At 42.6% G+C, this 1,140,967-nt stretch overlaps 9 protein-coding genes, 2 non-coding genes and 1 pseudogene across 19 annotated transcripts; 5 read left to right on the forward strand and 7 right to left on the reverse strand.

Moving 5' to 3' along the window:
• Positions 1-41,495: 41,495 nt before the first annotated feature.
• TTC28 (tetratricopeptide repeat domain 28) lies at positions 41,496-224,455 on the reverse strand. 2 transcript variants are annotated; one of them, XM_030335957.1, is made up of 18 exons: positions 224,303-224,455; positions 158,603-159,944; positions 156,799-157,322; positions 153,147-153,256; positions 150,798-150,927; positions 148,159-148,377; positions 146,026-146,191; positions 88,124-88,264; positions 69,674-69,818; positions 59,471-59,650; positions 56,573-57,293; positions 54,306-54,430; positions 51,686-51,917; positions 51,038-51,114; positions 49,433-49,456; positions 48,588-48,717; positions 45,269-45,376; positions 41,496-44,110 (listed from the first exon to the last, which is right to left on the reverse strand). In XM_030335957.1, the coding sequence occupies exons 1-18, from the start codon at positions 224,433-224,435 to the stop codon at positions 42,474-42,476; spliced, it is 6,144 nt and encodes a 2,047-aa protein (XP_030191817.1). In that variant the 5' UTR covers positions 224,436-224,455; the 3' UTR covers positions 41,496-42,473. The 2 variants fall into 2 exon arrangements, with proteins under 2 accessions (XP_030191817.1, XP_030191818.1); XM_030335958.1 differs by lacking the exon at positions 49,433-49,456.
• A 289-nt stretch (positions 224,456-224,744) lies between these two features.
• On the reverse strand, positions 224,745-677,212 carry LOC115528120 (tetratricopeptide repeat protein 28-like). The gene is made up of 6 exons (XM_030335959.1): positions 677,178-677,212; positions 636,372-636,650; positions 354,883-355,030; positions 344,094-344,366; positions 343,002-343,132; positions 224,745-224,814 (listed from the first exon to the last, which is right to left on the reverse strand). Exons 2-6 carry the CDS (start codon positions 636,444-636,446, stop codon positions 224,761-224,763), a joined length of 681 nt encoding a protein of 226 aa, XP_030191819.1. The 5' UTR covers positions 636,447-636,650; positions 677,178-677,212; the 3' UTR covers positions 224,745-224,760.
• Positions 584,947-585,019, reverse strand: TRNAQ-CUG. Its single transcript has one exon. It is a non-coding gene; the product is annotated as a tRNA-Gln (tRNA).
• LOC115528121 lies at positions 666,408-666,817 on the reverse strand (annotated as a pseudogene).
• Positions 677,213-682,804: 5,592 nt separating the features above from the next.
• On the reverse strand, positions 682,805-731,373 carry CHEK2 (checkpoint kinase 2). Of its 5 annotated transcripts, none has more exons than XM_030336086.1 (15): positions 731,063-731,373; positions 728,595-728,925; positions 710,230-710,354; positions 709,963-710,110; positions 706,741-706,831; positions 702,041-702,149; positions 699,079-699,132; positions 694,432-694,493; positions 692,092-692,191; positions 690,470-690,556; positions 689,543-689,706; positions 689,229-689,344; positions 688,135-688,220; positions 683,856-683,936; positions 682,805-683,028 (listed from the first exon to the last, which is right to left on the reverse strand). In XM_030336086.1, exons 2-15 carry the CDS (start codon positions 728,917-728,919, stop codon positions 682,939-682,941), a joined length of 1,638 nt encoding a protein of 545 aa, XP_030191946.1. In that variant the 5' UTR covers positions 728,920-728,925; positions 731,063-731,373; the 3' UTR covers positions 682,805-682,938. The 5 variants fall into 5 exon arrangements, with proteins under 5 accessions (XP_030191946.1, XP_030191943.1, XP_032451274.1 ...); XM_030336083.2 differs by having other exon boundaries at positions 730,638-731,373; XM_032595383.1 differs by lacking the exons at positions 728,595-728,925; positions 731,063-731,373 and adding an exon at positions 727,961-728,021.
• Positions 731,368-747,713, forward strand: HSCB (HscB mitochondrial iron-sulfur cluster cochaperone). 4 transcript variants are annotated; one of them, XM_030336091.1, is made up of 6 exons: positions 731,368-731,630; positions 733,570-733,666; positions 734,017-734,106; positions 734,727-734,871; positions 738,753-738,800; positions 747,575-747,713. In XM_030336091.1, exons 1-6 carry the CDS (start codon positions 731,395-731,397, stop codon positions 747,664-747,666), a joined length of 708 nt encoding a protein of 235 aa, XP_030191951.1. In that variant the 5' UTR covers positions 731,368-731,394; the 3' UTR covers positions 747,667-747,713. The 4 variants fall into 4 exon arrangements, with proteins under 4 accessions (XP_030191951.1, XP_030191953.1, XP_030191954.1 ...); XM_030336093.1 differs by lacking the exon at positions 738,753-738,800; XM_030336094.1 differs by lacking the exons at positions 738,753-738,800; positions 747,575-747,713 and having other exon boundaries at positions 734,017-734,111; positions 734,727-734,810.
• A 17,473-nt stretch (positions 747,714-765,186) lies between these two features.
• On the forward strand, positions 765,187-778,117 carry CCDC117 (coiled-coil domain containing 117). Its single transcript, XM_030336090.2, has 5 exons — positions 765,187-765,469; positions 766,126-766,176; positions 771,086-771,310; positions 771,749-771,886; positions 775,121-778,117. Exons 1-5 carry the CDS (start codon positions 765,288-765,290, stop codon positions 775,356-775,358), a joined length of 834 nt encoding a protein of 277 aa, XP_030191950.1. The 5' UTR covers positions 765,187-765,287; the 3' UTR covers positions 775,359-778,117.
• Positions 769,783-769,887, forward strand: LOC115498846. Its single transcript, XR_003963973.1, has one exon. It is a non-coding gene; the product is annotated as a U6 spliceosomal RNA (small nuclear RNA).
• Positions 778,118-780,734: 2,617 nt separating the features above from the next.
• On the reverse strand, positions 780,735-785,837 carry XBP1 (X-box binding protein 1). Its single transcript, XM_030336666.2, is given in 6 exon segments — positions 780,735-781,880; positions 782,195-782,278; positions 782,281-782,340; positions 783,574-783,708; positions 784,521-784,617; positions 785,575-785,837. Coding segments are annotated over 6 exon segments (1,176 nt in total). The 5' UTR covers positions 785,817-785,837; the 3' UTR covers positions 780,735-781,322.
• Positions 785,838-858,179: 72,342 nt separating this feature from the next.
• On the forward strand, positions 858,180-1,016,123 carry ZNRF3 (zinc and ring finger 3). The gene is given in 13 exon segments (XM_030336264.1): positions 858,180-858,345; positions 858,348-858,392; positions 858,395-858,426; positions 858,428-858,473; positions 858,476-858,624; positions 954,537-954,662; positions 1,003,246-1,003,320; positions 1,003,739-1,003,870; positions 1,005,499-1,005,609; positions 1,006,594-1,006,761; positions 1,008,634-1,008,736; positions 1,009,488-1,011,251; positions 1,012,645-1,016,123. Coding segments are annotated over 13 exon segments (2,811 nt in total). The 5' UTR covers positions 858,180-858,326; the 3' UTR covers positions 1,012,686-1,016,123.
• A 767-nt stretch (positions 1,016,124-1,016,890) lies between these two features.
• Positions 1,016,891-1,019,202, reverse strand: CD3H22orf31 (chromosome D3 C22orf31 homolog). The gene is made up of 3 exons (XM_030335831.1): positions 1,019,197-1,019,202; positions 1,018,304-1,018,750; positions 1,016,891-1,017,399 (listed from the first exon to the last, which is right to left on the reverse strand). Exons 1-3 carry the CDS (start codon positions 1,019,200-1,019,202, stop codon positions 1,016,941-1,016,943), a joined length of 912 nt encoding a protein of 303 aa, XP_030191691.1. The 3' UTR covers positions 1,016,891-1,016,940.
• An 8,137-nt stretch (positions 1,019,203-1,027,339) lies between these two features.
• KREMEN1 (kringle containing transmembrane protein 1) lies at positions 1,027,340-1,100,240 on the forward strand. The gene is given in 11 exon segments (XM_030335771.1): positions 1,027,340-1,027,436; positions 1,049,004-1,049,166; positions 1,053,676-1,053,767; positions 1,072,874-1,072,998; positions 1,080,522-1,080,621; positions 1,080,624-1,080,674; positions 1,091,662-1,091,994; positions 1,093,052-1,093,210; positions 1,094,289-1,094,373; positions 1,096,114-1,096,229; positions 1,096,232-1,100,240. Coding segments are annotated over 11 exon segments (1,371 nt in total). The 3' UTR covers positions 1,096,282-1,100,240.
• The last annotated feature ends 40,727 nt before the right edge of the window (positions 1,100,241-1,140,967 follow it).

The following is a 1,140,967-nucleotide window of genomic DNA, read 5'->3' on the forward strand; positions in this document are numbered from 1 at the left end:
ATTATATATAAAATTCACATGGAAAAATAAATAAGCAAAAATAGGAAATCCTCGAAAAAGAAAGGTAATGAATGATTGGAGTCTGGGTAGCCCTACCAAATATTGAAGCATGCCATAAAGCATTTACAATTCAAAAAGAGAGATGTGGTAACATTACATATCAATGGGACAGAATAGAAACTCCAAAAATAGACCCATAAACATGGAGATTTGGTATATAGATATTGCCATCTCAAATCATTGGAGAAAAGATCACCGGATAGCAGTTGGGGGGGGGGGGTGGATATTGGATCTAAACCTCACACTGTATACCAAAATAAGTTCAAATAGATCAGAGATTTAATGTAAAAAATGAAACCATACAAGAGCTGGAAGAAAAACATGGATGAATTTCCTTTATAACCTGGTAGTGTCAAAAGCCTTTCTAACTCTGACTCATTCTAACTATCAAAGAAAAGATTGATGATTGTGACTCTATAAAAATCAAAGAGTATTTGCATACCAAAAATACTAAAAGTCAATAGCAAACTGGGAAATAGTATTTGCAATCTATGTTACAGGGGCTAATCTTATTTATCTACAAGGAGCTCTCAAAAAATGAGTTCAGAAACCCAACAGAAGACTGGGCAGAAACTTGAACATTCAGTTCACAGGGAAGAGAGTCAAATGGCATTTGAACATATTTAAAGATGCTCAAACCCACTCATAATAACTGAAGTTCAAATTAAAACCACAGTCTGTGATACAATAGAAAACTACTCAGCAATAAAAAGGAACAAACTATAGGTACCAGTATTATGCTACGTGAGAGATGCCCTAACACAAGATCTGCATACTATGATTCCATTTATACGACGTCCTGGAAAAGGCAAAACCTTAGGGACAGACATCAGACCCGTGGTTGTCGGAGACCAGGGGTGGGGGGATGGGACACAAGAGAAATGTATGGGGTGATGCAAATATTCTATAGTTTGGTTGTGGTTACACGAACATGTTTATCAAAACCCATCCAACTGTGAGCCAAAAAAGGTGAATGTTCCTGTATGTAAATTATACCTCAAAAAACCCTGAATTTTAAAACAATCAAAACCACACTGTGATATCATTTCTTTCTTACTGGCTTAGCAAAAACCTAAGCATTTTGTAAGACTTTTGGAGATGCTGTGGAGAAACAGGCACTCTCACAAGTAACTGGTAGTGCATAATGGCATGACCCTTTTGTAGGGGGATTTGGAAATTATATATGCATTTATTTTATCCATTGACCTAGAAGTTGTAATAACAGCCTCAGAGTATATGCCATTGAGTATATAATTTATTATGTAACTGGTCCCCTTCTGGTGGACATTAAGATTTTTAACTTTCTTTTTAACTTTATTTCTATTACAAATAATGCTGCAAGGCAAAACCATCTCACACATATGCAGTATATCGGTAGGGAAAATTCTGGGAAATAGAATTGCTAGGTAAAATGAAAGGCGTGTGTTTAATTTTGAAGAGTAGTGTTAGCAAATTGCCACCAGTGTAGATGGTACCGATTTACACTCTTACCACTATCGTAGAACTATTTCCCCTCAGCCTTGCCGACAAACTGTGTTATCAAGTATTTGGATTTTTACCAAAATTACCTTATTTTAGTTTTATCCTTTGGTTAGTTTTCTAGTAAGCTGTTGGTCTCCTATATTACATTAGCCCTTTGCACTGTGAGTTATAAATATTTTTTCCACTTTGTCCACTATGTTTTAAGTTTGCCTTTAGGGATTTTTTTTTTTCCTGTAAACAAGTCTTCTATTTTTATGAGGTTAAATATCTTTCCTTTCATAGTTTATGTGTTTTGAGCCTAGTTAAAAGGCCTTTCCCCATCTAAAGTTACTACAGAACTTTGCCATATTTTTTTCTAGCGTCATCAAAGTGCTTTTCCATTTTTTACATTTAACTCTTTGATTTCATACAGTGTCCTGGTATATAGTGTGAGATAGAGATTCAATTCTATTGCTGGTTTTTTAGTTATCCTAACACCGTTTATTGAATAACCTATTTCCCTCCAGTGACTTGTGATACTGCCTCCACCGTGTATTAACTTTCCATGCATTAGATTCCAATTCTGTTCTCTCAGTTTTGTTTCATTTGTTTGCCTATTACATGCCAGAACCACACTTTTTAGGTTGAGGCTTTTACTGTTCGGTAAGGTTAGTGTCCCGTTCCTTCATTCTTTCATTCCATTCTTCTCTTTCCTTCCTTCCTTTCCTCCTCATCAGAGATTTTTTTTAGCTATCTCTACCTTTTTTATTTCCAAATGAACTTTTGAGTTGTCCTATCTAGTTGAATGACAAAACCCTCCAAAAATAGTGTTTGGTACTAATCAGAAACTTTTTTTTGAATTATTATTTATTTATTTATTTATTTATTTATTTAATTTACGTCCAAGTTAGTTAGCATCTAGTACAACAATGATTTCAGGAATAGATTCCTTAATGCCCTTACCCATTTAGCCCATCCCCCCTGCCACAACCCCTCCAGTAACCCTGTTTATTCTCTGTATTTAAAAGTCTCTTGGGACACCTGGGTGGCTCAGTTAGTTAAGCATCTGACTTCAGCTCAGGTCATGATCTCATCATGGTCCATGAGTTCGAGCCCTGCATCAGGCTCTGTGCTGACAGTTCAAAGCCTGGAGCCTGCTTCAGATTCTGTGTCTCCCTCTGTCTCTACCCCTCCCCTGCTCACACTCTGTCTCTCTCGCTCTCAAAATAAATGAACATTAAAAAAAATTTTTTTTAAGTCTCTATGTTTTGTCCCCCTCTCTGTTTTTATATTTTTGCTTCCTTTCCCTTGTGTTCATCTGTTCTGTGTCTTAACGTCCTCATATGAGTGAAGTCATATGGTATTTGTCCCTCTCTGACTAATTTCACTTAGCGTAATACCCTCTAGTTCTATCCACATAGTTGCAAATGGCAAGATTTCATTCTTTTTGATTGCCGAGTAATACTCCATTGTGTGTATATATACCACATCTTCTTTATCCATTCATCCTCTGATGGACATTTGGGCTCTTTCCATACTTTGGCTACTGTTGATAGTACTTCTATAAAACATGGGGGTGCATGTGCCCCTTCGAAACAGAATACCTGCATCTCTTGGATAAATACCTAGTAGTGCAATTGCTGGGTATAGGGTAGTTCTATTTTTAATTTTTGGAGGAATCTCCGTACTGTTTTACAGAGTGGCTGCACCAGTTTACACTCCCACCAGCAGTGCAAAAGAGATCCTCTCTCTCCATATCCTTGCCAACATCTGTTGTTGCCTGAGTTGTTAATGTTAGCCTTCTGACAGTTTTGAGGTTGTATCATGGTTTTGGTTTGTGTTTTCCTGATGATGAGTGATGTTGAGCATTTTTTCATGTGTCGGTTGGCCATCTTGATGTCTTCTTTGGAGAAGTGTCTATTCACGTTTTTTGCCCATTTCTTGTTGAGTTTGAGAAGTTCTTTATAGATTTTTGGATACTAACCCTTTATCTGATACGTCGTTTGCAAATATCTTCTCCCATTCCGTTGGTTGCCTTTTAGTTTTGCTGATTGTTTCCTTCACTGTGCAGAAGCTTTTTATTTTGATGAGGTCCCAATAGTTCATTTTTGCTTTTGTTTCCCTTGCCTCTGGGGACATGTTGAGTAAGAGGTTGCTGCAGCCAAGGTCAAGAGGTTTTTGCCTGCTTTCTCCTCGAGGATTTTGATGGCTTCCTGTCTTACATTTAGATCTTTCATCCATTTTGAGTTTATTTTTGTGTATGGTGTAAGAAAGTGGTCCAGGTTCATTTTTCTGCATGCTGCCGTCCAGTTTTCCTAGCACCACTTGCTGAAGAGACTGTCCTTATTCCATTGGATATTCTTTCCTGCTTTGTCAAAGATTAGTTGGCCATACATTTGTGGGTCCATTTCTGGGTTCTCTATTCTGTTCCACTGATCTTAGTATCTGTTTTTATGCCAGTACCATACTGTCTTGATGATTATAGCTTAGTAGTATAGCTTAAAGTCTGGGATTGTGATGCCTCCTGCTTTGGTTTTCTTTTTCAAGATTGCTTTGGCTATTCGGGGCCTTTCTAGTTCCATACAAATTTTAGGATGTTTTTTTTCTAGCTTTGTGAAGAATGCTGGTATTATTTTGATAGGGGTTGCATTGAATATGTAGATTGCTTTGGGTAATATCAACATTTTAACAATATTGTTCTTCTATCCAGGACGTTGGAATCTTTTTTTGTTTTTTTGGTGTCTTCTTCAATTTCTTTCATATGCTTTCTATAGTTTTCAGTGCATAGATTTTTCACCCCTTTGGTTAGATTTATTCCTAGGTATTTTTTGGGTTTTGGTGCAATTGTAAATGGGATCAATTCCTTGATTTCTCTTTCTGTTGCTTCATTGTTGGTGTATAGGAATGCAACCGATTTCTGTGCATTGATTTTATATCCTGCAACTTTAGTGTATCATGTCACCTGCCAAGAGTGAAAGTTTGACCTCCTCCTGGCCAGTTTGGATGCCTTTTATTTCTTTGAGTGGTCTGATTGCTGAGGCTAAGATTTCCAGTACTATGTTGAATAACAGTGGTAAGAGTGGACATCCCTGTCTTGTTCCTGACCTTAGGGGGAAAGCTCTCAGTTTTTCCCTATTGAGGATGATATTAGCATTGGGTCTTTCATATATGGCTTTTATGATCTCGAGGTATGATCCTTCTATCCCTACTTTCTTGAGGGTTTTTATCAAGAAAGGATAATGTATTTTGTCAAATGTTTTCTCTGCATCTATGGAGAGGATCATGTGGTTCTTGTCCTTTCTTTTATTGATGTGATGAATCACATTGATTGTCTTGCAGATATTGAACCAGCCCTGCATCCCAGGTATAAATCCCACTTGGTCATGGTGAATAATTTTTTTAATGTATTGTCGGATCTGGTTGGCTAATACCTTGTTGAGGATTTTTGCATCCATGTTCATCAGAGAAATTGGTCTATAGTTCTCCTTTTTAGTGGGGTCTTTGTCTGGTTTTGGAGTCAAGGTAATGCTGGCTTCATAGAATGAGTTTGGAAGTTTTCCTTCCATTTCTATTTTTTGGAACAGCTTCAAGAGAATAGGTGTTAACTCTTCCTTAAATGTTTGGTAGAATTCCCCTGGAAAGCCATCTGGCCCTGGACTCTTGTTTTTTGGCAGATTTTTGATTACTAATTCGATTTCCTTACTGGTTATGAGTCTGTTCAAATTTTCTATTTCTTCCTGTTTCAGTTTTGGTAGTTTATATGAGAAACTTATTTTTTAAATTAAAATTGTCTTAAATGTATAAATTAGCAACAAGAGAAGTTACATTTTCTTCCTAAGCAAGCACATAGCATACTTCATGCTTCAAATACTAGAATTTTTGGCTTTACATTTGAATGATTAAAATACTCAAAATAACATTAGATAGTACAATAGCAATAGCTACAATACAGTTACCACTAATGTAATAGCGTCTCACAATGTCTATGAAAGCATCACAATTACATTCACTAAGATGCTTTTAGCAGTGTGTCCCTTTTTGTGTGTAACTATTTACTTCTCGGACTAGTGTCCATATGTCCTAAGAAGCAGTTTCTTGTCATAAATGCTCTTAGGTATTAGCTTGATATTATGATAAAACTTTTCACCTATTCCTATTTTCTCCCTCTATCCCTTATCTTACCACTTGTTTAGATCAAATTGCATCATTAAAACACAAATATTATATGAATATTTTGAAAATCTGTAAGAATCAACTCAAAAAGCAGGAACACCACCAGACAGAAGCAACATTTAAAAAAAAACTTGCCAGTTATTCTATATACCAGAACTAAGTTTGGAAAATATCATATAAGAAAAGACCCCGTTTACAATAGCAATGGAACTATAATTACCTATGAAAAATAAATTTAACCAGAACACATACAAATATACATTTGAAGAAAATTATAAAATTTTAATAAATGAGAAATGTTTGAATAAATAGAACAAGAAATTGGAAAACAGTATTATAAAACTTGCCTAAAATAATATTTGTATGTAATGCAATTCCAACAAAAATCACAAAAGTATCATTTGGAAGTTTAAGAGTTTATTTTACGAACAAAACGACATTTTTAGTTTAATAGGTTTATTTTAAAGTTTATCAAGAAGAGAAGAACCTGGAAAATTTTGAAGAGACATGCAAAAGACTTTCCCTGTAAGATATTAGAATGTACTGTAAAGCTACGGTATGTAAAACAGTGTGGATATTTGGCAGGAGTATTGGATTAAAAAAGGAGGACGAGAAGGAAAAGGAGGAGAAGGAGAAGCAGCAGCAGCTATAACATACCCGGAGCCTGTGTCAGCTTTTCCCCACCATTTTACCATGAAAATCTTCAAACGTGCAGAAGAGTTGGATTTTACAGCAAACACTCACATGCCCGGCACCTAGATTCTACCATTAACCTTTTAGTGTTCTTGCTGTGTCTTATATCTATCCATGTAGTCCTCCTTCAATCTAACCTTCTTTTCATTTCAAAGTAAACCAGGTATCAGTGTTCTTCCCCTTTTTAAATCCTTGAGCATGTGTATTATTAACTGGAATGTTCTTTTCCTAATGGGGCTTTTATGTTTACAATTTTGGAACAGGGTAGACCTTTCTAAGCATATCATAAAATGAAATTTTAAAGGGAAATATCAGGTACATTAGTAAATAGTGAAAATTAATAAAATACCACCAGATTACCCCAGAGATTGCGATTTTAAACATAGGGAAAACCCAGTTCGGTCAAGAAGTTGAGGAGCCAAGCACCCTCAATGGTTGTTTATAAGAGTATTAATTCAGCTTCTTTGGAATGTAGTTTGCTAATATATGTCCATGTGTAAATTGTGCAAAACCTTTGACCTAGTAATTCCATTTAAATTTGTTTCAAGGAAAAATACATATTAGGTTATTTAATAACATCATTTATAAGAGTGAAAAATTGGGGGTGCCTAGATGGCTTAGTTGGTTAAGCATCCAACTTCAGCTCAGGCCATGCTCTGGTGGTTCACGACTTGAAGCCCCACGTTGGGCTTTGTGCTGACAGCTCAGAACCTGGAGCTTGCTTCAGATTCTGTGTCTCCCTATCTCTCTGTTCTTCCCCAGCTCGTGCTCGCTCGCTCTCGCTCTCTCTCAAAACTAGAGATTAAAAAAATTTTTAATTAAAAAATGAAAAATTGAAAACTCAAAATAGGGAATTGACAAAGTAAATTATGGCCATTTATACTGTTGGGTCTGTGTATCTATTAATGATGATGAGTCATTGAAAACAAACAAATTGGCACGTGTAAAGCTAGCCATATCAATAATTACATTAAATACGAACAAAGTAAGTATTCCAATCAAAGATGAAGTAGGCCAAACTGCAAGATCCAAAATATATGCTGTATTCAAAAGACCTGAAATTCAAAGACACAAATTGGTTGAATATACAAGGATAGAGAGATGTGCACCATGTGGGCAGTAACCACAAAAGAGCTGGAGGAACTACATTAACATCAAGTGACGTAGACTTAAACATACTCCTGGAAACAAAGGAGAGCAATGTTTCATAATGATGGAAGGGCCAAAAATTCAGATTTTAAATATCATTAATGCACCTGAATGACAAAGCACGAAATATATGAAGCAAAAACACAAAATTCAAAGGAAGAAGAGACAAATTCAACAGCTATAGTTGGATATTTCAATAGTCTTAGTAATTAATATAAAACCTAGACAGAAGTCAGTAGGGATAGGGAAAACTTGAGTAGTATCCAAACTTTGTCTAATTGAAACACAGAACTCTTCACCCAGTAGTGGCAGTATATGCTTTCCAGGTGCATATGGAGCATCATTTACAAGCTTAAAGGATTGAAGTTATTCAAATCATGTATTGAAATGCAAGAGAACTAAGTTAGGAATCAACAAGTTATATTCTTCAACCACACGTAATTAAATTAGAAATTAATAGAAATTTGGGAAATCCTTGAATACTTGGATATTAAACAATACACTTAAATCTGTGAGTCAAAAAATCACAATGAATGTAAAATACATTGAACCAAATTAAGATGAATACACGTGAACATTTATGAGATGCAGCAGAGGCTGTGCTTAGAAGGTTATAACTTAAAACACATTAGGAAGATCCAAAATTAATAATCTAAATTTCCACCTGCAGCTAGAAGACCAGGAGCACCTGGATGGTTCATTTGGTTGAACGTCCATCTTCGGCTCAGGTCATGGATCTTGTGGTCCGTGAGTTCGAGCCCCACGTCAGGCTCTGTGCTGACAGCTCAGAGCATGGAGCCTCCTTCAGATTCTATGTCTCCTTTCTCTCTGCCCCCACACCCCCTCTCAAAACTAAATAAAACATAAAAAAAAAAAACAAAACAGAAGACCAAGTCAATCTCCTGTAACTAGAAGGAAGGAAATAATAAAATGGATAACAGAAGTTGATAAACATAAAAAGAAAATCAATCAGGGGCGCCTGGGTGGCGCAGTCGGTTAAGCGTCCGACTTCAGCCAGGTCACGATCTCGCGCTCAGCGAGTTCGAGCCCCGCGTCGGGCTCTGGGCTGATGGCTCAGAGCCTGGAGCCTGTTTCCGATTCTGTGTCTCCCTCTCTCTCTGCCCCTCCCCCGTTCATGCTCTGTCTCTCTCTGTCCCAAAAATAAATAAACGTTGAAAAAAAAAAAAAAAAAAAAAAAAAAAAAGAAAATCAATGAAACCAAAAATTATTTCTCTGAAAATATTTTTAAATATTGCCTTTTGCTTTACTAACCAAGGAAAAAGAAGACACAAATTACCAAAATGAGGACTGAATGGACATGATTATAAACCCTATAAAGAACTGTAAGAAGATATTATGAACTTCTCAAAATTCATAATGGCCATTGGGCAACTTAGAAGTCAGAAAGTAGACAATTAAAATGAAATAGACAAGTTCTTAGACACAAATGACCAAAACTGAATAAGAGAGAAATAGGTATTGTGAATATACATGTATCGTTAAGAAATTGAATTAGTATTTAAATATCATCTAACAAAGAAGAGCCTCAGCTCAGATTGTTTTGCTGATGAATCCTACCACTTAAAAAATCAGTTCTTCACAAACTTGTCCAAAAAAAATAGAAGGGAACACTTCCCAACTTATTCTGTATGGCCATTTTTACTCTGATACTACAGACATCACAGGGAAAGAAAACTACAGACCAGTATCTCAAATATAGATACAAAGATCCTCAACAAAATGCTAGCAAACCAAATCCAGCAACGTATAAAAGTGTTTACACCAATACCAAGTGAGATTTATTGTGGAAATGCAAGGTTGTTTTAATATCCCCAAATCAATTAATGTACTATCCCATATTAATAGAATAAAGGCTAAATACCATCATTTCAGTAGATGCAGGAAAGACATTTGAAAAAGTTCAACAGTCCTTGATAAAAATCACTCAGCATACTAGGAATAGAAGGGAACTTCCTCAACATGGTAAAGGGCATCAAATAAAAACCCACAGCTAGCATTGTACTTAATGTGAGAGACTGATTTCTCCCTAAGACCATGAACAAAGCAAGAACATCTATTCTCCCCACTTCTGTTCAACATTGTGTTAGAACTTCTGGCCAGGACAATTAAGCAATAAAAATAAAAGCCATCCTTCTTAGAAAGGAAGAAGTTAAGATCTCTGCAGATATTGTGATCTTGTACATTAAAAATCCTAAGGAATACACTGAAAAAATAACCAGGTTCAACAAGATGGTGGGATACAAAATCGGTATACAAAAATCAGGTGTATTGCTATTTGCTTTGAATGAACAAACCAAAAATGAAATTAAGAACTTAATTCAGGGGAGACCTGGGTGGCTCAGTCAGTTGAGGGCGCGACTCTTGATTTCAGCTCAGGTCATGATCTCACAGTTGTGGGTTCCAGCTCCAAATCGGGCTCCACACTAATAGATTCATTATTTCTCTCTCTCTCTCTCTCTCTCTCTCTCTCTCTCTCTCTCTCTCTTCCCCTCCCCTACTCTTTTCCTCTTCCTCTCTCTCCCTCCCTCTCTCTCTCTCTCTTTCTCTCTCCCCCCCAGAAAATAAACTTTAAAAAATATTTTTAAAAAGGGGCACCTGGATGGCTCAGTCCGTTAAGTGTCTAACTCTTGGTTTCTGCGCAGGTCATGATCTCACAGTTCATGGGTTCAAGTCCCGCATCAGGATCTGCACTGATGGTGTGGAGCCTGTTGGGATTCATTCTCTCTCTCTCTCCCTCCCCCCCCCCCACTTGCACTATCTCTGTATCTCTCAAAATAAGTAAACTTAAATATTTAAAAAACAAAAAGAACCTAATTCATTACATGTATGGTAGCATCAAAAAGAATTAAATACTTAGGAATAAATTTAGCCCCGCAAAGTGCAAAACTTATCAGCTTGCCGGGTCTACCATAATAAAGCACCACAAACTGGTTGGATTAAACAACAGAAATTTATTTGGTCACAGTTCCCTTGGCTACAAATCCAAAATCAAGGTGTCAGCAAGGGTGGGTTCTTTCTGAGGACTGTGAGGGAGAATGTGTTCTATTTCTCTCTCGTAGCTTCTGGTGGTTTGCTTTCACATTCCTTGGCTTCTGCTGTATCGCCCCAATACTCAGTGTGTTTGTCTCTTTCTGTGTCCAAATTTCCCCCCTTAAAAAAAATATTTATTTTGAGAGAGAGGGAAAGAGAATCCTAAGCAGGCTCCATGCTGACAAACATGAGATAATGACCTGAACCAAAATCAAGAGTTGGATGCTTAACCAACTGAGTGACCCATGTGCCTCCAAGTCTCCCCTTTTAATAAAGGCACCAGTTGTGATGAATTAGGGCCTACCCTAATGACTTCATCTTAACTCGGATCTATAAAGACCCTATTTCTGAATAAGATGACATTTACAGGTCCCGGGGATTAAGTCTTCAATATCTTTTGAGGGGACACAGTTTAACCCCATAACACTTGTACTCCAAAAGTACAAAACATCAAAGTTAAAGAAGACTTAAATCTGTGGCGAGATTGCAGGAGTGCTGACAACATGGAATCCATCTTCGGCCCTCCATCTTATTTCTGCCTGCGCAATGACCTCCATAGTGGCTACGTGTTCCTGGCCCCATGGAGGTTAATGTATGCCTGACCAGAATGCAAGGAGGCTTCATCTGATCTTCCCTAAAGTGATACAGAAGACACCACTTTGGGTAACTAGTAGAGGTTCTCTGGTGCACAGAGTAGTTACCTAAATGGTAGTTACCTACCCAGTGGCAACTACCATTTAGGTAATTACTCTGTGCCCCTTACTCCATAAAAGCTGGGGATTAAGGTCCAGACTGGGTGGAAAATGGCTGTGGACGGCCTGGATCGTCCATACACCTGCCTGATTGTCTGCCAGGAAGTGACCTTGAATAAAATGTGTAAATGGCATGGAGTGGCTTGCTTCATATCTCAACATTAAAGTGCCTTCTCACTCTGGATGCTACATTGCTGACCCTCCTCTGCCCTCTAATGAAACACAGTCATGGCTATCAGAAGACTTATAAGATTAGTAGTACTCTGTAAATTGATTGACAGATTCAATTCAATTCCTTCTTTACAGAAATTGACAAGCTGATCAAAAGTTCATGTGGAAATTCAAGGGACCCAGAATAGTCAAAGCAATCCTGAAAAAGAACAGTGTTGGTGGATTCACATATCCTGATTTTAAAACTTACTACAAAGCTACAATAATCAAAGCAATGTGTTACTGCCAAAAATATAGGCATATAGACTAATGGAATATAAGTGAGACTTCAGAAATAAACCCACATGTCTCGGGTCAGTTGATTTTTGACAAGGGTATGAAGACAGGATGAGAAAGAATGAATTCGAACCCCCTGTTTATACAAAAGCGAGCTGAAAATGGATTAAAGACCTAAATGTTAGCTAAAACCATAAATCTCTTAGAAGAAAACACAGGCATAAAATCATTATGACTTTGGATTAAGCAATGGTTTGCTTAGCTGTGATATCAAAAATGAACAATAAAAGAAAAATGCATTGAACTTCATCTAAATCGAAACTTCTGTGCTTCAAAAAGCACCATGAAGAGAGTGAAAGATGACCTGTGCACCTGGAGAAACTGTTTGTAAACCATATATTTATTTGATAAGGAGTTTTGCATCTAGAATAAAGCACTCCTACAATTCAGTAATACAAAGCCAATCCAAATTAAAAAATGAGCAAAGGATCTCAACAGACATTTCTCCAAGGTATATACAAATGGGTAAGAAACATATGAAAATATGTTCCAAGTCATGAGCCATCAGAGAAATGCAAATTAAAACCACAGTATGGGGCACCTGGGAGCTTCAGTGAGTTAGAGCCTCACGTTGGGCTCTGTGCTGACAGCTCAGAGCCTGGAGCCTGCTTTGGATTCTGTATGTGTCTCTCTCTCTCTCTGCCCCTCCCCATCTTGTGCTCTGTCTCTCAAAAATAAATAAACATTAATAAAAAAAAAATAATGTTTTTTTTTTTTTTATTCGGCCTTCACTCCCACTAGAATGGCACTAGTGAAAAATGACAGATAATTGACAGGTGGTGGTGAGGATGGGGAGGAATCAGAAACCACATCCACTGCCAGTGGGACGTAACATGGTATATCCACTTTCAGAAACAGCCCACATTTCTTTGAAATGTTACCCATAGTGTGGCTGTGTGATCCAGCAGTTTCGCTCCTAGGCGTAATTTCCAAGAGTAAATGAAAACCTACATCCACATGAAAACACTTCATAAATGCTCAAGCCATCATGATTCATAACAGTCAAATAGTGGAAATAACTCCAATGTCTGTCAACCAAAGAGTGGTTAAGTAAAATGTGGTATATCCATACAATGGAATATTACTTAGCAATAAAAAAAATGAGATACTCCTATATGGATGTAACACGGATAAGCCTTGAAAAAAATTATGCTAAATGAAAGAATCCAGTCATGAAGACCACATATTGTTACACTTTCATTTATACGAAAGGTCCAGAACAGAAACATAAATCCACAGAAACATAAAATAGATTGGTGGCTTGTGGAAAATGGGGAGTGAATATAGGGGTTTTCTTGGGGGTGATAACAATATCCTAAAATTGTGGTAATGATTGCACAACTCTGAATATACTGGCAACTATTGAATGTTTATGTGGATGAATCACATGGTATGTGAATTATATCTCAAGGCTGTTATAAAAAAATGTCTCACCATGTTGATAGAAGTAGGGGAAAAAAGATCATCTTCGATACAGGAAAATCATTTAACAAAATCTAACACTCATGTTTGATTAAAAACTCAACAAATTAGGAATGGGAGGGAATTTCTTCAATATTATAAAGGCATCTTTAAAAAAACCAGATAACATCATACTTAATGATGAAAGACGGAATGGAAAAAAGGATGATTTTCACCTCATTGTTGGTCATAATTTCATGTGTCTTCACATGCCTGGTCATTTTTTTGGATGCCAGACATAATGAATTTTACCTTTTTGGGGTGCTGAATATTTTTGTATTGGTGACATATTTTGAGCTTTGTTGTGGGATACAGTGAAAGTAGTTAAAGTACTTGGAAACCATTTGATTCTTTTTTTTTTTTTTCAATGTTTATTTTTGAGAGAGTGTGAGTGGGCAAGGGACAGAGAGAGAGGGAGACGCAGAATCTGAAGCAGGCTTCACGCTCCGAACTGACAGCACAGAGCCCGACGCAGGGCTCGAGCTCACAGACCGTGAGATCATGACCTGAGCCCAAGGTGGACGCTTAACCGACTGAGCCACCCAGGCGCCCCACCTTTTGGGTATTGCTTTAGAGACTTGTCACACATGACCAGAGCAGTGGTCAGCTTCGGGCTAATTACTGCCCGCTCCTGGGCAAGACCCAAGGCTTCCTGAATCATGAATCTGGCCGGCTGGAGAGAGCAGGCACGTTTCTTAATCCTGTGTGGACACAGTTACATCTAATCCTGTCAGATGGTGCACTCCCAGGCCTTGGGCATCTTCTTCACATGCACGTGCTGAGCATTACCCAGCCGAGTACTCAAGGTCGGTTGTCCCCAGATCTCCAGAGGTCTCTCAATACAGCTCTCTCCTGTCTGGTGTTCTGGTCTGCAAAGTAGTCACCTTGTTCTTTTTCTGGACCTGTGAGGAGTCCACCAGACTCCACGAGGTTTCCACTACTGGTATCATGTTCTGGAAACTACCAAGGCAGTAAGCTAGGACAGCTGGAGAGCTCTCTCCATTTGTTTCCTGTCTCTCAGGGTCACGGATCTCTGTTGCCTAACGTGTAGCGTCTTGAAAACTATGGTTTCATATATTTTGCCTGTTCCCTGGTTTCAGGCCGGGGGGCAAATGTGGTCACTATTACTCCATGTTAGCCAGGAGCATGTGGCATATTAAACAAAGTTGACAAGGCAATTTGCTGGGGAAAAGCTGGTCTTTGCAACATATGGTGGTGGACCAGTTGGCTGTTCAGGTGCAAAAAGGAGGCACAGGGGAAGGGAGAGGACTTGGACCCTTAGCACCATTCACTACAATTAATCCTAAATGAGTCATTCATAGGCCTAAATGTGAAAGCTAAAACTATAAAGCGTCTAGAAGAAAATGACTTTCAGTGAGGCAGTGATTTTTACGTGTGGCCCCAGAATACAATTCATAGAAGGGTAATAAATTGGACTTTATACCTAGCAATTCCTAGGTATATACCAAAAGGATCGAAAGAAGGGGCTCACGCAAATAGCTGTATGCTGGTGTTCACAACAGCATTATTCACAGTAGCTAAAAGGGGGAAGTAGCCCAAGTGTCTGTCAGCAGGTGAACGGGTCAACAAAATGTGGTCCACACGTGCGATGGAATGTCACTCATCCATAAAAAGGAATGAAATTCTGATGCCTTCTACAACGTAGATGAACGAACACCAAAAACGTTATGCTAAGTGAAAGAGCCAGGCACAAAAGGACAAATTGTACTTAACACGAAGTACCTAGAAGAGCAAATTCATAGTGACAGAGAGAATAAAGGTTTTTAGGGGTTGGGAGAGTGGGGAAGGAGTTACTGCTTAATGATGTGTTTCTTTCCAAGAGCTACCATAAGAGTCTACCACAAACTTGCACTGGCTTAAAAAACAGACATTTATGGGGCGCCTGGGTGGCTCAGTCAGTTGCGTGTCCGACTGCGGCTCAGGTCGTGATCTCGCAGTTCGTGAGTTCATGAGCCCCGCGTCGGGCTCTGTGCTGACAGCCCGGAGCCTGGAACCTGCTTCGGATTCTGTGTCTCCCTCTGTCTCTGCCCCTCTCCCATTCACACTCTGTCTCTCTCTGTCTCAAGTAAGTGTTAAGAAAATTTAAAAGAAAACATTTATTGTCTCCATTTTGGAGGCTAGAAGTCCAAGATCAAGGTGTCAGCAAACCCCTGCTCCCTCTAAAACCTGTAGGTGAGTCCTTCCTTGCCTCTCTGGCTTCTGGTAGTTTGCTGGCATTCTTTGGTGTCTCTTGTAGATGCATAACTCCCATCCTTCATCTTCACGTGGCATTTTCTCTGTGTCTTCATGTCATCGTTCCATGTTTTCCAGATTTCCCTTTTAAGGACACCGGTCACATTGGATGAGACCCACTCTGATGACCTCATCTTATTACCTCTGTATAGACGATATTTCCAAGTAGGGTCACATTCTGGGGTTAGCACCTCAGCATCTCTTTTTGAGGGACATGACCCGTAACAAGTGGATACAGAGCTTCTCTTTAGGATGAAGAAATAATTCTGCAAACGTGTAGTGGTGACAGTTGCACAACATTGTGCATGGTCTTCATGCCTCCGAGTCGTGTACTTAATATGATTAAGATGGTAAATTTTGTGTTATGTATATTTCATCACAATTAAAAATGCTTGGAAGGATGGGGCGCCTGGGTGGTTCAGTCGGTTAAGCCTCCAACTTCGGCTCAGGTCATGATCTCATAGTCCGTGAGGTCCAGCCCCACGTCGGGCTCTGTGCTGACAGCTCGGAGCCTGGAGCCTTCTTCGGATTCTGTGTCTCCCTCCCTCTCTGCCCCTCCCCCATTCGTGTTCTGTCTCTCTCAAATAATGAATCAACCTTAAAACAATTTTTAAAAAATGCTTGGAAGGACACTCAGCAAATGTTACATGTAGTTTTCTCTAAGTGATAGTGGGATGTGGGTGATTTTCCCTTTCTCTTCGGTAATTGTATGTTATTTTCAAATAAAAATATATTTTTTTATATTAATCTTAGGAAGAGCATATATAAAAGTAGATTTCTCTCCATTCAAAGTACCATCTTTAGCGGAAAATGAAACCTAGTTTCACAACATCCAGTTTGATAAGACAGAAGAAGCTTAGTGAAACTTTTCCCACCCTAAAATGTTTATTCTTGTTTTTCTTCTTTAAGGGGTCTGGATGTTTGTAATTCAGATGTTTGAAGATCGTATCTTCTTCAGAATGAGACATAATTTTCTGTTCAGTGTTAGTAGAGCATGCCAATTCTGTTTTAAAAATGTAACCTAGAAATAAGTGCAAATTTAGATTCTCATTCTTTACCCTTAGGGAGTATTGGAAATGCCAAATGATTTCGTTTAGTTGTGATAAATCCAACCTCTGGAACTGCTACTTTGTGCTTGATTGTGCTAGTGTGCAGCTTTATGGAAAAATACTTATCCGTTCAGTGTTTAGGCATAATTTCAGAATTTGAATTAGTTGACAAAGGCCAGACTTAAAGTAACATGTCGATTTGGTTATAGTTTATCTTTGTACATATGCATTTGTAAACATCGTTTAATTGACAAAAAGGAATAGATCATTATTTTGAAGGACAGTGTTACCTCTTTTTCATGATCAATTGAAGAAAAAAATTCTCAATTTAAGTAACCTTTCTGCTTTATGGCAACTGTGGGCCAGTGAATCCAGAGTGCTTCTCAAATTAGAAATTTAGAATGGGGGCACCTGGGTGGCTGAGTTGGTTAAGCAACTGACTCTTGGTTTGAGCTCAGGTCATGATGTCGCAGTTTGTGGGTTTGAGTCCTGCATTGGGCTCTGCATTGAAATTGCGGAGCCTGCTTGGTATTTCTCTCTCCCTCTCTCTTTCCCCCTCCTCAGCTTGCTCTCTCTCTCTTTCAAAAAATAAATAAACATACAAAATTAAAAAAAAAAATTTAGAATGTCTTGACGTTTCCTTAAGTCACGCCGAATTTTCTTTTCGGCAAATTATCCTATGATATGATGTGTTGAAAGAAGAATTCTAAACTCATCTGGAAAATAATAGTAGGGAAATGTTTGTGTGTTAACCATATTCTAATCTAATCTGAGTTAAAAACTTTACTTTCATGATATCATTTTAGGGTTCAGCTTAATTTTCAGAAAATGGAAAGTAGAGTTACTCTTCATTGGCATTTTGCCCTTTAAAAAAACTTAATACAAGATTAGCAAGATATTAGAGCTGCGGTAATTGGATGTCTTTCAGGGTAATAAACCATTAAAGTTTATGAGTCACGTTAACAGAAAGTCCTCTCCACCATTTCCCTTTATCGGTTCGTTCTACAATAATCATAAAATCCTCTGCCTGGAGTTCAGAGCACAGCAAGGGAGAGAGGAAAAAGCCAGAACAGAAACTCCAGAAAGTAATAAGCGGGAAGTGTTTGGTAACCTTTTGATCCTCAAGCTCATGACAAATGTCCAGTGCTTCTTGGCTGGGGTGACACTTCCTCCCAGTGACTTGGTAACTTGTCTGTGGTCTCAAGGATTCAGAGACTCCCAATTACGTTTTCTGGAAGTCTTCCCAAAGCTACCTTGGTCATAAAAAAAAAAAAAAAAAAAAAAAGGAGAAGGAGAAGAAGGAGGAGGAGGAGGAGGAGAAGGAGAAAAAGAAAAAAAGGTAGAGCAACGTTGAGGGCTCTGGCCTTTGAGGAGTCACTTGGTCATTCCTAGTTGTTGGGGCTGCTGGTGGAAGCCTCCAGAAGGAGCAGGGTGTGGGCCACAAGCCAAGTCTCTGAGCATGGAGAGTATTGCCCCTTTCTGCCAATGTCAACCCCGAGTTTCTCAGTGAGAAGAACACCTTGCTGTCCTTGTTGCTCCAAACCATCCCTACTCAGAGGGACTCTTAGGAAGAAGCCTTATGTGAATGATCACAGACCACAATCTAATAAAAGCCTCTCTGTAACTCATTTTCTCCCTTCACCCTCTCCTTTACTTGACTCTCTCTTTTTTAATGTTTATTTATTTTTGAGAGAGACAGAGCGTGAGCAGGGGAGGGGCAGAGAGAAAGGGAGACACAGAATCCGAAGCAGGCTCCAGGCTCCGAGCTGTCAGCACAGAGCCCAACGCGGGGCTCGAACTCACAGACCGCGAGATCATGACCTGAGCCGAAGTTGGAGGCTCAACTGACTAAGCCACCCAGGTGCCTTGCCATTACTTGACTCTTAACTTTTGTGTCAATGGCTTTTATTCTGTACTTTCACCTACAGCGCTCAAAGCCCTTTGGAAGTTGAAGAATATATATGTCTCTCCATGTGTTATTTAACAAGAATATCCAAATTGATACACTTATAAAAACAGGTTTTTCGGGGCGCCTGGGTGGCTCAGTCGGTTGAGCGTCCGACTTCAGCCAGGTCACGATCTCGAGGTCCATGAGTTCGAGCCCCGCGTCGGGCTCTGGGCTGACAGCTCAGAGCCTGGAGCCTGTTTCCGATTCTGTGTCTCCCTCTCTCTCTGACCCTCCCCCGTTCATGCTCTGTCTCTCTCTGTCCCCCAAAAAATAAATAAATGTTGAAAAAAAATTAAAAAAAAAACAGGTTTTTCATGATTTGTGGAAGGCATTATGTAAATCTTACGCATGTGGGTTTTCTTTCAAAAGAATCCTTTGATTACAGAGTTTCAAAAAAAAAAAAAAAGCCATTGTTTACAACTTATTTTTCCAAAAAGAATATGCTAAATGCCAGATGTTGTTTTGTGGCCAGGAAGATGTATCCAAAACATATCCTTCTATAGCAATATGGCAGCATCCTTCTGTGAATTCTGGAAGTTTGAACAGTCCCAGAGAAGTTCTCTGTGTGTTAGGATCAGGGTAGGAATGGGGTATAGTGGTTTAGGGACTGGGATGATCTCAGAAAGCAATCTGGTATCTACTCGGTTGTGAAATCACTGATATCTTTAGAACCTATACCCATAAAACCACGTTTACTGTTTTCTTTTGTTTAAAGATTACAGTGAAAGGAACCATTTTAAGCCTCCATAGCCAGCCCAAAGGAATTTTTCATTTCTCACTCAGTTGTTTTTGCCCAAAGACTAGGAAAGAAACAACCCCACCCTGTTACCTCTGACGGGAAACTTTAGACCAGAATGTTCTCCTGTATACTCATCTGGTGTGTGTCCACAATGCCTGATTAAAAATATAAATTTTGGTTCGTAAGTTCATGTCTATTGACGAAGCTGAATGTATATAGCTGTCTGTAGCCACATGGCAAATAGCCTATATACTATTGCTCGTAAGTCCTGTTTGATAATGGCCATCCCACTCAGCCTTTCAAGATATAATAAAGCTTTATCAGTTATTCAAATCTGGACAGTTACTTGGACAGGCTCCAAATTAAACTGATAACCTTGACACAATGTCAAAACTAGCCGGGTGTTTTTGGAAGTTATTTGTCAATACAACGAAAGTTATTGGATATGGCCTGCATCAAACTTCCTGAGGATTATGTTTTCCAGAAAGTCCGTGATAAATGAAGCAAGGTTTTTATTTTAACCTCTTTGAACGGAAATGTTTCCACTTAGATTAGCAACAATTTTCAATAAAAAAGTTTCACTCTTAAAGAAAGGTAGAGAGAATAACATAATGAAAAGCCACGTGTACCCTCCACCCTAGGAAATAAAACACCGTAAGTAGGATCGAAACTGTTGGCAGCTCAGGCTGTTGAGTGTCCGACTTCAGCTCAGGTCATGATCTCACAGTTTGTGGGTTCGAGCCCCATGCCAGGCTCACTGCTGTCAGCCTGTCAGCTCAGAGCCTGAACGGGGTCTGTTTGGGTTCCATGCGTCCCTCTCTCTCTGCCCCTCCCCTACTTGTGCTCTATCTCTGTCTCTCAAAAATAAATATACATAAAAAAAAATTTTTTTAATGTTGGCATATTCCAGATTGTATTTTTACCTCCATACCCTCCCTGTAAATCTGCTCTTACAATTCCCATGCATGACCGTAATAGATTATTTTTACTCATCTCTGTTGATGGGATTTACCCATGCTGTATGTGCTGCTCTGGTTCATTCTTTTCCATTGCTATGCATTTCGTCATTCTCTTCTTGGTGGGTATTTAAGTTGATTTTAACATTTTGTATAATAATATAACAAATGGCCATTCCAGCAGGTCTCTTCTTGGGTACATGTCAGTTTCTATAGAATATGTACTTAGGAGTTAAATTGCTGAGTCATAGGCTATAAACATCTTTCATATTCAGTATCAAATTACTTTCCAAAATGTTTACACAGTTCACAGGTCAATAGTATCATAGAATGTCTTTCAATTTGAGTTTGTCTGATGTTCCCTCGTGATTAGATTCAGGTTTGGCAAGAATATCCCAGAAGTAAAGCTGTGATCTTCTCAGTGCATCCCATTGAGGACTTTTGTTATAAAATGGCACATGATTCCAATTTGTCCCATTTCTGATGAAGTTTGTTTTGATCCCTTTATTAAAATGTTGTCTGCCAGGCTTCCCTGTGTAAAGTTACTCTTTTTCTCTTTGTAATTGGTAAATATTTTGTGGCGAGATACTTTGAAACAATGTAAATATCCCATTCTCCATATCCACTTCTCAGCCATCATAGAATAACAGGGTCCAGACTTACCCTGCAGTCTTAAACAGTAACAGAAATCTAACAGAATGTGGGAAACAGTAGTTTTGAGACACTGAGTGCCAGGCAGTGTTGGGTATTGAACTTTCAAATAAAGTGAGCCCCATGATTACCCCAGCTCACTGCCTAGAGAGAGTTTCCAGACCTCAACACAGGGAAGGGGCATTTGTACAAGCTCAGTGGTATCTGTGAGTTGAGGTTGAAGATTTGGGGAAGTCAGTGTGGCTAGAGTTCATAGAGCAGAGTCGCTAAGAGGAGAGGAGAGAGCAAAAACAGAGTTCTGGAGATAGGCAAAAAGCCTGCAGCAAGTTTGTGAGGAAACTACCCAAGGCTGGGAATAGAACCACCATAATGAACAGACAGAACAATCTGTAGAGCTCACAAGGACGGGACTAGAAATAGTTTATGTTCCCAACAGCCAGAGTGGAGAAACTTCATGATACGTGGCTTTGGATAGAGCTCTCAGATGATCCCCTCGGTGGTGGAGCTGAATTAGCCTCGGACTATAGGCTGCTCTGCTCCTAACCTAACAAAGATTGAAAGCAAGCCCCCCAAAAGATCAGACTGTTTCCACGTACCTTAATGATGTCTCAGAGCGAAGTGCACAAGTATTTACAGAACAGCCCTTCTCCCCAAACCCCAGCTCCCTACAATGTAAAAATTACACTGTCTAGCATCTAACCAATAATCATCAAGGATGCAAAGTAGAAAAACGTGACCCTTAAGGGGAAAAAAACTCCTTCAAAACTGACAAGAAATGGCACAGATGATAGAATTAAAGAAACAAAGACATCGAAAGAGCAATTCTAAGTATACTTCACGTTCCAGAAGGTTGAGGACAAAATGAGCGTGGTAAAGAGTCTCATGGAAAAATCTTTAAAAAACAAATAAGCAAACACAGAAAAACAGACAAAAAAAACCCCACCCCAAATATTTCTACTGATAGAAACTATCTTATTCCTCATTTACTTTCAATATGTTCAATTTTTTTTTGCACTTTTTCTATGGACTCCGTTTCCCATTTAATGGGTTGTGATTTGTTACTACCATTATTTATTTTGATATTCAAATTATACTTCATTTGGCCAGTGGACGCCCCAAAAGTTGTCATCTGTGCACTTTTGACATGCGCCACACATTCTGAAAATCATCCATTTTCCAAGGACCTGAAATCATCCATTTTCCAAGGACCTCTGGTTTCTTTTAGCGGAGAACAGTTATTTAGAAGCCAAGATCTGAATGTTAGGTGTTTTCATTCTTATGAGGCTGTGGCTGCTGCCAGGCCTTCCGCGTCGGAACCAGGGCATGTATCTATGTCTTTCAATTGATTGATTCTTCAACTGATAGATACATCAGTCAGTAATACAAACCATGAGTTTACATCAATGGCTCCCATTTCAATCCAGCACCGTATAGGGTTCATTCTAGTTTTCTGTATTTGGGTCTCTTCCAACAAGTGAGAAACCCAACTCCTCTTATCCTCAATATATTTGTGTATTTGATCAGTCCTGCTGTGTATGACGTGTCCCATGGCCACTATTGCCTCCACTTCTGCTCCCCTCACACACTCCGCCCCCAGTCTCCCACATGGGGCCATCCGCACCGCCTTCCGTGTGGAAATCCTTCTCACCCAGCCTGTTCTCCAACACCCTGCACCACCTTCCCACCCCTCAGCCTGCTCAGACTCAGCCTTCCCATGGGGACGCCTACCTTACTCAGAACCACCTCAGGCTTTTGTTCTGAATGTTTGGGGAGGGAAAAGAGGAGAGGGAGCATGCTTAAGATGCCTTTTTGAAGCACAGAAGTTGGTTTCCTTTGTGGTTTATATTTTATTGCGCGTGTCTTGTGAAATCTCTTCTTACTTTGCAGTCCTAAGAATAGCCTATAGTGCTTACAGAAGTTATTTTTCACATTTAAGACTTTAATTCAGCTCGTTATTTTTTTTATGTGTGGTAACAAGTAGGGATCCAGTGTTTTTTCTTTTCTCTTTTTAAGATTTTAAGTAATCTTGGGGCATCTGGGTGGCTCAGTCGGTTGAGTGTCCGACTTTGGCTCAGGTCATGATCTCATGGTTTGTTGAGCTCAAGCCCCGCATCAGGCTCTGTGCTGACAGTGTGGAGACTGCTTGGAATTCTCTCCCTCTCCCTCTCCCTCTCTCTCTGCCCCTCCCCTACTTGCTCTCTCTCTCTCTCTCTCTCTCTCTCTCTCAAAATAAATAAAAGATTTTAAGTAATCTCCACACCCAACATGGGGCTCGAATTCACAACCCCGAGATCAAGAGTCACACACTCTACCAACTGAGCCAGCCAGGTGCCCCTATTTTTTCTTTTGAAGTGGGTCCCAGCAATATTTATTGAATGGTTCATGTTTTCCCCACTGCTCTGCAGTTTCACTTCTGTAAGTATCAAGTTTCCATATCTGAGCTTTGTGTTGTATTAGTCTGGTTGTTTCTGTCTTGTTTACCAGGACTTCTCATTCAGACAGGGTCCAGTCAGGAAAGCAAACTGCCCTCAAGTGCTTTTGAGCAGAGGTAGTATGGAGAACTGGGTACTTACAAGCCCAGTGACAGGACCCGGAAGAAGAAATGTGGGAAGCGACCGACCTCCACCTGTCAAGGTTTGCCCCTGACTTTCAGGGTGTCGAGAAGGTGCCGAAACCACAGGACATCTCTAGAAGTGATCAGTTGTCAACAAGACTTAGGCTGGCGATTTGCAAAAATCCCCCCTTGATGATGTTCCAGTCTCACATCTGCTAATGCCCGTCATGCGTGTGCCCCCACATTTCAGAGGGGCACCTCACATTGAGAAGCCGACCAGAAATCTGCTGGCAGAGTCCAGGGAAATGTAGCTCCTGCAGATGTCCAGTCCCGTGCATCAGAGGAGAGCAGAGAAGGGGCATGACAGGATGGGTCTTCTGCAGACATTCTGGCATCGATCTACGTTGCTTGGACCCTGGTGTGGTGAAGCGGCCGTCCTCTCTCCACACTGACACCTTTGTCAGGCCGGCAGGGCCATCGTGTGGGCTTCGTACCTGCCGTGTGAGCTGTAAGGTGGTCGTGTTACATTTTCTGAAAAGCTCAGGATTTTCATTGGACTTCTATCTAATTTTTAGACTGATTTTGGGAGAATTAACCCTTTTTTTTTTTTTAACGTTTATTCATTTTGAGACAGAGAGAGACAGAGCATGAACAGGGGAGGGGCAGAGAGAGAGGGAGACACAGAATCCGAAACGGGCTCCAGGCTCTGAGCCATCAGCCCAGAGCCCGACGCGGGGCTCGAACTCACGGACCGCGAGATCATGACCTGAGCCGAAGTCGGACGCCCAACCGACTGAGCCACCCAGGCGCCCCAGGAGAATTAACCCTTTATGATATTCGGGCTTCCTAGTCATGAGAATAATCCATCTTTCTTTCTAAGGTCTTTTTAGTAAAGCTTTAGGACTTTCTGCATGAGGGCCCGCTGTGTCTTTCATTATATTTAGTAATTCAACAACACTCAGTAAAAAATATGTGCTAGGCCCTATTCTAGATACTGGGGATATGATTGTGGACCCAAAATACCTCTTAATGGGCCTTACAGACAATGAACTAATTATGATTTAATACGTGACCATGTAATAGTAAGAACTACGAGGAAAAGTAAACTGGCACAAAGGGGGTTGAACATCATGGCAAAGAAGCTTTTATAAATCATCTGGGAATTTGTAAGTAATGCTGCTGTAAACGTTGGGGTGCATGGATCCCTTTGAATTAGCGTTGTTGTATCCTTTGGGTAAATACTCAAAGTGTGATTGCTGGATCATAGAGTAGTAGTTCCAACTTTTTAAAAAAAATATTTATTTATTTATTTTATCTAATAATTTATCTTTTATAATTTACATCCAAGTTAATCAGCATATAGTGCAACAATGATTTCAGGAGTAGATTCCTTAGTGCCCCTTACCCATTTAGCCCATCCCCCCTCCCACAACCCCTTCCATAACCCTCAGTTTTTCTCCATATTTGTGAGTCTCTTCTGTTTTGTCCCCCTCCCTGTTTTTATGTTATTTTTGTTTCCCTTCCCTTACGTTCATCTGTTGTGTCTCTTAAAGTCCTCATATGAGTGAAGCCATATGATATTTGTCTTTCTCTAATTTCGCTTAGCATCATACCCTCCAATTCCACCCACGTAGTTGCAAATGGCAAGATTTCATTCTTTTTGATTGCCGAGTAATACTCCATCGTATATATATATATATACCACAATCTTCTTTATCCATTCATCCATCGATGGACATTTGGGCTCTTTCCATACTTTGGCTATTGTTGATAGCACTGCTATAAACATTGGGGTGCATGTGTCCCTTCAAAACAGCTTATCTGTATCCCTTGGATAAATACCTAGTAGTGCAATTGCTGGGACGTAGGGAATAATTTTGTTAACGTTTGTTTATTTTTGAGAGAGCTAGGGAGGGGCGGAGAGAGAAAGAGAGAATCTCAAGCAGGCTTCACATCATCAGCGCAGAGCCTGATGCAGGGCTCGAACCCACGAACCATGAGATCATGACCTGAGCCTAAACTAAGAGTTGGACGCTTAGCTGATGGAGCCCCTACTTTTAAATTTTTGAGGAGCCTCCACATGGTTTTCCACAGTGGCTGCACCAGCTTGCATTCCCACTGACAGTGCATGAGGGTTCCTTTTTCTCCACATCTGTTGTTTCTTGCAGCATCATTGACAATAGCCAAGATACAGAGGCAGCCCATGTGTCCATTGATTGATGAATGGATAAAGAAGATGTGGTCTCTCTATATAATGCAATAGTGTTTATCTATAAAAAGGAACACTGTATATTAACTAACCGGAAATAAAAACTGAAGAAAAATTGTCAGGGAAGTCCTCTGAGGAGGGGCGTTAGAACAGAAAGCTGCAGGGGGCGGTGAGCCAGCCACGCGGACAATCGAGAAGGAGAACTGGTCAAGATGTCTGGGCAGGAGCGTGCTTACCACGTCCAAGAATCAGCAAGAAGGCCTCTGGCTGGAGCGGAGCGGGCTGCGAGGTGAGCGCTGGGGCCAGATCCCCCAGCAGTTCACAGGCATTCTAGAAGGCTAAAAGGAGCGCTTCGGAGCATACAGATGAGGTGAGCGGACATGCTGTACAGTGGCTGCTGTGGCCACCGTGGGCGGAACAGCCCCCCAGGGACGAAGTCTGGCGGGAACAGGAGAGACCAGCGAGGAAACCGCTACGCCAATCCAGGAGAGCAATGATGCGGGGCGCGGAGCCAGCAGCCTGCAGGGGACTGTTCGCGGTGGGTGAGAGCGAGGAAAAAGTTGAGCATGTCCTCATCGATCTAGTCCTGAACAACTGGACAGAGTTACCATTTTACTGAGATGTAGAAGATTTCAGAGGGAAGAAGACTGGGGAGAAAAATCAGGGTTTGTTTTTTTTTTTTTTAACTTTATACGTGTTGACTTATAACACACATATAGAAAAGTACACAAATCATAATTGTACAACGTGACGAATTTTTTACCAAATGAACCCATCCAGGTAAACAAGTCTAAGTCTCCCTCCACAGGAGTAAACGATATCCTAACTCTTACACCATAAATTTGTTTTGCTAGTTTTAGAACTTTATGTAAGTGGAAATAAACGATATGTATTTTGTCTGGTTTCCTCAGATCAACGTTTTATTTGAGATACTCATCCATGTTTTACACATGGTCGCCATATGGCATTCCACTGGATGAATACACCACTGTTAATTTGTGCTTCAGTGGATCGTCCAATTGATCAAATATTTCCTTTATAGTTATTACTTTTTACATCCTGTTTAAGAAACATTTGCCTGCCTTCAGATCACGGAGACAGTCTCTTGCGTTCTCTTCGAAATATTTTCCCCAGATTTTCTGCCTTTTAGTTTTACCTTTTACAATTAGATGTGCAACCCACCAAGAATTGATTTGGGGGGGGCACCTGGGTGTCTCAGTTGGTTGAGCTTCAGACTCTCGATTTCAGCTCAGGTCCTGATCCCAGAGTCATGGGATCGAGCCCTGTGTTGGGGTCCACACTGAGTATGGAGCCTGCTGGGGATTCTCTCTCTCTCTACCTCTGCTCCTCACTCCTGCTTGTTCTCTCTCTCTCTCTCTCTCTCTCTCTCTCTCTCTCTCTCTCAAAAAAGTTAAAAAAGAAAAAAGTTGATTTTTGTGTGTTGTATGTAGAGGTCACAATTGATTTTTGAAAAATATGCCCGATTGACCCAGCTCTATTTATTGAAAAGTCCATTCTTTCTCCATGGTACTACAGTGTCATTTTTGTCATAAGGCAAGTGTGTGGATCTGTTTCTGGGCTTCCTGTTGTGTTTCATTCATCTGTCTGTCCTTGTACCAATCACCTACTGTCTTAATTCTTACTGCCTTTTTTTTTTTTTTTTTTTTAATTTTTTTTTTTTTTCAATGTTTATTTATTTTTGGGACAGAGAGAGACAGAGCATGAACGGGGGAGGGGCAGAGTGAGAGGGAGACACAGAATCGGAAACAGGCTCCAGGCTCCGAGCCATCAGCCCGGAGCCTGACGCGGGGCTCGAACTCACGGACCGCGAGATCGTGACCTGGCTGAAGTCGGACGCTTAACCGACTGCGCCACCCAGGCGCCCCTCTTACTGCTTTTTAATAGAGCTTAATTTCTGGCTGCAGAACCTGCCCAGCTTTGTTGTTTTTCCAGAATGCCTTGGATATTCTCAGCCCCTTTGGGTTGCCATATAAAATTTAGAATCAACCCGTTAATTTCCACCCACTCACCCTCCCCAAGCCCCTCCTGGGGCTTTTTATATAATTTACACACAATAAAATGTATACATTTTAAGGGCACAGCTTGATGAGTTTTGACCACTGTGTACACACTCATGTAATCAACACTGCAGTCAAGATCTAGAGTAGTTCCATTGCCCTCGAAAGCTCTGTCCCACCCCCTTGCAGTCCATCCCTTTTTTCTCCCAGAGACCACCACACTTTTTTTTTTTTTTAATTTTTTTTTTCAACGTTTATTTTTTTTATTTTTGGGACAGAGAGAGACAGAGCATGAACGGGCGAGGGGCAGAGAGAGAGGGAGACACAGAATCGGAAACAGGCTCCAGGCTCCGAGCCGTCAGCCCAGAGCCCGACGCGGGGCTCGAACTCACGGACCGTGAGATCATGACCTGGCTGAAGTCGGACGCTTAACCGACTGCGCCACCCAGGCGCCCCAAGACCACCACACTTTTGATCTGTATCACTGGAAGTTGGTTCTGACCCTCCTAGGACTTCGTATAAGTGGAATCAAAATATGAGCTCCTTTGTGCTCGACTGATCTGGCCCCCCATAAGGTTTCTGCTATTCACATGTGGTAGACATCAGTTCAGCCCTTCTTACTGTTAGAGAATGTTCCGCTGCAGGACTGGTCCCAACGCGTTTATCCGTTCAGATGCAGATGGCACTTGGCTCTCTTCCATCTAGGGGCTATGCTGAGAAAGCAACTGTGACCATTCTTGTACAAGTCTCTTTGTGGCCATCTCTTCATTCCTCGTGGCAGATACTTAGGCATAGAATCGGGCGTGTGTGTGTGAAGTTGCACGAGACGCTGCTGAACCATTTTCCAAAGCAGTTGCATCATTCCACACTCCCGTGAACAAGGGTGAGAGGTCTGGTTGTCCTGCATACTTGCCGGCATTTGGTGTGACCCATCTTTTTAATTCAGCCACTCTAAAGGTGAGAAGTGCGTCTTTATTTCGATTTCAGTTTTCATGCCCAGATGGCTAATGATTCTGAGCACATTTTCATGTGCTTTTTGATCATCTATATATCTTCCTTTGTGAAGCGTCTGTTCAAATCTTTTGCCTTTATTGTTTGATATGTGAATATATATATTTCCCAGATGAAGGTCTTTTCTCAGGCAAAGGTACCACCGTGAAAAATTACCAGGAATATCATGTTCTAGGCTGCACTTGCCTTTTCATAAATGTCAGTGATATCTTTTGAAGAACAGAAGGCTTTAATTTTGATAGATTGCAATTTATATTTATCTTTAAATTTTTTAAGGCTTGTTTATTTTTGAGAGAGAGAGAGAGGGGGCAAGCAGGGAAGGGGCAGAGAGAAGAGAGGGAGACACAGGATCCAAAGCAGGCTCCGGGCTCCAAGCTGTCAGCCCAGAGCCCGACACGGGACTCAAACTCATGAACCTTGAGATCATGACTTGAGCCCAAGTCGGACATTTAACAGACTGAGCCACCCAGACGCCCCTCTTCACTTTTCCTTTTATGTTCAGTGCTTTTTGTGCTCTCAAGAAATCTTTGCCTGACTCAGGATCAAAGATATTCTCGTATGTATATAGTTTTATGACTTCAGCTTTGTGTCTAGGTTTATGATCCATCTTGAATTAATTTTTGAGTATGGTTTGAGGTAATTGTTGAGGTTTTGTTCTTCTAAATGATGTGTAGTTGTTTTGGTACTATATATTGAAAATACTGTTCTTTCCCCTGTTGAATTACCTTGCCACCCGTTATTGATAATCAGTTGACCATGTATGTCTGTGCTCTTTTCTTTCCATATATTCCCGACCCTGTCCACTTACCTGCTTGTTTGTATGCCAAAACCACATAGTGTTAGTTGCTGTAACTTTAAAGTAAATTTTGAAGTCAACTTCAAGTTTGTTTTGACTATTCTAGATTCTCTGCATTTCCAAATAAGTTTTGGATTTAGTCAGTTTCTGATAAAAAGTCTGCTAAGATTTTTTTTTTTTCCTGCCAGTACTTTGTTTGCAATTGTGTTGACTTTATAGATAAGTTTGGGGAGAAGTGATGTCTTAACGATACTAAGTATCCCATCCATGAACATAGTATCACTCTCAATTTATGTCTTAATTTTTCTCAGCAGTGTTTTGTAGTTTTCAATGTAGAAGTCTTCTCTTTCATTAACTTTATCCCTAAGTGTTTTTTTTTCATCAACTTTACTGAGGTATAATTTACATATTATAAATTGTGCCCATTTTAACTCTACAGTTTAATATGTTTTAGTTGATTATGTTTATTGATGTAATGGTAAACAGGACTGGTTTTATTTTCTAATGTTTGATGCTAGTTTATAGAAATAGAAACATCTGGTTGTGATGTCTCTTAAAATTCTTTTATTCTTCAAGAGTACAGAGCCTCTATTTCTTCTTTATGATACTGGCTTGTTTATACATGTGAATAAATTAAAATTATATTAAAAATTCAGATCCTCAGTCACACTGTATTTCAGTTGCTTCATGTGTCTAAGGGCTACTGTGTTAAATAGCACAGATTGTCATTATTGCAGGAAGTTGTATTGAAAAGCACTGTGTGGGGGCACCCGGTGGCTCAGTCAGTTAAGTGTTTGACTTCAGCTCAGGTCATGATCTTGCGGTCCACGAGTTTGAGCCCCGCGTCGGGCTCGGTGCTGACAGCTCAGAGCCTGGAGCCTGCTTAGGATTCTGTCACCGTCTCTCTCTGCCCCTCCCCCACTCACACTCTGTGCCTCTCAAGAATAAATAAACATTAAAGAAAAGAAAAGAAAAGCACTGTGTGGAGTGGTTGGGTGCCCCCCCCCCCTTCTGGATTTGCCTCAGTGTTGTCTCATGATGTTGTGTAACTTGGTCTAATAATCTCTGTATTTACAGTGAATTGGAAGTGATATACATACATTTAAAAGCTTAATCAAATGCAGCTTAAACTTTTGTTTTTAACGTTTATTTTGAGAGGAAGAGAGCAGTGGGGGAGGGGCAGAGAGAGGGAGAGAGAATCCCAAGGAGGCTCCACCCTGTCGGTGCAGAGCCCGATGTGGGGCTCAAACTCACAAACCATGACATCGTGACCTGAGCCAAAGTCGGGCACTTAACCAACTGAGCCACCCAGGTGCCCCCAGATTGAGCTTTTATTTGAAGACTACCTCACAAGTGATGCTGTATCCTTTGTACTGAACCACAAAGAACTAAGAATTGGTCAAATATTTTGCTACATGGATACAGTTATTGGTCTTGTACTGGGGGCAAAATCTTGATTCAGGGGGGTGGGTCAGGAGTGAAGAGGAGGATGGAATTGGTGACACCAACAGTGATAGAAAGAGGAGGGGAGAAATGGTGTGTTCGCTGGATGGGAATCTGGGGCTCAGTTGGAGGGATTACAGCATGTTAATGCGCTGGTGGGCACGATGCACCCGCGAGGAAAAATCTGCCAAGGCGAGAAAGGGAGACTTCCTGACACGCTGGCGCTTAGTAGGCGAGTGAGAGCGGGTCTGGCAAGTGGAGGGGTTGGCCAGGGCGAGGGGCCCAGTGGGTCCCCCCACAGTCACGGGGCAGGTGAGCATGAGTCATACAGAAGAAGGCACTCGGGAGGGTCACCTGGGGGGCTCAGTTGGTTGAACATCCGACTTGGGCTCAGGTCATGATCTCGTGGTTCATGAGTTCGAGCCCCACATCAGGCTCCCTGCTGTCAGCGCAGAGCCCAGTTCAGATCCTCTGTACCCCCTCTCTCTCTGCCCCTCCCCTGCTCATGCTTTGTCTCTGTCTCAAAAATAAATAAAACCATTAAAAATAATTTTTTTTATGATGCCACAGGTTCAAACATCCACAGTTATGGTCATTAGAAGAAAAAGAAAAGAGTCCCATTTAAGTCTCCCCCACTGGGAAGTCACAAGACGTGGAACCGTAGTGTAGCCTGGAACGTGGTTCCTTCAGGGACTTTCTTTGCCTCTCAAGGAGTCTTTGCTTCTGTTCTTTTCTCCTTACTCTCCCGCCGGCTTCTGCTCACGTCTAGTTTTTGCACCTCGGTGACTCTGGCTGCACGTGGCCATCCCGGCCCCACTGACCACAGTTGACATCATCAGCTTCTGGCTTTGGCTTCGGCTGCAAAGACCTGATGTAGACCTGGACTGAATTAGTGAGAAAAGGAATCTGATTGCAGGGACTTCTGAGGCTCTGACCTCCTCTGGGATCGCCCTGTTCTAGCCCAGTCAGCTACAGGCAGGAGGATAGAGTCCTCTGTGGTGCTCGGCCTCATCCCCCAGGGCTGGGCCGGGGCAGGGGGGCATGTTTATTCAGTGAGGTATTTGAACTGTGTATGATCCAGGAGAGAACAGTGTCTAATTAAGTGAAGTGCACAAGCTTAATATTATGGACTTTTCAAATTAAATGTTTATTTATTTACTTTTGAGACAGAGAGAGATATCATGAGGGGGGAGGGGCAAAGAGAGGGAGAGAATCCCAAGCAGGCTCCGCGCTGTCAGCACAGAGCCCGACGTGGGGCTCAAACTCATGAGCCGTGAGATCGTGACCTGAGCCGAAATCAAGAGTCGGATGCCCAACTGACTGAGCCACTCAGGCGCCCCTGTTTTATAGGCTTTTAAACATCTCTTTTAACTTTCTGTTTATTTACTTTTTTATTTACTTAAAAAAATTTTTTTTAATGTTTTTTTATTTTTGAGAGAGACAGAGACAGAATGCAAGTGGGTTAGGGGCAGAGAGAGAGGGAGGCACAATCCGAATCAGGCTCCAGGCTTTGAGCTGTCCGCACAGAGCCCAACACAGGGCTCGAACTCACGAGCTGTGAGATCATGACCTGAGCCAAAGTCGGACGCTCAACTGACTGAGCCACCCAGGTGCCCCTCTGTTTATTTACTTTTTAATGGCTACGTTCTATTTATCACTACAAACCCTCAGCAAATATTTGTAGAATGATAGAATGATTTGAAATGATAGATAAGAACTGCCTCCCCCCCCCTTAATCACATATCAATTTTATTTTCTGCATTTTTGGTTCAAAAAGAAAATGGCTACATATTTAAGAAAGCTCTGTAGGCGAGAGAGAAAAAAATTAGGCTTTTGGCAAAATGTTGCCAGGCAAATCCGAAGTCAAATTCATTTACCTGTTCCAATCAGCCAACTAGACTCCAAGGAGACTTTGGAGTTCTGCTACTGGGATTTTGTAAAGTTATTGTAGAATTTTGGGGGTGCCTGGGCGGCTCAGTCAGACTTCAGCTCAGGTCATGATCTTGAGATGGAGCCCCACGTTGGGCTCTGCCCTGACAGCATGGAGCCTGCTTGGGATCCTCACTCTCTCTGTGCCCCTCCCTGGCTCACGCACTCACTCTCTCTCTCTCTCTCTCTCTCTCAAAATAAATAAACTTTAAAAAAATAAAGTTATTGTAGAATTTTAAAACGTTTTAATATAAATATATTGAGAATATTTATATATTTAAGAATAGTATTCTCTGAAACCCAAATGCACAGTTGCTACAAATTTCATAAATATCTTGAGATTGGATACAAATTCATTTGAGAGGCAAAGGGCTTCCTCAGTGTTAACTTGTCCCTTTAATGTATTCAGATCCAGATGTTTCAACCTCATTTGGTGGGGTGGATTCAGCCTTAGCCTGTCAGTTCCCTGCTGTTTACCATTATTTAGTATCATTAGAGACTGTGAGTGTGTGTGTAAAAAAGGCTTTAAACTGAGAAAGGTATCAAGCTGTGGTCCATGCCCAGAAATTCTGAGGTTAAAAACAACAAAGCGACTAAATAAAGAATTGGAATACCAATACTAAAAAGCAGTTGCAGGAGCGCCTGGGTGGCCGAGTCGGTTAAGCGTCTGACTTTGGCTCAGGTCACTATCTAATGGTTTGTGGGTTCAAGTCCCACATCGGGCTCTGTGCTGACGGCTCAGAGCCTGGAGCCTGCTTCGGATTCTGTGTCTCCCTCTCTCTCTGCCCCTCTCTGCCGCTCGCACTCTGTCTCTGTCTAAAACTGAATAAATGTTAAAAAAAAATTTTTTTTTAAAGCAGTTGCAGTAGTGAAAAACAGTCCTGCACCTGTCTTTTGTATTGTATTAGCTCTCAGTTGAGGTCCTCAAGCGCATAACCAAATCTTCCTTGAGGCCCATTCTGTCCTTCCAGGAAAACATCTAACAAGACATATATTCCGCAATTGGATATGCAGCATTTTTCAACAGTACCAGAGACCACAGACCGTGTCTCCTACGGTAATAGGGACCACACTGCCATGCTCGTAAATCCTTGCATGGCGCCATGGTAACCTTCGTCCCGAGATTTGCCCTGTAGATGATTATACTAAAGCCAATTCCTGCTTCAACAGTAATAGGGTAGAGTTCTTAAGAGATGGTAGAAAGGCTTAGAGTTTCCTTTACATTGACAGGTATTTTATGGTTCTTATAATAGGAGTATAAGAGAGTTGCTTCCTGCCTAATGACAACGTAAACCATAGAGTTCAGCCGATCCAAGTTCTCAGGGTAATCTCAGGGTAATCTCAGGTAATCCAATGTTCTCCGTAGTCAGATGGTGACTGGTTTTCCATACGTGAGGGTGTGTACAGATGCCTTTGGGTCAGGACTCTGGCCCCTCAGCAATGCCATGAGTGTGTCGGTCAGCAAGACTGATAATGCCCCAATAACTAATCCGTAGATCTACTTTTAAAGACACAGAGATTTAATGGCCAGTATTTTATGTAGGATATTTATGTCTAGATTCATAAATGAAATGGGCCGATTGCTTTTTTTTTTTTTTAGACTGTTGATCTTGGAATTAAGAATACCATCATGAAGGGACGCCTGGGTGGCTCAGTCGGTTATCTGACTCTTCCTCTCAGCTCAGGTTATCATCTCACACTTTGTGAGTTCGAGCCCCACATCGGGCTCTGTGCTGACAGTGCGCAGCCTGCTTGGGATTCTCTTTCTCTCTGCCCCTCTCCTGCTCTCTCTCTCTCTCTCTCAAAATAAGTAAATAAACTTTAAAAAGTTAAGAAAAAAAGAATACCATCATGAAATGATGTGAGTATCTTTTATTATTTTTATGTTTTCTGAAGCAATTTGAAAAGAGATTTTTCTGGCCCTGAAAGTTTGCTGGCATACACGTGAAACCATCTGGGCCTGTATGGTTTTGAACTCTCTAATGATACCTGAAGAGTCGGGTAAAAGGCAAGGAGGCACGATGGCTGTTGTAGCTTCATGGGCTTTGGTTTCTTTATTTTTCCCTTCTTGCGCCAGACCTTCTCATGTTTTTCCTAAAAGTCGAGAGAATCTAATTTATTGTTGTGCAGTTGCAAACACTGCACCCGTTCTTGAATTCCTTACGGAAGAGTGCACACGTATGAGTGAGCAGAGCTGTGTGGCACCGTGCCGTGTGGAGTCCCTCGTGGTCGCTGCTTTGGAGCGGAATCCACCGCTTCCCTCCCCAGTGAAGGCGCCGTCGTCCTGCAGTCGAAGTCCATCGTTCTGCGCCCTGTGTGTGGGCCTAAACCTTACGAGGCGCTACTTTGCATTTTCGCATATATTGGCACAAAATTGTTCGTAGTATTTTATTTATTTTTTTTAATTTTTTTTAACGTTTATTTATTTTTGAGACAGAGAGAGACAGAGCATGAACGGGGGAGGGTCAGAGAGAGGGAGACACAGAATCTGAAACAGGCTCCAGGCTCCGAGCCGTCAGCACAGAGCCTGACGCGGGGCTCGAACTCACGGACCGCGAGATCATGACCTGAGCCGAAGTCGGACGCCCAACCGACTGAGCCACCCAGGCGCCCCTGTTCGTAGTATTTTAATGTTTATTCTTTTTGTGTGTGTGTGTGAGAGGGAGAGAGCGGGGTGTGTGGGGGGGTGGTCAGAGAGAAGGGGAGAGAGAGACGGGTGGGGGGAGAGAGAGAGAGAATGAGAGAATCCCAAGCAGACTCTATCCACAGTGTCCGTGCAGAGTCTGACTAGGGGCTGGAACCCATGAACCTGAGATCATGACCTGAGCCGAAACTAAGCATCGGACGCTTCCCCGACTGAGCCACCCAGGGGCCCCATAGTATTTTAGGTTTTCATCTCTGCAGCACTTTGAGCTACATCCACTTTCTTTTCTTCTTCGGTCTTCACATACACAACCAGTCTTCCTAGCAGTGAGTGTACTTTATCTTTTTGGCAAACTTCACCCTTCTCAATCTTCTATATTGCTTTTTAACTTCTCTCTGTTCTTATCCCCTCTCTTCTGTTCCCTCTGGGTTCATTCTTTTGCTAACCTCTTGGATCGGTCGGCTAGCTCAGTGGTGGGGTTCTTTCCTAACACATGTCTGTACACGTGAGTAGGGTCACACTCACCCCTTCTTACTGGTTGGGGCTCATGCAGGTATATATTTTGAACCCTAGCTGTGAATATGAACCGTTAGGGGCTACGCATTTTTCTTTGAAATGCCACTTCAACTGCATCCCACTAATTTTTATGGGGTTTTAAATTAATTTTATTTTTTTTAACATCTTATTTATTTTTGAGAGTGCGAGCGGGGGGAGGGGCAGAAAGAGGGGGCAGAGGATCCGAGGCAGGCTCTGAGCTGATGGCAGTGAGCCTGATGTGGGGCTTGAACTCATGAACTGGGAGACCACGACCCGAGCTGAAGTCGGATGCTCAACCGACTGAGCCTCTCAGGTGCTCCTAATTTTATTCTTAAGTTATTCTATAATTTACATATTCCTAAAATCATGGAAACAGAAATTAAATTATATATTTTACTTTTACTGGGGGGGAAATGAGATTCTTTGTAGTCCGCTGTGAGAACTTCCAGTCTTGAATAAAACAAGTAAGAAACATTTCTGTCAATAAAAGTAAAGCCCCCGAACACCCAGGGTGGCTTTGGAGGCATCTATCGGCTTAGATGTGTAGTATTTTCTCATTTCTCCCTTCACTTCTATGGTTCATATGCTCTGTTAGTGCATTTTAAAATACCCAAGTGTTTGGAACCTTCTCGCCTTCGTATTGGTGCTGACTTGGTGCTGTGTTCTCATCACATGGAGGCCGGGATACAGACTCCTCAGTCTTTGCTGAGACTTGCTGCATGGCCTGTCCAGGATCTGTTTCCGCAGTGTCTCCCGTGTGCTCTTGTGAAGAACGTGGATCCCCTGGCAGAGACCAGGTTCTCTGACGTTTCACGAGCCTGTTTGCCGAGTTATTGGAACCTGCCGTAGGCTTGCTGGCTTGTATTCTTGATCCATCGATTATTGAGAGCAGAAGGTGAGATCCCATTATAACAGTGTTGTCCTCCAAACACGTAGTTCTGCCCAGTTTTACTTGATCAAATTTGAAATGATATGATTTGCTGCATACAAATTAGAATTTTGCCTTTCTGCTAAGGTTTTTCAACATTAGAGAATGGATCTTCTTTGTTTTTATTAGTGCCTTTTACTTTCTATTTTGTTGATCTTTTATCGTCAACTGTTGGGCCTTGTGCTTTGGTAGGGTTTTTTTTCCCCCCCCAAAGAGGCATATCGGGGTTTTTTTTTTTGTTTGTTTGTTTTAACATTTATTTATTTTTGAAAGAGCACGAGTGGGGGAGGGGCGCAGAGCCTGACATGGGGCTCGAACTCACGAACTGTGAGATCATGACCTGAGCTGAAGTCCGACACTTAACTGACTGAGCCACCCAGGCGTCCAGTGGCGTATCGTTTTTTTAAAAAGCATGTGGCATATTGCCATCATTATTCCCCTTTAAGTTTATTTATTTCGAGAGAGAGAGTGTGCAATGGGGAGAGGTAAAGAGAGAGGGGGAGAGAGAATCCCAAAGAGGCTTCATGCTGTCAGTGCAGAGCCCAATGTGGGGCTCGATCCCACGAACCGTGAGATCATGATATGGTGAGCTGAGATCAAAAGTTGGATGCTTGGGGTGCCTGGGTGCAAGTCGGTTGAGCGTCCGGCTTCGGCTCAGGTCATGATCTCACAGTTCGTGAGTTTGAGCCTCGCATCGGGCTCTTTGCTGACAGCTCAGAGCCTGGAGCCTGTTTCAGATTCTGTGTCTCCCTCTCTCTCTGCTTCTACCCAGCTCGTGCTCTGTCTCTCTCTCTCAAAAATAAATAAACATTAAAAAAAAAAAAATTAAAAAAGAAAAAAAAAGTTGGATGCTTAACTGACTGAGCCACCCAGACACCCCCATTCTCCTTTTTAATTGTTAAAATTCAGTTCATTCGATTACATTTATTGCTAGTAGTTTTCTTTCATCTTACTTTACATTGGTCCTGCTTTTAAAAAATGGTTTCTGTTGTTCTCTTTTTTCTATTCCTTTAGATCAAGCAAGTTTTAAAAATATTTTTTTCTGTGCTCCCTCTGGCAGCACGTGTAACAAAAATATTTTTTTCCTCCATTAACTAGTTTGGTACAATCCTCTGTTTCTATTTGTGTGTCTAGCATGTGTTTAACTTACTCTAAAAATAGTCTATGCTTTCTTCTCTTCCAAACAACCTATAGCACTTTAACATCCGTGTGTTACATAGTATTGCCCGATATTTTTTTTGTTGCTATTCGCATAAGATGTTAATGTTTATACAATCACTATTTGTCTTTAATTTATTCACACTCACTTCGCTGCTCACACTTCCTTCCTGCTTCTCAGACGTTTACAGGTAGGACTGTTTTCCTTCTTTCTGGAATACCTCCTTAGTTACAGGGGTCTGGTGGTAGTGAACTCTGTTTGTCAGCACACGTCCACGACTGTGGAATTTTCTGGTCCTCGGACTGGGATCGCAGATCAGAGGCATTCAGTCTTCTAATTCACCACCCACCGGCAGGTCCTGTGCACCCTCTTGGGCTCTCCTCCTGGCAAACGTGAGGCTACAGTGTATTTATAAGGACTCCAAAATGACAGACTGCTCGTTAACGACCCAGGGCCATTCTGTGTCCCGCAAGGAAACCTGGAAAGCGCAGAATGTGTGCAGAAAGTGACTCAGACACAGCACTTAAAACCGTGGGAACTCATGCTTTAATAGACACTGAAATCACAAAGGAAGGCCAAGTGCCTTAACAATCTCAATAAAAATATGAAGTTCTTTTTACATGGTAAATTTCGTAATATAAAAAGTTTAATGCCATCTGGAAACTGTAATTTACAAAAAAAAAGTCCATCTAGGCCAAGGATGGCTAACACGGCATACAAGGGGGTGGGGGGCGAGTGCCAAGCGGGGAAGGCGTCTGAGGCGGGGAGAGGTGACCGCATGTGTCCTCACATCTTTGAAAGAACCGTGACAAGCAAGGGCCCAGCTCACAAACCACGTGAACAATCCTTTCAGGTGAAACAACAAAATATGTGATGAAAATGACACAGTTTTCACCCTCTGCCTCCTTACTGAAAGCAACCAGAGTACCGTGCCCTATTTCTTCCACACTGAGCAGTAACTAACCAAGTGGCGGTGGGAGGCGGCAGGGGGGTCGGGGGTGGGGGTGGGGTGGGGGGGGGAGGGTCGGGCGTGTGCTGGGGACTTGCTGCAATGACCACTTACCGAGATTCACTGGGACGCCAGAGCGGGACAAGGACAGTGTGTCCTGCTGAGACCCAGCGAGGATCAGAGTGGACCACGATGTTTTTCAAACAGGATGAAGTGACAACATTTTCGTTTCACTACACGCTAAGGCGGATCAAAACGTTAAGTTTCAGTAGCTCATTTTGTCCTGGTGTTTCGACTTGGTTATTAACAAGTTCGCCAACTGGTGAGAATTCAGATGGGATCTACCCCTTGCTTTGTGGTCATGCCAAGGAGGGAGATTTTATTGCTTGTGCTCAGTGTATCTGCATCTGATGGAGGAGGATGGGGGCAGGACATTCCAGTTTCCTGAGCTGAAAACGAAACGTATCCAATGCTTTCTGCACACGGTAAGGAAAAGATGGTTTTGTTCATTTTACCCACAGCCGTTGAATCATTCCAAGCGGGGCAAAGAGCCACAGACTGTGCGGGAGTCCTTTGCTTCTACCCCATGGCTCAGGGTTCCCATGCATGCCAACTTTATCCACGACTCGACACTCACGTTCCCTACACTGTAGAAACAAAACATTCTAATTGTGTTTTCTGTCTCCTGCACCAGGAGTCAGCAAACTTTTTCTTAAAAGGTCAGGCATCCGGTATGGTAGGCTTTGTGGGCCAAGAGGCAAAATCGAGAATATTATGGAGGTACTTCTATAACTATTTAAACATGTGAAATCCATTGCTATCTCATGGCTATAAACAACGAGGCCTCCGACCAGATTCAGCCTGTGGGTCACGGTCTGCGAACCCCTGATCTGTACAAAGAAATCTGTGAATTATACAGTCTCACATAACTTTTAAGTGCATACTTTTTTTTTTTTTTCCGTGGAGGAGCCTGAAAAATCTCCTGTGACTTGACATCCATTTCACTCATAAAGAAAACACCAAGACAGTAAACATAAGCAGGTGGCGATTCTACAGTGATTTTTAGATTGGTCCTTATTGTTTCATCATGTTAAGCTTTCCTTCATTGAAGCTTATCTCTAGGACAGGAAAAAAAAAAAAAAAAAGGTCACGTACACCATTTGGTTTTTCGACACGAAACCTAAAACAATAGTGTGGTTACGACTAACGCCAGGTCAGGGTCCATGAGACCTCCTAGCCGGCTCGATCACCACGGGAAGCGGTCTGGGTGGTAGGGGGCGTGCACTGGAGGTGGACGGGGGTGCGTGTGCTCACACAGGGAGCACACACCCCAGGCCGGTCCTCCGGGGCCGCTCGGCACTTGGGAAAGGGCGGAGATGGCTAAGAAAGGAACAGCCTATCTACATCGGGATTCAGAAATTTACTCTGAGGTGTTGTGTTTGTTGTGGGGACCTGATTTCACTATCTAAATGCACAGTGCTATGAACTTGCTTTCATTGGCTACTCTGGGACTTCTATTACCGTTTGGTTTTTCCCTCCTGACACCAAGAACCTCGTGATTGCTTCTTCGTGAAGTGTCTGTCTTCCAGTGTCGGGGTCAGGGCGCGAACGGGACACCCTTGCTGTCTGTCGGGGTGAAGGCGAAAAAGGCCCTATGACGGGGCTCAGGGGGGAGTAACGCACCGAGGAAATAGTCTCCTTCCCTCTCTTCAGGGTTCACCGAGTGACAGGGCAAGCGGTCAGTGTGTGCTGAGAAAGTGAGATCCTACCTGAGGCTAAAGACTCTACTTGGGGGTCTTAATGTTGGCGCCCCTCCCGCCACGCCTCTCACGTCCACTCCAGGTGTCGCGGGCCCAGCGGCCACCCACCTCAGTGTGACACTCCCCACAGGGAGGGCGGGAGGATTTTAATTTTAGAATTCTGTAAAAGAGGTGTATTCAAATTCTCCAACTAAAGGTGTGATTTTTAGCATTTCATCTCTTTCTTTGGAAGTCAATGCTTACCCCCACCTAGACTGTCTTTTGTCACAGCCTTGCTGACGAGAACCTGGGCGTAAGGTCACGGCTGTAGGAGATGCCTACCCTGTTTGTTCAGGACAACACTTTCAGGAATAGCTATTTCCCTGCTCAGCAACCGTTTGGATGTAAATCCCAGCAAAAGCCAACCCCCCCCCCCCACCCCTGCTTCTTAGGCCGTGGACATTAAAGTGTAATGTGGGGGGGGAGGGGCCGGTTCCCGCTACGCCGAGGGTGCCACTCACAGACATGGGGAGCTGGGGCTGCGGAGCCCGGGAACAGCTCTAGATGGGAGAGGTGGCAGAGGCCTGAAGTTGGGAAAAGAGAATAAAATTAAAGCAGCTGCCGAAGGGAATAGGAGCTGGAAGTTCCATTCTGGTTAAATCTGGTTAGCTGTGTATTTTTTTTTTTTTTTTTTTTTTTTTGCTTACAAGGAAACTGAATAATTTCAACCTCCCCCCTCCCCCGCAAACTTGATAATTACTTACTGATGACTATTCAAAATTTGACATTTTAAAAAATTTGAGCTTTTTAAAAATAATAGCTATAAATGCAAAGTACTATCGATAATAAAACCAAGTTGTTTATCCATGTACAAAAAAGGTCAATAATGTTTTCAAAGCACAAAGTTGCATTTTAAATCACAATTGCATAGTTCTAAAATGCCTGGAGAAGAGAGTTACATAAAATTTTTTTAGAAAATTCAAGTTTGGTTGACAGTGGGGCCCCAAGGACGTTTGTGGAGTTCAGGACGGAAGTGCTGTTGGACAGTGAGTTTATTGCATTGCTACTGTGATGTTATGCGATCATTCGACCAGAATTGCTACAGTTTAATTACAAATCATTGGCATTTTAAAAACCATTCTGTTTTTGGCTAATATCACACTTTCATGTAGAATTCAACTTAGATTTTATATATCCCTCCCCCAACCAGCACCTGAAAGCCTTTAAAAAAAGCTCTATTTGTATTTGTGTATAAAAGGTACTGCATATATGCCTCTTAGCAAAATATGTGCTCCCTTTCCTCTCCCCACCCAGAACCATGACCGTTTTGTAAAAAAAAATCCTGTTGAAGAGTCACATCAGAGATGAGAAGCAGGGAGTTCAAGGTAAACATTGGGTGAAGCATGTAGAAGATTCCACGAGCCTCCGGTACCGACACCACGGGAAGTTCTGGCTTGTGGTGGCTCTGGCCCAGGGTGGCCGCCGGCTGCGTGGATGGGGGCGCAGGGGGTGTGGCGGCGGCCCACGCCCCGAGGGAGCACCCAACGAGACGTGGCTGGTGGGGCCACCACGCTCGGAGTGCGGGCGTGGGCCCGTGAGCGTGCGCCTGTCTCCGCGGCTGCTGCAGCCCGAGCCCGCGGCTGTGAGACGCGCTCTAGCATTTGGAGGAGGGGAAGAATCTCCCCGGGGACAGAAACTTGTAGCCGTTGCCAGAGGGAAGTCTGAAAGGGCGGGCGGGAGCCGGTGCGGGCGGGCCGGCGGGCAGGGGCAGCGTGCCCAGTGCCGTGGTCTCCGTGCGCCAGTGGCCGTTGGGGGGCGCTTTTTGTGGCGTTTCTCCAGGCTGCTGCACGGACAGTTCCTTAAGCTCCAGCTTGTCCACTCCCTCCTCCTTCTTATTGTGCCGAGGAGACAAATTTAGGAGACTGAGGACGTCTCTTTTGGAAGTCATCGTCCCAGGGGGGGCCCGGAATATTTTCACTGGTCCCGCGGAATGCTGGGGTGCGCTCTGCCAGAACATCTTCAGGTTGTGCACGGCCTGCACCTTCTCGTCGATGGCTGCCATCTTCAGTTTGTCTATGTCGGGGGCGTCGGCGGGACTGGAGCGGGCAGAACCGGCTGACGAGTAGGAGAGGGCCGGGGACGGCGCGCTCCCGGCAGGAGACTGATGGCCGGAGCTGGGGGACACGTTCCTCGGCGACTTGGAAATGTGAGCACTGTAAGGAGAGCTGGGGTACTTGAGTTTAAAGAGAGGCTGGTCGGGGAGGGAGGTGTGGGAGTCCGCGCCGGGCGACGGCCGACCCCCGTGCTGGCTCGGGCTGTCTTTGACGGACGCCTCCGAGCTGGTGGGGCTGCTGTACCCTGAGCTCACCTTGGGAAGGGATGAGCTTCTGGCTGGGGGCTTTGGTTTAGCAGCGACCGGTGACGGCTGACCCTTGGGGTGCGAGAGGGGAGGCCTGCTGAACGCGCTGGTCTCTGACGCCCTGAAGACGGCCCCGCCGTTGGGCCCGGGGCCGCCGCCGCCGTCCTCCGGGTGACTGTTCTTGCTGCCCTGGCCGCCGCCCCTCTGCAGCCGTTCCACCGCGATGAGATGACTTTGCGTCTCCTCTAGAATTTTCTGGGCCAACTCTTGTGGATCGAGCTTTGGGTTGCTCTCTTCTTGGGATTTCACGGTGCTGTCGGTTTCTGTGCTCGACTGGTCCGATTCTCCCGTGTCTGAACTTGCTAGTTTGCCAACCTTTTGGAAGGGAGAGTTGGGGCTGGGAATCAGAGTCATTTTAACCGGAGAGTTGGGTGTGCTCACGCTGCCCTTGGAGCTTACCGAAACCTTCACGCCCCCGGCTGTCCCCACTCGCGACTGCTTGTGATCCGGCGAGAAGCGCAGCTTCCGGTTTTCCGGGTAGGCCGCCAACGGCTCGGTGCTGATGATGGAGAAGCCCTCGTATTCTTCTTCATCTTTGCCGCCCGCAGGGCGGGTCTGGGGGGACAGCTGGCCCCGAGGCAGGGTGGACCGCTGCGGGTAGGCGTTCTTGGACCGGTCGTAATCCTGCCGGCCGCGGGGGCCCCCGCCTTCCGACCCCGCCTCGGGCTTGGAGACGAAGCTCATGGAGGAGGCGATGGAGCTCAGGCTGTACACGGAGATAGCGTCCGAGGCGATGCTGTCCGCACCGGTGGGGGAGAAGGGCGGGTGCTGGTAGCTCAGGGGCAGGGCATTGGAGACGGACTGGGCCGAGGCCAGAGACTCCAGGGAGGACGAGCTGTCGAGGCTGAGGCGCTTGGGCAGCTCGGTAGAATCTGAGACAAGACATAAGTGCCCAGAGGGCAGTTAGAATTCTCTGTGGCTTCGATGTTTTTTTCAAGGTCACAAGCATCCCCTTACGCGCAGGAGCTAGCTGGGGGCTGTGTATGTGCTGCGTGCACACAATCTGAATTTATCCCGGAATCCTGGGGGACGAGGTCCCGCCGGGAAGGGTAAGTGTCGTGGCTCGTGCTCCGAGTGGGGCCTGTGGGCCATCTGTGCTGCCCCCTGTCCTGAACCCACAGCCACTACCTTCTGGATTCCAGCAGCCTCCTCAGGGTCATTTACACTCTCTCTCTGCGTTGCCTTTCCTCCTCCCCCTTCCCCTAGCCCCTTCTTCCCCCCGCCCCCAACCCCCTCCACTGGAACCTCTGCCCTCCCTTGTTCCTGTAAACGTCATCGGCAGCATCCATGCTGCCAAACCCACTGTTCACTGCCCAGGTTCACAGTTGGTCGCTCCCTGCCCTCACTGACCCCTCCTTCCCGGGACCTCCTCGTCTTTGCAAACTGTGAACCCCAGAGTGATCACAGGACACAGTCCTCTCCCCGCCCGCCTCTCCCTGAACTTCAGACTCCTGTAACCAGCCGCCGGCACAGGTGTCTAACGGCCATTTCAGAACTGAACGTGTCCAAGATGGAACTCAGGCCCGTTTCTCCTGCCACTTCCAAGGTCTCAGCAAAAGGTGGCGTTTGTTCCCCCAAAACAAGGTATTGCCTGCGACCCTCCCTTCCTGTGACGTACACCCTTCAGCAGATCCCGTTGATTCTGCCTTCAGACCAGGGCCACCATCCTTGCCAGCATCCAGGCACCACCCTCTGAGAGTGGCAGGCAGGCAGAGTGCCCCCAGGGGACTGAAAGCTGCTTCCAGCATGAATGACCGGGACCCGCCCCTCCCTAAGTCAGCGGCTGCCACCCCGTCTCGTCCCATCCTCTGCGTGTCATCTTCACCGCGCTAGGCGACACCTTGTCTCTACCACGTGTTGTGATCATGAGTTGGTGTGTTGACCGCCTTTGGACAGTTCCGAACACTTATGCCAAAACTACACGTTCACTTTTCCTTCCCTTCCCAAGATGCAGCCAGGCTGGCACGGGCATCTGCACCCTGGGCGCGCGGGGGGCGGCATGGAGGGGGTGGAGGGGGAGAGGCGCTTACCGAAGAGCGCGAGCAGAGACTGCAGGGCAAAGTGCACGGTTCGCCGGTTGGCTTGTTTCCCAGTTTTCAGGATTACTTCCTCCTGACCCACTTCACAGAGATCGAACCCTAGGGGAGCAAAGAATGTAAACATCTGCTTCCGTAGGGAAGAGTCCACGTCTGGAAAAGGCTGAGAGCCGCGGGGCTCCTTGGATGGTCTCACGGGAAGCCCTGCGGGCCCCTCAGCAAGCGCCCAGCCTGGGGTGGCCCCGGGTGCCGGTGCGGGGCCCCCCCGAGTGCAGAGTGTGCACCTGGAGGCCTGGCTCCCTCCCTCCTGCCCGTCCTGGAGCACCGGCAGCTTTCCCGCCCTCAGCTGTGTTCCCGAGAGCCCCTGGGAACTCGGGCAGTCGGGCTCATTCCTTCCAAGAACCGTGCACTGAAAAAAAGACTTGAAGAGGGACAAAAACCAGCCACTCCATTCGGCCCGGGGTCCAACACTTAAAGCTGGTGCCCGGGAAGGTGGAAGCTTCTTAAGGGCAGGGACGGTGTCTTCACACGTGCTCAGCGTCTGCCACCAAGGGCGTGGAAATGAGCGCGCCTGACGATGGAGCGTCTGCTTTCTGGGCCGAGCCACCCCACTGGGACTGCGCTCTGTTTGTTCTGCTGAAGTCCAGGGGGACCGCTCCCTGACACCAACGGCTCTACTGAGACGTGGAGCGGGCACAGCAAAGGGCAGGAGCCGCCCGAGCAGGAGGCGAGCTACCGAGCTGCCACCAGCGCACGGAGACTTATTAGAGACCTCCCAAAGGCACCTGGCGCACTTCTCCCTGGGAGGCACACGGGAAGAAGGAGCCAAACGCAGACGCCGTGGCCAAAGGCTGTGTGCACAGACAGGATGTAGGGCCCGCGGAGCCCTCAGCACCCAACATCCGCGTCCAGCCTCCCGCAGCGGATGCAACCGCGGAAGCGCTTGGTGCCGACGGCCCAGGGGGCAGGCACCTGTGATCCCGGGCCCTTCCCTCCTCTGACGTACAATCTTCCGTAGCCTGCATGCTGTGCATGTCATGGCCGAGTGTTCGCCAAAGCAGAAGGGTGTCTACGTTTTCATTCTTACTCCAGGGTTCTGATACGGGTCTGGCGCTAATTCCTCTGGGAATTTGGTTCACTCGAGGAGCTACCGAGGCCTTCCGGTTGCTCTGAGACATTTTCCCCTCTGGACTCAGAAATAAACAGTCCCTGGAAGCAGCAGGAAGGTCTCCGAGAACTCAGCATTTCAGGGCGAATAACTAATTCATATTAAATGTAAGATTTTGGTTAGAAACCTCTACCTCTAGCAGAACGATGTGACTTGGTTCCTCTGACAGCACTGAAGTAAATAGCCAACAGCCCTGTGATGGGTTGTGATGGCTCCTGCTGGGTGCTGAGGGCTGGAAAGAGGGCACCCAGTGCCTCAGAGCCCTCAAGAGTGAGGGAGTCACTTGTCCAGGTGCCCAGCCTGCAGAGACTTTTCCTCCTCCGGTCCCAGTCCAGGCACACTGGGTCGTCCCTTGAATATCAGTGGATTTGGAAAGTGCCAGGATGTAGGAAATTACCCACAATTCCCAACACCGAGGAGAGCTAACAATCCACTTGGAAATATCCAGTTCACCAGTGAGGAGGGCTGGCTGTCAGACCCACACTGAAGGGAGGAGGTGTGGGCCCTGCATGAGGAAGACAGCTTTTCCTTTATAGAGAAAGGTCTTGGCTCCGTCTTCCCTCACCTGGGTCCTGTGTCACTGCTCCAGGGACAGGCCTGTCCTAGAGGTCAAACGAGATTCCTCCTGAGTGTGGACCTGGCTAACTGCTACTGACTATATTTACTTAGATATTAATTTGCTGTTTATACCAAGAAGACTGTGCTTTAAGTCCACAGAAAGAGTACAAATCATAAAGGATGTCAGAGCATTGACTTATAGAGATTCAGAGTCCCTATGGGGCTTCGGGGGTTCCCCCATTAAAAGCAAACAGAGCCAGGGGCGCCTGGGTGGCTCAGTTGGTTAAGCGTCCGACTCTTGATTTTGGCTCAGGTCATGATCTCACCCTTCGTGAGATCGAGCCCTGCGTCAGGCTCTGTGCTGAGAGCATGGAGCCTGCTTGGGATTCTGTCTCTCCCTCTCTCTCTCAAAATAAATAAACATTAAAAAATAATAATTAAAAAACAAAAAAAGCACATGGAGCCAGCCCTAAGTTGAGGCAGGCCAGGAAAGGTCACCTGCAAAATGGGTTATAAATGAGGCCTTATGCTGAATATCCAGGTTTCACAAGCAGAAGAAAACTGCCTAAGGACTGGCTGCTCTGCCATGTGGGATGGCCTGGTCCCCGTGACAGTGACTTGAAGCTGTGTCATCCTCCGGAACCCCCACTCCGTCAGGTTCAGACAAAGGCCTTCCCGTGGCCTCGTGGCCTCATCTGTCCCTGTGCCTCCTGCACCAGCATGGGTGCCTCACACATATGCTCACCGATGGCTCTTCCCTCTGCCTGGGTCTTTCCCCCTGAAGACATCCACCTGCCTCCCTGCCTCCTACCCCTGCAGCCATCGCTAGGACCCTAATGCTTCTGCCTGTGACCTAAGGTGCTCCCCTTAGGCCAAGTGTCTACCATATCTGCCCACGAGGCTGACAACTCTAGGAGCGCACGGTCCTCTGCTCAGTGCTGCACCCCCAGAGCCTAGCACCTTGCCTCACAGGACCCAGGCGTTCGCAGAGAAGCTGGTGGAGGGAATGGCTCCCGGGCAAATCACACAGGCACTTAAGTGGGACAGGAGAGCAGCCTGCAGCCTCTTGTGGTTTTCGTATCCAGAAACACATCTAGTAAAGGAGCAATGATGTCAAGCTGCCTCAGCCATGTTACAGTGTCACAAAAGGAACAGAAAGCATCTGGGTGCACAAGAATCCTGGCGCGTGCAGTTCTAGGTCCCCAGCACCAAATCTAACAAATCTAACGGAGTTTCAACAGTAGGATAGAGACCGACCCTAAAACCCTTATTTGTGACTTTGTTTTCTTTAGCTTTTAATCATGGCTTGATCCCCAATGGTGCTGAAAGCTAGCGCGTTTATATTAAGATGATGGCTAGAAATGAGAGATGAGACCAAAAGGTGGGTAGGGGAGATGGAACCAGGCTGGAGGGCCATTTAGAAACTGGGCTAAAGTGCTGGAATCTTTGAACCATCTTTACATAACAAAACAGCTAAGAAAACACAAAGACCCCTAAGAATCTACCAGCCTTCCCCAATAGAAACTGGGAGAAACAGGGTTTTAAAAAACAGGAGTGAAGACGTGGGCGAAGGGTGCCCCGTCCTACCTAGAGCCGCCAGGAACTCATGACAGCCCGGGAGCCGCCACAGCTGGACGCTGATGGACACCTGGATGGGGGCCGAGGCGAAGTCCTGCTCCTTCTCGCCCGCCTGCAGCTGAACCAGCACCTGGTGGAGCTGAGGGACAAGAACAGGTGAGCCCCGCGCCTTCCCAGCGCCTCTGTCCCCTCCAGCCCGCCTACGATTTGTCCCCTGTATCACTTCTGCGTCACCTGGTGCTGTCATCCCTAATGACCTCACACGTGCCCAGCACTGGAAGTTCCTTGTATGGCACCTCACGCCTACCGTCTTGGCTCCTCTGGGGAGGCTCAGGGGAGGGGGGGGGTCACAGGTCAGGGCAGACGCACCTCTTCCCTCCGTGCACTGGTGCTGGGGTTCGGGGGCTAGAAGAGGGGTGGGTTGTAGGACTGGCCGGCCCCCTCGTTAGTCTTTATTAGAACCCTCTTGATGATCTCGAGTTACATGGTGAAGGTATGTTCTAGAGCCTTAGCGCTCACAGAAGAACCCACACGACCCATTCGAGTGCCCGTGGCGACTCGGGTCAGGGTCACTTAAAGTCACTTCCGCCCCTGCTGTTCTGGTGGAGCTTGAGAGGTCAAATCAAGAACACAAGAAGGGTGGAGCAGGAAAGGGGGAGCCAGAGCAGAGGAAGAGGGCAGTCGCGCGAGGTGGTGGCCAGCGGCCGGGGTCAGCCCAGCCCGGGGCGCGCGTGGGCAGGTGCACGGGGCTCCCACAGCACGTGCGCCTGAGCTCACAGCGGGCCCGGGGGACGCGGGGGTGGCGGGTGCAGGGGCTCACCTGACAACAGTTGCTACTTAAAGTAGTTACTCACCATTCCAACCATATTTTTAACAGCCTTCGGCCAGCAGATTATAAGAAAAAGAAAGAAAAAGAGAGAGAAAGAAGAGAGTTTAGACTCAAGCACAGGTTGTTATGCAACACGAGCTGCTTACTGCTTTAGGAAGCGCCACACCAGGCCCGCGGCTCTGACCGGGAGGGGAGAGGAGCAAGAGTCAGCAGGGACACACAGGAAAACAAACAGCCACACCAGGCCAGACGCGGTCAGGGGTAGCCAGGCCCTGCCCTTCCTTGCCAGGAGAGGAGCAGGGCAGGCAGGACTCGGGTGGGAGGCGGGGGGAGGGGGTGCACAGGCCATGTATAGGCCACTCTAGAAACGTCCGTGGTTCCAGAGTGACTCAAGAAATATCCACCGTCTGCTGGCCATGGGGGGCAGCCCCGGACATCGTGCCTGGGGCCCAGCGGGATAGGAGGCAGAAAGTCCCTGTGATGCCACCCAAAGCAAGAAATCAAGCAGCTGGGTTTTGGGACTCGGCCTTGCCCTGCAGATGTAATTCTAGAGTTCTCTTTCTTGTAGAGCACAGGCTTCCAGCCCTCCTGGGTTCAGGACGTTCTAGAAGTGCCTTCCTGATTCTCTCCAAAAAGGAGATGTAACACGCTTACTGCAGAGCGAGCAGGAACTAAAGAAGGGGCCATGTCATTGAGCTACGGTGTTCCAGATCTGGGCTGGAAACAACCCCAGGTAGGTGGGGGGCTCCAGGCACTCAGATTTTCAGAGGTTAATCCTAGACAGAACAGCTTTATTTCTGCACAGAAACATTAACATCTAATATGAAAGCTGATAAATAATATATATTGTTTTTTCAAATTATTACACTACAAGATGACCAGAGACAACTGTCCTGTGTAATTCATGGTCGCTATACCATCTGGAAGCCCTCCCACACACAGCGGTCACCCTGGGGTTCACCATGTCACTTCTTCCCCTTGTTCCAGACCCTCACTGGCAGTAGGAAGGTCAGGAGCTCTGAGGCCAAGTTGGGAAGGGCCTACATGATACTGAGAGTTAGACTCTTCCTGATTGCTGAATTAGATCTACGTTCCCTTCAAAGAAAGCCCATTTTTAAAAACCTGCTAACCAATATCTTGCATTAGAGTTGACTTTGTGTTCACGGCTGTGGCTACTTTGTTTCAGGCAGGGTTCGTACTCTGATCTGGACACCTGTAGTGGACCTGGCAGGCTAGCCCTACACCTGCTGGCTGAGGGAATGTGGGTCTAACACTTGTCAGCAGAAAAAGCTGGCGGTCGGGGATGACAAGGTGCAGGAGGCCACTGAATAGTTCAGGAAATGGCCTGAGACTGCAGGGGACAGGGGCCCCTTAGGCATCCTCTGATGCCTTACTGCTCTCGGAACCCAGTGCCCAGAGAGGACAGCACAAGCATCTGCCCCCTGTGCGTGCACATGCCTGGGGGGCCGTTTCACCCCCAGCCCTCGCCTTTTCTTTCTAATCCCAAAGGCTGAAAAAAGCAAAAGACAGTGTTACTTGCAGATTCCTATTTAGGGCCAAATCACCCCGTCTTTCCAGCTTGGCACGGCCCTCAGGCCTGGGCTCAGCTGCCCTAGCTAGCTCAACTCACCCGGCTGATGAGCTGCTCGCCAGTCTCCGAGGCAGTGATGAGCTTGCAGAGGGCTTGGAGGGCAGGGTTGGGCAGACCTAAACCAAGAAGAAGGTGCGTGTTACCCAGAAGAGCCTCTGCACTCACAGCCCTCCCCAGGCTAAGAGCCTGAGACGCTCTGCGTCGGTGGCATTTTCAAAAGCGTGGGACAGCCAGGCATGTGGGTCTATGTCTGACTTGAGAAAGGAGAGAAGGGGCTCAGAGAAAGGCCAGTCCTGCCCCTGCTGCAATCCTCCAGGTGTGTGGTCACGTTCCTGGGATCCCAGCCCTGGCTCAGGCAGCATCACCTCCTCTGAGTGACACACACAAGTCAGCCCTGAGCGCCTACAGCCTGCTTGATGCTGGGGTTTGGCCACACAGCTCTATCAGATCCGAAGCTGCCAATGAAATATTAAGGCAGCTACTGTCCGCCCAGCCTTCCTCCGTGTGACTCCAGGAAGAGGCAGAGCCAGGGCTGTGCCCTGTTGGGGCAGAGAATGCTTTGCTATTTCAGATCTCTTCCACGTGAGAAGAGGTCTGTGTCTGCGACCCTGCCATGTTTTGGGACACTCGCTCCTTTCCAGCTGTGAGAGCCAGCATCCCTATGAATGCAGGGACCGTGAGGCTCACCCAGCAGGGACTGGATCGTGCTGCTGCAATGCTGGAGCCGGTCGCCCGGGTCCGAGGTCGGGAAGAAGACCGCTGCGGGCAGGCCGCTGGCAGGGGGGTCCAGCCGGAAGCCCACGGCGGTGAGGAGGGCCTGCCAGCCGGGGATGCCACCCACTTTGTTCTCCACGCTCTGCTGGGACGTGTACATGGCGTTGCGCTGCCCGTTCTGGATGCGCTGCAGGGACTTCTCCACCTGCAAGGGCGACGGGGAGTGAAGTGCCACTCTGGGCAGGGGCAGGGGCCAGCCCCGGTTTCTCTCCCGGTGGCTCTGGGGACACACAAAGCCTAAGGCGTGAAGCCAGTACGCGGCTGCCTGCTGCCCCCTGGGCACCCAGGCCTGGGGATCCTGACACTGCGGCAGCGGCCCGGCTTCTCGCAGGGGAGGGCACGAAGGGAAAGAAGGTTCCGGTCCACGCCAGCAAGGGCCGGGAGACTCGGAAGAATTCTGGCCCCTCCCGAGCCCACTCTTCTGCTCCCGGCTCTCCCCCACAGACACTCAAGTGACTCATCTAAAACCCGCTCTCAGGCCTGCCTCAAACCGTGTAGTGGTGCCCCATCACTAGGACAAACCTTCAGGCCCCTGAACCCTCTTCGCTGGCCCACACACCTCACACACAGCCAGCGGTCCCCATCGCAGGGCTCTGGCTGGCGGCACCCTTCTTCCCCGTGCCCCTGACTCCCCCTTCGTCCCTCGGCAGTGACCTCTAGAACCTATGCCTCCCCTTCCACCTCAGGTCCCCCTCCCACCTGCCAGGGCCGAAGCCATGCCTGGCACACGCTGGGCTCAGTGTGTCCAGTCACTACTGAGTCCACTCTCCCCGTGAGCACCTCCCACAGCCTCTGGCCTCCCCGCAGGTTTCTCTCCTTAGGGGAAAGCTCCATCCCTCCGGAGATCCCGTGTGCCCCAGGGCACGTGTGCCATCACTGGAGGGGCAGAAGAGCCGTCCAGGATGTCACTTGAGAATTTTCTCACAGTACGACCCTGGGATGCTGGGAACTGACCTCACAGGCAGGACAGGAGTGTTCCTGGGCAGGACAACCAGCTGGCTGGCTGGCACGCCTTGGAGACATGCTGCCCACTGGGGCCCGGGGGGCACCCAGGGTAGTTAGGAGGCAAGGGCTGGTGAACTTGACCCATGGCCCCTGTACTCACCCTGGGAAATGAAACCAAGAAAGAAGAGACAGCCCTTAAATGTGCCTGAGGGGCCGCAGGGCTGAGTGGGGAGCGGAGAGACCTGGCTCTGGCTCCAAGCCTGGTCTGGGAGAAGAAAGCCAAAGGGGTAGAGAGGGCATTTCGGTTCTCTCAGAAAAGCAGCTTGGGGGCCGCAGCAAGGAAGGAGGGGACTCGGGGGGGGGGGGCGGTGACGGGGCCGGAGAAGGTCCTAAGCCGAGCAGCCGAATCACTCTGTGCGGTTTCCAGGCACAGGTCCGAATCAGCCAGGAGGGTCTCCCCAAATTCTCAGAGCAGTGAGCTCAGCTACCCTGGAGCAGGTGGTGTGGGCTGCCTCAAGTCTGGCCCGCGGGCCGCCTGGGGTTTGCAGGTGACCTCCTTCCTACCTGGCCACACACTGATGTCAGGCAGACCCTGAGCTCAGGAAACGTACAGGACCGACCTACCACCAGGATCGCACTGAGCGCCCCCGCCCGGGCCCCGGGCCCATGGGGGCAATAAGCGTGCCCAGCTGAGCGGACGTGCCCACCGGAACCCGGCCCCCAAAGTAAGCTCCCTGCTCAAAGCCCCCAGCCTGCTCCCAGGTCCTGTGTGGATCCCAGGGCCCCACGTCCTCTGTCTCTCGAGCTCGGACAGAGCCACGGCGTGTGCACCTCTGTCCTCTGGGGTGGCAGCGGGCCGCTGTTTGCATCGGGTCTGGAAAGAGCGTGGATGTGGCATGGACTGTCCACCCACGCGGACCCCCCGGGCTGGGGCGGGGCCGGGCTTCCCTGCGCAGAGTTCCATGGAGGCTGACGGTTCTAAATTGTTAGAAGCCGCCTTCCAGGTTACCAAGTGGGAGAGCGGAAGGGATGTCGTGTCACTGCTTCTTGGCCCGATGTATAACTTTTAAATGTGTGGACACTGATGTGGGGCCTCTGTCTATACCCTCGCACCGGCCCCACAGAGGCTGGGATTGGCCAAATGCAGGGTCAGCGCTGGACTCTTCCTCCAACCAAATTTCAGGGAAGGCCCGTGCCGTTTGACTCTAAAATACCACCTCTCAGCCACTAGGACCCTGCTGTGTTCCAGCTACTCACCTGTTCTCTAATCCTCCCAATGACCTTGAAAAATTCGAAGTTTTATCCCCCCTTCCGGATGGGGAAACTGAGGCTCAGTGAGCCAGGAGAGTTGCCCAAGGCCACATGGCCCAGAAGCAGCCGCGACGTGGGCCCCAGGACCTCGGCAAAGACTGCCACAGCCGTGCCCAGGACACGAGTTGTGCCTGCCGCTCGACCAATTGGCTCAACCCGTGGACGTCTGGGGACGGTGCCCCCTCCACCTGCTCATGTCCCCCGGTGCCAGGGAAACGCCACAGCCTCCCCTCCTCTCGAGGGCGTTTGCCCCCGGGAGCCTGGGTGAGGTGCTTACCAGGTGCAGCAGTACTCGCAGGGCGTCCCGTGCGCGCTCCGGGTGCTGGAGGATCTCCGTGAGGGCCTGGCCGATGAGCGACGAGGGGCTGTTGAGCTTAACGTCGCTCCCGATGAGCAGGAACCCTGCGGAGAACCAAGGAGGGCGTCTCTGAGCCCGCCCTCACCTCGGTACCTCACAGCCGCTGGGCCAAGAGGGGCCCGCGCGGCAAAGCGGAAGGACCGACGGCGGGGATGTCTAACTCACCGGGGGACCCTAAGGTGCCTTTCTGTCCCCTCCCTTTTAGGAACGGATACCGTTTCGCTGCTCGGGGAGTGGTGGGCACTCGGGGAAGTGCCTCCGTCCTCCTGCTGCACAGGAAGTGAGGGCAGAAGAGGCCGTGGGGGTCCCTGGGCTGATGGGCCGGGCCCCCGGGGCCCCTTCCCTGGCTTGGCCACCATCCCCAGGAACACCGGAGACACCCCTGTGTCTGTCTGGAACATGTCCGGGGACGGGGCCACCAGCCGCGGGGCAAGAGGCACCCTTCTCTAGCCGTAGGAATGAGCAGGCAGCCGGGGCGGGGGGACCCATGCAGTGCCTGGGGGAGGGACGGAGGGGTCTCCTCAAGCCACCAAGCAAGCTGAGGACCAAGCTGCCCCCAGATAATGGAGAAAAGGGGATTTCCAAGGGCACGAAGGAGGCAGGGCTGTTTTTAAGGTGAGCAGGGCAGCACCATTCAGACACCGCTGTCCCCAGCACTGAGCGGTGACTTGTGTGTTGTCCATCGCTAAAACAAGAGTCAGGGCTCTGGGAGTGACCAAAGGCAAGTCACATCCATAAACACGTTGGGAAGATCGGGGAAGGGATCCCCCAGAGAGGCGCAGGGTCCCGTCAGGAAGAGGCGCCAAGCACGGGGGCCCAAGCCCCTCTGACTGTGGGGAGCACACAAAAGCAGACGTCAGTGCCGCCGGCCGTCATGGGGCTGCCGCCATCGGCCCTGCTTGCCGCATCTCCCGGTGGGGAAGCAGTTGAACAACACAGCCCGGCCCCAGGCCCTCCCCTCGAGGAACAGCCGCTGCCAGGAGGCCTCTCTTCAGCTGCATGAGGAAATGGTAGATTCTGTCCTGTTCTTTCCAAACGCCTTTTAGGAAAATGCTACGGCTGTGCCGCTGCGTGAAGCAAGCAAATGTTTCCATTTCTGAACAACACGGCTCGGTGGCCGGGCACCACCGCTGGCCCTCGCCGCTGCCGGGGTGCGGGCCCCCGGGTCCGCCTCGGGCCTCCCCTCCTTTGCAAGATGGCGCCACCCCTAGCGGCAGACGCAAACCCGACTTATTTGGAGAGGAAGGGTGAGGCGAGAGCCATCTTGTTCCCGGTTTTTAAACGTATAAGTGGATTAAAACGAAATATAAATGTTTGAAAGGGGTGTGTTTGGCATTTCTATTTCTCGAGACTAAGACACTGTGTTTACGGGTCGGTCCCATTGCTACGGCACTGATGGGAACTTGGCCTTTGCCCTGGAGCGTCCTGGGAGGTGCAGGGGCCGCCCCTGAGAGACAGCCACAGGCTGACACATCGTGGGGTGCGTCAGCAACATGGCCCTTGCTGGGTGAGGATGGGGGGCGTGGCGGACTCTTCGTGCTGGCAGTCTGTCGGGGAGGGCTTCCCGCACGGGAGGGTCTCCAGGTCAGCCCCTGTCCCACCTGTGACCAGACGTCACAGACGACACTGTCCCCTCACTCCCAGACCTCCGAGCCCATGGCAGGCCCGCCCGGAGCACGTGCTGTCGTAGCACACGTGGCACAGACACTGAACCCGCCCCCCCAGATGGTCCACACACGGACGAGTTCTCACCCTTTTGTGACCAGTGAGGGCGCTGAGCTCCAGGAAGGGTGAGGCTCCGGTCACAGAGCCCAGGCGTGGGGCTAGGTCAAGCCCAGGTCTCCCGATGACCAAACCCAGGGTCCTTCTACCACACGGCTCTTTCCTACAGTCCCTCAAGGGACTTCACGCGAAGGTGTCATAAAATGGGTCGTCCAGCATACGCGTACGTGTCAGGAAAGGTCGACCCTCACGCTCCAATGGCAAACTATTCTGCGGCTCCCTCGTCAAAAAGACCACTTTAACACCGTGGGGGTAAACGACTGACTTGGCAGAAGGCCAGAGTCTCCGCAAACACCGCCCTCTCCCTGCGCCTCCTCGGGGCCCCGCGCTGCCCTCCTCACCCCCAGCCGGGGGCTGGCCGTGAGGACTGAGCCCCGGGGTCCGCCAGCGGCCCGTGCTCCTACCTGCCCAGTTGGATGGGTGCGAGAAGGCCTTGCTGCTCTGCACCGCCTTCATGGCCTCCCCCAGGGCAGCGCTGGCTTTCAGGCCGTTCAGCAGGGATGAGTAGAGGGCATGGAGAAACATCTTGGAAGCGGCCACAGGCACGGGCCACAGGGACACGAGGACACACTGCGCGCCGGCAGCCAGGAAGGCCCGCGTCAGCGCGACGACCCCGTCCGCCGTGACCTTGCTGTGGGACTCCTGAGAGGAGCCGAGGACCACCAGCTTCACGGGAAGCCGCAGGTCCAGGACGTCGGCGGCCGTGAGCAGCAGCTCCTGCAGGGGCGGACAGTCCGAGATGCTGTCCCCGTCGCTGGCGTCGTCCTGCACCCGCAGGGACTCGGGGATCGTGTAGGGGTGGCCGAAGGAGCTCTTGCCGCCAGCCGGGTTGCCGTCAGCGCCGGGGGTGAGGACCAAGGCCGACAGTTTCCAAGAGATGTGGGTGGCGAAGTGGACGCACTCGGCCTGGGTCAGGGCGCTCATGACCCTCTCCTTGGTGGCCACGCTGCCCACCAGGGGCTGGCAGCCCAGCAGCTCTGACACCATGTAGGCTTCCTCCTCGGCCGACGGCATCGGCCCCCACAGCCACCTGTCCATCACCGCCGGCGGGAGCTTCGGGTTACCGACCACGGCCGCCATGGACGTGGAGCTGGAGGACGTGGGCGGGTTCTTCCTCAGGTGAGACTAGGGAGGGAAGACAGACCAGCGGGCCACCCGTCAGACGGTGGCCTGCTGCCCCGGTGGCGGCAGCCGGCTCGGCCACAGGCTTCCGGGCAGTGCAGGGCTGGGCCCAGCTCGGCTGCACCTGTTCCCCCACTGACCTCGTTCGCTCAAACGTTCCACACCTTTTAGACCCGGGTGCTCGTCTCACGGAGAATCACACAGTGATTCTCCATGTGACAAGCTCTTGACAGTTGGGACCGGATGGGAGAAAGGGCCTCTCCCGTTTGTGAAGCCCTGGGGGGCAGGGGCAGGAGGTGAGGGCATGCGGTGCCCGCCTGCCCCACGCGTCTCACTCCCGCAGACCTCCCTGCGGGCCCTGAAATAAGGGGGACACTCATTCCCCAGGAGTCAGGGCTCTGGGAGTGACCAAAGGCAAGTCAGTCTCGGCGGAGCCAGGGCTAACTTAACACACTCTGTACTGGAGAGATCACGGCTGGCCTCTGCTCCCTGTGCTGCAAAATAGAAACATCACTGAATTATAAAATCGCACAGGGGCGTCTGGGTGGCTCGGTCAGTTGGGCGTCTGACTTCGGCTCAGGTCATGATCTCACTGTCTGTGAGTTCGAGCCCCACGTTGGGATCTGTGCTGACAGCTCAGAGCCTGGAGCCTGTTTTGGATTCTGTCTCCCTCTCTCTCTGCCCCTCCCCTGTTCATGCTCTGTCTCTCTCTGTCTCAAAAATAAATAAACATTAAAAAAATTAAAAAAATAAAATAAAATCGCACAAAGTCCAGCGAAGTTCTGGTTGCCCCCCAGAGGTGCCTTTTGATGCTGTGGGGGAAACATCAAGTATCAAGTTATTTCAGAATAACTTGCTGGTGGCTCCACTAGGTGGATACCTCGGACTCGGCAGGAGAAGCGCCTGCCGGGCGTCGGGCAGGAGACGGGCCTCTCCCTCTTCCTGGCTACGGTGGCAAACAGCCAGCTCACTGTTGTCATCAGCACGAAGCTCTCTCAACACGGGCCGCCTCTGCCCCTCAGGGTGCCTCTGGCAGCAGGTGCAGCGAGAGGCCCTCCATGCGGGACAGTGTCCAACGGGGCCAGCTCCCTTCGCATCTGGGGTTCAGAGTCGGCCACGGCCACACAAAATACTCAGAGGAAATAATTTCTTTCACTTCGAACTAATTCTGTTCCATGAGAAGGTTACAATCCAGCCACCGAAAACGGTCGAACAACTAAGGTGTCCCAAGCCCCGCGAGGCAGAAGCTGACCTGGTTTGAACCATGTCAATGACCAAGGTCAACAGGGGCGAAGGCAGATCCCAAGGGGGCTTGTCCACACCCAGGGCGTGGGGTTTGGGTTCCTAAACGAGCCACTTTCTCCCACTAGGAGGGGCCCCATCTGAGCCGGCTCTGTGGGGCTCCGAGAGCGCCAGCACTTGAGGCCATTTTCAAGTTTGAACACTGGGCAGGGCAGCTGGGCCGCCAGAGTGCGTGCCTGGCGGGTCGGGGGCCGTGAGGGTCTGCGGGTTTGGAGAAGGGGAAGAGGATCGGGGTTGGCTGGAAGGCTCTCCAATCAGGCGGGCGGGCCGAGGGTGGCTGTGGGGTGAGACCCATGACTCTGTGGATGGCCTACTGTCGCCCTCTTGATTTTTGTGGACATCGCTTCTCACACTGACTCTTGTGCGGAATGAGACCCAAATCCCTGTCTGTCCCCTGAAAGCCACCTCGTTTGTACTCAGTTCTTTCATTGGCCTGTGAGACCCATTTCTACTTGACGGTAATCTCATGTGTCCGCCAGCCCTGTCTGCGGCCCCTCCGCCGTGGGCAGACTCAGCGCCCGGTCAGCATGAGGTCGGGGGCGCCGGGGGAAACCACGTTCCTCAGATACTCAGCCTGGCCTCGGGCCTGACCCGGTGCCTCCGAGTAGCTCCCAACCTTGATGTCACGGCAAAGACATCTGGAGAGAAACAACACACATCATGGCTTCCTGGGACAGCAAAGGACGGTCAGGGGTCAGGAGGGCTGCCCCCCGACCTCCGGACGGATCTACTCCCAGGGCAACCTACTGGGCTGCAAACAACAACATTAACATTGCGAAGGTATCACACCCTAACCCCCAGGAGCCCAGGCTGGCCAGGAAGACCGTCCTCCGGGCGCCCACCCCACCGCGAGGCACCGTGGCGGGCGCGAGGCTTACCTTGGCCTGTGGGCTGAGGGAGCGGATGGATGGCACGGCGATGAGGGCGAAGCGCTCGTACAGGTACTCGTTGGAGGAGCTTCCCTTCAGGAGGGCGAAGGGGATGAGGTAGAGCTCCCCCTCCAGGACCAAGACCAGCTGCCGGTGCCGGCCCACGGGGCCGCTGGAGTGCATCAGGCCCTGTCGGGAAGCGTGGACACCTGAGCCGGGGCCCGGCAGGTGGGGACCTGCCTGCACCGGGCGTTGCCGAGCCACGTACACGGATGCACCCAGGAAGCACCGGGCAGGCCCAAAGCGTCCATGTGGGGAGTGTGGGTGGTGGCTTGGGGCGCTGCCCACGGGAGCACCACCCCATGGGGGCTTCTGTCTGCCTCACGGGCCCCACCCAAGGGGGAGGTTGGGAGCCAGTCCTGTGTTTTATTTTATTTTTAGAGAGTGTATGCGAGTGGGGGAAGGGCAGAGCGGGGAGAGAGAGAATCTCAAATGGAACGCAGAGCCCGATGCGGGGCTCAATCCCATGACCCTGGGATCACGACCTGAGCCGAAATTAAGAGGCAGACACTCAACTGACTGAGCCACCCAGGCGCCCCAGGGGGCCGGTCTTTTTAAGTCGGCAGGGCAGGGTGAGAGACCAGGTCACCAGTCAAGGAGGGGGGTGTCCCACGAAGACCAGCACTGGCCCCAGTAGGTCTATGGGAGGCAGGGAATTGTTCCAGAAAGAGCCCTGTGAGTCATTTACCACCGAGGGCCAAGCCAGAGGATGCCACGTTGGTCCGGAAACCCTAAGAGCAGTGTAGGTGTGATTCCTCTGTGACACCGTTACTGGGCCCAGGCTGAGTGTGAACAGAGACGAAGCCAAGGCCACTGCCACACAAGGGGACGCCACCCGGAGCCTACCCGGGGAGAAGACTGAGCGAGAGCACGGGGCGTCCGGCTGCCGGCTGGCCCTGGCCCTGACTCTGGGGACAGTCACAGCCAGACGCCCGTCACCCCCACCCCCGCTGGCCTGTGCTCCACAGGAGTGAATGTGCGCGCCTAATCCGTCTGACGTGCTGCTGTGGGCGCTCGACCGAGGCTGCAGAAGGCACTCAGCTAACCCAAAGTGACATGTGCCCGGCGGGACATTCAGTCCGTATAAACCCCCTGTGGCTCTTTCACTTTTTAAAAATTCTAGATGCATCGAAAGAAAGCAGAGATAAAAACTATTAGGCCAATTTGCTTGCTGTTCACTTTAAGAGCTATTTCCCAAGAAGGGGTAAAGGAATCACTGTACAACCGAGGGAGGAGGAAGTGGGCTGTGTCACACTGTGTGATGAATTTCTGGGTGGGCCCAGGGAGGCGAGGAGGGCCAGGTGCCTGCGGGCTTGGGAGTCCCCTGGGCCTGGTGGGAGTCCCCACCCACTGTGGCCACTCTGAGGGCCCCCCCCCCCTCCGGCCCTGCAGGTGGAGGTGGCCCCGGGAAGCTGCCCTGGATGGCAGTGCCCGACCTTGCTGATGGGTCAGCAGCCTTACCAAAGACAACCACTCACTGCTCAGTGGGGGCCTCCCTGCCCGACATGTGGGCAATGTGGGGGCTTGGGCCACTGCCATGTGCAAAACCGGGCCCACTCTCGGCTGGTCCAGGGTCACCAGGCATTTGGTGGATGAGATACAGGCCCCACCCTCAGAGGCCCTCTTGGGACTCCAGCTGCCAGGGGCCCAAGCCCCCGATAAGTCTGTGCTGGCTGTCACCCCATAGGTCCCGGGCTTCCCCAGGACCCACACCACTCCCGGACAAGCCCTCAGTCACGACAGCACACACACACGGGGATCAGAATGAAAGAGGGGTCCTGGGCCAGTGAGAGCTGTAATGCCGAGGCTGGAGGCCATTCAGAGAGGCATCACTGGAAGGGTCTTTGTATGGACTCTGTGAACTCTGCCTGCAAGACCTTATCGGGGGTCCCAGCCTAAACGTGGGTGATATCATGTCCCCGAAGGCAGCATGGGTGTCTTCTCTGACAATAAATTCTGATCTCTATGAGGGGCAGTCAGCGTCATGTGGCCCTGCTATTGGGAGTCACTCTCCCTCACCAGGTGGCAGCTTCTCCATCAGCCAGGAAGACTGTGGACCGGGGGGAAGCCAGAGAAGTTAGGAGTCCGGGCCTGCTCGCAAGCTTACAACGGTGTACTCAGAAAATGTACATAAGAATCCCTTACTGAACGAGGTGGTATTAACACAGAAGCCTAAAATGTCAGCCCCAGAGGGTGGCGGTACCCACCCAGGACATGACGACGGCCCTGCCAGGAGGCCGCCCTGGCTTGTGAGGGCTGGGGAGGGCCTGGCCCGGGCAGAGGAGGCCAGTGAGGTCAGCAGAGAACAAGGCTGGGGAGAGACGTGGAAGGCAGGCTGGGGAGGGCCCCGCCCGAGGTCAGACAGGAAAGCACGGCTCATGTCGGCTATAAGCACCTGCCATACGTTCTCTGCTGAGGAGCCTCCGATGAATGTGCAGAGGTAGGCCTGTGTCACAGGGGATGGGGCTGTGCATGCTAATGCAGATGAGGAGACAGCACGGAGAGAACGGGAGAGAAGACTTGCCGGGACTTGGTGAAGAGTGACCTCGGTCGTGAGGAGAGGGAAGTCTCTGGAATTCTAGCCTGGAGATGGGGACAGTTTTCTCTGAGTGGACTGCGTCTGGGTCTGATACAGAGGTCTGGGTTCTCCTGGAATGGTGCCTCATGGCTGGTACTGAGCTGCACATGCGCACAGTCCTGGGTGGGGGCCCTGAATGGGACCCCTGTCCAGACAGTGTGGAAAGAGGCAGGCGACAGCAGCACCGGCTTGTGGGCAGACGGGCCCCACAGCAGACTGACAGCTCCAGTTAAAAGATACGGGGAACGGACTGAACATGTTGGAAAAGATGCCCTGGAAACTGTCTTCTGAATTTTCTGCCTCCAAGGATACACGTGCACTGCCTTTTTACCAAAAGATTAGCTATAATCCAATGTGAACTTGAAAATGGAAAATAAAGTGATGTCTCTATCCAAATTACATATCATCTATTAGACGGAAAAAGGAAAGACAATTCAAAGAAAGGCTCCTCTGTGCCTCCAAATGTCAGTCTAGAAAGGGTATTTGCTGGCTTCTTAAGAGTCCTGGGCTTGTAAGATAACGGGCTCAGCACCAGCCCCACACCAGCAACTAATACATTCCAACAAATTCCAGCAAAGACTCAGACTTTCTGACTTCTGAAGTGTCTAGAAATGGATCTTTTGAAATAGCATAAGATCAGAAGGCCAGGGGTGCTAAAACCTGTCTACTCCCCCAGTGACCTTGCCCATCCCAGTGTGTGCCAGGCCCAGGATGGAAAAGGGAGAGACCGAGTGCCCCAAAAGGCAGGCCTGGCAATGAGTGGACTCAGGCTAAGCTCAGTCTTTGCACGGGGGGTGGGCTATTCCTTTAGACAGGGCAGGCAGCGGGCACCCTGGAGGTGGGTGTGGGCGGCTGTTAGACTCTCAGCTCCTGGCACCTTGTCAACACCTGCCCTGTGACTGGGTTCCTGCAACCAGGTCTCCTGTGGAGGAAGCTCACTGCCGAGCTTTCTCAGGGGAAGGCACGGAGGGCCAATGCCAAGGGAAGGCCTAGGTCAGCGGTAGGTGCAGGGACGTGCAGCGGAGCCCAGGACGTGTCTGTCTGGGACCCTGCAGTCTTTGGCCTGGCGATAACCTTCCCACAGCCCTTTCCACATGAAAACCAGGTCCCGGGGACCCTGTGCACTCAGCAGGCCCCCTGCCCCTGCCTGGACTCTCACTGCATACCCTTGCCAACTGGAAGCCGACTGTCTGCCCGCCTGCCCCCACGCAGAGATGGCCTTTGCTTGCCGGCAGCTCAAGACGTGCTCCAGCCTGGCCAAACCAGCGGTTTGCTACCCAGTGGGCTGAACCACACCTTCCCTGGTGTCCACCTTTTCTTGGGTAAACTCCATGATGCCTGTGTCCTGGCTTCTGGCTTAAGAGCTATGTGCCACACACAGGTCACCAGGGTTCGGAGGATCCGCCTGCACCCTCCATGTACAGGGAGCTTCGTTGTCACTAGAGGACACAGGAAGCCCCTCAGAGTGCCACAGCATCACAGGCCAGAGGAATAAACACCCCTGATCCTGGGTCCGTGAGTTTTCGGGCAGATTCGATTTGGGATAAAATGGACTTTACTGTCTACAAGGATTCCAGAAGCAAGAACTGCTTGGAATCTGGCCACTACAGAGCTGTGTTACAGGCTTGGGATTTTCTTCCTGACTCGTATATTTGCTCAAGTGAATTGATCAGACCTTTCTAAGGTAGGGAAACCTCTTCCGTGATGTTTCTGGGAGATCCCGGCATCAGGGAAGGCTGCACACGGTCTCAGCAAATATCACAAACCTGTTGGAAGTAACGCTCAGACCATGACTAAAATCTATAGACTGTACACACTGCAATCCAACAAGAAAAGCAGGAGTACGGGTCAACCCCTTCGATTATGTTCTTTGGCCAGACAACAAACCACTGGTTTGCCTGAAGAACCAAATAAAGGGAGGGGTTCGGAATTTAGGTCCTGGGGAAAAGTGACCATCCTCCAGCCAGAGCCGGAAGGGTCTGCCGGCCAGGAGCGTTCAGCTCCAGCTAAATCAGCCAGAGGGGTTGCGTAAGCCGCAGGGGCCTTGGACAAAATTGGCCTTCTCTTTCTCGACAGACCTGGTAACAATGAGCCCTCGTGCCCTCAGGGGCAGGAACCTGCCAGGAGAGGCTGAGACAGCCGCTGTGGAACATGAGCCAGAACCCAGCATTGGCCCAGGTGGGAACAGCACTCACCTCATGGGAGCCTGCTCTCCCCGCCGGTTTTGGTGCCCCAGAAACCGAATGGAGCTAGCTTATTGCCTCCATTTTTCCTTCTCCTAATCAGTTGTAGAAATGTTTGCTGTCCTCGTTTGAATATTACTGCAGATGTCTCACTCAGAAATCCATTAGACAGGCTGGTGGTGGGGCGGCCAGCCCTGAGCATGCCAGTCTCAAGGACCTCATCTTCCACTCCGCAGTCTGGAGTGTAGGTCTGATTGTTTCTAGGGACAAATACTCCCTGGCCATCTCCAAACCCTCAATCTATGTACAAAACAGGCACCCAGGTGGTTGTCTCCTGGGGCATTGCTCTGGGGTAAACTGGTTTATCAGGCTAACTGGATTTTGCAAGAGTCCTCTCCCCCAGAGCAATAATTCAAGGTACAAGCCAGGCAGAGCTGAGCTGCACACCACCAATCCCTTGCCCCCACCGCACCTTGCAGGCATTGATGAGAGGTCTCATGCTTCCCAGAGACCCAGTGCTCAGGAAGGCAGTTTCCCAACCTAACAGACCTGAACTGCAAGTTTTTTTTTTTTTTTTAATTTTTTTTTTTCAACGTTTATTTATTTTTGGGACAGAGAGAGACAGAGCATGAACGGGGGAGGGGCAGAGAGAGAGGGAGACACAGAATCGGAAACAGGCTCCAGGCTCTGAGCCATCAGCCCAGAGCCTGACGCGGGGCTCGAACTCACAGACCGCGAGATCGTGACCTGGCTGAAGTCGGACGCTTAACCGACTGCGCCACCCAGGCGCCCCATGAACTGCAAGTTTTAAGCACGTTTCTGGGGATCCTGAAACAGGTAAGCCCACGTCACCAGGCGGGCCAGGAATACTTTTCCCTCTTATCCTGGCCATTCACTCTTTCAGTCTGTCCTACAACCTTGGTTTTATGTCTGTAAATATAGGAAACGGGGAATTTCGGTAAATGGAAGTAATGATAAGGATGACAGGGGACTATAACTAGAAGGAGTCCAAACTCCAGTGATCCTGAAAGGGCCCCAAATCTGGACCTGTGGACAATGATTCGAGCAAATCCTGGGCAGTTCCCTGTTCTACGTCTGGCACCTTGATCAAGCAGCCTCTGGCTTTGGGTGAAGCCCCGTGTGCAAACTGAGGGGGTGAATTGGGACCTGAGTGAACAAGGGCTTCCCCTGAGCAGCCCAGGGGGGCCTCTTAAGTCCAGGCCCAGAAGCATGGCTTACTGTCTTTTACTCTAGTTTGAGTAAAAATGAATGCCAGGGACACAAACAGGGTCCAGTCCCTTTCACACTAAGCACTTGCAACTTTTCTTCGGTGACATTTCCTCTCGTGGGTGTCAGACAGGACTTCACTTAATGTCTGATGATGGGTCACGTGCAGATGCGGCCGGGCCCTCCTGGAAGAGAGCCGGACGTGCTCGTCCCTGACAGCAAAGGACGGCGTGGTTCCAGGAAAGAGCCACGGCAGGGTTTCCCTTAAGCCAGATTAAATCAAATACTGGTAGAAGCCTAGGGTAAAATATTATTTTGTTCCACTTTTCATACTGTCTGACCTAGTCCCTTAGCCATAGGACTGGGGCTAAACAAAGGCAGTTGTTCAAATAATTATAAGCCCCATGTGAAGAGGCTAATCGTTTTAGTCTTGAAGTGTCAGTGATTCATAAGCTTGGACCTTCGGCTTTGATTTGTCTTTTCATTGAAAATGTGGAAGAGGGTCTGACCCTGCCTGGGAGCTGAAAGGGCCGGGAGTGGGCGGGTGGTGTCCTATCGCCCTCTAGTGGCCGCCAGAGCAGGCGGGTGTGCTGGCTTTAGGAAGTGAGAGGAAGCTCCAGGCCCCCTCCTCCACCTAGGCGGCCCGCTGAGGAGGCGTTGCTGCAGCCCATCCCACCTGACATTCCCACACGGGATAGCCACCCGCTTCGCACCTCCTCCTCCGTGTCCGGGACGGTGTGTCCCCAACACATGTCAACAAGTACCTGGTGAATGAGTGGATGAAACTTCTCAGGCAAGTGTTTTTACTGAAACACCACGGATCCCTCCAGAGAGCCTAGGAAAAGCTCTTGCTCTGACCATTTACTTTAATGGCCTTTGACAGGTTTCACTCTGGCTCCTTTGAGGCCGCCCACACTCCTTCACCGTATTTGAACACCTCGGCCACAAAAGAAAAGAGTTTAACTATCAGGGACTAAGGATACGCTTTCGAACTTAATGCCCCATGTCAAGGTCAGACTGCACCCCGAAGGTGGGCGCGTGGGGCTCTGTCACATGTGTTCGTACAGTGTAGTTCCCGAGCTGCATGCTGGCCAGTGGGTCTGGTGGCGGGGCTTTTCCCTTCCTTGGGTAATGCCACGAAGGCTGATTTCATTCGCTGTTATAACTTGTTGAGGGCCGTAAGTCTTCCCCTCCCCAGTCACCACCTTCCCCTGGCTCAGTGGGGTGGGTGTGGGTCCCCTGCGGGCATGCATGATCCTACCCTGAAGTAAGCTAGAATCCTGGCACTTTGCGGGTTGGCGGGGTCAGGGTCTCACTGGATTCCAAGGTGTGTAAGAGCAGGCCCAGCCCCTTCCTCCTGCTTCCTGACCTCCGGGAAAGCTCTCAAGTGCCGCAAAGTGGCCACAGAAAACCCAAGGGCTGATTTGTGCCTTGGGTCCTCTGCTTTGTATGACAGACTAGTCCCAAACAGCAAGTGCAGCATTCCACAAACATCACTGAGTGTCAACGTGTCCCAGGCCCTGTGCCAGCTGCTGAGGACACAGATGAGGGACCATCCTCGCCTTCAGGGAGTGTGGGGTGGGCAGCAAGAGAGGGAAGGTGAGGCTTGCCAAGAGCTAAGCTCTGAGTCCAGTGAGGTATGGGGTGCCATGAAAGACACGGGGCATACATGGAACCCCAGTGGCGGGTGGGAGGGGGATGAAGCCTGCAGGGTGGTGGGAAAAGAGGGCAAGGAAGGTTTCAAGGAGGAGGGTGCACTTGAGCTGGCCCAGAGAGAGGCGAGGAGCTCGTCAACTCCAGATGACCTGAGCTTCCAAGTATGCACTTGGTCACAGCCAGTCTCCCCCTCTGCCCTCCGCCCCCTGCCCCTCCTCACCGCTCCCACCAGCCACTTCTTGCCCCTCCTCACAGCTCCCACCAGTCCTTTCCTCTCCCTGCCCCTCCTCACCGCTCCCCCCAGCCCCTTGCATGTGCAGGGACTAAATAATCTGGGACCCAGGTGCAAAAGGAGAAATGCACTCACTCAGAAGGCCCGAGTGAGTGAAAGAATGGAGGGTCCCAATAGCCTTCAGAGGGGCCGGGGGATCAGTGCACGATGCAGAGCTCAGGGCGGCAGGGAGTGGTAGTAAGTCACCAAAACGGTCTTTGTGACGACTGATGGCAGTAAAGAAAACCTGAAAAATCAGCCTAAGGGTACAGGTGTATATTGCTTCCCTGAGATGTGGCACACAAATCACACTCTGATAGCATGCTGTCGGAGGTGCTCTGAGCTGGGGCGCTCTCTGCAGTCCTGGCCCTTCCTTAAAAAGAGGACGCCGAGGGGACAACGGTCCTAAGAAGAACAGGACAGCCCAGCGCATTGCAGGAAAGGAGGAGACAGGACTGGGCCTCTGTGCTGACGGGCCCAGAGGCCTGGGGTGCTGGGAGGGGCAGTGACCGGGTCACAGCAGCCACCTCTCACCAGGGACTCTCTCTGCTTCTGCTGCCCTGCGTGCCCCTCAGATCCCACTAAGCCCAGCCCTGCTCTGACCTGACACACTCTGTGGGGTCGTCCTCATTTTCTAATGAGGACACAGGTACTCGAGGAGGAGAAACAGCTTGGCCAAGGTCACCCAGCCAGGGGAGGGCAGCGTCAGACAGGAGTCCAGACGGCCGGCCGCCCCTGGCTCCCTGAGCGAGGGAAGTCTGGAGGGCCCAGGCAGGGGGCACGGCCTCCTGAAAAATACCGGGCGAGTGCCACGTGTCCTTGGCCAAATGCTTCTGCATTTCCTGGGGATGAGGAATCACTGTCAACGCGGGGTTTCCCGAGGAGGCACATCACCTCTGCCAGCGGGCTGAAGTGGGCGAGGGTGCTGCCGAGGGGCCACCCCAACGTCTGCAAGACAAACCTCCCACCTGGCTGCACACAGCGGCCAGGACGTGTGGGCTGGGAAGGCCGGCGGCCTGCTGTCCAAGGGCCCGTCAAGCACGTCCTCCCTGTCTGAGAGCCGGGCACCCACAGATGCAGGCACTCTGGGCTCTCCGTGGGGTCTGTTAAGGACTGCCTGTCAGGGACACATTGAAGACCTAGCCCCCTGTGGAATGGTACTGGCCGGGGGGGCGGGGGGTTTGGGACATAATTTGGTTTAGATGAGGTCATGCGAACGGAACCTCCATGATGGGGCCGGTGCCCTTACAAGAAGAGGAAGGCACCAGAGCCTCCGTGTGAGGACACAGTGGGAAGAGGGTTGTCTGCACCCGGGAAGAGGGGCTTCACCAAGAAACTGAATATGCTGGCACCCTCACCCGGGACCTGAAGCCTCTGGAGCCGTGAGAAATAGATGTGTGCTTTCTAAACCACCCGGTCCACACCGTTTTGTTAAAGCAGCCAGAGAAGACTAACACACAGTCACATACAAACGCATCTGATAGGTTCACCATTCAGATTCAAAAGATCCCCGAGCCCTTTGGGTTCCCCAACCCAGGCGGAGAACCGTGTCCAGATGGAAGGATGATGTGCGAAGACCAGAGCCACAGAAACCCATCAGGGGCCGTTCTCAACCTTTTCAAGAAATCCAAAGTGAGAGGGTGTCTTTGGTGCTGGACTCTGGGGTGGAGTCAGTGGCCCCTGACGGTGGCAGGGGCCGACGGATCTGTTCTCGGCAGACAGCACGGCCCTGGCAGGAGCTGCTCTGGCAAGACCCTCGGACGACAGGTGGGAGGTGGGGAAGCAGTCAGAGCCACGGGCACAGCCCTCTTGGATCTGCTCGGGGCCCACGCCGATGGCGCGCTCGCTGCTGACCACGGTGGGCGTGTGCACAGCCCCGCGCCTCCCTGGGCCTCCCGGAGTCTGGTCTGATGAGAGGAGGGAGGAGGGCAGCACTTCACCGTGTACCTGACGCAGCTGAGGCCAGATGTGCCTGGCTGGAAAGGAGCAGAGCTCCGACTTTAGCCTGGCAGCTGGAACCCGGGGCGTCACGCACTAACCAGCAGCCAACCCAGAGAGCGCTTCCAAACACCGACTGAGAAGCTGGACAGAGAAGGTTTGTGTTCTGGAAACCACCCCCTCCCCCCACCCCGGTTGTCTCAGGAGCCCATGTTGTATCTGAGGGGCACACATGGGCGTTGAGCGGTAAATGATGCGTCCTGACGCCTAGAAGCCTCTTGGCCCCGGGAGGCACTTACCCCTTCCATGGGCGCTATGAGCAGGTCGTACAGAGCGCGGAGCGGGGGCCTGGCGAACGAGCTCTGCCTCCGGGGGAGAGAGGAGGTCCCGTCCTTGATCGGCGACATGGTGTTGCTGACCAAGCTCGTCATGCTCTGGCAGCTCCTGGGGAGGGAAGGGCCAGGGGATCAGGCAGGGCACACGCGGGGCGGGCGGGGATGCGCCACTTGCTCCACAGTGCTCCGGGTCCCGGAAAGGGCAGGCTGGAGGCTGCACAGCGGGGGCCGGCCGGGCCTCCCTCCCGGCTTCGCCTTCCTCACCTTCCTTTCAGGTGATTTTCACAGAGCAGTGAGCACTGACAGAAACCGCAGGGCAAACCAGCTGCACACAACAGCTTACATTTCCATAGAGTTTTCCTGCATCCTCAAACGTCCCACAGTGCTGTTCAAAGGATTGAATTACATCCTTGTGTGGAGCGACCGTGTGCAGGCAAACGAACGTGAGGACCATTGGAATCAGCGGCAGCCCCCAGGCTGATGGGGAGGGCGGTGCCAACTAATCTCTGGGCCGGAGCTGCGGACAAGACAAGGGACGTGCTGGCCCCCAACCCAGGGCTCAGGTCAGCCGCCGGGTACCCGCCTGAGCCCCTCGAGGCACAAGGCCCTGCAGACCCCCTGGCCGGGCATTCCCTGCACAGCGGGTCTGCTCAAGTAGGTCTGTAGTGTGGCTGCAGGCTTCTGTTTGCTTTTTAGCTTGTGCTCCGGTGTTGCCAGGCAGTTTTATTGGTACAGGTGGCATTCTTGATCCAGGGACCCTGAGTCTCACACTCCCAACACAGGACGAGAACATTCATTTCCTGGGGCACCTGGGTGGCTCAGTTGGTTAAATGTCCGACTCTTCCAGGACCAGATGGCTTCCCAGGGGAGTTCTACCAGACGTTTAAAGCAGAGATAATACCTATCCTTCTCAAGCTATTCCAAGAAATAGAAAGGGAAGGAAAACTTCCAGACTCATTCTATGAAGCCAGTATTACTTTGATTCCTAAACCAGACAGAGACCCAGTAAAAAAAGAGAACTACAGGCCAATATCCCTGATGAATATGGATGCAAAAATTCTCAATAAGATACTAGCAAATCGAATTCAACAGCATATAAAAAGAATTATTCACCATGATCAAGTGGGATTCATTCCTGGGATGCAGGGCTGGTTCAACATTCGCAAATCAATCAACGTGATACATCACATTAACAAAAAAAAAGAGAAGAACCATATGATCCTGTCAATCGATGCAGAAAAGGCCTTTGACAAAATCCAGCACCCTTTCTTAATAAAAACCCTTGAGAAAGTCGGGATAGAAGGAACATACTTAAAGATCATAAAAGCCATTTATGAAAAGCCCACAGCTAACATCATCCTCAACGGGGAAAAACTGAGAGCTTTTTCCCTGAGATCAGGAACACGACAGGGATGCCCACTCTCACCGTTGTTGTTTAACATAGTGCTGGAAGTTCTAGCATCAGCAATCAGACAACAAAAGGAAATCAAAGGCATCAAAATTGGCAAAGATGAAGTCAAGCTTTCGCTTTTTGCAGATGACATGATATTATACATGGAAAATCCGATAGACTCCACCAAAAGTCTGCTAGAACTGATACATGAATTCAGCAAAGTTGCAGGATACAAAATCAATGTCCAGAAATCAGTTGCATTCTTATACACTAACAATGAAGCAACAGAAAGACAAATAAAGAAACTGATCCCATTTACAATTGCACCAAGAAGCATAAAATACCTAGGAATAAATCTAACCAAAGATGTAAAGGATCTGTATGCTGAAAACTATAGAAAGCTTATGAAGGCAATTGAAGAAGATTTAAAGAAATGGAAAGACATTCCCTGCTCATGGATTGGAAAAATAAATATTGTCAAAATGTCAATACTACCCAAAGCTATCTACACATTCAATGCAATCCCAATCAAAATTGCACCAGCATTCTTCTCGAAACTAGAACAAGCAATCCTAAAATTCATATGGAACCACAAAAGGCCCCGAATAGCCAAAGGAATTTTGAAGAAGAAGACCAAAGCAGGAGGCATCACAATCCCAGACTTTAGCCTCTACTACAAAGCTGTCATCATCAAGACAGCATGGTATTGGCACAAAAACAGACACACAGACCAATGGAATAGAATAGAAACCCCAGAACTAGACCCACAAACATATGGCCAACTCATCTTTGACAAAGCAGGAAAGAACATCCAATGGAAAAAAGACAGCCTCTTTAACAAATGGTGCTGGGAGAACTGGACAGCAACATGCAGAAGGTTGAAACTAGACCACTTTCTCACACCATTTACAAAAATAAACTCAAAATGGATAAAGGACCTAAATGTGAGACAGGAAACCATCAGAACCTTAGAGGAGAAAGCAGGAAAAGACCTCTCTGACCTCAGCCGTAGCAATCTCTTACTCGACACATCCCCAAAGGCAAGGGAATTAAAAGCAAAAGTGAATTACTGGGACCTTATGAAGATAAAAAGCTTCTGCACAGCAAAGGAAACAACCAACAAAACTAAAAGGCAACCAACGGAATGGGAAAAGATATTTGCAAATGACATATCGGACAAAGGGCTAGTATCTAAAATCTATAAAGAGCTCACCAAACTCCACACCCGAAAAACAAATAACCCAGTGAAGAAATGGGCAGAAAACATGAATAGACACTTCTCTAAAGAAGACATCCAGATGGCCAACAGGCACATGAAAAGATGTTCAGCGTCGCTCCTTATCAGGGAAATACAAATCAAAACCACACTCAGGTATCACCTCACGCCAGTCAGAGTGGCCAAAATGAACAAATCAGGAGACTATAGATGCTGGAGAGGATGTGGAGAAACGGGAACCCTCTTGCACTGTTGGTGGGAATGCAAATTGGTGCAGCCGCTCTGGAAAGCAGTGTGGAGGTTCCTCAGAAAATTAAAAATAGACCTACCCTATGACCCAGCAATAGCACTGCTAGGAATCTACCCAAGGGATACAGGAGTACTGATGCATAGGGGCACTTGTACCCCAATGTTCATAGCAGCACTCTCAACAATAGCCAAATTATGGAAAGAGCCTAAATGTCCATCAACTGATGAATGGATAAAGAAATTGTGGTTTATATACACAATGGAATACTACGTGGCAATGAGAAAAAATGAAATATGGCCTTTTGTAGCAACGTGGATGGAACTGGAGAGTGTGATGCTAAGTGAAATAAGCCATACAGAGAAAGACAGATACCATATGGTTTCACTCTTATGTGGATCCTGAGAAACTTAACAGGAACCCATGGGGGAGGGGAAGGAAAAAAAAAAAAAAAAAAAAGGGACGTTAGAGTGGGAGAGAGCCAAAGCATAAGAGACTGTTAAAAACTGAGAACAAACTGAGGGTTGATGGGGGGTGGGAGGGAGGGGCGGGTGGGTGATGGGTATTGAGGAGGGCACCTTTTGGGATGAGCACTGGGTGTTGTATGGAAACCAATTTGTCAATAAACTTCATATAAAAAAAAAAAAAAAAAATAAATGTCCGACTCTTGATTTCGGCTCAGGTCATGATCTCATGGTTCTGTGAGCTGTCAGCACGGAGCCTGCATGGGACTCTCTCACCCCCTCTTGCTCTCTGCCCTTCCCCTGCTCTCTCTCTCTCTCTCTCTCTCTCTCTCTCAAAATAAATAAATAAACATTAAAAAAAGAAAGAAAGAAAGAAAAGAAAGTGTTTCCTGAGCACCAGTTATCTGCTAGGCACTGATGTTGGCCCTGAGGACCTATAGAGGACACACAGCAAAGGTGAGCAGAAGAGACAGCAGGCAGGGAAACACGCCTATTTACAATGGAGGGACCGGGCTGCCCCCACTCTTCCCTCTGAACCTGCCCCGTCACTCGGCCAGTGTGGCCTCAGCACAGCCTCTGGGGACATTCTCTGCATGACGGCTGGACAGTCAGTAGTCTCTCAACCTTGTTTCAGACACTCTGCTCATCTTTGGAGTTGCCGCTACGTCCTCAAGGACCCTTAAGGGGAAAGACCAGGTCTGACACGAGATACACCTCCGAGCTTTGGTAAATACTCTGGGCTGCTGGCAGTGGTGGCAGCTGGGTCGTTTCCTGAGAAAAGACCAAAAGGCAGCTTTCCCTCCTGGGCCTGGCCAGGATCCACAACTATCGAAAGAAGTGATGTGAAAGATCCAATTTGCGTTTTCCAGGTAGAGTTTGTACCCCCTGGCCTTCCCCCCCTGGTCAGTGTTCTTGGCAACGTCCCACTTGACCTAAATTCTAGGGCTGTGCCAAGCCGAGCTGTGAGCGCCCCCGGCACCCCCTACCCCCTGCAAGAGGAGGGAGGGCAGAGGACTCGGAGGCCTGAGAGCCTGCTCACGTCCGCCCCTCTGTCTCGGCTGCTCAGGAAACGTGTCATTACAAGCGACTGGGCGGAGGTGCATCTTTGCCATCAGAGCCAGTGAAGCAGAGATAACCCTGGAGTGACACTCGCAGGCTCTCTTAATTCCACAGGATACACCGCAAAGAGCAGTGCTCCCCCAAAGAAGAGCGCCAAATTGCTGTCCAGAGGAGCCGCTCTGGTGGAACGCAGTCTGTCACGGGCCTGTGTGCACACGCGTGTTATTGGCAGACGGAGATCACGGCCCTGCCGTCGGATCAGCAGGACAGGGCGGCAACAGACCGCTGGGTGCCCTCTGCACTCCCTAGACAGGCGTCCGCCCGGATGGTGGGCCTGTGACCCCACGGGAGGCCTCTGAGTCTGATCAGTCCAGCTGCAGGTGTCCAGGGAGAGTGCTAGGTCCCCAGACGAGGCTGTGGCCACAGGTCATCACATCGACTGACGGGGCATCCCACAAATCCCAAGGCTCTGAACTAACAAGCTTCTTCTGGAGAAAGAGACCCCCATGAGCTGCCCTCTGGGGTAACAGGAGACCAGCACAATCCAAGCTGCATGGGGGAGCCCCAAGCATTCCACTTACTCCCCAAACTTAGAACCACGTGCTGATTCCCCCGCTGCTGGCAGTGTGAGGTGCTGAAATATGGATTCTGGAAGTGGCCAAGGAAGTGCCTGGGAAGGAAGATGTCTGGAGGGAGTTAGGGAGATGGGGAGGTACGAGGGGAACAGACCTGCTAGGTGCGAATCCCAGCCTGGGGCTCTAGGCCTCACTTTCTGCACCTGCACAACCGGGAAATGCTGCCCACAGGCACGGAGTGGCAGGATGGGAGAAAGGGCTGCAAAGCACGCAGCACTGAAAGTCACTGGGAGTCTCAGCTGATGGAACAGCGAGTGAGGCAAAGGCCTGGGCAGGAGGGTGGGACGCGGGCTGGGATTCCAGATCGCAAGCACAGATGGCCGCGGCGTCTTCTTATTGAAACCCACAGAGTGCCAGAGGCATCTAAAGGGGCCAACAACGCTGACCTATTCCACATGTGCTGCTGCCCTCAATGGGACAGGCCTGCGGGGTCCCTGCACCGGGCTGCAAGGAAAGGGGATGGTTCCAGCAGGGGTCTGGGGGCACCAAATCACAAGACGCTGACCAACTGCTAGTCAGGCAGAGCCAAGAGAGGGCTTTCTGGGAGAGGGCCGTTCGATGTGGGCACCATCATCTGGAGTCAGCTGCCTGTGGACAAGGTGGAGAAGGCCATTCCAAGCTGAGGGAACAACGTGGGGGAAGGCACAGATGTCAGGGACAGAGACCGGGGTGCCTGGGGCAGTGAGTGTGGGGGAACAAGCATGCCAGGTGGGCCTGTGGCTCTGAGATTGTGCTCTGGGGAGGCCGTGAACCTCCTTAAGCATCAGGCTTGCCCGAACAGGAAGCTCCTCCACCCAGACTAATTCCTTCCCTGGGGTGATCCGAGGAGGCCCGTCTGCAATCTACATCCTTCCCTCAGAACTTCCCCACTAGTGTCCGGGGCTGGGCTTGGCAGAGCCCCCGCGATCAGCCTGTATGACAGCCCACCTCGCCCCTGGCCGGCTTCAGTGGACAACCAGTCAGATGTCTCTGGCTGGGGTGGTAGACACATGGACGATCAAGGTGCCTGTTTACTCTGAGGAGGTTTCCTGGGACACACTCTTGGGGCATCTGTTTCTAGGGAGCGCAGATTCTTCAAGAACCAGGACCTGGGCACCCCAGGTCACACAAACCCGCAGTGGATGCCCCATGTTTGAGCCTCAGCTGAGCCACCCTGCCTGGGGCACCTGACTATGTCCTGTTCTCTCCCAGGCCCACCCACACATCATCTATACACATCGAGCCCACCCACACATCATCTATACTTGCTGACTGCTGCCCCTGGATGCCACGGGAGTGCCGTCTCTCAGCCTCTTACCCTGGTCCCTCGCAAGGCCTGCTGGGTCACAGATGAGCCACCTCTGGAGCAACAGCTCCTGGGCACTGACCCCAGCCAGCCCAGCCTGGGCGGGCACACCTGCACCTGAACACATGGCTTCTTACACAGGTCAGGCAGGAAGCCCCAGAGATCAAGCCTCTGACCTGTGCTTCTATTCAGTGGAAGGCACCTATCCCTAGAGATACCATTTTCAAAGTAAAACCAAAAGCCAAGAAAATAGTCTGTGTTTAAAAAAAAAAATTGACCAACCTGAAACCACAATTTGAGGTCAAAGTAAATCCCCTCGACCTTCCTTCCCTGAACGAGAGGCATACTGTTGCTCATGCTTGAGCCAGCCACTGCGGGGGGCTCATGTGTCCTCTGCAGGCAGGACCGCCAGCTGCTTTCCTGCTCTGGCACCTCCCCTCCCCTCTGCCACACCGGGCTGTGCCTGGACAGCAGCAGTGTGTGCTGGTCCCCGCCGGACAGCTGGCCCGGGGGAGGGAATCGGAAGGCGGCACACCAAGGCCAAAAGCGACTGAGCACCCCGTGGACCCCAGGGCCCTCCTGAGGTGCAGGCCCGGGAGGGTCGCAGGCCAGGACCTTGGGGGCAGTGGTGGTGCCCCTGCCACCCTGTGTAGACTGCAACCAACGAGCCCCCCCTTCATGTGCTGCTTCTGTTTTCACCACAACATGTACAGTGACCTCCCACAGCTATTTACTGGGGTACGTTTGCCCAGACATCTGCATAAAGGCCTATTCAATAATTCAAAACAGCCAAGCAGGCGGCTCCTTAGCCCTGAGCCTGGGAACGCTTACCCACAGCAGCAGACCTCCCGGTGGCCTCTGTCCCCTACTGGCCATGGGACTCTGGCAAGCACGTCACTCTCCTACCTCCCTCTTTTCCTTGCTTGTAAAACGAAGGGGTTGGACTAATGTCCTTGTGGGTCTCTTCTAGTCTTAATAATAAATTAAAAATCAACTCAGTCTAGGAAACTGCTGAGACGATGGTGGCTTTTCTGGCCCCTGTGTTGACAGACAGGGCCCAGAGCCCAGCAGCCCTCTCTGGGCTCGCCTGGTATGACACCCGTCCCGGGGAGAGGTTCAGAGTCACGGCCAAATGGCAGCGTGTGCCCAGACTCTGAGCCCCTGATGGCAGTGGGTGGTGGGTGTGAAGGGGCGTGTGGGACGGTACGCCCCTGTCGTCCTCCTTGCAGGCACACCTGTCTCTTCCCTGGTGCGGCCACCATGGTAGAGGAGAGGCCATGGAGTGGGCTGGGGGTCCTCTGGGGTGGGACCTTGGTTACTGAACTGCTTTGCCTTCTGTGGGGCCTTTCAGGCTGGCTGACTTCTCTGTGCCTCAGAAATCTGACTCTAAGACAGAGAAAAATGCTTTCCACTTATCAGAATGGGAGGGCTGACTGAGATGCAGACGATTCCCAGGTGGCAGGAGTGTGAGCCATAGGAGGGGTGCATCCAGGCACCTGCCAGACTGGCCACGTCCACATGCCTCTCTCAGGGTCCTAGGAGGCATGGTTGTTCCTCCTTTACAGATGAGGAACCAAGGCTCCCAGAAGGTAAGAGACCTGTACAAGGACACAGAGCAGGCCAGGGGCCAGGTGGGCCTCCCACCTGGTGGGGGAGGGGTTTTCACACCGAGTGACCTGCCAATCTGCACCTGCCCCTGGACACCGCCCCCCCCCCGCCCCGCCTTCCCCGCTGCTGGGTCTGTGCTGGGCAGCTGACAGTCGGGAGCCTCTCCTGGGGGCTGCTCTGCTTCTCTGGGCTTTTTGGGATCTGCAAGGAGGGGCCAGGCTGCCGGGATTCACGGCGGCACCACCGCGCAGCTCCAGCAGGTGGCACTGGCCCCCTTTCTTCAAGGCCTGTCCGTTTATTGCCAGGGACCCCGTGGGGCTAATTGACAGCCTAACTCTCAGCAGAGAGATTTTCTCACACCACACCGTCTTTATTAGCTCATTCCTCAGATGATTTTTATTAATTTACTCCTGGAGAAATATTCGTTTTCTCCACCGCATGGCTGTCTGCGTGGTGGTGGGAAAAGGAGAGGGAGCGAGCCCAGATCCAGGGAGCAGGGAGGCCGGCAGGCAAGGCGGAAGCTGCCGGGTCTCTGCACGCACAGGATGCAGAGCTGGAGATGATGTGTGAAGCACTACCGGGGAGGGCAGAGGCATTGGGGTGTAGTTTATGTCTCGGGAATGATGACAAACACCAGGCGGCCTGGGCGGCACTCGCCGCTCATGAATCTCCCTTCAGGGATCAAGAGATCTATTCCCCATGCAGGGCGATTTATAACTGGGATGGGCCTGCAGAAGACCCCGTGAGCTCGGACGCGCTCGGGCTCACACACGCCGACGCAGCCCAGGCTGTGGCCGTGTCTGGGCTGGACGTGTGCCTGCCCGGTGTGAACAAGCCCAGCATGAGGGGAGGCAGTGGGGGGAGGAAGTCCCCATCCAAACCGCGGCGCTGCGTGGGCACCAAGCCAGTCGCCCCTCCCCTCAGGGCTCCATTTGAGGAAGGGAGCTAGGTCACTGTGCACGCGGCTGACCGGGCTAGGCATCCCCACCGCACCACACACATCGGTTTCTCGCACTTTCATACCCAAACATGGAGAGCAGAACAAGCAGGTGGAAACAAGGGAGCAGGGGCCCGATCTCGCTCGAGAGAGAGACTAAAATGGGTTCCTGCTCAAGCTTGACAACTCCAGGAACGGCCAGAGCCACCGGGCCTGGAGATTCCGTCCCACTGTCCCTGCGGCACGGAGACAGGAACCAGCGACCCAGAGCTGAGTGCAACCAGAAGCCTTCACTGCGCATGAACAGACGGGCTTTGGCTTTCCCCTACGTGCACTTGGACCCTGAGGCAGGCAGGCCTTCGAGGGCAGACCCTGGCGGACTGTGAACAGGACTCCCTCTGGGGGGGAGGCAAGAGGCCCCGGCAGAGCACAGGGGAGCCGCTAGGAAAGCTGCCATTTCATGAAAAGGCAGAGGGGCAAACCAGGGCAAACCAGCACTGCTGGGGCTCTGGCCCTCAAGTGCCAGGAAAATCCACTGCTCAGTCTCTCAAGCAGCGCGTGCTTACTGGTCACCCAGGGTGACTGCGGACGGGCATCAGTGAAGGGAGGAAGCGTCAATCCCCTGAAGACCGAGCGAGGCCTGAGATGGCCAGAATGCGTGCGTGTGCATATGTGGCCTTACAGCCTGGCCGCAGGCAGGAGGGCTGAGGCCACCATGGAGCACATTCTCCTTCCCCACCTCCTTCCTGGGCCCCATCCATGTTTCCCACCAGACACTCGGGGCCTTCCCACCTGTCTGTCTGGATGTAGGGCTGTGGAGTAAGCTGAACCAGGAACACTCACCACAGGGCACACCCAGCCCTGGCATCTTCAGGACCAGCAGGAGGGAGAGGAGGGGAGGAGCAGGAAGGGAAGTAACTGATGGGTGGCATCCTCTGGGGTGGGTGCCCCTCCTCAGTGCGGTCGGGCAACAGGAAGCCTGCAGCCTGGGGGGTGGCCTGTGTGCTCTGGGGAGCCCAAGGCCTAGAGCTGTGTTGATCTCAGGCCCCGAACTTCCGTCTGGAGTGCGCCCTCTCCCCCCACATGGCAGACCCTGCATGGAGCGCCAGTTTCCAGGGACCCTCCGTGAGCGGACCTGGCCTCCTGGTCAGGGCTGTGCAGGGAGCAGGGAGGAGGAGAAGGAGGAGGCTGCTCCCCGTAGCGGGGAGCCTGCTGCAAGTGCGGCCGCATTTTCTCAGCTGTATTTCCTCCTCGGCTCGGTTAAGGGCTCCTTACCCTCTTGGGATGTCTTCATCGCACATTTTCACTTTCTAACGGCCACTTTGGGCAGCTCACTCTCTGTGCTCACAGCCGCAGGGTAAGTCAGGCGGCCTGTCCTGGGCCCCGGGGGAGTCCTGCCCCTGCTCCTCTCAGGCCTTGAGAGGAGCCCCTCCACCTTGGTCAGCGGGGAATTCCTCACAGCTGAGCACTGCTCTTGGGAGAGGCCCCCACCAGACAGTGAGCGGAGCCATGTGGCTCCGTCCTCCCTGCCCTCAGCCCTGCCCAGGATGCTTCAAAATCCCCTCCAGGACTCTGAATGCTGAACTGAGTCTTCTGAGGGATGGGAGCCGGCCCGAGATTTGAATAAGTACCTGGGGTTTAAGGTACTAGTGGAAAAAATTAATTGGCAAATCCATTATATTCAAGTAGCCAGAGATGCCTCAATTCAATTTAAAAAGGACTCTGATACCATTCAGTGACTCCTGCTGAACATCCTCCCATGAAGGGTTGTCTCCTCTGGGAGATGAAGGCTGTCAAATGCATTTTAAGTACTTATTCAATAAGCTGTCGGCACTTTCTGCCTACTCACCTCCTTAATTACCAAGTGGCTGGCTCACCAGGTCTGGCTCCCTCCTCAGGAGAAGAGCCACGAGGCTGGGTGGGCCCAGGCAGGGACCCCGGCTTCCCAGCAATGCTGGCTCCTCTTCAGCTCAAGGACCAGCCTGGGATTCCACGTGGCTTCTCTTCTCTTGCTCTTGGAATGTTGGGTTTGCGGGCAGGTTCACGGCCTAGGTGAATGGCTGTGGCACAAAGCTCTACCAAGAGGGCTTGGGCCCACCCTCCCATGGGAGACACGGCCTCTGCCCACTTGGGGTGCTTTGCTGTGGCCATCTGTCCTTTGCCATAACGTGCATGAGGCTCCATGGCCAAACCTGCAGATGGTCGCCTTGGGAAAACTTTATGCCCAGGCCAGGCTTGCACGGGCTTTACCCGCTGACTACAGACAGCGCTCGGGACAGATGGCCCAAGCCAGGCAGTCAGTGGGGGACAGCTTTATCGTGTACTCTGGGATGGAGAGAAGAAAAGACGATCCTGTGTGTGCTGGCCTGTCCAGCTGATGCGTGTCCCGCAACACAGGAAAACTCTTCTCCAGAGGACCTTGCCCTCATACACAGTTTGTGAGTCAAACCTGTCTGCCTCCCCTGCACCTAACAAGCCTATGAAGTCTCACCTACTAGCTCATAAAGAACCTCCAGGGCCATATTAGTATCGTCCAAAGACAGAAAGTACTACCTCCGGAGGTAGTGAGCTCCCTGTCACTGGAGGAGTTCAAGCAAAGGCAGTGATCATGTGGTAGGGGTGTTAGATGGGTGGTGATCTGGGGACATGAGCATTGTCTCTGGAGACTGACAGATGTGGATCCTAATGCTGCCTCTGTTACTTAGTAGCTGCGGGACCTTGGGCAACTAATTTAGCTTCTCTGAGCCTCAGGGCCCTCATCTGTAAAAAGGGGTTGCAACTGTACCCCTCATGGCTGTTGTAGGGATTGACTAAGATAATACATGTAAAGCACTAAGCACAGTGTTGGGAAGTAATCAACAGGCATTCACCACTATCATCATCATCACTATTGTTAGCAGTTAATGTCTGTCTCAATCCTGGCTGGCCGGCCTGCCTGCCTGCCTGCCTTCCTTCCTTCCTTCCTTCCTCCCTCCCTCCCTCCCTTCCTTCTCTCCTTCTTCTACCCATTCTTCCTTCCTCCCTCCCACCCTCCTTCCTCCCTTCCTCCCTCCCTTCCTTCCACAAATAAACAAGTACCTGCACCCACTGAACATAAGGCAGGTGGTGAGGTGCCCCGGGGGATAAAGAGAGAAATCAGATATGATCCAGCCCTGGAGGAGCATGGGGCCTGGGTCGTGACAGGACACAGATATTCATAACTAAAACACAAGGCAAAAGGCGGTGGCTCCTTTCTCGACAGATAGAGTGCCAGGGAATTTCAGAGAAGGAGAAAAGTATTCTAGTTAGGGCAACCCAAGATGGATTTGTGAAAAGGGCTGCTAGAGACAGCACCTCAGGGGACAGCCTTCCCTGGCCATGTCCTGTGCCCAAGTCAAGGTCCTGAGGTGAGAAGGGGCAGGGCCAGGGTCCCTTTAGGTTAGGACAGAGGGTACTGGAGAATGGAGTGGGAGGTGGGAATGATGGCAAGGCCGGGCCATGAGGACTCAAAGACCAAACCCTGCCACTTCAGTCCCCTGGGACCCCAAGAGAGAAGGTGATTATTCAGGACATGAGCTCCAGCCAGAGCAGGACAGCGAAGACCAGCGGCCCGCAGGCTGGGTGGGTGGTGAGGGCAGTAGCATGGGCAATGGGGGCTCAGACGGCGGGAGGGCCAAGCCCAGCTCTGCGCTGACAGGGTGGGAGACTTGGGCCACTAACTGCTGAGTGACGGCAACCTTGCAAGCATGCCCCTAGGACTGCATTAAATGGCCATCTCAGGGGGACAGGGAGCCCCCAGGAAGGGTCATGGCAGTGGGAACAGACAGAGGGATGTAGACCATAAATGTTACAGGGTTGACCCGGCAGGTCTTGGCAGTGACTTGCATTTGGGAAGAGAGTTCCCCAGGGGGTGTGCGGGCAGGGGGCTGGCCTAGCGGTTACTGGGAACGTAGGAGGAGCCCCTAGGAAGGCTCAGCCTCAGCACTGCACTGGGCATGGGCTTCAGGCAAAGTTGGAGCAGCACTTCCATATGAAGCACCTGAGGACTCTGCTAACACCAGACCGTGAGTCGCTAAGTCTGGGTCAGGGTCGGGCCGGGGCCGGGCCAACACTGGCTGGGCTGACCTCTCTGCTTTGGCACACGTTCCATATATAACTTTTATTCCCCTTCCTCTACCTTTATTTTCCCTCTCTCGTGCTGTTCTCCTCCATTTATTTCTCTATGATCTGGTGGCATTTGTATATTTTGGTAAAACTGTCTTAAGTAAGTCCTGGAACAAGAAAGTGAATAAACGAGTGACAAAACATTATTTATAAATTAAATTGTGCCTTATATATTGGTAAGCTTGATGGTTAGGGGCAACCTGCGGGGAATCCTTTTGTATTTTGAATAAACCTGTCACTACCCGGTAGGCATCACTGTACAGTGACTTCTGGTAGAGCATTCCAGATGTCACAGTGGCACCTCACTTGTATCTGTGCCGCCTGCGGAGAAGCACAGACTGGGGCGTGGGGGGGCCCATGTGTTAACCTGGCAGATGCCTCGCGGCAGTGGAACTGGACAGGCAGGGGCCTCGAGGAGGGCTGGCTAGCTGTGCCTACCATTCAGTTGGACGCCAGGACAGGGGCTCCTGCTTGAGGCCCGGTGACGAGACCCACCTCTGCAACAGCTGTTGGCAGGAAGGCCTCTGGGCAGGGGGAGATACAGAGGGGCTGGCCCAGCTCAGAGTTGGGGAGAACGCTCAGCCCCCTTGTTGGTGCCAGCAAGAGAGCAGAATAGAGTCCTGGCCCAGAGTCATGGGGCCACCACCAAAGAGCAGAGGGCAGGGCTGGCGGGACACCAGCCAGAAGCTGCGAGTTTGGAACCTCGAAGCTCAAGGTCAGGGCTGTGGCTATAATAGACACTTCATTGGGTCTGCATCGTTTATTCAGTCTTTCTGGTATTTGGGGGACAGAGAGAGGCTGTAAGGGAAGGAAGCATCAAGCTATCCAGTCAGGTTCTGGGGTGGAGAGTCAGTTCACCACCCCCCACCCCAACCGCCACGCACACACACACAAAATGGGCCTTTGGTGCCATAGGAACCTCAGACCCAGGTGGGGAGAGAAAGAAACTGCTTACTACACAGCAGATCTGTCTTTCTATCACCACACTGATGGCATCCTCCTGACAACTCCCACTGTCATCGCCATTTTCCAGATGGAAAAATAAAAGGCTCAAGGTCACCCACTAATAAAAGTTCCCAAATCCAGGTCTGCCTAGCCCCAGAGCCCTAAGTCCCCTCCCCCACCCCTCACTCTGCTGCACCACAGAAAAATGCCCAGGCGTACGGAACACAGGCATAACCACAACACCGTCTGTACGGGGCCTCCCAGTCTGCTGCAGAGCTTTGTGGCATTGCTGCGGCCTGCTTCGGGGAGGTGCCAGAGGCAGGTGTGACATGGATGCTTATAAAGAACTGTAAGCACGTGTCCATGCAGACCCATGCATGACACAGATGCAGAGAAACATGGGTTTGTGCACTCTCCGGTGTACTGACTGGGCTGACCTTGCAGAGTCAGCTTTATTCCTCTCCGGTCCCTGTTCTTCCCCAGGCCTCTAGGAATCTGGGGCAGAAGTGGTCCCCAGCCTCTTGTCCAGTGCACATCTCATCCCATCTCACCTCCCCCGCAGACCAGGTTTTTGCTCATGAAGTTGAAGGGCAGGGCAGGCTCTGGAGCCCTCCTCCCTCCCCACTGCCAAGGCCTGACTCTCTGGGGTTGAGGGCGGGGGTGGGGGAGGAATCAAGTGCTGTTGATGCCCCTCCAGGTGACTCCCTGTCCCCAACATGGGGCAGTCAGATCTGGGGGGGGGGGGGCAGTCCCCCAGTGCTGCTCCAGGCTGCACAGCCCGTGACTCATTGCTGAGGTCCTCTGCCCAACAGGCAGCCCCTCAGTGGCCGAGTCCACATGATATACCTATTGGAAAAGGCCTGTGCCAGAGCCACACTAGATATGGCCGTGCAGACCACACCATGGCCTGCCCACTCTTGCCCGGGCCTTCCTTTAGGTTCACCTCTTCCTGCCCCGACAGTCACAGGGGGCTGGTTTCTATGGGATGGTGACACCTCTCCTCTTCTTTACAGGAACCCAGCCTTTGTGAGGGACTCTCTTGGGGCACTCTGACCAGGCCCAGGACCCTCACTTGCCAATTCCCCTACCCGTCTTCTTTTAGAGGCAGTGGGTGTGTGGCTAGGGTGCTGGCTAGAGGTTGCAGAGACCTGAGGGAGGGCCCTGGCGCCTTGTGGCACCTATCTCTAGAATGAGGACACTTAACACTTCTTTGTCCACTGTTTAGGCTCTAGCCACTCATCTCTGGACAACAGGGAAGCCCCTTGGCACACCGTGTCACACACAGCCATACATGTGGAAAAGTAAAGACATATGGTGCACACTATACCAATGGTAGCAACAGAAAGGAGGACATTCCTCTCTGGGAGACCTGTCCTCATTGATCCTGGATGGGTGCACCTTCAATGCCAAGGCACTGCCCTTGGACCTTGAATCCATTATGCAGTCGAAAGCTGTCCAATTCTTCCTCCGCTTTCCTGTAGCAATTGTGATCCGACTGCTCCCAGGTTCGGCCCCACATATGTGTGTGCGTGTATGTGCACACACACATGTGTATACACGCGCATGCACACACACTCCTTATACACACATACCCCCCGCCACACGCACACGGGCACTGGCCTTCCAGTCTTCAGCATAAGTTCCAGAACACTCTGCAGGATAAGGGGCAGCCTCTCTGAGGCCTGCAGCTCCGTCGTGTGGGCCTGCACCAGGGTCAGGGTGCTAAACAAGAGAAGAGTCCTCCTTTTTTCTCATTAGTGGTCCCTGCCCTGCGCTCAAGCAGTGTTTTCTACCAAAGTGCACAGGCAACAAGAAAAACAGTGGGTATGGAGACCTCAAAGGCAGAACAAAGACCTCTGCCTCAAAGGCAGAACAAAGAGCCAGTCCTGGGGAGGCAAGAGAGAAGACTCTGATGCCAGGTCTCACGTGACTTGCACCAGCCGTGGCAGCCTCGTTGCCAAACCAGGCCAGCAAACCATCCCGGAACAAAAAGGCCAAAGAGCCCACGAATCACCGAGCCAGAGAGCCCCGGGGAGGGGAGCTGGTGCTGCCCCAGTGCACGAGGCCCCACACACATGGCTGCCTCCACTTCACCTCTGTGGGCTCCTGGGGGGTGGGGCGGGGAGAGTGGGGAAGGGAGCACTCTGCAAGCCCTTAGTCAGGATCAGGCGTCTGCAGAAAAGCCACTTCTTAGCCGTTTCTGTTCAGAGACAAACCAGCTCACCTCCTCAATGACATTGCTGGACACGGAAGGAGCAGAGAGGAAGGCCTGGGACCCCAGGGCAGGGCACACGGCAGCCGTCGAGGTGCAAGGAATGTGTGGGGGGTGCGGGCTGGCAGAGCAGCTGGGAGGAGTGACCTGAAATCCAGCTTTGGCACTGCTCCTGCGCAGGTCTCCAGCCCCTGGCCCACGTGTGCCCCTCAGCTGTGAAATGCAAGGCTGGACTGGATGCACGCAAGGGCCTGCGCTGCTCCAGCTGACAAGGACACCTTGGCCTCTGTGGTCCCTCCCTTAGCTCTGCTCCCCTTGGATGAAAGCCAGAGCCTCCTTCCCGGGTGCATCGTGGCAGAGGGGACCTGGCATGGCAAACTGTCCTAGGCCTCATGGGCTTGCTGCGTGGAAGCTGAACAAACACAGGCTGTCTCCCTCATGCAATCTGCCCTCAGAAACCTCTAGAAGGTGAGGATCGGAAGTATCTGTGGATGCTGCTGAGGGAACTAAGCGTAGAGCAGTGGGCAGTGAGGCCCAGGCTCCCCACCCAGCCCGAGGCTGAGATTGCATTGTTTAAATGAACCCACAAATTAATCCATAGTATTGATTGTGCTCATAGGACCCATGTTAGAACAGATCTGAAGGACAAAAACCATTTTCCCAAACGATCAGCTCCATGATCCACAATTCACACCACTTCACACCCAGGGATGATGAACTAGGATCTCAGGTATACCTGGTCTGACCCCTTTCTAACATATGCCTAAAGCCCCGGATAAGGGGCTCCCGACCGCTGGCGGGCCTGTGATCAGGCCGGCCACGGATGCCTGATGGCCTGCCTTTGGCATTCTCTCACGTGAAAGACATGAGGTGCCATCAGAAGAGGAAGGGGAAGAGGAGGTGAGGCCACAGCCCTAGGTGGCCCCCACCTGCTGCACGCAAATCTCATCCCTTCCCAAGTTTATCCCTGCACCTTATCTTAGGAATTTAAGCTTAGCACTGTCCTTCCCACTTTACTCAAAACAGTACAGCCAGCAGGTGTATGGCACCTTCTATGCATTAGGAAGTCTGTCAGTATGTTATTTATACGTTAGCTCCTTTAGTACCCATGTTAAGGGAACCCTTCAAAGTAGAAAGCCTGTCCCCGTTCCGGTGATGAGGAAACGGCCTGACAGTGTTCACACAGCTGGTGAGCGGCAAAAGCAGAACCCGAGCCCTTCACGCCGTGGTCCCCAACCACGATGGCCACACCTGGCAGTCAAGAATCACCTGCTTCCCAGGCGGAGACCCTGGCAGAAGGGGACATGAGCCCAGGCCCGGTCCCCTGCCTCCTCCCACCTGGCCATGTCCCTACACGAAACTAAAAGGACGGGGCAATGAACCAGCTTAAAGTTGTGGTCTCCTTCAACCAAGCTGCGAATTCCTACATCCCTGGCCCTTGGCTTCCATCCCATTCAGCAAGCCCCTGGGAAAGTAAACACACATTTGTCACCCCGACAGCACAATAACGGGAGGAAACCAGGGCCTGCAGCAGGAGCGGACAGGGCACACCACGGCCCACAGAGCAGGGCTGCCAGGCAGGGTACAGTCACTTCCCTCCTGCGTTCCAGGCTCGACCTGCTGCCCTTTAAAGTCAAGGCTGTGGCAGGGACCCAAGTGTCTGGGATGTCTTTCTGGAAAAGTTTATCTGACTGTGGCTGGGCAACCAAATGAAAACGGGACAGTTGCCCCTCACCGCCCAACTGCCTGCCCCCGTTTTTCTGGATGTAGCTCGGTTATTACCCATGATGAAAAGATGGGGGTGTGCGGGTTGGCAGTTTCAAGCCCTATTTGGTCAAGTACTGGAGAGACTGGGTCTCAGGGTGGATGGGTGGGTTGGGGTCTGGACAAGTTCTCCCCCAGGAAGGCTGGCATCCCTGCTCTCCGTGGCTCCCCTTGATCTCCAGCGTCTGGCCAACAGGTTACTGACAAAAGTGGCCCAGAAGTAGGTGGCTCTGCTCTGTGTGGCTTCTGCCTGCTGTTCAGGTGGCCGGGTGGCTCTCTGCTACGTGAAGAGGGGCCTCCCATCCCACACAAATGCAGATGCTCACATCTAGCCTGTCACTGTTTCCTCGCTCGACCCAGAGGTGCTGCTGTGGCCCCAAGGCCCTGACGAGCGCGGGGCTGTGGAAACTCATTGGAAACTCATGACACAGGCCAGAAGCCCAACCGGCCGGAAGGAGCGTCAGTGTGATCCTGCAACCGGGCTGGAGGACAGAGCCCGCACGTACCTGTTAAAGAGGTTATTGCGGCGAACCATCCGCAGAAAGCCAGTGGGGTCGGTAACCGAGTTGAGCTTGTTGTTCATCTCTTCAAACTGCTGGTCCGTGAGGTCTCCGGCTTCGCTCTCTGTCTCACTGCTGGCACAGGGCCTGCAAGGGAAATGGCGGGGTCAGCCAATCGGAGAAAGACGTGCTCAGCTGTGGAAGTCTGCTCGAGGGCCCGTGCCACTTCCCTGCCCCGCAAAGGCCTGGTACACAGGGCCTCCCTGAGGCGGCATCGCCCAGTGACCCCTCGGTGTCCCTGTGGCCCTCTTCCCTCCTCCATCTAGGGCTTCTCGAGATGCACTGTGGCTGGTCGTTGCTGGCTGTCGCCCCAACTTGGCTGTGAGCTCTATCGACAGTAGGTGTTGTGCCTGAACCAGTGTCGCGCTCCCGGCATCCAACAGACACCCGAAAGCGCTCAACAGCCAGAGCAGAGCCCGGGTGGGTGTGGCGGTGTGCAAACTCCCCAACCCACGTTCCGGTCTAGCCCATTCCAGAAATGGTAACTGAGAGCCTCACGTGCGCCAGGCACCATGCCAGGCCTACGGCACACGCGGCCTGAAAAGGCAATTTCCCCACAAGGAGACGGATACACGTACAAGTGGCTATAATGCCAGGCAGAGCAGGCACTGTTTGAAATGGAGGCTTGAGAAGCGTTGCTGATTGGGGCCCATTTTGCAAGCTCACCATGAGGAGACTACAATTTTCAAATTAATAAATTCATATTTCCCCTATGACAGACTGCAATAGAACATCTACAATGGGTTTTAAATAAACAGAAATACCCAGGAGTGCCTCGATTCATCAGCACGATTAAAATGACAAAAGGCTTATGAACTGTACACACTGAGTACTTGTGGCCCAACGTGACCCAGAAAGTGGGCGAAGGAGCGAGTGCATCTGAGGCAGCGCTGCCCATCTGGGTCCCGTCCCCCTCACACCTCACAGGTGTTGCCACACCTCACAGGGCCTTGAGGCTGATACAGCAGCCCTGCCTGCCCGCCTTAGCATAAGAGTCACACTCAGACTTTGTGCTGCCCAGAGAATGACTCTGTTTGAGGTCTCCTGCTGACTAAGAACCAGGGTGGAAGAGAGGAGGGCGTCAGGGCCCTGGAGGAAGAAGACAGCCGCCAGGCACAAACCTCTCAGTGCTGCAGAAGTGGGGCCTAGAGAGAGATGGGCATCCCGGCACCCAGAGGGAACAGGCTCTGCACATCAACACGTGGGTTTAAGGTGAACTTGACCTGCTTAAAACAGGCTGGTGAACCTGTGACATCAGAATGTCATGACAGGAAGGGCAATGAGCCCCTCACTGGGTCGTTATGGAGCCACACAGTGTGAGAAGCTGCCCGAAGAGCCTGAATGCTCTGTGTGAATGTTAAGCCTGGTGTGATGGGCCAACTTGACTGGGTCCCTCTGGGATGACTCTGGGTGTATCTGTGGGGGTGTTTCTGGATGAGGTTGACATCTGAATCTGAAGACTAAGGAAAGCAAACTGCCCTGGCCACCGTGTGGGAGCCCCGTCCAATCTGCTGAGGGCCTGAACAGAACACAGAGGCTGAGTAAGAGAGAATTCCATCTCTCCCTGACTGTCTTGAAGCTGGACCATTAGTCTTCTCCTGCCTTCAGACCTGGACTCAGACTGGAACTTACTCCATTGGCTCTCCTGAGTCCCTAGCTTGCTGATGGCAGATCTTGGGACTTCTCAGCCTTCCTTACCATGTGAGCCAATTTCTTGAGTGTGTGTGTGTGTGTGTGTGTGTGTGTGTGTGTGTTGCCCTATTCATTCTATTTCTCTGGAGAACCCACACTAACAGCCGGTAATTAGGCACCAGAGCCCCGATTCAGCCATGTTCCTTACAGAAGGTCGTGCAAAGGCCTGGTCCCTGGGAAAGGTTCCCAAGGACTGAAGCCCTAAAGGTGTCAAAAGTGGAGCAGTCTTCAAAGACAGCACAGAGGTATGCTTTGCGGGCCAGCTACTCGGCTTCACCCCAGAACCATGCCAACAGCTGGTACAGCCATTAGCCCGCTTTCCTTCCGGGTGCACACTATCTGGACAGCACTTCAAAGCCAGCACAGGGCCTGGCATGCAATGAGTATGCAACAAGAAACTGGTGAATGAATGAATGGCATAAGCCAGAGAGCACTTTTTAATATGCAAAGTATTTTCCATTTTATTGTCTGTGACATGGCTCTTCTTGTCTCCAACTTACTTCTGAGGAGACTGAGTTCAGAGAAGCCAAGGAACTTGGCCAAGGAGCCCCAAGTGGTAGAGCCAGGCGTGAACCCAGGTCTTAGGTGTCGCCTTCCCCACTCATCCTCTCCCCTCTAAGGCTCCAGGCCTGTCACTCCCAGCTGGCGTTTGGCTAGGTGGGGGCAGGGGTGAATATGGGAAGCAAGAGAAAGCAGGAACCATCTGAGCACCTAAACAAATCACCCTGGCTTCCACCCTGCTGGAGAGCAGGGAGTGAGGTTTAATTCCTCTCTCCGCCCACGGGCAGCAGCTGAACAGGCGAGCAGCTGAAGGTTTGAAATGCTCCCTTGGGGGCCGAGGGCCCTTCACAGAGACCCTGGTAAATATCACTCAACAAGCTCCTCTGTCCAGGGACACATTCATCATCTGAATGCGACTGCCTGCTTGGAGCTGAGAAATCTGCTTGTCATTCGGTGCTTTGCAAAAGGGAGAAGAATTGGCCGGAACCAGTATCAGCCTCCATTATCTTGCAGTTCCACTCTTGCTGTCAGCCGCAGACAGAGCCCTCAGAATCTCATGCTTAATGGGGTTGTTTCCTATTTTCTGACCCTTCAGAGTATTAACACCGAAGGGAAAAACAAACAGGCGATGTCACAGACAAAGGAATCTTCCATTTACAAAACAAGCCTCGTCTCTACAGCAGGGATCCCAAGAGTGCCTTCGTGTCACGGTCGCCACCGCCACCCCCCATCTCTCTGAGAGACCTTCTAGAGATGGCACGTCACCTAGTCTGATTCCATTCACTCTGACTCCACAGATTACTGGGCAGGACCCATGTGCAAGGACTGCAGAGGCTAAACAGAGGAGGGTCACACCATACCTGTCTTCAAGGCACTTATAAGCTCATATGACTAGTGGCTACTGGCTAAGGTGGATTATGAAGGAGCACATGGAGGGTACCAGCCTACGACCAAGACAGGGAGGGCATAAAAGAATCTGCTGCAGCTGAGAGGCATCTTGAAGAATACAACTTTGATAGGTAAAGACTTGGGGGGAGTGCTTCCTGGCACAGAAAGTGGGATGAGCAAAGGTGTGGAGACAAGGTAGTGTGGGGGCTCTTTGGGGCCAAGGAGATAGTCCAGCTGAGCTGGGGCAGAGGGTACGAGTGGGAGAGGAGGAGGAATAAATGGTGGAGGGCTTGGAACTTGGAAGGCAGTTGAGAACTGTCAGCCCAGGCCTCTGAACATGGGGTGATGGGCTCAGGGCTGCTTTTTTGGGAGACAGTCAACAGGCCCAGAGAGGAGAATGTGGGATAGTTGGGTGGCTATTACCAGCACCCACTCAGAAGCAGCCCTGAAGGCCCAGGGTTAAGCTCACTGAAGCCTGATCAGCCCCGGGAACCCACCAGAAGCCCCATTCTTGGGAGCTACTGTGCTAATACATTAAGGTGCCTGGGCTTCAACAAGCCAGGTGAGGCGAGTTTTCCATAGAGCTCTGGGCTCTGAAATCTTGATAGGAGCTCCTTCCTCTGCTCTAAGCCTCTGTTCCCTGTAGAAACAGACTGTCTGGGCTGGCTCCCCCGACTTTTGTTTCTCTATATTGTCACCAACATGGTTCTGGCTTGTCCTGTGGTTGGGCCAGCCCCGTTAGTCCAGACATATGAACTAGGGTGGCAAGGTTAAACTGACAGGAGAAATGTTACTAGAAAGAGAACTTATTTGCCTGGGCAACTCACAGAAGAGACAAGTAGCAGTTAAAATATGGCGGATGGGCAACTGGTGGCAAATGGAGAAACTGAAAGTAGAAGTTGGTCTTAGGGGGAAGAGGAGTGGGTTCAGTTTGGACATGCTGAACATGCAGACAAGAAGGGTAGTTGGTGACGCCAAGTATACAGATGTTGACTCAGTTATTTAGACACTTCCTTCCAGAATGCCTGTAGGCTATGGAAATCCAGGTCTGGTGCTCAGGGGAGAGGTCAGGATCAACTCTCTGATGCCTCATTCATTTGTTCACTCAACAAATGTTACTAAGTATTTTTTATAAATATCCTGCTATACTGGGTTCTGGCTCCAGGTAAAACAGAGTAAGCACATTCCACCCCATCCTTCCTGCTGGATACAACTCTAAACCATGGATAGACTGCATGAAACAGCTATCTGAGGAATGTGAAAAGTAAATAATATCAGGCAGATTGGGGAAGACCAGAAACTAAAGTGCCACCAAATCAATAGTGAGCTTCACATTGTTCTGTCTCTGGAATCCCTCAGCCAGGTCTCCATGCAGCCCAAAACACAGAAGTGGGCATCAGTGGGAACAGACAAAGCTCTGGGAGGAGCCCTATATTTCTTACTCAGAGAGAACAGAAAAAAGCCACCCCTTTTTCTTATTCTCTCATCTCTGTTCTCATGTTCTAGGCCACAAACGTTCCTGAGTTAGTAGTGGCAGTGAGAGCAGCAGCGAGGGTGGGAAGGAGTCCAACTCTAAGGGAAAGGAAAACTTTGGGTGTAACCAGAGGAAATGTGGCCCCATAAGGGCAGGGTAACCCCTCTGCTTTTTCTCTTCCTTTCCCCCCCGACCCTTGGTCCATGATGCGAAAGGCCCTGCAGGAAAGGTGTAGCGAAGGGGTGGGGTGACAGTGTAAATAAAGCTCCAGCTTTTTGATGAGTGGGCCAAAAAGAAGAGCCCTGGGGAATTGAAAACCACTGGTGACAACACAGGGAGGAATTGAGGAAAGGGAACACATATAGTTGTTTATGAATTCCTGGATTCACCCCAAGTTGCACATGTATAGATCTGACCCTAAAGATTATGAGAACCTAAACACAAGATGGGCTGCTGCCCAGTTCCTGAAGAGGCCACTGAACAGTGCACCTGTGGGGCAGACTTGAGGAGCATGGTAAAAACTTTGAAAATGGAATTTACAATGAAAGCTGGTCAGAGCTTATGACCTGAATCCCAACTGCATACCTAAACAAAAACACCAATATCCTCCATAGGAGTCAAACAAGACCCAGAGTTTAACACAATTCAATAACATAATTCAAAATGTCCAGGATATAATCCCAAATTACTCAGCATCTGGATAACTAGGAAAATCTCAACTTGCAGGGGGAAAAGCAATCACCAGATGCCTTTTGGAATTGTGCTAGGATAACACAAATGTTGGAATAGTTTGCCAAAGACCTTAAAGCAACTATTTAAAAGTGTTACACATAAGGGAAAGACTCTTGCAAAGACGGCAAGAAAGAAGATCTCAACAAAGCACATGAGCTATTAGGAAGGAGCAAATGAAGGGCACCTGGCTGGCTCAGTTGGTAGAACACACAACTCTTGATCTCAGGGCTGTGAGTTCAGGCCCCATGTTGGGCATGGCGCCTACTTAAAAATAATAATTTTTTTTTTAAAAAGAAGGAGCAAATGAAAAATTTGGAACTAAAAACAAATAACTGAAATGAAACCTCACAGTAGGGGCTCAATAGCAGAATGGAGATAAGAGAAGAAAATCGATGGACCTAAAGACAGAAAAGCAACAGAGATGATCCAATCTGATCAACAGAAAAAACAGAGAGTTGTGTTTGTTTTGTTTTGTTTTCTGTAAAATGGACAAACCCAAGGGACCTGTGGTTCTATACCAAAAGACCTAACGTTTATGTATTCAGAGCCCACGAATGAGAGGAGAAAGAGTGTAGAGCAGAAAAACATGGAGGGAATAATGAATGAAAATTTCCCAAATTTGGTGTCAGACATAAATCTACAGATCAAGAAGCTGAGTGAACCACAAACAGAATAAACTGAGGGAAATGCATGACCAGATGCATCATATTAAATGGCAGACAACTAAAGACAAAGAAAAAAAATCTTGAAAGCAACCAGAGATAAAATATGCATTATGCATAGGGAAAATAATAATTCAAACAACTGAGGATTTCTCATCAGAGACCGTGGATACCAGAAGGAAATGGAAATTTATTTTTTAAATGTTGAAAAAAAAAAAAAAAAAGAATGACCAACCTAGAATTCCATGTCCAGTGAAAATATCCTTCATAAACGATAGTGAAATAAAAACATTCTCAGATGAAGGAAAACTGGTACCCGGAGGTTACAGACATACTCTCTTGTTCATGTCTATGCAATCTATCCCCTCCCTGAGGGTGGGTAGGACCTATGACTTTCCTCTAACCAACAGAATATGGCACAGTGATAGGTGTCACTTCTGTGATTATGTTATATAAGTGTCTAACTTCTACTGCCTCTTGGTTTGTACATGGCTGAGGTAAGCAGCCATGTTGGGGAGGACTACATGGCAAGTAATCCAGCACAGTGTTTGGCCAACAACCAGGAAGGAGCTGAGACTCTCAGTCCAACAGGCTAAAAATAAATAAATGCTGCCAATAATCAGGTAAGCTTGGAAATGGATTCTTCTCCAGTCAAGCATTTAGACAAAACCTCAACTGTAACTAATACTTTGATTACAGCCTCAAGACAGACTCTGAAACAGAGGACCAAACTAAGCCATGCCAGGGTCCTGACCCATAGAAATGGTGGGATAATAAATTTTTTATTGTTTAAGCCACTAAATTTTTGGAAATTTGTTATTCAGCAATATATAACTAATACAAAAAAGTAAGAGAATTCATTAATAGCTGACCTACACTAAAATAATTGTTAAAGAAACTTATTCAGACAGAAGGGAAATGATACCAGAAGGAAACAAGGAACATCAGGGAAGAAGGGAGAGTAACAAATATTAAATGTCTGAGTAAATATAATAGACTATTCTTCTCCTAACACTGTTCGATGGAATCTTAATGTATGTAGATGTAGTATACAAGACAAATGCAAGATGAGGGTGGAGGGAAAGGTCACTCCATGGTGGTAAGATTTCTACATTTCACTTGAATTAATAAAATATCAATAGTATAGAGCTTGCAGACTGTGAAAAGTATGTATATTATAATCTCTGGAGCAACCATTAAAGAGCTATAAAAAGAGATCTAGTCAAAGATATAAGAGATACATTACAATAGGTTTTTAAAAAAAAGTTCAAGTAACCCAAAAGAAGGAAGAGAAAACAGAGTAATGTAAATTGAAAAACAAAACAAATATTAATATGACATACATAAATCAACAGGTATCAATAATTATATTAAATATAAATGGTCTAAACATGACATCAACAGAATGGAATTAAAAAACATGACCCAGGGGCGCCTGGGTGGCGCAGTCGGTTAAGCGTCCGACTTCAGCCAGGTCACGATCTCGCGGTCCGTGAGTTCGAGCCCCGCGTCAGGCTCTGGGCTGATGGCTCGGAGCCTGGAGCCTGTTTCCGATTCTGTGTCTCCCTCTCTCTCTGCCCCTCCCCCGTTCATGCTCTGTCTCTCTCTGTCCCAAAAATAAATAAACGTTGAAAAAAAAAAAAATTTAAAAAAAAAAAAAACATGACCCAATTAAATGCTTCTACAAGAAATTCACTTTGAATAAAATGATATAGGTAAGTTAAAAGTAAAAAGATATAAAAAGATATACCATGCAAGCACTCTTCAATACAAAACTGGGGTGCCTGGGTGGCTCTGTCAGTTAAGCATCCAACTTCAGCTCAGATCATAATCTCACAGTTTGTGGGTTTGAGCTCCAAGTTGGGCTCTGTGCTGACAGCTCAGAGCCTGGAGCCTGCTTCAGATTTGTGTCTCCCTCTCTCTCTGCCCCTCCCCTGCTCACACTCCTTCTCTGTCTCCCAAAAATTACTAAATGTTAAAAAAATTAAAAAACAACAAAGCTGGAATGGTTATGTGTATGAAGATCAAATTAGACTTCAGAGCAAAGAAAACTACCAGGAATAGAGAGGAATATTACACAATGACAAAAGATCCAACTCACCAAGAACATAAAATTATTCTAAGTGTGTATTTACCTATCAACAGTTTCAAAATAAATGATGCAAAAACTGACAGAACTGAAAGAAGTGGCTGAATTGGCAGAGGCTTCCACATACTTTTCTCACTAGCTGACAGAATTGGTAAACAGAAAATCAACAAAATTATAGAATAATTGAACAACATCATCAACTGACTGAATAAAACTGACATTTAGAGAACACTACACCCAATAACAGCAGAATATAAATTCTTGTCAAATGCATACAGAACATTCCCCAAGATAGGCCATACCCTGGGTGGTAAAACAAACCTTAACAAATTTAAAATAATTGCAAATTTGCAAAACATGTCTTCTGCCCACCATGGAATTAGATTTGAAAGTGAGAAAAGAAAGATAACAGGGAGATCTCCAAACACTTGGAAACTAAGCAACACTTCTAAATAACTGTCAAAGAAGACTTAAGGGAAATTAAAAAATATTTTTAGCTGAAAAAAACTGAAAATACAACATAAAATCTGTGGGCTATATATAAAGCCTTAGAGTTACCTTTATAGCATTAAGTGTTTATATTAGAAAAAAAGATCTGGGGGCACTTGGCTAGCTCAGTTGGTATAGCATGTGACTCTTGATCTCAGGGTCATGAGTTCAAGCCCCACATTGGACATGGAGCCCACTTAAAATTAAAAATAAAAATGTAAAACAAAAAAAGAAAAAAGATCTGATATTAATCATCTAAACTTGAGCTTTCAGAAACTAGGGGGAAAAAAAGCAAAACAAACCAAAACAAGAGGGAAAAAAATAATAGAGCAGAAATCAATGAAACTGAAAAGAGGAAAACAAACCTTAAAAATTTTTTTGTTAATGTTTTATTTATTTTTGAGAAAGAGACAGAAACAGAGTGCGAGTGGGAGAAGAGCAAAGAGAGAGGGAGACAAAGAATCCAACACAGAGCTCAAACTCACAAACTGCAAGATCATGACCTGACCTGAAGTTGGGCACTCAACTGACTGAGCCACCCAGGCACCCCTAAAACAAATCTTTAAAAAAAAATCAATGAAACAAAAAGTTGGTTCTCTTTAAAAGAAATCAATAAAATTGATAAGCCTCTGTCCAGATAGACCAAGTATATAAGAGGGAATGCAAAAATTATCAATATCAGAGATGAAAGAGGAAACCTAACTAGTGAGCTCAAGGAAATTAAAAGGATAATAAGAGAATACTACAAACAACTCTACACATATGAATTCAACAACTTAGATGAAATGGACTAATTACTCAAAAACCACAAACCACTAAAACTCATCCAAAATAAAACAGATAACCTGAATAGTCCTACAACTACCAAAGAATTATATTCATAGTTGAAAACTATCCAAAATGACATCCAGGTCCAGATGGTTTCAATGGTAAATTCTATCAAACATTTAAAGAAGAAATAATACTAACTCTACACAATCACTTCTGGCAACTAGAGGAAAGAACATTTTCCAGCTCATTTTATGCAGCCTGTATTACCCTGATACCAAAAGTGGACAAAGATAACATGAGGAAAAAAAACTCTACAAACCAATATTCCATAGATCAAGTGAAAACAGACATAAAAACAATCAACAAAGCATCATCAAATAGAATTCGGCAACATATCCAAAGAATTATACACTACAGTCAGAGGGGAGTAGGGCTAATCCTGGAACGTAAGGCTTATTCAATATTTGAAAAATCAGTCAATATAATCCACCATATTAACAGACTAAAGAAAAAGATACATGTTTATGTCAATTGATACAGAAAAGCATATGACAAAATCTGACACCAACTTATGATAAAAATTTGCAAATGAGCAATATAAAAGAACATGTCATCAACCTGATAAAGAGCAACTACAACAAGCCTGCAGCTAATATCACACTTACCTTGGGGACAAGGTAAGTATGTCAGTTCACACCATTCATATTCAGCACAGAGCTGGAAGTCCTTATCAGTGCAAAAAGGCAAGAGAAAGAAACAAAAGTCCTATGGATTGGAAAGGAAGAAAAGAAAGTATCTATTCAAAGAAGACATGATTGTCTATGTAGAAAATGCTAAGGAATATACAAAAAGACTACTAAAGCCATTGAGTTTCATGAAGTTGGAGGATATAAAAGCAATGTACAAGGGGTGCCTGGGTGGCTCAGTTGGTTAAGCATCCAACTTTGGCTCAGGTCACGATCTCATAGTTCATGGGTTCGAGCCCCACACCAGGCTCTATGCTGACAGTGCAGAGCCTGCTTGGGATTCTCTGTCTGTCTGTCTGTCTCTCTCTCTCTCTGCCCTTCCCTGGCTTGTGCTCTCTCTCTCTCTCTCTCTCTCTCTCTCAAGAATAAACAAATAAATGTTAAAAAAAAAAAACAATGCACAAAAAGTCAGTATTTCTACATACTAGCAACAAACAATTCCAAACTGAAATTTTAAAAATGATCTCATTTATAATAGCTCCCAAAATTAAATACGTAGGTATAAATCTAACAAAATATATACAAGAGGGGCACCTGGGTGGCTCAGTCAGTTAAACATTCAACTCTTGGTTTCGGCTCAGGTCATGATCTCATGGTTCATGAGATCGAGCTCCAGATCAGGCTCCGTGCTGTCAGCATGGAGCCCATTTGGGATTCTCTCTCTCCCTCTCCCTATGCCCCTCCCCTGCTTGTGCTCTGTCTCTCTCTCTCTCAAAATAAATAAGTAAACATTAAAAAAATTTAAAAATATATACATAAGATTTGTAGGCTGAAAACTACAAAATGCTGATGAAGGAAATCAAAGATCCAAATAAGCAGAGAGGCATATCATGTTCATGGGTTTTAATTCAATATAATAAAGACAGCAATTTTCCCCAAACTGATCTACAAGTTTAACATAATTCCAGTCAAAATCTCAAGACATTTTTGTAGCTACAGAGAAGCTGATTCTAAAATTTATATAAAAAGACAAATGAGCTAAAGCAGGTAAAACAATTCTGAAGGAGGGGCACCTGGGTGGCTCAGTTGGTTAAGCGTCTCGATTTTGGCTCAGGTCATGAACTTGTGGTCATGAGATCAAGCGCCCACATTGGGCTCTGTGCTGAGCATGGAGCCTGCTTGAGATTCTCCTTCTCCCTCTCCCTCTCTCTCTACCCCTCCGCTACTTGTGCTCTCTCTTAAAAAAATAATTTTTTCAAGAAGTATAACTTAGCTGGAAGAATGACAGATTTTAAGACTTACTATAAAGTTACAGTCACAAAGAGAGTGTGGTATTAGTAAAAGTATGGACATGTAGATCAATGGAACAGAACAGAGCCCCAAAATAGACATCTGAATACAGCCAATTAACTTTTGACAAAATGCAGAGACAATTTAGTAGAGGAAGCAGAGTCTCCAATAAATGGCTTGGGGACAACTGGTATCCACATACCAAAAAAAAAAAAAAAAAAAAAAGAGAGAGAGAGAGAGAGAGAGAGCCCTGTAAAATGAACCTCAGACTAAGCTTTACACCTTACACAAAAAGTAATTCAAAATGAATCACAAATCTGAATATAAAAATGTAAAACTCTAGAACTTTTAGAAGAAAATATAGGAGAAAATTTTGTGACCTAAGGTTAATGACAGACTTCTTCAACATTTTACAAGAACATAATGCATAAGGAAATAATTGATAGAACTGATGTCATAAAAATTAAACTTATGCTCTGTGAAAGACACTGTCGAGAGAAGAAGATGACAAGCTACAGACCAAAAGAAAATATTTGCAAACCACATATCTGTCAAAGGACATGTATCCCGAATACATAAAGACCTTTCAAACTCAACAAGATGAAAACATACAACTCAATTTTGAAAAGTGGGCAAAAGATTTGAATGATCACTTCACCAAAGAGAATATAAGAATGGCACAATGTAAGAAATAAGCACATGAAGAGGTGTTCGGTATCTTGGCCATAAGAGAAATGCAAATTTAAACCACGACAAGATACTGACAATGCTGACAATATCAGGTGCTGACAAGATGGAGGAACTAGAACGCTCATCTACTGCAAGTGGGGGAAGCAGAAGGGTATAGTCATTCTGGAACATGCTCTGAAGTTTCTTACACAGTGAACGATATATTTACTATATGACCCAGAGATTCTACTCCTGAGGAAATGAACTTATTTACCCTGCAAACCCTCAGGTAGTAATCAGTGAATGTTTCAAGCAGTTCTAGTCGTAATTGCCCCAAACCAGAACCAACCCAAAGGTTCTTCTATGAGTGTAAGCAAACAAGTATATCCATACAATGGAATACTCAGTAATAAAGAGGAATGAGCTGCTGATACAGTCAACAATACAGAAGACTCAAAAATTTTAGGTTGAGTGAAAGAAGCCTGTGTTGAAAGGTTATGTAAATAGTATGATTCTATTTATAGGACATTCTCCAAAGGAAAAGACCATAGTGACAAAGAACTGATCAGTGGTTGCCGGGGATTAGGGGTAGAGGGAGTTATACAGTAGAGCTATAAAAGATATAGTTATTTGGGGCACCTGGGCGGTTCAGTTGGTTGAGTGTCCGACTTTGGCTCAGGTCATGATCTTGCAGTTCATGGGTTCAAGCCCTACATCAGGCTCTCTTCTGTCTGTACAGAGCACTCTCTCTGCACCTCCCCGCTCGGACTGTCTCTCTCTCTCTCTCTCTCTCAAAAATAAATAAATATTAAAGAAAAAGATAATAGTTATTTAGGATGATGGAAGTGTTCTGTATCCTGATTGTGGTGGCAGTCACACAAACCTACATATGGATTAAAATTCATGGAACCGTACACCAAAAGAGTAACTTTTACTGTGTGCCAGTTACCCATTTATTGCCTCTGTGCTCCAAATTCATCCCTCATTGCCTGCTCCAAAATAATGAATGGATCATGGCCATTTAAGGGCCAGCTGGCACAGTTTTGAGCTTTGTCAGCAGAGGGCGCTGGAGAGACATAGAGGAGGAAGAGGTTTGCCTTCCTGGTTGCAGCGTGCTGGTTCAGCAGGCTCCTGAAGCAGGCGCAGCTTCCCTGGGGTCTGGCTCCTTCTGCATGGGCAGCTTCTCCAGTGTGCAGATCATGGGGTGCAAGCAGTTTCTCTGGCATCTGGCTTTTGCCCCACCAGAGGTTTCTCCAGGACCTCGTTCCTGCAGCGGCGGGGGTTGGGGGCTTTCTCCACAGCACCACTTCTGCAAAACACAGCAGCCGGCACCCCCAGGGGTCATCAGCCTCCCGTGGTAACCACTCCTTGGGTGGTTCTGTAGTAGATGAAGGTATCTCCCTTTCCTCAGCACCCTGGAGAGCATATGTTTGCAAATTCTGAGGGTGGATTTCCAGCAAGTTCCACTAGTGTGAGACCACAGCAACTTCTCCAAACAGGTCCACATCTCAGCCCTCAGTTGGGAGTGGGGACCCTCTTCCTTGGGCACTCTGTCTCAGTCCTCAAGGGCAGTGACTGCTCCTTGTATCTGTGATTCCTGTGTTTTTTAGAATACTTACACTAGCGAATCCCTCTAATCTAATCTCTGTTACAGTTTATAAGGATTTTTAAGTTCATTTATTTAGAGGGAGAGAAAGACGCAGGCGGAGAGGCAGAGAGAGGGAGAGAGAGAATCCCAAGCAGGCTCTGCACTGTCAGCACAGAGCCTGACACAGGGCTCGATCCCATCAACTGTGATACTGTGACCTGAGCTGAGATCAAGAATTGGACGCTTAACTGACTGAGCCACCCAGGTGCCCCACACTTAACAATTCTTTATCTTAAATTATCCCTGTTCGAATTAGCGTGGTTCCTTGTTCCTGCTTTGGTCCTGGCTGGTACATACTGTAAGTTAAACTTAAATAAAATAAAATGAATCCTGCTAGCACCAAATCCTGAGAGGGATTTAGAAAGGTAAGACACACTTTGGTGCCACACATTCATCCATCCGGTCATCAGGTCAACCAACCTCAAAAACATTCATTGTGTGACCAGTGTGTGCCCAGCTCTTGGCTGGGATTATTCCAAATGAAAACAAGCCTCTGCCCCTGAAAAGCTCTGAGAAGGTGCTAGATGGGCACACTAATCCCTGCAACACAAAAAAATAAATTGACACGGTGGTGTGTGTATGTAGATGTGTGTGTATGTGTGTACACAGAGAGAGGCTAAATGAACAATCGGCAGGCGATGGGAGAGAGAGGATAAAGGTGAGAGTATGAATAAGTAAACAGCCAGGGGTCATGTAGAAAGAGTCCCTGGAGCACTCCGACTCATGGCCTGGCTTTGGCCACTCTTCCAAGGGCTGTGTTGTGAAACAGAAGGAACAGTGGAGAAGTGTTGGCTCTGCAGATAAGACCAGTAGTCACGGTTCAGCAAAGGGGAGACCAGAAGGCCTCGGGGGAGAGGATGGGAGCCAGGTGGCAAGGCAGGAGGAGTGGAGGGGGGCACTCCTGACCCAGTCAGCTGTCCAGCACTGGCAAGCTGGGGATGCACCAAACCTCTCTTCTCCCCGTTCTGCTCACATTCCAGTCCTATTGACCCAGCTTAGGACTCTTGGCTGGCCCATCTGTCCTGCCCTCTGGGCCTGATCACCACACTATCTCCTCTTTCCTGCGGCTCTTGAGGCCTAAGGTTTCTGGCTCGGACTTGGCCCTTTCTACTCCTGGACCTCCGAGAGAGGCAGAGGTCTCTGTTCTTGCTCCAGGCCCCTGACCTGGCACTTCCCTACTGGCCGGAGTCCAGGCTGGATCCCGCCCCAGCCCCTGCATGGAGTTGGGTGGATGGCTGAGGTTTAGATCATCTCAGTCACAGAGAACAATGAAGGCGAAAGGTTAAAGTCGGTACAGGATGACAGCACGGGACCTGGAGCGGGGCTGAGAGGGGACGGTCCAGCAGGTGGGCCGCAGCTTCTCTGTGGTGCCCACCTGCCCTGCCAACATCTGCTCCCGGGACCCCAGGAGAAACCCAGCCCCCGCCTACTCCAGGGAATATAAATCATGCCATCGCCACAGGCAGGCTCCAGAATGCTGTTCACATGCAGCTCTCCCCCAAGAGATGGAAACGGCCCATGAATCAAGCACCACAGAGCTGTGCCAGAGCCCATTCTCTTCTCAGGGACAGGGCTTGGCAAGAGGCTCGGGAGAGGATTTTCATTTGTAAGTATGGCCTCCTGATCTCTCCAAGTACACACTCTCCGTCATCATTCTGACAGTTGTGACTGAAGCTCCACACTTTTATTTATGTCTTGAGACCCCTTGCTAACTCATTCTTTCTTCCTCCCCCCCGAAAGCATCTCCTGGCTTCTTTTGCGCTGATAACCAATTCCTTGCCAAAGACCAGCCGCTTGCAACCCTGAAGATAGAAATGGTGCATGAGAGACCGACCCATCTTCGGTTTCTGGTGCATAGGGCAGTGAGGCAGCTCATATGCCAGTAGCCCTGTAGGATCACATCGGGGCAGGAAAATGCCCCTTCTTGCAAAGCAAAGACCTCTGTGTAATTGACAAAACTTGAGGAAGCAAGAGTTACTCGATTTGCCGCCACTGCGTATTATCATGTGGGGCTTCCTGATTGCAAGAGGCCACGTCTGACCGGTGCACCCAGGTTAGAGAACCGCAGGGCTGCACAGCAGAGCATGTCTTAAAGATATGAACAGATGTGCCTATGATAAGTAATGTGGATGCCCACCAGGCTTTACACGGCCACTCTGCCAGTAGCTGAAAAAGACCCATTTATCCCAGAAGCCACTTAGCAAGAATCCCAGAAACTCTGGGACTTCGGGAACTCAAGATTTCTGAGACCTCTGAAATTTTCCCATGCAAATTATTTGCTAGACACCGTCTGTTTTTTTTTTTTTTTTTTTTTTTTTAATAGAGACTAGAAGTGAAGCTTTAAGATAAAAGGAGCCTTGGGCTTACTTTTAGGGAGAACAAGGAAAGGCGAAGCTGGAGAAAAAGCATCCTATTCCATGCATTGTCTGACATAAGAGAAAAATCCAGAAGCAGAGATGTGAGGCTTTAAAGCAGGAAAGCAGGCTATTCCTTCCAGGAGGAGAGAAGGTGGTGGCGTACTAGGCAGCACTGGGGCATCTGCCCTGATCGTAAAGGTTCTATTCTAGAAACTGCCTCCCTGATCCACAGGGTCACGGGCGTGAGTTCCCAGTGCCAAGTTCATACCCGAGGGCCCACAGTGCTGACTGGGCCAGAGATGGACATCTGTCCTGAGCTAGGCCAATCAGGTTCCTTTCCCCAACATTTGTGCATTGGAGTTCAGGGAGATCTGAGCGTGACTTCCTGTGGCTAGCTCAGTAAGCTGTATGTGAGCCCAGGGGCCATTCTCCCACTCTGGGACTGAGAGCAGGCAGCAAGGAGTGTGTTGTACTTTCAACTGCAAACTGGACATCTGCAGTAGGAAGTGTTCATGAAGCAGATGGCCGAGTGGCGGTGAGAGCCAGCCTGCCCCATGCAGCCCCGGGACTCCCCACTGCTTTCCTCTTCTGTTCCAGGCTTGCCTTGGATTTCATGGGACTCCTCATCCCCATAACCTTATTAAGCCCCCCTCTTTGGTTTAAGCAAACTTCTGAGAGGCCTGCTGTGGGGGGCGGGGGACTGGAAGGTGACCTCAGGGACTATGTGGCCTTCCTGCAGAGCTAGAAGCTGCTCTGGCATCCTTCAACCCTGTGGGGCACGTGGGGAATAGGCCAGCAAGAGTCAATGGGTGGGAAGAATGTGAGCTGCATGCTGGAGGAAGGTGCTAGAATCACCCATGAGGACAAGGACAATGTGAAGGCTTTCTCAGAAAATCCCTCCCTGTGAGTGCACTCATATCATTTTCCAGACTTTACAACCACAGGGGATGTGGTCCAGCAAGCACACACTGTGAAGTCAAACCCACTAGATCAAATCCACACTAGGGAGTGGCCCCTCCAGCATTCCGTGTTGACACTGCCCTGCGGGTATTAGCATTTCTCATCAGAAAGCCAAAGTCACTGTCATACACTCCTCTCTCTGGAAATGCTTCTCTTGTCTATTACTCTAGAAATTGCTTTTCCTTGTATCATCTCAAGATTGTTAATCCACACTATTATCTAACAGTTACCAGAGAATAAACCTTCTGTTGATCTGAAGACAAATGATTGTTTACCTGCCAGGAATCTATACACACATAATACACACACACACACACACACACACACACACACACACACACACACAGAAGCAGTAAGTTCTGCTATGTGCTATGGTTGTTAAGATTATAATAAAATGTCTCTTCTGGGCATCTGGGTGGCTCAGTCGGTTGAGCATCCAACTCTTGATTTTGGCTCAGGTTATGATCTCAGGGAAGTAGGATCAAGCCCTGTGTTGGGCTCTACGCTGAGCATGGAGCCTGCTTAGGATTCTCTCTCTCCCTCTCTCCCTCTCCCCTTCTCACATGCTTGCTCTCGCTCTCTCAAAAAATATTAATTAGTTAATTAATTAATATGTAGATAGCGAAATAAATAAAAATTCTTCTTCTGAAGTGCCTTGTTCAAATGATCATTTGAATCAAAAACCAAAAAGCCCTGGTGTCTGGGGTCCAAAACAGATGTGTGATTTTAACTCGAAAGCCCTTTGTAAATACTCTGCTCATCTTATGACCTGGAATTATCTAGTCTGTACTTAAGTGTTGTGAGGAAGAACATGGGATTTTTTCCCCAGCTTTTCTTCTCTTGGTAAACACAGCGATCCAACAAATGAGAAGGTCTTACTTCCACCTGTTCAATAGCCTGTGTGCAAGAAGCGGAAAGAGTGTAGCCAATTGGAGGGCCCCATTACTTGGGCTCTTGAGTTTTGAAATCTTTGCTGAGAAAGTGTTGGCCATGGGGTCCTCCTCCCCTGATGACATGGAACTCTCTGCCATCAATTTGGCCTTGTCACATCAGTAATGCCCAAGTCGACACATAAGGACACAGTTGTTGCAGTAGAGGTGGCCGCAGCCCTGCAATCTGGGAGACCCAGGTGTGAACTTCTGTGAACACACATGTGTATTGTGTACACGCCCAGATATGTCCAGGAAAGAGAGCCATCCCAGCTGCACAGGGTTGCTCTGAGCACCAGATGATGAGAGCACAGGTGAAGCCCTTTGTGCAGACGGAAGCTGTCATTGTGTCGTTGTGACAAGCACTTAATGGAAATGTTAGCCATACCAATATTTGGCAGCAATGTGCGCTTTCCTTGGTGAAAACAGCAAAAGTAGAAGTAAAATATACTTGCGGCAAATATTTAAATTGGTTCAAAAGGTAACCAAGTGAAAACGTAAAAGCTGCTCTGTGCTCCCACCAAGTGGACACCGCTCCCTCTGTGTGTGACTCGAGGGGCCCGTAGGACAGCTGTTATGTGTGCGAATGTGCGCATATGGGCGGTGGGTGTGTTGGACACGTGTATAGGGAGCAGAGTTTCAGAACGAGACCTTTCTGAGATGCCCAGACAGCAAATGCCAGCCACTGGAGGACGGGCGCTCGGTCTCAGCTCCACGTACACAGATGCACACAGGAGGTGGCTCTGAGACTGTGCCCCCAGATCTTGGGTCCCCAGCCATATCAGGGGTCAGAGAGGACCCCAAGAAAAAGGAATGAGGAGGCTGGAGAAGAGAGTTCTTTGGAGAGAGCTACCCCCATACAGCGAATCCCTTTGGGGCAAGGAGTGAAGGGCACCTCTCCTACTTTAAGCCTGGAGGGCGTGTTCTCATAGGGGGTACCACTCAGAGAGCTTGGAAATGTGCACCCTGAAGGCAGGAGAGAGACCGACTGTTGCTAAGTGGAGTCTCACTGCTCAGCTGGGAGCAGGGGACCGGCCGGCACTGCTAGAGTTTGTGGGGCTCTGGGATACAAGGGTGTTTTGTGCAACCAGATGTGGTCCACGGTGGAGGCGGGGAGCTGGCACGTCTCATCTCAGGCTCCGCCCAACAAGGCCACCTGGAGAGGCCAGACGAGGTGGACCGTAGGATGCCAACGGCTGAGAAGATGTCTCAGGGTCTCTGCAGAAGAAAGACAGAAGGGGCACCTGGGTGGCTCAATCGGTTATGTGTCTGACTCTTAATTTCTGCTCAGGGCATGATCTCATGGTTTGTAGGTTCGAGCCCCACAATGGGCTCTGTGCTGACCGTGCAGAGCCTGCTTGGGATTCTCTGTCTCCCCCTCTCTCTGCCCCTCCCCTGCTCCTGCTCTGTCTCTCTCTCAAAAATAAATAAATAAACTTAAAAAAAAAAAGAAGAAGAAGACAGGACGAGAGGCACATCTCCCCAAGTGCAGCAAGCTGCAGGACACCTCTGAAGAGCCTACAAAGGACCCACATGAAGCAAGATTCCACTTTAACCATCTGCCACCTAACCACACACCTAACCGAAGCCGCCTAACCACACAACAAGGGTCCTGTCTCCTTATCTGCCCTCCCTCCACCCCTTGTGATAGCAGTGAGTGAGCAGGCCTGCCCCTCATCCTCAGCAAATCTCCGGCCCAGACCAGGCCAGGTGTGACGCTTTCCTGGGCCATCATGGGACAGACCCTCGATGCTGTGTCCGACCACATTCAGGTGAGTGGGAGAAAGACTAAAGTGGCCTTGTAATTTATTTGATAAGAAGAATACACTCTGGCTGTCTCCCCTTCCTGGATCCAGGAAGCCACTGCCTTTCGGTGTGGAGGAAGGGAGGCATCCATATCCTCCTCCTGGATGATGTCCTAGAGTCGAGCTTTTGGCCAAAATTGAAGGCAGAACTGCTCTTTTCCTCCCACTCCCCAAAATGGGGTTCTGCACCCAGAACCAGCTTCCTGAGCTCTTGAGCAAGAGGCCACACTTGTCTACATGGGAGATGTTTTCTGCCTGGGAAACCCACAACTGACTGGGCTCCTGGTCTCTGAGAAGGGAAGGCGAGGGAGCCGAAGTGTCAAGAACACATAGTCCCGGGTCCTCCTGGACTGGAGGGCCTGCAAGGCACAAGCTGCTCTGGGAGATCCCACAAAGTGTAAGAGTCTGTGGCCTCAGGAGCTCCCAGATGAAAAGCAGAGCTGAAATACGGATGGATGTGACCACACCACAAGCCAGGAGCTGCAAAGGTCCGATGCAGAAGGACACAGGGGCCAGTGGCAGGAGGGGTGACCTTGTATGGCCTCTCAGAGGTGGTGGACTTTAGGACGACTCAAGGAATGAGGGTTGGGGCAGGTGGGAGGGACAGAGTAGGGTATTTTGGGGGAGGAAACAGCTAAAGCAAAAGGACAGAGGTGGCATTAAGATAAAATATTGTCAGACGAATCATCCTAAAGCCAGCAGCCCAATTAGGCATTAGCTGCATGAACACCACAGATGCTGGCCTAGAAGACAGGGTGCAGAAGCATGGTGCTGGAGACCACTGTCATCCTTTCCTGGCCTGCTCCATCCGGACCAGCCTACTCTCCATCTCACAAACCCACACTGCAGGTGTCATTTCTGGTTTGCTTTGGCCGTGCCCTCAACCTGGACTCCCCCTCTACATCACTCCTGACCCTCCCACACAAGTGGGAATTATGTCTCTCTCTCAAAACCAGCTCAGATGCCTTCTCCTCTAGAAGTTTCCCCTGGGCACCTCTGTCCAAAAGTGAGCTCCTCATACCTTCAGGGCAACAACTCCTAAGCTCCAAACATAAGCTCCAGACATAGAGCTGGTTACCCCCTCTCTGGATAGACAGGTGTGGAGGCAGGAACCCTTTCTCACATGTCCCTGGTCCTCACAAGGCCTAGCGCAGGGCAAGCTCTGCACAGGCTGGGTAGCTGCATAGGGACTACCGAGGGCCTCTCTGGACGCATCAGAGGGCCTGGAGATGTGTCTCAGCACCAGCCCTGTGCCATTGATACAACTGTGAAATGGTTGGGGCACCTGGTGGCTCAGTTGGTTAAGTGTCCGACTTCTGCTCAGGTTATGATCTCGCGGTTCGCGAGTTTGAGCCCCGTGTCTGGCTCTGTGCTGACAGCTCGGAGCCTGGAGCCTGCTTCAGATTCTGTGTCTCCCTCTCTCTCTGCCCCACCAGCTTGCACTCTGTTTCTCTCTCTCTCAAAAATAAATAAATGTAAAAAAAAAAAATTAAAAGACAGCAATAACTGCGAAATGGTACCAATGCCAAAAACCCCACCATAAGTTTAGCCTCAGCCCCTCCCAGAGAACCAAATCAGTCACTGGAACAAGGAAACGGGCACCTTTATATAAATAGCGGGTCAGGTAATTGTAAGATGCCTTTCTTCCATTTCCTTCCTAGAATCTTGAACTTTCCTTCTATGAGGCGACCAGAGAAAGGGGCAATTGTTACAGAAGGATTTTTTGAAAACTAGAGTTGGACCTTGGGCAAAACTTCTGGAGTGCTCGAGGCCACTGTGCCCTTGGAGGCTGGTCTGTGGCACTTTCTAAAACAGGCCTCGGCTATTCCTTTCCCCACCCCAGTTGGGGACTGTCTAGGGGCTCACAGGGGCCCCGTCTCTCCTCATTGCGGGTGCCTGCGTGTGGGCAGGGGTGAAATGGGGAGGGTGTGCATTTGTCAGGCTGGGGGTGTCTGCAAGTGTGTGGCAGTGAGGACATGAGATGAGCGTGTGTGTCACATAGATGTCGCGTGAGGGGTGTGTGTGAACAAGTCACAGTGTGAAGTGAGAGCGTCACATGAGCGCTGTGTGTGGGAGAGGTGTGTCTTGTGAGGGCGTGTCACATGCGGGGGAGCGAGGGTGGGTGCAGATAGAGTATCCTATCAGGTGAGAGGCTCTGGGCCCTTCCCCTGGGCATCTGAAATCAGGTACCCCTTCTCATCTGTAGGGCCCCTCAGTTCCAGACCCAGAGGGCAATAGCGTTGACTCATGTTATTAATAACAGCTGAAGCAAACAGCTGAGCACCAGGGCCCTGCTAGCCTTAGTCTTTCTAGCAAAGCTGGGAGGTACATCTTACCTCTCTTAAAGGTGTTTTGAGGGAGACTCAGAATTTCAGGCACTTGCCCAAGGCTCTACTGCCAATAAGCAGCAGAACTGGGCTCTGGAGCTAGGGGAGCTCGAGTCCAGGCCTGTGTCTTCCCACACACCAATCCAGCCCCCAAGGGCTCAGAAGCTGCCTAATCCATGGTCACATTTTCTAAAGGCAATCGGGGACTCTGAGGCCCAAAGTCTACAGGGGTGGTTCCATTAGCTCAGCCCTCCGAGCAGCAGGAGCTCCTATATGCTATGCATGCTTTTAAATTCCACTTGATTCTATGTTCTTATGGAAAACAGGCTATTAGAACAGAAAATGGTCTTCAAAGATCACCATGAGGTCCATTTCCCTTGAACACTAAGACCCAGGAAGGTCGCTGGGAGGAACATTTGCATATGTGACATACACACTACATACTGTTCAGAGGCATTTATATGGAGAGGGGTTTGAGCAGCACAAAGGTAGAGTGTAGTCTGGGCACACCTTTTACTGGCCGTTAACAAGAGACAGCGTTTAAAGATTTGGGGTCAGTGTTTAAAGATTTTGGTTTCCTACAACGGCATTAATACAGGTTAGGTTAAAAAGCCAAAGGGCTCCTTTAACAAATGAAAAAGAGATGACGGGTTTAGGAAAATGAGAATATTATAGCAAAGCTCCTTTTGTGTCTGCTTGTAATGTGAGTCCTGCAGCTAACCTTCCACGGAAAGCTGTGAGAATGCCCCTCAGAGTTGTTACAAATGCAATCAGCCCTAATACAGCGTAATGAAAATGCATATTCCGATGCTATGTGATCTCCTTAATGAGGAAAACTAGAAGGGCTGTGTGGTAGTTTTACCTACAGTCCTCCAAATCTAGGTGAATTGCACAACTTTGAAATTTCTTGTACAAATAATGTCACCAGAGCTACCCAATGGAGTCTGTTCGGTGTGGATAATGAGACCTCTTGGCAGAGCAAGTCAAGGTATGACTAGAGGCTCAAAAAAGGTGTGGGGAGAGGTTATTTTTCACATGAGGTGTAGTCCCTAAAAGCTAGGGTGACTTGGAAAATCCCGGTTCCCTAGATCTCTTGTGAGACCTTTTAATGAAAATGGAAAAACAAGAGGCCAGGGGGAAAGTGACTCCCATGCTTCCAGAAGGAATCACGGTGAGTCTTTGATCTCCCCATCTCTGTGCTGGTTTTGAATAGTCATTTCTGTTATTGTTTAGATTGAACTTTGGGCGGAAACAGCTGTCTGTTCACGAGCAGTGTTTTCCTGAGAAGATCTCCAGGAACCCCAGTTTTCGGAAACAAGTCCAAGTAATACGGGCTTTGCCTTTGTGAATATCGAAGGCTTTTACCTCTGGGGGAGAACCTTTCCCCACACCCCAACCCACTCTCTCAGCAAAGCATATTTCCCTCTCTCTAATTGGATTTTCTAAAAGGATCCGTTTCCTCTTCTCTATTCCAGATGCTCGCGGTACAGCACTGTACAAAAAGCCGCTGGCTGGTGTCGTTCTTGTCTTTTTCTGCCACATTAACCCGGTAGGGGGTTTAACAGCTCGAGATTTTGAAAAGCTGTTGTCAAGTCGTGAAAGCCCCCAAATGCAACTTAAATGGTTATTAGCTGGTGGGAAACGTCCCCTGCATTCTAATACCTCCATTTAAATAACAATAATAGAGCAAATAATAACAATAAGAGTAAACTCCATGCCTTCGCAGCCATGATTATACCCCACTACCCATAGCCTTGCTCGGTCCACAGCTAATTTACTCGGGGCCAGGGGGTGAGGGTGCAGCCTTTGGCTTGGTGTGCAAGCCTGATTTTGCAGCTGGCCAGCAGGGGTCGCCCGAGTCATCCAGCAGCCAAACCGGAGCTTTCCATGACATCCTGGATAATTCCTTTAAACAATCCAAGGCATAGACAAAAGAGCCAAGGGGGTTCCTTGCTCTATTAAAAGCGCTGAAACACATGTATTTGCCAAATGGAAAGGTGCAGAATTAATTGGAAAAGAGATGGAATTTGTATTCCTCAGCTCCCTTGGGGGTTTTATAATTAATAAATATTTGTAAAGCCTTTGATAAGTATGAAGTACCATATATGTGCTAAACAAAACAAGCTTTTGTGAGCATCAGAATATACTTGTAGTACATTCCATATTAGATTAAAGAGATGAAAAGTAAGAATAAGAGAACTGATAATAGTGGCTGGCCCTCTGTCCTGTGCCTGGTATTTTCCTTCTATTATTTTCATCACAATGATCCATCAAGGTAGACGTTATTACTATTCCCAATCCATAGAGCATTTTGTTAAAAGCTCTACAAGATTCAGTCACTTTTGCCCCAGGAAGCCCAGCCAGTCAGTGGAAGAGCTCAGATTTAAACTGGGCTTTCCATCCAACCCTTCCCAACTCCCAAATGGTGTTCTTTCTACACCCCTTTTGTATAGCCAGCATACTGAAATGTATGAATTCCTTATTCCAAGGATTCCCTAAAATAAATCCTACCACAGAAAAGAAAAAAAAAAAGATCAGCCATTTTCAAGAATAATTAATTAAGTACAAATTGTGTAAGTAATACCAAAAAAAGAAAAATTGAGTTGGCTATAGGGCTTCTAAAATAATGTCTCAAGTGCTTTTATTTCCTTATGTATATTCAATACTCTATAAAATGTCTACAGATGTGAAAATTATAGTAAATATGTTCTGCAGTCTTAATTGCTAAACGATTACAAAGTAACTAAACAAGAGGTGGCAGGTTGCCCTGTGGCTTTATTCATCTCTTTCCGGAGAGCAGCAAAATCATAAAGTCTTCTCCGACACAACAGGTTTCTATGGTTACGCGAGACGTAAATATATTATATGTCCTGTGCGACGTGAAAGGACCAGCCAGGCGCTGTGTGTGCAGCAGACCCCCAGAGGGAGAGCACTCATGTAGATGGCACTCCACAGCCAGCTAAATATTTGTTTCTAGGTTTACAACAGGGTAGGAGCAGTGCTCGAGAGACTGCCTACATAGCTCGGTGGCTGTATCGGCATGTTGGTCACAAAGAAAGGCAAAGAATGAAATGGCTCCTGCTGTGTCAGCCTTCAGAACCAGGCCTTAGTGAGCCACGTGAGGCAGAGGCTTTATCCATCGTCCCTCTGGATCAGGATGGCCAATCTTCTCCCACTGGGCATCTGCACAGAATCTCCTTGGATCCAAATTATTCTGCCAGTGGTCTGCTTTTTCTTTTCTTTCTTTTTTTTTTAAACCTTAAGGAAGCATAACTCGGTAGTGGCTGCTGAGAAACCAAATAAGGGAAGTAGTTTCCATTCAAGATAGGATAGAGTTGAGAATTACTACCTCTGAATCTAGGATTTACTACATGTATCACGAGAAGCAACAAATTGCAATATCCTGCATCATTAAGGCTCAGAATAGAATATTGGCAAAATCCAAATTCAAAGAGCAAGGGTAATAACAGCTTAGATCACCCCAGAGCTATTTTTATGGCGTGAATTGTGAAGCAATGTTAAATGGAGAAATGCTGCTGCCCATTAAACAGAATCCCTAAAACCCTACACTGTGGTCTCTCCCTGCTTAACCCTGAAGGGTTTCACAGATTGCCTGCCCTTGACTGCACATATTCCAGAGGCTCAGGATCCTAGAAAGTAGTAACTAAGGCAGCTACATTTATTTTTTCCTTCTTAATGATTAGAGAGAAGAAAAGGAAGGCAGGTCAAGAACTCCTAGGCAAAAAAAGAAGCATGCTCCTTTGGAAAGACTGTTTTTACCCAAAGAAAGTGCTCTCTGGTATCATTTGGAGCAAAGAGTAATGCCTGCTGATGGACACTTTTGCTTTTAAGGTTTTCAGAATACATTAAACAATTCTTTTAAATGTAAATGTAATCTAGTGCTTGTTAGCCAAATGAAGGCTTAAATCCCTGGAACATTTACCCAGTCAGTCAAAAGGGACGATTTGGGTCAGGAAAATAGCATAGGGACCCCTTTAGCAGAAGAAATGGCATATATGCATATCTGGCCCTCCTGAAGAGAATGTAAGGAAGCTGCTTTTCTCAGCTGTCTCCCGGGGTCCAGAAATGTGGCGAAGGCAGGAATGATGAGATGGACCAAAGGGAAGGCAGTGGTAATCCCAGGACGGTCCCGCATGCAGAAGAGCGCTTGCCGAAACAAGGCCTCCTAATGAGTAGTTTGGATTGATTTGAAGACATGGAAATATCAGGCTGAGGCTGTTGCCAAAGGACCCTCCTGGGTGTCAGACCATCTCAGCTGGCTGTTTTCTGCGCCAAACACAACGCAAAACCAACATTTCCGGGCTGAAATACAGGGTTCCAAGTGTGTCATTTGGATTTCATTTTACAATCAGGGTTTGAGCCTGTCTTTGGCCCAGATAAAAAGAAAAGGAGGTGGGGACCAAATCAAAGATGAGATAAGGGTGTTGCAAAGAAACAGAGCAGAGAGAGGATGGTGATGGCTTCCAACTCATGAACCCGCCATCTTGTCCCTTTATGTCATGTGATAATCCTGATAAGCAGCCAACACCCCACTGAGGGTTCCCCTCCAGCACATATCTGCTGCTATCATCAATCCCCAGCTCATGTCACTCTAGACCCTCGGAATGTTCCACCCTCTCATTAGATGTCCCACATCACCCCCACCAATAAACTCTGCCTGATACTCACCTCCTGTATGAAGGCAATCTCTCTGACTACTCCCGATTGCCTTTGAACACCCAGATCCTTTCATCTAACGTTAGCATTTGAAGGTTTAATTATGTGAAATATAAGACCGACTTTCTGCTCTAAAATGTTATCATTAGTTTCACAGAAAGGCTGAAAGAGCACCCACAGCAAAGAGAGGGTCCTTGTCTTTGAGGTCACTGTGTTTCTGGAGTGCCATCCTGCAGCAAATCTGGGCTGGGTCCATTCTACTGCTTCTGTGTGTTTGGACAAGTTCAGCAAGTCTGGCAAGTGGGTAAAAGCCATGATAAATCAATATATTTAGTAGACAGTGCTGAATGAAAAGCACAGTGAAAAACAGGTAATTTCTATTCATTCATGCATCAAATATTTGCTAAGCCCTGTCCATGCAGAGACAAGAGAGGGAGTTACACAGACACCATCTCTGCCCTCCTAGAGCTGCCGCTCAAGAGAGAGGGACACAAGGAACTACACAAAATAGTGCTGGGTGACCGGTGGGCAGAGGGACACTCAAGCTACACTCGGAGCCCTCAAGAAGCTATGGAATGGTTACTGAAAGACATAAAGGACACAGTCACAAAGCAACTCCATATGTGTGGGACAGAATGGAATGGGCTGCAAGTATGGGCGGTCTTTGGAAAAAAAGAAGAGGCATGCTATTTGTGGAGCTGGAGAAGGTAAGCCCCCTGAAGGACACCAAGGATTTAGATGAATGGAAAGAAAAGAAGAAGAATAGACCTTTGCTGAATGTCTGACAGAGATTAAGGGCTGTGCTAGGAACTTCCTGGACATTCTCTAGTGTTAAGGCTCGCAACTCTGTGAAGTAGAGATCAGAATGCCCATGTTACAGAGGTGAAAAGTGAGTCTAAAAAATGTTAAACAATTTGCCTAAAATGGCATAGTTAGTAACTGGTGAGGCCAAGATTTGGCAAAGTTTAATGATTTTCCATCTACCATCCACCTCCCCTCCCTCTCTCCCCATTACCATCACTGTCCACACAAGGCTTCTCTATCCAACACCCACCTGGCACCCATCCCGTCATCCCTAGGTCCCACTCATGGTTCTTTCCCCACTGGCAACTATTCTAATGTGTTTACTGCATATAATTTTGTCTGAACTTCTACCCCTAAATCTAGACATAGGCATTTTAATCATGTAAGTGATACTGTATTATATATTTTATCCTTTTATTTTTCCATGATGTTTTTAAGATACACATGTCCATGCTGCAGTTCTACATTTTCCCAAAAACTCTATTATGAGAAAATTAAACATAAAGGAAACTTGAAAGAATTTTATAATAAATACCCAAATACTTATTGCCTAGATTCTAACATTAACATTTTAGTAAAATCGCTTTATTGCATATCTATCCAACTATTTTTCTCTTTCCATTCATAAACTCACTTTGTATTTTGGATGCAACTCAAAATAAATTTACAGGCTTCAATTAAAGTTCCCCTAAATACTTCAGAAGGTATGTTACTGGAGTACAATATTTGTTTATAGTTTTTAATTTAAAATTTATATACAGTAAAAAAGTAAAAACAATTACATAAAAAGGACTGCACAAATCTCAATGTACATTCAAAGATTTCTGACAAAAGTATGCACTGTGTCCATAAACCTATCAAGATATAGAGTATTAGTCTCCCCCTAGAAAGTTCCTTCAGCTTTCTTCCTAGTTAATCTCTGCCCTCACCACCCCAGAGGCAAACACTGTTCTGATTTTTTTCCACCATAGATCCATTAAGCATGTTCTATAACTTCCGATAAATGGAATCATATAGTACATATTCTTCTGTAGAAGGCTTTCAGGCAGTAAAGTATTTTTGAGATTCATCCATGCCATTGTCTGTATCCGCAGTTTGTTGCTTTTGATTGTTGAGTATGACTATACTATATGACTCCTGTTGATAGACATCTGAGCTGTTTCTCGTTTGGGGATGTTATGAATAGCGCTGCTAATAACATTCACATAGAATCCTTTTTGTGAACGTAGATTTTCATTTTCCTTGCGTAAATACCTAGGAGTGAAACTGCCAGCACATAGGGTAGATATATGTTTAGTTTCATAAAAGCTGCTGGAACTTTTTCCAGGGTGAATATATATTTATAGCCACTCCAATAATACATGAATGTTCCTGACACCTCACCAATGTTTGTGTTGTCAGTCTTTTAAATCTGATCCATTCTGGTGGGAATGTGGTATTCTCTTGTGGTTTAACCTACATTTCCTTGATGACACGTGATGGTAAATATTTTTTGGATGGGCACATTGCCATTGTCACATAACTTTATGAGTTGTATGTTTGGAACTTTCTCCATTTTTAAATTGGATTGTTTGCCATCTTACTATTGAGTTGTAGGAACTCTTCACATATTCTGGGGTACCAGTCTTTTGTCAGATATATGATTGGTAGCTTGATTATTCATTTTATTCATGATGTCTTTTTAGGGACATTGAGCATTAAACTTTGATGAAACCTAATGTATACTTTTTTCTTTTATACCTATTATTTTTTATGACCCGTCTACCCCTAAATCAAGAATGTACTTTCCTCTGATATTTTCGGCTATTATGTTAAAGTGTATGATCTATCTTGAATTGACTTCTGTGTTTGGTACGAGGTAAGGGTTGAGATTCATTTTTTTTTCTCATGGGGATACCCATTTGTTCTAGCATCATTTGTTGAAAAGACTTTTCTTTCCCCCATTGGATTGCTTTGGCATCTTTGTCAAAAATCAAATGACCATTTAAGTGTAGGTCTGTATCTGGGCTCTCTATTCTGCTCTACTGATCTTCTTGTTAATTCTTATGCACCACACTGTCTTGATTACTATAGGTCTATAGTGAATCTTGGAGTCAGGTGGTATAAATCCTTCTACTTTATTTTTTTTCAATATTGCTTTGGGTATTCTAGGTCAAGGGTCAGCAAACTTTTGTCTAGGGCCAGATGGCCATATGGTGTGTGTCATAACTACCCAACACTGCCATTACAGCATAAAAGTAGCTACAGATGATATGTAAACAAATGAGTGCGGCTGTTCCAATAAAAGTTTATTTACAAAACTGTGGCGGGTCCACAGGCCATAGTTTATGAACCTCTCTGTACTAGGTCCTTTGCATTTCCATGTAAATTTTAGGACGGCTTATCAATTTAGGGATTATGATTGGTATAATGTTGAACCAATAAATGACTTAGGGGGAATTATCATCTTAACAGTATTGAGTCTTCCAATATGTTAATACAGTCAAGTATATTGACTGATTTTTTAATGTTAAACCACCCTTGAATTCCTGGGATAAACCCTACTTGGTCATGCTACATTCAGTTTGCTAATACTTTGCTAAATATTTTTGCACCTGTGTTCATGAGGGATATTCTTCTGTGATTTTTTTTCCTGATATCATTGTCAGATTTTTGTCTCATAGTACAAATGAAAGAGCATTTCCCCTACTTTCTGAAAGGATTTGTATAAAATGGTGGGGTTTTTCTTAACTCTTTGATAGAATTAATCAGTGAAACCATCCAGGCTTTAAGCGAGCTTGTTGCTAAAAGGTTTTTTAATGAGTTAAAATTTCTCTAATAGATATGGGGCTATTCATATTTTGTTTCATCTGGTATTGGTTTTGGTGCAATGCGTTTTTCAAGGAATTTTTCCATTTCATTTTAGTTGCCATATTAATTGGTATAAAGTTGTCCACAATATTCTCCTATCCTTTCAGTGTCCATAAGATCTGAAGCAATTATGTTTCTTTCAGCTCTTACATTCATAATTCATGCTCTGTCTCTTCTTAGCCAGTCTCACTAGGGGTTTATCAACTGTTTTCTCTTTTCAAAGAAGCAATTTCTGGCTTGGTGATTTTTTTCTACAATGCTTTTCTGTTTTCTCTTTCACTGATTCTGCTTTTATCCTTATCATTTCCTTCTTTCTAATTCATTTTGGGTTTGCTGTGTTCTCCTAACTTTTCTAGGTGTAAACGTAAGTCATTGATTTTCCATCTTTCCCTATTTGTAATATAAATATTTAAAGCTATAAATGTCCCTCTATGTGGGTTTAGCTACAGGTCACAAATTTTGATGTGCTGATTTTCATGACCATTTATTAGAAATATTTTTTAAATTTCCTTTTTGTTTTCCTCTTTGACCTGTGGCTTGTTTAGAAGTGTGTTTAATTTCCAAATATCTGAAGTCAGAACACATGCTCTATAGTATTTCAATAATTAATTTATTGAGATTGGTTTTATGATCTATCTTGTTAGAGGTACTATAGGGCGCTTGAAAAGAATGTGTATTCTTTGATCTGGGGATGTAGTGGTCCATAAATATAACTAGGTCAAGGTGTTTGATGGTGTTTTTCTATTATCTATGTTTTACTGGTTTTTAGTTTTTTTCTAATTATTTTATCAAATTCTAATTGTTCTCTCAATAAAGAGTAGTGTTTAAATCACCAAATAGAATTGCAGAAATATCTACTGCTCCCTTTAATTCTATCACATTTTGCTTCATGTAATTTAAAACTCTGTCACTAGGCAAAAATACATTTATGGTCTTTATGTATTTTGGGTGAATTAATCCTTTTATCATTAAGAAATGTCCCTCTTGGGGTGCCTGGGTGGCTCAGTCGGTTAAGCATCTGACTTTGGCTCAGGTCATGATCTCGTGGTTCACAGGTTCAAGCCCCATGCTGGGCTCTGTATTGACAGCTCAGACAGAGCCTGGAGCCTGCTTCAGATTCTGTGTCTCTCCCCTCTCTGCCCATCCCCTGCTCGTGCTCTGTCTCTGTCTCTCAAAAATGAAAGGAAGGAAGGAAGGAAGGAAGGAAGGAAGGAAGGAAGGAAGGAAGGAGGAAGAAAGAGAAAGAGAGAAAGTAAGAGAGAGAGAGAGAGAGAGAGAGAGAGAGAAAGAAAGAAAGAAAGAAAGAAAGAAAGAAAGAAAGAAAGATCCCTCTTTATCTTTGGTAATACTCTGTCCTGAGATCTATTTTATCTGACTGAAGGCACTCCAGCTTTCTTTACACCTCCTGCTAGTGTGGTGTGTCTTTTACCATGAATTTACTTTCAATCTACTCGTAAATAGCAGATATTTTGGTTCTGCTTTAAAAAATCATTTTAACATCTCTTCTTTAATTAGAGTACTTAATTCCTTAATACTTAATCAAAGTGCTAATATGTTGGATGCAAGTCCTACCATTTTATTACTTTCTGTTTGTTCCCTATGGGCTCTTTACCCCTCTTCCTCCTCTCCTACCTTCTTTTGGATTATCTGAATGTTTCCTAAAATTCTGTTTTAATCTACATTGGCTTTTTAGCTATACATCATTTTGTTTTCTAAAGTGGTGGTTCTAGGGATTACAACATACATCATTTTCTTTTTTTTTTTTTTTCAACGTTTTTATTTATTTTTGGGACAGAGAGAGACAGAGCATGAACGGGGGAGGGGCAGAGAGAGAGGGAGACACAGAATCGGAAACAGGCTCCAGGCTCTGAGCCATCAGCCCAGAGCCTGACGCGGGGCTCGAACTCAGGGACCGCGAGATCGTGACCTGGCTGAAGTCGGACGCTTAACCGACTGCGCCACCCAGGCGCCCCCTTTTTTTTTTTTTTTTTTTTTTTGGTGAACTTCTTTGAGTACTCCTTGTAGCTTAGATCTTATGATATAAATACCCTCAGCTTTTTTTGGTTTTAATCTGAAAATATCTTTATTTTGCCTTCATTTTTGAAACATTCTTTTGCTCTTTATGGAATTTTTTTTTTAAGTTTACTTATTTATTTTTGGAAGAGAGAAGAGACAGCGTGTGCACGTGAGGCAGAGAGAGGGAGGGGGAGAATCCCAAGCAGGCTCCATGCTGTCAGCACAGAGCCTGACTCAGGGCTCCAACTCACCAAATTAGATAGTGACCTGAACCGAAATCAGGAGTTGGATGCTTAACTGACTGAGCCACACAGTCACCCCTGCTCTTTATAGAATTTTTGATTGACAGTTTCTTCCTTCAACATTTTAAAGACATCATTCCAAAGCCTTCCGCCCTCCATTCTTTCTAATTAGAAATTCATGTCACTTGAATCACTGTTCCCTTCTGAGTAATGTTGATTTGCTCTGGCTGCTTTCAGAATTTTCTCTATCTTATTCACAAAAGTTTGGCTTACGATGTACCAAAGCATGGCTTTTTAAAATTTATTTTGCTTGGGGTTCTCTGAGATTCTTGAATTTTTAAATGTATGCCTTTCACCAGATTTGGGAATGTTTTGATCATCTTCAAACATTTTCCCTACTTCATACTCTCATTCTCCTTTTTTTTCTTGAACTCTGATTACATGCATGTGAGATCTTTTGATATTGTCCCACAGATTTATAAGGCTCTTTTCTTTTCTTTCCCTCTAATCTTTTTATCTCTTCTAAAATTAGATATTTCCCATTGGTCTATCTGCAAGTTTACTCTTTCCTGTGCCAGTCCCATTCTGTTGTTAAGCTCATCCAGTGAATTTTTAATTTTAGATATTATTATTTTTCAGTTTTAAAATTTCCACAGTGTTCTTTTTCAAAGTTTCCAGTTGTCTGTTGAATTGTATTTTATATGTTTCATTACTTTATGTATATTTGAAATATACCTGATAACATATTTTTATGTATTTTATATATTTATATGTTATTCTGTCTTATATTTTCATTCTTTGTGAGTTATAAATGCTTTGAAATCCCTAATTCCAACAGTTGCATCATCTCAAGGTTGGTTATCAGTTGACTGTCTTTTCTCTTAGAATTGAGTCCCCTTTTCCTGCTTCTTTAAACGTCAACTAATTGTTCAATGTATCCAGGACATTGTGAAAGTTAAGATGTGAATTCTGTTACTTTCCTCTAAAGAGTATTGATCTTGTTGTTGTTGTTGTTGTTGTTAAGTAGGCACTTGACTTGATGGGATTCAGATGGAAAAATCTGTCTCTTGAGTACCAATTCAAATCTCAGTTTTGTTCTCTTTAGCCAGACTCTGTCCCAAGCATTTGCAGTTCAGGGGTCAGCCAGACATGTGGGCAGAGTTTCTACGCAGGCTGTAGTGGCCCTGAATACTGTCATCTTACTCTTCAGACCGGAACGGCTGCAGTGTTCTGTCGAAGCTTTAAATGCCACATGTGGTTGCTGAGGGTGGTCTGATCTTAGGCTAAAAGCCATAAAAATGGCAAACACCCTCCGTGCCATTTCTCTCTTCCGTGTTTTGACGCCCCTCCGGAATCTGCTTGCATGTGTTCACTCTCTAGTACCTTCAGGTAGGTGGTTTCGCCTCCCCACCTAAGATTTTAGTTGTCACCTGTGGGAGGACTGTCCTGGAAGGAACTTCTTTTGCCCCAGAAATACCGGAAGTGGAACCATTACGACGCGTCCCCGCACAATGTGCAGTGGTGCACTTCCGCACTTGACCTAGCTGCTCTGCCGGGCACGGAGGCCCAGCTTGACTTCAACTCCCCAGTGACATAAACAACACATTCCGGTGCCTTTCCACCACGCGTGTCTGTGGCAGCAAGGCATCTGAGTGAAGATTCCACCCCAAACAAAAGCAAAGAGCCGGCACGCGAGGAGGCAGAGTAAGTGCTGAAATGAGTCACCACAGCCTTGTCATCAGGGGAGCGGCAGGAGGGCTGCGGTTTAGGAGAGTCCTTGTCCCTGCAGGGGGGTTGTTGTCCTGGACAGCACAGAGACCGGGGCCCACGAATCTGTCTGGTGTCGTTTTTGAGCTCAGCTGTGACGGGGTATGAACCAGGAGAAGCGTGGTGGGCAGGGCCAGGTGTAGATGTAGAACTGACAGGGGCGGACTGCTGTTTCTGTGGAAGAGGGACGGGTGCACTACTGATGGGCGCTTGAAATTTAGTTTGCGAGGCTGCCCCTCAGAAGCGCGAAGATGAGGGAGTGGAAGGAATGTACTAGAGCTCCGTGTCTGTGGTTTGGTATCTTGGGAGGCTGATGGTATCACTGACACCACAGATGGGGGAGAGAGAATGACTTCAGGCTGGGAAGGAGTCTCCAAACAACCTCCCGGGCCTGACTTCAAACCCCTCTGATTCCATGTTTCCGAGTGTGGTTTTATGATCCCGTTATTTATGTTCTCAAGCTTATTTGTGTTACTTCTAGGCCTTCATCTTGATGGTAACAGCCTGAAACCAGGAAGTAAGCTTTTACTTCTTTAATATTCGATGGTATTTTTTTTTTGGTATTTATTTTTTAATGTTTATTTGTTTTTGAGAGAGAGAGAGAGACAGAGCACGAGCGGGGGAGGGGCAGAGACAGAGACACAGATTCCGAAGCAGGCTCCAGGCTCTGAGCTGTCAGCACAGAACCCACCGTGGGACTCGAACTCACAAGTCGTGAGATCATGACCTGAGCCACCCAGGTGCCCCTATATTCTATGATAATTTTAACAGAGCTCAACACTGGAGTTTTTGTCATCTTTTTAATAACTACTAATAATCAAGACTTGTACCTCTCTGTTGGATCTTTAAATAAATAAAGTATCTCTGTCACAGGGATAATAACCATTTCTGCTCTGGCCACCCAATCTAGGAGGCAACACTGCGTGGCAGAAATAGGCATAGATCTGGATTTGAATTCCAGCTCTACCACTTTCAAGTTGTATAACCATTGGCAGTTTACTTCATCTCTCCGTGCCTTAGTTTCCTCAACTGTAAAATGGGTTAATACCATCCAGCTGACAAGGCTGTGCGGCATCAAATGACATTTGTAAAGCACCTGGCACAATGCCTAGAACAGAGAAGGGCTGAGGTTGGTTATAATGAGATATTTTTCTTGGGGTGGGTCGTTAACGACCCCTCACAGTACTGCTTCTTCCAATATTTTATTGCAGGTGAGAAACAAAAGGATTTCTAAAATCAGAACAGAGTCCATTTACAACTCTAAGTGTGTGGTCATGGAGAAGAATCCCCCTCACATCAGACCTGCATCACTAGACAGAAGTATGAACTCAAGGGGGAACAACTGAGCATCTCTGGTCTCGTGCTGCCACTGATTAGCCGTAAGACATAATGAAAGGCACTTACTTTCTCTTCACCTCAGTTTTATGAGCTGTAAAATGAAGATAATAATACCTGCTCTTACCTATTTTCTAGATTGTAATAAGGGTAGAACGAGACATGGAATAAATATGTTATGGCTATAAAATATCAGGTAAAATCAATGTTTTATTGTTAAATAGGCCTGATTCCCCTCCCCCAAATAACTTCAAACTTTTAACATCAGCTCCGAGTTGAGAAGTAAGGTTGCAAAATAGGTTTACTGCACGTATTGTCAAATACTATGGCTGCCATCCAGAAGCAAGGAGACAGACGAATCAAGAGTGAGTGGGTGGGACACCTGGGTGACTGAGTCGGTTAAGTGTCTGACTTTGGCTCAGGTCATGATCTCACACTCCGTGAGTTCAAGCCCTGCTTCGGGCTCTGTGCTGATGGCTCAGAGCCCGGAGCCTGCTTCAGATTCTGTGTCTCCCTTTCTTTCTGCACCTCTCCTCACACTCTGTCTCTCTCTCACACTCTGTCTCTCTCTCTCTCTCTCTCTCTCTCTCTCAAAAATAAATAAGTATTGAAAAAAAAAAAAAAGAGTGAATGGCTGAGATTTCTTGTCTGGAAAGGTACCGAGGAAACTGTAACACTGGCAACTCCAAGAAGGAGAATTAGGTGGTAAGAAAAAGAGATGAGAGGGAGGTCGTTCACCATTTTCCCTTTGGAACGCTTGAATTTTGTACCATGTGTGCATACAACTTCTTCAAAACCGAAAATAAAAATGTAAATAATGAGTGAATAGGAGATGAATGTTACGAGAGCTATCAGGCATCAATGCATCATTTTGATACATTATAGTCAGGAATGTGTGGCCTTCCTTATCACATCCAGAAACCAACGGTGCCTCCAGAATTCTGGCCAGGCCACCCCCTTGCATAGAGTCTTGGCAGCAGCCGCTAAACCTCACGAGGCCAGCCAGGCTGAACTCTTACCACGCAAGGGTATTTCCTTTCAGTGATTATGGACACACGTTCTCTTCCCAGAGTGGCACATGCAAGGGTCATTATGCTTCCCACCAAGATGAGATTCTTCCAAAGAAGGAAGTGGAAACCCATGGATGCAGAAGAAAGTACTGGTTATTCTGCCACAGTTCATGATCTACATACTTAGCCCTCGGTTCTTTCTCCACTGACTTGGTGTGTGCTCTGAGGTCACTGAGAACCTTTAACCTAAGTTAGCGGACATTCTTTCCAGACTGCGCTGCCATAATGACATCATTATTCTTCATAAAATGATCGGGCCAACAAGCGTCAGGCATGCTGTGATCATTTTTCATTTAAGAAAACATCCTATAAGGCCATAATAATTTAAGAAAACATGTTTTCTATGGCTAAACTGAGGGCCCATGAGCTTCTTTGACAGCTCTGCGGCTGTAATATTTTAGGACAGCTCACATATTACTCCTCCTCTGCCCTGCAGAAAAAGGAGACCATTTCTTCCTACTGTTTTCTTTTTTATTTTTTACTGACACCATGATGAAAGTATTCAATTTTAATTCTTTTTTTAATATGAAATTTATTGTCAAATTGGTTTCCATACAATACCCAGTGCTCATCCCAACAGATGCCCTCTTCAATGCCCATCACCCACCCTCCCCTCCCTCCCATCCCCCATCAACTCTCAGTTTATTCTCAGTTTTTAAGAGTCTCTTATGGTTTGGCTCCCTCCCTCTCTAACTTTTTTGTTTTTTTCCTTCCCCTCCCCCATGGTCTTCTGTTAAGTTTCTCAGGATCCACATAAGAGTGAAAACATATGGTATCTGTCTTTCTCTGTATGACTTATTTCACTTAGCAGAACACTCTCCAGTTCCATCCACGTTGCTACAAAGGGCCATATTTCATTCTTACTCATTGCCAAGTAGTATTCCATTGTGTATATAAACCACAATTTCTTTATCCATTCATCAGTTGATGGACATTTAGGCTCTTTCCGTAATCTGGCTATTGTTGAACGTGCTGATATAAACTTTAGGGTACAAGTGCCCGTATGCATCAGCACTCCTGTATTCCTAGCAGTGCTATTGCTGGGTCATAGGATAGATCTATTTTTAATTTTTTGTGTAAATAGGCTAGAAAGAGACTTTGGTACCATTTCAGATGGTAGGCTGTCTCTGAGTCAGGCCCTGGTTGTGGCTGGTGGTTTGAAAGAGAAGAGGTTTTGAGGGCGCCTGGGTGGCTCAGTCGGTTGAGTGTCTAACTTCGGCTCAGGTCGTGATCTCATGGTTCGTGGGTTCGAGCCTTGTGTTGGGCTCACAGAGCCTGCTTTGGGTTCTCTGTCTCCCTCTCTCTCTTTGCCCCTCCCCCTCTTGTGCTCTGTCTCAAAAATAAATAAACATTAAAAAAAGATTGGGAAAAAAAATAAAGCAAAGGGGTTTTGGTTTGCACTATGCATGGCTAAAACCTTGCTGGTCCCCCTGAATATTTATCCTGGATAGGTAATTTTCCACCAACACAAAGACATTACTTAGGAAAGGTACATATTTTATGCATGACTTACTCTTAGAGCATTTGCTAGACCAACTTAGAATATTATTTCCTGGTTTCCTCTAAAACTAGAAAGTGAACCTTCCCCCATTGGCATGCACAGTATTTCTTGCTTGAAGGCTCAACATGACTTTTAACTGTCCAGCAGGTTTTTAAAATGGTTCTCTTCTTTTCCTTAAAATAATACACAATGTAAAATATTTAACCCAAGAGCCTCAGACAGAAAGGGCAAAATGATCTTGAGATCTCACTGGACAATTTGGACCACAGGTTTTTCTCAGATGCAAACATCTGGCCCCTGGCTACAGGGAGAGCCACCCTGACCCCCACCCCCCTCCGCCTGCGTCCATGGCCACATAACATCTGGCTCCTTTGCACCTGTAATAACAGGGTATTTGGGTCAACGTTCTTCCGATACTTTATATTTCGACTGTGTTGCCGTCCCCACATCTCCTTAAGTGTGGCAGCTCTCCGTCCCTTGCCTCAGCTCATGCTGTGCCCTCCACCTGGATTTCATGCTGCTTTGTTGGCAAGCAAAAACCTGCTGCATCTCGTTTTCAGCTCAAGCAGCACCTCCTCCAGGAAGCCTCTTCTGACTGAGCTCTCCCTGAGGCACAAGTGGCTTCTCTGACCTCTGTGTGTCTCTCCCAATTTTCTCATAATTATTGACAACTACAGTAATTGGCAATTACATGTAGGCTTATGTGCCCAGCTCTACTGTACTGCTTTTTGGCATTATTGTTTTATAGTTACAAAAACTCCACGAGATCGAATGCTTGCCAAAGGTCATGCAGCTAGTAAGCAGCAGAGTCAGGATTGGGTATGTTTGCGTATTGTTTCTCTCCTATTAGATGGAGAGCACTGGGCACCTGGGTGGCTCAGTCGGTTAAGCCGAAACTATTGGTTTCGAAACTGCAATAATCTTACAGTTTTGTGCATTCGAGCCCCACGTCAGGCTCTGCAGTGGCAGCATGGAGCCTGCTTGGGATTCTCTCTCTCCCTCTCTCTCTGCCCCTCCCCTACTTGCACTCTGTCTCTCTCAAAATAAATAAATAAATAAATAAACAAATTTAAAAAAAGGTGGAGAGCACCTTGCAGCAGGAAATCTATTGATTTCATCCCTGTAATCCCAATATCCAGCAGAGGACCAGGAAGACTGTATGCATTTGACAAATGTTTGCTGAATGGATGTCTCACGAATTAGGTTTCTCACAAATAAAACTGATGGCAATATGTCTTCTAATATGAAATACTAAAAATTCCAGCTTCTAGAAAAGATTTGGAAATTTAGGGAGCAGGTAAACTTGGTGCCCATTGTAAGATGAATGCTGGCCCTTTGTGAAACTTATACTTGTGCTTCTGGATATCTCTATTCATGACACCCACAAACCTGCTGGTCTGTCTCCTCAAGGTCAGGGAATAAGTCTTTTCCTTTGAACTCTCGAGCCCCAGCACAGTGAGTGGCATTATGGGGATAGTCAGCAAATAGCTGCTGGATGAATAAACGGGTAAAAGATTTCAAGCTTTATTTGGACGCAAGGCTAACTTACTTGGAAAGATGCTTCTAAAATTGTCCACGATATCTTTATTCCAAACACTTCCCAGCTGTTCTTGCCCCCAGAGTTGCATCACACTAAGTGACTCTTTATTTACTTCTTCTTTTCTATCTTTTTCTTATCCAGCTTCAGATGCATCTTGGAACCCATATGCCCAAGCTATGTAGAAGGAGACCAGTCTACTCATACACTGTTGACTTAAATTGAGCTCATCTTAAAGCGTAGTGTTACACAGGAAACAATTCAGAACTTCATTATCTCAGCTCAAATTCCATTTCTATAAATACTGTTACAAACTCCAGGCAAACTCACATGTCTCAAACATAGGAAAAGCTCTATTATAGTCAAAGATTTTGCACAGGCCTTGGCAAATCTAACAAGAGCTTATCCACAATAAATACTTGCCTCCTGAGAGAGACAAATGGCTTGATGGAAAGAGCTGCAGACTGGAGGCTGGGGGCCTGAGTTCAAGTTCTGACTTTATTCTTTAGCTGTGTGACCCTGGATGTGTCCTTGTCTCGAAAGGAGGCATCCTACCGATCTCAAAGGGCTACTGTAAAGATAAACCAAGGCACTATATATGAAGATGCCTGGCAGACATTCTAGAAAGTACCATGTACACAACAGGTGGTGCTGTTATTGTTAGAGCTGATACCTCACTCCACTCTGAGCTCCCAGATGCTTGCTTCTCTCCTCTCTTCTAGTCCCCTCGGGCAAAGGGCTTAAGCCTCTGAAGTCTCTACTTCTTTAAAATTGCGTCTCTCTTTCAAATAAAGTCAAATATACAACAGATCCAAGTCTGTTTCAAGGTTGAGCTAAAATCACCAAGGCAATTATTTAGGGAGAGTTCAGGGAATTGTATGTAAGATTAAACGATCACTTTAATGTTTGAACAGAAAATACGTAACTTCTCAAGGACTGTTGAATTATTTCTTTCATGATATGTCTTGATATGGACTATTTTCATTTCAAGAAGTATCTAGGGTAATGAAGGATTTCTTTTTTGAAAATATTCTTCAAGTCAAAGGACTTTTATTTCTCAATGAGAAACCAGTCTCCTTGCTCTCAAATTCACCATAGTAAGATTATTTAAATGATGTGTTTGACTGCACTGGAACAGAATGTTTTTCTACTTTTTCATCTTGTATATTTTTCCACATTTTTCTTCCTTCCATTTTACTGCTGAGGCCAGTGAGACTAGAGAATACCCAGTATTGGAGACTCAATGGAAGTTTTCAGAAGGGAAGGAGAAAAGTCGACCAAAATCTCCACAGGGACAGCAAAAGTCTGCAAAGGCAGTGAATGAGTCATTTTCTGTAGGTCTTTTTCTCATCCTCAAACAAAATCATTTGAAGACGGAATTCTAGAGTCCCAGGAGGCATGCTGGCACTCTTTGTTTATGAGAAGCCCTTTCTAAAGCCCACCCTTGAATTCCAGGTCTGGCATTTAACTAGCTATGAACCCTTGACAATTCATTGAGTTGGCTCCAAGTTTCAGCTACGTAACATGGGGACCACAATCACAGCCTCAGAGGATATTAAAAACATCTATGAGTTTGTACACCTGTGTCTGACATGTGGAAAATGGCCACCTGAGGCCACTTCCCTCTTCTTTGCAACCTGAGAGGTCCTCATAGGGAGGACCATTAACTTGGCATGACAGAGCACCCACCAAGACATGTTATGCATCTTGGTTTATTAATATTATTTAATAGTGTAAGATGAAATGAAAGCTGTATCCATCTAGTGGAAAATCCTATCTACCACAGGAAAATGACTCGTATTTTACGGACTCCGGATTCTTTTGCCTGTTTGACTCATTTTCGAAGACAAGTTAGACAAATAGCTTTTTTTCCTCCTTGCAACTTTCTTCCAACTATAACTCTATCTCTTTTAAATTTAGCTATTTCCAACATTCAAAAATGCTGTAATCCAAAGCCGTTACCCACTATAAACTATGCTGAGTTTTTATCTCTGGGGCTTAAAACTCAACACTGAACCAAAGTAGGAGGAAGGAGACAAGAGAAATACAACAAAACTTTAGTTTATGCTTGATTGAAAGAAAGTTTGTACAGACAGACAGACACACACACATACGCATACACTCTTCTTATGCTTTTTCATTTTACTGTGGTGTTAGCCCAGTTTGCTCATTCTGTACCCTTCTTTGGAAGTGGTTTTTCTCATACATTGCCAGACCAATTCTAGCATTGATCAGAAATGGTCCTAGCTTTATTTATACAAAGGATACAAAAATGGTGATTCAAAGGGGCACATGCATCCCAATGTTTATAACAGCAGCACTATCAATAATAGCCAAATTACGGAAAGAGCCCAAATGTCCATTGATTGACAAATAGATAAAGAAGATGTAGCATACACACACACACACACACACACTGGAATATTACTCGGTGACCAAAAAGAATGAAATCTTGTCATTTCCAACAATGTGAATGGAACTAGAATGTATTATGTTAAGTGAAATAAGTCAGAGAAAGATAAATATCATATGATTTCATACATATGTGGAATTTAAGAAACAAAACAGATGAATATAGGGGAAGGGAAGGAAAAATAAGAGAGAGGGATGCAAACCATAAAAGACTCCTAAATACAGAGAAAAATGGAGGGTTGCTGGAGAGGTGTTGGACAGGGGGATAGGCTAAATGGATGATGGGGCATTAAAGAGGGTACTTGTGGGGCGCCTGGGTGGCGCAGTCGGTTAAGCGTCCGACTTCAGCCAGGTCACGATCTCGCGGTCCGGGAGTTCGAGCCCCGCGTCGGGCTCTGGGCTGATGGCTCAGAGCCTGGAGCCTGTTTCCGATTCTGTGTCTCCCTCTCTCTCTGCCCCTCCCCCGTTCATGCTCTGTCTCTCTCTGTCCCAAAAATAAATAAACGTTGAAAAAAAAAAATTTAAAAAAAAAAATAAAAAAAAAAAAAAAAAAAAGAGGGTACTTGTTCGGATGAGCACTGGGTGCTGTACGTAAGTGATGAATCACTAAATTCTACTCCTGAAATCATTATTACACTGTATCTTAACTAACCTGGATTTAAATAAAATTTAAATATTAAAAAAAAGAAACCTTCCTAGCTTCAGCTTTCATGTCATTATGAATAAGCCATGTTTATATGGAAAAATGAAAAGGGAGGCCCATTTCATTTAGTCATTCAGTGACTAATTCCCTGAGAGCCAGCTACGTTTCAGGTACTGTACTGACGATAAATTAGACCCAATCCCCACCCTCAATGGATCTCTAGTCCAGAAGGGGTGGGGGGAGACATTAGAAAATGAACCCTACATAATAAATAATACTGTGATGAGCGGCAGCCGAGAAGGAAACAGGGAAACCCAAAAACCCACAGCAGCAGAACTACCCGGCCCTGACAAATAGCTTTTTCTGAAACAACCCCACAGAGACATTCTACGTTCTCAACAGAACACAAGGGATGCATGTGGCACCCAAAGCATCATTAAGGAACAAGCCCAAAAGAAGAGATGGTTTGCAGTGGATACCTACAGGAAAGGAAATCAATGTCAGGTACCACTTGGTTTTTCCATTTCATCTTCACAAGAAAGGCTGTTTGCAACCTTGAGGTGATAATCGATATGTGATGTATACCGTTTCAACCTGGTCGGTTCTAATTAATAAATGTATATGGGGCACCTGGGTGGCTCAGTCGGTTGAGCATCCAACTTCAGCTCACGATCTCAGAGTTCATGAGTTCGAGCCCACATTGGGCTCTGTGCTGACAGCTCAGAACCTGGAGCCTGCCTCAGATTCTGTATCTCCCTCTCTCTCTGACCCTCCCCCGCTCATGTTCTCTCTCTCTCTCTCTCTCTCTCTCTCCAAAATAAATAAACATTAAAAAAATAAAATAAATGTATAATGTTAACTTACAGTAAGATCTGAAAGTTATCCCATGCCTATATCCTTTCATGGACAGGATATGTTAATCCGACTTCTGGTTTTAGATGGAAGCACCCACTGTTGCTTGGCCCACCTGTGACATTAAGGGTGAGGACACAGAAAACGGACTGCAGCCCATATCAGCAACATGCTCGAGGGGGACCTGCGTGATGAGGCAGGGGAGGGCAATGAGTGTGGGACAGCTCTGAGCCAAGTCCTGAGATGGGAAGGTACTCGAGTCCTTCCTGAAAGCAGGAAGCTTTTGTGAGGGCTGCCAGAAAAATGAAGTGTTCTCTCCTGATGTTTCTAATTAGCAGTGAGATGAGCGGCATGCGCAGGAATAAAGAAAAAGACAAGTTTATGATGATAACTTTGTCTCCATCAGACGGTATGTTTTTGGAAGTGACAGATCCTTAAATCAATTCTGCCTCTCCCTGCTTATTAGCACTGACTCCTCACTGCATTAGCATAACTCTATCAAAAGCCAGGAAAGAACATCTCATTACTTCTGAAGCCTTAACGAGTTTAATGGGTTCCAGTGAATCCAAAGAGTTTCACGTGCTGGCCTACGGTCGAGTTGTGTAATGTGGATGTTAGTTCGAGGTCTGCCTTAACTACCAGATCTGGGGAAGTCCACCTCTTCGAGTGTCTGGGATAATACCCTGCTTTCACGCTACTGTGCAGGGGTGGGAGTGGGAAAGAAAAGGCCAGATGCTAACTCTGAAATACGCGTTAGCACTTGTGTCATGCTTTGCTACACGGATGATGACACACCAAGCATACATTAATGATGCTCTATCGACCACGTGTCAGGAGCGGGTGTCTTCCCACTTTGGAGGTGCCCCCCGCAGTTCGTTCTTGCCCTCTTTCTATTACCCACTCATCCGGTGAACCTTCCTGGAGGCCTCTTAGGTAATAGGCACTGCTAAGAGCTAGCAATGTAGAGATAAGACGTGAGCACATGGCATTCACGGACCCTCCTCGTTGGCAGACTGAGCTGATTTATACAATTGAATTCCAGTTAACCAACAGGGATACATCAGAGTTCTATGCACTGTGTGCCCAGACTTTTCTAAATCCTGGATGGGAGGTAGAAAGAGGGGAGGGGCAGGGTGGGTGAGCTCCACAGCAGCACCCCCTACTTTGTCTCATCTCCTTGGTACCTCCCCGCATTTTGGCTTCTATCCACCTGTGTATGTAATTCCCGCCTTCAGAAAAAGCAACGCCCTGGGAGAAAACCCCAGGGGATCCTAAGCTGGCAGAATCAGAAAGCAAATGTGTAGTCACGGGGACTACATGCACGGTGTGGAGGTGGTTGGGGGAAGAAGTGGCCCCTATTCGAACAGAGAGTTCACACCAGGAGATAGAGGGAGATAGGCTGAACAGGACAATGGAGCCAGAGGACCAGCTTTATCTGAAGGTACTCCCTGGCCACCACCATGCTCTGTGGGCTGTGCTGTATGCAGAAGTGCTCGGATGACAGAGGAGCTTTCACAGAAGTGCTCAGATAGCAAAGGGCCAGGAGCACTGAAGGAGGAGAAGGGGACAGAAAGGCCAGGCTGGTCATGGGGGGCATGCATGCTGTAGTAAGAGCCTGGCCCAGAGCAGGAGAGAAGAGAGCAAATGGGCAGGATCAAATGGAGTTTAGTGACTGATTACACAAACAGCAACAGAGGAAAGGGAAACTTCAGAACAAATGATTCAAAGCCCTCAAAACTAAAGAACTTGGGGAGGAAAGATGGAGCCTTTAAAACAAATGGGAAAAATTGGGACTGACAGTGACAGACAGGGGAGCTGCCTGAGAAAAGGTATGATTTTGCATGTGCTGAGCTACAGGTGAATTCCAGGGGGAAGGTCAAGCCTAGAAACCACAGGAAACATGGGGCCAGGGATGTAGATGTGTGCCCTTGCGGAAGATTATGTTTCCAAGGGCAAGCCCAAAGGCGAGTGAGAAGAAGATGGAAAACCATCGAAGGAGATGAAGATGTGCTTGCAAAACCTCACCCGCCTGTGTGTGTGCTGTGTTGAGGGGAGAGAGATACAAGCAGAAAAAGGGTCAACAATCAGATGCCAAAGGGACCCAAAGCATGAGGCCTGAACAAGGATCATCCTTTTTTTTTTTTTTAAGTTTATTTATTTATTTTGAGAGAAAGCACAAGTGGGGGAGGGGTAGAGAGGGAAGGAGAGAGAGAACGAGCGGGGGAGGGGCAGAAAGAGAGAGAGAGAATCCGAAGCAGTTTCTGCACCATCAGCACAGAGCCCGATGTGGGACTCGAACTCACAAACCATGAGATTGTGACCAGAGCCGAAGTTGGACGCTCAACTGACCGAGCCATCCAGGCGCCCCAGCAAGGATCATCCTTATCTCTCTCCAGGTCTCTATGGGTCGGGGACAGTGGGAGACCGTGTTACTGTTGAGCTCATATTCACTCTGTGGGAGAGAGATACTTCCTGCCTCACTGATGTCCGGCTTAATACGTGACTTGCTTTAGCCAATGGAACATGAGTGGATGAGAGGTGAGCAGGGCTTTAAAAGTGTCTGTTTTCCTTGGTCCTTTACAATCCTGATTTCTGCTATGAGGAGAGTCTTATCTAGTCACCACTGGTCACAGAAAGATGAGACACAAGGACCTAAGCCCAACAGGCAGCCTAAGGAGAACCAGCCCAGGTGATCTGCAGCCCCAGAGCAAGAAATACATGTTTGTGGTTAGAAGTCTCTAAAATCTTCAAGTGTTCATGACATTACTGGAGGCAAACCTCATTGTGTGGAGCACAATGTGAGCTGTGGGCCTGACACAGTAAAATGCGCTCTTTTAAGGATGGCACCCCTCCAGGGCCTCCTTACCACTGTGCTCAAATCATAAAAGTACAAACAGGATGAAAAACAATGCCTATTTTAGCCAGTTCAAAGATGAAACTTGGTGGCTATACTGGGGTCATTTTCCCAAAGCAAGATAAGTCAAGAGTTATATATTAAATGTCTTAAATATCGATTGTTAGATAAAGCTGCACAGAATCAATCAGAAAGAAAAGGCCAGGGAATTTCACTGGGGCAAAGGGCAGGATACACAGAGTCAGGGATATTGAGATTTGATTAGTTCAAAGAATTTTTACAAAATTGGTCATGGCAACAGCCAGCCAACAGTTGAAGTGAAACTGAGAAGGAAGAACTGAATGTCTTGATTGGTCAATAGATTTGCCCCACCCTTTGGGGCCAATGAACAAAGCTTTGGGGCGATGAGACAAGAGACAAAAGAAGAAATGTATGGGGTTGCCTGGGTGGCTTGGTCGGTTGGGCATCCAGCTCTTGATTTTGGCTCAGGTCATGATCTCCCAGTTCATGAGTTCGAGCCCCTTATTGGGCTGAGCACTGACAACACCGAGCCTGCTTGGGATTCTCTTCGTCTCCCCCTCTCTGCCTCTCTCTCCCCCAGAATAACTAAATAAACTTAAAAAAAAATGTCTGGGGGGCGCCTGGGTGGCACAGTCGGTTAAGCGCCCGACTTCAGCCAGGTCACGATCTCGCGGTCCGTGAGTTCGAGCCCCGCGTCGGGCTCTGGGCTGATGGCTCGGAGCCTGGAGCCTGTTTCCGATTCTGTGTCTCCCTCTCTCTCTGCCCCTCCCCTGTTCATGCTCTGTCTCTCTCTGTCCCAAAAATAAATAAACGTTGAAAAAAAAAAAAATAAAAAAAAAAAAAAATGTCTGGGGTAATAGTGTCCCTGCAAGTTCTTCATGGCATCTACCAAATGCCCCCCCACCCCCAACTGTGGCCTGGGTGCAGAAATGTCAGCTCCTGGCCCAGGAAAACCCAGGCCGTTCATGATTCCAGGCCTCGCATGGGCTGAATGACAGGCATGTAACACCTTCCCCTGCATCACTGCTGTCTGCTTTTTGTCTTTAGGCTGATTCTACCATTTGCCAGATCATCCCCGCCACGGATGATGGGAAACTCGGCAATTTCAAGAATTTTGCTTTTTAAAAAAGTTCATCAAAAATGTGAAAGGGGATTCAATTTAGCTATGTCAGAGGTCAGATGAGAAGACCAACTACACTTACCCTTCTTGGTAAGCTGCTGACACACTAAGAAGCTTTACCGAATGAAAGTTTCTTTTTAAAAAAATTTTTTTAAAAATATTCATTTATTTTTGAAAGAGAGGCAGAACATGAGCGGGGGAGGGGCAGAGAGAGAGGGAGACACAGAATCCGAAGCAGGCTCCAGGCTTTGAGCTGTCAGCAAAGAGCCTGACGCGGGGCTTGAAGCCACAGACCGCGAGATCATGACCTGAGCCAAAGTCAGACGTGCACGTAGGTGCCCCTCGAACAAAGTTTCTGAGCTTATTTTGTATTCAGCCTTTTGGGAAGAAGCTAAATTCGGGAAATCAGGGGCCCAAGACCAGAGTCTATAGTGTGTTCCACTCATTTCTGCAGCTGTGTCTCTTCAGTGATGTAATCCCTAACCTGGCATCATCTTTTTTTTTTTTTTCCCCCTCAAACACATATAGTGAGCCTGAGTGAGTCACCTGATGGATAAAGCCTGCCTTCTGGAACCCAGCCATGTCCCAAGAAGACAGGACACAAGAGACCCAGACAGGTAGACCCACCCAACAGAAAAGGAGCCCAACTTCAGATCCTGCAACAAAGAGGTGAGCCTCAGGAGGCAGCAGCTGAGTGACTGTGATGTGGGAGACAATTCCGCAGCACAGGACAGGTGAACCTCCTCTTGCAAATCACCATTCATCATCAGGAGGCCTTGGGCCTCTGCGCCCTCACCTGGGGAGGCATTCCCTTGCTCACAGTGACTATTCTCCCCTCACTCCTCAGGGCCCAGCTCAGATGTCACCTCTCTGGAGGCCTCTTGAACCACTGCCTTACCTCCAAATAGCCAGAGTGAGGTGCAGCCTTCTTTGTTTAGACCTTTACCATAACATTTTGCACGTGGTGGATTAATAATTTACACATTTGTTGCATGTTTCACACTGTGAGCTACTGCAAGGCCAAGAATTCCAGCTATTATTCATGCATGTATCTCCAGGCTCAGAACCAGCTCTGGCACAGATTGACTACATGCTCATAAAACATTTTCAAAATGGTACTACCCTAATTTAGAATGAAATTGGAAACTCTTTGTTTTATGAAACAAAATAAATGCCCCCCAATCATTATATCCACTCTAACCTCACCTAATTCTGGAAACAATTTGGGATAAGAAAAAAAATATTTGATTTAAAAAAAATTTTTTTTAATGTTTTATTTATTTTTGAGACAGAGCATGAGCAGGGGAGGGGCAGAGAGAGAGGGAGACACAGAATCGGAAGCAGGCTTCAGGCTCTGAGCTGTCAGCACAGAGCCCGACATGGGGCTCGAACTCACGAACTGTGAGATCATGACCTGAGCCGAAGTCGGATGCTCTACCGACTGAGCCACCCAGGTGCCCCAATATTTGATTTTTAAAAGAAAAACTTACTAGGTTGGATTAACTGGAAGGTCAGCCTTGATTAGCAAAAAGCCAGAGTTAGAAAATATTATAAAAATAATTTTAAACTTTCAAATACCAACTGTAACTTAAAATAAGCCAACAGTATAACATTGGCAGTCTTGGGTACTTGCTTAAAAGAACAGATACAAATAATTTAAATCAGTCTGTCAATTGTCTATTTACATGGATTAAATATGTACTAGTTGCAATCTGGCTTTTGCAATTTGTTTAAGAAACCTGCCTTTTTTTTTTTTTTTTCTTTTTCTTTTCTGGGGGTTGGGAGAATCTCTTTGGGATTGGATTCATCATAATCTTTGATTGATCCATGCATGGCCTGCTTTCATCGACTTACTTAGTAATTTTTAATAACTTAATAAGTGCTCACAAAACCACTATGCAAAACAAAAGCCAGAGAATAACACATATCTTATCTGTTACCTCCCATGGAGCCCATCCCCTGCCTGCCGAGCCCGAGGAAAATTCCATCACAAATCCCATGGTCATGGTCCCCTGCCTGTCCTTTCTATACAAGTTTTATTGCATCTAACTGTATTCCTAAAAGCATGTTTTTATTTTAGTTGTTTTAACTCTATTAAGAGGACAGCAAGCCATAGGTCATATTTGGGGATCTGCCTTTTTTCACCTATTATTCTATTTCTAAGATGTAGCTGCAAGTTTGGGTTGACCGATGCTCATCTCTTTGCTACTTAATATTCCATTTTGGGACTATTATTCATCCACTCTCTCACTGTTGGCATGTGAGTTGCCAGTATTTTGCTGTTGTTTACAGCGCAGTTCTAAAAATTCTTGCTCATGTACAACAGTGTCTCTTGGATGTTATGCCTACGGTGTATACCTGGGTCAAAGGCTGTGTAAATGCTCAGCACTCAAAGGTAATGCCAAGCTGTGTTCTGATGCAGTTGTTCCTGTTTATTCTCCACCAGCCGCAAATGAGGTATCGCATGGACCCACATCAACACTTGTCAGACCTAACCACTGCCACTTGTTACCAGTCTAGAACTAACTGAAGGCATCAGCATTTACAAACTGGCACAACCTAAATTAATCCATGAAGTCAGAAAATGTACTGGATTATAAAAGTAACTTGCTGTAAAAAATTTAGAAATATGGAAAAGCACTGAAAGAAACAAAAATAACAGCTATAATTTATCAAGGTTTAATATTCATTACCAGGAAGGAATATTTCCCCTATTATGAGTGCAGTCTATAATCACAATTTATTTAAAATCCCTTGGGAGCACGCCTTCCAGACCCACTAGTCTTCTCGCCGGTCAGCTTAGCGACGCCAAAGTGCCACTGCCCTGTCCCAGGTGCCAGGCAAACAGCAAGACTCTGGCTAAATATCAGAATTAAAAACTGAAGATGTGTTTTGAAATTCATAACATCTCCCTTATGGGAGGTTCATGTTCTGTACAGTGGCTTCAATCTATGCCTCTTTTGATCTGGGAGGAAGGAAGGGACTGGAATTCTTATTAAACACTTAATAAAAGCGGTTCTTTTATTTTAAATCCATTTTCAGAAACTCCTTTGTAGCACTGTACTTCCTTTCAGCAGCAAGATGCCATTAAGGAAAGCAAAAACGGTCTGCAGAATAACAAGGACACCACAGCCAGGCTGTGGGTAATTGAATGAAGGTGTTCCCCAAGGCACGGAGACTCAATTTCTAGGGGCACAGTGTATTTTACATCCACTAGAAAGAGAGAATCAGTAAATCAGCCCAGCAGGGACAGAGAATCTGCTCACAGCACATCTTCTGGTGACCGGAACTCAAATTTATGGACATCTCACTATGGGCCAGGCAGTGTGTTAGCAGCGCGTGTTCAGAGAGGACACAGCACCTGCTTTCCATGGTAGCACCGTCTTCCCGGGGAAGACACACGAGTCAGGTGATTAGGAAGCAAGGAAGAACGAAGTAAGTGCTATTATTAGGCACCATTGAGGGGGAGCAAAAACCAGATTTGGACCTGGGGCTCTGGGTTGTCCTGACGGAAACGGTGTGATTGAACAGGGCTCTAATGGGTGATCAGCATTATCTACAGGAAAGGTAAGGCAATTCTGGCAGCAGGGAGAAGGACTCAATTCATTCACAGAGTCAGCTGGTTGCTCACTTCATAAGCATATACAATGTCACAGGACTGCCCCAGGCCCTGGGTATGCAGAGGTGAATGAAATCAACATGGAAACTTCTAAAGTTACCACTGAAGCAGGAGCTGGAAGGCTGAGAGGGAACCAGCCATGCTAACAGCAGTAGGAAGAAATTTACAGAGAAGGAAGGGCATGAGCATAACCTTAAGGTAGGAAAGCCCTTGGAAGAGCTTGAAAGGGGAGGGGCATAAAGGGGGGCACACAGGGACATGTCAAGCTGAAGGAGTAGAGATGCCATTCAAAGGGCAGAGGCCAGGTCACCTTGGCTTGCAGGCTGCCAACAAGGAATGTGAAGTCTAAAAACCCTCAGAACCTTTGAAGGGGATTAATTGTGTTTGGGGTACTTTGTGATGGGGAGGATAAGGAAGCACAGTCCCAAATCCATCTAAGAAGGGTCACTCTGGGTGAAGGGGACTGGGAGGCAGAGAGAGGGGACAGCAGCGGTGGTTCAGGATAGAGACAATGGGGAGCTGCACTATACTTATCATGGTGGGGACAGAGTAGACAGATTCACATGTATCTTTCACGCCTTTGCTTCCATACTATTTTTCCACAGTGGCCGCAGCATTTTACATTCCTACCAACAGAACACAAGAGTTCTGATGTCTTCACATCTTTTGCCAACACTTGTTATTTTCTGATTTTTTGATAGTGGCCATCTTAACGAGTGTGAGGGGACATCTCATCATGATTTTTTTTTTTCTTCATTTTGAAAAAGAGAGAATCTTCTTATGTAGGCTCCACGCTCAGCACAGAGCCCAATTGCAGGGCTGAATCTCACAACCCTGGGATCATGACCTGAGCTGAAATCAAGAGTTGGATGCTCAACCCACTAAGCCACCCAGGCGCCCCTCTCCTTGTGGTTTTGATTTGCATTTTCCTGATGATTAGTGATGTTGAGCATCTTCTCCTGTGCTTGTTGGCCATCTGTTAATCTTCTCTGGAGAATGTCTATGCAAGTCCTTTGCCCATTTTTGAGTCAGATTGTTTGTTTTTGTTGTTAGGTTGTAAGAGTTCTTTATATACTCTAAATATTAACCTCTTATCAGACATGGTTTGAAAATATTTTCTCCCATTCCACAGGTTGCCTTTGCACTCTGTCGATTGCTTCCTTTGTTGTGCAGAAGTCTAAATTTCATGTCACTCCACTTGTGTAATTTTGCTTTTGTTACCTGTACTTCGGGTGTCATAGCCAGGCAACTGTTGCCCAGTCCAATGCCACGAAGCTTTTCCTAGGAGTTTTACGCTGTCATGTCTTATGTTTTAGGTTTTTAACTCATTTTGAGTTAACTTTCATATATGGTGTACGACAAGGGTCCGACTTCATTCTTTGGCATGTGGCTATCTAGTCTTCCCAGCACCATTTGTCAAAGAGACTATCCTTCTCCCTAATGTGTAGCGTTGGCACTCTTGTCAAAGATCACTTGACCTGTATGTTGGGGTTTCATTCTGGGCTATGTTATTCCATTAGCCTGTGTGTCTTTGTCTTTATGCCAGTACCTCACCGTTTTGACTACTGCAACTTTGTGATGTTCTGAAATCAGGAAGTTTGTGGCCTTTGGCTTTGTTTTGCTTCTTCAACATCGCTTCGGCTTTTTTTGGTCCTTTGAGATTCCAAATGAATTTAGGGTTTTTTTTTTCTATTTTTGCAAAAAAATGCCATCAGAATTTTGATAGGGATTACAATGAATCTGTAGATTGCTTTGGGTAGTATGGACATTTTAATAACATCAGTTCTTCCAACCCATGAATATGGCATGTCTTTCCATTCATTTGTGTCTTCTTTAATTTCTTTCAGCAACATTTTGCAGTTTTCAGTATATAAGTCTTTCACCTCTTGAGTTAAATTTATTCCTAAGTATTTCATTCCTTTTGATGCTATCATACATGGGATTGTTTTCTTAATTTCCTTCTAAAATTATTCATTGTTAGTATATAGAATGCAACTGATTTTTGAGTGTTGATTTTGTATCTTACAACTCTGCTGAATATGTTTATTAGTTCTTTTTCTTATAAGTTTATTTATTTTTGAGAGAGAGAGAGAGAGAGAGAGAGTGAGAACGCGCACATTTGCAAGCAGGGGAGGAGCAGAGAGAAGCAGGCTCCATGCTGTCAGTGCAGAGCCCGATGTGGAGCTCGATCCCATGAACAGTGAGATCATGACCTGAGCTGAGATCAAAATCTGGATGCTCAACTGAGTGACCCACCCTGGCACCCCTGTTTATTTGTTCTAATGGGGTTTTTTTGGTATAATCTTTAGGGTTTTCTACATATAATATCATGTCATCTTTGACCAGGCATCATTTTACTTCTTCCTTTGCAATTTGGAGGACTTTATTTCTTTTTCTTGCCTAATTACTGTGGTTTGGACTTCCAGTACTATGTTGAATAGAACTGGCAAGAGAGGGCACTCTCACCTTGTTCCTGATCTCACAGGGAAAGCTTTTAGTTTTTACCACTGAGTATGATACTAGCTGCAAGCTTTTCATACGTGGACTCTATTATGTTGAGGTAATTTCCTTCTTTTTCTAGTTTGTTGAGTGTTCCCTCCCCCCCCCCCCATTATGGAAAGACGTTAAATTGTGTCAAATGTCTTTTCTGCAACTATTGAGATGGTCATGTGGTTTTTTTCTTAATTCTGTTGATGTGGTATGTATTACAATGACTGAGTTAGGAGAGAAATGGAGACACTCAAGAGTTGGGATTTGGATATTTTAGATGAGAGATACCCAGAAGATACCCATGCAGGGATGTTTAGTGAGCAGCTGCACTTACAGATTCAGTGGTTAAAGATGCCTGAGTTAGAGTGAAGGGGGAGAAGGCACAGGGTACATTCAGAGGACAGAGGAAAAGGTATCGTGGCTGGAACATGGTGTTCACCAAGAGACAAGATGGAAAATAAACCCAGAATGCCTTCCTAGAGCTAGATCATGGTGCCAGGCTTCAAAACTTGGATTTTATTCTCTGTAAACCTATTACAGAAAGGTTTCCTTTTTCCCCCTCTTTGAGTGATAGAATTGCTTATTCGTGGCTATTTATTCCTAATATAAAAAGTAATATATGCCCATTGTGACAAAACTGAAAATAAGGAAAAGTATAAAGAATAAAATACTAAGCATCTATAATTCTACCATCCACCTATAATTACCACTAACACTATAGTCTGTTTCCCTCCAAGGATTTTCTTCTTAGTTTTCATACCCATAATTTACATATATTACAAAATTTAAGTTATATTATATATAATAAATCTATATCCTATTTTTTCATACAATATTTTGTCACAAACATTTGGCTATGTCATTAAAAATTCTCTGTGAACATAATTTAATTACAGTGTAATATTATATTAATGTATGTAAAATAATTTGACCGTCAATTATTGTGGACATTCAGGTTTTTAAATTTTTCTATAATATATAGACCTATTATAAATAGTCCTATGTACACTTCTTTACTCCATTTCCAAAGTGAGAATTATGGGGTCACAGCATTAACATTTTAAAGATTTTTGATACTACTGGCAAATTATTTTTAGAAAGGCTAGAACAGGGGCGCCTGGGTGGCGCAGTCGGTTAAGCGTCCGACTTCAGCCAGGTCACGATCTCGCGGTCCGTGAGTTCGAGCCCCGCGTCGGGCTCTGGGCTGATGGCTCAGAGCCTGGAGCCTGTTTCTGATTCTGTGTCCCTCTCTCTCTACCCCTCCCCCGTTCATGCTCTGTCTCTCTCTGTCCCAAAAATAAATAAACGTTGAAAAAAAAATTAAAAAAAAAAATTAAAAAAAAAATTAAAAAAAAGGCTAAAACACTTTATATCCCTACTGTATAGACTGCTCATTCACTGCATCTTTATTACTATTAAGCATTACTACTTTAAAAATATTTAACAATTCATAGATGAAAAATAATTTGTCATTGAAATTTTCATACTGTTTTCATGAAACTGTGAGGCAGAAACCAGAGTCTCACAAAACTCCATTCTAGTAAACTCAAATCATGCTACTGAACTGTTCAATTTTGAGTTTGAGCTCACAAAATATGAACACATTTCTAGTAAGACTAGTCCAAAGCAGCAGAAAAGACCTTACTTCTGGCAGTCTAAACTGGGTATCAAAGCTACCAAGGACAGCCCAACAAAGTCATGCTAAGCATCAAGCCACCTGACCTAGAGATCCCCAAAGACTCATCCTGACTTGTCTGTATACAGCAGAGGAAAAGATTAACATGGGGAATATAAGCCAGTTACGGTCCCTCCACTCTCCCATTGATGAAGAATTGAACTATAACCCAAAAGCCATTTTTTTCAATTCAAAAGTCACCTGGAAGCAAAATTACTCAACCTCTAGTATCATATAAAAGAACAGCTTGGGGCGCCTGGGTGGCGCAGTCGGTTGAGCGTCCGACTTCAGCCAGGTCACGATCTCGCGGTCCGTGAGTTCGAGCCCCGCGTCGGGCTCTGGGCTGATGGCTCAGAGCCTGGAGCCTGTTTCCGATTCTGTGTCTCCCTCTCTCTCTGCCCCTCCCCCGTTCATGCTCTGTCTCTCTCTGTCCCAAAAATAAATAAACGTTGAAAAAAAAAATTAAAAAAAAAAAGAACAGCTTGGACACAAGTGTTTGGAGTTAAACACGGTACCCAATGGGAAGTGGGAGTAGGCCTTGGGAAGAGTCCAAGGGTAGTCCCCTTCCTCCTTATGAGGAATATTAATCTAGACTGGGATCAAGTAAAATCTGTATTTTCACACAGGCTCAGCCCCATCATGGTTGGTTTGGACTGAGCTGACCCAGGTGTGGCCACGATGGTGCCACATGGTACAAAGCAGGTATTCCAATAGTTGTGGAAGGGGGTGGGAGGTGGCAGGAGGATAAGAGAGCATAAAGACTGCAGGTCTACTATGGGAACAGACTTCCAATGGAACTTCAAGTCCCTTAGCCACGATTCTCTTTTTGACAGTGAAAGAAATGGGCGCTGCCGAAATCTGCTCTCCTTTCTCTCCCTCATTTTGTGTTTCCACCACTGGCCAACCATCCTCTTTAACACTCGCTTGGGATATGCAATACCTTAGGTCAGGTTACGGTGGAATCAGACTGGCTGATGTGCCTTTCTGTCTGCTGAAGCAGCTTTGCACAGCCCTAGATTAACCTATTTTATGGTCATGTATCATTAAATTTCAGAGAACAGCCTTACTTCCAAGTTCTTGGGATTACCACACTGTCAAGCCCCTGTAATCACCACACTACTACCCAGGGTTAAGGAAGGGGATGCCCCAGGATGCACCACAGCCTTAGAAGAAATAAGACAACACTGTGTGCATGTGGCTGAAGCCTGTTCATACTTTATGCACACAGAAGCTGGAGATGACATTCTTACATGCTTCGGCTATTTTCTCAAAATATGATATTAATTTTGATAATTAAAAACAGAACAAGCAGTGGCCTGGGAGTCTGGGTGAGATCTCTGTTGTTGCGATCCTGGCTTTGACACTAACTTGGCTGTCAGCAGTCTTATTCCATGCCGGCTTCTGTTAAATAAAGGAGTTCAGCTAGAAGACCCTCCAGCACCTTCCACACTTGACATGACATTATCCAAGTGCATCTAAGAACTCGTCTCCAACTTCATAAATATCTCAAAGATCAATCCAGCTGCTGGCATTGACCAACACACACTCGGGAGTCTGGGATAAGCATCTCTAAAGAATTATAGGGATATCTTAGGATTTCCATGATTTTGCAACTGAAATCACTCAAGAGACAAGCAGATGTCCTGGGGACCTGACACCAGCTAACACAGCAGATTCTCTGACATATGGACCTTCTCGACACTTGTTAAGCACAGGATAGACTGGGACGCCAGGAAATTCTGCTACCACCCAGCTCTATGGTACCCCTTTCTTTTGATTTTCCCCAGAAGCAGGGTGCTTGTAGAAGTGATTTTCCATATGTAAAATAGTCAATCATGATAAAATGTTTCCATAAGCATACAGCTTTTATAATCTCTGCAAAAAAGCACTTCCCTTCTCTGTTCTCCATACTAGGAGTTCAACTTCCTTCACCTCATCCCCACAGCACACAGATCTGTGCACAGATCCTGTCACTAGTGTCAAATTACTTTCCCAGACAGGCGTTCAGCTACAACAAACAAACTCATTATTAATCGGTTTATAACCCCCAAATCATCTCAGTTTTAATTAGCTGGGATGTTAAATTCGAAGTCCTGTGTATGTTCAAACATTCTACAATCCCTCCTTAGAAAATGGGCATCTCCGATGAGGCCTTTCCCTGTCTGAAAGGAAATTACCAGAAAGAATAAAGACAGCCCACAAAGGGGTTTGCACTCCAGAGACACATATTTGTTTCTCCTGCAGCAACTGTGAATAGACTAAGCACAAAAGTGCAAATTCCAAAAGATTTCTTCCATTTAGCTGGAACAGGCTGTTTACAAAAGAAAGAAAGAAAAAAACCAACGACGCTAGGATTGTATCTGAAGAAGGGGCTAGGGACGCTGTACCACTTGCCTTGAGTAGTAAGACTCCACCCCCAGGGCCTCCCGCACACTGGCGATGTGCTGCTCCAGGGCCGAGCTCGTGGCTGTTGGGAGGGCCGCACTACTGGCAGTCTGGAAGTCGCCGGAGTTTTCCGCTGTGTTATCACCCAGGTAGTGTTCGTGAAACTTCAGAATTCCTGAAACAAGACAGGCACAGCCAACATTATGCAAGATTGGGGTCTCAGGAGGGAGAGGTGGAGGGTGGGGCACAGCCTTCTCTGGCAAGTATGCCATCCAAAGCAATCAAGAAAGAAATCCTTCACAAAGAAATGTGAAGAAATCCTGAAATCCGAGGTCACGAGAGGGCTTTCCCAAATTTGGTCAGTACCCCTTTCTACAGTTTCCGCCATCAAATTTGGTGCTTGAAACCAGGGAATTCAACATAAGGCTTTTGCTTTTGTAGATATACTCAGAAGTTCATGGAACGGTGACTTCATACGTATTTTGAAATAGCGGCTTCTCAGAAGCACCAAATAGGGAAGGTTTTCTTTCTCGAATAGTGCACGAACATGCCAAAGGTATATTCTCCCCAGAAGCTGAAATCCTGAACACAAATACAACTAGCCAAGTGGAAACTGTGTTACTCAAAGACCTTTCATTTCACAAAAGCAAGGCAAAATAAATGTGTAGTACAAAGGCCAGATAAAAAATGTTTTCAGCCATTTTTAAATAAGACTAACTGGTCAACCATCATTAATGGATTAAAGGAGCAAAAAATTATGGCTGCATGAAACTGAAGCAATCCATAGTGGTTTTCTGGCAATAAACACAGGACATATTCTCAAATGGTAATGAGGTGTGTCAGCCCCGGAAAATGCTGGTCCTCTCTGATTGGATTAGAGCCCCAGTGAAAGCTTCAGAGTCTCATTAAGAGCAAAGAGGAAGGGAAAGAGAAACAATAGAAGCCTCATTATACATGGCTCATTATTACAGAGATTTGGATATACCACCTGTCAAATCATGTCCCCAAAACATAACAATGACAGAGAGAAAGAGCTTGATGCCTCCATCACCAGCCGTGTCTTCCGAGGTATCGGTGTCCCTCTGGGGGGGCTGGGATACACAGGGATCCATTCCATTGTAGCTGACACTCACCAAGTCACCATGAACATCACAACTAAAACCTTCAGCATAGAAAGGTCAGAATGTTCTTTATGGAAAGCCCATAAAAAAAATGGGATTAAGGGGAAAAGATTATAAAAAATAAGGCTGAGGCACAGAATGTATGGGCAGGAGTGCTCAGAAGCCAAGAGGCATCTGAGAGTTGTCATTTAGCCATCGTATCTGTTTTTTTGTTTTTTTTTTTTTAATCAAAGGGATAGAAACACAATCAAGAAAATCTTGTCAATTCTCTCTGGCAGTTGAACTTTTTGAAACTGGCTTACAGATAGTCAAGAAGCCCATTCTTCAAGGTTCCCAATTATAAGATCCACTTCCCCAGTCAATAAACTCTAATTGGATCTGGTGTCTCCAACGTGGTAAAGCCATCAGCATTTTATTATGCAAAAAATATGGCCCTAACAGCTAATTAGTGGTTCTGTATTTAGTGAAACTGTTTCAGCCTGAACATTTAATGCCGATTTAATCAAAGGGGGTTTTTACTTCTAAAATAGATTTACAACAGAACTGGTTAAAATGGGTTCTGCTAAACTCAGAAATTCCAAGCATAAGACTTCATTTATATACTGTGACAAGAGTTGCCATTCTCATTTTAGTCTGTTTACCATGACAAAGGGTCACAATTATTAAATCATATCTAGAAAGAACTCGTTAGGACTTACAGTCAGCGCTTTATTAGCTAATGAACAACAGCTGCCTAAAAATAGGGCTGCTGGTGAAATTACTCCTCCTGCTCTTCGTGTTCCTTGATAAACGCTTCCACATTCACCAGCGAGGAGCAGCGATTTCTTGGGGGAATGGGAAAGCTGGGCTGTCTTATTAATTGACCACCCCGCCATGGAATATCCGCCGTGGCTGAGGTTTTGCTGAAAGCTGACGTCAGCTCCTTAGTCTGATCTATGGTAATGCAGCTCTTCCACCTCTATTCCTTAGACTTTTGCAGTCTAGCGTCTTAATTGCCGGTTCCCACAGAAAGAGATCTTACCTGCCCCAGGAGCAAGCAGCCAGCTATACAGGTAGCCAGCGGCCAGGGAATAGTAAAGCACTAGTGCCCTCTGGCCATTAACCATCTCTAAGATCTGATCAATGGTGACTGGGGAGTACGGGTCGGAGTCCTGCTGTCCTGTCTGTCGTTCTACCAGAAGATCGGCAAATGCCCTCGTCCGTCCTCTTTCTGCCACAGCCAGGGCTTCATCATGATGGCCTAGGACACAAAAGTCATAAGGTGAGGAATCCCTGGGGAGTGTGTTTGTCCACCGAGGGCCATCGGCCACAGAGGCCCTGGGCAGAAACCTCACTGTCTCTGCATCCCTATGTGGGGCCCAGTCTCAGTTTCAAACCCAACCCTCTGCCTCAGATGCTAAGTACAGTGCCTACTCTTCTAAAACCCCAGTTTCAGGGGCACCTGGGTGGCTCAGTCTGTTGAGCGTCTGACTTCGGCTCAGGTCATGATCTCCTGGTTCATGAGTTCAAGCCCTGCATCGAGCTCTCTACTGACACCCCAAGCCCATTTCATATCCCCTGTCCCCCTTTCTCTGCCTCTCCCCTGCTTATGCATGCTCTCTCTCTCTCTCAAAAATAAACATTAAGAAGAAAAAAATAAAACCCCACAGTTTCAGATTCCACACCACCCTAAGCCACTTTCCCCCCATCCGCAGCCACACCCCAAGAGAGTCAACTTTGTTCATAGGATGGTCCTCAGCCCCGCTCGTTCTCCAACCCACAGCCTGAGCTGCTCCCTGGCCTCCTGGAATCTGACCCCCTTCACTTTAGCTATTTGGACCTAATGCTTTGCACTCGGTTACCCCTCTCACTTTGCTGCTCAACTTCGATTCTGATTTGGCCTTGGCAGACAAACCCTCCAAGATGTGCAAAGTCCTGACCATCTTTCTGTCTCCCTTAGCTGTGGCCCCTCTAAGCATTGCATTGTCCAGCCCCACTTGCACACCGACCCCCCACTCCCAAGTTATACCTCTCTGCCTTTACACAAGCCAGGCCCTCTGCTCAGTGTGTCCTTTCCCCGTTCATTGACCTGGTCTCAAAAGGAGGGTCCTAACAGTCACCCTGCCTATTTCGAAGGGCTACTGTAAAGATTAACTGCGGTGCTGTGTGTGAGGATGCCTGGATAGCTTATTCAAAGTACCACATAGAGAAAGGTGATATTATTATGGTGAGAGCTGATCCTTCATTCCATTCCAGGCTCCCACACACTCACTTCTTCTTCTCTGCTTTTGTTGTCCCCAGGGGGAAGGGTTTAAACCTCTGAAGCCTTTAGTTCTTTGAAACTGCTTCTCTCTTTCAGAGCTTCTTCTTAGTCTTTCAGTCCAATTTCTGAGCTCGCTTTCCCTAAGACACTAGTCTGTTATCTACTTTAGAAGTTAATGCACAAACATGAGGGCACAAAAAAAATAGAAAGCAACATGCTTTCAAGCAAGGACTGTTTAGAGTGTTTAGAAGGAAAATAAGGCAGAAGCTTTGCTTGCATCATAAACAGAGATATAGAAGATTTGCCGGAATGAGGGTCCAAACCGAGAGCAGGCAGAGGCAGGAGACCAGATGCTGCCACTCCCAGACACGTCAAGGATGCCTAGCTTCCTGCAGTTCCAGCATCAGTAGAAAGGGGGGATTTATATGTGTGTATGCAAATGTGTTCTTTTACCCTATTAAGTTATTAACTGGAACAGCAGGGATGATTTCTGTGCACATTGGAAAATCGGCCCCAAAGTGTTAGGCAGACTTAACACTGTGATTATAATAGATAATAAATTGTAATCCCAGGCAATGAGCACATTTAATAGATACGTTTTTCAAGGGGAAGTTCTGAGCATTCACAGACATGCAGCAGAGGCCAGGTTACTGATGAGGCCTCGACATCCAACCTCCAAGACCTTGTCAGTTCTGCCGAATACCTCCTCCACCTGAGTTCTGGGTTTGGGGAAGCGGTCTGCAGAGCCGGACAGGCCTGAGAAGAGGCAGAGGGCAGGGGAGCGGGAAGAGGCGACTGTTCAGGTGCCGGTGAGGGAGATACATGCTGCCCCAGTGCGATGCAGCGCCCAGGCCCGGGAGAATTACCCCTGACCACGCCCCAGCCCGGAGGGCAGACCGAGACGGTAAAGACATTCACTTGACAGCAAAGTAAAAGCTGTGTGGCAGAGGAGACAGGGAAGAGGCCAGGCATCTCCTCAGGTACTCCCCCCAGGTATTAACGGTGAGAGGGAACCTGAGGGGGTAACGCCTGGCTCAAGCATCTCTATCCCCAGGACACTTTCTTTAGCTCCTGGGTCTGTCCGCCAAAACGCTTTGTTCTCACAGCACCCGAGTTTCTTTCACCCTCGCTCTAGTCACACCATACGGACTCACTGACTTCTGCCTTTCAACGGGCTAACTGCTTCTTCAGGTCAGGAACCAGGCCCCCAGGGCTGGCACACAGCCCACACATAGTAGGCGCCCAACAGATATTTGTTGAATGAAACGAACAAAGGTTCAATGACTGGGTTGCAGTTCAATGACTGGGTTGGCTTCACTGTCTGTCGTAACAACAGATCGTATTTGGTCACAGCCATCGCCGAACGACTCAGACACACAGGTGCACATGCACGAAGCGGGAACCCCAGCCGCTCTCACCAAGGCTGACGAGCACCCGCTGCAAGGCCTGGTAAGAGGAAGTCTGCAGGTCAAAGAGGGACAGTTTGTAGTCCGTGCTCAGCTGCGCCTCATGTCGGATTGTTTCAAACAAGGCCGATGCCCTGTAGAGCTGCAAGCAGGACACAGAGAACGTTATTCACTCCCTGGAAACCACCGTCCAGCTGTCCACTGACCAGAGACAACTTCTGCACACGACTGGGTGCACAACGTAAAAATGATTTTTTAGAAGGTTTCAAAGGATGAATCTTTATTTCCAGTTAGGTCCTCGTGAACCTGAAAAGGCATCAATCAGATCACACCACATAAATTACAGTTTATGTGCTCAATTAGAATAGGGGATCTAAAAAACAAAGGTTATGGACTTACAGTGTGAAAGTTGTGGGGGAGGAAAAAACCCAGCTATGAATCTAGTCAAGTGCTGATTTGGATTAAAACAAACAAAAGGCCTCTCCCCTTGTCATCAAGTGGCCGTAATTTACCACCAAGGCCTCAGGGAGCCCAAGGACTGGAATGAGAACAAGTGGGGAGCAGGCAGGCTGGAAATGGCCGAGGCTGGGGGAAATGAGCTAAGGCAGCCACACTTTCAGGAGGAGGGCAGCTTTTTGCTGGCAGTTCAGCCGAATCAAACACCACCCTCCACAACAGTGACCAGGGTCAGGTCTTCCCTGGCTTCCTCCGGAGCCATACCCGATCACAGGGACACCCGCAGGACCAGATGCTTGACGCTCCTAAAAAGACACCATCCTGCTGGGACGCCTGGGTGGTTCAGTCGGTTAAGCAGCTGGCTCTTGATTTCCACTCAGGTCACAATCTCATGGTTCATGAAATCAAGCCCCACATTAGGCTCTGTACTGTCGGCATGGAGCCTGCCTGGGATTCTGTGTCTCCCTCTTTCTCTCTGCCCCTCTGCATGCACGTGCTCGTTCACTCTCTCTCTCTCAATAAATAAAAAACTTAAAAAAAAAAAAAAGACACTGTCCTGCTGCTTTAAGTGGTTTCTCCACCAATGAGACTACAAGACTTTTCTCTCTTTTTAATGTTTATTTCCTTTAGAGGGAGAGAGAGAGAGAGAGAGAGAGAGCAAGCAGGGGAGGAGCAGAGAGAGAGGGAGACACAGAATCCGAAGCAGGCTCCAGGCTCTGAGATGTCAGCACAGAGCCTGATGCAGGACTGGAACTCATTAACTGCGAGATCATGACCTGAGCCAAAGTCGGACACTCAACTGACTGAGCCACCCAGGTGCCCCAAGACTTTTCTCTAATATTTATATGCTGGAAACAGCATAGAATTTTAAGTTCATGCAAATTTAAAAAATGGAAAGAATTTGGCTCAGGTCATGATCTCGCGGCTAGAGTTCGAGCCCTACGTCAGGCTCTGTGCTTGGAGCTCAGAGCCTTGAGCCTGCTTTGGATTCTGTGTCTCCCCCACTCTCTTTGCCCCTCCCCCACTCGTGGTTCCCCCCCTTCTAAAAAATAAACATTAAAAAAATTTTTTTAATGGAAAGAATTCCAAGACTAAGAGACTTAGACTTAGTATCCCCAACTCTACCACTAATCAATTATGTGACTTTGGGCAAGATCTAGAGCCTCAGATTCTTTTCTATAAACGGGATGGTTGTCATTTTACCTCACAGGGTTATGTGAAGAATAAATTCAGTGAGTGACTGTACTTGAAAAATTGAAAATCGTTATAGCAGTATAAGTTTTAATTTTTAAAACAAGGAAATAATTAATTCTTTAAACTGCCTTTAATAGTTTAAAAAGTAAAGGGGTGCCTGGGTGGCTCAGTCGGTTGAGCGTCCGACTTCGGCTCAGGTCACGATCTCACGGTCTGTGAGTTCAAGCCCCACGTCGGGCTCTGTGCTGATAGCTCGGAGCCTGGAGCCTGCTTCGGATTCTGTGTCTCCCTCTCTCTCTGCCCCTCCCCCGCTCATGCTCTGTCTCTCTCTGTCATAAATAAATAAACATAAAAAAATTAAAAAAATAGTTTAAAAAGTAAAGTAAAATACCATAACATTCTAGGATGCCAAGGCACAAATTCCTGAATTACTTCTGTCATAAAATGCATGTAATTTCATATTACGGTTTAATGAGGAACAGTAGCACATAATACAGGAATTCCAAAGAAATCATTGAGAAATCTATCATACAAGTGAGTAAGAATCTTCACTGTGGTTCAACACTTCCGGGCCGGAGATCCTATACATTGACCCAAGGGTAGAGGTTATAGCACCTTCCAGCAAACGTCATCACTACCAGGACAGTAATCCCAAGGTCTTCCGTGCTTCTGGAAACAAAATCCACCTGGGACAGGAGTTCCTCCGCTCACCTGGTGTTGGGCTTCCTCCAGATTCCCACTAGCCCAAAGGGACAGACCAAGACCGTGGCGAATTTTGGCTTCATCTTCTCTTCGGCCCAGTTGCTCAGCTAACCTTAAACCTGAAATCAGAGAAATTTTAAGGACACATAAAAGACAATTCCACCCTGCCCAGGAGTCCTGGCAGGGCATTCTGCCTCAGGTGGATACAAAGAATGCTAACAACACAGCTAAATAAATTGCAGGACAAAAGTACAATCAGCCAAGGCAGAGTAAGCATTCTCTTCAGATTCTGTGTTGGTAGCGACCTTTCCAGGACACTCCAAGATGCCCCGGCAAGAGCTGAGGTGATGAGTCTCAGCAGGAAACAGGTTTGCAGGGCAGACAGAAACAGTGAAATGAATGAACCTAACCTGGCCCCCTCCCAGATGTGAAATCCCCAGCTTTGCAAATGAAAACTCCTGGCCTATAAATTTATCTAACTTAATTCTTTGGCAGGCAAAGGCTTTTTCCTGACAGTTCCACAGTCAAGTGCAGAAGCCAAGCTAATACTTCTTCCTATCTCACGTACATAGCATCCAGTCAGTGTTTATGGGAGACACATCTGATGTTCTCCCCAAAGCAGAATGCTCACACAGTCTGACCCTGCCTTCTGTTACTGATGCCGCTGATGCATTTCATGTCCAATCTGTTTTTCCTTTAAGGCTGAGACTTTGATGTGCCCCAGCAGGGTTGTAGAACAAGTGCTATTATGAGTTGAAAGCCTTAAATGAGACTGTCCTCATTCTAATGTCCTTCAGAGGGACACCTGCAGTTTGGGTCACTTACCTACAGCAAGCTTCTGGCTTCCAGGACACCAGCCACCTCCAGGGCTTTGTGGGAGCCAAATCTGAGGGCAACCATTTATTGTACTGGCCACTAAGTGGTTCTCAGGATGGCTTTGTCCTCATGATTTGGCCCTCTGTACGCAGGAGTTCCCTTGTGCAGAAGACACCATGAAGGCTCCCACACTACAGCTATACACACAAAGGAAGGACTTCCTTTTTTGAATCTAATTTAGAGTGCATGGGAGCCTGCCTCTGAGCATGCTGGGCCCATGCAATTTCTGACTTTTGAAAAGGAACGGAGTCAGTTGAGATGATAATAGAAGTGATATTCAGGTTCCCGCTCATAAAATGTATGCGTTTCAAAATGCACATAACTCAGAAAACTTAGAAGCACCACATTACGTTTAAATCATGTCATTGGGTAACAAAAATAATACTTGGAAATTATTCACATTTTAAAATACTTCCTAGAATAGGAACACAGATGGAAGAAGATGGTTCTTGGTGACAACCAGGGGAACACTGGTTGTTTTAATCTTCAACATGCTGACCATATTCATTCTTCAATATGACTATCCCTGCTAGATCTGGGTCTATGAGTCAGAAGTAAAATTCATTGAGGTAGCTAGCCTCCCTAGAAAGTTCTCTGTGAGCAAGGACTTTTTTCCCCACTGGATCTCCTCATGTCGGACACACTCCAGCCCAAAGTCAGGTTCAACAATGAAGAACTAAAAGCCACTACTAGGCAGACATAGTACCTGTCCTGCCTGTTCCTATCTGCCTCTGCCTCTTAGGAACCTAACCCACCCGTCCAGCATCCCTGAAGTCTGGTTTGCTAGGAACTAGCTGCATGGAACTCTGCACAGGTCACTGAATCGCTCTAGGCTTCTTTCTTCATTTGCAAAAAGAAAGAAAGCTGGACAAGACCAGTGGCTTTAACCGGGGATGTCTATACAAATCACCAGGAGCACTTATACACAAATCTCAGAGCAGACCCCACCTGGGAGGTTCTGGTGCACTGGGCAAGGTGACGCTGACTCACAGCCCTCTCCGAAAGCCAGAGAGGGAGACAGTGCCAAGGTGGTCTCTGACTGAACCGTTCCCCCAGTGCAAGATGCTGCAGACGTGACTCAGAGCTCTCAGAAAGGGCCTCCCAGGTGTCCGCACCTGTAACAGCTCATGAGAAGAGGCATCTAACTTGGCTCAGGGGACACACCAGGCTTTCTGGTGGAGCACATCCACGGAACAGACACCAGGGAGATCCCACAATAAGAATTTAGATCTCTGCAAGACTTAAAATTACAAGAAACAATAAAAATGAAATTGAGAGTTTTCCATAAATACAGAATTATGTTACAAGGTCTTGGGCAAAAGCAGCTGCTTTATGGAAACAATATTTCAGGAAGTACAAAAGAACACAGCTGAGAGGTTGTCATATGCTGGGTCTGAATTTAATAGTTTTCCCAAATTCAACTGCAAATCGCCCCCAGTCTGTTGGAATTTTACCACAGTCAACTTTCGGGAAACCAAAAGCCAACTCTCATATTTAATGGATTGAGGCAGAGCTGCCATTGAGTGGGAGCCAGAGAAGGTCTGGGAAGTGGCTCCCAGCCTCTCGGTAACCTCTCAGCCTGCAGGCCAGAGCAATCCCTGGTCTGCGCAGAGGATGACAGCAAACCGTCAGCTCCTGGCCCATTCTCCACTTTGCTTCCTGCTTCCCTCGCTCCTGGCTTCCCAGCTGGGGCTCAGGAGTAAGGGGGAATATTTGACTACTCCAGCCTCCCCAAGGAGGCTTGGGAGGTTAGAAACAACTCCACACAGGGTCTTGTGTAGTTCCTGGGCTTAGAAACCTTGGGCTGGGCCCCATTACACCCCAGACTGACCGTATGGTCAGGACCAAGCCACTGGACTCTCTGAGCCTCAGGTCTTTTGTCTGTGAATGCGAATAAAGACACACCTCCCAAGGTTACTGTGAGAATTAAATCCGATTAAAGAGACTATATATGCGAAGAGCCCTAGAAACTATAAATGAGAGTTTTTACTTCAAGTCGGCAACTATTTCCTTCGACTAGTGAGCCAAGAACATCGTATCTGCCATTTTTCCCGCCCAGGATGGAAAGATGTTATGTGCCCGTGTGAGGGGAAGTGCTTTCCCGAGTAGTAGCTGCGTGGAACCTGACAGCAGCAGAGGCGGGGGTGGGGGTTGGGAGTGGTGGAGGGGGAAGGGAAGGAGGAGGAAGAGAAGGCCGTGGCAGGGGCAATCACTTTCTGTCACTTGTGCCAGGCACAAGGCTGCCACAGCACCAGCTCAAGCACTGTGGACAATATACACTGGGAAGGAAGCCTGGCCAACTGCTGGAGTGACCCTCAGACTGGATTAGATCTCAGCTGCCACATCAAAATTGACTTCTATACAGTTTTGTTACAGTATTTTCTAGAAGGACAACAGGGCTTGCAACAGATGGGTCTTTTCCTAGGATTCAGGCCCTTAAATTTCACATGACTAAATCTTACACGATTCCTCTTGTATGGGAAAGTGTTGTTTGCTCTCAAGGGCAAGGGCTCTGAAGAGCAGAGAGGGCATCAGCTCCTTGGGCAGCTGGCTACCAGTGTTACACAACCCAGGTAACATGTTCTGGGCAACGGAATGCCTTTGTGCTGTTAAGGAACACCCGGGGGGGGGGGCACCGCGGTTTGGGGTTGAACTAATGATATGGCCTCTGAGCTCCTCACTCCAAGCAGAGGCAGTCACTCAAACTGTGTACCCTTCCTTCCGAGTAGACTCTGAACTCGATCTCAGAGTACACCGAGAGGCCACCGCAGACCTTTTCACTCACCTTCCTGTAAGTACATTACTGCCTGGGAATAGTTCTGCAAGGCATGATGGGTCCTTCCAAGGCTGCTATATGACACCGTCTTGGCCACCAGGTCGTTCATCTGTGCCGCGATGCTCAAGTGCTGTTCTTGATAGACCACAGCCCTCTCGAAGGTGCCCAGGGATTCGTATGTCAGGCCCAGGTTCCCGTAGGCTCGCCCCTGGCACGTGGGGTTATTGGTTTCCTCTGCTATCTGCAGGTCAAGCTGGTGGTACTGCAGGGCTGTATCATACTCCCCCATCTGCTGGTAAACGCCACCGAGGCCACAGGCCGCGTCACTTTCCAGCGCTCGATCTTTCATCTCTCTAGCAATGTTCAGTTGGCGTTCCAGGCAGGAAATGGCTTGTTCGTAATTCCCTAATTGGCTGTGCAGACTTCCTAGCTCTCCATAGGCCTGGGCTTTATTAAAGGCCTCCCCGAGCTCATGGGCGACCACGAGCCTCTTTTCAAAGCACACGAGGGCCTGCTGCAAGCTCCCCATTGCCCTGTGGGGATGTAGACAGAAAAGCAATGATATTATTTTGTGCAGGTGCAGACATGCTAAAGCCCCTGAGAAAATGAAAAGCATTTGTCACTGTCACTTACTATAGAAGCTCTTAACTCCTCTTCTAGCTAGAATCTATCATGTGCCCTTAGAGTGAGATACAGGGGAATTTCATAATCTGGAAAGCAATTCAAAAGTCATCTCTTAGTGACCTTCCCAAGAGCTTGAGATTCAATGGGATATACACCCCAGAGGAAACATAAAATATATTAATAGGCACAATGATAGCAAGTGAACTGTTTGGTTCTTTGGGCCTCCCAATTTCCACTACCGCTTAGACTATGTTTTTGAAATCACTTTACAATGGCTATAAATCTTTCACCCTGAGCTCCTCAGAGCACTCTGTGGGTGATGATTTAGTTTGACCCTTGCCCTTCCTCCACTCCAGGAGCCCTAATCCCCTGCTGATCTGGAAGGGCCGTAAATTCTGCAGACACAGACACCTTCTTGGGTTCCCCACATTCAGAAGGAAAGCATCACCTTGGCCAACAGTGTGTCTTTTTTGTGCTGCTAAGAGATGACATGATAAGGCTGGGAAGAGCATGGATGTTGGCGGCAGACCAAGCCAGTTGTGTGGGGCACATGAATTCCTTTCCCCGAGCCTCCGTTTCTGGATGATAGTAAATCCCACATCCCAAAGCAGATCATAGTAAGTGTAGAGTAATACAGGACTGCCATAAATATTAAGCAAGATATCACTGCAAGGTGCCTGGCATGATGATGATAGCATATGTTTACTCACTCCTGCCATCCTCAGATGACTTTCCCTAAAAGCAATAAAGTGGGAGTCCTAGTAATTGGTGGGGATAGATGTTATGTTAATAAACACAAATTCGTATAATGTGAGAGGCCTTCGGTAAACGTCAGTTGAATGGATGCATTCACCTTTCCTGTTCCCATTATCCCTTTTATCCTGCTCACTATGAATGCAGTCAAAAAAGCACTGCATTTTGGGTCAGACACCCCTGGGTTCGACTCTGGGTTGTCCTTTCTAAGCTGTGCAATCTTGGACGTTGACCCAACCTCTCTGGGCCTTAGTTTCTTCCTCCATAAGGGTAATAACATCCCTGCTACATTCACAAAATTATCGGAGGAGCCAAATAAGACACGTATGAAAATGCTTTGTAGTTAACAAGCTGTCATGCAGACTTAAGTTGCCATTACTGCCACAGATGCTCTTTGTGCGTGTCATCGACCACATTCGTCCCCTGTCATTTTTACCTGTGTCCATTTCCTAGCCCCCGGTAAGCCTTGGCTTGGTCTTGCATGCGATTAAGACTCTGGGCAACGGACAGATACTGCTCGTAGTACTTGATAGCTTCCTCATAGTCACCCAGGGCCTCGTAGCAATCTCCCAGGTTGCCGTAGGCCCGGCCCCTGTCGAGCACAGACTCATTTCCACTTAGCTGCTGCAGCATGGCCAGCTGCTGCTCGAAGTAGCCGATGGCTTCTTCCATCACATTCATGTTCATCTTTGTGATGCCCATGTTGCCATAGACCTGGGCTTCCAGACTGGGGTCCTTCAGCTTCTGCCCTAGATCCAGCTGCTCTTCGTAACACTTGAACGCCATTGTGTATTTCCCCAGGGCCATGTAGACAGCAGCCAGGTGCCCGTGAGCTCTGCACTCCCCCGGCAAATCACTCAGCTCCTGATAGACCTCTAGTTCCTGCGTGTGATAACCCAAGGCCTTGTCGTATTTCTGGATCATGCGGTACGCCGTGCCCAGTGCTGCATACGCACTGGCTTCCAGTCTTCTGTCCTTTACATGGTGAGCTAAGCCCAGCTGCTGCTCATAGAATTTTATTGCACCGTTTATATCTTTTTTACAGATGAATATATCACCCAGGTTCCCTAGGGCTCGAAATTTAGCCTGGGAATTATTCAGGGACTGGGCGAGGGACAGTAGGTACTTTTGACACTCTTCAGCTTTGCTGAAGTTCAGCAGAGCCTTGAAGGCTAGGCCCAAGTTGCAGTAAGCTTTCGCCTGGCTCAATTTGTCGTGAAGGTCTTTGGCCAGCGCCAGATCCTGCTCATAGTACTTTACCGCCTCCTGGTAATTTCCAAGGCAGTAATGGGCATAGCCGAGATTGTGGCAGACCTTCCCTTCTCCTTCCATGTCTTGAAGGTCAGGAGTGAGACGCAGGTACTGTTCATAATAGGGGGCGGCTTGGACATACTCCCCCCGAGAGCAGTGGAAGTTGCCCAGGTTGCTGAGGGCCCGGGCCTCGCTCTGGATGTCACGAAGCTCCCGAGCAATGTTCAGGTGGTTCTGATAATGTTGCAGGGCCCGGTCATGGGCACCCAGGGCCTGGTAAGCCACAGCCAGGTTCCCGTGTGTGGATGCCTGGGAGGCACGGTCATTCACTTCCATGGAGATCTGCAGCTCCTGCCGGTGGTACTTGACAGCCTGGTCGTACATGCCCAGAGCACTGTAGGCATTACCCATGTTCCCATAGGCACGGCCCTGGGCAGCGTAGTCACTCAGCTCCTGGGCGATGCACAGGTGGGTCTTGTGGAGTTTCAGTGCAGTATCATAATCGCCTTTCATCTGGTGTATGATTCCTGAGAAAGAGAATAAAGGAATAGAAAGAGGTTAGAATAACTGATGAGCAATTTGGGGAAAAAAATGTCATTCGCAACTCAATTTATACTCAAATACAATCCAGATGAATTAGAGAATTTAAAGTAACAGAAGGTAGCATTAAATATTTATCAGCTCTCCAGAGGGGAGATAGTTTTCTAAGCTTTGAAGCAACAGGAAAACAAAACCAAAAACAAAAAAAACCAAAAAGGACAAATTTGATTACAAAATTAAGAAGTTTTGTACTGAAATAAATATCTAAAATTTAAAGGCAAACACAAAGCTGGAATATATGTGAAACGTACATGACAAAACCCAATAGCTATTGTGTATAAAGATTTCACTTGGTTTGATTAAAAAAAAAAAAAAAATCGGGGCGCCTGGGTGGCGCAGTCGGTTAAGCGTCCGACTTCAGCCAGGTCACGATCTCGCGGTCTGTGAGTTCGAGCCCCGCATCAGGCTCTGGGCTGATGGCTCTGAGCCTGGAGCCTGTTTCTGATTCTGTGTCTCCCTCTCTCTCTGCCCCTCCCCTGTTCATGCTCTGTCTCTCTCTGTCCCAAAAATAAATAAATAAATGTTGAAAAAAAAAAATTAAAAAAAAAAAATCAAAACCCCAATTTACTGAAACAGGCAAAGAACAGTAAGTGTGAGCAGACAACTCACATCCAAGAAATACAAAGAGTAACCACAGGGGAAAATGCTAATTTCTTTTAATAATCAAAGAAATGCAAAATAAAGCCATCCTGCAATACCATTTTCCTTCAACTTAATTAGCAAACAAAAAACTTAGGAACCACCCTATACTGAGGAAGTTGCCCCGAAATTGGTAAACACATCACTGGCTGGACATCAAGGAGAAGAGACCGTACAGGAGCGCGATGAAAAGAGCCACAAACATGGTCCTGCTCAGACCCCGCAATCCTACTCCGGGGAATATATTCACAGGAAATCACTTGACAAATGCAAAAGCTATTCACATAACAATCTTCACTACAGCATTTATAGATTAGTGGGAAATCAGAAACATCTGAAACAGCCAACACTGGGGGGCTGTGGAAGTACATTTTGGTATATCAACTCGACAGAGGATTATGCAGTCATTAAAAGATAATTATGAAGTCTATGTAGAAAAATGGGGGGAAAAGGTTCTTCCGCTAATAAGTGGAAAAAGCAGAAAACAATGCCGCACGCTCCCTGTGACAACATCTAGGAAAATAAACGTGCGCACATGGACAGGACCTTGAGGGGATTATGCAAAAATGGAAACTGTCGCCTTGTGAGGTGATGGCATTTGAATGATTTTTTTGTTCCAAAATTTCTTGTAATTCTGTCTATAGCTTTTACAGTCGATAATAACAGCACTTTAAACCACCCTCATAAACTATGCTATAGCTGCTAAGCTATTGTTTCTACAAGCAGTTCAAAATGGGATAGATCATCAATATAAAAAATATAAAGTAGTTCCAAAGGAGGGATATCATCAAAGTAACTTGGCAGGCACCTTTAAGCAGAGCCTGGTTCATCCCAGTGGGGCCTGGGGTGAGGTGGGGCGGGGCGGGGGGGACACTGGAAAAGATGGAGAGAATCTAGTACACAAACAGGTTTCTCCTTGCCCTTGGCTTTGAACACACTCTTCCACGACTTAGTGTGTGACTTTTTCAGTGACGACCTAAACCTGCAGAAGTACAAAAACACAAAAACACCAAGCTGGGTTCTTGTTAAACGTCTGAACTGAAAATAGACACGCCGAGAAAGAAAGTTGTCAAAATGCAGCCCCCACAATTTGCTTATCTCTGTGACACATTTCATTCACTCGCTCATGCGCTGGGCCAGGATTTACCGCGTGCTAAGCCTTGTGGTAGGCAGAGGGGGCAGACAGTGAAACCAGACACAAGGCTGCCCTCAGAGAGCACACAGGGTGTATAAGGGGGAGAGTCAGGAAACAAATAATATCAGCACACATCAGAAACGCTGAGGCAAGGTGGGGAGAGAGGAGCGCATGAGGGCTGCCCTTCTGGCCAACGTCCTCTCCTGCCTGGGGTAGAGGTCTGCCCCTCCATAGGGGCAGCCAGCTCTTTGATGTTAACTAGACTCAGGATACTGGATAAATCATTTAGCCTCTCTGAGCTTTTCATAGTTCATCTATAAAGTGAGGAAAATAATAATCTCGATGCCAATCTTAGAGGCCAGTGGTAAGGATCAGATGAAATAATGTATGTGCAAGGGCACTATAAACTGCAGACTGAAATTCAAATATTAGTAACTGAAATTAGGCTGAAAATAGGCTTCCTGGAAAGGAAATCCTCAAGGTGGTAGAGATTAAACAAACTATGGTTAATTAGTCTGTGCATTTTCTTATGAGTGTAAAATATTTCCCAATTTAAAAATAACCCAATCTATCCCCCAAACCAAGAGCACATTGTATATAATGTATGTTAGCTAACTTGACAATAAATTTTATTAGGAAAAAAAAAAACTCAGTAAATCATGGTCTTCTATATAATGGAATAACATAGTGCCATTAAAGATGGTGAAGGGGGGGTGGTGCCTGGGTGGCTTATCAGTTAAGTGTCCGACTTCAGCTCAGGTCATGATCTTGAAGTTTGTGGGTTCGAGCCCTGCGTTGGGCTCCATACTGACAGCTCAGAGCCTGGACCCTGCGTTGGATTCTGTGTTTCCCTCTCTCTCTGCCCCTCCCCCATTCGTTCTCTCTCTCTCTCTCTATCTCTCTCTCTCTCTCTCAAAAATAAACATTAAAACAATTTTTTTAATGGTGAAGTAGGAAAAAACCTTTTTGAGTTTGCCTTAGAACAAATGAAACTTAATTTAAAAAAAAATGGTGGGGCACCTGGGTGGCTCTCCTTGTCTGTCTGACTCTTGATTTTGGCTCAGGTCATGATCCCAGGGTTGTGGGATCAAGCCCCATGGTGGGCTCTTCCCTGAGCGTGGAGCCTGCTTAAGATTCTCATTCTCTCTGTCTCTGCCCCTCTCCCCCATTCACTCTCTCTAAAATAAAATTTAAAAGAAAATGGTGAAGTAGAAGATTATATAACAACATGGAAAAATTACAATGTTAATGGAATATATGGCCACAAAAAGTACATTTTAATAAAAACATTAATGTGTACATGCATGCTTACATTTGTATGTACACATACAGCATAGAATTTATTTAAATGTTAACAGTAATAATCTGGGTGGTGAAATTGCAGGTATTTTTTCATTTTGCTTATCTGTATTTTAAGTGTTTTTTTTTTTCCTATGATGAATGCATAACACTTGGCTTAAAAATTACTGAAAGTATTTTTAAAGCTCTGATCCATCGAGCAAAGTAATACTCCTGGGGATTGGGTCAGGTCATTCCCTGCATTGGAGATGTCACCGGTATCCTTGCTGGAAGGATCAGGTTTTTCAGAACCTGTCTCAAGGTTAGAAACTCTAAGCTAACCAAGAGGCAATACCTTAGCATCACCTAGAACCCCATTAGTGGTGAAAAATTCTTAGTGACAAGCATTTCAGTTCTAAAGACCTGAATTTGGCCTGTATCCCTAAACTGCCTTTACATAAAAAGAAAATTTTTTAGATTTCAAATTGCCGGGAATTCTTCAAGGATATGAATCATTTGCTCCCTCTGTCCTCAGCTTCTGCGTTTCTGAAATGAGAGTGAAAATACCTGCCCAGACAAGAGTCCGTGGGTGGGAACACAGTCAGAGCTGGGGAGGGCAGCAGGGGTGCCCACATTTCCCTCTGAGCACTTGCTCCCACAGCAAAGCCTTTGCATTGATCCCTCCCCTCCCCCACAGCTTTTAGATTTCTCTGCAATGGTTTTTAAAGCCAATATGATCATTAGTTGGTTTCCAAGATGGTGTTAAGATGTTAAGCCATGTGAGCCCTTCAGAGAAGGCAATGGAGGCAGTGGAGGAAGCTTGAGTGTTTTGCATGCTCCCTGCCACCAAGGACACAGGTCTCCCTTGCTAGTCCCCCATACACCATCCTCCAGGAAATTGGCTACGTGTCTGGAAGGCACATGACCATGGAAAAGGCACAGAACTTGAAGTCAGCAGTTGTGTTTTAAAGCACAATGGGAATGGCTCCCATCTTATTTGGCTGGGTACCTTTGAAATAGTCAACTGATGTCTCTGAACCAACCTTCCTTCCTCTTCCTTCCTTCCTCCCTCCCTCCCTCCCTCCCTCCCTCCCTCCCTTCCTTCCTTCCTTTCCCTTTCTTTCCTAACTAAAAACTTTTTGGTATTTTTGTTTTCTTATTTAGGTCAGGTTACACCATCTCAGAGAAATGGTATGAGAATCATAAGAGTGTGTATCAATAAGCTTTGTGACCTGCAGCGTGCTGTCTGAACGCAGTACCAGCGGTATTTAGACAGAGACAGAAAGGAAAGGAATTCTCTGTTTCCTCGCATGGCCTCAAGAGTCTGGCCTAGTTAATAGGGAGCAGTTGGGATGATAATGGCTACCCAGGGTTCAATGAGTTGTGAAAGAAACTGCCTGCTGGTGATGGCAAAATGATCTGACCCCCAGCCAGCTCGCCTGCGCACTCCCCTTCCTCCTCCCCTTCTTCCTCGTCTGCCACTTCCAAGGCTCTATAGAGAATCATCGGAAGATTCTCAAAAACAGACTTCTGGACATGGGTGAGGGTAAGAGGCGATGGGCCTGGCTGAAATGGGAACTTTATCATCCTGCCCTGTGTCTCTACTGTCGCAGCCTCTGCCAGCCTGGAGAATTCTGAACAGAACATTACACACTCTTGGCAGCCGTTCTCTTTGTTGAGGCAACATAAAAGCGGCCCTGAGAACTGCCAGCAGAGTGACTGCACATGCTGAGGAGATAATCTGCAGATCCTCCTTCCCTTTCGAGACCACAGCTTGATTTTCCAGGGCCGTCACTCAGATGAAGACTTACAGAGAGCCTGTCAGCAGGGGTGTGCTAGGTGACAACGTGCTGCAGGGGAGGGGGATTAAATGAAGATTAGTGGGGCAGAAGATCCTCACAAAGCCGAGTTCCTACAAGGGCGTGTGGAGAAAGGACACATGCGTATGGATTTATACATCACCACGGTAGGCCTCTGCCTTGGCATCAGGAATGGTCACTGCCTGGGATTAAGAATACCTACTTCAAAAGCTGTTGGGAGGGCCCAGGAGACGATGCTTAAGACAAGCCAGCACAAGGGCCTGGGACATAGTAAATGCTCAATACAGTCTGCTTTGTATGATTAGCCATGACCAGCTAAGACCAAGGGGTATGGGATGAGCTAAGCAGAATTTCTACTGCAGTTAGAACATTTAGCGTTTCAACAGTGACTTCCATCTGGCTGCCTTTTCTCTTGTGAATTCTCTGGAAGCAGGGCTTCAGCCTGCCTCCACAAACAATGGAGGTGCTCTTCTCACTTACTGAAAATATGATTGCTCTACTTATGAATAGTATGTGATCCAAGTGGGGCTTTAAGAGCTCATCTGTTCTTTCCCACTGCTTTCTAGCGGGGTGGGATCTGTCGCAGCCTAGCTAAAGCCCCAGCTATTCTCAAGGGAAATGGTGAGCTGGGGGAGCCGGAAGAGGCTCTCCCTCAGGCTGACGTTATGAGTGACGTGACCCAGGCCCAGTGAGAGGAAGTGAGGCCATGGCAGAGTGGAGGGAGGGACTCTAGGTGCACGGGCCCTCAGCTGTACCAGCCCATCTGCTTCCAAACAGGAGGCATAAAGGAACTGTTATCAGTCTCCTGGGGGAGGGGGGGGTACATGGGACAGCAGCTGTGCTAAGAAGTTCTCTGTTAGAAATACATCTAGAAGTATTCACAGATGAAACGACATAGTGGCTGTGGTATGCTTTAAAAACACTCCAGGAGGGGAGAGAAGTGAGCACGTGTGGGTGGGTGGGTGTGGGTGCATTTATGAAAATAGATGAAAGCAGATTAGCAAAATGGTGATAACTGGGTTATGGGTACGTGGGGGTTCATTATACCATCCCCTCTACCGTGTGTGGGAGTGTGTGTGGGGGTGTGACAAGTTCCATAGCAGAAAGATAAACCAAGTAATCAAGATGTTCAGAGAGATCTGTGCTGGCACATCCTTCTGTAGTTCCTTTTGGGTCAGGAAACTTCCCCATAGCTAAGTCCTGATGTGGATATTCAAGTTCATTTTTTCTGTCTTTGGGACCTCGCGAGAGAAAGAAATCAGCTGGTCACCAGCGTGTATGGGTAAACCAGCCTCCATATCCCTCCTCTGGGCTGAGAGGACTGAGAAAACACAGTGCCGTGTCCTGCCGCTGTGATTTATTTATGCTCGCAATATTGAGTTTTACCTTGAATTTCAAAAGATCGGCACCCATTATTCCAGCTCATTTGGCTCCCTGAATCCTCTCCCTCTCAAGCCTCCACACAGAGTTTTCCCACAGTGTACCTAAAATGTCCCCAGGCTTGGAGTGGGGAGGAGGGGACAGAGCTGCCTAGTAAACAGATGGCTGGAACCGAAGGCACGAGAGCAAAGTGCTCTGTGTTGGAAATGCAACCAACTGGATGTTTTATCTCATTTCCGGGTTACTATTTATGAGCCTGGAGACCAGCCCATTATTTTTGCCATTGGAGGACAGCAAAGGTACAGAAATCTTTACATGCACTTAATTTCAAAATTAACTTCTCATGTGATTTTAGCCACAAGCATGTTCCTGGTAGGTAAGCTCTTCTGAAAACCAGTGCCTGGCCCTCTACTTGATAATCTCCTTCATGCTTCAAAGCAAACCTGTGAGGGCACTATTGTGGTCTCAGAGAAGTTTCAAGAACTCACTGGGGCCTGTAGAGCTCCAAGTGACAGGCCTGATACTGGGACCTAAGTTCTTCTGACTCAGGAGTCTGTGTCCTCTCACCCGTTGCCCTTCTGGAATGGAGCTGGAATGCCTTCCAGTGAAAGGCGGTCATGGTTTTGGACCCACTCGTTCTACATTAATGTTAGGATTCTGTTGCGGCAAACCAATCTTGTGGCAGCTATGAAAGAACAAATTGCTGGTCTGGCTAAATCCGTATCTAAAGCAGAGAGGTGTACATCAGAGAACAGGAAATCCTAAGAGCTGTAGGAATGCAGGAGGAGTAGGCAGATGTAATCATTCGTTGGGGGCGTCACCTCTGGAGAACTCTTGGGCCACCACGAGTCTCTTCCGCCATCATTGATCTTAATTACATCTGTCTACCTTTTCTATGCAACCCACCAGGCTCTTCCTGTTCCTCCAAAGGGTAAGTGAAGTTAAGGGCCTGTTATCTTCTTTTGCTTCAGCAGCAACTGGGGATGTCTTCTGTGACACTGAGTTCAGGGGCACTTCTGTCCCAGGTGCCAACTGCCCTCCCCTTCTGTTTCAGTTCTGAGGAGCCCACTATAATAAGGTTGAGGAAATCCCTCATACGCCACCTCTCCCTCCCACAGACAGACTCCACTGAAAACTGTCTTTTTCTAACCCCGCTTTCCTGAGGTACAATTGACAAAACTGTATATATTTAAAGGATAGAATGTGATGATTTGATATGCGTATTCACTGTGAAATGATTACCACAATCAAGTTAATTAACACATCCATCACCTTTTTTTGCGGTGTGAATACCTAAAGATCTATTATTCTCTTAGCTACAATAGGTATGACTAACCACAGCCACCGCCCTGTACGTTAGATCCTCAGAATTCATTCATCTGACAATCAAACTTGCAGGAAATACAATGCTGCTGAAAGAGAAACAGAGAGGCCCTATTTGCTCAACCCCTGGCGCCCAAGGCTCTCCTTAGGCTGAACAGAGGCACAGTTTAGTTCCTCTGTCACCCCCTCTTGCCACCATCCCAAAGGCGTGTGCTGAATGACAGTGACAAGAAGCCAGCCCGGAGTCCACTGGAGCCCACACTTATTTCACTGCCTTCATACATGGCCCCACTTCCTACTTCCCTCAGAGAGTTAAAACCAAGACTGCAGGTGAACAGCTTGGAAAATCCCGGGGCCTGTACGGCTGTAAATCCTGAGGCAGTGGGGAAGATTAATTGTACCATGAAGTAGGGGAAGTAATAATTAAACCTATTAAAAAGGAGGTGGCTGGAGAGGGGTGCTCCGGAGATGGATGATGAGGTAGGAAGTGCTAGGCACAGTCATCCCTAACGGCTGTGGCCTGGCCACTGTGAGAGAACTTGGTAGGAAGCCCGGAGCAGAGTGAAAAATACGCTGGGCCTGCCTGGCGCAGCCCCGCCATTAGTCACTGTTTGGAGAAGGCAAAGTGTGCCTGGTTTTCATTCTGAATCACAATAAGAGGAGGGAAGCACCCTCATAAGTTAACAATGCAGAGAATGTTACAGGGAGTTCGTTTCAATAAGAAACAAACATTTCTTTTGTTTCAAGGTCTGGGGTTCAATCACTGAAATGCAGAGATAACTGGTTCTGCTTCTCCCTTGAGCTGAGCCATAGAAAACTGGGCCAGTCCCACCTCCCGGGAGCACCTGCAGAGTCCCTCTGGCCTGCAGAGTAGAGGGCACGCCAGTGACAATGGCATTTACAGACTTTGCGCGGACCCGGTACCAACCCAGCCAGTCCTGCCCCATGCTCCTTATGTATGGTACACCAGCCAAAGAAGCAGCCCCACTGGCCCTTTGGCTCAGTCCCACCCTACCTGGTATGCCTGACTTTCCCATCGCATTTCCTTGGTTTGAACTGCCTTTCTCCCCTCATCTGTGGTAGACTCTATGATGTTCCCTCCTCTGGTTCTCTTCTACACCCAGATGTGTATTTCCTACTCAGAAGAACTCAGGCATGGCCAAGGGACTTGTTTTGCCCAATGGAATGTGAGTGGAAGCGATGTGTTCCTTCCAGACAGAAGCACTTAAGAGCTGGAGTACAATATTCCGTGCTCTCTCTTCCCCTGCCTGCCTGACTGCCGAAGCTACGTGTTCCAGATGGCGCTGCTGCTATTGGAAGATGGAGCCGTGGCAGGCCCTGATTCGTGAGGAGTATCCGAGTGTTACGTGAACCTGTGGTAGCCTGGGTGTGAACAGAATACTCTGTTGTTTTGGACCACTGAGATCTGTGGGCTGTTGTTACTGCACTAGACCCTAGCACATCCTCATGGACGTACCATCCAATATCAACCCTCCAAGCCCTTGTCATAACCTACAGTTTCAAACTGTCCGTGTCAGGGGAAAGACACCTACTAACAGAAGTTTCCTGAAGGGATTCTGAGTCATCCATTCCTCTGGATGTCCTGAACTCTAGCCCTGAATCAAGCGAGACCACTGAAATCTGTAACTTGAACAAATGACCGTGAACCCACACTGAACAGGCTTCAGTGAATTGAGGTTTAATCTTAACACCCTAGGCTGAGTTGATTTTTTCTTCAAATTTGTTATAAGAAAAAGCACACTGAAATCTATTATAATCTTTGCTGCTAAAATTTTAGCTATACTATAAATTTTGTTACCATAATCCCATATATAAAAATGTCTCGAGAAATTTCTTTTAGAATTCAGCTTTCCTGAGGAATTCTATGCTCCCATCTTTTGGGTTCATAAGAATTATGTCTTTCTCTTTTTGCTTTGGCCACAAGGAAGTTCTCACTTAGATATGAAATGCTAATAATAACCACCATGTTAGCCTGTAGAGACTAACACTGTCTCGTGCCCTTAGGAAAGTAACTACTTTTCCTGGCCTCCTGTTTTCACCTCTCTCAGATGATGATTATGAAGATCAAATAAAACAGTGAATGCCAAGGTGTAATACTCCATTTTCTAGGGGCTGATATTATTTCAAACAGCTTCAGTTACCCCCGTCCTCGATATTACAAATAACAAAATCAAAATATGCCACTCCCTACACCATTATATTACTGTAGAGTGTAATTCGCTCTAAGTCTTAGATGCCATCTTATTTCCAAGGCAAGCACACCAAAGGGAAGTTGATAACAGCTTCTCTCATCCAAGAAGAACACAAAGTTATGGGCTCTTGACAATATTATAGCCAAGCTCTGCATGTGACATGAGAATGGGGCCCATTTCCTTAAGAGTCTCAGTCTGTGCATATAGGAGAGGAGACTCCTCCCACCCCCAAGGACATTTGAAAATGAGATGGGGCATTTTTGGTTGTCACAATATCTGGGAGCCCACACTGTCGGGTTGGGGGTGGGGCCAGAGGGACCAGACAGCCTGCACCATGTGGGAGAAGTCCTGCACAACAAAGAACATCACACCCTCAAATGTCAATACACCACAGTGAGAAACACTGGATACTCTGAGGTGATTTTATACCCTGGCGCTAATTAATAATCTGAAAAAAAAACAAAGACAACTTCTGTCCTGTCATCCAGCTGAAGTTGTTAAAATAAATCATCAAAATTAATTATTTGGGAAGTATTTTGGCTGGCATCCAATAATTTAAGCAAAACACTGAGAAACTAGGAACCTTAATTCTAAAATCTGGCTTACTGGCTGAATCTTAATGTTAAAATCTGGCTTACTGACTGACTGCCTTCACCAGTTTCTTACCCATGAAATATAATTCACTAGGAAGATAAATTAAAAGATACCTACAGGGGTGCCTGGCTGCCTGAGACGGAAGAGTGTGTTGACTCCTGATCTCAGAGTCATGCGTTCAAGCCCCACATTGGGTGAAGAGATATTTAAATAAAAACATTAAAAATTAAAAAAAAAGAGACACCTATAATGGGGCTTCTTTCCAATTTCATTATGATAACTAATAAGGGAGAGGGGAACCTTCCTAAATCAGAAAAATAGTAGTAGCACTAATAATAGTGACAATAATACACAAAATTCTCCTTTGTGAGCTGATTCAATTCCTGACACCAAGAACCAACTGTGTGGGCTCCCAAAGACGCATTTCCAGCTGGGACTTCTCTCTGAAATGTTAGTCTCCTAAATCTGTCTACTGGATGGACCTCAAGTAACCTAAAACTCAATGTTTCCAAAGCTGTTTGTTGAATTGTTGAGCAGAATCCAATGAAACACTTCATGGCACTTGTCAGTTTTCAAAGTCCTTGGGCCTCCATTAACTTCTTTGACTCCAGAACAAAGGCAGGGTTGGGGGGGGAGGGGTTCTGCTTTCGAAGACACTCACAAAAGCCACAGGGCCACTAAGCTACAGAGCTAGGACCTGAACCCAGGCTCAATGCCTCCCCCTACCCCCACCCAGCACCTTCCCCCTGAATTATTTTGCCCCTTTGAGAGTCTGAGGCAGCAAGTGCTGCAGAATTCAGCTGTGCAATCTGGGGTGAGGACAAAGCCCATCCCCCAGGAATGCGCCATTCCGTCAGCCCAGAGAGGACAAGAAGATGGCACAGTGTGCCCAGACCAACAGGGAGCCCTGGAAACAGACAGGGAAAGGGAGGAGCAGCAGAAGAGCTGGCCAAAAGAACAGCCCTTCAAAAATGATTTCACTTTGCAAATTCAATTGCAAAGACAGATGGATTTTCCAGCCAGGCTGGAGAGCAAATTATAAAATCTGCTTTCCCAAGGCAATCGGGTCTGAAAAGCTTCATTTTAAAAATTCACACTGGATAGAAAACTCAAACTCTATGATTGTGTGAAGTGTTCTAGCTAGATTAAGCATAATGCTATCAAAACAAGTGATTCATATATTCTGCTCATTTTTCTATTAGTACATGGGCTTTTGGTGAGGGCAATTTCAAAAACATGGAAAAGAGCAAGATGGGATTAAAACTGTGACTCCATTTACTGCTTTCAGTTTTCCTTCTCTTTCTGCTTAATTGAGAGGGATTTACTTAGGAAATTAGAGGCTCCTGAGGCTGGCTCACTCATGCATAGCACAGAGATGATATTTAAACATGTACTAGAAAGCTCTTGTGAACTGCTTTAAATCTGAAGTCCCATTTACCTCCTTTATTCAAGCTGTAGACTCACGAGATAAGGGGAACCTGTAGAAACCACCGGAACTCGGGCTTCCCAGAACATTTGTTAGTTCTTGACATATCTCAACCTCGCTACGTTAGGAAGGGGTGGGTCCCTGTCTGTCCATCTGGCCAGATCAGTCAGCTGTCCATCTACACTCTTACCTCTGGCCAACCACTTCTTCCACCTACATACAAATACAAGAACCACCTAACCTCTTCTCCTCTGATTATATACAGGAACATTAATGCAGAATATAATTAGTGTCAAGAGCCAGAGCAGACAATTTTAAAGCTTCTGTGGCTTTCTTTTTGTCCTTTTGGTGTGCATATTTTTACATTACTGGGATTCCATAATGATCAAAATTGAACATAATAATCTCAAGTATATTTTTTCAATTATACAAATAATACATGTCAAAAAAAGGCTTCCAGAAGACAGCAAAGTTTGGCTCAGCCAACACTCATTTTCAACTTCCTGCTTCCCCTAGCTGTCCCTGGCTGTGGGGCTGGAAAGCTTTCCCAGTCTCCCTTGCAGTTAGGGAGACACTATCATGGTCAGTAGACAAAATCAGGAGTGTCCTGGCATTTTAGAAAAGCAATCGCTTCTCAGAAATAAATAAAAGGATACTGAAGCAATTGGCTCAGCATCCCTTGCTTCTACTGACTTGAACAAGTCATGATGCCTGGAACTTCAGCAGCCACCATGTGACCATGAAGCATAAGGCACTAGCCTGAGTAAAAGGCCAAAAGAATTAGTTGCAGAGTAATAGCCCCTGTTATTCTTACCCTCTGAACCAATGTCAGATACCTCACACTGTGTTGTGAGAAAAATAAGACCCTGTTGGCTTCAGGCATTTAAATAAGATTTCCTATTTCTTAGCCAAGGGATTACTGTTACCATATTCAATGTCAGAAATATGAAATACAGAAGAGCTCTCTCCTACTTGGTGACTGTCTGAAATAATCATTGCTAACATTCTAGTATGGTTCCTGACAATCTGTTTTGGTGTTGGTTTCCATTGTTTTGGTTATATTATCAAGATCATATTACATGTGCTGATTTTTAAAGATAATGAAAACAAAGCCAGGTCCTTCCTTAAAGGAAGATAGTAATAAAAAGAATTTTGATGACAGGTATCTGCCAACAGGTCTTTGTTTAAAATTAGGTCATTTGACGGGGCGCCTGGGTGGCTCAGTTGGTTAAGCGTCCAACTTCGGCTCAGGTCATGATCTCTCGCTCTGTGAGTTCCAGCCCTGTGTTGGGCTCTGTGCTGACAGCTTAGAGCCTGGAGCCTGCTTCAGATTCTGTGTCTCCCTCTCTCTCTGGCCCTCCCCCATTCATGCTCTGTCTCTCTCTGTGTCAAAAACAAATAAACGTTAAAAAAAAATTTTTTTTTTTAAAATAAAATTAGGTCATTTGATATGAATTTAAAGGATGTAGACAATCATCATTTCTCATTTCTTGGTAATGAAAATGACCATTTCTCTAAGCTCTGCTTTGTAGAATAAAAGAATGCTTTCAGTTCAGTAACCCTTCTGACAGTGTTTTGACAATGTAAAAGTAACTATGGTTTTTTTTTTTTTTTTTTTTTTTTTTTTACTTAAAAGAGAGAGAGAGAATGCGAGTGAGCATGAGCAGGGGAGAGGGGTGTGGCAGGGGGGAGAGAGATAAGGAGAGGGAGAGAGGGAGGGAGGGAGGGAGGGGGAGAGAGAGAGAGAGAGAGAGAGAGAGAGAGCAAGAGAGAATCCCAAACAGGCTTCATGCTCAGTGCAGAGCTTGATCTCATGAACCATGTGGTCATGACCTGAGCCAAAATCAAGAGTTGGATGCTCAACCAGGTGCTGGGCCAGAAGTGTATCAATTATGGCTTTCAGGGATATCATACTGTACAAGAGACTCCATTCGAGACCTGAGGTGAAGGATGTGGCAAAAGAAACACATTTTCTGGTATCGGTCAAGGAGCCAAAGAAGGGCAGTTGACAGGAACGTGGCAGGTTCAAACTTCTCTTGGTAGACATCAACCGACTACAATGTGGGAGCAAGATGGGAAAAAGAAGACCCTCAAGTCCTATGCTAATATCTCCTAATTCTTGTCTTTGTCTCTGTATTCTAGCAGAGCTAGAATATTCCACTTCACTGATTAGGTTTCCCACTATATCCGTTATGCCCAGTTCCACCTTTATTATGGGTTTTATATGGCTAGGTTCCTTGAAATTCTTCCTTCTTTTTTTAAAAAAACGTTTATTTATTTATTTTGAGGGGGGAAGGGCAGGGAAAGAGGTAGGTAGAGAATCCCAAGCAGGCTCCACACTGTCAGCACAGAGCCTGATGCAGGGGCTCGATCCCACAAATTGTGAGATCATGACCAGAGCGGAAACCAAGTCAGAGGTGTAACCGACTGAGCTACCCAGGAACCCCTGCAATTCTTCCTTCTATAACCCGTCTTCTTTTCCATTTGCTCCTTGTCCCCCATATCAACCTGTGTTCTCCTTATGATTTCCTATCCTGTTTTGTGTCTTTTTGCATCTACCAAGGATGCCAAACTGGTATAAACTTTTCTCTTAGTTCCTACAGTAGACAATTTTTAAAGCTCTACTTACCTTCTGAAAATCAAGGTTGCCTCTGTCTTATTCTTTAGAAATTTTTCATTTATCTCTATTTTTTTTTCTGTCTGACCTTCAAATAAGGCAAGCTGTATCTAATATTTACTCGTAAATAAAGTACGTGGTTTGTGCTCCAATGGGATTTGGCCCCATTCTCCATGTGCTTGGGCGCTGGCCAAATCCTGGTCTCGGATCTATAGTTAGATGACAGAAGGATGATAAATACAGTGTCTAGAGCAATCCTGGTATATAGTAATAGCCACTTAAATAGCTAAAATTACTGAGAACTTACTATGTGCCAGGCACCATTCTAAGTATTTTATATGTGTTGATGTAATTTTCACAAGAGCATATGAGTTAAGTACTATAATTATCCTCACTTTCCAGATGAGTCAGAGAGGTTAAGGAATTTTTGCTCAAGGTCATACAATGAGAAAGTAACAAGCTGGGATTTGAACTCGGGCAGTCTGATTCTAAAGTCCAAGCTCTTTTTTCTTTTAAGTTTATTTATTTATTTTGAGCAGGGGGAGGGCAGCGAGAGAGGGAGAGAGAATCCCAAGCAGGCTCCACACTGTCAGCAAGGAGCCTGAACCGTGAGAGCATGACCTGAGCCGAAATCAAGAGCTGGCTGCTTAACAAACTGAGCCATCCAGGCATCCCTAAAGTTCAAGCTCTTAACCATTATATTTGATAGCATTTGAAGGTACCAGGGCAATAAACCAATGCTTCTGTGGGCAGGATACGCAGGTAGAAAATGGAAAACTGGGGGGAAAGCACTACCTATGCTTAGTGGCTTCTAAATCATCTCTAGATTGCTCACCTGAGATAAAGTCATGGGTCTTCAGTTGTGTCAGGTTTTCATTTCATCAACTTGCCATGGGGGTGGGGGAAGGTGACCCTTTAGGACAAAGTCCTACAGGTTCTCTAATACTGAGAAGACAGATCCGAAACTGGATGGATTCTAAAATGCATATCCAGCCTCACCTTCCACGTCTCACAGTGTGAACCCTCCACCCCAGCTAGCTCTCCTCTGTGTTCTTCAAAGGAGTGAACTGAATACATTGCACACCCTAGAGAAATAATAACAGTGGCAATTATGATGACTGAGTGTTACATAGATCTTGCCTCCAAAGAGCTCACTATGCTCTCATCTCTGTCTTCCCTTTATCTTTATAGTATTACTCGGAGGGATGCAAGGTTATTAATCATTCATTTTCCAGATGGAGAAATTGAAGTACAAAGAAGGGGAGCAACCTACTCAAAGTCAGACAGCTGGTGACGGTTAGTATGTACCTGTTTCCTATCTCATCTCTTTAGGCTCGGGTCCTGAGAGCCCTCCAGAGTGCAAAATAACTTGATTTATTAATCTCTGTTGGCCTGGACATAATTCGCTAAACTGCCTTTATCGTTCTTTCGGCAAACATTTACCGTAGTGCCACAGTGGGTCTCAGGGATAAGAGATGATGAACACGAGGTGCCTGCTCACAACCTGGATGGGGAAGCACGATCACAACACAGGGTAGTATGGGAATGAAGATGCCTGCAAACGAAACACAGAGCCTCCAAGCACTGCCAGGTGCTCGTCCTGATGACCACTGATGCTGCCCAAGTCTCTCTCTCTATTTTTTTTATTTAAAAAATTTTTTCATGTTTATTTATTTTTGAGAGAGACAGAGTGTGAGGGGGGAGGGGCAGAGAGAGGGAGACACAGAATCCGAAGCAGGCTCCAGGCTCTGAGCTGTCAGCACAGAGCCCGACATGGGGCTCGAACCCACGGACTCCAAGATCATGACCTGATCTCCTGCTCAAGTCTCTTCTAAAGTGAGGGACAAAAGAATAAAAAATGCTTTCATAGGGCACCTGGGTGGCTCAGTCAGTTAAGCATCAGACTCTTGATTTTGGCTCAGGTACATACTCTTGTGGTTTGTAGATTCGAGCCAGCTCTGTGTCCAGCTCTGTGCTGACAATATGGAGCTTGCTTGGGATTCTTTCTCTCTCCCTCTTTCCCTGTCCCTCCCCCACTTTCTCTCTCTCTCTCTCTCTCTCTCTCTCTCTCTCTCTCAAAATAAATAGATATTTTAAAAAGTGCTTTCACACCTTGAACTTTGGTAATGCAAAATAGTACAGATCAATACTGTGTTAGCCTACAGAGAGGATTTGTATTTCCTTTTAATATGGGCTTATCTGGGGGTGCCTGGGTGGCTCAGTCAGTTAAGCATCCGACTTCAGCTCAGGTCATGATCTCACGGTCTGTGAGTTCGAGCCCCGTGTCGGGCTCTGTGCTGACAGCTCAGAGCCTGGAGCCTGCTTCCAATTCTGTGTCTCCCTCTCTCTCTGCCCCTCCCCTGCTCATGCTCTGTCTTTCTCTGTCTCAAAAATAAATACAAACATTAAAAAAATATTTTTAATATGGGCTTATCTGCAATAGTTCAAAAAGGTCTGTTTGAAAAAATGATTATCACCAGTCATTAAGACATGTTAATTGGCTTAATGGTGATTTTTTAAAACAATCATTAATGAAATTTATTTGGCATAAAAATGAATTCATAAGTAATACACAAATACTTTAAACATACCGATCCATTAAATTTTTTAAAATGTTGCATAGCTCATTACAAAAAACTGGGTAAGAAACAAAAGGATGAGTTTTCTCTTATGAGGCATCTGCATAAATTAGGTGAAAAAAAAAAATACCACACTTGGGGCTTAGAGACTGCACGTACCCGTCTACGATTCTTAGAGGGTCTGGGGAAATGGAAATTAAAAAGCAGCAAAGTCACTACATTCTCTGTTACTGAAAGACACTGCATCCCTGAGGCAGAAAGCAACACACAAAACAAGAAAGAATACTTTGTCCTAGAGCGGACTGGAGAGGAAAGGAGAGAGAGAGTGAATCTGGCTCTCCGGACAGGCAGATGTGAAATGATTCACGGTAGCATTGAGTGGTTTCTACACTGACCAGAGTCCCCCAGTTTCTGAAGTAATGAACAACCCATCCTGATAACAGTTCCTAAACGACAAGCTGCCAGGTGTTGCCAGTGAAGGACAAGCATCGCTTCCCCAAAGAATAAGCATGGTCTTTCCTTAATGTAATCTAATTGTGAAATTATTTAATCTAATTATTAGGCTGGACATATCATGAAAGTTGATCAAAATCACAAATGTAACTATAGTTGGCTTGATGATAGGGTACTACGGGCTTCCAGTGTTTTATAACCCAACGTTGGGCAGGAGTTCCAGCCCCTCCTGGTATGTGAGGTTAATCCATGTTCCCTATTCCTCTTCATGTCCTGCTTTCTACAACAGTTCATTCAAATACAGAGTGACTCCAATCTAAGCAGGTGCAAAGACAATATCTCCACAAAAATAATGGTAGTTCTTGAGATCTGTTGGCCTTCAGAGTCACTCTCTAGTCTGTACTATATAAATGTAGATCGAAAATGGAAAGGTCTATGCCTTACCCTTCTAGTGGGAAGGGCTGCCATTATGTAAATACAGGGTCATAGCAAAGTAATCATCTAGTTTTGTGTTTTCCATACCTTGCTCCACAGAGCAGCTGTGTCCCATGAGAGGCCAACAGATGTCCTGAGACACATGTGTCTTCTGTGGTCGACTGTATACGAAGCACTGGATTAAACGAAGTTAATATAGGACTTCTCAGCGCCTTTCAGATGCTAATATCTGCAGGATGAATTTCCTGGAGGGGGATCTACTATCCCAAATTATTTCATCACAGAAAGATAGCTTTTACCCACATCTCCCAGAAGAGGGATTCTATAGAACAGTTTGTGATCTAGCCAGTTTTTAAAAATATTCTAATAAAGTAAAACATCTATTGTTCAGATAGATTCTTAAAAAGTTTGATATGACTATATTCATTACAAAGTTAAGCCCTATTAAAAACACATGTTACTGACACGAAGAACCAAGGGGTCACCAGGCCTGGGAGACACAGGTAACTTTTCTCTAGGCTGGGCTGACAAACAGTCTGTCGAAGTTGGAATCAGTCATTTTGCTGAAATTTTGATATATGAGAGCATCTACAGCTGAGGGTCTCTAAGAAGCGTAACTGTATTATTTCACTGAGTGTAGAGATAACAGCCTAAGGAACACAGCATTACACCTTTCCCATTGTGGGGATTTTAAATACCTTTTAAAGTAGAAAATGGTAGCAAGATCAAGAGTTGGATGCTTAACTCATTGAGCCACCCAGGCACCCCTAATATATTGTTAAGTAAAATGTATTATTAAAATGAATCTCACTTTTTTTTTTTACCTTTTAAAAATGTGACTCACATTTAAATTACAAATGTGGCTCCCATTATCTATTGGGCTTTGCTGCTCTAGCCGTTTGTCTACCCTTTGAGACTGTGAGCTCTGTGAGTCAGATGACCTTACCTTCTTCATTCTTAGAGTTCAGTGTCTGGCTCACATCAAAGCCACCAAAAGTCTTTGTTGAACTAACCTGAATTCCCAGGGATAGACTCTATAGCATTAGACTCTCCTTCTTATTAAAAAGTGTGGCAGAGAGAAAACCACATGGGCTGTTTGACATTATTTTGAGTTGAATCGAAGCTCCAGCAAATTGTTTACTTTCTCTGAACCTCAGTTTGCTCACCTGAGAAGCGGGGTAAGGTGGGGACTAAATGAAATACTTATATAAAGCACATAGCCAGATCCCATCACCAAATGATGGAGGATTAGAATTTTGCCCTTTTAAACATTTCCGTGCCTAATACTTGAGACCCACTTGCAGGCTTACCAGATTTTAAGTAAGGGTGATTGGAGCTGAGGGCCAGGCTGTGTAAGGAGTAAGATAAGAGAACTGTGCTCATCATAAAAATAACAGAAGGTATCTATCTGCCTTTAGACATTTAGCTGTATCTCGATGGACGCAGTCAATTTTTCTTTCCCTGGACACAATGCGATTGTTGTGTTTAACAATGCATGAAATGCTTTAGGTATTTATGCCACTGCTCTGTCAGCCACCTCAAAGTCTACTCATACAACAAGTAAACCGAGGCAGGTGAGCTGTTCCTGATGGAGGAACTGTCAACAGTGCCAAACAGACATTTAGTCTGTCTGTAAATCAGTGGGTCTCAACCTTGAAGGGCACAGTAGAGTCATATGGGGAGCTTTTAAAAATCTCAGACTGCAGACCAATTAAATCAGAACCCCTGAGGGTGAGTGCTATGGTCTGAGTGCTTATATTCCTGTGATATTTATATATTGAAACCCTAACCTCCAAAGGTGATGGTATTAGTAGGTGGGCCTTTGGGAGATGATTAGGTCATGAGGGTGGAGCCCTCATGAATGGGAGGTATGCCTTATAAGAGAGGCTCCAGAGATATCCCCAGCCCCTTCTGCCATGACTCGGGAGAAAATCACCCAACCACACACAACTATGCCGGCACCCTCATCTCAGACTTTTTTTTTAAGATTTTATTTTTAAGTAATCTCTACACCCAGTGTGGGGCTCAAATTTACAACCCTGAGATCAAGAGTCGCATGATCCGGGGCGCCTGGGTGGCGCAGTCGGTTAAGCGTCCGACTTCAGCCAGGTCACGATCTCGCGGTCCGGGAGTTCGAGCCCCGCGTCAGGCTCTGTCTGGGCTGATGGCTCAGAGCCTGGAGCCTGTTTCCGATTCTGTGTCTCCCTCTCTCTCTGCCCCTCCCCCGTTCATGCTCTGTCTCTCTCTGTCCCAAAAATAAATAAAAACGTTGAAAAAAAAAAAAAAAAAAGAGTCGCATGATCCACCAACTGAGCCAGCCAGGCGCCCCACCCCTCAACTCCCAGTTCCATCCTCCAGAGCAGTAAATTTCTGTTTTTAAGCTACTGCATCTGTGGTATTTTGTTCTAGCAGCTCGAACGCACTAAGACAGTGGAGTGGGCATCCGTGTTCTGTAATGTCCCCCAGGCAGTCCAAAATGCAGCCAAGGCTGAAGTCCGCTGTAGTATTCCCTTCTTATTCTAGCATGTTCTTGAACACTTGCAAAGAGCAGGGACTCTGAGATCAGGGAACTACGCAGGCTCAGGCTCTAGCGTTTCTTGGCTGTGTGATCTTGGGTGGCTCATTTACCCTCTTGAGCTTCGTCTTCCTCAACTGTAACATGAGGCTAATAACCCCTTCCTCATGAGGTGTGGTGAGGGTAAATGGGTCTCATCACCTATGCAGAGTGAATGGTGTATAGTGGGGGCTTAAGGAATGGCTGTTGCCATCATCATTATTTCCCTCACCTCAGGGGAAGTGATTCCTGCATGTGGTGAGGTCAATATCACTTTCTCCTATGTTCATGCTATGCTGGCAGGGGAGTGATACACACAAAAGTACTTTGCAGACCAAGGCTTCTCAAACCCTAATGTGCATGGGAATCACAGGGGACCTTGTTAACATACAGAAGCTGATTTCCTAAGTCTGAGGTGGGGCTGAGGGGCTGCATTTCTAATAAGTTCCCAGGAGATGAGATGCTACTGATCCATGGGCCACACTTTGAGCACCAAGACTGTAAATGGGACAGCTCTTTACAGAAGTGAAACATCACTACTATTTCCTTAACGTACCTTTGGGAAATATCATCACATACCTACGCTCTTGAATCTTCAAAATGTTTCTTTGAGAGGCTTTATAGCAAGTTTAACACCTACAAAGAAACTAGTCTAAATCAGAGATCTTATATGAAAACTTTAAAGGTTTAAGCTCGTTGGTTTTCTCTTTAATAGTCTTTTCCTTTTTGCTATTAGTCAACATCTGATTCAACTCAAGGCACACATATCTGGATCACAAGAGTGTGGAAAACACCCTTGCCCTTCTTTTCCCCAAGAATTAAAGATATTTCTCCCTTTGTTTGCTTCTGAGGAAAAGCAGAAGATACAGTAGTAACTCCAAGGAGCTTTGGGATTCTCCCACGCCTTGTGGAAAACAACAATAAACTGCCTCTTTGATGCTCCAGAAACCTCCCTCATTTTGTCTTCATAATGACAATGGTGTTTCCCAACACCCATAGTTCTGTTCTAGCATAATAATCTTACATTAAAATAATCTGTGTGCTCCCTATCACAATGATAGTGGAATTTTTGTTTTATACATATGGACCCAGCTTTACATAGAAATGTCCTCAAAAAATTGTGCATAAGAAACTTCTGGGTAAATCAAACACTATTTTAGATGCAGAAAAACAGCTGGCTAGTTAAGGTGTCCACGTAAAATAATTTTGAAAACCACCCTTGAAAATCTACTCTGGCTTTTGGAAAATTTGGATTTCCGTTTTGCTACACAAGTGGAGCGACTCATCTCCACCAGTGATCACTTCTACAGAGGTTCCCCCAGCCCTATCGATTCTGTTTTCTTGCTTTTTGGGGGGAATACAACTTTATCTGTCACCACAGAGGAGTAGGCATTTGGTGGTTTGGGATAACAACTACAACGGCCAGGATGCCCAACAAACATGCACTGGTGATGCCTGCTATGTAAGTATGTAACTCAGTGCCAGGTGCTGGAGGTGTTCAGGCAAGCGTCCAACTTCAGCTCAGGTCATGATTCACAGTCTGTGAGTTCAAGCCCCAGTTTGGGGCTCAGAGCCTGGAGCCTGCTTCGGATTCTGTGTCTCCCTCTCTCTCTCTGCCCCTTCCCCATGAATGCCCTGCCCCTGTTTCTCAAAAATAATAAAGGTTAAAAATTAAAAAAAAAAAGATTTATCAGATAATTGGGTATTATGTTGAGAGGCTTCGTTCTGTTTCTAAGGTTAAAAAAAAAAAGCTTCTTCAAGGTAAATATTTTTTGGCTAAAGACCAGTTCCTTGATCAATTTTATGAGATTTGTATATCTACCATGTACCAACTCTCTGACCTTGAGTAAGCCTCAGTAAGACCTTGAGTAAAACCTCTCTAAGCCTCAGTTTCCATATCCATAAAATGGTCATAACACCTACTACAAAGGCTTATTCTAAGGATTAAGTGAGATGCACATTAAGGGCTTAGCACAGTGCCTGGTGGAATCAATGCTCAATAAATGGTAGCTATTATAATTTTTATTATATGGCACTGAATATTCAATTGGTTGTTATGATTATTTTCTTCTGTCCCTGGACTAATCCCTAAAACAGCACTGGGGGAAGACACCATTCATTAGAAAGATTGAGAAATCTGGATTTCAGAAAATTGTGGCCATTATGCAAAGTAAGCTACAGACAGACCACTAATGCTATGACATCTCCGTGACCACTGTCTCCAAGGTCACACTCTAGGGAAAAGGAAAAATGTTCACCTATATGCAACTAAAAAAAATAGAAAAGAAGAGAATGAGGAGATACTAAAAATCAACTGCAAAAGTCCTTGGATATCAATGTGTGAATGCTTCCAATGTATATCCTTTGAGTGTGGGGAGGTAGAATCCATCAGGTGCTATCACGTTTGTTGCTCCTTAAAATTACATATTTTAATAAGGTGGCCCTTTTGAGACGGAATAGAGAGAGGGGCATTGGTGGCCACTCATCCAGTCATCTCCATATCCATCATAAACAAAACTCTCAGCCTGGTGACTTCAATAGGATCTGCAATATAGCACTGAAACATACAGCCGGGGGACATGTGTTTTTCTCTTGGCTTCACCATGAATCTGTTGTGTGAGCTCAGACTAGCCACAGATCTCCCCCAAAATAAGTTTTCTTATCAGCAACATGGAGGAGTTAGACTAAATAATATTTTATTAAAAGCTTTCTCAATTCTGACATTTCATGGTGCTGAGATCCTTTTAATACTAAAATATGCTAATATTATGATTTTCTCACAGGTCTCTGACAGTGTCCGGAAGCACCCCACTAACAGCTTGATTCAGGTGATGAGTGAACGGTACCAAAGGGCAGAAGCCACCTCAAATTCTTCAGCAAATACAAATGCAGTAAACTAGGCGCGCCTGGGTGGCTCAGTCGGTTAAGCGTCCGACTTCAGCTCAGGTCATGATCTCACGGTCCGTGAGTTCGAGCCCCACGTCGGGCTCTGTGCTGACAGCTCAGAGCCTGGAGCCTGCTTCGGATTCTGTGTCTCCCTCTCTCTCTGACCCTCCCCCATTCATGCTCTGTCTCTCTCTGTCTCAAAAATAAATAAACATTTAAAAAAAAATGCAGTAAACTATAGAATATGCCAGTGGCTTTTGCAAATGCCTCCAAGTGCTTCTGGAAGTCAAGTAGGTTGAAGAATTAGAAGAGTTCACCAGTTTGGGCATCCAGATTTGGCATTCTGAGACCATATGGGCAAAATCAGTTGTTTCTTGAGGGTTCAGAATGGTAACCAGGATTTTGACAAGAGCAAAAAAGCACTGTTCTCAACCCCAGCCCTGACTCCGGCTGGCTCAGTGATCTTTTTTTTTTTTTTCTTTTTCTTTTTAAATCTTTTACTTTGAAATACTTACACTTCCACAGAAAGTTGGAAAGACAGTATGGAGACTTTATTCTCTGGAATCAATACCTAGGAGGGAATTTCTGGGTCATATGGTAAGTCAACATCCTTCAGGGTGGCTTTACCATTTTGCATTCCCACCAGCAAAGTAGCAGAGTTCCTACTGCTCTGCTCCCTCACTGTATTTGGAATTATCAGATTTTTGTTTTCATTTTTCCATTCTTCATTAATTAATATGATCATGGGAGTTTTCTTCTTGAGCCTGTTAATATGGTGGTTTACGTTGACTTATTTTTTTTTTTAATATGAAATTTATTGTCAAATTGGTTTCCATACAACACCCAGTGCTCATTCTAACAGGTCCCCTCCTCAATACCCATAACCCACCCTCCCTCCCTCCCTCCCTCCCACCCCCCATCAACCCTCAGTTTGTTCTCAGTTTTTAAGAGTCTCTTACGTTTTGGCTCCCTCCCTCTCTAACCTCTTTTTTTTTTTTTCTTCCTTCCCCTCCCCCATGGGTTGACTTATTTTCAAATATTGAACCAGTCTTGCATTCCTAGTATGAACCCCTCTGGTCGTGGTTTATAATTCTTTTTATATGTCGCTGAATTCTATTGGCTGATATTTTGTTAAGAATTTTGGATCTATGTTCATTGTATATACGTGCATATATATGCATATGATTTTTTTAAATGTTTTTGCTTGGTTTTGGCATCAGGGTAATATTGGCTTCACAGAATTCAGTTGGGAAGTGTTCCCTCCTCTTCTATTTTCTGGAAGAGATTGCAGCATTGGTGTTAATTCTTCTTTAAATGTTTGGCAGAGTTCTGCAGTGAAACCATCTAAACTTAAAGATTTCTTTTTGAAGAAGTTTTTAATGAAGAATCCAATTTGCTCAGCAGTTAAAAGACTATTCAAATTCTCTAGTACACATTGGGCAAGCTGTTGTAGCTTGTACTTTTCAAGGAATTAGTCCATTTTATGTAAGTTGTCAAATTTATGGATGTAGAGTTGTTCATAGCATTTTGCTGTTCACAAGGTCTATAGTGATATTCCCTGATTCATTCCCAATATTAGTAATTTGTGTCTTCTATTTACCTTTGTCAGTGTCGCTACATGTTTGCCAATTTTATTGATGTTTTCAAAGAACCAGCTCTTGGTGTTATTGATTTTTCTCTATTGTTTTTCTGTTTTCAATTTCATTTGATTTCTGCTCTTGCCTTTATATTTCCTTCCTCTGTCTTGTTTTGGGTTTATTTTGCTTTTCTTTTTTCTAGTTTCTTCACGTGGAAGCTTAGATTATTGATTTGAGACTTCGCCTCTTGTCTAATGTAATCATTCAGTGCTATAAATTTCCCTCTCAGCACTACTTTAGTTGATTCCCACAAATTCTGACATGTTGTATTTTCATTTTCATTCAGTTCAATGTATGTTTTTCATTTTTCTTAAGACTTTCTCTTTAACCCATTTGTCATTTAAGAGTGTGTTCAGTTTCCAAGTGTTTGGAGATTTTCTACCTATCTTTGTTATTGACTTCTAGCGTGATTCCATTGTGGCCAGAGAACATACTCGGATTTCAATTACTGCACATTTGTGGAAGTTTGTTTTATGGCTCAGGATACGGTTTACCTTGTCATGTTCTATAGGTGTGTGGAAAGGATGCATTCTTCTGTTGCTGAGTGGAGTGTTCTGTAAATGTCAGATCCTGTCGGCTGATGGCGTTGTTGGGTCCTTCCGTATGAATTCTTGCTGATCGAAGAGTCCTCTGTATTTACCTGTATTTTTGCTCTTGTGTTCTTCCTTCCTAATGTTACAAAACTCTTTCCTTCCGCGTTTTCTTCCTGTTAAAAGCACTTCCTCTGGCCATTTTAGAGTAATATTCTCTTAGTTTTCCTTCAACTGAGAATGTATTCATTTCCATTTTTACTGGTTATAGAATGTTGGGTTGAAACAATTCTTCTTTCAGGATTTGAAAAATGTTATGCCACATCCTCTGACCTCCATGGTTTCCAATAATTCGACTGCCATTTGAATTGTTTTTCCCCTATAGGTAATGTGTTTTTTCCCCTCTGGTTGCTTTCAGGGTTTTTTTCCTTTGGGTTTAGTTTTCTGAAGTTTGACTAGGATGTGTCTTGGTGTAAATTTCCTAGGGTTTGTCCTACTGAAGTCTGCCTAGCTTCTTGAATCTGTAGGTTCATGTTTCCTGCTGGTTTGAGGAAATTTTCAGCCACTATTTCTTCCTATTCTCTTTTAGCCCTTTTTTGAGACTCAAATAACACAAATAACTCAAATAACTGGAAAAACACAAAGTAGTCCCACATGTCCCTGAGGCTCTACTCATTTTTTTTCAGTCTGTTTTCTCTTTGTTTCTCAGACTGGATAATTCCCATTGCTCCATCTTCAAGTTTATTGATTCTTTCTTTTGTCCTCTCCATTCTGCTGTAGAGCCCATCTGCTGTGCTTTTATTTGTTACTGTAATTTTTTAGTTCTAAAATCTCCATTTGGTCCTTCTTCATACCTTCTATTTATTTGCTGAGGCTCTTCATTTTTTCCATTTGTTTCAAGCATGTTCCTAATTGCTCATTACAGCATTTTTGTGATGTTTGCTTTAAACTCTGTTAGACAATTCCAACATCTGTGTTGTCTTGGTGTTAGCATCCATTAGCTATCCTTTCTCATCAAGTTTGAGATCTTCCTGGTTCTTAGTATGATGAGTGAGATTCAATTGAAACCTGACCTTTTTGGATATCATAACATTCTGAATCTTATTTAAATCTCGTGTTTTGGCAGGTAAAGAGGAGAGAACCACCTTGTCACTGCCAGGTTGGGGTAGAAGCCCAGGTCTGTGCACTTAGCCTCTGTTGAGGGAACTCTCTACTATGGAGTTCATCACCATGTTGTTCTTTGGGCCCTGAGATCCCTAGCTGGTCTACCCTCTTCCTTTCTACCTTTCTGAGTGTTGTTTGCTTTATGTGTCCAGGATTTTTAGTTTTATTTGAGAGGATGGAAGAGGCATTTTTGTTTGCTGGGTGGGCATGGAAGTTTAGCCACCACTGATATTAGCCTGGTGGGGAAGGGTAGGGTCACCTCATTACTATGCCTCACATGGCCTCTACTGACACCATGAGAAGGGGGTGGCCTTGTTACTACACTCTACTGAGAGGTGGTAAAAGTCCTGACTCTCCAGTAGGCCTTCAGAGAAGAGATAGGAGGGGTACCTTGTTCTTGGTGGGTAAGGGTGTAAGTATAGGCTCAGCATGTGTTACCCACCGACTTGGAACAGCAAGGGGGTAGTGGCCTCATTACCACTGATTAGTGATGAAAGTCTTGACTCTCTACTATGTCTCCTTGGACCCCGCCCCAGGAAGGGAAGGGAAGAAAATACATGGTTACCAGCAGGTGACAGTGGAAATCTAAGCTCCTCACATGGTGGGAGATGAAAGTTGCACCTGATAGGATAAAATTTCTGGCTTCTCAGTTGTCTTCTCTGGTAGTACCCCAGCAGGTGAGTTGGGGGGCCTTGTCACAGTCTGGCAAAGGTAAAAAGTTTCGGCTCTCCACTCAGCTTTTGCTGATGTGTGCGGGTGGGGCCTCAGTTCCTTCAGTTGTGTTGGCTGGAGTACAGAAGGCTAACAATTTTCTGTCTTGGTAGGCTGAGTTTCTGGCTGGAGGATAAGCTTTACTTGGGGCTTTTGGGGGAGGGGAGGGGTTGTCTGCACCCATTGGCTCTCCAGGTTGCTACTTTCTCCAAAGTCCAGTCTGGGATATATGAAGCAAAAAAGAGACCAGGGAACTCACCATCATGTCATTTCTTGGGTCCTAAGGTCCCTAAGTCATCTGCCTTCTTCTCTCTACCTTTCTGAGTCTTCTTATGTTGGTGTTATATATAATGTATAGAGTTTTTAGTTGTTCTTAGTGGAAGAAATAAGAAAAGTATGTCTGTTCCATTTTCTTAGAAATGGAAGTTGGTGGCATAATCTTGAGCAAGTCATTTCACCTCCCTAATAAAGAATTAATGTGCCCAGTGCTTAACAAAGGGAAAGGTAAATAAATGATAACTAAGGTAAATCAAATGAAATTGAAATGTCTTAAAATGATGGCAGTTCTGGGACGCCTAGGTGGCTCAGTCGATTAAACATCCGACTTCAGCTCAGGTCATGATCTCGAGGTTTGTGAGTTCGAGCCCCAGGTCAGGCTCTGTGCTGACAGTTCAGAGCCTAGAGCCTGCTCCCGATTCTGTGTCTCCCTCTCTCTCTGCCCCTCCCCTGCTCATGCTCTATCTATCTCTCTCGCTCTCAAAAATAAACATTAAAATTTTTTTTTTATAAAAAATGATGACAGTTTCATCCTGACTTGGGATGAAGAGAAATTAAGAGTGAATCAGTTCATGTTACTCTGTGTTTGATTTCCAGTATTACTTTCTTTAAAAAAAAAAAAAAAAACTTTACCTTTTACAACTGAAAATGTGCTTATTCACATTATAAAAGCAGTCTTTACAAAATAAGCCCAATGGTTTATTAACTCCATTAATGAGCTGAATTTAAAAAATTTTACCCTCTGGACGATGTATTCCCAGTTTTTGTTAAGCGGAGTTGTTGAAAAGCAAAACCCCAGCACTAAGAGGAGCTCTAGAAGCCAAGAGAAGGAGGAATCCCAGGAAGGGTGTCACGGGTGGCAGACAGGGGGAAGAGTTCAGGTAAAGGAAGCGTCAGATCAGAACACTGGATACTTTAGCAAAAGAAACTGAAAAGAGAGGTGGGGGAGGGATGGGAGGAGGGACGGCAGCTGTAGGGCACTTGAAACATAAATGGGATTCGAGAAAGGAGAACACGACAGGAAGGGGAACAGAGAGGCGAAGCCAGGTTTGAAAGGGGAGGGGAGGAAATACAGGCATTTACACCTGAGAGCTGCTGAGAGTACTAAGCACTTGTTATTCTGTTAGCCATTTCTGAAGAAAGATAAAAAAGCCTTACAAACAGAAGAGATATATGGAATAAATACACTGAAGAAATAACTCCAAAATTGATTACTCTTTGAACTTTATATACTATAGAGTCGTGCTTCTCAAACTATCTTGTGAAGGGCTAGTTTGGGGGTTCTTTACATCCCACAGCCTGTGGCAGGTTACCACTATAGTGAAATGCAAGAAAATATCACAGCAACGTCCAGTTGCTATACTGCTTACTCTTGCTTTTCTCTCCTTATCTTTTCAGGGGCAGGAACAGATAGTCCCCAGACTGGCTGTAGCCTGCGCCTAAAGCACCGCTGGTTCCCTGAAGCTGGACTTGGGGCTGCACAGATCTCAAATTCAAAGCCTGACTTCTCAATTGAGCTCCAGATGTGCAGGCAAATGTCTAACGTGAGGGCATTCTGTTTCCGTGCCCCTGCTTGTACTAATCAGGGTAGGCTAGGTTACGCTGTCACAAAGAACACTCCAGGCTCAGAGGTTTACCACATGTCTGATTCTTGCTCACCCCGCACGTCCAAGGTGAGTTGGCAGGAGGTTCTGTTCTACACCCCTCCCCCCCTCAGTGGCTGTGGCAGGAACACAGACACTGTGCATTTTCCATGGCCTCCCCTTTTATTGGCTAGACGTAGTAACCCATCCTTCCCAGGGAAGCTGGGGAACAGACGTGCCACTTTAACCACAAACAACACAGAGAAAGGTCTGTCCAAGTTCTACTGGAAAACAACTAGTGTTGAACTACTTCTCTCTTCCCTCACTCCAGTGTGCTGGGCGAGGGGGCACGGAAAAGGACAGGTGACTCTTACTTAACCAGTATTTTCTTGGCAATGCTGCCCTTTGCGTAGGCATTCAAATGCTGACTCCCATTTGTGGGAGTCTTTTATTTTTTTAGAGAGAGAAAGACAGACAGACAGAAAGAGAGAGAGAGAGAGAGAGAGAGAGAGAGAGAGAATGCAAGCAGGGGAGAGGGGCAGAGAGGGAGAGAGAGAATCCCAAGTGGGCTCCACGCTCAGTGTGGAGCCCAACGAGTAGGGTTCGATCCCATGACCCTGGATGGGATCATGAGCTGAGCCTAAATCAAAAGTCAGATGTTCAACCGACGGAGCCACCCTGGCACCCCCGTGGGAGTCTTGTATAAACTGTTGAGAGCCTCTGGGCAGAGACCTACCCATTATGCGATCCCTGATATGGGAACCCTCTTACAGATCCCACCTGTAGAGTTACAACCCACAGTTTCATGCTGCTGGGGTTTCCTCAGCCAAAAGAAGCTCTTGTGGGAGGGGTTCTGGAGAGTTGTCTCAAGCCAACTTATACACCCTTTGGGCCATAGGAAATCTGTGTGTATTTGGTTTGCCAAATAAGCGAGTGCCTGTTCTCTGCTGCTGGCCCATCTCCACTTTGCTCCTCTCCCTCTCAGGAAGGTACAAACAGCAGAACAACAAATTCACTACAGAATCAGACATCTGTCTGAAGAATATGACTCCCATTCCCTCAGGTACCTCAGATGTGATGAATACTTCTCTTAGCGGCTCCTTCTTAGCTTGAAGGGGGGAATACCACTATGTTCCTCTACCAGGAGATGAAGTTGGAACATTTCTCACAGCATGGGGCTGACTTCCCCCAAAGTGAGTGGCCCAAGTGGGAGAGAGCCAAGCAGAAGCTGTATCCGTTTTATGACTTTGCCTCCAAAGTCACACAGCATCACTTCTGCCATATTCTATCAGTTAGAAGGTTGTCCCTAACGACCCACCTTCAAGGGAAGGAGAATGAGACTCTCCTTTTTGAAAGAAGGAGGGTCAGGGAATATGTGGATGTATTTTAAAATCACCACACTCCCAAACCCTTTCTAATTCAGTCTGTGGGAATGAACTCGTATCAACCAGCCAGACTCGGAAGCAAACAAATGTCTGACACAGAAATCATTATAATCTCAAGATACTGTAAAAAGCTGTCAGAACTCTGCTTTTATAAATGTTTAATAACGGGTAACAGGATGAACTGCTAGACTCTTGGGAAATGAGATCCAAAAATCTTCAAATGTTCCAATAAATCTCTTTCTGCCACAAATTTTTAAAAAACACGGAGCAAATGTTTACAAGTATTTGCACAAGGGAAAGCTTTAATAACTACTAAAGTAAGCGAGTTCAAAGTGTGAGATTCTGCATCTTTCCTCCTACCCAGGACCCACGCCCACTCCAGCAGAAGCCCATCTCTCCACCTGCATGGATGATGGAAGAAGGAAACAATCCAGGAACACATTGCTGTTTAGAATCGTAATGATTTGGTCAATGCAGCTCTGGCTTTAATAGCTTGGGAAAATCCTGAGGCTTATCAAGGCCAAACAACTGGCCCAGAGATAACCCCACAGGGAGGACAGGAGAGGCCCTGTGCCCCTACGACTCCACAGCCTGAGCTCCTAATCACTAGGTGGCGGTGCCTCTCCTAAGCACCAAAACATAACTCAATATGCAGGAAAAGATCGGAGGTGGCTTCTGTTCCATTAAAAGGAAATCAATATCGTTGAACTGAACTCAAAGATACGAACAAAAATAGAGGACACTTCAAATGAACAAAGAATAACAATGACCACTAGTTCTCAAAACACAGATACTTAAAAAGACAAACACGGGCATGAATCATGAGGCTCGAAATTTTCCGGCTAACTATCAGGATTACAGAACAACTGCTTTCATCCTGAGTTTGTTGGGGGGTGTGGGGGGAAGGGTAGAGTGTTGTGGGAAAGAGGACAGGGTGGAGTTGAGGGGATTGAGGGAGATGCATGTTACCAAAACAGAAACATTTAATGAAAGCCTTCTGAGGGTCATGCGTTGCACGAGGGGGCACAATCCAAGCTCAAAGGGCCTGATGCCAGGCCTTCAGGGAGCTCACAGCCTAGATGGGAGGAGAGGCATGAAGGAAATAAGAACACCATGTCGTGATACGTGAAGCAACAGAAAAAGAAGACACGCTTCTACGAAATGAGCAAATGCCTCTAACACCCAGTGAACGCCACTTCTGTGGTACATTCCTGAATCAAGGAGAGGACGGTAAGGAGGACAAACCCTTACCATCCAGTAACCAGGATACGATGGCCTTAATCACTGTTCTTATTTCAATTAAGACATTTTAATCAGGACAGTTTTTAGAAATAGGAAACTGTCAGAAATTCAAAGGCTATCCACGGCAGGAGGGAGATTAAGGAGAGTAAGCCTGATACAAGGAAGGAAAATAAAACAGAAACCCATTTGCCTGGGCATTAGAAATGCCACGCTTTCACACTGCTTGGCCACAAACCAGCTCTGTGATTTCAATCCCTCAACTTCTCTGAGCTGCCATTTAGTTTTGATCTGTTCTGTTTTTCTCAACATTAGAGGGATTGGATTATGCAATCACCACAGTCCTCCTCTTGCTCTAAAATTTGTGATCCTAGTGCTCAAGGTAAGTCTCTTTCCCTCTTAGGTGCCACCTCTCCCCGACATGGTTCTCTTTGGCTTCAGCCCCAAGCCAAACCTCTTTTCTCTCCCCTCCCGGCTTACCCCATGCTAATAACCAGGATCATAGCACCGACCCAGATGATTTCTGTAGAACCACCTGCCACAGGTCAGTAGCTCCTGTGCTAAGGAGGGTGGTCCTCCAGCATGGTGGCCCTGGGGGAAAGTTGCTCATGGGCTTGGATCTGGGTATAGTCTTGGCTTTTTGGGTGATCCTGGATATGTGCATTCCCTGCCCATCAGGTCAAGTGAGTCTGCCCTGACTCTCTACAGGGTTGTTAATGGGGATAAAATGAAGTGGTTCATAAAGCACTGCACAAATACAGAATATTACAATGATGACCATGACGGCTGACTGCTCTGGATTCGGGGGCTCCTCTGGCCAGAGGTCTTGCTGGGACAGAGCTGTGTGCTGTATTGCTCCCTGAGAGGAAACTTGACGGGAAACAGACACAGCCTCATGACTGATGTGCTGCTGAATCACTCCCCAGAGCAGCTAGTGGCTCTAGAACTAATAAGGTCCCAGTGGACTCTTTCTCTGAAGAAGCTTTTAACATTACCGTGAACTGACAGCAACACTGTCCACATCAGCCCGACTCAGATCACAGTCTCTAGCACACATCATGTTAGAAATTCTAACTGTAGAACTTTTCTGTCACTTCCCACTTGGGTCAACATTCATACCACCCACTGTCCCATGTGAAGTTCCAAGGAGTTAAGATCTCTATTTGTTAAAATTGACTTTTGGACTCCCCAAAAGACTTTCATGGGACAATGGGCATTTAGGGTCACTAAGCCATCCATCCACAGGCTGGAACTTTCCTGAAATGGCCAATTTCATGTATTCTTCCTCTCAGTAAAGGAAAAGATTAACTGCATAATTAAATATAGTTAATTTTTATAACTCCCTTGAATATTTATGCATATAAATAAATTCATAATCAGAAATTAGTATTTTTTTTTCAGATCAGATTCTTGAGTCTCGACTTTTTACTTGGAAAATATGGGTACTATAAATTTTATAAACTCTGAGTTAACCAGCATGGTCATAGAGTATAAATCTGTAATATTTATTTATTTATTTATTTATTTAGAGAGCACACAAGCAGGGTGGGAGGGACAGAGGGAGAGGGAGGGAGAGAATCCCAAGCAGGCTCCACTCTCAGCGTGGAGCCCAATGTGGGGCTTCATCCCATGACCCTGAGATCATGATCTCAGCCAAAATAAAGAGTTGGATGCTTACCCAACTGAGCCACCCAGGTGCCCCATATCTAATCTTTAAATGCAAAAGAAAAAGAAGAGGAGTAGGAAGAAGAGGAGGAAGAATATCGACAAAACACTAAATATATTCATGCAAGCAAGGCTTTATTAGCTGCATTTTCACAGATGATGAAACTGGTTTAGAGAGGTCCAATAGCAAGTAAGTTACAAGGGTGGAATTTGAACCCAAGTTTGGCTCACTCCGAAATGCACTCTTGCTTCCTTCAGGTCTTGGCGCAAGCTTTACGTCCCCACAGAAGCCTTCTTTGACCTCACCATGTAAAATATCCCATCCGTACTCCGATTCCCTCCTTTCTATCCATCCTCTTGCTGTTCTTTTCTATCCCCTAACCTGCCTTCATTTTCCTACATGGCACTTATTTATTTGTTTAAAATCCAGATCTCCTATACTGGAGCGTAAGCTGAGGTTCTGTTTCATTCATTGCTTTATCTCCAATGCCTATAATCGTGCCCGAGACAGGGGCTCACTAAACAGTAATAAACAAATGAATACAAAATCCTAAGTGCATGCATTTTCATCACATCTCACTGGAGGGTATGGTTAAGAAAGCAGATATGTACATTCATATACATGTCTTACTTCATAGTTCTGTCCATATTCTGGATGGTTTGATCATAGAGTGAAGGTTCAAACTGAACCTTGTGGAGACAACACATCAGTATTTGTAGTAACAGATGAATGTAGCTCTTATCTTCTTATGTCCTTTCTATCAGCTCTGTAACAGTAATTGATACACAGGACCCTTTTCATGAAGGGTCCAAGAACTTGGTGGGATGATTTTTATCTTACTTCCACCACGCAAAGGACAATTTAAGACTATACAAACCTCCCAGATTCTTCATATAGTTGATTCCACAACCACTAAACCTCTTCTGACTCACCAACACGAGCCACATCAACATGAGAACAAGGGCTTCATTTATTACAACAAAACAGTCTCTTTAGTGCTTATGAAGTAACTGCAATTTTTGGCCCATTTAAATAATTTTGCATTTAAAGGAGGCTCTGTTTCCAGGTCTTTCTGAAATAGTTGGAAGATAAACGTAGTAAAAATGCATTTCAACAAAGAGGAATTAAACAGATTATGGAGCTTTTGGGTCATCTGGGATTATGTGGGAGTTATCATTCACTATCTCATCAGGCACTTACCCCAGGAAGATAAAACTTTAAAAAGAAAGTGATGACTCCAAGGGTACATCATCACGGCACACACTTACTTTGTTCAGATAGGACGAGCATCCAATAAATGTCGATTCGCTAACCATGTATAGCTTCAACGTTAACAGACACTCTGCTGTGAATCACATACCTAATATTCAGCAGTGTGGCCTGCAACAGAGGGGTGAACCGTGTCTGTGGCGGGGGGATGTTGGGGAAGGGGATATGCTCTTCTCCCCGATACCCATAAGCAGAATGCTGTTGCACAGACCCATTGTGTGTTTTTATAATTACCCAAATTCTCTTCCTTTGTCAGAATTCATTCTCAGTAACAGCTTGAGCAATGTAGCAATCATGCTCTGAAATGACTTGTAAACCACAGACACAATATTTGGGCCAAGAATGTGGAATCCATTGCTGTCACATTCCATTATTTCTGGTGGAGCAAGTCACTAACATTTTGGAATCTAGATCATAATTATGCAGAGCCCTCAGCAAAAGAGCTGAGGACACAGACCGCTATAATAAAATTCCTGTTACTGGAGCCATAAAAACAGAAACAAAGGAAAAGGCAAAGAAGGAAAATCAGGGTTGGACTTCTCTGACAGTCCTTGTCCACCATGTGTTAGCGGTTTGACAAAATGAAAATGTCACATTTGGGAAGCCATCAGACAAGCCAAAAAGCTAAGAATGGGCATACTGTCATTCATAAACGCCACCACGAGACTCCCCAGAATAAAGTGAGCTTTTTGAAGAAAGTGTGAATGTGACATAAAATTAAAGTCCTTAAATGTACAACAGAGCCATCCGTACATTTTCATGAGTCTCAAAGAAGGGGACAACGCCCTTCAACCACGGCACCTGGGCCGTGGCCACATTTCTGTTGGGATGTATTATAAAATGGCAGAAGAGGAGAAGCTCTATGTCACTATGTAATCTGGAACAAGTCCTTTCCTCTCTCTGTGGAAACTGGGTTAATGGTGGAGCTGGAACTAAAACCCTCATCTCTTCACACCCAACCCACTGAGTTTTCTCTTGCCTAAGTGATGCCTCAAGCATGGTAGGTGTCCAAAGTTATTTGGTGGGCAGATGGGTGGAAGAATAAGTCGATGTTTGGGTAAATGGATAAACGGACAAATAAATGAAAAAAACAAAGCCAACCTCTGTGGGTTCATAGTCAGAACAGGCCAAAGAGAACACACCGTTCGAATACTTTAGAAATAAAGAACTGAAAAGCCAGACAGATCATATTTAGCAACCACTGCTAATCTGACTCCAGAATTCTGTTTTTTTTCCAAGTCTAACTTGTGTTGGAGAGCACTAGTGTACGTGTGGTGTGTGCGTGTGTCCCCAAAAGAATGAGTATGAGAACGAGTATAGGTCAATATGTTTCTTAAATGGGACTGCTATTATCTGACAACACTGAGTATGACTCCATTCTTGGAGATGCACCATGAACAAGGGAGAGCAAAGAGGCGAGTGGGCAAAGGCCCTAGTACGGAGACAGACTAAGGGTCAGGCACATACTCTATAAGCACCACTACTGCTTCTGGAATTATTACAACCATATTTAGAACAAAACAAAATGCTTTTCAAGATCACATAGAAGGTCTGAAATGTGAAAACAGAAAAAAGGGGGGCCCAGTACAAGTTAAAACCATATAAGGGAAGAGTTATTTTTTTCTCCAACATGGGAGGAAGCTCTTCTTCTAGCAAATCCCACAGTTCAAAAGGAACTAGCTCCAATCATCTGTCTAGGTCGGCAGTCTTCAAATCTTCCACAAAGAAGTACTACTTTAAATTTCTCCAGAGCCTTGACATCACTCAGGAGGAGGGAAAGGGAGGGCAGAAGAAGGAAAAGGTCCTAGTGATGTTGCACAGAGGGAGGTCTCAGTGCAAGGCCAGCCATGATTTTCTGAGGCTGTGCTGTGTGCCTGGCATCGGGAAAAGCACTTGGCATACGCTGTCTCATTTAATCCTTGCAGGAGCTGCAGACTGGACCCTCACCCAGGAGGTTCTATTCTTAACTTCATTTTACAGACGAGGCAACTGAAGTTTGAAGAGCTTCTGGGGGGGTGTGGGTGGCTCATTTAGTTGACCGTCCGACTCTTGATTTCAGCTCAGGTCATGATCTCACGGTTCAAGAGTTCAAGCCCCACGTTGGGCTTTGCACTGACAGCACGAAGCCTGCTTGGAATTCTCTCTCTCTGCCTCTCTCTCTCCCCTCCCCCACTCTCTCTTGCTGTCTCTCAAAATAAATAAATAAACAAACACTAAACAAAGGTTTAAAAATGAAGAGCTTCTAGAATTTTCCCAAGGCCACATGTTCCTAAATGGCAGAGCTAGGATGTAAACCCAGGCCTGTCCTCTCTGACACAGGCTCCCTGCCCTCTGGGAATCCCAGGAAGCTGTGGCTTTACCAGGCTTCATAGAAGAAGATGGTTTAGAAACCTACCAGGTATGCCTTCAAGTTCTGTCAAGTCTATGATTTGAGATCACTGGTCAGAGTTTTAAAAATCTGGGTTCATCATTATGAAACAACTGGCAGTTTTTGTCTTTCTTTGGTAAAAGCCTTCTGGGAAGCCAAAATTGCTGTGCTATGGTCATTCCTTACCCACGTCTGCATTTTAACATCCAGCTAATTGAGATGAGTGGAGACATCTGTAAGCTTATTTTAAAAGAGACAAATCTCTCGTAGCATAACAACAGCAGTACCACTTACTGAGTGCTTGCTATGTGCTAAGCACTACTCATCAATTCATGAGGCATCAAAGATTAACAAGCAGAGAGCTAAGCACGGGGATACAAATGCATCAGATGGGGAGCCCGCAGTTTCACCAAGGGCCTGCAGCCTGAAGGGAGAGACAGACCAGGAGGCGGAGCAGGCAGGGCAGCGAGCATGCTCCCTGCCTCTCAGGCACAGAGCACTGTGAGGGTGCAGAAGAGCGCCGATGTGGGTTTGTGAAAGCTTCATGACACCGCAGGATGGAACCTGAGAGCCAAAAAGATGAAGTAATGTGAAAGGTGCATAGCTATGAAATGGGCTGACCCAGGTTTACCTCACTTCAAAACCACGCTCCGCCCATCACTTGCTGCAGCTTCGCAGGGAAATGTCCCCCTTAAAGCTTCTCCCACAGGTTTTCTATCTTACAAGGGAGAGGCTGAACTAACAGAACACGTCGACTTCAAAGTTCTCAGTAGGGTCACATCAATGTGACTCTTACTTGTTTAGTATCTAACAGTCATCAAAGCACTGTCACGTTCACATTTTCATTTTGAGCTTAATCACCATCTTAAAAGAACAAATTAGATGGCCTTCTCTAGGTCAGAAAACTGAGGCCCAGAAGGAGAAGTGATTCATGAAAGGTAGGGTTCAGAGCTCTGGTTTGGGCTCTCGAACGGCTAACTCCCAGTCCAGCCACCTCTGAGTCACAGAACACTAACTTATCACACCTGCTTAACTTCTTCCTTTCTTGGTATCCAAAACTGACTGCCTTACCCCAAAGATCAGTGAAAGGTGGCAGCCATGTTAGAATCTGGGGTATGTTCTCTCTTAGTCAATGTTTTGATTTGGATTTTTTTCCGTGGGTCTCTTTCATTTGAAATGTTTCTGGTCAGAAGGATGCAAGCCAGTGACAACAGAGTTTTTCAGTCAGAGATAAAGAGATCAGAAGTAGGAGTGATGTCACCAAGATGGCAGAGTAGGAGACCCCAGCCTCTGTCCCCCAACAAAGATCAACAGTTAGGCAGCTGTCCGTGAACAAAACAGCTCTGGGAGAGCTGTGGAGTCAACTTACAGAACTTCAGCAACACAGTGAGACAAAAAAACTTGAGAATAATCACATACAAAGGAAAGGAATAACAGCTTCAATTTGCCTCCATCATCCCATCCCCCAAGCCAGCACTGCTCAGTGCCAGAAGGGAACTTTCCCACTGGAACTTTCTCCCTTCACTGAGAAAAAAAGAGCAGGATAAACAACTAGCTTCCTAGTCTTTTGGTGTACCACATGATGTCCCTGCTTCAGTTTAACCCCACCTAGAGGCCAGCAAAGCTGGAGACATACTGAGAAGGAACAAGGAAGAAAAGTAGGGCCTACCAGTAGCAGCCACACAGTAGGAATGTCTGTGATTCACAGTGAATTGCTCTGTAGAAGACTGCATTGCTTTTATGAACACTGAAGAGACCAAGAGCAAGCATAGCTGCTGCAAACTATCTACAGATTTCACCGGTTTTCAACCCATATCTATTCAAGTTTGCCGATGCCAGCCACCTGAGTGCCTCCCCGCCTCTCTTTTCCCTCACTGGAGCCCAGGAACTGCACAAGAAGGAAGCCTAGGCCCATGCTGCTGTGCAAGTGCAAAACACCAGCCCACTCCCCTGCAACTGACTCCCACCACTATATATGCATGCTCAGGGCTAGCCCTGCCAGCTGTCCACCTGCATGCCCCTGGCCGAACTCCCGTCACTGGCCTCCAGTGCCATGCACACAATCAGAGAAAGACTGTGAGTCATGAGAGAACACAATGAAATGTAAATGGATTAAAGTCTCCAATCAAAAGGCACAGACTGGTTGAATGGATGAAAAAAAAAAAAAGACCCAACTATATGCTGCCAATAACAAACTCACTTCAGCCTCAAGGACACATAGAGGCTCCAAGTGAAGGGATAGAAAGAGATACTACAAGCAAATGGAAACCAAAATAGAAGGGGTAGGTACATTCGTATCACACAAAATAGACTTCTAAGTAAAAAACTGTAATAAAAGATAAAGAGGTTCATTATATAATGATAAAATGTCTATCTGTCAAAAGGATCAATTGTACATAGATATGTATCAACATAGGAGCACCTACACATATTAAACAAACAAACATTAACATCTGAAGGGAGTAACAGACAACAATAAGATAAAAGTAGGGACTTCAATACCTCACTTTCAACAATAGATAGATCATCCAGACCAGAAATCAATAAGGGAATCCTGGATTTACATAACATTTCAGACCAAATGGGCTTCAGAGACATCTACAGAACATTCCATCCGACAGCAGCAGAATATAACATATTCTTCTCACACACACGGAACATTCTCCAGGACAGTCATATGTGGGTCAGAAAACAAGTCTCAGCAAATTTTAAGATTGAAATTATACCAAATATCTTTTCTGACCACAATGGTATGAAACTAAGAAATTAATCACAGGCAGAAACTGGAAATTTTACAAATATGTGAAAATTAACACACCCCTAAACAACCACTGGTCAGAGAAAACATTAAAAAATATCTTGAAACAATGAAAATGTGAACACGACATGCTATAACTTACAGAAATTTGCAAGGGCAGTACTAAGAGGCAAGTTGACGGTGGTAAGTGCCTATATAAGAAAGAAGAAAGATCTCAAATAAATAACCTAACTTTACACCTCAACGAACTAGAAAAACAAGAACAAACTAAGTCCAAAGTTGGCAGAAGGAAGAGGATAATAAAGACCCGAGGAGAAATCAGTAATAGAAAAGTCATAGAAAAGATCAGCAAAACTAAGAGCTGGTTTTCTTTTCAGATAAAGAAAATTGACAAATTTTTAGCTAGACTTATCAACAAAAAAGGGGAGAGGACCTAAGATCAATAAAATTTTAAATACAAAGGAGACATCACAACTGGTATCACAGAAATACAAAAGAGGCTATCATGAACAATTAGATGCCAACAAATTTGACAATCTGGAAGAAACAGATAAATGCCTAGAAACATATAACCTACCAAGTCTGAATCATGAAGTAATACAAAATCTGAAGAGAACAATAACAAGAGATTGTATCAGTAATCAAAAACCTCCCAATAAAGAAAAGTCCAAGACCAGGTGGCTTCACAGGTAAATTCTAGCAAACATTTGAAGAATTAATGCTAATTTTTCCTAAACTCTTGCAACAAATTAAAAATGAGGGAACACTTCTGAACTCATTTTACACAGTCAGCATTACCCTGATACCAAAGCTGAATAAGGATATTACAAGAAAACAAAACTATAGGCCAATACCCCTGAGGAACACACAAGCAAAAATTCTCAATGAAATACTAGCAAACTGAATCCAACAGCACATGAAAAGAATCATACACCATGATCAAGTGGGATGTACTTCTGGGATGAATCATCTCAAAGATGATTTAACATATGCAAATCAAAAATATAATACATCCCATTAACAGAACGAAAAGACAAAAATCATATGATCATCTCAGTAGATGAAGAAAGAGCATTTGACAAAATTCAACATCCTTCAACATTCAACCTCCCAACTAATTGGGTATAGAAAGAATGCACTTCAGCATAATAAAGGTCATAAATGACAAGCCCACAGCTAACACCATACTCAGTGATGAAAGGTTGAAAGCTTTCCCTCTGAGATCAGGAACAAGATGAGAATGCCCACTTTCACTACTCTTTTTCAATACAGTACTGGAAATCCTAGCCAGAGCAGTTAGGCAAACAAACAAAAGGCATCCAAATCAGAAAGGAAGAAGTAAAACTGCCTCTGTTTGCTGATGACAGGATCAACATATGGAAAACCCTAAAGACTCTACCCAAAACTGTTAGACTTGATGAATTAATTCAGTAAAATTTCAGGATACAAAATCAACATATAAATGTTGATTTATATGTTGAGTGGGGATGCCTGTGTGGCTCAGTCGGTTAAGCATCCGACTTTGGCTCAGGTCATGATCTCACAGCTCGTGAGTTCGACCCCGCTTCAGGCTCTATGCTGACAGTTCAGAGCCTGGAGCCTGCTTTGGATTCTGTGTCTTCCTCTCTCTCTGCCCCTCCCCGCACATGCTCACTCGCTCTCTCTCTCTCTCTCTCTCTCTCTCTCTCAAAAATAAAAACATTAAAAAAAAATCATTTGCTGGCACCTGCAGGGTCAGCACTGATTTTTATATGTTGATTTGGTTTCCTGATTCAAAGGGGCACATGCACCCCAATCTTCATAGCAGCACTGTCAACAATAGCCAAATTACGGAAGGAGCCTAAATGCCCACTGACTGGTGAAAGGATCAAGAAGATGTGATATTTATACACACACATACATACACACACAATGAAATACTACCTGGTGATCAAAAAGAATGAAATCTTGCCATCTGCAACAATGTGGATGAAACTACAGTGTATTATGCTAAGCAAAATAAGTCAGTCAGAGAAAGACAACTATCGTATGATTTCACTCATATGTGGAATTTAAGAAACAAAACAGATGAACACGGGGAAGGAAGGAAAAATAACATAACAACAGGGAGGGAGGCAAACCATAAGAAGACTCTTAAATACGGAGAACAAACTGAGGGTTGCTGGAGGGGCAGTGGGTGGGGAGATAGGCTAAATGGGTGATGGGCATTAAGGAGGGCACCTGTTGGGATGAGCACCGGGTGTTATATGTAAGTGATGAATCACTGGGTTCTATTCCTGAAACCAGTGCTACACTGTATGTTAACTAACTCGAATTTAAATAAATAAAATTTTTAAAAATCAGTTGCATTTCTACACACTAACAATAAACTATCAAAAAAGGAAAGAAAACACTCCCACTTATAATAGTATCAGAAACAATAAAATACTTAGGAATAAATTTAACCAAGGGCATGAAAGATCTATATGCTGAAAGCTGTAAGACATCGGGTGAGAGAAACTGAAGACACAAATAAATGGAAAGGTATCATGTGTTCATAGATTAGAAGAGTTGATATTTTTAAAGTGTCCATACTACTCAAAGACATCTACAGAGTCACTGCAATCCCTATCAAAATTCAAATGGCATTTTGCACAGAAATATAAAAAGCGACCCTAAAATTCATATGGAACCACAAAACAAACCCCTGAATAGCCAAAGCAATCTCCAGAAGGAACACAGCCAAAAGTATCACACTTTCTGATTTCAAACTATATTACAGAACTATAATAATCATAACACTATGGTATTTGGCATAAAAAATGGACACACAGACCAATGGAACAGAATTGAGAGACCAGAAATAAACCCATGCATACATGGTCAACTAATATTTGACAAGGAAACCAAGAATACTCAGTGGGGAAAGGATAGCTTCTTCAATAAATGGTGCTGGGAAAACTGAAGATCCACATGCAAGAGAATGAAATTGGACCCCTATCTTACACTACTCACAAAAATTAAGTGAAAATAGATTAAGGACTTAAATATAAAACATGAAGAAAACTCATAGAAGAAAACACAGGGGAAAAGCTCTTTGACATCAGTCTTAGCAAGGGTTATTTTGGATATGTTACCAGAAGAATCAACAAGTGGTACTAAATCAACCTAGTAAGTTTCCACACAGCAAAAGAAATAATCAACAAAATGAAAAGGCAACCTATGGAAAGGGAGAAAATATTTGCAAACCATATCTGATATGAGGTTAATATCCAAAGTACATAGGAACTCACACAACTCAATATCAGAGAAACAATCTAATTTTAAAATGGGCAGAAGATGTGAATAGATGTTTTTCCAAAGACATACAAATGGCTAACAAGCACACGAAAAGGTGCTTAGTATCACTAATCATCAGGGAAGTGCAAATCAAAACCACAATGAGATATCATCTCACACCTGTTAGAATGGCTGTTATCAAAAAGACAAGAGATTAATGCCGGGGCACCCGGGTGGCTCAGTCGGTTAAGTGTCAGACTTCGGCTCAGGCCATGATCTCATGGTTTGCGAGTTCGAGCCCCGTGTTGGGCTCTGTGCCGACAGCTCAGAGACTCAGAGCCTGGAGCCTGCTTCAGATTCTGTGTCTCCCTCTCTCTCTGCCCCTCCCCCTGTCTGTCTGTCCATCTGTCTCTCTCTCAAAAATAAATAAACACTAAAAAAGAGAGAGAGATAAATGCTGAAGGATGCAGAGGAAAGGGGAACCCTGGCACACTGTTGGTTATGTAAACTGGTGCAGCCACTATGGAAAACAGTATGAGGTTCTCAAAAATTAAAAATAGAACTACCTTATGATCCAGCAATCCCACTTCTGGGTACATATCTGAAGATGAAAACACTATCTCAAAAAGGTAATCTGCATTCCCAGGTTCATTACAGCATTATTCTTAATAGTCAAGACAAAGAAAATAGTTCAGCATCCACTGATGGGTAATGGATAGAGAAAATGTAAATTTATATATGTAAATATATAATAAATGCATAACACATGTAATATATATAATATATACACTATATATTTAAAAATATGTTTTACATTGACATATAATTATGTACAATAATATATTATTAATTTTATATTATCTATATTACATATACATATGTAATGAATGTTAATCATAAAAAAGAAGACTCCTGCACTTGCAACAACATAATGGACCTTGAGACATTATGCTAAGTGAAATGACAGAGCAAGACAAATACTGTATAATCTCACTTATATGTGGAGTCTAGAAATATCAGACTCACAGAAACAGGATATAGTGGTTGTCAGGGGCTGAGGGTGGGGAAGTGGAGAGACTTCGGTCAGTTAGAAGAATAAGTTTTGAGTATCTAATGTACAGCACAATGACTATTGTCATCCACACTATCCTGTACACTTGAAACCTGCGTGAGTGTAGGGTTTTAATGAGCTCAGCATAACAACAAAACGGTGGCTGTGTGGGTGAAGGGTGTGTTTACTAACCTCATCGTGGTAAAACATTTCACAATATGTACACGTATCAAATAATCACTCTGTACACCTTAAGCCTATACAACAGTTGACGTGTCGACAATTCTGTCTCAAGAAAGCTGGAGGGGGGAAAAAAGAGATGAAGAAATAAAATGTACTGCTGGTCCTTGATAACCACCTTCAACTTTCAATGGATCAGAATTGTCTGAAGCGTAAGAAATGCTATGGATTTCAGTAGTATTTTCACCTTTCTCTTAGCATCTTAGTTTTGGATTAACAAATGGTATACTCCTCCCACACATAATAGAAAACTATGATGATGATAGTGATTATAATATTTTTGAGCATTTATTATGTGCCAGGCATTGTTCTAAGGGCTTTATGCATATTAACTCATGGTGCTATAATTATGCTGATTTCACAGATGAAGAAACCAAGGCAGAGAACAACTGAGCACCTTGTCCAATATCACAAAGCCCGTAAGTGGCATAGTTGGGATCCAAAGTCAGGCCATCTGACTCCAGCAGTCAGGTGTTTCATAGGCATGCTAGATGCAGGGCGACTCTATATCCTGTATCCCGGGGGTGCCTGGGACTGTCCCGGTGATAAATTACACAGTCATCCTTGCTGTACAATACTGTAAAAGCCTGTAGTGTTAGCAGTGAAGACGAGCCACCTGTGAATGGCACATCTCAGTGATCAAAATGGAGAAACCAGCATACAACCTCAGTGGTTTCTACGGTACCAGGAAGGAAAAAGAACAGTCCGACAGGATTCTTACGCAGAACGTCACCGCATCAGAGGGCGGAAAGGGAGTAGGGGAGAAAGGTCATAAAGGCATATTCACCAAAGGATTTAGCACATAGGTACTTCTGACTCCCTTTGTCACACACAAAGTAGGGCAGGTTCTTCACTGATGACAAAGAGGATGTCTTTCTCCATCAGGCATTTAAGAAGCACCAGGAGTTGTCAAGGCAGACATGCCAGCTCGCCGGATGGTGCTGTGAACTGGAGAACACCATCTGTTTTGTTAAGGTTGACAGTCTGAAATTTCTGGTTAAACTCCAGATCTCCTTGTTGTGAAGGGCTTGATAACTTTTAGTCCATTACCTTCTGCTTACTGAGTCACAGAGCATATTATATCTCCCTCCAGAGCACTCCAACAGCTGGGCCATGTTATAAGCTGTCTTTGTCTTATTCGGTATTAGATAATGGATTTGATGGGACCTTCCATCTGAATCAAGGAAATGCAATTACAGAATTGCTGTTGTTTCCAATAAGTGGCCAACTCTGACATTCTAGCTCAAGAACGCAAATCCGTTACTTTTTTGCCAGTGGGGTTGTTCTGATGAGGGCTTGCTTTACAAGCACATTGGACACATAACAACAAAGCATTTACTTCACTTTTTAATTGCTCTTGGAAACATTTTAAATGGCACCGATGTAATCTTTACTAGAAAATGAAAGCGTTCACTTCCCCAAGTAACTTAACTCTTCAAAGGAGGGCAGAAAGGACCACTTTATAAAATTCATTGAAAACTGAGTGCCTGTATTCAGGAGCTAACAAAGCTGTTTCAGAGTCAAGTGGGGACACGCTGAGTCAGCAATACCCACTAGAAGTTGCATTCCAGCTTTAATCCAATTCAACAAATGCAATTTCTGCTGTGTCAGAGACAGCCTTAAGAAGAATTTGCGGAACAACATGCTGAAAATGGCTCTTGGTGAAAGCTACATTTTGACGGCACCAAGAAATTACTAATTATGCTGAAGAGAGTCTTAAACACTTGAGCCTCTTGTGGATTTCATGCTGGAAAAGAGGAGAGTTCAGGTTGAGGTATGTGAGCAGCCACACTTCTGCCCTGCGTTCAGTCTGTAGGTGTGGTATGCGTGTCCCGTAGAAAGCGGGATGAGTGAGACTGAAAAGAAGCCGTGGATGAAGGGAAATGCTCAGTTTCCATTTTTTCCAGTTACAATGTCAAATGGTCCTAGTCACTCAAAAGTGCTAGAGCTTTAGCTCTTTCCTAAATAATTTTCGGCATTCGCTTTAGAGAGGCAGTGGGGCATGATGTAAAGAGCGCGGACTTTAGGTTCAGACGGCTCTGGGCTCAAAGCCCAGCTCTGCCACACACTTTCCGGGGGACCTTTGACAACTAACCTCTCTGTTCTTTAGGTTTTTCATTTCTGAATGGGAATAAGAAGCCATACCTTTGTGAATTTGTAAGTGAGCTAATAAAACACTGCCGAAGAAGCTACATCAAGTATAGCGCTAGCACACTGGAGGAGGTCCAGGAGTGTCACTGCTTTCATCATTATCATGACTTCCGTGCTACTTCAAGGGTGTGTTGGAGAGATCACAAAGGCCTTTTCATATATTCTCTATGAAACCTGTTATTTGAATACCTAAAAAGTACAGCTAGTATCAGTTTCTTAAGGCTAAGTGTTAAATGCAGAGAATAGACCATTAAGTTCATGTACTTAAAAGAAGAAACAGTGTGATACTCTAGTGATCTTCTTGTCCAAAAGTAACAAATATTAGGGTTCTTCAAACCTGCACAAAGGGCCTTGCTTTGTAAACTTCTTGGCTGAAGATCCAAAACGGTTAATATATTATTTAGTTAGCCGGCTAATCAGACTGTCTCATTTAGCTATTGGGAGAAGGACTGTGTAAAAGAAAGAGAAAAATCTGCTCTATTCAGTATTCCTAACTGCAGGGAGTAAAATTAAAATGGCATCATAAAACCTAATCACTGCCTGCTGGTTTCACTATTTCTCAAGCTGATTATATTTTTGGTTCATTTAAAAGGCTTTAGGAATCAAGTTCTAGCTTCCATATACATTGTCTTTCCATGAAAAGATCGTAGAGTTTCGACTTTTTAGAGCAATAGTTTTAGCGATCATTTACACCGATGAGAATGTGAAGGTCCAATATAAAATATACAGAAACTGCCATTGTTTCCCAGAATTAGCCTTCCCGGCAATGGGATCAGAGGCAGCCGGAACGATATCTGAACTTAAAGGGAGCAGTAAGGCACAAATGGATGAACACAGTAAATATGAAAGAGGTGAGAAATTATTTGGACTTCAGACTCCAGTTAGTAATTCCAGGCATTTTCCATAGTGCTTGGCTCTCACCATCCTTCATCCATCCAAATTACAACATGTGCTGTGCCTACTGTGGACCAAACATTGGACACTAGGTAATAAGGACACAAAAAATTTAAGATACATACCTTACCTATTCTTGGCATTTATGATCTAGTTGGTAAATAATGATAATACTTAGTAAGTGCCAAGCACAAAACATAAGGGGAACACCAAATTTCCTAGAAGAGCCTGGGGGGCTTAAGAGTATAGGACATCTGTCTGAAGTATGAACAAATAAATAAGACTTCAAAGGCTTGAGAGAAAGAGAAAGATATTCAGGGTGGAAGAAATGACATGGGAAAAGCCATGGAGGTATAAAAGTGCTCAGAGGTTTGGAAAGCAATGAGTGTGAGGGGTGATAATGGCAGAAAATGGCATCAGTGAGATGAACGGGGGCCAGTTCCTCACAGAAGAGTATTCTGACAACCCTCCTCCCTATTAAGTTTATACCCCCGTAATCCTTTCTGAAATCACAAAGTACTTTCCCTGTGAGCACTTGAATTGCCTGGTTTGTCTACCAAACAGCCACTGGCCGGTTCTGGTACACAGTAGGTGCTCAATACCATTCCTTTGAATGCTGAGGGCTGTCGAAAAATACACATGCCAGGTATAAACAGAGAAATTCGGTTTTATCCTTCCTACACAAGGAAAAATCCAGTTGTTCATTTTTGTGTTTCTCTCCTCGGAGCCTCCTTTACTACTCACACAGAACGGACTTCAGACACTTCTGGTCACCAAACGTGTAGGGGGTTTTCCCCAAAACAACAAGCAAGTCGTTGACACCAGCTGGATGTCCTACAATGTCATTCTGACACGATCCACCCAAAGACAGCGTCAGCCCTCACAGGTAAGGAAGGGCTCAGTCTCACAGGATTGCCCCCCAGGCCCACATCAGACGCCAGCTGCAAGCTCAGGTTACCACCTGTGCTGCTGACTGGCCGGTTGCGGGCTGGCGGTTCCCCATGAGCTCCTCCTCAGGTTTGATTAACTTGCTAGAGCAAGAACTCAGGGAAATGCTTACTTACATTTACCAGTGTATTAAAAGATACAATAAAGAACACAGATGAACAATCAGATGAAGGGATACACAGGGCAGGTCTGGGAGGGTCCCAAGCCCAGGAGCTTCTGTCCTCCTGGAGTTGGGGTGCATCACTCTCCTGGTATGGACGTGTTCACTGACCCAGAAGCTCTCCGAAACCCCCTACCACGGGGATTTTATGGAGGCTCCCTCTGGTCAGCATGATCAATTATTAACTTCATTTCCAGCCCCTCCCTACTCTCTAGGTGGTGCTGAAAACTACAACCTTCTCTTCTTGGCCTGGTCTTTCTGGTCGTGAGGCCCCCATCCAGGAGCCATCCAGTTCACTCAGTCACCTCATTAGAACAAAGGTGCTCCTAGTGTTCTTATCATGTATGGAATTAAGTGAGTTTTAGGTGCTCTGTGCCAGGAACTGGGGGCAGATATGTATATCATATACACAATATGTGTATATATGTAATACATATATACTATATATATATATGTATATATATACATATATATATATGTATATATATATATATATATATATACATATATAAAATCTCACACCAGGCCTAGGATTTTGGACTTCATCCTGAAGTTAATGGGGATCCACTGCAGGGTTGTAAGTAGAGAAATGATTTGATAAGATTGAGCCTTGAGCAGTTGGGGTTTTGAGAGGGTTACTGTGAAAGAAATGTGGAAAATAATCTGGAGAAACTAGGAGACCAACATGGAGGAAAATGCTGTAATGACCCAGGCAAGAGATGACAAGAGTCTGAAAACACAGCCTTGCAGATGCAAGTTGTATGGGGAGGCAGACTTCTCAGGACTTTTGACCAAGCAGGTCTGGGCCATGAGGGAAAGAGGCAGGGATCCCAGGAGAACTCTGAGATTTCTGGGTTGGGCACTGAGATTGCATTGCCGTGTTCAGAAAAAGGGAACATACAACATGAGGTCACAGACTTGTAAAGAGACCTCTTTGGGGCCTCTGGATGAGGGTGTGTGGGAAGCAGGAATAGACGGGTATCTCAGAAGGAAGTCTGATAGCTCTCTGCCCCTCCCCCACTCATTCTCATTCTCTCTCTCAAAATAAATAAATAAACATTAAAAAAAAAAAAGGCAGTGAGGTCTGGGTTTGAGAAGGTGGTGCATGGTAGTGAAAGCCACGGGCCTGGGTGGAATCAAGAAAAACGTACATTTCCAGGTGCACTCTACCCCTGAATGCAATGTGTTTTTAAAAGTAAACCTTTAAAGTATAACATTTTGTCAGAAAGGTATGAGACTGCAGGCATACAATTCAGCACATTTTCCCAAGGTGAGCAGAGCCACATAACTACCATTCAGATCAGGAAGCAGCACACTACCAGGATCCCTGCAATGCACTTCCCAGCAAAGGCACTCACGGCCACAATCGTGGCGGAGGCTTACAGACCTGGAGTCTGCACCTCTAATGCAAAGATGTCTGTAAACAGAACCCACCGGGCCGGAGAACCACAGAGACGGTCTGAACAATCACATGCCATGCCATCTCATGTCTAAGAGGCCCGATTCTAATACTCTACCTTTTCTGCTGTTATTTCAATTTTCTGCAGAAAAAATTGGTCAAACGTAAATTCCTCCAAGTTACCCCAACAGATGGCTTCCTTAAGGAACCAACATGAAACTAAGAGCAGAGCCAAGTGATTCTGGAAGAAAGACCCCAAAGCTCATCGCCGTCACGTAACAGGGTCCAGCGTGCAGCGCCCGGCACAGATGGCAGGACCCAGGGTCACATCTGCACCCATCGCTGCTGGCAAAGCAAGGGGTAACAAAGGAAGGGCTACAGATGGAAAGACTTAGGGACAGGCAGGTGTGGGAGGTGCCAGCGCCAGGTGTGGGTGGCAGGAGCCCATGACTAACATCATTGTGAGGCTTCCCTGCTCACCGCGTGGTGCCAGGCAGCACCGTTCACAGGAAACAGCCACAGAAGAGGAACCGAAAGTAGGACGTGTGCCAAAGTGGCAGTGCTCCTGGCAGGCGGTGCCCACCTAAGTCTGCGAAAACACAACTGTGTTCAGAAATCAATGTTCTTCAAAGTGATCACTCAAGGGTTCCTCTCTGAAGTCCTAACAGAAGTGTTATCAATGCTCAGGACCGGGGCTGCCTAATGGGAAATGCCCCCATGGGGGCTTTTGACTCATAAACCTATTCAGCCTCACATGTTCATAATCATTTGTGTAAAGAAGAAAAAAGCTCCAAGCACTAATTAGAAAGATAGAGCTGTTGTATTTTCCTCCGGATCACCTTATCTTCTTTATTCAGTTCTTGAAGACTCAGCTATTAAAAGAAATTAAGTAATTCATCAAGCCCATTTCAATTACCTGCTGCTGATAACATCAGATTACAATTAGCATCTACAAATGAACCAAGTGCCAACTGCCAAGCTGAAACATAAGCTAATTTACTGCGAGACTCTGCCTGCTGGAGACAGAACTCTGGGATCTGGCAGCAAGCATCCACTTCATTATTCCAACAACAGTTTTGCAGCCTCTCCTGCAACGGTCCAAAGTGCGGCTCTGACCAAGATTTACCACCCCGTCTGCCTCTGCTCACATGTTTACAGATGCACTGTATCTGTAAGCAAATCACAGCTCCTTTTAAATAGCAATGTCTAGACAAGCAGGGTGACAAATCTTGACCTAAAGTAGAGAGTAAATATTATTAATATTTATTAGGCACTGATAGGTGTGGGGCACAGCACGGGATGTGCATGTCACAACCTTAATGAGGGTCTGAATCATCTTCTGTGAATCCTCTGGTGCTCGATCAGAAAAACTCCTGTCTTGGTTGATGCTCCCCATTTCTCATTTTTCCTTTCAGGCAGGGAAAGCACATTCCTGTTACTTTCTTTTAGATGTCTAGAAATATCTTTTTCCATCTCTGGGTCACTTTTTTTTTTTTTTTTTTTTTTTTTGCTATTTACATTTCCCCTTTTCATGACACTTAACAGGAACTGCTTTGAATGGAAAGCAGAGGTGCGTGCTTTGGCTTCCTATATCATGGACATTATTAGATTCTGACGATCTGTGAAGTCTCAGCTACACTTCTCAAGCAGAACTAACTGCTCAGTGAATGTGTGGGTCCCAGAGGGGGCCTGTGAGCTGTATTAAAGGACAGCATACGGACCCGAGTTTGGATCTTGCCACTGAATTTGAGCCAGCATCTTTCCTTCTATGCCTACCACACAGCTTTGTAGTGAGAATGAAATAATGTACGCAAAGTGTCTATCTCAGTGCAAGTACTCAATAGACAACAGCTTCTCTGGGAAAAGAGAAGAAAGGGCTCTTCTGTTCTGATGGTGCCTATACTTCTCTAGGAGCACTTGCTGTTTTGTCCCTGGGCACAAGCAGGGACCACTGCTTCAAGGTGACCTATAACCCTTCTAGTGGTGCTTCTTCTTTTCCATCTTCTACTATGAAGGGTTGGGTGGGGGGGACGGTGTGCAGAAGAGGAAGCATCATTGGCTTTGAGCCCTAGGTGGGGTAATCCTAGCATAGCTCCTTACTGGAGTCCACCCTTCTAGTGGGTATGTTCCCTCACAGAAGGGTCTGTGGACATGGATCAAATCAGAGACCTGAAGTCCAGCCTCAAGTCTGCCTCTTACTCTATAACCTTGGGTGAGGCACAAACATTCGGTAATCTCTGAATAACAATAGTTTACTTCACAGGGCTATTAGAAAGACCAACAAGTGCTGTAAAACACAAATATGGTGAAATCACATTGCCATGCCAAGAACTTCTAAGGGATGTCTCAAAGACCCTTTGGCATCTTGAGCAGTTATTTTGAAAATGGCCCCATATGGGGCACTGGGGTGGCTCAGTCAGTTAAGTGTCCAACTTTGGCTAGATCATGATCTCATGGGTTTGTGGGTTCGAGACCCGCATCAGGCTCTGTGCTGACAGCTCGGAGCCTGGAGCCTGCTTCGGGTTCGATGTCTCCCTCTCTCTCTGCACCTTCTCTGCTCATGCTCTCTCTCTCTTTCTCGGTCTCAAAAAATAAATAAACATTAAAAAGAAGTTAAAAAAGGGGCGCCTGGGTGGCGCAGTCGGTTAAGCGTCCGACTTCAGCCAGGTCACGATCTCGCGGTCCGGGAGTTCGAGCCCCGCGTCGGGCTCTGGGCTGATGGCTCAGAGCCTGGAGCCTGTTTCCGATTCTGTGTCTCCCTCTCTCTCTGCCCCTCCCCCGTTCATGCTCTGTCTCTCTCTGTCCCAAAAATAAATAAACGTTGAAAAAAAAAATAAATAAAAAGAAGTTAAAAAAAATGAAGATGGCCCCATAAATCACACTGTGGATTTCCAAAGAAAACACTCAATTAGTGTAAATTAATTACTACCCACAATTATTATAAACATTTTACTTATAAAGCCAGGTCTCTCTCCCTGTCTCCAACACATAAAAATTGAAATGTGAAAAACAGATGAAATAGAGTGAGTGCCAGGTTATAGAATATTTTTTCATACACAAAGTAAATTTATCATAAGATTTTTTAGAATACTGAGTTCTACATATCTTCATAGTCATGATTTAATTCATAAAATTTATTCAGGAATAATATATAATTAAGGTACAATATGTGTATCCATTATGTAGACCTATATGATGGTGTTGTCCCCCTTTCCTTGGGGATTCAGAACTTTCTGATTCACGTTGCCAAAATTTAATTTTTAAATATAGTTATTTAGGTGACATTTCTTAAATCTTAGAACAGCTGAAAGTCAGCACTTCTGGCGATTATCATTTATCATTTGCGGCACTGCAAATGAGAGGCCTGACGTACACCCGCCAGAAGAGCTACCAAACTTTTACTCTGACACATGACTCCCAGGATGGTTTGAAAACATGGTACAAAAAGGCCAAGCATTATTTTATGAGATCTTAATGAGTCTTTCACACTACGGATCTCCTGAGACTAAATGGATCGAGTTTTTTTAACCTACCTGGGCTGTGATTTTCTCATATGTAAAATTAATTAATACTCCTGACCTCATAGGTTTGTGGAGAGGATTAAATATGAAAGTGAATGCAAATGTGGCATAGAGCAGGTCTCAGTACATGCCTGTTAGATGGAAAACCATAAGCTCCATAGGGGCCGGAACTACATTGGTTTTTCTCATTAAAATGTAGGCACTAACGTGCCTATCTCATAACTAATGTTCAATAAATGTTTGTTGAAAAGAATGAATGATTAAATGAGCAAATGAATTCATGAACCACTTCCTTTTCTCTCCCAAAGAAGCTACCTTCTAGATCTGTCTTTTCGACTAAAAAGGGACAGTTATTTTTTAAATTTCAATTATTTTCCATAGATGGATTATTAGATATTTGACCCCAGGATTTGATGGGGTCTCTCTCTCATATTTGACCCAATACTAGAAACAAAACCAGCCTGGACACTGTTGTATGTGGGAAGTAGCTTCTGAAATGTGTTCACCTTTATACATATTCCAGGGGCATAGTGGCAAACTAAGAGGTCACCCTCATCTGGAAGGAAGGCTATAATGGAGGGAGAGAGAGAGGGGAAAAGAGGGGGAAGGAGAGGAGGGAGGGGAGTTCTTTGCTTTTTCTGTTGCCTTACTTTACGTTACTTTCTTTCCTTTCCTCCTTGTCCCCTTTCCTTTCCTCTCCTTTCCTTCTCCTCCCCCCCCCCCCCCTCCCTTCCCCCCCTTCCTTCCCTCTCCCTTCCTTCTTTATTCCTTAAATACAAACTGAAACTAGCCCATCCTTTTAGTGGTCTCCCTTCTCACTTTCCTGACTGTAGCTCACCCCCAAGTAGATGAGAGGCAATTGTCCCCAGTGAATGAGAAGACCTAGGATGATGACTGAGGACTTTAACTGAGGCTTTGTTCCAGTGACCTACTCTACGGCCTGAGATCTGACTCCAAAGTCCCTAAATTAGGATCATAAAGAAGGCCACCAAAAACCCAGAGGCTACAGAAGTACTGTCATGCGACTACAGTTGTTTTGAGTATAAAAGAAAAGAAGGACATTTTCTAAGCCAAAATTAGCATTAACAATATTTTCACAAAGACACATGCTTAGAAAACAGCTAGGGTATTTGTTATTGTTCATAAGAAATTTGAAGAGTCTAAGTCATTTCTACTTCTTTTATCTTAAAATAAATAAAGGTGGATAATAAATATCAGTATGTGCTCAACACCAAGGACAAAGATTTCTTGTCTTCTCCACCTTCTCCTCTCCATCTCCACAAGTTCTACCCACTTCCCCCTCAGATATGCACAGGAAGTTTCTATTGTCAGAAAACCTTCTTAATGGCTCAAATCTCATTGTCCTTGGCTTCTGTGATATCAAAGTGATATGTCCTCCACGTCCTGAAGCTCTCTTCTCCCTAACCTCAACCTGGATCCCCTCTATCCTCTGTGATCCTAACTCAGTCTCACTGGCTGGCTTTCTGTCTTTATCTTATAATGCCATTGAGATGATGCCCTCTTAATACCTCTTTCCAGTAGCATTTAATCATGTTACATTAAGTGAGAGAAATGCATATGGGACATGCACAAAACCAAACATCACCTGCTTCCCCAAACTAGTTCTTCCTGTCAGCCTTCCTGTTTCTTTTAAAAGGCACCACTCTTCCTCCAATCATCTGGGCACAACATCTGGGGATAAGCTTTCACTCATTCAATCTAACTATATAAGCATTTACTGAGTATCCACTATGTAGATATAGTTATAGGGGTTCTACTCAGTGATACAGAGACTGTAGATAGAATGCTGTTCATACTTCCATTGAGTTCTAATCCAGTAGAGGTACCTATACAAGTACACAAATAACCAAACTTTGTGATTGAATATAAACAAGAGAAATTTTGAAAGTGTTCCTAGGGCTGAGATGAGAGAAAGACTTACTTTTTATCAAGAGACTTCAAGTAGTGAACAGTATTTAGAATGATCCTAAAAAAAAGATGGGTAAACGTTAGACGAGCAAGATAGGGATGCAAAAGGCCTAAGTGGAAAAAACAGCTTGAGGAAATATAGTCAAGGATAAGAGCACAGCCAGTGTGGTGAGATAAGGGAAGGTGGAAAAGCCCAATTTCAGGGAAAGTAAATAGTATGTACAGAGGAACAGTGCAGTTAAATACTAGAAATCGTGACAAGCCCCACTTTAAGGTAAGGACCCTGACCACAAAGTTGTGTGCACTGTGTAGCAACTACTACCTGCAGAGCAGTTTTGGGAGAATCGGTCTCATACTGATGTGTGGGGTGGAGGAAACATGGAAGGGAGGGCATGGTGGTAAGGAAAACCCAACTAGTAGGCTAATGCAGCCACCTGGGCAACCAGGAAGGGACAATGAAAGAAAAGAACCCTTATGAGAATATTTATTTGACAACTGTTAGACTGTCAGTCAACTGAGAAAAAAAGGGAAGAAAGCAAAGATGATTTGAGATTTCTAAGACAGGCTGAATAATGCCACCCCCGCCCCCATATGTCCGCGTCCTAGTTCCTAGAGCCTGTGAATGTCACTTTATATGACAAAAGGGCCTTTGCAGGTGTCATTAAATTAAGGGTTTTGAGGTGAGGAGACTGTCCTAGATTGTGCAGGGGAGTCTGATGTAATCATGACAGCCTTTGTAAGAGGGATGCGAAAGGAGTCGGGGCGGCAGAGAGGGCAGTGCAGTGACAGAAGCAGAAAGGAATGCTGCACTCCGTACGTGGAGTAAGAGGCACAAGCCAAGGAATCCAGGCAGCCACTGGAAGCTGACTGTCCCCTAGAGCCTGCAGAAGAAACCAGCCTTGTTGATAAAATAAATTTGTGTTAAGCCACTAAGTTTGTGGCTGTTACAGCAGCAATGGAAAATTAGTACAGATAGCCAGAGGAGTAAGGCTGTCATCACCCAACTTAGAGAAGCTAGAAGAATTCAATTTAGGACAAAGATACTTCACATCTGGACTCACTAACTCTGACAGATCAGCATGAAAATCGGAAGGAGTATCCACCAGGCCGATGGAAATTTGCAAATGATGCTCAGGCAGGAGGTCAGTGCTGGTGCATATGGATTGAGAAACAATGTACACTAAAGCTGTAGTTGAAGGTACGCTGGTAAAAACAGTAAAGGGAGATATACAAAGAAAGAACAGAAAACAATAAAGGAACAAAAGACAAGAACTCCCATATTTAACAAATGGCAATACAATGGAAAGGAACCGTTAAAAATAAGGTAGGTTATGGGGCGCCTGGGTGGCTCAGTCGGTTGGGCGTCCGACTTCGGCCCGGGTCATGATCTCGCAGTCCGTGAGCTCAAGCCCCGCATCGGGCTCTGTGCTGACAGCTCAGAGCCTGGAGCCCGTTTCAGATTCTGTGTCTCCCTCTCTCTCTGACCCTCCCCCCTTCATGCTCTGTCTCTGTCTCAAAAATAAATAAAAACGTAAAAAAAAAAAAAAAAAGGAAAAATAAGGTAGGTTATCTGAATGACACAGAGAAAGGCCTTAGAAGGTAGAATAAAAAAAGCAGGCTGTAGGAAAGTCTATGTACTATGATGGAAGTTTTGGAAAAAAAGGAATAATCTGTAGACATGTGTATATTTATACATAGGATTGTATTGCCACGTGTTTATGTACATACTAAAAAGGTCTGGAAAGATTCTAACCAAATTGTTAACAGTGGTTAACTGTGAGAAGTGGAACAGGGAAGGTAAATAATGTAAGAAGGTGGACCTTTCTCTATACACTTTGGTATCATAAGATTTTTTTTTCTTTTACAGAAGTGAGTATCACTTTTGTAACTTTTTTTAATTGCTTATTTTTTTTTAAAAAAAGAGGGACAGGGGCGCCTGGGTGGCGCAGTCGGTTAAGCGTCCGACTTCAGCCAGGTCACGATCTCGCGGTCCGTGGGTTCGAGCCCCGCGTTGGGCTCTGGGCTGATGGCTCAGAGCCTGGAGCCTGTTTCCGATTCTGTGTCTCCCTCTCTCTCTGCCCCTCCCCCGTTCATGCTCTGTCTCTCTCTGTCCCAAAAATAAATAAAAAACGTTGAAAAAAAATTAAAAAAAAAAAAAAGAGGGACAATAAAAGCCAATGTAAAAGGTCCAGAAAGAGCAGTCAAGAAGAAAATCAGGAGGGCAGTGCTTCACAGACAATATAAGAGGAGAGAATTTCAAGGAAAAGTTTGAGCATACAAATGCTGCATATGACTAGGGAAATTTAGAACTGTCAAAAGATCTCTCAACTCAGCCATGAGGAGATCACTGTTGATCTTTCCAGGGGACAAAGGTGCCCAAGGCAAACTTTAATGGTCCAAAATGAATAGGAGGAGCTCCACTTCCAGTAATGGAGGAGAAGGGCCTTTCAGACCAGTCCACGTCTATATAAAGCCCAACTTTATAGTTATAAGGTCTCAGGGGGTGGGGAGTGGCCAGGAGGGATGCAGGGGGAGGAATCCACAAAGAGACACCGTGTAACCAAAATCAGTGAGGAACTGTAGGAGGGTTGGAGTTGACCCTTTGAAGAAAGGAATAGCATTGGTTAAGTCTCCTATTTTTGAAATGCCAGGGAACCTTTTTTTTTTGGGGGGGGGGGTGCCATGGCCAGAGGGAAAGTCCCAATTAGTGACATGTGGTCAGGCTACAACACAGGTAGAAACACAATGTTACTGGCTTGGAGAACTAGAAAAATGAGCCACAGTGGGAAGCCTTCAATTCTGAGTATAAATTCTACCCCAATCTCTATCTCCTGAAATATGCATGTGCAAGGCTGAATCTAAGCAGCCCAGTTAAAGCTAAAAGATCAGAACACAGATTTCAGCTGCAGCCCACCACAAAGACTGAATTTGGAGCTTGAATTAAGCCAAGTTAACGGGTAAAAGATCAACAACAACAAAATACTGTTAAGAGAAATATATCAGAATCCATAGTCTCTCTAAAGTAACATTCACAATATTGGATATAATCCCATATTATTAAATATACAAAGAAACATTAAATGTGACTCATATTCAAAACAAAAGGCAATCAATGCACACTTCTGTGACTATACTAAAAACCACTGAATTATACACTTTAATTGGGTAAACTGCACAGTATGTGAATTATATCTCAATAAAGCTGCTATAAAACAACATTAACAACACACAATCAATAGGGTCTACCTCTGAAATAGACTCTTAACTACAGACAACAAACAGATGGTTACCAGAGGGAAGGCAGGTGGGGAGGTAGGTGAAACAGGTGAAGGGGATTAAGAGTATATTCACCATGAGGAGCACGGAGTAATGTATAGAATGGTTGAATCACTATATTGTACACCTAAAACTAACACAACACTGTATGTTAACTATACTGGATTTAAAAAATAACGGGGTCTAACTCGAGGTGACTCACATAGGATTAGCAAACAAGGTTTTAAAAGCTTTTGTAATAAATAGGCTTGGCTATGTACAGGAAAAATAGATGTAGTGAACAAACATAAATCTTAGCAGAAAAACTGAAATGTTGGGGCGCCTGGTGGCGCAGTCGGTTACGCGTCCGACTTCAGCCAGGTCACGATCTCGCGGTCCGTGAGTTCGAGCCCCGCGTCGGGCTCTGGGCTGATGGCTCAGAGCCTGGAGCCTGCTTCCGATTCTGTGTCTCCCTCTCTCTCTGCCCCTCCCCCATTCATGCTCTGTCTCTCTCTGTCCCAAAAATAAATAAAAAACGTTGAAAAAAAATTAAAAAAAAAAAAAAAGAAAAACTGAAATGTTTATTAATAGAAACAAATGGAAATTCTAAAGCTAAAAATACAATATATGTCTGATAAAAAATTCACTTACACAGTAAAGAATTAACCTTGCCCAAAGAGAGGTCTGGACTTTACCCCCAGCTCTGGGAAGCAATCTCTAAGCCCTTAGAATGCTCTAAGAGTGTCTTTGTTTACGTGAGGGTGTTGACCATTGCCAAACAGTTGATGCTAACCGTGTGATTTACAGTGGGGCTTTTCAGCTCAACCTTTGGAGGGCTGGAAATGAAGATCACCCAAGCAGGTAGTCAACCTATCTATGAAACCAAGATCCAATAAAAACTGGACAGCGAGGCTCAAGTGAGCCTCTCTGGTTGATAATAGTCTGTGCATATTGTCAGATATTGTTGCTCTTCAGGCACTGGCACTGTCTGTGACTCTACTGGGAGAAGACAATGGAAAGCTTCCTGCTTAGAACTCTCCTGCCATGTGTCTCTTCCCTTGGCTGACTTTAATCTGAATCCTTTCATTGTAGTAAACCATAACCATGAGTATACCAGCTGTCAGTGAATTCTGGGAGTCTTTCTAGTGAATTACTGAACCCGAGAGTGGTCTTGGAGACCCATGCTCATGGTTGATGTCTGAAGTGAGAATAGTCTTCGGGAATCTCAAACTTGGTATCACTGGATGGGTTTAAAAGCAGACTGGAGATGACAGAATAAGGAGTTATTGAACTTAAAGGCAGATTAACAGAAATTTTCAAATCTGAAGAATATAGAGAAAAAAAGATTTAAAATGTGAACAGACCCTCAGTAATACATAGCACAATATTGAAAGACTTAAGAGTAATGCAGAGTCTCATGAACAGAGGAAAGAGGGAATGGGCAAGAAGAAACATTTGAAAAAAATAATAGGTAAAAAATTCCTAAGTTTGGGGAAAGATCTGTATCTGTAGATTCTAAAGCTCAAGTAGCAGAGGAAGGAAAAATATAATGCAATCCACATTTAGGTATATTTCAGTTAAACTGCTAAAAACCAAAGTAGAGAAAATCTTGAAAGCAATCAAGAAAGAATTAGCACATGCTCTACAGACTTTCAATTCTACTGACATATCATCAAAATAATAGTGACCAAAAAACAATGGAAAGACTACTTTATTTATTTTTTTTTTTTTAAATATTTTTTCAACGTTTATTTTATTTTTTGGGGGACAGAGAGAGACAGAGCATGAACGGGGGAGCAGCAGAGAGAGAGGGAGACACAGAATCGGAAACAGGCTCCAGGCTCCGAGCCATCAGCCCAGAGCCTGATGCGGGGCTCGAACTCACGGACTGCGAGATCGTGACCTGGCTGAAGTCGGACGCTTAACCGACTGCGCCACCCAGGCGCCCCTGGAAAGACTACTTTAAACTGCTTTTTTTAAAAAATCCATCAACCTAGAATTCTGTATCCACCAAAAATATCCTTCAAGAACAAAGGTGAATAAAGACATTTTAAAGTAAGTAAAAATGAAAAGAATTCATTACTAGCACACCTGCACTACAAGAAATGCTACATGAAGTTCTTTAGACTGAAGATAAATGATACCAGATGGAAACTCGGATCTCTACGAATGACTGCAAGTACCATAATGATAAATAAGTGCGTAAACAGAAAAGATATTTTCTCTTAATTCTTTAATATAACTGTATAGAACAAAAAAACACAATGTATTGTGAAGTTTACAAGAATATAGACATAGTAATATATGTGACAACTACAGCATAAAGAACAGGGAGTAAGGAATCAATGGGTTTATAAAGTTGTGAGGTGCTTACATTTTAAGGGAAGTGGTATGGTATTAGCTCAAAGTAGATTGTGAAAATTTAAGGATAATATAACGCGATCTTAGCGCAACCACTAAAATAAATGCAAAGGGGTAGAGCTAAAAAGCAATAGAGAAGTTAAAATAAAACCTATCTGATTAAATTAACCACAGATTGTAGGAAAGGAAGAACAGAAAACAAAATATAAATGGGACAAACAGAAAACCAACAGTAAAATGACAGACCTAAATATAACATCAATAATGACATTAAATGTTAAATGAGTGAAATTCTCTAATTAAGAGGCCATAATTGTCAAAATCAATAAAAAAGCAAAATCAAACTAGATGTTATCTGCAGTTAACAAACTAAAGACACAGATTAAATAGAAAGTAAAGAGATGGAAAAAGATGGACCATACAAACAACAGGTATAAGAAAGTAGGAGTGAGTATATTTGTAGCAGATAAAGTAGACTTCAAGACAAAAAGGTATGACCATTGACAAAAAAAGAAATATTTCATAATGATAAAAGGGTCAATCTGTCAGGAAGACAAACACACAAATGAACATTTGTTCAATGACAGAATTCAAAGTCTATGAAGCCATGTTTCACAGAAGCAAATGGAGAAACAGACAAGATCACAATAATAATTGGAGATTTAACAATCTCCTTCTTAGCAATTGACAAAACATATAGACAAAAGAAGAAGAAAGAAAGAAAGAAAGAAAGAAAGAAAGAAAGAAAGAAGAAAGAAAATCAAAACAAAGATGACCTGAGCAGCATCATCACCACCGTGACTGACATCTATGACATTACATCCGTTGAAATCCTACGAAGTATGTTTTCTGACCACAATGAAATTAAGCTAAATTTAAAAATAAATAAACTAAATTTGATGATAATAATGTGTCTAGGAAAATCCAAAATATTTAAAATTAAATAAGCCATCTAGGAGGTAAAGAGAAATCACAAATGATCTTAGAAAATACTTTAAGTTCAGTGAAGATAAAAACATACTCTGGTAAAAATTATTAGATGCAGGTAAAGCAGTGTTTAAAGAAATTTTATATTTTTAAATGCTTGTATTAAAAAGAAGAAAGGTCAAGGTCAATCACCTGAGGTTTGACTTTAAGAAGCTAGCAAAATAAGTAGCAAGAAGAAAATGATAAAAAAGAAACCAGAAATAAGTGAAATAGAAAAGAGGCAACAAGCAATAAAAAAATTAACAAAAGCAAAACTCAGTTCTTCAAAAAGATCAAGAAAACTGATAAATCTCTAAGTAGAATGATCCAGAAACCGGGGGGGGGGGGGGGGGGGGGGGGGGGGGGGGGGGTGGTGAGGTGCTTTTCAGGTACAAAATACAAACTACCAGTAACAAAACTGAAAGAGGGCACCTCACTAGATAGCCTACAGCACTAAAAGGAAAATAAGAAAATATTATGACAACTTAATTTCACTAATTCAACACTTAGATGAAACGAGCAAAGTCTCTGGAAAAATACAACTTATCAAACCTGACACAAGATGATAAAGAAAATCTGAATGGTCAATACGCACAGCCTTCTAAACTCCAGGTTCCAAGCCCTCCAATCTATCCTACGTGCCACTCACCTTGCCTTCCTTAAATATCTAGTCTATCTTCTTACTCCTACGTTTCAAAACCCTCAGGAGTTTCTGCTAGCGTATCTCTTGCCTAGTTTTCATACTAATCTGCCATCCTCTAGTGTATTCCTGAAGGGTACTCTGCCACCGTCCTTCAGACATGCCAATCCATTCTTTTACATATGCCTTCCCATCAATGCCATCTCATTCCTGGCCAAATCTCACCTATTATTCAAGGTGTAAAGAGGTCTATAATCTCCTCCAAGAAGTTTCCAGGCTATTCCCAGCCCTCGGGGTTTCCTTCTTGCAATTTCACAGAAACGCCAGCATCACTAATACTGTCTTGTAGAGAAGCCACTGTTGCCCTATGTATTTGTCTTATTTTCCCTACTAAATTGTAAGTTCTTTGAGGGCAAAGTTTTTTTTTTGTAACATTTCTATCCCTAGGGCAACTATTCCAGGATTCAACACTGAGTAATGATTCAATAAATACTTGCAATCTATTGAATGATATATAATGCCAAGAGCTTATTTCTACGGTTCTTATCAAACTCTCTAGACTCTCATTCGGATCTCAATACTATCTTCAGAGTAATCTCCAGGGATCTGCCAGACATTTTCTAACAACTATATTCAGGAAACATATGGTTACAATAAGCAGAGGTAGAGGTGACGGAGGAGTGCTAAAATTATATAAATAGACAAGGGGTCATAAGAAAAGGGGGCTGAGTTTTACCTTCCGCTGCTACTAATACCTGATAAACATACACTAGTAGCAATAAGGCGACCTTCTCCTTGTCCTACTCCCTGCCCCGAGTCCATGTGGACACAGAACAAAACAATGGGACTCAGGGATGAGTTCAGCTCATACTTGCAAATGCATCTGTGTCCCTCCATTCATCGTGTACCCACATCTGTTTGAGTAGAAACAAGGTAACAGTGTCTTCTAAAAAGCAGCCAGTTACCAATACTTACTGTCTCTCACCATGACATATAATTCAACCAATTTATGTCTTAATTATAACCAAGTACATCAAACAGTGACTGCAAATCTAACTTATTTAAATAGATTCTTTCAAAAATAATTTTGGCACTTATACTAAAACTAGCAGCGTCATTTGTGAATACACACACTTTTGAGGAAAAAATACGGTTTCCTGTGGCATTAAAGTCACCAAGTAAAGAAATCCCTTTAAAACAAAATTCTTCTCAAATTCCCTTCCATTGATGACTTCCTAGCAGCTTCTCTTTCATTTAAGCAAACATAGCTTTTATATCCTGATTTCATTCTCTTTCTCTCTAATTAGATAAATCTGGTTGCTCTTCTCTCTAAACAGATTACAAGGTTGGGGTGGTTTTGTTTTTCCAGTATTCAGAATTCTAATCCTTGCAGCACTGTGATGGCAGGAAGGACCGTGTGATTTAGACCACGCAGGCTCTAAGGAAATATATCTAAAAGAAATACACAACACACACAATGCGGAGGATTCTTTGACTACAAACACACAGATTCTGTAAGAGATAGTGGGCTACCTCAGCTATTTCCAGCCCCAAGGCATTGACCCTGAAATCCCGCAAGCAATCCTGTCCTTACCCAGATTGGAGGAACGCTCGCCCCTCTGCAGCCCGGTCCTTGAGATCTTCAGCAATGCCCAGCTGCTGCTCATGGTACTGTTTAGCTGCTCTCCAATCCTGCATGCACCTGGCAGCATGGCCCAGGCCGGCATAGGCCCGCATCTCAATGGCCTTCTCCATCAACTCCTGTGCCAGCTCCAGCACGTAGTTGTGATAAGACATGGCCTTGTCAAAGTTTCTCCTGTAGTGATAGGCACTGCCCAGGTTGCTGTAGGCCCGGGCTTCTTCTCGCTTGTTCCCCAGGTCCTTGGCTATCTTCAGATGCTGCTCATGGCACTGCACAGCGTTCTCAAAGTCACCCATGGCAATATACAACAGCTCCCATGTTGCCAAGTTCGCGGGCCTTCCGAAAGCTCATCTTTGGATTGCTTGGCAAGAAGAACACACTGTTTGTGACTGGCCAATGCATTGGGGTAGTCACCAATGGCTGTGTACACGTGGCCCAGACTGCTCAGGGGCTGATGAAGCTGCCTGGATGGGGAAAGGATAAAACAGAGAATGAAAAGCACATCAGAGAGTGGCTTTGGCTTGTTTTAGCAGATAAAACGTTCAGGGTTTGCCTGTGACCATCCAACTCAACTCCTAATGGTGTTTCTATCAGTGGGCTGCAGACCTGTGCACAACTGAAAAAGAGCCCATCCAAACAGCAAGTTCCTAATAAAAGACAACTGTAGTTTAATCGTAACTTTTAATACCTAATCTCATAGAAACTAGAAAAAGGCTGTGTTCCGTATAACCTTCATTTGCGTTTAAAGACTTATTGACATTTCTAGTATTCTGCTATAACTCTGTTAATGGCCACTAACCTCTGTAGTGTAAGAAAAATGTTGAGGAAAACCAGAATGAATTATGACATATAATATAGCCAAGGAAATTCATGAAAAATCCATGCTTGGGTCTTTGCATTCCTGGGCATTTCTCTAATGCTTTCTCCCAAAGCAAATGGATAGATTAGTGGTAGGGAGATGTTTAGGATGATGATTGATAATTTTGTGACACGGGGACCCACTGGAGGATACTATTCTCTTATCTTTTTGTTCCCTCAGTGGGACTTTATCAGTGCTGATTACCACGGAGGGCTTAGATTTGGACAAACCCCAGAGGAAAAAATGGGTGGTTCCAACCTAGGCCTCTAACGGTGGGGGGGGGGGGGGGGGGTCCCCATCTGGCCTCACCACCTCTTTTCAGGGCCCACACTGACTCTTCCAGCTTTGTTCCTCATGCCTAGAGGCTCTTCTGACCCTGGCCTCTGTGCACAAAGATGCTATATTCCTCGTCTCCTCACAATGCTTGGCCTCACCTGTGGTTCTTGTGTAAAAGAAAAAGTACATGAGCCTTTTTTGTCTTAAAGGTTTCAGAAAGGACTGTATGTTGATAGAGTGAACCCAATAAGGACAACAAAAACAACAAAAGAGTTACAAGCATTCTGGAATCTTCCCCAAGTGTATATAGTCTTGGATTCTAGGTCTTTGGTTTCTAACTCCTTTGCAGAGACATAAAAAGGGAAGTTACACTGGGCTTTTTCTAACCTCCTTATTTTTTTAATTGCTAATATTAAGTTTTATTTAAATTCCAGTTAATGAACATACAGTGTAATATTAGTTTCGGGTGTAGAATTTAGTGATTCGACACTTCCATAGGACACCCGGTTATATGCTCATCACAAGTGCCCTTCTTAATCCCATCACCTGTTTAACCCATCCCCCACCCACCTTTTGATTCTACAAGTTGGAGACTTGCCTACCCTTCCCTTCCTTCATACTGTGCCTACAGCTAAACCCATGTATCCTCCTTTCTTCATAATGAATCCTCTTCTCGACAGGAGCATGTGATCCCAGCAGAACCAAGGGTGTGCTCAGTCACAGGTAGGCAAATGATTTCCACTAGGGCCCCAAGGCTAGGGAATAACAAGGAAGCAAGGCTGTCCCACCTGGAGTAAGGGTATTTCTTTATGAGATGTGTTCTTCGTACACTTCAGAACACTTTTATTAATATTTTATAGAAGTGAGTGATTTGCCACTCTATTTCTTTGCCTGCGAAATAGCAGTTCTTGATCAAAATAACTCAAGCACTGACCATCTTTATGGTGTTTGCAAATTGTGTATTTGCAAAGGGTTCCATACCATTTTAAGTTGCTTTTATCATTTCACAGATGTTCCAACAAAGAGATTTGGGAAAACAGAGGGGAAATAAATACTTAGAAATTTACTTTTTTGGGTTTTTCTCTGAGTAGAGAAGAGCACAAAATGATTCCAGAGAGGTCACAATGCTGCAGTAGTGTGGTTTCTAGCAGGAGCAGCAATGACGTCACCAAAGAGCACACCACTTGGACATATCCTGGTCTCAGCTTCCCACTTGAGGAGTCTCTTTGGGACAAGGTTAGAAGTGCACATCAGCACATTGCACACGGGCCTTTCTGCTGCCCACAACTCCCCTCCCCCCACCCAACAGTCTCCTTTTCCTCCTTTGCTGCAGGCCCAGGGACTCAGAGCCTCTTTCCTCTTCTTCTGTAATGGGTCCTCCCACCTCACTCTCTGGGGTTCTCCACCCAAGCCTGGTTAAGGAGCAGAACACAGTCCACTAACCCTCCTACCTAGAAATCTTTGTTGCACACAGATTTTTCACTAAAGAGCTAGTGTACTTAGAATCAGACACACTTGGGGTGCTTGGGTGGCTCAGATGGTTAAGTGCCCAACTTTTGATTTCAGCTCAGGTCATGATCTCATGGTTCATGGGATCAAGCCCCGCGACAGGCTCTGCACTGGCAGTGGTGGAGCCTGCTTGGAATTCTCTTTCTCTCCTTCTGTCTCTGCCCCACCCCCTCTCACATTATCTGTCTCTCAAAATAAAGAAACTTCAAAAAAGAAAAAAAAAAAAAGAGAATCAGACACATTTGATTTAAAACTGTACTGCCCATTACTAGCTCTGGGACCTTTAGAAACTTAACTGCTTTGAGCCTCAGTGTTCCAGACAGTTCTAGGTCCCAGCAGTGCACCAGGAATTGAGTGTTTTCAAACTCAGCCATGAGCCTCCGTCAAATGTAAAAAACATAAATAATTCACTAGATAATTCCAAATCGTAGATCTGGTTGGAGGCAATGAGCCCTCAAACACTGCAGGGGATGGACTTTATAAGGCCTGGGGCAGGCACAACACCCCAGGCATCTCTGATCCTAGGAACTTCCAGCTTATGGCAAATGATAGCCACGGGATCTCCTGCTTTGGATTTTCATTTCTCTAAATGCTACGGAGACACAGGAGCTCCATGGCTGAAGTTCTCTGAACATAAGGAAAGGGAGTATTGGGGCATTTCCCCTCTGGGGTGTGGGAAAATGAGGAAGGACTACTATATTCGCTCTTCCTGGGGGCACCCTCCAGTTACTAGGCAGCGCCATTGGGCTGCGGCTCTCCATGGCAGGTGTCCCAGAAACCAGCATCTCTAGAAAGGATAATATAATTTATGAAGCACACATCATAGCCTCTGAAATTAGAGAGGCAGTCTTGATGCAATATAAGGATGGAACAGGATTTAGTCAGAAGCCCTGGCTGTGTAACCCCGAGAAGTCACTTCACTCCTTCATCCAGATTTCCTTTATATGTAAATTGGACTGATAAGGACAGTGTACATACTTTCCAAGGCAAGGATGGGGACAGATGAAGCAGTGCATGTGAGTGTCCTGCAGAAACCATAAAGTTCTCTGTGAGTGCATCACTAAGGTGTGGATGGATGGTTTTAACGACTGCAAGCTGGCTGGGCGAAGCTCTGTCACCTAGCAGAAGCCAGTAATGGCAGCTGAAAACATCAGTCATATGACCAAACAACTATATTCCTATCAGTTGCCACAGGAAATAAAGTCCAGTGTTTTACAGCCCTTGGGCAAATAACATGGGATGATATTTATCAGCTAAGTGAATTACAAATTAATCACTTGTCTTTGTTCCTGTTCCTGTAGAATAAGCTTAGATCTGAAACATGGTTTCGGGCTGTTAACGAGAATCTGAAGATCCACCCTCTATGGGGAATCACAGGCCCACCTCAAGCAGATGCTACATTTGCCACTAAGGTTCACGCTGCCTTTGTAGATTAATCTCTTTGAGATTTTTGTGCTAGAATAGCAGCAGCTGCTTCCACAGTGGAAACATTTTGGAACATCTGTATTTGAATACTAAAATGCACACAAACAGTTATGCTAACAAACTATCTGGTTGGGATAAGACAATACTTTTCTCTTCTACAGGATATAAATTACTCATGTTCCTGCCAAAGCATGATATCAGCTGTAGACATAGCACACAGGAGTCCTCACCCTTTGCTCTGTGACCTGAATATTTGCAGAAGAACCACATCTGACAAGTCTGTTTCATGAGACTAAAGAAGGAAATTTGCTCATACATTTTCAAACCACCTTTAAACTTTTAGCTTGAGCATAAAATAGAGAAAGGTTTAAACTACCCAAACTATAACCACATTGATAACATGACCATTAAAGATTATTTCATTTTACTTTATTTTCCATTAAAGATTATTTTAAAGCCTATGATTGTTTTCCTTCACATCTAGCAATCCCCCCCCCCACTCTTACTGTATGTATTTTTCATATGGGTTATATTTTGTGGGAGATTAACTGCACATACAAAGAATACTGCAGGTAGTTTCTTAAAGGGATAAATACAGGGGCAACCGGGGTGGCTCAATCAGTTAAGCGACCGACTTGGGCTCAGGTCATGATCTCAGGGTTTGTGAGTTCGAGCGCCGCATCGGGCTCTCTGTTATCAATGCAGAGCCTGCTTTGGATGCTCTGTCTCCCTCTCTCTGCCCCTCCCCTGCTTGGTCTTGCGCGCGCTCTCTCTCAAAAATAAACGTTAAAAAAAGGGGGGGGGAATACACTAGCTAGTACCAGAAATGTGGTTTTTCTTCTTTACTGACTAAATCCACATGCACCTTGTATTCCATGCCTGTGAGTTCAGCATCCACAATCCCAAGGTCCTAGGTTAACCCACTACAACCCAAGAGGGAGAGCGATGTAGAAGAAAAGGGACAGACTCTCAGATCAGGCACACACAGGTTCAATGACAAACTGTGTGATGTTGCACAAGTTATGTGACGTCTTTGAGCCCCAGTTTCCTTGTCTGTAAAATGGGACAATACCTTCCAGTGCTGTGGTAAGTACTAAATAAAAAGTTTAAAGATGTGGTAGAAAATGACCAGAAAATAGAACATGAAGTTATGTCACCAGAACTAAAAAGACAACACAAGACGCTTGCCCCACTGACGGTAAGATGTATAATCATTTTCATATACTGAAGCGCATTACTCATATTCTTCTTCAAATGTAGGCATGAGAAAATTCGCCCTTTACCCAGGGGTATTCTAGAATCATTGGCACATCCAACGCTTAATATTGCTAAAAGCACTTTACTTCAAGTGGTCAAAGCTGACACAGACATTGGCATATTTAGGGTCTGTCGGTTGATTTGTTCATCTTTTCGTCCATTCATGAAAAGTCTCTAGGCTTACATAAACACAGTCAACTAATTTTTGACAAAGGAGCAAAGGTAATTCAATGGATAAAGGATAGTCTTTTCAACAAAGGGTACTAGAGCAACCAGACATGCACATATGCAAAAAGGTCAACCTAGACGCAGTCCTTACATCTTTAACACAAGCTGACTTGAAATGGCTCATAGATCAAAATGTAAAATGCAGAACTATAAAACTCCTAGAAGATAGCATGAGAGAAAATCTAGGGGACCTGGGGTTTGGCAATTGAATTTTCAGATATAAGACCAAAGGCATGACCCATGGGGGAAAAAAGTGATAAGTTGAACTTTATTTAAAAGTGCTATGTAGGGGCGCCCAGGTGGCTCAGTCGGTTCAGCATCCAACTCTGGGTTTTGGTTCAGGTCATGATCTCACGGTTTCATGAGTTCAAGCCCCACACTGGGCTCTGCACTTATGGTGTGGAACCTGCTCGATATCCTCTCTCTCTCCCCCTCTCTGCCCCTCCCTTACTCATGCAGTGTATCTCTCAAATAAATAAATAAACGTAAAAAAAAAACAACTGCTCTGCAAAAGATACTGTTAAGAAAATTAAAAGATAAGCCATAGGCTGGGAGAAAATATTTGCAAAACACATATCTGACAAAAGGCTTGTATCCAAAATATGCAAACAAACAAATAAACAAAACCTTAAAAGCTGAACAAAAATTAAAAAAAAAAAATTTAAAATGGGCAAAAGATCTGAATAGACACCCTCACCAAAGAAGATATAATGATGGCAAATAAGCATAAGAAAAGATGCTTCACATCATATGCTACCAGGGAATTGAAAATTCAAACAATGAGATAGCACTACACACCTATTAGAATAACTAAAATCCAAAAAACTAACAACACAGAATGCTGGTAAGGATGTGGAGCAACAGGAACTCTCATTTCATTGTTGGTAGGAATGCAAGATGGGACAGGCACTTTGGAAGCCAGTTGGGCAGTCTCCTACAAACTAAGCATATTCTTACCATATGATCCAGCAATCCTGTTCCCATGTACTGACCCTAATGAAATAAAAACTTATGTTCACACAAAAGCCTGCATATGAATTTATAATTACTAAAAACTGGAAGCAACCAAGACGTCCTCCAAAAGGTGAATGCATAAACCCTGGGACATCCTTACAATGGAATATTACTCAGTGCTGAAAAGAGGATGGTGCCACAAAGAGACATCCAGGAACCCTTAAATATACATTGCTTAATGAAAGAAGCCAGTCTGAAAAGGTTGCATACTGTATGATCCCAACTATTGACATTCTGTAAAAGGCAAAACTACAGAAAAAGAAAAAAGAAAACAGGAAATCAGTGGTTGCAGGGAAAGAATGAATAAATAAGTGGAGTACAGAGAATTTTTAGGACAGTGAAACGCTTCTGCATGATACCTAAATGGTGGCCACAGGACATAATGCATTGTCAATAGGCTGTACAATACCAACAGTGAACCCTAATGTAAACGATGTAAACTGTGAACTTCAGCTGGCAATAATATACCAATATTGATTTGTCATCTGGGTTTTTTTTTTAATTTTTTTTAACGTTTATTTATTTTTGAGACAGAGAGAGACAGAGTGTGAACAGGGGAGGGGCAGAGAGAGAGGGAGACACAGAATCTGAAACAGGCTCCAGGCTCTGAGCTGTCAGCACAGAGCCCGACGCAGGGCTCGAACTCACAGACCGTGAGATCATGACCTGAGCCGAAGTCGGACGCTCAACCAACCCCCACCCAGGCACCCCTGATTTGTCATTTGTAACAACTGTATCACACTAACACAAAATGTTAAGAATAGGGGAAACTGAGTGGAGGAGAGCAAGCAAGTGGGATCTCTCTGTACTATCTACTCAATTCTCTATAAATCTAGAAGTGCTCTACAAAATGAAGTCTATTAATTTAAAAATAAATAAATTGGGAGTTTTGCTCCTTTGAGGAGTGGATAATTCTGGGAAATGGTAACAGTATGAACAAAGGCATGACGTCTGACAGCGTGTGTAATTATTGGAGAGCAAGAAGCCACTCAGACCTGGGAGTAGGGACAGTAGCTACAGGGGAGCAGGTATGGAGAAGTTCTATCTGCCCGTCAATTTGCAAAATCTAAAGCGTTTTCCATTTCCGTGTATGTTGCTTCATTTGATCATTATGACAACTCTTTGAAGTGTGTTGTTATTATTATATACATTTGTGAGGTAACACTAGATTCAAAGTGTTAACGTGACATGCCTAAAAGTATACAGTTAATAGCAAAACCAGGGTTCAGACCCACACACTTCAGACCCTAGTTCTCATGCTCATTTGACTACATTACAGTTGAGCCTCCACTGAGGAATTTACAATCCACCCAGTGAGGCAATAATGGCCACCAGTTCAAGCAGGGGGCTGACACGATCAGATCCGTACTTTCATGTATTTCCATGAAACAGGTAAAAAGAGGGGAGATCAGTAGTCCCAACACAATGCTTCACTGAAATAACAACCAGTTAGAATATAGTAAGAATTATTTAAGCACCGTTGATATTTAACTCAGTCTTTCGAGCTGTTCACAAATATTCTGGCTTCTCTCCTTCCAAGCAGGTAAGATTCACATCGCTGCCTACATGAAGTCGGGTGTGAGTGGCTACATGACCTTCTTTGGCCAATACATGTAATCACATCCAGGTGAAACTTTAGGAACAGTGGGTGCTTCACTGCGTCCTTTCTTCCTTTTGCCACACACTGCTTCACCAGGATTGAACTTCAAGTGACAAGCAGAGCAATATGGCACAGAGCCCTGGCTGACCCATAATGACTATGCACTGGGCACAAGAAAGGAATCTTTGTTGTTTTAAGCCACTGAGATTTGGGGATTTATTGTTATTATAGCATAAGCTGGCCTAGGCCTTATCAATATGATACTTAGCATAAATCAGTAATTTTCATGCTCTAGTCATCATAGTTAAAGTTAGCACTACCTAGTCATTCAATTATTTGAATTATCATGTTTCTGGATGATGAGAGTTTAGGCATTTACCAGTTACCATAGGCTATGGATGTGGAAATTTTAGATATTTTTATAGAAAAACTAAATCTGAGAAGATTTAAGTACTAAAATCAGAACTTAGCTAATCTTCTTAAAAGCTTTCTTTAAAAAATTTTTTTTAATGTTTATTTATTTTTTGAGAAAGAGACACAGAGTGTGAGCAGGGGAGGGGTCTCAACCCAGAGACAAGGGCCTACTTGGTAATACTTTAGCCAAACTGCAGGCCTCTTTAGAGGGAATCAATAGCCACCCCAATAGAAAACTACAGAAACAGGAGACTGAATTAGGTTCTATGGGGTCTGTGCACTTCCTACAGTCTGAAATGACACACACTCTATTTAATAAGTGTACTGTAGCTTGAAAAGTTACCCTTATCAGCAACTGAGCTGATAAAGTAAGTCTGTGTAAAAGGTTAATGGTCATGAACACTCAGAGTGACCTACTCAACAGTCACACAAAACCAACTGGACAAAAATAATCAAAAGAAATTATTATCTGTATTATCGAGGACATTGTCCACGCTATCACCCAATGTCATCTTTTTAAAGACCAATGGAAACATTTCTTTCAGATTTCAATGCTTCTACCAAGGAGATGCTATGGTTTTATCTTTTTAAAAAACTGTGAATATTATAAGTGGTCAAATTTACCTTTTTGTTTGGATTACCAGGAAGCTTATGGCTCGATGCAGAGTTTCCCCAGACAGAATCACATAATATGTGTGGACTCTGTCCTGGCTTCAGCCTTATGACATAATCCTAATGCTCTCATTACTCTGATTTCCTCCCATATATGTTTTATGCCCTGCTCCCACAAATCCTTCTTGGATTTAAATAGAGAATAAAACAAATCAACAAAACACAAACAAAATAATTAAATACTGAAGCTGTTGGTAAGAAGAATGCTTCCTGAAAGGGGATCTCTAAGATTTGTGAACAGCCAACAGCCTGAGGAAGAGACTTAAATACCACCCAAACTGGCAAGTTTTAATTATATGGTCTTTGGGATTCTTCAATCATTTTTGTGCGTGTGTGCTCAATAATTGGTGCCAGCTTTATTATACTCAATCTAACTAGTTTGTCCCAATACCTAAAGCTAGGGTTGGAGGCCTGTTGTGCACTTGTTACTGAAAAGAAAAGAGGGTGGTTTGTGCACATCTGAATTCTTTCCACCACGTACTATGCCATAGTGGGAACAGTTGGTTTGAATCTATGACTCTGAGCTTAGAGAGTGGTTAGCGGTCGTTACAGCTTCTCCATAGTAACCTGTCAGCCTTTTCTAATAGTGTGGGGCCAGAGGAGCTTTCATAATAATTATTTTTATCAAAATTATATTAGGGTTGGAAGAATAACACAGTGTCAGAAAGATCTATTACCTAGACCTAAGAGTTGCTATCACAGGTGATAAATTATTTATAATGCCCAGCATTAATACAGCAATGTTTTCGAACCAAGGATTTGTAAATGTCCTTTGCAGATGCAAATTAACAGATTAATAAGGAAACAAGCTTTCTTGTATGAGAAGCTGAGATGACAGATTAGCTATTAAGAGCAATTTATAGGTCATAAGATATGAAAGTTGGCAAGAAACACCACCTCGGCTGGCTCTATAAATAGTAAAACTGCATTTAGTTTCCCAGAGGTATCCTGTTAGACATTTTAATTATACCATAAAAACTGCCAGAATTTATAATGGTTTCATTTTTTAAAAAACTTGATGCTCCATGTAAACTTGATGCAATACAACAGGCATCTGTACTATGTGCTGTAACTGCCAAGTTGCAGCCTACGGAAGAGTGTGTGCTACTTCTCACGAAGGTCCTCAAGCGGTAAGGTCGATGCTGAACACCAGAGGAAAGAAATGCTACTTCCTAACATCTCCTCCAGGTAACTTAAGGATTCCTCTCCCTCCTTCAACATCCTAACACCTCCCACTGCAGCCCCATGCTATCCACCTAGGATGCTTTTTCCAAACAACTGTCTCCATTCTACATAACTCTTGGGCCACGAAATGATGACCACGTAAAAATCCTAGAGTCTTGGTAGTCCTTTTAGGGAGTTGACTTTACCTTACTTCCTTGAAATAGTTAAGATCATTTTTGGAAACTTATTTCCCATTCTCAGTTTCACCTACATCTTCAGTTTTATTTGGGGGTGACAGGCAGATAACCTAGTCCCAAATAAGTTTTTAAATGACATAATCCACTCAAGTTTCTTATGCAATAATTTGACCTGGGTTAGGAGACATATTCTGCCAAAATGCTGTCTCAGTCCAATCAAAACTGTTCCGTTCTACACTTGCCGGCCAACCTGATTTTGAGCAGGCTATATAAAACATTGTTCTGTAGGGGGTTGAAGTGTACTCAGTCACCCTTTGAAGACAGTACTTACACTGAATCGTAAAATCTTGGCTTTGGCTGGGCAGGATATAACGGAGAAATTTGGAGACAGAGACAGACAGAAAGCATGTATGTGTTCGAGCGCATATACAAGGGCAGAAGAGACATTTCTTAGAGGGATGAAAGCCCAAGAAAGGACAGCTTATTTGCAGGGGCCAGCAGATAATGGTTTAGGCAAGAAATTTTTAAACTGGATGGAAAGGAGACCCCAGGGGTCCTGGAAATATGTTAGGAAATCAAGAAACAACTGAGAACTTCTGCTATCACTCAGGAAGGAATATCAATACAGCCCGCTCACTGTAAAGGATAGGTCCTAATGCAGACTTAGACCTGAAATGCATGGCTTCTGACTGTTCAAGAATAAATGGCCCACAATCTCAGCTCTCTGTACATTTGCTCACTCCAGAAAATCCATTCTATTGCTGTTGGATGATTCTAAACTCAGATTTCTGAACAAGAGACGGAAAATTTTAGAGCTGGAAGAGATCACCGAATCCACCAGTTTTCAAACTTTGCTTAAAACAAATTACAAATATGTGTGATTTGTGTGATTAAAGTATACTTGTTTAGGTTAACTTGGACTAGTGTTTACTCTTCTCCCCAAGCATTAAGAGAATCGATGGCACCCTGAAGGATTCTGTACAGCAGAGTTTGAAAACCACTTACCAATAAAACTCCAATGTCTTTTGATGTAGAAATTAAGGCCAAGTGATGTCAAGTACCTTGTCCAAGGGTCAACCCACTAAATGACCAGCAAGGGCAAGTCTAGAACCTAGGACTTCAGGTCCCCCCACTGGTACCTCCTCACTATGCTTTGCAAAATCCCACCACGCCATCTCACAGTCACCTCAACGTCAAGCCCTCACTGCCTTTCCCAAGTCTCCTTCACTCTTGTGACTTCCATGATAAACAAAAGAAGTGAATGCTATCACTATTTCTTCCAACCAGTCAAAAGTTCAGCATTATCTATCATTCACTTTTCCTTGTCTTATGGCCCTCACATTCAGTGACCACCCAAGACCAGCTTTATTAGATTTCTGAAATTATTATTACACTAGTTTTTATTTAATAATCTTTACTCTAATGCCAATGGTTTATATACGAGATCCACTTAGAATGAATTTCTGACAGTTTTATTTTAAATAATAAATATTATTCTTCAAAATTATGTGGCAGTGTTAACAGAAAAGGTTGGTGATACATTTTAAATACATGCTGCTTTTCTCTCTAAAATCCCAGCTGGCTATTCAGTGACAAATTCAATGGCAAACTTTAATTAAACTTTAGTAACTTTTCTAACAGCTACAGATTCTGTCTCCTGAATAATAATGGACTTAGCAATGCCAAGGTAATACAGTGATTAGAACTATCTAGGTTTGAATACTCTCTCTGCTGGCTATGTTCCCTTAAGGAAGTTATTGTCTCTGTCCTTGTTTCCTTATCTATAAAGTGGGGGTAACGATATCTGTCTCATGGGATTGTTATAAGCAGTCATTTAAAGAGCTTAGAATTGTGCCTGGCATGTAACAAGTATTCAGTTACTGCTAGCTGTTATTACAGATGCTAAATACTAATAAAATTGAGTAAATTAGGTAATTTTAAAGTCATATATTTATATTCACTTAATCTGTTTTGTACATTTATTTAAAATTTAAATGCACTAAATTAGTGCCTTCCTTCATCTCTCTCATTATATTAATTTAAAAAACCTGAAAATGTCATTTCCCTTGTGTTGCATTTGTCACTGTTCCTTTGGCACAAAATTTATTTGGGCATGCAAGCACATAACATTCCTTTTTGGGAATCCCCAAAGAAAGGAGACATTACACCAAGATCTAAAAAAGGAACATAACACAGTCACTGAAGAACACCAAAATTTTAATTAATATCCTAGCTTATTTTTTTAATATTAGCTTACTATACAAATATCCAAATTGACATTAAACATAGGTTACACTGATAGATAGAATTTCTAATTACAAGTATGATCAAAATTTTCACCATGTTAGTTTTTGTTTGTTTTTCAGTGGTATGCTTGTTTTGGATGAAAGTGAACACCAGAAAACGTATTAAAGTTTCGAAGGAAATATGCTCTAAAGCAAAAAGAGATGATTCATATATTTTCTATTTAAAGCAATAAGAAAGGATACAGGAAGGAGTGAAGGGGAAAGGAGCATAGCAGGAGACAGGTTTAGATGGGGGCTTCTGGAAGCCAAGAGTTGTCTTATTCATCTCTGTAACTCCAGCCTCTAGCACACTGCCTGGCACTCAACAAACACTTGAAGAACAAAAATGATGGTCACTGGACTTGCGGTCTGCCCAAGGATATAAAGGAAGAAAATTCTATCCTCCAAAGTAAGAATGCCAGAATGAGTATGTGGTACCAGCACCTCTCTGTAAGCAAAATTGTGGTTCACTAAAACTTTCCTACTCAGGTGCCACCTTGGTGTTTGTCTATGCAGAAGTCATGAATCCCCCCCATATTCGTCTGTGCCCTTCTTCTACTTGCTACTCCTCATCCTATCAGTCATATTCTTTTCTTTTTTAAAATATTTATTTTTTTGAGAGAGTGCAAGTGGGGGAGGGGTAGAGAGAGGGACAGAGGGTCCGAAGTGGGTGCTGCACTGACAGGCTGACAGCAGCGCCTGATGTGGGGCTTAAACTCACCACCCACGAGATTATGACCTAAGCTAAAGTCAGACATTCAACTGACCAAGCCACCCAGGCGCCCCTCAATCAGTCATATTCTTGCTAAATCGTAGGAAATCTCCCTTTTACCTTTGCATTGTTCACATGAGACATAAAGGGATTAAACAGGAGCCACTATTATTTTTTGTTATATTACTGTTATATATATTACTATTCTTCCTAAGAATAATTATTATGGTACTCCAGATTAAAGTCTAGGAAAATTAGAAAAATTCAGATTCTTTCTGGGTGCCATTAAAATCTTTCTTAGAAAAAAAGTATGTCATAAGTATAACTACTATTCAGTGAGAGCGAGGCACGCCACATTTTGTCAATTCAAAGTTGTCATCAATTTAAGAAGCACTTTACAATAGGTACCACAAATAATGGGACAACAGTGTTGCAATTCGACAATGACAGCATGCTTACTCATAGAATTTAAGATCATCCTGGTTTCGGAGATACTAAAATGTGAAAAAAAAAATGTACATCTGTGAGTCAGTGAATTATGATGTATCGGGTGCTTTATTTACATTAACCCTAATCCCCACCAGGAACTATACGGTAGGAAATTTTACCTTCATTTTGCAGATGAGGAAACAGCATTAAGCAACTGGTTCAAAGTCAAATAAACAGCATGGTTTGGATTTATACCTAGGCCTACCGGACTGTAAATCTGAGTATTTCCATCAGGTTGCAATTCTTCCAGAAATCTCAGAGCAAAAACTGAAGAAGGCAAAGGCACCGGTTCTGAAGAGGACTCATTGTTATTGCTGTTTACAATCAGGTGCTTAGAAGAGCTTAGCGGGCAGGTGTTTCTAATTTGCCATATTTAATAAAAAATGGCTATTGTCCAACTGTATCACAAACTGGATACAGACTTTGAATTTTATTAAGACTGAGGGAGAAAACACCTGCAACAATTCTCCTACACTGTAGTAGCACCTTACAATTTTTTATTCCCTCTACCCTAGATAGAAAAATGACCTGTAGACATCTTCCAGTTTGCCAGCCTACCATGAGTCTAAAAAGAGATGTATTTTATTTGATTAATACTATCCTCAGGATTATATATAAATGTTGACATATAAAGTGAAAAGTTTAGAGAGTGTGCCAAGTCTAGGACTGGTTAATGTGTCTGGCGTGCCTGAAACATTCCAGAAAGTAGCTCCCAAACGTCTATAATTACAGACATTCAGAGGATAGGTTCTGATTCAGGTTTAAGTTTACTCTATGTAAGGACAGAGATGATTTTCCACAGTGGTATTGGGCTGTGAGTTCAGGCAGGACCATTTAAATGTCCCTTAGTAATGTATGTATGCTGGGAGCAGAACAGGAAAGAAGAATTAGCCCAACTCTTAGAATGGCAGCATCCATCTCCAGAAGGTTCTATTCAAAGTCTTATGGCATTAAAGAGAGACTACTGGAAAGTGTATCATTTTATGGAAACCACAGAAGCTTCTCTCTAAGAAAAAACCTGGGATTAGGAGTGGATTGGTTTACCTGGCTCCTAGTGAATGCTGAAAGGGGAGGTAATGATTGGGTCACCGCTACAGAGAGAAAGCACCAGGAGGGAGAGGTGGAGCAGTGAGTGATGACACCTGGAATGACGCCCCCTTCCACACGGGGAGGGGGGGGATACAGACTCTTCCTGTTCTGGCTTCTCCCCAAGAAAGTAGCAGCACATTTTCCCCAGAATACACACATGTTGTATCATATCCGATTACAAGGAAAGTTTATTTTACTTACTTTTATGGCTCAGAAGAGGAAGAGAGGGGAAGAAATAAGGAGAAACCAGAGGATAAATAAAGTTTTGCTTCCAAGATCTAAGATTACTCTACTGGTAGTGACTCTCCAGGTACTTGCTTATGTACTTGTAACTTATGAAAAACAGGTAGAAATGCCAAAAAGGAGGCATTAAGTGACAGTAAGGATTAAGATGAACATATAGAAGGAATGAAAATTTTTAAAAATGGAAAGAAGTAAAAAAAAAAAAAACAACTAATACTAAAACATTAATCTATCACAAATTTCACTAATGTGAAAGTGTGACACCTGGAATTTAATTTAAAAGAAACAGAGAAACTTGCTTTGCATTCAAGGAGTTGCCCAAAAGACAGAACTTTTGATTTTTTTTTTTTTTTAGCCTCATTTTTAGTGTAACAAAATTAAACTTGCTGAACCAGTGATAAGAGGCAGAGGCCACTACCCACACAACCTCACTCTGGGCTCCATTCAGGGATCTGCGTCTTTCCCAGCAGAATGCAGATGTGCCCAAGCGCGAGTTACACTCCCCCCTGGGATGCTTCCTCCTACCTCTTCTCTCTAACAAGATAAACAGTGGCCCTCAGACTTCTCATGGGTGCCATCAGAGGCAAAACCAGAGCAGTGCATTAAACATGCGTTGGGTACTTGAGAGCTCTGTGGTGATTAAGTCAGCTGGGGGCATCAAGGATGTGCTTCAGGGGGCTGGTAATAAGAAGCGGGGAGATATATTCATCATTGGATACTTAATAAAATCCTCTGCATAACAATGCCCACTGGGAATTCTAAGTAACTCGAGCATACTGTGAATAACAGCTGCATTCAAAGGAACTGGGCCTCACCACAATGGCAGAATCTAGCCTGGCATTGCAGGCACTCTGCTTCCAGAAACATCAAGAAAACAAATGCTTTGCAAAACTACCAAAGGATAGCTACCATTGATTGATTCACTCGTTCATTCAACAAACTTTGGAGTGCTCACTATGTCCTGGGCCCTAGGGATAGAGAGTAAAATGAGATAAGGCATCTGCCCAGCTTAGGAGACAGACAGGCAAAAAGTCAGTGCACACCAGACCTCTGGGTGACTTGGGCAAATGGAAACCCCCAAGTTTCTCAACTTCTGGTCAGAAACCCCAGTAAAACAACAGTGAAAGAATTTTTTTTTTTTAAGCTGTAAGCCCATAAAAACAAGAAGATTGAGAAAGATGACAGCAGAGGAGAGAGATCCTCAAAAATTTGGAAGATGGAAAGCAGATGGATGGATGGTAACTGATTCACTAGGACAGGAAGAACGGAAACCAAACTGCCTGCAAGGAGGAGTGCCAAGTGCAGCTGCAGAACGCTGGAATGAGAGGGAATTGAGGCACTGAGGCTTCTGAAGTTCAGGGGAAGGGATTCAGAGCTGAAACACAGGATGGGATATAACCTTATGTAAGCAAGAAGCAATTAGAGCCTAGATCTGCTTCCCCAACCTGGCAGAAGATGGAAACCTACTTTCTGCAGACATTTAGAGGTGAAGATAGAAATGAAAGGCTACAGGGCCACCTGGGTGGCTCAGTCAGTTAAGCATCCGACCTCGGCTCAGGTCATGATCTTGCAGTCTGTGGGTTCAAGCCCCACTGTGTTGACAGCTTAGAGCCTAGAGGCTGCTTCAGATTCTGTGTCTCCCTCTCTCTGCCCCTCCCCTGCTCATGCTCTGTATCTCTCTCTCTCTCCCTCAAAATAAATAAAGATTAAAAAAATTAAAAAGAAAAAAGAAATGAAATGCTACACTAAACCACAGGGAGATTGTGAAAATCTGCATTCTGAATGGTGAGATTCTTTTCACTGGACACCCTTCTCCATATCACAAGCCCCTTTGCTCTGCTCAGTTTCTTCTTTTAAAGACGTTTTTTGTTGTTGTTGCTTACTTATTTATTTTTGAGACAGAATGAGAAGAGGAGGGGCAGAGAGAGGGGGCACAGAGGATCTGAAGCAGGCTCTGTACTGACAGCAGAGAGCCCAAAGCAAGGCTCGAACTCATGAACCATGAGATCATGACCTGAGCTGAAGTCAGAAGCCACCCAGGTGCTCCTCTGCTCATTTCTACTATGCTGGCGGCTACATGTATATATTCTGGCAGGAGACTAGAAGTTTCTGGGGAAATTGGTTCAAAGAATATGGTGCACATATAAACATGAGGGGATTCCCCAAATTAAAAAATAAACAAAACAAAACAAAACCCCTCACAGTCTTTTCAACCTGCCTTGAAATCTTTCTGTGCACAAGACCCACCCAAGCATACAGAGTCTCCTATCAGTTTTTAGTGCCTCACTCCTCATATGAGCAGTCAGCCAAAGATTACTAGACATTTGAGGGATATTTCCTCAAAGAAAGACACGGTCACTGAAAGACAGTGACCAAAATGACCAAACAAACAAAGAGCTCAAGAGGGAACAGATGTAATGAAAGGATGGGGAAAAAACTTCCAAAAAATTATAAAGTCTTCAGGGAAATCAAATAAGACTGTAGCCATGAACTTCTGAATGCCACACAAAAGAACTTTCAGAGGACAAGAGAGAAGCGTTCAATGTTTTAAATGACAGCAAAATAGCCAAAGTACAGCAAACTGAAGTAGGATTTTTAAAAACAAACAGAAAAGGGAGAGAACAACAAATAACACAATTAGAGCATCAACCCAAGAAAATTCATATCTGACTAATAAAAAGTTCTAGCTGTAGAGAACAAAGAAAATGGAGAGGAATAAATTACAAAAAAAATGTTTAAAGAAAATTTCCCATAAATTAAGCACATGAGGTTCTAGACAATGAAGAAGAATAAAAAAGAATCAGTATGAAATTTCAGGACGATAGAAGAAAAGATCCCAAAATATTCCAGAGACAAAGATCTGCCAATACACAAATAACTAGAAATCAGTAGCATTTGACTTCTCAAAGGCAATTGAAAGCTAAAAGACAATGGGTTGGGGAGCCTGGGTGGCTCAGTCAGCTGTGCGGTTGAGCGTCCAACTTCAGCTCAGGTCAGGATCTCATGGCTCATGAATTCCAGCCCCAAGTCAGGCTCCGTGCTGACAGTGCAAAGCCCGCTTTGGATTCTTTCTCTCCCTCTCTCTCTGCCCTGCCCCTGACTTTCCCTCTCTCTCAAAAATAAACATTTAAAAAAAAAAAGACAATGGCTCAAATACAGTCAAAACTTTGGGGGGCGCCTGGGTGGCTCGGTCAGTTAAGCGTCCAATTTCTGCTAAGGTCACGATCTCACGGTCCGTGAGTTCGAGCCCCACGTCGGGCTCTGTGCTGACTGCTCAGAGCCTGGAGCCTGTTTCGGATTCTGTGTCTCCCTCTCTCTCTGCCCCTCCCCCATTCATGCTCTGTCTCTGTCTCAAAATAAATAAACGTTAAAAAAAATTAAAAAAAAAAAAAAAACTTCGGGAGGAAAACATTCTAATCTAGAATTCTACTCTTAGCCAAACTACAAATCAAAGTTGAAAGCAAGATTAAAGAATTTCCAGATATTTAAAGTCTCAAAAACTTTCCCTGTCATGCACCTTTTCTCAAGGAACTGATGAGAATGTGCTCTAGCAACATATGTGTGTAAACCAAAAAAGAAAATGCAATTTAGGAAACAGAGGCTACAAGACAGGAAAGAGGCAAAGGAATTCTCAGGATCACGGGGAGGGAAGTCGGGGAGGGAAGAAGGGGAGCTGTGAAGGGCCCTACAGGACAACTAGTCAAGCTTGGAGCAGGACACGAAAGCCTGCAAGAAGGATTTCTCTAGAAAAAATAAAAGGTATGGATTACCTGATATGTCTGGCTCTAGAAAAGAGTTTTATAATTCAGTTAAAAATTCTTATGTTAGTGATTGGCATGTAAGCAAAACCACAGCAACAAAAACGAAAGGAATAATTAATTCTAGTTTTGCAATACAGAAAGATTACCCGGGCAGTGAGGAGGATGAACTGTGGCAGGGACAGGACTGGAGACAAGGAACATAGGAGTTGAGTGACAAAGGTGGGAGGAAGTTGTTAAGGCCTGAACCAGAGCAACAGTAGAGGGGACGGAGGTGGGGCCAACTTAAGGGAATGGAGAGTTTGGAAGGTAACTTCAAGCTCAATCTGGAACCTTTTTTTTTAATGTTTATTTATTTGTTTTGAGAGAGAGAGAGAAGAGAGAGAGAACATGCATGCGAGCGGGGGAAGAGGGAGAAAAAGAGAGAGAGAGAAACCCAAGCAGGCTCTGCAATGACAGCGTAGAGCCCAACGTGGGGCTCCATCCCATGAACTGCAAGGTCACGACCTGAGCTGAAATCAAGAGTCAGCTGCATAATTGACTGAGCCACCCAGGTGCCCTCAATCTGTAACCTTAATCACAGAGTGTTGCTGATAAGAAGCTAAGGCAAAGGGAGAATTTTTAAAGAAAATAAAGTCATCACAATCAGTTAATTAACTGGGTAGAGCACTCAATTTTGCTTTTCTCATTAACAAGCCTAAGTAGTTTCAAAAGAACTCAACAAATGTAGTTACTACTAGACCACTCTATTGGCTCCTTTTTTTTTTTTAATTTTTTTTTCAACGTTTATTTATTTTTGGGACAGAGAGAGACAGAGCAGGAACAGGGGAGGGGCAGAGAGAGAGGGAGACACAGAATCGGAAACAGGCTCCAGGCTCTGAGCCACAGCCCAGAGCCTGACGCGGGGTTCGAACTCACGGACCGCGAGATCTTGACCTGGCTGAAGTCGGACACTTAACCGACTGCGCCACCCAGGCGCCCCTTGGCTCCTTTAATAGACAACAGAATTAGGAAAGTATTGTTATTCCCCATTTTATAGGCCAGGCATAGAGAGGTGAAGTAATGTACCCATGGTCACACAGCTGAAGAGTGTTAAGAGATTCAAACCCAAGCCAGCTGGGTCTACAACCTATTCTCTTAACTACAGTGCTTACTCTAATAACTACTTAACATAATAATTATCACCTAGGGGTGTCTGGGTAGCTCAGTCAGTTAAGCATCTGACTCTTGATTTCAGCCCAGGTCATGATCTCACAGTTTGTGGGTTCGAGTCCTGCATTGGGTTCTGCGCTTAAGCATGGGAGCCTGCTTCGGATTCTCTCTCCCCTTTTCTCTGCTCTTCCCCTCCCCCAAGTAAATAAAGTTAAAAACTGAAAAATAATAATTATCACCTAGTATCAGAGGACTCTGTGCCAGACACTGGCCTATACATTTTACGTATATTTACACACATAACCTTCAGAACAATCCTAGGAGATAAATTTATTATCATCCTCATTTCACAGGTAAGAGATAAAGTGACTTGCCAAGGCCACCCAACTAGTAAGTCATAGTGCCAGGATTCAAGCCCAGTCATTCCAGCTCCAGAATGAGCTGTGCTACAGTGTGGGGCTGCACCTATCACTATACCATATCACCTTCTCCGAAGTTGTCTTGATTCCTCTCAATCTCTTTCTTTCCCTATATCCAATGACTGGCAAATCCTACTGAATCTACCTCTGAGGTATGCCTAATGTAGCACATGCTGGCCAGCAAACATGTTTTATTTGGTTTGCACACAGTTACTTTTTTTTTTTTTTTTTAATCAGGAAACCTCACATAAAAGTCCAGGTTTACAACTTCCCTATGAACAACATAAAAATCGAGATAGGACAACACCAACCGACACTCTCACATAGGAAAACCCATCTAACTGAAGAGTCGCTGTTCTGGTCAGACGGTGTATTATGCATTTCCACCAGTCCCCACGTCTAAGCATACTTCATTCATTCATCTAGCGACCCAGCCTGGCTCCTTTTGGGCATCTGCTTTTTGAGACCCCTGTTCTTACCTCAGACCCTTCCTACTCTGGGCCTTTGCCTCTCAAGTGCATTTGCTTTCACAGCCTCCTAATGGGTCCTACAGCCTCTACCTCCTCCACACTACTCACTTAATTTCCCTAAAGCATAGCTCTGATTATGCCATCCCTTTGCTTAAAAACCTTTGATGACTTCCCAATGCATACTAATCCAACCCCTAGGCTTGGCAAGTAATGATTTTCACAATGTGATGCCAACCTCCTTTTTGCTATTATCTCCCTCCTTACAACCCAGACCTCCTGGCATATTTGTTGTTCTCTAAACATCCACAAAATTTCCTGCTTCAAGGCCATGGTTCATATTTGTGTTAAATTTTTAATCATAAGAAACATATTTAAATGCAAGTTTATCTTTTCAAATCATGCTAAAGGCTTCTTTAAAAATCCTGGTTATAAGATCAATGGAGAAATAAAGGATTATCAAGAAAATGGAAATGGAACAATTGGTTAAAAATATACAGTTCTTCAAAATAAATAAGACAAATAAAAAAAGGTTAAACATGAAAAGAAGAACACAAAAACCTAGAAGAATTATAGGTGATTACTTAATCTCTGAACGGGGAAGGAATTGCTAAGTCTAAAAACAATAAAATTCCCAGAGAATAAAATCAAAAGATAGGACTGCACAAAAAATTTTGATTTCGCTATGTCTAAAACATGGCAAACATCACAAAGGAAATTAAACGGCAAGAAAAAAACAGGTGCCATAAATAAGGATGAAAAAAACATACAATTCACCAACAGAAAGTAAAAAACCAAACATGGAAAAATTCTTTTTCATTAGTAATCAAGGGAACACAAAAGAAAATGAGATTCTATTTCAACTTTCAAGCAGCAAAGTATAAAAAAAAATTTATTAAAACAAAACTCATTGTATCCGTGAGAACAAGTGAGGCAGTTACTCTCATGGGCTGCTGATAAGAAGACAAACTGGTGAAGCCTTTCTGAAAAGCAACTTGACAGAACAAATCAAAAGTCCTAAAAATGTCCTTTGATGCAGTATTTTTACTTCTAGTCTCAAGACCAGGAATTTTCGGCTGTGGCACAGGTGATATTTTGGGCTGGATAGTTCTTCACTGTTGGGGGGCTGTCTTGGGCCTTGTAGGGTGTTTAGAAGCATCCCTGACCTCCACCCACTAGATGCCAGCATGCCAGTAGTTTCTCCTCCAAGCCTCCCTTCTCCAGTGCTGCACCAAGTTGTGACAACCAAACACGTCTCCAGACACTGTCCCCTAGGGGTGGGAGCGGGGCGGGGGGGGGGGGGGGGCGGCAGTAAACAAATCTTTCCCATTTGAGAACCACTGTTCTATATAAACAAAATAATGAGAAAATTAGATGAAGATTTTTGCAGGTAAGTTGTCACAACACTGTAAGACAAAATTATAAACATGTTAGATGCTCAATAATAACAGAATGGTTACATAAATTATGGCATGACCATATTATGAGGTACAATACAGTTACTTCTTTTTTCATTAATTTTTTTAAATGTTTATTTATTTTTGAGAGACACAGAGCATGAGGGGGAGGGGCAGCAAGAAAAGGAGACACAGAATCCAAAGCAGGATCCAGGCTCCAAGCTGTCAGCACAGAACCCAACACGGGGCTCGAACTCACAAACCGCAAGATCACGACTGAGCTGAAGTTGGACACTTAACTGACTGAGCCACGCAGGCATCCCCATACAGTTATTTCAAATGGTGTTTTCAAAACAATAAAAAAAAAAAAATTCTACCAGTGAGAATAACACCAGCTGCTGTAATGAAGGCCAAATTTTTACTAATTTAGCACCAATAAAGTTTATTTCTTGTACAGTCCAAGGTGGTGCCAGACTGGCAGACACAGAGCGGGGTGGAGGTGGGGCTCAGTCCCACACAGGCTTTCAGAAACGCTGGCTTCCAGCAGTTCTGCCATCTTCACTCTGTAGTGTCAATGTCAACCTAGCAGCTGGAAAAAGAGCTTGAATGATCGCGGCTGGGAGTTTTTTAGGGGTCAGACCTAGACCTAGACATTCACATTCTATTATCCGGAACTGGGTCACAGGCCACTACTAACGGCATAGGGGGCTGGTATATGTAACCTAGTCATGGGTCCAGAAAAAAGAGAAAATAGATTTGGTAAACCAATAGTTCAGTCTCTGTCCAAGTCATGAATGATATAATGTTAAGTAAGCAGAGTGGGATAATACACTGTATATATAATGCAATCACAATCTATTTCTTTTTACATGTTCCCAGAAACGAGAGTAATACCTTGCAACCCAGAAATTCTACTTCTAAATATATTCTCTAGAGAGATACACACAAAGAAATAGGTATAAAGATAATAAAAAAAAATCACAGTCTAAATGATCATATGGGAGACAGATCAAACTATGGCAAACCCATATTCTGGAATACTACCCATAAAAGAAAAAAGGTAGAACTATTTGAACCATGTTGGAGATATCTCTAAGGCATACTGTTAAAGGCAAAAAAGTACGAGGTAGAACAATAAAGTATGGCGTCACATTTAAAAAGCATAAAACTAGGGGCACCTGGGTGGCTCAGTCAATTAAGCGTCCGACTTTGGCTCAGGCCATGATGTCGAGGTCCGTGGGTTTGAGCCCTGAGTCGGGCTCTGTGCTGACAGCTCAGAGCCTGGAGCCTGCTTCTGATTCTGTGTCTCCCTCTCTCTCTGCCCCTCCCCCACCCCCCTTCTCTCTCTCAAAATAAATAAACATTAAAAATTTTTAAATAAAACTAAAAAATAAAAAGCATAAAACTAAATTGTGTATGTGTGAGCATACACGTGTTCATAGAACAAGGTCTAGAAGAGGGTTTCTCAACAGTGGCACTACTAACATTTAGGACAAAATAGTTCTCTGTTGGATAGGGAGCACTTGTCCTTTGCCTTGGAGGATTTTAGCCACATCCCTGGCCTTTACCCACTAGATGCCAATAACAACTCCGCCCACATCCCCCCCTGCATCCCCCCCCCACCCAGAAAATACACACTAAATGGACAAAAGTGTTATTCTGGGAGGACGAGGGGAAGAGATGGAATAGGAACAGAAGGTACATTCATTTTACGTGTGATGTTTTAAAAATTTACCATGAAAATCTATCCATGTATATCTACATACCTTTTAAAGTAGGTAAAGTAATATTAACAATAATTATTTTTGAGTCATAAAACAATGGTTGACATGTTGTTTCTGTATAACTTACTTACATATACTGATCCAGAAAATTTTTAAATAAACCTTATTTTTGAAGAAAATGACAAAGAAAAAAATCAAAAAATCAAAAAATCAAAATGTACAATACAAAAAAATACAAAAATGTTAACAATGCTCGCAGATGGAAAATGAGTTGACATGTCATTTTTGTCTTTTTGATCATTGCTTTCTATATTTTCTATAGCAGTATGCACTAATTTACAATTCAAAAAAGTTTTGCTTTTTAGAAATCCTAGTCTTAACTCTGAATTAAAAAGAACAGTCCCAAAAGAATAAATTAGGACCTTTAAATGGGGTCAGAGAGTTGTTACCTGGCTCCTCTTTACAAGGCAGTTCAAAATCCTAGCCACAGAGATGTGACCCAGGGTTGGGAATGAACAGCTTAGAACTGGGTCTAGAATCGCAGGGCTAGGAAGACAGCTCCTCTGAGAACTTAAGAGCCACAGGAGGGCAGTTAGGGCCCAGAATGGGGAACAAACAAACCAATAATACAGTCTTGAAGGCTCCCATCTCCAGCTAGCAATTAAGGAGCAATATAAACAAGTGGTTGGTTAGAAGGCTGGAAATGGCCTGGGGACGCCACTAGGTAGGAGACAGATTAAAAACTCTGCTGAGATAAGCAGTTCATAATAGGTTCTCAGAGACTTGCTCTACTTGATTTACAAGTCGGAAAGTTAGGTTGTACATTATAAATGAGTAATAATTTTAGTTTTAATTTTTATTTATTTTTTAACGTTTCTTTATTTTTGACACAGAGAGAGAGAGAGAGAGAGCATGAGCGGGGGAGGGTCAGAGAGAGAGAGCACAGAATCTGAAACAGGCTCCAGGCTCTGAGCAGTCAGCACAGAGCCCGACGCGAGGCTCAAACTCACATACCGCGAGATCGTGACCTGAGCCGAAGTCAGACGCTCAACAGACTGAGCCACCGAGGCACCCCTAGTTTTTATTTTTAAAAAGCACAATTTTATTTCTTTGGGAAATCTCTGTCTTCTGGCCAATCCATTTGTGAAGGAAAAACAGTATTTCATTCAGCACACACTGTATGACAGGCAGTATATGTACACTGGCTCACTGACAACATGCTGGAGTTGGATGGTGTTGTCTCACTTCAAAGGCTGGGAAATTGAGGGGCAGTCAGGTCCTCCAACAAGGAGCACACAGCGAGGACCGTGGAGGAGCAGCATTTAATGGCTCTCGAAATTCATTCCAACAACCAAACCAAATTTTCTGAGTGCCCATTACCTGTCAGCTAGGCTGGGAATAGAACAAGGACCATGATACACTCTGCTTTCCTTAACAGTGAAAGGCTGGCAGAGAGCACAGACTTCGAACAAGAAGTTACTGTACAGTGTTTGATGAAGCCTGGGGAAGTGCCAGAGATGAGGGGAAAACAGCAATACTTAACTCTGGGTAGGGATCAGAGAAGGCCTAGAGAAACTGAAATTTAAAATGAAGCCTGGACCAACAGGTACGTGAGAAGATGCTCAACATCACCAATCATCAGGGAAATGAAACTCAAAACCTCAATGAGCGATCACCTTATACCTGTTAGAATGGCTATTATCGAGAGAGAGAGAGAGAAGAAAGCAATAACACGCGTGGGCCAGGATGTGGAGAAAAGGGAAGTCTGGTGCACGGTTTATGGGAATGTAAATTGGTGCAGCCAATATGGGAGGCATATTGGTTCCTCAAACAATTAACAAGTAGAACGACCTTACCATCCAGTTTCTGCCTCTGGGTTTTATCTGAAAAAAATGAAAACACGATCTCGAAAAGAAAGATACAGGGACGTCTATTTTCATTACAGTGTTGTGTTCTCTTTTTTAAATGTTTGTTTATTTTGAGAGAGAGAGAGAAGGAGAGAATGAGTGAGGAAGGGGCAGAGAGGGAGGGAGAGAGAGAATCCCAAGCAGGCTGCGGCACTGTCAGCGCAGAGCCTGATGGAGGGCTCCAACTCAGGAACTGTGAGCGGAAACCAGGAGTCAGATGCTCACCCAACTGAGCCACCCAGGTGCCCCTCATCACAACGTTATTTTCAATAGCTAATGTGGAAACAACCTCTCTGTCCCTGAAGGGATGCATGGATAAAAAAATCTTGCTGTATACACACACACACATAAACTCACAATGGAAGACTATTCAGCCCTAAAAAAGAAGGAAATCTTGTCATTTGTAACAAACGAATGGACCCTGAAGGTATTCATGCTAAGTGAAATAAGTCAGAAAGAGAAAGACAAAAAGGAGCTTGTAGGTACAGAGAACAAATAGACTGGTGGTTGCCAGAAGCAGGGAGAGGGGTGGGAGGTGAAATGGGTGAGAAGGTCAAAAGGCATGAACTTCCAGTTATAAAATAAGTAAGTCATGGGGATGTGATGTCCAGCGTGGTGACTGTGGTTAATAACACTGTACTGCACATCTGAAAGTTGCTAGGAGAGTAGATTGTAAAAGTCTTCATCACAAGAAAAAAAATTTTGTAACTGTGAGGACGGATGTTAACTAGACTTATTATTAGGTGGGCATTTCGCAGTATATACGGATATCAAATTATTATGTTGTACACCTGAAACTAATTTATACCTCAATTATACCTCAATTTTAAAAAGAAGGTGTGGAATAAAGCTTGAAGAGTGAGTCAAATTAGATAGGTGAGGTGAGGGCACCTGGGTGGCTCAGTTGATTAAACATATGACCAGCTCAGGTCATGATCTCACGGTTCCAGAGTTCAAGGCCTGCATCAGATGAGGTCGAGCCCTGCTACAGGTAAGCCCCACTTCGCTCTCTCTCTCCCTCCCTCCTCCCCCCCGCCCCACTGTCTTTCTCTCTCTGCCCCTTACTCACTTGTGTCCTCTCTCAAAAATAAAAAAGGAAAAGAAAAAAGAAAGGTGAAGTGAGACAGGGTAGGTGGACAAAAAGCAAGAGGCAAAGGAGAGCATGGAACTTCCGAGTTACTGGAAAAAACTCAGTATAGGTGAGTCACTGGATGGCACAGAGAATTGTGAGGAAGAAGATGAGACAGGATGACAGGGACAGCCCGCAGAGTGCCCAGCAGAGAGGATGAAAGGAGGAAATGAGCAAGGAAAGGGTGTGTCTGGGTTGGAAGCAAAAAATTTGGAGGGGAGCTAGTGCGGACACAGAATGATCAGGTAAGAGGCTGGGTGTATCAAGTCCAAGTGAAAGATGAATGTAGCTGGAACGGAGGTGATGGCCCTGGGATTAGAGAGAAGTGAGCAGATTTGAGAAAAATTTAGGATACAAAATTAAATGAAATTAGCATTTGAGTAGAGCTTCAGTGGCCAAATGAAATAACCTACTATGAGGACGAATTCTGTGCTCAATCTTTACATGTTGCCTGTCATATGTCATGTTAGAGATCCTGTCATGTCTCATCCCATGACAATCCTGTGAGATAGTGTTTAACCTCATTTCACAGAGGAAGCAGAGGCTCAGATAGCTTTTGTCACTCCGCCTCGGTCTCACAGCTGTCAAGTGGCACGGCTGGGATTCAGACCTTGGTCACCTTGGTCGGTCTGACTTCACAGAGCCCTGGCTCTTTTCAAAATACCACCCCGCATCTCAACAGATTCCTAGGGCACCTGGGTGGCTCAGTCAATTCAACATCTCTTCATTTAGGCTTTGGTCATGATCTCACAGTTCGTGGGTTCGAGCTCTGCATTGGGCTCTGTCTGTGCTGATGGTGCAGAGCCTGCTTGGGATTCTCTCTTCTTCTCTCTCTGCCTCTCCCTCTCAAAATAAATAAACAAACAATACATAAACAACAAACAGATTCCAAAAGTCTGAAATCCTGCTTTCACTCAAGAGTTTAGAAAAAGAGAGAAACAAGGATAGGTAGAGTTTTCCTTGCCTCATCATTCTGTACCTTAGATTTATAAAGCTATAAAGATGTCACACTAGCCGGGACCTTGGTCATCCAAGAACCATTGCGTTTTATAGCTATCCTAGAGGGAGTTCTGAAGTGTACGCACGGTCTCTTTCCTCCTAATGCCAATGCCACCAAAGCTCTCTTTTTTCTACCCTGAGTATAGCTTTATTTGTTTTAAAATATAATTTATTGTCAAACTGGCTAACATACAAGCATGTACAGTGGGCTCTGGGTTTTGGGGGTAGATTCCCGTGGTTCATCGCTTACATACAACACCCAGAGCTCATCCCAACAAGTGCCCTCCTCAATGCCCATCACCCATTTTCCCCTCTCCCCAAACCCCCACCCCCCACCAACCTTCAGTTTGTTCTCTGTATTTAAGAGTCTCTTATGATTTGCTTCCCTCCCTTTCTATTTGTAACTATTGTTTTCCCCTTCCCTTCCCTCATGGTCTTCTGTTAAGTTTCTCAAATTCCTCATATGAGTGAAAACATATGATACCTGTCTTTCTCTGACTGACTTATTTCACTCAGCGTAATACCTTCTGCTTCCATCCATGTTGCTGCAAACGGCATGATTTCATTCTTTCTCATTGCCAAGTAGCGTTCCATTGTATATATAAACCACATCTTCTTTATCCATTAGTCAGTTGATGGACATTTAGGCTCTTTCCATAATTTGGCTATTGTTGAAAGGGCTGCTATAAACATTGGGGTACATGTGCCCCTAGGCATCAGCACTCCTGTATCCCTTGGGTAAATTCCTAGCAGTGCTATTGTTGGATCATAGGGTAGTTCTATTTTTAGTTTTTTGAGGAAACTCCACACTGTTTTCCAGAGTGGCTGTGCCAGTTTGCATTCCCACCAACAGTGCAAGAGGGTTCCCATTTCTCCACATCCTCACCAACATCTGTTGTTTTCTGAGTCGTTAATTTTAGCCACTCTGACCAGTGTGAGGTGGTATCTCAGTGTGGTTTTGATTTGTATTTCCCTGATGATGAGCGATGTTGAGCATCTTTTCATGTGTCTGTTGGCCATCTGGATGTCTTCTTTGTAAAGTGTCTATTCATGTCTTCTGCCCATTTCTTCACTGGATTATTTGTTTTTCGAGTGTTGAGTCTGCCACCAAAGCTTTCTATGTGGTAATTTAGGGCTGGTTTTCCTTTTGTTTTTAATTTTTTGACATTAAAAAAACTTTTTAATGTGTATTTATTTTTGAGAGACAGAGACAGAGACAGAGTGCAAGTGGGGGAGGGCAGAGAGAGAGGGAGACAAAAAATCCAAAGCAGGTTCCAGTCTCTGTCAGCACAGAGCCCAGTGAGGGGCTTAAACCCACGAACTGTGCAATCATGACCTGAGCCGAAGTCAGACGGGTAACCAACTGAGCCACCCAGGAGCCCCTAATTTTTTGACAAAGAAAAGCATGAAAAAAGAAATAATACAATGAATACCTATGACCCAGCTTTCACTAATCTTAACATTCTCCCATATTTGCCTCAGATTTTTCTTTTCTAAGGAAAAGAAACATTACAGATACAGTTTACCTCCTTCTCCCCTTTCCAGAGTAACCATTATCCTGGATCTCCATGCACATTTGATGCTATTACTGTTATTACGAATTCCTAAAAATTATTAGTGTTTTTGTATGTTTTCAAATTTTATATAAATGGTAACACTGTACATATCATTCTGCAGCTTTGCTTCCCCATGCTTATTTGTACATACTTGTATTTTTTAGTGGAACACAACATGGTGAAGAGAGGCAAGCATGGACTTTGGGATGGCCAGGTAGGCACCTTGGCTTTTTCACTGAGGCCCTCAAGCAAGTCCAGAGCTTGTGATTTGTAAAATGGGGATAAAGAGCTAAGCAAGGCTATGAGGGTGTAAGATAGTTCCTATCTTTAGGCCTGGCACAAAGCAAATATTTCAATGGATGTTAACCATTATTTGTCACAATAGAATAGTGTATACTCAATAAATGCTACTATTTTCATTGTAATTTGTAAGCTCTTCCCATTTGTTCAGGAATCCTACATTTTAGAATAGCACCAAGATCCCCAATGTCTGACTGTACTCATGTAACAGGAGGAGTGATAATTTCCAGGTCAAGTCTCTGTGAATTTTTATATATTCCCCTATCCAGCGGGGCTTGGCTTGTTTACTTTAATGGCCAAATTAAACCGCTGTATCTTTGATCTCTGCTGAATACCATACTAAAAGCCTAATCCTGCCCCCAGCCCCTTCTTCTGCCCACCTCCCCTGTGGACTAACCCATCCCACTACAATTCTGTGTCATCCATATATCTGATGAGCATCCATCTGTGTTTTCAATAAAGATGCTCAACTCAGCCCAGTACTAACACCAGCATTGCTGTTGACGTCATCTCTGCCTCACCCTCACAAGAAGACCGACACTGTGCCTTCAAAAGCTCTCCTGATTATGTTACTGTTCCATAAAAAAGAAAAATGTTGATTCGTTGCCTTTTTTTAAGGTCTTGATTCCACTTCTCAGACCTACCTCTGCCTGTCAAAACGTCATCCATTCTTCATGATTCCTCTCAACTACCAACTCTTTGATAAAATCCATCCTGACTTTCCCCTCCCTGACAGGGGTAATGACTTCTCTCTCTTCTCAACACCCGACCACGTGCCTGTTGCACAGAGCTCGGCAAGGAGTTAGCTCTGCATAGCCCTGATTCTCTGCAAGCTCCTCTGAGGAAAGACATCCTCCTCACTTCTCACAGGATTCAGAGGTGCTCATTATGAATGTGCCAAGTTGAACTCAGTAACTACTAAGACTTGGGACACTACGATGGGACGTTAGCTCATATGCAAACCGCAGCTACCATGTAGAGAAGGCCAATCTGCTCATTCTGGTATCCACTAGGATTAAAGATCTTTGTCTGAGGGGCGTTAATAATAACAACCAGCAGGAGCCTCTACCATGCCTGGTCCTTTATCCGTGTTAGTTCTATTCTCATATTAACCCTGCAAGAGAAGTGGAATTGTCCCCATTTTCCAGACTGTGGTAAAACTATAATTCACATCCAAGTTTGTCTACCTATGAAGCCCATTCTCCTCCCACTCCATGTGTCCAACATAATAAACACTCACTTCTCATCGTGGAACAACTACCTGCTATACAGAACTGGGACTGAGGCAAGGGGTACAATGAGTAAGTAAATCAGTACATCCTCAGACACAGCCAAACATTAAGTCATAAAACACCCATAATCTTTCCCAAGATTCCTGAGCCCCTAGTACTGCCAACCCCCAGAAAAAATCCCAATCCATCTAGGATATTAATTATGATAAAAACTTATTAAATACTTATAAGTGCTAAACACTACAGGGAATGCAAGAAAAACACTGCTGTGTACCTATGCTCTTTTCAAAGAAAATGAAGTGTCTAAATGATGAGGACTCCAGGTAGCAGTAAATACTACTTTATCATTTGCAATTCCCCAACCCTCTCTTTAAAACTGTGTATTATTGGGCACCGGGGTGGCTCAGTCAGTGGAGCATCTGACTTCGGCTCAGGTCATGATCTCATGGTTCAGGGGTTTGAGTCCCGCATCAGGCTCTACACTGACAGCCCAGAGCCTGGAGCCTGCTTCCAATTCTGTGTCTCCCTCTCTCTGCCCTTCCCCTGCTGTTCTTTCTCTCTCTCTCTCTCTCTCTCTCTCTCTCTCTCTCTCTCTCTCTCAAAAATTAAATAAACAGTAAACAAAACAAACAAAACCTGTGTAATGTTTATTTAGTCTCTTGGATTTTAGACCAAATGCCAAAAACTAATACATTTCAGGCAAAACAGGATCTTAGTGGAGAGCATACAACCAACTCACTATTGGCCCCATTCCTATCATAGGGGTCCTTGTGAAATATTATCTATAGTTTTTTCACATTTCTTGGCTCCTTCTTGGACTGAAATGGAATAAAAAGGGCTTAAGCCTTTTAGATGAATACAGTGAAGATGAAGGGATGCTCTTTTACTTAAATGCCAGAAACACATACATACACACACGCATAACTCTGTTGAACCTCATTCACTTCTCCATAGATCTGGGTTTTTTTTTTCTTATAAATATCCTCAAATTTTTAAGACTCATTTTTCTCAGAACCTCTGTTCAAGGTGCTGCGACAAATAATTAATACGTGTGACAAGACCACAAAAGATCATGTGCACCTGAAGCCCAGATGAGAATTTACACCTGAAGATAATTCTGCCTGGCTGCCCGTCCACTCCAGGGTCAAGTTGATATTAAATTTTCATAAAATGACACTTCCATCTAGCGGCTTCCAAAGGACTGAAGGAATTGCGATTAACATAGGAAAATATCAGAGAGGTGAATGATTGACCTATTTGACGGGTACGAATTAAATGAGAATTTTCAACAATGAAGATGTTAAATGAACAAAAGAATAAACATTTGATGGGATATATACAAGTTAAACAGGGCACAGCCAACTCTGAAATTAAGGTATGATTTCCTAGATCAGGGAAGGAGCCCAATAAGCCCAAATCGTCTTCCCTTGCTCATGCATGAATTCCTTTAACAGGCCACAGAATCATTTATTTCACCATTAGAGATCCAGCTGAAATGGAAATAACCCCTTGGAAGAAGTAGCACATTGATTTTCATGAAAAACATTGATTCCCCTCCTCCCCCACTGATTCACGCTAAGGTTTAAGTATATGATGAGTACGAGAGGGTTACTGCAGACTCTGTCTGCACAAACCCCTAAATACTCATGAAATGTCAAAAAAAGAGGGGCACGTTACTAGAAATTGAGAAAGGGAGAGGTAGAGTCCTAGGGTCTAAAGCAAAACATCATTGCTTTAAAATTCCACCTAAGTCCCTTGGAAGCCAGCTTGCAAAATCTACTCCCATGATTATTCTAATTATGAATTGGGTCAGCTGTGAGATATTCTACAGTAATTGCTAATTAAAATACAAAAGTCTATGATCGCACACTGGTAAGTGATGATAAATATATGCATTTACAGAAGGATGGGAAAATCCTAAGGTTTTGGTTAACAAATGCTCTAGTCTCCTCAGATTTCTTTGTATAAAATCTATGTTTACTATGGGCCCTGGCACAAGTTATGATCATATAGCACCTCCAGATCTTTTGCTGTTTAATTCTATGGAGAAGTAACAAAATGTGTCCACTTTCTAATCATCTCTCAACTTTAATAACATTAGATGCTAATTACAGTATTTGTGCTAACCCAAGCAGCAGTTAAGTGTCTAGAGCCAATGCAAGAGAACATAGTTTGTCATATAGCTCAGACATTAGGCCATAAAGGAAAATTTAGCCTACTTTGCTGATGTACAAATCTGGTTAATATGTCCCTTGCAATAGATGAGCTCTGATTAGTATTTTCTCTGTTAAATCATTTAAGACCTGGGAGCTGCATTTTGCCTTAAATAGCACTAGGGCTGCATAAACAAAAGATGGGTCTTCTCATCAGGGCTTTGAAAAGTCACTGAATTTTGGCTATGGGGAGGCCAAAAAAAGAAAAGTGACACATTTCTATCCTGGGAGCCACACTAGATTCTAGTTGCCATCCTCATTAGTACTTTACTCAGCACTATTGCAAGAAACAGCCACTCAAAAGTAATTTAAGTGCAATTGACTCATGTTGTTACAGATAATGGCCAGAAGTCTGTACTCCGGGCAGAAGAGGGGGAGGGGCCAAGGCAATAAAACTTGAAGGACAAAGAGAGAAAGGGCTAGTCAGGACAAGTAATTCATTCTAACATTTCAACACTGGATAATATAAATTGTTATTAGGTAAATCTGGGACAATCCTCCGAATGTAAGTGATATTTAGACTGTTCTAGTTGGGGATTATCCATTACCGAGGCTATCTATGAGTTGAATATAGTACTCTTAAGAAGAAAATGCTGAGTGCAAATAACCAACAAACCACTAAGTGCTTTGAAGTAGATGCCACTTGATTTCACGGGGCTGAGTAGCTGTAAAAGAGGCACAAAAAATAGGCCTTCAATAAAACTTCAATCACTATGAGTTAATTCATCCTAAAAATCACTGTAGCATTCCAGTAGAAAAATACAAAAAACTCAGAAAACACTGACCTGCAAACACTATCCTTGAATGTATGGCATAGTGAAAAAGGCAAGGGTCTACCTTTGGAATCAGAAAGATGTGGAAATGAATCTTGGCTCTACTATACTACTTAACATGCATGACCTTGGGCAAGTTACTTATCCATCTGGGTCTCAGTTTATTCAGGCTACAAAATGAGGCCAAAAACACCTACCCTTGTAGACTTTTAACTATGGAAACCCACAGCAGAGCACCTAGAACACAGCAGGTGTACAGAAGAAAAAGATGTTTCTAAACTCAGCATTAGAGCTGTCAAGATCAACACCAAAGGGTGGGTTTCAGAGACACTGGGAAGCTAGAGGCAGAGACATGGTTCAGGGACACAGGAATGCTCTCTGTTTTCTCTCGTGCAAGGGGTTGACATTGCTCCCACTAAACCTGGTGGAGGACCCAAGAGCACCTTTAGTTTGTAAACATACTTAAAAGAAGCACATATGCTGTAAGCATAAGCTTCTGGAGCAGTGGTTTCATCTTGAAAATAAAAAGATGTGTGTGACTCATCAACTTGTATTCATTAAATACATACAGCTTTGTGGATATCAATCATACATCAATAAAATGGTTTAAAATAAATAACAGATAAAGTATAATAGTTTTTAAAAGGGTTATAAAGTAGGAGGTACTCAACATGGTAGAACTTGACTTCCAGGATGGTCTCAGGAGGCTGTGTACCCTGTAGGCAACCAAGGGGCAAGAAAAACACTAGACTGCACCCCTGACCACTCTGCATTAGCCACCTCGGTTCTATGAGCCCTATGTACATGACACAGTAAATCTAGAGCTTGCAGGAGGGGCATGGTTGTATGTGTAGTCTCTTCCCCCCATTCCACAACTTACCTAATATACTGCAAGGTGCTTAGTATTTAATAAATAAGGGACACACAGATTTCCCAAGAAGCACTGACATCTACCAATCCCAATTTCTTAATGACTAAAGACAAAGTAACTTAGTATTAGTCAAATCTAATAGTGTTTACTATGCTTCTTGTTCTCCTTCACCAGCCCTCATGAACACTCCACCCTACATTAGGCTCTTCAGCCCTATGATATGTGACTAAAACAAAGGAATGGCAGAGGTCGCTGGAGTTGCTGCACACTTACAGGGTGGGTTGGTATAAAGGGCACCACACTAGAGGAATCGGCAGAACGAGGGTCAAGTCCCAGCTCTCAGTCTGAACAATTTCTAACTTCCTTGTGCCACAGCCAGAAGACCATAAAGTTCAAAGATTCTGGACATCTAGGAATACAACCGGCCACACACTTACATATGACCTCCCCTGATTCACCGGTCATGGCTAGAGTCTACACTTGCACAACACTCACTTGTCTTTTTCTACAGAAATTAACAACCTATGAATTCAAGTTATAACAACCCAATCGTCTTCTAAAATACAGTATTTTGACCTCTAACCAAAATGTAAAAAACATATTTTCAAACCTCAAAGATGGGAAAAAGCTATCCTCAACAACCTGAAACTGACGCTAAGATTGATAGACCTGAAATGTCAGACAATTGTGTGCTCAGATTTTAGACTACAGGTGCTGATCCTCTACCTACTAGAGGGTCAATCGCCAATCATTCAGAAGAGCAATTGCTCATTAGAATCATCTGGGACCCGCCAAGGAAAATTACTTTATAGCCACTGACTCAAAACAGGTCAGTTGAATTAAAAGGTTTCTCAGAAACACACTCTTGTGAATCAGACTTAGCATACACCGAGAGATCACTGCTCTCATTGCTTCATAGAGATCTATAGACGGGCTACCACCAAACTAGCTGAGAAACTTCAGGGAAATCATTTCACTTCTCTACACTTCAGTCTCCTTAGCTGTAAAAAGGGAAACGGGTTCAGATGCTCTACGTGGCAGCTTTTAATGCTGAAATACCATGTTCACTCATAGCTGCTACTATAGTGCTACCATTTCATACACTACCAAAGGAAGGCAGTTTTTTTTTTAATGTTTATTTCTGAGAAAGAGACAGAGACAGAGACAGAGAGGCAGGGGCAGGAAGGGCAAAGAGAGAGGGAGACACAGTCTGAAGCAGTCTCCAGGGCTCCGAGCTGTCAGCACAGAGCCCAATGCAGGGCTCGAACCCACAAACTGTGAGATCATGACCTGAGCTGAAGGTGGATGCTTGACTGACTGAGCCACACTGGCGCCCCAAGAAGGCAGAAGTTCTAATGATAGATCACATTAACTGCCTTTTATTGTGGAAAATGTCTCCCGTGCCCTCTTTGTTCCTTGTCTCCTTATTTGGCAATTTTCTTCCCTACAATAGTGGCCTTACTGTGGAATTTACCTCTAAGGAAATTAAAGCAAGGCCATCTCAAGTTGGCAAATCTCTAAAATGATTTTAAAGCATGCACACATATGTATGAGGATATGTTTGTGAGCATAGGTATACTGCGGTTGAATCAGAAGACCAGGATCCTAGCGACCATGTACAAAATGGGAATAAACCCATCTTCTCTACTTCTATTAGGGATACTGTAAGAATCAAATAAAGAAGTATGGAAAGAACTCTGTTAATTATTAGGCATAGTGCATATATAAGGCATGTATTTATTAACTTTTCTTACTCTTATATGAAGGGTCCCTTAAAATCAGACAGAAAAAATCCAGACTTACACAGACTACAGGCTCACTAAATTCTGACTCACGAAAAACTTACATACTAGAAAAGACTGTGAATGAAAAGCACCATACCATTCAATAGACATTTTTGGTAAGCCCTTACCCTATAGCAGAGCTTACTGGGCTAGGTGCTTAGGTATACACATGCCTAAGTTCTGAGAGGACAGGCACTTTGGGTCACTGCTGCATCCTCAGTACCCAGCATAACAACTGAGAGGGTCAGGGGGCACTGACCATTTGCAGAATGAATGAATGAGACGTTCCTATCACTGAATTGTTTACAGTATGGAGACTTCGCACATGACAAGCGCAGTAATTATCACTGCTTATTTGGAAAAAAGTTCGTATGTTCAGGGCATGAATGAGGGAGTGATCAATTCAATTTGGACTGGGTATGGACAGAAAGTCAAAAAAACCTTTGGAGAAGAGGTGAACTTGGACTGAGCCTTCAGTGCATAAAATCATTAGAGTCCAACTCTCCTTTAGCCATAAGGTATCAGAGCGAGATATGTGGTGGTGCGTGTAGTTATGTTTGGAGAGTGGGGTATAGTTACGTGTTGCAGAGTGGGGTGTAGTTACATGTTGCAAAGTAGGGTGTCATTACGTGGTATAGATTGGGGAGTAGTTATGTGTTGCAGAGTGGGGTGTTTATGTCATCTCTGCTCTGCATACTCCTACTGTGCTGAATTTGTAGGCCTTACATGGCCTCATTTATATATGGGGGAAAGTTTAAAAGAACAAAGCAAAAGGTAGTCACTGAGGAAGAGGGGATATTGGCAGTTTCCACAAAGGCCTAGCAACATCACACTCATTAATGATCCTGATGTCCACTAAAGTTGTTGATGACAATAAATACTAGTTTCAATAATAAATTTCATGTGATGAAAACATTTGGCTCAAATGTGGAGAAAACATTAAATACCCACAGATATAGGCAAGAGGTTTGCTGTAGTCAGTTCTAGCATATTCATTAGGTGTCATTAAGTGGTCCAAGTCAGAGGACTCACTGCTCCTAAAAGCTGAGTGTTAATGACTACCCAAGATACACATCGTCCTAAAGCTGTGGTCCCAAGAATCACTCTACTACACAAGAAATGGAAGGGAAATAATTAACAACCCCAATTTATATTGCTTCTAGACTGCAAGGCTAAGGAATTATTTCAATGGCAAGTTGGGCTACAACCTACATAAACTGGTCAGTAGAACAGTCTACAGTTTTGCACCATTAAAATGGAGAGTAACTTGCTAGAAAAATCTACAAACAACCTAACAATAAATTCAGACATGAATATACAACAAGTTTCACTACATACTTATTTATTCAGCCAAGTCATGTCTAATTCATGGATTCTATTTAGGAGAAAGAAATTGTTGTGATGGAGGAAAGTGGTAATTGTATATAATCTCCAAATATCATCAACTTCTTTCTCAAAGGCAAAATCAAGGCTAATAAAGAATAAAGTGAAACAGGCTCATCATCTTTAGTGATGGGACTATGTATCTTTAAAGTGGGCATTAAGGAGGGCACTTGTTGGTATGAACACTGGGTGTTATATGTGAGTGATGAATCCCTGGATTCTACCCCTGAAGCCAAGACTACACTGTATGTTAGCTAACTAGAGAATAAAAATATAAATACATAAATAACATAAAGTGCCTTATCAAGTTAGTCTGCTTATAACATTCCATTTTTGTTTCAGAATAAACATGTAGGTATAGCAAACAACACAGTATAAAAGCATCAGTTCCAAAAACACTTTTTGATCTCAGAACCCCTTTTACACACCAATATTCAATATATGAGAAGCTAAAACTGCAAGAAAATTTAAATATCTATTAATAATAAACCCATTATAGGTGAATATAAATAATAACCCATCATACATAATAAGTAACTCGATTCTCTGGAAAAAAAGAATAATGAAAGGAGTGGCATAATTTTACATTTTTTTAAAATCTTTAATGTTTGATTAATAGAAGACAGCTGGATTTTGCTATCTGTTTCTGTAATCAATCTGTTGCAACTGGTGTTTGGCTTGAAATATATAAAATCCAGCCTCACACATATATGGAAGTAGAAAAGGGGTAACTGTGGATATTATTCTGCAATACTATACAAAAATTTGACAAGTGATAATTTTTTAAAGGTTAGTTACAGTGTGGAATTTGGGACTGTGTCAAACTTTCTTTACTCAGAGTAAAATACACTGGTCTATCCTACACTTTGAATGGATCTTTTACCTATTCATTTGGAATATCACCCGCTGGTTACTTGGAAAATACATTCACTGAGTGTACAAATCTTTCAAATGTTGACACATCTCATGATACAATATGAAAATCTCACCACCAATCTCATCAGAAAAAAAAGTATTGGGAGTCAAGCTCAGAATCACACTGATGAATACAAGTTTTCCAAAATTCTAAGTTTTCCTTAAAACCTTGAATTGGTAACAAATACTACTTTTCTTGAAATGATAGGCTCATTCATTCTTTCATTCATGTTCTAACTGAAGTATAATTGATATACGCTATCCTATTCATCTCAGGTATGTATCATGGTGATTCAATATTTTTATACATTACAAAATGATCCCCATGGTAGGTCTAGTTACCTCATCTGTCACCATATGAAGTTTTTATAATATTATTGATGATATTCCCTATGCTGCAAATTACACCTCCATGACTTATTTATAACTGGAAGTTCAGACCTCCTAATCCCCCTCACCTATTCTGCCTGCCCTCCAACCCCTCCCCCTCTGGTTACCAACAGTTTGTTTCCTCTGTCTACGAGTCTGTTTCTGTTTTATCTTGTTTATTTTGTTTTTTAGATTCCATATGTAAGTGAAATCACACAGTATTTATCTTTGTCTGACTGAGTTCACTTAGCATAATACACCCCAGGTCTGTTCATATTGCCATAAATGGTAAGATTTCATTCTTTTTTATGACTGAGTAATATTCCAGTGTGTGTGTGTGTGTGTGTGTGGTGTGTGTGTGTGGTGAGAGAGAGAGAGAGAGAGAGAGAGACACAGAGAGAGAGAGAGAGAGAGAGACAGGGAGAGAGAGATATGTATGATTTTCAAATATCTTTTCCCATGTATTGTCTTTGTCTTTATTTTATTGATGGCTTCCTTCACTGGGCAAAAACTTTTCAGTTTGATGTAATCCCATTTGTTTATTTTAGCTTTATATGTATACATAGCCAATCTGACAGATGTGAGGTAATATCTCATTGTGGTTTTGATTTGCATTTTCCTGATGATTAGTGATGTGGCTGTTGGCCATCTGTGTATCTTCTTCAGAAAAAATGTCTACTCAAGTCCTTTGCCCATTTTTTAATCAGGTTGTTTTGTTTTTGATACTAAGTTGTGTGGGTTCTTTCTATATTTTGGATATTAACCCCTTATTGGGAGAATGATTTGCAATTGTCTTCTCCCATTCAGTAGGTTGCCTTTTCGTTTTGTTGATGGTTTCCTTTGCTATGCAAAAGCTTTTTAGCTTGATGTAATCCCATTTGTTTATTTTAGCTTTTGTTGCCTTTGCCTGTCACTCATTCATTCTGGATAAAATCTCTCCATACACTGAAGTCTGGATAACCAGTTTTTCTGTCAGTCATTCTTTCAAGTAAAAAAATAAAATAAAATAAATGTGTTCCATGGGTGGGGAGGGAAACAGCCACTCAGCTCACAACCCAAACAACTGCCCAAGTGCTTTTCTTCTAGACAACCATAGTACTTTGGTTGGCATGCAGGAGAGGTGATTTATATATACCACCCATTTGGTCACACGGAATATTAAAAAGTGATGTACTCAAGGACTGAGTTTCAACAAAACTAATGTTTTTTTACTGCTTCACTGAGGACATTCTTAAGTGAAACTGGCCTCCCCCCCCCCTTAACTGCAAGTTTATAGCAGTGAAAAATATAATGACTTCTAGTACAGTTTGGTGCTGCTGCCCAGATTTATGCTAAGGCACCAGTGGTTTTCCCCACCATTGCTTTTGTACCAGGAGTGCAAACATCAATGCAGTAAAGACAAAACGCAACAACCCCCCCACCCCCAACAACATGGATAACACCTTAGAACCAATATGAAAGTAATTTTGACATCGTACATTCCCTACAAGGATCTCAGGGACCCCAAGGGGTACACAGATCAGAATCTGAGAATTGCTGGTGCATAGGAAAAAGTACTGAAGTCATTAGGATTTAAATTCTGTCTCTGAGACTTACTAGCTGTGCGCTCTTGGGCACATTACTTAACCCCTCTGGCCTTAGTTTGCTCACTTAACAAAATGAAGATTTAAAAATAACTCCATTTCATACACCTGCTGTGAAGATCATATGAAATGTTAAACAAGTAGCAAAGTACTCAGTAGGTGTCCATAAAATGTTATTTTTAACTCTCTTTCCCCTACATAAAATACAGATTATCCCAGGGGCTCCTGGGTGGCTCAGGCAGTTTAGTGTCCGACTCTTGATCTCGGCTCAGGTCATGATCTCATAGATAGTGAGTTCGAGCCCCATGTTGGGCTCTGTGATGGCAGTATGGAGCCTGCTTGGGATTCTGTCTCTCCTTGTCTCTGTCCTTCCCCTGCTCACATGTGCTTGCTCTCTACCTCTCTCAAAATAAATAAATAAACCTCAAAAAAATACAGATTATCCCATTTTTACATATACGTTAACGAGGTTAAATGAATGAAGATCAGAAGCACTAAGAATAAACAGGAAAATCACTATACGAATGATGCATAAGGGCACCTGGGTGGCTCAGCCGGTTGCTTAACCAACTCTTAATTTCAGTTTAGGTTATGATCTGAGGGTCGTGGGATCAAGCCCTGGGTGGGGTTCCATGTTGACAGTGCAGAGCCTACTTGGGATTCTCTCCTTCTCTCTCTCCCTCCCTCTCTCTCTGCCCCTCCCTTGCTTGTGCTCATGCTCTCTCCCTCTCAAAATAAATAAACATTAGAAAAAGATGCATAAATAATAGATCTAATCTGTTCTGAAACCTAAAGATTTTAAAATGCTTTGGACAAATGTTTACATTTTCTGCCAGCGAACATTTGTAAACTGTCTCACTTCAAATGGGACAGTAAATACTCTCCTGAAGCATTTATTACTGTATTTCAGACATTACTGGCACCTTCCCCAACACTTTCAAGAATACCTTTAAGAATTCATTTGTTTTTTCTTTGTTCTCTGCCACACACAAGGTTGAACTCAACATAGTCTCTGTGATTTTTTAGTTTTCCCTACTACAGCTGCTGGATCCCATCTGGTGTCCCTTATCTAGGACACCTGTTTCAGGAATGAGACAATTAAGGTGATGAGCCAGTTCCTTGTAGAAAATAAAAATTTCCCATTTCCTTAGGAATGTTAGTAGGAGAGAGAAAAGAAAATGTTTAATAAAGCACAACTACACATCTAATTACCAGATGTCAAGTATTTAACCAGAACAGATACTCTAATTGTTCTATCTTGTTTTGCTCCACTGAGACACTGTATTCGTTATCTATTGCTGCATAACAAAATTAGCACAGGCTTAGTAACTTAAATAACACACATTTATTTCACACAGTTCTTTGACTCGGGAGTCCAGGCACAGCTTAGCTGGGTCCCCTGAAAGGTTATAATCAGGGTGTCCGCCAGGATTCTCATTTGGAGGTTCAGATGGGGAAGGACCTGCTCTCATGTTCCTGTAGTAATTGGCAGTATTCAGTTCCTTGCCATTGTAAGACAGAGAGCTTCATTCTGTTTGTTGTTGTTGGCTGTCAGTAGAGACTGCCCTCAGCTCCTCAAGGCCACCTGCAATGCTTTGCCACACAGAGATCCCCAACACGGCTGCTTAGTTCCTCATGGCCAGTACGGGAGAGACTCCAGCAAGATGGGCGCCATGATCTAATATAACATAATCACATACATAGAGTCATGTATATCCTGTCACTTTTGCCACATCCTATTGGTTACAAGCATCATAGGTCCTTCCCACATTCAAGGGGAAGGGATCATACAAGGGCATGAACACCAGGAAGCAGGGTTCATGGGGACCATGTTAAGAGTGTGTGTACCAGACACATTGGAGCATGCAACGTGGCCAGTGGGAATAGAAAGACGCTGAAAAGTGCCAAGGTTAGGGTGATAATAATTCATGAATTTGACAGTTATGGGGAAGGAGATTATAGGCTTATTATCAATATAAGTTTATATCCATAGAGATCAATAGATCTAGGTGAGAAGTGAGATAGTATTGCTGTATAAGAAAGTCGGATTTGGTGGGTTGGATACAACTGGAAGAATTAAGAGGCACTCACAATAAGTAGGTGATGATGTGGTAGCTCCAGAAAAGCTGTCAGGCGGAACAGGACTCTGGTGAGCAGTGGGAATATGGAAAGAAGAACCTAAGCTCTAGGAGGAGGGCTGATAAGACATACACTCCTTGTCTGGGCTCTAGCTGAGGAGGCAGAAGCCTACAGCAAGTTCTAGTTCTGGGAATTGGAAAGCTAATTAGGAAACCAAGCAAAAGCCCAGTCACATAGGACCAGGTGAATAAGCATACAGCAAGTGTCCAATTACAGAGCTCAGGAAGCTTGTGAGTGTCTGGGCATACTACAGTCTAGGGCAGCAAAACGAATTCTAGATTCATTGGTTAATAACCCAGAACCACTTTTGCTCCAGAAGACTGACTTGGGCCAGGGACTAAGGTGAGGCTGAACTTTAAGATATTGATATTAAGAGCGAAGCAAGAGAAGACAAGAGAAGACAGAACTGGTCCCTGATAGTCTGTCATTTCATAGGACACAGGAGTCCATAGCACATTACAGTCTAAATCCACAGTATGATATAAATGCCCCCCAAATCCAGCCTCGGTTGGCCCCTTTAGCCTTATTTCCCTCTGTGTTGACACTCCCTAGATTGAAACCACTGGAACAGCCTGCCATGTCCCAAACATAGCTTGAACTTGAATGCCTCTGAGTCTTATCTTTGTTTACTCTGCCTGGAGTGCCCCCTATCTCCTCCATCTACATCTGGGGAACCCTTACTTGCCTTTCAGGACCTAGTTCAAATGGTACTTTCTCTGTAAAATGTGCCCACTATTCAGACTGCTGCTGCAGCACTTAACGATTGTTTGCTTTGTGTGTCTTTATCTTAATAGTCTAGGGGGATGAGAAGGAAAAGGCTTTATCTGCCCACTCAACTTTGTATCCTTTACACCTGGCATAGTGGCTGGCATCTCATGGTTACTCAGTAAAAGTTACTGAAACAACATACCCAGGAAACAATTAAATCATGCTTTACTGATCTTGCATTAGGAGCCTAATTCTGTTCCCCTACCCTCGCCAACACCCCTCATCCTGTTGCTACACACCCACTTCTTGAGATATTGACGGCAGCTCTATGTATATGCCTGGGTTCACATAACTGCTGCTCTTTAATGGGCATTAATGCAGTTGAAGCCTGACACAGTGGGCTGAAAAAACAGCACTAAATCTTTTATGGACAAACTGCAAATCTGCGTGCACAGTCAGACATTTCCCCTGTTGACCCTGAGCTCTGATCACCAGATGTGAGAAGTAAAGCAGAACACAACACCCACATGTTTTCAAAAGACAGAAAATCCCAAGTGTAGTTCACAACTGCCACTGTGGGTAACCCAGAAAATCCACATGACCTGAAGGTGATTTTAAGTCCCTCTCCCTTTGCTGACAAGAAAAACATAAGCCTTGGCACTTGGTATCTTTAGCATATGAAGCTACAGTAAAAGTATTTCCTCTTCAAAATTCATTCTGCATGTGAGAATGGCTTCCTTCTGCCCTTGCATGGGAGATTTTAATGACTAAACCTAACGTACAAGCACAAAGTTGGATCGCAGACACGGCAATGACTATTTCTGAGGCTGGCTATTGAGTTCAGCACTAAAAAATGCTCTGAAGCTCTGTACCTTCACTGGGGCAAGAGAGGAAAGGGTTATTCATCATCCTCAGACATACACAACAGTATCAGTCAATTCTTCTCTATGGCAAAAGATTTTAAGTTGAAATGAATCCTTCAAATCTGATTGTTAATGTACAAGATGACCCCTACAGGGAGTGGCTGGAAACAAGGTCTCAGCTAATCTGCATGATACCTTTTTGGTCTCTTAATATGGATATTAAACCCTGGAAATGGGAACAAATTATGCACACATCTTTTCATTTTATTTTAAAATATGCATAGATCCAGGTTTTAAAATGGCCCTTTGGCCTACGACAATAAAAACTCCATTCATAATGAGGAATAAGCATTAGATATGCTGACCAAAAAAAAAAAAAAAGAGAGAGAACTAATTTGCTTAATATGTCCTTAGAGTCGATCTGGTGGAGAGAACACGTCCAGGAACTGGAAGGCCCTTCTGTCAAGACGCTCTCAGCACAACCCTGAACATAGCAGGTGCATTCCATGGGGAGAGTCGGCGAGAGCCAGCATCTCCTGTACCATCATGGCTGTCTGCTTGCTTTTCAGTCCTTCCTTCTTTCCATTCCACAGATATTCATTGAGAGCTTACTCAGTGCTATCACTACAATAGACTCTTGCCTCCAAAAACAGAATTTACATAGTAGCATAAGTAAGAAATTAAGGATGTGAAAAAGGAAGTTTTAAATCACAGTAGGTGAAGCCAACAAAGTCCCTTTGGAAAGCATACTTGGCTTACATCTCCAAAAGAAAATTGAAATTGAGAAAATATTTATTTCCACTGTTCATTGTTAAAAGTTTAAGGAAAGCTATTAATGATTTTGGCTTTTATAATCCATTTCCATGAGCTTCAAACATCTGTGCATTAGAACTTAATTATGTGAACTGGATTTGATCTGTTTTTACATCTCTACAGTTGGCCACAGTAGTGGAACTTCCTGAATGATTAGAGCTTGAACTTCCTAAAGAGATTTATTTGAAAAGGTCTCACTGGCAAATGGCAGAAGTATTTTATAGCAAACAAACAACAACCAAACAAGTGGCTAATTTCAAGATTTAATGTGCACATGATATCTGTGTGAATAAACATTTGCTACTATATCAGAAAAACGGAAAATAAAAAGGAATAGCTTTCTAAACTAATGCAGTATACAAGAATGTTACATAAACTAATATTAGGAAGACATAAAAATTCACCAAAATCCTGATATTAAACCTATCCTTTCACACGATCTTTGGCTTTTGTGGCCAAATCCCAGCAGACTAATATTCATACAGATATTAATAATTCATAAAACACTTTCCATGTTATTTCTTTCAATCCTCTATAGCAGTGGTTCTCAACAAAAGTGATGTTCCTACAGAGCACATCTGGCAATGTCTGAAAACTTGTTTGGTTGTCAGTGGGGGGGGGGGTGGGAGTTGCTACTGGCAACTAGTTGGTAGAGGTCAAGAGTGCTGCTAAACATCCTATAAAGCACAGGAAAGCCCCCCCACAAAGGATGATCCAGCCCCATAGATCAATGCTGAGGTGGAGAAGTCCTGCATTAAGCGGTGCTTCCTTAGTGTGCATATTCATCACATGAGGTTAAAATGCAATGTTTGGGGCAGGGCCAGGGATTCTGCATTTCTCACCAGCTCCCAGGTGATACTGACGTTGCCGATCCATAAAGTACCAAGGTTCTATACCACCACATGTAGTATTCAGCGTGCCTGTTTTATCTTCTCAAGAATCTGTTTTCAAAGCCCCAGGTGAGTGGGCTACATGACTCCATCCTTCCAGCCATGGTTCGTTATACCTCGATGAATCCCAGATCCCAGCTGAGGCAGTCGGATGACCTCTTGTGAGAATCTGGTATCAGGTCTCAGGGACTCAAGAGTTTTTGCTGAAGACTAGGAGCTAGCAATCAATTCTAGAAACTAGAAACTTATGTAGGGCTAGTTTAAGAACACACAGTTCAGGATGGCTGTGTACCTGGCCAATATGCAAAGACAAACAGAAGGTTCTAAACTAGGGAGGAAAGGAGAGAGTGAGAAGGAAGGAAGGAGGAAGGGAGGGAATGCCTGATGAGAGACAAATATGAGAGAGTGATCTCACCTTGGTTCCAGTCCCTCCTGAGGCTCTGGCTGAATTTTCTGCGCCAGAATTCATTAGATACTTCTATATCCTGTGATTACATTCCTTTTTTTGCTTAAACTAGTTTAAGAAGGTTTCTTTGCTTAAGATTATTGATTCCTGACAAAAATGTGTTCACAATGACCCTCTTCAACGTTGCAATGTGTAACTAAGGCTCAGAGGTTAACAAACATACCCAACATTAGCAAGAATCAGTAAGTGGCAAAGCACAAATTCTTTACCTCCAAACCCCATGCTTATTAAACTACACAGTCTGCCTATCAATGATCCCATAACAAACCTTACAATTACGCCATATCTCAGAGAAAGACAAGAGTTCCTGAAATTTTCATTCCATGAGCCCAAATTACTCATTCTTGCTTCCACTGGGGGTGGGGGGTGGGGGGGAAGTCCCCAATCAACTCCTCAAATTGAGATTAACTTTCCTGCCACGGGTGAACAATAACACATATATTAAAAGAAAGTATAGGGATCTGAAGAAGGGTAGAACGGCATGGATAATTCAAAACAGCACGCAATTTATTTACTAAGGTAAATGACATAAAATAAACAGCATATATTTGAAATAAGTGTACAACTTGATAAGCTTTGACCTATGCATACATCATGATAGGCAACATGGTGAACATATCCCATTACCCCCCAAAGCTTCCTCATGCCCCTTGTTAATCCCTACTCTTTGACCCTCCCCACTTGTCCCCACCCCAGGCAACTACTGATTTGTTTTCTGTACCTAAAGATTAGTTTGCATTTTCTAGAGTTTATATAAATGGAATCACATAGTATGTACTCTATGGGGTGGGGGTAGGTTTCTTTACTCAACTTAATTGTTTTGAGATTCATCCATGCTGTTACATGTATCAATAGTTTGTTCCTTTTTATTAGTGACAAGCATTCCATTGTTTGGATAAAACCACAATTTGTTTATCCATTTGCCTGTTGAGGGACTTTTGAGATTTTCTTCCCAGTTTTTTGGCTATTACAAACAAAGCTGCTATGAATGTTCATGTACAAGTCTTTGTGTACGCAAATGCTTTCTTTTCTTTAGGGTAAATACCTATGAGTGACAATGCTGGATAGTATGGTAGGTGTTTAAATTTTTAGGAAACTGGGAATGCAAGCTGGTGCAGCCACTCTGGAAAACAGTACAGAGGTTCCTCAAAAAAAAACTAAAAATAGAACTACCCTATGACCCAGCAATTGCACTTTCTTTTAGGAACAACAGTGAAATAAACATTTTTAAAATAAATAAATAAACAGAATGAATGCTGTTCATTGTTGAGGGGTTACTAAATTCCTAGAAATACACATAGCTATCTCATTTAATCCTTAGAGCAATGCTGTATGATCAATAGTATCATTCCCATTTTAATAGTAAGGAAATGTCCAAAATTATAAGCCAGGCAGATGTGAGATTTAAACCATTTTCTAGCTCCAAATCCTACTGGGGAGTTTGAGAAGGTCAAGGAGCAGGGTGCCTAACCAAAGACAGGCATCACAACTTCCTAAAAAGCTTTCAAAAATGTACATGCTCAAACCAATTGCTTTACCATACACTAGCAATGAACAATCTGAAAAGAAATCAAGAAAACAATTCCATTTGATAGCATAAAAAATAAAATAAACATAAATTGAATAAGTAAATAAACAAATTTAACTAAGAAACAAAGGACTTATACACTGAAAACCACCAAAGAAATTAAAAGAAACTAAAAGAAATTAAAGAAGATACACATAATGGAAACATATTCCATGTTCGTGGATTAGAAGACCTAGTATTGTTAAGATTACAATACTACTCAAAATGATCTGCAGATACAATACAATTCCTACAAAATTTCTATGGCATTTTTTACAGAAATAAAAAAAAATCAACCCATCTTAAAATTCATATGGAATCTCAAGGGACCCTATATAGCCTAAATAATCTCAAAAAAGAAAAAGTTGGAAGACTCCCACTTCCTAATTTCAAATCTAGAAAGACAGAGCAATCAAAAAACAGTGTGGTACTAACATAAAGACGGATTTATAGGCCAATGGAATGGAATTGAGAGCCTCATAATAAACTCTCACACATATGATCAATAGTTTTTCCATCAGAGTGCCAAAACCATTCAGTGGGGCAGATAACAGTCTTTTTAACAAATAGTGCTGCAAAACTGGATATCCAAATGCAAAGGAATGAGGTTAGACCCTCAGATTACACCATATTCAAAATTCAATCATAACTGATCAAACACCTAAATCAAAGAGCTAAAACTATGAAAACTCCTAGAAGAAAATATATAGGAAAATCTTTGTGGCCTTGGATTTGGCAGTGGTTTCTTAAATATGATGCCAAAAGCAAAGCAACAAAAGAAAAAATAGAAAAACTGAAATTCATCAAAATTAAAAATTTTATGCAAAAAACACTATTAAAGGAGTGAAAAGACAATGCAAACAATGGGAGAGAATATTTGCAAATAATACACTTGATAAAGGATTAATTTTCAGAATATATAAAGAATTGCAACTCAACAACAAAAAAACAAACAACCCAGGTCAAAAACAGGCAAAGGATTTGAATAGACGTTTCCCCAAAGAAGCTATACAAATGGCCAAGACGTATATGAAAAGCCATTTGACATCACTAGTCATTAGTAAAATGCAAATCAAAAGCACAATGAGGGTGCCTGGCTGCCTGGGTGGGAGGAACATGTGACTCTTGATCTCAGGGTCATGAGTTTGAGCCCCATGTTGGTATAGAGATTACTAAAATAAATCTTTAAAAAAATCCCAATGAAATACCACTTAACACCCATTAGGACGCTATTATGTTGGGAAGGGAAGGGAAGGACAGAACAAGTTTTGATGAGGACCTGGAGAAATTAGAAGCCTTGTGCTCTGCTGGTGGGAATGTAAACTAGTGCAGCAGCTGTGGAAAACAGTATGGTGGCTCTTCAAAAAATTAAACACAGGATTCCCATATGACTCAGCAATCTCACTACTGGGCAAATACCCAAAAGAATTGAAAGCAGGGACCCAAAAAGACAGTTGTATAACCATGTTCACAGCAGCATTCTCTACAAGAGCCAACAGGTAGAAGCAACCCAAGTGTCCATCACACATGAATAGATACACAAAATGCAGTATCTACATAAAATAAAATATTATTCAGACTAAAAAAACGAAGGTAATTCTGATGCATGCTATTACACAGATGAATCTTGAAGACATTCTGCTATGTGAAATAAGGAAGACACAAAAGAACAAAGATACAATTCCTTTATAAGAGATATCTAGGGTAGGCATATTCCTTTGTAAGAGATACACAGGGTAGAAAAGAAAGCAGAATGGTGGTCACCAGGTGCCGGGAGGGGACAGGGAGGAGAATGAGAAGTTAGTGTTTAACAGGTACATAGTTTAAGGTGGCAAGATGAAAAAGTTCTGAAGGTGGATGGTGGTGATGGCTGCACAATGTCAATGCACTTAATGCCACTGAACTGTATCCCTAAAAATGGTTAAAATGGTAAGCTCTGTTATGTTTTACCAAAATAAAAAGTAGATTAAAAAAAGGACACATGCTCAGACTACAACCCGGATCTGAGAAGAGTCACTCTAAGATAATGAAGGCCCCTTTATGGGTAGAAATTATTTTTAAATTTTACTTAAATCAACAAATGGAATAAAAATATATTCCAGATTATTTAAAAATAAAAAACACCCTGCAATAAGGTGAAACTAATCAAATTAGTTTCAAAGGAAAAATAGCTAATCTTGGATCTCTTGAATAGATAGATTATTACTACCTTTAAAAACGACACAAAAAGGGGCACCGCGGTGGCTAAGCTGGTTGAGTGTCTGACTTTGGCTCAGGCCATGATCTCACCGTCGAGTTTGAGCCCCCGGTCGAGCTCTGTGCTGACAGCTGGGAGCCAGGAGCCTGCTTCAGATTCTCTGTGCTGACAGCTGGAGCCTGCTTCAGATTCTGTGTCTCCCTCTCTCTCTGCCCCTCCCCTGCTCACACTGTCTCTCTCTCTCTCTCAAAAACAAACATTAAAAAAAAATCACACACAAAAAACACATAAGCCTTCCATTTTTCTTAAAATACAAGCTAAAAAATTAAGATAGCTAAAATAGGGGAGACGAGTGGATCAAGAAGATAATTAACTTTTAAGAGCTGTATTAATGAACTACTATCAATGTTTCCAGCAAAGGCCAACTCTAAAACTTTTCAGTTCAACTTGGTAGCCCTATACTAATGCAAACTAATAAGATATGGAACCGACTAGCTCATTTGAATACTCTAGATTCAATTAATTTCATTTTCTTATTCTCCTAACCATTTATTTGAGATTGTCTAATTAAAGTCAAGGGGTCCTCAAAACAATGTTCCAGGTTAGTAGAAGGCAAAAAAGCAGGGCTTTCTAAGAGCTGCTTAGTCATGAAAGCTTGTTCCCCACCAGCCCCTTCCATTCTATAAGCATAAGAATCAGGAGTGAAGAATGATCACCCAGGGTGGATAGCAAGAACTCTAAAGCCTCATTCTGAGCTCTCTGGGTTAGACACAGCATAACTTCTCAAAAATCTCTTCTTCCAGATATAAAGGATGTTTTCCATTCTCAGAGAGGACTGTGAGAATTACGGGTCTAGAAAACATTTTGAGATGTTTAAATTAAAAAAATCTTAAAAAGGGAAAAATTCTATTGCTAATGACTACCTCATGATGTGGTAATAAATAGGGGACACACACACACACACACACACACACACACACACAGTGTGTCTGGGCTCCAGACGGAATATTCAAAGAGTGGGAACCTGCTCTCCAGCCTGGTCACCAGCTGACAGACGCCAGTTGGAAATTAAAGAATGGAAAAAGCCATTGTGGCGGTAGCCTGCATGCTGCAACGGCAGATTCTGATTGGCGTCACTTCTGTGAAAAGGAACAGATCCTGACAAAGAAAAATGCAGGCTCTTGTTCTACTTGCAATGGTCACATCAGCCCAAGTGGCAGTATGATGTACAAGAGAGACAGTGAAACACTGAAGGCAAATATCCCTGGCCACGGAAAGGCCCGTTCCAGCTAAGCTGAGGCAGAATTTCTAGTGGATGGGCAGCAGTTCATATGGAGCTCTGCTGGCTGTAAAAGGCTTATTGATCCTGCTGAAGCTTTCTGCAGGTTATTAAATCTAACTCAAGAGATCCAGACAAGACTTATTACAATCCACTCACAGGTGAATGCAACAGAAGACTGCACCTTCACACCAGGGGCAAGTTCTTTGTCTCTTCATTGCCTAGAAAAGAAAACCCCCTTCTCATTCTCAAGTGATGCCTGGAACATCACAGGAGATCCTTCAAAGGAGATTCCTCAAGAGCATTTCCTTCACATGACACGACAGAATCATCCATGGGCTTTTCTTGTATTACACTAATATTTGGGGACATAGAGAGAGGCTGGGAGGGGTTTAGCAGAAACGGGATATTTTCCCTTGGAAGTATATCCTTGTAATGCCAGCTGGCAAGGGTCTGAACACTAAGTCAAGAGTGAGCTGAACCCCAATTTTTTCTTTATTGGCAGGAAAAGTTTCCCAGACCTGTAAACCCTTGAGCTCTTGTTCATTCCAGTCCTAGGATTCTAATCCTTCTCAGCTGAGAGCAGTGACCTAATAGGAAGTCTAACCACATTACTCAATTCTTTGTGTGAGTTTTAGACAAAAAATACATAAGTGAGGGAGATGTGTATGACCACAAGGGAAGCTTGTACTGGTAAAACATGTTTCAAGTATTTTACAGGTATGAATGATAATAAATAATAGTATATAACATTGCTGATCCCTCTATCTGACCTTACTTAGGTATGTTCTAACGTTAGTATCTCTAGCTTTTCTTTCAAACCTCTTCATGCCTCAGATGTGGACTACAGAATCCAGCATGTGTATTAGTGGGCTAGAGATTGGGTGGGTTGCGGGGAGCAGGCACAGATGGATTAAGCATTGTCTCTGCACATGAGGAACCAAATGTCCACAAGGAGACAGATACATAAAACGAATGCCCATATAAGATGATAAGTGCTTTAATACAGGAGCTATGGAAATCCTAAGAGAAAATCATAGCATCCGAGTCTGGGTTTTGAACACAAAGCAAGAGAATGGGCCCAGAGTCTTATTTCTAATTTTTAATTCCAAATCCCTGCAGAGGTCAAAATGCACAGCTTGTATCTAATAACTCTTCTAACTCCTCCTAGAATCACAAGATAAACCCGATACAAGAGGGGCTGGTGTCTGTAGATCACAGCTGGGAACAGCTCCGAATTCTGTTTGGTTTACAAGTCCTATGGGGGGTCGTGGAATGTTAGCAGTTTACACATGGCTGATGGGGAGAGGCTATACAAGAGCTGTCAGGAGCTCAGCTCTGACAGACCAGGCATGGCCATTAGGAAAGTCCATGAAAATAAATGTCTGGAAGGAAGATATTTGTTGTTCCAAGGAATAAAAGAAGTCTACCATCAGGTCATTTCCCTCTAACCATATATTAATTCCAGCCTTGATAATAGCAAAGAAACAAGGAAAAATGGTTTATTTCAAGGAAACTTAAAGGAAAAATCAATGGCTTGAAATTTTAAGGGAAGTTTTCTTCTGATTTGCTACAAGGCTTAAATATTTATTCTAGACTTAGGCACTTACAGGCCACGGTAGTTCTCAGCAGTGCTGAGAAAGTCTAGCAGAGAACTGGGAGTCATGGATAATTGTTTAAAGTGTGAACCTATAGCCATGTAAGTCAAGTATAGATTTTCTTACATCAGACAAGCTACTGATGGGGAATGCCAGCCTCCAAGTCCTTGTTAAGGGAAACTGCTTCTTTAACCCAGCCCCTGATGAGAGCCACAGCTGGCCATCTTGAGTACCACAGTATTTCAACCACCCATCAGAGCTGGTTGAATCGGCATCAGCATCTGACCAAAAAATGACCTGGTTCGTGGTCCGGAATGAAAAAAAAAAAAAAAAAAAAAGAGCTCCAATCAGATTAATCTACTTTCAGGAATTTAAACTAATAAATTAATTAAACTAATAAATATTAAGAGAATGAGGCAGTTAAGAGTGAAGCTAAAGCTGAAAGGATACATGAAAAAGAGAGGCCTCATGGGGCAGCTTTGGCGCCATGGGCACTCACAGCAAAGCCACGTGATGACAGGATGACTCTCAGAGAGCAGCAGAGTCCTCAAGACAGAGACACTGACTGGCTCATGGGATGGAGCAGCCAAAGCTGGTGGTCCTTAACGGAGTTTCTATTCCAGGGTCCATGTAGTCTCATACTAAACTTCTGTTCTCTTCATGCATTTTTCACAAATCTGTTTCTTTTAAAAAAAAAAATTGTTTATTTTTGAGAGAGAGAGAGCGAGTGTGCGCGCGGGTCAGGGAGGGGCAGAGAGAGAGGGAGACACAGAATCCGAGGTAGGTTAGGTTCTGAGCTGTCAGCACAGAGCCCGACACGGGGCTCAAACTCACGAACTGCGGGATCATAACCCGAGCCAAAGTAGGAAGCTTAACCGACTGAGCTACCCAGGTGCCCCTTACAAATTTCTGTTTCCTGAAACCAAAAGAACTCAAGTACAATCTTCATTTTATAAAGGAAGAAACTAAGACTTAGTGTAATTATATAATCAGTTTAGTGGTAGGGCTAAGATTGATTCCTGTATGTGGCTCAAGACAGAAAATAGCATGAACAGATAAAATAGTTTGACTAATGTATCTTGCAGATTTATGACTAAATGCTTTTTCTTCTATTTGGGGTTCCTTTGATGACATTACATTATTTATGTAGTATTTTATTTTTTTAAGATGAGAATTTTTTTTTTTTAACATTTATTCATTTTTGAAAGGCAGAGAGAGAGCGTGAACGGGGGAGGGGCAGAGAGAGAAGAGACACAGAAACAGAAGCAGGCTCCAGGCTCCGAGCTATCAGCACAGGGCCCGACGTGGGGCTCAAACTCACAGACCGCGAGATCATGACCTGAGCCGAAGTCGGCCACTTAACCGACTGAGCCACCCAGGCGCCCCTGTAGTTTTTTAAAGCTTGCATTTAAATTTAATTTAGATTTCCTTTACTGCGGTATGATTATTGATAATACAATATTATTTGAGCATTAAAATTCTGGATTTTTTCAGTGATAATTTGGGAGAAAATCAAGTATATTGGTAGAAAGAGTAATGTAAAGTGCTCTCAATAAATCTATATTTGAGTTTTGGATATTTCTTCATACTTTACTGCTTTTAGATAGTACCATATAGATCACACAATTATGTTCATATTTAATTATTTTAATTTTCCTTCATTATAAGAAGATGTCTCTACACCTCATGCCATGCACACATTTTTTATTGCACTATTTATACACTCTTCCAGAATACTGCCATGTTATTTACCATGTGAATATTTGCCCATTATACAACTAGTGAAATAGTGAAAAATAAAATGATAATAAAAACCAACCCAGGCCGTTGATTCTCTAGTTGCACATATATATTCTGAGTATTGTTCAGACATTAAAAATTTACCAGCAATACATTACACTACTCAAAGCCATGTGCTGTATTTGTTACAAGAGCACAAGGACCCATAACTAATGTGCATTCTACAGCCTAATACATCATTGGCTAAATGACAATGGAAGAATTTGCTAAAATTGTTAGGGAAAAGGGAATTCACCAGGACCCCAAACTCCACTTTCTATTATACTAGCCTCATCTTCTAACTTAAAGACCTTACAGAATTAGGGAGAGGCAGAGATCCCCTGAAGTATTTATCCATACCTAGTGAAACAAAGGGGTAAATAATTTACTTCTAAATTAGACCTACAATGCTGAACTGTTCCAGTGGGGTTGAGAACTTACACATAATAGCTCTTAAAATATTCACTGATAGGCAATCAGCCAATGATTACCTCCAACTTAAGTTGTGATCTTTGACATTACCTTCAAGGGAAGGGCGAATATGTATTACGAGTGCTTTTTCTTGGAGTCTTTTTGGATACACAGTATGACGAGGTTTGAGTCAAAATATTAGAAAAGGAAAGACTGAGGTGATAACCTGGCCCACTCATAAGGCAGATGGGAAATCAAACTCCAGAGAGATGAAACAACTTTTCCAGAGTCACAAAGGATGTCATGTCAAAGCCACGGCAAGTCTCCAGAATCCCTTTCTCTTAGGCCAGGCTTTACTATTCCTCTAGTTCTCATAATATCTCATTGGTTTATTTTTTTTTATTTTTTCCATCCTAAAATAGGCAAGACCAGAGACCAGAGGAGGAAGTAACATTTGTACTAGCATTTGATATCTCATCTACTGCCTTTCTCAGCTGCATGTAGGAAAGATGCTTCTCCCCCACAGAATCTCCACAGGAATCAGTGGCAAACTTAACAATCTCGAAAACTCAATGTTCTCCTTGCCTTTAACAATTTCGTATATTTAAGGTGAAACACTGATTTAAATGAGGTTCTAACTAAAATGGGTAAGAGTGGCATTTAAATATGGGCTTTCAAGCTATAAAGGAAGACTAGCCCTATCAATTATGAAAACACACCAAAAGTCTCTAGGATGAAACAGTGCGGTAGCAGCAACTGAACAGACAAAGTGAACAACAGAACAGAATACAAAGTACATAAGGAAATTTAGAATATGATGATCATCGCACCTCAGGCGCTGAGGCAGTGATAGACTTTTCAATAAATGTTGATGGGGAAAACTGAAGAGCTTTTGGAAAAAGATAAAATAGGTTCCATACTTCAGACCATACACAAGAACTCAAAAGGGATCCTAGATAAAAATGTAAAAACTGAAATCATAGGGTTGTTCCACTGTTCATTTGGTTAAGCTTGGAACTACATTTCCCAGAGCTCTCTTCCCCATAGGGTTTCAAGTTCAAGTAGGGCCACAAAAAACTTGTGAAAAATTCGGGAGGCAGAACTGAAGCAGCAGCCCCTATTCTCAGAGAGGCGTCATGGTCTAGTATGGTGGCGAGCAGATGGAGAACCGCCTGGTATGTTCCAGAATGTATCCTTCTCCACTGCTCCCCATCCAGGTTTTCATTCTCACTGCTGACCAATAGCAGGCCCAGCACTCCCCCCCCACCCTCAGATGCCAGGCAGTACTTACACCAAGGCAACAGCTTCCCCACAGACCCCTCCATGAACTTCCCTTCACAATCCCACCTCAGCAGCTGAACATGCTTAGCTTCTGAGATTCCTTTCCAAGCTCCAACGTGTCTGCTGTGCCAGTGTTTTAGGAGGAAAGATTAGTGACTTTTCCACTGACCCGCCAAGCCCTCCTATCTGGACTTTCATTTCCTTAGCTACTCCCACATTTGTGTAAGGTCTAACTCCTTTATTAAACCCTTTATACCCTAACACTCAGAGTGGATTTGTTTGCACGGCTCTTGCAACTATTGGTCTTGGAAATGGAGTTCTAAGGTAAGAGAATGACAGAGAATCTAGAATTGCTTCTCTCTCTCTCTCTCTTTTATTTTTTTTTTTTTTTTGAGAGAGAGAGAGAGAAAGCATGAGCAGGAAAGGGACAGAGAGAGAGGGAGACAGAGAATCCCAAGCAGGCTCCATGCAGCCAACATGCAGACGTGGGGCTCAAACTCAAGAAACTAAGATCATGACCTGAGCCGAAATCAAGAGTCAGACGCTTAACCGGCTGCGCCACCCAGGCACCCCTGTTTCTTTTTTCTGACTGAACTTAAAGGGGTTAGCAACCCTGTAGCCAGTGTTAAATGGGATACTGACAATGCATGGCACGTAGTGGGGAGATGGATTATAAAAGTATTACCTGTAGTCACCAGGGCAAGAAGCTGCTGGCAAGGCATGCATTAGTGGAAATAGAGTATAAAGACTGAGGGCTTGATTGATTGCTTCTAAGCACGGTTGGAGAACCTGAAGACAGAAAATTATGAGCTCAGCACTTTAAATTCCCAGCCCAAGGTCAGATTAGGAAACCAGAAAGCTTCTATGAGTATCCTGAAAGAAGCTCTTATTTTCGGAAGCCAGGTTTAAGATTTTTGTAAAGTAATGTTGGCATTAGGTAGAAATGGGGCCACTGAAAAAAAGGACAAAGACATATGGGCATATTCTAATGAAACTGAGGACCTCAAACCCCAAGGGTTAGTCTTCTCTTGCCTGATAACCTATAATGAATAGCCTCCCCTGAAGCAGTTGGCTTGAAGAAGATGCTAATCTTCCTTGAGCCCTGACCCCACCCCTATCACCTCCCATTGCCTCTAGACTAGGGTTTCTCCATCCTGGCACTCCTGACATTTTGCGATGAATAACTGTCATATGGGAATGTCCTATGCGCTGTGGGATGCTGAGCAGCATCCCTGGCTTCTATCCACTAGATTCCAGTAGCACCCCCCACAGGTGTGACCAATAAAAACACCTCCAAATATCCCCTTGGGGGCAAAATTGCCTCCACTTGAGAACAAGTGTTCTAGGCCAATAACTAGTCTCAGTACTGGCAGCTGCAGGGGTGACATGTGAGGAGGAACCAAACACCAGCAGAATTAAAGACTTTGTAGTTCATACCACCAGAAACCTGAGGACCGTATTTGAGAACTGATCTTAATGGTGCCACAGTGAAAGGAATATAATGAAGGACAAATTGATTCGTGGAAATTCAGTGAGCCCAAGCAACTGGCAGCGGGCTCAACAATTTGGATATCTGACTAAAATCTGGTACTTCCATCTCCTCCTGTTCCTTTTCCCCCACTTTTATCCCAGCTTCTTCTGGATCAATGAGCAATTTTTAGGATTTCGTTTTCTCTCTTCTATTGGCTTACTAGTTCTCTCTCTTATTCTCTGTCCCATCCCTACCCCCATTGACACCCCCCCCCCACCTCTCTCTCTCTCTCTCTTTCTCTCAGTGGATGTTCTCACAACCTCTTCAACTGGGATTCTAGGACAGAATGAAGCCCTAATGCCCTAAGGTAGGCACTGTATGCAATGCTTTAACTCTTCTTCTCTGCATTGTAGAATGGTACTAATTACATTCCACCCTTAGGAGAATTGAGACAACAGTCACTCAAATAATTTTCTGGGTTTGCAGTTGCAGTAAGGAACTCCCTGGAAAAAGGCTGCTAGGGTTTCCAGTATACATCTTGAACTTATTGCAGTCTACCTTTAAATAATATTACATTACACTGCTTCCTATAGAAGGTAAGAACTTTACGACAGCCTCTTGTCCTTTGAGCTAGTATTGTAATACATACTTCAGCATGTATAAGCCCCACAACACATTACTATTATTTCTGCTTTACACAGTAAATTATCTTTAAATAAATGGAAAATACAAGGGAACATGTCAGTTACATTTATCCACATATTTGCATTTTAAGCTCTTTCCTTTGTGTGGACCCGAGTTTCTCTTTGGTATCATTTTCCTTTCACCTGAAAAGCTTCTTTTAATAGTCACCTAGTGCAAGTCTGCTGGCAATAATTTTTTTTCAGCTTTCGTTTGTCTGAAAAGGTCTTTACTTCATCTTCACTTCTCAAGTATATTGCCACGTATAGAAGTCTAGGGTGACTGTTTTTTTCTTTTAGCATTTCAAAGATGCCATTCTATTGTTTTCCCCGCTTGTATTGCTTCTGAGGAGAAGTCAGCATTTTATCTTCGTTCCCCAGTATGTAATACCTTTTTTTCTCTGGTTGCTCTTCAGACATTCTCCTTATCTTGTATTTTCAACAGTTTGATTGTAGCATGCCTCAGTGTGGGTCTACTTTATGTTTATCCTGCATAGATGGTGTCTACTGAGCTTCTTGGTTATATAATTTTCATATATTAGGAAATTCCTGGGTCATTATTTCTTCAGTATTTGTATGCCTTATTTGGGGAATTCAATTACACGTGAGAGAACACTTAAAATTTCCAATGGACCACTGAGGCTCTATTAATTTTCCTTGGCCATCTTCCCTTTTCTTCAATTTGGATGGATTCTACTGTTCCACCTTTAGGGTCTTTGATCTTTTCTTCAAGCTGTGTCTAATCTGTTAGTAAGCCCACCCGTAATCTTTCATCTTCAATGTTGTGTTTTCCCAATCTAGAAGTTTCCTTTGGTTCTTTTTGATAGCTTCCACCTCTCTCTTCATTATAGCAAGTGTTTTCTTTTAAATCCTTGAACATACTATTTTTTTATTTTTTATTTTTAAAGCATAGTTGACATACTAGTTTCAGGTGTGTAACATAGATTGACAATAACATTAGGAAATGTTCACCATGATAAGTAAAGTTACCCTCTGTCATCAAACAAAGTCATGACAATATTATCGACTATATTCCCTACACTATACTTTTCATCACCATAACTTGTTGTGTATTTTGTTACCGCGAGTTTATGTATCTTGTAACCCCCTTGACTTACTCTGCCCATTTCCTCCATCCCCTTCCCCTGTAGTAATTACCAATTTGAAATCCTTGAACATATTTATAATACCTGTTTTAAAGTACCTACCTGTTAATTCCAACATGTGTATCACTTATTTGCAGATCAATTCATTTCAAGACTTCCTTTGAAGTTTGTTAGGATGGGCCCAGCATAGCCTTTACCAGGGATATTTAGTCCTACTCCTGGCGTTTTTCAAGTCTCTCCTCAATGCTGTGGGCATTTAACCAGGTCTTTCCAGTCTGTCCCCATGGTAGTTCTAGTTGTTGATCAATACAGCTCCCAAGTAGTTGTTTTGTCTGGCTTCACGGAAACCAACCTTATGCAAACACAGCTTTGCACATCCAAAGTGCACATCCAAGACCCAGAAGATCCACATGCCCTCTTGATTTCCAGAAGTCTTTCTTTTTTCACCCCTTCCTGTTGCTGTTCCACAAATTCCAAATACTTCAGACTCCTCAAACTATGATCTATTTTTCCTCTACTCAGTGAGACCATTGTGTACTGTTTACGGTTCCATTCCCTGCACCATGACCTATTAAGTGCCCTCTAGGTAGAACCAGGTTATTTAAGACTCACTTATCTATTTCCTCTCTCTCAGGGATCAGAGTCCTGTACTATTTGTTTAATGTTTGAAAACAGTTTTTTTTCATGGGTATTGGGCAATGTTCTAGTTGTTTACAGTGCAAGGACTAATTTATTCCCTCGTTATTTCATTATGATCAAATCAGAATTTTCATTCTTTTTCTTTCCTTTTGTCCCCCCACTTCCCTTCTATCTAACAGAGTCTATTCAATAGAACTTTCTACAATGAGAGAAATATCTATAATCTTCTCTGTTCAACATGGTAGCCAACAGCCACATGTGGCCACTGAGAAGTTAAAAGTGGTTAGTAACTTCTGGTTTTAGCTTAAAAATGTAGAACACTGGAAAGAGCATCACTCCATCCTAAAACTGGACAAAATATAAATCACTGTGTTTTCATGAACTGATCGGTACAATGGAGGTCACAGGGCAGACAACTAACCTGAAATCTAGAGAAAGACAGCAACTTTAGAACAGGACCTAACATTTGCTACCTGAGACAAAGCTGTCAAACACCATAAGTCAATAAGAAAGATTAAACTAAAACTTTTTAATCAACTGCTAAAGGCTTAGTGTGGTCTGGCATAATAATGTAAAGCTCCCTAGAGGAATATCAACACAGAGGGTTATCACCCTCTTGCACCCTCCTTCTCCTCCAGAAACTACCAGGTTCTCACAGGAGAGATCAAGAAAAAGGAATGGAGATAACAGGCATATTATCATGATGCTGTAGAAGACTTTAAGCCCCCAAGGGTTAGCTTTCCTTGTCTGAGAGCCCTAGTTGCCTTTCCTGAAGTAATTGCCTTGAAGGAGGAGGCGAATCTTCCTGAGACCTACCCCGACTCCCATGCCCCCACCACATCTCACTGCTTATAAATCAGGGTTGCTCATCATTGGCACTATTGATATTGGAGGATACATAATTATTATGGGGGCATCCCTGTGTATTGTAGGATATTTATTTTTAGCAACATCCCTGAACTCTATTCATTATATGACAGAAATAAATGAATTTAACTGCATTTCAAATGAATAATATAATTATATCAAAGAATGCGAACCCAAGGAACTTGCGAATCAAACTTTGAACTTTTGATTATGCACCCTCAGACAAAGACAAAAACAGCCCTAAACAAATACTGAATCCAATTAGGGAGTTTGTTTTTCACAGTAGTGTGAACTGGTACTTCTGCAACAAATTTTTGTACTCAAAAGGACTGAGAAATGCATTGAGGATAACAGAAGTCTGGTTTCTCACTACGGAAGAAAGGCATTACAAATACAGAAAGAAGGAAGCCTAGAATGAATACTTGTTATGGTTTAGACTGGAAGTGGAGGTATCTGCAGGGAGTAATGATTTTTAACACATGAGTTTTTAAACAGTTAAATGTAGAAATAGCTATAGATGTATATGTGTATGTATATACACACATGTATGTGCATGTGTAACATATGTATCTGTATATACATCTGCATATACACAAGATATGTAGAAAGAAAAGAGAAAGATATTATGTATACACCTATTTTTCCCCACCTTAGTTTACAGAGAGGAATGCTGATAACACATTAGCAATGAGCACACCTATAGTTAAAATCTTGATTTCTAAATCCATTTTCTCCTCTAAAAGGAACCCAGGATAGTTGGAGAAATGGTGGGTTCTGATACTTGGGCAGGGAATGTAGCTTATGAGCCTGGAATATTCTGTTACACCAGAAAGTAAAGAAATGCTCAAAAAATAATAGAAAATGTCAAAGGACATATGAATCAGCTTAAAAGGGTTCCCAAGTCTGGGACAAACTTGAGAATCAAATCAAATTAAACAAAATAGAAACAGACTTAATCCATTTACCGAAATAAAAAATAAATTAAGAATCCATGAGACCATGCCAATATAAATGAATAAACAAAGGGTAGAAAAGGGAAAGCTCTGTTTTCTCTGGTAAATGTCAACTATCAAAAGTAGAAGGGATAAACAGGAAATATACATAGTCTACTCTCAAAATGTATCCCCACAAGTTACTTAAAATTACAAATAAAAAAGTGACTTCAAAGTAAGAAACCTGCAGACCCCCACCTGAAATAAGTGATCAAAATTCACCTGCCCAGGAATGAGGCATTCCAAAACCCTGTGGCTCCTGAGAGGATGCATTGAGAAAAGTCAGCATCCACTTCTGTAGGATTCCTGTCCCCAGAATGCATAACTGGAATCTAATCATCAGTACACATCAGACAAACCCAAACTGAGGGAAATTCTACAAAAGAAAGAGTCTGTACTCTTCCAAAGTGTCAAGGTCATGAAAGACAAAGAAAGACTAAGAATTATTCAGATAAAAGGAGGATTAAGAAGAAATGAAAACTAAATGCAATGAATAATCCTGGATTGGATTCTAGACCAGGAAGAAAACAGCCAGACTGAATGTTATTGGGACAATTGACAACATTTAAGTATGAGCTGTGGAGTTAATAATAGTATTGAATCAATGTAAATTTCCTGAATTTGGTTAACTGTGATATATATATATATATATTCCTTATTCCCAGTTATACAAATCAAAGAATTTAAGGGTAAAAGGTAAATGCTGATAATATGCTCTCAAAAGTTTCAAGATAAAAAAATATACAGAGATCTATTTTAATTTTTTGAGGAAACTCCACAGGGTTGATGGAGGGTGAGAGGGAGGGGAAAATGGGTGATGGGCATTGAGGAGGGCACCTATTGGGATGAGCACTGGGTGTTGTATGGAAACCAATTTGACAATAAATTTCATAATAAAAAAATATATATATAGAGAGAGAGAACACAACATAGTCAAAATAATGATTGAACCTGGGTAAAGGGCACACAAGAGTTCTTATACTACTCTCTCTTTTTTTTTTAAGAGTTTTTTTTTTTTTTAATTTCCAGAATAATTAACATGCAGTGTATTATTAGTTTCAGGTACAAAATATAGTGATTCAACAATTCTATACATTACTCACTGCTCGTCATGGTAAGTGTACTCTTTGTACTACTCTTACAACTTTTTGTAAGTTTGGGATTATTTAGAAAGAACAAGTCACCACAAAATGTGCCTCCTCTCTTCTCATGATTCCAATACGGGACTTAAAGTAATTCAGTTATAACAATGTAAGAAAGTGATCATGAAGCAGAGAAAGGTAAATAAAACAATCAAAGGATTGGGATGTATCACATGGTTATATACTAAAAAGACCATACTCTTTTGGAAGTTAAAAAACAAAACAAACAACAAAAAAAACCACTAAGTGAGGATATGAATGAAGCATTTATAATCACAAACAGGATGGCTGAACACTAGAAGTACCAAAAGCTTAAAAGGAGTACTTTGAAGAAAGGAAGGATTCATTAATAAAATGGCACAGCAGGGGCGCCTGGGTGGCTCAGTCAGTTAACCATCAGACATTGGCTCAGGTCATGATCTCATAGTTTGTGAGTTTGAGCCCCATCTCGGGCTTTCTGCTGTCAGCACTGAGCCCGCTTCAGATCCTCTGTCTTCCTCTCTCTCTGCCCCTCCCCAGCTCATGCTCTGTCTCTCTGTCTCTCTCTCTCAAAATAAATAAACATTAATTTTTTTTAATTTAACCCAATAAATAAACAAACAAATAGATAATAAATAAAATGGCACAGCAGAAACTATTTTTAGGGATCTTCCTACCAAGACGCAGATTATCCCCGGTTAACCTGTTCCCTCCATAGGACACACTGCCCAGTGCCACAGCATACCCAACACTTATGACTGCTGTCTACTCTCCAGTATTCCCTGGCACCTTTAACTAATGGAGCAGTACACTTACCAGAACTCTGCTATGACTGCTCCCAAACAAGTTCATGTCACTTTGTTACAGTATTATATAAGGTAAACTCATGAACTATGAGCTCAAAAACAAAGCTCTTATTTCTTGGAAAACAACACTAAATTCTTTAGAAAGATATGAATTCAAGGTGAATCAATATAGGTCAAATAATTATCAAAAAAAATTTTTTTAACACTTATTTATTTTTGAGACAGAGACAGACAGAGCATGAACGGGGGGAGGGCCAGAGAGAGAGGGAGACACAGAATCTGAAGCAGGCTCCGGGCTCTGAGCTGTCAGCACAGAGCCTGATGCGGGGCTCGAACTCACGGACCGTGAGATCGTGACCTGAGCGAAGTCGGACGCTCAACCGACTGAGCCACCCAGGTGCCCCTCAAAAATTTTTTAAATCATAAAAATCTAGAGAGGTTCTGCACCCAGATTTCTTTGCAAATGATATACTCAACTCTTCCTTCTCTTGAAGAAACTGAAATTGTAAGTGGATACGGTTTATGTAAGAGCAAGTCTACCGAAATCTAAGGACTAAATTAAAAGAAAAGGCCTTGGGTTGTGGGTCAGTGTTTCTTCTAGTTTGTGTTAGTTGAAATAATATGCCTGATATGTACATATCCTGTTATGATTTCTATTCTAAATGACTTTTCCTATTAACCAATTACTGGTGTTGACTGGTTTAGATAACTTTCCAACTTTACTTAAGGTCTAAGACCAATAACCTGTAAAGACAGGGGTAATAATAACAGATTCCTTTCAGATGGCATGTTAAAATTGAACTGACATAAAGTTGGGCCACCATGCCCTGAGACAGTGCTTCTCAAGCTGTGCTTCCTACACTGGCCCTGATCTGCAAACTACGTGTTACTGGTGCACAATAAGATATGTACAGAAATTGAGAGTAGGTATAGAAATATTTTTATCGAATCGACATAGTCATTTATCTATTTAACCTAATTTAAAAATTCTGGCTTAATATATCTATCTTTTAAAAAATTTATTTCATCTTTGTTTTGATTTTGCTTTTGTTGTATTTTACAAATGTGTCAATTTGTGATGGATTGTTTTTTGTTTTCTGTTTTTTCAAGATTTTATCTTCAGTAATCTCTATACCCAACACGGGGCTCAAGCCCACAACCTCGAGATCAAGAGTCTCACACCACTGACTGAGCCAGCCAGGCACCCTGCAATGGTTGTTAATTTAAGACTGATTCCGGGGGCGCCTGGGTGGCTCAGTCAGTTAAGCATCCCTCTTCAGCTGAGGTCATGATCTCGTTATCTGTGAGTTCGAGCCCTGTGTTGGGCTCTGTGCTAACGGCTCAGAGTCTGGAGCCTGCTTCAGATTCTGTCTCCCTCTCTGTGTGCCCCTCCCTGGCTCACGCTCTATCTCTCTCTCTCAAAAATAAACAAACATTAAAAAATTAAAAATAAAAGACTGATCCTTGGCCACAGAATGTGAAAAAGCCTTGCCCTAGTACAGTGTAAGCTTTGATGCTCCTATCATGACTACAGACTATAGACAACTACAGAGATAGGCAAAGTAAGATCTGAGCTGGCAGGGAAATTCTTGGAGTTTTAGGCTTGAATTACAGGGAATAGGGAACAGATATCTTCTGTACACCCAGCTCACTGCTTAGTGACCTCACAAGCTATGTGGAGGGGGATGGGAACCAGGCCAAGTGAGAGTATCCTCTGGTATAGAGAAGACAAGCAGGCTAAGATAAAAGTGAACAGGAGAGGGGATAGGGGGAGATCAGACAAGGAAGCGAGTAAACATAGGATAGCTTTTTCCCCAATTCCCTTGAACCTAGACAGTTCATCAATTCATTCAACAAATATTTATTGAGCTCCTATCATGTGACATGCACTGTACAGGCACAACAAATAGAAATCTCTGCCTTTGAGGAGATTATATACATTTTTTTCTTTCTTTTTTTTTTTTTTTTTTTGAGAGAGAGAGAGAGAGAGAAAGTGAGAGTGTGTGGGGGAGGGGCAGAGGGAGAGAGAGAATCTTAAGTAGGCTCCACACTGGGTGTGGATCTCCGTGACCCTGAGATCATGACCTGAGCTGAAATCAAGAGGTAGATGCTTAATTGACTATACCACCCAGGTGCCCCTTTGGAGTCGTATTCTGAAGGTAAGAAAGAGACAGTAAGAAAATCAATTACTATACATATTATTTTTCAGACCTAAGATGTCATTGAGTGTTAGATGCATTAGAATGTCAGAGATGTCAAAGCATGAATACATATATGCCAAGAAGCAAACAACATGGCAATAAGTTAGACGGTACTAAGTTCAGAGGAGAAAAATAAAGCAGGGAGGGAGGCCAGGCAGGGTTGGGGCAGGTGGAATAAGGCCTGGAGGAGGAGAGCAAGCGAGTGAGCGAGCGAGCTAAGCAGAGAGCTGGAGAAACACCAGCAAAAGCACAAAGTCTAAACGGAGATGAGCCACTGCTTTACCGTGCAGAGTGCTTTCACAGGATGATGTGGATCCGCTCTGAGAATCTCTTCCTACCACATTTACACTTCGCCTTTATCTCCTTTCAACTCTAGGAGAATATTTCACTGAGAAATAATTTACCTCAGTTTTTTAAATCAAAAGGCAGGCCAAGAAGGATTTAACTATGGAGAGGAAAAAGACTCACATAAACACACCGCTACACCTAAGTCAGAGGAACAGATACATGCTATCAAATGCCTTAAACTGATCACAAGATTATTCTCTTGCTAGCAGGGTATAAAGAAGGGAAATAAAAATCTGAAAAAAGCTTCTAAAGAGAAAACTGAAGCTCTACATTTTCTTTTCCCCAAGTACTAAATGCATGCTCCTGAATTCTCAGCACCTCTGCTTCCAGGGCTCTTGATACATTCATTATTCAATGTTTTTAATTCACGACAAATTACATCCAAATTTCCTCACTCATGTTCATTTATGGACATTTTTATCTTGTCATCTTTTTTCATGTACCGTGCAAGCAAGAAGAGAAACCCAGCACAACATACCCTTCAGAAAACAAGCTAATGGCACAATTTGGTGTCAATTTCACAGCTCAGTGAAGTGAAAGTGATCTAGCTGGCCATCCACACACCTAGGAGGAGGTCTTACTGAGAGTGCCCAGCCTTGATGTTCCCTGTGTCATGCCTACAAGCAAGATAAGTTCAAGTGGAGACATTATGTATTAAGAGCGAGAGCAGTTATCATTCAGATGCCCTTACAGCTTGCTAGAACAGAATGCAGAAAGAGAAAGCAGGCCAGGCCTTCATTTTTATATTGTGGAAAGTTGTTTTTCAGAAGTCATGCTACATTCACAAATGGCAGGGAACAGTAGCTTCCCTTTGGGTTATGATAACATTTAGAAGCAGAAATTCTTTTAACAGATACATGAAAACTGAGTAACTATTTTAACAGTTTTCCATGCTCATGATGGGGAAAAAATCATAGACTTACAACTATTTTTAATATAAACCAAAATGCAGTAGGAAAATTACATACCTCCTAGTATAACAATTACCGTAATACCAATACTATCATTTGTTAGCACACAATAATGATACCATTTCACCACTTAGGCCATTTCTGTAAAGTAAAGGGGTATATATAATGATTTCCCTATTTTACAGGGAAAGGAACTGAATCTGAGGTGACATAGTTAATAATGATATAGTCAGAACTTAAACCGTGTTTTTCAGTGGGGGATTAGACTAGATAGTCTCTGGGGCCCTTTTCTGATGTTTAACATTCTGTGATTCTTAGAGGAGCTAATTTTGTCACTTTGCATACAATACCCTACATTACTACTTACTTGTTTTCAGTGTCAGTATTTTAAATCCCCCATAGACCCTAGCAGACTTGTATGTGTAATGATCTCAGTGACCAAGTATGTGGCAACTTCGTATGTATAAATAAACTCACTGAATCTCACACCAAAGACATAGGAACTATCCCCATTTTTTTTTTAATTTTTTTTTTCAAGTTTACTTATTTTGAGAGAAAGAGAGAGAGAGAGCATAAGTGGGGAGGAGTGGAGAGGAAGAGGGAGACAGAGAATCCCAAGCAGGCTCCGTGCTATGAGAGCAGAGTCCGATGCTGGGCTCAAACTCACGAACCATGAGATCATGATCTGAGCTGAAATTGAGTTGGATGCTTAACCAACTGAGCCACCCAAGTGACCCTATCCCCATTTTCAAACAAGAAGCTAAGGCTCAAAAGGGCCAAGCTGCATGCCAATCATAGTCTAGTAAGTGGTGAGTTCAGCTTTCCCCCCAGGTCCCAGACTTGAAAGCTCCTCTCACTCCTGTTTCGCTATATGGCCTCCTGGGGGAATAGTAAGGAGAGGGAAGGCCAAGTATGGCAAACCAGTAAAAACAGTAAGATAGAATAAAAGGCGAGGGTATGCTATACTCCCATCTTAAAAGTTTTTAAACCACTGTGTACACATCCCAGCACCTGGTTAGGAAAATGCATTTCTTGAGGGTAAACAGCATGCAAGCACACGCTGAAGCCATAAGAAACTACCAGAGCCCAGGCTCAGAACAAGATCTGTCCGACTCTGGACAGCCATGCCAAATAAAACAGAACAATGATTAAGATCGAGATATGAGGCACTCCTCCTAAGATACGACTTTTCTGCTAACTGTAAACAACAGAAGATGTGGCTGCTGGGTGCCTCTGAGGCCCACGAGAGACAACACTCAATAAAGAGTGTCTCTAGTGACAACCTTTACGAAGGAAAACAGATTGTACGGTTTGTATAACTGGGCTCTTCAATCAAGGAAAATTGAAAGAGTCACACTGCTGGCCAGTTCTTTAGTAGGAACTTTCTCATGATGTGGGTGTGCGAGGCACTGGGATAAGGGATATAATGAGAATCATATGTGACGGTGTCTGAGTGAGGCTCAGAGTTGCTTACAAGGCAGTTCACCTCAGTTCAAGAATCACCAGTGACTGCCTGTGCGTTATTCGAGGCACTAGGCTGGGCACCTAAGGGTGCATGGGGAAACGCATGTAGGCCAGCCTTCAGGAGACAGAGACAGGAACACTGCTTCAATATCAGTAGGGTAAGAGAGGGGCCTGCCTATGACAGATGACATCTCACCATTCTCCCAGCACGCAGAGGAGGAGGATGCCAAACTCAGGCTGAGGGAAGAGAAATAGGGAAGGTTGATCTAAGTCTTACAAAATGAGAATACTTTACCTTCACTAAGAGGAGAAAGGCCTTGTCAACAAGAGGCAGAAATAAGCAGAGGTCAAGGGAAGGCCAAAAATGGTCTGATATATGTGGCTGGCTAATAGCAATTCAGCCTTCTAGAGGTAACAAAAGGGATGGGGCCACAGAGAAGCAGAACCTGGTCTTGAATGATGTTGACTATCATGAGTCATTGAAAGGTTTCAGCAAGGTAGATACATGGCCAGATTTGCATTTTAAATACATTCCCTCCAGAAGCACCTAACAAAATGCGTGTTCTTTGCAAATGAGTTTGGATATTCTTAGAAATATATCCTTGTATAATAAACATTCTAAAAGAACTAAGTCACACTGTTGCTGCTTCCTTGTAACAGGGCCCGAGCGCCAGTCAGTATCAGTAAGTGGCCTATGATAAATGACCCATTCAACTCTGTAGTAAGGCTAGGGACAGAGAGGGGTCTGAAGTGTCCCTAATGGAAACAGCATGTGTTCTTGTATTTGTATTCACTGAACACACACATGTGGTGCCCACACATGGCTGAAACTCCAGGAAACCTTAGAGCCCCCATCTATCTCCCTGACAGTTCTCACTGTAGCCAGCTTAGAAACCAGGGGCCAGGCTGGGGGTTGAATTTACTTTAATCTCGACTTCTTTCTTGGGGTCTCATTCACCATGGAAAAAAGAGAGTTGATTCCAGAGGTGCTCTTTAATTAAGGAGGACATTAGAATTGAAAACAAAGCACAATTCTCAACACTGCCAACTATGAAAATATTGTGAAGGTAGCCAATATATACCCTACCATATACACTACCCAAATAAATAGGTAGTTTTTTTTTTTTTTTTATTTCCAGCTCAATAATCAGTAAAGAAGAAAGACTTGGAATATGATCCCATTTTCTGGTTGTAGCTCTGTCCTTCATAATATACACCCGCTGAAGCCACACTAGAGTGAGCTCTCCATTCATGTTTACTTAGGGAGAGAGAAAGGATCCTACCCAAAGTGCCTTGTAAACCTATATGGCTTCTGATCCATAAGGTTAAGAAAAAAGATCCACACTCTCATCTCACACCATAGTTCTCCTAATTCATTAGCCTAGCTTCTCCACTTTTCCACATGGTAAGAACAAACGAGAAACTTAAAGCCCTATGGTGTATTTAACACAGGGAGGAAATGCAGAACCATGAAAGTTGTTGTCCTTTTATACCACCTTACCAAACATAAATACTACTCATGTTCATTAATAATAGTAGGACTCGCAGGAATAATACTAATTCCTTACGCCCCCAATTCTTCCATTTGTATGATATAACTTAATTCTTTATAGAGCCTAATAATCTATTCCCAGAAGAAACCACAAGAAGACAAACGAAGTACCATAACTGGGGAAGTGAGAATAACATAAAGGTTTGACCTCACAGCTCTTGAAATGAGACAAACCCAGGTTTCAGACCCCAACTCCACCGCTTGGGAGCTTTAACCCTGAGCCTGTTCATCTGTAAAATGAGGACAAGAACAGTATCTGCTCCACTGGGTGGCTGTGAGGATTAACTAAGTGCGTGCATAGAAAGTTTTTGCTTCAGTATCTGGCACATTGAAAACGTTCAATATATATAAGCTCTAATTATCTTTACATCATTACTTCTCAAAGGGTAGCGAGGTGACTCTCCATCTCCGCAGATCTTAGGAGTAGTAGAACAAAATCTCCCACAGCAATTTTTTTTAAAAAATACATCTTTAAAATTAATTTTGAATTATGCAAGTAGGTACATGAAGACATTCTCCTTTGCCAGAGATAATTTAAGTGAATTCCTACTTGGGAGTCAGAGGGCTGAATGAGATAATGTCTTATAATCTCCTTGGAGCTCTAAGAACTGATGAATTTCCCAAGGACAAGGGCAAAGGGCAGCACCTCCGCCAGGACTTGTAATGCAACTGGGATTCAGCCAAGCTTCACTTCCCCCGCGGCAGCCTTGTATGCCCTCCTGGCCGCCTTGAGCTCTCACTGAGACGGGCAGGCCTTAATGGTAAACACATTGTCCAACAAAATGAGAGGATGGATGTGTTTCCAGCTCAGGAAACTTAATAAAAATTCTTATCATTTTATTGAAAACTCAGTTCTGAGACATTACCTCAGAGGTCAGGCCTGAAGACCAGCCCACTCACTCGCTATTTCATGTTTGAGACCAATTCACTGTTCCTCAGAGCAGCATTCTTTGAGATTTCGCTCCTCTCATAGTGAATTAAAATGAGGACTCTCAGCCACTTAAATATAACGTTTCAATTAACATTCAACTAGAAGTTAATTCTACACATCAGAGAGGTGTCGAGTTAAGTAACTGGCAAATCATGGTCCTGGAAGACAGTTTTGAGATTCATAAACATTTTCAATATTTCAAAGGCCTCTAGGAACTGTAAACGGTTGCAGTGTACTAAAATGTCACATTTCTCTACTGTGTCTGGATTACATCAGCATAGTACAGTCATGATGATATTTCATACTGATCGTTTCAGTGTGATTTTTTCTTTTTAATGTCCTTAGAGACATAACAGAGAAGACCATACAGGCATTCCTTTGGTTTATTACTTATTCACTGTATCATATTTCAAAATTCAGAACTTCACTACAACTCTTCAGATTTAAGATTTAGTTTTCTGATTATTCTCTTTATAGCATCACTTTTAAAGAAAGGCTACTTTAATTTTAACTTAAAACTCACTTAAATGCTTTAAACTACAGGGGCACCTGGGTGGCTCAGTCAGTTTGAGCCTGATTCTTGATTTCAGCTCAGGTCATGATCTCACGGCTCCTGAGAATGAGCCCCACACTGGGCTCCATACTGACACTGCTGAGCCTGCTTGGATCTGTCTCTCTCTCTCCGTCCCTCCCCTTCTTGCACATGTTCTCTCTCTCAAAAATAAATAAATAAACTTTAAAAATGCTTTAAACTACATTTATAAATTTATATATTCAGTTTTCCCTTAGAAGTTTTCTAGTTATCTGACAGAGAGTATGGGTAATTCCTATAACTAAATGTTCAAATATGATAATTCTTGGGCTCTCTAAAATATTCCAAAATTTGTATGAACTTAGGCATTCTAACTCAAAATCGTAAGTCTAATCAATTACTCAATTACATGTATTAAGAATCACAAGGCTGGGGCGCCTGGGTGGCGCAGTCGGTTAAGCGTCCGACTTCAGCCAGGTCACGATCTCACGGTCGTGAGTTCGAGCCCCGCGTCAGGCTCTGGGCTGATGGCTCAGAGCCTGGAGCCTGTTTTCCGATTCTGTGTCTCCCTCTCTCTCTGCCCCTCCCCCGTTCATTGCTCGTCTCTCGCTGTCCCAAAATAAATAAACGTTGAAAAAAAAAATTTAAAAAAAAAAGAATCACAAGGCTGACCCATTAGTCTATTAGGCCAAATTCTCTAAAAATTTTCAAAGTACATATTTTCTAATGCAAAAATGTCAATATTTGAATTTGAATAACTTCTTTATTTTTAATATATAATTCTAAAATGATGCTTACCCACTGAGGATAGGCTTATGCCATCCTGAACAATATTGAGGCTTCTCTTGGGAAGTAATTTTAGGGGTTTAAGTTAGCTGCTTGGGCTGCATAGTGACTGGGAGGCTGGCTGGGATGTGAGCCCTCCAGATGCAGACATGAGGAGCTCATTCTCACAACCTGATGGCAGGGTAGGCCCGTTTCTATGGTTGGCAGTAGCAGACAACAGAAGCTGAAGAAGGAGGTAGGCAACTACCCAGGGCTTGAGTTATATGATCTCTCTCATTTTCAAATCATCATTTCGGTGGCTGTGCCCTTGATAGGAAATTGGCATCTGAGTGTCATAAGGCAATATTTGATTCAATAGCCAGAGCTTTTAAGAAACATGGCCATGATGGGTTTTGATTGGCATTACTTTAAAAATGAGAGAGTGAGCTTATTATATTCAAAACTGAGTTTGTTTGAAGACCCAACTTAAAAAAATGAGAGGGTGAAGAGATACACAGATGGGAACCATAAAGGCCTTTATAGTAAGAAGTTTGGAAGGCTACCTGGTTTAGACAAGAATTGGCCAAAATCCTACCCACCACCTATTTTTATAAATAAGTTAATTGGAACACAGCCACACCCATTTGTTTGTCTATGGCTGTTTTTATGCTACAACGGCACAATTTCATAATTGCAACTGGCCCAAAAAATCTAAAGTATTTGCCACCTGGTCTTTTACTGAAAAAGTTTGCCAACACCAGGGTTAGAGGAATAGCCACAGAACTGGAAATGAGAACTGGACTCTGATACTGCTAGAAGAAACAAAATATAATATGTATGAATCCACTAACTAAAAGGTAAAGTGATTCACAAATATATGCTGGCTTATGATTAGTAATTAATTGAACAATCTTAACCAATTTATTCAACCTATTTTGAGCTGTGTTTCATAGTCTAATGTATAGAACAGTAATATCTATCCTAGCCAATGATATGAAACATGAGAAAATGCTTACTCTGAACACATTAAAAGGGCTATGAAATAGGTTACCTCCATTCCATTATCCATAAAAAATATCCTGGATCAAAAACTCTTCCCTCCCTCCCTGCCTGCCTCTCAGTATTCCATATTCCATGTGATTAAAGGCAAAACACACACATACCAAGACCATGAACATTTATCCTAGACCCCCAAGACAACTGGTTATTATCCATGTCAGCTAGCTGTAAGACATTCTCACTCAGTTACTAACTTGTTTTAGGAGAGGAAATCAAACTGTATTATACCCAGTAAGGACACAAGTCAGAAATTGCTACAAAATTATTCAGCATCATAACTTGTGCATATGAGTAACATGCTATGACTCTCTTTCCAGAACAGCCAAGGGCCGATCCGATATAGAGTGATTTCACTGCTATCTTTTTCTCCAACTCAAATAAGGCAATTCCAACAGTGTCAACAACTTCCGTCCCGCTATCCAAGAGTAGCGACACCACTGGTTAACATCATTGACAACTCCCTAACAAAAACAGAACTCCAGTATGGCACTGAGAAATAAGATGATAAGGTCTCCAATCACCATTTTTAACCTGCCACACCCGCTCTTGAAATGGTCTGAGTTGAGAATGGCCGCAAGATCAAGAAAGGAGGGGAGAAGGCGGATGATGGCATGTATTTCTATAAAACTGAAGCCAGATAATTAAGCTCTAACTGCCATGATTAAACCCATAAATGCAAATGGTGGTGTCTCATCTTTGAGAAGCATTTATCTAAATGAAACAGCTGAAACCAGAGAGAAGCTGTTCATTTGCAGTAAGCTGGATGCTGGAATCCTTTTCTCCCCTCATTTCAGAATGCCAGGTTCATCTCTATTTAGCACTACTGGAGTCTTTGAAAGATGAGGACATTAGCGGAAAGACTCAGGTTCGTGTTCAAAGGCCACAAAGACCTGGCACCATTCTTTGGCAGAAGCAGACTATGGGGGCAGATATGATGGTAGTTAACTCACCTGGCAAGCCCAGATCAATGTTCTGCCCCTCTGCTCCTCCCCCAATAGGAGTTATTAGTTACATACTTGTTTTAGAAACATGACTGATTCAGCACCAACAGTAGGAAGCCAAAGAACAGCATAACGTGGATGTAAAGATACCCAAATATACACCTTCCCATCAGATGACAAGACAGGGTTTAGGTACTCCAGGGCTCACTCGTTCTATAAATACTGTTTGCTGTTACTAGTGTTTTCTGAAAAAGTCACATCATTTTAAAGACACTTGCAAAAAGCTTACATAGATATTTCAGAGAATTGACTAGAAAATAAAATATTAAATGAAAATTAAATACTCCTGGGGCACCTGGGTGGCTCAGTTGGTTGAATGTCCGACTTCAGCTCAGGTCATGATCTTACACTCCGTGAGTTCGAGCCCCACGTCAGGCTCTGTGCTGACAGCTCAGAGCCTGGAGCCTGCTTCAGATTCTGTGTCTCCCCCTCTTTCTGCCCTTCTCCTGCTCATGCTCTGTCTCAAAAAAAAAAAACTTTTTTTTAAAGAAAATTAAATACTCCTGAGGAGTATATATTTCTACTTCTGGGAAATTTTCTAAATATAACTTAAGGAAAAATCCACCATATAAAATATCTGTATAGTTTAATGTTTTTTTTAGAGGAACACATTTTAATAATGTAATGGAAACAACTGTTTTGACTTTCAAATTTTAAGCAAATTTAAGTTTTACATATCTAAAACTTAGAGAAATAGTCATAGCATGGCATTTTCTTGAACTTATTTTAATAACAGATTGAATCATCAAGTCAGATTTTATTCACATTCCAAAACACCAAAACTGCAAGTTACCTAAATCACCACTAGGTAACAATACAATGTCCCTGCAATGCAATGATTTATTGCTCCCTAACATATTATACATTATACATTTATTTCTTCAGTATCTCTTGCATACGAATGGAAGCTCCATGGGGCAGGGACTTTGCTGTCTTAGTCACTACTGTGACCTCAGCACTCAGCACACAATACCTGGCACATAGTAGGTATCCTATCTATACCTATATGAGTATAATATGAATGAATAATGAGGATCGTAACTATGTATGGTAGTAGGAATAGAGAGGAGATATCTAAGGAGATATCTAGAATAGCATTTCCTGGTATCTGGCTAGATGAGGAGTTGAGGGAGAAAGAGAGGACGAATCTATGGTAAGAGGCCAGGTTTCCTTTGAATGACCAGGAAAACAGTGTCATCATTAAGTGGTATCAGGAATTCATGCAGAGAAATGAGTTTTGAGAGGAAAGTAATGAGCCCAGGTTTAGATAAGCTTAGATTGGAGCACCTAAATGTGTGTGTCTGGTGGGCCAATGGATATACGAGGAAAGGAAGGGTAAGTCTGAAAACACATTTTTGTTAAAAGTTACAATACTGAAAATACAGGGGAACATACAAAGAGAGAATGTAGAGAAAAACACAGTGAACGATAAATTTGAAGAACATCAACATTTGGTGAGTGGGTATCTTTGGGAAAGCCCAAGAATGAAAGTAAAAAAATTCAAAGTGCTGAAAGAATCAGAAGAGAAAAAGCCAAGGAAGGAGAACATCTCAAAAAGAGAAATTCAGTACTTCTGAACGAGCAGGAAACGTATGGTAGGATAAGAGGCTGAAAAGTATCCCTGGGACTTGACAAAATGGAGATCAGTCACTGAAAAAAAGGTATAGTCTAGTAAGGAAAGAAAAGACACACTACAGAGAGTGACTAAAGCCTGGATGTGGACCACCTCCCATTAAAATACATAGAAATGTCAGATATAATAATATGCTAAAATCTCCCAGGTGCTACAAACAGAGGGAACCCAAAACCAAAATATTAAATATGGGAGCCGGTAGAGTGGTGGTCCAGGGCCCTGATGAGGAATAATACTTGAATGGGGAGGGGGAAAGCTGGCCTGAGGTTCAAAGGAGGCAGACAACCAGAACTGATACTCTTATTATAAAGCAAGAACCCTGGAGAGGCCTCCCCTTTGTACTCCCCACAACCAACTCCACGGAAATGGGATGAGAAAACCTATCCCTGGAAGACACAAGAAACCTTGTCATCTGTCTTCTGCATACAAACACCACATCCAGGGGAAAATGAAAACCCCAGGTCTGAGTAATGCACAGCTGTTGAGTCTGAATTTAAACCTCCCAAATTGTATGGAATCTTGAACCAAGAAACCAATATGAAGAACCAGTTCTAGGCCAGGGAAAAACCCTAGTTTCTTCAGCAGAAGCCAATGCAAAGTCAATCTGCAGGAACTCTTCCACAATCACTCCCAATACAGATGGGTGCACAATTTGAAAAAGGCATAGACCACATAAGAAAGTCGTTCACCATGAGGGAGCCACAAGACACAACAAATAGAGAATTTGAACCCCTGAAATGTGACAGTATATAAGTGTGGATGTCATTAGTGCTAATACCAAATATTTCCAGCCTTTTGCCTTCAAGGCACATAATATTGCACCTTTTAGCCCACTTGTAGGTGAGCAACATGTGTTCGTTCCACTTTAAGACCCTTCTTTTCACTCTCCTTGAGCAGCAACCAGTGACGGCTGATCAAGATGGTGATTTCAAGATGGTGGCTGATCTCTCAGTCTGGGTCTCCAAGTGACTACAATGAGCAGAGACTCTCTGGCGACCAACAAAGAACATACGGCATAAAAAAAATGCATGCACCTTTGTTGTTCCAAACCATTAAGATTTTAGGGCTGGCTGCTATTGTGGGATACCCTAGCCTGTCCTGTGTGAAAGGAGTTTGGTTTACAAAAGCTTATAACATAAAAATTTCAACATGATCAATGAGATTTTTTTTAAAAAAAGAGTGATTAGAAAGTCAGAAAGTGTCAGTACTAACTGTAGACCTACAGATTATGTTTTGGAGAAATGTAGCCCACATTGGTGGTAAAGAAATAGCACAGGAACTAAAAAGGGACACAAGGTCATGGGAATTTTTTTTTAACATAGAAAAGACTTGAAGATATTCATAAGGATGGTGGTGAGGAGAAAGAGGTTAACATTAAGTGTTAAAGACAAAAGAAAAACTACGTATCACTTACTCAATTTATTAAGCAAATCTTATAGAAAGTCTTAGTGGATTCTGGGACACCTGGGTGGTTCAGTCAGTTAAGCGTCTGACTCTAGATTTCTGCTCAGGTCATGGTCTCACAGTTTGTGGAATGGAGCCCCACATCAGGCTCTGCATTGACAGCTTGGAGCCTGCTTGGGATTCTCTCTTCCTTCGCTCTCTGCCCCTCCCCTACTCAAGCTCTCTCTCTCTCTCAAAATAAATAAACTTAAGAATTGTTTTTAAATAGAAAAAAAGTCTTAGCTGATTCTTACCACCACTGTCCTCAGAGAAATCTTACTTCTTTTCTTTACGCTAATTAAAAGCCACTGGTAAAAGACCCCCAGAATTTTCCCCAAAGAATAAAATACTTGCTCTCTATACACTTTTTTAGTCCTCCTATCTTCCACATTCATTAGCTGAAGCCAAATATAATTTTATAAACATACTATAATTGGAATTAGTTGGAGCCCTAAAGTAGTGGACACTACTTAGCAATGCTCTTGTAACTGGTCTCTGAGAGCTGTGCCCTACGATGGGTAATTTGTTCTTGAAACTGTGAACAAAGGCTTAATGTTCACAGGTCAAACTGGAATTTCATGTTACAAGGGAAGTTCCTGTTCTACAATTACATCCAAGCTGGGATCTTCAAGGACGCATTTTCAACATTTTACATATGTTCTTCAGCCTTATTCTTTTCCTTCATTTACCAGGAGAAGTCAAAGAAACAGTCAAATTGAGGGCAAAGATGTACTATTTTGGTAGGGCCAGTAATTTTTCATCTTTATCTCAACTGTATTAGTTTATGAGACCTACATATCTTTTTTGCTAGTATTAGCACTTTTATATTTAAATTTCCCATTTATTTGTATAAAGTAAGGGCAAAATGCAAAATATATAAATAATTACATAACCTCACTTGCAATACAGATGCCAACAAGACATCTGCAATGTCTAAAACTGGAGAGTGACCTGAACTCTTTCATTGAGCATATGAAAAATGCTTGCAAATTCACTGGACAGTAACCCCAAGAGTAACAAAAATGGCTAACAATTTATAAAGGAGGAGGGGTGCCTGGGTGGCTCAGTCAGTTAAGCATCCAACTCTCGGTTTCAGCTCAGGTCACGATCTTGCAGTTTCATGCGTTCGAGCCCTACAGCGGGCTCTGCGCTTGACAGTGCGGAGCCTGTTTGGGATTTTCTCTCTCTCTCTCCCCCTCTCTCTGCCCCTCCCCTACTCACACTGTCTCTGTATCTCTTGAAAAAAAAAATAATAAATGAACTTTAAAAAAAGTTAAAATGTTATAAAGGAGGAAACTCAAAGCCTAACAAAGACTATCAGTAGATGCTGCTCAAATTCTTTAGTAGTGAAAGAAACGCATATTAAAATGCTGAGGAAGCATTTTTATTCTTGTTACAGCACCAAAAATTAGAATGTTGAAGAATGCCAGGTGTTGATGGAAATGTGGGACACAGGAACATATTTGTAGATGTACAGACTAATACACCTACCACAGGGAAGAACGTGGCAGTTTGGGGTTAATCAAGTATATATATCTATATCTATATCTATCTATCTATCTATATATGGAGATATATATATCTCCATATATATATATATATATATCTCCATATATATCTCCATATATATATATCCATATATATATCTCCATATATATATATATATCCATATATATACGTATATATCCTGTATATATATATATATCCATATATATACGTATATATCCTGTGTGTATATATATATATATATACACGTATATATCCTGTGTGTATATATATATATATATACACGTATATATCCTGTGTGTATATATATATATATATATATATATATATATATATCCTGTGACCTCACACTTCCACCTCTGAGTATACGTTTCAAAGAAATTCCCATACAGGTCCAGACACACAGGTCCAGAAAGGAACAAACACAATAGTGAAAAGCACTGCCTGTGGTGATGGGAAACTGAATATCTGGTTTTCCATCACTGTGGGGGGCGGGGGAGTCAACTGGTAAAATGGGGTAGATGTGGACATATCATGGACAAGCCGTAGCTCTTCAGAAGCAATTTATTATTGCTATAATTGTTGTAACCTCCCTGTTTACTCATCTGCCTTTCGTTCTGGATTGTGAGCTCTTCAAAGGCAGGGACTGGATCTTGCTCATCTTTGTATCACAGTCATCATACATTATTCCTAACCCATAAGAGATGCTCATTAAATATTCAATGAATGAATAAAAATGAATTTAATAAAACTTTTAAGATGCAAAAACAAACCATACAAAGTCTGAGAATACAATTTTCACTTCTACATAAAACAACAATTTGGCAGTAACAGCAAGAACGGTGGCAATTTCACATTTTGTTTTTTTCCGTTTGTACTCAGAGTGCTAGAGATAACAAAGTAATTGATGTTGGTTCAGAAATGCTTAGGTATGTCACAAAGCTATGAGAAATGGCTGTATCTCTAAAATGTAAGACAAATGCTAGAAAAATTTAGTCCAGACTATTGTAGATATCCTCAGATCAAATCACATTTCTAAGGAAAAAATGTGTTTCATGTTCAATGGATGGAGCATCAAATGTGAAAAGACAGCTCAATGGGTTTGCATCATGATTTTTTTTTTAAAAAAAGAACCAGCCAGCCACCTTTATGTATGATGTCTAGAATCCACTAAGAGCAGCTATAATGGAAATGTCAGATGAAACTACTTCACTATTTGCCTTTAAAAGTGTTGTGCTGCATTTTAAAGACACTTAGATATTTGGCATTAAAAACTGTGGTGACAGGGTCACATGATTTCTCTCAGAGGAAATTGCAAGGAAAGGGGAAAAGGACAGTAGGAGACAGCGTCTGGCAGTCGAGGCAGAAAGTCAGTCTTTAGCCCCAAACCCTGACTCCTGAGGTTTTCCTCTAATCACAACAAATCAGCTGTCAATGCATTTATCAGAAAAATGTCTTGCCACAATTCTGGTCTTTTTGGTTCATGCCGTGTTCTCTTAGATGAATGCTTCAGAGAAAAGACGGTAACAGATGTGGAAGACGTAATAATTTATTAGGAACTAGCAGAGTTTGTGCTTTGTTTAGGGCACGCACATGTCCTAAAGCATAATCTCGTGGGACATAAATGTACGTCTGAACAATTCTCTTTTTATGAAGCACGAGTGGAAGAAGTGAAAAACTGGTAGTTGTGATTTTGAACTATAAAATTTTGTATTAAAGAAGACAAATTTTGGACCAACTCTCCAGGACACTACTGTGTCCATTCTTTTTAGCTAATGGAACAGAAGGGGTGTGTTTTATCCATCTGGAAAAGAATGGGACTGGAAGTTTCCTTCTTATTTCCTTTTGATAAATATATGATCGAAAGAAATCCCAACAAGTCAGACAGCTAAAAAATAAAGCCTCTATTTCTTTGTGGCAAGAACTAGAATTAACATCATAGTACGAAGTAAGTTTCCAACATAGCCTGCGACTGTTTTTTTTTTTAAGACAAAAAAAGGGGGGCGCCTGGGCGGCTCAGTCGGTTAAGCGGCCGACTTCGGCTCAGGTCATGATCTCGCGGTCCGTGAGTTTGAGCCCCGCATCGGGCTCTGCGCTGACGGCTCAGAGCCTGGAGCCTGTTTCGGATTCTGTGTCTCCCTCTCTCTCTGACCCTACCCCGTTCATGCTGTCTCTCCCTGTCTCAAAAATAAATAAACATTAAAAAAAAAAATTAAGGGGTGACTGGGTGGCACAGTTGGTTAAGCGTCCGACTTCAGCCAGGTCACGATCTCGCGGTCCGTGAGTTCGAGCCCCGCGTCAGGCTCTGGGCTGATGGCTCGGAGCCTGGAGCCTGTTTCCGATTCTGTGTCTCCCTCTCTCTCTGCCCTTCCCCCGTTCATGCTCTGCCTCTCTCTGTCCCAAAAATAAAAAAAGATAAACGTGGAAAAAAATAAAAAATTAAAAAAAATTAAAAAAAAATAAAGACAAAAAAAGGAACTCATTTTAACATGACAGATTTGGAAAATAAAAGGTGAAATTGTCAAAATCCAGAAACCAAATGAACAGGCTTTGCAAAAACAAAGCAGAACAAAACAACAATAGCAACAACCAAATCTATCAATGGAATAACAGCATCTTCTGAATTAATCTGGTCTTTGTATAACTTGTTTGGCATGACTGGGCATCCTGTAAATATGTTGTGTAAAGAATGATGGGCCGGTGTCTCCTGGACTCGGGACCAATCCGTCTCTGGACTAGGGGGTCACTCTCAGGCCATGCCAGAGGGCTGCCCTGTCCTTTCATGTGACACCAGTCGTAATTACAGGAGAGAATAGCACAGTACTCTACATCACCTACTCCTATTTCCAAAGCATCATTCCTAATTTCCTCCTACTTCTCCTTATTACCCTTGGTCCTGAAAAAGAAACTGTCACTGCATTCACTGTACAAGATCATAATATGCCTACTGTCTCCTCATCCAGGAACTTCCTGGAGGGGATCCTTCCATTCTGTTTGTGACTCCGATCCCCCTCCTGGCCCGCTGGAAATGCAGATGGTAAAAATTTGTACCTTTCTCTTAGCCTGAGATCACCCTTATTTAGATTCTTGAGTTCTCCCAAGGACAATTAGCTCATCTAACAAATACTTACTGAGGATCTACTATGTGTGATGCATTATTTTAGATGCTGTGGATGCAACAGGGAACAAAATACTACAAAAAATTCTGTTGTCATGCAACAACATTCTAGTAGGAATAAACAGACAATAAAAAAATTAAATGAGGTAAGGATGTAGTTAGTAGAGTAGAAGACGTCACGTGCCCTGGAGAAAAACAGAGCAGGAAGAGGGATAGGAAATACTGGCAACAGGGTGATCTGAGCAGGCCGCACCGAGAAGGACCAGTGTGCCTAAACCAGGGGAGGGAGTAGCAAGAGAGGTTAGAGAGAAATAAAAGATGTGACCCTGAAGGGTCTTGGAGGCCACTGTCTGATGTGAACCTGTTTTAGTGTTTTTTTGTTTTTTTTTTTTAAGTTTAGTCATTTTTGAAAGACAGAGAGAGACAGAGCACAAGCAGGAGTGGGGTGGAGAGAGAGGGGGACACAGAATCTGAAGCAGGCTCCAGGCTCTGAGCTGCCAGCACAGAGCCCGACGTGGGGCTTGAACTCACGAACCATGATATCATGACCTGAGCCAAAGTCAGATGCTCAACCGACGAAGCCACCCAGGCGCCCCTGTTTTAGTCGTTTTGAGCAGCAAAGAGGCATACTCTGAGTTACTAGTTTTTTTTTTTTTAAGCAAATTTATTTATTTTTGAGAGAGAGAGAGAAAGAGCAAGCATGAATGGGGGAGGGCAGAGAGACAGAGGGAGAGAGAGAGAATCCCAAACAGGCTCCACACCGTTAACGCAGAGCCCAACGCGGGGCTGGAACTCATGAACCATGATGATGTCATGAGCTGAAATCAGGAGTCGGACGCTTAACCGACGGAATCATCCAGGCACTCCTGAGTTTACTATTTTAACTGGATCTTCCTGGTAGATGTTAACAGGTGTTCCACATAAAAAGAATCCAAATAAATTTTGAATTTATTAACCCTCTCCAAATAATCCCTTTATGATTAACAAAGTGCCTTAACACACTTAAAGCTCTGAGAACTCTGCTGGAAAAAAGCCTACTAAGCTTACTTTTAAACCTTAGGCATCACATACCCACTATGTCCATAGAACCCTTTTATTACTAGAACACCTTTTCACATCTTACACAACCAGTTTAGAACCCAGTCCAGGAAACATGGGGCTAGATGATCTTTTAAGGTCGTTTGAGATCTAACATCCTAAGTTTCTGTATCAGAACTATTTTAATAGAAGATTCCTAACTAAACCGCTATTACACAGGGTCAACAAAATGAATTATGAAAAACAGATGAAACAACTTCAGGCTTCAGATATCTATCCTTTCCCTCTCTTGCTACAGTGAAATAATGACAGAAGGGAATCAGGAACACTTGGAAGCGAGGTCAGCAAAATCAGCAAAATTCCTCCACATGCTGTGATACTAGGCAAAATTCAAAGTTAAGGTCATCAGTTCGAGCAAAGACTCCTCACGGGCTCTTGTTTGTCACCTAGTAGTTGTACAGCTTGAACTATTACAACTAACACAACCCTGCGGCCACTTGCATTTGACACAACCCCACAGCCATTTGTATCTGACACAAATGTTGATCTCAGCTACTGACTTTGTAAATTAGAATTTATGCAAACAATAGTTCTAAGCCACTAAACTAGAAAAACAGAGTTTTCCACACTGCAGCAAGGCTAAATTGGAATTACATTTTTTCAAAGCAATATATTCATTATCCAATTGGTTTCTTTGATCTTCTCTTATTCACATCAAAGTATCCCAAATAAGTCTCACATGTCCACAGTATCTCTTAGCCACTGAAACTTAATAAAAACGAACGGCCTATTTCTATAGCTTCATCTGTGATACAATTAACTACGAGATTTTTCTTTTAAAGTTAAAAAATATGTATGAAGTAAAATCAGTCTTAATGAAGAGACCTAGACTGACAGATCTAGCATAGGACTCTTTGTTAAGAATGCCGACAAGTCATGATACAGAAATCACTCAGTGAAGTCCTCAGGCGGAGATTGGCCACCGAACATTAGCCTAAAGGGTCTGACTTTTCTGTCCTAAGGGCAGGTAAATATAAACAATCTGTCATCCCACAAACCCCAACTGACAGTGACGAACCAGGGCCTTCCTCAAGGAGAGAGGTGGTTCATGAGTCCGGAGAAGGACTACCAGAGGTCAGTCCATCATGAGACCATGAGAGGTCTAATACGGTTAACAAGTGAACTTAGTAGGTACAAGGTGGGAGCCAAGTTACAGAGCCTAAATTAGGATGGCAGGCAGGGGTAGATCAAGAATTAGGACTGGAAAATAATAGGAAGAGGAGGGCGGGTAAGCAGAGAAGGTGGTCTGGAAGAATTCCAGAATAAAGGTTATGATGGACAAAGTAAATTTTAAGGAGGCCACGGGATAGTCTTTCATGGTGAAGCTTTATGTTAGGTGTTGAGTGAGATAAGTAAGAGCAAATGAGATAGTTTCTGGCATCAAGAAATAAACCGTAATAATAACATCTATTACATGCTTACAAGGGACTATGCATGAGGCTAATGTGTTACATGCATTTAATCTCTTTAATAGCCCTGTGCAGTATTTTCTGTTTTTGTCCCCATTTTACAGGTAAGTAAACAAAGGTTTAAAGATGCTGAAAAGTTAACTCACGTTCTTAAAAAAATAAAACTCATACAACTCAATAACAAAATATAAACAACCCAATTAAAAAATGGGCAGAAGATCTGAATAGACACTTCCCCAAAGAAGACATCCAGATGGCTAACAGGTATGTGAAAAGATGTTCAGCATCACTGATCATCAGAGAGATGCAAATCAAAACCACAACAAGGTATCAGCTACCCCGTCAGAATGGCTAAAATAAAAAAACACACAAATAACAAAGGTTGGCAAGGATGTAGAGGAAAAGGAACTTTTGTGCACTGTTGGTGTGAATGTAAATTGGTGCAGCCACTATGGAAAACAGTATGGAGGTTCCCAAAAAAAATTAAAAATAGAACAACCTTATGATCCAGCAATCTCACTTCTGGGTATTTATCTGAAGAAAATGAAAACACTAATTCAAAAAGATGTATACACTCCCATGTTCACTGCAGCATTATTTATAATAGACAATGTATAAAAACAGCCTAAGTGTCCATCAGTGGGTGAATAAAAATTATACACATATATGCACACACAGACACAGACACAGACACAGACACACACACACACACACACACACATTCACACACACACTGAAATATCATTCAGCTCTAAGAAAGAATGAATGAATCTTGGGGTGCCTCGGTGGCTCAGTTGGTTAAGTGTCTGACTCCTGATTTCGTCTCAGGTCATGATCTCACGGTTTATGAGTTCAAGCCCCCACATTGGGCTCCGTGCTGACAGCACAGACAGAAAGACCAACTCAGAGACTGCCACCTCAGATTGCCTCTTCCGTCATTTGTGGAACAACACAGAAGCTAAAAACAATTTTAAATGTGTTCAGCAGAAGATGATGAGAGCTTGGACAGGGCCCAATGCCTGCCTTGGCTGTGGAGAACGTGAGAGGGGAGTGTGGCTGCCAGGTCTCAGCACTGGGCATCAGGGGATCCAGGAAATCAGAGAGACCACGTGGGAGGGAGAGGAAATGAAGAGCTCAGGTTTGGACCTGATGAACTGAGGATCATGACACACACAGGCAGAGCTGCAGCGCAGGAAGTCTACAACAAGGGTTTGAAATTTAGGAGCAAGGTCTTGGATGAAGATATAAATCTGGTGGTTTCTTAATGATTCCTCATCTTCCCTCACAGATAACAGTACTCAATATTAGGGTAAGCCACACGAAACTACCAATGTTCTATTTTTTTGACCTACAAAAATGACAATTTTAACAAAATGATCTACTTGATCCATGAGTACAATACGTGAATATACAGAATTTGTAAAATGAACTCTGCAACAGATATTTCACAAAGAGTCTGAAAAAAATAAAGTGATTAACATATACGTGTGTTTCCTGTGCCCATTGTTTTTTTTTAATGTGGTTTTGAAAAATTATTCTTATTAGCAACTTACACAAATTACACAATTAATGGAACTGTAAAGACTGATGGATTGCTCAATTGTAATTTCAAGCAAATGTCTTTTGTGGGGTCATGCATACAATGCATCCATCCTATGATTTTTCTGCCTCTGTGAGGAACTGGTAGCTTCAGCTTTCCAAATGGCTTATCAGTGCTCATTAATTCACTCTCTCCCAGTCAGCCTTTGTGAAGGGAAGCAATGAAAAGAGGTGAGCACCAGATCTCAGTTGCTAAAATATTTCCTCAAAGAAGGCACCTCAGTCTCCACACATGCAAAGCCTACTTCTGAGAAGGTACTGCATGTACTCCACGGGACACAAGAGGCTCGGTAAATGGTAGCTAATGTTATGATGTCACAGTTTTGCCAAACGACCAGCTGCACTACTCAACAACCATCTCCTATGCCAGGTTGCTAAAGACTGACCTCTACCAACTTATTTATACACTTAGAATTCTGACGAGACTAATATTAGAAGGCGTAATGTTGAAACAAAAAGTCAAAGTCATTTGGCCAAGATAACACAGTAAATGAGACATATACTCAGAAAAACTATGCAGTAGCCACCGAATCATAAAAATCTCACCATAGAAAATAGCCTTAAAAACTTACCAACATTCCTTCAAACACACCCAGAGAGAGGTGAAGAAGCCCAAACATTTCGGTGATAGCAATAGTGATTAGAGTAATTCAGAGTTCTTGTAGATTTTTGTGGGCATTAAATGGAAAAAGATATGAAAGGGCCAGGCAAGCTAATTCTAGTCAACTGTTGTTCTGCTCTTCCTTCTGAGGACACGAACAGTAAGTTATATTACTTCCTCAAAAGGAATCATATTGAAAACAATACATATTAAGGTATTTGTAACCTGGAGGTATCATTTTCAGTCATGCTCATTTATGAGATGATGAAGCCACCACCGCACTGCGGTACAGTGATTGCACTGATAGCCCCAATTCTTCACACCTCCCATTGAGGATGTGGTGTTGACTCTGGGCTAAGTCAAGGCCATTTGCTTAGGCCAATAAGATGTTAGCAAATGTGACAGAAGCAGAAGCTTGGCACGCACTTGTGCCTCTCTGCCTTCACCTTAAAAGCAAGCCCAGGATGATCCACTGGAGGATGAGACACATGGAACAGAGTCTGTTTGATCCACATGTCCCAGGGAAGGTCTCAGATATAAGAGAAAGGCTACCTAGCCACCACCTAGCTGACTTCAGCTGACTGCAGGCATGGAAGTAAGTGCTGCTGAGCCCAGCTCTGATCAGAGATTTGCAAGCAAAAATAAGCACATATGGTTTTATGCCACTGAGCTTTTCTGGTTGTTTTGTCATAGGGTATTACAGTAGCAGTAGGAAAATGATATACGTGATTATTAAGCATGTGAAAATTGTTTACTCCCTAACCCTATAAAAGCCGAGGCTCCACCAGAATGACTATATGACAGCATCCCAACAGTGATATAAGTTATGTGTGTGTGAACGAGGATTTGGGAAATCATTGTTCTTCAGGTGTTTGTAAATAGTTAGATTTTAACATAGAGTTGTATCAAGTAAGGGACCTTTCCTATTATAGTACTTTTAAACTCAAAATCAGAAGGCATCAATGACATCGAGTTGCCAAGATTCTGTCCATTTGAGAAAATTATCTTGCATAGTAGTTGATTTCCTAGATGCATGTGGGGGAGTAGTAAGGTATTATACTAAACACAGGCTAAATCATCTGCAGTATCTTTCCTATTTTCAATTTCTGTGATTGTTTATTCTACACCTTGAAAGAAGCCAGTTACCTAACTATACAGAAACATTAGTTTCTAGTGAGAAGGAAAAGCAGCTGGATTTCTAGTCCTATTTCCTGGAAAGACTTCTCCAGTATTCGAGAGTCTAATCTTGGCATATCAATCTAGAAGAAACTTTATAAGCTGGGAAATTCATTCCTTTTAATAGCCACGCAGGACACTAAAACAGCTAGGTGCCAGGGCAAATCACACTTAGCAAACTGGAATAAGGCAAGCCAAATATCTGTTTCTGAAATTGGGTGGGAGGAAGGCCCAAGTCATTGCTTTCTTGCGATCCTTTACCTATGTCCAGCTCTTTATGTAACCAGGAGAAATAAAATAGAACAAGAAGAATACATGGATGTCTGAGAGTCATAATACCTAATGTGCTAAGGACATAAAATATCTGGAGTTCTTCAGAGGATCATCATATAAATTAACCTAGCACTATTGATCCTATTGTCCAATCACCACACATGAATTAAACCGGGCAGTACATAATCAGAAGTGGTTATTTTCTGGACATATTAAAGCCAATAACATCAATTAGAATGTCTCTAAAGTCAAATGTTTTTGTCAAGGGTTCAGTAATTGCTTCTGCAATCTCTCTAAAATGATTTATATCCCACATTCCTATGTAACAGTACAGGACAGAGATCAAGTCCTTTGGGACTAGGGCTGGTCAGCCTCAGTGAAATCCTTTTACTGACATTTTCCAAGTTTAATATCAGGTATTTTGTCTTATTTAAACCTAAAGGGCAAGTCAAAGTCTAGCTGCCATCAAGAACAGGCTCTTTCTGGGGCGCTCTTTCTGGGCAGCTCAGTCGGCTGACCGTCTGACTTTGGCTCAGGTAACGATCTCACAGTATGTGGGTTCAAGCCCCACATCAGGCTCTGTGTTGACAGCTTGGAGCCTGCTTCAGATTCTGTGTCTTCCTCTGTCTCTGCCCCTCCCCGACTCGTGCTCTGTCACACTCACAAAAATAAACATTAAAAAAAATTAAAAAACAAAAAAAAAAAGAGCAGGCTCTTTCTTGTCCATTTAGAATAGAGATGCATACTCTGTACACTCAAGAGATTAAAAGCAAACAGAGTATATGAACCAGATTAATGGTCTGGTCCCTGCAGCCCTAGCAGAGAGTTTACTTAAAATGAAGGCTTTGGATGCTGATCCAACTTTTTAGATTTAACCAAGGTTCTCACTCGAACGGCCCTTGTAACAGTATTAGCACTGAAATCCTCCAGCTCATTCTTTCCAAGGCCACTAGAAACAAGAGTATTGCAGAGAAATGTGATCCAGACTACTGCCTGCAGTGGGCGCAGGAAAGGAATACTACAAGTTCAACAGCAGGGACAGGGTGGGGTGTATGCCAAGAAAAATCCTTTTAAAAGACTGATTCATAAGGTTGGGTAAAAATCTTTTCATCCAGGTCACTGAAACACATCCTTGAAAGCAGACTGACTTCAAGACTCATCTATGTTAATGATATATGTGGGAATGAAAGCCAGTTGCCACGGTAATGCATACTTAGTAGCAAGAACCATTGAACCAGAGCAGGCTCTGTGACATAGTAGTTTGAAAATATCTGATTCTAAGAGAGAATCAGTTTTCCTTTCAAGCTGTAATGAGAATTCCAGATCTTCTACAAGTATGCATTTAATGGGAAATGCAATGATCCTCACCATACCTTCATGTCTAAGTCCTACTTTTTCCCCCTTTTACAGATTAATGAAGAATTAGTTTTTTGTTAATGGTGGTGGTGTTCCTTATCTAGACATCTAGTTTCTTGCTTATTAGCTCCTAGACGCCCTTCACCTCATCAGTCTTTTTGAGAAAAGCAGTAACATTTCTTCTTCAGTCAAAATTGTTTAATTTCTACTTCTCTATTTTGGCAAGGAAGAGTAACACGCTTATTTACAATGGCAATCTATTTTTTCTGATCCATTTTCTATTACTTAAAAAAAATCTCCTTACACTTAGGATCATAAAGAAAAGACACCCTATCTTTAATAAAATGCCTAATTCAGGTCTTAACGTGCTGGCCAGTGAATACTTGAATACTGCCAATACCCAGCGGCCTTCTGGCAGCCGTGGGCCTTCTAAAAGCTGTTCTCTGGCAATAGTCTTTCACGCAAGCACTAATTTTATTATAGCGAGTTTATGATTTTCTCTCATTTCCCTGCTATTTTTAAATGTGGGGCTGTAACAGGAGGCGTCTAGAGGCCCAAGAGATGAAGGAACCGTTGCACACTGTTGGGTCTCTGTGGTATCAGTGGCCTTTGGAAGCTAAGAATTCAAATGCAATGTCAAAGAGTATTTGAATACAGGGTCCCTCAGGGGAACTCTGCCCAACGAGAAACACATTGCTTTGCTCTCTTCGTTTTCCTTTTAATTTCTGCTTTCAAGTCCTTGTGGTCTCTCAACACTCTTCCCAGTTTTGTTCTTTAAAGTTATTTTTGTACATTGCCCATCCTAGCCAGACCTATTTAGCTACATTTAACAACATTGTCTTGGGGGATGAGTTTTTGACTTCTTGCATCATGTACCAATACTGACAGCTGTAAAACAATAAAGCGGCTTGTGATGTGAACGAGACTTTGCAAGAAGGAATGCCAAAGTTACTAGATGTCATGCTACATGAAACTTTGGGATGCAAGCTTTCAGAAAGATTGGCTCTGAATTAGCTTAATATATGCTAATCAGAAAAAAAGTTGAGAGTAGACTGATTCTTCAAGGATCATTTGTCGGGATAAAGAAAAACATTTATGAAGTGGTGAGGGGAAGAACTGTGTGCTTTTCTTAAAAGCTTACTTTTAATAACTGAGATAAGCAGAGCTCTCACATAGGTAAGTGATAACTGAACGCCCTGGACCCATCCTGTACTACACCAATCAATCTCTATAGTCAGAAAAGTGGGGAGAAGCCCAGGATAAAGCCCAAGCTGCACAATGATAAATACCAAAGAAGCACCCTTACTTTAAGTTAGAATAAAACATAACGTGAAAAAGTGAGAACTGAGATGGGAATCAGAAAGCCTGCAGATCAGTTCCAAATCTATCCCGAATCAGCTAGCTACATAGACAACCCACGCAACTTGGTTTCTTCACCTATAAAATGAGAAAAGTGCCAGAGATGATCTCCCTAAGTCCTTTCCATCTCTAAAATTCTATTTCTGGAATTTTTATGTGTCTCCAGGCCTGGATACAAAGGAATCACCGAGTTATTTCCTGTTGCTTACCTTAATGGAATTACTAATTTATTTCCTGTTGCTTACCTTAGCTATTTTCATTTCTTATTGTCTCAATTCTTATGAAGAAAGTAAAAGGCAAAAGACAAAAAAGAGACACACTAGGGAAACATTTGAATCCTAAAATGGCATTAAAAAAAAAAAAGGAGCAAATATTAGGAATGTTAGTCTTCAGGATTACGTTCATTCTAAAAAAAAAAAAAAAAAGGAAAAAAAACCCAGAGAGATGAGAAAAGTCACAAGCACATAAAATTATGGCTCTGGCAATACTATTAAATAGCAATAATCCCTGGATCAGACATTGCCTAACAAATGTACTTTGTCTGGAAAAGCTGTGAGCCCAAAGCAACACGAGAATTCTTCCCCAGACTGTCATCAAGTACAGATTACACTCTGCCATTTTAAAAATAAAACAAACAAACAAACACTTTAAAGTAGCTTCTACATACAGGGGTCAAACACGAAGCAATATTTATTCTCCATAAATGTCTTCTTCTATTTACATATTTCCATTACCTGTGTTTTACTTTTCCTAACATAAAAACTAAAAGGTAAATTGAATGCAACCCAGATGCTACTTTATACTTCCTTGTACAGCACGAGAAATCAGGTAATCAAGCTATGCTGCTGTAAAGCAACTGTCAATGGCTCCTCTATGGATCTATGGATCCATAAACCAGATCAAACTCTCTGGGCAGAGTCAGTTCTGTTCACTCTATGGTGTATCCTCTGAATTTACAAATAACTTTATCCTTTGTAAGAGAGGGTATCAACATGACTGATAAATAAGACTATGATTATCCAAACATTCTGGGACGCCTGGGTGGCTCAGTCGGTTAAGCGTCCAACTTCAGCTTCGGTCATGATCTCATGGTTCATGGGTTTGAGCCCCAAGTTGGGTTCTGTGCTGACAGCTCAGAGCCTGGAGCCTGCTTTGGATTCTGTGTCTCCCCTCTCTCTCTGCCTCTCTCCTGTTCGTGCTCTGTCTCTCTCTCAAAAATAAACATTAAAAAAAAAGTGTAAAAAATTTAAAAAGATTATCCAAACATTCTGCAAGTAAACTGCGAAAGTCCCAGACAATATTCTTTGGTTTAGCACCACTGCACATGATTCTATAGATAAGTCATACATATCTTACTCTTCTCTGACACACCCACAGAGCTAAGCTATTATAGTTAATAAATACTTTTCTATAGGGCTAGAGATGGGCATAATCTGGTAATATTCTTTGTGAATTATCCTCTCTAGATTGAAAAAAACTCATTTTATATATAGAATCTAACAAAAGGGGGAACATTTCATCTTAAATGTGGGTATGTTAAAGAGTATAGGTAGGGCTTCCTAGATGTGCTTGTGACTTTACAACGTTATAACAACTTCAAAATGTAAGCTCTTTTTTTATATAATATAAAGTCCATCAGAGCACTATCATCACTCAACTGGGTCAAGGTTGAGTTGATTTTATAGAATGCTGGTTAGACATGGTTTATGACCTCAGTTAAGTGAGTAGAAGCCACAAATACTACATTATCAGTGATGCAGTGTAAAAGCCAATGGACTGGAAGCTGAGAGCCTCTGATATGAGAACAGTCATTAATGGGCTGGATGGTAGGTCTTTCTGTCATAGGGTCCTCACTGTCTCTGCTACAAAATGAAGTCAAGGTATCTCTAAGATCTTTATATGACCCCAAAGCTGTGATTCTAAATAAATAAACATCAGGAATCAAAATATTCATTGGTAAAAAGTATATAATAAACTATTTCCAGCTATGACAGACCAATCTGTAGCAAAAGAATTAATTTGCTAAACACAACTGGAAAAAAAATGGATTAAAAAAAAACCCATTTGAAGGTACTGTTGTGGTATCAAGGCATTCAAGACTTAAGTGACCAAGAACTTGGACAAATGGAAACTCACTTAGGTGAGTATGATGTTCTCTGGAGAAATTTTCCAATTTGAAAGGGTCATGGAAAAAAAGTTGAGAGGTCAAGCAAAAAGGGGCTACTATGAAGCACAGAAATTTAGTAGATCTTTCAGCAATCACATGGGACTAAAGAAATAAAACCTGATGTTCAGGACTACCAACGAAGTTGGGATTTGACCAATAGTATAGAAAAAGCAAGAGCCTGAGCCATCTTTACCCTCAAGACAGTCACTCACTATTTTAGAACTAGCACGCACCTACAGGAGAAGACCAGTAGAAAGTAACTGCAATAAACCACGTTACTGGCATTCCCATGGTACTGGTAAGATAAAAATTAATGCTCATTCTGCCATGGTGGTGGGCCCGGAAAGGACCCTCAGGTTTACAGTTGGGACTGCTGAAGGAGTAAAGCCTCCAAGTAAAGTTGAACCAGAAATTGATCTGATTGAAACCCAGCTCTGAAATAATTCATTCTTATCTGCATTAAGATGATCTTCTCCTCCCCTAAATGCCTATCAGATATTAAAGAAAATTCTACCTGGGAGAAGATAATATCATTGAAATCTCTTAATATTTTCACACAAAAAGGCAAGTACTCAATAAAAAAAAAAAAAATGAACCAGGCACAACAAAAAAGGACAAAGAGAAAATAGAAGAAAAAGAAGAAAAAGAAAATAGCAACAAGCCCGTGAATTATCAGACATGAAATTTAAACTAATTGTGATTAACATGTTCTTGAAAAAATGATAATATGGAGAATTTCAACAGAGAACTAGAATATATGAAACAATAATCAAACTGATATTCTAGAAAAATAAAATTACCTAAATTAAGAATGTGGTATGGGGCGCCTGGGTGGCGCAGTCGGTTAAGCGTCCGACTTCAGCCAGGTCACGATCTCGCGGTCCGTGAGTTCGAGCCCCGCGTCGGGCTCTGGGCTGATGGCTCAGAGCCTGGAGCCTGTTTCCGATTCTGTGTCTCCCTCTCTCTGCCCCTCCCCCGTTCATGCTCTGTCTCTCTCTATCCCAAAAATAAATAAATGTTGAAAAAAAAAAAATTTAAAAAAAAAAAAAAAAGAATGTGGTAGACAGGCTTCATATAAAGGTAGACACAGCTAAAGAGAGAATATTTGTGGGGCACCTGGGTGGCTCAGTCATTTAAGTGTCTGATTCTTCATTTTTTGGCTTAGGTCATGATCTCATGGTTCGTGAGTTCTGGCCCCGCATCGGTCTCTGCACTGACAGCACAGAGCCCGCTTGGGATTCTCCCTCTCCCTCTTGGCCCTTCCCCCAAACATGCTCTCCCCGTCTCTCAAAGTAAATAAATAAACTTAAAAAAAAGATCTATATTGTGATCTAGAATACAGGACAGTAAAAACATCTAGGCAGAAACACACAGATAAAAAGGATGGAAAATACAATGGAAAGCAGAAGATACAAATGGAACATGGTGAAAAGGTATAACTCACATGCAAGTGGAGGCCCAGAACAGGAAGACAGAAAAAATAGTACAGACGCAATATCTGAAGAGGTGATAGCTGACAATGCTGCAGTACTGATGAAAACATCGAGCCACAATTTTTTTTTTTTTAAATTTTTTTTTTTTTTCAACGTTTATTTATTTTTGGGACAGCGAGAGACAGAGCATGAATGGGGGAGGGGCAGAGAGAGAGGGAGACACAGAATCGGAAACAGGCTCCAGGCTCTGAGCCATCAGCCCAGAGCCTGACGCGGGGCTCGAACTCATGGACCGCGAGATCGTGACCTGGCTGAAGTCGGACGCTTAACCGACTGCGCCACCCAGGCGCCCCTCGAGCCACAATTTAAGAAGCTCAGTGAATGTCACACAGAATAAATACAAAGCAAACTGCGGCTAGCAAATATCATAGTAGAAGTGCTGAAAACTAAAGACAAGAAAAAGCAAGAAGAGGGGGCAAAAAACATCTTCAAAGGATCCACAAAACACTGAAAAAGTTTTCAAAAGAAAAAATAGAAATGATCAAAATGAATAAATAAATAATATATATCCATATAATAGAAAACTACATAGAAGTGAGAAGATATGAATATTGCCACAGGCATCAATCTTAATGAATCTAACAAATATAATGCTGAGCAAAAAAGCAGGCAAGCACACAAGAGTATCGACATACTATATAAATCCTTTTGTATAAAGTTCAAAAAAGGACTTTTAACCTAACTTTTAACTCTTAACCTACACTATTATAAGTCAGAATAGAGGTTATCCTTTGAGGGTAGTTAACATTGGAAGGAGATAAGAACAAAACTACCAGGTTGCTGGTAACATTCTAGCTCCTGATCTGAGTGAGGTTAAACAGGTATGTTCACTACGTGACAAATCATTTTAAAAAATGATGTGTGCACTTTTCTGTATATATACTGTATTTAAATAAAACTTTACTTAAGGGGCACCTGGGTGGCTCAGTTGGTTAAGCATCCGACTTCAGTTCAGGTCATTATCTCACAGTTCATGAGTCCAAGCCCCACATCAGGCTCTGTGCTGACAGCTTAGAGCCTGGGGCCTGCTTTGGATTCTGTGTCTCCCTCTCTCTCTGCCCCTCCCCCCACTCACACTCTGTCTCTCTCTCTTAAAAATAAATAAACATAAATAAAAATTTTTAAGTTTACTTAAACATATGCACACATTAACTGTAGTCCTTAAATTGCAAATTCATTTCACAAATGATCCATACACAATTTGATTCCTTTCTACCTACTGTTTAATAACATATCTTTGAACTACCCATTCCTTGGGTTCAAGAATGGGATAATCTCAGAAAAAGAAGATAAAGCTTTACATTCATCTACAGATTATAAAGTGACCAAGGTACTGAGGGCCAAACTGGAAACTTGATCACATAAGATGTTTGTTTCTATAAGGAAACAATTTCTTTAATGTTTATTTTTGTGGGGGGGGGGGGTTGTCGGTGGGGGAAGGGGCAGGGACAGAAAGAGAGGAAGACAGAATCCGAAGCAGGCTCCAGGCTCTGAGCTGTCAGCACAGAGCCTGATGCAGGGCTCGAACTCACAGACTGCAAGAACATTACCTGAGCCGAAGTGGGACACTTAACCAATTGAGCCACCCAGGGGCCCCATCTATAAGGAAACAATTTCAAATGTAAGCAAAACAAGGGGCACCTGGGTGGCTCAGTCATTTAAGCATCTGACTTCAGCCTAGGTCATGATGTCACTGGTCTGGAACTCTAGCCCACATTGGGCTCTGTGCTGATACCTCAGAGCCTGGAGCCTGCTTCAGATTCTGTGTCTCCCTCTCTCTCTTTGCTCCTCCCCCACTCACACTCTGTGTCTCTCTCTCAAAAATAAATCAAAACCAAAAAAAATTTTTTTTAATTTTAAAAAACAAATGTAAGCAAAACAAAAAGACTCTAAAACAAGAGGGAAGTAATTATTTACTAAGAGCAATGCCCCCTGCCCCCCAAAGAAAAGAATATGGATTGTAGGAAAGATGCTAGTAAGGATGTATTAGGAGATGAGTAATTGGATAGGATGGATCAAGAAAATAAATACAATATCTTGAACCTCACAGGAAGGGGTCCATTCGTGATAGACCAAAAATTCAGCAATCACTGGATGACCAAGAACTTTAAAATAGGATGGACTATTAGGCTGCATTACCTAAGCCTTCTATGAAATTCTACATTCCTAAGGCAACTTTCAGAAAATCCATCAGTCTGCTGTAAAAGCCTTAGCAAAGCCCTTTCTCACCTCACGTATATTTCGCTTGAAACACAGAGAGCACCCTTAATAAATCCCCATCACCATCATGAGTTTGTCTAAGACAAAATCAGGACATGCTTTGTGATAAAGACTGTTAACAAAGCTGTCTTTCAATCTGGCAGCTGTTCTTTCCTAGCCATTCTTCCAGGCTCTCATACGCAGTGAAGGTGGCTTTAAAACTGGACAATGTTAGGAACCAGAAACCCAGCACAGGCTTTACAGGTACTGACTGTTCTTCCATTCCAGTCATTTAGTAAAGGAAGCTCTTACCAGATTCTGCTGAGCCTTGGGAAAGACAGTCGCTGATAGAAATATTCCTACTTGAACTTAAAATTTTTCTTACATCAAAACGCCCCCTCCAACCTCTCCCTTCTGAAAGAAGGCACTCCAGTCGTTTTTCTGGAGAGAGTGAAGGTATTCTGCACTAAAGAAAAGTGATAGGTGTTAACCTATGGTTGGAAAAGAGGAAGTTTCTTTGAAAAGAATTGTTTTCAAACTATGCTTTTGACCACTACACTCCATTATACTGAGACGGCGAGAAGACTGAACCAGTAGCTGTGGTGCTAGAAGGAACCTGGCATGTTTGGTTTAGAAAGGCTGGCCAAGTGGTTCTGATCCTCCAGCTGAAGCAGCACAGGACAACAAATTACATGACATACAAAAAGTGACAGGCTTTGGAGACAGCTTTATAGATGGCTAAGAGATCAACAAAATGGGGACTGTCACCACCGTTTTTGTAGGAGTACTTCAAATGTGTCGATACTCAAATCTTGGCTAGCCTAAACTGCTGGGACCAAGAAACAGTAAAATTATGTACCAAAGGAAAAATAAGCACCTCACCGATTTGGACTCAGGAGAGAGATGAATCTGAGTTGGTAAGATCTGATTAGACAAGATAGAGGTATGAGACTGTCAAATATAGACAGTAACCAGAACTGCCCTAATAGCTTTCACGGCTGAAGAAGAATACCGGCAGGGACTCCCACGGCAGCTAACACTTACCAACTGACCACATGCTTTGTGCTGAACATTATGCTGAATACTTTATTGCATATTATCCTTACTTTATGGATTAGGAGACTGAGGCTAAAACAAGCTTAAGTAACTTACTCAAAGTCACACAACTAGATAAGTGTCAGAGTGAGGACCCAGCCAAAGTCTGTGTGATGCTAATCATACTCTGCTTATAAATTCTGATGAGCATAATTAATTCCTTATATGCCTCATATTTCTGGAGAACTTGGGAATCCTATTGTCTTGAGATTTTTATCCATCTTGTAATCATTTTAGCCTCTTGGCTTGCCTAGTAAAACCTCCTGAAAGAGTTAAAAGGTAAAAATTTAGGCTTAACCAATGATGACAAATTCTAAATAGAATCAGTTTAATTAACTAATTAGTAAAGTATTATCAGAGACTCAAATGGTAATAAGAGAGAGAGGGAGAGAGAGGGAGAAAATTCTTGGCACTGTTAACCTCGATCTTGCAAAAAGGCCCACAGACATACTCTGATATACCTCTAGAAACCGGGGGACACCTGGTTAGTGAGTCTGCAGAATAATGTGGATTAAGAAAGAAAAGCAATAAACAATTCAATGGTGATTTCTTTGGGATGTGATTTCTCTGTAGAAAAGAAGAACTTTGAGATTCATACGTGTTTTATGGTAATTAGAGTAAAGTGTTTTTATTCAGGGAGAATAAAAGATTCTGATTAGTGCTTTGAAAACAGACTTTTTGATAGTGAACTAAAATTCAAAATAAGAAAGGATTCCTAATTTGGATCATCTGTAGCAGTGGATGGGAAGGACATTGTTTTTACAATCTATTCTCATCAGATTTTAATTGTTCTAACCCACAATGACATAAAATTAAACAAACCTCAGTGATGTCCTTACAAAATTAAAATGGACTGTCGGAAATTATGGCTTTTGTTGTTGTTTTTGTTTTGGAAATTATCTTTTTTAAAAGCTGGACACCCAGGATAGATTTCATTTCAACAAGGATTAATGATTTGTACCAAAAAATTTTATTCAAGTAGCTAGCAGAATGTGTTTCATATTGTTTTCCAAAACCATGATTCTAGTCCTTATTAGCTAGCTGTGTGATCTAAAGAAAAATCACCCATCCTTCTGTAGCCTTCGTCTTCTCAACTAGATAGTAGGAATAATACCACTAATTTGCTTCAGTTTCTCCAAGTTTCCATGGTCCCCAGGAAAAGAGAAGTCCAAGGTTAAAAATCGACGGAGTGCCAGTGAGTCCAGCAGCTGTTCTGTTGGAGCAGAGGCCCCATCTGGGCCCTCCATCAGACCAGAATGGCAGTGTCTTACCATTACAGATGGTCCTTAGTGACTTTAGGAACAATAGCCCTCAAACTCCTCTCAGTCCGGCAATAATGCTTCTGCCTCCCATAGGTCAGAGTCTAAGTCCTTTAATTTCAACTCTTTGTGCTCAAATTTCTTCACTCTTGCTTGGTTCAGCTCACTGTCCCTAATAATGGTACCATATGCATTATCAAGCAGAAGGCTTTTGGTATATTAGCCCAGGGAGCCTGTCTCTTTGGGAAATTACTGAAGAACATCACATTATATAAAAATCTACTCCTTATTCTAGGATGTGTGGGAATAACATGAAAAAAATAAGAATTTTTTTGTAAATAGTAAATATTTTAATCACATACACATAATTCATGATCACTGATTGTCATTTTACATGACTAGGACACACAACATTCTACAGATAGTACCATTATAGAGAACACATTTGACTACTTTAGGATCTTTAGAAGTGCCACATGTGATCACAAAAGAAAACCATTCTTAAATATAGCAAATTGAAGCAATTCACTGTCGATCTTGGGCAAGTCACTTCATTTCTATAGATTCCCTATTCCTTAGGATAAAATGAAAGGGTTAGCTCTGGTGATTTCTAATAAGCTGCATAAAATACTTTTTCCCATGAGACCTGCATCTTACTCCCTACCCCATCCCACCACCTTATGGTAAAGAAGAGGTGAATCCCCACAGCCAATACTACAAGAAAAGGTCATTGGCCATGCAATCAAGGTGAGCGCCCCCACCTTCACTAAAGCAGAGATCAGACTGCACTCACTCCCTCCTTCCACTCACACACCCAAAGTACTTTACAAGGCTATTGTGTAATTCATAGATTTCTGACATTTAGTTAAACCTGGTTTTGCCAATACATGAATATTTTGTTGCAGTGCTACTCCAGGATATGCTGGAGAGACAGAAGAGACAGAAAGGAGCGGGGAGTTGTGGTAAGGTCTTGTTTTCGTAGCATGGGGGGCAGAGATAGCAGCATCTAGTGAAATTCATTCCACATGGGTCAGCTCCCACCAAGAGACTGATCATTAGAAATACTGCTTATTCCTCTTTTACCACCTAATCTTTATTCTTCAATTTTTCCAACATTTTGTGGTGAAAAATCACAAAGTAAAGTTTTAAGAATTATACAGTGAATATATATATATGTGTGTATATATATATATATATATATATATATATATATATATGATACAGGAGTATATTAAAGTATTTTATTCAGGGAGAATAAAACATTCTGATAAGTGCTTTGAAAACACGACTTTTTGATAGTGAACTAAAATTCGTACGTGTGAACTAAAATATATATGTATATTTCATTCTTTCTCATTGCCACATAGTGCTCCATTGTGTATATAAACCACAATTTCTTTACCCATTCATCAGTTGATGGACATTTAGGCTCTTTCCACAATTTGGCTATTGTTGAGAGTGCTGCTATAAACATTGGGGTACAAGTGCCCCTATGCATCAGTACTCCTGTATCCCTTGGGTAAATTCCTAGCAGTGCTACTGCTGGGTCATAGGGTAGGTGGATCCTGAGAAACTTAACAGAAACCCATTGGGGAGGGGAAGAAAAAAAAAAGAGGTTAGAATGGGAGAGAGCCAAAGCATAAGAGACTCCTAAAAACTGAGAACAAACTGAGGGTTGATGGGGGGTGGGAGGGAGGGGAGGGTAGGTGATAGGTATTGAAGAGGGCATCTTTTGGGATGAGCACTGGGTGTTGTATGGAAACCAATTTGACAATAAATTTCATATATTAAAAAAATAGTATTGGATTAAAACCCGAAGTATAAAATATATATATATGTATATATATCATATATATGTATATTATATACGTATGTATATCATATATGCATGTATAAAGATTCTGCAGTTACTAATGATTTACTAAATGTGCTTGATCTAGAAAATGTGCTTTACCCAGAAAGTTCATTTATATCCCTTCTCAGTCAATCCTGGCCCCCATTTTGGCTCCCAAAGGCAAACACTGATCTGTTTTCACCACAGATTAGTTTTGTTTGTTCTAGAACTTGTTGCTAAAGCAATCGTAAAATACATTCTTTTGTTTTTTACTTCTTTCACACAACCTCATGTTTCTGAGATTCAGTCATGTTGCTGCATGTATTTCACAACTATATAGCAGTTTATCCATCCATTCTTCCATTGAAAAATATTTGGGCTATTCTCAGACTTTGCTATTATGAATAAAACTGCTATGAACATTCTTGTACAGGTCATTTTGTGGACTTATGTTTTCAATTCTCTGGGGTGAATACCTAGGTGAGGACTTGGTAAGCCAAAGGGTGAACATATGTTTAGATTTTATTTATTTTTTTTTAATTTTTTTTTTCAAATATGTTTAGATTTTAAAGAAACTGCAAGACCTTTTCCTAAAGTGCTTTTACCATTCACATTTCTAACAAGGAAAATCCAATATGTGACATCCATGTATGCCTTAGAATCCTACAATTTGATGCTATAATTTTGGCTTTAAGCAGCCATATGCATATTTTCTAAATTATAAGGAAAAAAGTAAAAGCAGTACTTTATATTTACCAACCTATTTATTATTTATGGTGCTGTTCCTCTTTCTCGAAGATCCATTTTCTTGAGTTTCCATCTGATACCATTTCCCATAAGCTTGGAAATCCTCCCTCAATCTTTCCTATAGTGCAGGTCTGTTGAGTTTTCTTGGTTTTCACTTATCTTTATATATCTTCTTGAAATATCATTCTTGAAAATTCTTTTTGCTCATTCTTGAATTCTGGGCTAACAGGGTTTTGTTTGTTTTCCTTTCAGCATTTTAAAACTTGTGTTCTGTCTTCAGGACTCTAATATTTCTCATAAGAAATCAGCCATCATTAGTACAGTTGGTCCCTCTCTATGTAATGGGTAATTTTTCCCTGGTTACTTTCAAGAGTTTTTTCTTTATAATTGGTTTATAGTCATTTCCCTATAAATTGCATAGGTGTGGTTTTCTTTGTATTTATTCTGCTGGAGTTTAGCTAGATTTTTAGAAACTGTAAATTTATTTTTAAAAAGTTTAGGGAAATTTTAGTCATATTTCTACCAACATTTTTTTTTCATTATTTTATTTTATCCTCCACACAACATTGTGTGTGTGTGTGTGTGTGTGTGTGTGTGTATCATCCTCTGTCCCACAAGACAATGAGGCTCTGTTAATTCTTTTCAATCTATTTTCTCTCATTTTCAGATTAGATCATTTCAATTGACCCAACCTCAAGTTCATATTTCCTTCTCTATCATCTCCAATATTCAACCCACTCAGTGAATGTTTTTATTTCAGATATTGTACTTTTCCGGGCTAAAATTTTCATTTTACTTTCTTTAATTTTTTTTAGTATATTTTTAACTAATTTTTTAAATGTTTATTTATTTTTGAGAGACAGAGTGTGAGTGGGGGAGGGGCAGAGAGAGAGGGAGACACAGAATCCGAAGCAGGTTCCAGGCTCTGAGCTGTCAGCACAGAGCCTGAGGCGGGGCTCAAACTCACAGACTGTAAGATCATGACCTGACCCAACGTCAGACACTTAACCAACTGAGCCACCCAGGCACCCCTACTTTCTTATAGTTTCTATTCCTCTATTGATATTTTCTTTCCATTTATTATGAGCGTATTTTACTTTCCATATTTGAATATAGCTATAACTTTAAAAACTCTTATCTATTAATTCCAACCTTTGGGTCATTTGGGGTTGGTCTCATTGAATGCCTTTTCTCTTCAGTATAAATCATTTCCCGGTTTCTTCCTATGACTAATAATTTTAGAATATTTCCTGGACATTGTGAATGATACACTGTAGACACCCAGGACTTTGTTATATTACCCCTACAGAGTATCAACTTTTTTGTTTTTGCAGGCAGTTAACCCCAACAAACTCAAACACCAAACTGCCCTAAGTGAGCAGCAGCTGAAATCTCTTCAGTTCCTTCAGCCTTAGCCAAATTGCTTGGAATCTGCCCTCATATGCTTACTTCAGAGATTACTCAGAAATTTGATCAGAATTTATACGTAGAGGGGCAGCTGGGTGGCTCAGTCAGTTAAGCGTCCAGCTCTTGGTTGTGGCTCAGGTCATGATCTCACAGCTTCATGGGTTTGAGCCCCACATTGGACTCTGTGCTGGCAGCACAGAGCCTGTTTGGGATTCTCTCTCCCTCTCCCTCTCTCTCTACCCCTCCCCATTTTGTGCGATCTCTGTCTCTCTCCAAAAATAAGTAAATAAACGTTAGGGGAAAAAATAATTTATACACAGAATCTGAGTCTTCTCTTTGTAGATCTCTCCTTTCCAGGATACCCTCCTTACTTTCTGGTTACCGTTGTTGAGGCCAACTCGGTCCTCTGATTCTACAACCAGTAACGCTGCAGGTTTCTATATACATTTCAGTAGCATTGTGGTGTATGGTGCTGACACTCTGGCAATAAAAACAATAAAAATAGGGAATTATTATTTAGAATGGCCAAATTATGGAAACAGCCCAAGTGTCCATCAGTAGATGAATGGATAAAGAAGATGTGGTATATATGTACAGTGGGATATGATTCATCCATAAAATGCAATGTTGCCATTGCAACAACATGGATGGATCTAGAGGGTATAATGCTAATAAATGAAATAAGCCAGAGAAAGACAAATACCATTTGATTTCACTCATACATGGAATTTAAGAAACAAATGAACAAAAGTAATAGAGAGACAAACCAAAAAAACAGACTCTTAACCACAGAGAACAAACAGATGGTTATAGAGGGGAGGTGGATGGGGCGGATGAGTAAAATAGGTGAAGGGGATTAAGAGTACACTTATTTTGATGAGCATTGGGTAATATACAGAATTACTGAATCACTATATTGTACACTTGAAACTAATATAACAGTGTAACTACACTGTTATATTAACTACACTGGTATTAAAATGCAATTTTTAAAAAAAACGGAAATTCATCTAGTGTTATTCCCTTCTTCCAAGTGTCAATTCTCCTTCAATTTCTGCTGGCTTTTGGTCACTCTCCAGCACCTCCATGTAACTGTTTTATATTTTTCCCAAAGTTCATAGTTGTTATATGTGGCTAGCTACATTGCCATTATCAGAAGCAGAATCTTCCCTCTTTTCCTGTGTATCGACAGAAAATACAGATGAGTCTAGTATAAATGTCAGGTACTATGGAAAAGTGAAGGTGGTCTGTGATTCACACTGATGCACGTTTTTCCCTCTGATTAAAGATTAGAACTACAAAAAACTTCAATAGTTCTACTTGATAAAACTTTGAGATAATAGATTTTTTTTCCTGTGATATCTGATATGGCAGCCACTAACCACATGGGCTATTGAGCACTTAAAATGTAGTTGTTGTGACTGGGGAATTGAGTTGTTTACCTTAATTCTAATTAATTAATTTAATGTAACTACTCTTGGCTAATGGCTATGACACTGAACAATAAAACATCATCTGATCTGGTCTTCCTGTTTATAGATGGTGAACCAGCAATCAGAGGGCTCCCAAAAGAGGTCTATATATGGCCACTAGTTGCAAAAACCAGGATTCGAATTCAGCTCTCCTTATTCCTAGTCTGAAGTTTCTTCTACTCTGTAGAAGAGACTACAAAACACTAGGCCTGGAAGAGGATACCCAAAATGTGTAATGGGTGAAGCGATGATAAAGCAGAACTTGAAAAAATTAGCTGGAGAACGGAACAGCTAGGGGCAGAATGATTTGCAAACATATCAAACATTACACATACATACTCATGTATTCACTGGGTTTGCAATTTCTTTTGAGGCAAGAGCTATTTTATCAGTATGAGAAAAAGCTTTTTATAAGTCATTACAGGCTCAAAAGCTCTGGCTCAGCTAATTTGTAATACAAAGTACAAAGAGCACAATCAAGAAATTGATGTCCTATCTCCATTCCTCACAAGTGTCTACTTTCCAACTCTTCAGTGATTTGAAGAGTTACAGCTTAAGAATCTTATTTGTTTCTTAAAAGCCTGTAAGATACACACCACTGAAAAGATTGCCAAGCATTCCCCTCCTGAACTTAATACTCCCTATGAGGACATGGTTCTCTGCTAAACTGGAATGCTTTTTACCTTTTAACCTACACTCCTGTACTACTGGAAGTAAAATAATTATTTCACTGCATTCTTTGCCTCTGTCTCTGTGTGTGTCTCTCTCACCCCCCCCCCCACAAATTTTTGTGTGGATTTCATACTAACATACTAATACACACAGTGTAGAAAATACTGCAAAAAGGTCCAAGAAAAATAGCATTGTTTTCAGAGAAAGAGCTGTGGTCACGATGATGTCATCAAAAATTGTCTAATTAATTTCCTGTAGCTACATCCTAAAGGAAATCTAGAAGGATCAGTTTTCTCAAAAAGTCAAGTAGTCCTTTGGCAGGGAGAAGGACGGGGGCAGGAACAGTTTCTGTAAACCCACAGGTTCATAAATTGACAATGATTATCATTTATCTTTACTTTTCAAAATCACAAAGAATGAAATTTCATTTTAAAAATCTTCTATGTCGGGGCGCCTAGGTGGCTCAGTCCGTTAAGCGTCCGACTTCGGCTAGGGTCATGATCTCACGGTTTGTGGGTTCGAGCCCCGCATCGGGCTCTGTGCTGACAGCTCGGAGCCTGGAGCCTGCTTCGGATTCTGTCTCCCTCTCTCTCTGTTCCTCCCCCACTTGCACTCTGTCTCTCTCTCTCTCAAAAGTAAATAAAGATTTTAAAAATCTTTTTTTCATCTTTTATGTGATAGATATTATCAAAATATAGTCTTCTGAATGTAAACTTTAGATTTTAGTTACTGACACAAAGTAGCTGCAGAAAAGGAGAGTAAACTTAGTTGGTATTTACAACTGGGCTTCCATAAGTCTTCCTCTCCAGCTCTGAATAAAATGAAGACCACCATTCCTAAGAACCAAGATGATGAAAGCACTCTTTACCTCCTATAACCCTCAATGTTTTTCCTCCAGGCTGATACACATTTATGGACACTGGACTGGAACACTGCAGATGGCTTACCGGAATATTTGAGCCCCTTGAGGGCAAGAACAATGGCACATTCACCTTTATACCCAAAGGCATTATAGCATCTGGGGAATAGTAAACATGTGTTGAATGAGTGAATGAATGAGATTATAGATATAAATAAGCTATTCTCCTCTCCCTCCAGAAGCTGCCAATTACACAATGGGGAGAAGAGCACCATTACAAACAAAGGATAAGTGCTATAACTGAGATATCACTAGAGGCAAAAAAAAAAAAACAAAAAAAAAAAAAACAAAACAAAAAAAACAAACCCAAACTAAAAGACTGATATCAAGTGCTTACGGGCTTAGAACAACCTTTTGTGTGTACAATTTGGGAAAATCTTTTAATTTAAAATGTGTATAATAGCTGTGCACCCAGGAGTCCCACTTATTAGACACTACTCCTAAATGTATATAAAGTGACTTGTACAAGGTCTTTTTTGTTGCGACCATGTTTGTAAAAAGAAAAAAAATCTCCCTGAACATTCCATCAGCAGATGAGTGGTATATCCATAATACATAGCACTACACAGAAGTTCAAAAGAACGTGGTTGATCTACATGTGCTAACATGAAAAGAGGTTTAAGACTATTAAGTGAAAAAACTATTTGTAAAACAATATCATATTTTCACATATGAAAAACAGAACCCTAACAGAAAATGGGCTACAGCCATGCTGCCTAATACAAATATAATAATTTAAACTTTCTAGTAACCACATAAAAATGTAAAACAAGAAAAGTGGAATTAATAACATATTTTATTTAATCCAATGTATCCAAAATATTATTATACTGCAGTCAATGTAAAAACTTAGTAATGAGATACTTTGCATTGTTTTCATTGTAAGTCCTCAAAGTTTAGTGTGTATTTTACATTTACAGCACATCTCAATTCAAACTATTCACATTTTAAATGCGAACAGCTACATGTGGTAGTGGCCACCATAGTGGGCAGTGTAGATCTAGAAGGGAAATTCTTCAAACTGGTAACCGGGGTCACTTCTGGAAAGGATAACGTTTGAATCTTTTACATCAATAATTAATTCGTATATTACTTACACAATGGTAAAAACATAAGAATGAAAAACAAAGTGGTATGGGAATATAAATGTATGAGCAAATTGACCTGTTCCAAGGGTTGTTGAATATCTGGGGTCAAGGAGGAAAACCTGGGAAAAATAAAATTTTAAAATACCATTTACAATAGAGAACTAATGGTTACCACAGGGAAGGTGGATGGGGGGTGGATGAAATTGGTGAAGGGGATTAGGAGTACGCTTATCATGATGAGCACTAAGCAATGTATAGAATTGTTAAATCATTATATTGTACACTTGAAGCTAATATAACATTGTATGTTAATTACACTAGAGTTTAAACATAAATAAAATACTGCTGAATTAAAGGAAAATAATAAGATATCATTTACAATAAAAGGCACATGTGCACACGCACACACACCTAACACCTAAGGATAAAACTAAAGGAAATTATGCAATAGTTCTACACTGAAAACTATAAAACATTGCTGGAATAGATTTTACAAGGCTTAAATAAATGCAGAAATATACCATGTTCATGGACTATTAGATTCAAATATACTTATAGATTCAATGCTATCCTAATCAAAATCCCAGCAGGATATTTGAGTGAAGGAAAGGGGAACAATAAGCTTATTTTAAAATACATATATTTACTTACATGTATATAAATGTAAATAACCTGGAATAGCCAAAGCAATCCTAAAGAAAAACAAAGCTACTAGAATTCCAGACTCATTAAAAAGCTGCAGTAATTAGGCAATATGCCACTGGCGTAGACAAAGAAATCAACAACACAGAAAAGAGAGTCCTTATATAGCTTACACCTGACTTACGACAAAAGGAGCATACAGTGTGGTCTTGTGAATATATGGTTCTGTGTTAATTGGATATGTATATGAGGGAAAAAGCTGAACTTTGATCCCTACCCCAAACCAAACACAAATGTAAATTCCAAGTGGCAGGAGACCTAAATGCAAAAGGTAGAACAGTAAAGCCTCACAGAAAAATATTTGATGACCTTGGGATACACAAACACTCTCTTAAACAGAACACAAAAGGGATTAACCATTAAAAAAAAAAAAAAAAGGATTGGTAAAGTGGGCTTCACCAACATTTGTATGATAATGAGTAAAAAGATAAAAATTTTAAAAGAGCTTTCATGGTGCAGAGGCAATTTAACGAAACCCGAATACGGAAAATATTGTTGAGGGGTCAAAGAAGGGGTCTTCTATGCAGACCAGAATGAGTAAAGATACGGAGGGGAAAGTATAAGGCACATTGAACAAAGTATGACAAGCAGGCTAGTATGAACAGATGCTAAGGCGTGTGACATACTGAGTAGCTGAAGCAATGGGAAAAGGTTATGAAGGGGGTTGGACTTTATCCTGAAGGCAAGAGAAAGCTGTCAAAGGATTTTAGGCAGGAAAATTGTGTGATCAGAACTAAATTTTTGAGGGATAACTCATAGATCTCTGTAGGTGATGGATCAAATTGAGAAGAAACTAGAATCAGGGCAGAGGTAAAACAGATTTCACAAATTACAGTATTTACATTTTCCAGTATGACAAGAAGTACACAAAGCTACCTAGCAAATAAATAGCACTTTTTCCAAGAGTGTTGAGTTTACTTGACTATCTGGGGGAAAACAATTTTACACTGAATTAAACTCTAATATTACATAGGCATGTGCAACTGCACGTGACTCATTTAAATGATGGTGCCAAAGATAATGCCAATAATAACAGTAGCACCATCCTTGAATTCTTATTGTGTCTTAGGCACTGTGCTAAGAAAACACTTTACATGAACTCATTTGATTCTCACAACAATAAACAAAGTAGTTACTACTAGAATCACTTCCTCTATGTAACTACACACACAGGGACACCTGGGTGGCTCAGTCAGTTAAGCGTCTGACTTCAGCTCAGGTCATGATCTCACAGTTCATGGGTTCAAGCCCCGCATCAGGCTCTGTGTTGACAGCTCAGAGCCTGGAGCCTGCTTCGGATTCTGTGTATCCTTCTCTCTCTGCCCCTCCCCAACCAGCGCTCTGTCTCTGTCTCTCAAAAAATAAAATCAAAATGTTAACTACACACACACAGAGTTATCTACTCAGATATTTGTGTTTCCATATACCTTGTTCTTTTTATTTTTTTAGTTTTATTTATTTTATTTTGAGAGGGGGGAGGGGCAGAGAGAGAGGGAGAGAGTGTATCCCAAGCAAGCTCCATGCTGTCAGAGCAAAGCCCGACGTGGGGCTCGATCTCACAACCCTGGGATCATGGCCTGAGCCTAAATCAAGAGTTGGACACTTAATCAACTGAGCCACCCAGGTGTCCCTTTTTACTTTTTATTTATCTGCTATTAAGGCTTCACATCCTTTATATTGCTGATGATGTAACTTGGTATAACTACTTTGGAAAGCTGGTAAAAATTAATAAGTCTAAACATATGTATGAAGAAACATTGCTGATGTTTCCCAAAAGACATCTACAAAAATGCTTACTAGCAGCTTTTTCATAAAAGCCAAACATTAGAAATAACTCACATGTCCATCACACCTAGAAGAGTCAAATAATTTTCAGAGTCACATGGTTTAATAAGTGTCAGAGCCAAAGTTCAAGTTTGTCTAATACTGAAGTTCACATTCTCAGGCACTGCACTACACTTGAAAGAAATTACCTAGTTAACGGCGGCAACTTCAGGCTGTGCTCATAGGTCCAAGCGGTTGACACCTCTCCTTTACTTGTAGGAGAGTACGTGTTAGAAAGAGTGGGAAGTTCTACAACAGTCCAGGCAAAAGATGGCATGGTGGAAGGGAGGACCCAGAAAAGAGGTTGCCAGAAAGAAGAGAACCCAGAACAAGCCAAAGGTGAGAGTTAGGTGGCTTGGCAACATGAGGACAAACAGCGAATGCAGAAATAGGCACCGACTGAGGGCTAAGTTAGGAATTGAAGGTGGGTGTCCAGGAAGCAGTTGGATAAAGAAATATGACACCCAGGAGAGAAATCAGACTGATGAAAAAAGCTTCAGAGTCATCAGCATATTTGCATATCAGATTCCTAAATAGAGAACAACATCTCTAATACAGTATAATTTATGCACTCATCTGGCAATTAATATTAGCTCATAGGAAGGTCTCTATGGGCACCTGAAATTAATTTTCAAACCATTAGAGCAGATAGAAGGTTAGTTAGAATGAAAAATTCCTGTGGAGAAGGTATCACCTCCCCTATTAAGTTTCTGAGAGTAATTGTATAAAAGAAAAACCTACTGCTTTTTAAGTACGTGGACAGAGTGGTTTCAGGCTGTTACCTCACTATTTGAGAAAATATTAAAATATACTAGAGCCAAAGATATAAAATGCAGAAAGATGTAGCTTGGTATCCCCATAACCACACCATTCACAGTGGTTAGCTTTTGCTTCAAAAGTCAGTGTCCTTGGGGTGCCTGTGTGGCTCAGTCGGTTAAGCGGCCGACTTTGGCTCAGGTCATGATCTCGCGGTCAGTGAGTTCAAGCCCCACATCGGGCTCTGTGCTGACAGCTCAGAGCCTGGAGCCTGTTTCAGATTCTGTGTCTCCCTCTCTCTGACCCTCCCCTGTTCATGCTCTGTCTCAAAAATAAATAAACGTTAAAAAAAAAATTTTTTTAAAAAGTCAGTGTCCTATATTTTATTTCAATATCAAAATAATGCAAAAGGGAAACCAAGTTACATTTTGAGGTCACAGATACAATGTAAGAGTAGCATAATCATAGAAAGCACATTCTCTGATGGGGCACATGGGTGGCTCAGTTGACTGAACGTCCATCTCTTGATTTTGGCTCAGGTTATGATCCCACGGACATGGGATCAAGTCCTGCATTGGGCTCCACGCTGAGCATGGAGCCTCTTAAGATTCTCTCTCTCTAAAAATTAAAAAAAAAAAAAAAGTACATTCTCTAGCTTTTTGTACTCAAGAGGAAGAGTGATTCTTTTGGGGGGAGTTCTCAGAGTTCCACCAGTGCAAAAGTTAAGAGAAAAAAAAGGTAGAGATATAACATAAGGAAAGAAATGCACAAAACTATCATTATTTACAAAAAAATTCCATTACAAGAAAATTCACAAGAATCAACAAAAAATTATGAGCTATGAGAGAATTTTCACATGTGCCAAAACATGCAAAATATGTAAAACAAACACCTTTCCTATATACCATCAGTACCTAGTTTGTTTTGCTTTGTTGTGTTTCCTTAAGATTTTATTTTTAAGCAATGTCCACACCCACCGTGGGGCTCAAACTCACAACCCCAAGATCAAGAATTGCATGCATCAAAAACTGAGCCACCCACATGCCCCCATCAGTACCTAATTTTAGAAACCTACACACAATGGAAAGAAATATCCTATTTCCAATGAGATACATTAAATATCTAGGAAAAAATTGCATTGAATTGTGTAAATTCTTTATATATTTTAGATCTTAATCCCTTATTGAATATATCATTTGCAAATATTTTCTCCCATTCAGTAGGTTGCCTTTTTGTTTTGTTTGCTTTTCTTTGCCGTGCAAAAGCTTTTTTTCCTTTTTTGATGTAATCCCAATGGTTTGTGGGTTTGTTTTTTGTTTTTTTGGTTTTGCTTTTGTTTCTCTTGCCTTAAGAAACATATCTAGAAAAAATGTTATAGCCAATGTCAGAGAAATTATTACTTGTGCACTCTTCTAGGACTCATTTAGGACTAGGACTCATTTAGGTCTTAAATCCATTTTGAGTTTATTTTTGTATATGGTGTTAGAAGTGGTCTAATTTCTTTTTTTTTTTAAGTTTATTTATACAGTTTGGAAGAGAGAAAGATGTGGGAGGGACAGAGAGAAAGGGAGAGAGAATCCCAAGCAGGCTCTGCACTGTCAGCACAGAGCCCAATGCGGGGCTCGAACTCACAAACCGAGAGATCATGACCTGAGCCAGAGTCAGACATTTAGGTGACTGAGCCCCACAAGTGTCCCAGAAGTGGTCTAATTTCATTCCACATGTACAGTTTTTCCAACATCATTTACTGAAGAGACTGTCTTTTCCCCATTTCATATTCTTGCCTCCTTTGTCATACTTTAATTGACCATATAAATGTGGGGTTATTTCTGGGTTCTATATTCTGTTCCACTGATCTATATGTCTGTTTTGTGCCAGTACCATATTATTTTGATTACTACAGCTTTGTAGTATATCTTATAATCTGGAATTATGATATCTCCAGCTTCGTTTTTATGTAGCCCTAAAAAAAAGATGAGACCATGCCATTTGCAACAACATGGATGGAGCTAGAATGTATTATGCTAAGTGAAATAAGTCAGACTGAGAAAGACAATTACCATATGATTTCACTCATATGTGGAATCTAAAAAAACAAATGAGCAAACAAACAAAAAGCAGAATCAGAACTAAAAATACAAAGAACAAACTGATGGATGCCAGAAGGGAGGGGATGGATGGGGAAAATGAGTCAAAGGAGTGGGAGATACAGGCTTCCGGTTACGGAATGAGAAGTTGCAGGAATAAACTCCACAGCCATAGGGAATATAGTCAGTGATATTGTAATAGTGTTGTGTGGTGACAGATGGTAGCTACATTGTGGTGAGCAGAACATAATATATAAACTTGTAAAACCACTATGTTGTACACCTGAAACTAATGTCACATTGTGTGTCAACTATATTCAAATAAAAACAAATAAATATGGAAAAACTCTCCCTAAAAGTATCAATCGCTGAAGGGCATACAAGGTGAAATGCAAGAGCAGACCAGGCTCCTGAACAGAAGACCAACTATTGAAAGGACATCAATTTATCCATGATTAATATGTAAATTTAATACAATTCCAACAAAAATACCAATAGAAGAGTCTCCAAAATTCAACAAAGTGATTTTAAAGTTCATTTGGGGGTACTGAGGGAAGATAAGAATAGTCTAGATTTTTTTTAAAAGAATAATGTTATGAAGCTTATAGCAGATATAAAATGTGCAATAAAGCAACAATAATTAAAACTGTTCATTAAAACACAAATTGTCCAATAGCTCACTGGGCTGATACTGCAAGGCCTAGTATCAGATCAATATTAAATAACCAACATCAAATAAAATACACAAAAAAATAAAATAATCAAATATCACAACAGAAAAAAAAGGATGAGTATTCAAGCTTTTTATAAAAGAAATTTTTAAAAATAGTCAGCCCCAATAGCAATTAAAGAAATGCAAAGTAAAACAGCAATCAATATACCACTTTTTGGTTTTACTTATCAAGCTGACATTTTAGTTTATGTTATTTATTAGTTAGTAATTCCAAGTGTTGGCCAGTGCAGGGAAATAGAACCTCTGATACATTGCTGGTAGGACGGAAAACAGATATAGCCTTTCTGAGAGCTATTTAACATTAAGTATCAGAAGCCTTAATATGATTTTTCCAAGCAAGCCCACTTTTAATAATTTAGCCAAAGGAAATGATGAGAAATATGTTCAAAGATTTATCTACAAAGATGTTTTTCCAGATTTTATAATACCAAAAATTTTGAAACTAAATATATAACAGCAGGGGTAGAGATGAAATAATTTGTGATAAAACCATACGACTTCAGTAGAAATTTCATAAAATGCAGAAATGGGGACGTCTAGGTGGTTCAGTTGGTTAAGTGTCCGACTTTGGCTCAGGTCATGATATCACAGTTTGTAAGTTCAAGTCCTGCATCAGGCTCTGCAGTGGCAGCTCAGAGCCTGCTTTGGATCCTCTGTCACCCTCTTTCACTGCCCCTCCCCTGCTTGCTCTCTCTCTCTCTCTCTCTCTCTCTCAAAAATAAATGAGATGAACATTTTTTTAATTAAAAATAAACAAAATGCAGAAAGGTAAAAAATTAAGTGGAAAAAATTAACAAAAAAACAAGTTATAAAAGTATCATAGTAGGATTTCAATTTTTCTCTGAATAAACAATTACATGTGCATATTTGCTAAAAGATTATACCCAAAATATTGAAAGGATGGTAGGCTTATGGCTGGTTATTTTCATGAATTTTTTATATAACTGGGTGAAATTAATAACTATTACTTTTTAAAAAAACTAGGAGTCTGTGACTAAAACAAACAGGATGGTACAAAATAGTATCAGACCTTTGTTAACGGTATGAACTAGCTTATCCCTCATGACTGATATGGTGACCAGGTTTTAGAACCCCACACGCCAATATCTACATCTCACTCAGGGGCCAACTTGAGTTCCACCTGTTTCACAAAGCTCGCCCAGGTCTATACCTGGGAGTCTCTGTCTCCTCTGGAATTCGAGAATCTTGGCAGCGATTAAAGAGAATGCTCATTATTTATTGCTCAAGCACTGTATTAATAATACTTTTGTTATATTCAAGTTCTGTCTCAAAGAAAACATCAGCCCTTCAAGAGGAGAGACCCCCACACCCATTGTCTAGACCCAGAACCCTCAGCACAGTGCTCTACACGTTAGGTGCTTTGCGAGCAGGCATCACACTTCACTGAATTACATCACAGAAGACTAGCCAACTAAAACTTTGAAACTGAATGAAATACGCACTACTGCAATAATTTCTTTGTATGTTCCTTTAAGTTCTAGACCAATATTAACTCCAGTCTTAAAAACCATTGGCTGGTTTCAGGGATGTGGGAATGAAGATTCCCTGTTTAATTCAGGCAGAGAAGCAGCAGCACTCAACTGCAACCTTAAAAATTAAGGGAAAAGGTAAGAAAAAAGCATTAAATTTTCAAGAAAATGAATGGTACCCTAGGATTCCAGGGGAAAACTCAACAGAAGAGACACTGTGAGAGAAAAGAGGAATTCTACAGGTCAGTCTAGAAATCAGATAAATATGCTTTGGCAATACAGAGCAGGGGCATGGGCTAGATAGAACATCCGAAAACAAGGCTTCCCCTGTGGCCGACGCTAACCGGCAACCAGAATGGGCAACAGTGAAAATGAAATAGTCAGGAGGGGGGTGTAAAAATTATTCCAGTTTTGATAATGAGAAACTTTGAAGAGAAAATTAATGGGAAAAAAAATAAAATTAATGGGATTTTCAGCTTGGAAAAGGAGAGGCCACAGGCCATTAATTATGGCTGAACATTCTCTGTCTAGTCCCAGAGGGGATAAAATCAGTCTTACTTATACATAAGAAGGGTTTCCCAAAAGGCAGGTTTGTGAACTAGTGTGGTGGTGAAGTAGAGGCCAAAAGAGGGGGAGATGGAGTGGCTGTGGCAGGCAGAAATTTGAAGATGGGAAGATTTGGGGAGGCAACTGGTTCCAGTATTATCTCAAAGTCCCTTCCATGCTTATAATTCAATGATTTCTTATTATTATACAGCAAAGGTTTATAAAACCCAGATAATACAGGCTATAGAAAATTACACTATTAAGAAGAGGGAAGCCAGAAAATTTTCACTTCTCCTTTTTAATACCTATGATAATCCTATGCCCTAATTACAAGTCTTTGGACCCAATTCAGTAATTGGGCTAATATATATGCATCCCAAAGGTCAGGACAATAGAGTACAAATGCAGCTTTTGACATATGTATAGCCATGCGAGCCTTCACTAAATGGCCCTATTAGACAACTATGCTGGTTTAGTTCTTAAACCTGGCTCTCACTTAATGCCATCAGTATATCTGCATCTAGAAGTCTCTTTTCATTCTCTTAACATGAAGAAGTCAGATTATCTGGCTTTTAAGAACTGTTTGTAAACTAAGAGTAAATAAACAAAGAGAAAAGTCTTTAGTATTACCTTGAGAATAAAATCACCTGAAGTCCATCTCCCTTGAATGATATATTTTGGCAGCTTTCAAAGGCTTTTTTCTGACATCCATGGATGAGAGAGACTTTATGGAAGTCTCTCCCATTCCCAAGGGGAGATTCCAGCACACCACTGAAACAAAGGTTTTTTTTCTTCCCCAGTTCGCTCCTAGTGACTGACCGTGTTCTAGAGACTTGAAGATGCTGAGTCATTTAAATAATATAATTAATCTCTATAATGTCCCACAGTGAAATTCTAAGATAACTAAATATAATAACTAAATATATTTCCCAACACATAGATCGATTCATAAATTTGTTATTACCTCTCCTATTACCCTCCTCTTGTTAATAATATTATAGTATAGAAGCTACCATTTATGGAATTCCAAGTACCGTATTAGGCACTTTACATATATATATTATTTATAATCCTATCACAGTTGTGTATGGGATAAATACAATCATTATTTTCTAAATAAGAAAACAGAGGCAAAGAGGAATTAAGTAATACTTTCCCCAAGATCTCTGAGCCAGGAAGTACCAGAATAGGGATTCCAATCTGGGTCTATTTTGCTCCAAACCCCACCCTCTCTCCACTTGGCAGGCACTTTCTCATCATGCTGCATCTACTGGATACCAACTCTCTGAGAAGATTACATTCCGTTTCTCTAATAAAGATAGACAGTATTCTTTATCATTATAATTCATGTCTCTCAATCAGACTTACTATGCTTTTACCACCTGAGTTAAAAATCCACCAAAGACACAACATGAAGAGCTTGCAGTAAAAATACCCCATCTCAAATAAAGCAAATGTGTGTTTCTTTAACTTGACGGATATATCATGAAGATACATTTTTTGTTAATTTTACATAGGTCTCTTCCTTTCATATTTGAATAGAATAAGAGCAATGCATCTAACGATGCAGGCTGTTAGATCCTGAGGTCAGGGGCCAAGTCTTATCCATCTCTGTACCCTCAAGGTCTATATGTGGTAGACATTCAATACCTGATTGTTGATGAAAGATAGAGTCAATGATCACCAACTTCTAAAAGCAACATTTTACGGTGCCTAAAACATTTTGAATGGCAAAAAAAGACTCCACGTTTCCAAAAAAATGTATAAGGTCTGCAGGTAAACTTCCTACCTCTCGATCCTTGAGTTTCATGGCGAGCACCAACTGGTGCCTGTGGTTAGTGAGAGCCTCCCGATAATTTCCTTTGGAGAAGAATGCAGAGCCCAGATTCCCATGAGCTCGGCATTCTCCTGTCTGGTCACCTGGGTTGGATTTTAAAAAAAGATAAAATTTCTCTAAGTTATAGTGTTAATTATAATTTGTAATGCCCATATTAATTTAAGAACCAAGATTTACTAGCTAAGATTTCACTTCCCTTCTTTTAGAAAAGTACTTTCTTCTTCTCCAAGACTCTATGTAGTAAGTTATGGTCCTAGAACTTGAATCTCTGGACAGTAACTGTTGTTACAACATACAACTACAGTCAGGGATGTAGGGGTCCTAGAAATGAGAGGATAAAGAACTTGACACAAACCAGCTGTTAGGAGTCAGCTCAATGCTCTGCTAATGACCTCTAGTTCTGAACAACCATCAGCTTGTTGATTCAGTGATTTAACTACAAACCTACTATGATGTGTTGCTTCTTTGCAAGTATGCTGATGACAGACTTACCGTGTCTCTGCTCTTACTGCAATCCTGCAAGTCACTGAATAATCGCTGTGACAACAACCGCAATCATAAGCCACATGCATTTTACAAATGAGGAAATGGTAGCACAGACAGCTGAGGCAACTTGCAGAAGGTCATATGGCTAGTAAGCGGCAGAGCCAGGGTGCTAAACTTAGCAGTCTGGCTCCACAGGCCCCACTCTTAACCAGTGCACTGTACCAATGCCTCTGACAAAATGCTGACGCCTCCTAAGGGAGGCAAAAATTAAAATTAAGATGAAAGATTCACCCATCAATACTATCATTTGGAATATTAAATCTGTGAGCCCAAATCTCTGAAGAGGGCAATGAATATGTTAATCCACATATCTTGGCCTTTGGGGAGCCTTGGTATCTTGTTATAAGAAAAGCCCTGAAGACCTAAGCACTCTAAAACACAGAATGTTCTAGAGACGCACTCACTTTTCAATGCATGTGGTATCCCTATCCATGTCAGGCTAATCAGTTTTCTTTATTTCCTTTCTGTACTGAAATAAAAGACAGAAGCATACCCTACCTAAGGTCTTGGCTACATCCAAGTCCTGCTGCATGTATCCAGTACTCTTCTCTGTGTTTCCAAGAGACCAGTAAGCACTGCTCAGGGCGGAGAAAACCGAACCTCTCAGTTTGAGGCTGCAGGTGCCAATCTTGAGAGCAGCTTCTAAGACAACCACAGAGGCGCCATGATGGCCAGCTGTCAGGAGTTCCTGCCCAACCACAGATACGACCACAAAGGGGCTCTTGTCCAGTTTCATTTTCTGAAGCTGCTGATAAGTGGGCTCGAGGGAGTCTGGGGAAAAAAAAAATGGAAAGGAGAATGTAGGATGATATACAAAACAATCTTTTGTAATATGCTTTAAAACATTTGTTTATTTGTTTGTCATACCTTTTTATGGGCTATTTCGAGTACAAACTCTTCAACCTTTACTCTAGCACTACCCTCAGGGTCTGCTTATACATAGGACTCGGTAACCCCGGTAATTTCCTTCTCTCCACTGCGCATGCATATACCACACTCACCTTCTCTTCCACTCTTTCTTTGAATATGATGTGCCACTTTCCCTGAACAGTTCTCCCTCCTCTGTCCTGCTGTCCTCTCAAAATCTTATAAGCACGGGACACCTGGGTGGCTCAGTCAGTTAAGGGTCTGCTTCAGCTCAGGTCATGATCTCACGGTTCATGAGTCTGAGCCCCCCATCAGGATTCTCTGTCTCCCTCTCTCTCTCTCTGCCCCTCCCCTAGTCACACATGCTCTCTCTTTAAATAAATAAATAAACTTTAAAAAAATCTTACAAGCACACCCCTCAAGTTCTGACTTTACCATGTGGTATTCTCAGGCCCTCCAGCCCACATTACTCTGTATCTAAACTTCTGCCGCATTTTTAGAGTTAATATTGCACAGTTTGACCCCTAACTATTTTAGACTTGTTCCATGTGTGTTAATTTTTAAGACATTTCCCCGGCTAAATCTGAAGACCGCTGTAGGAGTGTTTAAAGGTTTATAGTAATTCCATAGCAATTGGCACAATGTGGGCACTAAATTGAAAACTTACCATTGCCACATAGGTGATAGTCCCTAACCCATGTGGCATTCAATAAATGTTTGTGCAATCTGAATCTGAATGTCTGATTAATAAAACTCCATCCACCTTTTCCCTAGATGATGCAATAAAAGACGCTCTCCCAACGAAATCTCCATCATCCTCACTGCAGCCCAGTGTCCACTGCTGCTTCTAAGACCAGTATGACCAAATAAAAAAGTATTCGGGCTCCTGGGTGGCCCAGTCGGCTGAGCATCTGACTTCAGTTCAGGTCATGATCTTCACAGTTCATGACTTCGAGGCCCATGTTGGTCTCTATGCTAACAGCTCAGAGCCTGGAGCCTGCTTCGGATCCTATGTCTCCCTCTTTCTCTCTGCCCCTCCCCTGCTTGTATTCTGCCTCTCTCTCTCCCTCTCTCTCAAAAATAAATAAAACATAAAAGAAAACAAATTTTAAAGTATTATCAGTTTTTGCCGTGGTGACAAATGAAACCATAAAATCATCTGCATTTGCTAAGATAAGACAGAAGACAAAATTAATGTTAATCGCATTTTATTTTCACGTGGTGTCTGGAAAGGACAGAGACTAGGGGTCAGAAAGCCACGAAAAGATTCTTTCCTTCTGAAGCTAGGTTTGAATGTGGATGACCTCTAAGTGCCTTCTCCCTCTTCTCCCATTTTTTCAAAAGACAATTGCAGAGCCAATGGCTATAACCCTACACTGATGTGGCACTTAGAACGCATTTGTTAGCTTTCCTGAAAAACTATTTCACATTAGTTGTTCCAGTGTGCACATGTAAAAAACTATTAAAAGGCTGGTCTCTTTAAATCTTGAATCTCTCAGCCAACAGTACTGCATTAAAATGTAATTTTTACAATTTATGACTTTGAATTTCAGCTCTACACTAAGGAGCTCTCGTCTGAATCAACATTACCACAGAAACCTCGAAACCTACTGGTGCCTAAAGCATTTTTCCCCTTCAATCAGATCACTAAACAGAGAACAAAGAACATTTTTACACCTGTCAAGATGCAAGCGTGCACAGTACCAGTAAACACTAGCTAACCAATAGGGTTAAATACAGGCACAAGAACCCAGGAATTACTGGAATAGAAAAGACCAGTACCATACTGAAATAAATGTGAACAGAATTTGGTGGTACCCGCTGATGGGTTTGGCAGCCAATGATGATCACATTAGCGTCCCACCAGTCAATTAGCAGAAGCAAAAATAATAGAACTTAGAGATGAAAAGACCTTGAAAATACCCATTTTAAAAATGATGAATCTAAATATTTAAGTGATTCATCCAAGGTCAGACAGTTTGGGACAGAGCCAAGACAAGAACCCATTGTAGGCCTCTACATCCAGGCCCTATGACACCACACCAGGCAAAATTCTTAGTTGTTGACAAAAGAAACCAGTCTTGGCTGGTTGTAAGTAGAAAAGAAATGCACAGAGGAGCTATTGCCAAACGTGAAAAATCAGGCCTCCAGACCCACAGTCAAAATCATGCCACAAAAGCTCCACAGTGAAAACAACATGAATGTTGCAACTCAACACAGGAGACCACAGGTTCCACGGCTGCCTCCATCACTACTCCATGCCACCCTTAGAAAACAGATGTCACGACTGCCAACCAACACGACCAGAACAAATTCTGTGCCACCCTTTCTTCTTTGAACCTTTAGCTCCTGATTCACAGGTGGGTCCTAGCTTCACAGGAGGATGGGAAAATTAGGATCTGATATTCTCAGCTTTTACTGTGGAAGGAAGGCAGTAGGCAGAAGTATAACATAGGGAATTGCCAAAACACAGCAAGAGGGTTCAGACACAGAGAGCCCAAAATGACTAATGGCCAGCAAAGATACCATGCTTCAGCTGGTGATTTTTCTTTTAAACATGGCAGCCATGGCCAAGGTCAAAAGAGGAGCCTTCTAATTGAGCCGCTAAAACTACAGAACGGTATAAAGAAGACAGAACATTGCCACAGTTGGAGGACTGAGGGAAATACCTGGAAGATTACCCCCGCCAAAAAAAAAGAAATCTTCAATTCTACAAATGTTCAGTAAATAAAAATGAAGTTGGAGGTACAAGAGGTAAAAGATAAAATCTTCATTTGCAGTATATAGGAAGGAGAATGTAAATACATTAAAAGATAAATTAAATGCAAGCTCATATACAGTATATGTTACAAGAGTTTAGAAAAGGGAGCGACTATTAAAGGTAATCAGAAAGCTTCATGGAAGTATAACTTGATTAAGTGAAGAAAGAGTAAGTAGGACTTAAACAAGTCTTTGTTTTTTTTCTGAGAGTAGAGGGTATTTTAAGTAGAAGTTGTATCCTAAAGAAAGGTCCCAGAAGAAGATAGGTACATGGAATGATAGAGAATGATGAAGAGGCCAGCTTGAATGGACCAGAGACTATTACGAGGAAGGAAGCAAATGTGAAATAATGGAGGAAACACTTAGTGAAGAATAAAGAGACCTGGATTTCAAAGCCACACAGCCTCAGTCTTACTGTGTCAAATGTATAGATTGCGATTCTGGTGACGGTTACATAAATCTATACATGTGATAGATATGTATATGTCTATACATATTATGTACCTGTATGCATAAATATATACATGTGTGTACATCTATGCATGTGCACAGATAAATACACAAAAGTCCATTTCACTTTATGTAAATTTAACATTTTTAATGTCAAATTTCTCTGCTTTTGGAGGTAATTATGTCCCCTTGGCCCACACTCACTAGTCAGAAGTTCTAATTAGCAGGCGTGCATGCTTTTGATAAATAAAAGTGGTAGGACAAGTTTTCCTGATGTATAAAAAGTACAGGCTAGGGGCGCCTGGGTGGCGCAGTCGGTTAAGCGTCCGACTTCAGCCAGGTCACGATCTCGCACTCCGTGAGTTCGAGCCCCGCGTCGGGCTCTGGGCTGATGGCTCAGAGCCTGGAGCCTGTTTCTGATACTGTGACTCCCTCTCTCTCTGCCCCTCCCCCGTTCATGCTGTGTCTCTCTCTGTCCCAAAAATAAATAAACGTTGAAAAAAAAAATTAAAAAAAAAAAAAAAGTACAGGCTAGATTAGTTGTCTCTGAGATTCTTTCCAACTCTACTATTCTATTATTCTAATTCCTATTCTAGAGTAAATGCAGACTCTTAGTAAAGGGACTAATTTTGTGATTTTATCAGGCTAGGTGAAACAGAGATTTGGCAGCTGTTAGGATGTTTTTCCTTCTAGAAACTATGCATGATATATGAAAGAGCCAATATTAAGCCAACTCCACAAGAATGTAGGGGTCCTCTACAACATTCATTGAACACCAGTTATGTGCTTTCTAAATGCACAGCCTTTAAGAATTTAAGATGAACACAGTCACATTTCCTGACATGTGAAGAGCTTTTAGGAATGTAGTAGAGACCATTAATAACAATCACATTTGGCTAAGAGATATACTATATTTCATCAGTTCTGAGATACACATTTATTCACATATCAACATCTCTGGATTTGGGATTTAATGTCTCTGAACATGATAGTGCCTCACAGTGGTATGTCACTTCTGTGTCTAAAGGGTTCCAACAGAGCTCTTTCAGTTTATATAAAATAAAAAGTTAAATGACAAGAATTGTGTCATCATTTAAACATCAACATTTTCTTAGTAACATAAAATAATGATACAACTCTTGAGCCAGAATTCTTGGCATTCTCCTTTCCCAAAGGAGAAAAGTGCTAACCCTACCCACGTAGGTCTGGGAATTCTTTCCACAGGAAGGGACCTCTTATTAGAAATTGAAGATATAAGGGGGGGCCTGGGTGGCTCAGTCAGTTAAGTGTCCAACTTCGGCTCAGGTCATGATCTCACGGTTTGTGAGTTCGAGCCCCATATCGGGCTCTGTGCTGACAGCTCAGAGCCTGGAGCCTGCTTCAGATTCTGTGTCTCCCTCTCTCTCTGCCCCTCCCCTGCTCTCTCTCTCTCTCTCTCTCTTTCTCAAAAATAAACAAACATTTAAAAGAGTTAAAAAAAAAGGAAATTGAAGATATAAGAAACTGTTTTTCAGGAACTGCAGGTTGTTTTAGTTGAGGATGTCCTGGAGATGAGAATGAAAGAGAGGAAAGATCTCTGCTACTAAGGAGGTTGTGGCCTCTATCCTGTAAGCAATGGAGAAAACAGAATTATGAATAAAAGAACGACCGATCAGACTTACATTTTAGAAAGTTCATTCTGGGAGAAAAACAAAGCATGGACTGGTTTAGAAGAGATAAAAGCCAAGAAAACCAGTTAAAAGCAAAGTCCTGAATTTTCAACGACAAAAGAAATGGAGAACAAGGGATAAATTTCAGACACAGAATAAAAAAATTTTTAGAATTTGAGGAATAAATGCATTTAACAGACACAATGCCTTATTCCAAAGGAACGATACTGTACTCACTCTCTCCTATGGATTACCTTCAAGGTAATTAACATTTTTACAGACTTGAATTTGTCTACAGCACTATGAAGACCTTCTGGAGTGTTCCAAGTTACCCTCATAACATTTCCATACATACATGATTAAAAAGGCTTCAATTTTCCTGAAAACCTCGTGATACTACTACCAATTACTCTTGGATACACCACTAAAATATAGTACTGAGCTGCAAATCTGGAAGACCGACAGAAAGAATCCTGAAATGAATCTCCAAAACAGTGACCCAAAAAGAGAACAGCAACTATCGAAAGGTAAGAAAGTAAGCAAAGTATGATGAGGGTAAAGTATTCCCAAAAAACAAAATTTAGAGGTAAGGCTCATAACATGCACTTAATTTTAATTTTCATCTTTCCTTAGGGTAATTCCTTAAAAAGGAAACTAAAGACTGCTGGGCTTGTCACAAAAGGACAGCTATTGTATGATTCCACTTACAGGAGGTATCCAGAGTAGTTAAATGCAGGACTGAAAACAGCATGGTAGTTGCCCCAAGCCGGGAAGAGGGGGAGTAGGGAGTTACTATTTAATGGGGACAGAGTATCAACGTGGGAAGATGAAAAAGTTCTGGATGGTGGTGATGATGGCATAACCCTATAAAGGACATAATGCCACTGAATTGTATCATTAAAAATGGTTAAAATTGGACAATTTTATGTTACATATATTGTACCACAATTAGAAAACTTTTGGTTTATACAAAAAGTCAAACTTAACCCTCCTCAAGAAAACAAAAGGAAAGAAAAGAAAAACAACTGACATGTTCAGTACTTTGTCTAAGTGCTTTGTCACATTTTCCCAAGTTTGTCTGTATAAGGTTTCTAAAAGGATTCAGAGGCCTTCCACAGAAATAAAGGTAGAGAACACAGAAGTCAGAATGGGTAGAAAGTCAGGAAAAGGCAATAAAACTCAGCATCCAGACAGGCCGACTGTAAGGGCTGGCCCAGTTCCTTAAGGTGGCCAGGACACTGGGCTCTATGCTTCATAGAGGACAAAGCAAAAGGAGAGGGATCACTTTTAAAATTCCTAGACCTTTATATACATATGTATACATATATATATACACACAATGGAGTATTACTCAGCAATCAAAAAGAATGAAATCTTGCCATTTGCAACTACGTGGATGGAACTAGAGGGTATTATACTAAGCGAAATTAGAGAAAGACAAATATCATATGACTTCACTCATGAGGACTTTAAGACAGAACACAAGGGAAGGGAAGCAAAAAGAATATAAAAACAGGGAGGGGGACAAAACATAAGAGACTCTTAAATAAGGAGAACAAACAGGGTTCCTGGAGGGGTTGTGGGTGGGGAGATGGGCTAAATGGGTAAGGGGCACCAAGGAATCCACTCCTGAAATCATTGTTGCACTACATGCTAACTAACTTGGATGTAAATTTAAAAAACAAAAAAAAAAAATTTACAAAAGGAATAATTTTGGGATAAAAAAGTAAAAATAAAATAAAATTCCTAGACCTTCAAAAAAATTTTTTTTAATGTTTACTTATTTTTTTGGAGAGAGAGAGAACGCCCACGTGAGTGAGGGAGTGGCAGAGAGAGGGGGAGACACAGAATCCAAAGCAGGCTCCGGGCTCCGAGCTGAACTCACGGACTGCAAGATCATGAATGACCTGAGCTGAACCCAGTAAGCCACCCAGATCTTTTACATAAATTCCCAGATCTTTTAAATAAAAATATACCTACTCGGGAGAAATACACTCTTCCTGACACTGAGGCCTGAGACCAAATTTTCCAGTGAGTGCTCAGCAAGAGGACCACATACAGTAGCACAGTGTTCATTCCACACAACGCCGTGCCTGTCAAAAATCCAAAAATCAAGCAGGCTTACTACTGCTGCCATGTGCACTCCTCAGCAAGGAGCACATCGCACTGAAGAGGGGAAGGTGGCCTGCAAGGACCAGCTTACGCTTTCTGGTGCTGGATTCTCAAAACGACATCAGGAGGTGTATATTGTCATTTCCCTCTTACGGGTAAGGACCGAGGTGTAGAGAAAGGAAGCAACCTTGCTCAGTCAATGAAATAGCAAATGGCAGCACTGGGATTCGGTTCCAGTCGTTTTTTTTTTAACATAACATTTCAGAAAACAGGCCTCCTGTGAAGTGACTGCCACCTAAAAGAAAATCAGAGGGAAAGAGCGCACCGAGGGGGGGTGGCAATTAGGCAAATAAAAGGTGAGCCCCAACTTGACCCTCAGAGAAAAGCTTATACATTCAACAGCCCTTTTCCACCAGCACTCCTTAAATTAGCTTCCCTGGATCCTCTGGAGCTGGTAGAAACACCACGACAGGTGATAGCCCATAAATGTAATAGTCTTTAGATTACCAAATTAACGGGAGAAGAGAAAATATACACAAGAGAACCCTCAGCAAGAAGCAGCCCTGGCATCTTTAGAGGAACAAATAAAGGTAAACTCAATCTCACTTTGTAATTATATTATTGAATTTGGGTGGCAATGGCACTATCCTATCCCATCCAAATTTGCATAAGCATTTATAAGATACAATGTGCTGAGACTGCTGACAGACTATCTCAAAAGGAGAAACAGAAAATAGTGAAAGGATAACTTGAGAAGGTCATGAAAAAGAGTATCATTTTATATTTATGCTTATTTTTACATTTTCATTAATGATTTAAGGAAATACATTATATATAAGGACGTAAATATATCCACAGAAGTAGTTTAACTGATCTCTTGGTTGGTGAACATGAGTGAAATCATAAAAATAAAGTAAAATAGACTTACGAATTCAGTTAGCAGTATCAGCAACACTATAAAAAAATCAAGTAAGTTTCAATATGGATAAATAGAACATATTTATGTGGGAACAGGGCATATTAACGTAGATTGGCCCTACCTTTAAAAATAATGAAATCTTAGGGCACCTGGGTGGTTCAGTCGATTGAGTGTCCGAGTCTTGGTTTCAGCTCAGGTCATGATCTCACAGTTCCTGGGTTGGAGCCCCTGCTTGAGATGCTCACTCTCTCCCTCTCTCCCTGCCCCTCCCCTGCACGTGCTCTCTCTCCCTCTCTCTCTCTCTCAAAATAAAAATAAACTTAAAAAAAAAAAAAAAGAAATCTTGAAACTTCCCCAAAAGACCAAACCACAGGGATGCTATGCACACCACTAGAGCTTTGTTTCCTTATAGAAGCACCTGGATTAGGGAGCTTTCTCTTTTGCATTTAAGAATTGTAAAAGAAGAAAACCAAAACCAGAAAAACGATGTAACAGATCAGACCTATATGTAAAGTGACCCAAACTGCACAGATACACAACAATGGCAGGAACTCAGAAAGCTGCAGGAGGCTAAAATAAACAGTGGGTAAAAAATGGGCAGCAAATGATGACAGATTTTGTGAATTGCAACCATACGACAAAAAGAGAGGTCATTAAGATGTGAAATGATGCACAGAACAACACCGTGCCAAGGAACAGCCTCTATAAAATGTTGATAAGAGAAGCCCACATGGAATAGGTACAGGGGTAAAGGCAATGCTAAAAATAAATGAGATAAATCAAATCGCCTTAAGGAAAGAGAAGAAAATACTGAAGCGCTCCAGGCACCTGTAAGATGCGGCTTTCTCCAGGGTCAGCCTTAGGTCATTCGGTGTAAGATAGGAGAGAATGCAGCACAGAAAACCCTAAGGGGGACAGGACAGCAGCACTGAACTCTCTCTGGAAGTGCAGGAAGGTTTTCTTACATTTATCTAAACAAATTGCTTCAAAGGCAAAATGGTAAGTATGATTCTGCTGATCTCAACACATTCACTCCAATATTCTAAGGCAGCAGCAGAAACACCTCAGAATAAAGAAGTGATATCTTCAAGAACTATATATATATACATATATATATATTCCATGTAAATATATATATATGTGTGTGTATATATATATATATATATATATATATATATATATCCCATGTAAATGTATATATATTCCATGTAAATTACTTGCAGAAGGATGTAGGGAGAGAATGAGAAAATGCCAGAAAATGGCAAGGAGAGACAGATTGATTTTTGTTGTTGTTGTCCACTTCCCCCACCCGCCCCAAGCCCTGGAGCTCCAAAGCGCATCTGTTCTAAGTCAGAGTTTATTAACAGCAGGTCCCCCAGTGGGAGAAGCCATTAGGTTCCTACAAGCTAAGACTCAGCTTTGTATGGGGTTATAAAATCACATGAGGAGAGATTTCCTTATCACTTTTTTTCTAAAACATGAAATATTCAACTTTCAGGAAAACATTTTTTATAGCTATGAATTGCCCAGAGACGGAGTACCATTTAGTTCATCAAACTTTTACTTAGCTTTTATTTTGAGCCAAATAGTGTATGAGCCAGTATATTAAAACTATATAATGCCACAAACACTTTCAAAACTAGATGTCTAATGACACTGCCATCAAAAATTTTAGGTTCATTTAGAAACGTACCATTTCAGAGACAAAATAAAGTTCTGCCTGACATAATCTAATATGGAATATTATTCGCTGTCTACTATTTGCCACCAATCTGCCTCAGTGTATCCATCACTGCAAAGATGACTATTGGTGTACCCTTTCAGCCTAATCTGTCCAAGAGCTCATTCAGCAAAAATCCATGTTTCTCAGAGTGAAGTCAACCGGTTTGGGGCCTTAGAACTCCTCCAACCTTTGATACTAGTTCCAATCCACTGTTTTTCCAGAATACCAATTGGTATAAAACAGAAGTAACAGGAGAAAACCATGTAAACTAGTGTCTGTCTTTTCTCTTTCCTTTTAATTCAACATAGTTTTTTCATGTCCCTCTGAAAAACGTTAGACATAGCCTACAGTTAGATCCATTATTTCCTTTTACGCAATGTTAGAATATCTAATATCTTCTCTCATTTATTTCTAGATGGCATATTGGTCCAACTGAGCAAATCAATTTACTACTAGAGGTGTTGTGATTTAGAGGTATGGAATCTCAGAACTATTTTTAAAAAAGTATTCTTTGGATAACCCTGAAATCCAGAAAAGTTAATTCATTCACCCTAGTCATAAAGTTAGTTTATGAAAAATGTGAAAATATAATCCAGATCCATAAGCTTCTGCACCAGTGTTCTTACCACCATCCTGTTCTGCCTCATTAACACCAGCCATGGACAGTGATTCTTGATCTTCCTTTGTGTAAAATATCCAATCTTGGTCAAAGCAATAACCTACCAATTCTCAATGTCCAAAGTCTTCAAAGGCTAGGAATGTCCTACTTTAAATTAGTGTCAGACCAAACACTTTCATCATATTTACCTCTCATGGGAGATTTCATGGCCGCTTCTACCATCCCCACCAGAAGCTGGAGACTCTTGGGGTCCTGTGCCAGTCCAGATGCAAAGGCTGCCAGGGCATCGGCATGACGTCCGAGGTACTGGAGGGCAACACCCTGTCGGAAGTATGCCTGGGAAGAAAGAAAAGATAATGCGCGTTTTACTTATATACTATGCTCCAAGAAGGCTGATGGTGATTATTAGAAAAACTGGTCAGCAGACCTAAAACTGACATCATCTTGGTTCAAAAACCTAGTAAATAGTTTGAAATCAATTCTGATTTCTTCCAGCATAATAAAATGTTAGCATACTTCTTTCAAGGAAATGATATTAAAACTTTCACTCTTGGGGCGCCTGGGTCGCGCAGTCGGTTAAGCGTCCGACTTCAGCCAGGTCACGATCTCGCGGTCCATGAGTTCGAGCCCCGCGTCGGGCTCTGGGCTGATGGCTCAGAGCCTGGAGCCTGTTTCCGATTCTGTGTCTCCCTCTCTCTCTGCCCCTCCCCCGTTCATGCTCTGTCTCTCTCTGTCCCAAAAATAAATAAAAAACGTTGAAAAAAAAAATTTAAAAAAAAAAAACTTTCACTCTTTGGGGCTTCTGGCTGGCTCAGGTGGAAGAGCATGCAACTCTTTTTTTTTTAACAAAGTTTTTTTTAATGTTTATTTCTTTTTGAGAGAGAGAGAGAAATAGAGTGTGCGTATGCACTTGAGCAAGCCTGAGTGGGAGAGGGGCAGACAGAGAGGGAAACAGAATCTGAAGGCTCGAACCCACAAACCGGGAGATCATGACCTGAGCCAAAGTCGGACACTTAACCGACTGAGCCACTCAGGCACCCACAGCATGCAACTCTTGATCTTGGGGTCATAAGTTCAAGCCCCACGTGGGGTGTAGAGATCACTGAAATAAATTTTAAAAACTTAAAAAATTTTTTAAACTTTCACTCTTGTCACTTCTAGAACATTGATTAATTTTATCACATTCTTTGGCATTTATTTACAAATCCCTTTTAATGTTTTTTTGATAATTTTTAAAATATATTTTAGCCCGCCTTTAAGCTCCTCAAAGTCAAGGTGTTTGGAAATTTTTTAATATCTCACCAAAGTATCTGGTACAGTGCAAGATAAATGAGAGACACTCAAATTCTGATTATTTCAAATTTTCCTCTTTTCTATAATTAAAGGGAAAAATCAATGTGTGATGGTTATTAAGATAATTTTAATAATGAGTGCTATAATATAGCTACATTTAAAGTGTTTCAGACATAATATTTAAAAGCTGTTATCTATGTATGCTTTGCTTAGAAACAAAATAAGATTACTGGCCTTTGTGTTCTTTAATTGGATTAGTTTGAAAAACTAGTATGATCAATTCTGATTAGAAGAAAACAGCCTTCCTTCCAGCTAATTGCAAAAAGGGCCAGAAAATTAATAAAATATTTAAATTTTAGAATAGTCTTAAGAACATGCAGTTTGTTTTCAAGCACACAGAGTCAAAAGAAGTAAAGAAGCAAAATGTTACTAGTATATAACCAGGTAAGGACCTTGTACCTGATTAAATGATACATAAAAATGACATTAATGGCTCACCTAGGGAACTCAGTCAGTTGAGTGTCTGATTTCTGCTCAGGTCACAGAGCCTGCTTCAGATCCTCTGTCCTCCTCTCTCTTGGCCCCTCCCCTACTCATGCTCTCACTCAAAAATTAATAAAAACATTAAAAAAAAATTAGGGCACCTCGGTGGCTCAGTCAGTTAAGCATCCAACTTCGGCTCAGGTCACAATCTCACAGTTCGTGAGTTCAAGCCTCGTATCGGGCTCTGTGCTGACAGTGTGGAGCCTGCTCGGGATTCTTTTTCTCTCCCTCTTTCTCTGCCCCTCCCCAACTTGCGTTTTCTCTTTTTCTCTCTCAAAATAAATAAACTTAAAAACATGTTCTAAATGACATTAATATATTCATGGCCTATATGGCATCTGTTTCTAAAATACCTGGCCTCCTATTTAACTTAAATACTCTTCTAATATTATATGTTTGTAACACAAATTTAACTCTTTCAGTCCAATACACTTTGAAATTGTCACTAATTATATTCATGGGATCTAAATGAAGCTTCAAACAACTCCTAAAACTATCACTCAATAAACTTAATACATAATTTTATAATTTTGTATATTACATACACACTGAGATCTCTCGCACTTATCATGTTTATAAAACATATGTACTTACCTTATCTTATTTCATTTTTATAACTACTCTTTGAAGTAATTTAAGACAGGTAATACTATTAAGTGTTTCTATTAAGAAACAATCCATAAACAGAATGAATCCTCAATTATGGGCTATTCAGAGTCCTATTAGTTTAAACTACCAGCAGCTGTTAAAACTCAGACCCTAGTACGACAATAACCTGTAAATGCACTTTCATTACTAATTCATAAGATCATTTCCTTTCAATGGACTCAGCCACTGTTTTAATCTTTAATGTGTTTATAGATATTTTTCACTACACTTTGCACGTCACACTTTAGGTGATTTCTAGAATCCAAGAGGCAATATATAACATATAGGAATTGAATAATATTATATTGAATAATAAAATATTTAAAGTATTTATTGGACTCCCCTTACATTCTGTTGGTCTGTAATTATGTATTCTTTTTGTCGTTCTTTTCTCAATATTCAATAGAAATAACAAGAATAGGGGCGCCTGGGTGGCGCAGTCGGTTAAGCGTCCGACTTCAGTCAGGTCACGATCTCGCGGTCTGTGAGTTCGAGCCCCGCGTCAGGCTCTGGGCTGATGGCTCGGAGCCTGGAGCCTGTTTCCGATTCTGTGTCTCCTTCTCTCTCTGCCCCTCCCCCGTTCATGCTCTGTCTCTCTCTGTCCCAAAAATAAATAAACGTTGAAAAAAAAAATTAAAAAAAAAAAAAAGAAATAACAAGAATAGTTAATTTTATTGTGTACTTTCTCTGTGTTAGGTACACTGTGTGAAATTCTTTTTATTCAATCACAGTAACAGTCTATGTCTTATCATCATCAAGTGAACTCCATAGTGGCATTTCTGTCACAAAAGTATAGAGAACTAATTTTTATTCAGCAGCTATTTGTACATGCAATGAATATATGAATATATGTACATGCAATGAATATTCCAAATAAAAACAGCTATAGTTTAGCTTTAATGCAGCATTTGTAGAAAATGTAAACTAAAATAAGTATACTTATTTATATAATATCTATACATGTATATATGCCAAATACCTGTAAATTATAATTATTTATGGAAAGAGATAAAAAATCTCTGTGGTTATTGATTTCAGGTATATATTTTAAGAAACAAAAATCTATTATGGTAATCATTTCAATTACAGTTACAATACATGTAAATCAAATCATGCTTTGCACACCTTAAACTTATAGTGCTGTTATTTCAGTGAAGTTGGGGGGAGAAAAACACACAAAAATCCTATAGTAGTCTCAAAGAATTCTGATAACTTCTTGTATATTTAAAACAAAACATTATCATTCATTACTTCACCGAAAGAACAACCGATTTCCCTGTCGGACAACGAAATCATTTATCTATTCTGTGTAGGTAAGCAAAGTCCAGTGTTAATGTAAGTTATGGTCTCAAGTTTTACATAGTAGTTACAAAAAAGAAGAGTATGCATGTTTTGTTTTCTTAGGGCACTCAAAAATAAGATGAGAAAAAGTACGACTTGGCCATACTGCCCACAACCTGGCTTCTTTTCTTTAGAAGGTTTTGAAAAGAGATGTAAGAGAGAAGACTTAAAGGTCTCTCTTATGCCCCTCCAGAATCCCCAACTCAACTTTATAAGATTTCCTCAGTGAAAAGCTTCAAAGCTGTATCCCTGTCAAGACATAAGCACAATTAGTCCAAACTCATAGATTTGGACTCCCCAACTTTTTTCTATACGATATTCATTGCATGTACATATGTTCGTATATTCATTGTATGTACAAATAGCTGCTGAATAAAAATTAGTTCTCTATACTTTTGTGACAGAAATGCTACTATGGAGTTCACTTGATGATGATAAGATAGACTGTGGGTTACTGTGATTGAATAAAAAGAATTTCGCAGTGTGCCTGACACAGAGTAAGTACACAATAAAATTAGCTATTCTGATTATTAGTTAATGAGAAAAGAACGACAAAAAGAACACATAATTACAGACCAACAGAATATAAGGGGAGTCCAATAAATATTTTAAATATTTTATTGTTCAATATCATTCAATTCCTATCAATGCTTCATTTACTTCTCTCCTTGTTCCCTAAAAGACTGTCTGCAACTGGGAACCCACTGCTCCCAGACAAAATTTGAACCACCTGACTAAAACAAACTAGTATTATCAGGTCTTGGGAGATGTAGCAGCCACCCACAGGATCCTATGCCAGTCTTTTTCAAAGCAAAGGTCAAGATGTGCTGAGATCCACAGGGTTTCCCACAGCTTCAAGAAAACTCATGTGATCTGCTATAGCCCATCTGCTTCTTCCCTACTGGTCCCTGCTACTACTTTTTCTCTTACCATCACAGATTTCACAGGAAGCTGCTTCATCTGGGAAAGGGGCAAATTTTTATCATTTGAGATTGAGTAGAGACAGTATATGGGCAGCAGCGAGGGAAGGTGGGGCCCAGGAAGCCAGGTTGAACACTTGATGTCTCAACAACCCCCTCACATACACCACATTCTGGCCAGCAGATGGAAAAGGAAGGGCAATGCAGCAGATGGAAAAGGAAGGGCAATGTGGATTCACCACCAAGAGCACCTATACCTGAGAACAATGGTTTTAACCTGAAGCTTTAGCTAAGAAGAGAAATTTGGAGGGAGTTGGTGAACACACGGGACTAAAAGTGGGATGCCTAGAGTTTCAAGTGTTGGCACTCATTCATTTCTTGTTGTTCATCACAAAGAACCCTCAATGATCAGTCCACACATGCCACTAAATGATCTCACAAATAATAAAAATACAGTTGGGTTACCAGAATAAGTTTCCATGCTTCCTTCCTTCCATTAAATTCCCTAAAAATATATAGCATTAGGCACTGTGATGTGTACCACAAATACAAAGAAGCAGTCAGGGCTCCTACCTTCAAACGATGCACAGTCTAGAGAGGAAGAATATGAAAAGCTCTAAATATCTTGACTGCTACCTTCAGTAACCACTTACTAATAGTAAGGGCTTGTAATATTTTAGCAATAATGAAAAAAAATGTAACTAATGACCAAAGTCTTTATGCCCTGTTTTTAAAACTGTTGATACTTGCTTTTTTATTATGTGGCCATTCCTCTCATCTCAGAGAGTTTGCAATGGACTGAATGTTTGTGTCCCTCCATATTGCTATGTTGAAACCTAATCCCCATGGTGATGATATTTGGAGGTGGAGTTTTAGGGAAGTGATTAGGTCATATGAGTGGAGGCCCCCATGAACGTGATTAGCAAGCATCCTTATAAAAGAGATCCCAGAGCTCGGTACCCCTTCTGCCATGTAAGAACACAGCAAGGAAACGGCCAGCTATTAACCAGGAAGTAGGCCCTTACTGGACACCTGCCGTCACCTTGATCTTGGACTTCCAAGCAAGCAATAAATGTTTGTTGTTTAAGCAACCCAGTCTATGGTATTTTGTTATAGCAGTCCAGATGGACTAAAACAGGGTTAAAGTACTAATACTCAAAAACTAAACATGGGAAACAATAAGTTATTCACCCCTCAAGCACCCCTGGAGTTTGACCATAAGCCTTTACTTCCAACATTCCATTTCTGGTTTCCAATTCTATTTTTTTTTCTTTTTATTTTCTTTTTTTTAATGTTTATTTATTTTTGAAAGAGAGAGAGAGCGAGAGAGACAGAGTGTGAGCAGGGGAGGGGCAGAGAGACAGGGAGACAGAGAAGCCAAAGCAGGCTCCAGGCTCTAAGCTGTCAGCACAGAACCTGACGTGGGGCTCAAACTCATGAGCTGTGAGATCACAACCTGAGCCGAAGTCAGACGCTTAACTGACTGAGCCACACAGGCACCTCTAGTTTCCAATTCTAAAACATCACTGAACTCAGTAATAACATAACATCCTACTCTCCCACAGCTCAAATGAGTGATAAGGTAAATTACTATGCATGTAGGTTCATGTGTATATTCAGGACATAAAATATAGAACAAATACATGTAATATATAATGCTACACAAAATTAAGTGTGTTTGCTTACATGTACAATCTATTACTTAGTTCAATCATTCACAAATATTCTGCGTCAGTTTCATCTGTACTTTCTTCATGTTATACTCTAATATTCCTAATCTGTCTTTCACTGTTTGAATTTGAACATTTTTACATTTTCTCAAGATTAAATAAGTCTATAACATGGTGATATACTTTCTAGCCAATCATACCGCCTGCTACCACATCATCACCACCTTTTTCAACGATGTTTATAAATTGTGTAATTATTTTACTGAGTTTTCCTTTACTATTTTATTTAAAAACGAGTAGTAATAAGGGAAATAGAAATGCCAGTTCTAGCTTTTTAAAAGGCAGCTGTATTAATCTATAATTTAACACAACTGGTTGAAAAATGAAAATGATTACAGGGTGCCAAAAGCAGAAAAACTTTCACATCCCTGGATCCCTGGATGTACACGGTACAACTGAGCACGGTTTTGTTGTGATGGCAAAGAATAAAACCAGAGACTATGTAGAAATGATTCTTGAAAGGAAAGGCCTGATTTGATATTTTATTTTTTAGTTATCTAGGAATGAACACTTTCCACTCACTGAACCTGTCAATCTCTAGTTTAGTATTGTCCTACTTAATATTTTATATATTTGACTTTCATATACTTCTCCAGGACTGCTTTGTATGGGAAAATAAAAGACTATTACTTAAAAGATATGCATATGAGCAAAATGTAAATATGCACACATCACCGACCATAAAATTATATAATATAAATTACACATGATATCACATAAAACTGTGATATATAAAAATGAAGGCACAGGACCCATATCCTTACTTAGTTTTCACCATCTTACATCATAGATACCCACATGGATACATACATGCACATTAATTTTGTTATGTATATTGTTGTGTAAGTTTCCCTTAGACAAAGGGAGAGAATACTAGAATTTCTTGCAGTAATATAACTGTTCTCTGTACTATCTAATAATGGTAGCCACTAGCCAGCCACACTTGGCCACTGAGCACTTGAAATGTGCCTAAAGTGACTAAGAAATTAAAGTTTAAATTTTATTTCATTTCAATTACTTTAAATTTAAATAGCTACAAGTGGCTAGTGGCTACTGCATTGGACAACGCAGTTCTAAAATTAGGTCCTCCTCTAGCAACAGACCTCCAAAGACAAATCTACACTGAAAGTTGAAAGGGGAGATATTAGGGGCACCTGGGTCGCCTATTGGTTGAGCGTCCGACTCTTGATTTCAGCTCAGATCACCATCTCTGGGTCATGGAATCAAGCCTCACATTGGGCTCTGCCTGCTTAAGATTCTCTCTCTCTCTCCCCCTCTGTCCCTTTCCCCACTCGTGCTCTATCTAAAATAAAAAGAAAAAAGAAAGGGGAGATATTAAACAAGACTAATAACTACTGAACTAAAGCTCTGAATGAGAGCTATGTGCCTTACTCCCAAGGCACCTGTGGTGGAAGAGAAAGGACTCATTAGGCTCTCTGGAATCCTATCCTGATTACTTTTTAGCTGTGTGCCTTTGGCCAGGGCACTTAATGTAACTTCACCAAACTTCATGTTTCATTTCCACTTATAGAGAAGATAATAATGATGACCTCAAAGTGTTGTAACAATGACTGCTGACTGATACCACAAGAAATATAAAACACAAGTAGCTACTTTTTAAAAAGTTGAACTGAATTTCTCACTAACCTTCCTCTTATTTGGTATTTGCTGTTTAATCAAGTGGCTCACCTGCTTCACCACTTTTTTTTAACTTTTTTTTTATTACTTATTTTTGAGAGACAGAGAGGGAGCATGAGCAGGGGAGGGGCAGAAAGAAAGGGAGACACAGAATCTGAAGGGAGGCTCCAGGCTCTGTCAGCACAGAGCCTGACACGGGGCTAGAACCCACAAACCATGACATCATGACCTGAGCCCAAGTCGGACGCTTAACCGACTGAGCCACCCAGGCGCCCCTGATTCACCAGCTTTTGATCAGAAATCACCTTCGGTGAAGTGGGTGAGGGACTGATAAAAATTAGGCATAAAACAAAAATAAGTGATCATAATGATCACCTTGAGTCACTAGCAAAATAGTTATGCTTGGCATCTTCTGTTTAAGAAGCCTGTAAAGTAGGAAATGCATTTGAAGGAAATTTTAAAATCGTAAGTGTTTTTAAAAATGTTCACACTTTGGGGTGCCTGGGTGGCTCAGTTGGTTAAGCATCCAACTCTTGATTTTGGCTCAGATCTCGATCTCATGACCTCAAAGCCATGAGATGGAGCCCCGCATGGGGAGCCTGCTTAAGATTGTCTCTCTCCCTCTCCTCTGCCCCTCGCACATTCCCACTCCCTCTCGCTCACTTTCATTCTCTCTCACACAAAAAAATAAAACGTTCACACTTTGGCAGTTGATTGTGTAAGCTTCAATTTTCTAGTAAATTCATTATTTGGGAAAACATCATATGCAGTTTAAATAAGGTCCATCGATCCAGGTGAAAAAGAAGAAAGAGGTGGCAGAAAATAGATGACCAAAAAAATCTATCTATAGAAACATGAAACAGTCTTCCAGAGACTTTATAGTGATAACACTGATGAGAATTACAAGGTGTTGTAAGGCCCAAGCCTGACACCTATTTTAGAATTAATGAGAGCCCCACCTTGCTATAAGCAGTCCCGCCACTGTAAATCATCATTAAGTTCTATGGCATATAAGTAGGTGTTTTATTTCCCCCCAGTTTTTCTGGTTATTTGTTGAACTGCTAATCCTGTACCCCGCACGGGCTAGGTGCTTTCCATAGTTTATCACTAACCCTCATGCTATCTTGCAAGAAGTTCCTATAATACCTTTTGCCCAAAAGAGGTGGTTATGAAACTTGCCCCAAATCACACAGTTACAAAGTGAGACAGACCCACTGCCAAACTATTTCTCTTTCCAGTATTCCACGCTACCTCTTTGATAAGAGAATTAATGGTGTGCAATTAACCTCTAAATCAAGGTTTTTGTCTGGGAACTCTTATGCTCACAAAATTCACTCTATGGAGGCAGAAATGAAGGAAAATCAGAAATGACACAGAAAATTTATGAACATGAATATTTAATCTCTATTCCATTAGCAACCGTTGATTGTAGAACAATTTTTAATGAATTGAATGGAGGAAAAATTCATTTCATTAACCTTTCATATAAATGTATTATTATTGAACCAAACAGGCCACTGTACTTGCAACTCAGTTCGATGTTAATTAGATTACAAGCATGAGGCTTTAAATCATCAAGAAACAAAAGGAGCCATCAGCAAGCTTCTCAGCCAATGCTTGTTTGTTTGCTGGCTGAAATGGATTTCCACCTGCAATACAATTTGCTAGGCTTCTTTTATTTTCTGACATTTTCAAGTGAATTTTCTCTTGCTTCTGTCTGCTGACACTTTATATTAAAAGTAAAAATAAAAATAAAGAAAACCCTGAGAATCAGCAAAGAACACATTCTTCATGTAGCAATATGTTTTACCTGCTCAGCTGGGAGTAATCATTCCTATCTCTCCAGAAAACTACACTTCTATTTTTTACTAGTCTGCCTGATTATATGCTGAAAGCACATGCAAGAGATTGGAAGCTATTTTAGCAAACACCATTATTGAGTTTGCAACCCAGAGTCAGAGGCCCAAATGGCCTAAACATAATGTTCTAACCAAATCTGCAGCTGTGAATTGTTTTTCTCCCCAACATCGGCTCTGGGTTCATTTAATATCAATTTCTAAAGGAAATCGTCTCTCAGTCCTGATTGTTTCATATTGTATCAGCTATTTCCCCAAATTAATTTTTAACTAATTGTATCAAAAGTGTTAAGGTAAAAAAAATTACAAGGAAATCCTATTTTAAAAATAAATTAGAAACCTGATAAGAAGTTAAAGAAAAGATGAAATGACAACCAGGAGTTAAATAACTAAGTAGGTGTCATTTTCTAGTGTTGGAGGGACTCCCAATGTTGATGTTTATGTCAGATTATAAAACGTGTGTACCATCATCTGGAGTTTCTCTTCTAAGCTTTAAAAATAAACAGTGAAAGAAGTCTGAGGTCCCTTAGAGCAATGGTTCTGAACTTTCCATATCTTGTGCCTTCACTCTATGGGTGTGGCATAGGAGGGGTGTAAAATCATGCCAAGAAGAAAACCAGAGAATTTCCTGAACATTCTCCAAGAAATCATCTGGCTTTCACATGAGTTCTATGCCCCTACCCTACCAATTCTCAATTAATCCTGGAACACAGAGTTTGTGTGCCTTCACACACACAGCCTGCTCCTGGGGAATGTGCTAAGACCAGAAGCAAAACGGAAACAAAATAGTGGTGGGCAGAGAGAATGGTGGATGTGGAAAAACAGTGAAGCTAACGATGTGGGAATTAAAAAAGACTGAATTCTCACCTACTTATTGAAAAAAAAAAAAAAACAACAAAACAGTTGGCATGTCACCTACCATAATGTAGCTATACCTAAACCATGCCAGATTAATGGGAATGCGTTCCTTCCAGAAAGCAGCCTAACAGAAATGACTACCATAAGTGCTGTGTATTGGGATATAGGAGTTCTACCTAAGGTTTCTGTGAGCACATGAAACTCCACCATCAGTAACTCACTCCATAATTTTTCTATCAACCCTTGTTTTTCTCATAAAATTATAACTTAAATGGGAGTCCATAGCATTCTACCATGGAGAAAGGCAAAGCTGTACAATGCCATAACACATCTCCTGAAATGTCACATTTATTTGAAGTTTCTGGGAGAGAATTTTTTAAATTAATGACCTTTATTTTTAGAGCAGTTGTAGATTCACTGCAAAATTGAATGAAAATTACAAAGAATTCCCATATAAGCATTGTTCTGACACACTCAGGACTTCCCCCACTATCAGCATCCTGCCCCATAGTGGTACTTTTTTTTTTTTAAACAATCAATGGGGAATTATTTTTATATGAGAAATTCTAGAAGAAAATGAAGAACTCACATAATTTCTTAAAAAGGAAAACATAAAGAAATGCCCATCTCTACTCTGCCGATAGTCCTAATCCCTGGAAGAACCCCTCTCTTCTGACTTGAGATGTTTGGCAAAGCAAAACTTGAGAAGCACTGCAAACACTACAGGCAACCTAACCTTTGTCAATGGCTTCGGCTGCTGGCTCACAAGAGGAGTCTCCAGAAAAGAGTAGGTATTCGGGAAAGGGACATAAAGAAGGTGACATGAGCAAGGGGTGAGAGCAGAGCTGAAAGTAAGAAAGGCTTGCACAGGATTTCACTCGTGTTTTTCTAAATGACAAACTTCGCTGCCTCTATCTTTCCCCTTCCTACGTTATATAATCTTTCCACATTGGTGCATGTGTGTTCAGGCAGCACATAGCACAATGAAAAACAAAAAAAAGGAAAATGTCTGCCTTTTGATACTTACTAGCACAAAAATGTAACTGTACACTTTATATCTTTTCAAAAGAGAAGGGGGTTCCATTACTCCATAGGCAACATGGAGTAAGCATCCAGTATTTCCCACTGAATACAACTACAACCTAGAAAGACTTTATGGAACAGCTGAGGACTCTGAACAGTAAACGGTAGCTGATGAATTAAGGAAAGAGTCCAGAATTCAAAGTAGTACCAAACCAGCAATGGGTTTTCCATTTTGTTTTGTTTATCCTTCCCATCTGGTATTACCTGGCTTGGATTCAAAAGCAGCTCAAAATAAGGAAGTACTCATTGGATTCAAACAGAAAACACTCCAAAAAAAGTCTCTTCCATCTGGTCAAAGAAGCAAAAAAGAGGACTCCTGAGGGTAAGAGTGGAGAAAATCCTGTGTTTTAAATCCTCTTTCCATTCTTTCCCAGTCTTACACTCCAGGCAAGTAACAAGGGATAGCAATAGTTGCTGGACAGGCAGCCCAAATTTTGATGAAGGGGACCCTTTCCTCTGGTCACAAGAGCTATGGTCCCAAGAGTACAGGATGAGTCCCAATGTGTTTTGTTTTTTTTTTTTTTCTCTGTCTCTCTCTGCCCTCTTACTATTTGATGCCTCAAATAGAAGTAATGATGGGATATGCCTGGCAAAGCAGGGAAAGTCCCAGTTTGGGCTCGAGGATGGGAAGGGAGGTGGACAGCCAGAGAGCTGGGAAGTGTCAAGGAGATCAGATGATAGGAGGGAGCTTTTGAGAGGTGTTATGGATCTGACCCTAAATATCATACCAAAGGCTTTGAGAACAAAACTCTAGGACATAAACTACCACCTAGTTCTCAAGACTGGCCAACAGGTGATAGATACATACAAAAAGAAAGGTCCTAGTAGAACTTGAAAAGTTCTGAAAACTTAACTTGACATTGGAACCAAAGTCCATAAAACGTGGGTCAGGGCTTATACCCTAAACCTAACCAAATGTCAATTGTTTATTAAAACAAAACAACAAAAAACTCCATGAGCTAATCCAGCTTTCCCCTTAGAAAAGAAAATGGCTTTTATTTTATGGTTGGAAAAACTAAGGTAAAAAGGTTCAAGTTCACAGTGCCGTCCTCTGAGCACATTACCCCTGTGAACAGGCAGTTCTTTTTTGCACATACTATTTACAGAGACTTTAATCCTGAAAGGGTTTATGCCAGGGATTCAGGTTTCCCATTTTCTTTCTTTGTTTTTGTTTTCTTAGGTAGTTATTTATGTGACTGTCCTCCTAACTAAATGGACCAATCTGGGCATAAACCATTTTCTCATTTTCTCTGCTTATAGAAAGGAATGGTTTATTTCAGCACTACAGATAACATCTTGAAGTCTCAGGAGGATGACAAATTGAAACAGTCTCTTTCTTGCCTAACATTTCTTACCCAAGAGTCAAGTGATGATGTTAAGGAACAAACCTCTCTTCTCCTGACAATTTGCACTTATTTTCTTAATAGCCCTGCTAAGATTCAATGAATTTCAGTTTGCTTAGAGCCTACTTAGTGCCTGCCAACAGGCACAGGAAGCTCTCATTCATCAGCATAATAGTCCTTTCCGTGATGCATTCCTATTGAAATTATGGCAGCAATTCCAAAAAAGAAACACCAGAGATGGGCAAATGAATTCCCTTTCAAAAAGAGCCATCAGAAAAGCATAGCACTTCCTACATAACTAGAAACTTAAGACATTATTTTGATTGAGAAATGTTCAGAAATTTCATTCAGGTTATCACTTAAATGTAATATACATATCAAATATGATCAACATAATATCAAATACCTATTCAATGGGATTATCTATATTTTACAAAATCATCTGAAAGCAGGCACAACCACCAAAACAACTACATAACTCTATTAATAAACCTAGGTCTTGGTAATCGTGCACCAACAGTAACATTCACAGTCAATTGGTGCCTGGATTGGCTAAACAGTTCCAGATTAATGCTCTTCTTTGACCTGGTACGGTCACTTGCACCACATCACTCTGGTATGCCATTGGACGCGTAGCTTTTGTTGGAACAACGATGGATTCTGCATCTCTCCCGAATGTTACAAGTTGCTAAACTGGAAGTTCCCTCTATCATTTAAGCTCTCTCTGAAACTTTTAGACTGAAACATTTTCTAGTATCATTCATTGACAAGTTTCAAACTGCAGAATCAAAATGATTTCACATTTTTTTATTAATTTAATCATTCATGGGTTTTTTTTCTGTAACTCTATCACCTTTTATCAAAAATGTGTTCTCCACCTACTGTGTATAAATGAATTCAGTGCTACAGGGGTATATAAGAAGAGATCATTAATCTCAGCTTTCAGAAAGCAAATAATCAACCTGGGGAGATACATAAAAACTGCACATTAAATAATTAAGGAATTATTTCAAAGCAACATATAAACAAGTGCATGGAAAAACTGAATAGGGGTCTTCCCCAACTTACAAAGGAATTGTCTTCTAAAACTTAACTTTTGAGTCAGTTACTCAGCATGTTTTAAGCGTTTTCACCATAAAAAGAAATTATCCTCTAAAGTATGGTTACATTACCCAGCCAGTTCACAATGATCTACTTCAAACAAAATGTCACTGGACCACAGGACTAGCAATATTAAGGTAAGGATCAGAAATGAAATTGATATGTGTTAGTATGTGGCAAGCTCCTTCACGTAAGTAATGTTATTTAGTCTTACTAATCCTGTAAGGCAGACTATGTCTTTCTTTAAAGATAAGGGTCCTGGGTGGCTCAGTTGGTTAAGCGTCTGACTTTGGCTCAGGTCATGATCTCACAGTTCATGAGTTTGAGCCCCAAGTCAGGCTCCCCGCTGACAGTACAGAGCCTGCTTGGGATTCTCTCTGTCTCTCTCTCTCTGACTCTTCCCCTCTCTGTCCATCCCCCACTCAATGCTCTCTCTCAAATAAATAAAAATTTTGAAAAATTATTTAAAAACATAAAGATAAGAGTCCTGAGGCTAATAAAGGTTAAGTCACTTGTCCAAGGTAATAGCTTGTAAGCGACAGAACACAGATTCAAACCCAGAACTGTCTAACTCTGAAGCCAGGTCTCCATTCCTATAGCGTGCAGCTTCCCGCTAAAACATTTACAAGGAAACACTTTTTCTGTGCTCCAAATAGGAATGTCAGGAATATGTTCCACAGACTGAATGCTCTTGAAGTACAGAGACAATGCCTTTTCATCTTTGCGTTTCCAAGGTGGTTATTTGACACAGAGTCAGTACCCAATGATTACTGAATGAACAAATGAACGAATGAATTAATGGAAAGTGAGTTCTTTCAAAGCAGGGGTATTTTTTATTCATATCTGTATACATACAACCTACCACAGAGATATAATCTACCCATCAATAAATATTTATTAACCTAATAATTCCATTCCACTAGCACACCTTCTCTCATTCTGCTTTTCCTAAATTTGCAATCCTAGCTGCTTCCGCATTCATGCCTTGAACTCCATGTCTTTCACAATCTCAGCTCTCTCCTTCCTTTGCTCAGACGTTGAAATCCAGAAAGACTAAATCCATATTTACATCTTTTATATGGCTCAGCATGCTCCCCAGCCAGGACAGATATGAATTTAACCTAGCAAGCTTTACCCATAACGCTCTTGGATCTCTGAGTTTGAAAAAGATGCACTGCCCCTTGGGGAGAAATTATCCAAACTAATATCAATGAAGTGGATTTATCCTGTCCAGAGGAAATGCAAATGTACTTGGTTGCATCAACTTTCTGAAACTACACATCTAAAGCAAATTAAGAAACCCATTTCAAGTTGTTTGAAAGGAATGTTGGCTGACACTTGCAAATTAGTCTTCTACAGAGAAGCAGCTCTAATTCTGCAGCTTATCATTTCAAATGATCTTACAGATGAATATTCAGATCCTACATCAATTTTTAATGTAATGGATAGAATCCCCAAAGCTTAAAAACTAGGTTCTACTTCATAATCTGTCATTCTCTCTACCTTCTTGCAGGATACATTAATTTTTTAATAAGTTCTTTTAAGTAGCTCCTAAGATACATTTTTAACCACTACAAGTTCAAAAACGATATGCAAAGCCCCTAATTTAGTTGATATCCAATGTAAAGAATCCTTATTAATTATAAAATTGTGACCATAATTAAATAAAAATACAGATGTGATGGAAACACAGGTTCTGAAACTCTCATACTAAAAGTCTTCGAAAAAAAGACAAATCATTTTCTTAAGCTCCCAGATGAACGCATTTAATATCCTTATACCAACCATGTTGATGATTTTCAAAATCATCCTGAATATTATTAATGGCAAATGTTAAACGACCAAATATCCTGTAATATTGATAAGTACTCTCTAAAGACATGGCTCAGCAATTTCAGTGTATACACTTCGTGACACAAGAGAACCAGCAGTACTTTAAGAACAACAACAAAATCTTCATCCCCTTCAGCACAATTGGCTCAGAGCAACGAAAGAGAAATACTTGTTTTTAAAACATACTTTATATCTACATTTAAATGCCTAATTAATCCTAATAATTAAATGCAACCACTAACCACTTTCTTCACAAGATCTCTTTTTTGTTTCCATAAACTCTGGAATTTAATGGAAATCATTGTGTCATTATGGCCAGGGTAATAAATGCCTATTGGTCAATAAGCTCTGAACCTTAACAGGCAGTTAACTAATTCAGTTGGAAATAAGACCAATAGTTCTAATGGCCTCTAATTTCACTGCAAGAGTCCAGCCTTATGAACTATAGATGGTTTTCGTGAGCTCTTCCTATAGCAGAGGACAGCAATTTAAATGTAAAAAACATGCATTTGAAATTCAAGCGCTTACACTGATTTCACTTGCCAGGGAGACCACAGATCAGAAGAGGTCCTTCCTGAAGAAATATTTCAGCGCAATAAACAGAGCCAACGCAAACAAAAATAAAACGATTTTAAATTACAAGAGCTCAATTTAGTCTATTTGAAAATCATTCAAAATTTCTTATGGTTATTTCAAACAATGTGAATAGTTTGCTTTAAGACTGGACAAAAGTAACAACTGTAAAAACACCTTGTAATCAAAACAAAAAGGGAGGCTTCGAAAGTTGATCTCTTCCTGCTGTCTCACTCATCCTCCCCTGAGAGTGAAGGCCTCTAGATTTCAACATAAATAGATAGAACTTAGTATACGGATATCAGTATACTGGAAATCAAAACAGTCTGGAGACATCAGTATCCGCTCAAAACCTGATCCTTTTAGCTTTTGTCTCACGTTGCAACAGCAGAAAGAGCCCTTGAAGCGATGAGGTCAGAATGTCCCTTTGCCCTATGATGCCAAGGGGTGACTTCTAGGTGAAAATGAACGAGGTTATGTTCATCGTTCTGCCAACGTTCAATTCAGACCTGAGTGTTCGCTGCTTCCATCCAGCCTTCAGCAGTAGCTACACCTACCTCTAGGAAAATCTCTTAAGTTACATATTTGGTCTCCTTTATTCCAAATGACATTTAATTTAAAAAGCATTTACATGCCAAAATTCAAAATTCTTATACTTATTCATCACTTACTTTGTTAACTGTGGTGAAAGAAATTAACGTTCTCTGGTACTAAATTTTTTACAAACCTAAAGAAAATAAATTGCTGTATTTTCTAGTCTCTAGTTCAATCATAATCGCATTTCCCGTAAAACATTTAGACTAGATTAATCTTCCTGATAGCACAGCAATTAAAACAGTAACAATATATGGTAGCAAACTGGAACACTGTACAGGGAGTAAAGAAACCTTGGGTTGGTCCAACCCTTGTTACTGACCTGCTAAGTTAATGTCAATTACCTTCCCTCTCTGGGCTTCCATTCCACCATTTCTAAAGTGAGGGGTTGAGTTAAGTAATCTCTTAAGGTTCCTTAAAACTGTAACATTCTAAAACCCTACCTCTTCTATGAAATGAGATCTTTATTTATAGAGTGGCTAACTACTGAGGCATTCCAAATATCTCCTTAATACTTCCACATTCACAACCATTTAGAGCCTTGTGATTACCACACTTGGTTTCATTTCAATGTCTCCTTTTCAAACACCTTCTTCCTAAAGAGAAAACCTAATGTAAGAGTTTTGTGTAAGAAATCTGCCACACCCATCCCCCACAAAGCAAAGCAAGCTTTTCCTTTTAACAAAACATTTGCAATTGGCAAAGAAGGGTGTGAGCCAGTCTATTTCTTTTCCATGTGTTAATGAACCACCTATTGCCAAATGGAACTCTTTCCTTAATTCCAGACCAGCAAACACCATTTTCTGATGAAGTAAAATGACAAAGTACTAATTAGAAGGAACCTAATCTGAAGTCACAATTCTCATTAATTGGAAGTTACTACAGTAATTATTAACAAGTCACATTATCATCAGACCAAAGAAAACGTCAAAATTGATTTATGCACTCAGGAGTCTCTAATAAATAGGGTCTGCATCCAAGGTCCTCTCTAAAATGACCAGAGTAAAGAAAATAACATTTTACAGGTTAATGAATCCCTTGAAAATAACCACATTTTTCATGGCTCAGAGGCCTTTTTCCAGTACTAAGCATACCCTGAAATATTGAATTAAACTAGATGACCAGAAAGAGAAAATACTTTAAGGTCTCCAAAGAGTACAACATCCAGCATCTCCAAAAGCCTACAAGGATCACAATGAGAACTAACGCGCTGACGATCCGAAGATGCATCCATCTTCAAGGTCAAAAGAGTACTGTCTTAGTTTAACTGGCTAATTAAGATGAATTGAAGATAAATGAAAACAAGAATTGTGGGCATTTGGAGACCAATATATTAAAACAGTAGAGCAAGGGAAAAAGCTGCTCAATTAATTGCAAAGTCATAAAAACATGGGTACATTTCATGTTTCTTTTGAAATCTGTCAGACTTCCTGATTCTTATGGGTTTTTTTTCAATTTTGAACTAGCTCAGCCTATATCATAAAAACATGTTCATGTTAGCAAATTTTGGTATGTATTTGTACTCAGGACATACTTTTAAAAACTGTTGTTTTGTGTTAAATTTCCTAATTGCTACATATGGTCTAGGTTAAAAAAAAAAGTGTTCTCAGAGCATAATTAACATGTTAATGTGATGGTGACGTGAAAAGGTAATATTACCTATTTTACAGTTCAGTTTGCAATTTGGACTCAAGTTCTTTACACTAAAACATTTTTCATATTATTAATCAAGTAAAATCATGTATTTCTCAACAAAAAGGTAGAATAAGTTTAAGGTTTTTCTTTCAAAGGGATTTAAGCTACATTTACTTTAAAGTACTTGTAGTATTCTCATTAAAGAATATGTGTTCATTCTAGAAAATTTAAGAAAAATATAAAAGCACAACAAAAGTAAGCCCATCGTTTAATCCTACCACACAGAGATCACTTTGATTTTAGCTTTTATACTGCCAATATTTTTCTATTCAGACCTAAGACATATATTATCTTATAAAACTTGGAATTACTCTAACCTTTTCTTTGGGCTTAAATTGGTTTAAAATAGTCATTTCGTTATATAATCTTCACAGACAAAAGTAGACAAAGCAAGATGAAGTTAACTTACAAGACCCATGATTTTATGTACGTATGTATGTATGTATGTATGATACACACAAAAGTGTGTATAAAATTAAAAATATACACACCTGCATATATGTAAAATCATGTGTTAGAAACTCATCTTTCATACAGATCCAATCAAATTTATATTTCAGAGCTGAAATCACACCATAATTTTGTCAAATAAATGTATCCATGCAGCATGTCTAATTTGTAAAGCAAATTGTTGATCATGTTATAATTATAGAATGGAGACTAACAGATAAGAGAAACTAGAATACCTTAAACTATAAAGTATTTTTCAAACAAATGTGAGAAATTAACATACACATTCAGACCTACACTAAAATTTTTATTAGACCCACAAGAGGAAATTCCAAACACCTTTTAATTCACATCAGCCTCTGCTAGTAGAGAACCAGGCTATTCTTACAAAAAAAGTTAAATGAAAAGAATTTTTTTCACTCTGACAACTTCTGGTTGGTGGCAGAAGGGAATATATGGACACATGTACACAGAGTGAAAAAATACAACGCCTTATAAATGATGTATACAAAACTTATAAACTTACCTAAGAGTCAACTATCTCCAAAATACAGAATCCAAGAAGTTGTTTAAATTTAGAATAAAATGCAGTAGAGATTAGATAGAAAAACCCAGATGGGAAACTCATGTGTGTTTTTAGAAGTTTCCTATACAAAGGAGTAACAATGTCCTCAATTTAATTCAAGAATTCCAAAGGATTACTTTTATGGAGCACAGGTAAGTCCTTTTTGTGAGATTTGTAGAATGTGGCACTGGAGATGAATATAATTTCATTTGGAACATGTGCAAACGTCTATAAACATCTACTGAAGCCCATTCTGTTTGCAGCGACATTTTCACTGAGTTCTGCATTCTGCGCACCAGTACAGCTGTTCAACAGCTTTCAAATGCTGGTATAAAACTAGTTTCTACCTATTTAAAAAATTACATGAACAGTAAAAACTTGGATTAATCCAGTGTTCTGGTATTTTTAATTTCCTTGGGAGCTTATAGAAAGGATGAAGGGAAGGATTCTTTACTTCAACATTAAGTATATGCTGTTGTTTATATGTGAACACAACCAAAGATAGATATAAATATATAGATATGGATATATACAGACATAGATATACAGATATAGATATAGATGATATAGATAGATATATAGAGATAGAGATAGAGATAGAGATAGAGATAGAGATAGAGAGACACAGACACAGATATAGATATAGACAGCCATAAACATAATCATTACATATCACTATATACATATATCACTGTTGCTTTTCAGTAATATTATAGAATTCAACAGAAACAAATAACACTTGTTATTTTAAACAGCCTCAGTCATTCTACTAGTCATTTGGTGTCTGGTCTATGCCCATGAAAGAATGTGCTAACCATACTCACAGCCATCCTGTGATCACTGGTCTAACAATCTAGTGCACTGTCTTATAACTCAGAAATCAGCCCATGTTCAAAACAAGTGCATTTAAGCTGCATTTTGAAGAAGAACCACTAACCAGAGAGAATGAAACACATATCCCCTGAAGCAATATTCCCAAGAAAATAACAGCCAATTCAACCGTGTTCTCTCTAAAATAACCTAACTCAAAATTTCTTCAGCTTTCCTTCCTGATACAAAGAATCTGATCTCAAGATATTTTTGAAACATGGGTAAGACTCAACACATGACAAATACCTTGCCGCTAGTACTGAACCATGATCCTACCTGCCAAACCCAAGAGTCTGAAAGCATGAAGGAAACTGTAGGACTGAGCCTCTAACATGCTGAAAAACAGGGAATGTTTAAAAGAAACATAACTGAGAATAATAAATCCATTCTTCTGACTGGAATTATTAGCAATGAGAATTATTATAATTAACAACCACACAGGCGCTCCATTTATGCGCCAATCTCAAAGTTATTTTATAATAATCCTAATTCTATAATCTGCATGAAATAAGATATAGCTCACCATTGGGATAAGGAAGTTTCCCAAAGGGATGAGAAAATGAGTCTCCCCAACCTTAATTAGGAGGAGGAAGGGGGATTTTCTCTTCTTTCATCTCCAGAGGAACTGGTAAGGCTCTAGCTCTATGGAAACCAGAGGCTGAATTCTTTTACGAATAAGGAGTGGAAGAGGAAGGATAAGAAAGAAAAGTACTCACACGGGTAGACCCTTACATATAGGACATGTTATATAAATTAATGCTCTCAACCACCCTGAAACATAAGAATTAGTCATTTATTTTTTCAAGTGAGGGATAGGAGCCTCTGCGAAGCTGGGCACATTGCCCTATGTCACACACACTCTATTACCAAATGAGCTGGGATTCAAACTCAGATCTAACTTTCAAAGCCTCTGTTCTTTCCCATTGTAGTATGCCGCCTCCCCGACTGAAGTTTTATTTAGCACGGTTTAGTCATAATACCTTTCTGTATCAAAATAAATAGCTTTAACCAGCTGGTCTTAATATTACAGGAACTGAAATTAAAAAGAAAAACCCACAACAGCCACAAGTATTTGGAACCACAAAGGAATATGTCATACTACAGCCAATAAAGGGCTAGTTAACAGAACTTCCAAAGCTAGACCCCCAAAATAAAAGCTCACAGGAAAGAAAAAAAAATAATAACTGCTGCCAAAATGCTAATAATCACCCCCTAAAATTCCTTATACAGTACACGGGACTATTGACTCCTCGAGTCCAGCCAGCCCTCCTGCTCTCCTGTTTCCCTCAAGACCCACTCCCCTTAGCTCAGGACACAGAGTCAGCTGAGGTGCCTGCAATGACCTTTTATGGATCTGCCCGAGCTTGCTCACAGAGCCCAAGGCAAAGCAACTTTGAGCACTTGGCAAAGAAACTCAGTTTTAGTTGTTTTTATTTTTAAAAGAAAACATCATCACAAAAACAGTTATGCTCCGGTTACATAAACAAGAAAAATTTCTTATGAAGCTCACTCTTCTTTTTTTTTTTTCCCAAAGACTTTTACTGCATAGAAATCAGAACCTAAAACCCAGAAAGGCATATTATATTGGTTTTTCAAAAACTACAAAGAGTCATAAAACTACAGGGCTTGAAGGGATCTTAAATAGTTACATAGTCCATCATTTCACTTCAAACAAAATTATATTAAAGTATTTAAAATAATTGAGAATTCATTCAATGTTAAAACCTTTTCTCAGAAAAAAAGTCAGCATTCACAAGCAAGAAATTATTTCATATGTAACTACACTGAATCATTCATTCTGTCTTACAAACCTGTACGTTCTTATTAAATCTTCAGGGTAGGAGTTGGTGGCAGGGATGGTTTGTGTGGAAGAAAGGAAAACAAACATTAAATGTCAGGCACGAACTACCCTGGATGTTTTTTATATATATGTTATCAGTTAACCTCTGTAACAATCTGTGAGATAGGTATGATTAGCCCAACTTCCTGAGCAGAAGTTAAGGTTCAGAAAGGTAAATAAATTGCCCAAGGCCATGAGGTAATAGGTGGCAGATCTGGGACAGGAACCCAGGTCTGTCTAACTCTTCACATGTCGGTTCACAGTTTATCACTGTTTATACCAGATATGACCAACCTTGTCAAAATGGGGCACAAAAGTTTTACACTGCTTTCATTCTAATGTGTCATGCTGGATTAGGGACAGCAACTTGAATAGCTGGGGCTGAAGCTGTGTGTTGGACAACAGTTCTTATTCGCAACACTGGCTCTACTTCGTGCTCCCTGGAGAAAGATCTAAAAGCCAGGAGGGGCAACACCAGCTCCAAATTCTCACCAGAGTCTGAGGATGGTATTTAAACTGGTTGGCAATGGGCCACAGAATATCAGGGAAATATCCAAAAGCTACTACCAGTCAGGGCAGGTGGCTGACAAAAGCCCCTGCAAGTGACAAGGAGTGGGACTTGCTGATATAACCTCCTCGAGTAGCCATGAAAATGGCCTAACAGCGGGGCTTGGTACATACTCCACAGATGGCCAGTCTCCGAAACGTGCAAGATTTCTTACCTATAGACAACGCAGGTATTGTTACAGAGGAAGGGGAGTAGGGAGAGAATACAGTGAAATAAAGACACCCAATCCAGGGGCACCTGGGTGGCTCCAGTGGGTTAAGCATCTGACTTCAGCTCGGGTCATGATCTCATGGTTCCTGAGTTCAAGCCCCACATTGGGCTCGCTGCAGTCAGCTCAGAGTCCACTTTGGATCCTCTGCCCACCTCTCTCTCTGCCCCCCGCCCCGGCCCGCTCATGCTCTTGCTCTCAAAAAATAAATAAAACATTAAAAACAAACAAACGCACAATGTCTGATCCACTGTTCCAAGGAGATGGGGTAGGGGCTGAGAGTTGGACAAGCACACTGCATAGCACAGCAACAAAGCAAGCAACCAACTTAAAAGGAAACAACAACAAATAAATAAATAAATAAATAAATAAATAAATAAATAAATAAATACAAAAAAAAAAAAACCGTGAAAATCAAGAAACAAGCAAGCAAAAAAAAAAAAAAAAAAAAAGCCAAACCCAAAAATATTCAGTGAGGTACTCAGGGTGGAAACAAACTGAAGATTTTAAAGGAAAAGCTCTTCAAAGTCCCTGCCCTTTTCTCTTCTGTACATGCTCCTCTGGTTCCTTTTACTTACCACTGTTCTCCATTTACAGCACATTCCATTCAATTTCATATTTTATCCCCAGGGTTTCGTTAATAGAGTTTCACCACAGGTAGCTTGAGATACAATGATCAATGTATTACTCGGCACTAATGTGCATGCATAAAGCACCTAACTGCCCCAGATCAACACATTTACTCCTAACCGATTCAGGGCAGGTGAGCCTACCAAGAAGGATGGCAGGAAGAACAGTACCCATGCCAACTCACACGTTTTGAGAAAGGGTCTTAACGCAACGGGGTTTTGACATCTCCCTTCAGAACTATTAGATTGGTATCAACCAATCAAAATGAAAGACAGGCCTGCCACTCAAATATGAAGCAAACAGGAAGGAGCCAGGCACACGCCTTTCCAGTGTTCCAAGTTAGTCTAGAACCTGTGCCTTGGCTTCAGACAGGCCACCTAGTGCTGGAGGGCTGTGGTAGGAGAAAAATCCCCCATAAAAGTTATAGAAGAAAACAACCATTACTCTCCTAGCCACCAAGAACTGCAAAACTCAGAGAGGTCTCAGTTTGTCAAAAGAAAATATGAAAGCAGTAGCTGCACCCTCAGCCCCTGTCCACATGCATGGTGGCCCTCAAGTCCTCTCATGTGCCTCCTATCCTTGAAAGGGGGAATATAGCTGAGGGGCTCAGGCTCGCTGAGGCTCCAAGAAGATACTAGGTATAAGCCTAGCCCAACAGACCTCCTGAGGTTATCTGAGCCCAAGATAAAACACACAGATTTCCTAAAGTCCTTGGATTTGCTCTCACCTTAGAGGAGGTGAGGTTTCACTGAAGCTCAGTGGAACTAGACCAACTTCCCCATGTTTGAATCAAAACAGGGCAGATGTCCACAGGCTGAAGATATACCCAATTATTTGGGGGCTGACTTTCAAACATGTGGAGCTTTCATTCATGATCGAATGCTATTTAAGAGTTATAGACTACTGCCAACCAATCGATGGCTTCTGATCCCATACTCCCTGCTCAAGTGAACATGGAGAAACGAAATGTCAGGCTCTTTAAACATGCCAAATGGAAATCAAAGTGAAATGCTGAAGGAGAAGTGACAGCTCAGTGTTTCTCTCTGGTATAAATTCCCTGATGTTCCCTCTTAAAAGAATCATCCCGGCCCTTTCCTGTTTGACATTTCCTTCCCAGCTCAAGCTAAAGTGGGCCCTGTGCATAATCACTGATGAACTAAATGCCCACAAGACCACCTCAAGTGACACACACAGTGCCCTGACACAAAAAACAAAATCAATAATCTGCTGCTCTATGTCACATGGAAATCCTGACTGCTGTCAGCAGACAGGAGGAAGAGGCTTGGGGGTTGCAGTAGAGACAATTAGAGCCCTTGGAAAAGCAGAGCAGAAAGTAATGAAACCTCCCCAAGTTCATCAGTTACACACACACACACACACACACACACACACACACTCGTGAAATGAAAAGGCCATGTAGCCAGAGGTCATATTTTTCCAGTCTGCTAAATTAAAGTGACTGAAAACCTCTGTAATTACATAGAAACAGATGAAATTGTTATCTTAACTAAATTGTAAATGCACTTTAAATGTCATAAGTTTTGATGCAATTTAATATTTTAAATGGACATTGCTCAGTATAGTGACTGATTTTCTACCAAGCAGATGGGGACATAATCCATGTCCATTACCAAGACTGAACAAACGCCCATCCATCTGCCTGAGCAGTACAAAAAGATACTGCAGAGAAAGTGAAGAGCAAACGCTCTCTGCCTGGAGTTACAGAAAAGAGCACTGGAAAGGAGCCAAGGGGCCTGAGTTCCCATCGCAAGGCTACCAGTTACTCTGTGACTCAGGCAAGTCACAACCTCTCTGGGCCTCAGTTTCCTCTTCTGTGAAACAGAGATCAATAACCCCTGACATACCTGTGTCACAAGTTACTATGAGGACAAAATGAGATCAAATAAGTAAAAATGTTCTGTAAACAGTTAGATACAAATATATGCAGTTATGATGATTCATGCCATTATGTGTTGGGGGCAAAATAGGAAAACAAATCATTTTGTACTGTAACCCAGAAGAGATTTGAATTATCTTTCCACTAATAAGTTGTTTTAAAAAAGAAAGTGGATGAATGACATGATCCCAGTGTACTTCCCTTAATCCCCCAGAATCCCTGACACTTTAAAAACTAACCCAGCATATGTTACAGTGAACAGGAGACAGTAATGCTATCTTCAGGTACAAAACAAGCATACCTGTCCAGTATGCACCCAGAAGGTTGAAAGAGTAAGTAAATGTACTTTTTTTTCATGTCTAACTCATTAGCAGAGAGCAACATAAGCACTGGAGAGAAACAGATCCATTATCTCTCACCTTTCTTTGTCCCTTCCTATACACACAGTATATAAAACAGCAACTAAAGAAGGCTGTAAGAGTGGTACTTAAGTGGCAAGTTTAAACATTAAGCACATTCCAGATAAAGCACAGTTGTCTCATAGGTATTTCAACTTATTTTTCTATTATGCATTCTGTGCACCTAGCAGATTTACTAGCAACTTAAGAACTGAAGGGACTGTGTACATGAATTTATACTGTAAGAAAACCTGGATCTTTATTCTTAGTTTCTAGGCTTTTTGAAGTACTAATAGTATTAGTTATCTGTTCATCAAAAAAAAAAAAAAAAGTTGTTTTTTTCATGGTTTAATGTGTTTTGCTTAGGCTCCAAAAATTTGCTTTGGGGTTAATCACAAGAATGGAAAGTTTTAGCTTCGATGAAATATTTTTTGAGGTCTGGATTAGGTTAAACTAGAATATATTTCACACTTTGAGCTGTACAGGACTCCATGGATGAAGCTGTATTTTTATAATCTGTCTTTTTTGTAGCAGGAGGCTCCACCAGACTGCTAAAGGGGTCCATCCCACCCCACCCCCACCCCAACACACACACATACACACACATACACTTAAGAATCCCTGAGTTCGTGGGAAGCCATCACAACAATGCCATCAGAAACAAAGACGGCTGGAGTTAATGTACTGATAGTGGAGAAACAAAAAATGATTCAAGAGCTATTTAGGAGACCCCCCACCCTTACCCAACTTTAGATTTTAAAGCACCACTCTATGAACATAGAGGAACAGATAATTTTTATAGTAAATAAAGTTTGAGAATCACCGTTATAATCTTCAAGAAACATTTCTTCAAAGCTGTTAAGAAAGGACTGGTAACACAGCACACAGAGTGCATCCTAACAACCTGTGCTCTGCAAACAAAAGAACTCACTCTCATAACAAACAGATCTCAATTTTATATGTGTAGAAAAAGGGTTGTTTAGTCCACCTAAAAGGAAAAATACCACCTAAATAAAAAGGAGAACATCATGTCTTAATACAGTCTTCCATCGTTTCAGCCTTGGGCTCACTTGATCTGAAGAATTCCATATATGCTCTGAGAGGTGAAAAGCCTTTGTGAATAATTGAAGACAAAATAATGAAACCCTAGAATGTCAGAGACATAATATAGTTTTGTAGAATTCATCATGGAGCTTTTAAATTCCCAAATACTACATGCTGAATAATTTATTCCTGTGTCAATATGGGGCCAGCAGATGTTCATTCAAAGCCAATATTAACCCTCCTCAAGCTGAAGAGCAGAAAAATAGGCTCTGCCTGAGATGCAAAGAGGCACTTAGTTTAAGTGAGATTATCTTGGTATTTATGAGAAAATTAAAGCAGCTTTGGAAATCAAGAAAAACCACACTACTTAGTCGGCAATCTTTTATCAAAGTCTGCTTATAAAGATAAGGAGGTGAATTTCATGAAAAAACACAAATGGTTGGTACAGGGGGAGCTGATAACACTGCTCTTTCCTTTCAGAAGAGTCCCTGGGGGCTTTTCACTGATTCTGTCTAAGAATATCTTTTAGTGGCTTATTGATATGTACCTCCCTCTTTGGATCACTAATTCCTGATGCAGTTTTGAACTCTCTACTGTGTTTGGTTTCTGGGTATTCTCCTTTCTACAACCCACCCTCTAATTCAGTTCACTTTAATTAAAATAGGGTATGTAGTTCATCTAAAAAGAGAGAAAGGCAGTTAAAAAAAAAAACAATAAGCAACAATAAACTTTAAAGTCTCACCAATGGTCTACTACACTTCAAAACTGGAAACCAATGCCTTAGATCTCATACATTCAGTCAGTCATTCAACAGCTAGTTACTGAGTACCAACTCTATACAAAGTATTACACTAGAGCTGAAAAAAGAGGAAATGTTTAATCAAAGATTCTAAAGACTTACTGGAGAAATGTACATGTACATGTCCAGATATCTGCAGAGGCTTCCAATATGGCAAAAATGGTATACTGGACTCCTTTGGAAAGACAGCAGGCAATGTGAAAACACAAAATGGGTAGATTCTATGAAAATAATTTTAGGCTACATGTCCAAGCTTGTATCTAAGGAAGGGAACTCCCCAAGTGCTAGAAACAAAGGATATAAAGACAGAGAGGTGAGCAGGAGCTAAAGCCAATAGCTCCCAGGAAGAGTGAGTACTGGAATTAGTCATAGGCTTTAGCCACTAGAAGAGCACAGTGATGCCACCTTGGGGAGAGGTGCCCGGGTGGCACTTTTCATGCATGCTGCTCAGTGGACATGAACTACCTGAGTAAAACCAAGAATTCCCAAGGTCTGCCCATGAAGACTGGGGAAACCTCACCTACCACCCAGAGTGGTGATGTAGATGGCAGAATTTGCACCACAAGAGTTAGGCATCATCCAACAGACTAAAAGAAACTTTAAGACAACTATGTTTAAAATGTTGAAGAAGACAAACAATGTAAGAGAAGTAATAGGGTAAAAATGGGCAGTATGAAAAATGACAAGGCATGTTTGAAAAAGAATCAAATAGAAACTCTAGAAATAAAAGGAGGAAGGGACCTTATTTGGTGGAGAGGACCTCAATAGGTAGCCTGAACAATACAAAGCAGATAATTAGCGACCAGGAAGATTAACCCAAGGAAATCACCCAAAATGCAGGCCAGATGAGGAGATAAATACAGGAAGGAAAAAGAAGGTGAAGCAAGGAAGACAGAATACGATAGTTCAGAACACATCTAACAAGGGTTCCGGAAGAGAATACAGAGAAAAATAAGAGAAAGACATCACTGAGGAGTTATAACTGGGAGAGACCTTATTTTACAAATGACAAAACTCCAGCCCAGAATCATCTTCAATCATACAAGCTTGTTAGAGGTGAAGCCGGCAGAACAGATCATCAGCTGCCCACTCTTCCATTATTGAACATAAACCCAAAGGATAATCCCATTAAAAAGAAACCACATAAGCCTAAATATTTTTAGCTATCTTATTGAGTATTAAAGTGTGTCTGACTTTGCACTAGAAATCTTTATATGTTATTACATTTAATTTTCATAACAACCCTATTTTTATTTTCATTTTACAGTTGAGATAACTGAGGCTCAAACAGAAATCACTTGCCCAGTCCTACAAGTAGAGAATGCCAGAGCCTGAATTCAGACAAAGGTATGTCTGATCCCAAAAACCATACTCTTACTCACTATATAACAATGCCTCTATAGTGATACAGCTTTAAAATAATAAGGCATCTCTAAAAGTTACAAAGATCAAATTTATTACACAACAGTCTCACTGCATACTTGGAGCATGATTTTTATTTTAAGAATTATACACCAGTGGGTTGCCTGGGTGGCTCAGTTGGTTGAGCGTCTAACTTCAGTTAAGGGCATGATCTCATGGTTTGTGAGTATGAGCCCTGCGTTGGGCTCTGTACTGACAGCTCAGAGCCTGGATCCTGCTTTCGATTCTGTGTCTCCCTCTGCCTCTCCCTCTGCCCTTCCCCTCTTAGCATTCTGTCTCTCTGTCTCTCAAAAATAAATAAACATTTTAAAAAATCTTTTAAAAAGAATTATCGATCAGTTTAGTATATTTTGTATTGCCTTACATGTTGGCAACTATAGGAAACTTCTAAAGGACTCAAATTTTTGCAGCACTCACAAATTTTTTCAATCTGCTACTTTTAAAATTTAAATGAATGAAGGTAGGGGTGCTTGGGTGGCTCAGTCAGTTAAGTGACTGACTCTCGATTTTGGTCATGAATCTCACCGTCCTGAGATTAAGTCCCACATTGGGCGCCAAGCTGGGTGTGGAACCTGCGTAAGATTCTCTCTCAACCTGTCCTTTGCTCCTCCCCCACTCCAACATGTGCTCTCTCGAAAAAAAAATAAAATGAAATAAATTCCTTAAATGAATGAGTGTATTAAAGGCAGACAGAACAGAAACCTATCCTAAAATTTGTATGTACTCTCAAGGTTTCCCAAATAGCCAAAATAATCCTGAAAAAGAACAACAAATTTGGAGGACTCGTATTTCGATTTCAAAACTTATTACAAAGCTACACTAATCAAAACAGTGTTATACTGGCATAAACACAGACATAGGCTAATGGAATAGAATACAGAGCCCCAAAATAAACATTCATATATACATTCAGTTGATTTTCAATACAGGTGCCAAGTCCATTCAATGCGGAAAGGACAGTCTTTTCAACAAATGATGCCAGGCAAACTGTATATCCATATGCAAAACAATAAAACTGGACCCTTATCTTATACCACATACAAAAATTAACTCAAATGGATCAAAGACCTAAACATAAGAGCTAAAAAGTATACAACTCTTAAAAGAGTTCATGACATTGTGTTTGGTAATGTGCTTGTGGTTATTAACACCAAAAGGACAGGCAACAAAAGAAAAAAAATAGACAAACTGAACATTATCAAAACTCTCATATAACAAAGGATGCTATCAAAAGTGAAAAGACACCCTACAAAATGGGAGAAAATATTTACAAATCAAATATTTGAGAGAGAGAGAGAGAGAGAGAGAGAGAGGGAAACACAGAATCCGAAACTGGCTCCAGGCCCAAGCTGTTAGCACAGAGCCCAACACAGGGCTTGAACCATGAGATCATGACCTGAGCTGAAGTCAGTGCTTAACCAACTGAGCCACCCAGGTGCCCCTGTAAAGAACTCTTACAATCATCAGTAACAAAAGCTATCAACCCAATATAAAAGTGGGCCAAAAACTTGAATAGTTATTTCTCCAACAAAGATACAAAATGGCCAACAAGCACATGAGAAGATACTCAATGTCATTAGTTATTAGGAAAATCAAAACCACAATAAGATACCACTTCCCAATCATTAGTGTGGCTAGCACCAAAAAATGGAGGAAAAAAAGTGTTGGTGAAGATGTAAAGAAAGTGGGATCTGGTGAATTACAGGTGGAAATGTAAAATGGTGTGGCATCCAACTCTTGATATCAGCTCAGGTCATGATCCCAGAGTCATGGGATCAAGCCTCCATTGGGATCCATGCTGAGCATGGAGCCTGCTTAAGATTCTCTCCTCTCCCTCTGCCCCTCTCTCCTGCTCATTCTCTCTCTCTCTCTCTCAAATATACATAAATAAATACACAGAATCTTTACATAATCTCAAAATAATAATTACTGCTATTATCTGTTGAGCACAATATGCCAGCCACCATGCTCAAATAAACTTCTTAACAACACCAGGTTACATATTAGTATCATCCCAACTTTACAAGTAAGGGAGATTCACAGACGTTATACTTGCCTTTATTTACATACATGCTATAAGGGAAAATATTTTCAAAAAATAAATTGGAGATATTTTTATTTATAAAAGCATTTTTTCCTGTTTGGAAAGTGAATTATCACGGAAAGCTTTTTCTCAATAGAAATTTCATCCAACATAATTTAAAATTTTAAACTGATTTTGCACACGCTGGAATTTTTGTTATCATCTCTATTGCATCAAGAAAGGCATATGCACACAACATTTAATTTAAAAAAAAAAGAGGAATGAGAAAAGAAAGTAAGATTTGTCAAGCATCAGATCATGTGCCAAACACTGTACCAAGCATTTTAAGTATTTTATCTCATTTAGTCCCTGTCAGTTGGGGAGGTAGAATTATTTACACTTTACAGATAAAGAAACAAAAATATAGTAACCCACAATACTCCTATTCACTACTTTCAAATCTGATAAATATTCTATTCAAGTAGGAGCCAATTAATTCCAATTGCCTAGGGAATCAAAGAATAGTAGTCACTGCCAAAAACTATCCAGATACCTGAAGGAGCCAATATGACAGCTGCCCCCAGCATGTCGCATGGCTGAGTATTAAAAAGCCCAACAGATCTCACACCCAAACACACTGTGCAAGGGCAGAAGATCATCCTGCTGTACTATTGAGTCAAGAAGAACGGATTGTGTGGCCTTCTGCTCCAGCACTAGCCCATGACAGCTGAAAAGACAGCCAAATACGGATGGCCCTGAGCCATGTTAAGGGGGTTCACACTGTCCTCCCATATTTGCATATAAAGACTAGATTCTAAAGCATCTTCTGGTGCTTTGGAAAATGAAAGCTTTCGAATCTCAGTTCAAGAATGTACAGCAAAAACCATGCAATACATTTTCAGTAAATATTTGGAAATGATTATATTTAACTTTTACCTCTTGATCATCTTATCAACATGCAAACATGTTCATTTCTCTTAAAACAAACAAACCAACAAACAAAAAACGAAGAACCCTTCCCTCCATTTTATCTCCTCCTCAGGCTACCTCTCTTCCCTACTCTTCCAGGCCAGTCTTTTGAATTGCTGTCTACACGCTCACCTTGCACTCACTCCTACATACACTCCTAACTGGCTACTTCCTACTCCACCCTTACCAAACTGCTCTTGTCAAAGTCTCTATTACCTATCCTCATCAGGGCCTTGAAGGGGCTCAGAGAAATCCCTAGGGCCCTGTAGGGCAGAGTTTGAAACGACTATACTTGGGCCTGGTTACATATTTTGTGGGGCAACTGCATAATTTGTGGAGGCCAGCGCAAAATAAAAATCGGGGGCCTGTTTAAAAGAAGGAGAAAGAGCTTTTCCCTTTTTTTCTATCGTCTTTCTCTAAACAAGTTATGCTATTTTTTAAATTTCCTACTGCACATCGGGGCACAAGGATGTTCATGGGTCGATGCAGATTCTCACAGGTCGATGGGAACCACCAATGACTTGGTGCACAGGGTACACGCTGGATCCACTCCTATACCCATACCCAAGTTCCTGCCAGGAATGGTGGGTGGCAGCAGTCTCTGGACAGGAGCAAGAGTGGGCAGCCAAGAATTCATCCCAGGGAGCTGAGAAGTAGCCAAACACTGGATCCTACAGGCTCCATGCCCACAGCGCATGCTCTATCATCCCATCTGACTTCCACTTCAAAATACAATGTCTTTTTATATTTATTTATTTTTGAGAGAGAGACAGAGCATGAGTGGGGGAGGGGCAGAGGAGGGAGACACAGAATCTGAAGCAGGATCCAGGCTTTGAGCTGTCAGCCCAGAGCCCAATGTGGGGCTCGAACTCACAAATTGCGAGATTTGAAAACCCAATTGATCAGACGCTCGACCGACTGAGCCACCCAGGCACCCCCAAAATACAATTATTCAGAATTTCAGACAACGATCACAGCACATTAAATTCCAAGCACAGGACCCACTTCCGAGCATGAGATCTTAGGTAACCGCACTGGTTGCATTCCCACGAAGCCGGCCCTCGCTACACTACATGATAATCATAATCCCACCTAACATCTGCATAAAACATCATAGTCCACAAAATAGTTCCAATTTCATTCTAGGCTCACAATAAACCTATAAATAGAGATGCATAGATATCCTCACTTTACAGATAAAACACTGACTCGGAAGGTGAAATGCATTGCCCAAGGCATGGAAAAGCAGGTATTAAACCCACACCTTCTGACTCCAAGTTCTTTCCAGTGTAATGTGCTTCCTAACCAAAGGGCAGATGGGAGGGGATGAGAACAGTGACCATTTCTCTACATGAGCCACTGGTTTCATCATTAGTTGGAAATTATTTCTGTCAAATTTCTGCCAATTCCAGTCAGATTTGAAAACCCAACTGATTTTTTTTTAACATTCTAGAATACAGTGGCTTTACATAAACACGTAGTCTATAAAAAGAAACAGTATCAGCTGCAAAGGTAGTTTTTTCCCCAATGTACTCCATCCAGTATGCGCACCTTGCCTAACCAATCTTGGACCCCCTAAACACACATCAATCACCAGTAGCCAGCCACAAAGGACTAGAGAGCCAGCGGATGAAACCGTTCTACAATATACTTTCACTACAGGAGAGCTGATTCCTTGATTTGGTTGGGAGAAAGTTCATCTAAATGCCAGATAGGCAGTAATATGAGGGATGACAGGAAGTACTTAGCTGGGAGATATGAAAAGCAAGGAGGGAGTTATCTTCTTCAACCTGACTCTTCCTTACCATGATTCCAGCTACTTTAGAGAGCTCAGTTTATCTAGACGGTGAAATTGTTGCTAATCTTCTTCATGTTAACATTAAGTACTTTATTTTGAGAATTCAACTCTCAACTCATTCGTTTCCTAATTCAGTTACTCAAAAACTTCCCCTGAAAGCACAAAGAGAGCATTTTTGGTTGAACTAATATGCATTTGTTACAACCATTCGCACTGGTGACCCTTCACACTGGCTGATCACCCAGAAAATATCCAAGGAAAAAGAAGTACAACTGAATGTTAGATCCAAATAGCACAATCTCTCAGCTCACTAGAGCAGAATCTCTCTCTAATACATTGGTCACAGGCTATATTACTAGCTCTTTTATCCTATCTCTAGGTAGAAAAGCTATAATTTAAACTGACAAGCATTACTTGTCATGAAGTCTGTAGGTTTACAATTTCTAAATGTCAGTTTGAACTTCTGACTAGTTCCTTGGAGCACTACTGTTTGTTTCTAAATGAGGCAACTTGTCAGCTCTGCATACATAAAAGCAGTTAATCAGCAATTTGCAGTGCAACACAAGAGGAATCAGCTGGTATGCTAATAGTGAGCCCACAAAGCACCTCCAATTAGGACAGAAAGCCTTGTCCTAAGCCAATAATACCCTCATATATCACAAAATTTATCCTACTACTCAATAGATGAAACATTTTATGCCAAGGAACTTATTATTTAGAAGTAATTGTCTGCCTCCGGCCTGACATACCCATGTTCCCACTGGCCTATCATGGAGAAGCCGCAGGCAGTGAGTGAGTGAGTGAGGACCACCATGATTCCTGACCCTCCCCACTGTGGCTTCTATTCAGTTCCCAGTGGGTTCCTCTTTTTTTTTTCTTCCTCAAAAATTTTTTTCATGTTTTTTTTTTCATGTTCATTTATTTTTGAGAGAGAGCAAGTGGAGAGCACGTGCACACACGCTCTCGCACGAGTGGGGAGGGGCAGAGAGCGAGGGAGCAGAATCTGAAGCAGGTTCCAGGGATCTCTGAGCTGTCGTCAGCACTGAGCCTGGTGCAGGGCTCGAACCCACAAACTGTGAGATTATGCCCTAAACCAAAGTCAGATGCTCAACTGACTAAGCCGCTCAGTCGCCCCTCCAGTGGGTTCTTATTCTTGGCCCTGTCCCTGTTTACTGTTCTGCTGCCCCCTTTTCTATGCGGTCTTCATATCTCCTGTCTTCAGCTCTCTAAGTAAAATGAGATGGGATCTTACCTGAGAAGTACCCTGGTTCCTCTAACCTTCTAGAAAATGACTGAAACTATACACCGAGATCCATTCCTAAAACAGTAATAATGATAATGCTAATAATCAGATTGTTGTATTAGTAAGAATACCCAGGTCCAGGCATAGAAAGCACTTTGGCATAGTCTTAACTACTACCAGATTTGAGCCTATGGTCTGGATTTAGAATACATATTAGAATGCTAAAATTAAACACTAAGTAAATGGAAAGGAGTCTAAAAGACTTTTAAGGAAATGTCTTCCATTATCTCCAGTGCTTATCTCAGGTGTCCTAACAGGATCATATTGGGGGAAAAAAAAAATGTTTGTTTGCCTGTAGTCATGGACCTCACCCACTTAGGCAACAACCTTTGTCTGTGATAGCCTCTCAAATCAGATTTTGAATTGATCAAGCAAATTTGGTTTAGTGATTGAAGGAAAAGAGCTGCCAGCCCGAATCCAATAATCTATTTTTTCTCATATGAGACACATTTTACTGGAGTACCAGAATAATGCTCTGAATATGCTTCAAGGGTTTTTCTTTGTGCCTAAGATGTTGGTGAGGAGGGCATGGAGAGGGGTGGAATCCTTTCTGGATCTGATGGCACTTACCTGCCTATCAACTAACAGATAGTATATGGGCAGATCCCAAGAAACAGAACATGGCTCATGGTAAGCCAACATGCCACCAGGCAACTGTTGAGCAGACACTCACTGGTAACCAGAGAGAAGCCATGTCTATGGATTCACAACAGGCTAGCGTACAGGGGGAAATTCTGAGGACACTGGAGTGGGCTCTTACCAATGTCAGGCTTTGATGGCTCATCATGAGATCGTTTGGCCTGGGAGAGTGAGACTGGCAGAGCCAGAGCACAGTTCTGATCTACATATGCTCAGGTTGCCCCTATTCTGAGCAGGGCATAGGATACTACAGAGATAGTGTATACCTTGAGATCGCTACCTAAACCTCTCTGCCTCCATCTACAGAAGAGAAAATCAAAGCCCAGAAGTCATTTGCCCAAGAAGACATGGAACTAGTCAAGTCAGGTCTGTTCTAAAACATCTAATCCCTAATCCAACACATTTACGTCTCCTCCTTCTCTCCTTCTTCTCCTCTCCCTCCCTTCTTCCATCTTCCCCTCCTTACCCCCCATCCCACGCCAGCAGCAGCAGCATCTTGAAGCAGCCAATGTCTTTCTTGAAACAAATTTTAGCTAGAAATCCACGATATAAATAGATTTTTTAGGGCCTGCCTAATGCAAACAGAGAAGGGAGACAGTGTATGTGCCAGAATCCTACCTGCTTAACTGAGTCTGCAACTCCTCTGGGATCCTAGGCAGAACATTGTGATCATGGGAACCTCTTCCTTGATAGCTTGCAATAAAGCTAGCTACAAATACTAATTAGGATCATATTTTTATATAAAAGTATTATTTTCTGAAACACTGGCAAAGTATACATTGGGAAGGCAGGTGCTTTTAAAATGTTATTTTCTTGGGGCGCCTGGGTGGCGCAGTCGGTTAAGCGTCCGACTTCAGCCAGGTCACGATCTCGTGGTCCATGAGTTCGAGCCCCGCGTCAGGCTCTGGGCTGATGGCTCAGAGCCTGGAGCCCTGTTTCCGATTCTGTGTCTCCCTCTCTCTCTGCCCCTCCCCCGTTCATGCTCTGTCTCTCTCTGTCCCAAAAATAAATAACGTTGAAAAAAAAAAATTAAAAAAAATGTTATTTTCTTGTGTGTTTTATTTCAAGACTTATTTTTGGGGGGCAGTTTCAGTTTTCATAGCAAATTGAGAGAAAGATACAGAAATTTCCTATATGTACCGCCCTCCCCCCTCACATACATAGCTTCCTCCATTATCAATATCCCCCACCAGAATGGTACATTTGTTCCCGTTGATAAACCTACATTAACACATCATTATACACCCAAAATCCATAGTTTACTTAAAGTTCACTCTTAGTGTTATACCTTCTGTGGGTTTAGACAATGTATTACAATATGTATCCACCATTATAACATCATGCAGAGGAGTGTCCCTGCCCTAAAAATCCTCTGAGCCACACCTAATTTTTTGTTTTAAAACAAAGTCCAACATTCTCAGAGTTGGGTACAAGGGTATCCTTGCCAGGACATCAATACCAAATCTGAAACTGACAAACACTAATTTTCTTTCGATACCATCAGCATACACAAACAACTCTAATGTGATACATTTATTTAGGTGACACTCAAATTAGGAAATAAGGTCATGAAATGATTGACAATAATGAAAAATAAGTATCATTCCTAACAGCTTAGCCACCAGAAAAAAAAAGGCACAGGAACCTGAAAGCACAGAAGCAAGCTTTGGGACACTATTTGTAGCAGAAACATACATGGAATTAACCACATGCAAACACCAGGACATCCATTTTATTCCCTTGGGTGACTCTTTTCATTAGTGCTAATGGGCTCAGGGCCTCTGTTTGGAGACTGTTTCTGCAAATGCTAGAAGAACACAAATCTTGTTCTGTTTGGTGAAGACCATTGCCATAAACAAGAAAAAAATGAAATCAGTGTGTTGACATTAACACATGTACACATGCATATTTGTCTGTGTATTGCTTCTAATCACTTCCTTTAATTTGAATTTATTAGTCTTTAGAAATCTTCCCAAACATTACTGAGTAACACAGTGTAAAATGAGTACCAAAATTAGATCCCACGGACATTTCTAATTAAATCTCTTTCATCGGGATAAAGAATTTTTTAAAACTATGTGCAAAAAGGCAAGGGCACTGAATGTCATTCACCACAAGTAGCTTAAAAGCAGTACCACAAAATATGGCACATATCAACTATATATTCAGTAAACACCAATTTGCACATGGTTAAGCGCTAAATACTATGTAAATCTTCACCCCCCTCCCCCCCCCCCCCCATAAATAAGCATGTGTCACAATTCACCAGCTATTAACAATTTCTTTCCTCTTCCTTTACAGGTATATATGTTGAAAATACCATTCTCCACATACATTTCTTGGTTACTGTCTTTTGTTATTTTCCTCGATAATTTACTAACTGCATTTAACTATGTAAAGACACAATACCTGATTTGAACCAAGAAGCCTGTTGAAGTTGATAAAGAAACCCATGGACATATATGTAGTCCTATCAAGATTTCCTATAGCACATTTGACGTTCTGATCACAAAGGTGAACCAATGTAAACACAACGTATTTTCTTCTCAATGAGTTTTTCTCTTAAAATACTCACTTCTAATTTCCTCTCCCTTCTCTCAAGCACCAATTCTTCTAACATTTTCTTACTTAGCAAGTTCTAGCCATTGAGATACAAATGAATTAGTCATGATGTTGGTACCGTCTTAGTCTGTTAAGAAAGACAGGTAATGCAGGCAATCACGATAGAAACTAGCAAGTACTCCGTAGAGGTCTACAGTGCTTTCGTGGCACAAAGGGAGCAGTTAACTTAGACAATGGGAGGTTTCGCGGAAGCATTTGATGGACTTCACAAAGGAGTTGATGATTCACTGGGAAAAGGGTATCTCAGGCAGAGGGAAGAAGTTGTGGGAAAGCACAGAGGCATGAAAGCCAATGACACAGTCAGGGGAACTGAAAGCAATTCCAACAGTAAAACAGGGAGAGATGGGAAGAATCTAGTCACGGTAGGAGATGAACAAGGAGAGTTGAAATGGGGCCAGATTATTAAAGGTCCTGTTTATTTTCTAAAATTCATTGTTTTTAGACAAAGGACAAAGGCAAGGCAGTGAAGAAAGGATAGACTTTTCAACAAAGGATGCTGAAACAACTGAATATCCATATGCCCTCTCAAATGTGGATCTATAATTCAGACCAAAAATCAATTAAAATCAACCTTAGACCAAAACATAAAACGTAAAACTATAGTTTGTCTAGAAGAAAACAGAAAATCTTTGTGACTCTGGAGTAAGCACAGAATTTCTTGGATATGACACCCACCAAAAACACAATTCATAAAATGACAAATTGAAAAAATGGACTTCAACAAAATTAAAAGCTGATGCTCCTCAAAAGACAATTAGGAGAATAAAAAGATAAACCAGTGACGGAAAGAAAACTTCCAAAGCATATATCCAATAAAGGTCTTATATTCAGGGTAAAAAGAACTCTCAAAATTCAATGAGCAGAAGACCAAAAACCCAATTTTTAAAAATTAGCTGACCAAAGATGCATGGATGGCAAATAACCACAAGAAAAAATGTTCAACATCATTAGGCACTCCTGAAATGAAAATTAAAGCCATAATGAGATACTACTCCTATGCACCTATTAAAGTGACCAAAATTAAAACACTGACCATACATGCCAAGTGTTGGTGAGGATGAGGAGAAACTAGAACTCTTATAAACTCACAGTGGGAATGTACAATGATGCAACCAGCTTTGAAAACAGCTTGGCAGTTTCTTAAACAGTTGAACATACGCCTGCTATATGATTCAGCCATTCCACTCTTAGGTACGTAAGAGGAGATGAAATATATATCCAAAGACTTGTACACATATTCTTATAGAAGCCTGATTTATTAAAAAAACAAAACAAAACAAAACAAAACAAAACTGGAAACCACCCAAGTGTCCATTAACAGGTGAATGGATAAATACATTGTGGTATATCCATACAGGGGAACTACTCCTCAGTAAAAAGGAATGAATTATTGACCTATGCAACAACAGAATTGCCATCTCAAGATAATTATTCCAGGTGAGAGAAAGCAGACACAAGAATATATACTCTATGATTCCATTTCTATAAAAATCTAGAAAATGCAAATGAATTTATAAAAAGGATACTGGTTGCCACGTGGGGAGGGCATTGCCCATAGGAACTACAAGGGCACAGCCACAGAAACTTTTGAGGATGGTGAATACCGTGAGGATGGTTTCATGGGCATGCACAGACGTCAACACTCATCCAACACTACACTTTAAGTATGTCCCATTTATTGTATGTCACTTATATCTCAATAAAGTTATTTTTTAAAAAGCATTAAAGGGGGGCGCCTGGTGGCTCAGTAGGTTGAGCATCTGACTTCGGCTCAGGTCATGATCTCATGGTTCATGGGTTCAAGCCCCGCATGGGGCTCCATGCTGACAGCTCGGAGCTTGGAGCCTGCTTCTGATTCTGTGTCTCCCTCTCTCTCTTCTCCTCCCCTCCTTGCACTCTGTCTCTCAAAAAAAAAATAAACATTAAAAAAATTAAAAAAAAAAGCATTAAAGGGTCGTATTCAAGTATGAACAATCATCTCACTTCTACCCTGCTTTCATTCTTCTTTGCAAGAGAACTGACTTATGGGAGACAATACAAAAAGGCACTATCTGAGTTTTGCATTTTCAGACAGTTTTCCATTTGTGACAAGGTTACATATGATAAGGTGAATAAGGTAGACAAGGATGGAATCTGCAAGTTGGAAGAGCTTAAACTTTTCAGGTACCTCCAGAAGCAATCCGCTATCTATAAAGCAGCTGCTTTTCCTTGTTTTTTTTTTTTCTTTTTTTAAACTACCCAAACAATTTATTTGGAACCTATTTATTCCATGACTCCAAAGGTTAGTGATACATAATAGTCTTATTTTTAATTTTACTATAATGATGAAAAACTACAAAGACTGTTTCCATCCCATCATGGTAACAGGATGCTGTAATACTACTGTGAAATCCCATTTGAATGTGAACACTTCAACATGTAAATGCTCTGTCTAGTAAGATGCATGTTTAAACTGACAGAACAGTGAAAAGTGCTGAAAGAATGTGCAAAAACATTTAAGAGAGTGAGAAGACTTTAAAATTTTTAACAACACCCATTTCAAGAATTTATAAAAATAGGGGCATCTGGGTGGCTCAATTGGTTAAGCGTCCATCTCTTGATCTTGATCTTGGTTCACGGTTCATGGGATCAAACCCACATTGGGCTGCGGATCCGAGAAGAGGCGGCTGGGGAGCGCGCCGCGCGCGCGCGACCGCGCGAGCTAGCACCGGATCCCCATGGGATGACTCGCGCGCAAAATAAAGAAGAAATTTTGGGAAAGGGTATAAAAACATACCAACAAAATAATACCCTCTATACTTCAGCTTTCCTACATATGTGCCCTAAAAAATAAATGCTCTAAAAAGGGTAACAAATTAAACCATATTAGAAGGGAAGTAGTTCCAACAGTCCAGAATGAGATCATGTCTCACCAAGAGTGCATACACTTGAAGTTACTCTCTCAAACTACAGTGGTAAGACAGTGTACTTTAGATCTGAAACGAATACTTACGAGAGTGTCTGGCTTTTCAAGGAGTCACCACTTAGGAGTATCCACTGCTTCTTTGTCTATCCTAAACCACTTTCACGAAACACACACACACAACACACACACACACACACACACACGTACGAACCCCAAAACCAAAACGACAGCAAAAGAAAACCACCCAGCTCTTTTCTTAAAAGTCTAGATTTGAAAAGTTAATACTAGAGTAATAGTATACTCTGAAGAGTATGATGATCAGGGACTACAAATGAACCAGGGTGTCAGGAAGATACTGGCCCCATTATCAGGGCCAGGAGTTATTACTTATCGTGTGTAGCTCCCTCTAAGTAGACAGTGCAAGGGGGACTAGCAAGGCTAGAGAACTCTCATATCTTGAACACAAAAGGGTTACATTTAAGGGCAGACTGAAGCACTTATTTGTTTGTAAATTACTAAAAGTTGTTACGATTTCATTGTTGTTTTGTTTGTTGTTTTTAAGAAAGAACTTTCTCATTCAAAGGGTAGGGTCTCACAGTACTACATGTGACTCTAATGGCTTACAAATAAACCTAGGCTTATAAACCTCTAGAAAGGTAGTAAGTGAGTGGGGGGGGGGGGCCTGGAGGGCAATCCAAGTTGTATCGTGAAGGTATGTTGGCTACAGGCATATTTGAAAAAGGTTACATTCTGTGTGATCAGTTGTAACAAGTACTATAATTAGATTAATAACACATCACTCAAATGAAAAGATCAGGTGCTAAAATAGAAAGAATCCTTTCTTAATATAATCCATGTACATCAGAGAACTGGTCATGTTTTAAAAATGAACTGGCAAGTTCTTCAAACGTTCATGCTTAATTTAAAGTATCTTTCATCAGCTTGAAAAGAAAATGTCAATTTGACCAACTAGCATGTCTCTTTTTCTTGAGTATAATAAAGATTTACAAAAGTAAATAAAATCTACAGAACAAGTGGATTTTGGCTTTTGGCATTTATATAGAACTCCTTCTTCTTAAAGTATTCACAAGGCACAGTAAAAATTATTTGTAAAAAGTTTAAATGATAGATGTTAAAAATACATATAAATAAGATTAACAGGAATGTAACAGTAAGTATGAGATGAAATCACAGATGTGCTTCATTTTACATTAAGGCTGAATTCTATGTGTAAATCAAAATGTACCTTTTCTGTGCTAATAATTGTTTGCTGTCCCCTACTCCCTTATCCATACCCTGCCTTGTTGGCTCCCCCTATGCACCAGGAGGCCAACCTCTATGGACAACCATGGCTCTCTTACCCCCAGCCTCAGGTTGGGCTCAGCCAATGGGAGGTCATAATGCAAGAGGAGAGAGGTACCAAAGTATTCCTGATCCCTCCCCCACAACTCCTCAGCTCTCTCTCTGCTTCAACATACTGTTTCAGTGACTTCATTCCTCCACAATTACAACTTCTAGCACATAGATTTCTTCAATGCCAGCGCTCAGGCTTCATCAGAAAACCAGTGCCTGATATCTTACTATCCTTTTTCAGTTACTTTAACCGTCCACAAACCTCTGTAAATGGTGCCTTCATTAAATCTCTTCAGTTAAACTCTTTATTTTGGGGGGCAGGGGGGATTATTAAGATTTTTAAATTTTAAATTTGTTAGTTAACATACACTGCAGTGATTCATCACATACATACAACATCCATTGCTCATCACAATAAATAGTACCCATCTCCCATCTAGCTCATCTTCCACCCACCTCCCTCCATCAACCCTCAGTTTGTTCTCTATAGTTAAGAGTCTTTTTTTTTTTTAATTTACATTCAAGTTAGTTAACATATGTAAACTCTGGCTTTCTATATACTGCACTTCTTTAAAGCAAGATACACCTGTTTTGGGGGTAAATGGACATTTTATATAAAGAATAGTCTACATTTTGTCCAATCTCATATTCCCCATCTATCCAAACCTGTGATACCAATGACGGCACATACCAATCTGCAATACCACTGAATTTATAATTATAAATGATAAAAAAAATCAAGTCTTATGGCAGAAGATAATAATCACCTATAGTTTCTTGATAATTCAGTAATTTGGTAGAAAATATATAGTACATAAAACTTTGAAATACTGAATCCAAGGAACATTCAAACCAGATGCAGACCACTGCATGTAACAAACCATTTATAGAAAAAAAGACTCAAATTCATAAAGAACTCAGCTTTTTTTTTAAGTTATTTATTTATTTGTTTTTGAGAAAGTGGGGGAGGGGCAGCAAGAGAATCCCAAGCAGGCTCCACGCTGTGAGCATGGAGCCCGCGGCAGGGCTCATTCTCACAAACTACGAGATCCTGACCTGAGCCGAAACCCAGAGTCAGATGCTTAATGGACTGAGCCACCCAGGCGCCCCAAGAGCTCAGCTTTTCAAGGCCCTACTCATTCTACCTTGCATCCGCATTTCTTTTTCACCAAAACTAAAATGCAACATATGTTTCCAAAACAACAGTATCTTCTAAAATAGTTATTAATTATCCTTCTGTTCAGTGATAATAAGTATAGAGTGTCCACAGCACTAAAAAGTAAAAAGCACTCAACTGGGCCTTTTAGGCTTCAAATTATCAAGTATTAGATGGTATGTCCCAATAGTGATAGCTCCAGGTAGTTTCACAAATATGAACTATGGCCAATACCAGCCCAAGCAAACTGTTTGGGAAGAAAATTCTGTTGTAATTAGACAGTGTATTCTAAAGTAAGTAAAAATGGAGGGGCCTGGGTGGCTGTCTGTTGAATGTCTGACTCCCGATTTCAGGTCAGGTCATGATCCCAGGTTCCTGGGATTGAGCCCCGCACTGGACTCTGCACTGAGCATGGAGACTGCTTAAGGCTCTCTGACACTCACTCACTCTCTCTCTCTCTCTCTCTCTCTCTCTCTCTCTCCAGCCCTCTACCCCACTTGCACACACTCTCTCTATAAATAAAAAATGAAGTAGACAAAAATGATTTTTTGCTTACATTACCCCTTACCTACACTAGTAGAGATAATAAAAAGATGAATGAAATATATTGATTAATCTTAATTAAACCCAGAACATAACAAGCCCTATTTTTACAGGAAAAGAAATTTACATTTTCATGAAGAAATGATCCAAACAAGAATTTGAACAAACTAACTGCCAATATTTGAAATGTCCTTTACCTAACGACTTTAAAAATCACAGAATGTCATAGCTAAAAGGAGCCTTGGAGACCATCTAGTTGAACTCATATTTTACAGATGAGGAACTCAATGCTCAAGATTTAAGTTTAATTGGTCTAAAATTACTAGCTAGCTAGCTAGTTCTAGACTAAGTTGGTTTAAAATTAGTAGCTAAATAGCTGTTCTGGACTAAATCTTGGGGGCCAATGGATGTATGGCTGCAAAATATGACTTCTTGAAAGGTAGTAATTAGACTACGGGAGGAAGTCAGCTATCAGCTAGGATTACTGGATTCTGAATGACCACCATAGCCTTCTGTAATGACCAAACCAGCCTGGGGATTTATGTGCTTTTCTAATACTTTTGAGGGAACCATGATCACCTCTAGGATGTCTTAATGTCTAGCGTCCCTATGGTGAATAAAATTCAGCACCCCCACAACCCATCCCTGGCATTGCTTCTTATCTCTGAGAACAGGGAGACAGAAGGCTTTGGCTTAGGCTCAAAATGGGAAATACGCCATCAACATCATTAAATACTGGTCAACATTCTTCATTGAACATGACTGTGCCCTACAATGTAATTCTGTGAGTGTGGTGTGAGCATGCATGAGAGAGCAAGAAAGAGAAGGAATAGGCTGAAGAAGGAGATAAGCAGAGAGAGGCAGGTTGTCAGAGAGAGGAGATAAAGGGGGAAGGCAGAGGAGGGGAAAGCAGAGAGAAGCAGAGGAAGTCAAGGCAGAAATACATGGAGAAGGTAAGACAGAAAACGTATAAAAACAAAAGCAGAGAAAGACAGAGGTGGAGAGACACACAGATCAAAAGGCAGAACTACAAAAAAGGCGGAGAATAACATAGTGAAACAACACTATGAACTCTTGCTATTCAACGCTGTCCTTGGCCCAGAAGCATTAGCACCACCTGAGAATTAGTTAGAAGGCAGAAACTGAGGTCTTGTCCCAGATCCACCAAATCAGAATCTGTGTTTTTAAGAATATCTCGCAGGTGATTCAGGCACTACTCCCATTAACTCTGTTTACTCAAGGTCATTTTAACTGTTATTAAAGCGGTGAAATGACTGTTTCCATATGCAGAGTCACAGGGTTCCATCACTTGGAAACCCGGTATAAACGTTCATCTCTGACCAGGTAGCCTGCATGCAGACATATAGATCCAACCTAACCACCCTTGCTACCACTTTTGTTCCCACGGTAGGTTCACATCCAAGAACTTAATAGTAATAGCCATTTGTTGCCCTAGAAATTTTCTTTCAAGAGTTCAGAAAACAGGAAACCTTCAAGACTGACAAATGACAGATTTAATCAGGTAACTCTGAATTGATTGTTCATAGTGGGAAAACTTCTGGGCAGCTATTTAAAAAGATATAATTTCCTTTTTTAAAAAATTTAAGATGTAGCACCCATCCCATGATGACACATGTATTTAAGATATTCTGCATCTCAGATACAGAGTAAACATATAGTAATTTCACTACGGGATGTTTTTATTAAACAGCCAAGCACATAATTATAGGATTTTCAGTGTAAAATTACTCCCGCTTTGAAACTCCAGCATTTCACTCACCCACATGGCAATGTTTTTCTCTCCCCACAGTCCCAGCCATATTCCCTGAACCCTCTGGCAGTTGCCACTTCCTCTCCTCCACCTCCCTATTGTTCATGCTTTGTCTTATTTACCATTTTTTTTCCCAAAGGAAGAAAGTAAGTGTAAGACACTGATATCTATTTTTCCAAGATTATGCTCTTCGTGCTATGCACTCGGTAGAAACAATAACTATTCCTAACAGAGGGGCCAGGGTGGGAACTCTGGGATGCTGATGGTCAGCTTCTCCTTCTCCTCCTTCCTTTTCCCTTCACCCTTTCAATGAGCCATGACCCCTTGCCCCTGCCAGTATGACCTAGCTAGCAAATGTCTAAGTGGGAAAAGCAGCAAGACTTGTGCTACATGGGAGCAAACACTGCAGTCAGAAGAACTGAGCTCTTTCTTAAGGTAGGAATATTTCCATCAGTAAAACTTGGGTGAGCTAATTAATACCTTCCAAAACAGTCAATGCTTCTGACTGGAGTTTGCATTTAGCTGAATCTCCCTTTTCTTCTAATATACAGCAAAGGGGTGAAGAATACCACAAAAGCAGGGTAGATGAGCATGGAGAGCAAGTTTAAAGAGAGTAGGGGGGTACTGGATATCGGGGAGCTCACCCCTACTGATAACTTCATATATGGCAGTACCTTTACATAATTCACTGGATTCTTTCATTTATTTATTTATTCAAATAAATCAAGTGCCTACTAAATGCCAGATATTCAACATAAACATGAAAATATAAGGCAAGTTCATTCCTATTTCTACACACAGACACACACACACACACACACCCCACCTTGGAGTTTGACTTTCATTTTAACTCCTTCAGATACTTTATGAAGCCCTTCCTTAATATGGTAGACAAAGGTTTAATTGCTTGCAAGCATTGTTTTGTGAAAGATGAGAAAATCAAGAGGATCCCAAATGCCCAGGCTGCTTTGTTCACATAGTGACACTTAGCATCCTAGGGCATTGTAGGTCTATTGACAGAATTCTTCCATTGCAGAAGAGGAACACTCATGAAGAACATGAAGAACATTCAAGTCCAGAGATTCCAACCACATCTTCAAAACTACCACTGTTTAACATCTGCACTTACTAGACATTTTAATTACGAGAACAGGGACCACTGACTGCAGATTTATCATCTAGAGTAATCTGTTTAATATTTTTTAAAGTTAGTTTGAAAGATAATTATGAAAGATATAACCAGTAGCGAAGGAAATAAATAACCACCAAATAGCTATGCTAAGTTTACGGGACTGGACCAAAAATAGCTTCTGAAATTGACAGCAATCTTCTGCCTAAATCTATAAACAGTGTAGGTAAAATAACAAAAATTGGTCAAACAGGCTCTTTAAAAGAATACAACTATTCCAATACTATTAGGGAAAGTAAAGGGAAGAAGATAAAATACCACAAATAGGACATAATAATTAACATATAATTAACTGCCCCAAAGGAAATTCTCTCCCTGTAAGAACATTATAGTGCAGGCAAAAAACGTGAAATAAATGTTGAAGTGCTTTTTGTTTTGTTTTTGTTTCTAATAGCAAACACAGAGAAACACAGACATTTTCAAAATAAGGACTATTTTTCAAAGGGAACAATTGGAAACGTCCATCATTTGAAACATCCTATCTCCCTTCTTTGCTTTAAATTCCACAAAAGTTATTTCGAGCTTATTGCTTTGATCAGATTTAGCTGTAAGTAATTATATTTAGTCATAGACATTTGATCTATAAATGGAATCTACTAAAGGAATTACTGTAACTTCCATGAAATTGGCAATAACAGCTCTATGAGGTGATTCTAGAAAAGCTTTATCCTGGGGCGCCTGGGTGGCTCAGTCGTTTCAGCGTCCGACTTCGGCTCAGGTCATGATCTCACTGCTCGTGGATTGGAGCCCCATGTGGGGCTCTGTGCTGACAAGCTCAGAACCTAGAGCCTGCTTCAGATTCTGTCTCCCTCTCTCTTTCTACCCTCCACCCCCCTCATGCTCTGTTTCTCTCTCTCAAAAATAAATAAACATTAAAAATTTTTTAAAAAAGAAGACCTTTATCCCGAAAAGACAATGCAATAAGTGTACCTACATAGAAGGTAATTGCTTTCAAAATGAAAATCTCTCAAGAGTATAGTTACACATCTACATTTTGAAGACAGAACTATCATTTAACAGTGTCCTACACAAATATGTATTAATTTCTCAATAATCACTCATTTTGGAGAAGTAAAAGTGAAAGAAAAATTATGTTCTTTTCATAGATATCATACAAATAATATCTATACATTGAATGCTGGCCACTAAGCAAAATCAAAATAGTAAGACTTTCCATGATCCTTTCTCTGGAACAATATAATGTCCACTGCAGATGATACAGTATGCAAATCCAGACACAAGTAAAATGTGTCACTAGGAAACAGCATGGATAGTGCAAACAACCCTTAAACAGGAGTTGCACAGTCACTGGTCTACCTGTGGCTCTGTCATCTACTAGCTTTTTGGCCCTAAGTTCATCACTTTTCTTTTCTGAGCCTCAGGTTCCTCACTGAGAAACAGAGATATAGATATAAGCATCAAATAAGATAATGTATGTGAATATATTCTGTAAACTATAAAGTGATACTCAAATACTGGTAAGTGAGTTATATATTAGAAAGAAAAGACCACTAACAGAAAACCACTACCTAGAAAGCTGGAGTTAGACATGATGATTTCAATTTCAGATCTCTGGTAGTAACTTTACTACCAGGAAAGCTAATAGCCACCATTTACCTACCGTTTACTAAGTCCTAGCTGTGTGACAGCCATTGTGCTAAAGGGTTTTATGTACATTAATGTAATTCTCCCAACAACCATATAACGTATGTGGTGTTGCCCCATTTTACAAATAAGGCAACTGAGGAATAGGCAAGCAGAAGAACTACACTGCAGCTTAGGAAAAGGGGAGGCAAGGATTTCAGTCCAAGTCTGACTCTATAGACTGTGTTCCTAATTGCGATACTGTTCTGACTTTGAGGGCGGAAAAAGGTTTCAAAGAAAGTTACTACGTTCTACATTGATTAGGGTATTAAGAATAATGTTTTAGGCATGATAATAAATAAACAAACAAACAAACAAACAAACGGGGCGGTGGGGAGGGAGAAAAACACTTTCACTAATAGTTCTTGTTTTTTTTAATACTTATAAGTCAGTTCAAAGTGAATCTGAATAAAAAAGACTGGCTCATGATCCTAGTTCCCCAGACTAGCTCAAACCATTCTCTACCCCTCTGGTGCCAGTAGTAATAACTGACATTCACTGAGTACTTAGTTTGGGTCAGGAACCGCAGTAAGTGCTTTATGTGATTCATCTTATTCAATCCTCACAAATCCATAAATATCATCTTCATTTTATAGATGAGTACACTAGAACATAGGAGATTAAATAACTTGCTCAAATTCTGTCTCTAGGAAAGATGGAATAATAGGGACAAGACTTATCTACCTAATTACTTAACTGAAAAGCTGGGAGGAAATACACAAGAAATGACAGTTTCCAGACACTGGACAAGAGGCAGCAAAGGGCAATGAGCCCTGAGAGAGGACGAAGGAAGATGTAAGCCATATGACTGGCCAGGCTCACGGCACGGAGAGGTTTCGGCTATGGAAGAATCCAGCAGTCCCCTTAGCTGAGAAGACTGCATGGGGAGCTCAAAAGGCTATGGTGGGTAGAATTCACGTGCAGAATACTGGAGAGGAGAGAGCTGTACTGAGAGAAAACTGTGGAGATCTTCAGAGGGTCCTCCCACCCCAATCTTCATCTGAAAATTGATCTGCACATCAGTTTGAGAAAATTATCCAAGGCTGGGGAAAGAACCACCAGAAAGAAGCCGGTGGAACCAACTCTCTGGACCTCAGAGAAGGCCAGGAATATTCTTCTCACCAGCCAGAATGAAAAAACAAAACAAAACAAAAAAACCTCACAATTTGTGGGACATGAAGTATTCTAAAGGGTACTGCCCCAATAGTGGGGCAAAATTAGTCTGGACTAAAGGCTGCTCTGGACTACCTAACAAATGTTAAAAAGCAAGCCTCAAAAGGATCAAACAATTTCCAAGTAATTTACAACAACAAACTTCACAACAATTTATTTTTTATTTTTACATTTTTATTTATTTTTGAGAGACACAGAGAGACAGAGCATAAGTCGGGGAGGGGCAGAGAGAGAGGGAGAGAGGAATCCCAAGCAGGCTCCAGGCTCTGAGCTGTCAGCACAGAGCCCGATGCAGGGCTCGAACTCACAAACTCTGAGATCATGACCTGAGCTGAAGTTGGACACTTAACTGACTGAGCTACCCAGGCGCCCCCACACAAAAATTTAAAATATTGTGTGAATACAAGAGTACCTAGAATCTGAAAAAGTAAAATCCACCATATCTGACATACAATCAAAAATTATCAGGGGGCGCCTGGGTGGCTCAGTCGGTTGGGTGTCCAACTTCAGCTCAGGTCATGATCTCATGGTTCATTGGTTCTAACCCTGCATCAGGCTCTGTGCTGACAGCTAGGAGCTTGAAGCCTGCTTTGGATTCTGTGTCTCCCTCCTCTCTGCCCCTCCCCCACTCATGCTCTATCTCTCTCTCTCTCTCTCTCTCAAAAATAAATAAACATTAAAAAAGGTTTTTTTTAACTATCAGGCAAGCAAATAAGTAGGAAAATACAAAAATAAATAGACGTTAAAAAAAACAAGGCACATCATGATCAATTTTCTTAAATGCATTAATAAAGGGAAAAATCTTAAAAGCAGCCAGAAAAAATAAAGATTTAACACAAGAAGAATGGCAACACACTTCTTTTTGTACACAAGAAACAAAGACAAGTGAAGCAACACCTTTAAATCTCTGAAAGAAATTTCCAGACTTCATGAAAATATCTTTCAAACATCACAGCAAAAAATAAAAGAAGAAGACATGTTCAGACATACAAAAGCTGACACAGAAAACAGTAGTAGTTCCTCAAAAAAAATTAAAAAAAGAAAAGAACTACCATATGATCCAGCAATTTCACTTCTGGGTATGTGACCCCCAAAATCTGAAAGCAGGGACTCAAACAGGTATCTGTACAGCAGCATCATTCACAATAGCCAAAAGGTGGAGGCAACCCAAGTTTCTATTGACAGATGAACCAATAAACACAATGTGGTAAATCCATATGTATGATGGAATACTATTCTGCTTTAGAAAGGAAATTCTGATACACACATACACAGGTTCCTGCTGTAACAAACATGAACCTTGAGGACATTTTACTAAGTGACATAAACCTGTCACAAAAAGAAAAATAAGATATGATTCCACTTATATAGATACCTAGAGTAGTCAGTCGTATTCATAGAGACAATGTAGAATGGTGATTGGCAAGGAATAGGGGGAGGCAGGAATGGGGAGCTATTGTGTTAATAGGCACACAGTTTCAGGTTTGCAAGATGAAAAGAGTTCTGGCGATTGGTTGCACAACAATGTGAATGCACTAAACATTATAGAACTATACACTGAAAAATGGTTATGATGGTAAATTTTATGTGTATTTTATCTCATGCGTGGAATTTGAGAAATTCAACATATGTACATAGGGGAAGAGAAGGAAAAATAGATAAAAACAGAGAGGGAGTCAAAGCACAAGAGACTGTTAAATACAGAGAACAAACTGAGGGTTGATGGGGGTGTGTTACAGGGGTGACAGGCATTGAGGAGGGCACTTTTCGAGATGAGCACTGGGTGTCATATGTAAGAGATGAATCACTGCATTCTACTCCTGGAGCCAAGACTACACTGTATGTTAACTAACTTGAAAATAAATTGAATGAGTGAATGAATGAATGAATGAATGAATGAATGAAAGAAATAGGTATGTCTGGGTGGCTTGGTCGGTTGGGCACCTGACTCTTGATTTTGGCTCAGGTCATGATCCCAGAGTCATGGGATCAAGCTCCACATCTGTTTCCACGCTGAGCATCGAGCCTGCTTAAGATTCTTTCTCTCCCTCTGCCCCTCTCCCTCACTCATCCTCTCTCTCTCACTCTCTCCCTCAAATAAATAAATAAATAAATAAACAAATAAAAAGATTTTTAAAGGTGAAAAAATTCATCATTAGCAGAACTGCACTACAAAAAAAAATGTTAAAGGAAAGACTGACAAAGACAAGGAAGGCAAGCCACATATTAGAGGCAACTTAAGGAGAGGCAGGACAGTTAAGTGCAATGTGGGATCCTTGACTGTATCCTAGAGCAGAAGGACATTAGTGGAAAAACTGGTGAAATTTTGCATGGGCTGTAATTTTGTTAATAATACTGTACCTATGTTAATTTATTAGTTTTGATAACTATACTATGGTTAATCAAAATGTGAACATTAAAGGAAGCTATGTGAAGACTATATAGGAACTCTCTGTTCTGTTTCTGCAAATTTTCTATGAAGTCTAAAATTATCCCAAAATAAAGTTTTTTTTTTAAAAGAAGAAAGCATTGTTACCATACCACTTCTGAGAAGAGTTAAAAGTTCCACTGTTAATATACATGAATAAAGTCCAAAGTGAGCATATTTTAGGTCTTAGAGGAAACAGAAGCAATTTTGTTTTGTCTGTTTTAAACAGGAGTATACAGGAGAATAAAGTCATCAAATGCTGCTGGAACAACACAAAAATCATGGTATACATTTATCAAAATAAAAAATGCCTCCTTCCCAAGGTTGTGACACATGTGACACAAAACTAACCCAACCAATGTGGGGATCCAGGCACATAAGAAATGCAGGAGGAGCTAAGAATAAGGAACATGCTTAAAAGGAGTGGGTTGTGTAATTCTGTGTGCTGTAGGAAATCCAATTACTTATAATCAGTCCCTTCTGCTAAAGAGTAATAATCTGTTGGTTAAATTTCCATAAGAAAAAGCATGTTTTTCCTCTACTGTTTTTGTCCATGGGATACATGTATTTAATTCTCAACCTTCTTATCCACTCCAATCCTGAGAGGCAGTTTTATGGAGTAGAAAAAGCATGAAACTGACGCTAAATTTATTGATCAGCTACTCTGTGCCAGGTACTGGTCTACATACTTTATACATGGGTTATCTGATAATCCATTTAATCCTCACAACAAGCCTAAAGAGAATGTGCTATTATACCCATTTTTATAGATGAGTGCCCTAGTCCTAACTTTTCCACTATGTCACAGGGAAAGTTGACATGAATTACAACTTCTCTGGGCCCTCAGAAACCAACACCTGTTAAATGTCACTGCCAGCATTTGTTTCACGCCTGCCTTACCTATCCTATTCTGAACTACTACAGGGTGGGACACTATTTACCTTGGTATTAGGCACACACATGCACTAGATTCTCAGTGTTTAAAGAGAGATTGTTGGGTGAGAAAGCTGAACTAACTAGAAAAACGAATCACTCAGGTTTCTCACAGCTCTTACCATAAAAAAAAAAAAAAAAAAAAAAAAAAAATCAGGAGACCCAGTGGAAGGAATAGACTAAGGATGAGGAATTTGGGGTCTGGTCCCAGCTCCACCACTGACTAGCTATGTGGTCTTAGGCAACTCACAAACCTCTCTAAGATTTCAACCCAGTGCCATAGAAATTATAATATCTGTCCTTCTTGATTCAGCAGATTGTTGTGAGGAATGAATGAGTCTACTTTAAAGGCTTATTGCAAACCTAAAAGAGATAAAATACATAAAGCTCCTGGTACAAGATCAGTGCCCAATGGTATCAGTTCCTTCCCTTCCAACACAAAGATTCAAAGACGGAGCTGCCTTATTAGTAAATGGTGCCTTCCTGTCTGCAGCATTTTAGGAACCTGGCATTTTCACTCTGACGATACTTTTTGTGGTATCCTACAAATGTTGGTATAGAGAGTGATTCATCATGTAAACTAAAATCACGGCTTGCAAGTAAATGCAAACTGCAAATTATAGGGAGAACAGAGGTTTAAAAATGTACTTAAAAATAATAAAAACTCAAGTGAAGTCACTTAATCCAATATTTTATTGGAAATTGGACCACCTCCAATTCTCTTAAGGGTACCACAGTTTGGTAACCAGATGTTAATACTGTTCCTCTGCCAAAGAAAACTGCAAGATTTAAAGACTATTTCTTCCTTAAAAATTATGTTCTATTTATATTTCAAAACATATTCCTCTGATACCTCAGCAGATTAGGTTAAAAACTAAGTATCCCTTCAATCTCCACACTGCTCTAAGACCTATCTGACGTGCACTAGCAGGAGGCACTGGAAGAGAAAGTACCTACTCATTATTTGGCTAAAGAACAAAATGGACCACAGTAGACAGCCAGACCCAAATTCAAATTTACTAAAAGCTAAGCATTATGGAAGCAGCCCAGACCCAATAGAACTTAATTACTCTATTGTAACTAGCAACATGAGCTTTATTAAGGGATGGGTGCAGTAGTCATGAAGGAACGTGACTGTTAAGATGATCCAAGCTATCAAAAGAAATAAAGCAAACCATCATCCAAACCAACCAAATGTCAAATTAAAGTAAATCCTCTGCATTCTCCCTCAAGATACAAAAGTGAATATACTAATCTATAGTATCATAGTAGCAATTATGACAACTATACCAAGGCATTTTATTACTTCCTATTAGACTTGGCAAGAGCTCTGAGCTGCTTCTCCACATCATCACTTGAGTAGTCCCTCAACCCCAAAGCTGTTTCTGACATAAACAAGGCACAGAAAATATGATATTCACCTGTGTCATCTTCAGAGAATAGATAACAGATCAGATTTTATTTTTTGACAGGATGACCTATGGACCCGACCTTTGGCAAGTGCTTCTAAGTTCATCAGCTATCCAACACAAGTAAATGAAGAAATGAACAAGACAGCTGGAATGCACAACACTGGACCAAACCCACATATCTGAGCAAATAAATACCTCATCTGAAAATCTTAATCATCAGTGAATAGGAGAGCCAAACTAGATCAAATCAATCTTCAAGTGGCTACAGCCAATGGTCATATTATCAGATAAAAAGTAGACCTCAAAACAAAGAATAGAGACAGAGATAAAGAGGGACACTTCATAATTACAAAAGGGTGAATTCATCAGAAAGACATTATGATCACAGGGGTGGCTCAGTCGGTTAAGCGTCTTGACTCACGGTTCGTGGGATCAAGCCCCGCGTGGGATTCTCTCTCCCTCTCTTTCTCTCTGTCCCACCCCCCCAAATAAATAAACATTTTTAAAAATACAGTATCATCACAAATGTGTACATACCTCATAAAAGAACTTCAAAATGTAGGAAGTTATCTATTCTTTGTCACTAACTTATCTCACATTTTCTGGAAACCTTCCCCACCAAAAACTTCTCTAAGAAAGATCACCAATAATTTCTGTGCTGTCAAATCCATTGATAAATTCTCAGTCTCATCTTAACTGACCAGTCAGTTCCTCACTCTTGAAATGTGGACTCAAGGACTCCATTCTCTCTCCATTCTTCTAAAGTCTAACATCTTTCCAGTTAAGAAGTGCATTAGACAAGAGATGGATGCAGAAAGAACAGTTGAAGTCATTCATTCACTGGCCATTCCTTCTTGGTTTCCTTTCCTGGTTTCTGATCTTCTCTTCTGAATATCCAGTCCCCAATACTTGGCTTTCAGACATCTTTTCTATCATGTTTATTGCTTTATTTATGCACTTTCTTTGATGAAAATCAAAGACATTGAGACACTTAACCTTTGCCCGCAGTAGTGACATGTTAATCTCATATTGTCCATATTTCCTCACCTATCTCTATTTACAGTTTGTGATTTCAGGGTAACTGACCAGTTGTGATCTGCAACTCTCAAATTTGTAACTCCATTAAATTCCAAATGTATAGTCAAATCTCCACTTAGATACCTAATAGGCATCAAAAACTGAAGTCTTCATTCCAACTCCCTTCCTCTAAAACCTCTTTTATGTACATTCTTCCCATTGCTCAATAAATAGCAACTCCATTCTACCAGTGGCTCAGGACAAATACCTTGGTTCTATGATGTCTCTCATACCCCATATGAAATCCTTCAGCAAATCTAATTAATCCTACTTTTAAAAAATATCCAGAATCCAACTAATTCCCACCACTCTACTGCTACCACTTTGGTCCAAGCCATCATTTTCTCTTGTCTATATTAAAACAAGGGCCTCCCAATTGATCTCATGGATCGGACGCTTGTGTCATATAACCTACAGTCCACACAGCAGCTAGAATCATTCTGTTGAGCAACAGTCTGACCATGTCACTACTTTGCTCAAAGCCCTCTGATGTCTTCTCATTACAGTAAAGTCCAAAGTCCCTACCATGGCCTTCAAACCTGGCCTGATCTGCCCTCTCCACAACAACCTCTTTGACCTCATCTTCTATCATTATGCCCTTCATTTTCTCCAGTCCAGCCAAACTGTTCCCCTCCCTAGTCTGAGTGCAACAAGCATATTTCCTCTTGTGGGCCTTTACCTTTGATGCCCTCTGCCTGAACTACCCTTTTTCCCCCCAGGAGCCACATGGCTTTCCTCCAGGTGTCTGCTCATACACCACTTCTTAAGAAATGCCTCTCTATCCTACCCAAGATAAAATTGCATCCCATCCCAACGTATTTACATATTCTCTCTCTCCCCCCCTCCATACTAGAATATAAACTCCTTGAAAGCAGGGACTTTGTTTTGTTCAATGCTAAACCCCCTATTGCCTAAGTCAGTTTTGGATATGTGATAAATACGCATTGTATATCTGGTGACTAAATGAAGACATTGTCTCTCGGTTACATGGGTATCTTCAATACTTCCCCTCCCTTATCACCTTCATTCCTGTGAAGTTCTTTCAAGTCTACATCCATAATCCTTCTTTATATCGCTCCATTTATACTACCACCGGCTTCCCATTGTCTGTCTTCTGCAACAGGCTTACATTTCTGCATTCAACCTCTTGTCTAATACACTTGCCAAGTGGAAAGATGATAGACTTCAAAAATAAGACAAGTATGGACTTTCCTTGAGCAGATTACCAGCTATATGAACTTGAACAAATCATTTCAGGGTTTCAGTTTGCTTACTTGTAAATAGAGAAGATTAAACCTGCTCTTTTTTTCAACTTTATTGTTTAAAAAAGTTAAGCACATGAGTACACTGTAGTAAAAATTCAAATAATAGGTAAGTATATAAGTAACAAGTGACAGTTCCCCAGTAACACCACCTCCAACCCCACTTCCCTCCACAGAGGGAACCTCTGGTAGCCACCGACCGTGCCTTTCCAGGCTTTTCTGTTCGCTGACGTTCATGGACACACCTAACCCTTTTTCTTTCTAACATATTAGGATCACCATTCTTTTTTTTTTTTTTTTAATTTTTTTTTCAACGTTTATTTATTTTTGGGACAGAGAGAGACAGAGCATGAACGGGGGAGGGGCAGAGAGAGAGGGAGACACAGAATCGGAAACAGGCTCCAGGCTCTGAGCCATCAGCCCAGAGCCCGATGACGGGCTCAAACTCACGGACAGTGAGATCGTGACCTGGCTGAAGTCGGACACTTAACCGACTGCGCCACCCAGGCGCCCCAGGATCACCATTCTAAATAGGCCATGAATAACACCTACTCTTACAAATTTTATAAACCTTATTTTTAAAAACAGTTTTAGGTTCAAGACCGAACAAAAGGTCGGTCTTGAAAAGTTCCCTTGTAAGACCACCATACACAGAATACCTACTTTTCAGGACTATTATGAGGAATAAATAAGAATATAAAGCATATAAGGTTAGTAGCAGTGTACATGGTAGGCACTTAACTATTATGCATTTGCTTTCCTTTCTGAACTCTGATCATATTCCCTGGCTCAAAATTTTAACTGGCTTACAACTATATAAGAATAAATTAAATTAAAAAAAAAAAAAACAAACTTTTTTTAAGAGCAAGCACGTGAGCAGGGGTGAGGGAGAGAGAATCTCTCTCACAGGGGCTCGATTCCACGACCCTGGTACCATGACCTGAGCCAAAATCAAGAGCCGGATGCTCAGCCAACTGAGCCACCCAGATGCTCCAGAATAAATCAAACCAAATCTTGAGTCTGGGATCCAAAGGCTTCCACAATTTGACTCTACTCTGCTTTTCCAACTTTATCTTTTACTAAACCCCCCATCAATGAACCAACACACAAACTTTACTCCACCCACAACTCTACTCACTATTTCTGATCACATTCAGCATTTTCCTATGTGTATTCTTTGCTTCAAAAGTACTTTTCTCTTCCAGTAGGTCTGCCAAAATCTTGCTCTCCTTCTAAACCCCACTCAAATTCCATTTTTTACTAGAAGATGTCCACAGTTTTATCAGTTGGCATTTATCTCTCTTTCTCCTACACTTTCATGTTACTTTGTTTATGCCTCTTTTCCCACTCCCTCTTGATGGGCAGGGACCACATCTTACTCAGCAATTAGCACAGTGCTATGCAATACTTGGTGTTCAGAAAAACTGCTGACTTGAATTCACTGACTTATACAATCAATCACAAGTTACTAAAGAGAGCTAGAGATCCATCCCTAAAATATTTATCTTTGAATGGGTACTGAGTCAGATATAAGTATTCTCTCTGCTCTATGACTCTATGAAAGACTCTTCACTGAGAGTTTTTTAAAATATGCCTTGGGGTGAAAGAGAGGAAGTATGAGGGAGAAAAAACACTGACAATCTCATAGCTATAGAATCTTAAATATTGTAGAACTCCTCAGAAGCATTAATGTTTTTATTAAGTGTTCTTAAATTCCAGTAAAGTTCACAGACCTTGTTATATTCAACATATCGTGATTCAACAATTCTGTACATTAATCAGTGCTCATCATGGTGAATATACGCTTTAATCCCCTTCACCTATTTTACCTACCCTCCAGCCCCCTCCCTCTGACAAACCCTAAACGTTAGTCATTTGATAATCATGCACTTTGTTATTTCTTGCATGTACTGTCTTGAGCCCTTTTGAAACCTTTCATCGTGTAACTTTACTTCTCATATTCTCAACTAGATGATCAATTCCCGGTAGGTAGAGTCTATATCTCGTTCTTTTACGTCTGTTCTGCAACAACCCATGTTTCTATAGCACACTTAGCTCATGTCAATAGCATATTGAAGTCGTATTGGTTCATATGTGATTTTTTTTCTCTTACACAAGAGGAGCTGGAAGAGCAGACTAGAATTATAACCTTCAGAGGGAAAAGTAAAATGGCTTCAGCTAGGCTGCTACGCAGACATGGCCTTTTGCTCCATTAAGAAAATGAAAAGTGAATGCTTATACACAAGGCTAAGAGAGGTATAATTTCTGGTTCTCATCTCAGGGCTAGTCTTACCTCCTTCTATGTCCACCAGTGGCTCAGGGCTCCGGGCTCCACTTTCAATGCATTATCTCACACTTCTGCAAGTCAACATTTTTTATTCTTTTTTTTTTGTACATTTTTAATATCTATGGCAACTTCCCACTGTCCCCCACCACCACCCCTCATGCTGAGCTGCCTGCCTGGGCTGTAAGGCTATTGGTTTTTTTTGGTTCCGTGGTTCAGAGTTGCATAGATTTTTTAAAGTAGTCTACACCTACCTTTATTTTTTCCCAATAAACCTTATTACTTTTAGCGTATAATTTTGTAGAATGTATACATATCATATCATATCATATCATATCATATCATAGCAAAAGCCTTTTATCCAAAGTTACTAGCACAGTGCCTTGGATACAACACTTACAAGTTTATTGCATTTAATTTGGAAAACAACTAAGACGTTATATTTTACCACTGTTCCCATGATCTCAAATCTCAAATCCAAATTGTGGGTTCCTAAAATCCCTCAGCCTCACATAAGGAGTCCTTCACTGCTAAGGTTTTGTTCCTCATACCAAAATCACTACCTAGACAGTTCAGCTGATGCAAGATTCAACTTACTGTTATAAACAAAACCTAATCTGCAACAGTATCAGGATAACTCGCACACCCCAATAATCAATGTGACCTCTCTGCTTGGTGATGCTAAACTTCTGGACAAAATGAATGGAAAAGCCGAGACAAACATGGACTGTGTTCTATTCACTTTCACAAGCTGCTTGGGCTACTGCCCAATCTCCTTAATGAGGGTGGTCTCTTGCTTTGTTTTCATGAAACCTATAGCATGTAGAATGCACAGCATTCAATAGTGCAGCCTTCAGGATATTATATTGTCCCCGGTTGCTTGATATTTTGTCTCTCTCCTCCTCAGGATAGTAAGAAACACATTGGAGCTGTAACAGTCGCTATGACTCCTTGTGAACCAGCTTAAATGATCTACTTCTTGTCAACAAGATGAATAACCAGCATACCATTTTAGGCAAAAGTCTCCATGCTTTAATTCTGAATTTCAAGTCCCCAGGCAGGGACTTGAATTTCAGATGAAAAATTTGGAGATTAGAAGTACCATATCCCCAATCAGGTCTGACAATGCTGCTTTAACCCAATTTAGAGATGGGTACAATGCATGCGCATATTTTCAAGGATATAGCAACAGGATTTGTTTTGAACACACACAAATATCTACCATACAGTTTTTTTTTATAAAGCAAATCAACCTCCCTTTTTCCTTTATTCTTCAGGGAGGCAGTTGCAGTGCCAGAAAACATTTTCCTTCATAAAACAGCAACAATCCCAATATTCATTGTTATTGTGTATTTATATAAACCTTGTGTAAACAACCCCCATGTCCTTGTAGGGCTATGTCATCACTGGCATACGCTGCTCAACCAAATTATTTACATTACAAAATATATTCAAACAAAAGCAACATTTTTAAACACCATGTACCCAAGGCCTAATCACCATTTGGATATGAACTGTGGCTCATCTTTCATTAAAGCAGGCAAAATCAAGAAGGCACTGATAAATTTCATATTTCTTAGAGTCTGAAAAATACAACTGTAACTCATACAAAAAATTCACCTTTGAATTTTATTTATTTATTTGTTTGTTTGTTTTTAAAGAGAAACAAAGGGGAGAGGGGCCAAGGGAGAGGAAGAGTCTTAAACAGGCTCCATCCATGCTCATCACAGAGGCCAACACACGGTTTGATCCCATGACACTGGGTTCATGACCTGAGCCAAAATCAAGAGTTGGATGCTCAAATGACTGAGTCACTCAGGAGCCCTCCACCTTCGAGTTATACTCTTAGGCCCTAAGTTCTAGAATTCTAAAATATCAACTTTAAAGTAGCCTCAAGATCAGATATTCCAACCACCTCATTTTCACACAAGAAAATCTAATCCTACAGTGTGCAAGTGACTGGTCTAAGGTCACAATGCTAGAATTAACAGGTCTGCTAGTTCTTGAGTACCACAGTTCTTTTCTTTACAGCTTGAAAAAAATGATTTTAAATCAGATTTTGAAATGTAAAATATCATCCATAGGAATTTTTTGCAGATTTCTGAACTGTATATGCTAATTTAGTAACTGTACTTAGTTAACTCTGTTTTCTTCTTATAAAGTGGTCTGTATTTCTAGCACCAAGATGACATTCCCTTGAAACTCCAAACAATTTTGGCATCCTTTTCCATCTATTGGGATGTGCTAAGAAAATATACGCTACATTAATATTTGTTGAAATAGAATCATTAGGAAGCAAATTCATTAGGAAAACAACCAATTAATAGTCACACTTACTAAGTACCAGGCACTGTAATAAGAGTATTGCCTAATTTAACCCTTACCAATCTTAGGAAGTGAGTATTACTGATATCACCATTTGATAGATGAGGAAACTGAAAGAAAGAGATTAAATAATTAGCCAGGATCAAATATCACCTAGGAAATTGCAGAGCAAGGATTCTATCCCAGACCTTCTAGCTCCAGAGCCCCATGCTCTTAACCACTAATACTACAGGGTCTCTCTATAAGAAAAGCATAGATTCCCCCCCAAAAGAATAGACATTATTTTTCTATAATGGACATAATTTTCTTTTTTTCAGACTAGCTGGAATTTGAAAGATTAACTAGACTACGTTTCATTGAATGACAAAATTTCCAAGTTCAAGGAAACCCAGAAGTCAGTAATCCAAGTCCTCCACTTCAAACACAAAGGAACTGATGCTCAGAGAAGTTAAGTGATATGTCCAAGGTCACACAGCTGTTTGGTGACAGAACCTATTTGTCATTATAGGCTAATGTTCTTCCCATTATTCCTCATTGCTCCCCTCTGCTAACAGACAAGCTAGCGAATGTACTATTTGAAGTAGCAATACTAGGTATCAGATAATAGTCTAAAAAGAAAACCTGACTTGGGGGAAGTAGAATTTCTAAAGAGCGACACATCAAAGAACAAAGTATGTGTGTAATTTGGTGATTACATGTTCCACAAACAGGCAGAAAAGATTTCACTAGCTCAAAGAAAGTCAAAGCCAAAGGTTACATGCTCCCTTAGAAAATAAGAGATATTTTTCTGGAATTGATTGGCCCTAACTGAGCATGGTCCAAAATGATGTCTGGCAGTAAAAGCACTGTGTCCACTGCCTGGCTGTTCACACCTGGCCACATGGCTCAACTTGTAAAGGCCATAATTCTGAGTTATCAGTTTGTGGATGCAAGTGTTAAACAAAGCCTACAGCAGCAGCCCAGATCATTTCCTCCTCCCCCCCTTTTTTAATGAAGCCACAAATTCAGTGGAGTCTGGAGATTTAAATTCTAATCATTTTCCCTTTGCCCTTTAACACTGGTGCTCCCAAGGGAACCTTTACTTCCAAGCATTACTATTCTAGGCCCCTGAATCAATAACCCACAGCTCTAAAAGGCAAGAATGCCAAGTAAATGCTGTTCTCTCTCCCTCCCCATCCCAATTAAAGAAAATGAAATCTATAAGGCTGTGCAAGAGCCTCCAATAGACATACTATAATAATAAAAACCACTCAGAACATTTCAAACCAGACTAAACAAAATGCTGTTCTCCACTTGCTTGCGCACAGCGGCCATGCGAGAATCCAGCTGACTCTGTCAGGAAGAACGCTTCTCAAAAGATGGCACCTAAATCTCTGACGGTCTTTTTGTCCCTGCTCCACATCCAAACCCACCCAAAGCGCCACTGACTCACCTTGCTCCTCTGTGCACAGGATGAGATCTACCCATCCGCAGCTGGGTCTCTGCGCTCCCCATTCCACTTGGCACGGAGGAGCTTGGCTGTGCGGCAAACCAACCCAGTATTAGGAATAAAATAATCTGAGATTTCAATTTAATGAATATTTATTGGCGAGTATTTATATGCCAAACACCGAGCCACACACTGGGAACAAAGTAAAGAAAAAAGTCTAGTCCCTGGTTCCAATAATCTTACTGTCTAGTAAGGCAAAGAGGCAAGCGAACAAACAAAAATCTAACAAAAACACCTACAGTACTGTAGCCCTTCATAACCTTATAAAAGTCTTATAAAACTTGTGCATCCCTTTATAGCTCATTGATCCTCACAACAGTCCTGAGGTAGGTAAGACAGTTCCTACTATCCCTCCTTAACAGATGAAAACACAAATTTGGAGTCCAGACGTGCTATGAATAAGAGGCAAGACAAGTATCACACCACAAAGCTAATGCCAAAGAGTGCATTTAATGAAACCACAAATACCGTTGCATCATAATTATATGAGAAAGCTCAGCCAGGCAGGCAGTGAACAGCTCTAACAGAAAAACAGCGCCGAAAGAGTGACCAAAAAATATATACCCAACCAAGGATGCTTTTACAGGCTCCAAAAGTCTGTGATACCCTGATTGTAACTCTACTGAATTGTTGCTGATTTGTTTAGTGCTATCCTGTTTTATTCCCTTCAATTATGTCACCAAAACTCTATTAGAAAATACGCCACAAACATAAAAAGCTGAGAAATGATGACCTAAGAACACAGCAAGTAAGTCGTGGTAGAGAACCAAGTTTCCCATCTTTCATTCAGGGCTCTTTGTATTATAAAACACAGTCTCTCAAACTGTACAAAGGAAATTCAGGTCACATGAATTTCCTTTTGGAAAAGACTCCTTTAATACTCCAGAGCACTTTCAGTCCAAGATCCCTGGGTATGTCCCAAGTCTCAGGTAGCCTCAAAATTAATCCCTAGAATCTCACACATCCTCAGAATTTGTGAACACAGCCCTAATATCTTTTGTTTTTTAATGTTTATTGGGGGGGGGGGGTGCAGAGAGAGAGGGAGACACAGAATCCAAAGCAGGCTCCAGACTCTGAGCTGTCAGCACAGAGCCTGATGCAGGGCTCAAACCCATGGACCATGAGATCGTGTCCTGAGCAGAGATCAAACGTTTAACCAACTGAGCCACCCAGGCATCCTAACCTAAATATCTTAAAGGTGTCTAGACCAGACTGGAAGCTCTGAAAGTCCAGTTCAAACCCCATCTACAAGATGACCCCAGGTCAAATGGCTCCAGAAATAAATGGTGTTATGTAACATACAGTATAACCTTGTGAGGCTAGAACACCAGTCCCCATCCCATTTCAAACCACAGAGGATTTGGTAAGTGCCTAAAATGGTCATCCTACGAACAGGAAGCCAAGGGTATAGTTGCCCACATGTGTGCTCTGGAGAGATGGAACGAGGGGGCAGGAGAGAAAGGACAACAGAGGAGGGAGATGTGGAAGAAAGGAGAGGTGGGAAGGGAGGCAGAAACGAGAGAGAATGATTAATGGGGGGGTGAGGGGAGGGAACTCTGGGAACAAGAAATGTAAATGTGGACGTAAATTAAGGGATGAAAGTTGCTAAAGTGTGCTCCCCTTCAGTCAGCCTCAGTTCTATGAGCCTCCCCTCGGGTGACACTGCATGCTGAGGGTGGTTCTAGTGTACAAAGCATTACTTTTCCCCTAAGATCATGTCCATAAATGCAAGCCACGTATATCTGGGGCTCAACAAGAAATGTTGCTTTGTTCTAACACTGGGGGAAAAATCTGCTGTGTTGAGTTTACTGATCTCTAACATGGAATTTTTAGAGGGACTTTTCAAGGTCACTTTGGACTATTCCAGTTTTCACTTTAGGTACTGACTTTGGAACCTACTTCCCAAGTAAGGTGCAGGCTTCATACAGTTTTTTCTCAGGGTACATGTGACTCCCCTGCAACCTGAGTATCTCCAGCCTTTTGCCATCATTCCTTCTCCTAATTTACAGTTTATCCTTTCCATATCCCTCTTCCTATTTCAATTTAGAAAAACAGGACTGCAATAAATAGCTGGTTCAAAAATAATGTGAGGTTTTGGGGTGCCTGGGTGACAGTCAGCTGAGTGTCTGACTTCGGGTCAAGTCATGATCTTGTGGTTTGTGGGTTCGAGCCGGAGCCTGCTTCGGATTCTGTGTCTCCCCTCTCTCTGCCCAGTTGTCTCTCTCTCTTGTCTCTCAAAACAGAATAGAATGGTTGAAAAAAACCACTTTTTTAAAGTGAGTTTTTAAAGCGTGCTAATGTGGACTGAAGAAACCAATGATTGCTTTTATAATATTTTTATGTGTAGTCTAACTTTAGGGGATTTTGGCAATGAAAATTCCAGTTGCATGCTGATGGAGTCCTAAGGATATGATGGCACATTCAAGTCTACCAGACTTTTTCATTTTCCAGGCCAACTGTCACTTCCTGTCAGTCCTTTGTTTGAAAATATCTAATACTCCTTGGGGATTTCTGGTTCTGCCAAACTCTTAATACCATGAACTCGGCATTATCTCCCTATAAAAATTTGAAATCTCAGGCCTGGCTTGTCCCTAGCCACCCAGCTCATTTCTGAGCTCTTTCCACTATAATCTGTGTATAATAAGAGAACTGATTTTAGTTATCATTCTGAAACATAATGAGGAAGGCAAATTTCTCATAATCATACATAAAGTTGTAAATTTATCTAAATGCTATCACTATGAAGATAAGAGAGTTTTTTTATTCTTGTGTGTTTGTATTATCAAAAGTCCACTGTACTTAAGCCGTCAAGGCACTTGTTCCCTTGTCGTGCCTCACCTGGCCCACACCCAACAGCCATCCTCCTCAACAACGAAAGGAGATTCTATCAGATATTTCTCTTCAACAGCCAATTTTCCAAACAGCTCTAGATAATACTAGAAGATGTGCACTGTAGGAAATTAGAAAATGCCATGAGCCAAAAAAAAAAAAAAGTTTTTTTTAAAAATAAACATTTTACATTCCCAACATCCAGAGATAGCACTGTAACATCTTCAGTATATCTTATTAGGTCTTTCCCTTTGGCCATGTACACATACTTACATGCTTATTTTCATGAAAAAAGCATTATATCCACATACTCTTCTGCAGCCTGATTTTAAGTCTTCGCCTTTCTATCTCAGTAAGTTTCCATCTTATCTAACGCCCAGCCCAAATTCAGTTCTCTCCCATGGACCCCCGGCTGATTGGTCCAAATTAGTATAAATCTACAATCAGCAGCAGCCAATTTTTACTTGAAGCTATCTCTCCCAAGCCAGGTATGACCTGCCTTCTTCCCTTTGCCAAGGGAAGTCTTTCTGGCCAGGACTCCTCCCCTGAGCCCCAATATACGTATAGTTACATATAGTAGTAATAGCAGCAGCAGCAGCAACAACACCACCCTTACACTTGGAAACATCTCATCATCATACACATACAGAGCTTAATGCAAAGCAAAACCTTCTGAGTTAGTAAGCAACTCATCCTCATTCTGGAAAAAAAACAGAACTTTGAAGTTAGAGGCTCTATCATTCAGAATGATGGAGAAGATCTACATGAATTTGTGACTCAATATGTAAATATTGTCTAAAATATTTAGGAAGCCCGGATGGTAAAAGCAGCAGTGACATTAGTAGTGAATGTTAATATATTTCTCGTATTACTGTTTCAGGTCCCTATATTTTAAATAAGTGTGCGTACACAAGAAATCCAATGAGATCCAATCTAATTTCTTCAACTCCTAGACTCTGAAACATTTTTTAAAAATACACATACATATTCAAACACTGAAAAGGCAGACATTTTATTCTTATTTTATTTTAAAGATTTTTATTTTTAAGTAATCTCTACACCCAACATGGGGCTACAACTTACAACCCCGAGATCAAGGGTGGCATGCTCTGAGCCAACCAGGCGCCCCTTATTCTTATTTTAAATAAATGTTTCAGGGACACCTGGGTAGCTCAGTTGGTTTAAACGTCCAACTCATGATTTCGGCTCGGATCATGATCTTGCAGTTCATGAGATCGAGCCCTGTGTAGGGCTCCACACTGACAGCACGGAGCCTGCTTGGGATATTCTCTCTCCCTCTCTCTCTGTCTCTCTCTCTGCCCTGCTCATGTTCTCTCTCTTCTCAAAAATAAATAAAATTAAAAAAAACTTTAATGTTTCAGCTCTTTAATTCTGTTTATATTTGAGTTGAGAAAGAAGATAGAAGTAGTAAGGGCAGGAGAAATGGGGGTCAGGGAGGTCTGATAAGAAAGATAACACAGAATAGTTACAGTCTAAAAAGAAAACAAAAAGTTAGGTTGGTAGTAGATCCAGAGAGGAAAGGTAAACAAAAGTAAAATTCAAAAGCATATTATAGCCAGTCGAGGAACCAGTAAGAGAGAAGCAAATATTTAATGGCTAAAATGACCCTTCCTCTAAAGGCACTGCCTATATTAGCAGGCAACATGGGGTTACTCAAGCAATTTGTCCACAATAACATAAAATCCAAAGCTCTTAAATGCTCCTAAAGGAAACGGAGAGAATTCAAATTCAGAAATCTATTTGTACTGCTTCATTCATTCCAAAGTATTTGTCAAAATCCCCAATGTGCCAAGCTCAGTGCTACCATATAACATGCATGTCACACATCCCTGATGTCAAGATAATTATTAGCAAATTAACACAGTCTCTTTATCAGCATGTAAGAATATTTAAATCATAAAATATCCTTATGACAAGAAGAAGAGCCACCACTGACAACTTATCATTTTATCCAGTTCAAATAATATTCTTAATTGTCTCAAGTCTCCTAAGGAACATCAATCATCCACTAAACAAACTAAACCGTTAGACTCACAGCAAAGCATAGACAAAAATCAACTAATTTACTGATCTATGATGCCAAGCCTACTTATCAACTTGTTGGAAAAGATCTGTGCATTTAATTCACAGCTGCCATGTTTCACACACAGGGTGTTCTAACTGACCCCTTTCTTACATAAAAGTCAAGATGTCCCATCATCTGCTTACCGGTTGAGTTCCTCTACCCTCAGTCCCAAATTTAAAGTCTGATTTCAATACTAATTACTCTTAACGTGGGCTTCCCAACAGTACATCTCTCTATAACACTAATGCCTGGAGAATGAAGCCTTCAGCTCAACCCTGAAATGGTAGAGTAGGAAGTTGCATACACAATACCACCACTTTACATGAACTTGTCAGAAGAAGCATTGGATGGTAGGCTTAGGAGAACATCTGTTTGCAGTAGCAGTGGTAGATGGATGAAGGAGGAAAAAATAAGTTCCTGGTTCCACACTGAATAATGCCTAACGTGGTGACAGGAGACACGCCGGCTTACAAGCAATGTCATTTGTAAAGCATAGAAGATTATTAAAAATCCTGTGGTGGCAGAAAAAAAAAAAAAAAAAAAAAAAAAAAAAGAGCTATTAATACTCTCTTTTACCTGAAAGTACCCTGGAGTGTTAGTTAAGTAACTCACTCCATAATTCATTCTGATCATTACATGTTACTGGTTTGTGATCTTTGATAATGTGTTGAAAGCTCTCCTTCCTGGGCTTCTATGACTTAGAACTTTTGGCTAGTACTTCTTTGTCAGCCTGTCTCTAATTTTTTTCTTCCTCTTAAAGCACACGACTCTAGAAATCATGCAGCACACCTGTGTCAGATGGATCCAGGTTCAAGTCCCAGATCACTAATTATGAATTCCAAGATTGTCAGGCAAGTTATTGACCCAGTCTTAGACTCAGTTTCCTCCCCTGTAAAGCAGCCATTCTAAAATCCTCTTGCTAGTATTGTTAGGATGTGAAGTAGGTAATGATGTCAACACGGTGGCCTTAGAACGCAGGAGGAACTCAGTAAATGGCAGCTATTATTATCATTAGCATTGACAATTTTCCTCCACTTCGTCTGTGCTTCTGTTTCAGCCCCATTTGCGAAACTGGAAATGAACTTTCAAAAGTTTTATCTCCACTCGTGCTCTTACAACCAAGATTTCAGATGTTCTAATTATTTAGAACTAGTCGGGTCACAGACTAGTAAGAGGTCCGCACAGCTTCTATACAATCTCCCAATCTCGGGAAGGGTAATTTAACCTATGGAAGTAGTCAGTTTCAAAGGTTGTAGATACCGTGATTTCATATCTCTCAACTGTGCATCAATCTGTTCATTAAGCAAACCAAGAGATATACACAAAAGTTTACTGACAGACTCCTGCCAAACTTACCAGAAGGAACGCAGATTACAATCTTTGCTCTTTGCTACTGGCTAATTGTCTATGGTTACTGGCCAAATCCCCAGCATGACTACTACCAAGGCTGACACATGGAAAAAAACACTGCCCCAAAACAGTGTTTTACTCACAGACTATTCAGTTAGAACAAAGCTGCTACCCCCTTATAATATTAGTGATACTGAAGTCCAAAAGGGGTATGGCAATGAATGGACAGGATGGGTTTCCACGTGACTGTCAACTTATTAAGTGGACAATTACGTGATCCCTTGTAAACATGACACCAGGTTCTCAAGTCAAAGCTTGGCTAACATTGTCCATGTTCTCTCCTCTGTAGGCCCTTTGTACAGATACTATCCTGAGTCAGCTGTCTCCATGAAGGCCCATTTTGCCGCTGCCTCCACCTACCTTCCTCAAGTGCTTCAGGAAAAAGCACTAAACAGGGGCCTCTTTGACTCCCAAACATACCGGCAGCTGATCAAAAGCTGTCTCTTGACCGTAAATAGCATCCTCTCTCACACAATGCCCTATTTCTTCAGTTTTACATACAACAAGAGTGTAAGAGGCTACAGGAGAGCACGAGGACAGGTTTTACTTGGCTTCGTGCCAGAAGTGGTGAACAGTTTTGTGTGTTCAAAGCACTGACGGGTCTCATTTGTCATAAAAACCATACTCTGCAGCCATTCACACCACAGGTCTGAGGAGGTCAGTCAGAGCTGGAAAGGCAATCGGAAAGACAGATTTTTTTTTTTTTTTTAAGTAAAAGAAACATCTGCCCAAAAAGCTGAAGTAACAAGCTTCCATCCTCATGTGACGGGCTTAGCTTTTGATCCCTCTGCTTCTAAAATGACAGGCTCTTGAAGCAAAAGAACACAAACACTAATAAAAAGCCAACCTGAATACAATAGATGGGGAAAAAAAACCAGAATATATGCATGCTTTTTAACCCAAACACACAAAAAGGAAATGATGTTGTTGGCAAATGGGACCACTGTTCTACCGACGCTTGATATCCTCTCCAAGGCACTGGCCTCCCATCATCCCAGCTGTTCTCTACAGCTTCTCACTCAGCCCACACCCCAGCGCCTCACCTGGTTTCTCCTCCTCTTCCAGTCATTCTTTCTACTACCTCTTTCCTACTCACCCCTGATTTCCTTTTCCTATCTTCTCAGTGTCCCTATAGGACTACTACTAGCAGCATTACAGTGGCATATCATTAGCTGCCAAAATCCTAATGTTTGTTTATGAGATTATCGAGGGAGGGCAGAGCTCTAAGGAAGATGGGGTCTGGGGAAATGAGAATGAGAATGATAACCACACCAAGGGTCCAGAAAAGAGTAGGAGAGCAGCTGTAGCGTTTATTTTCAGATTCATAAAGGGCGGAATGAGCAGCGACTGATCAAAGCAGGGCTCGATGGAATATTTTTACTAATTCTTCCTCAAATGCATGGCAGGTGTTTTTTCTGTTTGCAGTGAGTTACCTTTTTATAGTGTGTGTTGCCAGAACAGGAGCTCAGAGCTATCACTGATGAATGAAGATTCTATCTTCAAACTGAGTTTTCTTAAGAAGGCTTGATAGACTTGGTATTCAGTCTGCAAGGTTTTGTTGATTCTGCTAAGAGGATCATGTCAGGTTTCTTCTCCTCTAAAATTCAGCATGCAAAAGTGCTTTTTAAAATGATCTTGACTGGGGCACCTGGGTAGCTCAGCTGGTTGAACGTCTGACTTCGGCTCCGGTCATGATCTTGAGGCTTGTGGGTTCGGGCCCCACATCAGGCTCGTGTGCTGACAGCTCAGAGCCTGAAGCGCTTTGGATTCTGTGTCTCCCCTCTCTCTGCCCCTCCCCTGTTCACACTCTGTCTCTCTCAGCTGCAAAAATAATAAATAATAAACATTAAAATTTTTTAAATGATCTGACTTAGTGTTTTTGAGATTTTAAAATAAAAATATCACTATATACCTAAAAACAGGTTTCAATCCCTTCTCAAGGCAGGGAATATGATGATATAAAATAGATTAAAGTCTATGGTAAGATGTCATTTCTTTCTATTGTCCTTTCAGTCAACAAACATTACTGAACCACAATGTGCAAGCCATTGCACTAGGCTCTACTGGAGACCAGAGAGTTGTCAGTCATAGAGCCTGCCTTAACGGAAAAGTATTTATATAACATGTTTATACATAATAGCTACAGCACAAAGTAGAAGGAGGATACAGAGGAAGCACTCTGGAATTCAGAGAAGGAAGAAATCAATTTCAGTTGAGGGACTTGTAGAAAAGACAGTAGTAGTTCAGACAAGAGGCTATTTCACCATTTACTAGCATTTCAATATTTGTGAACTTCTCTGGCTAGCTAAATCTTACCCTCTGGAATTTATAGGTACTTCCATTTGTTGTTAGTGTTTCCTGGTGCATAACACTTCTCAGTTTCCTCTTCTATTCATTGAAATGAAAAATATAAGAGAAAACAAAAAAAGGACTCCAGACTATTTTCTTAATTTTTAGTTTTATTTAAATCCAAGTTAGTTAACATATAGTGTGATAATGATTTCAGGAGTAGAATTTAATGATTCATCACTTACCTATAACACCCAGTGCTCATGCCAACAAGTGCCCTCCTTAAACTATTAAATCACAATAAAATTGGTAAAGGGACTGGAATACAAGCATAATTCACTCATCCATTTGTATTTGATAGCAATAATCCCGCAGCAACTAGAAAACACACTTATCTTATTAACGAGACTGGAATTATTTCAATTAGGTATCTCCACATGCACCAACTGTTAGAAATCAGACTGTTTTGAAACAGTTGTTAATGACTTCACACGGCAAACGTTTTCCTGAATTTCAGGGGGAAATCTATGATTGAGACAGATGGGGAAGAGCCTGGCCCTGCTGTGTAACAGAGGAACAGCCTTGTGGGCCTAGAAATGCATTTCCACTGGGATCCAGCAAAACAATCCTAAAGACACCCAGAAAGACAATCAGAAACTTTGGCAACATCTGCTACATTAAAAGTTCAAAACCTGGCACCAGTAAACATCCATTAGGGGAAGAAATGCTTTAGCTCAGAAGCAAATCTCTAAATTTCAAACTCAATAACATCTACTGAGAACATCAGGAGTCCGAGGTCTAACCCTAGTCCTCTGCTTAACCTGGGTGAATTTGTGCTCTGCCTCTACTGGACCCTTCCCTTAGACAAGAAACAGGACTCATAATAGAGTTCCATTCTAATGTTTCACTTCCTGTAGGAAAGGAGGTTGTTTTCAGCCTACTAATTCATGGAAATGCTTTAAATCTTTGAAAAGGCTGTTAATATAATTTACAGAAATATTTACAGGGTTCAATTTGACCCTCTGGGGAGGGCACATGCGCCTAGAAATTCTAACCTGTGCTGAGGTATGTATGTGGTCTGGCCTGAAGCAAGTTGGAGAAACATTCTTTAGTTGTTTTAACATATTCTATGTTTTATCAACTGTGTAAGTACTATCCTTTTGACACTTCATATGGTGAGTATCGGCCCACCTATTGAGAATAAATCCATCAAAAATGGCACACTATTAAAAATTCATTCATTTTCACTTATTTTCTAGCCTAATTCAGAAGAAAAGTAATAGAGTTCTCTTCTAATGTGTCCTTGGCCTTTTCCTAGACCTAGGATAAAAATACTTCTGAAAAAATAGGAGGGAGAAAAGCAAACACAAGTACAGCAATGCTCGTTCCAAGGTTTATGGTATGCTGGGGCCTAGTAGTTCTCCAAGTGTGGTGATGAACAACAAAGGCCTTTCCTGGTATTGCAATATCTAGCCTGCCCCAGGCTCCCTGGGCTCTAAGGTTTGGAAATATGAAAAAACATTTATGTACATACCGTGTCCTCTCTCTCTCTCTCAGCATTTTATATAAGGTTTGGTGTTTGGATAAAACAGAATGTCTTTGATTCTCCATAAGGCTGAGGGTCAAGGGAAGTAGAGCCTAGTACATCCGCTTACCTGCTTCACTGATTAATTTTTGAGCTCCAATCTTCTTTTACAAGAAAGAAAAAAAATTTACAGCTGTTACAAGGTATAATAACATCTTTACTCTGGGTATTTCTGCAGTATAATATACACTGCTATTTGCACATATAGTAAATACAACAAGGACTGAATTACCCTAGTGACAAATCTCTTATCTCCTCCATTTTTCTAGTTCTCACACAGCCAATCTCTTCCATTGGTGCTTAATGACCAAACATCATTCTATTGGATCTGGCACAATGCCAAGTATACAACCCAAGAAACTGAATTGAATGTCACAGAGTCAACATTTTGACTAAGGGAAGTGAGTTTGATACAGAAGTTAAGGCCACGGGGTTTCAATTAACTATCAGGATGACAAGTAGAGGCTGGTTCTGTTCAATGATAATATTCCAGAAAAGATGTTTGTGAATTTTTAGTCATCTCTTATATTCTGGTTGCATGGGAAGAATTACTATAAACTCAGCTATAGTTTCTCCTGTTTTGTAAACACATTTTTCAAAGTAGACTTAATTAATAAGATGTAAGTAAGCAGAGGGCACCTGGGTGGCTCAGTCAGTTAAGCACCTGATTTTGGCTCAGGTCATGATCTTGTGGTTCATGAGTTCCCATCCTACGTTGGGTTCTGAGCTGACAGCTCAGAGCATGGAACCTGCTTGGGATTCTGTGTCTCCCTCTCCCTCTCTGCCCCTCCCCGACTTGTGCTCGCTCGCTCTCTCTCTCTCCCTCTCTCTCTCTCAAAATAAATAAACTTAAAAAAAAAAAGCAAGCAGGCTTCCTAAAAGTTGCAAAGGATTGAAAAAAACAATAAAGTTTCTAAAACATCACTACTGAATGTGGCAAACACACAACTTGCCAGTCCCATTTACCAATGGGTTGCCTGAGTTCTTTAGAAAGAACAAGGTGTTTGGATCAAGTGTCATCTAAGGTACTTTCTACCAAGAAGATTCTGGGGTGCCTGGGTGGCTCAGTCGGTTAAGCATCCAACTTCTGCTCAGGTCATGATCTCACAGTCCATGAGTTCGAGCCTCACGTTGGGCTCTGTGCTGACAGCTCAGAGCCTGGAGCCTGCTTCAGATTCTGTGTCTCCCTCTCTCTCTGCCCCTCCCCTACTCATGCTCACTTGCTCGCTCTCTCTCTCTCTCTCTCTCTCTCTCAAAAATAAATAAACATTAAATTTTTTTAAAAAAAGATTCCATGATTCTCAAGGTAATGTTTCATTTCATAATACAATTAGCAAATACTTTGAGAAAAATGTCCCAACTTTTATTTTTTTAGTGTTTACTTCTTTTTGAGAGGGAGTGAGAGCACATACACGCAGGAGAGGGGCAGAGAGAGAAGGGAACAGAGGATCTGAAGGGGGCTCTGTGCAGACAGCAGAGAACCCAATGCAGGGCTCAAACTCATGAACCACAAGATCATGACCTGAGCCGAAGTCAGACGCTTCACCACCTGAGCCAACCAGGCGCCCCCCAACTTTTATTTTAAAAGCTCAGTCTTAAAGCCAGGGCTTTTCTGCATCTGCTCTGCAACGACCACAGACCACCAACATGTATGAAATTAACCTGTAATTAAAATGAACTCTTCAAGCAAATCCTGATCACTTCAAACTCTGAGAGAGATGGTAAAGGAGAACTGCTTCTCATTAACAGAAGATACAGTCACTACAAGTCACTTAAGAACCAGGCAACAAAGTATTTCTTGCACAGAATTTCTTCAGATCATGTTTCATTATTCATTAAACTTGGAGCCGAAACCTTTCTGAGCTACCGCAGGGTGAAGGAATCAGTTCCAAGCTTCCAGCTGCAATTTATGACTCTTATCATTGCTTCCCTATCCTCCTTGCAACGTTATACAATATCCGCCTTCAAGATGTGGGAGTTTCACTCCACCCTTCTCCTGCTGTGAAAAATTGGTGATAATCATGGGAAGAAAAATAACAATTGTTAAATAATATGGTTCTAACCTTAAAACTAAAAGAGAGGTCACTCTCATAATCATGTCTATTGTTTACTGACTCCTATATTATTAAAGAGCTGACAAAGTACATCTTTCAGAATCAAAGAAACAGTGTAGAGGTCATCCAGCGCAGTCTCCTACCTAATGCCTAAATCCCACCAACAGCAGCCCTATAGCACATAACTGAGCATCTCCAGTAACAGAAAACTCACTGCTTTCAGAGGGAGAGAATTTCATACCTCGAGACCATTTTAACTTTCAAAAGTTATCCTTTATATGAAACAAATAAGCCAAGACATGTTCCTGTCATTTCCACCAACTGGTCCTTGCACGATTTTTTTAAAGATGTAATTAATATACCATAAAATGTACCCCTAGCACACTTTTTTAAGACAATGTGGAACATAGCTCATTCTTCTTCCATGTGATAATCCTTCAAAATACTTGAGGGCAGTACAATAGGCCCCTTCCTACTACTAAATAAATCCACTTCCTTCTGTCACTTCTCATTTGAAATAGTCTAAAAGCCACCCCTGTCGTCCACTATTTTGGCTGTGGTGCTGATTCTGAGTATACCCAGCTAATCTATACTCTCTCAAAGTTACTTATGCTTCATCATAAACATGGTAAATAATGAATAAAAATAAATTATGGAACCCTAATGAACATTTTAGAGTGAAGTAACAGAGATTGTATTAATGTGAGAGAAAAGAGGAAATGACTTGTAAGCACAGACCTTCGTAATCAACAGATGATGTCTGGGATTCAGAAAGAATGAGATCAAAGAGAGAGAAAGCCAAGGAGGCTGTGAGGAGCCTGAGAAAGGCGAAAGCAATATGATAACAAAACTGGTATGTAGTGAGATAAAATCAGTCAAGTGTTTGAATGAAGAGTTTAGGTACACTTAGGAGGATAAAAAGATAAAATGTCTAGGAATAGAGAAAAGTAGTAATTTGGTGAAGCAGCAAATACAGTGAATATAGAGGGTAGAATCCTTTCTCAATCTTTTCAGAGAAAAGAATTCCATCTTTAATGATACAAACTTCAATATACAGTCTTTTTCATTAAAAACTCTCTTCACCTTGGACACAGATAAAACAAAACACAAAGATAACCCGAACAGCTCTCTCTAAAACAATGATTTGTGTACGCTATGGCTAAGACTTGATTTTTGCTCAATTATTTTCATGTTTGTAAGAAAAAAGGTGATGAACTAGATTCTCTTGCTTTACAGGTAAATTTTGTTTTAATTTTTTTAACGTTTATTTATTTTTGTGTGAGAGAGACAGAGTGCAAGTGAGGGAGGGGCAGAGAAAGAGGGAGACACAGAATCCGAAGCAGGTTCCAGGCTCCAAGCTGTCAGCACAGAGCCCAACACGGCGCAAACCTGCAGACCATGAGATCATTACCCTAAGTCGGACGCTTCACCAACTAAGCCACCCAGGAGCCCCTACAGGTTAAATTTTTTTTTTTTAATTTTTTTTCAACGTTTATTTATTTTTGGGACAGAGAGAGACAGAGCTGAACGGGGGAGGGGCAGAGAGAGAGGGAGACACAGAATCGGAAACAGGCTCCAGGCTCTGAGCCATCAGCCCAGAGCCCGACGCGGGGCTCGAACTCCCGGACCGCGAGATCGTGACCTGGCTGAAGTCGGCACGCATTAACCGACTGCGCCACCCAGGCGCCCCCCAGGTTAAATTTTTAAATATTCTAATGAAAATCTGTTTCAGAAGGTGTAATTTTTTAAACATATTCAGCAAAACTCGGCTGATCAATTCTTCCAACAGGTTTTCAGATAAAAGCAGCATTATATTTTATGATGCTTGGTCGACCATTACAATTTCTCTCAAGTCCAGCTGCAGAGTCAATGACAGCCACACTGCAGACCCTAGCATCCAGAGCCAGAAAAGCAACTGCAGAGTTATTCAACTCTTAAGGGAAGGCATTACCACTCACAGTTCAGCCATGTTATCATATTTAGTAATCTAAAAGTGAGCCTTTTCCAATAGTCCATTCCCGAAACACAATGTTGAAAGGAATCATCTTTGTCCATCCTCAGAACCTCAAAAAGAGGTTCTCCAAAGGACAGGGTCCCTGCTGTAAGAAGGTCATCAGAAAGCAGCACTTACAAGATAGAACCGTGTTCCTTGACACACTAAATGAGAACTACAACCTTTCCAAAAAGGCACCAGATTAAATGATGCCAGCAGGAAAGTACCAGTTTCACGGCAACAGTTATAATATCAGTTTAGTGGCCTTCACTCCATAGTCCTGCTCTCCATAGTCATAAAGGTGGTGAAAAGTGGTACCTTAAAAAAAGAACAGTCCTAATCACTGTAAGAACTACCAGCTACACGTCTACTGTTAGCGAGCAGTACACAAGCAGAAGCAAATGTAATGCTCAATAATTTACATGTCTTTATAAGAGATATGAGAAACAACCAAACTCAAAGTCCTTGTTGCCAATCTGACATCTGGCAAACAGAATCCAAACACATGAGTCTTCCGGATCCTGTTCTCTAAAAGTTCTAGACCTTGCCAGAGTTTTCTAAAATCAAGACCACCCCCACATCAATGTTGTTTCAAAATCAAAATATTTTAAAGCACTGTAATTTCAAAGTAATAAGAACAGTACAGTGGCATAAAGTTATGAGAAGAGAGAAGGCAAGTTCACAAGTAGGTTGACAAGGTCACTACTGCCCTTTTACCCTGTTCTAGTTGGAGAGGGAAGCTGGGACTTCATAAGTTCCCACAACAATATGTCTTAATAAGACCAAAGACTGCCTTCAGGCATCGGAAGATTTGTCACATGGGAGATGAGTGAAGGCTGTGCCGGATGGTCAGAACCAACATGTTAGTCCAGCTCTGTTACTCCTTGACCAAGAACTACTGCAAGATACCTCAGGAGTTAGCAGGTCTTCTTGCTACCCCCTTCTCCACAGCTACTCCTTTCCGGTTCATCTTGCACCACGCAGTCTGAGGCAGACCGCGACAGAAGAGAAAAGATGACCATGGTTCTTCCCAAGTTTGGAAAACGTATCTTGGATTTCGCTGCCTCCTACCAAAACTAAAGCTCCTAATCTTAGCATACAGACTTCACAACATGACCCCATCTATCTTCCCCTGCCTTCCCTCCCTCCGATTTCCCACCAAGCTCATTAAGATCCCACCACAGTGACCTCCACTACCAGGTAGGCCATGTGTTTCACAATTCTACAACCAGACCCACCCTTCCCGGATCCATCCTCCACCTGACAAAATTTACTCCTTTAATGCCTGCTCTGCTCTCGGGGTTCAAGTTTGTCACTCAGCTTGTTGACTTCATAGTTTTCACACATACTGTGTTTTCTTATAATCTTTTCTCTTTCTGTGTTTAGGAAGGTTGATGCTTGGTGACAGAATGGGCAGGGATTGGGGCAGGTGGGCTGCGAGGTAGACAGGAATGCAAACAGTTGTAGGCAAACGTTCTCCATTTAAAATATTTTATCTAAACCCTTGGTTGTCAGCTTTTTAAAAAAATCATCTCACTTGCTGCATTATTTAGATTTCTAATGTCTAGGAGCACATTCAGGTGAGCTTTCAGGAAGAATCCAGGCACCAACATGCTTAATTGACTCCTTTAAGATCAGACTATTTTTAAGCATCTGATGTATTATTGAAAAACATGTGAGCTGCATTTTATTTTCCTGAAATAGTGGGAGATAAAAGCTTAAATGCTATTAATGAACTCTAGTACTTACAATGATACTGGAAGCAGCCTAGAAGGCAGCCGCAGGGGTTATACTCAATTTTGTTATAGGAAAACTTATTTTAAATGTATAATGCAGAAGGAATGCCTTATACTTCAAAATGCCTTGTCAACATCATTTAGGATGGTAAAGAAACAAATCTATGTTTTCAGAAATTTCAAATTGAGGGTTCAAAAAAAAAAACTGGGTAGCTTCCCCTACCATTCCCATGATATGTGGTCCCTTTCACTTATGATGATATGAACAGCAGAACAAATGAGGGAGAACTATTTGCTTTGGGTTGCTCAAAAGCAAGTCCAAGAATAGCGAAATGACATAAAAAGCAGCAGAGAGGTGCAAAGCTTGTGTCATCTCGTGGAACCTGGGTGGCTCACTCAGTTAAGTGTCTGACTCTTGATTTCAGCTCAGGTCGTGATCTCGCAGTTCATGCAGTTCTCGCAGTTCATAATAGCACGGAGCCTGCTTGGGATTCTCTCTCTCTCTCTCTCTCTCTCTCTCTCAAAATAATAAATGAACATTTTTTAAAAGCTGTGTCACCTTGGGTTTTGAAGGGGATACTATAAATAATGAGAAGAATAAACTACTAAATCAAACTCAGAAACAATTCTCTGTTAATTCACCATGAAACCTAGACACATGTCAAAGCTTAGATGAGCTTAAATATTTTGATTTACCTATTTCTATTAGTAACATGTCACCTCATCATCTAATATTTTTGTTCTGTGCAGCACATCTGAATGGAGACTTCATTTCTCTCCTAAGTAAAACAAGTACACAAAAGAAAGAAGACTGTCCTCTGGCTTGAACTCCTTTGGTTAGAATTCACACCAGGAAATGACCTTTCAGAAACAAGCACCCTGCACAGACGCGGCATAGTTCTCTAGCGATCAACAGTAAATCTGAAGCTGATCAGACAGGAACTGGGAGTGGCTGCAGGAAGCAGTATCTGAAACATCTGCAATGCTAACAGCACCCCTCTAAAATAATGTAAGGTGATGGAGAGTGTGGGGAGAGCCCAATGTGTTATGTTCTGAGAAGATAGGTGTTGTCAGACTAACTGTCTCAGGACTGAGAAGTTAGTTCTGAGTTGAAAACTTCAGCAGAGTTAGCCTATGGTGGGAAAAGCATTCTTGACGGAGACAACCACCCAGAGGCAAGTGCTTCCGAGAGGCAGGGGCAGTGTAGACAAACAGGATGGAAAAGGAAACAAGTGTCTCAAGAGCCAAGGTTATCTGTCCAAATATTTCACATTAGTGGGGAAAGGGGGAAGAACTGAAGAGAGGACAGGATGAGGACGTAAGCCTGTCGACTGAGGGAGGAGAAGTGAACATGCAATGACCTAAGCACCAAAAGTGGAGTAAAATCCTGCTAATTGTCCATAAATTCCCACTCTGTATCGTTCAATTTCCTATTTTTTTTTTTTAGTGTTTATTTATTTTTGAGACAGAGAGACAGAGAGACAGAACATGAGTGGGGGAGGGGCAGAGAGAGAAAGAGGGAGACACAAAATCAAAGCAGGCTTCAGGCTCTGAGCTGTCGGCACAGAGCCCGACGCGGGGCTCAAATTCTCGGACTGCGAGATTATGACCTGAGCCCAAGTCGGAGGCTTAACTGACCAAGCCACCCAGGTGCCCCCAATTTTCCATTTTGTACAGAAACTTCAAGAAATACCTTCCTTTGAAATAAATGGAGTAAGGGGCGCATGGGTGGCTCAGTCGGTGAAGCGTCTGACTTCGGCTCAGGTCATAATCTCGCAGTCTGTGAGTTCGAGCCCCGTGTCAGGCTCTGTGTAGACAGCTCAGAGCCTGGAGCCTGCTTCGGATTCTGTGTCTCCCTCTTTCTCTCTCTGCCCCTCCCCCACTCATGTTCTGTCTCTCTGTCTCTCAATAATAAATGAAGGTTAAAAAATGTTTTAATAAAAAATAAATAAATGGGTAATAGGCAATAATCAGTACAATATTTACAACTTTTAAAAACATGTAATCAGACTGGACAGACTTGATCGATTTACTTTTAATATTTTAATGGCATAATATGTTGAATTATGGCAAAACCAATGATCTAAAACTGTATTCCAGTAAAATAACTTAGACAGGGTCTCAGAGTATAATTCACAAGCTTAATTAAAATTGGCCTAATATGAACACTGCCAGATGGATTGAAAAGTGGCTCTGAGATCACATAGGAAAATGATAAAGAAAATATGTCAAATGGGAGGAGGGCCTGCTGCATGTGCCAGGGTTGGTATCGGGGTCTGAGTTTAATTAACACATTCCTTAAATGACAAGAGAAAAATAGGATAATATGGGATAGATGAAATTCCCTTGAGATAAATAAGAAAAATTTTAAGCAAAGAAATAATTACAGAAAAGTGGAGCTTATCTTTTGGAGTCATACAAATAACCATTATCATTGTTATTAGAAAAAAATAATATACATGGTATGGATTTAAGGAAAAAATTTATCATTTTATTGAATCAGAATGAAACATACGTCAATGTGAGTCGAGAACTATGGGGAAATCACATTTAGAAATTAATAGAGAGTAGTTTAAACAGAGATTTACTTATAATAGACCATAGTGACCACAAGGTAAATATGATTTGAACTCCCTTTCACAGAAATTATAATAATGTATTGCTTTACAGTTTCCCAATTGCTTTCACATATATTATCCCTTGAGACCCTCATAACAATCTCTGAGGCAGGCGAGGTTCCTTATCCAGTTTTACAGATATGAAGCCTGAGGCTCTGCATTGGTACATAATGTGCCTGTGATTACACAGCTAGGACACAGACAAAATGCCAGCAAACCTCAATTTTCTGACTTACATCTCAATGAAAGGAAAGGGATAACATCACTGGAAGAAAAAAGCTTAGGCTCCTACAGTTGTAAATCTTCCTTCAGTGCTTTACCAGGCAGTTCAGCCTCTAAACTGGGCAAAATCCAAATAATGATGCAACTTATTAGAAGAGCCAAAATAATTTCCAAAAAAATCTTTAAAATGCCAAACGCATACATTTCCCACACTTTGCAAACTTCAATAAAAAGTTTAAGAATGTATATATTTACAAAGGGCACAAATTTTCTGGAAAAGTCCTTGAGTAAGGAAAAGGACATAAAAGCTTTCTTCTAAAGAAGTTCCAACATTTCAGGGTACCTGGGTGGCTCAGTCAGTTAAGCATCTGACTTTGGCTCAGGTCAGGATCTCAGTTTGTGAATTCGAGCCCCACATGGGCTCTATACTGTCAGCACCACTTTGGATCCTCCGTCCCTGTCCCTCTCTGCCCTTCTCCTGTGTGTGTGTGCGTGTGTGTGTGTGTGTGTGTGTGGTGTGCGCACGTGCGCACGGCTCTGTCTCTCTCAAAAATAAATAAACATTAAAAAAACATAAAGAAGTTCCAACATTTCAAGATTAAAATTTGAGTTTTCCTGAATATTCTATATGAAAGAAGACTCTACATAAATTGCCTGATTTTAATTTGCGCAAGTATACAGAACTTGAGAAACCACATTGGAGAAGCCATTCTCGGTGGGGCTTTTTTTTTCCTTTATGTTGATTTATTTATTTTGAGAGGGAGAGAGAGCAATGGGGAAGGGGCAGAGAGAGAGGAGAGAGAGAGAGAGAGAGAGAGAGAGAGAGAGAGAGAAAGAATCTGAAGCAGACTCCATGCTCCAAGCTGTCAGCACAGAGCCCAACGGGGGGGGCTTTGAACCCACAAACCATGAGACCATGACCTGAGCGAAAGTTGGAAGCTTAACTGACTGAGCCCCCCAGGTACCCCCAACACTCTCAGTGGTTCTAAGGAGTACACTCAACAGTCTTATTCTCCAACTCTAGTTCCATTAATTTCAGCCTACTAGATCCTAATATTCTATGGATCAGTTGTTTTAACTCTACCCTTTGAAAGACTTCCTCTTAGCAAAGACATTTATCAGTTGAGAGGATATTAGAGGAAAATATACTGACAGAGTCACGGTTTCCTACAGAATTCCAAACAGTCGCAGCAGGCAATGCCCCTCCGTGTATCAATTTGAAGTGACAGAAAGTATTTAGACATCCTGTGGCCATTTCTTACTGAATACAAGGTCCCAAACCTCTACACCCAAACAACTTTTACTTTGCTAGAGACAAACCAGAGGAAGATTTGCCAAGCTACAAAATGGAATTTGCTGCTGCGGCTGCTGCTGTTGTTGTTGTTGTTACACTCCTAGAATATTCTTTTCTTACATTCATCAATCTTACTGCTTTTTGATAAAACAAAACAAGTTAGGTGAGCTCCAGCAACATGGCCTGGCTCAGTTTCCTTGCTCCGAGGCTTTAAGTTACTAGTACCAATCCTTATGAGCCATTTGGGAAAGCACAGTGCACAACATCTAAACAAAAGGCTGGCTGAGATAGTAACATGCTCCACAAAGATAGCTGGGAACATTCGAACCAAACAGGAAGACTGCAGTGAAAGGAAAGATTTCGAACCCCTATGATAAAATGTCATTACATCAATTCGATCAACCAATATTTGCTGAGCACCCTCTCCCTATATAAAGAACACATTCATAGAAAATGGCACATCCATAGCATAGCCATAATAGTAATAACTTTCCAAAAAGCAATTTTTCAAAGCGAATTTCTTATAACACAGTCAGTTTTTCCCCAGTGTGGACAAAATTCAGAAACACATTTGCTTCACAATTGCAAGAAGAAGTACCTTATGTTGACATGAACCCTAGGAAAAAGAATGAACTCACTGTGTTCTATGTTGGAAAGAAATTCTAAAAAGGCAGACGACATATGGCTGACTTAGATGACTCAGGAATTTACAAGATTTAGATTCTATCTACCTACCAAACACTGTGGTAGACATGTTCACATAGTTTATTACCAAGGCATATGCACATGCATTTTCATTACATTAGTAAGTTACAATACCCCAAGTCAAGCTGCCTGACAGAAAAATGGCACAATGTTTGATTACTAATCTACATATCAGGCAAAGCTCTGATGGAAACCCAACAGCTCTGAGTCTGAAAACTCAAGATCTCTCACTGCATGGATGAGGACAGTTGGTATGATTCTTAACCCAGGAATTACTGTGGCTTTGAAAATATTAGCTATCTGTGCTCCAAATGATAGTACTCTATCGTTTCTTTAAAATATAAGCAACTTCTAACAGTACTCCCAACACACTAAAATACAGATCTTTTCCCTTTTGTCTGACTGCAGCTAAGAAAATCCAGTTTTAAACAGCACGCAGGTATAATCCACAATCGAGGCAATCTCTTAAGATTTGAGTAAAGAAGAATTAAGAGGGAAAACCTTGAGAAGACAGTAATTGGGCCACTGGAGTTTCTTCTCACTAATTATCCCAGAGTGGCCATTAGCTATGTAACCAAGGAGGAAAGTGTGTCAGACTTCAGCGAAGCTGTGTCTTCAGCATCTTATGGAATGCACCCTAAAGCCACTGTGTAATTAACTGCCAGGAAAATGCTGAGCGAGTAGAATAAAGAAGCTATAACAAATCAAATAATACTGCACAGTTCAACCCTCAATGACAGCAGTTGAACTGCTTAGAACTTCAAAATACTCATCAGCACACATTCCCTTTTCAGAATCTAGAGAAAACAGATTTTTGGTTGAGTGAAGAAGCAAGCAAAAATACAGGCTACAAAAGAGCCTGAACATCACAGAAATTTTCAGCAATAGGACTTTCTTTATCTAGTCGCCCCTCATGATGTTATAGGAACTTAGCTATCAGTGATGCTCAAAGCATAAGCCACAAGGAACCTGTAGGGTTTTTCCAAAAATCTAAGTGCATTACATACTGTGGTCAAAAACAGAGAGAATAGACCAAAAAAAAAAAAAAAAATTGAGTCCCTTAGAGGAATTTACTGTGGGGTACTCTCCAATACGATCTTAAAACTTTTTATTTTTAGTACATTTTACTGGTTCAACAAATATTTATTGAGCACTTATGTGCCTATAGCTAAGAACAAATTCCCATTCCACTTGAACAGTGAAATTTCAAGCATCAAATAACTAAGCATAGACTGAAATAAAACATGTCTATTTGTTTTCTTTTGATTTGAGAACTTAGGAATGACAGGAGGAAGGTTATATTCTTAGTGAGCAATAAAAAAAAAAAAAAAAAGCTCGTGAGGAAGTCTATCTTCCAAAGTTGGCTGGACAGAATCACAGAGAACTTAAAATCTTGAACTTGAACCCTACCCAAGATGTACTGAGACAAACTAAGAGCAGAGTCCAAAAACATGCACCTTTTAAGACTCTTAGGCCTAGATAATTGTAATGACCAGCCAGATTTAAGAATCACCCTTCCACTGGATATTTGGTCTCTCTTAAAGAACCAAAAAGCTAAATAACCCTTATTAAATAAACATGGAATCGTAACTAAAAATTCTATATAACTACAAAGCCACAATTACTCATTGTATCAACATTTCCCCCTTTCAAACTCATTACTTGGAAAAACGAACATCGTTTCTTAAAATACCTTCATCCCCCATATTCACTTGTGAAAATTCCATCCATCTTTCATGACAAATGAAAATGCTATTTCTTTCAAGAAGCCTTCTCTGTGATCCCTGGCAGAACTTGTTCCCTCCCCGTGTTCCACACTACCTGATAACAGGTTTCTTATAATCTTTCTTATATCATGCTAGCTTGTTTGCATTAGTCACCCTGACAAGAAGTTAACTGCTTTAACAGATGCAACCTCACCTATTGAGATACACCTACTGAGAACCTCTATACCTACTCGAGCATATAATTCTTTGCTCAAAGCAGATATTCCACACATACTTTATTAATTGAACTAAAACTCACAAACCAGAAGAGAACTTTAGTCTTTTCTTCTGAGAGCATTATTTTTTTTTTTAATTTTTTTTCAACGTTTTTTATTTATTTTTGGGACAGAGAGAGACAGAGCATGAACGGGGGAGGGGCAGAGAGAGAGGGAGACACAGAATCGGAAACAGGCTCCAGGCTCCGAGCCATCAGCCCAGAGCCTGACGCGGGGCTCGAACTCACGGACCGCGAGATCGTGACCTGGCTGAAGTCGGACGCTTAACCGACTGCGCCACCCAGGCGCCCCATCTTCTGAGAGCATTATTAAGAAACACAGCTGACTTAGGACCCTTGCCGAAAACATGGATGTTAAATACCAAGCAACCAACTAAATAAGAAAACAATGGAATGTCAGCATTCTGGTTAAACTAGAGCCCTCAATCATGAGCAAACTGACCATGACAAAATACAACACCTGTTTCTCTCACTTTAAATTAAATCTCAGTCCATTAAGTATAAAATTGCAGCTTCTCTGTTTCGCTTCTTCCAAGTATTATACATATACAGATAGCTTAGAATGCCATTTTCCCAGTAGCAGCTCTAAAATGAGTCTGAGATTCAGTGCATTTCTAAGGAAAAGAACTACAGATAATTATAAGTAAAAGGAAAATGTTCCCAAATCCATATTACAAGATACTCATTTATATATTTATCAGAAGTTAAGCAATTGAGTTACCCAGCTTATCATGAAAGGCTGATTTATTTCATATAAGGTAAGCTTGAGTTTGAAAAGTTTCATCTTTGATTCTCTGGCAGCTGCTACTGGTGTTTGTACAGCCCTTGTCATCACCCCAGATGACTGCTGATTGACAGAACTAATAGATTTTGTTTTAATTGTAAAAGAAGACAGATGAAAGGTTTTGGCTGGATGACTAACTGCTCATGTTGAGTAATAAACATGCTGATTTCTCTCCCCCCATATTAAAAATCTATTTTTAATTCACTATTAATAAGTAGGATTGCAATTTTTTTAACGTTTATTTATTTTTGAGACAGAGAGAGACAGAGTATGAACGGGGGAGGGTCAGAGAGAGGGAGACACAGAATCTGAAACAGGCTCCAGGCTCTGAGCTGTCAGCACAGAGCCTAATGCGGGGCTCAAACTCACGGACTGTGAGATCATGACCTGAGCCAAAGTCAGCCAATTTACCAACTGAGCCACCCAGGTGCCCCAGGATTGCAATTTTTAAAAAGGCATGAGTATAATACAAAAGTTCAAGTGTATGTATTTGAACAACTAAATTTTTCTAAATTTGATACCAATTAGAAATTACTAAATACAAACCTAGGTGAAAGTTAAGTATACTTTCCTGGTAGTTTCTTGTCTCTGCAGCTGTAGTAATTCTCAAAACCACACTTAAAAGTACAGAGACTGAGAGAGAGAGAGCACATGCCTTAAATCTTTGACCTTCTGGCTATCTCTTTTTTCTCCCCAAGCAGTTGACAGAAAGCAACTCTAATTCTGTTTTCATAGTCAAAAAAAAAAACAAGAAATACAACATTTAGACATAAGGTTAGCTGAGACACACCTGGAGAAGACAGCGAGGTCTTCATTCTTTTTGCTATATTTTTTATTAATTGATGTATGTTCAAATGCATAACGCCATATTTCATCCCACAACTATACACCATATTTATGACTGACCAAATAAAAAGTTCTATACCATTAAAATGGCACAAGAAAGACTTTACTCTGCTACAGAGCTGCAACCTGCAGAGGCTAGTGCTGTTACTAACCAACGACCAAGTGTTCAAGAAAGAGCCATAACGTATCTGGTGTACCTGACAAGCAGTCTGTAAAGATGCTATAGGACCTCCTATTGTGCTCCCATGTATTTCTAGGTATTTCTTTCCACTTTCTTCCTTGCTTTTGTTCTCTATCACCTAACTACAGAAAAGGAGCTTGGCATATCCTATTCTGTTCCTTCCTTATACACACATATCCAAAAGTATGCCTAAAAGATACCTTGAGGGGTGCCTGGGTGGCTCAGTCGGTTGAGCGTCCGTCCGACTTTGACTCAGGTTGTGATCTCACAGTTCGTGGGTTCGAGCCCCGCGTCAGGCTCTGTGCTGACCTCTTGCTCAGAGCCTGGAGCCTGCTTCAGATTCTGTGTCTCCTTCTCTCTCTGCCCCTCCCCCACTCACTCTTTGTCTCACTCTGTTTCTCAAAAATAAATAAATGTAAAAATAAATAAATAAAAATAAAAGATACCTTGACTTTCAAAATTAAACAAAGCTTCAACCCTGGAAAATTGGTTCATCTCAATCTAGAAAAATACAAATAATAGAGTGAGACCTTTAAAAAGAATTTTGATTCCATTTTACATAGTAATTTACTGGCATTTTTTGAAGAAAACTACAAATAAGCACATCATCGAAAAAAATAGGAGTCCAAGAGAGGTGTCTCATATTTCTCTGATGACTAATGAAGCTGGAATGTTTTTTCCATATACATTAGCAATAATTACCGTTTTATGGATGATTATCTACTTGAAGAAGAATATCATTTACACAAGAACTGATGAAATTATATAATTATTTAAGGCATTTACCAAAATGCCTATAGTGCTATCTCAAATCAAGAAGAGCTATAATAAGTTCATAGTCGGGGCACCTGGGTGGCTCAGTCAGTTAAGCGTCTGACTTAGGCTCAGGTCATGATCTCATGGTTTGTGGGTTCAAGCCCTGTGTCCGGCTTTGTGCTGACAGCCTGGAGCCTGGAGCCTGCTTTGGATTCTGTGTCTCCCACTTCCCTCTGCCTCTCCCCAGCTCACTCACTCTGATTATTATTAATAATAATTAATAATTATTATTAATAATAAAATTATTAGTAATTATATTAGTAATAATAATAATATTAAAATAATTAGTAATTATTATTAATAATAATTTTATTATTAAAAATAATAAGTTCATAGTCAAGAAAAAACAGCAAGAAATGTGGTCTAATATATACACTTTAAACAGATTCAGTGGGGAGGTCATGATCTTCAGTTCTATTTCTCTTAAAAATGATCACTGGAATTTTAAAGAGGAAAGGAATAAATGAATAGATGTATCTCTGGTAAGTCCACAAAGCACGGAATGTTATACTCAACACAATAATAATAATGTAAAGCTCAAAAACATGAAAAGAAAGAGGACTTCCTCTCACTTTATACCTGAATGGCCTCCCTGCTAAATGGCTTTGATGAGCAGTCAGAGAGGGGTTCTGTACACAAATAGGCAAACATATGGACGGGCTTCAGAGGCCAATGGTCAAAAGCCTTTTTGGAACCATGTAACTCAACACTACAAACACTCACATTTTTCATTTGTGTTCTAAAACCTCATATATCTCTAAATTCTACTAGTCTGCACCTTTTGCCATTCAATAACATTAAATAAGTTTTATCTGTGCCTCTAGAAGAAGCTTAAAAGCATTTTAAAACTCAGAAAGCCCTTATTTCATAACCACTAAAAGTCTAATTTTTATTTTAAAAATCAATTGTATATATTTTTAAATGTGTTTTTAACATTAACGACCCCTAACAATGAATAATAAACTGCAGTTTACTGTTTCCAGCCACCTACTTCTTCACTCAAAATACTGAAAGCACAGGTCAGTTTTTTTTCATGAAGGAAATCCAGCTCTTCCAGACCATGTATCTGACATGAGAAAGATTCCAGATGAACACTCAAAAACCTGAAGACTGCTACAGATCCTTGATATTCCTAAAGATCTCTGGATCATTCCAACTCCCCCACACAAGTCACTAAGATATGACTGAAAATTTTAGACAACACTTTTCAGACCCTCAATGGTTCTATAAATATCGGACTTCAATAATTTATGAGGCCATTAAAATAAATCCTGCCGTGCAAATAAACTCTAAAGTCCATTAAGTTACATCATTACAATAGCTACATTAACCTTACCTGTCTGCGCAAAACCAGAGCAATGCTTCCAAGTGCTGATGACGGCCCCTGCAGACAACAGAGGCCATCATGATGAAGAGGAGGGTGGAGGACACCGCACAGCAGGGAGGAGGCAGAGGACACTAGCAGTAATCCAAATGTGGGTGTATTTATAACAAGGTTCAATATGAGGTTGCTGGGTAGCCAGCCATGCTCACTCATTAGCTAAGCAACTCACAGGTGACACAGGGGCCACTGTGGGCTTCATCAAGGTCACAAATTTCTAGATCACTCTTTGGGATCACTAGAGCAATTTAAATTTGGATGTTGAATGTTACATCTGGAAATGCCAAGTTGTTTGGTCTATTTAACTCGTGTAAAATTAACCTCATGAAATAACTTGGGAAGATACCTAATAAAATAATTGGAAGTGAAAACATGCAATAAAAGGTTGTCCTTGCATTGACTTAACAGATGCTGCATTAAACATTAGAAAATATGACTAAGAAATATATTTTCCTGCTTATTTATCATTTTTTCATGCTATTTATATCAAGGAATACAGAAAATCGGGCTCTTACAAATTACTTGCCCATCACACTTTACACTCCCACAATAAACAAATAAGTAAATAAACAAATGTGTTGTAATGTTTCACATCATCCTGCCTTTGCCTATGGTGATGTATAGGTGTTTCCGCCTGAAACAAAAACCTTCTGCCAAGTGTTGGGAAACCATCTGTATTTCCCTCAGTGCTCCTTTCTCAGTGGTCCCATATTTGTAGTATATACTTTCATAGGAACACTGCATTATACTTAAACACTAATATATGCTTCCCAACTCTACCCTGGCAGAAATCGTGCCTTTTTAGGTCATTTTAAAGTCTTATTTCCTTATTCAGGCCATAGTATAAGTCTGATAACAACTTCCTTTGAATATAGCCCCAGGAAAGAGCATCTCATATCTGATTCTGTGTTTGTGCCATAGCTGTTTCCAGTAAAGTTCTTTCTCACCACTTGGCTTTGATATGAGGTCATTTCTCACCTCTGGGCTTTACCATACCAAACTATAACCACATTTAGTCAAACATTTAGATCTTTGCTAATTTCCAGTTAGCCCCTATCCATATGTTCCCCCTTCACAAACCTCCTGGATTAGATCAGCAAGGAATGGCTGCTTGGCAGCTGTTTGCCATTCAATTTTGCTACCACTAAAGCATGTGAATATTTCATTGTTTAGGCATTGCAGAGACTCTCAGCAAACATTTACTCTGGGTTCTTGGATTAGAAGAACATTTGTGGTAGGCAAAAGGTAAATAATAAACCACAATGCTACTCAACCAGTGACCTAAAAGCCTTTTGACATCTGACTCTATTGCTTACTAAATCATTGTGCATATAAACAAAGATCCGACCCTTTGTTTCTACTACAAATTATATTTCAAAAACATTAGTTCTTCAGTTATTTGATTTATTTAAAATAAGCTAAAGTAAGGCACAATAGTTCAGTGGCTTGTAAACTAACATAAAAAGTATCAAATATGAATTCATCTATTACAGACTTACTAAATACAGCTGGATGTGTCACTTAATATAAGCTGTCAGAACTCTGGTTTCCTCCAATATAAGCCTATTATACAAATTTCAACTATAAGGGAGTAATATCCATGAATTTTCAGTTCTGTGTAACAGAAACAAAAACAAATTCAATATATTCAAAGGCACTTGCTGAAGGCCTTGCATAGTCAGGCACTACGCTGGGCACACGGAAGAAGATGAGCAAGAGCCATCATTACTCTTAGGAGCTTAAGATCTAGTGGGAGAAAGCGATATAGACAAGCAACGGCAATGCACAATTAGTTCACTGAAGACAGGGATAGAGTCTTACTCATCATCCCCTTCCCTGATATGTTGAATGGCCGATATATTGTGTTTAACAAACACATGTTGAATGAATGAATTAATCAATCAATTCATTGATCAATTGACCAAACTGCGAATATTATTCTAATAATAAGGGAAAAGAGTGCAGTGAAAGAATGGATCAATTCCAACTGGTGAATCTCAGACAGCCTCATAGAAAGAGGTCTTGAGAGGCCCTGAAGGAGGAGTTCAGTTTGATCAAGTTGAGATGGAATGTGGGACTTTGGAGGCAGAGTAAGGGAAAATCTTCCTCACTAACAAAGCCCAACAGTATCTCCTCAGTCTCACTTTCCCTGGGGTCCACCACTTAGATGTTGTTGTCATCATCTCACTGGAACCAAGAGGTGTGTTGTTTGCCTCATCAGAATTCATTTTTTTATTTTAATTTTTTTTAATGTTTATTTATTTTTTGAGACAGAGAGAGACAGAGCATGAATGGGGGAGGGGCAGAGAGAGAGGGAGACACAGAATCGGAAGCAGGCTCCAGGCTCTGAGCCATCAGCCGAGAGCCCGACGTGGGGCTCGAACTCACGAACCGTGAGATCGTGACCTGAGCTGAAGTCGGACGCTCAACCGACTGAGCCACCCAGGCGCCCCTGCCTCATCAGAATTCATAAGCACTTGCTCAGTATCTGTTCAGTGAATGACCCAACTTAGTGGGAGTGGAGAAAAACAACGACAAAACCTTCCTTTGGTTTTCTGAATCTGCATAAAGTTAGTTGGGTTGCCCCAGGAATTGCATGAGGTCTCTCTCATTTCTAAAATAGTTACATTCTGTATAAAGATGTGGTGTGTGTGTGTGTGTGTGTATATATATATATATATATACACACACACACAATACATACATTGGAATATTACTTAGCCATCAAAAAGAAAAAATCTTGCCATTTGCAATGACATGGATGGAGCTAAAATGTACTATGCTCACTGAAATAAGTCAGTCAGAGAGAGAGACAAATACCATATGATTTCACGCACATGTGGAATTTAAGAAACAAAACGGATGAACATATGGGAAGGAAGGGGAAAATATAAGAGAGGGAAACAAACCACAAGAGACTCTTAACAATAGAGAACAAATGGGGGGTTTATGGAGGAAGTGGATAAGGGGATAAGGAAGTGGATAAGGGGTGGGCCAGATGGGTGATGGGTATTAAGGAGGGCACTTGTTACGATGAGCACTGGGTGTAGTATGTAAGTGATGAATCAGTGAATTCTACTCCTGAAACCACTGTATGTTAACTAAAATTTAAATGAAAAAAAAAGTCACATTTTAACCCCAAACAGTCTCTACAATTTCTCAGGTTTCTTATTTTATACTTCCTAAGGCTACTTTGATGGAAGGGGACTGTTTGGTTATGCATCGTGCAAGAGCTAACCGGAATATTTTGACAAGACTTAAAACATGCTCCACCCACTCAATTCCTGTTCTCATCTAAGCTATCTGGCAAGAGTAGACAAACTCAATGGCCCTCTCTGACCTCCTGCTAATCAAGTTCAGATTATGCAGTAAAGCTCCAAAAGAATAATAGCACCCCATTGAAAAAAAAAAAAAACAAGAAGTAACCAGACAACCAAACAATTCATGCAGTATCAGAGATTTAACTACTACAGTTCATACCATCATAGGCAGCATCACACTCAGAGATTCTTTCCATACCACCTCAAACTTACCTGTCCTTAAAGAGTCAGGAAGGAAAAGAAAGGGTGCCTGGGTGGCTCAGTCAGTTAAGCATCCAACTCGGTTTCGGCTCAGGTCATGATCTCATGGTTTTGTGAGTTCAAGCCCCTCATCGGCCTCTGCACTGGCAGCCCAGAGCCTGTTGGGATTCTGTCTCCCCCCTTCTCTCTGCCCCTTCCCCACTCACACTGTGTCTGTCCCGCTCAAAATAAAAATAAACCTAGGGGCGCCTGGGTGGCGCAGTCGGTTAAGCGTCCGACTTCAGCCAGGTCACGATCTCGCGGTCTGTGAGTTCGAGCCCCGCGTCAGGCTCTGGGCTGATGGCTCAGAGCCTGGAGCCTGTTTCCGATTCTGTGTCTCCCTCTCTCTCTGCCCCTCCCCTGTTCATGCTCTGTCTCTCTCTGTCCCAAAAATAAATAAACGTTGAAAAAAAAAAAAAATTTAAAAATAAAAAAAAAAAAAAAAATAAAAATAAACCTAAAAATTTTTTTTTTATTTTAAAAAAAAAGTCAGGAAGGGACATGTTTTCCCAATTGTGAAATTCACCAAAGTAATTCAGCTCTCTTATCTAACTTGATATTGTTAAAAATTTTAGTCCTTTAATAACAAAGTGAAACCTTCATAATATTTTTCAGGAAAAACAGTAGGGAAATGTCTTAAGCACTGTAAAAATTAAATGTGAGAAAAATACTTTGGCACTTAGCAATATTTTCATATCTCTAGGGAAATGTTAAATCCAGGAACCTGATAAATGGATTTCACTATGTCACATTTTAATAACATTTTGTAGCCTTTGCAAGAATTTTTTTAACCTTTCTGCTGCTACCATTATTTTTCTATCACATCTCTCTACTCCTATAGTCTTCTCGTTTTATTTCCTTCTCTTACCTTCTTTCTTGTTATTTCCTTCTAATTAATTTCAGTCCATAAGAAAAGAATATTTCCATATTGATCATGTATATGAATTCTTTCATCTAATCCAAAAACAAAGATAGATTAAGAAAGGAAGCAATTCCCAAAACAGTCTCTTTAATAAATAATGCTTGGACAACTAGACAGCTACATGCAAAAGAATAAAACTGGACCACTTTCTAACACCATAAACAAAAATTAACTCAAAGTGGATTAAAGACCTATATATGAGATCTAAAACCATAAAAATCCTAGAAGAGATCACAGGCAGTAATTTCTCTTACACTGGCCATTGCAACACATTTCTAGACATGTCTTCTAAGGCAAAGGAAACAAAAGCAAAATTAAACTATTGGGACTATGTCAAAATAAAAAGCCTTTGCACAGCAGAAGAAACTGCCAACAAAACAAAAAGACAACTTATAGAACTGAAGAAGATATTTGCAAATATATATCTGACAAGGGGTTAATATCCAAAAAAAAAAAATAAAGAACTTACAGAATTCAACACCAAAACAAACAATCCAATTAAAAAATGGGCAGAGGACCTGAAGAGACATTTTTGCAAAGAAGACACACAGATGGCCAACACATGAAAAGATGCTAAACATCACTAATCATCAGGAAAATGCAAATCAAAAACATGATATCACCTTACACCTATCATAATGGCTAAAATAAAAAGACAAGAAATAACAAGTGTTGGCAAGAATGTAGAGAAAAAGGAACCCTCATACAGTGTTAGTGAGGATGAAAATTGGTACAGCCACTATAGAAACCGGTATGGAGGTTCCTCAAAAAATTAAAAATAGAGGGGCACCTGGGTGGCTCAGTCGGGTGGGCAACTGACTTCGGCTCAGGTCATGATCTCACACTTCGTGAGTTCGAGCCCTGCATCGGGCTCTGTGTGGACAGCTCAGAGCCTGGAGCCTGCTTTGGATTCTGTGTCTCCCTCTCTCTGCCCCTCCCCCACTCACACTCTGTCTCTCTCTTGCTCTCAAAAATAAATATTAAAAAATATATTTAAAAAAACATTAAAAATAGAATTACTATATGACCCAATAATTCCACTACTGGATATTTACCCAAAGAAAATGAAAACACGAATTCAAAAAGATATATGTACCCCTACATTTATTGCATTATTTACAACAGCCAAGATATAGAAGCAACTTAACTGTCCATCAGTAGAAAAATGAGTAACGAAGATGTGGTGTATATACACAGTGGAATATCACACAGCCATAAAAAAGATTGAGATTATGCCATTTGCAAAAACATGGATGGACCTAGAAGGTATTATGCTAAGTGAACTAAGTCAAACAAAGAAAGACAAGGACCATATGAATTCATTCATATGTAGAATCTAAAAAACAAAACATGTGAATAAAACAAAAAGCAGAATCAGACCTATAAATACAGAGAACAAACTGATGGTTGCCAGAGGGGAGAGGATGGGAGATGGCAAAATGGGTGAAGAGGAGAGGGAGATATAGGCTTCTAGCTATGGAATAAATAAGCCACAGAATTAGTATATGTGCTGCCGAAGCGAGCACAGTAAGCCACAGAATTAACGTTACAGCATAAGGAATATAGTCAATGAAATTATAATAGCATGACAGATGACAGCTATACTTGTGGTGAGCACAGTGTAATGCATAAATCTGTCAAACCACTATGCTCTACACCTGAAACTAATGCAACATTATGTATCAACTATACTAAAAAAAAATTTTTTTTAATAAATTTTTAAAAAGTTAAAGTAAGGGCGCCTGGGTGGCTTAGTAGGTTGAGCGACCGACTTCGGCTCAGGTCATGATCTCACAGCTCGTGAGTTTGAGCCCCATGTCGGGCTCTGTGCTGACAGCTCAGAGCCTGGAGCCTACTTCGGATTCTGTGTCTCCCTCTCTCTCCGCCCCTAACCCACTCACATCCTGTCTCTGTCTCTCTCAAAAATAAATAAACATTAAAAAAATTTTTTTTAAAGAGGCCTTATTTAGGAAATATTTCGTTGAATAAAGACAAAGAAGTCTCTTCTTTCTTTCTTCCTTTCTTTTCTTTCTTTCTTAATTGTAGGACTTCACACAACCCTCACAGTATGCCAAATCAAATCTCCAAAAGGAAGACCGTGTATACACCTCTTCCAAATTTATTCAACCATAGAATTTTTTCCTCCTCAGTGACTCTAATGGAATACACTTTGAGAACTGCTTTCTTAAATTAGAAATTAAGGGAAAAAATTAATATACATATAATATATTTCAAAAGGTCTGTATATTAAAGTATTTTTTTAAGGAAGACATTATGTCACAAGGAGGAAAGAAGGAAGGAAGCAAGCTCAAGGTAGCACTCATTTGATTAAGAATCCAACTGCGAAAACTAGTATGATTGGAGGTGGATACGCAGGAAATGCACGTTTATCTTCAAAGTATTAAAAGGAAATCAAACTATCATATGATAACATGGAAATAATAAATGAACTCAGAATGTGGTGAACCCTTTAAAATTAGTTTACTTTTGAAAATCATTGTAATAAAAATGAAAGAATAAGTGTTGAGAAAGTCTTTATTCTAGATATACACACTGGTTATTACCTTAGACAACTTCTACACATAGTTCAATGCTTAGCTCACATCACCTCCTCCTCCTCTTTTCTACTGCTTTTCAATGTTCCCATAGCACCCCATATGTGGTACCACTGTTATCATATTGTATTGTAATAATTTATTTTCTCCTCTGACTTCCTGTCTAGACTGTAAGCTTCTTGAGAATGGGGATCATATTATATCTGATTCTGTACTCCCAACATCTAACACTTCATAAATTATTAGTGTGCTTATACTTAGTAAATTAGTTGGTTCTCTCAAATTCAGTAATTACTAACTTACTTAGCAAACATTCATAAGATTAAACTGAACTATCCCAAAGTTTGAGATAATGGAGTTACCATTGAGCATTACTCATTTTTCCTCCTCATTATGAAATAAACAGCCAGCCTCTGGCACATAATGGGCCCTCAATAAGTGCATATTGAAATAATTATTCAATCAATTAACCCTAGTTTGGCGACAAGCTTAGGTCTTAGTAGAAAGGGCAGGACATTTCAAAATCAAAGAGCTCTTGAATCACTTGTGGTTTTGGCCACTCACTAGCTCCACCTGATCCTACCTAAAACCTGCTATACTATACTCAAGCATGGCTTCTGACTGCTGCTAAGTATTGTACCTGGCATCAGGGGAAAAAGAAATTTTAGCACCAATGCACCAGTCTCAACTCACTGCAGCCAAAAGAAATTCGTGTTTAATGTGAAGAAACGGGTGCTAATTGAAAACTCAGAATTGTCTAAGCCACCCCAGCAGCTCTGAAGACTGAAATCACTTATTTTTGTAGACAGTCTATGCCTAACAATGAGTTAGTTTTCCATACTTAGCACCTTTGTCACCTATGGAGACATGTGTCCATCATTTCTTTTTCAATATTCCAATTAATTATAGTCTAGTATAAATCCATTCTTCCCAATCCAATTTTCTGTCTTAACTACATACAAGTTACCTTTCCCAGATGGTATAATTAACTACTTAAAAATAAAAAAGTAGTCAGAATGTTGTCTTCATAAAAATGCCCAAAGACACAGCATTCCTTTTAAGTCATCACAATTACCCATCAGCCTAAAGGCCATCCACCTAAATTTTAAAATCTCCAGGGAATAACATGACAGGTGAATGCTCCAAGCTCTAGTTAAAGACTCTTTTCACCACCCAGACTATGGCTTCTTGGGGAGTTTATTCTCCTAGTAGAGATGTACAATTCTTTTACAATTTGCTTAGGATGGACATGTAACTTCTCTCCAACAAGAGCTCTGGAATATGATTTTTTTTTTTAAGTGAAGACTGCATTTAACAGAAATTCAAACAGAAGCATGAACTAAAAGGGTAATTTCAGATGTAGTGAAAAGCTGTAATGTCCATTCAAAGTAATGAAGGCACATGGCATTAATCTCCTAAAAGATTCAAATGCTATGAGAAGAGCAATTCTATTTCTTAGTAGGAACAAATTAAGATGATTTCCCTTACAGAAATTGCCATAATTACAAGTAATTATCTTGTACTCTCTAAATTTACCACTATAGCACATTCTGCAAATATCATTCCCTTCAAGTACTTTATTTGGAATACAGGAGAGATTGTTGCTTTGTGAATTGTGCTACAGACCTCAAACTGATTGTTTAACAGTACTACATAGTATGTGTAGTAAAGAGATGACATTCTGAAGTTGGAAGGCCTTGGAATTCCAAATTTATGATATTCCTATCATCAGGTAACTAATACTACCCAAGAGAGTCCAACAAAATGAGAATGGCAAACATTCAAAGATAAACTTGAGTCAAATGTGGACTTACACAGAAACAATGAAGAGACTCATTCTGATATGCATAAGGCAATCATGAAAAACATATAAACAGCTGCTGTAGTATTTATAAAAATCCTTGCAGAGCCAAATAAAATCCCATCATTTGCAACCTACTCAGTTTTTCATTTTCCTTTAATAAGAAAGTGTGAGAAAAACCAGTTACTCATCAAGCATTAAGAGGAGAATAAGCATGGGAAAACCTAATTTCACCATCTTTGGGGCCAATTACTGTCCGGATTTCAGCTGGCATTTGAAGCTTATCCTCCAGCCAAAGTGGGATTCCTTACCATGTTGTAAAAACATGCTCAAAGCTTGCCTTTCCCTACGCTGTTCTCACTGCCTGGAATGGCCTCCTCATCTCCGTCTGGTAAAAATCAGCCCACCAAGTCTAGTTGAAATGCCTCTCCACCACGCGGACTCTCTTGGTCTATGAATTCTTGTTGCAAACTCCAAACTCTTCCCTTTCTTCTACCAAGTCAGCTGTGACTTCTCCTTTTATGGACTCTTTCCAGTGATACTTAACATATGCCACCTCCCATTTCAGTTATTTGAGCACTGGCCTCATCCTCCCTTCTAGAGAAAATGTGTCTTCTTCATATTTGCATCCTCAACAGCTTTAGTAAATGTTCAGTAATTTGATCATTTAAAAGAAATTTGATTTTTAAAATTATTCCCATTTAAAAGGATGTATCGTTGGGATGTCTGGTGGCTTAGTTGGTTAAGCATCCGACTTCAGCTCAGGTCATGTTCTCATAGTTCCTGAGTTTGAGCCCCACATCGCAGGTCTCGAGCTGTCAGTGTGGAGCCTGCTTGAGATTCTGTCTCTCTCCCTCTCTCTGCCTGCCCTTCCCCCATTTGTGCACATGGGCACTTTCTCTCTCTCTCTCTCTCTCTCTCTCTCAAAATAAATAAACTCAAAATAAAAACTTATAAGAGCATGTATCATGGAAACAGTCTCTAAAATGGCTACAGAATCCATTAAGAAATTATACACATTTTAAACTCTCAACAAATATCTGGTTCTATTTATCCAAAAACTGTACAATTTTATATTAGTGTTTAAAACTCACCCATGATGAGATTATAACCTCTGTGCCTATTAACTTCCCTGGTTTATTGGGTCAATATAAGTGTTAATTATACTTGCATATGTAGTAACACAGTCAGTGACCTATAGTTGAAGATCTTTCCTTTAACTGGTATCTCTTAAAGTTAGAATTTTTCTGTTTAAATTTTTAAGAGATAAATCTATACACTTTCTCCACATTTTATCCTCTTTTAATCAGCTTCTAAATGTTAGCAGAATAGCCTATAGATTTATAATTTAAATTTAAATTATATAAATTTATAATTTAAAATTGGCTTTAGAAATTTGACATTCTCATTCACTCTTAATCCAGTATGGTGCAACGCAAAGGTACAGTATATATTCACTTTAAAAAATAAAAGAGAGTTCTGTTCAAATTAACACAGACGATTTACCCACAGTTACAATTATTTACTGAAAATACTGGTTTCCATAATAACCCAGTTCTTCTAAATTGTTTGTTTCGTGACCACTATAAATGGGATAGCATTTATATGGTTCATTAAAATTTCTCAAGAACCATAGCTATCATGAGAAATAATTAGAACAGAGACAAGGACATCCTGGTATGATTCACTTACCAGTGAGGTCTATTTCACATTTGTGTAAACCTACATAAACCATTTACTTTTCAGATAAGTTATTTCATCTTTATTGCTAATAGTCATGATTTTTTCTTCCCTGACTCTTGGTTCTTTGCATCAACTACTTTGACCCAGAACTCATCCTCCCATATGAAGTATGTGAAGTTTGTCACCCACATCCTCTATTCCCACTTTCAACTGTTTTTCCTCTCTCCCCATATCACAGACCCTTTCTTAGAAGGTGGAGGATACTGATAAAGTATTCCCCAGACCGAGAAGGCACTTTAAGACCAAAAAACAGAGCAATATGTTTACACCCCATATGTTTACAAAGAGTTTTATTCAGGGTAACTTCCTGACAGGGGTATCTGGCAGATGGATGATCCAGGTTGTAGGCAACCATCCTCTGCCCCATCCTCCACCTCTATTCTCTGCCCTGTTTGGACCTCAAGCCACAGCTTTTATAAAGGTAGGGGGACAGTGGTGAGGTCCTGGGGTAGTTCTCCAAAGGGGCACCGTCTGTGCACCAGAGGCTCACTAGTAGTTATCTAAAGTGGATCCTTTAAGGTAGGATCTGAACAAGACTTCCTGCATCCTGGTCAAGGCACCCGTTACCCTCCAGGGGCCTGGAACGCGTACCACAGAGGCAGGTCGTTGCATGGGCAGGGACAAGCTGCAGGGCCAGAGATGGAGTCAGTGTTTCTGCACTCCGACACCCCTGATTGCTGCTTCTCGGCTACTCGTGGTCCCCATCAAAGTAACCCCATCCTCCACCTCAAGTGAGGCCTCTCAGTGACTAAGGTCCTGATGGTTCATGAATACCTCCCTACCAGCTATGATAAGAGGTTATACAGATTCCGTATCTGAATGTCTTGCCAAGTAACGACAAAACTAAGAGCAAACAAATGCTACTATTTGTTTTCATATATTCATTTTACTATGGATTTTTAAAAGATGAGCACAAAGGAATTTTAGGAAAATAAGTCACAGAAGATGTCGCTGAAAGCAAAGCAAATTTCTCATGTCTTTTTTTATAAACAAGCCCAACCCTAGGGAAGCCCAAATTCCTAGGGAAGTACAAGAAGTACAGCCCAGTGGATATGGCCTCCACTTGGAATACTCAGACCTGGGGCCTGAAAAGCTATGTGATTCCAAAGGTGCCAGTTGGGGCACCTGGGGCACTCAGCCGGTTAGGCATCTGACTTCAGCTCAGGTCATGATCTTGTGGTTTGTGGCTTTGAGCCCTGCATCTGGCTCTGTGCTGGTGGCTCTGGGCTGACAGCTCAGGGCCTGGAGCCTGCTTCGGATTCTTCTCTCTCTGCCCCTCCCCTGTTTACACTCTGTCTCTCAAAAATGAATAAACATTAAAAAAATTAAAAAAAAAAAGAAAACAAAGGTGCCAGTTTACCCTACTGGTTGGGACTCTGCTTCCTCATCTGGAACACGAAGCGCTCCTTAAGGTCCTTTCGTTCCGAAAAATGTTTTAGTCTCAGTATCATAAATACTGTCTAGCAAGAGCCTAGGCTAAAACCAAAAATGTTGTTTAAAATAAGTAATATTTGTGTCAATAAAAAAATAATGTTTTAGTTAATTAATATGTAACTAATTACTATTTAAATAAATCCCACATCCTTTGGTCGCTTCTTCTCAAAGGCAATCACATACATTCCCTAGGATACGCAATTCTACCCTCACGTTAACTACTGCTGCTGGTTCCTTCTGTGTATATATATGAACAAGTTATTTTTAAAAATGCCAAGCCAGACACACCAAAGCAAAGACAAAGAAAAGAAAAACGACAGTGGTATTTATCAAATCAATTCAAATGTTTTCATTTTCAAAACCCTGTGATCATGCCTCCTCATATATATCTAACTCTTAGTAATCAACAGCATAATAAATATCTCACTTATCAAAAGGTCACTTGTTTAACCACCTCAACAACCTAAAACCTAGCCTAAAACCAGAAAGTATTAAAAAAGCAAAAAACAAAAAACCTCTATGCTGTCAAAATAGAAAGCCACAGTTCACACTCTAAAGTTCACATACTTGTAAGAGAAACCCTCGTTCTGAGTACTTACTTTCGTCTTAATCACAAGCTAAGACTCAGTTAGCTGGGTTTCCTACCCACCACAGACAGGAAACAGATACACACAACAAACCGCAGGAGGTAGGCACATGACAGCAGCATTACTGTGGGCAACATGGAGAGAAAGAAAAAAACTCTACAAAGAAGACATACAAGTATTTTTAAAGAATCAAGGAACAATCTAGGGTCATTTGGTATAGGAACAAATAACTCTACATTCCTTAAAAACTCCTATAGTATTGCTATACTATAGCAAAGTAGAATAACTCATGTTTGTGATAATATCCTAAGCAATCAGAAGTTTATATTTTTTAAGTTTATTTATTTATTTTGAGAGAGAGAGAGAGTACGCCCAAGTGGGGGAGGAACAGAGAGAGAGCAAGAGAGAGAGGATCCCAAGTAGGCTCCCCACTGTCAGCACAGAGCCTGATGTGGGGCCCGAACCCACAAACCATGAGATAATGACCCAAGCTGAAATCAAGAATCGGACACTTGACTGAATGAACCACCCAGGTGCCCCATCAATCAGAAGTTTGATTCACATTTAGTACCTTCTCTTTAAGAAGGCAGGAAATGTGTAATACATTTTAGAAAATTTCACATCAAAAAAAAATGTTTGAAATTTAACAAGGGTTGGCAGTTGATGAATTAAGTTTGAATTAACAAGAAATTCACAAGAACACCATAGAATAAACTAAATATTAGTGTAGTGATTTCCAAGAAACCATACTGACTTTGAAATTAATTCATAATTAATCCCCCAAACACATTTTAGTCTTAATTTCAATATTTATCACCACCATTCCTAACCCCCCAAATATTAATTAAACCATAATAAATTTCCATTTTTGTAGGTAAAAGATGGCCAAACATCAACAATTTCACACAGTTCAACCTAAAATCTTTGCCAAAATTATTAATAATAAAACAAAGTGGTTTGCACTTTATCTTTTCTATCTCAAGCCTACCCTCTATCAGAAAAAGCTAATTATTATTAAGTAATAAAGACCCAAAATCCAACCAAAATGAAAATGAGTCCACAGTCACCCCCTATGACATTTTCTTTCTACTCCTCAAAAACAACAATCTTATTTATGCCTGAAAATCTCAACTCCACAACCACACACAGCTCCAAAAATATCCGATAGGTCTGGGCTTAAGCACTATAGTTTTTCATAGACACCACAGTTGAACATAATACTGAAATGTGTGCATGCATACCTGTTATGTTCATTTATAAATATTTAAAAAATAAAATATGCTTAACAACTAATTGTCAGAGCAGTTAAGTATGATCCAAATAAATATAATGAACACTCAAGGGTGTGTGTTTGTGTGTGTGTGTGTGTGTGTGTGTGTGTGTGTGGGGGTGTTTTAATGTTTATTTATTTTGAGAGACAGAGAGCGAGCATGAGGAGAGCAGGGTCGGGGCGGGGGTGGGGAGGAGCAGAGAGAATCCCAAGCAGGCTCCATACTGTCAGTGCAGAGCCCAACGTGGGGCTCAATCCCACAAACCGTGAGATCATGACCTGAGTTGAAATCAAGAGTCAGACGCACAACCGACTGAGCCACCCAGGCGCCCCATGGACACTCGAGGTTTTTAGTTATATAAAGTAAGTTGGGATTCAGTCTGCTTTCAGATTCAAAATATTGTATTTTGATTTTCCTCAAAACAAGGAACACCTATATTGGACAAACTAGAATAAGGAATAATTTATCAATGGGGGAAAAAAGCTATTTCTAATCCTGCCAGTGTTGTTATGCCAATATAGGATATAACAAAGTTATCCTAGGATGTGCAAAAAAGTTTCCTTATGAGTTTCTTCTCCTTCCCTGTGCCCGCTAGTATCTTTCTAAGTTCAAGTCTACACGTACTGCATTTTGGGAGAGTACGTGTCCAACACAAGGAGTTCCCACAATGACCTCCTGGCTCCCAACTCCACGTTGACCCTATTCCAAATGTCAACTGCTCTCTAACTCAGAATTGCCTCCATATGTGTGCCTCTACAAGTATGAATCCCCTGACATGATATAAATACAAAATATTATCTCCCACAAATTAAATAATGCTAGCAATATGGGTGCATTCAAGAATGGACAGTTGCTTACATAATCAGACAGAACCCTGAGAAATTTCAGTCCTTAAGAATCCAAACTGAGAGACATCTACCAGCAAAAGCTTATGTGCAGCTTTGATAACTGTCATCAAGCTTATTTCATGTATCTTTTCTAAAAAATGCTAAATTTATTACACAGAAGGTATAAGCCAAATGACACAATTTTGTTTTTTTCTTAAAATATATGCTAAAAGCATAGAATACTCAAAATCACAAAGACAGAATACCCTAACACAATAAATAACCAAGGGCTCAATCATATGAGAATACTCCTCTTAGCTACAAAAACCTAAAAGGCGGGTTGGGGGACTGTGGGGGGCGGAGAGACGCCAAAAAGTTCAGGACAAAAGATTCATATAAATCCTGAAAATGTCTGTTAAATGATGTAATTTTTATAGCTTTCCATAAAACTACATGGTTTTAACACATCAATAAAAGCAAACTCCTAAAGCAGAGACATACATTGTTATTAATGATTCAATGAATTCACCGTGGAAGCTAAAGCTGGCGGGGCCAGCCAGGACTTCAGGTTTTCTCTTGCTCCCGCTGTGTTTTGCACAGTGTGTCATCACTGTAACTGACTAGCAAAGTGAAGGTGGCTGCTGGCGCCCTTTTTTGAGGTTGGGCCAATTAAACTCTGTAGCCTCTCACACTGGCAATGTTTACTGGCTAGCTCCTGAACACTAAAGGTGCCAAATCAGATTTTCTCCTCGCTGACTTCCTTCACTTCTTATCAAGTCTATCCACCGTTCCCAGCTTCACGAACGTTCCCGGAAGTAGCTTTCTATAGATGACCATTCCTTACCAATCTTACAGAATCAAAAATATTTAAGGCTAAAGGGAACAAAGATTTACTCTGGGGGTTTACAACCACGGTGTTGCTGTACTGATGTCAGGTGATGTGTCACAAATAACTGTTAACTTTCTCTCCCCTTTTTTCAATTGGGGCGAACGTATATAATACAAAATTAACCATTTTAAAGAGGTTTTTTTTTTTTAATTTTAGAGAGAGACAAAGACAGAGACAGAGCATGAGCATGAGCATGAGCAGGGGAAGGGGCAGAGGGAGAGAGAGAGAGTGAGAGAGTGAGAGTGAGAGTGAGAGAGAGAGAGAGAGAGAGAGAGAATATCTCAAACAGGTTCCATGCTCAGTGCTGAGCCTGATGCAGGGCTCTATCCCACAACCCTGGAATCATGACCTGAGCTGAAATCAAGAGTCAGACTGTCAAATAAACACTAAAAAAAAAGGGGGGGGGGGGGGCCTGGGTGGCTCAGTCGGTTAAGCACCTGACTTCGGCTCAGGTCATGATCTCAGGTTCGTGAGTTTGAGCCCTGTGTTGGGCTCTGTGCTGACAGCTCAGAGCCTGGAGCCTGCTTCAGATTCTGTGTCTCCCTCTCTCTCTGCCCCTCCCCCACTCATGCTCGCTCACTCTCCCTCTCTCTCTCTCTCTCAAAATAAATGAACATTAAAAAAAAAAGAGTCAGATGCTCAACCAACTGAGCCACCCAGGCGCCCCACAAAATTAGCCATTTTAAAGGGTACAATGCAGTTGCACACAGTACATTCACAATATTGTGCAGCCACTACCTCATAACTGTGACTTTCTTTTCTTTTTCTTTTAACATTTGTTTATTTTGAGAGAGAGAATGAGTGGGGGAGGGGCAGAAAGAAAGAGGGAGAGAGACAATCCCAAGGAGGCTCCATGCTGCCAGTGCAGAGGCCGCTGCAGGGCTCGATCTCACAAAACATGAGATCAGGACCTGAGCCGAAATCAAGAGTCCAGACGCTTACCTAACCAACTGAGCCACCCAGGCACCCCTGTGACTTCATTTTTAATGGGTGCATAGTTAAGATTACCCCTTCAATGAATCACCCTCCCTCGGAGTCAATATGGTGTTCTAAGAGGGTGAGAAATGGGCAGATATAAACTTGAACGTTAGGCATCTTCAATACCTGGCAAAGTCAACCAACTGGTTGAAGATCAACTGACCACCTCTTTCCATAGATGCATTACATTTTTTCAAACATTCACTCATTCAGTTATGACCCTGTAACATTCCACTGGTAGAGACGGACACACTGACCAGCTACAGTGCAGGGCTATGACTGTAGCCCATACAAGTACAGTCAAAGGAGAGTGTTGCCAGCTATGCCCAGCAATGACAGAAGAATTCACGAAGGAGAAGAAGACTGAGTTAGCTCTCAGAGTCATGACCAGTGACGAAAGGAAGGTAAATTAAGGAGAGTACTACAAGGAGAAGAGATTGGAGGCAAAGAAGGAGTAAACGCAAATGCACGGCAGCCATGCCCTGATGAGCCATGGCCAGCTGCATTGTAGGATACAGTCACACCAACAGGCAAAAATGCAGTAAGCACATTTTAGGTGCGAGGCACTCCTCGTACGCATTTTACATCATATCCTCATAGTCATACTAGGAGCTAAGTGCCATTTGCCTTCAGTAGATGAGACATCTGAGGTCTAGAGAGGTTAAGGATGGCTACACAGCTACAAAGCGGCTGAGCGAGGCAGTCAATTCAAAGCCAGGCCGTCTAGCTGCAGAGCCCATCCTCTTCATCTCTATAGAGTCTACACTACAATTTCCTTTCTTCTTCTTCTTCTTCTTCTTCTTCTTCTTCTTCTTCTTCTAATAAAATTAGTCACTTAAGGCACAATCTTTCATGATGGAAACTACAGTCGACCACAGCACACTGAAGGTCAACAAACGACTGACAGGAACAGTGAGGGGGCACCACTAAGGATCCCTGCGGCCTCTGAACCAGTGAGCACACAAGTGGCAAGCCATACTGGAAGATCAGCAAAACTTGATTTGTTTCTTATTCTTTTAAATTAAAAAAAAAAACCATAAAAACAGAAGTTTTCGTATTTTCCCTCATAACCCAGTTATTTTTCTTCCACATCCCCTAACCCAAGGTGTGCTTACCCACTTGGAAGACCTCTACTAAACAATGGAGAGACACAGCAGGGTTTTAAGGAGGTGAATAATGTGAACATGTGTGGGGGCAGGAGGAGGGGAGGAGGCTAACAATAACTCTAAGAGGAGTAAGAAGGAAAAACCAGAGGAAAAAAAAAGAAGAGACCAGGAAAAGAAAAATCATTAGGATGCCATTTGCAAGACATCCAGCAAGTGATAATGAGGTGCTACCTATAACAGTGGGGGGGTCACATGTGAAAGATTAAATGACATGCCCAAGGACACAAGTCATGGGAAGTGCCAGAACAAAAACCTCGGTCTCTAGGTTGCACTGACCTGGGAATGGTGTATAGAATGGATTTGCAGAAAGACCTTTATCATGAAAATTTGTGAGACTTCTCTTTACACGTACTTTTGTCCACAATGCTTGATTATTTTTAAGTCTAATTTTATACTATTACATTAAAAGCGGGGGGGGGGGGGGGGCACCTGGGTGGCTCAGTCGACTAAGCGTCTGCCTTTGGCTCAGGCCAGGATCTCACAGCTCCTGAGTTCGAGCCCGGCATCGGGCTCCGTGCTAACAGCTCGGAGCCTGGAGCCTGCTTCGATTCTGTGTCTCCCTCTCTCTCTGCCCCTCCCTCGTTCATGCATTGCCTCATTCTCTCTCTTTCTGTCTCTAATATAATAAACATTAAAAAGAATTTTTTTTAATTTGAGACTTTTCACTTTCAAATCCAGAAACAAATACTTTATCATAGAGAAAGTACAGGGATTTGAAATACACCCTTCTGTAAAAGGAATAAGCTATTCCAAGACACAGATTTACAGGATGGAATCCTTACAAGTGAGCTTCCAAACAAGCTTTTTAAATGAAGTGCTATCAGAGAAGTCATTTAAGAAGCCAGATTCACATTGTATTAATGTGACAAGTATAACAAGGATAAATACATCATATGATTCTCAAATGACATAATTAACGTCGCTTATGTGACATATTCCTATTAATGATCTTTATTAGTGGTGAACAGTAAAATAACATTAGATAAGCAATGAAAAAATCCAATCAGCAGCAGCTTTCCTGCAGGTTTTGACTGCAGTCTTATTTACACAGTGTTATCTGATACTAATCCTTGGATTTTAAAGAGCAGGAATCACTTCAGAATTGTAAACAAACATGTTTCTATGCAATGAGCATTTTAATTACTATCATTTCTGCAAGTACAAGATAAAAATAATGTGTGGTATGATAGCCTCACAGGGGAAAGTATATTTTGCCAGGGCCAATAAGGTTACATTAATAAAAGGATCATGACACTGAATCAGGAGTCTGGTCCATGGCTCCTGGTAGTATGTCATTTTAACAATGAATGCCATGGATATTCTGTGGAAAGTGTGGCTGTCCCCTCCCTTCCTAACATTCTCTACAAAAGACCAGAATCAAGTGTCAAAATATTCTGGTGCTCTTTAATAATCCACTACAGTCTAGTATCTATGAATCAATTGAAATATTTTGTATCTTTTCTTACATGTAAACTTACTACTACCTCTTAGAATAAGAAAGTCTAAAGATCCAAGTTTTACAAAGTAATAGTTCTTTTTTTACTTTTATGTCAATATTTATTGAGCAACTATATTATCCTTGACACCAAAAAAAGAGGTATGAGATATGGTTCCCAAACTCAAGGAACTTGAAGTGTAATTGAGAGGCTGGATACGAAAAGAGATTTTTTAAAAGATTGCTATCTCATGGTTTCATGAGTTTGAGCCCCAAGTTGGGCTCTGTACTGGCATCACGGAAACTGCTTCAGATTCTCTCCTCTCCCCTCTCTCTCTTTCTGCTCCTTCCTCACTCATGCTGTCTCTGTCTCTCTCAAAATAAATAAATAAACTTTAAAAATTTAGTTAAAAAAAAAAGATTGGTATCAATAAAAGGCACTCAGCCTAGAAGAGCACAGATTCTAATGCTCCAAGAATTCAGAGGTAGATAAATCACTGTGTCTCTTCAAGAAGGAGAGGGAAAGAAGAGCATCTTGGTGCCAGTATCCAGAAATGAGGGAGCAGAGCTATGGTTAACCTTCCTTATATACTGAGATCACCTCAGCAATCAGCCTTTATCTTTCCTGGATAAACTCCCAAGTACAGGGGTGAAGAACACACATCTTGAAGTAACAAGGGCTGGTCCAATCCTGCCATGCTATGTGACTCTGGCTTAAGTCATTGCATCTCTCTAACCTGTTTCCTTCTCTGTAAAATGCAAACATATAACACCTGCCACCTGACTGAAAAAGAATTAAATGAATGGATACGAGAACAAGTAGAGATGCTTACTGGCATGAAAAAAAAAATGGCAGCATGATATTAAATGTCATTCTTACCATGATGCAATCACAGTTGCACAGAATCTTACTTTTTAGGGAGAATTACAGGGCTCTTGGTAGGAGGTCCCCTATGCTCTGGAAGACTGGGTCCTAAGTTCCTCACTGGTTGTGAGGGTGAACGTGATTAATCACGTTTTGGTGGTTTCTTGGCGAAAAGTTTAGGAGACCCTAATTGAATATTGGAGCACACATCTTGAATTTAGTATTCAGTTTAACCTCAGCAAGTAAAGAAAGAGGACTAAGGAGCTCCCCTCCATCAGGTATCCCAGCTGTATTCTCAGAGACAAAGCAGCCTAGAAGCTATGGTCATTCTCTTGAGAGTTATCCCAGAATTGATAAAAGCCAGGACTGGTAGCTGACAGGACACCAGGACAGCGAGTTACCAACCAATCCTAGTCATAACGCCAGCTATAGACAAATGCTATTGGGGCAGCCGGCATTCTATAGATGATCTTCCCAGCTTTGTTAAAATCACATCAATGCAGTATCACTTTTCATCTGTAGCGTAAAGGATTTTATGAAACAGTTTGGCAAACACATGGCATGTGACTATTCTACTACAAATGTGTTAGCAGACCCAGCCAGAAACCATGGCAATGATCTGATCATGAGAGTATTCTTGAAAGAATAAGAAAATAAACCTAATTTTTATAAAGACTTACTGTTGCCCTACCGGTTTTGAATACTGAGTATTGTCCAAAGAAGCTTCCATTTCCAATGTATAAACATCAAGAATTGTTCTCCAGCCACCACCAAAAAATCACACAGTATTTGATGGCTCAGCTTATTTTTTAATCTTCTATGAACTCTGCAGAATTATATCTGGATCTTTTAACATGATGGTTTGGGATTATGAATACAGTGGATAAACACAACCTTCTGTTATAGCCATTTAAGCATCATAGAGTGAGTAAATACTGCAGAGTGAATCCTAACACTTGAAACAGAATCTTCCAGAGTCCAGAAATCCACCTGACTGCCAAGAATAATACTTCCGTGGTTCAAGCAATACCAGTACCCAGAGGGGTTTCCACAGACATAACTGCATGAGTTACTGCATATTGGGTAAAATAGAAAAAACAGACATTTATGAATGTATAGTTTGCAGACGTCTTAAAAGTACTCATAAATATGCAATTTACAAATACAGAAGAAATGGGGGAGCACTTTAGGAATACACAGTATCTGTTTAAATTGCTTAATTATATGGTTTCTTCTACGGTTTTCCTCAACCTGACTCTGAATTTGATTGGGGATTAGAAGGAGGTGATACGTGGATCTCTTTTAACTAAAGTAAATGAAACCAATCTCACTGAAAGAAGCTCTACGATGAGAACTAATATATGAGAGATTCTGACTTCAGGAGGAGGTAGAAATGACTTAGTGTCAGAGATCAAAATTGCATTAATTACATATCAAAGAAAACCTTTCAATTTACCAGGCTATACTAAAGCATGGTTTGTTAGATTCTCTAGCAATATAGCCAACGCACAATATCAGGGAATCATCTCCCACATGATTTCTATCTCAACTCTGGTATACACGGTATCACACATCATGCCACAAAGAAGGAGTCAGTTTGGCTAGTTCAAGTAAAAACCCATCCAGCTGCTAACCGAGACAGGTCAAGGCTGGGGAGGGGCACAGCACATTCAGTTCGCTGTGCTTTCCTTTAGAAGAATGTCAATAAAACCATGGCCAAACGAGGTATTTGGAGGGCGGGGGGAGGTCCTGCTATGCAGTGAACCACTGGGTTCACCTAACAGCGCCAGTCAGACAAGTTAGCAAAAGGGAACCCTAGCCAAACCTACAGCCGCCAACAACTTAAAGAAAGCTGTCTTTCTCCCTGAGCGTCCTGGGGTAGGGACCAGTCCCACATTTAGAAACGTTATTTCTGGGACCAATAGCAATTTATTTTGATAGAACCACTGGATTTTTTTTTTCTTGAGTTCTCAACAAAGGAGCCATATTAGGAAATAATCTCGCAAAAGCAAAGTGCCCCCTCCCCCTCTTCCCCACGATCGATGCACCACCACGCCCTGCACGCTGACAGCGCACAGACACACACCCGTGCACAATGGCCGGCGCGCGCACTCGCGCGGGCCCACGCGGCAGCCCGGGAGCCCCGCAGGCAGAAGGCCCGGACCGGCCCCAGGCGCCGGGGCAGGAGGCCCCGCGGCCGGGCTGCCCGGGAACCAGCTGCTGGGCGGTTGTGCTGGGGATGTTCGCCCCCAGCGGGGCCCTTGGGAAGCAGCTGCCAGAGGCTCGCAACCTATTAACCCCTTGGGGAAGTAGGTGCTGCAACACCCACCTGCAGGGACGCTGGAATGTATGGGGGGGGGGAGGGTGCGGCCCCAAATGGCCCCCCCAAGACAGGGCGCCACCGAGTCCTTGGACTCTGGCAGCTCTTGGCTGGGTCCTTGCAAAGCTAATCGTGTCGCTGGCTTCACGGGGCTTCTAAAGCAACCGGGTGTTTCTGAGCTGTCACCCCTGAGACTCCAGGCACACCAAGAAGGAAAAACTTAAGAGGGCAGTGGACGCAGGCTAGACTTAGTAACTCGTCCCTGGGGGACTGGCGCCAAGTCCCTAAAGGGACTGAGATGCTTGGACCGGCCAGCCCAGCAAACTACAGAAGGGATGGAGGACCCGAGGGCAACCGCCCCCAGTCACCCTTCCCTGGGTCGGGCATCAGGGCCCCGTCCCCGCTCCAGGACACTTACCTTCTTCCGGGGCTGCCATTTCATCATATTTGTACAGCCGATACGTGGAACATCAAGATGCTGGCTGGGGGCTGGGGGCAGATGCAGGGCAGCCGCGACTGCAAGTCATGCTGCCTCCCTCCCACCCCCTAATTCTTCCCCATATTCACTGCGAAGGGAAAAAGCCCAGGAGAGTCCAGTCTTTTCGCCTTCAGTTCAATGAAAAGTATCCCCACACCACGAACACACTTCCCACCGGGCTAGGAAGTCCCAGCAGCAACCAGCGTACTCCTGCCAGAGCGGGGCATTTTCCCCCACCCCCCAAGCGCCTGCAAAAGGAGCCTGCGGCAGGGGGTCTCCAAGCCGGCTGCAGAGACCCTCCCTCAGAGAACAGACTCAGGACGAGAGCTGCTGCAGAAACGGAGCCGGGCTCCTGCCATCCAAACCCCTTTTGGCGAATTCTCCTCTTCTCAAAAAAAAAGATTAGACAAGCAATCAAACCCTCACGCGCAGCCTGGAGCAACTCCCAAAATTCTGGGTGTATTTCTCGTTTGTAAAATTTAGCAAAGAAAATTCCAAAGATCTGTAATCAGAGCTTCTTTACGCTGCTTTTTCTTCCTTCTTGGCTAACTTGGGGAAAGGATCTGCCTTTCCCGAAATGCCTACCTTCCCTGAACACTGTAAATAGGAAAACTTGGTTTGTGTGTTTAGATTTTTTTTTTTAATTCCCAAGAACCTTAGTGGGGAAAGGCTGGAAGGAAATCCTGCAAGAACCCAACTCCACAGCTCAGTCTGCACTAATGACTTCCTTCCCTTCAGTGTGAGCACAGCCTGCCCAGCTCCAGCCACACAGAGCAAACGGTTTCTGGGTCTTAGTGCCACGACATCTGCTCCAAAGCAAAAGTAAGCATACAGTTTGAGAGGCACCCAGCAGCTCCCAAGGAATCAGAGCCAGAAGAGACCTACAAAATCAGGAAACCATTTCAAAAGATGTATTTCAATTTGTGAGTTACATCAAGAGAAAACAAAAAAGGAATAGAAAAGGACTCTAGTCCAAAAAGCTACAAATCTCAATGTATGATCTGAAGAAAAAAGATTTCAGGTATGTTAAAAAATAAAAAAATTAATCAAGAAAAAACTCTGCTTCTCTAAATCTAGCACTAATTTCATTCATCTTCTGTAAAATGATTCCATACTATTTAAGGAGATACATCTCCAAACGCAAGATACTATGTAATTCCACTATTATTTGTCATCCAACATGTCTATCAAATCCTATCCCACCATGAGGCTATTTTGATAGATGGGAATATAATGGCTGGTGTAAGCTTCTAGAATACTAATGTACATAATAACAGTAACTGATGTACTATGAGTCCAAGTTCCAGCAACGTTTAACTTATTAGTCTCCGAGTTCTATATGCATTGGCAGGATTGGCTGATGTAGGTGATTCTATGCAGATTGGACACTAACCGTATCTGATTATAAATGTTACTAAAATACACAAAACAGTGATCAGAAACAGGTTACTTTTGAGATCTTTTCTAAGCCTAAGAGTCTGAAATTCAATAGTGAAAGCATTACCTTTTTTATAATAATAATATAACAATTACAGCTGAATGAATAGGTATTGTATCTTAAACCACTACTCCGTGCCAGGATCTATGCCTACATTCATTATCTGAAGCCCTGCAGGGAAGGTCTTATCGTTCCATTTTCCAAATGAGGACACTGAGATTCAGAGGGGTCACGTGCTCAACCAAGACCACAACGCACGGAAGGTGCTGGGGCTGGTATTCAGACCCACAATAATGTGATTCCAGGGCCCATGAGCTATTGACAATGTGCATCATAGCTACCTCTCATCTCAGTAGAACTATATTAAGTGCCTATGACCTAAGCACCTATTATTTGCCAGCCCTTGTTCCAGGCACTAGAAATATGAGTAGGAGGCTGTCCCTGCTCTTGAAACTACATACTAGTCAGCAGTCAAATAATACCAGCAAATAACACCAATACTCTGTATATGTTCTGACATACCCAAATCATTCTACACAGCTTAATGTGGTTATCCTGCTAGCATACAAAGGTCAGTAAAATGCAAACCAAATTCATCTATCTACCCCAAAATCAGTTTCTCTTCCTAGCTTTCCTTCATCTGTCCATAGCACTGTTATCATCCCAGGATAACAAAACCTTGACATCATTCCTTATATTTAACCACCAAGTCCTTTCCCTTCTTTCTTAGACATCACTTTCAAACTCCTATTGCTGATCTCTGAAGCAAGAGCCTCACCAAACAAACATACACTAGGTACAAACATACACTAGATACAAAGCAAAATTTAGGACAGAAAGGTATAATGACAAGTCCCTATGCTAGAGGAAGTTACAAGGAAGTTAGGACAAAACAGAGGACACATAAGACAACCAGGCATTGCCTTAGTCAGTTAAACAACAAAGGACGTGGTCAGCAGTTGTGCCAGGAGTTAGAGGCAGAAATCATTGTCAACAGGGATGGTCAAGGAAGGTTTCACAAAGGAATGTGAAGTAAACATTCAGAGGAGATACAACTCATTCTAGAGCCAAAAGCCAAGGTGCTTACCATGGTCAGTAATTGATCTTCAGGATCTGGACCCTTCTACCTTTCAGAACTCATCTCTTACCCCTCTCCTGCTCGCTTTCTCCGCTCCTGCTCTATTGACCACCTCACTGTCCCAAGGGCTCACCCTTGGGACATATACTTGTTGCACCCTCTGTCTGAATCACTCTTCCTTCAGATAGCCTCTTGTTTCTCTCCCTTGGTTCCTTCAGGACTTTGTTCAAATTACCATATTAGAAAGGCTGTCTCTCACCATTCCTTCTAAAATAATAGCACCATGGCCCACACACCACTACGTTCTATCTTCCTTATTCTGCTACAATTTACTTCATAGCCCTTATGACATATATTTTATTTGTTTGCTTAATGTCTTATTCATCTCACAAGAACATAAATTCCAAGGGAGCGGGGACTATGCTCTGCTATAATACCAACACCCAGTGAAAAATACCTGACACAATAAGCGATCATTAAATATTTGTTGAATGAAAGAAAGAGAAAAGGAGAAGAGTATGAACAAAGAGACAAGCATATATAAGATGTATTCAAGATACACAATACTGACCTGCCTAAAATATAAGGCTTAAGTATGAGAACGTTAGAAGCAGAGTCTTTGTCTTGTTCAGTTTTTGTAGTCTTCTGTGCCCCAAGTTGTATCTGGCACAGCAGAAGTGCTCAATATTTAATGGAAAAAAGAATGAATGGGGACAGGTGTTAAAGGGTGAATGAGTGAAAGTCAGTTCCATTCTATACAAAGTAAAAGGTACTTTGGTAAGGTATTCTGCAACCAAATGGTAGGGGATGTTGTAAGGCAGAGAAATTTGGACTTTATCCTATAGAATGCACTGAAGGTGTTCACGGTAGGAAAAGGGCATTAATTGAAGGAGCATTCTTTTATTTTTACATTTTTAGTACATATATTTAAATTGTCTACAGGACATTACTATTAATTTCCCAGTCACCTAGTTCTACTTTTTTTAATTCCAGTATAGTTAGCACACAGTGTCCCATTAGCTTCAGGCATACAATACAGTGATTCAACACTTCCATACATCACCCAGTGCTCATCACAACAAGGGCACTCCCTAACCATCACCTATTTTCCCCCATCCGCCTCCCCTCTGGTAACCATTTTCCCCGCCTCCCCTCTGGTAACCATCAGTTTGTTCTCTACAATTAAGTCTCTTTTATTTCCCCTTTGTTGGTTTGTTTTGTTTCTTAAATTCCAGATGAGTGAAATCATATTGCATTTGTCTTTCTCTGACTAACTCATTTTGGTTAGCATCATACTCTCTAGCTCCATCCACATCATTGCAAATGGCAAGATTTCATTCTTTTTATGACTGAATAATATTCCATTATGGTATGTATACCACATCTCCTTTATCCATTCATCTATCCATGGACACTTTGCTTCCATAATTTGGCGACTGCACATAATGCTGCTGTCAACACAGGGGTGCGTGTATCCCTTTGAATTAGTGCTTTTGTATTTTTTGGGTAAAGCAGCATTTTTAAGCAATCTAATATAGAACAAAATATTAAACCAAAATATTAATTATAAGGCTGTTTTTTATATAAACCTTTAGATTTTTTAAAACTATGTAAACTATTTAAATGCTTATTACTCTGACCATTTGACAGATATCAAAACTAAATTTCAGAGGGGTTAAGAAGCTTGTTCAATGCCACACAGCAAGCCAATGGCAATGGAAGGGCTAGAACCCAAGGCTTATAAATCAACGCCTCAGTGATGAAAGCGGGAACCTACAACTGCTTAGGGGTCAAGGAAAAGTTTCTATTTTCTACTCTGCCTTGACTTACTGATATAACAAAAATTTTCAAAGGGCAAGGCAGGTGACATGAACTAAGTAAAACACAGTCAGGGATAAGACAAAGAGAATTGTGAATATGGTAAACCTTGAGGATACATAATAACGTAAAAGACGAAGCTGAGACATAACTTTCGTCAATCGGTATCATGCAGGAATATCAGTCTAACAGTGCCAGATACTCTAAATTTTTCATGAGAGCTAAAAATTTCCTGATTTTAACCGTTTGCTCAAAAATTTTAAAGCATCCTAAGAGGCCAAACAAAACATGCCTGTAGGTCTAAATTCCATCTGCATGTCATAATTGTGACTGCTGACTTAAGCCACTCAAGGCTTTACTTTCCCATATGTAAATTAAGGGACCTACATGGTTCCTAACCCGGGGGCTGTTCTGAAAGTCGTCTGTGAAGCCATATGCACACCATGCACGGTCTGTGGGCTGAAGAGTAATCTCCCATACTCAGACCATGTTGGACTTAAAAAAAGACAGTTATTTAAAATGGGGAAGGGGGCTCTGAAAACAGTGGACTGTTATCAGAAAAAAAAAAGAGAAAATATATGTATGTTTCTATGAAAAGTCAGACTCAATCCAAAACTCTAAGTGAGGGGCACCTGGGTGGCTCAGTTTGGCTAAGCATCCAGCTCTTGATTTCAGCTCAGGTCATGATATCGCAGGTGGTGAGTTCGAGTCCTTTATCAAGGCTCTGCTCTGGCAGCACAGAACCTGCTTGGGAGTCTCTCTCTTCTCTCTCTACCCTCCCCACTTGCATTCTCTCTCTCTCCAGTGTAAATAAACTTTTAAAAATTAAAAAAAATAAATAAAACTCCCAAGTGATACAAGGTTTTAAACTCATTTTCAATCATTTAGGTTTATGTCCTTTGGATCACTTATTTGTATGGCATTTCTTCCCCTGCTGTCTGGGGAGTATTTCAGGTTTCATTTAACAGGTACCACACGATAGAGGACCATTACCTAGAAGCCTTAAATACCAATACACTCTAAATCACCTTATTTATTTTATGTCTTTATTTGCTTAATCCAAATTGAATCAGTAATTCTATCTGAAATATTTATAAAATTACTATTATACCAATACACTTTCTCCATCAGTAATTATTTATAGAAAACCACCAAGCTAACACAGTTCAAAATGTTGTATTTAGCTTCTTGTCTCAAAGATCCAATATCAAACAGCAAGAAACACAGTTTCTCAGATCCACAGCTACTAAAAGGCATTTTTACAACTGCTTTATTTTTTAACATAGCACTTCGTAAATCATTTCTCTAAAAGCAGATATTGTAAACAGCTTTTTAAATTGTATTTTCCTCAATAACTACTTGTCTATTCAAATCTGAACAAAAGCAAGAAAGAGGAAATGAATGAAGAAACATACCTTTTTTCATTGTTGTAAATTTTCTTGAGATTTCCTAAGGAATGAGATGTCTATCTTTGATCACAGGGTAAATGCCTGAAAAAGCCAGCCTCATATTTATTTACATTTATTGTGTTTATAAGTAGAATATTCAACTCAATGTAAAACAGTATTTAGAAAATATACTAATTTTCCTAAAGATCAAATTATTTTCAAGTATCAAGTAACTAAAGAGGTGGTAGGAAAGTAAAGGAACAAAGGGAGAAGTGTATTTGAGATCAAAAAAAATTTTGCCTCATTAGTGATATTTCACACATTTGTTTGCTTTCAGAATGTAAGGGCCTTGCTTTGCTAAAAAAAAAAAAAGAAAACTAAAATAAGTTGTTACGGTAGAATTCTGCTACCACAGCCAAGCTGATGCAGGACTCTGTTCCCGTCCTCAGGAGGGAAACTGATCCAGAAAGGATCACCTCTCACCTTAGCCATCTCACTTCCTTCCACTCTCAGGCAGCGTCAGAGCAAAAAGTCCAACCCTTAATTCCAACACACACCGACTCAAGAACTCATTATAAAAAGGGACTGTACTACAGGGTGGGAGGAGACAAAATGCATCACGTGATTTTTGCCCTTGAGAAGACAGCAGTCTGAAGAACACGACAAGCAGACGACTAATAAAAATAACAACAGCAACTAACGAACACTTACGCATCTTGCTATTTTTCTGACTCTTTAGACCCCAACTCTTGGCACAGGCTAAGAGCTAGAAGAATGAACTAACTATAATGGTATATACTCTCATTAAGACTAGGGAAGCCCTAAAGGGTAATTAATTCTGACAGTGGCAAATGAGAAAGGTTTTGCAGGTAAGGTGGGACAATATCCTTTCAACAAGCAGAGAAGAGGCTTGAGGGGACTGTTCCAGACTGAAGAAATGGAGCCAAACATGAGCCAAAACATGGAAGTGTGGAAAGTGTGGGCCACATTAGCAAAGCATCCACTAGATCTGAAACCTGTAACACAAGGCAAGGTGTGGTGGGAGTCAAGTTGAGAAGGCTGTCAATGATATTATCTTCACAGTAATAACTTTTATTTATTGAGTATGTACAAAGTATTGAAGTATTTCATATATTTTTATTTCATTGATTCTTCCTAACCTTTCATGAGGAGGAACTATTATCTTGCCCATTTTACAGAAGAGGAAATTAAGATTAATGGGTTAAGTAATTCCCAAAGTATTATGGCTAGAAAGTGTCAAAAGGAAATTTAACTCACATTCTAAAGCCTTGTTCCTAACTCCTGACTTAGAACACAATGATGAGCAGCATAGGGTTTTAATCAAGGTATTGGCAAATTCACTTGATTTGATGCTAACTCTGAAAGGAAGTACTGTGAGTGACAGAAAGAACAGGAGAATAAAACAGGAAGACCAAGTAAGTTTCTGTCGCAATTGCTCAATAACAGAGGAAGAGGCCTTGAATTAAGACAGCAGAAACAGAAAAAGGATCTTAAGAGACATTTCATAAGTAAAACAGGTCCTATACCTGATAGAGCAGGATCTCAAAATATTTCATCATCCTTTAAGAAAAGACACAGCCCACTAACTGAGGTAGGGATCACAGAAAGAACAAGTAGGTACTAAATTCAATTCAAGACCAAGTCAGAGTACTGATAAGAGATACACAGGAATGTGGAGTAGGTAGGTAGAAAGGGGTGTTCTCTGGAGTCAAAGAAACATATCTATAGCTATAGATTTGGGGGTCATTCACATAATGATGATATTAAAAGTTTTCAGGGGCGCCTGGGTGGCGCAGTCGGTTAAGCGTCCGACTTCAGCCAGGTCACGATCTCGCGGTCCGTGAGTTCGAGCCCCGCGTCAGGCTCTGGGCTGATGGCTCAGAGCCTGGAGCCTGTTTCCGATTCTGTGTCTCCCTCTCTCTCTGCCCTCCCCCGTTCATGCTCTTTCTCTCTCTGTCCCAAAAATAAATAAACATTGAAAAAAAAATTTTTTTAAGTTTTCAGTTAAAGATCCCCTTAGGGTTGGAGTTCGAAGCAAGAAGATGAGAGAGAGAGAGAGAGAGAGAGAGAGAGAGAGAAAAACACAGAATTGAATTTGGAGCAATGCTATAGTCTTAAATACCAGACTGTCCAGTGGAGACAGGTGGAGATCTGAGACAGTAATTTTTATTGGCCAATACGCCTGATTCAAACCTTAGATCCACCATATACTAGCTGTATGACTTTGATTACTTCTTTTTTCCGTACCTTAATCTCTAATTCTATAAAATGTAGGTAATATAGCCCTACATAAACGTGGTTGTTGGGAGGATTAAGTTACATATATTTAACATATATAATACGTTCCATACATAATGCTATATGTTTAATATTGTTGTGGTTGTTTTACTGTGCTAATCTGATTTTTTTTTCCTTTCTCATCACACCATGGGTTTTGTCCTGGTGTTAAGACCAATAAACTGCCAGAACTAATGTTCACGTGTGTCAGTGGTATAATTTTTTTTAATGTTTTATTTATCCTGAAAGGTAGAGTGCAGGCACACACGCACACGAGAGGGGGAGGGCAGAGAGAGAGAGAGGGAGAGAGAATCCCAAGCAGGCTCCGTGCAATCAGCCCAGAGCCCAATGTGGGGCTCAGCTCAATCTCCCAAACCATGAGATCATGACCTGAGTCGAAATTAAGAGTCAGATGCTTAACCAGCTGAGCCATCCAGGTGCCCCTATAATCGTTTTTCTAACAGGACTTCTGCTTCTGTTCACAAGAGAGTAATTGGGACCAACTTTACTCTCCTGACATAAGTAGAATATTGGATACAATATAGGAAAAATACTGTTTCCATACCGTTTCAGACAGCAGGCAGCACAGTACTATGAACACTGAGAGAAGCAAAACAAATGATGTGAGCCCTATGATCAGATCACCCTGGCTTTCTGCCTAGAGGCACTTTCTGGACCACAGAGCAGGAAGGGATCACAAGCAGAGCACAATGGCTTGCTGAGTTGAGGAGATCATAATTTGAGAACAAAATATCTGGAACATTCAGGGTAGCAAAATGGAGAAGATGAACTCTAAGGAGGTTACAGGGACAAGGTGTTCCAGAAATCAACACACAGGGACTCCTTAAGTCTTGCCTGAATACAAAGGTGCCCGTATAGGGTGAAACACCACAAGGCTAGGCAAAGGGAAGCCATCAGCTGAACAACTGCCAGAGCTCACCAGGGCTGCAAGACTTTTATGTTCCAACAGCCAGAATAGGGGGAACACCCAGGACATTCAGGAAAGATCTCAGAAAGCCATGTCTTTACAGAAGGGTAAACTAGCCTAAAGTACAGTGGACCCTTGATCTATACAGATTTGAACTGCATGGGTTCACTTACACAAAGATTTTTTTCAATAAATACAGTACAGTACTGTAAACTTACTTTCTCTTCCTTATGATTTTCTTTTGTTGTTAAGTTTATTTATTTATTTGAGAGAGAGAGCACACATGAGCGTGGAAGGCAGAGTGAGAGGGAGAGAGAATCCCAAGCTGGCTCCGCACTGTTAGCACAGAGCCAGACTCGGAGCTCAGTCTCATGAATCATGAGATCGTGAACTGAGCCAAAATCAAGAGTTGGACACTCAACCGACTGAGCTAACCAGGTGCCCCATCTTCCTTATGATTTCTTTAACAACATGTCCTTTCCTCCAGCTTAATTATAAGAACACAGTATACAATACATATAGCAAACAAAATATGAGTTAATTAACTATTTATCTTCTCACCATGGCTTCTGGTCAACAGAGGCTATAAGCAGTTAAGTTTTTGAGGAGTCAAAAGTTATATGTGGATTTTCGACCTTGCAAGGAAGAGGGGGGTTGACACCCCAACCCCCACATTGTTCAAGAGTCAATTTATTACTCTAAATTCACCTCAACAACACTTCAAAACAAATCTTGAAAGAGGCAAAATTCAATCTACAAGTAACTTAACTATCTGCCAGAACAAAGTCTGACACTCTTTGAAGGAAGACAACAAAATCGAGCACTCACTGACAAAGCCCAGCATTCATTTTCCCATAAACACTTACCAACGAACATGGTGCTAATCTGGAAATGCTCTGATATCTCTTCGGCAAACAATAGTCTTCTATGCTAAGAATGCTATGACTGTATTATAATTTTTCTCATATAAATAAGATCAATGAACTTATTGGGACTTTAGTCGTGTTCTTTCTCTGTACCAGAGAGCCATAGCCTCAGAGCATGTGTAATTTTGCTGTTATATAATGTATCAGTCTGGGAGAAATTGCAGCATATGTTATCTTCAGCTAAAATTTACAGAATTTGGGGCACCTGGGTGGCTCAGTAGGTTCAGCGTCCCAACTTCAGCTGAGGTCATGATCTCACAGTTTGTGAGCCCTGCATCGGGCTCTGCACTGACTGTGTGGAGCCTGCTGGGATTCTCTTTCTCTCCCTCTCTCTGCTCCTGTCCTGCTCTCTCTCTCAAAATAAATAAACTTTAAAACAAAATAGAATAGAATATATAAAATTTATCTGAAGTAGATTCCAGTGGTCAGATATTGGGTCAGAATATGCACCTTTGGATTTATTAACCTTCCTAAGAAATCCTGAGTGTGCCACAGTAGTAATTGTGTGTGTGTGTGTGTGTGTGTGTGTGAGTGTGTTGTGTGTGTGTGTGTGTGTTAATATGTCAAATTTTACTTTAAAAGATGCTTGAACTTGCGCCTATTTACTTGAGGTTTTTAGCTAAAAGAGGCTATACTTCTCTGGCTATGGTTAAAAAAGAAAATAGGGAAGTGAATCTCTTTTCAATCCTAGGGCAGGAAATAGACTATGAGAAAAGAAATTGAAGTAGAAATATTATCTTGAGGTCCATTTGGAGGCCTCTAATGACTTGTTAACTCTATATTATAATTTATAAGCAACCCAAACAGATTACATTCACAAAACTGACACTTTTTTTTTATGGCGGTTGTTGAACCTGCCCAAAATCTGAACTCCCATCTGGTCTGGGGGGAATTTCCTCATTAGCTAAGTCTTGATGAACACAGGGAATATTTCTCATCCTGGAAACCAATTGGGGTAATTACGCCACCATCTGATAGCTAGGATGAAGACACACACCTAGGCTCAATTCTTTGCCAGAACTTTGAATGTGAAGCAAGTTTCACAAAGAACAGTGATGGAGAGAATTTCCCTGGCAGCAGCCACAGCAACATCCAAGTTACTACGATCTTCAGTGCCAAGCAAAGCTCATCACGGTCTCCATCTTCCAGCTCAGGCAGTGGTGGTTCCAGCTCTGGCACCCAGGGTTGCTGTGGCACCATTATGACTGAGACCTAGGTACCCTTTGATTGAAGCAAGTCCCAATTGTTTTCTGTTACTTGCAACTAAGAAACCCAGCTGACTCACACAGAGACATTTGATTTTTGCTTATATTGAAACACAATTCTTCCTGCATGAAGAGACATGTATATATGTTGGAAAGCCTTAAGGCCCAGTCTTCTGCCCTCTTTTCTGCCTGTAATTACTCCCTCAGATATCTCAGCCACTCCCAAGCCTCTAATACCATCTCTGAATTGATGGCACCCACATTGATGTCTCAAATACCTACTACCTCTTTCCTGAGCTCCAGACTTGTATAATAACTGCCCCCACAGCATCTTCACTAAGAAGTCTAGCAGAAATCTCAGACTTGCGTAGCCAAAACCAAACTCTCGACTTTCCACCACAAATCCGGTCCTTCTTTGGTCTTATTTTATTTCAACTAACAGCATCTCTAATCATCCAGGTAACTTTACAGTTGCTTGGATTCCTCTCCTTGCCTTGCCCTCAACATCTAACTAGCAAGTCCTCAAATCTCTACCTAGAAATTCTAATCCAAATTCTGCCACTTCTCATTACCTCTACGCCTTCTTCTTTAATGCCATTAATATCAACTGGACCACTACAATAGATTTCCACTTTGCTTCCTGTGATTTAGTCTCTCCATGTAGCCAGAATGATCTTTCTACAATGTAAACTAGATATGCATTTCTCCTGTTTAAAATTCACCTTAAGGGGGTGCGTGGCTGAGCATGGCAACTCTGATTTTGGGGTTGTGAGTTTGAGCCCCACGTTGGATGCAGAGGATTACTTAAATATAAAATCTTTAAAAAAGAAAAAACACTCAAGGCCTCCCTTTGCACAAAGAATAAAATATGAAGCCTTTACCATGGCCTACAAGGCCTACATGATCTAACTTCTACTTTTACCATCATCCCTTACCATGCTTTCCCTTCACTGTGCTGTAGCCAGACCTGCCCTCATATGCTTCCTTCATGACCTTGATGGTTGTAGCTATATCTGCCTGGAATTCTCTTCCTCCAGAATAGGTATTTCCTCACAATAGGCAAGTCTCTTTTCAAATAGCAAGTCCTCAAAGAGGTCTCCTCACCAAATTTAATTCCCCTTCTCACGTTCATTAGTTTATTACTTTGTTCTCTTCAAAGCACATGTTATAATTTGTAATTGTATTCTTTATTCATTTGATCTGTGTGTCACCCAACAGATCGTAAGGTCTATGGAGTGGTATCTGTATTGTTCAGCACTACTGAGTCCAATATTTAGAATAGTTCCCAGCACATGCTAGGTACTCATTAAATAACTGTTGAATGAATGAGTGAATTTAATGTCAGTTACAGGATAAGATTAAACACATAGAGTTTTCTTTCCAGTAAAATTTTCAGCAAGGAATTTATTCATTTATCAAGGGATATTTGTAAAACATCTGGCCTAAGTTTAAAGATGTTCAATGAAAAGAAATACAAGCTTCTGAAAATAAGCAATAATTATTCTTAAAAATAATTTTTGTCCAATAATGTTTTGTATTGAAGGAATTCCAGTACTATCACTTTCTATTTTCATTTGTATTAGGGAAAATCTTACATTACCCAAAATGGATGGATAAAACGATCTTTAGATAGTTTAATAAATAAATTAAAAACACTCTGAAATCCTTAGATGAAGTACAAATCACTTGTCAAAAGTACAATCTCATTTGTCAAAACATGAAAATGAAAAAAGAGAAGACACAGAAATAACAGGCTCAGAGCTGCCAAACTGACAGGCTGTCTTAAGTAAGATAGTCAAAACATTCATATGCTAATTTTTTAAAGTGCTGTCTATCTGGCCACCCATAAAAACATGAGAGGGCTTTTTCTTCTGATTTCAAAAGTATATGAATGGGTCAAGACAGTGGACACTCTGCCAAATTAAGCAACAGGAATTAAGGTCCTAAAGAATTTTCCATTCTTCTGAATGTACATGTAAGACAACTACTAACTGACCTGCATGATAAGGAATTCCGAAGATCCAATCCCTACAAAAACTCTTATCAATTACACCATGGAACATAACCCCTGGCAGTCATCTGCGTATAGAACACAATGCAAAAGATAACTTCCCATGTTAGCAGCTGGAGTTTGCTCTATACTATAAATGGCAAAAATCGAATAGCAAAACACTACAAAAATAGGGCTAAAGATGTAAATAAAATGTACAAATATTATTTGTAATTATTTTCCTTTTTTTAAGTTTATTTATTTTTGAGAGAGAAGAGGAATGCAAGCAGGAGAAGGGCAGAGAGAGAAAATCCCGAACAGGCTCTGCCCTGTCAGGGCAGAGCCCGAAGGGTGGTCAATCTCAGACACCGGGGAGATCATGACCTGAGGCGAAACAAGAGTCAGACGCTTAACCAACAGAGCCACCCAAGTGCCCCAATTGTTTTTTTTTTTTCATTTAATATTTTAAATGGTTGCCTTGTTCACATTTCTCCTAAGCATTCCTCCCTCTTGTAACACCAATAATTCTAAACAAAAGAGCATCTCCTTGAAATGTTCCCTCCATTGGGTTGATGCACTCACCATCAAATGCACACTTTCATGAGTCACCCCACTTCCTGTGATGTGGAATCCAGTCTAGCAATAAAACTGAAGTTTTGCTCAAATAGACTTTGGTAAGAATGCTGATGTTTCTAGACTTGGATTCAGATATTCTGCCGCTAAAAATAAGAGTGACCACATTTGTACGATTACATTTGATTATATGATTACATTTATGTGAAATGTCCAGAACAGGAAAATCTACAGAGACAGAAAGCAGATTAGTAACTGCTAGGGTCTTAGGGCTGGAAGAAATGTGGGGTGGCTGCTAACGGGTACAGGGTTTCTTTTAGGTGAGACCAAAATGTTCTGGAATTGGATAGGAGTTGCACAACTTTGTGAATATATGGGGGAAAAAAACGCTGAATTGTACACTTTCTTAAAAGGGTGAATTTTATGGTAGGTGAATTATATTGCAATAAAGCTGTTATTTAAAAAAAGCTGTTATAAATGTGGTCAGCTTTCTCCAATTCACAAGGAAGTTAATACATAATTCTCTGTACTTAAAACTTCTCTCACAAATTTTTTAAGTCTTTGGCATGAGCTGTCAATTTGTCTTCTAGCACGAGACAACAAAAATAAACAATTAGCAAATGACTGTTAGCATGAAAACTTGAGAAAACAAATCAACATTCTTAGTTGAATGGGCTACTTTATTCACAGATATGTGCTGATGATAGAAATCTGTTATAAGTATGTATCACAGAATCATTGTTTTATGTTTTGTATTTTTTTCAATGTTTTATTCATTCTTGAGAGAGAGAGAGAGAGAGAGAGAGCATGAGCGAGGGAGGAGCAGAGAGAGAAAGGGACACAGAAGCCAAAGCAGACCCCAGGCTCTGAGCTGTCAACACAGAGCCTGATGCGGGGCTCGAATTCACGAGCCACGAGATCATGACCTGAGCCGAAGTCAGACGCTCAACCGACTGAGCCACCCAGGTGCCCCTCACAGAATCATTTTGTAATTATCACTGTCTATAGTGCATTTGAAAGATGTAATAAAATATGTCACTATTCCACAGCATTCTGCCAAGAATGCCATGGCTATATATGGTGTCTTGTTTAGACACGTTAGAGCCACTGAAACACAACAAAACTACTAAGACCAAATAAAGTTGAAACTAATCTTTGTCTTTATTAACAACATATACTAGCCTAACATATCTCATCCATGACTACAAACTCTTACAAAAAACAACCTTTGCACAAACCTTTTCTCAACCCCACAAAAAAGTAGGTGGAAAGGTTGTTTCTTATAATCCCCACCACTTCAAAGATAAAATTTTAAGATTCCAATCCTAAAACACAGTGCCTATTATAAGTTGTCAAAATCTGTTCCAACTTTAAACCTAAAGGACAAAACAAAAAATCTGCTTCGTGAGGCATGGTCGGATCTAATGACAATAAGTCACAATTTGCATATCTGAAAATCCAAAACTCATGTTGTACATAGAAATTTCTAGCTTCTTAGAGCTATTCTTCTGTATATAAATTTTAAATTGTTGTAATAGTCAAATCAAATAGTGTCATACTGTTTTCATTACTGTTTTTTTAAATATTATTTACTTTTTTTGAGAGAAAGAGAGAACAAGTGTAGGGGAGGGACAGAGACAGGAAGAAAAGAATCCTAAACAGGCTCCCATTCTGTGAGCCCAGGGCCCAATGTGGGACTTGATCTCACTAACCATAAGATCATGACCTGAGCAGAAATCAAGAGTCAGATGTTTAACCAACTGAGCCACCCAGATACCCCTTACTATTGCTTTTTTTAAAATATGATTTATTATATTATAGGATTAATGCCCCTTTTATTAGCTTTATTTTGAAAAAATAATTAAATAATCTTTGATATTCTAACCTATTCATTCTCCCACACAAATTTCAAATTAATCATGTCAATGTTTCAGGAAAAATTTAGTTGATATTTTTAACCATTTTTGTTATATAAAATCATACATAGTTCTTATTCATATTGTTCCTAAATAATTTTTTCTCTGATAAATGTGCCTTTTTTCCCCACTAAACTTTCTAATTTAGGTGGAATCCTACTTATTATCTTGAACTGTTATTTTTTCTAGTATCTTAGTCAACTTACTTGGATTTTTCTAGTATAAAATATATTTGCAGCAAATATTTTTGTTTTAATTTTATACAAAAATATGTTTTAACATTTTACCTCAAAAAACTTAGAGTATAATTCAAAACAATAATAAAGCACATTTTAAATGAATAAGAAGCAGTGTCTAAGGATTTCTAGAGATAGAAAACTAAATAAATTAACAAAGTAACAAATTCATCCAAACAGAAATACCAAACCTATGAAAGTAGATTTTAGCTTGAAGGTAGTATGGACTTTATTTCAAATTTAATTCTAAAAACCACTCTTAAATGGGTGAGACAGTTTGAAAAATTCCAGATGTATCTAAGCCTGGTTTTCAATAACTTTCATGCTAATCTCCCCTGAAATAGTTCTAATACAAACCAGGATTTTGGTTAAAGACAAAAACATCAAAAGATATGTTCCTGAATAAGAGGCTTAATCTTTTTTTAAAGTCAGTTTCTGAAAGATAGCATTAAAATGTTTACCAGGATAGTAACAACGTACTCTGGTTTTATCAGATCATTAATGTCTCATGTACCCCAGTAAAAGACATTGAACACAACATCCAAAGCCCAGAAGGTCTCCTACCTGCAGGTGTGTGTGTGTATGGGTGTCTATGTGTGTTTTGACAGAGGGGATGGGAGTGGAAAATAGTTCATTTGGGAGTTTTATATTCCTACTCCAAGATACTATTTTTTTCCCAATAGCCTAAAGGAAGGTGGATAGAACCTGACAGAAACTGCCCTGTTCTATAACCTTTCTCTCAAAACAGGGTCAAAGCGCCACTTGCTTCCTTCATCCAGGTCAGGCTCATTCATACTCCAAGACCAGATCCAGTTTTTTGGCTGGAACTATGTATTAGCAGTCTCCCTTCTTTTTTTTTTTTTTTTTTTACTGCTACTGCTCCATATTATGCAATTGCCTTGCCCTTGTCCTAAGTCTCCAAACCTGAGGCTTGACTCCTTGGTACCCTTACCCAAATAGTTTTCTTCTTATCTTGAATACCCATAATCTGAACCAATGCCTGGCTCTTGCCCTCAAGAAGACCTTGACACCTGACCTACTATCTGGCTCTGATATTTGGTATGCACCTTCTTATCTAGATTGTCCTCTATTCTCACTCAGGGCACCTGGGTGGCTCAGTCAGTTAAGCATCCGACTTTGGCTCAGGTCATGATCTCACCATTTGTGGGTTCGAGCCCCATGTCAGACTCCATGCTGACAGCTTAAATACCATGTCTCCCTGCTGCTTTCAGATACTATGTCTCCCTCTCTCTCTGCCCCCCGCCTTTCTCTCTCTCAAAAATAAATAAACATTAAAAAAAAACTTTTAGATTGTCCTCTATTCTCAACTACTCCAGGCGTGGCTGTAACTATCACTATTGGCAGTCATTTTGGGAAATGTTTGCTTGTGCTGGGAGGAAAAATGAGGAGGTGGAGGAACATGTTGCATTGAGGAAAAGGGTTCAATACAAACAAATATACATTTTTAAATGCTTAAGATGCTGGATGACATGTACATTTTGCCACCATAAAAAAATTGAAAATAAATACAAATAAAAGAAGTGAACCTCAGAATCTATAGGAAGAGATAACTATTTGATGAGACTGTAAAGCCAACTACTGTTATCAGGACGAAAGAACGAATGAAAAAGCCAGGTCAGAGTTGAAGTCTATTAACATGTGACATTAGTAACAGGATGTTGAATACAGAGATAAAGTCATGGGTAAGATAAGGTTAGTTACAGTGAAATATTTTTTATTTAACTAATTTTAATTTAAAAGTTAAAATTCAGGGCACCTGGGTGGCTCAGTCAGTTAAGCATCTGACTCTTGATCTCAGCTCAGGTCTGGATCTCAGGGTCCTGAGTTCAAGCCCCACATTGGGCTCCATGCTGGGCGTGGAGCCTACTTTAAAAAACAAGTTTAAAAATGTATTGTGATAAAAATGCAAACAGACAGAAAGGTATAAAATAAAAATTTAAACTCATCCTTTCTATCACTGTTAAATTCTTCTATGCATTATAGAAACATTTTTTCCAACTCACATGACAGAATACTTCACATATGGATTTGCAACTTGCTTTTCCACCCAAAGAATATCTAGGACAGGGGCACCTGGGTGGCTCAGTCGGTTAAGTGACCGACTCTTGATTTCAGTTCAGGTCATCATCTCACAGTTTGTGAGTCTGAGCCCTGAGTCAGCTTCTAGGCTGACAGTGTGGTGCCTGCTTGGCATTCTCTCTCTCTCCCTCTCTCTCTGCCCCTCCCCCACTCACGCATGCGTGCGCACACACACATCTCTCTCTCTCTCTCTCTCTTTCTCTCAAAATACGTAAATAAACTTAAAAAAAAAGAATATCTAGGACATTTCCTGAGGTACCTCCTCTAATTTTAAATGGCTACATTATATTCAAAACACAGTAACTTAACCATAGGATCTGATTACTTACGGTCTGGCTCTTAAAGAACATCTGGCACACTCCATGCTTGTTCCCCGTTGTGCCTCCTTGCCTACTGTCATTACTGCATTTCTATAGTTATCTTCCAATTGCCTAAAACTGGTTACAAGCAGAATTTCTGTCATTTCATCTTATATCTCTAGTACCTGCAATAGTGCCTAGTAACAATGATACTTAATTGCTTACTTTGTTGAATAAATGAATGATCATTGACTATCCAAAGATAAATGGCTAATGAGTGGCAGAAATAGCACTATAAATTCTCACCTAGCCCCCTCTTTCCATTGGACCTTATGGTTCTATTGAGTCTATCTTAAAATACCCTGCTACATACAATATCAAATCCAATTTTTCCCTTGGTTTTTAATAAGGTCATCTATAATCTGGGCTTATTCTCTCTTGCCAACCCTAACCTCCCTAACTCTAAATCAGGCTACCTTAGTCTATAAACAGTGGTCTCTTCTCTGCCCTTTCTACCAGTTATGCTCACGCTGATCCAGACCATGGCATAACCTGGAATTCTCTCCCTTCTCGTGTCCTGCCACCCCCATCACAGCCATCATTTGCCAGCTAACTTATCTCGTATCTTCTCTTCTCTAAACCCATATTATAGTTGTACTTAGGGGCACCTGGGTAGCTCAGTCAGTTAAGTGTCCGATTTCAGCTCAGGTCATGATCTGATGGTTCGTGAGTTTGACTCCTGCGTCGGGCTCTGTGCTGACAGCTCAGAACCAGAAGCCTGCTTTGGATTCTGTATCTCCCTCTCTCTGCCTCTCCTCCACTCATGCGTGCACGTGCTCTCTCTCTCTCTCTCTCCCTCCCTCCCTCAAAAATAAACCATAAAAAAATTAAAAGAATCCCTCCTTCTGAGAGATTGTTTGGAGATTCTAGTAGGGGAGCACACCCTGACATATACCCTTGAATCAAAGAATGGTCCTCCTCTTTGGGAGAAGGTTGTCTTCTTCAACTGAGCTTGCAGCTTCAGGAGGGACATACATGGAGCACTGAGGGAAGAAGGGGACACTGCCTAGCCAGCCAGATTAGCCAAATCAACCCCAGCAATCAATGGGGTGACAGATGAGAATCCCTCCCTTTGAGATGAGTAAAAGTCCTGCTTTAGTGATGTCAGGCTTGGCCATATCACTAGCTTTGGCCAACAGAATGAGAGAAATGGCATATACCACATCAGAACAGAATTTTAAGATCTATCACATAGTTCCATCACATCTCTTTTTCTTCTGCTATGAGACCGGCATGTCTCATATAGGGCTGAGCCCAGTCTGGGTCCTGGAAGAAAAAAGTTGTGGAGCAGGCAATTGACCTGTAGCCAATGTAGAATATGCAACGTGAGTGAGAACTAAACCTTTGTACTTGTAAGCCACTGAGATTTGGGCGTTGTTACTCCAGCATGATATAGCATAAGCGAATACTCCCAAATAATACTCCTCACGCTGTTGCTTTCCCCACCCCTAGCTTTCCAGTCTATACAACAACAACATTAGAAATTCCAAGAGAATACTTGGGGAGTCACATGGCATTCCCCCTAAACCTAGTCCAAGTAGAGCTAGGGGCTTCCAAGAAAATTAATCATAAGATTGAGAAGTACCTCTGGTAAGAGAAGACTGGCATCTCATTCCTCATTTGGAAGATCAGTTAGACCAGCTGCTCAGGCATTTTAGAACACAGATTTGTGGGCCCCATCAGGCCCAAGAATTTACATGACTAATAAATTTCCAGGTGATGCTGATGCTGCTGGTTTAGGTACCACTTTTAAGAACAACTGGCTCTTAAACTATCAACAATAGCCAAAGTATGGAAAGATCCCAAATGTCCCTCAATGGATGAATGGATGAAGAAATGTGGTGTATATATATACAATGGAGTATTAGTCAACAATCAAAAAGAATGAAATCTTGCCATTTGCAACTATGTGAATGGAACTAGAGGGTATTATGCTAAGTGAAATTAGTCAGTCACAGAAAGACAAAAATCATATGACTTCACTCATATGAGGACTTTAAGAGACAAAACAGATGAACATAAGGGAAGGGAAACAAAAATAATATAAAAACAGGGAGGAGGAAAAAACAGAAGAGACTCATAAATATGGAGAACAAACTGAGGGTTCCTGGAGGGTTGTGGGAGGGGGGATGGGCTAAATGGGTTAAGGGGCATTAAGGAATCTACTCCTGAAATCATTGTTGCACTACATGCTAACTAATTTGGATGTAAATTTTAAAAAATAAAATAAAAAACAAAGAAGAACAACTGGCTTAGGCAATGAATAACTGATCAGGCCTGATAATCTGAAAGAACTAGCAGAGAGGGGGCAACAGTGGAATACCTTAAACTCCCATCACTGGCATGGCAAAGATGCAAGAATTTCCAAAATACAGACACCACTCAAGATAGCTTGGGACATCTTACTGGTATCCCACCCCAGCGGACTGCCTAGTGGCAAGGACATTCCAGCAGCAGGAAGCTTCTGAGTGTACCACTAGAGGTGGAGGCTGACAGGCTGGAAGGCACAGAAGTGGAACTTAGTCTCTCATATTAAGAAACTGCATTGGAGAAGTTCCTGAAGGGTCCTCCAAAATATTCATACATGTGACTCTGTAAGAGAACCAGCATTTTGGACACCGACCAATGTTGACCAGAGAAACTGCAACCATCAATAGTGAGTGAGCTACAACTGGCCAATAAAGTGAGAGAAACATTTAACCCTTCCAACTTATTCCTTCTAATACAATGGAAATCCTAGAGACCCAGAAGACATGGGGAAGAAGTTTTCCAGATGAAGCCTGGGCCACTGGCTTCAGAGAAAGGAGAAGGGAAGAACTTTAAACTGTATGTAATACTGGAGTTTTAAAATGGACCAGAATGAATTTTTTAATACCCAAAAGCACACAGAAAGTTATGGAATCTGGAAACTGCCCAGAAAGAGGGATTTGGCAGAGCGTGGCTGAAAGAAGTGATTGTAGAAAAAAGGAAAAACATGTCATGTTTGCACTCCATAGAATTGGTGAAGAAGCCAGATGTTAATTTACCATATCGGCACCTTCGTTTTCCTGATTACACGCATATCTTTTATAATCTCTTGATGATGCTTACTTTTCAATTTTCTTTACGAAAGGCTTTTCCTATCTATGAAAAAGACTAAATTAGAATGTGATAAGATTCTATTGGTCTTCATTTGCTCATTTCAGAAGAGAAAAATGTCTCAGACTTGTATCTTCTTTAGAACAGAATTTAAAATGAAATCTCCTCTTTCTCTCTCAGTATCAGGACTTGTAGGATATCTCCACTTTTTCTACTATCTCCCTGTTATCACTTCATTTTCAACACGAGGAAAAGATGATACTTGCCAGTATTGACCCTCCCAGGATTTTTATATCCACCTAACTGAACTACAGCAGTCTTCACTGCTTAATATCCTCTTCCAGAACAGGAGGAAGCAATACCACTTGGAAGCCATTTATATTAAGCCACATTTCAACTCACAAAAGAACCTGACCTGATACTGTGGTCTTTTATAGACTTAACACCAGATGCTTTCCACTTTATAGACTCCCCCAAAACTTCAGTTTCTTACTGCATTTCTGCACCTCTGTGTCCGGTGATCATATACAATCAGCAGAACTATAAAACTGGTTATGGACTTAGGTAATTTCTCTCATTTGAAAGAAAACTATTTTCTTTAGTTGTCTTCCTGAAACACAATTATTAAGGTAAACTCTACGTGTAGAAAAGTTGCAGGAATATAATAGGTTGGACATAGATATTGAGATAAAAACCAGAAGCCAGATTTTAATTTTCCTTAAATATTTTTTTAAGTTTATTTATTTATTTTGAGAGAGGGCTCGCATGAGCGGGGGGGCTGGGGGGACAGAGAGACGGAGAGAATCCCAGGTAGGCTCCATGCTGACAGAGTAGGGTTTGATCTCACAAACCGTGAGATCATGATCTGAGCCAAAATCAAGAGTCAGACACTTAAAAGACTGAGCCATCCAGGTACCCAGATTTTAATTTTTTTAAATATATATCTAAATTCTAGAGATGGTCAATTCCCCAACTTTATTACAGACACAAAATAAGTCCTATCTTGGGATGATTATTTTACTCAAGGTTAGATTTAGCTGCAGGTACCAGATAGTTCAAAATAACAGCGGGTTAACTAAGAGAGAAGTTTAATTTTCTCTGATATAAACAAAGTATAAACAAAGTTCAGTGATCAGAAGCCTAACGTTGATATACCATCAAGGGTCCACTCCCTTCTCATGCCTATCCCCATCTTCAACACACAGCTTTCCACTACAGTCCAGCTAGCTCCTTAAGCACCAGCCATCATATCCACATTTCAGCCAATAGGAAGGAGAAACACAGAAAGAAAAGCATATCCCTCCCTATAAAGATATGTCCTAGAAATTGTACATGACACTTCTCATTATATCCCACCTGCCAGAATTTCATTTTATGAGTACACCCGAGCTGTGAAGGTGGGAAATCTCTATGGAGATCTCTATTCTGGGTGGCCAAAAGTCCAGTTAATCATTGCAGAGTTTATTGCTAACAGAAGAAAAGGAAGTGAATACTGGGGAACAGTGAGCAATTTCTGCCACAGTGATGATCACATTTCACTGTTTTTGAGCACCAGAACTTAAATTGTGACCTCAGGCAAGTCAATTTACAATTTCTCACTCAAAAGTCTCCCAGTTCTTGGCATGAAGAACATCAACTAGAAATACGTAGAGTACAAAATTCCAGTCATAATATGAGTAAGTTCTTGAGATCTAATGTACAGTATGGGGATTACAGTTAATAATAGTGCATTGTACACTTGAAAGTTGCTGAGAGAGTAGATCTTGAATGTTCTCACTACAAAAAGAGAGAGAGAGAGAGAGAGAGAGAGAGAGGGAGAGAGAGAGATGGTTATTATGTGACATGATAGAGATGTTTGCTAACACTATGGTGGTAATCATTTGCAATATATAAGTGTTTTACCCAATGTTCTATGTCAACTATATCTCAATAAAGCTGGGGGGGGGGTGGATGAAAAAATGGCAGAAATTATAAGGTTACATGAGAATACCAAGAGATTCATAACCTAGAGGCAACAGTAAATTTACTAAGGATTTTGGGTAGCCTTTGAGCAATGAAAAAAAAAAAAAAACCACGATGATTTGATGCTGTTTCTTCTTTCCCCTTGAGAGTCCCTCTTCTGTGTTACAGGTACAGACATCAAAAATTCCACTATACAGCATGAATGCTGTATAAAAGATGGTATACCAAACAAAAGTAATAAATCTAAAAACATCATAGCGTACCAAGAATGTGAAATGTGATTTGGCACTAAGACTATCAAAGAGCAGCACAGTGCGTGATTAATCCTGCATGGCCACATTTACATCTCTAATTTGCTCATATAAATGCATTAAGCCAGATGGTTTTAGAGACCAGCACTCTGCATGTACTCGTGGGTCAGCACCCAAATCTCCTGCACTTTAAGAAGCCTGGGTGCCCAGGCTTTGGCAGCACCCACCCCTCACTCTTCATTAGTTTCCTAGCATAACCCCTTTATTCTTATTTCCCCATGTCCCATAATCAGCATTCTCACATCCACTATACCTAGGCCAGTATCTACTGAACTTTCAAAGTAATATAGTAGAGGGATGTGAAGAGATAACTATTACTTTAACTTAGAACATATTCATCAGACAATTTTGAAAATGGGTACTTTATTCTATTTGTGAAAAATTAGCATCCTTACCAAGAAATAGGAATTGTATGTTTTACTAGTTATAAATCCTATTCCATCTTTTAAAGAATAATCCATCCTAATAACTAGAATTCTTGAAAATTCAATAAAAATTACAAAGCCAAGACTTTTATTTGTTAAATTTTAATACTGATTTTCAATTATTATAATAACTCTGTACTTATTGATCTGTTGGCAGATCAATCTGTTAGCTCCAACCAGACACATCATGTGAGCCTATTCAGTAAGGCAGCTGTGGTGGCAATTTGTTTCTAGACTAACAATATACTGTTGAATATGGTCATTTTCTTCTATCTCAAGTGCCATCAATTAATGGATCATCAATTAGTCTTCCGTATGGAATTGTCGTATTAGGAATTATACATGACAAGCATATATCAAAGAAAGGCATGCCTCAAGCATTCACAAGCTTAGAATTTTTTTTGTCTCTGACAATAAAAGAAATCTGTAAGATCCCAGAAAAGATGTGTTTTATTTTAAAGAAATAAAATGCAAAGTAAGGATGCTATGCAAATATAATTGTATGTCCAAAAGGAAAACATCCCCAAAGAATGCAGGCATGATTTTGGAGCCACAGACACAATCCTCTGTGAGAAGAAGCTGAATGGACCCCATGGCAAATCCACAGCCAGTCTACAAATGGTGGGAGCAGTTAAGGGAGGGGATCTTCAGGTTCACGATGTAAATCAGAGCTGCACCTATTGCCCAGGTTGCAACCCCAAGATCCACAGAATCTATTTATTTGACTGGAAAAAGCTATTTAAATCAACAATCTCAGGCGAACTATCTAATTCTCAGTCTATGTGTCCTATCCCTCCTCTAAACTTGGACTGTCATTTCTTTCTTCCTCTCCTTCTGTCACACATGTAAGAGTTTACCTCTTATGCTGCTGTGTTGAGGGCCCCAATTGTAGAACTGGCTCTCATTTGGCTTTGAGAGCAAAGGGATAATTATCATTCAGTTTCAATGATTTCATGGTAGAGCCATCCTTCTCATTACAACCAAAGCATTCCAATTATGATTTTTAAGAACATGTATTTATTCTGTCTCTGGTTATGACTAAATTAACAACCTCAGTTTAGGTCTCCTACTTACCCTTGTTTCTCTGAGAACTGCACCTCCTCAATATGACTGAGAGTTTGAAACCATGTTTGTTCCACGTGAATCTGCTTCCCGCCCCAGGAAGATGGATTAGGGTTGGACATCTTGCCAAGTTAGGCTTCAAATAGGAATCTGGAACTGACACTCAATTCTATTATCTACAATCCCATTAGCTTGGACTATTCTCTTGTGAACCCAGGACGTAAAGCTGCCTTTGTGGGTTAGGTATGCTTGGTACCTATATTGCAAAACAGAGAAAGCTGGTCTTCAGAAAAAGAAGCATGAACAGCTGCAGACAGAGGTACAGCAATAAGAGACTGGTAAACTGAATAATTGCTCCCAAATATATCCAGGTCCTAATCCCTAGAACTAGTGAATGTTACCTTATATAGCAAAAAATAGTTTGCAGATGTAATCTAGTGAAGGATCTTGAGATGGAGATTATCAAGGTAAGCCCTAAATATAATTACAAGTGTCCTCATAAGAGAAAGGCACAGGCATGGGGCGCCTGGGTGGCTCAATCAGTTGAGCGTCCAGCTTTTGATTTCAGCTCAGGTCATGATCCCAGGGTCATGGGATGGAGCCCCTCATCAGGCTCCACACTGAGCATGGAGCCTGCTTAAGATTCTCTCTCTCTTTCCCACTACCCCTCTCCCCCACTCACATGTATTCTCCTCCCTCCCTATCTCTAATTTTAAAAAATGTAATAAAAAAAGAGAGAGAGAAAGAGGCACAGGGAGACATTACTACAGAAGAAGGCAATGTACTGATAAAACAAGATGGAAGAGGGGACATGAGCTAAGGGATGTGAGAAATGTAGCTCTAGAAGATGGAAAAGACAAAGAACACAGATTCTCTCCTACAGTTTCTGGGAAAACATGGCCCTGACAACACCTTGATTTGGGCCCCCTGAAACTGATTTCTGACTTCTGAGCCTCCATAACTTAAAGAGAATAAATTTATTATTTAAGCCACTAACTGCATGGTAATTTGTTTCCAGTGGCAACAGGAAACTAATACAGAGACCATGCGGCCCTACAGAGAGACATTGAGAAAGTGGTTGCCTGAGTTCCTAACTGCTTTTTTTTTTTCCATTCCTTCAAGTGCTGGCTTGCACATCTTGCCATTAGGTTCCACAAGATACCAGTATTTTGTTATATTATATCAACATTTTACTCACACCAACCAGAGTATCAGGTAAAATGTAAAGCAAGTCCAATAAAATGAAGTATAAGAAGATAGGCAGTGCATTCCTATACACCAATAATGAAGCAGCAGAAAGAGAAACAAGGAATCGATCCCGTTTATAACTGCACCAAAAAACCATAAGATACCTAGGAATAAACCTAACCAAAGAGGTCAAAGATCTTTACACTGAAAACTATAGAAAGCTTATGAAAGAAACTGAAGATGACACAAAGAAATGGGAAAACTATTGCCCATGGATTGAAAGAACAAATATTGTTAAAATGTCAATACTACCCAAAGCAATCTACACATTCAACACAATCCCTGTCAAAATAACACCAGTATTATTTGCAGAGCTAGAACAAACAATCCTAAAATTTATGTGGAATCAGAAAAGACCCCAAATATCCAAAGTAATGTTGAAAAAGAAAACCAAAGCTAGAGGCTTACAATTCCAGACTTCAAGATGTATTACAAAGCTGTAATCATCAGGACAGTATGGTACTGGCACAAAAACAGACACTCGGGTCAACAGAACAGAATAGAAAACACAGAAATGGACTCACAAATGTATGGCCAACTAATCTTCAACAAAGCAGGAAAGATTATCCAATGGAAAAAAAGACAGTCTCTTCAGCAAATGGTGCTGGGAAAACTGGACAGCGACATTCAGAAGAATGAAACTGGAACACTTTCTTACACTATATACAAAAATAAACTCAAAATGGATGAAAGACCTAAATATGAGACAGGAAATGATCAAATTCCTACAGGAGAAAACAGGCAGTAACCTCTTTGACCTCAGCCACAGCAACTTCTTACTAGACATGTCTGCAGAGGCAAGGGAAATAAAAAGCAAAAATGAATTACTGGAACTTCATTAAGATAAAAAGCTTCTGGGGGCGCCTGGGTGGCTCAGTCCGTTAAGCGGCCAACTTCAGCTCAGGTCATGATCTCGCGGTCCGTGAGCTCGAGCCCCGCGTCGGGCTCTGTGCTGACAGCTCAGAGCCTGGAGCCTGCTTCAGATTCTGTGTCTCCCTCTCTCTGACCCTCCCCCATTCATGCTCTGTCTCTCTCTGTGTCAAAAATAAATAAACGTGGGGCGCCTGGGTGGCGCAGTCGGTTAAGTGTCCGACTTCAGCCAGGTCACGATCTCGCGGTCTGTGAGTTCGAGCCCCGCGTCAGGCTCTGGGCTGATGGCTCGGAGCCTGGAGCCTGTTTCCGATTCTGTGTCCCACTCTCTCTCTGCCCCTCCCCCGTTCATGCTCTATCTCTCTCTGTACCAAAAATAAATAAACGTTGAAAAAAAAAAAAAAAATTTTTAAAAAAAAAATAAATAAACGTTAAAAAAAAATTTTTTTTAAAGATAAAAAGCTTCTGCACGGTGAAGGAAACAATCAACAAAATTAAAAGGCAACTAATGGAATAGGAGAAGATATTTGCAAACGACATATCAGATAAAGGGTTAGTATCCAAAAATCTATAAAGAACTTATCAAACTCAACACCCAAAAAACAAATACTCCAGTGAATAAATGGGCAAAAGACATGAATAGACACTTTTCCAAAGAAGACATCCAGATGGCTAGTAGACACATGAAAAGATGCTCAATATCACTCATCATAAGGGAAATACAAATCAAAATGACAATGAGATACTATCTCACACCTGTGAGAATGGCTAAATTTAACAACTCAGGAAACAACAGTTGTTGACAAGGATGTGGAAAAAGGGGAACCCTTTTGCACTGTTGCTGGGAGTGCAAACTGGTGCAGCCACTCTGGAAAACAGTATGGAGTTTCCTCAAAAAATTAAAAATAGAACTACCTTACGACTCAGCAACTGCACTACTAGGTAGTTACCCAAAGGATACAAAAATGCTGATTCAAAGGGGCATATGCACCCCAATGTTTATAGTGAGTGGTGCTATCAACCAATAGCCAAAGTATGGAAAAGGCCCAAATGTCCATTGACTGGTGTATGTATATATATACCATATATATATATGTATATATATATATGGTATATATATACGATGGAATACTTACTCAGCGATCAAAAAGACTGAAATTTTGCCATTTGCTACAACGTGGATGGAACTAGAATGCATTATGCTAAGCTAAATAAGTCAGTCAGAGAAAGACAAATATCTTTGATTTTACTCTTATGTGGAATTTAAGAAACACAACGTATGAACATAGGGGAAGGGAACGAAAAATAAGATAACAGAGAGGGAGGCAAACCTAAGAAACTCATAAATACAGAGAAAAAACTGAGGGTTGCTGAGAGGAGGTGGGTGGGAGGATGGGCTAAATGGGTGATGGGCATTAAGGAGGGCACTTGTTGGGGGGGCGCCTGGGTGGCTCAGTCGGTTAAGTGGCTGACTTCGGCTCAGGTCATGATCTCACAGTTCGTGGGTTTGAGCCCCACGTCGGGCTCTGTGCTGACAGCTCAGAGCCTGGAGCCTGCAGCCTGCTTCAGATTCTGTGTCTCCCTCTCTCTCTGCCCCTCCCCTGCTCTCACTCTGTCTCTCTGTCTCTCAAAAATAAATAAACATTTAAGAAAAAAAAAATGGAGGTCACTTGTTGGGATGAATACTGGGTGTCATATGTAAGTAATGAATCACTGGGTTCTACTCCTGAAAACAACATTACATTGTATGTTAACTAACTTGAATTTAAATAAATAAATTTTTAAAAAGAAGCTATGTCGTATAATTGGAAAAGAACCATAATACATGGTCTCTAGATAAAAATGTACTTGCCACAAGGTCAAAAACAGTGCCCCAAATTTCTACCACAGTAGTCACTCTATAGTTAATAAATATTATCTCTAGAATGTCTTGCCTTAAAATGAAACTCTATTTCTACCTGAAAGTGGAATTTCCCAATATAAATGCATCAACCGAACACATCACTATGGATTTGTCAACAAAATAATGTAACAAAGTATTATTATATTTGGCCCTAAAAATAGGACAAAGAAAAGGTATATTTGCAAGAAGGACATTGGAAGAGACTGGAACCTAAAATAGCATCTAAAAAAGGAAAATTCAGTAAGGTGGTTGTGATACAGTAAGAAAAACATATTTGGTCTTTGTCCTGGGGTCTTGGCACACAGCTCCTAAAATCCTTGGCATCTCTGGAGTGGTATTTGTCTTTGGTATGCTAATGAGATGACTGGTTGATGAGGGCTAGTATCCAGAGAGACTAAGACATGCTTAGAGATTTGGAACTTTCAGCCCCACCCTCTGACCTCTATCTAGAGAGGGGAAAGGAACTGGAGGCTGAGTTAATCATCAAGGACCAATGATTTAATCAATTACACCTACATAATGAAACCTCCCTATAAGCCCCAAGTGATGAGGTTCTAAGAGGCTTCTGGGTTGGTGAACACCTCAAGGTGCTGAGAGGGTGGTGCACCCAAAGAGGATATGGAAGCTCTGTGCCCCTCCCCCCATCCTTTGTCCTATTCATCGCTTCCATAAAATGTTTCCCTGAGTCGTGTCAGCTGTTATAGCAAATTATTGAACCTAAGGAGGAGTCATAGTAACCCCTGATTTATAGTCAGTTGGTCAGATGTACAGGTGGCAAACTGGGACTTGTAACTGGTGTCTAAAGTGGGGCAGTTTTGTGGGATGTAGCTCTTATTTAACCAGTAGTTTGTGCTAACTCTAGTTACTTAGTGTCATAACGGAAATGAATTGTAGGACCCCCACATGGGGTCTGGAGAATCAGAGAACCAGTTGCTAGTGCAGCAAAACCCCACATGCTTGCAAAGAAAAAGGAGGAGGTTTTAGCGGGAAGAGTACAGTGGATGAGAAGTAGGTACTCAGACAAAATTAGATACAAAACCCAGAGATGAAATGAGCAGACTTTGCCCACATATCAGCCTAAGGACTACAGATTTAAGGATCAACAGAGAAACCATAATGTGCTATACAAATCACACCTATTTTAAAAGCTTATTACAGAAATCATATCCTCCCAATATGAATCACTAGATCTCAAAATAAGAGAAGCAGTTTTCCATTTTCAACAAGGAGAAACAAATAGGTTCACTAAATCTTTTCATGTTTCAAAGCCTAGAAGTTGTACTTTTTTAATGAATAATTATTAGTCTGTCCGTCTGTTATTTATCTTTTTAATGGAATGTATGCACAGCTCTGTTTCCAAAGAGTATTCTCCTTGCTTGTAGTACCTTAATGGGGCAGACCATTATAGTGCTGGAATTCCTAGTACCTCAATCTTCAATTCACATTAAAAGGCAAGATGTCATTAGGAACTGTTTGATTGGTGATGCAGAAAAACAAAATCCTAACATAGCACAAACCTAATCCAGTTTTAAATACTAAGGCTAAAATCATGGGAAATAAAGATATACTAACGTAGCAAGGACTCTGTGACAAAAGAAAATGATTGGGGGGGGGGAAGGGGAGCGGTGCACGGATGGGGATGCATCCTTAACATAAATTGGAAAGATATTGTATCATTTGGTGAAGAAAAAGCAGAATGTCATGAACAATCAAGAGCTAAAGTGTCCATTTATCACTTGGAAACAACAGAGAGTATGGAAGGTCAGAGCAAGGGAGCAATCGCCCAAACAGGATTATTCGTGAACTCTAAATGCTTGTCACTAATTACAAATTATCCACTAATACTGTGAAATGATCAAATAGGTTAATACAGGATTTGAATTAATCTTCCTGGGTTTAAGATTTTACTCTAATCCACTGAACCTTGGAATCAGTGAAGTGCAATTCTGTATAAGATGAGAAAGAACACTGAGAACATTAACATAATATTCCAATCTCTTGCCAGGCCAGTCTCAGATACATCTCTTTTGCTCAGGCAAAAACTTAGTGCTTCGTGTTCTGACCTTTACTAGGATCTACCTGTTAAAGAAAGGTCCATTTGAAGTCAGAAAGCATCTTTGAGCTTCTGGAGGGCAGTGACTGCTCAATGTATCTTTGAATCTTCAGTGCTTAATAAATGATGTATGATTGGTTGATAAATGACACAAGTTAACATCAAAAACCTTTCTTCAAAGATTCTGTTTTTCTTGTACAGCTAATTAAAGCCCCAAATATAAAATCATACTCTAACCAACTAAGAAACACAAAAGAGCATCTACTTATATCTATCATTTCTTTACTAATTTATATCAAATATCATATCTACCTCTCACATTCCAATGCTTGATCCTGGATGATTTTCTTCCTGATGTCCCTATCACTCTCTTTTTAATACAATGACATTTCTTTGATTATATAGCTGCTATTCTCTTTACAAAGAATAGTAGTAAAGACTGTCTTGTATAGTTATTCTTTAACCAGTGAAGATTATGAGCCTCTAGCAGTGAAGAAACAATTCTTGTGGGAGATGGGAAGTAAAATAGGAGAACTGCAATCTATTATATGTCCTGGGTGGTAGTTTCCCAAGTGTTTGCTCAGTGATAAATTACACATCTTGTTTTGTATACTTTTGCACTTGTAAATTACACTTTGACCAAAAAATGTATACGTGTGTGTATCCTCAAATATATAAACAGGGAAACTGCAAGCATGCAATAAGAACAGGTTACTTTAAAACAAAAACAAGGGGCGCCTGGGTGGCGCAGTCGGTTAAGCGTCCGACTTCAGCCAGGTCACGATCTCGCGGTCCGTGAGTTCGAGCCCCGCATCAGGCTCTGGGCTGATGGCTCAGAGCCTGGAGCCTGTTTCCGATTCTGTGTCTCCCTCTCTCTCTGCCCCTCCCCCATTCATGCTCTGTCTCTCTCTGTCCCAAAAATAAATAAACGTTGAAAAAAAAAAAAAAAAAAAAACAATATCAACACAACACTTCAGAGAATCAAAAAGAACTCTTGGAAATTAAATATATAATAAAAACTAAGGATGCACTAGGAAGACAGAAATAAAAAGAAGGAAGGAAAAGGATTTGAAATCAAGAGGGAAAAGACAGGGAAAAAAACTCAAAGATCAATCCAGAAGAGCCAACATATGCATAACAAATATTCCGGCAAAAGCCAATAAAGAAAAACACAGGGAGAAAATCATCAAAGAAATGATTCAAGAAAATTCCAAAGGTGGTGAGCATAACAGAAAATACAAACTTGTTGAAACACTATGTTGTATACCTGAAACTAATGTAATGTTGTATGTCAACTATAATTTAAAAAAGGAAAATTTCAAAGGATATTAATTTCCAGATTGAAAAATCCCACAAAGTGCCCAATACAATGAATAAAAATACACTCACATCAAGGCATCATATCAAGAAATTTGAGAACACTGAAAATCTTATGAGCTTCTAGAGAAAGGAAGATACTAAAGTATCATGAAGAAAGTATTTGGAATCAGAATGGCTTTAGACCTCTCAACAGCAACACTCTACTTAAGCTTTGGGTGAGTTTCTAAGTCTTGCAAAAGAATGGCAAAAGAGCCTTAACTAAAATATTACCCATCTCGCTGTATTTGAGGATAGTATAACTCAAAAAATAAAAAGTGACCCATAATTGTTCCTATAAACAGAAAAGATATCTCTATAATGAAATGAAAATAAAATGATATATGGCTAAAAATAATAAAATCAATTCATTTGATACATGTCAAAAATATTCTTGTCATGGGCTGAATTCATAAGTTGAATCCCAAGCCCTAGTATCTCAGAATGTGACTGTATTTGGAGACAGTATGTTTAAAGGGTAATTAAGGTAAAATAAGGTCATATGGGTGGGCCTTGATCCAACGTGCTAGTGTTCTTTTAAGAATAAGAGATTAGGACACAGATACGCACACAGGAAAGACCATGTGCAGGCAGAAGAAGAAGGCAGCCATCTACACGCCAAGGAGAGAAGTCTCAGAAGAAATCAACCCTGCTGACACCTTGATCTCAGACTTCCAGACTCTAGAACCGTGAGAAAATAAATTTCCGTTGTGTATGCCATCCAGTCTGTGGTACTTTGTTCTGGCAACCCTGGAAAGTTAATACAATTTTGTTAATACCCTGTTAAAATAATTACTAGTGGCTGAACATGGTGAATTAAACACATGCATTTAGGTCTCTTGTCTTCCAAAATGCCACTAAAATGACAATACAAGGTTTTTATAAATGGCATAAACTCAATGAAAAAAATATCAGGAGAAGAAGCAAAACCAGCAAAGTTTTAAAAGCTAGAAAGCACATGGACAAGTGGAACTGACTTAGCAGAACCAAAACTTAAGCCAGTGAGGAACACTGTGAAGCGACCCAATTTAGACTGCAGGGAGCCCATCAGGCTCAGGAAGTGGCAGCACCCCCTACCTCTGGAAGCTGAGAAGGCAGGCCAGCAACAGGAAGATGAATTGAAAATCTGTTTAAGAAGCAGTTACACTTGCTCCTCCCTCTTCTGGCAGAAGCCTGGAGAAAAGAAAGCAAGGGTCTCTGGGCTGACAGGTAATAGTCACAGTTGCAGGGTTCCAGGGTGAAAACAGGTGGATGAATTAAAGACTGACATATTTGGCTCTCAGAACACTGACAGGCAGCCAAACATAAATCTTCAGGCAGGAAAACAGAAGAGTTGTTGCTGGAGAATCTATCTATACCCAAGAGGGGTTAAAAAAGACCCAAAGGAATTCTATAGCTCAGCCAGATCACCATCTGATAAAAAGCACAGAAAATAAGTCTTACCCTTTGCTTAGAGAGTCCATTAAGTTTTACCATACCTCACTCTCAAATCTAAACAGAAAATAAGATGGTAGACATATTCTAGAAACATCTAATATAAAAAGCAGACACCAAAACCAACAGAAAAAAATAAGGTGGGAAAAAATAGAGAATATGTATACAGGTAAAAATTTCAAAAATTTATCAATAACCTCAAAGATAGTTAGAGAAAATACTGCCTGAATGAAAACAAGAACAGAGTGTACTAAAAAAGAACACTGGCAGGTGCCTGGGTGGCTCAGTCGGTTAAGCGGCCAACTTCAACCCAGGTCATGATCTCATGGTTCATGAGTTCAAGCTCCGCATTGGGTTCTGTGCTGACAGCTCAGAGTCTGGAACCTGCTTCAGATTCTATGTCTCCCTCTCTCTCTGCCCCTCCCCCGCTCATGTTCTGTCTCTTTCTCTCTCTCAAAAATAAACATTAAAAAAAATTATTAAAAAAATTAAAAAATTGGGGAGGGGGCAAAGGGGACATACATACTACAACACAAACTGACCTGGAAAGCACTATGCTAAATGAAGCCATAAATAAAAGGCAATGTGTTATATGATTCCATTTATATGAAATGTCCAGATAGGCAAATCCAAAGAAGCAGAAAATAGATTTGTTTTTGCCAGGGGTTGGAGAATAAGGAGAAAAGAGAATAATTAATAAGTAGGGATTTTTGGAATGATGAAAATGTTCTGGAATTATATTATGGTGATGGTAGCACAGCCTTATGAGTAAACTGAAAACCAATGCACTGGATATATATTTTTTAATGGTGGACTTTATGGTATGTGGATTATATCTCAATTTTTTAAAGAATTTTTAAAAAATGTTTATTTATTTTTGAGACAGAGAGACAGAGCGCGAGTAGGGGAGGGATAGAAAGAGGGACAGAGGATCCAAATTGGGCTCTGCGCAGACAGCAAAGAGCCTGATGTGGGGCTCAAACTCACAAACAATGAGACCACGACCTGAGCTGAAGTTGGATGCTTAACCGACTGAGCCACTGAGGTGCCCCTAAAAAGGAATTTTTAACAGATTTTTTTAAAAGGCTCCATACCCTGGGGCACCTGGGTGGCGCAGTCGGTTAAGCGTCCGACTTCAGCCAGGTCACGATCTCGCGGTCCGTGAGTTCGAGCCCCGCATCGGGCTCTGGGCTGATGGCTCAGAGCCTGGAGCCTGTTTCCGATTCTGTGTCTCCCTCTCTCTCTGCCCCTCGCCCGTTCATGCTCTGTCTCTCTCTGTCCCAAAAATAAATAAACGTTGAAAAAAAAAATTTTTTTAAAAATAAATAAATAAAAAATAAAAGGCTCCATACCCAACAGGGGGCTTAAATGACTGAGCCAACCAGGCACCCCAAAAATAAATTTTTGAAATTAAAGAAATTACTCAATAGAAGATTTGAAACACAGGATAGAGGAGATGTCCCAGAAAGTAGAACAAAATGGCAAAGCAATGAAGTTAGGAGATAAAAACTGCAAGAAAATTAAATGACGGGTCCATAAGGTTGAAAATCCCAGTAATAAAAATTCTAGGAAGAGAGAGTAGACAAAAGGAGTAAACTATAAAATTCTATGCCTGTAAGTTCTGTAAAACATTTGCCTGAAAACAGAGAATCAAAACATCCATGTTAAGGTACATTGTTGTGAAACTACAGAACACTAGGAATAAAGAAAAGATCTTAGAAGCTTGTAAAGAGAGAGGAGCAGAAAAACAGCTTTCCTACCAAGAAACAGGAATCAGAATAGTACTGGACTCCTCAGTTGCCACAATGAAAACTAGAAAATGATGAATCAATGCCTTAAGAATTCTGAAAATAATTTCTAAGCTAGAATTAATTGTGAGAATAAAATATATCTCTTATGCTTCTTTTCTTAGGAAAGAACTGGAGAGCATGCTCTACCAAAATGAGAAAATCAACCAAAAAAGATGAATACACAGCATTCATGGAAAAGAAGATCCAAAAGGTGAGAGGCAGATAGATTCCCTCAATGATGATAAAGGGAAATCCTTGGACAACAGCTATACTGCAGAGATAAAACAAGAGAGAAGGAAAAGGAGAAAGGGAGGCTCAAACTGCAAAGCAAAATATGCACTACCTTTTTTGGTTGGCTTTTGTATATGTGAAGAATCAGGTTTCATTCATCAATCCATCAATAAAGGTTTATTCTTATTTATATTCCAAGTGATAACATAAATGTTGTAATGAAGAAGATGCCACTCAGACCCCGAATGAATTAATAAATGAGGAATTAATGCTATAAATGTACTTGAAGTAAGTTCTTACCCAAGTTTCTAAATGCCCACTTAACGGGAATTTGGACCCACATACTGAAGACGTATGAATGGGGAATCACTAACCCAAGAGCCATAGTGTATGGGATGGGCCCACCAAGTCTGTCTGCTTCTGTCAAAAACAGTGCTCCCTTCCAAGGAGAAGGCATGAACTAGTTTTTTCCTATAATAGTTGTAACAAAATCTGCTGTCAATGAAATCAGTCCCTATTTTGCCTCATTATAATCCATAGTTCTACATAAAAGCCAGAGTAATTATTTAATTTGTAGCATCTCTTCAAATATAATATTTGATATAACAAGAGATATATTGAAGATTACATTTAAGTTATAAACCAATCCAAGACCAGAACATTACCAACAACTTGCATCTACCTCCGCCACTCCTTCCACCTGCCTCCTGCCTGAGGAAATACTCTTAATGCAGTGTTTATCATCTTCTTGCCTTTTTTGACATAGTTTTATCACATTATGCCTGAACAAAATATTATTTAGTTTTGTTTGCTCATTAACTTTATCAATGATGCATACAATTGTAGTTCATTCATTTTCCCTAATATGTAATACTATAATGCATGAATATGCACAATTTATCCTTTATCCTGTCCATGGACATGGGTAGTACTTGTACTCATGGCGTGCTTGTACAAGAGTTTGTCTATCTAGGAGCGAAACCTGCTAGGCTGTAGAGTATAAAGTTTAAAATTCAACTTTCAAAATATTGCCAAATTGTTTCAAAATCAATTATACCAGTTAACATTACCACTATGGCACTTCTATAATGGCACTTTTTTTTTTTTAAGATTTTTATTTTCAAGTAATCTCTACACCCAACATGGGATTTGAACTCATAACTCTGAGATCAAGAGTCACAAGCTCTACGAACTGAGCTAGTCAGGTGACCCTATAATGGCACTTCTATAAATCTATTAAGAGAACGTAGTATTTCACTTCATCTTAATTTGCATTTCCTTGATTATTAATTGTAATGGTACAATTTTAAAAAGCAATTTCAATAAAATTGAAATACACTAAACCATATGATTCAACAATTCCACTCTCAGTATTTGCTCAAGAAAAATGGAAAAAATTCACAAAAGACTTGTTTACATAAAAATATTTATAGCAATTTTATTCATAATAGTCAAAAAACTGGAAACCACTCAGATGCCCATCAACAGATGAATAAAGAAATTTTAGTATAGCCAAACCAGTATACATTACCTAGCAGCAAAAATAAATGAATTGCTAATGCCTGAGACAATAAGGATGAATGTTACAGACATTATGTTGAGTGAAAGGAGCCAGATACAAAATATTATATCAGAATAGCTCCACCGATAGGAAGTTCTGTAACATGTACAACTAATCTGTGACTTCTAATGTAGATGTTAGATGTTCAATATCTTGATTGGTATAGTGGGTACATGCGTGCACACATTTGTCAAAACTCATCACCAAATTTTACTACGTTTAAATGTAGCTTGGATTGGGGTACTTGGGTGGCTCAGTCAGTTGAGCTTCTGACTTTGGCTCAGGTCATAATCTCTGTGCTGACAGCTCAGAGCCTGGACCCGGCTTTGGATTCTGTGTGTCACTCTCTGTCTCCCCTCACCTGCTCACACTCTGTCTCTCTCTCTCCCTCTCAAAAATAAAGAAACATTTAAAAAAAACTTAAATGTACCTTGGATTTATCAAAAACAAAACATCAATCAGACGATGTCATCCCCCAGCTCCAAATCCAGCATAGTTTCCCAACTGTTCTTAGATTAAAACTCAAGCTCCTTCACATAATCTACAGGGCAATGAATGAATTAGCCTATTTCCTCTAAGCCTTGCCTATTTTTCTATCCCTTGTTACTACATTCCAATAATATTGGCCTTCCCAATGTTTATTAAAAATTCCAAATTCTCTTTTAAAAAATAAAATACAAGGTGAAAAAGAGAAGGGAGAAGAACCAAGAAAAAGCAGTAATCACAATGTATGAACTTGACTTGGATTCTGACTGATACAAGATGTAAAAGAAAATTATTTACAGCATTTATGCTACACTGATGGCATTAATAAACTCAATGAAAGGCTTTCGTGAATTCACCCCCTTGGTCCTGCATCCTTATCGCCCCCTCCCACTCTGACTTGGTTTTTGCTCAGTGGCACATTAGCAAAGGTGAGGCAAGCAGAGGCTTGAAAAACATTCATTCATTTGTACCTTCTCTCTTGAACAACTGAGCTTTGCTCTTGCTCCTGTGTTTTCATCAGGAAAACACGCCCAAGACTGCCAAATGGAAGAAAAGATACGTGGGGCAGAATCAAGTTGCCCAGTCAAGACCCTAAGTATTTGAAAATCCCAACCAAGATCAACAAAATCACCTAGTCCACCCAAAGCTGACCAGAGATACACGAGTAAGTCCTTCGGGCCCAGCTTGGAGCAACAGAACCATCCAGCTGATCCACAGACTCTTGTTTACTCTCTAGTATACCTCTGAGGTCTTATGGTTGTTATACTGCATAATTGTGACAACAGATAACTGGTAAAGCATTTATGAGACAAATGCAAGTTAAATGCTGACTAGATATTTGATGATATTCTTTAAAACACTGTTAATTTTTTTCTAGTTATAATCATATTCTGGTCATTTTTTAAAAAGAGCCCTTATCTTTTAGATACACACTGAAATATTCTTAGAAAGAACAATATGAGGTCTAGAAAATAATATGATGTCAAATAATAAGGTGGGGTGAGAAGGCTCATCACTGAAACTGATGATGAGTACATCATTACACTGTATTTTTCTGTATGTTTGAATCTTTCCATTATAAAAAGTGGCGCTTTTTTTTCCCCAATCTAAGCTAACCAATCCCAGGGTCTTTGCACTTGCTAGTACTTCTGCCACAGCTCACTGAGGTCTCAGTTAAAATGTTACTGTCCCAGAGAGGGCTTCTTTAACTACCCTGTCTAAAGTAGACCCTCTCCAAGTCACTCTGTAGCACATCTGATGACTGTCTTCTCTGTACTTTGATCGTCTAAAATCATCTTGTTCACTTATTTGTTATTTTCTGTTTCACCACCTCCACACTCCCAAATGTAAACTCTAGGAGGCAGGTAACTTCCTATCTTGTTCACTTCTGATTTTCCAGCATCTAGCACACGTCTGACTCATAGGTGCTCAAAAATTTAAAAAAAAAAAAAAAAAAAAAAGGAAAGAAATCAAACCACAGCTGCCTGAACTTTCAAATGCTTAAGTTGAGGCAGTGTACGTGGGCTAAGTACAAGGGAGAAGAAATACTTCCGAGATGTCTTTATAGAGCTAAAACCACATGGGGTAGTAAATGCAGAGTAGCAAGCTGATCGAATCAATGGTCTCTCTTGATAACATACAAGCAGTAGATGGAATGAGGAGAGTCATATTAGCTTAGGTTATGAACTACAAGCAGGATGGTTTTTCCATAATAACCACTGCATTTCCAGGGTTTATATCGGGGGGAGTACAACCCCATTAGGGGGACGTTGAGTGCTAACGCACAGATATCCTCACCATAAACTTTCCTGCTAAAGGTAGTAAATATTTTTTGCTTCGGGACTATAAAGACCTATCTAATCACAGGAGGATGACAAATCTGACCTTAATATGATTTTACACCACTGACTCCTTGTTGAATTGAAGAGAATTTCTATTCTAGTACGCTGCTCTGATTTCCCCTTTCAGAATTAAGCCTCTAATGAATTAAGTATTCAAGTCAGTGAATCAAAATTACTTAATAAACTTTTTCAAAGGACAGTAGGTAACAGGTGATAATCATAAATCTCAAAGCTTAAAATGACAAGTGTGTAAATTCTGACACTAACCTCAAAATAATCATCTCCCCCCACTCGTATATCCAGTGCCCCCAGCCTCTTCATCCTTACTATTCCGCCATCCATTCTCAACTTATCTCTTCCCTGTCTCCTTTTCTGCCATATCCATTCCAGTCCCTCGTCTTATCCTTTCTTCCCTTCCCCTCCAAGCTTCTGTTAAAAGGGACTCTTTCGTCTTTTTAAATATTTACTGAATAATATAAGAAATGAAAAATAAAACTATAAAAAGATATGGTTTTTACCTATCACATTGAGCATCTCCCTCCTGAGGGAGAGAAAAAGGCAAACGGCAGGCTCGTATTACAGAAGACGAGGCAAAGCCAAATGGGGGTTATCAATATGCAGATTTTACAAGTCTCCAGATGTGAACTGTCAGTCACAATGATTACCACAGCAATCTCACAAAGGCTATATATGAGAAACAAGAGTGCTGCTACAAGCATTCATTCTAAAAGCATTTGTTTAATGAGTTGGGAAAATTCTTGCAAACATATCCAACAATTTTCTTTCTCTTGTTTTTCAGACACTTGTTTCTCTGTAACTAAACTCTGCATAGAGCCTAAGGTTTTACGCCAACTATCTTGCTATAAAATTAAAATCTTACACTTGTGACCTCACCATCAACTTTCTGGCAATAATACCAGGTCACAGACTCCACAGAAAGACTTAGGAATATAAGCTCAGTAGGAATCTTGAAATGCTCAGAAAATTAATTAGTATTTGGCATGCCGTTTAAAAAGCCTTTCATTCTGGTTCTGTCAAAAGCAGTCTGGCACATTTCTCCAGCATACTAACAATCTGATGACTGGTAAACCGATGTTTTATTTAGGTCCTTTCTACAGTTCTTCAGTGTTTCATTTGCATACATACATAAGAACCAAATCAAAATCTGAGGTTCTGGAGGAAGAAGGGGTATTGCATTTGTCACTTAGCCTACTTTTAATGTTTTTCAATGCTTTTAAGCCCATTCCCTATCAAATGAAACAATGGTAAGAATAGCTAGGGAAGAAAACGCAGCAAGAAAGAGAAAATAGTGTCAAGTGTTCACAGCTACAAAAAAAGAGAAGTTACCTTGCTGATTTTCTTACTGTATTTTCAAATTCATTAATTTAAAAGAATAATCACCCCTTATTACAGGGCAGACCCCATTTTTTCATGGCTGTACATACCAGATAGGTTGATCATCCTCATTCCGTAAATGGATCAGCTGAGGATTACTGAGGTTAGATAGTTTCTCCAAGGTCAAGGTCACACAGCCAGCAGATAGCAGAGAAGGCATGCAAGTTCAGGTCTGTTTCCAAAAGCCTGTGCCCTTAACCACTGTGCTACTCTGTTATTCTATTCTTTGTTATATATTATATTACATCTATAAAATTTACCCAACATAAGAATCTAACTATTTCAAGACAGGTGCTTTTAAAAGAATGAAATGTTTCTTTTTAACTTCTATTTCTGTCATTTATATGACAGGTGACATACCACAGAAATTTCAGTTGCTCATTATTAATTTCCATAGAAAAGCAGTTACAATCTACATTTTAGAATAACTCTGGGCTTACTGCTTATATATTCCCCCATTTTGAGAGATGCCTATAATAGGGCAACCATTGCCAATAATTAAACACATGGGAATACAAACAGGAAAGGAAACATGGGTAGAGTGAGGGGAAAAAGTACTTTCCAACTAAAGAACATACCTACAAGGCCTAACTTCAGTTCTGAAAACACCAAGTCTGGACACTTGGTTATAATTTACAATAATCCAAATTTATCTGGATTCTGATTAGCAAAATGCAGAAAGTCTGCATGTGACAATCACTGTGGAGCCCAACAAAGCTACAGAATGAAACTTAGTGAAAATATGGGTATAGGGAATTTGTTCTATTTTGAAGAAGAGCAAGCTTCCCTAGCTGCTGGGGTAAAATGACTGGATTCAAATGTTGAGACAGAATTTTAATTTCTCCTTCATTCCCCTCGGAAGAAAGATCATGTCACTCAACAGCGATACTTCTAGCCAATTAAAGGATGGTTTTGGGCTGCAATGCTTCCATTCACCTCCAAGCTGGAAATATTTCAGCTGTAATATAAGATCCACAGTAAGGATAAAGTAAGGAAGGGTAGGTAAAATGAGCTCTGTCACATAGGCAATCAGTCTCCTGGGAAGGAAAGAGCCAAAGAATGAGCATCTCTGAGCTTGACAAGTGAGCAGCACAGTCACGGAGATTCTATATGCACCAGCAATCTTACTTATGCTGCTCTGTCCCTCATATTACATGGGTTTTAGGAACTATTTCTGTATGTGCTCCATGTCACTCAAGTCTTTTCCTTCTCCCATATGAATCAAAACTTCAGTAGAATTTTAGTTTCATCATTGCTTGTTCCCACTCTCCCATTTTGCTCAGATCCCAGAGCTAGTAATTGGAAGTCTTACACAGTATCCTATACACAGCAAACACTCAAAACAGACCACACTCATTGTTCAGCAAGCAAGCATTTTAAAAAATTATTGAAGTAAAATTCATATAAAATCAACCATTTTATGTTTATTTATTTTGAGAGAGAGACAGAGAGACAGAGAGAGACAGAGACAGAGAGAGAATCTCAAGCAGGCTCCATACATAGCACAGCGCCTGACTCAGGGCTCAAACTCACAAACCACTGAAGTCATGAGCTCAGCCGAAACCAAGAGATGCACGCTTAACTGATTGAGTCACCCAGGAGCCCCAAAATTAACCATTTTAAAGTGAACAATTCAGTGGCATCTAGTACATTTAGAATGCTGTACAACCACCACCTCTATCTGGGTCCAAAACACTTCCATCACTCCAAAGTAAAACCCCACATTCATTAAGGATTTTCTCCCCAATTCGCCCCTGTCTGTCGGCCCCTAAAACCATCATTCTGTATTCTGTCTCCATGAATGTGTCTATTCTGGACATTTCATATAAATATCATATAATATGTGACCTTCTGTGTCTAGCTTTTCTCACTTAGCAGAATGCTGTTAAGGCACATTCATGTGGTAGTATATATCAGATTGCCATTCTTTTTATAGCTAAATAATATTTTATTGTATGCATATGCCACAATTTGTTCATCCATTTATTCATTGATGGACGTGCTGGCTGCTGTAACAGTGCTGTTACAAACATGGATGCATATGCATTTATTTGAGTACTTGTTTTCAATTCTTTTGGGTGTATACCTAGGAGTGAAATTTCAGGGTCATGGGGTAATTCTAATTTAACTTTTTGAGAAACTGTCAAACTGGTTTCCACAGCCCAACAAGCATTTCTCTTTTTAAAATGTTTATTTATTTTGAAAGAAAGAGTGAGCACACGTGCAAGTGAGGAGGGGCAGGGAGAGAGGGATAGTGAGAATCTCAAGCAGGCTCCATGCCTTCAGCACAGAGCCCAATGTGGGGCTTGATCTTACCAACCATGAGATCATGACCTGAGCTGACACCAAGAGTCAGACGCTCAACCAACTGAGCTACCCAGGAGCCCCTCAACAAGCATTTCTAAGCATCAACCATATGCTAAAGTCCCTGTTCTCATGACATTTACAGTCTAGTGTGAAAAAAACACCATAAACTAGTTAATTACTAATTACATATGTAAATATATGCATATGTATATGTGTATATATATACATATATAGTGTGTATATGTATGTGTGTGTATATATATATATATATATATATATATATATAAAAGATCATATCAGATGGTGGTAAGTGATACGAAAAAATTAAGCAGAGTAGGATACAGAGAGTTATGGAAGGGTATTATTTCATACAGAGTGATCAAGAAAGACCTCTCTGATACACAAACGACATGAAACAAGATCATTAAATACTTTCAGACACCTCAATAGTCAGTGAAACATTATTTTTTATGAAATGTGATTCCTTATATGACATTTTTTCAAAGTACTTTCATCTTTTTTGCTAGAATAATCTTCCCTTTGTGACTTTTTTCTGAATGTTAATTCAGACTGGTAACTCTATATAAAGATTCTTACTATTTATTTTGTTCAACACAAAATAAAACCCACCTGGTGAATTCTGTATGCCCTGTGGCAACAAACCTACATTTCTGATATGGTTACAGTTTAGAGGTAATCACCAAATAAAATGTTACATAATGTCAAGACTCTATAATCTCAAACCATCCATTTCCCAAAAGAATGTAACTAGCAAATTATGAACTCAGATAAAATATTAAACCCCAAATGTGGGGCAAATACACTTGGCTAAGGGTTAGAAACCCCACTTCCTGCTCCACTACCTTGGGAAAGTCAGTTACCTTTTCCGGATTTCAATTTTCAGAAAGTGTGGTGGGGAGAGGGCAGAAATAATGTCCAAGTTTCCTTCTGGTCTAAAGTTGAAGAGATAGGTTTTGAATAGTACATCTAGAAGTCACTAAGAGGTAGGTAAAGAAACCCAAACATAACACTATAATAACATAGTGCCTTGGCTATCTTTAAGTCAATTTAGTTTAGTGAAAAGATGGCTATCCATAATCCTACTTTACAAAATAGCCCCCTTTTATACAGATGAAGTGAGAAATCAGAAGGTTATACCCCAAATCAGGATCACCATCTACATTGCCAAGGAACTCTAGGATCAACGTAACATATATTGAAGGGTAGTAATGTACAGAAAGAATTTTAGCTCAGCACAGAATATCATAAAACTGTCTTCTGAGTGCCTAATACATGTCTGGTATAGTTAGGCAAATATACATACATACATTACATATAACGTATACATGCATATGAATATAGAGAGAGAGAAATCCCATTTTACACATGAGAAACTAAGACTGATAAAGTATATGTTAAAGATATACACAGTAAAAGTGGGATTCTAACTCAGATAGGATTGAATGATTCCAAGTACACTATTATAGTGAAAGATCTTAACAAAAGATAGATAAAACTTAACTTTTCACTTAAGTTCACAATATTTCATTTATATAAATGAACTCAGGTTGTAAACAAAATCCAATATCCTGGCTAAAATCAAATCAACTTTCTTAAGTTTTTTCATCTAAAATTTGCCTCTTATATTTCTTCAATCTAAACTCAAACTCCCTTATTAACTACTTATTTGACTTTCCTTTTTTTCACAAACAACATATCTTTTAGAATAAAATTCTCCATTGTAGAATGCTAGTTCTTAACATATTTTCCACCCACACTCTGTCCCCCACCGGGTGATTTCACTGACTACTGTCATTAGAGTGCTTATGACTCCCACATTCATCCTGAGCCTTAACCTCCCTACTAAGGTACAGACTCGTATGTCCAACTACCTCTCAAACATTTCCAGCTACATGTTTCAGAGCATCTCAACTTTAACAAGGACAAGACATAATTTTGTAGTTTCCTTGCCATATCTATACCTCTTCCAGTCTTCCTTTACTATAAATAGTACCTCTATCCAATTGATCACTCCAGGTTAAAACTTATAATTCATCCTTGATTCTTACCTTTGTCTCCCTATATCCATCCTACCACCTAGTCCTGTCAGCTCTACAACCAAAGTCCTTGTCTCTCTTTCTCTTCTGCTCCTTGCCTAGTTCAAGTCAGCACTGGCACACACTCAAACTACTGCCGAAGACTTGCCTCCTAACTGATCTCCTTTCCTGACCTCCCATAATCTGCACAGCGACCACAGTGATCTTTTTAAATCACTGATCAGATGACAGCACTTTGAGGCTTAAAACTCTTCAGTGGCTTACCGCTGCACTAACATGAAATCCATACGTCTTACCAAAGCCTACGGCAAAGCCTCATGACCAGGTCTCTGCCAAACTCCCTGACACAGTTGCCTATCACAACTCTTCACTCTCCTTGTTCCTGCACACTGATCTTCCTGGACCTCAAGTATACCAAGTTCATTTCTCTCTCACAGTCTTTGCATTTGTTGTCTTCTCTATCAGGAAACTTTGTCCCCAAATCTGCATGTAGCTAGCTCCATCTTGTCACTCATGCCTCAGTTCAAAATGTTATCTCCTCACTGAGACCACATCACTCTCTATCTCATCAAACATTTTATTTTCTTAAAGCATTATCTTTATCTGGAATGACTTTTCTAGTGTATTTATCACTAGATTCCTCTCACAAACATGTAAGTTATTTGATAGCAGAAATCTGGTTTTTGTTTATTGTTATATCCCAAATACAAAAAAAAAAAAATGCCTACCACATAGAAGACACTTGATAAATTTTAAATGAATAAATGAACAAATAAACCTACAAAGTATTTTTAAAAGTTAAAATTATTGTATTTTTAACATTTATTTATTTTTGAGAGAGAAAGCACGCAAGCAAGCAGGGGAGGGGCAGAGAGAGTGGGACAGAGGATTCAAAGCAGGCTCCATGCTGACAAGCACAGAGCCTGATGCAGGGCTCGAACCCACAAACTGTGAGATCATGACCTGCGCCGAAGTCAGACGTTTAACTGACTGAGCCACTGAGGCACCCCAATATATAGTTAAAAATTATTAAACTATCCTCTACCAACTGATGCAGAATGTGTGTCTAACTCACCTTTCCATTTCCAGAGAATTTCTACAGTCAGTACCTTGTACACTGGACATGTACAAAAAATAATGATTGAAACAATGAAGGAAATTATGTTCTAAAGTGTTTAGAATATCCTCAACTATATACTTACAATATTCTTAATTATATACATTTATATTAACATTTATTGAGTAGTATACACCAGGCTCTGCTCTAAATGCTTTATGTATTATCTCATTTGATACTCTTAACAACTCTATGAGGTAAGCAATATCATTATCCACATTTTCCAGATGTAGGGTCTAAACAAAAAGAGCTGGGGGGTACCAGGGTGGCTCAGTTGCTTAAGCATCCAACTTCGGCTCAGAGTATGATCTCACGGTTCAGGAGTTCCAGCCCTGGTGTCAGCTGTGCTGACAGCTCGGAGCCTGGAGCCTGCTTCAGATTCTGTGTCTCCCCCTCTCTGCTCTTACCCCGCTCACGCTCTTTCTCTCTCTCAAAAATAAACATTAAAAAATTTTTAATAAATAAAAATAAGATAAAAATAAAGAAATAAAAACAATTTTTAAATAAAGAGCTGAAATAACTTGCCCAACATAACACAACTGGTAAGTAGCAGAGCTAAAATTTGAACCTAGACATTTCTCCTCGCAACAAGTACTGGTATCAGCTAAATGAATATTCTAAGAAACTTAGGTCTTAGGTCTTTTCAGAGAACGTGTGGTTCTTCCAAACTTAAGTAAGACAAACGTTTATTTAGCTCACAGTTTTGATAGTCTCACCTAATTGTTACTTTATGTCAGAACAGGTAACCTTATAGAATAGTTTTCTCTGCTATGAGGTCCCAGGCAATGCCAGAAGAATCTGTGAGCAGTGAAAGAACTGTATAGCATAAACTTAACTCATAATCACTGGAGGGAGAAATTGGGTTTATAGCTTACTATTAAGTATATGATCCATTGTGAAATTTAACAGGGTACTGCAGAAGTGGAAAAAATTCTGAAATGTTTGGCTACACATACAAAAAGTGATATGAAATATACCACTTCACAACAGGGTTGGTGAAAAGTTAATAAGAGGTTCTATTTTTTCATAACATATCATTCAACTCTATAAAGACTGATAAGCAATAGCCTTTTGTCCTTGCTCTTCAAAAGCTCTGGTACAGTCATCACCCAACTGTTTTATTTAAAGTTTTAAGATTCCAGCACTTCAGAATGCCAAACCTACTTGTAAAAAGAGGCAAACCCCATGGTTTGCCATGTTTAATATCTGGAACTCCTCTGATCCCTCCCTGGAAGCCTCAGGAGTGGACAACCTCAAAAATGTTCCCTATAGTCATGCCTTAAATTTAAGTCTATAATTATTCTCTTCCTCTGCTTCTCCAGGTCCTCTACCAAAGATCACTGCATGGATCCTAACTCATGATAGCCTGGGCCAGAAAGGAAAACCCTCCATAACGCCATCCCCAAAAGAACCTTGAATGACAAGACGATGTACATTTTCACTGAAATAATCCAGTGAAAGTATATACAACAAGAGGAGTAAGTAAGCAAAAGGTTAAGAGAAAAGAATAGCAGACCAACCTTTCAACTATTCTCTGAAATCTACACTCTTCTGGGCTATCTTAGAATCCTCAAACATGATTTATGTGTCTGATCTGTCTCCTCGGCTTGACACTAAGTACAATGAATAGCATAGCATCTGTAAATCTCCCTAATAAAAATATCTGTAAATTGCTCCCCCTAGAATACCCCTCAAAGTCCAGTATATTTTTACTATGCTGTCAGTTTTCTGCCATGATATTATGACAGGGTTATTTCATTTCAAAGGTTACCATTCCTTCAACTGCCAGATATCAGTGATCACAGAGGCAAATAATGGAACAGCATTTCTGTAATCTACATAGAGTCAACATTTTTTTAAAAGGTTGCGAGTGAATGAGATGATTCAATAATTCTAAAACCTAGTCTGATGAGAAAATTAGAAAGACTTCCAAATCTTAGGAAAACTAAAGTCCTTCCACTGTGAAACTGGTATCATATCATAACTGAATCAAGCCATTCCATTCCATTTCATTTTTAGTTATATGTAAGTCAATATCCTATATATATTATAAAATAATCTGAAAACCAGAATAATCTGTAACAATGGCTTTTATACAGCCTTTTTTTAATTTTAATATAAAAATATAAACTGATATCTCAACTCAAAGTCCTTGCTTAATTCCTAATTGACTTCACTTCCATCTTTTCCTTCCTATATCTTTTCTCATTTGGTCGACTTTAAATATATTCATGCCAATTCTCCATGTTCTTACCAGCATGATTAAAAATTTTTTATACAGCACTGGTATGGGAGATGATTGATAACAATCTGATTTTTTTTCAAATTGTTTCCTTGCTGGGTCTGTGGGGTGAAAAAAAATGTTAAAAGTGATTTAAATGCTAGATTTTCTGAAATCCCAGTTTTTCAGATGAGTATCAAAAGAGAAAGAAAATGAGCATGTAGTCATTCTACCTTTAAAATGAGAAGTCCACTGTGAAAATGGAGAAAAGATATATTCAAAGAGACTGAGTGATAAACTGCTCAAGCCATTTTCTGAAAAGAAATTGCATTTCTGGTTGTAACTGTTAAAATTATAGAAAACAACTCCCTGTTCTTCAAAAACCACTAAATTATGTCCCCCATATCATAGGTATTATTATTTTGAAAATGTAAAGGTATTAAGAGCAAAATTACATTGTTAATAAATGTGAGTAATGAGCTGTTGTGCTGGATGACAACTGTGGTAAAATATACACAATACTAACCCATGTTGCCAAAAAAAGACAAAGAGTAATAAAGACAATTCTAAAATTGATTAAATCACTTTAAAAGAGAGGTGGACACCTTTGAAGTTCTTTAGCATACCATTTTCTTCCTATGGATATTGCACAAATGTCTTTGTCTTAAGTGTAGTAAAATTACAAATACAGACTCATACTGAGGAAAATTGCTTTTACTTATCAGGTGGAAAGAAACAAGAAAGCCTTGAAAAACAGGTATTTCCAGGGAAGAAAAGTAAAGCAGGAAAGTGAAGGTATAATAAAAGGACTATAATCAGAGATATGGGAGGAAGACAAAGTGCATTAATTAATTTTCTTTAAGAAATGAGACTAGCTGCACACTGAGATGAATTGTCTCATTTGCCAAGTGTCCCAAGTGGCAAAGTCAAACAAATAACTCTGTAATTCTTCATTAGTATTTCATCAAGTTTAACCATTTGCAGTCTGCCAAAAAAAGGAGGGGAAAGGATCTCTCAAATCTTATGAGAATTACAACTAATCAACTTTTATGTGTATTTTCCAATATCTTCCTTTGGTGAAACAACCAAGTGCCAAATGAAAATGGCAGAAATACAGAGCAAAATCAAATAAGATAAACAGCAGGAAGGTCCCACTCATGGTGGGAGGCCACAGTGGACACAGCAAAGCCAAATTCTTCAGAACTGGGTTTAAATTCTGTCTTCCACTTCCCAGTTAAATGCCTTTGCCCCATTTATTTACTACCTCAAGTCTCCATTTTCACAAACATACAAGATGAAGGATACACCAGCACTGTGGGGCCATGGTGAGAAGATCATGACAACATCATATATATAAATTACCTGACTCTTACCTTTGTAAATGTCAATTCCCCTAATAAAGTACACACGTCAGGCAAATATTCATTTAAATGTTTCGTATTTACTGTTAAATGTTCAAAACTTTGAGTTTACTATGTGATCTTCTGTAGCCAAATGACTCTCGCTCAACATTTAGTTGAGAAATTGAGTCTTCAATTTTTATGTACTTTCACCACAGAGGTAAGACTTTAGGAAAGATTTGCTATAAATTTCTTTTTCCTCTGGACATAAACTTTTTTCCTCAGCCCCAGTAAAAGGTAAAATTTTAAAGCAAACCCTAGCTTTTGTAACACATAAGACATTATTTTTCAAAATTAAAATACCTTATCATGTTTATAATTATAAAATTAATAAATTTTCCTTATTTTTTTAAGCTGGATATTATAAAAATATTATAAAGAAGCATTTTTTAATCACGTGAAATCCTACCACCCAGAGATAATAATGGTTAAGGCTTTGATCTATAAATAAACATAAACACACACCCCTCCATCTTAGACTTCTTTCTCTGTGCAAATGTATACATAAATTTTGATAAAAACTAGGAGATTAACACGCTTCAAATAGGCTTTGAATGTCTTTTATTAACTATATAAAATCATAAGAACAACAACTAGAATAAAATGACAGATACAGTGGTATCATAGGAAACAGAAATAAAGCATATTGCTTTTTTAAAAAAAAAACTATATTTTATCTCTACATTAAAAGGTATTTACACTTCCAGAAGGTCAGAATTCAAAGCTTTATTTCTGTTTCCTATGATACCACTGTATCTGTCAAGCATGTGAGGAACATATTCCTCCAAAATCTCACCCTGAGAGTACTTTAAAATTTCACCCTTCATGAACTGAAGCTTGATTTTAAAATAGCCATGATTTTTTTTAATCAGTCATCTATAACTTTTTGCTCTTAACTGCCTAAATAGGGGAAACAGTACCCTGTTTTTCTGAGTAACTAAGTCTACATTCACAGTACATTAATAAAGAAAGGCTAGGTTACACAACAGCAACACAAGTCTAAATCACTGTGGCTTTAAAGAACAAGGTTACTTTCATGGCTCTCCCTCTATGTCCACTACTCTGCTCTTTACAGTTCTCACTCAGGGATAAAAGCTGCAAGATTTTCTACCTTATAAAACAAGAGGAAAAGGAGAAGGAAGAGTAAGGGGAAGAACGGTAGGAGGAGGAGAAAGAAGAAGAAGAAATAATAATAACAACAATTCACTAGTCTTTGGAGAATGTAAAGGAACCGATTCATTACTGTGAAAATAGGAAAATGAGGGAAAGAAGCACTCATCCTTCTTCTCTACAGGAACCACAACACAGGTAACCAAACAGCTGACTGGGGAGGTGCAGGGGATAGGTTTATAGAAGTTTCTACCTAATAAATGCAGATGGAACAAAATTAGAATATCTTCATTTTGCAACCCCAAATTAATGTAAGGGTCCAGGCAATGATCACCAGTGGCTGCTAACAACACAAATGAGAAAACAAGACATCAGTGCCTCAGGACAGAGGTATGCAACAACACTTCTGAAGTGGTCTTGCCCCCCTACACGTGCGCACACACACACACGCACACACACAAAACTGCAATAGTGAGTCTAACAAAGCATCTAAATCAAACTATTAGGTTGTAGTTTTTAGGAAACGGAAGAGACACCATAACATGTTAAAGATAACACAAGGATATACTCAGCAAAGTCCAGACTGAAAAACAATATGATGATTGACTGTTTCTTCAAGTAATTTTCAAGAGGATAGAGAAAGCAAGAGAGCAAGAGAGCCAGCGAGTGAGAGAGTAAGAACATTTGAAGGGGGGGGAGGGGCGGAGAGATTAAGAAATTTACAAGACATAGCAAGCAATATGTAGATCTTAATTTAGATCATGAGTCAAATATGCTATGGGATGAAAATGGGAACCATTAATGAAACAATGAGGGAAATCTGAACACTGATTAAACTATCTGAAGATAATGAGAAATTACTGTTAATTATATTTATGTGTAATGACTGTGTGGTTATGTTCCTCATTTTTTAAAAATATCTTTTGCCTTTAGAAATACATATTGAAATATTTTTAAATGAAATAATAATGTCCAAGACTGCTTCAAAATAACAGATAAAAAAGGATTGGCCAGGATTTAGTAATTGTACATAGGAACTGCTCTCTCTCTACTTGTATATACCTAAAGTTTTCATAATAAAAAGTTTATAAAGCAGTTAGACCTCCCCAGTCACCCAGATATCTATTTTCAAACTATGTAAGAGCTGTTTCCCCCACCCCAGCAGAAGACGGCATAGATTTGTCCTCTAGAGAGGTTAAAACATTGGGTCTCCGGTATAAGGGGCACCAGGCACAATCAAGTGTAGGATACTGCATGAAATGAGAATTAATTTGAGGCACCTGGCTGGCTCAGGTGGAAAAGTGTGCAACTCTCAATCTCAGGGTTGTGAGGTCCAGTCCCACAGCGAGTGTAGAGATTAAAAAAAAGAATTAAACTTAAAAAAATGAAAAATTAAAGTTTATTTAATGAATGTTGAGATTCTTCTCTAACCTCCTTCAAGTTGACTTCAAGAGCATTGGCAGTAAGAAGACTACACTTCAGGCCAGAAGCTGAAACAGTCTTCATTACAGAATCTCACAATCCTAAGAGAAAAGGCATAAAAAGACTGACATCAGGAGTTCCTCCCAAAGACACAGCCCAGCCAGTCAACCAATACCAGCATGTACTCTTAAATAGTGCACAAAATTCAAAGACCATCTAACATTTGAGAAAAGCATTTGAATATAAAAGATAAAAATTTAAAATACCGAAGGAAGAGGGGGAAAGGGAGGGAGGGGAAACTTGGAAGAAATAGCCTAAAGAAGAAAATTTCAAGACAACTATTATACCCTTTGAGAAATGAGAAAACATTGCATATATAAAACAAGAATGGAAAGCTAGAAAAAAGGAAAAATCAGAAAACAAAGTTCTTAGAAATAAATAAGAGAAGTTTAAAAACCAAACAGAAGAGTTAAGATTATAGAGCTGAAGAAATATTGCAGAAAACAGATTTAGGAACAAGAGAGATGGAAAACAAGAGGGAAAAGGAAATATTAGATTAGCTAAGAGATTAGGGGTGCCTGGAAGGCTCAGTCGGTTTGGCGTCCAACTTCGGCTCAGGTCATGATCTCGCAGTTCACGGGTTCAAGCCCTGCGTCGGGCTCTGTGCTGACGGCTCAGAGCCTGCAGCCTGTTTCAGATTCTGTGTCTCCCTCTCTCTCTCTGCCCCTCCCCCACTCACACTCTTTCTCCCTCTCTCTGTCTCTAAAATAAACATTAAGTAAAAAAAAAAAAAAAAAAGACTGGCTAAGAGATTAGATATCAGAATAGAAGTAGTTTAAGAAATGAGACAGGGGGCGCCTGGGTGGCGCAGTCAGTTAAGCGTCCAACTTCAGCCAGGTCACAATCTCGTGGTCCATGAGTTCGAGCCCCGCGTCAGGCTCTGGGCTGATGGCTCAGAGCCTGGAGCCTGTTTCCGATTCTGTGTCTCCCTCTCTCTCTGCCCCTCCCCTGTTCATGCTCTGTCTGTCTCTGTCCCAAAAATAAATAAACGTTGAAAAAAAAATTTTTTTTAAAAGAAATGAGACAGAAAATTATGAAAATGAAATTAAAGAAATTAAAGAAATTTCCCAGAATTAAAGTACATGAGTTTTTAGTATTGGGAGCTGGCCATTAAGTGTCCTGCACAATTTAAGAAAACAAACTGCTTAGAACACATTAAAGACAGGGTGCGCCTGGGGTGGTTCAGTCCGTTAAGCATCTGACTTGATTTCGGCTAGGGTCATGAGTTCGTGAGTCCAAGCCCCAAGTCGGGCTCTGCCCTGACAGTGAGAAGTCTGCTTAGGATACTCTCTCCCCACCTCTCTCTGCCCCACCCCTGCTTGTGCGCTCTCTCTCTCTCTCTCTCTCTCTCTCAAAATAAACTTAAAAAAAAAAACACACTAAATACAAAGAAGATTCTATAAGCTTCCAGAGCTAAAAAAGTTTTCATATAAAAAATTAAGATTTTAAATTGCATCAGAATTTTCAGCAGCAAAAAGAGAACAATGGCTGAGTAATCGATTACTTCAAAACTCAGAGGGGAAATAATTCCTAATCTACATTACTATAACCAGCCAAACTATTCATCTCTTGTGAGAGTAAAATAAAGACATGGCTAGCAACACATGCAAGGTTTCAACATTTGTCTTCACTTGTTTCATTTCTCACACAACAGCTAAAGAATGTGTACCTCTAAAACAATAACGATGGGAAGATGACATGGGATCCAAAAAATAATGAATCAAACATAAGAGAGGGATAAGAGGTATCCCTCAGTTATAGTAAATGATGAGTGTAACAACAGCTGTAGAGGAACTAGTACCAACTGAAACAGTTTGGAAGGCTCCAGAGAGATTTCTTCAACAATAGAAAATTGTTAGAATGTCTCATGTGTCTGAACATATTAATAAAAATTTCACACACCCAGGAAGATTTAGGGGACTTAATTCATAATATATATTCACCACCCCCAATATCCTTGTGTCACAGCCATTAAGTTCCATGCTGCCAAATCCAACAGTTGAAAATTTTTTGAATGAAAAGAAAATGGAAATACAACATACAAAAATCTATGGGATGCTGCTAAAAACAGTTCTAAGAGGAAAGTTTAATAAATACTTACATTAAGGGAAGGGACCTCAAATGAATAACTTAATTTTACAGGTAAGCAAACTTAAAAAAGAAAAACTAAGTCCAAAGTTAGCAAAAGGAAACAAATAAAGGTCAGAGCATGAATAAATGAAACAGAACAGAAAAGCAACAGAAAGACAAAGCTATGAGTTGTTTTTTGAAAAAATCAACACAACTGACAAACCTTAGCTAGAATAAGAAAAACTCAAGAGAAAAAACTCTGAGAAAAACTCAGAGAAGACTCAAATAAAATCACACATAGATATGATGTATATGTGTGTATATATGTGTGTGTTTGTGTGTATACACAGAGAGAGAGAGAGAGAGAATATAATACAGAGAGAAATTGCTAGGCCCTTAAAAATAAAGAAGCACAAATTCATGGCTCCTGTCCTGAAAAAACTTAAACTATAGTTAAGGAGACAGCATACACGGATAACATAACATAAGATTTCAATTCTAAATTAGCCTATTAGGTAAACTCCAGCACCATGATTTGTTTTTTATAGAAATCTTTTAGTTTTTTTAACTTTATTTTATTTTTTTTTTTAATTTACATCCAAGTTAGTTAGTATATAGTGCAGTAATGATTTCAGGAGTAGAATCCAGTGATTCATCCCCTACATATAACACCCAGTGGTCATCCCAACAAGTGTCCTCCTTAATGCCCCTTGCCCATTTAGCCCATCCCCCCACACACAACCCCTCCAGCAACCCTCAGTTTGTTCTCTGTATTTAATAGTCTCTTATGGTTTGTCCCCTCCCTGTTGTTATATTATTTTTGCTTCCCTTCCCTTATGTTCATATCATTTGTATCTTAAATTCCACATATAAGTGAAGTCATATGATATTTGTCTTTCTCTGACTAATTTCACTTAACAGAATACACTCTAGTTCCATCCAGGCTGTTTCAAACAGCAAGATTTCATTCATTTTGATTGCCAAGTAATACTGCATTGTTTGTATGTATGTATGTATGTATGTATGTATGTGTGTGTATATATATGTGTATATATATATGTATATATATAAATGTATACACACACACACACATATACATCTTTTTTTTTTTTAATTTTCTTTTTTTTTTCAACGTTTATTTATTTTTGGGACAGAGACAGACAGAGCATGAACGGGGGAGGGGCAGAGAGAGAGGGAGACACAGAATCGGAAACAGGCTCCAGGCTCTGAGCCATCAGCCCAGAGCCTGACACGGGGCTCAACTCACGGACCGCGAGATCGTGACCTGGCTGAAGTCGGACACTTAACCGACTGCACCACCCAGGCGCCCCCATATACATCTTCTTTATCCATTCATCTGTCAACGGACATTTGGACTCTTTTCACACTGGCTATTATTGATACTGCTGCTATAAATATTGGGGTGTACGTGCCCCTTGGAAACAGCACAACTGTATCCTTTGGATAAATATCTAATAGCAGCATCATGATTTTTTAAATAACAACTTTATTGAGATATAATTCACACACCATAAAATTCATTAAAGTACACAATTCAGTGGTTTCAGTATAATCCATCACCACGGTCAACTTTAGAACATTTTCATCATTCCAAAAAGAAACTTCATATCCATTAGCAGTCACTCCCCATTTCTGCTTCCTCCTAGGTCCTGGAAACCAGTAATTTACTGTCTGTCTCTACTGATTTGCCTACTGTGATAATTTCATATAAGTGAAATTATACAATATATGATCTTGTTTCTTTCACTTACAACTTACTTACATTTTCAAGGTTCATTCACGTTGTAGCATGTATCAATACTTTATTCCTTTTTATGGCTGAATAATATTCTATTGTATGGCTATATCACATTTTCTCCACCCAATCAATAGTTGATGTACATTTGGGTTGTTTCTAATTTTTGAATATTATGAATCATGCTGCTACAAACATTCTTGTAAAAGTTTTTGTGTGAACATGTTTTCAATTCCCTTGATGTATCATCACTAGGAGTAGAATCACTGAGTCATATGGTAACTCTCTAATGTTTTGAGAAGCTGCCAAACAATTTTCCAAAGTGGTACCATTTTATACACCCACCAGCAGTGTATGAGGGTTCTAGTTTATCCACATTCTCATGAATATTTGTCACTGCCTTTTGTTTTTCATTTTAGCCATCCCAGTGGGCCCAACACTATAATTTTTGAAAATACATCTTATCATTTCACAATATATGTGTATATCAAATCATCACATTGTGCTCTTTAAACTTACACAACGTTATATGTATAAAGCTGGAAAAAATGAGGTACACATATTGTTGGAACTGGAAATACACACACACACACACACACACACACACACACCCCTTAGGGACTGCATCAAACTAAAAAGCTTCTTCAAAGCAAAGAAAACCATCAACAAAATGAGAAGGCAACCTACAGAATAGGAGACTGTATTTGCAAATCATTGGTTAATATCCAAAATATATAAAGAACTCCTACAACTCAAAGAACAAGCAAAGAACAATCCAATTTAAATCTTCAGACTAATAGACATTTTTCCAAAAATGACATCTTCAGACTAACTAAACATTTTTCCAAAAATGACATATAGAGGGCCAACAGGTACATGAAAAGGTGCTGAACATCACTAAACAGGAAAATAAAAATCTAAACCATGAGATATCACCTCATACCTGTTCGAATGGTTATCATCAAAAAGACAACAGATAACATCTAGTATTGATGAGGATGTGAAATAGGGAACCCTTGTGTGCTACTGGTGGAAATGTAAATTGGTGCAGCCACAATGGAAAACAGTATGGAGGGTCCTCAAAAAATTAAAACTCCGGGGCACTTGGGTGGCTCAGTCAGTTGAGCGTCCGACTTCGGCTCAGGTCATGATCTCACGGTTTGTGGGTTCAAGCCCCACCCTGCTGACAGCTCAGAGCCGGAAGCCTGCTTTAGATTCTGTGTCCCCTTCTCTCTCTGCCCGTCCCCCGCTCATGCTCTGTCTCTCTCTGTCTCTCAAAAGTGAATAAAGATTAAAAAAAATTTTTTAATATTTTAAAAAAAATTTTTTAAATTAAAAATTCAACTACCATATGCTCCAGCAATCCCATTTCTGGGTAGATATCCAAAGGTAATGAACACAGGATATTGAAGAGACATCTCCATTCCCATGTTCACTGGAGCATTATTCACAACAGCCAAAATATGAAAAAAAACCTAAATTTCCATCAAGGGATGAGTGGATAAACAATGATATGATACACACACACACACACACACACACACACACACGCACACAATGGAATATCATTCTGGCATTAGAAAGAAGGAAATCCTGCCATTTGTGACATAATGGATAAACCCTGAGAGCATCATGCTAAACAAAATAAGCCAGACAAAGAAAGACAAATACTGCATAGTATCACTTACATATATAAAATTGAAAAAAAAAAAAAAAGTCAAACTCAAAGAAACAGAGACTAAAACAGTGGTTGCCGAGGCTAGGGGATGGTAAAATAGGGAGAGATGGTAAAAGGGTACAAACTCTCAGCTATAAGATGAAAAAGACCTTGGTTGATACCATTGTATTATATAACTAAAATTAGCTGAGAGTAAAATGTAAATGTTCACACCAAAAACAAACAAATACATGAAGTGATAAATATATTAACTAAATGGAGGGAACCCATTCACAATGTATATCAAATCACTATGATGTATCTTCAAATATCTTATAATTTTGTTAATTATATCTCAATGAAGCTAATAAAAAATAATACTGTACTTTATTTCTAACATCCTTCCAAACAATATAAAGTACTGAATAAATATTTGTTCAATTGATGTGCTAATGTTAAATCTTTTGGAGAGCCTGCAAAAGTGAGGGAAGCCTCCAAGAAGGAATCATCACTGCCTTAACCTAAAAGACTTCCATGAGCTCTCTGACAGCTCCCGCACTTGTCTGGAATCATCCATGCACATGTTTTGCTGTTAGAATTCCACGGTCAGTGTGGCTCAGATAATTTATTTTAATCATTATGTCTATATGGCTTTCTCAAGCTCGCTCATAAAACAGGAAGTTAAGAATTCAGAGGTAATGTCAGAGACATGTACTAATCTTTCAAAAATATTTTTCTTACAGAAGGATCCATCATTACAAACAGAAGATGATTACAAAATGGCCATAGTAGAAGTACTCTAATGTAGGTCCAATTGGCCCTTAATATTCAGATTAGTTTTATCCTTTGATTAATATATAATCTTGCTAGGACACAGTTAATTACATTAAAGTCTACAATATGCAGAAACCTCAACATTTATAATAGACAATTTCTTATCACAATAATCCCATAATTTTCATTAGCAGTAATAATTTCTATTTGTTAGCAGTAACAATCTTCCACATGATTCCTGACAACTTGAGTTTCATAAAGCTGTACAAAGAATAAAATAAAGATTTAGATAACAATTTCACAAAATGAGACAAGAAGAAGAAAAACTAGAAACAGATCACTTGAGGTACTGCACTCTGTGGCTGGAATAAAAATCACATCCACCACTCCACTATACTTGCCTTTATTTTGATTACAAGCTTGAAAAACAGGGTGTCCCTTTTTTTTTAAGTATAAATAACATACAGTGTTATATTAGTTTCCAGTGTACAATATATGATTCAACAATTCTATACATTACATCACAGTAAGTGTACTCTTAATCCCTTTTATCTATTTCACCCACCCTCCCACCGACATCCTCTCTGGCAGCCATAAGTTTGTTCTCTGTATTGCCTCTTGTTTTTTGTTTGTTGTTTTGTTTCTTAAATTCCACATATGAATGAAATCATACGGTATTTGTCTTTCTCTGACTTATTTCACTTAGCATTATACCCTCTTAGATCCCCATGTCGTTGCAGACAGCAAGATCTCATTGTTATTCTTTTTATGGCTGACTAATATCACATTTTATAGATATAGATGATATAGATATATAGATATAGATATAGATACCACATCTTTTTTATCCATTCATCTATTGATGGACACTAGGGTTGCTTCCATATCTTAGCTACTGTAAATAATGCTACAATAAACATACAGGTGAATATATCTTGTTGAATTGGTGTTTTTATGTTCTTTGGTGAGATACCTAGTAGTGGGATCACTGCATCATATGGTAATGCTATTTTTAATTTTTTGAGGTAACTCCACACTGGTTTCCACCGTGGCTGCACCAGTTCACATTCCCACCAAAGCTGCACCAAGGTTCCTTTGCCTCTACATCCTCACCAACACTTGTTATTTCTTATCTTTTTAATTCTAGACATTCTGACAAGCGTAAGGTGTTATCTCATTGTGGTTTCAATTTGCATTTCCCTGACATTTAGTGATGTGGAGCATCTTTTCATGTGTTTGTTGGCCCTTTTCTGTATCTTCTTTCAAAAAATGTCTATTAGGGTCCTCTGCTCATTTTTAATTGGATTATTTGGGGGGTTTTGTGTTGAGTTGTATAAATTCTTTACAAATTTTAGACACTAATCCCCTATTAAATATATTATTTGCAAATATTTTCTCCCATTCAGTAGGTTGCCTTGTCATTTTGTTGATAATTTCTTTCACTGTGCAAAAGGTTCTTGGTGTAACCCAATAGTTTAATTTTGCCTTTGTTTCCCTTGCCTTAGAAGACATATCTAAAAAAGTTTCTATGGCCAATGTCAAAGAAATTACTGCCTATGTTTCCCTCTAGGAGTTTTATGGTTTCAGATCTCACATTTAGGTCTTTAATCCATAGTGAGCCAATTTTTGTGTATGATATAAGAAAGTGGTCCAGTTTTCCGAGAACCACTTGTTGAAAAATCTTTCCTCCATTGCATATTCTTGCCTCCTCTGTCATAGATTAATTGACCATATAAGCATAGATTTATTTCTGGGCTCTCTATTCTGTTCCATTGATCTATGTGTCTGTTTTTGTGCCAGTACCATACTGAAAACCAAGGTATCTTATCTGATAAAATTTCAGAGGCCAGAGGAATATTTCTTCCTGGTGTGAAATTTGCACATTTCAGAAAATATTTCTCAGTGTCTATTTCTAGACTTCTGCAAAAACTGGTAAAAAATAAAAACTTACAGAATACTACATGCCAAGCATATTAGGCACTAGATGTACCAATAAAGAAATAAAAATGACCATTTTTCTCAAGGAGTTCACAGTCTAGTGAATACATGAAATATAAGTATCATAAAAGCTAACATTTATTGAGCAACTAACATGAGATAGGAACTATATTAAAATCTTTAGATGGATTCAAACCCAGGCTCTCTGACTCTGGGCCTGTTGTTAATCATATGAAAATGTAGATATGTAAGAAGTTTCAGGTGAGGAAATCACCTGAATCTCAAAGCAGGAAATGATATAGTGTGTGAAGGAAACTGTGAATAGTTCAGAGTACATGGAAAAACAAGTTAGAGACAAGGAGTGCAAGAATTGGGGCTGAAAATTTTAGTAGCAGTCAGGTCATGAAGGGTCTGGAATGCCATGCTGATGAAAAATTAAGGAAGACCTGTATCATGTTCATGGATTGGAAGATTCACTATTAAGATGTCAGTCCTTACCAAATTTATCTATAGAGTCAATGTAATATAATCAAAATGCTAGCTAGTTTTGGTAGAACCTGATAAGCTGATTCAAAAATTTATGTAGAAATGCAAAGGACCTAGAATAGCCAAATAGTTTTTAAAAAGAACAACGCTGGAGGACTCACTACCTGACTTCCAAACTAACTGTAAAGAGACCGTAATCAAGACAGTGTGATGATGCTGTCATGATACATGTATAAATCAAAGGAACAGAATAAAGAATTCTGAAACAGACTCAAGTGTATATAAAGTCAACCCATTTTCAACAAAATTAGCAAGTTAAGTCAATTGTGAAAAAGATGGTTTTTCAGTTAATGGTACTTTAACAACTTGGTATCTATATAGAAAAAAAAGTGCATCTCAAAACCTTAACTCACACCATACACAAAAATTAACTCAAAGTTGACCACAGACCAGATGTAAGAGCTAAAACTACAAAACTCTAGAAGATATTCACCATCTTTCAGTACACAAAGATTTCCTAGACATGACACAAAAAGCATGAAATCATTAAAAGAAATATGTGATAAATTTGACTTCACCAAAATTTTAAACTTCTGATCTTTGGAAGATGCCATTAAGAAAATCAAAATGCAAACCAGACTAGGAGAAAATATTCTCAATGCATATGACTGAAGAAGGATTTGATCCAGAATATATATTTAACCCAATAACAAGAAGAAAACAACCCAACTAAAAGCTGGCCAAGAAATCTGAACAGATACTTTACAAGAGTAGATATACCAGGGCACCTGGGTGGCTTAGTTGGTTAAGCATCCAACTTCAGCTCGGATCATGATCTCACAGTTCATGGGTTCGAGCCCTGCATAAGGCTCTGTGCTGACAGCTCAGAGTCTGGAGCCTGCTTTGGATTCTGTATCTCCTCCTCTCTCTGCCCCTCTCCCACTTGTTCTCTGTATCTCTCTCTCTCTCTCTCTCTCTCTCTCTCTCTCTCTCTCTCTCAAAAGAAAATAAACATTAAAAAAAATAATAAGAGTAGATATACTAATAGCCAATAAGCACAGAAAAAGATGCATAATTCATCAAAGAAATGGAAATTTAAAACCACAATAAAACACCATTACACATCCAAAAGAATGGCTAAAATTAAAAACAATAGCAAGAGGTCAAAGGAGAAATCATCAGGGAAATTAGAAAATATCTTTTCAGGGGCAGAAGTGAGCAAGAGGCAGAGAGAGAGACAGAGAATCCCAGGAGGGGCAGAGGGAGGGAGAAATTGAGGGATGGAGAGAGAGAGAGAGAGAGAGAGGCAGGGCCCAACAGATGTGGGGCTCATGCTCACCAGAAGCAAGGCATGAGCTCACCCAAAGGGGTTCAAGCTAATTAAAGCGGGAATCGTCTTCACCCAAGGCAGTGCTCAAGCTCATCCAATGTGGACTCCAACTCACAAACCATGAGATCATGACCTGAGCCAAAGTCAGATGCTTAATGACTGAGCCACCCAGGTGCCCAAATTAGAAAAATAAAAGTGGAAATACAACCTACCAAAACTTACGGGATGTAGCGAAACTAGTACTAAGAGGGAGGTTTACTGCCATAAATATTTAAATTTAAAAATAAGGAAAGTCTCTTCAGCACCTGGGGGACTCAGTCAGTAAAGCATCCAACTCTTGATTTCAGCTCAGGTCACAATCTCATGGTTAGTGAGATCATGCCCGCATGAGACTGTGCACTGATATCATGGAGCTTGCTTGGTATTCTCTCTCTCCCTCTCCTTCTGGCCCTCCCCCATGTTCTCTCTCTAAATAAATAAATTAACAAATAAATATTTTTTAAAAATAAAAGTAAGAAAGTTCTCAAATAAATAACCTAACTTTACAGCTCAAGGAATTAGAGGGGAAAAAAAAAAGGACAAACTAAACCCAATGTTAGCAGAAGGAAATAATAAAGATGTAAAGATTAAAGGGAAAAGAAATGAAATAGATAAAAATAATAGTAAAATTCAATGAGTCAATGAGTCAATGAGTCAATTCAATGAGTCAATTCAATGAGTCAATTCAATGAGTCAAAAGATCAACAAAATTGACAAACCCTTTTTTCTTAGATAAGAAAAAAAAGAGAGAAGATTCAAATAACTACAACCAGAAATGAAAGAGAAGATGTTACAATGGATGCTGCAGAATAAAAGGATTATAATAAACTACTATGAACAGTTATATGCTAACAAATTGGATAACCTAAAAGAATGAATAAATTCCTAGAAACATACAATGTATCAAGACTGAATTACAAAGAAAAAGTATGAACAAAACTATAACTAGTAAGGAGATTGAACCGGCAATAAAAACTTCCCAATAGGGGCACCTGGGTGGCTCAGTCAGTTAAGCATCTGAATTTGGCTCAGGTCATGATCTCACAGTTCATGGGTTTGTGCCCTGCATCGGCTCTGTGCTGACAGCTCAGAGCCTGGAGCCAGCTTCAATTCTATGTCTCCCTCTCTCTCTGCCCCTCCCCAGCTCACGTTCTGTCTCTCCCTCTCTCTCTCAAAAATAAATAAACATTTTAAAAATTTTTTAAAGAAAAAACATTTGACAAAATTCAACACCCTTTCATGATAAAAAAACACTCAACAAACCAGGAGTAGAAGGAAACTACCTCAACAATATAAAAGCTATATCTGAAAAGCCCACAATTAACATCACACTCAATGATAAAAATTGAAAGCTTTCCTTCTAAGATCAGGAACAAGGCAAAATTCCCCACTCTTGCCACCTCTACTCAACATGGTCCTTGAAGTCCTTGCCAGAGCAATAAGGCAAGAAAAAGGAATAAAATGGATTCAAATTGGGAAGGAAGATGTAAAATTACAATAACATAATATTTCTTAAATATAGAAAACCCTACAGATTCCTCCTACAAAAAAAATGTTAGAATAAATGAATTCGGCAAAGTTGCAGGATACAAAATCAACACACAAAAATCAATGTGTTTCTATACACTAACAATGAACAATCCAAGTAAAAAAAAAAAAGAAAAAAAAAGAGGGGCACCTGGGTGGCTCAGTCAATTGAGCATCCATCCGGCTCTTGGTTTCCACTCAGGGTTGTGATCTCATGGTTCATGGGGTTGAGCTGCACATTGGGCTCTGCACTGACAGCACAGAGCCTATTTGGGATTCTCTCTCTTCCTCTCTACCTTCTCCCACGCACACTCACACATGCTCTCTCTCTCAAAATAAATAAGGATTTAAAAAAAAAAGAATCCCATATACATCCCATTTAGCATCAGAAAATATATATTGAGAAGTAATTTAAATAAGGAGGCAAAAGACTTACACAATGAAAACTAAAATATTGCTGAAAGAAATTGAAGATGATACAAATATATATTAAAGCCATCCCACATTCATGGATTGAAAAACTTCATATTGTTTAAATGTGCATACTATCCACCCTGGGAAGAACATAAAACTTTATCCCCACCTCTAACCATTTACATAAATTCAACTCAGGTGAATTATAAATCTAACTGTAAAATAATAAAGCTTCTAGAATATAACATAAGAGTACATCTCCATGACCCTGATGAAGGTAAACAAAGATATAAAAACACCATCGTAAGGAAAAAGAATGGTACATCCGACTACGTCAAAATTAAGAACTTTTGTTTATCAAAAGCTATCATTAGAAAAATAGAATGGCAAATCAGAGTAGAAGAAAATATGTGCAATGCATATCTTAACCAAGAGTTTGTATCCAGATTATATAAAGAGCTTTAACCACAAATCAGTATGAAAAAAACAAACAAACAAACAAAAAAATCAACAGACTTCAATAGGCACTTCACAAATTAGGACACCCAAATGGCCAGTAAACAAAACATGTTCAACTTCACTAATCATGAAAGAAAACATAAATGAAAGCCATAATGAGATATCACTACACAATCACAAGAATGACTAAAATTAAATAGACTGAAAATAACAAATGTCAGCAAGGATGTGGAAAATCTTGAAGTCTCATAAACTGCTTGTGGGAGTTCAAATTCGCACAACTGTGTGGCATTACCTATGAAGTTGAACACACACTTACCCTATGACCCACTAATTACATTCCCAGGTACAGCCAGTGGAAATGCGTACACATATGCATTCAAAGATATACCCAAAAATGATCACAGCATCATTATTCATAATAACCGAAACCTGGAAACAATCCAAATATCCAACAACAATAGAATGGAAAAGTACACTTTTGTATATACAGCATTAAAAGTGACAAACTACAGTTTGTTCATATGTAACAAACTGACCTATGTAGTATAAGTTAACCTCATAAACATTCTGTGAAGCTAAAGTAGGTTCCACACCCAACATGGGGCTCAAACTCACGACCCTGAAGTCAAGAGTCACATGCTCTGGCTTGACTAAGCCAGCCAAGAACCCCTCCTATTCTACTTAACAAGATCTCCTTCAAGAACAACTTTTATATAAGTCTGAATAAATCTTTTGACTATTTTTAATAAATCTATCTATTGATCCAGATTTTTTTTAATGAATTACAGGGGTGCCTGGGTGGCTCACTCAGTTAAGCGTCCAACTTTTTGATATCAGCTCAGGTCTTGATCTCAGGGTCATAAGTTCAAGCCCCCTTTTGGGGTCCATGCTGGGTATGGAGCCTACAACCAATCAAGCAAGCAACCAATCCATCAAGAATTAGAATCTTACTGAGTTCTTTCCCAAGTAAATTTCAAAACTTATTTTCATGATAATGCAAATAGGTGAGACGAGTTAACAGTTTTCAATATGCTATCTTTTGGCTTTTTTACATAATCTATGCAATGTTAAAAAATATATTTTTAAAATCATCACTTACCTGTTCACTTTTTTATATCTATTCTCTTTTCACGCAATGAATTTTTTAAATGCCATTAAGTTTTGAAATTCATAGTATGTTCTGATGTTTTAAGTTAAAGGACTGATTGTTACTAAAAGCTTTCTTTAGTATCTATAAAAGCATTATGTTTTTTCACCAAATCTTTTTAAGGCTTACATAGTTAATATAGTACTCTCATACATATTTCCCAAATGTAACAGAACAGAATTACTATTTTTGGCGATGGTCTGTAACAATCAGTCAGAGAAGAGCTGCTGTTTCTGCAATGTAGCACCAGCATCTGTCAACTGTAGCCTAACCCCCATTATTCCTGCACCTGAGAGAGGTGCAGCCCGGAAAATGTTTGTCAACTGATTTCAGTATCCCTAAGTATCACTTGCTTACTGGCACCACAATGAGAATCAATGCAGGCTCCTTTCTAAAGAAATTACAAAGGAAAATGTAAAGGCAGCACCCAGAGTTCCTTCTAAAGAGCTCCCTACAAGATTGTGTCACTAAGGCTGCCGCGGCAGAAGTCGTGGAGAACACAGATCATCCTCAATTCTTCAAAAGCCAGAGGAAAGGGAGTAATCCTTTAAAGCAAGCATAAAAGCAAATGTATCCTAGTTTGGGTTATATATGTTATTGATAAAAATTGACCATATAATACCCTATGATAACACCATAAATGTACCCATAAAAGTCCAGGGCTGGCTTCTGGCAGTTTTGTTTTTTTTTTTTTTTTTGCATTTTTAAATTTAGACCAGAAGTTTGTATTCCTTCATACTGCATCACACATTGCCTCATGGATAGTAGACACAAAGCTGTGTTGAAGTTTTTGCTAAAAAGCATTAGATTTGGACCCTAATCCCAGCTACCTCTTTAGACATCTTTTCTCTCATTCTTTGTGCTCCAAACACACTTGCCTAATTTCAGTTTCTAAATATAACAACAGTCTTCCTCTCCGGTCCATGCTGCTCCCTCTACCTGGAACACTCCCCCCACCTCCTCCCCTTTCTTCAGAATTCAGATGAAGTATTTCCCCAGGGAATTCCAGAGTAGGTCAGGTCTTCCTGGTTGTATGCTCTCATTTTGCATTGTACACTCTCATTTTGCATTGTACTCCTTCACACCATTAATCACAATTGTAATTAAATAATTAATTCCATGATTGATTGCTTTAATATCTGGCTCTCCCTTAGGATGTAAGTGCCACGAGTTTTCACAACTTTATTCCCAGTGCCTTTTACAAGCAGACTCAAAATGAGTATCTGTTGATAAATAAATGAGTTTGAACCCTAGCTTTACAAATTACTAAGTAAATTTGAAAAGGCCACTTAATATCACTGGGCTTCAGTTTCCATATCTATGAAGTGATGATAACGAAAAGGCTATCTTCCTGAATTGTTGGGATTTATGGAAAACTAAACCTTAAAATGTTGTGTCAGAATGTTAATCTATTATTATTCTCAACAATGATACTTCATACTGCACTATAGCTCATGTTGTCTTTGGCTATATCTTAATAGTATTAGCTAAAGTCTTTTAAAACATCTCATAGATTATCAAGATGCTAATATAAAACAGAACTATCTGACAAAAATTAATAAGCAGTCATCAGTTCCAGTCAGTAGCAGCTTGTGACAGAGTCCAAGCACTGTGTAACAATTGCCAGTTTCATAATAACTGTCCATCTCACATGAAAGCCTGGCAGGCCCACTGTAATTCATGCTTCAGAAAGAAGAATTTTCTGTGGAGCCAGCCTTATGAGCAAATACACCAGTTAAAGTGTGGATCAATAGTGGAAAGATGAGCTTCTCCAATTCACTCACAACTATACTTGAGTCAATAGATTCATGTAAATCAATAATTTGTTATATTTGTTACATTTATGGATTTTGATCTTTAATATAAACCTGGCATTAAAACAATATCCATTTCTTTTCCTGTGTTCTACAGTAATCTGATCATGAATATGGCAAAGGAAAAAAACCATTTTCCCTCTCACCTGTGCAGTAAATAAAAACCAACTGTTCATTAACCCCTTTTGGTATCTTTTTTCTGGTAACTGTCTTCATGAAAGGACTTAAAAAATTGTATGTAAACAACTAAAAGCTAGATGCACAAAGGGTAATCATTAATCATATGTAATTTTATATCTTTGGTTATATACTTCTAGATATTCCTATAGTATCCTATACATATATGAATGTGTATATATGCCTGTATGTACGTATACATGTATATATATGTATGCACATGCGTCTCTCACACACACATATATAGGATACTATACATACCTATACACACACACACACACACACACGTGTATGTGTGTGTATAAATTCAATACCTGCTACACTATATTATAATTATGCGGTGTTTATCTGTATCTTCTCCTAGAAAGTGAGTTCTTTGATGTCATAGTCGATATCTTTTAAATCTGTATCTTCAGGAGTGCCTGGCTGGCTCAGTTGGTAGAGCATGCAACTCTTGATCTCAGGGTCATGAGTTCAAACCCCACACTGGATATAGAGCTTACTTTAAAAAAAAAAAAAAAAAAAAACCTGTACTCTCAGCACCTAGAGCAGTGTTTCAGTATAGTAAGCATTCAGTGAATGTTTGTTAATGGATTTTAAAGTTTCTCTCCATCATAACATTGTTTCTGACACCTGATTCATACTTTATAACAGTCACCCTCTGGGGTTGTCCACTCCCAGCTCTGAAGGGAGACATGCTCTTAACAAAAAATGCTTTCCTAGCATATAGACATTACACATATATGGGGGTGTGCCTGGGTGTCTCAGTCAGTTAAGCCTCCAACTCTTGATTTTGGCTCAGGTCATGATCTCACAGTTGATGAGATCAAGCCCACGTGGGGCTGTGTGCTCAGAGCATAGAACCTGTTTGGGATTCTCTCCCTCTCTCTCTGCCTCCCCCTGATTGTGTGTATGTGTGTGCTCTCACGCTTGCTTGCGTGCGTGCTCTCTCTCTCTCTCCCTCTCTCTCAAAATAAATACATTTTTAAAAAAAGAAAAAGAAAATCCAGTGAGAAGGCTAGGGTGATATAAAGGTGAAATAAGATTGTCTATTAGCTGATAATTTTTAAATTTTTATACAGATTCATTATACTTTGCTCCCTATATCTGCATATGTTTGAAATTTTCCATAATAGAACTTTTTACCTGAAAAAGAGTAATTTTCCATATAAATTTTGCATACTATGCTGCTTTTTTCAATATTTTCACCTGGAATTTTTTTCTTTAGTACTCATGCTTTGAACTACACACTAAGTGGTGGTTATTAACCAGTCCATACTTTGAATTTCTGATGCAAAGTCAGGAAGATATCAGCTTCTGTATTTTATCTGTAGTAGTCATGCCCTGATACAAAATGAAAAGATTCAGCATGAGAGTTAATGTGTAAAGTAATAACTTCAGCCACGTCACTATTTAATCCCACCCACTGCTTCCTTGGTTCAAATTTTGGGAGCTGAAATGGAAGGGTGCATTGACTCTAGTCCAAAAGGCATTTCCTTTTTAAAACAAAAACTGATTTCTTTCTAAAAACGAGATTCCTAAAAACATTTTAATGGCATGAGAAAATCTCATGATATACTATTAAGCAAAAATAGTTAAGAAAATATTAATTTCAAAGGGTTTCTGAATTTTATAAAAATTAAAATATACACTTATGTGTATATACACACACATATGTGGTCATGTATACAAGCATGTGTACATATATACAGAAAGAAATCTAGAAGGAAATAGACCAAAATGTTAAAGTTTTGTTACATATTTTATTTATTATTTTATTAAAATTCTATTATATACTTTTTTATGTTTTCTGTATTTACTATAAGATCTAATGCCCAAATGTGCAAATATGGCTTTTGTTTTCATAAAATTAAAATCACACTGTTTGTTACATGAAATGGTCTTTATGTATAAAACAAGAGTTGAAGATTTTAAGATCGCGTATATTCAGGCTTAAGAAAAATCACACTGGACTTTTACTAAGGACACCGTGACTTGCTAATAAAAAATTAAGAATGAAATAACTGGGTATTCACATTTTTGCATTTCCACGTATTCTTCGATCTTATGGGCTATAAATTCCTAACAGGAATCAATTGCTTTATTTATTTGACATATCCATTATGTACCATTAGTGCATAATGTCTTAAATAATAGTAATGAGAATAATTAAAACACAACAATTATATCCTTTCTGATATATTAATGAGTGGAACAATGATTAGCACCACGAATCTCTCAGATAACCCAGCTCTACTGGGAAAAGGAGAACAATTTGGCAAGTTAGCTGAATCAATTAATCATTTCCATCTGCTGTAGACCACGCACGCTAAAATACTCTCCCAGCTTTACTTTAATGGAGAAAATGGAACTTTCGTTTGGTGTTCATATCATATCAATAGAAAGAACATGCTGAATAAGGCCTTCAGAATGGACTACTTTGAGAGCCAACAAAAGGCCGGAAGCTGGAGAATTAAGAAGAGAAAACCTTACATGGAGTATTCGTACTTGGCAGCTACTGGTGATTTGATCAGGCTCAGGACAGAACATTCTTGTTTTACTTCTCTGTATTTTCATAAAAATGATTTTTCCATTCCAACACTTACATATGCCTGTGCACGGCAGTGAGAATAGCATTCACTGACTCTCAATACATATGGTATGCATTCAATGACATCATTCACCACTACGTTTGCCAAGTCGAACCTCTCCTATAGACCACCAAAACACAGTTTCACAGTCCCTGTGGGGCTAAAAGAGTAGTTCCAAAGCAACAGGTCAGTCCGGCAGAATGAAGAGGTTATTAATGTTTCATCCCATATACTCCATACCCTCCCTGTCCCCTAATAAATAAAAACCTTTGTAATCTTGTAATGTATTCAGCTTTTATTAACTCTTTCACTGTTTTGCATAGTGAAGCGAATGCAGACTTGATGGCTCTTAGTGCTACAGTGCTCTAGCAGGTGCTGTTTACTGTCTTTTTATGCAAGAGATTACAGAGTGAATTTTTATTACGAAGATAGATGAAAATTACTAGGCGAGTTGTAAATCATAATCCGTGTAACTGAAATTTTTAATTAATGATGATGAAATAAAAATCAAAGCAGCTTTTCTATCAGAGAAAAGCTTTCAATAACATTCTGATTTTCTAATTTAAACATCCACTTAAAAGATTTTTAAATGATTGTATAATGGATTATATGATCTTTCAAGATACTTAGAAACCTTGGTAATTATTTTCAAAGAGGTATTAAAGGCCCTTAATTATTCTGAAACCAGTAAAAGAACTGGAGGAAAAAGCAACAGTACTCACATAAAATTTTTGTTTTTCCATTGTTCTGTAATAATCAACTACACATGTAAGTGCAGGAAAAGTAAAGTAAAAAGATATTGCTGAAAGATTTCAGGTGGGGTCTTGCTTCATAGCATGCTGGTTACTAAGATAGTTTAGTAAATAGCAGAGCCCTTAGCACAAACTGTTCAGGGTTTTAAGGCAAATGTCAAGAACCCTAAGCTTTGAGCAATGCAATAGAGTTTAGAGGAGAGCACTCTGTTGAAGGGCCTCAGCACCTCTTCATTGAGCCCTCTTCACAGGAGGCTGGGACACAGGTTAGTCACTATCCATGTGTACATGCAGTGGGGCCTCAAATCTTGCAAATTACAAAGTATGTCTGGGTTTGTTTTTTTTTTAATGTTTATTTATTTATTTTGAGAGAGAGAGGGAGAGAGAGAGAGACCAGGGTAGAGGGAGAGCGAGAAGGAGAGAGAAAATCCCAAGCAGGCTCGGCGCTGTCGGCACAGAACCCGATATCGGGCTCAATCTCACAAACTGTGAGATCATGACCTGAAGCGAAATCAAGTTGGATGCTTAACCAACTGAGCCACTCAGGCGCCCCAAGTCAGGTATTATATAACAAACTTATTATATATATATAATTTTTATAAAAATGGATGGTAACATATTTCTATTTGTAAGAAAATTTTCAATGAATTCATGTGACTTGGAAAAGAGATTATTTTATCCACGTTTTTACGTAAATAGTAAGCAAATATGACAATGCTATGAATTTTCTGAAGCATGATCATGTCTACTAGACATTGTGATGCTTCTTAAGAATTATTTAAGCATTTCAAAACCAAAATCTATTTAGAAATGTAAGACAACAGTGGCTCTGAAAAATCAATGATTAAAATGTAAAATACATGCCATTCTCCAGGATAACGATAGTTTTCATATGTCATCAATAATATTCAGTACAACTCACTGCTCTGTAACAAGTAGATAATACTCACTACAACCCATTTTGTAGCTGAGGAACTTGGGTTCCGAAACGATACCTTGCCCAGGGTTGCAGTTAGTAAGCGGTAGAGCTAGGTTTTCAAACCAAGTGTTTCTGACTCTAAAGCTTTCCTCTACACCAAACTGACCAAATTTAAAGAGACTGACTATAAAAGTATAAAGGTCCAATTCTCTAAGGACTAGTTAGTAGAAAAGATTGGAACAAGAACTACAGTTTCTGTAATATGGAAGTAAAAAAATAAAAGCAGAAATCTTCCAGCATTCTTTGACAGCCAGGTAAAGATAAATGTATTAACTAAGATCAAATAAATACTAACTGTTCAGTCAAAATACATGTAACTCAAACTTCTCCCCAACTCCCAGTATGTACTGGATGCCCAGATACAGTTCATTTCTAAAGTTCTGTCATTCTATTTGTTGTCCAGTGTTGAGGACAATAGTCCCCTAAAACCAAGAGACAAACTGCCTCCCCAAAGGTAAAAATTAATGGGCCCTAATTAAAACAATCAAGTGTAAAGAAGTGGCTGAAGAATATCTTCCAATCAGCTTTTGCCCAAAGTAGAGCTTCAGTAATGACATGGCACACCCAACAAAATTACCAATCTAAAGAGAAAAAGAAAAATTTCCACCAAAGATAGTCAAGTACCCACCCTCTCACTTCCCCCGAACCACTTTCCTCCACCCAAAAAGGAATACAGACAGAGAACTCTAGGCAGAGCCTCGTGGAGACAGAATCATAGCTAGTGAACTTCCAGTTAGGTCCAGCATGCAAGCCAATGGCAAGGCTATCTTTGTGGTAAGAAAACTCTTGTGTACCCCTAAACTCTGTAAGGTCTCAACCATCAGACTTCAAGAATTCAAGATCTTCCTTTCCCAATAGCCAGGTTAACTTAGAGTCCCACAGTTCATCCAACTGAAAAAACTTCATAAGGTCATTTAAATTTCTTAAAAATACTTGTTAAGTACATATTAAAGCAACAGTCTGACTATTCTAATTAAAACTGGGAAAAAAAAAAAACTGGGAAGAAAATTCTTGCAACTCTTTACTTCCCCAACACTGCTTCAATACTTCACAATATATTAAATGTGAACTCATTCAAAATGACTACTGAGCAACTTCTCTGAAGTTTTTAGACAAGAGGATTTTCAAACATTTATTAAGCATCTATAAGGTATCTACTATAAATAACAAATATTCTGCTGTCTCTCTTTCTCTGTGGGCATTGCTAATGCTGGGCAAAGATCAAGAAGTTGACAATAAACAGTAGATATATTACGCTCAGCAATTTTTAGCAGAAATCTTCAAATATTCCAGTCATTGGCTTTTTCTGGCTTCAGCATGGAAATTTCAGATTCATGAAAATGAAGACTGCTGTAGAGCTTCAGCATAGATTTCAATGAATTGAGATGTTAAGTGGTTGGTTTATATTAACAGATAACTGTTCTAAGATCACAGGTGACAGACATAAGTTTCTGAGAATTAGTATGTAAGATTAAACAAGTCTAAACACTTAACACAGGAACAAACCAAACTGATGCTGAAGTAAAACGTCTGGCAGACTTCATCTATCAATTAGGAAACACGTAACAGGTCTCTAAACATTCAGGAATGATGTGATTTAACCCATTAGAGGCTGCTAGCCTCGGGGCCTAAAAAATAAAAATGATGGAAACATTACAGACCGGGCTATAGTCTGTAGAAAAGAAGATTCAGTTCTTCTTGTCCTGTTAACTAACTGGCTATGTATTTAGGCAAAGCACTTAATTTCTCTGGACCTCAACTTCATTACCCATTAAATTTTAAAAAGCTACCCTAGCTACCTACCCTCTAATGTCCTAACATGATATTCTTGTTTTTTAGGAGAATTTGAACATCATTGGTAACCTAGTCTCCTGAGAAGTAGCACATCAAAGATAGTGAACCAGAGGGGGAAGAGGAAAGTGCAACAGAAGCAAACCATTGGTAACGGCATAGGTAGAAGCTGACCAAAATATTTTAACAACCAGGGATCCTTACAGTGATCTGGGTCTGTTAGGAATAGAAGAAAACAACTCTTCTCTCAATGGAGTATTTAATAGGCCTTATTTCTCTTCTGTCACTTCAGTTTTGCTTTGGTCATTTTACTAAACTAGAGGATGAATAAAAACAGACAAGACAGAAGTAAAATTTATCACTTTCGAGTGTTGACAGGTAAAGCAAAACCCAAAACTATTTGTGAGCCTATGTTCTACTTAGGACAGATTAAAGAGAAAAAGAGAAAGTGTATCCTTTGAGTATGCCTGTAAGCTACACACTACTTTATAGTTATAATACTTTGTTAGGCAATGAGACAAATTGATTTACACAAGAACCAATTTCTAGAGTTCCAAATGGGGGAAGGTAGGAAAAATATATTGGGTTGCAGGTCATATGACCTGGGCTTGAGACCTAATTCTACCCAAAAGCAACAAATAGAAGACAGAAGGCAAGTCATAGTCTTTTCAAGTTCAGCTCTTAATTGGAAAATTAAAGACGGTAACGTTTATCTGCACAAAGTTGAAAGGACCAAATGAATGTAAATCTTTCAAAGTGTTTTATAATTATATAAAAACTTTTCACAAACTAGTGTCTCATATGCACATCTTATAAATCTCTAACTCCAAGGTGTGAAGTAATTCATATCAAAATTTTACCTACTTACAGTGAATAACTGGTATAGATATGCATAGCTATGAATAGATATGAATAAACTGTAAAAGTTAGTATGTTTCTCTAACCAACACTGCTCAACGCACTCATTAACAAAAGCAGCAAGATTACTCAGCTAGGTCAAAACACTGATTTCAGGTACAATGAAGTAGTTTGTTACAGACCAACTCTTCCATCAAAAGTATTCCCAAAAATCCAATTTTTTTAAATATTTTTAAGTTTACCTATTTATTTTGAGAGAGAGAGAGAGCATGAGCAGAGGAGGGGCAGAGAGAGAGGGAGAGATAAAGAATCCCAAGCAGGCTCCACACTGCCAGTGCAGAGCCCAGGGAGAGGCTTGAACTCACAAACCCCAAGATCATGACCTGAGCCAAAACCGAGAGTCAGTCGGACACTTCACAATGACTGAGCCACCCAGCACCCCTCAAATATTTTTAATTTTTTTTTCATGTTTATTTATATTTGAGAGAGAGAGAGAGCAAACAGGGGAGGGCAGAGAGAGAGGGGAAACACAGAATCTGAAGCAGGCTCTAGGCTCTGAGCTGTCAGCACAGAGCCCAATGCAGGGCTCGAACTCATGAACCATGAGATCATGACCTGAGTCCAAGTCAGACACTTAACCAACTCAGCCGCCCAGGTGCCCCTTAAATATTGCTTTAAGTTTATTTATTTAAGTAATCTCTACATCCAACATGAGGCTCAAACTCAAGACCCTGAGATCAAGAGTCACATGCTCCTCCAACTAAGCCAGCCAGCCATCCCCAAATAATATATATTTTCAAAAGTGTTTGACATCGGAGAGCTGATAAAGCAACTAGGACTAGAGAATCCAAGATTCCAGAGAGGAGACAAGAATAGAAAGGTGAGCAGATAATCTGCTGCCCCTCTTTCCCCAGAGGCATCACTAATTCTGGGCAAAGGTCAAGAGACTGAGAATCCATTTAGGCTTCCCTCCAGACAGAAGGTTGCTTCTGGAAAACAGAAACAAGCAAAGCGTTTGCTTGTCTCCTAGGACTAGTAAAACAAAATTAGAAACTTGAAGGGCCAAGATCTCAGAGAGGAGAACGAGGTAGAGAACTAAACCTGACATACAGCCAGCTTTCTCCTTAAGACACGTGCCAAATAGCGCAGGACAAAAGGCTAAGCAGAAAACTTTCAAAAAGCAGGAAAAAAGACAAGAATTAGAGTTCAGCACCTATCAGAGCAAGAAGCTCTGGTGAACACAAAGAGCTCTCAGTTGGAAGTTCCAGAAGGCTAGTTTTAGCTCAATCTGATTGGATTAAAGTAAGCAATCCCACTCTATCTGCCTAGCAGAGGAAATAGAACCTCCCCAGAAGAAAACCTCATCTCTACACACAGTGTCCACCTTTCTATCAAAATTCACCAGATATGCCAGGAAAGACAAGGCAGACAACCAAGAGAAAAAACAAACAAGAAAATCACAGGTGATTCAGAAAATAGAGGCACCTGGGCAGCTCATTTGGTTAAGCAACCGACTCTTAATTTCAGTTCAGGTCATGATCTCATGGTCCTGTCAGGCTCTGTGCTGAGCGTGGAGCCTGCTTAAGATTCTTTCTCCCCTGCCCCTCCACAACTTGGGCTCTCTCTCAAAAAATAAAAATTAAAAAAAAAAAATCAAAAATTAAAAAATAATAAAATCACAGATAATTCAGAAAATAGAGTTAGTAATCACAAACTTTTAAAGTACCATGATTAATATGTTTAAGAAAATGGAGAAACAAATGGAAAATACTGAAAAAAGATTGAGAGTTTCAGCTGAGAATTAAAATATACCAAAAATATAAAATTAATCAAACAGAAAACGTCTGAAATTTGGATTCAGTAGATGAATTTTTAAAAAAAAAAATTTTAACGTTTATTTATTTTTGAGACAGAGAGAGATAGAGCATGAACAGGGTGGGTCAGAGAGAGACGGAGACACAGAATCTGAAACAGGCTCCAGGCTCTGAGCTGTCAGCACAGAGCCCGACGCGGGGCTCAAACTCACTGGCCGCGAGATCGTGACCTGAGATGAAGTCGGACGCTTAGCCGACAGAGCCACCCAGGCGCCCCTATTCAGTAGATGAATTTAACAGCAGATTACTGTTAAACTAGAAGATGGCCAATAGAAAATAATGAATTGAGGCTGAGCAGGAGAAAAAAATTTTTAAAAGAACGAAGTATTTTTTTTTTAATTTTTTTTAACGTTTTATTTATTTTTGAGACAGAGAGAGACAGAGCATGAACGGGGGAGGGGCAGAGAGAGGGGGAGACACAGAATGGAAGCGGGCTCCAGGCTCTGAGCCATCAGCCCAGAGCCTGACGCGGGGCTCGAACTCACGGACCGTGAGATCGTGACCTGGCTGAAGTCGGACGCTTAACCGACTGCGCCACCCAGGCGCCCCAAAAGAACGAAGTATTAATACATGCTATCATATACGTGAGCCTAGTAAACTATCTAAATGAATGAAACCAGTCACAAAAGACCAGATATTGTATAATTCTTTTTTTTTTTTTTTTTTTTTTTTTTTTTAGATTTTATTTGGGGTTGTCTGGATGGCTCAGTCAATTAAGCATCTGACTCTTCATATCAGATCATGATTTCATGGTCATGGGATTGAGCCTGTGTTGGGCTCCTTGCTAAGCATACAGCCTTCTTGGGATTCTCTCCCTCTCTCTGCCCATCCTTCCCCTCAAAATAAATTAACATTTTTCAAAAAAGATTTAAGTAATCTCTACACCCAATATGGGGCTCTAACTCACAACCCCAAGAGCAAGAGTCACATGCTCTACCAACCGAGACAACTAAACACTCCTGGAGGATTCTATTTATAAGAAATGTCCATAATAGGAAAATCCACAGAGAAAGAAAGTAGATTAGTAATTGCCAGAGGCTGGGAGGTTGAGGGGGATAGGGAAAGTGGGTAGTGACTGCTAATGGGTATAAGATTTCTTTTTGCAATGCTAAAAATGTTCTTGAAATTAGACAGTAGTGATGCATGCATAACTATGTGAATATACTAAAAGCTACTGAATTATATACTTTAAAAAAATATACATAATGGTATGTGGATTATATCTCAATAAACCTGTTGCTGGAAATAAATGGAACAAAACCCAATATGTGACCTACAAGAGACACACTTTAAATATAAAGATACAGAAAGATCAAAAGTATAAGGATAGAAAAAGATACAACACATAAACAGTATCAAAAGAAGGCTGGTTTAGCAACATGAGTATCAGACTTTAATAAAAGTAACATTACCACAGATAGAGACATTTGATAGCAATAATATTAAAAGTTAATCCAGCAATATGGTATCACAATTTTAAATCCATATACTTTGAGGGCACCTGGGTGGCTCAGTATGTTGGGTGTCCAACTTCGGCTCAGGTCATGATCTCACCGTTTGTGGGTTCGAGCCCCACCCTGGGCTCTGTGCTGACAGCTCGGAGCCTAAAGCCTGCTTCAGATTGTGTCTCCCTCTCTCTCTGCTCCTCCCCTGCTTATGCTCTGTCTCTGTCCCTCTCAAAAATAAATAAACATTAAAAAAAAAAACTAAAAAAAACTATATACTTTCACATGATAAACTGGGTTATTATCCAATAAACATACACTTCTTTCTGCATCTCACTAAAGGTATTCTCCCCTACTCTTTTTAATGTTGGGCTTGGCCATGTTACTTCCATTAGCCAATAGATTCTCAGTGAGTATGACACGAGAGGTCTTAAATGTGCTACACAGTTTAGATTGAATCTTGTGCTCATTGATCTACCATAAGAAGAGAATGTCCCAAATAGTCTTACTCCATCAGCAGGAGCTACAAAACAATGACACCAGAAGTGGAACTAAACTCAACCTGCAGTCCAAAGCAGAACTTCAAAGTCAACCCCAGGCCCATGAGCAAAAAAAAATAAATGCTTACTGTTATATGCTGCACAGATTTCTAAGGCTTTTTTTTCATGCTGCAAAAGCTAGCTAATACAATCCAAAAATATATCGAAATATATACTGCAAAAATTGACAAAACAGAGGAAAGTCAGACAAACCCACACTTACTGTGAAAACTTCAAATACTTCTTTTGATTGCTGACAGAGAGAGCAGACAGAAAATCTACAAGAGAACTGAGGAACTGAATATCCATGTGGGTTTAAAATAACAAAGCATTATATCTCCTTGGTTAATAATAAAATTTGAGTAATCTGAAAAGATTGCAGAATGTATTATTTGTCATGTTCTCACAAACAAGGGTAAAACTGAAGTTCAGGTCCTACATATAGCTCACTCTTAGCTTGAGGTTTAGCTTTAGCTTTAGAAAATGTGCCCTTCAATGCCTGCTTCACAGGTTTGGGATAAAGTCACGTACAACACTTAGGCATGTAAACTACTAGATATCACCCCATTTCTCTGCTTCCATTCACAGCTATGCTTCCCCCAAGATACTGTCCCCCAATCTGGCTAACCCCCAACGTTCTCAAAACCCCCCTCACTCTTCCTCTCATATGAATATAGTGTCTGGCAGGACCACTCCACTGACACCACCTACCAAAGCCAACAATATCTTCACGTTGGCAAATGCAATGGTCACTTCTCTGAAATCATCTCACTCAACCTCTCACTTGCCTTTGGCACATTTGACTGTGACTCTTCATTGAAACAGCAGTCTTTCTCAGCCTCAATGACACTGCTCTTCCACTGTTGCTTCTCTTGCCCTGGCATTTCCCTTTCAGTCTCCTTTACTGACTGTCCAGCTCAAGCTCTAAATGCAAGAGATTCACAGGATTCAGTACAAAGCCCTCTTCTCTTACTTAAACTACACGTGATCCATAGTGAGCCCATACTATTCCAAGGCTTTAAATGCCATTTACATGCCAGTGATTCCTAATTTTTATCTCTAGCCCTGACCTCCACTCTGAGCTGCAGATTCAAATATCGAACTGCCTATTTGGTATCTCCCCTTAAGTTTATCCAAGGTGTCTCAAATTTAACATGTCCTAAACGGAACTCTTGATTTCATTCCTCTCCTGCACTAGTCTGTCCCTCCATACAGTTAAAAAAAACAACAACAACAACAAAAACAAAAAACAGAAACCTCAAAGACATCTTTGCCTTCTTTTTTTATTATTATTGCCATGTGGTATTGACTACTTTTCCTTCCATCTGTGAATTTCTTTCAGCATATATGTATTTTTTTTAATATTATCAAGTTTTGTTTTTTAACTCCAGCAAAGTTAACATGCAGTGTTAAATCAGTTTCAGGTGCACAATATAGTGACCCAACAGTTCTATATTTTTATACATTACTCAGTGCTCATCATGATAAGTGCCCTCCTTAATCCCCATCACCCATTTCACCCATCCCCCAACCACTTCCCCTCTGGTAACCATCAGTTTGTTCTCTATACTTAAGAGTCTGTTTCTTCATTTGTCTCCTTTTTTCCCCTTTGTTCATTTGTTTTCTTTCTTAAATTCTACATATTAGTGAAATCATACAGTATTTGTCTTTCTCTGACCAGTTTATTTCGCTTAGCATTATAGTCTCTAGCTCTATCCATGTTGTTGCAAATGGCAAGATTTCATTCCTTTTTATTGCTGCATAATATTCCATTGTATGTATATATACTATACACACACACACACACACAGATACATACATATATAACAGGCTGCTTCTATATCTTGGATGTTATAAATAACACTGCTATAAACATAGGGGTGCATGTATCCCTTCAAATTAGCGTTTTTGTATTCTTTGGGTTAATACCCAATAGTGCAATTGCTAGTCAGAGAGTTCTATTTTTAATTTTTTGAGGAACCTCTATATTGTTTTCCACAGTGGCTGCACAGTTTGCATTCCCACCAACAGTGCACAAAGGTTCCTTTTCCTCAACATCCTTGCCAACACTTGCTGTTTCTTGTGTTTCTGGTTTTAGCCATCCCGACAGGTGTCATCTTTGACTCTTTCTTTGCCCTGTACCACATTTCATTAGCAAGTCCCATCAGTGCTATCTCCAAAATTTATCTCCTATATGCTCACTTCTTTCCAAACGCTACTACCAAAGTCCAAGATATCACCACATTTCACCTAGACACCAGAGTAGACTCCTATCTGCCCATTTTCACTTTTGTCCCCCCTATAATCTATTCTCCTCCCAGCTTCCAGAGTGACCTTCTAAAATGCAATTCAGGTCATGCCACTTCTCTAATTGAACCCATCAAATGGCTTCTTACTGCTCTAAAAATAAAGCTTCTACATGTTCTGGCCCCTGCCCACCTGCCCAATCTCATCTCCGACCACTCTGTACCTCAAGCACTGTACTGCATCCTGGAGCCCCTCTGTCAGCACACACACAGAACACAAAGTATCTCTCTTACCTCAAAGAATTCACGCTCCAGACTCCTCACAAAGCTAAATGCTTCTTAGCTTCCAGGTCTCATATTAGAAGTCATCTTCTTAGGAATGTTTCCCTAACCAGCCTCTCTAAATCAGGTCTCTCCTATTATTCCCTAATACTGTGCATTTACCTCTTAGTATTTATCACAACATATATTATTTTACTTACTGTCTGTCTTCTCAGCTAGTATATAAATATGAAAATTCTGTAATCACAGATTCTATTTTTTCACTGCTATATCACCAGTGCCTAAAAAGGCAAAGCAGGTAAAATGTCAAAAGCATATGAAGCTAAGTGTCATTAAAAGGAGCCCAAAGATCCCTGTTCTCACGTATTCAGGGTATTAATTTTAAAATAAATAATTCAGTTAACCTCGTGACAGATTTACACTTATAACCCTAATGAGGATTGGCAATTCTGAAATCCAAAGAGGAGACAATTTGGAAACACTGAGGCCTTCCCACTGTGTTTACCAAGAGACCTCATAGTTGAGTCTTGGTGTGTTTTTATCCACCCTTTGATTGGCTCCATGCTATTGGAAGCCAGGTTATCCAAGTGTTTCCTATTACTAACAGAAATTTTTCAGTTAAAAGGGTGTGAGCCCCCCAAAAAAGGTGTGAGCCCATTCCAAAGGAAAAACTACACAACCTGAATCATCACTGCCACCATCACCGGGATGGGGCTAGGCTGATCCCTTAAGACACTCTTCCAGACAGCACAGATCAACAACACTCGGCCTAGGAAGCCACAGAGATCCGCCCTTCAGGCACTTCAATGAGCCCTGCTCTCTCAGGCTCTCAAAGGGAAGGCAGGACAGTGGGGACAAGGCAGGAAAGGCAGTATCTGCGAGTCTCCTACGTGCTCGGCACTTTCCATGTACTGTCTCATCGGGCCTCGAAATAGCCCAATGAGTCTGCTGCATCGTTACTCCTATTTTATAAGCAAGGACACAGACCCTGAGAAAGATTAGATGATTTACTCATGGTCACTCAGCGAGCAAAGAAAATAGCAGAGCCACGGTTCATGCTCTGAAATGCTCATTGTTGAAATGACTACTCTTTTCAGAAACCTAAGGGAGGCACAAAAAAAGGTTAACTAGCCTGAATATGATCTAAGGCGAGTCCTAGTTGAAGCCCTTGCAAAGTATGCTCCATAACCTTCCAGTAGGCCCTCCATCTAATTTATGTTTTACCCAGAAGACAGAAACAACACTCTGTGCTTCACAAACTAATATGAAAACCACTTGGCAAAGAGGCAGTGGTGGAGAAGAAAACCAAACCACAGGAAAACATGGTGCATCTTCTTGCAGTATCAGTTTTGCTCACTGGAAAGTAACCTGAATCATCTATTATTAAATACAACATGTTATGAAGTAAAATGCAAAATTCATATGAATCACTAAGTTTAAAAAAGAGTTCACCCACTCTCATCAGCCAGCTCTGGACAAACTTCTCAAGAAGCAGTAATAAACTCTGTCTTTAGGGATAGATACACTGATAGAAAACTTGAAGAAGCACTTAAGCAAATTATCCTAGGTTAAGTAATAATTTAGGTAACATGAGGCAAAAGAGAACAATGGTTTTTAAATTTTTATAATTTTCTCATCAGAAAAGTAGAGAATTAAAAAGGCTGGTGATGAAGATAAGCAAATTGGAAATCTAAGGAACAAGATAAAGTGTAAGTTTTTAAGCCAAACAAAATCACAAAGAATTGGACAAGTTGCCTTTAACTGAAAGCCACAAAATGCAAATTACTCAGAAGACCATATTAATAATTATTTAACAAGGAATGAGATAATGATGATTTTGCCCCTCCATTTTTCATTTGTTTCCGTTCCTTATAATTTACCAAGGCCTGAAGTCTGTTGAGTCTCAGGAGAAGGGGAATTAACCAGCCAAATATTATTTATATGGCAGTCTCCCTATGCCTTTTGGAAACCTCTATCAATAAAAACTTTCAAGCCTGCAATACTATGTGGCAGGGAACTATGGAGACTAATCATAACCTATTATATCAGAACTTAGATTAAGATAAATCAGCCATTCTAGCTTCATTAGTAAGTCGCTTCCCTACAGGACCTGCTTTAGGAAAATAAAAAGCTAATGATGCCATTATTTAATAGTTTTTTGTCCTCTCCTATCAATCTATGCAGTCATTTGCTGAGTACTTGTTTGCACCTTCAAAATACATCACAACAGGGCAGCTATGAAGGTGAGAGCTTCAAGCTTGGGAACAGCTGATTGTTCATACAAAATTTTTCTCTGTATTAGTGAATTTTTCTTCCTTTTCAAAAATATAATGACTTCCCTTAGGCTTGCTTATGCTCCCAAAAGATGCTTCTTACTCAAAAAGCTTTCCCCCACCACCTGCCATACTGTCCAAAATCCCCTCTACTAAAGTTACTTCTTTGGTGGAAGCATAATTTTCAGAAAGACCCTTTTAATAAGAAAATATATAATTGGTGAGATTTAACCTGTCAAGTCAAGGGTATCTTTTTAGGTGTGCCTGGGTGACTCAGCCAGTTAAATGTCCCACTCTTGATCCCAGCTCAGGTCATGATCTCAGTTTTTTTAGATCAAGCCCCATGTCGAGCCCCACATGGGGCTCTGCAGCACGTGCTTGGGATTCTCTCTCTCTCTCCCGCTCAGCGCGGGTTCATATTCTCTCTCTCTCTCTCTCTCCCTCCCTCCCTCTCTCACTCTCTCTCCTCTCAAAATAAATAAACTTTAAAAACAAAAAGGAATATATTTTCAAATACGAGCAATGACTGATCACTTACTATGTGCTGGCACTGAGCTAAACATTACATTCATTTCCACATTTAACCCTCACAGGAAACCTATGAGATAAACATTTTATTTCCATTTTACAGAGGTAGAAACTGAGGCTCAGATAGATTAGGTAATTTGTTCAGAGTCACATCTGTAAGTAGTAAAACAGTGAACTGAAGCCTGATCTGCCAGAACCCAAGTAGCTAAAATCTTAAAAAGTAGGAACCTAAATAAATTCAATAGAAAACAAGTATATTTTAATGATAATAACAATAATAGCAGTGGCAATACTAAGGATTTTTATGAGGTACTTAATAAATGCCAAGAACTTTACATTGATTATCTCATATATGTTCCCTCCTTCTTTTACCTTTTCCCCTACTTTTCCTTTGCTGTCTTCAAATCTACATGAAGGCTAAATAGTAGTTAGTAAGAAAACCTGGAGGAGGAATAGTGTGAAAAAACAGATCCTGAATAATTCACAGTTTTATCAAAATTCCCCCTTATTAAAACTATTTTTGGGGTGCCTGGGTGGCGCAGTCGGTTAAGCGTCCGACTTCACCCAGGTCACGATCTCGCGGTCCGTGAGTTCGAGCCCCGCGTCGGGCTCTGGGCTGATGGCTCAGAGCCTGGAGCCTGTTTCCGATTCTGTGTCTCCCTCTCTCTCTGCCCCTCCCCCGTTCATGCTCTGTCTCTCTCTGTCCCAAAAATAAATAAACGTTGAAAAAAAAAATTAAAAAAAAAAAAAAAAACTATTTTTAACATAGTCTGTTTGAAATTTTAAAGTCATTTTTGAGGGGTGATGAATGAACATGAATAAGTAATTTACCCTCAAAAAATTAACAGTAGCCAGTAAATATATGCAAAATGTTACCCTTACTAGGAATCAAAGAAATGTAAATTGACAAAGAAACCATTCTTTACCTACAAAAAATACAAAGTTTTTTTTTTTTTTTTTTTTTTTTTTTAATTTTTTTTTTTTTTTCAACGTTTATTTATTTTTGGGACAGAGAGAGACAGAGCATGAACGGGGGAGGAGCAGAGAGAGAGGGAGACACAGAATCGGAAACAGGCTCCAGGCTCTGAGCCATCAGCCCAGAGCCTGACGCGGGGCTCGAACTCCCGGACCGTGAGATCGTGACCTGGCTGAAGTCGGACGCTTAACCGACTGCGCCACCCAGGCGCCCCTTTTTTTTTTTTTTTTTAATTATAACTTGCAGCACTGGCAAAGGCACAATGAAAATAAGCACTCTCATATGCCTCTGATGAATATATAAATTAATAAAACCTTTTTGGAAGGCAATTTGGAATTATATATCATTGGCCACAAAAATCAGAGCACGCTCTAATTGTAATTATAATTGGGGGAATTTATACTAAGGAATAATCATGGGCATGTATTATTTTAATGTTGAAAATTAGAAGCTATCTGCAGGACCCCAGATAGAAAAATAGTTAAATAAATCATAACAAAATTATAATATCTGCATATAATAAAACAGTATTTAATTATTCCAAGTCACATTTTTCAAAACTTTCTATAACAATGAAAAGTTGCTTAGGGCATATCAGACGGAAAAAATGTTTACTGGACTTACTGGTGAGCACTTAAATTACTTGTAACTTTTCTTTATACTTAATATATCTTTAAAATGGTCACAACTGAACATTCTGGCCTTTAAAAAAATCTTTTCATCCAAAATTTTGTTTTTATTTAGTTACTCTCTAACACAAATCGTTCAGGCAGAAATTCATTCACATATTTTTCAGGTGAACTTAGATTAAAAGTAGGATCACTCTGGGGAAAGGAAAAAAATTTTTAAACTGAGACAACATTTCTCCTTTTATAAATAATTTTATTTAAATTCTGATTATCTATATTCCATGAGGTTTCCAACAAGAAGGACATAAATACTACAAATGAAGTCTGTGCAGGTGTCATGAATGTAACAAATTCATTCTTATATCCTAAATATTAATTTAAAAACACAGGAACATGAAAATAAATCTGTAAACCAACAAAATACATTTTTAAGAAGAATTAACTGACCTATTATAAACCTAACAGTATTTTTTACTTATAAGTATATAGTACAATACTTAGAAATATTTGCATGGTGTTCTAGATTGAAATCCAATTTAGCAAACACCTACTGAGAATCTACTATGCTCCCTGTAACATAAGAATTCATCGCAACAAGAAGAGATGGCACCCCATTTTTGCACTTAAGAGGCTGCCATTCTAATGAACAAGCCAGACACTACAGGACACTTTTTTTACTTCTTATACCAACACTATGAACAAATTTGTGCTTATTCATACATCTGTAAGTATGGGACATGCACTGTGAAATATCTGCACTCAAATACTAGCTGTGCCGTATGATCTTAGTAAAATAAGGACCTCTCTGAGCTTCAATATCCTTGATCTGAAAAACTACTAGAGGGGTGCCTGGGTGGCTCAGTCCAAATTCAGTCTGACTGGCTGGAAGTATCTGACTTCAGCTCAGGTCATGATCTCGCGGTCCGTGGATTCAACCCCGCGTCAGGCTCTGTACTGACAGCTCAGAGCCTGGAGCCTGTTTCGGATTCTGGGTACCCACCACCTCTGCCCCTCCCCCGCTCATGCCCTGTGTCTCTCTCTGTCAAAAATAAAACATTAAAAAAAATTTTTTTAACTACTAGAGATAACAACTACCTAATATTGTGGTTGAAATAAAATAACCTATTTCATTTCATTCATGGTAAATGTTCAATATACGCTGGATATAATTACTCTACCAAATATCTTTCACAGCTTTAAATTTTTCTTTCTGTAAAAAAATGCAGGTTCCACCTCCAATAATGGCAGAGGGGTTAATAGAGTCCCTCCCAAATAAGTGTCACAAATGATGAACAAATTGTAAAAAATAACTATTAAAGGAAAATAACCACCAGGATCAGGCAGAAGGTGGAAAGGAGTCAACCCTTGAAAGAAGAGGACTGCAGTTGGCAAGAATTGTACATGTGTATATACATACATATATATATATATATATATATATATATATATATATATATATGGCTTTCTAAGAACACTCACAACCACACAAGTGCGGGTCAGCTCAGACAAACACAAAGTGTTTTACTGACCTGAGAATTAGACGATGAATTTGTCTGTTATTAACTTATTGTCTCTCAGCCTCAAATTCACCCTTCAATGCCTGCTCTGCAATAATGGATGGAAGTCTCCCTTACAGTCAACCTGATACTGAGCTTTCTTGGTAGAGGGCACCAGAGGACCAATGTAGAAGAAGGAGTTCTCCTGATTGATTTTTTCTAACTGCTGCATTGGGGATCAGTGGTCTCAGGACATCTGGTGGTGCTCTGACCCAGCCAAGTGTTAAGAACATACAGTCCCTTAGCAAATTCATAGCTCCTGACTCATCCTGGTGATTACTTTTCTGCAGCCCTCTCCACATAGATGCTGCACACTCTACGCCTCCTGCCCACAATGATGCCTCAACTGCTGCTTGCTCCTTCCCCTGGAGGTTCCTACAACCCTCCCAATGCCATATCCCAACCAATGTGGACACCATGTACTCCAGGCTTCTTGCATGACTGGTACCACTGTTCATCTGCATTCCCATGGGACTGGTCACCAGACTCAGGTGACCAGTGTAAGGCTTATCTATGCCCAAGAGTTGCTTAGTGCTTGTTTATAAGCTGCAGACCAGCTTTGGCCCAGGCAAACCAGAAACCTCTACCATCCAATAGGCTACAACTACACCTTGTCCAACAAGGTCCCCAGTCCTGAGGAAGGGACACCCTTCCAGGTTTGTCCTTTCTTGGGTACTCTCCCTAAACATTAGGGTACTCTAGAGAATCCTCCTAACTCTTATAGACACACTATTATCACAGCTTAATAATTCTTTACACTAAACTTCCCATGTTTAAATCACTGTCTCCTCCTTGGACCCAGACTGATACAGGATTATTACAGGATGTGGTCGAAAGAGACTTCCAACTACGGGATTCTGGGATTGCTCTGTTTGGGTCCTTGGGTTTAAAGGAAGAATGAGCTCCTTGCCAATGGGAAATGAGATGCTAATAACCCATGGCATGCAGTAACATCACAGTTGATCAAAATATCACCTGTAGTTGTTTATAATAAAGTAACAACTGAAGCAACTGCCTTGGTGTATTCCACAATTTTGATAACTGTAAGGACTGTGATGTGGGATGAATTCTTGTTAAGTGCACTTCAGTGCTTACAGAGAGAAAAATGACAAACTCAAGTCTGTTGACTCTCAGCTCAAGGCATGGTCTGAGCTTCCATGAAAGCCCTAAAAACATATTTTATTTCTTATAGACACAGGGCAGATCTTGCTAAAATCAAACACCCAATTTAATTGTTCGGGTTGCTGAATGACAACAACAGTTAAATTCATAGTCTCAACGAGTGTTTCATCTGAAATTTAGGACACTGATTGGGAAAGAATGGGATATTGAAACTTGAAATAGGAAGATTACATGTAAGAAATAATAAGGCTATTGTCAAATCACTGTTTCATACCTGAAATTAATGTAATATTCCATGCCAACTACACTTGTTAAAAAAATTTTTTTTAAAGAAATGAGGCCAGGGGCACCTGGGTGGCTCAATCAGTTGGGCATCCGATTGTTGATTTAGGCTCAGGTCATGATCTCATGATAACTGGGATCTAGCTCCACATCAGGCTCTGTGCTGACAGCACAGAGCCTACTTGGGATTCTCTCTCCTTCTGCCACTTCCCTGCTCATGAGTGCACACGCTCGTGCACGTGCACTCTCTCACAATAAATAAACATTTTTTAAAAATAAAGAAATGAGACTAGAAGACAATATTTTTAAATGTTGAAAGAAAAACTGTCCATCTAGAATTCTTCAAAAATTAAGGCAAAATAATTTCTGGAAAAGTAAAAACTGAGGTCTACAAGCCATCCCTATGAAAATTCTAAAGAAAAATTTCCAAGCTGAATTGATACCACAAGAAAACTCAGATTTTTCAGAAAAAATGAAAACAGAAAATATGGTAAATTTGTGAGTCAATATGAAAAACATACCTTTTTTTGGGCACCTGGGTGGCTCAACTGGTTAAGCATCTGACTTCAGCTCAGGTCATGATCTCACGGTTTGTGAGCTCAAGCCCCAGTTTGGGTGAGCTCGAGCCCCACTTCAGGTAAACATGAGCCCCGCTTTGGATGAATACAAGCCCCTCAATGGGAGAGCTCAAGCCCCACTTTGGGTGAACATGAGCCCTGCTTTGAGTGACCCCGGCTTCTCTCTCTCTGCCCTTCATGGGATTCCCTCCCTCCCCCCCTCTCTCTCTTGCTCTTTCCCTCCCTCCCTCCCTTTCTCTGCCCCTTGCTCACTTATGCCCTCTCTCTCTCTCAAAAAAAAAAAAAAAAAAAGAAAAGAAAAAAACATATCTTTTCCCTCCCTCCCTTTCTCTGCCCCTTGCTCACTTATGCCCTCTCTCTCTCTCAAAATAAATAAATAAACAAATAAATAAATAAATAAATAAATAAATAAAAATAAAAACATATCTTTTCTTCTCTTAATTTCTAAAGGACACATGACTGTTTAAAGCAAAAGTCAAAACACTATATTGTAGGGTTTATACTGTATGGTGCAATATCACAAATATCACAAAAAACAGGGACATAATAAACAGAATTATACTGTGATAAAGTTCTCACTTTTTATGTGAGTTGGTACCATATTACCTCTCAGTAGATTATTAAGGATAAATATTATAATCCCTAGAGTAGCATATTAAGCATTGTAAGGAAGTTTGCTTAAAAAGTCAATATAGGTGAGGCGATTGGGTGGCTCAGTTGGTTAGGTGTCCAGCTCTTAGTTTCGGCTCAGGTCATGATCTCACAGTTGTGAGATCAAGCCCCACATTGGGTTCTGCACTGGGCATAAAGCCTGCTTAAGATTCTCTCTCTCCCTCTGCCCTGCCCCAGCAAGACTGTGCATGCTATCTCCCTCCCTCCCTCTTTCTCTCTTTCCCCCCAAAAAAAGTCAATGTCGGACTTAAAATGGAATAAAGTTCACATGTCATAATTCTGTAATATTTTAACATGCAAAAATATTTTGATTTACACTTTGCTGGGGATTTTGTAAATTTTATTTGCTTTTCAATTTCTGAAATACCCTTTATGCTTTGATTTTTTTGGTTTCATTTTCAAACAGACTAAAGAGAATAACTTGAATACATCTGAAGTATCCATACAAATCAAAGTGAAACACATAAATAAGCAAGGAGACACATAAGTTTAAAAATACCAATAACATGTAATCAATAAAAAAGGATGGAAGCTTATATTTTTTTAATTTCAATAAATTAAAAGGACAGAGCTACTTCCTTCCTCACCATCATAGAGATATATGTATGTATAGATAGCCCAACATAAAAACCAGCATCTTATTTAGTGAGGAAACCTCAGAACTACAAAGTCAACACTGTTCTAAAAGTAACAGTTCATGTAATTAGGTAAGAGAATAAAAGTTTAAACTTGGGAAGAAGAAAGTAAAGCTATATTGCAAATAATAAGGTTAAATTACTGGAAAAGGCAAAGAAATTAACTAGAAAAACTATTTTTTAAAAAACCAATAAAATTAATATAAAAATTAATGGTTTTCAAATATATAAGCAGTAATCTAAATTAAAGATATAAGGAGTGAAATTATTCCATTTACGGAAGTAACAAAGAAAGATGAATGACCTAAGAATCAAGTTAACAAGAAAAGGACAAGATCTACATGATAAAATCTTTTAAAACTACTAAGGACAAAATAAACATGATGGTCTATAATGGACAGAAAGACTCAACGACATTAAGGTATCAATTTTTTATCTATAATTTTATTGTTTTATAAATGTTATGCAATCTCAAAAAATACCAACAGAATTTTTAATTAGGCAACTTGATTCTAAAGAGAACAAAAAAAAATGTGAGTAAAACTGGGAAGATATTCAAAAAAATAAGTAATAAGGAGTACCAATCCAACTCAGACATTACACTTTCGTTTTATATTATAATGCTATGATAACTAAAAGCATTGTTATATGAACATACAGACACATCAACAAAAAAGAAAAGAGAATCCAGAGACAAGTCAAATATACATAAAAATTTAGAACATGATAGGGGCGCCTGGGTGGCGCAGTCGGTTAAGCGTCCGACTTCAGCCAGGTCACGATCTCGCAGTCCGGGAGTTCGAGCCCCGCGTCGGGCTCTGGGCTGATGGCTCAGAGCCTGGAGCCTGTTTCCGATTCTGTGTCTCCCTCTCTCTCTGCCCCTCCCCCGTTCATGCTCTGTCTCTCTCTGTCCCAAAATAAATAAATAAATAAACGTTGAAAAAATTTAGAACATGATAAAGATGAAATTGTGTATCAGTGGGAAAAATATAGATGGGTAGTCACCTTGAAAAAAAAAAGAATCCTCTCATACCAAAATGAATTGTGGATTAATTACAGATTTAAATATTAAAATGAGCATTTTAGAAATCTTACAGTAAGGAAGGTCTTTTAAGGAATGGTTAAAAGACCCAGAAACATAAAATATTAAAAGATAAAAATACATAAAAACTGAAATTTTTATGTGGTAAAAAATAAATAACAAACAAAAACCCAGCATAAATAAAGTCAAAAGGCAAATAATAATCTAAGATAAATATAAAACTTACAAGTAAATTATCCATGATAGCCCTGTATATAATAGCAAGAGCTTGAAAATAATCCATTAATGGAGGATTGTTAAATTATAATGCATCCAGGTGTTCAATATAAAGCCACTGAGGGGAGCCTGGGTGGCTTAGGGTTAAACATTAACTCTTGATTTCAACTCAGGTCATGATCTCATGGTTTGTGAATTCCAGCCCCACGTCGGGCTCATGCTGACAGTGTGGAGCCTGCTTGGGATTCTCTCCCTCCCTCTTTCTCCCCTCCCCGGAGCTTGCACTCTCGCTCTGTCTTTCCCTCAAAAATAAACAAACATTTTTAAAAAGCAGCTGAAAAGTAGTTCTCTATAAACAGATATAGAAAAAATTTTTAAATACAGAAAGAATAAAAACATGGGACACAACAATGTAGGTAATAGCATGTGCATGTGCATATAATTTTAATACATATAGAGGTATACTTTGATATGCACAGGCTATTTGTGCTAGTACAAACAAGAAACTGGTAAGGAGTATTACTTCTAGAAAGGGGCTCTGGAGACAGAAACTAGATTCATCAAATTTGGGGTGGGGTAATAAGGTGACAGACATATTTCTATAGATAATCTTTAGCTCATTTCATACTTAGAACTATGTGCACGTTTTACATCATTAAAATAGTTAATTTTTAAAGGATTGGGGTGATAAACTTTAACAGAAATTAAGAACTAATATCCATTTATGCAGTTGTGCCTCTCTGTGCAGGAGGCTGTTTCTAAACGAGATACTATGCAAACTCACAGATATCAGAATAGCATTTTACCAGATAGCTAGAATGTGCAGTATTTATGAATGAATGCCCTTTGTACTATGATATCCGATACTCTAAAACCATATTCATCCTTGATTTGTTATTTAACTAGATCAAATAAGGAACAAACTTTGCCAGAGCCAGAAGCCAGATCCTTCATTTTTAAACAGTTTAACTGGCTTCAAAACTTGGAATTCAACCTGCAGTGACATTTATAGATATAATATAAAATGACAGAATTTTGCAACTGAAAAGCTTAAGATCTTAGGTCAGTCTAATAGGCTTCCTTCATTTTATACAGGAAAAAAATGGAAATTTTACTAGTTTCAGTATGTCTAAAGACATATACCACAAATCAATGGCAAAATGGGAATGAATCTTTCCAAATCCAATCTCCATTCCATATGTCAGGTTGTATCATTCCACTCTCCTAACATTACCATAAAACAAGGGGAGACTAGTTAAAAGGCAAGAAGAAAAGATCAGACTACCTTCACAGACTTTCATTCAAAATGAATCTCTGACAGACTTCTATGTTCTTTACCACATTCTCAAAAGTGTTATGAACTACATTAAAACCAGTGGTGACTTCCAGCCACAATAAGGCAATAGAGACCACATTTATGCTCTGCCACAACTAGAAAACTGAACAAAATATGTGAACCAACTGTTTTTAGGCACTGAACAACAGGCAACACAAAACTGTGATGCCTGAAAGAAGGGGAACAACTGAGACAAGCCCTATGGTGGGCCCTACTTTCTGCCTTTTAGGACCTTCTGCCTCTTAGGAATATTCTGGAGCACAGAGAGAAATCCAAAACAAGGCACAAAGGTCTGGCTGAGTAGGAGTCAGAGGTCAAGGTTCAAGACTAAAGCAGTTGAAGGTGAAAAGCGGACTCCCAAAGAGGAGGAAGCTACACAGATCTGTAAATAACTACCTACTAGAACACAGCCAAACACTTTTTAAAGGAAGACAACAAAATCCAAACACACAAAGGAAAACATTACCAATGCCCATAATCCAATCAAAAATGTCAGAAATGAAAATGAACAAATCAGGAGACCATAGATGCTGGAGAGGATGTGGAGAAACGGGAACCCTCTTGCACTGTTGGTGGGAATGCAAATTGGTGCAGCCGCTCTGGAAAGCAGTGTGGAGGTTCCTCAGACAATTAAAAATAGACCTACCCTATGACCCAGCAATAGCACTGCTAGGAATTTACCCAAGGGATACAGGAGTACTGATGCATAGGGGCACTTGTACCCCAATGTTTATAGCAGCACTCTCAACAATAGCCAAATTATGGAAAGAGCCTAAATGTCCATCAACTGATGAATGGATAAAGAAATTGTGGTTTATGTACACAATGGAGTACTACGTGGCAATGAGAAAGAATGAAATATGGCCCTTTGTAGCAACGTGGATGGAACTGGAGAGTGTGATGCTAAGTGAAATAAGCCATACAGAGAAAGACAGATACCATATGGTTTCACTCTTATGTGGATCCTGAGAAACTTAACGGAAACCCATGGGGGAGGGAAAGGAAAAAAAAAAAAGAGGTTAGAGTGGAAGAGAGCCAAAGCATAAGAGACTCTTAAAAACTGAGAACAAACTGAGGGTTGATGGGGGGTGGGAGGGAGGGGAGGGTGGGTGATGGGTATTGAGGAGGGCACCTTTTGGGATGAGCAGTGGGTGTTGAATGGAAACCAATTTGACAATAAACTTCATATATTGACAAATAAAAAAATAATAAAATAAAGAAAAATAAAGAAAAACAAAAAAAAAATGTCAGAAATGTTAAAAAGTAAGGAGAATGTGAAACATAACCAGGAAAAAAAACAATCAATAAACATAACCCAAAATGACAGAAATTATAAAATTAGCAGACAATGAAATTTAAAACAATACTATAACTACGTTCAAGTGTTTAAAACTACATTTTTAAATATTATATATAAACAGAATATACATTCTGGAATGGGAATTATTATTTAATGGATACAAAGTTTCTATTTTGCAAGATGGAAAAATCTTGCGGAGTTGATGGTGGTGAGGGTTCCACAGAAATGTGAATGTACTAAATGCCCCAAACTATATGCTCAAAACAAAATTTATTAAAACAATAAAATGTCTTATTTATTTATTTTTAAATATTTATTTATTTTTGAGAGAGAGCGCAAGCGAGCACAGGATGGGGAGGGGCAGAGAGAGAGAGGGAGACAGAGAAACGAAGCAGGCTCCTGGCCAAACTGTCAGCTCAGTGCAGGGCTCAAACCCACAAACCATGAGATCATGACCTGAGCTAAAGTCAGATGCCCAACCTACTGAGCCACCCAGGCTTCCCATAAAAATAAATAAATTTATTAAAAATATTACATTAGACATCAATAACAAAAAGCTATCACAGAAATCCTGCAATTTTAATTAAAACACTCTTCAGGGTCAAGGGACAGAAATATTTTTGAAGTGGTTGAAAATAATCACACAACATTTAAAAATTTGTAGAATACACCTAGAGCAGTGCTTGGAGGGAAACATATCTTCAAGTGGTTACAGTAGAGAAGTCAAGTCCAAAATCAATGAAAGAAGAGTAAGAGCAAAGCAAACTCAAAATAAGAATGAAGGAATAATAAAAATAAGAACAACTATCATGGTGCCTGGGTGGCTCAGTCGGGTAAGCATCCAACTCTTAATTTTTTTTTTTTTTCAACGTTTATTTATTTTTGGGACAGAGAGAGACAGAGCATGAACGGGGGAGGGGCAGAGAGAGAGGGAGACACAGAATCGGAAACAGGCTCCAGGCTCTGAGCCGTCAGCACAGAGCCTGACGCGGGGCTCGAACTCACGGACCGCGAGATCGTGACCTGGCTGAAGTCGGACGCTTAACCGACTGCGCCACCCAGGCGCCCCTCCAACTCTTAAAAAAAAAAAAGAAAGAAAGCATCTAACTCTTGATTTTGGCTCAACTCACAATCTCACAATTCATGAGTTGGAGCCCCACATCGGTGAGATCGAGTTCCATGTAAGGCTCTATGCTGATGGTGTGGAGTCGGCTTAGGATTCTCTCTCTCTCTCCCTCCCCTACTCATGCTCTCTCAAAATAAATACATAAACTTAAAAGAGAACAAATATCAATAAAATTTTTTAAATATATAAAGACAATCAATTGCACCAAAGCTGTTTTCTGAAAAATTAATAAAAGTGTTAAAATGCTAGTTAGTCATTAAGAAAAAAAAAGAGAGAAGGCATAAATTACCAATATCAGGAATGGCAAAGGGGATATTACTATAGATTTTATAGACATTAAAAGGCTATTACAGGAATACTATGAACAGTATTACGCCAATAAGTTAAAAATCTTAAAGGAAAAGGACAAATTTCATTTTGAGAAACATGATTACCAGAACTGGTTCAAAAAACAGAAAATCTGAAAAGCCCTATATCTAGTAAGACAGTTGAATTTATAATCTAAAAGCCATCCCATGAAGAAAGCTCCAGGCCCAGAAACTTTACTGGTTAATTCTATCAATACATAAATAGGGAAATGCCAATTCTGTGCAAACATTTTCAGGAAAGATAGACAGATAAAACACTTTCACACTGCTGATAAAGCCAACATTACACTGATACTGGAAGCAGACAAAAATATTACAAGAAAACTACAAACCAATATCTCTCATAAAGATGAAAAATTCTGAACAAAATTTTAGGAAATCAAATTTAATAGTATATAAAAAAACAGTAATACACCATGACCAAGTGAGATTTATTTTCAAATGTTAAACAAATCTTGCATTCCTAAAACACATCCCACCTGATCGGTTTAACATATGAAAATGAATTAATGTAATTCATTACGTAATTCTGCCATATTAGATTAAAAAAGAGAAACATGTGATCAATTCAACAGATGTAAAAAAACAAATGATAGCATTCAAGATCCATTTATAACTTTTTTTAAAAACCTTCAACAAATAACTACAAGGGAATTTTCTCAATATGATATGAGCTTCTACAAAAAAATCTATAACTGGGGTGCCTGGGTAGCTCAGTCGGTTAAGCATCTGACTCTTGGTCTCAGCTCAGGTCATGATCTCATGGTTTGTGAGTTTGAGCCCTGCATTGTGGCTTCTGTACTGACAGTTCAGAGCCTGCTTGGGATTCTCTCTCTCCCTTTCTCTCTGCTCCTTCTGTGCTCACTTGCACATGCTCTCTCTCTTTCTCTCTCTCTGTCTCCCTCCCTCTCAAAATAAATAAACTTTTTTTAAAAAAAAGAAAATCTACAGCTAACATCATATTGGATATGAATGACTGTATTTTCTCCCTAAGATGGGGATATACATTATCACCACCTCTCTTAAACAATGAACTGCAGATTCTGGCCAGTGCAATAAGGCAACAAAAAGCCTAAGGAATCTACAAATAAACAAAAACCTTAAATAAGTGAATTTAGAAAGGTCAAAGGATAGAAGGTCAATAAATAAAAGTCAACTGTATTTCCTATACTAGCAACAGACAATTGCTATTTGAAATTTCAATTCCTAATTTCAAATAAAAATACTTTTAGACAATATCATTTACATCATCCAAAAACATTGAACAGTTAAAGATAAATTTAACAAAACATATATAAGAAAAATTACACTCCTGAGAGAAATTAAATAAAATGAAGTAGAGAGCTATACCAAATTTCTGGATTAAAAGACTCAATATTCTTAAGATGTCATTTGGTATCCACATTATAGATTCAATGCAATCACAATAAAAACTACAATAAACTTTTTTTGTAAAAGTGGTAAGCTGATTTTAAATTTTATGTGGAAATGCAAAGACCCTAGGCTAGCTAGAGCAATTGTGGAAGACAACAAAGTTGGAGGGCTTACTCTACCTGATTTCAAGGCATATTATAAACTTACAGTAATCCAAACTGTGGTATTTGCGCAAGGATCGATACAATATAGGGACGCTTGGGTGGCTCTATAGGTTAAGCGTCAGACTCTTGATTTCAACACAGGTCATGATCTCACAGTTTATGAAATAAACTGTGTCAGGCTCTATGCTCTTAGCTTGGGATTCTCTCTCTCCTCTTTCTCTCTGCCCCTCCCCCCACTTTTGCAAGCTCTCTCTCAAAAATAAATACCTTTTTTAAAAAGGATAGATGTATCAGTAGAACATGGTAGAAAATTCAGATATAGACCTTATGTATATGGTCAACTGACTGCTGACAAAGGTGTCAAAGGATCGATGGGGAATTAAATGAATGTCAATATTACCTTGTGCCATACACAAAAATTAACCTGAGGCAGGTATAGACTTAAATGTAAAAGTGAAAAACATGACACTTACAGAAGAAAACGTATGAGAAAATCTTTGGGGTGGGAAAAGGTTTTATGGACAGTACACATAAAGCATACTCCATAAAAGAAAATGTTGATATATTAGATCTTGCCAAAATGATAAAATTTTTCTTCTATAAACTGTTAAGAAAATTAAAAAGTAACACTGAAGATAACACAAGCAAATGGAAAGATATTCCATATTCATGGATTGGAAGAATACTGTTAAAGCAATCTACAGATTCAATGCAATCCCTATCGAAATTCCAATGGCATTTTTCACAGGAATAGAACAAACAATCCTAAAATTGATATGGAACCACCAAAGACCCCAAATAACCAAGGAATCTTGAGAAAGAAGAACAGAGCTAGAGGTATCATGCTTCCTGATTTCACAGTATATTGAAAAGCTAAAGTAATCAAAACAGTATGGTTTTGGTATAAAAACAGACACATAGGTCAATGGAACAGAATAAAGAGCCTAGAAATAAACGCACACATACATGGTCACATCCACATACAACTTACAACAAAGAAGCCAAGACCATATGATGGGGAAAGAACAGTTTCTTCAATAAATGATGTTGGGAAAACTGGACAGTCACACATGCAAAAGAATGAAATACAAAAATCAACTCGAAATAAATGCTTGAAAATAAGGCCTGAAGGGCACCTGGGTGTCTCAATCAGTTAAGTGTCTGACTCCTGATTTCAGCTCAGGTCATGATCTCACAGCTCGTGGGTTCAAGCTCTGCATCGAGCTCTATGCTGACAGTGCAGAGCCTGGTTGGGTTTCACTCTCTCCCTCTCTCTCTCTCTCTCTCTGCCCTTTCTGTGCTCTCTCACTGTCTCTCAAAAATAAATAAACTTTAAAAAAGAAGAAGAAGAAGAAAAGAAGACCTGAAACCGTAAAACCCCTAGAAGAAAACATAGGAAATAAGCTTCCTGACACTAGTCTTGGTGAGGAATTTTTGAATTTGACACCAAAAGCAAAGACAACAACAGCAAAAATAAAACAAGTGGGATTGTATCAAACTAAAAAGCTACACAGCAAAGGAAACAATCAACAAAATTAAAAGGCAACCCACCAAATGGGAGAAAATATTTGCAAATTATGTATCTGACAAGGGGTTAATATCTAAAATATGTTAAAAAATCCAATTAAAAAATGACAGAGGACCTAAATAGACATTTCCCCATACAGATGACAAACAGGTACATGAAAATGTAGTCAACATCCCTAATCATCAGAAAATGCAAGTCAAAATCACAATGAAATATCACCTCACCACCTGTTAGAATGTCTATTATCAAAAAGACAAGAGAAAACTTGGCAAGGATGTGGAAAAAGAGGAATCTTTGTACACAGATGATGGAAATGTAAATTGGTATATGGAAAACAGTATGAAGGTTCCTCAGTGAAGGAAATGAAAACATTAACTTGAAAGATATATGTACACCCATGTTTACTGCAGGATTATGCAATAGCCAAGACATGGAAGCAACCTAAGTGTCTATCAATGGATGAATGGACAAAGAAAATGCAGTATATATATACAATGGAATAATATTCAGCTACAAAAAGGAATGAAATCTTTTTTAAAATTTTTTTTTCAACGTTTATTTATTTTTGGGACAGAGAGAGACAGAGCATGAACGGGGGAGGGGCAGAGAGAGAGGGAGACACAGAATCGGAAACAGGCTCCAGGCTCTGAGCCATCAGCCCAGTGCCTGACGCAGGGCTCGAACTCCCGGACCGCGAGATCGTGACCTGGCTGAAGTCGGACGCTTAACCGACTGTGCCACCCAGGCGCCCCAAAAAGGAATGAAATCTTACCATTTGCAACAACATGGATGGACCTTGAGGGCACTATGCTAAGTGAAATAATTCAGACAGAGAAAGACAAACACTTATGATCTCACTTACGTGCGGAATCTAAAAAAAACTCATAGATACAGAGAACAAAATGATGGTTGCCAGAGGCAGAGAATGGAGGGGGTCAGGGGCAAAATGAGTGAAGGTGGTTAAAAGGCACAAACATCAGTTATAAAATAAGTAAGTCATGGAGATATAATGCACAGCATGGTGACTATAGCTAATAATACTGAATTGTATATTTGAAAGTTGCTATAAGAGTAATCTTAAAAGCTCTCATCATAAGGAAAAGATTCTGTAGCTCTATGTGGTGATGGATGTTAACTAGAGTTGTTGTGGTCAGATCATTATATTGTACATCTAACAACTAACATAATTAGTGTTATGTATGTCAATTATATCTCAATTAAAAAAATGAAAAAGTAAGTTTCAGACCAGGAATAAATATTCACAATATATATCCAAGAAAAGATTCCAGAAAATATTGAGAATTCCTACTAACCAATAGTATAAACTATAAACAACCCATTAAAAACACAAACTAGGGCACCTAGGTAGCTTAGTCTGTTGAGAGTCCAATTCATGATTTCAGCTCAGGTCATAATCCCAGGGTCATGGGATCAAGCCCCGCATTGGGCTCTGTGCTGAGCGTGAGGCCTGCTTAAGATCCACTCTCTCTCTCCCTCTGCCCTTTCCCCTCCACACACGCACACACTCTCTCTCTTCCAATCTCTTTCTAAAATAAATTTAAACTTTTTTTAAAAACACACAAACTGAAAAGACACTTTATAAAAGATATTTGAATGGTCAGTAAGCACATGAAAAAGTGCCAAACGTTAGGAATCAGGCTAAAACACAGGACAACCACAATGAAGTATCATAATACATGCATCCAAATAGCTAAAATTAAAAAGACTGAGCACACCAGGTGTTGACAAGTATGTCAAGCAACTGGAACTCTACATTGCTAGTGGGAATATAAAATGGTACACACACTTTGGCACTTATCTGGGGACGGGCATTTTCTCCCCCTCCCCCCCACCCCGTGTGTGTGTGTGTGTGTGTGTGTGTGTGTGTGTGTGTTTCAGTTATGCTACAACCTTCTATGGCTGTGCTGTCCGGTGACTGGGACTGCCAAATAAATTTTTCCCAGCACAAATGCAGCCAAAGATTCATTTAATCACCATCATCCTCCTATATACCAGCTGAATAAATGAAGGAGAAATAGTAGAAGCCTCTACACTTAATTTATTTCAACTAAGTGGTTCTACCATTAATAAATGATGTAAAACTCCACTCAAGATTCTCATCTGTCTTATAAAGTATGCAAAATACTTCCTGCCTCTCATACTAAGTGTCCTGTCTGTTGTCTTTCCACCTCTAGTCTATGAATCTAGTATTCTAAGTCACAACTTTATACTGCAATCAAATCCAAGAAGCTATCATTTTTTATTTAACATCTATGGGCTGTAGTCATGAAAAATTTACTCACTGTAATATGTCTGGATTCCTTCCACAGTCAGACTCTTACGATATAATGCAATATTCTTAAGGTCATTTTAAGGCTGTGGCATGTTAAAGAAAAATAGAATAAGGGGCATCTAGCTGTCTCAGTCAGAAGAACATGTGACTCTTGATCTCAGGGTCTTGAGTTCGAGCCCTATGTTGGGTGTGGAGATTACTTTTTTTAAAGAGTATAATAAGATAATTCTTGGGGCACCTGAGTGGCTCAGTCAGTTGAGCGTCTGACTTCGGCCTCAGGTCATGATCTCACAGTTTGTGGGTTGGAGCCCTGCATCAGGCTCTGTGCTGACAGCTTGCTTAGAGCCTAGAGCCTGCTTCAGATTCTGTGTCTCCTTCACTCTCTGCCCCTCCCTCACTCACGCTTTGTCTCACTCTGTTTCTCAAAAATAAATAAATGTAAAAAGAGTATAATAAGATAATTCTAGAGACACGTATCACTTAATTCTCAATAGCCAAAAAAAAAAAAAAAGAAAATTAAACTGTGCAAAACCAGAGTTTATGTTCTTTCTACCCATCTCTCCTACTAAATCCTGTTCTTAGGGAAAGATTAAGAAAAATCATTCATAGTTAGCTTAACAAGGACCATTGTCTAAAGATATGTGTTTTAGGGGCGCCTGGGTGGCGCAGTCGGTTAAGCGTCCAACTTCAGCCAGGTCACGGTCTCGCGGTCCACGGGTTCGAGCCCCGCGTCGGGCTCTGGGCTGATGGCTCAGAGCCTGGAGCCTGTTTCCGATTCTGTGTCTCCCTCTCTCTCTGCCCCTCCCCCGTTCATGCTCTGTCTCTCTCTGTCCCAAAAATAAATAAACGTTGAAAAAAAAAAAAAAAAGATATGTGTTTTAACAATGGATAGTTAAAATTACTTAATCTTTAGCCAATGTTTAAAGTGAAGACATCTTTATAGTTTTTTTACCCACTACAATCACTCCATCAAGAATACTATGTATGGGGCGCCTGGGTGGCTCAGTCAGTTAAGCGTCCGACTTCGGCTCAGGTCATGATCTTACAATCTGTGAGTTCGAGCCCCGCATCGGGCTCTGTGCTGACAGCTCGGAGCCTGGAGCCTGCTTCCGATTCTGTGTCTCCCTCTCTCTCTGCCCCTCCCCTACTCATGCTCTGTCTCTCTCTGTCTCAAAAATAAATAAAACATAATTTATTACATAAAAAAACATATGTAAACATATGTAAACATAAATAAAACATAAAAAATTTTTTAAAAAATAGAATACTATGTATGAAAACTGTAGCTCTCTAATTTCTTTCTAATCACCCAACACTGCTGCTCTCTTTTAAATTATTTTATGTTACATAATTCTAATGAGCCAGTCTTTTTATTATTATTAAATGTTGTCTAACAAAGGACAAAAGCTCTATCAAGTGACATTTGATTTTCTTCCCCCACCTCAACAACCACGTCTTTGACACTGACTTATACCAAGGGAGAGGAGTACAATTTATGGTCACCATAAGGGATCTAGCCTAGTCCCCAATCATCTTGGAAGGATAACATAGTCCCTAAAGCAAGCCTGAGGATTCAACTCTGTTCTGGGACAGGGCACAGGCGGACTCCAATACAAAAAATTAGTAAACTTGGTTTTGTGCTTTCAGTTATCAATCTCCATCCAAAATACCTTCCTAGAGATCCGACCAGAGGCATCTAAAGCTAGACTGGGCATCCCACATCTATTCTACCATGGACCAACATTCTGGAGGCTCTACCAAAATAGAGTAATCTGATAAGTAGGTATCTGTTACAAGGTGTATTTAGTATTAAACTGTTACTATATCCTAATGTTCAGAATTTGGATAGATAGTTCAGACTAACTCTTCTTGTACTAGATCAATAAATATTGAGAGGCTAAAATCAATCAACAATGCTTGCACTTGGACAGCTCATACAAACTGTATTACTTTTAAATATAATATATAATAAAAATATAAATATAATAAAGCTAATCAAGAACTGAGCAGTACAACAAAAAGATACTTCTGGCTCATAAAAGTGAAAGTATATACCTTGTGAACAATTGTTAGCTTCATTCTGTTAGGAACATAAACATATCCCCCAATTGAGTATTTTTAACCATATTGGAATTGTTAGGTATTTTATTATATATATATATATATATATATATATATATATATATATATATATGAATTTCATTCCCAGCTATATTGTTCTATTGCCCACAGAAATTCATAAATTTTAGAACTGAAAGAAAACTCAAAGATTACTTCACTGGGTTCTCATAATCTGGTTTCTGCAATAAGGAAAATGAACAATCTTATTAAAAAAGCATATAACTAATTAACAGGCAAGGGTAGAGAGAGAACTCAGTTCTTCTCATTACCAGTCTATTTTGTACAGTTCCATCCAATAACTAAATTCAATCCTGACTGTTACACTACAAAGACCCATGATAACATTATACTAACCTATAATTCTCTCCAGGTGAAGCTCTGAGCAAAACTGCAATGTGAGGGGTGACTAGGTGGCTCAGTCAGTCACCGACTCAGTCGGCTCAGTCACCGACTCTTGCTCCCCATTCCAGTCAAGATCTTATGGTTTGTGATATCGAGCCATGCACTGGGCTCTGCACTGTGCTTGGGATTCTCTCTCTTCCTCTCTCTCTCTCTCTCTCTCTCTGCCCCTCCCCTGCTCACCTGTGCACACTTACGAGCACACTCACTCTCTCTCAAAATAAAGAAAGAAACATTTTTTAAAAAACCGTAACGTGGTGGCACCTGGTTAAGCATCAATAGATTAAGCGTCTGACTTCGGCTCAGGTCATGATCTCATGGGTTGTAGGTTTGAGCCCACACTGGGCTCTGTGCTGACAGCTCAGAGCCTGGAGCCTGCTCTGGATTCTGTGTCTCCCTTTCTGTCTGCCCCTTCCCCGCTTGCACTCTCTCTCTCTCTCTCTCAAAAATAAGTAGACATTAATAAATAATTAATTAATTAAAAAACGAAATGTGGATATGGGGCACCTGGATGGCTCAATCGGTTAAGTGTCCAACTCTTGGCTTCAGCTCAGACCATGATCTCGCGGCTCGTGAGTTTGAGACCTGCGCACTGTCAGCATGAAGGCTGCCTGGGATTTTCTCTCTTTCCTTCTCTGCCCTTCCCCTGCTCACATGCTCTGTCTCTCTCACTCCCAAAAATAAATAAATAAACTTTTAAAATGTAAAATAAAATAAAAAACTGTAATGGGGAGAAAATCTGTCATTGGTTCTTCAAGCCTCTTTTCTGCCATTTGTCCTTTACCTTGTGGTGCTCCCTTACTATTTTTCATACTTCACCAGCATTCAAAGAGTTTATATTCTTTCTACCACCTTTCTATTAAATACTAATCTTGGGAAAAGACTGAAAAATAAATTCACTGTAAGCTAAGCATGGCCCCTTCTCCAAAGATATGTGTTTTATTGGTGGGCGAAGAAAATAATCAACTGATTCTGGCACCTCAAGGTGTCGAGGAAATAGGGTGTGTGGTGAGCAAAGAGACCTTAAAGTCTGATATCATACCACAGTGGTAACCTCTGAATAATCAGGCAAGCTCAGCCTATCCCACACCATTTAAAGTTATATTTTTTTAAGTCATCATGAAATATTAGTCATAAATCTTGAAGTGATGCTGGCTTGCCAGTTTTCACAGTGGGCAGCTTTACTGATACTGACGGTACCATATCTTGCCGCCTATACCACTATGGAACCATCTAACCAACTAGCTGAGAGGCTGTGGGTGAGGCAGGCTACTGGCAGACGGATATAGCTAAGAGCAGATCAGTTTTGACTGTAAATGGCAAAACTACAATTCGGAATCTAAATTCTTTGCTCAAAACACCACTTACCAATACCACCTTATTACAGTTTGATGTTTTCCAATAGGTTATTTTTTTATAGGCCCATAAACGTCTTTTCTCATTTCCCTATCAGCCATGATGTTCTCCTCACCTATAATGCTGCCCATATTCACATCCAATTCCTAACAATCCTTTAAGATTTAAGTCCCACTTTCTTCAAGAACACTTCAACTGACCTTTCAACTATAAATTCTGATAATTAGCACTCCAAATATCATGTTTGAAAATTGTTTTAATGTTTCCTCCAAATGGTAATGCCTCTAAATTCTAATTATTTAGCACATAATTATTGATTATTGTCTATTGTTCAGTCTGGTTTTCTGCATCTTATGATACCTGAGGGCTCTAAATTTCCTGAGGGCAACCACCAAGTCCTTCCCATTCATTCAACTACCCTTCAGTAAATGTTTACTGTTGTTGGGCCCTCTGCTAGGTACCAGGAAGACAAAAATAAAAACAAACAGCCCTATTCTCCAAGGATTTAGAGTCTACCCTTCTTATTTTCAAGTGTATCTTAATTCTTTTGTCTTCATCACAGTGCCTAGTATGTTAATAAGTCATCAAATATTTGCCAAATATCTGTTTAGTGATGAACAAGAACATCACTAAATCTAAAAATACACAACTGTATCTTATAGTTCAGATACCTGTTCAAATGAAGAGCTGTGTTATATGCCTATTACATTTGACAAATCTGTAAAACAAAAACTGTGCTTTATTTGCTAACAGGAAGAGAAAAATAACTGTAGAAATCATGGCCTTTAACCTTTTTACTCAATCTAAAGATCAGAGATCACTAGTTTTATAAAACACAACATAATTATATCATACACCAAATCGCCACATTTCTATATTTCATAAGCTGAAGTTTTTTGTTTTTTTTTTTAATTTTTTTTTTCAACGTTTATTTATTTTTGGGACAGAGAGAGACAGAGCATGAACGGGGGAGGGTCAGAGAGAGAGGGAGACACAGAATCAGAAACAGGCTCCAGGCTCTGAGCCATCAGCCCAGAGCCCGACGCGGGGCTCGAACTCACGGACCGTGAGATCGTGACCTGGCTGAAGTCGGACGCTTAACCGACTGCGCCACCCAGGCGCCCCAGGCTGAAGTTTTAAAGTTACTTCTTCTCACAAATAAGATCTGCACTTTAATTTCCCAAAAATTTTAGTGCATTGAGAATTGTGATAAATTCTTAAGATCAAGGATAACCATCTTCTGTATAGTTGTTCAGTGAAATGATATTTTGTAGTGATGAGATACAACAATTTAACAGATAACATTTTTCCATTTATAAAGAGTGACTCTTCACTATATTCCTGAAAAAAAAAATGAGGTAAATGATATTATTGACATTTTACAGGAGCAGACAGTAAATTCTTTTAAAGAATTTCTTAGGGCCAGAGAGTCATAATGCCAGAATTGTGACTATAATTCATTTTGAAATTTTAGTCAAAGCAGCTTAAAACCTCATTTCCCCTCAAAAGTGTAAAATGTCAGTAAGGTTTATCTACATTAGTATGGTTTCATTATTCCTTATTCAAGCTATAATTTTTTAAAGACAAGACGGTTTTAGTCATTTCATCAATCACATGATTTCTACACATCTATTCAAATAACTTAGTGTCCAGGAATCAGCTGTAACTGCAACAACTTTTCCCTGTAACCAACATTGCTAATGATTAATCAAGCTTCCATGCCCTGCTTCTATCAGGAGTTCACCTTTCCCCTTTGCATGGTGGCAAAGCTAACATAAAAAATGGTCTCTAAAATTATTTTGCTCTATATAAAACTATAAAAAGAGAAGAATGAAACATTAAAAGGTATTCATGTTCCATAAGTTCTATTTTATTGTAGAATAACATCAATGGAATGATTTAATGGACTTGCACTTCAGCAAAGCATTTGATGAATCTTGACAGAAGTTTACCTACCACTCCCAGCACTAAAAAAATAAAAATAAAAAACTAGTGGAACAATCCCAATGAAGTTATTTTGAGTTATTTCAAAGGACAACCCTGGGTGTATTCAGTAGTCACTTCACTTAAAATAGATCAGATGTTCTACATTTTTATTGGCCAATTAGAACCATAATCTGCTAATATAGAATGTTATGGCTACCTGAGCCACTGGTGAAATGTAGGGATATCTGGTCATTTATGCTACCTAAGTGGAAGGAAATGGTAAAAATATTCATTCTAACTCACATTTCACAACCTGCCCTTCACCAATGTAAATCTGATACAATATATAGTAATCTTAGAAATTTCCAGTTAAAACACAATCATCTGAAGGCTTGACCAAAATTGATGCTAATTGTTGGCAGGAGGCCTCAACTTTTTGACATTTGAGCCTTTCCCTGGGCTGCTTGAATGTCTTCACGATATGGTGGCCGGCTTCATACAGAATGAGTGATCCAAGAATGGGCAAGGTAGAAGCCACAATTTCTTCCATGACTTAGCCTTTAGAAGTCATACTTCTTCATTTGCACAATATCCTATTTATTATGAAGGTCAGCCCTGTTAAGTGTGGGAGAGAACTACATAAGAGTGTGAATGATAAAAGAAGGAATGAATTATTGTGGACCATCTTGGAAGCTGCCTATGAGATATAGTTTTTACCTCCTATGTGTTTAGGTATGAATTTATTTTATTTATTCTGCTTTGTATATATTGTGTTTCCTATAACTGTACATTCAAGTCAACAATTCTTGAAAATTCTCACCCAATAACTCTTCAAATATTGTCTCTCCTGCATTTTCTAGTCTCACTTTCTGGAATTCTGATATTAGACCTACATTATACCTTTTTATTCCATTTCTCTTAACCTATCATATAATCCATTTTTCTGCCTCTGTGCTGCATTCTGTGATTTCTTCAAATCCATCTTCCAGTTCATTAGTTCTCTCTTTACCTGTGTCTAATTTGCTGTTTAACCAAGCCACAAAGAAGTTTTTATTCCAACAACATTTTTCACTTCTAGATATTCTAACTGGTTTTTTTCCTAGTCATATTTGGTAAAGCTTTTCTTTACATATTTTATGCATTGTTATTTAATATTCTACACCTGATCCTTCCAATATCTGAAGTCCTCAGAGGTCTAAATCTGTTGTATTTTCAGCAAACTCCTGAACAATAACTTGTCTCCTTGCATGGTTGGTGATCTTTGATTATGACCTTCATATGTACTTGATCTTAATCTGAGAGAATCCTGGGGGGCGGGGGCAACTCAAGAATCTTCCTTCATAGAGAATTTATATTTGCTTCTGCCAGGAACCATGGGGCTCTATCAATCTCATTTTAGCTCCCTTCTATGATACTTGGCTTAAAGCTAGAATCTCACATTCAGCTTTCTTACTTTGTCATCAGCCTAAAGCTTGGACTCTTAACCACTGTGCTGATATGGGCATTTACTTGCAGAGTTAACATTTCAAGTATGTTTATCATTTACTGTTCCTGTTTCAGTTCACAGTTTTTAGTTGGGGTGTTGTTTTTGTTGTTTTGTTTTGCTTTGCATTTGAAAGATGTCACATTTCCCTTAATTTCTGTAAGTCCAGCAACGCATTATTCAATGGCTTGCAGCGAAAGGTCCCTTTAACCTAACTTATCTAGTATTCTTTCAGAAGTGAAAGTTCTCAAGTCCTTTTCTTATCCATTCACCTTTTACCAGACAAACAATTCCAGAGAAACTACCATGGATTCATTTTAATATTGATCATAAACAATTCATCATTTAGAGTTCATTTGCATAGTAAGATGTAGATTATCACCAAAACCCAAAAATATTTCAGTATTTTAATCATATAGCACCTCATTAATGTGGATGTCATTAATGTAGACATTAACATGTAATGAGGACACAGCATGTCAGAAATACTGCCAAGTCTGAATAACAGAATTCCCTGAGGAATTTCAGTTTCTTTATTTCCAACTGCATAGTGAACCTAAAAAGAGTTGCTATGTAGAGGGCCTGCTCAAAATTGATTGCTTAAAAAATGGTTTACATGAGTTGATAATGCCTATAGCAATCTCTACCTAATCAACATGCTTAGGAATACTTTTTCTGCAAAGGTTAATTGATATGCCCTAATCCAAAATATTGGTTAAATTGTCATTAAATACAGCTGCCCTTGAACAACACATGTTTGAAACACATGGGTCCACTTAGTACATAATTTTTTTCACTACTGTATAGTACTATAAATGTATTTTCTCTACCTTATAATTTTCTTAATAACATTTTCTCTAACTTACCTTATTGTAAGAATATAGTATATAATACATATAACATACAAAATATGTGTTAGTCAACTGCGTATGTTGTCAGTAAGACTTCCAGTCAACAGTAGACTATTAGAGTTAAGTTGGGGGGCGAGGGGGAGTCAAAAATTATACATGAATTTTCAACTGCACAGGGTTGGTGGGGGGAAGTCAGTGCCCCAACACCCATGCTGTTCAAGGGCCAACTGTAGTTTGATTTAGCCAAACTTGTTCAAATAATACTAAAACCTCAGCTTCTAATGTATCAAAATATACTCCAGCTGCAATAACTTTAGCTTTTTGTTTGCTTGCTTAAATACTTGTGTTTTAAAAGTTATTTTTTAATTTTTTAAATGTTTATTTATTTTTGAGAGAGAGAACGCACACACAAGTTGGGAAGGGACAGAGAGAGGGGGAGACACAGAATCTGAAACAGGCTCCAGGCTCTGAGCTGTCAGCACAGAGCACGATGTGGGGCTTGAACCCACAAACCATGAGATCATGACCTGAGCCCAAGTCAGATGCTTAACTGACTGAGCCACCCAGGCACCCCAAGTTTTTTTTAAGTAATCTCTACACCCAACATGGGGCTCAAATCACAACCTGTAAGATCAAGGATCACATGCTCTGCCAACTGAGCCAGCCAGGTGCCCCTAAATACTTTAGTTTTTAAAGTACAATCTTTTCAAATATTATACCTAAAACCCATAACACTCACCCCATACCCAACTATCAAGTCTGTTTATTCTGCCTCCTGAATTTGCCTACAACTCTCCATACCTATTGCCAATGTCTCAGCCTAAGGCACTATTTGTCAATTCTCTTCTGTGTAGCTGCAACAACATTCTATTTCCCCAATTCTAATGTTGCCTTTCTGTAGTCCACCATCCATACTATATCAAAGTGGCCTTTCTTCAGAACATATCTCAGTATTTGACATAATAGGTCAGTCCCTCTTTCACTTAACTTCCAGGATATCATATTCTCCAGTTTTTTCTCTTACTACATTGGCTGCTCTTCCTCAGGCTCCTTTGCTCATCTGTCCACCTCTTCCCAAATCTTAAATGTCAAAGTGTCATAGGGGTCTTCTCTCTTCTGTATGTGTGTATGTATGTGTATGTGTGTGTGTGTGTATGTGTGTGTGTGTGTGTGTGTGTATTTATATTTTTTTCTAAGGATCTCATCGAGTTTTATTATAACTTCAATTACCATCTATGTGCTAATGAACACCAAATTTACAGCCTGAGCACTGATTCTCTCCCATGGGCCAAAATACCTACTTGTCATCGCCACTTGGATACCTAAGAGGAATCTCAAATTTAAACAGTATTTTTAAAAATATTCTGGGTTTTATACTACTCCCTTCCAAAAAACGTCTGCTTTTCCTTCAATCTTTCCCATCTCAGAAGTAGCTTCAGCACTCACTCAGTTCACAGGTCAAGGATCTAACAGTCATCCTCTCTTTCTCTTACAATCCACATTCAAATTCTTCAGCAAATCCTATTGACTGTATCTGCCACATATATCCTAAATTCAACTATTCTCACCACTTCAACAGCTAATACTCTGGTCCAAGTCATCATTATTTTCTTCCTAGATGGTGGCAACAAGCCTCCTAACTGAACTTCCTGCTTCTAACCTCACCCCTTTATACTCTATCCTCTATGAGAAGCCAGAGTGATCTTTTCAAAACTTAAGTCACATTGCTCCCCTCAAAACTTTGCAATTGCTTTCATTCACATTTAAAAGATAATCCAACTTCTTATTATGGCTTACAGGGTCCTATTAAGCAAGGACTCGGGCTGTACCTATCTCTCTGACCTCATTCCATACCTGTCTTCTCATTCATAAACTTCTTGTAATTCCTCCAACATATGAAGCTCATTCCAACCCAGATACTTTTCACAATCTGTTTTCTCTTCCTGGAAGTCTTTCCACAGATCTTCATAGGACTCACTTTCTTACTTCATTCAGGTCTCTGCTCAAATGTCTACTCAGAGAAATCTTCTTGGATGATCTCCTCAGGGTGAACTTCCCTGATCACTCCACCTAAAATTACTTCCTCTCCTTCATTTTCTATCTCCTTACCTTACTTTGTTTCTTCTATAGCATTTATCAAGATGATTCTGAAATTATACTGTATATTTGTTTGTCCATCTGTTGCCTGCAACAGAATGCAAATTCCAGGAGGCAGGAACTTTGCCATGTTACCTCTGTATCCCCAGGCTTAGAATAGCATCTGACATGCTCTATGTAATTAATGAATATAATGTTATTCCTCTGCTAGGAAAAATCCCTCAATGGTTTCCCATTGGCTTTCAGATAAACTCCAATCTGTTTAACATAAATTATAAAACCCACTATGATACAGTCTTGTCTCAACTGGAACCACTCTCTCAATGCTGAACCTGGAATGCTCTTCCATATCCTCTCTCTCTCTCACATCCAGCTAACCTCTAATCATTGTTTAAGTCTCATCTTAAATGAGACTTATCACTTAAGAGATGCTGTCCCTGAATCACCCAACTAGGTGAAACATGCTTAATCCCTGCCGTGTGCTCTTATACTATCCTGTTTTTTCCCTATCAGGAAGTATTAGCTTTGTAATTACTCAACAGTTATATGCCCTGTCAAAATAAAGTATTCCTTGAGAGCATGTCTGAATTGTATATCATTATATTTCTAATATCGAACAGAATATCTGGCACATACGGGATGCTCAAGTATTTATGGAATGCCAGAATGAATCATTAAAATGTACACTCACACAAAAAGGTGAAATAGATGCTTAGACCACCTTTAGAATACTGAGTAAGCATGGTAATTAAGTACTTTTAGTAAAAATAAATAATGAGGCAGGACACTTGGGTGGCTCAGTCACTTGAGTGTTTTAACTCTTGATTTCGGCTCAGGTCTCAATCCCACGGTCGTGGGATCAAGCCCCACATCAGGCTCTGTGCTGAGCATAGAATCTGCTTAAGATTGTGTCTCTCCCTCTGCCTTCTCCCCCGCTCGTGTGCTCACTCTCTCATTCATAAATAAATAAAGGCAAAAAACTTGTAATGGAAAATGAATCATGTAATATGTGCAGAAGAGAATAAGCCACCTTTATTGAAGTTAATTAAAAATGAATTCATAGAAGACAGACATAGGAACAACTACTTTGTATTTGTATCTTCATTATAGACATCGTAAAAATATATGTGTTTGAGCAAAATAAGTTATTTTACATTTATGACATGTAAAGATGAGTTTGAGGGACACTGTCATGAAGATTTAATTTTGAAGACTTATCTCTGAAAGGGCAAGATAAAGTTGGTTTCAAGGATGGTGTAAAAACTAGAGACTCAAACCAATTGCCACTGCCAGGGTAAATATCATTGTTAGAGTGACACTGAAAAATGCAAGCAAACGAGAATAAGCATATAAATTCTCCTACTTCCTGACTTCTAGTCTCCTTCTAGCACTTTGCACTAGAAGAAGAGAGCAGCTGGCAAAAAAGAAAAAAAAAAAAAAAGTAGTTTGCAGAGTCCCATCCCCAAGATCACAGTGTATAAAAAGGTAGGTTTGGAGCTTGAGAAACAATAGTTGACCAACCAGCACACCAAGCTTAGTGTCAAAGATTACCAAAAGCCCAAAAGAAGTCCTCTGACATTAAAGCCAATCACTCCATCAGAGGAAGGCTGTTAAGGGGTTTCAAGAAAAGAAACTAATATAACATTATATGTCAACTAGATTTCAATAATAAAAATAAAATGAATACATACTGGGGTACCGGGTAGCTCAGTTGGTTGCATGTCTGACTCTTGATTTCGGCTCAGGTCATGATCCCAGGGCATGGGATTGAGACCTGCATTGGGCTCTGCACTGAGCATGGAGCTTGCTTAAGATTCATTCTCTCTCTCTCTCTCTCTCTTCTCTCTCTCTCTCTCTCTCTCTCTCTCACTTCTCTCTCTCTCTCTCTTCTCTCTCTCTCTCTCTCTTTCTCTCTCTCTCCCCTCCTGCTTCCCCTCTCCCCCACTTGCTCGCTCTAAAAAAAAAAAGAACACCTATTAATGAACAAAAAGAGTCAATCAAAAAAATAATAGAAATCTATAGAAATATTTTAAAAGAATTCTTTTGCTCAAAGACCTTAAATGGGATATGTATATTTATTATCCATTTCTTACCAATGACACTGTCAATAATGCTGTGACCATGCTAAAGGGCAGAGAAAACAATATAACATATATAGAAATCAAGTCTTGAAAACTTCTGGGATTCTTTGATATGAGGCAAGTAATTCCTGTCAAAGAAATTATGAGTTGAAATGATGTGCTTTGCAACTACTATAAACACCTTTGTAAATCAAGGTGTTTAACAATCCTTACCATCAAAACCAAAGATTAATGCAAAGAAGATATACAAATGACCAATAAGCACATGAAAAGATGCTCAACATCATGAGTCACTAGGGAAATCCAAATGAAAACCACAAGGAGGTACCAATTTACATTCACTAGGATAGCTATAATTTTAAAAAATGGAGATAACAAGTGAGGTTGTAGGGAAATTGGAGCCCTTATAAACTGCTAGTAGGAATGTAAAATAGTGGAACGGCTGTGGAAAACAGTTTGGCAGTTTCTCTAAAAGTTACATGTAGGATTACTACGTGACCCATGTGATGTTGTGATATAAGGAATACATATTTGGTCCTCATCCCCAGTGCCTGGCACAGAGGTCCTAGCACTCTTGGAATTTCCTGAGTGACAGGAGTGAGGAGAGTCTTTTGTTATTCATAATAAGCCCCTTTCATCTATATCTGAATTTGTGCTAATGAGGTAGCTCTTGGAGGATGGGAATCACTTGCCACAGGAACCAACCATGTGATTAGAAGGTTGGAACTTTCGGGGCGCCTGGGTGGCGCAGTCGGTTAAGCGTCCGACTTCAGCCAGGTCACGATCTCGCGGTCCGTGAGTTCGAGCCCCGCGTCAGGCTCTGGGCTGATGGCTCAGAGCCTGGAGCCTGTTTCCGATTCTGTGTCTCCCTCTCTCTCTGCCCCTCCCCCGTTCATGCTCTGTCTCTCTCTGTCCCAAAAATAAATAAACGTTGAAGGTTGGAACTTTCAGCTCCACCCCCAACTTCTGAGACTAGAAGGGCTGAAGACTTACTTCAATCACCAATGGCCAATGTCTTAATCAATCATGTCTACATAATTGAACCTCCATAAAAAAACCTTAACTGAAGGGGTTCAGAGAGCTTCTGGGTTGGTAAACACATTGAGGTGCTGGGAGAGTGGCATGCTCAGAAAGGCCATGGAAGCTCCACGCCCCTTCCCACAGACTTTGCCCTATGCTTTTCCATTTGGCTGTTCCTGAGTTGTATCCTTTATAATAAATGAGTGCCAGTAAGTAAAGCACTTTCCTGAGTTCCTTGAGCTGTTCCAGCAAATTAACAAACCCAAGAGGGGTTTGTGAGAATCCCCAATTTATAGCCATTTGGTCAGAAGTTCAAGTGACAACCTAGGACTTGGAATTAATATCTGAAGTGGGGGAGCAGTCTCATGGGACTGATCCCTTAACTGTGGAATCTATGTCAACTCCAGGTAGTTAGGGTCAGAACTGAATTAAACTGTAAGAGATCCAGTTGGTGTCCACAGAGAATAAGAAAATTGCTTGTGGTGAAGAATCCACACATTTGGTGTCAGGGGTAGTATAAAAGTGTTAAGTGTAAAAGGAAATGATAGTTTTCTTCTTTTACCCAGCAATTCCACGTCTAGATATATACTCTTAAAAAAGTGAAAACAGGGACACCTGACTGGCTCAGTCAGTGGAGCATGCGATCTTGATCTCGGGGTTGTCAGTTCAAGCCCCACGTTGGGCACAGAGCTTACTTTAAAAAAAAAAAAAGTGAAAACAGCACTCAAACAAATGCATGTACACACAAGTTCATAGCACCAATATTCACAATAAGCAAAAGGTGTAACTAGCCCAAAAGTCTGTCAATGGATAAACAAATTATAATATATATACACAATGAAATAGTATCCAGGAATAAAAAGGAATGTGGTACTGATAAATACTACAAAGTAGATGAATCTCAAACACATTATGCTAAGTGAAAGAAACCACACACAAAAGATCACATATTGTACGATTCTAGCTATGTGAAATTTACATAATAGGTAAATCCACCATCAGGATGCATATTGGTGGCTGGCAGGGGGTAAGGGGAGGGAGATATGGGGAACAACTGCTTACGAAGTATGGAGTTTCCTTTTGGGGTGATGAAAATGTTTTGGAAAAACTAAAGACAGGTGGTGGATGCACAATATTTCAAATGTACTAAATCCCACTGAATGGTTTACTTTAAAATGGTTACTTCTATTTAATGTCAATTTCACCTCCTTTAAGTGTAAAATTTTTGAAATAATTTTTTTAAACTCTAAGGTTGAAATCAGATGCAGTGTCTTTATTTTTATTCATTCATTCACTCACTCATTTATTCAGTAAGCTCCATGCCCAATGTGGGGCTTGAACTCACAACCCTGTGATCCAGAGTCACATGCCCTACCAACTGAGCCAGCCAGGCACCGCTCTAAAGCTGAAACCAAATTAATGTCAAAGAACTTACAAGATGCCATTTCAAGGAGTACTCCACAAAATAGATTTAATGGTCTATTCAGACTTAATTCTTTTATTTGCCAAATTTGGTTTTACTTTAATTTTTTAAGGAAGTAACCACTAAGTTTTCAGTTCTTACATTAAAATGATATTACCATAATGCTTTACACACAATTGTTTCATTTTTGTCTGAGATAGTCTCTCCATACGTTTTCCACCCAACACTCTAAATATCTGAACAACACTACACAATGCATAAAGTGGCTCACTCTAGCAGTGAATTTTCAAAGAGCCAGTCATACTTCAAGGAATATGAGAATACTTCAAAGAAAATAAGAGAACATATATAAACTTCAAAATATTTCAAATCATTCTGATCCCTCTCTCCCTGTGCTCATCTCACCTTGCCCCACCTCTGCTATCAATCTTGAGAACCACTCACTGGTCTACAAATTATATTTATTCCAATGCAAAACACTAAAGTGGAAACAAATGTGTTGACGTACTATTTTGGGGTGAAGGTACAGGAAGGGAAGTGATCAATAGCCTTCATTAGGCTCTCAAAAGAGAAATATGACCCATCTCCACCAAAGGTGAAAATCCCTGCTACATTCAGCGAGGATCATCCATATATAGTACAGTTCTCCAGGCTGACAATTTAACAATCCACAGCAGAGAACAACTATCACTCACTTCAGCTGGGAAGACAAGAGAAACAATATATCTGGGTAATACAGGCCTATGCTCTGTCTCTAGAAAAAGAAAATTAAGAACAATTTTAATTTACCAAAATATCCACAAAAAATTAAATTGCTCCAAATGTACCAAAAGGATATTTTAGGTTGAATTTAATAAGATATGGTATTTGGAGTGGCTAGTAACACTATCAAAAGGAATTCCTTGATTACACATTTTGATATATTCTTAAAACACATATATTCACATAATCCATCTTTCAAAGAACTGGATTTGATCCAAGAGTTTCCAAATGAAAAGCAGCTAAAATGGAATCTGCACATCCCAGCCAACTTCTGGAAATGCAATAAGAATATAAAAATAGCTCTTACTAACTGCTTACTAATTTCAAATTCGGTTTTGAGACTACATCTCACAAATCATGACTGAGAATGACTGATTCAGAGTTGGAAAAGTATATTTACTATTACAGATGGAAAAAGTTCAGTAGTGCTGAAATCATGTTAAAAGGAGATGACAAAATTTTTCCTGATATATAATGAAATGATTAATTAATATAATTGGGATGATATTTTTGGATTCTCCCTTATTGGCAAATTTCTCTCCCTATACCTGCCATTGTAGCTCCAGTCAAGGGGGTAGGACACATACTACACTTCAGAAAAGAAACAGCAATGAAATAAAGGACCTTGCAAATGTTAGGAGGAAAGAGAAAGCCCACCCCTTCTATGCCTAGTATGTAAACAAGGGAAAAATCGAATATAGCACAAGGCTTTTGCCTAGCTCCCCACATGAAGCCCTGAGAAAAGACCATCATGCAGGATGCTCCTGGGGCAATATGGTCTGGAAGGAGGAACAACAGAATCTTAGCAGAGGAAAGAAGCAAATAAATGAGCTTGAGGCAACACTCCTGACTCCTATGACCTACATATATAAAGAGGATCCAGAAGCTTCATAAGCTCTGGAAGTATCAATCCCAAAGGATCTAAGCAATCAAGTAAGTCCAAGACAAGATTAGAGAAGCAACCCACAATGGATACCAGTGAAGACCAATGACCAGTACAGAATTTCAAGATACTCTCTACCACCTTCACAAAATCACCTGAACCCACCCCCATAGCACTTAAACAGCATCTTGATGTACAGCAGGGGCAAGCAGTGGGAATAATCTGAAAGACTGAGCATATACCTAAGAGAAGCTGAATTAGCTAATGAAAGTGACATTAATGAGCAAGTTCAAGCTGTGTAACGCTGTGTTCCCTTGCCTAACACTACCCAACTGGGTGAGAGGCTTGTAAGGAAGATTAGGATCATTACAAAAAATAAAGAAGCTATATTTTCTTTGAGTAAGATGCAAAATTTTCAAACTTGCTAACAATGTTTAGTAATTTTTATTTCATTTTCCTTTTTTCATTTCCTTTTCTTTTGTTTCCATTTTGTAAAATCAAAATTCAAAATTACTATCATAAACATCCTCAGGTAAGACACTACTCCATGAAACAAGACAAGGTAGTTAAAAAAAAAAGCAAAGGAAAAGTTCTTAGAAATTAGACATAAGATAACAGAAACAAAAATCTCAGCATAAGAATTAAAAGATAAAACAGAAAATATCCTACAAAGCAGAACAAAAAGACAAAAATCACAGAAAAGATAGTAAAACCAGAGAGTCTAGGAATTACAATATCTGTAAAAGAGAAGTGCCAGAAAGAAAATGTAACAAGATGTTAAAGGTGTAAATCAATAATAAAGAAAACAGAATTGATGACATAAATTTCCAAATTAAAAGAGATTATCAAATTATATAGACCCAAACTAGTATTCTTCAAATAAAAAATATCACCAAAAAATTTCATAATATGGGGACCCCTGCGTGGCTCAGTTGGTTAGGCAGCTGACTCTTGTTTTCGTCTCAGGTCATGATGCCAGGGTTGTGGGATCAAGCCCCATGTCAGGCTCCATGCTGAGTCGAGAGCCTGCTTAAGATTCTCTCTGCCTCTCTGCCCCTCTCCCTCATTCACATGCACTCTCTCTCTCTCTCTCTCTCTCTCTCTCTCAAATTAAAAAAAAAAAGAAATTTCATAATACTATGATTAAAAAGAAAATGCTTTAAAACTTCCATATGGAATAAACAGGTTTGACACAAAGAAGGATTCAGAAGGTCTTCAGACTGAGAAAGTCTGGTGGAACGGCAACCCAGGCAAACGGCAACCCAGGCAAACGACAAGCAAAACCTGAGGAAAAATAACTTCTAACCTGGAATTCTATAAGCAGTCAAAATATCAAGTGTAAGTCAAAAGAAACAGGTATTCTTCAAACCTGCAGTGTCTCAGCCAACCTACCTCCCATCCGCTCATTCTCAGGAAGCTACTGAGCAAAGTATACCACCAAAAGGAGGGAATGAATGACAAGTGAAGAAGATATGGAATCAATTCCATATTTAACTCAAGCAAAGGGAATTTTCAGGCGGATGGAGAAGGGAGATCCAAAAATGACAACTGCACATTCGGGGAAAGAGCAACCGGTCCTAACTGAAACCAGTCAGCAGAGCCATCCTCCAGAAGAGGAAGTTGAAGGAACACTCAGTGTGTCTAAATGCAATGAGAAGACATTTAGAGAATTAGGGGGTAGTTTGGTAATGGATAAGTAATACATACATAGAAAAACTGGGGGACAATTATCAATGACTCAAGAGAAAGTTTTCTAAGGAAAAGTAATCACAGCATGCCAAATAATTCAGCTGTGAATTACCTGTTCAGAGTAATACCAATACAAATAATCAATTCTAACCCACACAAATTTTGGATATAATTACACTGGGAGAATGAGAGTATAGGAAGTGTGTATATAAGTGAGAGAGGGGGAAAAAGAGTTGAATCCTCATCTTTCATGTGGGACAATAGATAATACCTTAAAATTAAGAATTCACAGCAAAAGTGGTGATGGCTGTGTGGCAATGAGAATGTACTTAATGCCACTAAATTGTACACTTAAAAATGGTTAAAATAGTAAATTTTATGTTATATATATTAACTGCAACCAAAAAGAAAAGAAAAGGTAGGGGCTCTGGGTGGCTCAGTTGGTTAAGCGTCAGACTCTTGGAGCCCCATGTAGGGCTCCACAGTGGGTGTAGAGCCTGCTTGAGATTCTCTCTCTCCCTCTCACTCTGCCCCTCCCCTACATGTACACTCTCCTCCTCTTTAAAAAACAAAAAGTAAAAGCAAAAGCATACAGGAGGTAAATGCCAAAACAAACTGCTAAGAGTTGTTGAACTTTGTTGCCTTTAAAGAGAAGGAAGCTAGATGGTTGAGGGAGGGTAAGGAGCGGCAAGATATTGCAGGGGAGCATAGGAGTTCCTCAGGCCTTTAAAAGAGTTATATAGGGGCATCTGAGTCGCTCAGTCAGTGAAGCGTCAGACTCTAGATTTCAGCTCAGGTCATGATCTCATGGTTCATGAATTTGAGCCCCACGTGGGGTTCTGTGCTGACAGCATGGAGCCTGCTTACGATTCTCTCTCTCCCTCTCACTCTGCCCCTCTCCTGCTCGCACACTCTTTCACTCTCTCTCAAAAATAAATAAACTTTAAAAACTAAGTAAAATAAATAAAGATATATAACTTTGATAAAAATTAAAATTAAATTTAAAAAACTAATCAGGAAATTTTAAAGCTGGCCCTTTTTTTTCCTGTCTATATAGGTAAGATTGAGACTACTCTTAATTTGATCTTTCAAGTACAACATACATGGGGCGCCTGGGTGGTGTCCAATGTCAGCGCAGAGCCTGTTTGGGATTCTCTCAACTTTTCACTCTGCCCCTCGCCTGCTCACGCTTACTCACTCACTCTTTCTGAAAATAACAAACTTTAAAATAAAATAAAGTTCAACATACAAAATTATGATATGCATGAACATTTGAGGAAAGCGTATGTCCTGAATAGGTCTATGCTCATAAAAATATGTTTATGCCTATTACCCAAAGCAAAGTATATGAGGCTACATGCAATTTTGGACATTAGCTAGATTAAGCAAAATAAAACTATGCAGAGTAAATCTCTGGCACCACCTCTTCTACCTGACTCAAATTTCTGTATCATAACTAGAGCCCTGCATATCCGTTCTAATTGAAGGAAATAATCTGGATAAATGAATTTAACATGAAACTATGCAAATTCTCTATTACATTCCCTTAGCAATTTAGATACCACGAATTCAGAATTTACAATAATTCAGAAAAGATACATTCTTTTTAAGAACATGTTTAGAAATTAGAGATTAATTTACTATGCTTTCAAATCAAGAATCAGCCATAAGTTTTAGTTATTTAAGTAGTTAAAAGTGCATTACAACTTATCCAATTGGCAAACAATTTAAACTGTGTTAGCCAAGTATTGGCAAGAATATGGAGCAATAAGAACTCTCAAATTTATCCTGCTGGTGGCAGGGTACATTGGAACAAAACTTTGAACACGAATTTTGCATTATGTATTAAAGGTGAAAATATGTATGCTCTGCAACCCAGCAATTTAACTGTAAGAGGAACTCTCTTACAAAGAATTGTTCATAGCAATATTCAGAATGTTCATAATAGGGAAAACTTGGAAATACGAATAGTGAAATACATAAATAAATTGTAGTGTGTTTATGCCAATGGAATTCTATAAAGAGGTAAAAATGAACAAGCACTGACTATATTCATCAAAATTGATGAATATGAAAACATGGCAATGACCTAAAGAAATAGGTCACAGAAGAATACTTAAAAGATCATTCTATTTATAAAAAATTTCAAGAACAAAAAACTCTAGGTATTGTATTAAGAGAATGATTTATCATAAAAACCAGAACACTGTTTACCATATTGGGAGAGTGAGATACACAGGAAGCAGCATTTAAGGTAAGGCAGTATGTAAGGTACTGGTAATGTTGGTTTTGTGTTTTTTTTTTTAATGTTTATTTATTTTTGAGAGAGAGACAGAGCATGAGCATGAGCAGGGGAGGGACAGAGAGACAGGGAAACACAGAATCTGAAGCAGCCCCAAGCTCTGAGCCACCAGCACAGAGCCCAATGCACGGCTCGAACTTGGCAAGTCGCAAGATCACAACCCAAGCTGAAGCCAGATGCCCAACCGACTGAGCCACCCAGGTGCCCCAGTTACTGGTAATGTTCTATTTCTTTTTGGAGGTAGTTATAGAACTGTTCACATTATAATTATTTTTAAAGGTACACATACACATTTTATGTATAGTTATGTAATATTTCACAAAAAGTAAAGAAAAATTAATCCTATAAAAAAAGAGGAACATTAAAAATTGAGAAAAATGCATTGCATTGTGAGCCTATTGTAACTTTTTCATTAATTATTTCACATATTAGCATTTAAATACAGTGTAGTTCATAATATTAACTGTACCTAAAAGTAATAAAATTTTACTTTATTGCTTGTTTCTTTTTAACTTTAATTAAATACTTGACTCAGTTCAGCAACTACTGAGAACTTATTATGCACCAGGCATGGATTAAGCACTGGGGATACCATAACAAAGAAGTCATAGCCCACAGCCCTGCCCTCGAATGGCCTGAGGACAAAGATATACAAACAGAAAAATATTTTAATTAATATCTATTTTATCCTGATTATTAAAGCAATATTTTTTCAGTATTTAAACCTTATAATCTCAAAGTAAAAATGAGGTAACAAAATACTTCTATTATTCCCACTACAAAAATAGAACCACTTTGAACATCTTGTACCAGTAATTGTCACTGAATCCTCGTCACCATAAATCCTATCACCCTTGCCAATGCCTGGGCATGAAACCCAATTCGAGGCTATGCGAAAGAAAGGGAAGTCAGCTGGGAACTTCTGGGAAAGATGTGCACACTCCTAAAGGAGAAACAGGAAGAGAGAGATCTTCTTCACTCTCTGGAGGTTCTCATATCTGGGAACTGTTGTGGCCAATTGGCTACCAGCCTGATGGCAGGCCAACATAGCACACTGCCTCAAATAGATAAACTGAAATTTATATGACCATCTACCTAATATAGGGCTTTCGGGTTGTCTTCGGTTTTTCATTATTTTTTTGAATTATCTTTGTATTTCATGTTATTTCTTTAAAATATATATCTAGGCAAACAGATAATTTCAATGTACTGTATGACAAAAAGCAATAAGGCTACACATAGGGTAATAAGAAAACACAGGGAATAGATACTCTGTCCAGCCTGTAGGTAGTTTTTGACTTAATACTCCTACTCCACCAAATAATAGGTAATTATATAGGTTGGAAGGGTAAGTGTACCTTCCTAATTTTCTCATTACAGTGCTATGTCTTTTAATGTGATTCTTCTCCAAATCTTGTTAAAGAACCATGTCATCTTTTTTATTTTTTTCCTCAGTGAAATGTTTCTACTTTTTCCACCAGCTTTATTGAGATATAGTTGACATATAACATTATATAGGTTTAAGTATATAATGATTTGAGATATGTATATATTGCAAAATGATTATCACAATAAGTTAACACCCACCACCTCACAGTTAACATTGCTTTTTCTCATAAATAGAACTTTAAAGATCTACTTTCTTGGCAACCTTCAAATATACCATACAGCAGTCACCATGCTGTGCATTAAATTTCCAGAACTTAGTTTTTATAACTGGAAGTTTGTACCTTTTGGCCACCTTCATTCATTTCCCTGTCCCTCACCCCCACCGAATAACTACCAATATGTTCTTTAACAAACTGTGGCCATCTTGCACCACAAAGCCATATCATCGGTTTCACTTTCCACTATTTCAGTTGTCCGCAGTCAACTGCGGTCCAGAAGCAAATAATATTCCTTCCAACACATCATCAGAAGGTCCACAGCAGCCTAATGATAAGTCACAATGCCTACATCATTCACCTCGTTTCATCTCATCACATAGGCATTTATCATCTCATATCATCACAAAAAAAAAGAGTACACTAAGATATTTTGAGAGAGACCACATTCATAAGACTTTTATTGCAGTATATTATTATAATTGTTCTATTTTATTATTAGTTGTTGGTAATCTCTTACTGCACCAATTTTATAAGTTAAACTTTATCATAGGTATGTATGTATGTACAAGAAAAAAATATGTATAAAGTTTGTTACTATCCACAGTTTTAGGCATCTACTGGGAGTCTTGGAATGTATCCCTGTGGATAAAGGGAGACTACTCTATCTCTTTACCTCTCTACAGAGATTCCCTTTATGACATGTTCAATTTATTCAGGAGTCCCTTGAATTCACCCATCTCCTTAGAACTAATGCCATTTTTACACAAATTTCAAACATGGCTATGTTTAAGCATTTACTAAAAAAATATTTACCAAACACCAGTAATGCTAAACACTATATAAGATGTAGAATAAAATATTCTTCACACTGAATATAGAATCAAAATTATTTTTACCTGCTTTTCTTTGATAAATCTGGTATTAATTCCTAAAGTAATCTATAAAATATGATATTTTGGGAGAAAAGAACTGGCTCGTTGGGTTTTACAAAGGCTGTCTCAGGAAGCTAAAATCCCAGGGGTTTCAAACTATAGTTGACTCCTGAAAAACATGGTTTTGAACTGCATGAGTCCACTTATACGCATATTTCTTCCAGTAAATATAATACAGTACTGTAAATACTTACATTTTCTTAGTAACATTTTCTTTTCTCTAGTTTACTTTATTGTAAGAATACAGTATATACTACAAATAGCAAACAAAATATATGTTAATTAACTGTTTATGTTATCAGTATAGCTTCCAGTCGGCAGTAGATTATTAGTAGTTAACTCTTTGGGGAGTGAAAAGTTATATGGAATTTTCAACTGCACGGGGGGGGGGGGGGGGGGTCGGTGCCCCTAACCTCTGTGTTGTTCAAGGGTCAACTGTGTATCTTCTAGGACTAGTGAAAATTAGTATTTGTTTAGACCAAATATTCTCATACTATCATTGTTTGATTTTGCAATAGCGCTCTTCCTTAAAAATAATTTTTAAAAATATATTTATGTTAAATAAATAGTAAGTTTTACTTTAATAGTTTTACATCATCCTTGAGATAACTGATATATCTTAGAATGTCACAAAATAGCAATCTGCTAGCAAATTAAGTAATATCAGGAAATTCCAAACAATAAATATGTAGTATGTTGTGATTTCATGGAGAAAGGTCTAAAAAAAGTATTTAAAGAAACTAACAATCATGAGTAATTATCAGACACGTGCATACAATCTGAAATTTCACCAAGTGAGAGCAAGATACCACTAACAAACAGAATTCAGTGATTTTATCTATAGATATCACCACAAGAACATTTCTTCCTTTTGCCACAGTTATTTTCCTATGTATCCATGTTACCTGGCATGATCTTATTAGTAGATCATGTATCATAAACAACACACTGATGTATGTGGCATCTCAAGTACCTGAGATAAGGCCTAAAAGACAGTCAAGTGTATTTGAAAGAGTGTCTTATTTAGAATGTTTTGGCAAACACGATGTTTTTATCTCAAAATAATATCTGGTTCATTTTTTTTAACAAAGCAATATTATTATTATTATTATTATTATTATTATAAGCAAATATTCATGCCTATAATTACCATCTATTTTTCTCAGCTAAGAATGGGTGATTGATGACCAAGCTCATCTAGTATTGAGACTTAGACTGTCTTAAAAATATTTGCTATAACATTAAGGAGTCATGGGGAGAAGAAGATCCCAGAAAACAAAGGGGAAAATGCTTCTTAGTGCCACCAAGAAGCTATGATAAAAAAGTTCCATGGTTAAACACCAAGCAGCCTTAAAAATACACACAGATTATGTCTCACAGAGGATAAATAAAATGAGCCAAATGATCCAAGATGTTGAAAATGCTCCATATTTCTTTCAGGGAATACCTGGTTGGTAACAACATTCTATAAAAACAGTCTAACAGTTGCAACTGTGTATTATTTAAGGAGGACTAAGGTGAGATGACATCAAATTATTTTTTAATATCAGAGTAGTAAATGTGCAAATGAGAAAAGGAGATTGAAATCCATGAAATGGTATATGTTGAATTTCAGGATAACCCATCATGACTAGAGAACTAGCAAATCCAAAAAAGTCCATTAAAGTTTTATGTCTAAAAAATTGGAATGCATCTTTTTTACAAATTAAAGACAGATTGTAAAGAGAGGGTTGGAGTTGGAAAGTTCCCTGCTCATCAAATTAAAAACAAGAGCTCTATTCATAAAAAAAAAAGAAAAGAAAAAAAAAATTTAAAAGAATACTTATGTGGTCAAGTCACATTCTTTGTTCTGAAGTTTTTATATGCAACTTGGGGTGAGCATTTTACTTGTGATTCATAAAGAATCAGTGTAAGTAAAGACAAGTTTAACAGGGGCTCCTAGAGCACATGAGTACATTCCAGGTGATACGTAAGTAGCCGTGTAAGATACCGTAAGAAAGGAGAAAACACACCCTAAATACCCAAAGGAAGGAGTGTGGTCACATGACCAACAGCTGGACTTGATTAAAAAGAAATACCAGGTTAGGCGCTATGGTAGTTCTTCCATAGTTACATGACAACACAAATGAGAAATGCTACATTTCTCACAGCCTGTTGCCTAGTGATCTCAATGCCTGCCCTTTATCCACCCTCACAGTACAACCACTTCTCCCTTTCTTCCTCCGCAACACTGCAGTATTCTCATCTTACAACATCATTTTTTAAAAGAACTTTATGAGGAAATGGAGCAAGTGTAAATAAAAAGTCAGCTTCACTTATAATCTGTGATTCGTTTCCACTTTCACAAGCACGACAAAATACAAATTGACGTTTCCTCGTGAGTAAAAGATATAAATGTGGACAAACTACTTTAAGTAGATTACATTGTGCTGGGACAGTAGAATGCCTGCTTTCTGAGGATCCAATGTTCAAATGCAGGATAGGAAGTGGATGACAAATGTAACACATCTTTCTTTCTTAAAATTGGCTGTGCAGTAAGGCAGGAGGTTAATACACAATGTAGTACTATGGAAACAACATGGTTTTACTGAACTGTGAACTAAAGAGTTACATTAAATACCCACAATTCCTTGTGAAAATCTCTTTGTTTTTCTGCTTCTCAGCATCTGCATTTTACAGCTGCCTCCTTCAGTATGGACCCTGTCTTGTAGAAGTTTGGGAACTTAAAACATTAATATCCAGGAGCTTAAAAACATCACAGCACTAATAACTTACACAGATGGGAGTAAAACAGTCACAGCATTCTTAACTATAAGCTGAACAGAAAATAAATCTAAAGACTAGTGATGACGATTTACAGAATATAAGAGCAAAATTATCTCTTTCAGCTTGGCAAAAGCATTTATACTTGCAAAATTTTCCTATAAGCCAAAAAAGGAGACAGATTAATATCAGGTCTAAGGTAACATTTACCAAAAGGTTAAAATCCCAAGAAACTATTTCTCAATCAACTTATTATTTTCTTATAGTAATAAAAGTACTTTTTTTGAGATAAATGCTCAACCTGATGCAAAAAAGTATCATTTAATCAATGAGATTCTTTTTATTCCTCGTAGTTCAATATAATGACAGAAGTTATTGATATCAATATAATGACAGAAGCTCCTGCCCCTCCCGACACCATCATCACTCCTGCGGATCTTTTAAAGTAGTCCTCAGGGGCGCCTGCATGGTTCAGTCAGTTGGGCGTCTGACTTGATTTCGGCTCAGGTCATGATCTCACGGTTTGCTGGTTCAAGCTCTGCACTGGGCTCTGCATTGGTGGCACGGAGCCTGCTTGGGATTCTCTATCTCCTTCCCCCTCCTCCAGTCATGTACATGCTCTCTCTGTTTCTATCTCTCTCAAAGTAAATGAATAAAAACATTCTTAAAAAAATAAAGTACTCCTCATTTCAAGGCAGCTCCAGCTTCTCCCTGAGAACCCTGACTCTGCAGGTTAACAATATGAGCTCTTGAGCATCATCACCTCTTGGCCAACCTCACCAGGTCTGGTATAATGCCAATCTGTCTCCCGTTCTCAAAAAAATTCTGAATTTAGATGAGCACTGTCCAAAAGAACTTTATGTGATAATGAGAATATTCTGTATCTGAGCTGCCTGTGGTAGCTATGAATCATATGTGGCTACTGAACACATGAAATGTGGCTAGTGTGACTGAGGAACTGACTTCTTATATTTTATTCAACTGCAACTAAATATAAATTTAAATAGCTGCATATGACTAGTAACCTACCAGAGACAGCACAAATCTAGAGCAAGAGTACTTCTTTTCCTACCGGAAATCATTTATTTTATCCTGTAGATGATGGGAGAGTTACTCAAAGGTTGGACTTAACGTTTTAGAAAGTGTTTTCTGGCTGCTTTTTGGGAGTATGATTTTAGAGGCTGGGAAGGGAAAGAAAATGCTGAAGGTCTGTAAAGTACTCATCGGATTTGGCAATTACAAGGTCTCTGGTAATCTCAGAATGAGAATTTAGAGTGGAGAAGTGGGGTTATAAACTTCAGTGGAAACAGAGATTGCAAATTCAGACCACTCTTTCAAGAAGTCTGGCTTCAAAGGAAGAAAGAGAGGAAGTAGGGAACAAACATCATGAAGAACCTCTCGTGTGCCAGAATTTTAAAGAAGGAGCTTCACATTGATTACTCCATTTCCTTTGCTTAATCTTCAAACCTGCAATAAACCTCCTCTTACAGAAATTGAGAAATGAAGCCTCAGAGGGGCTGACTTGCTCAGGGACACTCTGGTAGGTCTGGGATTATAAAACTAGAGTCTTTTTCAGGCCAAACTTCATTCTCTTGAAGGTCAAGCAGAAATGCAGGACGGATCTGCAGAAAGATTAAAGATAGGAAAGAGTGATAGCGTAATTAATGAGCAAGGCTCTGGAGAAGATAGGGAGAAATAGAGTCTAGACAAGAGATATTAACCTCGGATGAGAACAGGAAAATCCGTTCCTCTGAGATGGAAACATAGAAATCCAGTAAGTGTGAATGTGTACATGTTTATACTACAAGGGGTTTAGGGATGACAGGAAACAGCTGAAATTAAAACCTGATGATCTTTATTTTCCCTGTGAAGCAGAAGGCAAGACCTTGCGTGAGAAGATGAGAGCAAAAGTTTAAAGAGGATGGTCTGACCTAGCCATGATGGAGAGAAAGGGAGGAATGGGCCTGAGACCCAAAAGAAAAAAAAATTTTTTTTTAAGTTTTTAACGTTTATTTATTTTTTTACAGACAGAGACAGAGCACAAGTGGAGAAGGGGCAGAGAAAGAAAGAAAGAGAAAGAATCTGAAGCAGGCTCCAGGCTCTGAGCTGTCAGCACAGAGCCCGACGCGGGGCTTGAAACCACAAACTGTGAGAACATGACCTGAGTCGAAGTCAAATGCCCAATCAACTGAGCTACCCAGGTGCCCCCCCAAAATTTTGTCTTAATGTTCATTTATTTTTGAGAGAGAGAGAGGGAGGGAAGGAGGGAGGGAGAGGGCGAGAGAGAGATGCGAGTGGAGGAGGGGCAGAGAGAGGGAGACAGAATTGGAAGCAGGTTTGGCACTATCAGTGCAGAGCCTGACATGGGGCTCAAACCTAGCAACCAACGGTGAGATCATGACCTGAGCCAAAATCAAGAGTCAGACACCAACCAGACACCCAGATGCCCCCAGACCTATTCAGATCTTGAATTGTGAACTGTAAAATGGTCTTCCTAAATTAAATAAACATTAACTATTTTTTTAATTTCTAAAGTATCAATGATTTTCCTTAAAGCAGAAAAAATATATACTTATAAAAACATGATGTTACTAAGAGCATAATATAAGTTAAAATATGTATAAAGCTATAAACTTCAGTAATGAAGCACTATGTTTTCTGGCATTAATAACTATAACCCATTTATCTTTATATATCATTTAAGCTTGGCTATGATAGAAACAAAGTTAAAATTTTTTAAACATCATAAATAATTCCTGGCTTCCATTTAGGATGTATAATGCTTGAAACAGAGTTGCTCCCACTTGTCCAATAAGAAAAAAGTGGGTAATCTAAACAAATATAATTTTTCTGGAGACTATAACTTAGAGAGCTAAGGTTGTAGGACAACCAACTACCCTGAAATCTAAGGAAAGACAGATGACTCCAAAGAGAAAAAGGAGGCAAACACTTGCTTACTTGGGCACATACCAAGGTGCTCTACACCTGTAGAAAAAAATTCAGCTGAATTTTTTAACTGCTAAAAGCCAAATGTGGGCTAGCATGAGAGTGGAAAACCCCTGGGAGCCACAGAACAAGAGGAGCCTGCACCTACTCACAGATTCTTCTCTAGAGACCTTACCGGGTGCTGGGGAGAAAGTGTGGGGGCAAAGTAAGAAACCAAAGAAGGTCTCCTTTGAGCTGCAGCCCCAGGAAAGGGAAGCAGCAGCTGTTCCAAGGAATGCCTCAAGCCCCTTCTGAATCGTTCTACCCCACAGAACAAAAGCCAAAACCTGACTGGGAGAAGGGATCAGAAAAACACACAAGGCAGGGGAAGAGACAGGGAAATCTCCACCTCTGAGAGAACTGGAGTCAGGAACACTAATAGGACCCCAACCCAGCAACTGCCGAAGGCTGAGGCTGAACCAGGACAACAGAAAACACCCATCCCCCACCCCCAGTACCAGGTTAGGAGGCACTGAGTAACAAATAATAGCAGATCCACTGCTGGGGGAAAGGCAGGAATGTGGAAAAAAGCCCTCTCTCTCTCTCTGAAGTTCAGATTCAGAGGGAAGCTGAGGGTGGATCAGATTTTGAGGAAAAGTCTCTGGTAAACCAACCCTCGCCTGGGCACAAGATAAAACACTAGATGAATCTGAAGCACTTGGAAGACTAAGGAAACCCAAACTCAGCTCAGCTTCTGTCCAACCTAACACAATTCCTACAACAAAGGCCAAGCAAAAGAAGAAGAATGACCATTTCCAGGCATAAATAATAATGACTTCTACACAAAGATGTCCGCTTTCAATCAAAACATAAAACACACAAAGAAGAAAAGATAACATACTGTCAGGAGACAATGCAATCAATAGAATCAGCCCAGATATTGGAACTAATATATAGGGAATTTAAAATCACTGAGATTAACATGGTAGAATAGTGGGAAAAGCCTTTTTCCTTAAAGCATCCTTTTTTTTTTTTTTTTTAATTTTTTTTTTCAACGTTTATTTATTTTTGGGACAGAGAGAGACAGAGCATGAACGGGGAGGGGCAGAGAGAGAGGGAGACACAGCATCGGAAACAGGCTCCAGGCTCTGAGCCATCAGCCCAGAGCCCGACGCGGGGCTCGAACTCACGGACCGCGAGATCGTGACCTGAAGTCGGACGCTCAACCGACTGCGCCACCCAGGCGCCCCATTTTTTTTTTTTTTTAAAGAAAGAGAGCGCATGAGCAGGAAAGAGGGGCAGAGGAGGACAGAGGGGGGGCAGGGGGAGAGAGAGAGAGAGAGAGACAGAGACAGAGACAGAGAGAGACAGAGAGAATATCAAGCAGGCTCCACACTGAGCACAGAGCCCAACACAGGGCTCGATCTCACAACCCTGGGATCATGACCTGAGCCAAAATCAAGAATTGGACACTCAACTGACTGAGCCATCCAGGCATCCCCAGAAAAGCCTTTCTAAAAATTACAATAGTTGAAATGGAAAAGGCATAGCTTTAGGTCTATCTTCCCAACTTGATTCTTAGTTCCTTCAAAGCCGGATCCAAGTTCATGTCTCTTTGCTTCCCTAGCATCTAGCACAACCAGCAGATCTGACATTAGCACAACAGTATAAAAAATGAAAATACATTTTTGAACTTGAAGACCCTCAACTGCCATTAGCAGACAAAGTAGTAAGCCAAACTTCAATCCCAGAACCACAGACAGAGCTTCAATTTTGGGTGGACTTCTGCACTTTTACTTGTAATTTTCTAAACTGACTATGAATAACTAAACCCAGGGTCTGCATGCTGCTCCTGGAGCTCTTGAAAACTTGTTCATTTATATTACGAAACTGCCTTTTGATTGGTTATTCTGTTCTAAAGACTACAATCCTTAAGTAAATGACTCTAATGTAAAAATAACTTATGAGGCGTATTTCTAAAAATGGTCTCACATTTTCAGATCCTAGAGAAAAAAAACTACACATCTTTCATTGAGCATCATCCTTCACTCATATACATATTATGCTCAAGCCTTCTTAGCTCTCATTTCTCTTTTACCACTTAAGAAAAATAAAGCAGCACTGAGATATTCTTAACCGAGACCTTCCAATTCTTACCTCAAGCATTCCTAACTCCTAAAAGATAAAACTACCAGCCCCCTATTTTCCAACCTCCAATTTATCTAAATAATCTTGTACATTTTTCACAACACTTTCCCTAAAGGGACTGTTATATATAAGTCCAGTTTTATAGAGCCTATGGGGGTTTTGGCAACTTCCTTCAATTATCTCCAGCTGAATTATAAAAATAACAATGAACTCGAAAAGGTTCCTATAACTTCCTATTTGATTTCATGGGCATATTCCAATTTCTAAATCTTATATGGGGTCTCAGTAATCTTCCCCATGAAAAATTAGAATAAATCTGCAAGAACTTTCAAAATTCCCAGCAATGATGCAAAATATTTGCTTATGCAATGCATTAGCAAGATCAATGAACCTTTGCAAGACAATTACAGAAATTGTAATTTTTTCAAAAAAATTTTTCTAGAATGTTTTCTATATGCTATCATAAACTTCCACACCCACTTTAAACTAAACCCACTATCTTTAGGAGTGATAATCACACAGCATCTTTTGATATCATACACATTTTCATGTAACTTGATCATGCCCGTGTTCAATGATAACCAGCCCAACAATGCTTCCAAGATGCTACTTTCTCTCATTTCTTTCTGCATCACTCACCACTCTCTTTTGCTTGTTGTCTGTCTTCTCCCTGACCTCTGAATGGAAGAGCACCTCCAGACTCAGTCCTTAGACCACTTCTCTTTTCCATTTAACTCTCCTCAGTAATTCCATCTGGTATCACCGTTTTAAATACAAATATATATCTCCGGCTCCCACTTCTGTCAAACTCTGGACTTACATATTTAACTGCCTACTCAACACTTCACTTGGATATCTTTTAGGTATCTCAAATTCAGTATGTCCAAAACTAAACCCCTGATCTTTTTCCCAATCCAACTCCAACCACAAACTTCTCCATTGCAGGTGATGGCAATCTAATCCTTCTACTTGCTCAGGCAAAACACCTAGGAATCCTCTCGGACTTCCTCCAAACTGTCACAAAATATGGTTGGCACTATTTCAAAAGATATCCAAAACCTGACCACTTCTCACTACCCCTCCTCTACCACCACCATCTCTCACACGGATTACCGCAGTGTCCTCGTAACAGGTCTCTGTGCTCTTATTCTGAGGCCCCAAAACCCATTCTTAATACAGCAGCCAGAGTAATCCTCTTAAAAGGTAAGTTAGATTATCACTTCTCTGCTTAAAACCCTCTAATGGCTCCACATATCCCCAGTAAAAGCTCAAGTTCTTACAATGGCTTACAATGACCTACATGATCTGGTCCCCCTAATGTCCTGTTAATTTCCCCTTTGCTCATTCACTCTAGCCACATGAAATTCTTTTTTTCAGATGTGCCAAGTACCCTCCTGACTAAGAGCTTTTGCTTTAGCTGTTCCCTCTACTTTTCCTCCAGATACCTTCATGGTTAGCTTCCTCACTTCCTTCAACTCGTTGCTCAAATACTACCTTTTGTATAAAACCTACCCTCACTCCCACCCGTTACGTTCCTTTTTTTCCACAGCACTTACCACTTTCTAATGTACCATATATTTATTTTGATTATTGTTTATTTCTCTCCTGTCCCATTAGAAAGCTACGTCCGAGCTGATGGCAACTTTTTCTTTTGGTTCAAAGATATATCCCAAGTGCTTATATTATCCAGCATATAATAGACACCCAATTAACATTTGCAGAATGAAATTCCCAAAAATCATAAGTCAATGGCCTGCCAGTGGCTAAGGAATGTAACAGACCACAACTGCTAAGAGCCATGAGCCATGATTCTTTTTGTTCATTCTACCCTCACATTATTTGTAGGGCCAGTACTGTGGCCCTGCAATTAATGGCACACCTTTGCATGTGACAGTTTCAAGCTGTTGTTCTTAAGAAAATAAAAATATGATTTTAATCCAAAAGGGACCATACCTGACTGCAAAATTTTGCAAACACATAGTATTGAGAGTACACTCGTTGTTTGCAAGTAAAACCAAGTTTAAAAGAATCATAATTTTCAGGGCACCTAGATGGCTCAGTCAGTTAAGTATGTGACTCTTCATTTTGGCTCAGGTCATGATCTCATGGTTCACGAATTCTAGCCTTGTGTCAGGCAGGCCCTATGCTGACAGTGTGAAACCTGCTTGTGATTCTCTCTCTCCCCCTTTCTCTCTGCCTCTCCCCTGCTTGCTCTCTCAAACTAAAAAATAAACTTAAATAAATTTTTTAAAAAGAATTATAATTTTAGAAAGTAGAATTAAAATTTAAAGCTTCAAAGTGATTTTAATAAATTTGTGAAATGGTCCATAAAAAAAAAAAAGCAAGATGGCCCCTAATAAGTAAAAATATTAATTGCAAAAAGTATACAATTTTAAGTAAGAGTCACATAGAGTTCTGCTGTCTACAAACTGTTTTCAGAAAAACTCTAATTTGATCTTATATAGGTGTATTATCAACCCCATTTTGTAGATGTGGTAACTGAGGCTAACAGAAGTTAGGTAAACTTTCCAAGGTGACTCAACTAGTAAGTAGAGATTCCTAGATTCAATTCCAAGTCCATGTACTTTTTTAAAATTTTGAAATAATCACAGAATCAGAAAAGTTGTAAAAATAATACAGACTCATGCAGCCTTTACTATGTTCCCTCCAATGGTTACATCTTATATAAATATAGTATGATATCAAAACCATGAATTGATATTGGTCTGTATACTTTTTATTATGGTGCCTGGTTCATGATAATGAACCACAAACAATACGACTCAAAGATTTTTCTTAACTCCAGTGAAGATAACTTATGTAAATGAGCTAAGAGGTAATTACTAGGTATACACTATTTTACCCTGACGACTATAGGAATATTACATTCCATTTGGGTATTTATGTTTAATAATATAAATAATATAGCAGAAAAGGAAGATATGATTAGATATGATTAGAAGATATGAAATTATGATTAGAAGATGATAAAGTGGGCAAAGTTGATTTGATAAACTTTTCTTCACTTATGTGGTTGGTTATGATGATGCTATCGACCACTTATAAAGTCATCTTTGCTCTGGATAATTCACAAAAACTAATGAGTCTCACTAATGACCATTTGTCAATTTCAAACTCAGTAGATTTCTTTTTCCTCCTCCCTTTTGCTTCATGACAGTCTTTACAACCTGCTTGATTCTTAGGGAAACTTTTTCCATCATTTGCTTTCAGGATACTGCGCTCGTTCAATTCTCCTTTTTTTGTGGTCTTTTCTGTTGTGTATAACCTATTACCTTTTATCAAAAATCTCTGAATCCTTTCTTAAAGTACAGGTAAGAATCACAATCCCATTTGGAACACAGCGGTTTTTCCAGGTCGGCATCTATTGACCACTGTCTGGGTTACTTAGCACAACCCTCTACTATTTTAAGACACCTCTATTTCCCAGAAACCCCTTCCCCATATAGATCTGGGTCAGATTTTGCAGGTGAAAGGAATGCAAGTGAAATCTGGAAAGAGGAGAAGCCATTACTCACTGTGGGTGGATGGAGGCAGATGTTAGATTCATAGCAGCTTTGGAGCATGGCAGCTTTTGCTTGAGAATCACTTGTTTTATTGTTGCAGCCCAAGACACACGAGAGAAGCATCCTCAAAGATGATTGATAATTGCAGCAGTTTCCCAATCAGCTTTTGAGAACTCTGGAGGTCTTCAGTGTCTGCTTACCTGACCTTCCAGCAGAAGAAGCCTTCCTGACTTCCCAAGGTGACTCCTCTGACATTTACTCTGCCAGCTCTTCCAAGATTCATGTAAGCCCTAATTCCCAGATCATTCCTAACATAGCCCATTTTCCTTACCAATTGCAAACTTAACAACGACATAGATATAGACTAGGTAGGTAGGTAGGTAGGTAGGTAGATAGATAGATAGATAGATAGATCTAACCTTAGGTGGATGTAGAGATTTATACATTTGTCAAATACCCTGGGAAGGAAAGAAACAACTTCATAAACAGCAGTTGCCTTTGGGGAGGGAAACTGAATGGCCAGAGGACAGGAATGGAAGGAAAACTTATTTTTTACTATACACCCTTTTGAACCTTCTTGAATTTCATACTATAAGCATATACACCTATTCAAATATGAAATAATTACTTAAAAGTTATATGCCCACATAATTATTATTTTATGCCCCTATGGGCCCCATGGACCCAGAAGTTTTTTCTGTCCATGGTCCCTGCTCAAACGTCTGAACTGTAAGGAGAAGTGGTATAGGAAGGGAAGAATGACTTCTCAGGAATGAGGTTTTGTACTCCCAGAGAAAAGATCTATTGGTCAAGCCTTCTCCAGTTTGGAAGAATTTTTCTCATTCATTCCTTGTTATATTTAACAACTACTTTTAAATGATACAAAGACAAGGAGCACCTGGGAGGCTCAGTCAGTTAAGCATCTGACTCCAGCTCAGGTCATGATCTCGTGGCTTGTGAGTTCAAGCCCCGCGTTGGGCTCTGTACTGACAGCTCAGAGCCTGGAGCCTGTTTCGGATTCTGTGTCTGCCTCTCTCTCTGCCCCTCCCCCGCTCATGCTCTGTCTCTCTCTGTCTGTCAAAAATGAATAAACATTAAAAAAAAAAATTAAAACTGAATAGTTTTGGGGTGGGGTGGCTCAGCTGGTTGAGTGGCCGGCTCTTGATTTCAGCTCAGGTCATGATCTCACAGTCGTGGGATCAAGCCCCAGGACAGGCTCTGCACTGAGCGTAGAGCCTGCCTGGGATCCTCTCTCTCCCCCATTCTCTCTGCCCTCTCCTCCATTCATTTGCTCTCTCTCAAATAAGTAAACATTTTCAAAAAAGGATATTGTTCTTTCTCAATTCTTATAAATTACAATGGCGGAAAATATATTCCTTGCACTTACCTGTTAGTGAGCCCCAAACAAATTAAAATAATTGTAATGGGAAGTCTTATGCTGGAGCTCAAATATTTTTAAAAGCATTTCCTTGTGTTCTTGATGACAGACAGAAGACAAAGAGTACAAAAAACAACCTATGTAACATAAAGCTATGCAGTTTTTAGTACAGATTATAGTAATGAGGATGCATAGGCAGGTGAAAATGCAGTCAATCAAGCTTTAGCAAAGACCCTATCTCTGAACTGGTACCTTACACTGCCAATCTGCTTAAGTTACCTAGGTTGACAGCATGACCTAAACTATGTATGTGCTGACTCTAAAATTAGTATCAGGAAAATACTCATGTAAGTATAAGGGTAGAATAACAGGGAGGAAGATGAGGAGTTTCATACCTTCACATCTCCATAAAGTATATAATGTCACAGAGTGTTTGGGGGAGAAAAAAGGGGGGGGGGGGTTAATACAAAAACATCAAAATCAAGTCTCAATACCTATTCTGAAATTAGTTAAAATGCTAGTTCTCATCAACAACACATAACTTCCAAAAAACAGTAATTAATTAAACAGTATGGGGTCCTGGGTGGCTCAGTTAAGCGTCCAACTCTAGATTTTGGCTCTGGTCATGACCTCACGGTTTGTGAGTTTGAGCTCTGTGTGGGGTTCCACACTGACAGAGTGGAGCCTGCCTGGGATTCTGTCTCCCTCTCTGCCCCTCCACTGCTTGCTTTCTAATTCTCTCTCAAAATAAATAAATAAACATTAAAAAAAAAAAAGATTCCCTCTCTCCTTCTTTCTCTGTCCCTCCCCACTTGCACTCTCACAGTTATGAGAAAAAAAGAAAAGAAAAGAAAAGAAAAGAAAAGAAAAGAAAAGAAAAGAAAAGAAAAGAAAAGAAAAGAAAAAATGTGCCAAACCACCTTCTAAAAATATTATCTAACCTGTCAGCACCCAGATCTTTGTCACAGAGGAATAAAACCAGTTTTTAAGTGTCCATTGGTACTTTAAGGAAGCTCTGAAACCAGTATTCCCAATGAGAATTTCCTAAAATTTTACTGATACATTGCATTATGTAAAAACAACTCTCAAACACCCTCTAGAAGAGAAAACCTTTGTAAATGGCATCTTTTTGTTTCTGCACTCATTATCTTTATTTAAAATATCTCAAGTCTAACAAACTCAGTATTCCTTTACAATATTTATTGAGCACTTTACTATGTGTCAGGCACCAAACTGTCCCTGGAGGATATAAATGAAGAAGACAATGTCGCAGCCCTCAAGAAGCTCACAGTCTAGGAATACAGATAAAACTAAAAATTATAATACAGCGTGATAAGTCAGTACTTAGGGTAGGGATAAGGGTAGGACATTATGAGAGCACACAGAAGGGCTCCCAAGAAGAACCCGTAAATGCCCAACTGCTTCACTGTTAAAGAAAAGAAAAAAATCTTTAAAATGTTTGCATTTAGAAAACACTGTTATTGGTATGTTAATACAAAAAACCCTTAAGTGGGATACAAGAATAAAATACTAAGAATAATAATCTTTTTTTTTTTTTTTTAAGTAATCTCTACACCTAGTGTGGGGCTCAAAACTACAACCTTGAGATCAAAAGTCTCATGCTCTACCAACTAAGCCAGCCAGGTGCCTCTAAGAATAATATTCTTTTCGATAGTCGCTAACTCTAATTCTGTGAAGATGGTTAACGCTAACTTTCTGAAGTAGGACTCTTTAAGGAGATACTAAAACATGAAGGCCTCTACGACGTGGGGGAAAAAAATGCCATAAGTTGAGAATCACTCAAGCTGTAAGCCACTGTTAACTAAGAGTATTAAGTGTATCTTATCCCTTAGTAATTTATGGCAGAAACAAAAGTTGAAACTCAATGCCAAAATAAATTTAAAGATTCAACGTATTGAAATTCCAATCTATTCATAACTTTTAGAAAAAAGTCTATAACACAGTTGAACCTTCAAAAATGTGGTTTTGAACTACATGGTTTTTTACAGTACTATAAATGTATTTTCTCTTCCTGATGATTTTCTTAATAACATTTTCTTTTCTCTAACTTCCTTTATTATAAAAATACAATATATAATATATATAATATACAAAATATGTGTCAGTCAACTGTTTACGTTATTGGTAAGGCTTCCAGTCAACAGTAGGCTATTAGCAGTTAAATTCTGGGGGGTCAAAAGTTATACATCCATTTTCAACTGCACAGTGGTCAGCAACTTTAACCCCTGCGTCGTCGTTCAAGACTCAACTACATAGAATAGGATAGTATAATATAGTATAAAATGAGGTACCCCTATGAATATAACAATCCCTAGATATCTTTAGACTCCAAGTACTGTAATAGACAGGATCCTCTCTCTGAGGAAGGAAAAACTCTTAAACACAAGATAACACAATACTATGGGAAAAGGAATATTAAAATATCTGTTGAAACCTTCACTATCTGATCAATAAGAAGGGGAGTCTCTGCATGTTAAATCAAGTCAGTAATCACTAACAGTTCACACTGCTCTTTAGCTTGCCTAAGCACAAAATCTTCTTAGTATAGTACTGCCTCCTGGGGGCTACAGCACCTTACTACTCTTCTGAGAAACCACTGGTGTAAACAGAAAATATAGATATTATTTTCTACTGAAAACACAATGCAAAAATACGTCAAATAACAAACAGGCCTGTCCTAAATAATCTCTTTTTTTTAAGTACAGTATCATATTTATTTCTATCTGAATAAGTGGGAATAAAGTACACAATAAAACTTAATTATAGAAAGTGGTTGTTAATATGATTAAGAACATCAGGGCTTATACAGCATTTTGCATTTTCAAAGCACTTAACCAACATTAAACGATTAATCTTTATAACATTCTTGAGGTCAATATCATCACTATCTTTTTTACAGAAAAGTAAACAGCAAGGTTAAGTGAAGTATTAGAAATTCAAGAACTAATCAGTAAGTAATCAGCAAAGTGCCACAGAATAGTCTAATGTGAAATATGAAGCACTAATACATTAACTCATCTCTAATACCCCATGACCTACCTCTAGGAGAAATTAGTTACTCTTTTATCGGTGGTCCCTTAGCATTTTATAGATCCATCTATTATAAGGATTAATACTTTTGCATTATAGATATTGAATTGCCAGTCTTTGTGACTAAACTCTGTACCTCCACAAGACTTTGCATAGTGTCGATCATATAACAAGGGACAACAATGAATCATTCAGCCATCTGTCCAACTATTAAGCATTAACTATAGTTAATGCTGTTATAATCAGATGCTGTTCTGGACATAGGGGTACAGTGGTAAAAAAAAAACACAGAGAACAAACTGAGTGTTGCTGGTGGGATGTTGTGTGGGAGGATGGGCTAAATGGGCAATGGGCATTAAGGAGGGCACTTGTTGGGATGAGCACTGGGTGCTATATGTTAGTGATGAATCATTAAATTCTATTCCTGAAATCATTATTACACTATATGTTAACTAACTTGGATTTAAATTGAACAATAATTTTTTTTTTTTTTTTTTTTTTTTTTTTTTTTTTTTTTTTTTAGGAGAGAGAGCCAAGCCCCCTACTCTCATGGGGCATACATGCTAGGAGGCAAAGGCAGGTGAAAAAAAAAAAAAAAAAAAAAAAAAAAAAAACTATCAGGTAGTAAGAGCTATAGAGAAAATTAATGAGGGCAATGTGACCACAGACAGATAAGTAGTTACATTAGATTAGGTAGTAATATTCAAGCTGATATTTGAATGTAAGAAACAACCAGCGGCACCTGAGTGGCTCAGTCGGTTAAGCATCCGACTCTTGATTTCAGCTCAGGTCATGGTCTCATGGTTGGTGGGATCAAGCCCCGCACTGGACTTTGCGCTGACAGTGTGGAACTTGCTTGGAATTCTCTCTCTCCCTCTCTCTCTGCCTCTCCCCAGCTCTCACACCTACTCACTCTCTCTTTCTCTCAACATAATATTAGAAAGAAAGAAAGAAAGAAAGAAAGAAAGAGAAGAAAAGAAAAAAGAAAAGAATCAGCCATAACTATATGGGGAAAAGACAATTCCAAGTGGCAAATGCAAAAGGTCCAAAAAGGCAAAAAAACACAAATATTCAAGGAACCAAAAAAAAATTTTTATGTTTTATTTTATTTTTGAGAGAGATTGAGTGTGAGCAAGGGAGGAACAGAGAGAGAGGGAGACAGAATCTGAAGCAAGCTGTCAGCACAGAGCCCGATGTGGGGCTCAAACTCACAAACTGTGAGATCATGACCTGAGCCGAAGTCTACATTTAACCAACTAAGTCACCCAGGCACCCTGAGGAACAGAAAAATTTTTTAAAAGACTGTGGTTAAAGTGGGCCAATGAGTGAGGGACAGAAGATGAATCAGAGAGGTGGTAGGAGCCAAACAAAGGTTTTTTTGTGGCCATGACAAGAATTGTATTCTGGGGCGCCTGGGTGGCTCAGTCGGTAAAGCGGCCGACTTCGGCTCAGGTCATGATCTCACGGTCCGTGGGTTCGAGCCCCGCATCAGGCTCTGTGCTGACAGCTCAGAGCCCGGAGCCTGTTTTGGATTCTGTGTCTCCCTCTCTCTGACCCTCCCCCGTTCATGCTCTGTCTCTCTCTGTCCCAAAAATAAATAAATGTTAAAAAAAAATTTTTTTTTAAAGAATTGTATTCTAAGTGAGATGAGAAGTTATTTAAGACTCCATCACATGTATTTGCCCATTTGAATTGCTGCACTTGAGTATTAGGTACCACTAAAAGGAAAATTAATGCTGAGAAAGGAAAATTACTGTGCTATTGGTTAGGGAGCCTTTCTGTTTTAATAAATTACTTTTTAGTGAAAAGTTATTTTATAATTAAATCTTCAGACTAAAGGATAAAACAGCAGTGTCTACTAATATTTTAATAGAAGTCAGAATAATGAGATTTTGACAGTCATTATTGGAAGGAACTGAAGAGCTCCTGCATAAACCGCTGTACATTATAGATGTGACTATAGTAGGATCCCATGCTAATTGCTTATTAATTTTGCAAAACCTAAGATAGCTCCAAATAGCTCATGATGAGTGCCAGACAGACATCTGGAGAGGAGGTTCCTGAGTGAAAGAATGGAAGTGTCATTAAACATGATAAATCTCTTCCTCTTACCCAAGAAACCAGAATGGAAAAGGTAACATACACTTAGAAGAACAGTTCTCACCACATGAACTGAACAAAATACAGAAAAGGCTTAAAAATTAAGGGCTAGTTTATATTTCACCTGAAATGACAGAGGTGCTGCAGAAGCCTCAAGGCTAATACCATGCTATCCCACCAAGATCCAGTTAAATTTAACTTCACAAATAAATCCCTGCAGAGTATATTATCATTAGCTCCTTCTAGTTAGTAGGTTCCTGAACATGTGATATATTAAACTTTGTGTACGTTTTACCCTTTTTAATGTGTTTTTTAAATGTGGTTAAAAAAACCCACAACATATAAAAATACCATTTTAGCTATTTTTAAGTGTACAGCTCAGCTGTGCAATGAATCTCCAGAACATTTCTCATCTTGCAAAACTAAAATTCCATACCCACTGAACAACTCCTTTTCCCCCTCCCTCTAGTCACTGGCAACCACCTTTCCACTTTGTGTTTCTATGCCACTCTCACTGCTAAGATCACATTGGAACAGTACCCAAGCCACTCTAAAAGAAACTATGCATACAAACTTTTTTTTAAGATTTTATTTTTAAGTAATCTCTATACCCAACATGGGGCTTGAACTCATGACCCTGAGATTAAGAGTTGCATGCTCTCCTGACTGAGCCAGTCAGGTGCCCCTGTGTACAAGCTTTTGATATTGGTATCCTAGTTAGTTTTTGTTTAAACACAATTTTATCCCTGTTTCTTAAACCAAAATGTGGAGAGTAGAAGGTTAAAACTGCCTCCATTATGTGGACAGGAACACAAAAGAAGAGCCTGAGAATTATATTGCAAGGTACATGACACTATTTCCAATTAACAAAACTATTAAAGAGAAGCAGAATTACTGGCTACGAGCAGTATGGCAACAGGCCAATATGATGTGCTCTGTATGGAAAAACACAGTACATACAGAGGGAAAATGAATATTGGACTTAAAATAAAAAAGACTAAAATGTGAGAATAGCCTAATAGATAATAAAATTCCCTTACATTTTTAATCCTTTTATATGTTACAAAGAAATTCCACATACACCAATTCATCGAGTCAAGTCACAATCTCTGTGAAACTGGGATTAAAAAGCCAGCCATGCTGGGGCACCTGGGTGGCTCAGTCGGTTAGACATCCAACTTCGGCTCAGGTCATGATCTTACGGCCTGTGAGTTTGAGCCCTGTGTCAGGCTCTTTGCTGACGGCTCAGAGCCTGGAGTCTGCTTCAGATTCTGTGTCTGCCTCTCTCTATGCTCCTGCCCCACTCACACTCTGTCTCTCTCGCTCAAAAATGAATAAACATTGAAAAAATATATTAAAAATGTTTTTAAATTAAAATAAAATAAAATGCCTGCCATGCTGACCTCATAGGGTTGAAACAAGGAAAAAGTTGTAATAATAAATGGAAATGTAATTTGAAAGGTGTAAACACTTCTACATATATACAAATTGTCTAAAGGTAAATCAAAAAATGTATTGCTTATAACCATGGAATGGTTGACATGGTATTATGCATGCAATTACTATTTACTAAAAATTTGTCAAATAATGTATACAGTACCCTAAATATATAGAGAGAGCAAAATTTCCTCAATTTGGTGCACAGAAAATGAGCTCTCTTAAATCTGTTAATTGTGAGATGAAAGTTAAAAGAAGATCAAAATATCAATCTACATACTACATATAATACGAACAAAAAGAGGCAGGATTATGGGTGTGGTTATTCACGACACAGAACAGCAAATCTTTAGAAAAATACACTGTATGTAAGTAAATTTTCCAAAAGTAATTTCTTTTTGATAGTGATTTGGTAAATTGCAAAACTATGAGTGAATTCCTCATTGAATGAAAATTTCAAGGGCACAAGCACAGGCATGATTCTGTACAGGACAAATTAACACTAAAATCAAGAACATATCTATTTCTCTATGACACCATATATTTATAAAGCTATGTGGGATTTACAGGAAGAATCCTACATCTCACTCTTTAAAATTTAATATATTAAATTTAAGAATATAATCAAGAAAGCCATACAAAGTCATTTATCTCCATCTCTAAATTGTACCAATTTAACCTATAATTGCCTACACAAATCAAATGTAAGAGGGTTTTATTATTATCTAGTAGGCAGGCAAGGCAATCTCAAATTCTGAACCTTTGATAACAAACTCTTCATAATCACCTTTTTAATTCCACCCCCATTTAAAAGGAATGATTTGGGTTTTTTTCCATCTGTATTTTTTTTAGTATATGAAATTTATTGTCAGACTGGTTTCCATACAATACCCAGTGCTCATCCCAAAAGATGCCCTCTTCAATACCCATCACCTACCCAGGAATGATTTGTTTATGACACTATTTGCTAATCTTCTATTATCACTTCATACAATGGCTCATAAACCCACACCAAAGTTGATCTGATTCCAAAAGGATCCACAAAATCAAAGCAATTCAGTCCATGATGGCTCCAGATAAAGGGAGCTCTAGCTCCATGGTGATCAGAAGAGGGCTATACATTGAGATATTAAATATTTTAATATTTATTTATTTTTGAGGAGGGGCTGGTTAGGGGCCGACAGAGGATCCCAAGCACGCTCCTCACTGACAGCAGAGAGCCCAATGCGGGGCTTGAACTCAAGAACTGTGAGATCATGGCCTCAGCCGAAGTTGGACACTCAACCGACTGAGCCACCCACACTCAGTGGCCCGTATACATGGAGATTTTAATATGATCATAAATACCATGAGGTATAAAGGTGCTACTTCAATTAAATATGGTCCCAAAAATCAAAAGTCACTTGTTTTCCAGGTGTCTTTGTAACCAGAGTAACAAGTTATCCTTCAGAATATAGCAAAACTTAGCAATTATCCAACTAATTTCAATTCTCCCAGTCAATAAGAAAATACAAGTCTTTGGTTATGATACTTCCATTCTTCCTCTCAACAAATATTTATTGAAAGTCTACAATATGCCAAACACTTACTATTACTAGCTTGACCACCCAACATAGCTGACAACAGTCACAAAACCTTCATGTAAAAATAATAGTATAATGAAACCTTCTAAGCCTTTTTCAAAATAATTTATGATCAAGGACATATCCTTCAATAAATGCATTAATTAAATATAATAAAATTTGATGTCAAGTGTGTGAAAGTTAATGTAAGGAACAAAACCAGGAAACAACATTCTTTCCTCTTACAATAACAAGATTGGGTAAAATGCATTGAATATTTATTTTACTTGTAAATCTTTAATGTCTTCAAAAAATGCACATATATTAACACGATACATCGAACTACTAAAAGCCACAAAATATAGAACAGTGTTAACTGTAAGTTAGACACAAGAGGGCGCACAAGTCTAGAAGATTCATAAAACCAAAGGCAAGTTGAATTTTACTCAAAAATTTGCAGCTTTTAATGTAAGATCATATGGATGTATAAAAGACTTTATGCATGCACAAGAGGCCAATTACACTGAAAATTATTCACGGTATTATTAGAACCATAATAAACTTACCATAGGAAATAGACCTCTGACTTTTAGAAATTGATGCAAATGTGTATCATACTAATATTCACTATTTAATTCTCAAGCACTGAATATTCTGTCTACAATAACTATTCCAAGAGTCACCGACCAATCCCAAACGGTAGGCTATGATTTCATTAATTCATTCTCTCGTGAAATAACAAACTACCTGAGGAGGTTTTGTTTGTTTTTGTTTTCATTTTGTTTTGTTTTTAGAGAAAGAGAGAGAGAGAGAGAGAGAGAGAGAGAGAGAGAGAGAGAGAGAGGAAGCTGGGCTCACCTAAAGCAAGGCTCCTGTTCACCAGAAGCAGGTGAGATCACCAGATGCAGGACTGGGACTCCCCAACGTAAGATCACTACCTGAGCTGAAGTCAGATGGAGCCTATAGGCAGGAGCATAATCCAAAGTAATTCCAGAGCACATTCTTCCTGCCCCAAGATTCACAGGAGAATATAATACCCACACACAGAGTTCCAGGTAAGTAGCTCTATTCAGCTTTATACAGTAATAATACTGGCTGTGTGTGACACATGGAATTATTCTAAGTGCCAATAGTTTTATATTGTGCCTAACTCCTACAGAGAAGAGAAGAGGCACCCAACAGAGGGCCTGGCATGATACTGAACAGGCACAAAAATATTTTATTTTTATATAACTATGCTAAAGATAAAAAAAGAGAGATGAACTGGCTGCCAGAATTAAGAGTCAGGCAAAAAGTAGCAGTGAGCCTCAGGCTAGGTAAAAGCTGACAGTCCAGCTTTTAGGATTAAAAATATATTATTTTACTGATCAAAGGTCAGGGCACAAACCAAGGAAATAACAATCAGGAACCCACTAATGGTCAAAATCTAGTCAATCAAATAAACTACTTATGTGAGCAGGTGGTACAGACCTGATACTAGAGTTTATCTGAACTAAACTGCTAATATATTTCTTGCCAGGTACATCATCCAGAGCCAGAAAAGAAAGGGCATCTATAAAGTATAATCCTGGGCAATCGCTGAAATTTTAATAGGGTCTATGGATTGCATAGCAGTGTTGCATCAATGTTAATGTCTTGATTTTAATGGTTTTATTACTGTTATATATCAGCATGCTCTCAATATATACCTAAGGATTTAGGGATGATGGGACATCATATCTACAACTTACTCTCAAATGGTTGAGAAAATAACAATAATAGGTAAGGGAAAATATAAGCCAAATATGATAAAATGTTAATAACTGGAGGATCCAGAGGAAGGATATATACAAAAGTACTTTGACCTAGGGGCACCTGGAGCGTATGACTCTTGGTTTTGGTTCAGGTCATCATCTCAAAGCTCATGGGATAGAGCCCCACGTCAGGCTCTTTGCTGACAGCACAAACCCTGCTTGGGATTCTTTTCTCTTTCTCTCTCTCTCTCTCTCAAAATAAACATTTTTTTAAAAAGTACTTTGAACTCATGTCACAACTTTTCTATATGTTTCACATTATTCCAAAATTCAAAATATAAAAACATAAGTAAATAAAATTTATAGTTGCTCTAACAGTGGAGTGTAGCATGTTTAAAAAGAAGTATCTAAACTAATAAACACATGACATTATTTCAAAATTAAAACTTAAAAATTAAAATAAATGTTTTGACAATATATTATATCTCAAAAATTGTCTAAACTAATAAACACACGAGGCAATAATAACTGCAGTTCTTAAAAGCCTCACTGGCCTTCAATTAGCAAGAAAAAATATTTCCCTTAAATTAAGTTACAAGATACTCCTTCCAGAGAATGCAAATTAACATAACAACAGAAATATTCTATAAAGTTATCTACAAGTGCCTTTTAAAATATATTGTAAAAATAAAGCTTTTCATAGCCCTCTCCAAAACTGCAACTGTATGGGGCACCTGGGTGTCTCAGTCGGTTGAGCGTCCAACTCTTGGTTTCAGCTCAGGTCATGACCTCGCAGTTCTGGGTTCAGTGAGTTTGAGCCCTGCATTGTTGGGCTCTGTGTTGGCAGTGCAGAACCTGCTTGGGATTCTCTCTCTCCCTCTCTCTCTGCCCCACCCCTATTCACGATGTCTCTCTCTCTCAAACTAAATAAACTTTTTTAAAAATGCAACTATGTAATTAATTAATCTCAAGAAAAAAATTACTAAATTTAATCAATAACCAGATTTATTCAATGACTTCCAGTGTTTCTATAGTAACACAAATATAAAAAACATATTCTAATTTTGGTAGTAGTAATACTTCAATTTCCAAAAAAAGATAAATCTTATTTACATATATGGGTCATCTACCAATCTTATCATTTAAAAATATTTTGGGAGAGCGCCTGGGTAGCTCAGTTGGTTAAGCAACCAACTCTTGATTTCAGCTCAGGTCATGGTCTCAGTTTGTGGGATCAATCCCCACATCAGGCTCTATGCTGACAGCGCAGAGCCTGCATGGGATTCTCTCTCTCCCTCTGTCTCTGCCCCTCCCCTGCTTGCACTTGCACACACACACATGCACACACTCTCTTTCTCTCAAAATAAATAAATAAACATTTTTTAAAGTATGTATATTTTTTGGAAAAACTTTCTTTGACATTGTTTCTGGAGTTGCTTTCATAACTTCTAATCTGAATTTTTTTTTTTTTTGAGACTTACTGAAACATGCTTTTATGAAATGACTATGAAAATCCCTGGGATAGTTTACTCTCTTCGTTAACATGAAAAATGCTACCAAGCTCTTATTACAGAAACCAAGACAAATAGAAACCTTTAAAAGGCTGGGTGTTCTAATACATTTTAAATAATATCACCCACAAAGTGTTTATCTACAGTTTAATCAACTGTCAAGTATAAATGACAAGAAAACTTTCACTTTATTTAAAACAATGCATTCACATTCCTTAGTGGTAAATACATACCATCTGGGAGCTGGAAGGAAACTTGTTACTTATCATACTTATCATGTTTATAACTTTGTCATTAAAACATTCTTAAAAATGAATTATGATAAACAAATCTGAGAATTTAAATAACTGAGCTCCTATTTCCTGAATTTCCTTTACAGCAAGACTTCCCTTCTTGTCAGACTTCCTGAATAATTTCCCAAGGACAAAGCATGCACCTTAAAGTAGTTGGTTCTATCCCACAAAAGCCTGGTTCCCAATAAGATGCTGTGGATCAGCACTACTTCAGGCTGAAATTTATGAGAAAAATGCCTCTCAGTGAAAAACTGGTTTTTCATCTCCAATCAACAATAGTAAAATAAAAAATAAATGCATAAATAAGTAAACAATGAGTGAGCTTTAAGAAAGGCTCACTTCAACACCAAGGAGAAAAAGCTACCAGTCACATGGTGGCAACTAGAAAATGTACTTTTCTCTGTAGTCTGTTTGAAATCTCTCTTGAATAACAAAGAAACAAAGACTACTTTTGCCTTCATAAATGTACCCAAGAAAAAAACCTTGCAAACTACTTTTGCCTCATCTCTTATTAAAGATTACCATTTTCTTCTTAAATAAAAAAAGTCAAAAATATTAAATTGCAATATTATATACCTGTTAAAAATAATTCAGTATAGGGCACCTGGGTGGCTCCGTCAGTTAAGCATCCAACTCCTGATTTTGGCTCAGGTCATAATCTCACCGTTTGTGAGCACAGAGCCTGGGATTTTCTCTCTCTCCCTCTCTCTCTTCCCCTCCCCTACTTGCACACATGAGTACATTCTCTCTCAAAATAAATTTTTAAAAAACTTTAAAAAAATAATAATTAGGTATATAAATTAACAGAGAAAAATAAACACACTGCAAATCTAACATATAAAAAGTATTCCTTTTTAGGGCACCTAGGTGTGTCAGTCGGTTAAGCATCCAACTCTTGATCTCAGCTCAGGTCATGATCTCATGGTTCATGGGTTTGAGCCCCAAATTGGGCTCCTTGCTGACACTGCAAGCCTGCTTGGGATTCTCTCTGTTGCCCCCTCTCTCTGCGCCTCCCTTCCTCTCTCTTTCTCTCTAAATAAGTAAATACACAAACAAACAAAACTTAAAAAAACAGGCTAACGAAAAAATTAAAAGAAAAATCTAGGAAATTAGATGCTCATAGAGGGCTTTGAAAAACTCTAGAATATTCTTGGGAATGTAGGAATGTATAGGGCTATACACCTGTCCAAGAAAGACTCAAGAACACCCTAATCTCTTACCTCTGGCTGAACTTGAGGTTCTACACCAACAGGAAGTAAAAGCTAAGACAAGGTTGTAAACTGCCAGAGTACTGAAGATATGCCCTACACACACAGGGAACTCTTTAACAAAGGCTAGAAGACTTATTCATTCAAGGCATTCATTGAGGGCGGGGGAGGCATTGGCTGGCGGGGGGGGGGACATTTATAGAATCTCTGTCCCATCAAAGCTGACCACTAAGTTATCCAAGCACAGATTTCAGTGGATGCACATGACAAAGAATATAGACTTTAAAAAATTAGTCCAGAGGGGCGCCTGGGTGGCTCAGTTGGTTGAGCGGCCGACTTCGGCTCAGATCATGATCTCACAGTCCGTGAGTTCGAGCCCCGTGTCAGGCTCTGTGCTGACAGCTCAGAGCCTGGAGCCTGCTTCAGATTCTGTGTCTCCCTCTCGCTGACCCTCCCTCGTTCATGCTCTGTCTCTCTCTGTCTCAAAAATAAATAAACATTAAAAAAAAATTAAAAAAAATTAAAAATTAGTCCAGAGAAGTAACTAACTCAAAAAGGCAACAACAAAAGCAACAGTAAACCCAGTGGGGGGATGGGAGGGGAAGAATCTGATTTTCAGAGTTGACATATCATATTACTTAAAATGTCCAGTTTTCAACAAAAAATGATGAGACATAGAAAAAAACAGATGAGTATGGCCCAAACACTGCAAAAACAGCAGGCAATAGAAACTGTTCCTGAAGAAATACTAACATTGAACTTACTAGGCAAAGACTTTAAATCAGCCATTATAAACATGTTCAAAGTAGTAAAGAAAACCATGCCTAAACAATTAAAGGACAATGTCTCATCAAATAGAGAATATCAATAAAAAGACAGAACTACTATGATTTAAAAGACAGTGGCATAAAGCACTAATATAAGACTATGCTGATTACCTTGCAATATAGACAGATACAGTTTGTATGACACTAACACAACAAAAGAAAAGGGAATAGAGATATACTGGACCAAAGTTTTTGTACACTATTAAATTAAGTCGAGGAGCATCTGGTGGACTCAAAAGCATGTGCCACTCTTGACATCAGGGTCATGAGTTTGAGCCCCACAGGGGGTGTAAAGATTACTTAAATAAATAAAACTTTAATAAAATAATAAACATACAAAAATAAAATTAAGTTGACACATATTTAACTGCTAATTACAATCTCTAGGGCAACCACCAAGAAAATATATAGTAAAAGAAACAAGGGAATGTAAATGGTACACTACAAAATATTTAACATAAAAGAATAAGAAATAGAAAACAAATTAACAAAGACATATAGAAAAAAAGACATAAAAAAAATAAGTAACAAAAAGGCATTAAATATAAATGGACTTATATTGAGACACTACAATCAAAGGATGCAGACTAGAAAAATGGATTTAAAAAACAATGGGAGCGCCTGGTGGCTGAGTCAGTTAAGCTTCTGACTTCTGGTCAGCTCATGTCATAATCTCACAATTTGTAGGTTCAAGCCCTGCATTGGGCTCCACATTGACACTGAAGGGTCTGCTTGGGATTCTCTCTCCCTCTCTCTCTCTCTTCCCCTGCCCTGCTCACACTCTCTCAAAATAAGTAAATAAGCTTTTTAAAAAAGTATTTTAAAAATGATGTAACTATATGCTGTCTAGACGACACTCACTTTATGGGGCGTCTGGGTGGCTCAGACGGTTAAAATGTCTGAATTTGGCTCAGGTCATGATCTCATGATCCATGGGTTCAAGCCCTGCATCAGACTCTGTGCTGACAGCTCAGAGCCTGGAGCCTGCTTCAGATTCTGTGTCTCCCTCTCTCTCTGCCCCTCCCCTGCTCATGCTCTGTCTCTTTCCCTCAAAAATAAATAAACCTTAAAACAAATTTTTAGAAGACACTCACTTTAGTTTCAAAGACACAAATAGGTTGAAAGGGAAAGTATGGAAAAAGATATATCATGCAAGCAGTAACCAAAAGAGAGATGGAGTGGCTATATCCATATCAACAAAATAGATTTTAAAACCAAAATTGTTACTAAAGACAAGGAAGAATATTCTATAATGATAAAAGGATCAATCTCCCAGGAAGATATAATAATCATAAAAATATAAATACCTGTGGGGAATAAGTTTAAGAATTCTCTGAGCTTGCACCAATGGGTTAACAAGGTTTAGGGTGGAAAGCCACCACAGGGTGAGAGTGCCCCCAGCATAGAACAAAGTGCAGAGCAGAAAGCTGCTTCCACAGGAAGAAAGCATCCAAGAACAGGTACAATTGGAAAGCTGCAGCAACAGGGTGAAAACACCCAGAGCTAATTAGCAAGAAAAATGCCTTGTTAACCCTGTGGTAGCACGTTCTATCTGTCTTAGCCTAGAAAAGTTAAGATAAACAGACACGGTGCCTGCTGCCTGCAGTAATCGGCCCTCTGTTCAGCACAGGGATTTTCATTTGTATTGACTCTTACCCCTAACACTGCATATCTTCAAAACCCCCTTTCTCTCACACACAAGTTAATGATCACTGTTTTATTGTCTCTTTCTGCATGTCCATGACGTTTGTAAGCCTTCTGATCCTAATACAGAGCAAGGACCCTTACTTGGGGCTCTTGTCTCCTCCCAGACATTAGCCTCTCTCATATTCAATTCTGCATCCACTCTCTTGCTGGACAAGAGAGAACTCCAGACTCAAAGTCTGTGACAAATACCCAACAACAAAGCCCAAAATACATGAAGCAAAAACTGATAGAATTAAATGGAAAAATAGAAAATTCAACCATAATTGGAGACTTCATATCCCACTTTCAATAATGAATAAGATCATCCATCAATAAAGGAACAAAAGACTTGAACAACACTATAAACTAACTAGACCTAATGAACATCTACAGACCACCCTACCCAACAACAGCAGAATACACATTTTTCTCAAGGGCACATGAAATATTCTTGAATACAGATAATATGTAAGGCCATAACCTAAGCCTATAACCAATCCTAAATAAATTTTAAAAGATTGGTACGATACAAAGTATGTTCTCCAATCATACATAATAGAATGAAATTTGGAATCAATAATAGAAGGAAATTTGGAAAGTCACAAATATGAGGAAATTAGACATATGTTTAATCTTTAACTAGAATGAACATAAATTAAGTATGTCATCTGTCTACCTTAGATCTGAGGCACCTGGGTGGCTCAGTCAGTTAAGCCTCTGACTCTTGGTTTCAACTCAGGTCATGACCTGGCTGTTCATGAGTTTGAGCCCCACATCCAGCTCTGTGCTGACAGTGTGGAGACTGCCTGGGATTCTCTCTGTCTCCCTTCTCTCTTTGCTCCTCCTCTTCTTGCTCTCTCACTCTCAAAATAAATACATACATAATATATATTACATATTGTATTTTATATGTATTATATATAAACATATATAATACACACACACACACACACACACACACACACACACACACACACATGACATCCATCAAGTATCTGAATAAAACATTACCTCCTTATAATAGCTTAAAAGGCCCCGCATGACCTGGCCACAGCCCACCTCAACAACCTTATCCTACCACCTCCATTTCACTCACTCACTCACTATGTTCCACTGGCCTTTGTGCTATTTTCTTCAATTAGCCAAGTTCACATTAGCTGTTTATTATGCCTACAATGCACTTTGCCCACATCTGGTTCTCTCAGGTCTCATCTGAATCATCTCTTCCCACAAACTCTTCCATAACTCTGTCATCCTCTTTTCTCAGTACTCTCAATTCTTTCACTCTGTTTGAAATTATCTTCAGAGTGCTTATTGTTTTAAAACCTTTTCATATATTACTTTATTTTCTGCTCCTCCCCACTGAAACATTAGTTGTAACTTTGTTCTGCCGTATTCTTGGTCTAGAACACTGCCTAGCACACAGAACTGTTCAATAAATACAATTAATTCTTGCTAAAAAAAAAAAAAGTTAATTATAAAAAACATATATGGTCCCAAAAGTATATAATGAATGCATACTATTAAGATTATCTAACTTAGGGGTGCCTAGGTGGCTCAGTCAGTTAAGTGTGGTTCTTGATCTCAGCTCAGGACTTGATCTCAGGGTCATGAGTTCAAGTCCTGTGTTGGGTTCCATGCTGGATGTGGAGACTACTTTAAAAAAAAAATTATATAGCTTAAAAACATTATTTTATGCATTTCTGTTATTAAGCTCCAATACATTTACAAACTTCTTTTTAAAATTCAATGCATTTAAAACACTTTGTTTACTTGTAATGACAAGTAAAAGGCAAAAAAAACTGCACTGTCAGAGTCTGGTTTATATTATAGGAAAGTGAAATTGAATAGTATCCTCAATATCTTATGAACATAACAGTGTTAAAACTTAAAAGAGAATTCTGAACTCTTAAAATCTCTTAACTGATGAACTCTTTTGTTTAGGCAAGTAGTACAGTATACGGATAAAGGAAAAATTCTTTAGAATCAGATAGGATAGACCTGGGTTAAAGTCCAACTCTTTTACTAGTTGGATGTACTAGACAAATTATTTAATCTCTCACTAACTGTAAATGTTCACTATTGTAAAGCTGGGCTAATAATTATATCTAACTTCTAAGATTGTGAGTATAAAATTGATACACAAATAAAAAGATTCAGACAATCTTTTGGTAAATAACCATTCAACAAAAGCTATTATATTTTGTTACTATTATAATATAGACAAACCAAAAGGAAACATGGGACCAAGATATTAACATTTTTTTTTTTTACATATAACTGTCATCAGGTATAATACCTGACAATGTATAATATTCTCTCATTAAGAATTATACTTGATAATAGGATTCTCTCATCAAGTATAATCAAAAAATGAAAATATGAAAGAGCTTTAAATTCATACAGAAAGACAAGGTATTCGTGGTATGCTTTACAATTAATGGGAAAGTCCTACTGTGGAACTTTCCCTTATATAGTTTTTATATAGTTATACCATATGAAAATCTACCATTCCTTTGGTTTTCTTTTCCTATGGTACCCTTAAAGAATATAACTATTTTTTATAACTCACAATTCACACTGAAATGATATAAACTACTTCACAATAGACTTGTCTGAAAAGATGTGATTCAAGAAAATTCCAGACCAGAAAGATCTAGGGTAAAAAGTTAAAACAAAATACAAACAACTAAAGAGGGGTGTGTTCTAGGAAGGGGGGTACGTGAATATGTACCGCACTAAGTGTATAATCTGACTGACAAAGAATACTGGGGAAAATTACAAGGATGGCTGTAGATTCTTCCCTTTCTATATATATGCCCTTGGGTAATCCCACCCTACATGGTTCTGGGCTTGGCCATGTGACCTACTCTGCCCCAGAGGATAATAGCATATTTGGTAGAAAGAGAGTCGTCAGAAAATGCTTGCACATTGCTGCTTCCACTCTCCTGTAGTTGGGGGAATCCTACAATTGCCATGGGAAGAAGCTCGGGAAAACCTGTAAAATGATGAGAGGCACAAGGCCCAGTTAAATAAATGGTTGTTATTTTAAGTCACTGTTTTGGAGTGATTCGTTACAAAGCAAAAACCAGTGGATACAAGTACAGATCAATGATGCATTTTTTTTTTAATCATGGAAAACAAGCAGAATACCAAAACAATGAAAAAAGATGAATATGCTAAATTTTAAAAAAGGAGACAAAGCAACTGAATACCATTATCAGAGGAAAAAGCAGAACGATGCTTGCATTTATAGTAAATGCCTAATAGATATTTACTGAAATCAAATAAATGAAATATAGCATACTTTAAAAAGACCAGTAAGGGGGCGCCTGGGTGGCGCAGTTGGTTAAGCGTCCGACTTCAGCCAGGTCACGATCTCACGGTCCGTGAGTTCGAGCCCCGCGTCAGGCTCTGGGGCTGATGGCTCGGAGCCTGGAGCCTGTTTCCGATTCTGTGTCTCCCTCTCTCTCTGCCCCTCCCCCGTTCATGCTCTGTCTCTCTCTGTCCCAAAAATAAATAAACATTGAAAAAAAAAATTTTTAAAAAAAAAGACCAGTAGGATCTGATAAGTTATTCAAAAGAGTATATGTCCTCTATAAGTGGCAAAAAATAATTCCTCCCCTTCCCTCTGCAACAGATATATCTTAATGGAATATTTTACCCATTTTGTCATCACACTTTTTGAAAAATGATCAGTAGAAATTGGAAAGATTCAGAAAATTACTGAGATTATTATAAAGTGAAGAGAAATAGTCAAAAAATTATTGGATAGTTTGAAAAAAAATTATGTGTGTCTAAATACAAATATCACCATGAGGGTGATCACCATTAATAATCATAATATATTAAAAAAATTATATGTGAAAAATGCTCTGCTAAGTGCCTACCATTATTTTACTTAATCCTCAATACAACCCTTTCAAGTTTGTGATATTAACCCAAATTACAAATGGGAAAACTGAGGCATATGAAAGTGAAGCAACGTGTAAGGAGGAAATAACTTAGCTCCAACTCCAAAAACCCGCAGTTCTTGCTTCACATGTATATTGTTTCAATATACGAGGATTTCAGTTACCACAGTTAAATTACACCAATTCCCTAATACCACAATTCAAATTTCAATTACCATGGTATATTAACTGTGAGTAAATGCATAAAGTACAAATGCATAAAGTGCTGGTTTTTCAGTCCACAATTGCTACATAATTTAGAGTTATGCATCATGATTAATGACCAATCACATCACTCGTTTCAAAGTCTGTGATGACTGGTCACTGCATACATCTGTTATTCAGCTCACACAGAAACAGCAAAAAGGTGGTTGTGTTGCCCCTTTATCTTCCAGTGACAAACCCGTGTGGACATTTTATAAAAATGGGTTTTGGAAAAGGAGAATTGACGAACAAAGATGAATGCAGCAAAGAAATAAAAAGTGATAATGCTGAAGATAAAATTCAGCTCAAACACAAAGAGAGTTATAGAAGAAATAGTGGACGATGGGAATGTTGACACAGCCACTGTTGAAGAGGTCCTGTTAGAAGAACTTTGAGAATGAACTTGTCAACATAAATGAGGAAAGTGGTTGTGACCAAAAGGCTAAAATGTTCCAGAGAACATTATTCTGGCAAAATTACTGTAACTGCAGGAATGCTCAGAGATATTTCACACTGAAGATTAACATTTTATAAGCTGACCCAAACTAGAAAGTAGTATGACAATTCACCAAGGCACAGAAAAGATACTCTGTACTGTAATTTATACGATGAGAAGAAAGCAACAAGAACAATTCAAATAACTACAGAGAAGTTTTATACAAAAAAATAAAACAAATTCTCAATGTTTCTAACATTTTAAAGCACAATGTACTAAATATCTGTTTTAGGGGCGCCTGGGTGGCGCAGTCGGTTAAGCGTCCGACTTCAGCCAGGTCACGATCTCGCGGTCCGGGAGTTCGAGCCCCGCGTCAGGCTCTGGGCTGATGGCTCGGAGCCTGGAGCCTGTTTCCGATTCTGTGTCTCCCTCTCTCTCTGCCCCTCCCCCGTTCATGCTCTGTCTCTCTCTGTCCCAAAAATAAAAAAATAAACGTTGAAAAAATATCTGTTTTAATAGTTTTTCCATTCTTGGGGCACCTGGATGGCTCTCAGTTAAGTGTCCAACTTTGGCTTGGGTCATGATTTTGCCATTCATGAGTTCGAGCCCCACACTGTACTCTGTGCTGACCACCCAGAGCCTGAAGCCTACTTTCAATTCTGTGTCTCCCTCTCTCTCTGCCCCTCCCCCTTGCACGTGCATGTGTGTGTGTGTGAGCTTGTGTGCGTGCGCGTGAAGGCACGATTTCTCTCTCTCTCTCTCAAAAATAAACATCAAAAGTTTTTTAAGTAAAAAATTAAAAAAAATTTAAAAAGGCCACAGAACAGTTGAAATCATTGTAAAGTTCATGTAAGATTTTTCAGCTTGTACAGTTGCTTCTATGGTACTGTCCTACCATGCAAAGTGAAGACTGCCTGTACATCCTATTTACATTATACTATGCTAACTCACTAAATACATGAAAGGTTTGAAGGTGGGAGATTTGAAAGAAATGTTAGATCCCTTCCACAACTGATTAAAAACTGAACTAAATCTATTGAGGAAATTGGCTAATTAAAAAAAAAGAAAACTTATATTGTCAAAGCTTATGGTCTATGACATCTACTTCCTTAGAAGTCTTCAAGAAGGAAATGCACAATTATATCTCTTTTCTCTTTGACTTAGACACAAAAGTGAAAAGAAAAATTTAAGGAGGGACGGCTGGGTGGCTCAGTCGGTTAAGCGTCCAAGTTCGGCTCAAGTCATGATCTCACAGTTCATGAGTTCAAGCCCTGCATCAGGCTCTGTGCTTTCAACACAGAGCCTGCTTCAGATCCTCTGTCCCTCTCTCTCTCTGCAATGTCTGGGCTATAGTAGAAGACAAGCTTTCGAGGCACTTTCAAGCTAAAGACTCAGATACACTCAAGTAACATACATACATACGTATATATATATATATATATATATATATATATATATATACACATACATATATATACATGTATATATATATATATATATAAAACAATATAAATAATTAATTGAAATTAGCAAAATGACTATCATATTCACAGAAGCTCAATGTAGCTTTCAGGGAAAGATGAGAATTGAATTAGACAAGCGGAAGCAAGGAACAAAACTCCAGGCACAGTTTGGCATAAACAGGAAGGAAGAAAAAAAAGGAAAAGACACAATCGATAAGAAGAGCAGGTTTGTCATCCCAGCAGCAAGTAATAAAGGGGGAAATATAACCATTTGTGCAGAGTCTTGAATATCAGGTTACTTGGAAACACGAAACAACAGAAAGTTTTTTCATTAGAATATTGTTACAATAAAAAAATTCACGACAGGGGCGCCTGGGTGGCTCAGTCAGTTAAGCATCTGAATTAAGCTCAGGTCATGATCTCACAGTCCGTGAGTTCGAGCCCTGCGTCAGGCTCTGTGCTGACAGCTCAGAGCGTGGAGCCTACTTTGGATTCCCTCTCTCTCTGCCCTTCCCCTGCTCATGCTCTGTCTCTCTCTGTCTCAAAAATAAATAAAAACATAAAAAAAAAACTTTTTTTTAACTCACAACAAAGTAAGAATGAAACTATAATAACTTGGACTATAATACTCGCTGTGGAAATATACTGCATAAGATACATAAGGAATACAGAATGCAGAAGGGCTATTCACCAATATAATGAATGAATGAAAAAGGAAACAGAAATAAATATTGTAAATGAATAAGACGAGTAACTAGGAACAATGACCCTAAAAAGAGAACTCAAAACATTAAGAAAGCTACTTGGCCTAAGGAAGCAAGATGACTTTGTTGGGATCCACTGAAAATGAGGAACCTTAGATCACTGAGAAGACATCACTTCTGTTTCCACTAACTACTGAGCAAGATCCTGGTGAACCCACTCCCACAAAGAAAACAACTACAAAATCTAGATACAACACAAAAATAACCTACCTGAAAGCACTGGAGAGTGAATAGAAGCCAATAGATTCTGGAGGAAGAGAGCTGTTAAGTGAGTTCCCAATCAGAGTGGTGACCAGGGTGACTGGAGCACTGTCATTCTGGCTGGGGAAATCAGAATACTGAGGCACAGGAAACCACTGCCTGTGGCCAAGGAGGAAAAGAATCCCAGAAGGACAAGAACCAGAAAAGGGATACTCAAATTCTGTCTACCCACATCCTTGGCTAATCCTTGAGTAGCTCAAATAAAGACAAAATATCTGTACTGAAACTAGAGCTGCAATTCAAGAAACAAAGTATGCAATTCTATTCTAACCAAGATAATAACCTGCCAGGGGCCCCTGGGTGGCTCAGTCAGTTCAGTGTCTGACTCTTGATTTTGGCTTGGATCATGATACCAGGGTTGTGGGATTGAGCCCACAATCTGAGCGTGGAGCCTACTTAAGATTCTCTATCTTCCTCTGCCCCTGTACCCTCTCCCTCTCTCTGTCTCTAAAAAAATAACAATTAAAATAATAACAACCTGCCGAACAACATCAATAACAATCAAAAACAATGAAAAACTCTCAAAAGAACAAATCAACTCAAAAAGTAGTCAAATAAACCAATAAACATCAGGAAAAGAATAACAGGAAAAAAACAGAGAATACAAATGCAATGGTACAGAAAAAAAAAATCAACATCAATAATTACATTAAATGTTAATGAACACAGATTCCAATTAAAAGGCAGAGACTGAAAAAATTGATTCAAAAAGCAAGAAACAGGAGTGCCTGGGTGGTTCAGTCAGTTGAGCATCCAACTCTTGATTTCCACTCATGATATGAACTCTCTGTTCATGAGACTGAGTCCTGCATCAGGCCCTGTGCTGACAGCATGGAGAATGCTTGGGATTCTCTGTCTCCCTCTACGTCTGCTCCTCTCTAAGCTCGCTCACTCTTTCTGTCTCTTTCTCTCAAAAATAAACTTTTTTTAAAAAAAGAAATAATATATATTGTCAAAAAAAGATGAATATGAAATGTAAAGACCCAGAGAAGTTGAAAATATATGGATAGAAAAGATACATAAAGCAAAGAGTAAGAATAAAAAAACTGAAGTGGCTATATTAGAATCAAGCAAGATATACCTTACAACAATAATTACTACCAGAGATAAAAAGGGACCTAGCACAATGATAAAAGGATCAATTCATCAAGAACACAGAATAATAATAAAGTGGTATATGTTAGTAACAGAGCTTTAAAAATCATGAAGCAAAAATTCACAATATTAAAAAAAAGAGCCAATTCCAAAATCTTAATTGTGGATTTTAACTTCTCTATTCTAACAATTGATGGAATAATTAGACCAAAAAATAGTAAGTCATCAAAGACCTAGAAGACATCAACAGTATCAATCACCTTGAGTTAACTGATATCTATAGAACTACACCTAACAACTACAGAATACATATTCCTTTCAGGCACTCATAGCAGGTTTCACCAGGATAAAACATGATGGGCCATAAAACAAGCCCCAGTATATTTTAAAAAATTAATATCATGTCAATTGTGTTCTTCATCCACAATGGAATTAAGTTAGATATCAACAATAAGATAACTTTATGGGGCGCCTGGGTGGCACAGTCGGTTACGCGTCCGACTTCAGCCAGGTCACGATCTCGCGGTCCGTGAGTTCGAGCCCCGCGTCGGGCTCTGGGCTGATGGCTCAGAGCCTGGAGCCTGTTTCCGATTCTGTGTCTCCCTCTCTCTCTGCCCCTCCCCCGTTCATGCTCTGTCTCTCTCTGTCCCAAAAATAAATTAAAAACGTTGAAAAAAAAAATTTTTTTTTAAATAAAAAAAAAACAATAAGATAACTTTAAAAATAAGAAATATTAGGAAATTTGACAATATACTTCTAAAATAACCCATGGATCAAGTAAGTACTGCCAAGGAAAATTCAAAACTATTCTAAACAGAATGACAAAATAATGACATCAAAATTTGTGGGATGCAGCAAAAGCAGTACTAGCAAAGAAAATGTTGGCTTTAAGTGCTTATATTTCTTAAAAAAAGAAGAAAGGGTACCTGGGTAGCTCAGTTGGTTAAGCATCCAACTCGCTCAGGTCAAGATATCACAGTCATAAGATCAAACCCTGCATCAGGATCTGTGCTGGGTGCAGAGCCTACTTAAGATTCTCTCTCTCCCTCTCCCTTTGCCCCTCCCCCCCAAAAAATTAAATTAAAGTTAAAAAAAAAAAAAAGAAGATTTAAGGGGTGCCTGGGTGGCTCAGGCAGTTAAGTCTTCAATTCTTGGTTCCAGTTCAGGTCATGATCTCATGGTTCATGAGTTGAGCCCCACATCGGGCTCTGCACTGGCAGCACGGAGCCTGCTTGGGATTCTCTCTCTCTCCCTGCCCCTCCTCCACTCACTCTGTCTCTCTCTCAAAATAAGTTAATTAATTAATTAAAAAAAAAAAAAAAGAATATTTAAGATCAATGGCCTAAGTCCTCATCTTAAGAAAAAAAAGGAAGGGGCGCCTGGGTGGCTCAATCATAAGTGTCCAACTTCACCTCAGGTCATGATCTCACTGTTTGTGGGTTTGAGCCCCATGTCAGGCTCTGTGCTGACAGCTCAGAGCCTGGAGCCTGTTTCAGATTCTGTGTCTCCCTCTCTCTGCCCCTCCCCCACTCACACTCTGTCTCTCTCAAAAATAAATACTAAAAAAAAAAAAAAGAAAAAGGAAGACAGAGCAAATTAAATGTAAAATAATTATAAAGAAGGAAATAAAGAACAGAAATTGATGGAAGAGAAAATGTACAATAATATTCAAAATCAATGAAATTAATAGCTGATTGTCTGGAAAGATGAATAATATTGATAAATCTCTAAGCAGACTAATGAGATAAGACAGAGAAATTAATTAATATCAAATTAATAACAGGAATGAAAGAAAGGACATCACTAAAGATCCTACAGAAATTAAAAGGATAGTAAGGGAATGTTATCAACAAATTTATAGCAATAAATTTGCAACCCAAATTAAATGTAAAAATTAAGTGAAACAAACAAAATACCAAACTAAGAAGAAACAGAAAACTTGAATGGTCTCATATCAGAGAAATTGAATTCATAATTAAAACTTTCCCACAGAAGCGTCTGGGTGGCTCAGTCAGTTCAGCGTCTAACTCTTGATCTCGGCTCAGGTATTGATCTTGAGGTTCATGGGGTCAAGACTGGCATCAGGCTCTGTGCTGGCAGCGTGCAGCCTGCTTGGGATTCTTTCTCTTCCTTTCTCTACCCCTCCCTCCCCCTCAAAATAAATAAATAAACTTTAAAATATAAAAAGATAAAAATAAAACCTTCTCATAAAGAAAACTACATGCAATTATGGCTTAATTGGTGAATTCTACCAAATATTTAAGAAATAAACAATGCCAATCCAACAAAAACTCTTTCAAAAAATACAAGAAGAGAGAACACTTCATTGTATGAAGCCAGTATCACTCTGATACCAAAATCAAAGACATCATCAGAAAAGAAAACAGATCAATATCTTTCACAAAGATGCAAAAACTCTTAACAAAATTATAGCAAATCATATCCAACAATATATAAAAGGGATTAAGACATAATAACTAAGTGGTATTTATCCCATGGAAGGCAAGCTTGGCCTAACATTCCAAAACAGAATCAATTAAATTTATGATATTAACAGACTAAATGAGAAAAAAATTATAATTTGAATTAATGAAGAAAAAAATGACAAAATTCAACACTCAGTCATAACAGAAATTGAAGGGAACATCCTCCACCAGATTAAGGACATCATTCTCAACAAAGAAAAGCTCAATGCCTTCCCACTAAGATCAAGAATGAATAAGGAGGTTTGCTGTCACCATTTCTATTCAGAATTAGACTGGATATCCTAACAGGTACAATGGATCAAGAGAAAGAAATAAAAAGCATATGCAAAAGAAAAAAAGACCTGTCATTACTTACAGGTTATATGATCATGTGCAGAAAAAATCCTAAGGCATCTGCCAAAAACCCCACTAGAACTTGATAGTGAACTTAACAGGGTCACATGATACAAAGTACAAAAATACATTCCATTTCCATATACTAGCAATGAAGAAATAGAAAATAAAAATTTTTAAATCGATTTATAATAGCATCAAGAAGCAAAATACTTAGGAATAAATTTAATAAAATATGTACAAGACTGAACACTAGAAACTACAAAAGGTTACAAAGGAAAACGAAAGAAGGACTAAATAAATGGGGACAGATACCATGTTCATGATTAGAAAACTGAATAAAGATAAGGTGGCAATTCTTTCCAAAATGCTCTAAAAGTTCAATGCAACCCCATTAATCTCCCAGGAGACTTTTTGAAAAAATTGATAAGCTGGTTTCATAACTTATATAAAAATACAAAGACTGATAATATCAAAAACAACCTAGGAAAAGAAGAATAAAGATGAAAGACTCAGGGGAGCCTGGATGGCTCAGTCAGTTAAATGTCCAACTCTTGATTTTGGCTCAAGTCATGATCTCAGTTCGTGAGATCAAGTCCCGCGTTGGGCTCCAAGCTGACAGCAAGGAACCTGCTTGGGATTCTTCCTCCCTCTCTACCCCTCCCCAACTCAAACATGCATTCTCTCTCTCTCTCTCTCTCTCTCTCAAAATAAATAAACATTAAAAAAAAAAGATGGAAAACTCACAATATCTTAAGTCAAGACTTACAATAAAGCTACAGTAATCAAGACAGTGCATTTAGGGCATAGGATAGATAGGTCAACGGAACAAAATAGAGACCAATAATAGTACCATACTTTATGGGGTCAAATGATTTGTGACAAAGGCACCAAAGATCATTCAATGGGGAAAGGACAGTCTTTTCAACAAATGTTGCTGGAACATGGTTATCTATATTGAAAAAATAATAATAAATCTTGACCCCTATCTCACAACATACCGCAAAATTTACTTGAAATGAATCAAAGACCGAAAGGTAAGAACTATAAAAATTCTAGAAGAAAACCTAAGAAAAACTTTATAACCCTGAGTAAGATAAATATTTCTTAAACAGGACACAAAAAGAATGAACATAAACAGACAATAGCTAAGAGGCAGTTGGAGATAACTATCATAATTTGGTAATAACACTGGGCTTATTCTTTTTAGAGGCTTTCATAACCTCTTTTGCAGCCCATAACGCACCAAAATCATTTCTCATTCAGACAAAATAGACACAAATAAAAGACTCTATCCAATCGCTGGAGCCCTGAGATATTTACATAAAAAATTACCATAGGGGCGCCTGGGTGGCGCAGTCGGTTAAGCATCTGACTTCAGCCAGGTCACGATCTCGCGGTCCGGGAGTTCGAGCCCCGCGTCAGGCTCTGGGGCTGATGGCTCAGAGCCTGGAGCCTGTTTCCGATTCTGTGTCTCCCTCTCTCTCTGCCCCTCCCCCGTTCATGCTCTGTCTCTCTCTGTCCCAAAAATAAATAAACGTTGAAAAAAAAAATTAAAAAAAAAAAAAATTACCATAGAGGGGTGCCTGGGTGCCTCAGTTGGTTAAGTGTCTGACTTCAGCTCAGGTCTCACTGTTCGTGAGTTTGAACCCTGCATCAGGCTCTGTGCTGACAGCTCAGAGCCTGGAGCCTGCTTCAGATTCTGCATCTCCCAATCTCTCTGACCCTCCCCTGTTCACACTCTGTCTCTCTCTCTCTCTCAAAATAAAATAAACATTTTTAAAACACTTTTTTTAATTACCATAAATAGAAATTAGAATTAATGTTTTCCCTAATCAAACTAGACAATAATGACATTTCAGAAAAAGACTTCAAAAGGCAAAAAGATTTTATTTTAATGAGAAAGTTAGAAAAGCCAAATAGAAAGACCAATAATAGCCCCACACTTTTATGCTCAAATGATTTGTGACAAAGGCACTAAAGATAATTCAATGGGGAAAAGATAGTCTTTTCAGCAAAGGAAAAAACAATTGATAAAATTTCAACAGACATATCTTTACAACAAAACAGTACAACTTAACCTTCTTTTATATTGTAAGTATATTCCTAGAAAACTAAGTATAAAATAAAGTTTTTATGAAATGGAAAGAATTTATACAGTAGTGGAAATTTCTTTATAAATTAATTTTATTATGAATCACATTGTATATGAAAACCCTTTCATGATTTCAATAAAAACTAATTTACATGTTACATAATTCTAGATATTCCTAAATTAGTTTTCCTTGAAGCCAAATATGGAGCTGAAATATTAATGCAAATGGTAAACATAGAACAACTTCACTTATCATAAGGGGAAAAACATCAGAGAATAAAACTTGGTAAGATTACCTTAAAAGGTTGTTTTTTTAATCTATAATCATAAAAGTGCACCTTTTTCAGCTATTTTGTGTGTGTGTGCTAAATCACAAAAGGGTAACAAAAGAAAGTAGAATGACAGAAAAAGGAAAAAGATGAAAGTTTTAAAATGTTCACAAATATAGGAAGGATATAAAATAAGTGGATCCAAAAAAGGAAAGAATGGAAATACTTAATTTGAGAATTAAGCTATTTATCAGGCTCGTTGCAATCAACCACAGGTTTAAAAGAAAAAGGGAAAGAGAAAGAGAAGACACATGCCAAGCTTTGCTAGAATAACTTACTTACTTGTACCTTCAATAAAAATGTCACAATCATAGCTATTATCTATCAAATGCATACTATGTACAAGTAACAAATTATCTCTGACTCTTAAATGGCCTCACAAAATAGGTATTATTATTCCATTTATCTTAACCCTAGAGAGGTTAAGAAATTTACCAAAAGCCAGACAAAAGAGAGCCATTAACAAAAGAGAAGGAATTTGAACCTGGGTCTGTCCTTTGAAAACAGCATTCTAACCCCCAAGTGGTGTCCTATAACAATTTTTTAAAGGGGCGCCTGGGTGGCGCAGTCGGTTGGGCGTCCGACTTCAGCCAGGTCACGATCTCGCGGTCCGGGAGTTCGAGCCCCGCGTCGGGCTCTGGGCTGATGGCTCAGAGCCTAGAGCCTGTTTCCGATTCTGTGCCTCCCTCTCTCTCTGCCCCTCCCCCGTTCATGCTCTGTCTCTCTCTGTCCCAAAAATAAATAAACGTTGAAAAAAAAAAATAGATTTTGTTTGATTTGCAGTAATTATAGTTACAAAACAACTCTGTTAGGGAATTGCACAATACTAAACAATTCATGAGGCAGCAGCAATACTGGAAATTCCACTGAACGAGGCCAAAAGTACCTACCACAGTTAAAGTATAAATTAATTAACTATAGCATTAATAAGACAGTAAGAATATTTTTTAAATCTCTAGCAAATATCCATGAGCCTTTGTTAATGCAACAGAAAGCCAAAAATGGTATCAAATGGTTTCGTGGCTCAATAAAAAGTATCTCAAACACTTCAGTACATCTTAATGGGGGTTAGACAGCAAACAGGCACACTGAAAATAAAGTATATACAAAACAAAGATCATTCAAACCTTAAACTATCCAAGGAAACATAGATAATTAAAATGATGTATTAGGAAAAAAAGTTTTTCTGGTTAAATACCATTCTGAAAACAAGCAATGATTGACAGAATAAAATTAATTCTTTTAAATTCAAAGAAAAAAACCATCTCCATCTAAAACATCTGTGTAAAAAGGAGATGTGGAAACCTATATAAAAGACTAAAATGTATCCTATCAAGAAGCTGAGTAGAAAAAAATTTCAAATTTCAAACATACAGGAAAAGAATTAAACTTGAACATGGAGAGCACTATTACAAAGCATAAAAAAGGAAGCCATTCACTAGCATACCAGCTCAATGAGGCCATTCAACATTTTGCTGAAGTACAGAGTATCAAAATATTAACAACTGCAAATTCAATGAAATGTTACATTAAAATAAGAAATCAGCACAAAAGATTCTGTGAAAGTAAATGAAATTTCTACCTTTGGCCATTTGGGATTGAGAAGTCGAGCTTTGATTGCATCGTCCAGTGCCTTGTCATACTGCTGGATTTTCATATAGGCTGCAGATCTATTGCTGTATAAGATGCAGTTCTGAGGGTCAACAGCCAGGGCTTCATTGTACAGAACAATAGCTGTATGAAAATCTCCATCATGACAGGCCTGGTTACTCTGACGAACTTTCTCAACAAATTCAGCTTTGCTCAACACTGGTCCATCAGGACTTCTCCGACCAATAGTCTTAGCACCAAAGAGAGGAATCTACAAACAAAGAAACTTTGTCAGATAATCCAGAGGGTTTCTTTGTCTGAATTTCAAGAGAAGAGGGACATTCTGGGGTGCCTGGGTGGTCCAGTTGGTTGAGCGTCTGACTTCGGCTCAGGTCATGATCTCACGGTTCGTGAGTTCAAGTCCCTTAATCTGGCTCTTGCTGTCAGCGCAGAGCCTGCTTCAGATCTTCTGTCCCCCTCTCTCTCTGCCCCTTCCCTGCCTGTGCTCTCTCAAAAGTAAAAATAAATAAATAAAAGAACAGAGACATTCTTCATGGTCTGCTTTATATAGTAAACTTTTGTAGCCTGAAAGTTAATAACCTTTCAAAGAAGCAGCCAACATAGTACTTTGAATGCATACATATATATATATGCATATATATATATGTATCTTTTATATATATACATATAGTTATAAACATACATATTTAGGGGTACTTGAGTGGCTCCGTTGGTTAAGCATCCTAATCTTGATCTCTGCTCACGTTGTGTTCTTGTGGTTCGTGAAATCGAGTCCTACATCAGGCTCAGCACTCACGGAGGAACTTGCTTGGGATTCTCTCTCTCCCTCTCTCTCTGCCTCTCTCTCTCTCAAAACAAACTTTAAAAACATGCACATTTATATTTATATTTTTTGGATTGACAGAATGACTGAATAAATGAATGAATGAATGGATGAATGAATGAGTGAATGCAAAAGAATACTTAGACTTTTTCCTGGCAATTTACAGTTCTACTAAGTGAGGGTGCCTGGCTGGCTCACTCAGTAGAGCATGAGACTCTTGATCTTGGGACCTGAGTTAAAGCCACATGTTGGGTATAGAGATTACATACACACGTGCATAAAGTTATTTATATTAAGGGAAAAAATACAAATACAAGTCAATACAGAAAACATGATCTAAACTATATTAAGATAGTTGCACTCAGAAAATGAAATAAATAATCAAAATAATAACTATGCTAAGTTATCTCTGGATATAAAATTATGGGTTATCTTTATTTTTTTTTATTTTTTAATGTTTATTTATTTTTGAGGGAGAGAGAGAGAGAGAGAGAGAGAGAGGAGGGGTGGGGGCAGACAGAGAAGGAGACACAGAATCTGAAAGAGGCTCCAGGCTCTGAGCTGTCAGCACAGAGCCCGACGCGGGGCTTGAACTCATTGACCGCGAGATCATGACCTGAGCCGAAGTCAGGCACTCAACCAACTGAGCCACCCAGGCACCCCAGAGTTACCTTTCTTATCCAAATGTTATACAGTAAGTATATTTGAGTTCTAAAATTAAAAAATTTAAAAAATTTAAAAACATAAATTTTAATGTATCAATGAATCTTTTAGACTGACAAATTTGGTAATTGGGCTTCTACCATGGAATTTCAAAGACAAACACCAGTTTTTGGAAATCACCAAAAAGAAAAACAAAATACCTGCCGTAAACTGTATCTTGGCAATTTAAGACTCGTTTTTTATGTTGATTTCCTCCAAATCATTAAGTTTCCTATGACTTAATAACACTGACCTTAAAACCAAAGGGAGTGAATGAGTCAAACGTTACTTATTTTTAAAATAGGAAAATTAGGAACTGCATCAGAGTGCCAAGAGAAGAAACTTAAGACATCAGTATCCCGAGAGACAGTTTGCAATTCTAAGCAGACTTGCCCTGAGTACAATTAAAACAAAAAGTGTAAAGTATAATTTTCTTCCTCATGTCTTTAAGACTAAGTCCCTCCATTCAAAAGAACACAGGGGTGCCTGGCTGGCTCAAGTGGTAGAGCATGTGACTCTTAATCTCAGGGTTATGAGTTCAAGTCCCATGTTGGGTATAGAGATTACTTAAATAAATAAATCTTAAAAAAAAAAAAAAAAAAAAAAAAAAAGGAGGACAGATCTGAGATGTAACACAACCAATACTTAAAAAGTACTACGGGGGGGGCGCCTGGGTGGCGCAGTCGGTTAAGCGTCCGACTTCAGCCAGGTCACGATCTCGCGGTCCGTGAGTTCGAGCCCCGCGTCAGGCTCTGGGCTGATGGCTCGGAGCCTGGAGCCTGTTTCCGATTCTGTGTCTCCCTCTCTCTCTGCCCCTCCCCCGTTCATGCTCTGTCTCTCTCTGTCCCAAAAATAAATAAACGTTGAAAAAAAAAATTTAAAAAAAAAAAAAATAAAAAAAATAAAAAATAAATAAAAAGTACTACGGGGCGCCTGGGTGGCGCAGTCGGTTAAGCGTCCGACTTCAGCCAGGTCACGATCTCGCGGTCCGTGAGTTCGAGCCCCGCGTCGGGCTCTGGGCTGATGGCTCGGAGCCTGGAGTCTGTTTCCGATTCTGTGTCTCCTTCTCTCTCTGCCCCTCCCCTGTTCATGCTCTGTCTCTCTCTGTCCCAAAAATAAATAAACGTTGAAAAAAAAAAATTAAAAAAAAAAAAAGTACTAGACTCTTCACAGAGGACAAAGGACAAATTCCACAGAAAGGAGGAAAAAAGCAGAGCTAATCTTCACACAGACAATTACTATTTTTCCTGTTTACAGGAATATCATGAACTAGATTTCCATGACAATTTGAAACATTAAAAATATTCTTGGGGCGCCTGGGTGGCTCAGTTAGTTGTGTGTCCGACTCTTGGTTTCCAGCTCAGGTCCTGATCTCACAGTTCGAGAATTCAAGCCCTGCATTGGGCTCTGTGCTGGCAGTGCAGAGCCTGCTTGAGATTCTCTCTTCCTCTCTCTCTCTGTGCATTCTTTCTCTCAAAATAAAATAAAATTTAAAAAATAATAATAATAAAATATATTCTAGAAATGTCCAATATCAGTGTTCAAGTTATATCTCTCAACTTCCTCATTCTGGAAGTGACAAACCAAGATTGTATTCTGGTTAGTCTGTTGTTGCTGTTTTAAATTATGATCATGAAACATACTGTTTGAAAATTAACGGACTATGTAACATTTACCAAACAAGGATTTTCCTTTAAAGAGTCTTGATTCTTAATTTTTTTATCCACATCATCAAACCAATGTATTGAGATACTGACAATGTATAAAACTGATTTCATTTTGGAAAATATAGTCATCAGGAGTCCAAAATAAGGGCAGTACTAGCCATAAGTTATGAAAACCAATTCTATATTTGAAAACTCAAGGGTATGACATAAAAATATAAATAACAGCCTTTAACAGTAAAATGGTTAGCTTCAAATGTAGCTTAAAAGTGAAAAAGACATGATCCTACTATTAGAGCATCCCCTCCCTACTTCTCAGAGTAATAATTTGGTTCAATGCCAACACAAATAAGAATCAAATTAAGAAAAGTTCTGCATTCCACTACCTCCATATACAGTAATATAAAGTAACATTTCCCAAATTATGCACCCCTAAGAACCCTAGGTCCTCAGGATACTTGGAGGAACAAGGAAAACGAGTTTCTGCTTTAGTGGAAGACCTCAGAGCTTTTATTTTACACACTGTGAATCTGAGACAGGAGATACCATACACATGAGATCGAAGAATCTTTTTGGTAGAGTATGTTCCCAGACAGGAAGTTGCTAAAACTCTGTTATAAACCAGAGTGCCTAGCTGGCCCAGTTGGTAGAGTATGTGACCCTTGATCTCAGAGTCATGAGTTCAAGCCCCATGTTGGGTGTAGAGCCTACTTAAAAAACAAACAAACAAAAACCCTCTGGTATAAACTACTAAATAAAGCCTCTGAGAGCAAAGTAAAACACCATGGAAAAGTGCTAGTGCAGACAGATTATAAATACTAGATTATAAATAAATACTAAATCACCACCACCACGTGTCCATAAATTTAAAAGAAAAAGGCACTCTAATAAGTGTCCACAGAAGCTTCTAAACTGTCAAACTATGCCTGTTTCTAATAAGCTAGTTAAGGTGTTATCCTTAGGATGCTAATAAATAGCATTTTGTGTATGGTTAAAAAAAGGAATATAATCTACCTAGTTCCTCTTTATCTTCTCTGCTATTAATAAACTTGGCATGACAGAGAGGGGGGATAAAAGGCCCCTGCATGTATTTCAGATTATATATACAGTACTTGGAACAACTGGCCATATTAAATTCAGAAACAGAGTGGATAGTACCATGGAGATTTTAAAAAATAAAATCAAATTTCAGGGCTCCTAGGTGGCTCAGTCGTTAAGCATCTGACTTTGGCTCAGGTCATGATCTCATAGTTCGTGAGTTCAAGTCTCTCAACAGGTGAGCTCAAGCCCCACTTCAGGTAAAAACATGATCCCACTTTGGGTGAACCCCACTTATTTCTGTCTCTGTCTCTCTCTCTCTCTCTCTCTTTTATCCCTTCTGGGATTCTGTCTCTCTGCCCCTCACTCATTTGTGCTCTTTCTCTCTCAAAAAAATAAACTAAAATAAAATAAAATAAACTTCTGAATCACTAATTTAGTTAGATTAACTGATTATAATATTCTTTCTTTTCTCATATATTTCCAGTATTTACAGTTTAAGGATGTCAACAAATATTAACATGGTCGATATTTTTCAATGATCCTCTGACAAACTCATCTTGAAATGATAGTGGCAATAACATAAATGAAATAGGCTCAGAATACTCAGCCACGTACAATTACTAAACTGTAATAGTTCCAGACCAGTTATAAATTTTGAGCATTCAAATCATACAGAAAAATACTTATCATCCTTTATATCAAAAAATGATACATGATGGCACAAAAACAGACACACAGACCAATGGAATAGAATAGAAACCCCAGAACTAGACCCACAAACGTATGGCCAACTCATCTTTGACAAAGCAGGAAAGAACATCCAATGGAAAAAAGACAGCCTCTTTAACAAATGGTGCTGGGAGAACTGGACAGCAACATGCAGAAGGTTGAAACTAGACCACTTTCTCACACCATTTACAAAAATAAACTCAAAATGGATAAAGGACCTAAATGTGAGACAGGAAACCATCAGAACCTTAGAGGAGAAAGCAGGAAAAGACCTCTCTGACCTCAGCCGTAGCAATCTCTTACGCGACACATCCCCAAAGGCAAGGGAATTAAAAGCAAAAGTGAATTACTGGGACCTTATGAAGATAAAAAGCTTCTGCACAGCAAAGGAAACAACCAACAAAACTAAAAGGCAACCAACGGAATGGGAAAAGATATTTGCAAAGGACATATCGGACAAAGGGCTAGTATCCAAAATCTATAAAGAGCTCACCAAACTCCACACCCGAAAAACAAATAACCCAGTGAAGAAATGGGCAGAAAATATGAATAGACACTTCTCTAAAGAAGACATCCAGATGGCCAATAGGCACATGAAAAGATGTTCAGCATCGCTCCTTATCAGGGAAATACAAATCAAAACCACACTCAGGTATCACCTCACGCCAGTCAGAGTGGCCAAAATGAACAAATCAGGAGACTATAGATGCTGGAGAGGATGTGGAGAAACGGGAACCCTCTTGCACTGTTGGTGGGAATGCAAATTGGTGCAGCCGCTCTGGAAAGCAGTGTGGAGGTTCCTCAGAAAATTAAAAATAGACCTACCCTATGACCCAGCAATAGCACTGCTAGGAATTTATCCAAGGGATACAGGAGTACTGATGCATAGGGGCACTTGTACCCCAATGTTCATAGCAGCACTCTCAACAATAGCCAAATTATGGAAAGAGCCTAAATGTCCATCAACTGATGAATGGATAAAGAAATTGTGGTATATATACACAATGGAATACTACGTGACAATGAGAAAAAATGAAATATGGCCTTTTGTAGCAACGTGGATGGAACTGGAGAGTGTGATGCTAAGTGAAATAAGCCATACAGAGAAAGACAGATACCATATGGTTTCACTCTTATGTGGATCCTGAGAAACTTAACAGGAACCCATGGGGGAGGGGAAGGAAAAAAAAAAAAAAAAAAGAGGTTAGAGTGGGAGAGAGCCAAAGCATAAGAGACTGTTAAAAACTGAGAACAAACTGAGGGTTGATGGGGGATGGGAGGGAGGGGAGGGTGGGTGATGGGTATTGAGGAGGGCACCTTTTGGGATGAGCACTGGGTGTTGTATGGAAACCAATTTGTCAATAAATTTCATATATATATATAAAAAATAAAAATAAAAATAAAAAATAAAATAATAAAATAAAAATGATACATGAATCAAACAATTAAATGTTTAAAATAAACTATTAAATTATTAAAATGAAATATAGAAGAATTTTTTATCATACAAGCTAAGGAAGGCCTAATTATAACACAACCTAAAGACATAAAAGACATAAATCTGACAACATAAAAGCTTTAAATATCTAAGTAAGAAAAAATAAATTTAAAAAAAGTGAAAATGAGTAACAAATCAATTTTAAAACTCTTTGCAACATATAATAAAAAGCTAATTTTCTTACTATATAAAAATCTACAAATAAAAAATCCAATGGACAAAGAATATGCACAGGCAGATAAGAAAGGAGATCCACATGGCTTTTAAGCCATTTTTTTTTAATGTGTGACTTCAGTTTTTTTGTTTTTTCTTTTATTTTTTTTTTAATTTTTTTTTTTCAACGTTTATTTATTTTTGGGACAGAGAGAGACAGAGCATGAATGGGGGAGGGGCAGAGAGAGAGGGAGACACAGAGTCGGAAACAGGCTCCAGGCTCTGAGCCATCAGCCCAGAGCCCGACGCGGGGCTCGAACTCACGGACCGCGAGATCGTGACCTGGCTGAAGTCGGACGCTTAACCGACTGCGCCACCCAGGCGCCCCTGTTTTTTCTTTTAAAGTAAGCTCCAGGTCCCACATGGAGCTTAAACTCTCGAACCTGAGATCAAGAGTCACGTGCTCTACCAACAGAGCCAGCCAGGCACCCCATGACTTCAGTTATTTTAAAAGAAAATTAAACCTTGAGATATTATTTTTCTTCTCTCATACTAATGGAAAAAAATTATCAGTACATTTTCATAGTAAGGGGAATAAAGAAAAAGTTACATTCATACATTGTTGATGGAAGTGGTAAATGATATGATTTCATTATAGAACTAAGGAATAGTTACAAAAGGTACGTATCCTTTGAATTCTAGAAATTTTTTCCACTTCTGGTAATTTATCCTGAAGGCACATTTACCTATGTAAGCAAAGTCACATATGCAAGATATTCATAACAGCATCATTTGTATTAGCATGAGGTTAGAAATAACCTAAATGTTAGACAACAGAAAAACAGTTTTCATTACGTCAAAATAATCAGATCAATAATTGACACTACAAATCCAGCCAAAAGAATGAGGCAGGTTTTACATACTGATATGGAAAAACAGAAAAGAATCAAGTTGCAGAACAGCAATACAGAATATGTTATATCCCATGAAAAAAGGGGTGGGGGGAGGAAATAATACATAAACATACACACAGTTACATGCTTAAATATATATGGATTAATTATGCCAGAAACAATACATAAACCAGTAGAGTAACTGCCTCAATAGAAAATTATTTCAGGACTGGAAAGGATTAGGAAGGTACCCAACATTTCCATTTTATACTATCTGATATTTTACTATATGCATATATTAGCTTTTTTCAAAATATGAAAAAAAAAACCTCTGAAAACAGAGCATAGCTTACTATTATATATTAGGGTATATATATATATATATATATATATATATATATATATAGTTGTAGAATCTGTTCACTTTCTAAGTATGTCTGGATGAGAAGACAAAAGGGAGATCAAAACCAGCCTTTGTCCCCTGGTCCAGAGCTGCATGGCCTACAGGAAGGGGGCTACCACTTTTTAAGTCTTACAAAGTTATTCTCCACTCACCAAGTTATTCTTATGCCTAGAGAGTAGGACCTTTTTTGAATTTACACCAAAGTCCCATATGGATAACACATATTAGTTGTATATTTCAAAAACAAAATAGGTTAAGACAAAATCTCACTGGAGAACTGACCTTATAATAAAGAATTCAATGTACATCCCAAAACTAAACTATATAATACCTCAAATTAGCAACTTTGTGGATGGGTTTACAAGATGTGACATAACAAATGGCAGGATTAATAAACTGGAAGAAAAGTCCATAGAAAATACCCAAAATGAAATACACCCAAAAAGAAAGGGGTGGGGGAGAAAGTAGGTACACAAGAGACATAATAAGAAACATGCCTAAGAAGTCTAACACACCTACAGTGAAATCTCAGAAGAGAAGGAAGTAGAAGCAATATTTGAATACCTCATGACCAAGAATTTTCTAAAACCGATGAAACACAACGCATAGAATATTGAACCAACTGTTAAGAACTTCATTCAACCCCAAAATAACAAAAAAACTAGACCTACACACATCATGGTCAAACTCCTAAAAACCAAAAACAAAGAGAAAATGTTAAAACAGATAGAGGACAGGAAAAGACACATTATCTTCAAAGCTTAACAGAAATGAGGGAAGATGAAATAGCTAACCTAAAAATCTATACCCAGAGAAAATATTGTTCAAAAATGAAGTTGAAACAGGAGCCATCATACAGTGCTGGTAGAATTTTAAATGGTAAAGTTACTCTGGAAAACGGTTTGTCACATCCTCAAAAAGTTAAACATGGAGTTACCATATGACCCAGCAATTCCACTCCAAAGCATTTACCCAAATGAATTGTTGTGTTCCATACAACTTGTACACAAATATTTACAGAAGCATTATTTATAAAAGCCAACAACTCAAATGTCCATCAACTGATGAATGAATAAACAAAATGTGACATAGCCATACAATGGAACAATGAAAAGGAATAAACTACTGACACACATGAGCACATGGATGAATCTTTAAAACACTCTGTTAAGGGAAAGAAGCCAGACACAAGGCCACACTTTGTATGATTCCATTTATATCAAATGTCCATGAAAGCCATGCCCATTGAGACAGAAAGCAAATTACTGGTTGCCAGGGGGCTAGAGGTAGGGGAAAATGGGTGACCCAATGAGGGCTTTTTTTGAAGGTGATGGAAATGTTCTGGAATTAGTGGTGATGGTTGTGAATATACTAAAAAAACACTGAATTGTATGCTTTTAAATGGTGAATTTTATGGTATGCTAATGTATCACAATTTTTCAAAAGGTAAAATAAATATTTGTACAAACAAACCAAAACCAAAGGAATGCATCAACAACAGGCCTTCACTAAAAGAAATATTGAAGGAAAACAGAAATGTAGTAAGAAAGGAATAGAAATAAAAATATAATAGTTATAAATAAATATAAATAAATACTATTATTCTAACTATAATTACTTGTGAAGTTTAAGATAGATGGATAGATAACACAAAATACAGGAGGTAATTAATAAATGGAGATCAATAACAAAACATGTTTTATGTCAGACCGAGAAAGTCATTATGAGAAAGCATGTTTTCTAGAAATTATAAAAAGTATAAGCTTGCCATCCCACAAAATGCTAATAGTTCATAACTGTTTACTTCTCTATTTTCAGTAAAAATTCAGGCTTTTTGAAGGCTTTAAATTTTAACATATGCAATTAAAGCCACTAAGTTTTGCAGAAAAGGAATCTTCAGAAAAGAATTTTAAGCTGGTTATGACTGGCTAAGATTAGAATAAATTTAATTAAGCAAATGAACTTTTTAATATATTTTTTATTTTTTTTCTGTGAGAGAGAGAGACAGAGACAGAGCACAAGAGGGGGAGAGAGGCAGAGGGAGAGAGAGTAACAATCTTAAGCAAGATGCACACTCAGTGTGGAGCCCAACACAGCACTCAGTCCCACAACCCTGGGACCATGACCTGAGGAGAAATCAAGATTGGATGTTCAACTGACTGAGCCACTCAGGCACCCCAAGCAAATAAGCTTTAATATAAAAAGTAAGTTGGTACAAAATTAGAATTTGGCTGTCTCTCTGTTAAAAGGACAAAGTTTTCTTGGACTCTTGGTCTGCTCTTGCTAAGAAAGCATGAAAGATTTTTCTTCACCTCTTAACGTAATCTTCAGAGAAAACAAAGATTGTGTGTCCTGGCAAAATAATTTCCTGTGTTGACTTTATCAGGTGTTTAATTACTCAAGAAAGGGGCGCCTGGGTGGCGCAGTCGGTTAAGCGTCCGACTTCAGCCAGGTCACGATCTCACGGTCCGGGAGTTCGAGCCCCGCGTCAGGCTCTGGGCTGATGGCTCAGAGCCTGGAGGCTGTTTCCGATTCTGTGTCTCCCTCTCTCTCTGCCCCTCCCCCGTTCATGCTCTGTCTCTCTCTGTCCCAAAAATAAATAAACGTTGAAAAAAAAAAAAATTACTCAAGAAAGCTGAATCTTCTCTATTTTTTTAAAATTTTTAAAAATGTTTATTTTTGAGAGAGAGGCAAAGAGTACAAGTGGGGGAGCAATAGAGAGAGAGGGAGACACACCATCTGAATCAGGCTCCAGGCTCCGTGCTGTCAGCACAGAGCACGATGCGGGGCTCGAACCCACAAACCATGGGATCATGACCTGAGCCAAAGCCAGGCACTTAATCAACTGAGCCACTCAGGTGCCCCTAAATCCTCTCTGTTAAAAGAGCTATGGTTTTTTGGTTTTTGTTAGTTGGGTTTCTTTACAATGAGGTAACTTTCTGTATTTGCCTGCAAGTCTTTTATGGTCACTATGCTTAGATGGATAACTGTTGTTTCACAATAACCTACCTGACCAAGTATTTTAAAATCTTTGATATTTTTGACAAACTTCCCCAAACCAAATCCTAAATGGAGTTCTTTTAACTTTGGGATTTTTCAGAGGGTCTCTGGAATATCTCAAAAGATTTATTCTCTCTCCTTCTAAAAAAGGAAATGTTAAAATAATTAGGGCTATTTGATGTTACATTATATTGGAAGCATTATCAAAAAATAATACTAAGCTTTCTTTCTGTTATCTTTGTATATGTATACCTTATAAGTATGCTAGAAATTGTATGAAATTCTTAGAAATCTGATATACTCTGGTATATAATGTTATCAGTCATAATTCCAGTTATTTTTAAATGTTGTGTATCACAGAAATAACCAAATTTCCTTGTTGTTTCCACTGTAATGAACTCTCTCATCAGATCTTTAACAATGGGGATTTAAAATCTTTTGTCATTTACAGAGTTATTGTTGTACTCAAATGTTTTGCAAAAGTGTTTCATTGTCAAGAAGATTAATGGAGGGATGCCTGGGTGGCTCAGTCAGTTGGGTGTCCAACTCTTGATTTCAGTTCAGGTTATGACCTCATGGTTTGTAAGTTCAAGCCAGGCATCAGGGCTCCGCACTGACAGTATGGGGCCTGCTTGTGATTCTTTCTCTCTCCTCTCTCTGCCCCTCCCCTGCTCATGTGCATTCTCTCTCTCTCTTCCTCTGTCTCAAATAAACTTAAAAAAAAAAAAAGGAGAAGATTCATGGAAAGGATTTTGACAAGTACAGAGTTCTGAAAGCTTTAAAATCATAAACTAAACTGGATTCAAGCAAAAAAAGTACTAATTATATGGGACTGAATTAACTAAGGAGGAATATTATAAATTTGTATGACTTTTCGCCTGAAACACTGCTGGCTTTTTAATGTTTTGGGTTTTTCCCCAGCTTTAAATATACTTTTTCTCTTAAGCTACCCATGACTTACAATTTGGTAAAGTACCCCATTGTAAACAAAGATAAAAGACTTACTTTTTCTCCCCATTTGATCCATCCAGAATTCAGAAACTCCTGAGGTATTATCTTCATAGCACTTTAGCTGTTTTTTTTTTTCTTTTAATGTTTATTTATTTTTGAAGGAGACAGAGAGGGAGACACAGAATCAAAAGCAGGCTCCAGGCTCTGAGCTGCCAGCCCAGAGCCTGATAAGGGACTAGAGAACTCACAAACTGTGGGATCATGACCTGAGCTGAAGTCAGACGCTCAACCGACTAAGCCACCCAGGTGCCCCCAGTTATTTACATAAGTTCATTAAGAATATGTTCTCCATATAACAGGACACAATTGGAAATGTTGCCAAGGCTTTGACTGGAAAAGTACTGCAAGTAAAATCTGATGGTGAGTCTTTGGCTTGGCTTGGCTTCCTAGCCTCAGAGGCTTTTAAGAATCCCACCCGAGGGACGCCTGGGTGGCGCAGTCAGTTAAGCGTCCGACTTCAGCCAGGTCACGATCTCGCGGTCCCGGAGTTCGAGCCCCGCGTCAGGCTCTGGGCTGATGGCTCAGAGCCTGGAGCCTGTTTCGGATTCTGTGTCTCCCTCTCTCTCTGCCCCTCCTCCGTTCATGCTCGGTCTCTCTCTGTCCCAAAAAATAAAATAAAAACGTTAAAAAAAAAAAAAAAAGAATCCCACCCGAGATAAAAAGTTTCAGCAAAACAGCCTTAAAAAGAGCTTATATGGTCCATCACTATTCTTGGTACATTTATGTAAGTAATCTGATGCAAACAAATTAGTTTTACTATAATTGTCTTTTGTAGAAGAAAAAAATGGGGGTAACTGTAGAGAGAAAAATTATGTTTGTGTACCTTTGCCTATATTAGCCTCTAATCCTGTCAATTGCCTTTGAGGTTTCATTATATACATGTGACTGGATTAGATCCTGAATTCTAAGTTTCCTCAAATATCTGTCTACAACTCTCCAAATTAACATTTCCAATTTTCTCCCACCTTCTAATTTAGTCTCCTTAAGAACAAAGACTTCCCACAAATCTCCCTGAAAAGGACTATACCAGGGTTTCCTCACTACCCAGTGGGCAGCCAAACCTCAGAGACTCGGGTCTCTGGGATATATCCTTGAATCTTGGGTATATACCTCACAGCTGAGTAAGTTTCCACCTGACATCTGGTCCTATACACCAGCTGGACACCTCAAAATCAAATTAACTAAAAAGAGCAGGAGCTGACCTCAAGATAAACTGCTCCCAATGCCACATCAAGACTACACACTCTCTCGGGCGCCGGGATGGCTCAGTCAGTTAAGTGTCTGACTTCAGCTCAGGTCATGATCTCACAGTTCGTGAGTTCAAGCCCCGCATCTGTGCTGACAGCTTAGAGCCTGGAGCCTGCTTCAAATTCTATGTCTCCCTCTCACTCTGCTCCTCCCCCGCTCATGCTCTGTCTCTCTCTCCTTCAAAAATAAAAACATTTTTAAAAAATTAAAAAAAAAAAAAGACTACATACTTTAACTAAACATGAAATCCTCGTCTTTCTTTCCTTTACTCAGCACTGGCCTGGAAACATAATGCCATCATTCATGTATCCCAGACCATTGTTAAGGGTAACAAACTTTCAACTGCTGGATTTTTCATCAAGAGCTCTGATCTATCCATGATGCTAGAGACACTCCCCCCCACCCCACTCTGGTCTTTTTCCTGTCTCTGGTTAACAACCCCAAACTTGGGGAACTTTATGTACAAGCTCTATAAAAAGAAAGGAACATAGGCAAGGATAACCAGAATAAAAAAGCATGTGTGGTCTACAAACCCTTAAAATTTCACTGGCTTCCACGGCTGTCACCTTTCCAGTACTGAACCACGGACTGAAATGGGAATTACCAGGAGGCACTCATGATTCTAGATTTGCTTCCTTTGGCAGGGCCCTACTTCCCTGGCCAACACCACCTGCTGCACCTGGATTAACGCTCATGGGGAAGCTGAAACTCAGGTACATAAGATTACTGAGCAAGCCACTTGGCTTAAAAAGGTGACTCCTTCAGGGTGCCTGGGTGGCTCAGTTGGTTAAGCATCCAACTTTGGCTCAGGTCATGATCTTGAGGTCCGTGAGTTCGAGCCCCTGTCATCAGGCCCTGTGCTAACAGCTGGGAACCTGTAGCCTGCTTTGGATTCTGTGTCTCCCTCTCTCTCTCTCTCTCTCTCTCTCTCTCTCTGCCCCTTTCCTGATCACACTCTCTCATTCTCTATCAAAAATAAATATTAAAAAAAAAAAATTTTTCAAGTGACCCCTCCAATGACGTCTTTCTTTGACCTACCTGATTTTGATTTGTTTGGGTCTTAGGGACCACGGTAAGTGAACTCCAGATGTTGGGAATTATCCTGCTTATCACAGTCATAGCAGTCTCCCTAGAATGCTGTATTCTCTCAAAGGCTTTAAACGCATTTGCTCACACTTACCACCAAGCAAATGATCTTCCTAAGACTGGAACGTCAGAAAAGGAACAAAGAGAATGACCAACTTTAAAAAAATGTGAACCTGAAGTTGTGCCCTGTGAATATAAGAGATTAAGCAACAAATGTCATGAACACCACACAAAGGATCCACAAAAACTTCAAGAACTTCAGAGCAATAGATGGGAGTGACATTAATGATTTAAATTTTTATCCTGTCTCTCAGTTAATGTGAGAGTCTGATCAAAAGGGATGATTAGGAGTGCCTGGGTGGCTCAGCTGGTTAAGTGCCGACTCTTGATTTCAGCTCAAGGTCATCATCTTGCAGTTCATGAGTTCCAGCTCGGCGTCGGGCTCTGAGCTGGCACTGGCAGCAAGGAGGCTGCTTGGGATTCCCTCCCTCTCTGTCCCTTCCCTGCCTGCATCCTCCCCCCTCAAAAAAGGAACAACAGGCCCAAAATGGAGTTCACTTGCCCCATGACAGCAAATCAAGACCTAATATCTAACCTAATTGTAGTTTCAACCTCTCTCAGGGATGTAACCTGTAACAACTCAGTCTGGAATTACCTGATCAGCACTAGTGAGATAATTTGCATGACAGCCCTCCACCCCCACCCTTCCCCCAAAGGAAGGTGACCTTGCCTGAAACAATCCACTCTTTGTTAGAAACTTCCTTTTTCTGACCCCTTTTCCCTATAAAAGCCCTCCATTCTGTGTCTCCCCACAGCTCCTTTCTACTTGCTAGTCAGAATCTGCCTGATTCAAGAATCACTGAATAAAGCCATTAGATCTTCACATCTACTCAGATGAATTTTGTTTTTTAACAAACATAAATCTGATATTCATAACTTTGTGTTTCTATACTGTTCTATTAACTTGAGACGATTATAAATAAGTTGATATCATTTTATTAGGTAAACAGCCAACCCCCTTCTTTTAAGACTAATGTGGAAAATAGCAAGGCCATCCCATGCCTGGGGGGTCGGCATCTGCCCACTCCAGCCCATCCAAACAACAGATACTCAAAACACACATGTCAAAGTTAGTTATTAAAATGTCAAATTCAACCAAGTTACAAATACATGCAACTTAAACTAACATATAAGCGGGGCGCCTGGGTGGCGCAGTCAGTTAAGCGTCCGACTTCAGCCAGGTCACGATCTCGCGGTCTGTGAGTTCGAGCCCCGCATCAGGCTCTGGACTGATGGCTCAGAGCCTGGAGCCTGTTTCCGATTCTGTGTCTCCCTCTCTCTCTGCCCCTCCCCTGTTCATGCTCTGTCTCTCTCTGTCCCAAAAATAAATAAACGTTGAAAAAAAAAATTAAAAAAAAATAAACTAACATATAAGCAAAATTTACATTATATCATGCCCTTAAACTTTCAGCAATTTTCACACCATTTTTCAGCAATTATGACAAATAATAAAAATTCCTGAGGGTATTATTTATCTCTGAGCTTACTAGTACTTTCGTGTTCTTCTTTTTTGAAATGCATTTTATGACAGGTGAACTAGTGAATAAAAACCACTAAATAACCTTTGTTCCTGTTACAATATCCATTTTTGTAAAAGTAAAACTATGACTCTCATACAAATATGAAATGAACACACTTCAAAGACTTAACTCAATTAATGAGTAACCCAGTAAAATGTTCAAAGTACCCCACATGTATAGGCAATCAAAAATGCTGAAATAAATTTCTCTGCAAATAGATGCAAACTGGCCTTTCCAGAGGAAGAAAGTGAAATCAATTGCCCCTCCACCTGGAAATAATCATTTGCATATCTATGGACAAGAATAATTTGGATTGCTATCAGTTTGGACAATGAACAGAAGTATAAAGCAGTTCAAAGACCATGAAAGGTGAAAACTTCATAGAATCAGATAATCCAGAAGGGTACACACATTCCAGGCAACCTACTCAACCGAAGGCACCTAGTAATCTTTTTCCAAATCCATTTCAAGTCTTTCACTATTTTACCAGAAAGTCCCAAAGTGAAGTGCACTAGAACCAAGGAAAAGGAACTACCTTTTATTGAAATAAATATGACCAAAAAAAGCCCACCATGAGATAATTAGAAGGAAAGAATGCTGCAAATGAACAGACTCAATCCAGAACCTAGGAATGCATAATTGATGAAAATATAAATCTCTGTGTATTCAACATCAACGAGAGGAGAATAAAACGAAGGTCAAAGGATAGAAATACAGGATTCTAAACTTGACACTTACCAATAGACTTACAAAGGGATATTTTAATCCAATGTAAGGGTCATGGTTGGCAGGAAAGGTCCCTGATCACCCTGATGTGATGTAGGCCAGGGGTAAACAGCCAAGAAAGAATTCTTGAGACATATTTGGTGCAAAAAGGTATTTTTATTAAAGCATGGGGACAGGACCCATGGGCAGGAGAAGCTCCTCTGTGAGGAGAGATGGATTACATACTTCTAATGGGGGGAGGGGTAGGACATAAAGGAAGTTTCTAAAGGAATTTTCATCTGTTAAAGAATACTTGTAGAATCCTGGAGGTCTGGCTATTGTCAAGCTAATGTTGTTTTTTGCCTCTAGCAAAGCATTAACATTAAGGCAGCTGTGAATTCCTTGAGGAATGTCCTACTCTGCCCATTTCAGGTATTTGTCAATGGGCTGCAAATTATAAGGAAATTGAATTTTTCTATTTCTTTTGACTTTGTCCACCTCATCAACAAGTGTTGTGTAAGGTGTAAAAAATGATTAGAGTCTAACCCCTCGTCCACTTGCATCTTTTTTTTTTTAATGTTCATTTATTTTGAGAGATCGACAGAGTGTGAGAGGGTGTGCGGCAGAGAGAGAGGGAGACACAGAATCCGAAGCAGGATCCAGGCTCCAAGCTGTCAGCACAGAGCCCCACGTGGGGCTTGAGCTCACGAACCGCAAGATCATGACCTGAGCTGAAGTCGGCCGCTTAACCAACTGAGCTAGCCAGGTGCCCCCCACTTCCATTGTTTTAAAGTTAATTTTGAGAATTTGAAGTCACTTTAACAAAATCTAGATCAGGGCTCAGAAAACTTCAACTGCCTGTTCTTGGAAATAAAGTTTTATTGAACGTAGCCACGTCCATTTATTTATACATTGTTTAAGTCTGCTTTTGTGTTACAATGGCAGACTTTAGTATCACAACAAAGACTACAGCCCATAAAACCTAAAGTATCTGCTGTCAGGCCCTTTTTAAAAGTTTGCCACCATCTGATCTGGATCAATCATTGCCAATACTTTCTCCTATCTTGACTGCTTTCAGACATCAAAACCTTTTTCTGATTTCTTAGCTGTACATTTTAAGACTGCTAATTGAGAAATACAAACAGCAAAGGCTACTCTGAATTCAGTACTGTCTTTAAATAAATGTATATTTTATGAATCAAACAGTATCTATACAAATTTGGGGGGAAAGAAGCATGCACGTAAACAAGTTATTTTGTTTACTCAGTCTACAGGTAATTCTTGGTGTACCTGTGAACTGAACCATGGACCTCCCTTGTGTAGCCGGGGTGCTGGGATGAAAGTACACCTGACTCCAGGTGTCCCACGCAGACCAGGTTTCGCCTCTCGCAGCTGCCAAAATCCAAAGCCGGAGAGACAACAGTGGTGAACCAAATGAGGAATTTATTCCAGCGAGGCCAACACCGGGAAGACGGGGGACTAGAGTCTCAAAGACTGTCTCCAAAATGCCAAAAATACTTGCAGGTTTATATAAGGAAAATGTGGGACAAAAGTCGGGGATGTGTGCAGGTGGGAAGTAAAGGTCCAGCCACTATAAGGGTGTCCATCAGGAGGGGTCTTGCTGGTTGAGAGTAGTCCTTATTGCTTGAGGGGGTAGTTTTCATACCCCCTCCCCCAGTGGATACTTTGCTCAGGGTCTTTTGCCTGAGTTAAGAGATGCAGCTGCAAATAACTTAATCAATTAGAAAGTTTGAGGTCAAAACCGAAGTTAAGTCGTCTTTCACTTGGAGTCCACAAAACAGTGAACTGCTGGGAGTTTCCTGGCTATGGAGAATAAAAGGCTATGATGCCTAATCAATTCTGCTGTCACCAGAAATAGCTTGATGATGAGGAACATAAGGCAAGCTGAGGGCAAAGCACAAGCTAACAACCCCCACCCCCCACCCCCAGGTGGGATATGTGTGATATTCCTCAGGCACTCCCGGCAGCCCAAGAACAAAGGAAAGGAAACAAATGGTTAACTGATAGAGATCACAGTCATACAGAACATGAGTCTCCATCAGTTTACCAATACCTTAGTAAATTGCAAGAAAAAGGCAATCTTATCAATAGCTTCATTTCCAGAAACCTATAGACTCAGTTTCTTAGAAGCCCTTAATATCACCCTCCCTCCATAGTGATGTGGGGAACAAAGGCAAGGAGGAAATGGCAGGTAAAATTAAATTTTTCATAACCTGCAGCCCATTGACAAATACTTGAGATAAATACAGAGTATAACATTTCTCCAGGAACCCCCTACGGTCCTAATGTTAATCCCTCATTAGAGAAAAAATAGCTTGACAATAGCAAGCCCTAAGTAACTCAGGAGTCCTCTTTAGCATACGGATGTCCTTCTGGAGGCCTCCCTTTTGCCTCTACTTCCCCAAATCCATCGTATATAATCAGTCACTCTTCACACCCCTAGTGCAGCTCTTCCTGCCCACAGGTCCTGTCCCTGTGCTTTAATAAAATCACCTTTTTGAACCAAAGACGTCTTCAAGAATTCTTTATTGGCCGTCGGCTTCGAACCCCCACCACTGCAAAATCTCACCATTGATATCAACTACTCAATTGTTTTTACCAGACGTCATTTAAAATGTAAAAAAACCTCAGTAATCTTGGTTTATTTAGTTAGTTACTTAAGGGAATATTTCGTAGTAATCTGACCTGGAGAATTCAAAGGGGAGTTATGTTACACAGAACTGAAAGTTTATAGAAACACTTGAGATTTTGTTCTATGGTTTATGTGGATGTCTGCCTAGAAATTTTTCAAATCAAAATCTTCTAAGCCAAGATTTAATTGCACAACTTTGAGATTATCATTTGTTCCAGAACTGAAATAGACAAATATTTCCTCAGAAAATGCTGTCAGCCAATAGGATGGTCCTTCAATCAGATGAGACACCAGGTTAAACATCACAATACTGCAAAAATGAAATTGACTGCATCTTTACCATTCGCCCATTTGATCCCTACTGTATAAATATGCCCTCGGGGTACACCCTGTCCCAAGCCCTCATCAGAAAATACAACCTCCTATCGTTTGCTGTCTAGAAAGGTTTTTTCCTTTTGTCACCAGCCAGATCCCAAGACCTGATCTTTACTGCCCACCTGCTTGTACTCATTAACCTTTGTCTTAACGGTTTTTTCTTGAGCTCTTCTTTCCTTCTTTCCAGCTTACCTCTTAACTCAGGGGAAGGAAACCCAAAACCACCCCTGAGGTGACAGCAACTGTCCTGACAAGACCTCCCACGGGCTCAGACCACCCAGACCTCGACCGCTTGAACCAAACCCCTGACGCTGGCCTGCAGAGGTGGACCATCGAGTGACCCCTGGAATGAATGGCAATTACCCTTAGCTCATTATACTAAAATCCCCATCCAAAGAGGAGCACAAGCCTCATTTACATAACATACAATGTAAGTATAGGCATGTTTCCTTAAGGCGCATGTGTGACCTTATTCCCACCTCTACATAGGATGACAAGGCTTCCCTTCTAAATATTCATCCTAATCCTAAACAAAAGGTACCCATTCTCTCTCCCCCCTGCCAACCCCTTCTCTCTCTTTCTCTCTCATTCTGGGAGTCACAGCTCTGGAAGCTATTTCCCGTAATCTCCTTATTTGCTGCAAATAAACTTTGTGCAACAACTCACCTGGTATAGTTTCTATGACCCACCAAGGAGGATACCCATGTTGGTTCAGTTACACTTTCATTAGCCTAAATCTGCCTCCTGATTAATTTCCACACACTGGTCTGAGTTTTCTGCCCTAAACAACATATTAAGTGTTCTGCCTTCAGACAGTATACCCAACTCTCACATCTTTTGTATGCTTCTTATAGCATGTGTGGTTTAAGACAGTTGTGTGCTGAGCTTCTGTCCCTGCAACATTTCCTTTTCACTTGGGAGAAAGAGCAAGGGAGAGGAGAAGAAAAGGAATGAGTACATTATAAAAGGGCTGGTTGGATAAGTTAGGGTGCCTGTTCATTTCTATTTGATAAGGTATAGCTCTCCCACCACTTCCCCATTTAAAAGCCCAAGTGCCCTCTTTGCAACTACATGGATGGAACTGGAGGGTATTATGCTAAGCGAAATTAGAGAAAGACAAATATCATATGACTTCACTCATATGAGGGCTTTAAGAGACAAAACAGATGAACATAAGGGAAGGGAAACAAAAATAATATAAAAACAGGGAGGGGGACAAAACAGAAGAGACTCATAAATATGGAGAACAGAGGGTTACTGGAGGGGGTGTGGGGGGGGCTAAATGCGTAAGCGGCACTAAGGAATCTACTCCTGAAATCACTGTTGCACTATATGCTAACTAATTTGGATATAATTAAAAAAAAAAAAAAAAAAAAAAGCCCAAGTGCCCTCAGTAATTTGTAAGGGCTGAAAAGTAGCAATCTAGTAAATCCTTAATTAAGGACTATGTACACCTAAGCCAGCTTATGCCTTCCCAGAACTGAAAGGCTGTTAAAAGCATGGTCAGGAACTATACAGGAATGACTGCCCAGTGGCTTTAAAAAAAAAAAGTCTCCCTAGTATTTCCTTTCCCTTCCCTCACTGTGGAGTGTTTTCTCGAGAAAACAAGTTATCACAAATTTGTCACTTCAATCATCCCCAGTGGACCAGTAAATCTTTAGATGAGGAACAGGAAATGATGATACTAAGACTGTAACAATATTTTCATTAATGAATACTAAGACTGCATTCACTAACTTAGTGATTGAAGATAGTTCATGTGGAGCTTATAGACAACCCAAAACTTCTTCCCATATATGCTGATAAGTAAGGTTTTTTTCATAGGTTTGTTTTTTTATTTTTTTTCAATGTTTATTTGAGACAGAGTGTGAGCAAGGAAAGAGCAGAGAGAGAGAGGGAGAGAATCCCAAGCAGGCTCCACGCTGTCAGCTCTGAGCCCAACTCAGGGCTTGATCTCATGAACTGAAATCAAGAGTCAGATGTGGGGAGCCTGGGTGGCTCAGTCGGTTGTGTGTCCAACTTCAGCTCAGGTCATGATCTCATGGTTCGTGAGTTTGAGCCCCACATCGGGCTCTCTGCTGTTAGCACGGAGCCCACTTTGGATCTTCTGTCCTCCCCTGTGCCCCACCCCTGCTCATGTGTGCATGCTCTGCTCTTTCTCTAAAAAATAATTTTTTTTTAATTGTTTAAAAAGTCAGATGTTTAACCAACTGAAACACCCAGGCACATCTCATGTGTTTTTGAACCTAAATGGAAAAACTCACTTATAATTGATTAGTTTTACCTTGGTTTATCAACATATTCACTTATGGAGCACATATCTTGCCAGGCATTTACTAAGGACTGGACGTAAAAAAAGAAAAGCAGACATGGTCCCTGCCCTCAAGATTACAGAATATATACCTTCATGGTTTCATTATACTGTTCTAGTATATCACTACCCCTTTGAATTCTAATTCTTTCAGTGTAGTATACACCTATCTAAAATTTGTGAAACTCTCATGCCTTCATCTAAGAAACAGTATTATTGTATGAGACTAGATTTAAAAAATAGAGTCCTGTGTTTTGGTACAGACTTCCTGCAGGTTTTTATCACCTCTATGATTCCCTAATTCAACAAGTTTATTATCTTTAAATCTACAAGAGTCATGTTCATAAGATTATCATGGGATACTTTATAAAATTATTTAGGAAAATCAAGATATACTATGTCATCTTAGAACCCTTAAAAAAAAAAAAAAGGTAATGACAAGTTCTTAAGCAAACCTATGTTGGCTACTAGTCCTTATCACCTCTATCTGTATCAGCCAGGATCAGTCAGAAGACAGGAATCATACCTGTTATTTAAAAAGACAGAACTTAATATAAGATTTGTTAACGAGTAGGAAGTTTCTAGGTAAATGGCTGAAGGGGCAAAAAGAGAACTCTAAGGAATCACAGAAGTAGCAACTGCAGAAAGCAGGTACCATGCCCAGGGCTCTGCTAACAAAAGCTTAGAAGAGGGGTCCAGGGCACTTAAAGTCAGACTTCTGAGGAGAAGGCGCTGCTCAGCTGGGGCAGGTGTCTCTGAATTCCAAGGAGAGAAACCATGGGCCTGGCACCCAGACCTCTAAAGACGAGCATTAGCTGCTGGTGCAAGCGGTCTCTGAAGAAAGCTTGATGAAACCAGTCCTCAAGTGTTGGAAAAACTACAAACAGCATCCAGTCACAGCTACAGGCAGGTCCTGCTGCTGCCAGGATGAAGAAGTGTTGTTAGGGTGTCACTCACAAAAACAGCAGAGAGGAAGGCCACAGGAAGCAAAGAAGAAAGACCAGTCCCTGCCTGCCTGCCTGCCCTTCCAGCCCTTTACTGCCCCCAATCTGCCAGCCACAGGGAGCGGCAGGCCATGCAGAAATGTGGCTTGCGAGTCCCAGGCCCCAGGTTCACAAAGCAGAAAAAACAAGATAGAGTTGGAGCTAAAAGATAACTTAATTGGCAGAACACTTTCTGCTCTAAGGTCACATAAACTGTTTAATCTACAACTTTGTGCAGGGCATCAAAATCAATGATATCAATCTGTATCCAACACTTAATGATCTCCCACTACCCTGAGGAGTAAGAAAGATGGTAGTAATAACGGCAACAGCAAAAAACACACCAAACGTTTATTTAGCGTTTACTACATTCCTGGAAGTGTTTTAAATAGCATATATGTATTAATTCATTTAATCCTTACAACAGCCTTGCTGTGAAGTAGGAAATGGTAGTAGTCTCACTTTATAGACAGGACAATAAGGTTCAGATCCTATGCTTGTGATCACTATATATGCTACAAGGCCACGATACACAACTTCCTCTAAATTGAAGTCAGCCTCTGAAGTGTAACACTGGTTGAACACAACTTGCTTACATGCTTTTTAAAGTTCATATCTGGATTTGTAGCTAGACAGAAAATCTATCTATAGATATATTCTCACATGTGGAGTATTTTTTAAGACTCTCTGCTGAGAACATCCAACCTGGCAACAAACTCCTGGTACCCTGAGCAATAAAGGATAAAATGGACAGAAAATTAAGCAATGAAATGATCTTCCACACTGCGAAATAAAACTACCACCTTCACTACTGTCACACTCAGAAATCAGAAGTAAGTTAATTCATGGTAGATGCATACAATTTATTTTATAAATTGTTATTTAAATAGACTGAAGCTCACAAACATCCTGGGGTGAGAACATAAAACAAAGAATCTCTGATCTTTAATACTAAATACATGTCTTACATATAAACTTTGTATAAGTGTAAGTTTAATAAAATATTTTTTACTTTCTTGCAGTACTGCTAACCATAATTATATATGTTTTTAGTGTCATGACTGAGGATTTAGGATTACAAAAGCCAATGTTAAAATACTGCTTCATCTTAAGCCACTATTTACAAAAAGTAATAAAACACTACACAAGAAACAAAATTTAAAAAAAAAATTTAGAGGCACCTGCATGGCTCAGTTAAGCGACTGACTCTTGATTTCAGCTCAGGTCATGATCTCACAGTTTGTGAGACCAAGCCCTGCATCGGGCTCCATGCTGACAGTGTGGAGCCTGCTTGGGATTCTCTCTCTCCCTCTCTCTCTCTTTGCCCCTTCCCTACTTGCACTTGCATACATTCTCTCTCTCTCTTCTCTCAAAATAAATAAAATTAAAGAAAATTTTTTTCAGGCAAATCGATACAAATTTCACAACTCCCTCTGTAAAATCAATCAAACTACTACAATGGTAGGAAAACAAGCACACTTTAAAAAATTTTAACTATGTAAACACATGAATTAATTCCAGCTCTTCCAACCTCAATAAGAAATAAATATGTACTCCAAAGTATAAGTAATCATATGTCTATACACCTGCTGCCCTGTTTATAAAGGGCCCTGCATTGGGCTCTGCACTGCTGATGCACGGAGCCTGCTTGAGATTCGCTCTCACTCTCTCTCTCCCACTCTCTCAAAATAAAATAAACTTAAAAAAAGGCAAGGGGGGGAGGAGTCAACTGGGTGGCTCAGTTGGTTGAGTGTGTGACTTCAGCTCAGGTCATGGTCTCACAGTTTGAGAGTTCAAGCCTCACATCTGGCTTTGCGCTGACAACGCAGAGCTGGCTGGTATTCTCTGTCCCCCTCTCTATCCCTCCCCCACTCGCACTCTTTTCTCTCAAAAATAAACGTTAAAAAAAATTAATAAAAAAATGTAGCAGCGTAAAATGCCTCCAGACATTCAACTATTTCAACTCTCTTTATTTTAAGAATAATAAGCTCAAAGATTAATATTTATTAAGTAAATACCTACATTTTTGTGCCACCGGAAATTCAAATGAAGAATACTCCAATGAAGAATTTCTAGAATCTATTTTTTAATAACAAAAAAACTTATTTCAGGAAATTAGAATTGTATATATCCATTTTGCAAACCTAGCCTCGGGCTAAAATCCTGAATCAGTAAATGATTTACAGTATTAATATGCTGTGTCTTTAGTTAACAATTTTTAATTTGCACTATAAACGCTGATTCCTCATCAACATTAAGAAGGGAAGATACAAGCAGTCATTTTCCCCTGGTTCCTTAACACACTATACAGTCTGACCCCTCCCTTGGACCCCAGAGGTGGGGATGGTGGGCCCATCCCTGTATGTGGCCATCACCAGTCTTGTCCTCATGTCCTCTCACATTCGACTACTGTCTGTTCTCTCCCAACTTGCCCCCCTCAAAGACTGATGACCACTCACCCCACTGAGTTGGCCATGGGAGAGGAGAAGCCAATGGAGACAACTGCCTATTCCCCAGGGAATGTGTCCAGCAGCTCCTGATCAAAGCACTATTGCTAAAAGCTATCTCTGGAGTGCTGTAGGGCCCCCTCTCTCAGCACACACCTCTGGGGAAAGTGGACGCATATTAACTCATGAGGATTTTCCTCACCGATAATAAATGAAGACAACCTCAAAAACAAACAAACAAAAAAAAAGCAGTGGTCTTATTTTCTAATTCTTTTTATTTCAGAGATATATATGAAATTAGAATCATTCCTTTACTATCTTAAAAATCGTTTTTATTTATAGCCTCATTTCATTTAATACTTTTCTTCCTTGTCTGGGTTAATCCCCATGCTTCATTCAAGAAACATTTATTTTAGGTACTACATTATTAGTTTAATAACCGTTTTGTAACCTCAAATACTTAAAGAATTAAACCACTTACATTGTAGTTAATTTTAACTTTGACCGATAAAAAGTTACTAGATGATAAAATTCAAGAATAAACTTAGTATCAAACAGTCATCCCTTTGCTCTATCATTATAGAAACTTGAATTCCAGAATACTGTGCCAACATAACCTTAAACCTCACAGTAAAAACTAGTTTTTAACAAGACATTCAAGGAATTGCCTATATTACTGTCTTGCAATAACTCTAACATTTAATAGCAAAAGATAGTTATAATTGATCCTATTTGCTTAATGATCATTCAAATCAAAGACCAACTAGTACAATGTTTAAGAATATAGACTCTGGGTGGCTCAGTCGGTTGGGCGTCTGACTTCATCTCAGGTCATGATCTCACAGTTTGTGAGTTTGAGCCCCATGTCAGGCTCTGTGCTGACAGCTCAGAGCATGGAACCTGCTTCAGATTCTGTGTCTCCCTCTCTCTCTGCCCCTCCCGTGCTCATGCTCTCTCTCTCTGTCTCTCAATAATAAATAAATGTAAAAAATAAAAATAAAAAATATAGACTCTAGAGCTAGAGTGCTAAATCACAGTCCAGGATAATATGTGATCTTGAGCAAGTTACTTGATAACCTCACTGTACCTCAGTTTCCTCATATGTAAAATGGTAATAGCAACGGTACCTACCTCATAAGGTAGTTAGGAGGACTAAATGAGTTAATATGCAAAAAGGACTAAGAACAGTGTCAGACACATAGTAAGCACAATATGTTAGCTACAATAATCTGAACCCAACAGACTCTATACTTATTTTTTTTATTTTTTTTTATTTATTTATTTTTTTTTTTTTAAACAAACCCTGTGTGGAGGGCTGACTTTCAACAGATTGCAGCAAGGGAGCTGCTCTGCTACCGACGAAATCCCAACCCAGAAGCAGGTCATCTTTGAATGGGTTAGCACCAGGTTCCCAAGGAGCAAGCATTGCTTGATGGGTGTCGAGGGGGCGGCCCCCTTACCAGTGGCATCCCATTTCCCAGGGACAAAGGGACAGACTCTATACTTATGAAAGGAACACTGCCCCCATACAACTACTCTACAATTTACGTGGTTCTCCCAAATATACCTGATGGAAATTTTATTTTTTTAATATATTTGGAATTTATGGCCAATTTCCTAAACAATTTTTATAAATGGTTTTCATAAATCTTTGTGGAGATTGGGAAGCTCTTGAATTTAACAAGAGCATTATTTGACAGTGGAACAACTTTCAAAACTCCTGTATCTACATAAGCTAAAACCATGAGGATCCAAGACAGCACTCAGTACAAAAACATTACATACAGAACAAAAGGAATTGTGGCAGTGTTTTTAGTACTTTCTCAGGAAATTGTGCAATCTGCTATAATACAATTTTCCTAATGATAAGAAACTACACACAAGGCCAAATGCCCTACGAAGGTGCCTGAATTCCAAAATCATATTACAAACATGCAAATTCCTGAGAGAACATACCCAGATGTGTAACCAGTTAACTCCAAAATAAAAGGTACTATGCCAACCCAAGTGCTTAGCTTTTTTTAATATATGTACTCCTTAATATCAAATTGCACTAACAAAATATCAGGAAACTAAGCTGCTAGTCTCAGAGGACAGGTCACAAGGAAAATCTTATGAAGTTGACAGTGTCCTCTGTTTTACAACTTGGCACAGTAATCTTACAAGCACATGAGGGTCAATATACTACCATTAAAAATGCTGTCACTTACAGACCTGTTTATTTCAAAGTTCAGACACACACCCTAACATGTCCATGCAACATTTAATTCACAGAAACTCTCATTCCTATTTATTTCAGATGTACTCTACATAAATGCTTAGTGAACATTTTATTTTAGATAATGCAAAGACAGATTCTACAAATCTCAACTATTTCCCAAAATATATCTAGCTATTACAAAGTATTAATAATCTAAATCAAACTAATGAGAGAATGTAAGGGTTTATTATTAGAGTCAATCTGGGGCACCTGGGTGGCTCAGTCAGTTAAGCGTCCGATTTTGGCTCAGGTCATGATCTCACAGCTCATGAGTTCAAGCCCCAGGTCGGGCTCTGTGCTGACACCTCAGAGCCTGGAGCCTCCTTCGAATTCTGTGACTCCCTCTCTCTGTCCCTCCCCTGCTCATGTGCGCGCACGCTCTCTCGCGCTCTCTCTCTCTCTCTCTCTCTCTCAAAAATAAATATACATTATTATTAGAGTCAATCTACTTTTCCATATGCTTGAAATTATTGATACATATATACTCTATTTTTAAACTATTACTTTTGGGTTTCCTTTGTCACTCCATAAGACAGCTTTAGATGACAGGATCATCTTAGATGACAGGTATAATCCTGCTCATTTATCATGTACTAGGGAAAACAAAAATGAGAGAGGGGCAAATAAGACAGTAGGAGAAGATTTTTTTTTTTTAGGAGAATATCTTTAATGGCATTTTAAAAGATTAGACATTCTTTTCATTTTCTAGTTGATTTTCTTTATACCTCTAGTAAGATCTATTTCACATATCATAAAATTCATCCTATTTTCTTAAAGTTTATTTATTTTCAGAGAGAAAGAGACAGCGCAAGTAGGGGAGGGGCAGAGAGAGAGAGAGAGGGAGGGAGAGAATCCCAAGCAGGCTCTGCGCTGCCAGCAGAGAGCCCGACCTCACTAAACCATGAGATCATGACCTGAGCCAAAACCAAGAGTCAGACACTTAACCAACTAAGCCACCCAGGCTCTCCAAATTTATCCTACTAAACTGTGAAGCTCAGTGGTTTTTTATTTATTCAGAGTTTTGTAACCATTACCACAATTTTAATATTTCAATCACCCACAAAAGAAGCCCCATACCCATTAACAGTCATTCCCCACTCATTCTCCCCAAGTCCCTGGCTAATACTAATCCACTTTCTGCATCTGTGGATTTGCCTATCCTGAATATTTCACATAAACGGAATCAAACAATATGTGATCTCTTGTAACTAGCTTCTTTCACTCAGAATATTTTCAAGGTTTATATCATATCATGTGTTAATACTTCTTCCTTCTGAATAGTTGAGTAATATTCCACTGTATGAATATACCACATTTTGTTGATTCACTCAAGCGTTAACTGATATACTTACAGGTTGTATCAACTAAATGTCCATGCTGCCATGAACATTCGTGTGTTTGTGTAGACAAAGTTTCTCATTTCTCTCTACATATATAATCGGAGTAGAATTACTGTACCATATGCAAGCTCCATGTTTAGCATCCTAAAGAAATGCCAAACTGTTTTCCTCAATGGCTGAGCCACTTCTCATTCTCACCAGCAATGTATGAGGGGACTCCAATTTCTCCACATCCTCACCAACACTTATTATCATTTTTACTGTTAAGGCATCCTAGTAGGTGTGAAGTGGTATCTCACTGTGGTTTTGACCTTACTGCCCTGATGACTAATACCTTTTCGTGTGTTTATGGTCACTTGTATATATTCTTTGAGAAATATATATTCAAAGACTTTGTTCATTTTTTCATTGGATTGTCTTTTAATGTTTTTATTTGTTTGTTTTGAAGGAGAGAGAAACTGAGCATAAGCAGGGGAAGAGCAGAGAGAGAGGGAGACACAGAATCCAGAGCAGGCTCCAGGCTCTGAGCTGTCAGCACAGAGCCCGATGTGAGCCTCGAACTCACGAACTGTGAGATCATGACCTGAGCCGAAGTAGGACGCTTAACCAGCTGAGCCACCCAGGCGCCCCAAACTGTATTGTCTTATCATGAGTTGTAAGAGTTCTTTATATATATATATTTTTAATTTTAATGTTATTTGAGAGAGCACACGCATGCACAGGCACGCACAAGCAGGACAGGGACAGAGACAGAGAGAATCCCAAGCAGACCCTGTGCAGTCAGCACCAGCTGGACACAGGGCTCAATCCCATGAACCGTGAGATCATGACCTGAGCCAAAATCAAGAGGTGGATGCTTAATGGACTGAGCCACCCAGGAGCCCCAGAGTTCTTTATGTATTCTTGACACAAGTCCATTACCACACACAGATTTGTAAGTATTTTCTTCCATTATGTGGGATTTCTTCACTTTCCTTTTTTTTTTTTTAATAAGGAAGCCATCGGTGCATAACCTATTAACAGATTAACAGACAAGGCCTGTAGATATATTTCTTCTTGGACACACCCACAGTAAAGCCACAAACAGCCTTAGCATGCTTAGCTAGGTGGTCTTAGCATGCTGTCCTGGGACACGAAGTCTCTAGAAATGATGCAGCCCTCTGTGGGCTCAAATCTTCTTCATTCTAAGTCTTCATGAAGTTTTTTGTCCAGACTATTGGTCACGACCTAGCTGTATTTTCCATCCTTCACATCCTTTTGTCTGTTCCAGAACCAGTCTGAGATCTTATACTGGTGTGAATTCTGCATAATACTGATCACACATTCCACCTCATCCTCAAAGAGTCTTTTGCCCTCTTGGTAAGGTGGATGTCTCTGCTTTCCTCAACACCACATGCACATATCTTTACCCCACATCCTTAACTGCAGTGATGGCAAAGTCTATTTTCCACTGCTCATCAATACCGACTACTTGCAAAACGTGCTGGAACTCTCAGGGATCACGAGAGACATGATGGAGGCTCTAACAGCAGCATGTAGGCCTCCTATGGAAGGCCTCTTTTCACTTTCTAGATGCTGTCCTTTGACACACACAAGTGTCAATTTTTAATTAAGTCCAATTTATCTACTTTTTCTTTTGTTACTTGTCTTTTTGGTATTTAAGAAATCACCTCCTATGGGGCACCTGGCTGGCTCAGTCAGTAGAACATGCAACTCTTGTTTATTCTGGGTTGTGAGTCCAAGCCCCATGTTGGGCATAGAAATTACTCAAGAAAAATAAAGTAAAAATCACTGCCTAACCCAAGGTCACAAAAATTTACTCCTATGTTTTCTTTTTTTAATGTTTATTTATTTTCGAGAGAGAGAACACGAGCACAAGTGGGGGAGGGGCAAAGAAAGCCGGGGAGAGAGGATCCAAAGCAGGCTCTGTGCTGACAGCAGAGAGCCCATTGCAGGGCTCAAACTCAGGAACTGTGAGATCATGACCCCAGCAGAAGCCAAATGCTTAAACAACTGAGCCACCCAGGAGTCCCTACTGCTTTGTTTCTAGTAAGAGTTTCATTATTTTTGCCCTTATGTTTGGGTCTTTGATGCATTTTGAGTTTATTTTTGTGTATAGTGTGAGGCAAGGATTCAAATTCATTCTTGTGCATGTGGACATCTAGTTGTCCAACACCATTTGTTGAAAAGACCATTCTTTCCCCCACTGAATGGTCTTTACACCATTGTTGAGAATCAACTAGGGGCGCCTGGGTGGCTCAGTCGGTTGAGCGTCCGACTTCAGCTCAGGTCACGATCTCACGGTTCGTGAGTTCGAGCCCCGCGTCAGGCTCTGTCTGGGCTGATGGCTCAGAGCCTGGAGCCTGTTTCCGATTCTGTGTCTCCCTCTCTCTCTGCCCCTCCCCCATTCATGCTCTGTCTCTCTCTGTCTCAAAAATAAACATTAAAAAAAAATTTTTTTTTAAAAAAAAAAGAATCAACTAACCATAAATGTGGGAAATTTACACAATTTACACAATGGACTCTCAATTACATTGATCTGTTATTCTAATGCCAGTACCACACTGACTTAATTACTATAGTTTTATAGATTTTAAAATAGGGAAGTGTGAGTTCTCTAAGTTTGTTCTTTTTCAAGATTGTCTTGGCTATTCTGGGTACCCCACACTTCCATCTGGATTTTAGGATAAGCTTATAGATTTCTGCACAAAAAGGCAGATGGGATTTTGATAGGGAATGCACTGACTCTGTACATCACTTGGGGAAACACTGCCACGTTAAGTTAACAATGTGAAGTCTCTGGTCCATGAACATGGAATGTCAAGATTAGACATATTCTTATTTTATCTTTTTTTAACGTTTATTTACTTTTGAGAGAGAAAGAGTGCAAGCCAGGGAGGGGCAGAGAGAAAGACACCCCAAGGAATGTAGTTTTAAAATAAGAATACATCTGGAGCATATGATTCCTACGATGACTAACATTAGAGGACAATAATCTGAGTAATTTTCACCATCAAAAGGCTATTCTTCATGCAATTCTACAAATGCAATGAATATTGACAAACTTTTCCTACCCTTTGCTCAACTAAGTTACAGTAAGTTAAAACATTAATTACCATAGCAATTTTTAAACTTCCACGATAGTAAACTTACCCAATGATAGCATAGAAATGCCAAATGTATAATCATGGAATGAGAAGCCACATACAATTATATGCCTTCCCTTACTTAACACTCACTATTAAAAAACGCTAACCTATTTTTTACTCTTGCAAAATTACAACACAAAGCCAGGTTTGCTGTTACTTAGACCACCTATTTTTTTTTTAATGTTTATTATTTTTTGAGAGAGAGAGTGTGTGTGTAAGCAGGGGAGGTACAGAGAGGAAGATACAGAATCCAAAGCAGGCTACAGGCTCTGAGCTGTCAGCACAGAGCCCAATGTGGAGCTCAAACACACAAGCTGTGAGATCATGACCTGAGCTGAAGTCGGACGCTTAATCCACTGAGCCACACAGGCGCCCCAAACACCTGCTATTTCTTAGCAATTCTGCGCTTTATCCACAAAATAGTACCACATCCTCATTATAAATTATCATTTGTCAACCAGAATCTCAACAAATCATATTTCATATTGCTGCAAGTTATCTTTTCTCTATTCATCATTTAAAATAATGCATGTTAGGGGCACCTGGCTAGCTCAGTAGAGCATGTGACTCTTGATATCAGCATCATGAGTTTAAGCCCGACATTGGGCATAGAGCTTACTTAATTAAAAAAGAAAACACCCGGGCTCCTTGGTGGCTCAGTCAGTTAAGCGTCTGACTTTGGCTCAGGTCATGGTCACATGGTCCGCAGGTTCAAGCCCCGCTCCGGGCTCTGTGCTGACAGCTCAGAGCCTGGAGCCTGCTTTGGATTCTGTGTCTCCCTCTCTCTCTGTCCCTCCCCCACAAGTGGTCTGTCTCTCAAAAATAAGTAAATCCTAAAAAAAAAAAATTAAAAAATAAATACCCACTAAAATAATGCACGTTCTTCAGACTGGAATATCCTCCCTTAGAGGTAATATAGCCTCAAGATGAAAAATAAGGCAATTAGAGACACACTGTCACATCTATTTCCCTCCCCCATTTTCTGTCCTACTCTCTTAGTTACTGTTACTGCCTTATCAACCTCCTAATACCACTTCTGATCTCTAGTAAAAGGGACTAGTTAAAAAATAAAAAGACACTACAGCAAAACTTGGTTTGCAAGCATAATCCGTTCCAGAAACATGCTTGTAATCCAAAGTACTTGTATATCAAAGCGAATCTCCCCATAAGAAATAATGGAAACTCAGATGATGTGTTCCACAACCCAAAAATATTCATATAAAAATGATTACACTACTGTAATATAAAATATAAAGAAAATATAAAATATGAACAAAAATAAATTAACCTGCACTTACCTTTGAAAACCTTCGTGGCTGGTGTGAGGGAGACAAGAGAGAGGAGGGTTATTATTGTGCAGGAAAACTTTCACTATCACTAACTGATGCTGACTACAGTACAGTATTAATAAACTCTTCTCATCTATCACATTTAATGTACCCGGCAATAAGGCAGCAGAGGAAAGGGTCTGTACCTGCAGGCAGCCTGACCTAGAATGAAGCAAAGCATTCCTAAGCTTGCTCTTGTAGGAAAAGCAAAGGATTGTCCATAGGTGCTTCGAAGGGACAAAAAACACACTAGTGCCAGTTGTGGGCCCCTTCCGACGTTCTGAAAAATCACTGATTTCTGCTAAACACCATGGCCTGAGACCGAGCATCTGAGCCTGGCAGATGATCATCCACAGTCCCGCAGGGAGAGACAGAAAGAGAGAACCACCACTGGGCTCAGTTGTGATCATATGACGTTCGGCATCACGTACTACTCGTATTGCAAGACATCCCTTCTTTATGAAGTTAAAACTTATTAGAAATGTTTGCTCATCTTGCGGAACACTCGCAGAACAAATTAACTCACAATCCAAGGTTTTACCGTATCACCACTGCTTTCCCATTCTCAACAGCAAGAAAATACTAATGATAAAATGAGCCTTATGTTACAACGGTAAATTGTATAATCTAGTCAAAAAACTTAACTTGTATCCATGAAGTCTTTTTATATAGTGCCTAGTTCATAGTAAACAGAGGAACAAGATAAATGACACCACATGTAAACCACCAGAAAAAGCCAGAAAATAGGACATTCTTTAGGACAACTGTTTTGGTCTCTTTGATGAGTCAGTGTTATGAAAAAAGGGACCATGTGAGATTAAGAGAGACTTAAGTGACAATAACTAAGATATGATTAGATACTGATTCTGGATTAGATCCTAGATTAGATACTGATTTTGACACAAAATCTTTCAAGAATATTTTGGGACAGATTGGGAAAACAATAATCGAATAATGCGAAAGCACTCAGTAAGAGGAAACTACTTAAATGGAAAGTGGGAGGTGGATCAACTGAAGAAAAAACATTTCAAAACAGTACCTACATATGTTTATCACACAAACCAGCAATCCCACTCTTAAATACTTACTCTTATATATATATAACACACAAAGACTTGTATGTGAATGTTCATAGTAGCTCTCTTCACAATCACCAAAAACTGGAAAAACATGTCCATTACCTGGTGAATGGATAACAAATTGCAGGACACATAAAATGGAGTAGTACTCAGTAATAAGGAACAGTCTATTCTACTGACTGTGGTGGTGACTTCAAAACTATATATATTTGTCAGAATTCACACAACTACAACAGAAAAGTATGGGCAAGGTCTAAGGCCAAATGTTGATATATATATGTGGTCACAATTTCTATATTGCCTTGGACCTCTGAGGACTAGATCTTAGCAAAATGAAAGGGTTTGCTGACTTTGGTGGTATTAAAGTTCAACATATCTGGGATATACAAACTCAAGTCATTTGCGAATTGATCATGAATGTCCCTCAATGTCCACTCAGTGTAGGTGTAACTCCTATATTACTCTCATTGTTACTATTTTGAATTAAAAATGAAGAATGATTCTCGGGGGAAAAAAAAGAACTCACATAAGTATACACTTAAAATTAGTAAATTTTATTGTATGCAAATTATACCTACATAAAGCCAATTTTTAAAGTTTATTAAAAATTTTTAATCTAAGTTAAATTTAATTAAAAATTTTAAGTTTACTTATTTTGAGAGAGTGTGTATGTGAGTAGGGGAAGGGCAGAGAAAGAGGGAGACAATCCCAGCAGGCTCCATGCTGTCAACGTGGAGCCCGTGGCAGGACTCAATCCCATGAACCATGAGATCATGAACTAAGCATGAAATCAAGAGTCGGATGCTTAACTGAATGAGCCACCCAGAGGCCCCATAAAGCTGATTTTTAAAGATTATTTTGTGTATTTTTATCTTGTCTTAGTTGAAATACCTAAAACATTTGTGTATATGTATGCAAATATTGTTGGATAAAAAGATGCACAAAAAAGTTGAGAAAGATATGTATTTAAAAAATTTTTCTAACATTTACTCATTTTTGAGAGACAGAGTGCAAGCAGAGGTGGGGCAGAGAGAGAGAGGGAGACACAGAATCCGAAGCAGGCTCCAGGCTCTGAGCTGTCAGCACGGAGCCCAATGTGGGGCTCAAACTCACAAACCGTGAGATCATGACCTGAGCCAAAGTCTAAGGCTTAACCGACAGAGCCATCCAGGCGCCCCAAGAAAGATACCTATTTAGGTATTAATAGTAGTAATCCCCATATTGGTAGTATTATAACTTTATTTTTTTTCTTTGGCTTGTCTTTTAAATTATTTTAAATTGTTTTTTAAATTTTGTGCAACGTATATGTACAACTGTCATAATAATAAAAGGGTTTTTTTAAACAAAGATCAATTTTGATTTAAAATTTTCTTATAGACATGTCTATGAGTTATCAATCTGTGGGTTTGTGGGTTATAAATTTAATTACAGTTGTGAATTTGGAGGTAAGTTTTTATTGTCAAAATAATATTTACAAGGTAAATAATTATTTTCTTTGGATCATAGTGAATACACATTCAATGAATATGGTATGTTCCAGCATCATATTTGGATTACACTGTGTCTCTGTTTTCTTCCCAAATAGCAACCTACTCTGGCTACTGAAAAAAAACACAAAAATAAGAGTAATATTAAATTTAAGCATCAGGTTTGGCTATAACAGAGTTTTGTTTTGTTTTCAAGTATTTATTTATTTTTGACACACACACACACACACACACACACACACACACACACACCCAGTGGGGGAGGGGCAGAGACAAGAGAGAGAGAGAGAGAGAGAGAGAGACAGACAGACAGACCTAAGCAGGTTCCACGCTGTCAGTGAGCCAGAGCCAGACGTGGGCTCAAACTCATGAAACTGTGAGATCACAACCTGAGCCAAGATCACAAGTCAGGACTCAACCTACTGAACCACCTAGGTGCCACAGCTCTAACAGGGTTTTTTTTAAAAACAGCAATCACTCAAAATAAACAAGAATTGTAACTATCAAATTCAATGAAAAATATATTACTTCTGCTTTTAGGAGAAATAGGTAATAAAAGAACAGCACATTAATAAGAACTATGGTGTAAAAAGAAATATTTCTGAGTTACACTTTTATTATTTTTAATAACACTTACCAAAATAAAGCATTATCAAATACCCTATATAGTAGCCTAGATTTAGGTAATTGCTTTCACAATACAATTGTGAGGTGTTAGAGACTATCTTTCACTACTCCTCAAGTACTCACAGGGATGTCTTAGATCACAGAAAAGTAATGGGGACAGGAAGAGGTTTGAGGTTTTTGCCTGTGGCTTTTCTTTGTGGGTTTGGGGTCTATAGGGGATTTTTTTTTTTTTTTTTGGTCTATGGTTTTGGGTTTGTTTGGGGAGCTTTTTTGGTTTTGTTTGTTTGGGTTTGGTGTTTTGCTTGCTTTTTGTTTTTTGGCTTGCTTTTAAATTGAGTTATTTTAACAGAATAAGATAACAAACATCAAATTCCCACCACATGTGAGGCATTGTTCTTAATACCTATCAACATTTTCTCTTATTTAACACTTCTTTGGGATGGATATTACTGTTCCATTATACAAATGAGAACACTGAAATGTATAACAGGTAAGAATTGTCAAAACACATAGAACTGGTAAGTAGCAGAGCCAAAATCTAGAAAATGTGAGCAGTCTACTACTAAATGATGAGATCAAAAGATTTATCCAAAATTCAACTATATTTCTTCTACATACCAGCAATGAACTAGTGATAAACAATAACAATATGAAATTTTAAAAACAGTTCCATGTATAATAGCATCAAATAAAACACTAATAAATTTTTGAAAAAAGGTCAAGTCTTGGACCTGAAAGCTACAAAACACCAATGAAAGGACAGATTAAACACAATCTCTATAAAAATCCAAGCTAATTTTTTGGCAAAAATTAAAAAACTGATCCTAAAATCCATTAAGTAAGGGACCCAGAAAAACCAAAACAGTCTTGAAAAAGAACAAAGTTACAGGATTTACATTTAATTTCAAAACCTATTACAGAGCTACTATAATCAAATAGTATAGTACTGGTAGAGGGTAGACAATAGAATAGAATTCAGGGTCCAAAAATAAAACCTAGCAGGGACACCTGGGTGGCTCAGTCGGGTAAGCATCAACTCTGGATTTCAGCTCAGGTCACGATCTCATGGTTTGTGAGATGGAGTCCCGCAGCATGCTCCTTGCTGACAGCAAGGAGTCTATTTGGGATATTCATTCATATTTCTCTCTCTCTCTCTCTTTCTCTCTCTCTCTCTCTTTCTCTCTCTCTCTCTCTCTTTCTCTCTCTCTCTCTTCCCCTCCCCCACTCTCTCATGCTCTCCCTCTCTCTCAAATAAATTAATAAACTTAAAACAAATAAATAATAAAAATAAAACCTAACACATAATCAGCTGGGTTTCAATAGGGTACAAAGACCATGCAATGGGCTTAAAAGCAATCCTTTCGATATATAGTCCTGGGACAACTGGATCACTATATGCAAAAGAACGAATGTGGACCATTACCTTACACCACACACAAAAATTAACTCAAAATAGATCAACAACCTTAATATAAGGGCTCAAAAAAACATAAACTCTTAGAAGAAAGCACAGGGGTAAATCTTCATGACCTTGGATTTGGCAATGGATTCTTAGATATGACACCAGAAGTATGAGCAGCAAAAGAAAAAATAAATAAATTGGACTTCATCACTTAAAAACTTTGTTTTTCAACAAAAGACAGTATCAAAAAAGTGAAAAGACAACCTACAGAATGGGAAAAAGTATTTGTAAATCATATATCTGATTATGGTTTAGTATCCAGAATATTTAAATAACTCCTACAACTCAATACAAATAACTCAATTAAAAAATGGACCAAGGATCTGAATAGTCATTTCTCCAAAGAAGATATACAAATGGCCAGTAAGCACACACACAAAATCCCCAGTATCAGTAGTCAGCAAGGAAATGTAAATCAAAATGGCAAGGAGTTACCATTTTAGATCTACTAGGATGGCTAAAGAGAAACAAATACAGAGAGAGACAGTAACAAGTATTGGCAAGGATGTAGAGAAATGAACCCTCAAACTCTGCTGGTGGGAATGTAAACAATGTAGTAGTGCCATAGGAACAGTCTGCCAGCTCCTCAAAAGGTTAAAATAGAGTTACCATATGATCCAGCAATTAGAATATGCCCAAGAGAAAATAAAACATATGTCCACACTAAAACTTATACATAAATGTTCATAGCAGCAATATTCATAATAACCAAAAAAAAAAAAAAAAAAAAAAAGGAAAAAACCCACATGTCTATTGATTGATAAATGGATAAACAAAATGTGGTATATCCATCAATGGAATATTATCCAGTAATAAAAAGGAATGAAATATTTATACATGCTACAACATGGATGAACCTCAAAAGGACTATGCTATAAGATCACATCATGTGAAATGTCCAGAATAGCTCAATGCCAGCAGCTGGTCAAAGGGGAATAAGGAATGGTAACGTGCACGAAATTTCTTCGAAGTACGATGAAAATGCTCTCAAAGCAGATAATGGTGATGTTGGGCATAGAGTGAATCTACACTGAAAAGGTTAATTTTAGGGTAGGTGAATTATACCTCAACTTTGTTGTGGTGATCATTTTGCAATACATACAAAAATTAAATCATTATGTTATACACCTGAAACTAATGTTATATGTCAATTGTATCTCAATTAAAAAAATTTTTTTAAATCCACATAAACTGCAAAAATGACTCAAAGAATAAAGAACCTAATTTTTCTTCCTCAGATACAATCTCAACTCCCAAAGTCCTGTCTTCCTATATATTCATATTTTTCCAGTCAAAAAAAGAGAGTGAAATGAAATCAACTACTGAAATTCAAAAAAAAACCAAAAAAAACCTAGCCCTGAAATATCAAATCACTTTCAAACAATTCTATTTTAGCATTAACTCTGAACTAAACATTAATCTCACTTTCAAAATGTTGCATAAAAACCACAAATGCTCAGAAGGTCTAAGCAAATAGCCAACTTTTCGAATAAACAGTAATTCAGATTTGCTTTGATAAAATGTAAATATTTACCTGCCTCAAAGGAACAAAATCCTTTAAGCCTAGTGTTCCCAAATGATGAAGAGAAAGAAGCACGCATTTTTTTTTTTATTCAGGCGTTGTTCTAGAATTAATTTTAACACAGCTAGGGTATACAAAGTTGATAGTTTGCACTAAGCAATGTATACTCTGATTTTGCCTACAACATAAACAGTCACAGAAGTTGGGACCTGAGAAAAATCACATTTTACAGTAAATCTGACAGAGATATTAATCTCAAAAGCTCCTGAAAATGTCTCAAGAACTCCTATTTTGGAAGCTCTCTGAGTTATTCAGTCTTCCTACAAATAATGAATGACCATATACCGTGTGCCAAGCACTGCGCCGGTACCAGGATGCCATGGTGAGCTCCAAACAGAACAGGTCCCTGGCTGCTAAACAGTGCCTGTTGAACTTGCCTGACCCTAACAACTTGGGAGTGTGTTAAAAATTCAAACTCTGAAAAAAAAAAAAAAAAAAATTCAAACTCTGCTCCTCTGCCTTGGAGAGTCTGAGTCCACGGCCCTGGGAAGAGTTGTGACGCCAGTATTCTTACCAAGCTACAGATTGTTTCCTCCGCCTGGGCGGTTTGGGAAGCCAAATCCTCAGGGCCATCCCGTCCCGCCCTCTGAGAGCCACACCTCCAAAGCCCATTTTGCTCAGCATCCTTCACCCCGACCGACACCCCCAAAGGCACCATGAAGCCAGGAAGGATGTCAAGCATTCCAAAATCACGCTGCGCCGAGCCACCGACAGACTTGGTTGCTTCCAGGGACGGACCGCTTACTCCCTGTGATTCCACCTGGGGCTGTCGGCACCTGAGTCTCCCAGGGCTGCACCGACACCTGTCTCCGAGCGGCTGCCATCTCCCTCTCCTGTGGGCCCTGGGCGGGGGGCAGCCGCCGCCCTGCGGGAGCGAAGGCAACAGGGGAGACGCGGTGCGCAGTAGGCGCCTACTGTATACACCCCCCCACACACACACCGCGCGCGCGCGCGCACATACACACTCTTTCGAAACCGAGCTGGGCAGGCGGCGGACCAAATCCCGCCGCAGAACGGCGCGAGGCGGGACAACTCGAAGCCGCACGGCGGGACGGGGTCCGCCTCGCGGGCGCTCGTCAGTCGCCGAGGCCCGGCCCGGCTCGCACCGACGGAGTTTCACAAAGAAAGTCTCCCGGCCCGCGCCCCTCACGCACTCACCGGCGCCGGCGCCGGCGGCGACTCCGGCTCCCGCCGCCTACGGCTCCGCGCCGGGGTCGGCCCCGGTGTTGGCTCGGGAGCCGGCGGCGGCGACTGCTCCATCCCCGCGGGGCCCGGGCCGCGTCCGCCTCGAGCTAACGGTCCCGCCAGCTAGGCGCGCGCGCCGGCCCCGCGCGCCATGTTCCCGCCGTACCGCGCGCCGCCGCGGCAACCCACACCACCCCCCCCGCAACCGCGCACGCGCGCACGCGCCGCACCAGCTCCCTGCGCGCCTCCGAGGGTCCCCCCAACCGCGCAAGCGCGCACTCGCCGCGCCCCTTCCCCGCGCGCCCCGCCTTGCGCCCTCCGGAGCCGGCCGCTGTTCCCGGCGTCGAGCCCACCCCCTCCGCACCCGTCCGGCCGGGCTGGAGCGCTCGCCGTTCCGTAGTGAGCGCCGCCGCCTGCCGCACTGCGGACGACCCCCGGCCCGGCCCCCAGCCCCTGCACTGCCCTTTCTGCTTCTCCCGTCGCGCCGGGCTGGCGGCGAGGGTCTGGGCCGGGAGGGAATTAGCCCTAATATATGTCGGGGGAGGAGGTGGGTGGAGAACGCCGCTAAGGTGATGAGATCCCCGTCATGGAAGTGTGCAAGCACGTGCGCGAGAGTTAGGTGGTACAGTGAATGCCCATGTCCCCGGGACAGCCAGACTCAAGGGAGAAGCTGAGCTCGAGTCCCACGTCTCCACCATCCTTTGCGTGAGTCGGGTAATGTCTCTGGGGGCCTGTTTCTCCTTAATCAGGAAGGCCAACAACGAAGGCATGTTTGGGAGGGCTTAATGAAACAATCCAGGTGGTGCCGGCACCGAGCCTAGTACTTACCAATGGGTAGTCGGGTGACAAGACCTAAGTACTTTTGTGTACTGGTTAAAGCCAGGGGCTCTGGAGAAGGGAAGTCTCAGTTCAAGTCTGGCCTCCACCTCTCGCGAAAAGAAACCTTTACCAGGTGACTTGATTGAGCCACAGGGCCTTGGTTTCTAAATCAGCAAATGGGGAGAAGGGCAGTAATGCCTCACAGGGTCGACGTAACCTTTCGGATGATGCCAAGCTTTCCAGGCTTCTCTGGTACAATTCTGGCCCTATCCTTGCAAGACTCCTAAGAGTTTAAGGAAAGGGGCTCTGCTCCCAAACTCTGTGGTATAATTAGCTGGGAGGGGTTCACTCAACCTTGGGGCTGGAGGGACTGTTACTTCCCACATCTTCGCTTTCCATCCTCTGCCCCAAACCTCTCTGAAAACCCTAAAGTTGGCAGAAAAACAACAGCAGTGAATGTCTTCCCTACTAGAAAAAGTCCCCAAGGGTTTCTTGGAGTTTGTAAATGGTTGAATTTATTAGTCTGACCTTTTACAGATACAAGTGACAACAATAATTCAACCTGGAATAGAACAAAAAGGGAAACGTATTTAAAAGCCCTGGGGTCGTACCACACTTCAGGCATAGCTGGATCCAGGTGCTCAAGCAGTGACCTAAATCTTGAATCTCTTTCAGCTCTGCTTCCCTCCTTGATTTCTTTCTCTTACAGCTCTCTCCAGTGTCCGGGGCAGCACCAAGGTCACATATGACCAGGAAAGCAGGAGCTGTTTGCCAACAATCCCAGCCAGTCTCAGGGCTGACTTCCGTTGTACTCATTTGGATCACAAGTCCTTACCTGAGCCAATCACAGCAAGATTGGCCAAACCTGGCTAGATTGAGCCCCTCTGGGAAGAGGATGGGGTCAGCCCTTCCAGAGGACATGGGGTGAGGACGAGTGGGAGGAGGGATGCCTCTCCCAGAAAAATAGCAAGCCAGTTACCACAAGAGACATGAGGTGAGGACAGGCACAAAAAGGAGCGGTCTACTGCACCATTATCCAGGCATGCAGCAGGGCCACCGTGGGGCAACATTACAAGGGAGTGGCAGTTACTTCAGGCACTGGGAAATGCCCCTGCACCTCTGCTCCCACCATCCACCCAGTCCTGACATTTCCCAAATGTTTGGTCAAAGGCATCTCACTTATCTGCCTGTCCTGTGTGCCCTTCCCCCTCCCCCACCCCCCACAAGCCGAACAGATTATGTTACTTCCCTGCTCAAGGACTTTCTGTGGCTCCCTCATGGCCACTTATGTGGCCCTCCCATCTTTAACGATGGAGGCCAACACGGATAGATTGCTAATCACATGCCAGGCACTTCAAATGGACCACCCCACCCCCCACCCCCGAATCCTCACAAACACCATTTGACGTTGGTACTTTTCTTGCACTCACCGTACAGATAAGGAAAGAAAAGCTCATCAACTTCAAAGCCAAAGTCAGGAAACGCAGAGAGCTCAGATTGGCACAATACTGCTACCATTTATGTTGCCACCCCAGCTCCACTTGCTCCTTTCAAAGCCCTGGGCCCACCTCCAGGTGGGAGGCCAGTGGGAGGAGCTCCACCAGGGAAGGAAACCCTTGGCACCCCATCAGCTTCCATAGTACGGAGGGAGGCAGACCCTTAGCTTTACCATCTCCCCCTTTCTCCCCATACTTCATGGGAAAAGGAAAAAGAATTCCCTCCACAGAAAACTAGAGTGAGGTCAGAAAGAGGAAGTGGATGCCAGGTGGTGGCCCCAAAAAAGCAGCAGAAATCTCCTTATTGATGAATGTTAGCTTCCGGTGGTCTCTATAACAAATTACCACAAACTGGGTAGCTTAAAACAACACAAATTGGGGCACCTGGATGGCTCGGTCAGTTAAGCGTCCAACTTCGGCTCAGGTCATGATCTCACAGTTCACAAGTTCGAGCCCCGCGTCGGTCTCTGTGCTGACAGCTCAGAGTCTGGAGCCTGCTGTAGATTCTGTGTCTCCCTCTCTCTCTCCCCTCCACCCACACGCTGTGTGTGTCTGTCTCTCGCTCTCTCTCTCTCAAAAATAAACATTTAAACACACACACATACACAAACTTACTCTCTTATAGTTCTGTAGTTCAGAAGTCTGATATCATTTCCACTGGTTAAAGTCAAAGTGTAAAGGACGGTTTCCTTCAGGAGAGGCTGAGGGGAGGATCCATTTCATCGCCTTTTTCCAGCTTCTAGTGGCTGCCTGTATTCCTTGGCTTGTGGCCCCTTCCTCCTTCTTCTAAGTGGCTCACTCATCTCTTCTGACTCCTGTGTCCCTCTTAAAAGAACATTGTGATGACATTGGACCCCTCCAGAAAAGACAGGATAATCTTCCCATCTCAGGATCCTTAACTGATATCTGTAAAATCTCTTTTGCCACATAAAGGAACAGATTCGTACATTCTGGGGATTAGGATGAGGTCATCTTTGGGAGACATTATTCTGCCTACTATGGTAGGTATAATCAGAGGGACCTAATATAAAGTGCTCTGGAAATGGAGAAGGGCTGGCTGACTCTGCACCAAGAGGGAAAAAATGCCCTAAGAAACCACAGCCTTCACATTAAATATTCAAATGAGCTAAAAACCCATCTAGCTTGGCAATCTCAGCCTCATTCCTTTAAATATGCAAACCATTCAAATCCCCATCTACCCCCCCACCCCCACCCCACACACACACACCAGGCCAGCCAAGCCTCAGAATGCTTGCACACCCTTCTAATGGAAATCACCAACCACTACCCAACTGCCCAGGGCAACAGCTACGTGCCCCCGATGCCCTGGCTGGTTTATCAGTGGCATCTGAACCAAGGCATTCAACTCTTGCCATGGCCAGTGAGCTACAATGTAGCTACTAGCCAAAGTTATAAGACAAGCAACTCCTGGCATGGCAGGTGAGCTACAATGTGGCCAACCAGCCAAAGTTAAAACAGAAGCAAAAATCAGTGAGTCAGAAAGAGACAAGACGAGCCAGGCATTACAACTGCCTGGGCTCCTGATGGATCCCAGGCCCAGCCACCTATACTTTGAAATAAATCTTTTTCATGAAGTGACTTGAATGGATTTCTGTTCCTTGCCACCAAGGTGTCCCAACTTCCACAGATCATGGGGCTGTACCCATTCATGATAATTGGATACACCGGCATTCAGGATTTAGAGATCAGTCTCTTGTGAGTTTTGTCAGTGTGAGTCAATATCCCTGAGTCTGACTGTATATGGGCCTGAGGAGATGAGGAATATTAGTTTTAGAATCAGAAAGATCTGGGTTGAGTCCCACCTCTGCCATTTGCTGTATGACAGTGGACAATTCACTTTCCTCCTTCAGCCTGGGTTCTTCACCTACAACACGAGGGCAATCAGAGGACTTAGCCCAAAGAAATCACTGTGAGAACTGGAATAGACCAACCAAGGGAGGGGCTTTAGACATGTTCACATGCCTTATTTGCATTTCCAACATCTAAACAGCTCAGAGACACCTGGGTGGCTCAGTCAGTTAAGCGTCTGACTGTTGGTTTCCGCTCACGTCAAGATCTCGCTATTCATGGGTTTAAGCCCTGCATCAGGCTCCATGCTGACAGTGTGGAGCCTGCCTGGGATTCTCTGTCTCCCTCTCTCTCTGCCCCTCCTCAGCTGGCACAAGCTCTCTTTCAAAATAAACTTAAAAACAAAAACAAAAAAACCCAAACAGCTCTAAAACCTGAGAGTTATCCATAACTCATTTCACTGGAAAAACTGACCTGAACTGACACGAGGCTACTTACAGTCTTCTCTAACCCTTTTATTTTGAATATTTGCTGCAAAATATTTAAATGTTTCGTTACAGGACTCTGCTGAGTGTTACACATAAGAGTCAGTGTATTCTTCCTAAAATGAGAAAAATTTCAAATTTTACAACTTTTCTGGTCCCATAGTTTCAGGGACCATGGACCTGTATATTCATGAAAGTCAAGATGAGAATCTAAAACTGGCCCGCGGTATATGGTACCAAGGTACCTCCCATCTTACGAGGACTCTGGCAGCCAGCCAGTCTCTACTAACTCTACCCCAGCCTTGCTGTGCCGCTTTCCCTGCAACTTTCTGAGGGGCTTTTCAAATTGGTATGCGGCTCACCCAGGCTGAGACCAGGGATACGTTCTGAGAAACCCAACAGGTTCCAGCCAACATAGAGCACCAGACAAAAAGCACACAACTTCAGGGGCGCCTGAGTGGCTCAGTCGGTTAAACGTCTAACTCTTTTTTTTTTTTTTAATTTTTTTTTTTAATGTTTTCATTTATTTTTGAGACAGAGAGAGACAGAGCATGAGCAGGGGAGGGGCAGAGAGAGAGGGAGACACAGAATCTGAAGCAGGCTCCAGGTTCTGAGCCATCAGCACAGAGCCCGACGCGGGGCTCAAACTCAGGGACCGTGAGATCATGACCTGAGCCAAAGTCAGACGCTCAACCCACTGAGCTACCCGGGCGCCCCGTAAACGTCTAACTCTTGATTTCAGCTCAGCTCATGATCCCAGGTTTGAGAGTTCAGGCCCCGCGTCAGGCTCTGTGCTGACAGCATGCCTGGAGCCTGCCTGGGATTCTCTCTTTTCCTCTCTCTCTGCCCCTCCCCTGCTCATGCACTCGCTCACGCCCTCTCAAAAATAAATAAGCATTTCAGAAAAAAAGCACGCAACTTCAAATACACAAAAAAGGCAATGAAAGTAAAGAGCTCAGCATCAAGCAGAAGCACAAAGCCCAGGTTCCACTAGGTTTAGAATTGTGTATTGATGATTGTGGAAAAGGAACCGTCCCCATAATTACGATACAAACTATAAAACACAGACTTCAAGAAAGTGGCAGCAGGGTCCAAGAAGGCAGGTTGCTTTCATTCAGCCAGTGTTCACGACACAGCAGCACACACAGCCAGACGCTTTGTGGCATCAGCGTCCTCTGCTTCCCCTTCAAGAAGTCGCTTTCGACTCGTGGAAGGCTGGAAATAAAAAGGGAAGAATGTTCAAAGAGAACTGTCGGCTTTAAGATTATCAAAGTGTCCCACTAATGCTTCTGGTAAGTTTGGAGCATTTCATGTGCAACTTCTAGTACCAAGAATTAGGAGTCGTCCCCCTGGACACCTGAGTCCCCACCATGCCTCCCTGGACTCAGCCATGCTTATCAAATGGACATTTCTCTCTCCCTTGTGGCTTGTGAGCACTTGATGTAATACTGACATTAAGCAGCAAAACCGCCCTCCCTCCCCTCTGTCATCTTCTCCTAAATTATGAAGTTTAAAGGGACTACAATACCTCTTGCTGGGAGCCCCAAATCTTGCTCTTTTTTGGGAAGACCATCTTTTTTGTGTGTGTCTTTATTTTCCCATTGATAAAATACCCAGGGGACATTAGGAAGGGGAATGTTATTCACCAAGAGAAGGCAGGATAGTAATGAATAGATATTGAAGTATACTAACAACTTTGGGGGAAATAAAATTGTAACCAATAAATAATCAACCACTCACCCAGATTTTAAATTTTCAACAAGTTTAAATTTGAACTCCTACTAGAGTCTTCCAATTCTGCCTTGCAGGAGACCTCTTGAATGACAATCCCTAGCTGTGCTTGTTTAATGCATTAAACACACTCTTCATTATTAAATCTTCTAAGGGTGCTAGGGCCAATCAAGTGGAAACAAAATATCTACGACGTTATTCCAAAAAATATTAAGCAATTGCTACTTAGGAGACCTTTCAAGCTCCTCACCCTTGCTCGTTAGTTCTTTGAAACTGAGGCTACTACGTTTAATGACCATCATCCGAAATACCTGGGCTGGGACTTGGGGTACAGTCGTCGACTTATTTTCTTCAAAAAGCAAATTCTGAAATTTTCTCTTCATGTCCTCATCCTGTGAAGAAATGAAAAAACCTAAGTGGGCTGTGTCTGAAAGAACGAAAGTTCCTAGGAAGACAGGTCTAGGATGCCCCTGGAAAGAGGAAAGCGGGTAAGGACACCCAGTCAGTCCACCAAAAGGCATGCTCTTGCTAAGGCTCCAGCAGGGAAAGGACCACGCGCTCCTCTCCTCTGCCTTCCCAGAGGAATCTAGTCAGCAGTCAATGCTTAGTCAACACTGGCTGAATCAAACCCACAGGCCTCAGAGCTGTCAGGAGTGCAGAGACAACCACAGACATTAGCAGTCAAGAGACTTTCAGGACTAGCATCCCAGATCCTAGAGATGGCGATCGAGAAGCCAGAGGCTGGGACTAGCTCAGTTCCCTGAGGGCTGACTCCCTGCAGCTCCCCAAATCTTTCCAGGAGGTGCCCACTCCCTGTGCCAACAATAAGGCCATTTACTAGGGCCACCCTAACCAAGCAAGCCAGCACCCCAGAAAAATTCCCCCAGCAAGTGCTACACAAGTCACCAGAAGGACTTCAAGCCCACAATATCCCAGAGCTAATGAGAAAGGAAGACAGATGAACAGGTCATACATAGCATTACAGGGGTCTCGTGCTGCTAGACAGAGAAGCAGGGAGAGGGGTGCATGTGCACACACAGAAATCCGGCCCACATGTCTGTGAGGGTAATTCCCACCTCCAGGAATGTTCACTTCCGCAAGGCTCAAGGATTTGCATCTGGGAACCCTGAAAGGTAACCAGGCACAGCTCTCCCCACCTTCAGAAAGGTGAACATCCAGGACTAGGACGGGGCCAGCTAGAAGCCCGGCTCAGCCACTAACAAGGAGTGTGCGCACAATATGGACCCACAGCTGCCTGAGTCCAAAGTCCCATGATTCCCACTCCCCGCACTGAGCCAAGAGCAACACAGGGTGGAGGTAGCGGGGAGCAGAGGACATAGGGGTGAAGGCCTCCAACATTCAGCAGTTCGAGGCGTATATAACTGCAGTGCTCGGGGATTAAGACACCTGTTGTGTATCGAGGAGCTGGATCACCCGCTTCAATCACACTGTTTTCCGCATCACTCCATGTAGCGCCCACTGCCCATTTTGAGAGCACCAGGTTCTTCCGGATTCTGCTCTACAATCTCCCTTAGAATCTCACCTCCTATGTAATGCCACTCTCAAAATTCCTTCCCTTATTTCCTCCTATACCTGCTCACAGCCTCCACCGGCAATGCCCTCCTTGCCTTCCTGCCCGTCCACCTCAACCACCTTCTCATTTACTCAGTGAACACATACTTTGTGAGCAACCTTAGGAGCCAGGTACCATAAAAGTCACAGGTGCCTCCATGTCAGAGGGACAAAACCAACACTGAAAATGCTGCTCCCCATTGTTATGGACTAAGATATGTCCACCTCCACCCCCTTAGTTCATATGTGAAAGCCCTAACCCCCCAGTAACTATTTGGAGACAGGGCCTTTAAAGAGGTAATTAAGTTAAAATAAGGCTGTTAGGGTGGGGCCGCAATCCAATACAACGGATGTCCTCATTAGAAGAGAAAGAGACACCAGGGATGTGGGTACAGAGAAAAGACCACGTGAGGGCAGAGAGAAGACAGCCATCTGCACGGCAAGGAGAGAGGCTTCAGGAGAAACCGAATCTGCCAACATCTTGAAACTGGGACTTCTAGCCCCTTGAACGGTGAGGATATGAATTCCTGCCATGTAAGCCACCCAGCCTGTGCTATTTTGTTATAGCAGCCTCAGCAAACTGATACAGCCATGTCATCCCCAGGCCACTGATTTAGATGCTCTTCATACTGTGTGAACCTGTGAGCACCTGAAGCCCCTATCTCATTCTGAGCATCCCCCCATACTCTGCACCTACCCTTGTTACCACGTGTATCCCACTGCTCGCCTGTGACTGTGGTCGGGGTTGGCCCCCACCCAGACCATCAGCTCCGCAAGTCCAGGACTTAACTTACTCTTCTCTGCATCCCCAGTTAAGTGTTGACACATGAACTCATTAACTGTCCTCTGAAAGAATGAACACATGAGGAAATGAAACCACACCCCATGCCCCAAATGGCAACTCTTCAGTACAGCCAAACAGAACTGACCACACGCCTATTTTGGCCTGTATTTAAACAAGTTGTCAGTTAGCAATAACATGGAAAAGGAGCTCATTAAATACGGCAGGTAGCAATGGGTATCTGAAAATAGCCTTCCTTTCAGAGCTTTACAACCTGTTCAAAAATATTAAACTGTAATATGCCTCAAAGACAAGTAGGAAGGAATTCTCTATTTCAAGAAGTAAATATGAGGCCAAAAAGTCGACATAAAGGATGTTCCCCAAACTGAACTGTTAATAACAGGAGAGACTGGAACTCACATTCCAAACACTCCATTCAGGGCCAGACCCACAAAACCATTTGGCTTCTTCAAAAATACTGGATTTTCCCAAAATAAAACCTAAACTATCACTAGCAGATGATTTATGTGGGCAGCGTCTGCACTCTGGTCCTCACTCTGTGTCCAGTTCCACCGTTTGCAGCAAAAACACAATGTGGACGAAAGAGTATTCAAGTGAGACCCCCATGGCAGGGCTGAACTTCACCTTTTCCTCAGTTGTTAGTAACAGTTTTCTTTGGAGACAAACAGAACAAGAAAAACAGGCTATGCTCCTTCATAAATTTCAGGCAGCTACAGACCCTGTTCCCTGACCTAACCGGCAAGCTCTGTTTTTTTCAAGATTAACACAGCTCCTCCACCTCCACATCTGGCCCCAAGAGTTTCCCTATTAGGGCACATAAAAAGAGCCAAGAGGCATGTTTTTCTTTTTCACCAAAATTAAATCCCCACATGCAAAGGCACCCTTTGTTTCCAAATTCCTTTTCTCCAGGGTCCTGCTGTTTCAAATCTGTGTGGTCTATTAAGTGCTAAATCATCTGACAGATTTCTTTGGGGCGGAGGGAGACTGCTGTTTCCAGGGAAATAGCCCAAACAAATGTATCTACTTTTTTTTTTTTAAGGATTTGTTGTTCTCCACCTGAGCTAGCACCGGAGCAACACGTTAGGTGTGGAGGGCTGGAACAGAGAAAGAATAGAGGCAGTCTTCCCAGAGTTCCAGAAGCAGAGTTCTGAGAATGAATGGCCCCAAGGAGTTCCTGGACCAGGTGATCCCCACAGTACTTGAGCCTCTAGCTCAAGCTAGCTGGTTAAGTTCCCCATCCCCATAGGAAACAGACCAACTAGAAGTTAACAAGAATGGGTATGTCTGTGCTTGAATGGAACCGTACTTAACAGAAGGTCTGACATCCATCAGAAAACCTGCCCAACCATGCTGGAGCTAATTCTAAAACCAAAGTTTAGTCCAGCAAAGCCACAAAGGACTTCCAAGTCTGGCAGCTAGAATGAGGTCAGGGTATAATCTAACAGCAGCCACAAACCCCTAGAGGGGCACATAGGTAATACAGACTTCAAAGATCCAGGTAACTTTGCAGTAATGGCATGTTTATTCGCCATGAATAAGAAGTGGGACCGTTAGTGGCACCTGGGTGGCTCAGTCTATTGAGCGTCTGACTCTTGATTTCGGCTCAGGTCATGATCTCATAGTCATGAGATCGAGCCCCACGTCAGGCTCATGTGCCCGTGAGCCTGCTTAAGATGCTCCTTCTGGTCCTGTCCCCACCCCCCCCCCCCAAAAAAAGAAGCGAGACCCTGTATGCCCAATTACTTAGGCTTAAACAAATAGCCAGATTCTCCCCCAGAGAATCTGCCCTCCTCCTCCCGTGACTTAAGGTTGAAGGCAGCTGGAATGCAGCCAACCCCACCTGTTCAGGGTGAGAGGTTTGAGGAAAGAGGATGACACAGCTGGGGGTGGAGGTTTACAGCTGGAGCAACCTCTCAAAGTACCACAGCCAAAATGCACACTCAGGGAACCCGAGTGGGCCTAGGACAGGCCATAAAGTGAGCTTGTCTACCCCAGGAGCCACAAGTTAAGTTGGGACGGTTATACCCAAAGATACACTTATACTCACGACCCATATAAACACATAAACATACCCGACACACTTAAAGCTCAATCTCAAGCAAGTGCATTAAACAGACTCAACAAAGCAAACGTGTTTGCAACTTTTTCCTCATCCCTCAGGCACAGCTGAGAGCTGCCCATAGAGTTCATGCTAGCGAGCACTGCCCCATACCCACCTGAAGCCATGGGTGTCTTAAAGCCTCCTCTGTCGTAAAACGCACCTTTGGATCCACTATTAGCAGCTTCTTGACAAGGTCCAGAGCTAAAGCAATAAGATAATTTATCACATCACAGTGAAAACGGTAGATACATTAAATCTGCAAAATTAAAGTATGCCAGAATCACAGGCCAACATCCAGAAAGACAGAGGGGGGCTAAGGTCATTGCCAGCCAACAGGTGTGGTGGACAGGGTCCCCTGTCCTCCTCTCTGTATTTAGAGCTCTCTGAGAAAACCAGGAATGACCTCGATGCCCCCCATCTCTCCCTGCTTGCACATCACAACCTCTTCGCCCCCTGTTCCCTCGCTCGTTGCTGGATTCAACTTCAAACTAATTAAATCTGAACTTCTGCCTCGCTCTAAGACGCTCAGGATGCTCGGCCAACTCTCCCGAGACCCATGGAATGACAGAGTTTCTCAGCCAGCAACAGGCTCCCTGGAACTGGAGGTTTGGCAGAAACAAAGCTTAACAGCAATCACCATGCTGAGACTGCCTTTCTACTGCAACAGTATTATTCCTTTCACATTCTAAGATTTAACAGAATCACCTATGTTACTTCACATTTAGTTTTAGTTTTCTACTTGCCCTTTTGAGAATTACAAAGTTACACTTTTACATCCTAAAACGCAAAGTAATTACTTTCGTTCTTACATGCTCATTCACAGGAGACTTTGTACCTGAAAAGTTACTTATTATTTTGTACCCTTAATAGGTACAGGGCACTTGCTTCTGTTCTACTTACCCTCACAAAAACCCCTTAAGGTAAAGTTTATTGTACCTGCTTTACATATAAAGGAAAGGGTGACTCAGAGAGGTTACATATCTTGCCTAAGGTCACATAGCTAGGAAGTAGCCAACCCAAAACATGAGTCTCACTTAGCCTGGTTGAGGAGCCCATGTTCTTAATAACTTCCTCTGCCCCTCAAAAGGTGCAAAACAAACAATAGAAAATAAGAAGTAACAGGAGAAACATAACAACTTGAAAAGAAATTCCCACCACGGCACACACATTTTACCAAACGACAAATTCTTAACCTTTTCATATCCATACCCTTCTCTGAGACCTCTGCCCAGACTTCGGGAATGAAGTTGAATTTTCCACTGGTGATCTGATCCTTCAAGGACACTTGAGTCTTATGCTCAGAGAAAGGTGGATACCCACTAAGGCTTAACATCGGTAGAGAAAGAAAGGAAAAGAAATCAAGTAGCATTCTCAGTGGCATTTGGACATATAGATTAGATTTTTCTTTAAATCAACGGTCAAGATAAGTCACCCAGATTAAACACAAGCTCTCTACCTGGGCACGTTTCTGTTTTCACCTAACTACTTCCAACCAGACTCTGAAGCAATGAAACTTTTCTTACCAAATAAAAAGAATAACTCCTAAACTCCAGCAATCCACAGCTCGGTTATATCCAGCAGTCCCAAAGGAATTAAGAACCTCAGGAGCCAGGTAGGTAGGGGTACCACATAAGGTTCTCATGAGAGAGGTCTCCCCCAAAATCTTAGACTGCCCAAAATCAGTAATCTAAAATTAAGGACAAAAGGGAATCATTTTTAATGGCAAAATAAAATTAAACGATCAGCATGGTCTGCCAGGCCCAAAAGCTATGCAGGCTAGATCAGTTCCTATCCTATACAGTCCATGCCTGCTGTTAAAATCTGGAATTTTGTTTAAACTAAAATTTCCAAGCGAAGAAACCTGAAGGTTTTTTCTCCAACTTATCCGTGGTTCTCTGTAACCTTACAAAAGGTTTGTAACCCTTATCATAGACTCTAGGGTCCTAATCAGTTATCCATGGTTTCTTTTAGGCTCTGGTTTCTCAACCAATATCCCAACACTGGAATAACTGAGGCGCTTGGAAAAAATACTTGGCACCCGGATGCCACCTTCAGTGATTGTGAGATGCAGTGTGGGTGTCGTGATTTTTATTTTATTTATTTATTTATTTATTTATTTATTTATTTATTTTTAATTAATAGGAGATTCTATAGGAAGCCAGGCTTGGGAAGCACCACCTTAGAAAGCAGGAGAAGATAAGGGATGTGATTCTCATCCATCTAGACCCCTCCCCTCCTTCCATTCTCAGAACAAAAGTGGCTCGTATAAAGAGGAGCTCAGTAAATGCCCATAAGACTCTGAATCAAAGCAATACCACCTGGTCTCTAAAATAATTGCTAATAGTGGAAGGGTCAAGTTCTCTACCTTTTTATGCTCCCACTTTTTAGTTGATGAATCTTTAAAGTTTATGAATAGAAATTTGGAGTGGCCACAGAAAGAGTTTTCTTACCTTTATAAGACAGTCCTCTTTTTGGGATGAGAGTAAAACATTCTCTGGCTTTAAGTCCCGATGTATAATGCCGTTTTCATGAAGGTACTACACAGAAAAGGAGGCATGACCCTCAGGTTTATGGAGTAGGTATGTGAGTAAAGACAGACAGACAAGACACACACACACACACCCCTTACAGCTGGGATGAAACCATAAGCCAGGTTACTCACAACCACATTACCCCAAATCACAGAAAACTACTGGGTAAAGGGCTTAGTGTTTATAAATTTGTTTTCAAGAAAATCTTTAGGGGCACCTGGCTGGCTCAGGCAGTAGATCTTGCAACTCTTGATCTCAGGGTTGTCAGTTTGAGCCCCACATTAGGGGTGGAGATTACTTAAAAAGAAAATCTTAAAAAAAAAAAAAGAAAGAAAATCTTTAAAACGTAGGAAAGATGATATTTGCAACTATGTGGATGGAACCAGAGGGTATTATGCTAAGCGAAATTAGAGAAAGACAAATATATGACTTCACTCATATGAGGACTTTAAGAGACAAAACAGATGAACATAAGGAAAGGGAAACAAAAATAATATAAAAACAGAGAGGGGGACAAAACATGAGACTCATAAATATGGAGAACAAACAGAGGGTTACTGGAGGGGGTGTGTGGGGGGGATGAGCTAAATGGGTAAAGGGCATTAAGGAATCTACTCCTGAAATCATTGTTGCACTATATGCTAATTTGGATGTAAATTTAATAAGATTTAAAAAGTAGGAAAGATGAAAAATGCAACTTATGACAATAGACTGTTCATTTCACTCTTCAAAATAATAAATATCCCTTCATATAGGCAGAAATCTAAGGTGTCAATTTCATTTATAAAAATGTAAATGAGTGATTAAAGTATTTTGAGAATTTATTAAAGTAAAGCATAAAAATTCCACCAAAATTATGTACTTGGTCATTCACTTCCTGAGAATTTTTAAAAAAATTTTTTTAGGGGCGCCTGGGTGGCGCAGTCGGTTAAGCGTCCCACTTCAGCTCAGGTCATGATCACGCGGTCGTGAGTTCGAGCCCCGCGTCAGGCTCTGGGCTGATGGCTCAGAGCCTGGAGCCTGTTTCCGATTCTGTGTCTCCCTCTCTCTCTGCCCCTCGCCCGTTCACGCTCTGTCTCTCTCTGTCCCAAAAATAAATAAACGTTGAAAAAAAAAATCTTTTAATAAAAAAAATAAAAAAAAAAAATTTTTTAATGCTAATTTATTTCTAAGAGAGGGAGAGAGACAGAGCGTGAGTGCAGGAGGGGCAGAGAAAGAGGGAGACCCAGAATCCAAAGCAGGCTCCAGGTTCTGAGCTGTCAGCACAGAGCCCAAAACGGGGGCTTGAACTCACGAGCTGTGAAATCATGACCTGAGCAGAAGTGGAAAAAGCTCAACTGACTGAGCCACGGAGGCGCCCAGATCTCACGTTTTGTGAGACAGCCCTGTGTCAGGCTCTGTGCTGACAGAGTGGAGCCTGCTTGGGATTCTCTCCTTCTCTCTCTCTCTGCCCCTCCCCCACATGTATGCTGGCTCACGCTCCCCCTCTCTCTCAAAATAAATAAATAAACTTAAAAAAAAGAACTGAGGGCTTCTCTTACCTGTACGGCCAGGAGCATCTGGTAAAAATAGAGCTTGCACGTAGCTTCTTTCAGGCGTTTATTCCCCACCACCCTGTCAAACAGCTCTCCTCCTTCCATCCTGAAACAGACAGGCAAAGCAGGGGGTGGTTCTTGGGTGGAAGATAATAACACAAACAAAACAAACTCATTCAGACAGGCAAAGAGCTGCCCTTTTTATTCTCAGGAGGACTCCCGTTTGTACAAACAATGAGGTAGTTAAGTCTCCTCTCCACAGTGAAGATGTCCTTGTTGGAAACTAAGGAACGGGGAAAGATGGAAGGAGTGGGCAGTGGGCACTCAGGAGCTTTTAAGAATCTGACTCAGCAGACGGGAGGCGGAGCCCAGGAGTCTGCGTTTTCATCATGCACCCCAGTTGATTCAGAGACTGAGACAGAGCGGCAAACTGGAGCCCGCAAACAGACAACGGGTGTCTGAACCCTAGCCCCACCATTCCTAGCTCTGGAGCTTTGGACAAGTTACATACCCTCTCTGAGCTTGTTTCCGCCTCTTAAAAAAATAGGGACAATCCTCCCCCTACCTTGATGGCTGTGGTAAAAATTAAGAGATAATTCATGGAGGTAAGGCGCCTGGCACAAGTGGCTGTTTGGCAGGGTTATTCAATTCCTCTGAACTTCAGTTTCCTTTTCTGTAAAGTGGGACTAAAGATCGTAACCCATCAGTAACCTGTAAGTAACATGGATGACTGTTATGAAGGGTACATGAGTCAATCCATGTAAAGTGCTTGGAGCAGTAATTGGCTTATAGTAAGTAATTAGCATCAGTGACTGTTACTGTATTACTTCTGTTTTAACTAGGTCCAGTCAGACAGCAACAGATATTCCCTCAAGCACCACAGGGGCCATCCAGTCTCTCCCAGTGCTATGATTGAGGCTGTTTACTATAAAATCTTTTTTTTTTTAAGTTTATAGTTTCTCCTCCCTGAATGCTTTTTTTTTTTTTTTTTTTTTAATTTTCATCCAAATTAGTTAGCATATAGTGCAACAATGATTTCGGGAGTAGATTCCTTAGTAGTAGAATCCCTTACCCATTTAGCCCATTCGCCCTCCCCACAACCCCTCCTGTAACCCTCAGTTTGTTCTCCATATTGATGAGTCTCTTATGTTTTGTCCCCCTCCCTGTTTTTATATTATTTTTGTTTCCCTTCTCTTATGTTCCTCTGTCTTTGTCTCTTAAAGTCCTCATATGAGTGAAGTCATGATTTTTGTCTTTCTCTGACTAATTTCACTTAGCATAATACCTCCAGTTTCCATCCACGTAGTTGCAAATGGCAAGATTTCATTCTTTTTGATTCCAAGTAATACTCCATTGTACATATATACCACATCTTCTTTATCCATTCATCCATCGAGGGACATTTGGGCTCTTTCCATACTTTGGCTATTGTTGATAGTGCTACTATAAGCATGGGGGTGCATGTGTCCCTTCGAAACAGCACACCTGTATCCCTTGGATAAATACCTAGTAGTGCAACTGCTGGGTCGTAGGGTAGTTCTGTTTTTAGTTTTTTGAGGAACCTCCATACTGTTTTCCAGAGTGGCTGCACCAGCTTGCATTCCCATGTTTACTATAAAATCTTACTAACCAACCTCCTTAGCCACTGGATACCACTCAGGAGCAAAGCCTTGCCTGTCTGCTCCAACAGCCACTCCCAGAAACACTACATATTTACATAGAAATGAACATCAAGACAGGCCCCTTCCATGAATGAACCAGGAAATTATTCTGGTCACACCACAGAAGACAGGACTTTGTGGTTACTGAAATAACCCAGCAAGTAAACCAGCACTGAAAAGATAATGAGGTGTCACCATGCCCCTAAGCACTGTGATCCCAAGCAGAAACATCCACCCAGGCAGATATTTCAGAGTAGTAATATCCACCTGTGGTTGAACAACTGTGTGTGCCAGGTACTCTGCTGGGCACTTTCCATCCTTCATAGTATCTGATCCTTATGACTCTACATATGGGGAGTATCACTATTAGCACCCCACCCCCACCAACACTAGGAAAATAAATAAGAGTCAAGGACATGAAGTAAACTAACTCACAAGCAGTCACCTGCACAGCGGGATTCAAACCCAGACCTCAGACCCAGGGCCTGGAACCTCTAAGCCACATGCCTTTGGAAACATTGGGAGGACTTTAGATTTAGTACTAACCCCACATGCACACTTGGTGGGCCCCACCACCACATACATATGATGAGAGTCCCCAGGATGAGAAATGCAAGCCAGCATTGGATTTTTTGGTGGTTTATAAGCACTTGAATGGAAACAAATAGAAAACTTTATTACTTACAATTCCAAAACAATATAATAATCTTCAGCCTCAAAAAAGTCTTTAATCTTGATGATACAAGGCTAAGAGGGGAAAAAAGAGGAAATGTAGTGAGAAACTCCCAAGAGGAAAACCACAGAAGCAGAATGGAGGCATTTGCCCCCCTGCCTCAAGGCACTCTAAAGTTCATATAGCAGAAAAGGCAAAACAGCCTGTCAGCACAGAGCCAGATGCAGGGTTCAAACTCACAAACCCATGAGATTATGACCTGAGCCAAAATCAAGAGTCAGACGCTTAATCAAATGAGCCACCCAGGCACCCCTAATATTATGATTTTATACTTAGAAAGCACACCTATTGTTTTTACAATGTGAAGACAGACAGTAGAGTTGAGTGGTCTGGGTAAGTAAAAGATGTGGTAAGTATCTCTCAGGGACATACCCCACCCCAAGCAGAGAGGAGGCTTGTAGTTATTATCAAAATTAAAGGGAAGGGACGCCTGAGTGGCTCAGTGGGTTAAGGGTCCGACTTCAGCTCAGGTCATGATCTCGCGGCTTGTGAGTTCGAGCCCTGCATCAGGCTCTGTGCTCACAGCTCAGAGCCTGGAGCCTGCTTTGGATTCTGTGTCTCCCCCTCTCTCCACCCCTCCCCTGCTCACGTTCTATCAAAAATGAACAAACATTAAAAAAAATAAAAAACAAATTAAAGGGAAGAGAGTTACACTATTTTTAGATTTTAGAGTAAGAAGAGTAGCAAAACTCACCAGAGTGACTGTCCTACAAAGCAAATTTCATCACATCCAATGCTCTGATTAAAATCCTCCTAGTGGTACAGGGCACCTGAGTGGCTAAGTCTGTTAAGCATCCAACTGTTGATTTCAGCTCATGGTTCATGGGATTGAGCCCTGCATCTGGCTCCGTGCTGATAGCGTGCAGTCTGCTTAAGATTCTCTCTCTCCCTTTCTCTCTGCCCCTCCCCTGCTTGCTCACTCTCTCTTAAAATAAATAAATAAACTTCAAAATCCTTCAAGTCGTAGCTTCCCATAATGAACTGTTGAACAGCAGTGAAGGGATGCCCCACTGCTTCCCCAGCACAATGGATCCTGGAAACATAATGCCGAGTGGAAGAGGCAAGTCACAAAAGACTTCAGAGTGTATGGAGTAGCTTCAATTGCATGGTCAGGTTTTCATTCTTTTTTATTATTATTATTTTTGAAAGAGAGAGGAAGTGCAAGCGGGGGAGGGGGGGAGGGGGGGCAGAAAGAGAGGGAGAGAATCCCAAGCAGGCTCTGCACTGCCAGCTAAGAGCCCAGTATGGGGCTCAAAGCCACGACAATGAGATCATGACCTGAGCCAAAATGAAGAGTTGGACATTTAACCAACTGAGCCACCCAGGCACCCCCTCAAGTTTTCATTCTTAAGTTGAATGGTTAGTTCTTAGGTGTTCATTTCATTGCTTTGCTTCATAATTTATTGTTTTACATGTGCCAAATGTTACATAATTTAAACATATTTAAAGGAAGGAAAGGAGACCAATCAGGAGGGAGAGATGGAAGGAAACAGAAGAAAGACAGAAAGTAAGACAAGAGGAAAGCAAACCTTCGGAAACCTAACTTTTCAGCAGGAATTAGCAAACCCTGGAGACCCAGCCTTGTCCTGCCCCTACCCCCCGACCATGGCCAAATCTCCAGCTCCTGGTCCCATACATCCTCCTCTCCAGACCACAAAACACCCTGCCTACCCCAGACTTGCTGCGTTCTTTCCCAATGTCACACCTCTGCTTGCTGCCCTCCTGCCTGGTGATCCAGCCCTCTGGGCACACCTGGTCTCCAGCATCAGGCCCCAGCTCGAATGTCACCCTCAGGATGCATCCGCAGTCCCCTGTGTTGGTTCTCATCCATGTGGCCTCATGCTGCATCTTCAACATTTGTCTCCCCATCAGACTGCGACCTCCAGGAGGGCAGAAAAGGGAAACTAACACCCACCACAGGTCTCCTTTCATCAGGCGCTTGACAGGCTGAGTCAAGTCTTATTTCTCTTTCTAGAACCAACACTCAGCAGAGCAGCTGGCACACAGGAGACATTCATGTGCTGCACAGATTAACGAGAACAATGGCAGTAACAGAAACACCACTGAAGGCAGACTCTACCACCACATGTTGGTCATGGCACACACACCATGAGAGTGAGGCTGAGAGCAAACCAGCTCTGCCACTCCTTACCTATGATCCCAGCACATTTGGCTCTGCGTGACCAGCTGTATTGCCACAAAAATGAAGACACTGGATACGCACTGTAATGTTATACTAAGAGGAATGGAAAGGGGAACTAAGATTCTCATCTAGGCTATCTAAAAGATTCTCATTTAGGCTATCTAAAATCGATAGGGATACCTGGGTGGCTCAGTCGGTTAAGAGTCCGACATCAGCTCAGGTCGTGATCTCACAGTTCGTGAGTTTGAGCCCTGCGTCAGGCTCCACGCTGACAGTGCAAAGCCAGCTTGGGATTCTCTCTCCCTCTGTCTCCGCCCCTCCCCTACCTATACACGCATGCGCTCTCGCTCTCTCTCTCAAAATAAGTTAATAAACTTAAAAAGAAGAATTTGATCATAAAAAAATAAGATTGATAAACCAAAATATAGCAGTTTATGTATATTATGTAGAAATACGGAGATAAATTCATTCAAACAAAAAACAGATCCAAGAGTTTTAAAATGTTTGGGGGGGGGGGCGTGGGGGCTACAGACCTACAGTCTGTGTATGAACCTTTGAGCAATATTTGACTCTCTAGATCATATGCATGTGATATCCTGATATAATAAAGCAGAAGTAGAAGAAAAGGCACACATGGAAAAGGAACAGAAATTGAGAGGAACAGATGAGAGCTGCTTGGTTCTACCTGGCATCATCAGGCCAGCGCCCACCTGGGAATGGACTGGTCTGGGAGCTGGCAGAGCACGAGGAAGTGCCCAACAGTCAGAGCCTGCAGGACTGCATCCTCTAAGGTACCACCGTCTCTAGGGTCATTCATTGGCTGGAGTGTCGTGGCTGAAGGTGTCTCTCATGAACCGGAGGCTACTACCCTAAACCTTCCAGTTAGATCACACAGGGAAAAGTTTAGGGAATGGCAGTGATTTCTCCAGACTGCAAAACATTTCCCTAAGCGTGTTCTCCATGCGGAAAGCTTGGCAAGCACATCTCATCGAATTCCTACACTGACCTTTAAGGTATGTATCCATATTGTCTCCACTGCAGAGATAAGGAAACAGGGGCGTTGAAAAATGAAATGACCTTCTCAGAGCCAGGAGGTAAGAGAGATGGGAGTGGGAACCCTGGTCTGTCTCCCCACTAGGCTGAAACCAGAGGAGGGGAGGGATGGCCAAGTCCATTTGTGCTCACCACCCCCGGGCCTAGAAGGCAGGCTGGCACAGTAAGTGTTTAACAACAGACTGAATCAATGCCTGGCTCCAAACGCCAGGCTCTACTCATTATCCCCCAAATGCACTCATGAGCCTGTGTTTCATTTCCAAGAGCTTTCCACATGCCCTTGTAAATTGCCAAGAAATTCTCTCCACAGATCTTTTTTGAGGGTTCTCAATTCTTCTCGACTGCACTGGACATTGGATTTGTATAAATGTTATGTTTGGGGATCCTCTGACATCAGAAAAAACTCTCTGAGGATTCTGTTTATCTTAGGGGTATGTCTGAAGCAACCCCACCCCAGAAAATTAGAGGGCTCCTCTCTTTAACAAGAGATTCCAGATCCCTTGGGGTGGGGGGGAGGCTAATTCAGGGGGCACCTGGGTGTCTCAGTCAATGAGTGTCCAACTTCAGCTTAGGTCATGATCTCATGGTTCATGGGTTCAGTCCCACATTGGGGTCTCTGCTGTCAGCACAAAGCCTGCTTCTTTTCTCACTTCTTAAAAGACAGACTCAATGGTGCACACCTGGGTGGCTCAGTCGGTTAAATGTCTGACTTTGGCTCAGGTCATGATCTCATGGTTCGTGGTTTCAAGCCCCGCATCCGGCTCTGTGCTGACAGCTCAGAGCCTGGAGCCTGCTTTGGATTCTGTGTCTCCCTCTCTCTGCCCCTACTATGCTCATGCTCTGTCTCTCTCTTTCTCTCTCTCTCAAAAATAAATAAACATTCAAAAAAAAAAAAAAAAAGACAGACTCACTTTCCAGTGAGACAAGGCACAAAAACGATAGCAACTATTCACACCCACCGAGGTAAATGGAAATCAGTACCACCAAAAGTATTTAGAGGTATTGAAAACAGGTATAATTAAGCCAAATTTACCAAATTGGCACTGTCTTCCCATAAACAATATGAGACAAAATATTAGGGAAATTTACCATGCATTTTGGTCAAAAACTCACTCAGTGGAAATATCACAGTTATTTAATAATGAAATCTTTATACAGTATTGTCCTCTCAAAATTTCAGAGCAAAGCTTTTCCCATCTACATTATAGCTAAACACATACACCCATACATGTGTACCCACACATGTATACACATACACACACACACACACACACACACACACACACATTTAAGGAATGCAAGTTAATACTAGCTTGATTACACTGAAATACTTTATACAACTCCCATATTTTGAGAGGAAAGAATGTAAGTAAGTCTGGGTCAGATTTTACAGCAATACTTACATGATTTAGCTTTTTCAAAATTTCTATTTCTGTTTCAACATTGAGAGCCGGATCCTTTGATAAAAAAATAACATTCAAATTTATTAATAATAATAATAGTCAACACTTGGAAAATGCTTAGTTAAAGCTTAGTTGAGTAAAAGCTGTTTGAGTTCCACACTTAGCGCCTACTCATCAAGGATTAGAGGTCGATCAATTAAATAACTCCCCTAAAAAATCACTCTGCAAAGTGCTTGGCAAATAGTAAGCATTCAGTAAACAACCAGGCCCTATGCCAACCTCTTTATTTAAGAGTCATCTTGGGGGGCGCCTGGGTGGCTCAGTCAGTTAAGCATCAGACTCTTGATTTTGGCTCAGGTCATGATCTCATGGTTTGTGAGTTTGAGCCTCACATCGGGCTCTGCACTGACCCTGCAGAGCCTGCTTGGGATTTTCTCTCTCTCCCTCTCTCTCTTTCTCTCTCCCCTTCTCTCTCCCCTCCCCTTCTCATGCTCTCTCAAAAAAAAAAAAAAAAAACAAAAAGTGAACTTAAAAAAATATTTTAAAAAAGAAAAAGAATCATTTTACTTAATAAGTCTCAAAATCCCAAAGTGAACTGGGTTCTAGAATTATCCCCAGTTCACAGATGGAGTAACTGAGGCTCAGAGAAAGGAAGCCACTTGCTCCAGTTCTCACAGCCAGAAACAAGTGTGTTTCCACTGTTCTCATGCTTACCTGGTAAGCTCTGTCTCTGTCTCTCTTTTTTTTAAGTTTTTATTGAAATTCCAGTTAGCTAACATACAATGTAATATTAGTTGTAAGCTCTCTCTGGCTGTACAATTGTTTATACTCATAAAAGTGATACAACAAATAAACACCACAGACAAGAGGTATTTAATTAAATTACATAAGGAAAATGTCAGCCACATTTCTAATAATAGAGCAGACACAGTTTCCAATTTACTGCAGGCTAACATATTTAGTGAGACACCAATGAGAGGAAGCATCAGGGGACCGAAGTTGCTCTCTGTTCCAATTCCAAAAGGATGAATCGAGTTACTCAGCCTCAAGGGCTACACCCTCCAAAGCAAAGAGGATATAGAATTACATATTTATGTAAAATGGACTTCGGCTAAGAAACCCAGATGTTTAATTTTAAAAGCCTGCCTCTTCCTGTAAGCTGTTAAACTCATTACCATGGCAGGACATACTCTGATGATAGAGAGGTCTAAAAGAGTCCAATCTGATTTGAAAGATGAAATTAAGAGGTAAAATTTTGCTCCAAGTCTTCAAGAATGGTAGGTATTTTCTTCCCCACCACACACCCCCAACAGGAAACAAATCCAGAATCACAGGGGAGAAAGATCTGTAACAAAGTGAACACAGAAAGGAAATTCCTCTTGCTATGTGAAAATGGCATTGTCTTGGGGGCAGGGGGGGGGGGGGGGGGGGCGCGGAATTGATCTTTAAAGAACATTAAAGTATAATGACCAGAAACAGCTGGCCACAAAGGAAAATGTGATTAGAGACCTCATTTTACATTATTCTGTTGGGTCGTGTGTTGAAAGACCAATACATTTGACCATTTCACCAACACAGTAAATGTATATTACAGAATGCAATAAAATGAATGGCTACTATATAGAGACTGTTAAATAATTAGGATTTTTAAAAATCTATAGATGCTAAGGTATTCACTCCTTCATTATTGGGAAGAGCAAAGGATTAGAAATTACCTAAATGATCAAACAGAGAAATGGGTGAATAAATTACAATAAAGTTCATGAAATAGAGGCTCAATGATCAAAAAGCATCAATTAGGGGAAAGTTTATGCATTAATGCTTATGTGGAAAAGTAGAACACAAAATTGTATATACAGTATGACTTCAACCATCTAAAAATGCAAATTTGTATGAACAAGGACTAGAAGGAAAAAGAAAACTGCAAACAGCTGTGGAGTTACAATGGTGGGATATATAGCCAGGTTGTTTTTTCCCCTCAATTTCTTTTTTTTTTTTTTTTAATGTTTATTTATTTATTTTTGAGAGAGAGAGAGAGAGAGAGAGAGCTTGAGGGAGAAAGAAAGAAAGAGAATGAGCAGGGGAGGGGCAGAGAGAGGGAAGAGAGAATCCCAAGCAGGTTCTGTGCTCAGTGCAGAGCCCCACGTGGGGCTCGAACTCACGAACTGTAAGATCATGAGCTGATTTCAAGAGGAACACTCAAACAACTGAGCCACCCAGGCACCCCCCAATTTCCTTTCATGTACTGTAAAACTTGTAACAACTTGGGGGAGGGGGGGAGCACTTCTTGCTGGTACATTATGTACAACAAAATATTTCTGGAACCAAACTATGGATAAGTAACTTTCTAGGTTAGTTGAATATACTCAAAATATTTCAATGCTGTTTAATACAAATTCACGTATGTGAACAATGAATTCTTCCTAACACTGAAAATCACCACTCTAGGGGCACCTAGGTGGCTCAGTCGGTTAAGCATTTGACTTTGGCTCATGTCATGATCTCACGGTTTTGTGCATTTGAGCCTGGCATTGGGCTCTGCACAGATAGTGCGAAGCCTGTTTGGGATTCTCTCTCTTTCCCTCTCTCTCTGCCCCTCCCCTGCTCACTCTCCCTCTTTCTCAAAATAAATAAATAAAAACTTAAAAAAAAGAAAAAACTCACCACTCTAAAATTATTTGGGGAAGTTAAGAAGTGTTAAAAATAGCTGAGCAGGGAGCCTAGGTGGCTCAGTCGGTTAAGCGTCCAACTTCGGCTCAGATCATGATCTCATAGTTGGTGGGTTCAAGCCCCGCGTCGGGCTCTGTGCTGACAGCTCAGAGCCTGGAGCCTGCTTCAGATTCTGTGTCTCCCTCTTGCTCTGCCCCTATCCCAACTCATGCTCTGTTTCTCTCTATCTCAAAAATAAACATTAAAAAAAATAAAAATAAATAGCTGAGCATGCACAAACACAGGTACTTACTGCCTCTCTCTCAGAGCCAACAGCAAACTTCCTTTTGCTGATGATTTTTATGGCTACTTTCTTACATGTTTTCCTCTCAAAAGCTAGCTTCACCTCACCACAGGCACCGCTACGGAGAGAAACATAAAATGATCAATTGTCAGAATGGTTCATCATTCCTGATCTGGGCTTAACTTTAGCCCAGATCAGTTTAGAAGTTAAGCGCTGTCCACATACAACCCTTCCATTGTCCCTGTTTTCAAACCACACAATGAAACTTAACCAATGTAAAATGTCAAGGGCATAAGTGAATGTGGACCATCCAATAGTACTGTGTCAGCTCCAAATTCCACTTTTTGAGCTGAGTGATACAGACTTAAGTATTATTGGCACCCCAGAATGTGAAATCCTCAGAAAGACACTAAGAACAAATAAGACAGAAATTACTTATCCTAGAGGCAGAGAAACATCACTGAGAACAAAGTCCTAAACAAAAATGAGTGCCTGACACAAGTTATAGCAGATAACTGTAACTGTAAATGAATTATTTTCATTGATATGCTCTTTCTTATTCAAAGTGCCATAGTTGATGCCATAAACTGCACCCTAAATAAAATCACAATAACTAACAACCAAAAGTATTATGCGATTAACTTAATTGCAGCAAACTCTTAAAGATTTGCAATTAATTGGGATACTATAATGGAAGAGGAATAATACCCAGGATACAGGTAACCCAGTGGACTCTGTTCTCCAAAGCCTGGGTCAGCCCAAGGTAGTGGCTACTCAAGTATCAATCATTCATTACATGCCCCAAGCAGACTATAACTATTGTGAGTTTGGGGTGGGAAGGTAGGTTTGTCAAGACACCCTTTTTATTGTGTATCGTATGTATACATAAAAATTACCACTGTTATCATTTTAAAATCTACAATTCAGTGGCATTAAGTACATCCACAATGTTGTGTAACCATCACCCCCATCTAGCTGCAGAATTTTTCATGAGATCAAATGGAAACTCCACCCCCATTCTATCCTTCTCCCAGCTGCTGGGAACCACTAATCTGCTTTCTCAATAGATTTGCCTATTCTGAATATCTCGTATCAATGAAATTACACAATATGTGGCCCTTTGTGTCTGGCTTCTCTCACTCATGTTTTCAAGGTTAGCCCGTGCTGTAGCATGGGTCAATATTTCATTCCTTTTTGTGGCTAAATAATATTCCATTGTATGGATATATCACATTTTGTTTACCTGTTTATTTGTGGATGGAGATTTGGGTTGTTTCCACTTTTTGGATACATGCTGTGAACATTCATGCATAAATTTTTACTTAAACACCTATTGTCAACTGGGAGACGGGAATTATATACCTACAAGGGGAATCACGGGTCACAGGGTAATTCTATGCTTAACTTGTTGAGAAACCAAGGAACTATTTTCCACAGTGGCTACATCATTTTACATTCCCACCAGTAGTATACAGGGGATCTCATTTCTCTACATCCTCGCAAACACTTGCTACTTTCTGTTTCTTTATGATGGTAATCCTAGTGGCTGTGAAGCAGTAACTAACCCTTGTGGTTTTGATTTGCATTTCCCTCATGATAAATGGTGCAGAGCATCTTCTTATGTGGTTTTTGGTCATTTGTAGATCTTTGGAGAAGTCTATTTAAATCCTTTGTCCATTGTACAAATTGGTCATTTGTAGATCTTTGGAGAAGGCTATTTAAATCCTTTGCCCATTTGTAAAGTGGGTTGTTTTTGTTGTTGACTTATAAGAGTTCTTTTTGCTGAATACTAGATCCTTATCAGATAAATGATCTGCAAATATTTTCTCTCATTCCATGGGTTGTGTTTCACTCCCTTGATAGTGTCTTGATGCACTGAAGTTGTTAAATTTGATGAAGTCTAAATTATCTATTTTTCTTTCTTTTGTTGCTTGTGCTTCTGGTGCCATAATTAAGAAACTACTGCCAGGGCACCTGGGTGGCTCAGTCAGTTAAGCGTCCGACTTCGACTCAGGTCATGACCTCACGATTGGTGACTTCGGGCCCCACATCGGGCTCTGTGCTGACAGCCCAGAACCTGGAGCCTACTTCGGTGTCTGTATCTCCCTTTCTCTCTCTCTCTTTCTCAAAAATGAATAAACATTAAAAAAAAAAAAAAAAGAAAAGAAACCAATGCCAAACCTAAGGTCCTGAAGAGTTACCTCTGTTTTCTTTTTACAGTTTTATAGCTGTATCTTACATTTAGTTTTTTTCCTTTTGAGTTAATTTTTGTATATGGTGTGAGAAAATGGTCCGTTTAACTATTATTGTTTAAAATCTGCTCAAAACACTTTCCAATTCCCCTTCTGATCACAGTCACCTTTTGCCTGAGAAATCTTCCCTGAGTCAATATAGCTCTAATGGAGAGTCTGTAAGAGTACTATGGGATGACATGTAACCAAAATCGAGCCAATCAACGTTTCCCCTGGAATCAAATGTTGATGTTGGGGAAAAGTTCTCCCTGCAGTGGTTTCTACCAGGAAGAAGATATGAATGTGGGGCTTCTGGAAGCCATTCTTCCTGCGACACAGAGAAAACAAATCTATAGGAAGACAACCAGTAGTAGTTAAATCAATACATGGCGCCAGTGCCCTGGCAACACTGGAGGAGCCCTTAAATCCAGCCACACATACAGCCACATAGAGCATCAGAATTCAAAGAGTGACATAAAGCCCTAAAGGCCACCTGGTCCAGTCATACCTGAAAACAGCTGTGCCCATGTATCTCCTGCTTACAAGAGCCAATAAATTTCTTTTTTTACCTGACTCAGGTGAGTTAAGTTTCTGTCACCTGATAGAAGATTTGTGTTGAATCCTCCCTTAGAAAAAATAAGAGTCCCATGCATTTCTTAGGGGTGCGCACAAATTTGGCTATAAACTTCCAAGCACCAATGCAATTGTGAAAATACAGTGAGTTACTGAATTTAATATCCATAAACTAAAATATCTCCCACAGATGGCTGCAAAGAGTACACTGTGTTTGATTCTGTGTGGCAAGAATATATGGGTGATTATTTCCTTCTATTAACTTCTACTTTCATGTTTCCAAAAATGTCAATAAAGAGAAAGGCCTTTGGGAGAGGGGGAAGGGTGGGAGAGTGAAGAACATGGTACAATGTGGTAAAAGTGTCCCTAAGGATGTGGCTCTCAAAGTAGGATTAGGCAACCACTAAGGAACCCCAAGATGCTTTTAATGTATCCACAAAGTCAAACTATTTGCAGAGTAACACTAAGACATCATATGCCTTTTTCATCCTCATTCTCTCATGAGGATACAGCGTTTTCCAGAGGCTATGTGGCATGTGACAACAGACTGAACAAGGACGCAAATATCAGGATCTAGCCATTTTCTAGTAAGCCAGATAGCAAAGAGATAGGCAAAAATGTGAAACAGCGCCTCTCTTCTCACTAATCTTTAGTTAAACAATTATTCTGCATTAAAAACATTATTTGGGGCCACCTGGGTGGCTTAGTCAGTGAAGCATCCAACTTTGGCTCAGGGCATGATATCGCAGTTCATGAATCCGAGTCCCACGTCGGGCTCTGTGCTGACAGCTCAGAGCCTGCAGCCAGCCTGCTTCTGATTCTGTGTCTCCCGCTCTCTGCCCCTCTCCCACTCGTGCTCGGTCTCTGTCTCTCTCCCTCTCTCTCAAAAAAATAAACATTTAAAAATTTTAAAACACAGTTATCTTAACCTAAATTGGGTTCTTTAATGCATTAACAAATATTATAAATGTCTCCATTTGAATTTCTAATATAGCAAATATCAACAGATATCAGCCACAAAAGCTCTTGGGTGCCCTCAGTAATTTTTAAGAATGCCAGGGGTCCTGAAACCAAAAATTTTGAGAACTTTGTCATATTCAGTGGTCAGTTTCATTTCAGTTCCCAAGATGTCACAAATTCTGAAGAAGGCAGAAATGCAGTAAATGTTTCTTTTTAGAAGGTAATGAAAATGTTTCACAACTCTGTGAATGTTAAAAATCACTAAATTGTAGGAGTGCCTAGGTTGCTCAGTTAGTTAAGCGTCCAACTTCGGCTCAGGTCATGATCTCACTGTTCGTGGGTTCAAGCCCCACGTCGAGCTCTGTGCTGACAGCTCAGAGCCTGGAACCTGCTTCGGATTCTGTGTCTCCCTCTCTCTCTGCCCCTCACCCACTCATGTTCTGTCTCTCTCTCTCAAAAATAAATATTAAAAAGAAAATTTTTAATAAAAAATAATAAGCATTAAAAAAATTAAAAATCACTAAATTGTACACTTTCCATGTGTGAATTGTATGGTATGTGAGTAACAACTTTTTTTTAAATGTTATTATTTATTCATTTTTAAGTAATCTCTACACCCAACATGGGGCTCGAACTCACAACCCTGAGATCAAGAGTCGCATGCTCTTCCAACTGAGATTAAGAATCGCTCTTCTGAGTAAAAGCCAGGCACCCCTGTGAATACCAACTTTTTTAAAGCCACTTTATTGAGCTATCAAAGATAAAATGTATAAGGAAAACTCTTCATTTCAACTGATGATAGTCAAGTAAATGAATAACGTGCCTATCACAAATAGGTGTCCTACAAATATAAATGTTATAAACCAGGAACAAGAACCTAATCAATGACAAATGTTTAGGAAAAAAATGAACTGCAATTTCTGTAACAACAAAAAAACAATTTACCTTCCGAGAGTTTTTGACATGATGTATTCTTCTCTTAATTCCTTAGGATAAACTGACTGATCATCTACAGTCAGGTCAAAAAATACAAAAACTAAGGGGGAAAGGGCAGAAATAGGTCTCATTAATTCATTCGATAAAGATAAAATGGTCCTAAAATTTAGTAAACATATGGAATACAAGACAACTGTTTTCAATTACATTTAACACCTAACCCTAAAGGAATTGGTTAGCCAGTTTAACCCCTGTTATGAAACCCAGAGAAACCCATGGACAATGACAGTCAAATCTCATTCTTCAATAGAAATACACAACATCATCTCACGTTAGTGCATGAAATCCATACATATATGCTAATCTTATTCCTCAGTCTCAGAATATTAGTCAACTGCAGCTAATATAAAATACCCATGCAGATTAGCATAAACCCAGAACCAAAAAGCAATCAGTTCGAGCATAGAAAAAAATGTTCTAGACATATAAACATCCCAAAAAAATTAGACCATAGGTCATCACACTAGTATTATTTCTCTTTGCCATTCATAGACCTTTACATGTCTGGCATTTTATAGTGCAAACCATCTTGAACCTGCTTGTAAAGTTAAATAAATAGCATTTCCCCCCAAATCCCCTTTTTCTCCATTATTTGGGTTGTATTCCAGAAAAAGAAAAAAAATAACCCCACTCATTTAAAAATTTAACCATCCACGTGAACCAAGGCTGCAATCAATTATCGACATTTCAATTCTACAAAATCAATAGGAAATTTGCAACTGCCTGCAGTATCTTGAAACAGTAAAATGTGTTAAGACTCTTGAGTTTCTCAGATTTCAGGCAACAGGTTTTGACCTCCCTGGAGTAACCAAGAGTTCTAGTCTCTGGCACAAATCTGAGCCACCTGAGTGTGCTTCATTCCAGGCTGGTCTGCACAAGACAGACACTTGCATAGTGAAGGAAACCTTCCAGCAAACCAACAGTTTCTCTGTGTTCATGGATATTTATGAACCTAGATGTTCCAGTGGCATCTGAGAGTCTGGGAATTTGAGGGGCTCTGGAGGGCTACATCTCACAGATGTCAAGGTCTACTTCAAGAGCTACAAATTCAGTTGTCCATACAAGCCAAGGTCATGTACACAGGGAAGGCTGGGTGGAGGGTGGGACAACATGGAGCAATGAGGACTTGAATGGGGAATACATGCTGTCCATCTAAACCAGAAAGGCTCTACTGAGCACGGCAAATCCTCCAGTTACGGAATTATAGGCTCAGTATGGCCAGGCAGTGCACCTTTTTCAAAGCAATCTAGATTTTGACATTAAAGTACAAATAACAAATGCCTAATAAAATGTCAATGAACTGAATGCCATCTGCAGAGTGCCAGTCTGATCTATTTCAATTAAGGCCACCTTTAGCCCATATAACACATCTGTTCAGAACAGAACAGTTGCCCCGTAGATGGACCAACTACGAAAAGGTGGCACACAGCTGGTCAAGTGAGACAGGCCAAATTTCAGCATTCAGATGTCGCCTGCACCAGGTGTTCTCAAACAGCAAAACCCTATGCAGCTGCCCTGACTATAATTATCAGATTGAAAACAAAATAGTCAGAAATAGGGAAAACTGTCATAAAATGCATTTTAGGATGCCCAGCGTGGCCATCATTCCCAGATGCCAGGCTGAAGACTGACTGCCTAAGAATCACCTAAGCAAGATTTTTTAATTTTTTTTTTAACATTTATTTATTTTTGAGACAGAGAGAGACAGAGCATGAACGGGGGAGGGTCAAAGAGAGAGGGAGACACAGAATCCGAAACAGGCTCCAGGCTCCGAGCAGTCAGCACAGAGCCCGACGCGGGGCTCGAACTCACGGACAGTGAGATCGTGACCTGAGCCGAAGTCGGACGCTTAACCGACTGAGCCACCCAGGCGCCCCTAAGCAAGATTTTTTAAATCCCTGGACCTACTAGACCAGGATCTGTGGGACAGCGTTTGTGAGCATCTAGTTTTTTTTTAAGTTTATTTATTTTGAGAGAGGGAGAGAGCACACACACACACGAGTGGGGGAGAGGCAGAGAGAGAGGGAGAGAGAATCCCAAGCAGGCTCTCCACACTGTCAGCACAGATCCCAGAGTGGGGCTTGAACGCACAAACCAGGAGATCATGACCCGAGTCAAAGTAGGACATTTAACCACTGAGCCACCCAGGCACCCCGTGGAGATCTATTATTTTTAAGTTATTACCCACACACACTCCCTTCCCATTCATTCAACCCTCAGATAGTTTTGTGAAATTCTGCAGGTTTGTTTGTTTTTAATCAAAGAAACAAAAGTATTCCTTTTGTCCAAGGATTTAAAATCACTGTGAGATTACATGTAACTCTTTAGGTTGCTTTAATTCCTTCTGTGCTGAATGACAGCTGTTCATTTTAGATGTGATATTAGTAGTTTTAGGAACGGCTGCTTATAAAATGCTGCGTGATGATGACAATAAACATCAAAACTCTCAGACAATAACCAAGTGGTATCTAAGAAAATAGACAGTTTGGGTTTTTTTTTTTAATGTTTATTTATTTATTTTGAGAGAGAGAGAGAGAGAGAGAGCGCACATGTGTGCACAAAGGGGAGGGGCAGAAAGGGAGAGAGAGAATCCCATGGGGCTCAATCTCATGAACTGTGAGACAATGATCTCAGACAAAATGAAAAGTTGACACTCAACTGACTGAGCCACCCAGGTGCCCCAAGAAGGAAGAAGGTTTAAACTGAGATTCTTACAGAAAAAACCTAATGCCTGGCATATAAACAAACTTCAATAAATATATGTGCAATTAATGAATGGAAGGAACGAAAGGGAAGAATGAGAAAGGAAGGGAAGAAGGAAAGAGGGAGGGAGGGAGAAGAATTAATGGTCTAAAACAACAACTCACTGACATCTAAGACTGATGTGGTACAAACTGGATCAATCAATGAACAATGAAACATCTTAAGCAATATCATCCCATTGACAGCATATAGCCTTAAATAAAACCTATCACAGCAGTTAAACTTTAGAAATTCAATCTTGATAGAAATCTTTCCTAATTTAAGGATGCACCCAGGACTGAGTTGAATCCTGAATACTAACCGTATTACTTTACGTAACTAAACCATACTCGGCAAAGGGCATAAGGTCGATCTTCCCTTTACAGGAGAGGAAAAAAAGATTCAGTAACCAGAAGATAGTAATGTTACCTTTATTACTCCACACTGAAAGTGCAATTTCAGAATTGTTACTCAAAGGAAGGCGTCTTCCTTTCCCTACAAGCTCTCTATTTACAAAGGTTCCATTCCCACTGTGATCTTCTATGTATGCGATGTAAGAGTTTTTGGGACCCATTTCCTAAAACAGAGAACATTTTATTTCAAAGTTTTAACAGTGGGGAGTGACAGTGCTAAGATATCTCACGGTGAAGGACTAGATTACCAATTTTCCCAAACATATGGATTTCTGTCACCTACTCTGAAAATCCGAAAGTGTTTCTTGCTGTAAGTCCGGTATTTATCCGTTCTTTTCAGCAGTGGCTCATCAAAGCAGTATTCGCAGCTCCTATCTCTCCCAAACCAGTAGCTGTCATTAACACACTCTGTAACACAAAAGTATACACCGGAGTGCTGTCGAATTTCATGCATCAAACACCTTTAAAAACTGCTTGTAAAATGTAATTAGAGGAAAATAACCTAAGAAAGCAATCAAGCTTACAGATACCTTTATCAAAACGATATAGGAATAAAAATGAGGGAGGAGGAAAAGAACAATTTTCCAATGAGTTCAATAAATCGTGACTTATACATACCTATGAAATAACAAGCCGTCATTAAAAGTTCTCAAGCAATTATTAATGATTTCAGAAAACACTTAAAATCGAATTAACTTCCTTCTCATGACCCTCCTGAGGCTTCCCATCTTACTTACTATAAAATGTGCACTCCTCCCCATGGCAGGCTAGATGCTCAGGATCCAGCCCCTGCTTCCCTCCCAGCCTCACCTTGCACCGCTCCCCTTGATCACTCTACTTAGTCCCTCTGGTGGCTTCCATTGCCCCATGTCGGGTTCAACCCCCACCTTGTGGCCTTTGCATTCTCTGTTCAAACACAGCTACTTGCATAGTCATCTTGCTTTGTGTCTAGACTCAAACTGTCATCTTCCACTCAGCTTTCTGTATTAGCAGACCCCTACCTCGTCACCCATTATCATGACATCCCGTTTTGTCTCCCTCTAAGTATGGACCATAATTGGAAGTTATCTTGATTATTTATATATTGTCTCCCCACACACCCCTTTTAGAACAAACTCCAGGAGTTTGCCTTGGGTCTCCTGTGTTTTAGTTCCAGCACCAAGGGCAATGAATATAGTAGGCAAGTAAATGTTGATAAAGACAGACCAGGCAAAATGTTAGCACCTCATATCACAAAGTACTAATTTCCCTAATATATGTCAAGTTCCTACAAATAAAAACAAACAATCCAGTAAAAAATGGGTAAAGGATATGAAGAGACAATTTACAAGAGACAGAAATACAAATGGCTCAAACATACGAAAAAATGGCCGAGGTAAAAAAAAAATTTTTTTTAATTTAAAAACCAGGGGAACCTGGTAGAACACGCAACTCTTTTTTTTTCCTTTTTTAATGTTTACTTTTTGAGAGAGCAAGAGACGGAGCGCAAGCAGAGTAGGGACAGAGAGAGAGGGAGACACAGAATCCGAAGCAGGCTCCAAGCTCCAAGCTGTCAGCACAGAGCCCGACAAGGGGCTCAAACTCATGAACCGTGAGATCATGACCTGAGCTGAAGTTGGATGCTTAACCGACTAAACCACAGAGGCACCCCACAGAGCATGCAACTTTTGATCTTGGGATTGTGAGTTCGAGCACCACGTTAGGTGTAGAGACTACTTAAAAATAAAATATTTTTTAAAAATGAATTTTAAAAAATGCATAAACATGTACACATTTAAAAAAAAGACATTTTAAATTTTAATTTTAATTTAATACATTACAATTTCATATTTCAGGGTGCCTGGGTAGCTCAACTGGTTAAGTGTCCGACTCTTGATTTTGGCTCAGGTCATGATCTCACGGGTCATGAGTTCGGGCCCTGCGTCAGGCTCTGCACTAACAGCTTGGAGCCTGCTTGGGACTCTGTGTGTGTGTGTGTGTCTCTCTCTGCCCCTCCCCTACTCACTCCTCTGTCTCTCTGTCTCTGTCTCTCAAAAGAAATTAAACATTAAAAAAAATGTTTTTAAACAATTGTGGCACTTACATATAATGGAATATATATATGTAGATATATATATGCATTTTTTTTAAGTAGGCTCCACACCTGATGTGGAGCTTGAACTCATGACCCTGAGATCAAGAGTCTCATGCTCTACTGACTGAGTTAACCAGGTGCCCCTATCATGGAATATTATTCAGCCATAAAAAATAAATGCTACAACCCATACATGCCACGACATGTATAAACCTTGAAAACATTAGAAGAAGCCAGACACAAAAAAACCATGAGTTGTATGATTACATTTATATGAAATATCCAGAATACTTTAATCCATAGAAATGAAATACAGATTACTGGTTGCCAGGGGCAGGAGGAGAGACAAAAGGGAAGTGACTGCTTAACAGGTGCAGGGTTTTATTTTGGAGTAACAGAAGTGTTTCAGAACTAGACAAAGGTTGTGATGGCACTGAACTGTTCACTTTAAAATGGTTAATCTGGGGCCCCTGGCTGGCTCAGTCAGAAGAGCATGCAATTCTTGATTGTAGGATCATGAGTTTGAGCCCCACACTGGGTGCAGAGATTAATTAAATAAAGAGACTCAGAAAAAAAAAGAAAGAACAATAAAGTGGTTAATTTTACGTCATGTGCATTTCACTGTGAGGTTTTTATTTTTTAGGTTTATTTATTTTGAGAGAGAGAGAGAGAGAGCACACATACTTACGAACCGTGAGATCATAACCTGAGCTGAAATCAAGACTCGGACACTTACCCTACCGAGCCACCCAGGCACCCCACACGTCAATTTTTAAAAATTACATAGACACACATAACTGGCCCAGAAATCCCACTTCTAGGAATTTATCCTATGGATAGAGGCATATGTATTATGAAAGGATATAAGGACAAAACTAAAAAGTTATTCACTATAGCATTATTCTTACAGCAAAAGATTACAAACATCTTAAATCTCCATTAGTAAGGGATAACTTCAAAAAAACTTACATCTATAAAAAGGAATGAGAATCTTTACATTCTGAGATAAGGATATCTAAGATACAATGCTGAGTATTAAATGCCAGTTGCAAGCAATGTGTTGTGAATTATAATTAATCTAAAAATAAAAGGAAAATAAGAATATACAGGCACTTAGCAATATGGCATCATCCATTACAAAGTAAAGCCATGCCGACTCAAAGACCCAGCAATTCAACTCAGTCTCTACCCCACAGACACATCTGCCAATTGACTAAGGAGACAACCACAAGGATGTTCAAGGAGTCTTGCTTACAGGAACAAAAACTGGAAACAACCTAAGTATCTGTTAATAGGGGAAGGAATAAATGAACCATGGTATTTCTACTAGAAATGCAGAACTTCTGCACCAGCTGGGACAAGGAAGGGCATGGAGAATTCATCAGGACACTAACAGTCCAAGGATGGTGGACAGAGACTGTAAGAAGTGGGCCCCTACAAAAGGATCTGTTCTGACCTTTGCTGATCAGGAGAGCCCCCAGGCAGAAGTGTGGAGGAGGGCAGGGAGAACAAGGGAGGAGGCAAGGGGACCAGAAGTTCTCAGAAAGGCAATGAGAGGTATGAATCCAGGGAAGGATGGGTCCATCTTCGCAGTAGGGAAGGGGTGCAGGTGAGAAGGTGTGTAGAGAGAGCAACAGATACACTGGTTTTGGCAAGTGAACTGAAAATTAGGTAAGTTAAAAAAAAAAGAATGAAAGAAAGAAAAAGAAAATTTAGGTAAGCAATTTTCTTTTAGGGATTCTAGACCTCTCTGAAGTTCGAATTCACTGTCCTCCCTCTCAAAGGATCCTATATCACAGACAAAAAAATTAAAATCATCTGGGATAAGTTAACCCATCTCTCCCTTTGATCCCCATTCAGCTCTGACCTTTGGCCTATCATCTTCACCTTTGCTTTAACATCCCCCCCCCCGCCGCCCCATTTTACAGATGAGGATGGTGAGGCTCAGAGAGGTAGCATCACTTGCCTGAGGTCACACAGCTAGATGGTGACAGAGTTAGGACCTGAACCCATGTCTTTCTGACTACAGCACCCCTCACTCTTTCCCAGCTTCAGCCCTTAAGCTACACTCTCACCCTTATTTTCTTCCTACTCAAGTATTTTTAATCTCTTCCTCTACCAGTTTCTCTCATGCTCATTTCAAACAGGAACAAGCCTCCCTTGGGCTCCACACTCCCCTTTGGTTGCTAACTTTCATCACGTTTCTTACAGCATACTTACTTCTTTCTCAATGGCAGGTTAAGGACATGGGTTTAAAGTTGAAAAGTTGTAGGATCAAATCCTGCCTCTACCAACTCTGGGCTATATGACTGTAGACAAGTTAATCAATCAAGTGAGGCTTAGAGCCTCAGTTTGCTCTTCTGTAAAATGGAGGTAAGAATAAAAATATTCTCTCATTAGATTATTTTGAACTTTAAATAAAATAGTCCCAACACTTCACCCAACAAAAAGAAAACGTACATTCTTCTCAAATGCTTATGAAAAATATTCTCCAAGATAGAACATAAGCTAGAGCGAGAAACCTACTCCATGAACATAAAAGAACAGAAATCACACAAAGTATGTTCTCTAATAACAATGTAATGAAATTAGAGCTCAAAAACACAAAGAAATTTAGTAAATTCCCATTTAAGCAGAATTAACTAAAAAAACCAAAGGGACAAAGAAAAAAAATCATTAAGGAAAATTAAGAAATACTTTGAAATGAATGAAATGAGAAAACAACATACCAAAACTTATGGGATGCAGCTTAAACATTTCTTAGGGAAATTTACAGTTGTTAATGTCTAAGTTACAAAATAAAGATTTTATGTCAATAACCTAACATTCCTTAAGACGTTGAAAAAGAGAAGCAAGCAAAATCTAAAACAAGCAGAGGGAAAAAAATAAAAATCAGAGCAGAGGGGCGCCTGGGTGGCTCAGTAGGTTAAGCATCTAACTCATTTCAGCTCAGGTCATGATCTCACAGTCATGAGACTGAGCCCTGCAAGAGGCTCTATGCTGAGCTTGGAACCTGCTTAAGATTCTCTCCCTCTGCCCCTTCCCCATTTGCCCTTTCCCCATTTGCGTACTCTTCCTCTCTCAAAAAAAAAAAAAAAAAAAAAAAATTCAGAGCAGAAATAAATAGAAAATACAAAGATAATTAAGAAAATCAATGAAACTGCGGCTCCTGGGTGGCTCAGTCAGTTGAGCATCCAATTCTTGGTTTCAGCTCAGGTCATGATCTCACAGTCAGAAGATTGAGCCCTGTGTTGGGCTCAACGCCAAGCAGAGCGTGCTTGGATTCTCTCCCTCTCTCTCTGCCCCTCTCCCCACTCACATTCTCTCAAAATAAATAAGTAAACTTTAATTAAAAAAAAAAGAAAAAGAAAAGAAGTTGGGGGGGAGGGCAGGGGAGGCGAGCCTAAGTGGCTCAGTTGGTTGAGCGTCTGACTCTTGATTTTGGCTCAGGTCCTGATCTCACAGTTCATGGTTCAAGCCCAAGCCCAGCGTTGGGTCTGTGTGGACAGTGTGGAGCCTGCCTGGGATTCTCTCTCCTTCTCTCTCTGCCCCTCCCCCACTCATGCTATCTCTGTCTCTGTCAAAATAAATAAATAAATTTTAAAAAATAATAATGAAGCCAAAAGCTGGGTTTTACTTTTAATATTTTATTTTTAAGTAATCTCTATACCCAATGTGGGGCTCGAACCCACAATCCTAAGATCAAGTGTAACATGCTCCACCGACTGAACCAAGCAGTCTAAAAGATAGCTTCATTTTAAATTCTACCAAACATTTAAAGAACTAATACCAATTCCCAAACTCTTCCAAGAAATACAGGAGGAAGGAAACTTCTCAACTCATTCTGAGGCTACTAATACACTTATGCCAAAAGCAAAGACATCAGAAGACAGCAACAGACCAACAGGCCTCAGCAAACCAAATCCAGCAACATGTAAAAGGGATTAGATATGACCAAGTGAGAATTAGCCCAGGAAAACATGGTTGGGTTAGTATCTGAAAAATAATTAATGTAACATGCAATCACAATACAATACAGAACAAAACCACAAGACCATCTCAGTAGACAGAAAAGGCTTTGACAAAATCCAATATCCTTCATGATTCAAAACAATAGTGACAACAATAAAAATAAATGAGGAATAGCAGGGAACTTCTTCACCCTGAGAAAAAGCACTTATTGAACTGCCTATGGCTAACCACATAGTGAAAGCTTCCCCCTTAACATCAAAATAAGACAAGAATATCTGCTCTTACAATGTTTTTTTAAATGTCTATTTATTTATTTTTGAAACACAGCTTGGGGGAGAGACAGAGAGAGAGGGAGAGAATCCCAAGCAGGATCTACACTGTCAGCACAGAGCCCAACACGGGGCTCAATCCCATGAACCGTGAGATCATGACATGAGCTAAAATCAAGGGTCAGACGCTTAGCCAACTGAGCTATCCGGGTGCCCCTACTTTTTATTCATTGTACTAGAGATTCAAACCAGGACACTGAAAGGAAGGAAGGAGAGAAGGAAGGAAGGAAGGAAGGAGGGAAGGAAGGAAGGAAGGAAGGAAGGAAGGAAGGAAGGAAGGAAGGAAGGAAGGAAGGAAGGAAAGAAGAAGGAAAGAAGGAAGGAAAGAAGGAAGGAAGGAGGGAAGGAGCAAATCTATCTCTATTCACAGATAACATAATCTTATGCAGAAAATACTAAAGAACCCACTAAAAACTATTGGATCTAATTAACAAATTCAGCAACATTACAGAATACAAGATTAATATAAAAAAAAAAAAAACCCACTTGTTCACGAGCAATGAACTAACTAACCTAAAATGAAGTTTAAAAATAATTCCTTTTGGGGTGCCTAACTGGCTTAGTTGGTACAGCATGTGACTCTTTAGATTTGGGATCATGAGTTCAAACTCCATGTTGGATGTAGAGTTAAAAAAACATATGTATATTTAAAAATACTAATAAGTACATTTATGATAGCATAAAAAGAATAAAATACTTAGGAATAAATTTAACAAAAGAAGTACAAATCTAATACTATAAAAACTATAAAATATTGCTGAGAAAGAATTTGAAAGACTTTTACAAATGTTCATGGATGGGGTACCCAGGTGACTCAGTCGGTTAAGCATTGACTTTGCCTCAGGTCATGATCTCGAGATTCATGAGCTTGAGCCCCACGTTGGACTCTGTGCTGACAGCTCAGAGCCTGGATCCTGCTTCAGATTCTGTGTCTCCCTCTCTCTCTGCCTCTCTCGCTTGCACTCTGTCTCTCTCTCAAAAATAAACATTAAAAAAAAAAAGTTTTTTTTTTTTTTTTCAACGTTTTAATTATTTTTGGGACAGAGAGAGACAGAGCATGAACGGGGGAGGGGCAGAGAGAGAGGGAGACACAGAGTCAGAAACAGGCTCCAGGCTCTGAGCCATCAGCCCAGAGCCCGACGCGGGGCTCGAACTCACGGACCGCGAGATCGTGACCTGGCTGAAGTCGGACGCTTAACCGACTGCGCCACCCAGGCGCCCCAAAAAAAAAAAAGTTTTAATTAAATAAATAAATAAATAAATAAATCAGCCATACTATTGCAAAGATAGCAAAATGCCCATACTACTGACATACACAATCCCTGCCAAAATTCCAGCTGCCTTCTTTGCAGAAATTAGCAATCTGAAACTAAAATTCTTATGTTAATATGAAGACACAGACTATCCAAAATAATCTTGAAAATGAAGTACAAAGTTGAAAGAGTTACCAATGTTTTGCAATTTCAAAACTTACTCCAAAGCTACCATCATTAAGATGTGATGGTACTAGCATAAGGACAGACATACAGATGAATAGGGAAGAAATGAAGGACCAAAAATAAACCACATTTATAGTCAACTAACTTTGAAAAAGAGTGCCAAAACAGTTCACTGGGAAAAGAATAGTCTGTTCAAGAAATGGTACTAGGACAAGTAGATATCCACATTCAAAACAATAGTTAGAACCCTTACCTCACACCATATACAAAAATCAACTCATTGGGGCGCCTGGGTGGCGCAGTCGGTTAAGCGTCCGACTTCAGCCAGGTCACGATCTCGCGGTCCGTGAGTTCGAGCCCCGCGTCGGGCTCTGGGCTGATGGCTCAGAGCCTGGAGCCTGTTTCCGATTCTGTGTCTCCCTCTCTCTGTGCCCCTCCCCCGTTCATGCTCTGTCTCTCTCTGTCCCAAAAATAAATAAACGTTGAAAAAAAAAAAATTTTAAAAAAAAATCAACTCACACAAAATCAAAGGCTAACTGTAGTAGGAACCATAATTATAAAACTCAAAGAAGAAAGAATAGTAATGAAGCCTTGTAATCTTGGGTTAAGCAATGCCTTCTTAATTATGACACTAAAAGCACAAGTGACAAAAGAGAGAAATTGGCCACAATTCAAGTTTGAAATTAGTGTATCAAAAAACATCATCAAGAAAGCGAAAAAGAAGGGCACCTGGGAGGCTCAGTCAGTTGAGCACCCAGGTCTTGGTTTCAGGTCATGATTTCAGTTCGTGAGTTCAAGCCCCATGTAAGGCTCCGCATTGACAGTGCTGAGTCTGCTTGAAGTTTTCTCTCTCCCTCTCTCTCAAAATAAATAAACAAACTTTAAAAAAAAGATAACAAAAAAGAAACCCAAAGAATGGAAGTAATATTTGCAAAACATATATCTGATAAGGGATTTATATCTAGAACATATAAAGAACACTTACAAATCAGCTATAAAAAGGGGCGCCTGGGTGGCTCAGTTGGTTGGGTGACCGACTTTGGTTCAGGTCATGATCTCACAGTTTGTGAGTTCAAGCCCTGCGTCGGGCTCTGTGCTGACAGCTCAGAGACTGGAGCCTGTTTTGGATTCTGTGTCTCCTCCTCTCTCTACCCTTACCGTGCTCACGCTCTGTGTCTGTCTCTCAATAATAAATAAACGTCAGAGCGCCTGGGTGGCTCAGTCGGTTGGGCGTCCGACTTCGGCTCAGGTCATGATCTCACGGTCTGTGAGTTCAAGCCCCGCGTCCAGCTCAGAGCCTGGAACCTGTTTCGAATTCTGTGTCTCCCTCTTTCTCTGACCCTCCCCTGTTCATGCTCTCTCTCTGTCTCAAAAATAAACGTTTAAGAAAAAAAAAATTTTTAAAAAAAAAAGTTAAAAAAAATTTTTTTTTTAAATCAGCTATAAAAAGATTAAAAATCCAATTAAAAATTAACAAAGGCTCTGAATAGAAATTTCTCCAAAGACTATATAAAATAACCAACAAATACCTAGAAAATGTTCAATTATCATTAGTCATCAGGAAAATGCAAATCAAAACCACAATGAGGGGTGCCTGGGTAGCTCAGTCGGTTAAGTACCTGACTTCAGCTCAGGTCATGATCACAGTTCGTGAGTTCAAGCCCCGCACTAGGCTCTGTGATGGCAGTGCAGAGCCCACTTCAGATCCTCTGTCTCCCTCTCTCTCTGCCCCTCACCCGCTCATGCACACACACACAGTCTCTCTCCCTCTCTCTCTCTCTCAAAAATAAACAAACATTGGGAATGCAAGCTGGTGCAGTCACTCTGGAAAACAGTATGGAGGTTCCTCAAAAAACTAAAAACAGAACTACCCTATGACCCAGCAATTGCACTACTAGGCATTTATCCAAGGGAAACAGGTGTGCTGTTTCGAAGGGACACGTGCACCCCCATGTTTACAGCAGCACTATCAACAATAGCCAAAGTATGGAAAGAGCCCAAAAGATAGATGAATGGATAGAGAAAGTGTGGTATATATATACAATGGAGTATTACTCGGCAATCAAAAAGAATGAAATCTTGCCATTTGCAACTATGTGGATGGAACTGGAGGGTATTATGCTAAGTGAAATTAGTCACAGAAAGACAAAAATCATGACTTCACTCATATGAGGACTTTAAGAAACAAAACATGAACATAAGGGAGGGAAACAAAAATAATACAAAAACAGGGAGGGGGACAAAACAGAAGAGCCTCATAAATATGGAGAACAAACTGACGGTTATGGGAGGGGTTGTGGGAGGGGGGATGGGCTAAATGGGTAAGGGGCACTAAGGAATCTACTACTGAAATCATTGTTGCACTATATGCTAATTTGGATGTAAATTAAAAAAATAATAATAAAACAAGTTTAAAAAAAAGAAGCTAAACTAAAATAAATAAATAGATAAACAAACATTTAGAAACAAAAATAAAATTTAAAAAGCCCAATGAGATCATTTCACACTAGAATGACTATAATTAAAAAGACACATAGTTGGGGCGCCTGGGTGGCGCAGTCGGTTAAGCGTCCGACTTCAGCCAGGTCACGATCTCGCGGTCCGGGAGTTCGAGCTCCGCGTCAGGCTCTGGGCTGATGGCTCAGAGCCTGGAGCCTGTTTCCGATTCTGTGTCTCCCTCTCTCTCTGCCCCTCCCCCATTCATGCTCTGTCTCTCTCTGTCCCAAAAATAAATAAACGTTGAAAAAAAAAATTAAAAAAAAAAAAAAAAGACACATAGTAAGTTGGGGCAAAATGTAGAGAAGTTGGAACCTTCATACACCGCTGGTGGGAATATAGAATGGTGCAGCTGCTGTGGAAAACAGTTTAGTGGTTCCTTAAAATATTAATCATAGAGTCTTCCATGGGAAGCTGTTGAAGTGGGAGTCCCCTAAGCTCATCTCATGTCAGACACAACTAGATAACCCACATTAGTGTAAATAACTCAGAAAGCAGCCCAAAGATTGGCAGAACAGACCCTCCGCAACTAAATGTAGAAAAGAAGTCATACCGATGAGAGTAGGAAGGGCAGAGATGCAGAAGGGAGTCAAACAAACTTGCAGGACTGTCCATGAGGTAGGGACACCGTAGCACAAAGAAAGGAAAGAAACAGACCCTCACACTGGGGAGCATGCATGAGGAAGATGAATCCCTATAACATACTGCTTTGAGTTCTTAAAATCAGCAGCGATTAGCACCTGGAACTTTAAAAAATCAGCAGTCTCCCTGGGAGGGTGAGAAGAAACTGAGTCCTTGCCCTTAAGGAAACAGCACAACAAAGACCATGGCAGAGATACAGCATAGAAGTAGCAATGTGAAAAGTATCTGGGTTACACAGGAAGGACTTTTACTAATCTCAGAACAAATACTGGAGAAGCAGGAATATTTGGGAGACTTCTCTCCAGGAACAGAGGAGCTGATAGGCACCATTTCCCTCCCCCACTCCTTGGCCTACACACAAAAACACCTACAGCTACAGGAACCTGTGTAGCACCAACACTTGGTACCTAGGTTATTAACAGCACCACATTGCCCCAAGTTCTTCTGTGGACACGCCTGCTCCAGCCAGGCCCAGGCTCTAGGTCCCCTCCCACAGCAGACCTACACACACTTTGCTTACACCATGCACCCATGTCCCCCTGCAGACCTGCCACCCTCTAATAGGCCCTAGGCCGGAACCCGTTCAAAGTGGTGCCACAAGCCTGGCAGTGTGCAAGTAGTCCTGACAAGGGCCAGCGCCACTCCAAAGTGACTCCTGCACTAGGGGAGGGAAAGATAATAACCACACACACCAGTCCAACTAGGGCCTCAGCAGTGGGCTGGGAGCAAACATCTGGTCTGACTACAGGCCCCACCCACCACTGAAAGATTCTCAGGGGACAACACATGGAAAGTGACCTGCAGCCTGATGCTACCTCATTTCTGGCGAACGCCTGGTCTGACTCAACTGAATCCCTAGGCGGCCTCAAATTGGCCCACTAACAACACAGGGACCGGTCCCTGCCCACAACAGGCAAAGACAGCCATCACAGATGACTGGAATGAAGGAAAAATTAGCTCAACCGCAACAGTAGGGTACAGGAAACACACATATGAGACACCCTGAAGCTTCAGGTTCTGTGAACAAGGAACACTGCATTGCAGAGCACTACATGACCTCTTCTTCCTAAATCCATTACTTTCAAGAGCAGAAGATGTAGCTGACTTTCCTAATACATAGAAACATACACAGTGAGTCGAACAAAATGAGGAGACAGATGAATACTTTCCAAATGAAAGAACAGGACAAAGTCACAGCAGAAGAGCTAATTGCAACAAACACAAGTAATATACTTGATAGAGAATTTAAAGTAATGATTGGGGCACTCGGGTGGCTCAGTCAGTTAAGCCTCTGACTCTTGATTTCAGCTCAGGTCAAGATCTCACAGTTCATGAGTTTGCGCCCCACACGGGGCTCTGTGCTGACAGCATGGAGCCTGCTTAGGATTCTCTCTCTTCCTCTCTCTCTCAGTCCTTCCCCCGCTTGCACACTCTCTCAAAATAAATAAACTTAAAATAATAATAATAAAAATAATGATCAAAGAACAGAGGACCTCATGAGAACCTTAACAAAGATATGGAAAATATAGAAAAGATCCAATCAGAGATGAAGAACTCAATAACTGAAATTAAAAATACACTTAGAGGGGGCGCCTGGGTGGCGCAGTCGGTTAAGCATCCGACTTCAGCCAGGTCACGATCTCGCGGTCCGGGAGTTCGAGCCCCGCGTCAGGCTCTGGGCTGATGGCTCGGAGCCTGGAGCCTGTTTCCAATTCTGTGTCTCCCTCTCTCTCTGCCCCTCCCCCGTTCATGCTCTGTCTCTCTCTGTCCCAAAAATAAATAAATGTTGAAAAAAAATTAAAAAAAAAATACACTTAGAGGGAATAAATAGCAGACTAGAGGAAGTAAAAAAAATGGATCAACGACTTGGAGGACAGTGTAATGGAAAGCAATCAAACTGCACAGGAGAGAGAAAAATAATAATTATAAATGAAAGAAGACTTAGGGAACTCAGCAAGACCGTCAAGTGTAATAACATTCACATTGTAGGGATCCCAGAAGGACAAGAGAAAAGGGAGAAAAAGAGAGAGAAAATTTATTTGAAAAATTAACAGCTGAAAACTTCCCTAATCTGGGGAAGAAAACAGTCACCCAGATGAAGAAGGCACAAAGAGCCCCCAACAAAATCAACCCAAGGACTTCCTCACCAAGACACAGCAATTATAAGGACAAAAAGTAGTGGGCACATGGATGGCTCAGTAGGTTAAGAATTCGACTCTTAATTTCAGCTGAGGTCATGATCTCATGGTTCATGAGATTGAATCCCGTGTCAGCTGTGAGCTGACACTACAAAACCCACTTGAGATTCTCTCCCTCTCTCTCTGCCCATTACCCACTTGCACACACAAGCTCTTTCTCTCTCAAAATGAGTAAATAAATGTTAAAAAAAAAAAAAAAGGACAAGAAGTAGTGATAACCAGAGAATTTTAAAAGCAGTAAGAGAGAAGAAAACAGTTACATACAAGGGAAACCCATATGGCTAATAGCTGATTTTTCACCAGAAACCTAACAGGCCAGAGGGGAATGACATGACATATTCAAAGTGCTGAAACAAGAAAACCTGCAGCAAAGAATACTCTAACAAGTCTAGGATTCAGAATAGAACAGATTGTTTCTCAAACAAAAGTTAAGGAATACATGACCATTAAACCACCCCCAAGAAATGTTAAAAGGGACTTTGAGTAGAAAGGAAAGGTCATAGGGGCGCCTGGGTGGCGCAGTCGGTTAAGCGTCCGACTTCAGCCAGGTCACGATCTCGCGGTCCGGGAGTTCGAGCCCCGCGTCGGGCTCTGGGCTGATGGCTCAGAGCCTGGAGCCTGTTTCCAGTTCTGTGTCTCCCTCTCTCTCTGCCCCTCCCCCGTTCATGCTCTGTCTCTCTCTGTCCCAAAAATAAACGTTGAAAAGAAAAAAAAAAAAAAAAAAAAAGAAAGGAAAGGTCATAAGCAGACCACAGGCAAAGTAAGAAAAGTAAAAAGCACAAAAGCAGTAAAATTAAGTACGACAAAACCTTGGATTGCATGTAACTGGTTCTGTGAGTGTTCCACAAGACGAGCAAACATTTCTAATAAATTTTAACTTGATAAACAAGTGATGTATTGCAAGAGTAGTACGTGTATGAGTAGTATGTAACACCAAATGTCACATGATAACAACTGAGCCAATGGTTCTTGAAATTTGCTTTGATATACAAGTGCTTTGGATCACAAGCATGTTTCCAGAATGAATTAGGCTCGCATACCAAGGTTTTACTGTATATCTATGAAAATCAGTCAAAGGGGGGGGCGCCCAGGTGGCTCAGTCAGTTAAGTGTATATATACCCACACACAAATACACACAATGGAACATTATTTAGCCATTAAAAAAGTATGAAATCTTGCCATTTGCAACAACATGGATGGACTCTAAAGGCATTGTAAGTGAAATAAGTCAAAGAAAGACAAACACTGTATAATCTCACTTAAGTGTCTTATATGTAGAATCTAAAACACCTAAACTCGGGGCACCTGGGTGGCTCAGTTGGTTGAGCGGCTGACTTCAGCTCAGGTCATCATCTCACAGGTTGAAGGCTCATGAGTTCAAGCCCTACATTGGGTTCTGTGCTGACAGCTCAGAGCCTGGAACCTGCTTCCGATTCTGTGTCTCCCTCTCTCTCTGCCTATCTCCTGCTCACACTCTATGTGTCTCTCCCTCTCAAAAATAAACACTAAAGGGGCGCCTGGGTGGCGCAGTCGGTTAAGCATCCGACTTCAGCCAGGTCACGATCTCGCGGTCTGGGAGTTCGAGCCCCGCGTCAGGCTCTGGGCTGATGGCTCAGAGCCTGGAGCCTGTTTCCGATTCTGTGTCTCCCTCTCTCTCTGCCCCTCCCCCGTTCATGCTCTGTCTCTCTCTGTCCCAAAAATAAAAATAAACATTGAAAAAAAAAATTTTTTTTATTTAAAAAAAAAAATAAATAAACACTAAAAAAAATTTTTAAGTAAATAAATAAAAATAAAAAACCTAAACTCATATAAACAAGAGTGGTGGTTACCAGGGACTGGAGAGTAGGGGAAATGGGGAGATATTCATTACAGAGTATACACTTCCAAGTATAAGATGAGTAAGTTCTGGGGATCTGATGTACAGGATGGTGATTATAGTTAATAATATTACATTATATACTTGAAAGCTGCTAAGAGCATAGATCTTAAATGTTCTCACCACAAAAAAGAAATGGTAATTATGGGATGTGATGGAAATGTTAGTAAACACTATGGTGGTAATCATTTTCCAATTTGTAACTACATCAAATTGACACATTGTACACCTTAAATTTACACAATGTTACACGTCAATTATATGTAAAGTTTGGGGAGGGGAGGGGAGGGGAAGAGGACAATTACGAGAGGAACAATTAAAAAAAAATTTTTTTAACATTTACTCATTTTTGAGAGTGAGACAGACAAAGCATGAGCGGGGGAGGGGCAGAGAGAGAGGGAAACACAGAATCTGAAGCAGGCTCCAGGCTCTGAGCTGTCAGCACAGAGCCCGGCACAGGATTTGAAATCACAGATGTTGAGATCATGACCTGAGCTGAAGTCAGACACTTAACCGACTGAGCCACCCAGGCGCCCCTAGAGAAACAATTTTATAAATAGATAATGGTGATAGTTGCACATTTTGTGAATGTACTTAATGCCACTAAATTGTATACTTAATGGTTACAGTGACAAAACTTTTTGTTGTATCTATTTTCCCACAATAAAAATAAGTAAACACTGGTGCCTACTGGCTCAATCAGTAGAGCATGTAACTCTCGATCTCAGGGCCATGAGTTCAAGCCCCACATTGGGCACAGAGCTCACTTTAGTAATAATAATAATAATAATAATAATAATAATATAATAAGCAACATTAAAAATACTTAGGAATACTTTCTTTTTTTAAGTACAAGACTTGTATACTGAAAACTATAAAACATCACAGAAATTAAAGAATACCTAAATAAATGGAAAAACATCCCATGTTCATGGATTAGAAGACTTAATATTAGATGTCAATAATCCCCAAATTAATCTATAGATTCAATGTAATCCCTATCAAAATCTAAGCTGCCTTCTTTGCAGGAAGTGTCAACTTTGTTCTAAAATTCATATGGAAATGTAAGGGACCCAGAATAGTCAAAACAATCTTGAAAAAGAGGAACAAATCAGGGCTCACACTCTGGATTTCACAACTTACTACAAAGCAACAGTAATCAAGATTTTTGTGGTACTTGCATAAAAGGATAGACATAGACCAGGGGCATCTGGGTGGCTCAGTCGGTTAAGCATCCAACTTCAGCTCAGGTCATGATCTCATGGTTCATGAGTTCAAGCCCCACGTTAGGCTCTGTGCTGACAGCTCAGAGCCTGGAGCATGTTTCAGATTCTATGTCTCTCTCTCTCTCTCCCCCCCGCTTCCCCCCCCCCGCTCATGCTCTTTCTCAAAAATAAGTAAACATTAAAAAAATTAAAAAAAAAAAAAAGAATAGACATAGATCAATAAAATGTTATTGAAAAGTCCAGAAATAGACCCTCGGATTTATGGCCAAATAATTTTTGACAAGGGTGCCAAGGCCATTCAACAGAAAAAGAATAGTCTCTTCAAGAAAGTGCTCAAACACGGGGTGCCTGAGTGGCTCAGTCGGTTGGGCAACTGATTCTTGATCTTGGCTCAGGTCATTATCTCACGGTTCATGAATTTGAGGCCCATGTCAGGCTCTGTGCTGACAGTGTGGAGCCTGCTTGGAATTCTCTCTCCTGTTCTCTCTACCCCTCTCTCTCTCTCTCTCTCTCTCAAAATAAATACACAAAATAAAATTTGAAAAAAGGATGTGCTCAACTAGGATACTCACATGCAAAAGAATAAATGTGGACCTCTGCCTCATACCATAAACAAAAAGCAACTCAAAATGGATCAGGGTAAGGTCTAAACATATAAAACATCTAGAAGAAAACAGGTGTGAATCAATAACTAATTATGATAGCTCCTTATGGAGCATCATATACTTTATGCTGTTCACCCTATCAAGATCCTCAGATATATGTAATTTCACTTTTAAAAGTGATGGACAGGGGCGCCTGGGTGGCGCAGTCGGTTAAGCGTCCGACTTCAGCCAGGTCACGATCTCGCGGTCCGTGAGTTCGAGCCCCGCGTCAGGCTGATGGCTCAGAGCCTGGAACCTGTTTCCGATTCTGTGTCTCCCTCTCTCTCTGCCCCTCCCCCGTTCATTCTCTGTCTCTCTCTGTCCCAAAAATAAATAAACGTTGAAAAAAAAAAAAATTTAAAAGTGATGGACATTTGCAACTACATGGATGGAACTAGAGGGTATTGTGCTAAACGAAATTAGCCAGAAAAAGACAAATATCATATGCCTTCACTCATATGAGGAATTAAAGATACAAAACAGATGAACATGCAGAAGGGAAGCAAAAAGAATATAAAAACAGGGAGGGGGACAAAACATAAGGGACTCTTAAATATAGAGAGTAAACAAAGGGTTTCAGGAGGGGTTGTGGGGGAGGGGGGGAATGGGCTAAATGCATAAGGGGCATTAAGGAATCTACTCCTGAAATCATTGTTGCACTACATGCTAACTTGGATGTAAATTCAAAAAAAAAAAAAATTTAAGTAATTAATTAAAAATAAATAAATAATAAGTAAAAAAATAAAAGTGATGCAGCCCACTCACCTTTCTCCCCTTATCTCTGTTTCCCACCCACCATACATCAGCCCCACCCCTATCTTAAAACTATGGCTTAGGGGCGCCTGGGTGGCGCAGTCGGTTAAGCGTCTGACTTCAGCCAGGTCACGATCTTGCGGTCCGTGAGTTCGAGCCCCGTGTCAGGCTCTGGGCTGATGGCTCAGAGCCTGGAGCCTGTTTCCGATTCTGTGTCTCCCTCTCTCTGCCCCTCCGCCGTTCATGCTCTGTCTCTCTCTGTCCCAAAAATAAATAAACGTTGAAAAAAAAAATAAAAAATTAAAAAAAAAATAAAAAAAAAAACTATGGCTTAAATGAGTACAAAATAGCTTCAGATACTTACTTCTCAATTTAAAGTTGTACCTATAAACATTCCTATATTATTTCTCCATTTTCTACTGTTTCTTTTTCAGGTCATCAAAGTTGGACATGAAATAAAGAGTGATAAGGTACAAATAATACATTAATCATTCACTTTTAATATTAAAATGCTATTTCAAACACTCACGTAGCAAGGCCTTCCTACTGGAATCAGGAAGTGTCAGAGAGGATGAATGTATTTAAACTGCAGGGTTGACTATTTTGAGATAAAATCAAGTAACAGTCAACAAACAGCCTTACATATTCTGAAACTGTAAGAGGGATGTTCTAAAGCTGCCACAGGAGGGGTTAAGTGGTGAAGTTTCTGTGATGAGTCCAAAACTGTTTGCAAGTTTGAATGAATCAGCATTTTTCTTGGGAAAGGGTCCACTGCTCTCCTCAGACAGACAGAACATTACAGATGCCCAATAACACCTGTTGAAAGAATAAACGAAGGGGGATCCACAGCAAGTGAGAGTCAGTAAACTCCCCCAAAACTGCTTTCTTGGTTCCAACTTTCATCACCTTCCAACTCCGGGATCATTCCAGACGGTCTTAAGCTTTCTGTTACAACTCTCTACAATTAAAATATTACACAATATAACCAAGGGTCTTACCAAGATTGGTGAATCCATCCTGAAGAGCCCACAATCGAGCCCAAGGGGCAGGGACAGGCTCCTCCGGTTCTTGGTCCTCGGGAATCGAACAGAGTTCCTGGGTGGACACCGTGTCTAAGGAGCTCAGAGTCCCCGAGCTGGAATGAGAGGACTGGCTGGATGTGGGTGCTGTGTTGGTGGAAGAGCTGGACGTGCCCTGCGAGTGTGAGGAGGAGCCATGTGTCTGGGAAGAGATGCCTTGAGACTGCGAGAAGCTGCCTTGGGACTGTGAACAGGCACCACTGCCATGGGGCGGCTGACCCTCCACATCCGTCTCCCGAGACATTACGACCTCAAAAATAAGTGGCCAATAATAAGATAAGTTTCAAGGAACAAGACTTGAAGGTCAAGAGTGAAGGACGGACATATTTACATCAGAAAAAAAAAAAATCCGGAGCATGCATGTTCTGCAAGAGCTAAAATTCTAACAGTCTATGGGAAGCCTGCGTGGCTTAGTCAGTTGAGCATCCGACCCCTGATTTCGGGTTAGGTCATGATCTCACGGTTTGTGAGATGGAGCCCCACATTGGGCTCTGTGCTGACATGGAAGAGTCTGCTAGGCTCTCTCTCTCCCTCTCTCTCTCTCTCTCCACCCCTCCCCCTCCACACATGAGTGCACACTCTCTTTCTCTCTCTCAAAATCAATCAACTTTAAAAAAAAATTAAATATTTCAAAAATATAGATCTAAATAGCTCTATAGTTCTTGTGGGCTGAGGTTGCCATCAGATCACTTTCACCAGATCAGTGTTTCGTAGGGCAGCCACAAACCACAGGGAAAAGAAAGAAAAAAATTATTTGAAGGTTACAAATAAGCTAAAAGCAATTAACTAAGTTGGGGGTGGGAGGGAAGACTGATAACAGCTTACATTCATCTAATTTTTTAATTTTTTTTTTTTAATTAGAAATGAAACCTAAAAGGTATTCACTAATACAATCAACACTACACTTAAATTTCATGTTTTGGAACAAGAAAGAAAGGGAATGTTAGTGTGGATTGGAGTAGAAGATGATTAAAGAGAAACTATATACTAACTCACCGCACCACTCAAGAGGTGACCATTTATGTAAAATGTCACTAATGCCCCTCCTCCCCCAAACCTGCCCCAAGACTGTGCAGACCACATCCTGTTTGTTCATTCTAGATTCCTTGACTCCTAACTAAGGGCCAGGCTACTTAATGAGACAGAACACAAAGAAGACTGCTCTAAACAACTCCACCTAGCACTTTGTGATGCTAAGTCACTATGCTCATCTTTTCAGCATCCTAAATGGCCTTCCAGCCCAACAAAATTCTGCCGAAACCATAAGAGGTTCCCACCCTTGTTTAGAATTAACTTGATGGACAGTTTAATAACAGAAATTATAGTAAAGTCAATCCTTAACTTTAAATCCTTAATGTGATTTTTATAAAGAGGGGAGAGGGGCATTCTCTCTTCTCCCCAGATATCCATACTCAGGTATTCCTCCAGGAGAACATAGTAAACATTACTCACACTGACATTTATATAGATTTCCAAATACAAAGATCCTGATGACTTCTTCTTAAGCCACACCAGTAAGGTGATGCCAGAGCTGGGTACGCCAGCTCTAATACTACCTCGGTCAAGGTTGCAACCTCTTTCAGCTTTTTGAGCGAGACTTCTCCACCCTGAAAACTGGGAAAAGACTGTGTCAAGTAGTGGCTGCTATCCTTGCTTATTGGTAAGGGTCCACCAAACGGAAAACACATTACTCTCAGCCATGAGGAGGAAGTATATGGAAAGGTTAGAGGCAAACAAATCTGGAGTAGACAGATCTTGAGGATTAAATGAGATGACACATGAACGTTCCTCCCCCAGCAATGCTTGATAATTGGGAGAACAGAATTCCAGTCCCAAAGAATCAGACAACCGGAAAAGGGTTTACAAGTGTAACACATTTTTTTTTCCAAATAGAGAAACTGAATCCCAAGGTGGACTGGTGCCCTCCTACCCTCTCCTCGCCAAGCCATCCCACACACTTACTTATGGACACTCGCAGGGCATCCTCTTACACAGGTCAGTGTGTTTCCAGTTCCTGCAGCGCCTAGCAGCTAAGAGTGAGTTCTCAATAGGTTTTTTTTTCGAAATTGAATCTAAAATATGGTGATAATTACTAACATGTATATAACTCTTTACAAAGCAACTTCCCTCTGATTTTGAAGAACACAACTTTGTTCTTTCTTACCATGCACGTCTGGGCCAGTTTCAGCTTGTAAGTAACAGGGGAAGTGAACTTCACCTCGAAGTTCATCTACGAAGGAAGACAGTCGCCCACGCGTTCCTCTCCTCCCCCAAACCAAGCTCAAAAACCAAAGTGAAAATTCAGGAGATTCAGCTCGCATCAAGACCCCAAGAACGGGAATCGAACCCCCCAAACACCCAAGAGAAAGTTCCCCGCTATGACTCACCGCGTGAGCCCACCTGCAGCCACACAACTCACAGCAGCCGCAGCCAGCACTGTGGCGCTAAACAAGCACATACGAACTCCACCCTCAGCCAATCAAAACAGCCCTCCGCCGCCGCCAGACCAATGAAAAGCAGCCGATGTGGTCGTCTACGCGTAGCCTCAATGCTTTCTGGGAGTTGTAGTTTAATATGAGGAGCGGGATTCCCAGAATCCAGGTTCCCCCGGGTTATCCCGCCCCCTTAGCTGCCCAGCCAATCAGCAGCAGTAGTCTGGTTGGGCCCTCGCTCACGGTTTCCCCCCACAGGTGACCGTGGCGAGACAGGCCGCGGCCAGATGTGGGGCGGCAGGACCGGCGCCTTGCTCCGGGTATGGGGGCTGTGGCCCGCAGGGGTCCGCGGGCGGAGACCTCTAGGCTGCAATGCTGCGTCTCTGGCCGGAAACAATTCCCCCCAGTGTTGGAACTGCGGCGGCCCAGGGGTCCCCAAGCGGGGAGACGGGTTCTTCTGCCCACAGTGCCGCGCGCTGCAGCCACCTGACCTCACTCGAGATTACTTCAGCCTCATGGACTGGTACGGAAGGCGGTTTCAGGAAATGCGCCGGGCGAGAGACACATCCGGGACTGGCGAACTAGCGTGGAGGGCCGACCATGCTTGGGAAGGAGAAGGCGGGACCCGTTAGGTCGATGGGCGGAGCCCTAGAGAACTGGGGGCGGGGACTGGGAGGGTGGGATTGCGGCCGGTGAGAGAGGAAATTGAGGGGTGGGCCTAAAGAGAGGCTTTTGATCGATAGAGACCAGAATGGAGGGAGGACTGGAAGGGCGGGGATGGAATTCTGGGGGAATTGAAGGAGGCTTCAGTGGAGGGAGGGTTGGGACCTGAGAAGGGAAGTTGAGGGGCGGGGCCTGAGGGAAATGTACTGGAGTGCCAAAGAAAGCAGACTTGAAGGACAGGGTCAAAATGGTTAAAGTTGGAGTGAGGATTTTCAGAAAGGTGTACTGAGGTGTTATGCAAAATAAGGGAATAAATGAGCTTCCAGGTTTGTGAACACATGGAGATGTTGGGAGAATAGTGCACCTAGAGGGCTTGGGAGCTCCCCGGAACTTTCCACCTACGCATCTCTTCCATCTGACTGCTCCTGAGTTACATCCCTTTATAATAAATGGATAATCTAGTAAGAAAAGCAAACAAAATAGGGTGTAAAAGCACCGAAAAACTGAACGTTGTGGTCTGAGTCTGAGGGAGAAGGGAGATTTGGAAGGAGAGAGACTGAGAAATGACTTTTTCCTGTTTTCCTCCAATGGTCGAGGAGCTTGGAGAGAGGTGAAGTTTGGACCGAGCCAAACTATTACGACAGGGCAGACTCCACGAATAGAAAGTGAAAGGGACTGGGTTAAAATAAAGTGGGAGACTAAGATGAAGGGACCTGGCCTCTCAAAAGATCGGGTGGGATTCGAAATGGTCCCCTTAACTCTGGGATCTGCCCCTGCCAGTCATTGCATACTTATGATGGGCTGCAGTAACACTATCCTTTAAGTTCTTGGAACACGCCCATCTCGTTCGCACCTCAGGGCCTTTGCATGTTCCCTCTGCCTCTGCATGACTTTTTCCTCTAATCTTTGATTATTTTTTTTTAAGTGTATTTATTTATGTGGTGGGGTTGGGCTGGGCAGAGAGAGAGGATCCCAAGCAGCTTCCAGAACACAGGGCTCAAACTCATGAACCCTGAGATAATGACCAAGAGTGTGTTGCCTAACTGTGCCAACCAGGCACCGCTGATTATTTTTCATCATTATTCAGGTCTCAGCTCAAATGTCATCTCTTTGTCCACCACATCTACCCCTTTCTCTGACCTTTTTCTCTCTTTTTTAATTTTTTTAACGTTTATTTATTTTTGAGACAGAGAGAGACAGAGCATGAACGGGGGAGGGTCAGAGAGAGAGGGAGACACAGAATCTGAAACAGGCTCCAGGCTCTGAACTGTCAGCACAGAGCCCGACGTGGGGCTCGAACTCACGGACCGCGAGATCATGACCTGAGCCGAAGTCAGACGCTTAACCGACCAAGCCACCCAGGCACCCCTTTTCTTTCCTTTTTTTTTTTTTTTAATTTTTTTGACCCTTTTCTCTTTCTTTTTTAAAAAAATTTTTTTTAACGTTTATTTATTTTTGAGACAGAGAGAGACAGAGCATGAACGGGGGAGGGTCAGAGAGAGAGGGAGACACAGAATCGGAAACAGGCTCCAGGCTCTGAGCTGTCAGCACAGAGCCCGACGCGGGGCTTGAACTCACAGACCGCGAGATCATGACCTGAGCCGAAGTCGGATGCTCAACCGACTGAGCCACCCAGGCGCCCCGACCCTTTTCTCTTTCACAGCACCTACCACTTTTTAAGGTTATCTCTCTCTCTACATGTTTATTGCATCTTCCCCCATGAGAACAGGAACCAGGCCCACAGTATAAAAATACAAAAATGTTTGAGGCATGAATTTTATCCCCCAATTTCCTTACAGCAACCGTGCCTTCGGAGTGGACACAGCGAAGCTCCAGAATAGGTACCAGCAGCTACAGCGTCTTGTCCACCCTGATTTCTTCAGCCAGAGGTCTCAGGTAGCCTGTGAGCCACCCCTAATCATACCCAAACACTAGTGCGTGGTGGGGTGGGTAGCAGTGGCTTTGCAGTGATGTGATTATCAGAGACAGAGCTAAACAGCCAGCTCCACCCTGGGACAGCTTGACCCCAGACTGCCAGGCCCTGGATCTACCCTGCACTCACAGCTTTTACCTGACTTCCCAGAAGAGTTAGAACCCATCTGTTGAAAATAAAGACAGCTCATCCCACACCAGTTCTACTTTGATGACTTCCTTAGGTGCCGGCCCATCAGTATTTTATGAAACAGTTTGTGAATGTAATGTGGCTATACCGATGGTAATAAGATTATCTTCATCTCCACTAACAGACTGAAAAAGACTTCTCAGAGAAGCATGCGACCCTGGTGAATGATGCCTATAAGACCCTCCTGGCCCCGCTGAGCAGGGGACTATACCTTGTAAGGTGATTTCCCAACCCTTCTATGCCTGACTACATGGTATCCATTGTGCTGTGGGACAGCTGCTCCCCTGTATTCAGCAGAAGAGTGCTTGAGACCTGAGTTAGTCTAGGGACCCAAAAATAATTAGCCTCAAAGACACTGAATGGAGATCGTTTTCTCTGAATACTTGTAAATCTGCTTGCCTGACTGCATTTTTTTTTTTTACCATTTTCTCTAAATTTCAAGGATTGGATGTTGATGGCATTTAGGGAAGAGTAATTTGGGTTTTTGTTTGTTTGGTTTTTTGGTGGGGAGGAGCGGAGGGAAGAGTTTAGCACCTTAGAATTTTAGGATTTAGTAGAATCTTTACAAATATCTAGTTCAGTCTCCTGAGTGGAGGAATGACTCCTCCAGGGTTACGCAGTCCCAGGGAGCAGAGAGGAATCCTGTCCCAGCTCTCTTATGTCAGTGTGACTTTCTCATACCCTACCTTCACACTCTCACTATTAAGACAGTTCCGTTTTTGTTTTTGTTTTTGTTTTATGCATGGTATTCTGTTCTGAAGGGTGAGTAGGATTTATGACTCTGGCCACAGTTTCTTCAACCAACCTTACTTTCTCTGCTTCATGTCCCAATAGCTAAAGCTCCATGGAGTAGAGATTCCCGAAGGGACAGATTATGCAATGGACCAGCAATTCCTCATGGAAATAATGGAAATCAATGAAAAACTTGCAGAAGCTCAAAGTGAAGCTGCTATGAAAGAGATTGAATCTATTGTCAGAGGTAAAAGATAAAATACCACTGAATGCATTTTATTGCTGTTGTGAGTACATGCCCAAGGTTAAGTGGAGAATGAACATGAAACTATGTATTGGTCATCATAATGATTCAGGGAGTATTTTTTTTCTTCATTATACTGAAAGCAATTTTGTCTGAAGTTTAGACTTGCAACATCCATAGCTTGCCAGAAGGCAGCCTTAAACCAAGAATGTAATAGTATTTTGCAGATTGCAATCCTCCTTCCTACCCATGACATCATTTAAAAAAAATGTTTTTATTTACTCTTGAAGGAGAGAGATAGAACGTGAGTGGGGGTGGGGCAGAGAGAGAGGGAGACACAGAATCCCAAGCAGACTCCAGGCTCTGAGCTGTCAGCACAGATCCCGATGCGGGGCTCAAACTCACAATCTGTGAGATCATGACCTGAGTGAAGTTGGTTGCCCAGCCGACTGAGCCACCCAGGCGCCCCCACATGACATCATTTAGATGTTATTATTGTCTCTGACAAAAATAAATAGGGCTTTCTGTGCACTGACAGTGTGGAACCTGCTTGGGATTCTCTCTCTCTCCCTCTCTCTCTACTCCTTCCCCTGGTAAAATAAATGAATAAAAACTTAAAAAAAAAAGAGCTTGGGTGGCTCAGTTGGTTGAACGTCCAACTTGGTCTCAGGTCATGATCTCATGGGTTCGTGGGTTCAAGCCCTGCATCAGGCTCTATACTGACACCTCAGAGCCTGGAGCCTGCTTCAGATTCTGTGTCTCCCTCTCTCTCTGCCCCTTCCCCCCTTGTACTCGCTTGCTCTCTCTCTTGCTGTCTCAAAAATAAGGAAATAAACATTAAAAAAAAAAAAAAAAGAATAAATAGGCCTTAAAAGTTCATGGAAATGCCCAAGGTCACCTTGCAGAGCAAAGACTGAAAAACTGACTTCTGATCTCATTGCTTCGCTTTCCATCTTATTGCATAGTGTATCAGTCAGGGGTCTCCAGAGAAACAGAACCAATAGTATATATGTATACATGGAGAGAGAGAGAGAGGGAGAGAAAGAGAGAAACCTATTTTAAGGAATTGGCTTACATAATTGTGAGAGCTAGCAAGTCTAAAATATGGAGGGCAGACCAGCAGGCTGGGAAACTCAGGCAGGACTTCTATGCCCACATTATCAAAGCTAATCTTTACTTAAAGTCAACTGGCTGTAAATGTTAATCACATCTACAAAATACCTTCACGGCAACATCCAGACTAGCATTTGACTAAACAACTGGACCATAGCCCAACCAAGTTGACACATAAAATTAACCATGCCATGTACAAAAGTTTCCAAATTCTCCCGATTGTATAAACGTATGTACTTTCACAAACGTTTGTGGCATGCCTACTATGTATCAAGCATTGTGCACGACACAGTGAATAAGAAACACATGGCCCGGGCCCGTGTCTTCATGGAGTTTATATATTTCAACTCATTGTGTCCAAAATGGAGTTCATGAGTCTCTCCCCTCCCTCCTTAAAAAAACTACTCCTCTGCTGATGTTCCCTAAGTAAATGACACCATCCAGTTGTAAAGTCCAAAACACTGAGGAGGCATTCTTAACAACTTATCCTCCCTTACCCCCGTAGACAGTCGTCACCAAATCTCGAAATGCCAACCTTCTAAATGTGACCCAAATCTGTGTTTTCACTGCCAGCACCCTGTTCCAAGCTACCATTCATTCTCACTGGGACAACTGCAGTAGCTCTAGACTGGTCTAGCTGTACCCTCAATCAAATATATTCCTACATTGTGATTTGTGTGATCTTTTGAAACCCAAGTCTAATCACATTACCCTTGGTCTTACTTTAAAATTTAACTGGCTTCCCAGTTAAAGATCAAAGTCTTATGGGCTTCCAGGAACCTGTATGGTCTGTCTTCTTCCTCGCAATTGCCTCTCCACCTTAGGCACACAGGCTATTTCTAGTTCTTCATCTGTATCAAGCACCTTTCTACCCTAGGGCCTTTGCACAGGCTGTTCTTTTGCTTGAAACCCTCTTCTACTTCTAGTTAACTCTTCTTCCTCCAGATCTGGGGGCAATCATCCCTCAGAGAATCCTCAGAGAACCTCTTTATCTATACCTTTTGACAGTGGACACTCCCCCCTTGTAGGACCAATCACAGTTGTAACCTTACTGTTCTACATGAGATTATTTGACCAATTTCAACCTCCCTCCCTCCTTGGACTGGAAGTTCTGCAGAGGCAGAAATTGTATCTGCTTATTGGTCCCCTCATATCCTCAGCCCGTGGAATATTATTCACAGGGTATATTGGTGTATAACAGGGGCTCAGTAAATATTGAGTGAATCATGATCAAAGAATTACTTGTTTAAAAGCAGCAAAATGACAATTGGTGAGGGGAGGTCTATCAGCCAGGAGTGTATCAACAGCCTTACACCTGAGTGGTGTTGGGAGAAGAATTCAGTGCTTGCAATTAGAAGCCCCATCTGCACAGCTTTGGAAGGCAGAGGACTATGATGCTGTACTGTAAGGGAGTCTTGGGTGCACTGTCAACACTGCCACTGAATTTATATGTGACCTTGAGCAAGTGACTTCACCCCTCCGAGCCTCAGTTTCCTTATCTGTAAAATGGAGATAACATCAGTACTGGTTGTTACAAGGATTAAAGTAAATGAAATAAAACAGGTAAACGCTTAACACAGTGTCTGGCCTGTAGCAGGTGCTCAGTCATTGGTGGGGGTTATTCTAGCCCTAGAGTAAATGTCTGGTTTTGAACAGGTCACTGACCTTCGTTTAGATTAATTCCTAAGTTTCTTTCCCTATAGGCACCTGCTAAGGCCCAAGGTTAGTGAGTGCGTATTCGAGGGCATAGGGCTAGTTAGATCTGGGACAGAACTTCAGAGCCTCTAGACTCCTAAGCCAGTGTTCTTTTGCCAACACCACATTGCCAGTTTCCCGCCACTGTATGAGAATCTGGACACTTGGGGTCTGTTCCCAGCTCCTCCACTCAACCGACCATGTGACCATAGGGCCATCTCCCAATACCTGTAACTGCCTGCAATGTGGATATAACATGTTTGAAAATGCTTTGAAAGCAGGCACCATATAAATGATTGATACTATTTATATCTGGAAAACACACATAAAATTCTTCATTTTCTAATGAAGACCCAGCAGAAACATCAGGTGGCCACTTCTCTACCTCGTTTGGCATCTTCTCTCTTATGGTACAACATAATCTAAATGTTTCATTTTCCTGGGCGGCTGTAGAAGTTGCAAGAGATTGCTTGAAACACTGTAATGCCCTGCCCTAGGCAATCTGAGCTTGCTAATTTTCTCCTGCTTGAAATCTGGAAGATTCATACTACTTGATGGAGATAATCAAAGCATTTCCTTGTCCTGTTTATTTTATTTATTTATTTTTATGACTCTATAGCCATTTTACAAGACTTAGTGATTGTCCTTCAGACCTTTTTTTTTTTTTATGTTTATTTATTTTTGAGAGAGAGAGAGAGGGACAGAGAAAGAGAGACAGAGGATCCCAAGAAGGCTCCATGCTGACAGCAAGGACCCTGATGTGGGGCTCGAACTCACAAACCGTGAGATCATGACCTGAGCTAGAATCTGCTGTTTAACCAACTGAGCCACCGGACGCCCCACCCCTCAGACCTTTCGTAAGTAGAAAAACATAATGTAACTAGGGTCAGCTGCACCAAACAGGAGCTGTCTTCATGGGACATGTGGAGACAGAGCTTATGAGGCCTTACCCTGGAATCTAAGCTCCCCGTTGTGTTGTGTTGTGTTGTGTTGTGCTGTAACCAGCTACAAAGTGTTACCCTGACATCATTAGTCTATTTGAATAGAAAAATTAAGATACTGATTTTCTCTTTCAGCTAAACAGAAGGAATTGAGTGACAATGTGAGCAAAGCTTTTGAACAAGGTACTTTCTTCATTTCTTGACTTTCTTAAATATGAAAATAGATTGTAAGCACTGAGGTATAACTCTCCATTCAATAAGTAGCTATTATATATCCATCCTAGGATAGGTACATGAGGAGCTATAAAATATAGGCAAGCCTACATTTCTCCCTTCAAGGATTCACAGCCTTGCTAGAGAACCAAGTGGTTTGCCAAAAAACAGTGATATGCCAGAGAAAGATTAGATGAAAGTGCTTCTATTCCCCTTTAGCAAGTGGGAGAAGTGAAGGTGAGGGTTGTAGGCTGAGGCCAACAGAGACAGATCCTGAGGGCAAGGCTGCACAATCAACATTTGGCAAAGCCTGCACACCCCTTTCTTCTGCAAAGCCCAGGAGGAGAAGCCCGTGGCAGAGCTGTGCCCAAATTACAAATATGGGCTATTCATCCTGGTCCCCATTGCTCCCGGTTCCCAGGTTGAAGAGATTGGGTCTTTTTCTAGCTATTTTCAAGCAAGAACAGTCTTTTTCTCCATCCCAGACTTATGCCACCCCTTAAATAACAGAATAATGGCCTTTTACCCTTTACCTGAGAGATCATTTGATTGTGGGAAGCAAAAGGCCACTCAAGCTAGCCCAGATCAAAAGGAGATTATTATAATGAATTGGGACTATCTCCCAGAATCCAAAGAGAAAGTCCCTGTGATGATTATAGTACACAGTGTGATAAGAGCTCTTCTGGGGCAAAGCCTGGGGACCAGAAAGCAGTCTGGAACCAAAGCTGTGGTCACGGACTCGGTGCCTCTGGCAATTCCATTCCATCCTCTCCTCACTGTAAACCAGCTCCATCACCTTCCTCATTAGTGTGCAGTGCTCCAAAATGCCCTCCCCCACGGGATGACTCTTTAGTCCTCCTTGGTCTATTACCTTATAAGAACAAAGACTTTGACCATCTGATTAGAGTCCCCTAGACCCATCTCTGGATTCCTGAGAGAGGGGATTTGATGGAGCCAGATGCCCATTCCAGTCCAGCTAGTGCTGAGGGCATAGGCTTATACAGGGTACCGCCCAGTTTGCAGGGACTGTAGGAGCCCATTCGGAGGCATAGGCAGAGGGAAGGTCTCTAAAAAGATGTGAGAGAAAGCTAGATTAACAGCAGAAGAGTCTGGAACCTAGCCTGATACATCTGCCTGAAATCCATGAACCCAGCCCACTGGCTAAGATGTTCACGTATTCCACCATCTCCTAGCACATGTTGGCAGATTTTTATGTTTTTGATTATGAAATATAATTTTTAAGAAGACTACACAATACGTAAGTACAATTTAAGGAATAAAAACAAAAACACCCATGTCCCTACTGCTCAGCTTAAGAAATAGAACATGCACAGAAGATATACAAGTGGCCAATAAGCACATGGGAAGATGTGTAGCATCACTAATGATTAGGCAAATGGAAATCAAAACCACAGTGAGATACTACCTCATACTCATTAGGATGGCTATTAGAAAACCCAGAAAATGACAAGTACTGGTGAGGGTCTAGAGACATTGAAACCCTTGTGCACTAGTGAAGGGGATGTAATACAGTGCAGCCACCGTGGAAAACAGTACGGTATTTCCTCAAAGTTAAAAATAGAATTACCATACAATCCAGCAATTCCACTTCTTTTTTTTTTTTTTTTTAAAGTGTATTTATTTGTTGGAGTGGGAGGAGAGAGAGGGAGAGAGAGAAATCCAAAGAAGGCTCTGCGCAGAGCCTGATGCGGGGGTCAGACTCACCAACTGTGAGATCATGACCTGAGCCGAAATCAAGAGTCAGAGGCTTAACTGACTGAGCCACCCAGGCACCCCCAGCAATTCCACTTCTGAGTTTACCCCTGAAGAATTGACTCAAAGAGATACTTGCATACTGTCAAAGATAAAGCCATATACTAGTTAAAGTTGTGAGGATAGGTTTTGATCAGTAATAACTATCGCCATAGGGAAAAGAGTGTGTGGTGTGAACTGAACTCCAATTTGTACAGAGATGACTGAGCATTTTAAATTAAAGGGAGAATGAGGGAGTAGGGAGGGGGGTGAGTGTTGTCTCAGTAGAGTCTGGGAAATGAAAATTACAAAAATGGGAAGGTAGTGGGGGTTGGTCCATGTGAAACCGACCTGAGTTGCTAACTGGGGCTTAATTAGAGTGGGGCTCAGACACTAAGAGACAGGCCCTATTTTCTAGTGTTGGCTGCAACAAACAGTATGAAAGAGACAGCAAGAGACATTCTTCTTTCTCGGAACAATGGAAGTCCATTTCTCATTCGATCTCCCTTTGTTTATTAAGATCTGGCTGAACCATCTGTTGCTACTTGGTAGGAGAAGATATTTACTGGATGACATGAGCAGTCAGGCATTTAATGAGGAGCATCTCTATGGAAACAAAAAGAAAAACAAAGATTAATGGTGGGAGCAGACTATAAAGCCAGTTTCTGAGTCCAGAGGGTGGGCAGTCACTTAAGACTCTAAACTCTTAAGCATCTTTACATGGTGGTATGAGGATGCCAGTGACAATCTGATAGATATCTTAGTTTATAGTTTGAATGCCAGTAGTGATGGCATAGACATCAATGTCACAGTCATGGCTACTTTCCAGAGCAGAGCATGGAAGACACAGGAGTTCTGGTGGATTTTCTGGGTAGCCCAAGTGGCAGCAATGGTTGCCCACACGTGATTTGTAGTGACAGGTTCTTTGATGTTTATATCAAGTTGTCTGGCATTAGCTTACAGGGCTTTTTCAGATCCTGGAGGAAAGGGCAACCACAAGACAAGCTGAGTCCCAATAAGGACCTGGGCAGTCAGGTTTTAGTTCTCAGTGATGCCAAGTCAGGAGAGAAGGAGAAAAATGGGAAACAGAAATTTGGAGAGTTGAAGGCAAATATTGAAGGAAACTAGGAGGATTAAGAATTTGCTAAGGGCGGGGCGCCTGGGTGGCGCAGTCGGTTAAGCGTCCGACTTCAGCCAGGTCACGATCTCGCGGTCCGTGGGTTCGAGCCCCGCGTCGGGCTCTGTGCTGATGGCTCGGAGCCTGGAGCCTGTTTCCGATTCTGTGTCTCCCTCTCTCTCTGCCCCTCCCCCGTTCATGCTCTGTCTCTCTCTGTCTGAAAAATAAATAAATGTAGGGGCGCCTGGGTGGCGCAGTCGGTTAAGCGTCCGACTTCAGCCAGGTCACGATCTCGCGGTCAGTGAGTTCGAGCCCCGCGTCAGGCTCTGGGCTGATGGCTCGGAGCCTGGAGCCTGTTTCCGATTCTGTGTCTCCCTCTCTCTCTGCCCCTCCCCCATTCATGCTCTGTCTCTTTCTGTCCCAAAAATAAATAAACGTTGAAAAAAAAAATTAAAAAAAAAAAAAAAGAATTTGCTAAGGGCTGACAAAATGTGTAAGATGGCAGGAAGGATCCAGTTCGGTTTTCGGGAAGATAATAACCTCAGAGACAATGAGCAGAAATAGATTCTGGGTGTGACATACTTTTCCACTGTCATGAAATTTCTCTCTACAGTCACCCCCCTTTTTAATCAAATGTTATCAGTGGGGTGCCTAGGTGGCTCAGTTAAGGCTCCGACTCTTGATTTCAGCTCAGGTCATGATCTCACGGTTTGTGAGTTCAACCCCCGCATTGGGCTCTGTGCTGGAAGCTCGGAGACTGCTTGGGATTCTCTCTCTCCCTCTTTCTCTGCCCCTCCCCCCCCAAATAAATTTAAAAACTTAAAAAAAAAGGTTATCAAAGTAAGAATAGTTTTGTTTGCAAAATAATTTTAGTTTCATTAAAGTTGGCCTAATTATTAACATGAGTGAAATGAGAATGGTAATCAACCATACAGATTAAGTTTCCTTTATGGAACCTTTTATAAGGAATCTCAGATTGGACTTTAAAAAGCCTCTTAATGCTAGGAATTCAAGTGAAGAATTCACTGTCAGACATCACCTGCACTACCTATGGACTCGGGTGAATTCCTCTTTTCTCGAGGTTTCCCAAAACATCCTAAATTTCCTGGGCCTATTGGGAAATGACCTACTTTACTCACATGTAAGGCTGGGAACCCTATAAGCCAGGTGCCAGCCCAGTTTTTTCCTAGAGGGCTTTGTAAGCTTTGGCTCCATAAAGTCAACCTTACCTCCTTAAAATTGTCCATTCTGTCTGATTTTATGCATCATTTTCAAATGTGACATTCCTATCAAAGCTTTGGTCATAAAACCAATGTTTTAAATTATGTTCTATTCTATTGACTATCTTCCTGAGCCTAGCAAATAGATATAGTGCCATGAAAATAATAGTGTCTTTCTCTGATGGACTTATTTTGCTATGCATTATACTCTGTAGTTCCATCCATGTTGTTGCATATGGCAAGATTTCATTCTTTTTTTATGGCTGAGAAATATCCCATTGTGTATATGTATATACCACTTATCTACCCATTCATCAGTAGTGGACACTGGGGCTGTTTCCATAATTTGGCTATTGTAGACAATGCTGCTATAAACATCAGGGCGCATGTCTCCCTTCGAATTAGTATTTTTGTATTCTTTGGGTTAATACCTTGTAGTGTGCAATTGCTGGGTCATAAGGTGGTTCTATTTTTAACTTTTTGAGGAATCTCCATCCTGTTTTCCAGAGTGGCTGTACCAGTTTGCATTTAAGAAACAAAACAAATGAGAAGTGCCTGGGTGGCTGAGTCAGTTAAGCATCTGACTTCAGCTCAGGTCATGATCTCATGGTTCATGAGTCTGAACCCTGCATTGGACTCTCTGCTGTAAGAGCAGAGCCCACTTGGGATCCTCTGTCCCAATCTTTCTCTGCCCCTCCACCGCTCACGTGTGTGTGTGTGTGTGTGTGTGTGTGTGTGTGTGTATGGTGGGGGGGGGCAGTTATATGCACTCTCTTAGAAATAAATAAACGTTAAAATTTTTTTTTAATAAATGAAACAAATGATTATATGGGAAAAAAAGAGGAAGACAAACCAAGAAACACACTTCTAACTCTATATAGAGAACAAACTGATGGTTACCAGAGGGAAGGTGGGTGAGGGGATGGGTTAAGTAGGTGACGGGGATTAAGGAGATGAGCATTGGGTATTGTATTTAAGTGCTGAATCACTAAATTGTATACCTGAAACTAATATGACACGTTATGTTAGCTAACTGGAATTTAAGTAAAAACTTAAATAAATACATAAATATTTTTTAAATGTTTATTTATTTGTTTGTTTATTTATTTATTTATTTATTTATTTATTTATTTATTTTTGAGAGAGAGCACACACCCAAGCAGGGAAGGAGCAGACAGAAAGGGACACAGAGAATCCCAAGCAGGCTTGCTGCCAGCACAGAGCTCACTGCAGGGTTCTAACCCATGAACCATGAGATCATAACCTGAGCCAATATCAAGAATCTGTGCTCAATCAACTGAGCCCCTAAATATTTTTTTAAAAACAAGACTAAAACTTCCTGGATCGTTAAGTCATAAACCCATACGCTTTTTTGGTTTTGTTTTTATTATATATGTATGTATATATGTATGTATGTATGTATTTTTATTTTAAAGAGAGAGAGCACAGGTGGGGAGAGAGACAGAGAGAGAGAATCTTAAGCAGGCTGCACCATCAGTATGGAGCCCAACACAGGGCTCGATCCCGTGACCCTGGGATCACGACCTGAGCCAAAATCAAGACTTTTTCTTTAGAGTTTTGAAAATCCTAACTTCATTTATCATTTTAGTCTCAGGGTTATTTAAGCAATGCCATCAGAAGGCTATACCTCAGGAGTACCTGGTTACAATCTTTTTTCGAGGGTCTCTGAGACAGGCCCTTTTTGTTAACTACAGTAGTCTGCCATGTCGCTGGTTGCAAGAGCTTGTAGGAAAGCATCAGCGTAAAGGAACAACTCTCTGTGGATAGCAGAAGACTTAAAGTGACTACGGTTAAAGACCTGATGAAAGATCATTGTAAAAATACTACGGTTGACAAGGAACTGTGGTTGTTTCTGTAACACAGCACATTTTGAAATAATAATTAGGCTGATCACAATATGCAAGAACCTATTATAGATAGAGCATTCACAAATTTCTGGGAACTTTATAAGATTTCTGAAATAATAGCATTCTACCCATACAAATATAACCTCCAGAAAGTTAAGTATCTCTTCTTTGACAATGCTTCCCATGTAATATAATTTCATCGAATAAACCTAATTAGTTTAACATCTCTCCTTTTAGAAGGTGAGAGAACAAATCCTTTGAGGTTCTCCAGGGACCCTCAGAAAATTCAAACTTAGTTTTAGGTCAGGAAGACTTTATTTAGAACTTGATTTTGGGAAGTTGTCTGAAGTGTCGAATGCTTTAAATATTTTAGGATCATAGGTCATTGTGAAACAATACTTAGTTATCCACTTAACAATGTGATGATAAAATATTTCAAAGGCAAATACAAGCGGTAACATGAAAAATAAAGAACCTTAGCTCCAAATAGGGAGAAGACTCTTCTCTGAAGCAGTGAAGGACATGATAAAGACAACATGAAGCACAGGAAGTTACTTTGATAAGACACACAATGTATGTTTCCTAGGCAGATTACTCAAAAGGTTAAGAAAAATATTTTGCAGTCTTTTATTAAGAGCAGACCAATGACCCAAGAAACTTCGTCATTTTAACAGAACGAAAACCAAACTCTGGTTTTCTATCAGTGCGCTATTGACGTTGAAGTTCATTTCAAGGGGCGCCTGGCTGGCTCAGTCAGTGGAGTGTGCGACTCTTGATCTTAGGGGTATGAGTTTGAGCCCACATTAGGTGTAGAGATTACTTGAGAAAAATAAAATAAAATCTTAAAAAAAAATAAAACTAAAAAACTGAAATTCATTTGAAAAATATATATAAATCCACTTAATCTTAACCAGCTTTGACCTCACAACATAAAATTCCTTTTCCACAAATGCTCTACAACTTTCAATATCCATTCATATTTTGTTGTATTCCTTCCTTCCTTCACATTCTACTTTAGGACAAAATTACTCCTTTATCTCAACAGAAACATATTCTTCATTCTTCATGTACTTTTCACATAAAAACATATCCTACGTTTCTTCCAATCTTTGTACCCTGAAGTTGTAGTCATATTTTTTTATATATTGATTATAAATTTTAACCATTAGTAAGCTTTACTTTACTAGGAAGTAGACAATTGAGAACTATAATATGCCAGTATTCTGTAGTAGTAAGCAAATTTATGACTATACCATCTCATAAGATGTAGAGGTATATATGCTTCCTATAATACATTTTTTTTTTTAATATGGCAAGAACATGTTTATTAAGAGACTCAAAATCCTTGGCCTCCATGGACCATATAAAAATAAATAGCCAATGGACACCTAGGTGGCTCAGTCAGTAAAGCATCCAACTCTTGATTTCCACTCAGGTCATGGGACTGAGCCCCAAGTTGGGCCCTGCACTGGCAGCATGGAGCCTGCTTGGAATTCTCTCTCCCACCCCCCCCCTCTCTCTGCCCCACCCCAGCTCACACACTCTCTCTCTCTCTCTCTCTCAAAGTAAATAAACATTTAAATATATATATAAATAAATAAATAGGCAAAAATATATAAATTTCGGGGTATCCGGGTGGCTCAGTCAGTTAAGCGTCCGACTCTTGATTTCAGCTCAGGTCATGATCTCATGGTTTCGTGAGTTCGAGCCCGGTATGGGCTCTGTGCTGACAGCAGGGAGCCCGCTTTAGATTCTGCCCCTCCCCTCTTTCTCTCTAAAATAAATTAACTTAAAAAAAAAAAGTATATAAACTTAAACTTTTGCTTAATAGTAAATGTTTTAGTAGTGCCTGTGTGGCTCATACAGTTAAGCATCATTCTTCAGCTCAGGTCACGATCTCAGCCCCGTGCCATCAGGCAGGGTGAGTTCAAGCCCCACACATCAGGCTGTCTGCTGTCAGCGCAGAGCCCACTTGGGATCTTCTGTCGCCCTCTCTCTGCCCCTCCTCCGCTCTCTCTCTCTCTCTAAACAATAAGTAAACATTTAAAAAATAGTAAATGTTTTAGCACTTTATCTTATTTAGAAGTTATTTAGATATTTCATGAATATCCATTATTTAACTTAGTTTACTTAGCAAGACTAAGGTTTCAAGTTGCCAGGAAGATTTTGGACATGATTTTTAGGCAGCATATTATAAAACATAATTTTTGTTGGGATAAATAAAGTTTGTCAGAATGATTTAATTTGAGTAATATCAGATTTACCATCTCTAGAATCTTAAACATCTAGTTAAATATAATATTAGGTTATTTGACCAGTAAGTCCAAATAGAATGAAAATGTATGTTTGCATTATATTTAATGTTAGCAACTCTATAAACATGCCTATTTTATTAAACCCAACAATATCAAGTTAGTCTTATTTACCAAAGATTTATACAAATTACATGGCAACGAAAAATAATTTGAGTTGGCTCCTATAATTCTGGAAGTTTTAGAAGACTTCGTTTACATGAGAACTTATTTCTAAGCCAATTAAGATACAACTCCTTTAAGGAATTTGATTAATTTGGTAATCCCATCTGGAGATAGAGAAATATCATTCATATATATACATATATATACATATATACACATATATATATGATACATACATAGACACAAATACAGATAGTTCAGTTTTCATTTTTAAATTTTATCTGTAAGTCAGACTGGCTACCTTAGTCAACAGAGTTGGTTTATTCTTGTTTGAAATGAAGCCTCACATTAATGTCTCTGTTTATTTCAGATGATTTTGAAAAAGCCAAGGAAATTTTAACAAAGATGAGATACTTTTCAAATGTAGAAGAAAAGATCAAGTTAAAGAAGATACCTCTCTAATGATTACTAGTTTAAAAGTTTTAAAAATAAAGTTCTTATATATTTCTTTTCTGGCTTCTGCTAATTGAGACTAGAGATGCTTTGACCGCTTATAGCATCTTAGTTAAACCTGTGGCTCAAACATCACGGGATGTCGAAGTTTGTCATGAGAGGAAACAGTGTAGCCAGAGCTTGGGTGGTCCATTCTTTGTGTGATATTTAATACAGTATGCTCCCCCTCTAGGCCAGTAAGTGAGGAAGTGGGGATGTGGCCAGCTTGAGGCCCTGGAGAAGGGGTTGGCAAGTTTTTACTACAAAGGGCCAGATAGCAAATACTTTAGGCCCTGTGGCCCATACTGCCTCTGTTGTAACTACTCAACTCTGTCATTGTAGCTTTTTGTCTACAAAACAGGCAGGGGACTAGATTTGGTCCAGGCTTTCCCAACGTCCACCCTAGAACCACATCTTCTTTCTAATTAGTAGTGCCCTTGTTACCACAAACTGCATTCAGTGTGGTAACCATGTAGAGGTGCCTAAGAATCTCTCAGGCCTACATTTCAGAATATAGATAATATTTATTACCAGTTAGTCTGGTATTTAACACCAACCCCATTTCCAGCTTCACCTTGGTGGGGTTGGGGCAGTTTTAATTTCTTTCTGGACAGTTGACACTCTCTTTTCTATTCCCCCACTCCTCTAATCCACCCGAAGAACAACTCCTGCTTACTCTTTTGGATCTTTGGAAATTCAGATTAAGTTCTTGATTCATTTCTAGAAGGAAAAAAATGTCCCCCCTTTTTTTAAGTCTCTGGATTAAGGAAGATTAAAATAGAAAATTCTGCTTAAAAAATTCCAAGAACTGAATGGGTGGCTCAGTCATTTAAGCATCCAACTTTTGATTTTGGCTCAGGTCATGATCCCAGGGTCATGGGATCAAGCCCCACATCGGGCTCTGCACCGAGCCTGGAGCCTGCTTAAGATTTTCTCTCTTTCCCTCTGCCCTTGTCCCCCACTGGTGTGCGCTCTCTCTCTCTCTCTCTCTCTCTCTCTCTCTCTCTCTCTCTCTCTCTCTCAAATAAAAATAATAATAAATAAACAGAAAGAAATTCCAAGATGGGTGCCTGGCTGGCTCAGTCGGAGGGACATGTGACTCAATCTCAAGAGTTGTGAGTTTGAGGCCCACATTGGGTGTAGAGATTACTAAAAAATCAATAAACTTGAAAGAAAGGAAAGGAGAGGAGGGGAAGGGAGGGGAGGAAGGAAGGAAGGAATCTGAAGAAATGACAACTCTTGGAGACAATTATTTGTTTATAATTGAAAAGTGAGAACCGAGGTTTAACTCCTAGAGCTTAAAACTGCGGCTCTGTGGGGCACCTGGGTGGCTCAGTCAGTTGAGTGTCCGACTTCAGCTCAGGTCATGATCTTTGGATTCATGAGTTCGAGCCCTGCATCAGGCTCTGTGCCGACAGCTCAGAGCCTGGAGCCTGCTTCAGATTCTGTGTCCCCCTCTCTCTCTGCTCCTCCCCCACTCATGCTCTGTCTCTCAAAGATAAATAAACGTTAAAAGAATTTAAAAAATTTTTTTAAAAACTGTGACTCCTTTGCATCCTCCCTCATCCTTGTCTAAGAAATTTACATCTCCTGAATCCTAATCCTGTTATACTGAGTTTGTTAACATTTTAGGATTTATGGATCTTCTGAAGGCAAATTAACCACAGCAGCTGTCTGGCTTAATGGTATTTAGGAATATCAGCACAATCACCAACTCTCTCACATTTTACGAGGAGAATGAGTTATTTGTCTAAAAACACACAGGGAGTCTTTAAGTAAACAATTACAATGCAAGCAAATGTCCTGATTAAATTGGGTGCTTCTGCAAAGGAATAGGAGATGAAAGCAGTGCTTGAAGTACTTCTGCAGACAATCTTCATTCCTCCTTCAGAACAATGACCAGAACCAACACAATCTGACCACAAAAAGAGATCAGATAAACATCTTTGGAGGAATTTCAAAGAAACTTTTCCCCTACCTGTTGCCATTAGCTGGGAAGCTCACTATGCCTCCTGGTAAAACTACTTCTGATTTAAGGGATAAAAAAAAAAAAAAATTATTTCTGAGTCTGGGATTACTTTTTTTTGTTTTTCCTTCACTCTTTCAAATTCTTTCCCTGTTAGTGTAAAGTCTAAGTTTAGTGGGACTTCTAAATCCAGGAACCCTTGCACGTATTCCCTGACAAAGCCCTTATGGGGAAGTATACTTCCTGGCATCTGCAAGATTAGTAGCCCTATTTGGATTAAAGGGTTTTTTTTAATTTTTTTAATGTTTATTTATATTTGAGAAAGAGAGAGACAGAGTGCAAGCGGGAGAGGGGCTGAGAGAAGGAGACAGAATCTGAAGCAGGTTCCATCCAGGCTCTGAGCTGTCAGCACAGAGCCTGAAGTGGGGCTCCAACTCACGGACCACGAGATAATGACCTGAGCCAAAGTCAGACGCTTAACTGACTGAGCCACCCAGGCACCCCTCTTTTTTTTTTTTTTTTTTTTTTTTTTTTTTTTTTTTTTTTTTTAAGTTAAGTAATCTCTACACCCAATGTGGAGCTGGAACTCACAACCCCAAGATCAGGAGTCACATACTCTTCAGACTGAGCCAGCCAGGTACCAAGTGAAACAAATTAAGCACTCACCTCCCTCCCCACATTATTCCCAATATAGAAAAAATTTATCAGACTGCCTGGGTGGCGCAGTCGGTTAAGCGTCCGACTTCAGCCAGGTCACGATCTTGCGGTCCGTGAGTTCGAGCTCCGCGTCGGGCTCTGGGCTGATGGCTCAGAGCCTGGAGCCTGTTTCTGATTCTGTGTCTCCCTCTCTCTCTGCCCCTCCCCCGTTCATGCTCTGTCTCTCTCTGTCCCAAAAATAAATAAATAAATAAATAAATAAATAAATAAATAAATAAATAAAAAAATTTATCAGAACAATAAGAGGTTTTGATTAATTTGTGATTATTTCTTCTCCAACTCTGCTGTTCAGACAGGCCCAGTCTTGTGGATTGGATGGGTCCCCCCAAAAATTTACATGGTGAAGCCCTAACCCCCAGTGTGGCTATACTCAGAGATGGTACCTCCAAGGCATTAAGGTTAAATGAAGTCATAAGGGTAAGGCTGTCATCAGACAGGATTCATGTCCTTATGAGAAAAGATACTTTCTCCCTACACTCATGCACTAGGGAAAAATCTTGTGAGAAAGCCAGAGGGAAGGCAGCCAGGAACAGACTCCTCACCGGAAATAGAAACTAACCATGCTGGCACCTTGATCTTGGGTTTCCAGCCTCCAGACCATGAGAAAATTATCTTCTATTGTTTAAGTCACCCAGTCTGAGGTATTTTGTTATGGGATCTGACCTGTCTGATACACCTGGATTTGAATCCTAGCTCTGCCACCCATTTGCTTGAGTCCACAATTACGCTGAGCTTCATTTCCTATCTTTAAAATGGTGATAATAATACCTATTTCACAGGATTGTTGTAAAGATCAAATGAAATAAATTATCTAAACAAATTGTTTAGCCCAGTGCATCGCATATGGGAAGCACTCAAATGTGACTTTTAAAATTATAATAACTACTGGGGCACCTAAGTGGCTCAGTCAGTTAGGTGACTGACTTTGGCTCAGGGTCATGATCTCACAGTCCATGAGTTCAAGCCCCATGTTGGGCTCTGTGCTGACAGCTCAGAGCCTGGAGCTTGCTTCAGATTCTGTGTCTCCCTCTTTCTCTGGCCCTCCCCAGCTTTCACTCTGTCTCTCTTTCTCTCAAAATTAAACAAAAATTAATTAATTAATTAAAAAAAAATTTTTAACGTTTTATTTATTTTTGAGCCAGAGAGAAACAGAGTATGAACGGGGGAGGGGCAGAGAGAGAGGGAGACACAGAATCGGAAGCAGGCTCCAGGCTCTGAGCCATCAGCCCAGAGCCCGACGCAGGGCTCGAACTCACGGACCGCGAGATCGTGACCTGAGCTGAAGTCGGATGCTTAACCGACTGAGCCACCCAGGTGCCCCAATTAATTAATTAATTAAAATAAAATTATAATGACTACTTTTATTATTTGGCAACAAAGTCATATCTTTTCACATCAGAGTAAACAATACCCCTTCAGCAGAGTTTCAAGCACCTACTTTGTGCAAGAGAATGTTCAGCCCTGGAAGAAATGTATAAACAGATGCTTCCTGTCTATTTGGGGATTATACCAATAATCAAAACAATAATAAAAGTTCCCATTTGCTGGGGAGACTGGTTGGCTCAGTCAGTAGAGCATGTGACTCTTGATCTTGGGGTCATGAGTTTGAGCCCCATATTAGGTTCAGAGATTAGTTTTTTTTTTTTTTTTTTTAATTTTTTTTTTTTTCAACGTTTATTTATTTTTGGGACAGAGAGAGACAGAGCACGAACGGGGGAGGGGCAGAGAGAGAGGGAGACACAGAATCGGAAACAGGCTCCAGGCTCTGAGCCATCAGCCCAGAGCCCGACGCGGGGCTCGAACTCACGGACCGCGAGATCGTGACCTGGCTGAAGTCGGACGCTTAACCGACTGCGCCACCCAGGCGCCCCAGAGATTAGTTTTAAAAAATCGGTAAAAAAAAAAAAAAAGTTCCCATTTGCTCCATAGTTACTATGTGTAATATTTTGCATGAATCCATCAAATTACGCCCAATTCAACTCATTTCACAGATGAAGAAACAAGCTCCCAGAATATAAGAGTCAAGAGCTAGGATTCAAACCCAAGTCTACCTCAGCCTGTGCTCTTAGGGAGGCTGAACCCACCAGATTAAGCACCAGCCAAGAAGATTAAACAATTTCACACCAGGGGCCATTTACCAGGGCCCACATCATGCCAAACAGAAGCAGGACTTGTCCCAAGTCCCTATTTCCAAGGCCTGCACATACAGCTTCACTGGGCATAGGGAGGGATCACTCTCAGATAAGAAGGTTTCAGGGAAGAGGGGGAGTAGAGTCCAGACAGGCGGAGAGAAGCTGTATCATGTGTCCCCAAGCCCCATCCCCTGGTTGAATGACTCTCTAGGAAATCTCACAGGACTTGGTATATCGTCCTACTCATGGCTACGATGTATTACAATGAAAGGATCGAAAGCCAACTCAACAAAGGGAAAAAGCACATGAGATGAAGTCCAATGGCAACCAGGCACAGGCTTTTAGGGGTCCTCTCCTAGGAAGTCCCACAGGGCACGCTCATTCCGCCAGCAACAAGCTATGACAACCTCTGTGAAAATGTCATCTGCAAGGGAAGCTCATTAGAGACTCAGGACCCAGGCTGTTTCTTGAGCACTGGTCATATGAGCACTGATTGCCTAGCATGTGCCAGAATTCTAGACTCCCAGAAGGAAAAACAGGTAGTCAGCATAAACTACATTGTTTCTACAATTTAGGTACAGTGGACCAGTCTTATCAATCCTGGGAATAACTAAACTCTCCCCAAATCCAAATTCCCAGCCAAGGGCCAACCTTGTCAGCAGGCCTTTCTAAGGATACGCAATCTCAGGACTGCTATGTTAACTTTTTTTCTGCGCAAGAGCCAAGGGCATTCGCATCAGAGCAGAGGGAATTCTATAACAAATAATCCAAAAGCAGAGAGGAAGGTGCCTCCATGGCTGAAGGGCTTTTTCCCATCTCTGTGGCTGCCACGAAGCAAAGAGAAAGATGCTGCTCTGAGTCAAGATAGCAGCAGTCAGGCCTCCTAGGGTGTTCAATAGCAGGTGACAGAGCCTGTGCCTGACTTGCAGGTAAAGCTTTACTTTGACAAAGAATTCTTCTGGTTCTGTCACTTGTTATGACATGTAGAATGTATCAGAGGTGGCCAGATAAAAAAAATACAACACACCATCTTGTCCTTTCTCAGGGTCACAGTCAGGAGGCAGAAGAATCATCAGAAATGAATCATCAGGGGCTCCTGGGTGGCTCAGTCGGTTAATGTCCAACTTCGGCTCAGATCATGATCTCACAGTTCATGAGTTCAAGCCCCCCGTCAGGCTCTGTGCTAACAGCTTGGAGCCTGGAGCCTGCTTTAGATTCTGTATGTCCCTCTCTCTCTGCCCCTCCCCCACTCATTCTCTCTCTCTCTCTCTCTCTCTCTCTCTCTCTCTCTCATAAATAAACATTTTTTAAAAATTAAAAAAAGAAAACAAGAAACAAATCATCAGAGTACTGAGGGGTACTCTGGGCTTCAGGCAGAAAACAAACACATGGATGACAGGGGGAGAGAGGGGAGGGTGGGTACTAGGGAGGGGTGAGGTCTTCAAGGAAATGCCCCATGTCAAAGCTGGGGAGGAAGGGGAGACACAACTCAACCCTGGCAATTGTTGCCATGGAGGGATTCAGACACTGTGTTGACAAGTCTCATGACTTTTTTCAAGAGAGAAGCTGGAATTGAGATTTTAACAGGATATTTCCCTGGGACTGCAGAGACCATGGAAGCACCAAGCAAGAAACACCTAACTCAGCTGAGGTAAGGGGAGATGCAGGATGGGCTCTGCAGAGGAGATGATGTGAGAGCAGTAAGGTTAAAAAAAAGAAAAAAGAGAGCCCACCTAGTGGACTAAGGAAAGAAGAAATCAAGTTATGAATTACATTTGTGATACTGCAGATTTCACAAAATCAGACTGAACTGGGTTTCACATCTGGTGCTTCCTCTTCTGTGTGACCTTGAACTGTTGTCTGAGTTTCTTATCTGTAAAACATGGAAAGCCATAGCACCACCCTCAACAATGAGGACATATGTATAGGACAACAGAAGTGAGGAGAATATAAAGGACATCAGAAGCGAGGAGTATATAAATAGTGCACATAAAGTACTTAGCACAAAGCTGGACACTGCACTCAGCAAATATTACTAGAAGCACAGAATGAGATGGGAGCAGAGAGGAAGGGCCTTTGGCCTCAGCGGGGGAGTTAGGAGCAGATTCGTGGAAGCTTCCTGAAGACATTTGGTGTTTCCAGATAGGTAAGCAGGAGACATGGCATACAAATGAAGGAGAATCTACTGCACTGGGGTTGGTGGGGGGAAGTAGGGGAGGGGCAGAGATGGTATTGAGAGAGAGGCAGCTAGGTTAGGAAGAGAAGTACAGTTGACCCCCTTTTTTTTTCCCCTAAGTTTATTTATTTTGAGAGGGGGAGGGTCAGAGAAAGAGGGAGAGAGAGAGAGACAGAATCCCAAGCAGGCTCCACACTGCCAGCACAGAGCCCAATACAGAGCTTGAACCCACAAAACTGTGAGATTGTGACCTGAGCCAAAACCAAGAGTCAGATGCTTAACTGACTGAGCCATCCAGGTGCCCCTGAAGATTTTATTTTTAAGTAATTTCTACACCCAATGTGGGACTTGAACTTATAACCCTGAGATCAAGAGTCACATGCTCTACCAACTGAGCCAGCCAGGCACCCCGTGTAATGTATATTTTACCACAATTTAAAAAAAGAAACAAAATGTGCTCCTGACCACCATTTATACTGCAAACGTTGGTTGAGAAGCCATCACTTCCGTCTATGCTGTTTTTGTATATGTGTGTGCTTTTATCATTATGATAATATTTCCTATTTTGTCTGGCTTTCTTAGTTTCAAATTTTCAGAGAAGTGGAAGAAAGCTCACTAAACCCCTATGTATCTCTTACTCACAGTAGTGCCAACCCCCCTAGCATATGTTAGGGAAAAAATGGCACACACCACTAGAATCTCCCTAGAATATGCTAGAAAAAGAATGGGGTGTCCAGTATGAAAGGTGGCTGGGAGGGGGTGGGGGCACCCTTTCCGGAAGGTGCCCCCCCCCCCCAGTATTACAGTCCTGGGGAATTAAAAAAAACTGGGGAGGACGTCTGGGTGGCTCAGTGGGTTAAGTATCTGACTTCGGTTCAGGTCATGATCTCATGGCCCATGGGTGTGAGCCCTGTGTAGAGTTCTGTGCTGACAGTTCAGAGCCTGGAGACTGCTTCAGATTCTATGTCTCTTTCTCTCCTCTCCCTGTATCCCTCCCCCACTTCCACTCTATCTCTGTCTCTCTTTCAAAAATAAACATTAAAAAAAATTTTTTTTAATTCATCATAAAAAAAAAATAGGAAGAAGTAGAAGAAAAAAATGGCCCACGACACTAACAAGCTAGATGGTTTGTATTGCACACAGATCTAAGCCAACTTGCCCATGCGTGGCTATTGGGTTCCTTTAGGAAGGTGTTACTCTAAGGAAGGTGTTACTCTAACTAACTACTCAAAGTTAGTTACTCTACCATAACTTCTACCAGATTTGTTGTTTTTTTTTTTTAAGTTGTGTATATACCATAAGGTTCAACTGTCTAAAGTGTACAGCTCAATGGTTTTAAGCCACTAGGTGGCTCAGTCAGTTGAGCGTCCAACTTTGGCTCAGGTCATGATTTTGCAGTTGACAAGTTCGAGCCCCGTGGCTGGCTCTGTGCTCAGAGCCTGGAGCCTGCTTCAGATTCTGTGTGTGTCTCTCTCTCTCTGCCCCTCCCCCGCTCATACTCTGTCTCTGTCTCAAAAAGAAAATAAACATTAAAAAAAAATTGTAGGGGCACCAAGATGGCTCAGGTGGTTAAGCATCCAACTCTTAGTTTCGGCTCAGGTCATGATCTCACGGCTTCGTGGGTTGGAGCCCGGCATCGGGCTCTGTGCTGGCAGCATGGAGCCTGCTTGGGATTCTCTCTCTCTTCTCTCTCCCTCTCTCTCTCTCTGACCCTTCCCCACTCATGCTGTCTCTGTCTCTCTCTCAAAATAAATAAATAAACTAAAAAAAAAAAACAAATTATAGACCACATCACCGTGTTATGCAGGTAAAACATCTCTGGGTAAAACTTCATTAATAAAGTTTCGGATTTTTTAAAACACATGTGAGGACTGTGAAAACCAAGTTTAATGAGTAGCTAAGAATTTGTACAGTAGCCCTTCCATTGTTTCTTGGAACAACGTGGAAACAAGGAAGGCATTTCATTTCTCAGACTAATTGCCCATTTATTCTGCCCCGGTAATGGGCACCGAAGAAACCAAGGAATTTCGTGGGTATTCTCATTGACATTAACTCCAAAGAGCCGTGTGAGAATCCCTAATTTCAAGCCTACTCTTGCCAGAATCCATTCTACAAGGTGCTCCAAGTGTTTAGAATGGGAGCGCTTGTCATTGCCTGCAATCTACAGTAACTCCCCTTCTGGCTCCAAAAATACCACAAACACTTCCTATACTGGAAAGGTCTGTTTGCATGCAAAAGATGGCAGTTGTTATTCGAGAAAAGGACAAATGTATGCAAAAATTTGGAGGTGAGAGGAAGGAACAGAGAAATTCAATGGAAAACAGAGGAAAATCCAAACTGCTGGCTGCAGACATCTGGTAGGGAGTGGGAAGAGATGAAGCTGGGAGGTAGGCAGGGGAGGGATCCTGAAGGAATAGGAGTCTGGTAAGGAGGCTAGACCTTCACCCGAGAGTAATAGGGAGTCATGGAAGGGTTTAAGGCAGGGGAGGAACACATCAGGATTGCATAGTGGACAAATATCTCTGTCTGTGCTATGGCTAACAGGCTGGAGGAGCTAGAGTAGAGCAGGAAGACTGGCTAGGCGGTTCCAGCAAGGTTCATGGAGCCTGCAGGGTCATAGTGGTACCAATATCCCACTTTCTGCAAAGTCCTACTTGCTTATGGAAGGAAGCTGCCACCCACTGGGACTGTGCTTACCAAGCAAGTGATATTATCTGTCTTGCCCCTTCTCTTCTGCCCCAGGCTCTCTTGTTGATGTTGACCTGAGAAGCCACGTGTAGATGCCCCATCACCACGATCAGTGCTCACCATGACCATGCCAATGTCAAGATGACCCAGTTAGTCAACTAATAATAAACAAGGAAAAAAGTGGACAGGGGACCTAGACTAAAGGAGACTCAAGAGACAAGGAAACCTAATGCAGTGTTGAATCATGATGCCATCTATAAAAAGACATTTAGAGACACTTGGGAAAATGTGATTACAGATTAGGTGATTTTATTTTTTATATATATTTTAAACATTCATGTATTTATTTTGAAAGAAAGAGTGAGAGCAGGGGAGGGGCAGAGAGGGAGAAAGAGAGAATCTCAAGCAGGTTCCACACTGTCATCACAGAGTCCAATGTGGGGCTTGAACTCACCAACTCCGAGATCATGACCTGAACCAAAATCAAGAGTTAGACACTTAACCAACTGAGCCACCCATGTGCCATGGGTGTTTTTAAAGAATTATTACTTTTGTTACATGTGATAATAGCATTTGGTTACTTTTCTTTCTTTTTTAAGCATTTGTTAGAGATAAACACTAAAACATTCACAGATAAAATATGACTCTGGGATTTGATTTAAAATAATCATGAAAAACTCCCATGACCTAATACAGTATTTCCTATTTACATATCATATCCCCTTATTATCCTCATATGAACTTTTTTATTTTTTAATTTTAGAGAGAGAGCGTACACAAGTCGGGAAGAGTGGCAGAGGGGGAGAGAGAGAATCCCAAGCAGGAGAGCCTGACACAGGGTTCAATCCCTGACCCTGGGACCATGACCCAAGCTGAAATCAAGAGTCAGACGCTTCACTGACTGAGCCACCCAGGCACTCCTGCACACATTTTTTCCATACCTGTAGTCAAAATATATCAATACTTTTATGATCTGAACATTTATGAACAAATGCTGCTTTTGAGAAGGCACCCTTTGGTGGCTGGGTGGCTCAGTTGATTAAGTGTCTCTTTGTTTCAGCTCAGGTCATGGTCTTATGGTTTGTGAGTTCAAGCCCCATGTCAGGCTCTATGCTGACAGCACAGAGCCTGCTTAGGATTGTCTCTCTTCTTCTCTCTCTGCCCCTCCCCTGCTCACACACACACACTCTCTCTCAAAATAAATAAACTTTAAAAATAAGATAAAGTAAAAAGTTCCAGTTATTTTACCTCCAAAAGATGCGTTTATTCAGGAATAAAAGAAAATTGCAATTTGGGTGAAAAAAGCTGCAGCAAAACCATAGGCAAGTCCAGGGAACAAAAAGTCCCTTTTTAAGGAGAAAAGGGATATGTCGTGGAGGCTGTTACAAACTAAAAGTCCATTGGAGTAAACTGGGAGTTCGAAGTATGGTGGCTTTTCATTGGCTGAGCTGTTGCCTGATGAGGAAAGCATCTCTTCCTGGGCTGGAATAGTAGAGTAGAATCCACCTGCAAGATCAAGTCTGGCTTTTCCTGTTGGGTTTGCAATTGACTACAAGTAGTAGGGCATGAGAGCTCCCCCTGCCAAAACCCCCCGGCTTCATTTTTTGGTGTGGTTTCCCATTACTGATTTTTCACACAACCCATTTCCTAGTTCATAGATGGCCATCTTTTTGCTGTGTCCTCACCTGATGTGAGGGGCAAGGGAGTTTCTTTCATAAGAGTATTAATCCCATTCATGAAGTCTCCACCCTCATGACCTAATCACCTCCCAGAAGCCCCACCTTCTAATGCCACTACATTAGGGGTTCATATTTCCACATATGAATTTGGTGGTGGAGGGGTAGGGGTGGAGGGAATAACACAAACATTCAGTCCATTGCACTTGTCATATTGAACATATTTATTTCAAAAACATTTATCTGGGGTACCTGGCTGGCTTGGTGGGTGAATCATGCAACTCTTAATCTCAAGGTTGTGAGTCTGAGCCCCACACTGGGTAGAGACTACTTAAAAATGAAAAAAAAACCTTGGGGCGACTTGGTGGCTAGTTGGTTAAGCGTCCGGCTTCGGCTCAAGCCATGATCTCACAGTTCACGAGTTTGAGCCCTGCATCAGGCTCTGTGTGGACAGCTCAGAGCCTGGAGCCTGCTTTGGATTCTGTGCCTCCCTCTCTCTCTGCCCCTCCCCTGCTCGTGCTCTGTCTCTGTCTCAAAAATAAATAAACAAACATTAAAAATTTTTAAAAATTAAATAACATTTAAAAAATCTTAAGTAAAAACCAAAACGATGTATCCTTTGTCTGACTACAAAGTAACACATATTCCTTGGAAAAAATAAAAGCTTAAAATTTACACCCACAAAGTGCAAGTTCTGATAACCCCACCTCTCATGGGTCATTGCCATCAAGTTTGGTTTGGTATCTTTTCTTCCAGAAGGGATGAAGCTTAATACTTTTGTATTAATATCCTATGAAGGTTGTTTCTTGCTAAGTTCTATTAACTACTGTTATTAATTATGTAGACAAATTATTTATCCTCTCTAAGCTTTAGTTTTATCACCTTTATATAGAATCATACATGTACCTGTGGCCCTGTTATGAGAGTAAAATGAGAAAATGTGGAGTTTTTGTGTGTGTGTTATTCACTAGCACACAGATATGTGTGTGCACATGTTACTGAATGATCTGTCATAGCCACTGACTCAGGAAATGAACAGGTGAGCTCTGGCGAGCGGCTCAGACAACTGCTCTGTCCCGGGAAATCCCAAGGGGGCTGGACAAATCAAAAGCATAGCTGCCGCTTGGGTTTGCCAACACTGTTGCTAAACAAACTCTGACAAACTCATTGCAAGGAAAGCTGATCACTCAAAAGTCAAGGATCTGGAAAAGAGAGAGAAATTTATTTTGGCAGAGGTAGAAGATTCAAGCCTTAACACCTGACCTTTCCAATTGCAAGATGGATACCTAGAGTTTTATAGAAAGAGGTTCAGGGGGGTACCTGTAAGAAAACAAGCAGAGAGCACGTGATCGTGGGTGGGGTTTGGAGTGTTCAGCCTACCAAGGGCAGGGAAAGGGATGTGTGGGGTGTGGAGGTCTTCTAGGCATTCCATTGCTATCAGGGCTTTTCTGGTCTCATAAATGGAATGTTCTGGTAATTGTGAATGCCTCAAGAAAGGGCAATAAGAAATAACTGTTTGGAGTCTATAAATGAGCAAGACAGCTTCTGTGTACACATGCACACAAATAAGAAAAAAGACTAGGGGTGGGCCTGGGTGAATCAGTCGAGAGTCAGACTCTTGATTTTGGCTCAGGTCATGATCCCAGAGCCTTGGGATCAAGCCCCACGCTGGGCTCTGCACTGAGTGTGAAGTCTGCTTGGGATTCTCTCTCTCTCTCTCTCTCTCTCTCTCTTTCTCTCTCTCCCTCTGCCCCTCTCCCTACTTGCACGATCTCTCTCTCTCTAAAATAAAATTTAAAAACAACAAAATTAAAAAAGAAAAAAGACTCGGAGGATATTCATATAATGGAGCTCCCTGTGGGATGGTACTAGGGCTTTTTATTTTTATTTTTTGGCTCTCTATATTTTTATCACCACCTCCACTCATTTTCTACTAGAGTCTGTGTTAGTTTTATAACCAGAAAATTCTGGTTTTGTTCTTAAAGACGACAGATAAGATGAGCCACCAGGAGAAGAGTCAGGAGGGTATTGTCTAAATGTCTGTATGTCTGACCCAGCAACTGCATGAGATTGACTGGAAGTCACTTCAAAGACGCAGGCCTGGATTGTCACTGAAAAGAAGAGATGCTCTCAGCAGCCACCATCAAATTCTGTACCCGCTCTTCCCAGTCTACTGTAGGAGACGATGCACAATAATCCTCAGTCTTTTGCTTCTAGGGCCTGAAGTCCCAAGGAGTCTGTGTCTCACAGAGACACAGGGCTTTCTGCCAGGGAATTCAAACAGATGGAGCAAAGCCTAGCATGTTACGTCAGTGTCTAAGGTTGACGTGGGGTTGAACTCCTTCACTTATACATAAGGAAACTGGGAACTGTAACTTGCCTCAATGTCCTTATCTGTAGAATGGGGAGTAATAAAAGCATCTAATTCATGGCGTTATTGTGAAGAATACTTGACCTAATATTCGACCTGCAAATAGGAAGAACCTAATAAATTATTAATTCTAGTACATTGCCTGATAAGGGATATACAGCTTAGTATAGTGTGAACTAAAGAATGAATTTGGATGGGCTTTCAAGAAATACAATTAGGTGGACAGTGGTTTTACAATGATATTTAGAGTATGACAGTTGTAGAGGTCAATGCCACAAAACAAGCCACTTTTGCGTGAATGTTATTTTAAGTTAAAATAGAGCGTCTGGGTGGCTCAGTCGGTTAAGTGTCCGACATGGGCTCAGGTCATGATCTCCCGGTCTGTGAGTTCCAGCCCCACGTCGGGCTCTGTGCTGACAGCTCAGAGCTCAGAGCCTGGAGCCCACTTCTGATTCTGTGTCTCCCTCTCTCTCTGGCCCTCCCCGCTCATGCTCTGTCTCTCTCTGTGAAAAATAAACATTAAAAAAAATTAAAAAAAAATTTAAAAAGAGAGCGAAATCCAACAGATTTAAGAAAAGCTCTTTACCACCCCCTAAACTGTTTGCTTTACCAGGAAGAGAGCCATTAACAGAGATTCTTCTTTACCAAGAAACTTACATACATAATAAGGGAACCTTTGTTTTCCAGAAACATCTCCTTACACCTTTTTGCTAGTGGTCTCCCTCTCACTTTGTATCCTTTTTGTTTTGTTTTGTTTGTTTATTTTTATTTTATTTTATTAAATTTTGTAAAATGTTTATTTATTTTTGAGAGAGACAGATTGCGCATGAGTGGGGGAGGTACAGAGAGAGAGACACACACAGAATCTGAAGCAGACTCCAGGCTCTGAGCTGTCAGTTCAGACACTCAGGCTCAAACCTAGGAATCACAAATTCATGACCTGAGACAAAGTCAGACGCTTAACTGACTGAGCCACCCAGGTGCCCCTATTTTTTTTATTTTTGAGGGGGAGTGTTGGAGGGGCAGAGAGAGGGGGGGATAGACGATCTGAAGCAGGCTGTGTGCTGACAGCAGAGAGCCTAATGTGGGGCTCAAACTCAGGCACCGGAAGCTTATGACATGAGCTGAAGTCAGCCACTTAACTGACTGATCCACTGAGAAGACCCCCCTTTGTGTCCTTGACCCCCACCCCTCTCTTTACCTCATATAAGCCCCTTTTGTTGCCTATGTTTGGAATTTCTTATCTATGCGGATTCCCCCTATGCACAAAATTAAGTTTGATATTCTCTTGTTAATCTGTCCCATGTCAATTTGATTCAGTCCAGCTAGAGGGACTTGAAGGGCAGGGGAAAATTCTTCCTCCCCAACACTCCCTTTTCATAAATATATATTTATATTTACATGTGTATATAATATCAACTGAAAGGGTATTTTTTCAGGGGAAGAATGAGGTGGCCATTTGTAGCAATGACCCAGGAGACTATCTTTTATATCCAATTGAGGTAAGAAGGGTGTTACCTTATGGAGGCAAAACTGGATTCTAAATGCCACTAAGAAAACTTAAACCTTATCTAGGATATTACATTAGGCAAAAGAGTTTCATGCTTTTCTCTTTTTTTCCTTAGACTATAATGAGGGCAAGGGAAATGGAGAAAGATGAAGAGAATTTGGAAGCATTTCACAAATAAAGCCCATAGGAATTTCTAACTGATTAAGTATGGGGGTGCACAAGAAGGAGGCATCAATGATGACGCTTAGGTTTTGGGTTAGAAACAGAAAAGCATCTTCTGACAGCTGTAACTGGCTTGGTACTATCTATCACATAGGTTTTGGTGTCTTCCTTTTATTTTTTTTATTTTTTATTTGTTTATTTTTTAAAAATTTTTAATGTTTATTTTTGACAGAGAGAGAGAGAGAGAGAGAGAGACAGAGCATGAACGGGGGAGGGTCAGAGAGAGAGAGACACAGAATCCGAAGCAGGCTCCAGGCTCCGAGCTGTCAGCACAGAGCCTGACGTGGGGCTCGAACTCACAGACCGCGAGATCATGACCTGAGCTGAAGTCGGATGCTCAACTGACTGAGCCACCCAGGCGCCCCTGGTGTCTTCCTTTAAAATTTTTTTTTAATGTTTATTTTTGAGAGAGAGAGAGAGAGAGAGACAGAGCATGAATGGGGGAGGAGCAGAGAGAGGGAGTCACAGAATCTGAAGCAGCCTCCAGGCTCTGAGCTGTCAGCACAGAACCCAATGCAGGGCTTGAACTCACGAACCCTGAGATCACCATCTGAGCCAAAGTCGGATGCTCAACTGACTGAGCCACCCAGGCACCCCAGTATTTTCCTTTTAAACAACTTCACAGGACATCACCATCAAACAAGGATTGAGATGTGACTTTGACGGATCAAGATAGAAACAAGACCACTTTGTAATCATGTCTGAACACAGACAAAAATGTGAACATCACGCAAACCACAAAATTGGCCAAACATCCCCCTAGCTAATATGAAGGACTGTTGCTTCCTCACCAGGTTTAGCTTGCCTTCATTCTTCCCACCTTCTTGAAAAGACTAAGTTACCCAATCATAGAATTATCCTTGTTTTCTGACAATATAATTTCTAGAACAAAGCCCTGCTTCCTTGATCCTTCCCCCCAAATCACCTAAGACAGTCCCAAATCCTAAAAGAAGCTTTTCCTTTTTCTTCTCTTTTTCTTTTTTTTTTTATGTTTATTTTTTCAGAGAAAGAGAAAGAGAGAGAGTAAGCAGGGGAAGTACAGAGAGAGGGGAGGACAGAGACTCGGATGTGGGCTCTGCGCTGTCAGCAAAGCGCCCAGTGCAGGGCTGGAATCCGCAGACCGTGAGACTTTGACCTGGGCCGAAGTCGACGCTAAACCAACCGAGCCACCCAGGTGGCCCTAGAAGAAGCTTTTTCTAACACCTTCTTACTGAGACATTCCCTCACTGTAAGCAATCAGTAAATCTATCTTTGTTCAGTTACAGGTATGTTCTTGGTGGTCTTTGGCTAAAGGGCATTTAAGCAACTAGACTGGATGATACTGTCATTCTCTGAGATGGGAAAAATGGTACGATCAGCGGTTGCGGTGGACTAACTCTGCTGGGCCCTCTGGCAAGAGTGTCTGTGGATCCAGTCACAGGCTGGAAGACTTGCCAGTACCTCTCACAAGCCTCCTGAGGTTTTTCCTGATCCTCCAAGCAGGTCTCACTAAGGAAACACTAACTTCATTTACATTAAAACATGGAAAGAAATAATAGCTGATATTTAACGAATATGTGCTATGTGCCAAGAATTGTTCTGGTGCCAAGCATTGTTCTAAGGGATCTATTCTTTGCTTGTTTTTTAAAGTAGGAGTTACGCCTAGTGTGTGGCTCGAACTCATGACCTGGAGATCAAGCGTCGCAAGCTCGCTGAGCCAGTCAGCCACCCCAAGAGCTACATGTTTTTATTCATTTAATTCTCTCATCAACCCTAAGAAGATAGGTACTATTATCACCAGGTTTTACTATTGAGAAAACTGAGGTACAGAGGTGTGAGAATTGGAACCTATTTCACACTCAAGGCTCTTCAGAGCCGTCCTCCAGCCCCAGCCAGCTAAGCTGAGGCAGCCATCTTGTTTGTAGTCCTCTTCGACTGCAACTCCCAGCACCCTTCGCGACAGCAGCTCTCCACACACAACAAATCCCGGCGTGCCCCTCGGCGGCCCGGGGTGGAGGGTTCTAGAAGGCGTGACGTGGGGTTGAGAGCGGGCTCAGAGGCGGGCGCCTCTCAGCAGTCGCTGTGGCCGCAGCTGCCGGGCCTGGGGACGCGGGCGGCCGGGGCCGCGGACGCAGCCTCCTCGTCTCCCCGGCCATGGCCGCGCTCGGCCGGCCCTTCAGCGGCCTCCCTCTGAGCGGCGGCCCGGACTTCCTGCAGCCGCCGCCGGCCTTCCCCGGCCGGGCCTTCCCGCCGGGAGTGGACGGCGCCGAGCTGGCCCCGCGGCCGGGACCCCGCGCCTCCCCGAGCAGCCCCGGCGGGAGCGCGGCGCGCGGACGGTGAGGAGCCGGCGGGGCGGGCGGGCGCGGTGCTGCGGCTCATTAATCCTCACGACCCTCCGCGGGGGGCTCCTGAGCCCCCACATAGCGGATGAGAAACTGATCCCCAGGGACGTTAACTGTAAGTCGCTTGGGGCCACACAGTCCGGGGAGGACCGCGGCAGGCCTGCGCTTCCGAAAAGTGAGCAGACTTTGCCGAGCTTGTCCACTTCGGGCCGGGGGTGGAACCCGGGCCGCCCGGAGCCCGACCGTCCGTCCCGTCGGCGCGGCCGCCAGTGCTAACTTTCGGCGCTTCTCAGACACTCACTCGGTTTCTCATCTGCAAAGAGGGACAGAAATGGGTCCTGCTAGTGAGACCGTGGAAGTAAAGTGCTTAGCACAGTGCCTGCCCCTAGAAACGTTTTCCCCACGTCGGTCCCTCCGGATTCGTTTCCCACTCTCTTGACAAAGTCAGAAGTTGAGATTTCAACTTCTGACTCCGCCGGGACCACCCAACCAGACCGACCTTGTGATCTGGATATCCAATCCCAGTCGGGAAGGAAGGGGACAAGCCAGTACTTGTGGCATCGGCAAGATTATTGGGGAAAGGAAGAGTGGATGCCGAAAGCACAGGCTCAGTAAATTTCTCAATTGACTGATTTTGTTTGTTTCAACAGTGTTTCAGTTCGCTGTAAAAAGAAACACAAGCGAGAGGAGGAGGATGATGAGTAAGTTTCAGGTGCCATTTATTCACTTTATGGTCATTTAATCTATTTTATATTCTCAGTTACCTAAAAGTGAAAAGGTGAAACGTTAGGTATCTGTGCAAGGAGGCACAAGGAACTGCTAACATTGGTCGCCTTTTAGGGAAAGTAACTGGGTAGCTGGCATGCCGGAGGGAGACTTCTCTCTGTAATCCTTAGCAATGTTTGAGTTTTCATCCATGTAAATATTATTACGTGCAGAAAGTAAAAGAATTTCAAGTGTGCAAAAGGGTAAAAATTGTAAAGTGTTAGAGTGCACGCTCCCCTTTTCTCCACAGGTGCAACCCCTGTTACCTGTTTCCAATTTCTCCTTTGGAAGATAATCTAAAAACTTAACGAGTTTATAACTGTGTATACCTCAGGTTTTCTACATTTCTAAGAAGGTAACTTCACATTGTGTAACACTTTGATCTTTTCATTTTGCTATCCTGTGGCTTGTTGCATATGGGCAGGTAGACCTCTACCTAATTTCTTTTGCAACATTGAATAGAATTCTGTTGTAAGTAGGTATAGATCATTAACCAGTCTCCTGTCCATGGCTTTCTAAATTCTTTCTAGTCTTTTGCTTTTACTGTAGGTTAAATCTACCATGCCCTTCTTTTTTAAAGTTCCTTGTAGGGGCGCCTGGGTGGCTCAGTCGGTTAAGCGTCTGACTTCGGCTCAGGTCATGATCTCTCGGTTGCTGAGTTCAAGCCCCACGTCCGGCTCTGTGCTGACAGCTCAGAGCCTGGAGCCTGCTGGATTCTGTGTCTCCCTCTCTCTCTGCTCCTCCCCTGCTTGCGCTCGCTCTGTCTGTCTGTCTGTCTCTCTCTCTCTGTCTCAAAAATAAACATTAAAAAAAAAGTTCCTCATATGTATGTACAAGTAGGTTAATGGATTTCTAGATGGGGTATGGCATGCATTTTAAATTTGAACAAGAGTTGTTGCCAATTTATATTCCTTTTAACAGTGGAAATGGTTGCTTCTCCATCTTGTCACCAGAACTGTATTTTCAAACTGTTCATTTGTTTGTTTTCAAACTTTTTTTTTTTTTTTTAATTTTTTTTTTCAACGTTTATTTATTTTTGGGACAGAGAGAGACAGAGCATGAACGGGGGAGGGGCAGAGAGAGAGGGAGACACAGAATCGGAAACAGGCTCCAGGCTCTGAGCCATCAGCCCAGAGCCTGACGCGGGGCTCGAACTCACGGACCGCGAGATCGTGACCTGGCTGAAGTCGGAAGCTTAACCGACTGCGCCACCCAGGCGCCCCAAACTTTTTTTTTTTTTTAACCTCACTTCCGGGTAAAATAATTACATCTCCTAGACAGGCAGTGTAATAGAAAAATGAGTGAAAGAATCTCTCAAAGAAGATATCAAAATGACCAACCAAAAGAAAGGTGTTCATTTAACTTTATCAGTCTTTAGGAAAATGCCTAGTAAAAGCCTCAGTGTGATCTACTTTACCACCAGATATTGGAGCACCCAGTAACTCTGCAATAGTATAGATGAGAATGTAAATTGGTACAAGCACTTTGGGAAATAGTTTGGCATTATCTAGTAAGTTGAAGGCATACCTACTCTGTTACCCAAACGTTCACTCTTGAGTAGGTACACACTCGCAGCAGGAGGCACGTACAAGGTTCATAGCGTCCTTGTTCATAATAGCTCTAAGCTGGAAAAGACCCATAGGTCCCTCAACAGTAAAATGGGTAAATTAAATTCATACAAAGGAATTCTATTCAGTACAAAGGGGCAAAAGAGAATGTAATGCATTTATCAATATGGATATGTCTTATAAGCATAATATGAGCAAAAAAAATCCCAAGAATGTATACAGTACAATTTCCTAAGTATAAGGTTGAAAGCCAGGCATAGTTTTGCCCTAAACATTGTTTAGGGATGCATATTTACGTGCTTGATAATGTATTTTTTTTTTTTTAAACGTTTTTTATTTATTTTTGGGACAGAGCGAGACAGAGCATGAACGGGGGAGGGGCAGAGAGAGAGGGAGACACAGAATCGGAAACAGGCTCCAGGCTCTGGGCCATCAGCCCAGAGCCCGACGCGGGGCTCGAACCCACGGACCGCGAGATCGTGACCTGGCTGAAGTCGGACGCTTAACCGACTGCGCCACCCAGGCGCCCCGATAATGTATTTTTTAAAAGAAGTAAATACTGTAATACAGTGTTTACCTGTAGGATGGAGAATATAGAGTACCATTTTGGGATGTTGGCAGAGGTCTGTATCTTGAATGTTATTATTTTTTTAATGCTTATTATTTTGAGAGAGAGCAGAGGAGGGGCAGAGAGTGAGAAGGGAGAATCCCAAGCAGGCTCTGCACTGTCAGCACAGAGCCTGATGTGGGGCTCAAATTCACAAACTGAGATCATGACCTGCGCCAAAACCGAGAGTCAGATGCTTAACCGACTGAACCACCCAGGCGCTCCTACAAATGTTATTTTTATGGATGCATATTTTCTAATTATTCATTGAATTGTATAAGTGTAGGATTTCATAGTTAAAATATGATCACTGTTTTAACTTCTATCTTGTAAATTAAAGTTACGTCGAACATCTTTTCATTTAATGCATTCGTGTTTCATTGTGTCAGTTGTTCATGTTTGTGCAGATTTCCTATTGCCGTATTGATCTTTTTCTTGTTCATCCATAAGAAATCTCTACGAAAGAAATCAGTAGTTTGTTATGTGTGTTATGCTTCCCCAAAATTTGTCATTTGCCTTTTAACTTTGTGTAGGTTTTGTTTGTTTTTTGGCCAGCAGAAACTTTGGATTTTCTAACTTTTTGAAGCATAGGCTAAATAGATTTGAAAGTTGTGTCAGTTTAAAAACCATCAGGCCAGACAGGATTTAGGTTCTTAATTGCCTTGGGATTGCTGCGCATACATAGGGACCTCTTTGCTCTTGTCTTTTGGAGTACTCTATAAGACATACTTGAATAAAGAGTCCCAGTGTTAAAAGTTTGAAACGTAAAATCTGTTGGCTTAGAAAGTTAACCACCTTTGGGGTGCCTGTCTGGCTCAGTTGGTAGAGCATGCAATGGAGTTGTCAGTTCAAGCTCCACATTGGGTGTAAAGCTTACTTTAAAAACTAAATAAAACCATCTTTAATTTACAGATGAAGAGATTGAGGCCCTGAGAATGAGGAACTTGACATTTGGATATCTAATGCGTGCTGCCCACCTGCCACTTCCATAGCTCTTATCTGTACTTTGAAGTCTTTTATATCACATTTTCTTTGGAGCTTAATTATCATTGATCTCTAATTGCTTGCAAATGGACCTACAAGGCGTGAGATAATTTAGTCCAAATCGTGTTGGAGGTTAGAGATCAGAACGCAACTCTTACTCAGTTGCATTTCGTAGTTGAATTATTGGATGTGCTAGGAAATTATCTGTTCTCTCCAGATAGATGTATTCTTTTTCTTAGCTGGTTTTGTGTGTATAGTTTCTCCTGCTTTCCAAAACACCACACCATAAAACTATCCACTATTACAGAAATATTCGATGTATAGCTAGACATTTTTAATACTTTCTTATCAGTTAAAACCAACTATAAACTAAACATATTATTGTGCTCACTTCAGCAGCATGTGTACTAAAAATTGGAATGATACAGAGATTAGCATGTCTCCTGTGCAAGGATGATACACAGATTCGTGGAGTTACGTATATTCAGATTATAGCTATAGTTGTGAGCATAGCATAAGATTTAGAGTTGTTGAATCACTATGTTGTACACCGTAAACTAATGTAACACTGTGTCAACTATGCTAAAAAGAAAAAAAGACCTCAAAAAACTAAACCATTTTTTAAAAACATTTAATAGTTGATTCCAATAAAAATCTAGGTTCAAGAGAGCATTGTCAGGTTTTATATTGCCAGAGACTTTAATGTTGATTTTTGTATCCTTTTTTTTTAAAGTTGATTTTTGTAGTTGTACCGTGAATAGAAATTTCTTGTAAAATACATACCACTTCCTTTGACCTTCAGTTTAGAGAGTCAGAAGCTGTGGTAGCCATTAACAAATTTTTTTTTTTTTTTTTTTTTTTTTTTTTTTTTTTTTTTTTTTAGTTGCAGAGCTGTGTTCTGTTTCTGACATTGCACTTGCTGATGCCCAAGCAATAAAGTACTTCTGGTCTAAATACTTAACTAGAATAGGACCAGTTGTCTATTTTACCTGCTTCAGAGTGTTTTCAACTAAATTGGGCATGTTGTAGTACATGCAAATACTAGTTCATGGCATAAACTTGAACTGTTGAACTTCCTGTAAGGAGGCCGCAAGTTCCAGTGAGAATGGCATAAGAGCTAGGACTTGGGAGCTTTGGTGTCTGGTGCCCAACGTGTAACTCTACCTTGTATGACAAAGAGACTCAGAGCCAAATCATAGTCTCTGACATTCTGGAGAGGATCAAGAGAATCATCTACAGCCTATTGGAACATACCTGATCAAGCATGTATTTTCGTCCTGCAGGAGTATAGAACACCTGTAGACTATCTCCCCACATGGAGCAAGCAGAATTGTGACAAAATATGGCTGGTGCTGAATTGCTGCTTTGTGGTTTTGGTTTCTGTACTTTCCATGTGACCTACCCAGAGCCAAATAGGAATGACTTTAAGTTCCCACATTGAATACTTCTAATCTGAGAAAGCAAAATCTTGCAGGTACAGTCTGATATAGTAGAGAGCAGTAGAAGAAAACATCTCAAGGAGGCTGTCAAAATGACAGAAAATGCAAAATTCTCCATCTTGCAATCACACACTATCAAAAATTAGAGTTTTTTGTATAAGAGTTTGGGCATAGGGATTAGACATAGGGATGATAAATGTTTTATTTATATGATTCTGAATTTTCATTGATTTTTTTTTTTTTTCAGTTGTCCAGTAAGAAAGAAAAGGCTAACTGAAGCAGGGCTGTGTGCTGGTCCTAATGACTGGATTCTTTGTGCACATCAGGATATAGAGAGTCATGGAGTAAATCCGTGTACTAGTGGCCTCTCTGCACCTGGCATGTTAGATGTAATTTGTGAAGAAATGGATCAGACAACGGGAGAACCACAGTGTGAAGTTGCCCGAAGGAGGCTTCAGGAAATTGAGGACAGGTGAATGGGTAGTGTATGTTGCTGGCTTCTTGTTGGTCTCATGTGCCATCTCTGCTCTCTTAAGCTAGTCTAATTAGTCAGTTTGGTCATAATGGTGATCCTCAATCTCTCAGACTATGAACTCAAAGTTTACACATTAAATGTTAAAGTAAGTTCTTCTCATAGAACTTTGCTGGATGTTAGTGTTTCTGAATATTAATTTTTGGTTTATGGGAGTTTTCAGGGACATGTTCTTCAAATTTGATTGCATCTGATGTAAAACTTGTGTTAAATACTGAGTAACTCTTCTGCCTGTACTTTCTTCACTCAGCCTCATGTTTTACTTGATCTTTTCCTATAGCATCTGTTGCTTTTATTATTTTTTAAATTTTGTTCAATTGCTACAGTACATAACAGCTTGACTAATTTTTTTTCTCTGCTTCTGCTGCCTTTATTTAGGATAATTGATGAAGATGAAGAAGTTGAAGCTGACAGAAATATTAACCATCTCCCCAGTCTTGTTCTTTCTGACACCATGAAAACAGGTTTGAAGAGGGAATTTGATGAAGTCTTTACAAAGAAAATGATTGAGTCCATGTAAGTGTTGGTTCCTGGTTTCCCTTTAATTGTGATCTTGAAGGGAGACCTGGTGGTGTCTCCAGACAAGACCCGTGCTATCCTAGTCTTGTCTCCTGCTCACCATCCCAATGAAAGTACAATAGGTTTTCTATTTAGCTTAGTCTGGATACAGACTTTTTTCTTAGTTAACTGTGGGTGAACAAGATACTGTGCATGGACAAGTTTGAAGTATACATACCTTCTTAACCTCAGATTCTTTTGAAGTTCTGAAGTGGGTGACCATCTAATAATTCGGGATGGGAGGATTGACGATAGCCTATTCTCTTAAAGTATTGTTGTAGGATATGGAACCACATTTCAAAAGCTCTTGTTTACCAGCCTCTCTCAGTTGTTCAGGAACACCATTAAGACCTAGAAAACAGGTGCCTGGGTGGCTCAGTTAAGTGTCCGACTTCGGCTTAGGTCATGATTTCACCACTCATGAGCCCTGCATCAGGCTCTGTGCTGACAGCTCAGAGCTTGGAGTCTGTTTTGGATTCTGTGTCTCCCTCTCTCTCTGCCCCTTTCCCACTCTGTCTCTCTCTCTCTCTCAAAAATAAATAGCATTAAAGAAAAAAATTTTTTAATAAAAATAAAAAATAAAAAGACCTTAAAAATAAACCAGAAGAAATCTATCAGCCAAAACAGTTACCACAAAGGCCACAATCCAAAGCTCGTGTTCTTGTCTCATAGTGGATAGTCTCTCAGGGCTTTAGCTCTAAGCCAGTTTGCTCTTAAGTTAGACCCAGCTTACTGAGCTCAGGTACCTGGATTCTTAGATCATCAGAGTAGAAACGAAGAAACAGTAAGTGAGAGCAGTACAAACTCATAGTAGTGAGTAGTGACAATACATTGTGAGGACTAGAGCGGAAACTAGAAAGCACACATAACCTAAAAAGCAACGCAGCCTGGGGCCATTAACATAAAAACTAATGCTAGTCTGTAATTCCTATAGTCCTTGAGCTTACAAGATCTGAAGCCATCATTATCCACGTGTAAAGTAATAGTCAAGTCACAAAGTGCCATTTAGGTGTTGCCTGGAAAATACTGTAGACAGATTTGATACTTTGTGAGGGTAAGTGTCAGATATCTGAAAAAACCTCTTAGGACACCAGCCCCAGTGATGCCAAGCAGATGAGGCATTATTGCCTTTGGCCACAGTGGGTTCAGCTGCTGCTTGATGTTAGATCACAGAGGTTTTGCATTAGCCCCCTAGCTCGAGCTTATAATTAACTAACCAGCCCTGAGAGTGGGTAAATAGCCAAGAGTAAACAGGTCATGTTGCCCTACAGCCTAAAAAAAATAGCAATTTCTGCTCTCAGTAGTTTTCCAGAAGCTAACCTTTGGGAGTATTCTTCATTGTGGTTTATTTAGTTTTATTTGCCTTTAGGTTCCAGAAACCATCAAACCATCACTGGATGGAGGAGGACTGAGGGGCAGGCAGGCCCTGGCAACATAATCGTTTAGACTTATTGCAAAAAGCATTATACTTCATAGTTAAACTAAGCAAAAGGTATACAGAGATGCTTTTAATGTGTTTGGTCAGTGTTTCATTTATAGTTTAGGGGCACCTGGGTGGCTCAGTCGGTTGAGCATCTATCTGACTTCGGCTCCGGTTATGATCTCATGGATCGTGGATTCGAGCCCCACATCGGACTCTGTGCTGACTGCTCAGAACCTGGAGCCTGCTTCGGATTCTGTGTCTCTCTCTCTCTCTCAAAAATAAATAAACGTAAAAAATTTATAATAGTTTAGTAAAAGATAGTAGCTCATATCTACTAATATTAACCACAATTTGAGAAACTTATAACAGCATTGAATCAAGGGCCTCTGTTTTTCTTTTTCTTTTTTTAATCTAATTTATTTTTTATAGTTTACATCCAAGTTAGCATATGGTGCAACAATGATTTCAGGAATAGAATCCTTAAGCCCCTTACCCATTTAGCCCATCCCCCACAACCCCTCCAGCAACCCTCTGTTTATTCTCTATATTTAAGAGTCTCTTATGTTTTGTCTCCCTCCCTGTTTTTATATTGCTTTTGCTTCCCTTCCCTTATGTTCATCTGTTTTGTATCTTAAAGTCCTCACATGAGTGAAGTCATATATTTGTCTTTCTCTGACTAATTTCACTTAGCATAATAAGGGGCCTCTTTTTCACATTGGATGTTTATATTGCTTTTATTTTTAAATATTTTAAGTAATCTCGGGGCACCTGGGTGGCTCAGTCGGTTAAGTGCCCGACTTCGGCTCAGGTCATGATCTCATGGTTTGTGAGTTCGGGCCCCACGTGGGGCTCTGTGCTGACGGCTAAGAGCCTGGAGCCTGCCTCAGATTGTCTCCCTCTCTTTCTGTTCTTCCCCCACTTGCCCTCTGTCTCTTTCTGTCTCTCAAATATAAATAAACATTAAAAAAAAATTTTTTTTAAGTAATCTCTATGCCCAGTGTGGGGCTTGAACTTAACAACCCTGAGATCAAGAGTCACATGCTCTTCTGACTGAGCCAGTCAGTTACCCCTGTGTTAGTTTTAATCACAGCATCAGTACAGCTGGTTGGTTTGGTTAAAAATGCATGCAGAACTGTAAAATTATATGTATTTGCGTGTCTTTCTAAAGATATGTTTGGATCATCACAAGTCTATTTTTTGTTTTTTTTGTTTTTTTTCTGTTTTTAGTTTATGTACTTAGGGGCACGTGGGTGGCTCAGTCAGATAAGCGTCTGACTCTTGACTTCTGTTCAGATCATGATCTCACGATTTGTGAGTTTGAGCCCTGCATGGGTCTTAATGCTGACAGTGCAGAGCCTGCTTGGGATGCTCTCTCTCTCTGCCACCCCCCCTTCCCCCTCTCACTCGCACTCTCTCTCAAAATAAATAAAATTTTAAAAGAAAAAAAATAAAGTTTACTTATTTTGAGAGAGAAAGAGAGAGAGAACGAGCAGGGGAGGGGCAAAGAGAGGGAGAGAGGATCTGAAGTGGGCTTTGTGCTGATAGCAGAGAGCCGGATGCAGGGCTCGAACTCAAGAACCATGAGATCATGACCTGAGCTGAAGTTGGATGCTCAACTGACTGAGCCACCCAGGTACCCTATAAGTCTCCTAGTTTGATGCCATCAGTTCTTAACTCTAGATATTTGGTAGCAAACATTAGCTTTTCAACATGTATCCTTTATTTCTGTATCCTAAAAGTTTTGATAAAGTCTGTGTTTTATGTCTTAGGAGCCGTCCTTCCATGGAGCTTGTGCTCTGGAAACCTCTCCCTGAACTCCTTTCTGATAAGCCAAAGCCGTCATCTAATGCTAAGAACTACACAGGAGAGAGCCAAACCAAGCATGCAGCTGCCGGCACTGCCTTCCCTGGGAGAACTGAACTGTTTTTGGAACCTCGGCAAACAGGGATGCCTGTTTACAGTGGTTTGGAGACAGCCGCTTGCACAGAAGAAGAGATGGAACTCTAGAAACCAGTTTCTATGCTAAAGTTGTCAAATTTTAGAAGGCTCATGTATTTAGTCGTGAGCCTACTTGTATAGTATAGGGACTTGAAAGTTTTATAAAACGGGTGTAATAATATCTCCACCTGTGATTTGGGGTGGGACTCTTCATTTTGGGTAGCCATTTCTTGAATCCAGCTTTTTGCCAAGGAAGCTTGTCTCAAGGGAAAAGCAGTTTTCCAGGGGCTTATTAAGGGAATGTGAAATTGCGGCCTGCAGAGGCAAGTATAAAAGCTGTGTATCTAAGGGTGACTTAAGTCATCTGTGACATTATCTAAACCATTCAGATAATCAGAGAAAATTCAGATGCTTGAATCTGAAAAAGATGCATTAAGAAAGAAGGATGCTCCTACTATGACTGTGCCCTGACAGTTGAGTCACAACTTCCATCTATGGATATAGGAGCTCTGTTTACGATGGTGACTGTGTATGATTGGGAAGAGGAGGGAGAAAAGCAGTAGCTTAAGCCTATTGCTAAGAGATTTAACAGAGACTCTGAAACTTGTATGTTGTCCGTTCTGTGTATCTATATTGATTTAATAGCTGGTAGCATTGTGGCTCACCTCTTAGCCTCTGCAAATGCAATGAAAATAGAAAGAAAAGGTTTTTCCTTCAAGGCTTTTTTGCCTTGTGCTACTGTTGCTCCTTGGTTTCCCTTGCACGACACTTCAGGAGTGTTTACAACGTAATTAACTTTGAACGATAGTTAAAAAGTGATTGTGAGGTAACCCATGTGTAAATTGGCTACGGAAGAAAGTTCCCTTAAGTAATCCCAAGGAACTGCCATGTCAGCTAAGCCCAGCATTGATAGATATTTTTAAAAGGTTATGCCTATGTTAGCAAGTCGAGTATTTTAGTGTTAACGTAGAAAACAGTGACAGAATAATGAACTGAGAACATATGGGTGAGTGACATTGAGATGTACTGAACTAGCCACTTTGCCCGGTGCTTCAGCTGTCGGTGCAGTAAACCTCAGAGTTAATAGAGAACAGCTTCCTGCTAATAGGACATCATCTTGAGGAACTAAATAAACCAGGCTCAAGGTGTCCTTTGGGGATAACCAGGATTGAAGTTTTTTTATTTCTCAGGAAGGGCTCTTCTGTGTGGCAAGGACTCAGTGCCGATTAAAACAACACTTCCTTTAGTGCTACAGAATATCCACTATAACTTATTAAATGAGTGTAATAGTGTAATACTGGCCCTTAAAACACACAATGGGAGACCACCCCAGTTCTTTTTGTTCTGTTTTGTTTTGCGGGTTTCTTCCTCCTTTGTAGGAATCAGATATCTTATGTAGAAAAAAAAATGGTTTATGCCAAGTAGAGGTGACTTTTGAGAAACCAACTCCCAGGCATTTTTGAAACCCATGCTGAAATCCCTCCCCTTGTAACAGATGGCGTAGAAGTAACAAGTCTGTTCATTGGACTGTTTCTTCCTTTGCCTGTTGTTCCTGCTTTCTCTATTTCTGTCTGGATAGTCAGGAAAAGATTTAATGTTTAATATTTAAACAATATTTAATGTCTACACAGTAAAATTATTCGAACTTCAAACCAGTATTAAAACCAGTTGGAAACCAGCTAATAGTTTCTTAATCTCAGATTTAGAGATGAATGTAAACTGTATTCTGTTGAAATGTGCAAGTGTTTGATTCATGCTATTTGAAAAACTCCTGCCTTTTAGGTCATTGTTTAATGGGACCAACTTACAAAGTTTGTAGCCTTAAAGAAATTGCCGTGCTAAAAAATTTTGTTCTGGTGTAACTTAAAAACGTGAAGTGACCATCCAGAATTTGGAGTTCGTCCCAGTGTTAGGGTGGAAGGGGTGACGACTTTCCAGAGAAGGACCCAAAACACACTAAGAGTGTCTTCGATAGGAATTGTGGGGCAAGCCTCTGCTCGAAGGTCTGTATGAGGAAAAGGAGGAACAGCTCCAAAACAAGGTTCTGATACCACTGGTAACTATAGGAGAGAATTAAGAATCTGTTCATTAAAATCCAAACAACTTGTTTCAGGAGTCAGATTATCTGACGTGATTAATTATTTCTGCAGGAAAATGGATGTTTAATGCTCCTTTTTAAACTTTATCCTTTTGCATATGTTTGTACAGAAATTTTCTTCATCCTTGTGGTGCTTATTCATCTGAGCCGTTTCCACAGTCTCCATGCCTCTGCTTTGTTTTTCTTTGTTTTTCTTTTATAGTGTAAGGCTTTTGCTTTTGCCTTAAGGTTTCTGTAGGGAATCAACAGGTCTTTTCATTTCGTACAGCTTTGAAGCATGGATCAAACATTGGCTTATTATGCTAATGTGTGAAGAGAAAAACTATCTAAAGCAGGTGAGCTTTAATGAACAAATGTATATTTTCTCTGAGTTTGAGTAGGTGTGTGTGGGTTTTTTTTTTTTAATATAAAGTTAAGTCCAGTTCTCAAAAATATTAATCAGTCGTTAAAAAAAAAAAAACAAAAACAACTCATTTTCAAAAAAGGTGCAAATATAAAATTTAGAAAAAAACAAACTAGGGTGTGGGTCTAGAACCATGAGAAGAAATGCTTATTTATAAGCAGGTTCGTTAATTATTTTGGATTTGAAATTTGGTTTCATTATTTAATAGTGACAAGAATGGTGTAGTACTAGGAAGGTTCTGGAAGATACTGTCAACTTTAAGATGAGAATCTGGTGTTTCTGTATTTTATTGTTTTCAATAAAACTTCTTAAGTGTTTTGATTTTGAGGTATTTGTATTCCTGCACATAAGTAAACAAAATTAACTACCTCTTTTTTTTAATTGTATTTAAAGCAGCATTCATATTAGTGAGGGGCTTAAGTTTATTTTGAAGAGGTGACTATATTGGGTTATAAGTAAGCTTCATAAATGAATTAGCTATTTCCAAAATAAACTAGGTTTTGCCGTTCTAAAACCCACAGAGTGCTTTCCATTCTACTTAGCAATTTGCTGCTGTCAGTCAATAGCATTGATTGGCAGTCGTGACTGATTGCCAGTATTCGGATGGCAGTAGTGACAGTCTTCAAAACTGTTTAAATATAGAGTTGGAAACAGTATATGGACTTCACAGCATTTTTGTTTTTACAAGTTGGGGACCTTTAAAAATAGGGAATAAGAAAATTGCATGGTATTTGGTTAGTGGTCGTTCCCTAAGAGTTGACAGGTCACTGGGTGGCAGTGTTGCCTGCATATTTACAATCTTGATAACCGTGAATCCCTGAATCGTGGGCAGGCGGAGTTAAGTTTGGGGTGCAATTGTGGAAAACTCAGGATATTGTTTTTCACTAAAATTTGGAAATCACAGCTAAAAGTTACCTACCCTCGTTATTTTACAGATTTGGAAACTAAAGCTTAAGTAGTGAATGACAGTTTAGTGTTAGAATCAAACTCCGCAGGTTCAGTGTTCTTCCTACTTGACCATTGGTTTTACAGTCTTCTCATAGAATACCTTAAAATGTCATTTAAATTTCATTGAAATAATCTACGATAGAGTGTGGTTCAGTCAGTGTGATACTAAACTCCTTGAGAAAATACAGTTTTGTGTATATCTGTCTGGTCCAAATACTCTGCCAGTGGCATTTTAGAGCTCAGTTGCATGCATTTAGACTACAGCTCCAGCAAGACAAGGATGTTGTCTTTCAACAACTGATTAGTGGGTAAACAGGCCCGTCTTCCTGTCCTTTAATGAACTTGAGAAGTCCCCAGGTAAAGATTTCATTCTTAGCATAATAGAATTTAACTGATAAAATCTTTCTGGAGTAGGCAGGGTTACCTTTTGCCTACAGTTCTGTTCCTACCTTATGTCTGCTCCAGTAGCATACCTAGTAGCAAAGCAAGGGGGCACATATACATTGGTGTTACAAGACCCAGGAAAATGGTGTGCAGACATTTGTCACCTGATTCACTTTCAGTTATGGACAGCCCTCTGCATCTAATAGAAATCTTGCTTTGGTTTTGCAGAAGGAGATCTTGATTTTTATTTGACCAATTTGTTTCAGTAAGATATCCTTAAATAACAGGTGTTTTGTCAAGGCTGAGCAGTGTTGGGTCATTTTCACCCATCTGTGCAGGAAATGAAAACCCTGAAGATCAACGCAGGTTATGTATGTCCTGTGTTATCCCTGTTCGTACAGCTGCCTCTTTCATGTGATGTCATTCAATGTAAATTATTTGAGCCTCAATCTCCAGATGCTTCTGCAATTATGATGGAGAGTGGCTAAAATTCCTCTGTAATTGCATTTGCCTAGACAATCCCTAAATAGACACCCAGCACTTAGGTTTTCAGTTATAGAAAACCAGGTGATCAGATTTTTAATCATGGGGACAGCTGGAGGCTGTTGTACATTTATAATACAGAAACTGAGCCTAAGCAAGCTTGCATTGCCAAGAATAGGATTGAGCTCTGGCCTTAGTGACCAGGGATTTTAGGCTGTCATGTGGACATGCCTCCAATCACACCAAACATATCCCCTTATACTTGGCTGAAAGTATAGCCTGCTTTGTCTTGCTGCTTGGGATTCTTTGAATCCTTTTGTCTACACTCCTTTACTTTGACCTCTCCAGTGGTAGGCTTAATATTGGCACAGGATGCTGGCATAGGTGAAATGATTTCTGAGGGAAGCCCTTCAGTACCTTCTAAGAGGATTCCCAAGGAAAAACGCACGTGAAGGATGAGGTTATCATCTCTATAGCTTTGGGGTAATGTTGATGTGTCAGATTTTTCCTTGAACAGGTTCATTCTGTGAAACAAATTCCAGGGTATATAAAATGCTGTAAGATTAAAATCCCTAAGTGGATTAGGGGAAAATAGCTAACTTTTGAGTGCTTGGGATGGTGCCTAAGTGTACATATACCAAGAGCTTATAATGTATCACCTCTAGCAACCTTTAGATAGTGACTATTATGCCCCTTTACAGGTGAGAAAGTGATATTACATGTCCAGGATTACCTGGCAAACCAGTGGCAGACTTAAACTTGAGTCTAGAAAACGTTAATCCCTGTAAAAATGCCAAGAGAATCTTGACATTTAATGGCATGTTTTTCTCTTAAGATGGTATATAGCAAAATAATGGTTAAGTGTTCTAGCTTGGTCACTTAATGTCTGTAATATTGGCCAGTAAAGCTAAAGAAGCTCAGAAATACAGTAACTACTCAAAGAACAGGTTCCTATCACTTATGGCAGCCAAGAATCGAAGCAGGCAGTAATTAAGGGGGTAAAACTTTCCGTCGCTTTAAAAAGCGGCATGCTATGCTCCCTGAAGTTGGATAAATTACTATCGTGGCAATCAGTGAAACAAAACAGTAAGACTTAAAAAGCCCAAGAAGAAATCAAAGAACAAAGACATTGCATTGCACTTTTTAATTGCACAGGTAGTTTTAAATAAATGGAGAAAGCACCTTCCAAAAGTTACACTAGCAGGGAAAGATTTCATCAAGCATTTACATAGTAAATTTCCATAGTTTTACAAAAGATTCTTGATCTTTACTTGAACTGTACATGAGGGAAAGGAGTCCCCTCAGGTAGGTGTTCTCTCTGCTTGCAGAAGCAAACTAAAATACCTAAAATCGGAGACAAGCCTGGGATGCCAAGAAGGGAGAAAAATGATAAAGGGCCATTCATAAATTCCATGTCTAAGACACTTGTCCAGTGACCCTTACAGAAGAATTTTAGGGCAAACTTCTGCCCTTAAGATAAAGGTACAACCTCAAAAGCTGTGATTCTAGATTATAGTAATAAATCTGAGTACCTTGGACTGCTGGATGACAAAAGACAATACTTGGGGTGACCTATAAAGTTTGAACAAATACTTTAGAGGAATTCCCTAGGACTGTACACCCTCTACTTTGGCTTTGTGAATGAAGCATAGGCTTCTCTGCTATCTTCCAGGCAGTGTAATAGTCAAGGAAAAGGGCAACAGCATTGGATCATTCCTTAGACACTAATCAGCTGGGGAAAGAGTTCATTGGCAAAAGTGTCCTCCCAAGAATGGTCTACACCAAGCAGAGAGGACATGTCGCTGAAGGGGGAAGGGGAGCCCTCATATCCACAGTCACTATAAGCATCCAGTAGACAGGAAGATGGCTTCGGGCAGTGGCTGGGTGAAAGTAGATCTGAGGTACCCAGTTCTGGAATGAAGTCATCTTCTACAAGTTCTTCCTTCACTGAGACAGTGAATTCAGGGTGATCTTTCTCTGAGGGGCTGAAAGGTGCTTCCTCAATTTTCACTACCACATTTGCTTGGCTCTCTGTCTCAGAGGGTATCTCTAAGACGAGGGGCTTGGTATACACGTGGTCAAAACGAATCAGTTCATTAATGGCTTCCAGCTTGGCTGATGACGTCCCCAGTGACGGAGAAGGGGAGGCCGGTAAGGAACTGGGTCCTTCTGGGTAGACCTCTGGTTGTTCCTCCAGGCTGGTAGACTCTGGGGAAGGACATCTGAAGAACATGACTGGATCCAAGTTGAACAGAATGCCCAACAGGATATCAGACTGCAAGAGGAAAAAATTCAATGGAATCCAATCATTAGAATGCACCCAAGAATCTACCTTAGAACACTACTAGGTCCCACAATGTAAGTTAATCATTACGCAATAGGACGACCTCCGAGACCCACAGACCCATTTACCTACACCTCTCTCTGTGCTCTAAACCATCCGCAGATAGGGAAGACCGTCAATATTCACTTCTAACCCAACCAAAACCAACTTCTCCTGCCCTCCTCTGCCTGGTTAGGGATATCAGCCATCAAACAGATGGAATTAACAAGTTATAGACCTTTTCACTAAATCCCAATAACCCCTACCTCAGAGTCTGAAGAGTCAACACCGTCAGAATCCATGGGGAGATGTTCTGGAGGGGTGACAACTGGGCCTGCACCTGCTGCAGAGGTGCACGTAGTCTGAGTGCTGCGGACTCAGCAGACCCGGCCACCGGCCTCGCTCCATTCCCCTAGGAGGAAAGACCACCGTGGATGAACAGCTCAAACTGCTGAGTCCTCAAGGAAACACTCACCAGGCAACTGTGGTTCTCTACTTTCAAGAAAGCTAGAAAACTATTCTTTAGAGCTGAAACCTTTCCCTTACCTTTGTTACCTTTCCATTTTATGGAGTCCTCCACAAGAAGAGGAGGAAAGGTTAAGACTAACTTCATTGTCATTTTCTATGCAATGAAACATTTTCACTCCCCAAGCAAAGATTCACAAAGGACTGAAATTCTTAAATAATATCTTCAGAGATGTTCTCCATAATGTTTTTTTTTTTTAATTTTTTTTATGTCTTTATTTTGAGAGACAGAGCACAAGCAGGGGGAGGGGCAGAGAGAGGGAGACACAGAATCCCAAGCAGGCTCCAGGCTCTGAGCTGTCAGCACAGAGCCTCACACAGGCCTTGAACCCACAGACTGTGAGATTCTGACCTGAGCTGAAGTCGGACGCTTAACCGACTGAGCCACCCAGGGCCCCCATCCATAATAATGTCCTTAATAAAGTACTGCAGTGCATTTAGGCCCCAAATCTTTCTGGACAGTAATTTCTTACAGACTAGAACGGCCCTATTGTCAATCTTAGACCACTTAAGTGATCTCAATAAATGGGCCAGGTCCATACATTAAAACCCATGCATCACCTTCTATCAGAGGGGTGTCACCATCAAAATGAATCCTTTCCCGGGGCGCCTGGGTGGCGCAGTCGGTTAAGCGTCCGACTTCAGCCAGGTTACGATCTCGCGGTCCGTGAGTTCGAGCCCCGCGTCAGGCTCTGGGCTGATGGCTCGGAGCCTGGAGCCTGTTTCCGATTCTGTGTCTCCCTCTCTCTCTGCCCCTCCCCCGTTCATGCTCTGTCTCTCTCTGTCCCAAAAATAAATAAACGTTGAAAAAAAAAAAAAATTCAAAATGAATCCTTTCCCTACTTATTCATATTCATCAAAAAACCACTATAGTTTTAGTAGCGTTCGGTCAGATTTGACTGGCTCTGTTTCTCTAGTTCTCCTTAATGCTGACATGGTACATTCTGTTGGCTATCAGTATTGTTAGTACTTGCTTTTAGAGAGCTGTGTAACTTATTTTAATTATTAGGCTCTAGTACTATTCACTACCCAGTTGAAAAACGAGTTTAAGTGTCATTAAGGGGTCATGTCACTTAGAACCAGTTCTCACACAGGACATCAGATATAGGAGACAACTCACCTTGGTCTGGGTCTCTGCCTCCTCTTCAGTAAGCAGGGCATCCATCCCCAACCGCTGTCTTAACTCTTGGTTCTCCACTACAAGGCCATGCGTCTTCTCTCGTAAAAGCTGATTTTCTAGCAAGAGTTTCTGGTTCTGTGAAAAAGTTCATAAGAAGCTATTAAAACATCCAGTTCTTTCACTTAAGGGTCCACCTGGTGAAGTTTCACTACAGCTCGTTTCCTTTCCTTCTCCTTCACCTTTTGGAAAACACTTATACAGTTGTTCACAGTAGGTATTCTAAGGAAAGGTCATAGTCATGAAAAATAAGAAGTGCCATTTTGTGGGGTCACACATACCACAATGCCTCTAACTACTAATATAGACCCAGCAAAGGGTGACTTGTGACTTTAAATATAATGGCAAAAAAAAATCCTATCTTGAACTAGCAAGTAATAATAGAAGTGACAACAGCGAACCATAAAATCAAAATATGTTTAAACGTGTGTGTGTGTGTTTTCCTTATCGTATTTTGCTGGCAACAATTTAAGATTAGGTAATCAGTGGACCATAGAAGGGGAAGGGAAACGTTAGCAGACTTTTGGCCAAGCCAGGAAGGGTCTCAGGTTTAAGCGACAATTTCCTATCTGCTTTTAGGAATTTCTTAGTACTAACTTGATAAACGTAATGTTGTGATGTTGTAACTCGCCAACCTTGAGACAGATCTCACACGGATGGATGCCAGCAGGTCCCAGCGGGTCGATCGCTTCTGCTCTCCTCAAGCTTCACCACTTAACCACTTAATTACCTAGCTCCCCTAATTTAGACTAGTTTAACTTCCAATTAACTGTCCAATTGTATTCTAAAGAGACGGAAACAACTTGGGATAGGCAGCAAACATCAGAACATTCACCAAGGAAGGATGTACGAGAAATAAAAGGTAAGAGTTTGACCTTAAGTATTTTTACCTCTTCCTCCAAATCTACCACTTGCTGCTCCAGCTCACTCATTCGAGCTTTCTTTCGGTCTCTGGCAGTCTGAGCTGCCACTCTGTTTTTCAGTTTCCTGAGAACAGAAGAGACATACCACAGAGTCATTCCCAAACCTTATTTATATCTTTATTTGAAAACTTGGCCAGCTGCTGCTTTCATTTTCACTTAACAGTATACGGTAGACTAAGGTAAAATACACTCCAGGCTCCTCCCCTCAATGAAACGAAACAAAAAATACAGCATTTTTCATGGATCTAGCTTAAAAAATGCTTCATTCTTCCCCATATTGCGTCATCCACACCCCCGTCGCATCCCGGCCACAGCAAGGACGCTGGACACAAATACTACTCATCTTGCATCATAAGAGATTTCCTCCTCCCCTTTTTTCACTCCCTCCTAGAACTCAAATAAGGGAGAGGCGGATGCCTTTCGCCCTTGCCGACATTCTGGGCAGTCCCGGGACGCCTGGGCCCGTGTCTGCTCAAGGAGGCACTTATGTCACAAAAGGCACACTGATCACAGAAAAACTAACATTTGAGGAGAGGTGAATACGTGGCATTTCTCAGCCGATCTTTCCAAAGACCTCATGAAATAGATACCATCTTAACGCGGAGACTAAGTTTGACTAGTGAGCCTCACAGACCTCACAGCCCTTCCAACAATTGTCATTTCGGCTCCGCGCCTTCCCAAAATAGTAGGTAAACCAGGAAAAGGCTCCTCGACTCCCTGCTACTGCCCAAATTCAGAAACATTGAATGACAGGTCTGCGGTCACATAGCATGAGGACTCGGAACCCATGTGCCCGAACACCCAGCTCTATGTATCTCTGACATTAGAGACAAAATTGGGCTAGTGGGGGATTAAAAAAAAAAAAAAAAAGGCCTAGGCGGCCCCGCACTCCCGACTTCCTGCCCCGCCCCGCCCCACGCCACGCTGGCACCGCACCGGTCAGGCCAAGGGCGCCCGAGCGCGGCAGGCGGCCAGTCCCCGGCCCCTCGCCCTCAGCGTCCGCGCTCCGACCCTCGCCCACCTCCGCAGCGCCTTCTCCTCGGGGCTCAGGTGCGTTAGGCGCTGTCGCTTGCGCGCCTGGGGTGGTCCCCCGCTCGCCGCCTCCGGGCTGGCCCCTCGTTGGCCCGGCACCATAAGTGGCAGAGCCCGGCCGGCCGGGGCTCCGGCGGCGGCGGCAGCGGCGGCGGCGGCGGGCTTGCCGGACAGAAGCAGCACTTTGGGGGCCCCGGCGGCCGGGCTCTGCGCGGATGCCACCACCACCATGGCCCGAGAGTGTGTACGCCAGTGCGCGCCGCCGCCGCCGTCCTCGGGGCGGCCCCGCCGCACCCAGACTTTCTACGGTCGTGGCCCTCCGCGATTGGCCAGCGCCGCGTGACGCGTGGCCGCTCTCGGCATCCATTGGTCCGGCCGGCCCCTAGGAGGCGGGGCCTGAGCGTCCAGCGTGGCGGCTGCGAGGCCCAAGCAGGAGGGGGCGGGGGCGGACCGGGAGGACCCCGGGATGCGGCCTGGAGGGCCTGGAGATTCCAGGTCTCTTCTGCAAGGGCCCGGAGACCCGCGGAATTTCCTCATCGGACGGGTTTTTACCCCCTAGGCTGACGCAATTCCACCTAGAACGACTGTGTTTAATTCCAAACGAAGAGATTTCCAGACTGATGATTTTATACCAAGACCGCTTGTCACCAGCAGGCTGTCACCTCTGCCTGACCATATTTTATGTCGTGCGCCACGTCGGGCTCCAAGTGGAGCGGAAAGTCGGGAGAGCACGCCAGCGGGGCCTTGGATTAGAGAAAAGCCTGCAAGGAATTCCGCGAAATAAAGAGTGGTTAGGGAATGAGATCGCGCGTTTTATAACTAGGCTTGGCTCTTAGGTGAGGTTTCATAAACTGAGGCTTGTGATCTCCGAGTGGAAGGAATACATGTAATTTTAATTTGCATTTCTAAGTTTTCTATTATGAGCATACTTTTTTCATTTCACGTGTTAAAACGAGGGTCCCGGGGTCTACCTTCAGCCCCCCTGGCACGCGGAGAGGATCGAGGCTCCTGCCCTGACAGCTCAGGAGCAATGTAGGCACATAAATTTATTAGAATCGAGAAATCCGTGGAATCACTCCCCACAGGCATGTTCACTTCTTTTGAAGCAAATTACAAAATGTTAAGTTCCCTGAAATTACGAAGTGATACTTAACTTTAGCAAGTACTTACCGCTTCCCCTGTGCTTAGCACCGTAATGGGTTCCAGGGATGCAAACATTAGTGAAACTAGCTGGTGGCTGGCACTACTCAAAAAGTGAAAAGATAGAATGGGTTTAGGTAATTTTTCAGTGTCATTAAGTCGGATTAGCTCTTCAATTATATTTTGGTGGGGAGGAAACAGGATAGGAAGAGGGAACTAAATCAAATCAGTCTTTTGATATACAGATCCGTTCTCAAGAGGCACAATTTCTGTTATTCCCAGAACTGGGCCATGAGTCTCCCACAGTACACTGAGCTAGCTTGTGCACCTCAGGGCGACCTGAGCATACACTGCTTCAGAGAACTGGAAAAGAGGGTTGGGAGGTGATCAGAGAAGCCCCTGTTAGTCCAGCAGGGTGTATGTGAGTAACCATGTGGAGAAGGGCAGAGAAGAAGAGGTGGATGGAGTGCGTTTTGGTCTTGGTTAACGGGGTAGAAATGGAATGTTGAAATTGACTCCTCCAGTTTTGTTTTCAAGGCTTTTTCAAGGCTTTTATCTTTTTGATAAACATTTAAAATCATGCTCAAAAACAGTAATTTGACCCAATGCAGATTACTATCCATGAAGTCTCAAACACTGAAGTCCAAACCTTTGAACAGTTTCATGTCCACTTTGTAAGAGTAATCTGATGTTTCTTGCATCAGGTGCCATTAATATTTTAAAACATTTACTAGGCACTTGTGATAAGAGATATATAAAACACAAAGTTCTTAGTCTTTGTGAAATGCAGGAAACAGTAATGAGAAGCCATAGGTCATTAAGTCTAAATAGATGTCAGTGTAAAACAAAACAAAACAAAACAAAACAAAACCCAGTTACAATTTGAAACTAAAATTCAAAAACTGCTCTAATGTGGTAGCCACTAACCACATGGGGCTATTAAGCACTTGAAATGTTGCTAACCTGAATTAAAATTTGCTGCAGGGGCGCCTGGGTGGCGCAGTCGGTTAAGCATCCGACTTCAGCCAGGTCACGATCTCGCGGTCCGTGAGTTCGAGCCCCGCGTCAGGCTCTGGGCTGATGGCTCGGAGCCTGGAGCCTGTTTCCGATTCTGTGTCTCCCTCTCTCTCTGCCCCTCCCCCGTTCGTGCTCTGTCTCTCTCTGTCCCAAAAATAAATAAAAAAAAGTTGAAAAAAAATTAAAAAAAAATTTGCTGCAAATGTGAAATACATCCTTAGTTTGAAAACTTAGTATGAAAAAAAAAAAGAATGTAAAATATCTGGTTGATCAGTTTTTATATTGATTATATGTTGAAGTGATAGTATGTTTGATATTTTGAGTTAAACTGCTTTTTAGAAATTGGTTTCACCTGTTTCTTTTTTTAATTGGCTACTGGAACATCAAAAAAATTTTTTTTAATCTTTATTGATTTTTGGGAGAGAGAGAATGTGTGAGCAGGGGAGGAGCAGAAAGAGAGGGAGATACAGACTCCAAACCAGGCTCTGAGCTGTCAGCACAGAGTCCAACAGGGGGCTCGAACTCATGAACCGTGAGATCATGACCTGGGTTGAAGTCGGACACTCAACCGACTGAGCCACCCAGGCGCCCCTGGAACATTTTAAATTATGCAAGTGGCTTGCAATCTGTTTCTGTTGGATAGCACTGGTCTATATGATATCAATGTGGGAGATGACACAGATAAGGAGAAGAAAGGGAAATGAAAGTGTGCTAAGGTTCTTGCCTGCCTCATTCAGGGAAAAGGTATGCATAATGATTAATCCTAGATGCTATTAGAATAAGTAGATGTGTTAATATTGATTTTAGAATTGGGGTGCATGTACCCCTAAGGATATACAAAGATTTTCCAAGCAACATGTGGGTACATGGATAAAATCTCTTTTCCAAGGTCCAAATCCTTGAGAATGGTACCTCTGAAGCAGATTCTTTTTCCTACCTTGTTTTTTTGGTTTGTTTTGTCTTTAAATGTTTATTTTTGAGAGAGAGTGCAAGTGGGAGAGGGGCAGAGAGAGAGGGAGACACAGAATCTGAAACAGGCCCCAGGCTCTGAGCTGTCAGCACAGAGCCCAGTGCAGGGCTCCAACTCGTGAACCTCGAGATCATGACTTGAGCCAAAGTTGGACGCCCAACTGACTGAGCCATCCAGGCGCCCTTGTTTTGTTTTGTTTTTTAAGTAAGCTCTACACCCAATGTGGGGTCAAACTCATGACTTCCAGATCAAGAGTCACATGCTCTAACTACTTAGCCAACCAGGCACCCCTCACCTTGTTTTTTGAGTTACCATTCTTGCATTCTGCAGAAGGGTAGACCCTCTTCTCACTCATGTTTAATCTTCCTACGGTGCTTTGCCCTGAGGTAGAAAAATCTCAGGGGGTCTATGGGGGTACCTGGCTGGCTCATTGGTAGGACATGTGACTCTTGATCTCAGGAGTTGGGGTTGACAATTCAAGCCCCACGTTGGGTGCAGAGATTACTTAAAAATAAAATCTTAAAAAAAAAAAGAAAAGAAAAATCTCTGAGGGTCCAAACAAATAGGTCAGTTTAACTATTAGTGATGGTGTTGAGAAAGGAAATGACAGTCATCAGTGAGTATCAAATCTCTTTCCAGCTGCACTGGTTCTGATTTTTTGTTTTCTTCTTCTTTTAAGTATTTATTTATTTATTTATTTATTTTGAGAAAGAGAGAGAGCACAAGCGGGAGAGGAGCAGAGAGAGACAGAGGGAACAAAGAGCTCTGACATACTTCTCACTCAGATGCCTTACTCAGACTCCCCAATTAACTTTTTACTGTGTTTGCCTGATCAATCCCTCTCTCCCTTCTCTCTCTGTATGTATGTATGTAAGAGTGTATTTGTTTTTTTGCTGAACAATTTATGAATAAGTTGCAGATAAGATGCCCCATTACTCCTAACTACTTCGCACATATTTCCTAAAAACCAAGGCATATTCTCTTCATAACTGCAGCACAACCATCAAAATCAGGAAATTAACATACGTATAGATGCAACATCACCATCTGGTCCTCACACTCCATTCAAATTTCTCTGATTGTTCCAATAATGTCTTCTAAAGTCCCATATCCAGTCAAAGATCAAATATGGCATATGGTGATGACCATGTCTCTTTAGTGTCCTTTCATTGGGAACAGTTCCTTGGTCTTTTCTTGTCTTTTCTGACCTTGACATTTTTGAAATGTACAGATAAGCCACAGGTTGGGTTTGTCTGATGTTACTTCATGATTTATGCATTTAGGGCAGCAATATCACAGTGTTGCTGTGTTCTTCTTAGTGCATCATATCAGGAGGTACATGATGTTGACTTGTCCCATAATCAGTGATTATACCTATAACTATAAATTGGTTGTCTGTTAAGTTTCTCCACTCTGAAGTTAATTATTAAGTATTACACTTATTAATGAGTATTTTATCGAAAGATATTTTAAGATATCTACCTATCCTGTTTTTTATTAGACTTTCACCCACAGTTTTAGTATCCATTGATGCTTCTTGCCTAAATTGTTACTATAATGATTACCAAATAGCGATTTCCTAATTCCATCATTCCTTCTCCATTTTTACCTGGAATTCTACCATGAGGTAGAACTTTCTCTTCTTATTTATTTGCTTATATCATTATCCACTCATAAAGTCTTATTTTACTCAGTGGGTTAAAAAGACTCTATTATTACATTATTTATTTTATTCTCAAACTGCCTCAGGCTCAGCCAATGAGAACCCACCTTTTAAAGTTGTGGTAAAATATACATAACATAAAATCTACCATCGTAGCCATTTTTAGGCATGCAATTCAGTGGCCTTAAGTACTTTCACATTGTTGTAAAACCATCACCACCAACCATCTCCAGAACTCTTGCATCATCCCAAACAGAAACTCTGTGTCCATGAAACAATAATTCTCCAGCCCTCCAGCCTCTAGTTATTCTTAGATTAGCCCCTCTATTCTATTTTCTCTGTTAATTTGCCTCTTCTAGGTGCCTTGTGTAAGTGGAATTATACAACATTTGTCCCTTTGTATCTGATTCATTTCACTTAATATAATGTCTTCAAGGCTATGTGTGTTGTAGCATGTATCAGAGTCTGTTTTTGACGTGTCCTCTCTGACATGTCCTAATCTCTGTTTAAGCATGTCTTTATTTTCTGGTAAAATAAGATATTCCATACTCATTCTTTCACAGGCCCCACCTTGGAATTGGCCATTTCTCCAATGAGCTCTGACTCTTTTTAGTGGAAAATGATGTTTAGTGACACAGATATGGGCACTAGGTGTGCTCCCTGCTCTAGGGGATCATCACTTCTAGGTCCTCTCAGTGGATGGAATTAGGAGATATATTTATTGTGCATGCATATGCATATGCACGTATATAGAGAGATATAGAAAGAGACTTATGTACATTTATACTTATTTTTATATCCATCTATCTGTATTAAAAGCTCATGAGTGCACACCAATGACTCCAGTCCAGCACCAAAGAGTTTTTTCTAGCCTTTCCTCTTTTCATAATTTTAACTCAGTTAATTGACACAGGCTCCCATTAATCTCAATATGGTTACTTATTTGCTAAATCCTCATGTATGCAAATATTTGTAACCACCCTGTTAGCAATGGTTAGTTGAATCCTCAGACCTGGAACGGACCAACCCTCCACCACAGCCAGCCACTCTTGGTCAAATCCTTGGCTCATATTTTAAAATGCGTATTCACATTCCATTGAACACATTTAAAAGAATGATTTGGAAAAGTTTTATTTTAAAATGTCAATACTCCCAGTTATGTTAGAAATGACATTTAAACTTATGATGAGGAACTTTAGGTGTTAAATTTAAAATATACGGGGGGGTATGTAGTTTTACTAAATTGTTTTAGGGACCAGGTGAACAAAAAAGTTTTAAGACCCTTGTTGCAGAACCAAAACATTAGGAAAGACAAAGACAGACAGGTGAGCAACTGAGGCAAAGAACAAGAAAGCATCATTCCAGAAATTACAAGGAAAGAGGAAAACATGAGAAACATAGTAAGTACAAAACATGAAATAATATGGAAGGAATAAGGCCAAGCATACAAATAATAAAAATTAAATGTGAATGGATTATATTATCTTTGTAAAAGAGAAAGCCTCTCTTGAGTGAAAAATCCAAGATCTAACCATATGCTGTTTGCAATTGATACACATAAAACCAAATAGGGTAAGAATGGAGAATGGCTTATTGGACAGATGTTCACAGAACAAAAGCCTACGTAGCAATATTAACAATCAGACAAAGTAGAGTTTAAGGCAAAGGCATTAAAAAAGGACAAAAAACGGTATTTCATGATGATTAAAGGCACAAGCTATCAGTCATAAATCTTTATAAAGTAACATCATTTTGAAATGAACGAAACAGAGACTGAAAATAAATGGTGACAGTGACAGATCCGCAGTCACAAGGGGAGACAAATACACCTCTCTCAGAAACAACGGATGGAGCAGACAAACAAGTTGGAATAGCGCAATTAGCAAGCTTGATCGAACAGAGAACTTTCTCCCTGTTAAAAGATAAACTGAGGCATATTAAACATTTTTAAGAGTTTGAGCAAAAATCGAATGGGGCAGTGCCCAGCTGGAAGTGGTTAGGAGGATACCACCCACAGGAGCTGGGGAAAGACTTCGGTGGAGAAGAGGTAGAAGCAAAGCAAGAATTGTTCGGTTGGCCGTAGTTTAAAATGGTTGTATTATGGGGTGCCTGGGTGGCTCAGTCGGTTAAGCATCCGACTTCAGCTCAGGTCGTGATCTCACAGTCCATGAATTCGAGCCCCATGTCGGGCTCTGCTGACAGTGCACAGCCTGGAGCTTGCTTTGGATTCTGTGGTCTTCCTCTCTCTCCGCCCCTCCCCCATTCATGCTCTTTTTCTCAAAAATAAATAAACATTTAATAAATAAATAAAATGGTTGCATTATTTGGGAAGGCTTAGTAGGCTATTAGTGATTTGTTGTCTTTAGGTTTTGATTTGTTTTTAATTTTTTTTTAATTTTTTTTTTTTTTTTTTTTTTTTTTTGAGAGAGGACAGAGACAGAATGCAAGCAGGGGAGGGGCAGAGAGAGAGGGAGACACAGAATCTGAAGCAGGCTCCAGGCTCTGAGCTGTCAGCACAGAGCCTGACCTGGAGCTTGAACTACTGAACCACAAGATCATGACCCGAGCAGAAGTCGGGCACTTAACTGACTGAGCCACCCAGGCGTGCCCCCTTTTTGTTAAATTTTTTTTTTAATGTTAGGTTTTGATTTCTTAACATCAAGACATTACAGCCCTAGGTTTTAGTTTGCTTACATGCTTACATAGGCTACTAAAGCATTAGAGCCACCCCAGTCTAATAGCCCCTTGTTTAATTAATGTAACACCCCCAACCAAGAACAAGTTGTGTTTTTTTAAGTTTATGTATTTATTTTGAGAAAGAGAGTGTGCGTGCACAAGTGGGGAAAGGACAGAGAGAGAGAGGGAGAGAGAGAATCCCAAGGAAGCTCAGCACTATCAGCTCAGAGCCCAACATGAGGTCGGATCTCACAAACTATGAGACCATGACCTCAGCTGAAATCAAGAGTCAGATGCTTAACCGACTGAGTTACCCAGGTGCCACTAATCAAAAACATGTTTTTATTCAAATGAGAAACATTTCCAAAATTTGATCCCATTTTACTCTTTTTATTATTATTAAAGTGTAGTTGGCACCCAATGTTACATTAGTTATAGGTGTATAACATAATGGTTGACAACTCAATACATTCGTTATTCTGTGCTCACCACAAGCAGAGCTGACATCTGTCACACACATCACTATTATAATGTCATTGACTATATTCCCTATGCTGAATCTTTCCTCCTCATGACTGATCCCATTTTACTCTTGAAGAATGAGACTGACCATTGTGCTATAGGTTTAGAAATGGAATTGCTGGGGTGCCTGAGTGGCTCCATTGGTTTAACTTGTGGTTCCTGATCTCATGGTTCATGAGTTCAAGCCTCGGGTCGGGCTCTATGTTGACAGCTCAGAGCCCAGAGCCTGCTTTGGATTCTGTGTGTGGCTCTGTGCCCCTCCCCCTGGGCATGCTCACTTGCTCTCTCTCTCTCAAAGAATGAATAAACATTAAAAAAAAAAATTAAAAAAAAAATTTTTTTTTTAACATTTATTTATTTTTGAGACAGAGAGAGACAGAGCATGAATGGGGGAGGGGCAGAGAGAGAGGGAGACACAGAATTGGAAGCAGGCTCCAGGCTCTGAGCCATCAGCCCAGAGCCTGATACGGGGCTCGAACTCACGGACAGCGAGATCGTGACCTGAGCTGAAGTCAGACGCTCAACCTACTGAGCCACCTAGGCGCCTGAAAAAAAATTTTTTTAATGGAATTGTTTTCACGTTTTGACTTCTGTGAATAAAGCTGTGTGAGCATTTGTGTACAAATCTTTTTTTTTTTAATTTTTTAATGTTTATTTATTTGAGAGAGAGAGAGAGAGAGAGACCGAGCGTAAGCAAGGGAGGGACAGAGAGAGAGGAAGACACAGAATCCGAAGCAGGATCCAGGCTCTGATCTGTCAGCACAGAGCCCAAGGCAGGGCTGGAACCCTCGAACCTGGAGATCATGACCTGAGCTGAAGTCAGACGCTTAACTGACTGAGCCACCTAGGCACCCCGGGTACAAATCTTTGTGTGAAAGAAATCCTCGTATTTTCATTTCTTTTGACTAAATACCTAGGAGTGAAATTGTGAGATGGTGTGGTAGGTGTATGTTTAACTTTTTTAGAAACTGCCAGTTTTCCACACTGGTTTTACCATTTTACATTCCCACTAGTGATGTACTGTTTTCTTTTTCTTTTTTTCCTAATGTTTATTTATTTTTGAGAGAGAGAGAGAGAGAGAGGGAGGGAATGAGTGGGGGAGGGGCAGAGAGAGAGGGAGACAGAGGATCCAAAGCGGACTCTACACTGAGAGTGGAGAGCCCAATGCAGGTCAAACTCCCAAACCTTGAGATCATGACCTGAGCGGAACCCATCATAACCCACTGAGCCACTCAGGCACCCCTCGATGTACTGTTTATTTTCTTATGTCATTATTGTAGATAGTTATTTAACTTTTCATTAATACTCAACTTTTCATCATGTTGTATGTTTTTTTCAACTGGATTTCAATATGCTCAGTAGAAGTAGAAGCCATGTGCTAATCTCCTTTGCTCATCTATGTTTAATATAGTCTTGAGTATTAGGCATTCAATAAATATTTTGGGGGGCCACCTGGGTGGCTCAGTCAGTTGAGCACTCAACTCTTCATTTCAGCTCAGGTTTGTGGGATCAAACCCACACTGATTGTAGAGCCTACTTGAGATTCTCTCTCTCACTCTCTCTGCCCCTCTCGCCAGCTCATGTGCTCGCTCTCTCTCTCTCTCTCTCTCAAATAAACAAATAAATAAAATTTTAAAAATGTTTTTTGAATGATTATTCAACTATTAGGTTGTCTGCAATATGTGTTTTTTTTGCAATATATTTTAAAAGATAGAAAATCTTTTATATTACCCTGGAAGATTGCTACATAATACCATTTTCTTAAATGCAGAATTCAACATAAGATTGGTTTATACTGGACTCATTACAAAAGCCTGGAATGTGCTCATTTTACGACACTAAGGCAATCTTCCTTAAGAAAAAAACAATTGTTCAAAGTGTCCAGCTGAAAGCATTCAGTTTCCAGATTCCCTTGAAACTATGGATAGCCATGTAATAATGCAATTTATGCTAATGGAAAGTGGAAGTTCTAGGCAGAGAGGATTCCAGAAAAGTTGTTAAATGTAGACTCAACTGGGATTCCTTTCAAATTCTGCCGTTGCCCTTTTCCTCCTAACCCTTTCTTCTTGCCTGGAATGCCGATAAAAGGGCAAACGACTAAGAAGTCAGCAGCCATCTTGCAATATGAGGAAGGAGGCCACATGCTAAGGATGACAGAGAAGAAAGACAGAAGGAGTCTGGGTTCCTGATGGCATCATGGAGTGGCCCTCAAGCCCGAACCTAGCTCTGGATGACCCACTTCCCAATCCCAAGTTACGCGAGAAATAGAAATACCGTGGTGGCTAGGTTGTTGATATGCACCATACAACGCAGTCCTCACTTCATACGGGCACTTTTCCCCCCACATTGCCCTACGTGAGATTTCCCGAACACTGTCCTTATTTTTCTTGTGAATGGGTTACTAGCCCTGCTGGGGAACAAGTATTCTTTAATAGGACAACTGGAAGTAGATGCGTCCCAGGGACATAATTTTTATCAGTGGCACTTTCTTCTGATACCAGGAAAAGAGATGAGTCATTTACCATCACTATTTTGTGGCCGGGAAAATTGGGGTTCAAAAGGACAAAATAATCAGCCTAAGGCTATAGATTACTTTTCCAGTTTATTTGTCCGTCCCACACACCAGTCCTACCATTTTTCTTGGAATGTCCTTTCCCCCTGAGTTTGCTTGGCAAACGCGTGTTTCTCTCCCTTTTTAAACCATCGTTTCTCAACCTCGACATTATTGACATTTGGGGCCACACAGTTCTTTGTTGTGGGGTGGGGTGGGAGGACTATCCTGTGCATCATAGGATTTTAGCAGCATCTCAGACCTCTACCCACTGGATGCCAGCGGCACCCCCCACCCAGTTATGACAACCAAAATTGTCTCCAAACATTACCAATGCCCACTGAGAGCCAAGATCTACCCCCCACCCATCGAGAACCACTGCTTTAAACTTGTGCCAAAAATCACTCCACTCTGCACCTGCTTCGTTCCCATGTGGTCCTCCACAGATGCCCAGCAAAACACCTGTGACACTTGACGGTTCAAATTTACCTGCCTGGATCTCCCTATTGGGCCATAAGCTCCTTGAAGGTGAGGATTGCATCTGACCCATCTTAATATTCCCCTGTTTGTTGACTCAATAGATTTAAAGATGGTTCAGGGGCGCCTGGGTGGTTCAGGTGGTAAGTGTCTGACTCCTGATTTCGGCTCAGGTCATGATCTCACGCTCCGTGGGTTCAAGCCCTGAGTCGGGCTCTGCGCTGTCAGCATAGAGCCTGCTTGAGATTCTCTGTCTCTCTCCGCCTCTCCTCTGCTCACATGCTCTCTCCCTCTCTCTCTCTCAAAGATAAATAAATGCACATTTAAAAAATGGTTCAGGAGAAGAATGGGAATAAAATTCAGGAATTCTGGCTTTCTGATGCCATGATTTTGATACTCATTGTTGAAGACTCATATGTGTCCCCTTGCTTTGCTTGGCATCATATTTTATAGACTCCCATACTGTAGTCAAGAGGCAGATTCTAGCAAAAATGTACTAATAGTTCTTGTTTTAAACACCAACTACACTGGAAAAGGGAAGCAAATATTCTAAGACAACTTTATATTCTCACAAGGAAAAATGAAAAACTTATTTATTTATTTATTTTTGAGAGAGAGAGTGCACAAGCACAAGCAGGGAGGGGCAGAGATGGAGAGAGAGAATCCCGAGCAGGCTCCACAGTGACAGTGCAGAGCCCAATGTGGGGCTCCATCTCATGAACTGTGAGATCATGACCTGCATGGAAGTCAAGAGTCAGACACTTAACTGACTGAGCCACCCAGGCGCCCCCGAAAACTTTTTTTTTAATGTTTATTCATTTTTGAGAGAGCATGAGCAAGGGAGGAGCAGAGAGAGAGGGGGGACAGAGGATCTGAAGTGGACTCTGTGCAAACATCAGCGAGAGATCGATGTGGGGCTCGATCTCATGAACTGTGAGATCATGACCTGAGCCCAAATCAGATACTCAACCAGCTGAGCCACCCAGGTGCCTCTGAAAAACTCTTAATGATACAGGGAAGCATGAAGAGCAGAGTCCTATATAATATTTTTGTTTCCCTAATGAAATCAAAGTTGCATCTTAGCCTTGCAGAAAGAGCTATGTACCCCCTCTCCAGTTCCAGTTTCCCCTAATGTTGTCATTTTACAAGACCATGGTACATCTGTCACAACTAAGAAACCAATCTTGAATGCACAGGGCTTCGTTACCTGCTAGGAATGAAGTCTTTTGGTTTGTAGGACTAGTGAACCAAGTGCTTTTAATTTTACTAGTGTGTTTTTAAAGCAGGACGTCTGTGAACCGTTTAAGTCATGTTGAGACTCTGAGCCTGTGGACAGGAAATCCTCCTGGTCACGTTGATGAATGTTCCCTTCAATCCTGCGGCTGCCCACCCCTTTCTGGAGAATGGTTGCAACACTTCCTGACTTTTATTTGTGTGTATTAAGGTTCTAAGAAATTCAATACTCCTGTGGTTTCTGCAAAACGCTGCAGTTCATTTGCCCAGTAAGCTAAACAGGGGCTAAAGGACACAACAACAAAAGGAAAAGATTCGTTTGAGAAATGGAAAGATACCACTTGCCTCTCTTCTTTCACCTGGCATTGACCCAGAGCAGTAAATGGCTCTGCATCGGGTGTTGTCTCTTTAAAGAAAGTGCAAACACTCCATTGTCCACACCTCTATTGACACCAAGGTTCAAAGGCGGCAAGAGAAGCAAGTCTTATCTTACTTGAAAGGAGTTTAAGTGCTGCAGGCTCCCTGCATTAGTACTGGGAAAATAAATATCAATTCACTGGTTTCAAAAAAATTTTTCAAAAAAATTTTTTTAAGTTTTTTTAATGTTTATTTATTTTTGAGAGAGAGACCGAGTGTGAGTGGGGGTGGGGCAGAGAGAGATGGAGACACAGAATCCGAAGCAGGCTCCAGGCTCTGAACCGTCAGCACAGAGCCCGACACGGGGCTTGAACTCACAAACCGTGAGATCATGACCTGAGCCAAAGTCAGACACTTAACCAACTGAGCCACCCAGGCACCCCTGGTTTCAAACATTCAACTTTTTGTTTTGGCTTCATTTTAGATTTACAGAAAAGCTGCAAAGCCAGTACAGTGTACGATAAAAAAAAATACAGTAAAACCTTGGATTGTAACTTGTTCTGCGAGTGCTCCACCAAATGAGCAAACATTTTTAATAAGTTTTTAACTTGATAAATGAGCGATGACTTACAAAATGAGTAGTACTTGATAGCGAACATCACATGATCACAGCTGAGCCAATGGTTCTTCTCTCTCTCTTTCTCTCTCTCTCTCTCTCTCTCTCTCTGGGGGATTGTGGGTGATCATCTTCCATGCTCAGATGCTCGGTCTCAGGCCATGGTGTTTGGCAAAAATCAGTGATTTTTCAGAACGTCGGAAGGGGCCCACAACTGGCACTAGTGTGTTTTTTGTCCCTTCAAAGCACCTATGGACAGTCCTTTGCTTTTCCTACAAGAGCAAGCTTAGGAATGCTTTGCTTCATTCTGGGTCAGGCTGCCTGCAGGTACAGACCCTTTCCTCTGCTGCCTTATTGCCGGGTACATTAAATGCAGTAGATGACAAGAGTTTATTAATACTGTACTGTAGTCAGCATCAGTTAGTGATAGTGAAAGTTTTCCTGCACAATAATAACCCTCCTCTCTCTTGTCTCCCTCACACCAGCCACGAAGGTTTTCAAAGGTAAGTGCAGGTTAATTTATTTTTCTTTATTTTTTGTATTTTCTTTATTATTTTGTATTATATTACAGTATTGTAATAATTTTTAAATAATTTTTTTAATGTTCATTTATTTTTGAGAGAGAGAGAGAGAGAGACAGAGAGACAAAGCTTGAGCAAGGGAGGGGCAGAGAGAGAGAGAGAGGGAGACACAGAATCTGAAGCAGGCTCCAGGCTCTGAACTGTCAGCACAGAGCCTGTTCGGGGCTCGAATTCATGAACCTCGGGATCATGACCTGAACCGAAGTCAGGCACTTAACTGACTGAGCCACCAAGGAGCCCCTGTAATCATGTTTATATGAATATTTTTGGGTTGTAAGACGAATCATCTGAGTTTCCATCATTCCTTATGGGGAAATTTGCTTTGATATACGAGTGCTTTGGCTTACAAGCATATTTCCAGAATGAGTTATGTTCGCAAACCAAGGTTTTACTGAATTCCCATACACCCTTCCCCACCCAGGACCAGTTCCCCCTAATGTTATCACCTGCCATTACCAGTGGTACATTGGTCAACGTTAAGCAACCAACACTCACACATTGCTAGTAACTAAACTCGAGACTTTATTTGGACTTCCACCAGTTTTTCCTTAATATCTGTTTTCCGTTTCGGGATCCTGCCTTGTTTTTGATTCCTTAGCTTCTGTGTGGTATATCTGTTTTTCCAAAATATTTCATGACTAACTTCAGTAAAGGATATTTATTTGAGGAACTGACTTGACTCAGGTTCAACCTTCTGAGACACATACATAACCCGAGGCTTTGACTCCAAAATAATAGACTGAATCCCCCCCCCCATCCCCCTTTGGTCAGGTGGCTTTGTCTGCAGGTGATGCTGTGAGCTTTTACATGAGCCAAAGGGAGAATGGCCTAGGGGTTCTCAAAAACAACAACAAAATCCCGGGGCACCTGGCTGGCTCAGTTGGTAGAGCTTACAACTCTTGATCTCCTGTTGTGATTCTGAGACCCACATTGGGGACAGAATTCACTAAAAATAAATATATAAATACATAAATCATCTTTAAAAATTAATTAGAGAGAGAGCACGAGTAGGGGAGAGGGGCAGAGGGAGAGAGAGAGAATTTTAAGCAGGCTCCACATTCAGTGTGGAGCCTAAATCAGGGCTTGATCCCATGACCCTGGGATCATGACCTGAGCTGAAATCAAGAGTCAGATGCTCAACAGACTGAGCCACCCAGGTGTCCCATTCCTCTTTTTTATTTATAGCTGACTTTGTACATTTGATATTCATGTGCCATTGAAAAGACAGCAAGCCATACCATTTCATTCTCTCATAAACTTTTTTTTTTTTCTCATGAAAACAGCCAAGATTTATGTGGTTCCAAGAGCCAGTTGGGTAAAATATAGACCAAACTCTGGTTTGGTGAATAAAGGGGATGTGAGAAGAGAAAAGCTTTAAGAGAGGAGGAAGACAAAGAATTATGTTTGCTTCAGAGAACATCGAGACAGAGGCCATCCATCTTCCATTTCTAGGCCCTGTAAGAATGGTCATTGCAGCCTGGGGATGGAAAGGGGGGAGTGTGGGCCTTGGCTTGTGACATGGATGGACACAGTGTAGGTTTTCAGCTCTAACACATACTAGTTAGGTAACCTTGGACAAGTTACTTAACCTCTCTGAGCCTCAGTTTCCTCCTCAGTAAAATGAGACTCAAGTAATTTTTTTTTAATGTTTACTTTTGAGAGAGAGAGCACACATGCGTGAGCACGAGTTGGGGAGAGACAGAGAGAGAGAGAGGGGGACAGAGGATCCAAAGTTGACTCTGTGCCAATAGCAGACAGCCCGATGTGGGGCTCAAATTCACAAACTGCGAGATCATGACCTGAGCTGAAGTCAGATGATTAACCGACTGAGCCGCCCAGGTGCCCCTGAGAATCAAATATTGAACAAGATAATGCACTTAACACAGTGGGTGACACAGGGAAAGCATGAATATGTGTGTGAAGTGTTATAGTTACCAAGGGCCGTCTACCCTAATGCCACCGGGCATTCTCACATTTTCTCTAGCTTACCATTAATCTCATCCTTTCTTCCATCTTTTGGTATTTGGTAGCCCAGAGGTTTGACAGGTCCCAGAAGGCTAAGCAGAACAATTGAGGGTCTAGTCTTTAAAACATGTCAGTAACTATGAAATTTGGTCACCCGTCATAAGCAGGGACAGAGTCTACAAAGCAGGAAAAGTGTCATAGCAATGGACACCAGGTGAGCGTTCCCCAGTTGTTCCCTCCCCCACCCTGAGAACAATTGATCCCTGGTCTGGCCACAGGCTGCCAATGATCTACCCTGTTAGTGTGACCTGGGATAACATTCCCAGCAGAGGGCTGCAAACATTTGCTGAGCACACGGACCCGTGACCTATGGTGAGATTCCAGGGGTTGAGTTTGGCTTACACCATAGCTGAGGGTTGGTGGCTTGTGGGGCCTGCTCCGCACAGAACAAGCAAGCAAAGCTGTGTGGTCTGGGGAAGAAGAAGTTGGGATTTTAAAGTGGGACCCCATTGTGTTTTACAAGACACAATCATTTTCTGTTTGCAAATGACTTGTATTTTCCAGCATATATTCTCGGAATTATAGAATTTATTATAGCCCTTAAGACCTACCATGTTTTCCGGGCACCTCGGTGGCTCAGTCCATAAAACGTCGGGCTGACTCTTGGTTTCAGCTCAGGTCATAATCTCCCAGTTTCGTGAGTTCAAGCCCCAAGTTGGGCTCTGCGCTGGCACCATAGAGCCTGCTTGGGATTCTCTGTCTCCCTCTCTCTCTGCCCCTCCCCCACTCATGCTGTCTCTGTCTCTCTCTCAAAATAAATAAATAAACTTAAAAAACAAAAAAGACCTACACTGTTTTTCCAAAAACACTTATCGTTGTCTGTACCTGTGGCAACCTGCAGCCTCTTGGGGAGCTGAGGGGTAGAGGACCCATCGCTGCACCTGAGCTATGGGTACGATGGAGGTTAGCACCTGAGTGATGGATACAATGGAGGTTAGAGCTTGGCTGTAACTCCAGGAGGACCTGGAGTACACTGCGAACTTCTTCAAAAGATTCCTTTGTTGTTGTTGTTTGAAGAGGCAGGAACGTGCGTGCATGAAAGCAACCCAACAGAGTGCCCGGAACACAGGAAGGAGCTTGTTTTTGTTTAGTTCCAGGCTCCAGAGCAAGTGCAGCTCACCCAGCCTGAGACATTCTGACTTCACTTCAGGAGGCTCTGCCTTGATATGTAAAGGAAGGTGGTTGCAACAGGAACAAACACCTGCTCGTGAGCTCTCCCTGCCCACAAATGGCCTCCTGGGCACGTGGCAATGCTGTGTAGGGGACGGGAGGGCACACCGATTTGGCCTCTGAGCCCACCCGGGGGGGGCAGCTCTGTACAGAGACAGGTGCAGCGGCCGAAGGAATGAACTCAGATTCTCTGACATCCCACAGATGCAAACTAGGGGGCAGGGTGTCTTTTAGAGTCACCTCCCAGGTGACCAGATGACTTTAAAGCTCAAAGGGTCTGTGAGTCTGACTTTTTCTTACCTTCTGGGACAGATAAAGGAGGACAGAGATAGCTTTCCTGGCTACAGCTCCGGATGGGAATAAACATTTCTCAATTGACGTGTTTCACCCGGGGCTTGAAAACTCAGAATTCTCAGGCTAGGGTTGCCTGGGTGGCTCAGTCAGTTAAGCGTCTGACTTCAGCTCAGGTCATGATCTCATGGTTTTTGAGTTCGGGCCCTGTGTCGGGTTCTGTGCTGACAGCTCAGAGCCTGGAGCCTGCTTTGGATTCTGTGTCTCCCTCTCTCTCTGCGCCCCCCCCCCCCTTGTATTCTCTCTCTTTCTCTCTCAAAAATAAGTAAATAAATATTTTTTAAAAATTAGAAAAAGAAAGAAATCTCGGGCTTTCAGGAAGTGGATTGTCTAAGTTTTACTTGAAACTTTGGGGTGGGGGGATTCACAACAAAGTTTTCTAAAGGGACTCTCTCATCTTGATCATCCAAGTGTCCCACACCCCCCAGTTGCCAGCAAGAAGAGAGAGAACAATTCGCCTTTGTATCGACTTGAGGTTCTCCTGAACATCTCCACCCTGACCCAATGTACAACCATTTGCTTTTGATGATTTTTACTTGGTTTCCAGGAACTGGGTGTCCACACACAGTACACTGTTATTTCCAGCATTGTGGTCGGATTCACTGCCAGAAAACCTTGATTTCAGCTCATTCATTCATCCTGGGCTCTGTCCTACCTCTCCCTTGCTCTCAAGGGAGAAGAGCCTAGAAGAGCAAAGAGACGAATAAATAATTTCCAGTGCAGTGTAACTGCACCCAGCCCTATGGTGGTACTGAGGCAGAGGGCCATAAGGAAAGGCTTCATAAAGGAGATATTCTCATGGGCTTTGAAGGATGAGTAGGAGTTTGCACAAGATTTAGCTTTTCTTTTACCCCTGACCCTTCTCTTTTCTAGAGAAGCTTAGATGCCACCTGGCCCCTGAGATAGAGAAGCGCTGATAGTTCATCTGGTGCTAAAAAAGACCTGAAACTAACACACAAAAAACATATTCAGCCTTTAACATCTGTGAATATTCTCAAAACTAAGTGGGTAAGAAGATCCTTCTGAATTTCTTTGTACTTATTTTAACCCTCCTGAGACATGCCTTGCTCCTCCTCTCTCCTCATCCTCAGCACTCTTGAAGGTGTCCTTAATATTTCTCATTTAACCAACAACTATTCCTAAAAACTGGAAGCAAGGATACAAGGGAGAAAAGGTGGGGGAGGATTTCTTTACCCCCACCCCCACTCTGCCCTTGTTTGGCTTTTCAATTCTGCAGTCACTCCCTCTCCCGTTTCCTGCTCTCTTTCTCTAAAGCAGCCAGAAGGGACTTTCGGGTGTCTGAGCTCACATCCTTCTGTTACTCTCCCTTGGAGTCCCAGGGAGAGGCTATCTCTTGGGGTCAGGAGTCGGCATGGGAACTCAGGGCTCCTAAGACCGTGCTCCCTGGACCTATCCTGCCTCCTCACTTTGCACAGTGAGGTAGCTCTGACCTTTTCTATTTCATCCTGTTTTGTTTTGTTTTGTTTTTTCCTCTACATCCCACGTGGTGGCTTGGCAATCAGAAATCAACACTATTTCTTCCTTGGCGTTTCTTGGGTTCAATTAATTATTTAATTAATTTTATTATTAAAAAATATTTTTTAAGTTTATTTGTTTATTTTGAGAGAGAGAGAGAGAGAGAACATGGTGGGGAGGAACAGAGAGAGGGAGAGAGAGAATCCCAAGCAGGCCTCACACTGTCAGCTCAAGCCTGATGCGGGGCTTGAACTCAGGAGTCGTGAGATCATGACCTGAGCCAAAATCAAGAGCCCGTCGTTCAAGTGACTGAGCCACCCAGGCACCCCTATTTACTTATTTAAAGTAGTCTCCATGGTATGGAGTCCAACACGGGCTTGAATTCACAACTGTGAGATCATGACCCGAGCTGAGATCAAGAGTCGGATGGCTCAACAGACTGAGCCACCCAGGCGCCCCCAACCTCCCTCGAATTTCTTAAATGTATCCCACTTCAGTTAAAAACTCAAAAGACAGAGGCCCCATAGACTTTGAAACGTTCTGCTTGCCTTCTGGGCTCAGCCACTGGCTTGACAGGTCCCGCTGGCTCTCCTGGGAGAGTGGGCAGCTGATGAAATCCAGAGGCCCTGAAACCTCCCTTCTGGAAAGTGCCCTTGTTTGCATATCCTGGTTCCAGAACAGGAACCTCCTGTTGGAAATCGATCGGGGAGGTAACGTTCGGGATTGAGTGGATTTGCTTGGAGCTGCAGGCAGCCGCCTTCCCAGAGAAAGACAGAACCTGTTTTTACTGATTAAAATCTCCCTTGTTTGTTCACTTTCTACTTTGAAAAGTTCTTGGAACCTTTTTCCAGGAAGAAGCCTGGTAGGAGGAAGTCAGGGCAGCGAAGAACATCAAGCCTTGTTTTTGTCCTCCTGAGTCTAAAGCTCCTTTTTATTGTCAAGGAAACAGGCACGAGGGTGTGTGAAATAAGTCAGTAGTGCAAACAATAGCAGACGAGCACGGGGTGTGTACCAGATGCTGTGCAAGGCCCTGGCATCCGTTCTGACTTTTATTCCTGCGGGGTACGAACTGCCTCCATTTCTCAGAGGAGGAAGGTTGAGAGGTCAAGCCCAAGGTCATGCCACTCGTCAGTGGTAGAATGGGGACTGGAGCCTAGATCCCTGTGACTTCAGCTATTGCCTGGAATCCTGGAGGTTACACACAGGCCAGGCTCATTGCTTATAGGCCGTGAGGCTTCTGAGGCGACCACACCCTCCCCTTTCAGTGATTTGCATTTTATTCGATAGAAACTGAAAACTGAAGTCAAGGTGTCTGAAACCAGCAAAAGGATGTACCTTTCTGTCTCTTTTGCCATTGCCGTTCCTTGGTTGGGGAGTAGACTGGTGGGGCCTAGGTGACATTTACTGTGCAAACAACAGACTGGGAACCAGGCAGAGCCCACACCTAGCTGAGTAAATAGCACCTGGAGGCCCAGGCAGGGCCTGCAAGGTCCCAAAGTGCGGCCTTGCTTTGAGAGACAACCAAGAGAATGTACCCCTGGGCTAGAAGCCAGAAGCTCAGAGCTCTGGTCCCGGTGCTGCCATTATTAACACGCGTGCCTCTCCGTTCCTCCTCTCGAGGTAGAGGAACTCAGCCTGATGAGGTCTCGGGTCCAATGTGGCTGCAGGAGTTTGGCGGGAGCAGTGCAGCTCAGTAGTTGGGCATGCAGAGAGTGGAAGAATCCAGTTGCCCGGGTTCAAGCATCAGCTTCACCTCTTACAAACTCTGTGACTCTAGACAAGTCCTTAACTTTTCAGAGACCCTGTCTTCCTATCATACATCTAAGAATACTAGTAGAACCCACCCCATAGGGTTGTCAAGACGTTACGTAAGAATGCCCAGCACAATTCTAGAATATACTGTCATGGCCACAAGGGTCCTTTCCTTAGACTCTGTTTTGGTGGGGAATTAGAAATGCAATTAAAGCAAAAGTGAACAAGCTAGCGGAGGAGGAGGAGAAGTTAGAAGTTACAGCTGACATCTCATAGTTAAGTCTCAGTTCAGCGCTGGCACATAGGAAACACGGCATGTTGGGAACTATTCGTGGTTCTCTAATTCTGCGGAGATTCACCGAATGCTTGGCAGATGTGGGGCTTTTTACTAGTTCTGGCGGTTATAAAAAGATATTTACACATGGACCGTTTCCCAAACAACCCCCAGTCTAGGAGGAGACACACACAAATATCTATGACAGAGAAGTAACAGGGTCAGGTGGGGATTAGGAATCTGCCCTGATGCTTCAGGAAATTCTCCGGAGGCCCAGACGCAGTAAGACTCCTGGGAGGGCATGGACTTTGTGGTCACACATAGCACTTTTTCAGTCCCAACTTTGACACTAATCAGCTGGATAATCTTGGACAATTTACATCGCTTCTTTTTTTTTTTATTTTTGTTTTTTTAACGTTTATTCATTTTTGAGAAATAGAGACAGAGCATGAGCGGGGAAGGGGCAGAGAGAGGGAGACACAGAATCTGAAGCAGGCTCCGGGCTCTGAGCTGTCAGCACAGAACCCGACATGGGGCTTGAACTCACGAACTGCGAGATCATGACCCGAGCTGAAGTGGACGCTCAACCAACTGAGCCACCAAGGTGCCCCCAATTTACATAACTTCTCTGAGCTATCTTCTCCTCTTGTGATGGTTAATTTTATGAGTCCATCTGGCTGAACTGTAAGACCCAGTTATTCTATTGAGAGTGATCTAGACGTCGCTGTGGAAATATTTTGTAGACATGGTCGACATCTCAATCGGCTGACTTTAGGTAAAGGAGACTCCTGAGTGGGTCTCATCCAATCGGTGAAAGGCCTTAAGAGCAAAACTAAGGTTTCTCTGAAGAAGAAGAAATTTCACCTATGGATTGCTGTGTTGGCTCCTGCACCAAGTCTGCAGCCTGCCAATCTGCCCTAAAAATTTCAAACACGCCAGCCCACAGTCGTATAAGCCAATTCCTCAAGATACATCACGTGTATGTAGGGGCACCTGGGTGGCTCAGTTGGTTGAACATCCGACTTCAGCTCAGGTCATGAGCTCATGGTTCATGAGTTTAAGCCCCACATCAGGCTCCCGGCTGTCAGTGCAGAGCCCGTTTTGGATCCTCTGCCTCCTCTCTCTGCCCCTCCCCCGCTTGCATTTTCTCTCTCTCTCTCTCTCTCTCTCTCTCTCAAAATTAAACATTAAAATTTTTTTTAAAAGTTTAAAAAATCATGTATATGTAGATCATATATATATATATCATTTATATATCATATGTGATTGTGTCTATACACACACACATGCTGTATGATATATATCACATATACTAGTTCTGTTTCTCTGAGAGTAGGCAAGCAGAAATGCTACTTCTCTTTCACTTCCCTGATTGTCCCCAACCTCATCTAGCCCTTGGTCCTCTCAGTTCCCTGACACCTCATCATGAAAGCAAAGAACTTGGACCTGGAAGGTCCAAGTTCACCCTCCTTATGGCTGTGTAGTTCACCCTCCTCTATGTGTAGATGAAGACATTCAGATTGAGAATCCAAGCAATTTGTCCCAGGTCTCAAAGACTATACTGGAGACATGGGGCTAACATTTAGGGCTGCATTGCAAGGTTGGCATAGAGTAAAATTCGCCTTGGGTGCAAAATTTCAGAGAGTGCCCCCAAATTCAGTGATTGAGATTTTAAAATATTTTGCTGCAATATTTTTAAAAATCGAAATTAATGCAAAAAAACTATAATGCACAAAATATCACATTTTCTCTTTAAGTAGGCTTTATGCCCAATGTGGGGCTTGAACTCATGACCCTGAGGTTGAGAGTCACATGCTCTACCGAGTCAGCCAGGCACCCACACAAAGTGTCACTTTTTTTTTTTTAGAGATAGAGCACAAGCTGGGGAGAGGGGCGGGGTGGGTGGGGGGAGAGAGAGAGAGAGAGAGAGAGAGAGAGAGAGAGAATCTCAAGTAGGCTCCACCCTCTGCATGGAGCCCAACAATGGGGCTTGATCCCATGACCCTGCGATCGTGACCTGAGCTGAAATCAACAATCGGATGCCCAACCAACTGAGCCACCCAGGCACCCCAAAGTATCACATTTTTTTTTTTTAATTTTGTTTTCAATGTTTATTTATTTTTGGGACAGAGAGAGACAGAGCATGAATGGGGGAGGGGCAGAGAGAGAGGGAGACACAGAATCGGAAACAGGCTCCAGGCTCTGAGCCATCAGCCCAGAGCCTGACGCGGGGCTCGAACTCCCGGACCGCGAGATCGTGACCTGGTTGAAGTCGGACGCTTAACCGACTGCGCCACCCAGGCGCCCCTAAAGTATCACATTTTTAAACAAAGAAGGATCATGATTGTTGGATTTTCCTTTTGCTGTGGGCACTGATGTGGTCAGTTGCCTATGTCTGTTGGACACACTGTATTAGACACAGCACCACATGCTACTCATAGTATTCTTTATTACTATGCATGTGGTTTCCTCTGCCCATCAAGTCCTCTCATAGGTGACCAGCTGTCCTGGTGTGCCCGGGACTGTGGGGTTTCCCAGGATATAGGACGTTTCTTGGGATAATCTGAGATAGTCTCAGCAAACCAGGATGGTTGTTTGTCCTATCAGAGAAGGAAGCAGGGACTGGATTTTAGGTGCTTTTGTACCCTTGAGCCCCTTGGTTACACTGAGTCATTATTATTGATTGAATTTGCCCTTTGTGGGGGAGTGCTTTGGCAGGCACTGAGCACAGCCCTAATCAGTTGCTTATCTGAGGCACAGAAAGGCTGACTTGGCCAGGCTCCACTGGCAAATCCCTGATGCTCCAGAGCCAAGCCTGTTGGCCTCCCAAGTGTCCTGCCTGCTGCTGCTTATTCATGACCATCTCTGAGATTCCTAAAATATGAATCCACCTTGTGTAACCAGTAAAGGCTTATTTGCCTAAAACCTGCCCAGGAAGCTGTACTCCATTTTTAAAAAATATTTATTTATTTTTCAGAGAGAGAGAGAGAATGAGTGAGCAGGGGAGGGGCAGACAGAGAGGGAGACACAGGATCCAAAGCAGGCTCCAGGCTCTGAGCTGTCAGCACAGAGCCCGATGTGGGGCTCCTGCTGACAAACCATGAGATCACGACATGAGCCAAAGTCGGATGTTTAACCTATTGAGCCACCCAGGCTCCCCTCCATCATTTTTGTTTTGTTTTGTTTTGCTTTGCTTTGTTTTTTTTACAAACAAATACTCTGCCTTTTGAAACTTTCTGTGCTTTAGACACAAATGGGCATTTTGCTTCAAAGATCATTATATCGTGCCTTCAGCTAAGAACAGGATTAAGTAGGATAATGTGTAAAAACCACCTTGCATAGTCCCTTGTGAGAGATTATTCATCTTGTTTTCCTTCTCTCTAGTTCTCCTCTGAGTCTACAATGCAACAACTGGGGTGCCTGGGTGGCTCAGGTCGTTAAGCGACTGACTTCGGCTCAGGTCATGATCTCGCAGTTTGTGAGTTCGAGTCCCGCATCAGGCTCTGTGCTGACAGCTCAGAGTCTGGAGCCTACTTCAGATTCTGTGTCTCCGCCTCTCTCTACCACCCTCGGGCCCTGCTCACATTCCGTGTCTCTCTGTCTCTCAATAATAAATAAATGTTAAAAAAAATGCAACAACTGTATGATTCCATTTTTACAGTCGGTAGGACACATAACCAATTCAGTTATTCATTCATTTATTCCAAAATGTCTTATTGTTCACCTACTGTGCGCCAAGCATAACTTTAGGTAGTAGGTCCTAAGGGTATGGTGGTAAACAAACCCCCCCAAAACCAATAATGGGATGCACCTACAAGTCAGAAATCATCCCTATTATGACTGTTTCAAGTGAATTCTGAGTAGATGCAACTTAGCAGGTGGCCACAGTTCTCCCCGGTGCTGCTGCTATTCCTGTATTTAAAACACCTGCTATTGTTTGCGGGTTGCTAACATTTACTTTGGTCTTTATGTCAATGCCATTTGTAGAATGAGCCAGCTGTGGAGCTTTTTTTCTCTTTCCACATTGGCACTGAATTGTGCTTTATTGGTCAGAAAATAAAACACCGCTCGCGTAGATAGCGCCAGCCTAACCTTCAAGACTGATCTGAGCAGGGACCTTCTGCTTAAGATGAAGAGTAGGCTTCATGGCTGAAGAGTAGGGATCATGGCTTGATCATCTGGTTTAATTTTACTTTACCTAGTGTTGTTTCTGTCTTCCTCCCTTTCTTTAGCGCCCTTGTTAGTAATTCCCCTCTGCCTGTGGGATTTTACCAGACTGTTGAGAACTGATGAACCGTAGACAGTAAAGGTTAGACAGAAAGCAGATCAGTGGTTGCCAAGTGCTGGGGGTGGGGAAGAACCAGAGGGTGACTGCTGAGTGGGGAACAGGGTCTTCTCTAGGGGTTAATGAAAATAGAACTTTGGAACTAGATAGAGGTGGTGGTTTCACAACACTGAATGTACTAAATGCCACTGCCTTGTACACTTTATGTTATGTGAATTTCATTTAAATGAAAAAAGGAACAAAACATTATGTTAAATGAAAGGAGCCAGGTACAAAAGAGTATAACCTGTATGAATCTGTTTATATGAAGTTCAAGAACAGACTAACCTAACCTATGGTGATAGAAATCAGAAAAATGGTTGCCATGACGGGAGAGGAAAGAAGTTGGAGGGGACTTTCTGCAGTGGTGAAAATATTCTATATCTTGTTTCGGGCAGTGGTTACAGAGCCCCAAAGTATCAAATCGTATCTCAAGATCTGTGAATTTGATCGTTTTTAAGATCTGTGAATTGTTGGAGCACCTGGGTGGCTCAGTCCGTTGAGCGTCGGACTTCGGCTTAGGTCATTATCTCATGGTTCGCGAGTTTGAGCCCCATGTCAGACTCTGTGCTGACAGCTCAGAGCCTGGAGCCTGCTTCTGTTTCTGTGTCTCCCTCTGTCTCTGCCCCTACCCCGCCTGTGCTCTGTCTCTCTCTCAAAGATAAATAAACATTAAAAAAAAAAAGATCTGTGAATTGTTGATGTTAATTATACCTCATTTAAAGAATAAAAATGGGAAAAAAATAAATAAAAATAAAAATGGAGGGGCACCTGAGTGGCTCAGTTAGTGTCTGACTCTGGATTTTAGCTCAGGTCATGATCTCACCACCATGAGACTGAGCTCCTCATGATGCTCCGTGCTGTGAACACAGAGCCTGCTTGGGATTCTCTCTCTCTCCCTCTTGCTCTGCTTCTCCCCTATTTGCATGTGTGCACGATCTTTCACTCTCTCAAAATAAATAAATAAGCTTAAAAATAAATAAATAAATAAATAAAATGGGAAAAATTTTAAGTTGAAAAAGAAAAGGAAAGGTGAATATCCTAGAGAAAAGAAAAAAAAAAAAAAAAAAGAAGGCAAGGACCCGGTGATATCTGACTCAAATTTCCCTGGAGTCGATTCATCCATTTTTATTTTTTTTTATTTTTTTTTTTCAACGTTTATTTATTTTTGGGACAGAGAGAGACAGAGCATGAACGGGGGAGGAGCAGAGGATTCATCCATTTTTAAATGTATTGCTCCAGGGGCGCCTGGGTGGCTCAGTCAGCTACGTGTCCTGCTCTTGGTTTCAGCTCAGGTCATGATCTCGTGGTTCATGAGTTTGAGCCCGACATCCGGCTCTGTGCTGTGTGGAGCCTGCTTGGGATTCTCTCTCTCCCTCTCCATGCCCCACTCATGCAGTCTCATCTCTCTTAAAATAAATAAATAAACTTAAAAAAAATTTTTTTAAATGTATTACTCTGAAGAACTGTCTTCTGACACTCACGGACTTTTGGCTTTTGTACATAATTTTATTTCTTTATTTTTTAGTTAAATTTTTTTTTTTTTTAATTTAGGGAGAAAGAGATCGCAGGCAGAGGAGGGGGCAGAGGGAGGGAGAGAAAGAATCTTAAGTAGGCTCCACACTCAGAGCAGAGCCCAATGGGTGGCTCCACCCCATGATCCTGGGATCATGACCTGAGCCAAAATCAAAAGTCCAGTGCTCGACTGACTGAGCCACACAGGCGCATAGTTTTATTTCTGATAACTTCAGACACTTTGGGCTAAAAGAGCCTGGTCTCAAGCATGACATTGTGTTTAGAAAGACTTTAACAAAGTAGTTACCAGCCTTGGCTTGGCAGTCAGATGCCCTGGATTTGCTTCCGGAGTGGTTTGATTCTTGCCTCATCCATCCACTTTGGCCACTTGGTAGTTGTGTGACTTTGGGTAAGTTGCCTAACCTCCCAAGGCGTGGCTTCCTCTTGAGGTAAAAGCAGGGACGGCATCTCCCTAGCAGTGCTGTTGTGAGGACTGAATGAACCAATGCCCGGGGCCTGGCACAGGGAAGGTGCACAGAAAGCATGGCCAGGTGAGTAGGATTGCCAGGTAAAATGCAGGATGTCTAGTTACATTTGAATTTCAAATAAACAACAAATAATTTTTGGCATACGATTGTTATGAGTCGAATGTTTGAACCCCACCCCCACCCCTAAATTTATATGTTGAAGCCCTAACCCCCAGTGTGGCTGTATTTGGAAGAAGGATTAAGTGAGACCTAAGAGTGAGGCTCTGATCCAATAGAATTAGTGTCTTCAGGGGTGCCTGAGTGGCTCAGTCAGTTGGGTGTCTGACTTCAGCTCAGGGCATGATCTCACGGTCCGTGAGTTCGAGCCTCACGTCGGGCTCTGTACTGACGGCTCAGAGCCTGGAGCCTGCTTTGGATTCTGTGTCTCCCTCTCTCTCTGTCCCTCCCCTGCCCATTCTCTTTCCCTGTCTCTCTCAAAAATAAATAAACATTAAAAAAAAAAAAAGAATTAGTGTCTTCATAAGAAGACACGCCAGGGGCACTGGGTGACTCAGTTGGTTGAGCATCTGACTCTTGATTTCGGTTCAGGTCATGATCCCAGAGTTATGGGATTGAGCCCCGAGTCCAGATCCATGCTGAGCATGGAGCCTGCTTAAAATTCTCTCTCTCTCTCTCTCTCTCTCTCTCTCTCCCCCCCTCTCTCATTCTGTCTCTCTCTCCCACTGCCCTTCTCCCCCACTAATGTGCTCTCTCTAAAAGAAAAAAGCACCAGAGAGTACTCACTTGTTCTCTCTGTGCCCCCAACACCCTGCACAAAGAGGTCATATGAGCACACAATGAGAAGGCAGCTACATGCGAGCTAAGAAAGGAGCCCTCATCAGAAACGGAATTGGCCAAAATTTTGATCTTGGACTTCTCAGTCTCTAGAACTTTGAGACTCAGCCAAACCGACTAATCAAGTGTCAGGATAGAATAAAGAATTTCTTAAAACATTTGAGGACGCAAAAAGTGTATCTCAGGGCACCGGGTGGCTCAGTCAGTTTAGCATCTGACTCTTGATTTCAGTTTAGGTCACAATCTCACAGTTTGTGAGATGGAACCTTATAGCAGGCTCTGTACTGACAGAGCCTGCTCTCTCTGCCCCTCCCCCATCTTTCTCTCTCTCAAAATAAATGAATAAACTTTAAAAAAAAGTGTGTCTTGCCATTCCCACAGAATGGGAGGGAAAAATGCACATTTGTATTTGATAATGGACTTGTATTTAGAATACATAAAGTATTACAATTCAATAATAAAAAGACAACACAATAAAAAAACAAGTAAAGGATCTGAGGAAAACATTTCTCCAAAGAAGACATACAAACGGCCAAAAATCACATGAAAAGATGCTCAACATCATTAGTCATTAGGGAAATGCAAATTAAAAGCACAATGAGGTACCCACTTCATACCCATGAGGCTATAATAAAAAAGATAGATAATAACAAGCGTTGATGAGGATAGAAATTGGAACCAACCCTCACCCACTGCTAATAGGTACAGTATTTAAAATGGTGCAGCTGCTTTGGAAAACAGCCTGTCAGTTTCTCAAAACGTGAAACATAGAGTTACCATATGACCTTGAAGTTCCACTCCTAGGTATATACCTAAGAAACATGATAATATGTCTGCACAAAAACTTGTACACAAATTTTCTTCCTTCCTTCCTTCCTTTTCTTTTCCTTTTCTTTCTTTCTTTCTTTCTTTCTTTCTTTCTTTCTTTCTTTCTTTCAAGATTTTATCTTTAAGTAATCTCTACACCCAACACAGGGCTTGAACCCACAACTCCAGGATCAAGAGTTGCATGCTCCTGAGTGAGCCAGCCAGGTGCCCCTGTACACAAATTTTCATAGCTGCATTATTCATAATAGCCAAAAATTGTGATAACCCAATGTCCATCAAATGATGAATGGAGGTATAATATTTGGTATATCCAGATGTATGTATGGTATCCATACAATGGAATATTATTTGGCAATAAAAATTGAAAGCAGAGACTCAAGATATTTGTACATCCATATTCACAGCAACATTATTCACAAATAACCAAAAGGTAGAAGCAACCCAATGGATGAATGAATAAACAAAATGTACCATATACATACAATGGAATATTTTTCAGTCTTTAAAAGGAAAGGAATTCTGATACAACAAGAGTGAACCTTGAGGTTATCATGCTAAGTGAAATAAGCCAGTCACAAGCCAGTGTATGATTCCACTGATATGAGGTACTTAGAGTAGCCAAGTTCATAGAGGCAGAAAGTAAAACGATGATTGCCAGGACCTGGGGGAAGGGAGAATAGGGGGCCATTTGATGGGTATAGAGTTTCAGTTTTATGAGATGAAAAGAATTCTAGAGATGGATAGTTGTGATGGTTGCACAACAGTGTGAATGTACTTAACATTACTAAACTATACACTTAAAAATGGTTAATATGGTAAGTTTTACGCTATGTGTATTTTACCATGATATAAATGAATAAATGAATGAATGAATGAATGAATGAAGTACTGATACAGGCTACAACATGGATGAATCCTGAAAACTTCATGCTGAGTGAAAGAAGCTAGTCACAAAGGGCCATATATTCTATGATTCCATATTATGAAATGTCCATAACAGGCAAATTTATACAGACAGAAAAGTGGTTGCCAGGGGCTGGGGTGGTGGTATGGTGAGAGGGATTAGGAGGATAATTTTATACTTTAAGCCAGTTAATGGTATGGAATGTGACTTTTATCTAAATTGCGCTGTTGATAATGTATGTTGAATATGTTTAGAAAAGTAAAGACTGGATGTGTTTTATGAGAATAAGGAACTATCCCAAGAAAGAATGGCATGGGATCCAGGAGACAGAGACTCCCACATAGGATGGGATTGGGATAAAGGGAATCTGAGGAGAAAGGTGGTACCACAGGCTAAGAGAGCAAGTTGTCTGCATCGGAACAGGAGGGCTCTGGATAGGAATAGAAAAAAATCTACTAAAAAAAAAAAGAAAGAAAAAAAAAGAAAAAGAAAAAATCTACTAAGTGCTTGGTTAAAAAAAGAAAAACACAAAAAACAATAGATACATAGAAAAGTAAGGCAATGAAAAACCAAGGCAGTTATTAATTACAGGAAAAGCAAAAAGCTGTAAAAGAAGAAGTTTAGGGGCAACTAGGTTGCTCAGTCAGTTAAACATCTGACTCTTGGTTACAGCTCAGGTCATGATGTCACGGTTCATGAGATTGAGCCCTTTGTCATCAGGCTCTGTACTGACAACAGAGAGCCTGCTTGGGATTCTCTCTCTCCCTCTTTCTCTGCCCCTCACCCACTCACACACATGCACACATTCTCTCTCTCTCAGAATACATAAATAAACTTAAAAAAAAGAAAATGTTTAATTATCATACACTATGCATCTCAGCTGTGAATAATTACATCATCATAACATTGCTCACCATTAATAAAAATAATGACATAAAAATCATTGGAAGAATGAAGGAAGGTGGAAGAGGTTGTGAAAAGAGAATTAATTCCTCATGTGCAAGTCAATTAATGATGTCAAAGATTGATAATTGAGATAGATCAATGTAAGGCTATTATTTAAGAAATGGAGATGATATAACAGGAAGTAATAGCAAGGAAGTTGCCTCTGAGGAGGAAGATTGGGAAGAGGAGAGGGATGGGATAGGCAAACCTGGATTTTGTTGTAAGCCTTTATTTTTTTTTAAGTAGACTTCACGCCCACTGTGGGGCCCAATGCAGGGCTTGAACTCATGACCCTGAGATCAAGACCTTAGCTGAGATCAAGAGCTGAACACTTAACTGACTGAGCCACCCAGGTGTCCCTGTTGTAAGCCTTTTAAATCTGCCTCGACTAAAAACAAAACAAGCTATATGCACGTGTTTTTAAATGTATTTTAAAAAATGGAAACTAGAACCTATTTTGCATGGCCATTTCCTATTCAGGAAACATGGGGTTAATTTTAGAGCTCAGAGCACCTAGAGGGAGGAGACCAATGGGAGAACTGGAAGAGAGTTGTCCCAGCAGAGGACACCTTTCCTACAGGAAACCCGACACTGGGCTAGCCTCTTTCCTTGCTCTTTTCTTCACCATCTGAAGTTACAGGTTCTGGGTGCCACACAGTGGCACACCCAGAACGCTCTTGCCCTTCAGCCCCTGTACCTCTGGGAATCTTTCCAGCACTTCTTCCCAAACTTGCTGGACCATCTTTCTTGCTCTCACGTGCCCAGCCTTGGCTTCCTATAGGACTCTTGCCCAACACCTACTTTCCTGAACTTGACGCTTGGGACTTCCCCTGGTTTTCCTCACTGGTACTCAGACTCTAAATTCTCTGATACTCCACCCCCCACAGCTATAGGCAACCCCACCTTCAGACCAGTCCCTGGAGCCCTGGCCTGAGTAGAAGCCAGGATCCACCTGCCTGACCAAGAAGAAACGTCATGCTGAGAGAACTGTCACATCTGTCTGTAATCACAGGCTCCTCACCAGTGACTTGGGAGAAATTATTTCTATTGTGAAGATTCAAAATGTATAGCAGTGAGAACTGTGACTGGCACATAGTAGGCTTGAGGAAATTATCAGGTAAAGAAACACTGAAGGGGTGCCTGAGTGGCTCAGTTGGTTGAGCATCTGACTTGGGGTCAGGTCATGATCTCATGGTTTGTAGGTTCAAGCCCCATGTCAGGCTTTCTGCTCCCAGTGGGGAGCCTGCTTTGGATCCTCTCTCTCTCTCTCTCTCTCTCTCTCTGCCCTTCCCCCATGCATGCTCTCTCTCTCTCTCTCTCTCTCTGTCTAGAAAGAAAGAAAGAAAGAAAGAGAAACACTGGAGTAGAATTTCAAGTAACACTGAGAAATAACAACAGATAGCTGGCTTGGTGTGCATGAGGGTAGCAGGAATAAATGGAAATTTCTAGAAGCAAATCCAAGCAGAAAGTTTAAGATTTCACAGTTCTGAACGAACAAAACAAAACAAAGCAGAGCTGTGTCTATAACTGGATGGTCTTCTATGCCCATCCTTGGGACCCTGACACTTTTGGCCACAGACAGAGACACAGAGAGTCACCATCTTTAAGAGCAAAACAAGGCTATATTCATCCAGGATTCCTCTTCCGCCTTGCCCTCCCTTCCATTTCAGAACATCCCCAGTCCCCTGTAGCAGGTCTGTGCCTTCTCCGCAACCCCTCAATTGTGCCTTGATCTTCGATGGGCTAAAAGACTTTTTGCTTTACTTTCTCTAGAATTGACTCCCCATTGACGGTCCAACTATTTAAGAATTCATGTCAGCATTTCCCTTGGGAAGTTCCTACTGACTCCGAGTTTCCTCAATTTCATGACTCTTTCATCAACATCTTTTCATGTCACTATCAATAAAAAATAAGAGAGCTTCTAAATATAATGTGCATGACTGTATTTAACTTTTGCAGCTTGTTTATTTCAAGAAATGCTGCTTGGAGGGCTAGGAATCTTTAAACCACATTAAGATATTTGACTTGGATCCATTTTTCATGGGAAGCTGGTACTTTACTGATTCCAGACTTCCAGAATTCACAGTTCAGTAAGAGGTTTATAAAGTTTATTTATTTGGGGCGCCTGGGTGGCTCAGTCGGTTGAACGTCCGACTTCGGCTCAGGTCATGATTTCATGGTCTGTGAGTTCGAGCCCTGCGTCGGGCTCTGTGCCGAGAGCTCAGAGCCCGGAACCTGTTTCAGATTCTGTGTCTCCTTCTCTCTCTGACCTTCCCCCACTCATGCTCTGTCTCTCTCTGTCTCAAAAAAATAAATAAAAGTTAAAAAAAAAAGTTCATTTATTTATTGGGGGGGGGGGGGAGGGCAGAGAGAGAAGGAGAAAGAGAGAATCCCAAGCAGGCTCTGCACTGTTAGTGCAGAGTCTGATGTGGGGCTTGAACTCACAAACCGGGAGATCATGACCTAAGTAGAAATCAAGAGTCAGATGCTTAACTGACTAAGCCACCCAGGCACCCTAGTAAGATTTTTTTTTAAAGGTGGTGGTCAGGGAGGTCCTCACAATAGGAATACCCATCTATTATGACTCAGATAAAAAGGACACACTCTCAGAATATAGAATGGCCTTTTATTTTTATTCTTAATTTTTTAATGTTTTTTTTTTTTTCTTTTTGAGAGAGAGTGCAAGCGGGAGCAGGGACGAGAGAGGGGGACAGAGGCTCTGACGTGGGCTTTGAGCTGACAGCAGGAAGCCCGATGTGGGACTTGAACTCACGAACCTCGAAACCATGACCTGAGCTGAAACTGGATGCTCAACCGACTAAGCCATTCAGGCGCCCCTATTTATTTTTATTTTTATTTGAGAGGGGGGGGGGGAAGGGGGCAGAGGGAGAGAGAGGGAGACTCTCATGCAGTGTCCATGCTCAGTGAGGAGCTCCAGGGCCGAATCCCCTGACCCTGGGATCGTGACCTGAGCTGAAACCAAGACTCAGACACTCAACCACCTGAGCCACCCAGGCGCCCTTGACCTTGTAAATTTAGTATATTAAGCTTTTTTTTTTTTTTTTAATGCCCTACATTGTGCTTATTTTTCTCATTTCTCTGCTCTCCTGTGGTTTGGCCTCCAGAAACAAACCATCTAGGGCACGTGGTGATGGCACTGAAAAGAGCTGCACGGCCATCTAGTGGCCAGTCGTCCTCACTGCACATGCAAGTGACTGCCTTTCCTGCCAATAGTTCCCCCAAATGGTGAACTCACACCTTGGGTTTCTGGCATGAAGATCAACCTTTGGTACTTCATGGAAGTTTTGAAATTCATTTTATAAATGTTCCTACAGTCTCGGACTTCAAAAGATTGCTCCACCATAAATCTGAAGAATGAGTTTCCAGCCACTGAATGGTGATTCTGAGCAGTGTTTCCTGAGTTAGACAGGTCTGGGTTAGAATTTACTGTCTGGGTGACTTTGGGCAATTTATTTAAACCCTCTGACCCTCCATTTCCTCTTGTACAACGGAGACAGTAACAGTGGACAGAGTTGTTCTGAAGATAAAGGGAAGTGTGCATGTCATGTATTTGTGGCTGTTCCTGATAGGTGAGCATTGCTATTGATTTGTTCAATGCTTATGGAAAGATGGCGTAGTCCAGGTAAGGGACAGAAAATCACCCCCCGAAACAGGCCTAAGTAAAAGGTTTAATATGAGATGCCTGAGCAGTATCTCAAAAATCCTTCACTTCTTTTCAATAATGTTTTATCTGTTTTTTTTTGTTTTTGTTTTTGTTTGGTATAGAGATCATACACAACTTAGAAAAAAAATTTTAATAAAAAAATGTTTTAATGTTTATTTATGTTTGAGAGACACACACACACATACACACACAGAGCAAGAGCGAGAGAGAGAGAGAGAGAGAGGATGGGGGAAGGGCAGAGAGAGTTGGAGACAGAATCTGAAACAGGCTCTGAGCTCCAAGCTGTCAGCACAGAGCCAGATGGATGTGGGGTCGAACTCACGAGCCGTGAGATCACGATCTGAGCTGAACTCAGTCACTTAATGGATTGAGGCACCCAGGCACCCCTAAAAAATTTTTTTTAGTGTTTATTCTTTTTTTTTTTTTTTTTTTTTTGAGAGAGAGAGAGACAGAGCATGAATGGGGGAGAGGCAGAGAGAGAGGGAGACACAGAATCCAAAGCAGGCTCTAGGCTCTGAGCTGTCAGCACAGAGCCCAATGCAGGGCTCAAACTCACAAACTGCGAGATCATGACCTAAGCCAAAAATGCTTGCTTAACCAACCAAGCTACCTAGGTGCCCCACAACATTTTCAAAAAATATTTTATTTCATTTTATTTTTTTAAAGGTTTGTTTCTTTTTGAGAGATTACAAGCAGGAGAGGGGCAGAGGGAAGGGAAACAGAGGCTCCGAAGCAGACTCTGCACTGATAGCAGTGAGCCTGATGTGGGGCTCGAACCCTTGAACCATGAGATCATCATGATCTGAGCCAAAGTCGGTCGCTCAACAGACTAAGCCACCCAGGTGCCCCTTTAAGATTTTATTTTTAAGTAATCTTTATACCTAATGCAGGACTCAAACTCACAACCCTGAGGTCAAAGATGCATGCTGTACAAATGAGCCAGCCAAGTGCCCCCATGCACAAATTTTTTTATATTGATTTCTAGATATTTTCATTTTTGATGCCGTTGTATATTGTGTTTTTTTACATTTCATTTTATAATTGGTGCTGTGTTTAGAAGTAGGTTTTTGATCTGTATCTTGCAAACTTGTTAAAGTAATTTATTTATTCTCATACTTTATTTTTAGATTAATTTGGGCTTTCTCTGTGCACAATCATGTCCCTATTGACAGTTGCAGTTTTACCTCTTTCTTTCCAAACTTTCCTTTTTAAAAAAAATATTTTATTTAGTTTTGAGAGAGGGCACATAGGGGAAGGTCAGAGAGAGGGGGGGACAGAGGATCCAAAGCGGGCTCCTCAGCGCTGACAGCAGTGAGCCTGATGTGGGGCTCCAACTCACGAACTGTGAGATCGTGACCTGAGCTGAAGTCGGACACTCAACCAACAGAGCCACCCAGGTGCCTCCAAACCTTTCTTAATTATTGCCATCTCGCATGGCCTAAGGCCTTTAGGACATTGGTAATATCTGTGATGCAAGCAAACACCTTTGTCTGGTTCCCCATCCCAGAAAGAGATCTTTCAAATTTACCATTAACTATGTTCGCTAAAAGTTTTCAGATCATATTTAATGAGATCTCTGCTTTCTAGGCCTTTTCAAACAATGATTTCTGTAGATAATACTGGAGGTAATATATTTCCAATTCTTGACAGTGGTCATCAAGGGCACCTGGCTGGCTCAGTTCTCAGTTGGTAGAACATGTGACTTTTTTTTTTTTAATGTTTTATTTATTTTTGAGAGAGACAGACAGAGAGTGAGTGGGGGAGGGGCAGAGAGAGGGAGACAGAATCCCAAGCAGACTCCATGCTGTCAGCACAGAGCCTGATGTGGGACCTGAACCCACAAAACGCGAGATCATGACCTGAGCTGGAACCAAGAGTCAGATGCCCAACCAACTGAGCCACCCAGCCGCCCCGAACTTATGACTCTTGATCTCAGGGTTGTAAATTCAAGCCCCATGTTGGGTGTAGAGATTACTTAACAAAATAAAATCTTGAAAAAAAAACCCAAACAAACAGCGGCTATATCAGGACGGGAGTGTGGGAAGAAGTTGTATGACATTATGGGGAGCTTTTTTTTTTTTTTTTAAAAAAAAGCCCAGCACAGGGCCCAACATGGGGCTTGAACTCAGGACCCTGAGATCAAGACCTGAGCTGAGACCAAGGATCACTTAACCAACTGAGCCACCCAGGTGTCCTGGCAAAGTTTTATTTTCTAGAAGATAAGTTACTTTAGCATCTGAATAATTGACAGCAAACAGATTTCTTTTGTCATCAGTAAAAATAAAGCCAAAGGACAATTTAATTAAGCCAATAAAACGTTAACAAGCATCAAACAGTGAAACAGATCATTCTCAGAGCTGATGTGATGATCTGTCCAAGTACGTATTTTTTTGCTTTTTCTCGTCATCGTGTTTTCAGTCTCTGCTTAGACTCTCTCTTTCTAATTCACCCTGGATTGCAGCATATAGCGAGATTTGGCTTCTGTGCCGGATGCTCTTGGTGTCCTGCCCAGTCCTCTTCATAGGCCAGTGCACCTACCTTCCAGCTGGTGTGGGTGTTGGCTGCTAAAAGCGCAGGGCTCCAGGCTTCTTTGGAAGATTCTCTTAGCTAATGGGAGCTGCCCTGCCAGGAGATGCCTGGGAGGTTACACAGACGGCCAGCTTGGCCCATGGCCAATGACTGACTAAGAGGGTGGGGTATAAAGCCCAGTTCCCTGGCCTCAAGGCAGGACAAACCACGCAGTGTAATAAATACCCCAGAGCTCCCTGTGGGGTCAGGCTGCGGCTAGACCTCTCCTGAAAGCTCTTATTTGCTTGGCTCCTTCCCCGGCTCCGTCCAGCTTCCCCTCACTTCTGTACAGGTTTCTCCCGAGGGCCCCCCCTCAGTCAGTCACTTGCAAGAGAATCCCCACCTGCCTCAGTCTCTGCTTCTGGGGAGCCCGAATTTAAGTCTCTGAGGGTGGTCTCCCTTTGTCCAGGGCCCATCTGTGCCTGCTGTGATTTGGGGAGGGGATACCTGTTAGGCAGCCAGGGAAGAGCTGGGGCAGAGGTGGTTGGAGCAGGGCCTAGAAACGTTCCACTGGTTGAAGTAGCAACTTTAAAAAAAAAAAAAATTACTTATTTGGAGAGAGAGAGAGAGGAAGACAGAGAAGGGGAAGGGCAAAGAGAGAGGGAGAGAGAATCCCTAGCAGGCTAGGCACAGAGCCTGACGCGGGGCTCAAACCTACATACCATGAGATCATGACCTGAGATGAAGTCAGACGCATAACCATCTGAGCCACCCAGGCGCCCCCAAGTCACAACTTTTCTAAAAGCCGGAAGATGAGGGGGTGGCTGGCTGGTTCAGGAAGAAGGAGCGATCTCAGGGTTGTGAGTTTGAGTCCCACACTGGGTGTAGAGATTACTTAAATAAATACATCAACTTTAAAACAAACAAACAAACAAACAAACAAACAAACAAAAACATGGGGCGCCTGGGTGGCTGAGCTGGTTGAGCGTCTGGCTCTTGATCTTGGCTCAGGTCATGATCTCAGGGTCGTGGGATCCAGCCCCTCATCAGGCTCCAAGCTGAGTGTGGAGCCTCTTGAGATTCTCTCTCTCTCCCCCCCCCCGCCCCTCTCCCCTGCTTGCACATGCTCTCTCTCTCTCTCCAAAAAATGTAAGAGGTGTCTTCCTTCATCGGCACAGCTTCTAAGGTGCTATAAGGCCAATATTTAACACCCAGGGGAGTGGCCTCCTCTAGCCTCCACTGACTCTACCAGGCTCACTTCAACTCAGCCCAGACACCACCAGACCAGCAGGTCAGGGGTAAAAGGGTGACATTGGGACAACAGATTATTCGTATGGAAAAAAATAGGGTGGCTTAGTCGGTTACGTGTCCAACTCTCGGTTTTGGCTCAGGTCACGACTTCACCGTTTGTGGGATCGAGCCCTGTGTCAGTCTCTGCACCGAGTGTATGGAGCCTGCCAGGGATCCTCTCTCTCCCTCTTTCTCTGCCTCTCTCACTCTCTCTCTCAAAATAAATACATAAACCTTTTGAAAAAAAGTAGAATTCGTTCCCTATGTCACATGAGACCACAAATGAACTTTAGATGTATCAAAGCTCTAAATATGAAAAAATGATGGGGCGCCTGGGTGGCTCAGTCGGTTAAGTGGCCGACTTCGGCTCAGGTCATGATCTCACGGTCTGTGAGTTCGAGCCCCTCGTCGGGCTCTGTGCTGACAGCTCAGAGCCTGGAGCCTGTTTCAGATTCTGTGTCTCCCTCTCTCTGACCCTCCCCTGTTCATGCTCTGTCTCTCCCTGTCTCAAAAACAAATAAAACGTTTAAAAACAAAAAAATGAAACCTGATGACTTCAGAAGAACTTTAGAAGACAATGTAAGAAGCACATTTAAGGGCACCTGGATGGCTCAGCTGGTTGAGCATCTGACTCTTGGTTTGGGCTCAGGGCATGATCTCACAGTTTGTGAGAGCCCCACATCGGGCTCTGCGCTGACAGTGTGGAGCCTGCTTGGGATTCTCTCTCTCTCTCTCCCCCACCCTCTCTGCCCCTCCCCCGCTCATACTGTTTCTGTCTCTCCCAAAATAAATAAACAAACTTAAAAAAAAAGGTATCTGTATGGCAGATGCGTCATAAAATGAAAAGCAAAAGTCTTGATAGTATCAGATGGCGGCTTCCAACTTACTTTGTGGGTCTCACTCACAGGGCTTCTGCCTGGAGGGGTGTCTTACCCTTGAAGCCATATTGTCACCCTTCCCCTCACCTATTGTCTGTGACCACCAATAATGGGCAACACTGTGAACCAGACCCCCCCCAAGGTTGGGCCAAGTTTGAGAACTGGTGAAGCAGGTGGCTGGGACCCAGTTGAAATCATTTTCACTTGGCTTTTCTATAGAAGCTGCAAAAGAGGGGCGCCTGGGTGGCGCAGTCGGTTGGGCGTCCGACTTCAGCCAGGTCACGATCTCGCGGTCTGTGAGTTCGAGCCCCGCGTCAGGCTCTGGGCTGATGGCTCAGAGCCTGGAGCCTGTTTCCGATTCTGTGTCTCCTTCTCTCTCTGCCCCTCCCCCGTTCATGCTCTGTCTCTCTCTGTCCCAAAAATAAATAAACGTTGAAAAAAAAAGAAGCTGCAAAAGAGCTGGGAGTGAGAAGGAAATATTTGACACGGAAGGTGCCCTTGGTCCCGGTCCTCAGAGGTGCCCCTGAAGTCCCAGTGGCCTCAGCTTTTCTAGGGGGATGAGGAATGTTCCCCAGCAGAGGGATCTAGAACCTTGGGGATCATGTGTCCCTTTTTATTCTGGAAGAGGGAGTATGTCAACCATTGTGATGTAAGCCTGTCTGTCTGACTTATAAATTCAAATCTCCTTGTTACCTGTCACATGTGGGCCTTATTTCTCGCTGCCCTGTAAAGCCTGCTTGAAGTTTCAGCTGCAGCAGGGCTGGCCTGGGTGGCCACAGACTATAGGTTTTTTTTTTTTTTAATTAAAAAAAATTTTTTTAATGTTTATTTTTGAAACAGAGAAAGAGAGAGACAGAGTGTGAGTGGGGGAGGAGCAGAGAGAGGGAGATGCAGAATCCGAAGCAGGCTCCAGGCTCTGAGCTGTCAGCACAGAACCCGACATGGGGCTTGAACTCATGAACTGTGAGATCATGACCCAAGCCAAGTCGGATGCTTAACCGAATGAGCCACCCAGGCACGCCTACCTAATGTCCTTTTTCTGTTCTGGGATTCCATATGCAATACTGTAGTGCAGTTAGTTGTTGAGTCTCTCTGGGCCCCTCTTGACAGGAACAGTTTCTCAGACTCCCCTTGTTTTTGAAGACCTTGACTGTTTTTTGCTTTTGTTTTAGAAAGAGAAAGAGGGGATCCTGGGTGGCTCAGTTGGTTGGGTGTCTGACTTTCGCTCAGATCATGATCTCACGGTTTGTGTGTTTGAACCCCATGTTGGGCTCTGGGCTGACAGCTCAGAGCCTGGAACCTGCTTCAGATTCTGTGTCTCTCTCTCTGCCCCTCCCCTGCTCACACTCTGTTTCTCTCTCTCAAGAATAAACATTAAAAAAAAATTTTTTTTTTAATCTTTACTTATTGGGAACGCAAGCTAGAACAGCCACTCTGGAACACAGTATGGAGGTTCCTCAAAAAACTAAAAATAGACCTACCCTACGACCCAACAATTGCATACTAGGTATTTATCCAAGGGATACAGGTGTGCTGTTTTGAAGGGACACATGCACCCCAATGTTTATAGCAGCACTATCAACAATAGCCAAAATATGGAAAGAGCTCAAATGTCCATCGATGGATGAATGGATAAAGAAGATGTGATACACACACACACACACACACACACACACACACAATGGAGTATTACTTGGCAATCAAAAAGAATGAAATCTTGCCATTTGCAGCTACATGGATGGAACTGGAGGGTATTATGCTAAGTGAAATTAGTCAGTCTGAGAAAGACAAACATCATATGACTTCACTCATATGAGGACTTTAAGAGACAAAACAGATGAACATAAGGGAAGGGAAACAAAAATAATATAAAAACAGGGAGGGGGACAAAGCATAAGAGACTCATAAATATGGAGAACAAACAGAGGGTTACTGGAGGAGGTGTGGGGGGGGGATGGGCTAAATGGATAAGGGATATTAAGGAATCTACTCCTGAAATCATTGTTGCACTATATGCTAACTAATTTGGATGTAAATTTAAAAAATAAAATGAATAAAAAAAAAAAAATGAACAGCAAAAAAAAATCTTTATTTATTTTTAAATCATTTATTTTATTTAGATCATGACCTGATCCGATGTTGGATGTCAACCAACTGAGCCACCCACGTACCCCTGGGCATGATTCATCTTTTTTTTTTTTTAATATTTATTTATTTTTGAGAAACAGAGATACAGAGTGCAAGTGGGGGAGGGGCAGAGAGAGAGAGGGAGACAGAGAGTCTGAAGCAGGCTCCAGGCTCTGAGCTGTCAGCACAGAATCCGACATGGGGCTTGAACCCAGGAAGGGTGGGATCATGACCTGGGCCAAAGTCAGATGCTTAACCAACCTGAGACACCCAGGTGCTCCAGGACATGATTCATTTTTATGTCACTGTTGATGTTGACCTTGATTACCTGGCTGAGGTGGCACAGGTCAGCTTTCCCAAATGTTAAGATTCTCTTTTTGCCTGTTTTTCCAGACTTTACTCATTGGAAGGGTGTCACTATGTACAGCCCACACCTAAGGAAGAAGGAGTTACACCCTCCTCGAGGACAGAATTGCTACATATTACTTAGAACTCTACTGCATGGGAGATTTGTCTTTTCTTTCCTATTTGTTTCTTTATTCAATCACTATATCAGTGTTGACTCAAGGGTAAATAAATATTTTACACTTTGGGCTATGATCCAACACTACGACTTTATTTATTTTATTGTTCAAATTGTTCCAGCCTCGATCGTTTTGATCTGTGTCCCTTTTACATGTCTCCATCAACGTATGATTGCTGCTGGGCTCTTCCTTATCCTGTCACTACAAGATGCTCCAGGCTCATCTTGTATGTTTCCTGCCCCAGTCCTAGGATCCCCTATTTCTCCAAAGAGCTCTGGTTCCTTTACTTGGAAAATGATATTAGAAACCAAGATCTGGACTCAAGATGTGCTCAGTCATGGTCCTTTTTATTATTACAGATCTTAGGGCTACATTTGGATCTTTAAATTTTTTTTTTTACAGCAAAACCAACGAAAAAGTCCCTGCAAGCTGCCACAAAGCCGTAGTTGTGTGGCTGCATTTTTCAAAGATCAAAAATGAAGTGTGTATCAAATCAACATTTTGTACACCTTAAACTTACACAATGTTATATGTCAATTATATTTCAGTAAAACTAGAGATGTAAGGAAATAAATAGTAAAATGTTTTAAAAAAATAAAGTGAGGGGCACCTGGGTGGCTCAGTCAGTTAAACATCTGTCAGCTCAGGTCATGATCTCACAGATTGTGGGTTTGAGCCCCGCATCAGGCTCTGTGCTGACAGCTCAGAACCTGGATCCTGCTTCAGATTCTGTGTCTCCCTCTCTCTCCTTTGGCCCTCCCCTGCTCATGCTCTGTGGCTCTCTCTCAAAAATAAACATTTAAAAAAATTAAAATAAAAAAGTGAATTTAGGAATTATTCACAGAGCATTTCAATTACTAGTCTTCAAAAGGTGGAAAACAGGATGGAGAAAAAACAATATCAACCTCTGCCCACAGCCCCTATCTATCTACAAGTATTTACCTTACTCTGGGTTAAGCACCAAAAATTCAGGATGAAAGGCTCAATGGATCAGTCAGGATGATTTTGTTAACAAGTGACAGAACTCCATTTAAGCTAGCATAAACAAAAGCAAACAAACAAAAACAAAACAAAAACATACAAGCAAAAAAACCCCACAACCCATTAATGATTCACATTCACTAAAAAGTCTAGAGATGGACTTCAGGCATGAATGGTTCCAGGCCCTTGAAAGATATCACCGTGGCTCCCCTGACCCCATCTTTATTTATTTCCCTTTGTGCATCAGCCTCATTCTTGCCTAATCAGATGGCTTTTTCCATGGGGTCTGAGAAAATGGCAAGAAGCTCCAGTTCACCTTGAGCTTATCACTTATGATCTTAAAGGAAGAGAAGTCCCTATGTCCCAGTTTCCTTACATCAAAGCTCAGGGAAGACTTTGATTGGCCCTACTAGGCTTCCATACCCAGGCCTAAACCAGTCCCTGTGGACATGGGGATGGGTGTTCTGATTGGCCAGCCTAGACCACATGCTCAGGGCTCAGCTGGGTGGTGGTGGCGGAGGGACAGAGCATTGTGAATGAGAGCCTTCCCTGGACTACAGGAGCTGGGAAAAGGTAGGCTGAGAGGGGAGAGCATGGTGTAATAGATATACAGCTAGCACTGGCTTTCAAACAATTCCTCTCCCCCCTACCCCAGCTTCATTCATCTGCTGTGCCCTCCATGGGACTCTGTACACCCCATCTCTGCATCTTTCATGTCTGTCATCTTCCTCACCAGACCAGAAGTTTGTGTAGGGCAGAGATAGTGTCCATCACCTTTACCACTGAATCTCCAGGGCTCACAGGGCTGAATGGATAATGACCAGGACCCTGTGCCTATGACCAAGGAGTTAAAACAGGGGGAGATAAACCTAAGCAATTATCACAGATATGGCCAAGGCCACAATAAACAATAAGGACGTGGACCAGTTCCACTGGGGGGCAGGAGGGGAGATCGCAGCCCTGCCTAGATGAGGGTCCAAATCAGGAAAGGTAGAGGGGGCATTTCTCTTTCTTTCCTCCTCCCCCACCCCCCAACGACCCAGCATATGGACCTCCCCATCCCTTTCTGTGCTCATGCGGTTTCTTACTATGTAAGTTTTGGAAGAACCCACTCACTTCCCACCCCAGAAACCCCCAAACACCAGATACCAGCTTACCCCTGCCCCTAAGTGTCTAGGCTTAGCCACCCTACTGCAACTAAGGCAGTACTTGCTTTGCAGAATCACTTTGATGACTACATGGGGTCAAAAAGCACACAAAACAGCTCCAACACATACTTGACCCTCAGTAGTTGTGACTCCTTTCTCTATCTTGGGAATGGTGGAAGGGGAGAGGAACACAGAACATTCGGGATGTGTGTTTGAACTTCTGACTTCTTTTTAAAAATTTTTTTAATGTTTATTTTTGAGATAGAGAGAGAGACACAGAGTGTGAGCAGGGGAGGGGCAGAGAGAGAGGGACACGCAGAATCCGAAGCAGGCTCCAGGCTCTGAGCTGTCGGCACAGAGCCTGACGTGGGCTCGAACCCACGGACCGTGAGATCATGACCCGAGCTGAAATCAGATACTTAACCAACTGAGCCACCCAGGCACCCATCTTCAGACTTGTTTCTGTTGGTGTTGTTGGGGGAGGGTTTTTAGAGGTTGTTCTATCCAATGTTGTATGGCAGTCGTTAAATTGTCCCACTTAGAGCCTCTGCTGGGGGAGCATATTTGACTGGCAGATCCAGGTGCTGCCCCTCTGAATCCACCCTGTGTTTGCTTGTCGAGGCTTCCCAGTCAATGAGCGAGCACAGTGTGGGTACTGGTGCCATTCCTAGGAGATATGGGATGCTTACAGCACACAACTTTGGCTCAGGGACTCCTGATTGGCCTAGCTGAAACTACTAGAACTGTAGAGGCACCTGAGACTCTTCTTACCCAATTCTCTTTCCTTCCCCTCCCTTTTGCAGGTGTGAGACCTGCATCAAGGCTCTCCCTGCCTTCTCTAGCCCCTGACCCTTTATTGTCCACAGGTGTCTCTCCCATAAATCTCTTGTGCATCTAATCCCATCCCGGTGTCTGCTCCTTGGAGCAGATATATTCGTATTTTTGGAACTTTTTGTTCCAATGCCAAGCAGGCATTGCCCAGGATATGGAAATCCTGTTAATTTATTCAGCTTCACCAGAGAGAAGTATAGTCACCACCAGCAGGTAAGTGAGCCTTCAGGCATCAAGGGAAAAAGATTACAGAGATCTTGCCAATGCAACGTGAACAGAAGATGTTAAGAGGGGCTTTTTAAAAATTTTTTTTAATGTTTATTTATTTTTGAGAGAGAGAGAGCGAGAGAGAGCAAGCAGGGGTGTGGCAGAGAGAGAGAGGGAGACACGGATTCTGAAGCAGGCTCCAGGCTCTAAGCTGTCAGCACAGAGCCCGATGTGGGGCTCGAACCCATGGACCTTGAGATCATGACCCGAGCCGAACTCAGACGCTTAACTGACTGAGCCTCTCAGGCACCCCAAGAGGGGCTTTGATAAAATTTTTTTAAGGGGGTCGACTCAGCTGGCATGTCTTTTGCTCTTGCCTGGAATGTAGAGGAGGTGGTAGGGACAGAACAGCCGTCTTGTGACCAGGAGGAGATGATCCTGAGGTTGACAGCCTACACACTGGTGGTGAGGAATAATAGATGGAGTGGGGGTCTCTGCTGGCATCGAGGACCCACCGTTACAAGCTCTAGGCTTCCCACCTCCGGACTTCTTGTTACATGAGAGGAATAAGACCTCTACTTGGTTAAGCCAAGATTTTCTGTTATATGGAGCCAAACCAATTCCTAACTTGTACAAAGCTTGAGAAAGAAAGGTGGGGAGCGACAAGTGGTTCACAGGACTGGAGAGAAGGAAAGATAGAGATGATGAGGCTGGAGGCATGTACAGGGACCAGATCACAAAGAGTCTTTGAAGGCTTGCTTAGGAACTTGGGCTTTATCCTGGAGGCTTTTCCTCGAAACTGAAGGTGGACCGTTCTAAAGGGGAAAAACCGTCTTCCTGACCCTCTCGCCACCATAGTATTCACTGAAAGTACTTTTATTGTAATGTTGAAGCTTAACACTAGATATGAACTCCTTACAGAACCATAGAACCACATTGACAAGTAAAAATTGCAGTTGTCCACGATTTCATGTGACAGACAATGTTATTTTGCTGGAACTGAATTACCACTCACAGCGAGGAGATGCTGCTGACTGCAATGGCCCAGTTCTCTGAGTTTGCCCTGCTTATGGGACCTTGGTCAGGCTGGCTCTGTTTGCCCACAGCTTTTCTCCATTTGAGTATTTACAACATCTGGTCTTCGTAGTGTGGGCTCTGGAGTCACCTGCTGTGGTAGACCAGGGGCTCCCCCACTTACCAGCTGTGTGCTTTGGGCAGATGACTTCACATCGCACAGCCTCAGTTTCTCAGGAGTAGAATGGTGGTGATAATACCTACCTCATAGGGAGAGTGAAATGAAATAATTCATGTAAAATGCTTAGGACAGTGTGCTTTCATTCGTGGTAGTATAAGTGCTAGAAGGAAGGGAGAGAGAGAGGAGAAGGGGGTCTCCAAAACGCCCCACTGTATACCATGCTGGGATGGCACCAGATTTCACTTGATGCGAATATAAATTTGATTTATATAAAATGCAAATTTTAAGCATTAAGTGCAACTCTGTTCCTTTTTAATTAGCCCATGACAATTAAAGTAGTGCTATTTCCTCTCCATGGCGATAGCAAACACCAACAAAAACTGTTTTGGTGCATATTAACTTTGTTCATCAAAATTTCTGCTTCTGGGTCATGATCTCCCGGTCATGAGATTGAGCCCCTTGTCTGGCTTTGCTGGGCACAGAGCCTGCTGGAGATTCTCTCTCTTCCTCTTTCTCTGCCCCTCCCCAGCTTGTGCACACACTCTCTCTCTCTCTCAAAATTAAAAAGTAATAATTAAAAATTTCCTGGGGCACCCAGGTGGCCCAGTTGGTTAAGTGTTTGGCTCTTGATTTCAGCTCAGGTCATGATCTCATGGTTTGTGAGTTCAAGCCCCACCTTGGGCTCTGTGCTGACAGTGTGGACATGCTTGGGATTCTCTGTCTCCCTCTCTCTCTCTCTCTCTGCCCCTCCCCTGCTCATGCACATGCTCTCTCAAAAATAAATAAATAAACTTAAAAAAATATTTCTGCCTCTGTCTTCTGAGTACCTATGGACTAATGAGTTGTGAGCTGGGCCAAAGCATTTAAGTGCTGGTGTGAGATCTTTCAGAGTTCTTTCCCTCTGTCATGGCAGCCAGTAATTTTCCAAATAGGGGCTACATTGGTATCATCCTGGTATTTGGAGGCAAGGGACATGGAGCAAAGCACCAGCCAGCATATAAAGGGTATGTAGCATGAGATACTGGTAAACTCTGATTGTTACAAAACATTGAAGTTTGGGGACTATTTGTTACAGCAGCAAAATCTAGCCTATCCTGACTAATACAGGCACTGAATTTGAGTGGCAATACTGTAACATATAGAGGTCATTTGGATGATCCAGAATGTGTTTATATTAAGTTGTTTACATTATTAAAACAAAACATTAAAAAGCTCTTAAACATGATACTGCAGTTATGTAAGAAAACATCCTTATTCTTAAGAGATGTATTTTTAAGTAAATGGGAGTAGAATGTTTTCATATTCACAACTTACTTTCAAACAGCTCAGCAAAAGTTAAACAGAAAGATAGGGCAAAAGGTTGGTAAGTTGCGATTCTAAGTGACAGCTATATACATTGTTTTGTCCACTTTTCTGTGAGTTTGAAATTTTATTTTTATTTTTATTTTTTTTTAAATTTTTTTTCAACGTTTTTTATTTATTTTTTGGGACAGAGAGAGACAGAGCATGAACGGGGGAGGGGCAGAGAGAGAGAGAGACACAGAATCAGAAACAGGCTCCAGGCTCTGAGCCATCAGCCCAGAGCCTGACGCGGGGCTCGAACTCACGGACCGCGAGATCGTGACCTGGCTGAAGTCGGACGCTTAACCGACTGCGCCACCCAGGCGCCCCGTGAATTTGAAATTTTAAAGAAATCTAGAGAACTCAGGGAGCCCCAAGAATAGGTTATTAGCTCCAGGTTTAAGAAGCAGTTGTGGCCAGTGGGGGGCAGTAGAGAAGGGACAGGATCAGATTTTTGATCCCAAACATTAGTTTGGCACCTGAAGAACACACCGGGCCAAGGTGTGGCCCAGAGTGATCTAGGCAAGAGTGGCAGTGGAATGGAGAGGGGGCAGTGTATCTGAAGCACCTTCTGGAAGTAGAATGGATAGGGCTTGATGGCAGCTTCTGAGTGGCAGAGCTGGGAGTCAATTGCCTTCCTCCCAAGTCTATTCCTGTGCTGTCCAGAGGAGTGGCCAACAACCACACATGGCTATTAAAATTTAATTAACTACAATGAAAGAAAATTGAAAATTCCATTCTTCTGTCATACTGGTCACATTTCAAGCACTCAATTGCCATCCCTGGCTTCTAGCCATAGTATTAGGGCAAATATAGCCCATTTCCATCATCATAGAAATTCTGTTGGAATGTGGTGATCTATACCTCTTCCATTTTATTATTCTGTTCCCCGACCCAGTGTCAAATGAATAATATGTTTCCCTGCTCTCTAGAAGCTCACAACCAGGTAACCAAAAGACTTAAAAAAATTTTTTTAAGTTTATTTATTTATTTTGAGAGAGAGAGCACACACATGCACAAGCAGGAGTGGAGGAGGGGAAGACAGAGAGGAGGGAGAATTCCAAGCAGGCTCCAGGCTGTTAGGGTGAAGCTCCATGTGGGGCTCGAACTCACAAACCATGAGATCATGACCTAGGCTGAAATGCAAAATTGGTTGCCTAACTGACTGAGCCACCTAGGCACCCCCAAAAGACTTTAATATTATGTAGAACTGTGTTGAGATACATTCACAAGATGTGGAGAGCTTTCTGTGGGAGTTCAGAGGAGGAAGCAAGCATCCCTGGGAGAAAGTAGCATTAACGGAAACTTGCAGATTACAGGAAAATGGAGAGGGACATGCGGGGAGGCATTTGAGCCTGATGGCAAGCAGGATATTTTCCTGCTTCCCTGGAAAACAGATTGCAGATGGCCCATTACCTCTGTCAGTTCTCCCCAAATTGATCTATAGGGTCCAAATAATCCCAATCAAAATCCCGGCAGGGAGTGTGAGTGTGTGTGTATCAGCAAAGTGACTCTAAAATTTATATGGAAATGCAAAAGACCTAGGATAGCCAAGGTAATATCAAAGAAGAACAAAGCTGGGAGACAGAAACTACCAGATTTTGCAACGTTCTTTTTTTTTATTTTTTATTTTTATTAAAATATTTTTTTTAATGTTTATTTATTTTTGAGACAGAGAGAGACAGAGCATGAGCAGGGGAGGGGCAGAGAGAGAGGGAGACACAGAATCCGAAGCAGGCTCCAGGCTCTGAGCTGTTAGCACAGAGCCCAACGCGGGGCTCGAACTCGTCAACCGCGAGATCATGACCTGAGCCGAAGTTGGATGCTCAACTGACTGAGCCACCTAGGCACCCCGGGATTTTGAAATTTTCTAAAAAGCTACAGCAAATTAGACAATGTGGTACTGGTGCAAGGTGGGCAAATAGGCCAACCCATGGAACATGGGGTCCAGAAACAGACCCCCACATAGACAGTCACCAGATTTATCACAAAAGTGACACTACAGTACTCTGGGAGAAACAATGGTCTTTTCAATAAACAATCTGGGTAAATTTGATTTCTGTACGGAGGAAAATGAACCTTGACTCATACTTCACACCAATACACAAAAACTAATTAGAGATACATCATAGACGTAAATCTGAAACAAATCAAGCATCCAGAATAGGAGAACATTTCATGACCTCCGGGTAGGCAGATTCCTTAAATAGGACATGAAAAGCATAACTATAAAAGTTTTGTGATTAAGAGGTCATTAAAATTAATAACTTCCACTCATCAAAATAGAACATTAAGAGAGTGAAAAAGTAAGACCCAGAGAGAAAGAAATGTGTCTGGGGCGCCTGGGTGGCGCAGTCGGTTAAGCGTCCGACTTCAGCCAGGTCACGATCTCGCGGTCCGTGAGTTCCAGCCCCGCGTCGGGCTCTGGGCTGATGGCTCAGAGCCTGGAGCCTGTTTCCGATTCTGTGTCTCCCTCTCTCTCTGCCCCTCCCCCGTTCATGCTCTGTCTCTCTCTGTCCCAAAAATAAATAAACGTTGAAAAAAAAAAAAAAAAGAAATGTGTCTGGAAAAAGCCAAATATCCAGACCACCATATAAAGCACTCTTACAAATCAATAAGAAATGACAAGACAATCCATTTTTTTATTACGGTAAAATACACATAACATAAAATTTACCATTGTAAAATTTTTGTGTTTTTTTAAGTTTTTATTTTTTTATTTTTTTAGAGTAATCTCTACCCCCCAGTGTGGGACTCAAAGTCACCACCCTGAGATCAAGATTTGCATACTCTATCAACTGAGCCAGCCAGGTACCCCCACCACTATAAATTTTAAAAAATGTGCCATTCAGTGATATTAAATACATCCACAGTGTTGTGCGGCCATCGCCTCTGTCTAACTCCAGACCTTTTTAATCACCCGAAATAGGAACTCTATACCCATGAAGCAGTCACTCCCCGTTCACTCCTCCCCTCACACCCTGGTAACCACTGACTTGCTGTCTCTATGGGTTTGCCTACTCTGGACATTTCATATAAATGGAATCATATAATACGTGGCCTTTTGGAACTGGCTTCTTTTATTTAACATAATGTTTTCAAGGTTCATCCATGTTGTACTTCATTTCTTTTTACGGCCAAATAATATTCCATCGTATGGATGTACCACATTTTGTTTTTCCATTCAACAGTTGATGGACGTCTGAGTTATTTCTGTATTCTGACTATTGTTAATAGAGTCACTATGAACATTTGTATACAAGTTTTTATACAAATGTAGATGTATGTTTTCAATTCTTTTCTTGTTAATTTTTTTAATGTTTATTTTTAAGAGAAAGAGAGAGAGACAGAGCACAAGTGAGGGAGGGACAGAGAGAGAAGGAGACACAGAATCCAAAGCAGGCTCCAGGCTTTGAGCTGTCAGCACAGAGCCCGACGTGGGGTTCGAACTCACAAACTGTGAGATCGCGACCTGAGCCAAGGTTGGACGCTTAACTGACTGAGCCACCCAGTTGCCCCCCGCCCCAGTTCTTTTGAGGATAATACCTAGGAGTGGAATTGCTAGGTTACGTGCTAATTCTACATTTAACTTATTGTGGGACCACCAAAATGTTTTCCACAATGGCTATACCGTTATACATTCCCACCAACAATGTATGAGGGTTCTGACTTCTCTGCATTCTTGCCAGTACTTGGTATTTTCCCTTCTTTGTTTTAATGGCCATCCTAGTGGGTGTGAAGTAGTAGCTCACTGTGGTTTTGATTTGCATTTCCCTAATCACTAGTGACATCAAACATCTTTTCATGTGCTTGGTGGCTGTGCATATATCTTCTTTGAAATAATGTCCATTCAAGTTTTTGCCCATTTTGTAATTGAGTTGTGGGAATTCTGTATATATTCTGGATACTAGACTATTATATATGATTTGCACATATTTCCTCCCATTCAATGGGTAGACAATTCACAGTTTTAACATGGGCAATGAACCTGCACAGATATTTCACAGAAAAGAATATCAAGATGACCAATTAACTATAGGAAATGACCAATAAAATATGAAAAGCTGCTCAACATCTTTTTTTCCACAAGAGAAAAGTAAATAGAAACCGTAAAAGGATACCATGGCATCCTTACCAGAATGGCTAAAACTAAAAAGACTGACTTCCAAAGCGTTGATGAAGAACAACCATAATTCTCTTATTTGTTGATGGGAACACACATCGATACGACCACTTTGAAAAAATATTTGGCAGTAGTTACTAAGTCGAAATATGTGCATACTCTGACCCAGCAATTCCACTCATTGGCATGTACCCAACAGAAGTGAATATTACGTCTACCAAAGGACATGTTCAGGAATGTTCTTTGCAGCTTCATTCATAATAGCTTCAAACTGGAAACAGCCCAAATGTCCATCAACATGCTATCAGATTCCACTACTATAAAGTTTAGAAACAGATAAACTGAATCCATGCTGATGGAAGTCAGAATAATGGCTACCCTTAGGTGAGAGCTGAGTGGGGGTGGGGCATGAGAGAACATGCTGGAAATGTTTCAAATCTTGATCCGAATGGATATTACATGGGTGTGATAAACGTAAAATTCCTCGAGCTATACACTGGCACCTTTTCCTCAACACTTAAGTGGAAGGACCACATCCCCTCCATCGTCCTGATGCCCCGGCCCTGCCTTATTTCTCTCCATAGTAGTTACGATTATTACTCAGCTGTCAGTCAGCTCAGGCTGCCATAACACAATAAGAGGTTTAAACAAGAGGCATCTATTCTCTCACAGTTCTGGAGGCTGGGAAGTCCAAGATCAATGTTCTGGCTGATCTGATTTCTGGTGAGAGTTCTCCCGTGGCTTTCATGCAGCCGCCTTCTGACTGTGTACTCACATGATCTCTTTGTGCACTTGGGGGCAGAGAGATCAAGTGAGTGCTCTCTGGTGTCTCTCCTTATAAGGATACTGATCCTATCGGATCAGGGCCTCGCTCACTTAACCTTATAGGCTCTATCTCCGAACACAGTCACACTGGGGCTTAGGGCTTCAATGTATGGATTGGGGGGGGGGGGACACAAATATCCAGTCGGTGACACCAACATGTTCGGCTACTGACTTATTTATCATTTATCTCCCCCAGTTGAAGCGTAGTTTCCCTGAGGGTAGAGATTCTGTTCTGGCTACTGTGGCAACCCCAATGCCAATGACAGTGCCCAGCAAGGAGAAGGAGCTCCATGAGTGTTTGTTGAATAAATGAAAGAAGGATGAGCTAAGTGCTACTAAGCCCAGTGTCTGGCACATGGAAATACGAAGTAGGTGATAAGGGCTACCATGGTCATTATTCTTTCTTTCTTTCTTTCTTTCTTTCTTTCTTTCTTTCTTTCTTTCTTTTTAAAAGTAATTTTTAAGTTTATTTATTTGTTTTGAGAGAGAGAGACAGAGAGGCAGAGAGAGGGGGAAAGAGAGAGAACCCCAAGCAGGCTCTGCGATATCAGCACAGAGGCTGTGGTGGGGCTCAAACTCATGAACTGTGAGATCACAACCAGAGCCGAGATCAAGAGTAGGATGCTTAACCAACTTAGCCACCGAGGCACCCTTTCTTTTTCTTTTTCTTTTTCTTTTTCTTTTTCTTTTTCTTTTTCTTCTTCTTCTTCTTCTTCTTTTTCTTTTCTTTTTTAAATCCATAAGAGTGTATTTGTTTTGTTTTGTTTTTGAGAGTTGCCAACTTTTTATTTTCCATGAATAGACAAAAACCAAATCCGCTGTCATATACAACCTCCTCCTAAGAAGGTCACCTTAACAACAAAAGTGTAGGAGGGAAGTCATCTCAGAACAGCAGATTTATTGTTCCCAGACAGGACAGGTAGCAATCAATGCTCATAAAACTATTTGGGTTTGTTTTTTGTTTTTGTTTTTTTGAGAGATAGAGCACGTGAGCTGGGGAGGCACAGAGGGAGAGGGAGACAGAGAATTACAACCAGACTCCACACTCAGTGTGGACATGGGGCTCAATCCCACAACCGTGAGATCATGACTTGAGCCAAAATCAAGAATCAGACCCTTGGGGCGCCTGGGTGTCTCAGTCAGTTAAGCGGCCGACTTCGGCTCAGGCCATGATCTCGCGGTCTGTGAGTTCTAGCCCCACGTCGGGCTCTGTGCTGACAGCTCAGAGCCTGGAGCCTGCTTCAGATTCTGTGTCTCCCTCTCTCTGACCCTCCCCTGTTCATGCTCTGTCTGTCCCTGTCTCAAAAATAAATAAATGTTAATAAAAAAAAAATTTTAAGAATCAGACCCTTAACTAACTGAACCACCCAGATGCGTTGCTCCTTGTGCTTTCTTAAGCCTCAGGGTACTCAGTATATCACCCAAAATTTCTGCCATCAAAGAATTTACATTCTAGAAGAAGAAAGATTTTTATGTTCATTTTGATTTTGCTGTGTGTTTTATAGCATGTACTATGTTGGGTCATTACTTCTTTTAAGAAAATTATTTCTTTTTAAAAAAAATTTTTAACCTTTGTTAATTTTTTTTTAATTTTTTTTTTCAACGTTTATTTATTTTTGGGACAGAGAGACAGAGCATGAACGGGGGAGGGGCAGAGAGAGAGGGAGACACAGAATCGGAAACAGGCTCCAGGCTCTGAGCCATCAGCCCAGAGCCTGACACGGGGCTCGAACCCACGGGCCGCAAGATCGTGACCTGGCTGAAGTCGGACGCTTAACCGACTGCGCCACTCAGGCGCCCCTAACCTTTGTTAATTTTTGAGAGACAGAGAGAGACAGAGCATGAACAGGGGAGGGGCAGAGAGAGAGCGCGAGACACAGAATCCAAAGCAGACTCTAGGCTCCGAGCTGTCAGCACAGATCCCGACGCAGGGCTTGAACCCATGAACTGTGAGATCGTGACCTGAGCCGAAGTTGGCCACTTAACTGACTGAGCCACCCAGGTGCCCCAAGAAAATCATTTCTTAGTTTATCATTCTGCTAAGTGGTCTGAGCACAGGAGCTAAACTTTAGGACTTGGTTCCACTTTTTTTACTTAACCACTATGTTGCCATATGTTCTGGTGATTCCCTTTCCTTCCTGAACTTCCTTACTAATCTGTTAGGATTAGTGTCCTTTTAAGAACTTGAAATAAAGGGTTTTGATTGAATTAAGATCTCTGAGATCACTTTGCAGCTGGAAAATGTTACAAGTCTCCTAGAGTGCTGTTTTTGTTTCTGCCACCAGGGGGCAATACAACCAGAGTATTGGCACGCATTCTGCTATTACAGTTCCTGCTGTTTGATAAAGGAGTTGATGCAGAAAAATGATTGCTCTCTGCTTTGGTCATAAGCCCACAAATTCAAGCCTTCTATGGCTGGTCAGAGATCAGACTTCCATCAAAGGGAACGGGGCTGGATCACCCATGACATCTTGCACCCATCACTTTTCTGTCACGGAACATGGATGTGGTTGGAAAGATGGCATCTGAATAATGAATTGCCTGTGAATGACAGACACCCAGAAGGAGGAAAACTGAGATATGGACGGAGATGTTTCTTTGGAAGAGAGAATAGTTTAGTAATACTGTCTTGCTATGATGTCCAGATGAGACCCGTTTGTGGTGGGAAGGTCTACTGCATAGAGCCTGAACGCTCATCCAGTGACACATTTGTGTGACCTTGGATAAGTGACTTCCCCTCCAAATATCAGTTTCTACATATTAAATAAGAAAAAGAGACCTATACATAGCAAATGCATATCCTGTATGCCTTCCCACCACCTCCTGTATCTGGCAGGTATCTCACCAGTCTTTAGAAACTTTCCCTACTGAGTCTAGACACAGCCTCAGAATATTTTTCAGCACTACATCTGGTGGGAGTTGGCCTGTGAGGTGAAACATTTTTTCCCTCTCTGTTGACCTTGAAATATTTCTCAAACTCTTTCCAGTGCCAGCATTTTATGGTAATGGGGTTTTAATAGCCGAGACCTCTCTGCATTGACCAACTTAGACTGGTTCTGGGTTGTTTGGGTCAATATTTCAATGACTTTCTACATTGGGTGGAGACGGGAAAGTTTTTTTGCTTTATGTGATTGTAATGCTTAGCAAGGGTTGAAGAATGTGATGCTGTAGCCCACTGGCTTAGCAAAAAGTCTTTACTTGTGTGGAGAGGTTGGTTGGCACGTTCCAAAGCAATTAAGAGGTAGGAGAGCATGTACTCAACTTTGCCCTGACCTTCAGATCTTAGCTTGAAATTTCCAGATCCAGGTGCAGAATGTGGTACCTTTAGGCATGAAGATCAGGTTCTTCCAAGTAAATTTGGAATTAACTTGGACTCCATTCCTGAAGATGTCTCTATTCTATGGTATTACCACTATCCACTTAAAAATGGGTGCAAGAAAAATGCATCCTCTTAATAGTATTACTGGAGTAGAAATAAGAACTGGGTTCTGTTCTTGGCATCACCGTTTACAAGCTGAGTGACTAAACATCTCAGAACCTCAGTCCTCCCACCTGTAAAATGGGAGTAATTGTACCTGTTCTATCTATCTGAGGTTCTGAGGGTCAAATGAGATTATATTGCAAAGGGCAATGCACGATACAGGATATGGAATTTTATAGGGACCATGGGGGACATTTTTATCATCTTGCACTCGGTCAAGGAACTAAAGATTTTGGAGCTCTTATGCATTGCTGGCAGGAATGTACATCAGGGCAACTTTCCAGAGACAATATGAATCAAAAGCCTTAAAAATGTGCGTGCCTGCCATATACCCACTAGATTGGCTCAGATAAAAAAGGCACACAAGGGGCATCTGGGTGGCTCAGTTGGTACAGCATATACTCAGTCTGACTCTTGATTTCGGCTCGGGTCATGGGATGGAGCCCCACACCAGGCTCTGTGCTGAGCTTGGAGCCTGCTTACTATTCTCTCTCTCTCTCTCTCTCTCTCTCTCTCTCCCCCTGCCCCACTCCCCTCCTTCTCTCTCTCTGAAAATTATAAAAAATTTTTAGAAAATACACAAAAGTACCATCTCAGGCGCCTGGCTGTCTCAGTCGGTAGAGCATGTGACTCTTGATCTCCGGGTCATGAGTTTGAGCCCCACATTGGATATAGAGATTACTTTTAAAAAAAGTGCCACCTCAAAAAACTATATATCATCTAATTCCATTTATATAAAGTTGAAAAACAGGCAAAACTCCTTTGGGGTATCGAAGTCAGGATGCTGGTTACACCTACAGGGAAGGTAGGGCAAGGAGTAAGTATTAAGAGGGCTGCTGGTGAGGCAGGATAATGTTGTTTCTTGATTTAGTTTCTTGATTTAGTTCCACAGATATGTTCATTGTATAAAACTTTATCAAGCTGTGCGCTTAGGATTTTTGTACCTCTTGGCAAGCATATTAACCTTCAATAAAAAGTTTAGTAAATAATATTCATGCCCTGACCAGAAACTCTTTTTTTTTTTTTTTTTTTTAATTAAAATTTTTTTTTTTTTTTTTTTTTTTTTTTTTAGAGTGAGAAGTGCAAGTAGGGGAGAGGGGCAGAGGGAGAGAGAGAGAGTTTTAAGCAGGTTCCCTACTCAGTGCAGAGCCCAACACAGAGCTCAATCCCACCACCCTGGGATCATGACCTGAACTGAAATCAAGAGTAGGATGTTCAACCGACTGAGCCACTCAGGTGCCCCCAGAAACTTTATTTTCAAGACTTAATTTTTCAGGGGCACCAGACTGGCTCAGGTGGCAGGGCATGTGACTCTTGGTCTCAGGGCTCTAATTTTGAGCCCCACATTGGGTGTAGAGATCACTTGAAAATAAAAAAAAAAAATCTTAAGAAAGAGTTAATTTTTTAAGCTAAAATATTTATTAAGCAAATATTGGTGATAACTAGCTTGGATTGAGAGGTGTGCCTCTTTGTTATAGTGTCTTTTTTTTTTTTTTTTTAAGTAGTCTTCACTCCCAGCACGGGGCTTGAACTCCTAACCCTAAGATCAAGACCTGAGCTGAGATCAAGAGTTGGATGTTCGGGTCACCTGGGTGGCTTAGTCGGTTAAGTGTCTGACTTCAGCTCAGGTCATGATCTCACGGTTTGTGAATTTGAGCTCCACATTGGGCTCTGTGCTGACAGCTCAGAGCCTGGAGCCTGCTTTGGATTCTGTGTCTCCCTCTCTCTCTGCCCTTCCCCTGCTCATGCTCTGTCTCTCTCAAAAATAAATAAACATAAAAAAAAAAAAAGATTTGGATGCTTAACCAACTGAGCCACCAGGCACCCCTCTATAGTGTCTTTTTTTTTTTTTTTTTAATATAGTCACTACAAGTTTTTTTTCTTAGAATTTACTTGGTATATATTTTTTCCCATCCTTTTATTTTTTTATGAATTTTTATGATAAAATTTACCATATTAGCCATTTTGAGTACACAATTAATTTGGTGCCATTAAGTACATTCACAATGTTGTACAGCAACCATCGCTATCCACTTCCAGAACATTTTCATCATCCCAAACCCAAAACCCTGTCCCCATTAAGCAATGACTTTCGCAGCCCCTGGAAACCACTATTCACTTTTCTGTCTCTGCAAATTTCTGTCTGTGTATGTGCCTATTCTAGGTACTTCACACAAGTGGAATAACATAAAGTTTGTCTTTCTGTGTTTGGCTTATTTCACTATGCATGATGTTTTCACAGTTCATCCACATTGTAGCATGTATCAAGACTTAATTTTTTAAGGCTGCACAATATTCCATTGTGTGGCTATACCACATTTTGTTTTTCCATTCATCTGTTGAGAAACATTGGGTTGATCCACTTTTTGATTATTGTGAATAATGCTGCCGTGAATGTTGGTGTACAAATTCCTGCTTTCAATTCTTTTGCGAATGTACCTAGAGGTGGAATTGCTGATCATACAGTGATTTTATGCTTAACTTTTTGAGTACCTGCCAAACTTTTGTGCGCATGCTGCAATTTTAAATTACCACAAGCAGTGCAAGAATGTTCCAATTTATCTACATCCTCACTGACACTGGTTATTTTATGTTTTTTGTTTTTGTTGGTCTGTCTTTGGGTTTGTTGTTTTTGGTTATGGCCAGACTATTGGGTAGGAAGTAGAATCTCATCATGTGTTTTTTTAAAATATTTATTTATTTGTTTTGAAGAGGGGGGAGGGCAGAGAAAGAGGGGGGAGAGAGAATCCCAAGCAGTCTGCACGCTGTCAGCACAGAGTCCGATGTGGGGCTCAAACTCATGAACCGTGAGATCATGACCTGAGCTACAGTCGGATGCTTAACTGACTGAGCCACCCAGGCATCCCTTTTTAATTTTATTTTTAAGTAATTTCTACATCTAACGTGGGGCTCAAACTTACAACCCTGAGATCAAGAGTTGCATGCTCTACCAAATGAGCCAACCCAGCCCCCAGTGTCTTTTTTTTTTTTTAAACAGAAGATTTAAAGTTTGATTTGTCTCTTTTTTCCTTTATGGTATGACTTGTTTAAGAAATCTTTTCCTACTCCAAAGTCAAAACAATATTCATCTCTATTTCCTTCAAAAACTTTTGAAGTTTTGCTTTTCAAGTTCAGGAATTTGACCTCCTTGGAATTGATTTGTGGGTATGTGGTGATGCAGGGGATCTCCCTCGTTTTCCTATTTGGATAATAAGTTGTCTGTTCACCAGATGCTCAGCGATCAGTGACATTGACTAATGTCATTCTCCTACTTAAAATTCTCCCATGGCTTTCCAGTGCTGCAAGGGGAAGCTTGAGTCTTCTTGCCTCACTCTACTGGGCATTGCACAAACTCCCTCCTACCATCTTCCTGTGTGCCAACCAACCAGACTATTCCCTCCAACCTCCACTGGCTTTGTTCCTATACTACGTGGCATGTCCATAATCTTCTGGTCTCAGTTCTAGTTGTATTGGGTTGAATGGTGGCTCCTCCAAAGATATATCCACCCAGAATCTGTAAATTTGATCTTATCTGTTTTTTTTAATTTTATTTTAATTACAGTATAGTTGACATACATACAGTGTTATGTTAGTTTCAGGTGTGTAATATAGTGATTCAGCGATTCCATATTGAACTCAGTGCTCATCAAGGTAAGTGTACCCTTTTTTTTTTTACATGCATCCTTTTGTTTATTGCAGCATTATTTACAATAGCCAAGATATGGAATCCATCAATGGAAGTGCCCATCGATAGATAAAGAAGGCATGATACACCCACACACTGGAATATTACTCAGCCATAAAAAAGAATGAGATCAAGGTAAGGGTACTCTTAATCCCCTCCACCTATTTCACCCCTCCCCCATCCACCTCCTCTCTGGTAACCATCTGTTTGTTTTTAGTAGTTAGGAGTCTGTGTTTTGGTTTGTCTCTTTTTTTCCCTTTGTTCATTTGTTTTGTTTCTTAGATTCCACATGAGTGAAACCAGTGGTATTTATCTTTCTCTGACTGACTTCTTTCACTTAGCATTATATCCTCTAGATGCATCCATGTTGTTGCAAATGGCAAGATTTCATTCTTTTTAATGGCTGAGTAATATTCCATTATATATATGTATATATATTCTTTTACATTTTCTTTTTCCATTCATATTATGTATGTATATATTTCCATCCATATTACATTATATATATATTCCATTACATATATATGTTCCATTATGTGTGTATATATATTCCATTACATATATATTGATATATATATATATATATATATATATTTCCATATATATACATATATTCTTTCACATTTTCTTTTTCCATTTATCTATCAATGAACACTGGGGCTGCTTCCATAATTTGGCAATTATAAGTAATGCTGCAATAAACATAGGAATTCAGGTATCCTTTTGTTTTTTTCATGTATCCTTTTGAATTAGTGTTTTCATATTCTTTGGGTAAATACCCAGTAGTGTGATTACTGGGTCATAGGGTAGTTCTATTTTTAACTTTGTGAGGAAACTCCATACTGTTATCCACAGTGGCTGCCCAGTTTGTATTCCCACCAACAGTTCAAGAGGGTTCCTTTTTCTCCACATCCTTGCCAACACTTGTTGTTTCTTGTGTTTTTTATTTTAGCCATTCTGACAGGTGTGAGGTGATATCTCGTTGCAGTTTTATTTGTCTTTTCTGGATGATGAATGATGTTGAGCATCTTTCCATGTGTCTGTTGGCCATCTGGATGTCTTCTTTGGAAAAATGTCTGCCCATTTTAGTTGGATTATTTGGGGTTTTTTGGCATTGAGTTGTACAAGTTTCTTATATATTTTGGATACTAATCCTTTATCAGATATGTCATTTGCAAATATCTTCTCCCATTCAGTGGGTTGCCTTTTAGCTTTGCTGTGCAGAAGCTTTTTATTTTGATGTAGTCCCAAGTTTATTTTTGCTTTAGTTTCCCTGGCCTCAGGAGACATATCTAGAAAAATGTTGTTATGGCCACTGTCAAAGAAATTACTGCCTATGCTCTTTCTGGGACTCTTATTGGGAAGAGGGTCTCTGCAAAGGTAACTAAGATAAGATTCTCAAGATGAGATCATCCTGAATTACCTGGGGGAACTTGAATCTAATAGCAAGTGTCCTTATAAGAAACTGAAGATGAAGAGACACACAGAGAGAAGAGAAGTCCATGCGAAAATGGAGACAGAGACTAGAGGGATGCAGTCAAGGGAACTCTTCAAGCCAGGGAACCCTAGAAGCCACCAGAAGCTGGGAGAGTCAAGGAAGGATCCTCCCCTAGAGTCTTTGGAGGGAGCATGGTCCTGGTGACACCCTGATTTCAGACTTCTGGTCCCCAGAACTGTGAGAGAATATACTGCTGTCACTGTAAGCCACCGAGTTTGTGGTAATTTGTGATGGCAGCCCTAGGACACTAATATAAGCTGGAGTAGGGAGCCGGAAAGGCTGGGGGACAGGGAGCCTAGACTAGAGGGCTGGAGAAGATGAGGTGGGTCCAAATCCCCAGCCAGGAGGCAAGTTCACTCCCCCAGGCTGAGGAGGGGAGACAGCAGCCATAAATGTAAATCACAGGGCCACACTGGAGGGACCCTGGGCTCCCAGTATCCTCAGTGGAATGAGTGAATACACTCCAGACACCTTGAGATACCTCATTTACAGAAGAGAGAGGCCGTAGGGACCCCAAAGAGGCTCAGGGAGCACTGGGCAGTGAGGAAGTCGACATGTCGACTGCTGCGGTGGACCACAGAGGTGGAATAATCTCAAAGAGAAGCTAAGGCTAGCCGAGCATGGCTGAAAGCAGGGTGGGGAAGGTCAAGAGGGCAACGAGGCAGGGGTAGATGCCAGCAGGCTAAAGGACAATTCTGGGACAGGGCAGGGGGAGGGCTCTCTGTGTCTTTGGGCTTCTTTGATCCCTGGGCCACTTTGGCAGGAACAGAGCCTTGAGCACCAATGGGGTCATGTCTGTTTAAACAAAATCAAACACCGGAGGTAAATTATTAACTCATTGAAGAAACAAACAGGAGTGTAGGCCATATCGCCAGCACCAGGAGCCTCGTGGAAGTTAAGAAGTCCTGCTTATCAGGAGTGGTTCCCCTAGGCTAGTCCGAGTATGGCCTGAGAAACTTCTACGAGTGAGTCATGGTGCCAGGCTCTAGGAGAACAGATGCATAAAGACAGTCAGCATCGGCCCTCTGCTCCAAACTGGAGGTAATCAGAACTCACAGCCTCTCACTGTGCCCTCCACGGCCCATGCATCATCTCACATCATCCTCATGCTGATCCCCTGAGTTGTGCGAGGATTGCCTACATTTCATAGACCAGGAAACCCAAGCCCAGAGAGGGAGAAAACCTGTCCAGCCACACAGCTCACCAGTGGTGGAGGAAGACAAAGGGGGTTGGCTTCAGCAAAAAGGAGGATGAGTTGTTAGGATTCAGGGTGTGTTTAGGAACCTCAGGATAGTAAGTAGAGCTGGGCCTCCTAGAAAACAGGGGTCAGGACCAGCAAAGCCATCATGGGGCAAGGTAGCCACTGTCCCCTTGTCTTCCTCTTTCTGGGGTTGCTGAGTCTCCCAATTCTACTTGCCACTTATTTTGTTCTTCCCTCTCTTTTGGGGACAAGAGCAAGGGTTCTGGCATCAGAGTGGGATCCAGTCCTGGCCTCACTATTTATTACCTCTGTGACCTCAGGCAAGCTGCTTCCTCCCCACTTCCCCACCTATAAAATGAGGATTCTATGGTCCCCGTGTGGGGATCAAAGGAGAAAACATGCACAAAGGCCTAGGCATAGTGCTGGGTGCATTATAAATGCTCAATATTGGTGTTGTTGTTATCATTTTGCATGATAGGAAATAGCCTCCCCAGCCCTCTTGGCTTTAGCGCTACCCATCAACTTACTAGCACCCGGCTCTGACTTCTTCAGCTAGAGAACCAACCACAGCAAGGGAGAGTGCCAGGGTCCTTTTGTTCACGCACAGTCTTGGGTGTGTGGGGGCTAGTTTTAAGAAAAGTGGAGTCAAGAAGCTGAGCAGACTAAAGGGTTTCTGTTATAGAAATCTCCACTGCAAGGTCTTGTGATCAGAAAACTGATTGGCCAACTTTCCAGCTCCCTCCATCATGATCCCTTTGGGTATAGGGGGAGGGCAGTCAAGCTGGGGGAAGAGCAGGATGAAGGCTTAAAGGTGGGAAAAGGTCTGCTGGCTGCTCACCTACAGGCCATGGAAAGTACAGAAGGGGCAGGAAGGATGGTGTGGGGCCCCATCAGGAAAAACCTTGAATGTCAGGACTTTATTTTGGCATAGACTCAAGAGCCATTCATTCATTTAGCAAATATTTATCGTGTGCCAACTGTATGTAAGGCGTTTTGCCAGGGATTACCTACCAAAGCAAAAGGCATGGTTCTTGTCCTGAAGGAGTTGAATGGTTTATAGGAGGAAACAGACAGAAATGGATGCATGTTGGGCAACAGGATCCAGATTCTAAAAGAGATCTGCTTAAGGTGCCACAGGAGCAGGGGGAGAAGCATCTGCTCACCCAGGGGTGGGGAGCCAGGCAAAGAGAAGGCAACGGCTGCATCTGATTTTGCTTTGGTGGGTTCTGCCTGCCCAGCATCCATTCAACCATTCCTCAGAGGAAACAGTCAGCCAATCTCTCTCCATGTGGTTAAAAGGGACTGACCCCAGTCTGTCCTGCTTGGGAGAAGGGCAAATGAGCCAGGTCTAGTCAATCAGCATATCCCATCGCCTTGGCTAAAGTGATTGGTTCAGTGAGATGTGTCAACCAATTCTGGCCAATGAGAGTCAATGCATGACTTGGGTTGGAGCTGAGAGGAAAGAAGCTCTCTCTTCCCTGGGAGTGTTGGCAGGATGGATAATATGAGCCTGGAAGAGAGGGGCCAAGGTGTAGAAACCAAGAAAAATGACATCTCAGAGGCAAGTGGAGTGGAGAGCTGGAGAGAAAAGACACTAACAAACATCCTTTGAGCCCCTGGACCAGCTCCTGGGTATCCTTGGACCTTGAAGTTATGTAAGTCATTAAATTCCCTTCTTTGGTTAGGGCAGGTTTGAGTTGGATTTCTGTTGCTGTGAGAGAAAAGATTCAATCAGTCTCTCTCCCAGCCCAGACTTCCAGTTTTCTTATTGTCAAACAATTTTGGTAACAGTTTCTTCTGTACATTCCATATGTTGTGAATCATTAAAGTCCACTCATTTGGACTGTTATGTAATATTTCATTGCATGGATATGTCAGATGTTACTCATTTCGTTCTTCTGTGGATGGGCATCTGGGCTCTTTCCTAGTTTTTGCTCTTGTGAATAGGGCTTCTCTTGACATACGGTACATGTCTTACTTACAATAGCCTGTGGGTTAGTTTCAAGGTCCTAGTTTTCAATTTGGATGATAGGATCATGGGTGTTATTATATTATTAAAAATAATTAACTAACCAACTAAATGAAAGTGGGCCAATGATGTGTGTGTCATGACTAACCTAATTCCATTCATGTGGAGTTCAGAGAGAAACTGGAAAATACTATATATATGCTGTGATGTACCCTGTATTTTGTGTATAGCAACAGGTCTTGGACCTCTTACTATACTGGCACATAGAGATCTCTTTCATTTTTAACTGTTGCAGAATATTCTGCTAATGGACATCTCTTTATTTATGTTTAAGATTTTACTTTTAAGTAATCTCTACACCCAACGTAGGGCTCGAACTCACAACCCCAAGATCGAGAGTCACGTGCTCTACTGACTGAGCTAGCCAGGTGCCCCACAACATATCATAATTTAAATGTTTAAGCATTCTATCATGGAACATTTCAAACATATACAAAAGAAGGCATGTGGTATGACGGAGTTCCATGTATCCAACAGCCAGCTTCAGTAATTATCAACATCTGGCTAATCTTGTTTCGTCTCTACACACACCCATACTCCCTCCCCCACCGTGTCTATTTTAAAGCAAATCTAGGCTTATTATATGACTGTCCATAACTTCTCCTCTGTTGGGGTTGCAGGTTGTTACCACTCTGTGGCTTCTGTGAACAGTGATGAAATGAAGGTCCCATATAAATAAATCTTTGCATGCAGGTATAAAAGAAACTGAAGAATAAGCTTATATTAGTGAACTTGTTTGATCTAAAGGGCAGATGAAAAAAAAAAAAAAAGAGAGACAAACAAAAACAAAACCGAAGTCAAAGAATGGATGAATTCCACATTCGGACAGAATTTGCCTGGCTGTCCTCCGAAAGAGTTGCCCAGTTCATACTTTGCATCAATTCTTTGGTATTTTTCAAATTTCAGTCTCATTATTGCTTCATTTTGGGCTACTCTTTCTTTCTCTCTTTCTTCCCTTTCTTTCTTTTCTTTCTTTCTTTCTTCTTTCTTCTTTCTTTCTTTCTTTCTTTCTTTCTTTCTTTCTTTCTTTCTTCTTTTTCTTTCTTCCCTTTCTTCCTTTCTTTCTTTCCTTCCTTCCTTCCTCCCCCTTCCCTCCATCTCTCTCTTTCTTTCTTTTTTTCTTTCTCTTTCTTTCATTGAACTATAGCTGACACACGGTGTTACATTAGTTTTGGATGTACAATATAGTGATTCAACAACTCTATATCCTATGCTATGCTCACAAGGGTAGCTGACCATCTGTCACCATGTATTCAACCATACATTCTGTAACTGGAAGCGTGTATCTCCCACTCCCCTGTACACATTTTGCTTCCTGTTTCTTGATTTTTCTCTTTTCTCTTAGATGGAAACAGGGAAGATGCTCAGAACAAGGAGAGCAGTAAAGCCACTCTCACAGCTGTTCTTGGGAAGGGATTGTCAACTTCTTGGTACCTGGTGGCTGTGGCTTCCAAAAGTCTCAAGGCTTTAGCTGACTAAGGTGGGGAAATGTGGCACTGCAACAAGCCAGTGCCCCTTCCCCCAAACAAATAAAGCAAACTTGTGGGATGTATTTCTTCGACATCGCATCTGTGTCCAGTGTTTAATTGTTCCAGACAGCACCTGCTTATAAATGAGAACGTAGAAGCTAGAGAAGGCTGTGCTGGATAATTTTTATTGATCTAAGGTTCGGGATCTTGATTTTCTCAGCCGTCATGTGAACAACTATGTTATATAATCTCTAGGGTGTCTTCTGGCAATAAAATGCAAGGCCTCTCTGAATCCTACATCATATTTGGAGATTACAGTTTTGTTGCTTTCTAAATAAGAGTTTATTTCTTCTAAGTGTTCTCAAGTTGAAATAAGGAACTTTAGTCTGAGTATTCATTCATTCATCTATCCATTCACTTAATATATTGAACATGTCTTTATTGGAAATCTTTGGTTTTAGAATTCTTTCTCATTTTTCTTGATTAGAAAAATTTGTGGCAGGAGGAGAAGGTCTGAAGATCTCAAGATAAAATTATGTTTGACTCATTTGCTTTTAGTAAAATTTGGGTTTCTTTTTTTTTATTTTTTTATTTAAAAAAAATTTTTTTTCAACGTTTATTTATTTTTGGGACACAGAGAGACAGAGCATGAACGGGGAAGGGGCAGAGAGAGAGGGAGACACAGAATTGGAAACAGGCTCCAGGCTCTGAGCCATCAGCCCAGAGCCTGACGCGGGGCTCGAACTCACGGACCGCGAGATCGTGACCTGGCTGAAGTCGGACGTTTAACCGACTGCGCCACCCAGGCGCCCCAAAATTTGGGTTTCTTGACCTACTTTGATTTCAGAGTTTCAGAGATTTCAGAGTTGGTTTTATGGTGTATGTGTCTGTTTATTCCCCATTGCCACTGAAGCTGTCATTGAACTAGTCGACTTCGCTGTTATATTTGTCTGGAGTCTTTTGTTATAAGGGTGGATCCAGGGGCTCCAATGATGAAACCAAGTATCTTCCCTCTTCTTGCTTGTCTCCTCTCAGATTATCTCTACTTCTCTTCTATAGCAGCAGTGTTTTCCAGATGGTTGGGGGAAAATACCCACAAATAGCTTAAATTTACCTAATCCTGCGGTTTCAAATCCCATAGGAGAAGACAGACCTTCTCTCTCCCAGTTTCCAATGGATCAAAGTTCAGAGAAGACTCTGATTGGCCTTGCTTTGGTCACATATCTACTTCTGAACATATTGTAGCTAGGGGAGCAGAGTACTTTGATTGGTAATTTGGGGTCACATGCCTCTGTGATTGACAGCCCCAGAGAGATGAGGTCAGCTAGGAAGTGGTGATCACCCTTAGGAAGGGATGCTGAATCAACAATTTCTGTTCATTACCATCTCCCCTCAAATGGGTGTTGCTTTCTACCTAGCATGAATGGAGTGTAGCTTTCCACATTCTCCTCCATTCTCTCTTCTCTCCTGTTAACTCACCTCTGTGCTAAGCTACCCTGTCCTGTACAGCTGGACAAAAGCAAGTGATTAGTCATTATTTTCTTCTAGTGTTTTCTCTCAGCCCTTTTTTTTTTTTTAATTTCAAATAGAGGTATAATCAATGCAACCCGTCTTATCTTTCAAAGCTCTAATGACCCCTCATCTGCTATCAGCCTTTCGTGGTCAAGTAGGCATGTGATTACATTTCCACTTCAGTTAAATACTGCATCCTGAAGGCAGGTGCCTCTTGTGGTTTAGGGTACTGCCCGCCACACCCCCCCCCCCAACTGTCTCCTTTATATTGTGCAGTATTTACACTTCTCAGATCTTGGAATCCACCCTACCAATCTAGCCATGATAGTTTTACGACCTGGTCCAATCAGCATCTACTTTGTCAGACTCCTCTTCTGTGTCTTCTGGACCAACAAATGGCCTATGGATGTGCTTATTTGGCCCCACCTAGCAATAAAAATTTTTAAAATCTGTTGTAAACTTCTTAAAAACCAGAAGATGCTAAAAATATACCTGCTTTTTTGCTTCTTTTGAACAAATCACAAGATCTGTGAATCCTGGACCCACATTCCCCAGAGCAACAATGTGTGGTAATAGCCCTCTGGACGGACCATGTATTCTGAAGCCACCGCTCTCAAGATGTCCCTGCCCGAGGCCCCTTTGCCATTTACCTTCTCACTGGGGGTTATTTTAGCTTACACCTGGCCACCTCACTCAGTCACATTCCCTGCATGGCCCCTGGAGCATTGTTTGAATTTGTGACTCGTGGTTGGGTGGCCATTGCAAATCAGGGACAGGTTGAAGCAGGGTTTAAACCACTGATGAATCGGGGCCCAGATTGGCCTTCTGCCTCAAGGCTCAAAGTAGACATAGATTGATGGTATACTTCAAAGGTGGAAGAGACACTTCTAAGAGTTTTGAAAGCATTGCCACTACTTGTCTGTAGAATAACTATTGTACCTTTCAAGAGAATTATATGATGTTTAAATACAATCAATGAAAGTTTACAGATATAGATATAAATACTGTGGAAGAATGCTAGCAAGTTTCAAATTTGAATCATCTTAACGAAGCAAGAGGAGTTTAAAACTCGCAGAATTACTTTGTAAAAGAAAGTGCTTTCTATCATCACGCTGTAGGATTTCTCTGTCCCATACAGTAATAAGTGTTTGCAGAAGGAGGGAAGAAAGGAAAGAAACTACTTGGTTACAGGGATTGGCTCATCCAGTATTTTTAAATTTAGTTTTTATTTGCAAATAATTAGAAGAAGAAGTTGCAAAAGTAGTACTGAGAGGTCCTGTGTTAGTTTTCCATAACGCTAGCATCTTCCATAACTATAGGCCAATCCCTTTTCGTATTCCAGTGACACGTAGTAGGTGTTCAGTCAAGTTTATTGAATGAATATGTTTGCATATAGAACATGAATGTTATCATCTATTGATTTAGTAGGCCAGTCTATTTTATTACCTTTGAATAAGTAGCATATGCTCATGGGGCTAATTCAATAGGTACAAAGGGTATACAGGGAAAAATAGGTCTCCCTCCTTTCCCTGCCTCCCAGTCACCCAGATGCCTCTTCAGAGGCAACTGTTTATCCATTTCTTATGTCTCCTTCCACACATAGTTAATGTTTGCAAACCTTCATGAATATGTTGTCTACTTACCCACTCCCATCTATTGTAACATAGCATATACACATCTTTTTCACTTAGCAGTATATATTGAAGATCATTCAATATAAGTTCTTTATTTTTTTATGTTTTTTAATTTATTTTTGAAAGAGAGAGAGAGAGAGATGGAGCATGAGTGGGGAAGGGGCAGAGAGAGAGAGGGAGACACAGAATCTGAAGCAGGATTCAGGCTCTGAGCTGTCAGCACAGAGCCGGACGTGGGACTTGAACTCGCAGACTGCAAGATCATGACCTGAGCTGAAGTGGGATGCTTAACTGACTGAGCCATCCAAGCACCTGGTTCTTTATTTTTTAAATGGCTATTCAACATGGGTTCTCTTATATGTTAAGTGAGTATACCATAATTTATTTAACTAATTCCCTAATGATGGACATTTAGGTTATTTCTTGCCTTTTATTATTAAAAACAATACTGCAGTGAATATCCATGTCTGTTTTTATTTAGCACAGATATAGTTTCTTTAGGTACTAAAGGATACTTCCCTATTTGGTTCTTTATTTATTTATTTATTTATTTATTTATTTATTTATGTTCATTTTTGAGAGAGAAACCAAGCACAAGCGGAGGAGGGACAGAGAGAAAGGGAGACACAGAATCTGAAGCAGGCTCCTGGCTCTGAGCTGTCAGCACAGAGCCTGACGTGGGGCTGGAACCCACGGACTGCAAGATCATGACCTGAACTGAAATCGGATGCTTTACTGACTGAGCCACCCAGGTGCCCCCCTATTTGGTCATTTAAATACAACTTCAATGGCAGAAAGTTTCCCAAAGCTTTGTGAGATTTTTGGCCTAAGTCAATGAGATTTACCAAAGATCTGGCACCTTTAACTGATGCTGATGCACCTGTTCTTGGTTATTTTCATCTGAGCTGCGTCTGATAAGCAGAGAAGAGCACAAGATAAGTTACTCTCAGGATGGCCTAACTAGGGATGTTCCACGAAAAATAATGAATGAGTACTACTTCTCTTCACTCCTATCACTTGATTCACTTACCCTAGCTAATGGGTCTTATCTCTCATTTGAAGTTATTTCCCATCTCCCTTCACTGCCCATCAGATTTTGGTGAAATTTCATTACTCAGTAAGTATCTCCATTTCTAAACAGCTTTACACTGGTGAGAGATGAATTGTGTTACCTTTGTGTTGCTGGCCTGTGTTTAATTAACGATGTATTTCTTTTAAGCAGAGTTTTAAATATTGAAGCCAGTTTCTTTTTTGACCCTTGTCTGGGTTTTCTTTATCGCAATCCTTAAGAGGAAGGATTGCTGCCCTTCTCCACATTCAGAATTTATTTTGGTCCCATGAAGTCCAGTGCTCCTAAACAGCTGTTAGTTAACAAGCTGCCCCAAATGTCCTGGAAAATGGGAGGGATACAAAACGATGAGCTTATCACTCATTCATTTAGTCATTAATTCATGCAACAAATATGTATTGAGTGCCTACTCTGGGCCAGGCAGCCTTGGCCTAAGTCAGTGACCAAGACAAGATCCTTGCCATTATAGAGTTTGTTCTCTGGCATGTGTGTATGTGGGGCGTGGAAGAGAGACAAAAATAAATAAGCAAATTATTTCGTATGTTAGAAGGTGATAAATGCCAGGGGGGTGGCCGACTAAGGGAGATTGGGATTTGGGGACGGGGACACACTACCATTTTAAATAGAGCAGCCTGGGTACTGAGGGTGTGAGCCTTCAAAGAGTAGAGAATATCCTTACACAGTATCCCGTGTGTATATATATGTGTGTGTGTGTGTGTGTGTGTGTGTGTGTTTGCATGAAAATACCACTAAAGACTTTGAATTTTTTTAACAACTGTATTGAGATATAATTGGCATACGATTAAATTCATCATTTTACAGTGTATAATTCAGTGGGTTTTAGTATATTTACAGAGTTGTGCAACCATCAGCATTATCTAATTCCAGAACATTTTCATCACCCCCGAAAGAAACCCATTAGCAGTCACTACCCATTCCTGCCTCCCTTCAGCCTCTTGGCAACCACTAATTTACTTTCTGTCTCTGTAGATTTGCCTATTCTGGACATTTCATATAAATGGAATCACACACTATGTGGTCCTTTGTGACTGGCCTCTTTCACTTACCCTAATGTTCATTCACATTGTAGCTTGTATCAGTACTTCATTCCATTATATGGATATACTGTTTTTGTTGACTCATTCATCAGTGGATGGTAACCTTGAATTTTAAATATTGTAGTTGTCATGGGTGGGCTGTAGTAATTGACTTCCCTTTTAATGACTGGACTGTGCCACCTCTGGGGAGATTTCAGGACTGATGTTGCCCAGATCCAGCCGGCACCGGTTAGGCTTGATTCTGAGGAAACTAAGAGGCTGCTGTATATGCAAAGCCCTGCTTTCCCAGGTGCCTCCCTCCTAAGCAGAAACTCTGGGTGGTCCAAATGCGGCAACGCAGATCCATGGGTTTTTTCATGTATTTTCTATTCCACATTTTGAAAATATTTTTTCTATTTTAAAATGTAACCTTGGTAAGTTGTTTATTCAAGACAATGCTCAATGAGTTTTCTTTTCTTTTCGTCTTTTTAATATTTTGGGTGTGGTAGCAAGTAGAAGCAGATCATCCTAACCAAATATTTGCTAATATCTGAACAAAGCCATTTTGCTGAAAGAAAGAAAACTCCACGGGGGGAAGTGGGAATTGAATCCCAGTTTTGAGGGGTTCGATTCTCATAGGACTAGATGACGAAGAAATAGGCATGCTCCAAAGAGGAGCAGGTTGTTGAAAGTTTATCTTCTGGGAGGTTGGGGACCCCTGGGACCTGGAGCATGTCTTTGGTACATTAATTTGGCAGCCATCATTCTGTGCATAAAGAGTGATGGTGTTGGAATCCTCTGGCCTTCTGCACACGGATAGACTCAGTTTCAGAACCCCTCTGGGGGCTGTTTGAGTTACAGTCTCTGGGGCTGCAGAAAGATGAACTCCATCAGAATCCAACGGCTAAAAGCCTCCCCTCGCTGCCCCCCACCACCAAACAGTTGAGAGTAACTGTCTTAGTGACACCGGTGCAGAACCACACGCTGCCCTGCAAGGCTGAGTTGCAAACGGCCCTGACCCGCGGGGGCCTTTCTCATTCGATCCCATTCGAGGTGGGGTTGAGAGTGGAGAGCCGGGTGCGGGCTCCCAGGAACTGTGGATTGGGGTCGCAGAGCCGGGAAGGACAAGGCCCTAACTACCACACCGGACCAGGAGGCGTGGGGCCTCCAGAGAGAATGCAGTCGCCGGGTAGCAGGATGCTGTCCGGGTTCCCGCCGAACTCTGGCAACCGTAAGGAGAAATGTCTGCCGCCGAGGGCGGAGCGCGGACGAAGGGGTGGAGCTAGAGCGTTAGGGCGGAGCGAGGACGAGGGGGCGGGGTAGGGACGGTGGGGAGGGGGCGGAGCGAGGACGATGGGGCGGAGCAAGACGGTGGGCGGTGGGCGGGGCGAGAACAATGGGGTGGGGCGGCAGGCGGTGAGGGGCGGGGCGGGGCGGGGGGGGTGGGGCGAGCGCGGGGGCGTGTCCGGCCGTCGGGCCGCCCCCCGCCGCGCCTGCCCCGCCTTCCCGCTCCCCCCCGGCGGCCGCGGCGGTCGAGTGCGGGGAGGGAGGGGAGAGCGGGTCACGACGTTGCCGGGGCGGGGATAACCCCTCACGTGGAGCAGATGAAAGGGCCGCGGCGCGACGGCCGGGGGAGCCGAGCCGAGCCTGCGACCCACAAAGCCGCCGCCGCCGCCGCGATGGGGCTGTGAGGCGTCCGCCCGCGCTCGGTCCTCCGCCGGCCCGCGACTATGCTCGGCCGCGCCCGCCCTCCGCGCCCTCCCGCCGCAGGACCATGAGGCCGCGCTCGGGCGGCGCCCAGGGGCCCCGGGCCGCCGCCGCCACCGCCTCCGCCGCCGCCCCCCGGCCCCCGCGGCCGCCGCCTGCCGCCGCCGCCCGCCTCTTCCGCTGCTGCTCGGGCTGCTGCTGGCGGCCGCGGGGCCCGCGCGGCGCGGGCCAAGGAGACGGCGTTTGTGGAGGTGGTGCTGTTCGAGTCGAGCCCGAGCGGCGACTACACCACCTACACCACCGGCCTCACGGGCCGCTTCTCGCGGGCCGGGGCCACGCTCAGCGCGGAGGGCGAGATCGTGCAGGTAGCTGCCCGCCGCCCGGGCCCCGCGCCGCCACAAGATGGCTCCGGGGGCTGCGCCCGCCGACCCCGCCGCGGGCTGGCGGGCGGGCGGGAGGGGCGGCGAGGAGGCCGGCGGCATCCTTCCCCGGCCGGCGGGCGGGACGCGGCCTCCGGGGCGCCGCAGCGGGGGGCGAACGCACGTGGGGGCTTGGCCTCCTGCGGGTCCGGGGGGAGCGGGACGGAGACCCCGGGTCTGGTACCCACGTTGGGACGGCCCCCCTTGGGCCGGTTGGGCATTCGATTTGCCTCAGGTGGAAGTCCTGGAACTACCTGTTGAATGCCAACTTTGGGAAGATGAGCGATGAAGGATGGGGTGGCTTGTTTCAGGTTGCAGGCTTTGCTTTCCATCCCTGCACGTTCTTTTTGGGAGTAGCCAAGGTTTGTCTGAGAGGCCGTACACCATTAGGTTCTTTTCTGGAACCTGCCGCCAGCCTCACTCACCTGGGCGCTGACCTCCCTGCAGGGCTGTGGACAAGCAGCAGCAGGCAAGGAAAGCAGGGGGAGCTGGCCGGAGAGTGGGGATCGCGAGTGCCCTGGAGTGGCCGTAGAAGGCAGCCTTCGCTGCGTGCCTCAGATTACAGAGGGTGGGAGGGAGACTGCCTGCCCGCTCCTGGGCCAAGGACTTCTGCGGAGGGCCTGGAAATGGGGAGACAGGGTCGCTCACTGACAGGGCCTCCCCACCTTGCTCCCAATGAGAGAGGTCTGTGTCCAAAGGAAGCTGGCTGGGGAGAGCTTTAAGCTGTGCCTACACTTTGGAGGTGGGGCCGAGCTGAAGCCTCTGCGGTCGCTGAGCTGGGTAGATGCCTTCCCGCTTCCTTGGCTATGATTTTATCAACTTGTTAGTAGACTGCCAGCCCACTTAGGGCGGTTAATATGCATGCCTCGGATGCGGGCGATTTGAAATGGTTGGCTTGTTTTGGAGCCTTTTTGGAGGCGATGGGATGTCTGCAGACTTCTAAGCTTTGGGCCTTCTGTGCTTTACTCTTGGATGAGTTATGAATGAAGAGAAGGGAAGCGTATGGATGATTGCATAGCAGCTTCTTCCTTTCTCCTCCCGCGGTGCATACTCAGAGCCCTAGGTGGGTAGGCAGGGAGCTGTGCAACTTGGCTCCTTAGAGGTGTGTCCTTACAAAGCTGGGGGAGGCATCCCTGCCAAGCGATTAATCAGCAGCCTTGCCTCACAGAGCTCTTATCCCCATCTTAAACTTCTGCAGGGTAAATAAAGGGGAAACACATGTTTGAGTCCTGTGACTACATATGTTAAAGGCTTTTGCACTTTTTTCCTTGCTAATGTTATAATTATGGCCTTTAGTTTATAAGCTTTAGAGAAGATGGTCTGTTGAAGATTCCTACGCATTTCAGTTGCAGCCTTCAAGAATAGTTTGGATCTTAAAGCTTGCTCCTTGTAACTCCTCTTTGAGGCTTTCAGTGCGCCTTGATGGCTTTAGAAATGTTTGATTTACAGCCTTCTAAGAGAAAAGATGTTTTAATGTGGCACTTCACTATTTGAAGGAGACTTCTGAAGTTTGTGATTTTTATCTGCAGTGTTTTAACTTATACTCTTTCTCCACCGTAGTTTGTCTGGCTGGCTCTCCATTATGGGTAGTGCTGTGCTTTGGAGATAATCTTGGGTTCACCATTTAATACAAAATTAGCAGTTTAAACACACCGTTTGTAGCTATTTTATCCTTGTGAGTAGAGAGAATGTGTGAATTTGGCAGAAGGAATCTATTCCCTTTTGAATCTTTTTGAAGTGCTTATCTTTTTTGTAGTCCATTAGCCTAGCCAAAAAAAAAAAAAAAAAAAAAAAAAAAAAAAAAAAAAAAAAAAAATTCAGTCAACAATTGCTAAGTAAAGAAAAATGACTTAAATGGTATTTAATAAGTTGACCTGTTAAGCAATCACTAATAGGTGTCCTTAATTCCTTTGTAACTGCACAGTGTTGGTGAGTTTATCTGAGCTGTCTGAATAGTCATTTCTTGGTGTTCTCCATATCTTTAATAACTTTATTGCAGGGGCCTACTTGCTGAACCTCATGGGTGCCCAGATGGAGGGAACTCAGCATGGCTTTCAGGGCTGTGTGTATACAGAGGCTGGCATGTTTTTATTAGTTATTTGAATACTGCTCGACTGAAGTAACTGGTGTGGCCCCTGTCAGCCCTGAAAAATGTTTCTGTAAGGAAAGCTGGTGTTTCAGGACTGCTGAGAGGGAATGTAACATTTTGTATGAAAAATGACAATGTAGAAGGAACACATTGTTGTTCAGCTTCAGATTAATCATGTTTTCTAAGCGCCTTGTTGAACTTTTCAAACCTCCTTTTATTTACTGTCTTAAAATAACCCTGCGTGATTTGCTATTTAATATTTTAATGGTCTTCAGAGCAGAGTTCATTCTCCTATAACTAAAACCTAATAGTAGCATTGCAGCATGGCGTTTTGTTTTTTCCAGTGGGGTTCGGTAGCATTGTTGTTCATGGTTAAGGGGAAAAAAAGATCTGTTTGGGAGTCTCTTTACTTTAAGTGTTCTAAGATAGGAAATTGGTTTGTTACTGTTTTTCCCCCTCCCTATTATATACAGTGACAGGAGATACCTTGTCACAGTCTGGTTTGCCCCAGATACTTCTAATTAGAGTACCTGTTTGGTCATTTGCATGGAAGGGGAGGGGGAGACTGGGTTAAGAATGTGTGTGTGTGTGTGTGTGTGTGTGTGTGTGTGTGTGTGTGTGTGTGTGTGTGAGTGTCAGAGCGAGATAGTAATTCAAACCTTGGGATTAGTCACAGGATTCTTGGTTCTCTGCTTGTGCGTTTTAGGCTTAAATAACTTTCCCAAGGTCACCAGTGTGCTCTGTTAAGAAGAGAGATTTTTTTTTTTTTGACATCTTCATCTGTGAAAGCTGTGAAAACAGTATGTGGATATGAAATGCTATTAATTATATTATTCATGCAGCATTGAAATCCATTTGCTTGTAAGAATGTCAGGCATACAGTCTGAATGCTGGAGGAATTAATTACAGCCCTGTCATTCTAAAGTGTGGAACTTTAAAGGGTTCTTAGATATATTGATACATATTTCATCTTTGAACCAATTTGTTGCTATTATGAGATCATTATCTGAAACTTTCAGACTTGGCTGTGCAACTCACATGGTTAGCGATGTTAAATAAAGGCCTGATTAAACACTGGCTGGTGGTATCTGGATTGGTTAAACAAACAAAGAAAATTTGCATCGCTAGAGATGAAAGATTGTTTTAAAGTGGAAATGCATTTTTTTCCCTTGAAGTCAAATATTTAGAAAGGCTTGAGAAATTCATTTGTAGAAGGAGTCTGAATGATAGGTTTTGTGTAACTTTAAAATTGGCCTTTCTGGAGCCTGGGTTAAGTGTTGAATGGTCTTGAAAGCAGAGGCGAGCTGAGAACATTTAAGACCCAAGCCAGTGCCTTTAGCTATGGAAGCTGGGGGAAGCTGGGTGGTAGGTCAGAAGGGCTGAGTGACATCCTTAAATATCCAATATTAACCAAGGGTATCACAGAGAATAATTTTAGGAAACTAATTCCTCTGCCTTGTTTCCCTGTCAGCGTGGTTCTGCAGTTCGGTATTTGATCAAACACTTTGCTTTTCATCTCCATTTGAAGTGAACAGGCCTGCCTCTAAAAATTGACTTGGCCTAATAGAACAATTGTGTGCTGGCAGCTGACCTGGATTTACACAGAAAGGGATCGCCGACCTGTCTGTCAGAAGGGCCTTCATAGGTTAAAACCAAGCAGTTGATTTGGGGGAAAACGTTAGGGCTATGTTTTGTGACCTCATGAATTCTCAGGGGCTCTCATTTTCTGCCTTGTTCCCTAAGATCCCATGGGAGCTGTTAATGCAGCCCTGAACGGAGGTGCAGATAGATGTAGTGGGAGGCAAGCGTAGATTCCGCAGACTGGAGGGAAAGTGGTGATGGCCGCCATCTTGTGCATACAGGGCACCGTGCCAAGCACGTCGTGCGTTTGCTCATCTCATCCTGACTTTAACTGGAATTAGCAACTACTCTTAACCCATTTTACAGACGAGGAAACCGAGGCCCAGAAAGGCGATGTGACTTCTCGAACCTCACGTAGCTGGCAAATGATAAAACCTGGATGGAAACCCAGGCCCGTCTGGCCCCTTTGCTCGTATTTTTGCCAAATAAATCGAACGTGGCTGGTTAGATTTGGACATTAATTGAGTCTCATTTCTAAGAATCTAGTATAGGGGTTCTTAACCTGAGGGTCACAGCCTTCTAGAGAGGGCCTGTGAACCCCTGAAATTATACGCACAATTGCATGCACCTGCACCTGTGTATGTGCACTTCTGTTTTCCTGAGAAGGTACACAGTTTTGCCTCTTGGAGGGTTCTGTGATGCCCCTCCTCCCCAAGAGGAAAAAGAGAAGCACTAATCTGATACTCATCATCAAATAGTCCATTACTAAGAATTTGGAGTGATGTGGGACCCAGGCTGGCAAGAGTTGTAGAGAAGTCTCCAGGTTTGTGTGTCTCCGTGGAGCATATTCATCCAATAAATGTTAACCAAAACTCTGTTTTGTACCAGACCCCATATTGTTTTTGGAGTCCACAGTCGCTCATAGTGATAGATGTGTATGGATGCATGATAATCCTTCCCAAGTGGGTTTCCCCACAGAATTGGAGCCCTTGGTTCCTAAGACATCCATGTCTGTAACGAATAACTTCTCTCCTGTGCATCCATCTGGTACTAGTTAAACGCATTATCCTTGGGTGAAGTGAGAAAATGGTGACTCAAAGAATTTTTTGCATCTAGAGGGTGGAGTGCAAGAAGGTGACGATCTGAATGCAGCATGTGCAAGAGCAGATTGTAAATGTGTTCCTTCTCATCATTTACTGGAAAACGAAATGGAGCATCTTTTGATGTTGAAATGCCTTGAACAGCCCCTCACACCTTCTCTTGTGGACCTTGACCCCGTGGGCGTGGTCTGTTTATTTTTGCTCATCCCTGGATCCATCTCTGGGTCCCCAGGGTCTGCCACTTGTCAGACACTTAATATTTCGTGACTGAATGATGGATTTAGAATCGATATCAGGCAGGCAGTGGGTCTTACTGGGCTTGGATTAATTGATGAGTAACTTCCTTTGGCTTGGCTAATAAATTCTGGGATTATCTTTCCTTTTTGGTTGTTATTTCCAGAAAGTTACTTGGCATTAGATGGCAAGAATGGACGTCTCTCTGGTTGTGGTGGACCACTGGTATGATTACTCCAGGCTGTATGCGAGTAACCTGTGTGCATGCATGTTAAGGGGCAGGATACGTGGCATTATAAGGGTCTGTAGACGTTCTTTACTTGACAAAACACTGAGTATTGAGAAAGCTCTAATGTGGACAGCTGTTACGGATGGACAAACCCATGGAGAATAGTTCATAGCCAAGCCCTAGTGTCTGTGGAAATAACAGTCGGGGCTTGGAATTCAGAATCATCATTAACCTGAATATGTGCCATGTGAAAACTTTGCTTCCTGTCGGTGTTTCCCAAGTCTGGGGAATGTGGATTTATGGTTCATGACAAAAATGACATTTAAATCAATCTTGATAATCAGAAGAACAGATTCAGCCCTTTAATGTGTTAGATAAGGAGATCCAGAGAAGTGAAGTGCCTTGACCAGGGTATGTGGCGAGGTAGAGATGACCTGATAACTGTTCGGGTCTCCAGACTCCCAGGCTTGGAGGCTTTCTGTCATTTTTGGCTGCATTTTGGCTGAGTATGCCAGGGAGAGCAGATGCAGAAGCATGCTTTAGGGTCAGGTGTATAATTGGGGAATTAAATTGTGCATTGGGTTTAAATGTTGCTTTTCTCCTCTGATGTAAATTTTGACTCACTCAGTCTTTCCCTCTGTCAGAGCTTTATAAGGGAGCTATTGATGGCCAAGCGCTTCCTGTGTGCCAGTCTCTGGACACAGTGCTGTGCCCACATTTCATGGGCGAGCTAAGACGGCATGTCCCAGGTTTTCAGATGAGGAAACTGAGCTCTGAGAATGAAGTCACTTTCTAAGTTACTGAGCATGTCCGTAGTGAGGCTGAGATTCAAACCCAGGTCTGTGTGATTCTAAGCCATTTCTGTTTTTACAAGACTGCTTCAGTTGGCACTTGCTTCTGCTTGGGATGAGATTATGGGAACTGATGGTGTAGTTTGAAGTCAGATATAAACCCAGGATGACTGAGCAATAAGTGAGTCTGTAACTTCAACGGAGAAGATGCCCTCCCTACACTTACAGAGATCTGTCTCCTCCTTCCGTCTCTCTTTCTTGCATAGAAGTCTCATTCGACTTGTTTTTCCCATGAAGAGCCTATCGGCCAAATTTGGGAAGAGGGACCAGTGACTTGAAGTGTACAACTGTCACTCAGTGGCTCTTTGATTGTTTTTTGGCTATTGGGAAAGTCGGAATGGCCACAGGTGTTCTGGCATCTAAGGGATTTCTGGTGTGAGACACAACTCCTTCCTGTAGCTACTTAAAGAAATTTTTTTTTCCTTAACATTTATTGAGGGACAGAGACAGACAGAGCATGAGCAGGGGAGGGGCAGAGAGAGAGAGGGAGACACAGAATCCGAAGCAGGCTCCAGGCTCTGAGCTGTCGGAACAGAGCCCGACGCGGGGCTTGAACCCACGAACCGCGAGATCGTGACCTGAGCCAAAGTCGGACATTTAACCGACTGAGCCACCCAGGTGCCCAGCCACCCAGGTGGCTGACTTTTTAGAGCCGTGTCGAAGTCTCCATCGCTTTCTCCAAAGAGGTTGTGCCCCACACGCAGCCCCTTTCTTACATTGCACAAACTACATGTTCCCTGACTATCTGATATAAAAAATTGTAAAAGCCGGGCTCTCCGGTGGCTCAGTGGGTTAGGTGTCTGACTTCGGCTCAGGTCACGATCTCCCAGTTCGTGAGTTCGAGCCCCGCATTGGGCTCTGCGCTGGCAGATGCTCTGCCTCTGAGAGATCGTTTCTCTCTGTCCCTCCCCTGCTCGCACTCTCTCTCTCAAACATAAATAAACATTAAAAAAAATAGCTTCTCTTTAAATAAAATGAAATAAAAGATTCTAAGAGCCTAGAGCTGTGGATTCTCCCTGCTCATTCCATCCTCCTGGCTGTTAAAACTCTCTACGGGTGCTGTATTCCTCCTGTGGACAGGTATCCGCTGCTGCCTTCTGTCCACCAGGCCCTGGGTGAGGTGAGGTCACAGGACACCGTCCCTGGCCTCAGGCAGCTGAGTGTTGGGGACAGACGGCACGCAAAGCACAAGTCTTGTATGGTAGGACAGGATACTGAGGGAACACCCAGGCCAGGCTGCAAAGTGTAGGTCTGGGCAACCCATTCTGAAGAAACACGTATGTAATGACAGAGTATGTGGATTTGAGCCTTCTGGCCTTTTCCGACTCGTTTTTACCCACCTTTGAGGTTGAAGCTGATAACCCCTTTGTGGAGACGTGCCTTTTTATACCTGTCAAACAGGATAGGGAGGAGGTAAAGAGTAGAGGTTCTTTGTTTCATTTGTAGCTTGAATGAGATGTTTTAAAGTCTGACTTTTAGCAGCTCTGTTGACTCATGATAGTGTGAAGAGAATGAGGTCAGCTGGCCTATTGTGGTTCAAGGGAGAGCATTTTATTTTTATTGCCCTTAAGATGTGTTGTAAGACTTGGTATTAATCCCCTGCTCTCTCCAGCATTGTGAGATGGTTGTTTAGAAACTCAATGTGTAGACTTGATGTGAAAAGCATACTTTGAGGATCCTAGCAGTTTGATGTTAAAAATGTATGTTGGAATGGGGATTTCTGTGCCCAAGCTGCTGTGTGTTAAAAATAAAAGAGTTGGGGCGCCTGGGTGGCTTAGTCGGTTAAGCGTCCGACTTTGGCTCAGGTCATGATTTCGCGGTCCGTGAGTTTGAGCCCCGCACCGGGCTCTGTGCTGACCGCTCAGAGCCTGGAGCCTGTTTCAGATTCTGTGTCTCCCTCTCTCCCTGACCCTCCCCCGTTCATGCTCTGTCTCTCTGTCTCAAAAATAAATAAACGTTAAAAAAAATTAAAAAAAAAATAGTAAAGGTCATGCTCAGTTGGGTGTGTGTAAGGGCCTATCCAGGGCTGTAAGAATTCGATTAAAATTTGATTTTTTACTTGAATTTAGTTTGAGTGTGCTAACTTGTCAGCAGATATTTATTGAGTCTCTACGGTGGATACAGTGTAGAGAAAAACATCACCTTTTCTGCATCGCTGATAAAGCATGTCATTTCTGTGATTTCTCCCATACAAACTTGGGCAGTTAAATTAGCCCCAGAAGAGTAGATTAATTTTACATTGTTTCTAGTCAGGGCCAAAATCTTCTTTAAAAAAAAAAAAAATCACCTGTAACTTACTTTTTTTTTTTTTTTTAAGATTTTATTTTTAAGGAATCTCTGCACCCAACTTGGGGCTTGAACTCAGAGCCTTGAAATCGAGAGTCCCGTGCTCCACCAACTGAGCTAGCCAGACATCCCTGTAACTTATTTTTTAATTGTAAAAATAATACGTGTTTATTGCAGATAACCATCGGAAAATGTTTGGAAGATCTAGAAAAGTATGAAGGAGAAAATGAATCCCACTACCTAAAGATAACCTCTGTTAACCTTTTGTGTTCTGGTCCAACTTTTCCTCTCGTTTTCATGTGAGCTTGGAGGGATTCTAAAGAAAATTGGAGAAAGCATTACCTGGTGCTTATAACGCTCTGTCCACCTTGAGTATTTTCCTGTTGCTCAATGCTTTGAAACCTTTTTAGTGTCTGTGTAGCATACTCTTGTCTTCCATTATTCTAAGGAATGGCTGTGGGGAACATCCGTTCTGTATTTCTTGATTATTTTCAAAGGATAAAGTTCTAGAATTGGGACCATGGATGGGGTCAAGTGGTGTAAACATTTTGAATGCTCCTGGTATGTGTTGTCAGATTGCTCTGCAGAAGGGTGGTTTTAGTTTATACTCCCTGCCAGGTTGGCATACATGTTTCCACCTATTCCTGCTCATAACAGGTAGCATAACAACAACAATAAAAAAAAAAATCCCAAAGGCGACTTCTTACAAGTGAAAGTCTGTCCGTTTCTCTTAGTGGATAGTAAAATACTGGCTTTTTTTTCCCTCTCCCGCGAGGATCTGAGTTATGACTAATGTCTGTATCAAAGGGAAGGTACCTGGCGTGGTTTCGTGGGTCCTCCCTCATAGGTATCTGAGCGTGATTCAGGAGCAGCAGGCCGCTCTTGTGTTCTGGGCAGGGGACGGGGCGGCTGTCCAGGCAGATGGCTGTGCGGGGAGGCCTAGAGAACACCTCACGGAAGGCACCACCGCGCTGTCTGCACATCCTGTGGCGACAGATTGTGGCCCAGGAGGGTGCTGCTCCTGCATTCACTGTTTTGTGCCCCGCAGTGTTCCCATAGAGCAGGCTCTCTGCTTGTGAACAGGCCAGGTTCAGAAAGGCCTTACGAATCTGTCCTTTCATTCAGAGTGACGCTGCCATTAGTTGGCGTTGGGCAGACATGCGAGTGGAGCCAAGCGCAGGTTCACCAGGGGTGCATTCAAAACAGCAGGACCAAGGGCTGAAACTGGTTCCTGGTATTTTCTTTGATCCCTGCTAAACATCTTGAAATTTTACATCAAAATCTAGGGCTTTGGTTCTTCTTGAAAAATTAAAAGACTGGCAACGTCAGGTCCACTTTTTTGCATGGCAACAGCCTAGCCTGCCCCGTGGGATAACTGCCGTGCCCTTCAGATGGGACATGGGCCCTCAAGTTCATCAGTCTCCATTGCATTGCTTTGGCTTACTTCGCTCAGTGGTAATTACCTTGACCCACGCCCGGCCCCTGTAGGCACTGGAGTTGGCCAGCCTTTCTCTGAAAGTCCTGAAGCCAAAAGCGTTTAAGTTGTGCTTGGTGAGTCTCCTCTCTTTCCTTCCTCAACCACCCAATGTGCCTGATGTCCTGTTGTGGCATTATGATGCTTCAGTGGACCCCATGAGGCTCTAGTTTCGCTGCTGGGGAGGGCTCACCTGGCCCTGTGTGACCAGTGTTCTTTTTACTTTGGTACAGGGGCTTCCATTTTCTCTTGTTCTTCTCGAAGGCTGAAGTCATTTGGCCTGTGTCTTCATGAAGATCTGTGTCCTGCCTCTCTTTTTGCTCCTTGGTTTCTTTTGACCTCTAGAGTTACTGTTTCAACTGGAGGGCACCCTGAAAATGCTATGGCTCAGCTGTCTTTTTACAGTGAGGGGACTGGGGGCAAGGGCCTTGGGCCTTTGGTCACAAGAGGAGCTGTGATTAGAAGTCTGGTCTTGGGGCTCCCCGGTGCTGGTCTTTCTAGAACAGCCTCCCACTTTGGTGGTTGAGTTCCAGAAAATCTTTCATGTGCCTGGTGCATTAGGGTCCCCAGTGCACTTTCACCTGTATGATCTTGTTTCTGTCTCAGCGTGCAGCTTGGGAGTGCCTTTCCCGGATTCTGCCCTAGAAGGCCAGCTGCCGGCCAGGTTGTCCTGGTTGCCAAGGCTTGTCCCATACTCAACATAGAGTGTTCTTCTTTGTACCTAGTTGTACACTATTACTTAAACCCATTTTACATGTGTGTTCAGCCCCTTTATGCAATTTGGGGAAATGACACAGAGTACCCGGAGATTTGTCATCTTTTCAGAACGTGCCTCGGTGCTGGAGTCCGTGGTAAGCAGACAGCCAATGGCATGTAAAGAATGTCGCAAGCTTGACTTGCAAAGCCTTTTCAAAATCGAAATCAAGGTAGCCTGTGACCAGGTCAAAGGGAAATGGTGTACTCAAGATGGTGCTCGATTTCCTCTTTCCTCGCTGACCTTACCTCTTCATGCCAGAGGCTGCCCGCAGGTCTCCCTGCCTCACGTTCTCGCTCTTGGAGTCCGTTTTTCCTCCCCCCACCAGCCTCATCTTTCCATAGTAACCTTTGATCTCGGCCCAACCTTGATCAAAATCTTTCAGGACCATCCCACTGTTAACCACCCAGCTGAGCACATGGGTGACCTGGGCAGTCCCTCCAGCACCATCCTGTCCGCCCCCGTCCGCTTGCTGCCTCTGGGCTGCAGACCTGGGTCCTGTGTGTTCCACCCTTGTTCCCTGAATGGGTCCTGGGCTTTCCTTCGTCTGCGCCGTTCATTCTGAGCACCCTTCTGCTGTAATACATTTCTTAAATTTTTTTTTTTTCCAACGTTTATTTATTTTTGGGACAGAGAGAGACAGAGCATGAACGGGGAAGGGGCAGAGAGAGAGGGAGACACAGAATCGGAAACAGGCTCCAGGCTCTGAGCCATCAGCCCAGAGCCCGACGCGGGGCTCGAACTCACGGACCGCGAGATCGTGACCTGGCTGAAGTCGGACGCTTAACCGACTGCGCCACCCAGGCGCCCCTGTAATACATTTCTGTGCCTCCATGTTCTGTGCCCTCTCCTCTGCGGTTGGTTCCTTCCCTGCTTTCAGGGGCCACATGTCCAGTCCTTCCCATCACACGTTTCCTCTTCCACCAGTGCATTCCTTTGAACCCAAGCACTCCTTCCTTCACTTGGCAGCTGGTCTTAAATTCCTCATTGTAGTTGTCCTCTTGTTAATGGTTTCCTTTCCCCACAAGATCACAGCTCCCACTAGGCGGGGGTTGCGCCTTACTCACCCCCCTATTGCCTGGCAGTACAACTCTCTAATATTTACTGAATTGAAATCCTTTTTCTAGATCATAATACTTGGGGATAGCATAGTGATGGGGATGTTAGTGTGGCCAGAAAAAGACTTGGCTTTTTTGGAGGGAGAACTTTCTATGATTGTAGAAACAATTCACAAGCAGCTTGTAGACATGGGTGTGTCCCAGGGCTATTCCAAACAGTTGGGATGGACCAGACTCACAGTAATTTCACCTTGCCCCTGCTCTCCAGGAAGCTAGAAAAGGAGATGTGGGCAAGGGGATGATGCCTTCTCTTAACTCCTTTCCAGCCTGGCATGCAACTACCTGGGTACATTGTCCAAAGCATGCTGGAGAAGAGAACGTCCCAGCCTGACTGTAGACTTTTAGGGAGTGTGTTTTATTTAAGTTTGGATAATATTTTGGTGGCACTTAGAAAATTGGTACTTTTGAGGAATAGCAAAACTGTATACAGCAATACTGTAACTCCAGTATGACCCATCAGAAGCAACTGTATATGGGTCCCTACGTCCCTACTTAAATTTGTACCATATTGTTACCTCATTTGGACTGTCTGGCATGGTCCTTGATCCTGTGTTTTAAGTGCTGGGTGGAAAGCAGAGTTTTAAAGGACTACAGTAGTGTTTCTAAAGAGGCCAGCAGGCTTTGTGTGGAAGAAATTGAAATTTCAATTTAATAAACATTTGATTTTCTACTCTTTATGGGGCCCACTATAAACATATGGGAATTATTGAATTATTGCTTGGTTATGTACATGTTGGCATATTGAGTTGTTGTTGTTGTTGTTGTTTTGGTTATTGTTGCTGTTTTTGTGGAATAGTGGCTATTATATGGGCCCTGGGACTGTCTGGAAGATTCTAGAGTGTACCCATGATGTGTTATATTTCACTTATAGTAGAGGGTTTCTGTGCCCCTTCCTGGCATATCCACTCCAGAAATGTTCCAATGCCTATTAGTGAATGTCATCCAGGGAACTAAACAAGCACCTAATGTGTAGTTTTGAAATTTTGGTGTTATTAGGTTTAAATGTCTAGGACACATAGAAACTCGCTTGTGGCATTAAATGTGCCGTGTGGGTGATTTCAAGTTGCAGTGGCAGTGGTAATTTTTGCATTTCCTGACTCTTGTGTTTAAATTTGCAGTCTCAAGATTGCATCACCATAGGTTTTCACATTTAATGAATATTTATGTTGAGCCGAGTTCTATACGAATGCGATGGTTTCTGACTTGATTATAGCTTGCCGTGCACTGTGGCCAGGAGTGCCCTACAGACAACGGAGTTGGCACACGCCTCAGCATGCCAAGCCCTGGCGGATGTGGTTAGGGACCACGGTGACTGGTGCCGGGGTTGCCATGCCAACCTTGTTTTTGGAAGGGGGAGGCTCTAAAACAGCAGTGGGATGGGGGCAGAAGAGTTTTGAATGTTCTAAGTGAAATTATTCCCCATAGGTGCCCCTGTAGGAAGATGTTGTGGAAAACTCTAGAATTCTCAACTACATGCTTAGATAACATTAATTAATTTTCTTAATTTACTTTTGCAAAGCTGTTTTAATGGTCCTCTTGTGAAACTGTGGAAGTTCTATGATGGATCTTCCATGTGTAGATGTCTTCCCTACTTGCTGCAAGGTAAATAGGGAATCTCCTATCTCCTAATATTACCAACCCCCTCCTCTCACGCCCTGCCAACATCCCTTGCCCTCTGATAACTCTAACCTAGTGACGGCTGATTAGAGAAAGGGGAGGAAAAGAAGAATGAGGCAGAGGATGGTTGGGGGACTCTCTGTCCCCCAGCTCTTTATCTTCATTCCCCTCTTCTCCCCATCCCAGGAAGGCCTATCCTCTCCCCTACTTATTCTCCTGTATTCAACAAAGACCATGGTTGTGAATGCCATCACCCAGTGGTGGTACCTTCAGATGCCTAGCTGTTAAGCTTTGGCAGGCTGAGTTAGGACAGGAGGAGGAGGGATGTGCCCCTGGCACCCCACACTGGAATGCTGTTTGCCCCTTTGCAGATGGTGGTCTTGCACGACTAATTCTGCGGTGCCTGGTGTTGTGCGGTGAAGTGTCCGGAAGGGAACTGATCAGGTCTAGTAAGCCAGATGGGGCCCAGGCTGGCGGAGCAGGATGGGGCTTGTGGGCATCATCCGCTGTCCTAGCATTTTTTTTTTTTTTAATGTTTATTTAATTTTGAAAGCGAGAGAGAGAGAGTGAGGGGGAGGGGCAGAGAGGGGGGTGGGGTACCAAGGATCCAAAGCAGGCTCTAGGCTCTGAGCTGTCAGCAGAGAGCCTGACATGGGGCTCAAACCCACAAACCGTGAGATCATGACCTAAGCCAAAGTCACACGCTTAACCGACTGAGTCGTCCTAGCATTTCTGGACAGAAGGAGAGCTGAGCTACTGGAGGAGGCTGGGACTTTCACAGGCTCAACAGCTCAGGCAGTCTTGTGTTGTGGGGGCTTGCCTTCAAGGCTCAAAATAGAAAAAAAGCAACAACCCCCGCCCCCCACTAGAAACTTAATAATTCAGAAGGGAGGCTGACCACACGTTTAGACTTTGCTGACTTGGGGTCAGCTGTGTGACTCTCCCATTAGATTGGATCCTCCTTCAGGGTGGGGCTGGTATCTCAATCTTTTGATATTTCCCCACTCCAGCCTGAAGGGTCTTGTGTGAATTAGGAACAGCTTTACTTCCTCAAGATACGTGGCTTTCATTTGCTGTAAATTGGTCATAATATGGACCCCAGATACATTGGGGCACCCCCTGGAATTGTTCATTGCATGAGGCCGTCTCCCTGTGGGCTGATATGGCACCTTTGTGTTATTCCCTCTTCGCCTCTCTCTCAGCAATTCTTACATGCTGTTTCTGATTTTTGTCCATTCCTAGAAAACCAGGGAACCGTGTTGGTTAGAATTCTGTGTAACACTGGGACACAAGATATCAGGGGCACATAGGGAGTTTAGTATGTAGATTCTTTAAAAATAATTTTTTTTAATGTTTATTTATTTTTGAGAGAGAGAGAGAGAGAGAGAGAGACAATGCGAGAGGGGAGGGCAGAAGAGAGAGGGAGACACAGAATCGGAAGCAGGCTCCAGGCTCCGAGCTGTCGGCACAGAGCCCGATGCGGGGCTCGAACTCATGACCTGTGAGATCATGACCTGAGCCGAAGTCGGATGCTCAACCGACTGAGCCACCCAGGTGCCCTAGTATGCAGATTCTTGATCTCTGCTCTGGCCACTTTTCTGCTTTGTGTGAGCTCTCAAGAGATGAGCTGACTCGAGTGGGGTCCCCAAACCTTGGGTACCTCAGCAATTACATGGGTAGGCTTTTGTGGAGCAGAAGTGACACCACCATTGTATGGGAGAAGATACACGTGTATTCCTAAGAAAAACTTACAGTTTAACTTTTGGATTCTAACCTGATTTGGGTGTAAGTTCTCCTTAGTTCTGTGTTACAGCTACAACCTTGAGCCAACTGCACTTAAGTGGGAGGACACTTCTGTGTCTTCGACACTGACATGGCTGTTGGGAGCAACAGCTTTCAGCTTCGCTACGTAGATACCCAAAGTTTGCCACGTTCCTTAAAGCATGTTGTAAATTTTGCAGAAGGAGTGGTCCTGGATTTCCTTTGCTGATGGGAGAGACTGCTTTGGGTTTGAACCCAATTACCTGCTGTGGAAACGCGACTTTGCCTCCCTGGGTGTCTGTTTCTTCAGCTGTAAAATGGAGCTAAGTCTCCCCTGGAGATGTTGTGAGGGTTAAATGAGGTACTCACAGCACACAATTTGTGTTTAGTGACAGTGAGGCTGCTGATGAAGAAAATAGCCTACATCGTTTTATGTCGGTCCTCACCTATACCTAACGTGCTGTCGTTCTAAATTTTTATTCTAGAGTGGCTTATCGAGTGGAAAGAATCCAAAGGTGCTAGTCATTGAGAAGAAATTGTAAAATGGGGTTTGTTTTTTTTTTAACACACTCAGTGTCTGACCACTTAGACCGTTATCTCTTCTCCCCAGGTGGGGGCCCAGGGGCTCCCCAGAGTGTGCAAGAGGCTCAGGTTGCTTGTTCCTCCCTGGGCCCCGGTTCCCTCTTTCACCTGTTTCTCAGGAGGTACGCTGTGCTGCTGCTTCGTCTGCTCACCCCTACACCCTGCAGGCTAGATCATCATCCCGACCCTGAGCTCTGCTCTTTCGGACAGGCACGTGTGCGCACGCGCACACACGTACATGTGAACTGCAAGTTGTGTGTATAGGAGGCTGTGTTTCTAGGCGAGCCTGTCTGTTGTTCCTGAGGCCACATGGCCTGCATACGGGCACCACTGCTCCGAAGGAAAGTGGGGTGGTTGATTGCTCCTCTGGATCCGGCCAGGGCACGTGGAATGTTGTGATATACTAAGGCTGTGCTCTGGGGGCCTAATTATGTGGGGCCTGTGGCAAGCACAAGTGACTTCAGCACTTGGTTTGATCCAGTGTGCAATTTTGCCAAAGCAAATACTTTATTAATCTTAACCCTCAAATTAGACACATTGACTTTTTCTAAAAATGGTAATGATAGGAGTGCATTGTAGGTTTTTTTTTTTTGTTTTTTTTTTTTTACTTTCCCCCCCCACCCTCTGCCAAGACTGGGCTGTGCATTCCTCTCCTTGAATGGAGAAGGTAGTTTTCATCTCTGTCTACCCCCTTCTCTCACATTCCTGAGACTGGGTGATGGAAAGATGATGCCCCTTCTCCTTCTGTTGCAGGTGAGCTTTTCTCCTTGCTGTCTCTGAGGTTACACTTCTTTCTATGTCAAGGCCCAAGAGTCTTGCTCCTGAAAGGATCTGCTGTCCTGATGGAACTTTCCTAACTGGGGACTCTTCCCGGTTTCCTTAGGATTCTGATCCAGAATGCATGCAGGGAAATTGTTGGGTGACTTCCCGTAGTGACCTTGAGCGTGTCCGCAGAGGCTCAGCTGTAATTTCTCGTGTGGCACGCAAGGAAGGTAGGCTGGTAGGTAGATGGAGAGCTTCTTGCTCAGCACCCTCAAAGTGACTTGGGTGAAGGGCAGACTCATAGGGCAGCATGAACCTGGTATTAGAGAGTGAGCTCGCTCTTATCTAGTTCAAGTAGGAGAAAAAAAAAAAGCCTCTAAATAAACAAGTGCTGTAACCTCACCTCAGAGAACGGTTCTGAGTTAGCGTCCTCTTTTCTCTGCACTCGGACTCTGCCAACAGTCTGAGGGGACCTGGTGGGATTTACCAGCTTTGAAGTCCTAAGGTGCTATTTTAATACTTTTCTTTTACATTGCAGGTTTCGAGGCCGATTTAACTAGATTCTGGAGGGAGCTTTTACTTTACACCATTCTTAAGAGCCCGGACAATCTTGAAAGAGTTAAACCCTAATTAGCTCATTCCTAAGGTATTTAATGCCCTTATTAAAACTCAACTGCTCGCTCACTTTTTTCTTTAGTGAATCAGATTTCTTGAGGAGCTGAGCCCTCACTCCTCAGATCACAGGCTCACATGTTGAAGCTGGCAGTGCTAGAGGCTAGTTCCTATCTGTGTGACAGCATTTTTAATTTAACAGGACCGCCTTTGATGTTCCCAAATATTTATAGGCAGCTTTAGATCATTTCAGTGTGTGCTTTCTTTTTCTTTTCTTTTCTTCTCTCTCTCTCTCTCTCTCTCTCTCTCTCTTTTTTTTTTAACTAGAGCAAAAGTTCTTCCTCATGCAACAGCCTTCCTTTTATCCTGTTGGTTTATTTTTGTTTCCTTTGCAGCTTTGGCGAAGGCTCTTTGGCTGCGTTCACACAAGGTTGACCCTTCCTTTAGCTTCTTTGGTAAAGGCCACCTCTCTGTATCATCCTGCCTGCTTGGGATTGCTCAAGACACTTCTGTTTGTCCCTTGACTTTCTAGAGGCTGAGTTTTTTTTCGGATTTGGCTCAGGAATCTGCTCTCTGGCTGACCTGAAAGCGTTCAGATCAGTGTGGAGATCCGGGCAATGTGTGTGGAGGTGTCTCTTTATGGATGACCAGGCTGTGATGTCCTCCTCTGCCTGCGCACGTTGACCAGGCCTCGGCAAGTTATGTTAGAATGTAACTTCAGCAGATAGTGCCGTAGCTGGGGCAGGAAACACAGATAGACAGTACTCTCTCCTGATCTTTGTAGGCTTGCTCCATTTGGCTCTGCTAGACTTGTTGGCTGAAAGTAATAGAGATTCATAGACTTCAGTCTCAGGGATGGGAAAAACAGAGCTGCGATGCAGATTTGTTAAACCATCAAGAAAAAGGAAAAGAAAACTTTGTACCAATCAAAACAAATGACAGAACAGAGGACGGTGGATTCTCTAGCCTGGACTCTGGGTAAACATTCTGCTTGTGACACAATCCAAGTTATTGAACTCTGGGCTGTTGTTACTTACCTGGGCCTGTCTGACAGAAGCCCGGAACTTTCCATGGCTGCCGCCATCATTGCTGGCTCTGCCTCCTATTACATGGAAGCCTGTTAGGGCTGAAGGTCACATAGGTGGTTGGCGAAACATTCGAGTGAATGAATACCATGTTAGACACTGTCCTTGGGGCTTTCCACTGTCTCACTAGATCTTCGAGAGGATTCTGAACAACAGGGGTTTTATTCCTCTTCTTTTTAAGTAAGGACTCCAAGGTGCAGAGAGGTCTTTTTTTTTAATGTTTATTTATTTTTGAGAGAGCGACAGAGCACAAGATGGGGAGGGGCAGAGAGACAGAATCTGAAGCAGGCTCCAGGCTCCAAGCTGTCAGCACAGAGCCTGATGTGGTACTCGAACTCACGAACCGCAAGATGATCTGAGCCAAAGTTGGATGCTTAACCGACTGAGCCACCCAGGCGTCCCTGCAGAGAGGTCTTAACACAGCTAGCGAATGGAGAGCTGACCTGGATCTCAAGAGTGTGTTTATAACCTCACTGTAAGGCAGTTTGAGGCTGGCAAATCCAATGGTGATCCACTAACCTCTTACAGCTAAGAAAACCTCTTGAAGCTAAAATCTGCAGTGTGTTGTGTTCTGAGAGTCAGAGCTGACCAGGCTGTCGCCATGCAAGGGACACAGGGATGGATAACACATCCCTGGAGCCAGACAGGCCTGTGTTTGCATCCTGGCTCCGCCACTGCCTTGTGATCTTGGCCAGGTCACCCAACCTTCCTGAACCTGTTTGCTCATTTCTAACATGGGACAGTATAGATTGTACCTCAAAGGATTGTGAGGATTAAGTGAGATAATATATGTAAGTTACACAGTAAATGTTCAATACATGTTAGCACTGGTGACTGTTGCTGCTATAGAATCGTCACCCTCGAGGACTTCACAGTCCTGCGGGAGAGACAGTCAGGTAAAGCAGCTATCAGATTGTCAGGTAAACCAGGTAAACTTGGCAGCTACAGCGGAGAGATGTGCTACTGCTTAGCAGGGGCCTAGGGCAGAGCCATTGGCTTGGGGTTTTACATTCTTTCACCCAGCAGATATGTCTTGAGTGCTTACTCCCGTGCTAGGCAGTCTTTGAGTCACACTGATTACTTCCCTACCCCCTCCCTGTCCCTTGGAGGAATTTGAGCTAAAATGTTAATTGCCACCTGGAGAAAGATTCCCTGAAGTCATTTTCACAAGAAACCCCAAGATGCAAAATGGCAGAGCCACACTTCATTTGACAGTTTATCTTGCATTGCTTTGTGCCGTCCCTTCGACTATTATTTTAATCTTATCTGATTTTCCCCTAATTTTTCTGGTCTCTTGTACATGAGAGCTTTATGGTCCTTGAGAATGTACAGGCGACTTGCTGAGGGAGCAGGTGGTGATCCTTTTGTTCCCCACAGTGCCCAGATGGTGTCCGTGCCTTCTCATGGTCTGGTTCCATGGGGATTTGTTGATAAGATTTTGCTTTGATTTGGTTTTCCAGCCCAGCGCCATGTTCAGATTTGATTACAGACCCTGTTTTTTTTCTCTGCAGAATTTCATTGCTCTGTCATTGGCTGTCTTGAAACTGTGTCATTCTCCACATCCCCCACCCCTTTGCAAACTGTGAGGATGGCTGTGTGGTAGAATTTTCTCCCTGTCCACAGTGTACGGTCCAGAATGGAGGTTAACACACTTTCACTTGTTGAACTGGTTGATGAAAGCCAGTGGGGCTGCTATCCTTATATACTTACGAACCCAAATAAGCCTTTCTCTAAGGTAGATTTCAGGTCATTTCTGTGTCTTTTTTGTTGCATTCATGAGCTTTTGGTGGGAAGTGGGTGTTTTTTAAATACACTATTGATTTGAAACTAAGAGGTTGCTCTGACTACTTTTGGACCATGAAAATAATGTTAATTTTTTATTTATCTCTGTTTGAGGGCAGCACTAGAGTGGGTCATTTATATTCAGCTTTGGTACCCATGCTTTCTGTAAGTAGCATGTTTAACCTCACATTAAAAGTAGCTTATATTCAGCTAAGACAGCAACTGATTGAAAGGATAGTTCAGAAGAAGGGTAAACGAGAGAGAGAGAGAGAGAGAGAGAGAGAGAGAGAGAGAGAGAGAGAGAGAAGGCAGTATGCCATTGCACTTGGTTCCATAGAGTTAACTGAGAATTAATCGAAGCCCAGATTTCTTTCCAAAGAACCCCTGACAAGTTTCATATGTTTTGTTTTGTTTTTTTTAATTAATTTATTTACTTTGAAAGAGAACGAGAGAGTGAGCTGGGTAGGGGCAGAGATAGGGGGAAAGAGAGAGAGAATATCTCAAGCAGGCTTCACACTGCCAGTACAGAGCCCAACACGGGGCTCTACCTCATGAACCGTGAGATCATGACCTGAACCGAAATCCAAAGCTGTACACCTAACTGACTGAGTCAGCCATGCACCCCATATGCTATTTACCTTCTTGTGGGCATCTTGGTGGCATTCTTTTGTCCCTTGGTCCAGGGCACATGCTGGCTGTGCTGTGGATGAGGCAGTAGCACCTGGGAGCCCATCTCAAAGCAGTGTTGTGACCCATTAGTGTGCAAGTCTACTCTGGAGGGGATAAGTGGGCCATCACTAGCTAGCAAAATTTGGGCAGAAAGAAGTCCAAGACGGTTGAATTAGTACCACTGGGGCCTGTACGTGGTGATGTATGCATTTTCCAGCAATTCTTAAGGAGCATAAGTTTGCCCCAGGTCATATGGGATGTGTCTGCCCCGCCTCCCATCAGAACTAGGAATGGGAGCAAATCTGTTCCGCATTCGTACTCCTTCCCCCAGCTTAGCTGGATTGCTGGATGCGCGGTCAGTTAGATGCAATTTGTTTTGCTCAAGACAGGGAAAGCCTGCATTGATAATACAGTGATAGGACCCGTGATTACAGTTTGGGTTTTTTTAAATTGGCGATTAGATCTGTCTGGGCAGAGAGCAGAGATGAAGTTAATGGTCTAGTGCGGATCACTGGTTCCCAGGCAAGGACCTAGTGGCTCAGTTGGGCTTTTTAGGTACATTTGTCTGAAGAACACTGTTTGGTTTTGAACCACTTTCCAAAGCTCTGAAGCGCTTCCTGATCTTGGTGGAAGTGTCTGTGGAAACTTGCCCTCTGGGAACGGACAGCGACCAGGAGCCAAGGACTCTAGGCACTGACCTGTCCTGGGGGCTTCCTGTTGGACAGCTTGTTAACTAACCCTACCACAGACCCTGCCCTGAGACCAGGATGGTTTTCGCTGTACTAATTTTCTCAGAAAACAGTCAAACTGAAATTTGCTCTTGCTGGTATAGGACGATTATGCAAATCGGATCTGTGTGCTTAGGTTCCTAGAAATGTAGTTTAGCGAAAAGGAAAAGCACCTTCTTTTTAGCACATGTACTTCCTAATTTGCCCAATGATTTTGATGAAATTTGCATCTCCATTAGATTTTGAATCTGAAGGTACTGAGGGAACAAAGTGAAATAACTTCGTGCTTTGTCCTCCCCCGTGGATCTGAACCATCCCAAGCTGTTTTTTGTGGTTTGTCTTGGTCCTATATTCTCGGAATGAAGGCGAGGAAGTCTGCAGTAGGCTTTGGTTATTTAAAGGTGTGTCTGGCCAAGCTTAATGCCCTCTTTCCTGGAGCGTTTTGATGGATGTGGGGCATGACATTTTCTGGATAGTGTTCACAGAATCACGGCGGGCTTCTTCTGATTATCTGTAGGGGTGGGCTCATGGGCGAGTGGGAAAGATGGAATGTATCCCCGAGATGGTGGCATTATAATGTGCGTGGGCTGAGGACCACGAGCCCACGGCTGAGGAAAAGCACCTAGAAATGCTGAACAGATCCTGGGGGTGGGCCTCCACCCGGGTTTAAAGAAGGCTGGGCTTGGAGTCACCCCTACCTACACTTGGTGGGGGGAAAGCTGCGACCCAGGCTGGGTTGGCATCCAATGGGGCTTTTTCTAGTAGATCTGGAGGTGGCCTACTGTGGAATGTGCTTGTGGCAGCGGAAGGAGGAAGGCGAGGCCAAGCGAGGCCATGGCTGGGAGACAGGAGACCTGACCCGCTCCCCAATCTGACACTTAAATGGGAGCCAGCTAAACTGAGCCTCAGCCCCACATCTGTAAACTGGGTGTGGGGGCTGGGTGAGATTCCTGGAGGGAGGATATGTATGCTTAGGGGCTTCCTGCGGGGCAGGAACAGGAAGGGGGGAATCACTCAAACTGGAGAATCTGGGAGGGAAGCGAACTTCAGAGGCCAGTAGGCGATGGACTGGGGGAGGGGTTCTGCATGCCAGCAAAAGGTGTTTGCCTTTTATTATAGAGACCAGGGGATCTTACAGCCACGCGTGGTAGATGATGTCCATGTGTAGGGCCAGATTTTTGATGACATGACCTCCCTGGCCTCGAGTTCTCCAGCAGCATGGTTTGTAATCACAGCAGCCTGGGGGCTCAGTCAGGGGCTGTGCTTTCCTACCCCCGAGAGCAGTCTGGAATGTAAGGGAGTAAGTAACAAGTTCTAGTGACAACCTTGAATTCATTTTATTAAAGATAAATAAATTACATGCCAACTTTGGCCTTTAACTGTTATTAGTAGCAAATTGCTCTCCACCCATACACTCAACCTTTCATGACACCTTGGGGAAATCTGCTGTTGTGGCCCCCCCCCCCCCCCCCAGGGTTTTTTTATATACCACGAGTGTGTAGAAACTTCTGGGGAGCGATTCATCAGCTGCTTTTCAGGTTCTGCCCATAACCCATAACTGAAGTTGGGACTCTATCTGTTGACAGTCCTGGGTTTCAGAAGAGAGATTTCAAGGTCCGTCAGGATTAGGCAATAGAGTGACTGGCTGGTTTGGACATTTTTCTGGTTATTGACAGGCCTTACTGTGGCTTCTCCCAGATGAATGAGGAATATATTTTCCTAAATCCAGCCATTGAGCCAAATGAGCCACACTGGGATAAACTCTGTTTGTTTACAAATTATGTAAGAGAAGTGCCCGGCCATTAAATTCTTCTGGGCCAGAATTCTTACCCCTCTTCAAAGTTGTAATCAAACTAAACAAACACTTTCCACAGGAACTAACTCCCTCCCGAGAAACAGGAGCAGATGCTCCTGGGAGGCCTTTAGCAACTTTGGAATGTTTAATGTAGAAATATGTAACCAAGGTGAAGTTGTTCCAGAAATGTTGCTTGCTCTAGCCAGGACCAAAGCACTAGTCAGCTTTTTTTATTTAGGGCAAGAGGTGCAAAATGCACTGGGCCAGGCGGAATTTTCTCTAGAATGTTTAATTTTGTTTTCATCTTCCCCTCCCCTCCCTCTCCTAGTTTCAGCCCCTTGTGACCTTTATTCCTTTCTGCTTAAGTAACTTTTTTTATGTTTTTTGTTTTTTTTTTTTTTAAAGGCTTGATCCTTATCTCTTAGCTGTGCTGGATTACATCTGGGGATCAAGGAGCTCTCCTCTCAACCAAAGCACTCAGTTATTGCTTCTCTGTCTCTAGGAAAGATGTCAGGTGCAGAGCAAACACTCCAGGGGAGAGAGGCTGAGGCTGTGTTGCCTTTGTTGTTGTTCCAGTAAGACAGTTCTTTTGGGATTGACAAAGATGGTCTAGGCTCCCAGACACAGTTTTCCAGCTCTTGCTGATTTGGGTCTTTACTGGGTGGCTTGTTTTATTTTGGCTTAGGAATGTTGTGAATTTTTAGGACCTTGGGTGCACTTGTATTAGAATAGAGGTACACTTTCTAAGGCCAGATGTAGATTTCTGTGGATTATGCCTGAAGATGAGCTTTTCTCAAGGTGTCTTCTGAAGAACTCCAGCCCTGCAGAATGCTTTGGAAAGGGTTCTGTGGTGAGCTGACTTTGAGAATGCTGTTTATCATCATTCCCTCTTGGAGATTTAGATGGCACAGTAGTGTATTAATGACTCTGAGAAATCCTGCTGAAAAGGAGTCTAAATGAACTCTATTCAACCTGGCATTTCCCAAATATACTTGATCACTGGACTCCTTTTCTAAAATACCTGCTAGCTGGGGACATTCCACTCTAGTAGCTAGCTGCTATTAAGTTGGGTAGGGTCTGTGCATGGCCAGTTGGTATCCCATTGAATTGCATTCATGGAAAGCTAAGAGTGTTAATTTATCGCTTCCCACGGGCCCCTGGGATATGGTCATCACCACCGTGGCCTGAATGCCTTTCACCTGTGATAGGACTTGTTTCTTCCATTTCAGCTCTGTAGGCTTGTAGTCTTCTCTGTACTTGGGTGAAGGGATGGGGAGCTGTATAGTATGATAGTATAAAAGAACCAAGAAACAGTGCTTCTTTTTGAGTAATTTAGTTTTTGCTGGGACGGGGTGATCCATGGAGTTGAGCAGAAATACCCTCCAAGTGGGTGTGACACTAGAGCAAGCCCGGCACCAGCCCCAAGCAGCCTGTCCTGTAGCGATGGAGAAGGCATGCCTTTGTTGCGATTTAGCAAGCTATGGGGACCTGGCAAGGGGTGGGAAGATAAGATAGAGGAGTGTCCTGGCAGTTGGGAAGCCCTAAATGACTTTTCATTAGACTTGCTCTTGTTTTTAACACATGTTCACAGGCAACAATCTCTTCGGCTCCCCCCCCCCCCCCCCCCCCCCCCGCGAGTTGGGTGAAATGCACGTTTAAGTCTCTGGAAGAATGCTCTTGGCTGATCTGCCAGCCTTGTCAGTATCCAGGGTTTGGGGATGGCTGTCCTCCCCGACTCTGACTCTTAGGCTGTGGGTTTGGCTGCTGGGTTTGGGGTGCCTTCTGCCTTGGAGGTGCTGGGCTGAGCTGAATGGTTGTGCATTTTTCAGGTTTGTCTACCTTGGTTAATGCACAAAAGATTAAATAGGTTCTTCAGGCTCTAGTTGCCTGTAGGAAGAATGTGACTTGAGCAGGGCTGAGATAGTACCCCTGTGAGGTGCCTTATAAGGGGAGACTCCAAGATGAGGGGCTTAAATTCTCTTTCAACTGTGTGTCATATTTCATAGTGTTGACTTAGGGCTTTCTCTTTTTCTTTTTCCTTTTTTCCTTTCCTTTCCTTTCCTTTCCTTTCCTTTCCTTTCCTTTCCTTTCCTTTCCTTTCCTTTCCTTTCCTTTCCTTCTTTCTTTTCTCTTTTTGTTTCTTTAACTTTTTAAATTGGGGTTGACCTACCTGATGGATTTTGTCAGCAGCTAAGCCCTCCCCAGCCTGGGGCTTGCCTCTGTAGCTTTTGATGAGACCCCAGTCTCTGCTGTTGCATTAAGGGTGGGGCTCTGCTTAGCCCAATCCCTCCTACCCTTGCCTCTTTTTGCAGGGCTCTGATTGTTAGAAACTTTTTCCTTACACTGAATCAGACTTCTGCTCCTTGGTTCCGGTTCTGCCTTCTAGAGAGTATTTGTGTCCTAGGGCCGCCAGAACAGAGTACCACAGACTGGCTGGCTTAAACAACAGAAATTTATTTTTTCACCGTTCTGGACACTATAGGTCTGAGATCAAGGTATCAGCAGAGTTGGTTTATTCTGAGGCCTCTCTCTTTGGCTTGTAGATGGCCATCTTCTCCGTGTGTCTTTGTGTGATCTCTTTGTAACTGTCTGTGTTCAGATTGTCTCTTCTTATAAGGATACATGCCATATTGGATTAATGACCTGATTTAACTTAATCACCTCCTTAAAGACCCTATCTCCAGATAGGCACACTCTGAGATCCTGGGAGCTAGGACTTCAACATATGAATTCTGGGGTGACATATCTCAGTCCGTAACATAGAGCCACCTAAGACACAATGGCCCTTTAGATCCTTGAAGGTGGTTATCCTCCAACAACCCCATCTACCAGGGAAAAACCAATACAATTTGTTTTCTGCTTGCCAGGGACCCTTAGTTCTCTGTCTTCATCATATGAGGTGATTTTGGGGTCCCTTGTCATCTTGGAGTCTTTTGGACTCACTTCAGGTAAAGACAGACCAAGGAGCATATCTGGACTGCTTACAGTATTCCCAGATAGAATTCATTCTAGCAACTGGTTTTGATGATTTTCTGAAATATTTAAAAGGCTAAAAATAGGCCTGTAAAGTTTTAGTAGCAACTTTAATAAATTCATCTTTAATTGTGACCGTTGACACATGCACATGGGCGCTTGTACGTGAACATGAACACGCACATGCAACCCTCCCCCTCACCCCCATGAAAGCAGTGCTAACCATAAGTCTTTTCTGACTCAGGCATTTCTGTTTAGAGTTAAGTGCCCAGGGTCTAAATTTATTTACCACTCTTTGCTCTTCCTCCGACTTCCCCAGTTTTAGGAAAGCCAGCGGGGATAGTTATTTCAAAAGAACAAATGAATGTAGAGATGTATTTATTCTTTTGAAGTGTAATTACTGTCTGGAGAGCCTAGAAGTAACTCAGTCACTTGAATATAATTCCTTTTAGGTACTCACTCTTTATGTCAAGCTGTAGTGTAATTAGATTTAAAATTATAAGGCACCCTCTTCACTTTTGGCAATTGTTTTCCATTTTACTGTCCATCTCCCCTGCTAGAAATTGTCAAAAAGGCTTATCTGTTTTGTTCTTTGTATTTTCAGCACTTAGGAGAGCAAAGTTAAAAAAAAATGTTTGTTGAATGAGTAAATGAGTCCTCCAAGTTGTCTGGTGCCTAATCAGGAAGGTCCTGTTGTGTCTCAGAGACATCAATGTAGCAGACATGACAACTTGGGGTGTGGGGGTGACTCTGGCCACTTTTCCCTTTTGCTGCTGAATTGTGGAACTTCCCGTGAAGGGACCCTCAGTGCTCTTCACTTTTCTGCTGAATTGTGGTGTGTAAATCCTGACTGATAGTTTTGACAGACTTTCTCCTCTCCAGATAGCATGTGACACTCTTGGTGTTCCTTTGAAGATGGTTTGACCACACCAGCCAGGATTTCCAAATCATGGCCCCGAGATGGCCAGAGCTCTGGCCCCACACAGCTGTTAGGTCCCCTCTGTTCTGGAGACCCAACAACATTCAAAACACCAACTATTTATAGCATACTTCTCAGTGTCCGTAAATTTTAAGATGCTTTTGTTAGTGGGATGGGGCAAGCACCCTCCTGCCTGCCACCCTCTCATTGCCCCAAAGCTTGTAGTCAGGTGGCAGGAGCTGAGCCCCACCTGAGTGTTTCTGGGGCCTCACCCACCTGAGGCCTGTTGGGATGCTGCAGGGTTTCTGGTAGAGTCCGTGGAGGACTCTAATAGAGTCCTTTGAGGTGGAGTGGCCGGGGATTTAAAAAAAAAAAACAAAAAACCCCGAAGACGCCAAGGTATGTGTGCTCTGGAGAAGCCCATGCTGATCTGCCAGCCCTCCAGATGGCTGTGCTTTCAGTGGTCTATGCAGGGACATTTGTTAAGTTAAAATCACTGGTGAGCAGGGGAGTGTCCTGTGCAACGTTCGTTTACTCTTACCTGGACAGATCCCTCAGATTTCGGCAAGGTCATTGAAGACTGCTGAATCTGAATTTGGGATATAATTAAACTCAGTAGAGCGAAGGCTCTTAGGGGTATGTAGAAGCTCATAAAAAGCCCTGATAGAGTCCCAGGTCTTCATTCTCTCAGCTGCCCCTTGGGGAAGATTCCCTTGTGTGCCATGCAGGGTGCATGGGAGGGGAGCCCCCTCCGCAGGGCACTGTTTAGAAAGGGCTCTGTTGCTAGAATGCTCCCCCTCAGCCCGCTTAGCCTGAAGTAGTTGGACTTTTGGGGGCAGATTTTGTTGTGCTAGCCTTCGGGCCCTTCAGTTCCTTGCTTGGTTCAGGGAGGGACCGGCGAGAAAGAGGCCTGTTCTGTTAGCTGGAGTTTCCATTGAAGTGCTAACTGCTGGATCCTTTGAACCTCCAGCCTGGGAGGGTATTTATAACTAGCTGTTTGCGTGCCTAGAGGAACGGAGGCCCTGCCTTTCTGTAGTGGTTGAAGAGCCGTGCCCTTGGTGTGGGCTGAAAGGGCAGGCCTGGCTGAGTGTGGGGACTCACGCTCAGCTCCCCACGACCTTGTTCTCCTCCCTCCTCCCCTGTGAGGCCAGCGGCCCTTTCAGGGTTAACGTCTCTGCTTTGGAAGCAGCTGGCCAGTTTACACTCCTCCCTGGGCTGTACAAAAATACTTCCTTTGAAGTGTGGGGAGAAGCGGTGAAGGGTAAAACCTGGTGAAGAAGGAAACCTGGAGTGGGGCTCGAATGCGCTTCTTTTGCAGGGAGTTTGCTCTGTGATTAAGCCCCCTGGCCTTCTGTGTAACCCCCTGGGCTAATTGGTCCTCCTCACATATTTCACAGCGTCCAGCCTGCCTCATAGTTGGCTTTCTCCACATATGTGTGTGTTTAAAGTCTCCACGAAAGGAGCATTTCTCAGCAAGGGAAAGAGAATGCAGCGGCCCATCCTGGCAGCAGGAACCCCTCTGACCATGCTGTTCCCTGGAGCTGCTCCGGTGGGGGTGGTGGTATCCCCGGTACCCGGTACCCGGTACCCGTGAAGCTGAAGTGTTTGTACTTGGTCCTAAGGCGGCCAGCCCTGCTTCTTGCCCCCTGCTGGCCTACGAAAGCTGCCACCAATCCCATCTCTGATTCCAGATTGGAGCTCAGCAGCCCAGAGGACTATTGGGCTTTCCAGTCGGAAGTTCTGAGTTCTGACACTTGGGACTTGCCTAGACCCAGCGTGATGCTTTGACTTCTCTTAACCTCGGTTCCCTGGTAAAGTGGGACTGGCTGTTCCTGCCACACTTTTGTTGTCAGGATTGGTGGAAATAAAGGGTTGGGGGTATCTTGAGAGAGGGCAAGGCATTTCTCTAATGTAGGGCTTGCTGTTGAGCAGAAATGGCATTTGGGATAAAGGGGCCAAAGAGAAGAATGCCACAGCAGAAATGAGACGGAACAAAGCTTGAATGTCTTCTTAATCCTTGAGTATTTGCAGCCGAGGAGGGGTCGGGGTGAGATGGGAGGAGAGGCAGCTGTTATATTCTGGCGAAGAATGCCAACCTGTTTCTCCCCACAGATGGGGCCACACAAGTTCTTTCTGAACTGAGTTTTCCAGTCCCTCTTTGCTCGGGAAATGGCCTTATCATACGGATTTCTTAACATCTTATTACACTACTCCCTAGCTCCCTTAGCAAGGAGTGAGGGCCATAGATTTAAAATATCCCATGGTTGGGGCACTTGGGTGGCTCAGTCGGTTAAGCTTCCAACTCTTGATTTAGTCTCTCAGGTCATGATCTCATGGTTTGTGAGATCGAGCCCCGTGTCCTGTTTGGGATTATCTCTCTCCCCTTCTCTCTGCCCCTCCCCTACTCGTTCTGTCTCCCTCTCTCTCAAAAATAAAAGTCAACTTTATAAAAAAAATCATATGGTTAAGGTTTATTGCTGACTTGTGCCAGGCATTACGTTAATCACCCAACATGAGTGATCTCATTTATTCCTCATAACAGCCCTATGCTGTTAAGTGCCATTGTCCCCATTTTATATATGAGGAAACTGAGGCTTGAAGAAGTGGAATGACTTACCCAGGGTCTCACTACTTGCTGATACAGGTGTGGAAGTACCGACCCAGTCAAGCTGATTTTAGACCCTTTACCCTTAGCGCTATAAGTTACAGTAAGTGATGGAGGATGACATTTAATTCTGTGCCTCAAACCTGGTAAGAAACTGTTTTTAGGGCAAGAAGTGGAACACTGACCACTGTTCATTTTGACAGTGTGTTCATGAGTTGACTCTTGCTGATCAATTATATTTGAATAAACATAAATCCTTTTTGCCTTGCAGACCAGGAACTTTCCTAATTTTGAGTTATATGTGCTGTCTTTATAACATAAATGCTTTTTCTCTCTCACTGGAAAGGAGGGAAGATGGTTGCAGAGCTCTGTAATCATGGCTTTCTCACAGTTGAAGATCTTGGTGTTGGGGATCGACAGGTAGCCTGCACCTCTAGGAATCCTTAGTTGTAGGCTTTAGTCTTTCCCCGGGCTGGATCCAGACTTGGCACGTACTTCAAGGGACTTGACATCCCATCCTTGACCTTCCTCAGCTGGGGAGGGGGAGGGAGGGAGCTGGGAAAGCCCCTGTGATTTGCCCCCAGTTGCACATGGGCCAGACCCAGGGCCAGGCTGGCGGTCTACTGGCCACATGCCTCTCCTTTTCACCTGAATTTAAAACAGGAGGGTAGATGAAAGGGATAGAAATGACAAGTCAGAGGAGTAGGAGGGTTCTCATTTGCAAACAGTTTCTTTTGATCTTCACCCCTTTGTTTAAACACACACACACACACACACACACACACACACACACACACCAAAAAAACCGCAACTGGTAGCCTGAGCACATGGTTTGCTCTAGTTCATCGAGGGGCGGTCATTTCTCTTTTAGCAGGAAGCCCCCCACCCCCACTCCAGTGATCTGGTTCACTCAGGGCCCCACACCCTCTCTCCCATTTTGCTGCTCGGATGCCAGATGTCACGCTCCTCTTCACAAATCCGTAGGAGCTCTTGTTTTGTTTTGTTTTTTTTTTCTTTTCTTTTCTTTATAAGGTAGAGTCTAAACCCTGTATGCATGTATGTATGTATATATGTATGTATGTATGTATGTATGTAGGTAGGTAGGTTTTTTATTTCTTTCTGTTTTACCCTAATATTCTATAGCCCTTGGCATTTTGCTCCCAGTCTGTCTTTGCAATTTGATGTCCTACTATAGAACCCCTCACTTCCAGTCACATGGCTCCTTCAAACAGGCTTTGGCCTTTATTTGCATCTTTGTCTACATTCTGCCCATCTTTCAAGGCTGCTGCCTCCAGGAAGCCCTTCTGGTCTGATGCAGTGCATAATCATCTCTGCTGCCTCTGAACTTGAAGCAGCCTGGTCTGGTCACTCCCTTGGCTCTCATAATATGTTTTATTTATTTATTTTTGTCCTTTCATTTTTAGATGTGTGTGTCTCCTCACTAGATTATGAGCCTGAGGTCAGAAGCATGCCTTCTGACCTGCTTTTGGTATCTCACCAGCACTGTGTAGGGCCCAGGTTGGATGCTATACAAAACATCTGGGACTGAAATCCTACCATCTTTCTGTTAATTGGAATGAAAGACTTGGTAAATGGTTTGCAAAAATAAAATGATGAATAGAGAGGTTTTTATAGGGTTTGTTTGAAAGTATTAATGTACTTTCAAATCAGGAGTTGAATGAACCAGTTTGTGTACATTTAGAAGAAACTTTTTTTTAATGTTTATTTATTTTTGAGAGAGAGACAGAGAGACAGAGAGACAGAGCATGAGTGAGGGAGGGGCAGAGAAAGAGGGAGACACAGAATCTGAAACAGGCTCCAGGCTCTAAGCTGTCAGCACAGAGCCTGATGAGGGGCTCGAACTCATGGACTGTGAGATCATGACCTGAGCTGAAGTCGGACGCCCAACCGACTGAGCCACCCAGGCGCCCCTATAGTGAGGATTTCTGACCCAGACCCCCTTTAATGTGAAAGCTAACAAATACACGCATTTTAAACCTACTGTTGTTGATATTTTGTTCTCTAGTTAGCTGCTTTTTCTTTTCAGTATTATTTTAGTATTTTTAAAACTTGTCCCGGGGCGCCTGGGTGGCGCAGTCGGTTAAGCGTCCGACTTCAGCCAGGTCACAATCTCGCGGTCCGTGAGTTCGAGCCCCGAGTCAGGCTCTGGGCTGATGGCTCAGAGCCTGGAGCCTGTTTCCGATTCTGTGTCTCCCTCTCTCTCTGCCCCTCCCCCGTTCATGCTCTGTCTCTCTCTGTCCCAAAAATAAATAATAAACGTTGAAAAAAATAAAAATAAAAAATAAAAAATAAAAAAATAAAAAAACTTGTCCCAACTCATTTCTTGCATTTCTCTTCACATTGTTACAACTATGTTCTTCTCTTAAAAACATCTCTCATCTTGAGGCGCCTGGGTGGCTCAGTCTGTTGAGCATTCGACTTTGGCTCAAGTCATGATCTCGCGGTTTGGGAGTTCAAGCCCTGCATCAGGCTCTGTGCTGACAGCTCAGAGCCTGGAGCCTGCTTTGGACTCTGTGTCTCGCCTTCTTCCTGCCTCTCCCCTGCTCACGCTCTGTCCCTCTCTGTCTCAAAAATAAATAAAAAACATTTAAAAAAATAATAATAAAAAACATCTCTCATCTTTTGAGCTATTCTCATATATATTTTGTTTCCTTGATCCCTTTCATGGTTTGTGGTCTTACCCTCAACTCTGAGGGGTTCAGGTAGGTTGATGGTCTTCACTGGAATTTTCAGTTTGACACCCCACCCCCCTACCCCCCAAAGGTGGATCCACCTGCAGGGAAGGATTTATTTTCCCCTCTCCACCCTCTCCTAGCCCTTTCCTCTGCCTTCTGGCCTTGAACACACCTCACAGCCCTGGACCATGTCCCTTTCCCAGTTAACTCTTTTGTGCCCAACCTGTGTGTGGCTTGCTCAGCTGCCCCTGGGTGGAATCATGGTTGTGTCTCCCTATACTATTTCCTCCTTGGCTTTTGGGGTTTTTTTCCTCCCATTTCTTACTCTCCGGTTAAGTGTGTGGCAGAAAGAGGTGGTGACATCACCAGGTCATCATTAGTAGCTCTCTGTTTTTAAAACATGGGGATAGGCAACTTACCCAAGGCTATGGGGCCAGTATGGAGCAAAATTTGCCTTGTGAAGCAGGGGTGTGCCATGACCCATTATGGCCCCACACGGTGGCATTGGGAGTCCAGCGGCTGGTCATGTGCCCATGGCTCTCTGAGGAATGAGTTGTCCAAATGGAACAACCTGGAATGCTTACCCTAGCAGCCATTTCTAATCTGATTTCTGAGAGTAACAGATTTTGAGGGTGGGTTTGCTATTTCCTCCAGGTTCTGCTGTGTTTATTTTTCTGGAGAGATGGACTCTATAATATTTATCTATCTGTTAACGGGGTCTGAGGCCCTGAAACAGGTGAAGAGCCCCTGATAGGGCTAACACTTGATGCCCCTGGCCTCGCAGGGATTGCACTGAGAAGATGGCTCTGTGGGCCACATGCTGTCCTGGTAGCTCCAGTGACTGCCTTGGGGGCACAGTAGGAAAGTGAATGTGACCTACCTTCATCCCATCCAGTGCCAAACTGCTTTTTTTCCTTCCTAAATGAAAAATCTATGAAGAATAACCTTTAAAAATAGCAAAGGGTTAGTTTCAAGTTCTTACAGAAAATGTTACATGTGTTCACAAGTAGACAGCACCACGTCCACATTGTACCCCTGTAGTCACTGTCCCCCGGTCTCCATCACTTACTTTATTTTTATTTTATTTTTTTAATATGAAATGTATTGGCACATTGGTTTCCATACAACACCCAGTGCTCATCCCAACTCACTTTAAAAGTTGTCAACCTGCCGGCCGGTCTTGTTTCATTTGCACGCTACCCACACCGTGTTGTTTTGAAGCAGAAGCACCCATATCATTTTTTCCTGTGAATATTTCAGTATCTTTAAGAGATTCATTTTCAAAACGTAATTTCAAGGCTATTTCCACAGCGGTTAATGTTAAGTTGGTGGTGTCCCCTCCAAAGGGACAGCTCCCCCTCCCCCCACAACATAAGGGACCCACTGTGCATTTGGGTGCCCCAGCACTGGTAGCCTGGTTTGAGGATTGGGTCCCGGTGGAGCTGGAGCTGGTGGGCGACCGAATGGGCTCCGGCCGGGCGATCCAGTCGTGGATGGTGGATCCCCGCGTGGGCGCCGCGCTGGTTTCGGCTTTGCCCCAGGCGGGAACCGCAGGATCAAAGGGCGCCGCGCACTCGGCGCTTCAAAGCCTCCGGAGCCGCCCGGATTGATGCAGGGAATGAGAGCGCTCTGCTGATGTAATCGTAGCTTGTGAGACAGGTTCTTTTTTTTTTTTTTTTTTTAATTTAAACAAAGACACCCCTGTTTGTTTAGAGAGGTGAAGCGTGCTCCGCCGAGGGCACGCGGCATCTGGAGGGTTCTACTCTGGGCTGATGGGTCCGGGTAGGGCAGGAATGCTGCCAGTGGCTAGTGTTTTCCTAGATGGCCTTGCAGAGTTTTCCGTGAAAGACGAACTGCTTCAGTTAAGAGCAGCTGATTTTCTTAGGGTGGTGGGTTTGTTGAGGATTTTGAAAGCAGCGTCCTCTGGCGGGCAGTCAGGCTTTGGAGCACACCTTGGGTGACGCAGGTGAGGGGGTGAACCAGGTGAGGAGACAAACCAAAAAGTAGGCAAGGAGTCTGTGCGCTGCCTTTGTCATTCTGTGACTCTAGAAAGGAATATCAACTGTCCCTTCCCCACTGGGCGTGAGAGGCTTGCCTGAGGCTGGGGAGTAGGGCCATCACACTGGGGCGGGGGAGGGGGCTCCCCAAGGATAGGGCTGAATGCTACCCCTAGCTTGAAGATTCTTGCAGCTTTTATAAAAATCACAGACACAGGAGGCATCTGACTGGCTTGGGATGGAGCAGGTGACTCTTGATCTCGAGGTTGTTAGTTCAAATCCCCACATTGGGTGTAGAGATTACTTGGAAAAAACATCACAGACAAATGGGAACATCCAGAAGATCAGCCAAGTTAAGCTGCTGCCCCTGCCTTTAGTAGTTGTTCTGTATACACATTAGTGAAACCCTGTGCCATATATACCTCCATGAGTAAAATCAGAGCCATATTCCATTTTCTTGCTTGCTAAGAACTACAGACATCTACAGGCAAAGCAGCCCTCCATGAGCCAGCTTGTTAGCCCCACACCAGAGTTCAGGGTCAGTGGGGTCTGAGGCACTTACCAGACTAAGTCACTGTAACTGCAGTTTATCTTGGCATCTTACAGCCATCCCAACCAAACCCAACATATGTAAAACAAGTTTTTTCTTTTTTTTTCTCCCAAATCTGTTTCTCTTGAGTTCTTGTCTGTTACTCAAGCTAAAAACCTGGTGTCATTCTAAACTGTGTGACCTGGCCTCCTGATGCCTCTGTCCATGCATGGTGAATTGCCTGCAAGCTCCTTGAGGGGAAGGCTGGGTGATTTTCTTTTCTCCCTTTTTAAAAAATTTTTTAATGTTTATTTATTTTTGAGAGAGAGAGAGAGGCAAAGCGTGAGTGGGGGAGGGGCATAGAGAGAGCGAGACACAGAATCCTAAGCAGGCTCCAGGCTCTGAGCTGTCAGCACAGAGCCCAACACGAGGCTTGAACTCATGGACTGTGAGATCATGACCTGAGCTGAAGTTGGATGCTTAACTGACTGAGCCACCTAGGTGCCTTGTTTTCCCCCATTTAAAAAAAATTACATATTTGATTTTCCTCATCTACAAAACACTTTTGCCCATATTTTATTTTTATTTTAAAGTTTGTTTATTTTGGGAGAAAGAGAGAACAAGTGGGGGAGGGGCAGAGAGAGAGGGAGGGAGAGAATTCCAATCAGGTTCTGCGATGTCAGCGCAGACCCCACTGTGGGGCTCAATCCAAGAGTGAGGTCATGACCTGAGCCTAAATCAAGAGTTGGACCGCTTAACCAACTGAGCCACCCAGGCACCCCTTATTTGTTTATTTTAAAGTATATTTATTTATTTAGAGGGAGAGAGAGAGAGCATGCTTGCAAGAGCAGGGGAGGGGCAGAGAGAGAGAAAGAGAATCCCAAGCAGGCCCCATGTTGTCAGCACAGAGCCAGATGTGGGGCTCTCATGAACCGTGAGACCGTGAGATCGTGACCTGAACCGAGGTCATGTAACTGACATTTAACTGACTGAGCTACCCAAGTGCCCTGTGCCCGTATTTTATTAAGAAAAATTTCAGACATACAGGAAAAGTGAAAGGATTTTACAGTGAACACCTATATTCTACCATTAATATTTTACTGTACTTGCTGGGTCACATATCCATCCGTGCAGGTGGTTGATGTGTCTTTAATACTTGAAAGCTGAGCACATGTATATCCCACACATGGTAGGTGCTCAAGATGTTTTAACGGGTGTGATAGAGTTTTTAGAGATCCCCTTTTTATTCCCTTTCTATCACTTTTAGATGCAGCTCGCTCACGGGCTCCCTCGTGAGCTCTCTCTCTCAGTTGGGAACGGCCCCTGGGATCTTGGCTTCTTTAGCCAGGCTCTCAGGGAGAACTCACCAATGGCTGGTGGGCCACCTGGGGCATGGAGTTTGCTTTAGAGACTCCGTTGTGTTTGAATGACTTCCTCCCTCATATTTCCTGGAGCTGAGCTGGTTGCCTTTCCTTCATCTTGTCCCTCCTTTGCCATCTGACAGCGTGACCTTCTGGCCACAGGGAACATGGGCCCATTTTCTTCAGAGGCCGTAGGCTTTTGTACAGTCAGGGGGCTACGGTAGGGTATGCAGGTAGCCAGCTAAGTGGAACTTCTCGTGTTTTTTAAACAAACTGGTTTGGAAATCTCTACTTTGAACAGTGTTGTGTTTTGGGTTTTTTTTTCCCCCCAATTGAATGAAACAAGTTCTAGTTCTTGAAATATCCGTATGAACTTGTGATCTGGGGGGAGATTTCACTGGAATTGGCAAAGTCAGCTTACCCTCTAACCCTTTCATAGACAGCCTTTAGCTCTCACTGGCACATCTGCTCAAAGGATCTCAGAAGCCTAGAATATTTCGACTTGTATGTGTATATATAAAACAAATAGGTTTTGTGAAGTTGAGATGAACCACAAATTGTTGCACTTAGACTGGCTTCCAACAGACTCTTCTTTTGCTTTACTTTGCTTTGCTTTGTATCCCCTCCATAAGTTCATGTGCTTGTACGTGTAAAGTCTTTTTCTTTTTAAATTTCTGCATATGTATGTGTGTAAGCATGTAAGCTTTATGCCCAATGTGGGGCTTGAACTCACGACCTGAGATAAGAGTCGCATGCTCTACCTACTGAGCAAGGCAGGTGCCCCTGTGTGTAAAGTCTTTTTAGAGTAGGAGCACTTTCTTCATTGTTGTAAACAGAAAATGGACAAGGCCTACAAGCTTCCCTGCCTTCTCTCTCTCTCTCTTAAGTTTATTTATTTATTTTGAGAGAGAGGGAGAGAGAGAGCGTGTGAATGAGAGTGGTCAAGGGGCAGAGAGAGAGAGAGAGAGAATCCCTGGCAAGGTCCGCACTGTCAGCATGGTGCCTGATACGGGCTCTGTCTCATGACGGTGAGATCATGACCTGAGCCAAAATCGAGTCGGACACTTAACCAGCTGAGCCACCCAGGCACGCCAAGTTTGCCTGATTCTTACCCAATTCTTTCTCTTCAAAGAGTGGGTAAGCTCTTCCTTCCTCAGGTGGCGGTCATATTTTAGTTCCAGCCTGTGGCTTCCCTGCTTAAAGGGTTTGGGCTCAGATAGGTTTCAGTGTGTGTGTGTGTGTGTGTGTGTGTGTGTGTGCGTGCATGTGCGCGTGTGTTTTTGGAAGAATGACGTTATCTTTGCAGTGCTCCCATGGCCTCCAGGGTGCCAAGAGGTCTGTGATGTGATTTGTGTAGTGGTCCTGCTGACTGTGCCTTTTACACTGTTGTCCTATCTGTTCTATTTTGCTATGGCTGTAGAAGGCAGTTACATAGCCTTTTAACAATGAAGCTAACGCCATCATCTCCAATTTGATTCTGTTTAGAGACTTTTTTTTTTTTATATAGTCTGGCTTCATGACCAAGTAACAATTGTAAGTTGATTGGTGCCTCCCTACTCCCTTATCTTGGTCTGTATTTTGTTTCTGCAACTCTTTCATTTTGAGGTTTTTAAGCCCATAGAAAAGTTGAATGAATAGGTCAGTGTGTGGCAATATGTTAACAATTGCTCAATTTGTACTTTCTCACACATCATGTCTATGTGTGTGTGTGTGTGTGTGTGTGTGTGTGTGTGTGTGTGTGTTGTGTGTATATCTCTGTCTTGGCTGACAGTTTTAAAGTTGCCAGTATCATGGCATTTTATTCCTCAATACACGAGCATACATCCACTAAGACTAAGAACATGCTCCAGACTACTGAACTATCATCATACCTATGAAATTGGCACATTTAAATTTCATATTTTAATTATTTCAGAAATGTCTTTTATAGCTAGCTTTTAAAAATCCAGGATCTATTCAAGATTCTTCCATAGTATTTATTTTTTAAAGTGGTTATGTTGTGGGGCACCTGGGTGGCTCAGTCGGTTAAGCATCTGACTCTTGATTTCAGCTCAGGTCATGAACTCACGGTTGTGAGATCAAGCCTCACATCAGGCTCCGCACTGGGTGTGGAACTTGCTTGGGATTCATTCTCTCTCTCTCTCTCTCTCTCTCTCTCTCTCTCTCTCTCTCTCTCTCTCTCTCTCCCTCCCTCTCTCTCTCCCCCCCCCCCTCTCCCTCTCTGTCCCCCCTCCCCCTCCCCCCTCTGCCCCTCTCTTGCCTGCTCCCACTCTGTCTCTCGCTCTCAAAAATAAACAAAGTAATAGTTAATGTTGTGTATATACACATTGTGTGATGCTTAACCAGAAGCAAAATAAAAGGAAAGGCGTCTCCCACAATCCTCCCCCCACAACAAATCAAACCAGTGTCACTTTTCTATCTCTTCTGATGTTCTTTAAAAATGAAGCTTTGGACAGATTTTTTAAGTTCATTTTTATAACCATCCATGAGGTAATTGGAGGTACCATGGAATCTAAAAGAAAAAAAAAAGAAACAAAACTGACCAAGACCATTGTGCTGTTTCACCACATAAGCAAAAACTGTGGTCTTTGAAAATTTTTGCTGAGAGATTTGGAGTTTTAAGAATACCGGGAATCCAGTGGCCTTTGAGTAATGCTTGAATCAAGAGGGAAGAAATCAGCTATTCCTTTTGTGTGTTCAAAGGCCGATTTTTTTGATGATAGAACAGTGTCTGTAGGTCTTGGGTCTCCTTTTTCCTGGGTGGTGTCTCCGTCTTGGCACTATTGACATTTGCAGCTAGATAATTCTTTGCTGAGGGGGCTGTCTTGTGCTTTGGGGGATGTAAAACAGCATCCTTGGCCCCTACCCACTAGATGCCAGTAGCAAACTTCTTTCCCGGTTATGACAATGAGGAGTGTCTCTGGACATTGCCAAATGTTCCCTGGTTGAATGAGGTGGGGGAAGCCCAAAATTGTCCTTAGTTAAGGACCATTGCTCTAGAAACTCTTTAGGGTTAATTATGGAGGTTCATTGTGCTACTGATGAATTTCGGTGGAGGGGTGTTTTCTGTTATAATGAGAATTCAATTATTGCAAGCCATGTCCTAGTTTGAGAACTCAGAAATTTCTAGGTGTTACTGGCCAAGGGATTGAAATCAATTGGCAGATGACAACTGAGTGTGTGCGCCTTTCATGATTTTCACACTCTAGTGGGAGCCTTGTCATCTGATACTGTTGGGACCTGTAGGCAGTTGGGTAATTGAAAAAGGTCAGTTAAGTTGAAGCAGGGAATGATTAGAAATGAGAGATAGTTTAAAATTATGTTTTAATTACAGCCTGTAAGTGGACACTCAAGCCCAAGCTTTTGTGAATGGGACCGCTCATTTGTGTTCCTTAGAGTCTTACTTTAGCTGTACCCTTGGTCTGTCACTTAAAATTTACAGCTTTTCTTTTTAAGTGATGTGAAAACGTACACTTGTAAAGCTATCAGGGGAGTTCTAGAATTTTTTTTTTCCATCTCGTCTTCAAAAGTTGCGCTTAGTTCTCAGCCACTTTTTAACGTATTTGCCTCCTTTCACTCTTTCTTTCTCAAGCGTTTGACTTAGTTTTCCTGGGATAAAACTGTTTTTTGCGTCGTTTAAGATTTAGTTCCGTCACAGGCTTAGAGCAGATAGAGTTGGCATAAACAGATCTAGAAACACATACAATTTAGCTGGTAGGAGCAGTGCTGTGCGGAGGTCCCAGAGAGGGGTTTCCTGGCCAGGAGTCTGCAGTGAAAGCAGGCACGAGTTAGTGGTTAATGGGCAGGTCTGTGAATAGCTCCTACTTTATTCTGAAGTGTGTGCAGAGGCTCCCGGATGAAGGTGGTACGCTCTCTAAGTGTGTGCCGTTTTAGGAGTTGGAAGATTTGGGGGCAAACTCTTTAGTGGCCCCAAACCTCGGGTGGCTGATTTGTCAAGTGGAAAACGATAGTAGTGCCTCTCTTAACTACAGGGCAGGTTATCCTGAAGGTCATACACCAGTCACATAACAGGACATGCCTATGTAAATGTTCCATGGGACACTGGTATGTTATTCATGAGCCAGCTCTGGCTGAGCCCAAGAACGGATCTGCTGTTCTAAGGATGTGTTGGCTGTCTCTTTCTCTTTGATCATTGAGCACTTGAATCTCACCGTGAGAGCTTTCGGTCAGATCAGGAAATGGAGGAGCCTTTGCTTAGTACAAATTCATACCCATTCCTGTGGAAACAGCTTTGGGGTTCTGCCATGCTGTTGGGGAAGGCATATGGCATGACCGGGTCTTTGGCATGGGTCTCGCTTGAGTGGAGATTACTAGCTTCTTGGTGATGAACCCAGACAGCAGGCCAGGCAGGACGGTGGGAGAACCAGGGGCTTGGCTGAAGTGTAAGAGGCAGCTGGGGTTCTCAGCCACAGTGCCTTTACCCCTGCTTTGACGTGTCTGCAGAGTAAGTGATTGGTGGGTTGCAACCCCCTGGAGGAAAAGAAGCAATCATTGCAGTGCCTCACCTCATTGTAGTGTCTTCTGGGAAGTAAGGCAGTTTATTTATTTTTGCCAGGATGCCCCTTTCATTCTTTCATCAGAAGGGTGACCAATGTTGGAGCTGTCTGCCAGGGTCTCATACCATTGAATGGTTAGATACATCCTGCACTGATGTTCATACCTCGAAGGCCTTTTTGTCACGGACTGTCGTGATTTAGTAAGCTGGGTCTACATACAACGGAGCTGATCTAGTTGCTTTTCCCCTTGTTCCTGTCCTGCCAAAGGAAGCCAGAATTGGTCCAGTAGATGAAGATGTTACTTTGTGAGTCCTTGTGGAACCCCAAGAGGAGGGAAATAGTGTAGCAGTTTGCATCGGGGAAACCCTGGGAGTACTGCATGAATTCTGCTCTTAGGCCAGCGTTAGTTTTTGATGTGGGAATTGACAAGAGGGAAACAAGGAGGTCACCACTGTTTTGTTAGGGAACTCCATCCGTCCATCCATCCGTCTGTCCGTCCGTCCATCCATCCGTGCCCAGCACTATATTAGGTACTAGGGATACCACGGTGGAAAAAACAAAAATCCCTGCTCTCATGGAGCCCACACCATGGGGAAAATAGCTCCCAGCACATTGTTATTCTGGAATCAGGGGGGCTCTTCCTGCCCAGTTCTACAGAGCTAGACATGGAAAGAGAATGTGTGTGGTTGAGGAACAGCTGAACTTTGGTCATGTGGCAAAATACAGGTGAGGTTCCTGTTGTGATGGGAACACACTGAGCTTGGTGATACATCACTGTAGGCAGCCTGGGAGAACTAGTGTAAGGATAGTGCAGGTTGTTGGCCAGGCATGGGGCAACTTGGAACAAAGGCTTTGAAAGGGACAGGTGTGGTGTGTGGTACCCATAGCTGCGGCTCAGATGATAACCTGACCCCGTTCAAGCCCAGAGACTGTTCAGCCACGCCCGTGCTCATCACTTAAAGCCTACTTGAAATCAAGGATGAAAGCATAGAGACCAGGAGATCTGTGGGGAGGGGCCTGGCCCCTCTCTTGGGCTTGGTTTCCTCACCTGTAAATGAAACCTGCATCTCAGTGGTCTCTCCTGGTTTGAATTAAATGTACACACACACGCACACACACGCACGCACGCACACTTCACATTGTTGAATAAGAATGCAGCCAGTTGCTTCTTTGATCAGTGATCCGCACGAATGTCCGAGACCTGGCTTTTCCTGGCTCCTACTATCTTTGGAGTGAATGCAGAATATCTGCGTTGCAGATGACCTGGTCCCTGTTGGCATGCACAGTCTCAGGCCGGGTGAGAGTGCAGTAGCCACTTAGTGACACCAGGTCGTTGCGTGAGCATACTTGTAATCTGTCTCCAGGCTGCCCTGCCCTGCAGAACTCCAGCTGAGAGGCAGGACGGAGCAGAGAAGGGGGCTGTCGCAATTGGAACCCCTAAAGCCTGGGCAGGGCCAACCTATATTTCCTTGAATCCTTCTCTTGGGTGTTCCTGGCTGTGATTGGTTCCCCTAAGGAATCCTCGCGGAAGAAAGTCACTGAATATCCGTCTGCTCCTCAGTAGCTCTCCAGCCCTCTTTTTACCTGCAGTAAATCCTCAATATGCGTCCTCTCTGAGGTGTACCGTTCCTTGGCTCCCCTCTTCCCCAACCCCCTTCCTGTCCCTCCCTCTGCCTTAAAGAAAGAGAGCAAGACTTTTAATTATATGGAAGCAAAGATTGCCGAGGTTTATTTGAATGAAGTGTTGCGGGTGTGTGTTCCACCTATAATAGTCGCTAAGTCTTCCAAAGTACATCTGACATGTTAGAATATAGACTTCCTTCTCACAGCAAAGCTGTAATATTATCCAACCCCCTACATAAATGCATTCTTCTCAGTTACACCCTAATTCTATCCTGATCTTCCCGTTCTTCTCCTTCATTTCTGTAGAAATCATTGGAATCTACTTATAAAAACTGGGGAGTTGTACATTATAGTTCAAAAATGAATCAATTCAAGTTTGAGCAGTACGATAAGTAAAAGGAGTTTTTGGTTTTATTCTGATTTTTTAAAAATAGCATTCCTGAACCTGAATGAGGCAGTCAGTGTTCCTGATGAGCTATGGGCCCACTGAGCAAATGTCCAAGTCATCTGGTGGGCATCATAACTGTAAAGGAGTTAATGTTACCCCTACCATGTTTGAATATTAACCAGAGGGCTTCCTCTGCTGTTGTCTGTTATCCACAATTACTTGGAACATTTTCTGGCAGTTGAGCTTTGTTTTTCCTCTGAGGAGATGCTGGAACAGGATGAGAATAGACATTAGGCCTCAACAAAGAAAGATCTTGATTATGTCCAAAGAAACACTGGCCTTGTGGGCACATAGAGTTTGTCTTAACATTTGGTAACCTCCTGTCAACACTTCCCACCCCCTCAACACACACACACGCACACATGCACACACGCACACTTACCTGGATTGGGGGAGAGAGCAGTAGTAATTATTTTATTGTGTGACAATGAATGGTACCTCTTCTCCTATTTGGGATACTCATTAAAGTTGCTTTGTGGAGACGGAGGGATGGCGAGGTGTAATTAAACACAGTCGAGTGCTTTCTGCTTAAGAAAGCAGAGGTATTAATGCTCTCCAGGTCACTCATATTTGGGGGGACTAATAAGGAGGGTATTGCTCTACTGCAGATGTGTTCATTTGGTTATTAACAAAAGGCTGGGTGACCCAGAAACTTAAACCCAGAGGAGAACAAAAGTACTTTCAAACTTACAAATGGGAAGATCTTGGAGGCTCTTGAATAGCTCCTCTGGAGTGCTTTCTTTGCTACCTAGCTGCTTGGGAGCTGTGGCGTCTAATAGCTTCTCAGCCTAGAGGGCCCCATAAAATTTTAGCCTGTTTCTATATAGAGTGCTTTGGAGTGGCCATTTCTCTCTGCCTCTTACTTACTCTCAAATACCCTTTGGAAAAAGAGCTGATGAGATGCATTGAGACTTGGCATCAAAAGCCATTCATTGATAGCCATCACTCACCCATTCTGTGCTTTTGGCCTTAAAATTTTGTTTGAAAAAATTGTTTCAAGGAATTACTGCTATAATGCAAGAAGACCTACACATTAGAGTGTGACCAGTGAAAAAGTATACAAATTAAAAAGAAGTCCTCCCGCCCTCTCCTTCTTCCCGCAGAGACTGCTGTGACCAGCTGGAGGTCTGTTTTTTCTTTTCTGCGCATTTATCTGTGCACCCTGTTCCTACACTTGCTGACCCGAGGCTTCTCTGAATGTAGCACGGTACACTAGGAGCACCGTAGCCAAACCTCCTTGTGGCTTATGATCCAGATGAGGTCAAACAGGACACACTCCTGTGTGTGATCAGGCGTTTGTGGGGGAGTGGTGTTTATCTTAAGCCCCTGGCTTTGAGGTCTTGTATAAACTTCAGGCCTTGCCCCACTTTCTGGATATGGCTGTCATGATTCTTGAGTCTTCCTGTGTTTTTCTCCTCGTAGGGTTCTTCTAGAATGGAAGAATGCTGAATCTCTCAGTGCCTTCAACCTCGGACATGAGCATACAGACCTTGCCTGTGTGTCTGTCCTTTGTCCCCAGAGGTGCCACTGTGAGAGCCCCAGTCACGTGATCTCTTCTGGCCACACAGAGTCAGCTCACCTCTGCGGCATCCCACGTAATAAAGCCCTGTCATGTTCGTTTCCAGTCACCCTGCTTCAACCTAGCTTTGCTTTTCTGTGGCTTTGGGTTTTGGGTGCTCTGCCCATGTCCTTGGTTCATCTCTGTTCATTCTGAGTTCTCCACTTGAGTGTACTCACCAGGCCCCACTTTTTGAGGTCAAGACTGCTGTCTTCATACCCTTGGAGGCTGACCTGTCCCCCATTGAACCCCAGTGTGGGTGTGAGGTGCCCACACCAACACCCCTGACACAGGGGTGCCCCAGGTCAACCTGCTGTTTCTTCCCATCTCCTCCAAGGTTTGCCCGATTCCAATCTTCAGTGGCTGTAGCAAATTATTTTCTACAGTTCCACCACTATGACTTGCAATGGAATCCATTTTCCTAAACTTGATCCAGGGTTACTTCCACCAGCCGCAAAGTATTCTCTTAGGGTCTCCAAAGAGGCTACCCCACCTGAATTCCCAGCCACCTCGCCAAGGGGTTGGAGGGAAGGGACCCTTTGATCTTTTTTGCTTCAAGAAGCACTGCTTAGGGGCGCCTGGGTGGCTTAGTCGGTTAAGCCTCCAACTTCCGCTCAGGTCACGATCTCACAGTTTCATGAGTTCGAGCCCCATGTCGGGCTCTGTGCTGACAGCTCAGAGCCTGGAGCCTCTTCAGATTCTGTGTCTCCCTCTCTCTCTGCCCCTCCCCCGCTCGTGCTCTCTGTCTCTCTCTCAAAAAATAAATGAACATTAAAAAGAAGCACTGCTTATACTTACTGTCCTTCACCATTCCTGTGCACTGAACCCCTCAGTATGAGGGGAGTTCATGGGGGCAGCCTAAAGGCACAGTCGAGGTCATTTAGGAAGCCAGACTCTGTTCTGTTCAGCATAGGTGTCTGTGCATCAGTCATTCCGAAGCACTATTTTCATTTACCATGGAGCCTTTATTGCCAGTCCCCGCCCACCACTGCACCCAAACTCACATGCATGCCTTTGAGCCATAGGTCCCTGATCTGGGAGAACCGTCTCCTGTCTGCACAGCAGTTTCATTCTCCTTGTCCTCCGGCTGCAAGTCCTGACCTGACTAAGCCGTGACTCAGACCCAGACCCCCAGTGCCTTTCTGGCCAGGTCAATCTCTTGTGTCCCACAGTACCTCCTGGGTTCTGTGGCTGTTGTGCCTGTTGTGCCACACCTCTGCAGTCTCCGCCTTAATGATGCACCGTCCCCTACCCCCCCGGGGTATGTCAGCGGCAGGCCCTCAAACCTTGGCACCTCTCTTGGGATCCTGAGGTCCACTCACTGGCTGCCCTCGCAGAATGGCAGGCTGGGCACCTGTGAATGTGGCCCCCACTCCCTCAGCCCGGGAAGGTGCCCTGAGTAGCCACTTGGTCGTGGGCGTCTTACTTCTAATTCGTTTAATGTCGCTCCTCTCCCACCCCTCCTTCCGTTGGCTCCAGGAGGTAGTAATTTTTAAGATAACTCATATCTCTGTGCTGTTCTTTACTGTGGTGTTCCTAGAGCTTAGTCAGCAGACAGGCAGCCCTTTGAGTGCTTCTGAAAGTAGAGCTGAGATACAGACTTCGCTGGCCTTCTGCACGAGGTCCATGTCCTGCACTTGGAGGGGAGGGAGCCAGCTGGGGATTATAAATACTGTTGGTTCGGGGGAGAGGATCAAAGAAGGATGTGAGGGGCCATTCCAAAGGCAGGGCTTGTAACCCAGCATGGCACCTTGTTCATCTGAGCTGCTACTACATACAGGTTTAGGCTTTTTTTTTTTTTTTTTTTTTTTTTAACGATGAAGATGAGTCTCTACCTCTTAAAACTATTAGTTGTCATGCCCTGGCTGGTGCTATTAATGTAAAATTGAGACTGGAGGCCATAAATTTGAAGATGAAGATGATAAACTACTGCCAACAAAGTTTTCCCTTCCAATAAAATGCCTTTCTTTTTTTTTTTTTTTTTTTTAAAGAAAACCCTCCGTGTTGGGCTCGTTTGTCTAAGATTTGTTGCTGAAGGTATCCCAGAGTCCCAGAGGCCCCCAAGGAAGCTGGCTTGGGGAGACGGGGGACAGACAGCACAGGTCAGCTTGAGTTGGGATTGGCCTGTGCCTGATCCTGGTGCACGTCCCACATGAGGGCATGTGTCTGGTCTTAAAATCCTATTCATCCATCAGCACACTGACCCCCCATTCCAAGTTTCATTGTTCTTTTGACTGTGAAAGTGACACCTGTTACAAAACCAGTTTCTGTGACCTAGAACAGTAGCAGCATCTGGCCCCACCTCTTGAGTGTCTCATTCAGAAGCTCTGGGGTGGGGCCTGAGAATTTGCATTTCCAGCAAGTTCCCAGATGCTGCTGCTGCTGATCTGGTAACCACCCTTTGAGAACCACTGATCTAGAAAGGTACAAGGAAATGAACATCATCTTCAGTCTTACCAGTCGGAACCGCTGTTAACTCTCTAGCGTGTAATGAGTATATAATTCTGTATATGGATGTATTTCTTTAAATAATTTTTTTTTAACGTTTATTTATTTTTGGGAGATAGGGTGGGGAGGGGCAGAGAGAGAGACACACACACACAGAATCTGAAGCAGGCTCCAGGCTCTGAGCCTGTCAGCACAGAGCCCAGCGCGGGACTTGAACCCACAGAGCGCAGGATCATGACCTGGGCCGAAGTCAGACACTCAACGGACGGAGGCACCCAGGCGCCCCTATATGGATGTATTTCTTAAAAGCAAAGATAGGTCTGGGCTACACATTGCTTTAAAAAAAAATAAGCTTTTTAGGGGCGCCTGGGTGGCTCAGTCGGTTAAGTATTTGTTTTCGGCTCAGGTCATGATCTCAATGGTTTGTGGGTTCGAGCCCCGCATTGGGCTCTCTGCTGTCTGCTTGGAGCCCGCTTTCGATCCTCTGTCCCCCTCTCTCTGCTCCTCCCCTGCTCACACTCTCTCTCTCTCAAAAATAAAAAATTTTTAAAAATAACCTTTTTATTTTAGAACAGTTTTAGATTTATAGACAAGGTCCAATGGTAGAATAGAAAGTTCCTGAATATCTGCTCCCATTTTCTCTTATTGTTCTCTCTTTAAAGTTTATTTGTTTATTTTTAGAGAGAGGGTGAGTATAAGCAGAGGAAGGGAAGGGAAAGGAGAGGGGGAGAGAGAGAGAGAGAGAGAGAGAGAGAAAATCTCAAGCAGGCTCCGTGCTGACAGCATGGAGCCCAACTCAAGGCTGAAAGTCAGGAACCATGAGATCATGACCTGAGCCAAAAACAAGAGTCTGACACTCAATTGATTGAACCACCCGGGTGCCCCACTTTCTCTTATTGTTAATATCTTACCTTATTAAGGTACATTTGTCACAACTCAGGAACCAACACTGGTACATTACTACAAACAAAACTATATACTATTATTACTCAAATATCAGAACTGCACAGTGACAGAAGTAAAAGACCTCTTCCCCTCCCGTCCCACTCCTTGTGTATGTCAGAGTATTTTTCTGGACACTTGTATGCATATAATTACGCACACACACACACACACACACGCACCTTATTCTGGGACATGCTTTTTTTTTTTTTCATTTAAAACCGTCTTGGAAGTTTTTCTGTATCAGTGTTTCTAGATCTGCCACACTGTGTTTTAATGGATAGCACACATGTTACCCTTTTGAAATTTAATAATATCTTATCAGTTTCCAGATTTTAAGTCTAGTAGATTATAGGTGAAGTCTGGCATGCCTCCCTTTTATCTTACGTTTGAGGTTAGAGATTATTTGCCCGCCTTTGTGGAGTACTTAGCATGTTTCAGGCACTGCCATGCACTTAGCACATATTATCTGACACAGTTATCAAAACAACACAACCTTATGAAATGGGTATCCTTATTATCCCTATTAACAGATGAGGAAACTGAGGGTCAGGGAGGTTAAGCGAGCAAAACCCTTTGATGACTTTCTAGCTGAAGCAGGCTCTCTGGAGTTTTGGGTGCCGTGAGACACTCAGCTTAGTGTGTGTGAACATGGCTCGTTTGTTCAGCTTTCCTAGGTGCCACACCCAGTGCTAGAATATGAGGGTGAAGGGGATGGGGAGACATGCATTTAAACAAATAATTGGGGGCGTCTGGGTAACATGGTTGGTTAATCTACTGACTCTTGACATTGGCTCAGGTCATGATCTCGCAGTCCGTGAGTTCGAGCCCTGCGTTAGGAGCCCTTCTTGGGATTCTCTCTTTCTCTGCCCTTCCCCCTGCTTGCTCTCAGTCTCTCTTTCTGTCTAAATAAATAAATAAATAAATAAATAAATAAATAAAACAAATAATTAGGAGCGCCCGTGTGGCTCAGTCAGTTAAGCTACCAACTATTGCTTGCGGCTCAGGTCAATATCTCACTGTTCGTGAGTTTGAGCCCCACATCGGGCTCTGTGCAGACAGCACAGAGAGCCGGCTTGGGATTCTCCCCCTCTCTATCTACCCTTCCCGTGCTTGCTCGCTCGCGCTCTCTCTCTCAAAGTAAGTATGATAAACTCAAGAAAATGATAAAATATAAACAAATAATTATATGAAAGTATTACTCTGGAAGTTTTAAGTTACTGGTGGGTTTTTGATGCCTTTAAAAAAAATGCACAGGGGGGCGCCTGGGTGGCGCAGTCGGTTAAGCGTCCGACTTCAGTCAGGTCACGATCTCGCGGTCCGTGAGTTCGAGCCCCGCGTCGGGCTCTGAGCTGACTGCTCAGAGCCTGGAGCCTGTTTCCGATTCTGTGTCTTCCTCTCTCTCTGCCCCTCCCCTGTTCATGCTCTGTCTCTCTCTGTCCCAAATAAATAAATAAACGTTGAAAAAAAATTAAAAAAAAAATGCACAGGAGGAAGGGATGTGTGGCTGGAACTCTTGCAGTGCAGATGCAAGTATAGAATCAGACTTGGCAATCAGACCTGAGTTCCCATTCAGGGTCTTTCATGTTAGCTGAGTGACCCTATGCAAGGCACTTAGCCTCTCTGAGTTTTTGTATCTTAAAAAATCCTTTTTATGGTTGTAGTTAAGATTCAATAAATACATATTAAGAGCTAGCTATTTAATATGTTTAATATTTACAAAATACTTAATATATTTTGTATATTTAATGAGCTTAATAAGTACAAACGTGTAATGTCTGCCACATCAGTTGCTGAGTGGAAGCTTGCCTTTTAAAATCCTTGGGCAGTTCCAGATGTAAATAAGGAAGGAACCAAATCTCATGGTCTCCTTTATCTTTTATCTTCCAAGAACAAATCCTTACGCCCCCATCTTTGCATCTCAGAGCATCCTCTGGATGGGCTTTGCTCTTGGCCCTGAACCCTCACTACTGTATACATTTTGTTCTGTTTGTGCCTCCTCTCCTCCATGTAGCCACAGTCTCTCTGGAGGGCAGGATCTGTGCTTTTCATCCCTGTGCCCCCTGCAGTTTCATGGAAACACATTAAATATCAGTTGCAGAGCCAGATGCTACAGAAGGGGCTCACATCCTACATGCCAACACGGGGCGAGCGTAAACATTATGGTTTTGGAAGTTTTTTCACCTCTCCCAACCATCCTCCCCTCACCACCCCCCCCCCCCCCCCCCCCCCGCCACGCCCGGGGTTTTAAAAACATTAACCTTTTATACTCAAACTTGAGTTTTTAACATAGAAGGGTCACTGAACGTTTTGTTCAACAAGATTTTTTTAATGAATTATATCTTGACATATGAGTAGTCTGCGTTATGAATTAACTTAATCCTCGGCTCTTTCACTGGGAGGAGAGATTTATGTTGATATTTCCCCCCCACTTAGAAAAGCAGAACAAAACCTCAGCAGGCCTACAGTCTTGTGTAGCCAGGACAATTCTGAGCAGGCTGCCACAGGTTGGATAAAATGCTCCTTGCCCTTTTCCTTCCCTACTCATGCCCGGGGTGCAGGGACTCTAGGCCAGCGGAACTGGAATAATATCGTGAAGAAGTGTTGGTTGAAGATGTGGCTAAGTGAACTAAAGGAAAGACTCATGTCTCTTGCTGTGTAATGACTTGGAGGAGTTTCTCACTTTCTCCCGGGGGACTGGTAGTTAAAACATGTCCCATGTCAACCTGAACTGTCTAAATAATGATCTGGAGAAGAAGTATGGCAGTGTTAGTTTTTTCCTCCTTTCCCTGGAAAATCAGCTGAACCCCACACTTTGGTTGGAAAGTAGGCTTGACCTGTCAAGTATGTGAAACTCCACTCTCTTAGATCCAAAGAGCAGACTTCCCTTTTCTAGGAGTAGTAACCTTTTCTGAGGTCTTTCCCTGCCTGTCCTTTCTCTTTTTCTCTTTTCTCTTCTCTTCTCTTCTCTTCTCTTCTCTTCTCTTCTCTTCTCTTCTCTTCTCTTCTCTTCTTTCTCTTCTCAGAGTTTGCTCCCCCTAAGAGAGCCAGCTATTCAGAAAACTTAATCATAGGTTCTTCTTCCATTCAAACTTAATCTGGTCATTCAGAGGCCCTTGCCCTCCCCTTCAGAGGCTGCCGGCGCCTGACCTGGGGCCATGGAGGCCTTCCTCTCTTGGCCTTGGAAGGCTCAGAGGGCAGGAGCAAGTCTCATTCGTTGGGTAGGGGGTTGGGTTGGGTCTCTTAAACTTAATCTCTAGTTGTGAACTGGAAAGGAGACTAACCAGCAGTGACTGACTCTCTCCCAGAATTTACCATGGCAGCCAGAAGCTTCTAATGGTTTCAGCCAAAAGAATGTATAAAAATGATGAAGTGCAACAGAAATTTCTTTCACTGAGGTTGTTCATTTTATGGATAATTGTTCCTTTCTGGGCATTTGAATAACCCTCATGAATTTTTTTTTTTTTTTTTTTTGGTCCTCAATTCTCTTAACATGTTTAGTGACAGAAGTAGAAGGGCCTTATGAAGTCTTTGAGTAAGTAAGTGCCTACATCTCTCCTCACACTTCTGTTTTTCTCTGATGCTAAGAAAACAAGTGGAAGTAGGGTTCTTAGAAATCCTGTCACTGCAAAAAAAGATTAGTTTGAGGTGATGGTGGGGGTGGGTGGGATGATGACGCCTTTGCATGCTGCTTTGGTGTACCCACGTGTATATTAGCCATGTGGCAATAATGTCTGCAGTGGTGCAAATGTATATTTATTGATTCGAATTCAGAAGAGTTTATTTTTTTAAATTTCATGTTTACTCTTTTCCACTTGGCTGAGGACACATGCAGATAAAGTCTTGGCTTATCAAAACAGCATTTAAATCTTGTTTGATTCTCGCTTTTCACACGGCACATTTTATATCTGCAAAATATGGCGAAGACAGATCCATTGAGAAAAACAGATTGCGTACGCCTTCGACTTCCGTGAGTGTTTAAGTTGGAAGAATCACCCGTACCATTTGAGCTTTGTCTTTCCTGTGAGATACGGTTCTGTGACACAGCTTCAGGCCTGAGTCTTTTGTGTGTGGTTGCCCAGCTCTGTAGAATCTCTCACCTGTTTCAGGAGGTCATTTTGAGCACACCTTACCTTTGTTGAGGGTCTGAGCACTTTCCCTCCAGAGCTATGTGATAGAGCGAGTGAGAGGGAGGAAGTACAGATGTGTCCACCTGCTGGGGGCGGGGGGGGGCGCCTGACGCCTATGACAGCCCGCCAAAACCAACAGATCGATTGATGGCTCTTCTGTGAAGAGGAGACCCAGCACTTCCATGTAGCACATCAAGCCATTTAGTAGCAGCCAGAAACGAAGTGAGGAATGAAGACCAAGCTTTCAGCCCCTCTCCTTCCTGTCCCTAGACTTTTATGGTTGTCCCCCACCAGAGGAAGGAACCTTGGCCTGGGAGTTGGGAGACTGGGTTCTAGATGAGCTAGGTGACCTTGGGCAGGTCTCTTAGTGTCCCAGAGTCTTTCTTCAGAGTAAGGGAACGGGGCTAGGTTCTCTAGTAGTCTCTTTCCCCTGAGTCCTATGTGATTCCCAGTGGCCAGTGATCCAATCCACGTGGGGTTAGAGATCTCAAATGCAAAAGGGACTATTTGAGATGTCCATTAGGGGCTGTGAAGTCTATTGGCTCTTGCGTCTTTCACCTGGAAAAATAAGGGCAGCATCTATCCAAATTAAGGGGTGCCCTCAGATTCTCCTCTTTCGACTCCATGGACAAGTGTTGGGTTCCCTCTTCTGTATGGTTGGTATTGCCTTCTGTTGGGAATGAGGCCTTTTAGGCTAAATATTTAGAGATTTTTCTACCAAGAGATGACCATATTTGTACCGAGATGGTGCTTAAAGCTGGTGCTTGTCATTTTATTACTGATGGCTGTGTTTCTCTTTCCAGAGCTCTGGCTATCTCTTAGGTGTGCCACAAGATTTGACTGGTGCTTAAAAAGGCAAGTTCAGCAAAGGCTACTTTCTGTATTTCTTTTTCCCCTGCTTTTCCCCTTGTTGAACAACGTAAAACCACCAGGTTTTATGTTCCACTGGGCAGCTGCTGCCGGTCTGATGTTTTTCTCTTCCCTTCCTCCTCCTGTCCCCTGCCCCCCCTCCCGGAGGCTCCCCTCCCCGCCATTCTTGCTCTGCTCAGAGGGGAGCTGTACCTTTGTGGTTCTTCTGCAGCTGCCGGACTTTGATGGGGACATGCTTGCTGCCTCTACACTTGCTTCCCGTAGCAACCGGTTCTTTGAAGATGACCTCTTGCTGTTTGCCTGTTGTCTCTCATGTTGGATTATAGATGAGAGATTTACCAGGCTGGGGGTAGGGGCCTGCTGTTAGCGCATTTCTTTTAGGGTTCCCAGCATCCCTCAGCCTGTGTTTTCCCTTTCCAGAATATGAGGTTTGGAGGGGGATGGTGGTTTGTATGTGAAGGGAATACTTGGGCTGAATCAAAACAGTTTTAGGTTTGTAGGATGGTGCTGAAGTGATTCCTTATTGCAACTATTTGATTTACTTCTCCTTTTCATTATAATGTGATTAGCATACTTAGGAGGGGGGACGGACCATGTGTTCCTCTCTACGCTCCCCGAGTGTTTGCGTGTTGTCATTAACCTTGCTTCCTGGTGTAATCTGAGCTCTGGGAATTGCCAGATTACCTAAATCTCCACCCAGTGGAACACCCCTATCTTCCTCCAAAGCCTCAAGTTTTCTTTTTCTTTCAAAGTAGCAGAATCCCCCCTGATGTGTGGCCCCTATCCTGCATGGACATTTCCTGATGTGCTGTGCACAGCCAGCATGTGGATTTCTATTTAGCTCAGTGCACTTGCCCTGGACGAGGTGGGGTCAAGGATGGAATGACAGCGTTGTAGGACAACAAGGATTCTGAAGGAACCCTGGATCAAAACAAAAACTAACCACGTATTTTAACCTATCCAAGTGGCAGAGGCTAAAATAATATTCGCAACTGTTTTGGTAAAAAGGTACAAGAAAATAGACACTTTTGTGCATTGCTGGTGGAAGGGTTATGTGTAGCCATACATGTATCAAGAGCCTTAAAAATATTCATACTCTTTGACTCAGCAATTTTTCTTCAAGGAATTTATCTTAAAAAAATAATTGGAGGTGCCTATCAAGGTCTATGTGTGAGGATGTTTACTAACAAGTTATTTACGCTGAAAATTGCCAACAATGAGAATATTTAACAGTCAAAGGCTGGCTGAGTGGTAGTACTTTTGTTCTTATGAGTACTATGCAGACATTAAAATTGCTGGAGTACTTAATGTCAAGGGAAAATGCTCCTAAGTGAAAAAAAGCAGAATATAATGTGATAGATCATATCCTAATTTTGTTTAATTAGAAAAATTAAGAATGTTGTGTGGCATGCATAGAAAAAAGACTATAATGAAATCTACCCACCCCCCAGTTTTTTCTCTGGTAATTAGATTTGGGGTTATGTTAGCTTTTTATATTACAAATTCTTCAATGATAAGGTACTACTTTAATAAACTGAGAAAAAAAATTTTAATTGATTCCTCACCCCCTAAAAAGTACATTGAGGATATTTTCATATAAAGCCAAGTGTGTTTTAGTAGGTGAACCGAGAAAATGCCTCTGCTCTTTGCTTTTTTGTCATTAGAATGTGCCTGTGGTTTGTTTTTGGTTTTGTTTTTTGTTTTTTTTTTAATTTTTTTTTTTTCAACGTTTATTTATTTTTGGGACAGAGAGAGACAGAGCATGAACGGGGGAGGGGCAGAGAGAGAGGGAGACACAGAATCGGAAACAGGCTCCAGGCTCTGAGCCATCAGCCCAGAGCCTGACGCGGGGCTCGAACTCCCGGACCGCGAGATCGTGACCTGGCTGAAGTCGGACGCTTAACCGACTGCGCCACCCAGGCGCCCCCTTTGGTTTTGTTTTTAAATGCTACCATCATTCTTTGTGTAGGAGAAATAGCTTTGTGGCTTTGAGAAGTTGCAGCTTTATCCAAAAGAAAGTTATATCCCTTAGCAGGAACTCAATAAAACAATGTATCATCTTTTGGAATCAAGCTATGATGCCTGGCCTCCAAAGGACTTATGTATATGGGCATTGGTATTTGGATCAGTGGACTGTCCCATTTACTAAAGGTGGGTGAATGGCAGTGGGCTTTGGGAATCCTTCTGTTTGCTATGGTGAAAATCACTAGTTTGAGTGTTGAACTCTGTCTTTATTTGGAAATGTTCATGATTTGGGAAGAATGTGAAGTGTTAGCAGATGATGGTTCTGTGAAAAGGTTGCCTAGGGGCATCAGAATGATGGGAGGGGATTTTGGGGACTGAGGGGTGGGTTTCATTTGTGTTTGGCAGGAGAGAGTGAAGGCTGCTGAGGGTAGAAATGTCTGTACTGCCTGTTGAGGTGAACTTGACTTGGAGATTGCTTGAGTTAGTTGGATGAGTAGCATTGAATTGTAGGCTGACAAGCCTTATGATTCCTCAGCCCTTACTGTCACCAATTACTTGGGAAACCCATAGGCTGGCAAGAAGATAAATGCAGCGGTCATTTCCTGGGAAGGCGTTGAGAAGCTGGTTCAGAATACTGGAATGTGGGTAAAACTAGCTTCTGTTGGGCTCATCATGTGGGAGGGACTAGTTAAGTTAGGGTTGGCTCCCTTGAGAGGGTTCAGTTCATTTCTTTCTATTTTGAATCCTTTAAATAGGCACATGTGGGAATCCATTGGTGTCTAGATAGAATTTTCTTTCAACTGGTGCCCTGTTATCAACTATATATTACTGAATAATATTACATTGTATGGATAATACATTTTATTTATCCATTCATTAATTGATAGACATTTGGGCTGTTTCTGCCCTGGTGATTATGAACAATGCTTCTATAAACATTAATGTGCAAGTCTTTCTATGGACATGTTTTCGTTTTTCTTGAGGAATTGCTGGGTCATATGGTAACTCTATGTTTCACATTTTGAGGGCCTGACAGACTGTTTTCCAAAGTGGGTGCACAGTTTTATATTTTCACCAGCAGTGTCTCAGGGCTCTAATTTCTGCACATCCTCTTCAATGCTTGTTATTATCTTTGTGATTATAGCCATCCTAGTACACGTAAGGTGGTATCTCATTGTGTTTTTGATTTGTAATTTCCCTGATGGCTAATGATGTGCTTATTGGGCATTTGTATATCTTTGGAGAAATATCTATTTAATGTTTATTTTATTTTGACAGAGAGAGAGACAGACAGAGTGTGAGCAGGGGAGGGGCAGAGAGAGAAGGAGACACAGAATCCAAAGCAGGCTCCAGGCTCTGAGCTGTCAGCACAGAGCCTGATGCGGAGCTCAAACTCACAAACCATGAGTTTATGACCTGAGCCAAAGTCTGACGCTTAACTGACTGAGGCACCCAGGAGCCCTGGAGAAACGTCTATTTAGATACTTTATCCATTTAGATCAAATTATTTATCTTTTTATTATTGAGTTGTAAGAGTCCTCATGCTCTTAAAGTGTTAAGGACCACAAAGAAATTTTCTTTATGTGAGTTATATCTATTGATATTTGCCATATAAGAATTGAAAATAGAAACTTTAAAAATATTTTTTAATTAATTAAAATAATAATAAATATAGTTCACATTAACTAAAATTTATATGAAAAACAATTATTTTGTTTTGGACAATACATTGAGAAAAGTGGCCTCATTTTATATTTTTGTAAATTTCTTTAATGTTAGGCTTAATAGAAGACAGTTGGATTCTCAGACCTACTTCTGCACCTAGTCTGTTGTGATATGGTTTGGTTGAAGTATATGAGAAAATTGGACCTTGAACAGATACATAGTTGAGAAAGGGAGGAATATTTTATTAGTTTCTTAAGATAATTTTGGATATTCTTCGATACTGTATCAAAACTTGACAAGAGGTAGTTTCTTAAAGGTTAGTTGCAATGTGGAACCCAAAACCGTATGGATGAACTCTTCCCATCCTTTTACATTAAAGTCCATTGGTCTCTTTGAATGGAGTTTTACTAATGAAATGATTTTGTGTCATTTGGGAAATACTGATTCACTGAGTCGTGCAGCTCTTCTAAATGCTGACATATTTCATTGTACAGTATTTAAAAAATCATATTTGTTAATATCTCACCTATCTCACTAAGAAAATTTTTAAGTATTGGAATTCTGTCAAGCTCATGGTGGTAGATACAAATTTCTCCAGATCCTAATTTTGCTTGAAAGTTCAAGTTTTATCATTGTCAAGAAATACTATGAGTTGTTTTCCTTGAAATGACAGACTGATTCATTTTTGAGAAAATGTCTACCCTGTACCCATTTTTATAACCATACCTTTTCAGTTGTTGTTTAAGTAAAAATGCTCTTCTAATAAAAAGTGGCTAGTTTAGCTTGCAACTCACAATTGCACAGTGCTTTTTCTTCAGCAACCATTGTACTTTGGTATGCAGCAGAAGTGCTGCAGAAGTGCTTTATGCCTATTTCCCTTTTTGTCACCTAGAATATTCAAAAGCATGTACTTAAGAGGTGAGAGCTAATAAAATTAAGAATTATTATGTCATCAGTATTCTTCATCAGCATTCTTAAGGAAACGTTTTTGTTGTTAATTAGAGCAGGGTAGAAGGGCAGAGAGAGAAGAGAGAGAATCCCAAGAAGGCTCCACGCTCAGCATGGAGCCTGATGTGGGGCTTGATCCAATGACCCAGGGATCATGACCTGAGCTGAAATCAAGAGTTGGATGCTTAACTGACTGAGCCACCCAGCCGCCCAAAGGAAACTTTTCTTTTCTTTTTTAATTACAAGTGTACAATAATTAAGAGTGCAGTTTGGTGCCTCTTCTTTGATTCATGCAACAGTTCTTCCCACCGTGGCTTTTATACCATCAGGGCAAATGTCGGCACAACTTTAAAAGGCAGATAACATCTTAGTATTATTACAAAAATAGTTTTGTGGGGCGCCTGGGTGGCGCAGTCGGTTAAGCGTCCGACTTCAGCCAGGTCACGATCTCGCGGTCCGGGAGTTCGAGCCCCGCGTCAGGCTCTGGGCTGATGGCTCAGAGCCTGGAGCCTGTTTCCGATTCTGTGTCTCCCTCTCTCTCTGCCCCTCCCCCGTTCATGCTCTGTCTCTCTCTGTCCCAAAAATAAATAAACGTTGAAAAAAAAAAATTAAAAAAAAAAACAAAACAAAAATAGTTTTGTAATAGTTAAAGATCTCCCCACGGATTTGCAGATCAGACTTTGAATACCACTGGCTAGATGGCATTTAGTGGAAATTGGGATGAAATAGTTTTGCAGGCGCTTGCCTCTCAGTTATCTGAGAATGTTATCACAGACCTGCATTATGATGGCGGCAATATATATATTTCGAGTATTATGCATGTGTGATTGCATCGTTCCTCCCCAGCCTTCAACACTATTCAGAATCACAAAGCCATTACCATTGAGGCTCCTTTGAAAATAAAATGCTTCCCCATCTTCTTTTTCCTTTTATTGTCTTCCAAGAAAAGTACCCTCTTCATCACTCACCTTTGCCAAATGTGGTATTCCCTGTTTCATACTCTGAGTTTTTCGCAGTGGCCCTTGAGGGCCTTCCTCCATACGTCTGTTTTTCAGGACACTCCTCACTCCGAAAACCCTAGTCTGGTGTCTAGTTCAAGCCCAGGCCAGTGGCAGGCAATGACCTGATCCTTGCCATGTAAATCCTCAGTGAATGGCATGAGACTCAAACTTAGCAGTTCATGGAGTTGTAAGGTGAGCCCCATTTCCCAGCCAATTATGACTCGATCTAAAGCCATAGCCGGGCCATTAATGTATTTTGGGCCTTGTCCTCTTTTATATCTTGCCAAACTCTGAGAGTCTACTATATAGCTACTGGCAACAGGCCTCTGCCAAAATGTTCTATGAATGTATCATTTTACACCTCATTTTTCCTTGTTTCCCTCTGTGATGGCGCCTTGCCTGTGTTTCTCTCCCACATCTTTCCACCCACTTAAAAAAAAATTATTCATTTAACTTACTCATGCATTGTGATATGGACTCTTGGCTTCTGTGGTTACTTATTGTGAAAGAGATGCTAAAGAATGAAAATGCAAATATCTCTTTGTAGGGCCCCTCCTTTCTCAACCACCAGGGGTTCTCCTAAGGGCCCTTTTATAGGTTGAATTGTGTCACCTCCAGAATTCATAATGTTGGAAGTCCTAACCCCCACCCAGCACCTGGGGGGTGGGAATGTGACCTGATTTAGAGATAAGGTTTTTATAGACGTAATCAAGTTAAAATGAGATTAGTGTGGGTCCTGATCCAGTATGACTGGTGCCTTTATAAAAATGGGGACATTTGGACCAGACGTGCGCGCAAGGAGAAAGCCATGTGTAGATGGGAGGCAGTGATAGCAGTGATGATGCTACAAACCAAGGAAGGCCAAGGATTGCCAACAACCCACCAGAAGCTAGGGGAGAGACATGGAACAGGTTTGCCCTCAGGCCTCAGACACCTTGATCCCCAACGTCTAGTCTCCTGAACTGTGAGACAATCAATTTCTGTTGTTTAAGCCACCCAGTTTGTGGTGCCGTGTTAGGGCAGCCCTAGGACAGTAGAAATGGCCCCAAGGCTGACTGCTGTGGTTCTGTTATTCACCTTGGACCTTTGTTCTACAGGTCACACCACAGATGTTCCCCAGGTTACCTGTAACCCCACCTGCTCAGAGCAATGCTATATTATGTTCTCACTAATGAGGACTGCCGGGTTGAGAGTGGTATGTTCTGGAAGGATGGATGGGGATGGTGCTGGACTCTGCTCCCATCGCTTTTTGCTCATTCCTCTTCCTCTGATTAGAGATGTTGAAATCTAACTGGCCTCCACTTGCTCCTCATTCCCGTGGCGCAGGGAGCGTTGAGCCAGCATGGGTACATTTGGCTTTGTTTTCTCCAAGTGCTTTCTCCATGGGACCCTCCTGTGGGTTCCCAGCTGACCGCCTCTTTGCACCACACAGCTAGGAAAGGTGGCCAAGAAAAGCGAGCTGCTGGAATGCTCAGGGCCCCAAAACATTGCCCTTCGTGGTAGTTTGGTTCTTGCCAGGATGCCCTTGTAAAACTTTTATGAAGATGTTGTTGTACTTGCATTGGAGGTTGAAAATTGCTGTTAACTCTGCTAAGTCCCGTGTCCCCCAGGAATGTGGGACGCTGAGGAAATGCCGCTTGCCCTCCCTTCTGGATGGGCCCTCCGCTGCAGCAGCTGCCCGCGCAGAAAGTTGAGCTGGATGGATGGATTAAGGGACATCAGCTAGGCCTTTGTTTAAAAATATTTAAAATATGTTTGAACCTCCCTTTTATCAACAAAGAACAGTTCCTTTCAGCAGAGAGAAGTTTTTCATTTCCACATTTTTTTGCAATTTTGTTTGGTTCTTTTGTATACTTGCGACTTCGAAAAAGTGTTCCCATTCCCATTTTGAAAACCCAGCACAAAAGACATGCATAGTTATGTGCTATTTTGCTTAAGGGAACAGAGCAGTTTACTTCTATTAAGAACATACTGTTTATGAAGATAATCTACTCTGGCTTGAGTTAACTTTTTCTGGTGCTGAGCTTTGACATTTCAGAAAAAAAAAAACAAACAGCCCAAAAGAACGGATGAGAATGTATGTATTAAAAACTTTGGAATTAGGTGTTAATGGGGGTAAATCGGTAATGAGAATGAGCTTTGGAAATAAAAATAGAATAGATTCCTATGTTAGAGTCTGCTGGTCTTAGACACAGGAGTGTTAACCTAATTAAAGTCCTTGATTACTAGGCGTTTTGAATTAAATGTCAGAATAAGGTGGCATTTTCCTAAAATAAGATCCAGGTTTTTCCTTGCCTTCCTCTAGGATGATCACAGGTTTGTGTATCGGGTTTCTGCCTAACTTCAGATCTTCTTTGGGCATTTGCCCAGTGTTATTAGAAACCTGAGACGCTTCTCTACATACATGCAGGAAGGGCCAACATGTTGCACAACTCCAGGGGCCCCATTCATCCTAGAGCGCGTGGATTAGCCTAGGGTGTGAAGGGTGCCGGCTGGAACTAGGCCGTGCACAGCTCTGCTCACAGGTGCCGCCGACAGAAAGGGCCTGCTGGGTCGAGGTCGCTGCTTCTCGGGTCCATTAATACATAATTATTTTTAGAAGTGGACCCCAGCCATAACCCCTGATATTCTGTCCTTAAACCAAATCATTCATCTCAAGGAGGATTTGGCCAACTCTGGGTTATGGCTTTGCCCTCCGGCCACTAGCTCAGCCACAGCTTGACAGGGCTGAGGCCACAGCCTGTGAAAGATCAGTCTGCAGAATTATTAGTTGTCTCTTAAGGTTGCCTTAAAATTGCTTGAGGGCCAACCCTCAATTTTAGAAGAGCGTGCTTGTATTTCTCCATTTTAGGCCTTTCTCCGACAAGTATTCCTGTCCGATTGATTCTGGAGGCTGGCATCTGAGTGAACATGAGGGGGCTTTAGACAAACATTCTATTTTTTTTATTATTATTTTTTTAATGTTTATTTGTTTTTGAGACAGACAGAGCATGACCACGGGAGGGGCAGAGAGAGGGAGACACAGAATCTGAAACAGGCTCCAGGCTCTGAGCTGTCAGCACAGAGCCCGATGCGGGGCTCGAACTCACGAACGTGAGATCCTGACCTGAGCCAAGTCGGAGGCTCGACCGACTGAGCCACCCAGCCGCCCCTAGACAAACATTCTAAAATATTTCAAAAGTTTCAGGACTTTGGATGGATTGAGGTTAGTGATAGCCTGGAAGGATATTTCTCTCCAGCTAGTCACATGCCATTCGATAATCAGACATTTGACAAATGGCACTTAACGTCTGTTAGATTGAATCCTGTGAACTTGCCATTTTTGTTAAGTCGGAAATGGTTGAATATTGGCAATTTCCTATCGTCCTACTCTGGAGGGGCTTAAAAAGAGCAGGGAGCTGGGATCCACATGCTTTGACACTTACTGGTGTGTGACATTGGGCAGGTCACCCCTCCCCTCATCATACTGCAGTTTACTGCTCTGAAAATGGGCTAAGGTGGGACAATGTGGCAGGGTTGTTTCAAAGATTAGATATGTTTTAAAAAAAGATTAAATATGTTCAGTTATAGAAAGTACCTAGAATAGGACCTGGTGCTCTATGTGCTGGTGTTATATATAATGTAGCCATTCTTTCTTTTTTTTTTTAATTTTTTTTTTAGTGTTTTTATTTTTGAAGGAGAGAGAGAGAGCATGAGCAGGGGAGGAGCAGAGAGAGAGGGAGACACAGAATTCGAAGCAGGCTCTAGGCTCTGAGCTGTCAGCACAGAGCCCGACACGGGGTTCGAACTCACGAGATCATGACCTGAGCCGAAGCCGGAAGCTCAACCGACCGAGCCACCCAGGCTCCCCTAATGTAGCCATTCTTTTAACACCTTTGCAATTTCTTTCTATAAACACTTTTTATTATTAGTTTTTTTTTTTTTTTTTTTTTTTGAGAGAGAGAGAGAGAGAGAGAGAGATAGCACAAGCACAAGCACAAGCCAGGGGAGGGGCAGGGGCAGAGAGAGAGAGGGAGAGAGAATCTCAGGCAGGCTCCTTGCTCAGCACAGAGACTGATGTGGGGCTCGATCCCACAACTCTGAGATCATGACCTGAGTTGAAATCGAGTTGGATGTTCAACTGACTGAGCCACCCAAGTGCCCCAACACCTTTGCAATTTCTGGCACATATTTTGTCATTTATTTAATGTATTTTTGAATTGACTGTATTGAATTTTGAATCGAAATGTATTTTAGAATTGACTACAATTCTAAAAACCAAAATGACTTATTTTGTTGATGCTTAGATTCTTTTCTTTTTTCTTTTTGTCTCCTTTCTTTCTTTCTTTCTTTCTTCCTTTCCTTCTTTCCTTCTTTCTTTCTTTCTTAAGAGAGAGAGGGCACAAATGAGTGAGGGGCAGAGAAAGAGAGGGAGAGAATCTCAGGAGGGGGGAGAAAGAGAGAGAGAGAGTGGGAGAGAGAAGCAGGGCTCGTGCTCACCCGAAGCAAGGCTCACGTTCACCTGAAGCAGAGCATGAGCTCATGACCTAAGCCGAAGTCAGATGCTTAACGACCAAGCCACCCAGGCACCCTCTTTTCTTTCTTTCTTTTTTCTTTTTTCTCTTTTCTTTTCTTTTCTTTCTTCTTTTCTTTTCTTTTCTCTTTTCTTTTTTCTTTTCATCATATCATCTCTGTAATTTGAATGTCTTAAAATATGTGGCATGCCCTGGCTTAAGTTTTTTCTTTTTCCACTACAAGATGTTATGGTTGATGATGTTTTAGATCTGGTGAAAAAGTTATTATTTTTTTTAATGTTTATTTAATTTTGAGGAGAGACTGAGCAGGAGTGGGGAGGGGGTAGAGAGAGAGGGAACAGAATCTGAAGCAGGCTCCAGGCTCTGAGCAGTCAGCACAGAGACCAGTGTGGGACTTGAACTCAACCTGTGAGATCATGACCTGAGCTGAAGTTGGACGCTCAACCAACTGAGCCATCCAGGCGCCCCAAAAAAGGTATTTTTTAAAGGAGACTATATCGGGGCGCCTGGGTGGCGCAGTCGGTTAAGCGTCCGACTTCAGCCAGGTCACGATCTCGCGGTCCGGGAGTTCGGGCCCCGCGTCGGGCTCTGGGCTGACGGCTCAGAGCCTGGAGCCTGTTTCCGATTCTGTGTCTCCCTCTCTCTCTGACCCTCCCCCAGTTCATGCTCTGTCTCTCTCGGTCTCAAAAATAAATAAACGTTGGGGCGCCTGGGTGGCGCAGTCGGTTAAGCGTCCGACTTCAGCCAGGTCACGATCTCGCGGTCCGGGAGTTCGGGCCCCGCGTCGGGCTCTGGGCTGACGGCTCGGAGCCTGGAGCCTGTTTCCGATTCTGTGTCTCCCTCTCTCTCTGCCCCTCCCCCGTTCATGCTCTGTCTCTCTCTGTCCCAGAAATAAATAAACGTTGAAAAAAAAAAAATTCAAAGGAGACTCTATCAAGAGTTTGTGCCAGTTATCTTTTCTAATTCATGATAACAGGAATAATGGTCTGTTGCTTTTAAAAGCCCATCTGTGTGCCACCTAGAATCCTCTGTGGATCAGCAGTGGCTCACGGCCTGTGCTTTGGGAAACCCCAAGTGCCGTGAATGCATGCCGTGAGTGCGGTTTTCACATCATGTTTTGTGGAGCAGCTTGGAGGCTCCTGCCAGGAGCAAAGAGCCAGAAGGAATCGCTTCAGAGAGTCTCTTCTCCCAGCACGGCCCTGCTTTTGCCCCTCGTCAGAAATTGGAGTTTTACTTATGGGTTGGTTTATAGAAAGGACTTCCATTATCGAACATGGCTTGAAACTCAGCAGTAAGCCATCCTTCATTTGCCTCCGTCATGGTCTGCCGAGGCCCCCAGGCTTGACAGGATGGGGGTACAAAGGAGAATGTTTCCATCCCTAAGACAGGAGGAGCACCTTGGCCCACCTGTCCCCCGCGAAAGTGTACTGAATACGACAGAGGAGGTGTCTAGAGAAAGGGATGTGTGGCTGCCAAACATTGCCTTCAAGGAGGAAGTGTGTTTTTTGCAGGCCGCTTTCTGGGATGGAAGTGAGCTGGCAAACTGACGTGTAAGGCCTATCCTGGCATAGAAGGGGCGCGACTGGAATGTAGTACAGAGAAGGGGAGGGGTGATAGATACTTCTTGCTGCTGCCTATAGAACTTCCTGTTAGATGGAAGTGTCTGATGGCACTTTTGGGGTTTTCTGAGCAGCCTTTCATTTCCATTTCCTTGATTTTTTTTTCTTTCCTTTTTTGGGGGACAGCAGCTTCTTGCATTGGGTGAAGCCAGAACTTTCTAGAAGCAAAACGATGTCCTGACTCTTCTTTTCTTCCCTTTTCCAGGGCTGATGTTTTCTATGAAAGCAAGAGTGCAGAATGGAGAATTGGGGGAAGCTAGTTTTTGCCTTTTTTTTTTTTTTTCCTACAGGAAAAGAGTCTCGTCTACAAAGCTTGTTTCTCAGTCCTTTTAAGTCACCAGGGCTGGCAGAGACCATTTCCCTGCTAGCCTCTTGAACCTTGTATTGAGCAAAAAATGACTTAATTGCCCAAAGCAATATGTGCAGATAGTGTGGAGGACTTCATGCATTCCTGCTTAAACTTTATCTGTGAGAGAGCTGGGAGTTAAGCAAGGCATTCCTGATTCTAGAACCTCTTTGGGCATTGCATGGCATCCTGTAGGGGCTCCATTGCTTCAGGCCTGGGGTATAAGCAGTCCAAGGGGGCGTTGGAATCAAGCTAGGTCAATCCTGTAGGAACAAATAGGGCCTAATAGCCACGGCGCTTTTCCACCCCAAAATGTCTTTAGCTATAGGGCTCTTAGCAGCCAAATGGGGTCCTAGGGCACCAGAGCCTCAACTGGCTACTTCCCCCCTCCCAACACCTCTTGATTTGTTGAGAAGGTGGATTTGAATTAGGTCTAGAGAAGGGAATATGAAGATGTTACATACTATAATATTGTAATATTACATTAATATATATGATAGAATATATATTGTATATTTGCTTAAAAGCTGTGTGCATTTTGAAGTAGAATTTTAGAGCAGTGTAGATTAACATGGAGTATCTCTGGGTTTATTACAACCCCGGGCTCTTTGTTTTGGAGCCAGGACAGTGCTTTCCAAATAATGTCTTTGTCGAGGGGCTTTGCAGTTCTGAGATTGTGCGTCGGTGGCACTGGCTACGAGATAAGACCCACAGTTTCAAGATTCCAAGCTGAGGATTATCATCTGGAGCCATTCCACTGTGGGATCCTTAGTCTGGCTCTCCACAGTGACACTCACAGCCCTGGTCACACAGCACGTGTCGCTAGGGGTGCTCAGTAAATTTATTGAACAAATTGCTTTCTATCTAGATAATAATGCTCTCACTCTTTCTGAGACTTTGTCAGTTATACTGCATCCCCTGAGACTGTCATGTTTGAGGGTGGGAAACAAATGTTTGTGGTAGTCAGTTTAGGAGTGTGGAGAACTTTGGTGGCAGGAGAGGCAGTCAAGAAGGGTGTCGTGAAAAGCAAAGACTCTTCTCTCCAGTTGTTAGTTAGAGCTGAGGTTACAATTCATTGCAGTGAGTTTTGTCATTGATGAAACAGAGTAACCAGTTGATCTATCAACAACTATTTGAGTGCCTACTAGGCAGGCAATAAATCAGTGAATGATAGACTTAGAGATGGGTAAAACAGTTGGTTTTACTTTTGTCTCCCTCAAATCCAGGGAATGATGAAAAACTCACTTATTGTTCCTACTGGGAAGGGTTTGTGACACAGTGATTAAGACCAACAGATCAGGGGGCGCCTGGGTGGCTCACTTGGTTAAGCGTCCGACTTCGGCTCAGGTCATGATCTCATGGTTTGTGAGTTCCGAGCCCCACGTCGGGCTCTGTGCTGACAGCTGGGAGCCTGGAGCCTGCTTCAGATTCTGTATCTCTCTCTCTCTCTCTGACCCTCTCCTGTTCATGCTCTGTCTCTCTCTGTCTCATAAATAAATAAACATTAAAAAAAAAAAAAAAAAGACCAACAGATCAGGAGCATGGTGGGAGGAGGGAAATCAGAGTGGCTTGTTTGAATATGGGTCCAGCTGACTCCATGTTTCTTTGGGTATGTCACCTCCTGAGTGAGCCCAGACTCCTCCTCATTGCATGGGGGCAGTAATCTCTGGAAGCAGATGTGTCTGTGTTACGAGTTGTAAGGACTGTACATCCTGAAGTGGTCCCACTGACTGGGCAGAGGATGTAAGAGTGGCCCCTGGGGAGTACGAGTGACGCAAGGAGCCTTAGGCTTGTGACTGGCCGCACTTAGTTCTCCTACCCTCCTTGGGTATTGATTCACCCGGTTTCCTTCATTTGGCATATTTCCCAGTTTGGCTTCTCTCTTTAGTTCAAGGTAAACAAGTTACTGTGTTCAAAACTGAATGAATTGTATCTGGTACATTCTGTCCTTGGATCTTATAGCAAGGACTAAATGGTACTCTGGGAGCTTGGCAGAGTGAGAACTGGCTTCATCACCAGAGAAGAACGTAGTTGTGTGGGAAGGCGAAGCACTGGAGGAGAGTGCTGCTTTCTGGTCCATAGTATCGCACTGATCACAAGTGCTTATGAAAATTACCTTCTGGTACTCACTCTCTCATCCTTCCCAAGGGAAGGCTGAGTTGCTTCTCAAATTTCTCTTGTAACCACTGGGATGAGAATTCTGGGGTTTTTTTGGTGGGGGCAGGGGGGGGTTGGGGAAACTAGAGCTCAGAAATAAGAAAATACAGGCCAGTCTTTTTGAAGGAAGAAGGAAGTTCATTTTACATGAGCGTCTGCTCCAGTGTGGGTGCCCATATTGGAAATGAGCCCGTAGCAGTGAAACCAGGCACGTGAATGAATGCTTTGCCCCTTGACTGCCACCCCCCTCAGCTGCTGCCCTCTTTCCCTCTCCTGGAGGAACAGTGCAGTTCAGGATGGAGATAAATGTTTGGCCTGTGTAGACCTCTTTCAAATAAGATTATGCTATTCTACGGCTAAGAAGTTACCTGTTCACCAAGATGCATGCTTACATCTAGAAGTAATAGCATCTTAATCACCGTAGTAATATTAGAATCATATCCATCTGCCATTTTTGTAAAGAAAAATTGGCAAATAGTGGCCATTTCATATCTCTCCTAGCAGAGTTATGATTTCTGTCATATAGTCAATTTCAGATAGAAAAGGGGAATCCTAATTTGAGTATATTCCTTGACTATACCTGTTTTTATTTTTGGTGTAGGCAAGTAATTTTCATAGTGTTCTCAGAGGTTCGCCTTCATTAGAATCATCTGGACAACGTTAAAAACCCAGTCTATGTCCTAGTCTCAGAGGTTCTTTTCTGTCTGCACAGAGCCTATGTGTGGCACTCTAACCCACGGACCGTGAGATCATGACCTGACCTGAAGTTGGATGCTTAAATGATTGAGCCGCCCAGCACCCCTATTTATTTATTTGGAGAAAGAGACTGTGTGTGCACACGTGTGTGTGTGTGTGTGTGTGTGTGTGTGTGTGTGTGTGTGTGTGTGTGTTGGTAGGGAGGAGCAGAGAGAGAGAGAATCTCAAGCAGGCTTTACTCAGTGCGGAGCCTGACTCAGGGCTCAATCTCACGACTGCGAGATCACAACCAGAGCCAATATCATGAGCCAGACACTTAACCAGCTGAGCCGCCCAGGTGCCCCCCAGTCCCAGAGATTCTGATTGGGGTTGTGTGCGTGGCTAGGTTATGTGTTTTTCCTTTGAGGTGAAATTTACATGGATTAAAATATACAAATCTTAAGTATATCATCCTATGGGTGTTGATAAATACGCCCTCTTGTGTAATCCAACCTTATCTTTTCTGTGAAAATAAAAAAACAACATGACCATCACCACAGAAAACTCCCTCGTGTCCATTCAAAGTCGATCTCCGTTAGACTGCATTTTTAACAGTGCCCCTGGGCTTCGAATAAGCTGAAGCCAGAGAGCCACTATTAATTAATGAACAACAGCACAGTTTGGAAGTTTGATCTTAGCAGAAAGGGGTGGGGATTAGGGTTGCCATCCTGAATTCAAGGTTCTTGAGTCATGTAGCTCTTGGCTTGCACTGATGGGGACTATATTTTTAAAAGAGACAGTTTAGTGAGTTGGTTAGAAGGAAACTGCAGTGCATTCCCCTTTGGATCTGCCCTGTTGCCCCTTTCTGAAATTGGGGCGTTTTCAGTCCTGGACGAGGAGGTTGCATTGTTGTTCAGAGTTTTAGCTTCTTCAGGCTGCTGTGCCAAAATGCCACAGACTGGGAAGGTTATAAACAACAGAAATTAATTTCTTAAAAAATTTTTTTGATGTTTATTTTTGAGAGAGAGTGTGTGTGTGAATGGGGGTGGGGGAGGGGCAGAGAGAGAGGGGGAGACACAGAATCTGAAGCAGCCTCCAGGCTCTGAGCACAGAGCTCCGTGTGGGGCTCGAACCTACAAACCGTGAGGTCGTGACCTGAGCTGAAGTCGGATGCTTAACCGACTGAGTCCCCCAGGCGCCCCAGAAATTAAGATCAGGTGGAAGTCTAAGATCAAGGCTCCAGAATGGTCTGGTAAGGGTCTTCTTCAGGGTTGTAGACTTCTGGCTATGCCCTCACATGGCAGAAGAGGCTAGGAGGCTCTGTGGAGCCTCTTTCATAAGGCACTAATCCTGTTCATGAGGGTCCCACTCCCTGTCAGCTCACATCTCATGACGTAAGCAACCCCTCAGAGCCCCACCTTCTAAGGCTAGCATCTTTTGTGGTTAGGAATACAACATATGAATTCTGGAGGAGCACAAACATTCAGACCATAACAGAGCCCATTCCCTCCCCCCCCCCCCCCCAGGCTCTTGCTTGCTCTGACCCCTTCTTGAAGAGGTCCCCTGCAATTCCATAGTTAGGGTTTCCCAACTGCTCATTCTTCCTTGGCTGTCCCAGTCATTCTAAGTGTGGATGACTGCTCCTTCCTTGGCTTCTGCCTGGTGACTCACGTGAGCGTATTGTCTCCCTTCACTTTATGATGTTGCCATTTATTTTTCCTAACGGAAAGTCCTATCCTTTGACCTGTATTATCTCATTTGATCCACAGCCACTGATTGACACCCCAGCCTCCACTGGGGAGAGAATGCACATGCAATAGTTACGGGAGACTGAGCGGAATGGGCATTCAGGGGTAGGTGCTCAGAGGTGGGAACAGTGGCAGTGAGCTGACAGGTTCTGAAAAGGGCATAAAGGGACAAGGGGGTAGAGCTGGACCGTGAAGAATGGGTGGGGCCGGGAATGGGGCATAGGGACCTCCAAATGACTTTGGTGAATTTATGATAACATCTTGCTTTTATTTTATTTATTTTTAAGTTTTTTAATGTATGTTTATTTTTGAGAGAGAGACAGAGTGCAACAGGGGGAAGGGCAGAGAGAGGGAGACACAGAATCTGAAGCAGACTCCAGGCTCTGAGCTGTCAGCACAGAGCCCGATGCGGGGCTTGAACTTGGGAACTGCGAGATCATGACCTGAGCCGAAGTCGGACACTCAACCGACTGAGCCACCCAGGCGCCCCTTCTTGCTTTTACTTTAAGTAACATTTGATACTCTTCAGCGTTCTTTACCTTTTCTTTTCCTTTCTAAAAATTTGGGATTAAATGGAGCAGGTGTTTAAATCCAATTTGTTGTTGAAAAACTGAGGTCCAGAGAGAAAAAGTGATTTGGTCAAGAGTACACAGCAAGATTAGTGGCAGCCTGAGTTGCTGACCCATGCTATCTCAAATTCCCCATGTCACCTGACCACCCACTGGTCTCTGACCCCAGAACACCTTCCTTGCTGGTTCCCTGCGGTGTTTTGTTTTGTTATGCACTGCATGGTGCTACTTAAACAAAATCTTTTTAAAACAACATTTTCCCTGTAACTGGTAGCCTCAAACATATTTCTTTATCCTCTGGATTCAACCTGGTCCTGACTTTAATTTGATACTTTTAAGATAATTTGAGGAGGACAAGGTAAGAGTATGTCTGAACTTTTGTTTTGTTTTTCTTTATTGAAATTGTAGGGGAATATTAGATTTCAGAGTCTAAAGTGAACAGAGTAGTCACTAGCCAGATTAAATTAAAATGAACTAAAACTAATAAAACTTAAAATTCAGTTTCCCATTTGCACTGGGCACATTTCAGCTGCTCGGTAGTCACACATGGCTCGTGGCTCCTACATCGTCAGTGCAGAAATTGAGCATCGCCATCACTGTAGAAGGTTCTTTTTGGACAACGCTGGTCTAAAGTGGCAATCTCAATTGAGTGACTTCTCTGTAACCTCCTACCCTCCAAACCTCTAACTCTGACTTCTCCTTGACCTCTGACCTGAGTACACAGAGGTGTGATGAAGTTGTCTGGGGCCACGTTCTAGCATTCTGTGGTTCACCTCCCTAAAAGACACAATCAGTCTCTTGTTTGTTTATTTGTTTGTTTCTTTTTTTTTTTTTAACATTTACTCATTTTTGAGAGACAGAGTGCAAGTGGGGGTGGGGCAGAGAGAGAGGGAGACACAGAATCTGAAGCAGGCTTCAGGCTCTGAGCTGTGAACACAGAGCCTGATGCGGGACTCAATCCAACAAGCATGAGATTACGACTTGAGCCGAAATCCAGAGTCAGATGCTTAACTGACTGAGCCACCCAGGCGTCCCAAAAAGACATTGTCTTTTAGTGGGTTTTCCATGGCCCAGTTCTGAGATAGACCTGAATCAGAAAAAGAAAGGTCCCCCTTTTTTTCCATTAGGCCATCATATATTTATGAATTAAAAGCTGAGCTTCATAACTGAAGCTGTTGTATGTATTCACATACAATAAACTAACCATTTAAAGATACAGTGTAGGGAGTTTTGAGAGATGCATATACCCATCAAACCAACACCACAACCAAGATACAGAACATTTTCATGACCTCTGGAGCTTTTTTGTCCCTGCATTCCATCCCTTCCTGTACTTTAGCCCCAGATAGTCACTGATCTGCTTTCTGTCACTGTAGATAGGTTTACATTTTCTGGAATTCTATATGAATGGAAACGTGTATTATATATCCTTTTTTGGGGAAAGGGGAGGGATCCTAGGTTATTTCATTCAGCATGATTTTGAGGTCCGTCCATGCTGTAGCATGTATCAGTGTTTTTATTGCTTTTTATTGCTGAGTAGTATTTCATTCTCTGGATGTACCACATTTTATGTATTCATTTCCTTGTTGATGGACATTGGGTTGTTTCCATTTTCTTTCTTTTTTTTTTTTTTTTTTGACTCTTACAAATAAAGTTGCTGTAACTATTTGAGTCCAAGTTGTATATGAACAAATGTTTTCATTTCTCTTGTGTAAATACCTAGGAGTGGAATGGCTGGATCACCTGGTAGGCCTGTGTTTTACTATATGAGAAAACTGTCAAACTGTTTTCCAGAGTGACCATGCCACTTTGCACTCCCAAAAGCAATATACAAGAGTTCCTGTTGCTTGACATCCTTACTGACACCATATTATTAGTGTTGTAATTTCACCCGTCCTAGTGGGTAGGTAGCAGTATCTCTTTGTGGCTTGATTTTGCATTTCTCTGATGACCAGTGGGACTGAACATCTTTTCATGGGCTTACTTGCCATCCCTATTTCTTCTTTGTGAAGTCTCTATTCAAGTCATTTCATCCATTTTTAACTGTGTTGTGTTCTTATTGTTAAGAAGTAAGAATTCTTCGTATATTCTGGAGGCTAGTGCTCAGTCCTCTTTTGAGGCCTGTAGTAATTTCTGTGTCTTTGTAATCAGGTTAGAGGGCTTAATCTTCGTATTAGTGTGTTTTTAAAAATTTTTTTAATATTTATTTTTGAGGGAGAGAGAGAGCGAGCGAGCGTGAGTTGGGGAGGGGCAGAGAGATAGAGGGAGACACAGAATCTGAAATAGGCTCCAGGCTCTGAGCTCTCAGCACAGAACCCAACACAGGGCTTGAACTCGGGAACTGAGAGATCATGACCTAGGTCGAAGTTGGATGCTTAACCAGCTGAGCCATCCAGGAGCCCTTTCATATTAGTGTTTAAAACTGAACTCCCTCCCAAACAACCCTCTTCTGTCATTCTTCCTCATCTTGGTAATGGCAGTTCTATCCCTTGGAGTCATTCTTGACGCCTCTCTTTCTCCCCCACCTGCATCCAATTCATCAACCAATTGGCTGGTTGGCTCTACCTTCAAATCATATTCAGAAGCCAACCATTTTCTACTCCCTATACTAATACCCTGTTCCAGGTCACCATCATTTATCCTCCAGATGGATCATTGTGAGAACCTCCTAACTGGGCTCTTTTTTTGTCACCCAGGCACCCCCTCCCTCCCCGCCCCCTTGGCTCTTTTCAGCTACCTTTTGGCTTCCTGCCACTGTTCCCATCCCATCTTTTCCCAAATGTAGCCCATAGAACAGTCCCGTTAAAACATAAGTCAGACCATGGTGCGACTCTGTTCAGAACTGACCGTAGACTCATGAAGACTTATGGAGTCCTTTGTGGTTTGGCCTGCCACAACTTCTCCCCTCTTCTTCTGCCTCTGTCTGTCTGTCTTTGCTCCCTCTGTTCCAGCCGTGTTAGCCTCCTTGCTATTCTTTAGACATGTCAGACCCGCTTCAGGTTTTCTGCACTTGCTGCTGTTCCTTCTGTCAGGGATAATTTCCTGCCCCCAGACATGACTCTTTCCTTTTACTTCTTCCCGTCCTTGTTTAAATATCACCTTCTTCCCAGTGTATAAATTTAATTTTGGATCCCTTCCCTTTACCCCCTAGCTCCAAACACCAAATATAAAAAGAAAATTAAAGATGTAATTATGCTCAAAAACAAGATAAACATATCTATGAAAAAAAAATAGAGGAGAAGTACAAAGCAAAGATTGATACCGAAGCCTCAGTCCTGCTGCACTGTGAGTCTGGTAGTAGGCGGTGATGTGAGCAGCTCCACTCTGGTGGGGCAGCGGGAACTAAAAGTAGCGCGGGTGGGGAGGGGACTGGAGCCAGACTCACTGCTTAAAACCAAGGTCTGGGCTGCGCTGCTCCAGCTATGAAAAGGAGGCTAAAAATATCCAAGACAATTACTGCTCAGGATGAAGCCTAGGGCGGTGGGAAGAAACAGATACAACCTTGAGCTTACTCATGGGCCAAGGTCACCTGGAGGCGTGATGACTGGAGCTTACTAGCGACATTATATCCTGGAGGTCGTGGTCCGTCAGTGCTAGACCTGTTCCAGGCTTACGGATTCTGGGAGATCCCTAGCTTCCCCTTAACCACAAAACCCTGGGAGAGGGTGGTGCAGAGAAGACCCCCTCACTCCTCCCCTACCCCACATCGTGGACTGACCGTATGGATTGCAAACCAAAATTCTGAAAGATTGCAAACCAAAATTCTGAAACATCTAAGGAAAACCAACTCTGCTAAAGGTAGCCAATAAAATCAATAGTAAGAGATTAATCTGTTCAGGATTAAATGGAAATAGAGCAGTCTGACAACGACCTTAAAATGCATGTTTTGAATTATCAGAGATGAAAGAAGGAATTCCAGCCATAAGAAAACATGAAACAGGGGCGCCTGGGTGGCTCATTCGGTTGAGCGTCCGACTTAGGCTCAGGTCATGATCTTGTGGTTTGTGAGTTCGAGCCCCGCGCTGGGCTCTGTGCTGACAGCTTGGAGCCTGGAACCTGCTTCAGATTCTGTGTCTCTCTCTTTCTGCCCCTTCCCCACTCACACTCTGTCTCTCTCTCCTTCAAAAATAAATAAACATTAGAAAGCAATACGTGAAATTAAAAAAAAAGAAAGAAAATATGAAACACACCTGGCAGAAGGGAAATATTAATAGGTGGGTGTGAAAAAGAGAATGTACAAATGCTGAAAATGAAAAGTAGGTATCGATATATAAATCTTAATAAATGGAACTCTAGCTGCACAAAGATGCAATAGGATTAGTGGATTGGAAGATAATACTGAGGATTTGACCCAGAATGCAGTAGAGAAGGATGAAAAATATTTTGACAGAGTAGCTGGGTGACCATAAGCTTCTAACCCTGATCTGATAGGTGTTCTAGCGGTGGCAGACAAGAACTACTCAGAGAGATGCAGCCTGAGAACTTTCCAGAAGCAATATAAGCACGAGTTTTCAGATTGAAAACACACAGAAAGTGCTTTGCATAACAAGATGATTTAAAATAAATCCACAAGTCCATCCAGTCATGTTGCAAAATAGCCAAACATAGGGATAAAGCAAAAATCTGCAAAACAACCCAAAGAGAGAAGACAGATAGCCTATGAAGGAATAATGTTTTAAAAAATGTTTTAGGGGCGCCTGGGTGGCGCAGTCGGTTAAGCGTCCGACTTCAGCCAGGTCACGATCTCGCGGTCCGTGAGTTCGAGCCCCGCGTCAGGCTCTGGGCTGATGGCTCGGAGCCTGGAGCCGGTTTCCGATTCTGTGTCTCCCTCTCTCTCTGCCCCTCCCCCGTTCATGCTCTGTCTCTCTCTGTCCCAAAAATAAATAAACGTTGGAAAAAAAAAATTTAAAAAAAAAATAAATAAATAAATAAAAAATAAAAAATAAATGTTTTAATGTTGGGGCGCCTGGGTGGCTCAGTTGGTTAAGCAACTGACTTCGGCTCAGGTCAGGATCTTGCAGTTTGTGAGTTCGAGCCCCGCATCGGGCTCTGTGCTGACAGCTCAGAGCCTGGAGCCTGCTTTGGATTCTGTGTCACCCCCTCCCCTGCTCACACTCTGTGTCTCTCAGTATCTCAATAATAAATAAACGTTTAAAAAAATCCTATAAAATAAAAAAAATTTTTAATGTTTATTTTTGAGAGAGAGAGAGAGAGTGTGCAAGTGAGAGAGGGGCAGACAGAGAGAGGGAGACACAGAATCCAAAGCAGGTTCCAGGCTCTGAGCTGTCAGAGCACAGCCCAACCTGGGGCTCAAACTCGCGAACCGTGAGATCATGACCTGAGCTGAAGTCGGATGCTCAACCGACTGAGCCACCCAGGAGCCGCAAGGAATAGCAATTTTAAGGTGGTCTTTTTTCTGACCACTGCTCTCCTTTTACTTCCATCACAATCCTTAATTCTGAATACTGAGGCAGCAGGTTACTGTTTATGCCCCATTAAAAGGTTTGCTCTTGGGGTGCCTGGGTGGCTCAGCCGGTTGGGCATCCGACTCTTGATTTCAGCTCAGGTCATGACCTCACAGTTCATGAGTTCGAGCCCTGTGTAGGGCTCTCTGCACTGACAGAGTCTTCTCTGCCATCTCTCTCCCCTTCTCTCTCCCTACCCTTCTCCTGTTCATATGCGTGTGCTCGCTCTCTCTTCCTCTCTCTCAAAATAAATAAATAAACTTACAAAAAAAAAAAAAAAGTTGGCTCTTAGGCTTCCCAGATTTAGTCTGAGTGGTGAAAGGACCTGAGTTTGAGTGCCCACCCTTGTTACACACTGTATTGGAAGTTTACGAGTTGGGGTGTTTCTTCCCGTGTTTTATAGAAGAACCTTGAGGTGCAGAGGGACTAAGTAACATGCTCAAGGCCACGGCTATCAGAGACCGATTCAGGCTGTGACCCAAAACCCACGCTCTGTCCATCTCTCCTCAGGTTGCTAAGCTGGCTAAGCCGATGTCTGAGGGATCTAGAGCCAGCTCTCCAAGCTAAGGGGTAAGCTAAGGATCTCTTGCTGCGGCTCCTGTTGTGGCGGACGATCTTTTTTGCCAGGGCGGTGAGTGGTTCGCTAGCTTCTGGCTGTGGGTCAGCTGCATCCTGATGAAGGAGATGGAAAGATTGTATGGTTATCCTCCCATACTGACAAACATTCTAAATACCTGGCATATTCCCTAAATCTTTGGCCACCTTCACCTGTTTTTGTTTTTCTAAGTGACCTATTTCCGTGCCGTTAGCATGTTGGTGCACATACAAGTTGCTATTCTGTATTACTTGTTGCTTTGGGTTAAGAAAATCAGTGTAGATTGATAGTTTTCCTCCTCCTGGGATACTATCCTTTTGGAACCCCGTTGCATTTCAAACATCTAATTTTTTGTATCTTTTCCCTTCAGTTAGACAAGGACCTGAGAGCTCCGCAGAGGTAGGAACCATGCTTTTGCTAATCAGGACTTTAGGGGAAATATCTGAAAATAGAGAGGAGACCGATCAGAAGGATCACTTGATTTATGGGGTGACTGGACTGTGCTCGTGATGAGGGTGCCATGTGTGGATTTATTAGGTAATAAAGTCATCAAGCTTTCTTAAGAAACCAAGGGATTGGGATATAAAAGAATAATATATCTGATACTTGGGCATTTGCAAACTAGCCTAAGAAATAGCTGTTTTGCTTTCCTTTCCTGTAAAATGCGACCAGCCCCCTGAATCTGGTATTTTCGTTTCATTTCCACGGCCACATCTGTCTCAAGTGGTCCAGCTTTGGGCTGAGGGGATTACTGATGTTTGAGTATTCCTAAATTTGGGCCTTTGCCCTGTGGAGGCAGGGTGTCACGGAGCTCATTTGTCATCCCCAACTGTGAACCTGGTGGTGTGTTTGTACTCTGAAGGCTGGATCCCCCATGACTTCTGCAGCCCCTCATTCCCTAGATATCTGCCAGCCCTTCTTTTAGTCTCAGTTTTGTTTTTGTTTTTGTTTTGCTCAAGCTCAGCCAAATAACTAAGAAGCTAACAGGGAAGGGTTCTTCGCATTTGGATTAGACAAAACAGGTTCCCTTCTTGTCAGCAGCAAGAAAGTGATGGGAATGTATTTGCTGTTGACCGCGGCAGGGTGGTGGAGCGCCCAGGCCTGTAGGCTGCCTGGGTTTAGATCCCAGCTCTGCCGCTTACTTCTGTGTGACCTTGTGCAGATCACTGAGTCTGATTTGGGTTCCTCGTCTATGAAACAAGAATACTACGAATACCTGCCTCAAGGGTTGTTAGCATCAAATGAGTTCACATCTATGCAACTGGTATAATCGTGCCTAACCTGGAACATGGTACGCGACAGGTGTTAGTGGCCATTATTGTTATCACTGATGCTTTGGTGCTAGGCACTGCTCTGGAAGTTTAATATATGTTATCTCGAATCGTCACGGCAGCCTTTATAACGTCAGTATTTGTATCTTTAATGTGTGGATGACAGATGGAGGTGGAAAGAATTTCATCTGTGCTAGGAAGCTCACTCAGGAGGCCTTGGTCTGCATGGGGCCAAGCCTTTGCTTTATTCCCGGGGTCCTGTTGCCTTCTCTTTTGACAGGCCCTGGGACAGCCCTGTCCTCTTGCCCTAAAGCTTTGGTGCAGAGTGAGAGTCAGGTGCACCCTCTTTGTCAAGCACACAAGACAAGACAAGGCCAAGGCCTGACTGATTCATCAGGTAAAGGCACAGTGAGCCACTTTTAGATTCAAGCAATTTATTTCTCACATAGCGAAAGGGGAGTAGCCCAAGGTACCAGTTCCCTGTGGCCTTTGTCCCACACCAAAGAAATACTATAGTGAAACAGAAGCAGCTGATGACCTCTCTTCTGAGGGGTCATGAGGCAGGAGTCTCACCCTCATCAGAACCCAGGAGGTGATGAGAAACTGTCTCTCGACAGCCTCCCAGGGGAGACAGGAGGGGAGGGGAGATGGCCTTGAAGTGCACTTCATATCCCCCGCATCCCCTACGTCCTCTCTTGTTTATCAGGAATAACTTGTTCAGGCCTTTGCGTGTGTGCCCCATGTGGCTGCCGGCAAGAGAGGCACCGCCGAGCTCTTCCTCTCTCCCTTCCTCTCTCCCGTCTGGCCCAGAGGCCCACGGCCTCTCCTCCTTTGACCTGAAGCACCTAGGTCCCCTTTTCTGACTTCTCTCCTCGAACATACAAGGCTTAGTGAGCTTTCTAGGAATAAATGTCAAGTTCGCCTAACTGGATAAAGACCCTTGAAGATGGAGACTCATATCAAGTATAGTTTTTTTTGTACCTATTACATGCACTCATACAACATGGCCTTGCCCTCACTTAGAAATACTATAAATATAGCTTTTTGCTTGTTTGTTTGTTTTTTCTTTTTTTTTTTTTTATTGTGAATGAAGAGTCACCTGGTTTCTTCAGTTGGTAGCCTTGAAATTAGACACTGCAAAAACCTGTCCATCAGTCTGACACCTAAGAACTGAGTCGTGGAAGATTCCAGGAACCTGTCCGCGCTGCTCCCCTGCCTAAGCTGGCAGTCACTCTGCTGGTGCCCTAGAACGTTGGGGGTTGGGAGGTAGTGACACAAAGCAAAGGATCTGGATTAAAAGCAAGAAGTCCAGAGGGCCCTTTTAATCACCCGTTTCTGGCATCAAATGCTGGGCACTGTGCTAAACTTTCAAGATGCCTGAGTGTGGGTTTAGGGAGTGGAGTGGCTTTAACCAGATCTGCAAAGGGCAGACCCAACCTGGGTTATGACCTCCCTGGTCCACTCTTCCTTGAGCAAGAACTTTTATAGGAGACATAATAGAGCATAGGTAGCTTAATGAGGTGAGGAATGGGCCAGAAACTGTCCTAGCTTGTGCTAATAATTCCTGATCTATAGCGGCTGTCTCCAAGGAGCCTGAAGCACCGCTCAGACATTATCTCATTAATCCTCCCTAAACCCCCATGGGGTAGGCAAGTGGCAGGCATTCCTCTTGCTCTCAGGATCAGAGAGAATGGGGCCCTTATGCGACTTGCCCAAGGTCATACAGGGTGGCAAAGCCTAGCATATAATTTATTGCTTTTAACTCTTGAGCCTATGGTTTCCTCCGCTCCCTATCCCCCTTCCCCTGCTATCAACAGACTACGCAGGAATATTTTCATCAAGTGGCCCTTCCTGGGTTGGAAACTTACCAGGGCAATTACTGAGCAGCAGTGATGGAGTGAAGTGAATCTGTACCTTACAGGTGTTTGCTACTGAGTCCTCAGGGAACCCAAGGCAGCCTTCCCCTCCCTGGGGGCTCTTGCCCACTCTGGATTTGTCACTGGTGTCCTGCCTTCATGCATTCCTTTGATGGGTTTCTTGCTTGGTTATATGGCCTTGGGGATGTTGAATGGGGGTAGTTCCAGTTCCACCGATGCCCCTTAGATGGATCCTCCTGTTTTCACTCTGTTCATGGTGGCATTGGGCCCCTGACTAGGGCCCTTTCCCTCTTGGCCAGCAGGCCCTGATTTATCCATCAACCTTGGAATCCTAATTTATTAAATATATTGGCTTGTGCCGTCTCGCTCGGGTGATGCGGACACCACCCCTGATTTACGGATGAGGAAACTGGACCTCGGGGCTGTGTTCTCATCACACCATGCCACCAATGGTAATTAGAGTGTTCCTGAACTATTGTTTTTTTCTTTTGTAACTTGTCCTTTATTTGCATCACTCTTTAATAAGAGCTTTACTGAAATATAATTCATAGACCATACAGTTCACCTATGGTGAGTGTACATTTCAGTGGGTTTCATTGTATGCACACAGTTGTCCACCATCACCACCATCTCAGAAAGAAACCCTGTACCTCCCTCTCCTCCTATTCCTTTACCCTCGAGCCTTAAGCAGCTGCTAAGATATCTGTTTTCTGTCTCTATAGATTTCCCTATTCTGGACTTCCGTATGAATAGAGTAATATAAGATGTGGACTTTTGTGACTGGTTTCTTTCACTTAGCATAGTGTGTTCAAGGTTCCTCTGTGTTGTAGCATGCATCAGTATTCTGTTCCTTTTAATGGCCAAATAATAAGGGCGCCTGGGTGGCTTAGTCGGTTGAGCATCCGACTTTGGCTCAGGTCTTGATCTTACAGTCCATGAGTTCAAGCCCCATGTTGGGCTCTGTGCCGACAGCTCAGAGCTTGGAGCCTGCTTCAGATTCTGTCTCCCTCTCTCTCTGCCCCTCCCCCACTCATGCTCTGCCTCTCTCTCCAAAAAAACAACAACAACAACAACAAAAAAACACAACATAATGGCCAAATAATATTCCACCGTATGGGGAGACCACATTTTGTTCACCCACTTCATCTGCTGATGGACATTTGGGTTACTTACACCTTTAGGCTATTATAAATAATGTTACTGTAAACATTCATGTGCAAGTTTTTGTGTGGACTTAAGTTTTCATTTCTCTTGGGTGTACTGCTAGGAGGGGAGTTGCTAGGTCAAATGGTACCTCTATGTTTAATTGTCTGAGGAACTGCGAGACTGTTTTAAAAGCAGCTTTATCATTTTACATTCTTACCAGCAGTGGATGAAAGTTCTGATTTGTCCACATCCTAGCAGCACTTGTTATTTTCTGTCTTTTTAATCACAGCCATCCTAGTGGATATGAAATGGTATCTCATTGTGGTTTTGATTTGTATTTCCTTGATGGTTAATGATGTTGAGCAGCTTTTCATGTGCTAATTAGAGTTTGCATATCTTTTTTTGGAGAAATATCTATTCAGATCCTTTGCCCATTTTTTAAAAGTTTATTTGAGAGAGAGAGAGAGCATGCACACAAGTGGGGAGAGGGGCAGAGAGAGAGAGAGAGATCAAGAATCCCAAGCAGGCCCTGCACTGTCATCACGGATCCCTATGTGGGGGTTGAACTCACCAACCGTGAGATGATGACTGAGCTGAAGTCTCATGCTTAACTAACTGAGCCACCCAGGCACCGCTTTTGCTCATTTTTTAATTGGATAATTTGTCTTTTTATCAATTGATTTGTCAGAGTTCTTTCTATATTCTAGTCCCTTGTCAGATACATGATTTGCACATATTTTCTTCCATTCTGTGAGTTGTCTTTTCACATTCTTGATGGTGTCTTTTGCAGTATAAATGGTTTTAATATTATTGGAAGTCCAGTTGATCTATTTCTTTGGTTGCTTGTGCTTTTGGTGTCATGACTTTTGGCTCACTTTCCACTTGCCAAGTACATAGACCCACCTGGTATCTAATCCTCAGGAATACATCCATGATGGGCATGATCAGCACTGCCCTTTGGAGGGGGGAACAAGCCTCAGAGGTTCTGTGACTCTTCCAAGGCCGCACAGATGTTAAGTGGCAGCGCGGGGATCCACCCTGGCCCCCTTAAAGCCCATGTCGGATACACAGTTCCATGGTGACGTCAGCGTAGAATGACAGGCTCTGCTCTGGACTAGACACCGAAGTGCCTGCTCTTAGAAACTGGGTTAAGGGGCGCCAGCGTGCCTCAGTTGGTTAAGCATCCGACTTCGGCTCAGGTCATGATCTCATGGTTTGTGAGTTCGAGTTCCACATGGGGCTCTGTGCTGACACCTTGGAGCCTGGAACCTGCTTCGGATTCTGTCTCCCTCTCTCTCTGCACCTCCCCCGCTCACACGCTTCCCCTCTCTCTCTCTCTCTCTCTCTCTCTCAAATAAACATTTAAAAAAATAAAAAAACAAAACAAAACCTGGATTAAGAATCTCCTCAGAACAGTTGCTTGGCAAGTGTTGAATTATTCTTCCCATTTTACTTTCTATGTTTTTCCAATTAAAGACAACTTCTGAATAAAAATGAGCTTCGAATCTTGATTGGGAAGTAATGAACCTGCCCCTCAAAGGCCTGCCTTTCTTTGCATTCAAAAAACTCAAGAGTACAGCAAGCTGGGCTTATTCCATCCATTGGTTCCTTGTAAGAAATTCCTCAAATGTCAGGAGTTATGGTCTTTATTTTATAAAGAATGCCTGATTTGCACTTACTTTATTGTAATGTTCGGCGGCATGTTTTTGTCTGCCCATTCTTTGTGTGTCAGAGAGAAAGGAAAGGGATTATTATGGTGTAACCTCGTAAAGTGTTTCTGTGATCAGGTGTTCCTCTTGAGCAAGCCGGACATACTAGGATAACCAGAGCTAAACTGCTATGTTTCCGTTGATCAGAACAGTGTGTTTTGTTGGTTCCACCCAAGCTGGTTTGCAACACCTTTCTCTTGTGTTTCCTTGCCGATCACTCGTAGGCAGCCTGTGCTTCCCTTGGTAGCTAGCACACGCTCAACGGTGCCTGGCTTTCCAGCTCCTACAGAGTACTTTCTTGAGAGTGTGCTCAGTCCTGCTGGACCAGCCCATTGGAGGCATGTTGTGGTGGGAAAGCACAGGCCTGCTTGAGGCTGCATCACTACCTGGAACAGTCATTTGTTACTTTGAAACTGTGTTACCCATAGAGCTGATTTAAAGGAAAAAGCCTCCGTGAGCTTCGAATTTCAGTCACCTGTTATGCCAGTGTATGCATGTACATTTTAGAATTTTTTTCAAACTGCCGATCAAACAGCAGTACAGCAAGGGAGGGCCTAGATCTTAACTGTCTTTTCCTGCCCGATGTCCAACACAGTGTCGGTGCCCAGCAAATGTTGGTTTAAATGAATACTGTACTGGAATCCAAACAAGGAAAATCTCCCACTGTCCTTCCTCTCTAATGACAATGACCCACTAAGGTCTATTTATTCATTTTGAGAGAGAGTCCATGAGTGTGTGTGCACACACAAATTGGGGGTGGGGAGTGGGAGGGGAGAGAGAGAGAGAGAGAGAGAGAGAGCCAGAGAGAATCCCAAGCAGGCTCTGGGCTGTTGGTGCAGAGTCAGATGCGGGATTTGATCTCAGAAACTGTGAGGTCATGCATGACCTGAGCTGAAATCTAGAGTTCGTTGCTTAATTGACCGAGTCACCCATGCATCCCTGCCCCATCAACTTTTTTTTTTAGGGGAGGGGGCACAAATGAGCAAGGGAGAGAGAGAGAGAAAGAGAGACAGAGAAATCCCACGAGGGGCAGAGAGAGGGAGATGGGGAGAGAAAGAGAAGCAGGGCTCACCTGGAGCGGGGCTTGTGTTCACCAGAAGCGGGGCTCGAGCTCACGAATCGTGAGCTTATGACCTGAGCCGAAATCAGAGGCTTAACCGGCTGACCCACCCAGATGCCCCCACCAACTTTTTTTTTTAATGTTTATTTATTCTTGAGAGAGAGAGTGTGTGTGCAGGGAAAGGACAGAGAGAGACAGAGACAGAGACAGAGACAGAGGCTCCGAAGCAGGCTCTGTGCTGACAGCAGAGAGCCTGATGTGGGGCTTCAACTCACGAACTGCAACATCATGACCTGAGCCGAAGTGGGACGCTTAACTGACCGATCCACCCAGGCGCCCCTGCCCACCAACTTTTTACACTCTTTGTTTGCTTTCAGTTTTTGCCCATCAGCAGGTGGTACTTTTCAGTAGGCATCATTTTGCACATAAACCTTTCTCAGATTTAACATGGTACTTTTTATACTGTGTTCTCTTCATCATTATCTTCTTGTGATGACATAATAGCCCATAAATTATGCACGTTGTTTTGCTTGATTATATAGTATGGTCAGTAATGGCACTTTGTTTTTTCTAAGTTTTCACAGTTTGGAGGAGGACCCTTTTAAGATTTTATTATATAAAATTTCTTTGCTTTAGATTACGTCCTCAGGATCTTTTCTAAAAAGGGAGTTCTGGGGGAAAGAAGGACCTAAGGAGCTTGAGCTTTGTTGCATTTGCTAGACCAGTGCTCCCCAGATTGAGCCGAGAAACAGTGTGGCCAGATGTGCTCATAATCATCTTTCCATACAGCCTCCCTCAGTGGGGTTTAGCAGTGATTTACTTTGATCCTGCTGTGTATTAATCAGCAGTGAGATTGATGGTTTTTCTATTCTTTACTATAGACTACATTTATCCCTTAACTGTGTCATTTCATTCCTTTCTGTTTTATCTTTATTCTGCTGCTGATCATATGGGGAAGTTTTAAAAATACATTGTTCTTTCGGTCCACTTGATTGCCCATCTACCTTGTTAATTGTCCTAAAGGAATTGTCCTAACTCCTGCAGCCTCATCATTTCTCAGAATAATTTATGATAGCCAGACTGAACCTTTCTCTACATTGCTACCTACCTGCCCACAGAATTTATTAAATGATTCCTTTATATATCCTGATGTTACTTCCAGTTTGTGTTATGTTAAGATCTCATGAAAAACTTAAATGTGTTTTTGGAATTTCTTTTCCACTTGTTTTATTCTTGTAGTTTCAGACTGGCATCATATAGTCTTAATGATTTGTTGTTTTGTAGTATTTTATTCTAGTCTATTTATTTTTATTTTTTAAGCAGGCTCCATGCCCAATGTGGGCATTGAACTCGTAGCCAAGAGTTGCATGCTCTACTGAGTTAGCCAGGTGCCCCTATGGTGTTCTTTTTAAATCTGAAGAATGAGAATACCACTTTTACCCTTTCCTCTCCAACATCTTTCCTCTTGGTTTGTTAACTCTGGTGTCTGTAAGCACCTAATCCTTACCTTTTTATAATAAGAACGATCAAAGGGTGCCTGGCTGGCTCAGTCGGTAGATCAGGCGACTTGATCTCAGGATTGTGAGTTTGAGCCCCATGTTGGGTGCAGAGATTACTTAAAAATAAAATCTTTAAGGGGCGCCTTGGTGGCTCAGTCAGTTAAGCCTCTGACTTCGGCACAGGTCACATGATCTCGCGGTTCGGGATTCAAGCCCTGCATAGGGCTGTCTCCTGTCAGCACAGAGCCTGCTTCAGATCCTCTTGTCTCCCTCGCTCACTGCCTCTCTCTCTCTCTCTCTCTCTCTCTCTCTCTCTCTCTCAAAAATAAGTAAACATTAAAAAATAAAACCTTAAAAAATAAAATATTAAAAAAATCAAGTGTCCTTTATTACATTGCCTTGCAATTTGAAGTAAAACTATGTCAGTGAATTTCTGTGTAGAGATTAATACTTGTCATCTGATGGCCATATGAGTCACCTCCAGTCACTTTAAGAATGGTTATAGAGGGGCACCTGGCTGGCTCAGTCGGTAGAACGTGCGACTCTTGATCTCGGGGGTCATGAGGTTGAGCCCCACATTGGGTGTGGAGATTACTTATAAAAAAATGAAAAAACATTAAAACCAAATGAGTGGAGGTAGAATTATCTTTTGCTTAACGTTTTCAGGTGCTTTTCTATGGTCTATTAGATACTTTTTAAAAAGTTTAACTAATGAAACATCTCCTTACTTAGTTGAAATTGGAAATGGAAGTTCTGAGTAGAGGTTTGTAAAATCAGACATGAGATATGTACACAAGGCCGTACCTAAGTTTCAACGTAATTATCTGACAGTGAAATTCCAGGGGATGCAGGATATTTAAGTGAGAAAGTGGACATGGAATATGTGGAATTGAGATACTTGTTGCTTAATCCGTCTTCCTACAAGCAACTTCTCAGTTATTCTTTTGGTATAGTGGAGCCTGCTAGGATAGAGGCTGTTCTTGGTTTTTCTCTACAAAATGACACCCACTGCAAGAGACTCCAGCTTAGTGTTCCTGACAGCCAGAGGCCTCAGCAAACAAGTGCTAGCTTAAAAAAATTTTTTATATGTTTTTTAAATTTATTTTGAGAGACAGAGTGTGAGCAGGGGAGGGGCAGAGAGAGAGGGAGTCACAGAATCCGAAATAGGCTCTAGGCTCTGCGCTGTCAGCACAGAGCCCAGCACAGGGCTCGAACCCATGAACCGCGCAATCATGACCTGAGCCGAAGTCAGACACTTACCCGACTGAGCCACCCAGGCGCCCTGAGGAGTGCTGGTTTAATCCTCAGGCAGCTCCCATTTGGAAGTTCCAGCAAACAGCAGAAATAGCCTTCTGTGTCTGCAGCAGGTTTCTGTCCTCATTGCCATGACCAAATGGCAGGGGTGGGGGTGGGGGGGAGTGGAGGGTCGGGGGAGGGGGGAGCTATATTCAGGTACTTCTAGATTCTAGATGCAGACAAAGGTTTAAACTGGGTTTGTTCAAAAAGCAAAGAGAGTTGTCTGTTTCTTTGTTCATAGAAGAGGAAAAAATAATCCCTATGATTCAAGAGAAAAACGTGTGGGGCTATCCTTTTCCATTCCTTCACATACATTATACGTCTTGATTCTGGCCACCACACCTTTTAAGAGAAGGTCTAGGGGCCATTGTTTCAGGTAAACCTCTGTACCACAGTGACACCCTACCCTGGCCAGCAGTGGCAAAAGGGACAAAAGGAAGGAAGTTTCCCTTTTAAGTCCCCAGGAATTTTTTTTTGATGAGATAATATTACAGAGTGAAATGTCTCTCCTGCTATTAGTTCAGTGCTTGGCTCCTGTGTAACAGTAACCCACTTAGAAGCAGGCGGTGCTTTTGAAGTTATTTTAAACTTTGAGCGGAGCATAGAGATATTGTAACCCTGGATAAGAGCACCACCAGCCACGGTTTCAGTTTTGTCCTTTCAAATGTGTGGAAAGTGCACCAGTATATCTCAAGGATTTTGTACTGAAAGCTTCTTAAAGAGCTGGTCTTGGTTCAAAGCTTGGCTTGATGTCCCGTACTCAAGGGAACATAGTTCTGTTCCTCCAGATATTTAACCTTGTCTGGCACAGTCTTTTTGGCTTTGAAGTTCCCATAGATTCTTTGTCCATTAACGAAACAGGGACACCGTGATAGTCAACCTCGTCGGGCGCTGAGAAATTTGAAGAAGGTCCATCTTCATATTTCAACATAAAACCAGATGTTTGGTACCCGGCACCAATGATGGTCCGGTATATACATTGTTTGTTGGTAGTCATTTTACTGAAGCAGCTCCTTGTTTGGAAACGCAAGTAGGATATTCACGGTCTCCTCCAGAGATCATTAGAAGATCTTTGTGTGTCTGGGAGAAGATTGGGGCTTCTCAGAACAATCACCCTGGTGATTGTGTCTGCCATCTCTGTAACACCCAAACCCACGTCACATCTGGTGCCACCTGGGAGTTATTTTTGGTTGTGGGGGTGGTGAAGGTTGCTGGTTCTCCCTCTCTCCCTGAGTCATCCCTGTGCTGTGTTCCCAGCCATCCTCAGCCCAGGCTCTGGATGGCTCCCAGAGCAGCCGATCTAGACAGTCTCCCTCCACGTGCCCACTGTCTCTGTAGGATGCCTCCGGGGTCTTTCTTGGGCTGAACATAATGCTTCCCCGTAGGACCTATAGAATCTGTTGGAACACCTGGAGGAAGGGACTTGTGTCCAGCAGTGCATGAAGTTTTTAATCAAAATAAAACATGTATATGTTTATAAAAAGGCAATGAGTTACTTCAAGGCTTATAATAAAGAGCGTTCAGGGGCGCCTGAGCAGCCCAGTGGATTAAGCATCCGACTCTTGATTTTAGCTCAGGTCATGATCTCACGGAAGCACAAAATCAAGCTCTGCACTGACGACGGCATGGAGCCTGCTTGGGATTCTCTCTTTTCTGTCTTTGCCCCCCATCCCCCCGGCCACCGCTCACGCTCATGCTCTTTTTCTCTCAAAATAAATAAATGGATAAACATTAAAAAAAAAAAAAAAAGTTCTATTTCACCCTTTGCCATCCCTGATTGCTATTCCCAGGGGCAATTATTTTAAATTATTTAGTGGTTTCTTCTGCTATTCATCTCTGTGAATATTTCTAAATACCTGTGAATTATTTCTAAATAACATGCTTCTAACTGCTACTTCATACTTTTAGTCCATTAAGCTTTTTTTTTTTTTTACTTCCTATTATGGAAAGTGAAGATTTTGTTCTTTTCCCCCACCTCCCTTCCCTCCATCTGCCCCCCTCCCCTCATCACATATCTATATTTTCCAAGGTAGTTGTATCACAGTTATTGTTTATATCAGGGTTTATATTATTACGGCTATCACTCTTTTCAGCAGGGCCATGCAGGCCGTACCCTGCTTATGGTTTACAATTCTGGTGTAACTTTTAAAGTACTCTCTGAGGTTAATAATCGTCCCACCCTGCCCCATTACTTGAGTTTGCTATATGATTATCACTTTTCTTTTTTTAATGTTTATTTATTTATTTTATTTTTTTTTTTTGAGAGAGACACAGTACGAGCAGGGGAAGAGCAGAGAGAGAGGGAGACACAGAATCTGAGGCAGGCTCCAGTCTCTGAACTGTCAGCACAGAGCCCGACGCAGGGCTGAAACTCATGAACTGTGAGACCATGACCTGAGCTGAAGTCGGACGCTCAACCAACTGAGCCACCCAGATGCCCCTGATTATCACTTATAATTAATTCTCTTATTAGTACTGTCAGGCCCATTGGGTAATAAATCAGGTTTTTGTTTTCTTTGGGTGGGGGGAGGCTCTCCTGCAGCTGGTCCAGTCTCAACTGGTCGCCCAGCCGACTGGTTATGGCCATCATCCTGGGGATGCCATTCTCTGTTTCTCCTCTTTGTTGGATTCCCTGAGCCCTGGATCCCATGCCTGGCTGGTCTTTGGTGTATTCTTCTGTTCTGTTGGAGCTGACAGGACTTATGAAATCAGATGCAGTTGGGAAAGTGTAAAGTTTGCCTTTTGAGGGGGGCACATCCCCTCTTCTTCTTTCCCCTCCACTGCCCTTATAAAGCGCTGTCATGCACCTGCCTGGGTGAAGGGCCGCCGTGTTGTGTTCTCTGTGTACAGACAGCCTTGGCCGCCTCTGCATGCCTGGCTGCTGTGGTCCCATGGCAGAACCAAGAAGGAGCAGCCTTTGCTCCCATGCCATTGCCCGTGAATCTTTTTTGTCCCAAGGATGTCTTTGGTGACTTGGAAATCAGTGACTGTAAGAGCCAGGTTGTTTGAAGTTCATGCAGCATTTGATTAAACTCTGACCTGTTTGCTCTGGTCCCTCACTTAGCTGAGCAGAGACCCAAGCATCGAAAACAAAGCATGAGGCATGGCATCAGGCCTGCCTCCAGCCAAATGCTATTCTGACAGCAGTCGTTTATTGAGTACCTGTTGAGCACAATGCTCTGGGTGGGGTGAAAGGGACGACCCTAGGAAGATGCTCCTTCTGGAAGCAGGTGCCTGTCTCAGAGGGGAGGCTGAAAGAACTGTGGTAAGCACCAAACAAAGCATTTGGGGACATGGAGGTAGAAGCAACTATCTGTATTGGTGCATTCAAGAAAGCTCCATGGAAGGGGTGGCATTGAAGCTCATCTTGAAGGACAGAGTATTCTAGGCAAAGGCATAAAGCACAAGCAAACAAGACCAGTCTAGAGGAAGTGAAGACAGAGAGGGCTTTTCCACTGATAGAGCATCTACTATGTTACTGAGGTTATGTTTTATCTCCTTTAATCCTTACAGCACCCTGTTAGGGCAGACAATACTGTCCCCATTTTACAGATGAGAAAATTGAGGTTTATAGAAACTGAGTCATCTGCCCAAGTTGATGTGCCTCTTCAGAGGCAGGAATGAGGTTTAAACACAAGGTTGCCTGATTCCAAAGCTCTCATTCTTTCCATCCCCAAACACCCCTTGAAACAAAATCAGGAGTAAGAGCAAAAACCATAATAATGCCGTGTTCCTAATAATATGGAACCTCACATAAAGGATTAACTGGGCATTTTCCTTCAACTGACTTAAGCAAGGACGTCGAGCATCCCCAAATTGTTGTTCTGATAGCACGAGGCCAAAGTTACCACACAGGACACGATTTCTTTTAGTTTTATACTTTAATCATAGCTGGTTAGTTATTTGCACTGCTCTTCTGTGGATCCATCCCAGGAACTTTGCTTGTCTTCTCTCTAGGTCCAGGCCTTTCTTCCCTTTCTGTGGCATTCTCTGCCTAGTGGGGTCTTGGTCACGTTCCACTCTGGGTTTCCCAGTCCATTTGATTTTTTCTTTATGTTTTTATTAGCAAGTCTTTCTGATGTCCCTGAGTTCTTACACACAATCAGGCATTTTCAACCTTCTTAAAAATATTAAGGCAAAAATGATCAGGTAAACCCCATACGTCCAAACATTTTCAGAAAATAAACTCAGAAATGCCTGTAATTTTTAAATGCTCGTGTTCCACATTAGGTTCAAAACTGACATGTTCGAACATCATTCATTGAAGTATCCTAAGATTACTTTCGAATGATTAGCGGTCAGAAGGGGACACAGGTTTTGTATGTAGTCACTGCCTGTATATCACTCACTGGTGTCAGCATGTATGAGTTAACAAGCCTGGATTTTATGTGATGGTTGTCTGGAGTGGTAGTGGCGTCTGTCTGAATCTTCAGGAGACTGTGTGCATTTCACACTTAGGAAGCCCTCGTTCAATGCAGATGACTAATCTAATATAGGACTTGGGGATCTTTTTAAATCAGGGCCTAATATTTCTTAGTAAGTAGTGGAAAGAAATTCTTTAACTGGGGCTTTATCTTGAAAAATAAAACAGAAAATCATAGTTTGTTTTTTAACTTAAGTTAAATTATAATTGCTGCTACGTATTGATTTCTGGGTGTAAACAGAATGAATCCCATATGGGCAGTGTTGGGATATTTTCAGCAAAATTGTATGAGAGTGTGGATGTGGCATCTTTCTCTTATGTTTGACTTCAGCAACAGGATTATCAAAAGTAATTCCAAAAATATTAGAGAACTCTCTTACTTTTTGCAAAGTTCTGTCATAATTCTTTGATCATTCTCTGCAGAAGCTCTCTCGTGTATTTCTCCTTTAATCTTTCACTAGGTTGTTTGCCATTGGCTTTGAGTGGAATCCTGTTATTGACTAATAAGGCTTTTATGGGCTCCATTATATTCTGCATCAGCTGCTGATTTGCACTTCTGGTTTGCAACTTACTTACCATGCCTAGTCACTGTATCATCTGATGTTCTAACAATTAGCAAGCCGTTGCCGTTAAGGATTAAATAAGATAAAATGCATAAACATAGCAGCATAGTAAATATAAATACTTAATTATGAGAAAACCCTCTCCTTTGCTTTTCCCAGACTTGGTGTATTTGTTTGCATTTTATGCCTTTGCCTAGAATATTCTACCCTTTGAGACAGGTCAGTTCACAGATGAATGTTTTCATGTTACAGCGACTTGTGCTTCCCTATAAAACTTTCTGCTGAGCTCATAACTTGGAACCCTTAGAAAAAGAGCCGTAGGATGTAAATGGTTGGAGATCTGGGGTGGCAGGCATTTCCAGAAGCTGATATTGTCATCAGGGATGAACTGACAGAGACCTGAGTCATACAATATTTAGCAGATGGGGTAAAGAGGCCAGTTACACAGGAGACACGGCTGAGGTTGAATTCAGAGGCTCAGTACTTGGGCACCTAGAAGTGTAAACTGGAATAAGGAACTCAGGAGAGGAGACGCCGAGGGTGGAGCTGGGAAGGTGGCAGAGTTGGTGAGGTCGGTTTTCAATCTTCTGAGATGTGATTTTGGAGCCCTCTTTCCCTCCACAGAGAAATAAACAACCCGTGCCAAGGGATTGTGCCCACTGGCGCTTTAGAAAAATTCCTTTTGGTTTTGGAGCCTTTGATCCGTGTTCAGAAGTCAACACCTTGACAAGGCTGCCATTTGGAGCTAACAGTTCCCGCAGTGTCAGTGGAAGATTTGATTGGGGGCATCTTAGAGGAGGATGGAGAGTGTGACTGCAGAGGAGGGAGAGAGCGCCTGGCGTGCCGCGTGGCCCGGGGCGCAGGGCCTGACAGCCTCCAGGGGACCCGGACCAGCGGGTGTGTTTGAGGCTTACATCGTTCAGATTTCTGCATGCCTGAGGGCACTCTTGACATGCCTCTCCTTCGCCACAGCATAGCGGTCTGGTCATGGCTGCTCCCTTCGCACCATGGCTGCGGGGGCGGGGGGGGGTAGGCTTGGGCATCTCCTACTTCTGCCTCTCCCATTCCCCATCCTCCTCCTCTTCCTCTCTTCCTCTTCTCCCTAGCTGCCCTTGACTGTCCCTCCATTCTTTCCACCACACCCCCTACTCTTTGCGTCGTGGGTGTTCAGCATTTGAGGACGTGGAGATTTGCCTTGAATCACGTGGGCTTTAGGTTTCTTCTCTGGTGCATGTATGTGTTCTTCCTAACTTAGCATTTCTCAGAATGTGTCCTGTGAAACAGTGTGATAGGAGTATACACACAACATTGGCTTATAATCAAAGGGTAGGAAGTGCTGGTTTTTGCAAAGGTTAAAAACCTTTTGTTTTTCAGGGGCTCCTGGGTGCCTCGGTCGGTTAAGGGTCCCAACTCTTGATTTCAGCTCAGGTCACGATCTCACAGTTGGTGAGTTCGACAGAGCCCGCTTGGGGTTCTCTCTCTCTTCCAGGCTGTCTTCTGTCTCTTTCTCTCAAAATAAAAAATAAACTTAAAAAAAAAAAAAAAGACACCTTTTGTTTTTCAAACCTTAGGCCTCCACAGAGCTTTAGTTGCCAAAAGTATATCCTGACTCCCCATGGGGTGTTTCTCAGTGTCAGTTACTTGTACAAGAACCTGTTTTTAATCTCTCAGGGCTAGTATTCTGCAGGACATGGTTTCCAGAAGGGCTGCTGTAATTGGCTTAGGCTCTGGAAGAGTAGAAACCACATTGTCCTCCACTGTGGATCCCCATGTTAGCTGAGTACAGCCATTTCTGAGTAAACTCTTGAGACATTTTTTTAAGACTTTTTTATTGTTGGGGCACCTCGGTGGCTCAGTCGGTTAAGCATCTGACTTGGGCTCCGGTCATGGTCTCACGGTTCATGGGTTTGAGTCCTGTGTCGGGTTCTGTGCTGACAGCTCAGAGCCTGGAGCCTGTTTCAGATTCTGTGTCTCTCTCTCTCTGTCCCTGCCCCTCCCCCACTTATGCTGTCTCTTTCTGTCTTAAAAATAAACATTAAAAATTTTTTTTTAACTTCTTTATTGTTGGAAAAATTTCTATAAAATTCACCATTTAAACCATTTTAAAGTATATAGTTGAGAGGCATTTAGTCCATTCACAGTGTTGTGCATCCATCACCATCCTCTGATTCCAGAACATTTTCATGATCCCAAAAGGAAACCCTGGACCCATTAAGCAGTCACTCCCCATTTCTCCCTCCCTCAGCCCTAGCAACCACAAACCTGCTTTCCATTTCTATGGATTTGCCTATTCTGGACATTTCCTATCGGTGGAATCAGATACAAGGTCTTAGACGTGCATGATACCTCTTCCCCTCCCCCCCCACTCCCCCCCACCAGTGTAGTTCTTCATCATTGGCCAAACCTCATTCGTGTGTAAGTAACAGAAAGCAGCTCTCCATCTGGAAACCTCCAAGTCCTGTGGCCAGGTTAAAAATATCCTGGAATACTGTGGAAAAGGGTCAGTGGTGCAGTTGCCATGGCCATGAAATGGCCTGGGATTTCAGGAAGCTGGCTCGAGCCAGGCTGGGAGCCCTTTTGTGGCGGTGGAAGTGACAGGCTGTTGGCACAGTTGGATTTAACACCCTCACCCCTCCTCTCTCTCCCATCAGAGGTCTTCACTTCAGGCCACTCATCTTTTAATAACCACCAAACATGTCAGAGTGGGCTGGGCTCTTCGGGGAATCTTCATATGCCTTTCGGGCAAGATCTTCCAGCCCGAGGACTCATGCAAAAATTGGATGTCCTGGGGCTGTCTGTTTCATGTGTTGCAATTCCCAGGGGATGGGTCATTCCTCACCCACTAGAGAGATAGCTACTGGCCACCCCCTTGTAGCACCCTGTGCTCACTGGCCTTATGGGCTCGTGAAACCCACACCTGTCGCTCCATTGAATTGCCAAGATTCTCTCGTCTCTGGGCTGCACCCTTCACTCCTCCACTCCTGATGCCCCTCGAGGCCGGGCACACCACTTCCAGAAGAAACCATTGTCAGTGTGCCACTCTTCTGCCCAAGGAACCTGTGGTATTGTCTTCGTGTCCAAACACCTTTCCAGTTTTTGAGTGTGTTTCTTTCCTTCTTGGTGTAGACCGTGACCCTTCAGACTCATCAGACTGGTCTTGTTCCTCTTCCCCCCAGAGCCTTTAGCTCTGCCTCCCCAGGCTTGGAACACCAGCCTGCTCTCTCCTTTTTTCCTTGACCAATCTGACTCTTCCTTGAAGCTTAGCTCGCAGCTCAGCGGCACAGGCACAGGGCTTCCCCGAACATTCCAGCAACTCTTGCTGCCCACACTACATTCATGTTGCAACTCTACTAGCGAAGAATTTAGAACTGGCAACATTTTCCCCTAAAGATTTTATCACTTAGTCTTTCTCCCCTAGTCAGATGACTAGCTCTTGGAGGAAGGGACAGTAAAGTTAAGCAAGTAGAGTGGGAAGGCACCAGGCTGTGAATCTGAGGGCCAGGTCACCTGTGGGTATGGCCACTTGCTGGCTCTCTTGTCTTGGAAAAGCTACTTACCTTGAACTTCTGTTCTCATCTATAAAATGAGTGGGGGCGGGGAGTAAAGAGAGTGTTTTAGTTTCCTATTTGCTGCTATAACAAGTTACTATAAACTTAGTGGCTTAAAGCAACACAAATGTATTCCCTTGAATTCTGGAGGTCAGAAGTTGAAAGTGGATCTGTACGCAGCATTCCTCCAGGAGGCTCTTGGGAGAATCTGTTTCTTGTCTTTTCCAGCTTTTGGAGGCCAGCTTTGGAGGATATCATTCTGTCAACCACAGTGGATTCTTAGGCCTCTCTTGTGTCTCCTAACATGCCACGAATCTGAAGACACGTTTCTTCCAGTTATTTAGAGTTTAGCGCTGTACTAGACTCATTAATTTCTTTTTTTTTTTTAATTTAAATTTTTTTTTCAACTTTTTTTTTTTTTTATTTATTTTTGGGACAGAGAGAAACAGAGCATGAACGGGTGAGGGGCAGAGAGAGAGGGAGACACAGAATCGGAAACAGGCTCCAGGCTCTGAGCCATCAGCCCAGAGCCTGACGCGGGGCTCGAACTCCCGGACCGCGAGATCGTGACCTGGCTGAAGTCGGACGCTTAACCGACTGCGCCACCCAGGCGCCCCTAGACTCATTAATTTCTTGATAAGTTAGTTTATCCATGAGGATTTCCTCCTCTCAGATTGTTACTGGGGATTCCAGGGCCTATTGAAACTCAATAATAGAACTGTGAGCACAAACTTCAGGATTGTTTTGTTTTTAGACTCCCACTGACTGCACTTTGCTAGCGAAAATGTGACGATGCTTCTCTTCTTTTTTTTTTTTTTATTTTCTGCTTTGCCCATTTTGAGAAAAGGCTCAAAGGATTTCATCTGTTTCCCAATAGCCAGGGGTAGCCTTTTAAACAGCTTGTTAATTATACTGGTGATTCTGCTGTATGTCCAGTGGTCTTTCCATAAACTCCTGAATGTGTTTCCAGGTCCTTTTGCATAACTTGAAGTAGATGTGTCGTTAAGGTCTAGAAGCCAAACAGACAAGGATACTAACCTAGATAATCTCATCTGTAATTGCTACTTAATGTTATGATATTTCACAGAAATTTAGATTGGTATGTATATGGGAGGTATGCTATTTTTCTTTGCCTGCATTCCATTGGGTGATGTCCGCCTTGGGTAACCACCCCTTACAAAGCAGTGAGAAAGCGGGGAGCCTGGCTGGCTCAGTCCAAGGAACATGTGACTTGTGATTTGGGGGTCATGGGTTCATGCCCCACATTGGGTGTAAAGATTTCTTAAATAAATACATAAACCTAAAAAAAAAACAAAACCAGCAGTGAGAAATCATCCATAAAATCAACACCCTCCTCCACCCCCCAGTTAAGAGTTGAGGTTACTTTTGACTGTTGAGTCGAAGACATTTACAGTGTGAGTCAAGCATGTCTGTGGCCTGTGTATTGAAGCTTTCTTTCTATTTTGCTTTCTAGATGCACCCCTTGGGCCTATGTAATAACAATGACGAAGAGGACTTGTATGAATATGGCTGGGTAGGAGTAGTGAAGCTGGAACAGCCAGAACTGGACCCAAAACCATGCCTCACTGTCCTGGGCAAGGTAAGCGCCAGGCCCTTTGAATCTCTCTGATTCCGACTGGTGTTCTCTGCTCTCCCATTTCATCAGTTCCTCACATAGGTGGTTACAGAGAAGAGCCATCCCAGCACAGCCGTCTCTCCCAGCTGACCCGTGTGGGGATAAGGACTAAGACATGTCCTGTGGCAGCCCACCGTGGTGCTTCCAAGCTTGGACTGTGACGGAGCCTGCCAGCCTCAGAGTCGGCTCCACCTCTTGTCCACTCTGTGACTTTAGGCAAGTCACTTCCCCTCCAGGAGTCTCAGCTTCTTATCTGTGTAATGGTTTCATAATAGAGATTCACACTACCTTATACCCTTGGGGACAGAGGTGTCAAAACTCTGAGATTTGGGGAATTTAGAAAGGTGTTAAGGCTGTACATACTTTATATTAAGTAACCCCCAGGAGATCTGGGGCACTCCTTCATCATTAAACACCTCCATATTTGTGTAGCAACCTGTATGGATATTCACATTAAGCAGGATAACTAAAATCTCGTGTTAGTTCAGGGCAACTTTGCCTCTAAATGAGTTCAGGTTCATTAAGTTTTGCTGCCAAGTAAGTTCTGGAAAAACTCCTGGGTTTTTAGAGCTTTTTTGGTTTCAGAATGGCAGACGGCAATTATGGTCCTATATTAGAACTTACCTCAGAGGATGGTTAGGAGGAGAGATGAGATACAAACGACCAGCAGAGTAAGCTTTCAAAACATTTTTGCTGCCATTGGTTGCTGCCATCCCATTTAGAAGCACGAAATGAGAGACTCGTTAGCCAAGAAGGTCAGCTTTATCTCCGGCTGCAGTGTGAAGATAGAAAGAAATTTATCGTGGGAAAACTATCCATCAATGATCTTAAAATATGACAGATGGCCATCTGTTTTAAACTGGATCATTTTGTTAAAGGGAAAGGTTTGAAGAAAGTTATTAGAATTCTAGTTAGAGGAAAGGCGGTATCTCCTAAGGATAGTGTTACTGCCTGAATATTTTTTTATAATCTCAGAAGGTGCTGTTTAGGTACCATGGGGAGACAGCTGGGGGGCAGGGGAAAAAAACGTCCTGATTCCTGACCTCTTGATGATCCAGGCAGGAGAAGAGAGATGGTTTTGATGCAGGGTATTTTCGGGGGAGCCTCTTCCAGACTCCAAGATGCCCCAGGCAGTGTCTCATGAAAGGCTTTCGGTCCAGGAGACCATTATGGGTCTAAGCTAGGATTTTCATGCCCCTCTTGTCTTCTGAATAGCTTCTTGAGCACTTGTCAAGTTCTCCTGCCCTTTTGTAAGGGTGGGAGGAGGCGGGGGGAACAACCCAGGAATTATTACCTGTCTGGTTTACAGTTCATGAAGTCAAATCAAGGTGTTTTAGGTGACCCAGGCCCTGATACTTCATCGTTTAAATAGTCGGCCAGAGCTGCTTAATGATGCTAGGAGAGCCGCGATCCCTTTGAGAATACTGTAGTGTTTTCCTAGGAGAAATGCCAGCTACATCCAAAGGTTAGGAACACTGCTTTCCTTGTGGGCAGAACACTTCTCCTATAATATTTTCTCCTACACTTAAGCTGCTGCTATGCAGGGCCCAGCAGCTTGACTTAATTTGTTTTGCTCCAGCCCAGTGGAGCTCTGCCTTTGCATCTGTTGTGTCTACAAGTGGGTTGGAACAGTGCTCCCAGGGACACCCCATTGTTCTTCGATGGCTCAGTGCTGTTGAAGTCACTTGGAGAACCCGCTTGTTACCTTCTCCACCTAGAACAACCATGTAGTGGTTTTACTTGAAGAGGTTTGTATGGTTTGGCCTGCTGGCCTGTGAAGCCAGGGGGAATAAAAACCCTAGACATATATTGAATCATTAAGTACTTCTCGGGTTTATTCATTCACCAAATATTTATTGAATGCCGGGGCCCCGAAGCTAAGTGTGTGGTTCTACCTGCTTGCAAGCAACAGCCCTCCCTCCCCCCGCCACGTCTCTGGTTGGAAAGGCTGTGTGGTGGCCAGGCAGTATTTACACGTGGTTAGTTCCCGAAATTTGACTTAGCACCTGAATAAAATCATTAGCAAAAACGCTTGGGCCAGACAAAGCAAGACAGTTTCGCATTTGTTTAGAGCCTGGGTCTGTAAGGAGGTGTGATGACTCATTCATCTCTCTCTCTCTCTCTTTCTCTTTCCCTCCCTTTTTTTTTTCTTTCTACCTTCCTTCCTTCCTCTCTCTTTTCACTTCTCATTTAAAAAAATTTTTTTACTGTTTGGTTTTTTTTGAGAGGGAGAGAGACAGAACGCGAGCAGGGCGGGGACAGAGAGAGAAGGAGACACAGAATCTGAAGCAGGCTCTAGGCTCCGAGCTGTCAGCACAGAGCCCGACATGAAGCTCGAACTCACAAACTGAGATCATGACCTGAGCTGAATGAAGTCGGACACTTAACCGACTGAGCTACCCAGGCTCCCCTTTTCATTTCTTATTTTATTTTATTTTATTTTATTTTATTTTATTTTATTTTATTTTACTCTATTCTATTCTATTTTATTTTATTTATTTTATTTTATTTATTTTATTTATTTTTTAAATGTTTATTTTTGAGAGAGAGACACAGAGTGCAAGCAGGAGAGGGGCAGAGACAGAGAACGAGACACGGAATTCGAAGCAGGCTCCAGGCTCCAAGCTGTCAGCACAGAGGCCAGTGCGGGGCTCAAACTGGGGAATGGCGAGATCATGACCTGAACCAAGGTCGGACACTTAACTGACTGAGCCACCCAGGTGCCCCTTCATTTCTCATTTTAAAGTGTAGTTGTTCTCAAATTCCCTTTTATTATCTTTGCTAACTGTGCCCTTTTTTTTTTTTTTTTTTTAATCCCCAAGGGCAGTAGCAAGGGACTAGGATAAAGAAAAGCACAGTGATCCTCATGGGCAGCCCTGTCTCCTGCAGATAGCATGCTTTTCTCTCATTTCTTTGCTCTCAGTGGCTATGGCAAGAAGGCGGTGGGCAGTGGAGAGAAGCACAAAAGGAAGAGATTACAGCCAAGTCAACATGGGGGTGGGAGGAGGGACTCCTCCATATAGATGTTGAGACTTGCTGAAAACCATAGAAGGGAGGACTGTGTCAGGCACTCGGAAGAGCCTGTGGGAGAACAGGGGAGGGCCAGACACAGACCCCTCTCCCTCCCTCAGCCCTTACCCTCATCACCTACCCGCCCACAGAAAATGCCATAGGGCGAAATGTTGAAACAAGAGAGGAATGTCCTAAATTAAAAACCTGTAAATGCCTCTCCAGGAGTTCAAATAAAGTTTCGTTTTAAAAGCAAAAGACATAAACTCATCACCTTGGTTTATTACTGAATGCTTTTGAACTCCTCAGAAGGGAACACTATAAACTCATGAGAGAAAAATGATTTATGATCTTCTCCTTATAATCTTTTCAGTTCTGCAGGAGGCAGGGCAGACAGTGGGATCAGCTAGGGAGGTAGAGTTGGGGTGAGAGGGAGCCCCCCACAAGGATGTAGCCAGCCGGGGCACCAGGCCAGGCCCTGCATCACACCAGACCCAGAACAAATCTCTAGGCTTTCTGGGCCTTTCTCTTTCACTTTGTGTTAAGAGGCTGTTATGGGCTCCTTATTCTTCTAATATTTTGAGCTTCTGTGTCATTTAAAATCTCTTCCCTTGAGATTCTAGTTCAGGGAGGTTCTCTTTGCAGCATTGAAGGGCAGACTCGGTTTTTAAAATAGAATAAAATTGACATTTCTGAGCAACTTACTACTAAAAGTAAGGGTCTTCAGCCGTCCCCACAATACAGGAATCTATGCTCATCCCCTGGGCATTTTAAGCCTTCAATTCAAACAGTGTTTATTAAACATCTTCTGGGACTGGCAAGAATTTTGAAGGTTGACTTTACCAGCTTCAGTTCCTATGATCCATCCACGTAACTGAGGGTCTCATGGCAGGAACACAGAGGATGTGTTGGAGTTTCTAACAAAGCCCGCCTGGCCCAGATTCCATAAATGGAGACAGAATGAACCTCTCCTCCCCCTCATCCCACCTTGCACTGGACTCTTACGGAGGGTTTTGAAAGACAGGACAGTCAACAGGCATGGACCAGCTCTTTCTGGTACTTAGGAGGACAGCGTGAGGAAATTATGAATCGAGACAAGAAAGGCAGGGAGTTCCGGGTCAAAGAGACCTAGCTCTAGCAGAGCCACCTCAGAGAGGTCACCTCAGTTCTGGGGCCCTTATGCTTGGGGCTCGTGCCTGAGGAGAACATAAAAGCAGCCATCGTGTGTTAGGTGCTGGCTCAGCGCTAGGTAGGAGCTTTCTCTGCAGCATCTTTCGTTTTCAGACTGGCTCTGAGATCGTGTCCAGATTCCCGTTTTACCATGAGGAAATCAAGTCCCCGAGACATTCTCTACATAACGTAAGAGCAAACAGCTCCCAAGTCGCTGACCTGAGATCTGAGATAAAGACTGTTCTGCTGCCTCACCTATATTAGTTTCTCCCCTTTGCCCCCTTTTGTCTTCACCAATTTGTAGCTAAAAATCGATGCTTTTCAGGAGTCGCTGGCTTAGTTAGGACTGTTGGTTCCACTTAACAGAGACCCAGCTTGAGCTGCGTTTAGCCAAAAGGGGATTTACTCTTGAGGCTCCTGGGTGGCTGCTGCTCTTCTAGAATAGCTGACTCTGGGCTCAGTGCCAGTGGCCCCTCCCCAGGTCTTCTGTATATATCTGCTTTTATTCCTCTCTCTCTCTCTCTCTCTCTCTCTCTCTCTCTCCCTCTCTCCCTCTCTCCCTCTCTCCCTCTCTCTCCCTCCCTCCCCCTCCCTCCCTCCCTCTCCCTCTCTCTCCCTCCCTCCCTCCCTCTCTCTCTCCACCTGCTTGGTAGGAGACATAGCCCCCCAATATCCCTGTGTCTGACACTTTCTTGTTTTCAAGCCTACAGGATTCTAGAAAAAAGATTTGTCAGCCCATTGTGGACCAGGTGGTCACTTTTAGTCTGGTCGGATGTGATCTGGGGCTGGGAACACACAGAACTTAGCTTCCTGCCCAGCCATGTGTGGGGGGTTAGAGGATGAAGTGTTCTCCAGAAGACAGCTGGTGGGGGACAGTGCTAGGCTACCGTCCCTAAGCAGCCCCCTGTAGTCGCCAAGTCATGTATGGGATCGTTAGCTGGTAGGTGATGTCCTCAATTTATCCTCAGTCATTCAGAGAAACACCAGTTGGAAGGGACTTCTCTGGTCCATGTGTACCATGAAGAGTTCATTCTTCTTGCCCTGAGCTGACAGCCAATCCCTGGTATAGATAGTAATGATGAGGAGGAGCGAGTCTATGGGGCTGGAAGTGGCAGATGGGTTTTAGAGAGAGGGGCTGTGTGAGACAGGGAGAGATGGGGGAACAACCTCCAAGAACAGGGCAGAAAGAAAGGAAGCAAAGAAGTTCTTCAAGGGGCATTGAAAGTTGCTGGGGAAGGAATAGGCTTTCAGGTTAAGGAGTTTAGTCTTTATTCCCCAGGCTGGTTGGAGGCAGAAGGATCAGGGTGGTGCCCAGACATCAGTTCTCATAAATGCTTTGGTGAGATTCAAGCCAGTGACATTGCTGAGGACACTTCGTGTTTGCCTTCACATTTCCCCAGTCTGTTGGCAGTGTGTATAGAAAAAGGAAGCATTATATCCCTGAAGTGATGGAGCATAGTCCCACCATGGCTGATGACCACTTCTGCTGGGTCCTGGGGGAAAAGCAAACCGTGCATGATGTAATGCCTGTTATAGAGGATCCAGGAGCAATTGAGGACAGAGACCAAATCCTTCTTTGTACATGGGGCTCTGCCCAGGAAAAATTCTTACTTATCCTTCTTGCTTTTTTTTTTTTTTTTTTAATTTACATTTATTTTTGAGAAAGAGAGTCAGCACAAGTAGGGGAGGGGCTGAGGAAGATGGAGAGAACCTCAAGCAGGCTCCACGCTCAGCACAGAGCCCTACATGGGGCTCGATTTCACAATCATGAGATCATGACCTGAGCCAAAATCAGGAGTCAGACACTTAACCGACTGAGCCACCCAGGTGCCCCTCTTACTTCTCTTTCAAAGAGCGACTCCTAAAATAGAGAATTCATGATGATGAATGGGTTTTGTTTGGCCAAGCCTCTCTGAACTAGGGCTCGTCTTTCCTGGGCATTGTCTCTCTGGGATCTCTGGTAAAAGTCAAAGCTGGTAACATCATAGTGTAGGTGGTAATTTAGCCCACCAGTTCGCACCATGAGGTCAGGGTACCCTTAGGGCTTCCCACAGGTGGTCCCACAAGACCAGAGCTGTTTCATAATAATGCTAAGGTGTCACTTGCCGAATCACTCATTCCCTCACAAGCATATGGTAGGGTTCTCCAGAGGCATCATTTTGTGTGATGACTTCATTGTTCTGTCAGCTAATGGGATACGTGCTCATATTTTCTGTGTTTTAAGGGTTTCTCAGTTTTAGAGTGTCTGGCTGGCAGTCTGTAGAGCATGCAACTCTTGATCTCAGGGTGCTGAGTTTGAATCCCACGTTGGGTGTAGAGTTTACTTAAAAATAAATAAATAAGGGCACCTGGGTGGTTCAGTCGATTAAGCGTCTGACTTGGGCTCAGGTCATGATCTCCCGGTTGGTTCGTAGCTTGAGCCCCGCATCCAGTTCCCTGCTGTCAGCATGGAGCCTGCATCAGAGCCTGTGTCTGCCTTTCTCTCCCCTCCCCCCACTGGTGCTCTCTCAAAAATAAGTAAAAACATTAAAAAAAAATGTTTCTCAGTTTTAATTCCTAATATGGTCAATATCAATAGATGTCACCCACAGAAACACAAGTTCTTTGGGATTCATTTTCGAGAATGCGAAAGGAGACCCGAGATTTGAGTGCACTGAGCTAGCATGAGGTCCCCACTCTAAGATAATCTCCTAGAGCTTGGCTGAGGGAAACGCCCTATTAGAAAGTTAGCCGAGATGAGCAGAAACTAGAGAACAGTGCAGGAACTAGAGGTGAATATGTTGTCAGGAGATGATTCTCTTCTGCCGTCTTGGAGTCAAGAGTGTTGGTTCTAGACTTTAAGTAATTTGAGTAACACTAATGGGTTGCTATTTCCCATATTTAATAACAAGTAACTGAAAAACGAATTCCAATGGAAAGTCATCAAGTAAAAAAGATCTCAATATCTTTGAGGCTTGCATTGGAATAGAACCTTCAGCCTTAGCCTTCAATGACAGGGCTTAACTAGATAGGCCTTTGCTTAAGGCAAAACCGTGTGGGAAGTTGGGTCTGACTGCAGAGCTATTGAAGAGCCTGTAGGCTGGAGGGTGAGGGGGCTTGTCCTTCAGCATGCCCTTCTCATTTGGGTGTTTGGTCACAGATGTGCATGTCCTCAGGTGGGTGCCTGAGTGCCCTGGCCCTTAGGCCAAGTCCAGCTTAGCACTCTTGAGTATGAGATTTCCGTCTCCAGTGGAATGGTGGCACTGAAATCCTGGGTCTGACTTGCTGCGGGAAAGGGGAGAAGGCGGCAGGGTCAGCGGGGTGTCAGAGACAGCAGGTCCCCATCACAGGCATTGGTGTCAGGGAAGCACGTGGGGCACTATGGCGACGGCGCGTTGTGGGCATATCCCTGGGAGCACCCTGTGCTTCAGGACACTTACCTGAGTCAGACCTTCTCAGGGCATGTCTTCTGAGTCCTCTTACCACAGTGGTTCTCAACTGGAGGTGTGGCCTCCCTCCCAGCCCTGGGGACATTTGGCAAAGCCCTGGGACATTTTTTGGTCTTCTGACAAAAGCACCCACAAGGGATTGGGGGTAGGGGTTGGGGTGCTACTGACACACAGTGGGTAGAAGCCAAGGATGCTGCTCAGCAGCCTGCAGTGCACAGGTCGGCACCCCCCCCACACCCGACAAAGAATCATCTGGCCTCACTTGTCACTAGTATCCCAGATGAGACACCGTGTGCTATCATAATGGGCAAGTTTTATCTCCCTAAGAAGACCTTAAATTCCACTTCCTCCTCCCTCATTCCCTTCCCTGCCCCGCTGCCCTCCAGTATAATGACAGGTTCACGGTAGCCTTTTTGTGGTGGGTCCTGGTGAGGTGCGGGTGCAGTGTTCCAGCATGTTCGTGTTTCTGAGGGAAGAATAGAGAGAGCCCAGATCTTGAAGCCCTATGCAGTAGGTGCAAATGGTAATTCTTCCACTCCGGTAGTAGCTGGAACTAGCTTTGGGCCAGTTAATCTGTCTTTGCCTCCATTTCTCCATATCCCCCCTCTGGCAAGATAGTTATGATGATTAAAAAATATAATGTATGCCGAGTTTTTGGAATGTGTTCATTCTCCACAAATATCAGTTTCCTTCCTTCTCTAAACTTGCTCTACCAAGCGGATGAAAGCGCTTTTTCTAAGGTGAGCTGAGGTGGGTTTGTTGTTGGAGAGGAAGTTTGGAAGGCTCTTCAGATTTATTTTAGGGAATGCTTGGGTAAATACCTCCCATATTTGGTTAAAAAGGAAAGCAGGAAAGGAACTTAGTAAAAGAAATCAGATCAGGAGGAAAAGATTGGCATGATATGAATGGAAAAAGGAAAGACTCAGGGAATACCACTTTTCTTCTAAGGTCACATGTCTGATGTGAAAGTCACAAACTTTTAATTTGATGCTTTTCTTCTTTACCTAAATCTTCCAGGAACTTCTTAGTTAAAATGCTATATTAAGCACAATACCTTTTTTTTTTTTTTTTAAGTTGATCTGAGACATTTTCAGCTATAAAAAGCTAACCAAAACCATTATTTGAAATCCACTGAGAGGCTTAAGGGAGTTTTGAAGATACAGTGGGTGAATAGAACAAATAATCTGTCTCCCAGCCCAAGAAGCACAGGCTGCCAGCCATCTCCCCAGACTGGGGGAAGCCTGGCTCATGGACACTCCTGCTGGCCATTGTCCCCCCGAGTTGAACCAGGCTCTCAGCTGAACAAGGGTCACAAATGAGGCTGCCCCAGGAAACTAGGGATGGTGTTGCAGGCCAGTGGAAAAGCCCATCAAAAATAGCTAATGTCCTTGTCTTCTTTTGAGAGGCCATTTTGAAGTATAAAAAGTTAGAACCTAACATAGTAAATCATTATAATATGTATAATACCAGTCCCAAGTCTGGTGACCTGAATCTCTCACACCTGGGGGTAAGCCCCCAAATCCCATCTGCTCTCTGCTCTCTTTCCTCTGAGGGGCCTTGCCCATGCCTGGCCATGTGTGTGAATTAACCCAAATAAGCAGCAGTGGGCTGTCAGTCACTTGCATGTATTTCTGGCCATGTCCACGGGCATTTCGCATTTTGGGGGTTATCTTGATAGTGGCTGCATGTAATTGATTTACTGTCTACCAAGCCCCTGGCAAGCCTACCCACCAAGTTTGACCATTGCACGTTTTATTTTATTTTTAAAGTTTATTTATTTTATGAGAGAAAGAGAGAGCACGAGCAGGAGAGGGACAGAGAGAGAGGGAGACAGAAGATCCCAAGTAGGCTCCTTTCTGTCAGCACAGAGCCTGATGTGGGGCTTGAACCCACAAACTCTGAGATCTTGACCTGAGCCCAAATCGAGAAATCAGACGCTTAACCGACTGAGCCACCCAGGCCATTGCACATTTTAGTGCGCTTCAGTTGCACCTGTGCAGGAGAGTACCACACCCCAACCTGGGCAGAGATCCCCCACTGGGTACAGAGGAATGGGGATGTTGGCAAGATCCCGGCTGCTAATCTTGATCACGAGACCGGTTTCGTCTGCAGACAAATGCAATTTCTTTTCCTTAATGTGTCTTTTGTGTTTGTTTTCTTTCCCAAAAGCACCATATTTTATTTGATGAAAGGTACCATTTCTGTTTTGGTGATCTTGTTTTCCAAATCCGACATGGGGTTGTGTGTTCTGACTAATGCATTTTGTGTTCTAAGTTTGAGACAGTCTAAACAATTCCTTTGGGATACTGAAATACTTTAAATTCTGCATCATTTTTTGTTAGTTATAAAAATAATGAGTTTCAACACATTCCAGTTGTCCTAAGCACCGCTGGGTAAAATAAAATTCTAGTTAATCTGAAGAACCTGGGCTATTTCTCGGGATGTATAAAGGCACTTGACTTTCACTATTACACATTAACGTAATGCTGATGGATTTTCACAAATGTATCAACTTTTAAATGAACCTCAGAGAAAAGAATGTGAAGCATGCAAGGAACTTCTGTTACCTTGGCTTGATTTTTAGAAACCCAATTTTAAAGTCCTTAGCTAGAAGCTTTCTTTTTCAGCTCTTTGTAAACACAGTAGGTTGGTTTTTAAAAGTGAGTTATTTTCTTAATGTTTTTCCTTTTTTCAGAGTTTCAGCTGATAGAATCTTAGTTTTTAATAACCCCTAATTTTGAAAATATACCCAAAATTATAGCATTAATTTTTTTAGCTATAAAAAATTTTTTGTAACTGTTTTTGTAACTATAACAGAATTTTGTAACTATAACAGAATTTTCTGGTCCTTTTGTCTTTTTTTTTTTTTAAAAAGTGTAAACCATATAATAATTTTTACTACCATTCTTATATTCCCAGTGCCAAGAACAGTGCCTAGCACATTATAGTAGGCACTCAGTAGATGTTTGTTGCGTGAAACAATTAATTGTGGGGCATTTGAAAATAGAAGGGGAAAAAAAAATCTTTGATTGTCTCCTTTAATACAGGTTACTTGTCAGTTTTAATTTTTTCCCTTCCAGTCTCCTCTGAGCCAGATTTCTAATGTAATTATTGTGAAAGTATACACATCTATTCTGCCTTTTCAAACTTAATAACATATACTAATGATTTTACCAATTTGCTATTATTTTCATAACCTGTAATTTTAATGGCTGCTTCCTGTGACAATAGCCTATATCATGATTTAGTTGACCATTTACCCTAGGGTTCAAGAATTAAATCACTTCTGTTTTATTTTTAATCCTTATAAATAAACCAAACTGAAACCTATCTTTATGTAGGATGGGCTTCTTTTTTTTCCTTCTTTTTGAATTATTCCCTTATGGTAATATTCCAAGAGGAGATTACAGATCAAAGGGTATGAACATTTTTTATGACTCTTGATGCAAACAGTTACAAATTGCTTTCCAGGAAAGTTCCTCAGTTTACCCTGCCAAAAAAAAAAAAAAAGTGAATCATTTTTCACATAAACAATGCAAGTTTTATCATGAACACGTCTTTTTTTAGTAATTCAAACAGTAAACATAGTACTTCATTGTTTTTGTTTGCATGTCCTTGATTATTGGCAAATATTAAACTCTAAGCATTTTCCATCTGCTGATTAACTTTCCTCCCTTGTGAGTTTTCTATTCCAGTCCCTTGCTCTTTTATAAGAATGGATCTTAATGTAGTTTTTTTTTTTATAGTGATGTATTCATTGCTTGTCATTTGGAGTATTTTTAAACTGGCCCTTTAATTTACTTATCTCTATTTATTTAGCTTTCTTGGCATGCAAGAGTTTAAAATTTTTACATGATTGTGATTCCTTCCTGATTTCTTCTCTTGCTTCTAAACTTAATTATTCTGTTCCCTCTCTTGCAAACTTAGAGTCATTTTTGCCTTTTCTATTTTTTCTGTGATTGCTGTTTTCCTTTTAATGTATCACATCTTTAAATGACTCAAAATTTATTTTGATGTGTAATATCAGGGAGTGGCTAAGTAGAGTCTCTCTCTCTCTCTCTCTCTCTCTCTCTCTCTCTCAAAGTTCTAACAACACCTTTTAAGTCATTTCCTTCATTTTATTTATCTTCCTCCTTGAAAAGAGTAATATACTCTGTTCTCCTGAATTCTATAGTAGGGTCATATCCTGCATTATCTACTGTCAAATAAATTCTTCAACGTTTATTTATTTTTGGGACAGAGAGAGACAGAGCATGAACGGGGGAGGGGCAGAGAGAGAGGGAGACACAGAATCGGAAACAGGCTCCAGGCTCCGAGCCATCAGCCCAGAGCCCGACGCGGGGCTCGAACTCACGGACCGCGAGATCGTGACCTGGCTGAAGTCGGACGCTCCACCGACTGCGCCACCCAGGCGCCCCTCAAATAAATTCTTTATCCCATTTTGGGCCAGTACCACGCTGTTTATTTTATTTTATTTTATTTTATTTTATTTTATTTTATTTTATTTTATTTTATTTATTTTTTGGGGAGGGGGAGAAAGCATGCACACAAGTAGGGAGGGAGGGAGGGAGAGGGGGAGAGGAGAGAGAGAGAGAGAGAGAGAGAGAGAGAGAGAGAGAGAGATAGACTGACTCCGAAGCAGGCTCCACACCCAATGCAGAACCAACTGGGGCTTGAGATCATGACCTGAGCCAAAATCCAGAGCCGAATGCCTAACCCACTGAGCCACCCAGGCACCCCTGCACATTATTTTTTATTGGCAAATGTGTACTATGGCTAATACCAACTACAAAACCTATTTCAACTTCAAATTGCCCAAGATTGTCTCACCACCAAACTTCCCTACCCATTTCCGTTCTGGAAATATGCATTTAGATGGATTCTGTACAGAAACAGAACAGAAACAACTGATGAGATTGTTCTCACATGAAGGCTTAACCATTTTTTTAAGTGTACAGTTGTTTTTAGTATATTCATAGAATTGTGCGACCATTACTATCAATTTTTGTATTTTCATGTTCTTTATATACTACAGATCCAAGTCGCTTATCAATGTTTTCATCATCCCCTAAAGAAACCCCTTATCCTTTTGCAGTCATCTCCCTTTCCTTCTGGACGTTTCCCATCAGTGGAATCAAACAATATGTGGTCTTTGGTGTCTTTATCAGTGAATAGACATTTAGATTGTTCTAACTCTTTGGTCATTAAGAATAATACTTTTGTGACCATTTGTGTACCAGAGTTTATGTAGACTTAGTCTTCATTTCTTTCGGGTAAATAACTCAGAGTGGAATTGCTGGGTCATGTGGTAACTCTATGTTTAACTTTTTGAGGAACTGCCATAGACCGTTTCCCAAAGTGGCCACACATTCTGCATTATTACCAGCAGTGTGAGATTTCTCCACAGCCTAGCCAGGACTTGTTATTATCTGTCTTTTTGATTACAGTCGTCCTAGTGGGTATGAAGTAGTATCTCATTGCGGTCTTGATTCGCATTTCCCTGATGGTGAATGATGTTGAGCGTCTTTTCACGTGCTTATTGAAAGTTTGTTTATCTTCTTTGGAGAAGTGTCTATCCAGATCCTTTGCCCATTGTTTAAAAATGGGTAATTTATCTATTATTGAGTTGTGAGAGTTCACTATATATCCTAGATACACATCCCTTATCAGATATATGGTTTCTAAATATTTTCTCCCATTCTGTGGGTTTTCTTTTTACTTTCTTGATGGTGGCCTTTGCTGTGCAAGAGTTTTCACAAAGCCCAGCTGATCTGTTTGGTTTTTGGGGGTTTTTTTGTTTGGTTTTTTTTTGTTTTTGTTTTTTGTTTTTGGTTGCTTATGCTTTTAGTATCCTATCTAAGAAACCGTTGGAAGGAAGGCCATTGTTTCACTTCATAGTTGTCCTTACTGTGGTATTTTACATGGTCATATACTTAAGGGCCTTCTGGGATTTGTCATAAAGAATTTATTCTCTCTTTCCCTCCTGAAGCTTAAAGTCAGCAGAAGGCCAGGAAGCATTGGTCTCTCTCTGTTGCTGGTCCTGCTTTCCCAGACACTTTGATTTTACCTGGGACATCTAAGCACAACAGTCTCCACATACCCTATGGCAGCAGCAGGATGGTGGGTCGCTAGGCATGTCGGCGATCAGAACTTCAGTTCCAGCTTAATAGCTGAATGGCTGGGTTGAAAATATGGAAAGACCACAGAGCTACTGCCCAGCGTCCTCCTTTTTTGTAGCTAATGATGGTTCTGGAAGACACTGGCCTGCCCCTTCCTGGAATCACAGCAAGTACCCATGAATGGGGATGTTCCTGCAGACCAGCCTTAGGGACCCAGTTCCTTATGGCTTTAAGATTATATTCTGGCAGGCCTAAGTAGGGAAGACAAGACAGTCTGTCAAAACAAAAGTAAGAGAGGTGCCATTTTTGAAATCTACGGAAAGGATGTAGGCGAGTGACAGCTGTCAGTAAGACTCCCACCCCTGCTGTGCCTTTGAAAAGATAACAGCTCAGAAGTCCCGTTTTAGAATATTCAGTATCTAGCAAATGTTTCCAAAATAGTTTTCCTCTCAAACGTCTGCTGAGGAGCACCAGACTGAAAATAATTCCTCTCCTGGCTAGGCTCTTGTTCTCAGAAGGGGGTGTAGGTGCCTTTGGGGGTCACTGACCAGGATTCTCTACTCCTAAAAACAGCACCAACAGGCAGTGCAGGGAACCTTCTGTTGAGTTCTACCCATAAAGCACAGCCTGTCTGGAAGGTCTGACTTCAGGCCACTCAGCCTTGGCAAGTGCGTGCTTCAGAGAGTGCCTGCAGGATGGAAGCTGATAGGCGCACGAGGCAAGGGGAGACGCTTGTGCAGCGGCTTCACACTTACTGGAACTGAGACTAGTTACCCAAGTTCTTTTTTGTGATGCCAGAAGCACCAAGAAGAGACCAAAAAAATTTATAGTCATTCTGGGTCATTTACATCATCTGAAATTCATGGAACGCCCTGCAAATACTCTTCATTGTTTGAGCACGACATGTTTCCTGTCATGTAGCCTTCAGTCCTTCTGCTGATATTACTGTGTTGTTGGCTCTTATATCACGATTGCGATTAAAAAAAAACAAAACAAAAACAAGTGTAGCTGGCTAACACACAGAATTTTTACTTGGCATGGAAAGGGACGCTTCCCTAAAGGTCAAAATTGAATCAGTTTGTTTTGCAAAAGGATTACCTGTGGAATTGCTTTCAACTGTCCAGGCTGCCCCACAGACCACCCTCCCCTCCCCCCCAACTCCCCGCCAAAGACAAATGCAGTGACACTCATCTCTTAAGAAGCAGTTGTAAGGGGCGCCTGGGTGGCTCAGTGGGTTAAGCGTCCGACTTCGGCCCAGGTCACGATCTCACAGTTGTGAGTTTGAGCCCCGCATCGGGCTCTGTGCTGACGGCTCAGAGCCTGGAGCCTGCTTCGGATTCTGTGCCTCCCCCTCTCTCTGCCCCTCCCCCGCTCACCTCTGTCTCTCTTTCCCTCTCAAAAAGAAATAAACATTAAAAAATTAAAAAAAAAAAAAGCGGTTGTATTATTTAAAGCTGCATCTCTTATCAGGCCCCCACCCTCTTCATCCCTCTGTGTGCTCGTCGTCAGTGCTTAGGTTGGGCTCTCTTCTCTGAATAAGAGAAAATAAGAAAATTGCCTGTTTTAGGCAGTGCAGGTGTGTTTCAGAGATTTAGAGTTAAGAAGTCAAGTAAATATTTTGGCAGCCCAACAAAGGTAAGAAAGGGAGAATGCACCTAATGGGCTTCTCAAATTACAGGCCTGTCCAAACACTGTCTTCCTCAAGAGACACTGGTCAGGGCTGGAGGCTGCCTTTGCGGGGCGATGGCAGCAAGGCCCGGCCGAGAAGTGGGCTCGCTTCTGTCTCTGGTCCCGGCTGACCCTGTGCCAGATAGGACACTTGGACTTCGATCCAGCCCCACCCGAGAGTAAAGATATTTGTCAGTAAGTGGGAGATGTTCTCCTCCACAGATCCTAATGATGTTCCTTCCTCTTCCTGGCTGAAAAATTCCCAGATAGCTTTTTCTCCCATTTTACTTTATTTTATTTTATTTTGTTTTATTTTTAAGTTTATTTATTTATTTTGAGAGAGAGAGAGAGAGAGAGAGCGAGCAGGGGAGGGGCAAAGAGAAAGGGAGAGAGAGAGAATCCCAAGCAGACTCTGCACCAGCAGCTACTGAGCCCAATGTGGGGCTCAAACTCACAAACTGTGAGATCATGACCCGAACCAAAACCAAGAGTCAGATGCTTAACTGACTGAGCCACCCAGGTGCCCCTTTTTCACCCCTTTAAAATTAGAACCCTGAAGAAATGGGGCACAGAATCTCGGACACCTGCTCCAGTGTAACTTCATCCATCTCTAGGCCTGGGAGACAGGCAGTTGTAAAAAGAGGGCCGAGAAGCAGCATGTCTCAGGGCTGCTAGTCTTTTGGGCTCAGGATCTGGGCATCCAAGTGCACCCCAAGCCTGCCAGTCTGGGTGGCTTCCCCGTTGCCTGGTTTAAGAACAGAGACATCCCAGAAGGAGGGAGCTCTGACCTGCTAGTGGCATGTCTCTGTTCAAGCTGTGCTTTGTGTCTCTTCTAACAGAAGGGCAGACATAAAAGCTGCCTCTCTTCCTTGCCCTCCCCCAGTGGCTTCCACTGGATCACCTTGGCAGGGCCTCATCCTAGGAGGGCGAGCAGGCGGGCAGGGAGGAGGGAGGAGGGTGGCGGCTGCACTGGCGGCTCCTTTGATCACCTCCCGCCCGGTTTCAGGCCCTGCCGCCAGCAGGCCAGCCAAAGGCCCGGCTCTACTGATCTGATGAGGTGCTGAATAGGACCCGAGGGGCAATGACGGGAGCGGGAAGAAAGCCCCGAATGAAAAGGAAACCCCGTGAACCTGCTCAGCTTCATTGGCTAGATTTTCCTACCAGGGAGCCGCTCAGTTCCTGCCAGCCCGGGCTGCCTGCCCCTCACCCTGCCCCCTCCTGTCTCTGCTTTTCAGACCCTGTGTGTGTTTTGTGTTTGAATCACGGCTGCTCTCCCTGGTTCTCAGGCTGGGAACCCACTGCGCCTGTTTCCATGGTCACTGGGAAGCTCTTAGCGCCATGTGCTTCAAAGGGAACCTTTCCCCTCGCTGCTGCCTGCCCCAGGCGGCCACACAATAAGCGGCTTCTCGGAGCCAGGCCTCTGACCCTTGCTTGCCAGGAGGAAAACCTTGCCTCTGCCGACCGTCGCTGTGTTACTTCACAGAAATACCCCTCAGCAGAGCGCGTGGATGTGCACACACCATGGCCCGTGAGTCTCACATGTGTCCTTGCAGGTTTTGATGGGATATGGAGATTATAGTTTGCTAAGAGTTTGGGAGCCTTTCTGAAATTAAAGAAAAGAGCAAAGCCTATAAAGGAGAAGAGGTGGCCTCATTTGGGGTGGGAGAGGGGGAAAAAAGAGGAAGACTTGGATTGGGATAGGTAGTGGACCCGGACTTCATGTGGGACTTTCTCAGCCAGACTGAGGTCTTTGGGGCCAGCAGAGAATAAAATCGGGGCAGGTGGCACTGGCTTCCTCACCCTGGGGCTGGGTGATGAGGGTATGTGTCCCCGTTTCCTGGGCCACGGATGCCTGAGGAGTGGCCCACTGGGCTTGAAGTTGGTTTTTGCTTGTTTATTGAACGGCGCAAAGGAATGAAGCTCCTCACATGTGACTGGAGGGAAAGAATCAGTGGTTTCGTGATCTTGGGGTGCTGCTGCGTGATAATGCAGGAATTCAAAGGTGAATATTCTCTGAAGAGCTTATATTTTAGACGCCAGGCCAGCCCCCCTCACTTGGAGCTCAGGATGTTCAGTTCTGCCTTGGGCTTACTGAACCACAGAGAGCATGGGTGGGAAACTGGATGTTTCTCGAACTCTCAGTTTCCTACCAATCTTCACCTTTTGTAATATTTTGGTCATATGCCCTCTTTTTCTTTTGCTCATTTTCCCCATCTGCAAAAACTCTGTTTCTTTCCTTTTTACAGAACTATCTGAAATTGTACCTCTCCCACTTGTGTGCTCAGACGACGAGGAAGGGCGTACGAAGATGGCACAATTTCTCTGTGTTCAAAAATGTCATCACTACCATGTCCTGGTTTGGTGGGCAGAGTCCATGCTCCAAATTGTATTGTTACCAGTGGGAGCTGAAGACCCTGAACTATTCAGAGACTGGCTAGGGCCCCACAGCCACACGTTGGTCGTGGAATCCTGAGTCTGCTGATAGCTAGTGCTCTTCCTGGAAGTGATGGCTTCTCTTATTCCATGTTCTAAACTAACTCCTCCAGATTCTTTATCTGACCTGACATGCAGAAATTAATGGTCGCATGATTTACTTTGGCTCTTTTAGGTGTCAGGCGCATGTCTTGAAGAAACTAGGAAAGAGGGTTTACGATCTGGATTCACTTGAACCTTTTGAGTTTCAGGTCTTTCTTTTCTCCCCAGTGTCTAACCTGAACCCTGTCTAACTTGAACATGGCTCTTCAAGGCTAAAAAAAATGAGTACCCCTTTCTTTCTGTGTGTCCTCTGGACAAAACTAAATGGGGAGGGGCATGGGACGGACTGGGTACCATCAAGATCCATGTGGGTGAAGAGTGCCTTGGTGATGGCCCTGGACTTGCATTTAGTGGTTCTTTGGAAGAAGGCTATTGGTTTTTCATCAGTTACGCCAGTGGGCTATTCTTGTTGGCAGCTTTACTAGAAGGATTAAGAAGTCGGATGCCTCTCACCACTTGTAATTGATTCTCCAACTGAGTTCTGTTGTTTGTCCAATTGAGTTCTGTGGCTGTGATTATCTAGATGGTCAATCTTTTTTGCTAACCAAGAAAGTGTATTCAGTTGTTGAGCTATAGGGTTTGTAATTTAAGGTGTGAGTATGTAGGGGATGTTAAATTTACCTGCTATTTCAGAAGTACAGCTACCTAAACACTTCTTTGCCCTGGTTGTCCTGGTCCCTTCATGTTCAGCAAGCAGCTGTGGCGTGTCCACAGTGCTCCACCCTTTTAGGCACAGCAAGGCCATCACGGGGACAGGACCGGGATGGACTCCCCTCAGGTCTTGGCTTAGATGTCACTTTCTCCCAGATTTCTTTCTAGACCAGTAGGGCGTTAGTGGGGAAGGCTTCTAAGAAGAGATGAAACAGAACCTTCAAGAACGGATGGGTTTGGGGTAAGGAAAGGATGGGTAGGAAATCACAAATGCAGGGCTAACAGGAACAGGAATAACGTATGGTGTATCCCAGGGCCAGTCAGAAAGAGTGGCTTGATCGGGCCTCATGGTTTTAGCAGGCAGAAGACCCCCTTGGCAGAGAAGGCATTTCCAGGGAGTCTTTCAAGAGGTGTGCAGAATAGGAGTGTTCAGTGGAGGGGAGGGGAGCATGTTCCCAGCAGAGGGAACGGGACGTACTGAGATCTAGAAGTAGATCACCAGTTTGGACATTTCTGTGATATTGCCAGATTTTGCTGTTCGATGGCCATTTAAGTGAAAGAGAGGGATAAAACCTAGTGTATTAGAGAAATTAAAATGTGAAATCTGAGAGAATTTTTACAGGAATGAGCTAAAGTTGGTACTTGGTAGAACTTGCCTAGTCAACATGAAACATAAACAGGACTCTAATTTTCCTTTGTGTGTTAATTCTTTTCATCCTGCATCCTACCCGCCCCCCCCCCCCGCCAAATTATGATTCAGTATAGATAACGAAAAGTTACCATTTTAACCATTTCTTTAAAAAAAATTTTTTTTAATGTTTATTTTTGAGAGAGACAGAGACAGAATGCAAGTGGGTTAGGGGCAGAGAGAGAGGGAGACACAGAATCGGAAGCAGGCTCGAACTCACGGGCCATGAGATCATGACCTGAGCCAAAGTTGGATGGCCAACCAACTGAGCTACCCAGGCGCCCCTTAACCATTTCTAAGTGTACAATTCTGTGGCATTAAGTATATTCATGTTGTTGTGCAACTATCACCACCATCCATCTCATGAATTTTTTATCTTCTCCACCTGAAACTGCCCCCCTTACACACACTAACTCCCCATTCCTCCTCCTGCAACCCCTGGCACCCACTGTTCTCCTTTCTGTCTCTCTGAATTTGACTACTGTGGGCATCTCATCTAAGTGGAGTGGAATCATATAAAGGGGCACCTGGGTGGCTCAATTGGTTAAGCGACCAACTTCAGCTCAGGTCATGATTTCACGGTCCGTGAGTTCAGGCCCCATGTCGGTCTCTGTGCTGACAGCTCAGAGCCTGGAGCCTGCTTCAGATTCTGTGTCTCCTGTTCTCTCTGCCCCTCCCCTGCTCCTACTCTGTCTCTCTCTCTGTGAAAAATAAACATTAAAAAAAATTTTTTTTAAGTGGAATCATGTATTTGTCCTTGTGTATGCTTTTCACTTAGCACAGTGTCTTCAAGATTCACCCATGCTATAGCATGTATCAGAATTTCCTTTTTATGCTTGGATAATAGTCCGTTGTATGAATATACCACATTTGTTTCTGCTTTCATTCTTCGAGGGACATCTGAGTGGTTTCCACCTTTTATGATGGTGGACTTAGGTATACACATGTCTCTTCAAGGCCCTACCTTGAATTCTTTTGGATATAGACCCAGAATTGGAATTGCTGGATCATATGGTAATTCCATGCTTGATGCATTGAAGAATCACCACACCATTTTCCACAAGAGTTGCACCATTTTACATTCCCACCAGCAATATACAAGGGTTTCAGTTTCTCCACATCCTATCAGCACTTATTGTTGTCTGAGTCTTTTGTTTTTAATAATCGCCATCTTAAGGGGATGAGGTGGTTTCTCCTTGAAGTTTGATTTGCATTTTCCTAATGACTGATGATGCTGAGCATATTTTCATGTGCTCATTGGCTATTTGTATAACTTCTGCAGAGAAGAACTATTCAGGTCCTTTGCCCATTTTTTAATCCAGTTGTTTGTTTTGTTGTTGTTGAGTTGTAGGAGTTCTTTATGTATTCTAGATATTAATCCCTTTTTTGCTATATGATTTGCAGATATTTTCGCCTATTTTGTGAGTCCTCTTTCACTCTGGTAGTATCTTTTAATTAAAGCAAAAGTTTTTAATTTTGAGGAAACCCACTTTCTGTGTTTTTTCATCTTTTGTTGCCTATGCCTTTGGTGTCTCTTCTCTTTTTTGTGCTTGCTCCTTAATTCATCATCATGTAACATTTTTTACACATAGAAGGTGATACAAACATATCTTGCTACTCAGCCTTGGTTCGTGATTTACTCTTGTCCTGTGAATTCCAAAAGGGAACAGAAATCTTGCTTCTTGGGTCAGACTCTTGATGTGTGTGTTAGAAGATGTGCCGTTGTGGATACAGAGAATTGATAGGAACTGCACAGAAGGTGCCCTAGGCTGGCCGCAGGGGTCCAGCAAGCTGGCTACACTATTCTGTGGTGAACCTCTTGCAAATGGGGATCTCCTGTCCGCCTCCATGGCCAGCTGCCACCAGCCCCACGGTGTGAATGGCAAGGAAGTGGGGGCTGGCGGCTGGCTGGACTCCAGGATGCAGCCTTTGCTGGCGGAGAACCAAGACGGAGGGGGAAAAACACTCTTGTGTATGAGAGAAATAATGCTAGCTCCAAAACCTATAATTCCCAAGTTTAAAAAAAAAAAAAAAGAAAGAAAGAAAAAGAGAAAGAAAAAAGATTTCTCAACTAAACTGTGCTTTTATCTTTGGGTTCTGAATGGGAGATTGTTCACACAGCTAAGCTGGCTGCAGAAGCCAGGCCAGTTAAAACAATATGCAAGCAGCTCTACTCCAAGTAACCAGAAACTGTTGGCTCAGAGGAGCCCGAACCGAGGAACCAACCTGCTGGGAGAGGTTTTCCAAGTAACTCCAAGCAACGGCCTGAATGTAAATCCTCCTGCTGGGGAATGGCACTTTGGCAAATGAAGACCCTAATTAGAGATGGAAGGGTTTCTATTTTGTTTTTCTTTAATCCTTACCCTGGGGCCTTTGCAGGGCCGCCATGTCTCTGCTTGTGTGCAAAGAAATTTCCAGCTTCTCTTTGTAACAAGATCCTCTTTTGGGAAAGAAGCAACAAGCCGACAATGTGGGCCCACCACAGCCGGGGGACCCTGCCACCAGCTTAACCCAAAACAAAGAGCTTGGTCTGGGCCTGAGAGGCTGGGTCACCTGGATTGGCCGGTCTTTGAAGTTGTTGGCCAAGTTGGATCTCATACTGCCCCCACCCCCACCTCCCACCCCATGAGACTCTTAAATCCATGCTTAGACTGCACATGAAGTTTCTTAAGTCCCAGAGGAGAACAGAAGTGTGAACAAAATGCAAAGCAGTTAAGGGAGAAGGGCAGCTCTGAGGCACCAAGGCCAAGGTCAGATTTGAAATGGGTGGCGGGTCCCTCTTATCTCTTCTGCCTTCCACATGTTCCTTTTCCTCGTTTGATCTAGGCAGTGAAGTGGAGGGGCCATGCTCTTTTTCAAACTGATCACCTGTCAGTTCCCCAGATATCCACAAGCATCACATATGTGGAGGACCTGCGTGCACCAGTTCAGTTTAGTTTAGCTTTGTTGTTGGGTTATCATTGACTTGCCCAGGTACCCTTTCAAGGGCTTAGAACTGATGCTCTCACTCTTTTTGATTGCTCTTTGGTCCTAGAAAGGCAAGTGAGCAGTGTTCTCTGGGTCCAGAGTATCAGGCTGTCAGTAAATTATAGAACCGGTTTTAGACAATTCTGGATAACTAAAATGAGCAGTACTGATGTCCCTTTTCAGCCTTTCAGGACAGTTGTTCCTTGAGGCAGCCGTCGCCCTTCACGTGGTAAGCATGGGAGGGAGGCATGAGAATTTCGTCTGCCCAAGTACTCTATGCATTACTGTTACTGAGGGCTGTTAACTTCTTTGTCATGAAGTTCAGTGCTGGTACAGGACGCTCGTGCCTAAATGGCTTCAAGAATCTATGAGGGGAAATTGCACATGTTTGAGTCACCTATAGGAAGGATGCTCCTCCTGAACCATTATGCTCCACGTTGAGCCCCAGGCTGGGCTTGTCCAGAGTCTTCTTTACTATTTATGTTCCCAAGTCTGTGAGCTGGTTGATACTGTCAGATGAATGCACGGAATCTCAGAGGAAGAGACTTAGCCGCAGCCACCAAGTCTGTCCAGACCCCAAGTTAACTTCAGACCTGCTCTTCCCAGACCACCTTGTTTCTTCTTTCTCACTTCTTTCATCACTTCTGTCCTTTGAACATAGAAGTTGAGCCTACAGATGGTGGTTGTTCCATTTCTGCGTACGTGAAAGGGCAGACTGAGAGATTCCTAACCAGTAGTCTACACCCGCCCCCTCCTGCCCCCCTGCCACTGGTGGGGAGCCACCCATTCCTGCTTGTCATGTGCCGGACGCGTGTGTCCGCTGCATTTCTTTCCCAGAAGTCCTCAGCTTGCTCATACTGTCTAAAGTTAGGTTTCAGGGAATCCCAAGATGTTTCTTTTTCAGCTCTGTGCTTGTGGTTAGGCCACTGCAGCCTGCTGGAGAAAAATGGCCCGATTTGTTTGCTGCCTGGCAAAACGAGGACCGTGAAGTGCTGTGACCCCACTGTTACTAACTGTCCCTGTTCCAATTCCTCCTTCTTGGTTTACTTTTCAGTGGTGCTTGGAGAAACTACTTAAAGGGCAGCTGGGTGGCTCAGTCAGTTAAGCATCGGATTTGGCTCAGGTCATGGTCTCATGGTTGATGAGTTCGAGCCCTGCATCGACCCCGCTTCAAGTGAGCCCCACTTCTCTCTCTCTCTCTGTTTCTCCTTCTCTCTCTCTCTCTCCTTCCCTCTGTCTCTTCTTTCCTCTCTCTTTTCTTCCCTCTCTCTCTTCCTCCCTCTCTCTCTGCCTCTCCTGAGATTCTCTTTCTCTGCCCCTCGCTCACTTTCTCCCTCTCTGTCAAAACAAAAAACTAAAGTCATTGGGCAACAGATAGATCCAGAAATAAAAAGAAAACTGAGTTTTTAGATGCCACGTTGATCCTTTTAAAAAGATAAGACCAAAGAAAACCTTAACCATCACGTCCTTGATTTAGTCTGTTGTTCTTTGGGAAGGGGTGGTGCTTACATGGCAGAAGGTGATAGCAACTCTACCTTTGTTGTTCTGGCAGATCTTTGCCAGGTTATACTCATAGCTAATTTAAAGCTGTATCAAACTGAAAGGGCGCGGAGAGAGCTGATCATTTGCATGTCACCTTGTACTTGTACCTGAAGAACAACTTGGATCGTTGCCTGCTAAACTTGTAATGACAGTGGATTTGCAAAGGAACTCAGATGTCAAGAACGGAAATCTGTCACAGATTTTTAGATTGTAGGCCATAAGCATGATGATATGGAGTAAATTGAATAATACTAGATTTATGGCAATGCGTCTTTACTACGTTAGCATGAGGACCTCGGCGGGGCGGGCCTGGGGGGCCTGGATCAGAGCATACACCATTCTCTTCCATAAGCAACCACAGGCATTACAGAATTTTGATGGTAGTCTTTACTAGGACAGCCAAACATTGTTAATAATGTTAAGAATAGGGGCGCCTGGGTGGCTTATTCGGTTAGGCACCCGACTCTTGGTTTTGGCTCAGGTCATGATCTCACAGTTCATGGGTTTGAGCCCCATGTCGCGTTCCATTCTGATGGTGCAGAGCCTGCTTGGGATTTTCTCTCTCTCTCCCCCTCCCCTGCTCACTCTCTCTATCTCTCTCTCTCAAAATAAACTTAAAAAAAAAAAAAAAAAACAACTAAAAAAAATAATGTTAAGAGTATCTCCATGCTCAGAAAAAAAAACAGTGCAAAAGTCTTAATTTTTGTTCCCTAAACATCTTTGCCCTATTTTTTTTTCTTCAGTGGTCATTTCCAGGTTGCTGTAAAGTCATATAGACAGTGCTCCTGTGACAACAGTGAGGATCCAAGCCCAGATCTTGCCCCTAGGAAGAGCTGAGAAGCATCACTCTAATTACCACTGTTTTTTCCCACTTTTGATTGTGCCTCCCCCTTCTTTTTAACATCCTTTGTTTTTGTTTTTGTTTTTGTTTAACAAGGCAATTAATAGCAGTGGCATCTTTGATGTCACTCAGTTATCTGAAATCATTTCCTAATGCCCTACACGCCCTCAGCAGTTTCCCCCAGTAGCAGTAGCCGCTGGCCTGCTTTAGCTGTGAGGCAGGCTGGGATGATGTGGTTGCTGATGTTTATGGGATCCCTGAACCAAGGGCAGTTCAGCAGCAGCCGTGCCCAGAACTGCCCGTGGTGGGGATGAAAGCTTGCAGACCATCTTACTGCAGCCCTCTCACTTGACAAGAAGCAGAGATGCCCCAGGCTCCCGGCTGCGCAGGGAGTTCAGTGAGATCGATTCCAAGTAGCCCCTTTTTGTAGTTTAGCGTAGAACAGAATACATCTTTGGAATTCACTCATAATGTTCACTAGGCAGCTCCTATCTCCCAGGCTGTGTGCTGGATGTTGCTGATACAGGCCTGACACTGATAGACGAGTCCTCACCCTCGTGGAGCTCACAGTCAGTAGAGAGGATGCAGAGGTAACCAACAAGTAATAAAATGGGGACACTCAAGTCTTACAGAAAGTTAACTGCTTATTCTAGGTCTCTTGTTAAATATCATCTACTTGACTACTTTGTGACAAATGCTTTTAAACCCTCTGAAAGCTATGTAATATGCTGTGTGATGTAAAAGGATGTGTACGCAAAATCTTTATTCTAATAAGTGCCTAAAACTTACCATTTGATGTTTTTTTTTTTGTTTTTTTTTTTAATGCTTAGTTGTAGCCTAAGAAATCTAAAGCATAATAAAAAGAAATCCAAAGTGTAATCGCAATCGGGTTTTGAAGTATTGCTTCGGGTTGATATCCTTTCTTCCAGACTTGTTCTTTCCCTCTCCCAGTGGCTTTAAGAAGGGAAGGAAGGAAAGGGGGGGTGGGAGGAACAACTGATTAAAACTAAACCTGGCTTGGCTGATAAGGGTTGCATCTTATACTCCGAACTAAATAATGTTGCAAGAGGTCAACTGATCAGTACTAAGTGATGTCTCTACTGGCAAAGGTCGTCGTCACAGTTCATGCAGATCTTCCCAGTGCATTGACCTCCTGTTTGCATGAAAACCTAGAGACTAGACCAACAAAGTGCCCTCCCAGCCCGTGACAGGTGCATTTGGGACAGTGAAGTGGTATTTCACTGTCCTTAGGTATCACCTAAGGAAGATGAACGTGTGGAGATAGGTTGTAATGCGTTAGAGAACTTTCTCTTCAGAAAAAAGTGAATCCGAAAACAAGGCTTTGCTAGGGCAAAGGGTGGGAGCTCTAGCAAATAAAAGGTTATACCAGAACCCACTTCCTGTGTTTGTTCTACTCAGTAAAGTCTTGGTAACACTGAATAATTACAGTAGGAAAAGCCTGAAATGAGGCCATCCTTCCACTTGTTCAGTGAAGGTTAATTTAAGGGACTTAAATTTAAGAGTTAATTTAATGAGACTTGAGATAGAGCTTGAAGTTAGGGATTTTTGTAAATTACCTGTTAGAGGCGATAGAAACAGAAGTGTATTTGTTCCTTAATATGAGAGTGACCTCTTAGTATTTAAGAGTGATTACTGATTAACCAGGGAGTTTCAAATGAGATGTTTACATATTCTGATTTAAAGAGTTTGTCCCGTCTGAGCGAGGGCTGGCTTAGGTTGTGGTGAGCAGAGAGCAGAGTGGGGCTGCTGTATCAGAGCATTGTGACTTCAGCTGGAGAAACTTCCTTCCCATGTGAAGCTCCCCATAGCGTCCTCGGGGGTGTGCCCAGTGCGGGGCAGTAAGGCCACCTCTGCCACACGTTTTCATCTAAGAGACTTGAAATGGGAAAGGAAACCAACACCTAGAAAGAAAGGGGGTCTGACCCCTTTATTCTAAACAAACCGAGACAGTGGTGCTTTGCCCCCATAGATGATCTTTGCGGCCGAACTGATGAGTGGCAGAGACAGACTCAGCCCCACCTCTGGAGCCCACTCATTTATTTCCATTCCTGAAGGTGGGGCGTTTTCCAGGAAGAAATCTGTGGGTTTGCTGGAGACTGAAGATGTGAGGCATTGGCTATTCAGAGTACACCTGCTCTGTGTTCGAAGTATAAATCAGTTGCCAACACTTCAATTGGAAGGTTTAAAAATCCACATTTCTACCTCCTCTTGGAAAGTCAGAAGACCTGGCAGCACTGGTGCCCCACTCCTCTGGTGAAGACGGCCTGAGCCGTGTGCCAGCTGCTCCCACCAGACAGGCGTGTGTGGTCTCGCCTGCCACAGACCCCACCGTGCTGCTGTTCCCCTCACGCCACGGCAGCGTATCCACGGCCATCGGTCTTACGCCTGGCCTCTGTGGGCAGAGTTTGTGATCTCCATTGTACGATCTTAAGCTGCTGGTAGAGTACCACCACCAGGGTTGTCTCTGGAAGGCTGAGTGAATCAAGTGTGAGCACAGATCAATGTTGTCTGACAGTCAAACAATAAATACGAAGAATGATCCAAAATGGGTTGGATTAGCAGGCTTTTATGCCTCTGATTTGTGTCAAGCACTGTGAGACCAAAGTAGGGTAACCATATTGTCATTCAAAGTTAGCACACGTTTGAGAATGGAAAGGGGATGCCGTGATTTTTCGTTATGGTAAGAAAACAAGGGTAGAGCAGGGCTTTCCTGTGCACGTGGCCACGTTAGGCCTATGGGACGTGAAAACAGGATGCTTATATTCCCATCAACCGGGGGAGTGAAGTGAGGGTTTATAAGGGGGGCTCACATGGAGGCTACAGTGGTATAGAGATGGTTCTGGAGAACTTGGGCAAGGCTTTGCACAGAAAGGCTTTTAGGTGGGTCCTTGCATGAGAAGGGCGTTGAGAGGTAAAGAAAGGTCCGGGAGAGCAATTAAGGTAAAAGCAAAAAGGTTATTGGGTGTCTTGATTTTTCAGAAATAGGCAACTGTGTGGCTGGAGCACACAGTGCTTGGAGGCAGGCAGTGGGAGAGGGGTTAGGCCGGGTAGACTGTGTCTAAACTAAGCTGAATCTTGGACATTAAGGTAAGGAGTTGGGACTTGACTCTGAAAAAGGCAAGAAGGTAACTCTTGGCATTATGTATGGGATGGACCGGAAAAAAGACTGGAAACAGGGAGGTGAAAGGAGAGAGCCTACTTGCGGGTCATCTGTGGAGGGTGGATCTGAGCGACCTGGATGTGGAGGGGGGAAAGAAGGGTCTGGGCTCCCATGATGACAGTTCCGTTAGTGTGAGTCAAGTGGTGCAGGTTTGAGAAAAACTTGGTGACCCGTTTCAACTGTGCTGAATTGGAGTCCTGGAATTCAAGAAAAGGGTCAGGATTGGAGATGACGTTTGTGAAGCCATTAGGTGGGAGTGTAGGTTCAAACCAAGAGCCTGAGTGAGCTTGTTTAGGAAGAGAGTGGACTAGGAAAAGGGGGCCAGCACGCGACTCCAAGGAAAACTTAAAGGGATGAGGAGAGGGGGAAATCAAAAAAAGAGACTGAGGAGGAGTTGAGAGAAGTGTATATATAAGCAGGATCTTAGTGTCTGGAAATTTCCAGAGGCAAGCAGGGACCATGTCAGCAAATGGAACCTGGATATAGAGAAGGAGAAGCAGGCTCACGAGCACAAATCCACGTCAACAGGGTTGTGGAACGGCACGGAGGACAGCCTGGGTGAGGTGACATGACCCTGTGGGGCATTCATTCAGCACAGGTGTGTGTGTTGTCTGACTTTGGCTGCGTAACAAACTACCCTGAAGCTTAGTGTCTTTTTTTTTTTTAATTTTTTTTTTTTCAACGTTTATTTATTTTTGGACAGAGAGAGACAGAGCATGAATGGGGGAGGGGCAGAGAGAGAGGGAGACACAGAACCGGAAACAGGCTCCAGGCTCTGAGCCATCAGCCCAGAGCCCGACGCGGGGCTCGAACTCACGGACCGCGAGATCGTGACCTGGCTGAAGTCGGACGCTCAACCGACTGCGCCACCCAGGCGCCCCTGAAGCTTAGTGTCTTAAAAGCAGCAATCATTTTCATTTGTTCTTGATTCTGTGGGTCAGCTGAGCAGTTCTTCTGGTCTGAGCCAGTTTGCTCGCTCTCTGGTCTGCTGGTGGTTCGTTAGGGCCTCACTTGGAACAACAGTTGAGCCCTCGTGACATGTGGTCTCTCCTCACCGAGGAGGCTAGCTCAGACTTCTTTGCATGATAGTCTAAGGGTTTCCAGCAGCAAAAGAGGGCAAGCCCCAGGCACAGGCACTTACCAAGCCTCTGCATGCATCATGTTTGCTAATGAACCATTGGGCAAAGCAAATCACATGACCAAACCCAGATTCAAGGACCAAAAAAGATGCTCCACTTTTTTTTTCTTTCTTTTTTTTTTTTTTAAGTTTATTTATTTGAGAGAGAGAGGGATCAGGGGAGGGGCAGTAAGAGAGAATCCCAAGCTCTGTACTGTCAATGCAGAGCCCGATGTGGGGCTTGAACCCATGAATCATGTGATCATGACAGCCGAAGTCTAGAGTCAGACGTTTAACCCACAGCCACCCAGTGACCCCAAATAAGCTCCACCTCTTGAAAGGAGAAGTATTGTGGCCATTTTTTTCAGTCTACCCTGACAGGTGTGAATTTCTTGTAACTCTTGGCAGGAGGAGCTATTTGATACTTTGGTGTAACACTCAATTGAGCCAGGAAGGATTGAAGATCACAGTGGAGCAGTTTAAATTCTGATGACCCATCTAATTATGGAGGATATTTGTTTCAGTTCAGCTCCAAACAAAAGCCCAAGTGGAGGGGACAACAATGACACTCGTATTCATGGCATCAAGCTAAATAAAGCAATTACTAAAGACAGTTCATATACCCGGTTCAAAACTCAAACATAAGTTCCCTCTCTCAAAGCAGCTTTGTCCAGGAGCGCCTGGGGGGCTCAGTCGGTTGAGCGTCGAACTTCGGCTCAGCTCATGATCTCACGGTTCGTGGGTTCGGGCCCCGCGTCCGTCTCTGTGCTGGCAGCTCGGAGCCTGGAGCCTGCTTTGGATTCTGTGTCTCCCTCTGTCTCTGTCCTTAACTCACTTGCATTCTGTCTCTGCCTCTCTCAAAAATAAATAAACATTGAAAAAATATTAAAAAAAAAAAAAAGCAGCCTTTGTCCGATTGGCAACAACCAATACCTTTTAGTGCTGTTACTCATTTAGGACTAGATCATTGAACAGTAATCACAGCTGCCATTGGCACCTGCCATGTGCCCAAACTATGCCAAGCGCTTTGTACCTCTGAACTATTTGATCCCTTCAACAACCTAATAAAGTCCTACCACTGTTCCAGTTCTACAGATCAGGAAACTGAGGATCAGATATGAAGTGACTTGCCTAAGGGCATCAATTTAGTAAGAGAACCGTGAATTAAAAAAAAAAAAAAAAGCCCTCAGGCCACTGGTTCCCCCAACTGTGGGCAGCAGTAGCAACTGCAGAGAGAGCGAGACACACACACACACACACACACACACACACACACACACACACGCAGTCCTGATCATCTTTGTGTTAAGGTAATATTCTCTCATGGATACTGACCTGGGATCTGCCTGCTTCCCAGAGTCCATGCGGGCACTGTGCTACCAGTCTCCCTTTCCCATTCACCCAGCTTAGAGAGGGACTGGTTTTAGAATACTGAAGACAGTTTTAGAGTATCAGAAGGAGGTATTATCTGCCTCAGTCTGGATAGTTTTTTAGACCAGCTTTAGAATTTACCTATATTAGCTAAAATTGCCAGCATCACGTGGTAAAGAGTTCTTTGTGTCATTAAAATTTTACTTTTAAGAAGTTAGAGGAATCATGGGAAAAAATATCTGTGGATTCTTCCCCCCATCTATTTTTTTTTTAAGTTCTATATTGAAGTATAATAGACCTAGAATAAGCAGGATATATTTAAAGTGTATAGTTTGAGGGGCACCTACCTGGGTGGCTCAGTCAGCTAAGCGTCTGACTTCCGCTCAGGTCATGATCTCACGGTTCCTGAGTTCAAGCCCCACACTGGGCTCTCTGCTGTCAGCAAGGAGCCCACTTCGGATTCTCTGTCCCCCGCCCCCGCTCGTGCTCTCGCTCCCTCTCTCTCAAAAATAAATAAACCTTAAAAAAATAATAAAGTGTAGGGGCGCCTGGGTGGCTCAGTCAGTTAAGCGTCCGACTCTTGGTTTCAGCTCAGGTCACGATCTCACGGTTTGTGAATACAAGCCCCATATCCTGCTCCATGCTGACAGTGCAGAGTCTGCTTGGGATTCTGTCTGTCTCTCTCTCTCTCTCTGCCCCTGCCCTGCTCATGCTCTCTTTCTCTCTGTCTCTCTCAAAATAAATAAATAAACTTTAAAAATGGATGTTATAAATTCTTGATAAAAAAAATAATAAAGTGTATAATTTGATAAGTTTTCACATACACACACACACACCCCCGTCATGAAACCATCACCTCAGTCAATGTACTCTATCATTCCAAAAAGCTCCCTCCTGCCCCTTTGGAGGCCCTCCCACCCCTCCCCTCTGTTCCTCCCCAATCCCCAGGTAACCATTATTTGCTTTCTCCTACTGTAGATTAGTTTGAATTTTATAGTTTTATATGAATGCACTCATGCAAATATGTACTCTTTAACCTCATTTCTTTCACTCAGCATAATTACTTTGAGATTTATTCGTGTTGGTTGTATGTATCTGTTTATTCCTTCCCATCACTTTTTAAATTCTAAATGAGAAAAGGGCACACTGCCTTTTTTTTTTTTTTTTTTTTTTTAACTCTGAACTTGGGCCAGGACTATTGAAGTTGCCTACAAAATTGTACATTAACCAACCAATACCAGTGACGAGTTAATCTGTAACTTCATCTGTTAGATGTTAACGTGACCCCCCAACCTAACCTCCTCTTGACTGTCAGGCCCTGATCCTGGGCACACTTTCTCTCCAAGCTGGGACCCAAGTAGGGTTCGGGGCTTGGGGACGCTGAATATTTCTTAGTCTTGGCTGGTCCTGGTCTATCATCATATCTTAATGTAGCATATCTGCATGACATCACGAGAATGGGGCTATCTGTATGTGTGGTGTGAACAGCACAGTCACAGGGGCTGGGTGCTCTGTGCCACTCTGTGTTTTAGAAGTTTGAATTAGGCAGATGTCCTAATCCCAGCATAGGGGGGAACACTTAGGGGCTTCTGTTATTATTCAAAAGGACTCACCTGGACAGTGAACTCAGTACATTTGGAAGTATCTGAATTTATACTTCTTTTCAAGACTCCGCCTCCTTTCTAAACTCCTGTACACCTGTCTGCTAGCAAGTCCATTATAATCAAGCCTTCTTCCTTTCACAGGTCAGTTTTTTAATAATCCTCTCCGTAAGTGCTTGGCTTCAGGTCTCTCGGCACAGGAATGTTCTAGTAACAACTGCTTAAAATAATACGCAAAATATTTATGTTCTTAGTAATGGGTGCTAGTTAAATATATCTTTCCGTTATTTTTGGAAAACTAACATTGGATGCCCCTAAGTTTTGATTTTTCCCCAAAAAGAAAAACTTGGACATGGCAAAACTTAATGGACGCTAAAGAAGTATGGGGCAGGGTTGACAGGATGCAGTCGGCTCTAAGTTGAACGCCCTCCACTGCTGCCAGCATTCTCTGACCTCGGGAAGTCACTGTATCCTTTGCAAATCGAGGATGTGGGACTAGGTGCTCTTTAATCCCATTCCAGGACTGAGAGGCACTTAATCGATTCCGATGGACCATAGTCGAGGTCACTGTTGCCTAACAGGCCCCTTCTGTCCTCTGCATGAGGACTGCAGTGACTCTTCAGCTGGGCCTCATTGGCTTCGGGGGCCAGGAAGCAGGTTTGCTCTCTCTCTCTCTCTCTGGATTTGGCTCACTGGTCTTTTCGAACGTCCCAGATGCTGGAGGGTATGCAGTTGGACTTGTTTAGCCTCAGAATGATGCCAGCCGGTCCCCCGTGCCTGCCATAGTTGGGTTCCTGTCGAGCCAACACTGCCATATTCTGCAACAATCTGCTTGTTTGGGGGGTTACGGAGCACTTGCCGTTTTAGCTCTCTCCACTCCCCCAGAAACCAGACTGCCAAACTCCTGGGTCATAAAACAAAGCGTAAGCACCTGGATCATGACCCAGCTCTTTTCCTGTTCTTCTTTTGAGACTTCCCCAACAGGAAAGGCTCTGGGTAATTGATAGAGATTATCCCTGATTCCCTTAATGTAACCTTTTTACTCTTTCCTTTTCCTGGGATTAAGCTGTTCCTTTGCAAGAAGTCCTTTTCTTAATGACACAGTCATAGACCTGTTATTGACCAAAGGAAGCGATCCAGCCCAACTCCACCTTCTGTGGCTCATGGTCCCTTTCTCCTCTTTCATCCTAAGGACTTTTAAAGTCTTTAACTGGGTTTTTCAATTTTCTGCACTGTTAAAGTTTATCCAACTATACTTTAAAACTAATCTGCTTTCTTGAAACAATAATTGCCCCTATATTTATAGTTGGATATGAGTGTTCGTATGGAATAGATGTCCTAGAATTTGCTGCACGAGGGTTCTGAGGCAGCGTGCCGGCACTGCTGAGGTGTGCCGTCCACCGAGTGGTAAGTGAGGTCTGACATAAAGTGGAGACACCAGGACCCTGTCAGCAGGCACCGTTTTTCCTCCTCCTCCTCCTCTCTCTTTTCTTCCATTTAAGGAGTATTTCTTGCTGTGCATACGGTCCCTAGTGTGATTAGTGGCTCTCCTTGAGAAGAAGGACTAGATCTCTTAGGATGGGTCTTTTCAGCATATGATGGTACCATTATGGTAGGGGTTCAACAAGTATGTGTTAAATTAATAAACCGTAGGAAAGACAGTCACATTAGGTTTTTTGTCTGGAAGTACCTAGCCACCCAAATGAACCTTATTTGCAGGGGTCAGGGAACCCTTTCCAGAGAAAATGGAATTTTGGTCAGTGATCCAGAAGTGTTAGTAAACCATAGGGGCTGTGTGTGAATGCTGTGTTGTATACCAGAAACTAACCTGGGGGCATGCTGACTGCCACCGAGAGAAAGGCTAGTTAATAAATGGTGGCCAGTGTTTACACTGTGGCCTTGTGCGTGGACTGTAATGTATAGTCCCCATGGAACCAAGCATTGTCTTTTGTGAACCTCTTCCCTTCTTGGCCCTTGGTGTATCTGTAGGGTCTGCGAGCCTCAGCCAGCACCTTGTGTGCCCAGCTCCTGGCCAGCCTTCCCTTCTTCATTTGGGCAGCTTGGTCTCCATGAAGTACTTCCTGACCACACCAGCCCCGTAACATCCACATCCACATCCAAGCTCATCTATTCCAGACCTGATTTGAGCACCCTTCAAGGTGGCCCCACACTGTTGAGCTCTGGATTCATTTGTTTCCCTTGCTAGAAACGGGGTAGCTCCATTTCTCTAAGCTCTGCACAGGTAAGGACTGCGCTCCCCATATTGCTTTGTAGCCCAAACAGAGGGACATGGATGGGACTTCAAACAGGAAGCAGGAAGTCCTATAGCTGCTGCCCCTGGGGGGTGCCCAACAGCATCTTTTCCCTTCACCTCCTGTCCGTTCTTGGCCTGAGGAAGGCCACCTTGGTGCCTGGGTCAGCTTTTCTCCTTCCCCTTCCATCATCACCACCATTGTGGTGACTTAAGCACCAGGACTAGAATGCATTTGGAAGAAATAAGAGTATAGTTTTCATGGCCTTCAGCTTGTTGGCCTATAGAGATATGACTATAGGACTTGTTCTTTTATTCAGACATTAAGACAAGGCCTTCCTGGGTTTAACTCCTGTTATGTTTTACAGACTAACCCGTGATCTCAGCTGTTACATCTGGTATCTCCTCTTCACACTCCCAGCCCGTGTCACTAGAATTGTTCCTAATAGCAAATGCTGTCATCATTTACTGGCAGAGATGTGGATGTTAGCTGGGCAGTTGGCATCCAAGTTCTGTGACTTGGCTAACTCAGCCCAGAGTGTGTTTGAGGGCTTTAGTTCAAGAAAGGATGTGTTTTGTGAAGAAAAATGGGACTTCAACTTGAAAATGGTGTCCCTGGAATTCATATCTTTCAGAACTTTTATCATGCTGTTATCTCAGAGGACACTTCTGGAACTTGCATTCTGTGGCTCTGTCCTGCCAGGGGGTAGAGACCCCTGTTTGAGGTCCTGGGACCCCTGTGGAGTAGAAGCCAAAGGTCTGGACCTAAGGAGCTAGGAGAACCTCTACTGTGAACCCCAAAAGCTTGCCCCATATGGGATAGAGACTGGCTCTTGTGCCCATGGCCCCTCCCCACAGCGTTTGCTGCCTGCCGGATTCCAGGTGCCAGTCTAGGGGCTTGTGATAGTCACCGCCTCTGAGACCTTTGACTGTGAAGGACCCAGACTTCTGCGTTGGGGGAGGGAGGTCTCATTCCCAGAGCCAGATCACAGGAAGCTCAATTGTTGATTGCCTTGAAGTACATTCTTCTTGTTAAGTCTGAGGTAAAATAGCGTGAGTGGGTTTCTAGAAACCAAATAGTATAACTGAGAAAGGAATCTGGCACTTCTGGGAGGGAATGATGAGTTGGAGTTAAGCACACTCCCTGCCACCCTCTCTCCTCTGACCTCCTTAGGGTCTTGGTTCCTGTGGTTATTTATCTTAGCTATGCCTATAGATCAACCCAGAGAGCTTTCAAACCTCCGGAGGCCAGGTCCACCTCCAGCCCAGTGCCCCTCAGTCTCTGGGGAGGGCTGGGCCCCGGTATTTTTAAATAGCTCCCCAGGATATTCCAGTATGCCTCTGGGCGTCTGACCGCCTTCCGCCTGCTTTGTGCCATGGCATCATTTCTTGCCCCCAACTGTGACGTTCCTGTGTGTGTGTGATGTGCGGCAGAGACACATCGACTTCCAGAACCTTTCAGAGGTGGAGTCTCTGTGACTCTGCCTGCCGCTCTGTGTGGGAATTGGGCTCTCTCTCCTGGAGAGAAGAATCCTGTACGCAAACAGTCAAGGGAGGGGCCAGGTGCCCACAGGAGATACACATAGTGCATGCGTCTCAGCACTTGCCAGTCGACTGGCATCTTCTCATCTAGTCTCCTGGCCTCTCTCAACAATCGTGAGAATACGTCCTGTTAGCATGATCCGCATTGAACAGATGGAGGAAGCACAGAAAGGTTGTCAAGTCTGCCCGCAGTCACAGCGCTGGCAAGGTGAGCCAGGATTTCAGCCCGGGCTGTGTGAGGTGACAGCTCCTCCCCCTGCCCTTGCCCCTTCCCTGATCGGCCCATCCATTCACGGGTCACCTTCAGGCTGTGTTCTTCCTCGAGGCCACCTTCGTTGGGGGTGTCATCAAACTGACTGCTCCCAGATAAGACTGGTGTGACTCAGGGTGAGGGGGTTAGGACTCTGCCCTTCTCTAGAGAGAGGGGTTTGGTTCTCTTGCTGTTGTAAGTGATTCTGGTGTGAAGTTGAGAGACAATGGAGCCATATCATTCCTAAATTCTACTGATATCAAGTCACAGATTCAAGGACACAATGTGACAGGGCACATGGGGAACCATTTTGGAACCACCTTGGTAGATCTTTAAGAAGTGTACAGAGTAAAAGTTGTATTGTTTGGGAGCTCGCGTTGACTAGAATGGCAATAAGAAATAGCCCCTCTGAGAAAAAAAAACATGAGCTTTCAAGCAGCTAACCCTGTACAACAGTAGAATTTTCCACCCTGCCACCTCTCTTTACGTTGACTATATGAGCTGCATGACATTTGTAAAGAGAGTTTTAAAGATGAGGGAGTCCAAATGGGTTAGGTAAGAGCTATCTGGATGCCTTGTAGGATTGGGAAATACAATACTTACATAAGCTATTAATGGAATACTTGGAGATTCAGCATTCATGTTGATATATGTGCACACATTTCTATCACGCTTGATTATGGAAAGCCCTAGGATAACCACAGTATTTCTGTAGCCTGGGATTACAGAGAGGATGAGGTCACATGTCACCTCTCTACTTCGTGGCTTTGTGAGGTCACCTCTGAGCCTCTAGCTATAAAATGGGAGTCAACACTCCCTTGACTACAGAGTTGCATGCCATTTGAAAGCACCTACTGCCTTGTCTGGTGCATAATAGGTGCTTTGCTCACTTTTCCCTCTTGGAGTCTGATGCTTTGGGCCAGTACTGTCCTGAGACCAGGCAATAAAGGCCCTGCTTCTGAAGCTTCTGGCCACTGGGTGAAGAGTCCAAGGGAAGCCCCCTTCTATAAACCATTCCCGGGATCCCAAATTCCCCCAAGATGAGCCAGTGCTGGCTTCCGGCACCTGGCAGACCTCTTGTCAGGACCATCCTCCTAGGAGCCGACTCCCCTGGGATCCTACCCCTCTTCCCAAGGAGGATAGACAGACCTTAGCCTCGAGGCTGGGGTGTTTATGTCCATGTGTACAAGTCCTCTTGAAATGCAAGGTGGGTCAGGAGTTGGCTTTCTCCACAATGACATGTTCTGATGAGGAACTCCAGGGAGTTAGAGAAATCTCAGTTGAACGTGACCTTTCGGATCTTTATGAAGGTGTACATAAAGATAGAAGGGTAGCATATATTTTATTTCGTGGTTTGTTGGATCTTGTCCCAACTCCCTCCAATGTTAGGAGCAAGCCTGCCTCAGGCATGCAAACATTCTTTCATTCAGATTCTCTTCCTCTTAGTACAAATAAGAAAATCATATAATCAGAGTAATCTTGTTTTTTCAAACAGTGTACCACCTAATGCAGGAATTCGCTAACACTTTTCCTTTGCCCCATCGTTAAGTATTGCCCGTGTGCTGTTTAGATAGCTTCTGGACCTCCACCAGTCCAATTGAATCAGAAGAGGGGCCCCAGAATGTGCATTTTTGACAGCCATCCCAGGGGCTTCCTGCAGTTCGGAGCTCAGTGGCTCTCAGCCCTACCTGAATTTTAAAACTAACTAGGAAACTTTTAGAAAAATATTGCTGCCGGGGCTCCATTCCACAGAGATGAAATCATCATCTCTAGGGGCAGGGTATTTTTTAAATCTTCCCCAGTTGCCTCCTCAGTGGGCCAAGGTTGAGAACCAAGTCTGCCCTGCTTGATGGCTGCAGTAGCCAGGAGCCCAGCCCTCAGCCCTCAAAGATTCTGCCCTCCACCTCTCAAGGCAGAAGGGAGGCTGTGGGGTCTTCAGACTTTGTAGGCACTGTTGTTCCTTGTTAAGCCCAAATACGCCACCCAATTAACTTGCCAATGATTATTAAACAAGTGTTACCTGTCATATGCAGAAAAGGGAGTGGTCCTGTTTAAATTTTCTAGTTGTTGACTTTGTAAGATTTGGCCCTGAAGTGGGGCTTCTGGAAACTCAACCCAAGATAGCAGCTAACAAGTTCTTCCAAAAGTTTCTCTGCCAGGCATAGACATCTCATCAAACAACCCGACTGCAGACATTTTTCCATAACACCCCTTCACCCAGCAGTGGCCATGGAAAGGAGGGTGTGGACAGGCTTCCTGGGTTGGGGTGCTCCTTGTCAGGTGTGAAAACAAAGAGGATCATTGTGTTTCTTGGAACTGGTGTAAAATGTCTATGTTTAAGATTAAGATCTGGGGAAATGCATTTTCCGTTTGAACCCAGCATTTTCTGATTGTGAAGAGGGTACCAACCTGTGCAATGGCGCCGTGACATGGCCACGGACTCCAGCCTTTTCTGATGATTCCTTTAATTAGGAGAAATTAAGTGGGACTGCTACATATTTGGGGAATAAATAATACTATTTAAACGGAGGCAGCCTTAACCACTAACTTAACCGCTGAATTCTCGCTGCTACATACCTCCTAAATAGATCAGCATAATCTTAACTAGGATTTAGAATGCATCCTCCTCGTTCTGGAGCTCAGAACCAGCAGCCCGCAGGAGCCTTTGGAGGCTTAATGACTTTAATTAAGGCGAGAAATACCTTCTCCCGATGGGGAGGGGCGCGGCCAGCCGGGTGGGGTCCGCGAAGGGCAGATGGGAGCCCGCCCCCAAAGGCCGGCCCTACTGAGTGGGGAGAAGGACTGGGGGGCGTGGGGAAGCGGAGGGGGAGGGACTCTGAAGGAGGGCGTGGAGTAGCAGGGCCAGGGGTTGAAGCTGGAGGGTGGAAGGGAAGGGGGGACCCTGGGGGAGGCCGCCGGGGCCTCCGAGTTCTGAGCTGTGTTTGTGGCTTCGGCACTTTGATCTCCTGCCAGCGAAACCTGGAAGGTCAGGCCGGGCTGCAGCCAAGCCCTGGAGCGAGGAGTCGGGTGGAGCGGGCAGAGCAGCGCCACCCACCCTCACCACCACCCCCACCCACCTCCTCTCCCACTCCCGGAAAGTGAGCTTGCCTGGCTGCCCGGGCGGCCCCGCCCCGCCCCTCTTTACCCCTCTGGGGCCGTTTTGTGTGTTGATCTCCTTTAGGCGGTGGATTAGGAGCTCCAAATCATGAAAGTGAATAAGCCACTCTCCCTGCAAGTTTGGCTTGGTAAAATCATTTATGTTGCATATGCTTTAAAGAAAGCAGGTTATTTTTTAAAGCTAGGTGCACCCCTTCCTCTCTGGGCTGTCCCAGAGCAGCAGGTGGTTCGTCTGGTGGTTCCTGTGTGTTAGGGTCCTCTCTCTCCACACTTCTGACACCCGCCCCCTTCTTGGCGCCAGCATTTTCTCACCGGTTACCCATGTGCTCTGGTGTGTGACCTCATTTCCTATGGAACGAAAGGTTTCTGTAGGAAAACAGGGCGCTGGGTGAGACGGGCCTTGCAAGCCCCCTTGCCTGGCAAGAGTATCTATCCCCTGTCAGAGCAGTGACTCATGCTTCAGGGAACAGCAGCTGACCAGAATGATCAAGAGCCTGGTGCCTGGGTGGTCACTGCCAAGCGAAGAACACGGGGGAGGAGGAAAGGAAAAAGTGAGGAGGGAGGGTTTAAAAACCACTCAGTGGCCTCCGGAGGGTGGGGCATAAAAGGACCCAAGGAGCGATGGCTGTTTGGACTACGGTAGGACCAGCAGGGAGAGACCGGTGGGGTGTCAGGCGTGGTTGGTCTCCATCGGTGTTCACAGCCCCTGTTCCTCTCCGACCACAGAGCAGGCCCTGCGGCAGTGGCCCCATACCCAGGACTTGTTCCTGGCACCCTGCATTCCTGGCAATGATCTGCCCCAGGCTCAAGCCTTAGGCGGGTGTGCCTCTCAAGCCTGTGCTTTGGTCTCATTGCCCCCAAAAGAGGCTGTCACTGAGTGGGGGAGTTTGGAGTCTGCCACCGGTTCCCCCGGAAAGCCAAGCTTCCGGTCTTCGCACCAGGTGGGGAAGGCAGACTGGTATCTGCTCACTTTCCCAAGACAGGCCCCTATTGGTACAGGCCATCTGTCTCCACCTGTTTCAGGATGTTCCATAGGTTTCACCAGTCTTTGAGGCTGAAGAAAAGCCAGCGTCCCCTGAGTGATGATGGGAGGATGCTGTAAAACTCTGTATCTCCTGCCATCTCTTCCTGTGGGTTTGCCCAAGGGTAGTCATTTGGTGAGCGTTTTCCCTTGGTCAGAGTTTTAAAGGACCTTGCCTTCCTCCAGAGAGTGGAAGGAACAAACATTGCAGGGGCACGGGCTTGTTTTCTAAGAGGTTTGACATCAGAGATGTGCTCACACAGGGGCCTGGGGCCTGATAAAGATCCACATTGAGGCAGAGTCACTTGTAGTGGCTGAGGTCGCGGTTGCCCAGAGACAACTGTGGCTGCATTAGCACTAACCACCAGTAAGAGGCCCATCAGCAAATGCCACAGCAGGGGATGTGCACGCAGTTAATAAACCAAATCCTGAAAGTCTCAAATGCGCAGAATCTTGAGTTCCAAGGAGATGTGGTAGAGAGCAGACCTTTCTCAATCTGAGTCAAAGGAAACCAGAGATGAGGTGACCAGCAGCGAGCTATGGTCTGTGCTTGAAGTAGCAGCGACCTAGGTGTTTGATGCTAACCCTGAGGGCAAAAGCTGATCTTTCTGGGTTAATCAACAAACATTTTTTGGCCATTTACCCTGTGCCAGGCCCTTTGCTGGGTTCTGGGAATTCAGCAGGAAAGAAGTCTGACACATTGGCCGCCCTCTAGTGAGGAGGCACTTTGAGTAAACAATTGCAGTGTGATGTCATAAGAGCTGCAACAGTGGGGCACAATCAGGCCACAGGCAGTAACAGTGTAAAGGGAATAACACCTAAGTCGACCAAGAATTAGAAGAGGTAAAGGCTAGCTGGTGTTGGGGAGGTAGAGCGTTCCTCAGCACAGAGAACACAGGCCATCAGAGAACTAGTGAGAACTCGGCCTAGTTAGACTCGGGGTTGGAATGTGGAGTTTACCATAAGCAGCGGAGCAGTCCTGGCTTTCCCTAAGAGTAACACAGTTATCCGAGGAGAGTGGTCCAGGTCAGAGCTGTGATTTAGAAGAGTCCCTTTACTGCTGGGTAGAGACTACACTGTGGGGGGGGGGGGCGGGGAGGGCCAGGTGGAATGGGCTAGACGACCTCCAAGGGAGAATGTTGTTGTGACTCACATGAGAAGTCTGGTGTCCTGGACAGGGTGGCATCAGTGGGGATGGAAAAGCAATGGATGGATTTGGAAGATGGAATCAGCAAAACTTGGTAAGCAGTTGAGTGTAGGGGTGAGGGCAAAGGTTTAACTTGGCCCCTGTGAGCCTAGGTTGTAGGAAAGTAAGGATTGCATGAAGGGTAGGCCTGTGGCAAGACGCCATGCACCCATATCAGCCTGAGCAAGAAATGACCCACGGATGCCCAGGACCGTGTGCTCCACTTTGCGAATAGCCATAGATGGAACTTGGGGACCCAAACCGAAGGAGAATGCTGATGCCAAATCATAGGAACCAAGCCCTGGTGCCATTTTGGATTCTCTGCAATAATGGTTTCTGCCACTTTAGGTCACACTGCTCTCTATAAGTGTATCAGAGGAGACCCACAAGTGAACATTCTCTTGGGTAAAAAGAGATCTCCACACCTTCACCCTGCTCCTTGCCAAGCAAGAGCTCTTCTCCCAGGGCAACAGCCAGTGCATAATGACAGACACTTCTAGAAGGTCTTGGCTTGTATCTTTCTTGAGGTGTCTGGCACAGAGTTGGACCTCTTAAGTAGTTGCCAAGTTGAACTATGGAACTGAATGTTTTCATACTAATAGCCATCTCATTTAAATTGCGGTGTATAAACTTTCTAATTGTTTTCCAGCTCAAAATGTAGATCCCTGCCATATCCCCCAGCCTCCTACCTGTACCTTAGAGCAAGGGAATGAATAATAAGGGGTGATATTCCACTCTCGTTGGCATACCATGCACCATGGAGCAGTGGGTTCCATTTTTTTTATGTTTATTTTTGAGAGAGAGAGTGAGCACTGGCTGGAGAGGGGCAGAGAAAGAGGAAGATACAGATTGCAAAGCAGGATCCAGGATTTGAGCTGTCAGCACAGAGCCCAACATGGGGCTTGAACTCGCAAGCCATGAGATCATGACCTGAGCTGAAGTCAGATACTTAGCCGACTGAGCCACCCAGGCACCCTGAGCAGTGGGTTCCAAAATGTCTCGCATAGAAGGGAGGGAATGTTGACAGAAGTTACTGCAAAAGGATTCTGTATCCAAAAAACTGGGGAATTCCTGGGCCTCTATCATACTAACGTGCCCTGTGGATATCAGGGGTCACTCTAGAAAGCGCAGCATTTCTCAAAGGACCCTGACCAAGAAAATCTCATCCTGTGATATGTACTTTGGGAAAAGCTACAATAGACACATGGGATAACTGATCCCATGTCCATAATTTCTTACTCATTTGTCCTTGGAATGAAACACTCAGACTATTCCTTTATTACTCGGCTGGCCTCTGTCTGTACCTGCATTGCTTGCAGAATGCACACTCCTTAAGGACAGGGGTCTGCCACACGCCGCTTACTATTGTATGTATGTCCAGGGCTGAGCACGCAGAGTAACTGGTTAATTGCTACTGTTAAAAAATAAATGAATAAATGGCACTGCAAATAGAATTAAACTCTGTTCCTGCCTACCATGTTAATTTGTTGAGTGTGGACCATGCCCAGGGCAATCTGCTTTGTTAGGCTTTTTCCAGGACACACAGACTGGTCAAGTAAGGTCTACCTCCTGGCTCCTTTAGACCCTGAGGGCGGGTTAGCCCAGCACCCAGGCCAGGCATTTACATGTAAGATCTGTGCGCTTTGGAGAGGCAGGACCACTTGTAGCTATTTATTTATTTATTTATTTATTTATTTATTTATTTATTTAATGTTTATTTATTTTAGAGAGAGTGTGTGAGCAGGGCAGAAGAAGGGCAGAGAGAGAGGGAGACACAGAACTTGAAGTGGGCTCTAAGGGTCCAGGCTCTGCACTGTCAGCACAGAGCCCCAACGCGGGGCTCAAACTCACGAACTGTGAGATCATGACCTGAGCTGAAGTTGGATGCTTAACCGACTGAGCCACCGAGGCGCCCCTAGCTATTTATTTAAAGCCAGATACCAGCAGAACCATGAGTATGAGAATGTATATATGGCACTGTTTATAATAGAGAAAATATAGAAATCCTGTAACAGGAGACCATCTTAAGCTCTGCTACGACCATACAATGAAATAATATATGTACCTGGTAAGGAGGATGAACAGTGTTTTATATCGATGCATATAATATTGTTGAACAAATTGTTGAGTTAAGGGGGGGCGAGTACAGAACATTATATACATACAGTTTATTTTTAAGTGTTTTTTAAGTGTATTTTGATATGTGAGTATATATGTGCATTTTATTCCTGCTAATATATGGGGTTTTTTTAAAAAGAAAACATGGGCAATAAGGGTGAGTTATTTTTTGCTTTCAATTTCAATATTTACATTAAGCACATTTTACTTTTATAAATAGCAAAACCCCTAAAGATCGTCCTATTTGAGGGGAAAATCCATCATAGAAGTAGTAAGCAGCAGAAAAAAAAAATCCTTAGAGATATTAGGGCCCAGAGAGGGATAAGAGCTGCTTTAGGCTACAGAGAAGCATTTGTCTATCTTATGGGAGGGGTGGCACATGAACTTGACCTTGAAGAATCAGTAGGTATAATCAACACATGATAGTTTACACTGGAGTATCTTTCTGCATATGCAGTATCAGGCAGATTACTCTCAAACTGACTTCCTTCCCCTAGCCAGCTCACCACAGGTCACTTTACCCAGAAGTTAAATGTGTTGATGAATTTGTCTTGTATTATCTGTGCCATCCTTAAGAACTGAGTGGGTTTATAAGGAGGGGCATTAAAAGCCTGTATAGATTGTATTACAACTCTTAAAATAATCTTCATACTCTTTGGCCCTGGGTCTCCCTTCCTAAAGAAATTGGAAATTAAGCCACAATTTATTCAGTATAGCATTAGTTATCATAATAAAAAATCAAAAGAGCCCAAATATCAAAAATACATGAGTGAGTAAGTAGAGTATGTGAAGGTCTATTTCACAGCTTTAAAGATGTCTACAGAGAATTTTTAATGACTTGTTTGGAGGTTATGATAGGCGTAAAAGAAAAGACAAAATGAAAAAAAAAAAAGAATTGTATTCAGTAGGGACAAAAAAAGTCTGCAGAGCTCCCTAGAAGAGGTTGAAGACAGGTCTTCATATCAGCACTAATGATCCAACTTCCTTGGTTATCCTGTGGTCAGGAGTTTGGGACAAAGGAGATTTTTCATCATCTTTTGGGTTATCTCCAATTAAGACGATACTCTGTCAAAGATTTCCTCTAATAAGTATTAGACACTGGGACCAACACATTGAGTGCTACACAAACAGATAAACAACTGTGAAAAATGGAGTCTGCCCAGGGGCTGCTGGGAGTAACCAAGTCTGGGTGTAACTGCACACACTGGGGAGAGTGCCAGATCCATTCCTGATTGGAATTCCTGAATTTAATTGAAACTAAAGTAGACTGGAGGCTTTGAGTTCTCCTACCCACAAGGTGGTAGCGGGACCGGAACCGTTCTCATCAGAATGCCTCATTCCCATCCGGAAATTCAAAAGTCAAACATGTTGATAGAAGCACTTTCCTTAGGGGAAAACCATATCCACGTTCAGGAGGCAGCAGCCGAAGAGTATGGTCCCAGGCAGGCTTGCTCTCATTCAGAACAAACGTTTATTGAATAACCATAGGAGTCTTGCATTGCTGTAAGTGTTAACCACAGTAGGACCTTGTCTTCCGGGGCTTGAAACTTTGTACTTGGCAAAATATAAGTGTGCAGATGTTTGCACGTCTGATACTTGTCTCAGTGGCTATGGACATTGTCGAGCCTTGGGTCTTGCAAGCCCTGGAAAGGTAAACAAAGGACCATGACAACCTTATGTTCCACATTCTACCGCTGGGCTTCCAGTCACCTGCTCACTGGTATTGACCTGTCCACATTGGTCAGGTCTTGCCCGATTGAGGCAGCAGAAGTGATGAAGGATGTTAAAGTAACTGTGTGGGAGGGGCAGAGGGAGGGCAAGCAAAGGGCCATAAAGGCAGGGAGGAACTTTGGTTGCTTTGGGGAGGCCTTCCCACCTGTTTTCTGCTGTTCACACCCTTCTCATGCTCTTCCATCCACGCCAGTCTGTGCACAGTTCAAGGGTAACTGCCCTCCCCAACTGTAGCCCAATTTACCTGTGACCTTTATCTAGCAACATCCACCAGGCTTCGTTTTTCCACCCTTTCTTTGAAACAGCCTTATCTCAAGAGTTTTGTGACTTTATAGAGATAGGGTTTCTAGTGATCACAAGACCACTAATCTCCTAATTATGTAATCTCCCACTCTATGCATTAGATTTGTTTTGAAGCAGTATTCTGGCCCAAGCTTGATTTGGTGAAACGTTGAAATGATCTAAGATGTGAAGACTGGTTCAGGAAGATGCCTCGTCTATTTTTAAACTGAAAATGTGGGGCGAGGGGGAAAGTGTCACCAAGTAGTGTTGTGTTTTTTAATTTGCTTTGGGAATAGTATGATAAATGTGTCATTTTCTAAATCTGGATTATTCATGGCCTATTTTAAATCCCGAGCTGCCTCCTAACAGGCCAGTTCTCAATAGGATCCTGGGTTGACTCCCCTCCTGTCTAGTCCTGCCATGGACAGGAAATGCAACCTTATTTAAATAGCAGCTTCCATTAATTTTTAAAGTAAGTCAGCTGTGAGAATTATCATTTTCTCCAACGAAATATTTGTACTTGAATCCTGTGCATTAGCTTGGTTGTGTCTGAGTCAGTGAAATGGATCTGTTAACATGGGGTTTAAGCACCTTATCGTTGACCTGCTGTTTTTACTATAGAAACCAGGAGACCTTTCAACCCCCCTAGATTTTGTTGAAAATGCCTTTTTAAAAAGTGCCTGTCCCAAATGGGTCATACGTGCCTCACCTCCAGATCCTTGAGGTTTCCACGTTCCTGTGGAGCAGGGAAGCCCAGAAACGTGAGCAGCCACGTGGCTGGGGCTCTGCGCTACCCCGCGTCCCACAGCCTTTCATCCGCTGCCATCAGACTCTGCAGGTGCGCCAGCATCAAAGCGGGAGGTGCTGGGCGCTCCTGATCAGGACAGATCTGAATGCACGTTTCCCTCAGGTGCTGGTTGATGTGCTTGATGGCGAATGAAAGCCAAATAAAGGAACAAGCTCCTGTTGATTACCTTGTTTTCCGTGCTGTTCCCCTGGGTCCTTCCACGTCGAGGGAAGATTTTGTGAAGATGAGGGTATCACCTGAGTAGAAGACACAGCGCCTACTTCGTCATTCTGGGGCGCACAAACTGTTGGCCACAGGCAAGGGAGAGTCAGTGCCCCTAAAGAGCCTTTTGAAGGAAAGTGACCACCTGGCCACAAACTTTCTCACTGTGCCATCATGTCCTCTCTCTCTGGAGGCAGGCGGTAGGGCCACTGTAGCTCTTTCTTCATTGCTCTGGACAGTCCCCTGCCTCTCAGTTGAGTGGCCAAGATTGGGAACCAGAAGGGACCCTAGTCATAATAACATAGGCTTCCTCCTCTTACAGGTGAGGAAACTGAGACTGGGACTGAGAGAGATTCAGTGACTTGCCCACCATTGGCAGCTTGTCGGTGGTAGAGCCAGGAATAGCTCCCAAGAGCCACTCCCGACTACAGCTTGCTGGTGAGGCAATAGGGGTGGGATGGACAGGAGGTAGAGGGGACTTGAACTACGTGGAGTCTCAGTTCAACAAGGAAGAGTCCCCAGGGGAAGAAAGACAGCTTCCGCAGCACAGCAGCCAGGGTGCCCGGGCTTGTTAAATTGCGGGGGACTTTGCAGGATCCGTGAGGTTTCACAGTCCCGCTTCTCTGGTACACGGTGCGGGGGCGGAGGGGGGGGGGGGATTGTCTTAAAAGCTGTGGGATAAGACTGCCCTCTAGTGGGCTTGTGAAGCCATTGGTCCAGCCACGTGCTCGGCCGGCTCTTGGAGGTTCAGTGCTGCCTTCTCACGCTGCATCCGGGTAGTGATTATTCCCTCAACAGGGATTCCTTCCAGTCAAATTGTATTCTTTCTCAAGCACTCTGGCTCGTAGAGACTTTCTTGATCTCTGAACAGTAGCCATTATTTGTGCCTCTTATAGGAGGCTTGGGGTTTTATTTTGATTTTTGTTTGTTTTCCCCCCACATTAGAGGTATCTTCTCTAACAAGATCCAGGAACCGAAAAGCAAGGGTTACGTCTTATGTCTTGTTCTTCCACAGCTTCTACTCTGTTATCCACTTAGCCAGACATAAAGTCAGAAGGTTCATTGGGCTAAAAAAGAATCCTTTCCCTCAAAAAAGAATCCCACCCACCAGGGTCTCCTGGGTGGCTCAGTCAGTTAAGCATCTGACCCTTGGTTTCTGCTCAGGTCATGATCTCATGGTTCATGAGTTTGATCCCCACACCAGGCTCTGCGCCGACGGCTTGGAACCTGCTTGAGAGTTTTCTCTCCCGCTCTCTTCTCTCTCTGACCCTTCCCAGCCTGCTCTCTGTGTCTCTCTCAAAATAATAATAATAATAACAATAATAATTATAAAAAAAAAGAATTCCACCACTTCACATTTGTTCCTAAAACATTCTCATCTCATCTCCCTCTGATCCTTAGTTCCCCAAGTGGTTGAATCATCTGAATCCCTCAGAAAACTTCCAGAACTCCGTTTCCTGGGCCTTACTCCAGCCCTGCTGAATCAGTCTCTGTGGTTCAAGCCAGGAAATCTGCTTTACAAACTTCCCAAGTGGTTTTTGATGTGCAGCCAGGTTTGGCAGCCAACTGCTCTAAATCCCCATTTACGATTTTTTCTCGGAGCTTTTCCCTCTGACAACATCTCCAGAGGTCTTCAGCTTATGTCAGTTATTAAGCTGACCATTTTGAGATCTCCTTGGAAATATTCCGTGTGCCAGTCTCACGGCAGCCCTGGGTGACGCGGGAACGATGCGGGACCACAAGACAAGGACCAGAGGCATTTACTTTGGTTGCCAGTGGCTCTGTGTTCATAGCAGAAGATCCTGAAACCAATACCTTCATGCTGACGGGACAGGTTGTTGATTTGTTTTTAATGTTTGGCTGGATAGGGAGACAAAGGTTAATTCAGTACCCGGGTAGTTATTTCCACCTATTCTAACTCTGGTTCTCCTAATGCAGCTGTACAACATAGGTGGCATTGTCCCCTCGTCTCCCCTTGTTTCTTTTACAGATGGGAAAGTTGAGGTTTCGGGAAGCTATTAGCAACTTGCCCAGAGTCACAGAAGTTGGTAACTGTCAGATTCCACGTTCGAACACAGGTCTGATTTCCCAGGCCAGCTCTGGAAAGGTCAGAGGAGCAAGAGTGCCAACCTGTTCTTTTTTCCCCTGCCAGGCCAAGCGGGCAGTGCAGCGGGGAGCCACTGCCGTCATCTTTGATGTATCAGAAAACCCAGAAGCTATTGACCAGGTAAACTCCTCGGGCCACGCAGCATTGCAGCCCCCGCCCCAGAGAGGGCTTCAGTTAGCTCGGCGTGTCACGGGGCCGTCACCCTCGTCTCAGGGCTTTGCGCTTGCCCGCTGACACTACAGACCCATGTCTAGACATCATTCAGACTCCAAGGCAAGGGTATTGAGAGGAGTGAAGAGCCAGGAGGTTGGTGGCTGTGGGGGGCATTTTCACAGACCCTTCTGGGCCTTCAGCCTGCCCACGCCATTCTGAAACAAGCATTGTTCTCAGCCTCGCCCTTCCAGAAGCTCCAAGGCTGTCCCGCTTGAGGACTTTGGGGATTTTCAAATGGTGTCTGCTGTTCTTTCCCTTCAGCCTCACTCTGTCTCCTTCTTAAAGTAAGCACGCCCTTTAACCAGCATTGTCTTTCTGTCCACAGCTAAACCAGGGCTCAGAAGACCCACTCAAGAGGCCGGTGGTGTACGTGAAGGGTGCAGATGCCATCAAGCTGATGAACATCGTCAACAAGCAGAAAGTAGCTCGAGCAAGGATTCAGCACCGCCCGCCTCGAGTGAGCCCGGCACCCTCTCTGCTGCTCCCTGTGCTTTTATTCCCTTTGGGCTCGTGTTCCAATCTTCTTTCTCGTCTAACATGCTGACACAGCCTAGGTCCTGCAGTTTAGATTAGGTATAAGTCCGCAGGCCAAGGAGAAATGTCAGCCCTCGCGTTCCTTTACAAAGGATGTGAAAAGACCTTCCGGAAGTAGATGATTTGTGCTAAGGTGTTTCTGGTCTCTTCCACCCGGCACTCCCTCTTGGTAGCCTCCTGTCCTTCTTTCTCTTCCCTCCCGCCCCCCTCTGAAAGGCTGAGGAGGATTGAAGGAAGGAATCCCAGCACCCAGCTTCCCTTGTCCCCCTTCCTTCCATTTGACCCAGACTACAGAAAAAGGCCAAACTTCCTTCTTCCCGGAGGATAAATTGCATTGTTGAAAAAACCCCTAACTTACTTTTTTTTTTTTTTAGTTTGTTTGTTTGTTTATTTATTTATTTATTTATTTGGTGAGAGAGAAAAAGAGAATGCATGCGTGCATGGGGGAAGGGCAGGGAGAGAGGGAGAGGGAGAGGGAGAATCCCAAACAGGCTCCATGCTCAGTGTGGAACCCGATGCAGGGCTCGGTCTCACGACTTGAGATCATGACCTGAGCCGATGTCAAGAGTCAAGCGCTCAACTGACTGAGCCACCCAGGCGCCCAGAAAACCCCTAACTTATATTTGAGTCTGGGACACCTAGCTTTCAAGTGGGATTGAAGTTCACCACTTGTAGGTGGTCGACGAATAGCATTTAGGCTTCACTTGAGTGTCAGAGGGCCACTGCTGGCCAGTAACCCTTCACTGGTATCTTTTGCCCAAACCTCAGACTGAAGATTCTAGCAACCTGGGACAGGTGCCTCATACAGGGTTTGTTTCCTTATCACAAATACTGGAATATTCACATATAGGAGGGTTCTTGTACATGCACAAACTATCTAGATACCCCTGGCATTCAGTTAGTAAAACCCTACTCCTCTTAGCTAAATGCGAGTCCTGGGTGAGGTGGCTTCAAGGCTTGAAGAGGCACTGTGCCCTGAGGAAAAGATAAGAACTCAAGAGTCGCGGGAATTTGCAAAAGAACTGCCTTTGCCGGCTTCTTTTTAAAGGAGAAAAGAGCACTTGGGTAAATGTGACTCATTGTAGTGGAAGCTGATATTTGCGGAAGCAGCATACAATTTTCTGAGTTGTTGTAAACCATTAATTATATGGTTAGTAATCACTGTTCCCTCAAAACATGACACTCACTCCTTTGTCCCATAAATATGATATTCGTGTTTATTTGGCTGGGCCTCTCCTGCCGGTTACAGCGAACTTCGCGCTACTCCACAGGGAGCGAAGCTTTATGATGGGAGTTCTCTCGGCTGTGAGAAGGCCTGGCCGAGACTGCTGCAGGCCTCCCCCTAGCCACACCGTGGGGGACCGCCTGGGCCTGGCGATCACCCCGTGTGTGCAGCTTAGCCCGCACACACCCTGGGTGTCTCCCGCGAACGAGGGGAAATGCACCCGAGTCAGCCCCATCCTTATTCCGACCAGCGCTGACACGGGCCATGTGCCGATCCCCAGGCCGAAGAGACCCGCGTGACTCATCGTGTCTTGTGTTCTGTTCCAGCAACCCACCGAGTACTTTGACATGGGGATTTTCTTGGCATTCTTCGTCGTGGTCTCCTTGGTCTGCCTCATCCTCCTTGTCAAAATCAAGCTGAAGCAGCGGCGCAGTCAGGTAATACGTCCGAGCAGCCGGCGAGCGCAGATCCCCGCCGCCCTGTCACTAGTGAAAACGAGGGTGGGGGCCTGAGCTGTGCAGCCGGTTCCCAGGGGCCTACGAGCCATAAAGATAGAGAAAAGCAAGAGCAAAGCTTATCACTCTATGTCTTCTCTGTTCCCAAAGGGCCAGAACTATAAAGGCCGAGCCTTGGGAACGCTTCCAGCTGGGAGTTGTCTCAAGAAACGTCTAAAGGTTAATGTGGAGCCCTGGAGCCTGCTCCTCAGCTGTGATCTGGGGACCAGCAGTGTCCGCATCACCAGGGAGCTTGGTAGAAATGCAGACTCTCAGGCCACACCCCAGACCTGCTGAATCTGGATCTGCATCTTCCAAGCTCTCTCTAGACGATTCTCGATAAACAAAGTAGCCATCTTTGTGCCCCAGCTAGCACATCACTGTGCTCATAGGAAGGCAGGATTTAGGGGCAAAGTTTGATGGAGAGGGTAAATGAGAATCTGGACTGTCCCACGTGTACCGTGACATCTCAGGAGAGAGACGGTGGACATTGGCAGGCAATCTGTCAAGAGGATCACCGACTTCTCACAAAGTTGGGTGGCTAGAAGTGGGTGGGTTTGGCGACCACCCACGTGCATTGTCTCATTTGCCCTCAGAACTTTCTTCAGTGTAAAGAGGAGGAACCCTGGGTATAGAGCAGGTCAATGACTCAGGGTCTTGCAGAGTTGGCCAACCAATTGAAGTATATACCTCTGCTGATACTGCCACTTGGGTGAAGCCTGCGTTCAAGTCGTTGACCCTCAGGGGTCTGGAAAATCTGTGCCGCAGCAGTCTGAATTTTTAGTGCTTTCTCAAAAGCCTGTGCTGATCTGGTAATAAAGGACTAGCGTTATACCCGTCCCCATGTGTTAGATGCTATGGCCCTCAGGGCGACTACCACCGTAAATCCGTCCCGAACCCTAACACAGACCACATTCTGCTGCACAGAATTCCATGAACAGGCTGGCCGTACAGGCTCTGGAGAAGATGGAAACCAGAAAGTTCAACTCCAAGAGCAAGGGGCGTCGGGAGGGCAGCTGTGGGGCCCTGGACACGCTCAGCAGCAGCTCCACGTCCGACTGCGCCATCTGCCTGGAGAAGTACATCGACGGAGAGGTAATGGCAGAGGCAGGGCCCGTCCTGGGTGGGGATGGGGTGGACAGGTCAGTAGAGGTGCACAGGACCTGAGAGGACAGAGCCCCGTGTCCTTTTCCCACAGCCTTGTAGGGGCAGAAGGGTTTAAACGCCTAGGTCTCGAGGAGGTGGCCCGAGACAGTCTAACCGCTTTTCACCCCGGAGGAGGGTGGTCACAACGCAGACACTCTCTTGCTAGAGGGCCCAGCTTCCACCCACGTGATTTCAGAAGTTGATCAGAAATATATGCGAGGCCAGACGATGTCTGGTGTTAAGAACATTTACACGTATTGACATAATTTTATTTTTTAATTTTTTTCCTATTATTTTTTTTTTTTTGAGAGAGAGTGAGTGCACAAGAGCAGGGAAGAGGCAGAGAGAGAGAGGGAGAGAGAGAATCCCAAGCGGGCTCTGCACTGCCAGCATGGAGCCCAACACGAGGCTCCATCTCAAACTGCGAGATCGTGACCTGAGCTGAAATCAAGAGTCAGACAGTTAACTGCCTGAGCCCCCCAGGCGCCCCCTACATGTACTGACTTAATTTTAGAATTGCTCTTCTGGAAACTGAGACATGGCTTAAAGCAAACCTCTCCTGCAAAGCCCCGTGGAACACTGGGTGTTTTTACTCAGGAGACAAGAGATGTGATGGCTACCTTTTTTCTTCTAGCTTTTTATCCTGAAAATGTCAGACTTTCAGGAAAGCTGCAGGAGTCCTTCAGTGAATCGTACATCATTCACCTAGAATAACCCTTTGTTAACACTGTGCCGTTGTTTGCCTAATCTCTCTCCAGACAGAGACACACAAACATACACATTTGGGGAAGCAAACCACTTCAGAATCGGTTGCAGACATTTGATGCCCCTTTAATGAAAGCGTTCTGCTCCCAGATAGGCTATTGGATGAAAAAAAGGAGTTTTTGCAGAGGCCTTGAGATTAAGAGGGCCTTGAATGGTCTTTAGGTGCAGACTGCCTGCGTTCTAATCCTGACCCAGGGCAGGTTCTAGCTTTGTGATCTCAAGCAAGTGACTTCATTCTCTATGCTGTGCTCGAGACATGAGCCTGAGACGGACATGAAGTCAAGGTGATCACAAAGGTTACATGAGAAAATGCAGGTAGAACTCTTGCCAAGGTCAGGCACAACATTAGGTATTAGCTTGAATATTATTGTGTTGAGCCGGTCAGGGAATGGAAAAACAAAGTCACATTAGCAAATTTGGAGGGTGCTTTGGCTCAGGAATTCCAGAGGTGGTTCTGCCTCAGAAAACCTCATCACCTCCTCTCCACATAGGCTGCTTTGTTAGAAACCATGTACCCTCGGGTGAGTATCCAGGGTCCAGCAAAGGAGAGGACAGGAGAGCATTGCCCTTGGTGGCTCCTCCTGTCAATTACAAGTCCTGGGCATCTTTCTTTCTACTCATACCCAGTTGGAGCACCCGGAGGGAGCCACCATCCCAGAGATGCAAAGGTCTTGGTGGGGGGTAGGGGGAGGTGGGTAACCTAGCCCTCTCTCCAGACCCCAGGCTGCAGAAGCTCTTGGCTTTGGTCTCCCCTTTTGGGCAGCACGAACATGAGTGCCTTCCTCAGGCAACGAGAAAGCTGCCTGCTTCTGTGTGCTTCCTTCCTTAACAGTGAGGACCGTGGTTGGGGCTTCTCCCTAGAACACAGACATGGGTGCTGACTACAGGGAAATGAGTCTACCTGTAGCTAGAGATGGGGGGATGGGTGAGGAAGAAACCTCTGGCACTGGCACAGTGAACAGGGCTCCCTGGCCCATGCTGGACTTCTCAGGAAGAAGCATTTAGCCCTCCACCTGTGCCCTGCCTTCAGGCCGTGTGTCCTCTCTCCCTCCCCAGGAGCTGCGGGTTATCCCCTGTACTCACCGCTTTCACCGGAAGTGCGTGGACCCGTGGCTGCTGCAGCACCACACCTGCCCCCACTGTCGGCATAACATCATAGGTAATTGTCACCTGCCTCCACTGTTGCTGAAGAGTCACTGTCCCTACCAAGTGCCTAGCAAGAGTGTGACACATGCTGCAGACTGGTGAGCGAGCACTGCCTTCTGGACCTGGAAGTGTGGGGACCTTGGGTTTCAGAGTTCACCAGCCCTCCAAACCCTTAGGAGAGCCTGCCCTGAAGAATTGCCCCGAGTTCCCGTTTTGGCCTCTTCACGTGAACCAGCCTCCTGACCTTGAGCAAGGCATCTGGCCTCTCCAGGCCTTAGGCCCACAATGTCTTTAGCAGAAATGACAGTGATGATGCTCCCATGGCCAGAACTGGGGGGTTGTTCCCGGGCCACAGGAGATGAATGTGAGATGGCAGGGTCACAGTGTTGCTCCTGCATCACTGTGGTATCGGATGAGGGGCACGGAATGCCGGGTGGACTCCAGGGAGCTGTTTCTCCAAGAGAGAAAGTGCCTTTCATCTTGGTACCTTTGCTGCTGTCTGCAAACCCCCATGGTGTCTTTGTTAGGCAGGACCGAGGGGAGGCGGGAGGTAGACCCTTACCGGTGAGACCACCCTTCAAACAGAGAAGTGGGCTGGCCCCAGCCAGCGTGGCTGGGTTTGCTGATGGCCCAGAAGGGGGCATTGGCATGAGAGGGGGCGCATTGGCACATGACCGGGCCTCCTGCTTCAGCCTCTGCCTTTGTTTACCCCTCTAGCCCCATGTGCTCAGCCCTGCTGACGTTGTTTCCTCACCTCTCCCCAGAACAAAAGGGAAACCCGAGCACTGTGTGTGTGGAGACCAGCAACCTTGCGCGCAGCCGGCAGCAGAGGGTGATCCTGCCGGTGCACTACCCCGGCCGCGTGCACAGGACCAATGCCATCCCGGCCTACCCTACCAGGACAAGCATGGACTCCCACGGGAACCCCGTCACGCTGCTGACTGTGGACCGGCACGGGGAGCAGAGCCTCTATTCCCCACAGACCCCCACCTACATCCGCGGCTACCCGCCCCTGCACCTGGACCACACCCTGGCCCCTCACCGCTGCAGCCTGGAGCACCGGGCCTACTCACCAGCTCACCCCTTCCGCAGGCCCAAGTTCAGCGGCCGCAGCTTCTCCAAGGCAGCTTGCTTCTCCCAGTATGAGACCATGTACCAACACTACTACTTCCAGGGCCTCAGCTACCCAGAGCAGGAGGGCCAGGCTCCCCCGGGCCTCTCTCCCAGGGGCCCGACCCGCGCCTTCCCCCCGAGTGGCGGCAGCGGCGGTGGCGGCCTGCTGTTCCCCACCGTGGTGCACATGGCCCCGCCCTCCCACCTGGAGAGCGGCAGCACGTCCAGCTTCAGCTGCTACCACGGCCACCGCTCAGTGTGCAGCGGCTACCTGGCCGACTGCCCGGGCAGTGACAGCAGCAGCAGCAGCAGCAGCTCCGGCCAGTGCCACTGCTCCTCCAGCGACTCTGTGGTGGACTGCACCGAGGTCAGCAACCAGGGCGTGTACGGGAGCTGCTCGACCTTCCGCAGCTCCCTCAGCAGCGACTATGACCCCTTCATCTACCGCAGCCGGAGCCCCTGTCGCACCAGCGACGTGGGGGGTTCCGGTGGCTCAGGCCGGGGGCCTGTCGTGTGCCTTGAGGGCTCCCCGCCTCCAGAGGAGCTCCCGGCAGCCCACGGTCAAGGTGCGGGGCGGGGAGAGCCTTGGCCCGGCCCTGCCTCTCCCTCGGGGGACCAGCTGTCCACCTGTAGCCTGGAGATGAACTACAGCAGCAACTCCTCCCTGGAGCACAGGGGGCCCGCCAGCTCTACCTCAGAAGTGGGGCTCGAGCCTTCTCCCGGGGCTGCCCCGGATCTCAGGAGGACCTGGAAGGGGGGGCGCGAGGGGCTGTCGTGTGCCTGCTGCTGCGAGCCCCAGCCCGCCACGCTGGAGCCCAGTGCAGGAGTGGCCGGGGGCAGCACACTGTTCCTGGGTCTCCCGCCCTGTGAGGCCTGTGGCCCCACGGGTGGGGAGTCACAGCCGGGAAGCTCCCAGGGCCTGTACGGTCTTCACCCAGACCATTTGGCCAGGACAGATGGGGTGAAATATGAGGGCCTGCCCTGCTGCTTCTATGAAGAGAAGCAGGTGGCCCGTGGTGGCGGAGGGGGCAGCGGCTGCTACACTGAGGACTGCTCCGTGAGCGTGCAGTACACGCTCGCCCAGGAGGCCCCGCCCAGCTGCCACCCAGGGGCCCGGGACCTGAGCCAGCGCATCCCCATCATTCCGGAGGATGTGGACTGTGACTTAGGCCTGCCCTCAGACTGCCAAGGGACCCGTGGCCTCAGCCCCTGGGGTGGGACCCTGGGCCCGGATGCCCTGCGGCCCCACAGAAGCCTGGGAGCAGCCCAGGAAGAAGAGCCGGTTCTCTGCTGCCAGGCCAGGGCACCGCTCTCGCCCGGCTGCCCTCTGGAGGGTGCAGAGGCCACCAGGGCCAGCTTCCCCGGTACCCCCCAGGACACTCAGGAGTCCAGCGCCACAGCCACTGAGGCTGCAGGTGAGAATAGGAGAGGACAGGAGGCCAGAGTCGGGGTCCTCTTTCTCCAGGTTGTTTTCTAAGCAACTTCCTTCGTGCCCTTGACTTTAAAAACACCATCTGCACCTGATGACTTCCAGGTGTTATTTCCACCCCAACCCTTGCTCTGCGTTGCAGACCCATTAGGCCTTCTTCCCTAACCCTCACAAGCATCCCACCCTGTCATGTCCACTGCAGCGCTCCCAAATGCCTCCCTCTGCATGCCCTGCCCCACTTCTCCCCTGCTCCCCACCCAAGGCTCAGGCTGAAAGCCTGGCACTGTCCCTGAGCCCACCCCACCGTCCACACTCCAGTGTCCTGGGCTTCTCAGCCTGTCTGCAAGGACCACGTGGGCTTGTGTTTTGCCTCTGTCCAGAAAATCAAATTCCCAGAAAAATGCAGAATCCAAGTCCAGAATTTTCATTCAACTCGGCAGACCTCATCAAATTGCTCTAGAGTACCCAAACGTCGTGTCCCTAATAAACAGTCTGGCACCTTTGAGTAATACTGCAACACGACAGGACAGGTTCCACTTCCAAAGTGTATCCCTAGTTTATCTCTTCTGCAGCCCGCACCTGCCATCTCTGGCAGGCCCGTTTCCTCTCCCCACGGTCAAGGCAGTGGCCTCCTGACTGGTCTCCTGCTGGTCTTGCCTTCTGTTCTGCATGGGAACCACAGTGGTGTTTTTTAAAATATATGTCTTTACACCGGAAAACCCTTCAGTACCTCGCCACTACCTTTAAATTAAAAAAATGTAAACTCCTCACCCCATTCTGTCTGATCTGCCCCCTGCCCACCCCTCTGACCACCTCCTGCTTCGCTCACCACCTGGCTACTCAAGCCTTCTGTGGCCTCTTGTCTATTGCCCCAGCCAGCCAAGTTCATCCCAGCCTCCAAACTTGTCTGCTGCTTCTCCAGATCTCAGCTGGAATCACATCCTCAGCCTCCTCCAAGGTCACTCTCACACCCTCTGCTCACTTCCCAGGCCATCACGGTCTGAGGTTACTTGGTTCTGAGGTCCGTAAGCTTCCAGGAGGGGGTCTTCTCCACTCTTCCCAGTGCCTGCAACAGTGCTGAATGTGGTGTTTTCATGCTACCTAATGACTTCCAGAAGTCTCTGCACCTCCAGATGAGGGAGACTGACTGTCTAGGAGGCACCTGTGCCCCCAACAGCATGAGGAGCTCTCAGCAAAGGAGCTTTGTTTCGGCCCTTTGCTGTATAACACGGCCTGTCCGGTGTTGGGAGCTGTCCCTTCCTGAGAACCTGTCACACGCTGGCACGGGCACCCAAGTCCCTTGCCTGGTCCCTGTGTGTTGTGCCCAGGGCCTCCAGTGCCTGTTCTGTCCTCTGATGATTTCTCTCTCTCTCTCCCAGGACAGAGATCTTGCCCAGCAGACGGCGGCACGGGAGCCTGAGCTCAGAAGGAATTCTGGAAATGGGGACTATATGGAGACTCCAAGCTCTGACTTCCTTCAGGAAAGAAAAAAAAAAAAAGAAAAAAAAAAGATTTTTTTTAGCTTTGACAAACACACAAAAGTGGTAATAAAGAGAGCCCTCCTTCTCAACCCAAAATGTGAGCCACCTGTGGCAAACCGCCCCCATCCCCACCCCCCATTAACAAACCAACAGACAAAATTCTCTGAGTCTTTTGCCTCTTTTGATAACATGGTATTCTGTTTTGTAAAGTGTGTGTGCTTGGGGTTCTGAGGTGTGTGGGATTGAGTTCTCTGCTTTGTTTTTAAGATATTATATGTAAATGTAAAGTTATTTAAATATATATTTTAAAGAACCCTAACCACCAACTTTTGCTGAAAAAAAAAAAATCACTGCTGCATTAATTGAACCACATCATGTGTAGATACTGTTGTCTCCCCGGAGGGGGCTCAGGCCTTTGAAAAGCTCAGGGCTACACCTGCCTTAGAAAATGAACCAGAAACTTGAAGCTAGTTGATATGGGTACAGACTCTGAGGAACAATGCAATGCTGCCTCTTTCTTTCTTGTGGCAAATCCCAACGTGCAAAGTTTCGGGTCTTCTCAGAAGCCATGCCTCTCCAGCCCACACCTTTAGGCAGCTGATGGAAACAGCTAGGAACAGGGTGGAAGGTCTGCAGCACTGAGGAGCTGGGACAAGCCATTGCTACACAAAGCCCCAGGGTGACAGGGACAATTCAGCCCAGTGTCCTAAGTCTGTCCCTTTGGGTCAGCGTCTTAGGTAAAAGGACAGAGTTCACAATCCTGAACTTGGGCTTCCTGCTACTGGCTGCAGAAATGGTTCGAAGGGGTGTGTGGGGACAAACACCCGGGAGGAATGTAGTTTTGCGGCCTTGGTGTCTAGGGAGCAGAGAGTGTCCCGGAGAAGGGACAGAGGGCACTGGAGCGTGCCTGCGGGGGGTGCACAGCCAGCATCCTTGGGCTGCCTTCCTGGGGATCCCACGGGGTCAGCACCGAGCTCCGTTTGAATGATACGTTTCCCATCCCATTTCCCTCTGGAAGCTCGCTTCAGGGGTCTTTCAGCCCATTGCCTCATGGCTGAAATTGCTCATCTCACCTGCAAATGTCTACTATCCTTTCTACCTAATGCACTATTATGTATTGATTCTCCAGGAGACAGAGAAAGAGACTATCAGATAGTTTAGACCCAAAGGGTAGGTCTTTGTATATTTTTCCAGCCTTTTGCTGTTCTTGTTTTTAAGAGGAAGGGAGAGTTTTAAAACCCAAACCATTTTTTTTTTTTTAAAGATGTTTCCACTTTTAAAAGGGAGAATCTATTTAAAGCTATTTCAGATCAGGGATTGTCATCCTTTTTGTCCAATCAATGTACTTCTTGTTCTTAAGAAAGTTTTTTTTAGAAGAAACTAATCACATTAGCCCTTGTGTTCACTAACTCCTCTGGTCACTTTGATTCATTTGTCATCTGAAATGCTCATTTGCGGAATAGGAACCTCACAGCCTAGGGTGCCCCCCCCCCTCCCCGCCGCCGCCCTCCTAGTGGGTAAATAGAGACCACCCTGGGTTGCCATCATCGGTAATGTAAGGCTCAGGGGAAGTCAGCCCAAAGTCCAGATGAGAATGTTTTGACTGAGAGTCTCACTGTATCCCAAGCCTTTTTGCTTTTTTTTTTTTTTTTTTTTTTTAACCCAGCCTGTGATGAGGACATTTACCTACTTGTAGCCAGATTTTGACAGAAATTCCAACATCAACTGATGGAGCCATTTGCCATTTAGGAACTCACCATGGTGAGATGTGTCTTCCAGTCCCTGAGGTACAGTCCCTTGGGGGCTGCTCCCCCCACCCCGGGCTGATGCCCAGCACACCTGTTGGCGAGGGTGTGGGAAGCGCCTAAGCTGTTGACATGTGATCCGGGCCGCCTTTATTTCTCGGGCCAGGAGTAGCAGCTGCTGGGGACAACAGCTTGCATTACGTGGTTTTAGGGGAAGGATGGGGGCATGGCTTCTAACATGGGTTGCAAAAACCAGCTTCTCATTGTTGAGATTTTCTTGTTGTTTGTGGTTTTGTTTTTTGTTTTGTTTTTAATGCCTTTGAGTGCATACTCTTTGAAACCATAGCCCCAAAGTGGCTTTCTTTAGCCCTGCTTGGAAAACTACTCCTCAACAGCCTTAAGCAATAAATAGATGAGTAGATAATGTGGCTTCAACGGGGCTTATTAACATAAATGTGTCTGATTTTCATTTGAAAGGGCAATGATTACAGATGGCAAAAAGAAACATTTAATTGTTATAGTTTACAGGGTGGTAGAAACAGGAAAATGAAATGTTAAAACTTTAAGTATCAGCCATTGTCTTAAATTTGTGTTGGCCCACCAGACAAGGAGGTCACCAGAATGTAGTAACCCAACTATATTGCCTAGGCATTCAAATGAAAAGGAATGTCTTCTTCGAAGTTATAAGACTCCAATAATAATGACAAGTACCTTTGTCGGTGGCCTCTCAGTGGTGTGCTGGGGTCATATAGCCTTGGAAACTGGGAGCATCATATTTTCCATTGAGAACCGCCCCCCCCCCCCCAAGCCGAAGTCCCCTGGCCCAGCCCTGGGGATGGGACAGATAGACATGTAAACTGAAGAGTGTTGGAACCAGTTAAAAATGGTCTTCTGATCAACAAGGTACCTCTTTGTGATAGGACACAGCCTCAATATGCTGGCTCTGACTCAGTCTCTCCCACCTCTGTTGAACCCAAGCCATTTTATAAAGCCCAATCTGCTGTCCCACCGCTCAGACCCTCCTCCCTTACGTGCTGCTAGTTTCTACTCAAAGCTCATGCATGACTAATGCTTTTTAAATGAGGTCTAAAAAATAATCACTAATCAAGAGTATTATTTTTTAAACAGACCTTTTTCTATTCTTTATATAAACTCTATTGTGTTGGTCTAACAAGACACTATTTTAAAAAAAAATTTTTTTTTTACCTTCTCCCATAGCACTTAAAAGATATTTTGTAAAGACTTTGCTGTAAAGATTTTGTAATAAAATGGTCTAAGGGCTCCTTCTCCAACATTACCATTTTTTTAAATGTTTTAAAGGCTAGAAAACAACTTATGTATATTCTGTATATGTATAGCAGCACATTTCATTTATGGAAATATGTTCTCAGAATATTTATTTACTAATATATTTATCTTAAGCCATGTCTTATGTGGAGAGTGTGACATTGTTGGCATAATCATTGAAAATGACTAACATGAGGCCCTGTAAATACATGATAATTGCACACAGATTTTACATATTTGCCGACCAAAAATGATTTAAAACAAGTTGTAGTCTTCTATGGTTTTGTAACAAATTGTACAAATGACTGTAAAAAAAAAAAATACAATTTTATCAAGTACGTGTTACATGTTGTCATTGCTCTATTGGGTAAAGGCCTACAGATTCCACCAAGAAGAGGTTTACATGAAGCAGGGCCTTTAACTTCAACTTGTTCACGTGAGCACCTGTGTGATTTCCTGTCCTTTTACCATAGAGTTCAGGTTGTTGGGCGCTGGGGTGATGGTGTCATGAGAGAGCATCTGATAGCATGTGGGATTATGTCCTTGAGGTAATGGTAGTTTTTCTGCTCAGCGCTGTGTGGAGGGGTGAGGGGAACAGTAGTCCCCTTTTTATTTTTTTTTAATTTTTTTTTCAACGTTTATTTATTTTTGGGACAGAGAGAGACAGAGCATGAACGGGGGAGGGGCAGAGAGAGAGGGAGACACAGAATCGGAAACAGGCTCCAGGCTCCAGGCTCTGAGCCATCAGCCCAGAGCCCGACGCGGGGCTCAAACTCACGGACCGCGAGATCGTGACCTGGCTGAAGTCGGACGCTTAACCGACTGCGCCACCCAGGTGCCCCAGTAGTCCCCTTTTTAAAATAAGGAACATGGGCTGGATATAAACTGTTGACTTCCTCTGCCTGGCCTTTTCTTACCTGGAAGACCGAGAGACCCCTCAAACCCGTATTAAGGAAAGGGGGCTTGTAGGGAAGAGATGGCAAGCATTTAGCCGTCGATATGACCTCATCATGAGAGTGGAGAGGGGCTGTCAGTATGAAATGAATCTCGTACCCATTTGTCTTGTGTCCCAGGGAGGGAGTTACTAATTTGTAAAGCACTCTGAGATTATGTGGAAGGTGCAAAGTGGTGTTTATTTTTCAGACATCTAGCAGAGAATATCCTAAGCCCGTGAGCTCCAGTTCCATTTCTCTCTCTTTAACTTGGGCCATTTCTTGGGCACAGGCTCCTCATGGACCTCCAGCTGCCTCCTGCCAGGCACTGGGTCCTGAGCACCTCCAGGACTGGCGGCCTGGCTGTACAGAGCCTCCCAGAGCTTTTGTTTGATGGCCTTGCCCAGCTCCAAGCTGTACCTCTTGGGGGTCCCTGAAGGATTCCATAGCATCGGCTCAACCACAGAGTGGTACAGAGCCCTGTAACCCTCTGTGGAGAGGCCGTGGATGGTCAGCTTGTCCTCGGACAACTGCTGTCTCTGTCTGGTTTCAGGAAGCAACGCTTGGCCCTTCCAGGCCGCTGTCCCAATGTTCCGGGGTAATGCTTGGGTGGCAGCCACATGTTCGGCATATCTCTTCTCAAGATCTTGGCGGACTGTTACTTTTTTCTCCTTTGAACTTTCTTTACTCTAGCCAGGAAGAAAGCAGAGAAGTCAAAGCTAAAACTTGAGAAGGGAGCTCAGAATAATTATCTGGGATTTGTGTCCCAGAGTCTTGGTTACAGCCACAACCAACATTTGTCTAGCGTGTTCTAGCTTACTGAATTCCTTCATGTATGCCACTGCGTGCGTTCCCCCATAACCCTGTAAGGTCAGCAGGGGACGGTTTGACAGGCAAGGAAATCGGAATTGGTTTGCCCAAGGCCACACAGTTAGAAGGTTAATAACCATCATGTCATCTATTGAATGCTATGCAGGATGTTAAGCATTTACCCTTTGCACTCTATTAGCTTAATCGTGAAACCCTATGGGGGAAGGGCCATTATTCCCCATTTTATAGATGACGAAGACAGAGGCAGAGAGAGGCTAAGCCCACGGTTCTCCTCAATTATAGTTAGAGCTGGAATCTGAAGCCAGACAGCTTAGCTCCAGGGTGCAGTCTGATCTCTGCTGGCCCCATGGAATGATGGACCTCTTGGGAGGCCAGGTTCTCCAGGTGGAAGTTCACAGCAAGATCTGCAGCTCACCTCTTGGTGTTCGGTGTGTGTGCGTAAGGGCGCTACCCGTATCCGGGCTTTTCCCACCCTTGTTTTCCCTTTGCATCAAGATCCTTCTGCCCGTGCTTATGAAAGGCGCTTCATCCTCCCATAGAACCAGGCAGGGTGTAAACAGCATGAGCCCAGATCTGGTACTCTCTCCACTATAGCATGCTGCTGCCCACATCCCCACCCTCCACCACCGCCCCCCACAGCCCTGTCTTTAACTTTAGGATTTTCCTTCATTCTATATAAATCACTTAAGCATTAAATGTTCCCTAGCTTACGTTTCCCTGTCCCCACTCCGTCCCCTTTCCTCCACCACAGCCACCGTGTACCTTGTTGACGCCTCCTGCAGACCTCCTGAGCCTCGGTGAGCCTGAGTGCTGCCCCACTGGCCGTTTGCCCTTGGAACTGATGGAGTTTCTTATCCCGCACGGATGCATGGCTTTTGTTGCTGAATTGTCCTTGGGTTTTAATCCCTTCGGGGGCTTTTCTTCAAACTTGCGTGGTCCTGGGCAACACTTATTCTTAAGTTGTCGCCTGAGCACCAGCTTAATCAGGGAGAAAGAACTGGCAATTAACGGATTCTTTACAACTTCCCAAGAAGAGGTGCTACCTGGTGCTGGGGTCCTGATGTTCTGCTTTGCACACATTCTGGCCGTCCAGATGTTGGTGAGAGCCGGTGAGTCCACATAGCAGTCCTGAAGCCTGGTGTTCAGTAGGATGGACTGACGGAGCCCATAGGTGGGGATGCTGGAGTCTCGTCTCACGTAGATTGGATGCTAGAATTACAAAGGGAGAAAAAGGAATTTAAAAAAGACCAGTTCCCAAGCAGAGACTAGAAGGTCCACTTGGGCAAAGTATGAACATCTTTTTACACATCATTCCTTCTACACAGCTCTTAGAAATCTTTCTATCCATCTGGTCTCCTGCTCACCAAAGCTGTTTGTACCAAGTATAGAAACAAGGTCACGATGATATTCAGGCTCTCAGAGAACATAGCAATGCTTGTTCTGGAAGCTGGAAGTGGAGGTTTGGGAAGCACTTACAAGGAATCAGAGACAATTCCTGTCTACTGGAAAGCTTAGGGAACCGTGGCAGGAAAGGAATGGAAATGAGATCACTCAACACTCCTCTAGGAACTGCAGTCACCCCTCCACCATGCCGCAACACAGAAAGAACAGCAGGTAAAGTTCTGCCAAACCCTAAATATAATTCTTAACCAGACCGCCATGGGCCAAGAAAGGCTGCTCAAGAAATACTGGGTTCCATAAAGGCAAAAGCACAAGGTAAATGATGCTGACCTCCATTTCCTGGGACCAGCCAAGAACAAGAGAACAATTTGGATAGATTAGAAGCACACATCTAAAGAGACCTGGCCTTCTAAGAAACGTCATCGGTAAAAAAAATAAAATCACCTTACCATTGTTTCAGTTGCCTTAAATTTTATTTTATCTAGCTTAGTAGGGGGAAGAAATGTGTATTTCCTTTTCCCTTTTTCTCTTTTGCTTTTTTTGGTTGTTGTTTTGCTTTGTTTTGTTTTAATATTTCTAGTCACCTGCCTTTCTCTGCCTCAGTCATATATGAGCAATTTGCAGTTTGTTTGGATTTTGGCTCACACGCAGGCAGTTTTGAACCATTGTCCCTAGTATTTGTGATGTCACTTTGGTTTGTGATGTGGATCTGGGTGGGTGTTACATCACCAGATTTTATAGTTAAATTAGGCTGGAAGGAGTTCTATTTTGTTGTGCTTGCAGCCTCAGGAACTTGTGAAGCTCTCATTCCCCCCACCCCCTGCCCCTCCCAGAAGGGCTTGGGTGAATTAGTAAGATCCTAACGTTCTTAAGAAGCATGCTTCGCACGCAACTTAGTCAAATACACAGACCATATTTGTGGATCCAGGTAGGGAGATAGATCCTTACATGTGCAAAAGTGGCCTTCTCCATGCACATAAAGAAGGTACTGTTACATTCTCCAAAGAGCTGCCAAGGTTAGGGACCAGAAATGAAAGAACACGTTCCTGCAACCCTGGGCACCTCTCCCTACATTTCTCTCCCCGGGAGACTACACGGTTTCTGGAATGTGGTTTTATTTTACATCCCATGGCAAATTCAGTAATTAGAGCTGTTAGCAGTGTCAAGGGCTTGAAACAGGAACAAAGACACCTCTTCCTGGTAACTGTTGGGCAATGCCTCGCTCCTTATCAGGTGCTCGTCCCGCTGGTGATTTTGAGTTTTTATACACCAAATGCCAAAGGAGGCTCCCTCCTGAGGGGGAGGAGAGAAATGATGGAAAAACAGAGTATGCGTCTGGCAGGAGCTCCTGGAATCGCATGTGTTGCCTGTTTCATTTTTCTGAGTGTTGTCCCTGGAGTGAATCAAAGTCTGCAGGCAGACCGCACCGCAGGCCGCGGTGGAACCACCTCCAGGCCAAAGGCATCTGGACCCACAGACGCTTGGGAGGACAATGGGGCCCATTCAGTGGTGAGCCCTGGCCTCACCTCCCGAGAGGTGGGTCAGTTTTAGAGCAGGGTGTTGGCAAGGGTTTGTCTCTGGGAAGCGTTTGTGAATGGCTGGAGACTGGGCGGGCAAGCATCCTTTCAAAGCCGGTGAATCCCGGCTCTTGGGCTACTGTCTGCCGTTGCTCTGCATGGCAGGGACAGAAGGGAAATGTTGGGCAATAAAGGAATTCTAAGAGTAGCTCTTCTGTCTCTCTGCTCTTCTTCCCCGTCTTGAGGTTGGCCTTCCCACACCTCCTCTTTCCGGATACTCATCTGTTATATTTATTTTCCTAGGCCTTTGCTCAATGGCCAAGTGACAGTGCTCTGACTCTGAGGAGCGTGCTGAATCTCCTTCTGCTGGCATAGAGCTGTTCACATGGACAGCAGCTGATACACACTCCAACTCCCATCAAATTCTGCCTCCTCTGCCTTCAGCGGAACTCTCTTCCGTTGGCTCTTCCCCAGTAGGTAACCTCCAGGCTCTTTAGAACTAACCGAGGGTGATGCGGCCTGTGCTATTTCTCCTATGTCAGTAAGCTTTGTATTTATTGAATGCTTGCCATAGGTCGGGCACTGTTCTAGGCACTTCACAAGCATGATCTCACGAAATGCTACCAACAATCTTATGAGTTTGGGCACTGTGGCCATCCCTACTTTACAGATGAAGAAACTGAGGCACGAGCTGCTCAAGATCCATGCCCCAGATCCCAATGCTAGTAACCAATAAAGGTCGGACTCAACCAAGGTCTACATCATCCTTGCTCTTAACCACTCATAGCTATCACTGTGATGCTTTGCCTCTCATCTGGTCAGCCCATCCACATACTACCCCTGGGCCCAGTTCAAGTCCTGCCTGTGACATGAGACTTTCTCTGGCCTCAGGAGTTGGTCTGCCCAAGTTGACATCCCAGATCCATCTCTCAATGGGCAAGTGAATTCACATCTCTGAACCTTATCTTCCTCATCTGTGAAATGGGGATAGTAATAGTGCCTACCCCAGGATCACTGTGAGGATGAAATGGGACAAAGTGTGTGAAGCACTTGGTATGGCTCCTTGCACATAGGAAGCACTCATTAAATAATGTTCTCATTAATATTATTATTGGGGCCCATTCACTCACCTGACCCTTTCCTGAGCCCCTGTTGCTCATTGTCTGAGTGACGTAACCCAACATTTGATATGAACTTCATCTCGGATCCTTCATGAGGCCAAGCAATGAGCCTCTAGAAGTGGGGAATGATTCTGATCCGACTTGGGCATCATGACATTTCTTTTCCCAAGATTCACCTTCACTAAACATTTGTCAGATGCTTGGGGCGCCTAGGTGGCTCAGTCGGTTAAGTGTCCTACTCTTAAATTTTTTTTTAATGTTTATTTATTTTTGAGAGAGAGACAGAGTGCGAGCAGGGGAGGGGGAGAGAGAGAGGGAGACAGAATCCAAAGCAGGCTCCAGCTGCCAGCACAGATGGCAGGGCTTGCCGATGTGGGGCTCGAACCTAAGAACCACAAGATCATGACCTGAGCCCAACTCGGACGTTCAACTGACTGAGCCACGTAGGCACCCCAAGTGTCTGACTCTTGATTTCAGCTCAGGTCATGATCTCACGGTTTGTGGGCTCGAGTCTCGTGGCTGAATCTGCCACTGACAGGGTGGAGCCTGCCTGGGATTTTCTCTCCCCTTCTCTCTCTGCCCCTCCCCGCTCACGTTCTCTCTCTCTCTCTCTCTCTCTCTCTCTCTCAAAATAAATAAATAAACATTAAAAAAAATTTTTTTGGTCAGATTCCTCGGCCTCACAGGAGTGGTGTTGTTACAGGAGCCACATTTCCCTCCGGTTGTGGGAGTCGTCCAGAATATCTCATGCTTCGTTAGATGGCAAGGAAAGTGGTTACCTGAGGATAAACTAAGGAAAGTGACAAGTCTTTCACCGAGATTGTTCCACTGAAGGCTGTGTTCAGAATTATAAAGTCAAAATGGAAAGACTCTATTTGGTCCAGGGTCCTGAAACTACGGCAAGAGCTTCCATCGTTGGTGCCAACACTTGGTCCAGAAAACCTGGGGTTGAGGCAGTAGGGCTTCCATGTTGCTGAAAGTCCTGTTCCTCAGTTTGATTCTCCAGTGAACCCTTTTATTCTGCTGAGCCCAGTCTAAATAGCCTTTATTTTCCACTGATCATTTGGAACTGTACTTTCTGACATATCTAAAACCACCACCCCTATTTGGAAACACATCTGCCCTTCTTTGATGCTTGGCCAAGCTCTCTTCACTGTATGTTTAGCTCCCGTAATCTTTTTTCTTTCTTTTTTCCTTGACTACTACCTTTCTTCTCTTTGATTTCTCTTCGTTCCTATTCTCCTTCTGGAGGGTCAGTTAATAAAGAGGAGATTGAGCCAATTCATAATTACTGTCGCCTTCCCCCTTCATCCCCCATCCCCAAATTCTAGTGGAATTTAGTTGTTTTTCATTTCCTCAGAAGATGTTTTTCTTTTAACACCCAAGCAGTAAACTTCCACACCCATATGGGAACATATCGGAGGTTCGTGATGTAGAAGGTTTAGGAAAGAAGAGAAAAACTTTGGATGAGAGAATTTGAAAAGATTCCTGAACCATGATGCAAACCCTGAGGAACAGTGATTTAAACCACATGTGCTGAATGTGCACCTATCATGGGCCAAGTATGTGAAATAAGGGTGCCCTGCCCACCCTGCCACCCCTTCCCACCGGACTCAGTTCTCAGATGTGGCCACCTGGATGCCACACAGACACCTCTAATTCACTATTTTCAAAACCAAATTATTTCATTTCCCTAGCCCCATCAGAGCAAGTAAAACCACGACTTCTCTAGAATTTCCCATCGCTAGGTTTCCAACGCAGAAACCTGAGACAGGATCAGTAACAGTATGGTGCTGAGCCGAGCCGGAGACTACAGATCCTGTTTTTGTTTAAAAGTTTGACATTTTGGGGCATCTGGGTGGTTCAGTTGGTTGAGCATCTGACTCTCGATTTTGGCTCAGGTCATGATCTCATGGTTCTGGGGGTTCGAGCCCTGCACTGAGCTCTGCACTGACAGCACAGAACCTGCTTCAGATTCTTTCTCTCCCTCTGTCTCTGCCCCTCCCCTGTTCTCTCTCTCTTAAAATAAATAAACTTTAAAATAAAATAAAATAAAATAAAATAAAATAAAATAAAATAAAATAGAATAGAATAGAATTTTGATATTTTGTTCATCATGACTTTTGGGGCAATCATATTTTTAAAGATATTGCATTGAAATAATGTTTATGAAATGTTTTCTAAATTTTTTTTAACGTTTATTTATTTTTGAGACAGAGAGAGACAGAGCATGAATGGGGGAGGGTCAGAGAGAGGGAGACACAGAATCTGAAACAGGCTCCAGGCTCTGAGCTGTCAGCACAGAGCCCGACGCAGGGCTCGAACTCACAGACCGCAAGATCATGACCTGAGCTGAAGTTGGCCGCTTAACCGACTGAGCCACCCAGGCGCCCCAATGAAATGTTTTTTAATATATTTTATAATTTATTAAATAATATTTATTTATCTTGATTACTGAGTTTCTTGGCCTCCGTCAAGATTTTGTGCCTGAGGTGAACACCTGACTTGCCTCACCGTAATTCTGACCCTGGACCATTCAGTATTTGTTGCCAGAACCCCATAAGGACAAGTAGGCAATTCACCAAGGTGATTAGGAATGTAGTCCTGGTGTCTTACTGTCTGGGTTCAAAGCCCAGCTCCACTACTATGTGACCTTTGGACAAGACATTCAACCTCTCTGAGGGGGTTGGTAAGGGTGCTGGGGGCATTCTGTGAATTGTGACAGCAAGCACTGTACCTTGCCTAGAGTTTAGCAAAGTGCTCAGTAAAAGTTTGCTATTGTTGTTATTAGTATCGGGCTCCTTATCCAGTGCTCTCTCCACAACATGATGTCTTTTGAGCAGAAATCATCCCAACTAGAGTTTCAAAGATACCAGGGTCACCTAAACGCCACCAGCTGAGCCCTCCCAACTTCTTGGCAAATCCTGTTGCCCTCAGAGGAATTGAAGGGCTTGACTGCAGAGCACAAGCAGGCAAACAGACAGACAGCAACATTTTCCTGGAGGCCCAGGGGCTACAGTCAATGTCCTCACTCTTTCCATGAAATAAATCCGCTAAGTGACTGAGGCATGTGGAGCATTGAAATGCATATCTCAGGCTGCTTCTTGCCAGGGTCCAGGACCACATAACTGAGCAAAAGACCTTGAGCTGTTAATTGCCCTGACCTAGACCCAGTAGGCTATATTTTTAGCCTCTGTGCACTGTTTCCATCACCTGTGCTGGGCTTTAAGCTACAAAAGAGGGGAGGGAGGCCTGGGGAAGGCTACAGGGATGTTTCTCATAGCAGCCAGTGGGGGCAGGGGCTGGCCCACTATTTTTGAGTTCTGTTGTACAAGCCAGCCTCATGGGTGTGCAACCTGGGTAGGGACACAGTGTCCCCAACCTTAGATGGGCCACACACTTGATTTAATGCTCTGCTGTAGCCATCTTGAAATTCTTAATCATTTTGAACAAGGAGCCCCTCATTTTCATTTCTCACGGGGCCCTGCAAATTACATAGCTCATTCTGGTTGTACGCAAGGCTGGTACCCACTCAGCCTGGGGAGCTTTCCTGAAGCATGGCAGGACAGGCTGAAGCTACTATCATGAGGCATAAATCCCCAGACTTGGCCACATAAACCTTATTTTGAACCTCTTGTCTGCTCCTTCCTATTTCCTCAGAAACCAGGGGGAGATTCCAAAGAACCTCATAAACTGTGTTCTGCTTTGCTAAAATATTTCCCCTCACTCGATTTAAAACAGTCCACAGACCATTCTCCATCAACATCATTTTCTTGTCTCTGTAGTACTTCTTGCTCTCTGAAATTCACATTATTTCTAGGACCAGCTTGTCTGGTTGGTTTTCTGGGTGTGTTCCTCACTGAATATTTGTTGAGTGGAGGAAGGGTCACCTTTATTGTCTGTTTCGGCAGATAGTTTCACATGCATGTTGTCATATCATTCTCATTCCAGGTGCTCTCCTGCCTGCACCTTTGAGGATGCAAGTTAGAGGTGAAGCATTCTCGGGTCCTGCTGGAGGAGGTGGTTTTGGAGGTAGAAAGGGTCCAAGATGGTGGAGAGGAGAGGGTGAGTTGGGAGACACCAGATGGGATGTGGAGGATGGGAGAGTTGGACATTGGGTGGGGGGGGGGGGGGGCGGGTCCCCTCTCTCCAGTGAGGCACCCAGAGGATCCCTGAACCCGGAATGAGGCAGTGAAAACAATGAGTGAACAAGATTCTTCTTGCCGTGGCTCCGGGTCGTGTGGGTGGAGAGGGACCAAGATAGAGAGGCCTCGTGGGAGGTACCTGCGCCTTTGGGGCCGGGTCCAGGAAACAGCTGGGGAGCTGGTTGCGGGGAGGCAGATCCTGGAACTGGACGACCGGGCGCAAGGGCCTCAGTACCTAAGGCGGGCCCGGGAGCCCGCGGGGCGGGGACCGCCCCAACCCCGCTCTGGGCGCGGCGAGTCGGCACACGAGGGCAGAAGCTCCCGCTCCCGCCGCCGCGCAGGGCGCAGGCCCGCACTTGCAAGCCCGGGACCGGGGACTTGAAAGCGGCCGGCGCGCCGCCCGGACCTGCCCCGCGGGGCGTGACCGCGGCGCTTAAGGCGGGAGCAGAAGGAAAATCTCTGCTTGGGGGAGTGCGGGGGAGGAGAGAGGCCCGGGACAGACCCAGAGCGCAGCCGGGGGAGACTTTGCGGGCGGGGAGGCAAGGAGGCTGCCACGCGGGGGCCGAGTTTAAGAAAGCCACGAGCTCTCTGAGCCCGTTTCCCAGTCTGTAAGAAAGCATCATTGCCCCATCCACTTCCAGACCCTGTCTGTGTCGGGCGCTTTACTTTCTTCTAGCTCATCTAATCTTGCGAAAGCCTTGTATTATTCCCATTTTGCGGAAGACTGAGGCTCAGACAGAGGAAGAAACTTGCCCCAGTTAACAAAGGATGTGCGATAGGATTCGGAAACAGGGTTTAGTATGCTGCCTCTTTTGTGGCTGCAAGAACTTGGATTGTGGAAGAAACTCAATATTTATTAAGCTCCTTCTGTGCGCGAGTAAAAGTTTCCACGCATTGCCTCATTTAACAACCGCTTGGAGTATTTCCTATTAACGCCCCCATTTAACAGATGAAGAAATTGAGGTAAGAGAGCTATTTTTTCCTTTAAACCTGCCCAAGGCCTTACAGGTGACCATGTGGAGGGTGAACCCGAACAGACTGACTCTAGAGCACCCTTTTTTTTTTAACCACTACGATGAACCAAACAGGGAAAAACGGTTTGCAAACTTCTATTCTGATCATTACCGCTGCGGTCGAGCCCGCGAGTGGGTCACGACCGGAGTGAGGGTGGAGCAAGTCTCATTGGGCGCCTGGCCCACTTCAGCCCTGCCAAAGCCCTGCTTTGGGACTCGGAGGCGGGGCCCCTCGCCCCGCCCTTCACCTGCTGGCCCCGCCCTTCGTTCGGACCAATAAAGCGCCCTGCAGGGGCGGGCCCAGGTGAGGAAGGGGTGCGTGGGCGGGGCCTGGTGCGTGAGTGGCAGGCGCGGCGCGCGCTCCGGGAGGGGAGGGCGTGCGCAGCCGGCTCCGCCCCTCGGGCCTAGCGGCAGAGCCGGGCGGGCCCCGCACAGCCGGGGCGGTGGCGGCGCTGGGGAGAGGGCGGGCCGGGGCGGGGCTGCCGGGTGGCCGGGGCGGGGCCACGCCCGAGCCCCGCGTCCCGCTCCGATGGCCGCCCCCGGCTCCCCGCGCTGCCCCCTCTCCCCCGGGCCGCGCCCCGGGGCCCCGCACTGACGGCCCATGGCGCCGCCCGCCGCCCGCCTCGCCCTGCTCTCCGCCGCCGCGCTCACGCTGGCGGCCCGGCCCGCGCCCAGCCCCGGCCTCGGCCCCGGACCCGGTGAGTGAGCGAGCCCCGGCGCCCGCCCTGCGCCGAGCTCGCCCGAGGGGCGACGCGGGCCGGCCCGCCTGGGGGGGCCCAACCCGTAGCTCCCACCTCCCGGGACTCCTTCTCCCAGCCCCTCAGCGACGCCCCCCGGCCGGGGCGGTCCTAGCCCCAGGACCCGAGACTCCCCCTCAGGCCCCTCGGTGACGCCCCCCGGGCCGGGGCGCCCTGTCTGCCCCAGTACCTATTCTAGGGATCCCTTCGCCAAGCTCCTCAGCGACGCCTCCCGGGCTGGCAAGTCTCCCCAGCCTGAGGACCCGGGACCCCCTGCTCAAGTTCCTCAGCGTCTCCCCTCGGGCCGGGATGCCCCCTCTGCCCCAGCACCTCTGGGATCCCGCCCCGTCTCTCAGTGGCGTACCCTCCCTCGAGACGCTACACCCCCTCCCCAAGGGCCTCAGCGACACCCCCGGGCCAGGATCCCTTCGCGAGACCCACGACGACGTCCCCCGCGTCCCCAGCCCTCGTGTGCCTCCCGGCTCAGGAGCGGGTGCGGAGGCGAGCGGAGCGGGCGCCCAGCCCCTCTGCCAGGTCCCCGGCTGCGCCCGCCTGCCCAGCACTGTACTTTCTGCCTCTCGAGGAGTCGAGTTGATTTGCCTGCCCTGCAAGAGGCAGGTCCGAGGCTCGGGACGACCCGCTGTACCCAGCCGGGACGCCCCCTCCTTACCTCCGGGGCCGCTTGAGCTTCCCCAAACTCAGGTGCGGGCCTAGCTTGGTGAGGGGAAGGAAGGGGTGATGGGAAACCTCCCCTACAGATCTTAGGGTGCTTATCCCGAGGGTGCAGTGCAGAGCCCCTTGTCCCAGGTAATCCCACACTTTTAACAGTCACCCACTCCCAGGCCAAGGCTAAGGCCAGGGCTTCCCGAGGTGGGGCCCTGGACTAGGATGGAAGCGGGGACTTTGCTTAGCTTGCATCCACACCCTTCTTCGCAGAACTCTCTCCAAGTTGAAGAGCAGGCACGAGGGCGTTGTCTGGCCTGGTTACATTTCTCTGCAGGTTGTTTGGGTGTTGAGAGTTGGGCATTCGTGAAAGGGACGGGAAGGGTTCATTACAGGTTTGCCGGAGTAGGAAAACCGGCTAAGGGTTCTCCACCCAAAGTCGCAGACTGTGTTGCTGGAAGGACAGGAGTTTGTTGCTGAAAGAAGACTCAGTTGCTTTGTTTACCTACCAGCTTGGATTATTAAAAAAAAAAGGGGGGGGGGAGGTGGTAGAACTTGGTATTGTCACTTACTGTGTGATTTTGGGCCATGACTCTGCTCTCAGAACCTCAGTTTCCTCATCTGTAAAGGAGAGATAATGAGAACTCCCTTTGCCTGATGTGGTAACACCCACATACAGAAGGCAGTCAATAAACATATTTTAATAATACTTTTTATAGTGCTTCACAGTTCACCAAGTGCTAGACACCTCATTTGCCCTGAGAATGCTATGAGCTTCCAGTCTGGCTAAGCCCTGTAAAAGGCAAAGCTTGGCTTTAGATCAATAGAAAGGGGTCTCCAAGTACTGTTAACTTTAGGCTCAGGAAGTGGTTTCTGAGTGATCGGCAGCTTTGTTGGGGGCTTCTGCAAAAACTGCTACAGAAGTTTGATCTCTTCTGCTATTTGCCGTATGAGAAGAATGAAGGAGGATCTTTCCGAGAGCCAGGATATGTCAACATAACTGTAACCTAGTAACCCCTTAGTTCCACTTTGCCATCTGTGTGTGGTCAGGATTTAATGTCCTCTATGGAGAGAGAGGTATGGGTGGAAATAAACTGGTTCCCCTTCTGGAAAGGGCAGAGTAGTAGCTCTGAAAAGCGTTAAGTGACTCAACTCTGCTTATGTTTGTTAGAAGGTGGCATCCTCTCCTCAGACATCCTTGCTTTGCTAGGAGGGGTCAAATGCAGCAGCTCTTAGGCAGTTTGAACCTGAAACCTTGGTGCGCTTTTTTTTAGGAGTGTGAGTTAGAGACAAATAAATAACCATTGTGAGATGATTTATGAGAAGTGGCCCAAGTTCCTGCTCCAGTAAGCCTCACCAGCTCTGTTTCCTACCATCTTGGTATACCAGGGCTTTTGTGCCCTGGTCAGGATTTTCCTCTTTAGTTCCAGAAGCAGTTTTAGGGAGATACCACATGGTCTTCAGCATCACATCCTGTCTCAAGCCTGCCTACTAGTTTCTTAAATCCTTGAGGATATGCCAAACTTGCCATTTTATATTTTTTGATACTGTAATTTTCTCTGAAATTTTGTGGATGGAAAAAATTATTTCAATACTTATATTCTGCACAATTTTGTAATATTTAAATTACTGGTGGTTTGCATTTTTGAATGCTGACTTTATAAAAACAGTTAGCTCATTCCCCATCAATGCTAGTTCTAATTACAGTGTATAACCAACCCCAAATGATCTCCCTTCTCCTCTCCATTCTTCCTTTGAGATTCTCTCCCTTCCTTCACAACTGATAAGGACAGAAGTTGATGGTGGAATCTAGACTTTCCTTTCTAGGAGGAAGGTAGCCAGGGCCCTAGGGCTAATGAGCTCTCTGAAGTGGGCTCCCATTTGGAATTTACTGACCTGCAGGGGAGAGCCTAGAGGTAGGAAAAGTAGAGAAGGCTGGGCGGAATTGTGCTATCTCAGCTTTCCACCTAAGGCAAACTACCTGCTTGGCTGTTTCACTGCCTTTGGGGGCTGTCAGGTGTGCATCCACAGAGCTTCTCAACTCAGGTTACATTTGCTGTGAATACCTTATGATGCTCGTTCTCCTCTAAATCCTCATCTGGTATTCATCCTGTTAGCCAGTAGTATGTCTTGCTGTAGAACCTGTAAGTTCAGTGAACAGTGACTGCTTCATACAGTATAGAGCCCTGTCCCTCTGAGGGACTTCATTAATGTTAGTTTACCTGAATGCAACACAGGGGCTGATAGGAGTGAAGAGGACTAACATGCTTTCATGTCGACTCATTATTTGTATGCTTTGAGTATTTTAAGAAACACAAACCTGTCAAAATTGACCTGATATCAAAGAACTCTGGTGTTTCTATGAAAATTTGTTTGGGCTCCTAGACAAAGATATTTCTGTGTTTGAGATACGCGGCGGTGTGCCTGGGTGGCTCAGTTGGTTGAATGTCCAACTCTTGATTTCAGCTCAAGTCGCGATCTCATGGTTTGTTTGTGGGTTCAAGCCCCATATCAGGCTCCACGATGACAGTGCAGAGCCTGCTTGGGATTCTCTCTCTCTCTCTCTCTCTCTCTCTCTCTCTCTCAAAATAAATAAATAACTTAAAAAATAAAAATAAAGAAATTAATGTTTGAGATATGCAATGAGACCTTTTATAAATCTGAAAGCACAAAGAAGTTCCATTTAGGCTCACTACTAATAAACAACAAGTTGGTGTACTTAATATAGACATTATTGATAATATCACTATTTAGCATAGTTAAAGCAACGGCAATAAATGATGAAGATAAAATATATTGCTTTAGATACCTTTACAATAAACAGATTAGGGATTTTTGGTGATGGGCAATGTAACATCTTTAGTTTAGAATTTGGGGGCCTCTAATGCCATCTGAGGGCCTAGGTCAGATGCTAGCAGACATTTTTTTTTTAATTTTAAAAAATGTTTTTATTTATTTTTGAGAGAGAGAGAGACTGACTGAGCACAAGCAGGGGTGGGGCAGAGAGACGGGGAGACACAGAATCCGAAGCAGGCTTCAGGCTCTGAGCTGTCAGCACAGAGCCCAACAGAGGGCTTAAACTCGTGAACCATGAGATCATGACCTGAGCTGAAGTTGGAAGCTTAACTGACTGAGCCACCCAGGTGCTCCATTTTTTTTTTTTTCTTGAGAGAGAAAGAGCATGCATGAGCTGGGAAGAGGGAGAGAGAGAGAGAGAGAGAGAGAGAGAGAATCCCAAGCACGCTCCACACTTAGTGCAGAGCCTGATGCAGGGTGCAGTCCTACAACCCTGAGATCTTGACCTGAGCCGAAATCAAGAGTCAGATGTTCAACCAACTGAGCCACCCAGGTGCCCCTGCAGACATTTTTTGTAAAGGGCAGTAAATAATTTGGGCTTTGTGGGCTCTGTACTGTCTCTGTTGCAATTACTCCACTCTGACTTTGTAGGGCAAAAGCAGCCAGAGACAAATATAAATGAATGGGCATGGCTATATTCTAATAAAACTTTAGGGACACTGAAATTTGAAAATTTCATATAATTTTTATGTGTCACAAAATACTATTCATTTTTTTAAAAGGTTATTTGTTTATTTATTTTGGCGGGGGAGCGGGGAGAGAGAACATGTGCAGGAGCAGGTGAGTGACAAAGAGAGAGGGAAAGAGAATCTCGAGCAGGCTCGGCTTGAACTCACAAACCATGAGATCATGACCTGAGCCGGAATCAAGAGTTGGTCCCTTAACCGAGCCACCCAGGTGCCCCCAGAATATCGTTCTTTTGATTGTTTTCAATCATTTAAAATTTTAAAAACCATTCTTAGCTCATGGGCTATACAAAGTCAGGGAGTGGGCCAGATTGGGCCCAAGGCTATACTTGGCTGAGTGCTACTCAAGGTCCATGTGTATTGATTTTTTTCCAGTGTTCACTGGTCTGGAAAGGTGAAAAGGAGGCTTGATTTTGGTGAAAAAATGAACCATTTTCCTTTTACTATTAACTAATTTTAAGAGACATACAGTAGAAATGATTAAAATGGTAAATTTTATGTATATTTAACCACAATTTTTTTAAAAAGCTACATGAGGGGAAGTTCATGCACATACATTTGGATCTTTAATAATGCTTTAAAAAATGCCTTAAGAAGAAATTCAGTATGGTTCAGCGTGTGCTACATACAGAAAATAGTGTCTGCCTTGGAACTGGCCCATGTTTGTTCAACTATGCAGATGTTGCTTGGAGCAAACGGTTGAGAGATCTGTTTCTCAGAGGAAACCCCAGGCAGCAGGTGGCACCAGCCTGAGACACAGAAAAACAGCCAGAAAAAAAAAAAAAAAAAAGGAGAAGAGGAAGAAGAAAACAAACTTCTATCACTTTCCTAAACAATTGAATTTTATTTTCATGGTTCTGTCCTCATTTTTAAAGTGGCCTTTAAAACACAACAATGTGCTTAGCATGGCTGATTATTTTGTTTTAATTAAAACATTTTTGAAAAACAAAGTGAAGCATTCAAACATACCAAGTTGATTGTGTTTGTACTGTGGAACAGTTAATGCAAAACACTTGAGAGAGGCCGGAAGTTTGGATCTGTAGCTTTTGCCGAAGTTTTTGCCTCCTGAATTAGGACAACAGAGGAGGAAATGAATGTGTCCCATAGAAAACTACCTATGGAGGTTTTGAGGTGAGATCTCCCCAAGCCCCCTGATGCCACTTGGCAAGTTGGTTTCTGGCTGGCTCACTGTGCGGGGCCCCTGAGTGGGGCAGAACAATGACTGACATTCCTTCCATATTCAGTTTGACCTTGAGAGTCCAGCTGGAACCCGGATGTGTTAGTCCAGGATGAGCAGCCCTAGTTCACTCTGTTTTTCCCTCTCTCTGTGGTCTTTAGTATTGTCTTCTCAAGATGACAGTGGCCTCTTCCCCAGACCTCACCTCTGAGACATTATCCTGGATTCCGACTGAACAGAGAAAGGAGAGAGGCCATTGTAGAAATGTCAGAAGGGTGTTCATACTTCTCAAAAATAGCCACTATATAGAAGTTTGCTTCTCCTCCTCCAAGGAAATCCCCTGCTCCCTACTCCTCCCACCCGCTTTTAATCTTCTTTCTAGGAAAACACCTTCCCTAGCCTGGACTTGGAACAGTTTTTTTGGTGTGTGTGTGTGTGTTATGATTTTATTTTTAAGTAACCTCTACACCCAACGTGGGGCTTGAACTTACAACCTTGAGATTCGAGTTGCAAGCTCCACCAACTGAGCCAGCCAGGCACCCTGGCCTTGTAAGTTTGAAGACAAATGAAGTTGGGTGCTGGGAAGCATCTCTCACAGACAAAAGATTTTAGGCCATCTGACATGCAAGGTTGCCTTTATTCCTCTCAATTATAACAGGACCTTCTAGGGGCTGCTCCTCCGCTAGGCCCAGCCTCCAGTTTCTCTTGCCACTGATTTAATCCTTGGCAAGTTGCCAAAGCATTAAACTTTTATTGTTCAATTTACCACAAGGGCGGGCCCTGCTTCTAGTGGGCTGGGGAGCCTGCAGCCGCTTCCAAACCCCAGTGTCACACCACATTAGCAACTTCAGACTTTGAGGGCGGGATTTCTTTCAGTTTGGTTAGATTCTTGGTTAGAACCAGAGCAGTATACTCACACTCAAAAGTTTGAAAGCTAGGAAATAGTAAAAACTGCATAAGCAACTTTTAAAGACGATCCAAAATGGTTGCAGCATCAGCATGTACAACTCACTCTGCGTGGTTTCTTCATGCCTTCCAAGCAGATAGGTTAAATGGCTGTCCGTGTTCCTTGGTGGCCTAAAGTTGCGTGAAAACATGGCGACCAAGCAGTCCTCTTCTACGATGGTAGCGATCCTTAACCAGTGCCATCACAGTATGTAAATTACTTGCTGCTGTTCAATCTATAAAAATTCATCTTCAAAGATGATTATTGGGCTGGTAAAAATATTTTTAATAATGACCACAGAAGCCATATTTGTTTTTCTTTGATGTTCTTCCGAAGACTCTTCTGGTTTTAATCAGATTGTTCCCACATAAAATACAGTGGAAATCTACAATAATAAAATCCCTATTCCTATGTCTATGGGGAAATAAACAGGATGGGGACTGTCCTTTTAAGGGGCTTTCCCCTTCCCTTTCCCCAGACTCAAAGCCTCTATTACTGGTGGGTGTTTTGGCATCAGTTAAGGGCCTTCAATCCTTCCCTCCCTCCATGTTTTGCTCTTTCATTAAAGTGTTTCTGTTGTCTAATTATATCCTTTCAATCAAATTAGAGACTGCAGCATCTGGTGAGGGCCGTAACTGCCGCCATCTGCACCTCGTATATACAGGCCTTTTCAGCTGAGAATCACTCAACTTCCAAATGGCAGGAAGAGATTTGGAAAAAGTTTAGTTGGAAGGGAGGTTAACTTAAAAGGAACGTCTTCAAAGGCTGTGTACGACGCCCTGCTTGCTGTGATGTGCGCACTGCCATGCAGAGCTTCATTGGCTTGGCTCACCAAAGATTCTTCTCTAGCACTTGTGGCAGATGAGGGGTTTTTGATTGTCTTAGCTGAAATGACTAGGCCTCTCATCCTTATTACGGGCTTGAGGGCATCCAGGGCAAGCTGAGAATTTTTCCCTTGAGAAGAATCTTTTGTTATGTGACCACTGGTTAATGGATATGACACTTTCTGTTTATTTGACCATTTCTTCTAATTCAGTGGTTTCAACTGGAGGAGATTTTGCCCCCAGGGGACATTTGGCAATATCTGGACACATTTTTGATTGTCATAACTCAGGGTGGGGTGGGGTGGGGTAGAGTATACTACTGGCATCTAGCGGGTGGAAGCCAGGGATGCTGCTAAAATAAACACCCTACAATGCACGGGATGGCCCCGCCAATGAATTATTTGACTCCAAATGTTAATAGTGCTAAGGTTGAGAAACCCCATCCTAATTGTGTTATTCTTTTGTCCTTCCCTTCACTGTGGCCTAGGAGGAGGCAACTCTGATCAACATTTTGTTGATTACTCTTAAGAAAGTAGATTCTTGGGGCACCTGGGTGGCTTGGTCGGTTAAGCGTCCGACTTCAGCTCCGGTCATGATCTCACAGTCCGTGATTTCAAGCCCCACGTCGGGCTCTGTGCTGACAGCTCAGAGCCTGGAGCCTGTTTCAGATTCTGTGTCTCCCTCTCTCTCTGCTCCTCCCCTGTTCATGCTCTGTCTCTCTCTGTCTCAAAAATAAATAAACGTTAAAAAAAAAAATTAGGGGCGCCTGGGTGGTGCAGTCGGTTAAGCGTCCGACTTCAGCCAGGTCACAATCTCGCGGTCCGTGAGTTCAAGCCCCGCGTCAGGCTCTGGGCTGATGGCTCAGAGCCTGGAGCCTGTTTCCGATTCTGTGTCTCCCTCTCTCTCTGCCCCTCCCCCGTTCATGCTCTGTCTCTCTCTGTCCCAAAAATAAATAAACGTTGAAAAAAAAATTTAAAAAAAAAAAAAAAAGAAAAAAAAAAGAAAGTAGATTCTTCATTATCCATATCTGAGGTCCATATGCATTTCTGTGGACAGTGTTTTGGGAACCTAAATGGAGTAAGGTCATCTGAGATTCACCATGTTTCTACTCTCTAGAGGAAGATCGCCAGATTAAATACAGGGCATTCAGTTAAATTTGAATGTCAGATAAACAATGAATAATTTCTTTTGCATAAATCTTTCTCATACAGTATTTGGGAATACTTACCTTAAAAAAGTACTTTGATCAGTCGTTTATCTGCCATTCAAATTTAACTGGGCATCCTGTATTTTCATTTGCTGAATCTGGCAACCCTGCTATAGCTCTGTGAAACTTTATACCTTTGACTATGAAATCAATCTGTTGGTCACTGTCTACCCTTATTGCTGTGGCTGGCCTAGACATGACAGCTTCTGCTTGTGTTTGTTTATAAATTAGTGCTACACTGAGTCTTTCCTTCTGCCCAAAACTGTCTCCCTGGCTAGAGCTTCTGAAACTTGTCACTTGAATCATATTTTTACCTTGGGACCAACTAACAAGTGTCTATCAAATGCCTACTGTTTGTATGCCCAGCATCTCTGACTAGGACTCAGGCCTGTGCCAATTCATAAAAGATGACCACTTTGTTGCTTTGGGTTTTATTTTAAAGATGTGCTCTAGGGCTGGGTGTTATATGTAAGTGAGGAATCACTACTCCTGAAATCAATGTCACACTCTATGTTAACTAACTAGAATTTAAATAAAATTTTGGAAAAGAAAAAAAAATAATAAAAAAGTTATGCTTTAGGGACATGCTGTGGACCTGCTCGTTAGCTCCCCACTCAAGAACTCTTATTTGACCATCCCATATCAACCAAGGGAAGCTGAATAGCCCATAGCCTGGCTTCCATGGAGCGTTGGCTGCCCTCCAGGACTCCATTATAGGGGAACTTTCTTGCCATCTGAAATTAAAAATAGGGCACAGGCAATACTGATGAAACTTGTCCAGAAGCTGGATTATATCAGTTTGTTTTATCTTCTTTTATACTGATTGAGAGCTTCAGACAGTGTAAAATAGGGTTGGTCGAGAGATGGGGAGGCGAAGTGGATTTGTGCCAGGTGTCTCCTGCTTAAAGCAAACTCAGAATATAAAATGTATGTTTTCATTACAAAGGCGGTTGATTATTCTCTATTACATGGCTTCACCATAGAGTTCCTTTAAATAGCAGATTCCTCTGGCTTAAATAGCAAGTATTTGATTTTCAAGTACTTGATTTTACCTAAACTTTCCTGGAACTTCTCATATTCTCATAAGTCATCGCGAGGTAAGTCATGATTCCTCACCAACTTATGGTGAGGAAACCAGGGCATTCAATATGTCTGTAATGCATTTTCCCCCCAGGTCCCCCATATACCTGCTTCCCTTATTCAGCTAACATTCGCCAGTCATGTTCTGAGGGGTCTGTACTTGTTGCAGATACAAAGATGAGATGCACAAGAAACTCACGGGCTAGTGGAAGCGGGACCAGGTGCTTCTTAAGCAATTACAGTTCAAGGTGATAAAGTCTGACCAGGCTGTGGGACTTGTTTTAGAGCTCCCAGTTTCTATAGGAGTATAGTGCTATCTATTGTAGACATGACCTTTCAAATAGTGCTCCATCTTTTTATCTTGTTTTTGTTTCTTTTAAAGTTGATTTATAAGGCGCTAAGTTATTTTCCATCAGAGAACTGGATTTTGAGTTTTAAAACATCTGAAGATTTAAAATATCTTAAGCATAAGTGAAAGCTAGTCTAGCATGAGATTTCATTTCAAGATTGAAGTAGATCCATTTGTATTCAAAGATTAACTCAAGAGAGGTACACGATCACCAAAGCAATAGAATATGTGCTGGTAGTGTTGGCAGTAGAATCCATGGTTAATTCGTGAAGCTAAAGTTCTTCTGACGGTTGACTACTGTCTGAATGAGTCCATTCTTTCACTGAGGGTTGGCTTCATCTCTCTGTGTATGTTATAGAGCTAGATTCTTTCTCAAAAACTATCTTTTGGTCTTCAATTTGATTATTGTATGCATTTTTAATATCCTAAATGATAAATACAAATTCCTTGAGCACTGTGTATTCATGGTGACTGTTCCTGGCAGAAACACAAGTCCTTCAGAGTGGCAACCGTGGCACATTTTCCAGTGGGCCCTGCCTGGGTAGGAGTAGAGCATATTCAAGATGAGAGCCAGATGGGAAAAGAGTGGTACCCAACCAGCACTGCATTCTGGGTTGTTTTCCAAAGTTTTATACAACAAATAATAAGGACTCCCCTCTGAAGTGTTTTCCTGGGTCTTCTGAACTTGAACCTCTGGTCCTATGCTTATGGTAGGTTCAATTTTCTTGGAATAGTCTTTTAAACAAATATTTCATCTGTTAATAAAGACGAAGAAACTGGAGATTCAAATAGAAGACCTCAAGCGCCCTTCCAAAAGTATAAATTCTTTAGTTAAAATAACTTTGAGAGGCATGACTTTTTCTTCCATTACTGTTTTTAAGGACACTGTTTCCTTGAATAAAAAGAAAGATCTAAAACATTTTTGAATAAAAAGCTACTGATAACTTTAAGAACATTAGAGTGATTTTTTTTAGAGTGATTACTTTTATGGTAATTCCACTTTGGTCAAAAGTATAGCTTGTTCTGTGATCATTTCAACTGTTAATACATAGCCCAAGAACATGATCTGTGAATGTCGATCTTAATTTTAGATGACTGAATTTACAGCTGATTGAGTTTGTTTACAGCTCTTAAAAAGAAACTAAGGTAGATTAATTATAAAAACAACATGTGTTCAAGGTATCCTTTAACAAATTTTGATTATGGGAAATTGAGAACACATGCAAACATAGACGAATGTAAGGAAATCCCATATATCCATGTCCCGGCTTCAGTGAGTATCAGCCATGGCCAGTATTATTTCATTTGTACTGGCTTCGTCTCCCCAACTAGATTATTTTGTAACAAATCTCAGATATATCATCTCATCCATAAGTATTTCAGTAAGTATCTCCAAATGATAAGAACTCTTGGGGCACCTGGGTGGCTCAGTTGGTTAAGCGTCTGACTTGGGCTCAGGTCATGATCTTGTGAGTTTGAGCCCCATGTCGGGCTCTGTGCTGACAGTTCAGAGCCTGGAGCCTGGAGCCTGCTTCGGATTCTGTGTCTCCCTCTCTTCTGCCCCTCCCCCACTCCCTCCCTCCCTCTCTCTCTCTCTCTCTCCCCTTCAAAACTAAATAAACCTTGAAAAAAAAACACACATAACTATTGACTTCAGCTCAGGTCATGATCTCTCTGTCAGGAGATCGAACCCCGCATCAGATTCTCTCTCCTTTCTGTCTCTCAAATAAATGAATAAATAAATAAATAAATAAAATTCTTTAAAAAAACACAGTACCATTACCATCATCACACTTAGAAAAACTAACAATTCCTTAATATCATCAAATACCCTGTTAGTAATCAATGTTCCAATTCCCCTGGTTGTCTCTTGGGTTGTTTTACTGTTCAACTCAGGATCTAAGCATGGTACAGTTAGGTGATATGACAAGAGTTTCTATTAACCTATAGGATTCCCTCTTTCTCTTTTTTCCTTGTTATTTATTTATTGAAGATGTAGTTTTGTTTAAGCAAAAAGGATGCTTAATGCTTAAGTACCTCTCTGATAGATTCAGGGCCCACATGGGAGTTGAATTTTGTTGTTGTTGTTTTTTTTTGTTTGTTTTTTTTACCATAGAATTGTCACTTCCATTAGAGAAACATGTAGATTTAGAGGGTCTGATTTATTTTATTTTTATAAGATTTTTAAACATTTTTTAAAGATTTTATTTATTTATTTTTTATTAAATTTTTAAAAAATGTTTTATTTGTTTTTTGAGAAAGAGAGAGAGAGAGGCAGAGAGAGAGGGAGATGCAGAATCCAAAGCAGGATTTAGGCTCTGAGCTGTCAGCACAGAGCCCAGTGCAGGACTCGAACTCACAAAGTTGGATGCTTAACCAACTGAGCCACCCAGGTGCCCCTGAAGATTTTATTTTTAAGTAACCTCCACACCCAATGTGGGACTCGAATTTACAACCCTGAGATCAAGAGTTGCATGCTCTCCTGACTGAGACAGCCAGGTGTCCCAGATTAAAAAATTTTGTTCATGTTTTTAGTTTATTTTTGAGAGAGAGAGTGTGTGTGTGTGTGAATGGGGGTGGGGCAGAGAGAGAGGGAGACACAGAATCTGAAGCAGGCTCCAGGCTCTGAGCTGTGGGCACAGAGCCTGACTTGGGGCTGGAACTCATAGACTGTGAGATCATGACCTGAACTGAAGTTAATGCTCAATCAACTGAGCCACCCAGGTGCCCAGGTGTCCCAGATTTAGAGAGTTTTAAGCTTGGAAGAGATTTTGAGCCATCAACACTCAAATCATCCCAGACTTTTGAACATCATCCCAGACTTTTGAACTTCATCATCCCAGACTTTTGAACTTCAGTTTCATTATGATAGAGTCTTGATATTTGAGTTTAGAGTGAAGGGCCATTGAGACTATCTGTCTCAAAACCCATTGTTTCACAGGTGAAGAAACAGAGGTCTCAAGTGTCCAGGTGATTTGCTCAAACCACATAGTGTCAGCTGGTTATCTGGTATGCTTTCCTCTTTATTCCAGTGATTTCCCATATGTACTATGTATACAGAAAATTATCCTGTCTCTAGTCTAGATCTGATAACCTACCTCCATGTGATCGTGGGAATCACCGCTTAAGCTTACCTCAGCCATGTCAGGGTAGGAAAATGTTGGAAATCACTGCCTTCCCACAGTCATGTGTCTCTTTACTCTTTACTTCAGGGTTCTGCACAGCTGAAATAAACATGCCTATAGCACTTCTGAGTGTGTGCAAAAATCCTTTTTCCCAAGAGCATGCGCTTTGAAGATGTATCCACAAATTCCCACTGGATACCGATCTGTACCAGAAACCCAGGAGAGTAGGTGTATTGAGCAGACATTTGGCAACACTGTGGTATTGCTCTCTAAATGGGAGCTTTTTCCACCTCAGCCTTGTATTTCTAGAATTCTACCCACTTAACCAAATTTTAGAGATATCTTTAAAGGAACAGAAGATATTCCCGTTGGAAAATGTTTTCTGCTGTCTTATTTTAAGACATAAAATAATCGAATTTAGTGTTTATTGACTCATGTTGATTCCAAACTCGGTCAAACTCAGCTGAATTCTTCCAACATAGGATCACTAGAGATGCTGAGTGGTCCTACATAGAACAGACATTTAACTTTGATGGATTAAAAACAGTGACTCCCATAAATATCATGGATAGAGATCCAACTAGTAATTTTACCAGAAAACTAGGAATATTCTGGACTCAGTATGAGAAAAAATTTTCTATTTCTCAATAGTATGGCTTCAGACAAATAGTGTAATTAGCAATTGACCTAGTTATAGAGCCTCATTGAGAACACAGTCTTCAACTTTATTAAATCTCGTCAAAGAATAGAATGTCTTTTAGATTAACTGCTGTTTTCCTGCCTCTATCTCATATATGTCAAGTTTTAATTATTTTAAAAGAACATCTCATGGTTTTGAACATGAACTTTAAAAATGCTGTGCATATACAAGCTGGCAGAGTTCAGTTGGCTGGGACTTTATTAACTTGGCATTTTCCTCGTTTATAATACATACAGATATTGAGTTATATGATTCATTAGAACATATAAATAAAGATGTGTTTCATCACACAGTTGAAATTTTGATTAAGAAAAATCTATTTGTGGGGCACCTGGGTGCCTCAGTCAATTAAACTCTTGATTTTGACTCAGGTCATGATCTCATAGTTCCCAAGATCAAGCCCTATGTCCAGGTCTGTGCTGACAGCATGGAGCTTGCTTGGGATTCTGTGTCTCTCCCTCTCTCTGTGCCTCTCCCCTGCGTGTGCTCATGCATTCTCTTTCTTTCTCTTCAAATAAACATTAAAAAAATCTATTTGCTACATTATACCTTTTTTTAAACTTTTTTTTAAGTTTATTTATTTTGAGGGGGGGAAGGGGCAGAGAGAGAGGGAAGGAGAGAATCCCAAGCAGGCTCCTTGCTGTCAGCGCAGAGCCCAATGTGGGGCTCAAACTCATGAATCATGAGATTGTGACCTAAGCTGAAGTCAAGAGTACGACACTTAACCTACTGAGCCACCCAGGTGCCCCTTTTCTTACCTCTTATTCTTTTTTTTTTTTTAATGTTTTATTTTTGAGAGAGACACAGATTGTGAGCAGGGGAGAGAGACAGAGACACAGACTCCAAAGTAGGCTCCAGACTCTGAGCCCAGAGCCCAGCACAGAGCCCAATGAGGGGCCTGAACCCATGAGCTGTGAGATCATGATCTAAGCCCAAGTTGGACGTGTAACCTCCTGAGCCACCCAGGTGCCCTATTTTTTTTTAATTAAAAAAAAAGTGTTCATTTTGTGAGGCACCTGGGTGGCTCAGTTGGTTAAGTGTCCAACTCTTGGTTTCAGCTCAGGTCATGATCTCACAGTTTGGTGGGGTTCAAGCCCCACATTGGGCTGTGTGCTAATAGCACAGAGCCTGCTTGGCATTCTCTCTCTCCTTCTCTCTCTCTCCCTCTCTCTGCCCCTCCCCCACTGTCTCTCTCAAAAAATAAATAAACATTAAAAAAACTTTTTAGAGGTAGAGGACATGCACAAGTGGGAGAGGGGCAGAGAGAGAGGGAAAGAGAGAATCCCAAGCAGGTTCTGCACTGTCAGCACAGAGCCCAACACGGGGCTCAATCTCATGACTGTGAGATCATGACCTGAGCTTTTTATCTCTTATTCATTGAATGTTTGGATTCAACACAGGACTCACATCACATATATTTTCTATGCTGATGGCAGCCTGATAACATTAAACAGAATTATAATAGGATGATGTTCCTCTCATGTTATATTGCCTTGCATGGGTAATTAATATAGGTTGTTATTATTATTATTATTATTATTATTATTATTTTAAATAGACTTCATGCCCAGCATGGAGCCCAATGTGGGGTTTGAATTCAAACTGACATTAAGACCTGAGCTCAGGGCCCCCTGGGTTGCTCAGTCAGTTGAGCATCAGACTCTTGATTTTGGCTAAAGTCATGATCCCAGAGTCACATTCTAGCCTGCTTAAGATTCTCTCTCTCCCCCCTTCTGCCTCTCTCCCCCACCCGTACTCTCTCTCTCTTTAAAAAAAAAAAGACCTGAGCTGTGAGTTAAATGCTTAACCGACTGAGCCACCAGGCATCCCTATAGATAATTATTTTTCTGGACCAGAATGAAATATGTGATCATCATGGTCTCAAATTTATAATAAAATTTGATTATTTAAAAAAACTTTATAATTATGTTGTAATAACTTATTGGATACCTACTGTGTGCTAGGCATTTTACTTGTACGTCCTCCAATTCTTCCAGATGCCCTGAGCCCTAATCCCCCATTTTACAAGTGAGGAAACTGAGACTCAAAGTGTTTAGCTGAGTGCCTGTAGCTTGTAAACCATAGGCTGAAGGCTGGCTTCAGACCCTAATGTATGATTTCCATACCATACCACATTGTTAACAGAAAGTTTCTGTGCAGAATGGTATTTGATTTAAACTATTTCATAACCCTTGAAATTAAATACTCAAGCCTATAAATTTCTGTGTGTGTGTGTGTGTGTGTGTGTGTGTGTGTGTGTGTATTCTGTAGATATCACTTATTTCAGGGTACTTAGAGTTAATGGAACTTGGGGCTGCATAGAAGGGCTTCAGGAATTCCATGAACACTTCTGAAATTGTCAATGTTGTATATGTAGTATTTGTCTATGGAGCGGGTCCCCATCTTTCAAGGATTCCCCAAGAGGTAGACTGAGAACTGTAATGTGGAAAATATTTTGGGGGGAGTATTTCTATGTCTTCTACAGCTCATGCCTGTCAATTATTGAAATCTCCAAGTACTTTTTACATATACCGTGTGAATATGTGAGATCCTATGGATTTTGAGGTATAAAAATCAAAGTTTAGAATGTATATGGCATCAGGTCTTCTCTTTATGCCCAACACTTCAGAATTCCAGGCATAACAAACAATAGCTTTACGGGAGAAGGCTCCAGTTTGGTTTAATTAGCAATGAAGGAGTACTGAGCTCTCAACCAAACGTGGGGCCTTGCCCACAGATCTTACTATCACTTCATAGCATAGCAGGTCCTACAGAAAATAGCCAGTTGCCACAAAATCATTCGCTCAAGATTCTCAGCCAAGGATTTGATCATCCTAATGTGATTCCACTTATCTCAAGGAAATTTCAATAAAATTAGCATCTCCAATTTTTCAAATAAATGTCATATGCCATACTTTGGAGGATTTTGATGACAGGGGAAAAGATAAGGAATTAGCAACTTGGAAAAGTGGAATTAATGCTCTGGGTGCTTTGATGCCAGCCTTATGGAGGAAGTTTTCTGCTGTATTACTAAATTTCTGTCAGGCTTATGTTTCACATCAGGGCTATTTCCATTCAATCCCCAACACAAAATATTTGGAGTTTTCTGGTGGAGAGATCGAGTCAAACAGATGAATTCTGTGAGGTGATTGGGATCTAGCCAGAGAAGATGAGGAAATGAGGTTTCCTCTGTTCAGTTTGTTATTCCTTCCCTCTCAAATCACCTTCTTCCTTGACTTCTGAGACCCACACACTTTCTTAGCTTTTCTCCACCTCTCAGGCTGCACTTTCTCACTCATCAGCACCAGGCCCTCCTCTTTCCAAGCCTGAAATGTTGCAGGACACCAGGGCTCAGCCCAAATATCTTCTGTCTCCACACACAGTAATCCTGTTCCCTCCACGCATCCATGCTGTTACTGCCACATTTCTAGCCCCATCCTCGCTCGGCCTCTTTCCTCAGCTCCAGGCTCACTGAGCCATCTGCTTACTGCATATCTCCACCCAGACTCAACTGATCCACAGCCAAACCCTGGGTTCCACCCAAGGTACTCTGCCCTTCTTGGGTCCTCCCCATTGTAGGAAATGGCTTCTCCATTCAGGCCCCCATCCTTGGAGTTATACCCCACTCCTCTTTCTCTCAGACCCTGTATTCAAACCCCAGCAAATACCTTTGGCTTTGCCTTCAAAGTACATCCAGAATCTGGCCACTTCTTACCACCTTTCGGCTGCCAGCCTGTCTTTCTGCTGTAACCACCTGACTAATGTTTCCTGGCTGAGTTCCTACCTCTCCAAAGTTCTTCCCCCACCCAGCAGCTAGACAGTTGCATTAAAAGGTAAGTCAGATCATGTCATTTCTCTACTCAGAACCCTCCACTGGCTTCCCCCCACACTTAGAACAAAGGCCAAAATCTGATTCATATAAGGCTCGAGACCTTGTGTGTCCTGGCCTTACCTGCCTGCTTTCCTCCTCTTCACTTCCCACCCACTCACCCTAATCCAGGTTAAAGGAGCTGCCTTTGAGTTCCCCATACCTGCCCGGCATGTCAGGGGCCTGCAGGGGTCTTCTCTTTGCTGTGCCCACCGTCAGTAATGATCTTCCCGCATTGTTTACATGGTTCTGTTTCCTCCTTTTGACCAATGCCTCCTCCACTCCAGGCCTTTTCTGGCCCAACCTCTCTAAGAGAGAACCCCCACCATTCGGTCTCCGTCCCCTTACTCCATTTTTCCTTATAGCCCTCCTCACTACCTGATGTGAATTTGACTAGTTTTTCATGAACGTGGCTCCCCTGTGTGTGCACGGGTGTGCACGGGTGTGCATAGGCTCTGTGACTGCCCAATGTTCCCCAGTATAGCCCCAGTGCTGTGAACAGTGCCAGACACATAGTAAGTACTAAATAAGTATTTGTTGAATGGATTGATTAATGATATCCTAGACATGAGATCTCTCACCATTGTTCATTCCCTTTCACTGAGTGCATAAATATACCGCTGTGATATGCGTAAATGTCATGTGATATTTTATTTTTTATTGGCTTAAACCATTTCTTGCTTATCTAGCCAAAGCTTATATCAGTTTCAAGCAGTAGAAATTAAGGGAGGAGGGGTCCTCCTTCCTTACCCACTCTGATGTTCTGATGAAATCAAGATGTGATATCACTTAATCCAGAATGCTCAAGTTTGTTCTTCTTGTTTTTTTTCCACAATTGATATGCACTGGGCAAATCTGTGGGGGGGGGGGGAGGGAATCATAAAATGTGGTACGCTGCCTCAGTTTCCCTAATGTAACTGAGAATAAGATTAGGTCTAGGAGAAACAGACTGAAGTAAACAAGCCTGCACTTTGCCATTCCTTCTCTCAGATGCCACCTCATCCCCATTCATGTGGACTGACAGATGTGGAGAGCTGCCACATTCTTTTGTGTTACAAATCAAGTCATCTGAGCCTCTGGGAACGCTGACCCCACCATCCTGCAGGTTGCTGTCTATTGCTAAGGCCTTCCAATGGTTGGCCTGCCTTTCTGGCTCCTAGGCCACTCCTCAACCACTTGTGGTAGGAGTAAAAGATGTATTAGCACATTGCAATTAAAATTCTAGCAATTGACAAAAGATTGGCTTGATGCTCTTGGAATCATCCAGTCTAGTGGTTCCCAAGCCAAATTACTTAACAGAAGCACCTAGGCAGCTTTTTAGAAATACAAGTTCCCAGGTCCCATTCTAACCCTGGGGTTAGGATAGGGTTTGATGTACACACACGCGCACACACACACACACACACAGTCCCTCTTTCCCTGTCTAGCAGATTATACATATTCCTAGTGATAATAAATGCTATGAAGCAAATGGACAAAGAGCAGAAAACAAGGAGTGGAGATGGGGGGGACAGGTTTTCTGAGGTAACATTTAGTCTGCAGTGGGAGGTGTTAAGGGAAGAACATTTTGGGCAGGAAATAGCATGGTACGTTTACAGAATTAAAAGCAGACCAATGTGGCAGGAGCACAGCAAGTGACTGGAAGAGCTCGGAGTACAGTGAGAGGGAAGGCCTGGGGCCACATCACTGAGGCTTTGCAGGCAAGGATGAAGGGTTTGGGTTTTGTTTCCAGTGCTCACATTTTCCTGGGCACTTTGAGCACCTGTGCGGAGAATGGATTGCAGGAATACAGAAGCAGAAGCTGTGAGTCCTGAACGAAGCTGTGCTGTCCTCTGATGGTGAAGGGCCTAAGGGGTGGCACCCCAGATGGAGAGGAGAGGGCACTTTCAGGGTGTATATTTAAGAAATTCAACAGGATTTGGTGATGAATGGGAAGTGGGGTGAGGGGGAGGATAGAGAAAACAAGGATGGCCTGAAGGGGCTCCAGTAGAGGCCTTGTAGGGGGTGGTTGAGTGCCCCAGTTGCCCCATCTTGTAAAGTAGGATATTGAGGGACCTCCCCAGAGGGTTGGTGGGGAGTTGATATTTGTAAAGCACTTAGAGCAGAGCTTGGCACACAGTAAAACACTATGTAAGCATTAGTGGTGCTGTGGATGACGGTGATTCGTCCAAGGTCGCACAGCTGGCCAACAGCAGGTCCAGGACAAGAAGCCAGGGCTTAGCCTCTCGGTTTAGTGTGTTTTATGCCACACTGAACTGCCTTCTTCAATTACCTTTGAACATTTGTTTTGTTTTTAATGTTTATTTATTTTTGAGAGAGAGAGCAGAAGCAGAGGAGGGGCAGAGAGAGAGGGAGAGAATCCAAAGCAGGCTCTGTGCTGTCAGTGCAAAGCCTGACACGGGGCTTGAATCCACCAACCATGGGATCATGACCTGAGCCAAAGTCGGATGCTCAACCAACTGAGTCACCTAGGCACCCCTACCTGATGAGTCGCCCTTACCGTAATATACGAATGTCATGCCAAACGTGATAAATTGTTATGACGTTCTGTACGGCCTGGGATTCCAGGTTATTTTGGCTGTCCATAAAACCATGCTATTCCAGACAAGACACAGAGCCCAGATAGTAGGAGGAAGGGGGTACAGGCAGAGAGATGGTCTGTGGATAGATTTTAAATATAAAAAGAAGTATCTTCTAGGGGTGCCTGGGTGGCTCAGTCAGTTGAGTGTCCGACTTTGGCTCGGGTCATGATCTTGCAGTCTGTGAGTTCAAGTCCCATGTTGGGCTCTGTGCTGACAGCTCAGAGCCTGGAGCCTGCTTCGGATTCCGTGTTGCCCTCTCTCTCTGCCCCTCCCCTACTTGTGCTCTGTCTGTCTCTCTCTAAAAAAAAATAAATAAACATTAAAAATAAAATAAAAAAGCATCTTCTAGAATGTAGATGTGCTCATGTTGTTCACGTGCTTAGACTGAAGTAGGCGCATGCACTTCACCAGGAGGCAGCACTAAGAGCCCTTCATACCGGAAGTTATAGGTCAGTGCATGCCAGGGGAAGGAAAGAAAGACAGCTGAGAATGTCAGTGTAACTCCCCCAGATCGTCAGGTTCCTGGTGAGACATCTTCAAGAAGTGTTTGAAGTACTTGTATCTGTCAGTTTCAACTAAATTAATTTTTAAAAATTGCTCTTTATACTGTGCCTTTCCCATGAATCTCTGTGAATTTAATGCATGCAATATGTGGGGGGAAATCCTATCAGCCTCAGTTCCCATCCCCCCAAAGTCTGAGAAGCAGATTTTAGAAGCACATTGTTGCACCTGCAAGGATTTTGTCATTTTACTAACTGGACCTGAGACTATGTTCAGTGTGTCTTGTAGGGAGGAATTTCAGAAAGAGGTGAGAGAAAAATGCCAACTTGGCCTCTGCTCGCTCCCTCCTGTTGACTGTACTGTTGCATCTCTATCTCAAACAGCATGGGGAGGACTGTTCTTCATTACCAGGGAATGTGAGTCATTCCCAGACTTGTGTGATTGGGATTCCAAAGCGTTGCTGTATCCGATGGTCTTATTAAATCCAAGTGTCAGTGCAGCCTTTCAGACTGTAGGGGAGAGCTCAGTTACAGCTGGTGACCTGGTTCTAGTTACCACACAGAGACACTGGCGAGACCAGTGACCCCCTCCGAGCACCCAGAATTCCTTGTGATGGCTGTTGCCAACGGTTCCCAGATTTGGGGGTTTCCTGGTTCACTTCATGGGCTTCAATACATTTCACCTCCGTGTTTATATCCTAGTTGGGATCTGTATACTTTAGGGGAAAAGTATCTGTAAAGTGTCTGTAGACAAGCTATTGCCAAGACTAGCCTAGCATTTGGAGGGGACTGCATTTCAGATTTACTCAGCCCTAGTGATGTTAACTTCATGGTGTCCAGGATCTAGCAAGACACTATCCATTTCCAGCTGGGTCCAAACAAAACAAATAAAACATCAACCAGAGAGGGAGGAAACTGTGGATGTTGCCAGAAAATTAGTTTGCTCTGTCTTTTCTTTCTCCTAGAATGTTTCACAGCCAATGGTGCAGATTATAGGGGAACGCAGAATTGGACGGCACTGCAAAGCGGGAAGCCATGCCTGTTCTGGAACGAGACTTTCCAGCATCCATACAACACTCTGAAATACCCCAATGGGGAGGGGGGCCTAGGCGAGCATAACTATTGCAGGTAAGATGGGGCCACAGAGTGCTTTAAAAAAAAAAATCTTTGGCCTTCTTTTCCAGTCCCTTCCAGCCTAGCTCACAGCTATGGAAAGCTTCTTTGTCTCCTTTTGGTTAACTCAGAAGGCCTTTCTTATTACTCTTTTAAAAATCCTCTTTTTGGGGCACCTGGGTGGCTCATTCGGTTGGGCATCTGACTTCAGCTCAGGTCGTGATGTCACAGGTTCGTGAGTTTGAGCCCCACATCAGGCTCGCTGCTGTCAGCCTGGCAGCGCAGAGCCCGCTTAGGATCCTCTGTCCTCCTCTCTCTGCCCCTCCCCCATTTCCACTCTCCCCAAAATAAATAAATACTAAAAAAAAAATCTTCCTCCCACACCTTGCATGTGTATATGCACACGTGCACGTGTGCATGTGCGTGTGCACACAAACACACACACACACACATGCACACCACAGTCTACTACCCTTTTCAACCTTGGTTGCTTTGATACTGGTTTTCAGAGCTCTGCTTTCCCATCTGATTACTTACAGGTCTCTTGGGAAGGGATTTCTTAGTTGGCCCTACCACCAGTGGACAATACATAGATAGCCAAACTTCTTAAGCTGCTGTGAATGCGGTGGTCAGGCAGAGCACCGTGTGTGGCCCAAACCTCCTTCTGCTTCTGAGCAAAGGAAGCTGTCCTACATTATCCACCCTCTGCCAGCCCACGATAACCTTGCTCTGGGAACAGCTATAGCCATCAGATCTGTGCTGTTTCCTTCCTTTCCATAGACTAAGGTGTTTCTTTGGTCTTAACCTTCTGTCTGATTCTGGCAGGGTCTCTTCACCTGAGATCCAAGGTGCTTCAAATGTGTACTTGCAGTTTTCTGCAGAGATGATCCATGATTTAGATCAGAATCTGGATCAGATTCTCAAAATTATCAGTGATCCCAAACAAGTTAAAAATCACTGATCTATAGGGACAAGAGTAAAGAAAGCAGAGCCCTATGTGGGGCTCAAACTCACAAACCGTGACATTATGACCTGAGCTGAAGTAGGACGCTTAACCTATTGAGCCACCCAGGCACCCCAAGAGCAAAGAAAGATTCTAAGCACTTTTGGTTACAACTACACTTGAACGATTTATACTCAAGATCCTGATAATGTGACTCATGGTTCAATACTGTGTAGAATTTAGTTATTATTAGGACAGGTGCAAAGGCAGCCTTTTGAGCCATCAGGACAGGGGGAAGTGATCACTGAGTGACTCTTTTAGCCACACACTGTGTCCCTGCTTCTACCAATATGTTGGAATCTCAACCATGGCACTGTCAACCCAGCTCAGCCGACATATTCACACCTGCATTGCATGGGCCACACTGTTTACCTTCTGCTCTCCCTACGTACCTTTGCTAACACTCCAGGACCCTTGTGGATGTCTTGACGTCTGAGGCCTGTCATCCTGGTCATGCCTGTGCCTTCAGGTCTTTCTTTCACCTCTGCTCTAATTTGTACCAACTGGCCATTTCCCTACAGTTGCTGTTGCATTATTTCTTAGTTGTTATTATAAAAATATTAAAAGCTCCCCCCCGCCACAAAATTCTCAGAACTACAGATACATGTTTAAGTAAAGCCCCTGTTTTACATCTTTCCCCTGAAATCCTCAGCAAGCCCCATCTCCCAGAGGTAACAATCTGTGGTACTTCGCATTTTGCTATCTATTGCATTTTATCATTAAAGTTCCATACGCTTATCAAGTCATTCTTTTACATTTTATTTTCAAAGTTATACATATTCATTAGAATTTTTGCATAATTAAAAAAAATAACCCCACTCCATTTCTGGTTTATTTCCTTCCCTTGCTTTTGCTATTCATAGAAATAGTTGGGTTGGGTTGGGAAGAGTATTTAAGGGAAACCCGTGTTGGGGTTTTGTTGTTGTTGTTTTTACATTGTTACTTACACTCTCCTTCTGAAGTGTCTCTTGGGCTGCTGATTTATGCTGTTATTCTGTTGCTTTCTGTCAATGTCTTCTCAGAAGAGGTCCTGGGTTTAAGTCTGACTTTAAGGTAAATTTTAAATTTCCAAAAAGGTTTGATTTATATGAAAAAAAAAAAAAAGAGTCTTTTGTCATAGGTTAGCACCTGGCCCTACATAGGCTCCCAGAAGTGCACAGTAGTTATCCATTGTGAGAGTAAGGGGGGAACCACCCTCTTCCTGGCCCTGGCCAGCTGCAGCCTCTCCTTTGATTTGATGGAATGTACCAGACCTGAAGTACCAGTTTTTACTTCAGAAGAAAGGAAGGCTCTGAAATGTTGATTATCATCACATCGGAGGGTCCAGGGCTTTTGTTTTAGCACTGCAGCGAAGTCCAGGATGAATTTGCTTATTCTTTATTAAGCTATTCTGATGCTTTTCAGAATGGTTTTTGACATTGATAATAAACAGTTGTTTTCAAAGGTCTCTACCAAATAGTACATCAAAGCTGGACACTGAATAGAGGGAGGAAGATGACAGTGAAATACTGTTTAAAGAAGGCTTTGTACAAGTTCTCCTGCTTTGATTTCTCGGCTGATATCCGACACCATGTTTGTCTTGCGCTCCGGTGCCAGACCCGTCGCAGTTGAGATGTCTGCGAGATGGCGAGTGATGGGAATGCACTTCTCCAGGCTCGACGGCTCTGGATTAGAGGGGAAGCAGAGGGACCGGGAAGAGCAGAGTTGGCGCTGGCACCTGCCCTTGGGCACAGAAAATAAAAGGACCCTTTGTGCTTCAGGGCGGCTTATCTTCTGGACCACACAATAGGCTTATCCCTCTCAGGCCTGATTGGGGTGGCTCCTAAGCTCCTGGCTGCAGGGTCTCTATGCCCATTTCCGGCCTAACTGGAGTGTCAGGTTTCCAGTGTTCTGAGTTGCAAGAAAGGGAGCTCAGAAAGCAGTGGGGAGAAGGCAGGGCTTTTCTGTGTGCCTAGTAACCCTGTCATTTTGGGGTCTGTTTCAGCAGTGTAGCCCATATTGTCAGGGCATCCTTGACTTGAAAAGACCTTCGAGGGCATTTAGAAATGTGAAATAAACCTTTTAAAAATATCACTGCTGTATCAGAAGTTGGTACCAGAATCACAGGATTGCATGTTCTGCCTGATGGCTTAGCTTTGTTCAGAATTTTCTGAGAAGTTAGTATCTTGAGGTAGGAAAAGGACCTGTTTCTATTCAACGTGTGTCGACTAGACTGATCCTGGTGAAAGCTTGTCAGTGGAGTCTGTATTATGTGAATTTTATTTTACTGTTTAAAAAATCACACAATCAGTGTTCATCATAGAAGAAATAGGAAAATAAAGAGAATCAGAAAAGAAAAGGGATTAAAATTACTGATAGTCTCATTCTCCAGAGATACTTTCCAGGGTTTGATGTGTATCCTTTCTTGAAGCCATCTTCTCAAATAACGGGGTTGTGTTCCCAATCGTGTTTTAGAACTACCCTTTTAAAAAACCTAACAAGATGTGGATATGTCTTTATATCAATAGATGTGTCTCTACACTGCATTTAAAAAAAAAAATTTTTTTTAACATATATTTATTTTTGAGACAGAGAGAGACAGAGCATGAATGGGGGAGGGGCAGAGAGAGAGGGAGACACAGAATCCAAGCAGGCTCCAGGCTCCGAGCCATCAACCCAGAGCCTGATGCGGGGCTCGAACTCACGGACCGCGAGATCGTGACCCGAGTTGAAGTCGGACGCTCAACCGACTGAGCCACCCAGGCGCCCCTACACTGCATTTTTAATAGACACTCAGCATTCCCTTATATGGATATAACCTATTTATGTAACCAATCCTTAATAGTTGTTTCTGACGTTTTTTGTATTGTCAAAATGCTGTGGTGAACATCTTTGTAAGTGAAGATTTCCTTAAAATAAAGTACTAAAGGAGAAATTGCCTGGCAAAGGGGCTTTGCATATTTTTAGGGCCTTTGCCTCTAATTACCAAATTGCCATCCTGACCATTTTGGTCTATTCACATTCTTATCCACAGTATTGAGCACACCTGTGCTCTCAGCCATGGGAGTCACTGTGTTCACACTTAAGGTGCCAGTGCTGCTTGGCATGATTTGTTCTGTGGTCAGTGGTCCTGGTTACACTGTCGTGAATTTGTGTAAATATGAATCACCTTTGCTCATCACGCACACCACCCCCTGCCCCCAAACTCTAAAGTATATGTCAGAGTGCATAAGTTTGTTCTTGTAGTGTTACCATTTTTCTCTTCCTCTTCTTTTTCTTCGTCTTCTTTTTTTAAGTAATCTCTACGTCCAATGTGGGACTCAAACTCATGACCCTGAGATCAAGAGCCCCGAGCTCTACCAACCGAGCCAGCCAGGTGCCCCCCATTTTTCTCTTCTTCATAAGAGGCAGCACTGAGATGCATACCAATGATTAGAAATAACACAGAGGCTGACGCGTTCCTTTTTGGTAATACTGAAAAAGCAATGAGCCAGTTGACTTAACACAACAGAAATGTTACTTACATGTTCTTTCCCCGACAGAAACCCAGATGGAGATGTGAGCCCTTGGTGCTACGTGGCAGAGCACGAGGACGGCGTCTACTGGAAGTACTGTGAGATTCCTGCTTGCCAGAGTAAGCCCCTGACACACCAGCCGAGGGTTTCGGGACACTGAGCAGCAAGGGTTCAGAGTGGAAGGTCACTGCCAGAGGACAGGTCATTCAGGCAGGTGGATTTCATGAAGCAGATCAAAGGAGATGCCCTCCTGGGCTGAGGATTTTCACATCTCTTATTGAGGCTTTTCAGAAATTGAATGCCTGCTTCCCTCAGGACCCCATTCCCTTGATGGATAAGCCCACCCAGAATTTCTACTTCTACTTAATTTCCTCATGCTGATTCGTTCATGAATAGAGTTGGCATGAGCTCAGTAGCAAGCCAAAGAGGAAAAAAGTACCTTATACTTTTGGGAATGAATTGTCTAGAATGAATGAAGAATCCCTTGATAGCCAGTAAAACTAAGTTATAACATTAGCTATTTGCATTTCACGCACTATCTCCCCTGAAGACTGGTATTCAGTAAGTATTTAATTGATACTCTCCAAAGCCAACATGGTAGTCCCTTTCCTCATGTTAGCATAAAGATGTTCTGTTGTTATTTATGATAACCCATACCTCATTGCTCTCTACTACTGAGAACCCAGTTTCTTCAGCATTTTACTCCACAGCCAGTTTTCTAGCTGCTTCATGTTTCTATATTCAGTGTTTATTATATGCAAGGTGCAAAGGCAGAAAGATATGCTAACCCTTGGGGAATATGTGATGTGGCAGAGAATCTTAGGAAGATACTTGAAAACAAGGTAGAAAATATTGCAGGAAGGTTTAAAGTACAGAAACCAAAACTACAATGGCATTTTTTTATATGTATATTTTTTTAACGTTTATTTATTTTTGAGACAGAGAGAGACAGAGCATGAACGGGGGAGGGGCAGAGAGAGAGGGAGACACAGAATCAGAAGCAGGCTCCAGGCTCCCAGCCATCAGCCCAGAGCCCGGCGCGGGGCTCAAACTCATGGACCGCGAGATCGTGACCTGAGTCGAAGTCGGAGGCTTAACCAACTGAGCCACCCAGGCGCCCCTACAATGGCGCTTTAAGGAGCTTCCTAATGTAGTGTTCTTGACAACTTTTTAAATAAGCCAATGAGGCAGGTTTTCTCAGTTCCTAGAGCTGAGGGAAAGGACAGCTTATTTATAATCATTCTACCTGGTTGTCTTTTCCATATTATTTACCCTCACTCCTGGCCCTGCCACCTTCCTCGCTCGTCAGGTCAGGAGGCTATGTGTGTACAGTGACATGGAGGTTCACGTGGGACCTGGCACCTCTCACTCACGCCCACCACACCAGTCTGAATTCTGTTGCCTCACAGGGCAGGGGCATCCCCTGAACCAGCACTGCAGGCCCCAGCTCTCAACTTCTAAAAGTTAAACTTCCGAATGGCACCACTGCCTGGCAGTGAGGCCCTGGCCTCCCTATCCTTCCAACCCGAGTATGCCTTGATTCAGTCCCAAAATCGAGAAAACAGTAAAGACCAGCAGAATGGGCTTTTGCTCAGTCTGTTTAATCAAATTTTTAAAATGAAAAACATCTCATTTGGCTCTAGTTATGTAAAGAAGAAAGGGGCAGGGGGAGAGGAAAGCAGATTTTCCTCGGTCCATTTGTTCTACACAAAGATAGTCTTTTAGTACCAGCCTATGTCATTCTCTCAGGAATGGCGAAGAGGGGATTTCAATCTGGCCGCTTTTATTTGGAAAGATAATCCTCAACTCGCATTTATAAAATATAGTTTGGGCCAACGGGAACCGACTCATGCAGTCACTGAAACTAAGTTTCAGAAGAGAGAATCACCGGAAAATGAAACAACCCGTCTAGTACCCCTCTAATTCCTAATATTTGCTGGATATGCCTCACTGTTCCAAAAAAGGAAAATCAAGTATAATTTCCTTTCCTTATGCTCCTTTGGTAGCCCTGTCAAAGCTTCTAAAGTTGGCCTTGAAATGGTCTGGGCAGGGAGACATACAAAAGTTGGGAATGAGAGCTGGGGAGTACCTGGTTTGGGAGGTGGTGGGGGAGGGAACAGTGTCTGGCTTTGGTTCTTTGGAAAACCCTTCCATTCACCCTGTGGGCACCAGGGCTCCCCCATCTAGCTAAGCCTCAGACCTTGGACCTGGCAGAACATTATGCTTCGAATGTGTCTGATTAACATTGCTGAGAAAGACTTCTGGGCTGTTTGAAGCAAGAAACCTTGGTAATTGCCTACTGGACTCAACGGAGATACAGCCCGCCTATTTTAGGCCAGTTTTGCCCTATTTCTGGATGTGGAGTCATAATTTTCATGAATAACACTAACCCTCTCTGTGAAGCCCACTATTCATGATTAGCGTCGAACTTGTCATACAGGAAAAGGCCTGTGACATGATCAGATTCCTGGAAAGTTCATATCTGAATATAACAGACCCAGCAGGAGCTGGGGGAGTGGATGTTTAGGGACAAAGCAGAATGTGGTTGAATGGCGGGCCATTGTGTGGAGACCGGAATTCTGCCCGTCAGTGTGTTACGGACAGAGCTAAGAAAGCAGGGAGGCAGAGATGAAGTATGATTCAAACAGGGGGCAAAGAGAAGCATGAACTGTGTTTTTGACCTAAGGAGACTGGATCAGAATTTACCCCTTAAAAGGCGAACAACTCTGAGGTAATTGGATTTACTCTTCAAAGCACATCTACTGGTATGTTTCTCAGAAACCCCGAGTTCCTATTGCAGACAGAACAAATATAGATCGGCAAATTTCAGCATCATCAAGGTTACCATCCCTCTAGATCCCATCCTCTCCAACTCTGAGTGCTGTTGGTTTGGCTGTTGAGGGGGAAACCATTTGGCTTAATACCTGTTCTTTGCATATCTCTCTTGTTAAACCATCCTCCTCACCATTCTAATTCCCACTGATTTCATTGCTTCCGAGGGACACGCTTGAATGGACCTCAGCATGGCTTCTGATTTGTTCTATCTTACCTTTAGGTTCTTTATAAAAGTTTGGTATAGTTTTGTAAAAGTTATTTAGTTCTGAGGTGGAGGGAAATCTACAAATGGCGTTTAAAGGCAAATTTCCTTTACAAAGCTGATTTGGGCTTTGAGAAACAACAGACATGATAAATTTACCTTCTCATCTCTGAGAGCTATTATTTGTTTGGTATAAAGCACTCACCTGACATTTACAAACTCAACTATAAATATTCATCTCTAAAATAGGGAAGTTTGAACACAGACTATTAGATTATATTAAGGAATCACTGTTAATTTTATTGGGTACAATACTGGCATGGTGGAGATATATATATATAAATAATCTTTGAAGTCATTTTAAATTATGGATACATACTAAAATATTTGTGGTTGAGGGGCACCTGGGTGGCTCAGTCGGTTAAGCATCTGACTTTGGCTCACGTCGTGATCTCACAGTTTGTGAGTTCGAGTGCCATGTCAGGTTCTGTGCTGACAGCTCAGAGCCCGGAGCCTGCTTCAGATTCTGTGTCTCCCTCTCTCTCTGACCCTCCCCTGCTCATATTCTGTCTCTCCAAAAATAAATAAACATTAAAAAAAATTTTTTTAATATTTGTGGTTGAAATGATAATGTATCTGGAATTTATTTTAAGATGATTTAGGGGTGCCTAGGTGGCTCAGTCGGTTGAGCGTCCGACTTCGGCTTGGGTCATGATCTCGCGGTCTGTGAGTTTGAGCCCCGCACCTGGCTCTGTGCTGACAGCTCAGAGCCTGGAGCCTGCTTCGGATTCTATGTCTCCCTCTCTCTGTGCCCCTCCCCTGCTCATGCTGTCTCTCTCTCTCTCTCCTCTCCTCTCTCTCATCTCTCTCTCTCTCTGTTAAAATAAATAAACAGGGGCGCCTGGGTGGCTCAGTCGGTTAAGCGTCCGACTTCAGCTCAGGTCACAATCTCGCAGTCCATGAGTTCGAGTCCGTGTGTCGGGCTCTGGGCTGATGGCTCGGAGCCTGGAGCCTGCTTCTGATTCTGTGTCTCCCTCTCTCTCTGCCCCTCCCCCGTTCATGCTCTGTCTCTCTCTCTGTCTCAAAAATAAATAAACGTTAAAAAAAAATTAAAAAAATAAATAAATAAATAAACATTAAAAAAAATTTTTTTTAATGATCTAGCCTCCCAAAGAATAAATAGGTCAGATGAGGGGAATAGATGAAACTAGAATGATTTTTTAAAAAGTGGATATTTGTTGATGCTGGATGACAATGTTCTTGTTAGTCTTTCCTGCTTTTGTGTATGTTTGAAAGTTTCATAAATCCTATTATCATATCTTAAAATTTTATAGTATTTTTTAAATGTTTATTTATTTGTTTTGAGAGAGAGAGAGAGAGAGCAGGGGAGGGACAGAGAGAGAAGGAGAGAAAGAATCTCAAGCAGATTCCATGTTGAACGTGGAGCTCGATGCGGGACTCTATCTCATGACCATGAGATCATGACCTGAGCCAAAATCAAGAGTCGGATGTTTAACCAACTGAGCCACCTAGGTGTCCCAATTTTAGAATATTTTTTAAAGTATGTAAAAGTAAATATATAAATACAACATTCAAAGTATCTGGGTTCAAATGTGTAACATAATTAACCCAATTAACCTAAATTGTAATACTTTTGCACATAGCTCACAGGTATCTGAGTTAGTTACTAAAGTTAGTGATTAAAGTTTTAGTTATTGGGGCGCCTGGGTGGCTCAGTCGGTTGGGCGTCCGACTTCAGCTCAGGTCACGATCTCTTGGTCCGTGGGTTCAAGCCCCGCGTCGGGCTCTGGGCTGATGGCTCGGAGCCTGGAGCCTGCTTCCGATTCTGTGTCTCCCTCTCTCTCTGCCCCTCCCCCGTTCATGCTCTGTCTCTCTCTGTCTCAAAAATAAAAAAATAAAAAAAATAAAGTTTTAGCTATTAAACTTATTAAGGGGCACTGGCAGGCTCAGTTGGTAGAGTGTGTGATTCTTGAGCCCCACGTTGGATGTAGAGATTACTTAAAATAAAATCTTAAAAAACAAACAAACAAACAAACAAACAAATTTATTGGGGCATCTGGGTGGCTCAGTCGGTTAAGTGTCCAACTTTGGCTTGGGTCATGATCTCACAGCTCGTGAGTTCCAGCCCTGCATCAGGCTCTGTGCTGACAGCTCTGAGTCTGGAGCCTACTTTGGATTCTGTGTCTCCCTCTCTTTCTGTCCCTCTACCCCTCTCAAAAATAAATAAATATTTTAAAAAATCACTAGCTGTGACAAATGACATTTTTTAAGTTCTGACCATATGCAGTACCTCACATGGCACAGGGAACACAAGGATAGCATAGTCTGCAGCCTTTGGGGAGTCCCAAGTCTAGGACCAAGGATAGACACATAAACAGATAAGCATATGCAACATACTGTGTAATAAATGAGATGAGCAGAAGGTTGGGAACAGTGTAGGAGGTACATCTTCCCTGGCATGGTGGGAGGCAGGGGCTACTCTTTATCAAAGAGAGCGTCTGGAAGAGGTGGGATCTTGGCACATGGCTTCTCCAACTGTAAGTTTCCTTATGAAAATGTAGTAGTAGTTCAATCACAGGGTTCTTATTAAAGTGCAGATTCTGAGTCAGTAGGTCTGGGACAGGCTAGAGACTCTGCAGTTCTAACCAGTCCCTGGGATGCAGAGCTGTAGGACTACACTTGAAGTAGCCAGGTACTAGATGTTAGGGTTGGTGGAGTAGGGAGGGTATTGGGGGAACAGTTTGCACACACGCACACATTGGTGAATTCCTAGGCAATGTCAGTGTTGCTGAGATAGAAATTTTATTTATTTTTTAAGTTATTTATTTATTTGAGAGAGAGAAAAAAGAGAGAGAGCAGAGGAGGAGCAGAGAGAAAGGGAGAGAGAGAGAATCCCAAGCAGGCTTAGCACCACCAGCACAGAGCCCTATGTGGGGGCTGGAACTCACGAACTGCGAGATCACGACCTCAGCCGAATCAAGAGTCAGATGCTTAACTGACTAAGCAACCCAGGCATCCCAAGATAGAAATTTTATAGAAGGAAGGGCAAGAGATGAGGTCTGAGAAGAATTAGGTGGGGCCAGATAATGGACAGTCTTGTGGTCTGGGTACAGAACTTGGACTTGACCCAGGAAGATGGTGATGAGGTTGAAGAGTGTGGAGTGTCAGAAAGAGATGTTTTGCCATAGCTTCTCAAGCTTCCGTGTTAGGGATTTGGGACGAAGTTTCTCCCTGTTAATCTGTGAGAAGTTCTCCAGAGATTGCATCCTTCATACAAAGGAGCCCCCAGAGGGTGTCAGCCGTAGCACCTCTGCAAAATGGGGCCTTTGCTGACTTCACTGGCTCAAGTGCCTTTTAATTAAATGCCACCTTGACCTTGTTAAAACAGATTTGTTGTTCCCTACAAAAATGCTTCCAACTGTGACCCCTAAAAAGAGTTTTTAAAGCTATGTTCAGAGCTTGCGTAAAAAAGCCAAGGGCACTTTGGCAGTGGTTGTCAAGGCAGTCTCTCAATTACAGAAAATGTTTTGTCTCTGTTAGCAGTTTTTGCATTTTAATGTCAGCACTGATATTAAGCATGTTTTAGCTTTTATTTCAGCTGTTATTGAGTACCTGCTATGTATGAAACACGTATATTCACATTGCCTCACTTAACCTTTGCCAGAAATGCTGTGAAGCAGGTGGTATATGTCCACTCCCCACCCACCATTGTTTAGATGAGACAATGAGGCTGGAGTAGTGAAGTGATCTGATGAGGATTACACCCTGAGCCAAATCGGATTTGAATCTAGGGCTCCTAATGGCAAGCCCAGTGCCCTTTCCTTCCAATACTTGAGAACAGCCCCATTTCCTTTATTTCCTTGAAAATAGGGGCCCTGGGATGGATCCAGACTACTGTTGAGGTCATTCTTGAGAATTTTCTTGGCGGATTGTTTGGGAATTAGAGTTTGAAATTCTGATAGTATGCTGAATTATTAAGATTGCCTTTTTGACATTGTGGAAACCGAAGGATTAACTCAGTGGCGACAGAGGGTCTGCAGTTCAAGCTGTTAACTCTAAGTCAGTCTCTTGTCTTCTTTGAGTTTGGGAAATCCCAAGCCCCAGGAGGACCGCAGGCTGTGATGGTATCCAGGAAGCATTTGTGCACAGCAGAACCACTCTGTAGGATGTTGGGCCGTCTCTGCGGGTGTTCCCAGCCCAGCTGTTCTCAGCTGGGAAGGGGGTCCCCAGAGTTGGGCCCTTTGCATGAAGCACTGCACCAGGCACCTTGTCCAGGCCTGGGGGTCTCTCCCAGCACTGTGCTCTCATTGCATGGGCTGAAGTTCACTTCCGAAAAGACACATCTGTGTGCATCATTAACACTTCCCCTAAAACAAAACCCCAAATTTTAGCTGATAGCCAAAGCATATTGAAATGACTATTAATAATATAAATTATGCAGACCAATATTTTTTTTCACTTCTTCTCTCCGGCATTACAATTACTTAACGTCTTTGTTTCACTGAGTCCTTTTAGATTCACATTACATTAGCATATGTCAGACTCCTGCTTCATACTATTCATTTTTGCTTTATGGGAGAAGTTTTGTTTTCCCAGCCCAGCTGTTCTCAGTGCTGTCTGCCCAGCCCAGCTGTTCTCAGCTGGAAGGGGGTCCCCAGAGTTGGGCCCTTTGCATGAAGCACTGCACCAGGCACCTTGTCCAGGCCTGGGGGTCTCTCCCAGCACTGTGCTCTCATTGCATGGGCTGAAGTTCACTTCCGAAAAGACACATCTGTGTGCATCATTAACACTTCCCAGCTAAAACAAAACCCCAAATTTTAGCTGATAGCCAAAGCAATATTGAAATGACTATTAATAATATAAATTATGCAGACCAATATTTTTTTCACTTCTTCTCTCCGGCCATTACAATTACTTAACGTCTTTGTTTCACTGAGTCCTTTTAGATTCACATTACATTAGCATATGTCAGACTCCTGCTTCATACTATTCATTTTTGCTTTATGGGAGAAGTTTTGTTTTCCCAGCTAGGCTAAGCTGTTCAAAGATAGGAGCAGGGGTAGCTCTGGAACTTCTGTGAAGGAGAGACAAAAGATGGAAAGGTCTGACTTAAGATGAAGCTGCATTTGTGTAGCAGGTGCTCTCTTTTGACATGGATGGGATGTTAATTACAGAGGGTGCTGATGGGATCTTTCCCCCTCAAGCCGTATATTTAAACAATCTTCTGCAACACCTAGCACAGTGGAGACCATAGCACATGCTCATTAAATATTCTTGATGATGTGATATCATGTCTCTTCCAGTAAGAAAGACAACACAAGTTAATGGAAAGAATGTGGACGTCAGAGTCACACTGGCTTAGATTTGAATCTTAATCATTCAATGGCTTTTGGCAAAATGACTCTCCTCTGAGCCTCGGTCTCCTCCTTTGTCCCTTCTTGGGTTCTTTTGAAGATTCAGTAGGTAAAGTGCACAAAACCCCAAGTCCAGGGCCCAGCACCTGGTGGGCATGGAAGTCCTAACAGGTATTATGGTGGCATGGGCTTTCCTCAGGGAATGGACTGCTGTTAGCATATTCCCCGTCATGCAATTCCTAAATAGGTTATTCCTAACCTGTGTGTTATTTCTGTCCATTCCTTTTTTATCTGACTAGCCATGGGGCTCGGTAGCGTGCCTCAGCTGCTGGGGCGGCCACTCCCCTGGGGCCTGATGTGGCATTGCAGTCAGGGAACACAAGAGGCACTGCATTTGTTCTCACAGTACAGTTTTATGGTTTCAGATCTGGTGGATACTCGATTGTTCTTTGTTTTTGGCAGTAGATATTATTTAATTTTCCATGAGGAAACTTTCTGAACTAAATGGACATTTTCCTCAATGACAGATATATACTGTATTTCCAAAATGTTCTAAAGCACAGTTGGGTAAGTCATACTAATAACTTAAAAAGGGAAAATCATTCAGATCAAAAGGGTCATTTTACTGAAAACCTTTACAGTTGCACTGGCCTGTAAGGAATATACATAAACATAAGAAAGAGTCCCTACTGTCAATTTTATGATATAATTAAGAATCTGAGTTATAAACATGGGAAGAAATTGGAGGCCAGCCCACCAGTTTACATAAATAAGATTGAATTAGGAGGTGGAGCACAGTGAATTTTTTATAGATGAGAGGGCTCTCAGTAAGGTGGGGAGATTGGAGGCATCATTACAGAGAAAGGCAGATGGGGCTAGACGAGTCAGGGCACACCAGGTCATGGAACAGCCTGTCAGGGACTTGGAGGAAGGACCCAGGATTGTTGTACGTGTGGACTGGGGAACCTGCTGCCGAAGTAGAGGAGTGGACAGGGAGGGACCAGGTGAAGCCTCGAAACTTCAAAAGCCAGAGTTGGTTAGATGGGGACTGAAACACTGAAAGCCCTAGTTTAAGAAGATGAGCCCAGTGTCCATTTACAGGATGGATCCGAGGAAGGAAGTCTGGGGAGGAGAGGATGGGTGTAGATTTCTAAATCCAGGGCATCAGGGTCTGAGCTGTGATGGCAATAGTGAGATAAGACAGGAAGGGTTAAATCTAAGATACATTTAAGAAGAAGACAGAAGTTGATGACAAGTAGAATATATAGGGATGGAACAGCAGGAAGAGTAAAAGATGCCTCTGTGGTTCCTTGCCTGGGATATTTGTGGTGTCCCTGAGAAACAAAAGTTCAAGTCAACAAACTGAGCTCTTCTTCCCAGAGACACAGCTGTATCATTCCTCCTGAACTCGGACTGACCTTTTGTCGAGTAAGTGGTTTCAGCTGTCTGTTACTGTGCACAGTACAGTTTGGGGTGCCAAACCCTTGTGACCTAAGATAACAACAGCTTATCATTTCTCCTGCTCGTGTGGGTTGACTAAATTTCAGCTGGGTGGTTTCTTTTGCCACTCTTATCTGGGCTTAGTCTGGTGGCTGCATTCTCCCGGGGGCTCTGCTGGGGCTAGAACATCCAAGATGACTACAGCTTCTACCTGGATGACCACTTTTTCCAACAGCGTACTCAGACCTCTCACATGGTGGCTGGTTTTCAAGAGAGACAAAGTAGAAAACTGCCAGTCTTCTTAAGGCATGAACTCAGAAGTCCACCACATTCTGTTGATCAAAGCAAGTCACAAAGCCAGCCCGGATTCAAAAGCAAAGGAAACTGATGCCAACTCTTAAAGTAGGGAGCAACCCGCATGTATGGGGAGAGGCAAGATCATTAGATCCTCTTTTGAAAACTGTCTACCACATTAAATCACCAGAAATTCAGTTTCAGAGAAGGAACTCTCACCAAAAGAGAACTACCACTGTGATTCATCAGGGCCATGTGGGGGTCAGGATCCTTAGGAACTCTTACTACCTTCCTCTAAAGGTAAAATTTCATAGGGGAAGAAAAGTCTGTGTTTACTTACATTTACATCAGGTCACAGTCCGGGTGACCTGATAGGAGACTCAGAGACATGAGTAGTGCCACTTCCAGAATCAGTATGACTGACAAAGGACAGCTAATGTTTAGAAATAAAGTTAAATAGGCACAGTAGAGCCATACTGGCATAGGACTTGGACCAAGATGGCAGCTGCCAGATCTGGAACAGCAGTTGTAGATAGACAGGATGGGGAGCAGTGCACTTGTGGTCATGGTTCATGGTTGAGAGAGTGGATGAGTCTACACCTAACCCATCAACTCTCAGAAGGATGTATTTGGGATGATTGGTCTTCAAATAGGACACCAATGGCATCATCTCATGTGAACTTAGTTCTTGTTCCCATTAAGGGAAGAAATCAACTACTGAGACACCAATCTGAGGTCCCAGGGGCGGAAGATGGTCTCAACATAAGGTGAAATGACTTAAAATAAGCAGAGTCACCACATTTCATTTCTTCATTTCTGAAGAAGCAGATTTCACTTATAAGACAAAGTAAAAGGAGCCAAGGAAGTTTTCCAAAATGCCAAATAAGAACTTTGCTTCTGGTTTCTTTCTTTTTTTTTAACGTTTATTTATTTTTGAGACAGAGAGAGACAGAGCATGAACAGGGGAGGGGCAGAGAGAGAGGGAGACACAGAATCAGAAGCAGGCTCCAGGCTCCGAGCCATCAACCCAGAGCCTGACGCGGGGCTCGAACTCACGGACCGTGAGATCATGACCTGAGCCGAAGTCAGACGCTTAACCAACTGAGCCACCCAGGCGCCTCTGCTTCTGGTTTCTTAAACAAATATCCCAGATCTGGTTAGAGCACTGGGATAGAAAACACAGTTGCAGTCAGGACTTCTTATATAAATTGCCATCTGAAGATATGTATTCACACTGAGCTTTTGCCATAATGGGCATGGTTTCTATCTTTGTCAGGAATTGATTGCCAGGAATAGAACTCAAGCTAACTTGAGCAAAAAGGATTTATTGGAAGGACATTGGGAATATAGTACAGAACGCCTATTCCTGTGTCCCAAGAACCTGGGAGGAAAGTACCCACTCTTGCCATCTCTCTCTGGAGCCCCATGGTCTCCCACCTCTGCCTCTCTCTTTCAGGATGGTATCCATTCTTCTTCCTCTTTGTGGACCAGAAGAATCAGCTCACTCCTCGACTCAGGTGGCCCAAAGATGGCTGGTTGTCTTAATCCCCACTTACAGAACCCTACAAGTCTAGTCCTCACAATTCACGAACTGAAATCCCAATTCCAGCTTTCTGGGAGAAAGAATCTGATGGGACCTATGGGAGTCAGTCAGAGGATGGAGTCTTTTGGCCTGTTCCCAACCAGCAGCAGAGGAGGGATAGGAGCAGCTCCTCTGAGAAGGTGCCATGGGCAATAGGTGGCCCTTAGAAAAGGGTTGTCAGCCATGGAGGCCCCTATGGAGGTATACGTAGCACCTTCACAATGAGGCCACAGTTATATCCAAATGTAATGGGTGGTTAGTCAGCCTGCCTGGCTGTTTCCCAATGGTTCCTTGTGATAGTAAAAGAACAATAGTTCCTGGATTAATCTGAATAGAGAACCATCTCCCCTCAGCCACCTCTAAAACTTTTATCTTCGTCAAGACCTCTGAACATCTGAAGAGAATGTTGCTAATTAACTGTCATGTGTTTTAAAGCACTGACTATGATAAACAAGGGGTCTGTTTGTATTTTAAGATGATTTTTTTTTTTAAATTGAAAGTGATGAAGTCGCTTTGGTAAGACGAAAAATGCAATGACCAAGCCACAGGACTTTAAAGTGGTCTGAAAGTAAAAAGGAATTTGAGAACAAATATCCTTTTTCAAATTGACTTTTCCTCCCTGCTTCTGGGAAGAGCTAAGGGCGGGACACGGTCTGGAAATGCACTCAGTTGGCCAGTAATGCTTTTGAAGACTACATGACGTGTCTTCTCCGGCGAGACTTGGAGCCACACTTTCCAGCGCGAGTCAGAGGGCAGTGGCACCCCTCAGAGGCTGGCCACTGTCTCAGAGGCTGGCCTCGTGGCACACAGAGTGTTGAGGGACTAGTGTGTTTGAGAAGTCAGTCTTTAATCTTACTTCCATTCAGTTCGCCAGACTGGCCCTATGAGAAAAGGGAACAAAACCACAAAGTGAGAATCTGCCACCCTCGAGCTTACTTGTGATCTCCAGTTCCATCTTCTGGGCCCCCATGGAAGGCCCTTAACCTTGCTGGACGGTGGTTTCTTCTTTGTCACATAGAATAACCTCATGCATGCTGCCTTCCTCAAAGGGCTTTGATTTCCATGTGAGATGCTTATGTGGAAGTCTACTGTGTGCTCACCAGATGTAAGAGATCGATGTTTTAATATCTGGAATTAAACCCATTTTTTTTGAGGTGGCTGCCTTTGATTTTGCCTTTTAACTCAATGAATGCTATTTTCGTTTTCTATTACCGAGCAAGTTGTTTCTGTTTGTGTGGTGAATGATGAAAGCCCTATTATATATACAGCTGGCCCTTGAACAATGCAGGGGTTAAGGGCCCTGACAAACATCACACATAACTTTTGACTCTCAAAAACTTAACTACTCATAGCCTGCTGTTGACTAGAAGCCTTACCGATAATATAAACAGTGAATTAACACATACTTTGCATGTTATATTTCTTATATGCTGTATTCTTACAATAGAAGCAGCTAGAGAAAAGAAAATGTTATTAAGAAAATCATAAGGAAGAGCAAATAATACTTCTAGTCCTGTCCTGTCCAAAATCCACATAAAGTAGACACGTGCAGTTCAAACCCTTGTTGTTCAAGGGTCAACTGTAATGGTAATGAACACTGTTTATTCTGCACACATCATCTTGTCAGGCCTTGTGGTGCTTACATTATTTACATTATCTCATTTAATTCTCAGAAGAACCCTTTGAGGCCATATTGCTTCTCATTCCACTGTGGATGAAACTGGGGCCAGAATTCACCCTGGGGTCTGTCCGACTCCAGAGCTCCCATTTGTGATTGCTGCAGAATGCTCACTGCTCCCGAACAGATGGCAGTAGCGACAGTGTCCTTCAGAATACTGCCTCAGACCGGGACGTGAGCACACAAAAAGCAACTCCCCGAGCTACGGGATGGATGCCAGAAAGTGAGGATCCTAGAGTCCCTCCCTCTTTTGGAAACCACTTGTTCTATTTTCACACAAATCTAATAAGCTCGATGGTATTGTTGTAAGCCCAAGAAGCAGCAGATTAAGAAGAGGGTACACAGAGACAGTAGCACAGAGTAGATGCTCTCTGAGACTCCTTCCAGTTCCGACATTTGAGGGTTCAGCAACCCAGGCTGGTAACCAAGGGGACAGACTTAACTATTGAAGTCAGACACAAGAATGTAAAAAAGCACACCAGGCTGGGGCCATTTGGTGAAGCACATTTGATGACCTCAAGCCACCAAGAGAAATTTAAAGTAGGTTAAACAGAGTTAAGTTGGTTTTTTTTTTTTTAATTTTTTAATGTTTATTTTTGAGAGAGAAAGAGAGAGTATGAGTGGGAGAGGGCAGAGAGAGAGGGAGACACGGAATCTGAAACAGACTCCAGGGTCTGAGCTGTCAGCACAGAGCTCGACACGGGGCTCGAACTCAGAAACGGAGAGATCACGACCACTTAACTGACTGAGCCAACCCCGGCACCCCAAGTTTTTTTTTTTTTCTTTCAGAGAGAGAGCAAGAGCAAACAGGGAAGGGGCAAAGAGAGAGGGAGAGAGATTCTTAGCAGACCTCCATGCCCAGCAAAGAGCCCAACACAGGGCTCAATGTCAGGACTGTGAGATCATGACCTCAGCCGAAATCAAGAGCTGGATGCTCAACCGACTGAGCCACCCAGGGACCCCCTGAGTTAAGTTTTTAAAAAGAAATAGCTAATGCATCTTAGAAAGGTTCTTTCCAGACAAAGGATAAAACTTTCCAGATAAAACTTTTTTCAGATAAAACTTTCCTGATAAAGGATAAAACTTTAAGTTTTCGAGTTCACCTTTATGGAAACTCCGTTATCTTGAATGGTGTTTTCTTTTTTCTTTTCTGTTTTGAGAGAGAGAGAGAGAGTGAGAGTGAGAGTGAGCAGGGAGAGTCAGAGAGAGAATCTTACGCAGGCGCCGTGCCCAGTGCAGAGCCCGACATGGGGCTCGATCTCATGACTGTGAGATCATGACCTGAGCTGAAATCAAGAGTCAGACACTTAACCAACTAAGCCATGTGCCCCTTGAACAGTGTTTCTAATAGCCAAAGAGGACAGTGTGTGGGGTGCCTGGGTGGCTCAGTCAGTTAAGCATCTGACACTTGATCTCAGCTCAGGTCTTGATCTCAGGGTGTGGTTCACGTTCTGCATCGGGCTCTGTGCTGGGGGGGAAGCCTACTTAAAATTAAAAAAACTAAAAAAAAAAGAAAAACAAGAGGGCAGTGTGCAGGCAGGAGTCAGAACCAGTGGTCACTAGCTTTAAGTGGATGTTGTTATGCAGGTGGGCTCTATTTTCACTTCCACCCTACTCTCTTCTTTCACTGCTGCCTAAGAAATACCTTTACCCACTCACTCCATGGTTCTGGGTGGCTGGTGCAGAACATGCTTGTGCATCCAGTGTGCAGTTTAAAATTTTTTTTTTTACATTTATTTATTTTCGAGAGACAGAGCACAAGAGGGCGGAGGGGCAGAGAGAGAAGGAGACACGGAATCCAAAGCAGGCTCCAAGGTCTGAGCGGTCAGCACAGGGCCCGACGCAGGGCTCGAACTCACAAACCGTGAGATCATGACCTGAGCTGAAGTCAGACGCTTAACTGACTGAGCCACGCAGGCGCCCCCCAGCGTGCAGTTTTAGAGCACGGCTCCGTGAATACAGAGCCCTGGGAATACAATGGTGTGTGGAAGATACAGTTTCTACCCTTAAGTCGTTCATGGTTAATTGGGGAGAGAGACACATGAACAAGTGTTTAGAATCAAGCGCAGCTTAGGCTGCTACAGGACTACACAGCAGGAGCATATAATCTTCTTTGTAGGGTAGAGGGGGCCTTCCCTGGGGGAAGCAGTGCTCAGGCTGCAATGTTAAGCAGGAGAGAGTATTCCAAGCAAAGGAAAGGGCATGTACAAAAGTCCAGAGGCCAGAAAGCAACGTGCAGTGGGGAACCTTGCACATACACTGTCATTTAATTTGGCCTTCATCTAGAACCCGAGCTGAGGGAAAGGGGGGAGGGGAAGGGGAGAAAGCAGCACAGGTCAGGCAGGGCCTTGTGTACCATGTGAGAGAGTTTGGACTTGATCCTGAGGGGCTTTGAGGGTTTTCGGCAGGGCCCCTGCATACCTCTCCAGCTCCTACTGTTTTTCCCTCTCTCTGTCATGGGTCACCCTCACTTCTTTTGTTTCTGCAGAGGACAGCATCGTTCTTGCCTCAAAAGCCTTTGTCCTTACCCTTCCTTATGCCTGCCACGTGTGGTAAAGATTATTCTGGTTGCAGTGTACTAACCATTTTAGGGTGCGCCTAGAAGCAAGGAGGTAGAAGAGGGGGCTAATGCAGTGGTCTAAGTGGGAGGAGATGGTGGCTTAACCTGAGGAAGTGGCAGCATGGAGATAGACATGGACAGATGTCTGCGGTATGCAAGGAGATGGAATTGATGGTAATTGGCAAGTGATTGACTTGGGCATGACAAGCGTGATACCTTAGGCCATGGAGATTCAGGTGGATGGAGCTACGGCGTGGTATGGTCTGACTTCCAGAGATCCACCACACCACCCCACTGGAACAGGAACTGCCTGGATTTGCTCATCAAACTGTGAGCGAAGCTTGTAAGTCCAGCTGCATTAATGCAACCCATAGCCTTGTTTACGTCTAATCTTAACATTTATGATTATATGCCTTGGGCTCTCTATAAGCTAATACATAATAACGTGCTTACTTATGAGCATAATAGAATAAATGAGACAAAAATCAGAATAAATGACCAGGATGATGATGATCAAGTAGTTCTCATTAAGAGCCATTAAATACATGGCTCGGGTTTCCATACACAAGGTCCCCTTTAACAAACTCGGCTTATAGGTTACGCCCCCGCCTAGAGACACTTAACTCACTGCATTGTTTAACCTCTAAAAAACCCAGCCATTCCCAGGCCAGGCTCTCACTGAACACCGGACTCCTACCGCCTAGAGCTTTTCTGTTTACATTCGCCACTATAGAGATTTGGTTTGTTTCCAAAAGATGCATTTTAACATTTGTGTGGTGAGCCACATTTGTTATATTTGAACCATGTTGTGACGCAAGGGAGAAGGGTAACCACTTGGCTAGAAGGGGAAGGGTGACTCTTTGGTTAGCAGTGGTACTTCCTGCCAATTTAACAGGAACTGGTTAGATGTTGATGGTGGCAGAAATTTAGAAGTGTGTGTATGTACATACATACAGAATCACGCATATATTTTTATATGCCAACAGGCTAATGTGGATGTAAACCTTGTTAAACTGGACCATGCTGTTTCTAGTCTTTTAAAAAAAAAAAAAAGATTTTTAATTTCTTGTTTAAGTTTAGTTATTTTTATGAGAGAGAGCACAGCAGGGGAGGGGCAGAGAGAGAAGTGGGGACAGAGGATCTGAAGCAGGCTGTATGCTGACAGCAGGGAGTCTGATGCGGGCTTGAACTCACAAACCGTGAGATCATGACCTGAGTTGAAGTCAGACACTCAATCAACTGAGCCACAAAGTTCCCCTTAAAAGGTTTTGTTTTAAGTAATCTCTACACCCAGCATGGGACTCAAACCCACAACCCTGAGATTAAGAGTCACACACTCCACCGATTGAGCCAGCTAGATGCCCCTTTTTTCTAGTCTTAAATATAAAGGAAAAACACTTTCTAGGAGTCTGTTTGGCTCGCTTTGGAATTAGATAATATATCTAGATCTTAACTGACCTAGAAGTGCTTCTAGGACGAGGCCTCATTCATGTCTTATTATGTCTTCAGTTATATAAACTGTGAGGAGCCAAACAGCAAAAATAGGGGAAAGGGCTTCATCTGATAGTGGAGTGATTCATAAGTTAATAACACAGATGGAAAACTAAGACCCAGAGAGGCTGATTTGTCCATGGCCCACAATAAATCCTTCCTTCCTTCAACAAACATATATTTAGTATGTATTATATAGGTGTATTAGTTACCTATTGCTGTATAACAAACTACCCTAGAACTTAGTTACTTAAAATGACACACATTTATTTTCTTACTTTCTATGGGTCAGGAAATCTGGACATGGTTTAGCTGGGTCCTCTGCTTCTAGGTTCTTACCAGGCTGCAATCGTGGTGTCTTCTGGGACTGGGGTCTCATATGAAGGCTCCACTGGAGAAGAACCTCCTTCAAGTACACATAGTTGTTGGTAGGATTCAGTAACTGCAAAAACTGAAAGTCTTGGTTTCTTGCTGGCTATTGGTTAAAGGCCACCCTCAGTTCCCTGACACATGGCTTCTCTGACATAGCATATTGTTTTATTAAAGTATATAAGCCAAGAAGGCAATAGATAGAGTCTACTAGGAAGACAGAAGTCACAGGCTCTTATAACCTAATCACAGAAATGGAATCCCATCAACTTTATCACATTCTGTTGGTCAAAAGCAGTGATGCAGCCCACACTCAAGAAGAGGGGATTCCACAATGGCATGAACACCAGGAGATGGGGATCATTGAGTGCCATCTTTGAAAGCTGTCTACCACAGTTGATACATATATTCAGGTTTCTTTATTCTCAGATACAGCTTTTTCTACTAGACAAAACCATCCGATTACATGATTGTGAAACACTAGTATGTTCACTGTTGTAAGCTGAATAATGACCCCCCCAAATGTCTATCCTGTAATCTCTGGAATCTTTTAATATGTTACCTTGCATGGCATAAAAGATTTTGCAGATGTACTTAAGTTGAGGATTTTTAGACGGGAAGATTATCCAGGTAGGCCCAATGTCATCACAGAGGTTCTTATAACAGAGAGGCAGAAGATCGGAGTCAGAGAAGGTGATGTGATGCTGGAAGCAGAGGGAGGGAAGGAGATATGATGGAGGCAGAGTTTTGGAATGGTGTGGCCACAAGCCAAGGATTAGGGGCAGCTTCCAGGAGATGGAAAAGGCAGGGAACAGATACCCAGCTGTGCCTCCAAAAGGAACAAGTCCCTGCTGACCCCTTGATTTCAGTCCTGTAAGATCCATTTAGTACTTATGACCTCCTGAACTGTAAGATAAGAATTTATGCTGTGTTAAGCCAATAGACTTGTAGTGATTTGTTCAAGGCAGCTACAGGAAACGAATACACTCACTGAAGGCACTTTGGGAAGCCCACTTATGGAGCTCTCTAAGAACAAGGGGAGGCACAAGACAGATGAAGGGCTTCCAAGGGCTTTTCCTGCCCTCCGGTGACTCCGAAACATAATTTGCCCATTGTACTTCTCTATTTTGAGGAAATTGCTCTTAGTTCTCTTCAGTACTCAGTGGGTTAGTTAAAGGTGGACCCGGGCCTCACACACTCTTCACAAGAAAACAGAAACGTGGCATTTGCCAGATTACACTAAGACTTCCATTTTTAAAGGCCTGTTGCTTATTATTTATTTGTACCTTAGGAGTAGAAACGTTAGCTGAGATGAAAGTACCTGGCACCAATCTCTCTTCCTTCTTTGTGTTTCACAGCAGATGTTGTGAAATTCTTTTGCTTTTCTTTTTTTCTCCAGTGCCTGGAAACCTTGGCTGCTACAAGGATCATGGGAACCCACCTCCTCTAACTGGCGCCAGTAAAACGTCTAACAAACTTACCATACAAACCTGCATCAGCTTTTGTCGGAGTCAGAGGTTCAAGGTAATGGCTCTATGGCTGTGTATCAATAGAAAAGCATGAAAATATAATGCATTCTGCTGAGATAACTTAAAATATATATACTTTTAAAAAAAGTATCAAACCATATGACTACTTTTCTGCCAAGGAGGAGCTGGAGGAGGAATGGGGCTTGGCATTCAGGAGCGTGAAGTAGCATACTTGTCTAAAGATGGGGAGAGAAAGAGAGGAAAATCTCAATATTTGCATCCCTATTTGACCTCTGACAGAATTATGTATTTCCTTGTGCCCTTGAATGTTATGAGCAGGGACATCTCTGGCTCCACGGGGGTTCTGGGAATAGGCCAAGGTAGTGGTTATTTCCTTGCTATGTTATGGGCCCTTGCCTGGACAAAATATTTTCTTTTCTTTCTGTCCTTTCCTCTATCTAAAATTCACTCCTTAGCTATTAAGGTTCAATAATGCTATTGTTTGCTATATCTTTCCTTCCTTCTTTCCTTTTTCTTTCTTTTCTTTTGTCATTCATTAATAATTCAGTGAAAAAGCCATTCATCAGGTCCAAGCAAGGAGAGTAGCCTGGCAAGGTCAGGGCTTTTGTGAGGCAGGTGGCTTAGAAAGGCAATTGGCCTAACATGATGGAGTGATTGGTTGCTTGCAAAAGGATTGAGCATACAAGTTAACATATTGAAGATAATGGGAGCCAGGTTCCTCACTATTGGCAAAGGGAGCCAGGGAAAACCAAAATAAAGCCTAGACTGTCAGATGGGGATTGAAGTTATTAGTATATATTTTATGGTTTTTATATATAGAGAGAGCTGTGGAAATAAATATAAACATGTTAGTAGGTCTGTGTGTGTATGTATATACATATATTCCTTATCTCTGTCCACTGAGAGGACCTCGAACAGTGACACAGTGATAGCACAGAGCACACTTAGTCCTCAGATCTTGGTTTCTAGATATTGTTCTCCATTACATCAAAACTAGGACTCCTTGGGGTGCCTGGGTGCCTCAGTCAGTTAAGCGTCTGACTCTTGATTTTGGCTCAGGTCATGATCCCAGGGTCATCAGATCGAGCCCCATGTCAGGCTCTGTGCTGAGCATGGAACCTGCTTAAGATTCTTTATTGCTCTCTCTCTCTCTCTCTCTCTCTCTCTCTCTCCCCTCCCTCTCCCCCTCCCTCTAAACAACAACAACAAAACAAAAATAAATTAAAAAAAGAATTAGGGTTGCTTGGAGAAAATTGCTAATTCTAGAGCTGATCCTGAGAAAGTGCAAGAGGGGTCTGAAGCATGTTGTACAAGAAAGTAAGGAGGGGCCCCTGGGTGGCTCAGTTGGTTAAGCGTCCAAATTCAGCTCAGATCATGATCTCATGGTTCATGAGTTCAAGTCCCACCTTGGGCCCTCTGCTGTCAGTGCAGAGCCCACTTCAGATCCTCAGTCCACCTCTCTCTCTCTGCCCCCCACTGCTCTCTCTCTCTCTCTCTCTCTCTCTCAAAAATAAACATAAAGAAAAAAAAAAGTAAGGAGTTATAGGGCTAGTCAAAAGGTCACAGAAACCAACTGGAAGGGTCTCCATGGTCCAAATCTAACATACATTGAGCTTCAAAACAAATAATTATAATTAATATACCTCATGGAATAAAATAAGAATCCACAAATCCACACTGATATACATAAGTAAACAAATGAGGAGAAGAAAGGCATTTTCTTATAGGAGAATGGCAGCTAAGAAATGTAGATTATATGACAGAATTAGAAAATTCTCCATTTGGCAACTGTCATAGTAATAATTAATTCAGAGAACAAATATCAGGGTTTGCAGATATCCCATGACTTTATCTACTACTGGGTGAAAGTTGCATGAGGAACAGGGTATTTACATAGCCTCAAAGATTGCCCCACGAAATACTCTAAAGGGAAAACAAGTAATTCTGCTGTGCAGAGAACTGGCATATACTCCTTACTCAAGTGATCAAAGTTAGTATCACCAGTTATAGGGAAACTAAACATTCTATCCCACCTGACCTATCAAGAGCATAACATCACTTTGGTGATATTTCTGCCCAAAATTCATAATATGAATCTAATCATGATGAAACGTTAGGCAAATCTGAAACAAGGGACATTCTGCAAGGTGACTAGCCTCTATTCTTCAAAACTGTCAAAGTCACAACGGTCAAAAAAGGACTGACAAACTGTTCTTAATGGGAGCATTAAACTAAAGAGACCTGACAACTAAGTACCTCTGAGATCCTGGATTAGATCCTTTTCTACAAAGGATATGATTCAGGCAGTTGCCGACTTGAATGTAGATTTCTAAGTAAAAGTGATAAGGAAGTTCTTTGTATTATTATTATAACTTTTCTGTAGGCTTGAAACTATTCCAGAATAAAAATACAGCCAAAGTACTTGAGAAAACACAACACCCATTAATGATAAAAGTCATCAGCAAACTAGGAATAGAATGGTACTTCCTCAACTGATTAAGAGCAGCTATCGAGAAATCTATAGCTAACATTATATTCAGTGGTGAAAGGTTTATTAAGTGCTTTCTACTTAATAAAATCAGGAAAAAATAGCGATGCCCATACTCACCTATTTTTTTTTGTTTTTCTTTTTTCTTTTTAATGCTTATTTATTTTTGAGAGAGCACAAGAGCACAGGGGAGGGGCAGAAAAGGAGTGCGGGGACAGAGGATCCAAAGTGGTCTCTGTGCTGACAGCAGAGAACCCAATGCAGGGCTTGAACTCATGAACCATGAGATCATGACCTGACCTGAAGTCAGACGCTTAACTGAGCCACCCAGGTGCCCACCCCCCATACATCTTCTTTTTAACACAGTACTGGAGATCCTTGCCAATGAAATAAAGCAAGAAAAAGAAAAGGCGTGTAGGTTGGAAAGGAGGAAATAATTTTTTTTAATTTATGGACAACATGATCATGTATGTAGACAATTATACATAAGAGCTATTACAAATAATAAGTAAAGTTATCCAGATTGCACATTACAAGGCCATATACAAAATTCAGTTGCATTTCTATGTACCAGCAGTGAACAATTGGAAAATAAAAATTTTAAATTCCATTTACAATAGCATAAATAACTTCAGAATTAACAAATGATATTAAAGACCATATACCAAATACATAATATTGCAAGAGTAAATTAAAGAAGACATAAATAAATATAATACAGACATTGTTCATGGATTAGAAGACTCAATATTGTTAAAATGTCAATTTTTCCCAGATCTATAGATTCAATGCAATCCCAATCAAAATCATAGTGGTTTTTTTTTGTTTGTTTTTTTGTTTTTTAGGAGCGCCTGGGTGGCTCAGTTGGTTAAGCGTCCAACTTTGGCTCAGGTCATGATCTCACAGTTTGTGAGTTCAAGCCCCACATCAGGCTCTGTGCTGACAGCTCAGAGCCTGGAGCCTGCTTTGGATTCTGTGTCTCCCTCTCTCTCTGCCCCTCCTGCTTGCACTCTGTCTGTCTCTCTCTCTCAAAAATAAATAAACATTAAAAAAATTAAAATTAAGTTTTTTTTAATTTGTTAAGCTGATCTTAAAATTACATGGAAAGGCAGAGTACATAGATAACTAATAATTTTTAAAAAGGTCAACTTTTAAGGCCTAATCCTGCCTGATCTTAAGACTTTCTAAAAAGCTATAGTAATGAAGAGAGTAGTATTGGCATGAGAATAGTTATAGATCAGGAGTTAGCAGACAGTGGTATGTAGACCAAATTCTACTACCTACCTACTTTTTAAATAAAGTTTAATGAAACATAGCCACGCCCATTGTCTATGCCTGTTTTCATGCTACAATAGCAAAGTTAAGTAGTTGAGAAAAAACTGTATGGCCCTCAAAGCCAGAAATGTTTACTATCTGACTTTTTATGAAAGAAAAAGGTTTTCAACTCCTGCTATAGGTATCAGTGAAACCAAATAGAGTCCAGAAATAGACTTGCACTTACATGAACAGTTGATTTTCAACAGAGATAAAGGATGGTCTTTCAACAAATAGTTCTGGAGGGGTGCCTGGGTGGCTCAGTCGGTTAAGCATCTGACTCTTGATTTCGGCTCAGATCATGACCTCACCATTGTGAGACTGAGCCTCATGTCGGGCTCTGCCCTGGGCATGGAGACTGCTTAAGATTCTCTCTCTCTCTCTCTCTCTCTCTCTCTCTCTCTCTCTCTCTCTCTCCCCCCTCCCCCACTTGCATGCATCTGCTGTCTTGCTCTCAAAAAAAAAAAAAATAGTTCTGGAGAAAAACAGGAGCTCTTCATGAAGAAAATGAACCTCTATGTTCAGATCATACCGAAGACCAAAGTTAACTTTAAATTATACTACTGAGAAAAGAGCTATGGTACTAGCATAAGGTTGGATATATAGACCAATGGAATTGAAGTTAAAGTCCAGAAATAAGCCCACACATTTATTTATGGTCAGTTGAGTTTTTAAAGGGTGCCAAGATCATTCGATGGGAAAGAATAATCTTGTCAACACATAGTGTTGGGACAACTGGATAGCCACATGGAAAAGAATGAACCTCACTCTCTATATAAAAATTAACTAAAAATGAGCCAAAGACCTAAATGTAAGTAGATCTAGCTTTAGAAGGAGCTCTTGGGGGTGTCTGGGTGACTTAGTCAGTTGAGCGTCCAACTTGATTTTGGCTTAGGTCATGTCATGATCTCAGGGTCATGGGATCGAGCCCTGCGTCAGGCTGCACTGGACGTAGAGCCTATTTGGGATTCTCTCTTTCTCGTTCTGCTCCTCTCCCCTGCTCATGCTCTCTCTCTCTAATTAAAAAATAAATAAAAATAATAGAAGGAACTCTTAGAAGGAAACATAAGTATAAATATTCATGACTTTAGTATTAGGCAATGGTTTTTTAGTTATGATAACAAAAGCACAGGCAACCAAAGAAAAAGTAAATTGGACTTCATCAAAATTTACAACTTTTGTGTGTCAGGAACACTACTGACACTATTAAGAAAATGAAAAACAACTTACACAATGGGAGAAAATATTTGTGAATCATTTATCTGAATAAGGATTTAATGTCCAAAATATGTAAAGATCTCTAAGTTGATAATAAAAGGACAACTCAATTAAAAAATAGGCAAATGATTTAAATAGACATTTCTCTATAGAAGACATACAAATGGCCAAGAAGCACATGAAAATGTGCTCATATCATTAGTCTTTACGGAAATGCAAATCAAAAGCATAATGAAATAATACATCACACAAGAAATAACCTTGAATGGTTGTAGTTAAAAAAATTTTTTTTGAGGACAAAAACAAGCATTGGTGAGGATGTAGAAATTGGAACCCTCATACATTGCTGGTGGAAATGTAAAATAGTACAGCTGCTATGGAAAACAGTTTGGCAGTTTCTCAAAAAGTTAAACATAACCTCATAACCCAGCAATTCCTCTCCTATACGTAAACCCAAGAGAATTGAAAACATAAGTTCACACAAAACCTTGTACATGAGTGTTCACAGCAGCATTATTATAAACTCAGTGTCCATTAACTGATGAACAGATGAATAAACTGTGGCATATCCATACTGCGAAATACTACTCAGCAACAAAAAGAAGATACAGTAAGATATACTGATACACACAACAATATGGATGAATTGCTAAAACGCTATGCTAATTAAGAGAAGTTAAACACAAAAGACTACATGCTCAACTCAAGACGGATCTTAGGCCTAATTAAAATGTAAAATGATAAAACTTGAGGAAACGAGGGGAGAAATGTTCATGACCAGGGTTTACCTGGGTTTAGGCAGAAAGTTCTTAGGTGTGACAGCAAAAGCATGATCCATAAAAGAAAAAAATGGGTAAATTTTACTTTGGACTTCACTGAAATTAAAAATGTTTTGCTCTGTGAAAGACATTTTTAAAAGCATGAAAAGATAAGCCATAGCCTGGAAGAAAATATTTGCAAATCATATATACAGCAAAGGACTTATATGCAGAATGCATACACAAACTCTAAAACTCATAGTAAAAAAAAAAACCCAATTTTTAAAAATGGTCAAAAGACTTGAACAGATACTTCACCAAAGACTATAGAAATGGCAAATAAGCACATGAAAAGACATTCAACATCATTAACCACTAGGGTAATGTGGAAGAAACCCACTACACATCTATTAGAATGGCTAAATAAAATATACTGACAATAACATGTGTTGACAAGGATATGGGGTAACTAGGACTCATACATTGTTGTTGCAAATGTAAAATGATACAATCTCTCTGGAAAACATTTCGGTAGTTTCTTAAAATACACTTACCATGTAACCAGGATCCCTATTCCTAGGTATTTACTCTGGAGAAATGAAAGTTTACGCTCACATAAAACTATATACAAATGTTTATAGCAACTCAATCCATAATCATGAAAAACTAGAAACAACCCAATGGATTAACAAACAGCAGTATATCTATGCACTGGACTACTTACTACTCAGCCGTAAAAAGGAGTGAACTACTGATACATGTGTCAGTTTGGATGAATCTCAAAGATGTTGTGCTGAGTGGAAAGCCAGTCTCAAAAGGTTACATACTATATGATTCTATTTATGTGATATCTTAGTCCATTCTGGCTGCGGTACCAAACTTACCATAGACTGGGTAAACAAACATTTGTTTCTCATAGTACTGGAGGCTAGAAGTAAAACCACACTTGTTGGCAGATTTGGTGTTTGGTGAGATATTGTCTCCCGGTTCAGAGATGGCCGTCTTCTTGCTGTGTCTTCACATGGCAGAAGGCCTTGGGAGCTCTGTGGCGTCTCTTTTATAAGAGCACTAATCCCATTCATGAGGGTCTGTGCTCTCATGACCCAATCACCTACCAAAGGCCCTACCTCCAACTACTATCATAGCGGGAGTTAGGATTTCAACATATGACTTTTGGAGGGGCGTAAACATTCAGTCTTAGCGTGCAATATTCTTGAAAAAGCAAAACCATAGTAACAGCAAACTCGTAGGTAGCTGCCAAGGTTCGTTTATAGGAAGGAGAACTATAAAGTGGCAGGTTCAGGATAGGAAAGTTATTGGGGGTGGTGTGCCTGTTCTGTATCCTGATTGTTGTGATTGCACAGATCTATACATGGGTTAAAATTTACAGAACTACATACCATATAAATAGTTTTACCATATGGTAATGAATAAAATGAAAAGTTTTAATGGGGCCTGTAATGACTTTGCGGGGGAGAGTAGTCAAAGCACCTACCACCTGGCACATAGTAAACATTCAATAAAATGTTTAGCTGTTATTATTAATGTTTCAAGTTTGTGGGATTCCCCACACACTGGCCCTAAAACTCACTTAAAAACCGTAGAGATACAAACATTAAAAGGATGCTCGCCAAAGGGGAAACATAGTTGTATACAGTATGTAATGAGTACTGAGGGAATGGAGTGAGGCAGGAGCCAGAGGGTGAGGCTGGGGGCTCCTTCAGGCCGCCTGACACCCCAGACTGACATTTACCGAGTGCTGTTTCTCTGCTGTGGCAGTTTGCTGGGATGGAGTCAGGCTATGCTTGCTTCTGTGGAAACAATCCTGATTACTGGAAGTACGGGGAGGCAGCCAGCACCGAGTGCAACAGCGTCTGCTTCGGGATCACACCCAGCCCTGTGGCGGTGATGGCAGGATCATCCTCTTTGATAGTGAGTATGCCCTGTGCCCGTTGCTGCCCAAGACACAGGAACCCTTGTGCCAGAGGAACCACCTGCCCAGCCTCCCTCCCCCCCTTCCATTCATTCATTTTTTCATTCATATGGCAATACTTATTAAGCGCCTCCTGCAGGCCAGGCCCTGACCAGACCCTGGGGATATGACACTGACCAGGAAGACTCAGCCCCTGCCCTCTAGAAGGAGGACAGACATTTAACAGTAATTAATTACGGTTGTGCCATGTGCTTGGAAGAGACGAGGCCTATCGTGGGGTACTTCGGCAACCTAGAAAAGATGACCTTTGCCACGTAATGTAGACACCGGTATAGCTGTTCAGTATCAGCCTTAAGGTCCTCTTATTTTAATTGTTTGGTTTCCAAGCCTTTTAATGTCTTCCTTGGCATTTGGGATCTTATTGTGATGCAGCCGAGAAGAGAACATATGCTTCAAGCTGTCTCTCCGGGCTGAATACTGAGTGTGCCCTGACCGGCCTCCTCTCTGACCCGCCACATCTGTGAGATGCTGGCTGGGGGTAGGGTGTGCTATGGATGGGGTATAGATCTGGGGCCTTGACCTCTCCTGCACCTTATTCTAACCTCTGGGCTACCTGATCCCTCATCACAACCCCCTGCATCCACTCGGTGGTAATGAGACTTTGTGAGAGCTAGAGTACCAATGTCGCTCCAGATTTTAAATGGTAGAAGGCAGACTGTCATAAGTGAAGCAGACAAAAGGAAAGGATTGAGGTCATTAAGATACACTATAGAGTCTATGGTGTCTTTGTTAGGCGTGAGGCTTGAGTGGATGTACTCCTACCATCTCAACCGGAAGAGCAACTCAGCTTTAAGCAGAAATGTCATGTGGTGTATTCGTTTCCTAGGGCTGCTATGACAAATGATCACAACTCAGGAGGATTCAAACAACAGAAATTTATTCTCTCATAGTTTGGGAGGCTAGAAGTTCAAAAGCAAGGTTTTGTCAGGGTCATGCTCCAGGGAACACTTCCTTTGCCTCTTCCAAGCTTCTGGTCACTGTTGGCGGTCCTTGGCATTCCTTGGTTTGTAGCTGCATGACTGTAATCTCTACATCCTCCTTCACATGGCCATTTTCTCTCTGTCTGTCCGTGCCTCTCTGTCTCTCTGTATCTCCTCATAAGGGTGCTAGTCATTGGATTTAGGGCCCACTGTCATCTAGTGTGGCCTTATTTAACTTGATTACATATATAGAGACCCTTTTTCCAAATGAGGGCACATTCATAGTTACCAGGCATGGTAGGACACAATCCAGCTACTACATATGGTGTATGTATGTACATATGGGGTGTAAAGCCACCCCAAGTTTATAACTGAGCCTTTCACAGGTTATAGCTTAGATATTGTCAGAAGTGTGTGCTTGGGCAGAGGACGAGAGAAGGATTGGCAAGCGGAACTCATGTGGTCAACTGTTGGTCTTTTTGGTTGAGTGTGCCTGCTGGAGACTGCCAGTGGCTCCCTATACCTCCTGTTAAGTCAAAAAAATATGGGGCACCTGGGTGGCTCAGTGGGTTGAGTCCGACTGTGGCCCAGGTCATAATCTCACGATTCATGAGTTCAAGCCCTGCACTGGGCTCTCTGCTGTCAGCACAGAGCCCATTTCAGATCCTCTGCCCCTCTCCCTCCCACTCTCTCTCTCTCAAAAGTAAACAAACAAACAAACAAACAAAAAAGACAAATACTCAGTTTAGTACCCCTGTTAAAGCTAAAGACTGAAACTTGGCTAATGTTTAAGAATGACTGGCAAATAATCTGTTCTGCACATCTATTTAGGTTTTCACTACCAAAGTCCATTATTATAAAATCCTCTGCTTTGACACCCTAGCCCAGGAGAGTATGCTTACTGAGCTTACAAATTGCCTGGTCTACTCTTAAGTGACAAAAGAAAGGAATAAACACTGAGTACGTAGAGTGGGTGTTAAGCCTTTACATAATTATAAGTTTACATAAATTAGGTCCTTCTGGCAGCCGTCTAAGAAAGGCATTATTACCATCACTCTCTTTTTACAGAAGAGAGTTCTAGGACATGGAAAGGGTAAATATCTTGCCAGGACTTACACCACCAGCAAGCCATAGGATTACACAGTAAACAGAAAGAAAGCAGGGTATGTGGGTTTGCTACCTGTTTTTCTATTTTAAACAGAATATGGTGTTAATTTTTTTTTATTGGAGAATAGATGGTGGTGAGCATATGGAGAAATTGGAAACACATTCCTTGCTGGTGGAAATGTTAAATGGTGCAGCTGCTGTGGAAAACAGTCTGGCAGTTCCTCAAACGTGAAGCAGAATTACCTTATGACCCAGCAATTCCACTCCTACATATATACCCAAGGGAGTTGAAAACATATGTTCACACAAAAAGTACTCCCTGAGTGTTCATGGCAACACTGTTCACAATAGCCCCAAAGTGGCACCAACCCAAATGTCCATCAGCAGAAGAGTGGCTCAACAGAGTATGCTATATCCACATAATGGAATATTATTCAGCCACAAAAAGGAATGAATTACTGATACGTGCTATACTGTGAATGAACCTTGAAAACATTGTGCTAAGTGAAAGAAACCACACATGTTGGGCCACATATTTTATGATTCCACTTATAGGCAAATCCGTACAGACAGAAGACAGATTAGTGGTCACCAAGGGAGGAGAGGGGAGGGATGGGAAGTGACCACTTAGTGAATATAGGTTTTCTTGTCGGGGTGATGAAAAATGTTCTGGAATTAGATAATATCAGTGGCTGTACAATACTGTGAATGTTATACCACTGAATTGTACACTTTAAAATTGTTTGGGGCGCCTGGGTGGCTCAGTCGGTTAAGTGTCCGACTTCAGCCCAGGTCATGATCTCACAGTTAGTGAGTTCGAGCCCCGTGTCAGGCTCTGTGCTGACAGCTCGGAGCCTGGAGCCTGCTTGGGATTCTGTGTCTCCCTCTCTCTGCTCCTCCCCCACTCATGCTTGCACCCTGTCTCTGTCAAAAATAAACTTAAAAAAAATTTTTTTAATAAAATAAAATTGTTAAAATGGTGGATTATATATAAATTAAAAAGAGAGGGGCGCCTGGGTGGCGCAGTCGGTTAAGCGTCCGACTTCAGCCAGGTCACGATCTCGCGGTCCGTGAGTTCGAGCCCGCGTCAGGCTCTGGGCTGATGGCTCAGAGCCTGGAGCCTGTTTCTGATTCTGTGTCTCCCTCTTTCTCTGCCCCTCCCCCGTTCATGCTCTGTCTCTCTCTGTCCCAAAAATAAATAAACGTTGAAAAAAAAAATTTTTTTAAAAAAACAGAATATTTTTACATGGTAATATTTCATTTCGCACATTTTGATTGGTGTCTGCTGTGTGACAAATAGAATTACGTTTTCTTTAGTACAGTGCCTGTACTGGACGTGTCAAATGGAATAATGTGGCTTAAAGTCAGTCAGGTACCAAGTATCATCTTTGGTACTGGAAATATATCTGGGAGATAGAGCTGGGTCTCACACAAAGGTGCAGTGAGATGAATTAATTATAATGAAAATAATGGCTGTCTCTTGAGCACTCGCTGTGTGCCAGCCTTGATTCCAGGTTCTTTTGTTTATGTTATTTAACCCTTACACCAGCCCTGCCGATAAGGAAACTGTGGCTCAAAAGATAAAATAATTTGTCCAAGTGAATAAGAGCCAAATTCCGAACTCAAACCCAGGTTTGCCACAATTTTTATTTCTCTATTTGCAGCAACTAGAATCCCTTTTATTAACAACATAAAATAGGTCATGATAGCAGATCCAGTTTAATGCTTTAAAAGCATGTGAATAGAGTGTGCCTGGTGGCTCTGATTGTTGTCAAACCGGCCCCTTCTGCAGCCGTCCAGAAGCTGCCCTCTCTGGCTTCCATTGCTTCAGGGACTGACAGGGGTGGCCTTCTGAGAAGCTGCCTGCTCCAGTCTCCAGAGGCCCTGATGCGTGTTGACCGGCAGGGACCCCTGACCATAGCCAGCTCCAATAACTCCCCATCCTCAGCTCTGCAAAGAAAGGTACAAAATGCAGCCCTGTAGAAATAATCTCTGAAGTTTCCTTGCTAGAGGGGAAAGTGGTCTAAATAGCTCAAGTATTATCTCATAGAAGTCTTTATGATGCATTGGATAAAGCTGAGCATTTTGGAGATGGTGACTACAGACTGGCCCATAATTTGGGAGGACAAAGATGTCTCTTTAAAAAGATCGGAGGGGCGCCTGGGTGGCTCAGTCAGTTGAGAATCCGACTTTGGCACAGGTCATGATCTCACAGTCCGTGAGTTCGAGCCCCGCATCGGGCTCTGTGCTGACAGCTCGGAGCCTAGAGCCTGCTTTGGATTCTGTGTCTCCCTCTCTCTCTGCCCCTCCCTGTTCATGCTCTCTCTCTCCTCTCTCTCTCTCTCTCTCTGTCAAAAATAAATGAACATTAAAATAAATTTTTTTAAAGATTGGAGAAAGGGACCAGGTGATGGTTTCCCAGCATATCAGGCTCTGCTACCAGTGTGGCCGGAACCCAGGTCCCAGTCAGAATGTCCGTGGATACCTCTTGTTCTCCGCTCTGGGCTCCTCAGCTCTAGTGGCTCTTAGGCTGCGTTTGCACTTCAGGAGAGGGACTATGGAGGCTGCTGTCTGCTCTGTCATCATTGCCACATCAAGTAATTTGCCGTAGGCTGTCTGTCTGATGATTTTCCAGCAAACTCTCTGAGCTTCAGGAGGTTGCTGAAGTAGGCTGGATACTGTGTGTAAATGCAGCACTAACAGAAGATTCAGAGCTCCTGCTGCCCCTAGGACTCAATTTATTGAATTATCAGAACCAAATAAAAGATCAGAGAGGCTAGAGTGCCTGGATGGCTCAGTTGGTTAAGCTCTCGACTCCTGATTTCAGCTCAGATCATGATCTCAAGGTTCATGAGATCGAGCTCTGTGGAGGGCTCTACAGTGACAGTGCAGAGCCTGCTTGGATTCCCTCTCTCTCTCTCTCTGTCTCTCTCTCTCTGCCTCTCCCCATCTCGGGCCTCTCTCTCTCTCCCAAAATAAATAAATTAAAAACATTAAAACATTAAACAATATTAAAACATTACAAGAAAGAAAGAAAGAAAGAAAGAGAGAAAAAAAAAAGAAAAAAAAGAAAAGAAAGAAAGAAAGAAAGGAAAGAAGAAAAGAGAAGAAAGAAAGAAGAGAGAAAAGAAGAAAGAAAAGAAAGAAAAGAAAGAAAGAAAGAGAAGAAAGAAGAAAGAAAGAAAGAAAGAAAACGAAAGAGAAAAAGGTCAGAGAGGCAGGAGTCAAGAGTAGGCTACAGAGGCTGCCCAGGCTGGCCTCTTGGGTACCTCTCAGCTTCTAGACACTGAAAAGACAGGGAGCGTGGATTGGCTCCTACTCTGTAACATTAGTTGAGCACATATAGTTTTATAGGGCACTTCACTGTATTTGCTTTTCATGCATTCCCTCCCTTAATTACAATACTGTTGAAGCAGATACTATTATCCTTATCTGCCTGAGGAGAAAATTGAGGGTCATAAAAGTTCAGTAGCTTGCCCAAGGTCCCACAGATGGAGATACTTCCCTCCCTCATAGAACTTCTGTTTCAGTGGAAAGAGAAGAGATTAATGGTGAAAAATATTGAGGGCCTAAGGTCCAGTAAAATCTGACCACTAAGATTGCATTAGTAATATTATTTCATAGACTCCAAGACACTATCAGTTGTGAGATGCAACATCATTTTGCATATCACTGAGGGGAAAAAAATTCTTCCAATTAAACAGTGACATGCCTTGATTGACAGATACCTTCCACTTTTAAAGATTAAAATGTTCCCCCTAGAGCTGATGGAATACGGTAATACTCTTTTCCTTTTCTGGGTCCAGTGGAATCTGATTCATGGCTAGGACCCATTTGGTTAGGGTTTATTTCCTTCGACATGTCCAGTATCGTTCGTGTCTAGAAGCGGACCACTCGGCTGCATCTGAGGGAGGCTGGCTGTTCCCAGCTAATGCCTGAAGTCTATTCCTGAAGAACTGACTTAGCTAATACCGAGGCTGGCTGGAGATGCTAAATCAAAGAAGGTAGGAAGACACTGGCATTCTGCCACTGGAGGTTTTGCCCAGGGCTATTCCAGGCCTCCACCTGCTCAGGTTGTATGTGTCAGGCCAATCTCCCCTTCAGAAATAAGATTTGACTATATTCCTGAGTTTCGAGTTTCCTTTGAATTATCAAATTTTAGTAATCCATCATAGATGTCATGTGTCTGCTCTAAAATTGCTGAACTGAATCTGCTGTTTGCATGGCACACATCTGGAAATCAAAAGTACTAAGTTTAAGGTCTGCCTTTTGGTGTTGAAATATCAGTTTAAACTGAACACTTTATTCTTTACAAATAATAATAGTAGTATAGCTAATGCTGAGCTTACACTACGTGCCAGGTCCTGTACTAAACACTTTACATAGATCAACTCCTTTTATTCTTATAAAACCCACGAGGGAGAAACTATTATTATTTTCATTGGTATGGATAAGGAAACTGAGGTATCTAGTTTCTTGTGCAAATTCACAGTTAGGATGTGGGAAAGTCAGGATGATTACCCAGGAAATCTTTTTCTACAGCTTCCCTTTTTAAAAATTTTGGGTTTATGAGGTGTAATTTAGATACAGTAAAATCGCCCTTCTAGTTGTACAGTTTGATAACATTTGACAAACAAATACACAGTCAAGATATAGAACATTTTCATCACCTCAAAAAGATCTCTTGTCCCTTTTGTGCTCAGTCTTTTTTTCCGCCCCCAGCCCTTAGCGACCACAGATCTGTATTCCATCTGCATAGTTCTGTCTTTTGAAGAATGTCATATAAATGGAATCATATAGTATGTAACCATTATGTCTGTCTTCTTAGTGTACTGCTTTTGAGATTCACCCACGATTGTTTCTGTAGCTCCTTTTTATTGCTAAGAAGCAATATGTATGCCTTTATACAAATCTATCACAATTTGTTCATCCATTTACCCATTGATAAACATTGGTCTGTCTATGATAAAGATGCTGTGAAGCTGCTCTTCGCCTAAATGTACAGGTGTTTGTGTGAGCATGCGCTTTCATTTCTCTCGGGTAAAACCCAGAAGTAGGATTTCTGGGTCATATGCTAAGTGCGTATTTGGCATTATAAGACACTACCAACTGTTTTCCAAACTGGCCATACCATTTTGCATTCTGACAAACAATACATGAGACTTCTTAGTTGCTCCTCATCCTCTCCTGCCCTTTGTATAGTCTTTTGTTTTGTTTTGTTTTGTTTTTAGAGTTAGCCATTCTAGCAGGTACACAGTGGTAACTCATGTTTTTTAAAAAATTTTTTAATGTTTGTTTATTTTTGAGAGAGAGAGACAGCACAAGCAGAGGAGGGGCAGAGAGAGAGAGGGAGACACAGAATTCAAAGAAGGCTCCAGGTTCTGAGCTGTCAGCACAGAGCCTGATGTGGGACTTGAATTCACAAACCGTGGTATCATGACCTGAGCCGAAGTCATACGTTTAACCGACTGAGCCACCCAGGCGCCTCAACTCATTATGGTTTTAATTTGCATTTCTGTAATTACCAACGATGGTGAACATCTTTTCATGTTCTTATTTGCCATCTGGTATATTCTTTTGGCCAAAAGAAGTTCCTTTAGCATTTTCTCTAATGCAGGTCTGCTGTCAGTGGCTTCTCTCAACTTTTGTTTGAGAAAACCTTATTTCACCTTCATTTTAGAAAAATGTTTTTGCTGGATATTGAATTCTATACTGAGAGGTTGTTTTTTTTTTCTTTATGTATCTCAAAAATGCTCCCTTGCCTTGCGACTTGCACAGTTTCTAGTGATGTTGGCTCTATCTTTGTTCCCCGTACGTAATCTTTTCCCTTCTCTGCCTGCTTTCTGGAATTTATGTTTGTTTTTGGTTTTCAGCATTTGACTATGATGTATCTAGATGTGTTTTTTGTTTGTTTTGTTTGTTTTTTTTTGTTTTTAAATTGGTTTGCTTGTTATTTGCCTAGATTCCTAGATCACCTATCATTGACTTTGGAGCATTCTTAGCCATTATCTCTTCAAAATTTCTTCTGCCCCCTTCTCTTTTTCTTCTCTTTCTAGAACTCCAGTTGTTAGATCATTTGATATTGTTCCACAGCTACTGGAGGCTCCATTCTATTTTCAGTTTTTTTTCCTCACTTCTTTTTTTTGTCTGTTTTTCATTTCAGATAATTTCTATTGACCTATCTTCAAATTTATTGATTCTTTCCTTAGCTGTGTGTAGTCTGTTTATAAGTCCATCAAAGGAATTCTTCATCTCTGATATTGTTTCATTTATAACATTTATATGTGACTCTTTTTTTAGTTACCATATCTTTACTGGAATTTCCAATCTGTCCAGGAATGTTGCCCATCTTTTCCACTAGATCTTTTTTGTATTAATCATGTGGCCCCTGGCTGATAGTTCTATAACATCTGCATCATTATTGAGTCTGATCCTATAGATGTTTTATCACTTGACCATGAGTCTTTTTTTTTTCCACTTCTTCTTTCCTTCCTTGCTTGCTTGTTTTATATGTGTGTCATATTTATTGAATGCCATACATTATGTGTAGAAGAACAGTAGAGACTGAGTATATAGAATATATATAGTATATAGACTGAGTATATAGTATATAGAATATATACTATATAGAATTCTATATATAGTATACAGAAATGGGAAGGCCTGTTTAGTGTGGGGATTGAGCCATTATACAGTAGTTGAGCTGGGTTTGGGTATTATTGTTTCTGTCTTTACCCTGAGTGCGCATCAGTCTTCAATTCTTCCAGCGATAGGCTGCTGTTGTCTTGTGGCTTAGTGTGGAGCCTGGGATACCAGTGGGTTTTGGATTTTTGGGTTTTTTTTTCAGTGTTTCTGTTCCTTCCTCAGATTTGAGTAGCTTCTACATACCTTTGCCACAGAAGGGATCTTTCTTTACCCCTTTTCCCCTCCCTCAATGGCAGACTGCTGTTGCTTATTACTTGGTGCTATGCTAGTGGTGAGCTGAGGGGGTTCCTGCCCTCCTACTTCATACATAGTCTTAGACAGGACATTACTGGGCCTCAGAGGTGGGGCCTTTTCAGCATTCCCACCACCCCCTCTCTTGCCAGCAGTCAAACACTGCCTTGTTTGAATCCCATCTCTCAGGGGCAGCAGACCTCTGCTTTGCATTGGTGCAGGATCTGGGGGCTCAAGGCAGCCGGGGGCTGATGCCTTTGCCTCTGCTTTTCCCTCAGAAGCAGGGTCTTTGCCTGGTTACTCTGGCAGAAAGGAGGGAGTTTCCTGTTCCCTCCACTGAGGCAAACAGGTTTTGCTTCTGCCCCTCCAGTGGCCCTGGGACCAAGAGGGTTTGCAGCAGCTTGAGGCTTTTGCCTGTTTTGAGAGGAGGGTCTAGGAAGCTGGCAATGTTTCACACCTTCCGCCAACAGCAGTGATAATTCCTGTACAAGTGCCACCAAGGGGACTCTGGCCTCCTTCCCTACCCCAGTCATTCTTGTGAGGGTCTGCTCAGAACTGCTTGCAAGTGAGTGCAGATTCCCACCGTGTCTGGGGCCCCTGCTCATTCTAGACTGAAAGGCTAGCCCACACTCAACATTTTAGCTCCTTTCATCTTACTTGCTTTTTTTTTTTTTTTTTTTTGGTGGTCACCTCTTCCTCTCATGCCCTGTTAAAAATGAAACACTTTGGGGCACCTGGGTGGCTCGGTCGGTTAAGCATCTGACTTCGGCTCAGGTCACGATCTCACAGTCTGTGAGTTCGAGCCCCACGTTGGGCTGTGTGCTGGCAGCTCAGAGCCTGGAGCCTGCTTTGGATTCTGTGTCTTTCTCTCTGCCCTCCCCCACTCACACTGTGTCTGTCTGTCTCTCTCACACACAAATAAACATTAAAAAAAAAATGAAAAAAAAAATGAAACACTTTGTGTGCCCCGACTCTCCTCAGAAGGACTTCTTACTTTTTAGAGTTCACTTCTCTTGGTGGTCTTGACACTTCAGCTTTCTGATGGTATAAGGAAGAGTTTTGAGCTTTTTCTCATTGTCCGGATGGGAGCAGCATTCTCTTACTGCTTTCTACATACTGAAGGGAAGTGGGACTCCCCCTAAGCCTGCTTTTTAAATCCCGGTCGTACATTCCATCTCAGGGACTTTCATTTCCAGGATCTCATTTACACTTCACTCATTCAGATACAGTGAAGTGGTTGTATCCCCTTCCGAGAATTCGCCAACCCCAAAGGGGAGTCCAGAGAAACCAAATGTGCTTAGTACAGAGTAATCAGAACCGAGTATTTCCACTGTGCAGAAAGTCACATTGGGCCGGTTTTCTCCTGCTTGATAAATGTGTGGACCCTCACGTGAGCATTGCACCCCTAAGGTATCAGGAGTGCCTGAGCAGCGGTAAAGCCCTTCTCTTTTTACGACTTTAGTTCATCAAGTGCCTGCCCTGCCAAAGAGGCCCCGGCATATTCATGTGCTTCGTCTCATCTGTCCTCACGCATCCGTGTGATACAGGAACAGGTGGTGGTCTCTCCATCCTCCAAACGAGAGAGGCAGAGTTCTAGAAGTGAAGTGCAGCCCCCGGGATCACATCGCCCAGCTGGTCCCGAACCTAGACTCTCTGACTCCAGTCCTGCCCCCACGTAGGCCGAGCCTCTGTGCTCACTGTGCTGTGTGCTAATTCTAAAGTCTCCTGGGCAAAAAAAAAAAAAAAAAAAAAAGAAAAAAAAAAAGAACAACCAAAACCCTCTAAAGTCATTTGTTCAGGGTTTAAGCGATTCATTCTGTGATTTGATCCTGAAACCTAAGACGGTCTGGTCTTGTAGACAAAAAACAATGTCCCAAACTGGATCACATTAGTTAGGAAGAATTTTGTTTGTGACTGTGGCTGAGCCCCAGGCTGAGGGCCGGTGTCCTTGTGTCTTCCACAGCTCTCGTTGGTGCCTGCGGCGGGAACTACTCGGCCATGACCGCAGTGGTCTATTCCCCTGACTTTCCCGATACCTACGCCACGGGGAGGGTCTGCTACTGGACCATCCGGGTTCCGGGAGCCTCTCACATCCACTTCAACTTCACCTTGTTCGACATCAGGGATTCCGCAGACATGGTGGAGCTGCTGGACGGCTACACCCACCGTGTCCTGGTCCGTTTCAATGGGAGGAACCGCCCACCTCTGTCCTTTAACGTCTCTCTGGATTTTATCATTTTGTATTTCTTCTCTGATCGCATCAATCAAGCCCAGGGATTTGCTGTCTTATACCAAGGTAACCCTTCCCGGCCTTCTTCGGGCCCTCCAGGCTGTGCCTCAGGCTCCGCTTGCACACTGTGGTGACCTGAGGGCCCCGGTCAGGTCTTGCTGGGGCTGTGAGTCAGGAGCTACAGGCTCAATTTGCAGGTTTTCCCACCTCCTGATTCAAACTTGTGTACACTTCATGATACAGGAAAGAGGCAACACCTGTCAATTTTGCTACTTTAGTTGTTCTGATGACAATTTTCATGGCAGGGTTGAAAGAAGAACTGAAAGAAAGAGCTGAGACTGATAGAATTAGAAGGCTTTAAAAAGGTCATTTGGTCCATCCTCCTGCCTTTCAATATCCTAACCAATCCCAAAAGACTAGTTTCCCATCTTTCTTTAAACCCTCCTAAGGGACACCTGCCTGGCTCAGTCAGAAGTACATGCAATTCTTGATCTCAGAGTCATGAGTTGGAGCCCTTTGTTGACTGTAGAGATTACTAAAAAAAATAAATAAACATAGCTTTAAAAAGAAAATGAACAACAGGAAAAGCCCAATATAACTTTTAAAAAAGCCTTCCTAAGGTGGAGCCCCATTCTCTGACTCTGATGTGTACACACATATGCCGGGCACATCTCTTTGCCAGCACGCAAGAAACACAAGGGTGTCTGAGACCTGGTCATTGTCCCGGATGCCGAGGGCGTCAGGAACAGATCAATCAGTGTGTGCTACAGGAACTCAGAGGGAGGAGGCATCTCCTCAGGTGGGACAGTCTTGAGAACAGGTAGGATTTGGGTGAATAGTTAGGAAGAGCGTGCCATCGCTGCAGAGGTGCAAGGAAAACAAGAAAGCATGCTCAGGTGTCCTCAAAGAGACCAGTCAAATAGGAGTTGACAGCTCCTTCCTTCTGTGACTTTCTGGCCAGAGCCTGACAGGTTCTGCTTTGGGGCTAGTGGGGTCAGTGGAGAGAATTACGCGCAGAGGTGAATTAGAAAAAACCCGCCTTCTCATAGCCAGTACTTTCTCCTCCAAACTTCTCCGTTGTCTGTATCAGCATTCTTCTCACTTAATTCCTTTGATCTTCCAGCCGTCAAGGAAGAGCTGCCACAGGAGAGGCCCACTGCCAACCAGACACTGGCTGAGGTGATCACGGAGCAAGCCAACCTCAGCGTCAGTGCAGCCCGGTCCTCCAAAGTCCTCTATGTCATCACCACCAGCCCTAGCCACCCACCCCAGACTGTCCCAGGTAGCAGTTCCCAGATACCACCAAAGGGGATGGAAGCCACAGGGCTTGAGGGCAGTGCTTTTGGCAGTTAGAGAAAGAGCACTCTTCTGAGGCGGGTTGTGGGCACTGGCTCTGTGACGGTCCTGGCCTTTGAGGGACATTCTCTCATTAGCTTGATTCCTTGGTCCTCAGGAGAAAGTGCTCCCCTCCAAAGATCCAGCATGAGTGTCTTCGTACGTTGTGATTAATCAGCTAATCCATCACTTTCTCACTTGGAGAATATCCTTCTGGAGCTCCAAGTTGTAGCTCGCTGAATTCACTGGCATTTACAAGAGCTCCATTCATTCATTCATTCATTCAAAGATATGTAAGCGCTTCAGTGGTGCCAGGCGCTGTTGTAGGCAGTCAACATCCCTGCCCTCCTATGGCCTGTAAGTGCGAGAAGAGAGAGACAAGAAGCAAAATAACAGGTCAGATAGTGACAAAAGCTGTGAAGAAAAGTTATGCAGGAGAGAGACAGTGGCTAACTTGGTTGGGGCATACTCTGTATTCTCTTCTGCCAGGGAAGGTGGAGCCTTTATGAGCTGGGAGACGTGCCAAGTACCTACCGTTAGTAGTTATCCAGCCTAGGTGTTTTCCCCTGCAGACCCCCTTAGAAGGTCAGGGAGGAGAGTCCATCCAGTGCTTGCTCTGCGTTGTTTGTTTTATATCCCGGTAGGATTTCACGGGTCACACATCTCATTCCTCAGATAAGGAAACTGATGCCCAAAGAGTTTATGTAACTCCTCTGTGTTTGCACAGTGATTCCAGTGGTAAAGACACAGTGTATATCACTCCTTTCAACTCCCAAGTTGAATGCACTCTGGCCCACACTGCCTGTCTCTCCAAGAGGGAGCTCTAGAGCAAGGCGAGGTGCTCAGAGGGCCGGGGCTCCTTGCCAGCCCAGCTCTCCGCTGTGTTTGGTGGCTGCCCCCACCTACAGAGGGCTCCTCAGCCACACCTGCATTTCTGAGCTACCAGTGTTCATTTGCGGCTTCCAACAGACCTCCTTCTGAAAACTGAGCTCAAACGGGTCCAATAAGCCCTTTTATACTTGCAGGATGGACAGTATATGGCCTGGCAACCCTTCTCATCCTTACAGTCACGGCCATTGTAGCAAAGATACTTCTGCACGTCACATTCAAGTGAGTATGACATAAAGTTGCCTGATTCCGGGAAGGGAAGGCTCTGAACTCCTTTATGCTGCGCTTCATTTGTCTGGGAGCAATTGTAATATCAGAACATGATTCCAAAGCCCTTAGTCCTAAGGCAACATAAGTCAGTACACATTCCTCATTCTCTGTAGAGTGAAATGTACAACTGGACAAATCTCACTGAGGTTTGAGGGATCGTGTTTGTTCCTGATTCAAGGGATATGATTTCAAGGAGGATTGAAACAGTCTGGGCATAGAAAGCAACAATTTCCAATTTTTGGCTTGTGCTGGCCCCTTAAAAAAATCTTCACATAAGAGCAAAGATTTCTAAAACACTCTCACTCATATTTCCTAATGCCTTCTAGAAATTAGGAAACATCCTTAGGAGGAGAATCCTATTTTATTATGTATTGCTTCATAATTATTTAAAAACAATTACTTAAGAGATCCTTCCGTTCTGACCAATAAGGGAAAAAATATTTCCTTCCCTTACTTTGCTACTTGGGTTTAACAGTTCCGCCTTCCAGGAAAGGAGGCCATTATTCATGCTACTGATGTTTGTGTACTTACAGAGAAGAGCTCTGACTTTTGCTAGACTCTGTCTTTCCTGTAGCTCCCAGGCCAGGCTTGCTCCTTTTTTCCCCCACCGGTTTTATTGAGCTATAACTGATATACAGGCTCTATTTCAAGGCCTTTCCTGACCATTGGTGTCTTATAAAAGCCACCCTTGTCCTGACCTTCTCACTTGCCCTCCACCACAGAAGTTTTGATATGCTGGCTCCTCCATTGCTTTGTGAAGGCTGCCCTTGTAGGCCTCTGTACCCTGTACCTCACATTTTCAGTGGAAATAATGTTTTTTTAATGTTTACTGAGTTCACTCTCATATAATAAGAGATATAATATTTGTATAATTTATATAAATATTATATATAGCATATATACATGTCTATATCTATCTCTATATCTCTCTATCTATACATATCTTTTTCTAAGTCGCAATTCACATGGTCTGGGAAAGCCTTTCAGGTGCAGCAAGAGAGCAGGAGGCTTCCTGTAGGGCCTAGCACTCTGCCACACACCCAGGCCCTAAAGCACATGTCTGACTCCCTTGTGACACTGGGGTCCCTCTGCAGCTTCCCTAGCAGGCAGCCCTGGGGGCTGACATGGGGACAAGGCACGTGTTGGCAATAAGGCAGGACCTGCTTCAGAGATTTTGGCTTTCTCTTATTTTAACTAGGTGGGCTTCCAGATAAATATCATTGAAGAAATGTTCTATTTAAAAAAAAAGAGAGGAAGGAAAGGAAAGAAAGAAAGAAGAAAGAAAGAGAAAGAAAAAGAAAAGAAAGAAAAGAAGAAAGAGAAAGAAGAAAGAAAAGAAAGAAAGAAAAAAGAAAGAAAGAAAAGAAAGAAAGAAAGAAAGAAAGAAAGAAGAAAGAAGAAGTTTGAAAACTCATAATGTCTCAGGCCAGCCCCTTCCAGATTTGAATAGCTTCCAGTTAGAAAGTTCTTGTTATATGAGCTGGAATCTGTGCCGCTGCATTTCCATCCCACGGGACACATTTCATTCACACAATAGGCCTTCAGACCTCCAACAGGCATCTGTTAGGTCTTTCCTGAGGCCTCACCTCACTCATTGTCCCATTTCGAAAGTACAGGTATCTCAGGAGACAGTAAGTTGTTTGGGGTGCTTTGTCTGTTCTACTTGAAATATTAAGTTGTTTTGTTTGACAGATCCCATCGTGTTCCTGCTTCAGGGGACCTTAGGGATTGTCGTCAGCCAGGGACGTCGGGGGAAATCTGGACCATTTTTTATGAGCCTTCTACTTCGATTTCCATCTTTAAGAAGAAGTTAAGGGTCAGAGTCAACAAGATGACCGTAATCCTCTTGTGAGTGACTAAAAGCTCCCTTCTCCATGCCCAGGACACGAGGTCCCTCTGAGATCAAGGCCACTGGGGACCCGTGGTTTCCTCTGACCGACTCTCCCTGCCGCTCCCTTGGCCTCTCTGTCAGCTCGGCAGGAACGCCATCCTACGAGCCGGGAAGGGACACCTTGCTGCAGGGGCAGGCGTAGCCTGGACTCGCCCTGCTTCATCACTGCACTTAGGAGAGAGACTCAAGGTCCCGGGGTCTGGGCCTTCCCTGTACCTCTGTCTCTCTCATCTAGGAATGGGGTGTCAGGACAGAGGGGCTGTGATGGCAGAGATGGTTGTGTCTGGCGCTGGGCTCAGGTACCTTCTAGACAACGGTAGGGTGGTGGGTAGGTGTAGTGTATGCTGAGTCTTGCTTGCTTCTTCTCTGTTTTGTCCTCACAAATCGCTTTCTCCTGGTCTTTATGGTTTAAAACAGGGAGAATTCTGAGGTTCTCTTGGGGACTGGCCTGGTCCTGTACTCCTGGGCATTAGCACCCCAAAGCATAAAGAGGGCCTGTGCTCTGTGCTGACTCTGGGGCCTAGCTCGTTGGGTGCTGAATGAGGATGGGCCTCCTCCAACCTGGGAGAGCCTGGGAATTGACCCCAAATCACGTCAAACGTGCCACCTGCCACACAGGGCTTTCTCTACAATTCTTTCCATAGCCTGGTGATCAGCAGAGCAAGCCTGCAGACGGTTGTATAAAACATCCATGTCGGCTCTACGGAAAGCTTTTATAGGTGCTCAGTGACTCCTTATTGTATTGGATGACCTGACCTTGCCCCTGAGCAGCTCACGGTCCTGTGGAACTTGAGCCAGGCCCGTCTCTCCACGATTCTCCAGTTCAGTATGGGGCTTAGCCTTTAGACAGCATTAAGTGCGACCCAGGTGCCAGCAGTCCCCCTTTGAGCGTCCCTCGTCTTAAAAGAAGATGAAAAAACAGCAAGCAGCCTGTGCTCTCTGAGGCCCTCTCTGCCCCTTCTTATGGGGACAGAGGGCAGTTCTGGAAAAGCTCAGTGGCAGGGAGAGGGCTCTTGCCCCTGGCCTCGCACTACCCAGCCCTTCAGATGGGGAAGGGAGTTGCTGGGAGTGGCATGAGGGCTGAGAGAGGGAGGCTTTGGGGGCCGGAGACCCTCCGAAGGTAGGCCTCCTAAGATTGACGGGTGCAGCTGCAGTGGCTGCCGGTTGAGAGCAAGAGCCTTCTCCAGCTTAGAAGTCCCCCGCATCCGTCCAAAAGTAGGCTTTGTCAGCAGCAGCTGAGAAGAGCAGCCCATGCCTCTGAAGGCCAGGCCTGGGCCAGGCCTGGGCGATTGTCAGAGCGTGACTCTCCCAGCGGCACCTGGGCCTCTGGCCTCACAGTTCTCTCTTCGGAGCACTTTGCCCCCTCCCAAATCCCTAAGCTACTGCCTGCTGTGGCCTTTCCTGGGGTTCCGCCATGCTGGCAACCCATCTGTGTACCTGGCTGCTCCCAGAAAGGCCGAGGACCGTGGGGGCCAGCTGGGAGGTGTCTGCAGGGCGACATGACACCTGGCAACCAGGGGAGATGTTGGGACCTGGCCCGCATAGGGGCACGAGAAGGGGGGAATGGGGCAGTGTGTCCACAGGAGGGCAGGGGTGCTGCCCCAGGTACGGGTCAGGCCTGTGGCAGGCACGGAGCTGCTCGATGCTGTCTTCACGCTTTGATCTGGAAAGGATAATTACCCGGGAGCAGCTGTCCACAGGCCTCTGGGTCTGCAGGGAGAGGCCTGTCCCACACAACTGGAAATACACTGACATGTGCAGTCTCCCCTCTAAGCTATTCCGGCTGTCGTGGAATCTCCTCTGAACCAAGTGTCAGGTGATGCAGTCACAAAGGGCCCTGTGCCTGAATAGATCCATTGATAGCACAAAGGGAATGTGGAATTTAGCCCCTGGAGGGGGTTGCCTGGCCAAGCGGCAGTTGTTCGGCTGCCTAGGGCTTCCTGTGGCCGTTGGCCTTTGGGGCATCCCGTGGGCCCTGCCACCCACCCTGCCCACCTTACACAGCCAGTGTGTGTCTGAGTCTGCAGCTGGAGCAGCCCATTCGGAGTCCAGGAAGTGCTGGTGACGCCCCAGTGACCTCCTTCCTGCTGGTCCTGGCACAGCCCACTGCCAGCAGGATCAACTACTGTCCAGGGAGCAGCCCCAGGAAACCCAAACCAGCCTCAGGACAGCGCTGGGGGAGAGAGGCCATAAATTGTCCCAGGCCGAACCTCCATAAACACCTCAGCCTCAGCCCTGGCCCTGGTTGGAACCTGTCAGCAACACCCCACAGAGGGTCCCCCGTGGCTAAGTAAATACCTGAGAAATAAATTGTCCCAGAGGAAGTGAGGGATGCTTCCAGGAGCACAGTAGGAGGCCTATACTTGATCGGAAAGATCTGTACTTTGGAGAGAAAGTGGAGATGGGAGGGGTTTGAAAAGCATGCCCCTGAGAAAGGATCACAAGCAGATTATGCAAGAGGAAGGGGAGGGGCTTTGGGGACCACCATGGCTGCCGCTTTGAAAGCATCCTGCCCAGACCCTCTGCCCTGAGGTGATAGAGGGAAGGAGGAAGAGGCTGTAACAGGGCCTCTGGGCCTGTGCCCTCCTCACCCCTTTAGTGCGGGACCAGGAGGGAGCTCTGCCGGTTGCTGATCTTGAGGCCTCCGTGGTAAATGCACCGCAGCCAGTTGTGAACCTGATCTCTGGTCTCTTAGCCGCCTTTCACAGTGTCCTTGGCCCCTTGGAAGGCACATGGCGCCCCATGTTCTTCCCCAAGTGTCACTTACTTGCAGAACAGAGGAGGTGTAGGCATGAACCCCAGGTGTCTCCTCCACATCCCCCTTGTCAGGACAGGGTTGAGGTCTCTTTCTGGGCGTGAGCAAGGTAACCAGGCTGCTGTGGTTCTGGCTCAAGACTCCCATCGGCCAGAAACCACAAAGATCAAAGCACTAGCAAGTACAGCTGTTTGGCCCTCAGGCCAAACCCATACAACGCTACCCACTCGCCCCATTGTCAGCCCAGGGCAGGAGCTGGCCTGACCCCCTCGGGATCCCACGAGGCCGTCTTGATGCACCAGCAGGGCTTGTAGGCCATCACCAAGCCCCATGCATCCTGGGCACTTGATCTTCGAGAGCACTTATCAGTGGATGGCCTCCGAGATCCCGTCTCCCTTGTCTGATGAGGCCATCCAGGTCCCAGAGCCCAGCCAGCTCCCCACCCCACAGCCCAGTCAACCCCACCCTCTTGGGTTTCGGATCTCCTGTTGGTGTTGATGTCTGCTTTTTTACTACCTTGGGAACTTTTAACTTCGTGATTGTTTCCTGGTGTCTTTGTTTTTCCTCACTGTTCTACCCTGGCCAGGTCTCTCAGCTTAGCTGCCTGGCGCGGGGTATTTCTTAAACCTTCCAGCTGCAGCTGCCTCCCCTCAGACTGGACAGCTCAGGGGTGACAAGGGGCCTCACCTGCTGCCTGCAAACCCCAGCACAGCCCATGTCACAGGCTTCGTCTTGCCAAGTCAAACATACTCAACAAGGCAGAAGTGGGGGAGGAAAGTCTGAGGTAAATCTGCTTCAGAAAGGATGTGTCTTCAGGAGCACACAGTGGGGGACCCTTTCCCTTCCCGCACAGGGAGCTGCCATTTTGGGGTTCACGCAGCATCAAGACCTGCCCACATCCAGACTCACCTTCCCGCAGGGATCTTGACTCTGGATGACAAGGCTTTATTGTAAATATGCTCTTAATATGCAACTTGAGAATAAAATAGAAAACATCATGTATTTTAAAATATAAGATGAAGTGTGACGCACTGTATACAATTTATATATATATTTTAGGATTTTGTTATTTAAGAAAATGGAATGTAATGGTACTTAACTTTTACAAAAGAGAGAAAAATGTTATTTTTACTGTCTGGAGAAAATAAATATTCTCACTGTTGTAGAAACAGCGATGGGCCCCTAGCATGTGTTTTTACAGGGGCGCCCCCAGCACCTTGGAACGAGGCGGGTGTCGCCTCCTGGCAGACTGTGTGCTCTTCCGAGGCCCACGCAAATGCCAGGCCTCACCGTTTGCTCAGTTTCTCCTGTTAGTGGTTCCAGATTTCCTCAGGTGTCATATAGCTTGACCCACAGTGGATCTTCAGCCAGCCAGACCTGACGGAGTTAGAATTCACATCAACATACCGCACCTCGATCGGGGGGAAATGGGGTCAGGCCACGGGGAGAGACACGGGCTTTGCGCACAGAAAGACCCAGGTTGAATTGAACCTTGGTTCCGTCAGTCCACTCTTGGCCTCAGCTTCTCTTCTGTAAAATGGCAGCGTATGTATGTCTCCAAAGGTTATGAGGATTAAGTGAGAAATGTATGTAAACTGCTTATGTAGTGATATCCCGTGTGGATTTCATCTCGCCTTTCAGAGCAACGGTCCTTCCCCCATCCCCTTCTTTTTAACAGTCCCGGTAGGAGCTCTATGTAGGAGCTGTGTGCTCCCGTCTGGCGCTGCACACACCCTAGCAGCCGTTTGGTGGGTGCTGTCGTCCCTGTTTCGCTGGTGAGGAGACAGGCTGAGAGGGGCCGGGGCAGGAGTTGAGAGCCCAGACCTGGAGCCAGCCTGCCGGGACTCAGCTCCCACCATTCATTCGCCGCGTCCAGGGAATGTGAAACAGGCAGCCTTTGAAGGGTTTTGGCAGAGGGATGACATCAGATTCCCAGTTTAGAACCATTTCCTACTTGAATAAGGAAAAACAGTTGTAGTGGGGTAAGGCCAAGGGCAAGGAGGCCAATCGGGAGGCTCGGACACACACAGGTCCAGACGACAGATGCAGAGGGCTGTGGATGGAGGGGAGGCTCCAGGCTGAGAGACAGCACGCCATACCCATCGGCCAGGGCCTTAGGTTCACACCCCAACCCCACCACCACATGACCTTGGGCCACTGACCCAGCTCTGTGTGCCTACCTTCTCATCTGTCAGCTGGGAACAATTACAGCATGTACCTCATAGAGTCGGGATGAGGTATTACCTATAGTTTGTTTTCAGAAAGTGGTAGCTGTTCCTTGTTATTCTAGAATGGAGGTGGGAGATTAAGAACAAAATGATGCCCAAGGATTCTGACTGGGGGCTGAGGGGAGGGGAGAGGGTTCAGTTTTTGAGGTAAAGAAAGATTGACTGTGGAGCCAGGTGTGAGAGAAAACAAGCTGAGTTCTGTCTGGACTAAGTCGAGTGAGGGCCCTGTGGGACACTGAGGCAGCCTGAGACGCATGGAGGGTCAGGTCCAGGGAGCACAGTCCACGGAAAAGTGGGCACAGACAACCTCCTGGGGTGTGTCTGAGGCCATTCCAGAAGGCTGCTGAGGACAGTGTCTCAGAGCACAGGCAGACAAGGAGGAGGCTGGGCAGGACCCAGGGTCGAGGGCAGGACCAGGGTAGGGGGCTGGCGGGGCAGGAGAGGGGGCAACCCCCAAAGCCAAGTTTCTGACCTGACTGGTTCAGGCACAGGCACACACTGCTGGTTGTATGAGCCTCAGTTCCAAAATCTTAGGAGGTGCTTTGCCAGGTAAGGTCCCCGCCCCAGCCGGTCCTGGCTACAAGAAAAGGAGGCGCCGGCCAGTCCAACAAAAGAACACGAGCAGATGTGTCTCTCAAAACCTGCCTGGATCACTTGCCTCACAATCCCTGATGTACTTGTTCAAAATGCAGGTTACTGGGCCCCACCTGCTGAGTCAGAATCCCTGGGAAGCTTCCTAAATGATGCCAGTGCTCACTGAAGTTTGACAACTGTCTTAATCTGTCTGATAAGTTCAGTTGGTAGTCACCTTCTCTTCGGGAAATGAATTGTCCACACGCAGATGCAGACGGCTGCCTCCTTTGCTGCTGGCAGCATATGTGTTATTCAGCTGCAAAGTCTACCACCTGGGACAGAGAGGGGACAGAGAGGGGACAGAGAGGGGTATCAGGTAAAAGGCACAGCACAGCGGGTATTCCAGATACTTCTCTGGTATGGAGCCCGAGTGCCCCTTTGCCCGCTATCCTCCCCGTGCGTTGCCAGCAGCCAGCACTCACACCTGCTGTGGCCCTCGGAATATGAGGGTTCCTTAAAGGCCAGCTTCACCTGAATGTTTATCCTCTCTCTTTTCCTGGAAGCTCTCTCCTTCCATGAAGGAAAATATTTTTGGTGGCTGATGGAAAACAAATGGGTGGCCTTGCTGTTGAATCAGCCTGCCACAGAAAAATGGATGCACCCAGAGTATGCAACTCTCCTGCCTAAAACAGGACTGGGAAGAGCCCCCCACACCCATCTGTGTGGGCTTTGGGGGCCACCAACCTGGACCTCGTCCCCTTGTTCTCCCAAACCCTCAAGATGCGGACATTGTAAGACCCGCCCATGGGGAGCCAGCACCAGCCCCATCCTTTGTCAGGCAATCAAAGGCTCTTCTTCCTGTGGAGACAAAAAGGGCTGGACAAGAGTGACCTTGTCTCCAAGCTTGGAAGTCACATGATTGTCTCTTCTCCCCATGGGCTGTGTGTGCCTGAAACTTCAGACCATCTCTGGGAACTGGGAAGCTTTTGTTCCCTGGTGGCGGGGTCGGGTCCCCATGGGGGATTGTTTTTTCTTGGCTGAAAGGGACACTTTGGGGATAGAATATTTCAACCTCAAGAAGCAGCAATATTTGCTTGTAGCTGGAACTCTTCGTTTCTGGTCTCCAGCTGTTGTCTGGAGCCACCAGGCTCCCGCTGAATGGGACTATGCCTGGTAACCGAGGGCGGGCCGCACTGGGCTGGGCTGGCCGTGGACCAGCCCGTGTCCAGGGAGGCCCTTCTCCAGGACAGCCCGGAGGCAAGGATGCCTGCAGCCCTCCCAAAGGTGCTCACTGAGCTCTGGAATCGGCCTGCTAGCAGCAATGACTGGGCTAGAGAATGGCTCCACAGAGAAGCATTTCAGGGGGAAAGTGGATCCAAGATTAACGTGCAGAATAACTCCTCAGGGGACGAGCAGAAAGGACTGAAACAGCCAAGGCTTTTGCAACTGAGGAGCTTCAGATATCACTTATTTCACTCTTAGGAATGTTTAGCATTGTCCCCATTCAAATGAGGCCACCAAACTTTTAAAAACTTAGTAGGGGCCTGCTACTTTGCGCGTTAATTGTGTGAACACGTTTTGGGGCGCCTGAGTGGCTCAGTTGGTTGAGCGTCCAACTTCCGTTCAGGTCATGATCTCATGGTCCATGAGTTTGAGCCCCGCGTCAGGCTTGCTGCTGTCAGTGCAGAATTTGCTTCAGATCCTCTGTCCCCCTCTCTGCCTCTCCCCTGCTCACTCACTCACTCTCTCTCTCTCTCCCTCTCAAAAGCTGAATAAACATTTTTAAAAAATCGTGTGAATATATTTAATGAACATGCTTTAGCTGCTAGCACCAAAGATAAAATTGGATCAAGGGCACCAAGGGGTATTCAAACCTCCTATTTGGCCCAATATGGGGCAATTTTTTGTTGGGCTTGGAGGTGAGCTGAGGAAAGCACTTTGCAATGTGCAAGGATAATAATAATGATGAAGGTGATGATCATAACAGCCAGACACTGTGCCTAGCACTTGACGGACAAGACTACATTCATCTTTGGGACAACCCAGCCTGTGGACCTAGGCTCACAGAAGGGGCTCAGCCCAGGGGAGGGCAGAGCCAGGATCCAGCCCCCGCCCACTGGCTCCGAAACCAGGGGGCCTTACTCCTGTTGTGCTGCAGGCCTCTTCCGCCCAGGCAGGGGCATGGGCTCTGAGGAAGGCCCCGCAGCCCCCAAGTATCTCCCCATCATGAGCGTTGCCTCCAGACAGCCCAGGGACAGTACCAATCAATTTTCTTGGAGCAGGGAAGGCATCAGACCTATGCTTCTTTACCTATTTGCGGACACAGGACCCTCTGAGAATCAGATGGATGTTATCAAGCCCCCCCCTCCCCCAAAGACCCCACCTACAAAAATCTGCATAGAAATTCTGGAGATTCAGAGACACTCTCCCCTCCCTGAAACCGTCCCATGGACTTTAGCTTTAGAATTTCTCCATTAAGCTATAAGCAAGTTTACCTAAAAGTTAAAATTAGGCCAAAAGAGTGGCCTAATAATAACAACCGTGGATACACTTTCCTGATCACTTATTAAGTGTCCAGCAACCTTTTCTGCTAAATAACTATTTTAGACTTTGCAGACCATGGGGTCTCTGGTCTCTGTCACAACTACACAGCTCTCTGCACTAGTTGGGAGGTATCTGCTTGCCAGAAACAGGGCCCATCCGCTGGGACCCTCAAGGATCCCATATGGCACTGCCCATCTTGGCGCCATCCAGACAGTTCCGTGAGGGGTGGGGATTGGTGGGTGGGTGGGGAAGGGTCACCAAGGCCCATGAGTAAGCAGCCACAGCCAACATGTAAAATAAACCTAATTTATGGACACTGACACTTGAGTTGTATATAATTTTCACATGCCACCCACTATTCTTTTAATTTTTCCCCAAATCAAAAAATGTAAAAGCCATCCCTAGCTCGTGGGCCCAACCAAACAGGGGACAAGCCCGCAGCCCAGGTTTTGCTGCCCCCTGCGCTATGCTGAGCACTTTTCATATTGTTTCATGCTCCCAACACCTGTACAGATTAGGCATTCTTATTATACCTTTGTCAGATGAGGCCACTGAGGCTCAGAGAGGTTAAGTAACTCACTGAAGAAGCACAGGAGTCAGGACTGGAACCCCCTCCCAAAACTACTTGCTTTCCAGAGAAAGGGAAGGGAAAGTTGCCGTTGGAGCAGGAAGGGGGACCCTCACTCATGGCAGCACTCTGGGCACTGGGAGGGCCCAGAAGAGGCTCCTTCCTTCCTCATCTTTGCTTGAACGCTCTGCACTGCAGGGGAGGGTGGCTCGTTTCCTGACCCCCTCCTCCAAGGATGGAGGCCTCAGACCCAGGGCAGCTGGTGGTCCTCACATTGTTTTGCACCTCCCAGGTTCTCTTAATTATAACCAATTTACCACCCTCAGCAATTACTTGTTCTCCTTTGCTAACACCCGCAAGTTGGAACCATCAGCCGGACTCCCAGCCAAACGCTTGGCTAAAATCACTTCCCTTTCCCATGTAGGGAGCCCCCGTCCCTTACAGGATTGCCTTTCTTCTCAGGCCTGTGAGGCGGGCAACACCGGCCTTTTTGCATGCCGCCTTGCTTGGCTGGGATTTGCCATCCAAATCTCTTAGCAAAGGGGGAGACAGAATCTGTTTAACTTTGTCCGACTCCCTGCCTTCCCGGCTGTCTGGCTCAGTCTGCAAAGGGCAACCTTCCTTCCCTGATGCTCTTCGCCATTTCTCCATTCCAGCCTTAGCAACTTGGGCCCAAGGCTTTGGAACTCTCTGCTCCAGAAACACACTCCGGGGTGGGGGGGTGGTAGGGGGTGACAGGCACCCAAGGCTGGGCCTGAGGAAGGTAGAAAAAGGACACGGGTTTGACGTCACAGCCTGTGTAGGTAACCTTGGCCGAGTAACCTGGCTTCACTTTGGAAGAGCCTTGATTCCTTATCGGAGGGACATTAGGACTATGAGCTCCAGACTCGTGGGGACCTGGGTTCAGTTTGGGCTCTGTGGTCCCAAGTTCCCACATCTCAGGCAAGTTGCTTTACCTTCCTAACCTCAGTTTACTCACCTATAAAGTAGGTATGGCAGTAGTTTTTCATAGGGTTGTTGTGGAGCTTTAATCAAATAATAAAGGTAAAATGTTAGCTCTGCTCCCAGCATTCTAACGGTTTTTATCGATAAACTCAGGGTGGTTATCCTCCTAACCACAAAGGTCTGGAGAGGAGTCAACATGTCAGGGGCCTGGCCTGTAGTCCCGACCCTGCAGAGGGGAGCTAAATCGTCCGGTTCTCACCAGATCCCACGGAGACCACCAGGAGCACAGGGGACTTCAGATGCACCCCGTCTTTGGGATTGAGAACTCCATTTATCAAACTCCAAGCACACAATGCACTAAGGGCAGTTCTCTCTTTAGAAAATAATTCCTAATTTGGTTCCTTTAAGGAGCTCGTTTTCCCCAGTGCATTCTATATGTGGCCCTGTTTTACAAAAGTATCTGACCTTCACCTTCTCAGGGACGTATCTATCTATGGGGGTGAAAGTAACCTTCTCTGCTGGCTTCATGCCCACAGTGGATTTCCTTATCAGGAACAAATACAGAATTTGGATGTAGTCCTATTTCCCTCCTGGCGCCAGGTGAGCAAACAGTCAGGCTAAGTAAGCCCCCGGGCTCAGCTCGCAGAGGGAAGGTGCAGAAGGGCTGCGTGCCAGTCAGGCTGCCCCTCTGCACAGCCCCCAGACCCGGTCTTCCGCACCCATGCTTTCCCTGCAGGAGCTTTCCCAGCGCAGCCTTGCTCGCCAGCGCCGCCCAGTGGTAAGACCAGAGACCTGCCGAAGAAGGTCGGCCCTGAACCGCCGCTTCCGCGCAACCCTCCCGGTCATTAACTCCGGTTTCTCACTCTCACCAGGACACTTAGAAGCTCTGTGATTTGCTAACCGAGCCAGAAGGTGAGTCCTCTGGGCCTTGACCCCATAGAAGATCTTTATTTAAGAGCATCCTTTTTGTTCTGCTTATAAAAGGAAGCAATTCATCAGGTGAGTGAAGCTGCCGAATCCGACCCCGAGTCTCTCCCTGTCTCCCGGAGACACCTGCTGGTGCAGGGGGCCTCTCAAAGCCTTCTCCCCAGGGTCAGCAGGACACTCGGCCCCCATGCCGAAAGGTCCTTCTCTTTGTGAAGTCAAAATAAACATCCCCAGCCCCCCTGGGCTACTTCAAGTACAAATGTTTCTGCCTTTGGAAAGAGAAAAAAGACGCAAGTTCTCCCTGAGCAGATGGGCGCCAAAGCAGTAATTAACCCTCAGCAATCGGGGTGTCTGATCTTCTGCCAACGGGTCTGCAGCAGGTTGTGGGGGGGGGGGGGAGGCTGATGTGGGCTTCTGCTATAAGTTTGTGTTTGATGGGCCTTTGAGGCCTTGGAATGCTCTCTGGAAAGGACGCTGACTATGTCTTTAAAACTCTGAATTAGGCCCTAGGGACCCATCCACAGAAAGTTCCTGATGCCGCAGCACCCGTTCTAGGTGGAGGGCTGTGAACAGCCACAGCATTCAAACCACTCAGGACCAGGTTCCTGGTGGTGGGTGTACATACAGAACCCGGAGGAGCCGGGCCCACCACGGGGCTAACATTGGCTAAAGTCACATTAGTAGCCAACATTTATTAAATGCCTAAGGACCAGGCTCCCTGCTAAACTCTACACACAGCATATATTTCATTTGGTCTTCCCAGCAACCCCGTGGGCTGGGTATGGTCATACTCGCATTTTACAGATGAGAAAATTGAGTCTCAGAGAAATAAAGTCTGTTGCTGATGTCATTTCATCCCAGCTGAATAGACTCTCTTCTTCATATAACATGTGTCCTTTGCCCAAGGTCATCAAGCTTGTGAGTGGCAGCAGAGCTGGGACCGAAACCCCAGGCTTTATGACTTCAAAGTCCCATCCGCCCAGCCCTGCCCATTTGTGTTCACAAACACAAATGACAGTTATCACTTTTCAGACTTCCAGAAGCACTGCCCAGCTCAAAGGAGCTAACCTATGGCCACTCACTACAAGGATTATGGTCAGGGGTCCCCTTGGGTGTAGCCAGAGAGAATGGGAGAGGCAGTTGTCAGACTCCCATCATGAGAGGCCAGGGCAACTGAGAGGATCAACCCCTTCCATCTTTCCAATGAGGAAACTGAGGCCCAGAGGGCAGAACTCATGCCCAAGATGCCACTGTGACTTTGTCTCCACAATCAGCGTCCTTTCCATGGCTGCATGGAGCTTCCTGGAGAAAAATGGAGCCAGTGGCAAGAACCAGACTGGGAATATAGGGAGAAAGCTGATCTTCCTGGTGTGTTCCCTAGGCCCTCTAGTATGAAAGGAGGGCACCATGCAGTTTCTAAGGGTGTTTCTTGCTTATGCACAGTCATCCATGGATGGCTTTCACCTTTAGCTCTATGATCTTATAGATTTAAGGCACACTTGTATCACAAACAGGCAGGTGAGGGCATGGAGTGTGCATAGGGGGTCTCCAGGAGATTTTAGGGGTAAGGGCTAGGAGTATACTTCTTCACTGTAGTTCACTTCCTCCCACATCCCATTGGCCATAACCAGTCACATGAGCTCACCTGGATGCAAGGGCCTCTGGGAAATGTAGTCTTCCTTTGGGCAAGGAAGTATGGGAAATGAAGTTGGTAAATCCATGGCATTGTCTCTGACACACTATTCAAAAGGGCACAGTCATGGGGTGCCTGGCCGGCTTAGTTGGTAAAGAATGCAACTCTTGAACTCAGGGTCGTGAGTTCAAGCCTCACACAGGGCATAGAGCCTACTTAAAAAAAAAAAAAAGTTTATTGTCATGTCAGGGCCTGAAACATCTCAAGATCAGAGGGAAGTCCAGTGTGTGTGTTGCTCAGCACATGTGAGGTTGGTGACGTGGGCTGGCACAGCGTGAGAAACGCCAGTGAAAAGGTGAAAGGGGAAGAAGGTACTGATTTGCATTCAAGCCCCATGTGGCTCAAGTCCCTGACATCAATCCAGCCATAGCAGAAGGTCAAGATGGTGCCAGAGCAAGATGCAGAATCTTCCAGATGAATGTCAAGGGAAACCCAATAACCCTGAAAACATGAAGCGAGGAGGCCTTGCTGGCTCTCCAGAAAAGAAGAGGATGCAAACTGGGAAATACAAATAAAGAACAGAAGAGAGAAGCAAGCAAGGGGCACTAGGGCATTCTAAGACACAGGGACTGGTTCCAACAGGGCCTGCTTCACAGGTCTGCTACTTCTCAGTCACAGAAGGCACCATGTTCAGAAGGGGCCCATGCTTGGCTCTGCTGTCGCCATCTTGAAATTCTTTTTTTTTTTTTCAGGACAATCTTAAGTTTATTTTTTCCCCCATTTATTTATTTAAATTTTAATTCCAATATAGTTAACATACTGTGTTATATTAGTTTCAGGTATACAATATAGTTATTCAACAATTCTATACATTACTCAGTCAGGGTGAGTGTACTCTTAATCCCCTTTACCTATTTCACCCATCCCCCACTCCCACCTCCACTCTGGTCACCATCAGTTTCTTCTCTATAGTTAAAAGAGTTTGTTTTTTTGGTTTGTCTCTTTTTTTATTTCATTTGTTTGTGTTGTTTCTTAAATTCTACATATGAGTGAAATATGGTATTTATCTCTCTCTGGCTGACTTATTTCACTTAGCATTATACCCTCTAGATCTGTCCATGTTATTGCAAATGGCAAGATTTTGTTCTTTTTATGGCTGAATAATATTCCATTGTATATGTATGCCACATCTTCTTCAGCCATTTATCTATTGATAGACACTTGGGCTACTCCCATAATTTGGCTATTGTAAATAATGCTGCAATAAACATAGGGGTGCATATATCTTTTCAAATTAGTGTTTTCATATTCTTTGGGTAAGTAGCCAGTAGTGGAAATCCTGGATCATGTGGTAGTTCTATTTTTAATTTTTTGAGGAACCTCCATACTGTTTTCCACAGTGGCTGCACCAGTTGGCATTCCCACCAACAGTGCACAAGGGTTCCCTTCTCTCCACATCCTCACCAACACTTGCTGTTTCTTGTGGTTTGGTTTTAGCCATCCTGACAGGTGTGAGGTGATATCTCATTGTGGTGCCATCTTGAAATTCTTAATAATTTTCAAAGAAGGAGCCCCACGTTTTCATTTTATATGGGGCACCACAAGTTATATAGCCAGCCCTATGTCCAGAGATAGCGGCACTGGTTCTAGATGACTCTGTCTCCAGGACATGGGGTGCTGCTGACACAGGCTGCTTTCCAGCCTGGTGGGACAGTGAGGCAACAAGGAGCTGGATCTGAGGTAAGATGAGTAGGGGTGGTCAACCCCAGAGTATCTTGCTCCTTAATGTGCCCAGGTATAAACATTTAGAAGGGACTGGCTTCAGATTCCACTTGCTCAGGGAATCAGTTTGGGAGGAAACAGGTGCTTACTGGTAAGAGATTTTTCAAAAACAGAGAATGATGAGCTCTGAAAGAGGTGTGATGTTGAGGATGACAGATGAGTAGATGAAGTCCAGGAGCCCAGGCGGGAAAACGAGGGCATCAAATCGAAGTGAGGGTGCCCCTAAAATCAGTAGTCTCTACTTTCATATACAGACATCCAAAGAGGCCTGTGCATTTTTTAAAAATAGTCCTGATGCTGGAGACATTACAAAAGCAGAGAATAGATTAATCGACCTAAAATGGAAATGGCTATGGATGGTGGTAGTGGGGATCCTCTTCAAGTCAAGGAGGGATTCAGGCACAGCTGGCAAGCTGATGGGATCAGCCCCCCCATTGCATTAGCTAGAAGAGGCCACGGCCTAAGGGAAGTAGGAAGCTGGCACAGTGAGCTCAACCTAGTTACAAATAAGAGGAGTGAGTAGTAATAAGACCTTGCTATCATTTGTTCAGCACATACTGTGCCAGGCACTGTGCTATAAACATGTTAGTTATCCCCTGCTGCATAACAAATCATCCCAGAATTTAACAGCTTAAAACAATGACGGTATGTGACCTAGAGTTTTTCTGGGTCGAGATTCAGGAACAGCTTATCTGTTCACAGGGTCTCCCATGAGGTCATAATCCGGATGTCAACCAGGGAGGCACTCATCTGAAGGCTTGACTGGGCCTGAATGATCCGTGTCCAACATGGCTCACTCATGTATCTGGCAGGTGGGTGCTGACTGCTGACAGGAGGCCTCAGTTCCTCACCACTTGAACCTCTCTATGGGGCTGCTTAAGCATCCTCAATACATGGTAGCTGGCTCCCCCTGGGGCAGTAGAAGAGAGAGGAAGATGGAAGTTTCCATGTGTTTTGTGATGTAGCCTCAGAAATTACACTCCACAATATCCTATTGGTACAGAGGTCAGCTCTATCCAGTGTGGGAGGCAACTACACGAGGGCATAGATACCAGGAGGTGAGGGTCGTGCTGGGTACCATGGCGTGTTACTTGCATTATCTCATTTAATCATCACAATAGAGTTGGTCATAATATTTTCCCCTACTCAAAGAAAGAAAGTTTATTTAATATCAAACAACAATACATAGCAGAGTCAGGATTTGAATCCAGCTGTCCCTTGGATATGTCTGAACTCTGTGGTGAGCAGCAGTGATGTCAGCAAGGCCTGACAGAAATGTTCAAAAACCCCATTAGACAGTGGACTCCAAGCGGCAGGATGTGTTTGTTTCTCTCCTCTGCGGAGTCCTGAGGGAAAGAGGCATCTTCTCTCGAACTGTCTCACGGGACATGAGGAGCTTTGGTCTGGGAGGACAAAAGTAGCTGCCTCTCTCCAGTCCCTCCTCATTTCTCTCCAAGAGGAGGGGCTGCTACTCCAAATGAATCTGATTTCAGAATAGTGACTGAGTTGAGTTTATTGGTGGTCAGTCATTTTTAGAAGATACTTCTCACACGCACCTCTCTCTGTCTCTCCACATACATACATACCACATGCATGCATACAACCACACATGCATAAGCCTGTGCACACACTGTCATACGCACATGCATACCACACAGTGCATGTGTGTGTCACATGCATGAACATGTCACATACATGAACACACACCACACTCTCCTTTTAGGCTTTCTGCCCCTGAGTGAACACATGATTCATTTTTTTCTTTTTTTTTAATATTTATTTATTTTTGAGAGAGGGAGGAGCGGCAGAGAGAGAAAGAGACAGAGGATTGAATCAGGCTCTGTGTTGACAGCAGAGAGCCTGATGTGGGGCTTGAACTCACGAACCGTGAGATCATGACCTGTGCTGAAATTGGACACCTAACCGATTGGGCCACCCAGCCACCCCCATTTTTTTTCCATAAATATTTATTGAGCACGTATTTTATGCCTGGCATGGTGCTGGGTTCAAGGGATAAGGGATATGGCATTAAAAACAGACATGGTTTCTCCTAATGCAACGGGACAAGAAAGAAAGTAAAAGGTATACAGAGTGGGAGGGAAGAAATAAGACTCTCTTTGTTTACTGATGACATGATCATCTATGTAAAAAATTTTTTAAACTTGACCAAAAAAAAACCAAAAACCTCCCAGAATAATAAGTGATTATAGCAAGGTTGCAGGATATAAGATTAATATACAAAAGTTAATCACTTTTCTATATACCAGAAATGAACAAGTGGAATTTGAAATTTTAAAAAAAATACCATTTGGGGCACTTGGGTGGCTCAGACTTCAGCCCAGGTCATGATCTCACAATTCATGAGTTCAAGCCTCGCATCAGGCTGTCAGCCAGCTCAGAGCCCAGAGCCTGCTTTGGATTCTGGGTCTCCCTCCTCTCTGCCCCTTCCTCACGCATGCTCTGTCTCTCTCTCTCCCCCCAAATTAATAAACATTTAAAAAAATTCTGTGAATTGGACAAACCGACTCTTAAGTTTATAGAATGGCAAAAGACCCAGAATCACCAATACAATATTGAAGAAAGAAGAATGGAGAACTAACACTATCCAATTTCAAGATTTACTATAAAACTACAGTAATCAATACAGTGTGGTATTGGTGAAAGAATAGACAAGTAGATCAATGGAACAGAATAGAGGGCCCAGAAATAGACCCCCATAAATATAGTAAACTGATTTTTGATAAAGGAGCAAATGCAATACAATGGAGCAAAGATGATCTTTTCAACAAATGGTGCTGGAACAACTGGACATCCACATTTAAAATCTAGACACAGGTCTTACATCCTTCACAAAAATTAACGCAAAATGGATCACAGATCTAAATATAAGTGAAAAACTATAAAGCTACTAGAAGATAACTTAGGAGAAATCTATATAACCTTGTGTATGGTGATGATTGTTTTAGATACAACAACAACAAAGACACAATGAAAGAAATCACCGATAAGCTGGACTTCATTAAAATTAAGAACTTCTGGGGCACCTGACTGGCTCAGTTGGTGGAACAAGTAACTCTTGATCTCAGGGTTGTGAATTTGAGTCCCATGGTGGATGCAGAGATTACTTAAAATCTTAAGGGGTCCCTGGGGGGCCCCATCAGTTAAGCTTCTGACTCTTGACTTTGGCTCAGGACATGATCTCACAGTTCGTGAGTTTGAGTCCTGCATTGGGCTCTGTGCTATCAGAACAGAGCCTGCTTGGGATTCTGTCTCCCTCTCTCTCTATCCCTCTCCTGCTTGCTCTCTATCTCTCTCTCAAAATAAATAAAAATAAACTTAAAAAATAAAAATAAAATCTCTTAAAAAGTTAAATACTTTTGCTCTGTGGAGCTCCTGAGTGGCTCAGTAGGTTAAGCTCAGGTCATGATCTCACATGATAAGCTGAGGTCACTTTGGCTCAGGTCATGATCTCACAGCTGGTGAGATTAAGCCCTGCATTGGGTTCTGTGCTGCCACAGAATGACCCAAACCTGGAACACTGACAATACCAAATTCTGGTGAGGATATGGAGCAATAGGAACTCTCTTTCATTGCAGTGGGAATGCAAAATGGTACAACCACTTTGGAAGACAGTTCGGTGGTTTCTTACAAAATTAAACATACTCTTACTGTACGATATAGCAATCATTCTTGTTGGTATTTACCAAAAGGAGTTGAAAACTTATATCCACACAAACCTCTGAACACAGATAATTACAGAAGCTTTATTCATAATTGTCAAAATTGGACACAACCAAGATCCTTCAGTAGATGAATAGATAAATAAACTGTGATACATCCAGACAATGGAATATTATTCAGCACTAAAAACTAATGAGCTATCGAGTCATGAAAAGATGTGGAGGTAACTAAAATGTACATTAATAAGTGAAAGAAACCAATCTGAAAAGGCTACATACTGTATGATTCCAACATTCTGGAAAAGGCAAAACTATGGAGACAGCAAAAAGTTCAGTGGTTGCCAGGGGCCTCGGGGGAGGGAGGAATGAATAAGCAGAGCAGACAGAATAAAATACTCTGTATGATACTATAATGATGGATATATGTCATTCTACATTTGCCCAAACCCACAGAATGTACAACACCAAGAGTGAGCCCTAATGTAAACTATGGACTTTGGGTAATAATGATGTGTCAATATAGGTTCATCAGCTGTAACAAATGTCCCACTCTGGTGCAGGATTGTTGATGGGGAAGGCTATGCATGTGTGGGGCAGGGGGTATATGGGAAATCTCTGCATCTTCCTCTTAGTTTGCTATGAACCTAAAACCACACTTTACTGTCATGAAGCCTGTGGTCATGCACCCCAAGTGGAACTGGCCTTCTGGGTGTCCCTGCTCCTCCTATCACATCTGCTGCACTCACTCACCCCTTCCATTCAGCATTGGGTGCAGGCATGGGAAAGGCCGCCCTAGACCTGGAGCCTGAGCCTTGGACTCTGCCTGGTTTTCCAGAGGTCCACAGTATGGAATTGATCATTAGCTTAATTAATGGTAACGTGTATTGTAGAACCTGCCAAAGTTATAGATGCACAGCCTCTCTTGACTTTTTGAGTCACAGTAAGATGGAACTTTCCAGAAATCAAGAGACCAAGATCAAAGGGTTTTTACTGTTCTTTTCTCTTCTGCCCCAACTGTGCTAAGCAGCTTGTAGATATGACTCGTTTCTGCTTTCTGCCTTCTGCCAGTGGTAGGATTTCTTTGCCCAGGCAATGCAGGACTCTGCAGTGATGAAACTCAGCATGCCCTAGTTCTGTGGGCACAACTGGTGGTAACTTCAAAGGACAGAGAGGACATTTTCATTACCCCTCCTCAGATAGAAACGGCGGGCTCAGCACAACTGTCTGACTTGCTTGAGGCAGGTCACAACTTTCTTAGCTCATATGGGACCCCTGGAGGTGACTCCCGCTTTCCTCTCTCATCAAAACAGCACACAGCAAGCTGCAAATTCTGGGGCGGAAGGAAGGAGTTCCCACAGGAATTCAGCCCTGGTTGCAATATGTTTTATCATCTGGAAGGCCACATAGAGCCTTGTGTGGCTTCCTCAGGATCAGTGGTCACAGTTGTTTAATTCCAAAGAAGCTTGTCACCCAGTGATGTCAAAGTGCAGTGCAGGCTTTTCTGAGAGTGTCCCAGAACCAAGTTGCATATTGATTTCCTTTTTGTCAATGTCTTTGTGCATTTAACAAGCGGGGGACCTCCCTGGAAACAGGATTAGAGCATTCCTGGAGCTCCCAGACAGACACCAGCTCTGAGAACTACAACCACAGGTCTTTGGGCAGTATGAGCTCCCAGCAGAAGACAAGGATGGTGGGCGATGCCAGGTGGAGAGTGCATTTGGTGGGTGAGCCCATAAGTGCATGTGAGAGAGCCTTGGGATCCTCAGCACATTGGGACCACCCCATCTATAGACCAGGCCTACCTAAGTTACCTCTGGTTCCAGATGTAAATGCCAAGGCCAAGTGATTTAAAGTCACAATCCGGAAAGTCTGCCCATCAGAGCTGGAGATCAACTGCAGACACCTCTGAAGCATCTGGGCAAATGGCCCACTACCCCCGCTTGTACCCTCCTAGGGGGAGAAGCTCATACCTCTCCAGGCAGCTGGTCCTGCATTCAACAGATAGGACACTTGTCTGTCCAGACCTTGGACTCCTGTTGGCTCAGGAATATGGGCCTTGTCCTGACCAGTCTCTCAATCCCATCTATTACCCTTTATCCCTCTGCCACCACTGAGGTCGTGCCATAATGAACCCTTGCTGAGTGACCATAACAGCACCCTCAATGGTCTTTCTCCTCCCACCCATTCTCCACCATCCCACAGGGGTTCCTTCCTGAACATAGGGCTTACCAGCTCTTTCCTACCTAAAACCTTCCCTGGTTCTGCAGTACTCCCAGGATAACAGGGCTTCCAGGGCTTTCATGAACTGGCCTCAACTGACCACTCCAACCGCAATGATGATGATGATTAATAATAATAATAATATGATGATGATGATTGTCACACTTACATGGCACCTATCAAACTCCAGTTTAATAGGAGTTTAAATGTCCTGAATACACTGATCACTTCATCTTCTCAACAGCTACAAGGATGGGGTCTCCAGCATCCCTAACTTATGCCCAGCTTCAGTCCTTGTACAGTCCATACTCTTTCTCCTCTGGCCCTCAGACACACTTTTCCCTTAGCCCTGAACACACCTCCATGTCCTCTTTGCCAGACTAAAGCCATCCCTCCCTCAGTCCCCTGTAAGGCCACCCTGGGCATGTATCTATCCCAGTTGGAGCCCCAGGAACAGCTACATAATCTGCAGGGCTAAGTATGAAATGAAAATAAGGGGCCCTTATTCAAAAACCATGGAGTTTCAAAACAGTGACAGCAGAGCATTAAACCAGAGCATTAAGCAGGGCCCTTCTGAGCTTGGGGTCCTGTGTGACTATGCAGGTCACACACCTATGACATCTGCCCTGTGGGTCCCTGCAACACTTTGGTAAGAGCCTTGCATTAAATCCTGTGCAGTTAGCCCTTTTGAGTCTGGCCTTGACTGATACCAGCATCCAAACTATGCTACCAAGGTCCCCAGGCTAAGCCCCTGGATGGAGATGTTGCTGGCTTAGCTCTCCAGGAGAGCAAGGTCCCTTGATCCCCAGGCCTGTGCCAATGCTGGGTACACATTAGAGGCACTATGGTACTGGCTGGGGACATGGATGAGTCCACACAGAGACCTCAGGGGTCATGAGCAGACCCACTTTGGGTCCTTGCACGGAGTGTGGTGCGCAATGCCAGTGGCAGGGGCCAGCCCTCCTGAGATACCGCACTACCCCACACCCTGGACTCCTTAAGCCAGCAAGAGAGACTCAAGGCGGGGCTTCAGGGTGGACTGGATGAACTAGGGGATAAGAAGGAGTGGTCTGGCAAGTGTGGAGAGGAACAGGCCAGAAGAGGAGGCCCCTCCCAGAGAGTAGGTGGTGAGGGATGAAGGAGAAAGAGTGGGCATAGGGGTCTGCAGAAATCTCAGAGGTCCAGGCAGCAGAAGCTTTAGAAACAGACATGCACGTGACAGATACATCCAACGTGAGGAGAAATGCCTTCAGTTATCCAAGGAGAACCCTCTGGGGACACCCGGGACCCCAGAGAATATTTTGCTAAGTCCAAAAGGGAGGACATGAGACTGGCTGCAAGAATCCACCCAACCCTGTGGGTGTGTCTCTACATGTGGCCTCCTCAGGCTTGTGTCCCATGGCTGCATCCCCTTGGCTGTATCCCTGTGACCCTGTGACAGACACCCTTCTGGAAATGGAGAAACCAGGACACAAATATACAGTGCCTGTACTCCACCTAAGCAGGCACAGAATCCAGTGTGACTCTCTGTGTGGCCAGAGGTTCCGTAGCAGCCTGGTCACCAGGTCAAGACCTGGGACCCTCAGGAGGGTGGGAAATTGAAAGTGGAGCACCAGCCCAACCCAGTAGAGAGAACCTATGAGGGGGGCACTCAGGGAGCAGCCATGGGGGCCACAATATAGACAGGGCCAGGGCCAAGATGACATTGAACCTGTACCTCCCTCCTGGACCTCTCCTTGCCATAGCCACATGTTTGCCCAAGGCCCTGGACAGACCATCCCTGCCCAGACTTAGCCTTCTCCATGGCTGGGAAATACTCCTGCAACTTCTGTAACAACCCCTGACCTTCCCTTCATTGCCTGGACTGACTCAGGGTTTCTCCACATTCAACCTAATTGGCATTTACATAACTCCCTACCTAACGAAAGCAGAATGCATATCTCTCCAAGTGCGCATGGAACATTTACTAAGATAGACATATTCTGGGCCATAAAACAAGCCTCAGTGAATTTAAAAGAACTGAAGTGAGCTTCCACCTTAAGAAACTAGGGGGAAAAGGAGGAGGAGGAGGAGGAAGAGGAGGAGGGGAAAGAAGAGGAAGAGCAAGAAGAAAGAGATGGAGAAGGCAGAGAAAGAGAAGAAGGAGGAGGAGGACAAGGAGGAGGAGGAGATGATTAGTGAGACCCAAAGTAAGTAAAAAATGCATAAAAATCAACGTGGAAATCAAATAAATGGAAAACAGAAAAGCAATAGAGAAAAATCACCGAACCGATCTGGTTCTTGAAGAATAACAATAAAATTGGTTAACCTCTAGCCAGATTGACCAGTAAAAAAAAAGAAAGAAGACACACTACAGAAGTGACATCTCTATGGATTCTATATATTTAAAAGACAAAAAGGGAATATTTGAACAACTTCATGCCAATTAAATTGGCAATTTAGATGAAATGGACAAATTCCTTGGAAGACATGATTTACCAAAGCTCATTCAAGTACCAAGAATAACCAGAATACCTTTCTATCTTTTAAAGAGTTGGAATTTATAGTTAAACATCTTTCTACAAACAAAACTTTAGGTCTAAATAGCTTCTGGGCCTGGAACTCTACCAAATGTTTAAGGAAGAAATAATACCAATTCCATACAAACTCTCAGAAAATTGAAAAGGAAGCCATATTTCCCAATTCATTCTATGAGGCCATTATATCCTTGACACCAAACTGGACAAGAGTATTATAAGAACAGAGAAACTATAGTCCAATATCACTCATGAATATAGAAACAAAAACTCTTAACACAATTTTGGCAAACTGAATCCACTATATATAGCAAATCCTCTCAGTTCTTGTTTTTTGGGAATGTCTTTATTCTTCCTTCAGTTTTTTTTTTTCCTTTTTTTTTTTAACATTGTGTAAGTTTAAATTTTTTTTTCAACGTTTATTTTTTTTGGGACAGAGAGAACAGAGCATGAACGGGGGAGGGGCAGAGAGAGAGGGAGACACAGAATCGGAAACAGGCTCCAGGCTCTGAGCCATCAGCCCAGAGCCTGATGCGAGGCTCGAACTCACGGACTGCGAGATCGTGACCTGGCTGAAGTCGGACGCTTAACCGACTGCGCCACCCAGGCGCCCCTTCCTTCAGTTTTGAAAGATAGTTTTTGTTGGAGATATGATTCTTGGTTGACTTATTTTTTCCTTTCATCACTTTACCTTCTAGCATTGTTTCTGATGAGAAGTCAGCTGCTAATCTTATTGAGGTTCTCTTGTAGGTGATGACTCGTTTCTCTTTCTGCTTTCAAGAATTTCTCTGTCTTTGAACACTTTTACTCTGATGTATTTGGGTGTGGATCTGTTCATATTTTTCCTACTTGGAGTCCATTAAGCTTTTTGGATATGTACATTTTAGGTTTTCATCAAATTTGGGGAAGTTTTGGGGCACCTGGGTGGCTCAGTCAGTTGAGCACCTGACTTTGGCTCAGATCATGATCTCGCAGTCTGTGAGTTCAAGCCCCACATCGGGCTCTGTGCTGACAGCTCAGAGCCTGGAGCCTCCTTCAGATTCTGTGTCACCTTCTCTCTCTGCCCCCACCCCTCCTCTCTCTCTCTCTCTCAAAAATAAATAAAAATTAAAAAAAAAAAGAAAACATAACATAACATAAAAAAAATTGGGGGAGGGGCGCCTGGGTGGCGCAGTCGGTTAAGCGTCCGACTTCAGCCAGGTCACGATCTCACGCTCCGTGAGTTCGAGCCCCGCGTCGGGCTCTGGGCTGATGGCTCAGAGCCTGGAGCCTGTTTCCGATTCTGTGTCTCCCTCTCTCTCTGCCCCTCCCCTGTTCATGCTCTGTCTCTCTCTGTCCCAAAAATAAATAAACGTTGAAAAAAAAAAATTAAAAAAAAAAAAATTGGGGGAAGTTTTCAGCCATTATCTCTTCAAAAAGTTTTTCTTCTCCTTTCCCGCTCTCCTCTCCTCTGGGGCTTCCATTATGCGTGTGTTGGTATGCTTTTTTTTTTTTTTTTTTTTTTTTTTTAATTTTTTTTTTTTTCAACATTTATTTATTTTTGGGACAGAGAGAGACAGAGCATGAACGGGGGAGGGGCAGAGAGAGAGGGAGACACAGAATCGGAGGCAAGCTCCAGGCTCTGAGCCATCAGCCCAGAGCCCGACGCGGGGCTCGAACTCACGGACCGCGAGATCGTGACCTGGCTGAAGTCGGACGCTTAGCCGACTGCGCCACCCAGGCGCCCCTGGTATGCTTAATGGTGTTTCACATTTCTCTAATCTCTGTTTATTTTTCTGCATTCTTTTCTCTCTGTGTCCTTAAAATTGCATAATCTCTACCAGTCTATCCAAAAGTTTGCTGATTCTTTATGAACTGTTGTGGATAGGGGAGGGAGGGAATAGGCCATGGCTCAAATGCTACAGACTCTTGTGTTCTGAGATTTAGTAGATTTTCTTGAATAAATGTTTCTTTGTTTGCTGTATGCCCTTAGGGACATTTTCAGAGGCTTTAAATGGTTGGTTTTTTTTTTTCAAATAAATTTTACCAGTTATAGTTGTTTCTCTGGGGAGAGGGACCACAGAGCTCCTCACACCACTATTCCAGATGCCATCTCTGAATATAATATCTATAAAAAGAGTAACACATCACAACCAAGTGGAATTTTCCTGAAGAATGCAAAGTCACTTTAACATTGGAAAATCAATCAGTGTAATTTACCATACTAACAGACTTAAAAAAAAACTATAGAATCATTTTAATAAATGCAGAAAAACACTCATTCCTGATTTAAAATAAATTTTAAGCAAACCAGGAATAGAAGGGAACTTTCTTACCTAATAAAACAACTACCAAAACAAAACAAAAACCAACAAAAAATACAGAGCTAACATCATCTTTGTTGGGGAAAAACTGAATGTTTCCCCCTAAGATCATGAATAAGACAGGCCTATCTACTCCTACTTTCTATTCAGCATTGTGCTGGAGGTTCTAGCCAATATAATCAGGCAAGAAAAAGAAATAAAAGGCATCCGTATTTGAGAGAAAGAAGAAAAACTTCCTGTATTTGCAAATAACATGTACATCTCTGTTGGAAATCTGATGGAATTTACAAAAAAGCTACTGGAACTAGTGAGTATTATAAAGACACAAGATACAAAATCAACATACAAAAATTACTATTACTCACAAAAATTGGAAATTAAAAAAATTTTAAACACTATTTACAATAGCATAAAAATGTGAAATATTTAGGGATAAACACAATACAAAGTATTAAACATTGCACAGAATATTGTTGAGAGAAAACTTAAAAGTCTAAATAAGTGGAGAGGTATACAATGTCCATGGATTGAAAGACTCAATATTGTCAACTTTCCCTAAAACAATCTATAGATTTCAACATAAACCATAGTCAAAATCCCAGCAGTCTGGTTTTGTTGTTGTTTTTGTTTTAGAAATGGACAAACTGACTCTAAAATTTATATGGAAATGCAAAGGACTTAGAATGGTCAAAACAACTTAAAAAAAAAAAAGTTGGAGGACTTAAATACCTGCCTTCAAGACTTGTTTTAGGGGCTCCTGGGTGGCTCAGCTGGTTAAGCGTCCAACTTCAGCTCAGGTCATGATCTCACAGATTGTGAGTTCGAGCTCCACGTCGGGCTCTGTGCTGACAGCTCAGAGCCTAGAGCCTCTTCAGATTCTGTGTCTTTCTCTCTCTGCCCCCCTCCCCTGCTCACACTCTGTCTCTCTCTGTCTCTCAAAAATAAATAACATTTTAAAAAAAGACTTGTTTTAAATGTATAGCAATTAAAACGATGTGGCATTAGTATAAAAATAGACAAGTAGCTTAATGGAAGAGAACAAAAGTTCAGAAAAAGACCCATATATGCATATGGTCAATTGACTTTTTAAAAGTTGCAAAGGTGTTTTTGTAGAGAAAGAGTAATATTTTCAACAATTATAGTGTGCTGAATGGTACCCCCTCTCCAAAAATGTGTCCACATCTTAATTCCTGGAACCTATGAATGTTACCTTATTTGGAAAAAAAAAAAAGGTCTTTGCAGATGTAATTAAGTGAAGGGTCTTGAAAGGAGAAGATTATCCTGGATTGCCTGGGTGACAAGTTTTTTTTTTTAATTTTTTTTAATGTTTATTTTTTGAGATAGAGAGAGACACAGAATGTGAGTGGGGGAGGGGCAAAGAGAGAGGGAGACACAAAATCTGAAGCAGGCTCCAGGCTCTGAGCTGTCAGCACAGAGCTGACATGAGGCTCGAACCCACAAACCATGAGATCATGACCTGAGCCAAAGTCAGCCGCCTAACCGACTGAGCCACACAGGCACCCCGACAAGTATTTTTTATAAGAGACACACAGAGGAAAGACACATAAGGGGAAGGTGGTGTGAACTCAGAGGCACAGTTGTGATGTGACCACAAGCCAAAGAATGCTGAGCAGCCACCAGTAGCTAGAATACATGAGGAATGGATTTTCCTATAGACTTTCCAGAAGGAACATAGCTCTGCCAACACCTTGATTTCAGACTTCTAACCTCTAGAACTGTTACACAATAAATTTCTATCGTTTTTATTTTTTTAAGATTTTTTCAAGGTTTATTTATTTTAGAGACAGAGAGAGAGAGTGGGGGAGGGGCAGAGAGGGTGGGGACACAGGATCTGAAGCAGGCTCTGTGCTGACAACAGAGAGCCCGATGCAGGGCTTGAACTCACAACCCTCGAGATCACGACCTGAGTCGAAGTTGGACGCTTAACTGACTGAGCCACCCAGGTGCCCCAAGCATCCAACTCTTGATTTTGGCTCAGGTCATGATCCCAGGGTGGTAGTATCGAGTCCTGCCTTGGTCTCCAAGCTGAGCATGGAACCTGCTTAAGATTCTCTCTCTCTACCTCTGCCCCCTCCCCCTCTCATGCACGTGCTCTTGTCTCTCTAAAAAAAAAAAAATTTTTTTTAATGATCTCCATATCATCGGTTATTAGAAAAATGCAAATTAAAACTACAGTGAGGTTCCTTGCACATATTTTAGAATGGCTAAATTTTTTTTTAAGTAACCTCTACACCCAACGTGGGGTTCGAACCCACAACTACGACATCAAGAGTCACGTGCTCTACTGACTGAGCCAGCCAGGCGCCCCTACAATGGCTAAAATTAATGATTGACAATACTAGCTGTTGGTGACACTGAGGAGCAAACGTAGCTCTCGTGCACTGTTTTATAACCACTCTGGAAAACAGTTCAGCAGCTTCTTTAAAAGTCATCCTCCTTGCCCATGACCCATCAGTTCTACTCCTGGGTCTCTCTGCCCAAGAGAAATGAAAATATATGTCTACACAAACAGTTGTATGCAAACGTTCATGGCAGCTTTATTCATGAGAGCCCAAAAGTGGAAACCACCATCTATGTCATCAACAGGCTGAGGATAAATAAACAAGCTGTGAACCACTTTAGCAATAAGAGGGAATGAAGTATCGGTACACGTCACAATGGAGAACACCGTAATAACTATGTAGAGTGAAAGATGCCAGACCAAAAAAAAAAAAACCATACAAACACTATGATTCCATGTATATAAAATCCTAGAAAATACAAAATAATCTATAGTGACAGAAAGCTGATCAGTGGTTGCCTGGGGGTTGGGGAAGGGGCTGGAGGAAGGGAATACAGCACACAAGGAAAAGCACAAGGAAGCTTTGGGGGCCATGGGTGGATAGGTTCATTATCTTGATTGCAAAGAAGGTTTTTCCAGATATAGACATATGTCAAACCTGATCAAATCGTACCCTCTAAGTGTGTACGTTGATTGTAGTCAATTTTACCCTCATTAAAACTGCTTAAAATAATGTCTTATGGGGGCACCTGGGTGGCTCAGTTGGTTAGACATCCAACTTTGGCTCAGGTCATGATCTCACGGTTTGTGGGTTCGGGCCCCACGTTGGGCTCGTGCTGGTAGCTCAGAGCCTGGAGCCTGCTTCGGGTTCTGTGACTCCCTCTCTCTGTGTCCCTCCCCCACTCACAGTCTCTCTCTTGAAGATAAATAAACATTTTTGAAAAATTAAAAAACAATAATGTCATATGATATATGACATAATATAATGTAATTTTTTAAATAAAGGGGCTTTTGTGCTGAGGGTTGAGGCCTTCTCTTCCTTTTTTTTTTTTTTTAAGAATGTTTATTTATTTTGAGAGAGAGAGAGAGCACAAGCGGGGAAGGGCAGAAAAAGGGAGAGAGAGAATCCCAAGCAGGCTCTGCACTGTCAGCACAAAGCAGGGCTCGAACCCACAAACCATGAGATCGTGACCTGAGCCAAAACCAAGAGTCAGACACTTAACTGAGCCACCCAGGTGCCTGGCCCTCTCTTCCATCTTAAAAGGGGCATCGGGAAGTAGTCAGGTCATCTGACCCAGAGTCTGTGCCCTCAACTGTCTCCTGCCTCTCGTTATTCACCAAAGATGATCCTTCCTGAGGCCAAAATGGAGATCAGATTCCCCTGAATAGCACAACACCCAGAGCACATGAGCCTATGTGAAGCATTTATGGTACTTCATTTTCATCTATGACCATGATGGTGAGGATCATGATTTTGCTTTACTTGTCCCAGGTGCCTCAGACCTCTTGAAAATAGCTCCTAGCTCCCATAACAGCATATTCCTACCTCAGGGCCTTTGCAAAGGGTGTCTCCTCACCCAGTGGCGCCAGTCTCTTCACTCTCCACCAGTTAATTCCCCTCATCCTTCAGCTGTCAACTTACAAAGATTTTCTTTGACCTGCACCCCCACTCCCAAGCCCTGCCATCTAAATTGGGTCCTTGTTACTCTCTTGCACGTGCCTTGCCTCATTCCCTGCCATCATTTCCTATCACGATATGCATCACAGTTATCTGACTATCGGTTTGTCTACGGCCTGTCCTCTCGGCTGGTCGTGCCTGTTCCTGCTCTGAGTGGCGCTCAGCAAACGTGTGTGGGGCGAGTGAGGACATTCCCCGCACAGTGCCCGGTATGCTCGAGCCACAGAGCCGGCATTGAATCTCCCAGGGATCCAGTCCGCCACGTTCCACCCAGCAGGCGAATTTCAGAGCTGACATTAATTCAGACCCCACATACATGATTCTTACTGAGTAAGACATCAGGACAATCTCGCCCTTTGTCGGAACTGTGGGGGTTTCACTTACGCGTAGAGAGAAGCCAGTCTAAAATCAGTCGCTTTTTGAAAACCATCAGCTCAAGAAATTAAGGATTCTGTCAGCGTGCCCTGAATTTCTGGGCCCAGCAATTAATTCCTCCTAGATTAAAGGATTGTTGTGTTGCTGATACATTATTATGCAGAGTGGGCTTGCTGTGAATTTTAAAACTTTAACCAGAATCCTCATTAACTGGGACCTTTTATCTGTGTGCAACTTCTAGAAGAGGCCAGTGGCCAGAAAGTGAACTGACACATCCAAAAAAAAAAGGAAAGAAAGAAAAACATTCCAGGGGGTGTCCCAGTGCACATTCAGTCTGGACAGCTGTCCTCCCTCCTAATGGTCACAGGGCCTTTTACTCACAGTGCGCTGGGCACAGCCTGTACATCACCCCACTGAATCCTCTCCCGCCCTATCAGCTGGCCACACTTCTTATTATCTCCAGTCCATCAGTGAGGAGACTGTGGCTGGTGAAGGGGAGTGAGATGCCCTGCTCAGGCCCGCAAGGGCCTCGAGTCTATTTGACTTCCAGACCCCAGGCTTGGCCCCATCATCCATCACATCCCTTCTCCCTGGACGCTAAAGATCACTATGCAGAAGGATGACCCCAAGGCCTTTTGAGTACATCAACCATCCAAGGACCATTCCATCTCAGAGTGGTGCCCAGGGCCACTTTTGTGCTGGGAGGAAGGCTCTGCTGAGCAATGGGAGCCAGGGGGCCGGAAGGAGCAGTGGAAGCAGCTAGTCATGTGTGAGGCTGAGGGTGACCCAGGGGCCAGGGGCTCCATCCTGTCGGGGAATTTCGAGGTCCTCTCCGGCAGGGTCCAGCCTGGCTGCACGTTTGACAGAACATAAGCTCAGAGGCAGCTCTGGAGGGGAGATTTCCAGGGCCCCCATCAGATGCTGGCTGAGACACCCCAAGTTAGACTGGGTCCTCTCAGTATTTGCCACTCCCCTTTTCAGTTGACGTAAATTTATACACATAACCTTGGTGCACACAGCCATTTCTTCACCCCATCCCTGGGCAGGCTAGGAACCAGCACCCCACTCCTGCTCCAGCCCAGTGTGGGTTCCCAGAGCCCTGGGACCTTCTTTTAAAGTTTTTTTTTCTTTTTTTTTTTTGTTAAATGTTTTTATTTATTTATTTATTTAAAAAAGATTCTTTTAACGTTTTATTTATTTTTGAGACAGTGAGAGACAGAGCATGAACAGGGGAGGGAGACACAAAATCTGAAACAGGCTCCAGGCTCTGAGCTGTCAGCACAGAACCCGATGCGGGGCTCCAACTCACGGACCGTGAGATCATGACCTGAGTCGCAGTCGGCCGCTTAACCGACTGAGCCACCCAGGCGCCCCTGTTTTTATTTATTTTTGAGACAGAGAGAGGCAGAGCATGAGCAGGGGAGGGAGAGAGAGAGAGAGAGAGAGAGAGAGATACAGAATCCAAAGCAGCCTCTAGGCTCTGAGCTATTTGTTAGCACAGAGCCTGACACGGGGCTCGAACTCACAGACTGCAAGATCATGACCTGAGTCGAAGTCAGACGCCCAACTGACAGAGCCACCCAGACGCCCCAAAAAAAGTTTTTTTTTCTAGAGAGAGAGAGTATGTGAGCGGGGCAGAGGGGCAGAAGGAAAGAGAGAGAGAATCCCAAGCAGGCTCCACACTCAGCATGGAGCATGATGCAGAGCTTGACCCCACGACCCTGGGATCACGACGTGAGCCAAAATCAAGAGTTGGATACTCAACCAACTGGGCCACCCAGGCGGCCCTAGGATCTCCTTTTAGAAACTTTAGAAACTCAAAAGGAAACGGCTCAGGAGCTCCAGCATCCCTAAGAAAACACCCCCTTCTGGCTCCCCAAACAAGAGGTAGACAAGGCAGGCTGCCCTGAGAGCAGACACTGTCCCAGGGCTTGCTTCCTCCAGGACCAGGGCACCTGCTTGTCCCTCAGTCACACAAACGACTTCTCAGCGCCTTCACCCGAGGTGACCAGGAGCCTGCCACAGCACGAAGCACTAATATTATTTTTCCTCATTAAAAAAACCACACACACACACACACAAAGTGGGGCGCGGATGGCTCAGTCATTTAAACATCCAACTCTTGGGGCGCCTGGGTGGCGCAGTCGGTTGAGCGTCCGACTTCAGCCAGGTCACGATCTCACGGTCCGTGAGTTCGAGCCCCGCGTCAGGCTCTGGGCTGATGGCTCAGAGCCTGGAGCCTATTTCCGATTCTGTGTCTCCCTCTCTCTCTGCCCCTCCCCCGTTCATGCTCTGTCTCTCTCTGTCCCAAAAATAAATAAAAAACGTTGAAAAAAAAATTTAAAAAAATAAACACCCAACTCTTGAACTCAGCTCAGGTCACGATGTCATGGTTCATGGGTTCAAGCCCCACATCAGACTCTGCACTGATGGTGAGGAGCCTGCTTGGGATTCTGTCTCTCCTTCTCTCTGCTCCTCCCCTGCTCGTGCTCTCTCTCTCTCAAAAGAAATGAATCAACATAAAAAATTTGAAAAAAAAAAAAAACACTAAAGGAAATTCTGACACATGTTACGACGTGGATGAAACTTGCGGACATTCTAAGTGAAATCAGCCACAAAAGGATTGTGTGTTTGCGGTACCCTATATGATTTCACTTATGTGAGATACCTCGAAAGGTCAAATTCATAGGCAGAAAGAAGGATGGGTGCCAGGGGCTGGGGGTGGGGGGGGGGAGGGGGAGAATGTGGAGTTCGGGTTTAACGGGGACACAGTTTCAATTTTTGCTAGACGAAGAGTTCCAGACACAGATGGTGGTGGTGGCCGCACCACAGTGGGAACGTCCTTAATGCCACTGAAGCACTTACAAATGGTTAAAATGGTAAATATTCTATTATGTGTATTTACCACATTGTTTTTAAAGAATAAAAAAAAAATCTGAAGTTTCCCTTTGTCAAGCAAGCATCTTGCTATTCGAATTATCCCATTGAATCCTGGTGGCAACATCTGGAGGTAAAGTCTACTATTGTCCTTGTTTTATAAGCGAGAAAACCAAGGCCAGGGCGGTGCCGTGAGTGGCCTGAGGTCACCCGGGGCCTGGGTGGCAGGACCAGGGTTCGGCCCAGGGCCTGCCTACAAGGCCTGCGTCTCCCCACCCGGGGCCCTGGCCACAAAGGGAGCCACCCCCTTCCTGACCACGTTCCACAGTTCTGCTCAGATTCCCCTGCCAGGGGACAGCAAACAGGATCCAGATGGCAGATCCCCCGCTGACCGGGATGGGGCCGAACTTGAAACCCCTTCGCCAGGGTTTCCAAATGCATCCCAGACTTCTGTCCTGGAAGCGTCTGGTGCCCTCCTGCTGGGGTGGTGGGGAGCAGAGAGGCAGACGAGCCTGACCACAGGCCTCGTCGGTGACCGTTGGGGGGCCGGGGGATGGCACTAGCCCCCTGTATTCCCACAGCCCCTGGAGGGCCCAGTTTCCCCAGACAACGAGACTCATCTTATTCCACTGGCATTAGTTCCCCGGAGCTGCCATGACAAAGTGCCACAAATTGGGTGCTTAAACAACGTAATTCTTTGTCTCATAGCTCAGGAGGCCGGAAGACTGAATTGACGTGCTGCCCGGTTGGCTCCTTCTGAGGGCCGTGAGGGAGAATCAGTTCCACTGCTCTCTCCTGGCTTCAGGAGGCCTCAGGCGTTCCCTGGCTTGTAGATGGCCTCCCTGGGTCTCCACATCATCTTCCAGCCACGCATGCATGCCTGTCTGTGTCCAAATTTCCCCTTTGATAAGGACACAGTCATGTTGGATTAGGGCCACCCTAGTGACCTCATCTTAACTTGGTCTTCTGCAAAGACGATCTCTACATAAGGTCACATCCACAGCTTCCAACATCTTTGAGGGGGATGCAGTTCAACCCATAACTCTGTCCCCTGATGCCATTACTCCACTCAGCACCCAGGAGGCCAGAGGGGAAGGTTCTGCGGGCCAGAGAAATTGGCCAAGCAAAATGCTATCTCGCCTCCTCTCTGCGGTTTCAGGACTTCAGAACCTTCGCCATCGTGAACTGAATGCTTGTGGTGGGTCGGGCGCTACGGTCTACACGGTCCCCAGGCCTGAGCAGCTGGGTGGCTGTTGCCACCTATCTGATTTTACAGGTGAGCAACACGACTCTCAGCTGGAGAAGTGAGGCTCAAATTATTGCCTCGTTGGAGTAAAAAGCTATGCCTGGGGATTCGGGAGAGGAGCTATGTGAAAAGAGGTCGTTTCGACCTCCTAAAAATCTCTCGAGACTCCGGTGACTTTTCTCCATCCCTGCTGTGACCTCCTATACGTATTAGCGTCCAGAAGCTGCCGTAACAAATTACCTCAAACTGGGTAAGACTTAAGACATCAGAAATGTATTCTCACAGTTCTGGAGGCCAGAAGTCTGAAGTCGAGATGTCGGTAGGGCCTCACTCCCTCCGAAGACTCTGGGCTCGGGGGAGGGGAGGGGGGCAAACGGAGGTGGGGGAGGGACCCCCTTCGGGCCTCTTGCAGCTTCTGGTGGCTCCAGGCATTCATTGCCCGGTGGCTGTGTCCCCCTGTCTTCCTGAGGCCTTCTCGTCTTCTCTGCCTCTCTCTCCTCTGGGTGTTTCGCACTAGAACATTTGTTATTGGGTTTCAGGCCCACCCAGGTGACCTAGGATGAGCTGATCTCAAAATCCTTAATTTCATCATAACTGCAAAGACCTTTCGTCTCCCAAAAAGGACACATTCACAGATTCTAGGATCTGGACAATACATTTTGGGGGTCACCATTCAACGCTCGTGTACCGTGCTGGACACCGTCATCCAAGCTGGACTGCTGAGCAACAGCCCCCATCTCCCGGCCTGCAGCCCTTGCAGCCGGAGGGATCTTGCAAAATCAGGGAGCAGCCTCGTATCCTTCCCTACTTAAATCTCACAGCGGCTCGAAGGGCCTCGGCAAGCGGCCCAGACCCCGGGCTTGGCCCTGCTGGCCTCTCAGGCGTGGGCTCTCTCTGCTGCCCTCCCCCAAACCTGTTCCCACTGCACTGCCCTGCCTTTGGTTCCCACAGGGGTCTAAGCCTGCTCTCGCCTTCAGGCCTCGCCTCCACCACTTTCCCAGCACCTGGGACTCCTCCCTGGGCTCCACCTGATGACTTGCTCATCCACCACGTCTCGTCTCAGTGTAGACGCCCCTCCCTCGCCAACCCTGGCTGGGTCACGGCCTCCTCTGAGCTCCCACAGTCCCTGGGCTGTCGCCGTCATGAGCTACGGCAGTGGGGTATAGCGTGGGTTCACCTGATTCGCTCTCTGGAGGGGGAGCTCGGCCAGGGAAGGCGAAGGTTGACCACATCCATCTTACCGCGGATGGTCACCACCCACCCCAGGGCAGTGTCCTAAGGTGTTTCTGGGGGCCTGAATGTCAGGCATGGCTGGACCATTCCCTCTACCTTCCACCCCTGCCCATCTTCCTTCCTCAGAGTCTTGAGGAACACCTTTCTCTCACTGTTAAAATCTTAAGTTCTGGGGCGCCTGGATTTCTCTATCGGTTGAACACCCAACTTCGGCTCAGGTCATGATCTCACGGTTCGCGAGTTCGAGCCCCACATCGGGCTCTCTGCTGGCAGTGCGGAGCCTGCTTCAGATCCTCTGTCACCCTCTCTCTCTGCCCCTCCCCCGTTTGCACTCTCTCCCTCTCTCTCTCAAAAATAAACATTAAAAACAATTTATAGGGGCGCCTGGCTGGCTCAGTTGGTTAAGCCTTCGACTTCAGCTCAGGTTATGATCTCTCGATCCATGGGCTCAAGCCCCGCGTCAGGCTCTGTGCTGACAGCTAAGAGCCAGGAGGAACCTGCTTTGCGGCTTCTATGTCTCTCTCTCTCAAAAATAAATAAACATTAAAAAATTTTCTTAATTTATAAAACCTGAAGTTATGGTTGAGTGTGTGTTTTATATATAACAGCTGTATTGTGATATACTTTACGTATCATACAATTCACCTATTTAAAGTGTACAAGCCAGTGGTTTTTAGTATATTCAGAGTTGTGCAACCATCACTGCAATCAAATTTAGAACATTTTTATCGTCTCCCAAAGAAATCCTGTGCGTATTAGCAGTCACTCCCCATTTCCCTCCAATTGCTCTCCTTCCCCAGCCCTTGGCAACCGCTAACCTGCTTTCTGTCTCTATAGATTTCCCTCCTCTGGACATTGCATAGCAACGGAATGGTACAATATACTGCCTTTTGTAACTGGCTTCTTTGACTTCGCATAATGTTTTTGAGGTATCGTAAGCCTGTGTCAGTATTCATTCCTTTTTATCGTCTGAATAATATTCCATTGTATGGACACATCCCCACCGTTTATCCATTCGTCAGCGATGGGCATTGGGTTGTTTCCACTTTTTGATTATGAACAAGGCTGCGTGCAAGTTTTTGTGTGGTTGTATGCTTTCATTTTTCTTGAGTATACACCTAGGAGTGGTGAATGTGGGTTTTTTCCTTTTCTTTTTTTGTTTTGTTTTTTTTTTCATTTGGCTCTGTGACCAACATGGGGCTCGAACTTACAAACCCTGAGATCATGAGCTGCTTGCTGTACTGACTGAGCTAGCCAGGCGCCCCTGGAAATGTTTTTTAAATTAAAAATAGCTTTTATTTAAAAATTTTTTTAATGTTTGGTTTATTTTCAAGAGTGAGAGTGCAAGCAAGGGAGGGACGGGGTGAGGGGGAGAGATCTAAAGTGGGTTCTGCACTGCCAGCAGCAAGCCTGATGTGGGGCTCAAAATCACAAAGCGAGAGATCATGACCTGAGTCAATATTGGACGCTCAACCACCTGAGCCACCCAGGCACCCCAGATAACTTCTATTTTAAATTACAAATGTGGGGTGCCTGGGTGGCTCAGTCGGTTAAGCATCCAGCTTTGGCTCAGGTCGTGGTCTCGCGGTCCGTGAGTTCGAGCCCCGCGTCGGGCTCTGTGCTGACAGCTCAGAGCCTGGAGCCTGTTTCAGATTCTGTGTCTCCCTCTCTCTCTGACCCTCCCCCGTTCATGCTCTGCCTCTCTCTGTCTCAAAAAATAAATAAATGTTAAAAAAAAATTTAATTACAAATGCGATACATTGGAGATCACCCAAATGACAAATTAGAAGAAAATACAGACACAGTCCATAATCCACCCAAACAAAGATATCTTGTGTCCGGCCCTGCAGACACCCCTTTGCTACTGTTTACTTATATGGTGGGTGGACAGGAGGCCGTGTATGTGGAAACTGACTACTTTCCATCCATGGAAAAGACAGCCTACATCTGGCACCCCCTGATCCCTCCTGTGACTATCAATAAAGCACCATTCAGTGCAGATTAGAAAAGAAACCAGATTTGACTTCAAAGGACAAACAGCTAAGAGAATGGAGAATTTTCAGGTGTCTAGAGACAGATTTTCAAGGGGCTAAAACTTCTCTTTGGAAAAAAAAGGGGGGCAGTAAGAAAACAAAGGAGGTAACCGCCAAGCAAAAACCTGGGGAATCGTATCAAGGTGGATGGCTTACAAGTGATTTATTTTCTTTTAAGAAATGTTAATGATACGATATTGTGATTATAATGTTTTACCACTAAAAAAGATTCTAAGAAGCCTTTGAGGGCTTACTGATGAAAAAGAATGATTTTATAAAACTCAGCCATTCTTAAGAAGGGTGCGGCCAAAAAGGCTTTCTTGCTCCTTTATAGTTTCTTCCAAGAACTGGCTCACTGAGACAGAGGCTGAGCAAGCAGACAGCCGCAGACCTGCGGGAAGCTGTGAAGATCTCAGCTCCAAGACAGAGCTGCTTATGAGCATGGAGGAAAAAGCAGGTAAGAAAAGGCATTACAGCTTTCCCCCTTTAAAACTACTGTGGGGGGGGGGGGGAGTTGGAAATTCTTAACCATTCATGACCAGTAAGAAAGGCTATGCCTACATATTTGTCTTTGTAAATACCTTCCTTTTGGGGCGCCTGGGTGGCTTGGTCGGTTAAGCGTCCGACTTCGGCTCAGGATATGATCTCACGGTCTGTGAGTTCGAGCCCCGCATCGGGCTCTGTGCTGACAGCTCAAAGCCTGGAGCCTGTTTCAGATTCTGTGTCTCTCTCTCTCTCTACCCCTCCCCTGTTCATGCTCTGTCTCTCTCTGTCTCAAAAACAAAAACGTTAAAAAAAAAAAATACCTTCCTGTGTAAGTATCCATTCCCAAACTGTATGTTCTTATTATAATAATGATTTATTTTTTAATTTTTTACTTTCGAGAATATTTTGAGAGAGAACACAAGTGGGGGAGAGAGGCAGAGGGAAAGAGAGAGAGAGAGAGAGAGAGAGAGAATCTTAAGCAGGCTCCACACTCCTTGCTGAGTGTGGAGCCTGACACAGGGCTCAATCCCACGATCCTGAGATCACGATATGAGCCGAAATCAAGAGTCGGATGTTCAACCGGCTAAGCCACCCGGACGCCCCTATAATAATAATTTTTATAAGCATCGCTTCTTAAACAGTGATGAATATTTCTAATATTTATGCTCAAATGTTTTAAAAAGAGTCCCACTTATTCTAAAAAGTACCATTAAATAGAAAAACATGCTTGTCTACTAAACAGCACAGTCTAGAGGTGGCAGGATGCCTGGCAGGGGACCGGCTACTTCCCCACCTTCACGCAGGACAGACATTGCTAAATGATAACAGCACTCTTTCCCACCAATCGCAGGACAGTCTCCGTAGCCCTGTCTACTCTTCTCAAAAGGCAGCTTCTAGGAGTGGATCGGTGTGGGTACAAACCCAAGACGCCACCTACTGGCAAAGCTTTCTAATTGCAGGCAGAGTACACAGGACCTGTTCTGAGCCAGCAAAGCCAGACAAAATGATGGCACATGAACTATTCAGCCTAGTCTTGCATAAATACAATAGCTCTCCTAGACAAGACCTTTGAATTTCAATATGACTTTTCCTTGCTTTAGCCCAACAGATTGGCCAGTAGAAGCATTTCAAGCAACAATTAGTGGTAAAGAGCTTTTAGGTAACCCTAGATTCTTCCCCAACATTCTCTTTGCCAAAGGCTGACCCTTCTGTCTGTCCCAGGCCTCAGGTCCCCAGGCTGCCCAGATGTCTTATTTCATAAACTACATGTCACATGCTTCAGATTCAACATGGGTACTCTTTCCTGGGCAGATGTGCCGGTCACTGGGCAAGGAGCTCATTTAAAGGCTCCTCATAGCAGTCTACCTGAGACACCTGCTGCTATCCCCATCTTCCAAGCAAGAACACTGAGGCTCAGGAAGGGGAAGCAACTTGGCCAAGGTCACACAGTGAGGAAGACAGAGGCAGGATTGAAGCATCCTCCTGGTCAACGGGGGCTACGGGCCCCACAACATTAGCCACGTGCTGGGCCCCTTTCTGAAAACAGGCTGCTCTTGTTGCTGGAAGAGTCCAAAGCAGGTCAGCTGTGCTCCCGGGAGCATCCCACTGGGACAGGGCACAAGCAGCCCCAGAGGGTCCAATGGGCCCCTTTCGGCAGGAGATGTCCACGGGGCAGGGTCCCAGGGCCAATTCTGGACACTGGACAATCCTGACCACAGGCCAGTCCTGACCACTGGCTCCAGGGTTCTGCAGCCAGACGTTGGGTCCCACTCTGCCATTGCCTGCGTGCAGTGTATCGACCTCCCTGGCCTCCCTTTCTTGGGCAAAATACCTCCGCGTGGGCAGCTGTGATAACGCACGCAGTCTGCAGTCACACAGATAAGGGCCTGGGGCTGACCCAGTAGGAAGCAGGTCAACGCTGGCCCCTTCTCCCTGCCCCACACCCTCTCCACCACCGTGTCCTCCTTCGGACTCTCTGTTCTCTTAGTATCTATCTCTGTCTCTGCCTGTATGACTACTCTGACCTGCCTTCTCTCCACGCCAGGCTCAAGTTCTGCCTTGCTGACATTAGAGTTCAGTCTCTCTCCATCTGTCACACGGCCTCTCTTATCCTTCCCCTCTCTGTCTCCCACCCTTCTCTTCTCTGTTTCCATCTTCCCTCCTCCTCTCTTACTCTTCCTCCCTTCATGGGATCAGGGGATGACACCCAATTTCAGCTTCTGGTGGCTCCAGCCTGCAGACATGGAGGCTGTCTGTCAGCTCAATTCCTGGGACGGGCCCTTCCCACTTCTCTGTCACCTCCCTGAACAGCTTCCATGCAGGTGTGTCATGAGCCCAGGAAGCCCTGGGCCAGGCCTGCTCAGGCCAGGAGCTTGGGGTCCTCCCGGGGAAAGCAGGTTCAGAGGTACGGTTCCTGATGCGGCCTTGGTACTAGCTGATCTCTGCCCAGTGGCGGAAATCTGTGTTGCTACCTCACCCCAGCACCCAGGGGCCCTCCCAAACTGCAGGCAATGGCCACCAGAGCTGGAGGCGTAAGAACTGCCATCTTATACGTGCATACACGTATAACACATAGTTAATTCTTAGGGCAAAGAGTGACTGTGCGTGTGTACTTTTGGGTATTCATTTTTTTCAAACTACGTAAAAGGATTCACAACCAAAACAAACACCCTCAGTCTAGCGGCTCACCTTCCCAAAGGCAGCTGGTTACCAATCTCTCGTGAATCCTTCTAGAGACAGTGAGTGCACGATGCACGTATGGGTATACATCCCTGCAATTTCCCCCCTAAATGGTGGCAGCCTTCATACACAGAGGTACTTACCTTTTTCACTTAACATCCAATCTTGGAAATTGTTCCATAATCTGCCTCATTTCACGTTCCACAAAATTCATCTTTGAACGTGCACAATTCAGTGGCTTTTAGTGTATTCAGGGCTGTGCAACCATTATTATGATCTAATTTTAGAACATTTTCATCACCTTAAAAAGAAACCCCGTACCCATGAGCGGTCCCTCCCCATCCCCCGTCCCCAGCTCCTGGCAAACATTAATCTGCTTTCTGTCTCTGTGGATTTGTCTGCTCTGGACATTTCATATGAATACAATATGTGGCCCTTGGTGTCTGGCTTCTTTCATTCGGTGTAATGTTTTCAAGGTTCATCCATGCAGTAGCGGGTGTCATATTAATGGCTAATATTCCACTGTAAGAGTATACCATAGTTTGTTTATCTCCTTTTTAAAAAATGTTTATTTTTGAGAGAGAGAGAGAGAGAGAGAGAGACAGAGAGAAAGGAAGAGAACCCCAAGCAGGCTCTGCACTGTCGGCGCAGAGCCCAACACGGGACTCAAACTCACGAACTGTGAGATCATGACCTCAGCTAAAATCAAGAGCTGGACACTCAGTCAACTGAGCTCTAGGTGCCCCAACCCCCTCATTCTTTTTAACGGCAACGTAGCATTCCACTGATGCGTGCACCTTAATTTACCCATCTCCTGCAATGGGCGCTGAGGTTGTTTCTAGTCTCTTACTTCCACAAATGGTGCTGCAGCTGATTTCCTTGTGTTCTTTGCAAACGTATGTGTAAGAGACTTGCTCGGTGTGGAATTGCTAGGTCAAAGGAGTATACGTTTTACCTTTCATTACGTATTACAAACTGCACTTCAAAGCGGGCATATGTGAAGTGACATTTTTCCCACACCCTTGCCAACCCATTTTATCAAAAATGGTTTAAATCCTTAGCATTCGTTTTGGAGGGTGCTATCTTATTGTAGTTTTCATTTGCATTGCTTCTCTTTTGAGTGAAGTTGAATGCCTTTTCATTCTACGTTGTCTGTTCATACCTTTTGTTCATTTCTCTATTGGGCCATTGGTGTCATTGATTTGTAAGGGCTCTTTATATATGGAGGGAATCAACCTTTTTATCTGACTGATACTTTGCAAATTTTCCTATAGCTAATCACGTTACTTTTTTCTGTACCCAAATGTATCTTTGATGATGCCTGGGGTATGTATCTTTCCTGGAATTCTTAGAAAAAATTACAAAACAGTCCCAGCATCTATGCCTATTTACGATCTACCAAGAGAACCAGACAAATCAACAGGTGGCTCCAATACAGAATGCTGTGAGTGGGGAAGCCCAGTGGACACATGACCCAGTCGTGGGGGGTATCATTCTAGGACATCTTCCAAGAGGCAAAGGGGGTGATAGCTGAGCTAGACTGAAGGATGAGTGAGCATTGGCAGGCAGAGGGGACAGGATAGGAAAGCTATATGGCCAGCTGCAGAGCACAGAGTGGTCAGGAGAACTGAGACACATTTGATGTCCCAGGGTCAGGGGCAGAGGGAAGATGAGCAGGCTGGACCATATTCAGTTCTCAACCTGAGGGCCGCAGAGAGGCTAACGTATTCCTCACAGGGTGAATTGGCTTCATTTGCCTTTGGAAAGATCCTGAAGAACTGGAAGGGTCAGAGAGGACGTAAGGCCACCAAGGAGACTGAGGCCATATCCTGTGAAGGGGGGAAGCTAGAGGGGACAAAGCCAAGGGGTGGGCAGATGGAGATGGGATCCAGGCTCAGCGCCACAGGGCCGGACCAGAGGGCAGGGCGAGAAGAGCCTGGAGTCCAGGTGCTCAAGGGACACACATTCCCCCATATGGCTGTCCATCCACTTAAGACTCTCCAGGCCAAGCAGGAAGCTAGGGATCCAATTCTTTTAGGCTCAGAGACTCTGTTACACAATTTATACCAGCCCAGGTCAGCCAGTGCCAGGCATGGGTGGGAACTGGCTCCCCCCTTGAGGCATAGGGGTGTGGTTCTGAGGGAGGCCAGAGCCCGTGGGGTGCAGAGAAAGGGGCGAGGCTCAGGAGTGGTGCTGGGCTGGCACCCTGGTCCTGCCCGCTCTGCCCGGCTCCGGAAGGACCTGAGGTCCTCTGCCCAAAGGACCCTTCTCCCTGTCTCTTCTTCTGTCTCTCCATCCATTTACTTTCTCCATCTCTCTAGTTTATTTGTCTTCCTCTGTCTCGGCTTGCTGGCCCTTTCTCTCTCTGAGTACCTCTCTCTGGCTCTTTCCCCTTCCTCTTGTTCTTCTCTTCCCCCTCAGAATCACTTCCTCAGAGATAGAAACGGTTCATCTTAAGGGTGTCACGTGCTCATGGCCCAGCAGGCACCACCTGGGACTGGCAGGGGCCCAGGGTCTCTGCTCTGAGTCACTCCTCTTGCTTGCCCTTCTGGCCTGCCAGATCCATATAACCCCAGGGACTTAGGGCCAGCACCCCAAATGCATCCAACAGGGGGTGGGCTTCATTTCACTGGAGCTGGGAGATAGACACCTTAGCACACAGAAGGCCCTCTCACTTGGCAGACCTTTGTTCCTAGACCATTGGTCACCAAATATCCCCCTTATCAGCCTCGAGGTTCCACTACCAGTGATTCAGGGCTTAAATGAGGAAGAATCTCTGTTAACCCCCCTCCAACATTTAACATTCAACATATTAGTCATTGACATGCTAGTGCAAATGAGCCAACAGCTCCTCTCTCTGCCCCCCAGCTGGGTGGACGCTGCCTAAGGAGACCCCATTAACCCATTTTTGCAGGAGGACAGGTGTAAAAAGAGAAGCAGAATAAAGGACCCCACAGAAGGCAGATGGGACAGAGGTGGAAGGCAGAAAGGAGGGGATTTGGGGGAAGGTAACAGAGGATGGGAGGTGGAACAAAAAGTTGTTAAGCAGAAGGCCTCTTATTTGTCTATCCCTTCATAGTTCACAAAGCACAGTCACAGGAAAGCCCCCAAGTCTTGTCATCACTCCCACTTTCCAGATGGGAAACTGAGGCCCACAGAGAAGGGACCCACTGTGGATCACACAGAACATCCAGGACTCCTGGCTCCAAATCCAGGTCCCTTGTCCTGCCTGCCATGCTAGTTTGTGCCCTGTCTTATCACTCTGTTGTCTTCCTCCTACTCCCTAAGGTGCAGGCCTCTCCTCCCAAGGATTCCTGAGGAGGGCAGAAGTCCCTCTTGCAGCCCTAATTTATGATTTTCTGACAGCTTCCTTCCTACCTTTCTCTTCCAGACTCAGACCCAGCTCTGTGAGGAAGGAATGAGCTGGGTAGAAGGCAGCTCCATGGAGCATAAATAATTTGTCCAGGCAGCTGCAGGCTCTCGGGAGGCCCCCAGCACCCCCGCCCTGGCCCAGTGGGGTGTCCTCTGCTCTGGGACTGAGGGGCAACAGGGCCAGGCCTCCAGATCAAAGGCACAGAAAGCGGGCATTGTTCCCCAACCTGGAAACGCTTGGGGAAGGCCTAGCCCTCCGGCCTGCCCTTTGTCTGGGCAGAAGCTTTGAAGGCCACTGACATTTACGCAGCCCCCTCCCTTTCATAACATCCAGGCACTGCCTGGGCCATTAGGCCTGGGGCCCTGGGGGCTGCTGCCATGGTTCTGTGGGCACCCCTGGGCCCCCAGCCCACTTGAGCTGCTTCCTCACCGATAGAATCAGGGTGATATGGACAGATGAGGTGGGGCTCCTGGGCTCACACAAGCTGGTATGCAAACAAGGCCGATAATGACGGCACCCCTGAGCCAGGGAGGCTGTCCTGTGGGACATAGGCAGGGGAAAGGCCCTTAGCACAGGCTCCAGTGGGAGCTCATAAGGAAGGGAGGCTGTGACCCAGGTTTGTTTGCTATGAGAACACTATTTCCTGTTTGGACTAGGCCTGGTGGACATGTCAGTGAATCCACAGCAGAAGGGCTGTGTTTCCCCAGACCCCACGGCCTGCTCCAGGAGGATGTGTGTGCGTGTGTGTGTGTGTGTGTGTGTGGACACGTGTGTCTGAGTCCGTGTGCCTGTGTGGCCGACACACACGTGCGTGTGCCCATGTGTTTTCTCTCACCTCATCGGCTCCCAGACGGGAGCCTAAATCTGAGCCAAGTTCTCTTTTTCCCTGAAGCAGCCCCACTGTGGGGCTCGGCCAAAGGGCGCCAGTGTGGCCTGGTGGGTAGGTCGGCACCCATCACTCACCAGCCGGGCCTCGGGCGAGCCCCACACCTGGGGGGATGATAAAGCGGCCTCCCTGGGGACAGAGAGGAGGGCAGGAGACAATGCAAGCAAAATGCTTAGCACAGCACCTGGCACAGGGTCAGCTCTGGGGAACGGAAGCTGCTGTCTTACTGGCCGTTGCGGTCTCGGGTCTTGGCAGTAGATAGGACCAGGCCCCAAGGGAGGAGGCCCCGCCCACAGGGACAGCCCCCACCCTGAGAGCTGGAGCCAGCGGCCCCTCTCCTCTCTGCCTCAGCAAACACTGAAACCTCAGTTGACCAAGACCCAGGTCCCCGCAGCATTTCCTGCCCTTCCTGCTTAGGGAGGAAAGAGGACCAGAAAACAGGATGACATTTACCAGGAAAGTGTGTGCTTAAAAGGGGGCTTCAGGCTGTGCACCAGGACCACCACACGGAGACTCAGAGCTTTCACACTTCCCCAGAAGCACACTCCTGAGCCAGAGGGATCTTTAAAAGGTCCTACGGCTTGTTCTTTCGGGCAAGGAAATGAGACTCAGAGAGGGGAGGTGACTTGTCCTAGGTCACACAGCTCCCAGCGCTTGCTCCGGAATTGACACCTAGGTTTTTGGGAAACTGAGACCATGCAGTAACCAGCAGGCTGCACTACCACAAGGTGTGGCTGTAGTTATAGGAGATCCCAGGAGATCCCAGTCTCAGCAAGGACAAGGACCCCTTCTGATGTCCAAATGTCGATAACA

This window comes from Lynx canadensis, chromosome D3 (assembly GCF_007474595.2).
Source record: "Lynx canadensis isolate LIC74 chromosome D3, mLynCan4.pri.v2, whole genome shotgun sequence".
In the NCBI taxonomy this organism is placed as follows: domain Eukaryota; kingdom Metazoa; phylum Chordata; class Mammalia; order Carnivora; family Felidae; genus Lynx; species Lynx canadensis.

Bases quoted from the DNA above. Each gene is read 5' to 3' on its own strand.
- CD3H22orf31 (XM_030335831.1), bottom strand. The intron at 1,017,400-1,018,303 runs GTACACGGTGGC...CTTCCTGGCTAG, and splicing joins CTGCAGGAGGCGTCAACAAG to AGTAAAGAAAGTTCAAAGGA.
- LOC115528120 (XM_030335959.1), bottom strand. From the start codon at position 636,446: ATGAAAATCCAGCAGTATGACAAGGCACTGGACGATGCAATCAAAGCT. The intron at 344,367-354,882 runs GTAAATATGATG...TTTTTTCCCCAG, and splicing joins CATGAAATCTCCCATGAGAG to ACTCCCTCGAGCCCACTTAT. The intron at 224,815-343,001 runs GTAGGAAGTTTA...TTCCCCATCCAG, and splicing joins TGAAACTCAAGGATCGAGAG to GCAGCTTCATCAGCCCCTGA.
- CCDC117 (XM_030336090.2), top strand. From the start codon at position 765,288: ATGGCCGCGCTCGGCCGGCCCTTCAGCGGCCTCCCTCTGAGCGGCGGC. The intron at 766,177-771,085 runs GTAAGTTTCAGG...TTTTTTTTTCAG, and splicing joins CGAGAGGAGGAGGATGATGA to TTGTCCAGTAAGAAAGAAAA. The intron at 771,887-775,120 runs GTAAGTGTTGGT...TTTATGTCTTAG, and splicing joins AAGAAAATGATTGAGTCCAT to GAGCCGTCCTTCCATGGAGC.
- CHEK2 (XM_030336086.1), bottom strand. From the start codon at position 728,919: ATGTCTCGGGAGACGGATGTGGAGGGTCAGCCGCCCCATGGCAGTGGT. The intron at 710,111-710,229 runs GTAGGTGACAGA...TCTCTGTTTTAG, and splicing joins AACACTTTCGGATTTTCAGA to GAAATGGGTCCCAAAAACTC. The intron at 689,707-690,469 runs GTAAGAAAACTC...CCTTAATTTTAG, and splicing joins AAGAGGACTGTCTTATAAAG to ATTACTGATTTTGGGCAGTC.
- HSCB (XM_030336091.1), top strand. From the start codon at position 731,395: ATGTGGGGCGGCAGGACCGGCGCCTTGCTCCGGGTATGGGGGCTGTGG. The intron at 731,631-733,569 runs GTACGGAAGGCG...ATTTCCTTACAG, and splicing joins TACTTCAGCCTCATGGACTG to CAACCGTGCCTTCGGAGTGG. The intron at 734,872-738,752 runs GTAAAAGATAAA...TTTCTCTTTCAG, and splicing joins GATTGAATCTATTGTCAGAG to CTAAACAGAAGGAATTGAGT.
- TTC28 (XM_030335957.1), bottom strand. From the start codon at position 224,435: ATGCCGGCCTGGGCCATGCTGCCAGGTGCATGCAGGATTGGAGAGCAG. The intron at 153,257-156,798 runs GTGAGTGAAAAG...CTCTGATTTCAG, and splicing joins AGTAATGTACTTACAGGAAG to GTTTAAGGTTAGCTGAGCAA. The intron at 148,378-150,797 runs GTGAGAGCGGCT...TTTGTGTCCTAG, and splicing joins GCGGGTGCTCGTCAGCCTTG to GCCATCATGATGAAGCCCTG.